The sequence below is a fragment of the Emys orbicularis genome, chromosome 3 (genome assembly GCF_028017835.1).
Source record: "Emys orbicularis isolate rEmyOrb1 chromosome 3, rEmyOrb1.hap1, whole genome shotgun sequence".
Classification (NCBI taxonomy): domain Eukaryota; kingdom Metazoa; phylum Chordata; order Testudines; family Emydidae; genus Emys; species Emys orbicularis.
The window spans coordinates 16,080,511-17,233,943 of NC_088685.1; the positions used below are offsets into that span (position 1 = coordinate 16,080,511).

At 42.3% G+C, this 1,153,433-nt stretch overlaps 4 protein-coding genes and 1 long non-coding RNA gene across 10 annotated transcripts; 3 read left to right on the top strand and 2 right to left on the bottom strand.

The window, feature by feature from the left end:
• The first annotated feature begins 1,334 nt into the window (after positions 1 to 1,334).
• LOC135875513 (zinc finger protein 160-like) lies at positions 1,335 to 11,325 on the top strand. Its single transcript, XM_065400376.1, has 3 exons — positions 1,335 to 1,377; positions 6,641 to 7,294; positions 8,588 to 11,325. Exons 1-3 carry the CDS (start codon positions 1,335 to 1,337, stop codon positions 11,323 to 11,325), a joined length of 3,435 nt encoding a protein of 1,144 aa, XP_065256448.1.
• A 9,369-nt stretch (positions 11,326 to 20,694) lies between these two features.
• CDC5L (cell division cycle 5 like) lies at positions 20,695 to 70,438 on the top strand. The gene is made up of 16 exons (XM_065400601.1): positions 20,695 to 20,895; positions 26,072 to 26,175; positions 27,124 to 27,285; positions 27,985 to 28,112; positions 29,574 to 29,673; positions 30,592 to 30,810; positions 32,226 to 32,370; positions 32,856 to 33,044; positions 34,658 to 34,806; positions 36,549 to 36,711; positions 38,257 to 38,421; positions 40,394 to 40,474; positions 40,898 to 41,143; positions 45,238 to 45,435; positions 66,333 to 66,545; positions 69,958 to 70,438. Exons 1-16 carry the CDS (start codon positions 20,851 to 20,853, stop codon positions 70,060 to 70,062), a joined length of 2,412 nt encoding a protein of 803 aa, XP_065256673.1. The 5' UTR covers positions 20,695 to 20,850; the 3' UTR covers positions 70,063 to 70,438.
• A 25,026-nt stretch (positions 70,439 to 95,464) lies between these two features.
• On the bottom strand, positions 95,465 to 127,825 carry LOC135876379 (uncharacterized). The gene is made up of 3 exons (XR_010561306.1): positions 127,686 to 127,825; positions 120,533 to 120,646; positions 95,465 to 96,044 (listed from the first exon to the last, which is right to left on the bottom strand). It is a non-coding gene; the product is annotated as an uncharacterized LOC135876379 (long non-coding RNA).
• A 194,723-nt stretch (positions 127,826 to 322,548) lies between these two features.
• SUPT3H (SPT3 homolog, SAGA and STAGA complex component) lies at positions 322,549 to 788,420 on the bottom strand. 4 transcript variants are annotated; one of them, XM_065400529.1, is made up of 14 exons: positions 788,175 to 788,420; positions 787,409 to 787,448; positions 767,768 to 767,882; positions 767,073 to 767,176; positions 536,040 to 536,124; positions 448,968 to 449,054; positions 444,383 to 444,473; positions 442,147 to 442,283; positions 405,621 to 405,696; positions 402,657 to 402,769; positions 395,715 to 395,822; positions 394,969 to 395,157; positions 392,790 to 392,900; positions 322,549 to 323,600 (listed from the first exon to the last, which is right to left on the bottom strand). In XM_065400529.1, the coding sequence occupies exons 3-14, from the start codon at positions 767,822 to 767,824 to the stop codon at positions 323,559 to 323,561; spliced, it is 1,200 nt and encodes a 399-aa protein (XP_065256601.1). In that variant the 5' UTR covers positions 767,825 to 767,882; positions 787,409 to 787,448; positions 788,175 to 788,420; the 3' UTR covers positions 322,549 to 323,558. The 4 variants fall into 4 exon arrangements, with proteins under 4 accessions (XP_065256601.1, XP_065256602.1, XP_065256603.1 ...); XM_065400530.1 differs by lacking the exon at positions 767,768 to 767,882; XM_065400531.1 differs by lacking the exons at positions 767,768 to 767,882; positions 788,175 to 788,420 and adding an exon at positions 788,099 to 788,146.
• On the top strand, positions 720,573 to 918,887 carry RUNX2 (RUNX family transcription factor 2). 3 transcript variants are annotated; one of them, XM_065400526.1, is made up of 9 exons: positions 720,573 to 720,645; positions 812,522 to 812,802; positions 820,645 to 820,801; positions 827,550 to 827,654; positions 874,706 to 874,879; positions 886,303 to 886,481; positions 898,544 to 898,572; positions 909,478 to 909,494; positions 918,409 to 918,887. In XM_065400526.1, exons 1-9 carry the CDS (start codon positions 720,588 to 720,590, stop codon positions 918,885 to 918,887), a joined length of 1,479 nt encoding a protein of 492 aa, XP_065256598.1. In that variant the 5' UTR covers positions 720,573 to 720,587. The 3 variants fall into 3 exon arrangements, with proteins under 3 accessions (XP_065256598.1, XP_065256599.1, XP_065256600.1); XM_065400527.1 differs by lacking the exons at positions 898,544 to 898,572; positions 909,478 to 909,494 and having other exon boundaries at positions 720,588 to 720,645; positions 886,303 to 886,464; XM_065400528.1 differs by lacking the exons at positions 720,573 to 720,645; positions 886,303 to 886,481; positions 898,544 to 898,572; positions 909,478 to 909,494 and having other exon boundaries at positions 812,506 to 812,598; positions 812,632 to 812,802.
• Positions 918,888 to 1,153,433: the final 234,546 nt, after the last annotated feature.

Sequence of the window (1,153,433 nt, forward strand, 5' to 3'; positions counted from 1 at the left end):
CACATTTGGGGCAACACTGTGCAAAACGATTAGTACTGTTTTACCAAAATAGTGAAGAAAAAGGCTGCCCCTTTCCCAGTCCTCCTATTCCCCACTGTGTCCAGTCCCCTTCTCCAGTGTCCTGCCCCATCTGCCCATTTTCCTAGCCTTCTATCTGCTCCCTGTGACCTAGCCCCTCCCACCAATTTGTCCCCAACTGTGTTCTGAGCCCCACCCCATCTGTCCTGGTCTCTCCCAGGGGTCCTGGCCTAGATGCCCACTCCATTGAGACTCCAGTCCCTCTGTATCAGTGGGGTAGCCGTGTTAGTCTGTATCCACAAAAACAAGGAGTCCAGTGGCACCTTAAAGACGAACAGATTTATTTGGGCATAAGCTTTTGTGGGTAAAAAACCCACTTTTTACCCACAAAAGCTTATGCCCAAATAAATCTGTTAGTCTTTAAGGTGCCACCAGTCCCTCTGTGTTATCCCTCCCCCCACAGGCTGGGGACTCACCTACCCTATTGCAGCTGCCCCTACATCTGGGTGCCCTTTAGATCATCACCCAGAGGGGTTTGCTCAGGATTGGGGGTAGAATCCAGCTGGGAGGGCATATATAGCCCGGGGCCCCGTGCCTTGAGTGTGTCAGCACCTTCTTGGAAAGATTCCTAATGCAGGGGTGGGCAAGGCTGCTAGCTCCTTGGGGTGGGGACCGCAATGGGGGTCCTTCCAGGAAAGTCTGTTTAAGGAGACCCTTGTTGCTATATTTGCTGCTCTGTGTCACCCCAAAAGGGGAAACTTGCTTGCAGGGGGATGGGAGGGAGGAGCCACAGGGGGTCACCTTTGAAATGTGGTGCAGTTTTAAAGGAGTCACTTAGGTTCCATAAATCTTTTTACCAGATCCTGCATGGGGGGGGGAGGTCTTACCCACCCAAGCAGTGCTGTAGTCAGGTTTAGCACCCCACTCCGAGCCAGTCTGCGTGGACTGGACTTTCCCTTGTGCCCTTATTTTTAACTTTGTCTCCTACTTGGGGGGTGCCTCGCCCTCCAGACCCCCAAGTATAGGGGGCTCTGCCCCTTGCAGCCCCGCGGTGGGCTTTGCCCCCGGGCCGGCCCCCACGTTGAGCCCCAGTTAGTGCGCGCACGGCGCACGCCGGGCAGTAGGGTCCCCTTGCAGCGCACAGGCTCCCTAGCCTGCGCCCTCCCCCGCGCCTGCGCCAGCAAAGCTCTCCCGGGCAAGGTGCGGGCTGAGGCGTCGCTCCTATAACGCGCATGCGCGCGGAAAGCTCGGCGCACGCGCAGTGGCACGTTTCCAAGGTGTTCGACGGTTGTTAGGTCTGCGGGCCGGCCCGAGCCATGTCGGCGGCGCTGCTGAGTCCGGAGCCGGCAGGGAGCGGCGGTAGGTGCCTGGCGGCGGGGAGCCGCCGGTTTCCGGGCCTGATTTGGAAGCGGGAGGAGTCCGGCCGCCTCCACCTGAGACGGGGGCTGGGCCGGGGGCGTTGGGTCAGGGCGGCCGCAGCCGGGGCGGTGGAGAGCCCTGGGAGGGCAAGGGGCCGGGGCTCCCCGGCCTGGCTGAGCTGCAGGGAGCCCCAACCCCCACGGGGACGAGGGGACAAAGGTGGGGGACCCTTGGCTCGCCTGGGTGGAGGCACGTTCAGAACGAGGGTCCCCTCTGCCCCCCGGATAGTTCGCGGGGAACTCGAGCCTGCGAGTCCCGCTTGCCCGGCCGGCCGGGTGGCAGCGTGACCACTAGTCTCCAGCAGAGATGATGCCTCTGGGCTCATTTGAGTCACAGGTGCCTGAGCTCCTTGGCGAAGCGAGCTCTGCTGATGTGACGCTATCCGCCTCGGTACCAAAAATCCTTACGATTGTAATCGGGAAATAAGGTTTGTAACCTGGAACAAAATCCAGAGTAGCAATTGTGTTAAATTACTTGGTGAATTCCTACCTAATAAACCTGGGATGTTCTGTCCCAAACAATAGGTGAGCTATGCCAAATGACTCACAAAGTCCTGCAGGGGTGACAGTGTGAATACTCAAGATGAAACTGTATGAGATGACTTTTTGGTCCTGAAAACTTTTCTCCTGCCATCCATCTCCACCCTCTAACAAACAGAGGCTTGGGACACCATTCTTTACCCGTCCTGGCTAATATCCATTAATGGATTTAACCTCCATGAATTTATCCAGTTCTCTTTTAAACCCTGTTACAGTCCTAGCCATCACAACCTCCTCAGGCAAGGAGTTCCACAAGTTGACTGTGCGCTGTGTGAAGAACTTCCTTTTATTTTTTTTTTAACCTGCTGCCCATTAATTTCATTTGGTGGCCCCTAGTTCTTATATTATGGGAACAAGTAAATAACTTTTCCTTATTCACTTTCTCCACATCACTCATGATTTTATATACCTCTATTATATCCCCCCTTAGTCTCCTCTTTTCCAAGCTGAAAAGTCCTAGCCTCTTTAATCTCTCCTCATATGGTACCCGTTCCAAACCCCTAATCATTTTAGTTGCCCTTCTCTGAACCTTTTCTAATGCCAGTATATCTTTTTTGAGATAAGGGAACCACATCTGTACGCAGTATTCAAGATGTGAGCATACCATGGATTTATATAAGGGCAATAAGATATTCTCTGTCTTATTCTCTATCCCCTTTTTAATGATTCCTAACATCTTGTTTGCCTTTTTGATTGCCGCTGCACACTGCGTGGATGTCTTCAGAGAACTATCCACGATGACTCCAAGATCTCTTTCTTGATTAGTTGTAGCTAAATTAGCCCCCATCATATTGTGTATATATATAGTTGGGGTTATTTTTCCCAATGTGTATTACTTTACATTTATCCACATTAAATTTCATTTGCCATTTTGTTACCCAATCACTTAGTTCTGTGAGCTCTTTTTGAAGTTCTTCACAGTCTGCTTTGGTCTTAACAATCTTGAGCAGTTTAGTATCATCTGCAAACTTTGCCACCTCACTTTTTACCCTTTTCTCCAGATCATTTATGAATAAGTTGAATAGGATTGGTCCTAGGATTTACCCTTGGGGAACACCACTAGTTACCCCCTCTCCATTCTGAAAATTTACCATTTATTCCTACCCTTTGTTCCCTGTCTTTTAACCTGTTCTCAGTCCATGAAAGGATCTTCCCTCTTATCTCATGACAACTTAATTTACGTAAGAGCCTTTGGTGAGGGACCTTGTCAAAGGCTTTCTGGAAATCTAATATACTATGTCCACTGGATCCCCCTTGTCCATATGTTTGTTGACCTCTTCAAAGAACTCTAATAGATTAGTAAGACATGATTTCTCTTTACAGAAACCATGTTGACTTTTGCCCAACAATTTATGTTCTATGTGTCTGACAATTTTATTCTTTACTATTGTTTCAACTAATTTGCCCAGTACTGATGTTAGACTTACCGGTCTGTAATTGCCGGGATCACCTCTAGAGCCCTTTTTAAATATTGGCGTTACATTAGCTATCTTCCAGTCATTGGGTATAGAAGCCAATTTAAAGGACAGATTACAAACCATAGTTAGTAGTTCTTTCAGGACTCTTGGGTGAATGCCATCTGGTCCCGGTGACTTGTTACTATTAAGTTTATCAATTAATTCCAAAACCTCCTCTAGTGACACCTCAATCTGTGACAATTCCTCAGATTTGTCACCTACAAAAGCCGGCTCAGGTTTGGGAAGTTCCCTAACATCCTCAGGCGTGAAGACTGAAGCAAAGAATTCACTTAGTTTCTCCGCAATGACTTTATTGTCTTTAAGTGCTCCTTTTGTATCTCGATCGTCCAGGGCCCCCACTGGTTGTTTAGCAGGCTTCCCGCTTCTGATGTACTTAAAACACATTTTGTTATTACCTTTTGAGTTTTTGGCTAGCTGTTCTTCAAACTCCTTTTTGGCTTTTCTTATTACATTTTTACACTTAATTTGGCAGTGTTTATGCTCCTGTCTATTTACCTCACTAGGATTTGACTTCCACTTTTTAAGATGCCGTTTCATCTCCCACTGCTTCTTTTACATGGTTGTTAAGCCACAGTTGCTCTTTTTTAGTTCTTTTATTGTGTTTTTTTTTAATTTGGGGTGTACATTTAAGTTGGGCCTCTATTATGGTGTCTCTGAAAAGTGTCCATGCAGCTTACAGTGACTAGAGTGAAATCCCTGCACCTTTTAATTTCTGTTCTCTGAAAACATCCACTCAACGTGCAGCAGCAGTCAAAAAAAGCTAACAGAATGTTTGAAACCATTAGGAAAGAGATAAATAATAAGACAGAAGATGATATAATACCGCTATATAAATCCATAGTATGCCCACACCTTGAATACTGCATGCAGTTCTGGTCACCCCATCTCAAAAAAGATGTATTAGAATTTGAAAAGGTACAGAGAAGGGTAACAAAAATGATTAGGGGTATGGAACATCTTCCATAGGAGGAGAGATTAAAAAGACTGGGACTGTTCAGCATGGACAAGACTAAGGGGGATATGACAGAGGTCTATAAAATCTTGAATGGTGTGGAGAAAGTGAATAGGGAAGTATTATTTACCCCTCCACATAACATAAGTACCAGGGATCTTCTGATGAAATTAATGGGCTGCAGATTTAGAACAAACACAAGGAAGTACTTCTTCACAATATGCCAGGGAAAGTTGTGAAGGCCAAAAGTATAACAGGATTCAAAAAAGAATTAGATAATTTCATGGAGGATAGGTCCATCAATGGCTATTAAGGACACTAGATGGGGAGGGCTCTGAGTTACTACAGAGAATTCTTTCCCAGGTGTCTGGGTGGTGGGTCTTGCCCATATGCTCAGAGTCTAACTGATTGCCATATTTGGGGTCGGGAAAGAATTTTCCCTCAAGCCAGATTAGCAGAGACCCCCGGTGGGTTTTTTTTTTTTTTTGCCTTCCTCTGCAGCATGGGGCATGGGTCACTTGTAGGTTTAAACTAGTGTAAATAGTGGATTCTCTGTAACTTGAAGTCTTTAAACCATGATTTGAGGACTTCAGTAACCACCCAGAGGTTAGGGGTCTATTACAGAAGTGGGTGAGGTTCTGTGGCCTCCAATGTGCAGAATGTCAGACTAGATGATCATGATGGTCCCTTCTGACCTTACATTCTTCATCATCTCATAGACTTTAACCCCATGCTCTGGGTGTCCCTTACCCTCCTGGGCGACAGGAGATGGCTCACTAAATTAATTGCCCGTGTCTGTTCATTCCCTCTGAAGCATCTGCATTGGTCACTGTCGGAAGACAGAATACTGGGCTAGATGGACCATTGGTTGGACCCAGTATGGCTGTTCTTACGTTGTGACAGTGCTGTAGCTGAGCATGGTGCTCTGCAGACAAATAGGAACACATAATTCCTGCTCCCCGAAGAGTTAAGAATTTAAGTTAAAAGCAACAGAGGGTCCTGTGGCACCTTTAAGACTAACAGATGTATTGGAGCATAAGCTTTCGTGGGTGAATGCCCACTTCGTCAGATGCATGTAATGGAAATTACCTTCCTCTGGAAATTTCCATTACATGCGTCTGACGAAGTGGGCATTCACCCACGAAAGCTTATGCACCAATACATCTGTTAGTCTTAAAGGTGCCACAGGACTCTCTGTTGCTTTTTACAGATTCAGACTAACACGGCTACCCCTCTGAATTTAAGTTAGATGATAAGATGACCCCTGATCCCTCTTCTCACATTCCTACCCCCACCACTCCTCCCTAAAAGTAAATTTAAAAAAAAACAAAACTGTGTGAGGAAATACAGAAGTGTGTAGGTGGGATTTTTTTAGATTATGTATTTTTATAAGAACGTAGGACACAGAGCTCTCACTTCATATAGATGTTTAGAAATTAGGAAACTTTTTAATTTACAAGAGAAGAAGAAAAATGTTTTTCTTTCGTTTTTATATTTATTAAAGCATATTTAGTAATAAACTTTATTTTTCATATTCTCTCCAGACATTTCTCTAGCAGAGCCAAGACCAGTGAGAACCTTGGTGTCTTGAGGCAGTGTGGTCTGGTGGATAGGGCACTGGACTGGAAGTCAGGAGACTTGGATTCAATTCCTGCCTATGTCACTGCCCTCTTGTGTGACCTTGATCAAATCGCTTTTCCTCTCTGTGCCTGTTTCCCTTCCTACCCTTTGCTTGTGTTGTATATTTAGATTGTAAACTAACTTTGGGTCTGACGTTCGTAGTGTGTGTGCGTGCAAGTATGAGAGTACAGTGCCTACCATAATGGGATCCTGATCTCAGTTGTGGCCTCTATGCTCTATTGTAATACAAATAAGAGTAATAGTTCTCATGCCTGCTGATGGAGATTGCATTGTGGCGTGAAGCTGGGAGACGTAGCTGTAACACTGCACAATATGTAGATTTCTGGTGTGGACTGCATTGACAAAGCTACAGGCTGGGCTGAGATGTGCTCAGAAATTGTGTTTTCCGCTGGTGGTTGCAATGCCTGTGAAGCATGGGTATGGAAACAAGGTGTCTTAGAAATGTTGTGCGCAGTAGATCTTGGAACTGCCAAGTAGCAATGCAATTTTTGATTATGTAGATGGGCTTCTATCTTACTCTACATTGAAGAGAGTTAGGTGCCTTGGTTTTTTTTTTTGGAAGGAGCGCTAATACTGTTTTTGTCTGTTTTCAGAGTCTGATGTCTTTGAAATTGACCTTCCCATCACTATCTTTGTGCTGAGTGATGATGATTTTCTAGAAAGTGAAGATGAAGAGCAGGCAATCTTGAGTAGTGATGATATTTTGAAGAGTGAAGAAGAAGAGGTGGCCACTTCCAATGATGGTGATCTAAAAAAAAGCAAAGAGGAAAAGCAGGTGCCTTCAAGTGGTGATGATCTAAGGAGTCAAGTGCAGCCCAGCTTGAATGAAGAAGTTGTTCTAAAATGTCCAGAGAAAGAGCAGGTTACTCTAAGTGTGTTTGAGAAATTAAATTCACCCCAAGTTTCTTTAAGTGATCAATATGCTCTGGGCAGTAGCAAACTCAGCCAAAATTATCTGTCATGTCTGTCAGCTCCCAGAATGGACCCTGGAGAGGTAAATGGTTGTGTCGAAAGCAAAGAATGCAAGGATGACATCGATTGCCAAAAGGTTCCTGTTCCTCTCTCATGTGGTGACAATAAGGATAGAGATGGTCTGACTATTGAGACAACTAGGCAGTTGATTCCAGGAGCAATATTTAAAGATGGAAAGGAACGTGAGACCTCTGCAATCAGTTCCTCTGACAGCACTCAAGAGTGCCAGCCAGCACTCCATTGTAAAGAAGCAGAGAGATGTGTTGAGACTGAAGGTAAGAGAGAGGGAGAGAGAAAAGGACAAAGACATAGTCATGAGCTAAGGTTAAAAAACAGAAGTATGGTATTGAGAGAGATTGGGGAAGAAGTGAGAAAAGAGAGGTACAAAACACAGGAGTGGGAAATGGGGAAGAGAAAGGAAGTGCACTGAAGACAGCTCAGGATAAAGTTACACCATATTGTATTATAGGAAAGAAAAAGATTAATAATGGTGGAATTTGATATACTCTGACTTCTGCTATTTGACCACCCCTAGTAGAGGCACATGCAATACATTTATGAAATAGAAAGATGATTGCCAGTGTTATAATGGTACACAGCTGTTCTGTTCCTTTAATTTGGAGTGGAGTGGCACCATGGTGGCACAGGCATTTTCCATCCTGGCTAGTAAACTGAGTCATCAGACTATTAGGCATTAGGTAAATTTTCAAGACCTGTCCACAGAAGTGTTCATTCTATGATTGTATGGAGAAACGTGGTACATGATTTACTGGTGTGAATGAAAATGAACTTGGTCTCATTCTCATGCCCAGGACAAAATTTCTGCACAGACTTTGTCCAATCAGCAGTTTGTGCTCACAAGTAGGCCAGGACCAAAATAACAGATGTATTGCAGGTTTAAATTTAAATTTTAAAATAAATAAATTTAAATAATTTTTTTTTTTTTTTAATTTTTAAAATTAATGGAGATATCCTATCTCCTAGAACGGACCCTGAAAAGTCATGGAGTCCAGCCCCCTGCCTTCACTAGGCAGGACCAAGTACTGATTTTGCCCCAGATCCCTAAGTGGCCCCCTCAAGGATTGAATTTGCAACCCTGGGTTTAGCAGGCCAATGCTCAAACCACTGAGCTATCCCTTCCCCCCCCATTGTTGGGGGAAGCTTGCCCTGCACCTCTCCTACATTATTTATACCTCTAGTCAGTGGTTTCAGTCACTAATTTAGCACTTTACCTCATCCTTATTGGTGAGCAAAGTTAAGGGCTATGAAGATATGGCTGTTGGTGAATACTCTTGGAGAACCAGTAGTTATGTTGTGTGGTCCACTTCTACTACAGCTGAGTGAAATTATATAAGGAAATCATTTTACCTTTTTTAGCATCAGTGAGTGGCATTCCCTACTCTGAATATAAACTCTGCTGGCAGTCAGTAATTCTCCACTTTTATCACTAGGGCTTTTTTGTTTTCTCCATTTAGCCTATCATAACTTAGGTGGGAGTTACTGAGATCATGCCAGGCTGTAGAAGATTACTGGATGACATGTCACATGTATTTTTCTTACATTTTTAGGTACTGTCCCTTTAGAGACAGCAAAGAATAAAACTGATGACAGAACAAGAATGAGAAATGGCTCTACAGATGAAACTCTGAATTGTGGAATGGATAGCAAATTTGAAGATCTGAATGCTGTAAAAGAAATAGAGCAAGTCCAAAGTATTTTTTTTACTTGTATTAATGGTGACTTTTCTACAGCAGGAGAGTTGCTAGAAGATGTAGGGGACTTGGCAATGACTACTTGTGATAATCCTGGATTAAATATTTCTGAAGAGTTTATTCATCAGTCTGTAATTCATTCTCCCAGGGAGATGGATAAGCAAGAAGATTGTGATGTTTCTCATGTGATTATAAAACACCCAAATGCAAAGCATCAAGAAGAGACATTCCTATTAGGTAATGAGCATAACAGCGAAGCTCTTTCTATGGGATCTTGTTCTACGTGCAAGCATGAGAAGACACTGAATGTGAAATGCAGGTTTTGTAGCTCTGTGTGTACAAATAAAAATATTCTAAAGAAACATGTTTATTCAGCACATCAGGATAAAAAAATTCACAAATGCTGCTTTTGCCAAAGAAGCTTTTTCTTTTCTGTCAACGTTAAACGCCATCTTAAATTTCATAAGAAAATGACCAGATTGAAAAATACAAGAAAAGGTAGAAGTATGAACACTGAAAAAGCCAGGAAGGAGAACCCAGCAAAAACACAATCTGCGAATAAAAAAAAGGAAAGTAAGTATGAGAAATTCTTCATCAAAATTGAAAGGGACTGTAAAACTGCAGATGCTCCAGTTATTTTTTCTTGTAAAATTTGTCTCTTTGCTTCACCAGATCCTAAGCTTTTTGTTTATCATATGAAGGGACATAAAGGCAGACAACCTTATCAGTGTCCCCAGTGTGACTATTCTTGTGTTAGCTTGTCCTATATGCTAAATCACATGTACTGGCATGCTGGCTATAGACTGTACAAATGCAGGTTCTGTACATTTTTTTCACTGTATTTTGCAAGCATGGTGAAACACAGTTACATTCATACAGGGGCTAAGCCGTATTCCTGTGAATTCTGCCAGTCATCATTCACAAGTACAAGTGGCTTAAAGAGACACACAAATATACATGCTGGCAAAGAATTGTGCCAAGGGAAGCAACACCTTGGCTTGCCTGTCGAGGGGAAGAGAACTAAAAGTCCTCCAAAGAGCTATACATGTGATCAGTGTAACTTAGTATTTTACTCTAAAGGACTGCTCTGCTTTCATGAGAAATTTCATACCCAAGTTAAAGGCTGTGATGAGAGGTTTGCAAATGAGAGTAATGAATACAGTAAAAGCAAAGCATGTAAAGATGACAATGATTACCAAAAGGATTGGGTTTCTTCTGGTTCTGACAATAAATGGGATGATCACCTGCTTAATGAGACACATGAAATGCTGGCTTCAGGAGCAGAACTTGAACAGGAGAATGAATTTGATAGGGATATGAATATATGCTGTAGCAAAAAAACGTGCCAAAGCGGCCAGGGAACCAACAATTTGCCTGTTGTGAGGACTGGATCAGAAACTCTTTTCAGTATTTACAAGAGCGATCAGTGTGATTTAGTGTTTTGCAAAGAGAAGCATCTGTTTTTTCAGAAGGTCACTCATTCACAAGTTCAGGAATGTAATGAGATAGTTACAAATGCTCCCAAGGCTGAGGAAAATGCTAAGTGTATTGATGTACAGCCTCCTATTGGGCCTTCTCACAAACTGTTCAAGTGTCAACAATGTGATTATTCCACTTATATTTTTAGCAACCTTAAGCTGCATTTTAGAATACACACTGGTGAAAAACCATTTGAGTGTAAAGAGTGCAACAAGATGTTTCGCACCTCCAGCCATTTGCGGAGACATAGTCTTATGCACATAAAGAAAGGTCAAGAATGTGACCATTGCCATTATTTGGGCAGCACTTCAGACGAACTTAAATTGCACTGTGAAATACATAAGGGCACCTGCCCTAAAAGGGAAGATCTTATTTCCTCAAAAGACGTAAAGTGTGTCCGTTCCATATTCAGCTCAGAAGACCTTCAGAAACAGATGGATGTTCATGAGGGCAAAGAAAATGAACATGTTCTGCCATCACGAAGTCTTTCACAACTTTACAAGTGTGAACAGTGTAATTACATCACTTATGTTTTAAGCAACCTCAAGCTACACACAAGGATTCATACAGGTGAAAAACCCCACAGCTGTGACACTTGTCAGAAGAAGTTTCGTACTTCAGGTCATCTAAATCGACACAAGCTTGTGCACTTAAAGATGGAACGCCTCAAATGTAGGAACTGTGACTATTCAACAGACAAATGGCAATCCCTTAAGTGGCATTTGGCTTCACACTCAGATGAAAAAAACCTGGCTAGTAGCAAAGTCCAAGAGCAATCGCTGCTACCTGTCAAAATATACAAGTGTGAAGAGTGTGGCTATGCTACTGCCCATAGTGGAAACTTCAAGCAGCATTTGAGAATTCATACAGGTGAAAAGCCATACAAATGTGATCAGTGTGCTCTTGCTTTCCGCACTTCTAGCCACCTGAAGCGCCACTTACTAACTCATTTAAAGTTACGCTGCAACGAGTGTGAGTTTTCCACTATAGATAGGTGTGCTCTGGAGAAACATGTAAAAACACACAAGGATAAAAAAATGTACAAATGCCAAAAGTGCAATGTAACACTTTCCACCATACATCTCTTAGAGAAACATAAGAAACAGCATTTATAAACTGGAAAATAAAACAGATTTATTAAAATTCCCGAGTTACAAGCTTAGATCTAGAAAGTTTGCAGTAGTTTGAACTTGCACCTTGGCAGAAGAGCACAATTTCTTCCTCTCTTTGCCCTGTATCCCACCTATATGAAATGTCTTCAGCTGGCACTAGGTAAAATTGGCATGGCAACGATTATGGACCAGACTCCTGGGTATTCCCACGGCATATAGAGTGGAAGTCAGGGGATGGTGTGGAATGCTGACATAAAACACTGCCCTATTGCTATGAGCATTACTTCCACTGCTGTGTTAAAGAAGCCTCAGAGCTGTTTCTATATTATGCTGGCCTATAAAAGTCACACGGGGCTGTTAAACTATCTCAGATTGGAGTGTTCAGACAAACTTCTGCTAATGCTCAACTATTCAGTAAGCGCACTTTATACCACTATGCTGTCAGCAAGGAAGAGGGTGTGATGTCAGCGCTCCTACACTGGCTGTACTCCACTGCTGGGTCACCCTTATACTAAGATCTTCCTGGCCCACTTACTTGGGTTTTACAACCAAAATATGCTGTCTTTCTGAAAAGAATTTAAATCAAATTCTTCTCTATCACAAATCAGTCATCTGCAGATCAAAAATCTAGTTACAAATTAGTCCTACCTATTTGCTACCACCTGCACTCACTGCTCTGAAGTCCTTCTGCAACTACTGATCTTGCCACACCTATCTAATACTGCAAGAGGACTGAATCAAGAGGGTGACTTACAAAACCACTAGTTACAATAATTGATTATAAAAACTCAGAGTGGGCATGTTTATATATGTGCGTATATAAACACACCCCAGAAAACAAGTTACTAATGTGGATTCAGCATTGGTGAGTGCTGCTGCATCAGTAGCTTTTGAGGCTTAACTCTTGATTTGGACTCTGAGTAGACATGTCCTTAAAGTTTTGTATTGCTGTCCTTCAAAGGCCTAATCCTGTAAAATACTGTGCCCCTCAAAGCACTTTGCAAGATAAGTTCCAAACTGTTTGCAAGTAGGAAGCACAAGATATAAACCTACCATTTGATGCCTGCTTTCCAAGTGTTCTGTTGCATATCAGAAAATCTCCTTCATTAAGAGGATTTGATGGAAAAGCTGCGGATCCATTAAGATTCCTACAGTTTTAAACTAATGTCTCCTTAAAGGTGACTTTACTAGAGCTGCTTGTTTGCTCATGTTCTTTGTTGTTGATACAGGTCACTATCAATGAAGTGTTTATTCCAAATGTCTGTCTCGGACTGTGGGTCAAACCTTTTTCTTTCTTTTAGATGAAGGAAATGACTCAGTTGATTTAAATACATTTGGCAAAATGCTGGTATAGTTTTTCAGCAACATTCAAGTTTATACTTTTCAGTGCTGCCTGTATCTTTTGAAGATTCCTCTGTTAGCCCTATACAAAGGACAAATAAGGGAAACATAGTATGTATATTAAACAGTTTAGTTAATGTTTGTAAAACGTTTTCATGGTTTTGATGCATTTTCCTAACATTAGTCTCAAGTGCTTAAATAATTTCCCTTTTGCCGAAGGTGGGTAAAATTCAGTTTTTGCCATTAAAATATTTAATTTTGCCCTTATAGGGAGATATAGTTGAAGGAACCATAGTAATGTTAAGGAACACTGTGGTAATGTTAAAGATGTTCATGGAAAAATTGGTAAATCTTTTTCTAAACATTTTGATATACTGCCTCAAAGCAATTTCATTAAATCATGTTCTACTGTCTCTTTAAAATTGCATGTGCAAGGTCCACTCAAGCAAAGAGCTAGCTCAACAAAGTATCTAGCTACACCTTAGTAAAAATATAGCAAGTGGGAGAGCCAAGAATGGAATTGGGCTTTTCTTTCATGCGGTAAGAGTAGGTGTTACTTGAGCATCTGCAATGTATGGTGCTAAGATTTCCCCAGCACTACTTGCACCAGGGGATTTGTAATGGCAGAACTTTGTGCCCAGCATCTGTTACAATTACTGAAAGGATTAAGAGACTGGTAAATTAAAAGAAAAACTCTAGGGGATTCTTGGTATTCCCTTCTTTAATCTCCTATTTGAAGCCACAAGACAGGAAAGTTGCACTGCAGACCAAGTAAAACTAGAAAACAAGAGAGCATGAAGTATGGGAACCTAAGGTGAGAACTGGGGACCAAATGTACCTTGTGGTCTTCCTTATTAATATGGAGGTGTAGCATAGAGACTACAGGTTTCCAGCACAAGCTGCTCTCTTGATCTGAGGAGAGGGTGATGGTCTCTCGGCTGCATCTCCATATTACCAAAGAGTGTGGCTGCAGCATGCTCCATTTTATGGAATTAGGAGCAGCCCTCAGGCTCCCATCAAACTACTTATATAGCCTCTGAATAGGGCATAGTTTGGCCTGAAAGATATTCACATCTTTCCTGATATTTCATATAGCAGAGGTGCCTGTTTATGCTGTAGAGTCTACATTTGAAACATAAAAAGCTTTCTTAATTTGATTTATAATTGAAACCACAAATTCTGAAGAAAGCAGCAAAAATCAATTTAAAAGGGCAAGTTATGCACTATGCCAGTGGGGCCCCCTAGTGCTCTCTAGGTATAACTGCACATGCACCATTGTTTTTGATCTTACCTATCTAAACATTGTTGAAACATCGGAAAAGAGTGAATAGCCTTGCCAATGGGAAAAATGTGGTAATGACAGATGATTTCTACACTTTAGTCCTGTTTTTGTATGCCATGCACCACAACTCTTATTACCTTGCATTGTGCCTTTTCCAGAGTATAGAGTATTATAAAATTTCATCTTTGTGAAAAGTAAATGGGTATAGGTGAATTACATCATTTCATGTAATCAGTTAGACCACTTCATTTATCTATTAATGGAGGCATTTGGGTTAAAAAAAAAATTAAAAATATTACAATAAGGTGAAGGCTGTTCCATGTTGTTTCTTGGTATCAGAGTTCAGTGTGCAAAAGGAATATTAATATACATTATATGGAAGTTTGGTGTGTGCTTTGTAGTAAGAGCAAGCAAAAGATTGTGAATTTATATAAAAATGATGGTCCTTTTTGAAATAAAAGTACATTTGGAGGTCTCTGGAACAAATGAAGTACACTCCTTTACATTTTCTTGCATATAAAAGGCTTTCAGGGTACATGAATGTCGATATATGTGAAGAGAATGTTCCTGATCCATGTCATATGTTTCTTATCAATAAAGATGTTCTTTTGTAAACAACCATTAATCACCCGAACTTAAATTTTATGGTCTGCTTAGTAACTGATTCTAGAACAGGTTGTATTCAACTAGAGAAATATTTAGAGGACCAAATTTTTGTCTCATTCAAGTAAATAGTCCCGTTGATTTCACTAGACTACTCATGATTCAGACACGCAAGGATTAGGTAAAAATACTGTGATCTGTATAAGTAGCAATGATTTCTACTTTTTTTTAAATAATAAAACACATTGTCAAATAATGAAAGGATATTGCCTACTTTGCTGTGAAAATGAAAGAGGGTCTTTACAACTACTTTCTTCACATCCACTTAATGACCATGGTGGAAAGCAAATGGTAAGATCTGCTATCTTCATTTAAAGTTTAACTACAGTGAATGGTTGTATTTTTGGATAGCTACTTAGCTTTCTTTAGTTAAAACTAGGTGTAGTGTGTACACTGTAAAGGAGTGTAAATAAAGAATAACAGGAAAACTAATTGTGCACAGCATTAAACACCACAGCTCTTAAGAGAAAAGAGAGCTTTACCTACAGTGTCTCACTGCAATTAAAGAGCCAGTGTTGCAATACAAAACCTTTTAGAAATTCCTACTGTCTCCATAACTATAAATGTATGTGTATGTCAGTGAGAGTTGCTAATTTCATATTTTCCCTTCCCAATCTGAAGTTTATTTCATAATTCATTACAAACAGGCATTTATTCTGCCTATCATATACAGTATGTAATTTGTATCTTTTTACTGATAGGGAAACCGAGGCAAAGTGATTGTGACCCACCAATGATAACATAGGAAAAGCAAGTATATCTGAAATCTGGGCTGCTTCCAACTGACTAGAACACTTTGGCTGGTTTGTAATCATGTGAGCTTGCAAGTTGCAGTGCAAAAATATCTTCTTATACTGAAGCAGAACAATTCCTTCAGTAGAAGAGGAATTTCAATTATATACAGAAGGATACTTCAGCCAGCAAATTTGTGCTAATTGTTTAACAGTAAGAGAAAGCTTATCGTATCCTGATGAAATTAGAGGCAATCTGGGGTAGGCCAAGTTTAATTACCAACATTTTTAATTTGTCCAGGATGTACCCCTATTCTTTCCAAAACTGTTCATGAGCCATTACTGTTCAGAACCTTGGTTTCATGTTTTAGTGGAAAGACAGCACCAGCGTGCCACCTATTACCATGCATGAATGTTGGTTGATCATGATTGAGAAAAGAGCACACCTTCTTCACCAAAACTTTCTTCTGCACGAGCTGGGTGCTCCTTTGCTTCTTTAGTAAACGTGATAATGTGTGAAAGTGCAGTCTGAGGAGAGGTGACATGCTTACAGCAGGGGCAGTTTACACAGTTTAAAATACACCATACTCATTAATTATTTATGGCAGCACTTAGGGACCATACTAAGGCCTGGTCTACACTAACCCGCCCAATTCGACCTAAGGTACGTAACTTCAGCTACGTGAATAACGTAGCTGAAGTCGACGTACCTTAGTTCGAACTTACCGCGGTCCAGACGCGGCAGGGAGGCTCCCCCGTCGACTCCGCGTACTCCTCGCGCCGAGCAGGATTACCGGAGTCGACGGCGAGCACTTCTGGGTTCGATTTATCGCGTCCAGACAAGACGCGATAAATCGAACCCAGAAGTTCGATTGCCTGCCGCCGAACCAGCGCGGTAAATATAGACAAGCCCTTAGATTAGGATACCACTGTGCTAGGCACTGTACACACAGGAGTCTGTCCATGCTCCAAAGAATTTACAATCTAAATAAGCAAGACAGATAAAGGAGAGCATCTAATCTGAGTAAACAACGTGATGGTCAGCAATGGGCATGTTAGCTACTTTTTTTTTAATAGTTGGATGGGGTTGTGGTGAGAGCAGATTAGCTTAAAAAAATAATAATCTAAGCATGGACATTAAAAGGAGGGGAAAGAAAAATGGGAGCCCAGAAGGAAGGCGGCGTAATGGAGCAGGAGCCAACAGCCACCGATCAGAGAGGAGAGAACTCCAGTGTAAATGCAGTAAAAACCAGTGAGAGGCTGCTGCTGTCATCAGATTCCAGGCCACTGCTGCAGCTGCTTTCCTCTGCTGTTGCTGGTTGAGTTTTTAGCTGGCTCCTGCCACAAGTTCCTTTTGTCCAGGAACAAACATGGCTCAGAAGTGTGGGACTGCATAGGCTCTGGAGCCCCCAGACAGGAGGTCTCCCCTGCACAATGCTGGGTCTGGAGATGCTAGAAGAGAGAAGAGCAACCTCAGCTGGATTTCAGATCCTGCTTCCCTTAGTGGTACTGCTGTACCTGGTTCCACTGGCTGTTTTTCTCTACTGCTGCTGGCTGAGTTGTGAAAAACAATTCTAGGTGTAGCCTTCCTACTGATTAACCACTGTAATACAGATATCTGTGTGTTGTGATGAAAGGGCCAAGTTAATGTTTTAAGGAGAGAGGAGAAGGTTTTAGGAAAAAGTCCAGATGTTTAAAATGTAAAAATCTAAATATACCTTAAATCTGTCTGCAGGTGAACCTGGATGTTGTTATATCACATTAACTCTACCATACACCTGTACTGTAAATTTAAAGAGGCACAATCAACTTAAATATAGGGCTATCAAGCAATTAAAAAAAATAATTGCAATTAATTACACTGTTAAACAATAATAGAATGAAAATTTTTTAAAAATGGTAGTGTTCTACATTTTCAAATATATTGATTTCAATTACAACACAGATAAAAAATAAATATAAACTGAGCACTGCACACTTTGTATTACAAATATTTGCACTGTAGAAAACCAAAGAAATAGTATTTTTCAATTCACCTAATACAAGTACGGTAGTGCAATCTCTTTAGCACTAAAGTTGAACTTATAAATGTAGAATTATGTACAAAAAAAACTGCATTCACAAACAAAATGTAAAACTTTAGGGCCTACATGTCCACTCAGTCCTACTTCTTGTTCAGCCAATTGCTCAGACAAACAAGTTTGTTTACATTTGCAGGAATTAATGCTGCCCGCTTCTTGTTTACGATGTCACCTGAAAGTGATAACAGGCGTTCGTATGGCACTGTTGTAGCTGATGTTGCAAGATATTTACATGCCAGATGCGCTGAAGATTCGTATGTCCCTTCATGCTTCAACCACCTTTCCAGAGGACATGCATCCATGCTGATGACAGGTTCTGCTCATAGTGGTTCGGGTTCTGTAGTTTCCGCATCGGAGTGTTGCTCTTTTAAGACTTCTGAAAGCATGCGCCACACCTCATCCCTCCCAGACTGTGGAAGGCACTTCAGATTCTTATACCTTGGGTTGAGTGCTGTAGCTATCTTTAGAAATCTCACATTGGTACTTTCTTTGCGTTTTGTCAAAAATAGAGTGAAAGTGTTCTTAAAATGAACAACGTGCTGGGTCATCATCTGAGATTGCTGTAACATAAAATATATGGCAGAATGCAGATAAAACGGAGCAGGAGACATACAATTCTCCTCCAAGGAGTTCAGTCACAAATGTAATTAATATTTTTTTTAACAAGTGTCATCAGCATGGACGCATGCCTCTGGAATGGTGGCAGAAGCATGAAGGGACATACAAATGTTTAGCATATCTGGCACCTAAATACCTTGCAATGCTGGCTACAAAAGCACCATGCAAATACCTGTTCTCACTTCCAAGTGACACTGTAAATCAGTGTTTTTCAACCACTGTTCCGCGGCACACTAGTGTGCCGCGAGATGTTGCCTGGTGTGCCGTGGGAAAAAAATATTAAACCATGCTTGAATGTCGGAACTGGTTACTAAAATTTTTGAATCCCACCACTGATGTTAAGGACTATAAATAGCTCAGAATATCAGCTTTGTGTTCAGCCAAACAGGCCCAGGTTGCGCACTGAATAAAGTATTTTATAATTTTTCATATTTCTGTTTACTTACTATTTCATAATAAAGTAATTATAAAATACTTTCTTTGTGTTTATTTGATTCCTATTCAAGAGAATTACTTTATATATAGTCAATATAGGCACAGAGTTAAATTTTTTAACATTTTCTAATGGTGGTGTGCCTCGTGATTTTTTTCATGAAACAAGTGTGCCTTTGCCCAAAAAAAGGTTGAAAAACACTGCTGTAAATAAGCGGGCAGCAGTATCTCCTGTAAATATAAACAAACTTGTTTGTCTGAGCGATTGGCTGAACAAGAAGTAGGACTGAGTGGACTTGTAGGCTCTAAAGTTTTACATTGTTTTGTTTTTTGAGTGCAGTTATGTAACAAAAAAAAATCTACATTTGTAAGATGTATTTTCACACTAAAGAGGTTGCACTACAGTACTTGTATGAGGTGAACTGAAAAATACTATTTCTTTGGTTTTCTACAGTGCAAATATTTGTAATAAAAATAATATAAAGTGAGCACTATACACTTTGTATTCTGTGTTGTAACTGAAATCAATATATTTGAAAACGTAGAAAAACATCCAAAATATTTAATAAGTTTCTATTTGTATTCTATTAACAGTGCAATTAAAACTGTGATTAATCACAATTTTTTAATCGTGATTTATTTTTTGAAGTTAATCATGTGAGTTAACTGTGATTAATCCACAGCCATACTTAATAACACTTTGTTAATCCTACTATTACAAATAACACAAGGTTAATTAATGTAAGTGAAAGAGAAAATATATTTTCCTCTTTTTTCCTGTTTAACTGGTGTATTTGACAGCACTTGGGTACAGCCAGTCTGTTTCCTCTGTTTGTGTAGGTCTTTCATTCAGCAAAAAGGGAGAAGAAAACATTTTTAAACCAGTGAAAATGTGCAGGAAGCATTCCTGTCCTGAGTTGACTTAGGCTTGGTCTACACTTGCCCCCCAAGTCGAAGTAAGGTACGCAAATTCAGCTACGTGAATAACGTAGCTGAATTCGACATACCTTACTTCGAACTTACCGCGGTTCAGACGCGGTCCACACGCGGCAGGCAGGCTCCCCGTCGACTCCGCGGTACTCCTCTCGTTGAGCTGGAGTACCGCAGTCGACGGCGAGCGCTTCCTGGTTCGATTTATCGTGTCCAGACCAGACGCGATAAATCGAACTCGGAACTTCGATCCCCAGCCGCCGAACTAGCGGCTGGGTGTAGACGTACCCTTAGATTGTGGTACGCCCCCTGGCTTTTTATACTGGCTGCTGAATGAGCCGCAGATACTGGAGAATGCAGCAGAGGCTGGGAGAAGAGGATCCATATTTTGAATTCATTGAGTATCAGCTTCTTCCAGATGCCCTATGAATCCCAACAGAACATGGGGGTTCAGATTTCTGATGTGGCTCTCCTCAACGGAAGTGGTTCTCAAAGGCTCCATTTGTAAGGAAAAAGGTGGCTTCCCTGAATACCAGCCCTGAAAACGCAATGTGGAACGGGAACACCAGCCCAGGGCCATCCCAGCAACGCACACCTGCATCCCACCTCAACCCAAGGGACCTCACTTTCTGCACACACAGACAGACACTTCCCCTCCATCCCCCCATCCCAAAGCACTGCCTTACCTTCACAGACAGCTCCCCACCACCCCATCCCAAGAGACACCCACTTTCAGAGGCAGATGGCCAGCTCCACACCACCCCTTCCCAAAAGACACCCAACTGCACAGACAACTCCCCACGGCCATCCCAAGAGATACTCCCCTGCACAGACAGACAGACGGCTCCCCACCCCCCGGCCCAAGAGAAACTCCCCTGCACAGCCAGCTCCCCCCAAGCAGGGCCCACTTTGGTTACCGACAGACACACACCCCGCCCTCCGGCGCTCCCCTCCCCCCCCATAACATACGAGGCTGTCTCACCTCCAGGGACAGACCCAGCCCCGCTCCCTCCTCCCGCAGCCTCGCTCGGACTGGATCGGGTCCCCTTCCCCGCCCCTGGGTCCCGCAGGTTGCATCCAGCCGGCGGGGTTCTGTGCCCGCAGCACCGCCGGGCGCCAGGTGGCGCTATGACAATGCCGGCTGCCCCTGAGCGGCCCTGCACACCAGCCCTGCTCGTCTCTTCCCCTCCCTCCGCCTTCACAGCTGCGCACGCGTAGTTTCTGTAATCTCACTAGCGGGAGACCCGTCCCCTCTCAGTGCGCATGCGTGCAGCTACGGCTCACGGACTAACTGCGCGTCGGCTCGGAGTTTTGACACATTCCCCGCGCTCTTGCCCGAACGGCGCCTGCGCAGAATCTCAACCGCCCGTAGCGCGGAGAGACTAGTGGTGTCTCTCCTACGCCGCCATCGTCTGTTTTCTTCCGCAGCCCGCTCGCCTTCGCTGCCAAGATGCCGCGGATTATGATCAAAGGGGGAGTGTGGCGAAACACCGAGGTAGGGGCCGCTTCCACTCCTGAGGCCCAGCCGCAGGGTCGCCCGCTGAGCCTCCGCTCGGCAGCGAGAAGGGGTAGCAGAGCGCATGCGCTGAAACGGGGCTGGAGGGGTCCCGCGCATGCGCAGAGGGTGTCTTCAGAATGGTCTCTGAGATACTTTTCTGTGCCTCGGGTTCTCTAGACCCTGCCCCACCCCCCGCCTGCTTAATACTTGAGAGTCCCCAGTGTGCAGCGGGGGGAGGGCCCAGATCCACATCGGTTCCGTGTGCTGGGAGCTGTCCCCTCTGCAGTCTGGGGTCCCTAGTGTGTAGCATGGCAGAGAGCCTGGGCCCTGTGTGCTGGGAGCTGTCCCCTCTGCAGTCTGGGGTCCCTAGTGTGTAGCATGGGCAGAGAGCCTGGGCCCTGTGTGCTGGGAGCTGTCCCCTCTGCAGTCTGGGGTACCTTATTCATAGATTCATAGATTCTAGGACTGGAAGGGACCTCGAGAGGTCATCGAGCCCAGTCCCCTCCCCGCATGGCAGGACCAAATACTGTCTAGACCATCCCTGATAGACATTTATCTAACCTACTCTTAAATATCTCCAGAGATGGAGATTCCACAACCTCCCTAGGCAATTTATTCCAGGGTTTAACCACCCTGACAGTTAGGAACTTTTTCCTAATGTCCAACCTAGACCTCCCTTGCTGCAGTTTAAGCCCACTGCTTCTTGTTCTATCCTCAGAGGCTAAGGTGAACAAGTTTTCTCCCTCCTCCTTATGACACCCTTTTAGATACCTGAAAACTGCTATCATGTCCCCTCTCAGTCTTCTCTTTTCCAAACTAAACAAACCCAATTCTTTCAGCCTTCCTTCATAGGTCATGTTCTCAAGACCTTTAATCATTCTTGTTGCTCTTCTCTGGACCCTTTCCAATTTCTCCACATCTTTCTTGAAATGCGGTGCCCAGAACTGGACACAATACTCCAGCTGAGGCCTAACCAGAGCAGAGTAGAGCGGAAGAATGACTTCTCGTGTCTTGCTCACAACACACCTGTTAATACATCCCAGAATCATGTTTGCTTTTTTTTGCAACAGCATCACACTGTTGACTCATATTTAGCTTGTGGTCCACTATAACCCCTAGATCCCTTTCTGCCGTACTCCTTCCTAGACAGTCTCTTCCCATTCTGTATGTGTGAAACTGATTTTTTCTTCCTAAGTGGAGCACTTTGCATTTGTCTTTGTTAAACTTCATCCTGTTTAACTCAGACCATTTCTCCAATTTGTCCAGATCATTTTGAATTATGACCCTGTCCTCCAAAGCAGTTGCAATCCCTCCCAGTTTGGTATCATCCGCAAACTTAATAAGCGTACTTTCTATGCCAATATCTAAGTCGTTAATGAAGATATTGAACAGAGCCGGTCCCAAAACAGACCCCTGCGGAACCCCACTCGTTATGCCTTTCCAGCAGGATTGGGAACCATTATAACAGCTCTCTGAGTACAGTTATCCAGCCAGTTATGCACCCACCTTATAGTAGCCCCATCTAAATTGTATTTGCCTAGTTTGTCGATAAGAATATCATGCGAGTCCGTATCAAATGCCTTACTAAAGTCTAGGTATACCACATCCACAGCTTCTCCCTTATCCACAAGATTCGTTATCCTATCAAAGAAAGCTATCAGATTGGTTTGACATGATTTGTTCTTTACAAATCCATGCTGGCTGTTCCCTATCACCTTACCACCTTCCAAGTGTTTGCAGATGATTTCCTTAATTACTTGCTCCATTATCTTCCCTGGCACAGAAGTTAAACTAACTGGTCTGTAGTTTCCTGGGTTGTTTTTATTTCCCTTTTTATAGATGGGCACTATATTTGCCCTTTTCCAGTCTTCTGGAATCTCTCCCGTCTCCCATGATTTTCCAAAGATAATAGCTAGAGGCTCAGATACCTCCTCTATTAGCTCCTTGAGTATTCTAGGATGCATTTCATCAGGCCCTGGTGACTTGCAGGCATCTAACTTTTCTAAGTGATTTTTAACTTGTTCTTTTTTTATTTTTTATTTTTTTGTGTGTGTAGCATGTGTAGCATGGGCAGAGAGCCTGGGCCCTGTGTGCTGGGAGCTGTCCCCTCTGCAGTCTGGGGTCCCTAGTGTGTAGCATGAGCAGAGAGCCTGGGCCCTGTGTGCTGGGAGCTGTCCCCTCTGCAGTCTGGGGTACCTAGTGTGTAGCATGGGCAGAGAGCACAGATCCGCACGGGCCCTGTGTGCTGGGAGCTGGCTCTGCTGCAGGCTGGGGTTCACAGTGTGCAGCATAGCCAGGGGTCTCAGATCCATGTGAGCACCCGTGTGCTGGCAGTGGTCCCCAGTGTGCAGAAATGGGCAGGGGCCCCTTGTGCACTGGGAGCCGGTTCCTCTGCAGGCTTGGGTCCCTAGTGTGCAGTATGAGTAGGGGACTCATATCCACATGTGCCCTGTGTTCTGGGCGCTGTTCTCTGTGCTGGGGTTCAGTGTGTGCTGTATGGGCAGGGGGTCAGAGCTGCATGGGTCCCTGTGTGCTGGAAAGTGTTTCTTTCTGCAGAATGCTTTATCTCTCCCTATGAGGAAGGGTGAGGGTAAGTATAGGCTGCTCTTCTATGGTAAGAAGCGTTTCTGACAAAGCAATTATGTGGTCCTTCAGTTAGCTAAAGTTTGGTCATATCCTGACATAACAAGCACAAGCATTTCCCTCCATCTGGCAAGGCCTGTATTCTCCTACCTTCTCAGACTTTCAGAGATATTCTCTCCCCTTCGTCCTTATCCTCTCAAAGGATGATGATCTCAAGAATGCATCTCCTCTGAGGGCTCTACTGAGGCTAGAGTCCTACCAGGATGACACCGAAGCAAGTGTTTGTATTTGGTGCCGTACTGTGGTGATTGGTTCATAATAAACATATGAGTAGCTACATGATGGTCATGCAAAAAATTACCAGTGATTATTTGTACATCTTATCAGGGTTATTACTATAGTGCTAACTTGTAGCAAATGGAATCTTGCAGCAAGAGATGGAAGTATGATATATATATAGAGCGAGAGAGAGAGAAGATTTTTTCATTTTAAAAAAAAAATATATATATATATATATATATATATATACACCCCTGTAGTATCCCAAACCAAAACTCAGCAGCCTACGGTTAAAGCCACAATTCACTCTGAAGACTTGTGTACATGAGGAAAAACAACTTTGTGCAGTTCAACTGGCACTGAACATAATTTAACTGCAAATTTCTATTGTTGGCAATGGATACTCATCTTGTATAGACTAGACTATAATGAGTGTTTGTGAAGCACTTGGTAGATCACTTATTTGATCACTTTGTGTGCTTTTCTCTATACAAAACAAGGCTTCTGTTTTCAGTTCAGTTAGGGTGGTCTACACTACTACTTAAGTCACTCAGGGGTTTGAAAACAACACCCCAATGAGCTACATAAGTTACATCGACTTAAAGCGATGTCTACGCCGCGCTATGTCGGAGGGAGACACTCTCCTGCTGATATAGCTTCCACCTCTCACGGAGGTGGAGTAATTATGCTGACGGGAGAGCACTCTCCTGTCACCATAACGCATCTGCACCAGATGCGCTACAGCGGCGCAGCTGTGCAAATGTAGTGCGGTAGTGTAGACTTTCCCTTAGAAAAAGATGCCATCTGATCCCAGGAAAACTTCAAAGGGTAACTGAGCTTTTCAGCTTTTGTTCACATCTCTGGCCACAGTTCCAGTGCATGCACTTTATGGTTTCCATGCTAGAATAGTCTGCAACAGGTCCATAACTTTCTTCCATAATCTCCTAAATTTTGGGGTTCTAACTTCTTATAATAAAAGTAAAATTTATGGCTTCTGTAGAAGAGGCGAAGTTTGGGCTTGGAGACATGAAGCTGTTTCTGTTTCATGGGATTGATGCTTCTATAACTTTGTCTTCTGAGACAAAACTTCTATCTCAACACAGGTTTGAATTCCAGTGTCTTGAAGTTATCTTCACTATGTCACTTGCCATCAGGAAGTCATGGTGCACACCTTGTCTTGTGATGTAGTGTCAGTCCTGATGTAGTGTAGTGATGTAGTGTCAGCCCTAATGGACTTTATTGTGAGATAACCCCGTGAAAATTGGAGCTGATGTTTACTGAATTCTTGTAGTGAAGATTTCATGATACTTGGAGATCATATCCTTTTTCCTTTGTTTGAAGTCTTCTCAGGGTCTGCAGCTGTTTCAGTTGAAACACCTGCAAATGGGATATTTCATAAATAGATTTCATATGCCATTGGTTGTTCAGGTTTGGATCAAGAACTTTTCGCACTCCTAAGTAATGTATTGCCATTAAACTGTAAAATTAAGTGTGTCTACAGTTACCTTGTCAGAAAACAAGTGTTCCTAACAATACTTTGTTCATACTACACATGTATATCATCATGTCCACTATCTCCAAACAAAGCTGAGAATAGGAAATGGCTGTTAATCTGCCATTTATTTTATTAAATGAACTATACAAGAACAGAAACTTCCTTAGGTTTAGAATGCAAATATAAAAAAATAAACAGTTCTAGCTATGACTGGATCTGCAAGCAAGTGCTTGTCTTGATATTGACTTCTTCTTTTTGGGACCTTCAAAGCTTGCTGGTTTTTAGGCAGTTGGCTCAATTTCCATCGCAAACTTGAAACTTCCAATTAAAGGGACATCTCCAACTTGAAATCTGCTCAATGTAAAAAAAGTTGAAAGTAGTTTTAGGTGCCACACATGCCCTAGTTTTCATGCTTTTACCATGTCCTATTGTTAAAAATATTTTCTCACCATCCTTGTTGTGTGAAGGATCCACACAACCCTGGAAACTTACTGTACGGGAGAAACAATGAAACTGGCCATTCACCAAATACCCAAAGTAAATGGCAATAATTTTCTTTTGCTAACCTCTTTCAGCTATAGTAATTTTAAATGTTAGCGGTAAGATTAATGGCATTGGTAAAACAGCCCTACATCTTCACTCATCTTCGATGAGAGCAAAATTTTGGGAAGAAGAGGGTTCCTTTGCCCTTCCCACCAGGCCACCATCCTTGTAAAACCCTCTCCTCCATCTCTCCTCACAGAGCTCAAAGCAAGCATTCATCTCTGATAAAGTTTTCTAATGACCCATCGTAATAAGAATTCTTTTTGTTTTAAGGATGAAATTCTTAAAGCAGCTGTGATGAAATATGGCAAAAACCAGTGGTCTCGTATTGCTTCCTTGTTGCACAGAAAATCAGCAAAACAATGCAAAGCCAGATGGTAAGTAGAGAACACAGTAATGGGAAAGCGAGATCCATAGTTAATGTGAATTTAAAAGTTACTATAGAGTTTGTCAATGGTTCAGGTCCAGGGAAGGGAGATAGAGCTTTGTGATTCTTACTTGATTTCATCTTCTGCAGCTATCACAAACTCATATTCCTTGAAAGTAACGTGAGCAAAAATAGAAAGCCATTCACTTTACAGATGACATCAGTGACATCACATAAACTGAAGATACAGGATCATTGTAAAAATTTAGTTCAAAATAACCACTTTGTAGTCTGATTTACATATTTTAACGAGATGTTTGTCAGAAAGAAAATTTACTTTAAATAAGCTCTTTGTATTAATATAAAGAGGCTTTCAGACCATTCAGTTTAGCCTCCCCTTTTTTTATTTTCCAGTACTAGATTTGAATGTGTACCAAAAAAACCCCAACCCTTAAAATTAACACACATGTACTAACAAATCCATATGAGAATTAGACCCCAATCCTGCAGACACTGAAGCGCGCATGCTAAATTTAATGGAAGCATAATCTAACGGAACTACTTGCACACTTTAAGTTAAGTGTGTGCTTAAGTATTTACAGTATCGGGGCCTTAATTGTTCTCCACCATTTCTTGTAACCATTTGAAAATGGTATGTAAAACCACATGACTAGTAAAGACTAGTTTTGTGAATCCTGTCTTTTGGCAAAAAAAAAAAGTGAGGATGAGGAGAGATGGGAAGATCTGTATGACAAATGAGAACAAAACATAAAGCTTTATATGTATAAAAGTGCTGCGTATAATACACATTTTTATATAGCCATAGATCAGATATATCCAGGATGAGATTCTGAAATCCCATCATAATGGTGTGTGGAAGCAATATGACTTGCTCACAATTGAATTGTCATAAACTGTCTCAGAAATGCCCTCTTTTAATTTTACCGCTGTGTAACAGGTACGAGTGGTTGGACCCAAGTATCAAAAAGACAGAATGGTCACGGGAAGAAGAGGAGAAACTATTACACTTGGCCAAGCTAATGCCAACCCAGTGGAGGACCATTGCTCCAATCATTGGAAGAACAGCTGCGCAGTGCTTGGAACACTATGAATTTCTTTTGTAAGTGACTCTGTTTTGCTAAAGTCAAATAGCATGAAAATGTTTGTAGTTTGTTACGTAAACATCAGGAGGTTGCTGGCTGTGTGGCAGTATTCTCTTCTCCCTCCCGGGTGCTGCAGCTGGAAGGGCTTCCAGTTGGCTTGGGCCTTCTATAGGCTGCTAGGTTGGGCTACCTAGCTTGATGGGAAAGTCTCCTGGTCCCTGGTGGCTTGGAGGGAGGCAGAGAGAGAAATGACTGGCCCATTTCCTATGCTGGCAGGGGTTGCTAGCAGGCCCAGTTCTCTCCTCTCCTTCAAGCTGATGCTAGGGCTGTTGGTGGTTAGAAGCAACAAGTGAGATGTAGGGTGGTTTGTCTTGCAGCAGTTCTCTATTATCAGTATCTTTCCATGGACTGCTGTTGCCCACAACAGATGCGTTCACTTCTGTCACCCTCACTTGTCCACTTTGCATGTTTCATTGCCTCTCTTTCAGTTGTTTTTATTAATTTGTGATGCTTTTGTTTTAGTGGCTTAAATATTAGTGTTCAATGATTCATAATTCTTCTCTGCAGTTAGTAAGTGTCTGTAATATTTACTGTGAGCTACTGGCTTTCATTTCTTGGGCAGTTTTGGGGGTTGGGATTTCAGGAGATAGTTACACATTTTCCCCAGTTTCATAAAGTGGGTCATATCACCTGAATGTGCTGGTACATCTTTACAGGGATAAAGCTGCTCAGAGAGACAATGAGGAAGAAACGGCAGATGATCCTCGAAAACTGAAACCAGGAGAAATTGATCCAAATCCAGAAACCAAACCGGCCCGTCCAGATCCTATTGATATGGATGAAGGTAAATTAAGAATATGTTACATGGATCAGTATTTTTTAACAATTCAGTCTCTTGCAGTTTCTTTGGCCTTTGTTTGCTTCATCCTGTCTCTTCTGTTTTCTCTGTTCCTCCTACAGTCTTTATCTTGTATTCTGCCTCAGGCCTTCTGTTTCACTCTCGTCTTTCAGGTTTCCTCTGTCTTTTCTTCAATTTCATATGGTCCCCTTCCTCCTTTGGATCTGCTCCCCTCCTTCTCTTCTGTCTCTTTATCACCTCTGTTTTCTTGGATGGCTGGTTTTTTATTTCACTGCCTGGCTTTCTGCTATTTACTGCCCTTCCACTGGCAATTCTCCTCTCTGTGTCTTCACACCAGCTAATATCTTCTAGGTGAATCATTACTGAAATGTACCAGTACAAATTCTTCTGTATGTTACACCAGTGATATTTGAGACTGTTAGGAGGGGTAGGAGTCCATGAAGGTGCCCAGGGTGAAGATTGAATAAGGACTGTTCTCAAGTATCATCATAATAATAGGTCACTCATCATTATTGTGTAGGCCTAAATGTAAATGAAATTGTTTTCTTATATTGTGCTAGATCTCCCTTTTACTAGGAATATTCTGATTTCAGTTTAAACAGCCTCGTACATCAGTGAAATATTGCCAACATTATGAATGTTCTTGTGATCTGTTTGGTTCATCTGGTTGGTGGCTTGATCTCTTGTGTTCATCTTGTTGACGTCATTAGGCCTATATGAACCAAAGTTTTTCCATGTTTAAACTCTGTCCTTCCATGTTTAACTCTAATCGGCCTCAAAAGCCAAGGATAGAAATTGGAATGTGTAAATAGCCAGTTACCAATTACGACCTTGCTCATACCAGGTACCAAGCAATAATGATGAGGTTTGCATGTTTCTAGCTGGAGAAGGGGTAATAAACTAAGGGTAAACAGAACCAAATAACTGTTTAGAAGAATGTTACTAACAAGCTAGATTTATAGCCCTAGAATGATTTAACGGCTTAAATGTATAAACATGCCTTCGGTAGAGAGGGGAGGGGGAGTAGAGGGAGAGATAGAGGGGGGGGGTGGTAGAGAGGGGGAGAGAGGGGGGGCTTAGTTGTGAAATGTATAAGAAGAGAGAAACTGTTTTTTGCTGGTGTGCTTGATTTGAGACTTGCCTGTCTCCTTGCACCACTTTGAGATCTCAAATAAACTTTGATTGTTTCTCCACCCCGGTATGTTTATTGACGCGAAGCACACCGGGCAACGAACCCCGCTGTTGCTGTCCTCGGGCCTCTGTGCCTGCAACAATCTGGTTGTTTGTGTTCATTGTAAAGAGAAAATGTAGAGGGCATGGGGAATCCATGCTGGCACACCGATCCTGGCATCTTTCTAAAGGTTTTCTTCTGATCTTAATATTAACCCCCAGCTCCCCAATATAATGTGAAAAATTGGTAACCTTCCTTCCCTATACTTTTTGCAGATGAACTTGAAATGCTATCTGAAGCTAGAGCGCGTCTGGCTAATACTCAGGGAAAGAAGGCCAAGAGAAAAGCAAGAGAGAAGCAGCTGGAAGAAGCGAGGTAGACACAACCCATCCCTTCCACTTGTCTGCTCTGTTGTCTCTTTGAGTTTTTAGTTTCTCCCTCTGTCCCTTTCACATGGAATCCCTTCCCTGAACTGATCTGTGAAGCCTCTGCTCTCTCCTCTTTCAACTTCTCTTCAAGACCCACCTCTACTGAGATGCCAAAAAGAAATGATCAAGTTGATGATCTTTGAAAGAAAGATGGGATTAGGTGCTACTTTGCTTTATCTAGTTAGAATGATTAAAAAGATACATTTGCGAATGTGTCTATAACAGCAGTATATGGTGTCCCCCTCCCCTATCCTTCATATGCCACTCGTCTTCTTGGGCCCCACTCCTGTAAAGACTTTTTTTTTTTTTTGTTAGAACTGGAAGGGACCTTGAAAGGTCATCGAGTCCAGCCCCCTGCCTTCACTAGCAGGACCAAGTACTGATTTTGCCCTAGATCCCTAAGTGGCCCCCTCAAGGATTGAACTCACAACCCTGGGTTTAGCAGGCCAATGCTCAAACCACTGAGCTATCCCTCCCCCCCTTGTTTGCACTTGTTTGTGCTTACACTGATGCAATAGAATTACTCACATTGACTTCACTGGGACTACATGCATTGTACAAAGTAAAGCATATACTTAAGTCTTTGCAGGATCAGGGCTTTAGATTGTAAACTTTTCAGGGCAACAGGGGCTGTGTCATCGTATCTTTGGATTTGTCTGCACAGCACCTAGCACAATGAGTCTGCAGCCTGACTGGGGCATCTGGGTGCTCCTGGAATATAAACATTTAATAATGTCAGTGCTATTATGGCCCATCACATTTTATAAATAATATCTCATCCCTAAGTAATATCTGATGTTAGCAGGTGACTATTGTACAGGAGGTATTAACTTTGAATTAAGTAGCATTTACTGTGTTTCCTCAGACGTCTTGCTGCTCTCCAGAAGAGGAGGGAACTTAGAGCTGCGGGGATAGAGATCCAGAAGAAAAGGAAAAAGAAGAGAGGAGTGGATTACAATGCAGAAATCCCATTTGAAAAGAAGCCTGCTCCTGGCTTTTATGATACATTGGAGGAAAACTACCAGGCACTGGATGCGGACTTCAGGAAGCTACGTCAGCAAGACCTGGATGGAGAATTAAGATCGTAAGTTTGTTTTAAGTTTTATGAGTGAACTTTTAGTGCTCATGTAACAGAGGCCTGGTCTGGGAAAGTGTGTTCCTCACTGGATATATGCCAGTGCACCTTGATTCTGACTTGCAGGCCCTTTCTCTTCAGTTCTAGGTCTCTTATGATTGCTTGTCTTGGTGAATTTTGTTAGTTTAATAATGTGGAAAAATGTCGACTGGACACAAGAACGAGGCTCCCAAACTCTTTTTTTTATTCCTTGGAACCTAAGAATTTAAAGGCTTTAAAGAATTTAAACCATTGCATCACCTCGCTCTGTCAGATTTTTACATCAGTAAGATAATTGCATTTTAGTTTTCATCAGAGAAATGACTGATTTTTCTTCCTATAAAACATGGCTTTATTAAATTGCTTGTAAGAACAGCTTTGACATGTCATAGCAATACTTTGTTAGTTTGTTTTATTGCCATTTTGTCTCATGTAATTATATTATTATTATTATTATAATCTGCTCAAGTACTTTTTCTTTATTTGACAAAATTGTCTCTGCAAATGTGCGCTTGAGAAGTGACATACATGTTGTCAAATGGAACAGCAGCTCTAGCCAGCATGCTGTTATTTGTACTTCCACAATTCACTTCCAGTTACTTCTGCCAACTGTTCTCTATTGAGTGGGCAGATCCAAACAATCCATCCAACTTGATTTACTAGCTCTAATCTAATTAATTTTTCTTTCAATAATTCCTAGTTGAGGCAATCCATTGTATACAGTAGAAATAGCAGACAGCTGTGAATTACGGAGTTGCAGTTCCAGCAAGAGGGTCATGTGATTGTGAACCATGAGAAGGATGCTCGAGTGGCTTCACCAGAAACTCTTGTTGGAATTATAGCCCCTAATTCAAGTGTTGTTTTAAAAAGTGTGTGTAATATACAGATTGAAGCCTGGCGCCATGCCCTACTAACTCTTCCCCCAACTTCCGATGCAAGATTTCATGGGCTGCTTCTCTTACTATTCCTCCAAGGGCAGAGCCTTGTTTCCTAAGCTCCCATGGCTCCCTAGCTTCCTCCTACCACTTGTGGGAGGAAGGGCAGCTCCTGCTTGCTTACACTTGGGGCTTCTTAGTATTTTTCAGTGCTCCTCCCTCTCCCTGCAGTCACTGACGTGCTGTCTAGCTCCAATGGATGTCCACTAACTGTTTCCTAAATCCTGTTATTTACAGATGTGACATTCCTTTGCATGGTTTTCAATCCATATACTATCAATTGACTTCTGATCCACAAGGCCACTACCTCTTCCTGAAATATGATTTGTTACAGCACATCCCACCTTCACCAGCTAGAGCAAAGGATTTTCTGTCTCTCTCGGAAATGCCAGTTTTGCTTTCCTGATCAGTTCTGAGTATTTGAAATGACTTTCTTGTCCATTGTGACAGGGAGAAGGAAGGAAGAGAGCGCAAAAAAGACAAACAGCATATGAAACGGAAGAAAGAATCTGACTTGCCTTCAGCTATTCTTCAGACCAGTGGAGTGTCAGAGTTTACTAAAAAAAGAAGCAAACTAGTGCTTCCAGCACCTCAGGTAAATTGTCGCTCAGATGCAAACTGTTCCCAGCTGTCGGATGTTTGGTGGCCTGTGTGAAATGAGTCTAATGGTCACAGTTCTGTACCCAGCGCACCACAGTTGTCGCAGAGACCAAGGTTCAAACAGGCATAGACGGAACTTTTGTCTCATCCGTAGAGGTGCTTTTCCTAGGTTCGAGCTGACATACGTTGGCAGGGCAGGGAAGCTTGTTCTGCCATTGCACGTACCGTACCTTTTGACCTCTCAATCTCGCACCTTGTATGATCATACATGTCAGACAGGTTGTTTATTTTTTTTAATGCATTGAATAAGCAACTAGCCAGTGCATTAAGTAGGAGTAGAGTATCTGCTTGAGCTGGGTGAGAGGAGAGTATTCTTAAAGTGCTACCTTTTTCCTTTGGTATGTAATTCTTGATACCTGCCAGTAAGAACTTTATTCTCCCAAATGTAACTCGCTGTTTGATACTGATTTCCTTTGAAAGATTTCAGATACAGAACTCGAGGAAGTAGTGAAAGTAGGCCAGGCGAGCGAGATTGCACGTCAGACAGCTGAAGAATCTGGAATTATGAACTCTGCTTCCAGCACCCTTTTGTCTGAATACAATGTCACCAACAACAGCATCGCCCTTAGAACGCCCAAAACTCCAGCAGCACAGGACAGGATCCTGCAGGTAAAGTATAAATGTATAGAGCAAGCTCTGTGTTATACTAGAGCGAGGGTACTCAGACTTTGTCCTAGCAAGCCTCCCTAAGCAAAGGAAAACAAGTTATGCCACTCCATAGTTTAGTAAGACAACACAAAGAGGTGAAAATCCTATAGTTTATAAGAATACAAGTAATAAAGTAGAAGGGCTTTGATCAGTATAGTTATAACAAGAGTCTGAGTATCAGAAGTAGTAATTTGATTTCCTAGAGCACCTTTTGTGTTATCTCACAGTTCTGCTCAAAAAGAGTATAAATCATAGCAGCTAAAATAAAACTTGCAAACATTTTAAGGAATTGTAACACCCATTGACACTGCAACACCCCCCACCACGACCTGAGGGGCCCTGGAATGAAGAGAGCAGGGCTCATAGGTGCTAGGGTCGCAGGCAGGGAGAATGGGTACCCCTTTTAGTGCGGGCGGGGCAGCGTGGGCCGTGGGTATGGGGGCAGAGCTTGGCACTCCCAGGTTCACCAGTACCATGAGCACTGTAGAGATATGCTGCTGCAGGAAGTCGAGGGTGCTGAGCCAGTAGCTGGGACTGAGGCCGGGGCCAAGGTGGTGCTGCTGTCAGCTGGTTACTCTCCAGCTGCACCAGTGCTATGTGGGAGGCAATATGTCACCCGAGGCAGGAACCCTGTGGGGTCCCCGCTTCTCCCAGGAACTGACCCGACCAGCCAGCCATTCCTGCTGCATCTCCCCCCCAAGTGATTAGGTACTTCAGCGTGGGGTGGAAGTGCCATCTGCCTCAAGCCTCACATATAAGCCACTTTTGGAGTCAAGATACTAGAATAGAAGGATCATCATTGTGTTGTATAGTTACAGTTTTGTGTGAATCTGTGTAGTCCACTGTGTTTACCTTTAGGGTTGTCTGATTTCTTTAAGACAAACGGATAAAATCTTTGTGAGAAGAAAATGTTCTTGACTCATTTCAGGCATATACCAAGATTTTCAAAAGTGGCTAAGGCCTGGTCTACCCTACGAAGTTAAGTCGACCTAACTACATCACAAATTTCACCCCCTATGCAACATAATTAGGCTGAACTAAGCCCTGATGTAGACACTTCTAGGTCGATGGGAGAATTCTTCCTTCAACATAGCTTCCACCTCTTGGAGAAGTGGATTTATTACATCTAGACATGGCCTTATGATCTTGATGACTTTTGGATGAACGTAGGACACCTTAAAGGGCCCTGATTTTCAGAGGGCAGGAGAACAGCACTTTCTGAAAATCAGGGCCTTTAAAGTGTCTTTAATTGCATGTCAGAAATCACTGATCACTTTTGAAAATCTTAGCTGTGGTATCTACCCAGATTGAAGAAAACTGAAATATTAAGCAACTCCCTCATGGTAGCAACTAAGGAAGATTAAAATACTCAGCTGTGTTGTAAGCCATGTAAGTAGCCAGTGTATTCTTCTTAAAATTAGGAAATTTTTAGCAATTTCAACAAAATACTTTGACATTTAAATGACTATTCAGCATTCATACCTATTTTTTCACACTAGGACTATTAAACTTGCACAACAGAGTTTGATTTTGGAAATCCTGGTAACGTGCTCTGTATATTGTCTGTCACACAGGAAGCCCAGAACTTGATGGCTCTGACGAACGTAGACACCCCCCTGAAAGGTGGTCTTAATACCCCCCTCCATGAGAGTGACTTCTCTGGAGTGACACCCCAGAGACAAGTTGTTCAGACTCCAAATACAGTGCTTTCCACACCCTTCAGGTAAAGCAAACTATTCAGAGATGGTGGGGTGGGTGGAAGTTCTTAAAATATTTTAAATTACAGGATTTGATTATTGTCCTACAAGAAATGCTAGCTTGATTTTTTTTTTTTAGCCCTCATTATACCACTTGCTTTTTCTTCTTATCATCTTTTGTCAAGTTGAGAGCCTCACATCTTTTAGTACAGTGTCTAGCACAGTGGGGTACCGGTCCATGACTAGAACTCCTGGCTGCTATGGCAATACAAATATGGTATATTTAAAATGGACAGTGGCATTCTCTGTAACATTTGATCCTAACATTTCCAACGTATCGCATCTGAGTTTCAGCTGTCGAGAGGCACTTGATTAAAACTTCTGTGAACCTTTGAAAAGCTGAGGTGAATATTTTATAGGCCGTGTTTATGTGTCTATATATATATTATATAATTCTTGTACAGCCAATCCAAACATTATGGAATTGTTACTTTGACTCTTACAGTAGGTCCTGAATAAACATATCCCACAAATGCCATATTCCATAGAACTGGAAAATTCCATAGACTCGGTATATTTTGTGGCTGAAGTTTTTCAACTCAAGTTTTAATTTTACTTCTGTTTATCGTACTTGAGGAAGCAGAGGCAAATGAAGTAAATAGGTATTCTTGTGGCAACTTTTCAAAAATAACCTCAGTCTGTTCCCTAAAAATTTTTATCCAGATGCCACAATTGTATCCACTCAAGCAGGTCTTTATTTTATGCAGAGTCCTTTTGAAGTCAGCGCAGCTTAACACAAGTGCAAAGGTCAGCCTGTGCTGATCCAATTGCTGTTGTGTGTGTGTGTAATCTAATTTTGCATTCAAGTTTTTCATTCACTAAAGGTCAGATTTGCACATGCAAATAGGATTGTTTTCGAGACACCTAACTTTCATGCATTGTGGGTGTTCACATCCAAAATCTTGGATGGGAAAATGTGTGCTTGTTATGTTAGAAACAGTATTTACAATGTCTCTTTTATTTAAAGGAAGCAGTATAACAAAGCAGAACCTTCATGTTAACAGTTTTAAGATGTGTTCGATGTTTTTATTATTTATTCTCTCAACAGAGCAAGTTTAAACATCTAAGAGCCTTTTTAACTGAAATGTTTCCTGTACTTAAGTATTACTCTGTGGCAATCTGTGAAATTTGTAACATTTTGCTGTGACTAACCCATGCAGAATACATGGGGACTTTAGTTGTAACAATACTTCAGAAAAATCTAAGTTAAAAAATATGTTACTTTAATAAATTCAAGCCTGTAATAATTTTTTTGGCACCCGTGGAAAACTGTGTTTTTCATCTGTGCAACCAGAACAAAGCTTTCTCTGGGCTAAATAAAATCAATAGGCTAAGTTAAATGGGCTTTGCCATTCTGACATGTGAAGTGTTTTGAAGTCCCCATCCTTTCAAGCTAAAGAGAACTGCAGTATTTTTCTAAATACATTTATGCAAGGCTATAGCATTTTTAACTTCGCATCTTAAATACGGTGCTTTGAATCAGTAATAGATTCTCTCTGTGTGCGCGCGCGTGCGTTCTCCATTATTGTTTCTTCTATGAAAGAAACCACTTCTATTAAGCTATCATCACAGATTGCGATGTCTTACAAAAAGTTTTGAAAATTGGATCAATTTAGCGGTATCTTACTATATAAAAAAGCATTCAAACTCTTTCAGAGCTGATGCCCTTTGATTAAAAGGTCAAATGTGCCTCTACCTAACTCTATAGGACTCCATCTCATGGAGCAGAAGGTTTGACCCCTCGTGGTGGAATAACTCCTAAACCAGTGGTTGGAGCAACTCCAGGTAGGACTCCCCTGCGAGATAAATTGAACATCAATCCAGAAGAGGGAATGGCAGATTACAATGATCCTTCTTATGCAAAACAACTGGTAAGTAGTACATGTGAGGAAGAGAAGAATGTTCTATTAACTTCCTGGGATTTGAAATTCATTTTGATCTCCTGTACAGAACTTGTATTACCAGTTGCATATAAATATTCATTCATGACCTAATAAAATTACATCTTTGCATTTTCATCACATCAAGAACACACTTTAAAAGCAAAAATCTCACCACACATGAAAAAGAAAAACAGCTTTGAGTATGCCCAGTCAAAGAGCTCCAACACTCTCCACCACATAAAGACATTTGGATATAACTAGGCCTCAGTCCCACTTGTATCTTTGAAGTGGAACAGGAAATACTTAGTCCCAAGAAAAGATTCATTTATCCTGTAATCCCATTCCACCCTCAAATCCCTCATATTTTGGCCGCCAATTCTAGATACAGGACTTTCTCATCAGTGTACCCCGTTGACAAAATTGAAGTAGAGCGGTATTAAGGTTTATCCATTAGGAGCTGTAGCCCTTGAGATGCCCAATAATGTAGCAGTCTGGTCCAGATTCTTTCATCACTTTTGTCAACAGACATTTCCATTCCTGGATATTCTGCCAGATGAATCTCGCCAAATAGATGTGGTGTAAGAGGGCACAGAACTATATAGGAATTGCCTTGGGAGCTCCTTTTATGTGGCAAATTCTGCAGCCTGTACTGTGGTTTTGGATATCTCCCACCAGAGGCACCAGTGTTTCTCTTTGGGCTAGCAAAAGATTTCCAGTCCAAAGTGCTTGGCATGTTCTTTTGAAGGAAATAGCTCTTTTAATCCAGAATCTGAAGTTTTCTCTTAGCTTAAAGAAGCTTTCTCTAAGTCTGTTTGGAGGTCCTTGCAAGTGTCTCAGTGCCATCTCATCCTTTTCAAGGGTAAGCTTGGCTCTTGACTTCGGAAGTTCAACAAGAGACTTCAGCTTCCTAACAGTTTCCAGAGGTGCTTGTGCTTTTGCCATTACCCTACTGGCATAATTGCCAGATCTGTGAGCCACTGCATTGAAATTCTAGAGTAGTGATATCTGAAGAGAAATGTTCCATTTAGACAACTCTCCACAAATAGCCCTATATCCAGGCTATGCAACAACTCTCTGTATGAGTAACTTCATAAAGTGCATGTCATCTTGAACTTCTAGTGTCATGTTGAAACTGACAGTGAGAAAAGAGGAGCCACTTCTGTGCTCTACTCCTACACTAAATAGCTGTTTCTGTGGATGCCTTTCCTTGCACCTTTTACAAACCGTTTTCAGGGAAACTGCACATCTTCCTCCCATAGGCCTCAAGAGACTGTATTCGTAGAGCATGAATTCTGGAGTCATTGTCTTTTGTATAATGTGGATTAATAACATTCATCTTTCATTCGTTAAACTTTCTTTTAAGTTTTTACTTACATTTTCTGTTAAGTTGACTGCATAGCTAGCTAAAATCACCAGGTGGAATCTGTGTACTTTTTTTCTGTATTTATTAGTACCTTAGGAAAACGGAAATCTACCAAATAATATAAACCTCTGTGCATTCAGAATGATTAAAACTTGATTAACTTTCAACAGGAAAGAGAGTCTCGTGAGCATCTGCGTCTAGGGCTTATGGGCCTTCCTGCCCCAAAGAATGACTTTGAGATTGTTTTACCGGAAAATGCGGAGAAGGAACTTGAGGAACATGAAACAGATGATACCTATATAGAAGATGCTGCTGATGTGGATGCTCGCAAACAGGTGGGAGTACATTGTGAAATTAGTAAAAGTTCTCTACTCTGTATGTTATTTCCTGTAGCTCAAGATACATACTTAATGAAAGCAATAGGTTGTATGAGGAAAATTAGTAAAACTTACATGTTACCTGCCTTAGGGTAATATTAGAATATTTAAAGGAACACACTCAAGTTAAAAATCACACTTCTCTTGAAATTATTTTTTTAATTTACTAGTATCGTAAATCACACCTAATCTTAACACGAGGAAATATATAATAAATATAAATTTTTCTGAAATATTATTTTTTTCCTAGTCACAGTTTTTGGTCCCGATTCTGTAAAGGCTTAAACGTGCTTAACTTTATGCACATGAATTAAATTAAAAACTGTTTATTCAGGTTTTCTTTCAGAATCCAATATGGCAACCACAGAATATTACATGTGAAATATAGTAAGGATGTGCGCCATTTATTGGGCACCTTGTTTTTATTTGTTGCTTTTTCTAAGCTCTTTGGGGTATTAATTTTGGGAACATAATTAGAAATTTTCTTTCAGTGCATACCTTTAAAACAATATTTTAATAATTCTCTTTGCCCTTGGCTATACGTTGGCAAGTGAACTAAAGATGGAAACGAAGCCTGAGTCTTTATTCATGTATGACAAACATTTTCCATGTTTGTTAATGCTAAGCTGTCCCATTGAAAGCAAGTGTATATGGAATAGAATATGAATTGTAAGGTCCTATAGCCTATTAATATTACATACTCCTCATTAATGTAGAAATGAGGATCGCTATTCAAAATATAGTTGGGTGCAAAATTCCCACTTGCCTACTGCTTTACAACAAATAACAGTCACAATGGTGGTGAATGTGGTGTAAATGCCGGGATAAATAGTACTATGGTCATTTTGTAAGTGAGGAAAACAAGTTGCAGGGTCAGGTGCACAGTCCAAGACCTGGTGCTTGGCGGCATTGTGCTTTTAAAGAAACAATACTTCTATTGGCACTGAAGAGAAGGGGCTCGGAGGAGGCGGCTCTTATACTTTTGGAAAGGTGTAGCTAACGCTCCTCGCCTGCATGCATACACACCCCTCCTCTGGCTAGTGTTTGGAGGAGAAGGCGACATTATTATTTAATGATAATGAATAAATGGCCATTGGTCCCTAAGGCAGCAGGCAAGACCTGCTATCCTCCTCAACCTTTCCAGTGTCCTGCAGCCTCCTGCGCAAGTACATTGGGCAAAGTCACTTTATTGTCTTTTTCTCCTCTTGCACACCCATGCGGGGCCAGCTGGTGTCCCGTTTTAAGAGGCAATGTAGTGACAGAGCTAGGATTAAAATTTAGGAGATCCTGGCTACCACTCCTGAGCTTTCAGACAGTGCTGCCTCTCCATTTTATTTGTACCCTGTGTGTTGGAAAGTGTGAGAATCCTCCTATTGTTTTCTTAAACGTCCATTATTGTAATTCAGGTGGAGGCTTAGTCCTCTGATTTCATAGAAGGGAGAATGAAAGGAAGTGGTAAGGAGCCTAGGCTGGATGAGCCAGGACCACATGGGATTGTGGAGCAGGTGTCTCATGAGGTTGAAACCAAAGGACAGGAGGAATTTCTAAAGAACAAAGAGTATGGAAAAGGATGACCCCCTGGGACAATATTACGGTTGGGTGAAGCGTCATTAGGGGTATCTTCTCTAAGGGCCTGATCCAAAGCCCAAGAAAGCCAATGAAAGTCTTTCCATTGAATTCTGTGAGCTTTGGCTGAGGCCCTAAGTTCTGTCTAGTACAGTGGATGGGAGGTAAGCTGTCAGTTGGTCATCATACGCTCTCCCCCATTCTCTTACAGTCTTTTGCTGTAGACATTAGTCTTACCAAAAAAACCCCAAATAATAATAATACCACCTCTACTGCAGTAGCCTGGTGGCATTCATCTTTCTTGTATTACTGGGAATCAGACTATATTGTGGTGGTTGGACTAACATTTGAAATATCTGTTTAGGCTATTCGAGATGCAGAGCGTGTAAAGGAGCTAAAGCGGATGCACAAAGCTGTTCAGAAGGATCTGCCAAGGCCCGCAGAAGTAAGTAAGAGAAGCTTCTTCATGATGGTGTAAGATCAAAATGCCGTTTAAAGGAAAAAGAGGAATAAAGGAGACATTGAGAATAGTTGTTTGGCTCTCTTTTAAACAATAGCCACTGTGAGGCATAATACAACTAAGCTGGATCATGAAAGAATAGAATCATTCCTTCAGTATGCTAATTTCATCATCTTGTGGCCAATTTCTGCCTTCATATGGTTATAATCCGTGGGTGTTGCATACGCATAACTGAAAACAAAATTTGGTTTTTAGATTATTGTGCTGGTACAAAGTTCTTTAATCATCTGTTACATACAGCTCAGTTTTAAATACCAATATTCTAGTGTGTGCATTGCACAAGTATATTTTGGCTAACATGACATTAATAATGCCTAATGTTTTGGAACACATTTTATTTCTGGCTAGGTAAATGAAACGATTCTGAGACCCTTGAATGTAGAGCCTCCTCTAACAGACTTGCAGAAAAGTGAAGAGCTGATAAAGAAAGAGATGATCACCATGCTTCATTTTGATCTTCTGCATCACCCATATGGAGAGCAGCCTGGGGGTAAAAAGGGGAAAGGCCCAGGATTTGGAACGAACAGTGCGGAGCATATTACATACCTCGAACAAAATTCTTATGAGAAGCACTCCAAAGAGGACCTCAAGAAGGTAAGAACGATGTGTCACAGGATTACTGACATATGGGCTCCAGGTACTATGATCCTGTCATCTTGCAAGGAAAACAAGCTCAAGCCTGGATGAAATTTAGTGGGAGACCTCTAAGCAACATGTAGGTGCTGCAGGAAGTGTTACTGAAGATGCAGCAGGTGGCACTCTCCCCTGGGGGTTATAACTGAGCCAGTGCTCCAACATGGTGTTGGGAGGCACTGTGTGGTTGGAGGTGCTGTCCTTTGGATGAAACGTAGAACTGTGATCCTGATCACCTGTCTGTTAGTAAGAGTAGGAGCTCTATAGCCTCTCCGGTTGCCAAATTACATCTTGATAACAGTCCGTTCCATGAAATTAAATGACCCCAAAGTTTGAATTGGATCTGATATTATTAACTTCCAATCTTCTACTGGCTGTGTAGTGTTCCTGTCACTGTTAGATGACAGTGTGTTTCTTTTTGTCACTGCTGAGGTGGAAGCAAATCCGTGTATTATAAAAATAATAATAATACATAACTCTCTATATAACACTTTACATATTCAAAGCACTGTACAGGCATGAACTAAAGCTCACAAAATTCCTGAAAGTATTACCCATTTTGCACATGGGAAAACCTGAGACTGAATGATGAAGTGGATTTCCCAAGCCGTGCAGTGAGTCAGTGGCAGCGCCAGGATTAGAATGTGGGGCCTTCTGACTCATGCAGACCTCACTGTCTTCCAGTATCCATTGCCTGTGTCACAGGGTGTTTAGTTTGTTTTGTAACATTTGGCAAGCGCTTTGAGATCCTTTTGAGATGCTATAGAAGGGTGAACTATAATATGGAAAATAATAATAAAGCATTTTCGATCCCCTTTCCCATCTAATCACTCAGCTTCTAAATAGACTCTAGCTATATCCAGCTATAAGCCTACAGCATTTGATTTAGGCCATTGCCAAGGCTGCTGCTCTACATCAATATGATCCTCAGTTACAACAGCTGAACTTAAACCATAGCTGGCTGGACATGGCTATGAAGCAGAATTGGCTGCAACTGGAACAAAGCAGCAGGCCTCAGAGCTCCGTTCTCACTTGCATTGTATGCCCAAAGTTATATATCAAGATCTCTGGTTGTGGGAGTTCATTTATTAAGTAGCTACAGATGTTTCACTTCACAGCCAAGTGACTGACTGGCAGGTCAGAAATAAAGCAATGGAGTTGGCTCCTTGAGGCGGTCTCCACTGTGAACGTGTCAGTCATCTTTAACTAAGGTTATGTCTACACTAGCACTTATGTCACTCAGGGCTGTGGAAAAAACACACCCCTGACCGACAGAAGTTACACCGACAGAAGCACTGGTGTGGCCAGCACTGTGTTAGTGGGAGACACTCTCCCATGGACATAGCTACTGCCACTCGTTGGGGGTGGTTTAATTATGCCAATGGGAGAGCTTTCTCCTGTCAGTATAGAGCAGCTACATGGGAGACCTTACAGCGGTGCCCCTTGTAGATTCTCTAGTGTAGATAGTGTAGACATAGCCTAAATGTTTATGGCAATCAAAATGGATGAAAAGTACAACCCCTGTAGTACTGTGTATAAGCCTTTTTCATTGGTAGATTCTGTACAAAATCTATCTAGATTCTTAGACTGTGCCCATCACTGTGGTATTTTAGCACCTACATCCCTGGTTACTTGGAAACATCTTAAAAGATGTATAAATGTGAAATATCTTTCCCTGCCCATATCTGACCCATCATTCAAGAGCTATACTTTGTCCAACTCCAACAATGCTGAACAGAATGTACTTCCAATTTGTTATTAAATTAAAAATTACACTTGAAGATTTCTTAGTAGTAGAAATTAAGTAGATGGAAAATATTGTTAGATCACGTAGTTTGCTTCTCTGCCACTATCAGTTTGTTTCCTAGACTACATTATCTTAGCACTTTGTCCGGACTCTTTTGAAGTGTAACAAGAGTTGGGGCTGCTATCACTTTCCTTAGAGAATATTCCACAGTTTAATAGAGCTCCTGGTCTGGACATTTTCCATATATTCACTAGACATTTTCTTAACTTTAGACAGAATTTGTTTCCCATTCTGTCTGGCTTAATCTCTCTGCACATGGGAGTAGTATCCTCTGTACGTCCAAACTGCACTTTCACATGGAGGTATGGTGGACAATAAGAATGGTCCCTTATGAGGTATTGATCCTCAAGATCCTGCAAGCTTTTCTGATTTTTTTTTTTTTTTCACTTCCTTCTCCAGAAGGTACTGCATTTCCTCAATGATTGCCCTTCTCTGGAAAGGGCTACTAATGATACGCAACATGATACCTGAGCTAATAAAGCTGTGTAGCTTTCACAACCACGTAGTCTAATTCTTAAAGGGGTGAAAATTGATACTAGCAAAAAAATTACCATTTGTGGGATTTAGCTATATTAATAACACTAGGGCTACTCCTTTTCTTTCTTTCTGAGCTACAGGCTTGTGTGGTTAATTAGCTATTCCTTAGATTCACCAGATAAGATGATTTCAGAGACACCCCCCCCCTCCCCCCCGGTGTCCCGATATTTTCTTCCTCTCATCTGGTCACCCTATACCCAAGTAGCCTTCTTGATGGTGTGTTGCTATAAACTATAGTTGAAGTTCAGTAATTTATCTAGTGAATCACTACATTTGAAAACTCAAATGTTTGCCTTTTACATCTGTGTGTAATATTGTAAGAAAGAAGGTGTAGTTATGACTCTGTCAATAGTATATGTCACATGGCGGTTTTTGTTTCTCTTATGTATGTGTTCTGTACAGTACATCAGACCTGATGCTATTGGCAGCAGTCCGTTTCACCGCTCCGTTACACTGACAGAAAGCTGGTGTAACTACATTTGAAGTCGAAGGAGTTACACTGGTATAACAGAACAACTAATTGAGCTCCAGATCTTTGATGCTCTTGGCGCCTTAGAGTTCTGTCTTTTATGCAGTGGGTTCCTGTCCCACAGTAAATGTCATCAGATTATGTTGAGTTATGTGTTGAGAGCTTTTCCTGAAGCTGGAGTGCTGGAGCTCTGGATTTCTTACTTTCTTGTAATGTTGTATTTTAATATTTAGTTTGAAATAGGCCAAGATTTTCAAAAATGACTAGTGAGTTTGGTGCCTCAGATATGGCACATCCAACTTGATATGCCTTTGTAAGATGTGTCAAGGTGCACACCCCGAAATTAAAGCACCGCAGTTTACTAGTCACTCTTGAAAACCTTGGCAGTAATCTTTATTTCTTAAACTTCGTTTTGTCACAAGAACAGTTGCACCACTCTGTGGGTGTGAGAGGAGCTCTTGAAATCTACTTGTCAGTTTGATCTTAATGTCTAAATATCTCTTGTTGGTGTTATTTCAACAGACTGGGACTTGTGCCGTACGTCTCTTTTGGAGGCATATGCGCTCCAGATGGATTGTGTCATGCTTTTTGGTTGTGGGGGAGCATCATGAGTCCTTTCCTCTTCTCTGTTCCTTCCTCATTGTTAAGATGCTTCATAAGCTGATTTGGAAATGGTAGAACATTCAAGTCCTTCTACAAGGTCAAGCTGTATTTTCTTCAGCTGTAATCAGAGTAGTCTTTCTTGCATTGTAGCCCATATTGCCTGGCGCACAGATCATCCATTCCTGCTAGAATAGATTTTCTAAACTGTGCTAAGGAGAGCAAGCAAAAGAAAATAGAAAGTGATGGTGTTTTCCATTCCTTAGGCATGTGCTGAAGCAGCTGTTCTTTCTCCCTCTCTTAAGATATGTACTTGTATCTCTTCCCCCCCCCCCCCCCCCGTTGCATCAGTGCTAGGCACCTCAACCTGTCTCTGCTTGTATTAGGTACAGCAGATTGTTGGGATTGGTCAAATTGTGTGAAATGAGGAATAGCTGCAGTGTAAGTAGCCCCATTGCCTAGGTTTCATTTATAATTTAACGCATTTGTGTTGAATTTCATATTTAGCTTAACCTAAAGTGGGCTTTTTGTATGGAGAGAGAAATTACCCCTGAAACTTGCACTCTAAAGGATTGAAAACAACAAGAGGAGTTTTCTCGTCGTCTGTACTTTGTGATTGTAATTTCTCATCATTTCCAACAGGCCCAGGATCTACTGGCACAAGAGATGGAAGTGGTAAAGCAAGGAATGGGGCATGGAGAGCTTTCAAGTGAGGCTTATAACCAGGTGTGGGAAGAATGTTATAGCCAGGTGTTATACCTACCAGGACAGAACCGCTACACACGAGCTAACTTGGCCAGCAAAAAAGACAGAATAGAATCACTTGAAAAAAGGCTTGAGGTGAGTATCATTTTTCATCACTTGCGTCTGACGAAGTGGGCATTCACCCACGAAAGCTTATGCTCCAATATTTCTGTTAGTCTTAAAGGTGCCACAGAACCCTCTGTTGATTTTTCTGCTTTTTCACTTTGTTTTTTTTTAATGCCAGTTTTCATTGTTTCGACTGATTTACAGATGACTAGATCATTGATTCAGCTATCACAGATCGGATTGCAGAGAAAAGAGAGTCAAGGAGCTCTCCTGGAGCATCTAAATAAAGACCCTCTGCTGTCCACTTTTCTTCCCTAATAGTAGGGGATGGATTTATAAAACATCATGCTTCAGGTTCCCTTCCACAAGTTTTTTAGCATTAACTGTTATAACCCTGGTTATTCTTGTTATCCATATAAACATCCAATCCCTCTTTGAGGCCAAGTGCTTCACAAGATTCAGTGAGTTCCTATGACCCAGGAAAGGAGGGAAGAGAGTGGATCCCAATGACTCCAGTCCATTTAAATAGGAAACTTCAGACTTTTTTATGCATGTTGGGTCCTCTGGACCTGGAATGTAGGTTAGGTTTTGTGTGTAAGTGTAAAATAAAAATGAAACACCTCTTCAGCAAGTTCAGAATAAAAGAAAGGAAAGAGAGAAAAACAGTTCAATGAAAATAATTTGATTGGATTTCAATATTTCACTGGGGTGTCTGCAGTTTGAATATCGCAGCATTGCACTAGGGCCTGGGAAGCAGAAAGTGAAACTACTCTTTCTGCAGTTGTCAGAGTTATGCAAAGTGGCTTCCCCCGTTGTCATCTCACTCACCTCAGGTACATACAAAATGCTGCAACCAAAGGCCCCAATCCAGCAAAACATGTCAGCACAGACCTAAAGGTAAGCACATAGGGCCAAAATTTTCTTCATTGTCTTCCTGTTAGATTAGATTACTCCCCTCCTTGAATCCCTCCATTGGCTTACTCTTACATTCAGCATCAAATGCAAGCTTCTTGTCTTCTGCTTCAAGGCTGTGCATAACTCCTCTCCCTCCCTCACCTACATCTCTTCTCTGTTCTCAACTATTCCTGTATCTGTCTCATTAGCCCCTTGATATTTTTTTTTCTTTTGTCTTCATGCTCTCTTTCCTGCTACCTTGTTCTCCTGCTACCTTGTTCCTTCTTCCCCTGTTATGCAAGGCTATAACCTTCCTTTCATTCTAGCCCTCTTAATTGCTTTTTTCTATTTAGAGCCGTTAGACAATGGCTGTTTCTTCCTTTTTGTTGCTGTACAAACTGATGCATACAAATAAGTGCAGAAAGTACACAGCATTGATAGTGTAAAAAAAGATTTGCTTAAAATTATTTCTTTTGAAAGACTTTTAGTATCAGTAACACTCAAGGAAACCTGATTTATTTCAAAATACAATACAATTACAGTTTTAAGCCTAAAGGTGTCCCTTTAAATAATGCAGGCACCATATTTTTCCATGATAAAAGGAAGATTTCTTTTTTATGTAAATTCTTTATCTGCACACCTATTGTTGCTCGTAGTGAATGCCCTCAAACTGCCGGTACTAAGAAAGTAGCATGCCAGGTAGGTCAGAAGGCTGGATTTGTACTTTGCAAGGTTGACTCAGTGAATTTAAGTAAGTTTGTCTTGTGTTTGTGTGTAAGTGCAAACCAAGAAGCTAATCCCAAGGACAGTTCTGCTGTTGGATGTTTGGGCCACAAATTGTTCAGCTCCAGGTAACTCTATAACTACTTAGGCCTGGTCTCCGCTAAAACATTAGCTTGACCCAGCTACATCGCTCGGGTGTGAAAAATCCACGCTTCTGAGCAATGTAGTTAAGCCAACCTAACCCCCAGTATAGACAGTAGTAGGTCAACTGAAGAATTCTTATTTCAATCTAGCTACCACCTCTCGGGGAGGTGGATTACCTATGCTGGGTGGGAGAATCCCTTCCATTGGCGTAGGTAGTGTCCACACTGAAACACTACAGCAGTACAGCTGAGTTGTGCTGCAGTAGTATTTCAAGTGTAGACAATCCCTTAGTTCCCTTCTAGGGAACTTTGTCCCATTAATACATGAATGTTGGTTATGTTCAGTGTCTTCCAGCAGAGTGCACTATTGCTCTGCATAATGCTTTATGCTGTGTTGCAATGACAGTAAACTCTGCTGTAAAGAATTTTTTTTTTAGAAAAGGTATATCTTAGTTCAGGAGCACCCAGCCTTTGTGGCAACAAGGGCTGGGTTGGCATCTTGCCTAGAGCCTGAGGACTGTATCTAATTTATGTATAAATACACATAATCTTTGGAATTAAAATTAAGTATTACACACAAAAAACTACAACTTTAAGGTAAAGTCAAGCACTGAAAAGTTAGGAAGTGCTAGAATTAAGGATGCCTGTTCTAATTTAGTTCGGACGCCGGTGCCTATGCATGCATTACAATACAGTCTTTAATTACATGATTACTTATTTCTTTTTCTGCATACTCATCAGTGAACAGGATGGATGGTGTTCACTTAATGAGCAGCCATTCAATATTTTTTTCTCCTTGATGTTCAATGTGAGGCCCCATGCTTTATTTACTACATGCTATTCAGACCCTGCTCTGAAGACAGACTTATTGTTTTCATCATGGGCTTTTCTGAGGTGCTATAGTATCTGAGTGCTACACAAATATTTATTAACTTATGTTCACAACGCCCCTATGAGATGAGCGGCTATTATTATCCCCATTTTACAAATGGGGGACTGAAGTATAGAGATTAAGGTCAAAAGTATCAGCTAATTTTGGGGCCCAGTTTGAAATGACTAGGACCTGATTTTGATTTTTGAGTACTTAGCATTATATAGCACATCACATATTCGGAGCACAGCTCTCTTTGCTTCAATTGCAGCTGTGAGTGTTCAGTACTTTGCAAATCAGACCTCAGGATCTCAAGTCATGCACCCAGAAAATGAGGAACACAGAACTAGTGACCACTTGCGAAAAGTATGATTTAAGTGACTTACCTACTGTCACACAGGAACTCTGTGGCAGAGGCAGAGATAAAATCCAGTTCTCCAGGGCAGCATTCAACTTCCTTAACTGTAAGACCGTCCTATCCATTCCTGCAATCCCCTGTCTCATTCCCAATGTTCCTTCTAAATTCTACAACAACAGATGAGGCAGGGGCCCTACTGACAACAGCCTCCTGCACTGTGCAACCCTGATTCATCCCCAGAGTGGGTTCATCCTGTGCACAGAGTGAGGCAGGGTCCCGTGGAAAAAAATAGTATGTGATCATGTAATTAAGGCCTGTATCATAATTCATACACACAAGGAGGTTGAATTAAGGCACAGGAAATCTTAGTTCTGGCATTTCCTAATTTTTGAGTGCTTGACTTTGCAACTTTTTAACATTGTTTTTTCTGTGTAATTTCCTAGTCTTTCAAAACAAAACAAAACAAAAAAAACCCTCAAATTCCATCATGTGGCATTATATTGACCTCTTGATGTGTCGTCCCAGGGTTGGAACCTTTAAATCCACCTCACTGATCTCTGTCACTTGTTCCTAGTAGCTCATAGCAGTAGGTGGTTATCGTTTATGTGAACCAGTATTAGAGGGGGATGGGACACTTTTCACAGATTATTGGTGAGACTCAGGAATCTTGGGTTCCATTCCAGGCTCTGGAGCAGGGACTTGAGATTTGGCAGGGAGTTGGCCTTTGTGTCAGGGATGTGCCTTTTGTCATACCTGTAAAAATCCATCCAAATTTGGCCAAGTTATAAATCTTTGAAAAAACCCAGTTCCCACATTCTCTATTGAGACTTCCATCTGCACGGAGCATGCTCCAGCCTGGCGCTGAGGAAGACTCTCTTTGCAATTGCTGATCGGTGTTGCAGGCCATGGTGAATTAGGGTGACCGGACAGCAAGTGTGAAAAATCGGGCCAGGGGGTGGGGGGGTAATAGGAGCCTATATAAGAAAAAGACCCAAAAATCGGGACATCTGGTCACCCTATGGTGAATATGCATCTGGATTCGGGCACCTGAAGTAAGAGCAGGGAACCTGTCTCTCCTGTGCTGTCAATACTCCCCACCTCTGGACTCAGGCAGACTAGAGGAGGAAGCTGTCTAATGTGAATACAGAGGGGACAAGAGCCAGACCTGTATAGGGGTGGGGAGGAATAGCTTGGGACAAGAAGCAGGGAAGTTGAAGACTGGGACTGACTGGGCAGGGATAATGGGACCAAGGGAGAAAAACAGGTCGAGAGGGGGAAGACAGGAGCCAGTAAGTTTTGGGGAAGTGGCGGGATGGGGGTAGAGGACTGAGATTGGACCAGGTGGGAGAAGATTGGCCGTAGTTAGACAAGGACCTGCAGCGGGCGGGGGGAAGGACTGCCACTCAGATTGGACAAGGAGCCCACGGAGTGACTTTGTGACTGGGAATCGGAGTGAGATTATGACTGGGAGCCGGCAGGGCCAGGGAACAAGCTGGAAGGTAGCAATGGAAGAGACAGATCCAGGTGAAGAAAACGTTGCCAGAATTTTTTAACGGGCAAAACAACATATTTTCCCCCTTGCCTCGTTTTCTGAAATGGCAGAAATTTTAGAACAAAAATTCAGCCTGAGGCAGAGACCCAGCATGGAAAATATCAAACCGAGCGGTTTACATTTTGTAAAAGATATAATCAACTGAACACAGAGTCTTATAATGGGACATGTCAGGAAACCTGTCATGAAAAAGTAAGAAAACTTTTTCTCTTACTTAATTGGCCTCTCAGAGTTGGTAAGACAACTCCCACCTGTTCATGCTCTCTGTATGTGTGTGTATATATATCTCCTCAATATATGGTTCACTCTTTATGCATCCGAAGAAGTGGGTTGTAGCCCACGAAAGCTTATGCTCTAATAAATTTGTTAGTCTCTAAGGTGCCACAAGTACTCCTGTTATTTTTGCGGATACAGACTAACACGGCTGCTACTCTGAAACCTGTATAGGTGGAGTTACCAGCCTCGCTTTTAATACAGGAAGATATTTGCTAGTACTTTCCTCTTCCTTGAGAGATGAGTAAAAATTGTATGTTGTTTGAGTTTGCCAGCAGCAAAAACTGTAGATGGTCAGCTTTTGGGGCTGCCTTTAAACCCTCAGATTGAACTAAAATCTCATGCAAAGAAAATGTAGGCGTTGCTGTGCTGGCTAGAGGCAGCTGTATATAAGGTGGTGATTGTGTAACATTTCCATATGGGCCTGTTACACCACAGTTCTAATATAACAAAGCCCAGTTATTCCTAGCTCTGTCTTCACTGCACAGAAATTACCAGTTAGATTTATGGTGTGGATAAATAGTCATCTTCTTATAATCCGCCTGGTTCCACTGCCTGCCGGATTGAGTGACGCGTATTTTGACGGGACATTTACCTCTGTGAAATTGATTGTGCAATTACCAACAGCAGATTGTGCAATTAGTGATTGAACTCTGCAGGAGGAGCAGGTTAATTATGGAAAGCCGCCTGCTTATGCCTGGATAAGCAATCTTGCTGTTCAGCAATAACGAGAAATAAGAAAAACTGCCTGATGATGATGGTAGTTTGAATGCTGGAATGTTTGGTTCAGTAATATTGCACTTCAGTGATGTGAAACTTTAGTCTGGGGATTTTAGAGCAGTTGACAAGCAGTAACGAATAAAGCCCCTCGACATCCCTTTGAGGTAAATAAGTACTATTCTCATGTTATAAATGGGGAAACTGAGGCACACAGACATTACTAGACCAAGGTGTCACTTGAAGTCAGCAGCAGCACTTGAGACTCCTGATCCGCAGTCCTGCTCTTTTTCACTACAAGGTTACCCACCCTCCCTCCCTCCCTTTCTAGAATATTGGTATGTTTTTTTGACATGCAGCTGTAAGGCTAGTGGCACCAGGAATTGGAATTTTCTGATGTGACATTGGTATTCGGCAAGCGGTACAGCCAAAATAATACCATACCTTGTCCCCCCTCCTTTTTCAAGCAGAATATTTTTGGACTTAATGCATTGATTGTAACTTTCTGGTGAAAAGTATACCACTTCAGGTGCAATGAGAGATGGCAGGAGCATCTTCTTAATAAGTTAGTTTCTTTCCTTATTAGTTCAGATTTCTGCCAGCATTACTTTGTGTTTGAAGAAAGAAAGTTCATAATACTGGCTTGCAGCACATAAATATTTTATTTCCATTGTGGTAGTTATGTCGTCATTTCAGTTAATTGCTAAATTATAAATGTAATTCAAAGTCAAGAGAGGAAACTCTTGTTACATTGTATCCACAAAGCACAGTAAGTTATACTTTCCACACAGTCAGATTTGCAAATGTGTCTTTTGCTGAGTAAGCACAATGCACTGAGGCTACATTAGCTAGTGCTCTTTGTTGGTTGCTACTTTGAACTTGGTAGGAATGAGCAAGATGGTAACTTTCCAGACCAGGCGGCCATTTTTGCTCCTCTACACAGCCAAGTTTGACTGAATTCAGTTTCACTGGAAAACCCTAGTTTTACTCTATGGGTTACATGCTATGCTCTGTGCTAGTGGATGCTTCAATTACTCTTATTTTATTGGACATACACAAAATACTATCTCTGGTGTGTCTTCTGAAAACCCACTTGAAGTTTTAAGCTTTAGAGATCTGGTTGGTTAGGGTAGAAAGGGAAAAAGGACACTTTTTAAATAGGAATGACCCTTCATTGTCCAAGTACAAATGGGGAAAAATTACAAGATTTTTCAGTCTCATCTGGTTTATCAGGTGGCTGAAATATGGTGATACCCAAGGGAGGAAAGGCTGAGAAATACTGGCAGTGTGGTAACAGCCTTAAACGCTTGTACTCAAATTTCTGTTTTAGGTATCACTGCAACAGGTATAGAGTTGCCTAGGTGGTGCAGAGTGTCTGCAGACTTGTAGAGAATAAAATCTACTGAGGTATAGTTGGGGGCAGAAAATCACACCTCTCTTCAGGCCACAGGTTCATTAAAGGCCTGAGCCTCCAGATATCTTGTCTACACACCTAGCTACCTATCAGGCAAAATAAGGAAGAACTGGCGCATTTTCCATGTTATCTGATGATGCTTATACATTGATGATAATACTTAACATGATAGCTGCTGAAGGCATATACCAATCATGGGTATCCCAAATGGTTAGACTAATCCCGGAGTTACCATCTCTACCTGTAATATAAACACATTTTCAGGGAAAGGGAACCATAGCTGAATGGGCACACATCTTGTACTAATAAATCTGAAATGTTTGCCATATAGGCTGGATAGGAACCTGGCCCCTCTTTCTCTTGCCCTTCCAGGAATGGAACAAAGCAACCACCAGCAATGTAGGTGGAAGGGAGGCAATAAAGGGGTCAGAAGAAGTGATAATGTTCCTTAGCAGCAGATACATCCACAATAAGAAGATACTTTCTCTTGGGAGGGAGGAGACTTATGGTTAGAGGCAGGAGTCCTGAGTTTTGGGCCCAGTGCTGCCAAAGATTCACTGCATGGCTTTGAGCAAGTCACTTAACTTCTCCATGCCTCAGTTTTTCAGTCTTTAAAATGGGCATAACACCTACCTTGCAGGAGTATTGTGCAATTCCATGTTTGCAAAGTAGTCGCAGTGCTCTGGCTGGAAGTTGCTACAGAACTGCCAAGTTGTATTACTCCTGTTTATAATACATTCAGTGTAACATCCTTTCCATTCAGAATGTGAACATCTGAAACCTGAAGCACTGAGTAGTTATGAAACTCTGCTTCCTTTCATGCTACAAGCAAGGACATTGGTAAATTGGAGAGGGTTGAGAGAAGAACCACAAGAATGATTAAAGGATTGGAAAATGTTCCTTCTCAAGGAGCACAAACTAGTTAGCTTAACAAAGAAAAGGTTAAGGAGTGTCTTGATCAGTCTGTAAGTACCTACATGGGAAACTCTTTAATGGGCTCTTTAATCTAGCAGACAGAGGTATAACACGAGCCAATGGCTAGACGTTGAAGACTGGAAATAAGGTGTACATTTTAACAGTGAGGATAGCTAACCATTGGAACAATGTTTCAAGGGTTGTGGTGGATTGTCCATCACTAGCAATTTTAAAATCAAGACTGGATGTTTTTCTAAAAGATCTGTTCTAGTTCACACAGGAATTATTTCAGGGAAGTTCTATGGTCTGTGTTATGCTGGAGGTCAGATTAGATGATCACAGTGGTCCCTTCTGGCCTTAGAATCTATCCAAGCTTTCCCAGGCGTTTAGAATAAAATCAGTTGCCCTCCACGTTCAGATGAAGTCACAGATTTGAGACTTGGTTTTATTTTTGCCATTCCCCGTAGTTTCTGCCTTACAGTCACAAGGTCCCCTCTCCACAAGCATGCCCTGGGTTAGGATGTCTGTTACAGAACTGATCAACACTGGACCATGGAGTCTGCTTATGAGGGAGAAAGTAAATTTGGTTTTATTCAGAAGTGAGCAGTTCTCTAGGACTTCAACCTTTGGGACACTGGTGCTAGACAAATGAGTTGGTTGGAAACTAGCTAAGAATATTGCTCCTTGAGGGAGAATGACTTACAATAGCACCTGCAAAGTGCTTTTACACATTCCGTGCACTACATGAACTTTAATTAATCCTCAGCACCTTTGTGAGGAAGATACTACCTTATATATTATGAGGGGCAAATGAGTTCACAGAGAGATGGTCTCACAGGGATCACACAGTGGATCACTGGCAGAGCAAGGAATGTAGTTGTCCTGAATTTCCGTCTCCTAAACAGTCCACTAGGCCATAGCCATACTGCCTCTCACTCATTTAAGGGTTAATATTCTAAGAGGCTATAATGTGTGAATGGTTTGAGAACTGCTCTTGAATGGTTAGAGAACTGCTCTATATTAAAATTTTATTAAAGCTAATGTTTAAAAATGTATATAATGCATAGGTTGGGAAAAGAGTGTCTGTACATTGGGTATAATGCTTAGATTATCCACAAATATAAAGTTAGTTTTTACAAGTCATATGATACATAGAGTACATAATCAGCAATATTTGGGTAATTTAGGTGAATAGATTTAACAATACAGTTTAGATATTAGAATCCGAATACTCGGGTAAATCACTCATGAAAAGTTATACAGGGATTTGATTGTGGAAAGCAAAATATATCAATGAGTGGAGATTGTCCCTCAGTAATTGAGTATTAGGTTGGTTGCCAATTTAGAAAATACAATCCATGAGGAAAGTATTTGTTACTTTCCTGACTGCGCTTCTCATCGGCACTCCAGCTCATCCCTCCTGGTATTGCCGATGTCCAGTGATGTGTTATATAGATGTCCCTTGAACACCTGATTGCATCCGACACCATGAGTTGCCGCATCAGCCGAATGTAGCATTGACCGATTCCGCATTCTCTCAGCACTCACTCATTACTGGGGTCCCATGAGCCTAAGGCTCCGACGATCAGTGCGTGTGTCTGGACCTGGTAACCCTTAGCTCTCAAGATTTCAGCCAGAGGGGCATATTTCTCTACCTTTCAAGCTCGGGCATTGTAGAAGGCCGGGGTCCTGTTCTCGAACAGCACTGTGATGTTCACCATGACGATCTTCTTCCGGTCCTCGTTGGTGATGACAATGTCTGGTCGCAGTTGGCTGTCAGTTCCGGGGATGGCGGAGTTTACGACAACCTTCGCCACGGGTGGCGGGATGGCTCTGGATTGCACCAGACTTTTACCCAGTTGGTGGATTCATTTGTGTCAGTGCTCAGCAATGGCATTGCTCATGAATCCTTTAAGACATGCCAAGAATCCAAATAGAACTGGAAGTTGGCAGTCAAAAAAAAAAAAAGTGAGGTAAAATGGCTGGCAGTTACGTGTTGCTTAATCAGCTACCATTAGTGAGGTGGGGACTCTTTACTAAAACCATTGCATTTTGGTAAACAAAGCTTAGACATTTGAAAAGGTGATTCATAATAGGGATCTGTGTGATTAGGAATTAAGGTAATCCTTTTTAGCACTGACATAGCTCTCTATCATCAAAGGATTTCACAAACACTAACCATTAAACATTAGTTTATTTTCTGGTCTCTCAAGAATCAGAATGATCAATGGTTTGAGGCCACCTATTTGCCTATGAAGCTATTGCAAAATAATGGCTGTAGTGTAAAACGCTATCAGAGCTTACCTGATAATGGCTCTAGGGTCATCCATTATGTATGTTGCGCAGTCAGGAGGCACGAACTGCTGCTGATGCAGTGATTTGCAGTTCTGCTGTGGTGCTCCAGCTAATCTGGTGATAGCCTTATGGACCTGGGTACTAGCATTTCCTAAAAGCTCCTAGGCTCTCAGTTACTTCATGTGATTAGTATTGTATTGTATTGTGTACTAAGTAGCTAGATGGAGTACTTTGTTCTTCTGATTGACCGGGTAGCATTTTTCTCTGCTTGAATTTCCATGTGATTTTAGCATCCTTTATGACAAAGACACAGAAACCAATATTTTACAATTGGAAAGAAAGGAAACCCAGCTTTCCTATAACATTTTATTTAAAAAGGTAACTCTGTAGCATCCATCACCAGTAGTATCTGATTGTGCATTCCATAAATAAATATGGATATACTATTAATCAAAGCTGTCATTTTGAGAGAATGACAGCTTTGCTGTTGCTGTTGCTATGATCGTATTGTGATTCTATGGGAATAAATTATCACAATGACAAGGAGAGTGATGTGATTTGTTTGTTTTTTACGGGCAATATCTCTTGAGCCACTAGGGGTAGAAACACACAGGCCACATAACAGGCGTGGCCAAACCACGGCTCGTCAGCTGCATGCAGCTCTTTTACAGTTAAAGTGCAGCTCATGGACCCCCTAATGCCCACCCCCTATTTCCCACCTACCAGATTGCGGGGTGGGGAAGCTTGGGGCTTCTGCGCTGCAGAGAAGGGAGGTCTCTGGACTTTAGCCCTGCGCCCTGACAGGTGCCGCCCCGCAGGGCAGGTTGTGCATATCTTGCAGCTCTCGAATTTCTGAAGATTATCGTATGCGGCTTGGAGGGTCTGTAAATTTGGCCACCCCGCCATATAAGCTCAAATGCTATTGGGACAAGTAACTTCCAAACACTAGTTATGCATCCATGTTCAGAAAGAATGTTTTGATTCCTGTTGTTCGTTTGGCAGACCAGTGTGCTGTAGCATGTGTGCTGTGTTCTGGCAGAGTGGTGGAATTTCTCTTTCCGGTCAGAGTAGTGCTGTTCTCTAGAAAACCATTGACTGTGAACTTGAATGCCAAAGCATGGAGCCCCCACACACCTTTTGTTTGGCGTGAAAGGTTCGTAAACAGGTGTTGCTTACAGCAGGGGTTCTCAACCTTTTTCTTTCTGAGGCCACCCTCAACATGGTAGAAAAACTCCAGGGCCCAGCCGGTGGGGGGTGAACTTGGGGCTCCGGACCAGGAGTGGGAACCCTTGGGCATAGGCGTAGTTTGACTTCTATTTTTTGGGGAGGGGGGACAAGGGCCAGCGGGGCTCTGGCCAGCTCTGCACAGCAGGGTCCAGGCAGGGAGCGCCATCTTGACCCCCGACTCACCTCAGCAGGCCACCCACCTGTCTGGGGCTGTGTGCAGGAGGTTACTCCCTGAGGGCTCTCCTGGGCCCGGAGCCACCCTGGCAGCTCTGACCGGCTGCGTGAGCAGTCAGAGGGGGCTGGGAGCTGAGGAGCAGCCACAACCCCGGGCACCAGCAACAGATGGGGTGGGGAGCTCGGGGTTTCAGCCCTGCACCGCTCCTGGCTTCAGTGGGGGAAGGAGGGAGGGGTAGAGAGGGGGAGCTCTGGGTTTCAGCCCTGTGCTGCTCCTGGCTGCAGTGTGGGAGGGGAAGGGGGAGAGCTCAGGACTTCAGCCCTGCGCCACTCCCAGCATCAGCCCAGTGAGGGGGCTCGGGGCACCAGGTTTCAGTGGCGGGGCTCCACAGACCCCCCAGGAGGCCACAGACCCCTGATTGAGAACCGCTGGTCTACAGTATGGTATTGAGCTGGGGGGAGAATGAGAGAATTTAAATACTGAAGAGGGAAAAGACTTCAGGAAAGTTTAAAAAAGAGAGAGGGAGAGAATCCAAGGCAACACCTCTTTATTAAAATCATACTTCTCTAGGTTTATCTTTATTGGGATCAATCATTATGATGGGCCGGGTTATTCAGTGTATTGCAATTATAGCAGGTAATTTCCACATAGGGATGTTAAAAGGAGATGTGATCTAAATGAATCTAGTGTTTATAAAGATTGCTAATGAACTTAGTCAGATCTGGCGCCTATGGATTTTTTGTGTTTATAAAATAAATCCAGTATTTAGCTAATTGGATCACCATTTTCAGAGAAAGTTATGAGCTTGTGTGTTGGTAACAGCCAGGGAACCGAATTGTTAAGGGTGTAACATGATATAAATCTTGTATTGGCTTTATTAAAAAAAATCCTACCAAAATGTATTATGAAACTTGAAGGAGGCTCATAACAATCCCCACCTCCAGCAACATATTTCATTCATAGACTGCTGTTGAGTTATTAGTTGTGATCTTGGCCAAACTGTTCAGGAGACAGTCTGCCACAAGTGTTAATAAACAGTAGTGGCATGTAATCTATATAATAAAGTGCAAAAGAGTGGTTCACCCTTAGGCCTCCTGATTGTTGGATTAAATAGGAACATAAAATGTTAGCTGGCCTTTTCTCATTTGAGTTATGTCTGTTTTCAGTTCTGGGATATAATTGTATACAGTAATACCTCACTTCAGGGAATTTTTATTGAGTACTTTTTCTATGAAAAATCAAGATGCCTGAGTAAATCAGGTTTAAATCTCACTTTGCATAATTTTTAAGAGATGTCCAACTCAGTGGCCTTATTGAATACAGTACACAGGTAGTACCTTTATCCTTGCATCCAAGCTACATTAAGAAATGCTCCTCTTTAGTATAATAGTGAAGTGCTAAGCTTATAGTGTGTTGAACCATATGGAGTGGTAGTGTTGATTAGCTGAGCTTGTGCTAAAGTTGACGTAATTAGTTAACTTTTGAAGATGGTAGCCTTTACTGTCTGACCAGAAAGACTATTTAAAACCATTATTGTTTTATTACAGTAGACCCTAGAGCAGTGGTGGGCAACCTGCGGCCCGTCAGGGTAATCTGCTGGTGGGCCGTGAGCCAGTTTGTTTACAATGACCGTCCGCAGGTACGTCCGCCTGCAGCTCCCAGTCTCCACGGTTCACCGTTCCCGGCCAAGGGGAGCTGCGAGAAGTGGTCGCCAGCCTGCGCTGCTTCCCGCAGCTCCTATTGGCCAGGAACTGCAAACTGCGGCCACTGGGAGCTGCAGGCGCCCATGCCTGCGGACAGTCAATGTAAACAAACTGGCTCACGCCCCACCAGCAGATTATCCTGACGGGCCGCAGGTTGCCCACCGCTGCCCTATAGTCTTCAGCTGAGATTAGGGCCCCATTATGCTAGCAAGGTAGAGATGGGCCCTACCCCAAGAGCTTACAATCTGAATAGGCAAAACAGACAAAAAGATGCTTGAAGGAAAGATGATGAGGAACTGAGGCCTGGAGCTATTGGTGAGTTGCTGAAGGTCACACATGGAGTGTTTGGAGGAGGTGAGAAATGAATCCAGAACTCCTGAGTCCCAGTCCTGTACCTTAACCACAAGACTGTCCTTCCCCTCATCCTTGCACAGTGTACATCCAGTGAAGAAATCCTTGGACTCTGTTTTGTTTTGTTAAAGTGGGAATTGGCACAGAAACCTAAGGTTGCATAACCCCCCCTCTTTCCCAATCACTTCTTGACGTTTTCATATATCGGACTGAAACTTTCCATACTTGGCCTTTGCTCAAAACTGGCAGAAAAAAATGGCACAGTCATTTGTGAATACAAGGAGGGTGGAAGAAAAAACACTTTATTTTAAAAAATAAATTCTTGTGACCTTTTGTTTGGTCTACAGCCGAAACAGGTGACTGCTGACACTGGCATGGAAAGAGCTCCCAGCGCCAGAGGTCCCTGGGATGCTGGGGGTCTTAGTCCCCGTGGGTCCATTTGAAATATTGGTGTAATTTAACTCGTGTTCCAGTGTCACGTGGTATGGGGGTATAAGTTGCTTCATACTGGTAGAGCTTTGCGGTGACACCCTGATTCTCCAGAGTTATCAAGCAAGTTGTCTCCGTCACTGACAATTTAAATCAAGATTGAATGTTTTTCTAAAAGATCTGCTCTAGGAGTTATTTTAGGGAAGTTCTATGGCCTGTGATATACAGGAGGTTAGACTAGATGATCACAATGGTTCCTTCTGGCCTTGGAATTTATTGATCTAGGAATCTATGATTGCAGCCCTGTCTGGAGCACATAGCAATTTTCCCTCCTCCTACTTTACAGGAAATCTCCATTCCCTTAACTTCCCTAACACATACTAATTCTAGATACCTTCCCATTCCCTACCTTCATCCCACAGAACAAACCATGGGCCAGGAGTTTGGGGTAGAGGGAAAGGTTGCATATTGATATTTAGTGATTGCAGCTGAAGGGCTCCCTGATAACTGCTTTTGTAGGTGGCTCCAGGTTTGCTCCCAAAGGATCCACTGCACATCTGTAGAGAGAAATATAGTACACAGGGGCTGGAAGGGGAAGGTTCCTGTGTCTTTTTAAGAAATACAAAGGTTTTGCCCTGATCCAGTGATATTGAATCACTTTGCCCATGTCTGTGCACATTGTTCTGTTCCAGGATAGTGGGTGCATCAGGCAGCATGACCAGAATTGGCCCAGAAGCAGTAGGAAATAAGTAACTAAGCAGAGAAATCCTTCAAGCGTTTTTAATTTTCCTGTTATTTTCACGAGGAAAACAGTTGTCAGACTTCATTGAAATCCATTTCTCAGTTTTAAGGAAAGTGCATTTAAACACACCTCTCCTTAACAGCTTTGAGTTTTAGCCAGGTATCTGAGCCTTAACGTTTTATGAAGCTTGAACTAAAATTATATGCAGTTCTTGGCATTAATGTAGCAGTCAGCAATTTTTAATACTTAGAATTTGTTACAAAATGTTGAGACAACACACACCCTCCCCCCCGACCCTTCCACGGGGTCCTTAAGTCTTCTAGTTTGGGTGGCAGAGGGAAAGGTGAGGAATGCTCCAGTTTCTTGGTTACAGGCTAGGAAGGAAGGAATAGATGTTTTTTCTGTTTTTAAATATTTAGCAGGCACCAGATATTACCGGCAAGTGGAATAATGTTTGATGCGCCCCCGCTGGAGCGCCGCAGCGTTAGTGTGAACGAGGTGTTGCATTACTGTGCTCTGATCAGCCTCCGGAAGCGTCCCATAATCCCCTTAAGTCAAGTGGCCACTCATTGTCATTGTTTTGGATATGCCCTTTGAAAGCTCCATTTGACAGCAGGCTGATTATCTGCTCCGAGACAAAGCAACCATTACTGTGGAATGCTGTGTGAGTGAGAGAGAGAGAGGTGGGGGGAGGGGGAAGTCTGCTGCTGCCTGAACTTACAAGACAGCATGCTGACATGCTCTCAGCCCCCCCAAAAACCCACTCTCTCTCCCCCCACATACACACAACACACTCCCTGTCACACTCCACCCCCCCCCATTTGAAAAGCACTTGCATGCTGGGATAGCTACCACAATGCACTGTTCTCTGTGGCCGTTGCAAGAGCTGCTAATGTGGCCACGCCAGTGCATTGTCAGCTGTCAGTGTGGACAGACTACAGCGCTTTCCCTACTGCGTTCTACAAAGGCTGGTTTAACTCAAAGCGTTCTACATCTGCAAGTAGCCGTGCCCTTAGAATTAGGAGTATTTGTTTGTGTGGGGCCAGCCTATGTCATTGCTGGGACTGTGGTCTCCAGCATTTTAATGGGAAGCTATATAAAGCACAGATTATACACTTGGTTCTGCTATACAATCCTTCTCTCTTATAGTGAAGTCATTTCCAGCCTCTTCCCGTGAGCAACTTCATTGTAAATGGAGGTTGGCTTTTGTGCACTGCAATACAATGAAACAATGTGGTACTCTCTTCTCCTTTGCTATAAGTAGAGTTTCATTATATCAGAGTTCTCTACCTACCTATGAATCTTTCCATGCTGTGGCATCCAAGCATAAATTATTCCAAAGACTTGTTTTTTAGTAGTAGTAATCAGAAAAATGGTCCATTTATTACAACGCTGTATTTGTTGATGAAGTAACAATACATTTAACCATCTGCACATTTAAAGTTTTCATAGTTTTTTAGTCATAAAGTAACCTCAGGAAGATTAGGGAGTGTAACAACGTTCCTCCTCTATCTTGGTGGGTCCTGCGCTTATTGGTGGATTTTCTTGCCTCAGAGAGTCACCGTGTGGGTTGGGGAACAGCCAGAGACCTTCCCCTCTGGAAGATCCCACAGTCCAGGTCAGTTGGGAGGTTTGGGGGGAACCCGGGCCCGCCTTCTACTCCGGGTTCCAGCCCAGGGCCCTGTGGACTGCAGCTGTCTATAGTGCCTCCTGTAACAGCTGCATGACATCTACAACTCCCTGGGCTACTTCCTCATGGCCTCCTCCAAACACCTTCCTTATTCTCACCACAGGACCTTCCTCCTGGTGTCTGATAACGCTTGTGCTCCTCAGTCCTCCAGCAGCACACCCTCTCACTCTCAGCTCCTTGCGCCTCTTGCTCCCAGCTCCTCACACTCGCACCACAAACTGAAGTGAGCTCCTTTTAAAACCCAGGTGCCCTGATTAGCCTGCCCTAATTGATTCCAGCAGCTTCTTCTTAATTGGCTCCAGGTGTCCTAATTAGCCTGCCTGCCTTAACTGGTTCTAGCAGGTTCCTGATTACTCTAGTGCAGCCCCTTCTCTGGTCACTCAGGGAACAGAAAACTACTCATCCAGGGACCAGTATATTTGCCCTCTACCAGACTCCTGTACCCCACTGGTCTGGGTCTGTCACAGGACTCATTTATTTATGTGATTTTTTTTCTTTAGATGTTTACAAATGTTGAGAAAGGGGCACTTCTTCATATACTCTTGATCAGAGGTTTTCAAACCGTGGGGCATGCCCCCTTGGGGGGGGGGGGGGCAAGTAGCGATGCCAGGCAGCTCGGGCCGCCGATGCCAAGTGGCTCGGGGAGGGAGCGCCCTCTACCCCCTGACTCACCTCAGAAGGTCACCCAGCCTGTGGGTCAGTGTCAGCATCTGCGGTGGCTGCGCTGATTTCTGCTCCCAGCAGCCTCTGTGCCCAGCGCTGGCTCCACCCCCAGAGACTGTCGCACGTACCTTCCCCCACCCTGAAAGTCCGAGAGAGGAGGGGCAGGTATTGTGTCTGTTTTTGTCTGGCTTGTGGGAGAGGGGGTTGCAACTAAAAATTGTAACTCAAAGTCGGGGCTCAGCTGAAAAAGTTTTAAAACCACTGCTCTAGATACCCTGAAAATACGTTGAAAAGAGCCACAGTCCAGTTCAGTCTAACCCCTACCAGCAAGCCAGGCAGCTCAGAAGCGCAAATCTCTCTCCCTTGTCCCATTAACAGTTTCCCACCCTTACAATCCCCTTGTTTTTCTGTATTTTGCCTATTAAAATACTGGTATGTAAAAGGCTCTAATTCGCACGTTTAGTTCTAGAGTAAAACTCGTTAAGAAGTTGAGTTCTACAGGAGTTGGCATTAATATCTGCTTTGTCCTAACATGGATCATGTGACTATAATGGTTGTGATTGATTGGTGTGGACGTAGGTGTCTTTTTGAGTATATTTGACACACTACAGAACACTTAGAAAAATGGTCCTTGCCCAATGTGCTTACAATCTTCATACACAATAAAACGCATAATGCACTGGGAGACCAGAGGGTAGACTTAGCACAAAACAATGCAGTATTCTGTATTTTTTTAATCAGTTAATAATGACTGAGTGTTTGATAGATGTGATATTTACCAACGCAGCACTTGATTTCTAAAAGAAAATAGACCCCACTGACTACTGCTACATGAGTTGGGAACTTGTAATTTAGCATTTACAGATTGTATTGCCAGCTTAAAAGAAGCATTTATTCCCATCTCCTGCACTGTTTAATAAACCGTTAGTATACCTCTACCCCAATATAACGCTGTCCTCGGGAGCCAAAAAATCTTACTGCATATAGGTGAAACCGCGTTATATCGAATTTGCTTTGATCCGCTAGAGTGCGCAGCCCCGCCCCCCCGGAGCACTGCTTGACCGCATTATATCCGAATTCGTGTTATATCGGGTCGCGTTATATCAGGGTAGAGGTGTACTGGGAAGCCACATTTTGAGAAGATGGACTTTTACCCTTTATTAAATTTAGAATCATTTGCACAACGCTTTCTGCAAAAAGAAGTATTGCATGAGTATATCCTAAAACAACAAGTAAATCCATATGTCCATAAATAGAGATGTGAAATGCTACACCTCTCCCAGACTCTATTCAGTGATATTTCATAGTGCTACTAGATTGCTGATTCAACACAGAGCATTTCTTTGATACTATGAGTTGGAGCTGGACTAGGAGTGTAAGCGTTAACAATCCTTCAAAACTTTGACAGTCCAATTAATATTGCCCAGATAAGCAAGGTGTCTCTCTCTCTCGGCACTATCTGTGGCTGGCAGACATATATCTCACAATATGTGACAGATTATGATGCCTTTCATTTCCAATGGTAAAAGTTGTCTTTACTGTGCTTGCTCCTCTGCATATATAATGTCCTACGTGGCAGGTGTTTGGATTTCATCTTTTTCATTAGCATTTGTCATTTGAAAACCCTAATTCTGGACTGTGGCTACCATCCGAATAGTTTAGAGGCCTGGGCAGGACTCTCCTGGGCCAAGGTGTTACCATGAGTCAATGTAAAGTGCTCACTGCAAGACCCCAGGAATAAGAATCAAATTCTGGTAACTAGCAGACCTCTACCATGGTGCAGATTCTTTTCTCTCATTTTAGTGTATCATGGAGCCACAACTGGAGCAGGGGGTGCTGTTGTGCATGCCGTTAGAATATAAAATTTCATTAGAACAGCTTTAAAGTCCAGTTTGGGCAGGGGATTAGGCAGGATATCTTTCCACCAAACCAGGGGTGGCCAACCTGAGCCCAAGAAGGAGCCAGAATTTACCAAGGTACATTGCCAAAGAGCCACAGTAATATGTCAGCAGCCCCATATCACTCCCCTCCCACCCCCCAGCACCTCCCGCCCACAGGCAGCCCCGCTGATCAGCGCCTCCCCCTCCCTCCCCACACCTCCCAATCAGCTGTTTTGTGGCATGCAGGAGGCTCGGAAGGGATGGGGGAGGAGCAAGGGCATGGCAGGCTCAGGGGAGGGCGCAGGAAGGGGTGGGGAGGGGGCAGGGCCTGTGGCAGAGCCAGGGGTTGAGCAGTGAGCACCCCCTGGCACATTGGAAAGTTGGCACCTGTAGTCCCAGCCCCAGAGTCAGTGCCTATACAAGGAGCCGCATATTAACTTCTGAAGAGCTGCATGTGGCTCCGGAGCCACAGGTTGGCCACCCCTGCACTACACAGAGGAAATGAAAGCGTAGGGAAAATGGGTATAAACAGTTTCTTCTCTGCTGCTTTGATATATTTAGGGTTACAATATTTTTAACTCTTTCTCCCCATTTACACTTCTCATGACCCAGAGCCCCGCTGTTGGCACTCACCAAAATTATGCTTCAGAGAGAGATCACCACTTCTTTCTAGTGTACCAGTTGCTCCAGTATGTTGGTACCACCCTTTTACTATTCCCCCGCCCTATTTGCTGCACTTGGTCCTGGATTGCAAATTAGGAGATTTGAGTCCCATTCCTGCTCTGCCACTGACCTGCTGTGAGATCTTGGCCAAATCATTTTACCTCAGAGAAGTGTTTGTAAATAGGGGATAATGTTACTTTCCCTCTTTTCTACAGTGCTTTGAGTTCCACAGGTGAAAAGCACTGCAGAAGAGTGGTGGTGGTGGTGTTATTGCAGAGGCAACTGTGTTTTTTTAACTCTGTTTTTATTACAGAAATATGAACTGGGAGTTGCTCTAAGGCTCCTCAGTCAGTTTTTTTTTTAATGCGAAAGAGCAAGTTAAATGGGGCATAGTGGGGGTAGGGAGGTAAGGGGAGCCAGATTGAAGGTTTTGGCCACCTTTGCAGGTATAGTATGTAATATTTAAAAAGAGGAAAATATTAATCTCCTTTATTTTATTTTCTGTAACGGGGGTAGGGATTTCTCTCCTAGTTATTCCCTTGGGAGTTGATATGTAGCCATGATATGCATGTACAGTGGCCTTGCTGCCCACTCAGCACAATGCTTTTAATAATCTTTGTCTAACGCTGTACTCTAATAGACTGTAATGATGCTTGTGTTTTCTAGGGGTCGTTACAGTAGGAAAATCTGCTCCTTGATTTGAAGTTTTAGTACAATAATGTCTCGTCTATAGGTGCCGACTCCATGGGTGCTCCGGGGCTGGAGCACCCCCAGGGAAAAATTAGCGGGTGCTCTGCACCCACCGGCAGCCAAGCTCCCCCCCCACCTCACCTCCGCCTTCTCCCCTGAGCGCGCCGCGTCTCTGCTCCTCCCTCCCTCCCTCCCAGCGCTTGCCGCTGCCAAACAGCTGTAGCAAGTGCTAGGACGGAGGAGGGAGGAGCGGGAACATGGCACACTCAGGGAAGAGGCGGGGATTTGGGGAAGGAGTTGAATAGGGATGGGAGGGGGCGGAGTCGGGGCAGGGACTTTGGGGATGGGGTTGGAATGGGGGCGGGAGGGGGGCAGGGGCGGGGCTGGGAGCAGAGGGGGGTCGAGCACCCACCGGTGCCAGAAGAAGTCGGCGCCTATGGTCTCGTCTGTCTTGGGTTGTTGCACTATAGAAGGTGCTTATCGTACAGTGCACTTCAGAAATAGAAAGATTTAACATTGTTCTGCATCAGTAATACACACACTGGTTTCTTCTCTACAGATAAACAGAGGTCACATGACAACAGAAGCTAAGAGGGCTGCCAAGATGGAAAAGAAGATGAAGATTTTGCTTGGTGGTTACCAGTCTCGGGCAATGGGACTCATGAAACAGTTAAATGATTTGTGGGACCAGATTGAACAGGCTTACCTGGAGTTACGTACTTTTGAGGAGTTAAAGAAACACGAAGACGCTGCTATTCCCAGGAGACTGGAGGTAGGATTCCTAAACACCACTTCAGTGGATCGTCTAGAAGCACAGAAACAGAGAAGTGTTTGTTTAACAGTGTTAAATTTGCATGGGCTGCTGCTGCTCCTTGGCTACATTAATTTTTTAATATTGCGTTTTTTAAAATTAATGTCAACTTCTTTTCTGCTGCGTAATTATCCAGGTTCTTACACTGTTTCCCATCACTGTAGTATCTGAGATCCTGGGCCATGTTAAAGCTGAGGCTGATCTTTTTATTGCTGCTTCTTCTCCCACCCTTGTTTATTTTATTGTGTTTTGGTTTTTTAATCTCATACAACACAGACTGTTTGATGTAGCAGAAGTTATATGTTACCTAGTTATTTTTAGTTGACTATTATAATATATTGGGATAGATCCACCGCTGAAGTCAATGGAGCTATGACTGTTTACACCAGCTGTAGATAGGCCTGTTATCTCGTCATATGTTAGTCTTAACAAAGAGTAATAAGGTTATGGTCATGTTTAAATAAAAATTAAAAAGAAAAAGTGTTAGAGGAACCATATCAGAATGGGCATATTACTGTGTAGTATAACATCATGGGAAATTAGGTGCCTGCGTTCTTCATCTATTCCTACACAATGAAAAAGGTCCAGTTTGGGTAAGATTGTTTTCACATGAAAAGGATTTCTTATGCTTATAACTGGAAAAATGGGAAATAGGGTTAAGAAAATATGGGATTCATATAGGATCTGAGCTGGTCAAGGTGACTACAAAACAGCCGCTGTATTCTCTTCTCCCTGTTGTATTTAAAGAAAGAAATTACAGCTAAGTTTAATTCCAAGTGCTTATGGTAGAGAAGCTGTATGAAGCGGGAAGAAGCTACTTTATTTTCAGATAACAAGCTGTGTGTGCAGTGTTGGCAATTAGAAAGACCTTGTTTTTATTTTACAACATAGCAAACTATCTGGAAGTCATTCAGGGGAAGGAAAGGTGGAACATCACCCAGACATCACTTGTCTGTGCAGTTACTTTTCTGTAGCATGCTTTAAAAAGCTGGTGCTGATTGCTCACTAATTGTCCCAGTTTTGTGAAGTATCATCAGCAGTCTTACTTAAGGCAATTTACGAGAACTGGATGTATTTACATACCTAAGTAGGGAATTTCATGTAAGAAACTGCAAACTCCCTGCACTTTTTCCCATATTGTTTTATCCAAAATCTTTGGCATACACTGCCTTGCAGTCCTAAATGCATCACCGTTTTATTGAATAGTGTATGTCCTGTGGTTCAAAAGTACCACTTACTTTTCTGCTGCACTTAAATGGCCAGATCCCAAAGCTGGTCATAGTCATTCAGTTGTGAACACTCTAGTCCAGGGGTTCTCACAACAAAATTTTTGGTGGCCTCAGAGTCCAGTCACCAACTCTTACTGGTGGCTCCTCTTGACAAACCCATCTCTCTGTCCCTGCCTCCCATGGCCCTTCATCAAGAGCCCTTCCCAGGGAAGGTGGGTCAGGAACTCAATGGCCATCTGCGGAGTCCCAGGCTCAACATCCCAGGCTCCACATGCTCTGGCGAGAGAACACTGCAGCCACCTTCAATGACAAGATCAGCCTCTGGTGCCAAGCACATTGGCCCATGTGTCTCCAGAGGTGCTGCCCAAAGCCTCCAAGGAGGCTGCACGATGCAGGGTGCTGATCCCTGCTGGCGGTGCCAGCGTAAACACCAAGGCAGCACATCTCATTGCCCTTGATAACAGCTGAGCGCTGCAGGGAGGGGCTGCTGCTCTGCCCCCCACTCCCAGTCTCTGCCCCTGCTTTAGAGGCTGTCGTGGCCTCAAAAAACTCCGCTAGTGGCCACATTTTAGAAACACTGCTCTAGTCAGTGGCATGTGCTAGAGTTTGGAGCAGCTCCACTCTCCTTGTAGACTGCAATGTACACAACCAAATGGGAGATGGCAGCCATGAGAAGTTACAGCCAGGATCTTAATCAGGTAAACTCATGTAGTATGCCAATAGGTTGGGAGCCACTGGTATTAAATTATCATTTGAGTTGGAAACTATAATTAATAGTGCACACAGGAAAATTGTGAAGAGTTTTGTTAATCAGAATAAGAATGGCTGGTCTTTAAAATTGTGTCATTAGGTTAATACAAGAGCTAGTCAGTCAGGAATCTGCTATTTTGTCAAAGCCAAAATGTTTTTGTGGAGACGTATCAGTTTTGATGACGTTTTAGGCCTGGTCTACACTAACCCCCCCACTTCGGACTAAGGTACGCAAATTCAGCTACGTTAATAACGTAGCTGAATTCGAAGTACCTTAGTCCGAAGTTACCGCGGTCCAGACGCGGCAAGAAGGCTCCCCCGTCGATGCTGCGTACTCCGCTCGCCGAGCTGGAGTACCAGCGTCGAAGGCGAGCACTTCCGGGATCGATCCGGGGCACTTCCGGGATCGATCCGGGATCGATTTATCGCGTCTTAACCAGACGCGATAAATCGAACTCAGAAAACCGATTGCTTACATCCGGACCCGGATGTAAGTGAAGACGTACCCTTAGTGAGAGACAGACAATCTCTATAGCTTAGGGTTCTGGCACAGATCCGGGATGTGGGAGACCCTGCTGTGCCTGATTCCGAGCTGTTTTTCACCCCAGGGCTGGTCTACACTGAAAATTTACATCAACATTGCTACGTCTCTCAGATGTGTGAAAAAATCCACGCCCTTGAAGGATGTAGCTATGCTGATCTAACCCCCGGTATAGACAGTGCTAGGTCAACGGAAGAATTCTTCTGTCCACCTATCTACTGCCTCTTGGGGAGGAGCGCTACAGCGGTGTAGCATTTTAAGTGTACACATAGCCTGATCACTCTGAACTTGCTCCAGTGCGAGTGAAAGCAAACTTTGTAACCTTGAAAGTTGCCGCAAAATAAAATTGTCATCATCCTCCTGTCGGCTCTAGTTATAAATGGCAAAGGCAATAAAAGGAAATCCTTTTTCACGCAATGTAATTGAAGTGCGGAACTCCTTTGGCACAGGATGTCATTGAGGCCAAAAACTTGGCAAGAGCTAAAAAGCTAAAAATGACTCTTCCAAAATCTGTTTGTATTAGTTATTAAATCTCAGACATGGGATTTTAAACTAATTGAACCGGGATTAGGAGACCTCATGTGGGGAGCACATCTTCCCATACCTGCGTAAGGCTTCTTGCACTTCCTCTGCAGCAGCTGGGGCTGGCCGCTCTGAGACAGGACACTGGACTGGATGGACCACAGCTCTGATCCAGGATAGCAATTCCTGTGTTTCTAAACCAATCAAATAGCATTTCTATCTCAGACAACACACTTTGGTCTCAAGGAAAATACAGCCCATGCTAACTCAGTGTGTGATAGTGTAAACGGTGTGAGAATTAACCAGTTGTTACTTTTTGTTTTCCTATTAGTGTCTAAAAGAAGACGTGCAGCGGCAGCAAGAGCGAGAGAAGGAGCTCCAGCAGAGATTTGCAGACTTTATGCTGGATAAGGAGACTTTTCAATCAAAATATTGAAGCACAAAATTACTTGGTTGTTCGATGTAACATTTTTCAAATGCACGGATACTTCTCCTGCATCTTGCCATCCATATCTCAGAAATCAAGCGTAGGTAAATTTGCAACTCTTTGCATCTTGTGTTTTTTGTAAATGGACTGTCATTGTACCAAATGTTCTAGGTGTGAACGGCTTGGTTCAGTATTCGAGATTTGGATTTAAACGTCCAGGGCTTTGATATTAAAAGAAGAAATCACACTGGGATTTTTTTTAGCCATGTTGTTGTTTGCTAGGGTTATTGCTGATTCATGCTCCTAGTGTCTTACCATTCTTAAAATCTACCAAACATATACCTGCAGTATATGTGCTTGTGAATAATGTCTCTTGAATAAACCTGGAATGTAAAGAAATATATCAAAAGAAATGTTTGTCTCTCACTTGGAATGGAATCTTGAAGAAAAGGAAATATTTGTTTCATGCTAATGGGAAAGCCTTTCTTTTACTTTACTGTCAAATAATTAAGAGCTATGTTATCAGTAAGGGCATATGTGTAGTATAACTAGAGGACATATACATAGGATTGGAAGGGACCTCCTGGGTTATCCAGTCCAGTCCCCTGCTATTGCAGGCAAGCCAGCTAAAACTAAAGACTCCCCATTATTTTATGCATATGTCACTCAATGCTCTTTTTTAACATCTGGATACCCAGTGATCATATTGATACATAAAAGGATTGAAGAAATAAGGTTAGCTTTACCTTTCCCACTGAGGAATAGGGTGGTTTTTTTCCAAAAGCACTCAGCATTGGCCTAGCTGCTCCCATCAACATCAATGGGAATTTTACCTCTGAATTCCGGGGGAATGGAATTAGGCCAGCTCTGAGCACTTCTGAAATTCCCACTGAAATAGTATCTCTCCTCTTGGTTTAGCTGACAATTAATTTATTGGATGAGATCCTAACCCACATTTTGGCCCCATAAACTTGGAGAAAAGGCCGGAGCAGCATAAAGGGGTTCTAAAGGCACTCGATCCAGCTAGGGAAGAACCTGAGGAAGGCAGCCACAAGCTGCCTTGTAAGGACCCCCTCACAAACTCTGCTATAGATTGCATGTTGAGGGCAGGAGGGTATAACTTGGCTGTGGTCACAGCACACAGTGCTATGGAGATCCTGGACAGTACTACTGACTGTAGGTAGCCAGGCTCAGGGCTAAGTAATTCTGAGAGTTTCTTCGCCCCCCAGAGCAGCCCAGAACTAGGAGGGTGCAATGGTGGCCTGAAACCACCTTAGCTCCTCCTCCTAGGCTGCGAGTTTTGTATTGCGCCTCTTAGAGGCTCAGCACAGAATCGCACCCTCTGTTTTTGGACTACAGTAACTCCTCACTTAACGTAGTTATGCTCCTGAAAAATGCGACTTTAAGCGAAACGATGTTAAGCTAATCCAATTTGCCCATAAGAATTAATGTAAATGGGGGGTTAGGTACCAGGGAAATTTTTTTCACCAGACAAAAAACTATATTATATAAGTATACACACAGTATACGTTTTAAACAAACAATTTAATACTGTTCACAGCTATGATGATTGTGAAGCTTGGTTGAGGTGGTGAAGTTAGAGCGTGGAAGAGGGAGGGATATTTCCCAGGGAATGCCTTGCTGCTAAATGATGAACTAGCACTCGGCTGAGCCCTCAGGGGTTAATACGATGTTAATGTAGCCTCTCACGCAAGGCAGCACGAACACAAGGGAGGGGAGACAGCATAGCAGACAGAGACAGATACATACCTTGTGTCTGGGAGAGAGAGAGAGAGAGATGCACACTGCCCCTTTAAGTAAGCTGACCCACTCTTAAGTGCATTGTCTTTTTAAGTGGATCAGGAAGTTGAGACAGCAGCTGCTGCTCCAAGCTCTCTCTGTCTCTCTTCGTCCGTGTCCCCTCCCTGCTCTATATGGAGAAGGGGTAAGCAGGGTGCAGGAGCAGGGGGGAGGGGGACACACTGACATTAGCCCTCCCCTTCCCCCCCCCCCCCCCCCCGCACTGCAAGCAGGAGTCTCTGGGAGCAGCTCCAAGTTAGAGGTCAGGAGCAGCACATGGCAGTGATGGGAGGGACAGCTGAACTGCCTTGATAGCCTGCTGGGCGGCTGCTGCACAGGGAACTTACGGGAGCGAGGAGCTGATAGGGGGGCTGCCGGTCCATCCTGGTTCCAAGCCCCCACCAGGTAGCTGCAACGGGCTGCTCTTCCTGCAAGCAGTGGACAAAGCAGGCAGCTGCCAAACGACGTTAGAAGGGAGCATTGCACAACTTTAAACGAGCATGTTCTCTAATTGATCAGCAACGTAACAACGAAACAATGTTAACCAGGACGACTTTAAGTGAGGAGTTACTGTAGTAACCTTCTGACCTTAACATTCTCCCTCTAAATCATAAGGGTGGGACTTCTGTTCCTAACACACCAAGGAATTTTTCAGAATCCCACCCCAAATCTTTTTCCCTTTGTTGTTCTGGCTAACCTAAGACAATAAAGATTTGGGTTTTACTATTATGTATAGGCCCGTGGGTTTTTAGCGTTACTTTCATGTTGTTTTTTTGACATTTTTTAACTACATCCCTTGTTCCTTTTCCCTTTTTTTTTCTGGTTCAGGTAATCTCATCAAAAAAAGCTATCCTGTTAACTGGACCTATTTTCCATAAACCCAGATTGATTGGCATTAATTATATTACCCTCCTTGAATTCTTTATTAATCGAATTCCTTATAAGCTGCTCCGTTATCTTACCTGAGATCGGTATCAGAGTGAGAGGCCTCTAATTACACAGGTCCTCCTGTTTACCCTTTTTAAATATTGGCACAACATTACCTTTCTTCCAACTTCTGGAACTTCCCTGGTATTCCATGACTTACTGAACATCAACATTAACAGTCCAGGGAGCTCCTCAGCCAGCTCTTATAAAAGTCTTGGATGCAAGTTATCTACACCCACTGATTTAAAAACAGTTGTTTGCTCTTCTATTCATGTACTCCACAAACAGTTGCCTCTTTTAATGTAATTGATAGCACTGAAAAACCCCATCAGGCTGCTGTGTGATCATGCAGGGTCTCTGTGCTAATGCGTATATAGTAGAATCTCAGAATTGCAAACACCTCGGAAATGGAGGTTATTCATAACTGAAACGTTCGTAACTCTGAACAAAACGTTATGGTTCTTTCAAAAGTTTACAACTGAACATTGACTTAATACAGCTTTGAAACTTTACTATGCAGAAGAAAAATGCTGCTTTTAACCATCCTAATTTAAATGAAACAAGCACAGAAACAGTTTCCTTACCTTGCAAAATCTTTCTTTAAACTTTCCCTTAATTTTTTTAGTAATTTACATTTAAGATAGTGCTGTACTGTATGTGCTTTTTTGTTTTGTTTTGTCTCTGCTGCTGCCTGATTGCCACCTTCCGTTTCCAAAGGAGGTGTGTGGTTGACTGGTCAGTTTGTAACTCTGAAGTTCTACTGTAACTTGGTTTACTTGATTACAGCATACCCAGGCCTTATGGGAAGAACGTTGGAGGGCAGCATGAAGATCTTAGGTTTGCAGATTTCTGTTTAAAGCATCCGCAATGGCCATTTGCATTGCTGGATTGAGCAATTTCGAAAGGTATCGATAGTCCGTGTCTGACTCCACTGACTATTGATGGGAGGATTAGCAGCCCTTCAAAATCTCTCTTTCTTCAGTACAGATTCATTAGAGGGGGGCATCTCATCATTAACACAGCTGAAATTATTTTCTTCACCTTTGTGTGTGTGTTTTTGTTTTTAACTACATCAGAGAAAGCGTCTTTAAAGGATAAAGAAAATAAGGATCAATCTTGCATTTTTGTTATTTTAACCTTGGTGTATATATAAAAGGAAAATCTTGTAATGTGTATCATGTGTGTTATACAGCAGTTCTTGTGGTTGTATAGTAGCTGGAGATTTTAACAAAACCCCTTTTAGGTTTACCACAACCACAATTGGGATTCTTCCCTTTCTTGTTGAGGAAAGCAACAGAGTCTTTGAGGTTTCCTGCATTTCTTCTTGACAGTTCTATGCCAAGTAGGTACTCAAACCTTCTGCCTCTGACCGTATGCTCTATGGTGGCAAGTTAAAGGACAGAGTCGTCATGAAAAGTCACATTTCTCTCTGAAATGTGTGTACCTGCTGTAGTTATTGATATCTGAGGTTACTACATTTGAAAGAAGTTTACAGAAATCTTATTCTGTGTTCTCAGTAGTTTGCTTCCTGCCTTTAACAGCACTTTGTATATAGTCAGTTTCACTGTTTTCCCTGTCTTTGGTCAGTTTCTGCCTTGTAGAAAAGATTCTTATTAAACATCAATAAGGAAGCAGAAAAACAGTTTCCTAACTCCAGCTCTGGTCTCTTTACACTGCTCCAGCCCTTCTATCCAGTGCAGAGGGACCCCGAAAGCCACATATCTAGCCAGGGGAGGATTCCCTTAGCACAGGCACTGCAAAAGATGCTTCCTGAGAACACCCTCGCAAGCCCTGTTTTAGGGCGTGTGCTGGAAGTGAGAGAGGAGTGTCCAGGGCAGGGCTCCTGCATGTAACTTGGGTGGAGATTCTAGGCAGTGCTGTGACCTACAGGGCAGCCAGTGGAGGCTGCTGATATTTAGACCTTGTCTACAGCGGGAGTTATTTTGGAATAGTTATTCCTCATTAACTATTCCTGATTAACTCCATTGTGTGAATGCTCTTATTCTGGAGCAGAATGCCTTGCTCTGAATTAGCATAAATCTGGAATAAGAACTTCTGCACATGGGAATTAATCAGAAATAGTGTATTTGCTTTAAATTCACACCCTGCCTTCTTCCTGATTAATTTCCGTGTGTAGACAAGCCCTCAGTGTAGACAGGCCCCCAGGAGCCTTCCCAGCCCCCAGAGCAGCCCAGAATCAGGAGGGTTCAAAGGCGTCTTAAAGCCACCATAAGTCTGTGTCCTCCTGGGCTGAGTTCTGGGCTGTTCATTCAAGAAAATCTCACCCTTAGTTTTGTGTTTTGTCCTTAAAAGGAACCTCAAACTGGAATTAAAAAAAAAAAATGAGTTTTTAAAAAATGGAAGTTGTTAGCAGTCCTTGAAGAAGGTAGATAATGCACATGAGTCACTGACAACCAGGGCCTTTACACTAAAGTACTTGAGTTCTGCAGTGTAAAGTGTGAGCAGAAAATTGGGCCCAGATCCACAGAGACTTGGGTGTCGCACCACTGCGTGTCATGGCACCTAATTTTTGAGGTGCCTAGAAAATCACAGGAACACGACTGTGATCCAGCAAGCCTGAGATGGGTGTCTAGGCACTGGATGGGGAGAGCTAGGTGCCTTAGGCTGTGATCCACAAAGCTACCATGCTAGGCAGTGGGCTGCTTAAGCTAGCCATTAGGAGGGATGTGTGCTAAACCCCTCTTCTCTCTTGGAATCCTAGAACCACAGGGTTAGATGGGACCGCAAGGGTCATGTAGTCTAACCTGCTGCCAAGATGCAGGATTTGTTGTGTCTAAACCATCAAAGAGTGATGGCCATCCAGCCTCTTTTTGAAATCCTCCAGTGAAGCAGATTCCATGACTTCTCTAGGCAGTTTGTTTCATTGTCCTACTGTTCTTACAGTTAGGAAGCGTTTCCTGAGATTTAATGTAAATGTGCTATGCTCTAGTTTGACTCCATTGCCTCTTGTCCTGCCCTCTGTGACAAGAGAGAACGACTTTCTCCACCTTTTTTTCTGGCAGCCCTTCAAGTATTTGAAGACTGCTATAAGGTCCCCCCCTTAATCTCTTTTCCAAACTAAACATACCCAGTTCCTTCAGTCTTTGCTCATATGGCTTGCATTCCATCCCTTTGATCATCTTTGTGTCTCACCGCTGGATTTATTCCAGTTTCTCTACATCCTTTCTATACATTGGTGACCAGAACTGGACACAGTGCTCCAGCTGAGACCTAACCAGTGCCGAGTGGAGCGGTACTATCACCTCCTGTGACTTGCATGCTATGCTTCTGTTAACGCAACCTAAAATTGCATTTGCTTTTTTTTTGCACAACAGCATCGCATTGTTGACTCATGTTGAGGTTCACAGATCTCTCCCACAATTCCCAGATCTCTTTCAGCAAATGCTGCTGCCAAGCCAGTTATCCCTCATTCTGTATTTGTGCATTTGGTTTTTCTTCCCTAAGTGTAGCACCTGACATTTGTCTTTATTGAATTTCATTTTGTTGTCTATAGCCCAGTTCTCCAATTTATCAAGATCCCTCTGAATTTTAGCTCTATCCTTCAAAGTGTTTGCAACCCCCTGTAGCTTTGTATCATCTGCAAATTTGATCAGTATGCTTTCTATTCCTACATCCAGGTAATTAATAAAGATGTTAAATAACACCGGACCCAGACCAGATCCCTGCAGAACCCTCTTGAGACCTCCCTCCGATCTGACATTCCGTTAATAGTTATTCTTTGCAGTTGTTTAGCCATTTATATATCTACTTAATTGTAGTTCTGCCAAGCCCGCATTTCTCCAGCTTACTTATCAGAATATCATGTGGGACTGTGTCAAAAGCCTTGCTGAAGTCCAGGTATATGATGTTCACCAAATTCCCCTATCCACCAAACCAGTTACCCTGTCAAAGAAGGAAATCAAGCTGGTTTGGCATGATTTGATCTTAGTAAATCCATGCTGGCTCCTAGTGATCATAGAATCATAAAACTGGAAGGGACCTCGAGAGGTCATCTAGTCCAGTCCCCTGCACGCATGGCAGGACTAAGTATTATCTAGACTATCCCTGACAGGTGTTTGTCCTACCTGCTCTTAAAAATCCCCAATGATGGAGATTCCACAACCTCCCTAGGCAATTTATTCCAGTGCTTAACCACTCTGACAGGAAGTTTTTCCTAATGTCCAACCTAAACCGCCCTTGCTGCAATTTAAGCCCATTGCTTCTTGTCCTATCCTCAGGGGTTAAGAAGAACAATTTTTCTTCCTCCTCCTTGTAACAACCTTTTATGTAGTTGAAAACTGTTATCATGTCCCCTCTGTCTTTTCTTCTCCAGACTAAACAAACCCAGTGTTTTCAATCTTTCCTTATAGGTCATGTTTTCTAAACCTGTAATCATTTTTGCTGCTCTTCTATGGACTTTCTCCAATTTGTCCACATCTTTCTTGAAATGTGGCACCCAGAACTGGACACAATACTCCAGTTGAGGCCTAATCAGCACGGAGTAGAGCGGAATTTTTTGTCGTGTCTTGCTTACAACACTCCTGCTAATACATCCCAGAATGATGTTTGCTTTTTTTCAACAGTGTTACACTGTTGACTCATATGTGGCTTGTGATCCACTATGAGCCCCAGATCCCTTTCCGCAGTACTCCTTCCTAGGCAATCATTTCCCATTTTTTATGCATGCAACTGATTGTTCCTTCCTAAGTGGAGTGCTTTGCATTTGTCCTTATTGAATTTCATCCTATTTACTTCATACCATTTCTCCAGTTTGTCCAGATCACCCCTTGAACTCCTGGTTCATATCCCCCCTCCTTCTGAGGGGCAGAAGGGATTTGACGAGGAATCTGCCCCCTCTCTGGTGAATGCTCTAACTACTAGGCTAATTAAACAATTTAATTGGGCCAGTGAAATTAAAGTGGAACAATTTCAATTGGAGAGGGTGAGGGAACTCCATATCAGAATATTCAAAGGTGTAGTGATTTTCTTTTCACCCGTAAGAATCAGACTTGGTATTTATGTACAGGATCAGTCCTCAGCTGAGGTCTCTCCAAAGCCCATTGAAGTTTATTGAGAGACTGCCATCCACTTCACTGGGCTTTGGATCAGGCACCTGGTGAAGTAATTGGGGAACTGTGCTGATTTACACCAGCTGAGGATCAGGATCCTGCAGATGACACCATTAAACGTACTCCAGAAACAGAATGATGCGGGAGATTTTCCAAGGCACGAAGGGCAGTTAGGCTGCCACTGAAAGTCGAAAGGAATCAAGCCCTAACTCCTATTGGTGCCTGGGAAAATCTGTCTTCTCCACAATGAACATTGCATGTAGCCCCACAGTTTCCATCATTTTGACATGTTACGAGTTACTAGCCAGTCTAGCAGCTGTAAGTGAAGCCTAGAACATGCAGGCCAAAATTTGGGTTCCTAATGCTTGGTACCATAATCAATATTTCGTCACCAATTTGGCTGGATGGTGGCTGTGGGGGGAGTTCAGCACCTTTGAAAATGTAGCCCCTTTTCAAAGTTGCCTTAAAATGTGGCCTAAACATGGATTTTTATGCTTTATATTTAGAAACCCAAATCTGAACATCTTTGGCTACAAAGCCTACAGCAATAACTTACTCTAGTGTGCAAACTTTGGCTTGATTTTACGCCCCAAGACAGCATGGTTGCTGGGGAGGGTGGCATTATTACGGCCTGGACTTATTCTCCCTCACACTCATCTCCAAAATCCAATGCTTGGAGTTATCCCCCATGCTGAGAGTTCAAAGCAGCACCTGTATGGCAAGTAGGATTTAAAAGTGCAGTATCAAATAGCATTTTCCCCATTGTCTTAGTTTTGTGAAATGCTGGCTGAAAAATAGCCAGGTATTAATTCTAAAAGCAAAAGCAGTTCATGGTCCCTGTAAATGATTCCAGATTCCCCCCTTCCATCATTCTAATGTTGTGACTTGCAAAGCTATTTATTAGCAACTTTGGGACTGATCCTGCTCTCAGTGAAGTCAGTGGCACAGCTCAAATGGACTGTAAGGAGAGCATAAGATCCTGGTTTAAGAAAGCACTGAAGAATGTGCTTAATTTTAAGCACGAGTAAATCAGTCCCTCTTCAGCAAAGTCCTGATTCAGTAACACACTGAAGCCCTGCTTAAGTCCCTTGAAGTTGATGGGACAACTCCATGTGTTTAAAGTTAAGCGTGTGCTTAAGTGCTTTGCTGAACGGCGTCCTTAGTGACTTGAAAATATCCAACAAAAGATGAGTAGCAGTGCATAGCCTCATGGCCTAATTTTGGGGCTGTGCACAGTCACGTCACACTAATGCCGAGGTAGCCTTTCCTCTAGGCCCATATTCTTATAATTTATTTTGTGGATGGCTCATAATACTTACCAGTGCCTCATCCATGATAGTGAAATGCATAACAGGTGTGAGAAATGAATTACTTGACTCTCGAGCTTCGTATTTGAACTCAAGGTTGCCTTTTGTCTTTCTTTCTTTCCTTTGTTTGGCTCAGGATTTGTTAGGGGCTGTCGTTGGGCCAGGGTTGGGCTTCTCAAGAAATCTCCCTTTCAAGTTAAAGTCAAAGGTTTCCACATCTCGGATTAGACCGGACTTGCCTCATTAGATCATTTTAACATTTACAGGTTGTAACAGTGGTTCTGATGTATTCAAATTACTTAAAGATTTCTCAGAGGAAACTCAAGTACCTCTTTTAAGATCATTTATGTACATTGATAGCATTTATGAATTGTGATGCCTGGAAATGGAGACTATATTTCTTATTTAGTCAGTTCATGTGTCAGATCCCTTGCCAAGTATATGCTACAGGTGAATGTGGCTTGGGATCTGACAAAAAAAATGCTCTTTAAAATAACCCAAACATGTGGGGTCCATTTTGTGTAATCATCATGCCTGTAACATTTTAAACCATTGTAAGCATCGAAGCTTTGCCATTGATTTCAATGGAACCAAGAGTTCACCCTCTTTATATGATTAGTCTTTCTGTAAAGAGAGGGGAAAGATAGCTAGTCACTTATATTTAATAGTTTCATAAGCCAGGCCAACAGCTCACCAAATTAAAAGGAATTCTTTTAACTTGATCTCCTGCAAGGTCTTGTGCCAGAACTAACTCCATTTAAGGGGAATAAATCTCCTGCTCGCACATCAGATGCAAAGGCACCGACTGAATTGTTTGTTTCACTAAATATTTAGCTAACTCTTCCTCTGATGCACGGGGTCTTAGTAAAACTCACCATTATCATTTTGAACCACCATGCTAGCACTATACATGTAACCTGATTAGCATAGTGTAATTGTCACAGGATGTTGGCAAGACTACCACCATAGCTATATCTTTAGAGAGACTAGATAAATATATGACCATCAATCACGTTTATAGCTATGTTAGTGAAAAGTGATTGCATACCAAAGGGCATACAAAGAGTGCAGGCAAAGCCAGGAAGGTATCCCTGTCCAGCTTCCCTAAATCAAACACCGCCAAACCAACATATAATACAAAGACCAGGTGTGTTCAGCCTTAGGGTACATCTACATAGCAAAATAAAAACCCACGGTAGCAAGTCTCAGAGCCCAGGTCAACTGAGTTGGGCTAAAAATAGCATTTTGTCTTGGGCTGGAGCCCAGGCTCCAAGATTCTTCCCCCATCAGCGCGTTTCAGAGCCCAGCCTTCAACCCAAGCCCAAATGTCTACACTGCTATTTTTAGTTACGCAGCATGAGCCCAAGTCAGTTGCCCTGGCCTCTAAGACTTGTTGCTGTGGGTTTGGTTTTTGTTTTTGTTTTTTGTTTTTGTTATGTAGATGTACCGTAAGACTGTACACACCTGGTCTTTGTATTATGTGTTAGTTTGGCTGTGTTTGATTTAGGGAAGCATCTAAAGTCTAAACGCCAAAGATTTTCATTACCCTTTGCCTGGCACTTTAATAGTATTCTTAGCTGAAAAGAGAAAATGCCAGAGGTTTATTTTTTAAGTTGAGGAGGAAACTGAGACAAGTTGGGAGCCGTTTGCATGGTGGCGAAGGAGGAGCGACATTAATATTTCATGTCCCACAGCTCTAAAAAATCGATCCTGCTGTGCTTCAGCCTTCTTAACAGAACAAACCACCGGCGTGCAGCAGCCACCTAAATGTTCCATGTGTTCTTTCATTGCTGCGATCACCAAGGGAGAGGAGAATTGTGGGGAGAGCCTGGCAGAGAGAATTGAGAGAGGAAAGAACAATGACGATTAATAAATAGACAGAGAATGATCCTGCAGCTTAAGAAAGGTCACCCTTCTGCCTGCTTTGCAATTAGGCCCAAATAAACACATGGGGCTGCATCTTCATCTGGCGTAAATCAGCATCGCTCCATTGACTCCAGTGGAGCTGGTCTGATTTACATCAGATTATGCTCTGACCCATAGGGAGTAAGATTAGGTGAAGAGGAGTGGCTAGCGAACAACTGAGAGTCACAGCACCTGTTTATTGTCTTGTGAAGCACTTAGCTTGCTGATGAGCACTTGGTATAATTGCTTACTTAGAGCATGTTTGCTCCAGGAACGGCACAACTATACATGTATACTGTCCAACTCATGGAGGAAACTAAAGCCAACACCAGCCTGTTTTGCTTGGGCCGCGCACACAAGCTTAGAAGAATGAGCTCACCTGAGCTGGAAAGCAGTTTTTTAAAAAACGGACTGCTAACATATGCATGGAGTTACCATATTGATGCAGTAACATATATTGTCAACACTTCTAGCCCAACACGTCTAGCCCATCTGCTACGTAAGCTGATATAGTTTAAGTGGGGGAAGCCCTGGAGGATGATCATTCTATCTCCGTGGGATGCCTTCAGGTGAGTTGCTGGGGGTAGTTTACTGCCTGTGGCTAGGTCTACACTACAGCGGGGGTCCGACCTAAGATACGCAACTTCAGCTACGTGAATACCGTAGCTGAAGTTGCGTATTTTAGGTCGGCTTACCTAGCGGTGAGGACGCGGGAAAGTCGACCGCTGCCGCGCTGCCGCCGACTCCGCTGCCGCCTCCTGCCGAGGTGGATTTCCGGAGTCGACGGCAGAGCGATCAGGGATCGATTTTACCGCGTCTTCACTAGACGCGGTAAGCCGATCCCCGATAAACCGATTGCTACCCGCCGGATCGGCGGGTAGTGAAGACAAAGCCATGTGTCTGTGTCATGTTGGCTCTTCCAACAGCAGCTTTCAGTCCCTCCTTTGCTGATATACGTGCATAAAGTGTAGCCAGTGCTTCCCGCACCTGAAAGCTTGCTCCTTCAAGACTGAACGCTCAGCTCTCTGTGCTTTCTCACAGTTCCAGTGCAGATGGGGCCTGCTTCACACTGCTGTTCTCTGTTGCAGGCAGGATGGTCCAGTGCTTCGGCTGGTAGCCTGGGGCTCACGTGGCCCAGATTCAAATCCCCCCTCAGCCCGAGGTGCCCTATGTGAACTTATGTGAGTTGCTTAGAGCCAAATTCACAAAACTACTTAGGAGCCTCAGTCCAGTGTGTAGCTGCCACTGATGTTCTCAAAACCACCACGCAGCTGCCACCTCACCCTTTCAATGCCTAAGTTTCTGCCAGTGGGCATGTGCAAACCTGCTTAAGTCCTGTTGCACCTCCTGGCTATTGAGCTGTTTGGAGCCGGAGCCCTAGCCCAAGCCATGGCCCTGAAGTGGGATTCTCAGTGTCCCCCTGTGGGCATGCTCAGAGCAGACCTACAGGCAGGGCCCTGCAGAAGAGGGGGTGAGTGGTACCCAGCAGCCCACTAGTTAGGGCACTGAGGTGGGAAACTCTGCTTTGAATCCCCCCTCTGCCTGATTCAGAGCAGGGAATTGGACCCACGTCTCCTACCTGTAACTACCAGGCTAGTGGGGGTTTGGAGGCAGGTCTCCCCGTTGGAACTGTTCCACTTTATATAAATAATGAATATGTATTGGTGTAAGGACCTGAGCCTGCCTTTCCCACATCCCAGCCTCTAGAGTCAAGCTCTCACTTTCACTGGACCAATGAGCATTTATTTATAGGAAGTGGAACAGCTTCAGGAGGAGAAATTGAGTGTGACCCATCACAGCACACTCAATACACAGACTGGTAGGGGGACAGCTGGAGGAGCTGGGTTCACGGCTCTGCTCCAAAGCAGGCGGAGCAAGGATTTGAGTTTGGGTCTCCTACGTAACAGGTGAGTGCCCTAACCAGTGGGCTATTGGCTATAATGAGGCGTGGGTCTCTCTGTCTCTGGTATATCAGGAGAAAGGGCTAAGCGGCTGTAGGCACCCAACGCCAGCAGAGCTCTTCCACTTTATTTACCAAATTAAAGTCATTAGAGCCAGCGGACTAGACCGGCGGGCTTCCAACTCCCAGGTGAGTGCCCTCAACACCAGGCTATAGTGTCATTTTCTGGCCCTATCACTCATTAATTATTTGTCCAATGGGCAACAGCTTCAATCGGTGAGGTGGAGGGAGTCCCACCTCTGACTATCTCCTAGCTCAGTGGTGAGAGCGCTCCCTTGAGAGGTGGAAGAGCCCTGTTCTAAATCCTTTCTTCCCATCAGGCAAAGTGGGAACTGAACTTGGGTCTCTCACATCCCAGGTGGGGGCTCTAACCCCTTGGCTGAAAGCTGTAAGGGAGGTTGCTGCTCCGCCTCTGCCTGCCCATGCCTTGTTTCGTGTGGAACGAGACAGGAGCGTCATTCTCCCAGGAAATGTAGGTGCCTAAGCCACCCAATGCCAGGAGCGGGGGTCCTGACTGTGCACCCCAGGCAGTAAAAGGCACCAAGAGAGGTGGGGCTTAGGACACCCTCCTCTCATCGGCAGCTATCATGGGCTAGCTTAGGCCGCTCCCCATCTAGCGTGCTGGCTTTTCGAGGATCCCAATAGTAGTACCTCTCTCTCCCCATTCATTGTATCGGGAGCCTATATGCGTTGCACGTCTCCGTGATGTTCCAGTTATTTTCTTGGTGCTTAAATGTTAGGTGTGGCAACTCTGATTGCCACCCCTAAGTCCCTTTGTGAATCTAGCCCCCAGCTCAAAATGGGTAATAACAGCACTTCCCTATTTCACAGGGGATTGGAAGAATCAATGCACTAAAGTGGTAAACCCTTAGATACCACCGTGATAGGGGATGAATAAGTACTATAGATAGAGATGTTGTGTCCAGGCGTACTACAGCTGCTGAGTGTAACATAATCATCTGTTAACGGTACCTAGCTTTAAGAAGCACTTGCCCACCATAGCTCTCAAAGCGCCTTACACAGAGCCTTTGTATCATTATTCCCATTTTACAGATGGGGAAACTGAGGCACGGGACAGTTAGGTGACTTGCCCAAGATTACCCCCCCCCCCACACACACACACACACACATACCCCAGCAGGCCAGTGGCAGAGCCAGGAATGGAATCAGGGTTCCTGAGTCATACTTCACAGTTCTATACAGCAGGTCCAGGAATGCTGAAAGGCCTTCATTAAGCAGATTTTACTATGTTACTCTGAGAACCAAGCAGAGGACAGCCATGAAATCTGCTGTGGGTACAAAGTGTGCTGCCTTATGTTAAACTGTGCTAAGCTTATTAGCAGTTTAAAGGTGGGGGTGTGGATAGGGCCAGCCAGTCTGGCTTCCTATCAGGTCACATCAGGTCTAATTAGAAACCAAACCAAACCAACTTTACTGAGCTGGGTTTCATCTCCTTCTCTTCAGTGCAAGGGCTTTTTGGTTAATAACAGGGATCTGTTTTGATTTTACAGTCACCCAGTCACCACAGGATACAGATTGTGCATCATCCAGAAAATGAACAACTGTCTGCCTGCCTTCCCTTGATCAAACAGTAGATTGCCCTACTGAGTGATCACAGGCCTGAAGCCAAGCCCACGGGGGCAAACAAGACGTGGTTGTGGCAGTAACTGAAGAAACTGTGGAATCAGCCAAAAGTGTGATGGTTCATTGTGAACACTTGGTCCAGACAAACACAGACATACACTGAAATATGAAATAAACAAGAACAGCAGATGGAGGGCAAGGCTTGTCAATAACAGAACAAGAGATGCAGGAAGATTGAGCCAGATGGCTGGAAGTATCAATCTACTCATACGGTCCCCTACATTGTAATATTCTAAGGGCCAGATTTTCCAACATATTTCAGTGCCAAAGGATGCAGGGAGGCAAAAAAAAAAAAAACACTAGGCGCCTCTCTGCATCTTTAGGTTCTAAATACATTTGGAAATCTGGGCCAACGTGCCTCACAATGGATTTTACCATTGCAGCACACTTTGAGGTAGGAAACCTTTACACCTATTTTATAGATGGGAAACTGAGGCACGGGGTCGATGAGGTGATTTGCCCAAAGAAGGGGGAGGGAGCTGGTATCTCAAGTCCCAAGCTAGTGCTTGGTCCACAAGACCATCCATCAGGCTTTTCCCCCACGGTTGGCCAGCCAGGGTGAAGTGACAGAAGGGGCAGTGCCAGACAAGGGGAGGGTAGAGGCACAACATTCATGAAGTCAGCTGGAGCAAATCCAAAGAAGAGCTTCAAAAAAAATGAGGGCAGTTTTGAACTGAATCCCATAGAGCCTAATACTATTTGACAGCCGGTCAAACCTAGTCAGTAACAGGTCGGAACACTAGCTGAGTGGGAAAGAGACGCGCAGGTCCTGTTCCATGAGTTGGTATAGAAAATGGAGGGCTGCTTCTGCTAGATCTGCTACAAGAGATGAAAATGGATTGCATAGGCTGTGTGGCCTTTCTCCTACCTAGGTCAGCCAGCCACGAGGCCAAGAGCTTTTACACCCTATGTAGTGATGGTGTGAAAGACAGAGCCCAATCAATTGCATTTGTCACTAACTCTTTTAACCTGTTGGCAGGGTGCTATGTACCCTGGCTGTTGCAGTTTCCCAAGGCAACCTGTAGTGATGCTCAAACAACTGCTTAGTACGGAAACCAGCATTATGGCTTGCCCCTTTCTCCTCCTCCCGTTTCCTCCCCTCCTTTGACTTTTCTATGGCTTTGGGAGCGAAAGCCCCAACAACTGCACAAGCAGCTTGGAGCCTGTCGCTGCTCACAGCTGGAAGCAGTTTGCTCATGTATTCTGAGTGCAGCTTGGCACCATGCGCCTGAGTGTCTTAGGAGGATGTTCAAGGAAAGTACAGCTAAGCCGGCGCTGTAATGAAACACACACACACGTAACTGCGAAAAAAGAACCTGACACTGAGATGCAATCCAGCAAAAGGAAGGAAACTGTAACTTAAGGCTGCCACTGATCTCCTACTTCAGCCCTGATGTCACACACAACCAGCTGCATAGAGGCATCTTCTGTCTGAAACTGTCTGTCTGTAACTGAAGTACTCAGTGCTTTTTTTGCCTCAGACTTCACCGACAAGGTCAGCTCCCAAACTGCTGCACTGGGCAGCACAGTATGGGGAGGAGGTGAGCAGCCCTCAGCGGTGAAAGAACAAGTTAAGGACTATTTAGAAAAGCTGGACATGCACAAGTCCATGGGTTCGGATCTAATGCATCCGAGGGTACTGAGAGAGTTGGCTGATGTGATTGCAAAGTCATTGGCCATTATCTTTGAAAACTTGTGGTGATCGGGGGAGGTCCCAGACAACTGGAAAAAGGCAAATATAGTGCCCATCTTTAAAAAAGGGAAGAAGGAGAATCTGGGGAACTACAGACCGGTCAGCCTCAGCTCAGTCCCTAGAAATATCATGGAGCATGTCCTCAAGGAATCCATTTTCAAGCACTTGGAGGAGAGGAAGGTGATCAGGAACAGTCAACATGGATTCATCAAGGGCAAGTCATGCCTGGCCAACCTGATTGCCTTCTATGATGAGATAACTGGCTCTGTGGATATGGGGAAAGCGGTGGACATGATATATCTTGACTTTAGCAAAGCTTTTGATAAGGTCTCCCACAGTATTCTTGCCAGCAAGTTAAAAAGTATGGATTGGACGAATGGACTATCAAGTGGATAGAAAGCTGGCTAGATCGTTGGGCTCAACGGGTAGTGATCAACAGCTTGATGTCTAGTTGGCAGCTGGTATCAAGCGAAGTGCCCCAGGTCCTGGGGCCAGTTTTGTTCTACATCTTCATTAATGATCTGGATGGTGGAACGGACAGCACCCTCAGCAAGTTCACGGCTGACACTAAGCTGGGGGGAGAGATAGATACACTGGAGAGTAGGGATAGGGTCCAGAGTGACCTAGACAAATTGGAGGATTGGGCCAAAAGAAATCTGATGAGGTTCAACAAGAACAAGTGCAGAGTCCTGCACTTAGGACAGAAGAATCCCATGCAGTGCTACAGGCTGGGGACAGACTGTCTAAGCAGCAGTTCTGCAAAAAAGGACCTGGGGATCAAAAGCTAGGGACACTCAGAGCATGCGGTTGCATCCCTGACCATCTTAACTAATAGCCATGGCTGAACCTAAACTCCCTGAACTTATCTACTTCTTTTTGACTACAGGATACACTCTTCTGTTAGAGGGGCCCTCACATATTGCATGTCTACTATGCTTAAGCTTAGCTGAAAGGATCCCAAGGTGCTTTACTTTCCACACGGCTATACAAGATACATGTGAGGATCAACTTTTCATCCAGCCACAGTTGTTGGAGAATGCAGAGCGATATGGGGCAACAGTTTAGGGCAAGAAGAAGACTATGGGACCAGATTGTGAGCTGGTGTAAATTGGCATAACTCCATTAGCTTCAGTGGAGCGATGCCATTTTACACCAGCTAATCTGGCCCTCTGGATCCAGATGGAACTAGATGGCAAGTTAGGTAGGCACACTGTAAGAAGCCTGGTTAGAATTTGGCCATGTTGTGGTGCAAATCACCCCTCACATACATGTCAGTAATGTGGCTGGGACCTACGTTGTATGTCTCAGCTGAAAAAAACTCCAGTAACACAGTGCATTGGTACAGAGGCGAGAGCGGCCCCTAGTGACAGACTGTGGTGCCTAACCAGGTTTTCCTTTGCGGTCTCCCATCAAAACATTGGCCAGGCTGGACCCTGTGAGATCTTAAAAGATCACAGTGGACAGTGGTATGGCCACAGTACAGTACGAGGATGTAGACTAGCATGATTAATTCATGATCCCTCCTCTCACAAAAGATGGCCTTTTACTGCAGCAAGGTGGGTAGAACTGTTGAACCAAAGCACTACAGTAATTTATTTTTATAACATGGTTTCAAGGTTTGAAACCGTTTCAAACCTGCCTACTTTGCATTTAAAATGTTAGTTTTGCTGCCAAGGTTATGAGCATATTTGCCTTACCTGAGCCTTTGATTGATTGGTCCCTAGAATCCTTGTTCATAAAATGTTCCAGGACTCGGAGTTGATTAAACAAAGTATTGCCAGCGTGTGTGTGTGTGTGGTGAAGGGGGGGCGGGGGTGTCACATATTCACTCAATATTTTTCTGAGAGCCCAGTATTTGCAGAGTACTCCTGGCAGGCTAAGCTGCAATAATGCTTGTCCTTCATCCTTCCATTCTGTATCGCTGTACAGCATCAGGGGGTCGCCGTGTTAGTCTGTATCCACAGAAACAACAAGGAGTCCGGTGGCACCTTAAAGACTAACCGATTTATTTGGGCATAAGCTTTCATGGGTATCGTAAGAAGCATAAAAATAATAGTGCTATACTATGGTACTTACATGGCTGCCATCTCTATGGTATATGAGCACACCACAATCTTTATTGTAGCTGTGCAAGACATCTGTAAGGTAGGTGTAAATTTTTAACAGTGAGTATAATTCACCATTACCAAGGATTGTGGTGGATGCGCCATCATTGGCAATTTTTAAATCAAGATTGGATGTTTTACTGAAGGACATGCTCCAGTCTAGAAATTCCTTGGGGGAAGTTCTATGGCCTGTGTTCTACAGGAGGTCAGACTAGATGATCACATGGTCCTTTCTGGCCCGGGAATCTATGAATCACCCCTATTGTACTATGAGATTAAGGCGTAGTTCCTTAAAGGTATTTAGGCACCTAACTCTAATCATACTAGGTGCCTAAATATCTTCTAGGTTCTGGACCTAACGGACTTGCCCAAGGTTACATAGGAAGTCTGTGGTAAAACAGGGACATGAACGTGGGTGTCCCAAGTTCCATATTAATGCCCTAACCACTGGACCAACCTTCCTCACCTCAGGGGAGTCAACGCTCCCTAGGAGAGACACTTGGGTGTACTGAAGGACTACCAGCCCCTTTGCATCTTCTAGCTGTGTTCCATCCACTAGTGTTGCAGCCTTCCTCTGTTTGACACTCAGAAAACTTAGCCAAGGAGTCACAGAAGTCCAGCATTCCCTGCTTCTGTGGGAAAATACCTTAAACTGCGCTTACAGAGAACGCGAAGGAATATAATGTGGTGCAACGCTGCAGTTGTGGGGTCTTTTTCTAGTGTCAGCGCCATGAAACATTTTGAAAAAGTAGAAGAGTGGAAGACCAGGATGTTGAGAGGAGAAATGCTTAGATTCATGCCATTTAGCACAGAAAATGGGTGAGATTTTCAACAGCACTCTAGTGATTGGGGAGCACAGCTGCCATTCAGACTAGGGAGCTAGGTGCCTAAATACCTTTGAAGATCTGAGCCTTAGGTGCTATTAAAAATCCCACCCACTATGTTTAGATATACTTTAGAGGTTCCAGGTGAAGATCTCTCTCTTCCAAACCAGTTCATGACACACAATACTTGGAAAGCCTCTATGCTATACGATGAACTATGCATGTGACTGGAGAGTGTCCGGAAAGGCATCTATTTTTCACTGCCCACTGAAATTATGGGTGAGCTACATTCTCTGGCCTACAAGACAAAAGGGCAAACCCAACCCACACAAAACAACAGGGGCGTGGCTGGCCCTTTGATGAACTGTGCTATCCAAGATATGTCTACTAAACAGGACTTGTATGGCTACTGGATGAGCCTGGTACATCCCACTGGCCTATTAGGAAGGAGATATGCAAGGCAGGGTATGTAGTTAGTGATATAAGATAACAGCACACTTTGGGCACGTAGTAAAGAAAGCCCCAGGGTTCCCTAAGGCTTAAGAACATAAGAACATAAGAAAGGCCGTACTGGGTCAGACCAAAGGTCCATCTAGCCCAGTATCTGTCTACCGACAGTGGCCAATGCCAGGTGCCCCAGAGGGAGTGAACCTAACAGGCAATGATCAAGTGATCTCTCTCCTGCCATCCATCTCCATCCTCTGACGAACAGAGGCTAGGGACACCATTCTTACCCATCCTGGCTAATAGCCATTTATGGACTTAGCCACCATGAATTTATCCAGTCCCCTTTTAAACATTGTTATAGTCCTAGCCTTCACAACCTCCTCAGATAAGGAGTTCCACAAGTTGACTGTGCGCTGCGTGAAGAAGAACTTCCTTTTATTTGTTTTAAACCTGCTGCCTATTAATTTCATTTGGTGACCCCTAGTTCTTGTATTATGGGAATAAGTAAATAACTTTTCCTTATCCACTTTCTCAACATCACTCATGATTTTATATACCTCTATCATGTCCCCCCTTAGTCTTCTCTTTTCCAAACTGAAGAGTCCTAGCCTCTTTAATCTTTCCTCATATGGGACCCTCTCTAAACCCTTAATCATTTTAGTTGCTCTTTTCTGAACCTTTTCTAGTGCTAGAATATCTTTTTTGAGGTGAGGAGACCACATCTGTACACAGTATTCGAGATGTGGGCGTACCATGGATTTATATAAGGGCAATAATATATTCTCAGTCTTATTCTCTATCCCCTTTTTAATGATTCCTAACATCCTGTTTGCTTTTTTGACCGCCTCTGCACACTGCGTGGACATCTTTAGAGAACTATCCACGATGACGCCAAGATCTTTTTCCTGACTCGTTGTAGCTAAATTAGCCCCCATCATGTTGTATGTATAGTTGGGGTTATTTTTTCCAATGTGCATTACTTTACATTTATCCACATTACATTTCATTTGCCATTTTGCTGCCCAATCACTTAGTTTTGTGAGATCTTTTTGAAGTTCTTCACAATCTGCTTTGGTCTTAACTATCTTGAGTAGTTTAGTATCATCTGCAAACTTTGCCACCTCACTGTTTACCCCTTTCTCCAGATCATTTATGAATAAATTGAATAGGATTGGTCCTAGGACTGACCCTTGGGGAACACCACTAGTTACCCCTCTCCATTCTGAGAATTTACCATTAATTCCTACCCTTTGTTCCCTGTCCTTTAACCAGTTCTCAATCCATGAAAGGACCTTCCCTTTTATCCCATGACAGCTTAATTTACGTAAGAGCCTTTGGTGAGGGACCTTGTCAAAGGCTTTCTGGAAATCTAAGTACACTATGTCCACCGGATCCCCCTTGTCCACATGTTTGTTGACCCCTTCAAAGAACTCTAATAGATTAGTAAGACACGATTTCCCTTTACAGAAACCATGTTGACTATTGCTCAAGAGTTTATGTTTTTCTGCAGCTACTGACCATGCTGAAGCCTGAAGGACTGCCAAGGAGGGATTCCTTGTGTTTAGAACGTGCCCACACTGGGAGCAAAGTGGTGCTCACGCTAATGATGTTTGACGTGGCTGTCACTAGCAGCATATTAGTTCACTTGCTTTGGAGTGGGAGGCGAGAGAGAGAGACTTTAACGTATAAAACCAGTTTCTATTGAGATGGAGGGATCTCCTGGTTCTCCACTGAGAAATTCCCTGTCAGGAAAGAATGCTGGCATCTCACAGGCAACAACCATGTTTAAACACTATTACAGCACACAAGGCTCCTGCCCTAGCATAGTCAAGGCCTCACTGAAATGCCTCTGGGCCACTGCTAGGGCTCTGTCTACACTGCACCACAGTGTGGAGTATGGGGATGTAAGCTGCAGAGAGCACCCAAGTGTTGTGGTGTAATGGCCCCCTTGTGGCCCCTGCTGGCACGAACTCAAACCTAGTTGGCGTTAACATAGTCCTGTTTGAAAGAGGACTGCATTAACATGAACTACGTACCTGTCCATTCGTACTGGCAGTGCTTCGCATTTCACTCCCCCTTGCAGTACAATGTAAACAAGCCCTGAGTTGGTAGCTGTCTGGGGTTGCCAGGTGTCTGGTTTTCGACTGGAACGCCCGGTCAAAAAGGGACACTGGCGGCTCTGGTCAGCACTGCTGACCGGGCCGTTTAAAGTCTGGTTGGTGGCACAGCAGATGCCAAGGCTAAGGTAGGCTCCCTACCTGTCCTGGCTCTGTGCGGCTCACAGAACTTTAAATCAGAATTCATTCCCACTACACTTGTTCTTCCTCTTGACTATATTTAAATATATAGATGGACTTAAAAATAGTACCACTAAGGAAAGGACTAGAACAATAAAAACCATGGACTCAACAGAGACACTGGTTTTATGGCTCAGGATTGCCTGAGATGTTAATTGCCCACTTCAGTTTAAGTGGTTTCCTCAGGGCCAGCCCTGTCATATAAGATGATAAATTTGCACACTAGCATCTCTAAATCTGTATTTATTCATGCCATATATAAGCAAATAAAAAAATTAGTTTTCTCTAACCTTATAAAAATTGTTAATTTTAAGAATAACTGAAATGTACAAACAGCAACTAATTGAACTGTGCACCAACCTTGGGTGAACCAGTATTAAATAGTGTTACAGTAGGTGACAGCCTTAGAATGTTAACGCTAGTCCTTTAGTTCAAAAGGTTGCTTTTCTTGCCTTTGCCCTTGTGAACTGAAGCACAGTGTCAGAGAGATCCAAAGACTGGCCAATGGCATTTTCAAGGGATAAAATAGTAAGCAATGTCAGTTTCTTGTCAGCCATTGTCGATCGAAGATATGTTTTAATGAGCCTGAACTTTGAAAAGCTGCGCTCACCACTCACGACTGTGAGCGACAGCATAAGCAGAAGCCTCAAAGCTATCCACAGATTAGGAAAAGTGTCCTTCAGCTCTGCATCATGAATGAATTGGAGAACTTGGTGTGGAGAGTGCTTCCCATGTTGCAAAATGTGACGGATGTTTTCCAATTTGATATAGATGTGTCTTTATCATTGACGTCCGAACATTCCCCATGTGTCAGTGTCCGGTGAAGGTCAGTACAATTGTTTAAGAGTGTTTTCCTGTCTGCTGGCATCTTACTAAGATCATACAGAAAACCCCAGATCTTTTGGTGGTGCTTCATTTGTCCAAATCTTTCTTCAATGGACACTCGAGCAATGTCAATGAGCGAGCAAAAAAAACTCCCTCTTGAATTTTTCTTCCAAGCTTCCCATCACTTTATATCTGCCCTCATAACTAAACTGGCTCTTTTCCTGATGACTATGAGTTTCCTTGAAGACAGACTCAACTCCTAAGTTTTCAGCCATTTCTTTGGCAGCAGTGATGGCATCTTCAAATCCATTATCTCTATAGGTCACAACGAAATCAAGGCAGCTTCTCATCAAAGTAGTAGCAGTCACGATGTCCACTGACTGAGTGTGTAATGCCTTGCGTACAACGTTTACTTGGAACAGGATATCATGCCAAACCACAATTGAGACCAGAAATTTGAAGTCAGTGATCTGGTTTGTCAGGCTTTGTGCCTCGTATCAGATTCCAGCCACGGCTTTACTGGACTGCACCCGTTCCATCAGGGCGTTTTAAACCTCAGTACTTGGTACCTCACTGGCCTTATGCTGTCAATGTGGCTCTCCCAGCAAGTGTCACTTAGTGGCTTCATGGTCAGATTTGTCACATTGTCCATGAGGATTTTCCACCTGATAGTTGATGCTGAAAACAGGACGTATATCCTTTGCAGTACTCCAAAGAGAGGTACTGAATCTAAAGAAGATGATGCTGCATCTGACACAACCAGGTTGAGGGAATGGCAGCCAAAAGGCACGAAGAAAGCTCTTGGATTCAGTGCAAGGATCCTTGCCTGGATACCACTGTTTCTTCCCTTCATGTTCGCACCATTGTCATAGCCTTGACCGCGGCAGTCCTGAAGCTTTATTTTATTCTCATTCAAAATGTTCATAAACAGTTCTGTTAGGCCTTTTCCAGTAGAGTCATTCACAGACTGGAAACAGATGAAGTGTTCCTTTACCATTATGTTCAGTGAACAACTTATCCGATGAGCCCCAGAAAGCCAAATTATTCTTTACAAGGAAGAGGGTAATTGTGATCAGACACTTGAGCACATTCTTCCAATGCTGGGTTTCTACATTAATAATACGCTGGATTTCTGCGCCGATGCATTTATTCAGCTTGAGCCTGGACTCGACTATTTGGAGTAGGCCGTAAAATAGCTATGTGACTTTTCATGTTGCTTCAGAGCATCAGCTAAATTATGCCAGTAATTGTAACTGAAAAGCACAGGCAATGATTTGGCATTCTTGTCAAATATTTTGGAACAAAACAGAATGCTGTCAGTTGATTTTGAGTAACTAGCCAATGCCGATTCAGTTTCTCACCATTCTCAAGCACTCTTTCACAGTGTGACTTTGAGAAGTGTTGCTTCTGCTCATTTACTGGAAACATCATTGTGACGGGTTTCCCCCCAGGATGCCACTTGGAACTGGGGTACCACCTGAGCCCACCTGACCCACCAGCCTGGGTTCTCTTTACTTGTTGAGGCAAGCCAGCCAAGCCCTCCCTCAGGCTTCAGACTGCACTTTACCAGCACACACAGGTAGGGACACACCCAGCGGCACCTTTTTACACACAGATGCTGAGATCAGTTCTGCATGGGAAGGCTCAGCTAAGGAACTGCCCAGCACTCAAGTGCACTCCCCCTCTGGAGTGTAAACCCAAAATTGTATCGTCTTGCGCTGCACAGAGAACGATCCAGCGTAAGCTGATGAAATTCGCCCCCTCCCTCAATGTGGCAGAAGATATGCACAGCTTTTGCCCCCCAGTTATGAATTCCACAAACTGGTTTTAGAGAAAACAAAAACAAGTTTATTAACCACAAAGGATAGCTTTTAAGTGATTATAAGGGATAGCAAACAGATCAAAGCAGATTACCTAGCAAATAAAACAAAATTCAATCGAAGCTTAAGATACTAAAGAAACTGGTTTCAAGTAGCAATTTCTCACCCTAAATGTTGTTTTAGGCAGATTGCAGTGACTTTTGAAGGCCAGCTGCACTTGCCTGCAGTTTAAAACTTCAGATATTTCATTCACAGTCCAGACGACCATCCAGCCTGGGCTCAGTCCTTCTCCCCTCGTTCTGTCTCTGTTTCTTAGATGTTTATAGCAGTCATCTTGGGCAGGGATTTAGTGAATAACGTGCCAAGATTATGTCACTCCCCTGCCTTAAATAGTTTTACATATAGCGGGAATCCTTTGTCTTCCAGTGTGATTCCCACCCCCACCCCAGTCAGTGGAAAAGTACTAGTATTATCATGGAGTCCAGCATCAGGTGACTTGATCGCATGACCCTGCAGCCATAACTCAAAGTCTGTTTGCAGCATCCCCAGGAAGGCTTTCTAGGAAAGCTCCCCAGTGCGAGATTAGCATCTTCTAAGACCTATTGTTTTTCCTAACGGCCATTTTCAGCCAGCAATCTAGACTGATTGCATTCTGTCTAGTGGGCATTCCCCACAAATAAACACATTTGTAATAGATCCATAGACAATATTCCTAACTTCAGATACAAAAATGATACATGCATACAAATAGGATAATCAAATTCAGTAAATTATAACCTTTCCAATGAGCAACAGAGGGTCCTGTGGCACCTTTAAGACTGTTAGTCTTAAAGGTGCCACAGGACCCTCTGTTGCTTTTTACAGATTCAGACTAACACGGCTACCCCTCTGATACTTGACAACCTTTCCAATGATATCTCATGTCTTATCTTGCACAAAATACATCGTAATTATGCCATACTCATATCATAATAATATGACTATGAAGAATATGTGGCATAATGCCACAATTATATCCTTAATTTTGCCCGGACCGTTCAAAAATTGTACAATCAATATTGGCAGAGTTTAGGATCGCCGGCCATATCATCACTCTTCTTTATGCTGCCAGGAACACTGGCCGATTCTCCATCGCTTTCCTCACACTTTCATTCCTTATCTTCAGGTAATCTGCTAATTCCTTTAGTAATAGGACTTCCAGCATTTACTCTTCGCTCGATTTCCCCTGTACTGGGACGATTGCTAAAGCCCAGTCTATGTTAATATTTTCCGATCAAATTTGTCCCTTGCTGCAAACTAGATTTCAATTGAGCCTTTTGCTTCCCATACTGAGCTCCTGAAGGTTTCTTTGGGGGCATCATTTATTTTCTATGGGGGAAAACAGACAGTATTAGGGAGAACAAAAGTCTATGTTCCACAGTCTTAGAAAGTCATCAAACATTACATGTTAAGCATGGTAAAAGAAGTAACAGATTTCTTTTATATTGCTGTGTAGATAGGGATTTGATAGATATCTCTGGCATCTCATTAAATATGTCCTTTATTAGTCACTACTTACACTTTTCAAGTCTTAAAACACAAGTACATTTTCACAATTAAACAATAAAACAAGGTTCACAAATCGCAGCTGGGCTCTCACTTAACTTCACTTTGTTCTTATATCTCACTGACAGCATTCTAGGTGGTTCAAGAAAATGTATGTAACACAGGCAGACCCCAGTTGTCAGCGGGTGGGATCGAACCTGGGAACCTCTGGAGTTAAATGCATAAGCCTCTACTGCATGAGCTAAAAGCCATCTGGCCCTTAACTAAGGCTGTAAAGCAGATTCATTAATCTCTCTCTAAGTGATCTCAGTGCCACTAGATGCGACAGAACAGCACACACAGGAAGTGTGTGGGTTACATGTAGTTCTCAGAAAGTCTGGAAGGTTCCACGAGATTCTACAAAGGTCCAGAACATTCTAGGAAGTTAGTGAAAAATGAATTCACATACGAAATACCTGAAACATTTTACTTCAAACATTCTATTTTCCCTTTTGTTGCTAACAACAAAAACAGCACCCCGAGCCCAGGGCCCCCCAAGTGGTTGCCTGGGTTGCCTGCCCCTAAATCCAGCCCTGGGTTTCCTGCAACATGTGTGAACCCCTTATGCCTAACAATCTGTTCCACCTTGTATTTAACGGTGACGCTTGGTTAACTTTTTCCAGATCTGAAGAAGAGCTCTGTTCAGCTCAAAAGCTCATCTCTTCGACCAATAGAAGTTGATCCAATAAAAGATATTACCTCACCCATCTTGTCTCACTCATATCCTGGGACCAAAATGGCTACAAAAAACATGGCAAGCAATATATTTTGGTCAGGCATTTGGCAAAACCAAATAAGATTATGGTAATTACCACAGCCAGATGTTCTGTTATAAGGAAAGTAAAAATAACTCATGAGTCATGACACCAGTGACCATTGTGGAGCCAGAGAGTATATCCTGTTTGCCATTTTCTAGCCACAACCGAGACTAAAAGATGTGATTTTACAAAATTGTCTGCTGCTATCTTTAGTACCTTTGCTCTGTTTATACAGCAAGGAAAATAATTATCTGGCGTTTCAGTACTTTTGAAAATCAAACCACTTATTTCGGAGACTACCCACTTTGGAAAATCGTGATATAAATTGTTTAGGGAAAGATTTGCAAAGTCATCCAAGGGATTTAGGCGCACGAGTACTGTCAAAGGCAATGGAACCGTGCTCTTCAGTCCCTTAGAGGCTTTCGGAAAATCTCCTTTGTGATTGGAAACGGCCTGACCTAAAATTTTAGGGCTGGATTCTGATCTCAGTGACGCCCGAGGAAATCCAGAGTAATGCATGGGACAGTCTGGGGGGTATGGCTGTGTCCACTTAGGAATTCCGTTTTGCTTTGCGTGTCATTTAGGATGATAATCTTTCTTGTGGATTAGAGCAGCCATTTTATAGCAAAGCCTTGACACCGAGGATGCGTCTACCCAGCAGCTGACGAAGTAATTTCCAGTTCAGGCAGAGGTACACACACATTAGCTTTGCTTGAGCTAGCATGTTAAACATAGCAGTGTGGCCACTTCAGGGAGAGCAGCAGGAGGGGCTAGTCGCCTGCGTACATAGTGAGGGTCTCAGATGGGATTGTACTCAGCATGCTGCCAACACTGCTTCAGTCCTGCAGGGCATACCTGTTGGGGCTGGGAGCTTTAGCAGGAGCAGAGCTGAAGCCAGCAGGTGCCTCCCACAGGGCTGAAGCCCCAAAACCCACCTGCCCACAGGACAGAAGCCCCTAGCCCCACCACTCCGCTGCAGGGCTGAAGCCCCGAGCCCCAGCAGGTGCGCCCAGCTCTCGAACTTCTGAAGATCATTGTATGCGACTCAGAGGGTCAGTAAGTTTGGCCACTCCTGGTATAGTACCACCTAGCTCTTATACACCACTGTTCACCAGTAGCTCTAAAAGCACTGTATAAAGGAGGTAAGTCTCATTAACCCCATTCTGCAGATGGGGAAGCTGAGGCAAAGAAAGACTAAGTGACTTTCTCAACATCATCCAGCAGGCCCGTGGCAGATCTAATAAATACATAAATAATAATAATAATTATTAATAATAAACTATTTGTATTAGTGCAGCACCTAGGAGCCCTAATCATGGTCCAGGACCCCAAGGAGCTTTCAATCGAAGTGTAAGACGCAGGGTGGCTATAGACAGCTGGAGTACAAGTGAACAATATTGGTCAGCATGACGGGCAGCGGGCCCAGGCCAGTGCTGTAGCTACTAGGCCACTGTGGAAGATTAGCTGATGAGTGACAGATTCGTGATGGCTAGTGATTATGCTAGCTGGAGTATGCAATTCATAGATTTTAAGACCAGAGGGGACATTACAATGATCTAGTCTGACTTTCTACATAACACAGGCCATAGAATTTCACCCAGTGATTCCTGCAGTGTCGGTTATTATTCTGCCGGACTAGCTAAGTGAATGGTATCAAGTCCAATAACTTGTGGTTTAACTAGACCATATTTCAGAAAGCCATCCGGTCGCAATGTACAGCCTCCAAGTGAGGATGACTTTACCGCCTCCTTTGATAAACTGTTCCGGTGAATAATTGTCCTCCTATTCCCTGTGTGAATAGATCTACTTTCCAACTTCTAGCCACTGGATTTCAAACTGCCTCAGGGCGTATTTGCATCACATTATGACACTCCCGCCCTGTAGCTTTGGCCAAAAGGTGTTTATTCCTTATCTCTGTTTCCTTCAAGAGCTATAACCCTTCCTACAGCTATGAGATCAGAAACAGAAACCAAAATCAAAGACGCATGTGAGACAGGTTGAAATTTCACCCCGCTACACACACTTGCTATCCTCTTCCTTAGGAACGGGGAGCCATTGGGTCTCTCTTGCCTCCCCTAATCAGCCCCTGGCAGGTCCCGGGGGAACAACACTGGTTATGGTGCTAAAGGTGAACAGAGCAGTTCTCCTATTACTAATGTTCTGAGCACTTCAAATTCAGTGAGAACGATTCTGGCACATCGTCCATCGCACGCGTGCAAATGAACTGAAAGGTTTTTCTTTTTAAAAACCGTTGATCTGAGGATTCACATATAATCGCATCATTTCAGTTTCTTACTATAGTTTACATGAACTGTAGAGTGGATAAAAGCCATGACTGAGTTTCAACCAAACCTGGAGCGTCTGGAGGAAACCATGTCAGAATTAAGTGATTTTTGCTTGGTTTCCAGCCCAAACTAAACCAAACTTGGAGATTTGGAATGAGTGCCACTGTGAATTTTTCCTTTGTTTCAACCCTGAGGAGTAAAGTGAAACCGAGGAGGGTCAACCCGTCACTGGATGTATCTGAAAAAGGATCCTCACAAGCCCCTGTGAAGTAGCTCTAGTTAACAGCCCCATCTGAGCTAACTTGTTGCAGTGATTTGTACCCATCTCTCTTCCAGTCTGTAAATGAACAGGCTAAAGTGACAGCAACGTTTGCATGTAGTGACCTGCATGACTCCTAAGGTCTTGGCTTTGCTTAAGAGGCCACATACATTTCCATCAATCATTTGGGTGCTGCCCCTCATACCAAGTACTCCAGTGCGGCCCCCATCTGCCTGGTATGTTCCCCATTTAGTGCCAGAGTTCCATGGGTGCCTCACCGTTAATGCTCCATGTGCCTGACAACAAAGACAATGGGAGGACAGACAACTGGACCCCATGCGATATCTTGCACTGTAAATGGAAGTCAAAGTATTAACACCCCCACCTATAGCTATCACAAGAGGGAAGTAACATGGCTATCAACTCCATGCCTGTTCATTTAGCTCTCTGCCTATCTATCCAACTGTCTGTCCATCGGTTTGCCTATCTGTCTACATCAATGGTCACCAAACTGTGGGGCATGCCCCCTAGTGGGGCGCGGAGGAACGTTCTGGGGGGGGCATACAGGTGGGCCAGGGACAGCCCCCACAGGGGGCAGAAAGGGCGTGTCACTCTTCCAGCCCTGCTCCACCCCCAGATCAGCTCCGCCCCATTCAGCACCCAGTCCTGCTCCGCCTCCAGGCCCAGCTCCGCCATCATTCCCTCTCCACTGCCAGATCAGCTCCGCCCCCAGCCCCATTCAGCACCCAGTCCTGCTCCACCCCCAGCCACAGCTCCAGTCTGCTTCCTGCTCTGCCCCCAGCCTAGCTCTGCCCTCATTCCCTTGCTGCCCCCCAGATCCACTCTGCCACCAGCCACAGCTCCACTCCGACCCCAGCTCCACCTTCAGCCCAAGCTCCACTGCTGAGGAAGCCTTGGCTGTGCAGTAATGGGGGAGGTGGGGGGGCCTGGCCAGATTCCGTTACTGATGGGGGGTGGGGAGAGAGTGGACTGAAAAAGTTTGAGCACCACTGATCTACTTACTTATATTGTGCCCATCCCTGTGGTACCTGGATGCATTTCTCCCACTAGCTTTGTATAGCTCATATTTTCTACCTCTTGTATTTTTATTTTCTCCTCCTTCCCCAAATACTTCCTGCCTTTCACGCCCCCCTGCTTTGTGCAGTCAGGCTCGCTGGGGCCTAACAATCTTGGAGTTCCCCTATACATATTTTATTTCACTTATTTTTAGAAGACAGTTTGACCACAAGGCAGCATTTTCCAAGCACCCATTGACAAAAGAGCAAAATGCAAGGAGACAAGATTATTCCCATACAACTGTTCAGGGCAACAGAGAGTGCATTTCACTGCAGCGGCAGCACAGGCCTTTCTAGCTGTCATCTGATTAAACATTAGTTATACTGCACATTATATTGCCTAATGAGAAAATTATTCTAAATTGCCCCTCGGGATGGTTGTGATTAAACTGTTTGCCTCCACTTCCTTTACTAAATTAAAATAAAAGAAAACAGAAAATCTGGAAAGCGGTCCTAATAATGGTTTCTGAATTCCTAGAGATTTTTCTTTTGCTTTTGCTACTAAGCCAGTTGATTGGACATATTTTCATGCTGCCATTTGAAGCCAAATCTGTGATGAGATGGGGATGCTTTTTTAGGGGATGTATCAAGCTGGAATTGCTGTGTTGTCAACCAGACCAAATTCCTGATCCACTTTAATTGTATGCATACCCATGGGTGTCATTAAAGCTTCCCCTTCCATTGATGAGCTTTGTCAAGGCATCAGATGTCTGTTTCTTAAAAAGAGCTGCATTTCATAGACACAAATATATGGAGTTTCATTCAGACTCTTTATTTAAACTCTAATTCTTTTGAATTTTGTACAAATAAACAAGGCCAAGTCATTGAAATGCAATCCATTTTTGCTGTTGACCATTTTCCAAAGCGAGAAAACATGTCATTTATGCTTCTTTTAGACTTTTTTAACTTATCAAGGGTAAAACAGGGTTCCATTGAATTTGTGTGTGTGTGTGTGTTCCTGATTGTGTATGAATATAATCTGGTCAGTGACAGTGAATAATATATGTGAATATGTTTTTATATGTGGGTGTCTACAGTTGTCTGAGTGCATGTATGCAAACTGTAGGGGGTCCAAATCCTCCACTGGTGTAGTGGCATAGCTCAGTTTAAGTTAATTTAAATGATAGCAGAATGTTAATGTCAAGCGAGAGTTTACTTTATGCACAGAAATGCCACAGTTAAAGTTGCATATGCAACCTTCATTCCGTTCCCTCTGGTGTGCATGCCTCATGAGAGAGTTATTAATGACATGATCACATACTAGACCTTAAATAGCACAATATATTACAAAAATATTTCTGCACCTTTAGATATGGTATGGCTGTGCAGTAGTGTTGTGTATTGCTGTATTAACTATTAAGTTTATGCCAGATAGACATGAAAGCCCATGAAAGGCATTAATGATAACATGCAGAGTAAATTCATTTATGTAAAACAAGATGTGCAGAGTCCATGAAAGTCGCTTATATTATGTACAAGATGCACAGTAAATGAGGCAAAGGATCATTGAGCACCATGCAATACCAATAATAAATGAAGCCAGGGCTTCTGTGGGTGCATGGTGTTCACCTTATGAGATCTCCAGCTAACTGCACTCTCATGCATAATACACCCTGACCTCCCTTCATCTCGTTTCTTTAAAAGTGCTGCTGTTGTTAAAATTCACTGAGCATGTATCAAGTGTGGTTTTCAAAGTCTCCTAAGCTAGCCTAATCATAACACGCTTTTCACTGGAGCTTTCAAAAGCACTTCTTCTCAGCAAGGGCTATTTCTCTGTAACAACAGCTTCCTACACCCAGCCGTCTCAGTTCTAAAGCTTTTCAAAATGTGGAGCAAGAAGTTTTTCTTCTGTTTTTGAACATCTTGGCTTAGGTGTGGTACACATCAGCCCAGTAAGGGAAATTTTTGGATAGTTCTAAGCAACTCAGAGCAGGGTTTTAGAATAGAATGCTTAGGCAACATTTAACTTTAGCTGTCACTAGCACTCAAGGCATAAAACAGTGGTTGCCATTGAAAAGTCAACATTCTAGTACAGGGGTCGGCAACGTTTGGCACGCGGCTCGCCACGGTAAGCACCCTAGTGGGACGGGCCAGTTTATTTACCTGCTGACGCGGCAGGTTCGGCCGATCGCGGCCCCCACTGGCCGCGGTTCACTGTCCCGGGCCAATGGAGGCGGCGGGAAGCAGCGCGGGTGAGGGATGTGCTGTCCGCGGCTTCCCGCCGCCCCCATTGGCCCGGGACGGCGAACCGCGGCCAGTGGGGGCCGCGATCGGCCGAACCTGCCGCGTCACCAGGTAAATAAACTGGCCCAGCCCGCCAGGGTGCTTACCCTGATGAGCCGCGTGCCAAACGTTGCCGACCCCTGTTCTAGTATCTGGCATTCTGTGATATTTCTCTGTATTTAGAATAAGAAATGACTTAATAGTCTAGTTAATACTTAGTCCTGCCTCAGTGAAAGGGACTTGGACCAGGAATGGCAGAAGCTTCCTAAAAGTGAGGGGAATCACCAGCACCTGAACCGTGGCTCTGCCCACATGCCGCCCTTCCCCCCTGAGACCCTGCTCCCACGCCGCCCTCTCCCAAGACTCCACCCCACCCCTTCCCCTGAGGCCCTGCCCCCGCACCACCCCTTCTCCCTGAGCCTCTGCCTTCACACCGCTCCTTCCCCCAAGACCCTGCTACAGTGCCATCTCTTCCCCCCAAGACCCTGCCTCCCCACTCGATCTTCTCTGCCTCCTTCCCCTCCCCCCACTCGCTTGCCCTTATGGCCGGTAAAAAGGTGCTCCTGGACTGAACTAGGTGCCCTATCCCTACATTTCTATAATTCTATGACTTGTATCTATTCAATTGAAATCTGTCTTTTCTTATTATAATTTATATTGTGGTAGCACCTAGAGGCCCCAGTGTTCTTACTCTATGCATTTTACAAACATAACTAGAGCTGGTCAATAAATAGAAAAAACATTGTGAATATTTTCAGAGATTTTGCCGTCATTTTCATTCCATGGGTTCTAGTCACTCAAAACATTTGCAAATATTTTTTATCTCAAATTTTTTATAAAAATATTTTCATTTAAATGTTTTGTTTGCACAGTTTGGGCTTTTTCAGTTTTCCTCGGTCAGATCAACACTACAAAATTTTGTTAGCATAGCTCTGTCAGTCAGGAGTGTGAAAAAAAAAAACCCACTCCTACGCCGGCAAAAATCCCAGTGTAGATGCAGCTATGCCGACAGAAGAGTGCTTCTGTCACCACAGTTGATGGCATTCAGCATTACTATGCTGACAGAAAAACTCCTTCTGTCAGTATATGCTGCATCTACACTAACGGGGCACTGCTGGTACAACAATTTTGGTAAAGCTGTGTAGACAAGCTCCGTTTCTCCCCTCTTTTTTCCCCATTCCCACCATCTCTTTTTTCCTCCTTCTACTGTGCACTTGGAAAAGGGGTAGGGGAACAAGAGAAAGAGGAGGGGGGAAGTGAAAAATGATAAACGTGAAAAGTGAAAAATAAAAACAAAAACAATTTTTTTTGCTTTCTAGCTTCATTCAAAAATAAACAAACAAAATCAGAAAATAAAAAAACACATTTTAAGAAACTGTCTTATTAAAAAAACGCAATTTTTCAACAACGAAGTTTTTATTCAAAAAGTTTCAACCAGATCAACATAAGAAACAGTTCTTGCCACAAAGTAATCTGTGAGTGGTATGAAAAAATCCTGTCTTGCTGAGCACCGTGTGTCCCTCTTCCCCATGACACACTTGGTTAAAGCTCATAGATTGCTTATACATGCCACTGGAGTAAATCGATATAGTTCCACTGACTCCCACCAGCTGAGAATCTGGCCTTGTGTGTTTATATGTATACCTTGGGGGAGGGATAGCTCAGTGGTTTGAGCATTGGCCTGCTAAACCCAGGGTTGTGAATTCAATCCTTGAGGGGGCCATTGAGGGAGGTGGGGCAAAAATTTGTCTGGGAATTGGTCCCCCTTTGAGCAGGGGGTTGGACTAGATGACCTCCTGAGGTCCCTTCCAACCCTGATATTTTATGATTGAGAGAGACTGTTCTGTGTATATTTTACAGCTACAAAACTATCCTTTAAATCTTCTGGTCCCTCAAGCAGAGCTGTTCTGACCTCAGTGGCAGGGCGCAAGACTGCATTTTAAAGTGACCCCCACATTTATGCCCTAAGGCAGAGTCTTTGTATTCTTTTTTTCCCTCCTCTAACTGGAGGGTTATGTGTTTCTTAGCTACTGGTCAGACTGGTAGCGCCTGCCAAAAAGCTTTCAGGGAATTTCCTCACCATGTAACATATTTATGAGTCATATGAAAAACTGGGAAATGATTCAACCAGCTGTCTTTCATTGACTCAAAGATTTTTACAACACCTTTGTGCCTCATCTTTGATTTGAGCCAGCAGAATGGTTTATTGTAACATCAAATAGTCTTATGTTCACTTGAAGGAAACTTCCTACTACAAAAAAGCTGTAAAACTTGTGAAAACAGTCCACCACTAAAGGAACAATGCACAGAGCTACTGTATTTTTTCCACGATGAATTAATGAATTTAACTTCCATCCATTAACGCTGCAGAGCAGGCTATTAATGCTACCAGTTGCTTGGTGGCTTGAGTATATTTACCAAGTATGGCTAGGGTGACCAGACAGCAAGTGTGAAAAATCAGGACGGGGGTTGGGGGTAATAGGAGCCTATATAAGAAAAAGACCCAAAAATCGGGACTGTCCCTATAAAATCGGGACATGTGGTCACCCTAAGTATGGCAGTGATCAAGCTAATGATTTTGTCAGGTTTCTGAGTGTGCCCAATGTGAACTAGATAGTTCCAGGAACCTGAGCAGACTCTGACCGAGCTGAGTGCTCATGAGGTCAATTGAATGTTGCCAATTCTCACGATTTTATCACGAGATCTCATGTGTTAAAGCTCCAGGCTCCTGGATTTGTGCTATTAGATGAGAATCTCAGCTTTCATTTTAAATAAAAGACGCTTCTAACCCTCATGCTTGTAGAAAAAAGTTTTAGAACATGACCCAAGTGTATCCTAAAGATTCAGAAACCAGAAGGCAAACAAAAGAACCTGAAATGTATTACTGTTAAAAAAAACCCTCATGTTTTTAAAGCCAATCTTTGTGGCCTGACTCATGATTTTTGAGTATTTGGGGTTGGCAATACTGCATGCAACCTGAATTCCCATGTGCTTACTAAACATTTACAATGGCTAATTGGAAATTTTTAAGAAAAACAGAGGTGGTTCAAATGCAGCCCACAGAATCTAAAATGTTGCCTGCAGTCCCCAGTCATTTGCATTACAGGTGCAACCTTTTAGTCTGCAGAGACTACAAGGCCCACCACCCAATGTTCCATCTTAAGCTGAGTGGCTTTCTGCTCAGGTGAAGTAGCATTGCATGATGGCACACGAAGTCTCCAGGGCCATCACCACTATTAAACCTGAGGGTGGCTACAGAAGTCTTCTCCATTTACTTGAAGCACATTAGTCCTTTGGTCCTGGGAAGTTGTCACACCTCAGCCCTCATCAAGCAGTTTGGGCACCATGCCCTAAAGAAAGTGAGAACATTGCAAGACAGGAAGGAGGAAAGTGTTTCTCTCTGCTTCTTGATTAACCTCAATATCTTTTAACAAAATGACTCACAGAAACAGACATCATTTTCTTTCATTATAGCTGGTCAGCTGGACTGGACAAATAATTGTGTTGCAGAACATTATACCTGCTGCTGCCTTTCCTTCATCATCTTCGCCCGGTAGAGCTCTGAAAGATGAGGAAGAGTTCCTCTAACACATAATTTGGTAAATTTGGCCACTGTCTAATCAATTCTGTCCTGAAATATTGAAACATCTTAGCTTTATACAGATCTTTTTCATACCAAATGATCCCAAACCACTTTACATACCAAGGGCCAAATACAGGTTCTTCCTCAGTTTTGACGCAATCCCTGTTCACTCAAATACTTATTGACTTCAGAGGGAGTTTTGAACACAGGAATTCTCACACTGGATCAGAACAGTGGGCCATCTAGCACAGTGTTCTTTTTTGATCCTGGTGAATACCAGCTGATTCAGAGGAAGAAACCCTGCAGCAGGTAGTTAGGGCATAACATGAGCCCATGGAAAATTTCCTCCGACCGCAATAGTCGGAGGTTGGCTTCTATCCATAATCTTGAGGGTCTATAGTCCTTCCAAAGCTCTTCTTTATTTTCTCATACTTAGTACTATAACTCTGGACATTCTAATTATACTCTTCAACTATCCCTCGATAGGGTTAGAGGTCTAAGGGTTAGAGGAATAATTTTGCCAGTTACAGAATGCATTTCTTTTCTGTTGAATTAATGTTAGGATTTCCTTGTTGTTTTCTTCACCCAGTCTTGGTGTCAATGAGTGGAATATCCTATGGTTTCAGCACATGCACTGTGAATGGTGTCTTTAAGTTGACCCCAGTGCTCTTGAATGTCAATGACGTTGCCAGGAAGTTAGAGATTTTCTCAGACAAGTGTTGCTGGAACGTCTCACAGCTGGGCTGGTTTTGAAGGGCTTTGAGGTTGTACTGCTTTCGCTTAATCTTTGGGTGTTTGTGGTATGGTGGAGCGAGCTGCAGGTACATGATTGATCTTACTAATTGATGGTCTGTCCAACAGTGATCTGTACCTCTCATGGCTCGTGTTATATGGACGTTGGTGTTATCTCGGGCTCTGACTATAATATAAGACAAGGAGGTGCCAGTGTTTGGACTGAGGATGTTTCCAGGTGATCTTAAATTTGTTGCTCTGCCTAAAGAGGATATTTGTGATGAGCAGGTCATGCTCCACGCATTTGCTGAGGAGGAGAATACCATTGGGGTTTACATTTCCACCCCTTCTTTGCCTATTGGGTCACTCCAGAGTTGGGAGTCCCGACCAACTCTAACATTGAAATCTCCCAGAAGGATGAGTTTGTTCTGCCTTAGGTGTGGCTGTGAGGACTGCATCAACAGTGCTATAAAACTGCTCCCTGTTGTCTTCCTCATCATCGAGAGTTGGGGTGTGTGCACTGATGACCGTGGAATATTGGTTGTTGCTGAGCTTGAGCCGAAGAGTCATGAGACGCTCTTTGATCCCCACGGGAAGCTCCAAAAGCTGACTGGCGATCTTATTTTTGATGGCAAAGCCAATCTCATGAATGTGTCTGTCTTCAGGTGGCTCCTTTCCAAAAGAAGGTGTAGCCACCTCCATTCTCTTTTAATTGGCCCTCGTCGGCCTGGCAGGTCTCACTAAGGGCTGCAATGTCAATATTGAGTCTTGCCAATTCTCTGGCAATTAGGGCAGTTCTTCTTTCTGAGCATTCACTGTGCTGAGAGTCCATAAGAGTGCGGACATTCCAGGTGGGGAAATTCATTGTCTTAGCTCTCTTCTTTCGGCCACAAAGTTGAGTGATCCCACTGGATACAGCCATCCAGTCAGAAGGGTGTGAGACAGCCTGTTTGGGGCACCTTTTATAGCCCCCACCCTACTTGGGATGAGCAGAGGGGATCCTGAAAAGACCTGCTCAGTCACAGTCACTAGAATATCCTTGGCAATCAAACAAAATGGGTGTGAACACAGTCAAAACAAATTTGTTCACAATTTGAAGTATTTGAAGTATTCACTCAATTATATTAGTACATGACATTACTACTGTCTATCTCTATGGGAACAATAAGGAATCACGTGTAGGAGTCTCAAACCCAGGATACACATAAAATCCCAACCAATGAGGCTGTCTTTTTGCCACAGTCTACACCAGAATTCTCCTGTCCTCCTCCACCCAGACTAGCAGAGCGCCCCAAGTGATTGCTCTCGGAGCTCAGCTGCCATTGTTTGTAACGAGGTGTAAAAGATATTTAACTTCATTGGAGTTGGCAAATGTTCTAGGTCTTAACCTAACAGTGGATACAAATCATTTCTAACACACAAAACAGACTCTCGCTTGCTTGCCCTTTGGGGTTTTATTGCTTATCAGGATATGTGGAATCAAGATGTGTTCCCTTGTTCGCCATAAAATATTCATGAATTATAAAAATAGCTTGATGATAAACTTCAGAATACTACTTAAATATGCCCACGCAGACTGGGGGAGAATATATGGTTAGTGTTGTGAAGGATAGATGCTGGCAACTGATCAGAGCATCCTGCTAATAAAGTTAATTAGATCCTGGAAGCATGCTCCATGCATTCTAAGGTTGGAGCAACACCGCCAGTGATGATACTTGCAAGATCAACATCAGAAAAAATCTTCTGTAATGAGGCTTCTGAAAATTCCATAAATCACACACAAGCAATTTGTTTCCTGCAGAATTACAAAAAGAAAATTGCAGCTGGAATGCCTTCCAGCTGAGGATTGCCAGTAGATAACAAATGTGCTTCCTAGAGCAATTAGGGATGAATAATTAAATGCTGAGAGGCAGTGTGGTCTAGTAGATAAGGGACTAGACTGGGATTCTATTTCTGGTTCTGCCGCATGACCCTAGGTAGGCCATTTCACTTCTTTCTCTTGTCTTTCTAGAGATAGGTTTTCTGGGGTAAAGACTGTCTCTTATATGTGTTTGTACATCTTCTAGTGCAATGGTGACCCAGTCTTCACTGGGGCCTCTAGGAGCTAAAAATAATAATAAAGTACAAACAAGCAGGGTAAAAGAAATAATGGACACAGCCATTTTTGAAATTGGTTGGGGCAAGGTCTTCTCATTCTGCGTTGGCATGTTCTGTGCCCTCCAGGTCACATTCAAGCTCACATCTCTTTTACTCGCAGTTGGCCTTGGATCAAAGCTCAGCAGGGAATAGCAAGTCTTTTTCTAATCAGCTTGACCCAATAAGATATAGACTGCATTTAGACCTTAAGAGAAGCCAGGAACCCATCAGAATATCCATGAGCAGTTCCTTTTAAGACTCTATTGAAAATGTTAACTTATTAGCTATTATTATTGTATTGTGGTAACACCAGGAGCCCCAATGATGGACCCAGACCCTCTTGTGCTAGGGGCTGTACAAACACAGAACAAAGCAATGGTCCTTGCCCCAAAAAGTTTACAATCTATGTGACATTCTCCTAGTTAACCACCTTGAAACCTGTTTTGTTTGACAGCCGTAAATCAGGAGCTCCCCAACTCAGTTTTCTAAACATTTCTTAATGGTGAAAACTATTTTGGCTAAAAGTGAGCTCAGCTGTATTCTTACACTGCATAATAATCTCCCTCAGGGAAGTGATGGAAGAGACATTTCTTGAGTCACTGGACTGGATGGAGCTCTGGAGAACACACAGTCAGGAACAATACTTCACTGGTAGGTGGCTGGGCAAGCCGGATTTGAAGCCCTGTGAATCTCAGATGTTTGAAGCTGAGTTTTGCTATGGAGCTGGATGGGGAAATATGTCAAGTGAGGAGGACACATGTGTTTCTGTTTATGCCCTTTACTGGATGCCATGAAGACCTTGCTCATAGTGTGTACATCACTCTCTGTTGGCTGGCTCACTGAAGATTTAATCGGCAGTACTACTACAGCAAAAGGGGATTCTTTAACTAAAGTTTAGGGGCATCTGCTTTCAGAGTGTAAGCTCCAGGGTTCTGTTCTCTGCTGAGGACCAGGAATCCCACACAGGGATCAATCCTCGAATGGCCCCAGCAGGAGGACCTAATAAGTCTTTCCTACCTCTAAAATCAATTATTGTTGTACGGGAGGCAGAACTTCCTCTGGAGACCAGGTTTGAGTCTGGGGAATGAACTCCCCCAGGAACTAAGGACCATCACAAACCTCACCACTTTCCACGCCAAGTGCAAGGCACATTTCTTTGACCTTGCCTTCTCTAACAAACACATCACAACAGGTATATTTATAAAAAACAAACCTTGCCAAAACAAGAGACACTCCACTGCACATGCTTCTCCCTCTGGGGAGAGGATGAGAAAACAAACAACACGTGGCAGATGTGTAGTCATGTTACTAAATGCACTGTCAGAAGCGCCTGGATACTACAGTGATGAGTGTGGTATAAGAAACTATGCAGAACAGAACATCAGGCCTCCTGTGGAAACCTCACACTGGATACACACGGCCAGCTCAAGATCCTCTGACTGATCAAACTATCCTCTCACGGTCATATAGGTGAAAGGACACGTTTGGAACTAGGAGTGCTGCATCCCCTGGCTTGAAGTGGTTTCCATTATATACAGGGTTGACAGTTTGGTTCAATCGTTCTCAGCATCCCACTATAAAAATTGTTCCAGTGTCCCTGGTGCCTTGGCATCTCATGACTGTGGTTTCCACTTCAGGGCAGACTGTTCGATAACAGGGAAGTTAATCCAACTGTGACTCTAACTCCTTAGGCACATGAGCTAATCACACTGCTTATTAACTTTTGCCAGCCTTAATATAGAATTTGAACAGCATCCTTGGAAACTCCATTCCCTCTTCACACCATGTAAGCAGACCCCTGTGATATTAGGCCCCTTTCACCTTTGTAACAACAGGAAAGTGCCAGCAGACACTTTCAGACACCAGCCTGGGGGGGAGGGATAGCTCAGTGTTTTGAGCATTGGCCTGCTAAATCCAGGGTTGTGAGTTCAATCCTTGAGGGGGCCACTTAGGGATCTGGGGCAAAAATCTGTCCGGGGATTGGTCCTGCATTGAGCAGGGGGTTGGACTAGATGACCTCCTGAGGTCCCTCCCAACCCTGATCTTCTATGATTCTATGACTGTTTCCTGGAGGCAACTGTTTGGAAGTGACACTGCCTGAGAAGCCAGTAGACTGGAGAAGCCATGTTGTAGACAGCCACAATGAAGCTGGAGTTTGTGAATTAACCCTGTGTCAGAGCAAGATTGTATGTAGCAGAAGATCCAGACACAACGAAAGCGTAAAACATGGTGGCAGTGGTTGAGTCTTAGACAGTAGGAGGCTGCACTGCAGAGAGCAGAAGACTTCTGTGCATACACAGTTTGCTTTACAAGACCAGGCTGATAACAGAAAATGGAGGGGTATTAAATCTGCAGTCTAAGAATTTAGCTCGGGCACAGAAGAGCTGGGAGGAGGAATTTAAAGAGATTACTATGACAGATAAAGAGGATGCTTAGACAATAAAACTGTTACCTGATTAGAAAAAGGAGAGAAAGAAGGGAGACTGCACAGAAATTCCCCAAGTTCAACACACCTTCGAAGCAATAACAGGCTGTTTTAATACTCCCTGTACTCCCAGGAAGAGTGAAATGGTGGGATAATATCATTTCTTAGGATCAAGCCGCTGGGGAGGGTATAGATGAGTAGGGCACCAATTTAAACATGCTAGCAGCCAGTTGCAATTTTGGAAATCTTAAAGATTCGTTGATAACAGACCAGATGGTGTTTGGGATCCAAGAGTCACAAGTATGAGAGGGGCGGCTGAGGGAAGATGAGCCACCTTTGAGGAAAAGCTTGGAGATATGAAGGGCTGCAGAGCTAGTCAAAGAGAGGACTGGAACCCTGGAAATGCAGTCAGGAGAAACTGTCCATGCAGTAGATAAGAAACAGAAATCAAAACTGGATACAACATTAGTAGATGACAATGGTACAGAAACATGCAAGTACTATGGGAGAAAACATGTAAGACAGAAAAAGAGGTGTCTGGCTTATAGGGGGAAATGCCATATCTGTGACAAATTTAATCACTTTGCAGTCAAATGTTTGTCCAGAAAGAAGAAAAACAAATCCCAGGTATACACAGTAACTGAAGAGAGCAACAGAGAGTATGAGGACATTATGTGGCTGACCGAACAGTGGGTAAACACAGTGCAAGAAGACCCTAGTAAGCATCAGAAACAGTTGCATGGAATCGTGTTACTTGTGAAGAAAGCGATACAATTTCAATTAGATGGTGGCACAAGTTGTAATATTATCCCAACCAGTCTGTTGAACCCAGACATACAGTTAGAAGAGACTAACCAGCTGTTAACAATGTACATTCATACCACTTTAAAGCCCCTGGGGAAATGTACAATTAAATTAAGAAATTCAAAGAACAAAAAGAAATACAGACTGGACTTTGTGGTCATAGATGATGAGATAGCAGTACCACTTCTGGGCAGCAAGGCCACCCAAGCCACAAACCTAATAAAAGTATAATTCCAAAACATAATGCAAGTGGATAGCGGAGTGACTGAAGATTCCTTGGATGATATTACCTGGGATCAGGCAATGATACAGAGGAAGCATAGGAATGTATTTCAGGGAGACGGCTGGCTGGACAGTATTTATAAAATAGAGATTGACACCAGTGTGAAGCCAGTTAATTTGCCAAAACGAAAAGTACCTGTTGCCTTACTACAGCCACTGAAATATGAACTGCAGAGCCTAGTGAATCACGGAATTATACAGCCTGTAGAGAAGGGCAGTCTTGGATAAGTAGTCTTGTGGTGGTAAGAAAGCCATCCAGAAAACTAAGAATATGCATAGACCCAAAGACATTAAACAAAGTTTTGAAATGGGTAGCCATTTCCTTCTGCCTACAAGTGAGGACACATTACCAGATCGGTCTAAAATGAGACTTTTTACAGAATGCAGTGCAAAAAGTGGATTCTGGCACATCAAACTGGATGAAGAATCCAACTATTTGAAGATTAAGGATGCCAATGGGAGTCAGTCCGGCACCAGAAAACTATTACAGAGCAGAGTGACCCAAGCATTGGAGGGCCTGACCAGAATCTGGACAATAGCAGATGATGTACTGATAGTGCGGGAGGATTACAATCCAGAACAAGCACAACGAGATCATGACTACAAATTACTACAATTTTTACAGAGATGCAGAGAAAAGAGTATTAAATTGAACATAGACAAGCTCAGGTTGAGAGTACCCTAGGTGCCGCACATTGGACATTTGTTGACTTCCAAATGCCTGAAAGTAGACTCAGAAAAAGTGAGGGCAATTAGATAAATGCCAAGACCCAGCAACGTCAGAGGAGTCCAAAGATTCCTGAGACTAGTCAATTATTTAGCAAAGTTTTGCAAACATCTGTCTGAGAGCTGCAAGACTGCTGCTGAGACAGCTGACACATTGAGACATCTTATAGCCGGGGTTCCCAAACTTGGTTCGTGGCTGTGTTCAGGGTAAGCCCCTGGCGGGCCGTGAGACACTTTGTTTACCTGAGCGTCCCAGTGGGAGCTGCGAGCGGCTGTACCTGCAGACGCTCAGGTAAACAAAGCGTCTCACGGCCTGCCAGGAGCTTACCCTGAACAAGCTGCGAACCAAGTTTGGGAACCCCTGCCTTATAGGAATGGATGGACAGACAGGAGCAAGCATTCCGGAATGTAAAAGAAATAATTGGGAAAGCTCCCATTTTGAAATATTACAACACAGAGTACTCCCTGATGCCGCATCTGAGTCAGATCTAGGGGCTATCAGGCGGCAAGGGGAACAACTTGTCTTGTTTGCAAGCAGAGTATTGTCTGTGACAGAGAAAGGCTATGCTCAAATTGAAAAAAAGTTGTTAGCAATACTGTTTGGAATGGAAAAGTTTGGCCAATACACTTACAGTTGCAAAGTGGACATACAATCTGACAATAAACCTCTCAAAAGAATGCACGATTACTCAGTGCACCAAAGCACTTACAGCAGATGATGATGCAACTGCAGAGGTATGATGTACAGATCAAATATTGCCCAGGCAGAGACTTGATGTTGGCAGACACTGTGAGCCGTGCATACCTGCCACAACCCAGCAAAGAGGGATCTATAGAGGCTGATGTGGAGACAATAAATATGGTACAGTACTTATCTTTCTCAGAAGAAAGGCTGAGAGAGATACAGAGCAAGACAGAATGCTGCAGTCATTGAAACTCATGATCCTACAAGGATGGCCAGCCACAAAAGACCAACTATCTAAAGAGGTACCATTCTTTCAGATAAGGGATGAGTTGTGTGTACAGAATGGCATTATATATCCATGAGAAAAAGCAATTATTTCAGCATCTTTTAGGAATGAGATTATGCAAAAAGTTCATTCATCACACCTGGGAATTGAGGGTTGCTTAAAGTGCGCCAAAGAGACTATATACTGGCCAGTAATGAAGGAATGATTATAGACTTTCATGGAAAAGTGAGATGTATGCATATCCTGGGAAAACTGTCAACAGAAAGAGACCCTGTGGCAACATGAAGTTCCAGAAAAACCATGGGTGAAGGTGTGAAGTGGATTTAATTACCATTCGAGGCAAAGGATACATGGTCATTGTAGACTATTTTTCCAATTTCTGGGAGATAGACAATTTACCAGACGCAGGATCCAGAACAGTCATCTGGAAGATAAAAGCACACTTTGCATGTATGGGATACCAGATATCATGTGTTCTGATAATGGACCACAGTTTTTTTTCAGGAGAGTTACGGAAGTTCAATAAGGACTGGGATTTTGATAACATCTTCACTGGGGTATCCTTAAAACAATGGAAAAGTGGAACCAGCAGTAAAAACTGCTAAGAAACTGTTGAAAAAAACTTAAACTGCGGAGGCTGATTCATACTCAGCACTACTAGATCACAGGAATACTCCTTCACAAGGCCTAAATTCTAGTCCAGCCCAACAATTGATGAGCCAGAGACTGAAGACACTCTTGCCAGGTTGTCAGAGCCTGTGTATTTGGGTGCTTCGCTTGGTGAACTACAGAAAAAACAACAAAAAAGACAAGTGTTTTACTACAACAGATAGATGAGAGATCTGCCAGATCTGGAGCTGGGTGACAAAGTGCATATACAACCATTAACAAAAATGGATAAGTTCTGGCAAAAAGCTACAGTGGCGCAACAAGGAAACATATCAAGTGCAAATATCATATATCAAGTGCAAATGGACATGGACAGATAGTGAGGCGAAACCATAGGCACCTCAGGAATATAAAGGAAACCTGTAAGGACAGTATGGACAACACACATCTTATGGTTCTACAGCAGGAGACTCCCAAGTCAGAGTTGTTAGAAGTAGAAAATGTCAGGGGCATACCAGAGGATAGACAGGAGGAAGAGGGTGTTTCAACGGATATGCCAGCAACACCAAGCCTAGAGACTCTGGTTGACCAGACTGGAGGAAGACAGCACCAGGGAGGCACCAGTGAACCATACTGTACTAAAAGATTGTGGATTGTTAAAAGACCTGCTCTCCTGAGGGATTTTGTGTGATGGACTTCCAAGTTGTATAGGTATATAGCTAGACAAACTGATAAGGTGATAAAAGCAGTAACCACAAAAATGGTCAGGATCTGAAAGGAATATGTTAGATTATGTTATCAGTTATTGGTTGGGTGTTTGACAGTTTTCTTTAAAAGAGAAGGGATGTAACAATATGAAAGTGGTAGCAGACACTTCCAGGCAACATACTGTTTGGAAGCGACACTGTCTGGGGAACTGTCTGAGAAGCCATGAGACTGAAGAAGCCATGTTGTAAGCAGCCACAATGAAGCTGGGGTTTGTTAATTAACCCTGTGTCAGAGTGAGATTGTATATGGCAGAAGATCCAGACACAATGGAGCATAAGACAACCATAATATCAAAGAAAATCCAAGTTCCTGTGCTCCCAAAGGACTAGATACATACCACAGGTCAGTTCCTCCTTAGATCTCCCTCCTTTATCCAATAAGGCAATGGTCAGTCCAACCGGGGAATAAATTTGTTTAGGTTTTATTAATAAATGAAAATGAAGCAAAAGATATTTGTACAATGCTAAGAATTCTAAAGACACAGACAGACAAAGGCAAACTTAGGTTATTAGCTAATAAAATTTCTGTTCAAAGTAACAAGACTTACAGATTCAGCTTCTGAGGCTTATCCCAGCTGTGGCAGCTAGTGGTCCTTTACCCAGGGCCGGCTCCAGGCACCAGCTTAACAAGCAGGTGCTTGGGGCAGCCAAGGGAGAGGGGCGGCACCTGCGGCAATTCAGGGGCAGCAGGTCCCTCACTCCCTCTGATCACGGCTTTTTGTTTTTGTTTGGGGCACCAGAAATGCTGGAGCCGGCCCTGCCTTTACCTGGCATACAAAGTCCTTGCCTCTTAGGATCTGGTAGAAAAAAAAACGTTTCCTTCCATTAGGCAGCTTTTATCCAAAAACCCTGCCATGTGAGTGTTCTGACTCCACGCCTCACAGATGCAAAAGGTGATGGGGGGGGAGGGAGTCCATGAGGTAATTCTTCAGTGAAGTCATCCTGTGTAACTCTTCCCTGGGTGGGAGTTTCCTCTTCTCCATTGTCCTGTAAACAGGGTTCTACGTACTGTATTGAGAATCAAGGGGTTTCCTCTGGACATGTTGCTTTTTAATGGGTATCAACTGACCACTCTCCCCACTAAGGGATGTAGCCATTTTTATGGGCAAAACTCAGCAATGATTGATGGCTCTTGTTATCATGGGGTCTGGCCCAACCATGTGAGAGTTATGTTACACACTTGTAAAGATATTATCCTAACATGAGAAATTCAGATATTAGCATATGAGTAATAGTCACCCACTCACCAGCATTTAAGAAAGTCCAAAAATTACATATGTTACTGCAATTTTAACCACTTAATTATAATAATGTTCCACCAGCATTAAGCCTGACATATTGTCAGTTGATACTCAGATCTAGAGCTGGCCTAAGCCTTCAGCCCTTCTTCACAGGGGATTAGAAGAGCCCATATAAAACCCTTCTTTTAAGGAATTTTAAATAAACAATATAAGAAACTACTATAAAATACAGATAATTTCAAAAAGATCAAATTCATAGTGTCCTTTTAAAAATAGTAGGGTGTACTACTGCCGCTACAGTACTTGGTCTATTATTTCCTAAATGCCTCTTGGAAATGTGTTTTTAAGTAGAGACTGGGACAAGGAATGGCAGGTTGTTTGACACCGATTATTATTGTTACTGGAAGATGAATAATAAGAGAAAAGGGTCTGTGGGAAATAGAAACTGCTGGCGTGAAAAGATGCCAGTAACAAAAATCAACCAGACTCTTGGATTAGGAGAAATTTTGGAACAGGTAGCAAGCCACAGGTCTGAGAGGAGTGATATGTCTCCCACCACAGCAGGTAACTATGGGTGCCATTCAAGTTGGATGTGGAATTAGAGGTACTGGAGTCTCCTAGGCTGTGGTTGACAAGAATTGCATCATTAAACCGTGAGGTTTAGAGGAGTGTAGGAGAATATGTATGTGAGGGAGGCACCAACAGGTTTCTGAAATGTAATGTGGCTTTAAGGTACCTAACATATTTTCAGCTCATTCAAGATATAATGGAGATTTTATAGGACTGGAAGCTTCACCCTAAACTCAACTCTAACTCAACCTAAACATTATCTATTATTTAGAAAAAGTTTGGATAACTTCCTCTCCCCACCCACCCCATTATAAATCAATGAGCCTAGAGCATATGCTTGAAGTTAAGCACATGTTTAAGTATTTTGCTGAATCAGGACCATAATGAACAAGAGTTTGACAAAGTTCCTCTGTTAATTAACTTCCAGGAAATGCACATTTGTTTTTAGTAGACGTCTAATGAAGATAGATTTGTTTAAGATGTCAGTTGATAGAGCCAGAAACCAAGACATATCAACAAAACAAAAGCCCGGGGTTCATTAACAACAACAAAAAACCCGATGCTGATTATACTTCCAACAGTACTGGTGTAATGCCTTCAAACTTTCATTAACTTTACTCTCACATTAGAGGTGATTATTTTCCTAAATGATATGTGCACCTGTGTGATAGCAGCTGGATAGCTATAATTTTACTGAGCTGGAAGAAACATGGAAAGTCACCTGTACTCTTAACTATTTTATTTCTTTTATGACTTCAGTATGAATCCCATTCCTTAAAAGCTACTGGTTAAGCTTACATTTGTCAGGGGAAATGTGGGTGTTTTATCACATACCAGCTGTTAAAAGTCTCCTACAACTCTGCAAACTGTTTTAGGAGTCATTGTTTTTATCACTGCTCAAACTTTCAAGCGGTCCCCAGAACAAAGGAAAGAACAGCTGGGAAGTTTTAAAAACAGCAACGTCTGCCGTTTCACCCAGGTTCAAGCACAATAATTAATAAAGCTCTTTTTTCCTCCTCCATTCAAAATTTAAATGCACGATCACTTTTGAATAGATGAACATGACTTCTTTGTATTGTTGACATTGGCACTTCCCTTTGTATTCCAGGAACTGCATACCCCTGATCCAAAAATGCAATTAATTATTGTTATTATTAATAGAGGCCAACCTAGATGCCAACCTGGTAGAGGCCCCATTGAGTTAGGTGCTGCACTAGATAAAGAATATGTGAATCTGCCAATATCTTGCTCAGCTAGGAAAGAAAGAGTCACAAACCTATAAAAGAGTTAACATACAAATAGCTACATATATGGAGAGACCTATGATCCATCCAGTCTGGTATCCTGACAGTGGCCAATGCCTGATGCTTGCAAGGAAGCCAAGCAGAAAAACAACACCAAGCTCAATAGTGCCCTTAGTTTTGCAATAATGCAGTGAGAGAAAATTGTTTCTTGTTCCCATCTGTTATCAGTTTATGCTTTGAAGTATAAGGACTGGACTGACGATCTTTGTAATTTTATCATGATTAGTGTAATTAAAGATGCTGGGGTAGGTTTTCACAGACACAAATGACATAGAAAGCCAATGGGAGTTAGGAGCCATTTTCACCTTTGAAAATCTATCCTGCTATCCTTCATCACATAAATGACTTTTCTACTTTTTGAAACTTACAAAGCTTTCTGCTTTAACAATATCCTGGGGCAGGGCATTCCATAGGTTATCTATACGTTGAGTTCAAAAGGAATAGTAAAATAGTGCTCTAGTGCGATACCAAAATGAGTACCTCATTCATGGCAAGTAAGTCTCTGAAATGATATGATAGATACAAAGTAAGACACACATGTATTCAACAGTACCTTAAAGTAACTACTCTGCTCCAAACAAAGCTTCAAAACCTGATGGTATCTATATAATAGAAATGTTGTAATCAACAATCTTTCACTGGCCATTGGGAGATACACTCAGAATGTGGCCACCAACTCTTGTTGGTGGCCGCTCTGACAAACCCATCTCTCTGTCCCTGCCTCCCACGGCCCTTCAGCGAGAGCCTGTCCCGGGGAAGATGGCTCGGGAACTCATCGGCCACATGGAGAGTCCCAGGCTCCCTGTGTCCCAGCCTGACGGGAGCGGGGGAGCTGCCCAGAGGAGCGCCCTGGCAACCGAACACCACAGCTGCCTCCACAGACAAGAGCTGCCTCTGGCACCATGCAAACCAGCCCCATATGTCTCCAGATGCGTTGCCCGAGCCCCCAGAGAGGCTGCTCAGTGCAGGGCGCTGATCCCTGCTGGCCGCGCTAGCACAAACACCAAGGCGGCACATCTCACTGCCCTTGGTAACAGCTATTCAGGAGCAACAGCTGGGAGGGGGCTGCTGCTTACCCTCCCCCTCCCCAATCTCCACCCAAGCTTTGGAGGCTGTTGTGGCTGCCAAAAAATCTGCTGCTGGCCACATGAAGCCACGGTGGCCGCATTTCAGAAATGCTGCACCAGATGATCTAATACAGGGGTAGGCAACCAAAGGCGGCATGTGAGCTGATTTTCAGTGGCACTCACACTGCCTGGGTCCTGGCCACCGGTCCGGGGGGCTCTGCATTTTAATTTAATTTTAAATGAAGCTTCTTAAACATTTTAAAAACCTTATGTACTTTACATACAACAATAGTTTAGTTATATATTGTAGACTTATAGAAAGAGACCTGCTAAAAATGTTAAAATGTATTACTGGCACGCGAAACCTTAAATTAGAGTGAATAAATGAAGACTCGGCACACCACTTCTGAAAGGGTGCCGACCCCTGATCTAATAGATCTTTACTAATACTTGCCTCTGTAGCTGTAGGAATGTGATATATCAAGATTCCAATGGAAGATGAAGTTGGATTCTCCAAATGGATTCACAAGCTTGAAATGTTGCTTGTATTCAAAATAAATGTCAGGCTCTAAAGGAAATGGCAGCGATTAAGTTACAATCTATTAGATACTTTAACAAATACTTACAGCAGGTAAAAAAATGGAAAGCACCTAAGTGACTTAGGGGATGTCTGCATTGGAGCTGCAGGTGTAATTTCCAGTCTGGGTAGACACAGCCACGCAAGCAGTGACTGAGCTAGTGTTCTGAAAACAGAAGCGTAGCCACGGCGGCATGGGTGGCGAGAAGAGAGAGCCACCCGAATACAATTCTGTACGAGACCCTACGTCCATACTCGAGGTGGCTCCTGCTGCCACTCACACTTCCATGGCTACACTTCTATTTTTAGCACACTCGCTCGATCAGAGCTAGCACAGGTATGTCTACTCGAGCTGGGAATTACACCTCCAGCTCCAGTGTGGACATACCCTTAGGGGCACAAATCCCACCCAAAACTTTATACACACACACACTTTCGCTCCTTCCTTCTCTCTCTGTCCCCCCATCACAAACATAGGAAATGCATTAGTGCCTTTTGCCATGGCTTGCCCTCACACTGCGTGCACTGGGTAGCTACCTACCTGCCACAGTCCATCTCGAAGTGTGGTTATTAAATTACTTTGGATTCCTTTGCATTCAAACACTATGGGCCAAGCGGGGTCCTTACTCACAGTCAGCAACACCATACATCCCAGCTACTCCAGTGGGGCTAGTCATGGTGTACGGTAAACAGGGGATCACAATCCTTTGATTAGAAAGCACCTTGAGACCTCCTGAGGAAAAGCACATACATAGGAGCCAGGTATTTTTATTATTCTGAGCGGTGCTGAGCACCTTAAAATGCTCAATACCTCGCAGCATTAAGCCTGTGGTGTCTCTCATGGTGGAGAAGAGACAGGCCTCAGCTGTCATCAATATAAAGGGGCTTCTTTACTGAAGTTTCTGAGCACAGACAAGGAGCCTGTCGTTCTCCCTGGCTCTCAGCTCAGACTGCTTAATATCAGTACTGAGCGTCTCCCTGGCTCAGACAGTCATGGACTAGACTGCCAACTGCTACACGCTCCGAGAAATAGAAGCTAATACGATCACTTCAAAACGACCTCATTTGTTTCCAAAGCATATTGACGGGGCCTGATTCTGCTCTCCCTTGCACTGAGTTAACTCCATTAGCTTCAATGGTCATATTCCCGATTTATGTTCATGCATTTTGGCTTTGAAACAGAGCCTCAGTCCCTCAAGGCATTAGTGGCTCGATAGACTAACAGTGTTACTGAAAGGAAAAAATAAGGAGCACGTGAGCAACTCGGGTCCCAGCTGGAGAATTTTCCAAGATGGTGACAGTAGCACTTCCAAGAGGCAGCATTTAAAAACCATCATTAACAAAAACAAGCCCTTTAAACAGTCACCCCCCCAGGCACTCGGGCCTACATTAAAATAGACTTAAAGAAACATTCATGGACTTAAAATAAAACTCATTTTTAGAATGCCAGCAAAATTGTCTCCAGCGTTCACTCTGGCTTCTCTAACAGTCTAATCCTTAAATTACTCACCGGGAAAGGAAACAGTTTTTTGGGTTTTTTTTAGCTAAAAGGAGCCTGTGTATGAAACAAGGCTAGAAGAACTCTGCCAAAATGCAGCCTGCCGGAGGTGGGTGGCCTGCAGTTGATACAGTGTATAGTCCATATTGTCATCACGATTACAGTAGCAGCTAGAGCAGGGATACTCAGACGTCAATGGTTCAAGAGCCAAATTAGCAATCAACATTACCCAAAAGAGCCACAGTAATGTGAATTCATTGTTTCATTTACTATAGTACTATATGTTCATAGTTAAACAGGATGACAAGGGAAATATGTTTAATTCTCACAGCTTGGTTAATAGCTTTGATTGATTAATAATGAAACCACACAGTGCTTTAATATCCTGTGCTGCAAAGAGCCGCAGGAGACACTTTGAAGAGCCACTTGTGGCTCCTGAGGCTGTCTGAGTATCATTGAGCTAGAAGCTCCAACCAAGATCAAGGCCCCACTGTGCACGGTGCTGTGCACGGACGGCCCCCTGCCCCTGAAGAGTTTACAAACTAACTGGGCAAGACAAAGGGTGGGAGTGAGGGACATTACAGATGGGGAACTGACACACAGCAAGATCAAATGATTCGCCCAAGGTCACACAGGAAGTCGGTGGCAGAGCTGGGCAATGACCTCAGATCTCCTGAGTCCCAATGTAGTGCCTCAAAGACAAGACCATTCTTCCTCTATCCAATGTAACTGTCCATCACATTTCTAATGTGCCCGCCTCCTTGGTATCCAGGCGCCTATCCCAGGAACCCTGTTTGAGTTTAAACGTCAAACGTTGCGCTTCTGGAGTCCACTCTTTTCTTCTTGCTGCTAGTGAAACACTGGAAACTGGTGTCTCCAATACTTCTCATATCAACAAGAGAAGAATGGCTGAAGGAATCCATTAGCTGGTAAATTCCGCTTTCAGGCTCATATTGTTAACACACTGATCACACATGCTTGGTGGCAGATACGAATACTCATTGGCCTGGATTTATGGGTGTATGAATCCTTTCTGGCAATCAGCTCTGTGACACACCAGTACGCACTGAATTCAGCACAAAGAGCCAAATCCTGGTTCAGTTGAAGTGAATGGGAGTTTTGCCACTGACTTCAGTGGAATCAGGATTTGGATTTGGCCCAGTCTGTTTGGTCCCCACATACAAAATAACCCACTAATGCACATTTGGAAAGCAAGAGTTTCATTAGCCAGGCTGAGATTGGAAGAACGGGAAAGAGAAAGAGTTGGAGCACTAATAAAAATTTAGGACTAAATTCTGCCCTGACTCTCCCTCTCTCTTTCTGTGGCTATGAGGACATTGGCTTTTAAAATAGCACAGCCGCCAGGCTCAGAGCCCAGGTCTACAGCCTTGGGCTGGCAGGGTTTGTGCTATGGTGCTAAAAGCAGCATTGTGGACACTGCAAGTCGGGCTCTGAAACCTACCCCCCCCCCCCCAGTTTCCTGGCTTCAGACCTACCCCCCCCCCCCAGTTTCCTGGCTTCAGACCTACCCCCCCCCCCCCAGTTTCCTGAGCTCCAGCCCCAACCCGAACATCGACACAGCTGCTCTGAGTGCTGTGTCTACAGACTCGGGCTCTGGGAATCACTGCCAAGGGTTTAAAAATACAATGTAGACCAGAGGTGGGCAAACTACGGCCCGTGGGCCACATCCAGCTCATGGGACCCTCCTGCCCAGCCCCTGAGCTCCTGGCCCGGGAGTCTCGCCCCCGGCCCCTCCCCTGCAGCCTCAGCTCACTGCATCGCCGGCGCAATGCTCTGGGCGGCGGGGCTGCGACCTCCTGGGGCAACGCAGCTGCAGAGCCCAGCCTGACCCGGTCTCTGTGCTGTGCGGTGGCGTGGCTGGCTCCAGCTGGGTGGTGCGGCTGTAGCGCCGCCAGCCACCGGTGCTCCAGGCAGCGCGGTAAGGGGGTAGGGAGCAGTGGGGGTTGGATAGAGGGCAGGGGAGTTCGGGGTGGTGGTCAGAGGATGGGGGTGTGGATGGGGTCAGGGCGGTCAGAGGGCGGGGAACAGGGGTTGAATGGGGGCTGGGGTCCTGGGGGGCAGTCAGGAAGGAGGGGAGTTGGATGGGGCAGCAGGGGCAGGGGTTCCAGGGGCGGTCAGGGGACAGAGAGAAGGGGTGGTTGGATGGGGCAGGGGTCCCGGGGGGGCAGTCAGGAATGAGAGGAGGGGTTGGATGGGGTGGCGGGGGATAGTCAGGGGCAGGGATTCCGGGGGCTGTCAGGCGGCAGGGAACAGGGGGGGTTGGATGGGGCAGGAATCCCAGGGGTGCCGTCAGGGGGTGAGAAGCAAGAGGGGCCGGATAGGGGCCAGGGCCGTGCCACGCCTGGCTGTTTGGGGAGGCACAGCCTCCGCTAACCGGCCCTTCGTACAATTTTGGAAATCCAATGCAGCCCTCAGGCCAAAAAGTTTGCCCGCCCCTGATGTAGACAGACCTCCTGTTATTTCTAAGGGGACTGCCACCTTGGTATGTTGCACAAGGTGTAAGCCAGCTCCGAACTTGGCCCCATAAGCCAGTAGAGAGACTGGATGATTCTGGGGATTGGTAATACCACAGCTCCTTTCACCCCAAGTCTACCAGTTCAAATCCAAGCCAAGTCAGTAATGACCAAAAGTTGTTCCTATCTAACACTGGTGTGAAATGAGGTGGTATTTTCTATCTGGCTCCCAATGCACACTTGTCCAAACAACATAAAAATAACACGAAATCTAGCATCAATTGGCAATATTGTTGTAATTTGCAGAAGGGGACCTGGGGACAGGGACACTGAACAACAGAAGGGACTTTGGTCTCCCAGCTTCTCAGTCCATCACACACCACAGGCTTTGACTGGGCCCTGAAGTAAACGTGCCGAAATAGTGTGCGAAATGTTCCGTTTTGCAGTATTTCTGGCCAATCAGGAAGAAGCAGAAACCTTTTCAAGCCAGCTATTCCAGGGAGATTTCCAGTACCATTCTGCAGGCCCAAGCTGTTTGGATAAACATCCAGATCTGACCTGCCTACCCACCGGCAACTGGCTCCTCACTAGTATAACGAGTCATCTTTAGCGGGCACATGGCACATTAGGGTACTAACATTTGGCAGGGAGGGAATAAGAGCCTGAATGAGGATCCCAACTAACAAGGGAGACTTCTGTTTGGATTAAAGCGCTAGCATGTGAACGGCTGGGCTTGGAAGTGCCTGACATATTACCCCAGGAGCTAGTGCATAACAGCGCCAGGACCGACACCATTCCCAGACACGCACGTGAAAGTGGAGCACTCCCCTTTTATGTTGCTGTGCGTCTTGTCACCCTTTGACAGGTGCTGGGAGTGGTGCTGCTTCTGTTCCATGAGGCCATAGTGTGTGGAGCTGGGTCTAACACTCTGAGCAGGACAGTGGGGGTCATGACTCCAAGGAGCTCCTCTTGACCCGGCTTAGGGTGAAATCCTGGCTCCTCTGAAGCCAATGGCAAAACTCCCATTAAGTTCAATGGGGCCACGATGTCATGCTTGGGCAAGTCACCTGGTCCCTCTGTGCCTCAGTTTCTCTTGTCAAGTAAACGGTGCGCGCTCTCTCTCTCTCGCAAAGGGGTTTCTGAGGCTGTCATTAAGTAACAACTATAAAAGGATGTTGAGATCCTCGGGCGTGGAGCACAGTGAGGTATGATTATTAGAAGTGACTTCACAACCCCGACAGACCCTTAATTCCCCTCTTCACCGCTGGGTGCTTCTTGCTCCAAGCACACGGCTCCTTCCCCTGGCAGCGAGCGAGAGAGAGAGCAATGTGGAAATCCCTGCCCTTGACTGATTACACAAGGCAGGTGCGATGCCAAGAACATCGTCACCAAAGTGCTTGCCAAGTACCTGGCTGCGGCGCGGCTGATTACATCCTGCCGATAGCTCTGTCAGTTGATGAACGCATTCCCCTCGGAGATAGGATGTCTGACCATGCAAGCTAATGTGCTCATGATTCTTTCCTGTGTGGAGCTGTAGCAGATGTTTAAAGATCATCCTCTGGCACCAGGAAAGTGTCTATGAAGCCCTGGCTGTGAGTTTTCTTGGCACGCTTGCGTTTCCGATGAACTGGGTTTTTTTCCCCCCCTGCAAATGATTATTTTCTGTCTGTCTGCAAGCACTTATGATGTGTGTCCATAGCTCACGTGTCATGGAGCTCTCCCTAGTGTACCAAGGGCCCTCATATGCTGCTGAGACAAAGAGCACTCCCCTCTCCTAGGGGCCTGGGAAGACCTACATGGTGCCCAGTTCAGTGAGGTGTTAGCCAGCAGCACCTTCCACTTCAGCTCGCAAAGCACTTTACAAACATTAATGGATTGTACAGGAGGCCCACAAGCATCTCAGCTGACAATAATACTGATTTGCATATATATTTATTCCCTGAAGCTGTATCCTACAATAGTAATGGTCCCAAACCCGGCAGTCATGCCACTGTAAGCTGTCGTGTTACAGACTATCACTGCAATAACTAGGCCTTTGTGAACTCAGCATACACAAAGTTTTGGCCTCACCCTGAGCCCATGGGGCTTCCTGAATGCTCAATTTATTTTGGGATGCAGCGAGAGTAACCACAGAAAGACCAGGCACCAGCAGAGGAAGGAGGATGGTCTGGTGGCACTAAACTGCGACACAGGCACTCTCTGTTCAATTCCTGGTTCTGCCCCATGCTTCACGGGTGACCTTAGTCAAGTCACGGGGCCAGAGTGGCAAAAGAACTCAGCACCCACCATTCACCCAATGTAGTCAGCTTGAAAATACGGTGGCTTATTTTGGTACCTAAACAGGAGCTGAGCACTTTTGAAAATGTGGCCCTTAATCTCTTGCTGGCTCAGTTCTCCCATCTGGAAAATGGGGATAGTCCTTCCCACCACCTTTTTCTGACTGGTCTATTTTGAATGTAAGCTCTTTGGGGCAAGGCTTGTCTCTTACTACGTGTATGATTAATGCCTAACACATTGGGGCCCCTAGGCTTCTGTGCATTACATAAAACATAATAAACAACTTCCCCTTAGAAGCCAAGTGTAGTAGTGACAGAAGCTCAGAGGAAGTAAAAGTTCTTGCCTGGAATTTTTTTTTTTAAATTGCTGATGAAGATGCATGAAAAATTCCTACGGAGATTAGCAGAAGGGTACATCCCAGCTATGGAACCTATACAAAGCCTTTCACTTGCTAGTCAGTTCTACAGGACCTTAGAATAGTTTCTATAGAATCCCATTACATTTCTATAGAACCCGATTGCTTTCAGCGATGGGATGTTTTTTTAATAAGGCAGCCAAATCCCGGTCCCACTGATGTCAGCAGGTGTTTTTCCATTGACCTCAATGAGATCAGCATTTGGGCTTTGATTCAGCAAGGTACTCATGTATGTTGACTTTAAGCATGTGAGTCATCCTATTGCAAATAGGGGCCTTTGTCCTTGGGGCCTGATCCAAAGTCAACAGAAGGGGCCAGGTGGATTTCAGTGCTAGCTGGAATAATCCCTATCAATCTCTTACTTACTGTCATGTGCTCCTTGTACATGGGAGGTTGCAGGGCGGCTGCTAGCAGGTCAGGCTTCTGCACCAGGTTTGGACTGGCTACAGAGCTTCCATCATGGAGAGAGACACAAGAGATGTGTTCTCTTTCAGATTCTTGAATGCACTGCCAGGTATGTGTGTTAGCAGCTCAGATAAGAGCTGTTACACACAGCACCACCTAGTGGCTGAACTTTATACTACAGTTTTAGCATCCCATCGCACCTGACGGGTGTTGTGGTGAGCTTTAGTCAATGTTTGTCAAACACGTTGAGACTTTCAGATGGAAAAGACTATGCAAGTTCAGATTATTAATGTAGGCTCCTAACTCCCTTTGATTTCACTGTTCTCTAAGGGCCTGATACAAAGCTCACTGAAATCAATGGAAAGTGCCTAACTATCATCGAAGGGACTTAGGAGCCTAAAAAACCTTTTAAAATCTGATTTTTCAATTGATTTTTATGAGCTTTGGCTCAGGCCCTTAGTGACTTAGCATGGAGACATTTAACCCTCACTTTCTACACAGTTCTTTGCAGCTGGTGCAGAGATAAAAAAGGAAACAGCCCCAGATCAATGGCACATTTTAGGGCAAGACAGAGCAGTGGTACCAGATAATGAAGAAATGAGGACATTCTACCAACACAGAATGAAACATACCAGGGAGAACCCAACCATTTACTGATTGTCCTCTCTCCATGCTGGCTTTTAATCAAAGCTCAAAGTGGGGGTCCTATCCAGCTGCCACTGAAGTCAATGCAAGTTTTGCCATGGGAATCGATAGGAGCAAGATTGAGCCCAAAGTGGTTGAGTCCCAAAGAAGAAATATCCATTGTGACCTGTAAGCAGTTGTTTTCAGTTTGTGTCAGTAGACTTCAGCACACGATTTTGTTTTTAACAGTGGGGATATAATACTTTATCTTTTTGTAGCCTGGGTATACTTGAGGTTTAATTCATTAATGTTTATAAAGTGCTTTAATATCTGCAGCTGGATAAGTGCTACGTATTATTATTACTAAAATACAGATAAGTTTGCTTATCTCTCATGTAAATCAGCTTAAAATGTGACTCTGAAATTAACAACTCTGAGGTTAACAATAGGCCCAACCACACACTAAACTGCAGCACTTATCATACAACAACATTGCCCTTATTAATTACACGCCCTGCTGTGGTTTTTGGACTGAAATCAGCTACACTTAAGATACGGGCACCCGGTCAGCTCCAAGAAATGTTTGTAACTGTACAACACATATGTTAATCATGAAATTAAACAGATGGCCCATTCACTCATCAGTGAAAGTACACCAGGGGCCGTAAGAAAGAAGGAGATTTCCTATGCAACATAACAATTTGGACATCAGAAGGTTTAGAGTTACAAGTTTTTCTTTATCCCCCACCTGAAACCTTTAAGGGGTAACTTCAGGGAATTTCATCCGATCTTCAGATACTAATCTAGTTTTATGCTGGTTTGATCTGTCTGTTAAGAATTGGCAGCCAGCACTGTGGAATATATGTAAGTGTACACCGCATGGCAGATGGATGATCCGCGTTCAGTGATTTGGAGATGTTTGGCGCCCACAAATCTTCCGTGTCTAGAGAAATCCTTGCATATGACGAGCTCATAAAAAAGCTAAACTCTGCACTCACTGTATCATTCCACTGCCGGCTCTGGTTGGAAGTCTGGACTCATGGGCCAGATCTTCCACTGGTGTAAATTGGTGTCGCTCCACTAAAGTCAAAGCTTTTGGGGTTAAATCTGAATTCAAGCTCATTGCAGGCCTCTGAATGTAAATCTCGTCTAGGACCTGATTCTGTCCCTTTTACTACCTTACTCCATAAGTAGTCATGAGTGCTACTTAAAGGCAGCAAGTCAGGGAGGCACAAATTTGGCCAATGATTAAGATTAAACCCAATTTGTTTCTGAAATCTGTATCCTGTCTCACAGGTACTCATGAAAGGAATTATTATCATTATTTATTATTTGTATTACAGTAGCACCTAGTGGTGTCAACTAAGACGATGGCCCCATTGTACGGACACACAGTAAAGATGGCGCCTGCACAGAATAACTTACTACATAAAAAGTCCAAAAGAAAAAGGGTGGGGGAAAGGAAGGGTTATTATTAGAGCCGGTGAGAAATTCTCTGATTGAATGTCTCTCCTTCAGAATGCCGATCCATTGAAATCACAGCATTTCACGCAATTGGATGAACTTGCAATAGATTCCAGGCTGGGGGCGCTCTTCCCTTTTGGGGGGTTTCCTAGTGTTTTTTTGGGCTTAGGAGCTTTATAGCTTCAGGGGGATATTTTTCAATAGCCACAGACAGGAGTTAGGTGCCCAATGCAGATTTAATGTCAATGGGATTTGGGCACCTACCTGCCCTTTGTGCCTTTGAAAATCTCCCACTTACGCTATAACAACACCTAGCTACTAAGGTGCGGGGGAGATGCACCAACTGTAATGGCATCACCCATTTAAGAAAATCAACCCTTTCCCCCCTGCACCCCTCCTTTCGCCATTTTTCGGCTTGTAATATCCATAATGACCTTGGCACAGGGCATTGGTCCTGCTTTGAGCAGGGGATTGGACTAGATGAACTCCTGAGGTCTCTTCCAACCCTATTCTTCTATGATTTCCTAGGGATTAATGACCAGATGGGGTGAATGATCTTCAGCTGCAGTCTGAGCCATCAGCTCCTCCCAGGTGGTCAGCCTCTATCCCTGCATCTCAATTATTGCTGCTGAGCTCTTTAATACAGTCAAAAGGTCGTAGCGCTAGGAACTCCTGAAAAAGCCATCAGACGCTTCCCTCAATGGACACGCTCACATGCCCTGCAGGAAGAGTAATTGACAAAAAGAGGTCCAGCAACAGTGTCAGGATGTATTCCGCTAGGTTCCGATAGGGGTGCTCATGGGAGTGTTCTAGGTATTCATTCCAATACATTAGTACTGTGCCGGTAAGATTTGACTGCCTGAGTGACCCATTCACCAAATGCTCAGATACTATGATGACGGGCACCCTAAACAGGGCCGGCTCCAGGCACCAGCTTAACAAGCAGGTGCTTGGGGCGGCCAAGGGAGAGGGGCGGCACGTGCGGCAATTCGGGGGCGGCAGGTCCCTCACTCCCTCTAGGAGCGAAGGACCTGCCGCTGAACTGCCGCCGCCGATCGCGGCTTTTTTTTTCCCCCCCAATTGCCGCCGCCTTTGTCAACATTATGAACTCTACCCGGTTTCTCAGAGCACGATAAAGGCACAACTTTCCCCTCTCCCACTTGTGCTAAAGCAGCAGTGCCACTGTCGTTAACTCGGAGTAACGACGTCTCTCTCACCAGCTGCTCTGTCTATGGCTGCGTGTGAATTCTTTTGGCTGCGTTCATAGCATTCATCTCAGCTAGGTGGCCGGATCGCTGCAGGCTATGTGTTTAATGTGACTCCATCTGAATTTCTGACCCATCTGACTCCATCTGAATTTTTTGTAAATGAAATGAGAAGTAGGACAGGCCCAAACAGCCATTTCTGCACACTACTTCCCTTCAACAAAGTCCTTCCATTGAAGCATTCCCACTAAGCGGCACCTTACCCTTCCATCTGGTATTGTGAGCTCAGCACCGGGGAGGAGGAGCTGAGGGGAAAGGGCTGCATTTTCAGAAGGGGGCTGAAAAATCTGCAGGGCTCCAGTCAAGAACAGGGCCCCAAAAAGCTGGAGGGAAAAAGAGTTATGAATTACTTGCCCCTTCAGTGCAGCTGCCACAGAGGGATGAGTTTCAGCAGAAGTTGCTTCCCCTGCAGTCCCATGGGGGAGGGAGACTCAGAGAATGTCCCCCAACAGGAGCAGGTCTGCAGGGCAGATGAAGCACAGGACAGGGCCAAGCAATAGGTTGACCAGATAGCAAGTGTGAAAAATCGGGACAGGGGGTGGGGGGTAAAAGGTGCCTATGTAAGAAAAAGCTCCAAAAATCAGGACTGTCCCTATAAAATCGGGACATCTGGTCACCCTACCAAGCAATCACAAGAGTTGCTTGTGCTTTAAAGTAGCCACAGCCACAATTTGACCACCATAAAAGCACGAGCCACTTCTCCTGGGCGTATGGATTCAAAGAAAATGCCGGTGACTATTGCAGTGGCATAGCAGAGGCCTCAGATGATAACGCCAAAACTGCTGGCCAACGGGAAGGGGAGATTTCATTCATTGTTAACAGTCTAGACTATAAACTTGTTAAGATTTATAATTCACACACAGATGGGCCTAAATCAAAGGTCAGGTCCGAGGAGAGTTTGGGCCTGGAGTTTCATTTTGGGCCCGTCTCTGTGCTTACAGCCATGAGGTTTCGACAGAGATGTGCCCCCACCAGAGAGCACTGCTGGAGCCAAGGCAGCACAGCTGCAAAGGGGAGGAATAAATGTGCAAGTCATAAAGCTGAAGGGGCTCTGCAAACCATTAGGTAATTAACTGGAGTGAAAAATCCGAGCACCCGGCTGCTGCTCCCAGTCGATGGCTGCGCTCCCTTTGGAGCCTGATTGGATAAAGTATTTTTATTAACTTCATATTTTGCCTCTAATTTTCCTCTCTTCCCTTTCATATCCCTGGGCCCGAGCTCCACCGCTCTTGTGGTGATGTTTATTGGCAGTGGCAGGTTGCAACACCCCTGCAGGCTTCCCACAGACAAACCCCAGAGTGCAGACCACGAACCCAAGCAACTTCAGACGCTGCCCTTGCAGTGAAATTGCTCAAGCACTTTCCTCCTGTTTTTCCTTTCAGCCCCCCCGCTCCCCACTCCGGGGGAAGAGGCAGCCGTCCCTGCACACCAACTGCTTTTGCCAGGCATTGTCAAACCCAGCTACTTAACGCTCGCAGAGGCTGTGGTTCAGGATAGGAAACAACCCCCCTTGCACAGCAGCAGCTTCTGCACATTACAGGACGGGCACAGAACTAGAAGAGGGAGAGAGCGTGGTTTAATGGTAAGAGCAAAGAGCTATGCGTCCTGTTCCAGGCTCTGCCACTGACTCACTGCATAGCCTTGGGAGGGTCACTTAGGCCAACGCTGTCAAACATAGCAGCCTCATGCGAGGCACCTAGATCTATAAGTAAGCATCCTGATTTCATACCGACTGTGATGAGATTCATAGGTGCTCATGACCTCTAAAAATCAGGCCACTAGTTCTAAATATTGATTTTGGTACTTAACTTCAGGCATCTACCTTTGCAAATGTTGGCTTTTGACTGCTCTGGGCCTCAGTTTTCCCATCTGTAAACTGGGGATACTTCCTGTCTCACAAGGGAAGCCGCTATGCTTATTTAACTACAGGCCAGACCCTGAGTTCCCCCTGCCCCTTGCCCCATCTGCCACTGATGTCAGTCAGAGCTGGGGTCTGTTTGGAGCTTTGCGCCTCATCTTACAGGATGTGACTCCTGGTAGTTGTGAAATTCTTTGAGATCCTCCAATGAAAGGTGCTAGAAGAGCACCAGCTGCCATTAGCATGTGATGGCCTTCAGATACCATGGTTCATAGGCTTTTACAGATCCAGACTAACACGGCTACCCCTCTGATACATGGTTCATAGGAATATTATTACAACGACCGCTTGAGAGAGGCAAGATGGACTAGTGGTAAAAGCAGGGGGCCAAAGAGTTAAAAAGATGCAGGCTCAGTCAGAGAGATGCTATGTAACCTTGAGCAAATCACTTAATTTTCCTACCCCTGCCTGTAAAATAGGGATGCTAATACTTCCTTTTCTATGGAGATTGTAAACGTCTCAGGGCAGAGACTATCTTACAATGTGCATCAGAACTGGACCCTGATCTTGGTTGGAGTAGACTGTAATATAAGTAATAATAAAACAAAAGAACCGCCCTGGGTATCTAGGATCAGCTACTGGTCTGGGTTGACTGTAGGGAGGGACTTTAGGTGGAGATATTCAAAAGCATTAAGTGACAGATGTTAGGCATCCAACTCTCATTACCTTTCAATGGGAATTAGGCACCAAATTTCATTTGTGCCTTTGAAATTGCTCCCCCTTAATCTCAAATGGAAAGTATTTAACCCTGCCTGGTTGCTTGTTCTGCCCCAAAGTACAATAAACTCAGTCTGGTTTCTAACCAGCTGAATTGACTAAATTGTCTTGTTATTCACTACGCTCACATGCGTGGCCGGTTAATGACAATTGGCTACAACCTCAGCCTCCTTTTATAAAGCATTTGGGGGGGCGGGGAGAGAGGGGCCGTTGCTTGGGTCTCTGGATGCTAGAAGGAAAATAAAGAAGCAATGAAACCCAGGGTGCCATTGGAGAATCAAATTTAAAAAAAGGAATGAGTCTGTTGTACTAGCATTAGTGACCATTTTTGGTGGCACTCCAGCTGTCTGTAATAAAAGAGGGGACTGGCTCGATCACTGGAAGATTTATTTCAGGCCCCTGTTCTTATTGGAAGGAAGCACAAAAGATGCTTTGTTTCCTGGACAGGGAAGCAGGGCTCCTCAGGCTAGAGTCACTTCCAGCCTGCTGCCTGCCCGCGGAGCTTGAGGCACTTCCCCATGTGGGATCCATTTCAGTCTGCAAACTTTACACTAAGTGTCATAGCAACACCATGATTCCGCTGTCTCTGCCCTACACTTCCTTGCTGGGTGGGCTAGCGCCATTGTCGACTTGCTGTCGGCCAGCACAGACCCAGCAATGCTCCGTGCCGCTCTGCTGACAACCACGAAGAGGCAGAGGCTGCTCGGGTTGTATTTCAGCTCTCAAAGCTGGGTGGCCTGGGTTTTGGACTTCGCCCACCGCAGCACCAAGCCAATGATGTGCCAGCAGCAACCGCTGCTTCAGCAGTGGTGGAGGAAGCGGGACAAGGATGAGGAAGGAGAGGATGACCCCGAGCCACTGTTACTACAGGAGCTGTTCCTGGAGCAGCTTCACGCGGTGCAGTGCCCTTTGTGGGCTTGGGAAACAAATGCTAATTGGTGGGAAAGGACTGCTCTGCAGACTTAGGATGACCAGCAGTGGTGAGAGAATTTCAGGATGGCGAAGGCAACTCTTGGTGGCATACGTGCTGGACTGGCCTCGGAGCTGCAGCAGTCGCAGCAGCAGGGTACCAATGTGGGTTGACCGTAGCCACTGAGAAGCAGATCGTCACTGGTAGCTGCCCACTCCCATAATTCAGCACAGGGAGATCAACCATTGGGGTCATTGTCATGCAGGTGTGTGATGCCATGCGTAAGGGGCTGGTATACCATGTTATAAAGCTTGGCAGTGCTCAAAAAATCTATGGCTTTGCATGCATGAGATCCCCAAACTGTATTGGGGCAACTGATGGGACCTGTATGCTTATTATTTGCCCCCTCACCAGTGCCCAGAATTTATAAACAGAAAGGGGTATTTTCCCATGGCACTCCAAGGCTGGTTGACCACCATGGCAGGTTTACAACAAACACAGAGTGAGCCAGAAAGGTCCCCGATGTTCGGTTCTTTTGGAACTCAGCTCTATTTACCTTAATGAATAAAGGACAGTTTACCCCCAGGATCACTATTAATGGTGTGAAGATTGCACCGATTATCCTGGGAGACCCAGTTTATGGTCTGCTTTTATGGTTAATTAAGTACTTTCATCCGAGGATTCCAATGCACCTCACCAAGACTGGTTAACATTGTTATGCCCATTTTATGGATTAGGAAACAGACACAGACACAAGCGTGCCCAAGGTCAGATGCTGATGCAGTTGCAGAGTTAGGGCTAAAGTGCACGTCTGCCGCTCTAAGCACTAGATCACATTACCTTCATTAAACAGAGAACTTCCCGCTTCATTTCCTGGCTGGAAATATAAAAAGAACAGCTTCTCCCCTCACACACGAGCATTGCCAGTTCCGGTCTCGGATGGAAACCAGGAACGAAATGTATCCAAAGGCTCAGAGATGGGGCTGGCAATATTTATTTCTGAACCATTCACCCATCCCTTACTTTACTGTTCAAGTGACAGTCATTGCAGTGAAAAGAACGAGGAGTACTTGTGGCACCTTAGAGACTAACTAATTTATTTGAGCATAAGCTTTCGTAGGCTAAAACCCACTTCATCGGATGCATGCAGTGGAAAATACAGTAGGAAGATATATATACACAGAGGACATGAAAAAATGGGTGTTGCCATACTAACTATAACGATAGTAATCAGTTAAGGTGGGCTATAATCAGCAGGAGAAAAAAAACTTTTGTAGTGATAATCAGGATGGCCCATTTCCAACAGTTGACAGGAAGGTCTGAGTAACGGTAGGGGGAAAAAATAGCATGGGGAAATTGATTTTACTTTGTGTAATGACCCATCCACTCCCAGTCTTTATTCAAGCCTATTTTAATGGTGTCCAGTTTGCAAATTAATTCACTGCAGTGAGCCTCACTGGTCTTCTGGCACTAACCTTTAGCAAAAGAGAAAAGGCAGCTCCATGGAAGAAGACAGCCAACGAAGCAAAGGCTGAGTGAGGAGTTTGGTGAACCAAAGAAACACTTCAGAAGCTGGTGGCTCAACACTGGCCATGCTAAACCCAAGGTATGCAGCTTTGAGTTTGGGTGGCTGAGCATTGCTGCGCGCTGCTTTTTGTGTCAAGACACCACTATCTCAGGAAAAACAACGAGGAGTCTTTGTGGCACCTCAGAGACTTGAAATTTATTTGGACATAAGCTTTCGTGGGCTAGAACCCCACTTCATCGGATGCATGGGGTGGAAAATACAGTAGCAGATATATATACATAGTACATGAAAAGATGGAAGTAGGGGGGTCAGTCTAATGAGACAATTCAATTAATAGTAGAATACCAAGGGAGGAAAAATCACTTTTGTAGTGGTAATGAGGGTGGCCCATTTCAAACAGTTGACAAGAATGTGTGAGTAACAGTAGGGAGAAATGAGTATGGTAAAATTATTTTTTGTAGTGACCCATCCACTCCCAGTCTTTATTCAGGCCTAATTTGATGGTGTCCAATTTGCAAATTAATTCCAGTTCTGCAGTTTCACGTTGGAGTACATGAAAAGATGGAAGTAGGGGGGTCAGTCTAATGAGACAATTCAATTAATAGTAGAATACCAAGGGAGGAAAAATCACTTTTGTAGTGGTAATGAGGGTGGCCCATTTCAAACAGTTGACAAGAATGTGTGAGTAACAGTAGGGAGAAATGAGTATGGTAAAATTATTTTTTGTAGTGACCCATCCACTCCCAGTCTTTATTCAGGCCTAATTTGATGGTGTCCAATTTGCAAATTAATTCCAGTTCTGCAGTTTCACGTTGGAGTCTGTTTTTGAAGTTATTTTTGTTGAAGAATTGCCACGTTTAAGTCTGTTATTGAGTGCCCAGGGAGGTTGAAGTGTTCTCCGACTGGTTTTTTAATGTTATAATTCCTGATGTCAGATTTGTGTCCATTTATTCTTTTGCATAGAGACTGTCCAGTTTGGCCAATGTACATGGCAGAGGGGCATTGCTGGCACATATCACATTGGTAGATGTGCAGGTGAACGACCGTCTGATGGTGTGGCTGAAGTGGTTAGGTCCTATGATGGTGACCCTTGAATAGATATGCGGACAGAGTTGGCAACGGGGTTTGTTGCAGGGTTGGGTTCCTGGGTTAGTGTTTTTGTTGTGTGGTTTATAGATTCATAGATTCTAGGACTGGAAGGGACCTCGAGAGGTCATCGAGTCCAGTCCCCTGCCCGCATTACTGGTGTGTAGTTGCTGGTGAGTATTTGCTTTAGGTTGGGGGCTGTCAGTAACCGAGGACTGGCCTGTCTCCCAGTCCCTGTTCTGGGCCCCATTATATCCTGCCATCATCCCCCTGGTCTTCCAAACACACACTTTGCCTCCCTTCAGTCCATATAAAATGTAGCCACTAAACTCACCTTCCTTGCCCATTGATTTGATCTTTGAATCCCTCCCTGGGCTCCCAGTCTGCTATCCCACCAGATTTAAGCTCCTCGTCAGCACCTCTCTGCTTATCGTCCCTTGCCAAGCTTCATGTTTCTCTATCCCCTCCATTCTGCCATCATTCCCAAACATATCCACCTATCCATCAGCATCTCACACAATCACATCTCTGTCTTCTTCCACATAGTCCCCTCCACATGATACAACCTTCCTTAGCTCATTCATATGCTCCAAACCATCCACATTTAAGTCTCTCAAAAACCCACTCCTGCCAAGTTGCATACAGTGACTCGAGTGGACCTTTATTAAAAAAAACCACCTTCTATACATTGGTCCTGTTCACCTAGCCTCTATGTGTCATTAGATTGTGAGCTCCTTAGGGCAGAGACCATCCCTCCTTGAATATCTGGAAAGTACATAGTGCAATGTAGGCACTACCATAAACCAATGAAGAAGAAGAATGTCATGATGAGCTTTGTGATCACCAAGCTTTGTATCTAGAATAGAAACCTCCTTGGGCTGCCCCTCACCCCCACTAAGCAAGACTCCCATCCTCAGTAGATTCACAGATTTAAAGGCCAGAAGGACCATGAGATCCATCTGATTTGACTTCAAAGGAGCAGCATGAAAACAAGGAGCAACAAATGTGCCCCATACATATTGTCAGAAAGCTGCCAAGGGCATGATTTGAACTTGGGATCAATGGCTACAGCATGTCACCTTGCGCCACACAGTTCCAATTATGGGCAGACACTCATAAGTTGGCCTCATAATTCTGGTCACCTGTTTTTCCAGTAGAATTACGCAAAGCTGCAAGATAGAAGTCAAGAGACTCCCTGTCTTTATGCTGCACAGGCTGTATATTTTTAATGATTCTCAAACAGCTCTATGTGAAAATGAGCCATACTGCAGAAGAGCTAAGGCAGGCAGGCAGGATACTGAGCCCAAAAGGAACTGGCAAAAATTAACTTCTGGTACAGATTTCCTATGGTCCCTTTTAGCTTACTCACTGCACCATTTACAATACTTCACGGCCATATGATATCTGTATATTTAACATGTTGCTAGGATAAAATGTTTTGATCACTAGCTCCTTTTATCAGCAAGGCCCAAACTGTTCTTCCTCCCTTTAAACCAAAGATGGATCCAAACCAAAAAACACAGATCTGGATACTCCCTGAACATTGGGCAAATTCAGATTGGGATCTTAACTTCATGTCTATCCCTAATTTGTTAATATGCTTACACCTATATGCCAGATCTAAATGCTTCCAAACTGTGGGAAAGTTCTCTTTTTAAAAAAAATGAACCAGAGCCCCAGGTCCAAACAGACAATGACAAAATTCCTAACAATACTTCAGACCAAGATCAGACTCCATGTAAATTCACTGCTGCTGATAGGTTCCAGACTGACAACTTTGAAGACTCTGTACCCGTTTGCTTTCTCCAGTGTAACTGGATTGCTTTCTCCAGTGTAACTCCCCTGGCTTTGCCAATCAAGGTCCTGATTCAGCAAATTACTTAATCTCATGAATAACTTTAGGCACCGGAGTAGCCCAACTGAAGTCAATGGGACTACTGTTGTTCTTAAAGTTACACATGTGCTTAAGGGCTTTGATGGATCAAGGCCTAAATGAGATCAGAAGCTGACCCTATAAATCCTCCACTTTTCCCCTGAACAGTTATCATACAGGCAGCTTGTAGGGTTGCCAACCCTCCCAGTTTTGCTGGGAGTCTCCTGGAATCAGGTCCTATCTCCCAGAAGCTATTGAAGCCAAACCGGGAGATTTTAGGCATTGAAAATCTGGCGGCGCAGCGGGGCTAAGGCAGGCTGCCTGCCTGCCCTGGCCCTGCGCTGCTCCCAAATGCAGCTGGCACATCCCTGGGACCCATGGGGGCAGGGGGGAGGTGGCTCCGCGCGCTGCCCCCACCCCCAACACCCACTCCGCAGCTCCCATTGGCAGAGAACTGTGGCAGTGATGTTGCAGGCATGGGCAGCACGTGGAGTCCCCTGTCCCCCCCTCCAGGGGCTGCAGGGATGTGCCACCTGGTTCTGGGAGTGGAACAGCACGGGGTCACGGCAGGCAGGGAGCCTGCCTTAGCCCTGCTGCGCCGCTGAACGGGAGCTGCCTGAGGTAAGCGCCTCCTGGCCGGAGCCTGCACCCTGCACCCCCTCCTGCACCCCAACCACCTGCCCCAGCCCTGAGCCCCCTCCTGTCCCCACACTCCCTCCCATAGCTTGCACCCCACACCCCTCCTGCACCCCAACCCCAGCCCCTTCCTGCATGCAATCTCCCTCCCAGAGCCCACATGCTGCACCCCTCTGCTGTACCCCAACCCCCTACCCCAGCCCAGAGCCCCCTCCTACACCCAAACTCCCTCCCAGAGGCTGCATCCCAATCCTCTGCCCCAGCCATGAGCCCCCTCCAGTACCCAAACTCCTTTCCAGAGCTTGCACCCCACATCCCTTCCTGCACCCCAACCACCTGCCCCAGGCTCATCCCGGAACCCCCTCCCACACTCCAAACCCCTCGGCCACAGCCCAGAACCTGCACCCCCTCCCGCACCCCAACCCCCTGCCCCAGCCCGGTGAAAGGGAATGAGGGTGGGGGAGAGTGAGCGACGGAGGGAGTGGGGCTGGAGTGAGCAGGGTGGGGCCTCGGGGAAGGGGCAGAGCAGGGCAGAGCAAGGGTGTCTGGATTTGTGTGATTAGACAGTTGGCAACCCTACTTGCCTACGTCACCGAGCCAGTGCCGCAACACTGACTATGGCGCACACTCAACAAGAAGAGTAAAGCTCACCTCTGCAGAAGAGAGAGCTTTCTCCGGGGGCAGTCCAAGACTACTAAGGACCATCCCAAAGCTCACTATCTTCTGTTCCGAGGGCAAGGCGCATTTCTTTGACCTTGCTTTCTCTAACACAAACGCATAGCAGCAGGACAATGCTTACACGAACTAGGTACCTTTTAGTTCACGTTTGCAGCATCCATGCAGGACGGTTACAGTGCAACACTTCAGTGCACGCTGCAATTCACACCCCTGTAGTCTGTAGTGCAAGGCCGTTAGACAAGCCCTTAGGGCCTTGGGAGCATGGAAGTGGAACCACGAGTACCTTTTATTGGGGGGAAAGGGGAAAAAAGGGAAAAAACAAACAATCCCCACTGATATATTTACATACAACCCAATGAGCAAAAACCCAACCAGGTATGTCAGGATTCCCATCAACGGCTCCAAAGGTGTAACTGACCAGCCGACTGAGGTTCAGGATTCCTACTCACATACCAGTCCCCAGCCACCTGAAACTCCACTCACAGGTTCAGTCAGACTCCAGGTCTGCTCCAGTCCAGAAAAGTGTCTGCACTATCCGCTCCCCCTCCAAGGTGCAGCGATATCAGCTCTGCCATTGCCAGTCCAGTCAGACCTCACTGCAGTCAGCTATGCATCACTGCCACTGGTCCAGGCATGCCCCACCTAGTGACTCCTATCACCAGGATTTAGGGGGACCCAGTGTGGTGACACTAAGCAGCACAGACTGTTTAATTAATTTATCCATGAATTGGAGAGCCAGAAGGAACTACATGGCCCTGTCTGTGTCTAGTGGCCTGAATGCAGACTTCCCCTTCATAATCATTACAAACTAGTACGGTTTTCTCCATAAGGGACAAAGTACTGGATTCGTACGACCACTAAAAAGTGTGACAGCAAAGAACAAAGGCCAGTTTTTTAGTATGCACTCTTGGTCAGTGCCAGCAAATGATACAAGTGAGGTCTTCTCCCACTCACTCATCATATTAATAAACTAGTGTTAATGACTGGTCTGTGTGTCCAAGCCTTGCCTATACTGTACTACAGCTCCCAAGAACCATTTTGTCCACAGGGTTTTGTTATATGTGCTGTAGTAATTAACAGAGCGTTTGTATTTCAACGAATATACCTGTTTTTAGGGATGTTTCTTCTCATTGTAGAAATTAAATAAACCTGTTTTTTAAAAAAAAGTGGAAAAACTAATTCTATCATGTGCAGCCCTAAAGACACCCCAATATGGGTCATCAGCAAGCCACAGACCTTTAAATCCCTACTACCTACCTGTACCACTTGCACTAAAGGAGTAATTATTAGCATCTCTGTGGACCTCCCACTAGAAGGGGACATGACACATACACGTTGACTGTGGGTTACGCAACTATTTGCTAGACAGCAGTAGACTGTTGGGACTCACTACGCCTAGTTTTGATGCTTGTTTCTGGGAGAATGATCTAGTGGTTAGAGAAGGGCTCATTAGAGATGGTATAACCAAGAACATAAATATGGCACATGCATTCCGAAAGGTAGGGTGACTAAAATGTGGGTTCTATTCACAGCTCTACTCAAAGTGACCTTGTAAAACCTCTCAATTACCTTTTATCTGTAAAATGGTAGGGATGGTACAGGAGTGTTTTCTGTGGTCAGATGAGGCCTTGCTCAGTAATAAGGTTTGTAAAGGACACAGCAATATTAATAGCAGTCTGTGGAAGAGGCGATACTTGTCTCAGACTCCTGGCTCCCAGTTCAGTGCATTGCCCCCTGAGGGATAGATTATTTGAACAGGGAATCTCTTTCTCAACAGCACCAGACTTGAGGGTGCAGTGAAGCAGGCAGCCTGATTCAGCTGAACGGCAGGACATCCCACAAAATCCCATACACTTGAGAGCTCTGCCTGTGAGTAAAGTAGTCACATGTAAACATTTGCCGAAAGAGCCCTAACGCTGTCAAGACATCTAAGCTGCAAGCCAGAGATTTTAAAAGGGAAAAAAGCTGCCTGTTTTCTCAAAGTGTAAACTACTGTGTTCTAAGTCTCCTGCAAGTGATCAGAAAACCATCTGTCTCTCTTTTCTGGATTATGAGTCATTGTCAGTTTCCAAGAAGTTGTTTTTGTCAGCTTCCAAGAAGCTGTTGTTTTTTTAAAACATCTATAAAGGGCAGATTTCCAAGCAGGCTGCCCAAACTGAGCCTGCCGAGCAGGGCCCTTTGCACCTGAGGGCTCACTGGTTTCAACCATACGGGAAGACTCAGGGCCCAATTCTGCTGAGCACTTGTCGTGGGGACTGCAGAGGCTCAGGCACTCACTCGGTGCACCAGTAGAGTTTGTAGCAAAACTTAAACACATCCATTTCGGAAATAGGACCTGAATATATTTTGTAAAATCCCCTACTCCCCTGGCTTCTCAACCTCACATCTATTACCATGTAGAAAGAGGACAGACAAAAGCAGGAAAAAGACCTTTCAAGTAAACCTGTCGAAAAACAGTGGCACTGTGCCAAACTTGTTCATGAAAAATCAAGACTAGGAGCCCCCATAACATCTCTGGGGCTCTGTGAAGGTGCAAGGCCCTGATGCATGGAGCTCATTGGAGGGACTGGGGCCAAGGAGTTCTCTCTTTTATTCTGTTTCCTTCTTGTTCTATTTGGCTTTCATCTCTCCTTCTCTTTCTCTCATGCATTGTCTAGCTTTGCATCTGGTTCCCCTTTGCCTCCTCTCGCCTTCCCCTTTGTTTACTTTTGTAAGCAGACTGTTGTTTTTAATTCAAGTCCCTTTGGGTTTTGTTTGGGTTTTCAGTTGTAGTCTTCTCTCCAACTGTCCCATTCTTTCCTTTTACCTTCCACCCATTAATGCTGTGACCTGCTTCCAATTAGAACTGTTTTGTCTTGTTTACTGGGCTTTTCCCCCCTCCTGTGTGCAGTACGGCAACCACTTTTTCAGCTGGTCAGAAGCCAGAAAGCTGCTTCTCTTCCATCATTGTGGGTTTTATTCATTTACTTATTTATCTTCCCCCCACACACCCCGAAATAACATTGATGGCTGTTTATGAGCGTTTAAAGAATGTTTATATTTGAATTGTAGCAATTGCTTTGGAAGTTACTTGAGTGTATTTTTAAAGGTAAAATTCAATAAACTTATTTGTTTTCATCTCAAACCACATCACAAAATATTGAACTTATCTTGCAAATACTTACTACTATGCTGTCTATTTACTGTTAGTCATCATGTTTATTATGACAGTGCTTAGATGCCAATCAAGAAGGGGATCCCTTAGTGTGAGGTCCTGTACTCAAACACAGAGTAATAGATGGTCCCTGCATCAAAGAACTTACAATCTAAACAGACAAGACAGACATGGGCTGCGGGAAAGGGACAGAACATACAAAGGAGAGAGCTTTCTACCTGAGCAAACCCATTGACACGAGTGGAACTACGTGAAATAGTAAGCACTAGACACGGTGGCAGGTCTGGGTTGAATAACGCAGCCGTATTTTTAAGATCAGATATTGACTTAGGGTGCTTCAGGTTTGGGGTGCAGTGTCTCCAGCTGGGCAGATAAAGAACGGGGGACCCTAACTCGGTGTTCACTTTTGAAGGTCTTGGCCACATGACTGCTGGATTGCAGCAGCCAATAGGCATAGAACAGCACATGACTCTCTGCAGCAAAGTTAGGTTGAACCTTTGATTCCAGGAAGCCTAGAACATTTAGACCACCAAATTATCCCCTGCCAGACCCCAGTTGCACCGACTCTTATGCATGGGCATACATCTGCTCATGTTAGTAGTCCCATTGAATTCAATGGGACTAATCATGTGAGTAAAGCAAAGCATCTGCATAAGGACCAATTTTAGTCACATGGAACAACTCTTGAACTCAATGGGAATCACATGTACCTGGATGTTACAGGATCAATCTGAAAGCTAGAGCTAGTTGGACAACAGACATTCTTCCTGTGCAAAATATCAAATGAAAACTCTTTGTTCAAAGTTTTCCGGTTGAAAAAATTGGATTTTCCCTGCTAGCAGTTTTGAACTAAGATTTTTGTTTCTAAGGGTACGTCTACACTACCCGCCGGATCGGCGGGTAGTGATCGATCTATCAGGGATCGATTTACCGCGTCTTGTCTAGACGAGATAAATTGATCCCCGAATGCGCTCCCCGTCGACTCCGGAACTCCACCGCTGCAAGAGGAGGAAGCGGAGTCGACGGGGGAGCGGTGGCCATCGATCCTGCGCCGCGAGGACGCAAAGTATCAATCTAAGTCGAGCTAAGATACGTCGACTTTAGCTACGCTATTCTCGTAGCTGAAGTTGCGTATCTTAGATCGATTCCCCCCCCCCCCCCCCAGTGTAGACCAGACCCAGGGCCGGCTCCAGACGGAGAGGGGCAGCATGTCCAGCTATTCGGCGGCAATTTGGCGGACGGTCCCTCACTCCCGCTCTGAGCGACGGACCTCCCGCCGAATTGTTGCCACAGATCGCGGTCGCGGCTTTTTTTTTTTTTGGCTGCTTGGGGCGGCCAAAACCCTGGAGCCGGCCCTGACCAGACCTCAGTTGACATTTGGATTAAAATGTCATTTCAATTTTTAAAAAATGGGGGGGAAAAAATCAACATTTGAAGGTAAAAAAAATGAGTTCCTTTTCAAAAAAATTGATTTGAGATGAAGATTTTTATTTTGAAATTTCCCACAGAAAGAAATCTGAACTAGCAGGGCTCACTTTTGTTTCTTGCATGCTTTGTTTGTCACTCGCCTCTGTTATTTTTCATACTAGATTCTTATAATATAAGCACTTAATTAATGGGCTTGTGAGTCAAGAGGCTTGGCTTCGACTCTGGGACTGCCTCTATGCGTGATCTTGGGCAAGTCACTTAGGGTCTGATTTTCAGCTTTCTGATTTGCATGCACAGCTGTGTCCTGCATGACATTCCCATGAATCCACATACAGCTAGGTTCTGCGTGCTTGAATGAGATGAAGCGGATTCAGTTAAGTGACAGACAGAGAATATGCATGTGTAATGAAACCGGTTTTTAAAGGTGCATTTTAGAAAAGTCAAAAAAGAACAGCAAGGTTTATCATAAATAAACCACAAACATTTTTATATCAAATCAGAAACATAAATCGATATGTTTACACTTTAATAGGATAAATATAAAACAAAAAGTATTACTTACTTGCCAACTTCTCAATTCAAAGGCCTGCATTTCTCCTGCTACGGATGATAACATCAGTCACCAGAAAGGGAACTTGGAGTAGAGCTCAGAAGCAGTCCTAAAGGCATAAGTCCTATGCACATTCATGCACAATGAGAATAGGGCCTTCCAAAAAGATTAATAAAAACATCATTTCAAAAATAATAAGCAGAGACATGTGAGCAGCCATCAAGACTGGAAGTCTCATTGTTCTCTCAGGTGATGCACACAAAACCTCTGCATAGAAGCAATCAATATATTTATTTAACCCAGGCCACCAAAATATGGCTATGATGTAAAATATCCAAGAAGCAGCTGTTTTTCAGAGATGAGTAAAGCGGTTAAATGGCCTAATCCAAAGCAATGGAAAGACATCCAATGACATCACTGGACTTTGGCTCAGGCCCTAAATGATTCTGTTTGTCACGTGTGCAGTGTTTACTCCCATATTGATGTCAATGAAACTGTTATCATGAGTAAGGGGTTACTTGCATGAATAAGAGTTTGCGAGAGCGAGCCCTTAATTACTACAAATATTGCTACAAATCAGAGAATAATCTTATTTTATGGGCCTGACCATCCTGTGACTTGACTGTGATGGTCAGAAGAAACTATTATGATCATTAAATCCAATCTCGTATATGACAAAAGCCAAACAATGTCATCCAGTAAAATTTGCATCAAAGTCTTAACTCCTGATTGAGCTAGAACAGGGATCGGCAACCTTTGGCACATGGCCCGCCAGGGTAAGCCCCCTGGCAGGCCAGGCAAGTTTGTTTACCTGCCGCATCCACAGGTTCGGCCGATCGCGGCTCCCACTGGCCGCGGTTCACCGTTCTAGGCCAATGGGGGCTGCAGGAAGCGGCGGCCAGCACATCCCTCGGCCCACGCTGCTTCCTGCAGCCCCCATTGACCTGGAGAGGCGAACTGTGGCCAGTGGGAGCCACGATCGGCCGAACCTGCGGACGCGGCAGGTAAACAAACTGGCCCGGCCCGCCAGGGTGCTTACCCTGGCGGCCGCGTGCCAAAGGTTGCCAATCCCTGAGCTAGAACATAAAGATAGACACTCCCAGTATGACTGACTCCGCTGACTGTGCTGGAGATACTCCTGGTTTACATGAATATAAGTGAGCTGAGAATCAGGTCCGAAATCTGCAATGGCCCTTTTCATCTTAAAGACACCAAAAAGCAGGATATTTTGTTTGACATGTCTTCAGCTCCTGGAAAATGCCACTAGCTGGGCTAGAGAGCGCATTATAGCTCTCAACTTCAGCTTTGGTTGAAGAGGATATTAGTGACAGTTGCTACTGAAAACATTCTGGAATGGATTTGTTGATCGAAGATGACCGCTGAAGCTTTCAGAGGGAAAATTAAAACTAAAAGACAAGTATATTTAAGCATAATTGCCTTAAAACCAGAATATACTGTAATATACTCTGCAGTTGATTGGGAAATGGAACAATCCAGAAGGCTGACTTCAACACTGTCTAGAAAAGAGCCTCGTTCTATTTAAGCACAATAGAGGGCTTATTTCTCTCTTGCTGTCTAGGTTTTAAATGTCTGCAGATCATAGGACTGTAATTCAGATACTGCTGCAAATGATTTGGATAAGAAATTTATTAACGTTACATTTATTAATTTAGACAGCGCTTTAGAAAAGGTCATTTTACAGATCGAGTAAATCCCATGGAAAAGTGGGTTGACAGCTCATTAAACAGGACACAGCTCCCTCTTGTGGCTGGGTAACATCAGTGCAAGTCCTTTAACAAATATGATGTTTCTGCATATTTATCTTCTCCTTTTTAACACTCTGTAAGTATTTTTATTTTAGACCTCTCCCAAACTTAATATCTCCCTGGTGGGCTCTGCGAAACACAAAACAATATTAGCATAACTAGCATTGTGCCAAACACCAATAGTAACTCTTCCCCATTGCTTTTATGATCTATAATGATTAGACATGGGCCAAAACTGGAACCCCTGACATCAACCATCTCAAATGTTGGAATCTAGATAGATATAATGTGGATCTAAACCACATCCTGATTTTGATTTTAGAAAACTGCAGCTGCCCTAGTTTGTATGTGAAAGAAACAGGATCAAGCCAATTTATCCAGCCTTCCTCCAACCCATCCTGAGCTTTGGATAAAATGGAAATGGATCTGAAATATCCCTGGGTTTGATCCAATGAGCCCAAAATCAGACCAATGATTTTTTGGGGGTTGAGGGGCCCTCAAACCCACTTCATAATTTTACCCATCTCTAATAATGATTCACATATTTTTGCCTTAGGTACCTCTTGTCAAAGGGGGCAGATTCCCGGGATTTATGACACCTCTTTGTGATCAATGGCATGGAAGGTCAGAATGAATGGTTATACTAGACTGCAAAGCTAAGACTCAAGCACCTTTAGCAGAAGCCAAGCAGCATGAAACCTGATCTGGAACGAGCTGCAAGTTATGTTACAGAGCTGAATGTTGGACAATGTTGACAGGTAAATGGGCTTTTATTATGAATTATGACGGGGGAGGCATAGCTCAGTGGTTTGAGCATTGGCCTGCTAAACCCAGGGTTGTGAGTTCAATCCTTGAGGGGGCCAGTTAGGGAACTGGGGTAAAAATCTGCCTGGGGATTAGTCCTGCTTTGAGCAGGGGGTTGGACTAGAACCTCCTGAGGTCCCTTCCAACCCTGATATTCTATGGGCTACTGAACATTCATCCTTAATACAATATTAGAAAGCATGGGCTATGAAATCATTAGTAACATCACCATTCTCTGAGCTGTCATGGAGGAAATACTCCAGCAATCAACAGGTTGTGACTTTGTCAGTACAATAACCTGGCTCAGGTGTGCTGGAACAATTTGTACAGTGGGGGGTGCTGAGAGCCATGGAACCAAACTGCAAACCCTGTGTATAATGGAAACCCCCTTCAAGCCAGCGGGTGCAACAGCACCACTCGTTCCTGTGCTCAGGCTTCATTAGTATTCTTTTCTGGTCTGCAAGATCTAAACAAGCTAAAAAGGGGACCAACAGGACGCAGGGGGTGGGATCACGGCACCTAGAAAATCACAGGAACAGTGTTACGATCCACAAGGCAAGTAAGATGCCTAAGCTCCCTATACAATGCATGGGCAGACAGAGGTGCCGAAGAATGGGGTCCACAAAAGCCAGCATACTAGGTGGGGAGCTGCCTAAACTAGCCAATGGGAGACTCCAATGAAAGGGGTATGGGCTAAGTCCCGCCCCTCTCAGAGATAGGCACCTAAATCCAAACTGCAGGGATGAGAACTGCTGCCTGTTAAGGCTATTTGGGATTAATTTGATAAGCAGTCGATCTCAAACAATATTAGGCCATTTGAGGGAGATTTCCACAGATGTGCCAAGTTTTTGCTACACAGCTCATTAAATTGCATTTGGCCTCACTTACTGCTTATGGCCAGCTCTCAGGGACCAAATCCAAGTGGGTCCACTCTTTAGCTAAGAAACAAGCATAAAGTTTAATAGCCTTAAATACAGAATATCGCTACCCCAATAAAGAAAGAAAAATCACCATTTCTAATAACATGGGCTGACCTCTTTCAGTTGTTTAGATGTCACCGTTTATTAATTCTCCACAGGAATAGTCAGCATTTGGTATTGTTTTATTTTAGTGTCAATTTACTGTTCCTACTGGATAAAATACATGGGCTTGATATAATGTCAATTAATACAATCCTTTGTTTAACTCTTCCAGAGCCATGCTGCTGAAATTAAAGCCACACTCTGCTCTCAATTACACAAATGGAACTCCCATTCATAGTTGGTTTTAGTTTCAAGGTTTTAGTTTCAGCTCATCTCTAAAATACCTCAGCTCCCTCTTTACTTCCACACTCCAGGCTGGGATTGGCCCATCTCTAGCTGGAAGGAGTTTAATGAGCATGTGAGAAAGAAATTAGCTACAGATAAATTTACAACAAATCAAGGGAAATATTTCTTCATGAACATGCAGTCAGCCTGGGGAACTCACTGCCACAGGAAATCATAGAATCAAAGGGCCAAACCCTGGAACCTTTAGTCAAACTAGACTCCCGCTGATGTGAATGGGAACCTGCCAAAGAAGGCGGGCTGAGCATTTTACCCAAATACTGTACCATAGCTGAATTTATAAATGGGGCTGGATAATTTCATGTCCAGTAATAACAGCAGTAGTTACGTATTCTAATCAAATCCCAGCGTGGAGGGAATAGGTCAATATTGGCAGGTATCAGGAAGGAATTTCTCCCCCTATAAGTTATTCCATAGAAAATTAGGTGGGGTTTCTACCTTCTTCGGAAGTATCAGCTACTATCCAATGCACTGGAGACAGGACATCAGACCAGATGAAGCAGTGGTGTTTTCATGTCCACTGATCTGATCTGGTTGATTCTATAGTTCATTAATGTTTTCTTAACTGCTGGGCCAGCCACTTATCAGGTTTAATCACTGAATTTTTTCTGTTGCTTCTCATCTTCTCAGGAGACCTCCCACCTTAAAGCCAGCAGCACAGACCCCAGAGAAGCTGGAGGGAATGTACCATGCTATGCTTCACGTTCTTTAATGTCCTTTGCAAACTCTTTGATGTTGGGAAGTTGTTTCAGTGTAAGATCACAAAGATGAGACATTTTGTGGCCTCTAGACTATGGTTTCAGATCAGCCCATGAGATATGCAGGGCTGCAGCCAACTTACCCTTAAAAAGGATAGAATACACTTGTTTGGGTTTTCTAAATGAATTCCTGAAATGGAAGGTACCAATAGGAGAGTGGAGGAAGAGAAAAAATGGAGTGGCTCCAGTCCACTGAAGACTGATTGCCTCCACTGTGTGGGCTTGTTGGTGCTAGACTTTCTTTTCTTAAAACGTCCACTTTCACTACCAGTCTATATATAGACAAATGACCAGCAGCCACCAGGTTGAGACCTGCTCAGAAGAGGGTTAGATAATATGGTGGTTAAAATGCTGGCAGCCAGTCTACACTAGCACTCTGACCACTGCTCCCACCAGTGGAGATCCAACAGGGGTGGGAAGAAAAAGAGAAAGTCTAGTGCAGGCACAGTCTTAGCAACTTCAGCCCCGTGAACTACATAATCTACCTATAATTGACTACCAGTTCTGAGCAGGCCGCACTAGCATAGAGTGTGTATTGTATGTAACAAGGAAAGCACTTTCTCTGGTAGACTTATCTTTCCAGTTATTGGTTTTAGTGATTGCAAATAGTATCGGACCGGCAAGTCCTCCATCTACCCAAACAAAAGGCATGCAATGCCAGTGTAGTCTTCCCCACACAGCCTGTTGTATCTAGGAAAGGGATCTAGGGGTTATAGTGGACCACAAGCTAAATATGAGTCAACAGTGTGATGCTGTTGCAAAAAAAGCAAACATGATTCTGGGATGTATTAACAGGTGTGTTGTGAGCAAGACACGAGAAGTCATTCTTCCGCTCTACTCTGCTCTGGTTAGGCCTCAGCTGGAGTATTGTGTCCAGTTCTGGGCACCGCATTTCAAGAAAGATGTGGAGAAATTGGAAAGGGTCCAGAGAAGAGCAACAAGAATGATTAAAAGTCTTGAGAACATGACCTATGAAGGAAGGCTGAAAGAATTGGGTTTGTTTAGTTTGGAAAAGAGAAGACTGAGAGGGGACATGATAGCAGTTTTCAGGTATCTAAAAGGGTGTCATAAGGAGGAGGGAGAAAACTTGTTCACCTTAGCCTCTGAGGATAGAACAAGAAGCAATGGGCTTAAACTGCAGCAAGGGAAGTCTAGGTTGGACATTAGGAAAAAGTTCCTAACTGTCAGGGTGATTAAACACTGGAATAAATTGCCTAGGGAGGTTGTGGAATCTCCATCTCTGGAGATATTTAAGAGTAGGTTAGATAAATGTCTGTCAGGGATGGTCTAGACAGTATTTGGTCCTGCCATGCGGGCAGGGGACTGGACTCGATGACCTCTCGAGGTCCCTTCCAGTCCTAGAATCTATGAATCTATGAATCTTATCCCTATTCTGGATAGGCCACCTCTCATAGTAAGAAGATCAATCATTACCCAGGCCCATTTGGGCCTTGGCCTTCCCACTTGGACTGAAAACATTGTAAGCTCTTTGGGAGCAGTGAGCGTGTTTTTGTTTTGTGATTGTACAGCGCCTAGCACAGGGCTCTTAGGCACTATGATAACAACAACAAAGGAAATTAGCAGAATCATAGGTGCCGACTCCATGGGTGCTCCGGGATTCAAACATCCACGGGAAAAAAAATAGGGGGTGCTCAGCACCCACAGACCGTGGCCCTGCCCACACTCCTCCCTGAGGCCCTACCCCTGCTCAGCCTCTTCCCCCATGCCCTTGCCTACGCTGCACCTCTTCCCCTGAGTGCCCCACTGCTCACTTCTCTCTGCCCTATCCCCATGTCACTTGCCTGCAAGGCAGGAGGGGGGAGAAAGGAGCAAGCGTCAGGCGGGAGGCGCTCAGGGGAGGGGGCAGAGAGGAGCAGGCGGGAGGCGCTCGGGGGAGGGGGCAGAGAGGAGTGAGTGGTGGCATAGGTGCTGGAACTAGGTGTGATGCCGCATCCCCTGGCTTGAAGTGGTTTCCATCATATATAGAGTCTACGGTTTGGTTCAACAGCTCTCAGCACCCCGCTATACAAATTGTCCTGGCACCTCTGAGCAGTGGGCAGGCAGGGAGGGGTCTGGGGGGGAGGGGGAAGAGGACAAGCAGGAGTGGGGCCTCGGGGCAGAGCAGGGGTAGAGCACCCATCGGCAAAACCAAAAGTCACTGCTTGTGAGCCGAATTGAAAAGTAATGAAATGTAAGGATTTGAGGAAAAGGTTCAGCGTAAAGTTCTTACCTCCAAACATGTCCCCTTCGCCTCCCTCCCGCCGCTGATAGTTCTGAATGACAGCAGGGCCAGCGCTTCCACTAGGCAACCCTAGGCGGTCGCCTAGGGTGGCAGAATTTGGGGGGCGGCATTTTGCCGCCCTCGGTGGAAATTCGGCGGCGGGGGGGGTCCTTCTGCTCCGGGTCTTCGGCGGAAATTCGGCGGCGGGTCCTCCACTCATTCTGGGATCCGCCACCGAAGTGCCCCAAAGACGCGGAGCGGAAGGACCCCCGCCTCCGCAGACCCCAGGCCCCCTGAATGCTCAGAGGAGGAGCGCTGCCGCCTAGGGCGGCAAAAACCCTGGCGCCGCTCCTGAATGACAGTAATCTCTTCCGAGAGAACACTGGGACCAGCTCTCTGTTGAAAGCCTGATTTTGTTCCCCACCCAACGTCCCTAAAATGGTGGTTTCTAAATGCCTACTGTGTGGCTAAATGAGACATTTTCTTCAGTTCTGGAGCTGACTCAGACAAGCTGTTCCTCAGCTATGAGACTTCAAGCAAGTGTAAGTCACACGCTTAGACAATGTTAATTTGAGTAAGGGGCCCAGGCCAAAGATTTTAAAGAGTGAATAGTGATCTTTAGGTCGTCAATTTGGGAGGGAGGGCCACTTGAACTAACTCTAAGGGGCCTGATTTCAGGAAGCAGGTGATCAGCACCACCCTCACTCACTTTCACTGGGCTGGGGCAGGGGTTGGGGGGCAGGAGGATGTTCGCAGCGCAGGCTCTGGGAAGGAGTTTGGGTGCAGGAGGGGGCTCAGAGCTGGGGCAGGGTTTGGGTGTGGGAGGGGGTGAGGGGTGCAGGCTCTGTCTAGGCAGCGCTTACCTTGGGCTCTGCGCACTGCCCCTGCCTGCAGGCACCACTCCCGCAGCTCCCATTGGCTGCGGTTCCTGGCCAATGGGAGCTGCGGAGTCGGCACTCGGGATGAGGGCAGTGCGCAGAGACGCCCTGGCCACCCCTGTGCCTAGGAGTCAGAGGGACATGCCGGTCACTTCCAGGAGCCACGCAGAGCCAGGGCAGGTAGGGAGCCTGCCTTAGCCCTGTTGCACTGCCGACCGGACTTTTAGCAGCCTATTATAATCTCCCGGATTGGTTTCAGTAGCCACTGGGAGATCAGTTCTGATTCTGGGAGACTACCAGCCAATCTGGGAGGTAGGGTTGACAACCCTACTTCTCAGCTGGGTCTGATAATCCTGTCTACTAGGTCCAAACACCTGTTCTTAAAGGGGCTTTGCCACAGTATAGGGCTGGCTGACCACAGGGCCCCTGTTCCTTAAAGGGGTAGACTACTTTGTTACACTGTAACTATCCATTCTTCAAATACTAGATACAGCTGCTCAGTGTACACCTAGAGTTGCCAAAACATGTAACAGACTGAGAACTAATGTATTACATAAAAGTTTATTTTTTTTAAAACAGAGTGATGGGATACAAGGGCAGAGTTAAGGTTATTTGAGAAACTTTAGCTATGTAACTACTTATGTTCAAGCAGTCCTTTTTCCTGAAGTATAATCCTAATTTCGAATTTCCTGGATTTTTAACTTGTAATTTTTTAAAACTATAATGTTCTAATAAGGATTCCTGCCTCCCTACCCCTTATATTAGCAACAAGCACTTAACCTTAGCTCCATTGTAAAGCTACTGGTCACAATGCCATAGTTAAGAATGAGATGAGTTTTGCATTAAAAGCAGGGATGCAACCCCTTTGCTATGTATGAAGAACAGAGTATGACACCATGGGGGGGGGGGGGGGGGGAAGGAAAACAGCTACCGTGTCTTTAAAAATCAGTTAAATCTAATTGGACACTGGAAATGCTATTTATGCATTAATTGTAATTATGCAGTCATTGCATGGTGTCACCATGGGGAAGAGTTAAGGTTGTTTGGTGTCTGAACTGTGCATTTTCATACTTCAACATGGTTGGATTTCTTTTATATTTAACATTCCATTTTTAATTTACTGGCTTTAGAATGCTTGTTTTGGGGATAATCCCTGTAAGGATTTTTACCCTAAATTACTGATTTATAGTCTCAACCATAACTCTATCTTAACATGGGACAGTAACAATTTTTTTAAATTTGGAATCCTTGTAACTTTTGACCCAGCTTCTTAGCCAGTGCGAAACTGCACATGATATTTAGTATTGTTCATATAAACATTGAAGCCTTTAAAAATATCTCCCTGAACTCCTTAAACTCTTTGCCTCAATGATTTCCTGTGGCAGGGAATTCCTCAGGTTGATTATACGCTTTAAACAGAAGTATTTCCTTGCGTCCATTTTAGATTTGCTGCCAGTCAAGTTGACTGAGCATCCCCCGTTAGTTCTTGCCTTCTGGGATTGGATGAAGTGGAGCGTCCGGATGGTTTTCTGCAAACCAGTCATTATTTTGGATTCCAGCATTATAACAAAACAAAACAAAACCCCACTTACGTAAACAGGAAAATCTAAAAGGTTTTCCAGAATCTTAGTCAACATCAAACAACCTTACAAAGTCAGCTGCGCCCAGTGGAAACAGCAAATGGAAAAACTAAGATGGCCATTTCCTCTTCTTCTTGCCCTCAGAGTTAAAATAGATTCTCCTAGGAATCCATATCCTATAATAAGAGAACTGGCAGAAGACTCCCCTTTGCCTACCATTAGTCTGATCCAAAATCCCATTGAAGGCGATTCTAAAATTCCCATAAAGTCCAGGTGACACTAAATCTATCTAAGGTATGCCACTTATTACATAGTGCCTGAGCACCTCACAGTTCATAAAGTATTTATCTTCCCAACACCCATGTGAGGTAAGGAAGTGCTGTTATCCCCATTTACAAATTGGGAACTAAGCTTCAGGGAGCCTAAGTGACTTGCCAAAGGTCACACAGGAAGTCTGTGGCAGAGGATGGAATTGCACCTTGATCTCCCAGGCCCCAAACTAGTATCCTAATTACTGGCCTGTCCCTCCTCCATGCATAGTCTAAAGTACCTAGTCCTTTCAAATAAGAAAGGGTTTATCATCTAACAAGAGAAGCAGCATGCTGTAGGAATAGGGTGACCAGACAGCAAGTGTGAAAAATCGGGACAGGCAGTGGGGGGTAATAGGCGCCTATATAAGACAAAGGCCCAAATATAGGGACTGTCCCTATAAAATCGGGACATCTGATCACCCTATGTAGGAAGGATAAGGGAGGGATGCAATCTAGCTATGTCACTTTATACGTATTGTGAGGTTGTTTTTTTAAAAATAATAATCAATATCAATTATCCCTGACTGTCCTGGTACTGAGCCATTAGTAGCTGACTAACATCTTGCAGGTGCATGGTACAAGTGGGTCTTGAAAAGGGATTTGGGTCTAACATTCAGCTTCTGATCTGGCCCGCTATGTTGCGTAGCTTGTGAGATCTGATGGGACCACAGTACAAACTGATACAGCTGCCAGCCCAAGTCCCTTTTCCATGAACTCCTTCCAAGCTGAGGAGAGAAGGATAGTCTGCCTAGAACCACATGTTATACATAGATATTCCTACAGCTCCTTGTGTGCCCTCCAGAATGTATTTTGGACTCTGCCTTGTGCTTCAGGTAGCCATCTCCAGCTCTGCAAAGTGAGTGTAAAATGCTACTGAAATAGAATTGCACCCCAGTTAGCACAGATGAGAATGATGACACAGGTTGCAAGGCTGTGGAGAATCAGGACCATAAAACTGAGGCCCTGACCCTTGTGGTCATTAAGGATCCCATAACTGCAAGTTATGCTGGGCATATCCCGGTTGAGATTTGTTCCTCTCAAGGACACCTCCACTTCTTCTTATTCTATTCTCCTTGCTACCCATTGTGAAAAAACAGGCTCACATCCTGCTACCCCTCTTTTTACAGATGGGTAAACTGAGGCCTGGAGAGGTTAAGCAATTTGCCTTAGGTTATCCAAAGGTTGGTAGCCCAGCCATGAGTATAATCTAAGACTCCCACTTCCTAATCTGCTTCCATAAACCCTGGTTTATTAATTGTATTATTATTTTTATAGGACCACCCGTGCACTCAGTCAAGGTGTTAAACAATAGGTGACGTGTGCAAAACAAATGTACCACTGTTAGCTTCCAGTCTAGACCACACTACCTCCTTAAAAAATATTTAAAATTATTGGGAAAGTGTGACATATAGGAGAGTGACATCTGACTCCCTAATCAAGAAACGGAGGGTCAAAGACCTTCCTGGTGTAACTCCACCAGGTCAGTCAATTTACACCTGGAACTAATCTGGCCCACAGCGCCAAAGGAGAAAGGAAACACGCTTGTATATTCTTAGCACTGGATTCAGATTGTCTGTTCCACAATAAAGGCTTAAATCTCCAAAAAGTCACCTTCCTTGAAGGAAACCATCTATCATCCCAAAGCAGAGCCCTCAAAAGGCTTATGTGACTGGGAAGTCTTTCTTTACACAATCTCTTCCAATCAAGCCCTTAAGATTTGGTGTTTAAAGTCCAGACCCCTTAGAAAAATCAATATTTTTAGCCCCATTCAGGCTCTGAACCAAACAAGAACCCCCAGTTCTCCAAAGACGTGGTTGAAGGATCAACGCTGTGTCACGTCCCCCCTCGGGACAGCCAAGCTCCTTGTGGGCCACTGTACCTTTTGATACTTGCCATCAGGATATGTGTGTTTAATCAGGCTCTTGACAGGTAAAGACTGTGAAAAAGAGGACAGTTTGTTCTCCCAAGCTGTTCAGTCTCTAAGCTCCCTGTTTATTTTGGAAGCGAATGAATAACATTGTGCTGGGAAAGGAAATTAAAAAAGCAGGGTTGTAATTTACAGTAGAGAAGAGAACAGATTTAGCCCCGCACACACACACACACTTTCCCCCCCTCCCTCCTCTTTTCACTGCTCTGGTTCCAAACGTGCCACAGCTGAAAGAGAGAACCTCAAGCCTTCCTTATTGCTGGCAACAACAAGTGAGTTACAATTGCCAGTCTCTGTACGCCTGCCAAGAGAACAAACTGCTTCAAGGCGAAGGGCGGGGTAGGGGGAAGGGGATTTATCAAAACCAAATGCCCCTGGAAATCCTAATGCTGCAAAGCCCGGTTCAAGATGTACGTTGTAACGTATCCCCAGCCATGTAAGGAAGGGGAGGAAAATGGATTCTTTAAAAGAATATTTAAAATAAAACAATTGCTCTGGAGTGAGGAATTCTCCTCTCTGGTTTTTATAAAAAGCTCTAATTTTTTTTTCATCTCCAAGTAAACTCCCAGCCGTTTTCTTTGAAAACAGATACTAGGCTGGCACCTCTTGGCCAAAGTGCTCCACATTGTTCTAATGAGATATGATAGGTGGTTTGGAGCAGGAGCTGGTCCAAGCAGTGGAGGTATCGCTTTATTGTGTTTGTTTTTCTTTCAGAATTCAGCAATCTGGCAACTCTTTTTGTCTTTTGTATGCTTTTATCATTCCATTTTAACCTGTCCGCTTGATCTAAATCAGATCCAGCCTTCTGCCCTTACCAAGTGTTCATCATGATTCCCCAGAAAAGCGAAAGAAGAGACGCTCATAGGTTTTTAAGGCCAGAAGGGACCATTATGGTCATCTAGTCTGACCTCCTGCATAACACAGGTCATAGAATTTCACCCAGAGTTTTCTGCCCCAAGCCCATATCTTGTGCTTGAGCTAGAACACACTTTTAGAAAGACATCCAGACTCGATTTAAAGACTGTCCAAGTGGATAAATAAGGCACCATTTTTAAGTCATGATATTTATCTCAGAAGTTGTCTAGCTTCAACGTCCAGTCATTGTATCTTGTTATGCCTTTGTCTTGTAAATTAAAGAGTTCTCGAATATCAGATATCTTCTCCGTAGGCAGATACTTATAGACTGTGATTAAATCACTTCTTAACCTTCTCTTGGGTAAACTAAATAACTTCTAAAGCCTCCCAATAAAAGGCATGTTTTCCAGGCTTTGAATGCTTCAGAGAGCTCTTTTCTGACCCCGTTTCAATATTTCAACATCCTTTTTGAAGTGTGGACACCAGAAAGGGCCACAATATTCCAGTAATGGTCTCACTATGCTATTTACAGAGGTAATAAAACTTCCCTGTTCTGACTCGACATTCCCCTGCTTATGGATCCAAGAATCACATTCACGCCCCAACCTACAGCACGACGCTGGGAGCCCATGTTCAGCTGGCTATCTACCATGAGTCCTAGTCCTTTCCACTGTCACTGCATTCCAGGATACTGTCTCCTGTCTTCGCTGAGGAAAAGGAGGGAAAGACTGAAAATAAAAGCGGGGGAAGGAATTAGAACGTAAAGGGGAAAAAAGAAAGGAAAGGAAAAGATGAGAATAGAGACTTGGAGCCAAATTCCCATGGGAAACTCATATGATTAAGGGAGCAGCATATAGCCCTTTATTGGAGACAGGTGTAGGGTGGAAAGTAAAAGAAGACCAGTGACAAGGGACAATGCTGGCACAGGCATGAGAGAGAAGGGTTAGGCCTCCTGTAAGCAGGTGATATTCCCTCCCTGCTCCAAAGTCTCCACTGTATATGGTCAGATTTTTGTCCTTCCTGGAAACTGTCTTCCTTAACAGGGGTAACTAAAAGGAGCACCGTATACATTCTGGCCCAACCCTTCCCCCCGTGCCCCAGGTTTGGCTATTCCCAGACTTCCTCTGATCAAACACCCATTCCCACTTGCTTGTACCCACAATGAATCAATACCTCCCTGCAGGGTTCCAATAACTGCTGATAGAGCTAAGCCAACAGCAAAACCCTGCCATAGACACCCCCCCCCCCCACAGTCCCATTACATAGGCTCCCCATCAGAGGGGCACCCACCATCACGCTTGACTTCATTTCCCCAGTGCAACCCGCTCTGGACCCAACTTCCAAACTCCTGTGCTGCTGGCAAGTGTCCTTTGCTACATGTAATACTCCCTGTGTTCTGACTATTGTCAAAGGTTACAAGTGGACAGGGCCTCGCTTTCACAGAAATGCTCGTCCCAAAGCACCTCTAGCATCACAATAATTCTCACCAGCACACTGGCTCAGGGGAAAAAGTGCCACCTACAGCAACATCAAACCCACATTCGGTAGCACCTGCATTTTCCTTTTGCAGGGCTCCTATTCAAAACAGTCCTTTCAGAACCAAATATCACAGCCCAAGTTGGCATAGCTTGATAATGAGCTGGCATTGTGCTGGTCCGCTATACCCATTGTATTTTGAAGGTTTGAACCTAAATGTTCTGATCTCCACATCCTTAGAGTCTCATGCTGCTTTAGTGGTCAAATCAGATATTTTGTGGTATCTCCATAACTGATGGCTCTTTGCCTGGTGTTGAAAGTTTATCTCCTTTACACCAACCGTTAGCATACAAGACTGGTAAGTGGTTCTTCGGTGGGATCTCTGCAGATGTTCACCTCTCCAAAGTACAGTGCTACAAAACCTTTATAGCTATTCCCCACCTTGCCACCCATCCGCAGAGATACAGGGAACTGAATGCCTTTAAAATATGGAAAGGAGAGGACCACAGAAACAGGAAGTTCTGGGTGCACTCTCAGGTCCTCGCAACTTAAACATGACTCCTGCATCTGGTTTTCTGAGTTAAGTGCTTTGTAATTGTAACCCTGATAGTTATATTTTCACTTAGTAAATCTGTTTCACTTAATAAAATGTGCTATAAATTAATGCATCTGTTCTCTGCTACGTATCAGCTTGATGATGTCACTGCATGGAACCCTTCCCAGTTCACCAGACCTCCAGTTCCATTATGTCAAATGAGAAAATGGTGAAATATTCCCTTGTTATCAACTGCTAATGGCATTTTCTTTTTACACACAATGCTCTGAACTCAAAATCAGAACTGCAGCACATGAGCAGCTGTTAACACTTCGCATTTTGCATGTACACTGGCCATGGAGTGCTTCTGCTCTACAGATGAGCAGTGGAGTTCTGTTTCAAAGGAAAGTTGCGCTGAGCCTCAAAGTTTGGAGCCACAGCCAAACTTCCCCGAAGTGTGAGCTATTAGGGAGGCTGCAGTCAAAGTTCACATCCAGATATGACTTCCCAAAGAGGATGGTCAGATATCCAGGGCTTCGGTCAAAGCTAGGAGTCACTTGGAAGGCTTACAGGGATTCAGATCTAGGGTTGTGGTTCAGGCCAATCTCTAGTTTAGATGCCATTTTTTCTGACACACCACATGCACATTTTCACTCCTGTGGACCATCTGTCTAAAGGCCAGACTTTGGGTTCTGCAGACACCTGGCTTGATCTATCATTGCAAATGCCCGTTAATAAGTCAGCCTTTGAACTCCTTTGCCTAAGCCATTCCAATATGTCGACTAGCGTGGCACCACTCACTCCCAGGGTGGAGGAGAGTAACTAAAACATGGCCATTATTTCCTTTGTCTCTTTGTTAGCCACACAGCGAAACCCGACTTCGGGGAGAGAATGTGGCAAACCACATGTTTTCAGTAACATGCAGAGGAAGTTAGTGAACTGCTGTTATTTCGGAGCTCCTGCATTCAGAGTAAAATCTATTCAGCACTTTAAAAGGATATTGGCCACGGAATTGCCACTAATAAAACTACAAGAACAAGCAAAAGAAGGTTCTCAGTCTTTCTTTCTGTCATCTGTAGGACCCCTGCCCCATTTGCTGCAGACGTTGGATGGTGAATAGTAAATGAGGCAGGAAAGGATAAGGAAGGATGAGCTCCTAGCTGAGGTGGTTGAATGCTGCTCTGGGGCACTTGACTCGATCCCTGCCTCTGCCACACAATTCCTGTGTAATGCTAGTCAAGTCACTTAAAATCAAACTTCTCAGAGATGTCACTAGTTGTATGTGCCTCATTTTCTGGGTGCCTGACTTGAGTCTGATTTGCAGAAGTGCTGAGCTCAGACAACTCCAACTGAAGTCAATAGGAGCTGTGCTTTGGACATATAAGTGCTATGTACTAACTACTCTGAAAAATCAGGACCTAGTCATCTCAGATTGGGCACCCAAAAATAATGGATACTTTTCTCTTTGAGCCTCAGCGCCCCATCAGTAAAATAGGGACAATAATTGCCTCCCATCACACAAGGTTTTGTGAAAAGCAATTAATTAATAGTTGTGAAGCACTCAGATACTAGAGTGAGGAGCATCATAGAAAAGCCCGGGAGGAAATGAATAATTCTGTCTTCAGAGCAGGGTTTGAATTGTGTGCAGCAGATAAGGCCTGGGGCCACACATTGAACAATGAGGAGAAAACAAGGCTGCTTGTGTAATTGTGAATCATCCACATGGAAGAAGCAAGGAAAAGTGGGTGGGGCTTAGCAAAGTAGCAGAGAAGGGCAGTTTTTTTGTTTTGGAGGTTGTCGGGTTATTGTGTTTGTTTGTTTGTTTTTTGCATCATTCTTTACTGGAGAAGATGATGGGGAAAATTCCTGTTCCAAGGAAATTTTCATGGCTGAATCAGAAGGTGGCCTTGAGAGAAATTGATGTTTCTAAAGAAAAATCTATGAAGTAAACTGAGAAGCTCAAGTGCAGTAAATCACTAGAACTGGATGGTCCTCATCCAACCACACTGAAGGAAATGAGGTATGAAATAACAGGGACACAAGTATATGCAATGAAGGGGCCAATCCAATAGCTTCTGAAGTCCGCAGAAAGACTCGCACAGAGTTTGCTGAGCATTGGATCAGACCCTCAGGGCTTCTTCTAGACAAATGAAGAGCACCCACACCTCTGATTGAATTGCTGATGCTCATCACCTCTCCAGGTCAGATCCTAGAGGCTAGATCATAACCAGCACCTGAACAGGTACAGAAAGCTGGGTGTGAGTATAAGGAAACACCTCCTTGTGCATCCTGGACCAGACACAGTCCCGGTGTCTGTGCTACCATCAGCCAAGATTCTGCAGGATTGGGGGCTCAGTGCAAAATTCCTATGAGTACAGGCTGCAAGGTTTGGTGCCATACATTTATAAACAGCTGGAACTGCATGTCACACTGATAACCTGGAGCCAAACACGGACATCCTCGCTCAGTTCTAACTATGGGCACATTCATCACATCAAAATCCTGCAGTCTTTACATAAGAATGGCCACACTGGGTGATCTAGCCCAGTATCTTGTCTTCTGACAATGGCCAATGCCAGATGCTTCAGAGGGAATGAACAGAATAGGGCAATTATTGCGTGATCAATCCCCTGCCATTCAGTCCCAGCTTCTGGCTTTACTTGGGCAAAGCTTCCCCTGAGATCAGTAGGTGTTGCAGGTGCTCTGCACTGCTCAGTATCTGGCCCATTTTATTATTGTTATATTTATATTACAGTAACACCTAGCGACTCAACATTGATCAGGGCCCTATTGTGCGTTAGATACAAACAGTAAGAGACAGTCCCTGCCCTGAAGAGCTTGCATTAAAAACAGACAAATGAGTATTATCCCCATTTTACAGATGGGACACTGAGGCACGGAGAGATTAAATGGCTTTCACAAGGTCATACAACAGGTCTGTAGAAGAGCTTGGAGATGAACTCAAATCTCCCAAGTCCCAGTCTAGTAGCTTAACCACAAGACCATCCTTCCTCCCACATATGCTACACTGGGCCTGATTCTGATTTGACTTATGCCAGCGTAAAACAGGTACTACTCAAACGAAGTCAGTGGAGTTGCACCAATGGAAGATCAGAATCAGCTCCATTGAGCTCACTGTAATCCAAGTTTCTGTACTTCATTATGAATATGGATCTTAGCAAACAAAAGAGGAGGCCCCTTTGTCTTCAGCCACACCGTAGCTGAGACTTTTTTGTCAGCGCTAGGGACCATATTCCCAGATTATGTGAAAAATGCCTTCCAAACAGATGGTGCCACAAGGAGCAGGAGTCCAGCACTCAGGCCTTGCTTTCTGTTTTCAGAAACCAATGGGCAAAAGGAGAAGATTCAGGGCTGCCAAGTATTTTATTTTATTGTCATTTAAGTTGGCTGCTGCTGCACAAGTAGCTGGCGGAGTCACCCTAGCAGGCCTTTCTTGCTGGAGTCTGGTAATAATAGCATTTCCATCATGCTCACCTCCAAGTCATGCTTTAGAGGAGAGGCTGCTAAGGAAACAGGACAAGGATGGTTTGTATTGGCTGTTCCCTCCCGTTTTCTCGCCGCATTGTGATTTACGGGGCATTGAACTAGCAGCTCCATCTATCCACACTCCCTTCAGATTTTCCAGGCTGGCATCGTAGGAAATCAGGCTGGAATGTTATTGTGAAGCCCTGGTAAGTGGGCGGAACTGAGAAGGTTCCTTCATCTTGGAAATTCTTATGTCACTGTTGACCAGAAAACATCCCCCTACATTGCAGAAGCCTTCCAGCAGCAGGGTTTGGATTTTTTCCAGAACAGCTTTCTCCAGGAAAGCTTCATAATTAGCCTTGCCAGATGTCACCCCACTGAACTGAGGACACTTTTGTGCCTGTCCTATAAATCATTTATCCCAGAGAAATGCAAAAAAAAGGTGGGGCTCTAGATCCATGTTAACGCAACACAGTTAAAAATCACAAAAAGCCAGGAATGCAAAAGTTGATATTAACGTCCAACAACAACATTTAATTCAGCCAGCTCCTTTATATTTTATAGTATGCATTGTTGTCTGAAGGAATGTGCACATGCTGGGGAATCAGCAAATCCTAAGTACTAATATTGGCCCTGCCACTTACTTCATGGGTGGTTATAAGGAATTTGTTCCACCTTCCTGTCTCAGTGTCCCCATCAGCAAACTGGGGATAACAATACATTCCCACTTACCTGCAAGGGGTATTGTGAGGATTAGTTAAATAATGTCGGTGCAGGGCTTTGAATCACAGTGCTGCTACAGAATTATCCAGAAAAACAGGAGTTGGAAGTGTTGTATACTTGCAACATTGGTGACTTTACAGTGCTGGTGGATCATCAGCTTTTACATTTCTTGACTTTTCTGTGATTTAAACTGTCATTATATGTTGCATTGATGCATTTCCTAAGTTTTTTAAAAAAGAAAAAGAGGGAGAAATTGCCTGTGTTTAATGCAATTTAAATTAACAGTTGGACACAGAGTACTCTGTAAATACCCACTTTGCTCAATTTCAGTGGTCACAATTAGCCTTTGAAGTTTACCCACTGCTGAAGAGAATGGGGTGGGGGAAGGGGAGAGTTCTCAAATTTGCTGTTAGTATTTTTTTTTGCTAGAGACATTTTTCTGTAAGTGAGGGTTGAAAGATGTGCTGCTACTCTGTTTACATGGTGATGGCTTTATCATCATAATAAAAAAGGGAGATAGAAATTTACATATTTTTAAAAGAAATCTTAAAATGTGCACGTTTTTGCAGAATGAAGCTGAAATTGATGAGATCTCTGTAGCAGAACTTTCCCTAAACCAACAAGAGTGAAGAACCAGAGTCTCCATGAAGTAGGATGATCAGATGTCCCGTTTTTAAAGGGACAGTCCTGTTTTTTGGGACTTTTTCTTATAAAGGCGCCTATTACCCCCCACCTCCTGTCCTGTTTTTTCACAGTTGCTATCTGGTCACCCTACCATGAAGTCCATTGGGGGCCTTGCTATTGTGTCAGTCTAGTTTACACAGAAGGAGCTAAGATTCTACTGTGATGGGTGGCAGTACAAAATCTGAAATATTTTAATTTGGAAATTCTGTTGTGTGCTTCATGGGAGTTGTAGTTTGGGTGCTTCATACTTCCATTCTCCTAGATAGGCTGGGATCCCTGGTCACACTACATCGTCCATGATGCTGCACCCCAGTCTTCCCTCTTGCTGAGGAGAGGCGATGCATCATGGGAGTCCCTTGGCCATGGTGCTTTGTGAGAGATGAAGTCCAACTGGGGACACCAGCCCATAGAGGAAAATGGGGACATGAAGTAACCAAACCACAACTCTGAGGCACTGAAGCAACATAGTCAAATCAAACTATTTCATTTTGCAAAGTATTTTGATTTTCAGTGGTTCCGTTTTCTGATGAAAAATCAAAATGTTCTGCGGCAAAACCTTCTCTTCATGAAGAATTAAGATTAGTCAAAACCCCAGTTTTCTATCATAAAACAGTTTTGATGGTAATTTTCGAGCAGACCCATATAATACCTTTCATCTGAAGATCTGAGAGTGATTTTGTAACATGAAGTAAGCCTGAGAGTTTGTCTAGCTTAGGAAAAGAGGTCAAGGTTAGATCAGGTTTCCCTACCACACGGTAACAAACACTCACCAAACCATGACCTTTTCCCTCATGTAGATACAGGTTAGCACCTTTGACTTCGATTTAACTGTGAGAAGGATGATTCCAGGAAAGTCTAGGTTACAACATGACCATGACCATGACCATGGTTTTAAAGGTGTGAAATTGTGTCTATGCTCAGTGCTACTTGGAGTTTCAAAACTCGTTAGTTAACTCAGTTTTACATAGCACCTTTTTTCCTAGGCTAGACAAACCTCAATTAACAGATGGGTAAACTGTTCCAATGACTCAGGCTTTGTCTACATTAGCACTTTTGTCGGTCAGGGGTGTGAAAAAAACACCGCCACTCATTGGGGGTGGTTTAATTATGCCGGCAGGAGAGCTCTCTTCCTCTGGCATAGAACAGCTCTACAGGAGACCTTCCAGCAGTGCAGCTGCAGGGATACAGTTGTGCCTCTATACGGTCTGTAGTGGAGCATAGACACAGCCTCACTGGGCGGATGTCTCTGTTGGTGTAAGTGAGTACTGCTCCATTGACTTCAATACAGCTGGTAGACTTTTTTAAAATAGATTCTTCAAGAACGGTTGCAAATTTATCAATTAAATTGTGCACAAACAAACATACTCACTGAATTATCAGCCAGGTTCCATAGTTGGAACAAAATCATATTTAAAAAATAATTTAAACAATCACAAAATTCAAATGTATATGCACAACGCTAACCACACAGCTCTAGTCAGCCGTAATAAAACTGGGCGATTAGCCAGGCAATGATTTTCTCTCTTGGAGCTTTGACTAGCTGCTGTGCGATGGTTGTGAAAGTCAGAGATGCGGCATGCTGCTTGTTTTCAGAAGTCACTGCCAATAGATGACACAGATGCTTTTTGGAATGGTACCCATTGAACTCTCACACACATACACAGTCAAGCGTTTATCCACAGATCTGTTATGAAGTGGCTATGTTGACACTGTCTCGGCTGGTTTTATTAAGACTGATGTATTATGCAGATGTAGCATCGTGTAGGCTGCTAAAGAGCTTCGAGATAGAGAGTTTTCTCCTGCCGAGTTTTGTGTAAATCTGGTAAATCTCCCATGCACTGGACAATGAGGTAGTAATAACAGTGGCTAGTGCCAGACATAGCGAAGGCAGGCTATTCAGGCTTCCCTTTCTTCTTTCCCCAGACATAGTTCTGCCAATGCACCCTTTATCTTATGCTGACAAAAGTCTTTTCTCCTCATTGACGGAGATCACATATCACAAACAAATACATCTTTAAATGGAAAATCATCTTCACCGAGAGAGAGGAAGGATAATCTTGGTAAGGCACCATACTAGGATGCAGGAGATCTGGGTTCAGATCTGGGTCTACTTCAAATTTTCTCTGTGATCTTAAGCAAGTTGCCCGTGTGGTGTACTGAAAACAGTATGAAAATTACTTTAAGCGGAAGGAGTTTCCTGGGCCTATTTGCAGACTAAAGACTTATTCTGTATACTAATTTCCCGAATGGGGTATCATCTCTGTCAGGGTCACTGACAGCATCTTTTAGATTCCTTGGTTTTACTGTCCTCATTACTATAATATGGTCAGGCACTACACATTTTTTGGGGCATATTTATATGCATATTTCCAGGGCCGCCCAGAGGATTCAGGGGGCCTGGGGCAAAGCAATATTGGGGGCCCCTTCCATAAAAAAAAGTTGCAATACTATAGACTACTATATTCTCGTGGGGGCCCCTGCGGGGCCTGGGGCAAATTGCCCCACTTGCCCCCCCCCTCTGGGCAGCCCTGCATATTTCATTGGGGAGATGGGAGTTAATTTATTTTTGGCAGACATATGCAAGGAGAGGAGGAATGGGGTTCAGTGGAGTAGGGATTTTCGTATACGAAGTCAACCTCACTCCAACTCCACTTCAGCAGTGGCTCTTGGGAAGTATTTAAGAAGCACAGCTTAAATTGAGCTGCAAGTTAAGTAGTACAGAGCAAGCTGCCCGGAATACCCAGAGGCAGATGCTCAAGGTCAAATGCACAGAGCTGGTCATTTGGGAGCTGAAAGTATAAAGCCAGCTGCTGGAGAGAGCCAACTGTTCTGAGCTGATCACTCTGGGATAGGCTGGTTGGTGCTTAAAACTGGCTGCTTAGGGTGAACATTGGAGTTGATGGAGCAGAGTTAACTACTGTGGGCCAGCTGCAGAGAGGTTCTAGAAGTTCAGGGAGCAGAGGCAGAGAGCAAAATGTATGAAACCAGCTGCTCAACAATCATGGTATAGTGCCACCTTTTCAGGGTTGTCCACAAAGACCTAGCTCTCATGAAAGGAGAACGTAGAGCTAGCTACCTGCTCAGGCACAAATGTAGTAATCCACCTATGTCTGCTGTCATCTTCTCATGATCAAAGCTATGGAGAGAGCTTCAAGAAACAGACCCAGTGCAGAGACCTAGCAGTTCAGAGTGGAGGATTCAAAGCCAATTACTTGGCATCAAATGCTCACCACTAGCTGATGAAACTGAATGCACAGAGCCATAAAGCAAAGCCAGCTTTTTAGAACAAATGATAGAAGCCAAATGCTTGGAATTCAGCACACGGAGGTGATGCCCAAAATGTTCAGAGCCAGAGGCTAAACAGAGAGAGAGAACTACTCATCGGACCATAAGTCTACAGGTATTCTCATGTTCAACTCCTTCTGAACCTCTATGGTGGGCCCTGTCCACTTCTCCTGAAAAATGCCCACTGTATCAGTAAAAGCAGATGGGTAAATGCCTCACCCCTTAACCTTACCTACACTCCTCAGGTAGTTGGACATTCCTAGCCTTTTTGCTCACTGTTTGTTTCAGTTCTCTGATCTTCTCCAGTCCTGTCAGATCTCTACCTTGGCTACTCCAGGCCTACACCTATTACATCACCTCTGCTGACCTTCAGCTACTATGGTTTATTTTGATCTCTTCCCCAGCACTTACATTCATTAAATCGAAGGGCATTCAGGTAAGCTGTACCTCTTGGTCTCTGGCCCCAACCAAACCATTTTATAACTTGGCTTGACTATAAGAAAGATTAAAAAAAACTTGTTATTAAACTCAGCTGTGTGGGTGGGCAGCAGTCTTGTCAATTTGTATTTTAAAGGGGAAAGAAACTGGAATTTATGACTCACAATTACCAGAAGGCCACGCCAGGTACAGATCAGCAACAAATTCTGTCTTTCTTAAGTTGTTTTTCCACAAAGGCACATCCTGAAGATGGCTGAATCTACCCTGCAATGTCTGAGGTGTAAAACTGTTAAAACTTGTCTAGTCCTCCAGTAATGCTGCCACTAATGCTGCCACTTTAGGTGCCTAAATCTAGCATTTTGGCACCAGTGAGACCCTCAAAACCCCTGCTTAGCTACTGTTGCTCAGAAGGCCCCTAAATCCTTTTGTGGATCTGGTCCAAGACATTTAAAAACTAGGGGCTGCAATACTGAGCATTGCAATATCTAAATCCCTTTGTGGATCTAGCTTATTGTGAGGAAGTTCATTATGGAAAAGTCATGTCATGTCACTGCAGCAACCAAGCACAATGGTATTTCTACCAATAGATCTTAAAATGCAGACAGCTTGGTGCTCAAAAACCATCTTTGCAGATGCAGCAACTAAAATAGGGCACTCTCCTTTTCCTCCTCACTCAGTACTGAGGCAAAGTAGCTAATTATCAATTTGGACACTGTTGTAATGGGCCAATTCTTATTCGTCATCAAACCACTGTGCAGAGTCAAAGCATTCGAACCACACAAATGGTGACTACTGTTGCAATCTGGTATCCACATGTTCCAGGGCAGCCTCAGGCATATTGATCTATTTTTTTGGAAGTTTTGCCTCAAAAGACTCTAAAGTAAGTTTACCCCTTCAAGTTTGCCATCCCTGCATTTTTGAACATATAGGCCACAGGATGAAGTTCCAGCATAGCACTTTCTAGTATTTGGAAAAGCTCAAACAACAAGAGACACTGTCTTTGAAACAGGGCTGCCCAGAGGATTCAGGGGGCCTGGGGCAAAGCGGGGGAGCTGCGGCGCTTGTACTCACCCGGCGGCGGACCGGGTCTTCGGCAGCATTTCGGTGGTGGGGGGCCCTTCAGTCGCTCTGCGTCTTAGGCAGCACTGAAGGGCCCCCTGTTGCCGAAATGCCGCCGAAGACCCGGAGTGACTGAAGGGCCCCCTGCTGCCGAAACGCCGCCGAAGACCCGGACCGCCGCCGGGCCAGGGCTCACGGGGCAAATTGCCCCACTTGTCCCCCCCCGCTCTGGGCGGCCCTGCTTTGAAAAGCAAGAGACATCAGTCACAATGATCGAGTTCATCATCAAATATAAACATTTGTGGGCCTCTCTCTTGAAAAAGACCCTAACTTGTGTTAAACCAGCACCTGACTCAGTTTCTGCAATATATTTCAAATAACGGACAGCAACTAAATCATAACATTAGCTTATCCGCTTCGATACTCTGGCCTGACTAGCAATACATACAAGGCAGTTGAAACATCACTGAAATGTTCAGTTACCTGAAAGGTACCAACAAGAGGTTGAAGGGATTATTTTTTTATCAAGATCCAGAACAGGAAGCCTAAGTTTGTGGAAAACAACATTACAATAAGAAGTTTGTGGGGAACACACAACAATACATTATCTAAGCTTGTCCTGCACACCTTTTGAACAGACCAGATTCTCTGCTGCACCATCAGAACTCAAGCCACGCAGTTTTGCTTTGCGCTCTACTGCCTTCATCCCCACAATTCCTAAAGATGCCTCCACTATGGTACAATACAGGCTGTGTTAGCAAAGAGAGTTTCTCATCCGGCATGGGATGATTTAGTTGGTCCTGCTTTGAGCAGGGGGTTGGACTAGAATGACCTCCTAAGGTCTCTTCCAACCCTAATCTTCTATGATTCTATAACTCTGAACCACACACCAACTCTTCCTCGGCTACACGCCCATTAGTGTCAATCTATCAGCAACCTAGATTTTTTGCAGGCATTTTTGAGCCACTTCCCAAAGAGACTGTGCTATTCTCTCCACAAATCTTTCACTCTGTGGGTGTTAATATAGCTTGATCCAAGATTGAACTATTTTTGGCTTGCACAGTGCAAAATATTCCAAAATCTCGGACACTGGTGTCACATTTAGTAATGGTGAAACTGATGTTAAACAAGGCAGCAAACTTTTGGGGCACGTTTACCGGTATGCTCTGGCTGTTTGGTTGGAGCAGCATCATGCAAAGCCTCTGTAAACTCAATCTACCAGCTGTTTAAACCAGGTGTATGGCTGGCTTTGCATCACTGGAACAGCGCAAGCCTGCTGGAGCATGCTAGTGAATCTGAACTACAGCATGTTCTCCAATGGGGCCAACTTTTCCAAAGACCTCAGGGCCAGATTTTCAAGTGCTCAGGACTCACAATTGGGGACACATTTTCAAAAGAGCTCAACTCCCATTTAGGCACTTAAATAAGCACCTGATTTTCAAAAGTACTCAGCACGCAGCAGCTCCCATTATGATGCTCTCAGCCAGATTTTCATAAAGGGCCTAAAGGACAGGGTATGTGCTCCTAACTCCCTTTTGAAAATTTTCCCCTACCAACTTATTTCAGGGCCTTAATGAGAGTCGTAAGCTCAGCAGGGCATGGACGTTGTCTTTTGGGGTGTGTTCTGTAAAGGGCCTGATACACTTTTGGATGCTGTAAAATAAAGAATAGCCAAAATACGGTGTTCAGATTAATAGGGTTTGGGATGAACAGGGGTATGGTCCAACAATTAAGAAAAAAAAAGGAAGGGGGTGGCTGGATGAAACGGGGAATTTCTGGCTTATGGGAAATGTTGACATTAAATTTCCAGCAAACTATTTCCGAAGCCAGGACTGCTGCAGATAGAAATTGACATGATTCTGGTCAGTTTTGCGACAGCTACTCAGACAGACTGCCCTGGAGTGGCAGACCGTGGAAGCCTGAGGTCTCCAGTACTGGGGCAGTCCTCCTGGCAGGGTTATCCCAGGGCAATGGACCTCAGAAGCCTGGGCTCCCCAGCAGCCTATCAGGGAAACTGCCAGGTAACCTGGCTGAGATTTGGCTGTGGACAAATTGAAGAGGGTGCAGAGAGGAGACCCGGGAATGATCAAATGATTAGAAAATGTCCCTTATAGTGACAGATTCCAAGAGCTCAGTCTGTTTAGCTTCACAAAGAGAAGGCTAGGAAGTGATTTGATGACAGTCTGTAAGTACCTACATGGTGAATAAAGATTTAATGACGGGCTCTGCAGTCTAGCAGAGTCAAGGTATAACACCATCCAATGGCTGGAAGTTGAAGCTAAACAAATTCAGACTGGAAATGAGGCATAGATTTTTGACAGGGATGGTAATTAACCACTGGAACAACTTACCAAGGGTCATGGTGGATTCTCTATCACTGACAATTTTTCAATCAAGATTGGATGTTTTTCTAAAAGATCTGCCCTAGGAATTATTTTGGGGGCAGTTCTGTGGCCTGTACTCTGCAGGAGGCCAGACTCGATGATCACAATGATCCCTTCTGGCCCTGGAATCTATGAATCTATGAGTTCATGAAAGCTGGTCAAACCAGAACCATTTCTGCAAAACATTTCGTGTTTGACAAATCAGCATTTTCTGTCAGAAAATCCCTGACCAGCTCTAGTCCTACAGCCATTGCATACACCCGGCACCCAGTGACTTCAATGAAAATAAGGTGAGTATAAAACTTGCACGCCTGGCCTGATATGGATTTCAAGCCCAACTCCTACTTTCTCCTAGTAAAATTCAACCAAGCTGTTGAAATTGAAGAGACCGTCTTCTCCTATTATATTCGTTTAGAGCTGTGTAATTCATTATTAATTGACTGGATATAATTTAGAATGAGAAACTTCTCTGTTTTCTTTTGGCATTTCCCGTAGGGGCTGTGACTTGGAAGAGAGTCGCAGAGTATAAAGGGTTAAAGCAGCACTCGCTAGTCCACATGCTTGGTATTGCTCTCGCAACACCAAGATCCATTCTGCATGGCAGTGTCCCCTCTGCCGTCCCCACCCCCAAATCTTATAAATAAGTACCGCGGGTCTCCGGTCAATCAGGGATGCCAGATACGAAACCACAATTAAGCTTCAATCCTTTTAGTACAACATGCACCGCATGCCAGGCCACGTGTTTGTTGAAAAACTGATTCTTGTGGAATGAGTTTCTGTTATAAGACCTCATTGTGTGTGTGTGTGTGTGTGTGTATATATATTAGCAGTTAGTATATAATTCATATACCGGAATCCAATATCTTTTTCTTTTTTGTTTTGTTTTTACAACGGCACATAAATACACTGGGGGGGGGGGAAAGGGGGATCGACCTAAGATACGCAACTTCAGCTATGAGAATAGTGTAGCTGAAGTCGACATATCTTAGGTCGACTTACCTCACGTCCTCATGGCGCGGGGTTAACTGCCGCCGCTCCCCCATCAACTCCGCTTCTGCCTCTCACCACGGTGAAGTACAGGAGTCGACGGCAGAGTGATCCCCGATAGATCGATCACTACGCGCCGAGCCGGTGGGTAGTGTAGACGTACCCTAAATATAGAGATATGCACAGTGTCTGCTCAGTTTGCCCTTTAGCAGCATCTCACTCTCTGCCCAAATATAATTTCACTTTCTAACCTAGATCGCCCCTTGAAGAAAAAAAATAAACCAAACAAATCTCACATTCATGAACCCCCAGGACAGCCACCTCGAGCCATATGAGAAGGGAGCTAATTTATTCAAGTAGTTAGAACAAGTACAAAGCAATGGGAGTAAACTACTACTTCCAAAAAAAATGAGAGGTTCTTTGGAGTGCTCCAGCATGGTGGGGCACTGTTGGACGTATAGCAATTACTTCCACCCCCCCGTCCCCTTTGCTTTTTGTGATTTAGCCAAATCAGTTTCTCTGCAGAGGCTGGAGACGAGGTAGCATGTGGATAGTTATGGTGATTCCTATGGGGCAAGGTCAAGCATTGGGGGGCAGAAATCAGCATCAGAGAAAATCTTCTCTGTTGCCTTTTGACTGCTCTCCAACCCATTTGAATATGTGGTGAAAGTATTATTTAAACTGATAATTTGGTGGATATGTCTCAGTGCTTCCTGGAAGTAATCCAGCAGGTTGTTTGGCCAAGTGATTTGTAGGATAGCTACGGTCTACGAAAAGCGAAGAGGAGAAAAGGTTAGGAGTGAATCAGTTTTTCTTGGTATAAGCAGGACCTATATATGCTATGGCAAGCTGAACCTGGGTTCAAACACTAGATCATGAAGGTATGGGAGACCTGAGTTCTATTCCTGGTTCTCCCAGAGCCTTCCTACATAACCCTGGGCAAATCACTTAATTTCTCTGTTCTTCATCTGTAGAATGGGACTAAAATACTTCCTTTTTTCCATCCAATGTTTGTCTTGTTCCTTTAGACAGTTACCTCTTTAAAGCAAGGATTCTTTCTTCCTATGTGTTCGAACAGTGCCTAGCACAATGGGGCTCCAAACTCAGTGCGGGCTGTTCTAGGCCCTACTTTAGTACAAATACACCTCTACCCCGATATAACATGATTTCGGATATAACGCGGTAAAGCAGAGCTCCGGGGGGGGGGGGGGGGGGGCTGCGCACTCCGGCGGATCAAAGCAAGTTCAATATAACGTGGTTTCACCTATAACGCGGTAAGATTTTTTGGCTCCCGAGGACAGCGTTCTATCGAGGTAGTGGTGTAATTAATTAAAGCCTCCTGATGTCGGCAGCAGACTGGAAATTTGGGGCAGCCTCCAGTAAATTTAAAATTGGAAGTTTTTTTTTTAATTAAATACAAAAATAAATGATGCCATCAGCACAGTACCCCTTGTGTTCTTAATTCTGAGGTGAAGGCAGTTGTATGTTGTTTCCGCATTTTCAGTTTGCGGTGTGCCACAGATTTCTGTATTGACAACGGACAAGTTATCATGAGAGAAGCTGGAGATTTTGGCAGATGGAGAGAGGACAGCGGGGCCTTTCAGTAAAGAGAAAGGTATGGGAAACAGTTTTGTATTGGGGGTCAAGCACATTGGTTTGATGTCTTGGACAAAATGATCTACAGTGAAATAGTTAACGGTGCATTTCAATTGCCATCATTTGGTTTCAGAGTTCAGATCACTGAGGTCAACAGGGGAATTGACACCTCCCACAGCTGTTATTTCATGTTAACATTCTGTCCAGGTTTGAAAGGTGTTCTTCGCAGCCATTAGGGCTAAAATTGTACATTTTCAAAAAAGGCTTCAGTTCTAGCGCATGGGCCCTTGATAAGGGGTGGATTCTGTGCTAAATTCTACAGACTATATGGACCCCTGGGTATAAGTGGCCTCAGATGTGTACTCTGAGATTTTCCAGCCTTTAATTGAAGGGAAAGGGATCTTTAAATATTTTCCCATAGATCTTCTCTATGCATCCCATGCAGCTAAGCTTAGCAAAAACAGCTTGCAGGATGGGGGCCCAAATGTATCGGAACAGAAGCTCTGGCCTAGATCCTCAAAGGTATTGAGAATCAATGGGAGTTAGGGGCCTAAATACCTTTGAGGATCTGTATCGGAGATTCTATTCTGATACATTTAGGTCCCCATCCTGCAAACTGTTCCATATGAGCACACGCCTGCACCCACACAATGCCCCACTGACTTCAGTCAGGCTTTGTACACACAGCATGTGAACTCAGGGCTTTAGGATTTCCATCACATTTTACAATAGGAGTCTGTTTATAAAGGGTTATTAAATGACTAATAGATGTTTTAATAAATGGTTAATCAATTGTTATAGAGTTCAACAGGGCAATGGGTTGTTTATAACCATCTATAACATCTTCTGCTGATGTGCTCATAATCATCCATGACACATAAACATGTTACAGATGCGAACAGTATAACATCTATTAACTATTTATAAATGCCACTTTAATAGAAAGTGTGACTTTCTGTGATTTAAACTGTTTTACCAGGGAGTCACAGCTTAACCTCTCCTGGCTATGCCTCACTTTCCCACTCTGTAAAATGGGCATCATCATTTCAAATATTTCAACCAGCTCTAGTTATCATTAGTAGCTCTCAATTAACTAAATTAAACAAATAAAATGGGTCTAATTTCCTGATATTATTACTAAGCACTTGCTTTATGGCAGAAATTATTTTTCCCAACGTCACCAGCTTTTCCTTTGTGTTTCAAATGCTGGTGAAATAAATCAGCTGGTCATAGTAAGGGCCAAATTGCTTGAAACTGCATCATTAGAAACACAGAAAATCATTAATTATTTATTTTAAATACTTAGTCTCTCATTCATTTATCTTGTACAAATTGAAAGAATTATCTCAGGCCTACGTGCATCTGCCAAATGTTTAAACAGATAGGGCCAGATCTACTTGTGTAAATCCACATAGTTGCACTGACTGCTGTGGATCTATGCTGATACCCATCAGCTGAGGATCTGGCCCCCTAATTTTAATACCCTGCACCTGAAGAAATAAAAGATTAGGACTCTGTTCTGCTGTTGAGCCTCATGTAACTCCCACTAACATCGTAGTGAGTTATATACAGGAGTGTCTTGATGGCAGAATAGACCCTTATAGTCAGTTATTGGAGATTGATGAGCCAAATTCTGCACTCTTACACTCATCCAAAGCCATTATATTCAATAACTGAGGGGATAATTTGGCCTGGTATGTCCACAGTATTATAAACAAAATTATTATATACAGAGTGTATGTAGTATATAATTTTGTGGACAAGATATGCTCACTAGTTCTCCCTCTGGCTTTTTTTGTATCATGAATTAGTCTTTAATTACAGTATCACGTGCTATTTTCCCACAGGACCCCTGCCTCAGTTAGTGCACAGGAAGGATGGTGCTCACTTAATAAGAAGCTATTCAATATTTTGTTTTATTCTCACTGTGCTATGTCTGGCCCTGTACCTTATTTACTGCATACGAGTCAAACCCTGCTTTGAAAACAGAATTATGAATTTCCTCAGGGGCTTTTCTATGGTGCTTATCAATGCAGTACCCGAGTACTTGGCAAATATTAATACATTTATTTTCACAATACCCGTGTGAGGTGAGAGTGTGGTGTTATCTCCATTTTACAGATGGGAAACTGAGGCAGAGAGAGACTAAGGTCAAAAATATCCATTAATTTTAGAGGCACAATTTTTTCTGTCAACTTAGCATTATATAGCTCTTTATTTGCTCAAAGCACAGCTCCTACTGACTTCAGTTGCTGCTGTGAATGCTTGTCACTTCTTCAAATCAGAGCCCCAGCCTCATTTACTACATACCCTCCAGCATCGGCAACAAATAAAACAGGCAGGGATCATACCCAGCCCAGATTCATCCCCAAAGCAGGACCATCCTGTGCATGTAAGGACCAGAGTGTGGGCGGTCAGGCCTAATGGTTAGAGCCTGGAACTGGAGCCCAGGTCAGAGTCAGGTGCCAAGCCAAAGTTCAGCGCTGGTGACAGAGTCGGGGTAGAGCACAGGAGCAGGGACCTGGAGTGAGGCAGGAAAGTGGAGCCAGGAACAGGCAGGGGGCTGGGATAAAGAGGAGAGGAACAGGCTGGGAGGCAGCAATTGGGAGGCAGGCAAGTAGACGGAGACCACAGTAACATCCAGCCACATATTCAACTAATTGCTCACAGAACTTCCTGTGCCTCCTTCTGGTTTAAGTAGTATATCCAGCCAATCAGTGGGACTGGACATCTACTCCAATCAGGAGCTTTGTGGGAGGGGCCCTTTGCAAGCTAGAGTTTCACTGGCCCTCTTCTCCAGTGGTTCAGGTGCACTGCTGGGTGGTGTCCCTGGTCTTAGTACTAATTTGGGACCTTCAAGCCTGGCTCTGAGGACTGCACTCTCTCACAGTGTACTGGATTACAATATGTGGTAGGGCACCTACAGTTAGGTGTTGCAATGGTGAGTTTAAGTCCCCTTTATGGATCTAGCCCACAGCAGCTTTGCATGTCAGACTTATAAAAGAAAGATGAAAACAATGTTGTAACTGGATGTAAAACTCCTGATGTCCGGTATTTTTAAAAAATACCTTTTAAACACTACAAGAGGAACTGCTTTAGTCAAAAAAGTAGTGCAGGAAATAAACACATCTTTAAACCACCAAGAGGTGTCTGGATGGTTTGTAAAAGTCACAAGCACCTTGAAAGCATTGAAATTCTGCCCACGTCAGGTTTTCCCTTTGACCAAGTTGTTGCCGAATTAATGGACAAGTTTACAGCCAGTCTGAATAGCACCAGAGGATATATGAGAAACTACTTAAACATCAAAATAGGCAGGTTTCAGAATTATATTAAGTAAGATTTCCACTGAAAATTCCAGGTTCCTTACTCCTAAGTCTTCGGTGCTGTCACTCCACTCACAAGTATTAAATTTTTCACTTGAATATAAAAAATGATTAACATTACCAACAGCCAAGTTTTTACTATAACCTTACGCTGGAGACCTTCAATGCTCAGAGCCTACTTGCTGTTACTAATGTTCATATACCTTGGAAGCCATTAAAATCTGCAAAACATATCAAGTCATCTCAGCTTCAGGGAAGAGTACTGCAAGCAGGAGCCGAGAGAAAGAGCCCTGGTTGTTTCTTGGTTAGTATTTATATTAAACCGTGGTTGATAAAGTCTTTTCTGCTGTAAATTGAATCTTCCTCCCCCCCACCCCCAAATAAAAAGGGAATCTTCCCCACATCCAGAGAAGCAGGTGAAATTGAACCATAAGAAATTGGAATCAGTTCAAGAATCACTGGCCAAGTTCTGGGTCTTATGCAGGGAGTCAGACTAGAAGGTCATAATGGTCCCTTCTGACCATAAAATTACATTTATGTTGTGTTATTCTCCAGGCTTGCAAAAAAAGATGAGGAGCCAAATAAGGATCAAATCAGAACACCCCTCCAACCCCCCAAAAGGAAACAACAAATACTGTATTTTTAGAACCAGATTCCCATCCAATATGTTGGTTTTATGGGCAAGGGAACAGGGCATGGGTCTGATAAGATATAGGCCACAGCTACAAGTCCAGAACTGGATTCTGATTCATATCCAAATATTCACCAACTGTGAGGGCTATTCAGATGCGGGTTTGACTTGGCCTGTTTACGGAGATAAGTTCAGTATCTCCTGAAGTTGGGATGTGGATCAGGATCTGAATTCTCTCAAAGGTCTTTGGATCCAGAGTTTTGGTTTGCTTCCATCTCATGCTCTGGTGTGTGCCAATAATTCCCCCCCCTGCCCCGCCCCCTCAGACTCTGAAACTGGAAATACCAGAAGAAAAGTTGTTCTTGAAGCATTTCTAGGAAGGGGCCCAATTCACCTTCTGCAGTATCTGAGTGGTGTCTCTGCAGCTAATAATATACCACAGAGGGCACACGAGGGCCTTGGGTGGGGTAAGCAGCAGAACTGACAGGTGTCGTGTAGGAAAGCTCATTATCACATAATTTTCTTCCCACTGTTGCAGAGCCCACATGTTCTGATACTTCAGGGTAGCATCCTCGATTAATCCAAACCTCAACTTTAGACTTTTTGAAATACACCTACTGCTCTGTTATGGAGAGATCCGCAATTATCACTATTTAGAGATGGACTAGAAACAGCATGATTCACTCTACTGCAGCGGTCCCCAAACTTTTGAGAGTCGCACCCCAGCCCCCCCCCCCCCCCCGGGGCTGGGAGCAGGGCCACGGCCTCGGAGGGGCGGGGGAGAGGACGTGGACAGAAGTAAGGGGGCCAAGGCTGGGGCTGGGCGGGATGGCAGGGTTGGGGGCAGAGCCGCAACAGGGCTGCGGTGAGGACCAGTAACTGGGCCCATGGCCAGGTGAGGCTCTGCTCCGGGCCTTGCCCCCAGCCTTGGCCCTGGCCCGGGAATGGAGCTGCTGCCAGCGGCTGAGGCTGGGGGCTGGTGCAGGACTGGGAGCAGAGCCGTGCCAAGGCTGGGGACGGGGTCAGGAGCAGGGCTGGGAGCCGGGGACGTGGCTGGGGGTGGGACCAGAGCAGAGCAAGAGGCAGGAAGGGGCTGGGTGGCACAGGCCCCGCCGTACCCTCTGGATGTTCCTCCGTGCCCCCCTAAAGGAGTGTGCCCCACACTTTGAGGACCTCTGCTCCCTTGTAAGAAGGTGTATGGGAGGGATTCATTGCTGGAAAATGTTGGGATTTGCTATGACAAGAATCTCTTATATACTCATAGCTGTCCACACAGATACCAGACACTCGGACGCCATAGCGATGAACATGGGGTAAATGTACTGCACCTATCTGGCTGCCACTGCACACACACAAACACACCCATTACAAGCAAGAGTGGAATCTTCCACCGCACTCAGTACTATCAGTGCTAAAACCCCTATTTGCCTTCCATAGGAGTATAGTTAGGCCAATGCTGTGCACTTCTGAAAATCCCAACACAAAGGACTACGGTGTAATACAAGCATTTTTGGTCTGAGTACATGACTAGGAGCCAGGAACTTCTGAAATCTAGCTGCAGATCTATTATCTCATTCTGTGAGCATGGGCAGGTCACTTCACTGCTCTGTGCCTTAGTTTTCCCATCTGTAAAATGGAGCTAATGCTACTTAGCTACCTGGCAAGTGTTATGATTAATTAATTCACTAATGTGTATTAAGAGCATTGAAGATAGAAAACACTATGTGAACGCTACCAATTATTATTTACATACGGAGTTTAGCTTCAGCTAAATATAATTAGGAAACAGAAATATAATTAGAAAAATATAGTTAGAAACATAATTCTCAGAAAAAGGGCAACTTGTCCAAATACCTTCAAGAGCAGCAGAATATTAAACGGCCTTGCAATGGTATTATTAAACGGCCTTGCAATGGTATAACTATGGAATAACTGTGATCTGATCTTCTGAAGTGTCATGCACCCTTAGCAGCCACTGAACTCAAAGGTTAGGAGTACTCAACACCTCTGAAAAGCCTGGCCACTAGAAGTGTTAGTATGCAGAGATTATTTTAGCTTGGTGGTATGAAAGTGAGATTTTATTTGTGGTTTCTCCTCCTCACCCAAGTTCCCCCCCCCCCTTTTAAAGATCTTTTTATTACTTGCCTTCACTCAAATCATATTTATGAGTAGGATTGGAAGGATTAGATTTCTAATTGGTAAATGTTGGTAAATGTCTATTTCACTGACATACGCAACCAACGAAAAAATATTTCCATTGATAATAATAAAAATTACAGATAAACAAAGTAAGAACGTTACTTTACAATTTAAGAAAGCTTGATTTAAGGCTATTAATTTGACATATGATGTTGACAATTTGTACTTTAACAGTTCTAAAGCTTTAACTTTTTCAATGTCAGCATCTACTGTCATTAAATAATTATTTCTGACACCCCCTGCATGATTTCCCACAACTGGGAAAATTGGACTAGATTAAAATTGAAAAAAATTCTTAAAACCCATAATTATGCACAACTATGAACATTTACATCAATACAAATTAAAAAATGCTTAAAAATCAATATTAATTTTTTTATAATTTTGATGGATAATATCAAAAATTGAGTTCTGCCAGGCCTATATATGAGTTGCAAATGAAGCTTATATATTGTAAATAGAACTATTAACACCTTTTTCCTGTTGATATGTGAGTTCAATTTTCTGGGTTCCTCCCACCACAGTTAAATGACAATCAATAATACTATTCCTTAATAAAACAATGAATAAAAAATAGCATAAGGATGTTCTGCATTTCTACAGCATCTTTCTTTCTGAAGGACCCCAAACAAACATAACTAATTTTGCAAACCCTTCATAGATTTTTTTTTAAGGCCTGAAGAGACCACCGTGATCATCAAGTCTGATCTCCTATTAACAATGGCCATAGAACTGGACCTCAAACTCTCTTTAGACAGGCCACTGATCAGCAATTAGCAGGGAATTATATATCCACTGCAGTCCTAGGAGAGGACACTACCCTAGAAGTTAAAGCGTCCTTGACCCATTTCCAGTTCCCTGAGCCAGGCAGTCCCCCAGATGTCAGCCATCACTGACAGGCACCCACCTCTGGGGGAAAACATAGCAGCAGTTTGAAAGTGCACAGAAACACTACACAATGGTTTAGGACAGGAAGTACACTCTCCGGCTCAAAATGCAGAGGGGAAATTTTAGTAAGCAGGAAGTAATCACTAGAGATGTAATATGGTCATAATCCGGATGAAGATCCAACTGTCGTCCAAGTTTGGAGATTGTTGTCCAATATTGGGGTAAATCCTGCCCTTTCAGTGCTTGAGGGCACTGCACAGGTCTGGAAATTGAGCTGCCATTGGGGAAAAAGAGGTCTGGCCCACTACTGGGAGCTGAGGTGCTGGCTCAGAGCCCCTTTGGAGACTCACAGGAGGGAGCTGATCTGTCAAACTGGGCTTCGAAGAGCCACCTTTAGGAGACACTGGGGCTTGTGCAGAGGAGAGAAAAGTGAGGAAGAATTGTGAGGGGGACAGAAAGGGAGAGAGAAGCCAAGGTGGTCTGGAAGGAGGGAGAGAAAGTTGTGTAGCTGGGCAGACTTCCAAGTTTTCTTTGCAGGGGACAACACAAAGAACAGTCATGCTCCTTTAGCTTGACAAGCCACCCATGCTGGCTCCAAGGGACTAACTGCTTAAGGACACTCCATATCTGAGCTAGAACAGGGACAGCCCTATTGGGTGAGGCCCCTTCTTCAGGCCCTGGAGAAACGCAGGAAAAGTGGGGAGGAGAGATGGAGGAATGAGGGAGGTCAGAGACTGGGGAAAACCAGGAAAGCTTGGAGGGACAGAGTGGTAGGGGGCAACCAGAAAGACAGGAAGACCTGGGGAAAAAGGAGAGAAATAAGGATGGGCAAGAAAGTAATACAAGAGAGAAAAGAGAATGGCATGAAGATGGAAGTAGAGAAAAGGAGAAAGGAAGTATACACATAAACACGGGTATGTACACACACACACACACACACACACACACACACACACACACACACACACAGAGGAACTTGAGTATTTCCTGACGGAAGTGCAGGGTGCTTAACAGACACAATGAGTCCACTTTAAGTACAGGGCAGGATTTGAACAAGAAGGTGTAAAAAGGAATGAAATGGAAGTTGTAGGTCAATTGTAACCCAAGTTGGGGGCAGCATACAGTAAGACAACTACATGTTCCTCACAATATCTCCCATATCCCCTCACTCCCACCACCACATTGAATTCAAGCACTGACTCCAAATGGGTAGGACCTCAGACTTCAGTCTTCTCTGAATGATAGTTCCTCCAGCAGCACCGTGCTCACCTAACTCCATGCTGCAGCACTACTAACTGAGTATTGATTCTATGGGGAAAAAGCCACCTACTGAGACCCCAACAACATCTTCTCAGCATCTGGGTGTTTCTTGAAGATCTCCAATCCAAGTACCTACTAATTTGCCTTTAATATTTACAGCTGTTGTTCTACAAGGGTGGAAAAGGACCACTAGCTGGCAGAAGGGGGAAAGAAGCCCTAGCTGAATGGAGACTTGCATTCAGTATGAAGTGCCACCAAGTGGAGACTGGAAAGAAGGGTGTGAGCGTTTGCAGTTATAAGTGGGCTCTTCTCCACCCATCTGCAAGACCTGGATAGGGGAAACCATGTGCTTTTTTTCACTGAGCAGATGCTGAGATGCAGTCCCCTTATTAGAGAGTGAAAGTCCCCTTTGAAACCTAAAATGGAGACTTTAATTCCAATAAAGGTTTTAATTCTGGTACATTGCAGAAAATCAAAACACCCGTGAAAAGGAGCAGAGAGACAAGACTCCTTGGCTTGTAAGTTGAAAGCTTCGGAAATTTAGAAGGCTCTGCAGCCATTTATGATATTTGCTGTTGTTTTCCAGGATTGGTGGGTTTGTTTTTCTTGCTTCCTGTAGAACTTGATACATGAAAGCCTATTTCAGTGACAATACCCTTCCCCCACCCTGGGAACATGCAGTATCCACTCCATAGACTCATTGCTGCCAAACTCATGTACCCACACTACCTGGCTGTATTTATCACAACAAACTTGAATCCAGTGTACAAGCCAAAGCACCTTCTATGGAGCCTTTGTTTTTCAATCATATACTTGCCCTCTAGACTGAAACCAGGAAGTGCAGACACAAGAAAATAATTCAAGACCCATAATTTTGTTTTGGATACGCATACATGGCTCCCATTAGCTTGAGTGGGATTTCTGCCTGTGTATATCTGAAGTCATAATACACTCCTTTAATTATTGTAAGTGATGGGCTTCAATTGCAGGACTTGGATCCAGAGCCAAATTCGGATCCAAAATGCTGGGGCATTTGGATCCATGGTTTTGTTTTGGCCCATTACAGAAACAGGAAGTTCCTGTAAAGTTCCCAAAGTTTGGGGTGTTCAGATCTAGGGGTTGCTTCATTCAGCTCCATGGAGAACACCATTTTTTGCATGCCTCTGCACTTCCTATTTTCAGCTAGGACTGGAAGCAGAAACACCATACCACAAAAAAGCTTTCCGAGTTCAATGGGACCCGTGTGCCTGTATCCAAAGGTGGAATACGGCCCAAAGCAAACAACGAGAAAAGGTAACCAAACATTTTTAAACCCCCCCAAAGAGTTTCAGGTTCTGTTCAAGGTTTGGACAAAGAGTTTGGGTAACTTCTTCTTTTATCCAAACCGATTTGCCCATCCCTAATTGCAACAGCACATCTGGAAATGCTACAGCCAAGGCCCTGCCAGCACTTTCTTTATAAACCCTCCTGTTTTCAGAGTTTTGTAACTTTTGCTGAAAAAATCCAATAGCATAAAGGCTGAAACTTGATATCAAGGTTCTCAGCTGGGGAGCAATTTTTTTCCTTCAGTGTTGCTATATTTGAAGGAAATCAAATCAAGCCAGTTTTAAAGACGAGAATAAAAACAAGGCCGGGGGGGGGGGGGGGGGGGGAAGAGGATACAGGGTTAGGAAGCGGGGGAGGGGAGTTGTGCATGTGGTTTCTGATCCTTTTTTATTTACACCCCTTGGGGGGAAATATTGCAGATAGTAACAATCTCCAACTCTGGCAAATGCTCAGCTCTAAACCTTGATTGTTGCCTTTGGCAGAGCAATCAAAGGAATACAAGAACCCAGGTTGCAGGTGGTGCTCCCTTAGGGTGACCAGATGTCCTGATTTTATAGGGACAGTCCCGATATTCAGGGCTTTGTCTTATATAGGCGCCTAGTACCCCTCGTTCCCTGTCCCGATTTTGCACACTTGCTATCTGGTCACCCTATTCTCCCTTGGCCATGGCACCTGCTCTGAGTCTGAAGCATGGGGCTAGGAGGAGTAGCAAGCATCAGGACACTTCTCTTTTTTAATGTCAAAAAGAAATAGAAGGGTTGAGAATGGCTGGTGACTCTGGGACAGAGAGCGAATTCTAGGAACCTCAAGTGGGAGGAAGAGGAAATTGGGAGATGATTCCTAGCAGGATGTTCAGACAAAGATGAGGTTCCCCCTTCCCCTGTCCTCTCTCCAAAAAAACTCTTCCCAGGTTTTACACTAAAGCCAGTGCATGGGAGGTTCTTCCCCTCACTCCCTTTACAGCAGTATCTAGAGGCCCCAACTAAGTTAAGGTCCCTGGTGTGCAAGGCTCTGTACACACACATAGTGAGAGAGAGTCCCTGCCCCAGAAAGCTTACAATTTAAATAGATTTCAGAGTAGTAGCCATGTTAGTCTGTATCCGCAAAAAGAACAGGAATACTTGTGGCACCTTAGAGACTAACAAATTTATTTGAGCATAAGCTTTCGTGGGCTACAGCTGATGAAGTGGGCTGTAGCCCACAAAAGCTTATGCTCAAATAAATTTGTTAATTTAAATAGACAAGACAGACGAATCACAAGCCTACAGAGTGGAAGCAATTTGCCCAAAGTCACAGCTATTCAGAGTCAGAACCCAACTCTCCTGAGCCGCAGTCCAGTGCCGCATCCACTAGACCATGGGGTCATCTGACTACTCACAGAGAGTGAAAATTACCCTTGTGCAGAGGGCCAGTGCAAGGCCTGAGTACCACTGAAGTGCCACTTACACCCTAAAATTAATTTCACCCACAGTGCAGCCAGGATCAATAAAGTTCTGCATTTATCCAGCACTTGGCTGATTCTCCGCTTTGATGTAAGGAGTACGCCCATGAGCTGGGGCAAAGTGCAAGAGATACTGGGGGACAGTGGGAGAATTAAAGAAAGTAATGCCTCCTACATTCCTCCCACATCTTCTAAAAATATGTTGGAAGACCTTTATCTATTTAAAAAAAATCTTTCAAACCCAACCAATATTAATTTATTTTATATATGACCCTTAACAAACATTCCAGCTCCAACTCAACCCCAACTCTTAGAAAGTTCAGATCCAGATCTGCATTTTGCCACTTGGGCCCATCTCTAGTACCTCAGCCAAAGATAATTTACACTACAGCAAGATCAAACTCAAAGAGCCTTAAACAGAACTTAATGCAGCTTGATGGAGGTGAGAGAAAAGAGAATCCTGGCAACAATTCACTTTCATTAGTTTAAAAACCTATATCTGATCTAGATGAAACTGGGTATGGTGGGAACAAATCAGGAGTTGTTTTCATAAAAGATGGACAAACCCATTTGGAAAAATAAATACACTCTTGAATCTTCCCTATTCAGCTCTCAGATTGAACCGAACTAGAATCTCTCTAAGGACAGAGAAAGTTTAGAATATAATTTTCAAATGCCCCTTGCACTTCCTGCTTTTACTCAACCCTGGAAATTGAAATGCTGTAACATTGCAACAAAGGCTGCTCTTGTGTTATTTCCAGCATGACCAAATGTAGGCAGCGGTGGGAAATTCATGAGAAAAGACGGGTCCTGAGCCATTACCAACCTTTAAAGGATGCAGATAAGTTAGGAAAAGCAAACTGCTTGGATGCCATGGACTGAATGAAACTCAGCCCCTAGTCAATAAGAATGTTCTCAAGAGTCTATGGTTAACTACTCAAATATCTAGGTTTTGATGTTCATTCAGTCCTCCTGATTATCTTCTTTAGTCTGTGAGTGCATAATTTATTTCCACATACTGAATGTAGGGAACTGGTATAGCAAATAATAAACTGCTCAGAGTCTTGCAGTCATTGTACTCCAAAATACAAAACTATGTTTATGCCTTAGTTTGATGAAGTGGCTATCCCAGGACAGAGTTACAAGGGAATCATGATTACATCTGCTAGAAATGTTAAAGAAGTGGCCTGGATACTCAAAGGATTAACAATGCAAGTTGCAGTATCAAAGCCTAGATAGCTATCTAGTGCTCCCTAGGTTTAGTCCATTAGCCCTAGTCCATTAAGGTAAGTCAAGAATATGGATAGCAGAAGCAACATTGTTTAATTCACACACACGCATGATTAACAGCATCATTCCCCACACCAGTCCTGGTGGCACTTCATGCATCAAATCCCTCCCTCCACCTGTTCCCATTTTGATCTGCTATTGATCACTGGGTAAGACCCTTATTCAGTGAAGGTGTCCACACTGTACAGGGTTTGCCAAACACATAAATATACATCCCCATCTACTATTTAGTGGAGTGTTAAAGGCCTTTGTGAAACCCAAGGAGATTCCACTCACCATGTCACCCTTTGTCTGCTCTTTGCTTTACATTTTCAAAAAATTCCACCAGATTTGTCAGACAAGATTTTCCTTTCCAGAAACCATGCCGGCTATTTTCTATCAGCTCATATTTTTCCAGATGTTTTGTGATCTCATCCCTTACTAATGTCTCCAAGATCTTGTCTACTGTCAAAATGAAACTTTACTGCAAATCTGTAATTCTCTGACTTCACCTTAGTCCTCTTCGTAAGGAATGGGGTTACACTTGCTTTGTTTCAGTCCCTTAGTACCTCTGGTATTTCCAAAAAGCTATTAAGACTTCTTTATTGGACCGGTATCCTTTTCCGTCATCTCTTTCGTGAGACTGGGCTGTAACCAGTCAAGTGCTAAAACTGTCTCTCTCTTCAGTGATTTTTTTTGTCTGACCCCAAAATTGTTCTGGCTTTCAATGTCCTTTGTTTTAATTTCTGGCATGTACTTAAGCTTTTTCTGAGTAGTTCCATGAGACCTACTTATCATTGGTGTTTGGATGAGAGTTAGACGGCTGAGACTCAGACCAGACAAGAGTGAGGTAATAGTGGTAGATTGGCGAACTTGACTCCTGAACATGGCAATGGTTTACAAAGCCCTTCGCTTGTAGACCAGCGGTTCACAACCAGACCGGGCTGCACTCGCTTCTTTGAAGTGAATTGGGGAGCTTGTTTCAGTGAACAGGTGTCCAAGTTATTAAAAAACCTCATCATGAAAGACAGCTTCAGTAGAGCGTCCAAGCGTTCAATGGTCATGTTCACTGAGAAGGAATGTGATGCTTGGAAACAAGCTCATTCTACCCATTATGGAAATAGCTGATAGATTTTAATAGCAATGAAGCCAATAGAGTTCTATATAATCACCCTAGAAACCCATAGTACTTAACAGAGAATGAGATCCATTCTATGGCGTTTGTAAACCATCCTATAGAACTCTATGGCCAGGAAACAATTCTGTATTAAGTTCTATAGGGTGGTCAACAAATATATGTGTTATCTTTTCATATCAAATTCTTCCCTACAAGACTTTTCCTTAAGGGGTTATCCCCAGCTTTGGAGTCAAAGGCTGGACATCAATTTGCATGGTGGCCTGAGACCTTCCTTAGTGTAATTTTGACTGGACTTTCTCTGCCCTGTGCTAATTGGCTTCTTCCTCCAATCCTCCCGCTCCCTCAATCTCTTCGCCTCAGCCTCACGCCACACCAGACCCTCGAAGGACATGCCTACACTAGCGAGCATACAGTGGCACAGCTGTACCGATGCAGCCGTGCTGCTGTAAGGTCTCCCAATGGGAGAGAGCTCTCCTGCTGGCATAATTAAACCACCCCTAACGAGCGGCAGTAGCTCTGTCAGTGGGATATGCTGTCCCGCCGACATAGCAGTGTCCACACTGCCGCTTCTGTTGGTATAATTTACGTCAGTCGGGGTGGGGGTGTTTTTTCACACCCCTGAGCGATATAGGTTATATCAACAAAAGTGCTAGTATAGACATAGCCTTATTCTCTTCTCCCTGGACTTGCCCCTCTCACCACCCTTCCTTTCCCTTTTCTTTCCAATTGACTTATCCCCTCCTAAGTAAACTCCCCCCCCCCAAAAATCATGGAACTAACATGATGTTTGTGCCAGCATATTGGTCACTCTGCTTGTGTGTTCTACCCCTTCCCCCACCTGTATTTGTCTTGTCTATTTAGATTGTAAGCTCCTCATGACAGCGACCATCTACTACTATGGAAGTGCCCAGTGCCCAGCACAATGGGACCCCATTTGTGGTTGGCCTTTAGGCACTATCTTAATAAACTCAATGTTAAAAATGACAGAAGATGTGAACATGACTGAAAGGGGAAGGGTGAAACAGGGTCTCCTCTCACCCCAGTGCAAGTCCAGAGAAACGCTACTGACTCCAGTGGAGTTACACCAGTGTAAAATTGGCGTATGTGAGAAGAGATTCAGGTCCCCTATATGTTAAATATTGGCAATGTATTTGCATTTTCTTCCTCCGTTCTTTGCAAGATACTGAGGCAGCAGCTGGATCTACAGATGGTGTAGAATGAGCAAATGCTGAACACACTCAAACTATATCTGTGGTACATTTATGTCTGTTGCCGGGTTCTTTGGCAGTCATCATTGCCAAGTCTCAGGCTATTGGTGCTTGTGGTTGGCAGTGCTGCAAACACCTCTGGCTGGTTTCTTTACTAGTGAAGGAAAGAGGTAATCTGAGACTGTTCTTAGGTAAGGCGGATTGGTTGGGCCACCTCATCTTCACAAGAGGAGGAAGGATGGTCCAGTGGTCAGAGCATGGCCTGGGAGAGCCAGATTAAATTTTCTGCTCTGCCACAGATTTCCCATGTGACCTGGGGCAAGTCATTTAGTCTTTCTATGCCTCAGTTCTCCAACTGTAAAAGGGGGATAATAGCACATCCCTATCTCTCAGGGGCATTGTGAATATAAATACATTAAAGATTGTGAGGTGCTCAAATACTACAATAACAGGGCCCGTATCAGTACCTTAGATGTTAATTAGTTATGATGAATTGCCAAGATCCATGCACCCATTATTTTATTATTTCTCTAGTTGAAGGCCTGATTCTTCTTCCATTGAAGCCAATGGCAAAACTTCCATTGATTACAATGGGAGAGGGATTGGATCATGGATTCTTGGGACAAGGTCTTCTCATGTCTGTATAGCACTATGCATTCTAGCCGATAGAAGTATATAAAGGGTTGATAACTGTGATAACTTTGGACCACGTTCAGTTCTGTACAAACCCTTCCTGAGGATTTTTGTTCTACCACAATAGAAGCTCTTTAAAAGGTTAAATAGGGATAACTTTAATTGTTAGCATCTATCACTTCTCTAACTTGACCACAAACATATCAGCAAGAGCTGCTTCTGATAATGCTTGACTACAATGGCATTCCTATGTATGCCGCATACATACCAGGCATATGTACTCAAAATGAGTTGAACCCTAGTGAATATTGCTGAATAGGCAATCACAGGACGGTACAGGGTTACTATGATCTTCACCCCAAATAGCCTTTACATTGCTCTCCTGAATTTTTGCCTGCACTTTTCAACAAACGACAACACCGTTTCCCAATGAAGCCACAGGCCTGCATCTTGGCTGGTGTAAATTGATGGAACTTTACTGAAGTTGATGGAGCTCCACCAATTGGCACCAGCAGACAACTTGGCCCTCTGGGTTTAAACTTACTTCAAATAGACCCCTATGGTCCCTCTACATGTACAATAATGGCTTTGAAAGATCTGCCATTTGGTTGCATCCTCCCTGTCAGCTCATGGGAGCCCAGCAAGTACAAAGGCATGGCCTATAAAAGAGCAGAGACCCACAATCAAAAGAGGCCAAACCTGCTTGGAAGGGCTCTCCCTACATGCTCTCCCCATCCTCCCACAGCTCCGATAACACGGACCAACTTGGTTGCTAATCTGCCAGAGGCCACCAGGCCACAGCTGCACTTCTAATAAGTAAACAAAGATTCTTTACTAGGGCTGGCAGAAAAGAAGGGATATGGGTACAAAATCCTAGAGACAAAAGCAAGGTGGAGAATTTCCCAGCTACCTTCCCAGAGGCAGTCCAAAAGGAGGGGGTACATGGGTAAACTCCCAGGGTTCCCTGGGTCTAGTACCCAAGTTGCCTCTTGAAGTTCATCCTTCTATAGGAGGGAGATACTGTCATAGGCCAAGAATTACAAAAATGGGTGCCTAAGCTTAGGTGCCTAAAGTGGATTTACAAGCTTAAGTGGCTTGATTTTTAAAAATGTTGAGCATCCCGCAGCTTCCATTCATGTTGGGTGTTAAACATTTTTGGAAATCATCAGGCCACTTATTCAGATGCCTAAATATGAATTTTGGGGTTGCCAGTTTTGGTTGGACACACTCCTGGAGGTTTCATTACATGACATCATCTTTAATGAAAGATTAATCTTTAATTCCTGGAGACTCCAGAACAATCCTGGAGAGTTGGCAGCCCTAATGGGTTTAGGCGTCAAACTTTAGGCACTCTTTTTTGAATACTTGGCCTTGGGCTCTTGATCTCACAGGCATAGTTTTTCTCTACCTCTGGGTTCCTGGGTGACAGCAGTGCTCGTGCTGCCCTTCACATAATCCCCTTGCTACCTTGCTGTGCCATTGGCCCACATCCTCTTCTAGGTGTTCAAAGCTGTTGTGAAAAGGCAGCCATTTGCAATGCACAGCAAGTTTTATTGGTCCCCCAGAACTGTGAAGCACCACCTACAGGCTCCATATCTATTAACTACTTACCTAAATAAAATATAGAGCACCCCTGTAAAACTAGGCGTCTACCTCTCTGTAGTTGACAGAGTACAAGACTTCCCCACACTCCCCATAGTATTATGTAAGGCTCCTCCCACACCTTGTCACCTCTTCCTTCTTTGCTGCTGGCGGCTCATCTCCTTGGGCCACTCTCAGGCTGCTCCTTCGCCAACACTAGCTATGCTTGTGTAACAATGCCCATGGTTGGGTCATCTGTGGGGAAAGAACCCCAAATCCCTGAATCTAAGCGCACAAGCCTCTACTGGTTGAGCAGAAGGAGAAGGCTCCCTTAGTGTGGAGGTGGTAGCTGACTTATAAAACTTTTTGTGTGGTCTATTCAGTAGAGAGCACCAGAGCCACACTGGGTCCATCTGTGCTGGGGGGAAAAAAAAAAAAAAAAAAAAAAGACTGGCAGCACAGCTGCAGCTGGCCCAGATCTTGACTCAGGTTTGTGGGATTCAAGCTGGAGAGTTAAAAATTGCAGTGCAGACATTCGGGCTCGGGCTGAAGCCCGGGCTCTGAAACCCTGCGAGAAGTTGGATCTGGGAGCCTGGGCTCCAGCCCAAACCCAAGTATCTACACTGCTATTTTTAGCCCCAAAGCCTGAGCACGAGCCAATTGACCCTGGCTCTGAGACTCAGTGTAGTGTAAATGTACCCACTGTATCAGCATGAATTATGCTTGGTTCCCTTTGCCTGTTCCAGCCCCACCATGTGGGTATGTAACCTGTGCTACAGCCTTAACTAACAGCCAGTTGGCTTTTTGCTTATGCTGTAGAGGCTCATGCACTAAGGGTACGTCTACACTTACCTCCGGGTCCGACGGCGGGCAATCGATGTTCTGGGATCGATTTATCGCGTCTTGTCTAGACGCGATAAATCGATCCCGGAAGTGCTCGCCGTCGACGCCGGTACTCCAGCTCGGCGAGAGGAGTACGCGGCATCGACGGGGGAGCCTGCCTGCAGCGTCTGGACCCGCGGTAAGTTCAGACTAAGGTACTTCGAATTCAGCTACGTTATTAACGTAGCTGAATTTGCGTACCTTACTCTGAAGTGGGGGGGTAGTGTGGACCAGGCCTTAGCTCCAGAGGTCCCAGGTTCAATCCCACCCGGTCGTCGGTGTTACAGCTGCACAGCCCTCTCCCTTTCTTAGCCCTGCCCCTGGCCAAACTCTTCCGTCAACTCTACAAGGGCTTCACCTCCTGGCCGGAACTTTCCTGCACGCTCATGCATTCCATCAGCCCTTTTAACTGGCCTTCTCTCTGCAGTCAGCTGCCTCTATAGCTTGCCATTCAAGCACATCCATCCTTAGACTCCCAGTTCATACACTTCATCCCTTCTTTTCTCTAGAAATCACTTCCTTTCCCAGGTCATGCTGCAACACAGGATACCCTTTACTGTCTAGATGCCAATCTAGGTCCTTTAAACCCCCTGGGGGATCTGTGTCTGAGTTTTCATTCTAAAAGCGAGGTGGAGGGTGAGACTCAGCAGTGTCATGATGAATAACACTGGCGGGCATTTGTGTGTGTGAATGTTTCTTCTCTAAAGTCAAACTGAGTCCCCTGTTGGTAAGTGCGATCCTTTCATCAGCTTTATAGAGCTGAGCTCTGAAGGGAGTAATTAGGTCACCTGTTGTGGTTACATGTGAAGGGCAATTAGGAGAGATTGTGGTAAATTAACTCAGCTCAGCAAGAGCAAGCCCTATTAAACAATTAACCATGGCCCTTGGGGATTATTAATTAACTATTTACAGCTAATTGAATGGAGTGGGGATTTTGATGAGCTGCTGCATATTCATCGAGATCAATGGAAGAGCCCTGCATGGCTGGAACTGTGTGAAACTTTTAGTCCAAAATGGCTTTTCAGAGGAAACGAAAATTTTCACAATTTTTATTTCATTTTCTTCTAAATTTTTTAGCGCAAGGAATATTTAAGGAGAGATTCTCTCTCCCCACACTCACACAGTTCATGCCTCACATGCAGTTTAGTTTAAAATAAAATTTAAAAAACCAAGTGAAAATAAGTGCTCTCTTTGCGATAGGGTTGAAATTAACCCAATGAGCAACACTGGCCGGAGATCATATGAATATTGTGCTGTGAATTCCTCCAAGTCAATGCCAGCCCTTGAATAACAATGAGGGAGGAACGGTTTGGCAGTGTATTTCCCAATTTTTTTAAAATGAGAAAAAGGTTCACAAAACTCAACATAAACCACATTGGGTGAGGGTGGGTCTCGGTCTCCCTCTAGTGGCTGGCTCATATAAGAAGATAAGAGTCTACTATAGTTGCCAGCTAGTAGAGGTACTCCTTTAATGTAAAGAAGTCCTTGCTGATGCCCATTCTAATATTAAAATGCTGTAAATAAATTTTCCCCCACTTACATTAACTCATGATTTGCCCCCCCCCCCTTTTAAAGTGAATTTGATACTAGTGCATTTTGCTATAGTGGAGGCACAAGGAGACTAAATCTGAAATTTAGGGCTTGTCTACATGGCGAAGTTAGTGTGGAATAATCTAAGGTGAGAATGTAAAACACACTAGCTACTTTGCATTGACACTCTATTTGGACACACTTACTCCTCACTAAGAATGGCTTTGGGTAGCTCAGTTTAATACACTTCCAAAGTATATTAAGCTAAAGTGCATAAAGGCATTCGTTGCAGAGTAAGAGTGTCCATACAGAGAGTTAATGCAGGAGAGCTAGTGCACATTATCCACTCCAGGCTTTTTCCCGATCAGGACAAGCCTTTAACCATGAAACAGCAAAGCAGGCCTTTTGACTGCCACCCCCTGCTAATTTGGAACACCTGGAAATGCAAAGGAGCATCTCAGCTTTCATTAAAACAAGCCCTTTCCCTTGCAAAGCCAGTGCTGATGCAGGGTTAATCCTTATGGATGCATGTGACTGATTTTCTATATTTCACATTTTCTTTTTAAAGTACTGGTTTATCTAATCCAGACACTTAGGCCTTGTCTACGCTAAAGGGAAAAATCGATCTAAGCTGCGCAATTTGAGTTACGTGAATAACGTTGACTCCCCTTACTCATCTCGTTCCAGTGGAGTACAGAAGTCGACGGGAGAGCGATCAGCCGTCAATTTAGAGGGTCGTCACTAGACCCGCTAAATCGACCGCTGATGCATCGATCGCCGCAGCATTGATCTTCCAGTAAGTGTAGACAAGCATCCTTAACTTTATAGTTAATAAAGCATTTTAGTCTGGCCGTTATGATGCGAAACAAAGTACTGGTGTTCCACATTTTGGCCATTTATCACACATTTTTTGACCAGCTCTATTCAAGGCCCAGTGGAGGTCTTTAGACAGTTGAGAAAGGCTCTCATGATTTGCAATGATAGCAGCAGAACATGTATTGTCAAAAGCCCTCAGTATGGCAGTCTGATAGTCAAATGTTTCCCAAAATAAAGCTAAAACTTTGAATTGTTGCAAAGTATACAGTAGATGTACAGATGAAATGCTGCTTTTGTTTGAAATGAAAAATTCTTTGCAAGAGCTCAAGTATCCGAGGGGTAGCCGTGTTAATCTGGATCTGTAAAAAGCAACAGAGGGTCCTGTGGCACCTTTAAGACTAACAGATGTATTGGAGCATAAGCTTTCGTGGGTGAATGCCCACTTCGTCAGACGCATGTAATGGAAATTTCCAGAGGCAGGTATAAATATGCAGGCAAGAATCAGTCTGGAGATAACGAGGTTAGTTCAATCAGAGAGGGTGAAGTCCTCTGCTGGCAGTTGAGGTGTGAACACCAAGGGAGGAGAAACTGCTTCTGTAGTTGGCTAGCCATTCACAGTCTTTGTTTAATCCTGATCTGATGGTGTCAAATTTGCAAATGAACTGAAGCTCAGCAGTTTCTCTTTGGAGTCTGGTCCTCAAGTTTTTTTGCTGTAAGATGGCTACCTTTACATCTACTATTGTGTGGCCAGGGAGGTTGAAGTGTTCTCCTACAGGTTTTTGTATACTGCCAGTCCTGATATCTGACTTGTGTCCATTTATCCTTTTACGTACTGACAGTCCAGTTTGGCCAATGTACATAGCAGAGGGGCATTGCTGGCACATGATGGCATATATAACATTGGTGGACGTGCAGGTGAATGAACCGGTGATGTTGTAGCTGATCTGGTTAGGTCCTGTGATGGTGTTGCTGGTGTAGATATGTGGGCAGAGTTGGTGTGACAGTGTACCTGCATTCTGTTAGCAATACTACATCCCAACCTGTTTGCAAGCATCTGGGGACCAGGAACCCCAAAACGGGCTAGAACCCCTAGGAGTGACATCATATGGTTTCAAGGTACTGAAAAGGAGTGTGACCAAAGACAAACAGAAATTTTACAGATACTGCCTCCGCCATGGACAGTGTCCAAGTCTCTGGCAGTAAGTTCAGGGGGAGGGTGTGACAGTGTACCCCACAAGGCTTTATGGGGAGGGGGTGCTTATAAATGTATGTATGACATAACTGGAATATGTTTTGTGCTGCCTGTGCCATGTAATATATCTCCGTAAAGGTTATGGTCTGCTATATCTGTTCATCCTATTTGTACATATATATCATTTTCTACTTGAGGTTAAGAATATGGGCTGTATGCTTGCTTGGTTTCTAAGTAAGCTTTGGGAGGCATTTGGTCAGCTTCTTTAGGAAGGAATTTGCCAGGTTAAGTACCTGATCAGGAAACACTTGGAGAACAATGCATCTTGGAATGCTCCAATCCACATAAGAAGTCTTCCTGGAGACATGCAAGATACCATGTGGACAATGGCTTCGGCCTGTAAAGACTGAGTCATGCAGGGACATGTGACTTGCCCAGGTGACTCCAGAACTCCATCTTGGAGCTGGACTTTGCATAGGAGGGAGGAGGGGGGTCTCCACCCACAAGAGAGAGTCTATTTAAACCCGTGGGAGACCCCTCCATTTTGTCTTCAGCTGGCTAAAGAAGGAGCCTCTCCACCCCCCCAGGATACTTGAAGGAAACTGAAACAAACGACAGTAACTACAGGGGGTGTGAGTGATTGCTGGACCCAGGCTAAAAGGAGATTAGCCTGTAAAAGGGAGCATTCGGGAACTGGTGAGGAACTTATCTGTATTTAGTTTGATTAGACATAGATTTGCGCATTTTATTTTATTTTACTTGGTGACTTACTTTGTTCTGTCTGTTACTACTTGGAACCACTTAAATCCTACTGTCTGTATTTAATAAAATCACTTTTTATTTAGTAATTTACTCAGAGTATGTATTAACACCTGGGGGAGCAAACAACTGTGCATATCTTTCTATCAGTGTTATAGAGGGCGAACAATTTATGAGTTTGCCCTGCATAAGCTTTATGCAGGGTAAAACAGATTTATCTGGGTTTAGACCCCATTGGGAGTTGGGCATCTGAGTGCTAAGGACAAGCACACTTCTGTGAGCTGTTTTCAGGTAAACTTGCAGCTTTGGGACAAGGGATTCAGACCCTGGGTCTGTGTTGGAGCAGACAGGAGTGTCTGGCTCAGCAAGACAGGGTGCTGGAGTCCTGAGCTGGCAGGGAAAACAGGAGCAGGGGTAGTCTTTGCACATCGGGTGGCAGCTCCCAAGGGGGTTTCTGTGATCCAACCCGTCACAGTTGGCATCGAGGTTTGTTGCATGTTTGTTTGCAAGAGCTGTTACTGTGTTGTTTATTCACAATGAAGCACAGCGATGGGTAGTCCATTGGACAAGAGTTAGGTTTGTTTGGGGATTTTTTTCTTGGGTGTGGAGGAGTCAATGGCAAGATGTTTTGCAGGCCTAGCAAAAAAATGCAAAAGACAGTCCTGAATGATGGTTACATCGAAGGAAGTAGAAGCACAAGCTTCCTCGTGTTGTCCTGACAAGATGCCTCACCTGGGAGACTGCCACTATTGGGCAAAAAGCTAATTCTCTCTGTATTCTTCTATGCAGACTACTTATACATCACTATGCAATGGATCTCTTACCTTTCTGGTGTCAGGAGGTAGCTATGCCTCAGTTTCTCCCCTGGTCCACAGCAAGTACGGTAGTGTAGTTTATGTCTCAGTTTCTCCTCTGGCTGGGTAGCCAGTTTGATGTGGTTTAGCCCTACAGTCAGATCTCAGAGTCTTCCTCTTCCCTGGTAACAAAAACATCCAAGCAAAAAAATAAAACCCAATCCTTCACCCTTTCTAAGCTGGACAGCCCTCTGCCCATGGTCCACCCAAGTCTTCTCCCTAGAGAAGAGTGGAGCAAAGGGTGGGTCTTCCTCCCACCATCTCTGGAGGTCCCAGCCTTCATTCCTAAAAAAAAGTTGGTCCACATACAGGCCTGAAGTCCACACCACTTCTCTCATCCCAGCCCATTTTGTTCCTCTTTTCCCCTCACGTACCTAAATCTTCACCCCTCAGCACAGGGGTCACGACCAGTCTTTTCCTCCAGAGAACAATTTTCGTATCCCCCCATCTCCTGCCTCTTCAGGTCTCAATCTCTTTACAGAGAGCCATCGTTCAGATCTTACCCAGGCCTTGGTAGCTCTCTAAGGGTGGGAAAAGAAGGCTGCCATTATGCCTTTCCCAGCATTCTTTGCTATCCTCACCCTCCGACTGAGCTGAAATCATGAACACATTGTGCTGGGCCTCTAGCCTCCATTGTTAGGCCAGCACACTGTTACAGAGTCCTTCGCGATTCATTTTAGAAGACTGGAGCATCCACTGAGTAACAAAGATAGGCTCAGACCCAAACCCTGAACATTTTTTTTGAGGGCGTATCAGTAATTAAAATCCGAATCTGGCACCTATGTACTAGAATGATGTAGAAGCATTGGCTAATTACACAGGCTTATTCCCCCAGCTCCAACCCTGCCCCCATGTTTTGGCACTGGGTCAGGTCCAAAACGGGAAAGAGCTTATTTTCCAGTACCATTCAGACGCAGGTGAAATTTCATGAGCTTTCTATCATATCCTGCCAACACTCCACAAGAGCAGCTTTTGAGATTCTAGGGCTGTCACATCCTAAACCCAGGTACTTTTCAGCCAAAAGCCCAAACCCTGAACCTGATTCAGTTCCAAACACCTCTGCAGTCCATCTCTACCATGGGCATAGTTTGGGGGGCAGGGGGAGGTATTACCCTCCCCAAACTGCAAGCCTCAGGCAGATGCAGAATTTGCCCCCCATGTGGCCTCACTGGCCTGGCTGCAGCCACACACACCCAATATAGAAGTCAAACTATGCCTATGATCTCTACTTATTAGCAATATATATACTCTCAGAAACTGAAAATGACACATCAGAGCACTACAGATGGAGGGAGTGTGTCTCCTGGTTGGAGCAAAGGGATGGGAGTCAGGACTCTGGAATTCTATTCCTTGCCCTCCCACAACCTCACAGTTTGATTTTTGGGCAAATCACTTAAACATCTCCGTGCCTCAGTTTCCCTGCCTGTAGACCCTTAGTTCTTTCACAGCCCTGTTGGGAGGCTTAATTAATTACTATTTGTAAAACACTGAGAGATCTGCAGATTAAAGGTGCAAAGAATTAGATTTTATTAGTATCTAATGCTGCTCTCACCCTCACACAATAATTGAACTTTGGCAAAGGCTCCACAAAACAGAAACCCTTCTTTGTGCTTGGTGTGGATGGATTATGATCATTTTAGGACTCTAGCTATGTTTGTTGGCATAAACTTAGAGAAGTTCCAAACAGCCAAATGAAAAATAAATCTTATTGTACATTTATACCAAGCTGGGTTCACAGTTTCCTCTTTATTTTTATTAGATTGCTATTTTGATTTTTTTTAAACAAACAGTGGAATATAGAGTTATTTTAACTTTGAAATTTATGGTCTTCCTTACAACAGGTAGTCACAGTTGCATTCTTGCAAAAGAAAACAAAATTAAAAATATAGACACAGGAAATAAAATTAATTTTAAAATATATGAAAACATTTATTCTGTGCATCAGCCCAAGCGAACAGACATGTCTCTGACTGATACCCACCACAGACTGCAGTTTCTTGAATTGATTGATTAATAAGACAGAAATGAGGAGGTGTGAATTTATTTTGGACTTGGCCAGGATTGGAAAAGGTTTGGCACAGTTCAACTGGGCTTAATCTGCATTTTAAAGTCTATGAACGATGACCACCTACTGGCACCTTCCCGTGTGTTAGGGCCCACCGAAAGGAAACATTTTTCACTAGACTTTATTTCGGCAAATGTTCCTGGATTTATAAAGGTACTAAAAAGGCAACAGCAATCCGATTTCAGACAAACAAAATACCTATTTCCCCTGGTGGAACTAAAACCTGACAGAAGAGTCAAGGACGGGGGGAGCGTGTGGAGAAAATGCCTCATTGTTTAGAGGTAGATTGTTCATGAAGATGATGTTCCACTTAAGATAAAATTAAATTCCTCTGGGGTGCTTTCGACATTAAGCATGGTATTGAAAGGTAGTAAAGAAGCAATAAATAACAGTTCAAATGGGAAAAAGCTGCTCGCGGGGGGGAGGAGCTGAAATGCAGAGAATTTTATCTGAGCTGGAAAAAAAAATCCTAAAAGCAGAAAGATCTCACTGTGAGCCATAGCAAGGATAATTAAAAACAAAGCCGTCTTTTAAGACACAGCAAAGCTCCCCACCATCTCCTTTTCCTGGCAAAGCCAGGAAACACCCTCAGAAATAAAATAACCGTAACAAGAAAAGACATCTTCTTGAAGAAATTTTGACTCATAGTTTACTGCTTTACAAGCATTTCAGTAGAAAGATGTCCCACACTCAGGCAACAAGTAAAGAATCCACATTTTTAATGCTAGTTTAGTCTTCTATGTGATTATTTTTACAACATCTGCAATTAAATACAGATTTTTCAACTCCCTGATTGTGACCGGATGGAAAGGGGTTTGGTGCAGAGAGAGAGAGAGAGAGAGAGAGAGAGAGAAAGGAAAAAAGCCATCTCTCACCGAAATGATCTTCATTAAAAACAGCTCTGCTCTGCTTCTGTTTTATTTCATTTTGATGATTGAAATTTTCCTCATCTAATAGTAGATGGTATTTTTTCTTACACTTCAGTAATCCAAAGAAAAATCCAATAGTGCAAACTTAAGCATTTTCAAGGGGGTAGCAATTTGGGTCACCAAGGGATTGTCATGTTTTTAAAGAAGGGCTGGAGTTGGGGGTGGAAGAGAAGAAAGACTGTAAAACTCAGAAATAGCAGATCCAAACCAAAGTACTTAACACTTAGGCAGTGCTGAGATTTTAAAATGCACCAAGCAGGCCCCTGTAAAACAGTATTTGGGGGTGCTAGAACTCACGTCTTGCTTTGCCTGATATTATAGTTCCCCTTACTACTCCCTATCATACCTGCTGGGGAATTACAAATAAATAACTTGCATCAAATCTCCACAGCATGAGTTTCATTTCAGGCCTCTTCAACTCACAAGAAGTATTTTTACAGTAACCTGGAAATGTTGCTCACATAGTTTTCTTCGGTCTCCAGCGTGATTTTAAAATGCAAGCATGTTACTGATGCATGAGGCTGACTGCAAAGGTTAATCATGCCCTTAGATAGAGATGGCAGCAGAGTCAACAGGAGCTACACCCACATAAGAGAATACAATTTGGCCCCATGTGTGAAGTGTAATAGAAAAAGTGTGTGGGAAGGGGGAGAGAAATCTATGATTATTAGTAGATTAGAACATTTTATAGCCACTGACATTTGTACTTGGTTTCAGTTAAAATGTGGCCTTGCAATAAATTGCCATTATTAAAATATACTCCAGGTCTATTGAGTTCAGTGGAGTTACACCAGAGAAGAATTTGGCCCAGTGTGTTCCAGAATAAGAGGACCTATAAAAATGATGTGGTACATGGAACATGCAAGGTAAAGCACATTTTCCTTTCTAGACTAGTCTTACTTCATTCACTGGATATATTTATCCTAATGCTAAATGGGAATGGACTGAAGCCCAGCTTAGCCACTGCAGGAAACATTAGCAACAGCGTAGAGGTGTACACCAAAGTAGCTGGTATACTGAGTGCTGGCCTTTTGAATAGGTACCTTCTGTACTCTTGCTCGGGGTGCAATATTGCAAGAGGCACAATGACGGTTCATGCAGGAAGAAGGCAACTTGGTCCAAAACTCTAATGGAAAACCCCTGGAAGTCTGTAAAATGAGCTTGATCACACTACCATTGAAGTCAATGGGAGTTTTATCATCTATCTCAGCTGGAACAGGATTCGACCCAATGTTTGGTGATGGAGAGAATATCCCAGAACTCTGCCAGTGGCTAAAACAACTCTCAAAACCTAGCCCTCTGTGCCTTGGGGCCCTGGTGAGAAAACTATTAGAGGTGTGTTCCTTAGACTTGGACAGCATTAGTACAACAAAGTCTGTTCTTCACCTTAGTCAGGCCTTGTTCCTCAGAGCGTGTCACTTTCTATAAGTATTTAAAGTGTATCCAAGGGAGAGAGTGTAGAAGGCACTCTGCCTCAGAACGTTTTCTGGTCAGAGAATGAGCATGTGTGTGAGAGAGCAGTCATATATGCACATTCGTAATTATTTAAGCCTATAAACAAACACCTCACAGTCAACTACCTTGAGGAAGAACATTCCTCTATAAGGGACAGAGTTAGTACCTAAAAAAAAAAGAGGTAGTATTCATAGCCCAAGCACACAGTGGAGTAAATACTTTTAAAAATGAAAGTATGGGTTATTCACGTTATATTATGGCAGTAACTGTTTACTCACTGAGGGCTAGCTCCTGCAGTTGCCACAGGCAGAAGTATCCAGTCCTGATCACTTATAAGTAACACCGGTAGAAAAATGAATGGTAGTTTCCACTAAACATTTCTAAAATCATTTTTGTTTTTGCAGGTTTTTTAAAAAGATTTTTAAAATTGTGGAGTTTTTTAAATAAAAATTTTCATTTTTCTCCCCTCTTTTTTCTACCTTTTTTCATTTTGCTACTGAAAGAGGAAAAGAAAAAAAAGTGGAGAAGGGAAAAAAGAAAAGACTGAAAACTAAAAACCAGAGAAAACCCTTACCATTTTTGGATTTTGTTGAAAACACAAGCAAAAAAATTATTTTTTTCATGAAAATTTCCATTTTGGATGGAAAAAAGCCTATTTTTGTATGAAAAAGAAAATTCGTACCAGATCCCTATATAAGTCAGTGCTCCTAGGTGCTCCCTAAGGATTTTTTTTTTAAACAATAGTGATAATAATTATGTTGCTCTGGTTTGTCATTCTAGGTTATAGGATCAGGATCTAATTATGTTCTCACCCCATCAAAACAACCAGAAACAACTTGAGTAAAGTCAAAAGAGTGAGACCAGTGTAAAGCCAGTGAGAGGGATCAGAATCAGAGTCCAAACATTTTGGGTGGCATGTGCACTCACTTTCCCCCCATGCTGTAAAACGTCTTCTGGGCATCTTTATTCTATACCCATTGTGCAAATTATATTTGGATGTTATTAGAAAACAAGAGGGCAAGTGTTATCTGGGACAGTGTGCATGATATAGCAGTTGTATTGTACATGCCATTTTGTTCCTTCTGTTGAACGCAATAAAAAAACCCTCCCACATCTAGAATTGAGCTGAAATGAAATACTGCAAATTTCAGGTCAAGCGCTCAGTCCTTTTAAAAGCTGAAGTGATCATTTCCCTATGCCCAGCTTCGATGTCCCGAGAGGATATGTAATGCACTAAACTTTGGCCCATACATACTGTACATTGCCCACAAGGTTCTGAGGGTTGGGTTTTTTTGTTTGGTTGGGGATTGGGTTTTTTTGTTGTTGTTTATTTTTGGACTCTCCCATACAAGCGTGGCTCAAGAAACGAAAATAATCTGCACTTAGTCAATGGGAGTTTTGCCTATGCAGGGGACTGTAGAATCCAAATACACTAAGTGTAGATTGGTCTGTCTTGAACTTTACATAAAGATAATCTGTACATGGGGGTGGGAGGACAGGAAAGAAGCAGGATTTACCAGGTATCTTCCCAATTACCAGCCCCTCAGGAAGAAAGATTAAATACAGGAGGGAAGAGAGATGGAAAATCAAATCACTAGTGAGTTTACTGTGTTCAAAGTGATGAAAGTATTAAGATACAGGCTTTAAAATATTAATCACAAACTCTTTCCATAATGCCCATAAGTTCCTGGGGCTTGCTTTGTGTTGTCTGACATAAACAAACAGTCATTTCTCATTATAGTTTGGTGCGAAGGATACAGGCTAAAACCGACTTTAAAATGTAGCTTCATCAGCTCCTAAACCACAAGGTGGCAACATAGCTTCAGATCTAACTGCATATTGCAAAAAGCCAGGCCAGTTAAGTTACATACGTTGTACCTTTTAAGCTGTTTAAACATGCTATTAAAAAAACACTATTGTTCTTATTTTCTCTCGTTATGTTTTCTAAAAATGATTTAAAAGAAAATGTGCTGCCTTTTGCATATTTTATCCATATTACATGTATAATCCCATTTGCTATAGCTTTTCCAAAGCATTTTAAAACACAGGATGATTGGTTTAATAGCCACTGTTTTCCAGCTAGAGTTCCTGATCACACCCATAAATGGAGTGACTTTAAGGAGAAATGGGACCAAACAAAAATCTTGAACTGTGAGGTTATCAAACTCCAGATCTGAATTCAGTTTTTGTCTAGGGCCCAACTTTATTTTTATGTAATTTTGTAGAAGCCAAACTATCTCCCTCACAGGAGATGCTTTAATACTATATCTTCTTTATATTCTTTACTACTGTTTCCTGCCTTAAACTGTTGTACAATATGACTGCTCTATTAAACAGCAGCTGTGTTCTATCACAGAGGTGGCTGCTTTTCAATGGGGAATAAAGTGATTTGTGTTTCCATTAATGTAACACTAAAATTACACATTTAAACACTGGAGAGACAAGATGGGTGAGGTAACATCTTTTACTGGACTAGTTTCTGTTGGTGAGAGAAACAAGCTTTTCTCTTTTACCAACAGAAGTTGGTCCAGTAAAAGATGTTACCTCACCCACCTTGTCTCTCTAATATCTTGGGCCCAACATGGCCCGCAATAACACTGCATACCTTTAAACACCGTGAAGTTAGGAAATGAAAAAGCAAAAGGGCTTCACAATGTTAATTCAACCACATTGCATAATATGTTCTCACTTTTGATCATTTATGCTCCTACCCTGCTAATGCTGCTGCATGTGACTAACTTTATACACATGAGTAGTCCCTTTGAATCAGAATGGCAGTGTTTTACAGTCACTTCGCACAGTCTTAAATGACTTCTCAAGAGACAAGGAAATAGAAAATCTGGCCGAGGGATCTTACAAGCTCTGGCAACTGCACTAGTTTATAAGCTCTCTGAACTTTGAACTTTAGCTTTATTGCACTAGTGGTGTTAGAGTAATATGCCTGCCGACTTCACCAGCAGATGGGCCTATGGCCTGGTCCACACTAACCCCCCACTTTGAACTAAGATACGCAACTTCAGCTACGTGAATAACGTAGTTGAAGTCGAAGTACCTTAGTTCGAACTTACGGCGGGTCCAGACGCGGCAGGCAGGCTCCCCCGTCGACTCCGCGTACTCCTCTCGCAGAGCAGGAGTACCGGCGTCGACAGCGAGCACTTCCGGGATCGATCCGGGATCGATTTATCGCGTCTAGACAAGACGCGATAAATCGATCCCAGAAGATCGATTGCTTACCGCCGGACCCGGAGGTAAGTATAGATGTACCCATAGAAGCTGCTTTGGCCTTGTCTTGTTTGTGTGGTGTCTCAGAATGAATGACTCTTAAGAAGGCCATTCCAAGTCACATGACCATTCCAGCATCAAAGGTCTTTTGGCACTATAAGGCCTGATTCTGATCACATTTAAACCCATTTTATATCAGTGTAACACCATTGACTTTGACAGAATCACTACTCATTTACTCCAATATAAGTGAGATCAGAATCCAGCCTGCTGTGTCATTCTTTAACCCTTCTATAATCACAAAGATCATGTCACTCAAACATTAATGGGAGTCTTTCCAGTGATTTCCAATAATGTCTAGTTTTTTTTTAAACTGGCTGAGAACCTTGAGTGCCTTGATAATGGGCACCTGATCCATTTTTATATCCAGAAATAAACGGAGAATGTGCTTCTGATTCTCCTGTCTGTAACCCTGTTACAGTCTCCTGACTGGCGCTACTGAGGGAGAAAGAGGAGAATGATGCTGGCTGTGAGTGGGGAAGACTAACCTACTCCCACATAGGTAGCTGACCAGCCTTTCACTTTGTTTTTTTTCCATTGTAACTCAGAGTATATTTTTTCAAAGATATTCCTAAAATTACTATTACTGCATCACAATATTAGATCCATGAGGTGGTAACACAATCCAGATTGCTTTGGCATTTGAGTCTTCATGCCTTCCATGCTGTCTTGTGGAGTCTGGCCTAATACCGTGATTAACATGCAATTTCCATTTTTATAAAGCACAGCACTTGCTGCCGTTACCTAACATCTGCCTTGTCACCCATGACTATATCTGAGAGTCTAATGAAAAGGTTCTCCTTTCATTACAGAAAGCCCGTGATTAAACCAGGGACCTTTAGATGTTCAGCCTGATTCTCCTCTGGCTTACAGTAGTGAACATCAGGAATAACTCTAGTGGAGTTATACCTGTAGAAAATGGGTGTAAGTGAGATCACAATCAGGCTCCTTAAATTTAACACTCTCCCAGCTGAATTTTCTTTAACTGCTTTACTGCATCTGCAGCTGAGTATAACAGCTCCTGCATTAACATAGTCCCTTACCACCTGAGAGAGTATTACCCTTCAGAAAGTTTCTGTGGAGTGAAAAATCAGCCTTTTCCTTCTCATTCGCAGCTAGCGTACGAGTGCAAGATCAGATGAGAAAGGGGAAAGAGATTCAAGAGAATGAAAAACAAAGGGTACAAGGTAGTAGGATAGTAGTTTACCCTGCTGCTCTGCTGGCTAAACAGCATTTACAGAGAAATCATCTGGGTTGCTACCAGATGTAATTATGGGACCAAAGGTGTGCTGGCCATTGGAAGTGACAAGAGAGGAGCAAGAAAGCACCTCCTGTTCTGAGCTACGGAGTCCTGTTTTCCTCTTCCAGTATGACTCAGTCATCCTCAAAGAACTCAGGAGTGAAGGAATTCTGGCTGAGGGATGCAATGGTAGGAAGGCATCCACACATGTCACCAGGCACATCAAGACATCTCTCCAGAAGGCTGCATGGGCTTTCAGCTGAAAGCTTTAATTCTAACACCCTACAGATCTGGCCAGAGGAACATGGGGTCAGCGATTTGAAGGGTTAACAAAATTTTTCTTTCAGGGTGACCCAGTGACAGAGCTCAGCATTATCATGTGAGGGTACATCTACACAGCAAAGAAAACCCCCTGGCTGGCCCGTGCCAGCTGACTTGGGCTTGCAGGGCTTGGGTTGCGAGGCTGTTTTGTTGCTCGGACTGGAGCCCAGGCCCTAGGATCTGTGGAGTGAGAAGGTCCCAGAGCTCAGACTCCAGCCCAAGCACAGAAGTCTACACAGAAATGAAACAGCCCCACAGCCCAAGCCCCACGAGCCTGAGTCAGCTGGCATGGGCCAACCATGGGTGTTTTCTTTGCTGTGTAGACATACAAGACCTGGATTCAGTTCCCATTTAGCAGCTCTGCCAACCAGAAATGACACAGGCAGGCTTTGTAGGAGAATCCTATCCTGTTGCCATAAAATAGATGGATAGTCTCTACCAAGTGGGTCTGGGGGGAGACGGGGAGTCAAATGAGGGAATCTTTGGCGGGCGGGGTTGTTTTGTTTTTAAGGATTTGGAAGATTCCCTGCAGGGGAAACAAAGAAAACAAACCCCATATTCCATTACAGAACATGATCTCAGATCACCACTACCAGGGGGGTCTGACTACCATTCCATGAAGTGGGACAGTATCAGTCCAAACAATTCCTGATCCACCTCCTTCCTTGTTCAATTCAATTCAAAGCTGGAAATTCCTGGGGCTTTTCAAATTTGCTCCAATTTGCCCTTCTAATCGCAGCTGGTCAACTCTTCTTTGTCAAGCCCCCGCGCGCTTTTTTCAACCAAGAGGGAAAATTTCATCATGGTTGACATATTTTGGTTATGCAGTGAAAGGATGGAAACCGAAACCCAAAAAGTTGATAGTTTTCAGTTTAAAAAAATGTATTTTGATTTTCAAAAACTGAAAAAAATTACTGAAAACCAAACCTGCAATGAGACTAACTCCTGGAGTTGGTACTACTCAGTGACTATGGGTATCCAGATCTGACCTTTGATAATTAACCATGCAAAACAAGTGAGCAGCTCTTGGCATCACTCACACAACACATGGAAGCATTTTGGCACACTAGAAGAAGAGAGGCAGAAAAAAGCCATATCCTGTATAGTTAGTACATTTTATCCTCATTTTACAGAGGAGAAAACTGAGGTCCAGAGAGATTAAGTGTTGTCTCCACAGTCATACTGGGAATATGTGGCAGATCTAGGAGTCTAACCCAGACCGCCACCCTCCCAATCCTGAGGCATAGCTATATAACCATTCTTCCTTGTGCAAAACAGTATTTCCATATTTAAAAAGAGACACCAAAAGCAAAATACAGCCGTTCAGATATGCCATTTCACCAGTAAAAGCAAGAGTAGAAAGACAGAGATTGTTATTCCCCCCCCCCTTCCCCATTGCATTAACGTGGTGGTGTGGGTTTCAATACCTTACCACGTATTTATAGGAGTTGGTCATCCTGTTTCTTTCTAGTACATGAGTCTTTTGCTCATGTATGGGCAATTCCAAGAACCTTTTACAGGCAGTCTGCCTTTCTATTCTATTCTATATAGGTTTGTATACTGCTGTCATCACCGTAGTCTCTGCATGCTTTCCAATAGTGCATTGAGTGACGTGACTAACATCTCTCATCTTCTCCCCAGCAGGATCAGCCACCTCTCACTTGAACAGCTGCCATAGAAATATGAAGAAGAGGTGTCAGAATAATCAGCTAGGTGGGGGACCGGACCTACTACATGGTTTTCCGGGCTTTATACAGAGAGTTTCGCTGTAAGTAAAAGTTAATTCAGAGCCCAATTGCAACTACACAGAGGCCTTTTCTCAAGGAGGTGGAGTGAGTGATGGCAGTGATGCTCCACGCTCCTGGCTAGCTCGCAGGATTGTGGTTTCCAGTGATAAATTCAGCCCCTGAGCAATTTACCAAGGAATTACACTGTGTGGTGTAGGCCCCCTTCCACCAGGCAGCAAGTATACAAGCCCCAGGACCTGACGAGGTTCAGCACAGAACATCCCATTTTGCTTTCTTTGTAATAACTCTTATTAAATGTGACCCACTTTAATAATCCCCAGTAGTTACTAAGAGCAGTTACTAAGTTTCATCTTCAAAGTGCTTTATGTGCACTAATTAATCCTCCCAACACTCCTATGACGGGATTATTATCCCCATGTTGCCGACAGGGAAATTGAAGCAGAGAGGTTAAGAAATTTGCCCACAGTCACAGAAGGAGATGGTGTCAAATCCGTAAGCAGAACTCGGAGTCCTCTGCAAGGCCAGACCTCCTCCTTTGGCAGTGCTATGATCTGGGTTACAAAGCCCTGCACATTCCAAACATGTATTTATTTTCTTTACATGAGCATGGTAGAGAGAGGTAAAAAGGATGACTTGGGTTGTCTTCCCATTCAGTCTTTGGCCTCCCCATTCTGGCCCATTGGCTCTCACCGCAGCATGCAGGCAGGGCCCTCCCCCCATAACACCTCACTCCCCACCCCACCCCTGGCCCTAGCATTGCCAGATCACCTGCTCCAAGCTGGGCACTGTGGCAGGCTAAAAAGTGGTCAGTCTGTGGTCAGTCTCCCTGGCTCCACATTGTATGCAGACACCTGTCCATTGTGTTAAGATGCCTAACTCATTTCACGGGCTACCCCCCAGTATCAGTCTTGGTTTCCAAGGATTCTCTTTTTTTATCCCCAATGATTAGGAGTCGATGAACTCTTCCTCCTTCTCTTCTCTAGCCATTCAAATAAACATTGAGCCGTATTTGTTTCTTTTAAAAATAAAAAGCAGGCTGGACCGACACAGAAGTAGGAATGTCTCTAGTTCTGTTTTTGGCTGATCTGCTGGTCGTAGAAAATTGTACTACATTTGTAAGGAGAAATAACTTATTACTGTTATAATAATAAACTCCTTCCTTTTATGCTTCAAATCAAAATGCAATCCGGTCTGCGGAGAACACATTTCTCACTCCTCCTCCTTATTCTCCTCTTCCTCTACAATGGGCTTCAAACACAAGATCCAGATGCAAGCTATTTTTCCCCAGCTAAGAGATCCAACTTCTTGGCAAGCTCCCTAAGCCATTGGGTGGGTGGCTTAAGACTTCCCTCTGGCTCTGTCATGTGATTAAGGCTGTCTGGTGGCTTCAAACTTCTGGACACCATTTTCTCGTGACTCACCTTTTATTCCAGTGGAAGTGAGTAATGACTGTGCTTCGCAAATAGGATTGCATGGAAATGCACTTTGTGGACAAGAGCTTTATACTTTTTAAATATTATCTCCTTTGGATATATTCACTAGATGTTGGTGTCACTCAGCAATCCCTGTAAACAGCTGTCTCTCTTTGCCTTAAGCCACTTTCTACTTAGTTTACAGGCAGCTATTTAACAAAAAATCATGCACTGTCATGTGTTACTAGTTAAGCCAGCAGCAGAACCTATTAAGAATCTCTCAGAAGTGCCTAATTCCAGCCTTCTTTTTTCAGACTTCCATGGGACTGTTTAAATGACATGAAATCAGTATCTGCCATTGCCTCTCAAGCTGTAATGATCTCACCAGCCTGGATTAAAGCACAGATATTATAGGCACAAACCTAGTGCCCTGGCTCCAGGATTTATGTCATAACATACGAATCTCCCTTTTCATTGAAAGGAACATGTTTCTAGCCCTCCTGGTTAAAAGAAGTTTGAAAACGAGCTCGGGTGTGACTGAGACAGTGAAGTCTACCTGAGTCTGCAGACAGCATGAAACAATAGTTCTGAGGGGAGTGAATTGTCCCATTCATCTCAGTTGGACTCCACTTAACTCTGGAAACCCACTGCTCTGGAAGCAGGGAAACCCACTGAAGCCCTTAGGCTTTGGCCCCCCCTGCTCAGGCTTGGGCTTTGGGTCCCCCCCCCACCCCATGCGGGGCAGCAGGGCTCGGACGGGCTCAGGCTTCAGTCCCCCCTCCGGGGTCACGTAGTAATTTTTGTTGTCAGAAGGGGTAATTAAGTTTGAGAACCCCTGGGGCTGTTCAGTCTCCCAGTCTCATTCTCTTGCACCTGTTTATATAACATTCATTATTGAAAACAACTTGACCTACTTTCCATCGTTAACTCCCAAGCAGGCAAAAATTATAGCCTAATTGTCACAAGAGTCCTCACCAATATCACCCCATCAATGGACTCTGTGCGTGGAGTCCTTCTGTCACCCTGCCACACACAGCTCTTCTGAAGAGAGAAAATAGTGTTCTTGGGATGGGGGAGACCTCAGCCTGTCCACAGAGGGGAGCAGATGATTTATGTTGTGTGAATAGCCCCTACCATTCCCACTCCCAGCAGGGGTAAGGCCAGGGCACGGGATAAGACTACAGTGCAGGGTCATGGCTAAGGGCACTCCCTTGGAGGGTGGGCATAGAACCCTCGATTATGTGCCAGGGTGGTGGGTGCAGCCCACATGTAAGCAAATGGAACATATCCTTTCCTATCTCTTTTCTGTTTACAAGTGCATCCACCCCTTTTGTGTATAGTACAATATTCAAGCGTGTTGCAGAGCAGCAAGGTCCTCACTTTATCTACAGGACAGAGACAGATGAAAGTGGGGGGTTGTATTATCTGAATATATGCAGCTGGGACAACTTTTCCCCACACTGTTCCACCAACATGCCTTCGTCCTAGCCTGGAGAGACCTCCTCTGGGGTGAAAGAGTGGATCCATCTACATACTCATCATTCAAGTCCTTGGTCTTTCCGGTGCAAGTGCCAACTATGGTTCCAGTTAGGGTCAGTCAGGGTGGTAGTTCTTGTGATGTGAACACTTGTTTTGAGATCTAGATACCTGGCACTGGACTAAAATCAATCCATGCTTTTTAAATGCAGTGAGGGCAGCTGCACCTGGTGAACGAGCCACCATAAATCCTGTGATCACATTAATAAAACCTTTACTGAACTGAGAGAAGATGTCTTGCATATGGATTGGTGACTTTGACAAAGGGGTTCACAAATGACAAAATGCCTAATGGAAATGTGGAATCACATCTATCAGGTCACACAAACACTGTAACAAAGAGAAATGCTGTAAACACCACCCGACTGGCCTTCGCACCTCAATTCCACAACACGCATCAACAAAAAATGAATCTAAAGGTTGTTAAGCTTTGAGATGTACTGTAAGTGGAGAAAGGTCAACCCAGGGAATGAAATGCAGAACTGAGAATCTTATCCTCAAATAAGGGTCATATGAAATAGGAACTAACCCAAACTTTTGGCCAGACCTACTCAGCCAGAACCATTTTTGTTTTTTGAGATTTGAAAATGTTTGATTAATTTCTCCTTGTCCCCAGATAATACACTGATTTGCACTGCAGTCACCTTTAAGCTTCCAGGCTCCTAGAAGAAAGTTCTTCTGATGGTATTTTTAGATGGATCAGAAGCAAGATGGATTTCCAGGGTAGTTTTACTGTCCTAAGAGGCTCAGATAAATGGAATAAAAGTGAAATAAGCACCCGAAATTTTGCGAGCTCTGGGTTCTCTACTCGGTATCTACCGCACACTGGTGGGGCCTTGGTCAAGTAACTTAAGCCACGATTTTTAAGTGGGCACAGTTAGGCTCCTAAATAAGTTACTTGATATTTAAGAAATGCTTAGGATCCAGCAGCTCACATTGAAATAATAGGAACTGCTCCATGCTCAGCACTTTTGAAAATCAGGCCACTTATTTAGATGGCTAAATTTCAATTTAGAAGCCTGACTTTAGAAATTCTGTTTTGTAAATCTTGGTCAGAGCCCTCTACCTCAATTTCAACATCTATATAATAGAGGATAATATTTTCTTACAGGGATGTTGAGATGCTTAATTCACACATGCTTGTAAAGCATTCTGAGATCCTCAAATGGAAGGCACCATACAAGAACAATATATTATTTCCTGAATAAAGTTTCCAAACTTTTCACCTTCACAAGACTTACACTACTTCCTGTTTCTACCCAGGCTGGGAAAGCCTCCCTTTGTGGCTCTTTTACTGCCTATCCTGGCTGCAAAACCAGGAGGGGCTGAAATGCACAACAATGAATAGAGTTGGGAATGAAAATTATCCAAACCTCAGGAAAGGTTTCAGAGGTACAGAGGGTAAGTTTACCTGTTCCTAGTCACAAATGTTGGGCCTGATTTTCCCCTTACCCATGTTCCTTTTCACTGCTCCAGAGCTGAAAAGGGGCAGTAAACCCTGCAGAAATAATCCCTGGGGACTATCACCACACGTCCTGGGGATGTAGAGTTGCAAGGATGCCTCTATTCCACTCTTCACGTAGTCCCAGGGTAGAGGGTGCATCAGTGAAGAAAGGGGTTTTGGCTGGAGCACTGTTACCTACGCTTTCCTGGCTGTTCTTTGGAGCTGCTCAGGATGAAATTTACTCATTTCATAAATCCCATATACCGTGGTGTTACTCACAACCCATACACTCCCCTGTAATGCCCACACAGAGAAAATTAAAGCCAAGGGTAGCATACAAAACAGCATTCTCAGCAAGCTGATTACATCAAAGTGGGGCGCAGACCCGTCCATTCTGCGATCAACAGCACTGGCACTTTACTACTCCTCTGCTGAATATGCTGTGCAGTGTGGGCATGATCCCCTGACGCAAAGAAGCTAGATCCTGTACTTAACACCACCTGCCACTATATTACACAATACGTTAAGCCTACCCATATCAACAGCCTCTCCAACTTGGCAGATATTGCTCCTCCTGATATACACCAGGAGATTGCGAGTAGAGTCGAGCACACAGGGCAATGAATAGATCCAAGACATCTGTTATACGATATACCACCAATATTGAGTTCACAGAAGTTACAACTAAGTTTTCTTGCCACCGTTAGACCTCTCACATTGTCACCTAAACAGACAAAGGTTCAGTTACGGCAAACAAAAGTAGAGAACAACCACACAGCCTGTGCGCTCCAGTTCCTGCCATTTGAGCACCTACCACCTGTTGCAGATCAGTCCTGGACTATATGGTATTGCCTTAATCAACTCTGCACTGGAGCTGGCTGGTCTCATGATGCAATGATCAAGTGGGGCTACATCATTGGCCCCAATACCTGTGACTTCTCCAGAGAGCCTCAAAATATGAAGCATCTCCTGTGATGCCAGTTGCTTGAGTATGAATGCTCTTCCGGGGACCCTGGTGGGGTGCAATGATCAGGCTGTTGCATGCACACAGATGTGGCAGGAAGCAGTATGAAGACACGACAACAAGATTGGAGCTGCTCTAGCTTGCTAGCAACCGGGGACGCCACTGAACAGACCTAGAATACAGGAGGCACAAAAATGGCTTAAGGTCATTTGGATTCCCTCATCCCCATCCACACATAAAATGCTGCACCAAGGCTTCTTGGGCAGAATGGAGCAATCAGCCTACAGATGTTTTACTTGAATCTGCTGATTCATGTTTTCTGTTCTTTATTGCTCACTTGAACAATGTAAGAATGAGTCAGGCGCAGAAGACAGTACACGAGAATAAGTACTTCCCGCTCCCTCCCCCAGCCCTCACATAATAACAAACAGCTCTCCAAAAAGCACTTACGTTCATGAACCGTTTATACATTCGCAGACACTGATTTATAGACGTTGGCTTGACCCAATATTAGACCCTTCGGTTTCTTTGCTGCTGTTATGGTTTAAATTCTAAATATAGTCGCACACCAAAAACCACCCCCGCAGCCTCCTCTTTGCCCATGGAGGAGTGGTGCTTCCCGCTGCACTGCAGGAACCCTTCCAGCTACTCAGGGAGTAGAATGATGGCTCTCAAGGGAGTCCAGGCTTCCTTGCCTGAAGGAAAGCAGGCTGGACCATGGAATGTAAGAAGGATTCTATGCCTGAGCATGGCATGCCCACACTTTCAAGGCTCCAATAGGGACTTGGAAGAAAAACCTGCCTGAAACCCACGTTAATTGATTTAAACACAAGCCAGTAAATCCAAAGTCAAGGAAATTCCACCCATCAAAACTCCACCCTTAAAATTCACTGTTTTGATGTGCCCAGGCACATGATATTTAAGACCACCCTGTACTAAAAGCTGAGAAGAGATAACCCCATATACTGTAAGCACAAGCCGGCAAAATAAGGATTTAGGAACCTTTTCTTCATTTGATTCACATGGGTAACTTCATCGTAGGCCTTACCCAGGGCTGAGCAAACTTCAGATTCATCTCTGACTTTCATAGCCCTTGTGTGTTTAGACGTTAACTTTACAGTAACATATTGTTCATTGGTTTTGTTGGGAGCCGTGATCAATCCTGTTGGGTTCAAAGTAGGATGAGAGACAATTGTGGAGATTTCCTCCCCCCCCCCCCCACACACACACGAAAGGTAAGTTTCTTTCTGCCAAGTTCTGCCATTGATTTACCACGCTCCACCTCCCCGAGAAACATAAGGTAAGTCGGTGGGAGAGCGTCTCCCATCAACACAGCGTGATGATGTCACAACGATAAGTGGCTCTAGCTACGTCGACTTCAGTTACGTTATTCTCGTAACTGAAGTAGCGTCGCTTAGCTCGATTTACCGTGGTAGTGTAGACCAGACCTAACAGACTGGGTGCTAATGAGTATAAACACAGTGTCTTGGTATAACCAAGCTAGAACAATGTTCCAGTGAGCAACTGAAGAAGCATCAGCACATCAAGCGCCCTTGTCCCCTCCAAAGTCCGTTCACTTTCTCTAGCAGGGGGTGCGGTAAAAGATTCCCAAGGGCGGAGCTTCCCAGTACCTTCCCTTCCTCTTTAATATGGCAGCAGCCACTTTTACAGGACATCCAGTGGGAGGGGTCCTAACGGCTCAGCTGCCATGTTTCATATACTGGCCTTTTGGCTGTGCGTATTACAGAACCCACTTGACTGCTGATCGACCTCTATGAAACAGGCAGGAGCAGACCCCATCTGCGCAAGCTTCACTATAAATAGTACTTTGCTATAACAAACAGAAGCCACATCCCTCTAACGGTGTTTGTCAAAAGGATGGTAACACCAGGTGTATTTAGCACCTTTACTTTTGTGTAATGTTGTGTAAATGCTACTAGAGCAGATTGAATTTTTTTGTGTGGAGAAAAAAGCTTTCACATACAAAAATGGATTTTCATTCAAAATATAGTGTCTGTAAAAAATATTTGACTCATTCTAAACAAAACATTTCAGGAAAAACAACAGGTTTTCAATATTTTCCAATTCAAAATTGTTGGAAAATGCCCATCTTGTCACCAGTTTGTTAACTTTTTCCTGACTTTTTCTATTAAAAAAAAAAGAGGAAAAAGTAAAAGTTTAAAAGTGAGAGAGAGAAACACTTTCACTTTTAGAAGTAACTCATTTTTAACTGTCTCTGTAAGTGGCAAAAGTTACAAAGTAACACTGACTTTTTTCCCCCATTGGGGAAATGAGAAAATTATCCCCCCCCCCATTGTTTTATTTGCCAGATTTCACCCCTTCCAAAACAATGATTTTTTTTTTAAATCATTTCAGAATTTTCATCAAAAAACAAAACAAAATTAAAACTTTTGAAGAAAAATTAAATTTATTTAAAAAATAATTTTAATGGAAAAAATAAAGACCAGTTTTTGACCAGCTCTATGTGGTATGTCTTTGGAACAGTTTTTCCTTTATTAAATTTCTGAGGGAGTTGAGTTCTATTGAAAGTGAGGGTCTAATAGCATTTGGTAAGCCAGGCACAGAGCAGGTATATGTCGTGAAAGCTTTCTCCACACAGCTCCGTCGATGCACTAGCCCAGCCCTGGAGCTCTCTTAAAGAGGCTGCCATTGTGCTGTGATTTTGTAAATGTGGACAAACTGGGGAGTAGGCAGAAGCCACTGAACACATTTTCAGTTGGATTTAAAGTCATGCCTACAAAGCTGAAAGAGTTCCTGGAAATTCTGAGTACCCTCAACTTCCCCTGTGCTTGACATCATTCATGGACTTGACCAATAGGAACCCAGCCTGTGCATCACCTAGCCCCATCAGGGAAGGGAAGACGAATCTGTGGTTAAGACATTGGACCAGGATCCAGAAGACCTGGGCTCATTTCTGGTTCTGCCACAGATTTCCTGTGTAATCTTGGGGAGTCAATTGATCCCTGTGTGCTTCAGTTCTCCATCTGTAAAATGAGGGTAATAATGCTTTCCTATTTCACAGGGATGTTCTGAGGATAACTACATAGTGAGTCACTCAACTACAGCAGAGACAGAGGCCAAACTGGAGATTTAAATCCCTGGTTTTGGATTTATTAATAAGCCAAGTTTCGGACCTGCTTGCTGCCCTTTGGAATCCACTGGGAATTTTGCCTTTGGGCTGGGAACCTGAAATGCCTACTAAACATTTATTCTGTATGGTGAAGCAGAGCAGCTAAAGAACCCACATTCGATAAGTCAGTGAACAACTAGCAGACCCATGCAGAGATCCAATCACTATCAAGCCTGGAGAGGGGGCTGGTGAGATCACCCCAAAGATTATTCAGGTGTTACAGACACTCACCAATTCCAGGGTCCTTTAAATTTTTTTTTAAAAAGTGTGAAAAACTCAATGTAAAATAAATTACAGCAACCCATGTTCCGAACTGAAATAACTCAGCTCTTCTTTTGCGTGTGTTTAAACAGAAAAGCTGAAAGGCACAAGTTCATGTTAGGGACTAATAGCCTGGAAAATTTTAGTTTAAAAAACAAAGCTGGCTTTGAGTTACACAGGAGAAGCCTGGAAAAAAGCATCTGAAACCACTAACTTCTATTTTTTTCCTGCATTTTTACAACATAATGTGGCTGAACCGATTTTATTATTATTATTATATTTTAAAAACTTGCTTTAAAAAATAACCAACTCAAAAAGCCCCTCTCCGGTATTCATGTGCCAAGTTTCAGCCCAGGGCCATTTTTTACAGCTGAATTATACACCTTGAAAAATAAGGAGCTTATAGTGACAGCACTGAGACCCCTAACTATAGTGGTATGAATGGGATGGAGGTATAATAATAAAGGCCCACCGTGCGCAGCAGCAGCAGTAAGTGAAGGAGCCCTGACTCAGCATGAGGAACTCTATATATCTTGGAAGGTTTTCATGAACCTAAACATTATTGCTAAGAAAGGAATAAACAGTTTAAACTGCTGTTGCCATTCATCCCGACTCTCGCACATGGAGGAATACACAAAATTATTTGCTCAAAGCCAAAACGAAATCTTCCAGACATAACTCTTTCTTACTTGGAACTGGAGAGGATTTTGAACAGTGATTTGCAGCCAACTTGGAGAAATCCCCCTGTTCTTGGGGAGATATTTACAACGAGGATGATAATTCATGGCATACCCACAACTCCCAGCGCTGAGTTAGGCCTCACCACCCTTTGCCGGTACATGAGCAGCTTTATCCCAGTGAAAGAGAGGAGTATTATTACCCAAGTGAAATGAAGCAGAGATGTTAGAAAAATTAACACTAGCTTTGGGTGCCTCAGTTTTAAAAGTGTCTCAAACTGGGCACTCAAAAAGTTTGAGGCACCCCAAACTAAAGTGCCACTTTTGAAATTTTTTAATCTTATCAACTGGCTTAAGAGCATCCAGCAACTCAGTGGCATAGCTGGGAACTAGAGCTGGATGGGAAATGGTTTGCCCGCCCAGTGAGAATTTTCAAGATTTTGAAAAATTTTCCCATCTTGAACTGGAACAAAGAGTCAAAAACCTTTTGTTTTGATAACTTTGAAATGTTTTGATTTCAACTTAATTTACAGTTTTAAAAAAAAAGTTAACTTAAATTTCAAAACAAACAGTTGTTTCAACCTCAAAACCCCCATAACTTTTTTCATTTCAAAAGTGTCAAAACTGGATGTTTCAAGAATTTCAAAACTTTTCAATTTTTGGGGGGGGGGGGGGGGGAAACTGGAAATTTGTTCCAACTGACCCTTTCTTGTGAACAGTTTTGACAAATTGGCATTTTATGAAAAAACAATTTAGTTGAGAAATTCCTGGCATGTTTAGTTGTTATAACAAGTGCCCTTGTTATAACAACTATACACAACGTTGCCTCTTGCCTTTTCTTATTAAAAATAAGATTATTGTTGGTGGGAACAACAGGGGCTGATTCCAATTTTACACCATTTTTACATTGATGAAACTGCATTGGAATTAGACCTGATAGACACAAGTGTAAGATCGATCAGTAGAAGGGCTGGTCCACACTAACCCCCCAGTTCGAACTAAGATACGCAACTTCAGCTACGTGAATAATGTAGCTGAAGTCGAAGTATCTTAGTTCGAACTACAAGGTACTTACCGCGGGTCCACACGCGGCAGGCAGGCTCCCCCATCGACTCCGCGTACTCCTCTCGCGGATCAGGAGTACCGGTGTCAACGGCGAGCACTTCCGGGATCGATTTATCATGTCTAGACAAGACATGATAAATCGATCCCAGAAGATCGATTGCTTACCGCCGAACCTGGAGGTAAGTATAGACGTACCCGAATGTCTCTAAACCAAGATATAAACATATTGATGTTTTCTAAATTCCACTTTCATGACCAACAAGATCCCCATTTAAATCATGTGCACAGACATAAATAAATTACATTTAAAAAGAAAGATAAAAAAATAGAAAGCAGCCTCCAGATCTTAAATTTAAACTGCTCGACTAAAATCAGTTTTTTCATCTCTGGAACACATCTCAGCCAACTGTGTTTCTGGAGTAGGTGTCAAGTTTCTGGCAGTAAATTTGAAACAACAAACAAAAACCCCAGGTGAGAGATTTTTTATGTCCCCAAGCTGCATGAGTTATAAAGCTAATGTTATTAAGGAGAACTCCAGAGTATGGTTTTTTTCTCTCCCCATATCTGTGAAAGGACTAAAGTCTAATCAGAGAGTTTGTGCAAGGTTTGGACATGGAAATTAGTAAAAAATACATGTGTATAATCCTAAAAGTGATTTCTTTGCAGTGAAAGTGTAGCCAAGCATTGCATTCTTACTTTTCTTATTTAATAGGACATCATCAATTTAAGAACTCACACATCCCTCTTACAGATTTTTTTCCACCTCCTATTGTTACTAGTGACACCCAAGATTACTATAATGGAAAAAGACTGGAGAAAAATTAGTTTTCTTTGTGCCTAGTCACTTTCCTTCTTTACCATATAATGTCAGTTTCTCCTGTTTGCATGGTTCTTTCACACAGCAACAGGGAAAGAAAACTAGGAAAATGTGATTAACAAAAGTTGTGTAATGATATTGGGCCAAATTCATCCCTGAGGTAACTCCACCAATGTCACGAGAAACTCAGGAATGGTATTTGCCCCCTTTGTCTCCTTTCATAGCAGGAAAATTCAGTGCTGTGGTTTCTGTGACATCATAATTCATCACAAAGGATTTAATTTTGACATCACTATTCACCATCATGGAAGTGATTGTGAAACCACTGTTATGGCACTAAGGGTCCGGTCTGGCAAGGTGCTGGATAGAGCTAGTTGAGATTTTTCCTTCAAAATATTTTTGTTTTTAATTAAAATGGCTTTTTCGTCAAAACAGAAATTACCACGGGGTTTCAACAATATTTTTCATGATTTTCATTGAGAAGCAACAAAAAAGAAAAACAAAATATTTGAAAAAATGTCAGTAAAACCAAATAATGTTGCCTGACTGATCAAAATGTTTTCATTTGGGGGATTTTTTTTTTTAATTAAACCTGAAAAATTTTGCTGATTTTTTTTAGTCTAAAATGTTCATAGGAAATAAATGATTATTCCCCAACCAGCTCGAGTGGTGAGCACCCTCATCTCGAATGGACTTCAACAAGAGTTAGGGGAGCGCAGGACTGGGCCATAGGAGGCACCAGAAAAAGGTGTAAGCGGATAAGAGGGAAATCAGCTTCTATTTGCAAAGGAATATCTTGGCAGTAAGCAACGATGGGAAAGAGAAGACAGAAGAACAAGTAACATGACAATTTAACGCAGTGTTCCCAAAATATGCTGGTCAAGATTTTCAAAAGTGACTAGTGACTTTTGGGTATCCAATTTCAAAGACCTTAAAGAGTCTCCAATTTTCAGAAAGTGCTGAGCATACACCTTTGAAAGTCAGGTCCCCCTCTTTAGGGTGTCTCAAATGGGACACCCAAAATTCACTGGTTGCTTTTGAAAAACTCTTAGTCTCCATTTTGTTATCCTCACTAGAGTCTGACAGAGGTAGCTCACAAGAGCTACCAGAGATTGCACACACGTTGGTATTTTTCACATGCTAGCCTTTGCTTACAGTCTTTGACTTATCTTTAGTCTTTGATTTGCTTTAGTCAAACACAAATTATTGTGCTCAATACAGGGATAACTGGGTGAAATTCAAGGGCCTGTGACATACAGGCATCAGACTAGAGGTTCCTTCTGTCCTTAACCTCTATGAATCTCCTTTCTTCTTCACCACAAGAAAAGTTATTTTCCTAGTGATGCTGGCTGGACAGATGACAAGTTGTCAGGACACACAGTACATGTTTTCTTTAAATGAGGTTTTTGTTTATTTGAAGATTATTACCAGAAACTTGACACTTACTCCAGAAACACAGGTAATCGAGACCAGTTGGGCTGTAGCCCACGAAAGCTTATGCTCTAATAAATTAGTTAGTCTCTAAGGTGCCACAAGTACTCCTGTTCTTTTTGCGGATACAGACTAACACGGCTGCTACTCTAAAACCAGTTTTAGAAATGTAAACTATTCTTAGACTAATCAATCAGAGACACATCTGCCACACTAATTTCATAATTTGACATCACAAATTTTAACCAGTCATATTGAATGTGCTCTATATTAAGTATCTATTTTTACTCATAGCATTGCAAACCTGTTTATTTTGGGGGTAAACTACTTGGGCTGCTTTTGCTGTGAGCTAACATTAATGGGACGAAGAGTTGTTTAACTAACCCATCGGAATAGAAAGACAGCAGCAACAATGAGAGAGCTGTTCTCATTTAAATACACACGGCCTAGCTCACATTTGGCATAAGTGGACTCAACTCCATTTTATTCTATTCTACATAGATTCTTATACCAGCCTCATCATCTCAGTATCTAAACAATTCCCACATTAAGTGACGTGGCTAACGTCAGTCACCTGTTGTTTGGTCCTTGATTTCAGTGGAGTTGTCAACCAATGGAGTTGACCCATAGTCTCTATAATAAAAGCTGGTAGTCTCCTTGCCCAGACAATGATCATGGAAGACCTGATCTTGCAATCAAATTCATCTAGCCCCACTGATGGCATATCTACACAGCGAGCGGCTGCCCACGGTAATGAGTCTCAGAGCTCAGGTCGGGCTACAGCGCTAAAAAGGGCTGTGCAGACATTTTAGCTCTGGCTGGAGCTCAGCTCTGAAACCCACCCCCATCTCTAAGCTCCAGAGCCTGAGTTCCAGCCCAACCCGCAACGTCTACACAGCTATTATTAACACTGTAGTCCAAGCCCCATGAGACTGAGTCTGTCGACCTGGGCTCTGAGACTGGCTGCCTTGAGCTGCTGCTGGCTGTGTAGATGTACCCTAAGAGATCAGGACCTTAAGATAAAAATGCCAATTTATACCGTCTGTCCTGTTCTTTCAGTAGTTAACTTTGAGGGCAATTATTATTTGCGTTACAGTAGCATTAGGGAGAGCCAGGTGAGGTTGCACTAGGTGCTATACAAACGCAATAAGAGACAATCACTGCCCCAAAGAGCTCACGATCTAAGAAGACAAGAGAGAACGATTATTATCCCTCTTTATATGAAAGGAAGGAATACCGTATGCTGCTTCTATTTGAAAGACAGACAGACACGTGCCAAATTGCCATGTCTGTTTACTCATCTTGGAAGAGTGAGGAGCTAAGATGACACAGGCAGGATTTGAACCTTTGGCTCTAAAAATTCCAGGAATATAGCTCACTAAGGCCTTAAATTTTAAGGTCCTGATCCCTCAGTGGGGTAATATAGATTGCCTTTAAATTTGGCAGCCATATAGAAGTGACCTGGCATCACCCTCCTGTTGAAGTCTTGAACTTCATGACTTCAGTGAGCATCTCTGAAAACCAGGTTATTTTGATTGATGTGCCTATATATGGTTTAATATGGAAAAAAATAGGTTTTTCCTTAAGGAAAAGTTCCATAGAATTTGACAAGGGGTTAATACAATAGGATTTGACGAAAATTACTCTGAAACACTATAACAATGAATAGTGAATGAGCTCCTTTCTAGGGGATTTTTCAACCAACCTATAGAATTCTGTAAGCAGGAGTATAAGTCTATACAGCTTATCTACAAAGGCACAATCTGAATACGTTGTCGCAGGGTGTTTAGACTTGAGATGATCTAGAAAGATAAATCGTCCCTCAGACCATTACAGTGCTAATAATAAAATGCTCTTCTTGCAAAATCCCAAAGCTTTGAACTCAAAGGCAGGAGCATTTGGGGCTTAGTCCTCATCCTGTTGAAATCAGTGAGAGTTGGCCCATTCACATGAACATACATATTATTTTCTGTGACAGAAAGAGGAACTGCCTCTTTGCTGAGCCTCTCCTGAGAACTCGTTGACTTTCACCACAGCCCTGCTCAACAAAGTTAATGGGAGTTGAGGATGCTCAGCAGCTTTCAGGGTACAAGACCTAGGTATATGGTGAAAAGCCCCAAGGCCCCGGACTGTGAAAAATCCATCAATGATTTACTTCGCTAGCTTTTCCAGCCACACAAGCAACTGAAGTGAGTGCCATAAACTGCAGATTGATTCGGCATATCCTTAAAAATGGAATTTGTGCTATCCCCTTCCAACATGGTGAATTTTGTACATGACAAAGGCAAAGTTGCCACAATGAGACAAGCTCTGCCCTCTTCAACAATGGTATAAATCTGGAGTAACTCCATTGAGGACAAGAGATTCATTCCCCAGATTCACTGCCTTGTCACTGACAGCAGTATTTGGCCCATACATTGTTGATTTTAATGGTGAGCAAACTCAAAAGTTGTGGAGTTTGATTGCAAGATTAGCAGCCAGCATTTGGGAGCAGTGGCAGCTCTGTGTCAGCATTTTAGTTGGGGTTAGTGCAGTCGTCCCCAAACTCTGGGGAACACCTCCCTAAGGGGGCATTGAGGATTGTTTAGGGGGGCATGGCAAGGCCTGGGCCAACCCCCATAGGGGACAGGGAGGAAGCACCACCCAGCCCCGCTCTGGCCCCAGCTCGGCTCCCAGCTTCGCCCCCAGATGTAGCCCCAGCTCCGACCCTGCCCCCGAGCTGTGGCTCTGGCTTTGGCCCCTGGCTCCCGACTCAGCTGTAGCTCCGTACCCAGCCACAGCCCTGGCTGGCGGCCCAGCCATGGCTTGCTCCTGGCCATGGCCCCAGGCCCGCCCTCAGCCTCGGGCCCCAACCGTGGCCCCACTCCCAATTCCGGCCCTGCTCCCAGCCTCAGACCCACCCCCAGCTGCAGCCCGGGCCCCAGCCATGGCTCCCAACCTCTGCTGGGCAGGAGGAGGGGGGGAGGGGGCATGAGATAAAAAGTTTGGGGACCACTGGGTTAGTGCAATTCACCGTGTCACCCTATTAACTAAGGACACTTCTGAATACTACCATAAGCAGTTGCTCTTACTGCCATAGCGCCCACCAGCATCAGGTCATAGTGTTACAGCAAATTTCCCCTTCAGCACCAGCCTGGTGGCTGCCTTCTTGGCCCCATGACGGTTTGTTTCTATCCAAGTCTTCCATGGCCTGGCCCTCCACTCAGGTCACGTAAAAGTCCAACGCCCTTCCAGGGTAACAAAAGGTCCAAGTGTAAGTCCAAATAAATATCTAAACTAATAATTCTTCTGCCCCTCTGGGGCTACCCTGAAGTCCTCTGCTTTTATCTCTGGGCCCTGCAGAGTTTCTCCTTTGTTGCTTCTGCCCCATCACGTTTTCCTCACTGCTTCCCCTCACCAGAGAGTCCAGCAGTTTAACTCCAGGATCTCACTACTCTTCACAGGCCCTACAGCAAGGCTTACCCCTGAGAAACCTAACCTCCTCCTCCCTGTGGGTCTCCTCTTGCTCCTCTCTCCTGGGTCACTGCCCTCTGACTGCACTCACAGCACTGTTTAAGGAGGCCTCTCTCTGATCCTCTGCAGCTGAGGTTGGTCTCCATCACACTCAGCTGGGAGACAGCTGTCTGCTCCCAGGCAAAGATTAAACCAGCTTGCCTTGAAAGGCCAGCCAGCCTATGACACTCAGGACTGTGCTGTGGCAGCTCAGCTGTTCTAGAATAATAATAAAAATAATACACCACCTAGTTTTTCCATAGCATTTTTCATCCAGCGATCTCCAAGTGCTTTACCAAGGGTATGTCTACACAGCAGCTGGGAGCACGCTTCCCAATGTGGAAAGACAGACATGAGCTAGCTCTGCTCAAGCTACAGTGCTAAAAACAACAGTGTGGCCACAGTGGCCTGGACGGCAGGTTGGGCTAGCCACTTGAGTACAAAGCCACCCGAGCCCCGTTACACCCCTGGGTAGCTAGCCCGAGCTGCTGCATTGCTATTTTTAGTAAGGTGGCTCAAGCACAGCCAGCACACGTCTGTCTCCCCATGCTGGAAAGAATGCTCCCAGCTGGTGTGTAGACCTAGAACGTTATCACCTGTTTACAGAGGGGGAAACTGAGGCACAGAGGGGTGACGTGACTTCCCAAGGTCACACTAGTGCTGCTGTAGAGCCCCTCTGCTGGAACTGCCACATGTGCATAACCGAGCAGCTGCCCCAGAGGGATGCTTTGATTTTAAGAGCAATTCTGTGAAACTAACAGGGATGGTCAAAAATATTCTTCTTAGGACATTTTAAAAATATACTTTCTTTGTTTCATTGAAATGTCCCCTGAATTTTTAGTGTCTTTTAATTTAAAAAAAAAAAAACATTTTCAGTTTTCTAAAACCAAGTTTGGTTAACATTTTTGGTTTTCAGAAACTTTTTTGCTAAAAACATTCAGGTTTTTGGTAAAACTATTCAGGTTTTGGCTTCTTCCAAACAGCAGAAAATTTCATCAAGACTGAAGTTTTTCTGTGAAAATGTTCAGCTTCGACAAAAAGCCACATTTTATTACGTTTCAACGGAAAACTGTCAACCAGCTCTGGAAACAAAAGCTGTGAACAGCAGGTAGGTTAGGATTAGGATGAAGCTAAATTCAACGGACTTATTTTTAGTTTCTCGTATTTCAAAGTGAGGCAGTGATCCAGGTGCCATGATGCCAGGTCTGGAAGCCTATCAATCTTATTCCTTTTGGACCTCTCATGAGAACAGGCTTTTCTCTGCGAGAGTGCCTCTCCTTTGGAGGGACCAGAAGTACCAGAAGAACAGCCTCTCTTGGGACATATCGGCATCAGCCCCAAATAAAACCACAAAGTACAGAGGGATTTGAAAATTCAAGCCTCCCCCTCCTGCCCCCCAAAAAGATTTTTTTTTCAAAGTTCCAAAAAAGATTCCGGTGCAATTTTAGATCATTTAAAAAAAAAAAAAACTTGTTTACTCATTACATTGAATCTAAAAGGGCAACCCCTCCCCCCATTCCTCAGCGCTATTCTTGGCCGCTTAGCACTTTGAGCAGGGAGGACAGTTTATCAGGGCAGATACAATTAATGTTCCCGCTTTCGCTGTATTTCTGGACTCAAGGGACAAATCAGGAAACTTTATGTCAGCAGGAATGTGAACAATAAAGGCAACGTTGGTCGCATGTTAGAAAACTGTTTCGCTCCCTTTTTATTTTTTTGCCCAGCAGTATGATGTGTTAACAATTTTGGTGGTTTAACAGTTCACACTTCCAGCACGTTTAGCCATTGGCACATGGGGTTTTTATGCCTTTAACAGTTTTCTTCATTAAAGTGGGTTCCACGGTGTCTTAAAAATTGTTTTCCTTAGACTGCGTGTTTGTTATTTTATATGGTGCAGTTGAAAAGCAGCCCAACATCTCGGCCTTGGAAAATGCACACTGCAGAGATGAACCCAGAAAAGGCAGCAGGATTAGCAAAAAACCAAACCCATATTCTGTTAAGAACTGCTGATTGCACTTTGAAGTTTTCTGTTCCAATTGCTAGGAGCTTCTTAACGTTCTGAGCTTGGGAAAACTAACTGCAAATATAAGTGCTGCAAGAGAAACCCCCTTTCTCCAAGATTTTTTGAAATGGCTTTCATCCCCCTCACAGTCCCCTAAAACTCCCTGAAAGGAACAGTGCTGGCATTTTATTTTTGAGGAGATTGCAGGGGGTGGACACGGAAGGGAGAAGGGGGTAGTTATTTCTGTAGAACGGGGTCTGGTTCTTGTCGGCACAAGAGACACCCACGTGTTTTCACAGCGACCCCAGCACAGGGACCTTTTGGAGCCGATCTCAATTCCTGTTTGCCAAACTACACTTTCAAGAGGTGTCAGGTATCGAGAACCTGTTCCAAATGCCAAGCCAAGCAATGAAGTAAAAAAAAAAAAAAAAGAAGAAGAAGAAGTGGGGGGAGGGAAGGAAGAGAGGGGTTGGGGAAAATATTCCTTCGAGAAGAAAAAGGTAGTTGTTCCAACTTGGCTGGTTCTTTTTAAAATAATTAGTTAAGCAGTGTATAAAAACAGGTAAGTCTGTTCTGTATTGCTCAGGGACTTGGCAGGCCCCTTTCCTTCCCCACGTTAGTGGAATTTTTGTGAACCACTAGTTCACAGGACAAGGGAAGGGAATTGTATCACTATGACCTAAGGCAACCCAACTTGTAAGGTTAACCATAATTTTTTAAACTAACATGACCTCTGTTAACCCTTCCACTCCAATCTTTTTTTTTTAAGAGAGAAACATGTTTACAAAACCTCTAGAAAGAAAAAAAAGCAACAAAACCTGGTAGTCTTCCCCCCCCCACACACACACGCTTCTTTTTCCTCTGTGTGTGCATCGATAACCAGTGTTTACGGGGTCTCGCTGCACTAGGTCTAAGGAGTTGGCTTTCCAATGAGTCATGGAATCATAAAATTAAGCCATGCTGGGAAGCCAAAAGAATTCTGTTTAAAGTGTGCATTTGGAGGTTTACAGGAATTTTCACGTCTGGCTGTCTGAGTCGCATGTTCTCATAGTCAACATGATACATCCTTTTTTTAATGATATTGTTGGACTGCTTTATTTTATTTCACTTACTCATCCCTCTCTCCTTGTTCTGCAAAAGAACTCAGGCCATTTCCTTCAGCTGGGAAGCAAGGTCGAGCAGCCTTTAAGCCCCCCCTCGCCCATGACCATATCTGAAATCCAGCCACTGAAGCCAATACCAGCACTACTGTGGCCAGCTGGAAGCAGTGAAGAGTTATGATATATGCAGTAGTCAGCTCCCCTGTCAAAGCTTGGATGACAAATGCACCCTAACCAGAATGTGTCAAGCTCCGAGACACCTGAGTCTGCCTCAGAACTTAAGTAGCCATTTGTGATCTAAACAAACCCATTGGATCAAAAACAGACAGTTGTCAGCCATTAAGCACAGATTTTCCCTGATAGCCTATAACTACCTATTTTCATTTGAGATTACTCTGGGACATAATCTGGGCACTTTGTGTGTATATGTAGGAATAGTTGGACTTGAACTCATCTTGGATTGTGCCATTTGTCATTTGAAGAATTGTTGTCTAGTCTCTGGAAGCTATGCTGATCTAAGCCAGCTGAGGATCAGGATGCCGGAATTTACCTAGGACTTTAATGTCATAATAATTTGGCCGTTCTTAATACATTCATTCCTTGAAGGGATACTTCCACTATATATATATAAAATAATATATGGAGAAATACCTATCTCATAGAACTGGAAGGGACCTTGAAAGGTCATTGAGTCCAGTCCCCTCCTTTCACTAGCAGGACCAAGTACTGTCCCTGACAGGGTTTTTGTTTTGGTGCCCCAGATCCCTAAATGGCCCCCTCAAGGATTGAACTCACAACTCTGGGTTTAGCAGGCCAATGCTCAAACCACTGAGCTATCCCTCCCCACAAATAAAATACAATTTTTAAATATATGGAGACATACCTATCTCATAGAACTGGAAGGAATCCTGACAGGTCATTGAGTCCAGCCTGCTGCCTTCACTAGCAGGACCAAGTACTGATTTTGCCCCAGATCTCTAAGTGGCCCTCTCAAGGATTGAACTCATAACCCTGGGTTTAGCAGGCCAATACTCAAACCACAGAGCTATCCCTCCCGCCAAGAAACTATTACATTAAAGAGGACTGAAGGTAAAAATATAAAAATATTAAAGGTAAAATCAGGGAGCCAGATCCTCTGCTGGTGCAAACTGGCATAGCTTCAAGACATTTTATTAGATATCTAGGCACTAATTACCTTTCAAATGATATCTGGCACAGCCTTCTAGTTTAGGATCAGTTCCAGTCCAACTATTTTTTTATATACTGTGACAAGGTGTACTGGGCCCTTCCAGGCCTCCTGCTGGATGTATCACAGTCCTACCACAGTCTACCCCAGAAAGTGGGTCCTCCAGGCCTGCCTAGAAAAGCTGCAGGGAAGCAACTAATTAGAGCGCAGCAGGCTCAGTTCAAAGGAACTGCAGGGCCTGAGCACATCAATTCCTGGCTAGGTCCAGAAGGGATAAGACAAAGGAACTCTCCAGGCAAGGAGGCCTGGGAGAGACCCTGTGCAAACAGGGAACAGACTGAGAATCCAAGGACTGTAACCCAAAGGTAATGGGTAAAGGTGATGGAACCACGGGGGAAGCAGCCCAGGGAATGTGGCAGCAGCAACTATTAAAGGAAGTAGCATGTGGCTGCTATTTGTAGGGTGTAACTCTCACGTTGGTACTCCTCTGATCCTGGCCCACTGTGGGCAAATCTGGCCCGCTAGGGTACATTAGAGTGGTCTGAATGCATTTCTCTGCTAGTCCAAGTGAACCTTTGCAGTGGATCCTGATCACTATGTTGAATGGTCTTGTAGAGCAGTTCAAGCTGTATTTGTTCCTAATGCTCCTTTCCATTTGCATGTCATCATTTTATTTTATGGGCCACATGCCTCTGACTTAATCATTTGTTCCCTGAAATAAAATAAAACAAAACAAAACAAAGAAGTTACAGACTTTGTTCAGTTATAGAAACATGAGGAACAGAAACTGCTGGTGGTGAAAACTAACATCATCCCATGCACCGGCTCCCAAGGATGGTTCCTCTAGAGGTACGTCACTAGAGGCTCGTGGGTGTGTGTGAGAGACAGAGTTTCATACTTGCTCATGTTTGTGTTTCTCATAGGAAAATACCCCTGTTGCAGCTTTCACCAAATATACAGCAGCTCTAAGTTCAAAGAAACCACTGTCTGGTTCTGCAATACTTGTTCAAAATTGGAGAGAAAAGACCAAATCTCCAACCAATTTTCCAATCCCTCCAAAACAAGTTTAGGAGACTCAGATAAAATAGGCCCCAGATCTCAACACCCCTGATTTTGGAAAACAAAACACCAACTGATGAGCTTTGCCCATCTCCACCCAAACTATTTTTATTATTTAACGTTAATATTGCAGTTGGGACTCCATTGTGCTAGGCACTGTACCATGGTCACATTAGAACCTCTGTTTAAGATGTCCATGTGACAGGGAGCAGGAGTACTACCTAGCCCTGGTGAACAAAGAGTTAACTGCAGCTCAGCTTCCTCCTCCCTTTGCACAGGTGCTCAGGGGAAATATTACAAGGCTTGTTGCTTGGGGGAAGCCATGATGGGGGAGAGTGTCTTTGGGCAGGTAGGACTCCATGCCCAGACTGAGGAGTATTATAAACACTTACCCAGAAGGAAGTGAACTTGCTGACTGCAATTATGCCTTTTCTTTTCTGCTGAGTCATTCCACCACCTATCAGGACGTTAATTCTAGGTGGCTGTGGCTGGGGCAGGGCCGGATCCAGGGTTTTTGCCGCCCCAAGCGGGAGGGGAAAAAAAAAAAAAGTCGCGATCGGCGGCAGCGCCACCTTCTTCTTCGGCGGCAATTCGGTGGCAGGTCCTTCCTTCCGAGAGGGACCCGCCGCCGAATTGCCGCCGAAGAGCCCGACGTGCTGCCCCTTCCCCTTGGCCACCCCAAGCACCTGCTTGCTGGGCTGGTTCCTGGAGCCGGCCCTGGGCTGGGTAGAACCCAGACCCTGGAGGAATGCAAAGAAATATGCAATATTAACAATGGTGCAGAAGCAGGGAGTAGTAGGGTTGCCACCTTCCTAATGGCTGGTAAGCTGACCCACGAGGCCCTACCCTCTTCTCAGCCTCTTCCCCCCCAAAGGTTCCTCCCCTGCACGCCGCTCTGAGCCACACGAGCAGCCTGACCCCTGGAGGTGGCAGCGGCGACTACTGCTGGGCTGCCTCCTTCCTTCCGCTTAGGGTTGCCACAAAAAACCAGGACATCAGGGCTTGTCAAATGGCACCCAGTCACAAGCCGAAACCCGGACTGTCTGGGTGAAAACTGGACGGGTGGCAACCCTAAAGAGCAGTACTATTACAATACTGTTGGGGCCTTCTGGCCCACTTGCACTCGGCGTTCTACGAGCATATAGGGGGAGACAGCCCCTACCCCAAGATGTTTACAATCTAAGCAGACAAGACAGACACATAGTGGGAGGAGAAACAGTGGCATGGCGAAGGGAATGGTCTTAAACAAAGCCACCCAGCATAGCAGTGACAGAGCCAAGAAGAGAATCCCGGTCTCCTGACTCCCAGTCCAGCTGCCTCCCACTTCCTAACAACACACTAAAATCTCTGCCTAATTCACATTCTTGTCCATTCAGATCAGCCCCGGACTAGGTTTTCTCAGCTGAACAGAGAACTGCGCATGTAAAATATTTACTTAGTCTTAAAACTATTGCTTTAATGAAAAAATATCTCCGCCTTGCCTGGAACACCTTGAAATGACATCAGAGTCATGAAGGATACGAGGAAGGTCTGGAACATCTGCCCTATTTCTCTTTTCTTCCACCTTTTTTCACTGAGTCAGATTTAGCTAACGCATCCAGCGTATGCTGGGATTCTCATCCTTACTCCTTCGACTCTAAAGCGAGAAGGGACGAGGGCTGGAATTTGTTCCAGGCCTCAGTTTATATTGGTACAGCATGTGCACATTTGAAAATCTCCCTCGTTCACTGAAAAGGAACAATTCTAAACTTTGAGGCTGAGATTTTCAAAGCTGCCTAAGGGATGTTGACACCCAGTTCCAATTTAAACTAGTCTCTCTATCTCTGAAATATCAGACCATAGAAATCCCAGATTGGGCCTGAAGATTAGTGGATACTTTTGACTCTAATGTCTCTGTGCCTCAGTTTCCCATCTATAAAATAGCGATAATATCATGCTCTCTTTCCCACAGAAGTGTTGTGAAGGCAAATCCATTAATGTTTGTGAAGCACTCAGATATGATAGTGAAGAGCACCACTGAATGGGCCAGGAGAAAATGAACTGTTCTGTATTCACAGCAGTGTTGGAACAGTGTACAGAAAGTGAGGGCTAGGGCCACACACTGCTCAATGAGGAGAAAAAGTGATGCACACTAAGTGAGCACCATCCATTCTGTGCACTGAGTGATGCAGGGCACCTGCAGAAAAAATAGTATGTGATCATATAATTAAAGACTGTAGCATAAAACATAAGCACAAGGGGGCCAAATTAAAGTTGCACAGGCTGCCTTCATTCTGGTACTTCCTAACTTCTGAGTGCTTGACTTAGGGTTACCATACCATATGTCCATATTTTCCAGGACATGTCCGGCTTTTTAGATCTTAAACTGCCGTCCGGGAGGAATTTTTAAATAGCTCAAAATGTCTGGGATTTTGCCGGGCGGGGAGGAAGATGCAGCACCTCCGAGCCCGGGCGGCAGCAGGGAGCAGAAGTCTGGAGCTTCTGGGCTGCCTCGGCTGTTGGGAGGAGGATGGGTGGGGGGTGGAATTCCTGAGCCCATGCTGCCCTGGCTGCAACCAGCAGGAGCGGAAGCCCCCAGGAGATGCTGGAGGAGGAAGCCCAGGGAGCCGCGGTAGGAGCTTGGGGCAGCAGGAGGACAGGGCTGCAGGGCAGGGCAGGGCAGGAGTCCCAATCCCGGGCTGCCTCAGCTGGGGTGGAAGACAGTCAGGCCCCAGAGACTTGCCCAGAGCTGCACCCGATTTCCTCTGCCCCAGCGGCTCACTTTCCCATGTAAGCCAGGCAGTGGGGGCTGACTTTGACCCTTAGCTGGGTGGGATGTGGATGGTGACCCGCGCCTGTTGCCCCTGGGCTGGTTGCAGGGGCAGCTCCGGGCACCAGCGCAGCAAGCGCGTGCCTGGGGCGGCAAGCCGTGGGGGGCAGCCTGCCGGTCGCTGTAAGGGCGGCAGTCAGGCTGCCTTCGGGAGATCTGCCGGTCCCGTGGTTTCGGCGGCAATTCGGCAGTGGGGATGCCAAAGGCGCGGCACGGGCAGACCTCCCTCAGGCATGCCACCAAATCTGCGTGACCAGTGGACCTCCCGCAGTTGTGCCGCCGAACGCTGCCTGACTGCCATACTTGGGGCAGCAAAAACCATAGAGCCGCCCCTGGCTGGTTGTGGTCCATGGGGCCTGGTTTGGGAGGTGTATGGGTGTAAGGAGAGTACGGGAGGATGCAGGGGAAAGACGTGAGCATTTGCAAAATCAAACCAGCAACCAGTCAAAGAAAATCAGACACAGAAGGGGCAGGATGAGCCAACAGCTTTTGTGTTGCAATGTTTTGTCAGGCTGCTTTTTTAGGTTGTGATCTACTTGATTTCCCCCCTCCACTCCCCCATGAATGAGCCCAAAGGGAAAGTGCCATAGAAATCTCAGAACTTCACCTGGTTCTGAGTTGGATACTGGTGCAAATACTGCCCCCCCGTGGAGTGTCCTCTTTTTTGAATGTTCAAATATGGTAACCCTAGCTTGCCTGTGCAACATGAATAATCTTTTAATGTAGTTTTTTGTATGTAATTTCCTAGGTTTTCAACAAACAAACAAACAAACAAACAAACAAACAAACAAACAGAGGAATGCAGGGCTCTATTCCAGACTCTGAGGGCAGTGTTCTCTAATGGTTACAGACCCTTGAGCCTGCCCTTCCAAGACTGGCTCCTTCAACTCTGGCCCCTCCAGGCTGTCCTTGTCCCAGTCTGTCTCCCCTCCTCAGCTCCATCTCCCAGTCCCTCACCTCCTCATCCCGATCCAAACCCTCCCAACCCCCTCGGGCTTCTTGTCCTATTCCCCTCTCCAGTTCAGTCCTCCACACCTACCACAGGCTTTCTGTAACCAACTCCCTCCCAGCCCCCCAACCTTTTGTCTCAGTCTCCTTCCTTACCACTATAGGCCAACTCCTCACCCATTTGCATTTGAGTCAAGCTGCCATTTCCTTCTCCTCCATGCTGTCTGGGCAACAGCCGGGGCAGTACTAACAGCCCACGAGAGACTCAGTTCCTGTGCTTAGCACCACAGTGGGAGGAACAATGTCAGGGAAAACCTTGCTCAGCCCCTGCAACCCTGAGCTAAAGCATGCTCAGTGCAGATGGACTCTTTGGAAAATTCAGCTGCCAAGCCCTAATGTGTCTCTACTGAGCATGTGCACACTAAGTTTTTTTTTTTCAGTGGCTGTTAACTTGGCAAGATTTGGATGGATTTTCACAGGGACGGTTAAGGGCACCAAGACAAATTGCCCCTCACTACCTCCACCAACTAGAACTTCTCAACAAAAATCATATGAATTTTTTAACATGGGCAAAATGATGTTGGTTCCCCCCACCTTACTTTGTTCCAGGAAACGAATGATCCATTTTGACTGAAATTTTCAAATAAAATCCAGGCTCAAGCCAACACCCAAAATGGAAAAGGTCATGCCAAATGCTTAAAAAAAGTTATTAGCAACTGAAAAAACCCAATGGGTGCCATGTTCCACTGCTGTGAGGTGATGACTTGCCTCCTGGCCAGAAAGGACAGAGCCAGAGTGATGAGCTGCTGGTCACTTGGGCCTTAAAAGTAGACTGAGGGAGCTCAGTAGGGAGGAGACAGCAGAGAAGACAGGACTCTCCTACAGGAACAAACCCTCCGGAGAAGGACAAGTGCCTGTGAGGGGGAGCCCTGAGCTAGGGCCTAGAAGGAGCAGGTAGATTTCTAGGGGAAGATGCTGAAGTGCCTGGAGAAGGGAGGCAATGGGGAAAAACCTGCTACACCAGAAGCAATAAAGAGGAACTCTTCAAGAGCAGGTTAGTTTCCTGGGCAGAGCCTGAGGTAATGCCAGTAAGAGCACTTCAATGGAGCCTGAGTGAGGTGGAAGACTTATTAGCTTATTTGGACTTTCAGTTAGACCTTTTTGTTACCCCAGAAGGGGTTTTGAACTTTGTGTCTTGGCTAGAGGGCTGAGCCATGGAACACCCCTGAGAGGCAGATGGCCTACAAGAGGTGCTGGAGCAGAGGATACCAGTGACATTACACCCTGATATAAGGGGTGATCTAGTGCTGAGTGCACCCCATAACAATGGTCTTAATGTTACCGGACACTTTCCATTTTATTAACAATAGACATCCCGACTTGTGCTTCCTATAATGCCACTTCTAATTGAGTTTAATGAAGTCTTTCATCACGGAGGTTGCCAGAGAATATTTATTATTAATTTCCAATCGGATAGCTATCCACTGAAACTACAAAGGTTGAGGTCAGCTAGGAAGGCCTTGTGGTTATGGCACTGGCCGAGGAGATCGGTGTTCAATTCCTAGTTCTGCTACAGAGTCCCTATGAGACCTTGTGTAAATCAATTAATCTCTGTGCCCTAGTTTTCCACCTGGAAATGGGGTTTAAAATGACTCCTTTTTTCACTTTTTGTCTGTCTTGTCTATTTAGTTTGTAAGTTCTTTGTAGCAGAATTGATCTGTTACCACATGTGTACAGGGACTAGCACAAAAGGCCTCTGATCTTGGCTGGGATCTCAAGATGCTGTTGTAATGCAAATAAAAATCCTGCCCTCACAGAAGTCAATGGCAGCAGCTGGCCCATCACAAGGGCTAATAAAAATCAATTCCTGCTTCCTCAGAATGTAATGTCAATAATTTAAATCCATCCAAGAGAGGATACTAAACACCACCAACAGTTAGCAAAATTGAACAGCCCCAGCTCGGAGTCGGGAGAAGCAGAGAAATAAATCTGCATACCAGCCAAAGTGATTTCTCTGAATGAACTTGAGCCCAACAGTAGCATATAGGCACAAGCATAAGACCAAAACCAGCATTGTGTTGGAATCCACAGCTCATCTGGACAGTATTAGAGAAACACTCACTGAACATTTTGTGAGTGACATGTTGGAAAAGAATTGAACAAATTTACAGCAGTATGGGAATGTCCCAAACACAGTAGCTCTGAAAACAATAGAATAAGAAGGAACACGTAGTCCATTGGGTCAAATCAAATACTACTGACAGCAATACAAATGGCGGTAGTGACTGGTCCACTATCTCTGGATATCTATATGGTATGTGAAAACCCGCGGCTGGCCCCGAGCAGAGCTGTGAGTACTATGCAACTCCAAACCCAAATGATATTTCTCATCGATCTCACTATTTCAGGGGAGATTTTTCAGCAGTGGCTCTACCACATCTTTGGTCACCTCCAACCAGAACACTGTATAACTCATTGAAAGGTGGGTGAGGTTTACCATGGGAAAAATAAAACTTCTTCTGAATAGGATGCGTGAGGGGGAAAGGTAAGAGTTAACAATAAAAATGTAGAAGGTAGCACATATCACCTATCAGTGAAACAGGCACTCAGATACCATGGTAATAGCCGCAGTATAAAAATCTAGATAGCCAGAAATAGCCAATGTCTATGACACATCAATGGCTCAGCTCTCATTTACACTCTCTCTCTCTCTCTCAATTAGTATCATCAAGACATATAGACCAGATCCTAGTAACTCCACTGAAATGGGTGAAGCAGTATTGATCTGCAGCAACTGAGGATCTGGCCCATAGGCATTGATATAGATACAGGAGATACATCTCCATTGTTCCTTCAACAGCAACAGTAGGTTTAGGGGTGAGGTTTAGATAGTTGACTTCAGCATACACAGCATATTAATTCTCATTGTGCTTTACATTTTTAAAATACTCTACCAACATTAACTAATTAATTTCCACCACATCCTTGTGAGGAAGGTAGGTAAGAATTATTGTCCTCATTTTGGAGATGACAGTATAGATGCCAAACTAATGGTCCGTGTTAGTGGGAATGACTCAACTGAAGTCAATAGGCACTCTGTTAATATGGTGATGAGCTTGGTATAAATACTCAAATTAGATAGATGAAGACACCTGTAGTAACTTCAGCTCATAGAGGTAAAAGGATCTTCCCAAGGTCAAACAAGGAATTAGTGGCAGAGATGGGGTTTCAGGCCTCCAACTCTAGGCTCAGTCCAATAGAGTGTGTTATTGCTCAGGTTAATTGGTAAGCACCCCCTTGATTTTTACAGAATCAAGCCAAATGAAGAGAGTCAAAGGCACCCTGATATTTGCAGGCAGTATTTTCTTAGCAAGTTGCCTATGAGAAGCTCACAATGATCCAATAAAGCCTCTTTCTCAGGATCTGATTTTCCTCTCGCTTACACCAGTCTGACTTCAACTGAATTACTCCTGGTTTTCGCCAGAGTGTGAGACAGAATTTGGCCCTAACGAGTACTATGTTGTTATTAAGCTTGTTTTGTTTAACCACCAGACAAAAGGATTTGGATATTAAGGCCAAGAGCTTAGCAGGATTTCTTTTTAAATGATTGGACAGTTAAATGGATAACAAGGAAATCCAGGGTTATTATACTAAGGATTAAAAGCAAAAGGGTTTTTTTTCCAAGGGATATAAATCCTCCTGCTTCAGCCCATAGCTCAATCTGTGACTAATGTAAATAACATCACAGGGGTCTGGAAGAAGTTTTCCTCCTGGGCAGGTTATACAGTAACTGCCTACTGCAGGTGTCTCAAACCTTCCTTGGAAGCTCCTGGGAACAGCTGCTGGCATAGACAAGATACATAATGGACCATGAAGCTCTGAGCTGGTACCTATGTTACTATGCCATGTTTTAGGACCAGGATCCCGAAGGGAGTCTTTTAGCCATTGGAAATTCTCAGCTCTGCAATGCAATGCACATTACTTGCTTCTAACCTAGAAAGTCACAAAATATCAGACATTAATGTTGCAACATTTTTTACATGTAGAAAACCTAATTTAGCTTTATTTTTTAATGTATTAACTATCCTTCCCCCCTCCCCCCTTCTCTGAGCTCTTTCCAATTGGACTAATGATACAGAAGGAACCAAGTTGTACAAGTGAAGGGTTTTAAACTATAGTTCCCATGAGACTCTCACAGAGTTCAAAATAAATTTTCTGTTCTATACCAAATCTGTAAGGCATCTTCAATGGATGCCTGGATGACTTTCTGGAAGATATGCTTTAGTTATTGGGCTCAGTACTGGAATTCTATGGCCTGTGTTATACAGGAGATCAGACAAGATGATCTAATGGGCCCTGCTGGCCCTAAAAATCTATGAATCTATATAAAACCTGATCTAAAGCCCACTGAAATTGATGGGAGAATTTTCATTGGCTTTCAGTCTTTGATCAGGCCCACTGAGAATACCTTATGTTCTGAGGTGGGGAAAAAGAAGATTTTCCTGGGCTTTGTTTGGGATAACCAGGAGCGCCACCAGGTTTTCTGCCGCCCTAGGTGGTGGAAGGTCCAGCCCCGAAATGCCGCCCCCCACAGAGGTGGCGGAAGATTCCGCTGCCAAAATACCGCCACTGTTGCCGCCCCCCAAATTGTAGTGCCCTAGGCGACCGCCTAGGTCACCTAATGGGTTGCGCCGGCCCTGGGGATAACCTGCCTAATTCTCTTGTGGCTTCACTGCAGCTCAATAATTCAGCCATTGCAAGCCCATGCCAATAAAACCATTACAAATGCTTCACAACATAATAGAGAGACAAGGAGGGTGAGGTAATAGCTTTTATTGGACCAACCTCTATTATCTCACCCACCTTGTCTTTCTAATAAACTGAGATCCACCTGGCTGCAACAACACTGCAAAAAAATCACAATGTAATGTAATCCCTCTCTCCCTCACCTGGACAATAAAGATACACCACAGAGAGGTACACTGAATCATTTCACCCACCAGGGAAATGCAGCTATCTCTGGGCTTAACACTGAACAACAACAGCACATTGCAGCTGGATGACATTTTTTCCAAATTTTGAAATTTCAATTCTTTTTTCACAAATACATTTTCAGCAAAAATATTATTTTTAAATCAACTCCATTTAGAACACAGAATGGTAGGAAATACACTGTTCCACTGAAACTGCATGTGAACACGCCCAAAGATCTTCCATGACCACAAGTGTACAAGACCTCAATTTTGCATTTTATTGGAAAGATGGCCCCATGCTCTCATAAAACTACTCTAGGATATTGGTTCAAGTACTGAGTTGCAGGGAGGAGATTTAGTCTTTGTCTACACACTAGCACTTATGTCAGTAAAACTTTTGTTGGTCAGTGTGTGAAAAAAACATCCCCCCTGACCAACAAGTTTCACCGACAAAAGTGCCAGTGTGGACAACACTATGTCGGCAGGAGCTGCCCTCCTGTCTTTTTCTTTTTTCTTTTAATGAAGATATCCTATCTCCTAGAACTGGAAGGGACCTTGAAAGGTCATCGAGTCCAGCCCCCTGCCTTCACTAGCAGGACCAAGTACTGATTTTGCCCCAGATCCCTAAGTGGCCCCCTCAAGGATTGAACTAACAACCCTGGGTTTAGCAGGCCAATGCTCAAACCACTGAGCTATCCCTCCCCCCAATAGCTATGTCGACATAGCTACTGCCACTCATTAGGGGTGGTTTAATTATGCCAGCAGGAGACCTCTCTCCTGCCAGCACAGAGTGGCTACACTGTTGCAGCTGTGCTACTGTGAAGTCCATAGTGTAGATATAGCCTTCCTTACCAAATTATCAGTACAACTTCTAACAGCACCTTGGATTTAACAGGGTTTCTTATTCAAGTAGTGACCAGGCCCTACCTGGCTTAGCTTGTAGGAAGCAATCCCAGTCTGGGGCAGGCAATCAGAAGAGGTAATCATCTAGGGACTTTTCATGGGTCTTCCTCTCTAAGATTCACGTGAGCAATTATTTATTTTAAGATGAATCATTTCAAGTTTTTACAGCGAACAACACTTAAAAATATTTTGTTTCCACTGAGCAGTGAAGTCAGCCACTTACCATTATTAAATGTCACGCTGTGTTATTCCCCTTTTGGGTGATGATCTCAGTAGAATCCGCAGTGAATTCAGCTTTACACCCAATGATCTTAAATAGCTGCTATTGGTGTCTCATGTCTGCGAGATCCCTGATTACCAGCTGCAGTTGTAAGTCTGTGCTAGTTTGACTTGTCCTCTCTGGCTGATTCCAGCCTTGTGGTTTACGGGTTGCCTTTGTGGTTTACTAAAGGTCAGGCTCTGGATGACTCTAAATTTTCTTAAGTGGAATTCAAACACCACAGAAGAGTACATGTTCAAAGCCGTTGTCTGGGTGGTATGGATTCAGATTTGGTTATGTATCCTCAGGATAGTTGTTTCCCTTGTTCTTATGGGGAAATAACTAGTCATAGGGGTGTCTCTCTCTCTCTCTCTCTCTGCAGTGGCCTCAAGAATGTTTTGTTTAGAGTCCAATAATGTGCCTTAAAATCTCAGGGCCATGTTAAACCTTGAACTGCCTTTTCAAGTAACCAGCGTCCCCTGAGGCTGATGCCAAGATGCTGATCCCTACCTTTGGCATTATTCAGCTCCTGTAATTCTCACCCTCTTTTTACTGGCTTGCCAGCAGAGACTTTGGCTCAGCCGTAATTCAAAATTGTGAACAGATGAGTAGATTACATACTTGAACGGCAGTCAATCATTACATCATCCTTGTACTGAAAATCGCAGCGTCGGCTCTCCATATGACTTCGCGTCCACTTTAGGGTTTGGCTCCAGAGCTACCGGACTTACTCACTTGCTCCATCTTACCTAAAGGGGCTGCTTGTGCCTCTTAGACATCACATCCTCAGACTCTGAGATCAGTCATGCCGATTTATTGATCATTCCAACGTTCTGACTGAAGACAGAGGGTGTTGAAGCTCTTGGCTCCTTCGATCCTATTTTGCGGAAACCCCTTCAGCCCTCATCCAAAGGGGGTGGGGGCGGAACATAAATTTGTTAACCTTTTCAAACACAGATAGAAACATTTTCTTTAAAGTAAAAGCAGCTTGGCCTCAACAAAGGGAGACTATCAGTTTTTCTCTTTCAATTGTGGAGCTCTGTAGGGTGTAATCATTGTATAAATAAATAATTTTCCTGTCAGGATAATCCATGTTGTACCTGGCCAATTGGTTTCTTCAGGGTGCGAAGATACTATGGTGACAGGCACCAGTATAACAACCTAGACAGACAAAGCTGACCTACTCAATTAACTGTGGCTCCCACTGGAGGGGCTACCGTTGCTCTTTGTTTATCCTGTACAGCCAGGAGTGGAATTTAGGTTCTTAGGTCCTCATTTATGCCAAATTCTGACAGCTTAGGGGTACCTTAAAGTGGAAGTAATTTACTGTGCTGTAAAGGGGCCTTAGTGTAACTAATCATTCAGACCCTGTAGTCTTTCCAAAGTTGGAGACTGCCACAACAGATGACATTCCCCACCCTTAACTAAGCCAATGTGGACTGCTACAAGGACTCTTTACATATCTTTTGGTTCAGCAATGGCCATAGTTTTGGCCTATTATTCTCTTGGGTCCTTTTTGCCCTCTGAATATTATTTGTTTGAGGCCTGATGTATGGTGAGCAACACATTAAGGGTATGTCTACACTACGAGAGTAGTTCGATTTTACTTAAATCGAATATGTGGAATCGATATTACAAAGTCGAATGTGTGTGTCCAAACTAAGAACAGTAATTCGACTTTGTGAGTCCACACTAACGGGGCAAGCGTCGACATTGGAAGCGGTGCACTGTGGGCAGCTATCCCACAGTTCCCGCTGCCCATTGGAATTCTGGGTCGAGCCGCCAATGCCTTCTGGGTAAAAAAATGTGTCGAGGGTGCTTTTGGGTAACTGTCGTCATCTGACCGTCACTCCCGCCCTGAAAGCGCCGGCGGGAAATCAGTTCGCACACTTTTCTGGTCAGTGACAGCGCGGACGCCACAGCACTGCGAGCATGGAGCCCGCTGCAACCATCGCTGCAGTTATGGCCGTTGTCAACATCTCGCAGCTTATCATCCACCTTTCCCAGAGGCAGATGCTGAGAAATCGGGCGAGGAGGCTACGGCAGTGCGGTGAGGACCTGAAGTCTGAGAGTGGCACAGACCTGTCACAAAGCACGGGACCCCGCGCCGAGGACATCATGGTGGCAATGGGTCATGTTGATGTTGTGGAACGGCGATTCTGGGCCCGGAAACAAGCACGGACTGGTGGGACTGCATAGTGCTGCAGGTCTGGGATGAATCACAGTGGCTGCGAAACTTTCGCATGCGGAAGGGGACTTTCATGGAACTTTGTGAGTTGCTGTCCCCTGCCCTGAAGCGCAATGACACCCGGATGCGAGCAGCCCTGAGTGTCCAGAAGCGAGTGGCCATAGCCCTCTGGAAGCTTGCAATGCCAGACAGCTACTGGTCAGTCGCGAACCACTTTGGCGTGGGCAAATCTACCGTGGGGGTTGTTGTCATGCCAACGCAATCGTTGAGCTACTGCTCTCAAAGGTAGTGACCCTGGGAAACGCGCAGGTCATCATAGATGGCTTCGCCGCGATGGGATTCCCAAACTGCGGTGGGGCTATAGATGGAACTCACATCCCTATCCTGGGACCGGACCACCAGGCCAGCCAGTACATCACCTGAAAGGGCTACTTATCAATGGTGCTGCAAGCACTGGTGGACCATAGGGGACGTTTTACAAACATCAACGTCGGATGGCCGGGCAAGGTTCATGACGCTCGTGTTTTCAGGAACTCTGGTCTGTTTAGACGGCTGCAGGAAGGTATTTACTTCCCGGACCACAAAATAACTCTTGGGGATGTGGAGATGCCTATAGTCATCCTCGGGGACCCAGCCTACCCGCTAATGCCCTGGCTCATGAAGCCCTATACTGGCGCCCTGGACACTGAAAAAGAACTCTTCAACTACCAGCTGAGCAAGTGCAGAATGGTGGTGGAGTGTGCTTTTGGCCGGCTCAAGGGGAGATGGAGAAGCTTACTGACTCGCTGTGATCTCAGCGAAACCAATATCCCCATTGTTATTGCAGCTTGCTGTGTGCTCCACAATCTCTGTGAGAGCAAGGGGGAGACCTTTATGGCGGGGTGGGAGGTTGAGGCAAATAGCCTGGCTGCTGATTACGCCCAGCCAGACAGCCGAGCGACTAGAAGATCCCAGTGGGACGCGCTGTGCATCCGGGAGGCTTTGAAAGCTAGGTTCCTCAGTGAGCAGGGTAACCTGTGACTTTTAAGTTTGTTTACAGAGAAGCTGAACCTGCCCCCGTTTCTTTACCCAGTAAATGTTCACTATCCTCTCCAGTTACATACCCCGTTCACTCCGTTCCCCCCCTTCCAACACACGTTTAAAAATAAAATCACTTGAATTTTGTTAATGAACACCGTTTTCTTTATTACTGTTTTCTCGGTAAAGTGTTGAACCTGGGACGCAGACTGTGGTGGGGAGCGGGTGTAGTGTAGTGATGCAAAGGACGCTTCTAAACTCCAGGAATGACAGGCTCCGCACTGGTGGACTGGTTGTTTCAACGGAGCCTGCCACCCCTCCTGTTCGGGACTCTGTGTGTGGGGGCTATGTGACTTTGTGGCAGGAGGAGGACGGTTACAGATCCCCTGCTGCGTGGCTCTGTGATCCAGGATAAGGACCGCTGCATAAGATCTCTAACTGCCCTCCCCCACCACAAAGTCACAGAGCCCCCCCCCCACACACACACACACAGAACATGAAAACCACCTCCCAGACTGACCAGGGTAACTAGTGACTGCAATGTGTGTGTGCCCTGCTGCTGAACCTGCCCCCGCCTCTGTACCCTGGTAAAGGTGACTGTCCTGTCCAATTACCAACCCCCTTCCCTCCCTTCAGACAGACTCTCCTCTAAAAGAACATGATGGAAACAGTAATTAACAGAAACGTATTTTTTATTAGCAACTACACATGAAACTGGGGGATGAAACTTGGACGGGGGCTTGGGTGAGGCGGGAAGGAAAGGACTTATCAAATTTTGGGGAATGAGAGCCTTCTGGTACTTGAGCAGTCTGCAGGGGTGGAGTGAGAGTTTTCACGGACTCTGCCGCCCCTCCTTCTTTGGACTTTGGGCGAGGGGGGTATGGGACTTGGTGGCGGGGGAGGGCGGTTACAGATAGACTGCAGCGGGGCTCTGTCCTCCTGCCTCCGGTCCTGCAGAACATCCACAAGGCGCCGGAGCGTGTCCGTTTGCTCCCTCATTAGTCCAAGCAGCGTTTGAGTCGCTTGCTGGTCTTCCTGCTGCCACCTCTCCTCCCGTTCCATGTGTGATCGGTGCATTTGGGACAAGTTCTCCCTCCACTGGGTCTGCTGGGCTGCCTGGGCTCGGGAGCAGCCCATAAGTTCCGAGAACATGTCCTCCCGTGTCCTCTTCTTCCTACGCCTAATCTGCGCTAGCCTCTGGGAGTGTGATGCCAGGCTAGGTCGGGAGACAGTCGCAGCTGTGGGATGGGAAAAAGGGAGTGAATTCCTCAGAAAAATAAATTTAGTTGTGAACAAAGAACATAGTCTTTCTCAGTGAACAAGACCATGCACAGCACCTATCACATGCGCACTCAGGACAAGGGCGAATTTTCGGCCTTCGCATTCAGTGCCTGGGGTCTTGCAGTGCAGATCAGAGAAGCGGGGCAGGACACCGGAATTTGTGTAGCAGGCCGACATGGAAAGCCGTAGACTTGTGGCTGCTTAAAACTTTTATAATAGCACTGGCCTCCTTTCACGTTGAAAGCAATGCCAGTCCCTGCTGCCAGCAATCCGGCAAGCATGAACTCTGCCCCTGTCCCACCCCCTCGCGGATGTCCCAGGGAAAGATCCCTGTATGCTGCCCCTCTCCCGCCTCCACCGCATGGCTGTAAACCGCCGGTTACAGTTCTGTAAAGGAACAGGCAAGCAGTCCCAATACTAACATTCCCCTACCTAATTCAAAGCAGGTCAACATGAGCGACATCACTCTGATGAGGATTTCAGAGACGGAGAAAGAAAGGATGCTTCGGGAAAGCCTGCAAAGACCAGGGCCGTATGCCGCCATGCTCTGCAGGGCAATGATCCCGGAGTACTTGCTTGTCTCCTGGCGCGGAAACGTTTCCTACTACGGAGGACCCAATAAGGCCGCTCTCCCCAGGAACCTGATGCAAAGGCTTTCCAATTACCTCCAGGAGAGCTTCGTGGAGATGTCCCTGGAGGATTTCAGCTTTATCCCCGGACATATAGACCGGATTTTACTGTAGCTGCACTGGCAGGGACTAAACAGTAGAGCGGCTTGGGCAGAACAATCATGCTAAACCGGACATTGTTAGATTTTTTTTCAGTAGTTGCACTGCCAAGGACTGAAACGTTAAGCGCCTAGGGCAAAGTAATCATGCAAAACCCATTGTTAATATTGTTAATATTCCTGTTCTGTTAAAAATAAATGTTTACATGTTTAAAACACTTACTGACTGATCCTTCCCCTGATTCTGTGTCCGGGTTAACGCCTGGGGACGGTTGGTAGGGGATCTCTGTAAGGGTGATGAAGAGATCCTGGCTGTCGGGGAAATCAGCATTGTAAGCGCTGTCGACTGCCTCGTCCTCCTCATCTCCTTCCTCATCTTCCCCGTCCGCTAACATCTCCGAGGAACCGGCCATCGACAATATCCCATCCTCAGAGTCCACGGTCAGTGGTGGGGTAGTGGTGGCGGCCGCACCTAGGATGGAATGCAGTGCCCCGTAGAAACGGGATGTCTGGGGCTGGGATCCGGAGCGTCCGTTTGCCTCTTTGGTCTTCTGGTAGCCTTGTCTCAGCTCCTTGATTTTCACACGGCACTGCGTTGCATCCCGGCTGTTTCCTCTCTCTGCCATGGCTTTAGAGATCTTCTCGTAGATCTTTGCATTCCGTCTTTTCGATCGCAGCTCGGAAAGCACGGACTCATCGCCCCACACAGCGATCAGATCCAAGACTTCCCGATCAGTCCATGCTGGGGCCCTCTTTCTATTCTGAGATTGCATGGCCATCTCTGCTGGAGAGCTCTGCATCGTTGCCAGTGCTGCTGAGCTCGCCACGATGTCCAAACAGTAAATGAGATTTAAACTGCCCAGACAGGAAAAGGAATTCAAATTTTCCCGGGGTTTTTCCTGTGTGGCTGGTCAGAGCATCCGAGCTCGGACTGCTGTCCAGAGCGTCAACAGAGTGGTGCACTGTGGGATAGCTCCCGGAGCTATTACCGATTTCCATCCACACCTAGCCTAATTCGACATGGCCATGTCGAATTTAGCGCTACTCCCCTCGTTGGGGAGTAGTACAGAAGTCGAATTTAAGAGACCTCTATGTCGAACTAAATAGCTTCGTGGTGTGGACGGGTGCATAGTTAATTCGATGTAACGGCGCTAAATTCGACATAAACTCCTAGTGTAGACCAGGCCTTAGTCTCTATGATCACAAAGCTACTCAGAGCTCTCTCAAGCAAGGTAAAAATGACTTATCGGACTGGCGATGGGATACAGAGCCTTTCGCCTCAGTCACTGGTTCAGATCCAGCCCAGATGAAGAATGATGGGAAATTGTTGCCATCTTATAGCTGTTTGACTTGTGTGATATACTATGAGTTGGTGGCCTCAGCCAAGTCCCAAAAGGAGAGGTGTCCACATCACAAAAGCCAGCATTCGTGACTAATCAGCACTCCCGTTGGCTGTCTCACCAGATAGGTCAAGGCCTGAATAAGCAGCCATGACAACAGAGCTACCTCCTCTATCCTAGAAGGTGAGTCACATTAGTTCAGGTCAGTCTCTCACTCCAGCTAGCCTCAGAAGTTAAAGAGAACAATTTTTTCCCCTACTCCTTGTAACAACCTTTTATGTACTTGAAAACTCTTATGTCCCCACTCTGTCTTCTCTTCTCCAGACTAAACAAACCCATTTTTCTCAATCTTCCTTCATAGATCATGTTTTCTAGACCTTTAAACATTTCTGTTGCTCTTCTCTGGACTTTCTCCAATTTGTCCACATCTTTCCTGAAATGTGGCACCCAGAACTGGACACAATACTCCAGTTGAGGCCTAATCAGCACAGAGTAGCGCAGAAAAATTACTTCTCGTGTCTTGCTTACAGCACTCTTGCTAATACGTCCTAGAATGATGTTTGCTTTTTTTGTAACAGCGTTACACTGTTGACTCACAATTAGCTTGTGATCCACTATGACCCCCCAGGTCCCTTTCTGCAGTTCTCTTTCCTAGGCAATCATTTCCCATTTTGTATGTGTGCAACTGATTGTTCCTTCCTAAGTGGAGTACTTTGCATTTGTCCTTATTGATTTCATCCTATTTACTTCAGACCATTTCTCCAGCTTGTCCAGATCATTTTGAATTTTAATCCTCTCCTCCAAAGTACTTGCAACTCCTCCTAGCTTTGTATCGTCCTCAGACTTTATAAGTGTACTCTCTATCTAAATCATTGATGAAGATATTGAACAGAACCAGTGCGGGACCCCACTTGATATGCCCTTTCATCTTGACTGTGAACCACTGATAACTACTCTTTGGGAATGGTTTTCCAACCAGTTTTGCACCCACCTTATAGTAGCTCCATCTAGGCTGAATTTCCCTAGTTTGTTTATGAGAAGGTCATGCAAGACAGTATCAAAAGCATAACTAAAGTCAAGATATACCACATCTACCACTCCCCTCCCACCCCACCCCCCCCCCCCCCCATCCACAAGGCTTATTTCCCTGTCAAAGAAAGCTATTTGGTTGGTTTGACACAATTTGTTCTTGACAAATCCATGCTGATTGTTACTTATCATCTTATTATCTTCTAGGTCAGCGTTTCTCAAACTGGGGTCCGCAGACCCCTGAGGGTATTCCAGGGGGTCCTTGGGCCCCACTGATCAACTCCTCCCCTCCCTCTATCTCCCAGAGGCTACTGAAGCCAAACCAGGAGATTTTAGGCGCTAAAAGTCCAGCAGCGCAGCGGGGCTAAGGCAGGCTCCCTACCTGGCCAGTCTCCATGCTACTCTTGGAAGATAATTGCTGCTCCTTCGAAGATAATGGCTAATGGCTCAGATACCTCCTCAATCAGCTCCTTGAGTATTCTAGGATGTACTTCATCAGGCCCTGGTGACTTGAAGACATCTAACTTGTCTAAGTAATTTTTAACATGTTCTTTCCCTATTTTAGCCTCTGATCCTATCTCATTTTCACTGGCATTCACTATGTTAGACATCCAATCACTACTAATCTTCTTGGGTGAAAACTGAAACAAAAAAGTTATTTAGCACTTCTACCATTTCCACATTTTCTGTTATTGTTTCTCCCTCCTGATTTAGTAACGGGCCTACCCTGTCCTTGGTCTTCCTCTTGCTTCTAATGTATTTGTAGAATATTTTCTTGTTACCCGTTATGTCTCTAGCTAGTTTAATCTCATTTTGTGCCTTGACCTTTCTGATTTTGTCCCTACATACTTGTGTTATTTGTTTATATTCATACTTTGTAATTTGACCTAGTTTCCACTTTTTGTAGGACTCTCTTTTTGATCATTGAATATCTCCTGGTTAAGCCAAGGGGGTCTCTTGCCATACTTCCTATCTTTCCTACGCAATGGGATAGTTTGCTCTTGTGCCATTAATAATGTCGCTCTGAAAAACTGCCACCTCTCTTGAACTGTTTTTCCCCTTTGACTTACTTCCCATGGGATTTTATCTACCAACTCCCTGAATTTACTGAAGTCTGCCTTTTTGAAACCCATTATCTTTATTGTGCTGTTTTCCCTCCTAGAATCACGAACTCTACCATTTCATGATCACTCTCACCTCAGCTGCCTTCCACTTTCAAATTCTCAACCAGTTCCTCTCTATTTGTCAAAAGCAAATCTATAACAGCCTCTTCCCTAGTAGCTTTCTCCACTTTCTAAAATATTTTTTTTCCCCCAATACATTCCAAGTACTTGTTGGATAATCTGTGCCCTGCTGTGTTATTTTCCCAACAGATGTCTCGGTAGTTGAAGTCCCGCATCACCACCACGTCCTGTGCTTTGGATGATTTTGTTAGTTGTATAAAAAAAGTCCCATTCACCTCTTCTTCCGGGTTAGGTGCTCTGTAGTAGACACCTACCATGACATCACCCTTGTTTTTTACCCCTTTTATCCTTATCCAGAGACTTTCAACAAGTCTGTCTCCTAGTTCCATCTCAATCTCAGTCCAAGTGTGTACATTTTTAATATAAAAGACATCTCCCTTTTCCCCGTGCCTGTCCTTCCTGAGCAAGCTGTATTCTTCTATACCAATATTCCAGTCATGCATATTATCCCACCAAGTCTCTGTGATGCCAACTATGTCATAGTTCTTGCAGTCAATTGCTCAGAAGTTGTTTTGGCAAAGCCAAATGCTAAAATTGATCTGTGAGCTGCAGTGTTTAAAGATTGTGTTAATGGCCTCATTCACTGTTATTTATGAACACCTCTTCCCATAGCTTTGACACCTGCAAAATCAGTAACAAAAGATGACATTATACAGCTCCTTTGTTCCAATCCTGTGAAGCTTACAGTTAGTCCAGTCTCCAGGCCTATTCATTCTCTGGTGAGACTACTAGCAAGAATGCCAAGTTTTGCCAACTGGAGTGGTAACTTCTGTTATGAGGACACTTACCCAATTGGAAGTATACTGAGACCTCTAATTTCTTTCATATAGATCACCAAAGAACCATGAGATGGTGATAACTTGTGGTCATGCCCAACTGAGATAGTACTCGAATGGACAACCAAGAGGTTAAAGGAATCTTAAACCAATATCACTGAACCCTAAGGGTATGTCTACACTGCAATAAAACACCCACCCAAGACATATCCTGTGGCACCCAGATGTCAGTACTTCTGAACTGCCTAAGTCTTCAGAATATTTTTGACGAACCTATAGATAATCAGCAGCAAAGCCAGCCCTGCGTTCATTCAGAAGTACAGCAGAGTTTTGCAAAATTCAGCATTCTTGTTTCACAGCGTTTTGCATAATAATTTTCAGTATTTCATATTGTGCTTCTCCCACTACTTATCTCCCTGCCCCAACTTTTGCTTGATTTGCAAATTTGACAAAATTATTGTTTCCACATTTGTATATGTTTTTTGGAGCAAAAAACCATCTTATTTCAGGAAATTGCCCACCATGTTACCTTAGAAAAGGGGCAGGGTTTTGCTTCAACTAACAAATGAGTCCTTTTTGCTTAAAATATTTGTGCATCTGTTGCAAAACTCTCCACCGAACATGGGCCCATTTTCAATATTTATAATAAAATGCACATTCTAAGTATCTTACATTTCTGGCCTCCATTTACAAGTTTTTAACAACATGTCTTCTGTGCAACCACTCGATACATAGCTAGGGGGAATTCCTCTTATCCTGCAGCTGAGGAAGAAGGACCCTAGAAATCAAGCAGCGTTGGAGTTTTCTGACTGTTATTTGATATGAAAATCACTCGGTTTTCCTGGCCACTTTCCCTTTCGAGGCACAGAATCCTAATTTCCAGATTTGCTTTTTCTATCTGCCAAATGAATATTTATCATGGAGAATGTTTTATGTCTACTGGGAGATAATTGTAAGTCCTATGAGAGGTTCACATTCGGCAGAGGAAATCCATAGATCTATCAAGGAGACACAATCTATTGCACAGACAGTAAAATCCCAGCTGCTCTTCTGTCCACTGTTGTTCAGTTTCTTCTATTGAAGATTTTCCCTTCTTGCTATGGCAGGGGAGCTGGGTAGCAATAAAGCAGAAATGCTCAATCCCGTCTCATTTTTGGTAACTAGTCTGCCTAGACTTCTTGGGCAGTCATCCATGGGCCACAGGTGTCAACTCCGTGGGTGCTCCAGGGCTGGAGCGGGGAGGCGTGCGCTCGGGGGAGGGGCGGGACTGGATGGGAAGAGGCGGGGCGGAGGATGGAGCAGGGCTGGGAAGAAGCGGGGCGGGGGTGGGCCTTGGGGGAAGGGGTGGAGTGGAGGTGAGGCCTGGGGCAGAGCCAGGGGTTGAGCACCCCCTGGCACTTTGGAAAGTCAGCGCCTGCGCCATGGGTAGCTGGTATTTTGACTCTGCCCTCTCTTAAGTACGAATTTGATATAGGCTGCAGTTCAACAAAGCACTTAAGTACATGCTTACATTAGGCTAACCATATTCAACAAAGCACATGAGCATGTGTTTAACTTCAATGGGAATTAAGCACATGCTTCAGTGTTTTGCTGAACTACTCCTTCCCATTGTGCTCTACAATATGTATATAAGAGAGAGAGTGATAGGCTGTGCAATGTGTCCAAGCTCATCTAAAATAGCAGACTCCATAAATCTCCAGATTCCTAGAGCTCTCTGTTTTAACCACTAGAGAGTACTGCCTTGTATTCAGCCGTGCTTTGTGGTTCTCTCACGCCGGCTGTAGAACGTTCACGAGATGACACCCCCTCCATATGATTTTAATCACACGGCTATGAAAAATGTGGAGCTGTCAATTTTTGTTTCAATTTAAAGTTGCTTTTGAGAGGGTTTTTTTTTTTAAATCCACACGAAGATGGCTTTGAAGACAACATGAAAGCTGAACAGCGAACTCCAACTTTGGTCCAAATAATACAATGAAGTAATAAGAATAGACACAGCGTCATACAGCAAGAGAGTGACACTGCTGGCTTCACACACGAGGGAGCGTGTGCACTAAGTGACGTTTCGGGCAGACGGGAATAACGAGTGAAAGATGAAAATAAAAAAGATTATCACTGGATTCTTATACTTGTTTTATGAACCCCCTGGTGAATGCAAACAGGGGCTAAAGAGACTTTCTTACATAAGTTGACAATTAAAGCTTTGGCAGGCCAAACAGTAGTTTCTAGTCTTTCACCAATAAAGTTTAAAGTTCAAAGCAGATTTTTTTGCACTGTTTTGTCATGTTTCCTCCAGCTGGTAAACATGAGTCAGGAACAGTGCTCATGCTCTGAGAGCTTAGAAGGGGGGGCATCTGACTGCAAAGCGACAAGTACTTTCTAAAATAAAGACCTCTCCAAAACCCATACATGTTAAGAGCTTGATTAACATTATTTGACGTTACCTGTAAATACGCTGGCTCTGTCGCTGCAGTTAGTCACAGGGTGAGCAACAAATAGGAACCACAAGTCCTTCTTCATCAGTAATCGAGTAAACCAGTTGATGATAATCTGTAGTGCCTTCCATCTAAGGATCTCAAAGCCCTTAGCAGACATAATGGCTTCGATGGCATGCAAGGGAGTAAGAACCCCACCCCTCTTCCCATACTTGGGCACCTTGACATTGGGGTGAGGAACATAGAGTGCATGGTGCTACTCACCCTCCCAACAGTAGGGGGGGTAGTGTGCAGATAATGGGGAGAGCACTGGCTCACTGGCTAGAGTAACTAAGCTAGTATGGCGGGGGAGGGTAATAATGTATTGCTGCTATAGGCCCATCATGAAATACAGAGGTGGGAATAACACAGGGATTCTTTGTTTAATCTTTTTTTCCACCTTCACCAATTATAATAAACATGTCTCATGAGCATCAAGAAAGAAGTGAGCACTTAGGAGGGCTATGAAAGAGCGCTAGGTGGTGACTTGGTGAACCGGGACTGAGAGGTCCTCCTCCTCTCCCCTCCAAGCAAGAATAAACAGAGACAGGAGTGGGGAAAGAACATGAATGGATGTCTAAGCTAAAATCAGTGGTGGAACAGAGGGAGTGGGGTGATGTCATAAGGAACAGGATAGAAGATGTAGCTTGGGTAGGAATTGTGCATCACCTTAAAGATAAGGAATAGAACAGGGCCAGGGCAAACGGTGGATGTGCCAACACTAATGGAGAATGGGGAAAACAGAGAAAGTTTAGGGAGAAATAAGTTCATTCGCTAGCCACACCAAGCTTGAATTGTGATGAACCATCTTGGGGAAATTTCAGAGACTAATTGAAGTGCTAATGTAACGCTGACAGACCCTGGTCGTGAGCGGGCAGGATCAAACCTGGGACCTCTGGAGCTTAGTGCATGAGCCTCTACCGCATGAGCTAAAAGCCAACTGGCTGTTAGCTAGGACTGTAAAGCAGACTCATTAACTCTCTCTCTAAGTGGTCTTGGTGCCACTAGATGGGGCAGAAGACCCAGGGCCGGCTCCAGGGTTTTGGCCGCCCCAAGCAGCCAAACAAAAACAACAACAACAAAAAAGCCGCGATCGCGATCTGCGGCGGCAATTCGGCGGGAGGTCCTTCGCTCTGAGCATAGAATCATAGAATATCAGGGTTGGAAGGGACCTCAGGAGGTCATCTAGTCCAACCCCCTGCTCAAAGCAGGACCAATTCCCAACTAAATCATCCCAGCCAGGGCTTTGTCAAGCCTGACCTTAAAAACCAGGAGTGAGGGACCATCCGCCGAATTGCCGCCGAACAGCTGGACATGCTGCCCCTCTCCGAAGTGGCCGCCCCAAGCACCTGCTTGGTAAGCTGGTGCCTGGCCCTGGCCCTGAGAAGACCCCCACCCAGAAGGTGTGGGGGTTATATACTTCCTCTAGCTGAGGAAGCGCGTCCTGAGCTTCAGAGACTTCCCAGTTGAAATCCTGGATGAGCCCGCACTTGTAACGCCAACAGACCCTGGTCATCAGTGGGCAGGATTGAACCGGGGACCTCTGCTGGAGCTTAGTGCAAGAGCTTCTATTCATGAGCTAAAAGCCAACTGCCTGTTAGCTAAAGCTGTAGAGCGGACTCATTAACTCTCTCTCTCTCTAAGTGGTCTCGGTGCCACTAGATGGGACAGAACACCACACCCCAAAGGTGTGTGGGTTACACTAGAAGACAACTGACTTCCCACAATTTGTAGGGTTTCCCCTGTGGGTGAGGGAGGAGAATGCAGTCTGGGCTCTGCGGCCTTCTTTTCACTCCGGAAAGCTCTGGTCTGCACGCCATTTTAACAAGAGCATAGCAACGAGAGCACCAGCTCTGAGCCCTCCACGGCTATCAGTGAACATAGAGGGGCTGTTGGGGATGGGGAGAAATGATGTGCATCAGGAACTACTGTTCCCTCAGCCTCTCCTCATAAGTCATGTGCTCCAGACCCCTAATCATTTTTGTTGCCCTCCGCTGGACTCTTTCCAATTTTTCCACATCCTTCTTGTAGTGTGGGGCCCAAAACTGGACACAGTACTCCAGATGAGGCCTCACCAATGTCGAATAAAGGGGAATGATCATGTTCCTCGATCTGCTGGCAATGCCCCTACTTATACAGCCCAAAATGCCGTTAGCCTTCTTGGCAACAAGAGCACACTGTTGACGCATATCCAGCTTCTCGTCCACTGTGACCCCTAGGTCCTTTTCTGCAGAACTGCTACCTAGCCATTCGGTCCCTAGTCTGTAGCTGTGCATGGGATTCTTCCGTCCTAAGTGCAGGACTCTGCACTTGTCCTTGTTGAACCTCATCAGGTTTTTTTTGGCCCAATCCTCTAATTTGTCTTGATGATGTGAGGGTAGAAGAATGAAGTGTGGTCAGTTTAGGATAGGGCTTAAATTCAGCCAGAGCCATCTGGAGCAAAGCTCTGATAAATATTTTCAAACCCGCGGGAGCCCTGGTGCACCCTGTGGGGCTGAAGCTCAGAGCCCTGGTTCCTCCCCACAGGGCTAAAGCCCCAGGGCACTTCATGCGGGGGGGGGATGAAGCCCATGAGACCTCCCACCCACCCCGCAGTTGAATCCCAGAGCCCAAAATGGGGAGGGCATGGGGGGGCGCTCTGGAAAATAGTCTCTGAGAATATAAGTCCTGGTTTGGGAGGAGAGGCCTCAACATGTGGATAAGCATCCTTATGTTTATAAAGATTTATCCTTTCAAACCAAACCAAACTTCCAGCACTAGGCAGAATCTTGAGGGCAAAGCTCACACAGACGTGCGCGCGCTCCCACAACAGAAAGCGCTATTTCCCACTCATCGTTAATCATGGGATTTGAAGAAACTGCTAATTTCTGTTTCAGTTAAAAGACCTAATGAATCACTTAATGCTGAGTTACCAAAGCAGACTGGAAAAACATTGCCAGGACTTCTTAGCCCCAAGCAAGTGTAGAGGGGTGGGTGGGAAGAAACATGCTACAAAATTCACAGAGAGCTTGTGTACCCACCATTTCATCATGTAATACTCAAATATTAACCAGGCACCAAAAAGCTGGTCACTTACTGCCTTTCCCCCCCCCCCACTATGATCTCTCCAAGAAACATTCAGTGAGGCTGAGCTAAACAGAACCCCTCATTCATTACAACCCGGTAGGATGCAAACAAGTTCACAACTTGATAATCCCTTTCAGCCCTTATTAAATCAGTAGCACACTGCAGGTGGGGAAGTCAAGCTGGAAAGGAGAGACAGCCCTTTGCACACTTTCAATAAAGTATGGTTTTAGTCACCAAAAAAAATTTCAAGGGCTTTCCCGGCCTGCCTCTTCTCCCGGGAGGCAGATTCCCAGTGTCCCGCAGCAGATTACAAGAGCATCATGTTTGCATTATGCGGTGGTGATGATGTGTTTGTTCTTGGCACAGAGGGGCTCTGACTCCGTGGAGCTCTAGCACTGACAGTGGAAATCTTTCAGCTGGATTTGCAGCTTCCCCCTTTGCAATTCAGAGTGAGCGCTCGGCACACAAGGCTCTTTTGTGGCAGTCGGTCTGGGATTTGTTTTCCATCAAATAATGGACTTGCAGCCCTCGGGAGACAAGCCACTTTTCAAACATGAGCCCCCAAATGTTCACTGCAGAAGTTAGAACTATTCCATGCACCTCAGCCCCAGTTTTTTATGTCCACATTTGTGAGTCAGACATCTCATTAATGAGCCCAACATATAGAGCTGTAGGAAACTATCAGCTTTTGGTTAGTTTTACTGATGGTGTGATTGTCAGAAAGCCATTATTTGTCAAAAAAAAAAGGTGTTTTGATGCAGAAATTTCAACCAACTTTACTCAGCTCCCATTTAGGCACCAAAATCAGTGGGCAAGAGCCAATCACATTTGAAAAAAATGGCCTTTATTTAGGTGCCTAAATGGGAAGTGAGCTCTTAAAAATCTGGTCCCCAAAAGCTTGAGATCCAGCTTGCATGAGGTTTGCACTTGCATAGGCAGCCAGCCACCTCATTGCCTGCTGCAGTGCCTTCAGCTTCCTCCCCACCTCTCTAGTCACCCATTTTCCCTGTGTGTAGGTGTGAGTACCAGGGCCGGTGTTACGGGAGTAGAGTCACTGCTGCTTTGTACCATAAGACTTAGGCACCGACTCCATGGGTGCTCCGGGGCTGGAGCACCCATGGGGGAAAATTGGTGGGTGCTCAGCACCCACTGGCAGCTCCCCACCCCCCCACCCAGCTCACCTCCACCTCCTCCCCTGAGCGTGCCGCATGCCCGCTTTTCCCCCCTAGCTCCCAGCGCTTGCGCCGCAAAACAGCTGTTTCGCGTGGCTGGGAGGGAGAGGGAGGGGAGAACGCAGCGCACTTAGGGAAGAGGCGGGGATTTGGGGAAGGGGTCCAATAGGGGCAGGGAGGGGGTGGAGTTGGGGCAGGGACTTTGGGGAAGGGGTTGGAATGGGGGTGGGGCAGGGGCGGGGAAAGGGTGGAGTCGGGGTGGGGCCAGGGGCACGCGAGCACCCACCAGCGCCGGAGAAAGTTGGCGCCTGTGCCATGAGACTAGATGCAACTCTCCTCTCTCTCTTCTCTGCTCATTCACTTTGGGTCTTCTCCCACAAGAAGATACGTAGAACTGAGGCACACACTGCAGGAAGCAGGGCCAGGGAAAGGAGAGAATCTTAGGGTACATCTACACTCCAATAGAAAACCTGCAGCACAGAGTTTCAGAGCCCGGGTCAATTGACTCGGGCTTATGGGGATCCGGTTGCAGGACTAAATCTTGCAGTGTAGATGTTCAGGCTCTGGGCAGAGCCCAGGCTCTGGGACCGTGTGAGGGTCTCAGAGCACACGCTCCAGTCTGAGCCCATACTACCTGCTAGCCCCACAACAACTCACACGGTCCTGTACGGCATACTGGTAAGAGCTGGTACACAGCCAACCATACCGGCAGGGCCACTGATGGCGGGGGCCAAAAGGGCCAGCTTCCTTGGGGCCCTTTAAATCGCTGCCAGAGCCCCAGGGCTCCCGGCCGCCGGCGCTGCTGCTGCTACCCTAGGGCTCCGGCAGCAATTTAAAGGGCCCGGGGCTCCCAGCTGCCGCTGCCGCTACCATGCCAGCAGCTGGAGCCCCGGGCCCTTTAAATCACTGCCGGAGCCCTGGGGTAGCGCTAGACGTGGTGGCGGCTGGGAGCCCTGGGCCTTCAAATCGCCGCCAGAATCCCAGGCGGTGCGGGCCAGGCAGCTCTGAAGGGCTGGCTGGGGCAGTCTGGCCCCCGCCCCGCCCCTTCCGCCCGAGGCCCCGCCCCTTTCCAGGGGCCCAGAGCCCCCTCCAACCTTTCTCAGGACCCCGGCCACCCTGTATACCGGTAAGTCCCTTAAGTTACTTTCAGCCCTGTACCAGACCCAGGAATGATCCCTGTGGTGTCCCATTAGGTACAACTTTCTAGTTTGAAAACCAACCATTAATAACTACTCTTTCAACCATTTGTGCACCTACCTTATAGTAATTTCATCCAGAACATTTTCCCCTAGTTTGCTTATGAAAATGTCATGTGGGACTGTGGCAAAAGCCTTTCAAAAATCAAGATATATCACATCTACTGCTTCTCCGCCATACACACACCATCCACCAGGCCAACAACCATGTCGAAGAAGAAAATTAGTTTGATTTGGCATGATTTGTTCTTGGCAAATCCATGCTGGCTATTTATTATAACCCTATTATCCTCTAGGTGCTTACAAACTGATTGTTTAATAATTTGTTCCAGTATTTTTCCAGGTATCCAAGTTAGGCTGGCTGGTCTATAATTTCCTGGGTCCTCTTTCTCTTTTTAAAGATAGGTACTCTGTTTGCCCTTCTCCGGTCCTCTTGTACCTCACCTGTCCTCCATGACTTCTTGAAGATAATTGCTAACGGTTCCCAGCTGGCTTCAGAGGAAAATCTCCTGCCCATTTCAACCAGTACCCAAAAGCTGAGGGAGGTGATAACTGTTTAAAAGTTGGAGATTGGCCATCAAAGCTGGAGACAACAGCAGGGAGCCCCAGAAGCCGAAGAAAGTGAGGACAAGTTGTGTGGCTTTGTGCCTTTCCCTCACATCATTCAACCACCTGCCTCCATATACATGAGCAGTTCACTCAGATAAATAATTGTAGATAGGCACTGAGCTAACTTCCTCTCTTCAGGAGGATTTAAAAGAAGAGAGGGTAGCAGAAATGCAGCCTAGAGCATTCCATATGAACAAACTCTTGCTGAGGCTATGTCCTCCTCTAGCTGTTTCTGATATGCTGCCCTTTCTAGAATAGACCTTCCCTGCCTATCTCCTACATCAGAGTAAAGCTCCTGGGGGATGTAGTAGAACTGACTCCCAGTTCCAATCCCCATGTGACTAATCAGGGTAGTAGGTACTACAGCCAAATCTTCCTCTGGTGCAACATCATTGGCTTTGGAAAGCATCTGTCTCTTGGCTTTTAGGATCAGGCTTCATTGTGTCTTTTGCTCTTTATACAACAACCACACAGTAGCTCTGACTAGTTTCTGGCTTCTAAAACACAGCACACAGTAAGTGCTATTAGAGGGCTAACAAACTATTTAAAGGGATACTACCATATTCTTACACATTTATATTACCTTGGTTAGATATGCCATTACATGCTGCAGAGTAAAAGGGCACTGGATGAAGGGGAGATAATTACACAAAAGAAATGGAAGAGTTTCTTTGCCTTCAGCTGATATGAATCATGGTATTAAGCCATTCAGATACCAGGGTGATGGACTCAGAATAGGAATAAATAGTGTTGATTCCTTATTCATATTGTTTACATTTTATTGAGTTATCATGGGAACTGGTTTTATAAGTAGCTAGCTTTGGTTGTTCTTTGCTCATTGTTCCCCTTCCATAAGATGTATGCATCTGATGCTTGAAAGTTTATGTACAATGTCTATCAAAAGCTACCATCTTTTGCCTGTGAGGATAGAATCTGCATTAATATTCACAGGATTTTGAGAAAACCAGGGGGAACTTTAGAAATGATTTCTGCTCATACTATGACTCTGAAACTTTCCTCAGGGGAGTCTAGAACATTTTGCCCTCTGAGGTTTGAACTTCTCTTGATGCTTCTGGGAGCCAACATAGATGTTACTGCCCCTAGGCGTTTTGCTTCCCGCACCACTGAGCCAATTTACTGGTGTAGGGAAAGCTGGCCCCTGGACTTTGGCTGAACTTTAGCTGAAGATGGGTTAATCTGAAACTGGATAATAAACACCTTCCATCCTGCCCCTCAGAACTAAGGATGGCTGACTTGCCATACCTGCATGGTGGGATATATAGTTATTAGTATGCTCTGCGCTAAACAGAAACAATAAAAGGAAAACAGAAATAAATATGGCCATTTTCCTAGTCGTTTTGCTAGTTTTACCCCATATGTAACTCACTCAGCAAATAATTTTTTAAAAATATAGTAGGATTGTGCTAAGTATGGCATGGAACCTAATCTAGCAAAACTCTGCTGCACAGATCCCTGGCTGGTGCAAATCACATAGCTCTGTTGAAGGCAGTGGAGCGATGCCAGTTTACATCACTCTAATGAAGTCAGTGAAGCAATGCCGATTTATATTAGGGGAGGATTTGGCCCTCCACATATGTGTCTGTCTTTTAATGCACATTTTGCTGATGCATGAATAAAATACAGTCATTTGAAAATGTGCTCAGAGTTGGAACGAGAAAGAAAAACTTGGCAGTGGGGCCAGTGTAAAAGCACCTACCTGTGAAATTGGCAAAATGGGAATAATGGCCATTTAAAAATATATATATTCTCAGTGTGGCTTTCCACAGCATGCTATCTGCTCACAGCAGAAAATGTGAATTTATTGAGGCCTTTCATCCCCCAGAAATGTGGCTACTGTAATATATTTCACAAGTGAGAGATAAACAGACAGGGGAGACAGCCTGCAAGAAGCCAGAGCACAGGGGGAGGAGGTTTATACAAATTTATTGCCACCAGTGAGGATGTGGCTTCATAATTCACAGTCATGGTTTCTCTTTTAAGCATGGGGAAAGTCCTGTCCTGTTAATGCCCTGTGCTGAACGTCCCAGTTCAAATTCTAAACTCAGTTACACCGGTGTAAAACCCAAGTAACTCGACTGAAGCTGATGCAATTACTCTGGATTTACACAGGTCTAATTGAGAGCAGAAGTTGGAACATTCCTGTTTTTAATGGCTACCGTCTATACAGGTCCTCTGCCAGTGAAATTTGGCGTAACTCCATTGAAGATTAGCATAGATACACTGATTTACACCATCTGAGGATCTGGCCTTCTGTCAATGGAATGACAATGATTTATGCCAGCTGAAGATCTGTCCCTGTAATAATGGAGTGACATTGATTTACACGAGTTGGAGATTTAGCCCTAAATTTTTATAATCTTTATTTTTATACTTCAGAAGCAAGGTTTTCTTAAAGGTAAATAGAGCTACATAGCTAATTCCTAAACTGCAGCCAGGGTGAAAGGCTTTAATGAGAAAACTACAGCCACAGACATTTAAAATGGCCCTTTTCTGTTCCAACAGGTCTTTGAATATCTGATTTTACCCAAATGAGCTTGAGACTCACGTGTACCATTGCCGCTCCTGCAAAGAGTCAGCCGTTCTCGAGGCTGGACGAGGGGAAGGATGGGATATTTTCAGTATGTACGGATCTCATAGCATCTAAGGGTCCTTTACGAACATTAGTTACTGCAGTTACAGAGCAGCAAAGAAACAATCTTTCATTTTCCTAAAGTTAGAAAAGCTTCAAAGCGTTAGACTGGACAAAGGGAACAAAAGTGGGAAAAACCCTCAGGCCCTACACCCCATTCAGTCTGTGGCGTTGAGCAGGAAAAGTCAGGGAGAAAACACACATCTGAAATTCTGAAACATTTTCAATTTTCAGAAAAACAAACTGAAAATGTTATTTTGAAATTTCTTATCCAAACATTTAAAAAAAAAGCGTCATCAAAAAGAACATTTTCCCATGAAACTTTTCATTTTCAACAAAACGCTATTTTTTGGCTGAAAATTTTCTGCAAACGCTACCTGTGATACACATTATACAGGAGGTCAGTCTGGATGAGCTAATGGTTCCTCCTGGCTTTAAAAGCGGTTCTCAAACTGTGGGTTCTGACCCCATTTTAATAGGGTCACCAGGGCCAGCATTACACTCAGCCCGGGGTGGCAGAGCTGGGGGCTCAGGCTTGGGCTCCTGCCCCACCCCACCTGGAGTGGCAGGGCTCCAGCTCCCCCCGCCCCCTCCGGGGTCATGTAATAATTTTTGTCAGAAAAGGTGCAATGAAGTTTGAGACGCGCTGCTAGGTATTACTCTTAGGCTCTGTTTATGCTTACAGCAGTGAGTACAGTACATACATGGCACATCCCTAGCATGGGTATACATAGCAGTGTAGAAAGTGTATGGTGTACGCGAGCCGAGTAAAGGCTCACCGGAGCTTTAGGGCGTGTACCCTACCCAGCTCTCTACACGCCTAACAGGGCCTCCCATGTCTACACGGGAGCAGTGTAGTGTCCTCTTGTCTCCCCACTCCGGGAGCCTTTCCCCACTGCCTCCCTCTGGCCACAGCCTTTCACTGCCATGGGTAGCTACACACCACAGTGTGGACGCAGCCTGCTTTTTACTGCTGTGTGTAGCCACATGTGCTATACACACCAGTGTGTAGACAAGGCCTTAGTCTGGATACCATATGTGCATGGCAGTGTCTATTTATATTGATTAATAAGCTCACGCTAATAAAATGGCAGGAGAGGTTTCTACCATCCCTCTCACTGTATTTCAAGCCGATGCCCATTGTCTATTCTCCCTTGTGTACACCTCCTGCTTTGCTGCCTGCCATGGTTTCATTAAGCAGTGAGTAATAAATTGCCAGACATCCTTATTTTAACAGGATGCTCCTGCTTTGGAAGAGGATTTCCCTTGGTCTTATGAGTGGGTGTAATTCTTCTGTGACTCCTCGTTTCTCTTTGAAGCACGTGGGAGAGCAGCATCCTCTTCTGCGGCATGGCTGTGTCAAAATATCAGCAAGTAAGAACGCAGAGCTGAAGAGCTAGATGTTAATTAGGGATGCAGGCAGCGCTGTCAGTGTGAAAGAAACCAGACAGGGAGAGCCTTAATGGAAAAGGTCTGCCCTAGGAACAAGGGAAATGAGGCAATCTTGGGGTTAAGCCACATGACTGGGAATCGGAAGAACTGGCTCTGCTACAGATGCCAAATTGTGCCTCCGATGCAGGAATTGTGTTTGTCGTTGGTCCTGGCATAGGGCATGCAAATGGAGGGAGGGTTCTTGGGCCCCTGCTGCATCTGCCGGTCACAAGTAGCCATAGGTAAGTCACTAAACCTCGGTGCCTTAGTTCCCTCAGGTGTATTTAGAATGCCAGCATGGTCCACGGGCATTGGATTGGGAAGCAGGAGGCCTGGATTCTATTCCAGCCTCTGCTGCATAACCTCAAGCAAGACTCTTGACAGTTCTGTGCCTCAGTTTCCCCTTCCTACCCTTTGTCTGTCTTTCCTATTTAGATTGTAAGCACTTCACGGCAGGGAATGTCTCTGACTGGGTCCGTACAGCGCCAAGCACAATGGGGACCCAATCCTCGCTGGTGGGCTCGAGGTGTTGCTGTGAGACAAATAAATCATTATATTTTTATTTATTGCAATGCTGTGAGGCTTAATTCATTCATAAAATAAGACTGGATCCTAGAAATTATAGGGCATTGAGCCCCATCTCTGTAGCAGGAAACAATGCTCAATTGTCACTTTTAAAACAAACAGCAAAAGGAACTTTGAGGGAAAAACTCTCCTTGGCAGAGTCGCAGGGAATCTGTGGAACATTTTCCTCAGGTCTGTGGGGATTTCTATGTCTCAATCTGTGGGATGGAAATGCTCTGAGGACCTTCTGTTGCCAGCTTCCTATGTATAATGTATAAATAGCCTCCTGTCCCACTATTTATTAGAGAGATCCCTCTGTGTAAAAATAAAATGGGAGCTGAGGAAACAACACAGACGGAAACCCAAGAATGATCATTTTCCTAATGCAAATAAGCAGACAGAAGAATTTGTCTAAGGAAACAAGTGAGTGGAAACAAAACCACAGAGAAGCAAATTAAGAAGCCACACTTGGGATTCAGGCACCCAGCCTATCTTCGGGACATTCCCATCCGAAAAACTGTCCTTTAGAAACACTGAACATTTGCCTTCTGTTGGGCCTCACCCGGTACCCATTCTCACACAGCCCCAATTACAACAAACAGGACAGGGCATAATAAGCACAGACACAATCCTGATCTTCCTCTTTGGCATATGGCACTGGAAAGACTCCTCTTGACTCCACCAGGCTTGGGAGCAGGCCCTTAAACAGCCCCGTGGCTTTCATCTGAGTGATGGAATGTACAGACATTAAGCAAGCCTGTGAAGTAGGTAAGTACAGGTAAGCTGATTGGGCAGTAAAAGACCCCTGGTTTGTGAATGTATTTGGGGACAAACATGCAGGGTTTGGCTGATGTTCACTCTTTTTCAGGGGAGAAAGGGCGTGTGGAGAGTGATCCCATTATTTGTTATTTAGGAGTATTTGAATGACCATTCTCTTACAAATTTCAGCACATATTCATCTGAATATTCACACGCATTACTCTCCTGTTTAAAATGTTTAAGTCATCCAGTCAGGGAAGTGAAAATAAAAGTATGTGACTCAAGTGGCTAATTGCACTACACAAAGAATGTACAAAGAAAGCAAACAGTTGCAACAAAGAAGTCAGTGGAACTATTCTAGTTTGTAAAGTTAAGCATGTACGTGACTGCAGAGTTGGAGGCTTAATGTTTTGCCTACTCCAACCATCTCCTTGCTTTTAGACCTACAAGGTCTTTTTCATGTCTAGTATATCTCCCTGAGGCAGAGATCAATACCTTCACTGTTTGAACAATGTTCAGATATCTCCAGCATGAATGAAGGTGCAAAGGTTTCTGAATAAATTAGACCGATCTAGTGACAGTCCCATCCCATCAGATTGCGACTTCAGACATTTGGGGCTCTCTTCCCGTCTCTGCCATTGACTTTCCAGGCCGTGCACAGCCTTGCTACCTCAGTTTGCTCCTGGAGATGATGCTACTAAAAGAGAGGTAGTTTGCACTATTTGTTTCAAAGAATATTTGTTATGAATTCAGCCCCTTTTTAACATAACGAGTTGTTCACAAATTTATGCTGATTTTCTTTGATTGGATTCATTATACATAGGCATTTGCTGAATAGTCTCAACAAATAACATTCAGTGGCTGGGCCGGGGTTACTGTGTAAATATTTGCAGAATTGGGGCTTAAATGCCTACAATGTCCCATCAAGTTACTGTAAGATTATGTCTACACTGGAGCTGGAGGTGTAATTTTCAGCTCAGCTAGACATACCCAAGGTTTGGACTTCAAAGTGCTGCTTCCCTAAATTTAAACAATGGAACTCAGCTGAATGACACAACTTTACTAATAAGGATCCTCTCAAGTAAAAGGAGAAGTTAAAATTATGAACATCAATACAAGCATTTCCCATAGTGATCATAACAGTAAGCAGCCGACAAACCCCTCCAGGACTGGCCAAAGCTGTTTGCACCAGCACACTTCATATGGTCACTTGCTTTCCTTTTGCTTATTGAACCATGCATATAGAGAGCGGTTGGATGTAAAGGTATGACGAAGAAGCTGGCCAACTTCCCACAATAATCACCTGTGAAAGCATTTAGGAATTGCATTTATTAAGCATTAAAAAAGAAAAGGAGCCTGCAGGAAAAAAGATTTACAGCTCCTCAATACGAGACAGGGAGAGAGAATGAGCCAGAGAAATGTCACCTTGACATGAATATATTCTGAGCACAGAACAGTCATCAAATTGCTCACTCACATCCTAGGTTTTCCTCTGCTCATATGGCGTGCACCTGCAGCTTGTTGGCAATGCATTTGGTTGCACATGGGAGAGCCCCAGATTCAAAGCAAGCCTTGCAACTTTCAGTTCCTGTGTGTGAGATGATTATTAATAAACCTCAGATTAAAATATCACCCCCCTGATATACTTCACATCTGAAAAAGAGACTGAATCACTACCCCAGATCCAACTCTCCCCTCACCCCAGAGCTTTTTGGGTTTTCACAGTACAAACCTACAGCCAGAAGTGAATGGTACAAATGGACCTTAGATTTGTAATGGGCAGAAGCAAAATTTCAGATCCCAAATATTAGGGACGTTTGGAGCCATGTTCCTATCTGAACTACAATACAATAGTTCGCTGATTTCTCTGCTAATGAGCCAAACTAAAGTCCCCAGAGCTGAACACTCCTGAAGTTTTGGAAACTTTGGATCCAGACCCAAACTTTGTTGCTCTGACCCAAGTCACCTTTTAAATATAGCTCTTAGGTCATTTCTCTAGGACGCAGCAAACTTTCTTCACTGGTTTCTTCAGTGCATGGTCCCTTCTGTCTGAGGCCTTTATCCTTTTCATCTCAGCTGTCCTTGGGTGTCGAACATCACAATAGCATTTACCCTCCAGATGAGCATAGTACCTCAGTTCAAGAGCACCAAAAGTGCCAGTCCAAGACTCAGAGAACAGCATGTTCATCATCTACACACTGTGCCTTAGAGCCCAAGAGCATCATGCAGTAGAGAGGAGAGCTACCAGGGCGCCTATGAACCTGGTTTATTTTACAGAGCACCACAATGTGCCACTGGGCTGCTGCAATTTTTTTCTGATAAGGAAAGTCAAGTGGCCACCTACAACTTCACTAAGATTCCCAAAAGATGGGTGGGAATGTACAAATTCTTATTAGAACTACAATTTTTTTTATTCTCTGGACTTTTGAAAGGGTAGAGTTAGTGACCATCATATCAGATGTTCGTATTTTTAAGAGTGATTTGTACATGAAGAAGGTGGAATATGGATGCTACTTGAGGAGTACATCTTCCATCATTTGACACTTCTGGGTACTACTAAGATCATCCTATCAGTGCTATCATAATAACGGCCATACTGGGTCAGACCAAAGGTCCATCTAGCCCAGTGTCCTGTCTCTGACAGTGGCCAATGCCAGGTGCTTCAGAAGGAGTCAACAGGGCATTTTCGAGTGATCCATTCCTTGTCGTCCAGTCCCAGCTTCTGGCATTCGGAGATTTAGGGACACCTGGAGCATGGGGTTGCATCCCTGACCAACTTGGCTAGTAGCCTTTGATGGACATATCCTTCATGAATTTATCTAATTCTTTTTTTAACCTAGTTATAAGTTTGGCCTGCACATCCCCTGGCAACAAGTTCCACACATTGTCTGTGTATTGTGTGAGAAGTACTTCCTCATGTTTGTTTTAAACCTACAGCCTATTAATTTCATGGGGTGACCCCTGGTTCATGTGTTATGTGAAGAGGTAATTAACACTTCCTTATTCACTTTCTCCACACCATTCATGATTTTATAGGTCTCTGTTACAACCCCCCTTAGTTATCTCTTTTCTAAAATGAACAGACCCAGTCTTTTTAATCTCTCCTCATATGGAAGCTGTTCCATCCCCCTAATCATTTTTGTTGCCCTTCTCTGCATCTTTTCCATTTCAAAGATATCTTTTGGAGATGAGGCAACCAGAATTGCACACAGTATTCAAAGTGAGGGCGTACATGGATCAATATAGTGGCATTTTGATATTTTCTGATTTATCCATCCCTTACCTAATTGTTCCTGAATTATTTTAGCATATTTAGTGAAGCTTGTCAGGAATTTTTTGTCAGAATGTTTTAAATCAGAAAATGTTGATTTGTCAAAATGAAACTTTTCATGGGAAAGTCAGTTTTGATTAATTTCTTGACTTAAAAAAGTGGTGAACTAAAAGTTTCAGAATTGCTGAAAAAACCCATTTTGACATTTTCCAAACAAAAAGTTCTATTGTTCCAGTTCAAAATGACCTTTCATTTAGAAATATAATCTAATTATAGTAAAAAAATAACATTAGAATGAAAAAGTGGTCAAACTGAAACAAAATATTTCAAAATTATTGAAATTAAATATTTCAATTGACCTGAACTGATTTCAGATTTCTGTTAGTTAAAATTTTGCAGATTTTGATGTTTCATCCTGATTTGGGCTGGGAATTTTTTTAATATCTCAAAGCTTTACCAGGACGGAAAAACCGTTTCCTACCCAGTTCTAATACTTACCCACTTACAGCGGGGATGTTACCATTACCCAGGGACGGCTCTGGCTTTTTGGTCGCCCCAGAACGGCAAAGCAAAAAACAAACAAACAAAAAAAAACCCTGCGGCACGTCCAGAGCCAGGGTGCAGGGGGACTCCCTGCGCTGCAGATGTGCCCCGGCTAGCGGGGGGAGGGGGAGGGAGCGGGGGGGAGAGAGAGAAGAGGGGTGGCCAGGGCTTCAGCAGGGCGCTGCCACACGGCCCCGCCGCCTGCCGGGACGGCTCTGCGCTGCTCCGGTCGGCTGGGAGGGAAGGACGCGGGCTGCCCTGCCGGGCTTGCTGCAGGGCGCTCCCGTCCTCCACACCACTGCCCCCTACAGGGCAGCCGGAGCGGAACACCACCAAAAAAAAAAAAAAAAAAAGCGGCCGTGCCCCCCTAGGATTGGGCGGAATGCCGCCTCCTACAAGCTGCCGCCCCAAGCACCCGAGCAAGCTGGTGCGTGGAGCCGGCCCTGCCATTTCCATCCAAAAGGACAGGCCGGGGGAATAAGCGGAGGTGGCTCAGTTGAAAAAAATAATCTAGGTGAAATATAAAGCACAACTGTGCCATTTGGGAGCATGGCCATTATAGTTAGTGATGCATCGTGATGGGGTGACAGCTGCATCATTTCATGACAATGCAAATGTCACGGCACAGGGATTCTCGGGGCCTCATACCCATTCCTTGCAAGAAGGTCTATGACATTCTGAGACCAGCCAGCTACAACTTTTACTGGTGTCCACGTAATGTAGGAAAATACATCACACAGGAAAAAGCATAGTCACAGACATGCACGGCCTACCGGTGCCTTTGATCTTCAACTTTTCTATCCATTTTGCTCTCTCTGTTTATTGGTCAGAATGTGTTATGTCTGCTGTACGTTATATCTTGTCCAAAGCTCTTTAGCTGTCCAGCACATCATGGAAAGTTCCCAGGAAAGCTCCCTAGATGAAAAGTAACAACTCTGCAACATAACTCTCGCTGCCATGTGCAGTAATTTATCAATAGCACTTCTTCTGTGGAAACCAATGGACAGATCACTTACAAGTGCAGGGCTGTAATGTGACCTGCCAGATAGATGGAGTTCCCCGTGGAGAATTCGCTGACTGCACAAGAGAGAATAAAAACTCCTATAATGTTACTGCAAAAAGGAAGAGCCCAACATTTAGATTCCAGTACAGACTAAGTTTAACAGACTTTCCTCCCACCAGTATGCTTCATAATTAGAGTTCCTAGAAACAAATGAGAAGAAAAACCAAACAATCAAGTGCTTTCCTTTAGGAATTTCAATGACATTTTCAAAAAATATAATCCAAGTATGCCTTCTCCATTCTTTGTCTGCCTGTCCAATTACTGGTGGTGACACCCTGATGAGAACGTTCTTTGTAACAAGAGAGTCTAGCCAGGATAAAACATTGTACGCAGAACATCTGTTCATAGATGTCTCTGAAATAATAGCCAGGCTCTGCCCACCATTGTACTGTGTGTGAAACTAACACCTGTGCGACTAGCTAGTGCCTGTTTATATTGAGTGGCTTCCCTTTTCAAATGGTGTTTTTACTCTAGGAAAATATTATTTCTTCATGATTGTCACAGCCCACACTTCACCATGTTTAGGTAACGGCACTACATGGCTTTGCTATTTGAGAGCTCCTTCTTAAGGTGAGATACTGCCACAGCTCACAGAAAAGTCACATGTATGAAAAATAGGGCAGGGGAGATGGGGGGGGAGGAGGGCTTCCCTTTTACATTTTTATTTAGCCCAAGATTTCTTCACATGTTTTTTCAAGATAGTTTTCATCATTTTTGAAAAACAATTTAAATGGAGAGATTTGGTATGAATTTAGTACTAGTGAAAGGCACTGGATTCATAGCCATGAAGACTAGAGTCCCATCTTTCTATTGCACTGGCATCGGCTGACCCTGCATTGGCCATTTTAAGATATCATAGAGTAGGTCAGTCTTTTTGTTCATTTAATCATTGGCTTTCTGATGAAACGCCAAAAGGTCACCTTCAATTATTACTGAGAGTAATGGCCAGGAGCTCCAAGTCAGGGATCAGAGCCCCATTGTGTTAGGTGCTCCACACACAAAGTAAAAAGAGAGTCTCTGCCCCAAACAGCTTCAAATCTTGGTTTATGACAAGATGCAACAGGTTGGTGAAGCAACCAAAAGGGAAGCAAAGGGGAAGGATAAAGTAGCAGAGGAATTAGCAGGTATTGCCTGGTAAGCAACAGTTACAGCTTGCCACCTGGACAACTTAAAAATAGGCCCTGGATTTAGATCAACAACTCATTTCTAGAGTGGGTCAAAAAATGAAAACAAACGTTTGCCCAAAATTTGGATTTTTCCAGACAATTTCCGGTTAAAAACAGAAACAAATTTTAAATGATTTTTTTTTTCAAAAACTATGTTTGCAAAATATAGTGTGGACATTTTGAAAAATTTTGACCAGCTCTACTCTTTTCACAAAGGCCACTAAATAGAAATCCAATGGGACCCTGTTACTTTAATTTTAGAAATAGGTATAGGTGTGAATTTAGTGCTGGTATAAAGTAGGACCTTGACAGTCTCATAGACTTTAAGGTCAGAAGGGGCCATCATGATAATCTAGTCTGACCTCCTGCACATTGTAGGCCACAGAACTTCACCCACCCACTCCTAGGCAACACATAAGGGGGGCATGCAGGGTCAAGTGCCCCCCCCCCCCACACAGATTTCTACTTGGCCTACCAGGATGGGAGGGAGAGGGGCTTTGTCCTTCTCCCACTGCGCCTGACCCCTGGCACACTCAGCCCATGTCCCAGGCAGCCGAGCCCGGGCAGGGAGCAAAAGGAGCAGGACCGCCACTTCTCATGCCAGCCGCTCAGGGTCGCTCCTTTGTGCAGTGCGGCGGCTGTCCAAGAGAGAGCCTGGCTGGGGTGGCAGTGACAGGCCGCCCCCCGCCTGGGCACAGCTGCCAGGGACAGCGGCCTAGTGAGCCAGAGTCCCCTTTCCCCCTTGGCACGTTTCTGGCTCACTCAGCCCCTATCCATGGCAGCTGGGCTGGGCGGGGAGCAGCCCCCCGCCACCACTCCACCTCCCCAGCCAGGCTCTCTCAGGCAGCTGCAGTGCTGCACAGAGTCAGCAACCCAGAGCGGACAGTATTGTGCTCCAGGGGATTGGTATGAGAATTAAGTGCTAGAAGGGCTTTTGTGATGAATGTAGGGTTGCCAAATGTCCGGTTTTCGTTAAAAGTCTGGTCAGCCTCACAGCGGGTGCCCGGGTTTAAGGCAGGCTCCCTGCCTCCCCTAGCTCCGCGCGGCTGCCAGGCCCCTGCGGCCCCTAGGCACATGGGCGAGCAGGGAGGCTCCACGCGCTGCCCCCGCGCCTGCAGGTGCTGCCCCCGCAGCTTCCATTGGTCACGGTTCCCAGCCAATGGGAGCTGTGGGGGCGGAACCTACAGGCGCAAAGGCAGTGCATGGAGCCTCCCTGGCCAACCATGCACCTAGTGGCTGCAGGGACCTAGTGGCCACTTCCTGGGAGCCACAGTAACCACCACTGGGACCCCACACCCCTCACCTCCTCCTGCACCCCAACCCCTTGCCCCCAACCAGAGTCCCCTCCCACACCCAAACTCCCTCCTGGAGCCCGCACACACCCCCAACACCCTGCCCCAGCCCTGAGCCTCCTCCTGCACCCCAAACTCCTCATCCCCAGCTCCACCCTAGAGCCCACACCCCCAGCCGGAGCCCTCATCCCCCTCCTGCACCCCAAACCCCTCATCCCCAGCCCCACTCCAGAGCCCACACCCCCAGCCAGAGCCCACACCCCTCCTGCACCCCAACCTCCTGCCCAGTGAAAGTGAGAGAGGGTGGGGGCGAGGGAGCGAGGATGGAGCGAGCGGGGGCAGGGCCTCGGAGAAGGGGTGGGGAAGGGGTGATCAGTTTTGTGCCATTAGAAAGTTGGCAACCCTAGATGAATGGCTCTTATAGGACATACAGAGTTAGCATGTCCTTTCTGTTCTTTGCCACATAAAATTGTTATGATGCCATGTTAGAGAGAAATAGCATTATTTTTCTGTTCAGAAAGATTCTCTGGGTGGCAGCTGGAGAAAGGGTAAGTTCTACCATCTATCTATGGCCTACATCACCATAATGTGTGAGTGCCTCACAACCTTTTATTGGATTTATCCTCACAACATTCCTGTGAGGTAGAGAAGCATTTAGCCTGAGGAACAGACAGGCTAAGTGACTTGCCCAGGGTCACACAGGCCTTTGTGGCAGAGCAGGGAATTCAATCTAGGTCTCCCACAATCTAGGCTAGCTTGTAACCATTGGTCCATCCTTCACCTCTTACCTAAATCTCCTACCAAGTATGGATTGGGATAATGATTAGAGAAGCAACACAGTTCAGTTGATAAGGCACTAGACTGGGACTCAGGAGATCAGGATTCTGTTCACAGCTATGCCACTGGATTGTCTCTTACTATGTGTTTGTACAGATCACAGCACAATGGGGGCCACAACATGCTGCAGCAATATAAGTACTTATATTATGGTTGATTTATACTATTGTTCATCGTGCTGCCAGTTTCAGCAAAACCTATGTAATTATATTAAGGTGTTCCCCTTCCGCAGTGAGCCTCCTATCGAGAGAGCAGAACGTTCTACACAGCGAGGTGCATGTTAAGGAGTATTTAGAAATATGATTTGTTAGCCAGAGTGCAGAGCTTTATAAAGGGGAAATGACTATTGGGGAGTGCTCCTAAGAAATACATGGCAAAGAGAACCGGTGGCAATTTGCTGAGTATGCAAACTTCTGACAAAAAATTTCAACAAAAAATATTCACCATTTTCTCAGTTACCCCATGGAAGCCAATTCACCCCCCACTTTCCCCCCCAAAATAAAAGGCCCTAGATTCATCATCACTGGCAACTGTTGATCCAAACTGCATCATGGTATACACACATCAGAGGTCTATTTAGGTGCCTGATGAATCCACTTACGGCTGACAAGCCCAATTCGAGAGCGACACAGCTTGTTACAAATTTCACAGATCCATGCGTTGGCTGAGTTAAGAGTGCAGATTACAGCACGCTGCTTTCTTCTTGTTTGCTTTGCTTCCATCCTCTGGATCAAAGCCGCTTCATGTTGAGCTGCACTCAGTGCCAGATATTCTCCTCCAAATTGGACAGGAATATGGATGCTCCTTCTAGCTTTCTACATTGATGTTGAACGCCTTCATAACATTTTTGCACACTGCCATAAAGGGCGACCCCACTTTCTAGAGCCTTCCCGCATCTCACTCTACAAAATATATATATATATTTTTAATGGAGATATCCTATCTCCTAGAACTGGAAGGGACCTTGAAAGGTCATCGAGTCCAGCCCCCTGCCTTCACTAGCAGGACCAACTACTGATTTTTGCCCCAGATCCCTAAGTGGTCCCCTCAAGGATTGAACTCACAACCCTGGGTTTAGCAGGCCAATGCTCAAACCACTGAGCTATCCCTCCCCCCTTAATTCTTGGGGATACGGTCTCCTCCCATTCTCCTGGCACGACCAAACCATCACAACCTCCTCTTGATAGTGGTTTCTACGTGTGTCCATTCTGCGCGCTCCAGCACCTCTGTGTTTGGCATTTTGTCTTCCCACTTTATAATAATAATCTTCAAATTAGCACAGTTCTGCCACTAAACTCGATGGCCTGAATTTCATTTACACCAAAACTCCTTACCATTAATGAGACTCAGGCCTGAAGCCTCTGGGCAAGAATTTCACGTACACTGTATAAAAGGAGCGTTTCTCTCAACTGTGTGGATCAGAAAGCCCCTCATGCCTAGACCAGGAAGACAATATACTGAGGAAGTTCTTATTGCCAATAACTTCCATGCAGGATTTGCCACATGTCCAAAGATTTATGATAAATACTATCAGGACAGTGTTGGGATCCAGAAGCAAAGAAGTCTGCCAAACCAGGCATGTTTCTAAAAATCTTTAACCTCTGGAGAGGGAGGAAAGAAGACAACAAAGCATGATAGTATTATATGCACTGAGGAAGGTAAGAGGAATGTAAGGGACAGGGCAAGAGCAAAAGCAGCAATGGCCAACAGCCTGGAGTATCGCCAGGACCAGTGATAATTGCTGTAAGAGCTTTTGTGATGAATGGCTGTGCCAGGACATAAGGAGTTGGCACTCCCTTTCTATTATTAGGCCAAAAAATTTGAAGAGGAAGGGTGGTCCAGTGGTTCTGACACTCGCTGGTGACTTGGGAAATTGGGGGGTCAGTCCCCTGCTCTAGCCCAGATTACTTATGTGACCATCGACACTTAGGGCATGTCTGCATGCACACTTATGGTGCAGCAAGCAGTACATCAATGCGCACTAGTGGAAATTTTAATCAACTGCAGCAGGGTCCACATGGACAGTTGGTGCACGGCATGCTGGATCGCGGAAGATTTGCACCCCAGCTCCCCGCACAGTATGTGTTCAGGTGGACATACCCTCAGTCTCTCTCTGTGCTTCAGGTCCCCATCTGTAAAATGGAACAATAGCCCTTCCCCTAACTCACAGGGAGGTTGTGAGAATAAAGACTGCAAGGTGCCCAGATACTATGGTCATGGGAGTCATGTAAGGCTAGGTCTACACTACCCGCCTGAATCGGCGGGTAGAAATCGACCTCTCGGGGATCGATTTATCGCGTCCCGTTGGGACGCGACAATCGATCCCCTAATCAACGCTCTTACTCCACCAGCAAAGGTGGGAGTAAGCGCCGTCGACGGGAAGCCGCAGAGGTCGATTTTGCCGCCGTCCCTACAGCAGGGTAAGTCGGCTGCGATACGTCGAATTCAGCTACGTTATTCGTGTAGCTGAATTTGCGTATCTTAAATCGACCCCCCCCTTGAGTGAAGACGTAACCTAAGTACCTGAGATAGGGGTTTTATAATTTCACTTTAGGGACAAGTAGCATTTTCCCCCTGGCCAGGAAGACTCCCTAGGTGGGAGGTGGAGAAAAGGGAAGTTCTAACATATCCTATCCGCGGTGGATTGGGTAGTGATCCGAGAGGCAACACAACTCAGTGGCCAGGCACGGGACTATTCTTCGTGACTCTGTCTCCCTTCCCACCCTTTCAAAGTCTCTTTCATTTAGACTGTTAGCTCCTTGAGGTAAAGACTGTCTCTTACCATCCGTCTGTACAGCGCCCAGCACACAGGGGTCGCGCTCTTGCTTGTGACTTCTAGGTGCTACTGTCACATAAATAATCAGCTGCTGATCTGTTCTGATGTGGCAGCGCATACAGTCTGTGCTCACATTTCCAGAACTAATGAGGGGGCACTAGTTTCCCTTCAACAGCCAGATTTTGTGGGATTTTTATCTCTTCTGGGTAATTTTTCTTTGCCCTTTCACTTCATCACTGATCTCTCCATCCCTTGAGTCAGGTTTCTGGTTGCATCACTGAGCTCTGCAAAACAAGTCAGGAAAATGCAGATTAAGAGCGAGTAATACAGTCGACATATGTCATCACTGACCCTCTCCCGTGGGAGGCACACGGCACACTTTGGAGAAGTAAGTAGCAGAGGGGTTGTTTTCGGTGAGGGTAATAGCAGCTTTTTGACTTCTTGTATAGGGTCACCAGACGTTTGGGTTTTCCCCGGACATGACCTCTTTTTTGGTCCGCCCACCTCCGTCTGGGTGGATTTTTCAAATAAGAGGAAATGTTTGGGATTTTTCCTTGTGGAGCAGATGGTGCAGCTCAGAAAGAGCCGTCTCCACGCCACAAATGGTCCTTCCCCTGCATCCACAGTTGCTACATCCCACCCGCCCCTTCCCACCAGGTAAGCGGAGTCACCAAGCGCCTCTCAGCTGGACCGCCTGCCCCCCTGCAGGGCCTCAGAACCTAGATGGGAAGGGTGATGGGGCCAGGCCCCGGCTCCCCACACTGGGGAGGGGGAAAGGCCAGCAGGGAGGTGCTGACTGATGGGCTGGCGCTGCGTCCTGGGCCTGCACCAGCCACCCTGCTGCCATGACAGGGAACACAAGACTGCCCCCCACCTCGAGACTGAGGATGACGGTACCCGCTCAAGTACCCCCAAGTACCCCCTTTACAATCCCCCCCAAAAGTCACTCCCATCCCAGTACACACACACACCCCTCCAGCACCCCCCAAACGCCCCCACCCAGTACACACACACACACACCCCTCCAGCACCCCCAAACACTCCCACCCCTCCAGCACCCCCCAAACACCCCCACCCAGTACACAAACACCCCTCCAGCACCCCCCAAACACCCCCACCCAGTACACACACACCCCTCCAGCACCCCCCCAAACACTCCCACCCAGTACACACACAGCCCTCCAGCACCCCCCCAAACACCCCCACCCAGGACACACAGTCCCAGCACCCTTCAAGTATCCCCACCCAGCACACACACCCCTCCAGCACCACTCAAATATCCCCACCCAGCACACTCCCCTCCAGCACCCCCCAAACACCCCTCCCATCCCAGGACACACACACCCCTCCAGCACCCTCCCAACTACCCCTTCCCGTACACACACCCCTCCAACATCCCCAAAATGCCCCCTCCCGTCCCAGTACACACACACCTCCATCACTCCCAAATATGCCCACCCAGCACACACACATACCCCTCCACCCCCCAAAATGCCTCCTCCCGTCCCAGTACATGCACACCCCTCCACCACCACCCCAAACACCCATTCCCGTCCCAGCACACACACCCCTCCAGCACCCTCCAAATATTCCCTCCCGTCCCAGTACACACACCCCTCCAGCATCCCCCCAAATAGCGCCTCCCTTCCCAGTGTACACACATACACACCTACCTCTCCAGCACCCCCTAACTGTACCCCTTCCAGCTCCCCCTCCCCCTGGCAGTGTCCTCTATCTGGGAATTTGAAATATGGTAACCCTAGTCTTGTATAAACCCAAAAAACGCCCCCCAATGAAACAAGTGAGCAATGCACAAGTCTCTGACTCACCCCACATGCAAACAACACGAGGCATTAGGCCTGATTCCCATTTAAACTAAGACTGCCCCCCCGCCCCTTATGTCACTCTGGCAGCGTAAACAGGCCTTGAAGTGGGTACAGATTACGCTGCCAGAGGAGAGTAAAGGGGCCTTAGTGTAAATGAGAACCAGGCCCACTGGTTTCTAGGTTATAATTAGAGAAAATATTCACATATGGTGAATTCTGCCTGGCTCTGACAGGGGTGCATGGCCGGGGGGAGACAACAATTTATCAATTAACTAATCATGATAAAAGACTACAAGCTGTCAGGAACAATATCCCTGATGAGGCCACAGCACACCTGGTTGTGACTTTGTCCTCACCCACAACCACTTCAGATTTGGGGACAACTTATACCTTCAAGTCAGTGGCACTGCTACGGGTACCTGCATGGCCCCACAGTATGCCAACATTTTTATGGCTGACTTAGAACAACGCTTCCTCAGCTCTCGTCCCCTAGTGCCCCTCCTCTACTTGCGCTACATTGATGACATCTTCATCATATGGACCCACAGAAAGGAGGCCCTTGAAGAATTCCACCAGGACTTCAACAATTTCCACCCCACCATCAACCTCAGCCTGGACCAGTCCACACAAGAGATCCACTTCCTGGATACTACAGTGCAAATAAGTGATGGTCACATAAACACCACCCTATACCGGAAACCTATTGACCGCTATACGTACCTACATGCCTCCAGCTTCCATCCAAGACACATCACACGATCCATTGTCTACAGCCAAGCCCTAAGATACAACCGAATTTGCTCCAACCCCTCAGACAGAGACAAACACCTACGAGATTTTTATCAAGCATTCTTAAAACTACAATACCCACCTGGGGAAGTGAGGAAACAGATTGACAGAGCAAGATGGGTACCCAGAAATCACCTACTACAGGACAGGCCCAACAAGGACAATAACAGAACACCACTGGCCATCACATACAGCCCCCAGCTAAAACCTCTCCAGCGCATTATCCACGATCTACAACCTATCTTGGAAAATGATCCCTCACTCTCACAGACCTTGGGAGGCAGGCCAGTCCTCGCTTACAGACAACCCCCAAACCTGAAGCAAATACTCACCAGCAACTACACACCACACCACAGAAACACCAACCCAGGAACCAATCCCTGTAGCAAACCTCGTTGCCTACTCTGTCCCCAAATCTACTCTGGCGACACCATCAGAGGACCCAACCACATCAGCCACACCATCAAGGGCTCATTCACCTGCACATCTACTAATGTTATATATGCCATCATGTGCCAGCAATGCCCCTCTGCCATGTACATTGGCCAAACCGGACAGTCCCGCCGCAAAAGAATAAATGGACACAAATCGGACATCAGGAATGGTAACATACAAAAGCCAGTAAGTGAACACTTCAATCTCCCTGGTCATTCTATTACAGATTTAAAAGTCACTATCGTTGAACAAAAAAACTTCAGAAACAGACTTCAAAGAGAAACAGCAGAACTAAAATTCATTTGCAAATTTGACACCATTAATCTGGGCTTGAATAGGGACTGGGAGTGGCTGGCTCATTACAGAAGCAGCTTTTCCTCTCCTGGAATTGACACCTTCTCATCCATTATTGGGAGTGGACTACATCCACCCTGATTGAATTGGCCCTGTCAACACTGGTTCTCCACTTGCGAAGTAACTCCCTTCTCTCCATGTGTCAGTATATAATGCCTGCATCTGTAACTTTCACTCTATGCATCTGAAGAAGTGAGGTTTTTACCCACGAAAGCTTATGCCCAAATAAATCTGTTAGTCTTTAAGGTGCCACCAGACTCCTTGTTGGTTTTGATAAAAAATAAAACATCCCAGTTAGAAGAATGCTTGATAACGTAGGGAGGCACAGTTACGGCCCTGCTAACAACCTTCACTCTGACCCCATGTGGCGGGGCTAGTACCTCGACGGCCCCTTAAGTCAAGGGGGCGGGAGGTAACACAGCCTCTCTACGCCCAAGTCCGTGTTCTAAACCCCTCTGTAGTTAGCACAGTGTGGCCCAAAGGCCAGAGTTCATCTACTTCCCCTTCTCTAGTGCAGTGGTTCCCAAACTTTAACAACCTGTGAACCCCTTTCACTAAAATGTCAAGGCTCATAACCTCCCTCCTAAAAATGAATATTTCCAGGGATTTTCTCCTTTACCTGGGTATAAATTACAAAAGCAGTGATCTTGGAAATATAAAATTTGTTTTTATGACAAGCTTATTACACACTATTATTATTATTTATCATTACAGTATTTTTATTACATTATGAAAATGGCAACACTCTTCCAAGATCTCACTTTTGTAGCTTGTATCATTTTGAATAAGCCTCTTATAAGACAAGGCTCCTATGTTTCATCAAGGAGTATCAAATGTGAAACAGCATGAAGGTATTTAAGAAGCCAACTCAAAGAGTTCCTCCTACACAAGCATTCAGGTCTTGAGCAGTCCAGTTACAACAAAGCTTAAACTTGTTCTTCATAGTACAACAAAGCTTAAACTTGTTCTTCATAGTAATTTTAAAAACAATACTAGCTGTCTATTTAATTTTAAAAACAGCAAAAAATATCCACCTCCCTTTCCATTTCTTATAAGGAGTCTTGAAGTTTAAATCTCCTCAGTGTGATAGATATGCTTGCTTTGATCTGCTTAGCTCTTGGAAGTCCAGGGGCCAGGGCCGGCTCTGGCTTTTTTGCCGCCCCAGGCGGCCGGGGGCAGGGCGCGGGGGGGGGGGGGGGGGCGGCCGGAGCCCTGGGAGGAGGGCGGCGAGCCCCGGCGGGGGCTCGGCTCTCCCCCCCCCCCCCCGTGGCCAGAGCGCCGGGGGCAGGGCGGCGAGCCCCGGCGGGGGCAGGGCGGCGAGCCCCGGCGGGGGCTCGGCTCTCCCCCCGGCGGCCAGAGCGCCGGGGGCAGGGCGGCGAGCCCCGGCTGGGGCTCGGCTCTCCCCCCGGCGGCCAGAGCGGCAGCCGGGGGGAGGGTGCGGGGGGGAGGGCGGCCAGAGCGCCGGAGGGAGGGCGGCGAGCCCGGCTGTGGCCCCGCTGTCCCCGGCGGCCCGAGCGCCGCGCCGCCCCCCTCCAGGTGCCGCCCCAAGCACCAGCTTGGTTGCCTGGTGCCTGGAGCCGGCCCTGCCAGGGGCTCTGGGCTGCTGGCCCCAAGTTGTCCCGGTCCCTAGGGACAGCTCTGTCCGCCATTAGGAAATTTTTTCACGAGAACCCCCTGTAACATTTCGTGAACCCCCAGGGGTTCACGAACCCCAGTTTGGGAACCACTGGTCTAGTGGGATAATGCGGCCTAGTGGCCGGAGCTCATACGAGGTGCCCCTAGAGCAGCGCAGCCCAATGGCCAGAATCCATCTAATTCCCCTCTTCTGGTGGGGTAATGCAGCCTAGTGGCCTGAGTCCATACCATTGCCCTAGGGGTCAGGGCTATGTGGCCTAGTGTCCAGAGTCAAAGAAGTAGGCCGCCACCTAGGAGTGGGCAGCAGAGGTGGTAGGGGGACCCAGCCCCTCCCTCTCCACTGGGTCCCAGCCCAGGGCCCTGTCAGCAGTGAGCGTGGTCACCACCCAGTCAGCGGGGATCCTCCCACAACACACTGACCTTCAGGTGCGAGGTACCACTCACTCCACGCCCCTGGGCCACTTCCTACCATGCGTCCTGAAGCTGGGGTCCGTTCGTCGTCGGGGTCCCCAAGCTCCTTGGCGCAGGTGACTTGTTGGGACTCTGACTCCTGGCGACTAGCTGTGGGCCGCTGGTCTCTGGTCTTGGCCTCAGACTCTCTGGTTTCTGCAGTCAGGGGCTGAAGCGGCTCCCAGGCTGGAGCCTCCACTGACTGTCTTTCTTCCCCAGCGGTCCACCCTGACTGAGCAGCTCTGCAGGCTTTTATACCTGACTTCCAGTTGGAGCATGCCCAGCAGAGCCTCCGGGGAGGGGCTTCTTCTGCTAGGAGGGAAGGATTAACCCCCGCCATACCAGTGCAGGGCCAATCCACCCCCTTCACACCCCATCTATCCACCACCAGCCCCTTTACAACAAACCAGTGGACTGCAAAAAATACCTGATATTAATTGGCAGTAGGAAGGAAGAGAGACAAGGTGGATGAGGTAATATTTTTATTGGACCAAGTAGTAGTGAAAGAGATAAGCTTCTGAGCTGCACAAAGCTCTTCTTCAGGAAGGAAAGCACTCAGACTGAGCCTATAGCAATGCAAAACCATCTCCCATCTTTTGCACATAGCTCCACTATCCGATCCAAGGGCCTGCACAAACCCTTTGCGGAACAACATGCCTCCTCTGGGTCTCTTTGTGCATTCCACCCCATAGTCTTCACGCCAGCCTCTCCATAGCCAACACAACATACAGCTGCCACCTTGCAAACTGCAGCAGGGCAATACCGCCCCACAGTAATTCTTGCATTCACCGCATGATAGGCTTTATACAAAACAATACAAGGGGTTTATGATTACACCCATACAGCTCAAAGAACTAACACCCTCCAGGGATAACTATAACTATATCTAGAGTAATGACCTGTGATGAAATATCAGATACTTGTGTCTATAATGACAGGTTTCAGAGTAGCAGCCGTGTTAGTCTGTATCCGCAAAAAGAACAGGAGTACTTGTGGCACCTTAGAGACTAACAAATTTATTAGAGCATAAGCTTTCGTGGGCTACAGCATCCGAAGAAGTGGGCTGTAGCCCACGAAAGCTTATGCTCTAATAAATTTGTTAGTCTCTAAGGTGCCACAAGTACTCCTGTTCTTTTTGTGTCTATAAGCAAATCATAGCTGTGCTTCAGAAGGGCATGGGGGTCATGGTAATGGAAGCTTAAACATTTCAATACTTTCAAATGTTTAGGTTTTAAAACATTAACCTTAACTTAAAATGTCTTGGGGTTCAAACATTTGTTAAGGTTAGCTTTTTGTGGGTTTTTTGTTTTTTGAAGGGGGGAATTAATTAAACATCACTACGCCTTAATCAGACAGGGAAATATTATTATAACCATTTTACAGCCCAGGAACAGGGAGGTTAAGCCATGAATAGAACCCAGAATTCTGACTCCTAGTCACCTGTTCTAACCACTCTGATCGCTTACTATAGAGGTAGAATGCTAATAAATGAGTGCCCTGTTCCAATTTTATTCTTCAGTCTGTGGTATGCAGCCGGTCATACTAAACTATCTTAACAGTCCCGTCTGGCCTTAGAATCCATGAAACCTATTTTTGAAACGTAAGGCAGTTTTCAACAACATGCACTGACTTGGATTAACAATTCTGCAAGATTAAAAACAACACAAGCCGAACCAATGGGCAGTATGTGCAAGAGACACGGAGACGCAGAGCTGACAATGGCAAGGTTTGCTGTACGCAAAGGCTGGATGGTGCCTTGGCTCTGTAGTTCAGATAGACTCCTCCCACCATCCCCCTGCTTGGAACAGTCCATTGTGTCCAGCATCATTTGAGCTGGGATTTCCATGGAAAGCCAGTGAGAGTTAGGCACCCATCTCCTTTTAAGCTCAGCTGCTACCTCTCATTTATATCTCAGCTATTATATAAGAACCATTATTAAGAAACCAGCTTTTGAAAACACAAAAACCAATGTAGGATAAGCGCCATAAAACAGCTCTGCTTTTTCTGGTATTGATTTTGCTTATTTTGAAGTTAAGCATATCCATAAATATGTTCTATGCTCCCTTGAGGTAAGTCTCATAAGAGATATTAAAAAAAAAAACACAAGAATTCTTTGGCAGCAATTACCATCTCAGATAACCTGCCTGGGGTTCGGAAAGCGTGCCAACAATCTGTGCAGAAATAGCTTTCATTCGGGCTGTTTATTTTCATACGCTTTGTCTGCCACTTTACTGCTGTGGCGGGGGTACTTAACTGTCAGCTTCCATTAAACACTTTGTCAGCTGTTCCCACTCCAGGCAGAAACCAAAATTATTGTTCATCTCCCAATATTCATTCAAGTCGACCCACTGGCAGGAAGCGAGAGGGACAGCAAAGGAAATCATCCTTGGGCCAAATAATGAGCTTTGATCGGGCTCCTTAGTTCCCGCACTCATCCAGTCCCCCTGCTTCCCCTCCTCCCCACGCACACCTGACGTTAATTTCAAATGCATAGCAGCTTCAAGGCAGTTGCTCTACTGTATAACACAGTTTGGCTAAGTGAGCTACTTTGAGACAGCTCGAAGACTGCAAATGGCCTGGAAGAAAACAGTGTACAGTATAGTGGTTTCACATTAGTTTCAAGCAATGAAGCAGCTTAATCATGAATGTGATCTGTCCCTTCCTGAACTAGGGCAATAAAAATCAAAATACATTAGAGCTGCTAAATCATGGGCTTGGAACTAGTGAAATTTTTCAGATGAATAGTTTATTCAACAAAAACAATACAGTTTTAGCTGACCTGAAACTATTCATAAATTTGACATGAATAATTTTAACCATTGACAAAATGGCCCAGGAAAGAGTGGGAGGGGACAAGGGTGTCACTGCTGCTACTGTCCCCCACACCCTTTCTAAACTTTAGGCCGGTGCTTAGGGCACTCATCTGGGGGTACGTCCAGCGATTGATTTATCAGGGATCGATATATCGCGTCTCATTAAGACACGATATATCGATCCCCAAATGCACTCCCCGTTGACTCCGGAACTCTACCGGAGCGAGCGGTGGTAGCGGAGTCGATGGGGGAGCCGCGGCCGTCGATCCCGCACCGTGAAGACCCAAGGTAAATCGATCTAAGATACTTCGACTTCAGCTACGCTATTCACGTTCAAACCCCAGGTTCAAATCCAAGCTCTAGAAGAGCTCCAGAAGGGACCTTTTCGATTCACCAAAACTTCCAAAAAATTTCAGATTTGGTGCAACTGAAACAGATATTTTTTTCTTACTACCGCCAAACCGAAACGTCAGTAATTCACTCAGCTGTACTTGGAACTTATATTTTAGGAGATCCCCCCCCCTCCTTTTAAAGAGTTATAGTAGGGTTTCTTTTTCTAAACAGATGTGGAACTGTAAAGTCGTAGCCCCTAGATTGTAACGCTCTCGCACCAAATGCAATGAAAGCCCTTAGGGACAAAACCAAACAATTCTATACAGCAGGATCTCTTATCCTCTATCATCACTCTTCTTCCTAAAGACAAATCTTTCAGTCTCACTATATTTGCTCCCACTCGTACTCGTGCTCCTAGAGCTTTGAATGAAAGTTTTGAAGCCTTCCGAGTGGCTTGTAAGCCAGACCCAGTTTTGATTCAAGTTTGTCCTCCCGTTCACGTTTTGGGAAGTGGAATGATTAATTGATTTCCATCGTCGTTCTCCCCATAAGTCACAGGCTGAGCTGCTATTTCGAGTTTCCATGGACAAAGGTTTCATTATACAAAGCCATCATTTTTAACCAGAGCTGTGCAATGATTTCAGTCTTCAACCTGAATTAGGCCCATATGTTTTAGTCAAAGGTGGTGAGTGCAAGTTGGGGGGAAAGTTGTGGTGGGGGAACAGGTCTATCTCAGTGGCTGAATAAACTTCCACCCACATCAGAGCACAAAGGGACTCTGACTTGGTCGTCTTAACCCTTATCGAAACAAAATAAATCAAAAATACAATTTCCCGCTTGACGCTGAAGGATTTGCTATCTCAGCTGAAAAGCAATTTTAAACACTCCCAAGGTGAGCGAGGCTGAACTCTTGCAAGAGGACTTGACTTCTGAGATGGTGTCGCTGGGTCCCCAACCTCTCATGCCAAGTTGTCATGATGATTGTTGCTACAGTAGCACCTGCTAAAGGACCCAACCGAGATCAGGGGCTCTTTGTGCTCGGTGCTGTACAAACACACAGGAATAGACAGGTGCTGCCCCAAAGAGTTCACCATCTAAACAGAAAAAGCAGACAAATGAAGTCCTACATTTTAGAGATGGGGAGCTCAGGCAGAGAGAGACTAAGTATTGACCAGGCGTCACACGCAGTCTGTGGTAGAACAGAGAATTGGAGCCAGGTCTCCTGAAACCCACTACAGATCCTTAAGCACAAGATCAACTTTACTCTGAAGACCCATCCTCATCATTCTTTGTTCACACAATGAACACAAATTCCCATTGCTGCAGCTCAGAGTGTAAAATCTCCTCATGGCTCCCTCTTCCTCCCGCAACATTTACACTTAAAGCATGGTGAAACTGTTAGTCTGTGCTCAAATTAGTATCTGGTAGGACCAGATCCACCGTTACCCCATGATGGGATTCCACTAGTTGGTACGAAAATGGGAGCGATTGTTTAAATAGAGATATGACGCCGTTGTGCATATGGGAGAGGAAGGGGAAGGTTATTAATACAGCTGAGCAACTAACTGATTTTTCAGTTAGGTGGCCAAACCAAAAAATCCAGGGAGAAAAAAACGGTTTATTTTGAACTACAACTGATTTTTCCCCTCCAAAACAAAAAAAGAAAAAAATATCATTCAGGTCAAATGAAACATTTCAAATATAATTTAAAAAATATAGGCCTTAACTGATGACCCAGACCGGGTGGGGGGGGGGGGGGGGGGGACTGGCTCCTGAAACGTGGCCCCGCCCCCACACTGCCCTTCCCTAAGGCTCTGACCCCGCACTACCCCTTCATCCTGATGCCCCACCCCATCTAACCCCTTCTCTCCGAGGCCCTGCCCTCGTGCCACCCCTTCTTCCCGAGCACCCATCCTCACGCCGCCCCTACCCCCGAGGCCCTGCTCCCGTGCTGAAGACCCCATCCCCCACTCACCCCTCTCCGCCCCCTCCCCCCAGTCACTCGCCCTTATGGCTAGTAAAAAGTGGAGGGGCCATGGCCCCCTCGGCCCCCCGTTCCGGCATCCCTGGCTCAGACTCTAGCTAACTTCACTTCAGTTATTGATACTGACATCAACTCCAGTGGCCCTGAGCCTTTCCTGGGCAAAGTCTGGTGAGACAGATGCCAGAGGGGACACGAGTTCTCAGTAGCTAGAGAATTTGGGGGAATCTCAGAGATTCAGAAATCTGGGCGATGGGGAGATGACACCCTTCATAGATAGTTTTTGAAAATAAATTTCTGGCCTGTGCCTTCCTGGCTACAGAACTCTTCATGGGTCTTAAAGTAAAGAAATTCAAGAAAGTCAAGGGTGAAAGGCTTCTTCCTGCCTTGGAAGTTAGAGCTAGGCCCAAGATGCTAAGTTCATCCCAGACTCACGCTTCAGGGATGTTCTGCTCTGGGGACTTGGTTCATTCCACTACAGAGATGGACCTGAGCTGCAAGGTTCAGATGTGGAGCTGCACTTCTTGAAAGTTCCTGGGCATCTGGGCCTGGGGATTCTGATCAGGTCAGACTCTAGTGGAGACATTATTTTCTCCTTATTTGTTTCAGGCCTTGCTTAATTCAGATGCGAACACTGAAGCACATCCCCACACCGCCCTAGAGTTCAGCAGCACCACCTGCTCAGATTTTGTAGCAAGGCCTGCTTCTACTTGTCTGTAACTCCAAAGAGATGGACTCAGCCAGCCCTTTCAGTTCAGGGGGCTGACCTTGCAGGACTAATCTCAGCAGAGCCATATTTGCAGCTCTGGCACTGGTGCATAGAGACATAATGTTGCCTGTGCCCTTCACTGAGGGACTCTCTTCCACAAGCTCATTCCTGGCTTAGCTGGAGAAGCTGGATTTGACATGACTAGGTATTCAGTTGCAACATGAAATTACCAAAATGCAAAACATGGGAAAACCTTCTGTAAATCACTTACTGGCAGGTCTCCTACCTCTTGACAAGTGCACGACTGGATATGTTCAAGCCATTTGGAATTTACAAATTAGAACCTAGAAGATCTTCCCGAAGAAAGATATTTTCTGCTGGCACTAAAATAACTTTGTCTGAGCTTAACATCGGTGTTAATGTTTCAGTCTTTATACTGCAAGTTTGCAGTCTGCAAATCCAAATTTCATTTCACCTTCTAGCTGTACAGTAGTTCTATTGTTGTTGTTGTTTTTTTACAAAAGTCATTTTTCTTGTAAATGTCCCACTTTGGCTTTTCAAAAAGAAAAATGCAAGGACTCAGGGGATTGGCAATGGGAATGCAGAGCCTTTACCCTCTAAGTAAAAGGGTTTATACATTTAATGGAAGCGCATAGACCTAAACTGAGTAAACACGTTTGTATTACTATAGTCCCCTGCCCTTCATTCCCTCGTCAGTCCCCATTATTCAGCTTGTTGGGAGAAAGGATGTTCTATTGAGAGGAAGGATGGTTTTGTGGTTAAGGCACTAAACTGGGATTCGGAGATCTGGGTTTAATTCCTGTGTGACCTTGGGCAAGTCACTCAATCTCTCTCTGTGCCTCAGTTCCCCATCTGTGAATTGAAGATAATCACACTTTCCTTCTCCAATCCTTTCTCTCACACGTCTAGTGACAATATAAACCCTTTGGGGGTAAGAACTACCTTTCTCTCTCGCGTCTAATGACAATATAAATGCTTTGGGGGTAAGAACATATTGTCTGTATTTACATATTCTGTAAAATGGGGAGCAGCTTCTTTTGTTTCTGTTGCTTTTCCTCACAATCACTGCGTGATAAATATTAGACAATTTAATTACTGAATAATCATTTTAAAAAGGTCCCATCTAGGAGCGAAGCGAGTGGATTTGAATATCCAGGCCACTACGAAGGAAGAGAAAGGCATGACAGTCTGTTGAAAGTGGATGGAAGAGGCACATTTACTATTTCAGAGTTAGCCCCTAACTGATTGGTGACAGCAGCGAAGGAAGAAGATTTAGATTTAGGCCCTGGCATTAAAGCAGAAATGAGTAATGGCAACCACCTATCTATGTAGCATCTTTCATCCTGAAGGATTCCAAATTGCTCTACAAATTTAGGCTTCAATCCTGCAATTAATTCTACATGTGAGGACTTCAACATATGGCTCCCCCTGGTTGCAGCAGTTCACCCACCCAGAACAAATTGCAGGATCAGGGCCTTAAACTAATCCATAACTACAGCAACAGATCAGTTCACCTACATGGGGTGGGGTTGGGCAGATCATGGCAGCTGTTGAAGAGCACACAGTGACAACGGTTTAAGGCAAAGAGTAAAGGGGACACCAGGAAAAGCTTTCTAATGGGCCTCAGCAGGGCCTCTCAATTGCATGCCTGCTAGCACTGGCAATGCACACTTGTTAAGCATGGACACCAAGCGGACACGCGAAAACTCCAGTACGATCACTGCATGTATCTGTCAATGTATGCATGTATGAATTCTGTCACAGGAACATGCATGCATTAGAATCTGTCTACTGATCTACAGGTGAGAGTGCTGGAAGTGTGTGCGCGCAGATAGTAGCTCTTCGTATCCAACTGAAAATGCAATCACCCACATTTCAGTCTGGCCAGGACACTGACCTGTCTGCTTTCATTTACTCTCCTTACTTTTGATCTGATAATTTGCAAGTTTAGTGGAAGGCAGCATAGCACAGACTTGGGGCAAAGTCCTATTTTCCTATTATCTTTGCTCCTTTTTTCCTAATTGGGTCTCAAAACTTAGCCATGAGCACAGTTTTCCCTAGGGCAGAATTAGTCCACATGGTAATTTGAGAGAAATGGGAGTGGATAGGACTGCAGAAATTACAATGCCTTCATAGCCATGGTATGATACATACTGTAACCCTCCGATCTAAATGCGCCTGGTAGCTACTAACTCTCAATATCTGAGTTTATTTATTTATTTTCTTAAAGCCTAGGAAGATGGTTTAAAATTAAGGACACACATTAGTCAAACATCTACATAGAGCTAGATGTTTTCTTGCTGTTGCTATAACCCAGTGGTCCCCAAACTGTGGAGTGCGCCCCCCTCAGGGGGCACAGAGGAACATTCCAGGGGGACACAGTGGGGCCTGGGCCAGCCCCCATAGGAGGCGGAGAGGGAATGTCATCCAGCTCCGCTCTGCCCCCAGCTCCTCTCCAGCCCTGCCCCTAGCCCCAGTCACAGCTCAGGCTCCAGCCACAGCCTCACTTCCAGGAAAGGCTCCACTCCCAGCCGCGACCCCAGCTGCAGCCCCAGGCCTTGTCTTCAGCTCCTGGCCCTGGCTGGGGCTCCACTCCTGGCCATGGCCCCAGCCGCAGCTCCGGTCCCGGCTTCAGCCGCAGCTCTGGTCCTGGCCTTGGCTCTTGGCTCCCGGCCCCAACCGCGACCCCCAGCTCCCAGCCCTGAGTGTAGACCCCTGACCGCGGCTCAGCTCCCAGCCCTGGCTCCTGACCGTGGCTCCAACCCTGCTCTCAGCCACAGCTTATGACCACGGTTCTTGGCGGGGGAAACACAGGGAGAGCACGTACAGGTTCCATTATGGGTAAGAGGGGGGCACAACAGAAAAAGTTAGGGGATAACTGCTATAACCAGTTCTTTACTCCTTAGCCTAGAGGGAATGCCCTCTCCTTAAAACTGTGATATCCTGGATCCTCTAAATTAGCAAGTCTCGTTAGAGATTATACAGTCAGTATCCCATAGAAGCTCCAAATTCATAGTGCTCATTATGTAAAACAGTGCATGTTAGTGCTGAACTTGGTTGATGATTCTGGAGATAAAATACAAATGTATCTATAAAGCCATCAAATGCTCCCAGGGATTTCAGAATAGTGTCCCTTGGCTGCCGCAGAAATTTATTAGCTTTACCAATATTTTCTTTCTTAGTTCTGCAAACTCAGCGAGCACTGGCTATGCAGAGCCTTGAAACCACATGTTTATTTTCCTAAGCTATAAAAAGTTTATAAGGGTAGCTGGTATCCTTATGGACCACTGTGCACGGACTTGCTACTGCATTCCATGCTGATACAGAAGAGCTCTGTGTTCTATACCAGAGGGAAATCCTTGTGATACAGCTGTCCGCAAGCCAACAAGAGTACAGACATCTTCGAAAATATATCACCGATTAAAAAGCGGATCGCTGAAACTTCACAAAGCTTCACATATGGGAAAAATAAGCCTGGATAGTGCAATGACCTCGTGCATCCCAATGAGAGCAGTGTTTTAACAAGTCCCACAACAATCGTAACAAAGAAAATACCAGCTCAACCCAACACCTCCCTGTTTTTAAATCGTCACAATTTCTACTTGGCAATTCCATACGCATTAGGGCGATAATTAAAAGGATAGTAGATAAATGCTACTCTCTCCTTCTACTTCGAGGCTCTCAGCAGACCCTGAGCTGGTGTAAACTGATGAGGCTTCAATGGAGCTATGCCAATTTACATGAATGGGTGAACCTGGCCCTTAGTTATTCATCTCATCTCTTAGAGGAGCAGATAGCTTCACAAGCTCACGAGGTTTGGCACACACAAACTACTGTTCTGGAACCAGTGATTCAAATCACATCAAGGCGGATGTTACAAGAGAGCTCGATAGCTGTATATATGTAAATAGCTAGTTAATACAGACAATGGCAGTAGGTGGCGCTAAAGAATATACAACATAGTTCCTGGGTTTGTAGGACCAATGAAACTTGCTTTTGTGCACAGTAAATGGCTTCTTCTGGCCACTCTTTCCATCACCTCTTAACAGTGGAATCACCCCTTTATCCTTCTAAGGTAAATACACTCATCATCATGGAATTGCTCACATCAAGGAAGGGGGATTCTTTCACGAGACCTTAAAAGCAATGGTATGTTGAATGTGTCCATCGAGCGTCCCATGGTGCTTCATGTAAGTATAGGGATTTGCTCCAGTTTCCTTGGCTAGCTTTCCTCCAATCCCCTGCTGCTGGGCAGTGTGCCATGTCCCCACAGGGTTGCCATCCTCCTCTTCATGGGTGGCAGTAACCCTGCGGTGCTGTTTGTATATGATTTGTAAAGCACTTTGGAAACTTTTGGGCTGAAGGGAGCTGTCATCAGTGTAAATAGGACTTACGCCTATTTCTCAGCCGGCTTCTGAAATTGCATTTCTAAGCATTCAGCAGAGGTGTGCAACTGTTTACATGTACAAAGCTCACTATTGTGCATGTAGAGTCCTGGCCACAGGCATAAAAATTGCCTGCACAGTTTTGGAAGTTGTTTTGGAATATTTTGTTTTTAGATCACACTGAGGAACTGAAGAAAATTATACTCTGTTCCTATCTCCATAGTGCCATTATACTCTGACCTCCCTGACCAACTGGGTAACACTTCCAACTATTAAAGCACCCCAATTCCCTGACTCCCCTGAGTTTTCCAACCTCTTCTGCCCTCCTCAGCACTGAAAACCCACCTCAAACTTTTCACCTTGATTGTTGTGCCTGCGTGAGTGTCTTCCCAGCTGCTAGTTCTTGACGCTATGGCTGAGTTGACAACTAGCGGCTGAGTCAGTCAGCTGGGAGGCTGGGAAACATTTTCATGGGAATTTCCAGGACATGATGCACCCGCACCGGGAACCATGGCGCCCAATGCCTGTTGTGTATTCACGGACGTTTGCAGAGATGTACTAAAATACAGAGCTGGGAGGGTATTTCAATGGTCTCCCAAATCATGGCTGATAAATTAGGCGCCTGATCCCACAATCCTAAGGAGTTAGTGCCATTGGTTGTCTCGCATGACCTCAGTGGGTCTACTCGGACCAAGACGGTTACTCAAGTGAGCAGGAGTTGCAAGTTGGAGCATACTTTTGTAGTGGAACAAAGAAAACCCCTATGCCTTTAATTGTGGCCTTCACTTCTCTAAAGAAATACAGAATTTCTGGCTGGAGGAAGTCATTGCTCCCCCCGGAGCTAATCCCTGCCACTCCCAGCTATTCCACTTCCCAGTTATATAGGCATAAACATCACATGTCTCAGTGAAAACACTGCTAGAGCTTGAGCAGGCCCACTCGGCAGGAAGCCTGAATGTTTGGCCAATGGACCATTCTGACCAATAGAGCCCCCACTGGGCTATATTCACTCCATGAGTAGTCCCAGTGAAAGCCAGATACTGCTCAGTGCAACAGTGTGAATAGGGGTGGTAGTATCTAGCTAATAACGTGTTACTCAGCTGTAAATTCTTTTCTAATTAAGGCTTTCAGCTAATGGACTCATCTTTCTCTTGCTCCATGGCATAAGGCGGGGTAGCCAACAGGCGGACCGTGGGCCAAATCCGTGCCACCAGACGCTTTTGAACAGACGGCAAAATCTTTTTATTTACTTATTATCATTATTGTTATTGCAGTATGAAAAATATTTCTCTGGAGTCTGGACCTTGACAAAAAATAATTGACTACCCCTGGCCTATGGCATTTATTGCAGCAATGTTAACCATGATGAACATGTTTGCTGCTAATACAGGTGTCATTAATAGACTCCTACTGGCATAGAAGTTTCTGCTGTAATTCAGTCACCTGATGGGACCTTGATTTGTAAAGGATGCAAATTTCCTACTGCAAAACAGAGAAAAGGGGTGCAAGCTGGTGGTATCCTGGTGCAAAGATAATTGTGTTGCACCCTTAGCAATAAAACTCCTTAATTCACTCAAGGAAGGATTCTTCCCTCTTCACTCGCAATGATACCTTACTCTGGGAGCAGCCCCAACAAAATCAACAAAAAACTACTCAACATGAGTAAGGATGGCAGAATTCGGCCTTCCATCACTCACTCACTCTCTGGGCACAATTGGGAAAGGAGCTCGATCTATTTAGCTTCTTGAAGAACAGGTTGGGATGTGAGTTGATCCCTGTCTAATAGTAGAGGATTCTTTAATTCACTAGACAAAGGCATAACAAGATTTGATGGCTGGAAATTGACACTACATAAATTCAGACCAGTATATAAAGCCAAATTTTAAACAGTGAGGGTAACTAACCACTGGAACAAGTTCTCAAAGTGTGTTGTGGATTTTTTTTCACTAGAAATCTTTACATCAAGACGGTATGCCTTTCTAAATGATGTGCCCTCGCTCAGCCAGAAGTTGTGAGCTTGATGCAGGAATCAACGGGTGAATTCTATACTGCCTGCGTTAGACAGGAAATCAGACTAGATGCTCATATTGGTCCCTTCTAGCTTTAAACTCTATGAATCTCTGAAAAGCTGAGCAGTTTCAGGAGTACTTTTGTCTTCTCCCCCTCTGCCCTGCTTCCATTCTCTCTCCTCTAGTTCCGTATCTATTGGTAGTGAACTTACTGTCATAGTTGTCTGAGTGTCTGACTCCGCACAGCTCTCAAAGGGCACAACATTTAAAGAGAAAGTAACCTTCCTCCAGAGACAGCAGCGTGACTAGGGTTACATTTCAACACATTGCCATCACTAATCCTTTTATCTTGTACTGGTATTTTCCCAGGATGTTATATGGTCAAAGAGAGAGATCAAAGGCAGAGAGAGGAAGGTTATTGGGTGAAGAGATATTCGCAGAAAAAGGAAAATATAAAGATAAAAACTAAGGAGGAAATGGCTCAGGCAGGGAGACAATAAAGGAAAGAAAGAGGGGACAAGGTTGGGAAGAGAGTAGAAGACCCTGTGCTGCAATCACCTTGAAGATGAGAGTTTTGTGGTTAAAGCCCAGAATGGAGAGTGAGGTTCTATTCTTGCTGGGCCAGACTTCCTGTGGGGCCTTGGGCAAGTCACTTCACCCCGGTGCCTCGGTTTCGGCATCTGCTAAATAAGAACGACAATCGTTACCTATCTCACAGAGTGTTGTGAGGCTTACTGTTTGCAAAATGCTTTGAGAGCATCAAAGAAAAGGTGCTAAAGGAGCACAGAGCATTATGGTATAGTAGCATTTACCCATCGGAGGGCTCAGGTCGCCTGTGCCAAGCAGTGGTCATGCTCCCAATACAGCGTTAGACCCAAACCCTGAGTTTATCCTAGTTGCAATGCAGTGTCTTCTCTTTTGGGCTGGTTTCAGAAGGCTTGTTCCATTTATTTCAGTTTGCGGTTCTTCTCTGTTGAGGTTAATATCAATGTCATTGTGTTACCAGTTATAAATAACTCTCCGGCAGTAATAATAGGGGTACAGGTATAGCGGGCTGTGAAAACCAACCTCCAAGTGGGCAGTCATGGGGTGAGATGGAGCATAACCTGGCTTAACCCAAGGTAAGGCCACAAGGGGTGGCCAGATGCACAAGTTAGCCCACAGATGGCGGTTACCACCCCCGGGCTCAATGGCGAGAAGAGTAGCAGACCTTGATTGAGATGTTTGCTGTATATTTTTCAAGGAGACAGATGTTTATTTCTGTTCTTCAGAAAGCGTGGGAAGAGTTTCATTTTCCCCCCCAATGGCCTCTGTTTATCTGAGAACCCACACTGGTAGATGAACATGGCAACAGTCAGAATGAAGTTGGCAAATACCTGATTTATGCCTTTTTTTTTTTTTTTAAACCAGCAATGGAGCTCAAAATAAAGTTTAGCCAATAACATGTTTACTATAAATCTAGGCTACTTTAAAATTAGAAGGCAGCATAGACTAGTGGATAAGACACTGGACTGCAAACTGAAGGCAATTATCCCACCTATTAAGACTTAAGAAAAGTCTTTCTACAAACGCAGGAAACCTATTTTTCTAATCACGTATAAACTTGAAATTTTATTTTGGTTTCAAACCCAATGTGACCACTGAGGTTTTAAAGTTCATCCCTTGTGAGAAATACACACATGTACGATTTTAAACACTCTGTAAAAGTGAGCTGGAAAATCTGAGCCCGGGTCTCCACTCGGGAGCCAGTCCTGCCCTTGGCTGGAGGGGGTCATTGCTGAGTGAGGTAAGATGCTCCCAGATCCCATCTGATTAAGCTGCAGGCACTGGGGGCTTGTTCTCCTTTTAACAATTCTAACCCTGCTGGTGTAAGCATTAAAGAAGAGAACTCTGATTCCCACCAGGCAACTTACTGCAGGATTACATGACTGCCTGCAGCCCAGCTCCCTTTGTAGGGAAAAGAAAAGCGTGGGCCCAGGGCAAGTGGTCCTGCTTCTCTCAGTAGCTGTGATGCACAATAACACAGCAGGGACAGCTAAACACAGAGTGGACACCATGCTGCTGAATTTTCTCTTTCATCAACAAACCCTCGCTCTTCTAATATATGCCTGAGGATCTTTCCCAACACTTGAGAGAGTGGACAGCACTTTGGTTTGTAAGGTCTCGTCTGAAACTTGTATGCAGTAAAGTATATTGTAAAGATAAAGGGATGGGTCATTCCTACAAGGATGTGAATCTAGGACACCAGATAACATAGCTATTCCAAAGCAGATGCTTAGAGCATTCAGCTACACATCTCGGGCCTGAAACCTTGGGCACTTAGGGCAGGTCTACACTACACTTAGGGCAGGGATCGACGCTCTGACATTGATCCACCGGCGGTCGATTTAGCGGGTCTAGTAAAGACCCGCCAAATCGACTGCAGATCGCTCTCCAGTCAATCCCTGTACTCTACCCCCGATGAGAAGAGGAAGGTGTAGACCTGCGGTAACTCGACCTAAGGTGCGTCGACTCCAGCTATGTTATTCACGTAGCTGGAGTTGCATAGCGTAGGTTGACTTACCATGATAGTGTAGACATAGCCTCAGTCCCTGTACACAGCTCCCATTGACTTTATGTGGCAAATGAAGGCACAATATGGCCCCGATTGAGGGGAGGCATGAACTAGTGGTTTAGTTTCTCTTTTTGTCCATGGCAGGAGAAAGGAATTGGAAGATAAATGAAAAAGGTGTTGAGTTTGCAAGCCACACAGGCTTGTGATTTTATTTTCTTTGTTATGTTCAAGAACAATAAAATATTTTCCAACAGCTTTCTCAGAGCTAGGTTATATTGATTCATTATTTGAATCTGCCGGGAGCTCACTGCACTTACCTGTGAACGCGCCTACAAGCCTAGTGGATTGTCCTTCAAAGTGGAGGATAAACATTCAGTGAGTTAACCTGGACAAGAAAACACGGAGGGATTTCTATTTCAATACTTATTAGCAGATCAAAGGATATGTAATAAAATCAGCACAGACATACGAGCTTCCACACACCCATTATTGTCTCCTGGGACTGACTACTATGATTTCTCTATAAGTGTGCCAGGCACTTTCCAGTACTGTCGCAAGGCAGCTGGGATTAAAATTGGTTCAGCGCCCGTGTGCCAGAACAGATGCTCCCCGTGGAGCCAATTCAGGGGCTATGGCTGCACCTGGGCTATCAAGGGTCGGAGGGAGTTCACTGAGGGCAGAGCTAGACGGCGAACTGCAGAGTGAAGCTGCAGGGAAGGAGGATCTCCTGCAGTGGTCCCTGAAGAAGATCCAGCTGAAAGCTTTGTTCTTCCTTTGGGAGAAGCCAAAGAAGGCAGGTCAGGCCTTGCCTCTTCTCTGGCTGCTCGGGCAGCAGGACGGGACAGGAACCTCAGGGAGGAGGGGCGGTGCCCAGCTTACAGCTGGGTGGAAGATTTAGTTTTGTGTTTGCTTTTTGGAACTTAGCATCAATAAAGAAACAAGATCCCAAGAAGGGCTGTGATTGGATGAGCAAGACTGTGTGGAGTTTTGTTTAAGGTGCCCTGAAGAAGAGGAAAATAAGTGCAGGGCACTGTGGAGGCCCCCTTGCCAAGAGGGGGTGCTTGGGTGGTGGCCACCACGTTACAAGTACAAGCAGAGAGACATGGGCTGTGCCCCGGAGTTAACAGTCTAACTGAAGGTGCTATGAGTGGTGATTACAAGGCAGTAGGGAGGGGATGGGGGTAGGTGTGGGAGGAGGTGGCACTGGTGACAGAGTTAAAGAGGTGATGAAGGTTAAAATGCAGGCAGTATTGCCTAATGATTACATTAGGAAACAGAGAATTTGACACAACAGTGATAAGCAAGGTATAAATGCTTAAGTAGGTAGAACGAGAGAAATCGGGATTCTTGGGATCTGGTCCCTGCTGTGTCACTGACGCTCACGATCAAGCCTCAATACAGCAGCAGAGCAGGCAGTGCAATGAAAAGGGCACTTTGGTTTTGGGTGCTCCTACCTAGGGATACAATTTTCAGCACCTGAAAATTCTAGACACATCCCCAATGACTTGTCATCTGTGACACTCTAGAAACCCCAAATAAGCACTTGTGTGCTGAATACATGATTGTTCTCTGCAATACAGATGCAGTGGATAATGGTTATACAAGCTACATTCTTTGACTGGAAGCATAAACATGTGCTTAAGGGAGACAAGTCTGACAGTCTAGAGACCTAATCTTCCTATTAGCAGCCTTCGATGTCTATTACCCTGTCTCACTACATTTCCTTTTGTGTCATAGCTCGGATAGCTTTTGCAACAGAACAAACAGACGTGCCCTGAGATTTGCATAAAGATCATTCTTGATATTAAAAAAATGTTTCAAGATGTCGCTGGCACAGGGATGATTTGCTCATACATTAGGAATTCCAGTTATAACCAGCCCCTTCTCACAACCAATTGTTAAAAGCTTCTAGTCGTCCATTGTTTACACATTGCCCAGCTCAGTGTGTTACATGAAGGAGCTGAATTACAGGTCAAGATTTATATTTAAGTGAATTGTGCTCTCTGGAAAATCGAGAGTATCTCAGAGATCACAGGCCTGGAGCAAGAGGGAGCAGGGAAGACATCAGTGGGGTCATGATGGCCCCCCACAAATGGAGTTGTAAGTAGACAAAGTGAATAATTTACCAGTCCCATGTCTGGTCCTTAATCTCCTCTCCTTTTATGTATACAGGGCTGTATGTGTCAATGACACTTTATGAACACATGAATGACATAGCAAAGCTGGCTTCATGAGTGGAACTCTATGGAAAGCAATGGAGTTGCATTGCCCGGACCGAATTTGGCCCATCAACTTTGCCTGAGAAGCCATTGTAACACATTCATAAAGTGTGTGTTGTGTCTCTTTCTAGTGGCGGGTCCACTAGAGGACAATGACCTACTACTGCTACCATCTAATGGAGATATACCTTTAAGACAAGAGATTTGTGCTTTGGTGCTGAAGGTCCCAAGTTGAAACCACTGGCAAGCCACACATTGGATCATTACAACTACAATATATAACTCAGGCAGACAAATATGAGAAGCCAGAAGAGAGCACAGACAGAAGATGTCAAGGAAATAATGTTAATACTGGATGCTTTTGCAAGAGATGCTTGTTTTAAAGGGGCAATTGCTAAGAAAAGGGGGATACTTGGTGGGCAGGTTGCTGAAAGCACAGTGGGGCTGCATAAAAGCAGGCACAAAGCCGGAGAGTGGGAGAAGGAAATTGTTGAGAAGATACAGAGTAGAGTAAGAAGGAGGAGGGAAGAGTAGGAGGAAATGAAAGTCATGGGAGTTTGGCACGCAGAAGTACTTCAGAACCAAGGTTCACAACAGTCTTCTCTTCCATTGGAGGAGATCAGACTCCTGCTAACCGAGGCCTTCCACTTACCACTTTGGTCCACATTGTTGTGACATAAGCAATGAACTTTAAAAAAAAAAATAACTGTGGATGCAAATGTTTAGCAATGAGTGTGATTAGCCATTGGACCCGATCACTGAGGGATGTGATATATTCTCCATCACTTACAGTTTTTGTATCAAGACTGAATGTGTTTCTAAAAGATACACTCTAGTTCAACAATTTGTTGTGGGGCTAGACGCAGGAATCACTGGGTGAAATTCTACAACCCTGGATTATGCAAGAGAGTAGACTAGATGATCAGAATAGACTTTTCTGGCCTTAAAAAAAACCTACCAATCTATTATCTTAATGGGAGCATACTTTGGAACAGCAATCTTCCATTTGAAATATAGACTTACCTCCTTCACCACCAGGGATCGGTTCTCGGCCCTACACTATTTAACCTTTCTATCAGTGACGCGGATGGAAGCATAAAATCATCACTGATGAAGTTTGCAGATGACACAAAGATTGGGGGAGTGGTAAATAATGAGGAGGACAGGCCACTGGTTCAGAGTGATCTGGATTTCTTTGTAAGCTGGGTGCAAGCAAACAATATATGGCCAAATGTAAACTCATATCTGGGAACAAAGAACACAGGCCATATTTACACAATGGAGGACTCTCTCCTGGGAAGCAGTGACTCTGAAAAAGATTTTGGGGTCGTGGTGACTAATCAGATGAATATGAGCTCACAGTGTGACGCTGTGGCCAAAAAGGCGAATGTGATCTTTGGATGAATAAATACAGGAATACAGAGTAGAAGTAAAGAAGTTATATTACACACGTATTTGACACCGGTGTGACTTACTGGAATACTGTGTCCAGCCTGGTGTCTACAATTCTAGGGGGACGTTGATAAATTGAAGAGGGTTCAGAGAAGAGCCAAGAGAATGATGGAAGGATTGAAAACTATGTCTTATAATGAAAATTTTAACAGTGAGGGTAATAAACCACTGGAACAATTTACCAAGGGTTGTGGTGGATTCTCCATCACTGGCAATGTTTAAATAAAGATGGGATGTTTTCCTAAAAGATCTGCTCTAGTTCAAACAGGAATTATTTTGGTGGAAGTTCTATGGACAGTGTCATAAATGATGTCAGATTAGATTATCATAATAGTCCCTTCTGGCCATGGAATCAATAAATCTATGAAATCAGGCAGCTTCCTTCTGAGTTCAACTGCCGAGACCCAGATCTGGCACAGCCTGGAGCAATCCAGATTGCCAATTGCAGAGAAAGTCCTGCTCAGTCTCAGATTGGAGCATGCTCAGTGAGATCGGAATTTTCAGGGAATGTAGCTGCTAAAATCTAAGTCTCTGAGTATGTGCAGACTGTGATCATGCTCAAAAATTTATAATTTGGCCTAATTTTGATGGATTTTCACCATCATGGCAAAAGACACATCCATGATACCAAGGCAACCCCTTACCAAATTTCAAGTCCCTGCTCTGAAGCATGGGGGCGCTAGACCTGTTCAACTAAAAGATTGCTAGAATTTTTTAATATGGAAAAACAATGTACTAATTCACTAGCCTCATGCTTGGAAATGGCTGAACTATTTTGGTGGAAAGCTTAACAACAAATTGGCCTAAGGCAAGCACTCACCATGGAAAATTCAGCCCAAATGGCTAAAGTTTGGCAAAGTTATAAGCAATTGAAAACAGGGTCTTATAATGGGAAGCATCAGGCAACTTCATTAAGCAGCTTTCAGTCCTGGCTCCAGTGATGATGTTACCAGACTAGAAATCTCATACACTTTTCTTAATCCTCCTTCATGAAGAAGTGTAGTAGCATAATCCATCTGGCATGTAAACGTAATGTAAGATTATGCTTTGTTTGAAGGCCTCTAACTATGCCAATGCACAATAGAGCTGAGTGAATAATTAAAAACAAAAAAACCAAAGTGAAATGATTTTTTCTGTTTCATTTTTAGGTGGTTTCCCTCCTGTTTTGTTTTGTTAAAATAAATATAGTTAAATTTCTAAACAAAATATTTTGAAACAAAAAGTTGAAACACTTGGTTTCAAAGTGGCCAAAAATATATTTTTCAGCAAATGCTCCAAAAATGCATTTTTTCAGCTAATTTATTTGCCCAAAATATGTCATTCAGCTCTACTACATAATGAGATGAGTTAAGAATAGGGTTTACTGCAAGTCTGATTACAGGAAGAAGTGTAATTTGCTTGTCAGTAATTGACCTGACATCACATATTTCTTTACACTGTATGGTTCAATGATAAGTATTAGATATGGTGGCTTCCACATTATTATTAATTATTATTATTATTATAAATTTATTATTGCTGAGAGGACAATGCAATTTTTCCCCATTAAATGAATATTTTTTCACATTTATTTTTCAATGAATTGGCTTCAGCTGCCATTTGTACATTCCAGTGACTGGGACTCTCAGACACAAGTGGACCAGGAAAGTGAATTTCAAGGGTGAATGGAAGAGTATTCACAGGAACAGAATTTAAAATTCACGCCTACCGGCATTTGTGCTGGAAGTGCTTGCTGTATTCTTTCAAGGAAGGTAACAGAAATAATGCCAAGTGCCTATCTGACCAACACATCTAAGTAACACTGCTCAACTGCTGTTATTCACAAACTATCAGTGGTCAAAAAAATTCATATAATCTGTCGAAGAAAATCCACTGTAGTAAACTGCAATTGGCTCAAAGATATTCCTTGAGCAAGAAAAGAGGTTATACTTGAATAAATTATTTGTGGTGAATTATTCACTTAGCTCTAGTTATTATAATTAAATTATGGTTTAATATGTAACATTCATGAGAAATTCCTCTATTCTGTATTTACTCATCATTTCATTTATCATGACTGAAAGCACTGATTACATATATACATTAGCTGAATGTTTTCCACTGAGTTGCTGCAAAAAAAAAAAAAAAAAAAAAAAAAAAAAAAAAAAAAAAAAAGGCAAAATGTTTGCTGAGAGATTGAATCAGGAAACAGATACTTCCGAATTAATGAAAAGGCAGAGTGGTTGGGATGGTGCATAAATCCAGAAGTCCTTTAAGTAGTGACGAATTTTCACTGCTTTTCCAAGTGAACCATATCGTTTAGAGTCTTTGGATTTGAGACTAAGAAGTAAACAGGGGGTGTTGTAAATAAATCCTTCCCTTGAGCAGCTGAATTTATGAGTTTTATGGTGTGGTCCTTGCTTGAGCATTCGTATGAAAACACACCTTGGTTAACTGGCTGCATCTCACAGTGTCAGAGTATGTGCGCTGGCACAATGGTGACATGATAAAAATACCATATCACATGGCTACTGAGGCTCACTGCATGCAGTCAACTGTGGGAGCAGCAGAGCAATCGGGACAATGGCCATGAAAGATCAGAGCAACAGCATATGGAGGGATAGAGATGTGAGATGCAGGAAACTGGAGGTCAAAATTTGATTACATCTCTGGAAAAAGGTTGTCAGGTCCTCCTGTCCCAGAGAAGGAAACCCTGGAGAAAGGTGAACTCCTCACACACACATCAGAGAAAATCCCTGCTTCAGCACCATCAACTCTATACCCAAACCTTAGCATCTGAGTGCTCAAGTCATTGCAAAGTGAGGAATGGCATACTTCATACAACTGTGCAGTTTCAGTTCACAAGAGCTCATGCAAATCTTTTCTTCTGCTTTGGTTTGTGTGGCCTTATCCCCCTCTGAGTTCTGGTTTCCTATGAACTCAATAACTCAAAGTGAAACCCAGCCAAAACCAATGTGTTTTGCCTGGTTTCAGGTTGAAATCACTGGGTTTCACAGGGTGTTCATCTGTAACCATAAACTGACCCAGGTGCACTCAAAGCTTTGCCCAAGAGTGTGAAAAACTAGCAAACTTTTCAGCATAACTGGCCCAAAACATTGGGATTGTCACAAAACCCCAAACCAGCCATCAGTGATTATACTGCAAAGATCTCTCGCAGCTCTCACCAAAGGAGGGCTATTCTAAAGGCCTCCTCTTACTTGTGCTCAGGGTGCCAGATGAGAACATCTGGGAGGATTGCCAGGCGTTCAGCCCCACAACACTCCAACAGTGGCCAGCACCAGCTGCTTCAGGGGAAGGTGCAAGAAACTTGGTAAATAGCCAGTTTGGGGATAACCTTCCACCCGTAGCATTTAGTTGGGTTATGCCCTGAAGCCGGATGGTTTATATCCCTTCCCAAACACTTGCTTATTTTTAAAGTGCTTATTTGGGCATTCTTGTTCTCCCTATAAATGTCAAACCCTGCTAAGCTCTTGGCCTTACTGATATTCTGTGCCAGTGAGTTCCAAAGGCTAACTGTGAACTGTGTGGAGAAAGAATGTCCTTCGACCAGGTTTGAGTTACAATGCTGACATTGCTTTTATAAATGATTATTATTGCTTGGTTTCTCTCTTTAACGTTCCGCCCAATTATTGCATTGCTGTTCCAGGTCACAGCCATGGGGGTGATGGCCCCTGCCCAGGTAGGATGTCTGGCAAGCCAAATGCAGGTGTGCCCTGGAAAATTGCTATCCCTGGTTTATGGACTATCCCTGATTTATGGACTTGAAGGAAAGAGCAAAGTGGTAATGATTACAGCTCCAGGACCGACTTCACCTCCCAAGGACTTTATTCACCAGCATTCTCTCTCTCTCTCTTTCTATTTTAAGTATGATTTTGGCCATGATGTCCCTGAATGGAAAGCACTGCACATTACAGGGTTTTTCACAGTCAAATGTGCTTCCTCTAGTGCTGAGTGCCTTCTGAGCAGCCAGCTTCAGTGGGAGTTGAGGGCACGTAGCAACTCTCATGAGATGCTCAGGATCTTGCAGATTTAGGACCACCACTCTTGTCTTCATCTTTTCAGTCGACACACTACAAAATACACCAGGTTGTGCGGTTGGCTTCGTGAAAGGTCATTCCAGCCAGAAGCAGAGGGCCATGTATTACCCAAGAAAATATGCTTTCATTCCATTTCCTGCCCAATTTGGAGGTTCCTGAAGTTCAGCTACGGTTAAGAGGTATATCTGAACTCTTGGATTTTTATCCAAATTACACATCCCTGACTTGGGAAGAACCATGCTGCAGGGGACTTGGAGCAGGGTTGCAGTGAGAGTTTATATTTACCCCCCTCTTAGCATAGTATCTGAATATTTCACAATCTTTCTATGTATTTTTCCCTCACAACACCCCCATGAGGTAGGCAAGTGCTTCTATCTTCATTTTGCCAATGGGGAAATGCAGCACAGACAACTGACTTGTCCAAGGTCACGTAGGAAGACTGTGGCAGAACAGGGAACTGAACACAGGTCTTCCAAGTCCGCGGCTATCACCCTACTCGCTGGACTATCCTTATTCTCACTCCTTGTCGTAGGCTGGTAGAGGATGTGGACCAGAATCTGTGGAACGTTTTCAAAAAATAATTGCTTGTATATGTAACCTGTACATGTGGGGATCTGTCCATTCATAGTGGCTGGTCCACATAAGAGTCTACTATAGCTGGCAGATATGGAGTTTCTCCTTTAGTTCAAACAGTTGAGATTAGTGTCTTTAGTGCTGTAGGTTGCAGGTTCAAACAGCACTGATAGCTCAAGTGGGGTGGATTACATATAAATTTGCGGTCATCTAGTTAATTTACTCTCTAGATTTATTGTCTCAGTGTGAGCATTTTATATCCCCAGCCATACATCAAAATGAATTTTCTACCGCAGACAATTACAGTAAAACTAGTAACTGAAAGCCCATGCTGTCGCAAAGGTCTGGCAGTTGGGCCAAGTAATCCGCCATCTGTGCAGTCTCCCTTATACAAGCAATGAAACTGTTGCATGCAAATTAGCTGTAGAGTAAGAGTGGTGATTGGTTGACTTACCTCTGATATCACAGTGGGCTAGGACTCTTGGCATGGCATAGATACATGGCTTTCTGTAGCTGTACACTGCACAGTGTAATTCATAAAGTCAAATGGCTGAGAGCCACTGGATGATAGACAATCCAGTGATGATTGAACCTAATGATATACTAAACGAAAAGGGTTCTCAGTGATACTTGTAGCTGTTTCCATCACTTCACACTGACTCAGCTGATATTTTAGGCTTCAGAATGACACAGAGACAGAGTGACAATCCTGAAATTTTATTCTAGCTATCCAAGCCTCTATGATGTTCTTCCCCTCCAAATTTGACATTTCCAACATATTCTAATAATTTTACAATTTGAATTTTTATCCCTAATCACGGGATAAAACTATTACCACAATTATGTACACGGATTTTGGAGAGACTTGAAAATTCATCTTTACTCCGAAATTCTGTTGAAATCTTAACTATGGAGCGACCAATGCTTACTGCATAATATCAGACTCCTACAGACAAGCAGCTCTGCTGGGCAGGAGCATCGCTACATGACACACTGTGAAGTGACTAGCATTAAAAGATGGCATGAAACCTATATTATAGGGAGGAAAAGGTGATGTTTAAACTGTGAATTTTAATTCTACGACAATTAGTAATAATGCACTCTCTTACACACACACCAGAAAAGGGAAAGCCAGAGATGCCTACCACAGAAAAGTCAACCACAAGTTTAGGATCCAAGATGAAGTACCGATCTTATTCTTTAGCTCTATGTGGTTGCAGATAACGCTCTTATTTCTGAAAGCTGACAGCTTGGGATAGATGACTGTTTAAACTGATTAGATATGCCTCCGCCACAGACTATGCTACAAAAGATGAAAGCCCTTTTCAGATGCATGCCAGTGGTACCCAACTAAAGGAATAAAAGCTGGCCTTTAAACAAACAACATATTCTTGGACATATATCTTAAGACTGCTTCAAAGTGAAAGGTCTTACAACTGCCAGTGCTTGTTTTGTTGCTTAAAGAGTTTAAAGCAACATGTAACTTTAGCCCAGACCTTTATAACATTCTTATGACTCAAAAGAAGATCTTTTATGGCAAGCTAAAGGAGGGAAAGCGCTCTCAGGGAGGCCAGAAGAAACGTTTCCAGAACTCCCTCAAGTTATCTTTGGGGCATTTCTGCATTGACCCAGAGTTTTAGGAAGATCTCGCTCATGATAATTCTACCTGGTGAAGCCTCATCCATACTGGAGCTATAGTCTACGAGCAGAGGAGAACTATATAGGCAGAGCAGAAGCGCCAGCAGCATAAATCTTGCAACAGCGGCACGTCCACTGTTAATCAAGTAATCCATAGAGGCATCTCTTGGTCAGCATGCCACAGAGTTCAAAGCTCAAATTGGCCGGATAAGCCACTCACGTGTTCACAGAAACCAAATCAACTAGTGATGTCATGGGCATTTTCAAACTCGAAGGATGAACAACATGACTTTAAATAAAAAAAAAAAAAAAAAAAAAGAGACCAACAAATGTTGCAGTTAAGAATGTGATTTCCTGAACCCACATAAATGCACTGCAAGAGACCCCTACACCAAGTCAAACATACTGATCTGTGAGAAAAGTAGGAAGGGTTTCAGCAAATGGTTGTACATGAAGCACACACAGGTATGAAGAGCCACATAATTTTCCTAAGTGCAAAATGAAGAATTCACAATGAAACAGGACACGGCCTTTCTTTGCATTCCACACCTAGGCCTCCCACTCTGCTATTTTACTTTGAGACAAAGGAAGTACCGCCTTCCATTTGAATGCATTCCAAAAAGGCTGGGGACTAATGAGCTGCAGATATCCCCACCAGATTTCTGACCAGGACTTTGGAATAACCAAAGAAAGGAAAGGCCCCTCCAACTCAGAGATCTCACCTTGGTTTGAACATTGGCCTGCTAAACCCTGGGTTGTGAGTTCAATCCTTGAGGGGGCCACTTAGGGATCTGGGGCAAAATCAGTACTTGGTCCTACTAGTCAAGGCAGGGGGCTAGACTCAATGACCTTTTGGGGTCCCTTCCAGTTCTATGAGATAGGTATATCTCCATATATTTATGTTTTATCTTCACCTGCTGTTTTGAAGGGAAGGGGGCTAAGAAAGCCAAAGGTTCAGTTCCATGATCCACAGCAATCGCACGGAGCCCGTTGCGATAGAAGAATCGGTGTTAAGGACCTGCTTCAGCAAAGCACTTAAGCACGTGCCTGATTTTATACAACATAAAACAGTACTTTTTAGTTTAGAAGGTAAAAGGGAGGAAAAGCTTTCTGAGCGATAAAGCACTGCAGAAAACAAATGTCAACACTGCAGGAATCAGCCTCCCAGAACTGATCAGGCGTATATTTATACACTGTACCAGTGCTTATATACCCTCCCTCTCCCCCCCGGAACAGACACATACTGACAACCCTGCAGCCCAAACCCAGCTCAAGATCAGTTCCTATTGCTATCTAACACATACTGTTAAAGAGAGACTCTTCTGTTTCCTGTTTCTCATATAGCAATGACATCACTGGTTAATAACTCAAAGAACAGTAACCATACTTCAAAGCATCATTGGTCTTTCTCATTAGGATTCTATAGGATTTGATTTTCCGCAACTCCAGCCCTGCCAAAGCCATGTTAAAAATAGGCTTGGTAATACTTTTCACATTTGTAGGCTGTCATGAACAGTTAACAGGAAACAAGTCATTCAAATGCACATAACTTTATAATTAAGGCAGCTCACTTTATAAACCCCATTTTTCACAGAAACTGTGACTTTTAATAAAGCAAAGTAGAGCTGTGGGGGGGACTCTGTGGTTTCTGTCTGCAGGCTTTGTGTGAACATTTTCATTCCTGATCCCTCAGCACATACAGACCATGGTCATCACTCAGAGTATTTATTTCCTCTTTAAGAGGCAGGCTGGTCCAGCAATTGGGACACTGGGCAATGAGTCAGGAAACCTGGTTCTAGTCCTTGCTTTTCTTCGCTGTGCCAGTTTCCCCATCCCAACTCAATTCAATTCCCAACTCTGCCCCAGACTCCCTGTGTGACCTTGGGTAAGTCACCTAGTTTCTGTGTCGCAGTTCCTCGTCTGTAATATAGGGACACTAGAACCTCCCTACCTCACAGGGGCCATTAAAGATTGTGAGGCACTCAGACTCTACAGTCATGAGGGTCATAGATAGATTTAGTTATGCACAGCACCTAGCACAATGGGGCCCCATGTTCAATTGTTGGCCTACTCGTAATGACATAGATAAACTAATACAATAGGTTATGAAACCCCCCCACATATGCACTGGGGTGCTGCACTAAGAGTTATATTAAAAATAGCCTGTGAGAAATCACAAAAGAGGCACGCAAAATATTGAAAAGCCAAACAGCAGGAAAGGATGCTATGGAAGTGACAGCGATTACAGCTGACTCGACTCTCTGGATCCCCCCTTTCAGCCTGCTGTGTTGATTCTTTTAAGTGCGGGAGATGAGCTAAAGTGGATTCCCTCAGGAGAGTGATGTCCACACCCTCCAGGCTTCACAGCAAAACTTGGTCACCAGCTTACTGAAGGCCATGTCCAAAGACCACTGAAGTCAGCAACATTGGACTGAGGAAAGGCATGATGGCAGAACACCTAAAAAGCACAGATACTTGTATGGGCTTTAAATGAAGCCAGGACTCTGGGCTTTGCAAGTCATTGGGGCCAGATTAAAGTTGATTCACCACCTTGTAGGCAAAAAGCATAAAGAACTCAGGGCAGGTGTAATACGTTTTTGGCTGCTCAGGCCACGGAGGAGGCAGGACTCCTGAATTCTGCACAAGCAGCAAGTGAAGGGGAACCTATTAAAAAGAAACCAAAAAAGTCAGGTGTTTTGCTTACAGGAGCATACATGGATTTGGGATAAACATAGGAGAAGGTTGAGCAAACTGTGCAGTGGACGGAAATGTTTTTGTATGTTTCACACAGCTAAATGCTGACTAGAGTGAAGATCTGGAATCTGACTGCCCAGTGTAAATTTAAATAAACTTAAAATAAATTTATGTCTGACTCCTGTCCCTGGTATTGGTCAGTCCCTCTCTGTGGACTGGTCATTCCTAGAGTATTAGAGGCTTTGTCTATTGAAGTGCATAGAACTCCCACCGACTTTGAGGGGGCGTGGATCAAACCTTTAACACCTAGTACACTGGGCAGTCAGATTCCAGATCTTCACTCTAAATTTATAAACGGTGGGGGCGAAAGACCTCTCTGGCTTTAAGATTAAGCTTGATAAGTTTATGGAGGGGATGGTTTGATGGGATAATGTGATTTTAGTTAATAAGTCAATAACGTGCCATCGCTGGTAATTAGTATCAATGGTCAATGTGGGTCTGGCTGGAGAATCTTGCCCGCATGCTCGGGATTCTGCTGATCGCCATATTTGGGGTCGGGAAGGAATTTTCCTCCAGGGTAGATTGGCAGAGGCCCTGGAGGTTTTTCGCCTTCCTCCGCAGCATGGGGCAGGGGTCGCTTGCTGGAGGATTCTCTGCGACTTAAAGTCTTTAAATCATGATTTGGGGACTTCAACAGCTGAGTCATGGGAGAGAATTATTCGAGGAGTGGGTGGGTCAGATTTTGTGGCCTGCATCATGCGGGAGGTCAGACTAGATGATCATAATGGTCCCTTCTGACCTTAAAGTCTATGAGTCTACATCACATTAAGGTCACAATTCACTCAAAAAATGTAATTTCATTAGTCTTTGCCTCTGACCACATTATAATGTAGTAACCATCACCTTTGGGATGAATGGCCAGCTGGGGTTAACAGCTCACAGCTGCACTACAATAATCCACTCCTCCCACAAGGTCATTAATTCAGAGGACATATCCTTCACCTTCATGGTTATTGCTTACCCAGAGGAAGACAGATTTAAATTGGCATGTGCCACACGGAGAGCAGTGGCAAACCTAAGAATTAGTAGAATTGTTTTTACTATGGATTTAGAGGACCCCTTTGAATGCCAATAGAAGAAATCGTGTTCTCAACATCTGGAGTTTACCCCATCCAGTCTGTAATAATGTATTAATGCCCAGCATGTGTACGTCTCGTTGCACAGCAATACTAAAATGTTGTGGAAAGAGTAATAGTTCTAGCCAGCTAGCTTCATCTAGGTTGGAAGACCGCCACTCATCTGAATACCTCCAAAATCACAACAGATCATTGGTTAATTATCCTCCTTACTTCCCCCAAGGCTATGCTTTTCCTTTCTTTTTAATATATTTCTCCTTTTCTCTAGTTGCTCACTCAGGCTCAGATTTAGAAAACATCCCTATTCAGGAGATTGAGAAGAATGGGACAATTCACCCCTCTCAGAGGTACTGTTTCAAGCTGTCTGCAGACTCAGCCAGACTCTGCCTCGGTTACACTTGGTTCACATTTTCAAGCTTTTTTTTTTTTGCAACCGTTTGCAAAAAACGTAGTTTGAAAAAGTTTGCAAAAAACTTACCTTTTTGTTAAATGAAATCTGAGATTTAGATGTAATCATCTGATTCCAGGAGCTGGTACCCAAAACCCTATAGTGCCTATGCTTTAATCCAGCCCTGTTTAAAATCAATGGGGCCTTAAGCACATGTTAAAAGTGTTTAAAGCAAGTGATTAAGTTCTCTCCTGAATCTGGCCCTTAAAATCCATCTGCTGGTTCCTTGGAGTGTGCACACAATACCACAGAATCATAGAATACACTGGTCTACAATTTTTGAGAAGTCGTCTGCTTCAGAGATAAAATGTGCTATTTATTATGTATTTTGATGTGCTGAATTCAAATATGACAATTAAAACAACTGATTGGCTACTGTTTCTAAGATATGTAAGTTTTTACATTTTATGTCTATGTATATTGTGTAGATAGTAGAGTTTTAATCATAAATTGTAAACCTAGGTCTTTTCATGTGTTTATGGTTGCTTTACATGATAATATTTCACCTGTCCTGTTTATGTAACACTTTAAAAATCAGCAAAAGGGTTATATAAATAAAATTTATTATGAAACAAAAGGCAAAAAACTATTATGTACATAGTTTAGTCCTATTCAGTGTCTATTCGGCGCTTCTTGGCTTGTCTCTTGTATTCATTAAATGGAGCATCTCTTGTCACTGTCCAGCAATAGTCTGCAAGCATTGATGGGCTCCATTTGCCCTGATAGCGTTTCTCCATTGTTGCAATGTCCTGGTGAAATCGCTCACCGTGCTCGTCGCTCACTGCTCCGCAGTTCGGTGGAAAAAAATCTAGATGAGAGTGCAAAAAATGTATCTTTAGTGACATGTTGCAACCAAGGCTTTTGTATGCCTTGAGGAGGTTTTCCACCAACAACCTGTAGTTGTCTGCCTTGTTGTTTCCGAGAAAATTGATTGCCACTAACTGGAAGGCTTTCCATGCCGTCTTTTCCTTGCCACGCAGTGCATGGTCAAATGCATCATCTCGAAGAAGTTTACGAATCTGAGGACCAACAAAGACACCTTCCTTTATCTTAGCTTCACTTAACCTTGGAAATTTTCCACGGAGGTACTTGAAAGCTGCTTGTGTTTTGTCAATGGCCTTGACAAAGTTCTTCATCAGACCCAGCTTGATGTGTAAGGGTAGTAACAAAATCTTCCTTGATTCAACAAGTGGAGGATGCTGAACACTTTTCCTCCCAGGCTCCAATGACTGTTGGAGTGGCCAATCTTTCTTGATGTAGTGGGAATCTCTTGCACGACTATCCCATTCGCAGAGAAAACAGCAGTACTTTGTGTATCCAGTCTGCAGACCAAGCAAGACAGCAACAACCTTCAAATCGCCACAAAGCTGCCACTGATGTTGGTCATAGTTTATGCACCTCAAAAGTTGTTTCATGTTGTCATAGGTTTCCTTCATACGGACTGCATGACCAACTGGAATTGATGGCAAAACATTGCCATTATGCAGTAAAACAGCTTTAAGACTCGTCTTCGATGAATCAATGAACAGTCTCCACTCATCTGGATCGTGAACGATGTTGAGGGCTGCCATCACACCATCGATGTTGTTGCAGGCTACAAGATCACCTTCCATGAAGAAGAATGGGACAAGAACCTTTTGACGGTCACGGAACATGGAAGCCCTAACATCACCTACCAGGAGATTCCACTGCTGTAGTCTGGAGCCCAACAGCTCTGCCTTACTCTTGGGTAGTTCCAAATCCCTGACAAGGTCATTCAGTTCACCTTGTGTTATGAGGTGTGGTTCAGAGGAGGAGGATGGGAGAAAATGTGGGTCCTGTGACATTGATGATTCAGGACCAGAAGTTTTATCCTCTTCCTCTTTCTCGTCTGACTCAAGTGAGAATGATTCTGGTGCATCAGGAACCGGCGGTCCTTCTCCGTGGGGTACTGGGTGTATAGCTGATGGAATGTTTGGATAATGCACAGTCCACTTTTTCTTCTTTGACACACCTTTCCCAACTGGAGGCACCATGCAGAAGTAACAATTGCTGGTATGATCTGTTGGCTCTCTCCAAATCATTGGCACTGCAAAAGGCATAGATTTCCTTTTCCTGTTCAACCACTGGCCAAGATTTGTTGCACAAGTGTTGCAGCATATGTGTGGGGCCCACCTCTTGTCCTGATCTCCAATTTTGCAGCCAAAATAAAGGTGATAGGCTTTCTTAACCATAGTGGTTATACTGCGCTTTTGTGATGCAAAAGTCACTTCACCACAAACATAGCAGAAGTTATCTGCACTGTTCACAGAAGTACGAGGCATCTCTGCTCACTTTGGCTAAACAGAAATGTGTCCCTTTGCAAAATCAAACACTGACAAATAAGAGAGCATGACACTGTATGATTTCTAGAGCTGATATAGGGCAATTTGTTCAGCAGAGTGATGTAAGCTTCGTTATGATTGCATCATCCATGACTTCTAGGAAGAACATGATGCAATTCATATCATGTATGACGCAATACCAGCTTCAGATTGCATCATTCATTGTTTTGCCTAAAAAGCAAGTACTGTCCAAACCCAGTCATAGATTTATTCATAGATCCAGTCAAAGATGTATTTTAGTCATTTCTGGTTTAAATTGAGATCCCTTCCCTTTATAACTCACTTATCCTCCGCCATTCCCAAGTCAAGGGTCGTCTATACTGACCCAATAGCATACCTTGAAAACTAGAGCCAATCAACAATTTTAAGCATCATTTTCGTTCTCAGTGACCCAGAATTAGTAAAGTTTGACTACATTTATTTCAGAAGCATTTTGGCTGTAGAGCAGTGATATCAGGGTTGGAAGGGACCTCAGGAGGTCATCTAGTCCAACCCCCTGCTCAAAGCAGGACCAATTCCCAACTAAATCATCCCAGCCAGGGCTTTGTCAAGCTGGGCCTTAAAAACCTCCAAGGAAGGAGATTCCACCACCTCCCTAGGTAAAGCATTCCAGTGCTTCACCACCCTCCTAGTGAAATAGTGTTTCCTAATATCCAACCTAGACCTCCCCCACTGCAACTTGAGACCATTGCTCCTTGTTCTGTCATCTGCCACCACTGAGAACAGCCGAGCTCCATCCTCTTTGGAACCCCCCCTCAGGTAGTTGAAAGCAGCTATCAAATCCCCCCTCATTCTTCTCTTCTGGAGACTAAACGATCCCAGTTCCCTCAGCCTCTCCTCATAGGTCATGTGCTCCAGACCCCTAATCATTTTTGTTGCCCTCCGCTGGACTCTTTCCAATATTTCCACATCCTTCTTGTAGTGTGGGGCCCAAAACTGGACACAGTACTCCAGATGAGGCCTCACCAATGTCGAATAAAGGGGAATGATCACGTTCCGCGATCTGCTGGCAATGCCCCTCCTTATACAGCCCAAAATGCCATTAGCCTTCTTGGCAACAAGAGCACACTGTTGACTCATATCCAGCTTCTCGTCCACTGTGACCCCTAGGTCCTTTTCTGCAGAACTGCTACCACCTCATGTTAAGACCTTATCTGAGATATGCTGAGAGCAGTCATTTTCTACTGATTTTAACAGGAATCAAGGGTATTCAGCACTTCATGTGATCAGACTCTGAGGATACAGTCAATGGGTCTGATTCTGATTCTGTGCATCACCGATGTAATTCCTTTGATTCGAATGGAGTTTCTCTTGATTTATGCCAGCATGATCGGAGAATCAGGCACACAGACTGACGTGGGCTGGAGTCTAGTAAAATCAGAGTTCAGTGTGCTCGTCAAACATGGGGATGGGGAAAACCAAAGCTATTGTGGTCTCACATAAACCAGTCACAGCTTTCACATTTCAGTTTTTGCTTTTATTGTACAGAAGAGAAATAATTATTACAAATGTGCAGAAGCTCTCAAGCTCTGTAGAGAGAATTGTGAACAAGTAGCTCCACTCATTAGAATATCGTTTCCTCCTGAGTGACTGAAATACCCATGTTCCTGTACATCAAAGGAAACACATGCAGCATGTGATGCAGCAGCTGCTCTGGTGCTGTTATTCCCTATCTTTGTAGCAAGAGCAACGGAAGCAGTTTTGCAAAACTTTGCTAGATTATTGCTCTGTCAGTTATTTTTAGCCTTCAAACTGCTGTGACTTACACATTATTGCCTTTCATTTGATTTTTCCCCCACAGGCTTTTTTTTTTATATTATTATTCTATAACTTATAAAAGCCTAGGGTCCACGATCTCCTTCTCTCTCCACCACCCTGCTCTTTGTGTGCCATTCAGCTTATCACTTAAATATTAAAAGGCAGCTGATTATTCAGCTTTGGGTTTGGATTTCAAACCTGCCAGAGTTCAGTGGAGAGCGCACCTGAGTAAGAGACCGTTCCTGCTCCAAAAAGCTTATAGTCTTACTAGACCAAGGGCGGGAGACAGGAAGTATGATATCCCCATTTTACAGATGGAGAATCGAGGCACAGAGAGATTAAGGACCAGATTTTAAAAGGAATTTAGGTGTTTAGTGGGATCTTTCATTGATTGCAATGGGTGATAGGTGCCTAGATGCTTTTGGAAATCCCATAAGGTGCCAAAATACCTTTAAAAAGCTGGCCCTAAGTGACTTCCCCAAGGTCAAACACATCTCCTGAGCCCCAACCAGTGCCTTAACCTTCAAAACTTTTTTTTTTTATATCACCATTTTGTTGCCAAAACTTAAAAAAAGTCAATAGCTCCTGTTAGTGCATTACCCTGGAACACATAAGTAATGCAGAGGCAGCCATTCAGCCAGAACAAACCTTATTTCTACAGCTGGAATGATACCATCGATGACACTTCTGACAAGGAAGTAAACAGGAAAAGCTGAGTTGGCTCAAGCTCCATAAGAAACAGGGAGGGAAAAAAATGTGTTTACTAAATGGAAAAGGACAAAGCAGGTACAGGACTGAATGTTATTTTCAACCCTTGCAAAAGGGAATAAGACAGAATGGAGAGGAAAAAGACAACATTTAAAAACCACTTTCAAGAAATACTTAGTTTCTCTTCTAAAATGGATGTAGAGTGTGATCCTGCTGTTCACACCAGTCAAGGAGAGGAAGCAGGGCTGGATCCATAAATGTTTCTTTGGTTTGAAATCTTTTAAAAGTTCTTGATAGTTTTTCTAGGCCTGAACCAACCCAAAGCTTCCCTCTGCTCAGAGGATGTTTGGATTCACCTCCCCAGCTGAAAACTGCAGCTCTGGCTCATGCTTCATTTTACTGACTGTCTCTGTTAGCTCAGATTTCTAGCTTGAATTTTTCCAAGACATAGTAGGAAGTATTTTCTTTTAATAATTATAAATATATTCCTTTGATGTAGATGATGTGTTAAAGCAGGAGCGGACACAGAGATGGAGGAGATTTATTGAGTAATCTAGGGCCTACAACCCTTATCAATGTGAGTAGTAATTACTGACATGAGCAAATCCATGGACTTCAGTAGGGCCTACTCATTGGAGCAATGGTGGCAGGATCCTTCCCCCTTTCAATTCAAGACTAGGGGTATGTCTACACAGCTAGTCTACCCAAGCTAGCTGGAATCCAGCTAGTGCAGATAACATACACACAGTCCATGCTGGACTTGTATTACCCACACTGAAACCTGCACTGCATTGTCTTTGCTTCTATTGTTACCTGTGCTAACTGGATCGAAGCTAGCTCAGGTGAGCAGCCTGTGCACAGCTTTTGCTATGTAGATGTACCCTAAATGAACTAGTGCTTTTGAACGGTGCCCAAGCCTCTTCTTCTAGAACCGTCATCATATCTGTTCACCGGCAGAAGCTTAATCTTTATTATTTTAACTACAGATTCCACATTACATGTTTTTTCTTCTGATTGTTACAGCAGAACTGGGGCAGAAAGATGTAGTGACTCTTCAGACTGGCTCATCTATTGTGAGCATCACAAAACTAGGGCTCAGCTCAGCAAAAAGCAAGCTGCCTCCAACCAAAAAGTGAGCTGATTACAAAATGCACCCTCAGATTCCATCCAGAGTTCACACATGGGATGAAAAGTCTTGCACCATGAGAATGCCAGATCATTATCACATTGTTTTGACTTAGTAGAAACACGATATTAATTAATGCTCTTTATAACCGGCCATCCCAAACTCATCTGAAATCACAGGCCCTGCACCTGCATGTCCCAGCAAATGCAGAACTGGGTTCTTAGAAAGGAACGATCAGCAGAAGAGCTCCCACTGACTTGAGTGGGACAGAATCAAAACCTACGATGCCCATTTTAAAAAAAAAGAAATCTTCCACTTCAATTTACCTTTGCACCGCTTTGAGAGTCGATATAGAAGAGATGATTTTAACCGTTTTTCCTAAACTGCATACAAATGGGGGAGGGGGGGGGGGAAGGAAGAGGACTATCTCTGACCTTTCAAGGGAAGTTTAATAGTAATGTTTTTAGTCTCCATAAATTTTTGGGTGTCACTTGCTAGGAAAAACCAGGGGAAATAGCCTATCCATATGAAAACAATAATCATGTAATATTTATTGTCTGGGATTGAAATGTTTCAAATATTCAAAGCAATAAAACGTCAGGAAAAGCTAGACTTCCTGATGTAAAAAAGGCCATAAATTTCTCCTTTCATAAGACACAAGAAGGGGGAAAAATCAATGTGATATTTTATGTGAAAGCAAGAAAGAAAAAAACTTAAATCTCAGTTAAAGCAGTATAAAGCCCCCAGAGGGCACAATCGACTTACCTTTGGGAGTCTGAAGGAAGCAAATGGCAGCCAAGTGCACAATTCTTGTATAATAAAATATAAGGAAATTTCAAATACAATATCAGTAAGCAATGAGGTATTTCTATAGTGTCCAAATCTGACAACTCCTTTCGAAATACGAGTATTGTAAAAATACCTACTTCAATGCACAAACCGGGAACTTATTCCCAGCCGTTTGGTATCTTTGCTATTCAAACATTTTATTAGATACTTTAAAAATAAATAAGTCAATATTTCACTGTCAAATTTAACTCTGCAAATACAGGTCAAATTAAATATATTCCATGTATTGCAGAGACGGGATAAATCAAAATGGTTGCCAAAACTGGGTAGTTTTGTTTTGTTTTTGCAAAATCAGGGCTAGTTTGTGTGTTTTGGTTTCAGTCTTCTAGGAATAGGGAGTATTTCTTTTTAATTTTCTAAGTCTCTGCTGCTTACTTGTGAATCAAATAGCAACCATATTCTTCTTTACTCTGCAAGCTATTCTTGCCTTGCCTCTAGGATTACCAGAAAAATACAGTAAGATCAAAAACCCTCAGACACCACAATGCAAATCCATACCAGAGCCCGCACAAAACAAACCTCAGCAATGTACCAATTCATATAATATCATGCACAAACCCGATCTCAACTGGGTAAAATGCACATAAAAATTCCAATGGCAAAAACTGAAAAGGTTTGGAATTTGGACAAGCATCCAAAAGTTTGGCAGTTTACCCAAATTCTATTCTACCGTAACATTTGGAGGATTACAACCTGCCCTCTCATCCTCGTTCCACCATGATGAACAGCCAATTCCTTCCTCCCTCTTACTTAGCATTTGCATTATGGTAGTACGCATTGGTCCCAATAAAGATCAGGGGCGTATTAAGGCAGGCACTGTACATACACATAGTAAAAGAGAGTCCCCCTGCTCCATAAAACTTACAATCTGAATACTCAAGGAAGTACTGTCATCCCCATTTTACCGATGGTGAATTGAAGCACAGAGGGAGTAAATGATTTGCCCAAGGTTACACAAGAAGTCTGTGGCAGAGTTGGGAACTGATTCGAGTCTCAGGCCAGAGCCTTAACCACAGACCTTACACATAGCTCCCTCTTTCTTATCAATAGTTCTTTTCAGGAGATGGTTGGCAAGCCCATTCTTCCTTGGATGTCTTTGGAGGAGGGGAGTGATAAGAATAAAACAGGCCTATTTCTCCTTTTAGGATCTCTGTGGAGCATTTATACCCATTCTTCTCCAGAGGAAGAAGATACCTCTCCATTTGCTCCTCCTGAGCATCCAGAGGGCCTCTGCCTTCTTCCTAGGTGGGTTTGACACAGGGAAGGTTCATGGTGGCTTTGTTCAGGACATGGCAGCTCAGCAGGTCTGACAAGCTTAGATCACTGCTCCTGCTCCACTATGCAATGAAATGTGGAATCTGCTGCAGAATCTAAGTGTTATTTTAAGATGAAATAAGTTCATAACCCCTATATCTGCAAACAATAGTTATTATCCACAATATGGGACAAAGTACCAGATGTTGCCAAGTGGGCTGTGGGGCAGCTGTCAAGAGTTGTACAGGTGGGAATCTAAGGGGAGTTAAGTTCAACAGAAGCATTAAGTCACATCCACCAGTGCCCTGAAGGGGACAGGTAAAGAAGAGAAGCACCCTCCTCCTTAGTGCCAAAAAGCTTCAGCATCCTCAACGGTGCCCAAAACCTAAACCAACTTCTGTCCCTTCCTGGATGCCCAAAGTATCTCGTGAAAACTGGTGCAATGCTTTTGTGTGTTGTCCAGACAAAAATACGTGGCATACGGAAAATTTAGGAGCAACATAACGTTAAAAACATTCCAAAACTGAGATTTGTATTGAGTTTAATATTCAAATACAAGGAGGGTGACCCAAAGAACACTAGACTGATCATGCCTAATTCAAAAAAACCTCTATTCATTTGAAGCTGCAGCAAGAAGTGTCCAACTGGCACTGAATTCAGCCTTTCTGACCTGCAGCAACGAGGGTGTCTTGTCCCATATTCACAGGCCCCTACTAATGGAATTCATGCTCTCCGTGGGCCTTGTTTCTGATGTATATGTGGTAGCCTCACAGTTGCTGTTTGTCCTGCAGAGCAGTTTTATATTTTTACTCACCCGTGTTCAACACACAGTTGCCGTCGTTTGATTCAGGGTTTTGAAGAAATCATATCAGCACATGAAATGGAACAGTCTCGATGGGTTTTTATTTTGCGGATTAAATAAATACTTATGGAAACGAGGATTAATAATGAACTTGGATAATTTTACACTCCCTCCCTAAATCCCCCCGCCACTCAGGTGTCTTTCATTTCCTGCCCTGATGTGTTGGGTGCTGCTGTGTGTGGTGAACAGCAACCGCATTTCACCTCAGAGGTGGCTGAATTTCATAAGCAGATGAAGTGAGTCCTGTATAAAGTTCATGTTAATTTAAGTTCGCAAAGTGATTTAGAATTCTTTGAGAATTTACTTCTGTTATTAACGTTTGGCTTGTGCTTCACTGCTTTTGCTGAATCGGGGCTTCAGTCCTGATTTGCAACACCTTTGTTGTTACAGTCCCAGGGTTCTCTCTAGCAAAGATTGTCAAATTCAGTTGAACTACACAAAGCTACATGGTAATTTTGCAATGTGAACATGGGAATAGGGTGAAACCACCAAACACATTTATATTTGTAAACTAATCTACCTGTGGACTCAGCCAGGTTTTCATTTCTTGTAGACCTATTAGCCCATTTTCTGCCCTATCTAGAACACAACAGGTTTTTAAAATTGTACTGTACCTGCAGTCCGACCCTTGCCAAATCTCATAAACTAGGCATAGGCAGGTTGTGTTCATATTTGGACGAGCAATCTTGGGGAGAACACTCAGGTACTGCTGGAAGTGGTGTTGATTAAACAGTTTGCAATCTTCCCTCAGAGATGGTACAGAGCCAACACCCCAGCATGATTTTAAGGGACAGAGTACTACAGGAGCTGCCATCTTTTGGATGATGTATAATGCCTCTGTCTTCACAAGATGTGATTATTACAGAGCCCGTGGCATTTATCAGGAGAGTAAGGCTTTTACCTACTGTGTCCTGGATAATTTCCAAACTGAGTAATTACATTCCTTCTACCCAATTCCCCTTGAAGTTCCAGCTGGATACTGTATTTGCCACCTCCTGTCCTAAACCATTGGGTTGAGTTGTGCACTGTTAGACAGTTGTAGTATTTCAACTATGTAGACAGGAAGGATGACCCTGAGGTCAGGGCTCTAACCTGGGACGTAGAAGATCCAGGTTCAATTCCCTGCTTCACTCCAGACTTCCTCTGTTATCTTGCACAAGTAACGTAGGGCCAGATTTTTACATTTATTTCATTGCCTAAAGATGCAGATAGACACCTAGTGGGATTTTCAAAAATGCCTGGGTGCTTAACTCCCATTGATTTCAGTGGAGAAAGGCTCCGGTAGTTGGGAGCTGCAGGGAAAGGCTCCGACAGAGGGCGATAGCAGGGAAAGGCTCCGGCAGCAAGGAGCTCCTATGTGCAGAGTCTTTTCCCGCTACCACCCCCCGCCAGAGCCTTTCACTGCCACATGTAGCTACACACCGCTTTTCACTGCTGCGTGTAGCTAAATGTACTCTACATTCCACTATCAGTGTGGACAAGGCCTACAATTGCCAGAACACATTTTCATACAGTCAGTGAGAAAGTCTGCATGAGCATCTGGATGAAAAGTGCGATAGATATGCAAGATTGTCATCAGTATAAAGGTTTTCTGCCAGTATTTCTGTCCAATAGGAATTAAGATGAATTATCAATAAATACAGACAAAAGCTATGAAATGAAAAATAAAACTGTATTATTATAAACTGAGCTCTTGATTTTCCCTATTTATCTTTCTGGTCCTGTTCACCTACTAATCCATTTTGTTTAGTAAAAATGGTGAATAAATGTCTGGGGCTTGATTACTGAGAAAGGCTATTACTGTATTGGCTCCAAGTGCTCTTTAGGGAGTTAAAATGGTTCCTAACAATAAAGTATGAAGGTTTCTTTCAAATTTGCAGTCCTCTGCCTTTATAAAGTTTGTTTCACTTGCCAACATTTCAATTATTTATGAAAAAGTTTAAGTATCTTATTCTTGCTCCTCCACAATGGATGGGATTTTCTTTAAAACAATGTCATTATCTTGAGCACAATAAATAAAGAGTTGCATTAGAAGATTCAGCTTTTAAAATAATAGTTTTTTTTTTTTAGGGGCATCTGGCCTCATTTAAACCATCAAATTTACATTCAATTCCTTCAGGGATGGTTTCATTGCTTAATGCTGGCTTGGTGCCCTTTGAATAAAGCCCAGGATTTAATGCATGCCACCACGTTTCACGAGCTGTATTGCTGTTCAGTACAGATGTACAGCAGGGGTATAAAAAAGCCTAAACCTTGGACTCCAAAACAAGAAGATTCACTTATGCAACTGTAATAGAATAGACTTCAACTAGGGGGTACACCCGTGACATATGTCATTCTCTATTTATTCTTTATTTGTAGAAGTGTTTATGAAATATTCTGAGAGCGCTAGACAGGAAGTTATAAAATATTTTATGAGATCTGCACATGACTGATGGCAGAATGTCAGTACAACAATAAGGTCCCATTTAAATTCAAAGAGTGCTGGAAAATAATTCTTTGCAGAGTGATCTTCGTTTGATCAATGGTACTGTATTTGAAAGGCATTACTTGTGTCCGATCCTGCAAAGTGCTAAACATCTCCTGAGAAGTTCGGAGCATCATTTGTCAGCTCACGCTGACTTCCGTGGGAGCTACAGAAAGACGAGTGACAAGTGACAATTCATACTGCATGTGGAGACCAGGCGATCACTAATTAGAAATGCACTTTGCATTTAAATAGCTTTTTCCATCTAAAGATTTCAAATTGATTTACGAATATGGCCATAACTTTTCCTGTTTCACTGGTAGGTAGATTGAGGTACGGAAAGATGAGGTGACTCGGCCACACTGCAAGTCAGAAATCGAGCGGTGAATAAAACCATTGTTTCCTTACTCCCAGCCCTGTTCTCTTCTCATTAGATACACTGGGTATAATCCTGGCCCCAGGAAGTCAATGGCAAAACTCCCATAGACAGGCTTTCACCCACGGTCTCCCCCTTGTTCGGGTAATTTATAGCATGACGACTGACCTACAAATACTGATTCTAATATAACAAAATCTGTTATGAGAATCAACATTATTTACCAATTAAAATGATGCAAAACAAAGCTGTTAATATATGGCATTTAAGTTGATCCTAGGCTAGCAATTTTCATAAGTGATACAAAATCATACCATATATTACCTTCTTAATTTTTGTTTAACGTTCATCTTTTTTCCATGAGGCATATTAGGGTGCTGTTACAGAAAACTGCATCAGTGACACTCACTAACACTGCCCTCATTTACGTTAGGGAAGGAATCAGAGAAAGGACTGTGTAGTGACAAGAAAAAAAAATAAAAAATGAATATTCCCCAATTATGTGACTATCTAGCCTAGTCCAAGATAGGGAGACATAACCTACCTTGTTTTATTCTAAATTCAGCTCGCTGGCTTCTGGAGAGAAGTGAAAGGTTATTATATGGGTTTACTGGGAAAACCCAGATTTTATAAATAATTGCCTGTCAAACTGTTCAAGATAGACAAACATACAGCAGACCAACAAAAACATGATCTGTCATATTTCTGAGAGAAATGTATGTTGAGTCTTCATTCTCTGGGACTTTAAGTAGACCAGTAAAAACTAAGCGCCAGTATTTTTCCTTCTTATGCATATTTTAAAATGTAAAATGTGGGAGAGATACAGCTAAGGAAGGAATTTGGATTCCAGTACCCAGAGCCTGAAATGGTTTCTTCTGTCTATATGCCTGAAGATCGAAACCAAATACAATAAATGCTGGTGTCCTTTTAAAAAGTCTGGATGTTTACAGCAAGCATATAATTTTCCATGATTAGGGACGCCAAGAAAAATAAGAATGATGATAAAAAGAAAAGTTTAATCATACATTTCAACAAGCACAGATGGAACATCAGAAAACTTTTTTCTTTTTTAATATACTGTATTGTACACATTATTTTTAGTCCTTTACATACAGATTAATTCCAGAAGGACTGGCATGCAGCAGGTAAAAAAGGAGGCAGTTTATGGGTGGCAGAAATATTGGATGCACTGTGATTACATTTACAATGCTTCACAATTTTTTGATCACAAGGAAGAGACACGTTTTTAGTTTAATTTTTTTTCGCAAGTGGGTCCAGGTACTGTCCAATGAAAATGTTTATAAAGTATAAGACTGTATCAGAGAAGTGGCAGGAGTTGAAACCTCACATACTAAGCACAAAGGAGGAGACTGCTTACACTATATAGAAGTAATGCAGACAGTTGATCTCCTAGGTCTCCTGAGTGTTCTGTCTTTCTTAAAGGTTTACTTTAGTCTTTAAGGCCCTGACTCTGCTCTGGGATACACTAGCACTGACTTCTGTCCCAACGGGATGCCATAGGGGCACAGTAGCAGATTCTGATGCAGAATCTGCGCCTAAGCCTTTTTGTCTCCTCAAGCGTGACCTTGGTTACTTCTATATATGTACACTTTCCATGGGAAGAAATGAATGTGCTTGTGAGGATATCAAAGACTGGAAGAGCAGAGAAGGGAAGAGGGCTAAAGGGAGAGTCAGAGTTTGAAGAAACAAAACAAAACCCCAAAACAAACAAAAAGAAAAAAAAAAACAAAGCGGAGCAACAGAAATTAAAAATAAATAAGGGCCTGGATTTTCTCCCATTAACATTAACAGGATCAGGTCCGTACAGCAGAGCACTTAAGCAGGGCTGTAACTTTAAGTACTTGAGTAGTCCCATTGAAGTCAACAGAGCAATATGCTTAAAGTTATATACGTTTAAGTACCTTGTGAACTGGGGCCAAAAGGACAGATCCAATGATCATTAAAGTCAAAAGAAAGACTCCCACTGACTTCAGGGGAGAGAAGAGAATAAGAAAAGAGATTTCAATATTAAGAATTTACAGATTTCAGTGTAGATGCTCCTTGGGACTCTAAAAATACTAATATTTAACTGAAACAAGAAGACCTGAAGTCATTTACTTGAAGTCTTCCTATCTGAAAAGCCTTCTTATCTGAACTTAGCTCATCTCCCCTCCTATGCATCATCCTCACTGAAAAATCCCTTGTTTGGCTAGAGAGGGTATTATTCTTTTAGCATTGTCTAAAAAATTGATTTGAGAGGAATTAAATACAAAACAATGCAGTTTTACTTTTGAAAAAACAAGGAAAGCATAAATAATCATCCAAATCCTTGGCCTCTTTTTGCGTCAACCCTGCTTTACAAAACAACACATCTATTAAAACATACAGACTTCAAAAATAAAAAATGACACTGCACTTTAGATATGGGGGCTGACAGCAGTAAGCCCATTGCAAATTTCAAAATTGTGTGATCTGCATTCTTGTCCACCTACACACTATCCCAAACATCCTGCCATTAATTAGCTTAACATTCCAGCTAGTAAACAAGAATAACGATTGAGGGGGCTGGATTGAGGGGGCTGGAAAAAGAGACGGAGTCAGCCAGTAGATAGTCACAACAAACCAGCCCACTCACTGGTACACAGACACATTAGAGCTTATATTTTTTTTCTTCCATGGAGGGGAAAAGAAAATCACCTTAATATAACACTGCCTTTCCTGTCACTGCAGCCACATCCATATTAGCAGGCTAGAAAAGTCATCCCATTTCTGCGGTAGGCACTCTGTCAAAGAAAGAGAAAATCTGTAATGAATTATCACATCAACACAAACAAGGGAAGAAGGCAGAGCAAGGCAAGGCTTTCTTCCTGTTTTGTAGATTATTCTGGCTGCAATCTAATAGTGTGCTTAATCTGAACATTTCTGGTCGGGAAGCAATGAGCAACCACTTTGTCTATTAAAAAATCAGTGTGGTTAACAAGTGGTTAGTGATTCTATTTCAAGAGAGCAACAGATATACAAAAAGATGACATATTATTTTGTTAATTGCCTACAAAATATGTGGGGACAAAAATATACTATTATGCTGAATCTGTTTGTCCTTTAAAACCATGTGTTCTCTATTCACATCGCTCAGAATCACTTCTAACCTAAAAATCTTAATAGTCTATAAATTACTGACTCATTACAGCTTTTCCAGATTTAATTTATAGTCTGGGCCAAAAGCTATATAAACAGCCACTAGTATATCCTCCCCAAACCAAATTAAACTTAAAGGAGTTCTGTGCAGTACAGAAAACTTTGATCTCCCATATAGTGTAGCCTAGGATCAAGTCGTTCCACTGATAAAGAAATGGGAGGGTTAAACAGTAGTTGAGAAAGAGAATTTTAATAAGATATAGTGCTGTATCTTACTAATATATCTTCCGTATACTTTAAACATCTCCTCCTGAATTAATGCAGGAAGTTATGCCTCCTTTACACAAAAACTGGACACCACAAGTTTGAAGGGGATATTGTCAAGTTAAAATGCATATTGTTGAAAAATATTTCTTTATTTGTCATACTAATAACATCTTCAAAAATTAGAGAATTTTAAATGACTTTCGCCATGCATACTGTTGGTTTACTTTCTGTTTGTCACTCAGCTTGGAAAATGAAAATAGATTAGTGTGTTTCACTCTGCTTATACTCTAGTTCTTAATCAGGTTCACTTTCTGCCTCTTATGTAGAGCCACATAGGAACTGTCATATATGATCAGACCGTCTAGTGCAACATCCTATCTCTGGCAGTAGTTATAATCAGCTGCCTCACAAGAAAGGCTAAAATGACCATAGCGGATAATTATGCATAATCAGCATAATGCTCCAATGTGTGTGAGGAGTATGAGCAGACACTGTTGAGGAATATATTTATCTCCATATAGAACTTTTTTCTCCACTGAAGTTTTTGAAAAATGGTAGAAACATTTTTATTTTTCTTAGTTTTGGAAAACTTGGGACAGATTCTAATCTCAGTTCACAAAACCTAAATATGGTGCCTGTCATTTTAAATAGATGTCTCTTTAGTTGTACCTATCCATTGCCACCTTTGTGTTTCTCTGGGTGTTTATATATAAACTCTGAATTTATTTTCTAACTAATATGAGCATAATCAATTTCCCCTCTTTGGAACTGGATACTGAATAATGGTGTTAAATGAGTACAAGGGTTAGTGTCGAGTAACTTTTTGAAGTAAATGATATGTATACTGAATTTTAAGTGAATAGACTTAACACCACCAATCAATTTCTACAGAGAGAGATTTTCAGACACACTGAATATGCAGAGAGAAAACATGCCAGCTATTTACTGTAGCACCCTCTATCATACAAGTCAAATTACAATATACAGATTGAACAGTATTAAAATAAAAAAGAACATTAGTCAAAAGGATACACAGCCAGGCATCAGACAAGACAATACCACCACAAAACAAAAGACAATAAAAAAACCCAATACCCAAACATGAAATATACAAAAATAGGCCAGACAATAACTTTAATAAAAGGATACAATATATTCCCACAACCACAAGCATAAACTCCCAGGGAGTTTGGATCTACAGCTTGCCCAAACCATTATGGCTGGCATTTTGAAGTCCATGCAAAAATAATGCTTTAGTTCCTTGACCTCAATATTTTACAGAATTTATAACCACAGCGACAACCTTTAACACATAAATATAACATTTAGGGCTACTGTGCAGTTTACATTGAGATAAATGAACCTGAGACTAATGTTGGATTCACATGAAAGATAAATGGTTATATTCTGTCCTGTTGGGGAAAGGATTTTTGGCTGAAAGGCAGACTCAGGCTTGGCTGTGCTCACCTGGGAAATAATCAAGCTTAAAATTTTCCAGCATAGGCAACATTATATGGTTCCCTATACCCTAAAGAGGTCATTTTAGAAGCAAGTTTCAGAGCAGGGAAGACAACATCTTCACAAAAGCAGGACACTCCACTAGCCTATATTTAGCAATATATCATAGTTAGTGTCTACTATAGTTAGGGCTGCAAATAAGTTTCCTACTTAACTCCCTGTTTTCACTCATCCATCCTTAGGCTGAAATTTTCCATTCTTTAATCGCTGCCTGAAGCTGAATTTTTCTGGAAAGTCTGAACAAAATCCCTTCAGCTGTTTTGGAGTTCAGAGAGAATGAAAACAAAACACTTCTCCCTTCCAGTGCCTGCCAAAGTGATTTTCATCTATGCACATTTTATTGAATAACTTATTTATAAATGACAGGTTTCAGAGTAGCAGCCGTGTTAGTCTGTATCCGCAAAAAGAACAGGAGTACTTGTGGCACCTTTTAGAGACTAACAAATTTATTAGAGCATAAGCTTTCGTGGGCTACAACCCATATGCATCCGAAGAAGTGGGTTGTAGCCCACGAAAGCTTATGCTCTAATAAATTTGTTAATCTCTAAGGTGCCACAAGTACTCCTGTTCTTTTATTTATAAATGAGTGCCTCTCGTCCACAGTGGTCTCAAAGTAATTTACCTAAACATGGGCTGTACCTCCAACCTCATCCCAAAGAGAATGTTTCCGGAATGGGTCCTTTATAGCAGCAGGGAGCTTGAATCATCCGGTTCCAGAGGAAGACAGCACTTCTACCTAGTTCTGATATATCAGGACTTCACACCTTAACATCTAAACACTGTTATGCATAGGAAAGCTATTTTACAGGTATCTAAAATGTATTAGTCAGAATATTTATCTCTAAGGTCTATGACAGTTGGATTCACAGTATTGAAAGCCATAGCTCTCCAGGCCAAGATAGGTGAAAAACATTTTTGTTTTTTAAACAGGAGACCAACTATGGTGTGGCATAAAACAAAGGGTTTGGCCAGATTCTTATGTATAACAAGGCTACCTAATATCACTCTGGCAGCATACAGCGGTCTTGGTGTAAACGAAGATCTGGCCCTTTTTCTTCACTTGTTTGAGATGACTTGTAGAGCCAACCCCTGGCTTCCCACTTCTAAAGGCTGGTCCACACTAACCCCCCAGTTTGAACTAAGATACGCAACTTCAGCTACGTGAATAACGTAGCTGAAGTCGAAGTATCTTAGTTCGAACGACAAGGTACTTACCGCGGGTCCACTCGCGGCAGGCAGGCTCCCCCGTCGACTACACCTACTCCTCTCGCGGAGCAGGAGTACCAGTGTCGACGGCGAGCACTTCTGGGATCGATTTATCGCGTCTAGACAAGACGCGATAAATCGATCCCAGAAGATCGATTGCTTACCGCCGAACCCGGAGGTAAGTATAGACGTACCCTTAGTAACATGGCAATCCCAAACTCATGCCAATAAAACCTTTACACCACACTATAGCCTCATGTATCCTCTGTCAGGGCCGCCCAGAGGGGGGGCAAGTGGGGCAATTTGCCCCGGGCCCCACAGGGGCCCTGCGAGCCCTGGCCCAGTGGCGGTCCGGGTCTTCGGCGGCAGGGGGCCCTTCAGTGCTGCCGAAGATGCGGAGCGACTGAAGGGCCCCCTGCCGCCGAAGACCTGGACCGCCGCCGGGTGAGTACAACCGCCGCAGCTCCCCCGCTTTGCCCCAGGCCCCCTGAATCCTCTGGGCGGCCCTGTCCTCTGTATGTGTATCTTTCTTTCTTTCTTTCTTTCTTTAAAAGAGTCACATCATCAATCTCTTAGGAACAGTTACAGCCCTAAATTTATTTAAGCAGATTTATACTTGATAGCAAAAATGTCCTTCTCTAGAACTCGTACTGTTACTCAATAAATGTAAGTCACCTAGCAACTTGAGTTTTTATAAACAGTATGAAGTCACTGGCATTATTTCTATGTTTTGTCAGGAGGAGAAAGGGAAGATCACTGTTGTGCTATCTCTTAGTCATGTGCAAGCAACTCCATTCCTTTACCTTTGTTTGGATGAGAGAGGGCAGAACTGTTTGTCTAGCTACAAAATGGAAGCTGCATACTATTATGATGCAGATTTAGAAACCAAGCCTGAGAAACAGGTATTCTGTCAGGGACGGTACTTGGTCCTGCTAGTGAAGGCAGGGGACTGGACTCGATGACCTTTCAAGGTCCCTTCCAGTTCTATGAGATAGGTATATCTCCATCTAATAGGTATTCACCAAATGTCTACTTGAATGCTACAAAAAGGGGCTTTAATCTTTTTGCCCTACACGTTTTTCTTATTCACATTAGCGAGAGATGTGCAAAGAAACAAAGGGAAGAACACCACTCCTATCCCATAATAAGTGCCCAGGGTCATTCAGAATGGAACACAACTTACCGTACATCCAACGGCCATCGCGATGTCACTTTATTGAATCGGCGTCACCGGGTTTTTCAACCCAGACATATTGAAGCAGTGAGTCACAGAGGAGAGCCTGAACCAAACCCAAGAATTTGAATATTCCTGAATTTGTAAGAACTCCAGATCAGAATCCTAACACTGCTGGACAGACCCAGCTCTAGTTAAGTTCTATTATTGCATGAATTATTTCACTGAGGTAACATGATGCGAGAGAGACTGATACTAGGCTGAGAAAGAAACAGATGTGCCATGATTTTTGAATTGGTTGGTTGGGTTAAATCTTTCACATTTCTGAGTAGCACAACCCCGGTGTACATTCCAAGTGCTAAAGTATATTGGGCCAAATTCTCGACTGGAGTAACTCTGCAGTTCCATTTACTTCTGTGGAGATGCGCCAATTTATACCCGCAGAGAACCTGGTGCATTGTGTCACTGAAAAATTGTCTTTCTCTGAATTAAGGGCCCTTTCTATCCAAGTTGGGCAATAGCTTTTTCAAAACTAGAAGGCTTGCTTTCTTGTTGTCCTTGTGTATGTGGGTGGGCAAGTGATTTGATTACAAAGCGAATGGCGGATTGAGACACCAAAATCAAAGCAAAAGCCTTGGCTGAACTTCATTAGCAAGCATAAATACAAATAGGCTCCACATCTTGTTTGTGATATACCATGGGGCTTTCCTCCTTTTAATAATTTTGCTCTAACCTCTGATATTTGCATATATGTAAATTGAACCATGTGAGTTGAATTTGTCTCTGATGTGGGACTTGTATGGAAAACGTTTTCATTAAATATTTCTCCTTCTGCATTTTTACAATTTTATTGTGAAAATCAGGGAGGATTATATCTCAGACAGGGGAAGCCTCTATTTGAGAACAGTGGAGGGAGCCCTGTCCTCTAAGTAAGAGACATTCTTGGATCAGATACTGGCTGGCAGGATGGAAAAAAGGATGTATCATTAACTTTCATTCCATTCCAAATAACCTGGAACCCATAAAACAGAAAGATACTCTAATTTTAAATATGCTCTTTCCCCCCATTTCTTCTTTCCATTTTATTTGTGGAATGTTAACTTTGAAACTTCATAAGCCCCCAAATATCAAACAAGTCATTTTGGACAGATTCATAACTCTTTGAACATAGAAATGTCTACATTAAAAAAAACAGTGATTAAAAGGTTACTCTTCTAATTTCTCCAGCCTGCTTCATCAAACCACATGCAAAGAAGTGTCCGGTTATTTAGATATTACAATAAAAATTAACGTAAGGGGCTAAATATAAACAGCATTGTAGAAAAAAGAAAATCCATATGTCATATAGAATTAGTTGCTTCTGTTTAGGTCCAACTTAACCTATGTGGATATTAACTATCCTTACGAAAAATACATATAGATACAAAAGAAGTATAATACTGTATTCCTCTTCTTTAATTTATGACAATAGCAATTAAAGCTCTACTTCAACTACCCCATGTTAAATCAGTAGTCATAGCACAGATGTTTGATATTATTCCAAGTGTGTGTGTGTGTGTGTATTATTTATATAAGTGCCCAGTATATACTGTTGGCATTATACAAAAAATGAATAATAAATACCACATATGTATCCATGCGTGGCAATGCTGAGCCATCCAAATTCTGCTCTCTGCTGCATTCATGCATCCTTACTGATTTAATGTATGTTAGCACTGGATCGACAGTGCTGGAAAGTGTAGTATCGATCCATAAAATAGTGAGCTCACCAAAGTGACCCACCGATGTGCTTCAACCTAGTCCTAGTCACATCTAGGGGTAGGCAAAAACTTCAGCATTTGTGCCTATTTTTTCCTTGACTGTTGAGACTGCTAATAAGGGTCAATTTACAACAGTGGCTTCTGTGATGTGGATATTTGCCCGCTAGGAATTGGACCGAAAACACCAGCACATTTTATGAAGGCAACCACAAGCAAACACTGATAAAAGTGCAGCCTCGAAAAACCACCCTTCAACAATCCGTAACAAAATGCTTTTCACTGAAGTCAGTTCTGGGATTCCGCTTCCTGTCTATCTGCCAATGGTGTCAACATTTTAATAATCACACAGCACAGGGCTGCTGTATCGAGATGCACATGTACCCTACCCAAGTCTGTTAAAGAAAATAGCTTACACCCCAAATTCAAAGTAACTTAAAAAAACCACCATGTTTTCTGTTGCTGAGAATAACAATTACAAAAGCATTTTATTTTATTTTATTTTTAAACAAGAGACAAACTATGGCGTGGCAGAAAATAAAGGGTTTGGCCACATTCTTATTTACACCAGGGCTACTTGCTTACACCAAGGCTGTTGCTGAGAATAACAAAAAATCCCCAGTAACAGTCTCTGTTCATATATAGGACCTTTGAAAAACAAAGACCAAATTCTGATCTCAGTTACCCATTGACATTGCACAGGGAAAACAGTTGACTTTGGCTTGTCTATCAAATGCTGTTTTCAGGACTGTGCTGATATCCTCACAATGAAGGCAATTAAAGCAAAGGTATGATGGGATCTGCCGTAGTAAAAACCGGGGTGTGAGAGTAGGGTATCAATGTTTGCAAAAAGAAGAACAAGATTGGTAGGGAGAGAAACATCATTTTAAGTTTCTCAGAGGGTACTTTAAACAATGGAGAGTGAAGGAAAAAATTGAACTATAAAGCAAAACTTGGCAGCATAGTAAATTGCAAAACAAACATACTTTTCCAAAGTCCTTTCCATCATTGCCACCAACTTTAATAGACTTATTTGTCTGAGAAAGAAAAATTATTTTGCATTGTTAAAGAAAATGAGACATTGCTTAGTATACTGAAAAAAAAATCCTGCTCTGACTCTTATTTCATGTAGCCCAAAAACTTTCCCCCAGCACACAGTTTTCTTCAGGGGTGAGGTAGAGGAACCCTGTCCCCCAGGATTCAGAGTGGCTCCACCACTGCTTCTCCACCCAAACCACTACAGCAGCAGATCCAATAGGCCCACCCACTGCCCCAAAGTCTCTGTCCACAATAGCACACAAGGATCCCTCCCATGGAGCTTCACCCCACTGTATAAGAACATAAGAAATGGCCATACTGGGTCAGACCAATGGTCCATCTAACCCAGTATCCTGTCTTCTGACAGTGGCCAATGCCAGGTGCTTCAGAGGGAATGAACAGAACAGGCAATCATTGAGTGATCCATCCCGTTGTCCACTCCCAGCCTCTGGTATAAAAGTAGTATGCACCCCTGAGTGGGCTATCAAAAGCTTGGCCTGTCCAACACGGTACAACTGCAACAGGGACACTCTGTATCCATAAGGGTGTGGGGCAGAATTTTGCACCTTAACAATTTTACCTATTTATATCAAACTGGATTGATAAAGAGTGCTGGAGTGATATGCTGAAGTGTCCTCTTTTGATATTTCTCAACTTGTTGGATTTAACTGTACTGCAACCATAACATATGTGTGGGAAGTTTATTAGATCTGAGAATGAGGTTAAAGTTTTGAGACACCTGGGGAGGAGAACTTTAATATATGGTTGGATTCTGAAAACTACCGTTTATAACTCAGAGCACTGTGTAGAGACTTAGTCACAGAACTCCCATGTGAAAATGTACTGCGAACTTTTGGACCTCCTTGGACTTGTGACACAGATTAATTCTACATGAAATGGCCTGACTGGACTCCTCTCCAAGGACAGATACTTTTGGTCTTTCAAAGTTTCATTTTAGTTGCTGAAGGGGCTCAGGCTGTTACTCTGGCCAGCACAGAAAAGAGTTTAATTTTTCTAGATGGCACTATGCCTCACAATCCCTGCTTGTGTACTGAAAACAATTTTCTTGGTAGCGAGACAGTGTGGTCCCATGACTTGAACACAGGGGTACAAGCCAGGAAGTGTTGGGCTCCAATCCCAGCTCTGACACTTACTTGTTGTGTGGCCTCAGACAAACCACTTAACTCTTTTTTGTTTCTATTCCCCCCATCTTTGAAATGGGAATACTACCACTCACCAAGCCCAGTTCTGAGGACTGATTGATTACAGAGCTAATGTTTGCATAGCACTGAAAATACAGCATGCTATATAATTATTATTTTTATTAGATTATTTCTTCCCATCAGTTCTTATGTCTGAAATACTACATTTACGGAGGCAGATGTTGAAATCAGCAGCTACTGAATTAGAGGAATGGAACTTTGTTTGAAATGAATTAACTGGTTTAGGGAAAACAATAGCTTATAAAAGGCCTTTACCTTTACTCAATCATTTCTTGGGATTTGATTAACTCCTTTTTAAATGTTAAACTGAAACACAGTATCCACAGATATCTTGCAACATATTCCCCCACTCCCCCAAAATGTATTCTATGAATGATGCATTCAATATATGTAATTTTGTATTCTTCCTTTAATCCGATGAATCATTTTAGCTGGGAAAATAAGACCCCGTCCAATAGCAGAGTGCAGAAAGTTGTTCTGCAAACAGAGAAATTTTCTCAGGCTCCAAGGCTGTTGCTGGTAGAAGCATTTGGGTGCGGCCAGTTCTATTACTGGTCAGCACTCGTTACTGACTGATGCACTCTGTTTCCAGTGGGGTTCTTGTTCACCATAGCAGTGGGAGGTAAGAGGAGTTAAGGTAATGCATCGGTGGTTGCCAGTGGAGGAGATGGGAAGAAAAAAAGCAAAAGAAATATACTATTTCAATCAAAGTCAGAAATTTGTAGAAGTGGTTTTGGTCTCAAATATAGCAAAAATATTTATCCAAGAAACTCCTACTCGGGTGCGAACATCCTACTTCGAGTGGGATTTTATTTGGCAAAGTGCTGTGAAAGAGTGGAAGCTAATACAGAGCATGTCTATAAACAAATATATTTATTTAGTACAGATTGACACATTCACTAGAGTATTTCAATGATTACACGTGTAAAACTATTTCCTATAGTGGTTTCCTTTTGTGATTCTGCTAATTTATTCAATTCCACCCAATTTTCATGCATTGAATGTTATGAGCTATTTCAGCCACCCAGACTGAAATGTGCATTTGGAGACTACGTGCCTGTTTTTACATTTAATCATCTACACATAATTATTTGGTAGTATTAGGATTTGAACTCAAATGGAAGCCAACCAACATTTTAGTAGCTTAAAAAAATCATACCAAATGAATTCTACCCTGAGGAGAAGAATTAAGAGCCAAATCCTAAGCACCTTTACTCATGTTTTATTCACCCCTCTCAGGCAAAACTTGCATAGACTGCAGTTAGACTGATTAAAAACAAAGGAACACACATTCTGCAATCCTTACTCAGGAAAAACTCCCTTTGATATTAATAGGAAGGAATTTTACCAGCATAAAGACTGTGGTATTTGGTCCTGAGTAAGATTTCAGGATTAGTTTCTAAAATGGAACCAAATCTATCTTTCATAAGTATTTCTATACCACCCATTGCTGTAGACTAAGCACTGATGTAATTTATCCTGTAATACTAATCTTTTACCAGAAGTATACATTACTTTGTGACATTTGTAACATTTTAATTTGAGATGGACTGAAACCTAAACATGACACCTGACTCTCCTTGAACTATGGGAGAGTTTGGATCCAGTTCTGAACTTTCTTTGTCGTTGCTATGCAATGGGCCAGAACAGGAACACCACATCCAAATATCTGCAGCCTTTACAGCTAAGGCCCATTTCTAAATTAAACTCTAATCAGACTATATTCTACTAGAATGATTTGACCTTCAATTATACTTGGCACTTCTAATTAAGTGTTGAGGGTTACGTTTTATGTGCTATATGCACAGTACTTTACCTACTGTGTGCACAATACAACATACCAATTAAAAATGTGAAGGACAACACTGGTGGGACATCAACTCATCTATTCTGCAAGTTTCCTTCTGATCGTTGACAACCATAACAAAATCTCTCTCCCTTAAACAACCACCCAAATTAATTTAGCCTTGCTCAAGTATCTTTTCTGTTGACACACCAGACTAGAGAGTATTACAAGTCAAAGTAATGAAAAGTACATAGTTGTGCAAACACAATATCTAAGCACTGGATCATGGGATAAAAACAGTCTAAAATATAGATAAATTGGCATACTGCAAAATGTATGTGAAGAGACGACCACCTCAATAATAAAAATGATCAGCTTCTCCACAGATACTGGCTGATCCACTGACTGGGCCTTTGTGATAATGTCCCATGCTTTTCACCATCTCCTACCAGCATATAACTAAGATCTCAATACCAAGATATGCTCAAGAAACACCTGCATCTATTTTGTTAAGGACCAGATTTTGGATTGCTCTTTTACAGATGTGCAAGTCAGGGAGGGCAAAAAGAGTATTTTCCCATTTCCACAACTCATGCTGTGGATCATAGTTACAGTCTCTATGCTTCCTGAAGTACAGTGACTGCCCCCTGCTAGTACCCCTTGGTCTGCAAGCCATCCCCAAAGGGGAAGTGTCATGGCTCCTCCCTCTACCCAACACTAGCAAGTGGAGCTGGCTAGCTGCAGAGAGGAGTGCCTGCTTCACTCCTTTAAGTGGTGGCACTGCAGGAGTGCTCCTCAATGTGTACTTGGGAGCTGAAAACATGGCAGGTTGCTGCACAAGGAAGCATCAACAGAACCACACAGAGATACAAAAGAATCTTTGTTGTACCCAATCCAAAGAGGAAGACCAAAAAAAAAAAAAAAGAGACTCCGAAAATTTCTTAGGTATAACTACACCTCTCAGAATCCAGGATAGTAAGTCACTCATGGATGAAAGGGAAGAAGGGTGATGGGCTCTCATGTGAGGAAGGCTAGGCTCCTATCTTCATGAGGGACCATCCCCATTCATAAACTGGTGAAGTTGCCTGAGAAGATGGGGGAAAGATGCCATCCCACTCCCTCTGATCTGGTTCAAGTTATCCATAAACTTTCCAAGTGTCTGCCTGTTTTTCTACCATTTCTAATTTGTCCATCATTTTCGTAACATATCTAAGTTGTTCTGCTGAGCCATTCACTTCAACATCCCCCTCCCATTTACTGTATTTGCTATGTTAGTCATTACTTAACTGCACCTTCTTTCGAAGTGTCTGGGACTGGCCAATGTCAGGGACAGGGTAGTGGACTAGATGGACCCATTAGTTTGATCCATCATGGCAAAATCTATGCTCTTATACAAAACTAGCCACTAAATATTTCTTTTGTATACAGTATTACAGCAGAAATGCATAAGTTTAAATCTACAACTAGTATTTGTCTAGCAACAAACTGGCTGGGCTGTGAGATTCCCCTGGCTGACTGCCATTGTTCAATCATTTAAATATAGGTTTATGAATGGGGAGAGATGGATTACCCACTCATAACTCCATCAAGGGCTTGCAGTGATATCAGAACCCATTTTTTAAAATCATATATTGCAAAATATTTAAATCCCATAGGAAAGATTTTTTTTAAATAAGTACTTCTTTGATGTAAGAACATTTTGATTTGTGTGCATGCTGACACCAGAACAGCTCGATTACTGTGTGTGTTCATTTATCATGAGTGCAAAGTTGATCTCATTAGGCTGTGGGATTATTGCAGCAAGTATCTTTCACATACACTAATTACACTGACAGCAATTACTTCATTTGAGATTTTGGGTAAGCAAAAACAGTAAGCAAGTACTGTAAGTATGATCACTTATTTTCTCAATAAAGAACACTTAATTAAGTTGAATCCCAAAAGGTAAGTTTTGTTTAATTTAAAAAAAAAAAGGGGGGGGGGGAGCCATTTCTTGAGCCACATTGAACTTTCTACTTTCACAGTAAAACATACAGGGACCCTGTGGATCCAGGCTTGGGGCAGAGAAAGGGTGTGGTGCTTAAACTGCATTATTCCCTGTGATGGTGCAGCTCCCTTTTCCCTTGCTTTTTTTTGCGGCACAATGGCTTGTGGTAAGGCTGGAGTGTCAAGTCCAGGCTTTCAGCCCTACAGTAGCTCTGGATTTCCTGGCTTTTGTGGGTTTAAATCAGACCCTTAACATTACTTATATGCATTTGTTTTGGGTAATTGACATTAATTTTCAGGTTGCATCACTGGCATCAATCAGCAAGCTTCTCCAAGGACTGGAGTTAAGGGGCCACAATAAAGGGTAAGAGATTGTTTCTTTTGTTTTATTTCTGGAAACATTTTAACTACCATATACTTTTCCAGTTGCTGTTATATTCATTTTGCATAATGCAGTATAAAATGTTAGCATCTGTCTTGCTGAAAAGATTATTTTGGCATTTCTGCAAATGACCTGGATCTGGAGAGTCTGGTGATAATCAACATCTCTGCAAAGTCAAGTTGATACACTGGACCTACATAACGCTAAAACAGCAGAAGATTGCTTTTCAGGAAGATACATTGCCAGCTACAGATGTTTTCCATATGCAACGTGGAAAGTCACAGACCCCCACTCATCAGTGGTCTCGCGTCGTAGAACACATCTACAGACAACACTGCTGTAAGTAACATTCAGCAGCAGCCTCCATTACCATGTAGTGCGGAGGAACAAGTAGATTTTCATTGCACAAGGTAGGAGAATGCACTAGTGCAGTCTGTGTATTGTGACAATTCTGACATTTTCAACCTCCTATTTTGCTTGTGTACTGCATACCTATTCAGGTGATGGGTCAACAGAGGCGAACGTGATCTTCTGAGGCTAAAATGACAAAATCATCTTACTCTGAAGATGGGTTAACTATTGCAGGAGATCACTTCAAGGTTTCAATGCTGCAAATCAGCAGTTGGCGTTCAACAAGAGCCCTACAAAAAATCCTCATGAAAATGGAGCAGAACCCTGTGCTGTATGAATTACTGAGTCTGCAGTGAGGAGGACCTAAGGGAATTCAATAAGGCTAGTTCTATTTTGCCAGCAAAATAGTGCAAAGTCAGATGTGAAAGCCTACCTGAGGTCCTCCATAACACACGTATTTTGGGGTAGGGAGCAGTCCATGGTTACACCCACACTTCATGTCATCAGGGCCAATGCATACTGCATATACAATTAAAATGTACTTCAATACAGAGCCAGATCTTCGAAAGAGCACAGAGTTATATTTTCAAGTGCTCAATATCGACAACTGGGGCAAGATTTTCAAAAGAGCTCAGCTCCCACTTAGGCACCAAAATAAGAACCAGATTTTCAAAACCACTCAGCACCCAAAGCTCCCATTTGTGATACACATGGCCAGATTTTCAGAAGAGCACAGTGTCCAAAGTGCACCCAATGTGCTGCATTCTTCTGCAAATCCGACCACTTGTTTTAGTGCCTAAATGGGAGCTGAGCTCTTCTGAAAATCTGGCCCTGAATGTGGATGCTGAATGCTTTTGAAAATTCTGCCTATAGCATATCCATTTTGGGTCTGTATGTCCACAACTACACAAAAATATACAATTGGCTTGGCTCAGAGGAAAGAAAAATTAAACAACACCAAAAATGCTTCAGGTAAAAACAGTTTATTGACGGAAGCCTTCTGCTTCCGTCAATACTGCAGAATCTGAGAAACTATTTTTAGCCTGAGGCAATATTGTACTATTAGCGTCCTCCAGGCTAGGCAATAATTGTAAAGCCAGACATATTTAGTAATGTACATATTTTACCGTATAATAATTGGCACCATAGCTATAAAATTTAAAACTATGCTGGAGATTCTCATAGCAGACTAGAGGTTTTAGTCATGCTACTCTCAAATGGAACTGCGTGGTTAAATCCCCTAAGTCGGCTTTGAAATTCTCAAACAATATCTCCTTTGAATTTTATTCTGCCTTCTTTCCCTTTTCTTTTCCCTTTTTTCTTCTATACCTTGTTGCACTTTTTCACCAGTCTGTCATTTCATCTCTGTTTGCCCCCCTCAGACTAATTGTCTAGAATATGTAAAGCATTCATCTTAACTGAAATCTTCTCTAACTCATCTTTCTTCAGGATATTTTCTTTTCTTAGGCAGCTCTTTTTCCTGTTTTCCCCTCTATGCCTCTATAGTTACTTTTAAAATCCTTTATCCCAGTGTGCCTCTCCCACACCTTAGTTAAACCTCTCCCTCTATTTGTCTCTCTATCCTTTCACATCACTTCAGTCAGCCCAACCCTGCTTACAAGCCTCCACGTCTCAATCTCTCCTTCCCTTTCCGTCTCCACCATTATTATTATTATTGTGTCTCAGTGACGCTTGTATCATCACTCACTCCTGCTTCTCCCATATTCTCTCCCCACTTCTTCCAGGTCTCCTCTCCTGTAGTTCCTGGATCTTACTGGCACCACCCAAGAGTGGGGCCGCACTGTGACTGGATCCTAGACAACACCTGCTTTATCCTCTCCTGCAGCCAGTTCTAGTTCTACTGTAGAGCCATATTGCTAGATCTGCAGAAAATTGGACTTATTGCTTGTCATGTGGAGCAGGAGGGCTGTGGCAGCAGAAAAAGGAGCACTGAGAATGGAGGAGAGTTTAACCATCTAGTAAAGGGTCAGGATGATTATAAAAGGAACATTTTTGGAGGGGGCGGCTAGATATTTTTCATGGGGGAACTGGAGACAGTTTGAAAGCAGAGGAGTTTGGGCACTTCGGATGTGGATTTCGTGAGTTTTGCAATCTGGAGCAGGTCACATTGCTTGTGGAGAGCCAGCAGCCGGGGAGGGTATTGGTAGCTGGGGTAGGTGGGGTGCAAGATTTTCTAGGGTTGCTGACACATAGAAGCAGCCAGTCCGCTCCTTCTCCCTGTGCTCTGAGGATGGGGGCTCTGGGACACTTGAGGTTGGCTCATTAGTTTTCTCCTTCTTGTGTTACAGGGATGGGGTTCCATAGCAGAGAGCCCCCAAAGCACAAGGAAGCTGCACACTCCCCACATATGTAGGTTCAGCCTTAGAACCCAAACATCAATGGAGAATGCAGTTTTCTTGTTATTGGGCCCTTTGCTTAAGGAGAAAAAACAGTGGGGGAAAAAAGACATACACCTGATGCCCAAGGAAAGCATGTTTGTGCCTAATCCACTGCAAAAACTGGTCAAGAACAGTTCATATTCCTGAAAATATCCCCCCATAAATGCTTCTGATGTCAGTGAAAAATTGGAGCTTCCACCACAGAGCTGCTGGCCTCATAGCTTGGCCCTGCTCTGGAACTAGACTAATTCACAAACTGCACTTTATAGCAAGTTTCTATTTGTTTTTCATGAATCAGTGTTACTTGGTTGTCTGCACCATTTCCCTTTTCCTTTATCTTCAGCCCTCATGGGTATGAGTCAATGAGAACTGTGTAATTAAATCTTATGGAACTCTTTGAAAATGCAAAGATGTCATATACCAGGGTATTCGCTCTGGGTGAAATTCACCCCTCCAAATAGAGTTTAGATGGTGCAAAGCCTTCTACTGGCTCTCTGCTCAGGGGTGAATTTCACCCACTGGGCAATCAATTCTAAGTCGCTCCTCAGCCACACCATTTTATTTAGTGCTCATAAGAAGTGCCAGACTGACAGAGAACAATCAGTACAAACTTCCCCATGTTGCCCCAATGAAGTGTCTCAGTCTCAATGGGGAAGGAGGAGAAAGTATTCCAGTCTCCATTACTGATTCAGTCCTTGGCCTGATACTACCTACCAGGGTGCCAAATGGGGTGTTGGTTTTGTGTTGTGGATATTTTTCAGCAAAGCATTAGACTGAGATAATTAACTCATTCCTCATAGGCCACTCTTCAATCTTAGGCTGGATTTGAACAGGCAACAGATGAGAAAGCCTCCATTGTCCATTACCCAATCCAGCTCTGAGACTTTGTTTCCCAGACACTTTGTAACTTGCTCAGAACAGGTTTGTCAAGCAACATTCACTATAAACAAATTATATCAATATTCCTTACAAGATGCCACATATTCATTTTTTTTCCAAAGTGCCACATAATGATTTCCTTAACAGGGCCCTCAGTTAAAGCACATCAGATTTTATAGGTCAGAGAGAGAGAGAGAGATCGGTTGCAAAGTCAACTAATAATTGAAATAAAATATCCAGTAAAAGACATATTATTTACTATAAACAAAAATAATTAGATATTCAGATACAATTTATTGCTATAAAAGCCTAAATTAGTAAACTACTTTAAGCAATCATCTTCTAGATGAAAGGAGTATGCGTAGTACCCAGCTTTGTGCAAAATAGGTGTTTAAGTACTGTACAATTAATTCATGGCTTTCTAAAAGGTTCGGACAGTTCAGTACAAATCCAAATGTTCCTCAGTAAAAGTTGCAATTTTTTTTGGTTTTGTTTTGTTTTGTTTTCCCACTGTCTACACAAAAAACGTCTAAGCCGGATGCTCCAACTAAATACATGGAAATAAAATTTTGTATAATCAGAAGGCTTCACTCACTTTTGTTTTACACCTGGGTAACCCCATGACTGATATGGAGCTACTTCTGATTTACTTGTGAAAATGGGGGGAGGACCATGGCTTCAAATTCAAACACTGACAGAATGCATTTACAACATGGAGATGTTCTAAAAATTGTAAGTTGAATAGTCTTTCATAGTAAACATTCCTTCCTGGGTGCATGAACATTAGGTATTTTAGGTTAAGATCCTACTATAATTTAAGTATGCTTTGAGCTGTGGTAAAAAAAAAATATATTTTTTTTCATGTGGCGACCATCTTTAGCAAGCAACCTTTATCTTTCCAGTTCTCGTGCATGTTCCACACATCTACTACCAAGATTAGAGCTGCATGAAGTTTTCCCAAATCCCACATGTAACAGAACTGCACTCCTGCCCCATCCTCCACTTCGTGGCAAAAAACCAGCAAGGGTTTGCGGTCGCACCACTTGCTTTCCCTCAGGGTGAATCCAGAAGAGGAAAGGGCCAGGCTATATCATACCTCCCTGCTCTGTGTGTTCATGATCACACTATCTGAAAACAGTGCTAAGTGAACTATTAATGAAGGCGTTACTACAGAAGATCTGCTACATCTATTAAAACCAGCCATGCTATGCGCTGGCTCATGATGCATGTATGCGCTTCCCTGTCATTTAATGCAAAAAGCTGTCAATGACCCATAAAGCCTGACCCTGAAATACTGAAACAAAGTCCAACTTAGGCTGTGATTTTGAACTTGGGTTGTGATACTAAAAACTAAACTGAAGTCTGCAACAAGTCATTGGTTCACTATTACACTAAATCACTTTGTGAGGTCATTTTCTCTGTTTATTCAGGGTTCTCCTTTTGCATTATAAACCAGGGTCTAGAAATGCTGTTTACTAACATTATACGATACCTTAAAAATATGTTAGGAAGCTGTCTTGATTGCTGAGCAGCACTGTTCCATATTCGTCTTGATCCTGAAGTTCTTACTGACTTGTGTAGTCTCTTTGTATCATTGGGAGTACTCACATTCATACACTCAGATTTTAAGGCCAGAAGAAACATTAGACCATCTAGTCTGACTTCCTGTATAAAACAGCCCATAAAATTTCACCCAGTTACTCCTGCATTGAGCCCAATAACCTCGGTTTGGCTAAAGCAGATCTTCCAGAAAGGCATCCAGTCTTGATTTGAAGACATCAAGAGAGGGAGACTCCATCACTTTTCTTGGGAGTTTATTCTAGTCTTAATCATTCTCACTGTTAAAAATGTGTGTCTTATTTGTAATTTGAATTTCTCTGGCTTTTATTTCCACACAAGTAACAGCTGTAGGAACAGGCCCTGTGAGTGTTTCTATGCTAGCTGTTTTGATTAAACTGTTGGCCCTTTGCTGACACTATAGGGCTGGTAGCAATAGTGCAGATAGAATGAGTGTAGATGTCATGGTGGTTAAAAACACCTTGGGCCAAATTTACAAGCCATTTATGTGCCTTAAGATGCAGACAGGCATTCAGTCAGATTTACAAAAGCACCTAAGCGAGTTAGGAACCTAACTCCCATTGATTTTCAAGAACCAGTTCTGCAGGCTGTGTACCAGCAGCAACTGAGTACACTGCTAAAGATGTGCTCGGCCTTCCTGTGATGTAATCCTGAGCACAGGATGTGCTCTCACTTCCTACAAGAACCTGGTTGGAAGACAACGAGATGGAAGAATGATCTCTGGGAGCAAGTGAATATGAGTGGGAGAAAACGTTGGGAAAACCAAGTTGACATGAGAGAAATTTTAAATAAAAGATAATCGAAGAGAATTCATTTGTAGTAGCATAAAAAAGGGGTATAGATTTACCAGCTGCATGACCTAAATGGCAACAGAAGACATCACAAGATGATACATTTATACAGAAGCTGATTCACAGTGTTAGTGATATGCTCATCTCCGGGAAGTGACACATACTGTACATCTAATATAAGTCTCCACTCCACCTCATCTGCTGAGTGCCAGAAATTTAAAGAGAATCACAGATCCCATTTCCTACTCAGAAGTGAAAGGTTGATGTGATTGTTGTTAGCAAAAGATAAGGGAAAGGACTGATAGGCGAGGAAGACAAATATCTGGTCTTACTCTAAACAATGTCATTCTGCACCAGAAAAACATACAGGAAGCAAGATCACTGCACTACAAATATATCTTAAAAACAAACAGGATAATGGGTCAAATTCATTATTAGTTTCCTGCCAATGCCTTTTCAATATGTTGTAGAAGCTGAAGAAGAATGAAGCCATATCTTCAGAACTGGTGTTCATTTATGCAGCATTCAGTGATATTCATACCCTTGAGGTTTCCTTAAAACAATGGTAAATGGAATGTTTCATTCACAGAAGTTAAAATGGGAGGTATAATACCAAATTGGACCACTGAATGGAGCTGTTCATTCTGGCTCCCATCTCTAGCAGATCAGCTGCACCACTCTAGGAAGCAGAAGAATGGCTGGGAGCACAAAAGCTGAAGGAGAAAGGAATTAACACTGAGGGAAGTGAGAAGAAAGGGACTGAAGATGTGGGCAGATTAATGGGCCCTTCAAACTGGGGTACTTTCCCTCTTTATAGGGCAAACTGTTGGACAGTCAGAGAAGCTCAGTCCATAGCGTTTTAAGGCCAAAAAAAGGTTCATAAGAGCTCTGTAACAAAAGGAGAGTCCTGCCATGGGAGCAGCTACCATTCGAAGCTACCATTCAACTGTTTCAATCTTATTGAGTAAAATTCTGTTCAGCCTCTCACGTGAGTGTTTTTGTGGTAGACTATTCCTCCCAACTCTCCCTTCCATTTAGAGTGCAACAAAAAAGCCCATCAAAAATCATTCACAAAGGGAGAGAAAAATTGCCCCTACAGGTATGTCCACCCAACCCCTCAGCCTCTTGCTTATCCTGTCAGATCAACACCTCCTTTAGCCTTTCCGTTTGTTACACTATTGGTTCCCCCTTCTTGAACTTACACTTGAAAAAAGAAGACCCCCAAATCTTATCAAATTCTGTCAATCTCCCACCTCTGACCCAAACTCTTTTGAACTTTGAAAAGGTGTGGTTACTTTTTTCCATTAATTAATTGTCTGTGTCTCTGCCTGGGAGCAAGAGTAAAAGTGCTAAAATATTACGAGAAAGGGTAAAAATCTCCTGAGAATAGCCTATCAGAAGCAAATCCCATCACAAATACCCAAATTTGTTCTCAAAGGATACACAGCTCAATTCTGCAGATCCAAAAGTTTCAGATAAGCTCCAGTGATAGGGAGCTTGTCCAGATCAAACTGATGAACCTTTTGGGGTTGCCCATCACTAGACTAGGAACAAGCTCGGAAATGAAACTTGAAACAAGACACACTTAATCCTATTTTGGGTTTTGGACCCATGGCAAAATCAACTGATATATGAATGAACCTTTTGCCAAATGCACTTGCTGTCATTGGGTTCCTGACACTAAGAGGGAGCTAAATTCCAAATGAAATGGGAAATCTGCAATTTTGAAGAGCTCCCATGACTATCTGAAGGCAGTTGGCCTTTGAAATATTAGTAAAGTGTTGCTAGAACTATTCTGCAGGTGCTAGCTTTCAGTTCCACGCGTTCACAGACCTGCAGTAGCATAGGTGGTTGCCTAGAGAACTCATTTTTACCATATTTCTCTGCTCTCCTTTTTTAATTTAATCATAGAATCATAGAATATCAGGGTTGGAAGGGACCTCAAGAGGTCATCTAGTCCAACCCCCTGCTCAAAGCAGGACCAATTCCCAACTAAATCATCCCAGCCAGGGCTTTGTCAATGTTAATGTTGTACCGCCACTCACTTGCAATACAGAATTAAAATAAATAGAATTATAACTTTACTAAAGAACCCATAATTCAGGAAGTCTCTTCTTTAGCAAGAAGAAACATTAGGCAAGGGGGAAGGGGAGAGAAAATAATCCTTCTGGATTCTGGACAAAAGATGTGACATGTAAAGGAAGGTAAACGTGCAGGGTGATAAAGTAACAGTAGAAGAATTAGTGCCCAGAAGAAAAATATAAGACTAAGGTGATATATTTTAACTGCACAAATCAGAGTAGTTACCAACTACTTTTCTTAAGGTCTATAGTCCATGACCACTGCCCACGGATTAAGGTCCTTACAATTGCAGTTAGCCTTTCACCAACACTTCTCCATATGCCCTCATGGGCTGGTGCACATATGCCAAAATTCAAAATGGAATTTAATTGTACTCTTTGCCCCAGTGAAGGCTTCACCTTCTTACTATCCCTGTTGGTGTAGCCATTTAGGCCTGGAAAGATATCAATTGTGATCATTGGTTCCATATTTAATTGTCAATGCTGGGAATCAAACCTCAATCATAATAATACCAAGAGTTAACACACCCCAGCACAGCTGTGCCAACTCAAACCAGTTATTTTTTTCTGGCTCTGTGGTGGTTTAAGTTTCCTTCCCCTCCCCCGATCAGGGACACGGCTGCCCAAAAGCAGCAAAGCATTTCTACCAAAATTACTCTCCTTTAGTAACAAGACCGCAAAAGACTGAAACACACATCACTGTCTGCCACCTCCCTATTCTACTTGATTGTCTTTTAATAGCTACAAGAAAGTTGTGCAAGGAAATAATATTCCACATCCCTGACTCTCCAGGGCAGAATATGGACAATCCCAAAGGAAAGTGGGTCTTAGCTGAATCTGCTACTTTATGACTAAAACAGGAAGTTCGGTCCCCTTTTATTGTACCTTTTTTTTTTTTTTTTTTGAAAGGCTGCCCAAACAGTTCCAAGTTGGGTTGAGGCAAAGTTATTGATGTCAAGGAGCCAAGCTCTTTCGCTATGGTTTGCTGCATGAGGAAGGAAGAAAACTGTTTGTGCTCAGCTGTCCTTTACTTCTCCAGCCTAGCTCTGAGCCAAAGAAGCAGGAAGAGAAGAAAGATGAATAAGTGAAAAGGGATAATGTTTATCTTTTAACAAAATCATAATGTTCTGCTCTGAACCCTCGCAGCCAAAACTCACTGTTGCATTTTTAAGACAGATAGTCTCTTCTCTGAGAGACGACAGGCTAATTATAGTGCTTCTGCCAGAGGGAACTCACACATGCAAACCATTATGTAAAATATAATTTTTTTCTTTAAGAATGCTCAAGATCATTAGACATGGTTTTTTCAATGCTAGAAAATCAAGCCAAAAATGAAAATAAACAGTTTCAAGTATTTGCAACATAATTCCCTCATGCATTTATGGAAATATAGTAAAAAGCGCCCTAAAAATGTGGTTTGACATTTCATGCTGTTCTGTTTTGCTATTTTTCCAGTTCTCAACATTTGCCCTCTTGTCCTGTATCATTTAAGTTTTACTGTAGTTTGGAGCTGAGGATGGTAGTAGCCATGCACATTCACTGCAGAACATTTCAGCCTTGATTCAGCTAATGAGGGACAGGAAACAGCACAAGAAATTGTAAATTAAACTACCTCTTTATAAATTAAATGTAGTATGGCATGGATGTAAATGTGAGGCATACAAACATGACAAACCCGTCACTAAGATAATTAGGTGTACAGCATTGCTTTCCCTAACAACGTACTATGCTAATTTAAGGCTAAAGCGATTATCTAGTTCATTTAACAGTTAAGCATGTAACCTCTTATAAAGTCTGCAATAACTTATGGGAGATCTATTACTTATACTGCTATTCATATGAACCTCTTGTTGCTACAAGGAAAAAGTCTTTTGGTTCACGACATCCTGAAGCCAAAGAAAAATATTTTAGTAGGGAATATAAAAATCTTAGTACCAAGAAATGGGACGATCCCTTTACTCTATCTTAACCAAAGCTCATCAGGATATAAGTATGCAAATTGCTGTTTTTCCTTGTTTTATACATTGTGCTTAATCTTTCTTCATACTACATCATTGTCCTTGCCTATTTAGTACTGGTGCTCAGGCCATATGGATAACACTGCTACTAGCAAGCAAGCCTCCAGCCATCATTGCCAAAATATTATTCATCAAACTATATGAACGGCATGCTGGCCATTTAGACACTTTTGGGGAGAGAAGCCATTCCAAAAGGAAATAACATTGTCCTTTCCAAATCTGCTTCAGTCCAGTAGAGCAGGTTTAATACACTGTTATGCCCTATAGCATTTGTTAGTTAGTTGAATGAGGAAAAAATTCACCAGCAAGTTTGATTTACAATGACCACTTTGTCTTAATGAGGACGAAAACAAAAATACCCACTCCCCACTATCTAACCTTTCCCTGTCCAAACTAATAGTTACTTCCAACTTTTATTTGGCTTGTAAAACAAAGGAGTATTCAAGCTTGTAGGTAAGAGGCAGCATGGTCTAGTGGATTAAGAAAACTGGGTGCCATGAATTCCTCAGGTCTAACCCTGACTCTTCCACAACCTATTTTCATCCTTTGCAACATGGAGATACCACCTATCATTACTTCACAAAGGTGGTATGAAAATGTACAGCTCTTAACAAACACAAAGTTCGAAGTATGTCCCTTCCTTTTATTTAAGTAAGTTGCTTCCTGGAATTTCCACTCTGTGACAATGGCTCCATTCCCCCAAACACCTATCTGTCGTCTTCTTTATCCTCCTCTCAGGTGCATAGGGCACCCACCAGTTTCTGCCATTTATTTTGGTCTGGTGTTGGTGTGTTCAGGTTTCTGAGTATCATGTTGATTGATTTGGCTTCTCTCGCTATTGATCTGTGTAATGTTTCTCTAGGTCGCCCTCTTTTCATTTTCCAGGTGGTGTCCATAGTATCACTTTGCCGTAAAAGTCATGTTGGTGGCATCCTTAAATCTTGTCCTAGATACTTCTTATCATATTTGATGCTTTAGATTGCTTTGCTCTACTTAGACTTTCTGATGGTGCAAGAAACTGTTTCCAATGGATTCTGAACATCTTCTGCAGGCATTCGGCATGTACTTAAGTGTTTTTCTGGTTTCGGTCTTAAGTGTAATTTTTGCTGTAAACATATCATACATGTAAGACTATTTCCACGCCAAACCATTAATATAGGATGGCTAGGTATTAGAGACTATTTGGTTGAGTAACTGATTATTATTATTCTCATGTCACAACTATAACAGAGTGAATATTTTGGTATGTAAGTTATTCGTTTAAATTTGTATTTAGAGCCTAAATGTACAAATAGCTCAACTTAAAAACCAAAAAGTGGCAAAGCTCACAAAACCAGTTTAACATGTTTCAGCAAACTATATTTTTTTATTACTGGTGCCTAGACATATGACATTTGGCATTCTATAATCCCTAACATAGATGTTTTTAAAAGTTGTATTTTATTAAATAGGCAAAATGTGCCTTTCCATATATCCTACATACTGTATAATTCCATAAGGAATGCCCACGTAGCTTGTCTTTAGAGAACAATCACACATAAAAGACAAAAGATACTTGACCAAGGCAGGAGGCAAAAAGAGGTTAAATCAGTTAGAAACAGGTTTTTCCTTGGTTTTAACTCATATGTGATGACATAAAAGCCAGAAAAAATAGCTCTGAGTTGAAAATTATTTAAATTTGCCAGCTCCAACCTTTTCTGGAAGCTTGCCAGGCTTAATTTGGATTTGGGCACAAAGTTTGCTCAGCTCTAATTTTAAGCTGCTGCAGCCTAAAAAGTGGACTAGGTAACAGACACAAAAATATTCCACATAATTCAACACAACTGACAGTCTGTTCTCAAGGTACCCAGCATGGACTCAGAATGTTTTAGTTGTTTCACTCCAGAAGAGGGTGGTACTGTGTCTCTATTAGTAAAGGTATCCATGATAGAAATGCCTTACCTACCGATGTAATGTTACACAAGGATAATGCTCACAAGAGGGAATAGGACTTGTTTTCTAGGAGGGAACATTTTCAGAGATGTGCTTTTTATTTTTATTTGCAAATCTCCAAATTCAACAGTTTTTCAGCCTCTATAAACTTTCAGATGGAAAGATCCAGTATTTGGAATAAATAATGTCTAAGCTTCACCTTCATTGCAGGGCATTTTCTGTCAGAAGAGTGCTATATCCGGACTACTAAAATACACAGAACGCCTTTGTAATAAAGCTATCTCACTATACCATTCAAAATGTGTAGGTAATGAGCTTAGCGCTTAATAGAACCATAGAAGGACTTAGGGGAAAGAAAGAAAGAAAGAAAGAAAGAAAGAAAGAAAGAAAGAAAGAAAGAAAGAAAGAAAGAAAGAATTCTGACAAATGTGTTGGTTGGAAATGCCAATAGCTCTCTTAGAGCCTTGTTTGAAATTCAAGGTTGTTTTTCTTTAATATGCAATCGTACTTGGTGAAAAATCATAATATTGAAACTTAAGTACATTTATCTTTTCACTATTTTTCCTGGCTTCTTCCAAAATTAAGCTGGTTATTAAAACATAAATGTAAATAAAAATGTTCTGCATTAAAACTTACCTCTTCTTTTTCCTCTAAATCATTGTTTGCTCACACACATTCTCATAGCAACAGACTTTGATGTCACAAACCAAGTGCTATGACTTCATTTGATGTATACAGTAGCAAAACACAAAATGAGTTATGCGAAAATGTTATTGAGCCTATAAAATACATCTCTAATAGTCAAATAGAAGTTTTGGATAATGTCTTAATTATGATGAGCATAAGGCAAGGAAACAGATCACACTAAAGCAAGGATCGGCAACCTTTGGCCCGCGGCCCGCCAGGGTAAACCCCCTGGTGGGCTGGGCCGGTTTGTTTACTTGCCACGTCCGCAGGTTCGGCCGATCACTGGCCGCAGTTCGCCGTCCCAGGCCAATGGGGGTGGCAGGAGGCAGCGGCCAGCACATCCCTCGGCCCGCGCCGCTTCCCGCAGATCCCATTGGCCTGGGGCGGTGAACTGCGGCCAGTGGGAGCCGCGATCAGCCAAACCTGCGGACGTGGCAAGTAAACAAACCGGCCTGGCCCGCCAGGGCGCTTACCCTGGTGGGCTGCGTGCTTTTCATTAGAGGATCTCAAAGCAAATTTTAAACATCAATCCTTCCAAGGTCCTTTGAAGAAGATAAATAATATTCCCATTGTACAACTGGATGAAAAGGGATGTAACTTGGACAAGGTCATATGACAAGCCAGTAGTAGTGGAGAAACCAGAAGTTCTGACTGATGGGCCCATCCTAAACACTACAAAAAATTGCAGCAAGCAATATGACATGGCAATGGGGAAACTGGGGGAAATTAATTCAGACCTACTGTGGTATTAAACGCACAGCTGAAGGCCTAACGTTCTCAAAGTCACTACTTATGAATTAGTGGGACACAACCCTTCACAATGGAAGTGCTTTATGGCAATTTGGATGGTTCTAGAGCAGGGGTGGGAAAACTTTTTGGCCTGAGGGCCACATCTAGGTATGGAGATTGTATAGTGGGCCGTGAATGCTCATGAAATTGGGGGGTTGGGGTGCAGGCTCTGGCTGGAGTGCAGGCTCTGGGGTGGGGCCAGAAAAGAGGAGTTCAGGGTGCGGGAGGGGGCTCCAGATTGGGGAAGGGGGTTGGGGTGCAGGGGAGGTGAGGACTCTGGCTGGGGGTATGGGCTTTGGGGTGGGGCTAGGGATGAGGGGGTTGGGGTGCAGGAGGGGGCTCCGGGCTGGGACTGAGGGGTTAGGAGGGCAGGAAGGGGGATCAGGGCTAGGGCAGGGGGTTGGGGTGCAGGAGGAGGTCAGGAGTTCAGGCTATTGAAATGCTAAGAGAGAGAGGTAATGATCTGATGAACTGACTGCTAATAGCTCCATCTCTAGCCAGGGGCAGTTGAGAAGGAACTGGGGGTGCGGGGGTGGGGGTTCACCCCTGTGTGCTGGTTAGCCTCATGGCAGAACATGAAGGGGGGACAGCACATGTGTGGGCTGAGCAGACATTGCTACCAAAGATCTCCGATCAGCTGTGCAGGGACGCATGCGCACTTACAACGGAGCATCCAAAGGGACACTACTCAAACAAGTTGTCAAAGGTTTTGCATTTAAAATTGTGCCAACTCCTGATGTTTTAGAGCTTTACTGATTTTAATGCCAAGTAAGGCTGTTTAAATAAGTAAAATATCAATCTGCTCTAGACACTAATGGAAGTGCACATCATACAGCCCCCCCAGACTCACTTTCAATATGGCAAAGAGGTGTTAGCTAGTAGTGTAAAAATAGGCCTATCTGTAAAACAGGATAATAATTCTTGCCATTACCTTCTGCATTTGGATTAACTGGTTAATGTTTGAAGAGACAAAGTGCTATACACATCAACATGGTAAGTATTATTACTACTTGAAGGGTTCTCACTGAAAGTCTGTGCAGTCGTGTATTTTAAAGATGAATTTCAGCGTGCAGATGGAATTCCAAGTACAGCGTTAACATGGAAGAAGGCATAAAGATGAGAGTGGGAGACAAGTGAGCTCTAAGATCATTTAAAGTAATAACGTATCCATACAGCTTCATTTGTTTTCAGAAAAAGGTGGCAGATGATGGTCCGGCCTCAGGTATTCACACCTACATCACTTCTCAGCTGGAGTACAGTAGTGTGATATAACTGGCATGAAGCTATCCAACTAGTGCAGAACGCTGCAGCATGTCTCCTTAGCAACATGGGCTACCATGAACACATCAAGTCTGTCCCTTACTTCCTACTCTGGCTTCCCAAAGGATTTTGAATCAAGTTCAGAGATTCAGTCCTTATCTTCAAGGTACTCCAAGGGCTGGGCCCAGGATAAGCAGAAGATCACAAAAGCTCTGAGACCAAGACTGGTTGAAAACTTCACTCCTCTGACACAATGGAACTCTCCACTATAAGAGTAAAACTCATCTGTGAAGGAGACAGAGTTTCCTTTGTGGCCGGTATGAGACTGTGGAATGGTATCTCCCAGGAACCTAAGGTCCATCACAAACTTCACCACCTTCCACTCCAAGGGCAAAGGAGCATTTCTTTGACTTGCCTTCTCTAACATAAATACATTACAAACTACATATTTATATATAAAAAAACCCTACCAAAACAAACCACTCCAATGCACACTCTTCTGTCCTAGGGAGAGGAAGGAGAGAACACGATATGACAAATGTGTAGTCACGTTGCTCAATGCACTAATGGAAGGCACTCAGATACCATGGGGATAAGCGCAGTATAAGAACCTACATAGAACAGAAAAGAATCCTTCTTGTCACAGAAAAGCATTTCCTTTCCAGGCAGGCTTCAATGTAGTATCATATTGTAACACAACTCAGTTAAACATTAAGGTACCTGACTGTCAGAAAGGCTGAGCACCTATAACTCCACATGAACAGAAGGGGAGCTGCAGGGGCTCAGCAGCTCTGAAAATCCCAGTCTTGGAGTCTGATTTTCAAAGGATTCAAAGACAATTAGGTGTCCAAACCCTATAGGCTCCTTTGAAAAATCTCAGCCCAAATAACTGGAAAAAAGAGTTTCCTACTTGAATGGCTTATTTAATTTGGAAAATAACTGCAGTCAAAATGTGTACACTTTATTTGCCAAGGCAGTCAATTATCATTCTGTCCACATGTGAACTTTTTCTTTATTGTGGGAGTGGGATAAGAGGCAAAACAGGGATCTATGTGATGCTGGTAAGGCTGTGTTTATGTGCTGATAAGGTCTTGCTCCACTAAAGAGGAGAAAAGGCCTTCAATTCCCGAAAACCTAGCTATTTTCTCCGACGCAAACCCTTAGAAAAGCAATGAAACATTAAACTTTGCCTCCTGTCCTTGTGTATCAGAATGGCCCGACTGCTATTTTGAGCCAAATTGCCTCCAGGGATGCAGACATAATATTGAATTTAATATCTGGAACTGTTCTAATTTGTTTTTTGTTTATGAATCAAACTGATGAAAACAAGCAGGTGGAAAGATTTAAAAACACATACACCCATGTGTCCGTCACTTGACTAAATAACCATTTCATGCCTGGAATACTCTGTTCAGTTAGATCACTATCAAAAATAAAATAGCAGAAATAGAAGGTGTTAAGAAATAGGCAATGAAAAGGAAGAGAGGCCTGGGGTGACTTCCACGTGGAGAGAGAAAAGGTCAGGACTGTTCGGTGTAGAGAAGAGATGAATAATAGGGGGACATGACAGAGAAAATAATGACTAGCACAGAAGGTAAAATAACAGAAGAGCAAAAGGACAGTCAATGAAATTGAAGGGCAACACATTTAAACTGGCAAAAGGAAACTTTTTAATTTAACCCATAATTAGCCTCGGGAACTCATTGCTATTGGAGATTATTGAGGCCAAAAGCTTAACAAGATTCTTCAGTTCCATTAGACAGGCTACTTTTTTTTCTTGAAGGATTTAATTGACAAATATTTGGCCATGGCAGCTAATGTGCTGGATTTTGTTTCATCATTTCTTCTCCCTCCTCACTTCCCTCTGGTCAAAGAGGGACCTTGTTCATGATGCTTCATTCACTATTATAATTATTTATTATCTCTGAATGCTCAAAAGTGCATGAGGCACTTCAAAAAAACAAGTAATCTGCTCCCTATCCCAAAGAACTCAATGTGTAAAGTCAGATGTGACTGAACCACCAAGGGACATAAACAGCCAAAAATGAGGGGGAAGGGAAAAGAAAGACCAGGTAATAATAATACCATGCAATTAGTAGATGACAACTTGCAACTGAATCAAATATGGGAACATCTTATTATTTTGTTGCCCCGTAGCCCTCCACCCTCACTTAGTTCGTTTCACCCACCCATCACGTCTTACAGATGCGACACTTCTCCTTCACACGTGATTCCCCCAAGCATTTGAGGCAGCTGCTATGGGGGTCACTAACAGGCATAGGTCTGTTACAGTCAGAGCAGGGCTTAAAACCCAGAGACCGGGGCATGCCTTGCGTGGGGTGAAGTCCCCGCTGGGGACTATACTAACTATACTACTTAACAACTACTTATTAACTAACTTCTGTAAACAAACTATTTACAAAACCTTAAGGCTCTAAAATTGAAGTAGAAGAACCGCTAGTCCTTGGGAGGCAAGGGAAAGGCATTCCGACTAACCACCATGGGCGGTAAGAAGGAACTGAGAGGGCATAGGGCCAGTGGTGCCTAGTATACTGATGCATGGGCGTGGCACTCAAGAGGGCGCTACAGCCGACCCTATGGATACCGCTAAGGCAAAAACCTCTGATGCCCGCGCATGTGGGTGCATGCACACCTAGAGTGGATCGACATGAGCAAGCACTTGAAGAACTTTTAAGGTTAAAACCATTTTTTAAACATGCTAAGTGCCTTTTCATAAATACAAATTCCATTAACAATTAAATGTATTACACTTCAGTATCTGAGAGATCCCAAAGAGCTCTCCCTAGAGCTAAGCTGGGCAGGCAGGTAAATTCTCCCTTAAGCTTCTGTGAGTATATAGTGAACAGTTTCATATTTATGGATTTTGTTTTTTTTTTAAACAGACATACCACTTCTTTCACAATAAACTTAATCTGACTAAAACAGCTCCCAAACTTTCCTCCCAAACCCACCCAGAGAGTAGTGTTACTATTGACAAGACTACCATCCAGACTGTTACCAGGCCTGCATCTTACATGGCATCTTTGACTCCTCCCTCTCTCCTGCCCTGTCCAAATATTGTCAGACCTTCCCCCAAAAAATTCTAAAATCCAGTCTTTTCTCTGTCTATACTGCTGAAACCCTAATCCAACATCTCCAGCATGAGCACCCCACCCTCCTCCTAATCCATTCCAAAAAATGAAGTTGTTGGGATTGTTTCCTTTGCCTGTCATTCTGGCCCTCTAACAATGTCTCCCCATCCTTTGAAATTCTCAGTGGTCTCCCTTTTCTGCAGTGCATCAAATCCAAGCTTTTTGCCCTCATCGGTTATGGCCCTCCATGACTCTGCCGCTCCCTACTTATCTACCCCTGTATCTGAGTGTGTTTCTCCCCTGACCCCTTTCATTTCATTTGATCACTTTGCACCTTCCTCCATCTTATCCCTCACACTCCCAGAATTAGTCTGTGAAGCCACTATCTGGCCCTCAAATCTTTCTTCAATACCCTCTTCTACTACTAGGAAACTGCCAACGGCTAGGTATCGGGGCAGAGAAAATACATATAATTCAACTATTTGGAATCAAAGTTACACACGCAGCTAGCCTGTGTCACTGCATGATCTTACAACCTATTCTCATTTTCCATTTGTCTTTTCTTTTCCTCTCCTTTTTTGTTCCACCGTATATTAAATTATACTGTAAACTCTTCAAGGTAGGGACTCTCTCATTATGGGCTTGATTCAAGGCCCATTGAAGAAAGGCTTTGGAAGAGGCCCTGTGTGTTGATACATTGCCTAGCTCAGTGTTTCCCAAACTTGGGACGCCACTTGTTTTGGGAAAGCCCCTGGCGGGCCGGGCCGGTTTGTTTACCTGCTGCGTCTGCAGGTCTGGCCGATCGCGGCTCCCACTGGCCACGGTTCGCTGCTCCAGGCCAATGGGAGCTGCTGGAAGCGGCGGCCAGTACGTCCCTTGGCCCACGCCGCTTCCATTGGCCTGGAGCAGCGAACCGCGGCCAGTGGGAGCCGCGATCGGCCGGACCTGCAGACGCAGCAGGTAAACAAACTGGTCCAGCCCGCCAGGGGCTTTCCCTACACAAGCGGCGTCCCAGGTTTGGGAAACACTGGCCTAGCTTAATGGGGTCCTAGTCCTGACTGGGACCTGCGGACACTTTTACAATAGAAATTATAAAAATAAAATGAGAAATCTTCAGTTGTGCCCAGAGTTCTGAAGCCATTTCCTGGTGCCCATTATTCACCTGGCAGACCACACTGCTATTCTTCTCTATATAAATCTATATTTGAGTGCGTGTTTCTCAAGGAAATACATATTGAGGCTTGTGTAAATTTGTATTTAGGCCCTTTGTTTTTATAACAAATCATTTTTAACCCTGTTAAATATGTATTTTAGTGCACTAATTATGGTATGCAGTTTTTAGCATGCGCACTATTTAAAGCGAAGACATAATGAAGTATTCTCGTGTGTGTATTTCTTGGCTAAATAGTTTAAAATCCATTTTAAAATGCATATTATTTGTTCAGAAAAATATAATATGCATTCCATCCATAATTTTCAGTATATTTATTATGTATATGACAAGGACAAAAATTCAATTTAAAAATCAGGCTTCTAGATTAAAAAATCTTTTACCACCTATTGTTATAAGTGGACACCTAAAATAACTGCAGTTACAGATAGAGGAAAAATATTTATCTTTATTTTCCCCCAGTTGTATACTTTGTCCATTTGACAGAATTTTTTATATAGTAAAGTTCACTTTTTCCCCTGTACAGTGAGTTTCCTCTTTGTGTTTTGTATAGGTCTTTCATACGGCAAAAGGGAAAAGAAACATTTTTGGAAAATCTGACTGCAAAATTGACAAAGGGACTCAGTGGCACTTTACTACATTTTTTAAACTAGCTAGTTTTCAAATTGATGGTGTCCCTTTAACAGGCACTCAGATGCCACAGTACAAGAACCTGAACACATTACGCTGATTATGGTAATTACACGCATTATTAGTATTGACATTAACTATGAAAACATATATACAATACCTCACATACTGGAGCCAGGGCTATGTCATCACAGTGATATAATATATATCATCCTATTCTTAGGTTAGAAAATAACAAAAAACCCTCAGATACTATTGTTTGGTCACTTCTTTATTTTAACGACTGTATCATAATACCGTCTAGTGTAAATGCATTAACTGATACTTTCTGAAAAACTGTGGTTAATTACCTAAATCCCCTCCAGACTGATTAGTGACCTCCCTTAATTATCAATCCAGTTGTCAAACAAGTTAGACTGTGAATAACTGCCCTAAAATATTTTTTTAAACCATTTCAAATGTAGAATATACCTTTGTAAATAGAATAACCTTGCCATACAACCCCTCCCCACAATACTGTACTTAAAAGACAAGAGTTCACATTATTGAATAAGGGGATGATAAATCTCTGAAAACAACAGAAGAAAGTAAGTTCCTGAACTATAACCAAAATTCTCTTATGCACCATACAAACTGGAAAACACATTGTTCAAAAAAACAAACAAACAAAAAAACGTTTAAGAACAGTTATGCACTTTGTAGAGTGACAAAAGACTTGGCAATATACTGAGAATGCTGCTGATTAAAGGTCTGGTCTACTGCTGCCCGGCAGCAATATATTCTGACCTGGGCACCAGGGACTGCCTCAATTTTCTCTTAAGCATTCTCCTCTGGCAGTCACAGGTGCTAGAAGGAGCCACAACTAGCTCTTTTTTGCTGCAGGGGTTGCCCATAGCAAAGGGTGCGGTGGTACCACTGACAGATTTTGAAATACTCCTATCTTCATCAGGGACGAAAAAGTCAATCTGCCAAATTTAGGCCTAGAAAAATATCCACAGCTAAAGTGTTAATGCCTGAAAGTCAATGCTTGGATGAAAGAGAAGCAAAATGTACATAACAAGCAATTTGGATTTGAATAATTTGTCATGAGAAGCTATCTGAAAAAATGACCTTGGAGCCATAAAAAAACTGTTTACCAAGTTTCATTCTGCCTATGTTTTGTTATGGACATTTTAACGTTAAGCTAAATTAAGAAATGAGCCTCAACAAGGGGTGGGCCATAAGATACCTTATCAGGCTGTAGTGAAGCAACAGGCACATCCACCCACTGAAAGCAACAGTTTGTTATGAAACTCCCTCAGAAAAACACTGGAAAAGCTTTCAACTGATCTGAGTTTTACACAATATTGATCTTTTCAGATACACAAATTCCTGATTTGAGCACTGTCTGACACTCACAACTGACTGCTGATCTTTGAAGCTGAAGCCACTTCACAGCATATTTTATGCTGTCTTCATAGAATCTGATTAATTTGAGTGAGGCCCTGGACTTATTAGTGACTCACAATTTATTAAGCATTTGTATAATGTGACAGCCAGAAAAAGCATGACCTTTAAATGGCAGATCCACCAAAGATTAAGGTTCATAGGCAAAATAGCTTATTTTTACAACATTTTTATCCTAACTGTATACAGAGATCAAATAATGATGGATTAATTGAGATTCCTGACAAAAGCCCTACCTACACTCAGGTGGTAGACAACACAGCAACTATGACCAACTAGGTTAATTAAACCATGCTAGACTAGCTTCATGTGCAGTCTCTAGCATGCTTGTCAGGGGAAAAGCAAAACAAAAAACTGTTCACACTGATCAAGAAAAATGCACTAGACCATGGTTTCAACCATAACCATATTGTGGACAGGGTCAGTCTTGCTAGGATTGTAAGGGAAGGGTAGGAAGAGTAGAAAGCCATCCAATCCTTCCGATGAGTATACCAAAAGCAAATGAAGATTGAAATGAAGGATCATTATGGAGATTTAGGCCCATGCTATTTAAGTCAAGACTAGCATCAAACAGTCCCAAAAGCTCAGAGATACCTGGACCAGGGTTCTGCTGCATTTCTGCAAACTTCTTAACTGGAACATAACACCCCAGCACCCCAAAATTCAAGCAAATTTGGTTATGGATGTGAAAACCCAACTCTAAAAAACACCAAAACATGGTGGAACACTGGATCCAAACTTGGCAACTCAGATCTATTTCTAAACATAAATAACTTAAAGGCTAAGTTGAAGGTGACTCTGTGGATCTGGAGAAAACTCTGGGGCTAGAAATGGATGTGTGTGGATACAGCTCCCTTTGATGTAAAGAAACCTTCCATGATATTTTATTGTCTCAAAAGAACATTCAGACCAGTTAACTTTTGGGTGTAAGTGTCTCAAACTGCTTGAATGCATTTAACATTTGAAATGATAAATCCCACAAAACCTATATTTATTTATCTGAAAACAACAGAAGTATCTCCTGAAATATGAAGTGAAATCACTGACATTACATTAATGTCATAAGAAGCCCACTACTAGGTAAATGGAAGATTTTAAGAATTACTGATTTCCCCCCTCATTTTTATCACTCTTTCTCTTCCATCTCAAACATGGATATCAAATCAGCTCCAATGTCATTACAAATGCCATTAGTTTGTTCATGATATTTTAACAATTCACACTCTATATAAACATAACTAACTACATTTCCCCTCCAAATAAGCCATTATGTGGATGCTTATTCATATATGCACTGAGACTGCATATATGGAGGAACTATTACAATTGTATTTATTTATTTATTGTTGAGTTCCTATCATGTTAACATCTAGGTGCTATTTACAAAAAGTAAAATCACATGAAATTATATACCGTCAACCTAAAAAAGTCACAAGCCAAGTTGACAGTAAACCCTTTGGGACAGAGCCCTCATCTTTTTGTGTGTTTCTGTAAAGCACCTCACACACTTTTGGGCAATAAATTGCCACAGGCAGGAAAGTTTCTGCAGCCAGATTAAGATCATATTGTCAGACTATGTGGAGAAAGAAACGTAATTAGCATACTAATCAATTAACTAAGTACCCCTGCAAATGTCCTGAAGACTGCCTTATATAGGCTCTGATTCTGGAAGCTCATATAGGCAGATGCGCCCATGAGCCCACATGGAGCATCAATACAAATCAATTAAAAAAAAAAAATCTATCAGCAGAGGTTTCTCTGCACCCACCAGGATCAGGGCTATATTCATTACATACTGATCCTGACAAGATGTGCTTGTGATGGACTGAAAATTTTGATACTGAATTTTCTTGCTTTTGTTGGTTTAAGATAGACTCTTCATACTACTTTATTTTTTAAAGAACATATCTACAACATTTTCCACAAAACAAAGAAACTCTGTGTGTTGTAATGGACAGGATTTCCTACCAGTGTGGGATTGTATCGTCTGTTTCCCCACTACGAATAAAAACCTTTAGTCCTTTACCTAAATATATAAATTGGGAAGATTGCCACTGATTTTTTAAAAGGACTATGCCATAATAATGGACTACATGTCTGACATTAGTCACAGTGAAAAGATGTTATTTACAGTAAGTTTTGTTGATGATGATGATGGCTCTATCCAAGTAAAGGAACACTATCTGTTTCCGGTCTGTGGACGACTCTACCAGAAAAGGCCTAACAGAACTGTTTATGAACATTTTGAATGAGAATAAAATAAGGCTTCAGGACTGCCATGGCCAAGCGACAATGGCACGAACATGAAGGGAAAAAACAGTGGCGTCCAGGATCCTTGCGCTGAATCCAAGAGATTTCTTCATGCCTTCTGGCTGCCATTCCCTCAACCTGGTTGTGTCAGATGCAGGGTCATCTTCTTTAGATTCAGTATCTCTCTCTGGAGTACTGCAAAGGATATACGTCCTGTTTTCAGCATCAACTATCAGGTGGAAAATCCTCATGGACAATGTGACAAATCTGACTGTGAAGCCACTAAGTGACACTCGCTGGGAGAGCCGCATTGACAGCATAAGGCCAGAGAGGTACCAAGTACTGAGGTTGAAAACGCCCTGATGGAACTGGAGCAGTTGAGTAAAGCCGAAGCTGGAGTCCGACATGAGGCACAAAGCCTGGCAAACCAGATCACTGACTTCAATTTGGCATGATATGCTGTTCCAAGTAAACGTTGTAAGCAACGCATTACAAACTCAGTGGATGGACGTTACGACCACTAGTACTTTGATGAGAAGCTGCCTTGATTTCGTTGTGACCTATAGAAACAACGGATTTGAAGATGCCCATCACTGTTGTCAAAGAAATGGCGGAAAACATAGGACTTGAGCCTGTCCTCAAGGAAACTTGTATTCATCGAAGAAGAAATTGTTTGGTTATGAGGGCAGAGATGAGGTGACGGGGAAACTCGGAAGAAAAATTCAAGAGGGAGTTTTTTTGGCTCGCTCGTTGGCACTGCTTGAGTGTCCACCATAGAAAAGTCTGGACAAATGCAGCATCACGAAAAGACCTGTTTTTTTCTGAATGACCTTAGTAAGCTACCGGCAAACAGGAAAACATTCTTGAACAATTGTACAGACCTTCACTGAATGCTGACACATGGGGACTGTTCGGATGTTAATTATAAAGACCTTTCTGTCAAATTGGACAACATCTGTCACATTTTGCAGCATGGGCATTCTCCATTCCAAGTTCTCCAATTCATTCATGATGGAGAGCTGAAGTACACTTTTTCTAAGGTGTGGATAGCTTTGAAGATTCCGCTCACGCTGCCAGTTACAGCCATGAATGGTGAGTGCAGCTTTTCAAAGCTCAGGCTCATTAAAACATATATTCGATCAATGATGGCCATAAGAGACTGACATTGCTTGCTATTTTATCACTAGAAAATGCCATTGGCCAGTCTTTGGATCTCTCGGACACTGTGCTTCAGTTTGCAAGGGCAAAGGCGAGAAAAGTGACTTTTGGACTACAGGATTAGGGTTAACATACTAAGGCTGTCACCTATTGTAACACTATTTAATACGGGTCCGCCCAATATTGGCACACAGTTCAATTTCTTGATGTTAGTACATTTCAGTTATTCTTAAAATTAAAAAGTTTCTATAAATGTAGACAAAATGAATTTTTTTTATTTGCTTATATATGGCATGAATAAATACAGATTTAGAGATGCTAGCATGCAAATTTATTGTCTTATATGACATGGATAAACCATGCATGCAAATTGTGCATCAAAGTAATGAAATGGGCTACAAATGCAATAAAAAATAAGGTATTTGAAAGTTTAACAAATGGTGGGGAGGGCATCGAAGACCCTCCTTGCCTGGGGTGCCGTATGGTCTAGGGCCAGCCTTGATTGTATGCATGCAGTTTATAAATCAGGCTACGATGTTTAGCTGTATATTCAATCTTTTGTAAATATTCATTTTTTTAAAAATTAAGCCTTGTTATTCCAAAGTAATATTGGACAAGTGTTCATTAGTCATTTACATGCAGAAATCTTGTGTGTGTGTGTATGTATAAAGAGTGTATATATACACAAAGACACTAACAGATTTTATAATGCAATATGTTTCTGTTATACTGAAGCCAGACTTTGTAACAGCTGCATATTTTAATATACATAATCCCATACTTGAAAAATAATAAAATGTATTAGTTTTCCAAATTAGGCATTTATGACCTAATTTAGGAGAGTATTACATCTTTATAACTTTTAAAAGAGCCATTTTGATAAAACATCCCCATAAATAGACTGAGAAAAATCAGGGTAACTAGCATCTGTTGCTGGTTGTTTTTTTAACAGGCTAATAACATAATGACACATTTTTATAACATTTCACAACAATATAAAGTATTAAAATCGAAACAGATATTGAAAAAATGTTCTCATGATCCCTTTTTATTTTATTTTTCCACTAGGTAAAGTTATGGTACTTACCAGATTAATATTAATATATCTTAATTATGTTGACAAAATGGAAATGTGCCAATGACATCCAAAGAATGGAAATAACTTGTTATTTCCACTACTGCAATTAAGGTGGTGTTTTAGCATGTTTTGTTCTCAATGTGTGAGACATGTGGACAGAGCAGATATATTGAACACTGCACTATATGGACCACATCTTCAGCTGGTATAAATTGGCATAGTTCCATCAACTTCAAGAAGTTACATTGATTTACACCAACTGTGCATTTGGCCCAAAATCTAATTTATTATTATTTAGTAACTATACAGGGACAATTGTGGATCTTCTGAGAGTAACGCAAGGTCAGAAGTAAGCAAGATCAGAATCTGCCACATAACTTAGCATGAATACACAGACAATGAACCTTATTATTCCAAAACTAACTCCCCAAAATGTATTATTGCATGTTTTGTAAATTATGTCACATGAAAGCCATACACCAGAACCTCTCAAATTCACATTTGGTAAGCCATAAACCTGCACTTTATGTGGACATGCAGACTGACCGTTTATGGAACACAGAGCAGTGAAAGTTCTACTGCATTACTTCATAAACTATAACTCAAAGATTCCTATGAATTTTAAGGCCAGAAGGGACAATCTAGACGATCATCTAGTCTGACCTCCTGCATAACACACACCATAGGATGCTCACGACCAATAGCTTTGGTTGAACTTGAGCATATCCTTTAAAAAGGATCCAATCTTGATTTAAAAATTGCCAGTGATTGAGAATCCACCACTATCCTAAGTAGGCTGTTCCAATGGTTAATTTACCCTTACTATTAGAAAGCTGCATCTCATTTCTAATCTACATTTGTCTAGCTTCAAATTCCAGCCATTAGATTTTGTTATCCCTTTGTCTGATAGTTTGAAGAGCACATTATGAAATTTTTGTTCCCTATGTAGGTACCTATAGACTAAGCAAGTCACCCCTTAACCTTCTCTTTGTTAAGCTAAATAGATTGAGCTCCTTGAGTCTATCACTATAAGGCCTGTGTTCCAATCCTTTAATTGTTGTCATGGCTCTTCTCGGAACGCTCTCCAAGTTATCAAAATCCTTCTTGAATTGTGGACACCAGAACTGGACACTACACTCCAGCAGTGGCTATACCAGTGCCAAACACAGAGGTGATATAATCTCCCTACTCCTGCTTGAGGTTCCCCTGTTTATGCATCCATGAATTGCATTAGCCCTTTTGGCCAGCGTGTTGTTCTGGGCATTCACATTCAGCTGATTATCAACCATGACTCCCCAAGTCTTTTTCAGAATCATTGCCTCCCAGGATACAATCCTGTATATATGGCCCACATTCTTTATTCCAAGATATAGGACCTTACATTTGGTTGTATTGAAATACATATTTGCTTGTGGCCAGCCTACCAAATGGTCCAGGTTGCTTTTTATTAGTGACCTGTCCTCTTCATTATTTTCCAATCCCTAATTAACTTTCTTTAACAAAAATATTTAAGAGGGCACATTAAGTTATCACTAAAGTAAGGTTGTGCAACTTGAAAGGTGAAGAGTTATAAAAATTGAAAGGCTCTGACCCTGCAATGTGTTCTGCATCAGAGCTCATTGCAAGATATGGGCCAAAGCGATCTTATATATTTGCAAAAAATAAAAAAATAATTCAGTCTCTTTTTAACTTGCTAAAACATGTGTCCAAGAAACTGCTTTGATCCCTATTACAATGACAGAGTCTCAGCTTTGATGATATAAGTCAGAATTCGCAAAAGCCAATTTTATTCTTGGTATACATTTCAAAACTGCTGAAGCTAAGAGTTTAGTACTGACCACAGAGGTTTGTGTGCTGCTCCACTACTCTGAAGCTAAAATATTTTTTTGAAAATACAGTTAAAATCTCAATTCTGATTTTTTAAAATAAAGTTTATAATGTTGGGAACAATTTTTTTAAATGAGAAATAATAAATATAAAGGTTCAGTTCAGCCAGCAAAAGGAAATTGTGCATTGAGGATTTGGATGAGTGGGTAGTAAACTGTGGGACTCAAATAATACTGCATACTGCAACCTTTGCTCCCATACATAGCAATAAATGCTGCCTGCAAGCTATAATATAACTGATAAAGTTTCTTGCCTGAACAAACATGAACAGCAGAGAATATTTACCTTTTATACTATGAGTACCCTACTATGAGTAACCTCTGTTTTTGGGTGCTCAACTTGAGATACTTGAAAGATGCCTTATTTTCAGAAAGTTCAGAGGACCCATCCTCTGAAAAGCAGGCCTCTTTCAGGTGTCTCAAGCTGGGCACCCAAAATTGGACACATTCAAAATCACTAGACATTTTTTGATAATTTAGCCCTATGTGGGAATTTAGTGCTGGTGAAAGGTGTAGAATAAGTGCACCACAACTGTATGCGGTGGGTCCAGGTCTGGCTGGCTAGAAGAAAAGGGTTTGTTGCCCCTTTAAGGGCTCCCCCACCCTTACAACTAGTAGCAGAGATAGAGGAAGATGGAGGAGAGGGGAAGAGCTGGAAACAGATGGCAAGGCCATTGGGGAGGCTGCGATCTGCCCAGTCGAAGCAGCACAGACTTGCTTCGCGTAGGTGCCACTTTTTCCTCATGGGGAAGGGAGTTACCTTGGAGAAGCAAATTTCAGTTCACGGCAATGCCAAAGCATACGTATTGTTGAGATTCCCCTGGTGACTCAGTTCAGGAATGCATTGTTACACCCACTGCGCAACGAACGAGAGCCCAATAAATCAAGATGATCAGTGGTGGCATTCAACACACACAATTTTGGAGCTCCCTGTTAAGGAGGATAATTCAGTGGCTTATGTGCTGAACTCTTTGCGTTTAATTCCTTCTTTCAGGATCACATGAACAAGCACAGAATTGGTGATTGGATGTGCGGGCACAGAATTGTGCATTTGTCCCTCAGGTTCACAGCTGGGCCTCAGCAGTGAGGCAGCTCTGAGTTGGCATGGCTGGAGGAGCGCTCTAAAGGGAACCAGGGACTGGGTAAAGGAAGGGGATGCTCTGAGACCAGTGGATGCCACTTGTACACTCTTTGGCAGCCCAGGAGCAGGCACTGGCTAGGATTCTTTTTCACATTGGCAAAAACGATGTACGAGTGTCGACTTGATGACTAAGGCTAAGAGGGATTTCATGCAGATCCAGGATTTTAATTATTTAGGCTAAACAGAGTTTACAATAGAGGGTACGGTGGGGAACAATGAAGTCTCTGCAGGTGGATAAGGCTGGCGGTATATGAAGAGGGAGGCGGCCAAATTCATAGAGGATTTGTAATTACTCCCCTGGACATATCTTACTGGGACCCAAGTTATTCAGGGAGGATGGGGTTCATCTATCTGCAGCAGATATATTTTTGTCTGATATTAAGGAAGGAATATCTGGGAACCTGACAAGTGGTGGGGAGGAGGCAGGCAATCTAAATAGCTGGCACCTCCTTGTGACGGATGTCCACTACAGATGCTCGTTATGGAAGGTATATGGTTATAGGATACAATGAACAGGAAAAGGTTTTAAAAGGAAACATTCCTTACAGGACCTGAGCTATGGGTGTTCAGGGTTCGTACGTCTCATACAGCGGGGAGCCGACCCCTCCTTTTCTAACACCCTTAACCCTCATACAGGATGGCTGTGACCAGCCTGGGGATTATGTGGAAAGGGTTTAAAGGAAAGCATCCTTTAAGGGAGCTGAGGAAGAGAGGTTAGAGGCTCCTATGCTTGGTATAGCAGGGAGCCAACCCCTCTCCTTTTCTAGCCATGTTAACCCTTTTATGAGGGGAGGATGGCAAGGGATCAGGTTGGAGATTATGTGGAAATGATTAAGGAAATGATGATGCACTGCACAATGTACTGCAGGGTACTACCAGATATTTTAAGTGAATAAAGTTGGGGCCTAATTAAATCACATCCATTGCCTCCTGTCTTTCTTCTGGTGTGGCCCGACAATTGAAAGTCCCAGTAAAATTAAGCCTTGTGTCGCTATAGAAAATTTAGCATTCACTTCCAAAGTGGGAGGATTTGAACAAGTGGCCTACAAGTTCAGGGATTCATAGTTCATTACCAATCTGTTAAGCCATCCAGTTTCTCTGTTCTGTTCCCACAGTGATCATTGCAGCAGATCTAGTACTTATAGTTGGACAGAGAAATTACCTCCTAGAAAGACCTTATTGTGTTAATACTTGTAAACATCTAAATACTATGGTGGTAAGACCTGTACAATTGCCTATGGACAGATGGATCTTTTCCTCAATAACCTAGTAAACTTCCAAGTGTGAAACTTCTTAAAGTGACAGCAAGCATTATCTTTCCATGGCATTTGTATTTTGCTATATGCCCAACAGCAAGAGTATTCAAACTTCCTTAACAACACAGCCACTTTGAGAATAGGGTATTGAATTTATGACTACATAATGTTTTCTCAAAAGCTCGTGCCCTACTTCCATACTAATCATGTCTGCTCCTTGTGCCAACTTATGAAACATTCCTAAGGACCAGTCAGTGTTAAATATTTTTCTTGCACCCAAAATATTTAGAATGGGGTTCTTTCTACTGGGGCAAAATAAAAAAAGCTAGCAAGTTCTACACAATTCATGTCCAGGCTACTCATACTGTAATAATTCCACATGGATATTGCTTGCTTCTGGCAGTTTTATCACATTCTCCTATATAACACACACATATAGATCCCCGGAGGCTTTTATTCTTCTGTTGTCCAAATCCGTTATTATCTATAATGGCAATCCTGTCAACACGTCACCACGTTCAGCACACTACCAGGCCTGTGTCAGCACTCTATTTTATATAGATTATATTTGCTATGATATGGCTTCTTCTAGCAAGTTACAGGTATCTTCCTCTTTTAGCTGTAGAGGTGTTAATAAGCTGGTAGAAACAGTTGTATATAGACTTCTAATGTGCAATGATTTCTTTTGTGCCTGAACTGTGCCAAAAATTAAATTCAACACACCAACCCCCTTACTGATCCATCCATTTCTGTGGCACCAAGACTTAAATTCTGAAGTTGGAGGCAGGAAGTTCTCAATGAGAGGCCCTTAACTATGGAACCCGTTTTCTATTGGTACAAGAGAACACAAGTTTGCTAACTACCAAGACCACTTTCAGGAGTCTTAAGCTGGGCAACCAAAACCAGACACAGTCAAAATCACTGGTCACTTTTGAAAATGTAGTCCTATTTGTGAATGTAGTGCTGTGGAGGTTGGGTGTTTATGGAACATTCCAAGTTGTGCAGAATGTATTAATTCAGGATTCTGCGTAAAGCAGTGTGTGTGTGTGTGTGTGTGTGTGTGTGTGTGTGTGTGTGTGTGTGTGTGTGTGTGTGTGTGTGTGAAATTTTTTCTATGCTTTGAAGAGTTTCTCAGAGTCCTCCTGAATGAACAGTAAGTTATGTTTTAATTTGTGGTTGTTAACTGATGTAAATATTTGCATCTCACAATCTGAAAAATAAATAAAATAAACATTCTCTCTTGTGTGATTAAGTGACAACTAAATAAGGGAGGGCCCCATTGAAGTCAATAAATATCTGAAGAGTGTAAACACCAAGGAAGGAGAGAAATTATTACATGGTGATTCTGAAATTATAACTAGGAGTAATGGGATGAAATTAATGAAGGGAAACTTTACATTTTGTATCTTCCTGGTGGTGGAATATATTTGGATGTGGAACAGTCTCAAAGGAATGTACTGGAAACGCCTTCATTTTAGACTTTTAACACTAGACTGGACGTAACATTAGTAAATATATAATATGGAATAATGCAGCACTGGCAATGAGATGGAGTAGGTAATCTGATAACTCTTTTAGTTTCTGCATTCTGTTATTCCTGGCAGGGGCTCTGCCTCCATTTCAGATAATGACCAACATTGTCTAAGCTCCCTGGCAATGCATTATTGTTCTCTAAACTAAAATACACGATTGAGTACTCTGTCCTATCTAGCTTTAAATGTCTAAACTTCTAAAGCAGCCAGTAGGATTTCCAAAATGTCTCTTTGGAAAACTATTTCAATGTCTTATAGACTTTAGAGTCAGGAAATGTGCCTTTCTTGATTTCATCCCATTTTAAACTCCTCATTTCAACTCTTTGTGCCACCTTAAATAGTTCCTTTTACTCTTATATTCTTACACCTTTAATGTACTTGCAGACAAATATGTCCCACAACCAAGTTATATGATGCATAATTTGGTTTTTTAATACTTTTACTATCAAAAATGGAGGAAAGTGAGATGGAAAAATTCTTGAACCCAATTGAGCTGTCTTACTTGCATCCCCACCCACTCGTTCTTTATACTTATGCTTGTTCCCCTTAAAGATATTTCTGAAAAGCTTTCCCTTTTCTCCTATAGTAGGAATGTTAGTATCCTTTCTGCTCCAACCCAACCTACTACTGTGCCTTTAATGCTTTCATTAATTACATAAGGAGAACAGAAATCCTTCTAAGCTGAAAGATCTACTGTAAACTAAATATAAGATGTGTTAGATCCATAACCGTTTTCTTAATGGCTCAGAAAATTCACTTTCTGTTTCCGTATATCACAAACAGAAATCAAGATGCCAGCAAGGGTCACTGCATACCTAAATATTAATTTTTAACTCTTTTGGCTTCTTGTGTGTTCATAATTTCAATGTTAAACATAAAAAAAAATGGGGCCATAAGGGAATTCGAAACCTACTTTATATAAACACGGCCCTTTTACTATACTTGATTCATGAATTAAACTTCTACTGACATCAAAAGGGGTTCCACCATGTAGCCAGGGCAGAGTCTGGCCCACAGCTATTTCCACTCATTCACAGAGATCTAGTTGTAAGTCTAGCTATTATTGACTCCGACACTATTGATGATCAAGGTTGAAGTAGTGGATGGAATTATAATGTTGATTTATTTTAAGTTTACTCTTTCCAGTTTTTGTTGTTTTTTAAATGTTAATTTCACTTTATTAGTCCATAAATAAAATTGTTACTTTAGTTTTCTGGATGACACACTAGTCAGACAGTTTTGTAAACTATTCATATTCAGCTATATAATAGTTGCCTAAAGCAAGTGTTTTTGCAACTGTATGTATGAGAGAAATATAAAACAGAGAAAAGTGCTGCAAACATCTTATATTGGCTTTAAAAAAAAAACAATCCAGGAGGCACAGTATCTGAATTGCAATGACACCTTTGTTGTGGAAAGCCAAGAAATCAACCTCCTGATGTTGTAATGTTAAATTCATGTCAAATACCAATGCCAAAGACCCTATAATCACATAAAGGCCAAATATATTTCATGTCGATATATATTGGGGATGTAGGCAGAAAATATTAACACATTAGAGCATGGACCTTGGAGTAAATAATTAAAGGGCATAATGTATAACTACCTCCTAGCGGGGCAGTGAAATTTAAAAAAATAATTTTCAAAAAAACTTTGAGATTCTTTCAAAATATTTCAGAGTAGCAGCCGTGTTAGTCTGTATCCGCAAAAATAACAGGAGTACTTGTGGCACCTTAGAGACTAACAAATTTATTAGAGCATAAGCTTTCGTGGGCTACAAGCATCCGAAGAAGTGGGCTGTAGCCCACGAAAGCTTATGCTCTAATAAATTTGTTAGTCTCTAAGGTGCCACAAGTACTCCTGTTATTTTTTCAAAATATTGATGCACCTGAAGAAGTGAGGTTTTTTAGCCACGAAAGCTTATGCCCAAATAAATCTGATAGTCTTTAAGGTGCCACTGGACTCCTTGTTGTTTTTTCAAAATATTCTAACTTTAATCATCTCTAAGGCTCCAGCACGTGCCTAAGTCCCATGAAAATTAGGCATAGCCACAGGCTTAAAGTTAAGTGTGTTCTTAAGAGATTCGCTGAATTGAGACCTAACTAAGTAAAAAGCCCATCAGCCCATCAGGGTCTTCAATTTAATTTCAGAGGTAGACCAAGTCACTGGTTTCCCATGGTCAGAGAAGAGGAAAAAACCCCACTTGCCCCATAGTTCACAAATATTGTTTAGCTGCCAGAAGTCTGACATTCTACATTGGTGCAGTGGGGGAAAACATTTACAACTACTGCCAAGTGTGTAATTTGGCCCCCTGAATTAGCCCTATTCTGGAGACGAGAAAACAATTTGCTATTGGGCTCGTTTGCAATGTGTAAAAAGAAATATGCAGCAGATAGAAGAATCAGGCTCTACAGTAAAATGAAAATGCAGGTCTAAGAAGTTGGTTGTTTTTTTTTTTTTTTTTATAGTTGATAATTTGCAAACTACAGAAATATGATAGACATTCACCCTTAGAATACATTGCAGTACAACATTTTCAGCATTTTACACTGAAGGACAAAATCTGTATTTATCTAACCTGGTGGGTTAGAATTCTATTATTATGTATGTTGACGGGCAGCATGAAAGACTCCACTCAGCACTTAGTGTTCAATATTATACAAAAAGATGGGCAGACATGGTCCCTGCCCTGGTGAGCTACAGGGCCACCCAGAGGATTCAGGGGGCATGGGGCAAAGCGGGGGAGCTGCGGCGCTTTTACTCACCCGGTGGAGGTCCGGGTCTTCGGCCGGCATTTCGGCGGCGGGGGGCCCTTCAGTCACTCCGCGTCTTCGGCAGCACTGAAGGGCCCCCTGTCGCCGAAATGCCGTCCGAAGACCCGGACCGCCGCCGGGGCCGGGGCAAATTGCCCCACTCCCCGACCCCTCGCCCCGGGCGGCCCTGATGAGCTAACAAGCACATCTATTTATGTTGCAACCTCTTTGTGGCAGGGGCCATATCTTCCTGTATATAGCATGTAGCGCAATGGGGTCCCAATCCTAACAAACCTTTGGATAGCGCCATAGGATTAAGTTGAAAGAAAGAGAATGCAAACAGGAAGGAAAAGCTATGAGGGTTTCGTAAGACATGTTCTGTAGGGCTCTATCATGTGGTGTATATACCCTATGCTGGCCTGGCAACCAAAGGGTCAATTCAGGAACTTCTGGCCAACACTGACTGGCAGCTTCACAGAGGCTTGGAGGATAAAAGAGCTGAGAAGCAGAGGGGCAAGGATGGCTACTAGAGGAGCAAACAGCCTGGAGAAGGAAACACATGCCAGCAAGCTGTTGAGAACCCATCCGGAGACCATACCCCAGAGAGGGGATGACTGGATCTACAGGCTGGAGAAGCCCACAGAAACCAAGGGAGGTAGGAAGGAGCTAAGGAGCTGGGGGGGGGGGAGGGATAGCTCAGTGGTTTGAGCATTGGCCTGCTAAACCCAGGGTTGTGAGTTCAATCCTTGTGGGGGCCACTTAGGGATCTGGGGCAAAATCAGTACTTGGTCCTGCTAGTGAAGGCAGGGGGCTGGACTCAATGACCTTTCAAGGTCCCTTCCAGTTCTAGGAGATGGGATATCTCCATTAATTTATTTATTTATTTATTTATTTAAGGGCACAGCAGGAGGAGTTGTTAACACCTGATTCCGCCTGCCCTGGTTTAAGGGCCCTGAGGTGAAATGCAGTGAAGTGGGCAGGTGTGGATTCCCCTATTGGCCACTCAGAGGCTTAAGGACTGAAGGGATTTCCAGATTCCCTCAGTAGCAGGACCAGCTGACCCTGGCCAAATATAAGGAGAAAACCCACTGTGACATACTGTAGCCGATGGTGCCCCCTGTACCCACATATTCACCCCCACTGTATGATTATGTTTTGTACAAAGTATGCCTTGTGAGGTATCATTTGAAAAGACTTGATTTGATGAACCTCATTATCCTGTCAAAATGTACGTATCATCACTGTATATAAAGTTATGAGATTCTGCTATAGGTTTGTTACTGAAACATGTTCTGAGTCTGGGAAACGCCCACAGACGAGCCTCTCAGAGAGGACAAAGAAACTGCAAACACAGAGGCCTTACATGCCAAACCTCACATCGACAAAAAGTGCAAGCAAAAATTTGCAATTCATAATGAGGGATGGTCAGCAGCTCACGTACATCAGGAGGGCTGCCTAGCCCCATGACACAGCATGGATTTTTCCAGCACTGAAGAAAAGTATAATGGGGGACAGTGACATCACCAAGGGGCCTCTCTCTCTTCCCGCATCTCAACACCTGGAAGCAAGATTCTTTGGAAGACAAAAAAGTCTCCTTGAACTGGGGGGTGAAGGTGGGGCGCGAGAGGGGAGAAGGGATGGTCCTAACTAGAAGGCTTTCTAATTAGTATGAATTGTGAACTGAAAACTGCCTGCAACGTCCAGAAGGGTGAGAAAAACGGTTTTTGATTCAAATCTTGCTTAGCCTGATAAAGTTTAGATTTAGAATGTGTGTACTATTTACTTATTATTTCTTATGTAACCAACTCTGACCTTTATGCCTACCACCTATAACCACTTAAAATCTATTTTCTCTAGTTAATAAGCTTATTTTGATGTTTAATCTAAACCAGAGAGTTTGTCTAAAGTGCTTGGGGGATCTGCTCAGATTACACCGGCTGGTGCATGTCCACTACCCTTTGATGGAGTGGCGAACTAATTAATGAGCTTGCATTGATCAAGAAGATCTTGAGCAGTGTAAGATGGATATTTCTGGGTGCAAGGCTGGGGATGGGGGAATTGGCTCGCAGCTCCCTGTATACAGTTCCCAAGTGGCTGTGTGAGCCTTCATGTAACTTTGCTTGGTGTGCCTCTGCATGCTGATGGCTGAGTGAACAGAACCTGAAGGAGTTTGCTGTTCACTAGCATAGTAGTGTAGGAGACAGCTGGGGCAGGAGAGTTAAGGGGGGCATAGCAGTTTCACAGTCCAGATTGCACCCCGGGGGATGTCACACTCTTCATAGCCCAGAATGGGACTACTAGAGAGACTTGGGCAAGAGAAGCTGACAGATCGCCCCGCCAGATCAAGTGAACTCTGTGCAACGCGCTGTCTGACCAAAGGGGGCAGTGTCACATCAGCACACCAGCTCACAGGCTCCAATCCTACTTTACCAGATCCTCCTGTCTGCTGCTTTCCAACTCACCCATATGCTTCTAGGAATTTTACTTGTTTGAGCACTGTGTATATAGTACTTGCACGGTGACACTTCTGTGGCCATAGTTGGAAGGTGCAGCTTCTAATGGTTTCATGTGCTTCTTGGGGCAGAATTTTGCCCACGGAATACAGTAGAAGGACCTAGTTCTGCAAAGTGATGAGCACCCTGAAATCCCACTTACTTCAGTCATAGTTGAAGACACTTTAGCACCTTTCAGGAATCTCTCAGTGGCACTTGGCTCCAAAGGAGAAATTTCATTACAGCTTACATGTGCCTTGTGAAATAAAGCAATGCTAAAGCCATGTCCAAATTCAGCACCTGATGATGGGTGTAAGAGTCTCTTAAGCAGAACCCATTGCATGATTAAATTTGTAACTGGCAAAATTTCAAAATGGAAACCCAGAAATGACATTATTCTGGGGATGTCATTCTCACAAAGGTTTTCACTGTAACAACAAGAGATAATATTATTTTCCACTTTTATAATGTCTTTTGTCTGGAGAACTCAGACTGTTTTGTAGACTTTAATGAATTAAGACTCACAACAATCCCTATTTTACAGCTGAGGAAACAGTCACAGAAAGAAAAGCGACTTGTGACAGAATTGAGAGTATAAAACACATCTTCTGTGCCTCCCAGATTTGTTATAAAACTATTAGACATTGTTGCCTTTCTGGTATTCCTCCTTTAGGGATTCTGAAGAGAGTTGGTGTACCTTAGATATTCAAGCTCAACACAAAAGTACAACATGTCTTTCTAGTCCTAGAAGATATAAAACCAAATTCCTAACTACTTGTAGAAACTAAAGGTTCCATGGGAATTTTATTAAAACAGGGACATTAATTCCAACACAGGCAATTATATTCTAAGTTTCTGTAATTCCCCTGCTGTTTCAACTAGATTGTTCACTTCCTGTCCTAAACAGCTCTGTGGCATTTCTGTGTACCATTGCACAGCTGCTACATTTCACCTTAGACCTGGCTCAGTCTCAGTGATGGATGAATTGACTGCTGTGGGTAGCTTACATTTGTAAAGTGCTTTGGGATCTTTCAGGAAAAAAGACAAATATATAAATGAATCATTATATCAAGGAGAAGCTGAGGGAAGTTTACAGACTTGCGACTATGTCAACCTACATTATATTGCATAACAGTCCATAAGAACATAAGAATGGCCATATTTTGTCAGACCAATGATCCATCTAGCCTACCATCCCGTCTTCCGATAGTAGCTGGTGCCAGATGCTTTAAAGGCAATGAACAGAAGAGGGCAATTATCTAGTGATCCATCCCCTGTCATCCAGTCCTATATTCTGGCAGTCAGAGGTTTAGGAACACCCAAAATATGGGGCTGTGTCCCTGGTTACTTTGGCTAAGAGCCATTGATGTCCAAATACATAATGTTTTTATCTTAAGACTAACAGGGATTAACAGAGCCACCAAAATACAAAAATAACAGGGAATCTAGACTATTTTCCTAACTAATGGCAAGAAAGGAATGATTTTCATTCTTCATAAGAATCTCTCTCAAATTGCTTAGCAGTTATTCACTAATATTTATTTATTGTTCTGACAGTGCATATCCAGAATGTACACACTGTGTGGCTGTAAGTTACAATCTACGCATAGCATATGCATGTTTCTGTACCTAACTTTGATATAACTTCCTGAAATTTCTAACGGATATAACTGAGTTACTCTATCATTTAGACATCTGACTGAATTTGCATTAGTACTATACTAGTCTACAATAGCCATAAAGTGTGCATCTGTGTTGCTGCAGTGTATTTTGGGCTAGTACCACAGAAACCGTGAGGCCAGATTCTCATTTATACTACTCCCTTTACATCACTCTGGCAGTGTAAAGGAACTTAAAGAGAGAGTAAGTGTAATATACTCCCACATTAAGGTCCTTCTACACTACCAGAAGGAGCCTTTGGTGATAATGAAAATCTGGCTATATGTATTTATACATATTTAAACAAAGCCATGCTGAACATTTAAAGGTTATAAATGGTTTACAACATTCAGAGCTGCATTGTTTCCTAGGAGAGTTACAGCTAACGTGCAATTTATAGCTATCTTGTCTGTGCTGCTTTTTTCCTAACGGATTTAGTAAAATTTCTCAAGTGGCCAAACCAGAAGTTCTTTTATTGTGAGATGTGACTCTAAAGAAGTAAACAATTAGATACATTCATGTGAAAGAGCAAGTTGCACGCATGTAACTAAACAAGCACTTGCACTGCCAGCACTAAGTGTGTGAAAAGATATTACAGTAGTTGTCTTTTGCACTCCTGTAGTGCAAACTTCATGTGCAGAGTCACTTTATGCCAACATCTCCTGGATGAACAGGACCACATCTATACTGCCTAGAAGTCTTGTATGCTGCTTGCAACAATTCATGTACTGTGTTGTGTGTTAAGACACTGATGTATGTGCAATCCAAGAATTTTAAATGTCCCCACAGGATATCAAATGCTATCCAGATCATTTGTAAATACTTTCCCAGTGCTCCAGAGAAAATGAGCCAGTTCTTTTCATATGTAGTTAAAAGACATTTTTGTGTTATCTAAAAATCTATGTTCCTGTTTAGTAAAATTATCTAGGCAACTTACTGTTTCATCAGCACTGCGTGCTAACTCTTTCATTACTAAATTCTCTTTGAGCATTAAGATTATCCCCAGTAGAGACAGCTGGGAAACTGTAATATAAAGTTAAACAACATGTTTAATGACCATTGAACTCCTGGAAACTTAGTCCAGAATGATACATCATTGTGTCAGATACTCTTAAGCAATATGCTGTTTGGTCTCTCTCTTTAGAAATATGAAACCCCTTGAAACCGCTACCACAAATAGTGAAACTTTTAAATTACTGCCAAGCCACCTGCTTTTTTCCAGGAAACTTCATAAAACCCTCCAAATTAGTAATGTCATTAAGTAAAGCTTACGAAACCTTTGTCATCCTGAAAATGCTTAGCTGTTGAACTTAAAGAGGGCAATGGAGCTTCTAAAAATCAAAAATATTGTCATGTATACTAAATAGACCTTGAAATCCTTTCCAAATTAAATGCTTTAAAATAGCTTTAAATTCAAATCCTGTGTATGCAATTCTTCTGAATATTAACGCTAGGGGCCAATCATACAGCTCTTATTCTCAGGAGTAGTCCCATTCAGAGAGGAGTACTGGACAAGGCATCTCCACTATTTATTTATCCCAATAAAATACTGCACAAATCTGCAGCATTTTGCACAGTATTTTAAAGAATTGTTTGTAATAAACAAGTAGTGACAGCTGGAGTTTCCCTTGTCCAATACGCCTTCCTAAATGGTTCTACAGAAAGTGGGTAAGGATGGATTATAAGACTGCATTCTGTCCATAAAGCACCCAAAAATGTACCATCTAATCTTGGAGTAATTTATCCAATAAGATGATTTAGAGGACAGTTCAGTGGCACCATTTTTGGAAGGCAAAAGCAGAGGGGAAGGAATATAAATCAAAGGTGACTGGCAGGTAAAGGATATATGCAGCAATCAGCCAAACCATGTGCACGCTGGCACAAATTCAACAAGATCATTTATAAAAATTTTAAGTCAGGAGTACACAAAAGGGGGTCTGGTGCTAACTAAATCCACAGATAGATTACACGCCACTGAAATAAACACTTCCAGATGCTGGCATACAAAAACCTTTTACAGAAAGAAATGTTTTCTTTCATAAATCTGAAAGGAGGAACTTTGGGGTGAGGGGAAGGGAACAAGATTTTCAAACTGAGATCTGACTTCCTAGTGTTTTTATAGAATAATAATTCATATTTTCCAAATACAAAGTGTTTATATTATAGAATAACAAGTAATAGACAATACTCTGAAATACATCGGAAGGAAAATAACTATAACTGTTTAACACACACGAGTAATATTCATATGTTAAAAGTGAAAAAGAAGAACCAAAACCAAAATTGTTTAATTAGATTTTTTTCTGTGTAATTAAAACGTATGTTAAATCATATGTAACTGATGATAAACACCTTGGATAACATTTTCAAAAGCACCTAAGAGACTTAGGAGCCTAAATTTAATTTTGAAAAGTAACTTCTGCACTAAGGGTGAAATCCTGGCCAAAATGAATTCAATGGCAAAAATCACATTTATTTCTCTGGCTCCAGGATTTCATTCACATTTTCAGTGAGACTTTGTCTCTCTAGTGTCTAATCTCTTTAAAAATGGCACTTAGGCTTCTAAGTCACTAAGTTGCTTTTGAAATATTTACCTATAATGTATGCAAATTATGTATCTGGAAACAAATTTTGTAGCATTTACTCCCAAACTGCTTACTAATGTAGACTCATTCACTGTTTTGGGCTGCAGCATGCAGAAAATGTTGACAATAATCAAGATTAAACTTCCAGGTACCTTCCCAGTTAAGAAAGATGGCTTGCAGAGCAAATGTAAAGAAAAATCTTTACACATTTGATATGGGGTGCCTGAAGCACCCTTGCTTTTCTATATTTCCTGTACAATTTATCTTACTGATCTCTTATAGAGTATGCACCACTTTATCTTTCCTTTATGGGGACACTGTTGAATCATATTAATTTATTCATGATCCCAACAATGTGTACTACCTTAGTATTTTAAAAAGTTTAATCTCTCTTTGCCACCAAAAAATAAATCTACTTGCCACTATTCTAGTGTTTTAGTCTCAACCAACAGCTAAGCATTGGCATGCCAGTAATGTTTCATACATTTTGTTTTCTTTTTTATCAGTGATCACTGGAAACCAGTAAGCTCCGGTACCAGCTTTATCAAAGTTTTAAAAAGATGTGGCTATGTGCTTCAGTGCTTTGCTGAATGGGATGGATTTAAGCATCTCCTTAAGTGGTTTGCTGAATTGGTGCCATTGATGTTAATGATCTTATATTTTTGTAGCATCTTTCATTCAAAATGAAATGGAAGTTCTTTAAAAACATTACTATTTGATTGTACTATATATTACACATGCATATAGATATGTATATATATATATATACACACACACACACACTCTCACTCACTCACGCTTGCATGCACAGCAGGTACCATTAAAAACTACTTGGAGTGATTAAATTTACTATTTGTTATCTACATACAACATGATCAGCACAGTACAAGGCACAAATAAAATCAGTCCCTACCCCAAATGTTCTGTGGCATTCTCTCTATGGAGGGATTAATTAGTATACAGTTCTGTTAGTTAAAAAAAGATATTTATAACTAGAAATATTGATAAACAAAAAAATCTTTAACTGCAAAGAGACTGTACTAAGCTCTTTGAATGCTCTTTTACTGGTTCTTACTTTGAGCCACAGCGTAAATCCTTTTACAGACATATTTACACTGGGGCCTATAAGCTGTGACTGTCTGAAACGAAGTCTTTCTGAAACTCCTAGTATGATATGTCACACTCACTTATTTCAGTACAAATCTGACTAACGCAGACAGTAATAAATAATATAGGCATGCAAGTACTACCTAGGAGTAAGGAGTGGCGTGCAGAACAACCAAAGCAAGAGGATTGTCAGCATCCTGATATTCCTCTAATCAGGAAATTCCAAAACTCAGCACCATGATTTTTAAAAAGTCTATTATAAACATATAAGGGCATAGGTTGAAGGAATATGAAAATGTTTCCAAAACAGATTTCCAGACCCCTCCAATACGTGCTAATTCTGGACTGAATTATTATAGATCAAAGCAAAAGCTAAGCTCTGTCTAGTGGAGGAGAAATTGAGTTCATAAGATAAGATGTATTACTGTTCAGACACTTGGAGAGAAGGTGTGCATTAGTAAACAGCATAGAAACAGTCTTGTATAAGGTAGATAAAAGTGGTGTGTGTGTGTTTGTGTTTTCAGGGCAATACTCCTGGCTCAAAATAATTTCAGTTACATACAGTATCCTTCACTTCGTGTCCTAAACTATCTTTTATTAGTGTCATTGTACACTATTAAACACTTGCTGTATTTCAGTTCCAGTCAGACTGCACTTCAGGACTGGACATAACTAAGGCTAAGATTTTGTCACTGAGGTCACGGAAACTGTGACTTCCAGAGACCTCCATTACATTTTCTGCTTCAGCCCCGAGGCAGCGTGGCTGGGGGTGTCAGCTGGTGGGGACCCAGCAGCTCTCAGCTGCTGGGCAGTTAGGGATCCCACAGCTCCCAGCTGCTGCGGGCAGTGACTCCTCCACAGCTCCCAGCCGCTGCATGTGGTAGGGAGACCTTGCAGCTCCCAGCCACCATGAGTGGCATGGGGGCTCCCCCACAGCTCTCAGCTGCCACAGGTGGCAGGGAGACCCCACAGCTCCAAGCCGCCGCAGGCGACGGGGGCTTTCTGCAGCGCCGAGCCGCCGTGGGCGCATGGGCGACCCTGGAACTCTGAGCCACCGCGGGCGCAGTGGGGACTCTGGAGCTCCCAGCTGGCAGCGGCGGCAGGGGAGACCCCAGAGCCCCTGCAGCCCTGGGTGCTGGTCCCTCCCTCCCTTCCCATTTTGAGTTGAAGTCAGGAACAGGTCACGGGCTTCTGCGAATTTTTGGTTATTACCCGTGACCTGTCCCTGACTTTCACTAAAAATAACCGTAACAAAATCTTAGCCTAAGACATAACTCTCCTATTCCATGGGTGTCATTAAACAATGAACATTTACCAACCCATTCTGCTTATTAAGGTAGCATCTAAAGGCTCCAATCAAGATTAGGGCCCCATCGCATTACATGAAGTACAAATAGAGCTCTCTGACATTCTAAACATCTAATTAAAATGAGACACATGCAAGTGCAATAAACAGATGGAAACACCTAGGGTTTTGTCATCCCAAACATTCCCAAAGTGCTTCATGAACAATATGCATGCAGCATCACTCAAGTGCTGCCAGTGCTGGAGTAGCAGCAAAGTGCTGCCGCGCATTCTGTATGACAGATTGCAGGGGGGGAGGGAGATAAAGGGAAACTTTGGCCAAAGACAAGGGGGAAATCCAGACTCTTATGAAAAATGCCATAGGACAGCAGACAGAAACTTAGTTTTTAAGGTCACATTGGAAACATTTAACACTGGATAAATTAATGGCCATATCAGATTATATTAGAATGGCTCACCATTGGGATCTGCACTCCAAATTGAAATGCTAAACTTGAGTAATGCACAAAATGCCCTAGACAGTTTCTGGTTTTAAATAGTTATAGTTTGAATGCACTATTTATGGTCATATTTAGATATTCTAGTCTATAAATTATCAACTCCAGTTTTGCAATATTCTTTGAATGCAACTCCTTTGAAAAACAAATTATACGACAAAGGCTCATTACAATGGACATCAAAGCTGAACGACTCTATATTAACCAATCGTTGACAGTTTTGTACCTTACAATAATGAAGATTTTATATGGATGTTATGAGGCTTAATTAATTAGTGTTTGCGAAGTGCCTGCAGATTCTTCAAATTAACACAAGCACCATATTTACTACAGTTTCTGGATTCATTTTCGTATCTATGAAGACATTGGACTAAATCTGATCTCACTTTCACTCAAATAAATTAGGAAAAATGACACTGAAATCAATGGCATTACCCTGGTGTAAAATATAAGCTAGTCTATAATCAGGCCTTAGGGTGAAGCATACACCGATCAGACTACTAACTAATGCAGTTTGCTTTCTTTCAAAAAGACCTTCCAGTGACTTCTGATTAAACCCAAAAGGTAAGACATTATTATTATTATTATTATTATTGTTTAGGGCACTCACACTCTTCACTGTAGCTATGATTTGAGTTTATCTGAAGCCAAGACCTCTCATCAAATGAATGATGAAGTGACCTAATTACGTGAGTGGTGGCCTATAACCACCAAACTCACTCTAATTCGAGCCCTGAGTTGGACTGAACAGGAGTTTAAGAAGTGGGGATTCAAGCTTTTTCTCCTCTTTCCAGCCCTTAAACATGTTAAGTAAAAAATGTGAAAAAAGTGTCATTTCATTTAATAGTTCATAAAAGCTGTACCTTAATTTTCTGCTCAAATATAAATTCACATCTCAGTGTGAGAAATTCTGTTAATCCTACTCTGGCAAAACTCCCATTGATTTTTGCCTGAATAAGGAAGCAAGATTTAGCCCAAAAATGAAATAATGAAGACATGTCTTATTGTTTTAGCGAATATGCATGTGGCACAGAAAAAATGGATTCGATTACAACATATGGAATTACATCATACCACACGAGGAAGAGTTACATATTTCCCATTCCTGTCTTGCAAAATTACATGGCACTGTATTTTAAATCAGTCATTTACATCGCTGCTGGTTGAAAGTTGGGATCATGCTTTAAACTAGGTAATAGAGGGCACCACCCATAAGCTGTCAATACAGAATACATGGTCTACACTATCTTAGACATGATAGAGTGCAGAAGAATCTAGCATACACTTGCCGGCTTTTCATTGTGGCTTATGATCTGAGGCAAAAACCTAAATGCTCTAATTATGTTAGTCATTTTGACATAACTATTAAGGTTAGAATAAATGCAAACGGATCATTTTCACTACTTTAATGTTAGCACTCTGTTACCATACGAGTATGAAACTTTTAAAGTCCTCTTTAGGTCCAAACCAACATCTATCAAATACTGCTAGAGAATAAATTACACAAGTCAACTCTTTCTCCAAAACTGCCTTATTAACAGCACACATCACAATCATCAGATGAAGGAGATGGGAAAAATGGTGAAATAAAAACAGGAGAAAGATCAGATGACAGAGAATATTTCCATATTTTAAATCTCATGTACAGTGCCAAGTACACTGTTAATGCTTAACAAATAATAATAGCCATGCTGGAAAGCATATTCCCATTGGAACTTACATTGCTTGACAAAATAAGTTCTGTTTCCTATGTTTGCTCTCAGTTTTCTTTTAAACAGAAGTAGAATCAAATATCACAGTCAGCTTTTGTGATTCAAAGTTACATACTGGCTAGTGCAAGGGACTAGTAGTAAGGACTAGAGCTGGTCGGAATGATTTTACAACAAAAGATGCCCTTTTCACAAAACCGGTATCTCCCTAGCTGTGCCCCAGTGCTGGAGAGCTCTAGTCAATTTCACTTTTGCCCAGTGACACTGACAAAAGCTTTCCCAGAGGGCTGCAGAGGCCAAGGTGCTCTGCCTTCCACTTCGCCATTAGCTCCAGAGGACAGAGAAGCACTGAGCCAGAGTACTAAGATTCCCCGCCCCCCGTAGCTCTGTGAACTAGAGAGCGTCCTGGTCACTGATTCAAAGCAATCTGGATTGTTTAGTAAAGCAGGTGCAAACAAACAATATGCTTTTTAATACGGCTAAATGTAAACATATACAGCCAGGAACAAAGAATGTGGGCCATGCTTACAGGATAGAATACTCTATACTGGGAAGCAGTGACTCTGCAAAAGATTTGGGAGTTGTGGCGAATATCAGCTGAACATGAACACCCAGTGTGATGCTGTGGCCAAAAGGGCCAATGCAATCTTGGGATGCATAAACAGGGAAAACTTGAGTAGAAATAGAGAGGTTAAGGAGTCACTGATTATGGTTTATAAACACCTACATGGAACAAATATATTTAATAATGGGCTCTTCAATCTAGCAGAGAAAGGTATAACATGATCCAATGGCTGGAAGCTGAAGCTAGACAAATTCAGACTGGAAATGAGGACACTTTTAATAGTGAGAGTTATTAATCATTGGAACAATTTACCAAGAGGCATGGTGGATTCTCCATCTTAAATTAAGATTGGATGTTTTTCTAAAAGATATGCTTTAGGAAGTATCGTTGGGAAGTTCTATGGGTTTGTGTTAGACAGGAAGCCAGTCTAGATAACCACAATGGTCCCTTACACATTAGAATTTATGAATCTATGTATCTGCTTGGCCATAGCTGACTGAGGTGGAGCTGTTGGCGTAGCACTGGAATTAGATGATCTCCTACACTGAGACTTATTTCTCTTCTTTGAAAACTGTCCGCCTTGATGGGTAAAACAGCTGCCTATAATACCGCCATTGCTGTTGTTGAAGCCTATATTAATGTCTCCTGGGAGCTGTGGTATACACGGGTAAGGAGCCAAGAGTAGCTTGAGAGTCCTTAAATGAACGTAAGGTTTTATCCATTTTATCAGAAAGCAGGGATCGACCATCAAAAGGAAGGTCTTCAATTGTTTGAAAACTGTCCGCAGCTATACCTGAGTTTTGCAACCAGGATGCTCTCCTCATTCTTGGCAGATGCCAACACTTTGGAAGAAGAGTCTCTTCCATCAAGAGCACTGGAGAGAGATCTTGGCCGCCACACAATCATAGCAATCATAGCAATATAGAGCTGAAAGAGATGTCAAGAGGTCATCTAGTCCAGCCCCCTGTGCTGAGCAGGACAAAATATATCTAGACCATCCCTGATAGTTGTTTGTCTAGCCTGTTCTCAAAAAAACTCCAATGATGGGGTTTCCACAATACCTCTTGAAAGCATATTCCAGGGATCAACTATTCTTATAGTTAGAAAGTTTTTCTTAATATCTAATCTAAATCTCCCTTGCTGCATAGTAAACTGATTTACTATGCACATTTGCAGAGAGAAGGTGAACTAAATTTTTCTCACAAATAAATCAGGTCTCTCGGGTTCAGTCTTGTCCTACCTTCAGAGGACATGGAGAAAATTAATCACTGTATATAACAGCCCTTAATATATTTTAAGACTTATCAGACACCCCCTACTCTTCTTGTCTCAAGATTAAATATGTCCAATTTTTTTAACCTTTCTTCATAGGTCAACCCTTCAAAACCTTGCATTGGGACCTGATAGTGCTTGTCCGTGAGCTTCACTGTAAGAGCCAAAGAGGTCAGTGTATTCCATAAAGTCTTTGCTAGATCTAGTAGCACCTCATAAACAGAACGGGAAACCTGGAGAAGGTCTAAGGGCTTGCATGTGTTTTCTTGTATAAGCTCTGCTTGAATATCCAAATATGCAGCCATTCTTCCTGGATGATCCTGATGAAATTTAAACTATTCAGGAACTGGAGAAGATGCATCCAGGGTTTTAGAATCATCTGGCGAGGAGGAGGAAAGGTTAACAGGAGCTGATGGATCCTCCTGAGGTATAATAGTCTCCCCAGGAAATCGTTCCTCCACCCAAGCAAAAAAGGCAGCATAGATTTGGAATAGACACCCCACACCACAGGCACAATTTATATCCCGGAGAACACTGCATACCAAGGGCGCCTAGCACCAAGACTAACTAAAAAATAAACCAAGCTATAATAAAATAAATAACTCAAAAGGCAATAAACTGCCAGTGAACTATTTACTGACAGAGGGAAAACTAAACTAGTTAGCTACACAGGAGAAAAAACCCATAAGGTAAACTGCACGGGAAGCTCAGACATAGGCCACTGGTAGTGAGAAGAACTGAGGGGGGTCTGGGTGGTGTCACTTTTATGCACCTTCAGTGGGGACTAAATTAATAGAGAACAAGGATGATAATGAAGAACATTGTAGGTGAGTTCAATGGGGTCAAAGGCAGGATGACTAGTGGGAATCAATGGTATTGCTAGAAGAGATGGGAAAGTATTAATGCCATTGTTCAAGGCACTGGTAAGACCTCTTTGGGAATGCTGTGTCCAATTCTGGTCACTCATGGTCAAGAAAGTTGAATTCCCAACTTTGTGTCATCAGAAAATTCCATCAGCACACTCCTACTTCTTGTGTCAAGGTCTTGAATTATTTTGGTCCTCAAGGTCACCTAATTTTTCCACCAAAGAGGCAGAAAAGTTATTTAAGCTGAAGGACAATGCTGGCCCAAGAAAAAAATGGATATGAACCGGCCATGAATAAACTGAGGCTGGAAATTAGAAGTGATTGTCCTACTCATCAGAGTGAGTGTCCCAATAGGAGTAATGGGGGCAAACAACTTAACTAGTTTTAAAATGGAGCTTGATAAATTAATAAAAGGATTATATGACAAAGTTGCCTTCAAGAGTAGGGGAGTGGATCTGATGACCCAGGAGAGGTCACTTCTAGTCAAACGTCCTATGTTCCTATTATTATTTCTTCTTTGTATTGCAATAGCTCCAAGGATTCCCAGTCATGGACCAGGACCCCCTTGTGATACCCGCTATAGAAACAATGAAAATATAATCCCTGCCCTAACGAACTTACCATCTAACTGAGGAATGTAAGTGACTTTCCTAAGATTACACAGGAAATCTGTGGCAAAGCCAGAAATTTAACCCAGTTCTCCTGTGTCGCAGTCCAGTGCCTTAAGAACAAGATCCAATCCTCTAGGGAGAAAATCTGTTACCGTGATATTTCATTTTATGGTATTTAGTCTTAAAGTAAACTGATTTTATTGAAAAGTTCAAAGACGACATTATATTTTTTCAAACTTTCATTTTTCTGTTTTTTATCTCAAGGGCAATGTGACAGCGTAGGTTCCTCTCCTGTCCTGAGATCCCTCACGAATAGCTGTGGACACCTTTTGGTTGGTTATCACCTTTGTGAGTTTTATTTATCACTTCCAGAAAACCATCATCACAATCCTGTGCAGCAAGTCTATCTACCACAGGTGCTGACTTTTGTTTTTGATGGTGGGAACTTTTGAGGGGTGTGTGTGTGTGTGGGGTGTGTGTGTGTGTGTGTGTGTGTGTGAGGGGGCACTCTGCCAGTTTTTTGGGGAGGCTATTTTCAGCATATTTATACACTTCTTTCATATTCTAGTTATTGAATGTGTCTAGTTATTGAATGAGGCTGAGGGAACTGGGATTGTTTAGTCTGCAGAAGAGAAGAATGAGGGGGGGTTTGACAGCTGCTTTCAACTACCTGAAAGGGGGTTCCAAAGAGGATGGATCTAGACTGTTCTCAGTGATACCTGATGACAGAACAAGGAGTAATGGTCTCAAGTTGCAGTGGGGGAGGTTTAGGTTAGATATTAGGAAAAACTTTTTCACTAGGGCCTTGGCTACACTTGCGAGTCACAGCGCTGTAAAGCCTCCCCCAGCGCTGTAACTCACTCCCCGTCCACACTGGCAGGGCACTTACAGCGCTGTATCTCCCTGGGTACACCGCTGCAGGTACTCCACCTCCCCGAGAGGAATAACAGCTGCAGCAGAGTGGCTACGACTCACGGGTGTGAGTGTAAACACTTGCAGCGCTGTACTAATCACCTTGTCAAGTGGCCAATCCCCTCCATTGTTGTGACCGGCTGCAGGAATGCGGAAGTGCCGGTTTCAAAGCTCGTACCACAGAGAAAAGCAAACAGTTTGCAGTGAGTGAATGAATGAGCAGGGGGCCGGGAGTTCGGAACTTGCAAAATAGAGAGCTGACATGCTCCAAAAAGCACTCTCTCTCCCCCCACTATCCCTGTCACAATCTACCTTCCCCCCCCCATTTTGAAAAGCATGTTGCAGCCACATGAATGCTGGGATAGCTGCCCATAATGCACCGCTCCCAACACAGCTGCAAATGTTGCAAGTGTGGCCACGCCACTGCGCTGGCAGCTGTCAGTGTGGACAGACTGCAGCGCTTTTCCCTACTCAGCTGTACGAAGACATGTTTACCTCACAGCGCTGTACAGCTGCAAGTGTAGCCAAGGCCTAGGAGGGTGGTGAAGCACTGGAATGGGTTACCCAGGGAGAACATAAGAACATAAGAAAGGCCGTACTGGGTCAGACCAAAGGTCCATCTAGCCCAGTATCTGTCTACCGACAGTGGCCAATGCCAGGTGCCCCAGAGGGAGTGAACCTAACAGGCAATGATCAAGTGATCTCTCTCCTGCCATCCATCTCCATCCTCTGACGAACAGAGGCTAGGGACACCATTCTTACCCATCCTGGCTAATAGCCATTTATGGACTTAGCCACCATGAATTTATCCAGTCCCCTTTTAAACATTGTTATAGTCCTAGCCTTCACAACCTCCTCAGGTAAGGAGTTCCACAAGTTGACTGTGCGCTGCGTGAAGAAGAACTTCCTTTTATTTGTTTTAAACCTGCTGCCTATTAATTTCATTTGGTGACCCCTAGTTCTTGTATTATGGGAATAAGTAAATAACTTTTCCTTATCCACTTTCTCAACATCACTCATGATTTTATATACCTCTATCATGTCCCCCCTTAGTCTTCTCTTTTCCAAACTGAAGAGTCCTAGCCTCTTTAATCTTTCCTCATATGGGACCCTCTCACCTGGGAGGTGGTGGAATCTCCTTCCTTAGAGGTTTTTAAGGTCAGGCTTGACAAAGCCCTGGCTGGGATGATTTAGTTGGGAATTGGTCCTGCTTTGAGCAGGGGGTTGGACTAGATGACCTCCTGAAGTCCTTTCCAACCCTGATATTCTATGATTCTATTGTTGGTATCGTTACTATTTTAATAATGATTAAATTGTTATGAACTACATAATTACATTATCATGAATTACAATATACTAAGATCATTGCCATCACCTACAAGCAGTCTTCACTAACGTCCCAGTTTAAAGACTTTATGTTTCACTGTAGTTTTCTGGATGAAACTGTCAGCAATCTTATTTACTTTAATTCCCTGGTATTGTTTTGATGCATGTTAAGGACAGCTACATTATTCAGTTGTGTCTGTCCCATTGATAACTGGAGATAATTTTTAAGTCATCTGAAGCTGGAGAATGAGTTCAGGATGATACAGGCACAAAGAGACAGATTCTTATAAATTTGCAGTACTCTGGAAATTTAGTGCTTCCAGAGTACTGCAAATGACTCCAAGATCTCTTTTTTGATGGGTAACAGCTAATTTAGGCACCTTCATTTTGTATGTATATTTGGGATTATATTTTGCCATGTGCATTACTTTGCATTTAACATTGAATTTCATCTGCCATTTTATTGCCAAGTCACCCAGTTTTGTGAGATCCCTTTGTAACTCTTTGCAGTCTGTTTTGGATTTAACTATCTTGAGTACTTTTGTAACTTTGCAACCTCACGGTTTATCCCTTTTTGCAGATCATTTATGAATATATTGAACAGCACTGGTCCCAGTACAAGCCCTTGGGGGACACCACTATTTACTTCACTCCATTCTGAAAATGGACCATTTATTCCTACCCTTTGTTTCCTATCTTTTAACTAGATAGGGGACTGCTTTCAGGATCATTAACAATTCTTAATTTAATGACAAGCCTTTTATTATCTTAATCACCCTGCCTCTGTTTACAAACAAAGTCCAACAGCATGTTGGCTTCAATGGTGTTACATCGTTTTTGGCTGGTGTATCAGAGTGGAGAATTATGTTTCTAAATATACTACATTCTAACCCTTCTACTTGATTGAACTGAGCTGGTATATAACTGGTAAGAAAGATCAGCAATTCTTCCACTGCCCAATGCTGGCTCTTTTCTTTAATTTACTGTGGGTCTGGTAGCACGAATGGCAAGTTGCCACAGGGGTGGCTCTAGCTTTTTTGCCTCTCCAAGCACGGCAGGCAGGCTGCCTTCGGCGGCTTGCCTGCGGGAGGTCCCCAGTCCCGCGGATTCGGCGGCATGCGCAGCTTCGGCGTACCCGCCGCCAAACTGCCGCCAAATCCGCGGGACCAGCGGACCTCTCGTAGGCAAGTCGCCGAAGGCTGCCTGACTGCCGCCCTTGCAGGGACGGGCAGGCCGCCCCCCGCGGCTTGCCGCCCCAGGCACGCGCTTGGAGCGTTGGTGCCTGGAGCTGCCGCTGGTTGCCACCAGGGAAACTGGTGGGAAATGACAGGATGTGCCGAAAATCCTTCCCCTTCCTGCTCACAGCAAACTATGTGAGAGGGCCTATTAATTACAAAACAAAATCCTCATGTGGGAGAGTGGAGAGCAGTTTAAAGAGGAGTTGAGCTGCAGGTAAACAAATGTATCGATAAACTTATTTATAATGTTATTGTGTCTGTCTAACCCAGCTCTTTGTATGTCACTTGTATTTTAGGCTAACTTTTGTGGGGAGAGACCATGGGTAAAATCCTGGCTTCATGGAGTCAATGGACTTCAGGAGGGGCCAGGATTTCACCCCAAGTCTTCGAATGCATTTGTACAACACTGAGCATCATGAGGTCCTGATAGTGCCTCTGCATGCTGCTCTAATACAAAACAACAACTATAATAATAATGGAGAATTCCAGGTTGCTGAAGAAATGGTTTTAATTTAATCTTGTTATTTAATTAATTTATTCTATATCTATATTCCATTTTTATTTTTTTTAAAGTTGTTAAAAGAATATTGTTAAGGTTGCAAAGCCCAGCACTCAAAAGTTAGGAATCACCAGAATTAAGATTGCCTATGCAACCTTAATTTGCCCCCTAGAGTATGTGCATTACAATACAATCTTTAATTACATGTACACTTTCTGTCTTTTCCACAAGCTTGCTGGTCATGCAGTGTACCAGACAGATGGTGCTCAGTGAGGGCTAGATTGTGATACCATTTCTCATGCTTAGTAGTAAACCGCTCCTCAAGCAGTCTCATTGAAATCAGTGGCACTGCTCAAGGAGTAAGATACCACAATCTGGCCTAGACTGATGCAGCTGTCCAACATTCTTTTTATCCGCATCATTCAATGTACAGCCCCAAGTCTTATTTACTGCACACCATGCAAATGCTGCACCAACTACAGAATTTGTTTCAATTTTCTCAAGGGATTTTCTGTTGGGTTCATCATCACAGTATCTGAGCCTCTCACAGAGGCTAATGGATTTATATTCTCAACACCTCTGTGAGGTAGAGGACTATATTTATCCCCATAAGCAGATGTGTCATAGGGCTTGTCTACATTACCCACAGGATCGACAGGCAGCGATTGATCCAGTGGGGGTCGATTTATCGCGTCTAGTCTAGACACGATAAATTGACCGCCGAGTGCTCTTCTGTCGACTCCGGTACTCCTCCGGAGCAAGAGGCGCAGGCAGAGGCGACGGGGGAGCGTCAGCTGTCGACTCACCGCAGTGAAGACACCGTGGTGAGTAGATCTAAGTATGTCGACTTCAGCTACATTATTCATGTAGCTGAAGTTGCGTAACTTAGATCGACACCCCCTCCCCATCCCCAGTGTAGACCAGGCCATAGAGTCAGAGTTTAAGGCCAGAAGGAACCACCAGATCATCTAGTCTCCTGTATATCACAGGCCACCAACATACCCAGCAACCCTACACTAGACCCAACAACCAAAATTAGACCAAAGCATTACAGCCCACAGGAGACATGATGAACTGAGACAAAAGATTAAGGGCCAAAATTTCCAATGTTGGGTGCTCAACTTGAGACAGCTAAGGCCTAATTTTCCAGAGGCACTGAGCACCTGCAGCATCTACTGACAACATCTGCCAATGTTAATGTAGCACTTTTGAAAATCAGGACTGGGATGCTCAAAACTTGGGTGCTTTCCTCATTTCTGGGCACAATTAGTGCCGTACTCAGATCATTTTGATCTAAGTGACTTGGTTAATGCCACACAGGAAATCTGTGACAGAGTCTGGGATAAAATCTCATTCTCTTGATTCCCCATGCATTGCCTTATCCATGAAGTCATGCTCCCTCTTATTGCAGCCTCCTGTCACATTTTCTACACACTTTCCAATTTCTGTGATGAATGAGGCAGGGAAAAAATGAGAGACTGACACCAAGGCATCACCAGAGCCAACCTCTCTCAACCCTGAGGAGCTGTTCAAGGAAGGCAGTCTTGGTGTGTATGTTGACTTGGATGATGACGGTGCTGAGAGCAGACACTGGGCTTCCTCTCCTTACTCTTTTACCTCCAGCTAGGGAGCAAGGAATCACCCCAGAGAGCTGTGTCCCAGACAGTGGCTCAGGCACAACATTTTTTAAATGACAACATGGCTAACTGACTACATACAAATACTTATATAGGGGAGAAAAAGAATGGGAATGACAAGGGAAACATCACATGCCTTTTGTGATCACTGTACTTTTGCAGCATAAAGGAAATTAAGGGCAGTTTGAGAAACTCCCCCTTTTATACCGTTGAAACTGTGTGTGACTGGAGAAGGGTGAGTGGTCCAAATAGGTACACTTATCCCAAGAGGGGAAAATTCTTGAAGCAGAATATAGATAGATAATTTTAAATACATGTACTCTAATACCTTTGACACAAGATCTTCCTCATCTTTATCATTATAAGGATAAACGTAGGATCTGCTCTATAGCAACCTAACCTATCTAGTAGACGGCCTAAGATTCCCTGTTTCTTGGCCTGTTAGGAGGGACCAGTGGCCTTTTATCTCATCAAGCGTCAGCCATAGAAGCTAATGCCAAGAATATATGATGGCCAGTGATGCACAGCTTTGGTTATTCATGAGATATTAGGCTATTTTAAAAAAATCACACTATTCAAATAGTACTCTGCATGCCCACTCTGCCCTGTAGGTATAGAATACCATCCTGTCTGGTGACACAGATAGTCTACTCCTGAACTTCAAACATCTACCTATAAATTAGTTGCTTTTTTGGAAAAACAAAGTTGCTTCACTATAATTGGGTGCAAGCAGCCTTTTTCTTCTTTACAATGTATTTCATTACATTCTCTGCTTTCAGAGCCTATCTGCAGGGTTTTAGCTGAATATCACCCAACCTATTATTAAAGACTGTGCACCACTCTGGAATGTAACTTCTGTGCTAAATTGTTACATAATATTAAACTAATAGTTGTGGGTGGCAAATGATACAGTTGAGATTATATACAGAGATTCATTACAACTATCATGAATAAAATATCTATGTAATACCATATAGGCATACATATAAAAGCACCAGGCACACCTATGGCATTATGAAAATAATAATTTAGCTTACTTTTCTTAATTTTATCCCATTACTCCAAGTTATAATTTCTTGGGATCCCCTAAACGAATCTCCTTCCTTGATGCAGGCAATTTTCAGATACTTGTAGATGGCTATCTTATGTAGAAGCATATTGCATGTGGTTATCCTTTCTATTTGTTTTAATTTTTCCTTATAAGCTATTTCCTCTAACCCCTTTTTCATTTTGAATATTCTTTTCTCAAATCCCTTGAAGTCGTCAACTTCTTTCTGGATATCAGGTATTCAGATCTGAACACAGCATTACTTCTGAGTTTTATTGACTTAGAAGTTTATGTGAGATGCACTCTCTTCTAAATTGTGAGACATTATGAAGTAGGCAGGGATATAGGCCACATACAGTAGTCAGTCATAAGGAGATGCTCCTAATTTATGACATCAGACATACCCGGCAGCTTTGAAGTTTACATCAGCTGCAAATTTAAATAAATAATTTGTTTGTGGCTGCTTTGAATAATGGATTTTCAATTTGTGTAGAAAATCTGATGGGAAAACCTCACAATCTATCAACATTTTACTGGAAGCTCAATTCTATTGCGTTTCAGTGGAGGTTCAAAATTGTTTAAAGAAACCAATCTGCTCTTTCTCCAACCCTAAATGTATCACTTGAGATTTGAACTTCCAATAGGAGCAGTATCTGACATGTAACTAATTTTAGAATACAAAATGCTCCCCAACATATTGCAATACCTATAATTTAAAATAACAGTAAACCTAAATTTTGAAAAAAACAGAAAATTCGAGTGCTAACAAAAAGCATAATTTATAATTGAAACAAAATAATATTTAAAATAAAAAAAACTTTTTTGTCCTTCCAAAAAGAGACAGAAATTACTAAGTTTTATTTCCCAAGAGAATTATGCCACTTTTGTAAAGAAAATTACAGTCACCACAAATTGCTCTCAACAATTCCAAGGCTTCTTCATTTGACCACTTGAAAATCAAAGTTCTTTAAGATTATAAATATAACTTTTTATAACTCTGTTATTACGTACTGTGAATGGGGAAAGGGGGCCAATCTTGTGGCCGTAGCGCCGAATGGCCTCTCTGATGTGGCAGGGCTGGATGGCATCGCTTTGAGCCTCTATACCACAAGCTGCAGTGCTCTGCAACAGAAAAACACATAAATTGTTGCTAAATCAAAAACACACAACAGACCTGCAGTGCATAAAATATGAAAATAAACCTTTATAAAATGGACTGATTTTTTTTCCTGAGGATACACATTATTGTTGCCACACACTACATCTTAAAAATCTATTAACAAATCAAAGAGGACTTTTACATGACCTCTGTTTAACAGACCCAGAGAACAATATATTTGTCCTCTTAAATCTTTTACCCGGTGCTGATGTATGTAGCAATGGAAAAGAGCAGCAAATGCTCAAATTCAAATGAAAGGATCATGTAAGTCATGCTGCAATAACCACAGAAAGCTATTTCTGAAACATTTCAAGCTTTCCTTATAATATTAAGGGGCGGGCAAAAAATTCTGTTAAGTATTTCAAAGCAGACACCAAGATCACAATCGTCTGATGTCAAATTTAAATTTGAAAATGAAACCTGTAACATAATTATAAAGTCACAAAGATAAAGAAATATCTGAATAGATTCAAACTGGAGAATTTTCAGATTTTAAATAGATTTTTGAACTAAGGACTCTGTGCAAGAAATAGCAGATTCATGCATGCTGGTCCACGGATGCTACAAAGGTCTTCCTGGCTATGCAGGAGCAGAAGCTGTATTGTATTTTTAGTAGGAAAACTGTAATATTGGTGTAGGCCTCTCTGGCTACCCAAGACAGCTGCTTGCAAAAATTCACAGATTCCATCCAGGTGACTGCCACGTGATAAGATCAGGGGAATGCGCCACTGGTGAATCCATTAAGCATGACCAACATACAATGGACACTGCATATACAAGATGTACACAAACATACTATGAGCATATACCATGGGCCAAAATTTTCAGACTTGGATGTCTAAAGCTAAGTATCTAAATAAAGTGCCTGATTTTCAGAAGTGCTGACCACCAACAGGTCCCAGTTGGCATCAAAGAATGGAAACCACATGCTACATAATGTGTTGGTGGGTCCTTTCTAAATGACATTCATAAAGGGAATGTGAAACCCACTGCTTTGTGTTGGTCTGGGCCCTGATGTAGTATGAATAGCATTCTTCACTAAACAGCTGGTCTATCACGACACCTTAGCTATGCCTAGTAGACTCCTGTGAAAACTGGATATGTCGTTTCAGTAAATTGTACAGTAATTTATAAATATCACATTTTTAAAAATGACATTGAAGTAAGGTTATGAGCTTATATTAAACAAAACTGTACCTAAAATTGCATCCTTAGTTAATATTTTGTGCCTGTGAACTGCAGTGCAAATCACTCATATGAACCCCACCAACCCAATGTAAAAAGGAAGGGGGAAAAGTAACATTCAGAACTCCTAAGACAAATATTTTTACACATCATCAATAAGTTCCTCACTGGTATGGTATGTAACAAAGCCAATGCTGACAGTTAATTTATTAGTGAGGGAAAGGTGAACTATATGGGGAGTGTCTATCCCTCTTATGATTCTATGAGAAGCATATACATTCTGTGGAAGCAGAGATTATTCTCCGACAATACCTTGTTTATTGTTTGATAATGTCAATGTAACAATTACTAGTGGAATGTGCATGTTTGTTGGCAAGAAAATAATGTGCATGACAGCAACACTAGTGCTTCAATTCATGCTGTTGACCTTGAGTTATAGTAACATATTTTTTCCCAAGATTTCCCAAAATATCTGAAAAATACAGCAAATGATACATAACCTCTTCGTTTATTCAATTTTCCCCACTTCAGTTTTGATATGTTCATCCCTCCCACTTAGAACACCTGGGATTACAGTGAAAACTAGGAATGGTATTACCGACAGTGGATATCTTGAATGTGAGATAAAAGATACCCATATTTCATTCAAAGCATGTAAGCTGAACTTACTGAGATAAAAATAAGGATACTGAAGGCCTTAAGCCTTTTCAGCAATTTTGATCTTTAAAGTGTGTGCCATATTTTACAATTCAGTTTTCAAAACCAAGTTTTCAAGCCCAAGAAAAAGATCAAGATCTTTAGCAGATATTTTGAGTGCCTGTCTACGACAGCCTCATCCACACCAACCTTTTTTCTTTTTCTTTGTTTGACTTTGGTGGAGTCTTGTCCAATGCCTCCATTCCCCAGGGCTCCGGACAGGGTTTTCCCAAGGTGTTGTGGTCCTGCTGATGCTGGGGGAGTGGGCGTAGGAGGTGGTGTGTTTTCGGGGGAGTCAAGACTACTCTTCATATTTGTGGTCTGGCCTAAGAGATGTGGCTATCAAAACAAAAAGTCAAGCAGTTATTGTAAAATGAGATTTTTAAGAACTGTTTCATTGGTTTCCTGGACTTACTGTTACAGGAAGTATAATACAACATTCAGTTTGCACATTCGGGAAGTTACTGTGATGGCTGATCCAGGTAATTACAGCAACTATTGTATCTGCTATTGCTGATATGTATGCATATTAATTTCTAATGCTGGAATAAAAGTCCACATACAAGTAGTAGTTCAGGGCTGATAGTGGGAATTTCTATACAAGCAGAATGAATTTTCATTTTTAAATGTAAAGCTGTCGTCAATAATTTTCAATAGTCTTTAATATGTACATTTAAAAGGTTTTTTTGAATAGTTATAAACATACAGTGATTTCCCCAATCCCAGCATCAGCACATCAACAGCTGTCAGATACGAAATATGTAATATAAGGAACTCAACAATTCCAAAAAAATGCATGTACTAATAAAATAAGTACCACCCTACCTATGATATTTATTTCTACTTTTATGAAATGATGGATATACTGACAATATTAAATAAAAACAAGTATTTACCTCAGCAGAATTGTGATACTGTATAAAGGTAGCAGATATTGCATGACTGAATGGATCACCTGCTTTGGGAGCCATATCCTGTTTGACCAAAAGAGCCAAGTCCACCAACTAGAAGAGCAACAAAAGCAACAATTAAAGACCAGGTTCACTGAGATAGAATTAACTTGTTATGAACTGGTGACAGGTTTCAGAGGGGTAGCCGTGCTAGTCTGTATCAGCAAAAACAACGAGGAGTACTGGTGGCACCTTAGAGACTAACAGATGTATTTGGTATAAGCTTTCATGGGCTAAAATCCACTTCATCAGTCCATGCATCTGATGAAGTGGGTTTTAGCCCACAAAAGCTTATACCCAAATAAATGTTAGTCTCTAAGGTGCCACAAGTACTCCTCGTTGCTTTTGTTATGAACTGCATCTCAAAAGTGAAGGAAGACACTATATGTGTATTGACACAAATGATGCTGATTCTAATCCTAACTAGACAAATTCAGCCTTGAAATAAGATGCAATTTCCTAGCAGTAACAGTAACTAAATGCTGGAACAGGAGGGATTCATCACTGATTGAAGTCTCTAAAGCGAGATTAGATATCTTTCTAAAATATAAGCTTTAATCAGCTTGTAGGAGATATTCTGAAGTCCGTGTGCGTGAGGTGTCAGACCCTTCTGGCCTTGGAGTCTGTGAATGTCTGAATCCCCCTATTTATTTCTTTCCTTCATGGACTATGGAAAAAACAGGAAATTCTGCATTTCTCCCCATATGCTCAAAACTCCCCGGATGCTTACCCAACTCTGCTTGCACCTCAGTCAGCAGCAGTCAGGAGGGATTTTTTCCCCTTGAAGTACAATTGGACAGATGTATTCTGTGTTTTTTTCCCCTCCACCTTCCTCTGAAGCATCAGGGTGTGACCAGAGCTAGAGATGAGACACCAGATGGGGTGGACCAGTGCTCTGAGGTAGCAGAGAGAATCCTCTCTCTCAGATGCCTGGCTGGTGTGTCTTGTTCACATGCTCAGGGTCATACTGATCTCCAGATCTGGAGTTGGGAAGGAATTTTACTTCAGGTCAGATTGACAGGGATTGTGGGTTTTTTTTCACCTCCCTCTGCAGTATGAAGCATGGATCACCAAACAAGGATCATTAGGTATATCACTCCAAATCAATTTCCTGCCATTGCAGGGGCCTCAACTCTCCTGTTCTCTGCATGTGGCACACAGTTTAGCCTTCTGAAAAGTGAAATGCTTTGGTCTATCCCAAGTTATTGGGCTCAATATAGGGGTAACTGGATAAAATGTAATGGTTTGTGTTATACAGGAGGCCAGACTAGATGATCTAATGGACCCTTCTGGCCTGAAACTCTATGAAACTATAAATGCCTCTGTAATAGAGTTGAACTACAATGAGTTATTTTAATTTAAAGAACTGGAAGTGACCTATCTGTAACAGGAAGCTCTTCGAGATGTGTGGTCCCTATCTGTATTCCACACATTGATACACATGCGTGCCATGCAACTGAGTCCACAGATTCTTATCAAGAGCTGTCCATTGGCCCGCACACACGCAGTTGCTCTCCTCATGCTCCAGCACAAAGGCATAAGTGGTAGTGCTGGCTGCCGCCTCTCTCACCATGAATCCAACAGAATCTGAAGCCGAGAGGACGGAGGGCGGGTAGTGGAATACAGATAGGGTACATTTAAAAGAACTTACAGTTACAAGTAAGTAAACTCCATTTCTTCACGTGCTGGTCCCTATGTGTATTCCATATGTGGATGACTGACAAGCAATATTCAGACCAGAGGTTGGTGCAAGGATGCCAACAGTAAACTTTGATTGCAGGAACTACAATTCCAGGATGCACAGGAGGAGGAGGAGGAGAGACAAGAAAGAGGAAAGAAAGAATGTGAGCTCTTTGAAAGAGTGAATGGAATAAATCTTACCTTTGCTGTTATCAAGCTTCCTGAGTCTTCCTCAAAGGGGTACAGGTGCAAAAGTCCTGACTAGGCCCTTCAGGAATATATATATTGTTGGGTGAGTAAAAATGGAATGCTCATCTACTGGAGGAAGGACTGCACTGATCACTGCAAGATGGACCCAACAATGAGCTAAGGAAAAGACCCAAGTTCTTCAATGACAGGAGATAATCTAAAATGACTGGCATATCCACAGAGTCTGAGGAAGACAGATTGTGCTGTGCCCAGGTCTAGAAACATCTCCATTTAGATAGGTAGTAGTTCCTGGCTGAATCTTTACTACTCTGAGTAAAAAGCAACAGAGGGTCCTGTGGCACCTTTAAGACTAACAGAAGTATTGGGAGCATAAGCTTTCGTGGGTAAGAACCTCACTTCTTCAGATGCAAGTAATGGAAATCTCCAGAGGCAGGTATAAATCAGTGTGGAGATAACGAGGTTAGTTCAATCAGGGAGGGTGAGGTGCTCTGCTAGCAGTAGAGGTGTGAACACCAAGGGAGGAGAAACTGCTTCTGTAGTTGGATAGCCATTCACAGTCTTTGTTTAATCCTGATCTGATCAGATCAGGATTAAACAAAGACTGTGAATGGCTATCCAACTACAGAAGCAGTTTCTCCTCCCTTGGTGTTCACACCTCTACTGCTAGCAGAGCACCTCACCCTCCCTGATTGAACTAACCTCGTTATCTCCACACTGATTTATACCTGCCTCTGGAGATTTCCATTACTTGCATCTGAAGAAGTGAGGTTCTTACCCACGAAAGCTTATGCTCCCAATACTTCTGTTAGTCTTAAAGGTGCCACAGGACCCTCTGTTGCTTTTTACAGATTCAGACTAACACGGCTACCCCTCTGATACTCTGAGTAAGAATGGCTTGGACAGCTTCTGAACAGGAGTGTTCCAGTTCTGAAGCCCATCCACAAACCAGTCTGTGAGGTGAAGTGGGTCTGGGTGGGGGTGTCTGATTTTGCAGTCTTCCTGAGTTAGAAGATCTGGCAAGGGATGGATCCTGATGGGAGGACAGGTTGACATTCTCAGAAGTTCAGGGAACCAAGTGTCTGGACTAGTTGGGTGTTATGAGAATGACTCTGGCCCTGTCATGACAGATCTTTCTCAAGACTTGGGGTAGCAGGTTAATGGGCAGAAAGGCATATCTGAGTTGGTCTGACCATCATAAAAGGAAAGCATTGTCCTGGGCATCATGGCCCATACCTGCAATACAAGGGAAGTTTCCTGTTCGTTTGGGACATGAAGAGATCCCATTGAGGTGTTCCGCCTGAGTGAATCTCTCAGAGCTGTATACTTCCCACTCATGGTCTGCAGAGAAATACCTGGTAGGTCCGTGGCTTGGATAGTGATGCAGTTTCTGAACATTCCAATGCCTGACTGCTTCCAGAAAGAGGGGCAGAGGTCTTCCTCAACCCTGCTTGTTTATATAAAAGGCCATAATGATATTATCCAACATTATTTGGATATGGAGCGAATACATGACGGACCCCTCTCAGTTCCAGCAGGCTGATGTGCAGTTCGGTGCAAGTGCCCTGTACAGTGTGGTCATTCAGATGAGTGTCCCATCACAGAAGGGATGTATCTGTTATGATGGTGGCACTGGGGCTGACAGTGTTGAAGGGGACTCCCACTTGCACTTGTTCCAGGTTCATGTGAGAGAGGCAATGACCTTGGTGGGAACAGTCACTCTGGTGTTCACATGGTCCTTTTCTGGTAAATAGAGAGACCAGAGCCAGGCCTATAGGTAGCACAGAAAAAATCTGGTGAATGGTATCACATAAGCACATGAGACCATGTGGCCTAGTAGGGAAAGGCATACTTTGAATGTAGTGTTTTTGTTTGCAAGTAATGTGCTATCAGATTGCTCATTGATTGAAATCTTTCTGCAGGGAGTAAAGATCCTTCTGAAATTGGAGTTGAGTGTCACTCCAATAATGTTTATTGTCCTTGTGAGGGTCAAAATGGGCTTTTCTTGGTTTATGCAGAAACACCAGTATTGCTACAAGATGAAGCCAGAACAAAGTTGCTAATCTGACCTCATGGTAGGAGTGATCTGTTAGGAGCCAGTCAACCAAGTACGGGACGGCTGTGCAGCCATTACATTTAATTTGGGGTGCCACCACGAAAAAAACCTTTGTGAATATTCTGGGTGCTGTTGCTAGTACAAGGGAAGGACACTATATGAAAGTAGGTGTCCTCTTTGTCGAAAGCCTCGAACCAGATTCCCTCCTGTACAAAGGGGATTACTGAAGCTAGTATAACCATCCTGAATTCTGACTTTTGAATAAAGATGTTCAGTTGTCAAAGATCCAGAATGGGTCTCCAACCCTCATCTTTTTTGGGGACTAACAAATATGGGGAATAGAACCCTCTCCCTTCGTACTGAGATTGCACTTGTTCTATTGGCCACTGTTGGAGAAGAGAATCTGCCTCCTGGCAAAGAATCTCCTCGTGAGAGTGGTCCTTGAAGAAGAAACATGAATGGGGTTTGTGGGAAGAAAGGGAGATAAGTTTGATGGAGTAATCATGGTGGATGATTTCTAGAACCCACTTGTCTGTCATGAGAGAGTCCAAATTGTGAGCAAAAAAGTGAGAGAAGGCTCCCAAAGATTGGGGGGGAGGGGAGCGGCAAGGGACAGAATAGAAGTGGTTGGCATCCATAAAGAGGTAATTCTCAACTGAGGCGTCAAAAGTAGCCCTGGGTAGGTGGGTGGCAATGGGTGGAGATCGTGGATGTAGAGGGAGCTGAAAATCAAGGTCTCTAAACTCTCTGTTGCTTGCATGGAGGCTCAGCTGAATGCTGATGGTAGAATGTTTGTGGAGGGGGTGGTCTTGGCCTATACACTTGTCTGGCGTGTTTTCTCTTCAGGGCCAAAATGCCAATTCCCAGGGAGCAGAGGGTCAATCTCGAATCTTTAAATGAGTGTAGAGACTCATCAGTTTTCTCGTTGAATGGTAAGTCCTCTATGATGTTCTGCACCTCTGCATGGAACCATGAAGAGTGAAGCCAAAACTCACACCTCATAAACAGAGTAGTGGCTAGCCCTCTAGATGCCATGTAGGAATGTTTTTGCCACTAGTCTGCCTTCCTCAAGGAAGGTTTGATTTTGGGCTTGGTCCTCATGGGGAAATTTGTCCTTAAAGTCTGCCAGTGTAGAGCAGTTGTTAAAATCATATTTCACTAACAAAGCCTGACAATTAAGGCTACGATTATGTTACGGAGGTTGTGGAAGTCACGGAATCCGTGAGTCGGGTGCATGAAAAAAAATTTAGCTCCTTTGGCCAGGACGAAATAGCACCTCTCAGCTCTTTTACCTGTGGGGGTGCAGAAGGGACCCTATGGCTGGCTCCATGATGATCTCATTTACCCGGAGTGCCACTTTGCTTGCCGTTGGTTGCAGACTGTCAAGGAGCCAGTGTTGGGAATCCTGGATCTCCTCCATAGGGATCTGAAGGTCATTTGCTATCGTCTACAGTAGTTCCTGGTACTGCTTATGGTTGTCTGGCAGAGATGGTGAAGACAGAGTAATTGCTTTGTGCAGAAATGAGGATGAGATTCCTGTCAGTACCTGCAGATGTGGCTCTATTTCAGCCTCCGGGAGATGCTGTATGGGAGAGGTGCATAGGACTCATGCACAGATCCTGGATGCCTGCCATAGGGGTCCCATGAACCCTAGGAAGGCCAAAAGGAGGGGTTAATCAGTTGAGAGGAACCTTATGGCATTGGGTAGCAGCGGTTCTTGGAAAAGTCAAAACTGGGAGGAGGGCATCCAGTTCTCCTCAACTCCCTGTCAGGACTTATCTCTCTGCAAGGAGATGAATGGCTGGCCAGAGCATCTGACTCATCCAAGTCAGAGACCTGCTCTGGCTCTACTCATGGGGTATGGAAGGTGAACACGCCTGAGTCAGGGTTGGAGCAGGGAGGATTCTTGAGTTACTGAAGTAGATTTGTCCTCCGGTGTGGCGATATCTCTCAGGGGACCGGGTCTGAGAGGAGAGGGGATGAGACATGAGTGTCCACATGTCCCAGGGTTCAGGGTGTACGGGTGGTCAGGACTGATGATTCTGATGCATCCCAAGAGGTTGCAGGTGGCTGATCCTTAGAAGAATGGGCTGGGACTGCCATCGAGTCAGGTCCTGCACGCTTAGATGAGCCAATGGATGCCAGTCTTTATGTTTAGGAGTCAGAGCCACCAAGAGAACCGATGGATCCTTTTTCTTCTGTGTTTTAACTGCCTGCCTGGGGCCTTCAGCAGTTCTGAGCCATTAGGATGTGTGTATGAAAATTTGCCCAACTTGGATGGGGTCAGGGAGGGATCTCTTCTCTCAGGAACAGACCTGAATGGGGATCTGTCCTTGCATCCATGAGAGTGCCTCTTACTCTTATAGAAGCCCTGAATGATGTGTCCTTGGATTTAGCAGCTTTAGGCTCTGCTCCCTAGTTCATGCTTGGAGAACAATTGCACATATGTGGGCCAACAGACACTGCTTTTCATGAACCTCTGGACTCGGGCACATGTGGAATACACATAGGAATCAGCACTCAAAGAACCACCTTTCTCATCACCTTTTATAAATTTACTGAGTAATTTGTCTACCTAAAGAGGCTTGGCCCCTACCTTTTATTTACAGTTGGGATGACTGAACCCAAGTGAATTGCCAGAACTCACATAGAAAAGTGAGTGGTTTCAGTGGCCTCCTAGCTGCCGATCTTTTGCTATAACCGTTAGCCAAAAGTGCCACTTACACACCAGAGCAATGAGCATGGTACAATACAAAAGCTCAGATACAGCAAATTACATGAAAGTTAGAAAGGAATCCAGAGATAGTCCCTTGAAAGGTCAAATACACTTTGAAGAAATGTTAACACACAGCCTGAAGTGTCTGTTGAGATTAGTTGAAAGATGTTTAAGATTACTAGTTACATTTGTTCTGCTGTATCACAGTAAGTATAGCACATTCCCTTACCTGTGCCACAGTCTCATATGCTAAATATGCCAAAATCTCCATGGCAACTGCATTTGGTTTTATTTCCATGCTGCTGCAGTCCAGCCAATCACGAAACTTGGAAGCTTTCTTGGCTGTCAGTTCAAAACAAAGTGAACAGAAGTTAATGTTAACAATAGATCTACCCTCTTATTTGCTTAATTCTACATCTGACAGGGTAAAAGTCAAACAGTAAAACTAAACTTGATGTGAAGGGCAAGAAAGAGGGATTCAAAGAGGGGGTTAGAATGAGACAGTGAGATTAATGGGTAAAGATGCTAATTTCACAGGCAGCATTTTGGGTAGCCTATAAGGGAAGGCTATGACCATCATGAAGGAAAGGAGGAGAAAAAGATGCAGTAATCAAGGCAGGAGATTACCGTATGGACAAACATTTAACTGTGGGGACAGACAGGAAGGGTTGGAGTTACAATGTATTATGGTAGAAGAAAAAGCAGGCTTGTGTCACCCCTTGGATGAATGGTGATAAAGATAGGAGGAATCCAAGATGGCTCTGAGGCTGCAAACCTGAGTGAGGAGGATAAGGATGTTATCAACAGCAATGATGAAAGGTGGAAGTGATTTAGAAGGAAAATTAAGGAGCTCAGTTTTAACTATGTTAGGGTCTTGGAGGATGACAAGCTATACAACATGATTCGCTGGGTATGTCTGAAATGCGGTATTAGGCAGAGGGAAATAAAAAGTGCAGCCATGTAGATCTGTAAATCATCAACACAGAAATAATGCTTTGATCTCACACACTCTCAGGATACCTCAGGAATAAGGCAGAGGAAAAAAAAGAAAAGATGGGCAGAGACAGAGAGCCATGGGGGCTTGCACAAAGAGGGGAGGAGGTGGGAAGGCCAAAGTGACACTGACGGAATGGCAGAAAAATTAAGAGGAGAACCAGGAAAGGCCAAAGGGAGGATAAAATGTTGTTAAGGAGAGAGTGAACAATGGTTTCAATGACTAGAGAAAGATGAAAGAAACTTGGCCAGGAGGAAGTCCTTAGAGCTTTTGGTGAAAGCTGTTTGTGAAGAGGGTAGAAATCAACTGGAGGGAATCTGGGGTGGGAGAGTAATTTGATATAGAGTTGTAAACAGCCTGTTCAGTCAGCCTGGAGGTAAAGGGGAGAAGAGAGATTAGGAGTTGGTTGGAAAGGCAGCTGTTATCAAGGGTCATATTTTAGGACAGGGAAACAAGGATATACTGGTTGGCTGAGGAAAAGAAGCCGAAGTAGGAGAATTTGAGGATGAGTAAAAGGTAGCAGGATCAGAAGCACTGGCTTGAATATTTACACATGCCGTCTTAGACTGTTTGGTATTTGGGGCAGGGAGCTTTTCTTCCACCAGTTTTTAAAATGCCATACAGATTTATGGTGTTATATAACTAAGTAATTATAATACTACTGTAACATTGGGTGACTCTTCAGGAGCTAATACACGGCTTTATCTTACAGTAATATGGGTTTATTATTTTAAACACACTGCAGTTTTAAAATTCAATTTCTACTACAACTAAGGGAAACATGGAAAATTGTCTTTTGTCTTAATTTTTAATAAAAAGCCATGTGCCATTTAGCACATTACTGTATTATCTGGTTTGCTTTATGCTAGGTAATGAAATTGAGATTATGATTCTCCTCACTAGTTTTACACCAGTAAAACCCCATTGATATCAACTAACAACTTGATTGATATTAAATGTGAGGGGAAAATGAGGCCATGGTTATTCAAAAATGTAACAAAATTATCCATCAGATCATTAAAAAAAATAATCATGATCTCCAGTTCATCAACATTCAATGTTATTTTGTAAACCGAAGATTTATATTTGTGCTGAGTTCTGATTATAATTTTTAGGTTTAAAAATGGCATTATCACAAACCTCTCATTAGCTGAAATCACCCCAATCTGAAGTACCATTTACCTAATGGTTCACAGATGTGTGATGCCAAATTACAACTGAGCTTTCAAAACATATTGAATTAGGAAAAGAATAAAGGCTTACAAAACATGTTTTCCTACATTTGCTGACATTTACACAGAGCACTATTTTGGATGTGTCATTTATTTGCACTTTATGATACATAAATGAATCACTCATGCACCCAATTCAAATGCCTTGTTATAAAGAACAAGATAAGCGTCTCTCATTTAAAGACACCATTGTGTTCAATTTTGTATTGTAGGGTCATGTGCTATTTTGTCATGCTTTTCACTAGCTCTTTCACCTCACTTTCTCTTTGACCTTTAACCCGAAGCCTTAGTCATCACTTAACCGCTTCTGTAGTGATGTTTTGCTACATGATCAAGCCCATTAATTTATAACCCATTATAGTTGTGGCCCACAAGCATTTCTAGTAAGCGGGTTAAGCCCTAATTCTGTCATCATGTTATTAGTGTTGGAATGGCGTGTACTGATGAATTTGGCTAATGTTGAATAAATTCCACAGCAGGAGGTTATGGCTTAAAATAGAAAAGCCTCTTTAGTAAGTTCTTTGTATGGTCTATGGATGTAGAAATAAAAAGGAAAACATACTACCATTAGTTAATTTTAGATACCTTCAGAAGTAATCACAACCTGGAGGGTGTACTTCATTAATCTGCTGTGTATAACAATACCAAGGTAAGCTGCATACAAACGTGGTTATTTTAATACATAAACCGGTTAAAAGTATTTATGGATTTTATACTAGCACTCAGCACCAGAGTATTTGTATTATATGAAATCTGGGAAATATAAAAATAAATAAAATAGTCTGCCTGATCTCAATACAGTGTAATAAATTAGCATCACTTAGAAGCTCTGAGGACAGAGAACCTAACATACTCTTTCATGCATTAAATAAATACATTTCCAAGAAATGTATCAATTAGGTTCTACAGTGTACATAAAGTAACTGCACATCTAAATACTATGCAGGAGTTATGTGATAGTACTTACAAAAGCTTAACTGACGACTTTCACAAAATTCTGCATACTGGGCTGAGTCCATCATTCGTGTTTGTCTTTCTGCTCTCTGAAAAACAACGGGTAGATTTAAATAATGCACCTTATTCAAACAAGAACCACATACTGCAAAATAAATGCCACCCACAAAATTCTGACGTTAACCCAAAAATTAAATGTTGTTTTGACAGGAATAAGATGCACAAAAATAACACACGGTTGGGTTATTTCTCATCGGCAATATTTGCCAACGGTAAGATTCAGAATTTTGATTCCAGAAGTTTGCTTAAATATGTTCCTTATGCAGCACAACAGTTAGGGCTCAAGCCTGCAAGGTGCTGAGTACTCTGGCCCTGAGCCAGGAAAACACTTAAATACACATTTAAATTTAAGTCAGTGAGTAGTCCCACTGTGTGCTTAATGTTAAGCACATACTTGTGTTTTCCTGAGTCAAGGCCAAAGGGCTCAGCGTCTTGTATAACTGAGGCTATGGCTACACTAGAGAGGTTACAGCAGCCAGTTGCACTGATGCAGCTGCCTCAGTATAGCTGCTCTAAGCCGACAGGAAAGAACTCGCCTGTCGACTTAATTAATCCATCCCCAGCGAGCGGCGGTAGCTCTGTTGGCAGGAGACGTTTTCCATTGACATAGCACTGTCCACACCAGCGCTTAGGTCAGTGTAGCTTATGTCACTCAGGAGGTGGCTTATTCGCATGCCTGAGTGACACAAGTTATACCAACATAAGTGATAGTGTAGACATAGCCTGAGCCCTAAATCCTTTTGAAATAGACACTAATGAAACTGCTGTGGGGATGCACCAGGTCAGCAGGAGAGCAATAGAGGTGAACTCTGCTCCACACCAACTTGGTACATGCAGCAGCACTGGGATGGTGATTGCTGGCATTTTAACCGATAACGTGTGCCTTCATTTTTATTCTTCAGAAAGAAGAAGGCAGCTAGGAGAGGAAGAAAGTGAAAATTAAACAGGGTAATTAATTAAATCCCATTTGAGGAAAAAAAACATTCTATACGATAGTTTTAATTGTATTTCATACAGCTATAGTTAAATGTAAAATAAATTCTTATGTAACACAGTGCCTCAAAACAGTCAAAGTATTCAAACCGAACACATTTATATATAGCAACCCCTCCAAATATCTGCAACACCATATTTAGGCCAAGATTCAACCACACATTTATGTTTATATTTAATTTTAAGCACGTTTGAGTCCCATTGACTTCAATGGAGCAATACTGATTTACACTAGCTGAGGATCTATCCCATATAGTAGACTTTACACCCTCTGTGACAGTCTATACTGTTATGTTCTCCACTTTTACAAGACTATGATAAATTTTGTACAAGTATGCCTTGTGAGGTATCATTTGAAAAGTCACAATCTGCTGAATATCATTATCCTGTTGGAATTTGTGTAGCAATACTATATGTGAAGTTTTGAGATTCTACTGTATGATAGTTACTAAAATATGCTGTAATTCCAGGTAACACCCAAAAACCAGTTTTTCAGAGACAAAGACACACTGGCCCCCTGCCAGGTATTAAAGAGCTATCACTAGTTTAAGCGGCCATTCTCCAACAGGGGGAAAGGTGTAAACAATAAATTTACATTTCATCACAGGGATGGGTCAGACTTCACATCCACAAGAGACTACTTGTCACCAGCACCTCAGCTGGGGGTAAGCCTCCAAAAGGGGAGAGTGGAACAAGAATGAGAAACAGTGGCCTCCAATTTACCTCTCTCCTCCTTCATCTCTGCTTATGACATCAAAGCATCTCAAATAACTGAACTAAGGGAGAGGGGTTCTAGGCTGAAAGGAGACTCAACCTGTGAAATTTACTGCAGCGTATGGTGAGACAAAACCTTTTGATTTTAAGTTCACCTAGCTTTTGAAGTTAGGTATTAGCTTGCATTTTATCCTTTATTTTATTTTGTAACCAATCCTGACTTTTATGCATCATCACTTGTAATCACTTAAAATCTATCTTTCTGTAGTTAATAAGCTTATCTTATTGTTTTATCTTAACCAGTGTATTTGGATTAGGGTGTGTAAGAAAGTCCATTTGGGATAACAAGACTGGTGCATTATCATTTTCCTTTGATGAAATGACAGACTTCATATGAGCTTATACTGTTAAAAAGTGTATTGAGCAGAACAAGACGCACATTTCTGTGGAGACAAGGCTGGGACTTAGAATTTGGGGGTGTTGCTCTGGATGTAGTTCATGAGTGACTGATCAGAGTGTTAGTGTAATTTAGCTGGGAGCGAATTTGCATGGTGAAGGCTGTGTGAGCAGGCCAGAAGCGGATGTTCTGACAGCAAAGCAGTGTAAACGGTACCCAAGGCTAGGGATTAAGGGGACACAGCTTTTTAATGGTCCAAATCGTCACACCCTTCATAAACTGGAGGCAGGCAGAGGTGGTTAGACGATACTAAATGGTTGTCCTTTTCGGTAGCAGAATCTCTCAGATAAGAAAAGTATGTTACCTTAATCTTAGAGAGGGGAGTGTCACCTCCTTCCAAACTCTAATTTAACGAATAAAGGAAAACCATTCAACCTAACAAAGGCAAAATTTTGGCACCAACAGTACAATCTTAGAATAGGAGTGGCCAATTGAACCACAATCCATAAATTTACACTTAGTGCATATAGCCAGAGTTAACATATCAAAATTACAAACCAAACAGCGATAAATGTGGTATATCTTGACTTCAGTACTTTTTTTTTTAATACGGTCTTGCATGACCTTCTCATAAACAAATTAGGGAAATATAGTCTACATGGAGCTACTATAAGGTGAGTGCATAACTGGTTGGAAAACTGTTCCCAGAGAATAGTTATCAAGGGTTCACAGTCAAGCTGGAAGGGCATATCAAGTGGGGTCTTGCAGGAAACAGTTTGGGGACGAGTTCAGTTCAATATCTTAATAAATTATTTAGATAATGGTATAGAGAGTACATGTATGAAGTTTACGCAGACAATATCAAGCTGGGAGGAGTTGAAAGTGCTTTGGAGGATAGGATTAAAATTCAAAATTATCTGGACAATCTGGAGAAAGGGTCTGAAGTAAATAGGATGAAATTCACTAAGGACAAATGCAAAGTACTCCACTTAGGAAGGAACAATTAATTGCACACATATAAAATGGAAAATGACTGCCTACGAAGGAGTACTGTGAAAAGGGATCCAGGGGGCTATAGTGAATCACAAACTAAATATGATTCAACATCAAGAAACAGTTGCAAAAAAAAAAAGCAAACACAATTCTGAGATGTATTAGCAGTAGTGTGTAAGCAAGACACGAGAAGTAATTCTTCCTCTCTACTCCACACTGATAAGGCCTCAACTGGAGCACTGTTTCCAGTTTGGGTGCCACATTTCAGGAAAAATGTGGACAAATTGGAAAAAGTCCAGAGGACAGCAACAAAAAAAGATTAAATTTCTAGAAAACATGACCTGTGAGGAAAATTTTTTAAAAATGGGTTTGTTTCGTTTGGAGAGAAAAAGACTGAGGGGGAGACATGATAACAGTTTTCAAGCACATAAAAGATTGTTACAAGGAGAAGGGCGAAAAATTGTTCTTGTTAACCTCTGAGGATAGGAGAAGAAGCAATGGGCTTAAATTGCAGCAAGGGAGGTTTAGGTTGGGCATTAGGAAAAACTTCCTGTTAGGGTAGTGAAGCACTGGAACAAATTGCCTAGGGAAGTTGTGGAATCTCAGTCTTTGGAGGTTTTTAAGAATAGTTTACATCAGCAGTTCTCAAACAGTGGGTCATGAGTTCATTTTAATGGGGTTGCCAGGGCTGGCATTAGACTCCGTGGGGCCCAGGGCAGAAAGCTGAAGACTGAGCTCAGCCCCGCCTACGTGGGCTGAACCCAAAGCTTGAGCAGCTTAGCTTTGCGGGGCCCCCTGTGGCGTGGGGACCTGGGCAATTGCCTTGCTTGCCACCCTGTAACGCCGGCTCTGTGCGCCACATCTTTTCGCAGACACATGCCTATCAGAACTGTCTGAAATGGTTACCTAGCAACTGACTGAGCACGTTGTGGTTGAAGCCAGTTTGAAAAGTTGCTGTAGAAATAATTTTAGCCATGGACCGTTTTCTCAAGAAAATTGGAGGAAAGTGGGGTAATGAAGGGGATTTCCACTCGCAGCCAAAGAAGGGTTGACAGCAACAATCCTAAGAGCAGGAAAAATCCAAGAAACCACAAATATGATCCGAAACATTTGGAATGTGGATTTACATGGACTGATTTTGAGGACGACTCACGGCCACAGTGTTTGGTGTGTCGCGAAGTTCCGGCAAAGTATAGCTTAAGACCTTCAAAAATGTTGCAGCACTTACCGACACGGCACAGTTCTCTTCAAACAAAACCACTTGATTTTTTTTCCAGCAAAAACAGAGTGCTACAGGGCCAGAAAACAGTACTGAGAACAGCAGCTACAGCAAATGAGAAAACCCTTGAGGAATCTTTTGATGTGTCATACTGGATAACTAAAACTAAGAAACCGCACACTATTGGAGAAAGTTTTTTCAGCCACATGCCAAGAAAATGGTTTTGATTATATTGGGGCAAGGTGCAGTGACTCAACTTGATATGATTCTCCTGTCTAACGACAATATTGCCAGGCGTATTCACAATATGTCAAATGACACGACTGAACAAGTGATTGCCAAAATCAAGTGAAGTCCTTTTGTTTCACATTCTATTTGATAAAACGGCTCTCGGGTGTTGCTCAGATGCTGACGTACATAAAATCTGAGAATGACAAAAAACTCCAAGAGGAATTTCTGTTCTGTCGGTCATTACCAGTGTGCTACAGAGGAACAGCTCTGCACTTTGGGATACTTTTGTCTTTGATTCTGGCTTGGAATGGCAGCGCTGTGTAGGAATTTGCAGTGATGGTGCTTGTGCAATGACTGGAAAAAACAGCGGGCTAGTCACCCAAGGCTGTTGCACCACAAGGATATTAGACTCACTGTATTATACACAGGCAAGCCCTAGTTGCACACACACACACACACACACACAAAAATTCCACCTTTTTCTAAAACAAGTTCTCAATGAAGCTGTTTGCACAGTCAACTTCTTCAAGAGTAGCTCAACAAATGTACGTCTGTGTGGAGTTTTGTGGACATGTTCAAGATTAGTCATTAAATTTAATATTGTAGTCACTTAAATGTTTAGAAAAATATCCAGGTGTTCTCCCCCTCTTCAGTCACTCTGACTTGTAGTGAAGCTTTAGTGTTAACGTCTAATGCCTCATATTTATTCTCTTTTGTGAGACCTAACTGCAAGGACAGATGTTGTATTTCATTATTTTATGTTCTCAGTTCCTTTTCTGTGTACCATACATTCCTCCACCTCCTCTGTTCTGCTTGCCTGGGTTTACATTTTGTAGCAATTGTCAAATTTTTCATTGAACTTTTTCCATTATGGTATATGATACACCTTTGCCAGAAAGCAGGACTGCAGGCAATGGAAGAATTCTTTTCTACAGTCTCCTCTGAAGACAACAGAGCTTTTGTTACAGATTCTAATTTAGCAGAAAACAGTTCTGATGACCATATTTACCTTTGGTCTTCAACATCTTGATAAACAGTAAAGCTTTACACATTATGTATTAATTTAGTCCAGGATGGAGAGCTGCAGACTTTGCTACAAAATTTCTTTCCAGTTCTGCTCCTCTTCCCTACCAATGCATAAGCATGATTGTAGCATTATTTCTTATCCTCTAAAAAAAAATTATCTTAACACGTGCCCCAGCTCCATACCTCTTCTAGTGACACTGTAACAGTGATATGTTCTGGAGGCCACCTTGCCACTTAGATGTTGAGTCATATGTTTCGAGGTCAGAAGGGACCATTATGATAATCTGGTCTGAGCTGCGTAACTCAGGCCACAGAATTTCACCAAGTGATTCTAGCATCGATCCCATAACTTCTGGTTGAGTGACATCATTTCTTTTAGAAAAACATCTAATCTTCCTTTAAAGATTTCTAGTAATGGAGAATCTCTCACATCCTAATTAATTAATTACCCTATTTAAAAAAACAAAACCCCTTTTATCTAGTCTGAATTAGTCTAGCTTCAGCTCCCTGCTACTGGATCCTGCTATGCCTTGTTTTGCCACAATAACAATCTGTCTCCTATCAGACATCTTCCTATGTAATCTCTTAACCATTTTAAATAGATTGAGCTTCTTTAGTTTCCTGCTGTAAGGCAGGTTTTCCCAGACCTCAGTTCATAGATATTATATGCTATAGAAGGGACTCAATCTTCTTGAAATATCAGTCTAAACAGCAGTTTGGGTATCAGAAGTACTCCCAAGGACTGCATGTACAATATTAAGGGGGTGGTGGTGGTTCAAAAGGGCCTAAGGTGTTTCAGTGGCACTCATGCTCCTAAATAGGCTCTGTGCTCCTAAATCCATTAGACAATTTTGAAAATCTCGTGTGAAAATAAACAGTAATTTCTTCTGAAAATTTTACATCCCTTAGTGTGAACTAACAGTAATTCTCCATTAGCTTCTGTATACCTAATAGTTCAAATGGTTTCAGACTTTATTTACTTTTGTTTGATCTATTTATGGGTGATGCAGGTCAAATCATGTACCAAGGCCATGCACTCATTTAATACAGGACAGTTATAGGGAATGGACAATCCTCGCAATGTTGTCCAGAGCAAGATGGTAACAAAGAACTGTTATTCAGGTACCAAGAGGTAAATTAGTATCTTCATATGACTAACTGTTGACAGCATCCTTGTGTACATAGGGAAATAACTAGATAAGGAAAAACAGATTTATATGAGAGGTTACAATTGTTGGGGGAAAAATTCCTGTATCCCCCCCCCCCACTAAACTCACAAAGAAAAAGGAAATCTAGCATAAACCCATCCCCCTGGGGGTATACAACAGTGACACTAAAACACAATCACAGGCCTTATGTCCAACAGCATCTAGCATCCCACAGTTCCTGTAACACACAGCATCGTAACCACAAGTACTGTACCAGCCTCACAAACTAAACCTCAGAGCAGTTACATTAAATTAAATGGGACAGCAATGGCCAACGGTAATCAAACAACAGACAAATTGTTGATACATCACAATCTATGCACTGACTCAGGAATTTTCTAACTAAGGAATACAGTGCACCAGAGGGGAAGTCTCTCTCACTTTCTTCCAAGGGACAGGTAGCAAGTAACTATAACAAAACTAAAGATGTCTTCTTGCTCCAGTATAAAAATTAGGGCTGTCAAGTGACTAAAAAAATTAATTGCAATTAAGCGCACCATTAAACAATAATAGAATACCATTTATTTAAATATTTTGGATGTTTTCCACATTTTCAAATATGCTGATTTGAATTACAACACAGAATACAAAGTGTACAGTGCTCACTTAATATTTATTTTTGATTACAAGTATTTGCACTGTAAAAAAACAAAAGAAATAGTATTTTTCAATTCACCTAATACAAGTACTGTAGTGCAATCTCTTTATCATGAAAGTTGAATTTACAAATGTAGAATTATGTACAAAAACCTTGCACTCGATAATAAAACAATGTAAAATTTTAGAGTCTGCAAGTCCACTCAGTCCTACTTCTTGTTCTGACAATCGCTCAGACAAACAAGTTTGTTCAAATTTGCAGGAGATAATGCTACCCGCTTCTTGTTTACAATGTCACCTAGAAGTGAGAACAGGTGTTCTCATGGCACTGTTGTAGCCAGCGTTGCAAGATATTTACATGCCAGATGCGCTAAAGATTCATATGTCCCTTCATGCTTCAACCACCATTCCAGAAGACACGTGTCCATGCTGATGACGGGTTCTGCTCGATAATAACCAAAGCAGTGCGGACCGACGCATGTTCGTTTTTATTATCTGAGTCAGATGCCACCAGCAGAAGGTTGATTTTCTTTTTTGGTGGTTCGGGTTCTGTAGTTTCTGCACTGGAGTGTTGCTCTTTTAAGATTTCTGAAATCATGCTCTATACCTCGACCCTCTCGGATTTTGGAAGGCACTTCAGATTCTTAAACCTTGGGTCAAGTGCTGTAGCTGTCTTTAGAAATCTCACATCGGTACCTTCTTTGCGTTTTGTGAAATCTGCAGTGAAAGTGTTCTTAAAATGAACATGTGCTGGGTCATCCTCCAAGACTGCTATAACAGGAAATATATGGCAGAAGGCGGATAAAACAGAGCAGGGGACATACAATTCTCCCCCAAGCCGTTCAGTCAGAAATTTAATTAATGCTTATTTTTTTAATGAGCATCATCAGCATGGAAGCATATCCTCCGGAATGGTGGCCAAAGCATGAAGGGACATACAAATGTTTAGCATATCTGGCATGTAAATACCTTGCAATGCCGGCTACAAAAGTGCCGTGCAAATGCCTGTTCTCACTTTCTGGTGACATTGTAAATAAGAAGAGGGCAGCATTATCTCCCTTAAATGTAAACAAACTTGTTTGTTTTAGCGATTGACTGAAAAAGAAGTAGTACTGTGTAGACTTGCAGGCTCTGAAATTTTACATTGTTTTGTCTTTGGGTGCAGTTATGTAACAAAAAAATATCTACATATGTAAGTTGCACTTTCACGACAAAGAGATTGCACTACAGTACCTGTATGAGGTGAATTGAAAAAACTATTTCTTTTGTTTATCATTTTTACAGTGCAAATATTTGTAAGCAAAAATAATATACACTTTGATTTCAATTACAACACAGAATACAATATATATGAAAATGTAGAAAAAATCCAAAATATTTAATAAATTTCAATTGATATTCTATTATTTAACAGTGCAATTAAACTGCGATTAATCATGATTAATTTTTTTTGAATTAATCGCGTGAGTTATAATTAAATAATAATTAAATAATAATTAATGGAGATATCCCATCTCCTAAAACTGGAAGGGACCTTGAAAGGTCATCGAGTCCAGCCCCCTGCCTTCACTAGCAGAACCAAGTACTGATTTTTGCCCCAAATCCCTAAGTGGCCCCCTCAAGGATTGAACTCACAACCCTGGGCTTAGTAGGCCAATGCTCAAACCACTGAGCTATCCAATCCATCTTAACTTAACTGCGTTTAATTGACAGCCCTAATAAAAACACATTTGCTTGTTGGGGGAACTTACCTGAAGAGTGAAAGCTATGAAACCCTAGGGATATGCTAGCTACAATTGCAGGTTGATGCATTTTGTTTCCTCCTGGAACCCAGATACAACGAATGACACGAGTGACACTTTCCTAATGATTTATCTGAAGGAAAAAAACCTTCTTAATACAGTGCCAGTCCCCGTGGCAGTGGGTTATTAGTCATTCTAAGCAGTTAAGAAGCTGAATTATGTGGCATACAGCACAGTTAAAACATTCTGCATGCTTCCCTTGGAACATGCTGAAGGATGCAGCAGATAGGAGCTGGCACTGTAAATGTATGCTTAGTCTTCCAAAAATGTGTTGCATTGTATCTTACTTTCAGCATGAAGGACTAAAAAGGAAGACCAGAAAAAAAGAAAGAAGAAGAAGAAGAAGAAAAAAAAAAAAGGGTAAAGCATTACCTGCTGTCTCCTACCACCTAGGATGAAAAATAATTTTATTTTGATTTCATTTTAAAGTTTTCACAGTTGACACATACAGCTTTTTGTGTGTGAAGGCAAAAGGCCAAATGTTAACTTACATACCGACTATTTAGTGTTTGGAGGAAACGTACCAAGTAGCTGCTACAGTGGAACATCTGAAAATGTACATACCGTGGCTGCCCCCACCCACCCACCCACAATGTTTGGTAACAATCATGATGAAATTGTTGGCTTCACAAACTACTTGCATATTCATATTGTGCCAGGAGTTCCTGTTTCTAAAGACCTCTTCATTGTGTAGCTATCATAGCTTCAAAGGAGCTAGGAGTGTACTCAAGAGAAACAAGCATTGCCCTGCATTGGCTGGAATTGCTATGAAGTAAAAGGAGAAAGTGGACATTTAGTTTAAAAGAACAAATGCGTCATGGCCTCAGACACTGGTGTCTGGAAACATGTACCATTTGCCAGTAATGTTCTATATGCCTAAGAGAGTGGTTTTCCTTTAGGGTACTAGAACAGTGCAGTGACATCTACTGTACTTGTCAGCTCTCGGATAACAGATCTGAATGGCTCAGCTTTGAATAAAAAAAATAAATGGTGTTCACTGGAAAAAAAGAGATACTGTAAGGTAGCTTAATAGCATAGAGTTAGCAGAAATATGTTGAAAATACATTTAAAATCCTATATGTCTTGAAACTGTTAGCTGAGGATTTTCATTATTTAAATTTCAAAGAAAAAAATGGACTTGCTCTTCTTAAAACCACTTTTAATGTAAGTGATAAGCAAAGAAAAAGGGGTATTAAGGAGTAAGCCTTCTTAAAGATTAAACACTCTCAGGCTTTTATATGGAAAATAACAATCTCACTTTGGGATAGATTGATGGATGTTGTGATAAAACTTACTGCAGGTTTGGCCATAAAGTACAAAATACACAGGCAATTCTTTGTTATCTTCCTTACTTTTGCCTTATAAAACATACTGTACAATCCATTAGTTTGAGTAAGTCCATACAACAAACTTGAGATCTTTGATGTCATGCAGTTTTGGTGCAGCTTAATTGTAGGGTTAGCTTACATATGCGTTTCGCCCTAATATCTTCACTTATTAGAGTAACATCTAGCTGGAGGCACTTTCCGGTGTACTGAGACAATCCCAATTTTAATGAATTTGTACAGTCACAATCTAATCAAACTTTGCTTTTCAGTTTACAAACATGAATTTTCAAGAAAATAAAACTGATTTACAGAATTTAAATTTGTAAGAACTGATTTTCAGAGGAGCTGAAAGGGAAAAAAAATCAGACCCTTAAAATGCATATATTATTGTGAAAGACCAGAAATCCTCACAATATAGAGTATGAGATTTTATATCAAGAAAGAGACTATTATGTAGAATACTGGGACAACTAAGCATGTGGACTCTGAGCAACATCAAGAACATAGATTGGAAAGGGCAGGTTTTTGTCTTGTTCCAAACTGTAGAATTGGTTGTGAAGCCTGGGTATTTGGAGTCTGTGAAGTTCCTTAAGAAAGAAGTTGCTGTCTGTGTGAATGCCATGATGTGTGTGTCCCTAAACTTTATCTGATATGAGTCATGGTTGAGTGTCGAATCTGTAACTCTTTGTGAGTTACCACAGGATAGTCTGAGTACAGTATCTGCATTTTCTTTAGAGAGAGAGAGTTCTGTATAAGACAAAGTAAAAAGATTAGGGCTGTTCAGCGTAAGGAAAAATGATTAAGGGGGGTATATGAGAGGGGTCTATAAAATCATGAATGGTGTGGCAAAAGTGAATTGTGAAGTGTTAGTTACCATTTCCCACAATACAAAACCCAGAGGTCACCCAATGAAATTAATAGGCAGCAGATTTAATACATAAATGAGGAAGTAATTTTTCACACAACACACAATTAGCATGTGGAACTCACTGACACGGGATGTTGTCCCCTTTTCTTCCCCACTCCAATGCACCAATCAGTGTAGCTAAGTTAATATGGAAATCACCTGCACCAGGTATAGAGCAGCTCACTTCCCTTTTGGGACAAAGTGGAAGCAGGGATCCAAGGGTGACTCTCTGAGAAGCAATTTAGTTCCTGCTCTGCTCCTGTAACAGCCAACTGTGCTGCCCTGTAGTCAGGGTTTGAAGTAACTCCATGATCTAGCTCAAGATGTTTAAAATGTATTCTAACTAGAGCTCTGCAAATGAAAGATTTTTGGTTCACCGGCAATTCTGAAAAAAAAAAAATTGTTTTGAGTTGAATAGAAAATGAAATGTTCAGGAAATTTAAAAGTAAAAAAATATAAACAGCAGTCAAACAAAAGGTTTTCTTCTGAGTATTTTTAAAAGTTAAAAAAATTATGGAAATTTCTAAATAAAAAGTAATTTTGAATTGAAAAATCAAAACATTTCATATTGCAAACACCAAAACAAAATATTTTGATTTTTTCAGATTTTTTTTTTTTACTTTATTTTAGTTTGTTTTTCCTACCAAAGCAATCTGGTGAAATCAACATGAATTTCTGAAATGTTTCTGTGTCACCAAATCTGCACTTTTACTGAATAATAGTTTCAGTTAAAAATTGTCAACCGGCTTTAATTTTAACATTTATGGGGGAAGGGATATTGCCAGGCAAAGTTCAGATAACGTGAAACGTTTTGAGGGGATTTTAAAGTAATAAAGAAAATCAGTGTCGAAACAATCCTGTAAATAACAAAAAGTACTTCCCCTGCAAGTATAATCTCAATGTTCAAAGAATATACAACGCTGCTCTTATGTTACATGCTCATTGTTCCTTCAGTACTGGGTTTTCCTTGTATACATATATAATCTCTAAATACTGAATTTATTTGAACATAGGTCCGTATCAGATTCAAATGTCCTTGTCTAAATTTATTACTGCTGGTGTGAAACACGGAGCTGGAACCTGTAAATGAAACATTTCCTCTTCATGGGATACCTTTGATTTCCCTAGGAAAATATTTTTCTCTGTTCCTAAATATATCTCAATGTGTGTTGTAAATCATGTGTTAAATTTATGACTAATTTCTACCAGTGTTTTCCAAAAGCTGTTAAATATTGGATAAACCTTGCTAGCAAACATAAAAAATTACATGGGGCTTATTAGCAGACTAATGCATTAAGAAGACCTACCTTCTTTTACTTTTCTGATTGAGGATGCTGTAACCTTTTTCTGTGGTTTCCAATTGGCTGTACATCAAAAACTCTACATACCAGGTTAATATGCAAGAGACCTTTATGTTTGCTGAGTAGAATTCTTCTTAAAACTTCTTCTAGTTTTACATCAATTTCCAGATCAGATGAACATAAACAACTTTAAAATCTCACCCCTAAAAGTATGGCTACAGTTAAATCTTTTGGTCATTTAGGGTAAACTTCAAAGAATTGCCTGGGAGAGGAACACAGCACACAAAAGCTCTTTTCTGCATAACGGGATTTTCTATATTATCTTCCACTCGGGCTAAAACTGTCCCTTGTACTCTTGCTGTTTAACATTAACACAACAACTGCAGAGACAGCCTCTAAGAAACTGAACTGAAAACCTGATTAAACTTGGAGACATTTAACATACATTTCTTTTTGACTGCACAATGAAAGATGTATTTAAAATAATATCATTTAAGGGCTGAAGTTTGTTAATAAGCCATGCCATATTTCATTTTGCTCATGAAAACCTGAGTCTATGCAAAAATGTAATGTAAATTACATTGGGTGATACCAAGGGGTTCTTTCTGGAATCCTCCAGCTTCCCTCGATATTATTTTTTTCCTTCTATCATTTGCAGAAGTTTTGTTTTAGATCCCAATTTTGGGTAGAATCCCTTGCTTCCAGGAGAAATAATTTAGCACTCTAGAGAGCAGGCGGACAGTTGAAGACCTGCCTTAAACAAAATAGTAATTCCAAAAAATAATGGCAAAATGTATGTGTTCAAAGTCAAGGAATTCAAATCGCACAAATCTATAAAAGTGACTATTATACCAATAACTGCAATTTTAGAAGGTAATTTTTAAAAGGTGAGGTTTGGGGAAAATTTTTTTCCATCTAAATGAAGTGGGGTTAAAGTCACAATAGTAACTAATACTGACAACTGCTATCACACTTATTTGCTCACAATGAGCCACAGTCAAACCAGTGTAATCGAGTGCAATTCCTGAATTGGGTCGTATGATTAGGGTGAAATCCTGGTTTCACTAAAGTCAGTAGCAAAACTTGCATTAACTTCTGTAAAGATAGTATTTCATTCTATGTGTCTTACACATTTTTAATTTGGTAAAAGAAATATGATTTTTAAAAAAAATATGTTTCAGCACTGCAGATCCAAGCTAGCTTCAGAACAACAATCTACATTCTATTCTGCCTCATGCATTATTACCATAAATGTCACCTATCTTCAGGATTTGTGTTTACTAGATGTAGTCATGTGTAGTGTAGGAAGAAAGCATCATGAGTTTTGGATACCCATCTGAATGTACAGTTCTCACAGACAGAGAAATCCCTTTTTAAAAACATGATAGGAGAGTCACCAGAATATTGAACTCAATGAGGCCAATTTTACAGAACAGAACCACACTAAGTTTCTAGCACCAACACCAATATCTTAAGAACAAATTCCATCCTTAGATGTATGCACTTGGCATGTGTAGTCACCAGGAGCTGTGCACATGCATCTCAGTACAAATTAACTAAAACGAGCTGCCTGCTGTTTTTACTTTAACATCTGAGATAAGTCAAGCTGTTTTTCCATATAAAGGCACAGAGAAGAATTTGAAGACGGTTATTATTCATGAACAAATCTGCATTCAAAATTAGCACAATGAAACAGTCAACAAATTCTGAAAGAATAATAATTTTCTTTTCAAAAACACTATGTAACACAAAATATATTCAAAGAGACAGGTTTGATGAAAATATGAATAATATTATAGGAGCACTGTAAGTATCAATGGCAATAACATGTCAGAGCATATGGAAGTCTTGAAAGATTATATTATAGGAAAAACCTCTTGCAATTGGGTGTCATCTGATTTAAGATTATAAAATACTCTTGACTTAAGGTTGTCATCTCAAGTGAATGTTCCTAATCATTTTAAAAGATGGAGGTTTTTTATTAAGATTGTGATGAATTGTTTTCATGTGTCACAAGCAAGCATGTTCATCAACAGAAATCTGCCACACAGGCAGATCTAGCTAAAGTCTTAGTTAACAAAGAAAAGCATAATAAAATGTCTCTAGCTATGCCAAGTTTCACTCACTAAGGAACAAAAACCAGAGAAACAAGGTGAAAGGTTACAAAGCAATTTCAGCCAGCCATTTTTCAGGAAGGATCCAAACTAAGTATCTCTTTAAGCGGCGGCCAGCACATCCCCTCAGCCCATGCCGCTTCCCGCAGCCCCCATTTGCCTGGAACGGCAAACCGCGGCCAGTGGGAGCTGCGATGGGCCAAACCTGCGGACGCTACAGGTAAACAAACCGTGCTGGCCCGCCAGCGAATTTCCCTGACGGGCCGTGTGCCAAAGGTTGCCGATCCCTGATCTAGCATATACGTTTGTATAAGCTGACATTTTATATAGAGGTGTTATAGATTTGTTTTCTCTCTTCTGTGGCACATGGCTGGACATTTTGGATATTAAGATGCACCAGCCCAAAAAAGTCTTGAAGTCACTGTTTCTGTAGGAACCAGTAGTGATTGAAAAAGAATATGCAGTGATATCCAAGAATGCATTCTTGTTATCTTGATACAGAAAGTGTGTGTATGAATATTCTTGTTAGGGTTCAATTTATGGAATTTAGGCTACTGAGTCAAATACCGTGGACAGACTTTTTAAACCACTAATAGCTAAGATTCGTAAGGCAAGATAAAGATAATCAAATCACATGCTTCAGGGAGCAAGTTAATCACCTGTAGCGTTAGAAAGAAAACTAAATATTTAGAACACTAAATGGTTGTGCTTTGCATGTATGTGTATATAGAGGTTTCTTGATTACAAAGCATCAGATATATATGTATATATAGAGAGAGACCTATGGTCTCATCAGGTGTCGCAATTTGTAGGTTTACTCACAATGTAAAATAAAAGTGGGTTTAAAAACAAGGTTAATTACTTACAAATAATAATAGTAATACAGTAAATGAATAAATAAGGTAAATAACATCATACTTTACATCTTTACATATAGCAATCAAAGGGTATATGTCTACACTGCAATCACAAGAGGTGACTGAAGCTCGGATAGCTTTAATCTAGCTATTCCGGTCCTGGAGCAGTGAAGTCACAGCAAGTGTGGGTTTCAGCATGGGCTAGCCTCCCAAATAATTATCCAGGGTCCCGGGTGGCTTGAACAACCCACACTGAAGCCAACTCTGCCACAGCTTCCACTGCTCCGGCACCCAAACTAGCTAGATTTAAGCTAGCTCGGGTATGTCTACGATGTGCGGCAATCACACCCCATGATGATCAAGGATAAGTATGTTGCTTCAAAGCAAGAACATTTGGTATAGAAAAAATATTACTTAAAATATTTACAAAGATTTTACTGCAAACCTAAATTATTTGTATTAGCGCATATGATGTTGAATTTGTTAATATAAGAATGGCCACACTGGGTCAGACCAATGGTCCATCTAGCTCAGTATCCTGTCTTCCAGCAGTTTTACAAGGAATGGACAGAACAGGGCAATTATTGAATGATCCATTCTCTGCTGTCCAGTCCCAGCTTCTGGCAGTCAGAGGTTTAGGGACACCAACTTCTCATGATAAAGAGATTGCACTACAGTACTTGTATGAAGTGAACTGAAAAATACTATTTCTTTTATCTTTTTTACAATGCAAATATTTGTAATAAAAAATAATAATATGAAGTGAGCTCTGTACACTTTGCAATTGAAAGTGTTGCAACAATTCTGTGTTGCAATTGAAATCAATACATTTGAAAATGTAAAAATAACCCAAAAACATAATAAATTGTAATTGGTATTCTATTATTGCTTAATAGTGTGATGATTAACTGTGATTAATTTTTTAAATCTAGTTAATTTGTTTTGCATTAAGCGCTTGCATTAATTGCAATTAATTGACAGCACTACTTTGTAATAAATTGGTGAGGCATGATTTTCCTTTGCAAAAGCTGTGTTGACTCTTCCCCAACTTACTGTGTTCATCTACATGTCTTATAGTTCTGTTCTTTACTATAGTTTCAACCAATTTGCTTGGTACTAAAGTTATAGATATTTACTGCACAGAGAACCTACATTAACAAGCATTCAGTAAAGCATGATTAAAAGGAATTGTTTAATATACACGGACTAGCACGTAAGCACTGTGGGCCAGATCTTGCTCCCATTGAAACCAATAGTAAAACTAGCACCGACTTCAGTGACGTCAACTGTCTGTGATCAGCATGCTACAAAATTATGTGCAAATACTCTTTGGGAAATTGCAGCATGAAGTCAGTGCACAAGTGATGCACGATTTCAAACATAGGCGCATGTGTCCGAGAGTGTTGTCTAGCTGTTAGAACAAGGAACTGGGCACCAGCAATGCTAGGTCCCATTTGTGGTGCTGCCACCAAATTGCTGTGCGACTTTAGAGAAGAGAGTGAGTGAGGCTGGTTTAAGCACAGAACCCTTGATGTAGGGATTATCCCCATTATAAAAATGGGGAACAGAGACACAGAGACACTGTAACTTTCCCAAAGTGCAGGGCTTTAATCATAAGACTATTCTCTCTCTTCTCCAATGGTTACAAAAAAGGATGCAGACAAGCCCCTGGAATGAATTGACCTTGCCTCAGTAAACACAACTGGAAAATTATGCAAATCTGGGCCATCATTCTCAGTTTAATTTGTCTTGTTTCTTGTGCCCAAGAATAAGCGCCCCACAAAATTACAAAGTGTTGATATAAAACCCAAAACCAGATGCTGGTTGACATTAATTAACATACTACAACGAACCAAAAATACTATGGGACTGTTTCTGTAAAGAAAAAAGAAAAAAAAATACCCAAAGGATTTCCCCCTGCAAAATCTCACACAAGACATTTTTGAGTTGTGCAAAATTTCATAACAAAACCCTAAACCAATGAGTTTTGGGGGTTTGTTCACACCTGAAAGTCAAAATGAAACACAATGAGATGTAAACCCATGCAAACCAAAAAAAACAAAGAAAAAGTTTGCAAAACCCCTATACATGGAAATTGGTATCTTTCGCACAGTTCCATTTAACGCCCAAAATGTGGATGTTCCACACTGCAGAAATCAGATTTCCCTAAAAATGCATCTCCAGTAAATCAGGTCTTAAATCATTTCTACAATTTCATGGTACGTAGAATATTTATATTTTTGGAGAGTGCTGTAGAGCATCCAGAACTTCCATTGACTTCAATGGAAGGAGCAGGGCCTAAACACTTCTCAGAACTGGGTCCTTGCTTTGTGACGCTATAAATAACCATACTAATACTTATGCTTTATGTATTTATAAAAATAAAATACTACTACAATAGTTTTGAAGGGAATATTTCCTGGGATGGGGGGAAGGGAGAGCAAAGAGCATCTACAGTATTTGGATTCATTAGCATAAGCTTTACTGATAGTTTATCCTGTTTCCTAATGAAAGCAAAAAAACCACCATGTCTCTATTAAAAAGCAATCAGATTTGCTATGCTGGTGACACTTTAAAGAGCACATTATGTGGGAAAACAAAATAAACATTTACCCTGGCAAATGCAAGTGGATTTGGGGTTTTGACATACTTGGCAGGCAGGTAGAATTACATTCATGTCAAGTATGCAGAAAAGTTAATATAATATTTAAATATTTGTTTAAGTAGTATAGTATTTAAAGCAACACATTAGAAAAAACATTTTTATTAAAATAGTTTAAAGGGTTTTTTTATTAAAGGACACTACATAAAAGTAACGTTTAGCTGAAATCAGTACTTTTGCTCCCTTTGTTATAATTCCATTTATTTTCCCCATGGTCAGTGTCTTCATCCTCTTTAACTGTCAAGTCTTTGTTTAGATTTCCAAAACAAAGGTAGTTTTATAGTGATGATTTAAACTGATAACAAATATGTGCAACTTTCCAAGGATCCAGCCCTTGAGAATCATAATGTTACAAATGTAGATATAATCAGTTAACGCTGGCTGGCCACGCACTCAGCTAAGTTTTACAGATGTCATGTGGCTTTAGATGTTTAACATACACACTTACTTTAAGGCTTTCTAATTCTGAATCAAAATGTATATGTATATATATATATATATATATATATATAGTGACAGGGTCAGGCCAGATGGCTACAGGAGAGTGATCCTATTGGGATCCAGGAAGTGGGCGGGCGTACAGGAGAGTGATAGAAGGCAGATATATTAGCCCCAGATTAAGTAGGTCCCTTTTCCCTGGGTAAGGTAAGAGGGAAGGTTCCAGAACAATCAGGAACTTTCTGGAAACAATTAAGGCAGACAGGCTGATTAGAACACCTGCAGCCAATCAAGAAGCTGCTAGAATCAATTAAGGCAGGCTAATCCGGGCACCTGGGTTTAAAAAGGAGCTCACTTCAGTTTGTGGTGCGAGTGTGAGGAGCTGGGAGCAAGAGGCACAAGGAGCTGAGAGTGAGAGGGTGTGCTGCTGGAGGACTGAGTACAAGTGTTATCAGACACCAGGAGGAAGGCCCTGTGGTGAGAATAAGGAAGGTGTTTGGAGGAGGCCATGGGGAAGTAGCCCAGGGAGTTGTAGCTGTCATGCAGCTGTTACAGGAGGCACTATAGACAGCTGCAATCCACAGGGCCCTGGGCTGGAATCCGGAGTAGAGGGCGGGCCCGGGTTCCCCCCAAACCTCCCAACTCCTGATCAGACACAGGAGGAGTTGACCCGGACTGTGGGTTCCACCAGAGGGGAAGATCTCTGAGGCGAGCAAATCTGCCAATAAGCGCAGGACCCACCAAGGTAGAGGAGGAACTTTGTCACAATATATATAGACTGAGATTTTCAAAGTCGCCTACAGATCTCAGCCATACTGCGTACCATGGACCTAATTTATAAATAGGGCTGTTTCAACAAAACACCCCAAATCTGCATATTTTACACACTTAAGTAGGCTCTTAGTCACCAAGGCATGGGTTTGAGTGTCCAAAATCAGGATCTGGATGTCCTGTTTCCATGTTTGAAAATTCAGCTTCCCAATGTGTATGGGAAGCTGACACCCTGAAAACACACACACACACACACACACACACACACACACACACACACACACACACACACACCCATTCATCCATGCTAGCAGAAGTTGTAAGGATGAAGTTCAATATCCGTTATAAGCCTCCATTAGTCTCAATTACTCATAATTTTCTGAAACAATTTCATTTGCATAAGAGATTTTTCCATGCTTTTTCTCAGCTCCTAGGAGAAGTTTGGGAAAATATGTAACAAAATTTGTTCACCCATTTCTGAACTGTGTGTGTAAAACTAAAATATTAAAAATAACACTTTTGCCATACATTTTGGACATACATAATTTTAAAACATACTTAGAAAGAATTTGTTCGAACATCTGCAAATCTTATTTGATGTAAATATTACGCAAATTCTAACAATAATGGGTCAGATCTTCAGCTGGAGTAAATCAGCAGAGCTCCACAGACTTCATCACTGAGGAAACTACAGCTCTATTGACACTAGCAATTTAAAACAATGTACAAAGAGATGATATTTCAAGGCATAAATATAAAGGGACAGTTTTGAAAGTTCAGTTTTACCAATCAATTCCTACCTTTCTATGGCTTGATATTTCAACCCTTATGTTGCACTAACAGTTGTTGGATTCCAGATACTTTAGGGTGATTAAACATATGCCACATCTCCAGACATGTACCATATGCATAAAACATTAATAAAGTGTGAGTGTGTGCATGTTATATGTATATTCTCTTAGAATCTATCAAAATGCTCAGGATATTTTCCTGTGCTTTCAATACAGGTGAATTTGAAATTCAGAATTCTGGGCATATCGTATTTAGCCCATACAGAACAACAACTTTAATGATAATATTTTGAGCCTTGGTTGCAAAGAACTAATAGTCTTATAGTAGTCACCATTCAAAGTCACGCTATTGCCACAGTTAGCACATTATGTTATCTGAACAATTGCAATATGTTATATGATCTACTATTGTAACTGTTAGTAAATGCCGACTCTGTAGTGATGACTGCTACTGCATGCTTAGGGTTTTTGAGTTTTTCATGACTCTTTGGAGCTCATATTTGGAGCTGTCAATCAAAAGTGTTCCCCATTAACTAAAAAAAACAAAAACAAAATTAAAGATATCAAGATTATCAAGTCTATTGCTATATCATCTCCCTGAGAACTTTACTCCAGTTCAGTAACTGGAAAACAGCTCTCCGGTCTTAGTATGCACAGGGAAAGATTTTGCAACTAACACTATCATTTTGTATGTGTGTGGTTACATGTAAGGCAAACTGCCTGACTTCAGTATATCCGACGATACTATTATAATTATCAGATATAAAACAATTAGCTTCTGATATGAGTTGACAGCTAAAACATCTCTGATATACATTTTTTTAATGATATACATTTTTTCCAAGCGGATGTAGTGTGTGTGTGTCCCTTTTTCTAAATCGTTTGATTTGGTCTTCCTGAGGAGATGGGACCGAACGCCAGATGCTGTGTGTAGTACAATTTTTTCCGGCAGATGTCTGCAGCCTGAGAGAATCAACAGGGCTTTGAATAACATCTCCAGCATAAGAGTCTTCTTGTCACAGTTGCTGTATGTTATAGGATATGAATCCCACACAAGTGGATGAACCAATTTTAAATAATACCATCTGACAATGGCAGAAAAAATTGTTAGAAGGTCTGACAAAGTCCTGGAGATGGCTGTTAGCCTTGGGAAATAAAATCCAGCCCACTGACAAAATCTACTCATCCTTCTTTTGTTTGATCAGATGAACATCCAAATTTAATGATTCCTTTCTAAGATCCAGAGGCAATGTTTCAACAGCATTTAACTGAACTGCCAAGGAGCTTTCATTTTTGCCCTTTAAATATGCCATTCAAAAGAATATTTTAGAAAGATGCTAACTTTAAGAACCGTTAGAATATACTACAGAATGCATCTTCATATGTTTTTGATATTAACATGATTTCACATTCACAATTCATGTCATAGCTTGTAATGAAATCATTTTTAGAATTAAAAAGAATAACTAGCTACGACTCAAATGTGGTAACGACCATATTGATTCCAGACTGCCAAGAAAATTATAAGAGCAAGAAAAATGTGTATAGAAGGGGTCAACATCATATTCCTCAAGTCAATAATTCCACAGGTTGGAGTTAGGGGCTCTTTTCTAGAAGTAAAAATAAACCCCGGGCCCCCATTTTTTAGACTGAAAACAATCTCCCAAGTTCATAGCAATTTATTTCTAATGGTGATAGCACAGGACTGGGACTATGTCTTCACTGTAAACACAAGTGTGTTTTCACTTGGAGATGGTTAACCCAAGATAGCTATTTTGATGTAAAATCCTTGTGGAGGTAAGGTACTGTAGTCATTACCTTGATATAGCTAGTTGAGGTAAATCCCAAATTGGGGGAGGCGGTTATAGTGTTGACCTGACTACCTGCAATGAGGTTAAAAGCTACCTGTATCTTGTTTCCACTAGGATTTTATACTGAGATAACTAGCTCAAGTAGACAATCTGAATGTAAAAACATACCGTATGTAGCAGCGAAGACATAGCTTGGGAGTCAGTACTCATGGATTCTACTCCAGCTCCTTGAGCATCTGATTTAACCTCTTTGTGGCTCAGTTTACTCAAATGTAAAACACTTTAAGCAATAATGATCTACATTAAAAGGCTAATTATTTAATATTTGTAAAGTATTGCGTGATTCTTGGTTTAAAAGAAACTCAAATAAGTACAGGTTTCAGAGTGGTAGCTGTGTTAGTCTGTATTAGCAAAAACAATGAGGAGTCCTTGTAGCACCTTAGAGACTAACAAATTTATGCCCAAATAAATTTGTTAGTCTCTAAGGTGCCACAAGGACTCCTCGTTGTTTTTTCAAATAAGTACAGTTTCATTATTGTTAATCGCCACTAAATCTAAAAATCTATTGTAATGAGAAATGTGCATGGTTATTGCCTAAATCCCCTAAAAAGAAACCATGCCGTTTGTCATATCATCTGATCTCACTATCTGAGCAGTGTCTGTATAAATCAGAACTTGAATGGGACCTCCAAGGAATCCCTATGTCCAGGAGATATGGTACTGATGATTAAATATATAGCACTCCTTCTTCTGAGTCAGCCCTGATTCAGTGCCCCAGCATAGCGTAAAAGGGCTTTGTGCTGCTGAAGACATACAAAACTTAGGTCCTGGTAACCCTGTGATAATTAAATATCCAATGAGACTTTTCAGAAGAATGAGAAAATTATCCCAAGTATCCTGGCCAAATTCCAGCATGGGTTAGTTACAATCTGCCTATCTCACTTCCTTTGTAGTATCAAAGGTACTTTACTTCCTATCCTAGAAGTCTTCTTTACTTCCTATCCTAGAAGTCTGAGCAGTGTTTTGTCAGATCACAAACTACCTGCAATCCACATAATTTTAAACATATAGTACAGGGCTGGAAATTTATACAAATCACCCTTACAGCCCATATTCAGTGTACACATGTCAGTGTTTGCCAGTACTTGCCAGATATGAAAATGAGAAATAGTGAGGATACCACTGACCAATTTAAAGACCATTTTTGTTGGTTGTAAGACATCCTGCTGAGTGCGTCTATATGTTCTCCTCTTGTGTTGACTGTACTTTTAGCAGGTGAATGTGATGGTGAGTATACCAGAGCCACCGTTTGCCTGCCTCTGTGGAGAGGGCCTGGGAGCGTGCTCCCCACTGTTTGCTAATATAGTATATGGCCATGGTATTGTCTATGAGCATCCGTACTACACAGTGTTGTATGGACTGGTGGAAGGCTTTTGGAACACATCTTAGACCTGAGTTCCAGAACACTGATGTGGAGTTGGACTCCCAGGTGTTCCAGAGGTCATGCACACAGAGGTCCTGACAGTTAGAACCCCGACCGAGGCATTTGTGATGGGTTTAACAGTAGGTGATGCAGGTATGAATGACACCCCTTGCAGTACGTTGTCTCTGGTCTCCCACCAGCAAAGCTGTTGAAGCAGTTTGGGGGATATGATTAGCTTCCTTTTCAGATTGTGTACATTGGGCATGTGATGAGACATTACTCAGTGTTGTAGAGGCCTCATCATTTGCAGATGAGCAAAAGGTATAACATAGGTAGAAGAGGCCACAAAACTTTGGAATCATAGGAAGAATTGTGTTGTCTGCATTGGTTGATCCCTGAGAGTTATCAGGAAGTCTCTTATCTTTAGAAAGCTCTCTTCTGGGAGAAAAGCCCTAGCTTGAGTGGAGTCTAAGGACAACTCTGATAAAGGTGATCCTTTGAGTGAGCTGTAAGGAGTTCTCCCAGTTGATCAGCAACCCAAGTGACTGCAGGAAGTCACATGTGTATTGAACTTTGGAGGAGAGATCCTGTTGAGAGCTGGCCCTTAGAAGTCAGTCACCTAGATAGGGATAAACGCACATATCCTTGTGTCTGAGATATGAGATATCAGGGTTGGAAGGGACCTCAGAAGATCATCTAGTCAAACCCCCTGCTCAAAGCAGGGCTAATCCCCAACTAAATCATCCAACAGATTTTTGCCCCATATCCCTAAATGGCCCCCTCAAGGATGTGCTGAGACTACCAAGAATCATTTTGTGAAGACCCTTGGTGCAGTGGGCAGACTGAAATTGAGGAAATTATTTGTTCCCCCATGAAACCAAAGATACTTGAGGTGGATGGGATTATCACCTCAAAGAAGTATGCACTCTTTAGATTGACACCTGCACTCCAGTTACCTTGGACAGGGACAGGATAATATCCCCTAGTGTTAGCATCATGAACTTGAAAGAATTTGTTCATTTGTTGAGGTGTCTAGGGTTCAGGATGGGTCTTAGACTTTTAGACTTCCTGAGTATTGGGAACTATCTGGAGTAAAATCCTATTACTTGGTATTGTAGAGGAACTTTTTGTAGGAGAGAACTTCTTCCTCTCATAGAAGTTTCTCATAAGAAGGATCCCTGAAGAGAGTGTGAAGACAGATGTGAAGGGTCCCAGTGTGAAATTAAATTGAGTAGCCGTTTCTCAGGTGTCCAAAGGTATCAAAGCTGGAGTGGCAGGGTGCATCTCGGATCGCTTTAGAGAAGACCTTGAAACTTTTGAAGGAGCACTAAGATGGTCTACTTGGAGGCTCAAGGAAGTCAAAGTGCCTCCAGGCTTAGCTGTCTGTCCTTTCTCATGCGAGGGGTGAAAGCATAGCAAATTGTTCTCTAGGACATATGTGAACCTCTTCCACGCACACTAGGCACCAAACATGCAGCAATCTACGGAAAGAGGGCTGAGCAGGACTCAAACCTTTTGAATTCTATACGGGGTTTGGGATCTGACCGAGCCTTTTGGATAATCTGAAGCAAGCAGCTCCAAATACTCTAACTAAATTAAGAGTACACCTAAGAAACTAATTATCAGAAGAGAGGCTTATTAGATTGCAGACAGAGGTAGTTCTGTTTAACGCTCACATTATCCATCTGTCTTCTCCTCTCCCTTGGAGTCCTTTGAACTTCAAGGCTGTGTGTGGGGGCTAGGGAGAAGGAACTGAGGATATTGGGTTAGTGCTCTCCCTTACATAAATGTAGTTAATGATGTCATCCTAATATGACAGCACTCTTGCCCCTCACCCGCAGCAACACCGAACAGTATTCTAGGATCTCATGGCCTCTATGACAGCTATATGATTTAGTTAGGGATTGGTCCTGCTTTAAGCAGGGGGTTGGACTAGATGACCTACTGAGGTCCCTTCCAAACCTGATATTCTATGATTCTATGATCCACCATATCCCATGCAGTTTATGACCAAAGTCATCATGATGGGCACACACTGGCTCTGAGTTTTGAGATGGAATTAGAAATAGGACTGTTAAAAAATATACCACTGTCAAAATGTTACCTCCTCTGGGCTTTGATCCTAGTCACTGTCAGGGTGATAGACTGGTGTGCCCTTGGAGACGGATTGTCAAAATGATTTAGTTATGTTTATTTATTTATTCAGATTTACCAAAAAAGGACTGAAAAGATGCACACAAAAATAACTCCTATGGCAGGTACCTCTAACATTCTTACACCTGGAGCTGCAATCACTCCTGTACCAGATCTGCTCAGTTTCTGACTCCCACTGCTCCAACCACTAGGCATGACTGCCCACACACTGATCCATGACAGGTAATACCCGTAAGATCGCTACACCAATGCTTCAAGCAAAACTAATTTTCCATCATAGCCTCAGGCAGAAGGGGTGGGCCGGGCTGGGGGCTGGCCTCCCCGAGCCTCAGTTCACACGCTGCCCATGCTCAGAGTAAACTCCCATGGTTTTGCCGCAAGGATAAGTTTTTATCTACACTTTCTTTTTGGATCAGTTTTCTTTCCTGGATCAAGAGAAGAACACAGTATGTGGGCACTGTCCCATATAATTAGGTTGCCCAGTACTTTCCATTCTAAAGGATTCTTTGGCCTTTAGTTCGAGAAGCATTAACATTCCCATTGTTTGCAGCAGGCCTTTGCTATTCAGGAGGAAGACACCTCTCAGGAAACAGAAGTGCCTTTACTCTCTTCTGTGAAATTCCATTCACATTTAGTTGAGTAATAAAGTGTTAAAAATCACCATTTCCATTCTCTCACTCGAGTTCCACAGGAAAATTCTGATAGCATGCCAAAATCACTGAGCATTCTAAAGAGCCCAGCTCATGCTGTCACCAAAGTAGTAGTAGTGGACATTGTACTGGAAATGTATAGGAGCAGCTATAAGGGGAAGAGAGAGTGAGAGCCAGGCTAGGCTTCCCCCTCCACAATAGCTCCAGCAACCCATACTCTCTGGCGGCACAATATGGGACAGGAGCACCCCAACTCCCTGGAGGGTGGGAGATGGAGAGAGACAAGGCAGGCTCCCCATAAACCTACTTCTACTGTTACATCTATCACATAGTCCCAGCATACCATTCTACACACACACACACCTCTAGGGCATAACAATTTAAACGAAATCCCCCAGCTCCTGGCAGCCCATCCTCCCCTTCTAGGGGCACTATATGGGGCAGGACCCCCCACCTCCCAGAGAGGAGACGCGAAAGAGCTGAGCTGAGTTGAGCCTGGCTGTGTCCCACCACTACCTGGACCCAGCAACCCAACCCTCAACTTTGGGATAAGAGCCTTTCCTGCTGCCAGCTAACACACTGAGTCCTGGAGTTCAGGTCAGATAGGTCTGGGTTGCAGTGCTCAGGCTCAAAGTTCAAACCCTGCTAATGATGCAAATGGGGGGACTTTGTGAGAGCTGTACAAAACAGAATTTGTTTTTACCTTTACCTTTAAAAAAACAACCACCTCAGAAATTATATACAAAAATGACTTCAAAGGAATGTTATTAAGGTTGCAATGCCAAGTTTTATGGTTGACTGTGCAACCTTTGCTTGATCCCGTTGCGCTTATAACTTTAATTACATGATCATACGTGATGTGATCATAAGCACACATTTTTCCATGAGACCCCAACCTCATTCAGTGCATAAGGATACTGAATTAAGGTTTCATGGGCAACTCTAAATCTGGTGTTTCCTAATTTCTGAGAGCATGACTCTGCAGCCTAATTAACGTTGTTTTTGTTTTTATTTAGTTTAATTTGTGTGAGTATATCTTTTACACACACAAATTACATTAAAATAATGTTATTAAGGTTGAAAAGTCAACCACTCAAAAGTGAGGAAATGCTAGAATTAAGGTTGTCTGTGAGTATGTATTATAATGCAGTCTATAATCACGATACTATTTTTTCCACCAGATCCCTTTCTCATTCAGTGCACAGAATCGATGGTGCTCACTTACTGAGCAGCTATTTAATATTTTGTTTTATCCTCGTTGTTCAATCTGTGGTCCGATGCCTTATTTACTACTGCACATTATTCAAACCTTGATTTGAAGATACAATTATTTATTTCCTCATAGACTTTTTCTATGGTGCTCATTGCTGTAGTATCTCAATGCTTCACAAATATTAATTTATTTTCACCAAACCCTGTGAGGTGAGAAGGTGCTATTATCCCTGTGATGCTGTATGATTAAAGATGACTGTTTATATCATACAATTACCATAAATCTTGTACAACATGTATCATGTAAGTTGTCAATGGAAACATTACAATCTATCAAGCATGACTATCTTGGTTAAATCCATGTATCATCTTTGTATCTGAAGTTATGAATATTGGCTATGTACTTGTATCTTAAACCTGTGTCGTATTCTTGGATGACATTCACCAGATAGATTTACATCAGGGCTAGACAGCTATTTATTGATGGCCTATCAATAACACTCAACTCCCACAATGGGCCATAGAAGAAACTCATCCCACCCAGTAGGTCTCCCTGTGGATGCCTCAGACAGTGACGTGCCAGTGGCCATCCCCGTGATTCAGCAAACCATGTGTAAGGACATGTGACCTGCTCATGTGACCCTAGACACCATTTTGGGCCAGTAACTTTTCACAAACAGGGGCTGTGGGTTTTGTTTGGGACAGTAATTTTCCATGCACATGGCAGAGAATATAAAAAGACATCTCCATGTTGCCTCTTTTCCTGCTCTAATTTTCTGGACTGTGGATTTACAACTAAAAGGAGCATCTTGAACTGTAGACTGAGGACCTTCCAATCTCTTGGAAGTTACCAGAGAGATGTTACAAGTCAGCAGTCATTTCCATCACTGCTACAAACCTGATATAAGGACTTTGCAGTCATTTGTATGTATATGATCTATTAACCATTTATAACTCTCCTTTTCTTTTATTAATAAATCTTTAGTTAGCTTACTGAGCATTGGCTGACAGTGTGATATTTGGGTAAGATCTGAAATATATACTGACCTGAGGGTGTGTCTGATCCTCTGGGATTAGTAAGAACCTCACATATGGTGAATTAGGTTTTCAATAATCGCTCACCATTTCAGAACTAATTATCTGGATGGGAGCCAAGGGCTGGAATGTATAAACAGGACTATGTTTGGCTTCTGGTTAACCAGTGTTGCACTGCAGAAGCTATTTTGTTACTGGATTTGTGAATCTATTTATAGAGTAAATCACCAGTTTTGGGGATTGCCTGCCCTATTTCTTGCAGTCTGCTCTGAGTGTGGTATTTTCAATGAGGCCCATCACAGGCACCCGGTCACAATCCCCATTTTATAGATAGGGAACTGAGGCACAGAGAGATTAAGGTCAAAAGTAGCTACAGTTTGAGACACCTTCAACCTGATTTTTGAGAGTACTTAGCATTACATAGCATCTGATATGCTCAAAGCACAGTTCCCACTGACTTTAGTTGCAGCTGAGAGTGCAAATGGGACCCAAAGGTCTCAAGTCAGACACCCAGAAAACGAGGAACACACAAAAAGTGACCACATGCAACAATTTTTGATTTAAGTGACTTGCCAAGCATCACACAGTAACTCTGTGGCAAAAGTGGGGATAGAATCCAATTCGCCAGCATGGCATTTGAACACCTTAACCTTGAGACCATCCCATCTCTTCTTGCAATCCCTGTGCCTCATTCACTATGCACTTTCCAACTTCCGCAACAAATGAAGCAGAGGCCTACAGGCAACAGTCTCCATCACTACACAGTCCTGATTCATTCCCAAAGCAGGTCCATCTTGTGCACTAAATGAGACAAGGGTCCTGTGGAAAAAATAGCATCATAATGCACATGCAAAAGAAGGCTACTTAAGGAACCTTAATTCTGATATTTCCTAACTCTTGAGTGCTTGACTTTGCAACCTTAATAATGTTCTTTTAATATACCTTTTTTGGGTGTAATTTTCTAGGTTTTAAGAAAATATAAACTGGAAAAAAATTCCATAAGGTGGCATCATATTGACACCCACAAGGGCAGTCAGTAGCATTGCAACCTTTATATTCACCACACAGACCTTAGCTAGCAAGTAACTGATAGTACAGGGTTTCTCAAACAGCGGTCGCCGCTTGTGTAGGGAAAGCCCCTGGCGGGCCGGGACGGTTTGTTTACCTGACCCGTCCGCAGGTCCGGCCGATCGCGGCTCCCACTGGCCGCAGATCGCTGCTCCGGGCCAATGGGAGCAGCTGGAACAGCAGCTGGAACAGCAGCTGGAACAGCAGCTGGAACAGCAGCTGGAACAGCAGCTGGAACAGCTCCCGTTGGCCCGGAGCAGCGATCTGCGGCCAGTGGGAGCCGCGATCGGCCGGACCTGCGGACGGGGCAGGTAAACAAACCGGCCCGGCCCGCCAAGGGCTTTCCCTACACAAGCGGCGACCCCTGTTTGAGACACCCTGTGATAGTAGGAGCAGGTTGAATTTTGTATGTGGACCAGCACTAGAAGGGGAAGAAAAACTTTGCCAAGGGGTTCACAGATATTTGTGGACAGCAGAGGAGCGGTGAGACTCAGGAATCCCGGGTTCCATTCCAGGCTCTGGATGGGAGTGTGCGCTGGTGGAAACAAACTCTTTTGCCATATCCCCATTCCATCCTGTCTCTTTGCATGCCTGGCTCCATGTCCCAGCACCATTCTCCTTTCCCAGCCAGTCCTAGTCTCTCCCTCTAGGCTCGCTGGAATCCCAACTCTCAGTCTCTCCTCCTCCCGACATCCAGTCCCTGTCTTCTTGCCGAGCCAGTTCCCCCACTCCTGGCTCCTTGTCCAATCCATCTCTCCCTTTCCACCCCACCAGCTTTCAGTTCCAGGCTCCCTACCCAAGATCCTCATCCAATTTCAGTCTCCCCCAACACCCTCTCTCTGGCTCCTTGTCCCAATCTCTTTTCCCTGCAAGTCCCAGTTCTCCCGCACACTCCAGCTCCTTGTCAGATCTGTCTCTCCTCTTGTTGCCCCTGTTCCCACCCAGTGGTTCCTAATCCCAGTCTTTGTTCATCCAGTCTCTGTCTTGCCCCCTTCTCCCCAGCCCCCCCCAAATCACCTTGCTCTCCATACCCCCACCCCCGTTTCCTTCACTGGCTCCCAATGCCACCCTCTGCACACCAGCTCCCAGTCTTCTTGTCCAGCCAATCCTTCTCTTTCCCAGAGTTCTCAAGCTGTCTCCTTGCCTAATCTGTTCTAGTCTTGCCCCTCCAGCTCCCAGTAGCAGTTTCCATCCCTTCCTCCAGTCCCAGTCTCACTAGACTACTTATCCCAATCTACTCCTCTCTCCCCCTCCTGGTCAGGTTGTTCCCTCTGCATTTTAATCAGATGGCTTCCTCCTCCAGGGGGGAGTCATTGAGAGCACAGAAGAGACAGGCTGTCTGCTCTCACTTCCAGTGCCCAGCCCCCAACCTGGTGCACCTCAGCTAGGGGCAGCAATTTGTGCTGGTTCTCTACATGAGTATCATGAACAAGGTATCTGGGCACCACCACACCTTTCTGAAATTCCACACCCACTGTTTCTACAGAACACACAAGAAATGAACAAGTCCTATACATTCCACACACAACCCTCTTCCTGCTGGGAGATTAAAGAGGAATTCCTTGCAGCTTACTCTATTTTGCAAAAGAGTGAGTGAAACCAGTTTCTTTTCCGTGAACTATGCATAGCTCACCATAGGCTTTTCCATGAATGCAAGTATTTCCATTAGCTCCATTGGGAGTGTATAGGGAGAATCAGGTCTAAACTGAAAATGAATCTAGGGATCTTAGAACAGGTGGTATATTGGCCTACTTCGTTTTTAAATATGTCTTGTGTGTAATTTTATAGGACAATATCTTCTAACAAGCCACACATTTTGCCTACCCCTTTCCAAATGTAACCAAGCTTTAACTTTTTCTTGGCTTCAAGCCTACTTTCTAAAGGTACTGTATTCTTCTATTGAAGTTATTTTCCCTCCACTGTTTATTCAAAAATGCAATGTACTATGAAAGCATTATGGTGGCTATTCCTGCTGAATTATTGCTATATAAAATCTGAGTGTTGGAAATATATCCCTAAACTAGCAGACAGAGTGACAGATGAATGGTGTTCCTTTGAATCCTAAGGGAACAACAACTGAAATACAGCATTCACAGTGTGATGCTGTTTGCATTCCTTTGCATGTCCGTTCAGCTTTCTGATGGGAAGGCTTTTTCCCTGTGGGGGAGATAGCACCATTATAAAACAAATGACGGCAAATGACTTTTTTAGAAAGGAAAAGAAACCTTCTACACTAAAGTACATTTAAAACGGGTCATTTTTGCAATTACTTTAGCTGAAAATAAACAAGAGTTCTGACTATTAAAATATTTGTTTCCGATTTTTATCAGCATATAGCAGTACTTTTGACAAATTTTTATGTGAAAAAACAACATTGGGAGAACTTTGCATGGGTATTCTCAAAAGCAGCTAGGGGACTTTAGAGCACAAGTCCCACTGACTTTCAATGGGTCTTGTGCTCCTAAACCCTTTAGACACTTTTGAAAATGTCCTGTATTTGCACAATTAAGCATTCAGAAGTAAGAAAAGACCATTGGCATCCTTACTTCACATTATGATTCAGTATACAGTTTTTGTAGCCAGATATTTATTTAGCATTTTGTAAGTGCTGTGGTTTACTCTGTGTGTGTCAGATAAACAAAGTACATAAAAGCCATTTCTATGAAGACTATGGAGAAAACTGTACTTATGCACCATGTACTAAGATTGGAAACCAGATTCTCTTCACTGATCCAGGCCATTTCCACCACTGAGAAGGTGCAGAGGGACCACATATTAACCATTATCTATCCAGCTGTGAATTCCCCGGCATGGGGGAAGTCTCAGCAGACATAAAGCCAGCATAGTTTGCTTCTATGCCACCACACCTTTTGGTCAAAGATAAAGGATGGGCCACAAGGGGCATGACTGGAGTTCAGCAGTACTCATTAGTGGATGGTCTCTTGGGGACTGTTACCAGCTGGCACAGGTTGGTTGTTCTAACTCATGCTGGGGCTGAGATTGTGCCAGGCAGCGAACCAGAACATTGTAGTTTACCTGAGCTTAGAAAGGAGTCTGCCCCAAATATAAGAGCAAATCTACTTTCACTCTGTATTTCGTGACAGTAGAGTGTTCCTCTTCTTAACCTTAACAGTGCATTTCCTGACCTCTGAGAGCTTGATTTTGTAATCTTAATGTGGCACTGCTGCTAGGTTGTTTTTTTAAAGGGTCCAACTCACAGGAATTAATATCTTATTATATATTAAGTGGCATATGGTGGCACCAACCAGAGAGAGAGAGAGAGAGATAGTGTTCTTGCCTCTAAAAGGCATGTAATCGAAGACTACTACCACAGCAGCCTGAAGCTCCTCCAGCACATCTCAAAATCTGAAAGGCTGTCATCCATAGGAGAGTGAAGTAAGTGGCCAAGCTAATATTTATGAAAATAGACCACCTGAAAAGTTCAAAGGACCAGCACATTCACATGCACACACTCCAATCAGTAAATTAGAAGACAAATGCAAAGAACTTAGACCAGCACATGCCAGCTTACCCTTTTGGCCAAGCCATGTCATACACTAATTCTAATTCTAACCAATTTTCTCTTTTCAAGTACAACTTTTAAGACACAGAGAAAAGCAAACTTGCAATCTATTTGTAATCTTTCATTGTGCTCATGGATTCTATAGTACACTACAGGCAGCAGAAGGAAAATTCAATCACAGAGTGATGCCAATGCTGATTATTCTATTGCACTTTAAAGGCAGGAGGCTGCAATCCATAAGTCAAACATGGTTTCCCAACAGACTAGCACAGTTGTGGTTTATTCTTGAGAAACTGTAACCTATCAAATCAGAAACAGGCAATTTCTATGCTCCTGACAGTTCCACTTTCTACTGTCTATAGTCAAGTTATGTCTATGAGGTGAAATATTTTATCCCATCTACAGTTTTGTTACTTTGAGTAGCATAACATGGATCGTTTACTGTTAGCTTGGGAGACTGAGGTTTAATGATTCAGTGATACAGAATCTCTAATCCAGCTTTTATTGACAAGCCAGTTGACTACTGCTGCAACTATTTATTGCTGGTTTTGATACTTTCTTATACTGATACACTGACTGTAATATATAACACAATTGCAATATAATCATGTACTTAACTGAACCAAGAATAATTCTTCTACTCTCAATTACTTTTAAGCCCTGAATTTTAAGATTATTCAGCTTTCACTTGCACCTTTTTGATTCCTATCATTGCTAGAGGTAGTATGCTTGTGTCAGATTAACGATAGAGTAAGATGTCTCTAGCTGCAAGATATTCTGATTGTAGAATGCCCCTTCTATGTAAATCAACAGAGTTAGCTGATATTTTTCAATCAAAGCTGAAAAGCTACTTGTTCTACTTCATTAGTGTTTGAAAGTGGGTTGGAGCTTTCCTTAATCTTCAGTGATGGAAATATGTGATAGACATCATAGAAGAGGAATACATTTCATGTAGTTTCAGCTATAATTTTATCAAATGTTTTTTAAAGAAATAAAGCATAGACAATATTTGCTTTCGGTATCATAAGTGAAACCATACCACTAAACAATCATATCCTGTTTAGCCCATAATGACATCAGAAATATATGTTTATCATCTGCTCTGGACAACTTAGCATGTTTTTGGCCCTGGGCAAAGTGGAACTGAAACCATTTGCAGTTGTCCAAACCAAGATAACCACACATTTCTGAGGTAATTGATACCTAAAAGGAACACTGCCTTTAGATCACAGTTCACGATTTAAGTACACTAATTCCTTAAAGAAGGTTGTTAAAGTTTTGAAAGTATGTCTGTCTATTGGACTGCCTCCAAAACTTAGCATGGGTTAATCATAATCTACTGCACACAGAAAATGTGATACACTAGACTACTTTACAACTCTTCTTTTTAGGAATGGAATACATTCCCTGCAATTGCTTATTTCTCCCTATCCACTCCAAAAAACAAAATTTTAAAAAAAGGGTGGAGGGGGGCAAAATTTTGAGCGCTTTGAAGTAACATGCATCACAAACTAGATTTCTGGTTTTATTACCAACTGTACAGGATATTTAAACACTGACTACACATTTCATGGTGTTTCAATCAGTGTGAATGTACTGTAAAAGTTATAGGGCATGGCTCTTTTCTCATACTGCTGCAAATCACGAGTAAATTCATTGAAACTAATAGAAGTAGACCACTGTAAAACCAGCATCAGAGGAGAATCAATCCTATTATGTATTTAATTGCATCCCCTACGATTCATGAACTGAACTTTTATGAGGGGGGAAAAAACGGGTAAATGAAGTCACGCGAAAGCTTAGCCCATGGCATGTGAGCAGATTCCCCAGCAGGCTGATAGAAAAGAATTATCTAGAAAGTCAGAATGGGCTCCTCCAGGATAAGTGTCTTCACACTTTTCAAGCAACTCCTACAGTTTAGCTGACTAAAAAGTTGGTTGTACTGGCACAAGTAAATGTAAAGCAGCAAACAGTTGTGGGCCAGGGCCCAGAACAATTGCTCTCTCATTAATATAGTATTACTTACCACTTGTATACTGAGCCAAAAGCATGCATGGTGCTGTACAGAACCAATCAAAGGAAATGTCCTTCCTCCAAGGAACTTAAAATGCAGGTTTGAGTGGTGGGGAGGGAAGATCTTAAATGACTTGTCAGAATTGCCATTCCTGCTACAGAGGCTGGAAACCATTGCTCTATGGCATGGTTTCTGAACCTGGGGGTCACAACCACCCAGCCCTCCCCATATTACTAAATGGGGGGAGATCCTGGCAAGATTCTGCCTAATTGGGATGGGAGGTCCCGGTACAAGGAAGACTGAAAACCACTATTCTAGCACAGGATGAAAGTCACGTTATTTCTTATCCAGGCTCCTTAGGAAATCCACCAACAGATAGAAGAACCAAGAAAGCATAGTTGTCAAATATGGCTAAATATGTCAGACAGCTCACCACAAAGAAGAGAACAACAACAACAAAAACCCTACCACCTCTCTACCACTGAAAATATGTAAATTATTTTTAAAAAGCAAACAAGACACTTTAGAGATCTTATAAATAATACAAAGTAAAGACATTCAGGGCAGATCTCTGACAGAATAATGAAGACAGACTTTAAATGTCTACGTAGAAAAGGAAGCAGATCTTAAAGAGAGAAGGGTAAGCTCAAGACTGTGTGGTGTGGGAGCAGAACTTTTCCACTTTATTTCTAAGCTATGCTAACATGGAAAAAGGAAGCTGATTATATATTCTTTAAAAACATTTTCCCATATAAAAGGAGTAATCAGAAAGACTTCCTCACAACTGGCACTATCCTAACCGCAATATTTTGAAATAGAATTTGCTGTCTATCCAAGGGAAACAGAGCTGAGATGGATTGAAAGATCTATGACTACATCTAGTCCATCCCCCTACCTTTCAGCATGCATAGGTAGGATAACAAGAAACATTTCCTTCTTGGAAGAAATATGGAAATAAGATTCTATTTACACTATCTACCTAGAAAGGCATCAATGATTTGAAAAGTGGTGAGAAAAAAAAAATCAGAACAACATGATGTATGAAATCTATTGCACATTTCCTTTCTATTCTGGAATTGGATGTGAGTGGGGAATAGGGTGACCAGACAGCAAATGTGAAAAATCGGGACGGGGGTTGGAGGTAATAGGAGCCTATATAAGAAAAAGACCCCAAAACCGGGACTGTCCCTATAAAATCGGGACATCTGGTCACCCTTGTAGGGAAAAGGACAAAAATTACCTCCATCCGCTCTTGTTTAACATCATCAATCTCATCATCTTCAAACATAGCCAAGAGCTCCCCAGTCTGATCAATAGAGTTGAGAAAGTCTTGAGCCAGCTTCTGACGTTTGTTGACACTGCTACTGTTGAATTTGTCTATAGAAAGGTGAACAAAATTAAAAAGAAGTCTGTTACTTCAGTTCATCTGTGACTCTTTACATCTGCAAGGCCTACTTTAATAACATTAAAAGTGAGGACCTGTTTGAACAATACAGTGCTTCCCATTCTGATGACAAATATATTCTAAATGTTCTAGTCACTAGGTTTAAACCCTCCTTTGGAAAAGAACATTTTTGCTCATGGGAGGCTCTGTACCTGTGCACAGTTGTGAGGGCCTGCTTTTACTTATATCCTCACACCATCTTTAGCTCCTTCTGACTCCAAACACGTCAGAGTTTGGAAAACGAGGCCTTGACAACCACTTATCAAACTGCAACATTAATTACTAACATCACAGGCTTTCATAACCAGAGTGCACTATGAAAGTAAACTATATCAAACAGGGCACTACCAGCTAATCACCTGAGCCAAAATTGCCCTAGGCCCAACCATAACTGATATGCCCCCTGTAAACCCTTTCTTGTTACCAACTGATCTGCACAGAATCTTCCTGGGGAGGTGACTCCTCTCTCATGTGCATGAATACACTCAGCCAATGTAACATAGGGGAGAAAATTCCTTCCCAAACCCATACATGGCAATCAGTCAATCTTAAGGACCTTATGTCCTAAAAGCAATCATCACACAAACCTCAAAATGCAACTTTGCTGCTAAGACAGGAGATAAGATAGGTCACCCCTCAGCCAAACTCCAGAAGACCATGGGTAAAGAGTTAACTAAACTGTTGGCATTAGAGCAGGCGTGGCTCCACAGACAGCTTGTTTTATCCCACTGTCAATTAGAGAGATAGTTGGAGACACAGCCTATTTACCAAGGGGACAATCCCCTCCCAGTAAAGAAACAAACAAGAAAAAGGGGAAGGAAGACAACAAGCCAGTTGCTAAGTAGCCCATGAAGAAATCCTGGCACAGGATGTCATATCTATATGAAGGCTGGGAACCTCATTTTGATATAAACTAAAAATCCAGCAAGTACAGTAGATGAGACCACAAAAAAGGAGGGTCAAATTTTCAAATGGGGCTTCTATAGTTCCAGCACTACATTTGCACATGCATTTTGTACAACGGACACCGCATGTGTAAAATACAGTGTGCTTAGAATTCATGGCTGCAACTGTAAAGCCGCATTTGAAAATTTGACTCTTAATTTTAAGAGGAATACTTACTTTTTAGTGGCATTTCCAAATGCTTCTGACTTACAGAAGATTTAGCTATGAAAACTGTAATTTACTACTTAATTCAAATCAATGTAGTTCAATTTAGTGAGACTTTATCGGCATGATAAGTTACACAAGTTTTGCCAAAGTGTAAAACAGAAAGAGACTCCTTCCTCAAGTATCTATTAAAAGTAAGAAAGATTGACCTCTGATGGGGTCTAACCTTACTATCTGCAAATGAGAGGTCAGCTCTTCAGCTAGTGTAAATCAGCATAGCTTCCCTGACTTCAGTGGAGTTAAATGGATATTTACTAACTGAAGATTCGGCCCAAGATAAAACCAAAATCTGCTTAGATTAAAAGTTATGCCCATTTGTTATAAATTATGTGACTTGCTTATGAAATGGAGAAGAAAAAGTGTTTCCAATTCTTTAAACTATACATTGGTTCCTTAAAACTTCAAACAACACAGGAAGAAAGTTCTGGTCATATATCAGCATTAAGTGACTTTAGATTATGGTTGCTTCATAAAATATGTCAAAAAACCTTGATAATAAATTAACAAATGTCCACTCAAATGAATTTCAAAGACATGTACCTCTCCCTTGCACACTGTAGCTGCCACATTTAAATTACACATACTGAAATCAATTAGCCTTTTAATCAGCACCAGTTTCTTAGTTCAACACAGTTCTGACATTAAACAGTCCCACTTATCATTTGGATGGTGAATGGAAATATTGAACTTTTATGAAGTAGTCTGAATGGAAAAGCAAAAGGTTAAATGGACTTGCCAACTAAGCCAATATTTTGAGTGTCAAAAACTATTTAGATGGGGGTATATAATTTTCTGTTGGGATACACAGTGCACAATTTGATTATTCCCTTAAAAAGGCAAAATTATCTCAAAGGTTTTTTACCTTCAAGGAGATCATCTTCTTCAATGCCTTTGACAATTTTAGATTTGTAGTCTCGGAAGAACATATATTTGAGCAGCCTTCTAAGCTTTTTCTAAGGGAGGGAAAAAAGTACATTGACAATGATTAAAATGTATACAAAATGTTGCTTTACAGAATAGGGATCATTATAGAGCACACACTGTGTGTACGCAGAGAGAAAGTACATATATTATTCAGTTAATATGCAATATTTGCTAAATATATCCAGAATCTCTGATTTTGCAGCAGCTCAATGCATGGAAAATCCCATTGACTTTAAGGAATCATCCACGTGAGCAGTTGCTAATTTGGGCCCTCTACAGATTTATTATAGTGCAGTGATAAAAATTCCATTGACTCTGGGCTAAATTTTCAAAAGTGACTGGTGATTTTTGGTGCCAAATCACTAAGGGGTCTGATTTTCAGAAGGTGGATGCTCAACACTTTTAGAAAATCAGGCCTGCTTAAGGTATCTCAAGTTGGGCATCCAAAATCATTCTTTACTTTTGAAAATTTAGGCCTATAAACACACAGTTCCAGGAGCTCTGATTGCACATTAACCAACCTCCTCAAACACCCTCTTGGAAGCCTAACAGCTACTGTGTGCATGTCATGTTCTATGATTAGAGATGAAAATTTTCAAATGATATGTCAAAAATAGGCCATTTTTCAAAATGAAAAATTATCAAGAATTTGTGTTTTGACAAAGTCAGAAAACACAAACTGTAGCTGTAGCTGTTTCTCAGCTTTTCAGGTTTCTTTGGTTTATTGTTTTTTCTTTCCCTCTCCTTTCTTAGCCTATTTAGTGACAAAAGAAAAAAAAGGGTAGTGATTAAGGAAAGAAAAAGTGGGATAGAGAAAAAAAGGAAAAGGAAAAGGAAAAAAAAAGAAAAATATTTTTAAAAAAATCAAAGAAATTTTTGAATTTTGAAAACTTGTTCTCTTCGTAAACCTGGGGAATGAAAATGATTGTAACATTTTTAGTCCACATTCTTTCATTTGTTGACCAGAGTACTTATTCATAGATTCCAAGGCCAGAAGGGATCATTGTGATCATCTAGTCTGACCTTCTGTATAGCACAGGCCATAGAACTTCCCCAAAATAATTCCTAGAGTGCATCTTTTAGCAAAACATCCAATCTCAATTTAAAAATGGTCAGTGATGGAGAATCCACCACAACCCCTGGAAAATTGTTCCAGTGGTTAATTACCCTCATTGTCAAAAATGTACACCTTATTTCTGTATTTGTCTACTTATTATAGAAGCAACCAAAATATGGGGTTGCCACAACCCTTTCCATTACAAAGTATTCTTATAGTCTTTTTCTGAGAAGCTCTAGCAGCTCCATTGTTTGCAGCAAGCCTATGAAACGCAGGAGGGACAAAGCTTTGAGGCTAGAATTATGCCATTCATTTGTCCCATAAAATTCCAGTCAGGTTTGGCTGCGATATTTAACTGTTTAAAATCACCATTTCCCTTCTCTTGCTTGCATTCCTCAGGAAATTTTTGGCAACATACCAGAACAATAACAGAATATGAACATTTTAAGGCCAGTCCCACACCACAGCAGCAGCATAGACCCCATTCTAGGGCTCCCTTTATCACAACATACACTACCCCACCCCAGACCTCGCACATGGCCTCAGCTGCCCATCCTCAGCTCAGCGCAGACACCAAACAGAATAGGAGCCCTTCATCTCACAGCAAGGGAGGGAGGAGAGAAGAGAGAGACAGACAGACAGGCAGGAAATTATATTTAAAAAATCCTACATTAAAATAACATTATTTAAGTTGAAATATCAAGCACTTGAAAGTTCAGAAATGCCAGATTTACAGTTGCCCATGCAATCTTAATTTTGACTCTGGGGAGTATGGATCTTTAATTACATGACCACATACCATTTCTTCCACAGGACACCTGCGTCATTCGGTGCACTGGATGGACAAAGCTTACTTGATCAGCAGCTACTCAATATTTTGTTTTGTACTCATTGTTCAGTTTCCTTACTTTTGAGTGCTTGACTTTGCAACCTTAATAAAGTTCTTTTAGCATAGTTTTTGCATGTAACTTTCTAATTTCTTAAAAAGCAAACTAAAAAATCCATTGTGTGGCATTATACTGACATCACATGGATCATCATCAGGGTTGGAATCTGCAGATCCACCACACAGACCTCTGCCATTTGAGCCAACGGAGTAACTGACAGCAGTAGTAATTAGCCATCCTCTACTAGAGGGGAATGAGACACTGTGCCAGTAGGTTTCATAGATATTTGCTGACAGTAGAGGAATGGTGAGACTCGGGAATCTTGGGTTCCATTTCAGGCTTGTGCTTTACCATTTCTTTGCCAAACTGTCCCTCCAACTTTTGCTCTCAGTCCTGGTCTTTTTGCCTAGGCATTCCAGTTCCTTCCCACCCCACAGCTCCTTGTCTTCAGTCTCTTTGATCAGTCAGTTCCAGTTCCTCCAGGCTGGCTGAAACGCCAATGTGTCTTTCTCCCTTCCCTCCATCTCCAGATGCCTCACCGCCTCACCTAAGTTATTCCCTTCCCTGTCTCATTCCCAGCCTTCTCATCCAAGCTCCTCCTTCCATCCAGTTCTTTCTCCCAGTCTCTTTGCCCAGCCAGTCCCAGCTGTCCCCCACATCCTAGCTCATCAGATCTGTCTCCCCACCCCACACCATCTCCTTCCCACTGTCACACTGCTTCCCATTTCCTGTCTTCTTGCCCAGCCAGTTTTAGTCTCTACCCCCTGCTCCCAATACAAGTCTCCTTGCCCAGTCAGTCCCAGTCCCCCCACACCCCATCTTCCAGTCCCAGTCATGGGTTCCCCCAAGCTCCTTGTACCAATTTGTCCCATTCCCCCCCCCCCCCGCTTTGGCTCTTGTCCCCTCTGTATTTATATCAGGCAGCTTCTTCCTCCATGCTGCGCGTCAGCAAGCAGGGCATTGTGAGCACAGGAGACAGGTTTCCTGGTCTCATTTCTTGTACCCAGCCCAACATGGCCTGCACCAGCCCAGAGCCGCCCGTGTACGGAAAGTCACACTCAGTCACGTCAGCTGGAGCATGCCCATTAGAGATGGAATCCTTAGAATTTTTATCTGTTAAGCTCTAGGAGGTCTCTACTGAGCTTGTGCAAACTATTTTTCAAAGGCTTATAACTTGACCTAATTTGGGTGCATTTTCATGGGGATGGCAAAAAGCACATTCTTGACACAGACCACACTCTTGCCAAATTTCAAGTTCATATTTCACAGAATGGAGGGACTAGAGCTTCTCAAAGCAGAGGTCACCAGATTTTTTTTTAACATGGCCAAAACAGTGTATTTGTCCCCAGCTTAGTTCTCAGAAAAGCCTACACCATTGTAGTTGAAATTTTTCACAAAATTTCAGCCTGAGGCAGACACTTGGCAAGAAAAAATTCAGTCCAAATGGTTAAAGTTTGACAAAGTTATAAGCAACTGAAAATGAGATCTTATAAAAGGCAACCTTAAAAACAGAGTTGCTGGTAGCCCCTGGAATAATAATGAAATGATGGTCCATGTTGCAAAGAGCTTACAATCTAAGTAGACAATGAGAAAGAAAAGGTCATATATACATCTTGTTAGTTCCTTCCCTTAAAATACTTTAGGATAAACGTTGAATTGGCTAAGAGTCTGTTAGATATTGCAGTTTATTTTTATAAGATAATATGTTCTTATTTTGAGGAAACCGAGGGTAAGAGAGGGGAAGTGGAGGTAAGCAGTGGAAGACTAATCAAGAGCAGGATTTGAAGGAGAAGTGGCAAGCAGGATCAGAGAAGGTATTTCATGTTTGGTGGCAGTGCAAACAACAGCTGGTTGTGGAAGATGGACGCCAAAATACAATAAGACATGTTGATTGATGAAAATGTAAAATTTGATGTAGAAGGAGATCAGAGGCCTGCAGAAGGATTCAAATAAGGAGGAAACATTCGTAATAATGAGAGTTGAAGATGATTTTATTTGCAGCATGCAGGATTAATTGGAGTTTTCAGTTTGAGGGTGGCAGTACTCAAAATGAGAGAGGAATGGGACATCAACCAAGGTTTTAGAAGCTTGTTTGGGAGGGAGGGAGAAGGAAGAGAGATGATTTGGGGAAATATTATAAAAAAAACAGACATGATTTATTGACATCCTAGATGTAGAGAGGGGAAAGGACAGAGCTGTGCCAAGTGTCACATCAGGATCCAGAGTTCAGGTAAGTGGAAGGATGTTATAATGATTGATAATGATATAAGTGGAAGGGAGAGAGAGAAGCTAAGGCTTATCATAGTCTAAATTATTATTTGAGATGAAACCAACCTACTAGGTCAACTTGCCATCACTCTGCCAGTGCAGGTGAAAACAATCAAGTGAAAAAAAATCTATCGATAAGTTGAAGTTATCCCAGAAACTAAAACTAAACTAATTATGACGACATTATTCTTTTTACAAATTGCTATTCATAAGGATGCCTCCCTTGGTTTAAACTAAGTAAACATATTAAGTTAACATACACACTGTCAAACTTACAATTCTAATACAAATTGACTAGCTTATTACTGTACCTTATCTTTGCGCATCAAAAACAGAAGATCTTCAGCAGAGATGACTCGAGCTCCTCTCAGCTGAGAAACTTCAGCTGCTTGCTGCAACTAATAAAAACAAAGAAATGTAAAACTACGGCTTCTGTAATATATGTTGTATTTACTAGGTTTCAAAATAAGTTCAGATAAATACACTGTGTGGTGACATGTTGGAAAATATATATCATCTTAAAAATATAGGCTGGGACTTTCAAAAGTGCCTAAGGGAGTCGGTCATCCAACTCCCATTAACCAAAATTCCAGCCATAAATTATATAAAGACTGAAAAACTTTTGGCGTATCTCAATAATCATAATGCTGCATTTAAAAGTAAAACCTCTTGTTTCTCGGCATATACAATTGTAATTTCTACTCTGTTTCTTTTCTTCAAGTCATTTTCTAGTGCAGTCTAGAGAACAGACGTGAGTCCTCTAATGCGGACAAGTAAAAAGCAAAGCTCTTCCTATAAAGGGGGCAGACTAGCTGGCTGATCCTGCTGAGAATTTCTGGGCAATAGCAAACATTAATTCTTTAAATATAGATGAAGAAATGTTTAGGGAAAAGTCCTTCACTTTCAACAGTACCAATCTTATCCATATGCTAGGAATGTTCTTTTTCACTCAGACTTGAAGGACACAAAGAAAGAATTGAGCAATTTCATAGTCTTAGATTATGGCTGCCACGAGAGTGCGAAGAGAAAGAACTGCCTTCATCTACATTGTAATCATTGTGGCCTAAAGGCTGTGCCTCTACAGGACATCAAGACCTCCAAGTCCACTGAGTCTTCTGTCCATGGATCAAAGGTCTCCTGAGAAGAGCCTTTAACACAACATATAATAAATAACCCCCTTTACACCAACGGCAAAGTGGGTGGCTTCAAGAAAATTGGGCTAAGAGTCCTCCTCCAAGTCCGAAAGGAGTCCATTTTAAAGACAGCATAACACGAGTCGACACCAAACCTATGGCAAACTGATAAATAACAAGTTGCTGGGCTAATGAGGCCTAATCCAAAACCCAATGAAGTCACTGGGATTCCTTCCACTGAATCCAATGGGCTTGGAATCAGGCTGGAAGTCACTTTGAATACCAGGTGGGGGGACATAGAGTTCTCATTGGACTAGTTGCTTCCCTACCCCAAGCTTGGGAAACATTTTTCCAGTAAGGAGAATTTCATCACAGGATGTTTGCTTTCATCCCTGTCTTTCTCAGCTGGTGGGAGGAATACAATTACATTAAAACTCATGTGTACACCTGCAACATGATACAAAAAAGATAAATTTCATTTCTTTTCATGCAAAAATGCCTCCATACTCCACTTTCAGAAATACATTAATGCACCTGAAAATAATTTGAAGAAATTCTATCCTTCATACTCATGCTAGCAATGGTTTCACTCAGCATCACTGGCTGAATAAGTATATTATTAATCTGAGCTCCCATGCTGCTATGTCTTGAAATAGACCTATTCAGAAGTTAAAAAGATCAACAAAAACAGTAGCTGTTTCTAATATCCAAAGGAGAAAAAAAAAGATTTTCGTTTTGGCAAGTGTTCAGTGGGCAAAGGATTCAGTCCATAAATCATAATACTGGACTGCATTAATTTTTTTCCACACTAATCACATGCACACAAAACGTTAACTGTATCTGGTATGCACAACACAAAACATACTGCATGAAAAGCTTCAGATTTTTCCTTGAAATGCTCACTTGGGCCTTTACAGCTACAGAGACCAGAGAGTTTTCAGGAATTCAGAAGTCACAGTAACATAATCTTACTTGAAACTGAACTGGAAAATGTAAGAATGTGAAAAATGATCGTTCTATTTTTTGGCAAAGGCAAAACTACTTCTTATTCTGATTAGTCTGAGGGCACACAAGGTACTTATATTTCCAGCATAAAATATAAAGAGGCTGGGTAAAAATATAAAAAGAATGGGTTGCATTTATCCCTGGTGTAACTCAAGTCAAGTCAATAGAGTTACCCTATGTGTGAATTTGGGCCAATACATTTATAAGTGTTTCAAAAACTGACCTTGGCATGGACAATAATGCAACACAGCTTTTTCAAATATCATAGGAAATTGGAGAACTACTGAAACTGAAAAGATATCTTAGTGCAACTCTTCTCTGTACAGAAAATACCATAGTTTAAGACACTTGCATTATCCTTAGAACACTCTTCTTCTAATCACAAAAAAATGACATCTTAATTTAGGTCAACTACAAACAAATCTTCTTTCAAATGATAATGAAGATATGAATGTGACAAAAATAATTTAAAATAAGGCTTCTACTTCCTTCCCAATGAAATAATGGTGTAAACGAAGCACATTTGGCCAGACTCAGGTCTCATTTACACCCAAGGAAATCCAGAATAACTCCACTGATTTCAACAGAATTATTCTGGGCTTACACTGGTGCAAGCAAGATTAAAATCTGGCTTAACGTCCTTAGTTCATACCAACTCAATAGGAGCCGTATCATTGAATTTTCTCGGTTTTGTTGGTTGGTGCACCTCCTTAATTTAGTGAAAGCACAACAAAGCTCTGCATTTTAATTTCCTCAGTTTGAAAAAAAAAGGCAAAACAGGAGAATAATTCTTTCATTTAAGGTTATAAAATATGATTTATTTATTCAGAGAGACCATAACTACTTCTGAACTGGTACATACATATTTACCTGAGTAACTGGAATTCAGGTAAATATGTATTTAGGCATTTTTTTAAAAGGATACACCACATAGTCCAGGTTGGGGCAAAATATGTATTTATAGTGTTAACCTTCATATAATTGATTCATACAACCATAATATCTGAGTGCAAAGCTAGAATTGTATTGTAATGAACTGTCCTATATGATTGTCAGAGATACTATTTATAAGCAACATGTTTCAATTCCTTCCCTTCCTAGGGACTGAGGGCCCTGGCTTCAGTAGAACTCCTGTGATCATGTTGCCTGGGGAAGGGGGATTTCAGGATTGCACAGAGGATATATACTTCAAGCTCTGTATAGCTCAGCTTCCTAGGAACATCAGGTTCAGCTATGCATCACTGCAGTCTATAGGAGTTTTGCCATTGGCTTCAATGGGAGCAAAGTCAGCCTCAAGTGCAGTGGCTTTTTAGGGTGGAACAGCCAGTGATGGGGCAAATGGATCTACTGCCACTGACCCCACATGTTGTTGGGGGGGGGGGCAGTATAGGGGCTATGAAGACTATTCCCATTCAGAGGCTGCATAACAAGTGTGGAGTGGCATCAGTGCTGCCCTAACCCTGGTGAAGATGTAGGATTGTTTCCCACCATCATCCTGTGGCGTTCCCTAGTCCCTACTCTCATTAGAGCACTCAGGTTGGGCACTAGGAATAGAACTTGCTGTAGTCTGAGTGCAAAGCTACTGTATGTTAATATTTTTTTAATCTTTAAATTATTAAAAATGCTCAGTCAATATCTGAAAACATTTTATTTTGAGCTATTTTAATGCACAGGAAGCACCCAAACATATTTAGCCTTTTAGGGGGGAAAAAGGCAAGCCCAATTTTCTCAAAATTAGAAAAAAATTGAGACCTCAGAGTCTGATTATATTTTTATTACAGTCAAATTACGACTCCCTGAAAATGAAAGTGTTGAAATAACCCTAATTATAGCAGTGAAAATGAGTTCATGAAAACTAAGTGTATTTTACAATTTTGCACATTACAAAGAAAGTAGTATATACTGTAACTATATTTTAAAATCTGAGAAGAAATACTGGGGAATAATATTTTAAAACTTAATCACTGGTTTAATGATTTAACTAGAATATGTTAATAGTCACCTTAGGGCTATTTATTTTTCTCTTTCTTTTTGTAACTTCTGCACATTATAAATTTGATTAAAGGAGTACTCTTTGCTGTGACAGTAACAGTTACCTCAATCAATACTGTCTGGTTTTTCACAATGAATTTTTTCACAACGAACAATTCCGGCAAACATTTTAAAGAAAATATTTTAACAAAATAGATAAAAGGCTGGAAACTTAACAGGCTGTATTTGTGAAACAATCATTATAATTCTTAAACTACATTAAAGAAGGGTGCTAAGAAAGGCTAAGTGCTAACGTCTGCATACCTTTAAAGTGGTCAGAGCCAAAAATAATGCTTTAGGAAACTATGTTTTTGCTTTCATTATATGCAGGTAAATTAGATCATAGTTCATCTTGTTACAACTTGGGGTTTTTTTATGCATGTATCAAAAATAATAATTCTTTTCATCTTCCACTGTGCCAAAAAGGTGCAGCAATAGCTTATTATGAACTCAGGGGTTCAGTACTATAAGTAGCTTTTAGTATATTCTGTACATAGTACTCCAGTATACTTTGAAGGCACGTAAGTGTTAGACGTAAACACAGTTTTTAATTTTAGGCTTTTTCATATGCCGTTTTTATGAGCAAATAAAGCTTTATCCAGAAATTCTAGTTTTAATGTACTAGAGAAAGATATTAAAAAGTTTTTTTACAAGTCAGCACTGTAGGCTTTAAAGAGACACAGTGACTGTGCGCACGATTACATTATGTGGTCTATTATCATAGCACACCAGTAGGGGAAGGTTTAGTAGGGGCACAGTGTTTTAAATGCATGACTAAATCCTTGCACTGTGTTCTGAAAAAGTAAACTTCATTTGCAGGTTGATGGATTTCAATTAATTTTTCAGTTATTAGGAAGCCATTCTCAAGGCTAATACATTTTCTTGAAGTGTATTTAATGGTGCAACAGGTGCCAGGGTGCCAAACTTGGGAGAATAAAGCCGTGTTCTATTCTGAGATCTTTAGTGGTGCATAGACTTTTGCTAGCCCTCCTCAGACGGTGAATTTCAGCACTTTAATTAGAGGTAGTGACATGATTCTCAATCCTAATCTAGACTAAGGGAGTTTAGTTCGGCCTCCATGACAAATCAGTCCTTGGACACACTGATGAGACACTGCTTTCAAGGGTATCATTTGTGATGTTTTTAAAAATGTGAATATCTGGTAGCTAGACAGAAATCACCAAGTTATTTCACTATTCCTTCATAGCAGCCATCAGATGATAACTTTCAGATGCCGTATTCAGAGCAGTGATGTCGAACATAAACGAGCAGCAGCAATTACCAATTCTTTGAGCCTTCAAGCTTCCTTTTTATCTTTCTACACGTTTCAGGATCTAGCTCTCTGTTCTGTACTAAAAATCAGCAGGCAGTTTAAGGTGTAAAGAGGACAATAAGAAAATAGAAAGCTGTTTGGTGGCATGATTAACATAAAGGACTAGGAATCTGAACAGATTTGGGGCTTTACATCTTAGTGAGCCACTCACTCAGGAACTTTGGCAAGTCACTTGACTTCCTTGTTATTAGCCTTGTTTCTATTACAGTAACTCCCAGAGGCCCCCATCATGAATTATCAAACTACCACCAATGGAACAAACCAAAGTGTCCTAGAAGTGGCCTTGAAAATACCTTAATACAGACAAGTATTTGTAAGAATACAAAAAAAAAAAAAAAAAAAACTAATTTTTCAGTTGTTCTAGTGAAAGAACTAGATCCTCTTGTTTCATCAGCCCTACTTGGTCCTACAGCCTATCTGGCTCCAGGGGAATCATCCCAAAGGGTGGCGTGGAGATGCCACAGAGCAGTCTTCAGATTATTCTACTGTACGGTGGGGAGAACCAGCCCTGCGCACAGTGGCCTTCAGATTGCAGTGTGCCTGGAGGAACCTTTGCACCCCCTCTCCTGAACTGCACGGTGAACACATTAGCTGGAATCCAGAAACTATCCTCACATTTTCATCTGAAAATTTTAAAATCTACTATTGTTATAAAAATAAATCCTAAAGATTACTGTAATGGAGAGAGAATAGTGGCAAATTGTGCCGGTCTGTTTGTATTGTGCACTTGACAAAATGTTGGACATAGTCAACTTCACTGTTTTGTTGATTGTACACATACTTTCTCAGATGTTGTAAGAGGGCGTTTACCAGTAACATCAGCAGACCTGAAACGGAAAAGTCAGCAAGCAGCAGGCATATGTTTACAGGAAGAAAAAGGGGCAGAGGAGATGTGGCCTTCAGCATGTTTGGTGTTGTTGAATCTCATTTCAGTCCCTGTGTTACCCTTGCTCCATGGGGAAATAAATGGTGCCAACCTTTTCTTGGTGCAGATTACTTCTCCCTCTACTTGGTATTAAAGGCTCTCCCCACTTCCCTGTCCACTTGAGTAGGAGGAGGGAGTGGTAGCTGCTCTCCACTGCCAGGCAGGGTCTAGGGACGCTGATAGCCTATTGCGGAGTGTGAGGGGGTTCCTTACAGCCACCTTTTTCTCCCCATTTCAGATGTATAAAACAAATTACGTTAAACTACAATCACTCACAGAAAATAGGGGGGGGAAGTGAATCTCCATTTCCTAAGCCTTTCCATACTATCAAACCTACTTGTTGATAGATGCAAATAATTAGTGATTTATTATTACATTAAACAAATTAAGTAATGGAAGCACATATACACTACTTTATTAAAATTACTTCCATCATTCCTGTACACATATTGCTGTTTCAATAGAAGTCAAGCCTTAAGTCAAAGGGTCTGCTGTGATATTTCTTAAGTCTGTTTTTATATTACTATTTTAACTGCATGTATGAACCCACACTTCTAAAATAAAATTCTGCTTTTACAATTTTCAAATATTAAAACATACAGAAGAACTTTAAGGATAGTATGAACAATTCTCAAATTTTAAATTAAGCTTCAGCAAGTTAAATTGTAATTTCCCTTCTTTATTTTTTCCATTTAAATTCTGGAATTAAAGCTGGAGGTCTAATATTTTCATGTCCATAATCTTTGCAATCTACATGGAAAGAAAGTATCGCATTGTTGGTATTGTCTAAAAGCCAATATGGATCAAAAATTGAAGCTTTCATTATATTAAAAACAAAAACAAACTCTGTAGTTCTTACAGTTGTGAAGTAAAGTTTGAAAAATGTGATCTGAATGTAAATGGTGCAGTGATGTCTGCATGGGTCTGCATGCTTGAAATACTGGTTCAGAAAGATGTTAACTCCAAGATCAACTCCCATCACCACCACCCCCAGCAGTGAAACTTGTGGCAGGAGGGGAAAACTGCTGGGTTCAGAGCACCTATCCCACCCACTAGATACATTCTAGATACTGGGATAAGTACTGGGGTCCCACTGAAAGACAATGGGAGTTGAGTGCCTAGCTCCTTTCAGCTCCTCTGAAAATCCCAGCCTAAATAAGTACTGAAAATATTAAAAGAAATAATACTGAAACCACCTACTCTTTGACTTCCCATTTTTGCATCAGTATGTATGCAGCTAGTTCCAAGTTGTGTATTTAAGGGACACATTGCATCTAGATAAATGTGTCTGACTGCCCTTCATGATTCCATAATGCTGCTTTTCCTTACGAATTAATTTATAAAGTTATTAGAAATAAATAACTGAACCATTCTTGTAGAATTTTTTTAAATAATCATTTAGCTCTCTTAAGCAATGAATAAATTATATGTTTTCTGATATTTGAGCTATTAGTTTAAATATATTTCTTCTGCACTAATTATTTCTATTCTTTCCACAGTGTCTATTATGCTATGCACACCAGCACGTGAGGTTTACATTATATCAGTTTCCTCTCCTATGGTTTCAAACACACCTGACAGCCAAAGCCGGGCACCATTTAGGATTATTTTGATGTGATTACTAATTTTGCAAAGTAGAAGAAATTGTTCTTTGTTGTCTTACATTCTATCCTAATGTTATGTGCATCATTGTGAGCATATGAATATGTTTCCTCCCTGTGTTGTTACACAAAGAAGCATTTATTCAAATCCTGTATCATTAAATTGATTATATAGGAAAATAATATTTATTCCATACTTGTTTCATCAAATTAGATGCAAGATACTAAATAAATACTATTCTCTCTTATGCTGGTGCTAGCCAGTGGTCTTCAGCAGGGTTACTCTGGGGAGGCTTTAGCCCATATAAAACTGTAGATTGAGCAAACCTTACAGATATATAAAGCAGAGCTATGTGAAAATGTTCGCAATGTAATACAAAACTAAGCAACACTTGTCTGGTTTCCTTTTTTGTCATAAGCCAGGGAATTAATACACATTCACCTATTAGAAAATGAAGATTAAACACATTATTGTTATGCCTGAGGCTGACAAAAGATTACCAGGGAGGGGGAAAAAATGTTTCAAATGAAAATCAAAACATCATTCAGCTACTTTCTTGTGGAATGTGATGAAAGGAGAACTGACAGGGACTGTACTCTTCTGGCTTAGCAGATATCAGAACCAAAAAAGACTTTCCCAGAGAGCTGCAAAAAGAAGACCAAATACTTAAGATAAAATTCAAGTAATGTGACTTGAATTACAAGTCACTCAAGAAAAAACGGTTACCTACCTCTCGTAACTGTCGTTCTTCGAGATGTGTTGCTCATGTCCATTCCAATTAGGTGTGTGCCCGCCGTGTGCACAGTCGCCGGAAGGTTTTCCCCTAGCAGTACATGTTGGATCAGCCCAGGCGCCCCGTGGAGTCACACCTTCATGGCGTCGCATATAGGGCCTTTCCGACCCACCGTCTCTCCAATTCCTTCTTGCTGGCGTACTCCAACAGAGAGGAAGGCATGGTGGGTTTGGAATAGACATGAGCAACACGTCTCGAAGAACAGTTATGAGAGGTAGGTAACTGGTTTTTCTTCTTCGAGTGCTTACTCATGTCAATTCCAATTAGGTGACTCCCAAGCCTTACCTAGGATGCAGAGTCAGAGTTCATGGGATCACTGATAGAAGCACCGCTCTGCCGAATGCTGCATCGTTCCTGGCATGCTGGGTAATAGCATAATGGGAAGTGAAGGTGTGGACCGAGGACCACATTGCCGCTCTACAGATCTCCTGGATTGGGACCTGGGCCAGGAAGGCCGCCGAGGAAGCCTGTGCTATAGTAGGATGCACCATCAGCGTGGGAGAAGGGACCTCCACCTGGTCATAGCATGCCCAGATACAGGACATGATCCACGATGATATCCTTTGGGAGGACCCCGGGAGACCTTTCATCCTGTCGGCCACCACGACAAGCAGCTGGTTCGACTTGTGGAACAGCTTTGTTTGTTCAATATAAAAAGCCAGTTCCCGCCGAATGTCCAGGGATTGGAGCCTTTACTCCTGGCTGTTAGCATGAGGCTTCAGAAAAAAGACTGGGAGAAAAATGTCTTGGTTAGTGCCAAAGTGAGAGACTACCTTTGGGAGGAACGCTGGGTGCGGTCGAAGCTGCACCTTGTCCTTGTAAAAGATGGTATAAGGAGAGTCAGATGTGAGGGCCTTGAGCTCAGACACCCTTCTAGCTGAAGTTATTGTGACCAGGAACGCCACTTTCCATGACAAATAGAGCAGTAAGCAGTTAGCAGGTAGTCCAAGATAAAGGGTATTGAAGATTGCATCAGAGAGATACGGCTCTGCGAGCCCCAAATCAAGAATCTATTCCACTTGGCTAAGTAGGTAACCCTGGTTTTCTACTGCCAAGAAGAACCTCCCTATCGAGGTCTGAGCATGTGAGCTCCAACGGATTCAACCATAGTTTCCAAGCTGTGAGGTGGAGAGATTCGAGATTGGGATGCTGAGTGATCAGGTCTGGAATCAATGGCAGGGTGGACTGGGGTGTCCATGGATAACTCCAGCAGCATGGTGTACCAATGTTGTCCTGGCCAGGCTAGTGCCACCAGAATTACCGAGGCTCCGTCCCTCCAGATCTTGAGGAGGACATTCTGAACAAGCGGAATAGGAGGAAATATGTAGAAGAGGTGATCCTTCCAAGGAAGGAGAAACACATCTGCCAACAAGCCCAGGCTTGACTCAGGAAAGAGCAGAATTGTAGGCACTTCCTGTTGCTCCTTGTGGCAAACAAGTCTATCTGGGGAACTCCCCACCGCTGGAAGATACTGTTTACGTCTGGGTGAATGGACCACTCCTGATTGTGAAAAGATCTGCTGAGATGGTCGTTAGCTCATTCTGAGATCCAGTGAGGTAGGAAGCCTCCAGGAGTATCGAGTGGGCTATGCAGAAATCCCAGAGCTTGAGGGCTTCCTGGCAAAGGGGAGAGGAGGTGCTCCACACTGTCTGTTTATATAAATTAAAACATCACTGTTGTATTGTCCATCAGGACTGATACACATCTGCCCTCCAAATGAGGCTGCAAGGTCTGACACGCCAGACGAACTGCTCTCAGCTTCCTGACGTTGATGTGAAGTAGCAGATTGAGTTCTGTGCTCTCTGAGATGTGCTCCCCCCACCCCATTGCCAACACGTCAGTGACCAGACACAACGAGGGGAACAGTCTGGAGAAGGCAACCTTTGTGCATGCCATTTGGGGATCAAGCCACCACTGAAGGGACTCGAGGACCCGCGGTGGGAGTGTGATCACTGTGTCCAGACGGTCTCTGCTCGGTTGATACACTAATGCTATCCAGGCCTGGAGAGGTCTGAGTCTCAGCCTCATGTGTTGCACTATGTGTGTGCAAGATGCCATATGCCCAAGGAGGTTTAAGCAATTCCTTATCGTAGTCGAGGGATACCATGTGAGGTCTTGTATAACGAGAAAGCCTGAAAGCGGGACTGAGGTAGGAAGGCTCTGGCTTGTCATGAGTCTAACATTGCCCCTATGAACTCTATTCTCTGAGTGGGGGCTAGGGTTGATTTTTGTGCTTTGTGCAGCAGGAGAACCAGTATGTTAAACGTGGACATTATCAGACTGACCTGTTATTCCACTTGTATTCTGGAGTGGCCTTTGACTAACCGGCCGTCGAGGTATGGGAATACCTGAACTTGCTTTTTCCTCAGGAATGCGGCTACAAATGACATGCATTTGGTGAATCATAGAATAGAATCATAGAATATCAGGGTTGGAAGGGACCTCAGGAGGTCATCTAGTCCAACCCTCTGCTCAAAGCAGGACCAATTCCCAACTAAATCATCCCAGCCAGGGCTTTGTCAAGCCGGGCCTTAAAAACCTCCAAGGAAGGAGACTCCACCACCTCCCTAGGTAACGCATTCCAGTGCTTCACCACCCTCCTAGTGAAATAGTGTTTCCTAATATCCAACCTAGACCTCCCCCACTGCAACTTGAGACCATTGCTCCTTGTTCTGTCATCTGCCACCATTGAGAACAGCCGAGTTCCATCCTCTTTGGAACCCCCCTTCAGGTAGTTGAAGGCTGCTATCAAATCCCCCCTCATTCTTCTCTTCTGGAGACTAAACAATCCCAGTTCCCTCAGCCTCTCCTCATAAGTCATGTGCTCCAGACCCCTAAATCATTTTTGTTGCCCTCCGCTGGACTCTTTCCAATTTTTCCACATCCTTCTTGTAGTGTGGGGCCCAAAACTGGACACAGTACTCCAGATGAGGCCTCATCAATGTCGAATAAAGGGGAACGATCACGTCCCTCGATCTGCTGGCAATGCCCCTACTTATACAGCCCAAAATGCCGTTAGCCTTCTTGGCAACAAGAGCACACTGTTGACTCATATCCAGCTTCTCGTCCACTGTGACCCCTAGGTCCTTTTCTGCAGAACTGCTACCTAGCCATTCGGTCCCTAGTCTGTAGCTGTGCATGGGATTCTTCCGTCCTAAGTGCAGGACTCTGCACTTGTCCTTGTTGAACCTCATCAGGTTTCTTTTGGCCCAATCCTCTAATTTGTCTAGGTCCCTCTGTATCCGATCCCTACCCTCTAGTGTATCCGATCCCTACCCTCTACCACGCCTCCTAGTTTAGTGTCATCGGCAAACTTGTTGAGAGTGCAGTCCACACCATCCTCCAGATCATTAATAAAGATATTAAACAAAACCGGCCCCAGGACCGACCCTTGGGGCACTCCGCTTGAAACTGGCTGCCAACTAGACATGGAGCCATTGATCACTACCCGTTGAGCCCGACGATCTAGCCAGCTTTCTATCCACCTTACAGTCCATTCATCCAGCCCATACTTCTTTAACTTGGCAGCAAGAATACTGTGGGAGACCGTATCAAAAGCTTTGCTAAAGTCAAGGAATAACACATCCACTGCTTTCCCCTCATCCACAGAGCCAGTTATCTCCTCATAGAAGGCAATTAGGTTAGTCAGGCACGACTTTCCCTTGGTGAATCCATGCTGACTGTTCCTGATCACTTTCCTCTCCTCTAAGTGTTTCATAATTGATTCCTTGAGGACCTGCTCCATGATTTTTCCAGGGACTGAGGTGAGGCTGACTGGCCTGTAGTTCCCCGGATCCTCCTTCTTCCCTTTTTTAAAGATGGGCACTACATTAGCCTTTTTCCAGTCATCCGGGACCTCCCCCGATCGCCATGAGTTTTCAAAAATAATGGCTAATGGCTCTGCAATCTCATCCGCCAACTCCTTTAGCACCCTCGGATGCAGCGCATCCAACCCCATGGACTTGTGCACGTCCAGTTTTTCTAAATAGTCCCGAACCACTTCTTTCTCCACAGAGGGCTGGTCACCTTCTCCCCATATTGTGCTGCCCAGTGCAGCAGTCTGGGAGCTGACCTTGTTTGTGAAGACAGAGGCAAAAAAATCATTGAGTACATTAGCTTTTTCCACATCCTCGGTCACTAGGTTGCCTCCCTCATTCAGTAAGGGGCCCACACTTTCCTTACTTTCTTCTTGTTGCTAACATACCTGAAGAAACCCTTCTTGTTACTCTTAACATCTCTAGCTAGCTGCAACTCCAAGTGTGATTTGGCCTTCCTGATTTCACTCCTGCATGCCTGAGCAATATTTTTATACTCCTCCCTGGTCATTTGTCCAATCTTCCACTTCTTGTAAGCTTCTTCTTTGCGTTTAAGATCAGCAAGGATTTCACTGTTTAGCCAAGCTGGTCGCCTGCCATATTTACTATTCTTTCTACACATCGGGATGGTTTGTTCCTGCAACCGCAATAAGGATTCTTTAAAATACAGCCAGCTCTCCTGGACCCCTTTCCCCCTCATGTTATTCTCCCAGGGGATCCTGCCCATCTGTTCCCTGAGGGAGTCAAAGTCTGCTTTTCTGAAGTCCAGGGTCCGTATTCTGCTGCTCTCCTTTCTTCCTTGTGTCAGGATCCTGAACTCGACCATCTCATGGTCACTGCCTCCCAGGTTCCCATCCACTTTTGCTTCCCCTACTAATTCTTCCCTGTTTGTGAGCAGCAGGTCAAGAAAAGCTCTGCCCCTAGTTGGTTCCTCCAGCACTTGCACCAGGAAATTGTCCCCTACACTTTCCAAAAACTTCCTGGATTGTCTGTGCACCGCTGTATTGCTCTCCCAGCAGATATCAGGGTGATTAAAGTCTCCCATGAGAACCAGGGCCTGCGATCTAGCAACTTCTGCTAGTTGCCAGAAGAAAGCCTCGTCCACCTCATCCCCCTGGTCTGGTGGTCTATAGCAGACTCCGACCACGACATCACCCTTGTTGCTCACACTTCTCAACTTTATCCAGAGACACTCAGGTTTTTCTGCAGTTTCATACCGGAGCTCTGAGCAGTCATACTCCTCTCTTACATACAACGCAACTCCCCCACCTTTTCTGCCCTGCCTGTCCTTCCTGAACAGTTTATATCCACCCATGATAGTACTCCAGTCATGTGAGTTATCCCACCAAGTCTCTGTTATTCCAATCGCATCATAGTTCCCTGACTGTGCCAGGACTTCCAGTTCTCCCTGCTTGTTTCCCAGGCTTCTTCTGATTTGCAATGCAAAGCTGGAACCATCTGGTGGAGTATATCTTCCTCCCAAAGAGATCCAGCTTCTTTGCATCCTTAGGCCAGGTAGTGAGCCCCTGCTGTCCTTGCCTCTCCTGCTCGTTGACCGCCGCCGCCACCACCACCGACTCTGGTGAGGAGTGTGTAAATAGATATCTGTAACCCTTGAAAGGCACAAAATATTTCCTCACAACCCCTTTCGCCGTGGGGGTCAGAGAGGCCGGTGTTTGCCACAGGATCTTAGTAGTCTCCTGAATGGTCTTAATCAGGGAAGTGCCACCCTGGTAGGGCCTGCCGGGGATAAGATGTCCATGGTAGGGTCCGACACCTTGGTGACCTCATCTATCTGGATACCCAGATTCTGTGCCACCCACCTCAGGAGTTTCAGGTGGGCTCTGCTATTTGGAGGGGGCCCCGAAAAGGTTCCCGCCAGTGCGTCATTGGGTGAAAATGATGAGGAGGTCTGGGCCATACCGGGTCCTTTCTGCCTATCCGGCTCATCGAAGCAGTCCCGGTTGTCTGTTGCTGCACCTGACTCTGTGCCAACTGCGGTGCCAACTGCAGTGCTGGCTGTGGTGGCAGTGCCATGCGAAAGGTCCCTGGTCCTGGACACAGCCCAACCATCGGATGTGACCGAGAAGGATCGCCTGGAGACGGACCTCTGGGATTGATAGTATGCCCACAGGGTCCAGAAGGGCCACTGCACTGGCATTTGCGCTGGCATCTGCCACTGTGCTGACCACGGCACAGGTGGAAAGGTCTACACCATTTCTAGTCTCTGAGTGTGTTGCTGCTACCGGTGCCAGCTCCTGTGGAACACATAGGAGTCAGTCTCAGAGTCAGACACCGAGGAGTCCGAGCATGGCGACCAAGGTGGTGCAGTGCCCAGCGGTGCCAGGGATTGGTGCTGGGGAGAGGGCAATCAGTGCAGTATTATCACCGGTTTATCCCTGGATGGCATTGGTGGTCTCTGCGGTGCTGGAGGCTTTGGGGCTGATGATCTCTCACGCTGGTCGGGAGAGTGTGGATCCATCAGGGCTTTGAGATCCCTGGCTGCCTCGAAGGTCTCCCACGTGGAAGGAAGGTCTAAGTCCTCCACTTGGCCATCCTCCACTGGCGTCGGAGTCAATGGACCCCTCTGTGGGCCCAGAGTCAACGGTGCCAGCTACTGAACAGACGGGGAGGAGTGGCCTGGCACAGGTCGCACTCCTTTAGTGGGCTCGCACTCGAGCGGGGAAGCATCCCCTGTCAGTCTTCCTGTGCTTTTTGTGTGGCACAGGTGACAGAGTGGTGCTGAGCCTCTGCCCATGAGGCAGCCTTTAGTGCCGGGGAAGGCCGGTGGCAAAGGTCTCTGACCCCAGAGTCCTTCCTCTGCGTCACATCCCTGATTGAAGCCGGTGTGCTGCGCACTGATGCCGAGGAGCCTGGTGCCGCATCCATGGGGCTCAACTCCAACTGCGCCATAGGGCTGCCTCCATTAGCACCAGCCTCAGTCTGTGGTCCCTTTCTTTCTTGGTGCAGGGGCAGAATCCTCTACAGATTTTGCACCTGTCCGTTTGATGGGACTCCCCCAGGCACTTGAAGCAAGACGTGCCTTTGGCATCGGCTTCTGGCAGACCCCACGTGGTTTAAACTCCTGGACCAAGGCATGCCCAGGCCCCGGGAGAGGGAAGGGGATGGGGGAGGAAAAAAACCCAGTATCACCATAAAAAATATATAGCAAACTTGGATTTTGAAGCAAAATGGACAGTCTAGATACTTGGCCAAAAAGTGCAACAGTTAAGAATTAGTTGTGGTCCTTGGTACACCATCATATAACTAACTAGTGAAGTAGATACGAATATTTCTGTAATACTCCACAATTAAAAGGTCCAAGAGAATGAAATTTAAACAAAATATAAATAAGATAATTAATTAAAATATCATTTTTGAGAAGAAATGCCATTAAGGCCTGCTCCAAACCTCACCCCCAAAAGCCTGAAGCTCTCTCTTTGGAGTCTCTACTCAGACACACAAAATTACTCTCCTCCCCCTCTAGTCACCTAATTTCATGGCTGAGAGTCAGAATTATTGGAAACCACTATTGCACAAAGGGGGTCTTCTTTCAGCCTATCACATGGAGGGTCTGAATTTTCAAAACCTCATTTGCAATATGAAGGTACATAAAGGAGAGGAAACAGGACATCAGGCAAGCTATCTGCTCCTGAGGCCCCAAGCCTGGAGTAGCAAGAACTGGGCCAATGACTTAGTAGCCTGACCCAACTTAAGGGGCACAAAGGCTCACCCAGACCCAGAATCAAAAGAAAATTATTTTTGATTCCTGGAAAGAAAGAGCTTTAATTTCTAATTTGGTATTAGAATCTAATTAGAACTGAATAGAGAAAGGTGGGCTGCAGGACTGAATGAAGGATCTTGTGGCATTTAAAAAGAATTGTGCCCTATGATCATGATAAATATGCCAAGATTTGAAGATTCTTTATGTTATCAATCACCGAGAACTGGAGTGTTGAGGGCTCCTTCTCTTCCATATGTTTTTTATTATTATTGTTCTCTTCTTTAATAGGGAAGATAAAAAATGAAGAGATGGAAAGGCTGGGTTTGAGTTTCAGTGGAACTTACTCCCTTAAGTGACTTAGGTGCTTTTGAAAATCTTATCCAACAGCCAAAAGAAAACTAAACATCAATATCACATATTCTGAGTGTGAAATTCACACCCTATTTTAAACACACACACAGACACACAGACATATATATATGAATAGGGGAAAAAACAACAATCCTGCTTTCTTGAGAATTATCCCCAAACTGAATTTATCTAAAACATTTTCTATATGAAACTAGCATAAAAAAAAATCTTTTTACCTCTGGGTGCACTAATTGGCTCCTTGACCAGCCTAATTATTCAAACAAAAAGAAATAGGCTTTTTTTTAGCAATATCATGTTTCAGTAGGATAAGTTTCAACTGCCTAATTTTGTATTTGCGCTCCCAAATTACACCATATCCGTTAAAGATTGTTCACACCAAGAAACAGGAGGAATCCAAGTTTTTGAGTGCACATCTGATTTGTGTAGCTGAGTACTATAGAGTTCTTTACATAACACCAGCAAACCATAAAACAGAAATGAAAGCAAACAACTGGTTAGTTTAAGTGATACAAGTATCTGTTACGTACCAAAATTTGATTCAAATTTATTGTGGCAGCACTAAGTGGAGCAAATGTAAATTCTACAGTGTTTGACAATCATACAAATACTGAAGTTCACCAACTGCTCAATACTTTTGGAGACTTTTTAAAAAAAATAGCATTACAGAGTATTGAGTAATAACTATAGTAACTAATACAAATTAACAATATGTTTTCATGGTAAATATAGTTACAAAAGACATAAAAAATGATCCATTCGAAAATCAATATAAACAGCATGCAAACAAAGTTAGAATAAGGAATGCACAAAACATTTAGTTCCAGCATTCTGTTTTTACCAATATAACATATAGTTAAAATAATATATGATTTGGTAGTCGTAGTCACCAAAAAAACCCTTCAATCTGCCATTCAATCTTTATTCATACTACTGTGGGAAACTATTTCAATTTGTAAAGAAGACATGATCAGAATATGTACAGGATATAAATATGATTTAGGGAAAATAGATTCCTCCCCACTGGAAATATTTAAAGACATCTTCTCCTAAGTCACAAAATCTCCTGTTAATTTCAGCATGAGTAATATTTAACAAATAAAAGCTGAATTGTGAGCAATAGCAATAGCAACACTGTTGATTGTGACTATTGATTCTCTGTGGCAGGAACAGTCTTATTACTCATGTATATAATACCTCTCACAACAGGGCCCTGTATCTCAGTGGGGCCTACATGTACTACTGTAAAAGATAATCATGAATATAATTTTAATATTTTGGATATTTAAGATAAAAATTTAATCAACAGCTTCAAAAACATAAGTCAACAAGATTCCTCAAGTACCTAAATATCTTACCAATTAACTCAGATGGAGACACAACTGTCAAGATACATGGGTGAGTGCCCATATAAGTGTAATATGGGGTAGGGAAAATGTTGGCCAGAAATTTTCCAACCAGGTAAAATTTTGATGAAAATCAGAAAAATAAACAGATGAAAATTTGTGGAAAATTTTTCTGTTTTCCCACCAGTCCCAGAATTTTTTTTAAATGCAAACTGGGAAATTGTGCAAGAACATTTGTTTTGTTTTCCAACCACCTGACCAACACAGATGCAGGCATCATATTGAAGTGATTTTTTTTTAAATGTTCAAAGAACTGTGTTGTGAGTAGTATAAGAGCATGAAAGGTCAGAATAGGATTTTTAATGGGTGGATGAAGAACAGTAAAGGAGAAGATAGAGAAATGCAGGTCAAATGAAGAGGGTAGAAAGAAATGCAAAGTAGCATAAACGTGAACTTTGAACAACACATATTTGTACATGAAAAATGGCACAGAATTCCAAGTCTTATTTAATGTGCATTCTTCAATTAGCATTCATTTCCCAAGGACATTGATTTGAATGGGCTGTTTCACATCACCTTAGCACAGAGAAAAAGGATCACTTTTAAGCTGTGAAAGGGCACAGAAAAAAAATAAACAAGCCTGCTGAACATAATTTCCTCTTTATTGCTACTGCAAAGTTATGAAATGAAATCTATTATTTAATTACATTGGATCAAGCAACAGGAAAAGAAGGGAGTGTTCAAGTCACAACATCCCTAAAAGAATAAATTACTACACTTCCTTTTGAGTAGAAGACAGTTTAAATGTATGGATTCAAATTATCCAAACAGTTCAAATCAAACTACTAGGGAGGTCAGGGGACCTCTTTATGGAGGCATGGAAGACTGCAAAATGCACTCTAAAAATGTAAACCAAAATATCTGTTGAAAGTGGAAAATAAAAACCAGCATTTCTGCCAGAAGACCCTTTCAATGTTTGGAAAAAACTACCTTCATTCAATATTCTCCTACAACTTGAAGAAAGGCTCACAACTGTACAACAGTTTCTATATTAGTTTGCCTTTTTAATTTTCTGTGTTGAAGACTGTTTTAGTTTGTTTACTATGAAACCTCCAAAATTTGTCTGGCTATTACAACCAAAATTTTATTAGCCATGCAGGATTTGCCTTAACTATGCGTGAGTAACATTTACTAGATCTTCCAAATTTAATACAACTGTTAGGAAATAAATTGCTTTAACTTTTTCTCTCTTTGGATTATATTCTTGGCAGAAGGAAAATATGGAATTTTAAAACAATAATGGAAAGATAAGTGGCATTCTATGATACTGCCATAGATCACTTTGCGTCTGGCATAGACCCCGCAACTGAGAGAGCACAAGCCAAATTCTATGGTCCCTTATATCATTGACTTGAGTGTAGTTTCTCCGGAATATGAGCACAGAATTTCCCACTAAAAACTTTTTTGCTCTTTAAATACACCATGTAGTATTTAGTTTTTAAAAGCATTTCATCTACTAAAGGATAAAACTTTGCTTCCAAGGGATTCCTACAATAAGAAATAAATAATACTCCATACCATGGCTGCACTTAAAAAGTTGCATATGTTTTGAAAGATTTTACCAGTTTGAGAGGCATTCCCTATATTGGAAAGGAGGAATACTGCTGGACCGCTAATATTTCTCAAAACTGAAAAATATATTAAAGTGTAATTGCACTTCATATATAATCTTCCTTTAAGTAAAACATAATAATGAATTACTTAAAAGCAACTGCATGTAAGTTTCAAGTCCCTGTGTGATAATATCCCGTACTATTTTAATAACCATACTTTGCACTCGTATCTTTCACCTGCAGATTTCAAAACATTAAAACTATAGTGCCCTCATGGCCAAGATGGAGACCACTCTATGAGGCAGCTCCAGCCAAGAAAAGGCACACAGGAACACAGCATGGAAACTCTCTTCCACCCCGGGGCACCTGTTCCAAACCGCCCAGGAGCGCACGCGCGCACACACACACACGAAAGGGAAATATTTATTTACAGAGGGGTGAATGGAGAAAAAAACAAGAGGAAAAGATGGGGGAGGAGTAAAACATGACAACATCCAACATGAGAACCTACAGGCTCAGTGGTACCACAATATAAAAGGATAGGTGCTGAGCAATGCCTCTAGACTCAGAGTTCAGGAATCCTGGGCAGAGTTCCAGTCTAGAAGTGAGTCTTTGGTGCTCCTGGTTGTCTTCAGCACCATGAAACTTTCCCCAACAAAAACTCTCCTGATGTCCTCTTCTGCCACTTTCCACAAACCCACAGGGTAACAACCTCCCCACTTAACTAGCTACAGCCTTCCTCCTTATTCCCAATGCAAAGTCAAAAGCCTCAGTACTCACAGCCCTATACAGTTCTGGGCTCCAGTGATACTGGGGCTGGTTCTGGTTTGTCTTACATGAGTCCTTCTTGGCACAGTGTTCCTCCTTGCTCCTGACCTGGGACATCCCTGTTTGGCTGCTCTGTCCCTGCAGGGCTTTGGGCTCGTTCCTGGCTGCTTTGCTACATGAGGCCCTCTTGTCTGGAGCTACAGACACAGACCTGTCCCTCTCTCTCTCGACCTCCCTACTCTGGAACAACCAGCACATTCTCTCCTTCAGGATGAGGTTTTAAAGGGGCCGTGCTCCCTAAACCACAAGGGATTACAACATTTTACACATTATAATGAATCCTGTAAAAAAGGAGTGAGCCATAATCTGTTTAAGTATTTATACCCTTTGCATCACCATAGGGTTTGCATGCTTCGCAAATTAAATTTATATCCCACCAATGCCCCTCATGCACAGCGTTGCAGGGTTTAAGGTAAGTTCGGGTTTTAGGTTTTTTTTTTAAGATTCATTTATTTATTGTGGCAAAACTAAGTCCAGTAGTTGAGATCTGCTGTACATCCATTTTACAGAAGGGCAAAATGAGGAAGAGATTTACAAATTATAAACAGCAGGCCATTGCCAAAATCAAGAATGGAATCAAAGAATCCAAACTCCCACTCCTGTGTTTAAACCACAAAACATCTCTCCCTCACTACTAGCAACTCTTCTCTAAGCTAATAAGAGAGATATACAGGACAATGCAGAACTAAGAAAAAAAGTACCACTTCTGAGCTTTGCCTCAGCCTTCAGTATCTAAAAATTATGTACTCTTGATTAAAGATCACAAATATTTTCCAGTGCCTAGAACTATGAAACATGATGGTGATTTACAAGATGGTAAACATGATGGTGATCCATAAAAACTGTGCCCAATGTATTTATCTTCTAATTTAGGAGGCTGGTCCGCTTATTGTATAATATAATACCACATATTTCTCGGTAACTCAAACTAAAAACCAACAGCAGCCTTCAAACCTCCACAAAGTGTTACAAATAATATCAGTCATTCTAATACAAGACTAAGAGGTTGTAGAGTAAACAATATCAACACAGTCACTAGTTGGCAGCTTCAGACCTGGCCCTGGAAAGAGATTTGCACACGCAGACCCTTACACCCACAAGGAAGCGCTTTTAATTCAGTGGGACGCTGAGCGGGCGTAGGGGGCCACCTGCCCGGACAGACACTTTGGGGCTTTAATTTGTGAGTTGCAGTCTCACATATTCATAACAAAAACCTGAAAATACTGTGAAGGTTAACTGAATATTTACATGTTATTCCTATCATTTTATTAAATCAATCACAACCATGCCCCTGCTCATGTATGTCTCTTATCACATCACTCTGCCGCTTCTCCAACACCACCACCACCAGCCATGACCACCCACTTATCTGTTCCTTCCACAAATGTCTTCGAGCTTTCTTCTGTGCCAACCCTTATGCCCAAACTGCCCTTTCTGAACTGATGTTTGTTAAGGCTACTAACCTGTCCTCCTTCAAATCCACTCTGGAGAGCCCCTTGCGCTCGTAAGAAATCAACCAAAGTATTGTGGTCACGGTCAGGGGCAAATGGGCAAAGTTGATATTTATTTATACAATTACAAAACAAAAAATTAGAATACGACAAATGTACATAAAAACTATTATTTATAAGGGCTCCGCTAGTGCAAACTTAATTCTGAGTGCTTGACTTTGTAAACTTAACATTCTTTACATAGGTTTAGTTATCTTATTTTTAGAAGGAATTCTTAGATTCTTAGATTTTAAGGCCAAGAAGGACCAAGAATTGTTCTTCTTAACCTCCGAGAATAGGACAAGAAGCAATGGGGTTTAATTACAGCAAGGGAGGTTTAGGTTGGTCATTAGGAAAAATTTCCTGATTGTCAGGGTGGTTAAGCACTGGAATAAACTGCGTAGGGCTGTTGTAGAATATCCATCATTGGAGATGTTTAAGAGCAGGTTAGACAAACACCTGTCAGGAATGGTCTAGATAATACTTAGTCCTGCCATGAGTGCAGGGGACTCAACTAGATGACCTATCGAGGTCCCTTCCAGTCATATGATTCTGTGATCAGATCATCTAGTCTGACCTCCTGTGTAACACAGGCTATAGAATGTCACCCACTACCCTTGCCCTGAGCCAAAAAAAACTTGAGTTTGACTAAAGTGTATCTTCCAGAAAGGTATCCGGTCTTGATTTGAAGACATCAAAAGATAGAGAATCCACCACTTCCCTTGGTACTTGGTTCCAATGTTAATTACCCTCCCTGTTAAAAATGTGTCCCTCACTTCTAATTTGAATATGTCTGGTTTTAAGTTCCAGACGTTGCTTCTTATTAAGACATAGGAGATAACTGCCCCATTCTACTCAGCACTGGTGAGGCCTCAGACGTATTGTGTCCAGTTCTGGACACCAGAGAAGAGCAACAAGGAAAGGTTAAAAAAAAACTGGTTGTGTTTAGTCTTGAAAAAACAAGAATAAGGGGGAAACTGGTAACAGTCTTCAAATATGTTAAGGGCTGTTCTAAAAAGGACAGTGATCAATTGTTCTCCATGTTCACCGAAGGTAAAACAAGAAGGGAGATTTAGATAAGATATTAGGAAAAACTTTCTAAATATAAGGATAGCTAAGCTCTGGAACAGGTTACCAAGGTTGGTTGTGGAACTGCTGTCACTGGAGGTTTTTAAGAACAGGTTTGACAAATATCTGTCACAGATAGTCTAGGTATACTTGGTCCTGTCTCAGTATAGGGAGATGGATTAGAGGACCTCTTGCGATTCCTTCCAGCCCTATGTTTCTATAATTCTATGATTATCATCAGCCGGTGGGGATCCAAAACATTCCCAACTCTAGTAACCTTAAAACCAACAGTGCGCACATTCTCTCAGTCAAAGGCAGATAAACCTCACCACATCTTGGGGTTATTGCCCCAAACTACCTTCATCACCTCAATTAGCCTGCTCTATTCCATGCCCTAGTCTCTATCAATCACTGTGTGCAGCATGCAACACCATAGCCTACGATGGATGAGATAAAACCACTGCTCTAAACCCTTTTTCGTTTGCAGACCCCTCAAAAATTTCAAATAGAGGTGTGGACCCCTCTGGAAATCTTAGACATAGTCTTTGGATCCCCAGGGGTCCACACACCACAGGTTGAAAAACACTGAGATAGAGAAACGGAGTCCATACCGCCTTATTAACCCTCCCAACGGTCCCATATGTACACTAAACAAGGAGGAGGACAAGATGGAATTTGCTTACTCCTTCAGTAAATAATAACTGGTTCATTTGCAGCAAGTAATCCAGGCTGATGAATGGTAGTTGTGTGTAAAATGAGTTGAGCAGGGTTATTGGGGTTGGGGTTTCTTTTGAAAGAACTTGAATGAAAATCAGCCTTCTATGAGGGTGTAAGTATTCCCAGAATAGAGTCCTTAATTATTTGCAGTCTTGGTTCATTCAGATAAATAGGCTGCACTAATATATGTTTGAGCTTCATTTAGGGAAAAAAACTTATTCATTACAGATGTGAGCATCTCTGCTTTGTATACTTAGCCACATGCTGCAGCAAAGTGGTTCAGTTTCTAGCTCGCTGCTAACTTTATATTTTCAGCAAGTTCACTTTTCTTCCTTAAAACTCTATGGGCTATATCCTAAAGACCGAACTGGAGTTTTATGCAGTGTGACCTAAAGAAGAGCTCTGTGTGGCTTGAAAGTATGTCTCTCTCACCAACAGAAATTGGTCCAATAAAATATATTACCTCACCCAACTTGTCTCTCTAGTATAACTGGAGTTTTGACAGAGTAAGGACATTCAGAATTTAGGCCTTTTAAATTGAACAGTGTAAACGATTTTTTTTTTTTTTTTTTTTTGCAGACCAGAGGTCATTTTATACATCTACTGATCTAAAATGGGTTCTAGAATTTTTAGAATCTAGTTTGAAATAAGTTGTTACATAATTCTTACTATACCAGTATATGAAAAAAGAATATTTTTATCTCATGAGAAAGTAGCAATGTAGGCAGTCTTTCTGCCCCTCCCCCCTTTTGCATGCTATTTATTAGAAAAACCCTGGGTATTAAAGATTTGAAGTTGGATTAATGGCAAAGGCTGATGAGACTGAGGCTTCAGGTCACTAACCCCCAAGAAATCTCACACTCTATGTATAATGATGAATAATAATAATACTCATATATATGTCTTTTTATCAGTTGATCTCAAAACACTTTACAAAGGAGGTCAGTATCATTATGCCCATTTTAGAGATGAGAAAACCAAGGCACAGAACAATGAAATAACTTGCCTAAGATCATGCAACCAATGGGCAGCAGAGCAAAGAATAGAAGACAGGTCCCAGTCCAGTGCACTAGCCACTCAGCCACACTGCTCAATAGAATGTCAGATTCAACAATACCTCCTGACGTTTAGTGAATCCATGCTTTTAATGCTGTAAGAATATAAGCACCAAGGGAAGTGGCAGAGTCTCCATCTTTTGATGTCTTTTAATAAAGACTGGATGATTTTCTGGAAGATATGCTTTAGATAACAGGGTGAAATCTTTGGACATGTGTTATACAAGAGGTCAGACTAAGTGTGCTAATGCAGTGTGTGACAGATATGGAAATTTCCTACAATACCCCTGAAAAACTGTATTGAATTAAGTTTAAATAACTTTGCAGTCCATTGTCTTAAATGCAAAGGCCACAAATTAGTGTAGGCCTGGCTGATCAAGGACTCTATTGAACAATGTGGCAAAATGATCTTTTGGGACAATATGCATGAAGTGGAATTACTGGGATACATACCTAGGGGGAGATACCCTCCTCTGGTTATTCAAAAACCCAAGCTTTTGAAGTTACGCCCTGAGGAAAAAACCATGGTCTGTTGATTACCATTCCTGAAGGTTGGAAATCAAAGCCCAAGCTGTATAAAGAAACAGGCTCATCTGTGCAGTCAGTGTGCTTGTTCTGAGCTGACGCTGTTATGAACTTGTAACCACAGAAGAAAACCCTAGGTGGGGTTTGAAGGACTGACTCCTACCAGAGCACTGCTGGAGCTTGATGATCTCTGGAAGCTTACTGGCATCCATGTAGATTCTTTTATTGTTTTACTGCAATGCTTTCACCATGAGAATAAATGTGCTTGCTTAGAAAGAGCTGTGTAGTAACTTATAATGGTGGGCAATTACATTGTTCATAGCCTTCAAAGCACAGATGCTGGCCTGGTTAGGCAGTCTGGCTTGCTGGGGATATCTCAATGTAAGCAGGGAACAGTGCAGCCTCAAAAAACCCCAGTCAGGAGGTAGAGAGACGCGGGTCTCCACACAAGAGAAGTGATAGCTGAGGAATTGGAAGTCTAGACTGGGTGTCCTTGCTGGACCATTGAGGGGGAATATAGGTGCCCTGAGCTGTGACACAGTGTTTCCAAACTAGGGAAGGAAGGTTGCAGAGTAAGGGAGCCTACCCCACACTCACCCCGCAGTGGCAGCTCCTAACCTACTGGACTGGGCCTGGCCCCCACTCAGATATTGCAACTTGGCATACAGGGTCATCTTGCCACTGGCCTGCTCACCCCTTTATCAGTCAGAACGCCATTCACTCAAATCTGGCCTGGCCACCCCTTTGTCATGTCGGAGAAGTGGTTGAGCCAAACCTGAGTGGTGTTGCGACACTGTGCACCAGGTCACAATGCCCAATGTGGGGAGCCAGACTTAGTCCTGCAGAACAGGAGCCTCCGCTATGGGGTGAGTGCAGGGCGGGTTTGCTTTTATGACCACCTGCTCACCTCCCTCCACACCAGACTGGGATTATAGTTGCAGTGCGGGGCGGAGGCGGCACTGGCAATGGAGGATGACAACAACACTGGCCTATGATTTTGCATCCTCAGCCCTCCTGAATTTGGACCATGGGTGGGTCACAAAAAAAGGCAAAACGTAGTTGGTGGGCTGCCTTACTAGAAACCACTGATCTAATGGTCCCTTCTGGCATTAAAATGTATGAATTTATTTTGCCTTCAATGGATTTGTGCCCTTCAAGGACCTATGTACCACCCTGAATATTCCTATTGCCATATTTTTCAATGGCTTTTTCCTATAAAGTGAAAATGATGGTGTATTGCAGGGACTACAGACTAGTGCTTAAATTAGTAATTACAGTCATAACTGTTTACATTATAATTAGAAATTTAGTACCAAATTCTGCCATCAAATATGCTTGTACAACTTCTACTGATATCCCTGAGTGTCAGTTCAGTGAAAATAGTGGCATTGCTGACTTCAGTATAGCTCTGCTTGTGTATATGAGGGCAAGAATTTAGCCTTGGCAGAGATACAGGCAGTCCTCGGACTTACGACACTATTGGTTCCTTACAATTGCGTTGTAAGTCGGAACATCGGAACTCGGAACCACAATCTATTCCATTGCGGGACTGAGCGTCAGAAACTCGAAAACCTATAGTCGTAAGTCGAATCAGGGTGTCAATGTAGAAGCATCGTAAGTGCCGTTCATCGTAACTCGAACGCCGTAAAGTCGAGGACTGCCTGTAGATATTTATTTATTTTCATTGTTCCCTTTTACCCTGGCACAGGATAGAGTAGCTACAGGATACTAAAAGACGACTATATGTTCAATCATTTTTAGGTACTGCTCTTTTTTTCAAGGTTTTTAGAGTCATGTCATAAAGGACTAAGGGCTCAATCTACCAAAGTACTTCACCACATGCTTAACACTTAGCACATGAGCAGTCCCTTTGGTTTCAACAGAACTACCCCTGTGCTTATAGCTAAGCAAGTGCTTTGTAGGAATGGGACTCAAGATTCCCATTTGATATAGGTAATCTTGGTATAATTACTGCATGTGGCTGTTATTTCTGGTGAAAATGTATTTTGTTTTACTCCAGGAACAATTTTTGTACTCCTGGTGTCACAAAGTGTTTGAAAAGCTGCTCTATATTTTAATTACATTCCCTCATTTTAATGAAACTATGCTAATACCAGGTGTATGTACTTAACCGATCTAAGCAAGGCTTGTGATGTTTTATACCGTTTAGACTGTTTCTCTGAAAAGAGAGAGAGAGGCAAACTTATGTTTACTTTAATGGGAAGGTATTCAAACAAAATACTCATATTTCAAACTATTTTTATGATCGTCTACTTCAGCATCTATTCTCAGCCATGTTTTAACCTCCTGCATCAGTAGCTGTTCAAACTATGAGAAAGATTAAGGCCACTCTTACTAGCACACTTCACGTTCACCTCTGGGCCCACAACTCTAATCTAATCTGAAGTACTAAACTAAATCAGTTTCTGATGTTTAGCTGCCATCCACATCACAAACCCCTTCCCCATACATAATTCACTGCAATTTGACATCATTGGCAGCCTGGCTCAGGAAAAGACTAGTACAGCTTTAATTATCTCTAAAATCCAAGCCAAGGTTGAGGTCACTGGTGAGGCAGTGGGGAAAATTTCATATTTTAGCCAACTGCACTTGTACCTCACCTTGGATAAATATAGTTCTTCAACTTTCTAGTATAGCTACTCTTTCTTTTCTTACAAGCGCAGATATTCGATCCCAAAAGTGTTTTACACGCCTTACAATTTTACAAAAATGTTTACGCAATATAATCTGTGACACTGGTATAAACATTGGTTAGTAAAACATGAAACACGTTCACAATCATCCCAAACCCATGGTTTAAAAAAACAAAACAACAACTCAACAACAACAAAACCAATATTTGACAGGGTTCATATGGCAATTTAGTTAGTAACTCCCTTGCCAGAGAGTTAGTAGAAACATTTGCTTTATGTGTATATAGCAACCAATTCTAAAATAGTTTGTTTACCTTTTGAAATAGATTACTGTGAATGCTGTAGAGAAGTTTTTAAGCAACTTTCATTATAAACCCTGTTTTCACTTGCTTATAACTTTCTGAAAAAATCATATTGTGTACTGAAACATTGTATGCCTGCTCTAACTCAAAAGATGGATTTGATTTTGAAAAGTTAAGGAAAATTCACTCAGCCATTTTCAAGTTATCCCAGATGGAAAGAAAAACATTTTTCACATTTTAAAAATACATTTAAGAATCATAGAATCATAGAATATCAGGGTTGGAAGGGACCTCAGGAGGTCATCTAGTCCAACCCCCTGCTCAAAGCAGGACCAATTCCCAACTAAATCATCCCAGCCAGGGCTTTGCCAAGCCGGGCCTTAAAAACCTCCAAGGAAGGAGATTCCACCACCTCCCTAGGTAAAGCATTCCAGTGCTTCACCACCCTCCTAGTGAAATAGTGTTTCCTAATATCCAACCTAGACCCCCCACTACAACTTAAGACCATTGCTCCTTGTTCTGTCATCTGCCACCACTGAGAACAGCCGAGCTCCATCCTCTTTGGAACCCCCCTTCAGGTAGTTGAAAGCAGCTATCAAATCCCCCCTCATTCTTCTCTTCTGGAGACTAAACAATCCCAGTTCCCTCAGCCTCTCCTCATAAGTCATGTGCTCCAGACTCCTAATCATTTTTGTTGCCCTCCGCTGGACTCTTTCCAATTTTTCCACATCCTTCTGGACACAGTACTCCAGATGAGGCCTCACCAATGTCGAATAAAGGGGAACGATCACGTTCCTTGATCTGCTGGCAATGCCCCTACTTATACAGCCCATCAGGTTTCTTTTGGCCCAATCCTCTAATTTATCTAGGTCCCTCTGTATCCGATCCCTACCCTCCAGTGTATCTACCACGCCTCCCAGTTTAGTGTCATCTGCAAAATTGCTGAGAGTGCAGTCCACACCATCCTCCAGATCATTAATAAAGATATTAAACAAAACCGGCCCCAGGACCGACCCTTGGGGCACTCCGCTTGAAACCAGCTGCCAACTAGACATGGAGCCACTGATCACTACCCGTTGAGCCCGACGATTTAGCCAGCTTTCTATCCGCCTTACAGTCCATTCATCTAGCCCATACTTCTTTAACTTGGCGGCAAGAATACTGTGGGAGACCGTATCAAAAGCTTTGCTAAAGTCAAGGAATAACACGTCCACTGCTTTCCCCTCATCCACAGAGCCAGTTATCTCCTCATAGAAGGCAATTAGGTTAGTCAGGCACGACTTCCCCTTGGTGAATCCATGCTGACTGTTCCTGATCACTTTCCTCTCCTCTAAGTGTTTCATAATTGATTCCTTGAGGACCTGCTCCATGTTTTTCCAGGGACTGAGGTGAGGCTGACTGGCCTGTAGTTCCCCGGATCCTCCTTCTTCCCTTTTTTAAAGATGGGCACTACATTAGCCTTTTTCCAGTCATCCGGGACCTCCCCCGATCGCCATGAGTTTTCAAAGATGATGGCCAATGACTCCGCAATCACATCTGCCAACTCCTTTAGCACCCTCGGATGCAGCGCATCCGGCCCCATCGATTTGTGCTCATCCAGTTTTTCTAAATAGTCCCGAACCTCTTCTTTCTCCACGGAGGGCTAGTCACCTCCTCCCCATACTGTGCTGCCCAGTCCAGCAGTCTGGGAGCTGACCTTGTTTGTGAAGACAGAGGCAAAAAAAGCATTGAATACATTAGCTTTTTCCACATCCTCTGTTACTAGGTTGCCTCCCTCATTCAGTAAGGGGCCCACACTTTCCTTGACTTTCTTCTTGTTGCTAACATACCTGAAGAAACCCTTCTTGTTACTCTTAACATCTCTTGCTAGCTGCAACTCTAAGTGCGATTTGGCCTTCCTGATTTCACTCTTGCATGCCTGAGTGATATTTTTATACTCCTCCCTGGTCATTTGTTCACTCTTCCACTTCTTGTAAACTTCTTTTTTGTGTTTAAGGTCAGCAAAGATTTCACTGTTAAGCCAAGCTGGTCGCCTGCCATATTTACTATTCTTTCTACACAATGTTTGATGTACTGACTCAAATGTTTGATACTGAAATTCTAACCTTGTTTATCTCTAGTCCTCAGTAAGGAGTCATCAGATAAGTTTGAAAAAATGTTAAATTTAGTATGTTACTAGCGACTAAACTAAAGGCTTCATTCATGCACTTTAAAATGTTTCTTCCAAATTTTCATTTTTATCTATTTCATCATTTTCTTTAGAACTAGAAAGTTAAATGCAAAAAGTTAACTTGACACAATATTAAGTCTGCAAATATAAAGCCACAAAAGTCAGGAAATGAAAAATTTAAAGATGATATTGCAATTTTCACTGTCTTAGTGAAATTATCACTGAAGGCAATTATTTAACAGCTAATGTGTTAAATTCTGATACACCTACTCATATTGAGTAGTACCTTACTCCATAAATGGTCCCATAGAAGAGCGCAAAACCCACCTTAGACGGGCAAGGATGAAAAGGTTCCATTAGTCAAGATAGGGGCCTGGATGAGAATTTTGGCAGCAGGACAAACTGTCTCTGAAGTGTTATGTAGGAAACATTGGCAATATTTGGGCATGGCCTAGAAAAAAAGTCTAGAGAAGGGGCCACCCAGATTAAGGGCCTGAGTAGCTGGGAGGACGGTGGTATCATCCAATGCTGACAGAGAAGGGAAGAAAGATGAGGATCTTGGTTTTGGCCTTGTTGAGCTTAAGTTGATGCGAAGACATCCATAAGGAGATGTCAGAGTGGCACAAATGCAGGAATGGCCAGAGAGTAACAGGTCAGGAGTGGAGACATGTATAGAAGTCACTGGAATAGAGATGGTAGTTGAGGTTGTGTGAGCTGATGAAGACACCCAGGGAATGGACCACCAAGGGAGAAGAGGAATGGGTAAGAACAGAGCTTTATGGGATGCCCACAGAAAGTGAAAGGTGGAGCGAAGGATTCACTGAAAGAGATATTGAAGGCGTGACCAGAGAGGCCAGAGAAGAAACAGGATAGAGCATTTCCTCTGAGAAAAAAAAGCATTGAAGGAAAAACAAAAACAAACAAAAAACTGACCATACTTCATAATAGGTTTTAGAAGTGACAGGGCTTCTGGATATGAGAAGAGTTTGAAGCGCTTTATAAAAGAACTAAAAGTTATTCCAAGGGTGAGTAGCTCTTCCCTTCAAATGAACCTCACAAAAGTAAGAAGGGAAAGAGTCAGAAGTTCTGTTTGTAAAGCATATTAGCTGGAGTAGATGCAGTGAAACCTGTGCGTCACGGTCTTCTCTGCCTGCCAATTTATGTACAAACTATAACTGTGTTAGTTCAGATTTGTACCTCTGATGAGTACAATGCACTCAGTCTCCCTCTTACAGCACTGCAAAAGACTCAATGGCAGGGTGCTGCTCAAAAAATTGTTCTGTTACATTGAGGGTGGAATTGCCTTTTTCTCCTATGTGAGCTGGTACAGAGGCATGCTATTTTGCACCTGTAGCTTTTATAAGGTCTGATCAGGGTTTTAAAGAAACTGCTAGTTACTGTATGCTTTATGTTTCTGTAATAGCCAGCATGTGGTCCTACATACGTATACTTGCTTAACAACTCATTATCAGCCAAATTAAACTGCTGTGTGAAACATGGCACTTTGAAAAATTACCTGTTTTGGATTATATATCCCACTTTTGGCCCATTTATGGCAGGGACAAAGGAAAGAGCATAGAGTTGTACTGTTTTGATTTTTCAAAAACATTCACTATAGTCTGAGTTTTTCAATAAATGAATATGCAGAGTGCCACATACAAATGGGTGCCATCAGAGAAATCTCACTACCTCTTAATTAGGTAGATTGAAGAAAGCAACAATCCAGCAAACGGTTTTACACATGCAGTGAGCAAACTGTACCCACAGGTCCGCGTTTCTATACATCTTCACCTCAGACTTTTTCAGACCCCTATGGAATACTGGTCTGGAGAGTCTTCTACAGTTCTGGGACCTTGTGGATTCTCCTCTCTATTGACTACTTTCAATCTGCAATTTTTTCCTATTTTTCTATAAAGAAAAGCCTTCACTGCATGTGAACGAGAAGGGATATAAAGCTAAATGCAAGCCTGTTGGGAAGCCGTGTATGCAAACAATGAGATGGCTACTGATATGTTGTTATCCTTATGAAGAGATCTGTAGAAGTTTGCATCATAATATTTGTTTTTAGTTGTACACATGTAAAGTGTTAGGTGCTGTACAAACACAAAAGACAGCACACTTCTTCTCCCAAAGAGTTCACATTCTACAAATAGAGGGAGCAGACTGTCGGAGAGATGAACCGTCGTGGGGAAAGAAAACAAGCAAGTAAGTTTAGAGACAAGTATACAACCATTGTATTACAATTATTTAGATATAGATATGAGCATTATTGCCTATGATCTATTTAGCCCATAACACAAGCACCCATCACACTGATACTCTCTAGGGACTTGTTATAAGAACATTTAGTTCGCTACAATCTGGGGTTTAAGTCTACGCTGCACTAGCGTGCCATGCACTAGGGCTTGTCTACACTTACAGTGAGGAAGCAGCACAGATCCACCAATATAGCGCTTAGTGAAGACACTACCTACACAGACAGGATAGCTTCACCCGTTGGCATAGGTACTCCACCTCCCACAGAGGCAGTAGCTATGTCGACAGAAGCCCTTCCGTGAACATAGCGCTGTCTACACAGGGGGTTAGAGCGATATAACTATGTCGCTCAATGGTCTAGATTTTCCACACCCTTAAGCAGCGTAGTTAAACCGACATAAACTCCTAGTGTAGGCCAAGCCTAAGGCCTGGTCTACACTAGGAGTTTATGTCGAATTTAGCGCCGTTACATCGAATTAACCCTGCACCCGTCCACACCACGAAGCTATTTAGTTCGACATAGAGCTCTCTTAAATTCGACTTCTGTACTCCTCCCCAACGAGAGGAGTAGCGCTAAATTCGAAATGGCAATATCGAATTAGGCTAGGTGTGGATGGAAATCGACGGTAATAGCTCCGGGAGCTATCCCACAGTGCACCACTCTGTTGACGCTCTGGACAGCAGTTCGAGCTCGGATGCTCTGACCAGCCACACAGGAAAAGCCCCGGGAAAATTTGAATTCCTTTTCCTGTCTGGGCAGTTTGAATCTCATTTCCTGTTTGGACAGCGTGGCGAGCTCAGCAGCACTGGCAACGATGCAGAGCTCTCCAGCAGAGATGGCCGTGCAATCTAATAGAAAGAGGGCCCCAGCATGGACTGATTGGGAAGTCTTGGATCTCATCGCTGTGTGGGGCGATGAGTCCGTGCTTTCAGAGCTGCGCTCCAAAAGAAGGAATGCAAAGATCTACGAGAAGATCTCTAAAGCCATGGCAGAGAGAGGATACAGCCGGGATGCAACGCAGTGCCGCGTGAAAATCAAGGAGCTGAGACAAGGCTACCAAAAAACCAAAGAGGCAAACGGACGCTCCGGATCCCAGCCCCACACATCCCGTTTCTACGAGGCACTGCATTCCATCCTAGGTGCGGCCGCCACCACTACCCCACCACTGACCGTGGACTCTGAGGATGGGATATTGTCCACGGCCGGTTCCTCGTCGGAAATGTTAGCGGACGGGGAAGATAAGGAAGGAGATGAGGAGGACGAGGCAGTCGACAGCGCTTGCACCGCTGATTTCCCCGACAGCCAGGAGCTCTTCATCACCCTTACCGAGATCCCCTACCAACCATCCCCATCCGTTACCCCGGACACCGAATCAGGGGAAGGATCAAGCAGTGAGTGCTTTAAACATCTAAACATTTATTTTTAACATAACTGGAATATTTATATTGTTAACAATGGGGTTTTCATTCACTCATTTAAACATATAAACTTTTATTTATAACACAACAGGAATATTAATAATATCAGCAATTGGGTGTTCATGATTTCTTTGCCTTAGGCAACTATTTAGTCCCAACTATGTAAAAAAAATCAAATAATGTCCAGATTTTCATGATTAGGCAACCACAGGACGCTCCACTCTGTAGTCCCTTGCAGTACAGCTACACCAAAATACGGTCTATATGTCCTGGAATTGACACAAAGTCCTCATGGGAGAGCTCAGCATAGCTCTCCTGGAGGTACTGCTCAAGCCTGTGCATCAGGTTCCTTGGCAGGGCGATCTTGTTAGGTCCACCGTGGTACGACACGTTCCCACGCCATGACTCTATCAAGTAGTCCGGGATCATAGCACGGCAGAGCATGGCGGCATACGGCCCTGGTTTCTGCATGCTCTCCCGAAGCATCCGTCCCCTGTCGCTCTCCGAGATCCTCATCAGCGTGATGTCGCACATGACGCCCTGCTTTGAATTAGGGAGGGGAATGTTAGTATTGGGACTGCTTTACAGCCACGCGGTGGAGGCGGCAGAGGGGCAGCATACAGGGATCTTTCCCTGGGACAGCCGCGAGGTGGTGGGACAGGGGCAGAGCTCATGCTTCCCTGATTGCTGCCAGCAGAGAGTGGCATTGCTTTCAATGCGAAAGGAGCCCAGTGCTACTATTAAAGTTTTAAGCTGCCACAAGTCTACGGCTTACCATGTTTTCCTGCTACAAAAGTTGAGGTGTCCTGCCACGCTTCTCAGATCGCAACTGCAAGACCCCAGGCACTGAAGGCGAGGGCCGAAAATTCGACCTTGTCCTGAGTGCGCATGTGAAAGGTGCAGTGCATGGTGTTGTTCACAGAGAAAGACTATGTTCTTTGTTAGCAACTTCATTTATCTGTCTCAGGAATTCACTCCCTTTTTCCCATTCCCACAGACACATCTGCGACTGTCTCCCAACCCAGCCTGGCATCACACTCCCAGAGGCTAGCGCAGATTAGGAGGAGGAAGAAGAAGACGCGTGAGGACATGTTCTATGAACTAATGGACTGCTCACGAGCGCAGGCAGCCCAGCAGACACAGTGGAGGGAGAACTTGTCACAAATGCACCGAGCAGTCATGGAACGGGAGGAGAGGTGGCGTCAGGAAGACCAGCAGGCTACTCAAACCCTGCTTGGACTAATGAGGGAGCAAACGGAGACGCTCCGGCGCCTTGTGGATGTTCTGCAAGACCGGAGGCAGGAGGACAGAGCCCCGCTGCAGTCTATCTCTAACCGCCCTCCCCCGCCACAAAGTCCCACACCCCCCTCACCCAAAGTCCAAAGAAGGAGGGGCGGCAAGGGCCGTTAAAACTTTCAGTCAACCCCTGCAGACTGCTATAGCACTAGAAGGCTCTCATTCCACAAAGTTTGAAAAGTCCTTTCCTACCCATCTCACAGAAGGCCCCGTCCAAGTTCCCCCCCTCCCTTTTCATGTGCGGTTCATAATAAAATATTTGTTTCTGTTAAGTACTGTTTCCAAGATTTTCTTTTAGACGAGATTCTGTCTGAAGGGGGGGAAGGGGTTTGGTAATTGGACAGGACAGTCACCTTTAGCAGGCTACAGAGGCGGGGGCAGGTCCAGCATCAGGACACATACACAGTGCAGTCACCAGTTACCCTGGTCAGTCTGGGAGGTGGTTTTCATGTTCTGGGGGGCGGGGGGGTTGTTCTGTGACTTTGTGTCAGGGGAGGGCAGTTAGAGATCTTATGCCGCGGTCCTTATCCTGGATCACAGAGCCACGCAGCAGGGGGTCTGTAACCCTCCGCCCCCTGCCAGAAAGTCACTTGGCCAACACATACACGCAGTCCCGCCCAGGACTGCTGGCAGGCTCCGTTGAAACAACCAATCCACCACTGCGGAGCCTGTCATTCCCGGAGTTTAGAAGCATCATTTGCATCAGAACACTAAACCCGCCCCCCGCCACAGTCTGCGTCCCCGGTTTAAAACATTCCCGCGAAAACAGTAAGAAAGACAACGTTGTTCATTAACAAAACGGAACAGATTTTATTTGTTGGGAAGGTGGTGAAGGGGGTATGTCACTTGGAAGGATAGTCAACAATAACTGGGTAAAGAAACGGGGGCAGGTTCAGCATCTGTGTCCACAAACTAAACAGTCACTGGAGACCCTGCTCAGTCAGGAACCTAGCTTTCAAAGCCTCCCTGATGCACAGCGCGTCCCGCTGGGATCTTCTAATCGCCCGGCTGTCTGGCTGGGCGTAATCAGCAGCCAGGCTATTTGCCTCAACCTCCCACCCCGCCATAAAGGTCTCCCCCTTGCTCTCACACAGATTGTGGAGCACACAGCAAGCAGCTATCACAATGGGGATATTGGTTTCGCTGAGATCACAGCGAGTGAGTAAGCTTCTCCATCTCCCCTTGAGACGGCCAAAGGCACACTCCACCACCATTCTGCACTTGCTCAAACGGTAGTTGAACAGTTCTTTCTGTGAGTCCAGGGCGCCAGTATAGGGCTTCATGAGCCAGGGCATTAGCGGGTATGCAGGGTCCCCGAGGATCACTGTAGGCATCTCCACATCCCCAAGACTTATTTTGTGCTCCGGGAAGTAAAGACCTTCCTGCAGCCGTCTAAACAGACCAGAGTTCCTGAACACGCGAGCGTCATGAACCTTGCCCGGCCAGCCGACGTTGATGTTTGTAAAACGTCCCCTGTGGTCCACCAGTGCTTGCAGCACCATTGAAAAGTAGCCCTTTCGGTTGATGTACTGGCTGGCCTGGTGGTCCGGTCCCAAGATAGGGATGTGAGTTCCATCTATAGCCCCACCGCAGTTTGGGAATCCCATCTCGGCAAAGCCATCTATGATGAGCTCCACGTTTCCCAGGGTCACTACCTTTGATAGCAGTACCTTGACGATTGCCTTGGCTACTTGCATGACAACAACCCCCACGGTAGACTTGCCCACACCAAAGTGGTTCGCGACTGACCGGTAGCTGTCTGGCGTTGCAAGCTTCCAGAGGGCTATGGCCACTCGCTTCTGGACAGTCAGGGCTGCTCGCATCCGGGTGTCCTTGCGCTTCAGGGCAGGGGACAGCAAATCACAAAGTTCGATGAAAGTCCCCTTCCGCATGCGAAAGTTTCGCAGCCACTGGGATTCATCCCAGACCTGAAGCACTATGCGGTCCCACCAGTCCGTGCTTGTTTCCAGGGCCCAGAATCGCCATTCCACAATATCCACAAGACCCATTGCCACCGTGATGTCCTGGGCGCAGGGTCTCGTGGTTTCTGAGAGCTCTGAGCTACTCTCCGACTTCAGGCCCTCACGGTGGTGCCGTAGCCTCCTCTCCTGATTTCTCTGCAGCTGCCTCTGGTAAAGGTGGATGAGAAGCTGTGAGGCGTTGAGAACGGCCACAACTGCAGCGATGGTCGCAGCGGGATCCATGCTCGCACTGCTGTGGCGTCCGCGCTGTCACTGATCAGAAAAGTGCGCGAACTGATTTCCCGCCGGCGCTTTCAGGGAGGGAGGGAGGGCGGGAGTGACGGATGGATGACGACAGGTACCCAAAAGCACCCTCGACACATTTTTTTACCCAGAAGGCATTTGGGGCTCGACCCAGAATTCCAATGGGCAGCGGGGACTGCGGGAACTGTGGGATAGCTGCCCACAGTGCACCGCTTCCAATATCGACGCTTGCCCCGTTAGTGTGGACTCACAAAGTCTCACAAAGTCGAATTACTGTCCTTAGTGTGGACACACACGTTCGACTTTGTAATATCGATTCCACATATTCGATTTAAGTGAAATCGAACTACTCTTGTAGTGTAGACATACCCTAAGTGTTTGTGTGGACCCTGTTGCCAGGTGCTAAAAGTTTCTTAGTGCACTTTGATCTACCCTGTCTACCCTGCTTTGAAACAAGAGTAGATTAAAGCACAGTAGGGAATTTTTGCTGCTCAGCCACAGGGTCCACATGAACATTTAGTATGCAACTAGCTAGTGCAGGGTAAATTTACTCCCAGCTTGCCATAAACTGCCCTAGGTGAAGTGCTTAAAGAGCCAAGGGTAGAAGGAAATGAACAATGGAATTTATGCTGCTAACTCAGTGAGGCACACATCTAATCACATTTGATGTCCTCCCACATTAACTGCTGCAGCACTCTCAGTGATCAATCATACGCTCTGCAATTTTGCTCCCAACGCTAGTAGTGCACAAGGGCTCCCCAATCCCTGTCTCCACTAACATGAACTGGAGAAGTTTTCTCAAAGCCTTTTTTGTGCCCTTTACCACCTTTGGCTTTTGAAACCTTGTTTTCCTCTGAGTCTCTATCACCTCTAGCAATAGATCATATTAAAATCATCATTTCACTAGAGGCTCCTTTTGTATTAACAGCCCAGATGGGATCGTCTACCATGACCTAAAATTGTAGGTAGCATAGTTAGGGATGGCAACAATTAAGGTTTTGGGGAGCTTATATTTTGACAAAGCGTATATGTTTGGGATGACATTTTCCAAATTTCAGCAAAAATTGTCAAGCCTGGACATTGTCTCAGGACAAGTTCAGGGGGGAGAAATTGTTATTTACCCTTAGTAAAAAGATTCTTACAATTGTTTTGTTGAGAAACTCTAGAAACTCCATGCTTTCCAGGAGGTATTTGATTTAGGCCGCCCCTGATTTAGAGGGTTTTGCCATCCAAGTGGAAATCTGCCAAAATTTGGCTAAATTACAAGCTTCTGGAATATTACAGTTTGTGTGTGCTCATTAGAGACTTGTTATGAGTTTGGCAGCCAAATTCTCCACAGATTCCATTTGTGACTGAGCATGTGTCAGCCCCTGGCTGCAGGAGATGAGCAGCACTTCCCCTGCAATTGCTTCTCTTGGAAGCCAGGGGCTGTTGGAATGTTGGGCACGAAACCGGAGAGCAGGGAGACCGACTTTCCTATGTTCTCAGCGTTCGTCTTGCGGGCACCCAAGCAGCATGGAGGAGAATAAGGAAGCCACCTAATTGGAATGCAGAAGGATGAGGAGTCATGCCTCAGGGGGCCTGCCAGAGGGGAAGACTGAGACAAGATGTGACAGATATGGCAATTTCCTGCAATATCCTGGACTAACCTTATTGAATTAAGTTTAAGTATCTTAGGAGTTCATTGTATTAAAAATGTAAATGTTTATATATTATTGTGGAATTGTATGTAATGTTTCTAAGAAGGACACCTGACTAATGTAAACCTTGGAAAGCATTACAAGCATCAAAGGACTCTTTGAAACAATGTGCAAGACAAACAAAGTTAAGTGGGATTCCTAGGAAATACTTGGAAGGAGGGGTAGGCAATGTCTCGCCTGTGGACCCATCCTTTTGAAACTGGATCCTGAGGAGAAAGCCATTGTCTGATGATCTCCTGTTACATGAGGAACAGACCAGGGGCCCAAACTTGATAAAAGAGTGACTTTCAGATTCAGGGCAGTGCTTTTGTGCTTCTGTGTGAAGGACTGTTCACCAGCCAAAGCCCTGCTGGAGTCAGGGGTGATTTCTGGAAAGCTTATTAGCATGTGTATAAGTTCTTTTATTGTTTTTAATATGTTTTCTCTGTAATGCTTTCACCTTGAGAATACATGCACTTGCTTAGAAAGAGCTGTGTGGGAACTTGACAGCACCAATTACACTGTTTACAGTTTCTAAAGAGAAGGCAAAGCAGTCCTGCTTAGGCAGTCTATCTTTACTGGGGAATTCACAGTGTAGTCAGGGAACTGTGCAGCCTAGAAATACTCTGGTCAGGAGGAAGACACATGCGGTTAACCACCCAAGAGAGGTGATGGCTGGGAAGTCAGAAGCCTATGAGAGGATGCCCCTGCAGCACCATAGAAGGGGAATACAAGGGCAGTTGCCCTGAACTGTGACACAAGGGTTCGGGAGGAGGAGGAGAGGGAGATTGGAATGATCAGCTGGGAGAGGGGCGGGATGGAGGACTGGGACTAGGATGTGGAGCACAGGTCCACAAACTCTGGGGCGTGGCCCCATAGGGGTCACAGGACCGTTTTGGGGGGGGGGGCATCTGGGGCCTGGGCCAGCTCTGCTCCAGCCCTGCCCCCAGCTCCCATCCCCACACCTGGCCCCGTCCCCAGCCTCGGCCCCAGCCCCACTCTCAGACCCAGACCCGGACCCATCCCTGGCTGTGGCCCCAGCCTCTGTCCCTTTACCCTTGTCCACATCCCCACTCCCCCGAGCCACATCCCCACTCCTAGACCTGGATCCGGGGGGTAGGGGGCATGGACAGGGGCAAGGGGAGTGCAACCCTCAAAAGTTTAGGGACCACTGATGTGAGGGAGGTTGGCAGTGTGGGATAAGGACTGTGATTTGTTGCTGAGAGAGGGGCTAGGATGAGGAACAGAGGGGGAAACAGATAAAGGTGACTGGCACAAGAACAGGTTGGAAGGTCCAGAAGGCTTTGGGATGGGCAGGGGTAAAGAGTCTGTGCATTAGAGCACACACTTCAGCAGAGTCTGAAATGGAAGCCAAGAGTCCACATGATAGAATTTGTCTTTTCAGTTTGCTTCTTTAACAACCTAGGAAATTACATGCAAAAAGTTACCTTTAAAGGAATGTTAAGGCTTAACGTTCATGCCTCTTTGAAAGTCACAGACCTTTGTCCTATTTGATTTACTTGAAAAAGAATAAAAGTTAATAGTTAACATTTACATAGTACTTTTTATTCATACCTCTCAAAGCTGTAAGTATCCTTATTCCCATTTTACAGACAGGGAATGTGAGGCACACAGGGGCTAGGTGATTTGCATGATCTCATACCATTAGTCAATAGCAAAGCCCAGCACAGAATCCAGGTCTTGTCATTGGCTCTAAGCAGGGGCTCAATCTATATGAGACTTGTATAGCATAGCCTTGTCTGTACTGTTATTGAAAAATGAGTACTGAGTTTTCTAGTGTAGAAACACCTGTGTCTTGTCATGTCATGCTGAATGACTGGCAGTCTGGCAGAATACACAGTATTTTATCTGCTACCAAAATGTGCTTCATGAAACATCATGCACATGCTGATGGTTTATCAGAGCACTGTAGAAGGCAGAGTACAGGTTCTTCTTCAGGATCACTACTGATTAATAAATAATTGATCAGCAGCTAGGGGAAAGAAGTCTGTTGTCATTTCATTATGAAAGAGACACTGTAATCAGCGGGCAAGTTTCTCTCACCTAAATGGTCTCACTGTCAGACAATTTTTCTGGTATTTCTGTTATTAGAATTAGATTATGAGAGGCAGACATGCTGTAAAGACAACTAAAATGACAGGTCCTTGCCCTGAAGAATTTAGAATCTCAGTGTTCGATCTTGTAAGATTCCAAGTACATTAAGATAAGGAACTGAGAACCCTAAATTCCCATTGACCTTCATCAAGTGGGATTCACTCAGCACCTTGAAGGATCAGGCCCTAAATTAGATAATTAGACTCAAAACAGGGTATGGCGAAAATTGACAAGGGAAGCATGTATGGGCTGGGAGTGCAATGGGCAGAGATGAGAGGAGATACAGGAGGATAAGGATTTCATCAGTGAAAAATCATGAGATGTCCTTAATATTATCTACACAGCTTGTTAGTTCCTGTATGGATTTTATTTAATTTTTTAGATAAAAGTATTTATTCACTGAATTTAATATATTATTGTTTGCATATGAGTTCTGGATTGACGGTCACGTTGGGCATCATTGCTAGATTTCTTGGACCAATTTATCTGGAACGTAGCCAACATACATTTCAGAAAAACAATCCAATTGAAATACCTCTCAAAGAATTCAGCAAAGAAGGGAAACCTGATCAATGTATGAAGAAATGTATTAAATCCATAAATCAGAAATCAACGTTTATGTTATACATACATATATAATGAAAACAATTTTAATCCAAGATAACTATCTTAGTTATTTTAGAATGCATCAAGTATTTATCAAATCCAACTTTACTAATTCTGGGCTAATCTGTTTAGCTGAATTCACCTTTAATGAGGTTATAACCATAGCATCTTTGAAAAAACATCCATTGACCTGATTTGTTAAATTCCGAGTTATCAATTGTCCCTCAACCAGCTTTCTATCAGCTAAGTATTTTGTTTGGCAAGGATTCAACTTCAAATGAAGGGGATTTATTTGGGTGATAATTTGCTGTATGTGCACCTATAGGGTTGTTAAAATAGAGGTGCTGTGCCATATGCAGGTGTTTCAACTTTCTTAAACAAACAGCTCTACCACTATCCCCAAAACACTTGCAATTACAAAGTAAGCAAGCTAAGTAACAGCAATTTCTCATCTAGCATTTAGCTTGGAGCCTAGTCTGGCAAACAGCAGAGATTCCTGTTCTAAAGCACATCACTTCTGTTCACATGATCATAATGTACTGTAAGAAGCAGTATTAAGCTCTGGGTCAAGCAAGTTACTCTTATTACAAATTGTCAAGTAAGCTTTGCAACTTCGCACTTCATATGGTACACTCTGCAATACAGCAAAGTTCACATACAGCAGCCACAACTTGCAGTTTTTGACCATAAAAAGATCTCCATTCTTGTGATCATTTAATTTAGTATTTGATGAGTGACCACCATTAGTGGAGTGGTATTATTGGCGGATCCACACAGTTGCAAATGCATTGATAAGTCTCTTCCCCTAGTCAGCTTGCTCACCACTTCCCCCAGGCTCCCTATTTCTAAGCCTTTCTGGTCAGGTTCAACCTTCGGGCAAATTTTTACTCTCAAACCTGCAGAACAGATCTTGGTTTTGAAACACAGTTTTATAGAACTCCCACTAACACTGATGGGAAATCAGCACACATACTGCAAGAGTAATTAAAAAGACAATATTTGTCAATTGTTACCACAGTTAGTTTTTCTCTGTGATTAGAGCAAAAGTTATGGGAATCTTCGATACCACAGAATGGTTTATAGATTCATAGATACCAAGGTCAGAAAGGACCATTGTGATCATCTAGTCTGATCTTCTGTATAGCACAGGACAGAGAACTTCCCCAAAATAATTTCTGCTTGAACTAGAGTACATTTTTGAAAACATCCAATCTTGATTTAACAATTACCAGTGATAGAGAACCATCACAACCTTGGGTAAATTCTTTCAGTGATTAATTACCTTTACTGTAAAAATTTACACCTTATTTCCAGTCCAAATTTGTCTAGTTTCAACTTCCAACCACTGGATCCTCTTATATCTTTGTCCACTAGATTGACAAGAGCATTATCAAATACTTATTCCCCATGTAGGTATTTATAGACTATAATTCAAGTCACTCTTTAACCTTCTCTTTGTTAAAATAGACTGAGCTCCCTGAGTCTATCACTATAAGGTACATTTTCCAATCCCTTAATCATTCTCATGGCTCTTCTGCTATTTATTAGCTTCCTTCTTGAATTATGGACACCAGAATGAGACAGTATTTCAGCAGCTGTTGCACCAGTGCCAAATACAGAGATATGAAACCGCTCTACTCTTACTCAAGATTCCCCAGTTTATGCATCTAAGGATTACATTAGCCCTGTCAGTCAACCAGTTTTTAATCCATTTAATGGGTAACATATCAATTTTGTATTATTCTAGTTTCTTAATCAAAATGTTATGCGGTACTTAACTGCATGCCGTACAGAAGTCTGTCACATTAATACTATTACCTTTATCAACCAAATAAAGGTTACTGTTGGCAAATGCAGATTTTAGTGGCAGTTGTTATAGGGCAGAATTTCAGACTCAAGATCTACAATGTGTATCTGATGAGAATGTTGCCATTTATGTATTTATAAGTAATATCATTTGCTCAGTTTTATTAATCTTTCATTTTGGAGCTTCTAAGCATTCAAATTTTTCATCTGTTCAGAAACTCAATTTAATACAGTAACATACCATCATAGAGGCACCGGTGTTGAAGTACTCCTCATCAGTGACCAAAAGAAAATATACACTAAAGTTTGTTTTGAGCTAGAATGTTAGAAAGAAGCATTATTGTGTACTTCATGTAACTCAACCGCTTAATGAGCTTGATTATCAGTGCTGAAACATACAGTCCCAAGGAGTATAGCAAGATAAACTTTGTAAATCTCACTCGTATGGTACGAAATGTCTTCTTAATTTTCAAATGATAAAACAGCTCATTGCCTTTTCAGCATGTCAATAAGATACCAGATATCTCTCTGAGTGGAACAGGCTACTAATTGGATGAAATGAAAACTCCTCGTGTTCTACTGTTTTGAAAATTATTTTTACTCTGATCCACACTCTTCTAATGAAAATAATAACTGTGTACACATACCAAACTATTTGTTTCACTTGCTATTTTTACAAAATGTTGAGGGAAAAAATAATAAAGCCAAGCACTTATAGTGGATACAACTGCTTTGGATAGACGTGCTGAATACCAAAGATGAGAAGTGCCCTTGGTCATTTGGCCTGTGTGGTATTTATGAGCAACACTTCGTTTTCACCAGCTGAGAACATTTAAAATAAACAACAATGCTAATCGTTCTCAAAACACTTGTTGAATTGCAAATATTTTCTCAGAGAATAATGTTTGCTACTTTCTGTTCTGATATGTATGTTTGAGTCATGTTATTTGTAGCTTTAGAAAGTTATGAAGTTCCTGCTTACGATACTAAGTGGTAAATCTTGAGTGTTAGTGTCTTAGGTCTTTAAATAATATTTACTATTGTAAATACATATGTCTTTATAGGTTATTTTAGAAAATAATTTAAAATCACCATGGTAATAACTATGCTGCAAGGTCCCCAATGGAGGAAACTATATCACTCTAGTCAACTCACAGCAGTAGAATTACAATTGCATTCTCACTGTGAATACATAAATAACACCTTTCTCTGTCAGAACTGGGAGACACAAATCCTTCTTTTCTATGAAATTTATCAGGCCATTTTCCCCTCATACCAATAAATACTGACCTAGAATCAGCAATTTTGGTATTTACTAGGGACTCAAACTTTATTCTTAACTCAACCTAATACCTCAGTGGGCAGTACTACAATCATTTTATATAACTATTTCACATCATATATTTAATTGTCAGTAACATTACACATTTAGCTGGCAAGTCTCTCTTTTTGCATTTAATAAATGCCACACTTTTAAACAAGAAATTGTATTTCAATCCAATGTTTACATTTTGACTGTGCCTAAAATGTCCTTATTGTAGCACACTGCATCAATAAATGAACAATTATTTCTCAGTGGCATGTAAAAAAACCCAAAAACATAGTGATGTCAGCAGCATTAAATTCTAGTGCCAAGCAGGGAAACAGTTAAACTTAGTTTTACTATAAAATCAATATTATACTAATTTTAATAAAGGGAAAAGATTTACCTTGTTTCTTGTTCAGACATGAAGTCATGTGCAAGGTAATTCAATACCCACTGTATAAAATATGAACTATGAAAATGTTTTACAGCTGGTTTTGATCAGCTTCCTTTGTTTAACATTAGGAGCTAACCTCCAGAAGATGCATACAAGCTGCACATCCTACAGGTAATGGTATCCAGATGGGATACTCTCCCTGAACATCATGCTTGGTAACATGAAGAATATGCTGTGAAAAAAGCACCTTGGCATAAATTTTGATGTCATCTTGTTTTCAGTGGCATCATAGCTCTTTCCCAATTCGCATATACAATTCTGGACAACTTCCAAAAATCCACAGCACACAAATGCCCTGAACTCAGACAAAGCTTTAAGCTGATTGCTTGGCTGTGGCAGCAACTAAATAGAGAAGTGATACCTTTAATTATTAATGCCCTACTCGGGTGAAATTTCAGAGTGGTAGCTGTGTTAGTCTGTATCCGCAAAAAGAACAGGAGTACTTGTGGCACCTTAGGGCTTGTCTATACTTACCGCGCTGGTTCGGCGGCAGGCAATCGAACTTCTGGGTTCGATTTATCGCGTCTTGTCTGGACGCGATAAATCGAACCCAGAAGTGCTCGCCGTCGACTCCGGTAATCCTGCTTGGCGCGAGGAGTACGCGGAGTCGACGGGGGAGCCTGCCTGCCGCGTCTGGACCGCGGTAAGTTCGAACTAAGGTACGTCGACTTCAGCTACGTTATTCACGTAGCTGAAGTTGCGTACCTTAGTTCGAATTGGGGGGTTAGTGTAGACCAAGCCTTAGAGACTAACAGATTTATTGGAGCATAAGCTTTCGTGGGCTAAAACCCACTTCATCCAATTCAGCAGTCTGAATTAATTAATTAATTTGCAAATTGGACACCATTAAAATAGGCTTGAATAAAGACTGGGAGTGGATGGGTCATTACACAAAGTAAAACTATTTCCCCATGTTTATTTCCCCCCCTACGGTTCCTCACACCTTCTTGTTAACTGCTGGAAAATGGGCCATTTTGATTACCACTACAAAAAGTTTTTTTCCCCCTCTCCTGCTGGTAATAGCTCACCTTAACTGATCACTCTCGTTATAGTGTGTATGGTAACACCCATTGTTTCATGTTCTCTGTGTGTATATATCTTCCTCCTGTATTTTTCACTGCATGCATCCAATGAAGTGGGTTTTAGCCCACGGAAGTTTATGTTCAAATAAATTTGTTAGTCTCTAAGGTGCCACAAGTACTCCTGTTCTTTTTTTCTGGTGAAATTGTTCACTTTATTTCAGCTTTAAGGTCAAATATTCTGTTACGATTGTGGGCCTGTCCCATTATGAGTCATTATCAAAGTCTTCAAGTGGATACAGTACTGAGTGGGAAGCAAGTGCATCTTTGGGACACCCATGTCATATGTCCTCATCATCTTGGAACTCACTGTCATATGACATAAAAGATGCAGCTTCTTCATGAATTTCATATTCTGTCCCAAATACAGAGTTACAGTAGTCCAGAGTGCAGGTGAAAAATATATAAATCACTGTAGCTAGGTCACCAGAGAGGAATGGGAGAAGCCTTCATTAACTGTAGATCCAAGAAGGCTGTTTTGGTGACTATCCTTGTCTGGATGCCCAGGTCATTCAGCCATTGCCCCAGCAGGAGCTCAGGAAAGGAGAGACATACAGCCTGCTCCTCAAACCATGCCCAGCCAACTCCACATGCAAAACTACACAACCTATGCAAAAGGGCACCCTTCCTTCCCTCTCTTTGTCATCGGCTCTTGTGCAGAGTGCAAGGACAATGGGACAAAAAAAGTGCCCCTTGAGCCCATCTACCCTCATGCAGGATCAGTGAAAATCTGGCCCCTAGACTATAATCTGTTCAGGACAGAGACTGTCCACATGTTTGCCTATAAAGGAGTTAGCACACATCCAGGGCCCGCTCCAGCTTCTTCGCCGCCCCAAGCGGCGAAGAGAAAGGAACAAAAATAAAATAAAATAAAAGCCGCGATCGGCAGCACTTCGGCGGCTGCTCTACCGTGCCACTTCATGCTTCGGCGGCAATTCAGCGGCCAGTCCTTCCCTCCAAGAGGGACTGAGGGACCCGCCGCCGAATTGCCGCCGAAGACCCAGACGTGCCGCCCCTTTCCACTGGCCGCCCCAAGCACCTGCTTCATGCGCTGGTGCCTGGAGCCGGCCCTGCACACATCACTATAAGGTTTACGAACAGTTCGGGAATGGAGGTTGTTCGCAACTCTGAATAAAACGTTATGGTTATTCTTTCAAAAGTTTACAACTAAACATTGACTTAATACAGCTTTGAAACTTTACTATGCAGATGAAAAATGCTGCTTTTAACCAACTTAATTTAAATGAGAAGCACAGAGTTTCCTTACCTTGTCAATTTTTTAAAAACTTTCCCTTTTTTAAAGTAGTTTACATTAACACAATACTGTACTGTATTTGCCTTTTTTTGTCTCTGCTGCTTCTGCCTGATTGCATACTTCCGGTTCCAAATTAGGTGTGTGGTTGACCAGTCTGTTCATAACTCTGAGGTTCTACTGCATATATAATTAAATAAGGAAGGAGTGCATGACTCAAGGGAAGATAGTCACAAGTTCAGTAGTACGTTGCCATTTCAAAGTCAAATTGCCCTATGTAAAGATGGCTGCCATTTCCCATTTATACCTCCTATACTGATTGTAATAAAAACTACGGAAATTGTATAAACAAAAACTATTTTTAAAAAAGGATTAAGGCAGATTAGTGACATCTTTACCACACAATACCAGTTGCACCATAGGTTGTCATCAGGGAAGATGGCCACTATTTCACCAACACCAGCACACCTGATTTCTCAAGCTCAAAACTTGCCAATGTGTGACACAAGCAATAAAGGTGTATGACAAATGGTGAAAACATGGAACACTTGTGTTTTGCTGCATGTCTTGCAATACCTTAGATTTCATAATGATTTCTAATTATAAAACCAGCTTAACTATAAAAAAAAAAACCTGTGTATTAAACCATATTTTTTTTAAAAAAACAGGAGAAACAAATTCCATCATGTCCACCCATAAGGGCCCACCCACTGGGATTGCCAGGAGGTCTTGTAAATGAATCCTAGATCTTCAGCACTGCTGCATAGACCAGGAGCAACAGTTTTTTGGACCAGCCATTAGAGGGGGTCATGCCATACTTTGTAAGGAGTTACTAAACTATTTACTAGACAACAGTAGAATGTGGGGGGAATAGGATTACTGATCTCTGCTCATGGTTCTAAGAGGGTAGTGTTGACTAGTAGTGAGAACAGTGGTTACAGAGATCATAGATAAGCTCATAGATTTGACCTATTCAGTCTGAGAGGCAGTGTGGTGGGGAGGACAAGACTTGGATGTGATATATTCGAGATCCTGGTTGTATTCTAACCACTGCCAGAAGTAACATTGCGCAATCTCTAACGTAACTTACTTGTAAAATGAAGGAATGACATTTGACTGCCTCGTAAGGTTGAATTATAAGGCCTTATTCAATACTGACAGCAGTGACATGCTCAGGAATATTACGAACAGTGAACGTAAGAGATGAGATTTGACTTTCCAACTCAATGCACTCTCCCATAGGCCAAAGGATATTTGATAGGGAGCTCTCTCGGTCATGAACTCCAGCACAGTCAAAAGGAGCACGTCCTGCTCTGCCAAATAATCATGTGGAAGTGGCTTGTGATACTCAGAATCCACACTGTTCCCCACCCAAACTAGGCAGGTTGTGATCCTGAGACACAGGCTTTGGGCAGAAAAACAAGCTAAAAAGTCACAGGGCAGATATCTGGCACAAGGATGCCCTGGTAAATTAAATGTGGGTGCAAAGAAGCATCCTTTCCAGAGGGAGGGGAGGTTTTAATGAAAGAGCAGAAACTGGAGCAGGCCATACCTCTTGCCAGAGGGCTAAATAAAGCGGTATGAAGCGATTGAGTCAGGCAGTGTCATAGGGACTGGGGAGGGGGGAATGGATCAGTGTTCATATCACGTTCCTCGTCAGTACCTGGCCCAGCCCAGGGAAGCTAATGACCAAACAGTGGACCAAATGTACCCTGGTCAGGTGCCACCCGAGGCACGTTGCGCATATGCTAAGAAGATAAGCACCTGGAAAGAATATAGTGCGAGGAACTAAAACAACTGCAGCAGAGTTAATTTCATAGCTGGACCCCTAATCAACCAGAGGTGGAGCAACCTGCTAGTGGGAGCCATGCAGGAACTTCAGTATGTGTGCAGAAATGCAGTGGACAAGGGCACTAGACAAGACTCATAATGGAATTGAACCATAAACAAGTTATCCACTTTGTTTGAACAGTGCCACTAAATGTTATTGGGACCCACCAGGTGCTACAGTCAATAGAACCTAGCTGATAATGCACTTTCAATGTTTGCCTTTTAGTTATGGTACACCTGGCACATTTCTGAGCATCAGAAGAGATTTTTGTATACCACATTTCAGCAACTCTTTTGGTTAATAACATTTATACTTCCTACACTGATTGTAATAAAAACTACTGAAATTTTATAAACAAAAACTATTTTTAAAAAAGGATTAAGGTAGATTGAGTGACATCTTTACCACACAATACCTTAAAAACAAGAAAATGGCACATTATGGGTCATCTCTCAAACTGATGCCCACATAGCAAGTTTCCACTGAAAATGACAGAAATGCATCTTCACGCAGAAACTCCTACTGACTCCAACAGATAACGAAACACACTGCATACAACACGTTAATCTCCCACACAGTATGAAACAAAACCTTAATTTCAACCTCATACCTCCTTCAGAAACACAACAGACACTACCTGTGCACATACATTAATACTGAGTACTTGCTAATTTCATTGCTGAAGGCTGTAACTGCTCACAAGACAGGTAGATGGACCTGCAATGAAGGCCTATGGCATGAAACTGCAAATGGACCTACAATACCTCTTAGAGTAATGGCCCATTCCCGGTCTCACATATACATACACAAGTGTCTTTGTCTGTGTGTGTGGGGGGGGGGGAGAGCATACACATACACACACACACACAGCAGTTAATATGTAATGTATATACAGCATATGGGAGTGCATGATGACTTGGCGTGAAAGTTTTATCACTGTGAATTTGGACAGGTGCATTACTCATGCACAGAGCTGGGTGAAACATTTTTGGCAAATGGTAAATTTGCCAAAAAATGCATTTTCAGGGCACCAAAACTATTTACAAATTCATGTCAAATTCAGTGAATAATTTAGGACAAATTTTTTTTTGGAAATGTCAACACATTGACTTTTCAATTCAAAATTATGTTTAATTTTGAAATTTAGCTAACTAATAAAAAGGGTAGAAAACCCAAAAATGACCCAATCAAAACAAAAAACAAAACAAAAATAAATTTCTGTTCAAATTGAACACTTTTTCCCCAGTTCATTCCCAAATCAAAAAATCCTCCATTCACTCATCTCTGCTCATGCATAACATGTATAGCAAGGCAACAAAATGATTTATGCAGGTCACCTTTACACCACACCATAAAATATTTGGCATATGCCAGGTCATCATGACAAGGGCCGAGTTAAGGTAATTTTGCTACATTAACTGTGAGTTCTCATACTTTTAAAGGTGTGGGTTCCTTGTGTGTTTAACCTTAAATCTCAGATTTGCTTGATTTTTTAAAAAATTTTTGTTCTTCTATTTCTTTTATTATTATTTGTATTGCGGTAGAGCCTATCCCAGTCCTAAAGTGTTAGGCTCTGCACAATCAAATAACAGAAATGGTCCCGACCTTGAAGAGCTTACAGACTAAATTTGTACACATTCTTGTAAGGGTTTTTACCTTTAAATTACTATTATCTACTCTCAGCCTTAAATTCACCTAAATGAAGTTTTTTGTCTGGGAAAGTCTTTAGTTTTTAAAATATCCCTACATGGGACTATAGACAGCAATATGGGAAAAGAATACATTCTCATTCTAATGCACTGAAATGTTCTCTTAAAAATCTCCCATTATTACTGTAGTATCAATGCACCTATACTGATATTATCTATAATAGGAGTACTAGAGCAGATTGGCCACACAAATTTTTATTAATGTGTTGTCTAACCATATTGAAAGACAATGCTGTGCCGAACTTGCATCTAACTAAAGTAAATGTCTATCTAAAACATTCCTAACTACGGTACATATTTATCAAATAGTCTGCAATAGGTCTGGACCAACTTATGGTCTACCAGGTAAATAAGTACTTTAAAAAAATTAGAATTCATTACACTCCCACTATAAATGGGAACAGCTCCAATCGTGTTCAAAATGTTGAGTTTTTCAGCTACAGGTCTGTCGCATCTTACGCGCATTTAACATGCGCGATTTCAACTTTACGCGGTCGGCAAAAACAAAAACAAAACAAAAAAAGAGAAAAACAACAATTTTAATACTATACCTGTAATGCAGGCGATTTCGCCCGCCATTGAACTCAATGGGGTTTTGGCTATTCGCGGTTTTCTCTTTACGCGCTAACCGCGGAACGGAACCCCCGCGTAAGATGAGACAGACCTGTATTTTCTTTATATTCAAAGAAAAAAGTTTTGAAAAATTAGTTTGAGTTCCTGAACTTTATGCAATTATATTAGCTACCATTTTGTGTTAAATATATGTATCAAAAATTTTAACTACAGGCTAATTACAGGGAACTGTAAGTCAGATATACAATGTTTGAATTGGAGTCTAAATTTTGAAATCACAGTGTTTGAGTTGTTTCAAAATTATGCATCAGTTGAATCAATCCTAATGTTAATATAATATAAATGCCATCACCATATATGCAGCACCTCTCAGACATAAAGATCCCAAAGGGCTTTACAAATGACATATATAAATATTGGAGAAGTATCAAAAAGAACACACAAAGAATTCAAGTTCTGAACATTATGCTGAAACAATGTTAAGGGTGCGCGTTAAACCCATGAAAGGAAGGAAGGAAATTCACAGTTTATGCTGAAACTCCAGCCTTTGCAAAAAGAGAAAAGCACACAGACTTGGGCAAACTATGCAAATCAAGACCACAGTGGATTTCCAGGTTTGACTCTGAATTGTGACAGATTAGAGGTGCACCAGAGCCGGGGTCAGTACCAACTCCATCAGAATAGCCCGGAACCTAATGTCCCTTTCTCTCTTGGTCCGAGACTTAAACGACTTGCAAATCTTGCAGCGAGCACTGAGATGGGTTTCCCCCAAACAGCACAGACAGTCCACGTGCGGATCAATCAGTGGCATAGATCGCCTACAAGTGTCACACGACTTAAAACCCGGGGCACGGGGCATGCCCCAGCCCGGGCGCTCTAGCTAAACTAAACTGCTAACTAACTACAGGTACCATACACTGAATGAACTGGCAGTTTTGGGGACAAGCTACAGCAAAGGTGGAGCAGAGCAGTTCCGAAGAACCTTCACTGACGGCAAGAAGGAACTGAGGGTGGAGGGAGCGCGCAGCGCTCCTTATACCGCGCCATGGAGGCGCCACTCCAGGGGTCGCTGGGGTGCTCCCCTACGGGGAAAAACTTCTGGCACTGGTGCACATGGCGAGCACGCACACCTATTGTGGAATACACATGAGCAATCACTCAAAGAAGAATATGTTTAATAAAATGAAAACATACTGAAAATGTGATATATGGAAAACCCAAAAAGCCTAGAGGGAAATCACTAGAGTGCTACATTTCTGCAGTTTATGTCGTCATCAAACCACCAACCTCCCACTTTGGTAAAATTACATTGCAGAGAACAATTTTTCATTCAAAATGTAAGGCTCTCTGTATTATTTAGGGATGGAAAAATTGTACTAGATTGAGTGCATCCCCCTGACATGGCACATTATAGGGCCCTTTTCTTCCCAATAAATACACACATACTCCATCATTTATAAATGGGGACATATATAATCACATATATTCCCTCAAGATTTCAAGAACTTTTAAAACTATGCAGAGAATACAAGCATACTAAACAAAGAAATGAGATAATTTTAAAATATTTTACATTTACATATATTGCTCTCCACAAATCCTGCGAAACCTCTGATCTATTGTTATTGTACATCTAATGTTTGTACTGTGCCATTTTAATTAGTTAAATCATTCAGAGTTCTACCTTTAAAAGTAGCTTTGTGAAACTGCAGTAGTTGCAGAATATTTTACTCCTGGGCTTGATAAAACACTAAACCAGAAACTGCTTTAAAATAACTGCCTGCCACAGGAGTTTTAGCCAACTTTTGCACCTGGTGCTGAGAGAAAAAGCCAAGTGAACTTTCACTCACTTGTTGCATGTCAGCTTCAATGTGATGTCTTTCTTCTGTTGTGTTTGGGTTTCTAACTGGAAGAGACAACTAAGCTAAACTAGCAGCCAATCAATTCATAAATTCTAAGAATGCAATAAAATTTGATACCAATAAATCTTTTCTTTTAACAGCCAGAAGAGATTAACAAAGTTATTTGAAATTTTATCCTCCTCTGTTCTTTCAATAGGACGATCACCTGACAATCCAGTTGAACCAACTGGCAAAATTAAAAGGGACACAATTAAGCTTATATATACATAGGAACAGGATACACATTTATGCATATCCCTAATAAGTCCTCCACCATTTATTACTCCTGGTGTATTTTATCTTCCTCTCACTATAAAAGTTATTACACCTTTGGATTGTCAAATAAAAACCCAAATGGCTGAGACACAGGCCATCAATATTAAAAAGCTTTGCACTGTTTCCCTGTCAACTACAGCTGGTCAACTGTTTTCAGCTCTGCTACAAACTCCTTGTGTGACCTTGGGAAAATTTACTACTTCTTCTCTGTGCCTCAGCTTCCCTATCTGTAAAATGACCCGGCTTTTTTAAAAATTGGGATAGTGATGGCATAATGTTTACACTGATAAGCATTTGTAACTCTGACAGAAGTAGGTTTTCAGAAACTATATGGATGAAATGAGGGACACAGTATTATATAAGGACATATTCCATAATTAAAATTAAGAAAAAATATACTTATTGGACATATATCCAAGATGGTTGCTAGCAGCTGCATGGCTAACTTGACACTGGATGAAAAAATGTGTATTTTAGCATCAGTCCCTATATCATATTATCAAGCTGTTGTCTTCTAATAATTTCATCTCAAAATATTGTACATTTATTTATATGTGAATGTGTATATACACATACATATATGTGGTGGTAATATCCACCGTGTGACATTTATCACATGATTCTCCCTTTTTTTTTAACCACACATCTTTGATTTTAAATACTCAATCTCCCTTTTCCTGTCAACCTCTTATTCTAATTCCTGGCGACTTCAATTTCCATATAAATGTCTCATTTGACTCAGTAGCTTCCTGCCTCCTGGCTCTCACCTCTGACCATCATCTAACCTCTTTCAACACAACAACTTACCCACAGCTAGTCACTTCTCCACCCAGGTCTTCTGCAACCTCCAGTCCACCGGCATCCACGACTTCTCTGCCAAATCTCAGCATCCTCCTTCCAGCTCTCTCATTATTCATTTTAGCAGATACACTTGTTTATTCCCTCCACTCTACTCACTCATTCTCCCTTAATTCCCATGCCCCTCTCTTTCACCAAAATAGGCACCCCACTAACAACTTTGGAGCAGACTCAGCCTCCACTTCCACCACTGCTGTTCTCATGCTGCTGAACGTTTCTGGAAAAAGTCTCATGACTTCCCTACCTCCCTCCACTTCAAGTTTGTTCTCTCCTCCTTCAATTCTGCCATCTCCCTGGCCAAACAAAACTTTATTGAATTTGATTCCCAATGTTCCTGTTGCTTATCTGCAATCTTTGACTTCTTCATTATCCTGTCTCCCTTTCATTCTCTCTGCACAGGATCTTATGTCTTCGAAAGATAAAAAGTACAAAATTCACAAAAGCTTTCCCCCAGTTTTCCTCTCTCAACACTATCTCCTGTCATTAACCCTGAGGTCTCTAGCCTTCTCTCCACCTCTAACCCTACCTGACTCAGTGTTTCCATTCTTTCTTACCTACTTAACTTTTAATGTCTCATTGGCCTCTGGCTCCTTCCCCTCACAATATAAGGATGCCCCAAATCTCCCCTCTCCTCAAAAAGCATCTTTCAACCCTACCTGCCTTTCCAAATATCTCCCCAAATATCTCCCTTCAGCTCTAAAAGCACTGAACATTAAGTCTTCCAACTAATGCACTGACATCATTTCCTCTAACTCCATCTTGGATGTAGTCCAAACTGGCTTTTGACAACTCCATTCCACTAAAACTGTTCACCCCAGGGTCCATAATGATTTCTTTGTGGTCAGATCTCTGGGCTTCTATTCCAACCTCATCCTCTTCAACCTCTGCTGCTTTTGCCAGTCAGTCATCCTTTTCTTCTTGACATCGTATCCTCACTTCTGAGATACTGTTCACTCCTGGTTCTCTGACCATTCCTTCAGTGTCTCTTTTGGTCAGTCCTCCTCCTCCTCTGCCTTACCGTCTGTGGTGCTATACTTCACCCTTTGCTTTTCATACTTTACACCGTCTCTCCGTGGGAGATCTCTTCAGCTCACATGTTAGTTATGGTTTCTATGAGGAAAACATGCAAATATATTTCTTCAACATTTACTTGTCTTCTTCCATTCTGTCCTATATCTTAGCCTGCCTCTATTAAGACTACTCTTGGATGTCCTGTAATCATTTAAAACTTAACATGGCCAAAACAGAACTCTATTGCTCCTCCGAAACCTTCTCCACTTCCCTCCTTTTCTATTACGGTTAACACAATCATCCTCTATATTGCCCAGGTCCAGGCTAAAGTTATTTTTTGTATCCTTCTCTCCCCCTTGTCCCACACATCCAGGCTGTGTCCAAACCCTGCTGCTTCTTCCTCCTCAATATCTCCATCATCGGTTCTTTTCTCTTCATCCACATAGACAAATCTCTTGTTCAGACCTTCATTACATGTCCTGGCTCAATAATTGCAACATCCTCTTCTTTGGACTGCCAAACACACACATTTCTCAACTTCAATCCATACAAAATGTAGCCACCAGGGCCGGCTCTAGGTTTTTTGCCGCCCCAAGCAAAACAAATTTTGGCTGCCCCCCAGCCCTGGGCTCCCCCCGCACTCCCCTGCCGCCCCAGCCCTGGGCTCTCCCCGCCCCCCCCCACCCGGCCCAGAGGCAGGGCCGGCTCTAGGTTTTTTGCCACCCCAAGCAAAAAAATTTCTGGGCCCCAGACCTGGGCTCCCCCCACCCGCAGCCCCCTGCCACCCCAGCCCTGGGCTCTCTCCCCCACCCACACCCCTGCTGTCCCAGTGCCGGGCTCTCCCCCCCCACCCCACCCACACCCCCTGCCGCCCCAACTCTGGACTCTCCCCCGCACCCCACCCGCACTCCCTGCTGCCCCAGCCCTGGGCTTCTCCCCACCAGTGCTGACTCCGCCCGCTCCCCCCTTGCCTCCAGCCGGTCCGGCGCTGGCAGGGTCGGGGTAAGCGTCGGGGCTCCCGGGCCGCGCCTCAGCTCAGGGTCCCTCCAGCTGGGGCTCCCGCCTTCAGGACCGGCTGGGACCCAGGAAGGCAGAGCCGGGGGACCGCCCCGGCAGGGGGCTGAGGAGCCTGGGCAGGCCAGCCTCAGAGGGAGCGGAACCCCGGAGAACGGAACGCAAGCCCCGCACGGCAGTGCCCTGGGCACCGGTCCCGGCTCCAGGCAACAGCAAATCAAGCACATGCTTGGGGCGGCACATTTTCAGGGGTGGCATTCCATTTTTTATTTTTTTTTTTGCTCCTGGCCGCCCTGCCGCAGTCCCTGGGTGGCTCGGGCTGCTTCGCCCAGCCCCGGCTGCAGCGCTGTGGGGCGGCCGCCCTACGGCGCCTGAAGGCGGCTCCGTGCGCCCCACGGGGCGGCCCCCAGCCCAAGTGTCCCGCGCTCGGAGCCCGCCCGGCCATAAGGTGTGGGCGCTGCTCCCCGAACCGCAGCAGCCCCAGGGTACCCCCTGGGCTGCTGCTGCCAGGGCCGGATCTAGGCTTTTGCCACCCCAAGCAAAAAAAAAAAAAAAAAGGTTGGCTGGAATGCCGCCCCGGAAAATGTGCCACGCCAAGCACTTGCTTGGTTTGGTGATGCCTGGAGCCGGCCCTGGTAGCCACTAAACTCAACTTCCTTGATTGATCTGACTGTGCCAGTCCCTTCTTTGAATCCCTCTACTGATTCCCAGTCTGCTATTGCATCAGAGTTAAGCTCCTTATCACCACCTTCAAAGCACTACATAACTCTACCCCGCCGTACTTTCCTCCCTTGTCAAGTTTCATGTTGCACTCCCATCCCCTTCATTCTGCCAATGTTTTTAGCCTTGTCTACCCATCTGTCAACTTCTCATACAATTACTGCTTTGCCTTCTTATACACAACCTCCTTTGCATGGTACAACCTCCCTTGCCTCATCCACCAGTTCCTAGGCATCCCATCGATAGCTATGTAACTCCCCCAAATCCACTTCTGCCACACTGCTCTCAGTGATTTGAATTAATTTATATACAGTTTGCATACAAGTTGCCTGTTCTTGTTCCCCTTCTCTGAATTACCATCAACTTGTCTGTCTTTACACTGTAAGCTCCTCAAGCAGTGACCATCCTTCTTACGTGCTTTGAAAAAATGTCCAGTACCATAAATAAACAAACTTTGAGCAGCTCACCGGCACTTTACCCACTAATCCATTTTCAACGTGACTCCTTTCAACATTCTTAACTTCTAAGCAATTTCCAATAGCTGCCATTTTATTTTTCAAAACAACTTGTCTAAGAAATGTTTCTTTCTGTCCCCCACAAATGCAGAATCTTATATAACTAACTGAAATGCATATGTCCAATTCCCCACTATCACACTCAATCACACAACTTGAAGTTGGACCTCAGCTAGGTCAAGATAAACTGCCTGTAGAGAAACATGTAGTAAAATGTGATTTGCAGATAAAGAAATCAGAGTCCAGGGTGAGAGAAAAAGGAAGATGTACCATGGCTGATTATGTTTTGGAACTGAAAAGGAGTTTGTTGTAGAGAACAGTCATCTGTGAGTATATATGGGTGATAAGGTATATCAGCTGAGACTGGCACATGGTTGTGAATGTGGGTGTAATTGGTGTATTGTTGGAAATTTAGTTATTGTGTTGATAGGAAAATAAATTAGGCAAGATTAAGTGTAAATTATGTACTCTTTAATCTGGGGGATTTTCTCGTTAACAAATAAGTATCAATGTAGATAGATAGTCACATTTGTAAGTGTTATTCCTATAGCTTCCTGCATAGCCTCCTTCCTGCAGCCCTGCTCACCCTGACAGCATGGACTGTCCCCACCTCCTCTGAATAGTCTGATACCGCACCCATATCTTCCAGTCCCTATTCAACTCCCCTTTTAAACAATGATAAATACCAACATTTTAAAAATTAAGTAGGAAAGAGTCTAGAGTGAGAAGGGACTGAGCAGGGGGAAGTCCCATGGGGTAGGGGTGGAATATGGGGTCATTGGAGAAGTATATCTTCAGTTGGAGGGCTGGAGGTTGGCGAAGTGAATCCAGAAAGTAGCACCTCTCTGATGAGCTTCCAAACTTTGACCAAACAGAGGGTATGTCCGGCCCCATTTTTCCCCTCTGAGGTCTGTGGGTTCTGGGGTGTGAGGGAGGATGGGCTATAAAGTGGGGAGCCTGGATGGGGTGAGAAGAGGGGTCCTGGGAAAGAGACTTATCTGTGTAGCAAAACACTGAAGCTTCAAGGGTTTCCCACAGAACTGCTGCCTGGTTTGCTGTGAAGCCAAGGCAGTAGTGCTGTGGGAAGGGCTGAAACACCAATGCCTTTGTGCAGAAACGCCACTCCTTTGGTGCACAAGAGCCAAGGGGGAGGTAGATCAAATCAAGGACTTAAGACTTCAGTAACAAAAACAAAATGCACCTTTACCTACAGCCAGAAAATGCTATATGAACAAAACAGATTACCATGCCCTGCAAAAACCAAATGCTTTTCTGATATAAGCTTACAGTCTGTTCAAAGATCACGTACAAAAATAGATAACATTTTCTATGTACCTGCACATTTTTTGCTTATTTTTCATCCTTCTGTAAAACCTAGCAGTCCCCAAAATCAGTAATATTTTAAGATAAACCCATATGCAATTCCTAAAGTAACATTACCTTATAATTAATAGTTTAGTAGTACTAAGTGAACCTCAGTGAATGTATGGGAAGGGGATAGTGTAAACTGCAGACTTTTCTATATCAAATTACCATCCTTGTCAGAAACTATAAGCAATTCACAGTCTGAGTGTTGTCTTATTTCGGCCCCTCTTTTAAGCAAAGGTTGTTTTGTGTGGATTTTGTAACTTAGTTATCTTCTGTCTTCTCAAGGACTGTGCTAACATCAACAGTCCCATCGGGTGGGACTTGTGACTTGAAGATAAAGGAATCACAAATAAAAAGCATGAGATTTTCCACACAATGAAACAAACACTGTCATATCTAAGACTTGGTTGGGTTTTTTGTCGTGGGCACAAATTAGTTATATTTGCCAAAACCAAGCAATTTCAATATTTAGAAAACATACATTATGATAGCTTTGAGAGGTACAGTACTTTAGCAATATTTTCCAATAGTGCTCTTATAGTAAGATTTTGCAAACTATGGTATTGTGTGTGTCTGAAAATACCGGGGGTTTTTTGAGAAGGGGGGAAATGACAAAGGTGTATAATCTTAGCCTTTCCAGCTATTTATTAGCAGCAAAGTGTAGTATTAGAAAACTCAAGAACAGTGAACACTAGGTGTCAGTGTAAGAAATGGAAAAATATAAAAAAAACTGTTGTTTTCAATCAGGTGGATTAGCTAAGAAACCAGAACCAGCTGTGACCACATTTACTTGTAACTGCATAATACTGTTAACAAGCCAATCTTCCTAAAAAAATTATTCCAAAACCATCAGGTTTGTTTGAAATCAGATAAAATGGCTGAGAGAAACGACAATGAGTTCACTCTATAAAATATACAAAGATGACCTTAAAAGTTTGTAAGTACATTTAAATAGCTTGCAATATTACGTATTAATCTGATTAGTCATGGATATCCATAAATAGTTCAAGTCATCCAATAACAACACAGTAGAAGATAAAGTAGTTCCAAAACCTGAAGGTGTGTGGACAAAAGCAGAGGGAAGACTGTGTATGTTACCATCTATCCATCACTGACAATCAATGTGTTTGTGTTATTCTTGGAAATACAGCAGACAAGAAGGGTACCAATCTCAAAGTGCCTAGTCACTTACATGCTTTCAAATATTTTACCTGAAGTTGTCAACTCAGATACCCTAATCAGATGGTATTTTGACATCAGTCTCAAAAAAGTTGAGGCATATAGTACTTATGAGAATGATAATCAAATGGAATTGTATGTTATATTTGAACACATTAGATGGATTGAGACTGCTCCCAGCTAAAGTTGGGTTTTTGATTCCAAGCCATTTTAAAATAATAAAGCAGTCAGGAACATGGGATTTGCTCTATCGCATCATTCCACTGATCCATCTCGTCTGGTATCCTGACTCTGGTAGTGGCTAGTCAACATAATTTCAAAAGAAGATAAAAATTCCCCCAAGAGCATATGTATATAGACAGAGAAAGAAATTGATCCTGAACCCCCCAGATTATTGCTTAAGCATCTCCTTTTCAAATCCAGCCAAAGTTAAATAAAAAAGTAAAGTAAAACGTTTTTGATGTCAGTATTTTTAAATTACAGCAAAAATGAGCTGGACAAGAGTTTATGAATTAATAACACTAGTTTTAAATAAAGGACACTATAAAGTAGAACCACATACAAAAGGTTGATTTAGTTTAGTCATATGTGTAACATATATATTACATGTAATATAATGTAATATATGCAGTGTTGTTGCTGCTGTGTCAGACCCAGGATTTTAGAGAGACAAGGTGGGTGAGGTAATAGTCTTGCCCCCCATGGATGTCACTTCCCTATATACCAACATCCCTCAACAGAAGTTGGTCCAATGAAAGATATTACCTCACCCATAATATAATAATATATGTAACATCATAACATATAGATTGCTCCCTATCTCATATGCATCATATTTTCAAAAGCAGTCTCCTAGTATTCTAGAACACTCCAGGAAAATTCACAGCTTCCAAGGCCAAAAGAGACCATTGTGATCACCTAGTCTTACCTCCTTTATAAAACAGGCCACAGAACTTCCACCAAATTATTCGTAAAGCAGGGGTGGGCAAACTACGGCCTGCCAGCCATGTTAATCCTCGAGCTCTCGCTGGGGAGCGGGGTCTGGGGCTTGCCCCGCTCCGGCGCTCCAGCCAGAAAGCAGGGTCAGGGGCTGTTCCGCAAGGCTCCCAGAAGCAGTGGCATGTTCCCCGTCCGGCTCCTATGCTTAGGGGCAGCCAGGGGGCTCCGCTCCGCACGCTGTCCCGGGCCCAAGTGCCCCCTCCCAGCAGCTCCCATTGGCCGGGAACTGCAGCAAATGGGAGCTGAAGGGGCGGCGCCTGTGAATGGGGCAGCCCGCCGCAGAGCCACCTGGCCGTGCCTCCATGTAGGAGGCAGAGGAGGGACATACTGCTGGTTCCGGGAGCTGCTTGAGGTGAGCGTTGCCCCAAGCCTGCACCCCTGAGCCACCCACCCACGCCCCAACCCCCTGCCTCAACCCTGATTCCCCTCCCACCCTCTGAACCCCTCAGTCCCAGCCCGGAGCACCCTCTTGCACCCCAAATCCTCCATCCCCATTCCCACCCCAAAGCCTGCACCCCAGCCAGAGCCCGCACCCCCACCCCGTGCCCCAACCTTCTGCTCCAGCCCTGATCCCCCTCCCATCCACCGAACCCCTTGGTCCCAGCCCAGAGCACGTTCCTACACCCCAGAGTCTGCACCCCCAGCTCACCCCCCACGTCACACTCCATCCCCCAGCCCGGAGCCCCCTCCCGCACCCTGAACTCATTTCTGGCCTCAGCCTGGAGCCCACCCCCCAGCCAGAGCCCCCACTCCAACCCCAATTTCATGAGCATTCATGGCCCGCCATACAATTTCTATACCCAGATGTGGCCCTCAGGAGAAAAAGTTTGCCCACCCCTGTCCTAGAGCATATCTTTTAAAAAGAACATCCAATCTTGATAGTGTAGCCTCCCTGTCAGGAAATCAAACCCTGGTCTCCCACATGACAAAGAGATTCTCATCACTATACTAACGAGGAAGGAGCTAATAATGAGGAACGATTGGATTATTAACGTGAAATAATTGCTTTGATGAATTATATTGATACAACTAATCTGAACACTAAGCAACTGAATCTCACAGCTGATCATAATTTATCCAAGATTTAATAACTATTAGTCTACTTTACAACTACCAAAGTATATATTAAAAATCAAATAAAAGGTGTTTCAAAAATATTTATATTTATAAAATCCAATCAGGGCTCCATTAAATCCTCAAGGTACTTAAACATATGTGTAGCTTTACGCACGTTCCCACTGACTTCATTGTTTGAAGTTACGTACGTACTACTTTATTCCTTTGTTAAACTGCAGCCTAAGCACATTAAAAGAACATTATTAAGGTTGCAAAGTCAAGCAGTTAAGAAATTCCAGAACGAAGGCTGCCTGTGCACTCTAATTCAGCCTCTTTGGGGGTATGCATGATGACAGTCTTTAATGATACATTTTTCTACAGGACTTCCCCTATCTCATATAGTGCACAGGATGGATGGGTGCTCACTTAATGAACATCTATTAAATTTTTTGAATCAGAGGGGTAGCCGTGTTAGTCTGAATCTGTAAAAAGCAACAGAGGGTCCTGTGGCACCTTTAAGACTAACAGAAGTATTGGGAGCATAAGCTTTCGTGGGTAAGAACCTCACTTCTTCAGATGCAAGCCTTCAGACTTGCATCTGAAGAAGTGAGGTTCTTACCCACGAAAGCTTATGCTCCCAATACTTCTGTTAGTCTTAAAGGTGCCACAGGACCCTCTGTTAAATTTTTTGATTTCTCCTCATTGTTCAATGTCTGGCCCCACACCTCCTTTACTGCACACTATTCAATCCCTGCACTGAAGATACAATTATTATTTCCTTATCGGCTTTTGCATGACACTCATCACTACAGAGTCTGAGAGCTTCTCAAACATTAGTTAATTTACTTCAAAACACCCCTGTGAAATAAGGGGCTGCTATTATCCCCATTGCACAGACAGGGAGCAAGATACAGAGAGATCAAGGTAAAAAAACTTCCACAAATTTTGAGTCCAAATAAATTGGAGACACCTAGGACTTGATTAGTTCAGAGTACTTAGCATTATATAGCACTTCATATGTTCAAAGCACAGGTCCTACTGATTCAGCTGGAGCTGTAAGTGCTTGGTATTTCTGCAAATCAGACTTCAACACTTCTCTTCTTGCAGTCCTCTGCCTCATTCACTACACCTTGTATCTTCTGCAACAAATGAAGCAAGGGTCCTACAGATAACAACCTCTCACATTACACAGTCCTGACTTGTCCCCAGAGCAGGTCCATCCTGTGCAGTAAATGAGACAAATCAATAAAGCACACAATAAATGGATTAGGAACTGGCTTGCTGGCAGATCTAAAAATGTAGCTGTCAATGGGGAATCATCGAATGAGTGTTTCTAGCAGGGTTACACAGGGACTGGTACTAGGTCCGACACTATTTTCATCAATGACCTGGAAGCAAATATAAAATCACTAGTAATAACATTTGTGGATAGCACAAAGACTGGCAGAATGGTAAAAAATGAGGACAGGGCACTCAGATAGAGCATCTGGATTGCTTGGTAATCTGGGCCCATTCAAACAAAATGTGTTTTAATACAGGCAAATGCTAAGTTATCCTTCTAGGAACAAGGAATGCAGGACACAGCTACAGAATGGGGAACTGAATCCTGGAAACAAGTGACTTTGAAAAGGACTTAGCAGTCGTAGTGGACAAGCACCTCAACATGATCTCCCGGTGCAATGCTGTGACAAGAAAGGGCTAATGCCATCCTATGAGGTATAAACAGAGGAGTAGAGAGTAGGAGCAAAGAGATGAATTTACCTCTGTATATTGTATTGTTGAGACCCATATTGAAATACTGTGTACAGCGCTGGTGTCCACATTTTTAAAAGAACGTTGAAAAATTGGAGAGGATGCAGAAAAGAGCCACAAAAATGATTAGAGTCCTGTAAAAAATGCTTAACAGTGAGCAAAAAAGACCTCAATCTGTTTAGTTTATCAAAAGGAAGACTGAAAGGTGACTTGGGTTGCAGCATATATAAAGAAAACACTGGGTACTCAAGGGTTCTTTAATCTAGCAGAGAAAGGCACAACAAGAACAAGTGGCTGGAAGCTGGAGCCAGACAAATTCAAATGAGAAATATGCAGAAATTTGTAACAGTTAGGGCAATTAACCATTGGAATAAATTTCCAAGAGAAGTGGTAGATTCTCCACCTCTTCATGTCTTCAAATCAGGATTAGATGCTCTTCTGGCAGATATGCTTCAGCCAATCCCAAATTATTGTGCTCAATATGGGGGTAACTGGGTGAAATTTAATGGCTTGTTATATACAGGAGGTCAGACTAGATGATCTAATAATCCCTTCTCGCCTTAATCTTTATGAATCTAGGATACAATTCTAAAAAAGTGGAAAAAAACAAATTCTTAATTACAGGTAGCCTAGCTGCAGAAATCCATATACTAATTAAACAGTGGAAGGCTTAAGTGTTAGGATGCCTGCTGCTGGGGCAAAGGACTGGTCTACACTGGGGGGGGGAGGGGAAATCGATCTAAGATACGTAACTTCAGCTACGAGAATAGCGTAGCTGAAGTCGACGTATCTTAGATCGACTTAGATTGACTTACTTCGCATCCTCGCGGCATGGGATCGACGGCTGCCGCTCCCCCGTCGACTCCGCTTCCGCCTCTCGCCCTGGTGGAGTTCCGGAGTCGACGGGGAGCGTGTTCAGGGATCGATGTATCGCGTCTAGATGAGAAGCGATACATCGATCCCCCGGCGGGTAATGTAGATGTACCCTTAGTTGTCATGGGAGTAATAATATCTGGCCTCCAGGAGGACAAGGAGAGAGTTGAAGCTATTCTGGTTAATCTTCTGTAAACTGGGTACCTTCCTTCAGTCTAGGAAAAACATCCTGCTTTTATACATTTCTGCTTACCTATAACCATTGACTGAAACTGATTTTCAAATGTTTGAAACAAAAGAAATACCAGGAAATACTCCAAAACCTTGTTGGAACACCAAGGTAGAGAGACCACAGCAAGTTATTTCAACCAAGTTGTAATTTCCTTAAGTAAAGAAAAAATTGAACAGCTTTATAACTAGTAGTGCAAGTAACACAAAACAAATGATGACCACATCTTATTAAATAAGATAGCAAATAAAGCTATATGTGATCGATCAGACAATCAGGACTGCTTTTTAGAGGCAGCTTCCCCTCTCTCTCTCCTCACACAAGTGAAATACCAATAGAATGCATATTATTGGTACTCAAGGAAATATTTGTACCAGAGGATTATTTTCTACTTTGTTTTACTCCAAGGCAGGTGTGTCATGAGTCTGCTGTAATTGCATATATGTTGTTTAATTTATCCTACAGTATGAACAGACTGAATACTTGAGGATTTTTCCCAGATGTTTTTTGTGAACTCCTTTCTCCTATTCATGTAAACATACAGTGTGTTCCGGTTTGCTGAGTTGTATATACACTCTATGACTTAGTACAAAGTCTGAATGTTTAGTTAGCCAGAAGATTGTTTCCATCCTGTGATTCATTAGGTCCCTCTGGTACCTCCACTTCCTTTATTTTATACAATCACAAATTATATTAGTTTGTCTTATTTTGATAACCCCTCTAATTAATGTTCTGCACAGGAAACTTTATTACTGTTTTAAAACAGTCTCATAAAACAAGGACTTTTCCCGTTACTGGGGTGGCATAAGTGACATTTTCAAATAACTTAGTGACGAAGACTGAACAGTGCTTTCCACTGATTGTTTATGAGACTGGGTAATTTATGTAAATGAATGCACTGTTTTCAAATTTAAATCCCCTCTTTTTTTACAAATGTCAGACATTCTCAAATTAAGTGTAACATTACAGCTAACATTAAAAATGCAATAAGATGAGCTTTAGAACATAATTTTGATTTATTTAACAGAGGACTACACAGATTATAATAGGACTAATACAGTTTGTGAATGAGGACTTAGTGTAATTTGGTTTCAGAAAAATCATAATACATGATATAACAGCACAACTCTTGCCTATGTATCAGTTCTCATTTTCTCCTACTTCCCTAACAATTCTACTACTGTCTATGCTACAGTTATGCTTCTCTTTTGTGGGTACACATAGGTTTCTTCCTCTCCTGATCTTGTGCCTTCTTTCACTCTGCTCTGAAATGTTTAGAAAGTGCAGAAGTCAAGTCTGGAAGAGGAGAAGGCACTGCATTGTTATTAACTTCACTCAGACCAGTCAGAAACTGTTCAAACTTCTGAAAACAACAATTCACACTGGGCATATTTTGGGACTTAACATATCAGACCAGTGTCCTTATGCAACTCTATATTTAAAATCCCCTCATCTCTCCTGTTTCCAGGTGTGTTAAGCAACTATCCAATTCTTCATTAAAATTTTCCCTTTCAATCAAACCTTATTCCACAAGGCCTTTCACCGTTAATCCTCTACAGAAAAAATATGAAACTGAATCATACAATTTTGGAGAGTGAACCATTTTCTGATAATTCATCGATTTTAAGGATATAAGACATCATTTATGATCATCTATTTTGACTTTCAGCACAACACAAACCACAGAATTCCAACCAGCAAATTCCTCCATCAAGCTCCTAACTTTGGGGAGACAGCCAAAATGGCTTGGTCCTATTAAAGCAGTGGTTCTCAAACTTTTGTACTGGTGACCCCTTTTACATAGCAAGCCCCTGAATGCGACCCCCCTTATAAATTAAAAACACTTTTTTGTATATTTAACACCATTATAAATGCTGGAGGCAAAGCAGGGTTTAGGGTGGAGGCTGACAGCTCACAACCCCCCCATGTAATAACCTCACAACCTCCTGAGGGGTCCCGACCCCCAGTTTGAGAACCCCTGTAGAATACGGTAACACACTGGATACATCCAGGGTGAATAGTTTCTTCTCTTCCAGCATCAAGTGCAGATTCAGAAAGATGACTGGAAAGGTAACCAATTGGTTCAGGTGAAAATTTGAGACCACCTTAGGGACAAACTTGAGGTGTGGTCGTAGCATTACTTCGTTCTTATGGAAGGATGTGTTGGGTGGTCCAACCGTGAAAGCTTAAGTTCATTGACTCTCTGAGCTGAGGTGATGGTCACCAAAAAGACAGTCTTGATGGTAAAGTGGCGTACAGAGCATTCTGACAATGATTCAAAGAAAGGCTCCACGAGCTTCAGGAGAATGACACTGAAATCCCACCACAAGGGAGCTGATCTCTAACTGGAGGCGGAATATGAAGGAGGCTCATAAGGAATTTCAATACTGCCAGGTGTGAGAAGATCAAATACGACTGTACCAGAGCATGACACGCCAATATGGCTTCCAAGTGGCCCCTGAGATAACTGAATGCCAGTCCCACATGTTTCAAGAACAGAATATATAGTCTTCAATATAGTTGATACAAGTATTTCAACTGGATCTATATTATTGTGAGTTGCCCATATTGAATTTTTTTTTTTTTTTTTTTTGAGGAGTAAGTCTTCCTGGTAGAGGACTTTCTACATTGTATGTGAATTTGTTGAACCTGAAGGGAGTGATCTCTGTGAAAGGTGCTCAACCTGCAACCATCCAAGCCATCTGATTCAATGACTACGGGTTTGGGTGCATGATCTGACCATGGTTCTGAGATAGTATGCCCTGACAAGTTGGAAGGCGCATGAGAGGTCACATGGACATTTGCAGCAAGTCCAACAGCCAAAATTGTCTTGGCTGTCAGGATTACCATAGCCTTGTCCCTCTTGATCTTACACTATCCTGGGGATGGGGGGAATTGGTGGAAAAGCATAGAGGATCCAGCAACATAGAGGATCCAGCAACAATTCCAGGTTTACACACCTCTGGAGCAGAAATTCGAGCACTTGGGGAAAGTTGTTATAGCTCTCTATTTCTCATTTCAGAATGAAGCGAGGGATGGTGCAAAAGAAAACACCACCACCAGAGTGTATTGATCCAATCCTTCAATCTTTTCCCACAAATTTAAGCTCCCTAAAACTTTTTATAAGTAATTCCACTTCACTCAGTCAAAACCCTTTTCTGCATATAAGGATAAACAAATAGAAAAGCAGCTCAATAGCAAGAAATGATTTCTCTCAAAGGTTTGAAGGGAGCAACTGTGCAAGCAGTTTGCACCAAATTAAGGTGCCACAGAACCAATACGACTTGAGGGACAGAAGCTCAGAGTCTTCAGTTTATCAGCTGGTTCTAAAAAAAATGCTTAAGGAGACATCCCCATGCCAGCTCTGTAGCTTCAGCATCACAAGCAGCTGGAGGAGTTAGCTGCCCCAAGTGCATGCCCATCAGAGACATTAGGAACATTCTTGGGGTGGCTAGCCCCTCCTTCCTCTCACACCATTGTGGGTACAGTCTATTTTTAGTATGCTAGCTCAATCACAGCTAGCACAGACACGTGTCCTCAACATCCCCAGCTCTAAGTATGTACACACTAGCTCAAGTTAAGTGGTGCTTTAAGCTTGAGCTACCTAGTACATCAGTGGGGGTGGGCTGAAGCTTGAGTGCTGCTGAAACTCATGCTAATATTCTATCAGACAATAGTGTCATGGCATCTTGTGTGTTCTCTTGTGGCTGCATGGTCTGACCTGTAATGAGCAAGGTCAAAACCAGATGTCACATAGAAATTTGTAGGATCCCACTGAAAACTTGGCATGATGCTGGTCCCTTTTTCAATCAGTTTTTCGGATCTTTCTTTTCCAAAGTGTTCACAAACTTTATTGACAGTTGCTTTCCATTCAGGTCTGTCTTTGGCTGTGTCTTCAAAGTTACCAATATTTATGCCACATGAGTTGAGATTCTGCGAAGGGTACCTGTGAAGCATTTACATTGACTGCCCTTCCTGCACTTTGGCTTTCAGCTCACCATAAAGGACTTTTTTGGGAGTCTATCACCCCCCATTCTGATTACATGACCTTTCCATCTAAGCTTAGCTTTGATCATCATTTCCTTGATGCTAGTTGTTTTTGCTCTTTCGAGGATGTTAATGTTTGACACTTTGCTTTGCCAGTGGACCTTTAGAATAGAGTGAAGACAGCACATGGGAAATTTTTCAAGGTGCTTGATGTCTCTGCGGTAAACTGGCCATTTTTACATCCATATAAAAGGGATGCTATTACTGCTACACTGTATATCATCTTTTTTTTTTTGGCAGTTTGATGGCATAGTGGTTGAGTATCCTATAGTGAAGTCTTCCGAAAGCCTAGCTTGTCTTTCATATTTTGTTTGATACTTCTTGATCCACGGAAATGTCACTTGAGATAGTGCTGCCAAGGTATTTAAAGTGATTGACGTTATGCAGTTTTGTACCATCAATGGTGATGTTTGTCTCAGTTGTAGTGGTTGACAGGGGGCTGATTGGAAGTGAACTTCAGTTTTTTCCAGGCTGATGGTGAATCCCAACTGTTAGTTGCCTCTGAGAACCTGCCAAGGATAAGCTGTAGGTCACTTTCACCATGACTAAGTAGAGCACAAACATCTTCAAAAGAGCTTCGTATATAAGTTTCTTAAGGACTTTTGTCTTTGCTGTAAGCCTTCAGAGATTCAAGAGTTTTCCATCAGTTCTGTACCTTATGTAGTTACCCTTTTGAAGGTTGTCAGTATGCAATTCAGAATGGCTGCAAAGAAGAGACCAAAGAAGACTGGTGCCAGCATGCATCACTGTTTTACCCCATTAGATATAGGGACTGGTTTAGAGAGGCCACTGTCTGAGAGTATTTGACCAGTCATGTCTTCATGGAATTGATGTATGATAACAAATTTGGTGGGGCAGCAAAACATTCTTCCAGAATTTACCAGAGGCTATTTCTGTTCACAGTGTCAAACACATTTTTAGATCAATGAAGATAGCATATAGTTCCGTGTTTTGTTCAATGCATTTTTTCTGAATATGCCTCACAACAAAAATAATAACTCACACAGGAAAATGACATGACAAAAACACCATATCACCTATGCCTGAACACTTTCCACAAAATGACTACTCTATATCTGACCTATCAGTCCTCACCCGCAAAAGAAACCTGTACAACACTTTCAAAAGACTAGCCTGGGAACTTAAAGGCCAAGGCACAAAACGAGATTAAATTAGCTAGAGACATAAAGGATAACAAGAAAACATTATACAAATACATTAGAAGCAAGAGGAAGACCAAGGACCGGGTAGGTCCATTGCTCAATGAGGGGAAAAAACAATAACAGAAAATGTGGATATGGCAGAGGTGCTTAATGACTTCTTTGTTTCGGTTTTCACCAAGAAGGTTGATGGTGATTCGACATCTCCCATAGTGAATGCCAGTGAAAATGAGGTAGGCTCAGAAGAGGCTAAAATAGGGAAAGAACAAGTCAAAAATTACATAGACAAATTAGATGTCTTCAAGTCACCAGGGCCTGATGAAATGCATCCTAGAATACTCAAGGAGCTGGCTGAGAAGATATCTGAGCCATTAACAGCTATTTTTCAAAAGTCATGGAAGACGGGAGAGATTCCAGAAGACTGGAAAAGGGCAAACATGGTGCCAATCTAAAAAAATGGAAAAAAGGACAACCCAGGGAATTACAGATCAGTCATTTTAACTTCTGTACCCAGAAAGATAAGGGAGAAAATAATTAAGCAATCAATTTGCAAACATCTAGAAGATAATAAGGTGATAAGTAACAGTCAGCTTGGATTTGTCAAGAACAAATTGTGTCAAACCAACCTGATAGCTTTCTTTGACAGGATAACAAGTCTTGTGGATGGGGGGGGAAGCAGTAGATATGGTATATCTCGACTTTAGTAAAGCTTTTGATACTGTCTCGCATGACCTTCTCATAAACAAACTAGGGAAATGCAATCTAGATGGAGCTACTATAAGGTGGGCACATTACTGGTTGGAAAACTGTTCCCAGAGAGTAGTATCAGTAGTTCACAGTCATGCTGGAAGAGCATAACAAGTGGGATCCCGCAGAGATCAGTTCTGGGTCCAGTTCTATTCAATATCTTCATCAATGATTTAGATAATGGCATAGAGAGTACACTTAAAGTTTGCGGATGATACGAAGCTGGGAGGGGTTGCAAGTCCTTTGGAGGATAGGATTAGAATTTAAAATGATCTGGACAAACTGGAGAAATGGTCTGAAATAAATAGAATGAAATTAAATAAGGACAAATGCAAAGTACGCCACTTAGGAAGGAACAATCAGTTGCACACATACAAAATGGAAAATGACTGCCTAGGAAGGAGTACTGCGGAAAGGGACCTGGGGGTCATAGTGGACAACAAGCTAAATATGAGTCAATAGTGTAACACCGTTCCAAAAACAGTGAACGTCACTCTGGGATGTATTAGCAGGAGTGCTGTAAGCAAGACACAAGTAATACTTCCACTCTACTCTGCACTGATTAGGCCTCAACTGGAGTATTCTGTCCACATTTCAGGAAAGATATGGACAAATTGGAGAAAGTCCAGAGAAGAGCGACAAAAATGATTAAAGGTCCAAAAAATATGACCTATGAGAGAAGATTGAAAAAATTGGGTTTGTTTAGACTGGAAAAGAGAAGACTGAGAGGGGACATGATAACAGTTTTCAAGTACATAAAAGGTTGTTACAAGGAGGAGGAAGAAGAAGTGTTCTTCTTAACCTCTGAGGATAGGACAAGAAGCAATGAGCTTAAATTGCAGCAAGGGAGGTTTAGGCTGGACATTAGCAAAAACAAATTGTCAGGGTGGTTAAGCACTGGAATACATTGCCTAGGGAGGTTGTGGAATCTCCATCACTGGAGATTTTTAAGAGCAGGTTAGACAAACACCCGTCAGGGATGGTCTAGATAAATACTTAGTCCTGGCATGAGTTCAGGGGATTGGACTAGATGACCTCTTGAGATCCCTTCCAGTTCTATGGGGGAACATCGAGTAGCTTTCTTCCTCAAAGTGATTTTGGCCCAAACAGACTCTCTCTTATCCTTTCCATCACTTCTAATTTCTTTACAGTCTACCTCATCATTAATATACAATGTTACTCCACCACTTTTGCCTTTGTCTTCCCTAAATAGCACATACCCTTCAACACCTGTACTCCAGTCATGACTACTATTCCACTATGTTTCTGTTATCCCTATAATATCTGGTTTCACTTACTGCACCACTAGTTCTAGTTCCTCCATTTTGTTACCCAGGCTACTTGTTGTACAAACATCTTAATTGTTGCTGCTTGGCTTTGCCCACATTCCTTACCCGATTGGGTATGGTCAGTCTACTGCCAGTATCGCCTATCTGAATGGTATCAGAACTATCCTTCCTCTTAATGTGCATTGTCTTACCTAGTGCTGTTCCTTTCTCCATTGCAGTATCTTTTCTTACTTGATTTTCCTCCCTCTCAATGTTAAAAACAGGCATGGAGATTACATGAGCATCTCCCAATCATCTCCCTCAAGTTCCTAGATTCAAGTGCTTTTAATGAGTTGTGGCAACCTCCATACCAGAAGTCTATTTCCCTCCCTACTCAGGTCGAGTTCACCACATAAGAACTATCCTCTGTCCATGAATGCACCCCAGTGCAAACATCCTGAAGCCCTCTTTATACCACCACTGCCTGAGCCATCTGTTGATCATCAAAATTTTGTCTCACCTTCATTCTATGAATGAGTGAGACACCTATTTTTTTTCGGGGGAGGGATAGCTCAGTGGTTTGAGCATTGGCCTGCTAAACCCAGGGTTGTGAGTTCAATCCTTGAGGGGGCCATTTAGGGATTTGGGGCAAAAATCTGTCTTCCAACCCTGATATTCTATGATTCTCCTCTCCTAGGGACAGGCAGAATCCCACTGAAGATCACCTGAGCCTCCTTTTCCTTAAGCATCTTCCCCAACCTAGCATAGTCTCCCTTTATATGTTCTAGTGAGAATCTAGCTGTGTCGTTTGTTCCCACATGAAGGAAAATCAGTGGATTCTTTCCTGCTACCCTTATGATCCTCTTCAACCTCAGGTCCCCATGTCATATCTTAGATCCCAGCAGACAGCACATCCTTGTTCTCTGGACCAACTCTGGTAACAGGTCTGTCTGTTCTTCTTAGTAGGCAGTCCCCAATCACATAGATGTGCCTTTTCCACATGATGGTGTGATTCTTTGGCCTTCCTCCTGTTCTTTCTGGCTGCAAGTCCTCTTGTCTTTTATTCTCCCTTGCAATCTTCTGCAAATCATCCTGTATCGTCTGGGTGCTCTGAACTCTGGGTATCTCCATTGGCTCTTCCCCTCTTCTTACAGTACTAGCTGCTCCTCTCTTCTTCCATGCCCTCCCTCCTTCTGTTACAGCCTGCTGTGCCACTTCTTCATTTTCCAGCTGAGCAAACCGGTTCTTGAGCTCTATTTCTCCTTCACTAGTCGGTCTTTTCCTCTGCCTGGTTCTCATAGTCATATGCTTCTGCTGACCACCTTCCTCACCCAGCACTCTCCCCTCTGAGTTCTTCAGTCCAGCTTGCATCTGCAAATCTTGACTTTTCCCTTCAGCCTTCTCTTGCCTTTGCTCCATCATCTGCTCGTACCCCTTTCAAAACTCAACTATAGTTTCCACCTGCATCTCCAAGTCTCGGATCTTTTCTTCCATCAGCTCTATCAGGTGGCACTTCATACAAATAAAGCTGTTTTCAGGTACCTGCACTAGAATCAGGTGCATCCTGCAGCTTCCACATCCGGTCATCTTCATGGTCTCTTCCATTGCGTGGGTCACTACCACTGCTGCCTCTGCATCTGCCATAGCCTTCCTGCCTAAACTCCTGCCAAGGAAAAAGGGGGGGGAAACAAAAACAAATCCAGACCACCATAAACCTCCTCCAGCCCCACCCACCCCCTGCAAAAAACCCAAAAAACAAAAACCCCTCTAACTCCAACTCCTGTTTACAGCTCTGTTCGCTGGCTCCTGTGCTGCTGCTTCTGTGCGGTTGGCTGACTGGCTGCATTTATAAGCCCCTTAACCAGAGAAGCCCCACCCCTTAATCAGGAATCTGCTTCTCTCACAGCCCACTGCCATGTACCAGCCTCTACAAACTGAACAAAGGGGGGGGAAAAACCATAGAAAACAGAAAAAACATACAACACCCACAAAAAAACTGATTCGTTGCCCCTAAGATCAGGGGCTTGTCTCCTCCCTTCCCCTCCAACAGAACTCCCGCTCCAACTCCTCTGTTGGCTACCCGTTCCTTATCTCCCACAGCACACTGCCAGAAAGAACATACAACACCCATATAAATTCACTCACTGCCCCAAATGACAATGGCTTTCCTCCTACCTTCCTCTCCAACAGAAGTTCCCCTCTGTAATACTCACTTCAATATCCTGGAACTGCCACGGCTACAACACCGCATACAACAAAAATAATGACTGTGGTGTTCTGACCTGATCTAAATCCACACTAGGCCTCTGGTAGAAGCTTCTCACATACTGTTTCAACAAGATGATTGAACAAAATACAAGCAGGTTTCAGAGTAGCAGCCGTGTTAATCTGTATCCGCAAAAAGAACAGGAGTACTTGTGGTCTTGTTAGTCTCTAAGGTGCCACAAGTACTCCTGTTCTTTTTGAAAAGACAAACATGAATTTTACCACCTACAGAGTTAGTAACACAGTGTGGATGCAACAGCTTGAGTTACAATCACGCATTAGCAGCTAATGCTATCACTCTCTGCTGCTAATCAAATCTATCTGTGTAACTCGAGTGTTGTTTTGAAGTCTGGTCACTCTTACTTGAGGTAGGCTAACTTGAGATAGTTCTGCTGTGAAGGCATACCCTCAGAAAGCTGATGCCCAGGCCTTCACACAGCCAAGAATATTAAGAATCTCACATCCAAATACGATTTAACTTCCTATCCTTGCACCAGGCTCTGAAGGTGCACCAAACTGTGTAACAGTGAAATATTTAGACCTTTATTCATCTGTAGCTCTGTGGAAATCACCTGTTCTGGAATGATCCTGTGAGTCATGTTGACAAGAGTTCCCTTTGAGAGAGTTTCTGTTACTCCAACAGCTTCTGCTCCTGTAATAGGAGTGACATACTGACAATCTCTTGGGCTCAGAATGTGTACACGAGAAGCGCAGGATTGATGAAACAATAGCCAGAGACTTGGTGTTGCACTGCTGAGTAAGTGGAGACATTGTTCACCCCTTGAGCTGTAGTTTCAACCTCCTGTCGACTTAGGAGAAAGCAGTATTTACTACAACCAGATGGCTGCATTCTCACAGGGTGATTTCTCCAGACAGAGGAAGCAGGATACATTGCAGGCCATGGAGTGCTCCAGAGAGTATCAGAAGAACTAAAAGTAATACCTTTCACTATAAAACATTATGTCTTAATCTGAAAAAGGAAAGGGGATCAGGAAAAATAAAAAGCATCAAAGACGAAAGTTAAGTCTAGCCAGTCAAACTTACCCAGCCCTACCTGCTTCAGACAACAAGCCCCATGAGCAGGTTTAGCCAGCCCCTTTTAAAGGGAAGAATGACATCGTGAAAGAGGAGGTTACTCACCCTGTGCAGTAACTGACGTTCTTCGAGATGAGTGTCCCTGTGGGTGCTCCACTCCAGGTGTTGGTGAGTGCCTGCGCCTTCGCTCGGAGATTTTTACAGCAGTACTCGTACCAGTCGTACACACGCAGAACCTGCCCCCGCCCGCTCTGAGTGTACCTTAATAGTACGCGTGCGCGACCGGTCTCCTCAGTTCCTTCTCTACAACGGAGGCTACCCCAACTAAGAAGTAGAGGGGAGGAGGGTGGGTAGTGGAGCACCCACAGGGACACTCATCTCGAAGAACGTCAGTTACTGCACAGGGTGAGTAACCTCCTCTTCTTCTTCGAGAGAGATGTCCCTGTGGGTGCTCCACTCCAAGTGACTTAAAAGCAGTGTATCTCAAGGAAGTAGGGACTTCGGATTTGGTAGGAATGCAGTAGATAATACAGCTCTGCCTAATCGTGTATCAGAAAGAGGGCCTTGAGTAAGGGCATAGTGCTTAACAAATGTGTGTTCAGAAGACCAAGTGGCCGCTTTACAGATCCGCCGGGGAACTTGGTGTAGAAAAGCCACGGAGGTAGCCACAGATCTAGTGGAGTGAGTTCTGATGCTGGCAGAAGGTGTAACTTTCTTTATCTGATAGCATAGTTGGATACACTCAGAAATCCAGTTTGAAAGTCTCTGGGTAGAAATAGTTGTCCCTTTGGAACGCTCTGCGATGGAGACAAAGAGTCTAGAAGAGTTCCTAAAGGGCTTAGTTCTATCCAAGTAGAAGGACAAAGCCCTGCATACGTCTAACATATGCATTGTCGATTCAAGAGAGTTTGCATGTGGTTTAGGAAAGAAGGTTGGTAGGTGTATCGGCTCATTGATGTCCAATGACGAATGCACCTTTGGAAGAAATTTGGGGTGTAATCAAAGGGTAACCTTGTCCTTAAAAAATAGTGTATACAGTGGGTCTGCCACGAGAGCTGCTATTTCTCCTGCCTGTCCGGCGGAGGTGATTGCCACTAAGAATGCTGTTATCATAGAGAGGTGTAAAAGGGAACAAGTGGCTAGGGACTCGAATGGTTGTTGAGTTAAGCAGGATAATACTAAGTGAAGGTGCCACGTAGGGGTAGGTGGTTTAATGTCTGGGTATAGGGATTGGAGTCCTTTGAGAAAACACTTTGTGATTGGATGAGCAAAAACAGAGGTATCATCGATCTTGTCACGAAAAATTGTAATAGCAGCTAAGTGGACTTTGATGGAGCTGAAAGAAAGGCCAGATTGCTTAAGGTCTAATAGGCAGTCAAATATGAGCGGAAGAGATGTAGAAGTAGGAGGAAGTTGTTTAGTTGAGCACCATTGTATGAATCACCCCACTTTCGGAGATAGATGATGCAAGTAGATTGTATTGTGCTATATAGGAGCACTCTTTTAACCTGCTCAGAGCATGCTAGTTTGTTTTGGAAGAACCATGTAGAAACCAAGCTTTGAGGTGAAGCATGGACAGATTGGGGTGAAGAAATCAGCCGTGTTGCTGCGATAGGAGATTTGGAGTAAGGGGCAATGAAATTGGTGGGCGAACTGACATTCTGGTAAGGAACGGAAACCACGGTTGTCTGGGCCACGAGGGGGCAATCAAAATCACCGTGGCACGATCTGTTCGTATCTTTGTCAAAACTCCGTGGAGAACCAGTATTGGGGGAAAAGCATAGAGTAAGTCCTTGTGCCATGGGATCATAAACGCATCTCCCAGGGAATGTTTGCCCAGGGTTTGTCCCGCTCTGGAGCAAAATTCGGGACATTTCGTGTTTTTCGCAGTTGCAAAAAGGTCTATGGTTGGGTAGCCCCAAATGCGGAATATGTTGTGGATGATCATCTCGTTTATCTGCCATTTGTGAACCCAGGGAAAGCATCTGCTTAATTTGCCCGCTGTGGTATTCATAGCTCCAGGAAGATAGGCGGCTGATATCCGGATGTTGTTCGCAAGGCACCAATTCCAGAGCTTCATAGCTTCTGTGCAAAGTGAGTGAGAGCAAACTCCTCCCTGCCTGTTTACATAGAACATGCAGGCGATGTTGTCTGTCATTATCCATACCCGTTGGTTCTGGATTAATGGGAGGAAGTGACGGCAGGCGTTACGTATAGCTCGGAAGTTCTAGGACGTTTATGTGCAGGGAGGTTTCGGTTGAAGACTATAGTCGCTGGGCTGTGTGGTGGGACATGCGTGCACCCCACCCTGTGAGGGATGCATCGGTAGTCATTATGAGGGATGAAGCATCCTGGAGAAAGGGGACTCCTGAGCAGAGGTTGGAAGGAACTGTCCACTATAGGCGAGAGTCTTTGACTCTGAAAGGTATGGATAGTGGCTTGTTTAGAGTGTGCACATTTGGTCTGTAAACCGTGGCCAACCAAGCTTAGAAGCACCTCATGTATACTCGTGCACTCTGGACCACGAAAGTGCACGAGGCCATGTGACCTAATAGTTGTAGACAGTCTCAAGCAGTGACCTGAGGACTGTTGTGAAGTTTCGTTGCCAATAGTTTTATGGTGTTGAAGCGATCGGGCGGGAGAGATGCTATTCCCGTCCGGGAATCGAGGTGTGTTCCTATGAACTCCAGGTGCTGGGTAGAAGATAATGTGGATTTGTTTTTGTTTATTTGTAGGCCGAGAGATAGGAAACAAGCAACGGTGAGCTGTATGAATTGAAGCGCTTCGTCAAACGTTGAGGCTTCGAGGAGACAATCGTCGAGGTAAGGAAATATTATGACCCCTTGTTTTCTGACGTAGGCAGTGACTACAGCTAGGAGCTTGGAAAAAACACAGGGGACAGTGGATAGGCCGAAGGGTAGCACCCTGTATTGAAAATGTGTCAGCCAAGGGTAAAACGAAGGAAACGTCTGTGGGCTGAATGCTTAGTCACATGAAAATAGGCATCCTGTAGGTTGAGGGCTGAAAACCAATCGCCCTGCTCCAGCGCTGGGATTATGGTGGTGAGGGTAACCCATTTTGAACTTTTGCTTTTTGATAAATTTGTTGAGCCACCTGAGGTTGAGGATTGGTCGCCATCCCCCGGCTTTCTTTTCTGTTAAGAAATAATGGGAATAAAACCCCTTCCCTCTGTGTCGTTTGGGCACAAGTTCCACTGCTCCCAATAGAAGGAGATGATGTACTTCTTGGAGGAGCAGCTGCTCATGAGAGGGGTCCCTGAAGAGAGACAGGGAGGGTGGGTGGGTAGGAAGCAAGAATAGGAAAGGGATGGAATAGCCAATTGTGACGACCTCTATAACCCACTTGTCAGTGGTAATGTTCTGCCATTGATGGGAGAATGGTCGTAGGCGGTGTCCAAAAATAGGGACATGTGGTGTAAGCACTGAAGTGGGAATGTTGTTGTCTAAACCCTTGACCAAGGCTTCAAATCTGCTTATTAGTCGGAGGGGGTTGAGACACTGCCGAGGAATTGGGATGACGACACTGGTATCTGGGTCTCCCCCAAACATTTTATGCATTTTGAATGGCTATCTGAAAGAGGGATAGCATCATTGCAGGTAGAGCAGTGCTTAAAGCCTGGGGAGCCAGGCATGTCGGAAGAGAAAAGATAGAAAAATGGTAACTAAGTACTACTGGTAACAAACTAACTAACTAGGAAGGAATTCAAACAAAGTGAGAGAAAAAGTCTCTAATGAGTCTGCTGAGCTCCATCTCAGGCCGGGGATGGTAGAGAAGGAACTGAGGAGACCGGTCGCGCAGGTAAACACAGAGCGGGGGGGGGGGGGCGGCAGGCTCTGTGCATGCGTGACTGGAATGAGTACTGCTGTAAAAATCTCCGAGCGAAGGCACAGGGACTCACCAACACCTAGAGTAGAGCACCCACAGGGACATCTCTCGAAGAAGCAGCTTTTATTTCTCTATCAGCTGGCAAGAGGACTTACACCCCCTGAATCACAGAATCATAGAATATCAGGGTTGGAAGGGACCTCAGGAGGTCATCTAGTCCAACCCCCTGCTCAAAGCAGGACCAATCCCCAACTAAATCATCCCAGCCAGGGCTTTGTCAAACCTGACCTTAAAAACCTCTAAGGAAGGAGATTCCACCACCTCCCTAGGTAACCCATTCCAGTGCTTCACCACCCTCCTAGTGAAAAAGTTTTTCCTAATATCCAACCTAAACCTCCCCCACTGCAAGTTGATGAAATCATGCTCCCACTAAAGTCAACAGCTTAACTCCAACTCACTTTTATGGGGTCAGGATTTCACCCACTGTCTGAACTAGGAAAAATGGAATTACAGAATGGGGATCTTCATGCCTCAAAAATGGAAGCCAAGACCTTCACACTGTTTGCTGGTTGGAAAGGGAGACTGACAACCACTTCTGTACATATGCTCTCTTTCATTGCTATGTCTTAAGTGTCTCTGATGTACAAGAACACTAAACAATAATAATATTTAGCTCACAAACAGCACTTATCTTCAAAATATGAACTCCACACAATGGATACTTAGTGAGTTAGACATTAACCTTTGTATTACAGATTGGGAAATGTGGGCAGGTAAATTGTAAATTACTTGCTCAAATCCAGAGGAAGTCAGCCTCAGAGCTGAGATTTCGGCCTTCCAGTCCTGTGCGCAGACCATGCTTCTCATGAAATAAAATTTAACATCTCTTTACTAGGATTTCAAAAGTCTTGTCAATATATAGAAACTAATACAAATAAAATAGAATTTAGGGCTAAATTATGTCTTCAGTTGTCATGGGAGGCACTTGTGCATAGTTGAGGACAGAATATAGCCCTTAAGCATAGGGAAATACCATACATTGCACAGCAATTAGTGAATTAACTGGCAGAAGTATGTCATTCAGACTGAACAAGATGGTGGACAATATTTAACAGCACAATGCTTTCAGTTCTTCTGTTCTTATTACTTCTGCATTTTAACTGCTTCTAGTTCTTTATATGAACTTTACCCAGCATTTCCTGTTTTGTTTCCCAACATCTGCTGCTGTAACTGATGCACTGATAAGTATTACATTTAGTACTATAATTATTTGCAACAAGCTGCAAACAGATGGAAGCTCATATATAATGCCCCTTCTACTATGCATCTAGAGCAGGGGTTCTCAAACTTCATTGCAAGGCAACTCTCTTCTGACAACAAAAATTACTATATGACCCCAGAACGGGGAACTGAAGCTTGAGCCCGCCCAAGCCCCACTGCCCCTGGCACGGGGGCCAAAGCTGAAGCCCATGGGCTTCAGCCCCAGGCAAGGGGCCTGTAACCTGAACCCCTCTGCCCATGGCTGAAGCCCTTGGGCTTCAGATTCAGCCCCAGGCGGTGGGGCTTGGGTTTCAAGCTCAGGCCCCAGCAAATCTAAGCCAGCCCTGGTGACCCCATTAAAATGGGGTCCCGACCCACTTTGGGGTCCCGACCCACAGTTTGAGAACTACTAAAGTATACACGACAGGCAACCAGGATATGCAGTGTTCTCCTTCGTCCCCCACCCCCTAAGCCCTTTCCTATTTACTGCTCTCTAATCCAGTAAAGCACAGACTCTACAATATTGTGTTATGTTAATTAAATACAGGTATTAAATTCAATTGGTTTCTCTCTGCTTCCAAATTTTCCATTTATTGCAGATTTTTGTATTGTAATATATCTAACCACACTACAGATGTCAGAGGGAAAAATGAGTATTGGCAGTGTCAGAGACAACTGGGGCATTCTGCACCCAGGAAGGAGCCCAGTGAGATAATTTCTGTTATTGGCATCCATGAAATTGTTGAGCTTTTTTGCTACTTGGCAAGGAATACATCTCCTTTTTCCTTTTCCCTTTTGGGCTTTAAATTTGAAGGGATGAGATTTGAATTCCTCTTTTCCCACTGCTGCAACCAATATCAATAACCATTTGCCTCACTGCACCTGTCCCAGAATCTAGCACTACACCCAACAACAGTGAATATGCACATTATCTTCATGTTTCTGCTAAAATTATCAGAGGTGAAATAGCATCAGTGCTAATGGCTGAATTCCTGATCCTGCAAGTTGCTCCATGCTGACTCTGGGGTTCACCCACATGGAGTAACTTTCAAGAATGGGGCCAATGTATCATTACGTTTTGGATTCAACATCCCAGTGAAATGAATAAGTCAGTTCACACTTTCTTCAGAGCTATTGTTTCAGGCTATCTGCAGAGTCAAGCAGACAGAATTGTGTCAGTTTAAACATGGTTCAAATTATTAAAGTTATTTTTGCAACTATAAGGGCCAGAGACTTTTTTATACAAAGGCTTATATCCTGGAGCACCTCTGTGCATCTACTGAAAAGCAAAAAGAGGGAATTATGTTGCCATTTATACAGTCACATAACTGCATTGTAGCCAGTAGCCATGGCATGGATAACACCACATCAAGACAGAAAAGGTGTGATGTAGTGTTCTGAAAATGGGAGAGAGAGTCAGGAACCCTCCAGTTCTAGTGTTTGCTCTGATGGAAGCCTTCCATGGCTGTGGGAAAGTTAAAACCTTTTCCCTTTCTATAAAGCAGGAATAAGAACATTACAGCGGTCTTGTGAAAATTAATTCATCACTTAATGTTTGTGAAGAGCTTAGCAAAGTATCATCATTAATAGTCTTTCTTCATTATTAACTTTTCTATTGTCTTTTGTAAGATATTTGATCTACTTTTTAGGAGTACAGTAGCTACTACTGAAAATATCTGTTTTATCTCTGTGCAATAACCTTTCCAGGAGCAACCAATTTCCTTTAGCTTAGATTTTAAGTTCTTTGGCGCAATGGCTTCTATTCGTGTGCGTACAACACCCAGTACAAAAGAGCCTTGAATGGAGCATCTAAGTGCTACTGCAATACACATAAATAAATAAAATCTAAGAATTATTATTAAATCATTTATAAATAAACACAAATCAGTTTTTAAATATTTGAACAAAAACTTTCATTCACCAAGGTTCGTCTCTGGAAATGTACTCCAGACCCCCGATGAACTTGACTTTGGAATAAAAACTTTGCTACTGTGCTCTGTGGGAGGGGAAATGTAATTAATTATTTTGAACTTTAAAATATTTGTTTCATATAATTATTTTGATATATTGAGAATATGCCTAGGCAAAGTTCCATGTGCCTATTTTCATTCTATCCTTGCTTATTGTTTTTGCTTTCTATTGAGTGTTCTGCAAATATCCAAAAATGTATCATAATTAAAATATAGAATATTTAGCATGGTTAATTTCCTAGCATTATTATAGTAATGTATGCAGTTTGCATGTACTGTACTATTATACTGATCTGATATTTTTCTGCCTAGTACAGCTTAGCACCTGCTTGAATTATATAATAGTGGTGAAAAACTTGCCATTTCTATTTGTAGTGCATTATTCAGTACACCAAAGAGATTCTTTCTGGTAGCAATCACGATGTATTAATCTCAAAGCAGCGTGCTTTCCAAGGATTTGTCTTGTTTTGTGTTGTCATTCCCCAGGGCAGCCAGACTTCATGAAGTATATAATGGTTCAAAGTAGCTACCATATAAATCTGTCCAAACTAGCCCCTTCTTTAATAGGGTTCGGATAAATTTTAAAAATAGGAAGTCAGAACTATAAACTTCAGAGATATCAAAAGTCAACCCATCAGTGCTAATCAAGATGGCAACTTATTTTGGAAGTACATATCTGGATTTAATCAAGTATTCGCTCTTCCTACAAATGCCTACTAAGAAAGATGTATACAACAACATGTTGACCTTGCATCACATACACAAACAACTTCTTAAATGAAATAGTAGACAAATATGTCAAAAATATATCTCAGTTTTCAGGAGGAAAATAATCAATTGCATAATGAGATTTATGTAGCACGGTATTTTGAGCAACATGATTGGAATATAGGCACTGTGCAATCAACTCAAGTTTACAACAAGAATTTATTACAAAGTTAGTGTGTGTTTTTAATACTCTCATATAGGTATAGTTATCTAAAAAATGAAAAGACAGTATGAATATTTAATAACAGCTCAGTAAGAATGTGAAATATTATAGGATAACGAATGTGCAAAAATCATTTCCAGAAGCCCACCCTGGCATATATAAAAGGCCATGATTTAAGAGTTCCGTCCTGTAGGTGTCAAAGGTCAAAACAATGAGCTATTAAAGCTACTTTCACTTCCCTTGAAATAAAGTGCTGTCTTGGGCCAAAAGGTGAGAGGTTAGAAAAACAGTTTGTCTGCTGGTCTATTCCCATTCTTCCTCCTGACAGGAAATCATACATGCTCCTAGACACCATTTAGGGTTAACCTAGGGTCATGGCCATCGACTAAGTACCCAGCTAAAGGAATTCATTATTTATTTATTCAAAAGAAAAGACTGCAAGGCCACAGGTTAAATTTTTGTCAAACACAAATTTTACTCTAAAGTTCAGCTAAGCATTAATGGTCCAATAAAATAAATAATCCTCATTCCATTGCCACTAAAGGAAGAGTAAAGCTGTGGCCATAATTACGTATGATTAAGGAGACAACTGTAAAAAAAAATCTTATGATTATGTACATGGTTGTTAGGTCAAGAAGACAAACTGATTTTTCTTAATAGGTATAAGACTGAAATTGGAAATTTCATCTTATCCTTTATGATGTGGTTCAGACCAAATCCTGTAATTCCAATATTGAAGTTTTTTAAAATGAACTATAAAAAAGCATAAATTATTAATTTATAGTGAGGTTCACTATTGTTCAGGTGCATGTTCACACGTCTAAAAAATGTCCTGCTATGCTTACACAATTTTGGGGGACACACAGTAGAATAATATACCTAAATGTTTTGTAAAAATGTAAACTAGATAACATTTTAAAATTGTCATTTGGATGGTCTTATGGAGTTGCAATAATACCAAGTGTCAAAATACAGGGAACAAGAGCTTCTCTTCCTGGTTTGAGACAATAATTTCTCAATATAAAGTCCTCAGTAGACATGGTTGATTTTATTTTTAATTAACAAAAAAAAAAAAAATCAAAATTTCAAAGTTGCTTGAATTTCACAAGGTTCAAAACAGGCCCATTTTGGTTTTACACAACTTTTTGGTCACCATTTTTAATAAAGTCAGGATTGTTTTTTTTAACTGAAAATATTATAAATTTTTCATTAAGTATTCACTAATAAAAAATGTCAAACATTTTGAGAATGTTTTTGATAATTGTTTTAAAACATCACACAAAAATGAAAATGTCAATAGTTTGAGAAATCTCTTAGTTTTGAAAAGGAAAAGGCTATTTTTCAATAGAAAATTTGTTCTTTGAAAAATTTCAACCAGTTTTACCCCCAGTTTAGCTGGGTCTGGAATTACACACATATAGTTACATAGAACCAGAAACAAACCATATGCCCTGTGTGATGAACTAGGGCTATGTCTGCAATTTATGAGACTGATATTATAAAGTTGTATTATGAGAAAGTGTTGTATCATAAATGCCTATATGTACATGGATCCATCACTGCTAACAAGCCACTTAGCACATACACCCCACACAAATACAATGGGAACTAAAGGTTAATGATGGTACTTAAACCTGACAAAAGATTATGCTAAAAAGTAGCTCAAGCCTTGAAAATCCACTTTAGCTGAAGGGAAGGGAAAAGGCAGGAACAATGGAAAGTTACCCAGAAGACAGAACAAAGCCACACAGGAACAGGAGAACCAGACAGGAAGTGGGGCAGGAGAAAGCAAGTTCACAGACATGGGTAAGGGCCTCCAGAAGGAGAGGTCAACAAGCAAGTAGCAGTCTTATGAGGTAGGGGGGCCCTACACACTTTCCTGAGCCCAGATGGTCTCAAGGACTCTGGACCACCCAACAGACTCAGACCCAGCCCAAAGAATGCCCTGGAGTGGTGAGGAAACTGAGACAAGGACATACATATAGTGTTTATTGTTTTGTATGAACTGTACTCTCCTGTGCTTTACATGATTAAGGATAAAAGAGCATTAATGTGTTAAACAACGCACAAAATGTATGTGTGTATATGCATCACAACTATTACATGCACCTGAAAAAATTAAACTGTAAACCAAAAGTTTCATACCTTTGGGGTGGAGTTCTGGGAAAGGGGTGTGCACTGTGCCTAGAGGGACTAGGAGGCTGGACAGCAGGTTCCAACACTGGGAGGGGGTGCCAGATAGTAGGTCTGCACCCCGAGACTGTGCTGCGGGACCCAAGATTGGGGCAGTGGTTAGACGCTGTTCAGGCTCCAGAAGCTTAAAACTCCCCAGGGGATCCAGAGCACAGAGGCTTGGATTGCCTTCACAGCAGTCCTACTGGGTGGGTGGAAAGGGGTTCTCACTTGGATCTGACACCCTTCATATCTGGAAGTTTAACACTGAACATGTGGGCAAAGGTAGTGCCTTTGTGATTCTCAGCAGTGATTTCGCTAGATCGGGGGTCGGCAGCCTTTCAGAAATGGTGTGCCGAGTCTTCATTTATTCACTCTAATATAAGGTTTTGCGTGCCAGCAATACATTTTAACGTTTTTAGAAGGTCTCTTTCTAGAAGTCTATAATAGATAACTAAACTATTATTGTATGTAAAGTAAATAAGGTTTATAAAATGTTTCAGAAGCTTCATTTAAAATTAAATTAAAACGCAGAGCCCCCTGGACCGGTGGCCAGAACCCGGGCAGTGTGAGTGCCACTGAAAATCAGCTCGCGTGTCGCCTTCAGCACACGGGCCATAGGTTACCTACCCCTGCTCTAGACTATCATGGATGGAATGTTGTTTAGGTATTCTAAAGGGAGTCCTCCTTTTCTCTAAGTATAGTCACTACATGATAACATATAGCCTGAAGAATGAGAGGTAAAACATTCTCAATATTCTTACAGAAAAGATTGGGTTGTACCCACAAGGAACACATTGTAATCAAAAGACTAAAGATATTCTTACCAAATTAATCAGCTGCATGTGGATGATATCTTCCACTAATACTGCTGTTTCATGAAGGGGCCTGCGAACATCCCCTAAGGAAAACCTGGAAAAAAAATGTTTCACATAAGGCTACCAAATTGGAAGAAACACAAAAACAAAAACCTTACATGAAACCAAGCAAAAAGAAAAAATCACCCGTATTTAAACTTCTAGTGAATTGAAGATGAATTGATTAAATTAAGGAAGAGAGCACCGAGGATGAATATCAGAGGAACAAATCTTAACACAGTGAGATATATTAGAGCAGTGCCGTAACACGGGTGAGGCGAGTGAGGCACTTGCCTCGGGTGCACAAAGGGGAGGGGCGCAATCACCTCCTCTCCACCTCCGCCTCCTCCCCTGAACGCGCCGCCCCTGCTTCCCGCGAATCAGCTGTTCGCGCAGGAAGCCTGGAAGCACGGAGAAACAACCAGCGGTGCGCTCAGGCCCAGGGAGACGGAGGCGGAGGTGGAGGCGGAGCAGAGGTGAGCTGGGGCAGGGAGCGCAGGGCTGGGTCTAACTTTTTTGCCTCCGCTCCAAGCAAAAAAAAAAAAAAGCAAGGGGGGGAGGTGCTGTCGCGGTGCGGCTGGAGGAGCAGGGGGCGGGCACGGCACGGCCGGAGGAGCGAGGCGCGAGGGGGGGACGCGGCCGGAGGAGGGGGGGCACGGCGCGGCTGGAGGAGCCAAGGGGGGAGCGGCGCGGCCGGAGCAGCGAGGGGGGGGGCGCAGCATGGCCGCAGCGTGGCCAGAGGAGCCAAGGGGGGGCGGCGCGGCCGGAGGAGCCAAGGGGGGGGGGGGATGCGGCTGAAGGAGCCATGGGGGGGCGGCACTGCCAGAGGAGCGGGGGGGGGGCACAATTGTATATTCTTGCCTCAGGTGCAAAAATAGCTAGTTACAGCTCTGTATTAGAGAGTGGAATGGCCACTGAAGAGCAGACGTGAAAGCTCAACTACTAGGGACAAAACTAGAGTAGCCCAAGTTGTAGTAAATGTACTGTAGAGATCAATCCTATGTTAGAAAGGGGATTAATTTAATAGGTCTTAACCACCTTTAATTTCTATGAAGCAGCTACAGCCACATCATAGTATGGTATCTAACAGTAAGGATATCATTTCCTCTTCTGTTTACAAATTGACATACAGCCTTTTAAGTTTTTACTCATCAAAATATTTACATTAAATGTTTATGTTAGTGTCTTCTTTTTCCAAAGCTAAATGCTAAGTAACACATGCTTTCAGAAGGAAGTGTTATGGATTAAAAGAAAGGATTTTTTAGGAATTATTACAGATGCCTTGTCAAGTGAATTTTCTTCTATGATCTTTATAATTCAGCCCTACAATGCCCTGTACATAACCCTACCTCAAAATGCACAGTATTGACAGGAACAGGAATAGTTACAGAAGCAGTTGTGGTGGTAGGTTTGAAAAGAAAAAGACAAATAGGAAATCAAAGATTCAGGTGAAATACTGGTAAAACCAAAGAGGGAGCTTTACAGCACAAAGATATTTGTTGTCAGCCTAACTTTGATTCAACAGAACTTCTTGGTAAAGAAAGTAAATTGTTCACAGCACTCGTGATTAAACTGCTTCAACAGAAGAACCTCAATGTATTGGAAGAACTGAAGTAAGGTGCAGCATCCCCTATCCTATCTCTAATGTGATCTGGCATAAAATAAGAGTATCCACTTACTAGGACGAGGCCAAATCTCTCTCTGAATCAGGTATCTGTAATAAATGCCAGGTCAGGGCCAAACATTATGGATCTCCTCAGTCTAATACCAAACTAACCTTACTCTTAACAGCATCATCTGCAAATCACAGGCTAGACCACCAGCAGCGTTCTTAATCCCGAGAACCCTACTGATTCAAAGAAAAACCAGGGGAAATCAGAGAACACGTGGAATAAAAGAGGGGAAATGGATCATTAGGCTAGCCAATTTCTACCCTATTATGTAAGGCAAGTAGGATCCTATTTATTTTTAAAAAGTGACTAACGTCTCTTCTGTTCTCCCAACACCCTGAGGTTGGAAGTCCAAGCCACACTCAGGCAGAACTGAAGCATCCAGGATTCTGACTGGGGACTCTGCTTAACATCTCATGCTTACGCTAACACTGCAACAAAACTTTCCACACAAAACAGCAGCTTCACTGCATGACTGCATGATACACACATAACTTGGAAGCAAATTTTTAACACATCAGCCACATTACATGTTGAAATGTGCAGCTATAAAATAAGTAGTAATACTGAGCCCTTGTCTATTTACATACAGATCCCGTATGTTTAAGAGCTGAAGAGTGAGAAGGAACTTATTAAAGAACTTTTCTCTCGCCTCAATTCTTCCTTCCACATAAAAATAAGACATGGAAATTTCTTCCCTGGCATGAAGTGCAGTACCATAGTCTACTACTACCTGGCAACAGATACTCTGCATCTACAACAAAACTTTATTAGTACTTCTTGGTTCAAACTAAACAGAGTAGCTGTAACATCTGACAAGCACACTCCAAGCATCCAATATAATCATGAGAACTTGTAAAGAACAATGATTTTAGCACCAGGATTCTCAGGAAAACACAGAAGTCATGGGCACTCATTATTCTGCAAGTCTTGTTGGTTATCTCAGCCTCTGCTTTTGGCTCCCTCTCTATCCAACCTTTGATTAGATTATTTTAGAAAGTTAAATCTTTTCATCCCAATGTGCTTCCAACAGGATGGTTGTTGCCTGGATCAGTCAAAACTTCATAATACCAAACGTATGTCAAAACAAAGAAGCCATTTCAATAATATATCATTGTAGATATGAAAAACGACTTAGCACATTTTCTAATCTCCCTTTACTTTGTTTCTTATGGACCAAATTCTGCCTCCCTTGCTCACACTGAGTTTCTACAACAGGGCTATTTGAGGAATAAGATACTATTCACTGTGAGGAGAGTCAAAGTGGTAGAAGAGGAAGTTACTCATCTTGTGCAGTAACGATAATTCTTCGAGATGTGTCCCCCTATGTGTGCTTCACTGTAGGTGTATGTGGATCCCTGCGCTTCGGATAGGAGATCTTGATAGCAGTGTCCATTCAACCCTCTCGCGCCCTCTCCCCACCTCATGCTCTGCCTCGAGGCTAATTAGCATTGCGTGGGCGAACCACCCTCAGTTCCTTGTCTACCGCAGAGTCCCTATCAAAAACTCCAAAGTAGAGGGAAGTAGGGCAGGTTGTGGAGCACCCACAGAGGGACACATCTCGAAGAACCATAATTACTGCACAAGGTGAGTAACTTCCTCTTCTTCTTTGAATAGTGTCCCTATGGGTGCTCCACTGTAGGAAACTCCCGAGCAGTATCCCTAATGAGAGGTTGGGGCTTCGGAGTTGAGACTGTTATGGATGATAATACTGCATCTATTACAATGGAATTAGGCAGAGGGTGTGAAAAAAGAAATTCCGCATTCTTGGGGAGATACATACTATTTTTTTATCAGCCTGTTTGCATGTTGGTGTGGCCAATGCTGGCGTTTGCCATATAAACTTAGCTGGATCCAAAAGCGCCTTGTTGATGGGGAGGGCTATCCTGGAGGAGGAGGAGGATGTATGTAGGATATCCAGAAGCTTATGGTGAGTGTCTTTTAACCTTCTCAAGAGATACTTGTAAGGTATCTGCCATCCTTAGTCAGGTCTTGGAAGACTTTAAAATCATCTGCCATAGACAGTGGAGGGGACATTACTGCCTTATCTGGAGAGGAAGAAGAGATGTTAGTAAGTGGTGTAACCCTCTCCTCTAGTCTACCCTCCTGGCTCCTCCAAGATCTCCTCAGGAGATTCTTAGGCACTAGAGATGGTGGCTGAGGGGGAATGCCTCGGAGTCTCCCAGTGGGTCACACTAGATGCCCAGGAGGCATGGTACCTACAGGCTGCCCACGGATCCCAATAGGACCAGTGGGCAGTGGAAAAAGCATGGGTGGTTGATCCCCTGATTGGTCATACCACTGGGGTTGTCCAGAACGAGAGTATGTCTGGGCAGTCCCGGGTTGATAGCAAGAGGAAGCATGATGAGAGTGATGGAAGAGGACCCCCTCCTGGTCACTGGAAAATGGTGGAGCCAATACAGAGAGCGGAGGTTCAAGGCTCGGTGCTGGTGGTGATTCTTGGGCTTAAGATGTGTCTGGTACCAGGGCCCCAGTACCGATTAGAAGAGGCTCTGGTACCTCAGACACCATGAGAAGCTAAATTCCTGTGGTGCCACAGTAGTCGGTACCGTCAGTGATTGCTAATATTGAATCAGCGGTACCGAGGGAGTTGGAGACTTTGGCTTCACAGAGCAGTCCAGTGATGGTTGCTCACAGTCGTTAGTGATGTGAACGTCCGTACTGACGCCGTCTGCCTTGAGGTGACATGGTTTCCACTTCTGTCCCTGACCGGTGGTACTGCTGCTTCAGTGCCTGTGCCCATAGGGTCACTAGGCATACCAGCAGTATCTGTCGCACCAGACCCACGCAGTCTGTGGCTACCATGCTTAGGCACCTTCAGTGCCATAGGGAGACTAAATGTGCCAGAAATTTCCTCTGGCTGGTTTGGGGCTGACAGCTCTCTTTTTGGTCTTATGTGGAGAATCCGAGGATTTCTTTCTCAGTTCACCAGCCTTGGAGTAGAAGGCTGCAGAGAAGACTGATGTCACCTGGGAGACTCTGGGCATGGGTCAGTCACAGGCTGAAGAGCTCCCTCCATGAGGAGCAGCTACACTTTCAATTCCCATTTTTTTCAGGATCTGGTTTTCAGCTGCTGACAGAAGGTACACTTCTGTGGAACGTGGTCCTCCCCGAGGGAATGACAGTGGGAAAGACCATCTGTTACCAGAATGGACTCCTTACAGGAGAGGCACCTCAAACCCAGGAGAACCCGGCATGCCCCTTGCTGGGGACAATCCCCAGTCATGGGGGGGGGGGTGTGAAGGGGTAAAGCAAACATTTTTAAGGCTTTTCTTTTAGTTTTTCAAAAAAGGGGAAGAGAAAAAATGAATGGAAACTATGAGATTAAAAAGAAAAACACTAAAACAAGCTAAGAACAAATTTTTAAAGAAGTAAAGTATCCGTAAATGGACTGCTAATTGCTCCATCTCTAGCCAGGGGAGACTGAGCACCCATAGGGACTCTACTCACAGAATATGGCCCCAAATAAATAAGATGTTATATTGTAGTTTCATAATGGCAGACATGTCTGCACTTTAATGCACCAAAATACTCTTTACCTATAACCTCAATTCAAGTATCCGATTGACAACTGAATATACGGGACTGATGCTTCCTAACGCATGCACTCTTTCTCTATTCTAATAAAACGATTTTCAAGACTACTTCGGGGCAACCTAATTTCCTTTGCTATGGAATTACAACAGCGAAGTAGGTAGATAGTAGGATCTTGTTCTTTTCTTCTAGTAAAATGGCCCTAACCATTTCTGCACACCTATTGAAATTCTAATGGTTTAATATATACATTCGTAGCTTGAACAACCAAGAAGAAAACATTCAAACAGTGTCCGACAGATGTCTCTTTCCCGTCCTATTTTTTTAATTTACCCCATACCTTTTGCCTTTCTTGTTTATTTAGACTGCAAGCTCTTTGGGGCAGGGACTCTCTCTTACTTCAGCTACAGTACAAGCTAGGAGTGCGATTCCCCTGCTCATGTAAAGTAACATGTATAGTCCTGTGCTCATATCTAGTGGTTTCAGGAGGGAATGTACTCAGCATGGCTAATCCATACCTGTGTTTCCTCTACCCATGCTACCGCAGCTACATTGCTATTTATACTCATGCTAGCTCAATGTGAACTAGTGAGAGTATGTGGACAAAGCAGGGGAAATCTCATAGTGGTGATGTAGCCTATGTGTTTGTACAGTTCCTATCAGAACTCCAGCTGACTGAGTAAATGGCTATAAAATGGTAACTTATAATTTCAGATACCTTATTATGATATTTTGGAGTACAGCACAGAGTCAAATTATGGTCCTATCAATTTTTTTTTAAATGTAAATATTTGGATAGTTGTAGACACTGTATATAAAAATAGATCACTCATGTTCATATTGCTCTCTGACATGACATAAAGTAAGTAATCCACAAACCTAAATCTATTTACTTATACATATTAGGATTAATAAATGTATCAGTAATTCTATTAATGTTTTTATTAAAATGATTAAATACAATATGTAGTGAAAGTACAAATTCTTCGCAAATATCCAAATCATTTACATATGCCCTAACTAGCCTATGCTGTATCTAAACTAAAAGGATTCAGCACCGTCATGACCAGAACACACTGATCATTATTTTATACTGGTATCTTAAAATTTAAAATTATTTGCCTTTGTTCCTAAAACCAAATTTGGAACAGCTCAAGTAAATGGCTGGCTACTAACATACTAAAAATGTGGATGCAACAAACCATGGTCTATATTAATATTAAACAATTAATACATAATATAAATATATTAATAAATGGACAATTTTTCTGTAAACAAAAAACTGAGGGCAAAATTCTGCTCTCTGGTTAGGGCATTGGCTCTCCACTGAGATACTGTGCTATCCTGCATGCATAGATCTCCCCCTGATGTAACTGATAGCTCCACACATATGCAGAGTGAAGAAATAGCAGAGACAAGTTCCAATACACAGATCTAAGAGGTGAATTTTGCCCCAAATCTTTTTTGCTCCGTTCAGATTTCCAAAAGGATACATCAAATTTGATCGCTAGAATTCCATATTTGACCATTAACTAGAGATATGTAAAAGCAGATTCACCACTATACACACACACACACACTCTTGCTCTCTTTTTCTTTTAATCTTTGAAAGTTATTTGTATCTCAGTTTCTATTCAGTTTTTCCCACGCTACTGTTGCCAACTTCTTTCCCTACACACAGAAAGCTAGATATTGGCATGATGGTTTCTGCAAAAAGAAGTAAAAACCACCATATTTACCCACAGCCGCTTCCTCTTTCTCTGAAATGTACAGTGGATTTTCAAGTTACTAAAAAAAACAACATGAAACCTGAATAATTGCTCATGATATTTTATAGTTTGTCCTTTACCCTATTATCCTCTTGATTCTGTTTAATTAACAACAATCTTTTCTATGTCAAACAGGAATGTCTCTGCCCCTTCCTAGTTCCTGGGATAATGTTATGCTTCTGACATTAAACTGACAAACACATGAACATTGAGAAGTTAAGGCTTTGATTCCTTTCCTCATTTATGCTGTTGTATTTGAACAAGCAGTAAACTAAAACCTGGATGGGGGGAGGGTTCGCCAAACTACGGGCTAGCTGGTGGGTAGAAAATAACTCAGTGTCATTGCTTCTGGGGTTGAAATCAGACTTTGTTTAATATCACTTTGTGTGTTTCATTTCCTATGGGCTATTTTTTTTTAATGGTGCAGTAGACAGCACTTACAAAAACACTCTACCTGGTTAAAGAATAAACCATTTTCCCTGTGCATAAAACCAAAACTTGTACAAAAATACAGTGAGGACTTGTAAGTGAATTCCAAAGAAAGAATAAACTTAAATATCTTTAAATATCTACTATATAGATATATAGTCAATGTACCAAATGGTAAAATGCCATAGAACAGTGGTTTTCAAACCGTGGAAGGGACTGGGTCACGGCAGCTCTGGTCAGCACTGCCGACCAGTCCGTTCAAATTCCCATTGGTGGTGCTGCCCGGCTAAGGCAGGCTAGTCCCTACCTGTTCCGACACCACGCTGCACCCTGGAAGCAGCCAGCAGCAAGTCCAGCTCCTAAGCGGGAGGGCCATGGGGCTCCACACGCTGCCCCCGCTCCGAGCACTGGCTCCGCACTCTCATTCGCCGGGAGCTGGGGCAGCGGTACCTGCGGGCAAGAGCCGCGCAGAGCCGCTTGCGCGCCTCCGCATAGGAGCCGGACCTGCTGCTGGCCACTTCCGGGGCATAGCACAGTTCGCAGTGCCAGGACAGGCAGGAAGCCTGCCTCTGCACCCCCGCTACGCCACTGACCGAGGTAAGCCTGTGCCTCAACCCTGCACCCCAATCCCCTGCCCCAGCCCTGAGCCCCCCCCAAACCCCAAGCCCCCTCCAGCACCACAAACCCCTCATCCCTGGCCCCAGCCCAGAGCCGACCCCCCTCCCACACCCCAACCCCCTGCCCCAGCCCAGAGCCCCCTCACACACACTAAACCCCTCATTCCCAGCCCCACCCTGCAGCCCTCTGCCCCAGCCCTGAGCCCCTCCCACACCCCAAACCCCTCATCCCCAGCTCCGTTGGGACGTGGGCATCAACAATTTTCTTCAACTGTGTCGCCAGAATAAAAGTTTGAAAACCACTGCCATAGAACACTTACCTGATAAAAGAAAAGATTTGTTAAATAAACACATTTACTGTCCACTTAACCATTATACATTCCAAACAACAACAAAGCCTTCTTAGATAACCTCATTTCAAGGAGCTTTTTTAAAAACTAAGTTTGGGTGCAACAAGGTTATCAGTTCAAAAGGTTTTCACTGGAGGGTAAAAAAAATTGTGGTGTGGGGAAGACTGCAGCAGTTGTTTATTTACTTTCAGCTTTGCTTCCATTTCCATTCTATCTCTACCCATGTCATGATGCCTCCAGGTATATCAAAAGGTGTTAATGTCCTGCCGACCCACTGCATCCATGAAATATGGCACATTAATGCTGGCAATAAATTCTAAGTAAGAGGTTACATCAGTCCATGCCATGGGGACATAAAAGTCAGAACTTCAGGAGGGAAGACCTGGACATCTATAAAAATGTATAAAGAATATTTTCTGGTATGCTCCATTGGTCTATGGACCAATGTCCCCCTGGAGTCCCCAAACCTCGCTTTCTCTTTATGTATTTATTCCATTATATTTATTTTCTATCTGCTTGCAGAGTGGCCTGTGGGCATCTGCCCTTCACAGAGAACAGCCACCAGGGTACAAAAATAGGCAAAAATCCATGGGAAACCACAGAAGTGCTTTTAGTAATAGAGCTACCCAACATGTAGATTTTGAAGTCATCTAAAACATAAGGAACCAAAAAAAAAACAACCAGTGGAATGGGAGGGATGAGGTGTATGTAGCCATGCAAAGCCATCTGCAAGCAGCTTCAACACAGGGGAAAAATGGTTACTTACCTGTATAGTAACTATTGTTCTTTGAGATATGTATTCCACTCAGGCATGCATGTGCTCAGTGCATCAAAATCAGATAATTTTGCTTAGCAGTAACCATCGGGGAGTTGCTCAGGCCATTTTGCCCTGTAGCCCTCTGATGGCTATAAAACAGCAGTGCTATCCTGATCCCCCTCAGTTCCTTCACACTGGAATCCAAGGCTGTTCCAACACAGAGGAGACAAAGGGTGGGTCATGGAATAATGCCTGCTCCCACATCTCAAAGAACAATACTTAAAGTACAGGTAAGTAATTGGTGGGTTGTTTTTTTTTCGAGCAGTGGGAGATGCGTATTCAACTCAGGTCACTCAGAAGCAGTAACTGAAGGAAGTGGGGCTTGGAGTCTACCTAAAGAATGACTGCAAAACTGCCTTCCCAAAGTTTGTATCTTATCTAGAAGCAGTCATAATAGCATAATGCTTGGTAAAAAAATATGCACTGAAGACCAGGTAGCTGCTCAGGAAATGTCTAATATAGCAACATCACTGAGGAATGTGACCGAAGCTGCCTGGGCCCTCATTGAACGAACCATCAGTCTTTGTAGAGATGTGGACTGAGCTAATCCATATGCTGCTGTAATACAGGAAGTAATACACCTGGAGATCATCTGTGTGGAAACCACCTGACTCTTCACTTGATATGCATAAAAGACAAAAAGAGTTGAGCCGAATGACAAAAAAGTTCAGTCCTCTCCAAGTAGAACGCCAAACGTCATCTCACCTCCAATGTATGAAGGCACTGTTCCTCAGTATTCAATTGTGGTATAGGAAAGAATACACAAAAATATATAGTTTGGTTAAGGTGAAATTATAAATCTACTTTAGACAAAAAATTTGGATCCAGCCTTAGAGCCACCTTAGGCATGAAAAATTGCATATATGGAGATCCTGCCATGAGAGCCTGCAACACACACACCCTCCTTGCATAAGTTATGGCTACAAGAAAAGCTGTCTTTTGGCAAAGAAATACAGAGAGCAGGTTGCCAAGGGCTCAAGAGAGGACCCAGGAAGGCAGCTAGTACTGTATTAAGGTCCCACAATGCTGCTGTTTCATTAAAAGGAGGGAAGAGATAGACATTCCCTTTTAAAAATCTATTCACCAGGGAGTTAGAAAAAATGTAGTTCCCTTGAAACTGTGGCTGGAATGCTGATATCACCACTAAGCAGACCCTCAAGGAGCTGAGAGACAGAACCTGAGGACTTAAGATGCAACAGATAATCCAAAATGTCCTGAATGCTTCAGCTGGATTCCCTGAGCTAGAGACCAAACAGAAAAATACTTCCACTTGACATAATATGTAGTTCTAACGGATTCTGAACACCAGGTAAATGTACCGCTGTAGGGACTAATGTCCTCCTTGAAACAAAGATGCCAAAATTGTATTGCTTCCTGGCAAAGTTGGATGGAATGAGGTCACCCTGCTTGTTCACATAAAACATTGTGTTGGTACTGTCGGTAAGTATGTGAACTGCTGTACCCCGATCTGAGATCAAAAGACCGTGCATGCATGGTAAATGGCTTGAAGCTCTAGACCGTTGATTCAGAGGGAAGCTTCCTGTATTGTCTACAGACTCTGAAACTTCAGTGACTCTAGAGGCATAACCCAGCCTTTGTGGATGTATCATTACCTATAGCCCTGGCTGGAGAAGGTCAGAAAAAGGGCACACACCCTGACAAACATTGATCTGATTTGTCCACCACTGTATGAAATCTAGGATCTTCGGTGGTACCCATACTAAGCTGTCCATCAACTGACAATTCAGGAGGTAGACTAGTTTCAACCAACCTTGAAGAGGACACAAACACAATCTTGTGTGCAGGTCTACATAAACGCATGCCACCATATGCCTTAGTAACCTCAGGCATGGATGAAGCTAACGGGTGAGACTAGACAGGCAGACCTAGATGATGAACTGCCTGAAACTCTAGATACCAAAGCAGGCACCAGTACTGAGGACGAAATTGGTACCAGACCCACCAATGTAGATTCTACCGCACGATAGTATCTGCACTGGCAAATCCCTCAATACTGAGCAGGAAGTCGATTGCCTCGTACCCAGGGGGCAGGCTTGCAATGTGGATGATGGTACCAGCAACAATGATTAGTCTGGAACCAGTCCAGGAAGTGACAAGGACATCAAAGAAGAATCTACCACAGTCGAATGTTCTAGGGTAGGTGGACAGTCAGGAACAGAAACACACAGTAAGTTTGCTGCTACCTGATACACCGCCGGTATGGAAACCATCAGTGCCAACACCACTGTCATCAGCACTGGACTCAACGGACACTCCACTGGAGTACCAGAGTCGATTTTACTATCTGGTCTCACTTTGGTACCAGACAGCACATAGATGGTCCAGCTCTATCTCATGTCTCAGAAGACTCCCGGTGGCAGTTTGCTCTCCTCTTAGAAGGTGAGGAGGAATCTCTCCAAGCTCCGGAAAGGCCCTGATCCATTTTGTGGTTTCTTTTTCTCAGAGGACCAGAGAAAGGAGAACAATCTCTCTGCCTGCTGGGCTAGGAACCCTAATCTGGTTGTGTAACTCCAGCCCATAGTGGCTCAGGTGCACTCTGGGGGGCCTAACAATCTGTGGTGGTTCCCGGTGCCTAAGTGGGTCTCATGGCCTGTTCCATATGGTGCTGCTTCAAGCTCAAGTCTCTGGCCACCTGCTTTCTCTTCTTGAATGACTTGCAGATGGAGCAACTTTCCTTTATGTGTTCTTCCCCAAGGCACAATAAACATTACATGTGGAGGTAACTAGCAGGGATAGTTACCCCACACAACAGACAATGCTTAAAATCTGATGAAGGCATCACATTAAGCAAAAAAACTCTACTAACTACACTAATTGAACTAAACCCTAAGGTACTACTGAACTAACTATTTACATAAGAAAACCAGAGAAACCCTATGATAGAGAAAAGTGACATGAACCACTACACTGAACGCTCTGACTCAAGTGGTGGATGGTGAGACGGAACTTCATAGATTCTAAGACCAGAAGGTATCATTGTGAGCATCTAGTCTAGCATAGGTCACAGAACTTTCCCAAAATAATTCCTAGAGAATATCTTTTCAAAAAACTTCCAAACTTGATGTAAACATGGTCAGTGACGGAGAATCCAAATTGTGGGCACCAGAACTGGAGAGAGTATTCCAGCAGAAGTCAAAACAGAGCCAAATACAGAGGCAACATAACCTCTCTACTCCTTCTTAAGATCCCCCTAATCCCAGGATTGTATTAGCTCTTTGGCCACAGTGTCATACTAGGAGCTCATATTCAGCTGATTATCCACCACATCCCCCAAATCTTTTTCAGAGTCACTGCTTCCCAAGATAGAGTCCCCAATCCTGTGAGTTTGGCCTACATTCTTTGTTCCTAGATGTATACATTTACATATAGCAGTATTAAAACACATATTGTTTGTTTGCTCCCAATTTATAAAGTAATCTAGATCACTCGGAATCAACGACCTGTCCTCTGCATTATTTATCCTCCCCCAATTTTTGTGTCATTTGCAAACTATCAGTGATGATTTTATGTCTTCTTCCAGATAATTGATAAAGATGTTAAATAGCGTCAGGCCAAGAAAGGAAGGGGGTCATGTAGTAGTAAATTTTTTTTGTTTGTATTTCATATAATTTAAAGTAAAAAATAAAAAATAATAATGTAACATGTATTAAATGTATTGGTGTATAATTTGACCATATCCTGCCAGCCACCCTTTCTAAAAGCAAAAAGGAATGGCCTAATGGGCCACTGGTAAAAATGCATCAGCCAAAATCTGTGTCTAAGCTAATTTCAAGGCAGTAACAGACTTTTTATGGTCACCACTGTGTTGTAGGTTTAGCATTTTAAAATAAGTAAAAAAATGCAATAATTATTTTTCTGTTGCATTGCAATTTAATGCTCCTGTTCAAATGTTCTGTGTAAATCAATTCTATTTTGTGTATCAATAAAAAATATGTATGTTAAAAAATAAATATAAAAGCCATCACCCAACCAAATGTTCTAAAAAAAACCCAACAACCAAGGACAGACGCAAATGCGCCAAAAAATTACAACACGCCCCTATTAAAATGTCAAAAAAGGGCAAATTTACAACTCTAAAAATAAAACAGGCACCTATCAATAAAAACAAAATAGCTGTAATCAAAACCAGCATAAAGTAATTCCCTAAAAAACTATTAAAAAAAACCAAACACTCATCAAACCTCAACTAATTACAGCAAGGTACCTCCCCAAAGGTTCTTAAGCAAAGTAAGCAGTCATGGGATAAGAGGGAAGGTTCTCTCATGGATTGGTTAAAAGAGAGGAAACAAAGGTAGGAATAAATGGTCAGTTTTCAGAATGGAGAGAGGTAAATAGTGGTGTCCCCCAGGGGTCTGTACTGGGCCCAGTCCAATTCAACGTATTCATAAATGATCTGGAAAAAGGGGTAAACAGTGAGGTGGCAAAATCTGCAGATGATACAAAGCTACTCAAGATAGTTAAGTCCCAGGCAGACTGCAAAGAGCTACAGAAGGATCTCTCAGAACCGGGTGACTGGGCAACAAAATGGCAGATGAAACTGAATGTTGCTAAGTGCAGAGTAATGCACATTGGAAAACATAATCCCAACTATACATATAAAATGATGGGGTCTAAATTAGCTGTTACCACTCAAGAAGGAGATCTTGGAATCATCCTGGATAGTTCTCTGAAAACATCCACTCAGTGTGCAGCGGCAGTCAAAAAAAGCAAACAGAATGTTGGGAATCATTAAGAAAGGGATAGAGAATAAGACAGAAAATATCATATTGCCTCTCTATAAATCCATGGTACGCCCACTTCTTGAATACTGCGTGCAGATGTGGTTGCCCCATCTCAAAAAAAGATATATTGGATTTGGAAAAGATTCAGAAAAGGGCAACAAAAATGATTAGGGGTATGGAACGGCTGCCGTATGAGGAGAGATTAATAAGATTCTGACTTTTCAGCTTGGAAAAGAGACGACTAAGGGGGGATATGATAGAGGTCTATAAAATCATGACTGCTGTGGAGAAAGTAAATAAGGAAGTGTTATTTACTACTTCTCATAACACAAGAACTTGGGGTCACCAAATGAAATTAATAGGCAGCAAGTTTAAAACAAACAAAAGGAAGTATTTTTTTCACACAATGCACAGACAACATGTGGAACTCCTTGCCAGAGGATGTTGTGAAGGCCAAGACTATAACAGGGTTCAAAAAAGAACTAGATAAATTCATGGAGGACGGGTCCATCAATGGCTATTAGCCAGGATGGGCAAGGATGGTGTCCCTAGCCTCTGTCTGCCAGAAGCTGGGAATGGGCAACAGGGAATGGATCACTTGATGATTACCTGTTCTGTTCATTCCCTCTGGGCATCTGGCATTGGCCACTGTCGGAAGACAGGATACTGGGCTAGATGGACCTTTGGTCTGACCCAGTATGGGTCCATTCTTATGTTTATATGGTCCTTTGTTATTGACAAAAAACAGACAAGGAGAGGGAGCAGATGCAAAAAGTACGTCTGGCACAGAAAAAAGAGTCTGCATGTGCTGATATTCTGTTCAGCATGTAGCAAGTCCGAAAGGGAATACCATCAACTAGTTTGGATACAAGGAAAGCAACTGGCGTGCAGGCAAGCAAAATCACAAAGTGGCCTTACACAGAGCGAAAAGGGAAAAAAACCACATTTGGGTACTACTTTTTTATAGATGCCAGAGAAGATTTACCCAAGGGGAGTAGGCTGAAATATTGTCTCTGCTACACAGATGAATAGTAAATGAGCTACAGAAATGCCTCTGAATCTCAAAAAGGGATGTTGGGCATTATAAGATGGCACATACCCTAGACAACTTGTCAACAACCTTCTGAACCAACCTGAATAGAGTATAATCAAGTTCAAATAAACTGAAGATGAGGCGCTCACTACGTAGAGGTTAATTTACAATTATAAGGAAGACTTCAGGCTGAGAATAGCCAAAGATGCTATGTAATCAGACAGAAAAAACTAATACTAAATTATAGTTAGAATGGACTGTGCCATTTCACCCTATATTACAGCAATAAATAGTAAATGACCTGTCTGTTCTCTGGCAGCGGTTTGGTATGAGTGCAGGTGGAAAACTCAGCATACTAATTTTCAAAACTGGAATGTTTTCACACCATGTGTAAATTTCACCCAAAATGAACCAAGCATTAGAGCAGGGATTGGCAACCTTTGGCACGCTTACCCTGGCGGGCTGGGCCGGTTTGTTTACCTGCCACTTCCACAGGTTCGGCCGATCATGGCTCCCACTGGCCGCGGTTCACCGTCCCAGGCCAATGGGGGCAGCGGGAAGTGGCGGCCAGCACATCCCTCGGCCCACGCCACTTCCCGCCGCCCCCATTGGCCTGGACGGCGAACCGCGGCCAGTGGGAGCCGCAATCGGTCGAACCTGCGGACGCGGCAAGTAAACAAACCGGCCCGGCCCGCCAGGGTACTTACCCTGGCGGGCTGCGTGCCAAAGGTTGCCGATCCCTGCATTAGAGCCTTAAGGTACCCTCCTGCAACAAGGAGATTTGGTTTTAAGCACTGTGCCCAGGAAAATCCATAATATTTTCTGGAACTTAGCACTGCAAGTCCCAAAACTCCAGCAGTACAGAATCAGCAACCAGCTAAAGAAAAAGATAAAACCTTCTACACATCTACCTAAACAATATTTTGAAGTAATTTAGTTTCATGGTTTATGGGAGGTGGGGAGAGATCTAAAGAGCTGTGAAAATTTATTCCCCTCTGCCCCTCAATTTTATTTACCACATGGGGCACGAGGAGTTGGAAAACCTCAGGTTTGTAATGGAAGTGTCTGCTGCTGTCCTGGCTACAGCAGTGATCAGAGGGGTGAAGTGCGTTGCTGTCCCAAAGTCTCAGACACTAAAACCAAAAATATTCTCTTAATTTTCTCTGTTTTGCCTTTGCAAGTAAAGAAAAAGAGACCAGCTGGCAAGCTTGAAAAAGCCCTCCCCACCACCTTCCTGCTCCAAGAAAGAGACGATGTGGCAAGGATGCATGCACTACATATGTTGTTGTTTACTGTGGTGTGTGTGCGTGTGTAGGTGAGGTGATGGAGAGAAATGATTCCTTAGAGGTGCATGGAAGGGAAGGAAAGAAGAGTTGGGACTCAGCTCTGAATTCACTGGGGAAACTGGACCCCTCAGTCTACCCCCTCTAGTGCTGCAGTAATGCAGAACGAGAGATGGGACCCAAACTTGTGGGGAAAATTGATAGGGCAAAGAAAAAGAGTGAGAGATGGTGACAGGTGGAGATTAAGGGAGACACACATAGGAAAAGAGATGGTGTATCGGGAAATCTATGCACCATCAACAGAAGAGGAGAGAGACAGAACAAAAAATAAATAAAAGAAAGTGACAACAAGATGACGCACATGAATTTAGAGGAAGAGAATGGTTGAGAGAGATGGAAGGAGAATAATTGATCTGACCAACAAACTGGGAAAGGGGAAAGGAAAAGGCACACAACTTTTAGGTTAGGGAATTTTATTTATTTATGCACCCACATATAACTGTATTTTCCAGACAGACATCACACTGTCTCATAAAGAGGAAATGGATATGTCAAGAGTGTTGTTGCTGTAGGCATTCATAGTATGATTGTTGGATGTTTTACTCAGTAAAGGGGGAATGCATTTCAAAATAAATGCTGGCTTTCTGAATTTTCAATTCTTTAGTTTGATACAAAGGGACAGTTTCAATATACTCTCTCTCTCTGTTAACTTTAAGTTATGGTAACAAACCTGCACATTCCACCAATGCCAACTAGAAAAAACAAGGAATATCCCGTCAGGTTAATCAATAGATATCAACACTTTCCTTATCAGGTCATTTCCACCACTCACAGGCTATGTATCTTCCCCTTCATCCTGAACACTCAACCTGCTCCGTGAATCTTGGTTAGATATTCATGTGTTCTGTTGATCAATATAGGGTTGACATTGCTTTCAAAAGTTACACTGCATATGGTTCTTTACATGGAGATGTTGAAAGTAAGTGAGGCACAGTGGCAGATTACAAGGGGTGGCTGTGAGGTACATTTTTCTGTAGTGTTTAAGAAATGTGCATGATCCATGTTAAAAGTAACTGTTCAAAATCTTAAGTGATTTTAATGTAGGAGTTACAGAGTTGAAAACTGCATTGATATAATGGTGCACTATATATATAGTTGGAGATAAAACCGCATGCTGATTGTTCAGACTATGCAGTCTAGCAGCATTAATTCAAAGTTAAAGTTTTGTGTGGGAATCTCCCAAGTTTTATTAAGTATATATCAATGGTTATATTTATTCATATGGATAGGCATCAATGTTAATGTACTTTTTCCTTGATATGCCACTCTTCAGAGCCCCATCTCCCTTAGAGACTAACAAATTTATTAGAGCATAAGCTTTCGTGGGCTACAGCCCACTTCTTCGGATGCATATAGAGTGAAACATATATTGAGGAGATATATATACACACATACAGAGAGCATGAACAGGTGGGAGTTGTCTTACCAACTCTGAGAGGCCAATTAAGTAAGAGAAAAAAACTTTTGAAGTGATAATCAAGATAGCTCAGTACAGACAGTTTGATAAGAAGTGTGACACTAAGTTAGTCTCTAAGGTGCCACAAGTACTCCTGTTCTTTTTGCGGATACAGACTAACACGGCTGCTACTCTGAAACCCATCTCCCTTGACACCCCAAAAACCCCAACGTCCACAGCTTGATCCCAGTACAGAGCTGCACTTAATATTCTCCCCAACCTCTATAGACCTATCCCTGCCCATGTTTTCTTTATATATCTCTGCTTCCCACTACAACATTTTCCACCCCTCAAGTTCTCCCTGAATACCACCCTCCCCTATTTCCCTACTATATTCATTTTTAATTGTCAGTATGTATCAAATGCAGAGTATCAACATTTATATATCAACATTACCAAAGTTAGGCAATACTTACTGAAATATTAAACAGAAAACTGTCCTGTAAAACATTAGTGAGACAAATTTGGGCCTCAATCCTATGCTTTTCATAGATTCATATGAAATCTATGAAAGATTCTAGGACTGGAAGGGACCTCGAGAGGTCATCGAGTCCAGTCCCCTGCCCTCATGGCAGGACCAAATACTGTCTAGACCATCCCTGATAGACATTTATCTAACCTACTCTTAAATATCTCCAGAGATGGAGATTCCACAACCTCCCTAGGCAATTTATTCCAGTGTTTAACCACCCTGACAGTTAGGAACTTTTTCCTAATGTCCAACCTAAACCTCCCTTGCTGCAGTTTAAGCCCATTGCTTCTTGTTCTATCCTTAGAGGCTAAGGTGAACAAGATTTCTCCCTCCTCCTTATGACACCCTTTTAGATACCTGAAAACTGCTATCATGTCCCCTCTCAGTCTTCTCTTTTCCAAACTAAACAAACCCAATTTTTTCAGCCTTCCTTCATAGGTCATGTTCTCAAGACTTTAATCATTCTTGTTGCTCTTCTCTGGACCGTCTCCAATTTCTCCACATCTTTCTTGAAATGCGGTGTCCAGAACTGGACACAATACTCCAGCTGAGGCCTAACCAGCGCAGAGTAGAGCAGAAGAATGACTTCTCGTGTCTTGCTCACAACATACCTGTTAATACATCCCAGAATCACGTTTGCTTTTTTTGCAACAGCATCACACTGTTGACTCATATTTAGCTTGTGGTCCACTATAACCCCTAGATCCCTTTCTGCCGTACTCCTTCCTAGACAGTCTCTTCCCATTCTGTATGTGTGAAACTGATTGTTCCTTCCTAAGTGGAGCACTTTGCATTTGTCTTTGTTAAACTTCATCCTGTTTACCTCAGACCATTTCTCCAATTTGTCCAGATCATTTTGAATTATGACCCTGTCCTCCAAAGCAGTTGCAATCCCTCCCAGTTTGGTATCATCTGTAAACTTAATAAGCATACTTTCTATGCCAATATCTAAGTCGTTAATGAAGATATTGAACACAGCCGGTCCCAAAACAGATCCCTGCGGAACCCCACTAGTTATGCCTTTCCAGCAGGATTGGGAACCATTAATAACAACTCTCTGAGTACGGTTATCCAGCAAGTTATGCACCCATAACTGTAGCCCCATCTAAATTGTATTTGCCTAGTTTATCGATAAGAATATAATGCGAGACCGTATCAAATGCCTTACTAAAGTCTAGGTATACCACATCCACAGCTTCTCCCTTATCCACAAGACTCGTTATCCTATCAAAGAAAGCTATCAGATTGGTTTGACACGATTTGTTCTTTACAAATCCATACTGGCTATTCCCTATCACCTTACCACCTTCCAAGTGTTTGCAGATGATTTCCTTAATTACTTGCTCCATTATCTTCCCTGGCACAGAAGTTAAACTAACTGGTCTGTAGTTTCCTGGGTTGTTTTTATTTCCCTTTTTATAGATGGGCACTATATTTGCCCTTTTCCAGTCTTCTGGAATCTCTCCCGTCTCCCATGATTTTCCAAAGATAATAGCTAGAGGCTCAGATACCTCCTCTATTAGCTCCTTGAGTATTCTAGGATGCATTTCATCAGGCCCTGGTGACTTACACGCATCTAACTTTTCTAAGTGATTTTTAACTTGTTCTTTTTTTATTTTATCTGCTAAACCTACCCCCTTCCCATTAGCATTCACTATGTTAGACATTCCTTCAGACTTCTCGGTGAAGACCGAAATAAAGAAGTCATTAAGCATCTCTGCCATTTCCAAATTTCCTGTTACTGTTTCTCCCGCTTCACTGAGCAGTGTGCCTACCCTGTCTTTGGTCTTCCTCTTGCTTCTAATGTATTGATAAAAAGTCTTCTTGTTTCCCTTTATTCCTGTAGCTAGTTTGAGCTAATTTTGTGCCTTTGCCTTTCTAATCTTGCCCCTGCATTCCTGTGTTGTTTGCCTATATTCATCCTTTATAATCTGTCCTAGTTTCCATTTTTTATATGACTCCTTTTTATTTTTTAGATCATGCAAGATCTCATGGTTAAGCCAAGGTGGTCTTTTGCCACATTTTCTATCTTTCCTAACCAGCGGAATAGCTTGCTTTTGGGCCCTTAATAGTGTCCCTTTGAAAAACTGCCAACTCTCCTCAGTTGTTTTTCCCCTCAGTCTTGATTTCCATGGGACCTTACCTATCAGCTCTCTGCGCTTACCAAAATCCGCCTTCCTGAAATCCATTGTCTCTATTTTGCGGTACTCCCTTCTACCCTTCCTTAGAATTGCAAACTCTATGATTTCATGATCACTTTCACCCAAGCTGCCTTCTACTTTCAAATTCTCAACGAGTTCCTCCCTATTTGTTAAAATCAAGTCTAGAACCAGCTTCCCCCCAGTAGCTTTTTCAACCTTCTGAAATAAAGTTGTCTGCAATGCAGTCCAAGAATTTGTTGGATAGTCTGTGCCCCGCTGTGTTATTTTCCCAACATATATTTGGATAGTTGAAGTCCCCCATCACCACCAAATCTTGGGCTTTGGATGATTTTGTTAGTTGTTTAAAAAAAGCCTCATCCACCTCTTCCACCTGGTTAGGTGGCCTGTAGTAGACTCCTCGCATGACATCACCCTTGTTTTTTACCCCTTTTAGCCTAACCCAGAGACTCTCAACACCCAATGAAGACCAGGACGTGGAAATAAAATTCAAACAAGCGTGAAACAAAGCAATTTTAATCTTGCTTTAAGTGCAAATCTTAGTTCAGCTATATCTATAAAGTTGCTACCAGAATGTCCGTAACATATACTATGTATATATAAATATTTTATACACACACACACAAAAACACATGCAACAATTATAGCAGAGCTGGTGTTCCATTTTAAGCCCATTTTCAATTGCTTATAGCTTGCTAAACTTTAACTGTTCAGGTTAACATTTTCCATGCCTCTGACTGAATATTTTTGGAACTTTTCAGGAAAAACAGTTTGGCTATTTCCAAGAATGATTTTTGGGAAAAATAAGTAGTTTTGCCAATATTAAAAAAAAATGTTCCAATAATTTCTTTCCAGAGCTCTGGTGTCTGCAAAGCTTGGAGACGCAAACTGAAATTTGGCAAGAGGCTATTCCTTGGGGTCAGTGAGGTGTCCTTTTGCTGTCCTCATGAAAATCTGCCCAGATTTGGCTGTGTTATAAGACTGAAAATCGCCAGGGGCACATGCTCAGTAGCGCTTTTGAAAGCTTGTTGCTACAATCTCCAAACATTCCACCTACACTGAACATACTTGAGCCCCCAGACCTTCCTGCATACCACACTGAATATGCTACAGCCCAAAAGAGCTCCACAACAGATCAACCACACTAGGATCCTAGGCACAGAGCTAGAGCTCCAAACGGGAATGATGCAGCATAGTTACAGTAGCTGCCACCACCTCTTGGTTAGAGGAAGGCCGGGTTGTTATAAAAGAAAGTGACAGGTGTGAGCTCAGTTCCCCTTCTTCTCCTTGGCTTTTGACAGATGTGGTGAAAGTGTTTCTACATCCTGTTTCAATCTACTTTAAGCATTGAGGGAAGGTGTGCTTTATGCCAGGAAGAGACCATGAGTTCTGGTGTCTGAGCTCTTCCAATGACAATCATTTTGTGTAATTCACAGCCCTTACTACTGAGTAAGGTCTCATGCCCCTACAGTGGGAGGCAAGATAGTATAATTCCTCCCCCATTTACAGATGGGATAACTCGAGACTTTGCACTAGGTGAGTTATGGAAGAACTGGGTATAGAACTCAGGAGCCAAATTCTGTGGAGCAACAGAAAGTGCAGAGCAGAAGCCTCCCAGATTCTGGAAGCTGAGCTAATATTCAATGCAAGTTAGAGCAGCCCAGAGGCAGCTTATAGGTTTCTCCATATTCCACCCCCTCCTTACTCTACACTGGGGACTTTGAGGAGAAACAGAGTAGAGTCTTGCATACTGGCCCTATCTTGCCTCTGCACAAACAGAATTCTTCTGGGCCTGCTCTGCCCTTGTTAGGACCCATGTACACTGCTGGAGCAGCAAAAAGAAGTCATTGTTGGGAGGCACGGTAGGGCCCTGAATCTCTACTACAGCAGACCTAAGTTTCATCCACTTAGTCATACTGCCTTTCAGAATTAATGTGCCAAATCTATGTGCTTAGTTGTGCTGTTTGCAACTACTAGATGATACTCTCCTCCAGAGCCAGGAATAGAACCAAAGAGTCTCGATTCCTAACATTCTTCCAGGAGACATTAGCAGGATTGGAACCCTGGAGCTTTAGGTACCAAGCACAGACCTATACCACTTGAACTAAAGGAGAAAAGTGGTAGCAGTGACAAGCTGTTATCCTGTATGTGGACTAGCCATTGGAGGGAGGTGCACCACACTCTTCACTTTATTGAGCTCAGTTTACTATGACACTCTTTAATGACATGATCACATATGGCAGGGGCTGGTAGTACCGGAAGAGATAGTAAATCTCTCGCAGCCTCAAAAGCTTCTGGTGTACATGGTATTGCCAGGGCAGTGGAGCTCCGATGACTCTCGTGTGGTGGAGATTCCATTGGTACCAGACTCAACAGTGCCTGTTCTGCGGCCAGAGTCAACAGCTCTGGATGAGTCGCAGGGGTCTCAAGAGTGGCCCAGTGTGGGTCACACTCTGCTAGTGTCTCTTTGCCCCATCTGTCGTCTTCTGCTTCTTTCTCAGCACCTGTGATGAAGAGCGGTGCCGAGAGGCACTTGCTGGAGTGATCTTCTTCAGCACCGGGATGACAGACAGAGAAGCAGAAGCAGCATCCTTTTTGGCATCGAGGATGTGGAACGGCACTGCGTCTCCCTAATAGAAGCCAGGGTGCTTCTTATTGAGGCTGAAATACTTGATGCCAAGTTGGAGTGACTCAGCTCCGAGGGAGGGCAAAGTGCTGCCTCCATGAGGAGGAAGCTAAGCCTAGTGTCCCTGTCTTTTTTGGTGGGGGCCTGAAGTCTCTGCAGATTTTACAGCCGTCCAACATGTGAGCCTTCCCCAGGCATTTAAGGCAAACAAATCAATTTCTTTTGTCTCTTTTCATTTGGGACTGCTGTCCCTGCTATTCCCTTTCATTGGCAGCTGACACAATCAGAGCTCCTGTGGACAGGGGAGGAATGGAGTAGAGAAACTCAAATCCCTGTGTGTGAACAGAGTATTTATGTTCAGCCCTTCCTACAGAGGAAGAAGGGATGAAGTAGTCTGCCATAAGAACTTAGTAGGCTCTAAAACTGCCTCATTGATAGGTAAGGCCACCAGCAATGGCCTGGTGGTAGCCAAAATGACTACCCAAGGACACAGGCAAGAACATTTCGTGTCGGACCCGGAAACTGGGAGGAAACCCCAGAGGTTCCAAAGGGACCACCGCACAGGTGGAGGACCCCAATGATCTCCTAGCCACATGCCTGATCCCATTCCACAAGGATCTCAAAAGAACCCAGGGTACAACTGCCTAGGCAGGGAGTATCATGACTGCCTCCAAGGCCAGGAAACATAGAAGCCAACCTCTGATTCAGAATCATCCTCTGCAGGCCTACGGGGGGCCTCTCCCAATGGAGAGATGTCTAGATGCTGCCTGAGCAGAGGAGTGGTTGGACTTTGCACTCTACTCTTATCCACGTGCTTAACAGATATCGGTACCGATGAGCTTCCTCTCTCGATGGTTTGACTAGAGGTCCTATGTCTCTTCGTAGGCATCAGAGAGGGAGGGGGTACCAGATCTCAGGTAAAATAGGAGGCACACTCCTAACAAGCCGAAGCACTCGGTGCCGAGCCAGAGCAGCTAAGTAGTCTCAATCAGCAGAAACTGCAGCCTGGCTTCTCTAACCTTTTTAGTCCTCTGAAGTCTTTGCAAATCTGGCAGCTATCCCAAATATGTGATTCCCCCAAACACTTCAAGCAGCTTGACCAAGGGTCACTCACAGGCATCAGCATTGAACAACTAAAGCAGGGCTTAAAGCCCAGTGATGGAGACATTCCTCTGTACTGAGAAATGGAACCCCAAACCAGGGAACTGAAAAAAACCCCGATTCTGTTTACCAACACTTACCTAATAACTTAACTAACTATAAAAACTAGGCAACTGTTTATAAGAATTTACCAGTAAAACACGGAAAGCACTTGCTAAGGCAAACCTAGCAATTCCAACAATCACAGTTGGTTAAGAGGGAACGAAGGAGGATCGGGGGCGGCTCTGCCCTTTATATTGACACACAGTGCTGCACAGAAACAGAGGGCACTGACGCCTCCCTGACAGGTACCACTGAGGGGAAAGTTTCCAATGACTGTGCATGGGGCGTGCTCTCACCAAGAGTGGAATGCACATATACAATCACTCAAAGACGAAAAATGAGATTCTGGGACAGGAGGGAGAAGAGAACAAGATATTGCTGGCATGAACAGTCATAAGCCAAAGACATTCCTATAGCTAAACTTCTGCTGCCACTGTTTCCAGAACTTCTAAAACTAAAATACTTCATTCTTGAGGACAAAAAACCCTCAGGAAATATTATTTTATCTTCCTGTAGTGAGAGCTACTGGAGTGCATATTACAGTAAAATCTTCAGCTTCCTTAGACAACTAGAAGTCAGTATTGAAGTTGGTTTTCATGAAGAATTCAGTTCAATTGCACATAAATATAAACACATCAAAATGAACCACAAAGAAAAATGCAATTTCAATTTTTTTTTAATTTTTATAAACTTCCTGTGTAAACTAATGCTATCTCTTTACTACAATTTTACATAAATCCCCCTGCTCAGTATGGTCTATGTATTATTGTGTAGAAAAAGGCCATTAATTTCCACACAAAATACTAAGACATAATTAGGCCCCTTTCTGGCAAATCTGTGTGTGTGTGTGTGTGTGTGTGTGTGTGTGTGTGTGTGTATAAATAAATAAATAAATAAATACTGACGGGAACTTGGCACACAAGTCCCACTGGAAGTAAATTCTTTAAGCCTCTAAATTCTTTAGGTGCTTTTAAAATCTCCCCAAAATAATCCTTGTGGCAAGCAGTCCCACTGAACTCTGATGGGTTACTCATGTAAGGATTTGAATGTTTACAACCTTTACTTGCTCATAATGGGTGTGATTGCATAAAGTACCCGAGTCTTGAGAATTGTGTTCCTAAGTGAGTTAGGTACCTTAGAAAACCTCACCCTCCAAAGATACAGTGGATTTGATCCTGGCTTTACTTATATCAATGTAAATAAAGCGTTACTACTGAAAACACTGGTCTACAATTTTTGAGAAGTCGTCTGCTTCAGAGATAAAATGTGCTATTTATTATGTATTTTGATGTGCTGAATTCAAATATGACAATTAAAACAACTGATTGGCTACTGTTTCTAAGATATTTAAGTTTTTACATTTTATGTCTATGTATATTGTGTAGATAGTAGAGTTTTAATCATAAATTGTAAACCTAGGTCTTTTCATGTGTTTATGGTTGCTTTACATGATAATATTTCACCTGTCCTGTTTATGTAACACTTTAAAAATCAGCAAAAGGGTTATATAAATAACATTTATTATGAAACAAAAGGCAAAAAACTATTATGTACATAGTTTAGTCCTATTCAGTGTCTACTCGGCGCTTCTTGGCTTGTCTCTTGTATTCATTAAATGGAGCATCTCTTGTCACTGTCCAGCAATGGTCTGCAAGCATTGATGGGCTCCATTTGCCCTGATAGCGTTTCTCCATTGTTGCAATGTCCTGGTGAAATCGCTCGCCGTGCTCGTCGCTCACTGCTCCGCAGTTGGGTGGAAAAAAAATCTAGATGAGAGTGCAAAAAATGTATCTTTAGTGACATGTTGCAACCAACGCTTTTGTATGCCTTGAGGAGGTTTTCCACCAACAACCTGTAGTTGTCTGCCTTGTTGTTTCCAAGAAAATTTATTGCCACTAACTGGAAGGCTTTCCATGCCGTCTTTTCCTTGCCACGCAGTGCATGGTCAAATGCATCATCTCGAAGAAGTTCACGAATCTGAGGACCAACAAAGAAACCTTCCTTTATCTTAGCTTCACTTAACCTTGGAAATTTTCCACGGAGGTACTTGAAAGCTGCTTGTGTTTTGTCAATGGCCTTGACAAAGTTCTTCATCAGACCCAGCTTGATGTGTAAGGGTGGTAACAAAATCTTCCTTGATTCAACAAGTGGTGGATGCTGAACACTTTTCCTCCCAGGCTCCAATGACTGTCGGAGTGGCCAATCTTTCTTGATGTAGTGGGAATCTCTTGCACGACTCTCCCATTCGCAGAGAAAACAGCAGTACTTTGTGTATCCAGTCTGCAGACCAAGCAAGAGAGCAACAACCTTCAAATCGCCACAAAGCTGCCACTGATGTTGGTCATAGTTTATGCACCTCAAAAGTTGTTTCATGTTGTCATAGGTTTCCTTCATATGGACTGCATGACCAACTGGAATTGATGGCAAAACATTGCCATTATGCAGTAAAACAGCTTTAAGACTCGTCTTCGATGAATCAATGAACAGTCTCCACTCATCTGGATCGTGAACGAAGTTGAGGGCTGCCATCACACCATTGATGTTGTTGCAGGCTACAAGATCACCTTCCATGAAGAAGAATGGGACAAGATCCTTTTGACGGTCACGGAACATGGAAACCCTAACATCACCTGCCAGGAGATTCCACTGCTGTAGTCTGGAGCCCAACAGCTCTGCCTTACTCTTGGGTAGTTCCAAATCCCTGACAAGGTCATTCAGTTCACCTTGTGTTATGAGGTGTGGTTCAGAGGAGGAGGATGGGAGAAAATGTGGGTCCTGTGACATTGATGGTTCTGGACCAGAAGTTTCATCCTCTTCCTCTTCCTCGTCTGACTCAAGTGAGAATGATTCTGGTGCATCAGGAACCGGCGGTCCTTCTCCGTGGGGTACTGGGCGTATAGCTGATGGAATGTTTGGATAATGCACAGTCCACTTTTTCTTCTTTGACACACCTTTCCCAACTGGAGGCACCATGCAGAAGTAACAATTGCTGGTATGATCTGTTGGCTCTCTCCAAATCATTGGCACTGCAAAAGGCATAGATTTCCTTTTCCTGTTCAACCACTGGCCAAGATTTGTTGCACAAGTATTGCAGCATATGTGTGGGGCCCACCTCTTGTCCTGATCTCCAATTTTGCAGCCAAAAGAAAGGTGATAGGCTTTCTTAACCATCGTGGTTATACTGCGCTTTTGTGATGCAAAAGTCACTTCACCACAAACACAGCAGAAGTTATCTGCACTGTTCACACAAGTACGAGGCATCTCTGCTCACTTTGGCTAAACAGAAATGTGTCCCTTTGCAAAATCAAACACTGACAAATAAGAGAGCACGACACTGTATGATTTCTAGAGCTGATATAGGGCAATTTGTTCAGCACAGTGATGTAAGCTTCGTTATGATTGCATCATCCATGACTTCTAGGAATAACATGATGCAATTCATATAATGTATGACGCAATACCAGCTTCAGATTGCATCATTCATTGTTTTGCCTAAAAAGCAAGTACTGTCCAAACCCAGTCATAGATTTATTCATAGATCCAGTCAAAGATGTATTTTGGTCATTTCTGGTTTAAATTGAGATCCCTTCCCTTTATAACTCACTTATCCTCTGCCATTCCCAAGTCAAGGGTCGTATATACTGACCCAATAGCATATCTTGAAAACTAGAGCCAATCAACAATTTTAAGCATCATTTTCGTTCTCAGTGACCCAGAATTAGTAAAGTTTGACTACATTTATTTCAGAAGCATTTTGGCTGTAGAGCAGTGAAATCAATAGATTTATACCAATCATAGAAATGAAGGACTGGAAAGAACCCTCAGTAGGTCATCTAGTCTATTCCCCTGCACTCATGGCAGGACTAAGTATTATCTAGACCATCCCTGACAGGTGCTGGTCTAATCTGTTCTTAAAAACTGCCAAAGATTCCACAGCATCCCTAGGCAATTTGTTCTAGTGTTTAACTACTCTTACAGTTGGGAAGTTTTTCCTAATGTCTCACCTAAATCTCCTTTGCTGTCATATAAGCCCAGTACTTCTTGTCCTGTCCTCAGTCGATAAGGAAAACAATTTATCACTCTCCTCTACAGAACCAACTTTTACGTACTTGTAGACTGGTACCATGTCCCCTTCAATCTTCTTCAGACTAAACAATCACATTTTTTTCAATTTTTCCTCATAGGTCCTGTTTTCTAGACCTTGAATCATTTTTGTTGCTCTCCTCTGGACTTTCTCCAAATTGTCCACATCTTTCTCGAAGTGTGGTGCTCAGAACTGGACACACTACTCCAGTCGAGTGCTGAGTAGAATGGAAGAATTACTACTTGTGACTTGCTGACAACAATCCTGCTAATACATACAAGGGTGATGTTTGTTTGTTTTTTGGCCTAAGAACAGCCATACTAGGTCAAACCAATAGTACATCTACCCCAGTATCCTGTCTTCCAACAGAGGCCAATGCCAGATGCTGCAGAGGGAATGAACAGAACAGGCAATCATCAAGTGATCCATCCCCTGTCATCCACTCCCAGCTTCTGGCAAATATAGGATAGGGACACTCAGAGCACAGGATTACATCCCTGAAAATCTTGACTAATAGCCACTGATGGACCAATCCTCAATGACAACATTATACTGTTGACTCATATGTAGTTTGTGATCCACTAGAGCCACCAGATCCCTTTCTGCATTTCTTCCTAGGCAGTCATTTTTCATTTTATATTTGTTCAACTGGTTATTCCTTCTTAAATGTAGTACTTTGCATTTGTTCTTATTGAATTTCATCCTATTTATTTCTAGTCTGTCAAGATCATTTTGAATTCTAAACCTGTCTTCCAAAGTGCTTGCAACCCTTCCCAGTTGGTATCACCTACAAACTTTGTAAGTTGTATCCTCTATGCCAGCAGTTCTCAAACTTTAGCAACCCAAGGACCCACATTTTGGTTTAAAAAATTTTCATGGATTCCCAAGCCCCCTCGCTCAGCCCTAGGCCCCGCTCCATCTCCGCCCCACCTCTTCCCACCCCCACTCCACCCCTGCCCTTCCTCTTACCCGCCTCCTCCTCCTCCCTCCCAGAGCCTCCTGCACGCCACTGAACAGCTGTTCCACGGCATGCAGGAGGCACTGGGTGGGAGGGGCTGGAGTTGAGGGAGGAGTCGATCAGCAGGGCCTGCAGACCCCCTGGAGTACCCTCACAGACCCCCAGGGGTCCGCGGATCCCAGTTTGAGAAACGCTGCTCTATCCAAATCATTATCCAAATCATTTATGAAGATATTAAATAGAATCTGATCCAGAACAGACGCCTATTGGACCCCACTCAATATGCTCTTCCAGCTTGACTGCGAACCACTGATAAATACTCTCTGAGTACTCTTTTCCCACCAGTTATGCACCCACATTATAGTAGGTTCGTCCAGGCTGTATTTCCCTAGTTTGCTTATGAGAAGGTCATGTGAGACGGTATCAAAACCCTTACTAAAGTTGAGATATGTAACATCTACTGCTACACCAATGTGAAGCTGGGGTAAGTGAGATTAGAATCAGAACCTTGGTATACAAAATTGTTACTTTTCCAGTTAAGCGTTTGAAACATAGATTAATTGTATAAATCCTTATGACTGCCAAAAGGAAAAATATATAATTTACTCCAGTTGTAGAGAATAATATGTTCCATTTGCTCATTCACAAAGGGCTTCAGTTTGGATCAGGAAATAAATGAGACAATTGTCTTTCTAGAGTACGCAGACTGGATTGTGATCAGTTATTTCTGTTCTCTGTAAAGTAAGGAAAAAGTTCATCTCCAGTCTCAACAATATCTACAAATACAAAGGGAATTTAACAAGGCCAAAAGAGATGAATTTTCAGTTTGCCCTCAAGAGTATAGGATAAAAAAGTGATGAGGAAAGGAGGAAGTCAAAACATAATTCCACTATATATATACACATTGTAAGTGTTAACGGAGTGTGGAAATCCCTAGCTATTTTCAATCTAAATTAAAACCACAAGACAATTACAAAATACAAGCTAGTCTAAATGTTTTATGTAAATCTTGAATTTATTACTTTTAAATTATTTGAAATATTCTATTCATAGTTCTGTAAGAGAATTCTTGTATGTTCATTTCTTAAAGTCAGTTTCAGAATTATATGACAGATTAAGCAGACTTTATGCTAGGCTAAACTCTTTACAGAAAAAAACTGAGCTTCTGATTTTAAAAATTCCTAATAATAAATACCACCTAGTGGCAAAACATTTTTAAAAAAAACACATGACTACAGGTAGGCTTCTAAGCCCATCTTCAAGCATCTAACTAAAAGGCATGATTTTTTAAACATGCTGAACACTAGCAGTTCCCAAAGATGTCAATGGGAACTTCAAGGTGCTAAGCACTTTTAAAATGCATGCCAGGCATGTAGATAGCAGTTATTTTCATTTATTAATCCTTGCAATAGCTCTCACAGATACCTTATTCATTTTAGTTATGAGGAAATAACTAACAGACACAGAGAGGTTAAGTAATGTGCTAAAGGTTAACACAGCAAGTTACTGGCAGAGCTGTGAATCAGATTCTCCTCAGGTAATTAGACCACACAGCCTCCTAAATAAAATAATGAAGTAGCCTTCAAGATTAATCACCAATTACTCCATGCCACCATTACTTTTCTGTGTGTGTAAAAGAACTTTATTCACAAGCAGAGGCATATAGAATAAATCAGTCCAAATAGCAGGAATATAGTCCAAATATAGCATATTTGCTTAGGATAGGTTTCATAGTGGTAGACGTGTTAGTCTGTATCAGCAAAAACAATGAGGAGTCCTTGTGGCACTTCAGAGACTAACAAATTTATTTGGGCATAAGCTTTCGTGGGCTAAAACCCACTCAATCAGATGCATGGAGTGAAAAATACAATAAGCAGTATATATATATTACAGCACCTGAAAAGATGGGAGTTGCCTTACCAAGTGTGGGGGGGTCAGTGCTAACAAGGCCAATTCAATTAAGGTGGAAGTGGCAGGTGGAAGTGGCAACCACTTCCACCTTAATTGAATTGGCCTCATTAGCACTGACACCCCCCCACCCCAACACACACACACTTGGTAAGGCAACTCACATCCTTTCAGGTGTTGTAATATATATATATATATATATATATATATATATATACACACACACTGCTTACTGTATTTTTCACTCCATGCATCTGAGTTTTAGCCCACGAAAGCTTATGCCCAAATAAATGTGTTAGTCTCTAAGATGCCACAAGGATGCCTTGTTGTTTTTGCTTAGGATAATTACCTTTAACTTCAGATTGCACTTATACAATAGCTACTAATTTCTGAGGGCCAAATTCTGCAGTATGAAATACCATTTCCCAATATCATAAGTATGTTATAAATACAAAAATAAAGCTTTTAAAATATATTATTTTATTAATACAATCTATGCAACATGCTCCCCTAGAGTAAAAAACTAGAAATCTTGTGATCATATCTTTTCAGGAAAGCCAGCATACTGTCATATCAATGCTGTGCTCTTTTCCCTGCTTTCAAACAGAATGCTTAAATGTTTAAAAATGTTATAACCCACAATAATCTGTTCCAGGCACCAATGAAAAGGAAGAAAAAAATTACAGAAGTCAAGATGTCGCCTGGAAGCACTTTATGGCAAACATTATAAAGATAACACAGAGCAGAAAAGCCCTAGTTCAATCCATTATAAATACCCCATTCTTCTTAAAATCACAAAAATGTATTTATACTTAAGAACTCTTACATGCTTTTTCCTTAAAAGACTTCATTTAAGTACAATTTGGCAGGATTTTTGGAACAAGAAAAGAAGAATTTTATAAAATATTGATGTTTTAAAGTCACCCTAGTTTTGATCTATTTGCTATGAAAACAAAAGCAGGGAGTTTGGAAGATGACCACATCCGTGTTCATTAATTATAATTTGGTTTCTGACTTTGTCCCAGAAAGTGCTCCAGCAGCTATATTCAGCTTTAACACTGTATCATCATGAAGACAATTAAATCCTCTTGAAAAAAAGTAGGATTATTTTCTACAATTTACTAATCCATGTATATTGTAATGTTTAAGAGAGGGAAACAAACAGTAATTTTATTAAGCATAAAAATCTAGGTCTAAGACAACATTAAGGTTGCAAAATTAAACACCTGAAAACTAGACAATTCCCAAAGTTAACGTTCATCCAGTAACATTAATTGAAGCACATTGCAGAGTTGGTTGAAATTGGAATTTACCTTCCATGGGAAATTCTTGACATTAAAAAATTTCCTTTTGCCACAAATCAGAACAAAAAGCCAAAATTCCAGAAAGTCTCCAACACAGCTAAATTTATTTTCTTTCAGAATATCAAAGTGACCTTATCAAAGCTTGATTCTGACTTAATTGCTTCATGTTTTCTTAATATAATAAACAAAATGATAAAATTGAAATAAACTGCTTTAACCTTACTGAAATAAAATATTCTGATCATTATCAGCTTTGTATATTTCATGGTATACAATAATATCAAAATAATATGCAAGTTTCCATTTAAAAATGGAAGGAAGAGTAGAAAATGCTACATATGCACAACGTATCGAAGAATCTTTAATTTTTGTAATTTCCTAATATCTCCATGCTTTACACTGTAGCCATACCAATATAACAGCAGTAGTTCTTTGTATTTAATTTCCTGTTTTGTTCTACAGGATAAAACCAAAAAGTGACAAAGAAGATAGGTGTCACTGCCCACACAGAGCCCAGCTGGAGTCAATAGGGAGCTGTGCAAGTGCAACAATTTGCTCATGTGCTGTCAATTGCAGAACTGAGGCCCACAATACCTCCCACCACCAATCTCATGCGGAGTATTCTGATCCCCCTGTAACCAACTGTCACCGTACTTTCTACAACAACAAAATGCTCATGAGAACTTTGCAGAGAATTCAGGCCAAAAATTCATAACAATTTCAACTCAAAGAAATAAAAACAGACTCTCTTGAACCAACCTGCCATGCATTTGGGTAAGTGGATTTAGTATAACATCAGCATTTAAATTGCATTTAATGAATATTTGAATTTGGACTTGTGATTTCAGTTTACAAATTTTCACTTGTACAAGCTTGGCTGAAATCAATGCATCAAATGTTTGCTTTTAGGGTGTTTATTTTTTCACAGAGAGTTCATTTTGCATTGCTGTCTGAATCTTATTGAGCAGCGCAACAAAATCATGTGTATGTTACATTTCAGGGAACACACGAGCTCTGTTTTCATAGCTATGGTATGTCTACAATATGCGATGTGAAGCAATATCTCTGGAAAGTCTTAATTCCTCTAGCTATTCTAGCACCGAGTCTAAACAAAATAATGTTCTGAGGGCTCAAAAATTAAATGTATATAAAAATATACACCTAAGCAAACACATATACAAGAAGTTTTAGTCCCAGCTGTGAAGTGCATTATGAAGCACATGGCTGAGGGTCAAGTATCTGCTGCAGTTAAGTATTTTCTCTCAACAATTTCATGCACTGTAGAGTTTCTTTTATATGTAGGAGTAAATAAACCATCCCCAGACATTTTAATTTAATCTTTATTACTATTATTATTAAAATCAATATTTCTGTGGTCACAGCAGAAAGATGATGTATGCACAATTGGTCAAGAATTTGCCTACCTGTGCTGCAGCCAGACCAACATCGACACATGCCCAGTAGGAAGTAGTCTTGCAAGTTATTGCACTGTTAAGCTAAGACCCACATAAACTCTGCTAATCCTTGGTTCTGTCCCAACACACAGGCCAGCCCACCAATGACCACTCGCTCCAAAGGCCTAAATATAGCTATGCACACTATCCCCACAACACTCCCCACTGCCAATCTCATATTGAGTATGCTGGTCCTCCTGTATACAACTATCAGCCTCTAATGGTCAGCTTTTTTATAAATCAGCGGAGCAATAACTCACATCCTCCGAAGCGCACACGGTTTGAGAGGATGCTGAGTGGTGTTTAACTGCCTCCTTGGCAAGGACTAACTTGCCAGACCATGCAGAGGTTGTGAGGATGTAATCTCAGAAAGAATAAAAGACTAGAATTCATGAGCAGAATACAAATACAAAAACAACAAACATGACTGAGCATACACAGAACCCAGAGCACCATACATGGAAAAGCTGACAACCAACCAGCATGGGCAAGAGGCAGGACCATAGCCCCAAACCTGACCTTATGGAAATCAGGAAGCCTTCTATCTGCTCACTATAGAAGACTTCCAATCAAGGGGCATTAACCAGTGACATCACCACCACGGCCAAGCTCATCAGACAGATTTCCCCATCAAAACCTGAAAAGAAAGCCATTGGTCTGCATGTTAGTCCTCCTGATGTGGACTCATCAAGACAATACGGCCAATGAATGCAGTACCAAATCACCCATTGTCTCAAGTCAGGGAGGTAGGAGAGAGGAGCCATAAAGGAGTTTTTTCTCCCTCTCTTCGTCCTCCCATTGGCCTAGACAAGCAATGCCTGGCTTCATCGGCTGAGCTGAATTACCCCAGGAAAAGTGATGTTTTCCATTCAGTGAAGCAATCCTATGGTAAATATGCAAAAATAAAAATGATTGCTGAATCAGAGTTATTTGTTATATAAAGTAATTATTGTTTCCATTCTGCTACAGCCATTGGAATGTCATGTACTTTTTCTTTCCACCTCTGCATCAGAAGCCACAGGTGCTTTGTTGTGGAGGCCATACAGAGGCATTCTTAATTTCTCCTGTTGCCACTGAGCTTGTCAGATAACAGCTTCGGGAAGTAGTGTAGTAGTGAATTTAGTTTAAAAAAAAAAAAAAAAGGCTGTCTCCATTTCTCTGTACGGTCACAGCCATTATTTCTTAGAACTCCAACCTGGCATCAGTAATACACAGGCAACGGTTTCATGACTGAGTGATTTGTGCCGTCTACTTAAGCTCTGCTTCCTTGAAAATGAGTGGCATCATACCAGAGTTTATTTAGACCTAATTCTCTTGGGTATAACATGTAAGTTTATTGTTTATGATCTGCTTGGATAGCCTTCTGGGGTAAAGGTAAAAGCAAGAGGGTGACAATTTACAACATATTCCAAGGCAGGTAATAAGACACATGTGGTTGGATGGTTGCAAATACAAAATCCCCTAGTGCACTAGTTCACGGACACCAATGGTTTCTGGAGCATGTTGCTGGTAGTCCATTGAGAGATGGATGGTAACATGGTGCTAGCTCTCCTTGTTTCCAGCTGATAAATCATATGCAATGTATTTTAGATTTACTTAATATTTTCCTATTACTTTTCCACGTAGGCAATTACTGTGCTTGCTACAAGGAGATTATTCAGTTACCAAGGACAGGGGAAGTGGTCCTTATAACTGTGAATGGGAAAAGAGACTCCACAAGACAACCTCCTTATTATGATGTAATTCATACCTAAAAAAGTTTGAGAACCCTTGTTTTAGCACTTTTATTTATTCCCCCGTCAATGTAATTATGTTCTTTGGTTTTTCATTGAAAGATCTGCTGACATGTTGACCATCATTACAGAACACAAAGGAAAATGTAATAAAATAAATGAGAATAAGAATTACATTTCTTGACCTACTGCCATAACATACAAGGGGGGAAAAGTTCCAAGTCATGTTCTTTCCTAGCTAGGACTATGTCAGTAGCTGGACACAAAGGAGAGATGCATATTAATTGAGATCAAATATGTGTAGGTGATATTGGCTCAGTTCTTTTCTAGGTTTATAAAATATTAGTACAGTGGTTCTCAAACTTTTGTACTGGTGACCCCTTTCACATAGCAAGCCTCTGAGTGCAACCCCCGCCCCCTATAAATTAAAAACATTTTGTATATTTAACACCATTATAAATGCTGGAGGCAAAGCGGAGCTTAGGGTGGAGGCTGACAGATCGTGACAACCCCCTCTCCCCCCATGTAATAACCTCACAACCCCCTGAGGGGTCCCCAACCCCCAGGCTGAGAATCCCTGTATTAGTAGTTCACAGATTTACAAGTGAAACTCAAGATCACTAATGATAAAACAAACAGAAGGACACAGCTGATGCCTGCACAGCTGGAACATCAATCTAAGAAAAGGAACTAGAATCATAGTCATTCAACAACAGAGGAAAGCTGCATTTCTTAAAGGATTGAATGTTATATGGCAATTTTATAACAGCAGCATCTAGAAAATTGTCACAACTCACAATATGCTTGCTACTCGAGCATTTCTTTTAGGCTCCAATTCAATAGTTTCTAAGATCCAAATTCTCGTAACATGCACATAGAGTTTGTCCAGAACTTGGATAATGGAATGGAGAGTATGCTTATAAAATCTGTGGATGACACCACACTGGGAGGGTTGCAAGCACTTTGGAGGACAGGATTAGACTTCAAAATGACCTTGGTCTGAAATCAGGAAGGTGAAATGCACTCAAGCCAAGTGCAAAGTGCTACACTTATGAAGGAAAAATCAAATTCCCAACTACAATATGGGGAATAACCAGCTAAGTAATAGTACTGCTGAAAAGGATCTGAGGACTATAGTGGATCACAAACTGAATATGAGTCAACAATGTAATGTATTTGCAAAAAAAGCTAATATTGTTCTGGGGTGTATTAACAGGATTGTCATATATAAGAGTCAGGAGGTAACTGTCCCGCTGTACTCAGCAGTGGTGAGGCCTCACCTGTAGTACTATGACCACTTCTGGGCACCACACTTGAGAAAAGATGTGGACAAATTGAACAGAGTCCAAAGGAGAGCAACAAAAATGACTGTTTAGAAAACCTGACCTATGAGGAAAGATTTAAAAAACTGAGCATGTTTAGTCTTGAGAAAAGACAACTACAGGGGGAAACTAATAACAGTTTTCAGCTATGTTAATGCCTGCTTTAAAGAGGAGTGATATAAATTGTTCTCCATGTCCACTGAAGATAGGAGGAGGAGGCATGGGCTTACTCTGCAGCAAAGGAGATTTAAGTTAGATAATAGGAAAATTTTCCCAACTATAATGGTAGTTAAGCTCTGGAATAAACTTCCAAGGGAGGTTGTGGAACCCCCTTCATTGGAGGTTTTTAAGAACAGATTGGACAAACGTCTGTCAGGTTTATTTGGTCCTGCCTCAGTGATTCTATATCCACTTACTGCATATTGTCCTGCCTTCATGTTGCCTAAAAGGAATCTGAGGAGGTACATCAAGTTAACTGAAGGCAAGTAGCAGAAATGGAGTGGGAGCCTATAGAAACATTTGCAATACAAAAACAGGCTCACTGTTCCTTTGCCAAACTATCTGAGCTCATACTACCAAATTCTGCACTTACTTACACCCATGAAACTACACTGAATTAAACATGGTTGCAAAGGCGTAACCAAGGGAAGAATTCTGCCCATGAGGCTCACACATGTACGCTCTATATATTACACATTAAAAACAGAGTAAAAGAATACTGAGGCTGCAGTCAAGCACTCAAAAGATAGGAAATGGCAGAATTAAGGCTGCCTATGCAAACTTAGTTCAGCTTCCTGCATTTTGATGCATTCTTTATTTCCATGATCACATACTATTTTTTTCCATGGGATCCCTGCCTCATTCAGGGCACAGAATGGACTGTGCTCACTTAATGAGCAGTTACTCAAAATTATCTTTTCTTCTGTTGTTCAATGTGTGGACCCAAGACTTATTTGGTGGAAACTACTCAAATCCTGTTCTGAAAAAAGAATTATTAATTTCTTCATAGGTGTTTCTATTGCACTCATTACCCATTTCCCTCATTTTACAGATTGGGAACTAAGGCCAGAGATTAAATTCAAAATCTCCAATAATTCTGGATGCCCAATTTGAGACACCTGGGACCTGATTTTTTCAGAGTAATTGGCATTATATAGCATTTTACATATTCAAAGCACAGCTTCCACTGACTTCAGCTGCAGCCGTAACTGCTTAGCATTTCTGCAAATCAGACCCCATAGTCTCAAGTCAGGCACCCCAGGAAAAAAAAGGAACATACAACTAGTGACACCTCTGAAAAATTTAGTTTAAATGACTTGCCCAGTATCACACAAGACCTGTGGTGCAGAGGCATGGACAGAATCCAATTCTGTAGGGCAGCATTCAACTGCCTTAACCATGAGATCATGCTTTCTCTTCCTACAATTCCCTGTCTCATTCACTACTCACCTTCCAGCCAAAACACATACGTTTGACAAAGTTATAAGCAACTGAAAACTGAATTTGATAATGGGAAGTGTTAGGAAACCTTAGTAGGCAGTGGTGCAACCAGCCCTGCTTATAAATCCCTTTATAGTCCAGGCCCTATGCAGTCGTTAAAGAGAGCTGGAATGTATCTGTTCTCAGACTTTAGGGTCAGTTTAGACAGTGCAGGAAGCAAGAATCTTTCAAGTAAGAAAAGTTAATTGTTGGCTACTTTTAGGGCATATCCTAAGTCTCATTTATTTCCCAGCCTATCCTTTAACTTATTTGGAGGATCTCTTTTCCCTTCATATGTGCCTCTTCCTATCCATTCATCCATGGTCCAGAGTTAAGTAAGGAATTAATCTTTTTGGTAATGGGGTGATTTGTACCTTATGGAAAATCTAGCAGGAGAACTGTTTCTAGTGGTAGAGCTAGAGCAAGTGCCAGGACAGTATGTTGCATGCCTTCCTAAGGCACTAAAGGCTGGGTTGGGGTGTGTTCTCCTTCATCCTCTCTCTAACTAGAAGGGAGGAACAGACTCAGTGAACTGATCTTTTCTAGGAGCCTCTCAGAGATAGAGCAAGGCTAGGTCTACACCTGTTTTTCTCTCTTTCCCACCTCTCCAAGACTAGGAGCTCCAGAGAACTAGTCCTTGAGGGGATCCACAGATGTGAGGACTGCCGTGCCTGTGCATTGGAGGAGTGGGGCTCAAAGAGAGGGCATGTCCTCTGGATCATTTTTGGGATGGTCCCATAAAGACAATCCTGTTTGCCTTATACCTTGATCCACTGAGGACAGTCCCTGTTTCATGGTCTCTTCTGGCAGCTGTAGGAACTTCTCCCTAGTTCATTCAGAAGAGTCCTGAGGAGTTCAGCCACTTGGAGTTTGGTAGCACAAATACCCTTTTCTCTTGACCTTGGAACCACTGTTGGGATCAGCCAGGCTACAGCAAAGATCCATATGCTCTCAGTGCATCACGTGCAGCTGTAGAGGCAGCTGCATAAAACTAGGTGAAAGACTCTCTTCTAGGACTCAGGGACCTGCTGCTCTTTCTGCAAGGCTCAGTCAACCTGCAAGAGTTACTGTTCCTCCACCTGCTGGCAAATGACCGAAGGGACAGCTAGACAGTAGTATACAATAGGAGACATTAAAGTAAAATAATAATAATAGTAATAAAAGAATGATCCATCTCTATCTGCTGATTGGGAGAAACTGTAACTCAGGTGTCATGACGGGTATGGAAGATCATAGACAGATTAAGACCATGTCTACACTACAAGTGCTATAGCTACATAGCTAGGATGCTGTAGCTATGTCAGCATAACCCCATAGTGTAGCTGCAGCGTAGCGATGGAAGGGGTTTTCCCATCACTGTAGGAACTCCATCTCCCCGAGAGACTGTAGCTAGGTCCAAGCATTCTTCCATCAACCTACCAGCATCTACAATGGGGGTTAGGTCGGCCTAGCTATAGTACTCAGGAGTGTGGACTTTTCTTACCACTGAGTGCTGTAACTTTGTTGACCTATGTTTTAAGTGCAGACCAGGCCTAAGTGTATTCTCGGAACTGCTATTAAACTGATGTTTTCTCCTTTCCCCCCCCCCTTTCCCCCTACACTCATTATTTGGTCCAAAAAGGGAGGCACAGTACTAGAATTCTAGTGGAATCCCTAGTACCTCAGACAGACGGAAATATAAACCATGGGGTGATTATACTGTGCAATCATGAGCCTGCTTTGTGTGCTCAGGAAATTCTCATGAGTTTTCTTAATGAAAAAGTTGCTAAAAAAAGATTTGCTGTAAATATCTTCTGAGCCATGACAAAGTACCTTATAAAATATAACCATTCATAAACAGTCAAGCCCCTGGAATTAAAACACTGACACTTTCTATTAAAAGGTGCTTAGTCACAGTTCACTAAATATTTACAACGAATCATTTATTCTGTAATTTCATTGACTTTACTGTAGCTAGCAAAACTCAAGAAAATTTCCTGCATGTGCGTGAATGACTTGTGTATGCAAACCACAGCTTGCAAAGTCAATTTTTATAGGACACAAAGATTTTCACAGAACACCAGTAGGTGCTCCTTTTCATCAGGCATCTATGGGCAATTTTGCTTGAGTTTCCATTGAATACAAAGACTCTCAGACTAATTTTATTTTGTCATAAGTTTTAGAATAAAGGAAAAAAAGGTAAAATCATGAAATTCACCATACCTCAAAGTTTCACAAAAATATTCAGACACAAATCCTGGGGTCCTTATTTATTTTTTACTCAGCCAAACTCTCACTCAATTCAATAAGAGTTTGCATGAGTAGGGACTGAATACCTCTTTGCTTTTATCAAACCAAGTACTTCTATAGCCCTTCACCTCTGTGTAATCTGAGAAAAACACACAGGATTTGACCCATAGACATTTACAGCTATTTCACCACATTAATACATAATTTTTTTATTAAAGTATTCTGATGGAGCAGGAGTCTAAGTACTGTATGCACTGAAGCTCTCCAACACAATATATATTCTTTTCACTTTTAAGGTAATTAGGTACTTATGAAAATAAACAGGTCTCTGTCAAAGATGCTGGCTTAATATTATCAGAAAACAGGGGAGCTCCCACACTCAGCTCTGCCAACAACATACTTTTGTATGTGCTTCTCCTAAACAGAGGTTACTAGTTGGGTGAAATGTGGTGGTTTTGTGATGTAGGAATGCCTATCCACTAAGGATTAGACTGAGACCACCAAATTTATTTATATTACAACTTAAATCCGATTTGAACCCAACTCTCCAGATGTGAAAGTCCTCTGCATTTACTCCTTCCAGCACAGTTTATACTTTTTTGGAATATATTTGTAAAGAGAGTGGAATTTGTTATAGATTTAATGAGGAAGAAAGTCACAGATCCTAATATTTAGGATTTGTCAACCCTGCAACCTATAATCCTAAAGCAAAACTCAAATGCAATTGAGAGTTGGACAAAAAAATATAGAAGGTATTACTTGCAAAAGATTCCATCAGTGGGCAATTCCATCACAGCGAGAGGTCAACACTGTTTAGACACAGGTTACCAGTCTTGGAGACAACCCGAGTAAACAATATTAGAAGATTAAGATTATTTGTGTAATTAGGGTTTCCAGGTGTCCTGTTTTCGACCAGAATGTCCAGTCGAAAAGGGACCCTGGCGGCTCTGGTCAGCACTGCGGACCTGGCCATTAAAGGTCCAGTCGGCAGCACAGGCAGGCTCCCATTGGCCAAGAATCGCGGCCAATGGGAGCTGAGTGGGTGGTGCCTGCAGGTGCAGGCAGCATGCAGAGCCACGTGGTCGCGCCTCCGCTTAGGAGCCGGAGAAAGATGCCGGCAGCTTCCCGGGAGCCGCCTGAGGTAAGCGCCACCCAGAGCCCGCACCCCCTCCTGGCACCCCAACCCTCTGCCCCAACACAGAGCCCCCTCCTGCACCCCAAACCCCTCATCCCTGGCCCCACCCCAAAGCCTGCACCCCCAGCTGGAGCCCTCACCCCCCCACACACACCCCTGCCCCAGCCCGGAGCCCCCTCCTGCACCCCAAACCCTGGCCGCACCCCCGAGCCTGCACCCCCAGCTGGAGCCCTCACCCCCCCCACACCCCAATCCTCTACCCCAGCCCTGATACCACTCCTGCACCCTGAAACCCTTATTTCTGGCCCCACCCCGGAGCCTGCACCCCCCAGCCCAGAGCCCATTCTCCTCTCACACCCCAACTGCCTGCCTCAGCCTGGAGCCCTCTCCTGCACCCCAAACCCCTCATATCTGGCCCCACCCCAGAGCCCGTACCCACAGCCCTCACCTCCCCCCCACTTACCCCAGCCTCCTGCCGCATCTCAGATTGCCCTCCTGCACCCTGAACCCCTCATTTCTGTCCCCACCTCGGCCCGGAGCCACTTCCCACACCCCAACCCCCTTCCCCAGCCTGGAGCCCTCTCCTGCACCCCAAACCCCTCATCTCCTGCCCCACCCCAGAGCCCGTACCCACAACCGGAGCCCTCACTGCCACTTCTCCCCCCGCCCCTTGCACCAGCCCAGTGAAAATGAGCAAGTGAGCGAGGATGGGGGAGAGCGAACGACAAAGGGAGGTTGATGGTGTGAGTGGGCGGCGTAGCCTCAGAAAAGGGGCGGGGCAGAGGGCAAGGCAAAGGTATTCAGTTTTCTGCAAATAGAAAGTTGGCAACCCTATGTATAATGAATATCAGAGTTGGACCTGTTAAACAAACGGAGGATTCTAGTGACAGTTTTGTTGAAGGCACTAAACAGATCTATACGGTAGCATCCTGAAAGATATTTATTTCTCAGAGTACTATTATTATTATTATTATTATTATTATTAATTTGAATAGTGCCAAAACTGCCAGCAATGTCATGGAAGTGTTAGAGGTCAGGGCTATTTTGGCAATTGTGTCAGTTCTGACTTCTGGTTACCACAACTGCTGCTTTCAACTCCTTTGGTGTGTCTGATGCATTTTAAAGGCCCAAAAATATGAATTATCCATGCACATCAAGAACAACCCATGTCAGCTACATAAAAAGAGTTGAGGATAATCAACAACTGAGGCTGGCCAGGGGCTCTGAAAAGGATTCTACTGTATTTTCATCTGTATCAATGGTTCCCATCATAGTCCTGTAGAAGACTTGCTGATGGGCCATGTATGGAAATCTTGTAAGAAAGAAAAAGGTGGACCACTGATGTATATGTCTCAAATTTCTAGAGTGTTTGTTTTCTACTTGATTCTTTAATTTGTTTCCCGTTAGAATTTAAAATTTTACAGTTTTTTTTATAGGAAGTTTCACACTTAAAATGCTAATCTATGATGAAAGAGACAAGCCTTATTAACAGCCTTACAGTGAGAATAACAAACCCAAACACTAAGTAAATAAGCCTTTGCTATAGTTTCAACCAAAACCACCTTCCACTACCGAACTTCCATAAGCAAAGAAAGCTGAAATTTGTCTACCAGGATATACTCCTCCATCAGTGTGCAGTTCTAAGTCAAAGGGACCTAGTCACAGATTTTAAGGCCATATAGGTACATTATGATTATCTAGTCTGACTTCTTACACAATATAAGCCAAACAATTTCACCCCGTAATTTCTACATCAAGACCACAACTTCTGCTTGAACTGTATCTTGAAAATATTCAGTCTTGATTTAAAGACTTCAAGTGATGGAGAATCTACCACATCCCTACCTACATAAATTATCCCCAAGGCTAATTACCCTCTAAAAATGTGTGCACTAATTCTAATCTGAATTTGTCTCACTTCATCTTCCAACCACTGGATCTCATTATGCCTTTTTTTACTAGATCAAATAACTTCTCTTCCACATACAGATAGGTAGTAGTAGACTGTGATCAAGCCATCTCTTAGCTTTCTCTTACATTAACAGATTGAACTCCTTAGTATATCACTAGAAGGCATGTTTTTCACATATGGATTCTTTCTTGCAACTTTTTTCTGAACCCTTTCCAATATTTCAACATCTTTTCTGCAGAGTAGAAACCAAAACTGGGCACAGTATTCCAGCAATGGTCTGACTAATGCCATATACAGAGGCAAATCCACCTTCCTGCTCCTACTTGATAGTCCCCTGCCTATACATCCAAGGATCATGTTCACCATCTTAGGAGGAACATCACGTTGGAAGGTCATTTCAATTGGCTAGCTGCTGCAGCATTTCTCAGCCTTTTCAGATTTGTGACTATTGTTTGAAGACAAATATTCTCACAAGTCCTTTACAGTTACCATAAACATTAAAAAAATCAATAACAAGAAGCCTATATTATTTGTTTTGAGAGAATGACATGACCTTGAAAGGGTAAAAGGGTGTGCAGGGAGTGGGAGAGTTAAATGTTCTTGGTTTTAGATTATAATAAAATTTGGGACCCCCACAGAGGTTGTGACCTAAGGGTTGAAAAACACTGATTTACCATGACACCCGATGTCCTATTCAGTGTTGCTACATTCCAAGATACAGATCTCCTTCTTGTAAGTGTGACCCACACTCTTTGTTCCTGGACATCTGACCTTGTATTTGACTGTATTTAAATATATGTTGTTAAATGGATAGCTGACCTGTCACCATCTCTACTCAACACTCCACCAACTTGTGTCATCTGCAAATTTTACCAGTGACAGTTTTTCACTTTCTTATAGATCATTGATAAAGATACTGAATAGCATTGATACAACAACAGTTGCCTCCAGGATCCCCTCCTAGAAACACTATTATGGGATGATGATTTCCCATATGCAATTACTTTTTGCAATACATCAGTTAACCATATTTTAAACTATTTAATATGAGCTACATTGATTTTGTAACTTTCTTTTTTTAATCAGAATGTCATGCAGAACTAAGTCAAATGCCTTACAGAAGTCTAAATGTTATGTCAAGACAGTAACCTTTATCAACAAAATCTGTGTTCTCATAAAAAAATAATAGTTTATTCAACAAAACCTATTTTCCATACAACTATGTTGGCTGGCATTAATATGCTACTATTCACCGAGTAAATCTCATTTCAAACTTGCTGTGGTTTTACCAAGGTTCAGTGTCAAGCTAACCGCCCTAAGACTACCTTGGTCATCCTGTTTACCCTTTAAAAATATTGACATGACATTAGCTTTTTTCCCCAGTTAAAAAGCAACATTGTTGTCATGTTCTTCTGTACCAGATATGGGCTGGTCAAAGAGATTACACACAGCAGATAAGTTCATTGTAAAATCCTTTACTGCTCTGCCAGATATGGCTCAGGTTAGCTTAAATATGGTATTTGCACACAGTGCCAACTAGTGGCAGAACTCCTTTAAAAACTCTATGTTCCTACCATTTACAGTATTTACACTATCATACTGACTTTGATGGTCAGTATGTAACTGTCTGTTGAATGTCTCTGAATCCTACTAGTTTTTAATTACATGACTCAAACACATAGCAACTTGGTCATCAATTGCAATGACTGGCTATGGTTGGTGTGGAATCCTTGTCTTCTTGTTCTGCATCTGCCGTCTGTAGAGTTTACTCTTTTTATTGTTCCTTCTGAGCAACAAACTAAATGTTGACGGTTTCTGTTGAACTCTCAGGGAATTTGGGAGCTGAATTCTCTCTCTTTACAACAGCTGGAGTTGTTCATTCTTTTCCTCCATCCAATTTGGCATGAACATGGGTCACCAGATTCCAGACGAGGAAGTTACTCACCTTGTGCAGTAGCAATGGTTCTTTGAGATGTGGGTCCCTAGGGTGCTCCACTGTAGGTGTATCTGCGCCCCTGCACCTTTAATTGAAGATTTTTGGTAGCAGTGTCCTTGAGCCTGCACATGCACTCTCCCTCCCTCATGGTCTGCCTTGAGGCTATCTAGCACTGTGCAGGCGAACCAGCCCCCACCCCAGTTCCTTCTCTACCACAGAGCCCTTATGGAGAACTCCGAAGTAGAGGGGAGGATGGCGAGCACCCATAGGGGGACACATCTAGAAGAACCATCATTACTGTACAAGATGAGTCGCTTCCTCTTCTTCCACAAGTAGTGTTGCTACAGGTGCTCCACTGTAGGTGGCTGCTGAGCAGTACCCACCACTGGAGGATGGGACTTCGGAGTGGAATCTGCTACTACAGAGAGTACTGTGGAGTTGAAAATGGCATCAGAGGCTGAATTTCCAGAGATTGCATAATGTTCTGCAAAAGTGTGGGTAGAGGCCCAAGATGCTGCTCTGCAGATTTCCAAGATAGGGGCATCTTTAAGGAATGTGACTGAGGTAGAAATTGATCTCGTGGAGTCCGTAGGGACTCTGGACGGAGGCAGCAGGTTGTGCCCTTGATAACAGTGATTAATGCTACCAGAGACCCATTTGGATAGTCTTTGAGCCGATATTGCGGAGTATTTGGATCTTTCCATGAGTGAAAGGATGAGTTTAGGGGACTTCCGGAAGTCCTTAGTCCTGTCCAAGTTGAATGCTAGTGCTCTTCTAACATCTAGCATATGCAGAATCGTCTCCCTGATGTGTCAATATGGTTTTGGGGAAAAAACAGGAAGATGGATCTGTTGATTCATATGGAAAGCGGGAGGCAACTTTAGGGAGAAACTTGGGATGAAGCCTCAGAACTACTTTGTCTTTAAAAAAAGACCATGCACGGTGGGTGTGCAATCAGGGTTGCTATTTCTCCTATGTGGCTAGCTGAGGTGATGGGAATTAGAAATGCTATCTTCATGGACAGGTGTAAGAGAGAGCAAGTGGCCATAGACTCAAAGGTAGGTCCAGTCAAAGCTCTGAGAACTAGGTTAAGATCCCAGGCTGGAGCGGGTGGTCTCACATGGGGGAAGAGATTCCCACTGCCCTTGAGGAATCTACGCGTCAGTGGATGAGTGAACACTGAGAATCCATCTACCTGGTGGTGGAAAGCCATTTTCGTCACAAGATATACCTTAAGGGAGCTGGGTAAGAGTTTTGATCTCGAGGTCTAAAATGTAGTTTAAAATCAGGGAGGGAAGATGAGGTTGGGTCTATGTGCTTAGAATGACAACAAACTTGGAGTCGTTTCCATATTGTAGGTAAGTATGTCTAGTGGTCAACTTTCGGCTGTGTAGCAACATGTCTTTCTCCTCACCAGAGTATTCTGCCTCTAAGCCTTTGAACCAAGAAGAAGCCAAGGCTGGAGGCGGAGGATTTGCAGGTTGGGGTGAAGGATCAGCCCATTGTTTTGAGAGAGCAAGTGAGGAACGGGGCCGAAGAGGAACTGGAGGACATATTTCCATCTGTGTCAGGTAAGGGAGCCAGACTTGCCTTGGCCAGGATGGGCAAGCAGAATAACTGTTACTTTGTCTCATTGAATTTTCAACAGGACCTTGGATAGAAGAGGAAACTGGGGAAAGGCATACAAGAGGTTCCCGTCCTATGGGAGGATGTGGGCGACTCCCAGTGAATGTTTGCCCAGGCTGGCCCTGGAGCAGTAACAAGGACATTTCTTGTTCTGGTAAGTAGCAAAGAGATCCATAGTCAGGGTTCCCCAAAGGGCGATTATATCTCTAAGCACCTCTGGGTTCAGTTCCCATTCGTGGTCATGAGAAAAATTCCGACAGACTGTCAGATGTCACGTTCTGTATCCCTGGTAGATAGACAGTTGAGATGAGCACATCATGATGGATGCACCAATTCCAAAGTTTGAGTGCTTCCGTGCAGAGGGAGGGAGATCTGGCACCCCACTGGAGATTTATGTAAAACATACAGGTCATATTGTCCACCATGACCTTCATGTGGGTGTTCTTGATGAAAGGCAGAAAATGTGCACAGCCATTCCTGACAGCCCTTAGCTCCAAAAGATTGATATGGAGGGTCACTTTTGTAGAAGGCCACTTGCCCTGAACCTTGTGGTTGTGTAGGTGAGTTCCCCAGCCTACTAGGAAGGCATCCGTCCCAGGTTGGTGAGTCTGTGTAGTGGGAGGAACACTCTCGCTTGTACTGCATCAAGGTTGGTCTTGATAAACTCCAGTCATTGTACCGGGGTTAGTGCACTGCTATGATGGAGAGAACCTTGGAGAATACCCTGGGTGGAGCAGTCTGTACTGATAATGGTCCTGCCCAAAGGTAAACGGTATGAATCTCCTGAACAATGGTTGTATCGAGATACGGAACTAGACATCTTGTAGGTTGAAGGCCAGAAATCAATATCCTTGCTCTAGAGGTGGAATAATGGTTGCTAGTGTGACCATCTTGAATGTCTGTGTCTTCCTGTATTTGTTTAATGCTCTTAGATCTAGAATGGGCCTCCAACCTCCCTTCGCCTTGGGATCAGGAAATAATGGGAGTAAAACACCTTGCTCCTGAGTTGCATCGGGACTGGTTCTATGGCTCTTAGGCATAACAAAGGATATATTTCCTGATAAAATAGGTTCTCGTGAGAAGTGACCCTGAAGAGGGACAGGGAAGGAGGGTTGGGATGGGGGAGGGATGTGAATTGAATGGTGTAACCCTTCAAAATAATCTTCAGGACCCATCTGTCAGAGGCGATATTCTCCCAACAGCTGTGAAAAAGGGCCAGGCGACTTCCGAAGAGGCGTGACAGGAGTGTAGATGGCAGCTGATGTTACAAGGTATAATTATTCAGGCCCTCGTCCAACCCGTCAAAAGTGCTTAATAGAGGCAGTCTGAGAAGTCACGGATTGGGGTGATGACTACTTCCACTTTCTTCTCCGCAAAGAGCTCGGGCCCTTCAAACTGGAGATCTTCTGCAGCTCTTTTGGCAACCCAGAAAGGCATAGCCAAGAAGCCCGCTTTGTTACCACTGTCATGGAGATCGGGCGGGCCACTGTATCGGCTTTGTCCAGTGCTGTCTCTAGCACCGTTCTGCCCATTAACTGACCCTCTCTGAGAATGGACTGAAACTGCTCCTTTTGTGTCTCCAATAAATGTTCCAGAAACCCTTTGACTTTCCCATAATTAATAAAATTATATTTGGACATGACAGCTTGGTAGTTCATGACTCTAAACTGTAATGTCACCGACAAATATGCCATCCTCCCAAGCCTCTGATCATATGGGGTCGACTTGGCATGATGTTGCTTGCCTCATGCATTAACAAAATCGCTATGATGGAGTTGGGTTGCAGATGTTGAAACAGGAAGTCTGCTCCTTGGGAGGGATATAGTGTTTTTTATTGTCAGCCCTCTTGCTGGTTGGTGCGATAGAAGGTAGTGTCTGTCAGATGACTTTGGCAGGATCTAGAATTGCCTCATTAATTTGGACAGCAATTCAGGATGAGGAGGAGGTGTGCAGAATATTCACTAACTTGTGATGTGTATTTGCCACGTCCTATAGGGGAATCTGCAGCTCATCTGCCACCCTCTTGGTAAGATCAAGAAAGTTCTTAAAATCATCACCTAGTGATGGGGGAAGAGGCATTACAGCCTCATCTGGTGGAGATGAGGAGAAGTTTGCTGGGGGGTAGCTTCCCCTTCAAGCCCTTCCTTCTGTTCTGAAAAAGCTTTCTCCTCCTCAGGAGCTCTGGACAGCCAGACTATAGGAGACCATGTGGTGGACTCTCTCTGAGACGCACTGGACAGCCGCAACATATGGGATGTGTACGCCGCCCAAGGATCGCAATACGCTCATTGGGGTGGAGGGGGGCATGGACGGCAGGGTTACCCCAGGGAGCCGTAAAACAATCGTGGGTCAGCTCGATGGAATTGATGAGGACCCTTATATTGTGACAGTGGGCCACGATGAGGGGCCAGGGAATGACCTCCTCCTGGCTACTGTCACACAGGTCACTGGGTAAGGGTGGCACTGACTGGGGTATTGGTGGGACATGGCCCAGTGCTGAGAGCGATTCTAGATGCTGGAATGTGCTCGGTACCGGAACCCCGGTACTGAGTAATGGGGATTGCAGTTCTTCTCCAACCCTCAGGTCTCCAGGATACTGGAGCTCATGCAGTACCATGGGCTCACTCAGTACTGCAGAGGAGTGTCCATGGTATGTTGTCAGTACTGATGTTTGAGAAGGTCCAGAGCACCCTAAATGGAAGTTTTGTCGCACCTGATACTGAAAGTTTTCTCTGTGCCGCTCTTTTAGAGATAGTACGGTAATTGCCTTTCTCCTTATATATTACTGGTTGGGACTATATTATTTTGCATTTGTACTCTACCATCACTTAGACACTAAAAGTATGGGCTTATTTCTTAAAATTTTGGCTCTGTGCATATAAGAAACTTTACACCAATTGTGGTAATGTGTTGGAAGTCTAAATAACATTGTAAATGCTAAAGCAATGTTGTTCTTAAATGAAAATATTTTATGCCATTAAAAAGGGTTTTAAAATAAAAATAGTTTTAGCTCCTAATGTTGCAAATATTTAGACACATGCTTAACTTAAGAATATGAGGTGTCCCAATGAAGTCAATGCAAATATTCATGTAAGTAAAGTTACATGTGTACTTAAGGATTTGCAGATTCAGGGCCTTAATTTTTAATAATTTGTTTGGTTTTTATCTATAGCAGTTTTGTAAAATTCAAATAAGATACTCTACCAGAAGTGGCATTATATATATTATCAGAGCTGTCCCTTGGGTAGGGTGAATCGCAACTGCTCCGGGCCCTGCGCTTTGGGGAGCCCCGCGGACCGGTGTGATTGGCCAGCACAGTTGGTCCCGGAAGACATAGGCACGGGAACTAGGCCGCCCTGCGCACCACTGAGGGGGGCTGATTTGTCCCGGGCCCCACATCCCCTTAGGGATGGCCCTGTATATTATATATAATATAATTTAGTTGATTATAAATTTTAACCTCAAGTTGCACTAACAAAAAATTTCAACTTAGTTTTACAAAGCCTCCACTTGATTTAAATCATTTATTTAAAATCAATCACTCTACCATGCATCATAGGAGAAATATTACTTTTTACTTGTCAGAAGGGTAGAAAAATTATCAGTGAACAGAGGGCCAGGACAAACCCTATGCTCAACTTTAAGTCCCACTAGAACTTTCTTTTGAGGATACAAGTGATGCATAGTCCTTAAGTTGGTCTTGTTGACATCGGTGCATTTCACCCCAACTGCACTCACACAATACATACACATACATTTGCACTCACACAATCAATACACACATACACACACTATATATATATATATATGCATGCCCCTAAAATCCTGAGTTTTGAACCAGTGTCAACTGGCTCAAAATATTGAAATATAATCAAACAACAAGAAAGACGCTTAGAAACTAAGAGATAAAGATCACACATTTGTCATTTTCATTTCAACACAAATTAGTCTCTATATATAAATATGCATGCACACACACACACACACACTAATTTTAAACAAATATTTTAAAATATTCTTAGGGAGGGTTTGTTAAGATTGATTAAACCAAGTTTCTATAAGCCCCCTTGAAAACTTTGTATATACTATATAAGATATAAAAGGTATTCTGAACTAATAGTAGTATAGTAAGCAACTCTTCCAAAATATCAAATAATTAGTAAATTTTTTGTCTATTAGTAATACTTTGTCTGACCAACATCACATGTGCTAACCATACAAAAATGCCAAAAAGGAATAGCATCTGACAACATTAAACTCTTGAAATCTCAAATAACGTGACTTGACAAAGCTACAGATTAATATCTGGCCATCACTATGTACTTTAATTCAGAACAAATTACATAAACATTACATAGTGTGTGACAAACACATAAGAAATAAACCAGATGATGTCGTTTATATTAATATCATGCATGTTAATAGAATTACAGTATACCAAGTAACTCTCTACGGTGCTATTCCGACATTACCTTTATGTCACTTCTGGTTGTTTGAGATTACAAACTGGCTTAGGCTATCATTCTCACTTAATAAAAGAGTAAAATATCACCAACTGCATATACAACTAAGACAAATTGTTTCTGAAATAACAGACAACACTGCCTCTAAAATCCTGAGTTTTGAACCAGTGTCAACTGGCTCAAAATACTGAAATATAATGAAACAACAAGAAAGACGCTTAGAAACTGTAAGATATAAAGAACATCAGACATTTGTCATTTTCATTTCAACACAAATTAGTCAAGTTCAAAAGAAGAGAAAGAACACCGGCCATTGTAAACAGAGCTACACTGCAGGAAAAATAGATACAGCCATTGGAACTCCTATATTTGGGTGAACAGTCATGAGTACCACCAGGGAAACTATCCTAAGGGAAATGCTGGGCTGACAGCAAACTTGGGACTCCAGTTTCTCAGCTGAGGACATTACAGATGTGACAGACATTTCAAATAGTGGCATATCTATTTCTATATATTTAGAATAGTGGGATGACACACCTGGAAAGAGGTCTGAAGGCCAACACAGAAGATTTGTATTAATTACTTTGGTGGTCTGGGGGAGGACCCATGAGATCAGAGTACAGTATCAGATGCAGCAGGATTTTTTAAATGACCAGAAAAATTTATTACCAATAATTAAAGGAAGCTGGTTGGTCTGGCATTTAGATATCACTGAGATAGATAGATAGATAGATAGATAGATAGATAGATAGATAGATAGATAGATAGATAGATAGATAGATAGATATTAGAGAGACGAGGTGGGTGAGGTAATAACTTTTATTTGACCAACTTCTGTTGGTGAGAGAGAGAAGCTTTTGAGTTCACACAAACTCATGCCTGTCTTTCTCACCAACATAAGTTGGCCCAATAAAAGATACTACTTGATTCCCCCTTGCTCTTTAATATTCTGGGACCAACATAGCTGCAATAACAGTGCATAAAATTAGATATAGCGATGGTCTTCAATTTTTTCCATATTGTGAGTATAAGCTACAGCGGAAAATTTTTCAGAACCTTCTTTCCTAACTAGACAAAAAGAAAGGGAGTTAGTTATGCCCCACCCCGCATCTTGGACTTCTTTCCAGCCCCTAAGTTGAGTACCCATGAGAGAAATCAATCACCTCTTCACTCTCCAATAGCAAGTGTAGTGTGTGCGGTAGATGTGTAAGGAGAGGTTTTTTTATTCCTCTAAACAATCAGGTGTTGGCTACTGCCAGGTGTAAAGATATCAGACTTGATGGAGTAATGTTATGAACCACTATGGCAAATCCTATTTTTCTGTATTTTAGAGTTTTTTATAATGTATTGGCCAGATGAAAAACTGCCTTTGTGTTCTGTATTCAGATTTGACTCATACTTAGGTATGAATATAAATTGGGGTAGGCAGAAAAATGTATGGCTTACCTACATGTCTGCTAATTATTACAGGTGAATTATATCTCAACAGGCAGCAACGAAGACCATTTACAGAGGTACTAACCATGGGCACTAATACTAAACTCTCTCTGATTCTCTCCCCAGACAAGTCTGTCCAAAAGTGGTGAAGTTGAATACTCTTAAAACATTTAAACATTTCAAGAACTAAAGGATCCTCAAACTACAAACCTCCTGACAGAAGGGTGAGATTGATAATTAGATGCGCAGTACAGACAGGCAAGAACTCATGTTATAACATGGTTGGTCCCACCTATATTACACAACTGTTTTTAAACATTAGTGCAGTATTTTTATCTTACAGATGGGTGTTTCTACACTTAGAAAATAAGTCACATTAGAAAGCACATTAACTCACATGTTTTAGCTAATATGATTTCAAGATTAGCATAGATGGGGCAAGATATATTTAAAACCAGGTTAACTGATTGTGGAGAACTGGTGGGATTCACAGAATATCAGGGTTGGAAGGGACCTCAGGAGGTCATCTAGTCAAACCCCCTGCTCAAAGCAGGACTAAACCCCAGACAGATTTTTGCCCCAGATCCCTAAGCAGCCCCCTCAAGGATTGAACTCACAATCTTGGGTTTAGTAGGCCAATGCTCAAACCACAGAGCTAGAGAAACTACTCAGGAGACTGAACTAAGAGTCCAGAATTGCCCAAGTGTTTTAGAACTGGAGGCAAGCAAAAAGAAGTGGAGAAGTCATAGGTAGAAGAGGAATTGTTTTGTTAGAAGACCAGCCCTAATTAAATACAAGCTACCAAACAGGGCAGAGGAAGGGTGAAAGAATTAACCTTGGCTGGTAGAACAGGGGAAGTTTTATAATTATTTTAAGTACAGATGGCTTCTTGGGCTTAACAGGAGTGGAGTAGGCATCATCCAAATGATCTCTAGGCACCACAAAGGCCTATGCTAGTGGGAAAAAGAAATTGGGCTGAAAGAGGTGAGAGAGAAGGGTCACTCTGCCTAAATGTTAACCCTGACTTTGCCTTCATGTAGTCTCCCTATTCCAAAGATCCTTAGTCCACTGAAGGCTGCACATCTCAGTCTAGTAAACAAGTCTGCAGAGCTCCTGGGTGTTTAGGATACCTGAGAGGCCATCATGCATAACAGTTGAGAAGCTTAGCATGAGAGATTTTGAAGCCCTATTCAGGGAAGGTTGTGCAATTTTGCCACAAGAGGAAAATGTGTTTGTTTTCCTCTGATATTCATTATAATTTATGAGTGCCTCAATACAGTGTGTCTGACGGTGTACAGTATTTTAAAGAAGACTTAACTTGATCAAATTTAGCACTGAAAGACATACACACTATAAACAATATTTTGTCCACATTATAAACTCCCTTTCCCCTTAAGCAAAGCCCTGACGGTCAACAGATCTGAACTCAGGTGGATTACTGGGGAGAAGCAAGCACCAGAGCGAAGTCTTTGTTGAGAACACACACCCTCCAGATACTAAATCTATAGAGTGCCAGCCAAAATGCCCCATTTGATGTCCCCTTACGTGGTAATCTCTTCACCTTCTCCAGTTTAATCAGCCATTCTTAATATCTATTAATCAGGCTGCCTCTAACTGAAGATGGAATTGTTCTAGGGAGGTACGTGTTTAGGGCTAATGGAATCTACATTGTGTAACGCACAGAAAAAAAAATTAGGAAACGAAGAAGAGCCGCTCTAGATGGGAACCGCTAAGTATTGAGGATGGGGTGGAGATTAAAGATAATCTAGGCATGGCCCATAAACAAATACTATGCCTCAGTTTTTAATGAAGCTAATGAAGAGCTTGGGGTAGTGGCAGGGTGGCTAATGGCAACGAGGATATGGAGGTAGAAATTACCACATCCAAGATGGAAATCAAACTCAAACAGCTTCATGGGACTAAATCCGGGGACCTGGATAATTTCCATCCAAGAATATTAAAGAACTGGCACATGAAATTGCAAGTTCAATAGCAAGGATTTTTAATGAATCTGCAAACTTGCAGGTCGTACCCTATGACTGGAGAATTGCTAATATAGCTCCTATTTTTAAGACTGGAAAAAAATGTTCTGGGAAACTACAGGCCTGTTAGTTTGACCTCATAGAATAAATTTTGAAAGAGAAAGTAGTTAAGGGCATAGAGGTTGACGGTAACTGTGATAAAATACAACATGGTTTTACAAAAGGTAGATCTTGCCAGACCAACCTGACTTCCTTCTTTGAGAAGGTAACTATTTTTTAGATAAAGGAAATGTAGTAGAAATCTAATCTACCTGGATTTCAGTAAGGCATTTGATACAGTCCCACATGGGAAATTATTAGTTAAATTGGAGAAGATGGGGATTAATAGGAGAACTGAAAGGTGAATAAGGAACTGGTTAAAGGGGAAACTACAATGAGTCATACTGACAGGTGAACTGTCAGGCTGGAGGAAGGTTACTAGTGGAAGTCCTCAAGGATGCATCTTGGGACCAATCTTATTTAACATTTTTATTACTAACCTTGGCAAAAAAAGTGGGAGTGTTCTAATAAAATCTGTGGATGACACAAATTGGGAGGTATTGTCAATGTGGAGGAGGACTGGAATATCATACAAGAATATCTTGATGACCTTGTAAACTGGAGTAATAGAAATGGGATGAAATTTAATAGTGCAAAGTGCAAGGTCATGAACTGAGGGATTAACAACAAGAATTTTTGCTATAAACTGTGGACGTATTAGTTGGAAGCGACAGAAGAGGAGAAAGAGCTGGCTGTATTGGTTGATCACAGGATGACTATGAGCTGTTAATGTGATGCAGCCATGAAAAAGCCTAATGCAGATCTAGGATGCGAGGTATTTCCAGTGGAGACAGGGAAGTGTTAGTACCATTATAAAAGACACTGGTGAGATCTCATCTGAAATACTGTGTGCAATTCTGGTCTGGGGGGTTTTGCCTTCCTCTGCAGCATGGGGCATGGGTCACTTGCAGCTTGAAACTAGTGTAAAAGGTGGCGTCTCTGTAACTTGAAGTCTTTAAATCATGATTTGAGGATTTCGGTAACTCAGCCAGAGGTTAGGGTCTATTACAGTAGTGGATGGGTGAGGTCCTGTGGCCAGCAATGTGCAGGAGGTCGACTAGATGATCATGACAGTCCCTTCTGACCTTAAAACTTATGATTCTATGAGTTTAGATCAATCACTTGGTTTGTTGCCCAATACAGTCTTCAATTTCACTTGTTGATCATACCTCCTGAAGTGCAATGGAAGCAAAATACTCATCAGTTTATAGACCGAGTTTCTGTATTTGCTGTAATGTTTTGTTAAAACACAAGTTTGTGCAGAAGAAAGCAAGACAGTATTATCTGGAAAAATGCTTTTCAAACAAATGGGGAAGTGAAAATGCAAAAAAGGAGCTAGGACGGTCAGACACTATAATTTAAACGAAGTCTATTCTGTACTGATAATAACTAACCAATTACTGTACATAGAGAACAAAAGACTGATGTCCTTCCTCTATTCATTCTTTCCCACAGTGTGCAACTACCCAGACGTCTGTCATGAGTCACATACCTCAAAACCTCAGCCAAATGTTAGTGGCTGCTCTCTCTTCATTTTCCTATGAAGACACACACATATATACACACACACATACACACACACACACACACACACACATACTGTTTCATTCCAGTGTTCAATTATCAGGGCTTAAAAATCAAATGCAAAGACCATGGGTAAGTAGAAATCTTTTCCACGCAAGCACCATCCACTTGTGCAAAATTTAAACTTTAAAGAACAAAAAAGGTAAAAATGCCTAACTCTTAAGATGACAAAAATAATCCATCGTGTTCTGAGTATCTAATATAATACTTTCTTAACTCTGCAGACATCACCAGATTCACTGCTACTATTTCTCATATGTCACTAACAAATATTTGACCACCCCTAGTAGTAAGTTAGCTTTTAAAAACTTTATAAAGTACAAAAGTCTCAACGTGCTATAATTAAATACAGTATTCAAATATGAAATAGGAGTTTTATGCTCTTAAATTCCAGGGCACGCAGTCCCCCACTCCACCATGACTAGTAAGGATCATTGACGTTTTTATAAAAGTGTGTGTGTGTGTGTGTGTGTATGTATTATACATTTTATATCAATAAGTGGATAGGTAGAAACACACAAATCTATCTAAGTATACGACATATGTTATATCTTGTATGTAATTATCTAGAAGTGCTGAAAATTATGAGCTGTTATCAGTTTAAGGATTTTTTTTTAAATAAGTCATTTTTAGTTAATGTTGTTGCAATGTAAATGATGACACAGAAGTTGTTACAGGTGATGGTATAACATATCTCAAAACTCACAAAATAATGCTGATTACTACTGTATGAAGTATGAATGGTATAGATTAATATAAATAAAACAATAATAGAGCAAGGGTTCGCAAACATTTTTGGCCAAGTGAAGCCACTCAATTTGATGGAAATTTTCCATGTGTCTGTTTGGATGTAATGTAATAACTTTTGAACACCAAAACCAATCACTTCCAAAATTTCAGGGAATGTTCTAGGCATCACTGGGCAGAACACTACTGATCTTTGGGAAAATCGGAAAACGGGAAGGAGTGAAATGGGGGACACATGGAGACTCCAGCATCTGGTTTGCAGATCCAACAACTTCAACAACCTCTGTAACTGTCTACAGATCAAAGAACTAGTTGATGACAGTCATTAACACTACAGAGCATAACACCACCCACCACCAATCACATTTCTGCCTATCCTCCTAATAGATCTTAACATGTTGACACCCGGAATGATTCATCTCTCAGCCAACAGAAAAATAATGAGGGGGGATGGGAAAATGGGGCACATGGGGGAAAGAAGGACAGAGTCCCTGTAATGGAGGGCATGAAAGGAAGGGGGTTGCACACAGAGCCCGTCAAGAGAGAATGAGGAATAGGAGTACAGAACTCTGGTAGGGGGAGATTGTGAAATCCTGGTATGGGGGACACACAGAGAACCCCAGATATGGAGGGAACACATAGCCCCGGCAGAGGGAAAGGGGGGCATGGTGTGGAAAGGGGAGAACAAGGGTCACAAAGAGCCCCTGGCATGGGTGGGGGGAAAGAATGGCAACTCACAGCACTCCTGGCACAAAGGAGGGAGTAGGAGGATTGCAGAGAGTCCCTGAAATAAAGGGCGATGGGAAAGTGGCAGGGGGGCGGGGCATGGAGAAACGCAGAGAGCCCCTACTGGTGTGTGTAATAGCCATCCGCACACACCCAGATTATATTAAAGACACATTAGATTCCTTTCATATTTTGTTTTCTCCTCATAGCATCATAATAGTCTAAAGGCAAGATTATTTTGTGAAAGGAATGTAACACTGGCAATGCAATAAATACCCTATGAATTCACTTCAGTTTGCATATAGACCTTTTTGAGGATTCTTGCCATTGTCAGCTGAATATACTTTAATATGATCCTTAACTAACAATCCAGAGGAAAAAGGCATTGGAGAGCCAGGGATGAGATTCGGTGCTGTACCTCCAAGAAGTATAGCACAGAATTCACAGCTCATGGGGGAGGAATGAAGGTAGCAAAGGTAAATTTAAGCCACCTTTGTGCCCAGCACAAAACGCCACACTGCTATTTGTTTCACCTTATATTTTAACAGATAATCTATTTCTTTGATTTTTTAAGCAAAGTACATTTTAATAAATACACTGCAGTTTTAATCAATGCAAGAGCTAACACTGAATTAATGTCTAATGTAACTATATTGAGTAGAGAGACATGAGTGGTTAACTGTCTTGTGCTTCAGACAGTATATAAGGCACTCAACCACTAATCAGACACTCTCACTCATATGATAAAAATAAAAAATGAAGCATTACCCCTTTTCTCACCAGCTAGAGGGTTCACTCTTGGTCATTAATGTCATCAACCTAGACACCGGAAAGCAGTTTGGGTTGTGCTGTCACGAAAAGGCAAGCCATTGAAGTCACATGTCTAGAACTTATGAGAGATCAGAGCGTAACTATGGAGAGATGAGAAATGTTGCTTGTTTTGCATACTCTACTTGCTTCCTCTGTGTCTGGAACTAGCAGGACCAAAGAAACCCACATCCTAAGCCACAGACTGTAGGCACCTGGGCTTGCTCTTCACACAGGATGACAAAGTGCTTTCAATTCACTGTCATGTAGACATCCTCAACATTTGTATAGTGTTTTTAACTAACAAAATTGTTACATCCTTCCTGTGCTCTATTGTCAGGAGCTAAATGCAAAAATTGAATGGTTCTTTTGATAACTTCTACTTCAATTAAAGGGGAACTGTCAAGGTTGGCAGGCCCCAAAATGTACCTACATTTTTTCTTTATACTTTTTGATCTGAGTTTTCAAAATAAATGCATAAAATGATTTTTCTTCTTTAAAAGAATCAATGACACCCATCCATTATTCCCTAATAATCACCCAATAACAAACTGTCTATGCGTACACATTTAAAATAGTGTGTGTTGAAGGTCGGGGGGAAAAGAAGAGGGAACACTAATGAACCTTACTTCAATTTGCAGGTCCCAAGAATAATTATATATTCCTTACATTTGTTTACAGTTTGAAAAATACTATGAAATTGTCCTTTGTACACAGCAATTATGAAATGTGATCAAAAGTGTTTTGTTGTTCATCATATTAATTAATTTTTGAAGTGTATTGTTCAACTTCTACAGACAGTGTTATTTCTGGGCAAAAGATATAAATACCTAGCAATCCCATGATTTACAACAATTGAGATGAATAAGCATGTAACATTATGATTTCATTTTAATTCTGGTCTCAAATGTTTAAGAAAGATTAATTCAACTGGAATAGGTGCAGAGAAGGGCTATTAGGATGATCTGTACGGTTGCCAATTTTGGTTGGACATATTCCTGGAGGTTTCAAAATCTTTAATTAAACATGAATCTTTCAATCCTGGAGGGTTGGCAACCCTAATGATCCGAGGAATGGAAAACCTACCTTATGAGAGGAGACTCAAAGAGACTGGCTTGTTAAACCTAACCAAAAGAAGGCTGAGGGGAGATATGATTGCTCTCTATAAATGCAACAGAGGGGTAAATACCAGGGAGGGAGGGAGAGTTATTTCAGTTAAGCTCCAATGTGGGCACAAGAACAAATGGCTATAAACTGGCCACCAACAAGTTTCGGCTCGAAATCAGATGAAAGTTTCTAACTATCAGAGGAGTGAAATTCTGGAACAGCCTTTCAAGAGGAACAGTGGAGGCCAAAAACCAAACTTGCTTCAACACTGAGCTTGAGAAATTTATGGAGGGGATGGTATAAGAGGACTGCCTATGATTGCATGTGGCCCATCGGCGACTGCCAGTCGCAAAAATCCCCAACAGCTGGAGACGAGCCACTAGATGGGGAGGGCTCTGAGTTACTACAGAGAATTCTTTCCCAGATATCTGCCTGGTGGGTCTTGTCCCCCAGGTCAGATTGGCTGAGAACCTGGGGTATTTTTGCCTTCCTCTGCAGCATGGGACAAAGGTCATTTGCAGGTTTAAACTAGTGTAAATGGTGAATTCTCTAACTTGAAGTCTTTAAACCAAGATCTGAGGACTTCAGTAACTCAGCCAGAGGTTAGGGCTCTATTTCAGGAGTGCGTGAGGTTCTGTGGCCAGCAATGTCACAATAATCACAATAGACTAAGGTCAGAAACGACTATGAGTCTATGAACCAAAAATGCATGCATACAAAATTTAAGACTATTTGATTTTTAACTCATTTGATCGCAGAACTTTACTAAATAAAAAGAATGAAGTTTTTGTTAACTTCTATGAAAACAAACACAGACATAGACTTCTAAGTGAGGTACGTTCAGTCAACCCTCTTATATCCTACTACACCTCTACCCCGATATAATGCGGTCCGATATAACGTGAATTCGGATATAACGCGGTAAAGCAGCGCTCCGGGGGACGGGACTGCTTTACCTCACTATATCCGAATTCGTGTTACCGCAAGCGGTTTCTCTGCGCCCGCCCGTTACTTGCTGCGGCTCTCCCCGGGGCCCCCCCCCCGCCCCAGCTCACCTCCACTCCGCCTCCTCCCACCAGCGCGCCGCAGCTCCGCTTCCCCGTGGGAGGAGGCAGAGCGGAGGTGAGCTGGGACAGGGGGGCCACAGCAAGTAAGGGGGGGGGCGCAGAGGAACCGCTCCCTGCCCCAGCTCACCTCCGCTCTGCCTCCTCCTCCTCTTCCCACAAGCACGCCGCTCAGCTCCGCTTCTCCCTCCCTCCCAGGCTTGCCACGCCAATCAGCTCTGGAACTCCATGTCCGCTTCAGCTATTCACAGGGCCTGCTCTAGCTCCCCTGGAGCTCCCTCACTTGCTCCACAGACTCCTCCAATACCATTTCCTTCAAGGTATGAGTCCTCTGTGGTTGCTCCTCTGTCCATCTGGGCCTTCTCTGTCCCAATCATTTTATCCTTCTTTTCTTTCCCACCACTCATCGGGTGCATGGGTTGTACACCCATAATTCCTCCCATCTCTACCACCATTTCTGGACTTTCACCAGGGTCTGCAGTTCCTCCTTCTTCAGAATCCTTCTCTGGGCTGCTCTTCCTCCTCCTGTGGGCGCAGTGCCTCTTTATATATCTCTGAGTATCCCTAGCCTCTGTTTGCCAGAAGCTGGGAGCAGATGACAGGGGAGGGATCACTTGATGATTGCCTATTCTATTAATTCCTTCTGAAGTTCCTGGTATTGGCCACGGTCGAAATACTGGGCTAGATGGACCATTGGTCTGTCCTAGTATGTCTTATATCCCAGCTCCCCACATGAAAAACAAGCCCTTCCTCTAGCTACCCTCCCATAAGGGCATTCCCTTTTCAGGTATCCCCTCTGTCCACAGACATAACATTGTCTTGGCCAGGCCTCTGGCCCTGGAATGTCTGTCCTGTTCCCAGCCAATACAACCTCTCTTATTCTCCTTTCTCAGGCATCTAAATAAGTACTGCTGCTGCTCCACCATCTTCAGCAAGTACTCCTGCAGGTATAAGTGGGCCTCCCACTATCTTTGCTGGTTTTAAAGGACCTACTTTTACAAGTCATGGATCCGCCCTTGCTGTTTGCCAGTCCCCTTCGATGGGAGTGGCAACTCAGGGGTCTAGTGTGGAAGGGTATAGCCGCCCTTTGCAAAGAAGGTTTCTGCACAAGGCAACTCCATAGTGTCTTCCTTCATTTTAAAGTATTCCTGTTAGCACAGACCTTCACTCTCCCCTTGTATCAGGGGCTACCACATTACAGTCTTTCCTTATCCTCCCGCCCTGGGATTCATCTCCACCACAGTCTCTCAAACTCCTCTTGTATCGGGGCCACCCTGTGCCCACATTCTTCGCCTATGTCATGGGGTCCACTCACCTCTGGTAGCGCCTCCTCCTGGCCATCCAGGGGATTTGCTCTGCCAAGTACTGCCCTCCTCTGGTGGTGTCCCTAACCGTCATGCTTTCTCACCCCGCGCACCCCTCTCACTCCAAGAACCACAGCCTCCTCTTCATGACTTGCTGCATAATCGGTTGATTGGGCCCGCTCAGCCTAATTCAACCCTCTTAGGGCCAGTATGGGGATCACACCCCATAACAGGGGAGAAGGATAGGAGGGAGCATTACGTGGCACACACCATGCTTTGCCAAAACAGTTTCTTGTTGATAATCAAATGGCCAAATCTACTTTTAAATCCAAGATGAGAAAAGTTAATTTTTTATGCTGCTTTTATTGTTTCTTGAATTGTAACGTGCCCTGAAACCATTTTTGTGAAGGGCAATATATTAAGGTTTGATGTTATTATAAATCAACCTGTTTTGCTAAAGATTGGTACCTTCAGCATTCAGTCATTGTGCTATCAGTGCATAGTATCTGATCTTGACTGAGTAGCTGGCTCAGTCAAGTTGGAGACATAGCATTATCACCAGCATACCCAAGACACCACAAACATTATCGCCTAACCAGCCCCCTAACAAGGGAACAAGATGGAACGCGGATACCCCACATAAGAGCACACTCAGGATCAATTAGCAATTTCAGTTAGGAAAGAATGGGGCAAACTCAAGGGAAATCATATCTATATCTTCACACATACAGACAAATCAGCATTTCATCATCAACAGAATCAAAAGGAGATCTTCATCTAATCATGTCAACACGTCGCGGAAACCTGATTATCTAAATGTAGGAAGAGATCATTGACTAACACAATTAGTGAGGTTTCTCTATAATCTATTATATAAAAATAAACCAGAAGAAAGGTGAAACATCTAGATAAGGGGAGATGCTTACAAGTTCCCAGCACAACAAAATCTATTGCTACACAGTGCAACTGTAACATCTACGTCTTTTGGGGGATGATAGTACAGTAAAAGTCTCTGTACTTGAAACTCCCTAGCTTACTACAGACATCTTCCCTTTTGCAAACATGTGGAAAATATCCAGGTATTATGGTCTCTCCATTTAAGGGATTGGATTTTTCCCCCCAATGATACCTGGCACACATTTCCTACAGAGTACCTTATCCAACATCTTTGGTTGTTCATCACCCATTTTCACAAGGAACATGAAAGCATATGTCCCCAATAGGTAAAACTTCAAATAAATATTCAGCCAGCCTCATGAAGGCCTGCTTATTCTGAGAGCATTTTTTTCTAACTCAATGATTTACAAACAATTATATAATTTTATTCCGAGAAATGAGGAATAGTACTGCAAATAGCAGATGTATTCAGGTTCACACTACTGACTTGAGATTAAAGGTATACATTTTCTATGTTGGTTTTATTTTGAATACTCTTTTAGATCAGTGTGTAGCACCTTAGATTCCTATTTATTACACTGGTTACAATGTGTTAGTGTCTGCTCAGGTTATTCTGCTTTTAACAACGCCTATTTTTCAATAGTTTTACCTCAGTTATTTCGATCATAAAGGTTTTATTTACATTTGTTTACCAATACACTGTACTTGATGTTCCAGTGCTACTATTCTGCTACCACATGTACAGAATTAACTTCACAGTTATTAAATATGAAATCTCAATATTTCAAAGAGTTTTTATACTAATATGGGTAAGTGGTGCCAAGAGTGTTGGTTCCTCCTTGAAATGGGTCCATTATACTTGCACATAACATTAAATCATTTGGGATTTAAAAAAAATCTAATAGTTCTGTCTTTTGAACAGTATGAAACATCTGTGTTTAAATCACCCTTCTAACATCTAAGAAACATCTCCAGATTCTTGTCCCCATTATCGAAGACGATCCATGCTTTAGAAATGTACTCTAGACTACATATTTTAGTGCTTTATTGTACAGCATAACATTAAATTTGCGCTGAGTGCTGAGGCTACGATTCTTACCTGTGATTAGTATTGTCTACGTATTTTAAAAACAAAAACAACACACAAAAAACCCTACATGCATAAAACATTAGGGTTACAATTATGCATAAAGAAGAGTCATGAAATTCAAGGTTATGGTCCCCAACACAACCATAATTTGCATGTAACATAGCTCTATTATTAAATGTAATAATTTGTACTTATATGGAGATTTTCATCTAAGGATCTCAGAGCACTGTACAAAAGTGTTTTGGGGGGTTTTTTGGACATGGGACTACATCAACGCAAACTAGCAACCTTTTCATTCAGGGTCCACATGGGGCAGTTAGAGTGTAACATCTTAGAGCACTCTACAATTCACAGCCTTGTAGAGAGCACTGCAGCGCAGTGTAGTGTAGACCAGTGTTTTTCAACCTTTTTTTGGGCAAAGGCACACTTGTTTCCTGAAAAAAATCACGAGGCACACCACCATTAGAAAATGTTAAAAAATTTAACTCTGTGCCTATATTGACTATATATAAAGTAATTCTCTTGAATAGGAATCAAATAAACACAAAGAAAGTATTTTATAATTACTTTATTATGAAATAGTAAGTAAACAGAAATATGAAAAATTATAAAATACTTTATTCAGTGCGCAACCTGGGCCTGTTTGGCTGAACACAAAGCTGATATTCTGAGCTATTTATAGTCCTTAACATCAGTGGTGGGATTCAAAAATTTTAGTAACCAGTTCCGACATTCAAGCATGGTTTAATATTTTTTTCCCACGGCACACCAGGCAACATCTCGCGGCACACTAGTGTGCCGCGGAACAGTGGTTGAAAAACACTGGTGTAGACAAGTCCAAAGACTACATCAGATCCAGGTTATACAAAACTGAAAATAGGTTATACAATGGAAAAGCCATATCAACCTTAACTGAAGTATTCCTAAATAGATACTCTGCTAATCAGGAATTTGGGCAAGCATCTGAACTACATTTTGTATTATGTTGTAAAGTAACATGTAGTATATTTGTAGCCATTTCTATGGAGTTTAGCACTATGAACATCTATGTGACACTATACCAACATGGCATAGCCTGATCCAAAATCTTCTTACACCCCTATTTTCAAAGATGTATAATAAAGTCAAAGTTGTTTCCAAAGTGTTTTGTGATGTTAGCATAATTTCTGCTGGCATCAAAACCAGTGTGCTATCTGTATACTGGCGATCAGTGTGGACAAAAGAACTTGCACTATACCTACAACTTGTACAGAACTAATATTTGTTGTATCTGGAATCTGGACCACTGTGATGAGTGACTCAAAATATAGAAACGCATTCTCTGAAATTAAGAAAATCTTTGTTACACAATTATCTCTGCAACCAATTGTGTTGTCAAACTTTTGGAACAAAAGACCAAGATTTCCACTAGAGATGGACCTAAACAGGAACACTAAATTCAATCACCTGTCATCTCTGAATTTTTTGGGAAGTTTGAATACAGACCTGAATCCAGTTCCAAAGTTCATAACTTGAACCCATCTCTCACATCCAATTTTTTTTTTATTCTCTAAACCCTATTCTATTACCCTGTTAATATAAACCAATATTGTTTTCAAATAGATTACATTATCATTTATGAGGTTACTTATCAAACTACTTTTCGCACTTCACGTTAATCAAGTCATCATTACCTGCATATTTACTCATAGACTTTAAGGTCAGAAGGGACCATCATGATCATCTAGTCTGATCTGCTGCACATTGCAGGTCACATAACCTTGCCCACCCACTGCTGTAGCAGACCCATAAACTCTGACTGAGTTACAGAAGTCCTCAAATCATGATTTAAAGACTTCAAGTTACACCGTATGACCACTTACACTAGTTTAAATATGGAAACGACCCATGCAACAGAGGAAGGCAAAATGCCCCCATCTGACCCGGGGGGAAATTCCTTCCCGACCCCAAATATGGCAATAAGTTAGATCCTGAGCATGTGGGCAAGACCCAGTAGTCAGACACCTGGAAAAGAATTTTCTGTAGTAACTCAGAGCCCTCCCCATCTAGTGTCCCATCACTGGCCATTGAAGATATTTGCTACTAGCAGTTGCAGATTGGATGCATACCATTGTAGGCAGTCTCATCATACCATATCTCCATAAACTTATCAAGCTCAGTCTTGGTATTAAGTTAACGTGAACATTAAATCAAAAACAGAAAATCACTGTGTCAATCAGATGTAAATGCTAGAAGCATTCTCTCTCACCAAAAGAGCAACCCTTTTAGCACGAACTGACTTCTGGATATACCTACCCTATACTGGATCCATGGGATGTTCTGGTGTAAGGCATAAAGAAGGTTTAGCAAATATCTATTTTTAATTTTTATCTAAAATCAAATTATTTAAAAAACGAAAGTCTAGATGCAAAGAATGTACATAAAAAGCAATGAGAACATTGGTAGGTTTTGCTAGCATAGCAGAACTGGAAACCAAAAATATTGTTTTAGCTAGTGAAAACAAATCTTTTTGCATATGTAAGTGAATTATGGTGGGTTTTCCTGTTGCCTATAATATTTTTTTAAGGGAGTGAAGTTTTTTCTTTTTAAAGGCAACAGAAGTAGAAGTACTACGAAAGATAAAATGTGTATAGCTAGGAAATAAGAACAAAATCAGGAAATCAAACAACGGCTGTGAAAATGCTGGTGGGTGTCGAAAACACAATCTTTGAGAAAAATAAGTATTGGGAGAAACGATCTGTTTTTGAATTCATAGTTTTTAATTAATAGTTTTAAATTTCTAATTTATTACAGGCTGCAATGGTGGCACCACCAATAATTAAGGTTGCCCGACACTTTCCATTACAAAACCCGGTTTTGAGTTGCTTATAACTTTACCAAATTTCAACCATTCCGGCTCAAATTTTACATACTGGGTATCTGCCACCGACTGATTTTTTTTTTCCTTCCAAGTTTCAGCAAAAACAGTTCAGTGGTTTTCTAAACAGTGGTTAGGAAATAATACGTTTTGCCCATGTTAAAAAAATGGTTGTCAATGATGTGACTTGGCATCACATGAAAATCTGCCCAAATTTGGCCAAGTTAGAAGACTCCGCAAATATTACAGTTCACATATGTTCAGTAGAAGCTTGTTAGAGTAGCATTAGCTTTTCAACATTCCATATGCACTGAGTGTGCTCCTACATGAAGACAAAGCTACACATGAGACATTCCCGAGTGATCACATATGCTCCACCCATAATGTAGGGTCTGAGGGGGACAGAACCCAAAGGTGAACAGGAATAAAAGGGTCTGTAACCACTAAAGGATACTCCTCCCTCCAGAATGTAAAACTGAACCGTGAGTCTCACCATTTCATTGCTTTGGGAAATGTTTTTATTTTTTGCTACCAGTGAAGTTTTAAAGATGGTAAAATTATAATCCCCAATTTTAATCTAGGCTGTACTCTTGGAAGATCAGTTTCATAAATGCCTTTGAGTAGTATGTAGGCATGGAAAAAGAAGAAAGTTAATTAAATTGTATACGTTGTGTGCAGTGTGGTACAATTGCACAGTGCACCAAAAAAATCAGTACAAAAACAAAAAGTGAAATTTGTAGGTTTTGGTCTCTGGGAAAAAAAAATTAAATGATCAAAATTTAATTTTTGGGATACAAACACATAATCCAGTTTGAAATTAAAGGTAAAGGTAAATTTTCTAGATATTGCTATAGATAGAATTTTGGGATAAAATTAAATCTAAAACAACCGTGTGTAATCATAAGGTAGCAGATCAAGTCAAGATATTTTATTGTATTAAAAGGAGTATTTGGCATATAGGTTTTAATCTAAGAATATTTGTTATTTAAATATCTTGCATTAGAGGAAGAGAAGAAGAGACACAACCACCATTTCACAGCAAGCAGCTGTGAATCCCACTGGTAAAAATGTGTTTCTCTTCTCGTGGCTGCTCAACTGCGAATGATACCACTGTCTCAGTCAGCTCAAATGGTGGAAGTCTGTGCTACGGATCTACAGGTTCCAGTCTTTTTGGTGACCCATTTGGGGGTCTATATGGTTCCATCTGAGAGCATATGTTTTGTTTTTAATTTTGCTTTTTAAAAAAAACATGGGAAATTACATTTCAAAGTTACATTAAAAGAACATTATTAAGGTTGGAAATTCAAATGCTCAAAAGTTAGGAAACGCCAGACTTAAGACTGCCTGTACAAACTTAATTTGGCCCTCTTGTATGCATGCATTATGATTAAGGCTATGATTATGTCACAGAGGTCACGGAATCTGTGACTTCGACTGACCTCCGTGACATTTTCTGCCCTGGGGCGGGAGCTCAAAGCAAGCCCTACCCTCACAGCTCCCAGCCCCCAACCTGGTGGGGGGACCCTGCAGCTGCCCAGCCATTGCAGGGGGGCAGCAGAACTGCAGCTGCCCAGCCGCAGTGGGGGGGTTGGCGGGACCCCGCGCAGCTGTCCAGCCATGGCAGGGGACCAGCAGGACCCTGTGCGGCTGCCCAGGGGTGGCGGGCGGCCAGCAGGACCCCGTGCAGTTCCCCAGCCGCAGCAGGGACTCCCCACAGCTGCGGCCAGCAGCTCGGGGATCCTGCAGCTACCAGCTGCCCAGGGCGAGGGGACCCCGCAGCAGCGCAGCCCCAGCAGTAGGGGGACCCTGGAGCTCCCATGCACTGCATCAGTGGTCGACCCGGGAGCCCCACCAGCAGTGGGTGCTGAACCCACCTACCCCTTTTGTCAGGGATATTTTTAGTGAAAGTCAGGGACAGATCAGAATTTTTGTTTATTTCCTGTGACCTATCCATGACTTTTACTAAAAGTATCTGTGACAAAAACTTAGCCTTAATTATGATATCTCTAAATACAAGCTCACATGATAGTTTTTCCAAAGGACCAGTGCCTTGTTCAGTTCACAAGACAGAAGGTGCTCAGGGAATGGATGAAGGGTATGCAGTAAATGAGGCTGTTGTCTGTAGGACATGCCCACTGAATTTCATCTCTCTGCTGTGGTGGCTCAGGTAAGATGACCATCAGCGTCAAATGTCATGGCCATTTTTGCGATTTAGGTCCACCAGGAATAGGAATAAGAACAACTCATTTCAGCCAAATTACATAAAAGCCTTGAGATAAAAATATTTGAATTTGAAGAGATCTGAATGATTAATTACTATTTGCATATTTTAGGACAATAGCAGAAGTACTTTTTCATTTTCTTTATTAAAAAGCAAACATTTTAACTGAGTAATGTGTGCTCATGTGCGGCTATACTAATAGTAAACACCGTTTAGTTGACTAGAATACAAATCATGTCAGGAAGCAAGTTTAAAAAAATCAGGTTGCTTATATTCTTCCTACAGTTTTTAAACCACAAGTTGCAGTGCAGATTCTATGATCAATTAATTAAAAAAGCCCCAAACTATGTTTAGCGAAATAAAGTACAGACTTTACTCTCTCACCGTCTTCATCGCACAATGTGTAAGTGAACAGAACTCTCAGACACTGAAAAATATCACCTTCTAAAATTGCATAAAATATTTTGCTTCATCCTTTCTTATCATAGGAAGTAATAATGATAGTATCTAACATTTATATATCTTTTTATATGTAGACTTAAAATTGCACTAAGATGCTTATCATTATCCCTATTTTAAAATGGTTACGAAAAAGGCAAAGAAGTTCAATGAATTGCCTAAGGTCACTCAACAAGTTAAATAAGGAAAACAGAAAAGAAAGTTGAGTTAAAAACACTAGCAGTTTTCTAAAATAAAGTATTCCTTTGCAAGACTGTAAATTATGCTGAAATAAGTATGACTTATTGTAAACTGTTTCTTTAAGGGCTCTCTTTTGGCACTTCCTACTCAAGCAAAACTCCCCGTGAAAATAATGGGAGTTCTGCTTAAGCAGAAAGTCTTAAATAGAACCATAAAAAAGGCATTCTGGGAGGATAGGAAGCACAATATAGTTTTAATGTACTGCCCTTTCACTTCTGGAGACTTGGGTGGGTCTACAGTAACTGACCTCAGTGATCAAATCCGGTTACTTGTAGCCACCTATCCATATCATACACTGCCACACAGTACTATCCAAATGTCGGTCTTTGCTCAACAGATGCCCAGTATTGGAACAGCACAGGTTTGACTAGTCACTCATGAGTAAGGCTAAGATTTTGTCAGGGATATTTTTAGTGAACGTCAGGGACAGGTCACAGGCAATAAACAAAAATTCACGGAAACCCATGACCTGTCCCTGACGTTCACTAAAAATATCCCTGACAAAATAGGGAGGGAGGCGGATTCAACACCCACCCCTGCTGGGGTGCTAGGATCCCCCACCGCTGCAGTGAGAGAGAGCTCCGGGGTCACCCCCACATAACGGCTGAGCAGCTCTGGGGGGTTCCCGCCACCTGTGGCAAGTGGGAGCTCCAGGGTCCCCCGCTGACTGCCACGGCTGAGCAGCTGCACAGGGTTCCCCACCAGGGCAGGAGCTGGGAGCTGCGGAGGTGGCTGGGAGCTCCAGCCCTGGGGCAGAAAATGTCATGGAGGTCTCTGGAAGTCAAAGATTCCGTGACTTCCATGACATAATCGTAGCCTTACTCATGAGGTGTATTAGCAGACCCTGTGCACAACACTACCCTTTGCAATACATGCTTCTAATGCTAACTGAACCTCACATTCATGAGCTCTAAATTCTCACACAATGAAAACACAAGTACCTCAAAAGTGGAACGTTATGCAAGGCCTGCAAGAATAGGGAATGGTGAAAACTCCCTAAAATATCACGTTACTGTTACTCAGAGTAAATTTTTAGACCATTTTTTCAGCTGTCTCTTCCTCTTAATTATAGAAAATGTATATGAGCGAGAGAGCTGTAAATAACAGGTTTAGCTGACTGTGACCCCTCTTTTGGAATTCCGCATCCCTGGAAAGAAAAGCGGAGACTTGTGAGCAGCAGGAAAAAGGCTTAATGAATCTCAGAATTTAATTTCCCTTGCAGATGAAAATGTTCCTTTACTACACACATAAAGCTATTCAATTTCTATAAAGCAATCTATAGCCAGGATACATTTTGGTAAACAGATGAAAGAAAAACAAACATTAACTGTTAGCAACAATGTTCAGAATGCGTATCAGGGGTTTTGATTTACTACAGCCTCTGTCTCAAGTATACTATGTATCCTTTTATTTAGACTCAGTCTAGTTATTTTTAATAAAAAAATCATACACTCCTAATGACTGTCTGATCCGTAGATGGATCTATCATGATTGTACATTTTGTATCTCATAAACTGAAGACACAACAGGTTCCGATTTGTCCAAGTTTTTTGTTTTGTTGTCTGAGCAAACTGCCCTAAAGAGTAACTAAGTCAGTTCCCTAAGTAAAGCTATGCTTAGAGAAGAAGTGCTGTTTGTACTCTTGATGGTAGAGTGGTTGTCTGAAAATGAATCTGTTTTTCCAGAATAGGATGACAGTTCCAAATTTTCAAGTGGCCGTGTTTAGAGGACTAAAGTTTATCTGGGCAACAAAATCCTTATAAATCCCAGACTGCTAATTATCCACATAGTTTTGAGCTAATTGCTAAGTTTTCCTGCCACACTTTGAGGTGACAGCTTCTAAGGTCACTAATTCAGTGGCTCTCAACCTTTTCAGATTACTGTACCTCTTTTGGGAGTCTGATTTGTCTTGTGTACCCCCAAGTTTCATCTCTCTTAAAAACTTACTTGCTTACAAAATCAGACAAAAAAAATACAAAAAAAGTATCACAGTACACTGTTACTGAAAAGTTGCTTACTTTCTCATTTTTACCATATAATTATAAAATAAATCAATTGGAATATAAATATTGAACTTACATTTCAGTGTATAGTAGTATATAGAGCAGTATAAACAAGTCTTTGTCTGTATGAAATTTTAGTTTGCACTGACTTCGTTAGTGCTTTTTATGTAGCCTATTGCAAAACTAGGCAAATATCTAGATGAGTTGACGTACCCCCCTGTGTACCCCTGGGGAAGAATCACTGTTCTAGTTACCCTAGTACTGTAAACCTTAGTTCAGTGGCCCTCACAATGCTTCCAACTATTTATTTTTAAAATGTGTTGAGGGTATCCTCCTGGAGATCCAAAACCTCACCACCTACTCAGCAGCACTGGATACAGGACAGAAAATTTTGAAAGTAGAGGTATACCAGAACAGTTTTTTCCCTTGACTAGAAAATATGTTTAAAATGTGTTTATCCTGCTTGGATAGCCCATATTTTTCTAAATACAAATTTCTAAAACTTGGTCATCCCCATTTTCACCCTTATTGATTTAGACTGCTTCGAGCCACAGGGTGGATGACTTGATCACTTTGGTGTAGGCCTGATATACTGGCTTTTGTTTTTTAAATTTAGCACAGCTGATTCAGTGAGTTCCTAGGTCTGCAGGAAATAACTTGCATAAAAGTAAAACTAATATAGAGCAGTGAACATACCAGGGATTGAAACAGTGGCATACTGGGAACCAAAGCAGCAGTCCTGTGGAAGAGTCATAATGAAAGTGCTAATGAACTGTTACAGGCCTGGAATCACAGAGTCAGTATAGGTTTCAGAGTGGTAGCCGTGTTAGTCTGTATCAGCAAAAACAATGAGGAGTCCTTGTGGCACCTTAGAGACTAACAAATTTATTTGGGCATAAGCTTTTGTGTGCTAAAACCCACTTAATCATATGCATGGGGTGAAAAATAGAGTAAGCAGAATATATATATTATAGCACATGAAAAGATGGGAGTTGCCTTACAAAGTGGGGAGGTCAGTGCTAACAAAGCCAATTCAATTAAGCTTGAAGTGGCCTACTCTCAACAGCTGACAAGAAGGGGTGAATACCAAGGGAGGGAAAATTACTTTTGTGGTGCTAACGAGGCCAATGCAATCAAGGTGGCCCATTTCAAACAGTTGACAAGAAGGTGCGAGTATCAGCAGAGGGAAAATTACTTTTTGTAGTGACCCATCCACTCCCAGTCTTTATTCAGGCCTAATTTGATGGTGTCCAGTTTGCAAATTAATTCCAGTTCTGCAGTTTCTCATTGGAGTCTGTTTTTAAAGTTTTTTTGTCAAAGAATTGCAGCTACCATGGGACACAGCCTTCAAAACTGCTGAGTAACTTCACCTCCTGTTGACTTCAGCAGAAGTTGGAAGATGAGACCCACAGTTTTGAGGAATCTGTTCATGACCATTTGTGAACACACAATGTCCTGATTAAAGACTGAAGGTCAAATTATGTAATAAGCTTCATCAACATTTAGGCAACTAGAAGGGATAAGGCACATCATGGCCTCAAAATCTGCATGCCACTGGGAAGCAGAGTCACCCCCGGGTGACTAAAACAAGCTGACTACTAGAAAAGAATGGCAGTTTGATTGCAGAAGGGCCCATACTCTCAGCATGAAATCTGCATCACCCATACAAATGCATCAGTGAATAATCTCTTCACCTTTTGGATGCCTCAGTTACAGGAGCTAGGGCAGGACATGAGGTCTCTTGATAACAGGTTCGGATGAAGAGAAAGTACAAATTCATCCCCATACATTTTCAACTATGTCTTAGGCCCAACTAGCTATTTTAACCCAACGTTGGAAATTAGGTTATAACTAAACTAGATTATTAATTATTGTGTCTAACTATTATGATTGTAGACTAATAAAACAGGACACAGTCCAGGTCAACAGCTCAGGTCACTATTAAGTGGGACAATGTTACCTCAGAGTTAGCTCAGCCATTCATCACCTTCCTCTCCAATTAATTTGTATGATGAAAATGTATTGGTTAAATTAAATTACTGGCATGAGGACACTGTAAACGTGCTCACATTGACAGATTACTTGGCCCTCAAATGTCACTGAAGTGGCACTATCACTGTTAGTAAATGTTCGGCAGCTTCAAGCAGTGAAATTAAGGACAGGATTCACTAGTATTCTCTGGCTGGTTTGTGCTGCTCTGGAGTAGTGCAAATCAGCCAGTGTGTACTGGTAAATCTGGCCTTACAGGTTTTGGTTTGTGATTGGGTTTTTTTGTAATGATTAACTGCATATCTTCAATTCATTAGCGTTATCATATGGTCACAGTTTCTTCAATGTTTATGTATAATATTTTAAATAACTAAAAAAGGAAATTCCTAGACTGAAAAAATCCTACATTAAACTGAGTTAAGATTGAGTGTACATTTTACTAATTTAAGGGTAAAATTTCTCCCAAGAATCTTGCAATTATCCCAGAAGCAAGCACTGCAAACCCAAGAAATGGACACCATGCAATTACAGTATATAAATATATTTATGATTAAGGTATTTTAGTGTTTGTGGTCCCAGATTTAAAAAAAAAATACACTGATTTTGAAACTTAATTTTAGCTTTCTTTTTTCCTCTGCATGATACCACTACAGGGCACTGCTAATGTTGTTTGGCTGCTTTAGCTGTGTATTTTCATATCTTAAAATATTTGAATTTCTTTTAAATTTAACCTTAACTCTGAATTTCCTAGGCTTGTAATACATGCAGTTGGGATAATTACGAAATTATTTTAATGTTTTTTAATCCTTAAATTACTGTCTTGAAGCACATGGCCTACACCATCCAAAGGCCTCGCCAAGGTTTGCTGCCTCATGCAGGCTGTTGGGTAAGGAAATTCCAAACTTCACAAGCTGAGCCTGGGTATCTGCAAATCCAACTGCCTTAAGCACAAAAGATGTGTTGATACTTATTCAAAAGCAATTTCTGTCGATTTTGGAGTACCAACAGTCACACTTGAATCACTTTTATCCCTTCAAGGGGAGTCTAACCCTGCTCCCAGGATACTACACTAAGTGGGCTTGTGGAAAAAAACAAACAAGATATACATTAATTTAACTACCACACTCAATTGGGTATGTTGAGTAGTTGGTAATCATGAAATCATTTCCAAATCCAGTTTGTCCCTGGTATAACCTGACGAGGCTCAAAAACCTTGCAGTTACCTGATATGTCCTGAACACGCTAACATTACACTAACCATTAGTTATGGTGTAACATAACCATTAGTTATGTAATGTATAGCCATTAGCCTATAAGGGAGGTAGGATGAGATACTTGTGAGGGCATGGCAAAGAGATGCTTTTTTTGCAGTCTTCTTTTTAATGAGCAGTGCCATGTCACTCAGTGCCTAATCCCAGCACCTCTTTCAGATGTTAAGAATTGGTAAATAGCAGCCCTCCTAACAAACGATGGCGGTCATTAAGGGCATGTGCAACTGAATCATCCCAGATGTTTTATTCACCCTTGTGTCTCTTCTTCTCTTCCTCTAATGCAAGATATTTAAATAACAAATGTTCTTAGATTAAAACCTATATGCCAAATACTCCTTTTAATACAATAAAATATCTTGACTTGATCTGCTACTTTATGATTACACACGGTTGTTTTAGATTTAATTTTATCCCAAAATTCTATCTATAGCAATATCTAGAAAATTTACCTTTACCTTTAATTTCAAACTGGATTATGTGTTTGTATCCCAAAAATTAAATTTTGATCATTTAATTTTTTTTTTCCAGAGACCAAAACCTACAAATTTCACTTTTTGTTTTTGTACTGATTTTTTTGGTGCACTGTGCAATTGTACCACACTGCACACAACGTATACAATTTAATTAACTCTTCTTTTTCCATGCCTACATACTACTCAAAGGCATTTATGAAACTGATCTTCCAAGAGTACAGCCTAGATTAAAATTGGGGATTATAATTTTACCATCTTTAAAACTTCACTGGTAGCAAAAAATAAAAACATTTTCCAAAGCAGACAAAAATTAGCACGTCACATAGGGACCATGCAATTCAATGAGACTACTGATGTACTGCTATATTATTGTCTCTATACTGAAAACACTGATATTATTTTAAAACATCTCTTCATTGCATCATTAAAAAATAAAATACAAAACTATATAGTAATTATGAATGTTTAAAAAATACAAGTCAGAACCTAGTCAGTAATGAAGATTAAAATAATAAAACTTTATAATTATACTTTGCACTTTAATAATAATGATAATAAACAACCCTATCCCTTTCTATAGTATCATAGAAACGTACAGTTGGAAGAGACCCCAAGAGGTCATCTAATCCAGCTCCCTGCACTGAGGCAAAACCAAGTATACCTAGACCATCCCTGACAGGTATTTGTTTAATTTGTTCTTAAAAATCTCCAGTGATGAGGATTCCACAACCTCTCTTGGAAACATATTTCAATACTTAACTATCCTTATGGTTAGAAAGAATTTTCCTAATACTTAAGTATCTCTACTTCTGTAGATTAAGACCATTACTTCATGTCCCACCTTGAGTGAACATGGAGAACAATTGATCACAGTCCTCTTTACAACAGCTCTTACCATATCTGAAGCCTGTTATCAGGCCCCACCTCAGTCTTCTTTTCTCAAGAATGAACAGGCCAATTTTTTAACCTTTTCTCATAGATCATGTTTTCTAAACCTTTTATCATTAATCATAATCATATATATTTTGTGCATCGATCACAAAGCTATTTTATAGACAGGGTAAACTGTGGCAAAAAGAGTGAAGTGATTTACCCAAGATCACAAAGCATGTCAATGGCAGAAATGGGAATAAAAATCAGGCCTCCTGGATCCAAGGCCAGTACCCTATCCATTCTTCATAGAATTATAGAATCATAGAAGATTAGAGCTGGACTAGATGACCTCCTGAGGTCTCTTCCAACCCCCTGCTCAAAGCAGGACCAACCCCCAACTAAATCATCCCAGCCAGGTCTTTGTCATGCCGGGCCTTAAAAACCTTTAAGGATGGAGATTCCACCACCTCCCTAGGTAGCCCAGTCCAGTGCTTCACCACCCTCCTAGTGAAATAGTTTTTACTAATATCTTACCTAGACCTCCCCCACTGCAACTTGAGACCATTGCTCCTTGTCCTGTCATCTGCTACCAGTGAAAACAGCCTAGCTCCCTCCTCTTTGGAACCTCCCTTCAGGTAGTTGAAGGCTGCTATCAAATCCCTCCTCACTCTTCTTTTCTGCAGACTAAATAATCCCAGTTCCCTTAGCCTCTCCTTATAAGTCATGTGCCCCAGCCCCCTAATCATTTTCATTGCCCTCCGCTGGACTCTCTCCAATTTGTCCACATCCTTCTTGTGGTGGGAGGCCCAAAACTGGACACAATACTCCAAATGTGGCCTCACCAGTGCCGAACAGAAAGGAATAATCACTTCCCTCAATCTGCTGGCAATGCTCCTAGTAATGCAGCCTAATATGCCATTAGCCTTCTTGGCAACATATCTAGCTTGACTCATATCCAGCTTCTCGTCCAATGTAATCCCCAGGTCCTTTTCTGCAGAACTGCTGCTTAGCCAGTCGGTCCCCAGCCAGTAGCAGAGTATGGGATTCTTCCATCCTAAGTGCAGGACTCTGCACTTGTCCTCACTGAACCTTATCAGATTTCTTTTGGCCCAATCCTCCAATTTATCTAGGTCACTCTGGACCCTATCCCTACCCTCCAGCATATCTACCTCTCCCCCCCAGCTTAGTGTCATCCGCGAACTTGCTGAGGGTGCAATCCAATCCCATCATCCAGATCATTAATGAAGATGTTGAACAAAACAGGACCAATCCCTGAGGCACTCCGCTTGATACAGGCTACCAACTAGACATCGAGCCATTGATCACTACCTGTTGAGCCTGACGATCTAGCCAGCTTTCTATCCACCTTATATTCCATTCATTCAATCCATACTTCTTTAACTTGCTGGCAAGAATACTGTGGGAGACTGTATCAAAACCTTTGCTAAAGTCAAGGTACATCACGTCCACTACTTTCCCCATATCCACAGAGCCAGTTATCTCATCACAGAAGGCAGTTTGGTCAGGCATGACATGCGCTTCGTGAATCCATGTTGACTGTTCCTGATCACCTTCCTCTCCTCCAAGTGTTTCAAAATGGATTCCTTGAGGACCTGCTCCATGATTTTTCCAGGGACTGAGGTGAGGCTGACCGGTCTGTAATTCCCCAGATTCGCCTTCTTCCCTTTTTTAAAGATGGGAACTATATTTGCCTTTTTCCAATTGTCCGGGACCTCCTCCGATTGCCACGAGTGTTCAAAGATAATGGCCAACGGTTCTGCAATCACATCACCATCCTCGGATGCATTGCATCCGGCTCCATGGACTTGTGCATGTCCAGCTTTTCTAAATAGTCCTTAACCTGTTCTTTCACCACTGAGGGCTACTCACCTCCTCCCCATACTGTGCTGCCCAGTGCAGCAGTCTGGGAACTGACCTTGTCTGTGAAGACCAAGGCAAAAAAAGGATTGAGTACTTCAGCTTTTTCCACATCATCTGTCACTAGGTTGCCTCCCCCATTCAGTAAGGGTTCCACACTTTCCCTGACCTCCTTCTTGTTGCTAACATACCTGTAGAAACCCTTCTTGTTACCTTCACATCCTTTGCTAGCTGCAACTCCAGTTGTGCTTTGGCCTTCCTGACTACACCCCTGCATGCTCAAGCAATATTTTTGTATTCCTCCCTAGTCATCTGTCCAAGTTTCCACTTCTTGTAAGCTTCCTTTTTGTGTTTAAGCTCACCGAAGATTTCTCTGTTAAGCCAAGCTGGTCGCCTGCCCTATTTGCTATTCTTTCTGCACATTGGGATGGTTTGTTCCTGCGCCCTCAATAAGTCTTCTTTAAAATACAGCCAGCTCTCCTGGACTCCTTTCTCCCTCATATTAGCCTCCCAGGGGATCCTGCCCATCAGTTCCCTGAGGGAGTCAAAGTCTGCTTTCCTGAAGTCTAGGGTCCATATTCTGCTGCTCTCCTTTCTTCCTTGTGTCAGGAACCTGAATTCGACCATCTCATGATCACTGCTGCCCAGGTTGCCACCCATTTCTACTTCCTCTACCAGTTCTTCCCAATTTGTGTGAGCAGCAGGTCAAGAGGAGCACGGCCCGCAGTTGGTTCCTCCAGCACATGCACCAGGAAGTGTCCCCAACACTCTCCAAAAACTTCCCGGATTGTCTGTTTACTGCTGTATTCCTCTCCCAGCAGATGTCAGAGTGATTGAAGTCCCCCATGAGACCCAGGGCCTGTGATCTCAAAACTTCTGTTAGTTGGTTCAGTTCTGTTAACCTGTTCCAGCTTACCTCTCATATAACACCTTCCATTTGATGACTTCAAAGCACTTTAAAAATATATGGCGTTTCACAAACCAATATATAATTATCTCCAATTGTTGTATGGCTAGGCTGTACATATTTACGGTAAAAATAAATGTGGAACTCACAAGATGTGTTAAACAATTATTCAACCTTTTTTTCTCAACCCATTCTTCCTGCTCTGGCTGTATGTTATCTCACCATATTGCATATCTAGCCTCTTTGAGGTTGGGACTTGGTCTTCATATCTATAAAGCTCCTACAGTTGACACTATATTAGGAATTTTTTTTTTACATAGGGAAACTGAGTAAATGAAGGCAAAGATTTGCCCAAAATAAAAGAGGAAGTCTGTGGCAGAGGCAGAAAGTGAACCCAAGTCATTTGACCCCTAATCCCATATTTTAACGGCAAATCATGTGCAAAAACAGAAGAGCTTAAAAAGCAAGGTATGATAGTCTTTCATCCGGCTCATAGACATTAGTCCCAGAAGAGACCTTCATGATCATCTTGTCTGTTCTCTTGCACATTGCAGGCCACGGAACCTCAGCCACTCACTCCAGTAGTAGGCCCGTAACCTCTGGCTGAGTTACTGAAGTTCTCAAATCTTGATTTAAAGACTTCAAGTTACAGAGAACCCACCATTTACTCTAGTTCAAACCAACAAGTGACTCACACCCCCATCCTGCAGAGGAAGGTCAAATGTCCCTGGAGTCTCTGCCAATCTGATCTGAGAGGATATTTCTTCCCAATCCCAAATATGGCAATCAGTAAGACCCTGAGCATGTGGGCAAGACTCACCAGACACACACCTGGGAAAGAATTCTCTGTAGTAACTTGGGGTCCTTCCCATCTAGTGTGTCACCTCTGGCCACTGGATATATTTGCTAATAGCAGTCATGGATGGGCCATATGCTATTGTAGGCAATCTCATTGTACCATCCCCTCCATAAACGTATCAAGCTCAGCACAGATGACTCATGCCTCCTGATACTGGGAGGACACATGACTGCCCCACATGTTGCCTCTGGGAGGAACTTCCAGCCCCACCTCCCTGGGCCAGGGCAGCCAATCCCGCTAGCTCCTCGGGGCTGGGGCTACAAGAGCAGGGAACAAGTGCCCCTGGGCTCAGCTGGAGCCAGCCCTGGCCTGGGGAGAGTCACAGCACCAGTGTCTCTCCGGAGCTCGCAGACACCTCAGCAGGGGAGGTGCAGGCAATGCCCCCCTTGAGCTGAGCAGAGGCCAGGGAATCTGCTCCTGGCGCCTTCCCCAGCAACCCCCCGTCCTGCAACCAGCCTGGGGACCGCTGTGCTCTCCACATCCCACCAGAGTTATCTGCGCTCCGTCCTTCTCTCACTGCTCCTCACCCAGACATTTCTGGCTCTCTCAGGCAGCTAGGCCTGGGCAGAGAGCAGGACAAAGACCCTTCTCACGCCATCTTAGGGTGGCTGCTCCAGATTGCTGCCTCTGTGCAGCACAGTGACTGCCTGAGAGACAGCCCAGCTGGGGAGGCAATGGCAGCCCACGCCTTCCACTCCCTGCCCTGGCCTGGCTGCTGGGGACAGGGAATGAGCGAACTGGAAACGTGCCAGGAGGCTCCGCCTTGCTCAGCCCCATCCCCAGCAGCTGGGCCTCCCCAGACAGGTTCTCACTGGCAGCCACCACGCTGCACAGAGCAGTGACCCGGATTGATCAACCTCATCCGGTATGAGAAGTGGTTCCATCCCGTCCCTTCTGCTCACTGCCCGGGTCCGGCTGCTAGGGACAGGGTCCGAACATGCCAGGGCAGGTGCAGCGGGAGAAGGACAGAGACCCTTTCCCTCCACCGAGGCAGGCTGAGCAGAAATCTGGGGGGGGGGGGTGTCTTGACCCCACATGCACCCCCCATTTCGCATCGCCTATGAAGCTCGGTCTTAAAACAATTTAATTTTTTGCCACCACTATTCCACTTGGAAGGCTGTTCCAGAACTTCGCTGCTCTGATGGTTAGAAACCTTCATCTTATTGATGGCTAGTTTATATCCATTTGTTCTTGTGCCAACATTAGCCCCTAATAACTTCTCCCCTCTGTGGTTCTTATCCCTCTGATGTATTTATAGAAAGCAATCATATCTCTCCTCAGCCTTCATTTTGTTAGGCTCAACAAGCCAAGCTTCTGAAGTGTCTTCTCATGAGGTAGGTTATCCATTACTTGGAGTATCCTAGTAGCCCTTTTCTGCACCTGTTTCAGTTTGAATTAATCTTTCTTAAACTTGGGAGACCAGAACTGCACCCAGTATTCCAGATGAGATTTCACCAGTGTCTTGTATAATGGTAAATAATGCTTCCCTATCTCTACTGGAAATACCTCGCCTGATGCATCCTGAGATCGCATTAGCCTTTTTATGGCCACATTACCTTGGCAGCTCACAGTCATCCTATGATCCACCAATACACCTAGGTCTTTCTCCTCCTCTGTTGCTTCCAACTAATACATCCCCAGCAAATAGCAAAAATTATTCTTGTTAGAGCTTAAGTGCATGTCCTTGTATTTTGCACTATTAAACTTCATCCAATTTCTATTACTCCAGTTTTCAAGGTCATCCAAATTTTCTTCTATGATATTCTAGTCCTCCTCCATATTGGCAATATCTCCCAATTTATGTCATCTGCAAATTTTATTACCACACTCCCATTTTTTGCACCAAGCTCAGTTATGAAAATGTTGAATAAGATTGGTCCCCAGACGCATCCTTGAAGAACTCCACTAGTAACCTCCCTCCAGCCTGACAGTTCACCTTTCAGCATAACCCACTTTAAGTCTCCCCTTTGACTAATTCCTTACCCACCTTTCAATTCTCATATTAATCCCCATCTTCTCTAATTCAAGTAATAATTTACAGTGTGGAATTGTATCAAATGCTTTACTGAGATCCAGGTAGATTAGCTCTATTGCATTTCCTTTGCCTAGAACAGAGGTTCGCAAACTGTGGTCCGCAGACCACCAATGGTCCACGAGCTCCATTCAGGTGATCTGCGGATAGTTCCCTCTAAGGTGTGCACCTGGGCGGCCACACATGAGAGAATGAAGGGCCACCCACCTAACTAGTGGAGCCGTGCAGGTGTGGCTCCACGAATTAGGTGTCTGGACCCTGGAGAAGACGCACATCTAAGGTGAGGTGGTGGCCTTGGGGGGAATAGGGGGTAGATGGGAGGGGATAGTGGGGTGAGAAGAGGGGGTGGGGGAATTTGGGATGTGCAGGGCTGTTGAGGCCAAAAAAAGAAGCAACTTTCCCCAGCTCCAGGGCTGTGGCTGCCGGGGGAGAGACGGCACTCCTTCCCAGCAACAGGGGAGAGAAGGAGAGATCCCCCTCCTTCTCAGCCCCAGCTCGGGGGCTGCCGTGGTGGAGGAGATCCCCCTCCTTCCCAGCCCCAGCTTGCAGGCTGCCGCAGCGGGGGAGACCCCCCCCCTCCTTCCTAGCCCCAGCTCGGGGGCTGCCGTGGCAGGGAAGAGAGGGCACATCCATCGCATTAGAAAGGTAAAACTACTGATATTAAAATACGAGTTGTGTGTTTTTATTTGTAGGACAAAAAAACAATTAAGTTTTTTTTATATAGTGCTTTTATCCAAAGCGCTTTACAACAGTTAGCTAACGTTACAAACAACATTTAGAAAGATCATTAAGTGGTCCGCCGAGACCCTCAGCAATTTTCAAGTGGTCCGTGGGGGGGGAAAAAATAAAGTTTGAGAATCATTGGCCTAGAAAATTGATTATCTTCTCAAAGAAGGAGATCACGTTGGTCTGGCACAATTTAGCTTTCGTAAAACCATGTTGTATTTTATCCCAATTATCATTACATCTATGTCCTTAACTACTCTCTTTCAAAAACTGTTCTAAGAACCAGCATACAATTGCAAACGAACAGGCCTGTAGTTTGTCATCCCCCCCCATCCCCTTCTTAAATATAGGTAGTATATTAGCAATTCTCCCATCATAGGTAGGGCCCTACCAAATTCATGGTCCATTTTGGTCAATTTCATGGTCATAGGATTTTTAAAATTGTAAATTTCATGAGTTCAGCTATTTAAATCTTAAATTTCACGGTGTTGTAATTGTAGGGGTCCTGACCCAAAAGGCAGTTGTGCGGGGGATTGCCAGGTTAGTGTAGGGGGGGGTCACGGTACTGCTACCCTTACTTCTGCGCTGCTGCTGGTAGCGGCGCTGCCTTCAGAGCTGGGCAGCTGGAGAGCAGAGGCTGCTGGCCGGGAGCCCAGCTCTAAAGGCAGAGCTGCTGCCAGCAGCAGTGCAGAAGTAAGGATGGCATGGTATAGTGTTGCCAACCTTACTTCTTCGCTGCTGCCTGCAGAACTGGACCCTCAGGCAGCAGCCGCCACTCTCTGGCCTCCCAGCTCTAAAGGCAGTGTATAAGAAAGGGTGGCAATACCGCGACACCCCCTGCAACTCCCTTTTGGGTCAGGACCCCCAATTTGATAAACTCTGGTTTGAGCATTGGCCTGCTAAACCCAGGGTTGTGAGTTCAACCTTAGGGATCTGGGGCAAAAATCTGTCAGGGATGGTACTTGGTCCTGCTGTGAAGGCAGAAGACTGGACTCGATGATCTTTCAAGGTCCCTTCCAGTTCTAGGAGATAGGTATATCTCCATATATATTATCCTTATTAAAAACTTAGGTGTTGGGCCATACCTAGATTATCTTTCTAAGCATCCTCAGTGCTTAGCAGTCCCACTTCTTCTTTCCTTGTTTTATTTTTATTTGTATGGCTAAAGAACCTTTTACTATTGGTTTTATTTTCCTGTGCAAGGTCCAACAGTGCTTGGCTTTTGGCAGTTCTCTCTTTTTCCCTACACTTTCTGAGTTCCAAGAGGTAGCTTTCCTTGCTGATCCATCCCTTCTTCCATTCCTTGTAGGTTTTCTGCCTTCTCTTAATAACCTGTTTGAGACACTTGTTCATCCAGTTTCATAAATCCAATTCTATGAGCTATTGAAAATCATAATTTGATTTCAAGGCAATAACTCTTGCGTTTGCAGAAAAATCTGTTATAAGGCAGATCTTACAATACACTTATAATAAAATTATCAAAGGACCTCTGTCTTTTGAACAATGTGTCATTTTGAGGATATCATCAAGCTAAGTGTTAATTTAAGAAGATTTAGTATGAACAGCCCTTTTTAAAAGTGATCTTCAAACCCAGAACCACAACCCAATCCAAGCATCTGGCTAAGTCTTAGAAGAAAACCAAAAAGATGGTATTTGAAAAAGGAAGTCTGCAGTTGCTATTTCTCAGGAAAAAGTAGGGGCAAGGTCCCTTTTTCAAACCCTCATGCCACAGACCACACAACATTTTAAATGGTCAAAGCTCAGAAATTCAAAGAGGAAGTCCTCTGGACCAAAGAAAACAGCACCTTGTCCAGAAAAAACTATTTGTGGGGCAAATTTAGCTAAGGTCCTTAGAACTGAGACTGTTCTAAAAGAGAACAGTCTAAATTAATTAACTTAGTGAGTAATTCCTTCAGAGAAATGGCTTCATTACCTTTTTGAATTCAGAGGTAAAAAATCATTAGCATCCTAGAACACCTAAAAGGTGGTAAATAGGGATCAAGATACTATAATCCCTTTTAAGAAACTGGAAATTATGGTTAACTGACCTAGAAATTACCATGCATTTGACAGTGGCCAAGTTAAACAGATGTAAGAACCTTACCTGTTTGATATATGAAGAAAGAAAATCTATAAATCATGGGAACATAAGCACAAACAAGATTCACTTTGAAACCAAAATTATTTATAGTGTTTTCTGGTGTGAGATTTATAAGACTCGGTAAAAACAAAACAAAAACAAACAAACAAACAAAACATAATGGAGATATCCTATCTCCTAGAACTGGAAGGGACCTTGAAAGGTCATCGAGTCCAGCCCCCTGCCTTCACTAGCAGGACCAAGTACTGATTTTTTGCCCCAGATCCCTAAGTGGCCCCCTCAAAGATTGAACTCAGAACCCTGGGTTTAGCAGACCAAACCACTGAGCTATCCCCCAAATGAGAAGCAACTAACTAGAAGTCCTAGGACAGAGCAGGGACCTGAAAAATCTTCCATTCCAACATTTAAAGAGAGCTAATCACCACTAGGAAGGGTAGAGTTAGTCGACCACTGCAACAGCAACCTTCATCTGCACTAAGAGAAGAAAGCATAATCCTTCAATCACTAATTAAAGCAGTAGTATAGTGGCTGAGCTCAGGGTTTGGAATTTTTTCTTATCATGACTAGAAATTCAGATAGACTCTATTAGAAACCTACCAAGATAACTGAAAGGATTAAGGTGACCCCAGCAGCCCTAGGACTTTTAGTTAGTTGCTTCTCTTCTAAGAGAGTCTTATAAACCTCACACCACCACGCCCTAAAAATAATTTTGGTCTCAGAGCGCATCTGGGTGAAAATGGAGAGTAAATGTTTTATCAACAGTAGTTTACTTCTGGACACCTCTAGAGCTAGTGTACCAATTATGTCCCATGGCAAGTTTTCAATTATTTAATTGATCTCTGTTAGATAAAAAGGAAATATTAAACAGTCAGAACTTAAGTAATTTTAATGAAATATTTATACTACCCTTTAACAGTTAACAAAATTCTCCCCTTTATGTTTTATTTCAAATACTATATCGAGTTGCATTACCACATTTTAACTGTTCACATTAAGTTTACAATTTGTCTTCATAAATACATCACATTATTTCTATATTTTGCCTGGTCCCTTTTCAATTATTTTAATTTTCCGCTAATGATAATAAACTCACATCTTATGTTTGAAGAAGTTGACTTTTTGAGGTATTTGAATGCGGGGAGGATAGTGCTTAGTGAAATGAGACTGGGTGGTTACACCACCTAGGGAGCAGCATACAAAATACATTATTAACTTCCACAATTCTTGTTGGTCATGCTTTTTTAATTTTCTGTTGTGTCTTTTTTATAGTTACAAGATTCAGAGAATTCTAAGTGCTCCCTTATCATGGCTGTACATAAGGGGTATTACTGCTCAGGCCCAACTGAAATTGGCCTTCTTTACAACACTGTGAGGTCTTAGCTAACTTCTTCCATAGCTGCGTATTCCAATTACCGGTACTCTTTTATAGTCAAATACTGTTTTCGTACTGATGCTTACAATTATTTCTTCCCAAATGCACTTCCTGACATTTTTCTAAACACAATTTATATCAGAATTTCTCTAGGCTTACTAGACCCTGCTACACTTCCCTCCCACTGTGTGTTTGAAATACCTCTTAGTTCAGTACTAACTGCAAATATGATCAACATACAATATATTTCTTCCTAAAGATCATCTACCATTTACTGACAAGGTATACTTTAAGTAATAAATATTTTTCCTTAACTCTGAAATTAACAAGGGCATATAACAAGTAACAAAATAAGTAAAATAGTTTACAATATTTAGCACCAGCAGGCTAATTCACTGATCTCAAAATATAATTATTCACAGTGAATCATCAAAAGAGTATAGATCTTTCTATTGGTGCCCTGCAGAAATCAGTTCTCAGAGCAGAGGTATTCAATATTTTTATACATGATCTTAAAGAAAATACGAGAATACTGTTGATAAAGTTCGCAGATGACAACTTGGTGGAACAGTACATAAAGACAGGTCAGCAGTACAGAGAACTGGATCATCTGTAAGTTGAATGCAATCAAACAAATGCTGCCAAATGGAAGGATACACATCTAGGAACAAAGAACGTAGGCTACAGATGGAATGGAGGACTGTATTCTGGTAAGAAGTAACTCTATAAAGAACTTGGGGTAATGGTAGACATATAAAAAGGAGATCCCTGAAGTGACATTTCTATGGGTGCTTCTCAGCTCAGGTGGAAAGACATGCTAACTTTGCTCAAGTCAGTGTGCCAAAAATAGCAATGAAGCCAAAGGGTAGCAGCAGGTTTGTTCTCGGGTGGCAAGCCCAAGCTGTCCCCAGCTACACTATTTTTAGTGCACTAGCTCAAGCACAGCCAGCAGGTGTCTAACTGAGCTGGAAAGCACACTCTCCCAGTTGCAGTGTAGATGTACCCTAACGCATTGTTGAGACAGGTGTCCACATGTTAAAAAAATATGTTGAAAAATTGGGAAGGATTCAGAGAATAGCTGCATTAATGTTTTGAGGTTTGGAAAACGTCTTACTATAGGGACTTAAACAGTTCAATCTATTTAGATTAATACAAAAAGGGTTAAGAGATAAATGGATTGCAAAATATATGTATCTACACAGGGAGACAATATCTGATACTACAGGACTGCAAACTAGAAATCTGGAAAGAAGGGGTGCGCTTGCATACACACAAACACACACAGTCTCTCTCTCATAACAATTAACTATTGGACAAGTTTACCAAGGGTTGGTAAACTGACGTTTTTAATTCAAGACTGATTGTCTTCCTAAGAGACATGATCTAGTTCAACCAGTTATTGGGATCAACATAAGAATTACCGGGTAAAATACAATTGCCTGTGTTATGCAGGAGATCAAATTAAAAGTCCATAATGATCCCGTTCTGCCCTTAAATGTATGATCATATGAATAGTTATAACATTCAACCAACAATCTGGGCCCAATTAAAATAGATTTAAACAGGTGGTGGGGGGGGGGGTTAGGTTCATATTTTCATGACCTAACGAACCATTTTCAAAGGACTTATACTTTCTACAGTATACTGCAAACGTCTGGAAATAAGCATGTTTAAATATGCTAACAGAAGACAAGCACAAATCCAAGATCACTGTATGTTGTCATCTGTGGCTGTATTATCAGGTATCCGTTAAGAGACATAGGAAGTATTGATAAAATAATGAGATACAATATCAATTGCTAAGTCCCAAATATTAGTGTATCCAGAGAAATAGTGAGATAAATAGGAATGAGCATTAGATGTCAAGCCATATGGTTCAGAATTCTAATCCTGGATTTACCACTAACTCACTGCATGGCCTTGGGCAAATTTCTTCATCTCTTTGCCTCAGTTATCGCATCTGTAAGTAGTACATATGTACTTACCTATCCCAGAAGAGCATTGGAAGCAGTAGTTAGCTAAAATGCTATGAATATGTAAAGCTCTATAAAAAAATAAATAGCAGCCTTGTTTTAACTAGTTCAAATATCTAAATGGACAGCCTGAAAAGATTTGGTACAATGGTATTCACATGACTGGTTTTATTTGCCAACAAAAAAATAAAAAGAAATTGTCTAATGTTAGTTAAATTATTCCAGAATAAAACAAATAAAGGTGTAATCACAATAGAGTTCTGACTTTTTTTTTATTTGTAGTATTCCTTCTACAGAAAGACACAGTTACAACTCTGTCTTTAGAAGGACTTCTACCATTCTAAAAATACTGTCCCACAGCTGTTTAAAATTTATTTTTTTAGACCATAGCACCACTGTTTGGTTGTTTCCAATTTCTAAAACCACAAATAGTAAAAGTGTACTCAGTCTACTGCAAACATAAATAGCAAATGCACGCTTCAGCACTTTTAAAAGGATATGGAAATTGGCAACAAAAATGCAGTTCATGTTGAAAATTTACGAGGGCCCTGCCATATTTCTTCAGAAATACAATCAGGTAAAAATTAGGAAGATCTCTACCAGCTGGGTGGCATTTTTGTGTGTTTTTTTTCTCTACTTCTTTTCCCCCCCAAAATGAAAGACTTTCATTATGCAACTTCTGGCACTTGATAAAATAGAGCAATGGTACCTTTGCTAAAACCACAGTTTCTTTGGTTATGTTTAGCATTACACAAACATCTTTCACCTTAGATATCCTCTTGCATTACTGTGTTTAATTTGAAATATTCTGAGGCACATTATTTTTTGCAAAATTATTCTTATTACATATTGGTTAATGAAAGTACAAATTATTTTATAGTTCCCTAATTTCACAGACACTTATCCAAAAAGATAATATATGCATTTTAAAATATTTCAAGTTTTACAGTAATATTTTCATTAAAAATTATACTAGTACAATAATTCAGTGTATTTTTGAATGGGATCTCTTTACTGAAAAAGAGGAGAGTTGAACATATACTGTATATATAGTGATGTAGTTTAAATACGGATAACAAGGAGGGAACATTCCCAAACATGATTACACCACTTTTCTACATTTCAAAAATACAAGTCAATGGGAGCTCATCTTCAATGGGGCCATCTTCAAACATAGGAAAAATCGCTATGCAATGCGAGAATATATTATACCCTCCATGGTCACCACTCAAATAGTGATAGCTAATAGTCCCTTTCATTAAAACATATTTTTGCATTTCTATAATTAAATTTCTGACAGAGCAATACTATTATAAATTCCAATTTTCTAAACAATTATTTCTAAAAAAAAAATTACTGTAGGCCAAAATGTGTCATATCTGATTTACAACCAAAATTTTTTCTTTTAAAATTTGAATGTTTTCATTGGAGGGGGAGGATACAATTGACAGTTTTAGATGTTTTGCTGCTGTCATATAAAACTCAAAAATGGCTTTGATTAAAAAAAATAAAACTTGACAAGCAATTAGTCCATAATATAGTCTAATATCTTTAGAGGGGAAAATGATAACTGCCAGAATAGTATTTTTTTTGTAAAAGCAACAACTGTACAGTTACTCATTTTTACAAGTTTTACTATGCATACCAAACATCTTTGGTTAACATGCTGATTTTAAAAAATTGTTTCTTTTTGCATATGTGGAAACTGGACAGAGTGATTCTGAGAAGGTACAACACATTACTCTTGCACTGTATTTTTCTGTCTCTTGACTCAAAGATCAAGTCATGATCTGGGCATTGGTCACCTTACTTAATATCTGTATATGCATGCTGAGGTTTACTTGTGGAATGCACCATGTGACACTTTTAAACTGTTCATCTACAGTATATAAAAAAGTCAATTAAAACAAAAATCACAAATAGGCATTTATCTGCTGTTCCCCCCAACACACGCCCTTGCTTAAGTGTCTTTAAAAGCTAATGGAGACGTATTTAGAGAATTTCATATTAGGTAAAACTGCTATGAAAATTTAAGCATAAAATTAACGTTATAGTTGTTGTGTAAGTAGACATGTTAGGAAAAGTGAAAACTCTCGCATTCTTAATTAACGAAGGCTATAGTTTTATGGCTTTCCTTTAAATAATTTTGAAATGCATTAATACAGGATTATTAGTAATGCTGAATTTCTTTGCTGCTTGGTTTGCCTCACAACCTTAACACTATATGTAGATCGTTTTCATTTGACATTATGCTTTGTGATGGAAAATCTTTCCCAACTGCTCATTAGAAGCAAAATATTAGTTTAAAATTTAAACTGTTTGCTAAGTATAATTTTAAGTAGAAAAAATCTGGTTATAAATATAGAACTGAAGCTCTGTGATGTGGTTAACTGCACCTGCCACCCAACAGGATTTGCAGTACTATGGACAGACCTTTAAAAAAAAAAAAAAAAAAAAATTACTTGACATAAGCAAAAATACTAGAAATTTATTTAATGGCACCATTTTTCTTCCCTTTTTAAAAAAAGAAAATCCAATTCACTGATATTTACATGTATAAAATTTAAGTACACACTTTTGTATTAGTATAATAGTTAATATTAAATACACAATTTTTAGGTCAGTCATCCTCAGGACTAAAAACATCCAAAAAATGAAAGGAATTTCATATCAACCCTTTTTTTCCCTAAAGCTGAATTAGTGAACACCTGATTCAGACAATCAAAGTGTCTCTCTCGTTCCTCAAAAACAAATACTAGAAACGGGGACCAAACCGAGGGTCAGAAACAAGAAACTGCTACAATAGGATTTTCTTTGGTGCTCATCATCCTGGTATATTTGTACATACGTTGACACATTTATTCTCAGTCACTCCCATGAGGTATTATCCCCATTCTATAAATGGGGCGTGGAGGCTCAGAGTGATTAAGTGATTTCCCCAAGATCATAGAGCAGAGCTGGAAACAGAAATCAGATCTCCCAAGTCCCTGTTCCCTGCCTTAATCACAAATTGCTCAACAATAACACAAGATGGTACGGGCCTTGAAAGTTCAGGCAGACACAGAACCATACAGCAGCTACATTACATAATATTAGGTGCAAAAATATCCATTGGATTACCGTTAGTAACATCATCAGAAAAAAGTAGTCGTTTCAAGGCTGCTTTATCCCTCCTGGGGAAGTACAGATAAAGGTAGAGCCATTAGCAGCACAGCTCCTGAATGAATCATAATGCTAGGGAAAATGGCAGAGACACAGAGAGATACAGTGACCAGATGTCCCATTTTATAGGGACAGTCCCGATTTTTGGGTCTTTTTCTTATATAGACTCCTATTACCCCCCACCCCAGTCCCGATTTGCTGTATGGTCACCCTACAAAGAGGACAGACAGCATAATGCCCTGGGAACAATGGGGATGGAGGCGGTGTTCTCCAGAGGACCTTGGCCTGCACCGAGTCTCATGAACATGCTCTTAGCCCTTCTGCGCAGCTACACACTCTCCAATGACAGCAAAAGGGGGCAGCAACTTCACAAGTGTGAACTTGTTGAGTTTTTGAGGCATTATTTTTGCTGTGGGTTTTCCACAGGAGGAGGAGATTTAACCCAATGACTCTCCTCAATACATCCTGAATGTAAGAAACACTCTGGAAATTCTTTACTCATAACTGAATCATCAGATATGTATTTAATAGATAATAAGTTATCTAAATTAAATGTGCATATTAGAAATTAATACTTATGTGATAATGAATAATCAACTCTCAGCAACTTTTTAAAAATAATAAATTACATATTATCCCATTTATCCGTCCATGGTATGTCAGAATCTAGAGATGCTGCAGCAAACCTAATAACATGAATTAGATTTATAGATAGGGTTGATGTGAAATTTTAAAGGACTGAATTATTTGCATAACTTTTAAAGGTCAAATTCTGCTCCCAGTTATACCCATATATATCTACCATCTCCACTGGAGTTGCTCTGAATTTACACCTGTGTAATAGAGTGGAATTTCGTTCTAAATTTATAGAAATTCAAAATGACAGGACAATTAAATGATTGGGAGGACTTTATTTGAGATCAGGAAAACTATGATGACTCCTGACATTCAAATTATTTATTTTAATTATATATGCATTTGGTATTTTTTAAGAAAGGTACTATACTGAAGCTGCTTTTAATATATGGTAAATAAAGGTCTTATTTTCTAGAAAAAGCCTGGAGTAGAAGGATGCACATTCTGGCTCCAGCCCTGCAAAGGTATTTGCTTAACTTTACATACAATGAGAGGTCCTACTGACTTATCTGAGATTAGTCCAAGTGAGAGATCCTACTGACTTCACTTGGACTAATCCAAGTATATAAATTTAAGCACGAACTTGGGGTCAGGTCTACACTATAGACATATATTGGTATAACTATGTCGCTCAGTGGTGTGGATCAACCAAGTTATACCGACTTAACCCCCTCTTCCCCCATGTACACAGTGGTATATCAAAGGGAGAGCTTCTCCAGTCGATATAGCTACCACTTCTCTGGAAGGTGGATTAACTACACCAATGGGAGAAGCTTTCCCTTCAGCATAGCAGTGTCTTCACTAAAATGCTACAGCTGCACTATACATGAAGACAAGCCCTAAATCTTTACAGGATCAGTGCCCAAATACTGCTAACTGTGTGTTCAGTTTTTTTCTGGGTGCACAACTTGAGACCCAAGGGTTTGATTTCAAGAAGTGCTGAGCACTCACAGCTGCACCCGAAATCAACAGAAGCTTTTTTTTTTTTTTAAACATATATAAAGTGTAATACCTTGTGACATCCTCCCAAAAATCAGATCCTGGGTGTTTCAAATTGGGCACACAAAATTAGTAGATACTTTTGACCAGACACTTTGATGAGGATACCACCACCAGACCCCTAATTTCACAGGGGTGTTGTGAAAATTACATCATTAATACTTATCATTGAATCATAGAATATCAGGGATGGAAGGGACCTCAGGAAGTCATCTAATCCAACCCCCTGCTCAAAGCAGGACCAATCCCCAGACAGATTTTTGCCCCAAATCCCCAACTGGCCCCCTCAAGGATTGAATTTACAACCCTGGGTTTAGCAGGCCAATGCTCAAACCACTGAGCTATCCCTCCCCCCAGAAATAACTATAGTGGACAGCACCACAGAAAGGCCCAGGAGGAAATTAATAATCCTGTCTTCAGAGCAGAATTTGAATGTGGAAAAAAATAGTATTTGCTTAAGGAAATAAAGACTATCATAATGCACATGTGTAACCCCGTTACATATGTACAAGGGGGCTGAATTCAGTTCACACAGGCAACCTTATTTCTGGAATTTCCTAACTTTTCCGTGCTTGACTTTGTGGTCTTTATAGTGTTCTTTTAAGGTGTGGTGTGTTTTTGTTGTTTTTTTTTTTTTGCATGTAGTTTCCTAGTTTAAAAAAAAAAATGAAAAAAACAAATTCCATTATGTGACATCATACTGAAACCCACATGATTCATCAAGAGGGTTGGAACCTTGAGATCCACCATAAAGACCTTTGCCAATAACATAGTAACTGACTGCAATAGTAAGTTGTCATCCTGTGTGTGGACCAGCATGAGGGAGAGGATGGGACACTCTGCCAGTGGGTTTCACAGATATTGCTGACAGCAAAGGAATAGTGAGACTTAGGAATGTTGGGTTCCATTCTATGTTCTAGAGGGAAGTGTATTCTAGTGGGCACAGACTCTTCTACCCACTTTCCCCAACCATGACTCCTTCTGCCCCACTTCCTCTAACTTGTCCTTATCCCCATATCCTGTCTCTTCCCCACCTCCATTTCTCACCTAGCTTGTCCCCATCTCCACTCCTTATGCTTCTCATCTGTATCCCAGTCTCCTTGCTCAGCTAGTCCTCACTTCTCCCCTCCTGACTCCTAGTCCCAAGTCTTTACCTCTACTGCCAGTGGGTTTCACAAATAGTTGCTGACAGCAGAGGGATGATGATACTCAGGAATCCTGGGTTCTATTCCAGGTTACAGAGGGGAGCATGTCTTAGGGGTAACAACCCTTTATGCCCACCTCTAGCATGTACTCCTTTGGAGCCAGCTCTTATTTCCCCTCTCTGCCCCTGTTCCCCATTCCAGCAGCCTGTCTGTCCCCTTTCCTCCCACTTTCCCCACACCAGGTCTCTGCCACTTCTCTATGCTTCTCGGTCCTCTGCATTTCAGCCAAGCAGATTCCTCCTTCTCCTCCTTGTTGCCTGGGCACCAGGAACATGGAGAGCACAGAAGAGGCATATGTTAACAGCCATGTTCAAAGACATAAATCTGGTTGGATTTTCATGGGGAGAGCAAAAAGGCAGAAGCTACATACTAGTGAGACTCTTGCTGTCAAATGTCAAGTATTTTTTCCTAGCCCTGTTCTTAGAAATGGATGAACCATTTGGCGGAACTTTTCCAAAAAATTCAGCCTGAGACAGATACTCAGCATGGAAAATTTCTGTTCAAATGTTAAAGTTGGGCAAAGTTACAAATAACTGAAATAGCCATATAATGGGAAATGTTTGGCAACCTTATAATAGGCAGTTATACCAACCTCTTGTATAATAATGATATTGCTATGCCATTTAAATGAAGAAAAAGATTTTAAGAAATTTTTATTTTGCTGAGGGTTATAATAGCTTGAGAGCAGTTCCCTTATTCATGAATACCAAATATTGATTACAATTAAAAATTAAATATAAATATTTAAGATTACTTATTCTGATATTTCAATTAATTAGAAAAACTGCCTAACAGGGTAAGGCAAAAAACAGTATTTTGCTCATTTTGTCAAAATGTAATCTAACGCATAGTTTCTTACCATACAGGGCAACCATGAAAACATGATATGTAATATCAAAATATAATAAAACTATCAAAAATTCTCTAATTTTAGCAGGCTAAATATGTTTGTTTTGGCTTTCCTGAGACTGCCTAGAAGTTATAAAGTATATTGTGCAATATACTGAGACATATAGATCAATTGCAATTAAGTGAAAGTCTCCATAAGACATATTTTGCTATAACATCCCTTAATTGAACTGTTTTGTTTATAAACTACATGAAGTTCATTTAATTGAATTTGTATTTATTTCCAAGAAGGAAAGGTGTAGATAAAGCATGCACAGCGTTTAATATGGTTTCACAAAATATAATTCTCTCTCTTTTTTTCGACTTTGTGGTTACATAAGACGAGCAGTCATAAATATTAGAGATCCATATCTTTAAATACCACTATATAGTCACATCTGTGGTTTACTCTGTTTAGATTGTATATATTTTTTTAAATCTAACTGTGAAACTTGTACCCCCTCTTCCACTTGCCTTTGCCTATTTCTCCTATTTTAATCCCATAGCAAAATAATTTTTCTGTCTGTTATATACAAACATAATTAAGAAAAAACATTTGCAACGTGAAACTTTTGAACTCAAATTTTCAAAGATCAGCTGAAAAATATGTTGCTTTAAGATGAGAGCCTTATTTATATGAGTTTGTGGCTTAACTAAGGAGTATTCTTCTGCAACAAGCAAGGGCCGAGTTTGTATCTTAAATACCGTAATCCAGTTTTCAACCCATGTAGACATCTGGAAGGCAACCAGTCAGTAAACTACATTATATTATATCCTTCTGACAGTCCAAAACCAATCTATAAGATTAATTACTTGTATCAAATACAAAAGAAAAATATGGAAGAAGGGTGGAGGGTCAGAAATATTTGCAATTTGCAAGACAGATTAAGAAAAGTAAATAGACTTCTATTTTTAAAAATATAACTAGCAGCTATTTCTTGGTTAAATACGAAGGTGGCATATGAGGAACAGACTGCTACATTTTTATGTGAGGCCATGAGCTAACTGCTTCTGGTTTACAAGCTGCTAGGAGTACGACCTCTAATTTGCTGGGAGACATGAAAACGGCACCTAGAAAAATTTATTTTTCAGTTTATTTGAAGACTTGCTCTCTGCACTTCTCTGACATTAGTTTGTGTGGTAGCTATTCATAAGAGCTTTTCTGATTCTGATATAGTGGCCCCTCTCATATAATAAACTTCACTGCTCTAGAAGCCAAGATGTGTAGATAATCATGGTTAAAGCTGTGATTTAGCCTTTTTAAACAAAAGTAACATCTTAGTAGGAAATACCTGTGCTTGAAATAGAATTTAGATTAATGTTAAATGGCCCTGTTTTCAATCTCCTTATGTTTTAGCTCACCTTTCTCCCCTCACCCCCACCCTCCCCAATGAAACAACTGGACGTACCATACGGAAACTAGACTGAATATTTATCTAAACAGCTTGATTTGAATGCAGTTTAATTAAGAATCTTCTTGGTGAAAGAATTATCAGTGACTATACGACACTATAATTTTAGCACCAGTTTATGCTGAGAGACTCATCCTTTTAATATTACTGGACTAGTCAGTTTTCTGTAGGTAGAAAATTATTCTTTATCCCATATCATATGCAGTAACTTCTCTCTCACATTCTGTGATGGAGAAAGAAGGGATAAAGCAGTATATTGGGTTTCCATCTAAAATAGTTTTGCACTTCCACATGAAAGCTTTAACATATTCTACGAAATAAGAAATATCAAATGAAAAACTAATTTTTATTCAGCTTTAAACTGAATACATTTTAATTTAATTATTTAGTTCTAAACTAAATTTCTATATTAGAAAAAAGTTAATCATGTGACATTTTAACAAATGCTCATTATTAAAAACTTTTAGAAATAAGGCATCTCTAGTTTAGGGTTATAGTTTCCCTTCAAAATTCACACATAGCTGCCATTCATTTTAATCATGTGTATGCACTGATGGTAGTAATGCCCCTTTTTGTTTTGATTAAAACTGGATAGTGAAAGTATTGGTGTAACTTCATAGCTAAAAATTCTTTTAAATATATTGCATGTGCTGTAGCAACTTCAGCAGTTAAGTTCAAAATGATTTCTAAAATATACACGTTTGGTTTTTCTAATAAAACAGAAGAAACATCTTTATAAACTTAACTACAACTGTAAAAATATTTTAAGTTGATGCATAAGAGAACATGTTTTTATTCCTTAGTCTTGTATTATGGGAAGGTTAAATACAGATTATCTCATTCAGTAACTCCCCACTTTACAGTAGTAGCAATTCATTCTAATTGCTTGGGTGGCAAACTCAGGAAAAAGTATTTTTCCTTTTCAGTGAATAATGTTTCATGTTAGGTTAAATGCAGGAAGTTACATGACCATTGGAATGTGATTGTCTGTAACTACAGTTAGTGCTTATTTATATGCATGTGTTTTGCAAAATATTATAATGTTAGCAACTCAGCATTACATTTTGAAAATCATTTTACATATAGCTAGCTAAAACTGGAAATATTTGCAATATAATCAGTGTAATTTTAAACCATGAATAATAATTTTTCACAGAATTTTTATTACCCAGTATGGAGTGGATTATAGTAAATGTAATTCACACATGCTGTTTCTTATTCAGAGGGAAATACAGAATAGGATGTGGAGAATTTCTAGCCAAATCTTCATTCAGATCCAAGATCCATGGACGCCACTGTAATTGAGAGACATTCACAACCAGATAGCTGTAGACTTCATTTTTGTTTAAAATAATACCTCTTCTACATCCGTTCCAACTAAAACATTCAAGTTCTTAAACTTTTAGCAAACTGCCCTGAGCTGAATTTCCAGCAGATTACAGGTTCTTGTTTTAACTTAGCAGCATTTTGTTCATAAAAGGACATTGCTCAAAGCTATTTTTCACATCTACAAAATATAAAGTGCTTGCTCCTTTCAAAGTTGTATAAAATTATGTATAACTAATTACACTGTACTTTCAGAACTTCACTCGTTTGTTCAACTCTCTAGCATTTGATAATGGAAAACGAATTGTACATCACATACATTAATATGCAGAGTTTACTATATAAGCCGTCTGAGTGTATTATGGCACAGCCCTATGATTCCAATGATGCTTGTTCATAAATTCCAGGATCTCAGATGTGTGAAATGGTGAATTAATAGTTTGAAAAACAGTTTTACTGATTTCAGATATAAAACAAGGTATGATTTCGTTCTAATAGGATACATGTCCTGCATGTTTGGTTTATAAAGAATCATCATAAATACTCATTTAAAAAAAAATATAACAGGTTTATGGATCTGATTCTGTAATTATTTCACACAGAATCAGGGTCTGTATTATGACCTCATCATGAGAGGACATAAGCATCCATAACTCCAACTGAAATCACTTTAGTCTCTTGATTTGTGATCTTAAAAACCCTGCAGAAAGGCTCAGTCAGGACAATTGTTTTCCATGGCCTTTTGTCAGCTTTGAATGCGAAACTGCAATTTGAAGATGCTTAAAGCAGATTCATATTTTTGAAATCACAATCAATTTTCTCTAGCTTGCTGATCTCAAGGGAATTTGGGATTACGTCTGTAAGCATTAAGGTTTATACTGTTTCCATGTTTTGTTTATAAAATAGTGTACTATATCACTTTTGACACGACAGTTTCTTTTCATAAAATAAGTTTGAAGCAATATTTTGTCAGATACTAAAAGAAAGTTGTCCAGCACTGAATATCCAATTCTACCAGCTACAGAGTGCCTTCACAGTCACTGACTTCAAAAATGGGAGTTGAAAGTGATCAGCACCTCACAAGATCAGGCCAACATGTATCATTCTATAGTAATATAGCCTAGTAATCAGACATAGAATAGTTGTGAATGATTGACACTACATATTTTTGAAGAAACAAAACTTATTAATTTTACTCATTCAGAAACGTACAAAAGTAAATAACTTTGGTCACATATAGCATATAAATGTTAAGAATTAACATTTAAAAGTTTAGCAGAATTAATTTAGTAATAAATAGGGAAAGCGATATCTATCTTCATGAATAGGAGGCCTGATAACTCATGACTGGTGCAGAGTTTACAAGGTGTCTCCTTATGATAAAAGCCCTACAGAAGACTTAACATAGATTGTTTCTTATGTATTATTTTCTCCCAAATATTTTGCTTTACTTTGTAAAAAAAAAAAAAAAAAAAAGTATAGAATTTATGCTTTTAGAATATTTCTCTAACATTAAATATATTCAGCAGTAGCCATTACTGTGCTCTGATCTTTGCAGCTATGATCCAAGCACATTAGAATTCAATTTACTAGTTCAACTACATAGGATACACACTGAGATGAGTGAAATGTAGGCGACACACCATAAACCTTAGTAGGGAATTCCAAAGCAGTGAAGATGGAGTAAATTATGAACAAGTTAAACAAAAAACTACTACAACAAAAATGCAAAAAATATAGCCCAGAAGCTGTAGGCAACTGTGATGTAATTTCTTCATGATATTTAAGAGACCCAGCCAAAATGAGCATGCTTCCATTTCTGGAGCACAAATGGCGCTCTAAAATGCAGCATTACTGAAAAATGTGAGTTTAGAACATTTTCAATGAAGACAAAATATTTTCACAAAGTTTTAAGTTTCAGCTATCTCTCCTGAATTTTCTAAAGTATTACATATATTTACAAAAATGCTAAAACAACCAACGGTCATATTCACAGTTGAATACATTAAAAAAAAAAAAAAAAAGAGTAGGCCTTCAATTATACTTGTATTAGAGTAAAAAACTGTTGCTAACAGTAAAATTAAATCATTTTTCACTTTTCCCTTCCTGAACTAATACCAAGACAGATTTGCAGTTGATATATGGCCAAAATTTACTACTGGTATACGGATCTAATTCCGAAAATATCTTTGATATCTGTAGTTATTATGCTCCAATCCTGAAATATTTTTAGGACAAAGTCTATATTAAACTCATTTTGAATAAAATATGCAAAACTAAATAGCATTTCTGAACAAAATATATGTATTCACACTTTGCTAAATGAATAGAAGCAAAGCATAAAACATTCTTTTAAAAATAGAAATGTCTTCTTTCACACCTTTACAAGAGACAAGCTATAAATATTTACAGATATATTAAAATAGCTAAAATAAATATATTTAAAGTTATTTTCATCTTTGATCAGCAATTTTACAAGTCAGACTAAATGACAGTATCACATGACAAGCAACTTCAATATTGATTTGAAATAGCCATTTTCAAGGAACAGTTGAAATAACAAGTATGTACTATTAGAAATGGCAAAAAAAGTGTCAATGGAAATTCAGTCACCACACAGACTCCTCATTTTCCAAAATCAATATACTAAAGAGAAGGTCTCACCTTAAATACTCACATTCAAAATTTATATTAACAGCAAAGAAATCTATCCATATTAAATTTCTGTATTTGTTAAATATGTTTTGCTTTCTTGGCACTATGTTGCCCAGGCAGGAAAATTATACTGGTGATCCCTCAGTATTTTAATTTATGATGCCACAGTTCAATTCATAGCAAATAAGATTCCACATATGCAGCACTAAATCAAAACCCGTACATGCTATGTTTAAAAAAAAAATCCCAAGATCAGTACAAAAACAATTAAAAGAAAAAGAAACATTTGCACAAGAAACTAAAAAAATCATATGCAAAAAATGCACAGTATAAAAATTTATGCTGACAAATTATTAATTAAGGCATCCTGAACTATGACACAGGATGCCCGTGCAGGGCTGAGTTAAAGAATAACATAACCTTTGAGAGGGGCCATTACATTACAGTTCATAAAATATTGTACTTAAACATTTGTTTATTCTGCATGTATTCTTCATAGACTCCTGTGCCATTTTTGCTCACTCAATGTTATCAGTCCTTGTCTATATTATCTGTTCTGCACTGATAATTTGATACTGTATTAAAGCCATACTGTAGGGCTTAATCCTAAAATACACTGCGTGCCTCCAACCCTTATTGACTTCAGCTTTATAAAAACTTGACAAAATACTTCTACTGAATTCAACAGGATTTGATAGTACACAACATCTCTTAGGCCACTAGTGCAGATTCTGGGAAATCACAAGCAATACCTGTGTCAACAGACTGCAGACTTGGGAGACTGGACGTTCTTGTTTTGCTGTCATAGCAGTTAAGTACTGAGAATCACTATTAAGATAAAATGTTTTTGGACAGATTTTCTAGCTGTAAACTCTAATGCCTCCTATTGTCCCTAGTTTGAAAGTCCTCCTTTGGGAGATGGACTGGATGACCTTTTTTTTTTTTTTTAATTATTATTATTGTATTGTAGTAACACTTGGGCCTCATTGCGCTAGGCACTGTACGGACATATAAGAACAAAGAGACAATCACTGCCACCCCCCAAAAAAAGTTTACAATTTAAATATATGAGAGGCAACAGTGGACAAAAAATGGGGAACACTAGGTAGCGGTGAGACTTTTACAGTTAATATAATAAGTAATGATTATCATACACCCGCTGCCTAGCCACTGTCAAGTGTTTTGTAGGTATCATAACAAATGTTCATTTTAGGTCTTTGCTATCTCAAGCTTCTGTGGTTCTTTATATTAGAAGTTTCTCTTTTTAATATGTGAGTATCAATTGTCTGCCCTCCAAATCTCTGGAAATTAAATAATATTTAAAAATACTACACAATTGGTGATCAGTTTCAACAGTGGAAAACGCTCATCTTCACCTTAACTGTATTTTGATAATATAGTGGAGAAGAATGCTATAAAGAATAAACAATCTGGTACAATTAATTTATCCTAACTGCTCTCCATAAACTCGAATACAAGAAACAAGAAAATTAAGGATAAGAACAAACGTACTGTGCCACATGCAGCTTTTTCCGTAATTTGCTATTTAATATATCCCGTTTTCTAGTTTTTACAAACTCTGGCCAGGATAGAATCCTGATCAAACTGTACCTCACACAGGGAAGAAGGCTAACTACAAATGTAAAGGCCTCTCAAACCAGGATTTCAGCCAACTGTTTCATTTCTACATTTTAAGGCTTATCCTGGCTACTCTTCAATGCACAGTTTAAAGGGAATTTAAAAAAAAATCTCTCTGGTGCACACAATACCAAATTCTACATTTTTCATAGGATTTTATAGCACAGAAGAACCATGCTTTCACATGTTCCAAAACATATAGATGGCCATGATCCATCACATAGACCCATGTTTAATGGCATGGCAGTCTCATGTCCCTCCAATGCCGGCACACCATGTAAACTGCCAGATTGAAAATATTTCTCTCTCATTATCATACAGTTACTCAGTATTCTTGTCTTAGGTAAGAAAGTGAAAACATCAGTTCAACCTTAAACACATTTAGATTAACAGATTTTATGGACAGAAGGAACCATTACAATAATCTAGTCCTGGGGTAGGCAACCTATGGCACGCATGCCGAAGGCGGCACGCGAGCTGATTTTCAGTGGCACACACTGCCCGGGTCCTGGCCACCAGTCTGGGGGGCTCTCCATTTTAATTTAATTTTAAATGAAGCTTCTTAAACATTTTAAAAACCTTATTTACTTTACATACAATAGTTTAGTTATATATTACAGACTTATAGAAAGAGACCTTCTAAAAACGTTAAAATGTATTACTGGCACGTGAAACCTTAAATTAGAGTGAATAAATGAAGACTCGGCACAACACTTCTGAAAGGTTGCCGACCCCTGATCTAGTCTGACGACCTGCCCAACACAGGCCATAACATTTCCCTCAGTAATTCCTACACTGAGCCTAAGAATTCCTGGCTGAATCTGTGTTCTAAAACCAAACTCCTAATTTTTCCCTCTAAGCCCTGATTTTGGCATCAGTTCTCCACCTGTCTTGTAAACGCCACTCTCATTCCCATTACTCAGATCTGTCTGTATGTCTCTCTCAGGAACTCCTAATGTGTTTATCACCATGAAATCTAAGGTCTATAGCCTTTGGCCCATTTTTGATTCCTCTTTCCCCATTACCTTTCAACAGGAAATGGCAAGAAGCTGGACATCAGTTGCTTTTCCAAAATCCATCTGTTTTTCTCTATCCCTCCTGCCAAAACCCTGGACCATTTATCTCTCACTTTAACAACCATAAACTCCTTTTCCTCTGTGAGCCTGCTTCTCACCTCAAACTCTTCCAGTCCTATGAAACATTCTGCTCTTATACCCATCTTCATATCCCATCACTCCATGTGTCAACCCATCTATGGACCTCTTCACTGGCTTCCCCTCACCTTCCAAGTCAAATTTGAATAGCTTGTATTTATCTTCAAGGTTCTGCATAACTCTGCTTCTGCTTAAATTTCTATTCTCATTTCCTCCTATTCTCCACTTCCTGCTTTCCCTCTGCACAAGCCGCTCCCATAAGCACTCCCTTTTGTATCTTTCTCCCATTCTTATTTTGCCACTTTCTTTTATGAAACCTCTTACATTTAGAAAAAAATCGTTGTTGGCTCCAGTTAACCACTTCTCCTTTAATAATTCTTTTGTGAGATCTTTCACAGATGATCCAGCAATATTACTATTTAAATATATCAATTAAAATCTATCACAATATACACAAGCTGCTCTTCATGGAAAAATTGTACTCTCCATGAGCAGTATCATTATCTCTCTTCCTCTACTAGTTGGTTATTTTGTTGTCTAATTGATTTAATTTAGATGGTAAGCACCTCAAAACAGGGGCCAGGCCTTACACTCTTCTGTAAATGCCATGCACACCAATGGTACAATACAAAAAGTACACTGAAATCATTGGTTCTCTGTGGCTCATCACAATAGGGAATGTAAGTGAGAACTGAGAACCCAGTTTTGACTGCAGTCACTGAACTGGCAAGCAGGGTTCTGCTTTTAATAAACAGAACAATAACAATGTCTTAAATTTTCACAACACTTGCGGATTAAATTTTTGCCTGCAAGAAACCCAGGGTCCACCCTCACTCATCTATATGGCATTCTTTCAAGATGGAAATTCATACACCAATTTTCAGTTCAATGTAAATTAAAATAGACCATTTATAAAAATCACAACAAAATAAATTAAATTAAAAATAGAAATGCTATGAGTAGGGACCTACCAAATTCATGGCCATGAAAAATGCGTCACAGACCATGAAATCAGATCTCCCCCGTGAAATCTAACTGTTGCGGGCGGGGGGGGGGGGGGGGCTGGCAGGGCTGGGGGTGTCCCAGCCAGGGGCTCTTACCATGCATCAGGCTCCAGCTGCTAGTCCCGGCGGGGCTGGAAAGGGATAGGACTTCCTCTTTCCCTGCACAGCTGCTCTTGGGGTGGGGAGATCAGACCCACCTCCAGGTATCTCCCCCGGCTGCAGCAAGCTCCTTGGCTGCTGCCTTCAGAGGCCAGATCTGAAGGTAGTGCAGAAGCAAGGATAGTAATCCCCCATGACCCCCTACAACAGTTTTGTAACCCTCCATGCCCCCCCCAACAGTTCTGCAACACCCCACCCCACCCCGTAACCCTCTTTTGGGTCAGGATCCCCACGGTTACAACACCATGAAATTTCAGGTGTAAACACCTGAAACCATGAAATTGACTAATTTTAAAATCCTACGACTGTGAAATTGGCCATAATGGACCGTGAATTTGGTAGGGCCCTAGGTATAAGACAAGATGGCTCAGTGGAGTGGTGATGAGATAGTGGGCCTTTCACCTTCTGGTTTCCATTTCAAATCAACCCTTGGTTGATAATGACTTAGGAGGTGCATATAATATCAGAACAATCCCCCAAACTGGCACCGACAAAGATAGTCCTCTGAGAAGCCAAATAATTACACTTTGTTCCTACATAGGACTTTCATCCACAGATCTTATGGGCTTTTCAAATAAAGTATTATCACCAGTTTACAGATGGGGAAACAGAGTCACAGTGCAAAAATGTGACTTGCACAAAGTCACACCCCAAGTCAGAGGCAGTGCCAGGAACAGAAAAAGAGATCTCCTTACTTCTATCCAATGGATTACCCTGCTGCAAGTGCTGCTCCGCTTCACACACACAAGCAGATCAGGGATGAGGCACATTAGCAAGGTAGCATTTGAAAAGCTTTCTCCACCACTGTTTCACTCTCCAGGGCTTTCAACCCAGTATCTTTTACCATTAGTAAATTTAAGACCTAAAATATACAAAGGATAAAGACACTACCCTGAACTTATGACACTAGTGAGTGCCTGTACAATTTTTCATGGGACCTACATTTTGAAAACAGAAGGGAAAAAAAATAGCTAAGCTAGAGATTCTGCAGAAGAGAAAGAGAAATGGGCAAGATTCTGAAATACGGTGTTAGAAACAATAGTTATTCCAAAATATCTAACATTTATTTAAATTAACATAATTTGTTAAATCTTGCTGCCTACATAATAAAATCTAGCAAGGACTGTCAACAGCACACAGTCAGAGAACTTTATAAACCTGAAAAATGTCAATATAATGAGAGCAATTAACGGCAGGAAGAGATTTTAAACAATAAAGCTATGTATAAATGAGCAAGCATGGCTCACTGCTACAGTATCAAGCTATTCAATGACCACCCAAGTACAGAGAAATTTAAAAGCAAGTAATGTGCTTCCTACAACAATCTCAAAAAACTCTCTGACCACACACAGGCTGTGTGGCAAAGAGAGAAAATATTAAGGAAAATAGCCTAACAATTTAAAGAGCAGTATATAAATGTGAGTGTTTTGAAAAAGAACCATTTCCTGACCAATAGCATTCAGGAAGGTTTTATTTTAAAAGTTTCAGGCATAAAGACTGGTAGAATGACAGTTACATGGAGAAAATCCACCTCTCTCTGTGTTTTAAGAACAATTCACAAAAATAAATTAATTTTGATCATTAAAATCATTTACATTCTCAATCCCAATAATCCACCTATACATGTATAAAATACTCCACATGTAAGCATTTGAGCCAAATGTCATACAAATTAGAACAAACGTTTCCTGCAATTATTGTGTCATACTTGGAAAAATGCATTATTTTACAGTATTTTACAAAATGTATTTATTGAAACCAAAGGGAAGTTGGCTTTCCTCAAAGTAGCATCTAAAATATTATTTATTATTCACATTACTATAACACCTAGAGCCCTAATGAAAATAAAGGCCCCGTTTTGCTAGGTACTATAGAATCAAGAGAAAAAAAATCTATATAGTCCTTACCCTTGACAGTTCATAATCTAGGTTTAAGACAAGACATAATAGACACATACAAAGAAACAGCGAAGGGATGGGAGATAAGGTAACAAAGCATGTATTTTTTGAATAATGAGCAGTAGTGACAGCTCACAACCTGCCTAGCCATTGCCAGCTAGCAGTGTTCTGTAGACATCACAGCAAAGATGAGTATTAAGAAGGGATATCAAAGAGTATAAGAATTCTACTTATAAATATCCTCTTCGTTGCTTTTCTGCTGCTTTCTTCCACTCTCAACCCTGTTTTTTCTATTATACTGCATCCTTTTTCCTTGGAACATCAGTCTACTTCAACACATACTCTTGCTCTCCTCCTACTAGATTTCCTATATTGGTGTCCTCAATCTTTCTACCTTCTGTTTTAGTTTTCTCCTCTCTGTGTTGGACAACCATCTCTTAATGGAAAGGACTGGGTATTATCCTTTGTTTCTAAATCATTTTTTACAGTTAGAGTGCTATGTATGTTTTTTTGATAATATCCATATAGAAAGAACTACGGTAATTGTTAATATGAAGAAGAATGTTGCATATATTTGACACAGATACACAAAATATAAAACTATCTGTACATACATTCACAATTTTTTTAGTATATATTATGTATAATACATATATATATATATATGTATGCTTTTATTACATTAAATCCACTATGGTGGCTCTTTCTTATTTAGACATTAAACACTTCCATAATGTCATAAATGTTCATGGGACTTTTCTATTACACATACACAGGCACGCACACACATGCAGAACAGTATTTATTTCCATAAGTACTATCTGGCTACATACATTTACTGTAATAACCTTGTATTAACTATACTAAACTATGGTTTGTGGAAACATTTTTTTAAACTTTGAAAAAGCATGTGCAAAGTAAAATGATTTTAAAAAATGGATATTTCTAGTTTATAATATTTCCTCTATTATCCTGAAATGCATCATACTATTTGACAGCATACAGAAAAGAATGCCATTAACAACAGTAGTAAAATTCTACCACTGTCCCTTATACTCCATTTCCTGGGTTATGCTATAGTTCACAGAGGCCATGCAAAGATGCTCCCTTTCTTTCAAAGAGTACTGTATGCTCACAGGCACTGAAAGAGTTAGTCAAGTTGCAGTGAAATGGCCCTTAATTTATTGTAGGGAAAAATGCCATTAACACATAAATCAAACTTTGGAAATTTGACAATCAAGAAAAAAGTTCCCAAATTTTGCAGAAGTAGTTAAAATACTTAAGAGGTAAGTACAGAACACTGTGTGTACCCCAACCCCAATTTCCCTCATAACAATGTCTGACAAAAAGGAATGCTCCAGAATTCATCCCTCTGCTTATAATAATCTCTAACCCGTCTGAAGTAAAGTTTGTTTCATTGGCTACAGACAGCTGTCTCTCAAGACAAGTCAGCATTAGTTTTCACACAAACCTATTGCCATACACATTACCATACATACACATTTCCAGATGAAAATTTAAAAAAAACAAAAAACAAAAAAACCCCAGCCCCTTTTCTGAGCAGATAAACAAGAATCATATGGGTTTTTTTTAAATTCTGAAGTAACAATATGGAAATATATTTTGTAAAGTAGTATAGAATTATGTTACGTAGCTCATTACTATTCCTACATTAGATCACTGAAATGTGATACTTGCTTAATTACGTATCTAATAAGAAAATTTCTCTTTCTGAATTGGCCAATGAAATTTTTCCTCTTATAAAATCTTCTCAATGTCACATACTTTTTCTATTACATAAAATTGCATGTTCAAGAAACCAACATTAACACAAAAATAATTTAAAAGAATGTTCCATGCCTTAAGGAGACATCTTTATGTTTAAGCAAAATCTCACATTTATTTCAAATTTATTGAAATTCATCACATACAGTATTTGATCAGAGACACTAATTTCCATTAATGATTGACCAGTGTTGTCAACTCTTAACATCTAAGGGGGAAAAAAAACCTATGATTTACTATTATCCACTTAAAATAAATTCCAGCTTTGAAACATGAAACAGCATCATGAAAATAAACATAGCAATCTTTATAATCTCAATTTAGAGAAAAGAGCACAACACTCAAAAGATCTTACAGGGTGGTTTCCATATATCCTGATGGAGATTATTTTCAAGTTAGTTAAAACTTTATTTAATGCCAAACTTACAAGAACAGGGAAAATGTAAATAATTAAAACTTAGCAACGGCTTTCAGAATAATGATCCGAGAGTGGAAATTCCAGATAAACCTGTAAATACCAGCATGCTGATATGTATAAAAAATAATGGTCTCTAACAGCCAATACCAAAAGAATGGAAAAATTTAATCAAGCAATGCTAAATACAGCATCCTGAGTTAACAAAACTGTTGTTAACGGGTGCTTCATTCTAGGTACGCTTGTGCTCCCTGCACCTTCAATTGGAGATTTCTCAAAGCATTTGACCTGTGCATGTATGTTACTCAGTCTCGTGCCCTGTGCTGTTGTTGTATAGTACTGCATGGATGAACTGCCCTCAGTTCCTTCTTGATCATGAAGCCCCATAGCAGACAACTCCAAAGCAGAAGGGAAGGAAGGTTGTTAGTGGAGGAACCATAAGGACCACAGTTCAAGGAGCTACAGTTACTGCACAGGGTGAGTAACCATTTCTTCTTCAAGTAGTGTCCCTATAGGTGCTTCACTCTAGGTTACTATTGAGCAATTCCCTCTGAGGAGGAGGGGGCTTTGGACTCTAGTCCAAAAAGGAAGAAAGTACAGCAGAGCCAAACATGGTATCTGAAACAGAGTCATGAGTTATTGCATACTGCTCCGCAAATGTAAGCATAGAAGCCCAAGTTGCGGTTTTACATACTTCAAAAATGGAAACATTTATGAGAAAGGCTGTAGAGGTGTAAATGGACCTCAGAGTGAGTATGTATGTCTGAAGGTGCTTGAATATTACAAGATTCACAACAAGAACTAATGCAGTTGCATATCTGCTTGAAAGTCTTTGCATACAGATTGCAGATCCTTTTGTTCTATCTGTGATCAATACATATAATTTAGGAAACTTTCTGAAGAGCTTAGTCCTACCAAGATAGAAGGTCAAGGATCTCCTGACACCAAGGGTTTGCCTAGGTGAGGTTTAGGGTAGAAGATAGACAAGTGAATGGGTTGGTTAATATGGAACTTCCCAAACTTTTACCAAAATATTCATCCATGTGGTCATAACGTGACCATATCCTTGAAAATACTGTGAAAAGGGGGTATGGCATAAGGGCCTCTATTTTCCCAACACACTGCACCAATGTGATGGCTATCAGCAATACTGTTTTCATTGATAAATGGAGGAATGAGCAAGTAGCCATCAATTCCAACAGTGATCTTATAAGGCACTTAAGACCCAGACTGAGGTCTCAAACCGGAGTAGACTGCTTGATGGGTGGGAAGAGATTTCTGAGCCCCATGAGAAACCTCATGGTTGCTGGATGTGCGAAAATGGAATAACCTTCTATCGGAGAATGGAAAGCCGCAATGGCTGGTAGGTGGAGTCTAATGGAGATCAGCAACAGCCCTGAGTGTTTTAGTGTTAGAATATTGTCCAGTATATTTGGCAGCAATGAGGTTGTCAGTGACAGGTGTTTGAGGTTACACCAGCAGACAAATCCTGTCCATTTTTAAGAGTACATGTAATGTGTAAACTGTTTTCTGTTGTGTAACAGTACTCTTTTTACTTCCTCTGACCAGATTGTTTCTAATCCTGTCAACTATGGACAAGCCGTGCTTTGAGACAAAGAATTTGGAGATTGGGTGAAAGGTCTTCCCGCCTACCTGGGAGAAGAGCTGAGGAGTGGCTTGGAGAGTAATTGGTGAATAAACAGCTAGCTGTATCAGGTAAGGAAACCATGTTTGTCTGGGCCAAGTAAGAACTATTAGAATGACTCTGGCTTCGTCCTTCCTTATTTTGAGTAGAACTTTGGATATCAGAGGAGTCGGGGAGAATGCGTATAGATTGGTGGCCCAGCCCGCCTCTAGAACAGAAATGTTTATCATGTTTCTTGTTTATCATCATGGCAAACAAGTCTATCTCCCACTCATGGTCTTGAGCGAAGCGTGTCTGCGGTCACATTCTGAACTCCTAGAAGGTAAACTGCTAGGATGACAATCTGATTGTGTATGCCCCAATTATTATAGAGCTTGACAGCCGTAGTGCAGAGGGGGACCCCTGGTCAGCTGGTATACAACATGCATGACATGTTGACCATCATGTGTTTGGCCCTGATTAGTGGTGGAAATTGAAGATAAGAGTATCTGACTACCTGAGTTCCAGAAGGTTGATGTGCAGTGTGGTCTCTTGAGATATCCACTTGCCCTGGACCATGTAAGTGTCCTGATGTGCTTCTCACCCAAAGGGATGCATCTGCCATTATGACAATTGTTGTGGAAGGACATGCAAAGGAGGCTCCTGCACCAACATTGGGGCCAGCTGCCTTGTGCCCCAACAGCTGAACAAAGTACTTGACCGTGGTTTGAGGGAAGAACTAGATTGCGTTGACTATGTTGAAAAGGGCCACGAACCTGTGCAGTGGGAGGTAGGCTGCTACTGAATGGAGATGAGCTCCTATGAATTCTAACTTTTGTACAGGGGTCAAAGTAGATTTTTGCATGTTCAATTGTAGGCCCAATTTGAGGGCGGGGGAAAAGCCAATAGGGAGCATCCTGTACTGAAAGTGGTCCTGGCCAACAGTAAAACATAAGCATCGTTTGGGATTGCACTGTGAAAATATTCTTCCTGAAGGTCAAGGGCTCAGAACCAATCCTCTTGATGCAGTGACATAATTATCGCTGCAAGTGTCACCATTTTGAATTTTTGTGCCTTCACATAAAAGTTGAATAGCCCTAAATCTGGGATGGGTCTCCAACTGCCATTCTTTTTTTGGTACCAGAAAACAACTGGAATAAAATTCCTTCCCTCTGTGCTACATATTTCCTGGTGCAAGTGCAGGGGCAGACCTCTTCTTGACCTGCTGCTCATAAACAGGGAAGAATTAGTAGGGGAAGCAAAAGTGGATGGGAACCTGGGAGGCAGTGACCATGAGATGGCCGAGTTCAGGATCCTGACACAAGGAAGAAAGGAGAGCAGCAGAATACGGACCCTGGACTTCAGAGAAGCAGACTTTGACTCCCTCAGGGAACTGATGGGCAGGATCCCCTGGGAGAATAACATGAGGGGGAAAGGAGTCCAGGAGAGCCGGCTGTATTTTAAAGAATCCTTATGAAGGTTGCAGGAACAAACCATCCCGATATGTAGAAAGAATAGTAAATATGGCAGGTGACCAGCTTGGCTTAACAGTGAAACCCTTGCTGATCTTAAACACAAAAAAGAAGCTTACAAGAAGTGCAAGCTTGGACAAATGACCAGGGAGGAGTATAAAAATATTGCTCAGGCATGCAGCAGTGAAATCAGGAAGACCAAATCACACTTGGAGTTGCAGCTAACAAGAGATGTTAAGAGTAAAAAGAAGGGTTTCTTCAGGTATGTTAGCAACAAGAAGAAAGTCAAGGAAAGTGTGGGCCCTTTCTGAATGAGGGAGGCAACCTAGTGACAGAGGATGTGGAAAAAGCTAATGTACTCAATGCTTTTTTTGCCTCTGTCTTCACGAACAAGGTCAGCTCCCAGACTACTGCACTGGGCAGCACAGCATGGGGAGGAGGTGAGCAGCCCTCTGTGGAGAAAGAAGTGGTTCAGGACTATTTAGAAAACCTGGACGAGCACAAGTCCATGGGGCCGGATGCACTGCATCTGAGGGTGCTAAAGGAGTTGGCAGTTGCGATTGCAGAGCCACTGGCCATTATCTTGGAAAACTCATGGCGATCGGAGGAGGTCCCGGATGACTGGAAAAAGGCTAATGTAGTGCCAATCTTTTAAAAAGGGAAAGGAGGAGGATCTGGGGAACTACAGGCCAGTCAGCCTTATCTCAGTCCCTGGAAATATCATGGAGCAGGTCCTCAAGGAATCAATTCTGAAGCACTTAGAGGAGAGTAAAGCGATCAGGAACAGTCAGCATGGATTCACCAAGGGCAAGTCATGCCTGACTAAGCTAACTGCCTTCTATGATGAGATAACTGGCTCTATGGAAGAGGGGAAAGCAGTGGACGTGTTATTCCTTGACTTTAGCAAAGCTTTTGATATGGTCTGCCACATTATTCTTGCCAGCAAGTTAAAGAAGTATGGGCTGGGTGAATGGATTATAAGGTGGATAGAAAGCTGGCTAGATCATTGGGCTCAACAGGTAGTGATCAATGGCTCCATGTCTAGTTGGTATCCGGTATCAAGCGGAGTGCCCCAAGGGTCGGTACCGGGGACGGTTTTGTTCAATATCTTCATTAATGATCTGGAGGATGGCATGGACTGCACCCTCAGCAAGTTTGCAGATGACACTAAACTGGGAGGAGTGGTAGATACGCTGGAGGGTAGGGATAGGATACAGAAGGACCTAGACAAATTAGAGGACTGGGCCAAAAGAAACCTGATGAGGTTCAACAAGGACAAGTGCAGAGTCCTGCACTTAGGACGGAAGAATCCCATGCACTGCTACAGACTAGGGACTGAGTGGCTAGGCAGCAGTTCTGCAGGAAAGGACCTAGGGGTTACAGTGGATGAGAAGCTGGATATGAGTCAGTGTGCCCTTGTTGCCAAGAAGGCTAATGGCATTTTGGTCTGTATAAGTAGGGGCATTGCCAGCAGATCGAGGGACGTGATCATTCCCCTCTATTCGACATTGGTGAGGCCTCATCTGGAGTACTGTGTCCAGTTTTGGGCTCCACACTACAAGAAGGATGTGGAAAAATTGGAAAGAGTCCAGCAGAGGGCAACAAAAATGATTAGGAGGCTGGAGTACATGACTTATGAGGAGAGGCTGAGGGAACTGGGATTGTTTAGTCTGCAGAAGAGAAGAATGAGGGGGGATTTGATAGCTGCTTTCAACTACCTGAAAGGGGGTTCCAAAGAGGATGGATCTAAACTGTTCTCAGTGGTAGCAGATGACAGAACAAGGAGTAATGGTCTCAAGTTGCAGTGGGGAAGGTTTAGGTTGGATATTAGGAAACACTTTTTCACTAGGAGGGTGGTGAAGCACTGGAATGGGTTACCTAGGGAGGTGGTGGAATCTCCTTCCTTAGAGGTTTTTAAGGTCAGGCTTGACAAAGCCCTGGCTGGGATGATTTAGTTGGGGATTGGTCCTGCTTTGAGCAGGGGGTTGGACTAGATGACCTCTTGAGATCCCTTCCAACCCTGATACTCTATGATTCTATGATACATAGGAACTAGATCTATAACACCCAAAAGCAGGGGAGAGTCTATTTCTTGATAAAGCAAGTTCTCATGAGAAAGTCCCCTGAAAAGGAACTGGGAAGGGGATTGGTTGGTGGAAGAGAAGTAAAGTGGATGGAATATCCGGTGGAGATGATCTCTAAAACCCACTTGTCTGTAGTGATAGACTCCCAAGCCTGCCTGAAGTGGTAAAGGTGGTTGCTGAAGGGAGGAAAGCATCTGTATTGGTGCAGCTGGTAAGGGTGGGGATGATAACTCAGGGCCTCAACCACTCCGTCAAAATTAGTGCTTGGAGGTCGAAGGCTGTGAGGTCGAAGGCTGCAAGGTGGGTGGTTTCTGTCCTGGAACCTTGGTCTTTTATGTTGAAGTTCATACAATCACTGGGAAGTTGGGAATTGGGCAGGATGGGATCTCTGAGCCAAGTGGGATTTGCTAAAATTTCTCTTGTGGGGAAGGTGTATAAAAAGAATGCAAAGTAGCCCAGGAGTCCTTTAAAGTGCACAGAGATTCGTCCGTAGTGTCAACAAAAAGCTTGGAACCATCAAAAGGGAGGTTTCTAGGGTGCAAGACTCTTCTACCCACCTTGTAGTTCATTAAGCTCTGGTCACAGGAAAGGTTGAATGGCTCCAGCACCACTCTGACATTCCAGCAGAATCCTATTCACTAACCCTAAAGAGAGTGGGCAAGATTTCTGATCTTGACCAGAAGCCAACACTGCTAAACAGCAGTTGCTGCTGGCAGGAGTGCCCAGGGAACATGACTATTCATTTGTTAATTACCTTGTAATAAGCCTAATTCAAAAGTCTAAATCAGTGGATTTTGACTCTAATAAGTTCCCAACCAGAATTTTTCTTACTTTGCTTATCTGTAAATTTCTACAAATATTGTGTGACAGGGTTCCTGGGGTGCAACCTGAACTGTGGGACTGCTGAGTGCTCCGTTCCACCAATCTAAGGTATCCCTCACACTGTGATGCTGTTGGCAAGCTACAAACCTCTGATAGGTAGTATACTTACACAAACATCCATAGGCAGGGACACACCCAACTGAGTTACATGAATGCTTCTCCCAGCCACTCATGAACTAATAATAGGGCGGCTCCAGCCAATTCTCCCCAGCCTTGCACCCCAGAACTGTACTATCTTCCTCTGGCCAGAAGCCTGACCAGTGTAAAGTCATTATTCAGTCCACCCCTCCCTCTATGTGGAGAGGAGACACAGTAGCCTTTGTAAACTGAGCTGAGATTTCCCAAGCACTTCAACCAAAACACAGTTTTAGGTAAAATATAAAACAGATTTATTAACTAGAGATAGATTTTAAGTGATTATAAGTAGCAAGCATAGAGATCAAAGTTGGTTACCTAAGAAATAAAATAAATTCATAGTCTAAGTTCTATAAATTAAACAGGATTTGAATCAGTGTCTCACCTGGCAGATGGCATAGTTCCTCAATATACAGACAGCAACTCTCCTCCAGCCAGGGACCATCCTCCCCGGTTCCAAGTCTTTGTTCTTCAAATGCGCTTCCAGGTGTTGAGTTGGAGGAGTGAGGCCAAGTGATGATGTCACTTCCCCTTCTTTACTGGTTTCTTCCAGCTTGCTGGAAAGATCTTTTGCTATGAACTGGTCAAGCAATTTCAATTGTCTAGGTGAAGTTTCCATTGTATATAGTTCCTGGGATAGTGAATTCTCTTTAATGGGCCATCAGCATGTCTGGCTACTCCATTGTTGTACCTGAAAGGCTGGTTGTGGGTGTTCCTAACCTCACAACAAACTTCAGTAATGCACACATAGCAAAACTTCATAAGTCCACGTACAATAATAGCATACACAATCCAACAGGATATTAATGTTCAACATACTAAGACTTTGAAAATGATACCTCAAGGCATATTTTGTACAAAAAATCATAATTATATGGCAGTGGTGAATATGGGGGTTCCAGGGTGCTGCTTTGAGATACCAAATGTCACATATTGATCAATTTTTTTTCTCGGTTTGTGTGTGTATTGTGGAAATTGATCTTTGCCAACACTTACCAATAAAAAGATTACCTCCCACACCATATTCCAAAGCACTGAACCACTAAAGCGTCTCAACAAAACTGTGGTAAGAATTTATTTTTTTTAACATGAGCAAAATGTATTTTCATCGAACCTAGTTCTCTAAAGCAACTGAACTGTTTTACTGAAACTTTCCCAGGCAGATATGGGAGATGTTCAGAAAGTTTCTGGCCTGACAAAGAAAAAAACATAATTCACATTCAACTGTGTACTTATTTTTCAATATAATCCTTGACATCAATGCACTTGGTCCAGCGCAGCTGCAGCTTGGCTATGCCCATCTTGTAGAAGTCTTTGTCCTGCATGTCCAGAAACTACTCAACTGCTGCAATCACCTCATTATCATCATTGAAACTCTTCCCACAAAGGTCTTCCTTCAACTTGGGGAACAGGTAGAACCCTGAAGAAGCCAAATTTGTTGAACAGGCAGATGAGGAATCAGTTGAAAGCTATAATTGACCACTGTGTCATTACAACCTGGGATGAGTGGGATGATGCACTGTCTTGGAGAAACCAAAAGTTTCAAAATTTCCCTGGAATGCCAAGTCATGCTTTCTTCTGATCAGCGGTCAACATTCTGGGCGCTCATCCTGCTGACACCTTTCTCATGCCCAAATCCTCATTGCCGATGGTATGACCTGACCCTGTAATGCTGACCACTATCTCAGCTATATGCCTGACTGTTGATCTAATTGTGATGGGATCCCTGGGGTTCAACCAGGGACTGTGGGACCGCTGTGCCCCCTTAACTCTCTCCAGCCTGGGCTGTCCCTCACAATGCCTTGCTAGTGACAAGCCCGTCCAGGCACTGTTATCACTCAGCACAACTGCTTGTGGAGCCCCACACCCAGCTAGATTGCATGAATGCTCCCAGAGCCACTCATGAATCACACAGAGTAAGGCACCAGCCATATCCCCCCCAGCTCCCAGCACAGTACCTCAGGAATATAGCATCTTGCACGGCTCGAGATGAGCCGTGCAGATTTATTAATCGGTTCACCACTTCATCAATGGAAAGCGGATATACACCAGCCTTTGTAAACCTGAGCAAGCATCCTTACCAAACACTTCAGGAAAACTCACTGGTAAAGATAAACAGTTAAACAAGTGTATTGGCTACAACAGATAGATTTTAAGTAATATTAAGTGATAGGCAAAAAGTCACAGTTAGTTACCAAAAAAAAAGAAAATATAAGCATGCAGTCTAAACTCTCAACCCTATTAGACTGGGCAACATCTAGATTAAACAGTTTTTCTCACCCCACTGGATACTGCAGTTCATAATACACAATTTCACCCTTGAAACCTGGGCCAGTCTCCCCTGTTGGAGTCTTAAGTCTTCTCAGTGTCCTTGTTGCTTGCAGCATAGGTGGGGGCAGGAGAAAGGCCAAACATGGGCTGCCTGTGTTCTGTTTTATACCCTCAGTCCCATGTGCTTGGAGAACACAAGTCCAGGCATGTCTGGTGGGCATCACTGAGTCTCCAAGCAAGGTTGAGAAATTCCCCTGTGTGGCCTCATGCAGGTGAGTCATTGAATTGTAGCTCCCTTGCTGGGCAATGGCTGTTGATGGTTGTTTGACACCCTACCTGGGCATTGGTTACTTTCCTTGCTGTTGTCTCTGGGGAGCTAATATCTGGCTGATTCCCCAACTTACAGCATATGTTTTACTGACAACCATACAACACAATCTCATAATTTCATATGCACTAATGATATACGTAGTTCGATAGAACAGTGACTTTCATCAGATCATAACCTTTCCCCGATACCTTACATGTAGGACTGTCGATTAATCGCAGTTAACTCACGTGATTAACTCAAAAAAATTGTGATGAAAAAAATTAATTGCAATTAATCAGTTTTAATCGCACTGTTTAATAGAATACCAACTGAAATATTTGCACTGTAAAAAACAAAAAATATTTTTCAATTCACCTAATACAAGTACTGTAGTGCAATCTCTTTACCATGAAAGTTGAATTTACAAACATAGAATTATGTACAAAAAACGTATTCAAAAATAAAACAATGTATAATTTTAGAGCCTACAAGTCCAATTAGTCCTACTTCTTGTTTAGCAAGATTCATGTGTCTCTTCATGCTTCAGCCATCGTTCCATGCTTCCATTCCAATGATGCTTGTTAAAAATAATGTGTTAATTAAATTTGTAACTGAACTCCTTGGGGGAGAACTGTATGTCCCCATCTCTGTTTTACCCAGATTCTGCCATATTTTCCATGTTATAGCAGGCTTGGATGATGACCCAGCATATGTTGTTCGTTTTAAGAACACTTTCACTGCAAATTTGACAAAATGCAAAGAAGGTACCAATGTGAGATTTCTAAAGATAGCTACAGCACTCGATCCAAGGTTTAAGAATCTGAAGTGCCTTCCAAAATCTGAGAGGGATGAGGGGTGGAGCATGCTTTCAGAAGTCTTAAAAGAGCAACACTCTGAAGCGGAAACTACAGCACCCGAACCACCAAAAAAGAAAATCAACTTTCTGCTGGTGGCATCTGACTCAGATGATGAAAATGAACATTGTTGCCTCGTTTAGGAGACTAATAATATTAATTTGGATAGTATGGGCTTTAGGCTTGCCAATTTGTTTGATTACAAGAGAAAAGTTTTTGTCCCGAATTAGGCTTTACAGAATTTACAAAGTACCCTCGTGGGTATGACAGGAAGCTTACACTGAGACAGATATAGCCTTAAAGACTTATTAAGATAAATGTAGTAATTAAATGGTAAAATAATTAGAATTACAATGTTACAATTGTATTACTGCTATTTAAAAGATACATACAGTATTATGGTATTATATGCTACAAAGCTTTGGTCAATATACTTACACCCTTCCTTGATAACCTGGTGGTGAGACACAAAGGACCAGCCCTGCCTCTGGCAGTTTAGGTTTCTCAATTTTTGAGTGAGAGGTGCAGAGCTTAGAAGAAGCTAGAGCTAAGAGCTCTCAAAGCTAACTTAGAGTTTACTTAACTAACAAACTTAAAACCTAATAAACAAACCTAAAAATAAAAGCTTAGGGAAACCAAGCTTAGCCTAGTCCCCTTGGAACTTAGAAAGTTTAAGAAAAACAAGTAGAGCCTACTAGTCATCTAGTCTACTAGTCGAGTCTAACAAGGTGGATTACCTTTTTTATAGGGCACAGGCACAGGAAATCCTTCCTCCTATGCCCAAACTTCATTCCTCACCCACAAAAATGTTAGGGTGCACTTACTCCATAGGCTAGTGTGTTTGTATGTATTGATGACATGTACATACATATTAATGACATTAGATCACACACATATGTTATTTTTGTTCTCCCGGTTCTTTCGATTCTTTCCTTGTGGTGTACCTGTTAAGTCTGTGGAAATCCCCTATGTCATTTATCTATCTAGGTGAAAGGTCTTAGACATATGTGTGGGTGTTGACTTGCTATCTGGGTGAAAGGTCCCAGACACAGATATGCTAACTTTGCCTTAGCTCAACATATAGGATATGGCCTGTAGGTCCCTTGCATTACAGCTGAACTTACTTTAATATAAATCTATAAATCTATTACAATAAACCAAATACTTTATAATATATGCAAGCAAGAAAGTTAATCCTATAGGCTACAATATGCATCAGTCCACACTGCTTTGGATGGTTATTGAGCAGAACCTGTCATCAGCATGGACGCATGTCCTCTGGAATGGTGGTTGAAGCATGAAGGGACATCTGGCATGTAAATATCTTGTGATGTCGACTACAACAGTGCCATGCAAACTCCTGTTCTCACTTTCAAGTGACATTGTAAACAAGAGGCAGGCAGCATTATCTTCTGCAAATGTAAACAAACTTGTTTGAGCAATTGGCTGAACAAGAAGTAGGACTGAGTGGACTTGAAGACTCTAAAGTTTTACATTGTTTTGTTTTTGAGTGCAGTTATGTAACAAAAATTTACATATGTAAAAAAAACTTACATATGTAAGTTGCACTTCCATGATAAAGAGATCGCACTACAGTACTTGTATGAAGAGAATTGAAAAATACTATTTATTTTATTATTTTTTACAGTGCAAACACTTGGGGAAAAAAATATAATGTGAACACTGTACACTTTGTATTCTGTCTTGTAACTGACATCGATATATTTGAAAATGTAGAAAAACATCCAAAAATATTTAATAAATTTCAATTGGTATTCTGTTGTTTAACAGTGCAATTAAAACTGATTAATTGCAATTTTTTTTAATTAATCACGTGAGTTAACTGCGATTAAATCAATAGCCCTAAAAGAAACACATCAAAATATCAGTACTTTGATCTGTGAAATCTGTTGGTCCCCAGCATATTATTAAATAGATCAAGCTAGACACTTTCTGAACAAACCTCATACCTAGCAATAATAATTTCAGGCATAACAGTTTACTTCTGGCAAAGGTTTAGGCAACTGAAAACAAGGTCTTATAATGGAAAATGTCAGGTAAACTTAACTACAGACGTCACTACCTGTGCCACCAATAATGACAATCTATATTTCATTATTCTAGGTGAAGCAGCTTGTGAGTATTTATTCTACATCTTTATGGTTTTTGGAGTTTGCTGGTGCAATTGATTTTCAAATAAGTAGACATGAGTTCAAATTCTGACACAGTTCACAAGTGAAAATGAGTTCAGTGGTCCAATTCTATTTCCCTTTTCCAGATTTTAATCCACCTTAGGTATGAGGAATGAAATGAGCATGTGTTCTGCTCACAGAAGACCACAGCTGGAAGAATAGGTTGACTGGAAACAGTACTAGAGTGTATTGTCAGGACTATGTCAAGAGGCTGGCCATACCAATGGTAGCCAGCCAGTGCTCTCAGCCTCTTACCTTCTGATGCACTAGAGTTGATTACATTTAAAAAAACAATACAAGTTCATTGAATGATGAAGCAAACACAGGTATATAAGAAACAAAATTACTAGGTAGTGAAATTCCTAAGAGCTTTTACAATGAATAGCTGCTTTTTTCTAATCATAATCAACTAGAAAAGCGCATCATAAATATCTATTTCCCTTATTTGTGAGTAGAGTTGAAAGAAAATTCTATAGCATGCAATGCTCCAAGGAGATCTAGGAACGACGTCCGAAGGGACTGGATGGCTCAGGGGAATAGTAATGGTAATGAATAGGCTTGGCAGAATTCAGTTGTTATTGTTTTATAATTTTGACTGATATCTATATTAAAGCATTTTTTTCTATTTTTATCAATTTATATTTTCACAGTTGTGGGAAATTATGAGTGGGGCCAGACAACTATTTAATGACAGTAGACACAGATTCAAAAAGTTGAAGCTTTATAAACTGTTAAAAAGCAAACTGCCAACATCCCATGTCAAAATATACGAACTAAATATCCTTAAAACAAATACCTGTTTTTACTATTCATTTGATAATCCATTTGTAACAAGAGTAATTCAAAAGTCTAAATCAGTGGATTTTGACTATAAGAAGTTCTCAAGCAGCATTTTTCTTACTTCGCCTATCTATAAATTTAGACTATTACTGACGGAATTTTTTTGGTCCGTTTGTGTGTGTATATGATAGAAATTGACCTTTACCAACACTTGCCAATAAAAATCAAAACCTTCCAAACCTAGTAACGAGATATAACCTTTAACCTCTAAGACACTGGTTCAAATTAAACAAGTCAGTAATGATTTTTAAAATGTTACCATCTGACTGCTAAATGCTGTCCTATGACAAGTAAATTGATAGTCTTTGCCCAACAGGTGTTTATATCTCAAAATCAAGCATCACTAATTGGCACTAAATAGCAATATTGGTGCCAGACACAGGTAATTTAACAGGAATGGAGGATCAGGAATCGTGGTAGAGGTACACTGCTGAGGAAGCTTATGCTTCTATTTATGGTGTGATCCTGCAAAGATATTTCGCACATGGAATCCCAGCTGAAGTCAATGGAACTCTGCATTATGACTACCCCTTTCTGAGCACTACAGCTATTTCAAACTCAAAATGCTATGGTTATACAAATAATAAATAATAATAATAATAATAATAATAATACAAGTAGACAAATGATTAAAAACCAAAAGTCAAAACGAGGAGCATCATCTAAAAGAAAATACTATTGCACACCCAGACACCTATGAAGAAAAAGCACATCAACTTCCACCTGCTACTGACCAGAAGACTGCACCCCATCCTATCAGACAAGGGACTTCGCTATGGTGATCCATGTGTCTATCGCCTCTAAGCCTGATTCTGCAACCCATATCGAAGAATGAAACCACACCCTGAGAAAGCACCAACTGGTACAGCACTCAGCAACCCATGTGATTAGCAACACATCGTCCTTGTGGTCCACTTTTTGTATGGACTCCCTACGGAATGAAGAGTCCACTTCAAAATCTCTGTTCTGATATTCAAAGATTTCTCTGGGATTGGTCCTACGTACCTGCAACATCAACTCTTTCTCTATGACCATGACCTCTCAAACAGCTACACTTCAATGAAACAAGAAAACTGCTGATCAACAGGTGGTAGTCATAAGTGCAGGAGACACGACTTTCGCAGGAGATTTCAAAGAAGCTTCAGGGGTTATTTTTAACCTGATTATACGTGAAAAAACATTAACATTAATAAATCAGATACATCTAATTCAGCAGGAAGTTCTATTGTCATAGTATGCACTACATTGATTGACAGAAAAATTATTTGCTTTCACTTTCTCAAAAAGTAAAAATGGCATCCGATGTCCCACAACTGACCAACCTAAATCATTGACTTAATTCGTTCAGAGATCAAAAAAGCCAATCTGTGATAAGACAACAACTTGGGTTACATTTGTTCAAACAAAAAAAACCCCAAAATCTTACAAGGCCTTTGGGCAAAGGTTTTATTTTGTGGTTATCACTGCACTATTTTGTACTTGCCTGTGATTTAAAAAAAAAAAAAGTAACTTATGAAAACTCTTATTTTATGTAACTGAATTTTGAAAGAGAATATTGGTTTTTAAGAGTCGTAGAGAAATGTATAGGGAATGTACAGAATAAAAATGTTAAGCAGATGTGCTATGTTTTTGTCCCTACTTTACTTACAGTATTTCCTTTTTATCCTTCTAAAATCTCTGAGTTTTAATTACTGGTTTAATACATAATTAAGAGTAGCTAAAGCACAGCTCATGGACATAACATAGCAGCCATGCTATGTTCTGGTTCATGCTATGCTGGTATGGTCTGCCAGGACTTAATATTTAACTGTCATAGAGGACTTTTCATCCATAGATGTCAAAGCATATTACAAAAGAAAGTATCATTGTCCCCATTTTACAGATGGGGAAACTGAGGCAGAGTGGTGACATGCCTTGTCCAAGGTTGCAAAGTAAGTCAATTACAGAACCAAGAATAGAACCCAGATCACATGATTCCCAGTCTAGCATCCAAGCTTCTCATATTCAATGTGCATAAAATGGAGCAATTTTTCTCCCTAACTGCTGCCTGAATAATACACAATTAATAATAGGTACGCCTCATGCACTTTCCATCCAAGGATAAAGGCATTTTACACATTTATTAAGCCTCACACCACATTTGTGAGATGTTAATCTAATTTTATAAATAGAATAACTGAGGCTCAGGAAGGTAGACTGACTTTTTCACCAAGGAAGTTCCTGTAAGTGCCAGGAATAGAAAAAACAGTTACTCACCTTTGTAACTGTTGTTCTTCGAGATGTGTTGCTCATATCCATTCCAATTAGGTGTGCGCACGCCGCGTGCACGATCGTCGGAGAATTTTCTACCCTAGCAACACCCGGTGAGTCGGCTGGGGAGCCCCCTGGAGTGGCGCCTTCATGGTGCTGGATATATACCCCAGCCGACCCAGCCCCCCCCCAGCTCCTTCTTGCCGGCTACTCCGACAGTGGGGAAGGGGGGCGTGTTTGGAATGGATATGAGCAATACATCACGAAGAACAACAGTTACAAAGGTGAGTAACCGTTTTTTCTTCTTCGAGTGCTTGCTCATATCGATTCCAATTAGGTGACTACCAAGCCTTACCTAGGCGGTGGGGTCGGAGTGAGACATCGCTGAGTGCAGAACCGCTGATCCAAATGCAGCATCGTCTCTAGACTGCTGTACAAGCGCATAGTGAGCGGCAAAGGTATGAACCGATGACCACACCGCCGCTCTACAAATGTCATGGATCAGGACGTGAGCCAGGAAGGCAATCGAGGAGGCTTGGGCCTTCGTGGAGTGGGCGGTGAGGCGCGGCGTCGGGGCACCGGCCAAGTCGTAGCAAGCACGAATACGGGACGTGATCCAAGAGGAGATACGTTGCGAGGAAACCGGTAGGCCTTTCATCCGGTCAGCCACTGCAACGAAGAGTTGAGTCGTCTTCCTAAACGGCTTCGTACGCTCGATATAGAAAGCAAGGGCCCTGCGTACGTCCAAGGAGTGCATACGCTGGTCTTGTCCCATAGCGTGTGGCTTAGGATGGAAGACCGGGAGAAATATACCCTGGTTCACATGAAAAACTGATACTACCTTGGGAAGAAAGGCAGGGTGGGGGCGAAGCTGCATCTTGTCTTTATGGAAGACTGTATACGGAGGTTCGGACGTGAGCGCTCTGATTTCAGAAACACGCCTTGCTGAAGTGATGGCTACAAGGAAGGCTGTCTTCCAAGATAGGTAAAGGAGTGAGCAGGTAGCCAATGGCTCGAACGGGGGCCCCGTGAGCGTGGAGAGAACCAGGTTAAGATCCCACGCCAGAACCGGTTGACGCAGCTGTGGGTATAGGCGGTCTAAGCCCTTGAGGAATCTGATGACCATCGGGTTAGAGAAGACCGAAGAAGCGTGTTCTCCTGGGTGTAACGCCGATATAGCAGCCAGGTGCACCCTGACCGAAGATATCGCCAGGCCCTGCTGTTTTAGGGATAGGAGATATTCAAGTATAAGTGGGATCAACGCCTGCAAGGGGGGCGTGGCCCGCTGCTCGCACCAACACGAGAAGCGCTTCCATTTGGCCAAGTAAGTGACCTGTGTAGAGGGTTTCCTGCTGCCCAACAGAACCTGTTGCACGGGATGTGAGCATCGTAGCTCCGTCCGAGTTAGCCATGCAGCATCCACACTGTAAGGTGGAGCGATTGCAGGTCGGGGTGACAAAGTCGGCCGTGGTCCTGAGAGATCAAGCCCGGGTGCAGTGGAAGCGTGATCGGAGTCTGTACCGACAGTTCTAGGAGCGTGGTGTACCAGTGCTGTCTTGGCCAAGCTGGAGCGACTAGAATCATACGTGTCTTGTCTCTGCGTAGCTTGAGCAGGACCTTGTGGACCAGCAGAAATGGAGGGAAAGCATAGAACAGCTGGTCCTTCCACGGTAGCAGGAAAGCGTCCGACAGGGAGCCCGGAGATCGCCCCTGGAGGAAGCAGAACATGTGGCACTTCCTGTTGGCACGTGAGGCGAATAGGTCGATCTGGGGAAATCTCCACCTCTGGAAGATGGAGTGGATGATATCTGGGCGAATCGACCACTCGTGCGTTTGGAAGGACCTGCTGAGACGGTCCGCCAGAGTGTTCTGGACTCCAGGGAGGAACGATGCCATGAGATGTATCGAGTGGGCAATGCAAAATTCCCACAGGCGAATGGCCTCCTGGCATAGGAGAGACGATCGGGCTCCCCCTTGCTTGTTGATGTAGAACATGGCTGTGGTGTTGTCTGTGAGGACTGCCACGCAACAGCCATGTAGGGGACCGTGAAACGCCTGACAGGCTAGGCGCACTGCCATCAGCTCTCGAACATAGATGTGCAGAGCTAGTTCGGATGCGGTCCACAGGCCCTGCGTTTGGTGCTCCCCGAGGTGAGCGCCCCAGCCGAGAGATGATGCGTCCATGACCAGGTACAGGGAGGGTGGTGGGGTGTGAAACGGCACTCCTTCGCACACCGACTTGTGGTTCAGCCACCAGTTGAGAGAGATCAAGATCGAATTCGGAACCATGACCACCATGTTCAGGCTGTCCCGACAAGGACGGTACACAGATGACACCCAGGCCTGAAGCGGGCGGAGCCGAAGTCTGGCATGCCTGGTTATGTAAGTGCAAGAAGCCATGTGTCCCAACAGGCCGAGGCACTTCCTTATCGTGGAAGTCAGAAAGCCCTGGAGGCTGCGGATGATGTTTGCGATGGTCTGAAACCAAGTGTCTGGCAGAAGAGAGCGGGTGAGTCTGGAGTCTAAGACTGCCCCGATAAACTCTATTCTCTGGGTTGGCTCCAGAGTAGACTTTTCTTTGTTGAGTAAGATGCCCAACTTGTGGAATGTTTGTAGTGTGATTTGGACGTGGGAATGAACCTGCTCCCTGGTGTGGCCGCACACCAGCCAGTCGTCTAGATACACCTGTATCCTTTGTCAACGAAGGTAGGCTGCCACAATGGCCATACATTTGGTGAACACTCTCGGAGCCCTGGACAAGCCGAAGGGAAGGACGGCAAATTGGTAGTGTACGTTGTTTACTACAAATCGAAGGAAGCCCCTGTGTGGAGGGTAGATTGCTATACAACTAACAACTATCTACAACAATAACTAACAAGGAAAGCTAGGGAGAGTGGAGGACAGCTATGCCGCGCTCCACAGTTCCAACGACCGTCACGGGCAGTAAGAAGGAACTGAGGGGGCGCTGGGTCGGCTGGGGTATATATCCAGCACCATGAAGACGGCACTCCAGGGGGCTCCCCACCCCCGTAGGGTAGAAAATTCTCCGACGATCGTGCACGCAGCGCGCGCACACCTAATTGGAATCGATATGAGCAAGCACTCGAAGAAGAACTTCAAATTCCTGATTTTAATCCCATGTTCTAAATATTAGAGCATCTTTCCTCCAACACACAGTACATTATCGTTCAATTATATTTGGTTTGAATCCAGCGCAGATTAGCAGTGACTGATCATTATCATTTTTTGGCATTTTAGTGGTCTAACTGAAAAGTGGTCTTAGGTCTTCATTTTTAATTAAACTTAGTACATCTGTACTCAAATGTGGGTTTGGTTTTTTTATTATTTCTGTGTTTACTTTAGTGTACGGGTAAAAAAAAAAACGTGGAGTGTGAATTTGGGCTGAGCTTCAAATCTGGATTTTGGACCATTCCCCAAAGTTTGAGGAACTTGAGTTCATGATTTTAGAGAAAGGGAGAAACTGTGAAGTTGAAATCTAGGTCCAGGTTTGGATTCTGACCTCCTTCCCAACAATTTTTGTTGCTGTTTTGATCTAACATCTTGCACTGGCCCATTACACAGGTAAACCACAGCAATAATTTCTCATGCAAGTTGTTCCCCTCTGAATTTCATCAAATTTTGGGAGAGTTCCTGTCAGCAATACTTATTCAGACCAAACTATCAGAAACCTTAACCTTCTGAATTTCTTAACTGTGTGATTGATTTTCCCACATTCCTGGCTAATTAACATTTGTTGCACTTCTCTCTCTCTAGATTTTTGTTGTTTTAAAAAAATAAAATGTTAACAGAATAGGGGAGCTAATAGTGGCATTTAACATTAAAAGTTCAACTTCCTTTAATTTTTTAAGCAATTTTTGACAATGTATGCAATTCAGATATGGCTTTACTTTAATTCAGCTCAAAAGATTCCAAAAAAATTCACTCACAGTGAAGTTAAGCACTGAAAATTTCATCCCAAAACAAAAAATATTTGAGGAAGTTATAAACAAGTGGTAAAAAAGGGTTAGAACGAAAATTGAACTCATACTTTCCTTCCCATATGTAGGACCTAGTCAGCAGTATGGCCTCCTTCCCTCAATAAGTGTTATGTTACAGAGTGACGTGATTACATACCACAAAACATTTATGTCGTTTCCCCCCTTGCCACTGAAACGTGTTACCTGGCAATTAAAAAAAAAAATCTCAGTAACTATTTTTCATATTGAACACAGTTCCCTCAAGATTTTAGGAAACAGTGGTAATATAAACGGGAGATAAACCATCAAACTGTTTCAGCATGTGTTTTAAAAGGGGTGGAGTTTGGAAATTAAAAAGGAAGCTTACTTTAGCATTAAAATAGTTTAAATTATTTCCCTGGTCTCCCTTTTTCTGGAGGGGGACATGAAAATCCTTTTATAATAGCAGGAATGAGCTGATGAAATCCACCTGGCCTACTGCATGCACTGACATGAGTCAGCAGAATAGCCCTGTCTTTCCCAGCATGATCCCAGCATCTGATCCCCTTGCATACCATCTTCAAGTTATTTTTCAAGAGAACAAAAAAATGTATTTCAGAGAGCTCAAAAATATCAGATCATTAAAAATAAGGAGCCCTAAACAGAAACCATTGTAATGATACCTATGCCAGCGACAAGAAAACAACACCTATGCGAAAGAGAAATAGTCTAAACTTAAGCTCAAAATTTAAGTGGCATCATTATGAACTGCTGGAGTATATTGAAGTATTGTACACATATATATTTAAATGATTTGGCACTCTGTTGCAGAGAAATAAAAAAACAAAGCCAGTCTTCTGTAAGACAAATGTCAAAATAAGGCATCAGCTCAGATGTCAGTTCTATAGCAGCAATATATTACACATACACACATATTTTATAGATAGATAGATAGATAGATAGATACACACACACACACACACACACATATATATACATACATATATTAGTGCCAAAGATGTTCACACTCCTGCTATAATGAATAATACTGAATCAAAAAACAAAAATCCATGTTATTTATTATTGCATTTTTATTTTCACAGGAACATAGTTATCACGTTTTGGGCTGAAATTTTTATTTTTGGTAGCTGCCTGATGAACTTTTTTGGCAAGTTATACCCCCCTCCACCTCAGTTTCCCCAAGAAATTAGGCTAATTATACTTACCTACTTGGCAGGTGTGTTGTGAAGATTAGAAACTTATATTATAGTGGCATCTTTGTTCTATGTACTCGACAAGCATATCAAAAGGCAGTCTCTTCCCCAAAGAGCAACAGTGTGAAAAGACAATGAAAAAGGGGTGAGGAAAGTTGGTACATTTTCCTTCCTGCCTTTGCCTTTTTGTCTGTATAATTGTAAACTCTTTGGGTTAGGAACTCTCTCTCACAATTGGGCACCAATTTCAGTCAGAGTCTTACACACTATTGTAACAGCAGCAGCAACATCAAATACATATGAAATGGTAGAAGTGATGACAGACAACCTGATTTTTTTTTAAGTTATGCTTTACACTTAACCTAGGAATTCAGCATCTGTTATGTATGAAAAATACTGCATATACTCCCCAACATTGCAACACTGAATACAGAATGACTTTTCTGAGAATTTACAAGTCTTCCAGGTAATTATTTTCTGAGTTCAAATAATTTTAAAATTCTTTAAATGATTCATCACTCTGGGTCAAACTATTTATTCTTTTTGAATAATCTCAATGGTGGAATAATGCAAATTCTGAAAGCTTCCCAATATACTGAAATCTAATATATTGGCAACATTTGTAAGGCTTTGTTATTCTTCGTAATTTATTCATCAGCAAAGGCTGACCAAAAATGTTCTCCTCTACAGAATTCCACAAAGAACTTCCCCCTCCTATTGTTTTCAATGGGAATGAGACCACAGGTACTCCTAGAAGAAACAACCTCTTTCAAAATGGCCTCCACCTCCAACCAGAGTGAGGAGCTGCACTCCGGGAAGATAATACTGTTAGGGGTCACTAAGGGCCTTAACTGTGCATTTCCATACCTTAACATCTTGGCTTTCTTTTCAATTTAATCTTAACTCTGGATTTCCTGGATTTGTAATGCTTGTTTTGGGATTAACAACAGTACTCCTGTATGTTTTTATCCTTAAGTTACTGACATATACTGAATGTTAACTTCAATTTAACCTGTGGTTTATCTGGAAATATATATTTGTCCCTAACTGACCTCCTACCTAGTTAGTTGTGTAATTTCTTGTATATATCACAACAGAAGTGCCTCTTGATGGGTCTTGAAATGGGTCTACTTTATATTTAATAATGAAAATCGCTGTATTTAAGCACAGACATCTCACCAATGAGGTACAGATACCACTGCTGATTACTTTAAATTTCAAATATTCTCTGGGGCTTCCTAGTACTAACATCCCAGAAAACACATTGCTCCTGGGAAGCCTCAGAATGTATCAGGTTTAAGATCCTCAGACATCCTGCACACCCTGGTATCTCAGTACCAGAGAAGTACCATACAGTAGTAGCAGCAGCGAATCAATATCCTGCCACCAAATATTAAAAGGTGTGTGAAGAAAAGAGCAGCAAAGACTTAAGCATATTGATAAAAAGCTTGAAAATTTGGTCCAGTTTGGGGGAAGAGCAAAGGGTTGGGTCACTTCTTATTTTGTCTTAGGGTACCCATCCACCTGAGCAACACTGCAACACATTCAATATTACACTGTATAACATAAAGAGATTAACACTTACATCAAGTTTATTCAATAGCCATTTCTACTAAACAATGGCTCTTTGATTAAAACCATTTTCCAAGACATATAATGTGTACATTATTTGCTCTCTCTATAAACGAATTAACATTTCTAGACAGGGTGGGAAAGAATCACTTAAATTAACAATAAAATTGTGTATTACCTTCTGCAGATTATCTTTTTCTAGTAACTGGGGAAAACTTCAAGAGTTTTAACCTTAAGAGGATTTCCTATCCATTAAGTCTCATCATACATGCACATCCATAGAAAAACCTGTCTCTCAGAAGCAACAACTTAGTGTTTCAGCAACTTCTCTCTCATGTTTTGTTTTGTTTTTTGTTTGTTTTTGTATTTGTTTTTCATTTTAACTGCTTCACATCTAGGTACTAGACACTGCCCAACCACAAACCAGCCAAGTGGTGCAATTATTCAGACTATTGTTAATAATCATGTCTGCACAGTTGCTGCGTAAACCTGGAATTACATAAGCAGGATATCCCCAAGGCTTGGGAAACAGCATTAGCTTTACAATATGAATTTAACAAGCTGAAACTTATATATGATTGAAAAATCTTTTCAAGGAAAGCTTAAACTGTGCCAATTATAACTGGAAAATTAAAATTCTGTTTGAAAATTATTATATAAATTGCCAGCAGTGTACAAAAATAACTTTTTTCAGGGATGAAGCGCCCAAGGCATCTCAATCTTACTTAACAACAGGGTGAAAACAGTCTGTGTGCGTTAAAATTCCAACAATTCAAGTGGACAAACTAAAAAAAATATTTGAATTTTTACTTTTACTTCAATATATTTGACATACACAATATAATCTTAAAACTACTATAATTGTTGATTTATTGATCAAAGTTGTCACAAATTATAACATGTAAAAAGCAATGTAATTTTTAATATTTTAACTAAAATCAATTGACATGGTCAACAAAATAGAATGTAATTTAGTTAAGTTCAAAGCAGCATGTGAAGAGTTATAAAGGGATCTCACAAAACTGGGTGACTGACCAACAAAATAGCAGATGAAATTCAATATTGATAAGTGCAAAGTAATGCACATTGGAAAAAATAATCCTAATAAACTATATGTACAAAATGATGGGGTCTAAATTAACTGTTACCCCACTCATGAAAGATGGAGTCATCATAGACAGTTCCATGAGAACATCTGCTCCGCGTGCAGCAGCAGTAAACAAATAGCTAACGATCTTAGGAACCCTTAAAAAAAGGATGGATAGATAAGACAGAAAATATCATAATGATATTATGTTATAATAAATCCATAGTATGCTCACACTTTGAATACGGCATGCAGTTCTGATCACCTCATGTCAAAAAAGATATGTTAGAACTGGAAAAGGTGCAGAAGAAGAGCAACAAACATTATTGGGGGATGGAACCCCCTTACGAGCTTCCATACAAGGACAGGTTAAAAAACTGGGACTATTCAGCTTAGAAAAGAGAACTCAGAGGGGGTACGATAGATGTCTATAAAGTCATGAATGGTATGGAGAAAGTGAATAGGGAAGTGTTATTTATCCCTTCACATAACACACAAACCAGGGGTCTTCTGATGAAATTAATAGGCAGCAAGTTTAAAACAAACATAAGGAAGTACTTCATGCAATGTAGTCAACCTGTGAAATTCATTGCCATGGGATATTGTGAAGGCCAAAAGTATAACTGTATTAAAAAAAGAATTAGGTAAGTTCATGAAGGATAGGTCCATCAATGGTCATTAGCCAAGATGGTCAAGGACACAATCCCATGCTCTGGGTGTCCCTAAACCTCCAAATGCCAGAAGCTGGAACTGGACAACAGGGGATGGATAACTACATTGTCCTGTTCTGTTCATTCCCTCTAACGCCTCTGGCATTGGCCATCGTCAGATACAGGATACTGGGCTAGATGGATCGTTGGTCTGATCAAGTACGGCCATTCTTATGTTCTTATATGTTGAGCACAATTAGCAAGCATCGCCCTGCAAAAAGAAATAAAGGAAAATGCTATCCCATCCTTCAAATTCTGTTTGACCCTGAAAACACAGTTTAAACATATACAATACACCAAATGAATACTCACTCTCATATCAGCATAGATATATTGCTAGAAAAAAGTACAGTTTGAAATGTTTTATGGAAGAAGCATGCTTTAAAAAGAGAGCTAAAAGAAGAAATCAAGGTCATTTGACTCAAAAGGAGATGGAGGAAGTCTCAAGTATAAAGGGAGAATCAGAAAATGGCACGAAGATGAGAACACAAGAACAGCGCAAAAGGGTTGACAAGGAACAAGACAAGGAGCAGGCAGCAGCAGTGGCTACTCAGGGGCTAATAGGCCTAAGACCCACCAATTAAATCTTGTTTCTTTTAAAGTAAAAAAATACTTCTGCTAAATACCGTCACTACCAGTACAGTTGTGGGGGAGAGGGGGCGTGCGGGGGTGGGGTGAGGAGATGTGGGAAGGAAGGGAACCGTGGACTGGTGTGGCAGACAGTGCAGGCTGGAATGAGATGGCAACATCTAGCCAAGTGAATGTAGATGCAGCACAATGGACTGCAGTCCAGGAAGGGAAGAACTGGTAATTTCCAACCCCTAAAAACGAGGCAGGGCTGAGATCAGAGTTTGATCCCGGATAGGGTTCTAACTCTTCTTGGTGAGAAGTAAGATTCGCCTCCAAGAGCCTGAGCAGCTTCAGTACACAGCTCTACCTCTAGAACTGCACAAGAAATCTGAATGGGAGACAATGAGGCAGAAGAACTTGCTATCACCATCCTTCAAATTTGAAGAACAGAGGCAGCAAGTAGGCCTGTTGGGAAGAAAGGGCTCTACTGCCTGGCATGGGAGGGGAAGCTCCTGGATGCTCTGCAGCCAGACGGGGGGCTATGCAGTGATTTACTGTACTGGCTGGTGGGGGGCGGGGGGCTGAGGGGCTCTGTTGTCCAGCAGCAAGGGACTCTGCTGTCTGGTGGAGGAGCCTCTTGGCTGGTAGGAGGGAGAGCTCTGCCAACAGATACGGGTATTCTGGGTAGTTCTGCTGACCAACAGAGAGACCTTATACCCAGCAAGTGGACAGCAGCCCAGTGACGGAGCCTTTTTTCCACCACAGAGGATTAACCTCACTCCCCACTTAGAGTGGGCATCAGCTGTCACTGTAAATAGGAAAAAATGTGAGCAGAGACTTAGGCCTATGAATATGCTTTCAGTCAAAGTGTTTTCCTCTAATTTTGACAGTATTTTCTTTAGAAAAAAGTTCATTTTTACATACATAACTTATTCCAGCACTTGAATGATCAATGATCTAACCCAATATAACAAATCTTAAGTTTCTAGAGTATTTTAATTAGTTAGGTTTATTGGTGGCATTTATGGTCAACAAACTAGTGTCTGGCCTTATGGGAGAGAGACAGAGTCAGAGCAACCAAAGTTTAAATAAAGTGGGGATAAACAGACAATGAAATGAGAGGACGACTCACCTAAGCATATCTATTTAAATCCGAGTTTCCTCTTTTTGATTATAGTATAATCAAAAACTTTAGTTTCTAAGCAGGGCTTAAAAATGTACTCGTCACCTCATAGCCCAAAGACTAAACCTACCAGCCAAATCCTCTGTTGCCACACCCCAAAGCAACACCCAACCAAATACTCATTTCCACACCTTAACATGCTTGGATTGATCCCTGATCAATCAGCCGTGTTATAATTCCATAAATTGGCAGTTAGATATTGTGAACAAAACTAACAAATAAAACAAACAGATCAACAAATGTTCTGAGTCAATCTGCTGTTATGAAAAAGAATGAGATGTGACATATTTAAAATACAGAGTTCACTTCAAGATGAAGGGGACAGAAAGATGGGCTGAGAAGCAAATCCTTGTTTAAACGGAATCTTCAATAATTAAATATAATAAGAAAAAATTATTAAGAACAAACTAAATGCTTTAAGTGTTGTTTAAGAATATTTCCATACATGAAAGCTGGCCTTTAAGCTCCATTTCATTCTCCTTCAAATAATTCTCACCAAAACCTGCAACATCTAAGTTTGTCACAAATTCACAAAAGCTAATAAATGCACGATTATGACTGAAGCTTATCATAATGTATACCACTTTCTAAGATCAACGGACTACCATAACAAAGCTAAGGTTACACTTCCATATGTAGTATGAACATGGATTTTAGACTTATAACATGAGATGTTTTAAAGAACAAAAAACAAAAACAAAAAATCCCATGTTCCTAATCCTTTTCCAGCCTGGTATACTAATAGTAACAGCAGTTTTAGTATGTCTGGGTGAAAGGAAAAACAGTACAATCCTTGACCAAAAGTGCACTAGTTTTTCAAGCCTAAATGACACCCCAGAAATGTTTACATGCCAATATTCAGAATTCTATTCCATCTTGAAGCTATTTTATAGCACAGCAACCTTTCAGATCTTGGAACAAACCATATGGTTGGGCATTGGTGTCACAGACCCAATCCCTATTCAGGGCTTCCCCTAACAGAGCCTGAAACCTTTGATAGATACTTAGATTTACACAAAAAGATTGCTAACTTCCTTGGCTAGTCTTGAATTTACAAGGGGACTTCCTCAGTGCAGGGAGTCCAGATTAAAAAACTCTCCTGCTGATTTTAACAGAGGATTAACCAATAACATACAAAAAGGTGCACCAAGAGTCAAATCTCTTGAAACACAGTGGAGTGTTCTACATACAGTATTATACAGCAGATTTAGCACTTATTTTGCACAATATATAAAACACTACTAAGGCTAAGATTAGTAATAGGAGCAGAAAATGTATATTAAAAAGGAAAGTAAGTTAGGGCTAACAAAACCTGTTTATTTACTTTTCAAAAATCAATGTGTAAACCCATGGATGGCTTCTGTCCAGTGTGGGTTTCTACCCACTGGAACATGAGTATGAAAGCTTGGGAGAAGGAGCTTTTGTCTCAGCTACATTTTCTCCTTTTAAAACTAGCCTCCCCTGCCCTTTTTTCTGGCAAATTCCTGCCAATTCAGGTGACACCAGTGTTTAAATAAGATATGTTTTCATGTAATGGAACTGGAGGTATTTTTCAGTACTGTTGGAAATTAAGCACACACAACCCCCCCTTCTCTTTAAACTATACCATGAGACAATTCACACAAGAAAATTAATAACCCACCTTACCATCACTTGAATTAAAAATGGCAGGTATGCAATATTCCTTTGGACCATTGCAGTATAATTTTTTTTCTACATTAGATGAAAAAAATACAATTAACATTACAGAAGATAAAAAACAGAACAGTCATATGATCACTAATTAATTGTGCAGTGAGTTTTTTAAAACTAGAATTATCTCAGGCTTTGGTGTCTTTACTCCTGTTCTAGGTATGGGAGTAGACAGAAATCTCTAACATGGCCCATCCTAATTTTATTATAATTTCAATATCATCGTAGCACCTCCTCCAGGCAGCATGAAAATACAGTCCACTTCTCAAGAACACCCAGGAGCTAAATGCACTGTTTAAATTTTTTGTCTGCAGACCACTTGAGTAGCAGCAACTGATCTCATAAGACACAGCAAAATGCTACTAACATGGTGTAAACTGGATACACAAATGCACTAATAGACATTTAAGTGTTAAATGTTGCGTGTAATATTTGTTATATCAAAATCTCAAAAGGTTTTTATGAACGCATTATATGATGAACTGCCTAAGCCAATCTGTAAAGAAGGTTCAAAAAAGTTTCCATTTTGAATTAATGGTACTTAATGTAACAATTTATGTCAAACTTTTTAAAACTGGGTGCCTATACACCTAAATCTACACTTAGGTAACTAAATAGTAAACAGATCTGATTTTCAGATATGCTGAACATCCACAGCTTCCAGTGAAGTCAATTTTTATTTAGGAGGTTCAGTAAGAATATGGGCACCAAAGGTGTCACACCCAAAAGTTTGGAAAATTCTGTCTTAGTCACTTCAGTGTCTAACACTGGTCACATCTTTCAATTTTTTCTTAGTATACTAAAAGTACTTAACAGTACTATTAGGTACCCCTGATTCAAAGGAACTACAGGCCACATAAATAACCCCTTCTCACAACTGAGCAAAAATAAATAAATAATCTCACTTGGGTTTTGGGCTTGTGGCTTGTGGAGAGGGCTTCTCAACACCAATTTAGGAAGTTCTAAGAGCTCTATTAAATATTCCCAAATGATTCATAGATTTCGAGACCAGAAACAACCACTGAGATCATCTAGTCTGACCTCCTGTATAAGGGCTTGTCCAACTTCCCCAAAATAATTCCTAGAGCATGTATTTTAGAAAAACATCCAATGATATTGGGATAGAGATGAGGACTAGATACAAGATGCTCAACCCACAGAGGAATAAGGCAAAATTAGTAGGTTATGGGAAGGAAACTTAGTAAAATTAAGGGCTTGTCTTCACATACAATGCTACAGCTGCTCTGCTGTAGCGCTTTAGTGAAGATGCTCCTAGGCCAACAGGAGAGCTTCTACCATCAGTGTAGTTAATCTATCTCCCCGAGAAGCGGTAGCTATGTCGGTGTCTGAAGCTCTCCCACTGACATAACACTCTTTACCTGGGTGGTTTAGGTCAGTATAAAGTCATCACTCTGGATTGTGGATTTTTCACACCCCCGGAGCAACACGGTTATGCCAATTTAGGTCTGTAGTGTAGAAGAGTGGGAATTTGTGGTTCTAGGTGGTTGCAAAGAGGTGCCCGTGCAGGGTACTCCACTGATGGAAGATGGAGTGAAGCACAGGATCATGGAGCCCCCACTTGTAATTTGCATAGAATAAAATTGACATGTGGGGAACGAGGAACTCTTATCGAGTACACCAATGAATGATGTCCAGCACCCAGCCATCAGTGCTGATCTTGCCCCAACTGTGGGTGAACAGGGCAAGATGGACCCCAAAGACAACCTGGGGCACCCTGGGTGGGGGTGGGAAGAGGTTCGCGAGTCTCGATGAAAGAGTCAAAACAGCTGTTTGAATTGACATTGCAGGAGAGTCAAGGGAGCGGAGGTGGTAGCGGCGGAATAATGGGGTTGTTGGATGCGTGGACGTTGGTGAGACAGCTCCTGCGGTCATTGAAAATAGGTACATGGCGCGGAGGCAGGGGTGAAAGGACGACCTTTGCTGCCTGCAGGTCAGGACTGGGTGTAGATACCTGCAGAGTGGTGCAGGAATCCTTGAGGGAGTTTAGGGATTCATCTATCTTGTCGCTGAAGATTTTTTGATTGTCAAATTTGATTGATCTGGAAAGAAGGGTAAACAGTGAGGTGGTAAAATTTGCAGATAATACAAAACTACTCAAGATAGCTAAGTCCAAAGCAGACTGCAAAGAGTTACAAAGGGATCTCACCTGTTCTGTTCATTCCCTTTGAAGCACCTGGCTTTGGCCACTGTCGGAAGACAGGATACTGGGCTAGATAGACCTTTGGTGTGACCCAGTATGGCCATTCTTATGTAATGGAAGCTCTTCGAGAGTGGTCTGGACCTCTTTAGGAAATCAGAAGGATTGGAGCATGGAGCCTTGGTGGAGTACTACATCGGAGGCCAGAGAGTAGGATGCAGTGTCAGCGGCATCGATCACTGTCTGGAGGGTCACCTTGGTTACCAGTGTGCCCTTATCCAGCAGCACCTGGAAATCCTGCTGGATTTGTCTGCAGGAGAAAGGTCTGAAAGTCTGTGAGCTTCAAATATGTCAGGAAATCGTACTTTGCCAAAAGGGCCTGGTAATTAGCGATTCGGAACAGAAGTCCAACAGATGAATAAACCTTTCACCCTAAAAGGGTCTAGCTTCTTTGCTGCCTTGACTGGGGAGTTGGGGGTGGCCTAAAGGTGTTGCTGTCGAGCATGTTCAGCTGCCATGTGAAACAAGAGGGAGTCGGGGGGAGTAAACAGGAAGTCCGTACCTTGAGATGGGACGAAGTATCGTCACTCTGCACACTAGTAAGTAGGGGCACAGGAGGCCAGCATGTGCCAGATCGACTGAGCCAGTTGTAGGAAGGCCATGTGGATAGGGGAGGCAGTCCATAAAGACCTGGGTGGTTGAAGAATATCCAAGAGCTGGTTTTGCGGGTCCTGGACTTCTTCCACCATGAGTTCAAGAACCTCCGCCAAGCGCCAAAACAGGTCATAGTACTGTCTATGGTCATCCTTAGGGAAGAGGGAACGCAGAATTAATGCCTCATCTAGGGATGCCGAGGCTCCCATGGGACCAGTGGTACCGGCAGTGTTCGCCACATAATGACATCATCTTCCGTTTCATTATACCCAGAGGGGGGCACAGTGCAGGCAGAGGACGGCCAGTAAGATGGCAGCAGCGGCATCCCACGGTCCCAGTAGGGATCCCAGGGAGTCCAGTAGGGCAAGCATATGGGTCACCAGGCATCTGCGGGCCTCTGTGGTAACGGAACCACGGCTCGGTGGAAGGGTCGTAACCGGGTGGATAGGATGGTTGTTGCCTGGGATCCAGGCTGCAAGAGCATGCAGATGAGGAGGTGGTGTCCAGTTCGGAAAACCAGTCAGACTCCAAGGACAGGCCCGGGAGCAGTGGAGCCATTGGTGCGAGGCAGGTGGAAGAAGTACACTGCTCCAGGAGGAACAGGACAGGTTCATCCACCAGAGAGGGAAGCAACGAGGTGTCTGGGGGGCCAGAACGCAGCAGGGAACCGGCATACAGGAGCATGAGCTCAGCCATGAGTGTCAGCAGTATCACGCGACCTGGCATGCAGGGAACCAGAGGTGTCAACGGTGCTGTTGGCGAATATGGTGATGGACCAGTAACTGTGGCAGGAGATGGCATCTGCAGCTCGTGTGGTGTTTTACCATAAGATCCACCCGGGGCTTCTAGGGAGCTGGAGCAGAAGGGCTGATGTGCGACTTCTCACCCGATCTGGCTTGGGGAGGCAATGCTGCGTTTAGGGGTAGTCCTGATCGGGGAGCTGCCCTTTATGCCCATGTCCGTGCTTCTTATGCTCATGGTGAGGCTTTGGCGGATGCAGCAGTACTGAGGGTCCTGGTACTCAGGAGAAAGATGGAGGGGCACTCACCAGCAGTAATGGGCACCATTCAGGAGGATCCGCTGGTCCCAGATCTGACTGTGCATGTGGGTACAAAGCCTCCTCCATAAGAAACTTGGAGGCAGCTAAGTTCTCTACCTTCCTAAGTTTGAGGCAGAAATGAGTGGAAGATCATAGAATCATAGAATATCAGGGTTGGAAGGGACCTCAGCAGGTCATCTAGTCCAACCCCCTGCTCAAAGCAGGACCAATTCCCAACTAAATCATCCCAGCCAGGGCTTTGTCAAGCCGGGCCTTAAAAACCTCCAAGGAAGGAGACTCCACCACCTCCCTAGGTAACGCATTCCAGTGCTTCACCACCCTCCTAGTGAAATAGTGTTTCCTAATATCCAACCTAGACCTCCCCCACTGCAACTTGAGACCATTGTTCCTTGTTCTGTCATCTGCAACCATTGAGAACAGCCGAGTTCCTCTTTGGAACCCCCCTTCAGGTAGTTGAAGGCTGCTATCAAATCCCCCCTCATTCTTCTCTTCTGGAGACTAAACAATCCCAGTTCCCTCAGCCTCTCCTCATAAGTCATGCGCTCCAGACCCCTAATCATTTTCGTTGCCCTCCGCTGGACTCTTTCCAATTTTTCCACATCCTTCTTGTAGTGTGGGGCCCAAAACTGGACACAGTACTCCAGATGAGGCCTCACCAATGTCGAATAAAGGGGAACGATCACGTCCCTCGATCTGCTGGCAATGCCCCTACTTATACAGCCCAAAATGCCGTTAGCCTTCTTGGCAACAAGAGCACACTGTTGACTCATATCCAGCTTCTCGTCCACTGTGACCCCTAGGTCCTTTTCTGCAGAACTGCTACCTAGCCACTCGGTCCCTAGTCTGTAGCAGTGCATAGGATTCCTCCGTCCTAGGTGCAGGACTCTGCACTTGTCCTTGTTGAACCTCATCAGGTTTCTCTTGGCCCAATCCTCTAATTTGTCTAGGTCCCTCTGTATCCGATCCCTACCCTCTAGTGTATCTACCACGCCTCCTAGTTTAGTGTCATCGGCAAACTTGCTGAGAGTGCAGTCCACACCATCCTCCAGATCATTAATAAAGATATTAAACAATATGGAGCAGTGAGTGCTGATGTGGGCTTCACCGAAGCAGTAGAGACACCGTTGGTGCTCGTCGCTCACAGAAAAGGAGAGCAGGCATGAAGCACAGCTTTTGAAGCCAGCTTGCCAAGGAAAGGATCCCTGGAAAGGATGTGGTGGGGATCCCCCCACCGGGGGAAGAAGTCCAACGGGGGAGCCTAACTAAGAACTTTACAAAGATTACTATAAACAACTGTAAATACTCAAACAACTATATACACTAATTAGAAACAGACAGAGTTCTCTCAGAAGAACTACAAGCACCCAGGAATAGGGGTTCTGACTGGCCATGCAGCGTAAGAGAGAACTGGAGTAGCATTGATCCGCATGGCTTCATATCGCCTCGGACACAGACACACAGATGACGCACATGTGGGCCAACAAACACTACTACAAAACAGTTCCGGCTCCGGCGCATGGCACGCATGTGCACCCACTTCTGGAATCCATGTAGGGACCATCATTCGAAGAACCACCAATTTTATTACACTTACACACACACACACACACACACACACACACACTTTATGAGTGGCTGCAGAGTGCTCCAAATAGCAGCTTTGCAGACTGGCTGTTGCTACAGCTATGGTACAATGGCTTTTTATGGAACTGGGCACTGCCCAATTCCATAAAAACCTAGAAATAGTGGTTTAGTAGACATAAAGCCCTTCTTATTAAGATGGAAATAGCCAAACAGAGAAGGTGTCTTGCAAAACTCTGTCCTAAACTCCAGAAAGTGAAAATTCCTCTCCTGGGAATTTTTAAGATTTGGGCAAAAGGATATAGAAATACCTTATGATTTAAAAAAAAATTAATCTAAAGAAGAAAACTCAGGGCAGATTTGAGAACACCAACGACTTTAAATAAAACTTAAAATAAGGTGCTGATCCACACCTTTTAAATAGCTAGTAAAACGTTAACTTTAACCATTAAAAAGTAGAAGGAAAAGAAACCCAAGATTTCAAAGTAGATTTTCAGAAGGCCTTAAGGTCAATATTGAGTTTTTATGGGACCACCAGGCTCTGCCTGTGTGTGGGGTGGGGGGGAGAAGAGAAGAGAATCTGTGAAACTAAATGGCCTTAAGACACCTTGTAAATTCTTATTTACAATTTCCAGCTTCTAAAAAGTTGAGATTGTTGATACAGACAGGGAAAAATGCTGGCTTCTGCAATGGAGCGGTATGGAGCTATGATCAAAAGATCTTGAGGATAAATATAAATATTATATACCACCTTCCTTAAATTAGCAACCACTACCACCATAAACTCTCTGAAAGTCTTGGAGCCATAGTTAACCAAAAAGGTTCCAGCTTCGAACTGTAAATTGAGAGAACCAATAATAAAATATGTCAATTAAGAGTATCTGATTGGGGCAGGCAGCATGTAAAGATATCCTTGCTTTAAAGGGAAAACTCCACACATTTCACTCAGCCTAGCAGGTTGAAAATGACAGAGGTAAAAACTATTTCTCACCATGTACAAAATGGTTTGATAATTTTAAAAGGATATTTTAAGTTATAACTGGTATTTTTAGATTAATACCAATGGTGGTCATTTTACTCAAAGGAAAAAAAAAGATAACAGGAAAAAAGTGGAATGCAAGGTTTTCATTGAAAGAAAAGGTAACGTAGTGCCAATATTTAAGAAGGGTAAATGGGATAATCCAGATAACTATAGGCCTATCACTCTTCTGGAACAGCTGATACAGGACTCTGTTAATAAAGAATTAAAGGAGGGAATTATAATTAATGCCAATCAACATGGATTAATAGAAAATAGATCCTACCAAACTAACTAGGTTTGTTTTTTTTTAAATGAGAGTACAAGTTTGTTTATAAAGATAATAGTGTTGATACTTAAAACTTCTTAGTATTTGATTTGGTATTGAATAACATTTTGATTAAAATACCAGAAAGATTAATATGGCACACATTAAATGGATTAAAAGCTGGCTAATTGATAGGTCTTAAAATAAAATTGTAAACAGGGAATCATCATCAAATGGGTGTTTCTAGTGGGGTCCTGAGGATCGGTTCTTGGCCCTATACTATTTCATTAATGGCCTGGAAGAAAACAAAAATAATCATTGATAAAGTTTGCAGATGAAAGGAAAACTGGGGGAGTATAAACAACGAAGAGCGTGAGTCACTGATTCAGAGCGATCTGTATTATTTGGTAAACTGGGCGCAAACAAACTATGCATTTTAATATGGCTAAATATAAATGTATATACAAATACATCTACAAAGGCTCCTACTCAAGATTCCCATTTATGCATCCCAGCATCCCATCAGCTCTTTTGGCCACAGCATCACATTAGGAGGCCATGTTCATCTGATTATCCACCCCAATCTTTTTCAGAGTTACTGCTTCCCAGGATAGACTGCTCATCCTGGAAGTATGGCCTACATTCTTTGTCCCTAGAAGTATGTATTTATATTTAGCCATATTAAAACACACATTGCTTGTTTGCACTCAGTTTACCAAGCGATCCAAATTGCTCTGAATTAGTGACCTGTCATCTCCATTATTTACCACTCCCCCAGTTTTTCTGTTGTCTTCAAACTTTATTAGCGATGATTTTATGTTTTCTTCCAGGTCACTGATAAAAAAATGTTAAATAGAGTAGGGCCAATAGCCAATCCCTGCGAGATTCCACTGGGAAAACACCCTCTAGATCAGGGGTTCTCAGACTTTTGTACTGGTGACCCCTTTCACACAGCAAGCCCTTGAGTGCGACCCCCCCCCCTTATACATTAAAAACACTTTTTTATATATTTAACACCATTATAAATGCTGAAGGAAAAGCAGAGTTGGGGGTGGAGGGCAACTTGCGACCCCCCCTATAATAGCCTCGCGACCCCCTGAGGGGTCTGGACCCCCAGTTTGAGAACACCTGCTCTAGATGATAATTCCCCATTTACAATTACATTTTGAGACCTATCAGTTAGCCCACCCATAAGCCATTTAATGTATACTGTTAACTTTATATCTTTCTAAGTTTTTTTAATCAAAATGTCCTACAGTACAAGTCAAATACCTTACAGAAGTGTAAGTATATTATGTCAACACTATTACCTTTATCAACCAAATGTTTAGTCTCATCAAAAAAAAGCTATCAAGTTATTTTGACTGGATCTATTTTCCATAAACCATGTTGATTTGCATTAATTACATTACCCTCCTTTAATTCTTTATTAATCAAGTCCCATATCAGCTGCTCCATTATCTTGCCCAGGATCAAAGTCAGGCTGATAGGCCTATAATTACCCAGGTCATCCCATTTACTCTTTTTAAAAATGGAAAGATTAGCTTTCTTCTAGTCTTCCAGAATTTCCATAGAGACTTACTGAAAATCAACATTAACAGTCCAGCAAGTTCTTCAGTCAGTTCTTTTAAAACTCTTGGGCTTGGTCTACACTTGCCCCCCAAATCGAAGTAAGGTACGCAAATTCAGCTACGTGAATAACGTAGCTGAATTCGACATACCTTACTTCGAAGTTACCGCGGTTCAGACGCGGTCCACACGCGGCAGGCAGGCTCCCCGTCGACTCCGCGGTACTCCTCTCGCCGAGCTGGAGTACCGCAGTCGACGGCGAGCGCTTCCGGGATCAATTTATCGCGTCCAGACCAGACGCGATAAATCGAACCCGGAACTTCGATCGCCAGCCGTCGAACTACCGCAGTAGTGTAGACTAGCACTTGGATGCAAACTATCTGGACATAATTATTTTAAAATGTCTAACTTTAGTAGCTTCTACTTAACATCCTCCTGAGATACTAGTGGAATAGAAAGAGTGTTATCATCACCATATGATGAAACTATATCATCTGTTTTCCCCCAAATACAGAACAGAAATATTTATTGAACACTTCTGCCTTTTCAGCAATTATTGATAATTTCACCATTTCCACCTAGTAATGGACCAATAATATTGTCAGGATTAATTTTGTTCCTAATATATTAAAAATCTCCTTATTACCCTTAAGTACAGAGCACTTGCCAAGTCTCTCAGAAACATAGGGTCTGGCATCTGGCTGCCATAGCAGGTAGAAAGCGAGCAGGGGAGACGTTTGAGAAGGCATATCTTAGAGCAACACCTGTGGTGGTTCTCGGCTGCTGCATCCTACTCAGCATCCTGTTTACATTGGCCCCAATTTTAGTCCACTTTTCTGTAATGACAAAGGAGAACTTCTTCTGCAGCAGGAACTCCAAACAGTCTGTTTCTCAGCAGACAAATTTTCCACACCCTCCCTTATACCTCACTATTCCCACCCAGTCACTGATCTGCCCAACAGTCACCAGATGATGACAACTCCATAGTATAGATCAGGGGTGGGCAAACTTTTTGGCCTGAGGGCCACATCGGGTTTCCAAAATTGTATGGAGGGCCAGTTAGGGGAGGCTGTGCCTCCCCAAACAGCCAGGCGTGGCCCAGCCCCCGCCCCCTATCCGACGCCCCCTTCCCCCCGCTTCTTGCCCCCTGACGACCCCCCTCGGACCCCTGCCCCATCCACCCCTCCCTGCCCCCTTACCGCACTGCCTGCAGCACTGGTGGCTGGCGGCGCGATAGCCGCGCCACCCAGAGCACCAGTACAGACAGCCGCGGTACCTGGCCGGAGCCAGCCACGCCATCGCGCAGCACAGCGCACTGGGTCAAGCCAGGCTCCGCAGCTGCGCTGCCCAGCAAGAGCGCACAGCCCCACCGCCCAGAGCATTGCGCCGGCGATGCAGTGAGCTGAGGCTGCGGGGGAGGGACCGGGGGCTAGTCTCCTGGGCCAGGAGCTCAGGGGCCAGGCAGAAGGGTCCCGCGGGCAAGATGTGGCCTGCGGGCTGTAGTTTGCCCACCTCTGGTATAGATGGATGGTTTTCTCCCAGGCGACCTAGAACAACCTGCTCTCTCCTCCACTCATGGACCTCAAGCAAGTCCACACTTCCAGTGCCACCAGCTTGAAATAATGTTAACTCAGTCACTAGTAGTGTTCTGCTGTCATAGGACTGTCATGCCACACATCCAAACTTCACAGACCCCCTTTTTTAAAATATAAAAGGCTTGCCATTGTCCTGATGGGGGGAACCCTGGAACAAAGTAGCTTGAGAGCAGAGAAATGCAGAGATTGAGAAGAATGAATGCCAAGGAGATAAATGTTGCAACTTTTCAATTGCTGACACACAGAAAGTTAAAAGGGAGAAACTTTTCATTTTTCTTCCTTGGACAGAAAAATGATGTACTGTACTGTTACACTGCCTCACAGTGCCATCTGCTCCAGTGCAGACAAGGCACCCGCCTAGGTCATCAGTGGCGATCAGCACCAGGGTCCAGAACCTCCGAACTACAAGGAAGAGAACAAGGGATGACCAGCTGATGGAGATACTTTGATGGAGCTAATGGAGCAGACTTTGGCAGGAGGTCGGATTGCCTCTTTGCTCTGTAGAAGCAGATGCAGTAGCAGGGCCAGGAGAACTACGCTGCATCTGAGAGTGAGGAAAGGATGGTTCTGGATTATGTCACTCATGACCATCTCATGAAGAGGCAGGACCACCAGAAGCAGCAGGAAAAGTACTAGCAGCAGAGGGACCTGTTTGTGTGCATGCTGGGACTGAGAGCCACCAGGTCCCAAAACAGCTTGACTGGCCCTGCCCAGAGCACAGTAGCAGTACAGGTCTAGCCTCCCTCTATGGCTGCCCCTCCACAATACCACGTCCTGCAGGTTGAGGACATCTAGGTGAAGGGTTAGCTAGTCCATGGATAGAACACATGTTCAGCAGTACCCTATGCACTCCACCCCACATACAGGCCTAGAAGAGGGACAACAAGTACTCTGATCATGTGCACTTCCATTATAAGTGACATAACACTGCACCTCTTGTGCATTTAACTATCTTGAAGCAGCTAAACTTCCAGTTTCATTCATTGTCATTAAAATATTTTGCGGTTCAATCTCCTAGTGTGAGAGTTCCTCTCATTTTCCCCTTTAAGCCAAGGATGTAGGAACACTGGCATCCCTTACTTCCCTAGTTCTCCTGGTCCCAGACAGTATATATTCTGGCTGTCTACACTGGGTCTGTAAAGCAGCACAATCACAATCACCACCCCAATCCTGCCCGAAGTATTCCCCATTATCATCACACATTTACAGTGCACACCATGCCTCAGTAAAATGAATGGCATTATACATGCTGCAGACCAAACAATTTTGTAGGCAGCAGCATCTGGCCTTCAGTCAGCCACACACACATTCCACCACCATCCTGTACTTTTTCAGTGTGTAATTAAACCTTCTGCCAGCAACTCTCACATCAGAGTAGGGCTTCATGAGATAGGAGAGGAGAGGATATTCTGGGTCTGCCAAAATAACAGTGGGAACAGATATCCTATTGATATCCATATTGCTGGGTGGGAATAAAGTCTCAGTTTATCGAAATTCAAAAAGACCGGATCTCCAGAATAACCTGGAATCATGCACTCTGCCCATGCAACCCACAAAAGCACCCGTGAACCTCCCTTTGTAGTCAGCCAAGGCCTGCAGAACGAGAGGGTAGCATTGTGAACCCGTGGATTCTCAACCACAATCATTGGCAGACAATCATTAATGTACTAATACTTATAAAACAAGTGCACCACCTACACCCAAAGGCACTTAGTCCCATTTTCCCATAGTACTCTTATCTTTATGGCTAGTCCAGAGTTTCCTGAGAAGGCAGGCCCCAGCCTGTGCTTAACTCTCCCCATATTCAGTGTTTTATTTCCCAGCAGGTATTTGTCTCTTCTCCTGTCCCTTTCTGGAGTTGTTTTTTGCTGCTATTATTATTTTCTTTTCCGTATGCACTCCTAGGTACTGCTTTAGCCCCCCAGTCTTCCAGACTGCTGCCTCATCCTTCTCTCTCTTGGAATGACCTGGGTCTGGCTTACGTAGTCCCAGACCCCTCCCACTCCCAGCAGCCCCTGAGAGAACTACTTAATAGGAATCAGCGGCTTGTTTTTGGGGTTTGGGGTTTTTTCCTCTCCCCGCCCCCATGTGACAGTAAACTGTGTCACAAATATCCTTTCCAGTTTACAAAATCTGTGCAGATGATGGTCCTAGCATGGTTCAGGAACCATTTGCTCGAAAACCACTATTTCAGTGACAATTCCAATCTTAACACATGCACATACACACCCAAGTGAATCAAAGCTATAATTGCTTTGCAAACCTCTATCACCACAACACCAAAATTTGACTTCCCAAACTGATTAGTCATTGATCTTTAATTGTCTAGGATTGCCAGCTTCCAGAGAGCAACAACAACCCACTTCTGGACTGGTATGGACTGTCTCATTTGCATATCAGGGCACTAAAAGACCAGGGCAAGCTCCTCACACAGCTCCAAGAAGGTAGTCTTCCTCATGTAAAAGTCCTGGGCCCACTGCTGGTCATCCCAGGTCATTATGCCAATGTAGTCCTATCACTCAATGGTTGTGGTCCTGCTCCAGAACCGCCAATTAGCAAAGGGCAATTCCTCAGCTGTGGAAACATACATGAGTGATCTTCACTCCTCCATCATATCTGCATGCAGCCTACATAATCTCATTAACAAAGCACATCATTGCTGTCTGAGGGTGAAAAACTACTTCCAAAAGACCCTCCATAACCCCTCATGTCCTGCATCTTCCTTCTGCTCCCAAAATAAGAATTCTATTAATGCTAACATTTGGTACAGGACATTGTTCTGAGTCAGAGAAATGCCTTCACACTGAGTGCAGGTTGTGAACTCAAAACCAGAAGTAGTGTACTGTAATGAATTGCTGGGCAAACACCACTTCTGACCATGAACCCAGAGAAGATGGAAAACATTTCCCGCAATACCCCATAAAAGATTTCAAAGAGTAGCTCACACTATTGCAACTCTAAGAACCAAAGGTTATGCCCCCAGAAGGCCCAGAGCCTCACTTGGTTCAATACAGTGCCAGTATAGATACATTAACTTGAGAATGGCTCAAGTTACCCTTTGCAGTGTAAATTCTCTCACTTGGGCTAGCCTAGCTTGAACACAGAAACTAATGTATAATAACTAGTTAACTCTGCAGTAAAGACATACCTTTAATGTTAGTTACCTCCACATTGAGAAAAATATTTACTCATATGAACAAAAAGCAAAGATTTATTGGATACCAAACAGCAAGCAGAAATCAGTAAGTTTTTTTCTGGAGGAAATTTTGATGCCATTTCTGCCTATCAAGGAAGATGGCCAGACTAACCCAAGATATTAGTGAATGCAATTGTGATCAAAACTGTAAGTTTTGTGGAAAGGTAGGAGACTTTAGCATGGACTTAACAGTGAAGTTTTCTAAATACTTTACTTTTTTTTTTTTTTGCATTCCATAGTAGGGCCCTGGCTTAGAACACGTGATGATCACCATGTAAGTAATATCACTTAGATTAAACTAAATAAAATGGATCCAGAGAATGTAAACATAGCTCCTTTTACTGTAACCAAAATTTGATTCCAATGATTCAGGGGCTATATCTTTGGGCACCCATCAGAATAATTTATTTTGCCTTTGGAGTCCAGGTAGCACCCTTATACTGTAGGCCTCTAATACAGTTTTGCTGCTGAGACAGTTTAAAACAATGGAACACAGAAAATCACTGCTCGTTAGAATCCAGAGAAAAAGCTAGTATTGAGACCTGCCAAACTATCATCTTCTGGCTTTTTCCTAACATAGCTTACCACTAAATGGTACAGGCAAGTTTACATGTAAAGGCTCACTACCAGTTAGGCACAGTTTCTATAAAATAGCACAAATATGTGCATGCATGCAGCCAGTTTTCACGATAATCAATATGCTCAGAGTCCAGAAGGTTAGGTTACCTCTTGACTAGCTTGAGAAAGTAGCCATTTCATTAAAGTAACCACGGTGGGACTTCTCCGCTCACAGATGCCATAATGTGCAGGAAACCTCTCCTTGAGAGAAATCAAATCTTGTGAGGAGAATGGCACTTGGTGTGCAATGAAATCTGGGGCACCTCCTTAGCTGGGTACATTGTGAATGTAAATCCCAGTGTAGCAATAGTACAGAATCAGAGAAGCTTTTAAACTTGATGGTCCCTGGAACCGGACACATCATCCTGCAAACTATGAATACACCATGGGATGGAGGAGAAGAAAGGCATCTGTTGTGGAATGGATAACTGCTAAAGGACACTTAAAGATGCACCATAAGAGGGCAGCTGAAAAGGCCATATCAGATGAAGTAATCCAGGTCCCATTGAGAGCCATGAGATGAAATGGTCATAGATATGAATGATTTTTTCCCCCTTAAGATGGACTGGAAAGGGAGCAGAAAAGAAGGAAATATGTGGGGGAGGGGAGAACAAGTGTGAGGACAGAGAGGTAGAGATGATTGAGGGGGTGCAATTGCCATTCCTGGCTCTCCCCACAGTTCTCTTCACTATCTTTATTTTCCCCTCCTTCCTTCCTCTTCTCCCTCTATTGATATCTTCACCCTTTCCTTCTCCTCTACTACTCTTGCCAGTTCGGTCTTTCACTTCTACAGTCCTATAGCCTCTTCCACCCCGCAGACCCATGTACACAAGTCCACATACTGCCTCTGTCCCCCTCTCGTCACCTCCTCTTCTTTAGCGCTACCTGCTTCTAACTCTGGCCTTCCCTCCATTGCCACCCTCCTCTCAGCACAGTAGAAGGCATGTGTCAGAGGCAATGATGGGGCATGGCTGGAGCATGTTGAATTCTCCAACTGACAGATATTCCCTTGGGAACCATTGTACACTGGTATTAATTACAGTATATTGGAGAGTGCTCTAACCTACATTGACACTGGGCTGGGCCACAGCCAGGCAAAAGTATCAGAGAGCAATAACTGAGTCTCTCCTGGACCTCCCCCCTCTGCTGCCTACGTGGATCTTTGCCACATACAAGAATCTGGCCCATTTCTTTTCTTTCAGATTTTAAAAACACTTATATAAGTTACAAACCTATCATGCAATTACCAAAACATTTTAGAATCTATTTATTTTTCATTATCTACTTTTTTTGCATTACATGTAGCCCGGACAGCAAAAACAACCTAGTTAGTTTCACTTTTGTTTCTACTCAATTTCATTTTTGTGTTCTCATGGCCTAGCAAAATGCTGTGATAAATATTTGCTTTGCAAACACTGCAGAGGAATGCATTTTAAAAAAATCCTATTAGAATTAAAAATTGCTTCATGGAAACATTTCTACTGACTACAGGCTTCGAAAGAACTTGTTTTGATTAAACCATAGTTTTGGGGAAAATGTGACTCAAGGTGGTATGTAAGTGAAAACATCAAGAAAACAATATACTATGTCAGAATGCTTAACTCGGGTCAGGAATACATTTATGGGGGGCTTTGTTTGAGGGCATTCCTATGTTCATTTTTACATGGGCTGTCGATTAATCGCTGTTAACCCACGCATAACTCAAAAAAATTAATCGTGATTAATCACAGTTTTAATTGCACTGTTAAGCGAGAAAATACCAATTGAAATTTATTAAATATTTTGGATGTATTTTCTACATTTTCAAACATATTGATTTTAATTACAATACAGAATGCGAAGTGTGCACATCCTTACGGCCTGCTGCTTCCCACAGCTCCCATTGTGCTGGGAACGGCAAACCACGGCCACTGGGAACTGCGGGGGGCTGTGCCTGCGGACAGTCAATGTCAGCAAAATATCTCGCGGCCCGCAATCAAATTACCCTGATGGGCTGCATGCAACCTGCAGGCCACAGGTTGCCCATCACTGCTTTAGAGCCTGCAAGTCCACTCAGTTCTACTTCTTATTCAGCCAATCGTGAAGACAAACAAGTTGTTCACATTTACAGGACATAATGCTACCAGCTTCTTAGTTACAACGTCATCTGAAAGTGAGAACAGGTGTTTGCATGGCATTTTTGTAACTGGCACTGCAAGGTATTTACATGCCAGATATACTAAACATTTGTAATGCCCCTTCATGGTTCGGCTACCATTCCAGAGGACATGCTTCCTGCTGATGACGCTAGTTAAAAAAATATATATATTAAATTTATGATTGAACTCCTTGGGGGAAAATGTCTCTTACTCTGTTTTACCTGCATTATGCCATATATTTCATGTTATAGAAGTCTCAGATGACGACCAAGCACATGGTTTTAAAAACACTTTCACTGCAGATTTGACAAAACGCAAAGAAGGTACCAAAGTGAGATTTCTAAAGATAGCTACAGCACTCGACCCAAGGTTTAAGAATTGTCTTCCAAAATCTGAGAGGGATGAGGTGTGAAGTATGCTTTCAGAAGTCTTAAAAGAGCAACACTCTGATGTGGAAACCACAGAACCCAAACCACCAAAAAAGAAAATCAACCTTCTGCTGGTGGCATCTGACTAAGATGATGAAAATGAACATGCATCGGTCTGCATGGCTTTGGATAGTTATTGAGCAGAACCAGTCATCAGCATGGACACGTCCTCTGGAATGGTGGTTGAAGCATGAAGGGATATATGAATCTTTAGGGCATTTGGCACATAAATATCTTGCGACGCCGGCTACAACAGTGCCATGTGAATGCCTGTTCTTACTTTCAGGTGACATTTGTAAGCAAGAAGTGGGCAGCATTATCTCCTGCAAAAAGCAAACAAACTTACTTGTCTGAGCGATTGGCTTAACAAGAAATAGGACTGAGTGGACTTGTAGGCTCTAAAGTTTTACAGGGTTTTATTTTCGAATGCAGGTATTTGTTTTTAAATAATTCTACATGTGTAAATTCAACTTTCCTGATAAAGAGATTGCACTACAGTACTTGCAATGGTGGAACAGAAAAATACTATTTCTTTTTTCAGAGTAGCAGCCATGTTAGTCTGTATCCGCAAAAAGAACAGGAGTACTTGTGGCACCTTAGAGACTAAAATTTATTTGAGCATAAGCTTTCGTGGGCTACAGCCCACTAATGAAGAATACATTACCATATACTTCACAGCTGGTAGCAGACCAGCCCACTATTTCCCTGAACCTACCACTCCCATAAGGATGATTTTTTGCTGGCACTGAAGTCTCCAAAGAGTTTAACTGACAGGTCTCAAAAAGTAGTTGTCAATGGGAAATCATCAAATGTTTCTTTTTTCTAATGGACTTCAGCAGGATTGGTTCTAGACTTGACTACTTTCAACATTTTTATCAATTACATGGAATTAAAATTTGTGAACACACAGACTGGTGGAATGGTAAATAATGAGAAGAACTGGGCAGTCATACAGAGCAATCTGGATCGATTGGTAACCTGGGCCCATTCAATCAAAATAAATTTAACACAGACAAATGAGAGGTCATACATCTAGGGACAAAGAATGCAGGCCATACCTACAGAATTGGGGGATAGTATCCTAGAAAGCAGTAATTCTGAAAAAGATTTAGGGGGAATAATGGACAAACAACTCAACATGAGCTTCCCAGTGCAATGCTGTGGCTAAAAGGGTAATGGGATCCTTACATTCATAACAGGGAAGCAGTGAGTGGGAGCAGGGAGGTGATTTTACCACTGTACATGGCTTTGGTGAGTGACAAGAATACTGTGACCAGTTCTGGTAATCTCATCTTAAAAAGTGTTGAAAAATTGGAGAGGATGGACAGAAGGGACCCAGAAATTATTCAAGGGCTGGGAAAAGTAACTACAGTGTGAGACTTAGAGACCTCAATTTGTTTATCATATCAAAAAGAAAACAGAGATTGATGACCTGATTACAGTGTACAAGGGAGAAAAGATCACTAAAGGGATTTTTAATCTAGCGGAGAAAGGCGTAACAAGTATCAGTGGTTGCAACTTTGTGACATAAGTGCTGGAACTAGAGGTGCTGGGGTGCCTGAAGTGGTTTCCATCATATACAGGATTTACAGTTTGGTTCAATGGCTATACATTGAACTATACACACTATACAAATTGTTCCAGCATCCCTGCTTCCTGACAGGCTCCAGGAGTTCAATCTGTTTAGCTTCACCAAGAAAAGGTTAAAGGTTAAGGGGTGACTTAATGACAATCTATAAAATATCTACATAAGAAACAAAATTTTCCATAGTGGGCTCTTCAATCTAGCATAGGGGTCGCAACGTTCGGCACGCGGCTCGCCAGGGTAAGCACCCCAGCGGGCCGGGCCAGTTTATTTACCTGCTGATGCGGCAGGTTCGTCCGATCGCGGCCCCCACTGGCCGCGGTTCGCCGTCCCGGGCCAATGGGGGCGGCGGGAAGCGGCGCAGGCCGAGGGATGTGCTGGCCGCGGCTTCCTGCCGCCCCCATTGGCCCGGGACGGCGAACCGCAGCCAGTGGGGGCCGCGATCGGACGAACCTGCCGCATCAGCAGGTAAATAAACTGGCCCGGCCCGCTGGGGTGCTTACCCTGGCGAGCCGCGTGCCGAACGTTGCCGACCCCTGATCTAGCAGGTCTAACAAAAGATTCAATAGCCAGAAGTGCAAGCTAGACAATTTCAAACTAGAGATAAGGCACAAACTTTTAAAAGCAAGGGTTAACCACTGGAACAACTTATGAAGGATTGTGGTGGAGTCTCCCTCACTGACAATTTCTAAACAAAATTGGAATAGTGAGGGTGATTAACTACTGGAAAAAACCACCAAGGGAAGTTGTGGATTCTCCATCTCTTGGGATTCTTCAAATCCAGACAAGACTAATAAACGCAAGGAAGACATAGATCTGAGGATTTATTAGAACATGTTTGGATGGAAAACAAACTAAAATTTAAGAGATATGATATTTCTTGGGGAAACTGGGTTGTAGAAAGGGAATAAGAAGGATGAAATATGTAGGGGGTTCCCTAGGAGAAAGTGTGAAGTGCACTGAGAGTTGCTGGGAGTGGCCTCGTAAATAAAGTTACTGACAGGAAAGGAGTAGGTAAAATCTGTCTTGTATGGAGGAGAAAAATCTGAATGAAGAGTGACTGACAATGTAAAGAAGTAGGAGGAGAGCAGATAAGCTAAAGAGGAGCTCGGAAGTCCTGCTGAAGAGCCAGGATACTACTCATGGTGTCATGGTACCAGTAGGTCAATATGGTTGATGATAGGTAAGAGATATGAAAACAGACACAAAAAAATCAGTAATAAAACAGGAGGAAACATTCAGACTTAATCCCTTCATTAATATTCACAATATATTTCATAACACTAAATATAATTATTACAATAATCTCAAGAAATAGCAATTAAACTGTATCAATGTTCCTTTAATGAGTACAGGTAAGAGCACAAAGTGGTTTCATTGTGCAAGTACATACGAACCACTGGGTAAACAATCTATTTTCAGTGTCTAGCAAAATAAATAGCAAGTTGTGTAAGGAGAGAAAGACAAATTCAGTTTGAAAACATGGCATTAGTAATAAGAGTATGATCCAATGCCCAGTTAATTCAGTGTAAAGTTTCCCCTCTATATTCAGTAAGCACTGGATGAGATCCAAAGCTAAATAAAATACGGTTAAAAGATAAATATGAATTTTAAGATTGAGTCTCCCTTTAAATTAAAATCAACAAGTTTCATTATAAAAACACTTACTTTCCTTATTTAAAGTCTAGCATGTTCATGCATATATTTTAAAAAGTATTTTACAAGTTTACATAATTTTCAAATGTAGGTGCCTAAAACTGGAAATCAAATCTATTTTTAGGCACCTTAATAAAAGTGAACCAATTTTCAAGGAGCTGAGCACTCAATTCCCACTCAATGGAAGCTGCAAGTGCTCAGTTGCTGAAACTCAGTCCACTTTTACTTAGGTGCCTAAATACAGATTTGTGTATCCAACCTTGAGCATTCACAATTGAAAAAATGTGGTCTTAGGTTATATTCTATCCATTATTTCTTTTTTTTTTTTTTTTCTTTTCTTTTTTTTTTTAAAACACTGCTCTGATAGTACAACTGTAGTTATTCAAGGATCTGTTAGATGCTGTGCTATCCTAGGATAATCACTAGATTAAATAATGGACCAAATTGTTTGTATTCTTTTCCAAAATTTCTTTCACATTTTAATAGTTTTTATAATAAATTGTTCCCCTTTAACTGATATCAGATTTATCAATTGCTTCTTTATTAGAGATGAGAGGAAGATCAATACCACAGACTATTCAGATATGTATGGGAACATTTTCCAACTATACTTCTTTGAACCCCAAAAGTTAAATAATTATAAACCAAATCTGTCTTTACACAGAAGTTTTATCGTATAATTATGATGCTGATCATTTAGAACTATCCAAACTGTCTCCAGCATTTTTAAAGAGCTAAGCAAAGTTATTTTTAAAAATCAAACATATGTGCTTTTTTCTGTTTATGTCTTCGGAAAGAACATTCTGTATAATGAAAAACACGACCAAATTTTTCACAGTACATCACTATAAAACCCTGTAATTGACTTTTTGGGTTGGTTTACTCTATATCTATTTTTGTCCATGTAGAAAACAGCAATGATGTGGTAAAAATACCAAAATGTAGGTCCCATTGCAGGATAAGGCTCCATCCTGATTAGTGAAGTAGTATCATGTTTTCTCTGGGAAATATGCCCGTTTTGTAAGAGGGAATTCAGTCCACATGAACCTCCTCTTTTTAAAAAATCAATGCTTGTACGCTGCAGAGACTCTAGTGACTGCTCCCAGCTTTAGTTGGAACAAGAATGATTGAACCAAGCTCTTTCACTAAATAGAATGTAACTCAGTTCATGCGTTTTATTGTAAATTTAATTGATATATGAATTTCCAGCTATTCACCAATTTTCTTTAAAGATGCAAGCCAGAATGAGCTGATGTTCTTTATTATTTTAGTGTAACCTGAAATGACCCAAAGTTTAACAACTAATATTTCCTTTGTTACTGCCGATGAAATAAAACTTTCTGTAGTCCAATGAAACTTTTGGATGGAGCAGCTACAAGAAATGTATGATTTCTTGTTTCTAATTCAGACTACCAACGTTTATTCTCTTGATGTATATGAACCTCTACTTCATTAAGAAAAAAAAAAAATCACAAAACAATAAGCAACCTGGACTAAATAATACTAGCTCACTCCAAGCACCACAACGAAAGCTAGCTTTGTGGTTTTCTTTTCACTTACTATCAGCCTATCAAGTTTTCAAAGTAACTAGTTATCTACTATGTATCAGATTATTCAAAAGGTGTCTAAGTGCCACTTAGATACAATGATTAGTATACAAAAATAAGATGTATAAATAATAACCTAATGTCACAGTAATAACTAGATGCTCCAATCAAGATTGAAGCCCAATTGTGCTGCCCCAATGATTTTACATTCTATTGTAAAATATGTAACAAGTTCAGAGTCAGTTTGAAATTTTGGTAGCACTAGTAGATTAGTTTCAAATGACTGGATACAATATTGTTACCAGTAAAATCTACAAAAAAAAGTCATTTTGAAAGGAGAGGGTAACTTAAGAGGACACCTATGTTGCAAGGTTGAGGAACAGGGAATATGGTGGTTGTATCAACAGTCAGAAAGAGAAGGGAAGGGATTTAGGAAGAAAAAATGGTTACTTGTCTTTCATAACAGCTACCTTTACACTATAGGTGTGTGCATTACATTTCAGTGTATTAGTATATAGAGCAGCATAAACAAGTCATTGTCTCTTTGAAATTTTAGTTTGTACTGACTTTGCTAGTGTTTTTTATGTAGCCTGTTGTAAAACTAGGCAACTATCTAGATGAGTTGATGTACCCCCTTGAAGACCTCTGTGTAACCCCAGGGGTACGCGTATCCCTGGTTGAGAACCACTGACTAATGAACTCATCCCAAAAAACAATTATGATAAGTAAGTAACCATGTTTCCCCCCTGAGTGCTTGCATATGTCCATTATGCTGTAGGTGATTCCCAAGCTGTTACCCCAGGCAGTAGGGCTCAGAGTTTTATTCAAAAAGGGACTGCATGACTGCTTTGTGTAGATTTGCTTCCTCTCTCATTTGTGCGATAGCGTGAAAGGTTTGGTAAAAGTATGGATCAAGGATGAGGCCGCTGCCATGCAGATACCTATAACTGCACTATGAACACTGCCAAGGCCAAGTGAGCTCTGGTTGAGTGCACTCTAAGCTTGTGAGTAGGCAATACACCTTTTGCCACATAGTGATGCAGCTCATCATCCATTTTGAGAGCCTGAGTAGTGACTGGAAGACCTCTCGTACATTCTGCATATGAGACAAAACACTGGGATGAAATTCAAAAGAGCTTCCTCCTATCCAAGTAAAAGGCTAACACTTGAACATATAGGGTGTGGAGTCTCTGCTCATCCCTATGTGAACGCAGTTGCAGGAAGAACATTGGCAGGTAGATAGATCGATTCAAAGTGAAAAATCAGAATCCACTTTCTAAAGGAACCTGGGGTGTTGTCTCAGCTACACCTTGTCCTTGCAGAAAACTGTGTATGGTAAGTGACCAATGCTTTCACTTCACCTACCCTCATGGCAGAGGTAATGGCCACCACGAAGGTCATACCTTCCCTAACAGGTGCAAAAATGAGCATGTCGTCCATGGCTCAAAGGCAGGGTCCATAAATGCAGACACCACCAAATTCAGGCCCCAGGAATGTGTTTGGTTTCTGATGGGCAAAACCTGTCTACCTAGAAGACCCTTTAGGAATCTTTTCATGATAGTATGACAAAGAATAGTCCTGACCATCTATGTGAGGATGAAAAGCTGAGATGGCCACCAGGAGCACGCTGATGGAGCTTAAGTACTAAACCTCACTCTTCGAGGTTCAAGAGCTAGTCTAGTACCATTTGAATTTTAGTCTGCATCTGGAAGACATTATGGGAGTCTGATGAGATAGAGAAACACTTCCTTACTCATGTAAGTAGCTCTCAAGAAAGGTTCCCTGCTGTTAAGAAGCACATTACAGGCTGTCATTGAGCAGTGCACTTCCTCCACATTCAACCACGAAGGTAACCGTAACCATGAGATAGAGCACTTGTGGAGTCAGGTGCAACATCTGGATGTGGTTCTGTGTCAGCAAGCTTCTGACTACCGGCAATGGTAGGAATTCTTGAGTGGACTGTCAGTGGAGGTCTGAATACCATGTCTGTTTTGGGTAGGCTGTAGCTATGAGGATCATCCTCCCATGATCTTGCTTGAGCTTGAGGATGACCTTGGGAATAAGGGGTTTTGTAAGATAGTCATACAGGAGTTCCTTGTCCCATGGAAACAGGAAGGCATCTGATATTGATCCCAGCCTGTGACCTGAAACAAAAAAAAACAGGGACGCATCCTGTTGTGATGGGTTGCAAACAGATCCATGGACAGAAAAAGCCCCCATCATGAAACACCCTATAACACCCAGGCCACAATCTTCACACTGAGGGGCGATTTGTGGTCCAGAGGGAATGATCTGCTCAGACAATGTGCTGGGCTGTTTTGGAACCCCAGCAGGTGAGAAGCTTTGAATGTGACCAAGTTCTGAATAAAGTAGTTCCACAGCCTTGTGGCAGAGGCTGTCCAATATGGTTCCTCCCTTTTTCATGCCAATGACTGCTGTGGTGTTGTCAGTAAACACCTAGACAATCTCCTTTTGAATGTGCTGGCATGCCTAGAAAAATGCATATAATTTGAGAACATATATGTGCAATCTGGCCTCACTAGCCGTCCAGAAGGTGTGAGCTCGAATGTCGCCCAGATGCACTCCCCATCCCACAGTTGATGCATCTATTACCACAGTCATAGTAGAGAGGGGAGGGGAGACAGGGACCCCCATGCACACATTGTCCTGAATCATCCACCAGGTCTGGGATGATAGCAACCTCAGGACGTGCAGTCAGTCAATCATCTTCATATTCATCATCTAGACCAGAGGTTCTCAAACTGTGGTCCGTGGACCACCAGTGGTCCATGAGCTCCATTCATGTGGTCCGCGGATAGTTCCCTCCAAGGTGCGCACCTGGACAGCCGCACACAAGAGAACGAAGGGCCACACACCTGATTAGTCGAGCTGCACAGGTGTGGCTCCACTAATTAGGTGCCTGGACCCTGGAGAAGATGCACATGTAAGGTGAGGTGGTGGCCTTGGGGGGAATTGGGTGTAGGTGGGAGGGGGCAGTGCGGGGACATGCTGGGCTACGGCAGCTAGAGAAAGAGTCGACTTTCCCCAGCTCCAGGGCTGCAGCTGCAGGGGAGAGATAGCACTCCTTCCCAGCCTCAGCTCTGTGGCTGCTGTGGTGGGGGAGAGACCCTCTTCCATCCCAACCCCAGCTCGGGGGCTGCCGCGGCGGGGGAGAGAGGGAGAGACTCCCCTCCTTCCCAGCCCAGCTCAGTGGCTGCCATGGCAGGGGAAAGAGGGCACATCCATCGCATTAGAAAGATAAGACTACTGATATTAAATATAAGTTATGTACTTTTATTTTTATAACTAAAAAATGTTAATTATTAAGTTGTTGTTTTTTATATCGCGCTTTTATCTAAAGCGCTTTACAATAGTTAGCCAACGGTACAAACAACATTTGGAAAGGTCAGTAAGTGGTCCGCCGAGACGCTTAGCAATTTTCAAGTGGACTTTGCAGGGAAAGTCATGCTCAGCTCCCACAGCCCTGGGATGGAGCAGGCCCAATACAGATAAAATCTTTAGATAATTTAACTGCCAAACTAGCAAGCCTCTACTGAGTATGTATGAACGACAATTTTCACAGACTTATAACTTGGGCAAATTTGGATAGATTTTCATGGCAAAAGACATATATCCCTCACACTAGAATGACCCCCTGCCAGATTTCAAGTCCCTGCACCAATGGAGGCACTAAAGTTCCTCAATGAAATGGCTGAGAACATGGGCAAAACAACATATTTTCCCCTAACTTTGTTCTAGGAAACAGCAGATTCATTTTTGCTGACACTTCAAACACCCAACAAACAAAAAATCAGCCTGAGGCAGAAACACAACATGGGAAATTTTAACCCAAATGGTTGACAAAGTCATAAACTGAAACCAGGATATCATCATGAAGTGTTGGCAACCTTACTACAGACAGCACTGCCAGTTCTACCTATAGTAAAGAATTGTATAGAGAAGGTAGGATCAAGAGCTTCCATTCTTCCTATCTCATAAGACAAAAACAATTGGACATTCAATTAAAATTAAAGGTTGAAAATCCAAAACAAATAAAAAGAAATATTTTTTCACACAACACGCGCTTGGACCGTGGAACTCATTCCACCGGATGTCATTGAGGCCAAGGAGTTAGCAACACTGAGGACTGGAGATTTATATGGATAACAAGAATATCCAGAATTATAATAGTTAATTCTAACAAAAATTTTGAAAGCAGTATAAACCATCATGGTTTGAGGTTTAAAACAATCTCTATTAGGAATTAAGAAGAGACCTTCACAGAGAGCGGGTTATCCCACATTTGCCCACCGCAAAATCTCTTTTACCCTCCTCTAAAGTTTCTGGTGCTTACCATAGTGAGAGACACAATATCACAAGTGAGATCCAGTATTGTAACTCCTATGTTCCTATTAAACATTGTTAAGAAATAGACTCATGTTTTACAGCATGAAACCACCATAACGGATGGTGATTAGTAGTCTACTCATTGGGGAAATCTCATCTTAAATAACTGTCCTCTATAGAATTTTTTTGCAACTTCCTTCGAAGCATCTGGTATTGGTCACTATCGGAGACAGAATACTGGAATACATGGACAACAGATCTGACCCACTATAACAATTACATTCTCATGTTAACCAGTAACTATGTTTAGATTCATACTAATTATTTACTCTCTCTCCACTCGAACTTTAGCAACACTACAATATTTCCTCATCATATTTGTGTAAAGTTGATTAGTTTTATTTGTCGAGAACCGGTTTTTAGTTGCACATTGCCAATAATGTTATCCATATCCCTATTTTATGTGTCATCTTTCCTGTTTCAATCTACATTTGAGGCCAGTGGCACGGTTAGTGCGCATACAAGGGCTTCCGTGTATTCATTTTTCTGACAAATTATTTCTATTCTTGCAGCACATCTGAACCAGCTGGAGCAATTAAACAATCAAACTTATAAATGAACTTGGTACATAGAAAATAGTTTTATTTAGATTTATTGCTTCTACCAAAAGCTCTAGGCACTTATAAAAATGCCGGAAAATAAAACAAAATGTTGTTACATTAAAACATGTATGTCAAAAAGACAATTTAAAAGGCTCTTACCCTAACACTGAACAGTCATCCTTCCATTCAGCTTGGAAAAGAGACAACTAAGGGGGGGGAATATGATAGAGGTTTATAAAATCATGACTGGTGTGGAGAAAGTAAATAAGGATGTGTTATTTACTACTTCTCATAACACAAGAACTAGGGGTCACCAAATGAAATTAATAGGCAGCAGGGTTAAAACAAACAAAAGGAAGTATTTTTTCACACAACACAGTATCAACCTGTGGAATTCCTTGCCAGAGGATGTTGTGAAGGCCAATACTATAACAAGGTTAAAAAAAGAACTAGATAAATTCAAGGAGGATATGTCTATCAATGGCTATGAGCCAGGACAGGCAGGGATGGTGATCCTAGCTTCTGTTTGCCAGAAGCTGGGAATGGGCAACAGGGGATGGATCCATCACTTGATGATTCCCTCTGGGGCAGTGGCATTGGCCACTGTCAGAAGACAAGATATTGGGCTAGATGGACCTTTGGTCTTACCCCATATGGCCATTCTTATGCTGTAACCCTATGCAGCCCTCACGGTATATAACACATCTAGACTATCCCTCAAAATCTCTCTCCAGCCATACAACTTAAATTCCTTCCCACCCACCCCAACTAACACCATTCCTAGAAAAAAAAAATTTGAACAGCTGACCCTGGCTGCATATTCTGAAAGTCACCAAATCTGAGCTCTGGCAAACACAGAAGGGAAACGAGTTCCATAGTCGAAGAACCCAAATCGTAAATGCCTGGTGCTACCACTCTCCATTTTAAACCAGGGAAAGGTGGGTGGGAGATGCAGCTCTAGATCTTCACATACTCTCAACTGCCATGATATCACATGGATAAAGGTGCAGTGGTCTCAGACAATCATGTGACAATGTGCAAATCTACAACTAGACCACAAGAGAGGCACCCCAGAAAACTCTTACTGAGGAATGGGAAGTTAGGCATTTTTATCTCATGCCTCTGGAAATAATCAGTATTCAGAAAAATAGTATTGAGTTTTACGCAGCCATGAAAGAACCACATACAATTTGTGTGGTCCTTCAGTAATCCAAAAAACGATATCAATGCTTTGAATAGGGTTCTCAACGTACTATGGATGTGATTAGATACATTTGCAGCAATCAATCTTTCTAAAGGAAGTTCTGATTTACTATTCTACTGTGTTGAAATGTTTGAAAAAGAAAACACTAAATGTTTGAATATAATCATCATAAATCTGTGACGATACACGGATAAATCAGTCCAGATGGAAATGTGATAACATTTTGTGTTTCTAATCTATAAAGAGATATATTAACTTCGTCCTCAGGAGTGTGTTGAAGTGTGGTTGAAATATAAGATGATACAAGTTTAAAGCCCAAAATGTAATAAGAAATCAAAAACTATGTGCTGCAACTTTAATAGTGGAATATACACGTGAAGGTTTCAAACTGTATTGTTTGCCCATCCTATTAACACATTTTAATTAATAGTTATTCCCTATCATAATATTAAAGGCTGTCCCTTCTGCTGCATCATTCATTCCTAAATACATACTTTAATGGCCAGCTCTTGGTCCCACTGAAGTTAATGGAACTAGGATTTGGTCCCAACAGATTTTATTACAGCACATGTTTAGGAATTAAAGTTATACAGTAGGAAATGTCTGGAAATATTTTTTTAAAAAATAGATAATCCTGGCCCAAATGCTGCTCATTTTACTCATGGGAGTAGTCCCACAAATGGGATCCTGGTTGCCTTATTCTCATGGGTAGTCATGTTGCTTTCAATGGGGCAAGATTAGAAGCGACTTTCTTATTTAAAAAATTGTACTAAAATATATTAGAAATAACATTTGGAACAAATGAAAATAAACCTGTGGTAAGCAAAAATCTGTTTACACATTTTTAAAAAAGTTAGAAGGTACTATTCCATTCTAAAGGGAAGTTTTAATAGTCCACATAAAACAAAACTGATTCATATGAGAGAGAGAGAGAGAGCGAAAGAGAGAAAGAAAGAAAGCCTTCTAATTTCATTAGCTAACAAATTTATAATAAATATTTATACTTTATTACAAAAAACCTGTCATAACATGACTATTTGTTTTTTATCTTTAATACACCTTACAATATTTTAGCGTTTAAAGTAATTCACCTTAAAAATGTGGAGTAATCAAACAATGAATTACAACAGAAACACTGTACTTGAGACATGTACCCTATAGATCAACCAATATGTTTTTAAAGAACAGTCTGATGACACTCATCTTCTTTTACTTAATGGTCATTTAAACAAATAAGGAAGAACTTTGGTAGCTACCTCTCCAGAATTCAATTCAACCACAATTAATTTCTATTAGTGCACTATGTAAAGCCCACAAACTCAGTTTTTATTGTAAAATTATTTGTAATGAATTGTTAAAGATTTACAAAGAAACATTCAGTTTCATGGTTAAAATACTAAGAAGGCAGGTTTACACAGCCTTAACATTTCAATTAAAATTGAAAATGTCTGACTATTATAACCTGTGATTTTTGGTACACATTAGACTAGTTACAGGAAGAAAGCAAAAACAGTAACATGAACAATATTTTTTTTGTAAAAAAAAATCAACTGAAAACTAAAGTGTAATAGCAATAAATACTGTGAATGTATGCATGTTTTAAAACACTAAAGTAGAATTCTGGTTTGGTCATTCTTCTTAACTACTCCACACACACTACACATAACTAAAGCACTTTAACTTGTCCATCTTCATCTTCCTCAGTTTTTCCTTGTATTTACTGCAGTATCATCTTTTAATGTGCAGTGATATTTTACCCAGCAATAATACAATTTTTAAACAGTATGTGGTTCTATAACAGGTAGCACTATAGCTATCTATGGTACTTATTACTCCTGGGGGAACTCTGTCATTGTGTGCGCGCAGAATTCATGCCCCCCGCAAATTTATTTCTTTCCCTGCAGAAAAATTAACTCTGATAGGGAAGCAAAGGAAAGCTGCAAGAGTGGTCATGTGCCCTTCCTCCATCAGCACAAGGAGGTCGGTTTGGGCTCCTGGAGCAGCCGGTAGATACGGGGGGGCTTGGCAGTCCCTCTCGCTTGCTAATGCAGCATACTCGGCATGGAGGGGCAGGGTGTCGGGGTATTTCTGAGGAGGTAGGCCTGGGGCAGGCTTTATTCTCTCAGGCAGAGCAGAATGTAGCAGCCTGCCTGTTTAGTGAATTGTTTCCCATTGTCTTTGTGAATTTCCCCAGGACTATAAAACAGGTGTAAAAGTTTTAAGGCTCCTTTACATTGCCAGAGTGCTTTAAAGGACAGTATGGACTTATAAATGCTTATGATGTTTTAGAGATTAGAATTGAACTCAATTTTTGGACTGAAAAAATTTCCTATCAAAATGTGCTCCATGAACTGTTTGCTACTGACCTATGTGGAAATAAATTGTGAGTTTGATTCCCCACCCCTCACTTGCTCTTCAGTTGCCTCTGATGTAGCACTGAGCATATGGCTGCATATATTTGTTGACTAATAACTAGAAATAAAGGGTCAAGCCTAGCTACATTACTATTAGGCAAGGGGGTTTGGATATTTTCTCCAATGCTCCCCCACTCCCATTCTCCATCCATTATATTGTAGTTTAAATAAATTACCAAAATAATTGAAACCAACGTGATTATATTGTGTTATTTTGACAAATAAAACATGCAGAATTTTAAAATATTGTGCACAGAATTTTTAATTTTTTGGCGCAGAATTCCCCCAGAAGTATACTTATGAAGCTCTCATTACTGTAGTATCTGAACACCTCACAATCTTTTATATATTTCTCCTCAAAACACCTCTCTGAGGAAGGGAAGTGTAGATAGGGAATTAAGAGACAGACACACTACAGGCATGTCTACACTGCAACTGGAAGCAAGACTCCAAGCCCAGGCAGACAGACTCACCCTAGTGGCTCAAGCTACTGCACAACAAATAGCACTATGGGTGTTGCTGCATGGGCAAAAAGGCTCAGTCTAGCCACCCATGCTTAGACCAGGCCAAACCCCCTGGGTCCATGCTCAGGTGGCTAGCCCAAGCTTCCGCTGGTAGAGAATGTACATCCAGACTACTATTTTTAATGATAGCTCAAGACTGCCTACCTGCAGTGTAGATATATCCTTTGTGACTTGACAGAGATCACAGAAGTCTGTAGTAAGGACTTGAGTAAGGACTCCTAAGTCCTTTACTAGGCTCAAACCACTGGAGCATGTTTTACACTTATACACACTTATGTACATATTTATACACACGTACGTATGTACACACACACACACACACACACACACAGAGAGTAACTACAGTTCTATAGATTCTTTTGAGATGGGTTAGTCTGCAAAACTGTTTAAAAATTTCCATTAAGAAGAGTGCGCAGTACTATAAGTCAGTTTCTAACACTTATATTTCTTTATCTTTTTCACTTTCTATGAAAAAAAAAAAGTTTTATTTTTAAAGTGATGGCTAAAGCACAATGGAATAATAAATGGATCTATATGGCACTTGGAAAGTGCAGACATATAATGATTACCAAGCCTAAACTGTGGACTTGTATGCAGTAAGAATGATTTAAGTAGCAATAATTTAAAATAATTGTTAAAAGTTTCTGTTCTCCAGAAGTCTTTCTATCCAGTACATACAAAACAGATATACACATCATGAACTGAAGATACAAAAAAAGATTAATCACCTTTCAACAGACCAATACAGTTTTGTCTTCACCCATGAATGGTCTAAAATTAGACTACATAAACAGAAAACTAATGTCATTGGCATATAGCCTTTCTTGCAATGTTTAATTTGACAATCACTGGTAAAAGAAAAGACTCTTCTCTTTGACAAAGAGCTACATGGGAGATGACATCAACTTCTTTTGGCAAATGAGCTCAGCGTGCCAGCTAGCTGACAAATTAGCTTCTAAAAACCACTAACAGTAGCTTACAAAGTCACAGCTGTTATCCTATTTCTAACAACAAAATGTTGATCTCAGTTGAAATGTCTTGTTTTTCAAAAGATTTGTAAGTGCTCTTCAAAGCACTGCCTTTTACAGAGCAAAAAGCTAAACTGACTGTATCACAAATAAATAGTCTGACTATACTATGATGGCTCTGTGGGTCCTATGTAACAAACAGTATTAAGTAAAATGCTTTTATTTTATATTAATCTTTTAGTTTAAAAAAGTCTGTGGGACTAGAGGCTCAGTAGCAACATAGCGCTAAGAACATGAAAGTAGCATAGTCACTAACAATATTCCATCGGCTGACTCAAGTAATGACCAGGAGATTAGCTCAGATGCAGGGCTTTCATAGTGGAAGGAAAAAACAGAAAAATGGGGATTTCTTCTGGGTTTCCAGAGGGGGACCAGAACATATTCCCTCTGGGAAAAAAGGGATTAAATTCTGAAATGTAGGGACTTAGCTTTTGTACACTATAACTAAATACTTTGTGGATTTAGTTACAAATATTAACAACTGGTACTTCAACTGTTTGAGCATTATACATCTTCTAAGAGTTTTATAATACAAATATTAGCCAGCGCTCACTATAGTACTTTCAATTAGATAAGAACTAATGGCTCCATTAAACACACATGGGGGCTGATTCAATCTGTGTGTAGGCAATTATATGGCTTTCACCACAGTTGTATCATAGCACCTCAGAATCATCAATAGGGACAATTGAGTGACTTGCCATATGTCATCTGTAGCTGAGTCTGTAACTGAACCCAAATCGCAAATCCCAGTCCAGTGCCCTATCCACTAAACCATCCTTCCTGCTCTTCTCACAGCTGTTTCTTCACAATGAAACTGCATTTACTTCAACTGAGTTACTCCTGAATTACATCAGGGTAGAGCGAAAGGAGAATAAGGCCTAGAGGAATGCACACAAAGGCTAAGTGACTATATGAAAGCCAACAAATCACTGGTCAAACGCTATGTTCCCAATTCCAGGTACTGTACAGATATAGAATTTCTTACATTTTAATACTGAATTAGGGCTATTTTTAAATAATCTCAGTTCTAATGAACATATTTAATATTCCTCGTGAATTTCAATCAAGTTTTCTGAAACCAAAGACTTTGTGATATAGTGCATTAGATACGGTCCTAGGTATCATGAGAGCTGGATTCTAATCCTGTTTTTAATTCTAATTTACTATGTGACCTTTGACAAGTAACTAATGGTCTGTTTTTCAGAAGTGCTAGGGACCCACAGCTCACACTTTTAAGTGCAATTTAAGTACAGGTGCTTAGCAACTCTGAAAACCAGACCCTATAGCCTCTCAGTTATGTCATCTGTAAAAACAGAGATAACTGTTTAGAAAATAAGCAGGTAATATTTGAATGTATTAAGCACTCTGAGTACCATTATTGGATGTCCTGTTTAGCTGAATGAAGCAAAGAGCAGCAATGCAGAAAGAAGAAACATTTGCTTCCTTTATCCTACCTCTACTACCTTCCACACTGATCTGAGAAGAGTACATAAGAAGAGAAAGACTGAGATGGCTTGAGACAGGGAAAATGTTTGGCAGAAGCATTTTCTGTAGATAAAGGAACAAAGATAGAGAAGGTACACATTGTTGCAATTAAATTTTACATTTCTGCTGGAAGGAATAGCTTGGTGCTTTACCTATCTAATTATCTTAGGTACTCATATCCCCCCCTTACTATAGTTTCTGAGCACCTCACAATCTTTAATGCATTTATCCTCACAACACATCTATTAGGTAGGGAAGTACTGTTATCCCCATTTTACAGATTGGGAACTCAGGCCCCAAAAGAACAAGTGACTTGTTTATGGTCACGCTATTTTGGCAGAACAAGGAATTGAACCCAGGTTAGCAAGCTAACCAGCCACCCATACCTTCCTTTATACAGCATGTTCAAAATATTTAGTCTTCTTGAAGCCACAGATTCAAATCTAGGCATGGTTACCTCAGTTCTTGATCCTAAAAACAAAATACACTGATTTCCCAGTTGTTAATCATGTCCATTTTTCAAACCAAACTAAGTTTTGCTCTGTGTAAGAACACAGAATTGCCATACCAGTAGTCCATTTAGTCCACTATCCAGTCTCAAAGTGGCTAGCACCAGATGCTTCAGAAGACATGAAAAAACACCTGGTAGACCACTATGAAATAACCTGCCAATAAAGAAGTTTCTTCCTACCCATATCAGATAGAGACTGGTCTATACCTTTTTTTAGGCATGAAAGTTAAGAATGTCCTTCTAAAAAAAATATTCATAGATTCCAAGGCCAAACATAACCACTGTGATCATCTATTTTGACCTGTATAACACAGGCCAGAGAATTTCCCAAAAATAATTACTAGAGCATGTCTTTTAGAAAAACATCCAAACTTGATATAAAAGTTGTCAGTGATGGAGACTTTGCAAATTGTTTAAATGGTTAATTATACTAACTGTTAAAAATTTACACCTTATTTCCAGTCTGAATTTGTCTTGCTTCAACTTCCACCCAATGGATCATGATATACCCTTGTATACTGAAGAGTTAATTATTAAATATTTGTTCCTCATATAGGTACTTACTGGCTGTAATCAAAACACCCTTAACCTTCTCTTTGTTAAACTCATAGATTGAGCTCCTTGAATCTATCACTATAAGGCAAGTTTTCTAACCCTCTCCAATTTATCAACATCTTTCTTAAACTGTGGACAACAGAACTGGACACGGTATTCCAGCCGTGGTCACACCAATGCCAAATACAGAGGTAAAATAACCTCTCTATGCCTACTTGAGATTTCCCTATGATGCACTTAAGGCCTGCATTAGCCCTTTCGGCCACAGCATCACACTGGCAGCTCATGATTAAGGCTGCAAGTCTTTCACGGAGGTCACGGATTCTATGACTTTCTGGGACCTCAATGACTTTTGAAACGGCTGTTGCAGCTAACCCCAGGACCACCCAAGCAGCTGGGGTGGCCCCGGGGCCAGACACATCAGCCACTGCTCAGCAGCCCCAGGCAGCTGGTCCCAGGCACTGCCCCGGAGTAGTGGTCTGGGAGCAGTAGTGGGGCCCCGGGCCCCCATCCCCTGTCCAGAGCAGCAGCTGCGGCAGCGCCTGGGCCACCCCCCACCCCCAGCAGGAGCAGCAGAGCCCTGACCACCCCACTCCAGCCCAGCAGGGTCTGGAGTGTCCCCCCCCAGGATCAGCAGCATGCGCCCCCCCCCCCCCCCGCCCCAAGCAGCAGCGGCCCTAAAAGCATCCTCCCCCCCCCCAGCAGCTAAGATTTAGTTACAGATATTTGTAGTAAAAGTCATGGACACCAGCACGTGACTTTTGGGTTATTGCCCGTGACCTGTCCATGACTTACTAAAAATACCTGTGACTAAATCATAGCCTTACTCATGATCAGCTGACTGTCCACCACCCCCACCCCCAAATTTTTTTTTGAATCACTGCTTCTCAAGATAGAGTCCCCTATCCTGTAAGTATAGCCTACATTATTTTTTCCAAGATGTATACATTTACATTTAGCCGTATTAAAACACACATTGTTTGCTTGCGCCCAGTTTACCAAGCAAGCCAGATCACACTCTATCTGTGACCTGTACTCTTCATTATTGACACACAAACTTGGGCAGTGGTTATCTGAAAACTTTATCAGTGATGACTTTATGTTTTCTTCCAGGTAACTAACATTTTTATTCAATGGCGTAGGACCAAGAATTAATCACTTGTGGGACCCCACTACAAACATCCGTTTGATGATGACTCCCCGTTTACTATTACATTTTGAGATCCAGCAATTAGCCACCTTTTAATCCATTTAATGTGTACCATGGCAACTGTATCTTTCTAGTATTTTAATCAAAATGTTACTCAGTACCAAATCAAATACCATACAGAATTCTATTACATCAACACTATTATCTTTGTGAAGCAAACTTGTAATCTCATCAAAAAAAGATATCAAGTTAGTTTGACAGAATCTGTTTTCCATAAGTGCATGCTGATTAGCATTAATTATAATACCCTCCTTTAATTCTTTGAGTTCCGTATCAGCCACTCCATTATCTTGCCAGGATCGATGTCAGACTATCAGCCCTATAATTACCCAGGTTATCCCATTTACCCTTTATCATCAAATATAACTATGGAATTTCTCATTATTTCTATAAATGTCTACTCCTTTTTCTAAATCCTAGTAAAATCTTAGCCTTATAGCTATCCTGTGGCACTGGGTTCTACAGAACCCAGTCTCATTCAGAGCACAAGATAGACCTGATATGGGAATGAATCAGACTTGTGTAGTAAAGGAGGCTGTTGTTTTTAGGTTCCCTGCCTCATTTATTTCAGAAGTTGGAAGGTGTATAGTGAATGAGGCAGGGGATCCTGGGATCTGATTTGCCCAAGTGCAGAACACTCACAACTGCAACTGAACTGAATGGGAGGATGAGCTTTGAACATATAAAGTGATACATAATGCTAAGTACTCTGAAAAATAAGGTCCTAAGCATCTCAAATTGGGCACCCAAAATTAGTAAATACTTTTGACCTCAGTCTCTCTGTACCTCAGTACCCAATCTTTAAAACAGAGATAATACCATCCCCTTACCCCACAGGTAAGTTCTGATGTTCTAATGTTTCTTAATCACTCTTATATTGCAATGAATGTTACAGAAAAGCCCAAGAGAAAATTTAAAATTCTGTCTTCATAGCCAAGTTTGACTAGTGTGGTGTAAATAAGGCATGTGGCCACAAACTGAACAAACGAAGATAAAACAAAATATTAAATAGCAGTTCATACACTGAGCATCATCCACTCTGTGCACTGAATGAGGCAGAGGTCCTGTGGAAAAAATAATACATGATCATGTAACTAAAAAGCCTATTACAACGCATACACACAAGGGGGCTGATTTAAAGATGCATAGGCAACCTTAATTATTGCATTTCTTAACTGCTGAATGCTTGACTTCACAACCTTAATATTCTTTTACTGTAGGTTTTTTGTCCGTAATACAGATTGAAAGATGCTTGTGGTAACAGTTCATCTTCTATCTACCAACTGTTCAGACTGTTAGTTAATTAACTGACATGTATTTAGCAGAAAGTAAGTCAGGCCTCTCAATTAACTCTGCTACTTTGGGTTGCGTAGCTCCCTCTCATCTAGAGAAACCTACTAGTGCACCTTTGCGAAAAGAAAAGCATTTCATGAAGTACAAAAGCAGAAATTTTTCTAGAAAAAAAGATGCATCATTCTAAGCATAGTTAAGAGAATAACAATGTCATGTATATGGGTGTCCAATTTGATCCAATTACCTGGAAGGAAAAATAGTTTAAATTACTGTAGCTCCCACATACAGAAGTCAACAGATAACAACCTTCTTCTGTCCACACCAAAAAGCATAGGGATTCAATTTTATGCAGTAACCAATTGGATTTGTTCTCCAGTTAAAAAAGAAAAATAAATTACACCAACTCTTAATGGTAAAACAGCAACTATTTCACTGTAACGTTTGTCTGAAAGACAACCAAATGTTATTTTTTAGCTCTTTGATTATTATGTTTAACTTGTAAAGATGCCACTTCTTATTGCAAATATTCCATTTCTCAGAAGACTGGTATCATTTTTCCTGAAACTGAAATATAAACAAACTGCTGCAGAGCTGTTTCAAACCCACACAAGGCAAACCTGGACCTCACAAAGCAAGAAAATCACATCAAGTTTTTTCTTAAAAAGTAAAAGTTTGCATACGCCAATAAGAAAAATGATAAATTTCGTAATGCACAGAATAGGTAAAACAGCAGCATGGAAGGTCTGTCACCTTCCTGCAAAAAATGGCCATGACCTATGACCTAAAGGAACCCTAGAAGTGGTCAAGAATGTGGTTTATTCTCCATGCCAATTCAATCTTTGACCATTCTGCTGAGACTGGCAACCAAGGTGCCTTTTAATACACTCCTACAGGTGAACACTACATCTATGGCTTGAGTTTGGAAACTTTGGTATTGTTGGGATCTTTTTTCACATAGTCTGATCAATCAGGCTTTTCCTTATTCCTTTCAAGTTGGTGGATCTGTTTTCATGGTCAGATTGGGTTTCATAATTCTCAGAAGGTAATTCTTCCTAGTCATTGAACTAGATTGTTTACAACCACTGATGCTCCATTTTTACTTCTCATCTCTGTATGTTATATCCATCTATATCGACATCCCAGTTATGATAAGTATCCCAACTCAGTTTTCCACTATTCCCATAAGATAATTTCCTTCATTTCATATAATTCGTGTTGTTCTTGCTTGTCTCTCATATTCCTTGCATTTATATGAAAGTTAATGTTCTTCTTATTCTTCATCTTATGTTTCAGAACAGCTCCATCTTTTACACAGATGTCTAATGTACAAAGTAGGGCAGACCACATGAGTTAAATAAAAGCTTTGCCTTTGATAAGAACGACCCTACTGCGTGAGACCAAAGGACCATCTAGTCCAGTATCCTGTCTTCCGACAGTGGCCAATGCCAGGTGCCCCAGAGGGAATTAACATCCCGTTGCTCATTCCGAGCTTCTGGGAAACAGAGGCTAGGGACACCATTCCTGCCCATACTGGCTAATACCTAGTTTAAAGCTCTGCAGCTGGTTTTGAACCAAGAGGTATTTACCCCATACAACCTACTTTCTGCTTTAGGATTGGTGCCTACTTAACCCATCTCGGATCTTATCACAAAAAGCATCCAAGTGCCCTGCACCCTTCCAGCAAGGCTTATGCATTTCTGGTATACAGGACCCTTACTATTTCTTCATTTACACTTGGCTTCAGAGGGATTTTCTTGCAAGATGACTTGAGTCATAAGTTCTCTTCCAAGCTTCCTGTTGTCATTTGTGATAACAAATCTTAATTCATTGGTAGTTTGATCTCACATGAATTGTAATCAGTAGGAAATATCCAAAATTCTTTAGGATACCTAGTTCCCTTGTCATACCATCATCTTTGGTGCCCAGAAGGCACCAAAACTATTCTGTTTTATCAGGCCAATCAGCCCATGGTCCTCACTACAGTCTCATTGATTACAATTATGTGCTTTCCCTTCTTTACTGCTGGTTCCATTTAACTCCCTTCTTCTGGATCATTGACTGGGATATTGTGTCTGTTTGTGTCCTTTACCAGCCCTCTGCACAAATAAAGAATACCTGCTGTTCCTACCTAGAGTGGAAGGTTCCTGTCATGGTTCCAGGGTAAACTGTACCTTTGATCCCTCACTCAGTCTTTCGATGAGACCTCTTCCAAGTGATAGGCCCAGCACTTTCACTTCTCTCAGAGTGGAATCCTGTGATTCACCCCTACCAACTGGGTCTCTAGATTACAGCCCTTCTGTTTACCAACGTTTCCTCAGCCAATTGAGTTCGGTCCCTATTATAGACTTCCCTTCTTGAGCTGTGAACAGTAAGCAGACACACTGACACCAGTTTCTTCAAAACTAAATATTATTTATCCATGGAAATATAGTAATCTATCAGAGATATAAGGTTAAAATAACAAAAGGTCTACATGTATATTGTCTTAATATAATATATGGAGATATACCTATCTCATAGAACTGGAAGGGACCCTGAAAGGTCATCGAGTCCAGCCCCCTGCCTTCACTAGCAGGACCAAGTACTGATTTTGCCCAGATCCCTAAGTGGCCCCCTCAAGGATTGAACTCAACCCTGGGTTTAGCAGGCCAATGCTCAAACCACTGAACTATCCCTCCCCCCTCTTACCTAAGCTTAGAATTTCCATCGAGATTTAGATAGGCCCAACTTTGCCCTGGGACCCCAGCTCTTCTGAGGACCAAATCATAGTCTCTTTCTTTGTAGATCCTGCCTCTCCCGCTCAGCTTCAGAGCTGTGGTTCTTAACAGTTTCCAAGTTCTTTCTTCATTGATTCCCTGTTTCGATTCCTCCTCCTTACTCCTATTTATCAACCAGCCTATTGCTCAAACTGTGGACTTAAATATTCAAAGGAATTGATATCTGTAGTGTTTATTAATTATCAGTGATTGGGCTATCTGCAACCATTGTCTGCCTTGCTGCAGATGCATAAAACCGTCCAGGACTGAGTTAGCACTTTACAGCCATGTAACTGACCCCATAATAGTAATCTGAGGGCTAATCTACATGGTTCCACAGTTTAGACTATGGGATTTGAACTGCAGTGCACACTAGCATATTGCACCATAATTCCCCCATGTGGATGCTCCAGCAAAATCTAAAGAGTACCCAGTTTGCATTAGTCCTCTTTAAAGAGGACTAAATTAACATGAAGTAGGTACCTTTTAGTTCACATCTGTAGCATGCACACAGAGAAGTTACAGCACAGCACGCTAATGCTTTCTGCAATTCACATCCTCATAGTCCAACCTGAGGGGCTGTGTAGACAGCCTAACAGAAAGAGGCACAGCGCACACACTAGTAATCTGACAGAGGCATACATCACACTCATTAAAAACAAGCAAGCATCTCTCATGTTCTTCACAGCTCCACTGATGTTTGTCCTCGGTTCTACCTTTCATAGTTGCCACAATCTTCCATCTACTTTCTTGGTCTTCTATGAGAACCCTAACCATTGTATCAACTTGTAAGGGGTCTGTGGCAGTTCATTTCTTTGTTCAATTTTGGTTCCTTGGTTTCTCCTACTGTCTTAGCCACCCCAACCCCCCCAAAAAACCTGCCATACTGCTGAAAGATAAACTCATTGAAGAATTTTAAAAATCCTTTCTTGCCCCCTCCCCTTCCTTCTCTCTTCAATTTTACTCCTTCTATTCCCAGTATCATCTCCTTTCCAGGGCACATTTCCCTCCTTACAAGCCTACAAAGCTATTTTCCACATACCTGCAATAAATTTTTTGAACTGGGAGGGAGTGGCTAGGATTTTCACCAGATATGGAATTGTGCAATAGAAGTAAATTCTGGGAACAAGAGCCTTGCTGATCTATTGGGAGGAATCCAGAGAGAGAAATGGGAGGAAAGATTGAAAGAAATGCAATAATTACATCATTTAAAAAAATATTTTTCCCTTTTAGTTTGACAGTTTCATTTTCATTGCTTTTTCATAGTTTTTCCTTCTCTGATAAAAATTTTAGTTTTCTGCGTCCACTGAAGGGTCTGAGAATCTGATGTAACATCTTTGGCACTACCAAACAGCTTGAAAAATCTGAATAGAGCCAAGGTATTACAAGGAACCAGAATGCAGAGTTATGTATATTCACAGAAATATTGAGAAACCAGTAGCTGAAAGCATTGACTGTTGGGCCAAGTAATCAACCATCTGTGCAGTCTCCCCCAATACAACCAATGAAATTGTTGTATGCCAATTTGTGTGGTGATTGGCTGAGTTACCTCTACTAACACAATGGTCTAGGACCAGTGGCTCTCAAACTTTTGTACTGGTGACCCCTTTCACATAGCAAGCTTCTGAGTGTGACCCCCCCTTATAAATTAAAAACACTTTTTAATATATTTACCACCATTATAAATGCTGGATGCAAAGCAGGGTTTGGGGTGGCGCTGACAGCTCGCGACACCCCCACCCCCATGTAATAACCTCACGACCCCTTGAGGGGTCCTGACCCCCAGTTTGAGAATCCCTGGTCTAGGACTCTTGGTTAGACATAGATACATGCTTTCCTGTCACATGGGTATAATCTGTAAAGGTAAAATGGCTGAGAACTTAAAAATTAGATAGTTACAGACCACGAGTCCCAGTGACAACTGAACCTAGTGATATTCTGAACAAAAAGAGCTCTCAGCTACGCTTGTAGCTGTTTCCATTGCTTCACAGTGACTCATATATTCTAGGCTTTAAAGTGATAATCCTAGAACTTTAGAGTGTCACACACACACACACACAGATTATTGACTGCCTTGCACTCTGATTGGATGACCAACACCCAATCAGAATACAAGGATTCATATACAATGAAGGCCTACAAACCATGGTTTTTCCCCATGCCCTAAAGAAAACTAACACGCGTGCGCGCACACACATGCTATATTATATATATATATCCAGAAAGTGGAACCATAAAGTACGTGGTGACTATCCCTAATTGCTCAAATCACTTGCTTTTTATTGCATACTATCCTGCCCTCATTTCCATTTTTGTTTTAGTCTTTTGTTTCATGGTGGTAGGTTTTTATTGCAAGCTCCTCAGGGCACTGACTTTGCTGTCTTAGTTTGTAAAATCCCCTGGCACAATAGTGAGATGCAAAATTAACTAATAAAAAAATAATAATAATAAATAATAACGTGTGGCTGAGAACTAACTACACACGGATTATGCCCGTTACTCTGGGAACTGCAGAACAAGAATAAACTGTACAAGTACGTATACACAACTATAAAGCATCCCTGCACTCTGAATAGTTTATGTTATTCCATCTCAGTTATATATTAAAATTTCTCTGGGGTATTTTAAAAACATCTGTTCTGAAAGATACCATATAAGTACTGTTTACTCAAAAATCCTACAGGGTGCAACCCTTGTAGACTGTAATTAAATATATATTTTAAATATGTATTATCCAGCCAATTGTCTAGGTAGATATTTAGAATATTTAATACTTTATATATAAAAATACTGTAGAGTAGTTACTGTATAAATCAAGTGGCGATTTTAACTTCAATGTTTAATATCTTAGCAATTTAAAAAAGCATTTAACTTTTATTAGGCTCATTGAACAAATTTAATGTCTCAAATATTCATCCTTTCAGACTTATGAAAGCACAGAAGCATCTGAAACTGGTATAATTTTAAATCCAGAAGCAACATTTTATCATTGAACTATGCCCTGGAAAACAGTGGCTTAACATGAAAACAGGGACACCAACGCTAAGCAGTATGAATGCTCCGCTATAATGTTTTTAAAAAACTTGTCTCCTAATCTTGATTGAGGTTTGAAAGGAGAAAGCCTGTCGTTTTCCAGTGTAAATGTTGTGCAAAAGCTTTACAAATACAGATTTAAATCTGCTATTGCCATTACTAAAATAAATGAAAAATCTATAAGCAGCAATGAAACTGGCATGCAAATAAAGGAACTGTCAAGACATATATTGCCTAAAAATAAGCTTACAATAACTATTTTAAAGGCTGTGTGTGGTCTTACCCATATATTTTGGCAAGATGCACTTTCTGCAACCACAGCTAGATTCATCCAAAAGCAGTGGCACTGGAGAGTCTCTGTCTCACCTGTCAAAGTTGAAGAACGTTGTTCAGCAGACCACCATGAGTCCATGGATAGGATCCATAGCACTACAGCAGCTGTTCTTGATAAGTGTTTAACTATAGGGGAAAATACTTTAAAAAAAAATCTTTCATAAGAGGATCACCCTTAGTACACATGTATTTAAAAACAATGAGAAACAAGGACTCTGTCATTTCTAAAATAAAACTCTCTGGACATTCATGCCATTTCAGCATAAATGTTCTAGCAGGTATTGCTATCCATTAAAAAAAACTGTTTTAATAAATAATGATTAAAAATATTACATTTACACAGCAAGTGTACAATATTGTATTTACCTCATAAATTAGCCAAAGCATACTAAATGTCTATTAGATCTTATCAAAATTGTCTGCAGTCAAATAAAACCTCATTAAGTTAGTCTGTCTTCAGACATGAAAAGTAAATAAATAAATAAATGTTTTCTTGTTCTTAAACAACCTCTTCCTGTCAAACTACAAATAGGTTAAGTATTTAGCCTCATCTCTTCTTTTGGGAGGGAGGTGGTGTAGGTTGCTTGGGTATGGTAAAAGGTAGGTAAATTCAAGGTTCAAGTAAGACCAACAAGAAAAAAATATATAAAGAAAGTTGCCAATCTCATACCATATGAGAATATAGAATGAATAGCCCCAAAAGCTAGCAAAAAGAACCTATCAAAACTATGCATATAAAAATAGCAACTTCAACACCAATTAGCAGCATACAAGCATTAATTTCCAGAGAGGTGACTATTTTCTAAAAATAGTCACTGCTTTAACTAACTGAGATCTCCAGTAGTTTGATTAGTGGTAGTACTGTATCCTATAAGCAAAAAAGGCTTTAGACAGATTACTTTCACTTTTCCCTAGATATATTTAGTGTACTAACTAGCATAGTTAGGATATTATTTTTCTTTGGTTTTGTCAGTAGCATGTTTGAAATAAATTTTATTAAGTGGTAGTGTATGTAACATTGCATTGTGGGTAGCAGTTTCCTGCCTTAACCTAGCCACATCCTCAGCTGTTATATGAGACAAGTTTCCCATATTTTCTGCAAGTTGACTTTTTTTTTTTTTTTTTTTTTTTTTTTTAAAGAAAACAGACTGGAGAAAATACAAAAAGCTTATAATGTTTTTAAACAGCAACTATTGGTTGCTTACTGGACTATATTTAACTAGAATGGAATTCTTGCTTGCTGTACAGACTAAGAAATAAATGTATGGAAAACAGAAGAACACCAATGATAATCAGAAAAATAATTGCGCAATAATGTACAAAAGCAGCAGTCAATAAGATATATTTGGCTTCTAAAATGCAGAAGCTTGTTCAAGGCCTGGATAGCGGACAGAGTTTTTCCATTATTGTTGTTGAAATGGGCATTATGTAATTTTTTTTCTGCATAATGACAAATGAGGGTTAATAATCCAAGGCAATATGAAACAATTATGTTAATTCCTAGTAAATTAATCATTGATTAACAGAGAATTACTCTCATCTCAATCTATAGCAAGGATTTCTGTTTTAGGTTTAAACAGACCTTTAACAGTAAGAGTCCAAAGAGAAGAAATCAGACAACCAGTATTTGCTTACAACAGAAGAAAAGGTATAATTTTTCACACAGAACCACAGACAATCAGCTTCATACCATTTATAGTTAAAATAATACTCAGGAGAAAATGGGGGGTTGACAATGTATATACAGAAAGGTAATCATAAAAAATTAGGCATTTATTTGTTCAATACCCCGACATTATTTTAGCAACAATGTCTATGAAAAGAAATATAAGTTGGCATAAAGAAGTATTTTTATTTAATACTATTCTTCTGCTAAATAGAAGGCGAGGTCTGTTATAATAGGTTAACATACGTGATACTGAATCTACTTCAGGCAACTGGAACAATGTTGGAAGTTTAAAATCCAAATATACACTAGTCTATACAATGAAGTTTTTACAAAATGTGTAAATACTGTAATTACACATTTACACAGGAATAAAACACTAAATAAAGTAAAATGCAGCACCACTGAGAAAGCTATAATCAAAATGAGAATGATTTCTCTATGGATTTGTGAAATGTAGATGCCAAGCAGAGTGGCTTCATGCCGTCAGAAACAGGAAAATGCAGCACTGTTTGAGATAGACCTAAAGCAGCAATATCTGTGCGTTTCACGCATCTGAAGAAGTAGCATAAGGATATGCCACATTATAGAAGTCTGTCTTATACTTCTGGGAGACATAAAAGATAAGGAATAATCTATTCCTTTTAAAAAAAATAGGTGGGAGATTCTTCTCTCATAACAAGTTGAACATAACATTAAAACAAACTTTTAAAGTACCAATATACTCTCTACAGTGTATCCTATAGTTTATATGCTGTATAAAGTATGAGTGACAAAAAGGAAAATGTTTGGAAATATAAAGCAAGGCTTACAGGTTTTCAAAACAAATTTCCTAAAAGATAAAGGATATGGTGGCATAAGTTTTGTGTTGAAATTGATTTTAATTTCAAAATGAGACTTAATTTGTCATCAAAGAACAAGTCCATAATTTACAGAGCAAATTCTTTAGCCTGATACTTATAAGTGTAATTATATCAGTGGCTTAAAGTAACCTCTATAGAATTTTTAAGTTAACTTTGCTTTCTATAGTCCTGTCTTTTAAACAAAAGTCTTAAGTATAAGTCTGCAATCAAGAGACTTGTTTACACAGTGACTTTTCAGAATTAATATATTTTCTTCATCACAGTAAAAGTCTAAGCTATTTTTGAAGAAACAAGTTGGTAGGTATTATATCTGTACACGTTTTTGCTTCAGAAAATCTCTCATAATTAAAAAGATTACTAAAATAACAAGGAAACATTTCTAACAGTGAGAAAATAAATTTAAATTCTAAATGAATATAGAAAATGTCTAAAACTACACTTCAATCCCACTTTGGTATCAATGTGTTTCTACAGTTCGATGATCTTCACCCTGCCAAAGGGAGAATTTATTGTAGTGATCTTAACCTTGGTATCAGAGATGAATAAAGTAGCCTGTCGCTGCTCAAAAGACCATCTCATTTACGTACGTCCTGAAAGGGAAAGTTGGTGGAATATATTGAAGCAATGCAAGTCCAGGCAATCAAGAAAATTCATCTTGGATCAGTTTTATTTCAATGTACCGAGTTCAGAGATCCAGTTTTCTGTGGCGAGTACAATTTTAGGTTATTAAAGAAATGAATAGTAATGAATGTTGGGGCTTCTGTCTTTTAGAATTATAAAGATTGGGCTTAAATATGGGACAATATAAGAGTTTGCCTCCAACAGTAAAGTTATCTATGAGAACTGAATATACTTACCATAATACAATATCTGATACTTTTTCAATGTGTAAACGTATTTGCTGAGATGTCTGTACTTACAATTTGAAATTCCACAAATTATAGGGACAAAAACCTCAAAATGCTTTTATTACACTAAAAGTTGATTAGACTTCTAATTCACACATGTGCTTTCTTTATATAACAGAATTAGTGCTCTATTTCATCATTTTTATGCCTTTAACTGCTCTCTCAGTGATGGCACTATCATACAATGAAAATATATATTTAGGGATACAAGAAACCCACCTTTAAAGGAACAGGTGGGTTTTTTGTTTGGTTGGGTTGGTTTTGGTTGTGTTTTTTTTTTTTTTTAAGTTCTACATATATCAGTTTATTCACTGCCTAGTAGGCTCTCATTTTAAGGAACAGTCCTAGAAATTTGGTAACCTCTATAGAACAGGGAAAGTGTTGAATTGAAGACAATATAGTTTACATTCCAATACACATTATGCTGAGATGTTCAGAAACAGGATTGGTTTTATGTTTCTCTGATAAGTATCTGCCAAAGAAAAGTTTTACTGAAATACTCCTTTCCCATCTCCTCTCTCCCCACTCCATCGAACCACACAAAATAGGGAGAACCTGATCTCCACCCACCCTTCAACCGATTAGTTTCACACCACTTCTAGTCAATTGCTTATTGCAGAAGCAGGGGAAGAGATAAAGGGGAAAAGGAGTGAGGGAAGCCAACTGCCAGAGACATGCTTATGAGGAGTTTTACAAATAAATGATGAAAAATGCTTAGAAAATTTTAGGTCTGTATTTCTTTTCTGCCATTCTTCTGCCTCCCCCAACCAAAAAAAAATGGAATTATAAAATACAGTGCTTATACTATACAATCATACTAACAAGAAAATGAGCTCTACAAAAATACATGTCCAGAGGGGGCAAAAATAAGATAGTTTCTTAAAGATGTTTCCAATTTTCTTCTGAATCTGAGTGAGCAAATCAAGACTACTGAACACATTATTCCCTACTACACACAGCATTTTGCAATTTATTTCAAAGCTTCTATTATAAACAAAAAATACTGTTTTTGTTAACACAGTGTCTTGATACAGTAAAAGCTTTTATTACACAAAGTTAAAGTTATAATCTGTTAAGTATATAAAAATAGATAATATATATGCATATGTTAAGTGTTTAAGCCTTACATATGCATCAAAATTATGTTTCATTTTCAAAGTAAGCACTAACATTAACTGCTGAATAAAACTATTAACAGTATCCCTCAAAAAGTATAAGACAATACTGTTTCTCTGAAACACTAGAATTACAATAAGCAATTGACGTTAGCAATCAAAATTCCACAACCAGTACAATCCATACTGTTCGGTAACTTCTATATTAAATCATTGAAGTATTTTTATTCAAAAAGCATAATTTATAATACAGTACTCAAAGTAGTTACAATATACAAATGACAGATTCGGCAAAAAAGCCAAGACTGATATATAATTGCACTTAATTTTCATTATATAAAGCTGCCAGCTAATCTTGAAGGTACATAAGCAAGACAGACATGATTTAAGATTTGTAAAGGAATCCCCAGACTAACGCTTCTATGACAGCCAATTACAGTACAAAACACAGCCCCAACAAGCAGTCTGCTACCAGACCTTAGGAAAGGTAAAGTTTCTTACAATGAGTTACAGATTCACAAGTATAGGAAGACAAGAAGAAAAAGAAAAACAGAAGGAATCCAGCCACCCAGCAAATATGAAGCAGACCCAAGATTGTGATACAATCCAAAGACGTAAATTATTGTAAATCAGCACTGTTGTTCAGAATTTCACACAGCCACTTGCGCCAATTTTGCTTACTTTTCCACAGACACAATAATGAACAAGACAAAGAACGAAAGGGGGTGAAAAAAAAAAGGAGGGGGGGGGAGAGCCTGCACTGAGAGTACAAATAAAGTTCTGCTGTCCATATGCTTTAACTGTACAGGAGTTTGGGTACTTTCAGCATTTTGTACTCTCTCCAAATCCTCATGAGTCACAAAAATTAAAAAGCTATATCCTTCTGGATGCCAGGAAGGGCCTTGCCACAGGCCTTTTGTCAAAATAAAATTTAAAAAAAAAAAAAAAAGAAAGAAAGAGAAAGAAAAGCCACAGTGGTAGGCAGTCCCACTTTACTTTGAGGACTGTGATGTCACAAACCACATGATTCTGTCTCTCCAGTAACAGTGCTTGCAAAAAAAAAGGAGTTTTAAAGCTTTTGCTTTTTTGGATTATGTGAATGCTTCATTCGCCTCACAAACAACCACAGAACCACAAGTGCGGTGCAAACTTTCTCGAGGAGGATAGCAAGAAGCCTCTGGTTTTTAAATGGTTAATCTCCGCAGGTCACTACCAGCCACTGAGACCAACAAAGTCAGTAAGTGCTCTCTAACCACAGTATATGCAGTAATAGTAGGTCCTTCAAATATTTGCTCATTCTCTTTTTGTTTTGTTTCCTTGCTTTTCACATTATCGGTGCTACACAATTTTTTGACAGAAAAAAACAAATCCAGAGTTTATGCACTCCAGGCACACTGTAATACTAAAACTAGGTTTGGGTATGGTTTGTATTTTCAGTTTAAGGCTTCAATCAGTATTTGCACCAGAAGATACAAGTTGTGTGTGAAAACAGAGAAGGACTATGGCATCAAACAGTCTGTTCAGCTCAGTGACACCATGTCAGCAAAACTTCTTTTGGGGTAAGTATTACAATGTTTGTTTAATTCTATGAATGATCGTTGATTGTCATCAAAACAAAAACCTGTTAAATAGTATTTTTTGTGTTTAAAGTTCAATACTTGGGTATAGTCATGAAAAAAGAGGTTCCCATAAATAACATATGCAGATTTAAGAACTACTTTGTTAACTGACAAACTAGGCAAAGTGAAGTCGCTATACTATACTCCAGTGTTTGACAGCAGGTGTGCTGTCACCTAGGTGAGTCAATGTTTCCAGTTACATACATTTAGCAAAGTAAGATACTGCTCTGAAAAAGGTAAAAAGCTTATTAAAATTAAAGTATTAAATGAATACAATCAACAATATCACAGAAGACCGCCAGGTGAAGAACCTGGGAAGAAAATGTGACATTTTATAGAGCTCCAGCATCTTTGCAATAGACAAATGAACTACTGACTTAACACTGCTAGTTCTCTGTATCTGAAGAAAATTAATAAAATGTAGGACTTAGCAACCTCTCCTACATAATTGCCCTACCATTGTCTTAGATGTTTTATAAACTAAGAAAATTCATTTAGTATATATACACTAAAGTATTCAGTGCTAATCCACAGCCAACCCCAAAATCTGTTCATTTGTTTCCACACTTTCACAGCAAAGCATGCATTACAATGCATCTGCTCTTTAAAAACAGTTTTTCTAACTACATTTGAGTTATGAATTAACTGAGATCGTTTTTCCATAAAAACTATTCATCTGTGAAAATAAAGCAAAATGTGGATGAAATTCAATTTGATATGTAGTAGCATTTTTATAGCAGCTCTGTATAATAGAATGTTGCCAAATATCAGCTTGGATATTCAGAACTGTAAATAGGTTTTAAAATGTCTTCATGAAATCATATAATTAATTATACATGTGTATATTTACATACATGTCCATATAGAGAGTACACATACACTGTAAAGCGATACTGCCAACATCTCTTTAATTTTAAACCTTCCTGCCTGACCTGCTTTTAAAATCAATATAAATACATTTTAAATCTCTATTAAATTAATGACCATTAAATAAAACTGAATGAGACTGAATAACTTTTTCTGATTTCTATAAAATTCAGAATGCAGCTGAGCTTTAGTTGAAAGAATGACAGTAAAATGCCGAACTGTGTTAATATTTGATCAGTCATCAGATATTTTTTCACTGAAACATTTATTGAGACAGGTCAATAAAACTATCTGAATTATCTGAAAGACCACCACAAGAAAAGCATATGAAAACTTACAAGATTTTCTTAATGCTGTCCATCATGCTGAAACTATGTTGGGGCTGTAGCTAACCCTTTACCTCCCCTCCCCCCCACACTTTAAAGAACAAAAAAGATGCTAGAAATGCTTTCAGCACATACAATATAAGCTTAATCTAGGTGTAACTAGCTGATGGTTGGAGTTCCCTTTACCCCTCCTACTTCACACGTTTCAACTGGCTAGTAGTTAAGCACATGAATGTACTGTAAGTCTGTGAGCACAATCAGACATGAAGAAAGTTCATACTTAAGGAATAGAGAGACTTTTTTTCATTTATGATATACAAAGGCATTGATACTACTACATAGTGCTACTTCTCAGTACTAGCTGTCTGAACACGGTCATGCTGAGGTATACTTCACATAGTACTGAGGTAAAACATGGACACAAAAAATAGGCAGCATTTCTACTAAAACTGCTGTCTTAATGAAGCACAGCCAAAGTGTAGCCAGACCACATTATCCCAGTGTTTACAACAGGAAATACAGTTTACATGTATAGGGACTTTCTTTTGCTTTTACTTCCAAAAGAGATTAGGAGAAATTTTGTTGGCTAAAATTATCATAACATGCAGTGGTGACTGCTTAATTCATCTACTCTTGGTCATTCTTTAAGCTACTGAATAGTGTTGCAACATGCTTCCAAATTCTGCATGTGTATGTAAGGTTGGACAAGTACATGTGTCCTTTGAGGCAAACTACAATGAATTTCTAAAGTAAAAGTAGAATGTCTCTAACTTTATATTTAACCTTAGAAAATAAGAATAGAAGCTACAAGATCCAAGTTACTCATCCATTGTTTCCAAACTAACAAAATGGTATGGCTGTGTATCAGAATGCATAATTCAACTATCATCTTCATTATAGTCAGGTCCTGCATTTAATCTCCTCCCATTCTGTTCTACAATTTATTCCTATTGGGCCTGTTAAATGTGATGATTTTTTTTTCTTAAGAACTGACTTGTGAAACTAATGATCACTGATGGTAGGGCCAGGAAAGTGGAGTGCAACACACTTCTGATCTGTTTATCAATAAAGTTTAGCAGTATCTCTGCAAATTTTTATTTCACCTGATGCAGGGGATCTTCTGCAACTTCAAAAGGCATACGTTCCTACTTCATCTAATAAATTCTGAATTATCCAGAAACTGTGTTCTGGGCTCATACTACTTTTGTACAGCACAGGTACACTGAGAGCTAAATCCAAGTTTGGACTGTGTTCTGCCTGTGTATACTTACACTCTGAATCTTTTACATTTAAACCTATTAATTTTGAGTTTGCCAAGACAGTTATATTTTTGTACTTATGTTTAAACTACAGCAACAATAAATTGCTCAGAATAAATTATAAACAACCAATAAACATCAAATTGTTGAAAAACATCCGGTAGACATGATTTACACAGGATCTTCCAGATCATGTAGTACTTCTCAAATACATACCATATCAGTTATAAATAACAGGAACCACATTCTGCACTGATATATGTTCTGTGCATCCTTTTTGGCTTCAGTGAATTTGCCCAGAGTTTAAATCAGACAAAAATTTGGCCAATACTTTAATCTAACTTTTTGTAATTGACCATGGTAGATGGATGTAGTAAGTGAATATGAAACTTATCAAGCTTATAACAAAAAGTTGTACCACTTATATCAAGATACTACTCAATGACATGTATACTATTTTAAAAAAAAAAAAAACTTTCAAGAACTGATTATGAGCTGCTCTAATACTTTGTAACAAATTTAATTTGGCATTTATATCAAAGTAGACAATTTAGAAGAGGATCCAAAATATAGAAATTCAGAAATCAGAAAGCTATATATTTCTGTGGACTAAAAGAAGAAAGCATCTATAAATTCCACCTCTAGATTTCATAATCATAAAAATATGAACTCAACCAATTTTAATCATTACTTTTCTTTGTATTAAAATATAAAGCAAAGTGCTCATAATATAAAGTATAATATGAAACACCATTAAGAGATGACTATTCTCATTCACATCAAGAATGAATCTCTGCCACTACAGTTTGTAAGCGTATGAAACACATGAAATATACATGACTACACTATATTTTTTAATGGTTTGTACGGAACAAAATATATTTATTCCTTTAATTACCTCCTTTGAACTAACCACTGATCGTTTGGATTGTTCAATCAGCATTGCTGATGTAAAATTCACTAAGATAGAAATGTTCCAGTTTGTTAACAGAACACTGAATTATCTGATGGTTAAATAAACTAGGGAGGAAAAAAAACACCCTAACTCATTAGAGGCACTAAGATTTTATCAAGCATACAGGATTAATCTTTATTGAATAGAACCATTCACAAATCAAACCTTACTCTACTTCAATACTTTCATAGAGCGCTAATCAATTACAAACCTTTTCTAGTGATTCAAAATCCATGTGCTTTTAATTTTATACACTGGTGGTCTAAAATATAGTACTGAGGCCGAGCTAAGTCATTCTGTATTGCAACTTAGCTTTTTTCAATAAATATTCATCTAGAGGTTTTCTTAGAGAGAACTGCTCATATGAAGACTGTGGTAATATTTTTATACTGTACCTCCTTGTTGAAGCAGAAGGTTAGGGGTTACCTAAATACCTCAACTGTATATACAAAAAAAGGAAAAGGTAAGTATTCACATGAAAAATCCAAAGGGACTATATTATTTATTTTTGCATTTCCTATGATTAATGATGCACCAGTGCATACTTGAAAACTCAAGTCAAAATAGGGTAACACCTCAAATTCTTTTACAAACTGTACAAATATCAAACTTCCATGCTGTATTAACTACTCTACCAGAAATATTTAAAGACTTTACCACCCCCACATTAATAGTATAACAATAATACTGCAAGTCCTCCCAAACTGTGTGACTTCTTGGTGGTGGTCTGACTAATATTAACCTTAAAATGTATTTAAGAGAATAAAAATACCATTCCTTATTTTTTATTTATTTTTCTATCTGATTAGCTTTTAGAACAACTTCCAGTTTAGTACTTCTTATGGCTAGTATATGTTCAAAACCATCTAAACCAGTAATGAAGACAAACATCATTTATGCTTTCAGGTATACATGGAAAAGAAATCAATATGCAAAATATTCTTGCAAAGAGGGCTGAAACTATACACTGCAGCTGGTTCCTACCTTCACGTAAAAGCTACATTATAAATGTGTTTAATGACCTGTCATACATTATGTAATACCCCCATGTCCAACAGACTTCAGTGGAAGTTAAAGAATACAAGGCAGGGCAGAAGTAGGCCATGCTGGTTGGATTACAGCAGTGCAGAGCACCCACAGTTCTCAGCTTCAGCTACCATGAAAGTCAACAGGCGCTGTGGGTGCTCAGCACCTCTGAAAATCAGGCCATATGTATGTTTTACTCTATGTACCTAATAAAATCCAACACTATGTATTGTAGGTGATGGAGTTGTCAGTTAATAAGTGTTACAATAAACTGCCACATTTAGTATTCCCTGGAGTACAAAATATTTTAATTAAGGGGGGCCTCAAGATAAACAGCAAAAACCTGAAGCATTTTAGGTTTAAACTTGAAATACTGAAAGAATCAAATTTGCCCATAGTTTAACTGCAGTATTCAATTGTAATTTAAAAAAAAAAAAAGATTAATTTAGATTACTCAAGAGGAATAAACATCAAGCAGATTCATATTATGTTGATAAATGTATTTCAATCTCAAAAAAATAAATTAAGAAACCTTACACTATCTTCAAAGGGGTTTTCCTTGTAAATTTTGCCAGGCTTAAGAGTTGACCACAAGTTTTTGTGTATGTACAGCAGACATCCACAAAGTGCACCAGACATCAACCCTCTCCACCATAGGACTCCAACAAGAAACTACTGTTATCTTGCATTGCATTTTGCTTATATTATTTACATTAACATCAGTGTTTATAGTCTCTCTCTCTCTCTCTTTCAAACTCCTCTCTGCAGGCTTACGGGGAACGGAATGGGGTGGGGGTGCATCTTTTGCTCTCAGGTGTTTGTTTTTAAGTTAATAAAGTTTAAATCTAAGAGCATGTTTCCTTTCATAAACAGGCTCTCCTCTACAAATAAATAGAAGACTTATCGCTTAATATGTTGAAAAACACACCCTAAAGAGAATATTTTAAAGATGAGCACAGGGACAAAATATCACTTTAAACTTGAGTTACTGTATCATAAAACAGTTCAACACTTCCAATAAAAAAGTCCATTATTCATGCATCTGTTTCCTGTATTTTTTTATTCTGCTTGTTAGCATGCAGTGTACTGATCTAGCCTTCCTCATGTAGCTATAAGTTTCCTATTTAATGTATAAACTTGTTTCCAGGCAGGGAAAAAAGATTTAATATTGATTCACTGACTGCTAAAATCATTTTAAATTGGTCCAATTAAATCACTGAGTGACTTATTCAATATTTCTTTAAAATATTCTAATTTACTACAAATATTTTTTTTAATTTTATTACTGTAAAACAGCAAGTCTAAGTACGTTGTTCGCTTTTCTTTATATAAGCAAGTACTTTAAAAATTCAGACATTTTCACATAACATTTACTGTATTCTCAACAGTTTATTTCAGGAGTATTTTCTCATCTCTTTTAATAAAACAACCTTTATTATAACAGTGAAGGTTAAAACCATTATTTCCTCTGCTGTCTGGTTTTCAAGAAATGTTACATTCATTAAAGTCAGGCAATCCCGGAATTAACAATAAGTTTTAACTTTTAACATGTTATAGCTAAAAACCCTGTGGCAAAGAATTGACTACCTGCCAAAAGTTCAACAGGGTTTGTTACAGTATTTCTCTGATAGACAGTGATTTTTTTATTCACATACTATATTTCATTGGAATTGTTAGTTTCTGAGAATTATAATTTAATATTCATTTTCTTACCAAAAAAAGTTAAAACTCAGGTACCTTATATATATTTATTCCCCCTCCCCATTTATGTGAACCATAAGTGTGCCAAACCATTGTTTAACTTATCCCTTTTGGTCAGATATTTTACATCTAAATCCACTTTGTGGTTTAGTAAAAGAGAAAGACAGAGGCTGCCAGTTTCATAATATTTTATTGTTCAGAACAAAAAAACCTAACCCAGATCACAACGAAAATCAATGGCAACATTAACAATGTGTATGAGCATATATACTCATGTGCACACCCACAAGCGCTGTTCTTTCTGAAACTGGAGTTATTGTATAAAATGTTATGTTTTACATTTATTTGTTTTACATTTACATATAACCTCCAGTTATTATAGCAGGTGAATTAATTTTTTGCCCAATGAACTCAATTAACATGATCACCACACAACAATTTAACAAAAGATAAAGAGGCTTTTTATGAGAAACAATATACAGATATATCTGTATTTATATCCATGTACATACACGTATCCATTTACTTCTGAATGCTATATTTTTTTCAAAGTATCTGTATATCATTTAAATAAGGATCAGAAAACACAGAGTTAAAAGAAACAGTATTTTAATTTGTCTGTGTGGTACTAGAAAGGGTAATATTTCTTCTGAAAAACGTTAATGTATCACCAGTGTATATGCAAACATGCATGCACACATGTGCACGCATATATACAGTTGATACATTTACATTTTTAAACTGAAAGATTACCATCCAGTACCACACAAGCAAATTTAAATACTCTGATTGCTTATTTTAATTCTATACTTTCCCAGCTCTACTTCTAAATATCTGTATTTCTCTAAGCAAAATATCTAATAATTTAAGTTAGCATCCAGTAACCTACCACTATAACTATACAGGGGTGGGATGTACTATCACATTCTAGTTTGTTAATAGTCTGAATTTCATAACGTTTACAAATCTTTGCAATGCACAGCTTATTCTTCTAACATATTAGGACATATTTCAAGTTTTTTTGGGCAGGGATCTTGTCTTTGTATTTGTAAAGTGCAATGTCTACTGATAGCACAATATAAATAACAGTGATAGTACCATAGTAAGTGATGGTTCAAATACCACATTTAAATTTTTTTTTTGGCAATACCTCTGGGAAAATGTGTATGTAAGGAAATAGGTGTATTATGATACCTTCACCTTTTCTAATACATACTCAACAGAAATTGCATTTCTGGATATCACGGTTGAGTTCACCTTGGCCAACCAAGAGTTAAAAATAGAGACCACATTTTTTTAACCAAGATTGTCTTCTTTCCCATATAGCTGCTGTTTATGACAGTGAAATATACTATTTCTACAAGTGATGAAACAAATTCATCACACTGTTTTTAGTTTTTAAGAATTCTATTCTGATACATAATGCTCTCTTCAGCCATTCAAACATGACTTCCCTATATCAGTATTTTTATTAATGTCAGTATCGGCCTTATTGCAGAAAAAGCAAGAGTCAGCTTTGGCAGAGAAGAAAATAGCTGTAGCTGAACAGAAGTTTAGATGTAAACCTGCTCAAAGTTAAGAGCCTTTTCTGAGACATGACCCACTAAAATTGTTTATTCTGAGAATAGTGAAACATGCTACATTGTGTTAATTCCATATCTATATTTTAATAGTAATTACCCTCTGTAAATACCACATTTTACTTAATTAATTCTTAAATAGAAAACATTAGAAAACAAACAAGTCCCGGTCACTTTAGGCTATCAAAGGATTTGTACAATATAGCATGGGAAGGCTTTATTAATGAGAATTTATGAGGGCTAAAGTTATTAATTGAAGTACAATATCCACGTACAGAAGCAGCTTTGTAATGGGAACACTTTAATAAGTTTGCACTGTATGTGTGTTCTAATATAATCTGTGCATCTTGCTTCCCATAGGTAGTGGCTACCAATATAAATTTACAACTGAATTTATCTTTAGTTTTCTGATCAAAAGTATCAAAGTTTAACTCAACTGTTCTTTTAAAACGTGAAGTAACTAAGCTATAACAATGAATGGCTTATTTAAAACTGACAGGACCAGAAAACAGAGACTATTTACATAAGCAGTGTACCTTAGTATACACTAGTAAAAATGTTCTCTTTTCCCAAAAGGATTTTATGCATAAAGGGCATTCACTTCACTTCCTTTCCACCACCATCTCATCCAACTTTCTGCATTCAAGACTATGTACTGTATTTTTTGTTGTTATTCAGTACACCTCTCCATCTGCTTAAGAAGCATACATTGAAAATCTACCGAAACATTAAAAAATTCAAAAACACAAGCTGATATTTTTACTGAAGTTTTATTACAGGAAACCAACAGCATTCAAAGAAAATCCAGTCACATATAGACAATAAAATAATTCACACAGTCTAGTTAGTATGAAAGATTTTAATTTAGCACCAAACACAAGCCTGTGTATTTTTCTCACTTAACAGACAATTTCAGACTGTAGCAAGAATAAATAGAATTTCAATGCAACAATGTGGCTACAAATACATATGCAAGATCCGGAATGGTTTTTTAATTTTACAATACATTAGAAAGAAGATTTTAAGTCCACAGTCTGATGTTATTCTATATGCTGATTAACTCAATCAGGCCTTCCCTGTTATGAACTAAAATTTTCATCTATCTATATCTACACACACACTTTTTAAAATAAAAAAATCTTGTACAAATCTTAAAAAATTCAGTATTAAAAACTTGTCAAGATACAGAGAGAAATCTTTTCTGTATGTTTAGTACTACATAATACATTATATCTCTATAAAAATATCATGTAGGTACAATATGCAGGACTGAAAGTAAAATAGCCTTATTTTGCTATGCACTCCGAGGGATAATATTCATTTACTAAGTAATTTTAAGGCACATGTGCAATGCACATGTATAGAATGTACTTGATGTGACTAACTTACATATACATACACATGAAATGGAATGTTCCAATTCTGATAAAAAATATGCATAGCCAGATATGGGATAATTCACTGACCAAATTTTCACTATTAAAAAACATCTTAAAGATAAAAATCCAGTTACTAGTAGTGTGTGCTTTTTACCCTACACTAAGAATGATTTTCCCCATAGTTATTTTTAAGATGCTTCTAAAAATTTAACAGAAACTCATCTCACACTCTTAAAAAAGAAATGAGTTTGCATCTAAAGTATTCTTAAAGTATGAGGAGAGCAAATTTGAAATATGCATAAAATCTGAGCACTAATCCCATTGACATGATCTTGAAATCATTTGATATTCATCACATCTATATTAGAAGTGTCAATAGGGTAGCAGCATAACAGATACACAGAATAAGACATAGCTCTACTTTGCAATAGTAAAATAGAGTAGCTCTTCAATGTGAAGGCTTTTAAAATGTGATAAATCTATCAAAATACACTGCTGTCAAAATGCAAGATTGCCTACTAAACTGCTCAGATATACTGAAAAAACAGCATTTAATGGCTGCAGCATTTTATCAGATATGACTAAAAATAGAAGAATTCAAATTAATTTATAATTGTTGGACACCTTAAGACTCTCATTTGTCTCAAAACTGATTTAAAAGATTTCTCTAGCATTTTGTGCTGCATTTTGTCCTTACATACCTGGTTCTTATCAATTACTGAAGTATCTTCACCCTTCTTGTTGAAAAAGAGTCCTTTAAAACTTAGAGCACACACTACAATATTTGAGACATATATACATAAAGACTTTGAAAATACTCTTATTATTCAGTAGCTCAGAAAACTTTTTTTTAGGCTGATGATATCTTCTAGAAGAAACACAGAAGTCTGCAAACAGTAAGAAGCCTTTAGAGTAAGCCCTTTTTGCTGTACCGTAATGATCTGATCCAGAAATTCAAGGGTACCTTAAACAACGGGCTACCTGTTCTAGCCATGCTTAGGAATGTGGCCAAATCATTTTTATTGATTTAACCTTTATAGGAATGCTACATATCCTCAGAGCAAAACATTTCTAATGCATTTATAATATGATACACCTCTGAGAAGTTATGAAAAAAATTAAGACAGATAGACTAATTCCCTCCCTATTATTATTATTTTTCTTCCAATCTATTGATCAACAAGCATTCACAAGTTAAATTATTTTGTCAGTTTGCATTTTCCTGGATTGGTGGTGTAAAGTAGGAGTTAAAATGCTTTACAAAATTAAGAACATCTAGCCTATCTTTGTTTAAGAAATAAAAACTTGTGAACTGATATCAGTTAGCCAAGATTCTAAATACTCCTTTCATACTAAAATTACACATCAATCATGTTACCTGCAAACATATCAAGTTAAATCTTTCAGAATTTACAGTCCTTGTTGAACAAACTAAGCTGCATGCTAGTTATATACAGAGGCCTTACAGAGAGAGGTTTGTATCTCTCTCAAGAATTCCAAAAGTAGCAATTCTGAAATTCCTTCAGCACCAAAGATTAATTTTACTTACATTTCAAAACAATAACTTCGTGATATAATGGTTCATCATTAATTGATTTGGAACTCAGCTTTGAAGAGGTTATACTTTTGTATTTATTCTCCTCTTCAATATTACGAACCACACTTCATCATTCCCACGTATGACTTGTTTTTCAGAAAATAAACTACTCTCACTTGCTGTTTATTGTTTAAACACAATAAAACAAGTGTGAAAATAGTGCCTAGTACAATTATTATTTAAGAAAGGTAAACAAAATAATAACACTGTTCAAATGAATATAGAGAAATGTGGCCACTAAAGTGATGCTTGTTTCAAGTAATTACTAACAGAGAGAACTGCAGAACTGCATAGTATATTCTTCCATACTGCAGAGAAGGGTATACTGAAAACATTTTAGAGGGGCACTATAATATACAATAGAGCAGCCTGTTTATCTTTTATTTCCACTAAACATTTGTTTTCTCTTTTTCCTGAAGATAACTGACTACAAAGCACTGATATTAAGCAGCTTTTCTTCTAGATACAAATACATATGCAAAATTAAATATTTCAACAAATTTGGATAAATGTCTACAAATGTAGTACAGCATAGTTAAACCTATTTTTGAGACAATGAACTCTAATGTTAATTTGAGTGACACCTGCATATCAAAAGAAGAATTTTATAATCCTATATGCAATTGTCTACATTTTTTTTTACTTTTCGGAATTAAGCATATAATTTATTTTTTTGAATATATACTATTACACATGTGCCTAAACCAAAATCCATTACCTCAATACCGTCATACTTTCAAAAGACTCAGATCAGGACCTAAAATTTGTGATTTATTGCTATTTCTGTAATTAGTCAAACTAAACCCCCAAATCTGATGTGCACCAATTAACTTTTGAAGAGAGTTCAATTCTGCCATATTTGGTCATGTTGTGCAGTAAGATTTCAGTGGGACTTACTGCAGGTACTACTCACTGCAAGTAATTATGGCACAATCAGGTCCAAAATCTGCATCCCAAGCCCATATAAAGGATAGCTAATCTATCTGGTTCAGTCTTCTAATCATCAATATAGCATTCCCCCCTCCTCACTTTCAGTGCTAAATTAAGTTGATTTCTGAGTTACCTCACAATATACAAGATATTAGGATACATCATACAGTAACCTCCATTGTACTCCCTGAACAGTGTCACGTGTCAAGAGTGATGGTATCACTGAAATCTAGCTGTTGTTTTCATGGCCATTTGTGGGAAGGTGCAGGGCGGTGGGGAGGGACCCCAAGGCAGAACCAAATCCAAGTACATAGGTATCTAAGTAGTAAGTAGAATTTGTGAACTTTGTGAAAAGAATAAATTGTGAACTAGTCCCCTTGCAGGAGAAAACCCTTCGGCTGACATCTTTTCAAGAATTTCCAGGATAATATATTTACTGATGGTTAGGGCTCACTGACTTTGCCAGGCTAATAGACAAAGCATCCCAATGTGCCATCTATGGTTTAGAAGAGGAAGTACCATATTCCTTGTGGGACAGTACCTCGCTTGCATCTCAGTGTCTTGATCTAAGTTTAGTTTTGTTTTCAGCCCCTTCTCCTCCAAGGCTACCATTATGCATCTGACAAAGTGGGTATTCACCCACGAAAGCTTATGCTCCAATACGTCTGTTAGTCTATAAGGTGCCACAGGACTCTATCGCTTTTTACAGATCCAGACTAACATGGCTACCCCTCTGATACTTGACATTATAGTATAGAATACCTGTTGTCACTTTCCATATGTGGTACATTGTAAACTTGGGCGTGCTCTATGCTTAAAAGTTTTACCAACACTCATAAGTCAGTTGGGGGTGCAATTTTTTTTACAAACACAGTTACAAAAGTATAATTGTGCTTACACTGATAAAAACTCTTTTATATATGACTAACTGTATCCATGCTAGATTATTTTGACAGAATAACTATGCCAGCAAAACCCTCTTAGTGTAGACAGGGCCTAATTCCACAGCATTTTGAAGTGACCTTATAGTGAACCACTTAGATTTCCAACCCCAAAAGAAATAAACCTACATTAGAACTCGGTCAGAGGGTGTCTACTAGGGATTTGCCACTGAAACAGTTGCCTCCATGTTGTCATACCAGGGAGGATTTCTGTAAATTACCCCAGAAATGAAAGTGTCAATATCCTTGACTATTGTCAAGTATCAGAGGGGTAGCCGTGTTAGTCTGAATCTGTAAAAAGCAACAGAGGGTCCTGTGGCACCTTTAAGACTAAGAGAAGTATTGGGAGCATAAGCTTTCGTGGGTAAGAACCTCACGAAACCTGTCTTGCATCTGAAGAAGTGAGGTTCTTACCCACGAAAGCTTATGCTCCCAATACTTCTCTTAGTCTTAAAGGTGCCACAGGACCCTCTGATCCTTGACTATGAAGATTTCACCCTATCAGAAAACATTTATGGGAGATCTTTTGGAAACCCTTGAAATTTCTAACTGAAATTTCACTGACCGAGAAAAGAAAGATGAGGATATACAAACCTCTAGAAATGTGTGTTTTACTAGGCCATTTGGAAACTAATTGCCTACAGTACAAGTAGACAAAAAAGAAAGAGGACACACTTATTTTTCCTTCCTTCGGAGAATCTTGAACCGGCAAATTCACCTTGTATGCTTGAGATTTGTATTTGTAATTATCCATATCTTGGGCAAGTGCAATCATGGTTCCGGATGAACTAGAAAAATTAAGGAATTCTCAGTAGACCTGCTCCAGCCATATGGGCATGACTATCTGTGAGCCCTCTACTGGACGTTCAATTATTGAAAAGAAAAAAGGAGAACTTTTGTCATTAAGAGGGATTCACAACCACCCCAGGAATTAGGACTTCTGTTCAGAGCATTGAATCCAAAGTAGGAGAAAAGAAAGAGGGTCAAAGGGTTAAAGCATGTGACAAAGTCAGGAGAGCTGTGTTCTGTTCACTGCTCTGCGAATGACTTTGCCCAAGCCATAAACTCTCTATCTCAGTTTCCCCAGCAATAAACTAGGGATAATACTTGTCTATCTCAGAGGATTCTGAGACAATTTGCAAAGCAATGTGAAGTATTTGCTAGAAGTTCCTAATGAAATATTTACTATGATGATACAGTATACCTGTCTCAGCTTTTCAGTTGTGGGTCAATCAGCTCAATTAACTATTATCAACATCTATCATCAACTGCTCGAGAGGGCTAGTGCACTTTGACTCACTGTCATATCCTGGTTGTTTGTGTCCAGAAACTACCACAGTTTAACCACAGCCTGTTAGAAATGAAGGTAGTCAGGTGCAGATTAAGAGTATACAGCTATAGGGGTACATAGGATATGATCGTTATACAGCTGCATAAAAGACCTTTGATGTAACACCAAAAGTTCTCTCACTTGTTCTTGATAATGGATATTGGGAGGAAATATCTGGGGTGGGGGGAGAGGGGGTGTTTTTAGTGTACATTCTGAATAATCCAGATGGCCTTCCCTGGTTAATAGTTCGTCATCACTCTGACATGTTTCCAGCATTTCCTTAGGAGCTAAGACTGATCAGTTTAATGATGCTGCCACTAATCTTTTCACTGTGGGAGCCATAGGCTCAATGGCTGCTTCCTCCTTACTGGGTTAGATATGGCTACCAGCAAAACAGTCTCCCCGTGTTGCCCCTTTTCCATCTTCGTTCCTCTAAATAAGTGGTGTGACTCTGGTTTCATTTTTAATGCCTCACTGCATGGAGCAGTAGACGCCAACCAATCTTCAGTTTGGCTCTCCTCCAGAAAACATTTCTAGATCCTGTAATAATAGAGTTACCATCCAGTTTCTTCTCTCTTTTGGTGAAGTTTTCAAGAAAATGGCAATCAATCAATTTCAAGTGAACTTGGAACCCACTGTCATCCCATGTTGGCTCCAGCTTTCCTTTGAAGTTGAGGTCACGAATCATTCCTGTTGGTTTTAAACTAGAGTCAGTTAGCCATTTTGGTCTTGCCTCACATAGATGAACACAATTTGTTGGGGAAGAGTCAACACTGCTTTTTTAAAGGGACATCAAGCCTCCTCAGTAATCTATTAGAATTCTTTGAGGGGGTCAACAAGGGTGGACAAGGGTGATCCAGTGGATATAGCGTACTTGGACTTTTCTGAAAGCCTTTGACAAGGTCTCTCACCAAAGGCTCTTAAGCAAAGTTAGCAGTCATGGAATAAGAGGGAAGGTCTTCTCATGGACAAGTAATTGGTTAAAAGACAGGAGACAAGTGGCAGGAATAAATGGTCTGTTTTCATAGTAGAGGAAGATAAACAGCGGGGTCTCCCCAGAGATCTGTACTGGGATCAGTGCTGTTCAACATATTCATAAATGATCTAAAAAAAGGGGTCAACAGTGAGATGGAAAAGTTTGCAGATGATACAAAATTACTCAAGATGTTTAAGTCCAAAGCAGACTGCCAAGAGTTACAAAGGGATCTCACAAAACTTGGTGACTGGCAACAAAACTGCAGATGAAATTCAATATTAATAAATGCAAAGTAATGCACATTGGAAAGCATAATACCAACTATGCATACAAAATGATGGGGTCTAAATTAGCTGTTACCACTCAAGAAAGATCTTGGTGTCATCGTGGATATTTCTCTGAAAACATCTCCTCAATGTGCAGCAGCAGTCAAAAAAGCTAACAGAATGTTAGGAATCATTAGGATAAAAAGACAGAAACTATCATGCCACTATATAAAGCCATGGTAAACCCACACCTTGAATACTGCATGCAGTTCTGGTAGCCCCATCTCCAAAAAGGTATACTAGAATTGAAAAAGGTACAGAGAAGGGCAACAAAATGATTAGGGGCATGGAAGAGATCCTATATGAAGAGAGATTAAAAAGATGGACTGTTCAGCTTGAAAAAGAGACAACTAAGAGGGGGATATGATAGAGGTCTATAAAATGATGAATGGTGCAGAGAAAGTGAAAGTGTTATTTATCCCTTCCCATAACACAAGAATCAAAGGTCACCCAATGAAACTAACAAGCAGCAGGTTTATAGAAACAAAATTAAGTACTTCTTCATACGACACAGTGTCAACCTGTGGAACTTATTGCCAGAGAATGTGGTGAAGATTAAAAGTATAACAGGACTCAAAAAAAAGAATTAGATAATTTCTTGGAGGAAATGTCCATCAATGGCTATTAGCCAAAGTGGTGAAGGATGCAACCCACACTCTGGTTGTCCCTAAACCTCTGACTGCCCGATGCGGGGACTGGATGAGAGGGGATGGATCACTCAATTTCGGTTCATTCCCTTTGAAGCATCTGGTATTGGCCACTGTCGGAAGACAGGACACTGGGCTAGATAGACCATTATTCTGACCCACTATGGCTATTCTTATGTTGTTGCTGTGACAGGAAATCATTGCTGCTTGATGTACCCCTTCAGTGGTTTCAGTCCTACCTAGAAGATAGAGTCAACTGGTGGTCCTGGGCAAGCGTAATAATAATACTTTTCATTTCTATAGCACCTTAAATTAGAGGTACTTACAGCACTTTGTAACCATTGATAAACTAAGCCCCACAATACCACTAGGTGTGTTTTTATCTAGGGGTTTAATATGCAGCATCTCTCAAGGCTCTTATTTCCCATTCTGTTTTACATACATTTTAAAAGATTATTTCTAAACACAGGGTACATATCAGTATGCTGAGATACACAACTCAAGGACCTTGCAATTTGTCTCTGCTCTGGAAGAATGCCTAGAGGATATATGCTCAACCCAAAAACAAAACAAAACAAAAAAAAGTGTTCCTAATGGGACAAGAGCAATGTTCTAACCTCCTTCAGGTCTCTACTTCTTGAGGGGATATATTTGAAAATAGCAAGGTTAAGAATCTTGAAATCATTTTCTACCCCCCCCCCCTTTTCCTTATTTTGATGCAGTATTAAATGTTTTTTTCCAGTCTACAGTTTACATAGACTGCAGGTAAAAATTTCCTAAAGCACCTAAGTCACTTAGATGCTTTTGAAAATTTTACCAGTTGGACTTATCCTGTCCCAGCAGCAATCTTTGACATTGTGACCACAAGGCTTGATTAGAATCTTCTCTTCTCATCAGGGTTTCAACCAGCTGCTTCTCAAAGGTTAGCTGCTTATTTAGAATATAACAGCATGTTTGATCACTATTTTGCATAACCAGAATCGCATTCAGATGCCTAAAGTAAGAAATTGATTTTAAGTTGCCATTGCTGTTTCTAAACCCCAAATACTATATATGTCCAGCTAGCTGCAATATCTCATGGAATCTCATCTTGATGCTACATCAGTGCCTTTCAATAATTCCACCACTGCATCAGAGACCAGTAAGAAAATAAGCATTGGCTGTTATTTACACAAATGCCCCTTTCTGTAGTGCTCTGGCAGTATCAAGAGGCTTTAAGATGGGTGTAAAGGTAATCCATTCACTGTGAGAAGTGGAAAGGGACCTTAGAGAACATGAAAATCAGGCCCTTGTAAGGTGCTGGCTTGACCCAGCCCAAGGAGGACACAATGCCACACTCAGTCTCTCTTTCCAGGTAGTTTATTTTTCAAACATAGGTAGAAACCAACAAACAGTTCCTCAGCCCAATCTGGGCTATAGTTTCAACAGGATGTTCCCCTTTGCCTCTCTCAGTTACTCTTGTTCCAGGAATTATGGCAGGATTCTCCCATGCTCAGTTAATTGAGCACTGCCTCCCAGAGCTGTTTCCCCGGATATCCTTTTCCCCCCCAGCAGGTTCCCACCGACTACCCTTTTCAGGGACTCTGGCAGTCTACCCCAGGGAACTTCCTGCTGCTCCTGCTCCCACTACCCAGGCCTCCTGGCTTCTGGCCTGTCTCCCTATTCCCAAGAAGCAGGATTTGAAAAAATCTGGGTCCAAATTCACTATGTTCCAGTTGTTTTGCACTGTTCAAGTGATACAAAGCAGCTGAAAATTCAGCTTCACTGGATGTTCACAGGTGCAGCTAGAATATACCAGTGAACCTGATGCCGGGCTTTACATTAGAATTGTTTAGAAATTCTACAACCAGGGCATTGTTAGCTTTTCAAAGGCCCAATACGTGTTAAAATTAATGTGGGGGGAGGGATGGGACTTGCAAGAATTTGTGGGGTTTGATAGCTCAAGGGATAAATTATAGCACAGAGTTTTTCAGCTCTAAGTCACCAGTTCAAATACACCCCAAGTCATGACATAATTCTTACTGCTTCAAGGTGGCTAGCCTATCCATAACAGTTTGGTGATACGAATCTAGTTCCTAGTTCACAACTGATAATATTAAGCACTACTATTAGCACTATCAGCCCAAAGGCCAAGGACTGAACAGGTGTGAAGACTCAACTATCTATCCCCCTTTCCAGATACTCCCAGCAGGTGACAGTTGCGGTATATTAAAAAGGCAGTATAGGAAACTGGTATTACTGCTATCCATTCCATGGTTCATACAAAAACTTAAGTTATGCTGCTGATGTGCCAAGACTACTGCCTACCATGCTAAACCTATCTTGTCTCGTTTCTTCCTTGTACTCTCCCATCTGTCTGTAGATGTCTCTTGTCTTATACTTTAATTGTAAGTTCTTTGGGACAGGGACCATCTTCTATTCTGTGTTTGTTCAGCTCCTATTACAATGGGGTCATGATCCCTGATTGGGGCTCCTAAGTGCTACAGCACTATCTGTTCCTTATCTGTTCTTTGGAAAATATACAATACTTGGACTGTGAATATGGTACCAAAATAAGCATACACAACATGTAACGTGTGTTCCAGACTGCAAAAATACTTTTATTACACACAGTGAGGCACCAACTTTAGGTAAATATACAAAAACAGTTTCAGCAGTCAAAGCAAAAAGTATTTACTGTAAAATATATGAAGACAACTTTAGGGTTTTAAAATGTATATAAAGAATGACTCATGGCCCATCTTCAGTACTAGAACCATTTTCCATTGGTCTTGTTTCATATTTTTTAAGTTAAAATCCACCAATAAATATTTTTCGCAGCTTTGGCTGTAATAAATGGAGTGCTTTGTGAACATTTTAACCCCAAGAGGACTACCTGCACTTCTGATTCACAACAAAGTAGTCCCAGTATCTCAAACTTTTCCTTTACAACAACCAAAGGAACTATAAGTCGTTCGCCCACCCCACACACTAAGAAAAGCCATGGATATTTTCCCTTGCATAGTTTTATAAGAGTAGCAAGTGTTCTTGATACCCGTCAGTTCACATTTATATAAAAAGACTACCAAAGGAGAAACAAGAGATATATGGCAATGCATTTGGTGTTAGTAGGCATGAGATTTTATGTAAAATAAAATCAAAAGAAAAGAACAAATTTGATAGCACTCTGATATCTTAATTTAACTGCGAGTCAGAGACTTATAGAAATCTACAGCCAGCAGAGTTAAGGAAAATAAGGAGGATTTTTAAGAACAAAACAGAATCCTAATAATGGTATTAATCCATTACTGGAATGGAAAGGGTAGAATTATCAATAATATGCAGAAAAGGCAGAAATGTTTGATGAATATTTGATGTTCTGTATTTGGGGAAACAAATACAGATGCTATAGCCATATCTTTCCATTTCACTAGTATCTCAGGAGAACGTTAAACAGTAGCTACTCAAATTGGACATTTTAAAATCAGCAAGTCCGGATAACTTGCATTCAGGAGTTTTAAAAGAGCTGGCTGAGGAGTTTGCTGGATCAGTAATAGTAATGTTTCATTTTTGAATGCAGTTATTTTTTGTATATAATTCTACATTTGTAAGTTCAACTTTCATGATAAAGAGATTGCATTACCGTATTTGTATTAGGTGAATTGAAAAAATACTATTTCTTTTGTTTTTTTACAGTGCAAATATTTGTAATCAAAAATAAATATAAAGTGAGCACTGTACACTTTGTATTCTGTGCTGTAATTGAAATCAACACATTTGAAAATGTAGAAAACATCCAAAAATATTTAAATAAATGGTATTCTATTACTGTTTAACAGCATGATTAATCGCACGATTAATCGCGATACATTTTTTAATCACTTGACAGCCCTAGTTTCTAGTAACCTAAGCATGTATGTGTATACAATAAGATATTGGTGTTTTATTAAAGATTTATTGGCATAAGGCTGCTAAAATTGTTTAAGTACAGTATAGAACAAGTAATGCGGTATATATTAACTGTTGGAATCAAATTCTTCTCTCACTTACATCCACTAACATAACTGTGTTTTTAGTTGGGCTATCTGATGAACTAAAGAAATATTTTGTCCTACAGTGAGATATAAACACATCCATGGGTTGCCAATCACAACCCAGGTGGTTGAGACAAATCATATGATCTAGAGTTGATCAAACTGTGTGTAACATGCTGAAAAGTTGTAGTAGACTACCAAGGAAATTGGGCTAAATTCTGTATTCACTCAGTCAAAATTTCCATTGAAATCAGAGTTCTGCCTGAGCAAAGGCTCAATTCTCCATCAGTAAAATGTTGTTACTACTTCCCTAACTCACAGGGAAGTCATGAGGATAAATACATCACCACTTGTCAGGTGTTCAGAAACCATGGTGATATAGAGAGCCAAGATTTTCAAAACCGGGTGCCTAACGTTAGCCTCAAGTCCATATTTAGGAACTCAATTTTGAAAATTTTGGCATATATTTTTGGAGTCTTCTGACAATATAGAAGTTTTATTTTGCGTTGTTGTTTTTTTGGGGGGGGGGAAGGAGGAGTTTGAAAGGGTGGAGGTGGGATGTTACGTTAAGAACCCACAGATAAGATACAGCCTTTCTGTAAGATACAGCCAGGAAGATAGCGCAGGAATCCAGATGTTCAACATTCAAAGGCTGTCTCAAAAACAGTTGCATAAACCACTGGCAAAAGGTGCATCGTGTCTCTCTCTATAGGCTGATTCACAAAAGATCAGAGCCTCTTTCTTTTCCACCACTAGTTACTCCTGTAGCTCATGTGGAAGAGTTCTGTGTGGGGGACCTGAGGGTTGTGAGTTAGAACATGTGATGAGAAAAATATATAATCCCCTCTCTTAAATTAGTGTGATAACGCTGGAATAATTAACTGTTGAAATTATTTTATATTGAAAAACATCGTTCTTAGACGTGAATATGCATGTTGTGTTAATATTTTTAATGTCTGTTTTTAGTGTTTGGATCTGTCACTGAATGGCAGCTGTCACTTTGAGAGGGTGTGGCCTCTTAATTGCAGACTGTACTTAAAACACACAGTAATGTGTTAGAGATGTTGCCTGTGTAAACTCCAAAAACGTCAGAGGTTGAGTGAATAAATTTATCTTTCCAGAAAGCAAGCCTCATTCTCAAAAATGTAACATTAGCATTTACTGAGGAACTAGATGCCTCAGGACACTGGTAACACTGCTCTACAGTCAAAATGCTTCTGAAATAAATGTGGTCAAACTTTACTAATTCTGGGTCACTGAGAACGAAAATGATGCTTAAAATTGTTGATTGGCTCTAGTTTTCAAGATATGCTATTGGGTCAGTATAGACGACCCTTGACTTGGGAATGGCGGAGGATAAGTGAGTTATAAAGGGAAGGGATCTCAATTTAAACCAGAAATGACTAAAATACATCTTTGACTGGATCTATGAATAAATCTATGACTGGGTTTGGACAGTACTTGCTTTTTAGGCAAAACAATGAATGATGAAATCTGAAGCTGGTATTGCGTCATACATGATATGAATTGCATCATGTTATTCCTAGAAGTCATGGATGATGCAATCATAACGAAGCTTACATCACTCTGTTGAACAAATTGCCCTATATCAGCTCTAGAAATCATACAGTGTCGTGCTCTCTTATTTGTCAGTGTTTGATTTTGCGAAGGGACACATTTCTGTTTAGCCAAAGTGAGCAGAGATGCCTCGTACTTGTGTGAACAGTGCAGATAACTTCTGCTATGTTTGTGGTGAAGTGACTTTTGCATCACAAAAGCGCAGTATAACCACTATGGTTAAGAAAGCCTATCACCTTTCTTTTGGCTGCAAAATTGGAGATCAGGACAAGAGGTGGGCCCCACACATATGCTGCAACACTTGTGCAACAAATCTTCGCCAGTGGTTGAACAGGAAAAGGAAATCTATGCCTTTTGCAGTGCCAATGATTTGGAGAGAGCCAACAGATCATACCAGCAATTGTTACTTCTGCATGGTGCCTCCAGTTGGGAAAGGTGTGTCAAAGAAGAAAAAGTGGACTGTGCATTATCCAAACATTCCATCAGCTATACGCCCAGTACCCCACGGAGAAGGACTGCCGGTTCCTGATGCACCAGAATCATTCTCACTTGAGTCAGACGAGGAAGAGGAAGAGGATAAAACTTCTGGTCCTGAACCATCAATGTCACAGGACCCACATTTTCTCCCATCCTCCTCCTCTGAACCACACCTCATAACACAAGGTGAACTGAATGACTTGTCAGGGATTTGGAACTACCCAAGAGTAAGGCAGAGATGTTGGGCTCCAGACTACAGCAGTGGAATCTCCTGGCAGGTGATGTTAGGGTTTCCATGTTCCGTGACCATCAAAAGGATCTTGTCCCATCCTTCTTCATGGAAGGTGATCTTGTAGCCTGCAACAACATCGATGGTGTGATGGCAGCCCTCAACATTGTTCACGATCCAGATGAGTGGAGACAGTTCATTGATTCATCGAAGACGAGTCTTAAAGCTGTTTTACTGCATAATGGCAATGTTTTGCCATCAATTCCAGTTGGTCATGCAGTCCATATGAAGGAAACCTAGGACAACATGAAACAACTTTTGAGGTGCATAAACTATGACCAACATCAGTGGCAGCTTTGTGGCGATTTGAAGGTTGTTGCTCTCTTGCTTGGTCTGCAGACTGGATACACAAAGTACTGCTATTTTCTCTGCGAATGGGATAGTCGTGCAAGAGATTCCCACTACATCAAGAAAGATTGGCCACTCCGACAGTCATTGGAGCCTGAGAGGAAAAGTGTTCAGCATCCACCACTTGAATCAAGGAAGATTTTGTTACCACCCTTACACATCAAGCTGGGTCTGATGAAGAACTTTGTCAAGGCCATTGACAAAACACAAGCAGCTTTCAAGTACCTCCGTGGAAAATTTCCAAGGTTAAGTGAAGCTAAGATAAAGGAAGGTGTCTTTGTTGGTCCTCAGATTCGTGAACTTCTTCGAGATGATGCATTTGACCATACACTGCGTGGCAAGGAAAAGACGGCATGGAAAGCCTTCCAGTTAGTGGCAATCAATTTTCTCGGAAACAACAAGGCAGACAACTACAGGTTGTTGGTGGAAAACCTCCTCAAGGCATACAAAAGCCTTGGTTGCAACATGTCACTAAAGATACATTTTTTGCACTCTCATCTAGATTTTTTTCCACCCAACTGCGGAGCAGTGAGCGACGAGCACGGCGAGCGATTTCACCAGGACATTGCAACAATGGAGAAACGCTATCAGGGCAAATGGAGCCCATCAATGCTTGCAGACTATTGCTGGACAGTGACAAGAGATGCTCCATTTAATGAATACAAGAGACAAGCCAAGAAGCGCCGAGTAGACACTGAATAGGACTAAACTATGTACAGAATAGTTTTTTGCCTTTTGTTTCATAATAAATTGTATTTATATAACCCTTTTGCTGATTTTTAAAGTGTTACATAAACAGGACAGGTGAAATATTATCATGTAAAGCAACCATAAACACATGAAAAGACCTAGGTTTACAATTTATGATTAAAACTCTACTATCTACACAATATACATAGACATAAAATGTAAAAACTTAAATATCTTAGAAACAGTAGCCAATCAGTTGTTTTAATTGTCATATTTGAATTCAGCACATCAAAATACATAATAAATAGCACATTTTATCTCTGAAGCAGAAGACTTCTCAAAAATTGTAGACCAGTGTAATAAGCTACAGAGCCTTTCACCTGTAGGTCACCAGTTTGACTCCATCCCAGTTAAGCAGGGATTGAAAGCCTGCCCTATTCAGTAGAGGTTTGGTGGGCCCATATGTTTCAATTCCAGGCTTGCCTACATCACAAACTCACTAATTGGCAGATTCAGCAGAGAGGCCTACAAATGCTTGGGCCATGGACTCTGAACTGCCTCTGTAACCCCTGGATGAAATCACCCTCTAGTCCCCTTGACCAGAGGAAGAACAAGCTGGCAGGGCAGTCTGTGGGGGAAGCCTGCCCTGCAGATAAAGAGAGGAGTTAATTTACTGGGGCTCTCAAGATGACACTTTCCACTAAATCAACGGGTTTTTTTTAAGTAAATGAAGTGTATGGGTGTATGCAAATTAGCTTATTAAACAATTTATATTAAATATTTTATGGAGTTACACAAAACTTGGCAGCTATGATTGAGGTTTCAAACATGAACAGTAGAGCCAGAGTTGTTTGGGATATCATCAGAAACCTGGAAAATGTTACAGCTTTAGTTATTTTTATAAATTCTATTTTTGGGCATAACAAATACACCACACAAAATTTTGACTCTCACCAAGGAAAAAACTTAGAATTCATAATCATGACATCACTAGATAGTGTGTCAGAGATAACTGAGCTATGAAATGGCACACAGATTTCTAATGACACCAATGGTCTCTCTTGCAATGTTAACTGAAGCTTGAGATATGTATATAACTATACACAGCTTCTCCAGTGTTCTCACATACAGCATCACACATTTATTTGCAAGGAAAATGTTTTAAGATAATATATAACATGCTCTTCTAATATCCATTACTGATTTTTTGGGATGCTTATTTTTCACCTTTAAAGTTTTTAACTCAGTATGTGGTGGGAATGGGGGGGTGAAAGTTTCATTTCAAGACAGTTATGGAATGCTTCACTTTTCATTATTGTGATTGTAGGCCTAAGATGCTTTTAGCTGCACTGCTACTGATCCAAAATTGGAATTAGTAAAATTCCTCCTTTTAATATTTGAAGAGGGATCTTTCTATCATGGAGTCTGGTATAGGTATAAGGCAGTGGTCCCCAACCTTTCTGTTGCAATAGCATATTCATGTTCCCAGAAGAGTGTGGCGGGCGCTGGATGACCAGCCGCCGAAATGCTGCTGAGAAGCGGCGTCATCGAGAAGCGGCGCCGCCGAGAACCGGTGTCATCAAGAAACGTTGTCATTGCCAAAATGCCGCCAAGAAGCAGCGGCATTTCGGCAACGACGCTTCTTGGCGTTGCCAATTCTCGGCGGCATTTCGGCACCTGGTTGTCCGGCGGCCACGCTCCTCAGTGGCGGGCTGTCCAGTGGAAGCGCTCCCTTGTCACTAGGCGGGTGCACATAAATGCCCCGGCGGGCGCCATGGCGCTCACGGGCACCGCGTTGGGGACCACTGGTACAAGGCTTCACACTCAGCTAATCGTTAAAAAAAACAGTAACAACATTTAGAGAACACAAAATATCTACACTTTTCAGCTGCACAAACCCATGGGAAATAAAGGAGCGTTAGCTATTCATCTAGGATTCCCTCACCTTGTGCCAACACATTACACACGGTGTATTTTAGAAATTGCATGGTCACAGGGTGACGTCGTCCTGGATGATATTGCAATATTAAATTTTTGTCCCCAACTTCCCTCCCACATAGCTGATCCAGTAGAGGCACAAACACAAGTATAGTGTTAGTGGCTGAAAAGTCACCCACGTGTTTGTTGTGAGGTAAATTGTCTTTCCCACACACTTCCCCATGTCAATATCTGAGTAAATGTCAATAAATGAAGTTTTGCATTAAGCAAGAGGGGGTACCTTTGTGAGATAGGTGAGTATTATCACCACTTTACAGATGAGGAAACAGACACAAAGGATAAAGTGATTTGTCAGGGGGACTGTCATAGGTTTCACCCCCACTCTGAACTTTAGGGTACAGATATGGGGACCTGCATGTGAACCCCTAAACTGAATTACCAGCTTAGATCTGGTTTTGCTGCCACCACTCCCAAGTACTAACTCCCTTCCCTGGGTAGCCTTGAGAGACTTCTTCACCAATTTCCTGGTGAACACCGATCCAAAACCTTGGATCTTAACACAAGGAAAAATCAATCAGGTTCTTAAAAATAAGACTTTAAATTGAAGAAAAGAAAGGTAAAAGAAAACCCTCTGGGAGATAGCATACAAGCTGATCTCACAGACAACAGATTCAAAACACAGAGGATGTTCCCCTGGGCAAAACTTAGTTACGCAAAAATTACCCAATTTGATTATTCCCTAATACCCAAGACAAGTTTCAAAGAAAATAAACATAAACCTATTTATTCCCTTCACTAGGGCTACATCTACACTACGGGGGGGGGTCGATTTAAGATACGCAAATTCAGCTACGCGAATAGCGTAGCTGAATTTGACGTATCGCAGCCGACTTACCCCGCTGTGAGGACGGCGGCAAAATCGACCTCCGCGGCTTCCCGTCGACGGCTCTTACTCCCACCTTCGCTGGTGGAGTAAGAGCGTCGATTCGGGGATCGATTGTCGCGTCCTGATGGGACGCGATAAATCGATCCCCGAGAGGTCGATTTCTACCCGCCGATTCAGGCGGGTAGTGTAGACCAGGCCTAGGACTCACTACTTGATAAGAGGCTGATTTCTGGAGCTTTCCCACTCCGGTCAAAACTGAAAACTGACTCTAAACAAAGGAAACTACCCTCCTTCCTTTTGAAACATCTTATCCTCCCATTGGTTCCTCTGGTCAGGTGTCAGCTAGGCTAGGTGAACGTCTTAACCCTTTACAGGTAAAAGAGGCATTAACCCTTAACTATCTATTTATGATAGGGACAATGTGATCTAATGAATTAAGCATGATCCTGACACACAGGAGATTCTGACATCAACTTTCCCTGTTACTTTAGGCGAGTCACTCAGTTGCTCCAAAAACCTAGTTTCCACATGTGTACAATGGGTATAAACTATAGTATTTACTAATTAAGGGAGTTGTGAAGCCTAATTAATGTTTAAGTGCTTTATAATTTTGGAGTATTATCTAGACCAGTGAGTTAATGGCAGACATGAGTAGAACCTGTGCTCATTCCTCAATGCCACCTAAACTCAACCATTCAAGAGGCATACAACAGGAGGAGGAGAAATGCGGGCAAGGAATGGTACTTTTAAGAATCCTTGAATGTTCAGATCAGATGACTAGCCATTTTAACAGGCAATTAAGCATGCATTGGCATCGCATTTAAAAGGAACACTTAAAAACCAACGATGTTTTCAACGGCATATGTGCAAGCAAATATATTCAAACTCCCCAAAGTAAGTATGTATAGGTGTAAAATATCAAGTTGAAAAGCTCCTTGCACTTTTGAATTTTTCCCCTTAAAAACGTAGTCTATATAAATATAATTTTTAAAAGGGGACAATATTTTTCATCCTTTCATAACTCAATTGGCTAAAGAGATTTGGCACAGATTTTCCACCACAAAAATTTGCTCAGATACCAGCCATGGCAAATTTCAGTTCTAAATGGTCAATATTTCTGAGAGTTAGGAATTCATGAAAATAAAGAGTTAACAGGAAATTGGTCAGCAGCCTTAACAGTGGCGTCGCAGTGTATAAGAATGAGGCCAAATATTACCTGTGATAGTTTTAATGTGTAAACTCTACATACATTTGAGTCAGATAATGAAAAGTGCATTTTTTACTATGCAATGTTCTTTTATGGTAATATACAGAACTGCTCTGACGTCTACAGTTTAAAATATAGATTTGCAATAGCTTTGTGGTCTAGCAGAAAAAGAAGTCATAGGTTACGGGGCCACATAGTCAACCACACTGATACATACCTTCCATAGGGACTACATGTTTCCTCCTCTCTTAGCTTGGCTAGTGACAAGGAATTTCCATGGAAGAAAATTAAATATTCTTTAGTAATTTTAGATGGAAACTAGTTACTAAGGCCAGTCTAAACTTGAGTTTTGCCAGTGCAGCTATACCAGTATAACTACACTAGCAAAATCCTCCTAATGTAGATGCAGCTTCTATCAGCAAAAATGTGCATTTGCCGACATAACTTGTCCTGGTACAGTGAGCAAAAAAACAAAAAAACCTATCAAAAGCACTTTTATGCTGGTGTAACAGTGTCTACACTAGGGATTCTGCTGGTACAGAAATATTATATATTATATATAAGCAGCACACCCCTGACCTTGCTATACTGGCAAAAGTTTTTAGTGTACACTTGTCCTCAGATTATTGGCCCCTTAGAAAATACCTTAAACAGATCACTTAGCTAATTAGATGAATGGGGGGAGGGATAGCTCAGTGGTTTGAGCATTGGCCTGCTAAACCCAGAGTTGTGAGTTCAATCCTTGAGGAGGCCACTTAGGGATCTGGGGCAAAATCAGTACTTGGTCCTGCTAGTGAAGGCAGGGGGCTGGACTCTATGACCTTTCAAGGTCCCTTCCAGTTCTATGAGATAGGTATATCTCCACATATATATATATATATATATATATATATATGTATGTATAGATTAGAGAGTTAGTTTGACAGTTACTATTATTGTTTAGTTTTTTGGACAGTTACAAATAAGGACCGCATTTTATACAGAAGGATTTTATTTGTAATAGTAATACTGAATAAAATATTTGCCATTAAACCTATTACTGTGTTTCTTGTGTACCCACATATTTACTATAATGGCCAACAGGAATGTAAAGTTTTATTTAGAATTTTGTAGAATAATAATTCAGTGCTATATTACACTTTTTTAAAATTGTCATTGCATGAGACCCTGACGTTTAAATCATCTTGCTGTCTTTACAAATATTCAGGATCCTAGTAGACATGTTGCAGGCTTGATATGCAAAACAAGAAGACAAATACAGACTGATTCATAGCTAAGTATTACCATAGTTTCATATTTAGCACTCAAGCTTTGTTTCAGTACTAAAAAGTAGAGCACTTCAAAATATTTTATCCAAATGACTCTGAATCATAGTCAGAGGAAACAACGGGACATCTGTTAACAATACAAGAATGGCTCATCAGAATGAATGATTATTTAACATACTGTCCCCTCCACAGACACCACATAATCTGTTAAGGGTCTTCAATGTTTTCTCTTATTGGGACTGTCTTTTTTCTTTTTTTTTTTTTTTTTAAATAAGTGAGCCAGTGATTCTTCAGAAATACTCATTCAGACTAAAAAACTGAGTAGTTGTGGTTTTGAATCATCTTCCATTTCTAAAGATTGTACAAATCATGTAACGGGTTGGGGTGTGGGTGGGGTGGGAGAGAAAAAACAATCAACTAAAAATAAATTACAAAGAAACATTATCACTCAGAGAAGGGTACATTAGGTCAGGAGCTACTGCTGCTTAACACCATAAACTTCTGCTTGAAAATCAAACCAAGAAAAAAAGTCACAACCACCACCACTAAATCAGGAGAGCAAACAAGTTGTTTGTTCAGCATGTTTTGAAAGAAAAAATATACCTTTAAACATAGAGTATATATTTCGGGTTGTTGGTTTTTAGCTACGAAAGCACATCACTGCTAACGCGTTAAATATAAAATAAGAAATGCTGCCAGTATTACTTTGTAGAATAAACAGACAATGTGTCATTAGACGTGCTAATTCCTGTTCCTTTTTGGGGGCAAACCAAGTGGAGGGGGAAAAGATTAAATAAATGAAAGGCTTGGTGACATCACGGCAAATGAGATGTTGATTCAAGCAGCAGACCCGGGGTCAAATTCTGAAGTCGGTCTCCAAGAGCCAGCAAAGGTGTGGGAAAACTAAAATTGATGTTTCCTGCTCTTGGGCAGAGTAGGCTTTAGTGAGCTTTCTGACATTCAGCAACAGCCCAACTGCTAGCTGATTATTAACCACTTTAGTGGCAAGCTAACGGAAGTAGCATTCAGTCCTCCCAGCTCTATGGTAGTTGTTTGTATTGTGGTAGTGCCCAGACCAGAGCCTCGTTGTTTTAGGTGCAGTATAAATATATAGAAGACCGGGTTCCTAAAGAATTATAATCAAACCTGATACAAGACTCAAGTATGTATAAGGGTACCGGTATGTCTACATTGCAGCTGAGGATGATATTCCCAGGGTAGGCAGATATACACATTAGTTTGGCTCGAGATAGTGTATTAAAAATAGCAATGTAGCTGCAATGGTATAGTACTCCTGGAGGCTTCTGCACCAAAATATTAAAAATTGTGCACTAAAAAATGAAAAATTCTATGCACAATATTTTAAAATTCTGCAAAACTCTGTAAATATTTGTCAAAATAACACTACATACACACCAGTTTCAATTATTTTGGTAATTTATTTCAAAATACCTGTCAGCAAGTATGTCTATAACAATACAGACACACACACAAATTCCCCCAGCAGTAGAGTTAAAGAAACCCCTATGACAACCCAGTTTCTGTTTCTATGCCCTCTTCCTCCCCCCAGAGCCCAGCCAGGGGGGTCAGATACCCAAACCCCCTCCCCCGCAAAGCCCAGCCACAGTGCCCCCCCAGCCAATACTCCCAAACCCCCACCCCCACAGAGCCCGGCATGGCCCCCTCACTCCCCACCCTCCCCTAGAGCCCAGCTGTGCCCCCCCAGCCCAGACACCTGCCCCCTGACACTCCCCCTCCTCCCCCCGAGATCCAGAGGGAGAAAAAGCCTGATGCTTGGTCCCAGGCTTGCATGGAGTTTCCTGCGCATCGCCTCCTTCCCTCAGAGCATGCTGGGAACTGCAGCTGCCAGGAACCCTCTAGCTCCCTCCCCCTCCCCCCAGCAGAGTCTTCTATGTGAAAGATGGGCTCTGCCAGGTACAGCGACCCCTAGTGTCGGCCAGCAGTACTGCAGCCCATTTCTGTGGGGGAAAGTAAATTCTGCGCACACATTAATTTCTGCAAAATTCTGCATTGCACAGTGGCGCAGAATTTCCCCAGGAATAGTATAGGCAATGGGTCAGATTAGCCACTCAAGTACATACCTAGCATCTCAGACAGAGTTGGGCTCTGGCAGCTAGCCTGAGTCACCGCCTGTACCACCGCAGCCACATAGCTATTTTTAGCACGTGAGCTCAAGTAGAGCTAATGCATATATGAGTATCTGAGCTAGGAATCAGACCTCCCAGCTGTAGCCTAAAATACTGTATGAGAGAAGCGTTGGGGGGGGAGGGGGGAGTACTAAGGAAATGACTTCACACATTAATATAGTTAGCCATGTGAAAAACTCGATAGTTCCTAGTAATTTTAGAGTACGGGGAGGAGGAGTAAATAAATAATACCAGCTACCTAAGATGTTTAACCTAGCCATCTAATGATGGCTGAGTTCTTGTAGGTGTCTCAGCAGCAGGGGGCACTGAGGAGAAAACAGCAACCTTATGAACGGACTCAGGGAGGATGCTACAGTCTAACTTACTATATTGCGAGTAAAACAATAGTCATAAAAATGTTTTGCTCTATAAGTGCTCTCGTGTGTCACCTGAGTAAAACCTCTGGGAAACATCATGGAGTACTGCCTCTTCTTCCCTGTGGCTGTTCAGAACAGTTGACTAGAGTGGGTGCAAACACCTCCCTGAACCATTTAGAGTACCTACATGGACTGATCCAATCCTTGCACTCAGGGCAGATGTGGAGTATTTGTATTTCCCTATCTAGGGTTGCCAACTTTCTAATTGCACAAAACCAAACACCCTTGCCCTGCCCCCGTCGCCGCCCCGCCCTTTCTCCGAGGCCCCACCCCCACTCACTCCATCCCCCCCTCCCTCCATTGCTCGCTCTCCCCCACCCTCACTCACTTTCACTGGGCTGGGGCAGGGGGGTGGGGTGCGGGAAGGGGTGAGGGCTCCGGCAGAGGGTGCAGGCTCCAGGGTGGGGCCAGAAATGAGGGGTTCAGGGTGCAGGAGGGGGCTCCGGGCTGGGTCAGGGGGTTGGGGTATGGGAGGGAGTGTGGGGTGCAGGCTCCAGGAGGGTGTTTGAGTGCAGGAGTGGGTTCAGGGCTGGGGAAGGGAGCTGGTGTGGGAGAGGGGGCTGTGGGGTGTAGGCTCTGGGAGGGATTTTGGGTGCAGAAAGGGATTCCGACCTGGGGCAGGGGGTTGGGATGCAGGAGGAGGTTCGGGGTGCAGGCTCTGGCCAGGCAGCTCTAACCTCAAGCGGCTCCCGGAAGCGGCCGCTTCTGACAGGTCTGGCTCCTAGACAGAGGGGCTCTGCGCACTGCCCATAGGCGCCATCCCCACAGCTCCCACTGACCGCGGTTCCCAGCCAATGGAAGTTGTGGAGCCGGAGCTTGGGACGGGGCAGCACACGGAGCCCCCGTGGCCACCTCTGCACCTAGGAGTCTGACGTGCCGGCTGCTTCTGGGAGCTGCGCCGAGCCAGGGCAGGCACGGAGCCTGCCTTAGCCCCATGCGCCGCTGACTGGACTTTTAACCGGGCATTCCGGTTGATAACCGGATGCCAGGCAACTCTAGCCCTATCACTACCTACAGGCACAAATGTGATCAAAGAAGGATATTCCTTCTGCTTCTCCCAGCCTGCTCACCTACACATGGGTAGGTCACAATCTAGCCCTAATTTTCCAAAGTTGTGATCAAATTTAATTGGAAATAATTCCACCGTGTAATGCATCGGGGTACATAAAAGCAAGCACTGGCTAATTACAATATTGTCTCTACTGTCAAATCAGATATTACTAAAATGACCAGAATGAGATAACAGTGATGCAAGCAGATACAGTTTAAAGATTTAAGCAATACAAAAGTAGGCAAATCCACCACTCATAGTCCCAGCTCTAATTAAGTTGGATTTCCAGATTCAGTCTACTGGTACTAACTTATTGCAACATATTGCAGTGGGGAAAAGTTGCATATTTTACAGACATATAATTAACTTAATAGTCTGTGGTTTAATCTGTAGAAAGACCCATTTCAATTAACAATTTGTGCACATTTTCACTTAAACAGAAAATATATTTGCAATATCCAGAATCTTTTGCCTGACAAACTTTTGCACAATACATTAAACAGTTTTTCTAAAAGAGCCTAAATTAAATGCTATTATCCAGACAGAAGTTTGTACTATATATGAGGTGGAACAGTGAACATCAGAAAAGCACAGACATTAGGGGACACATCCCAACCATTAGTTCTTCTTTTCCTCTGTTAATGCCAGATGAAAGAATTAACTGTAATTCTGAATTTATTTTACAAAAGCAGGATTCATAGCCAGTGTTTGACAAATCCACTCACCTATGGGAAGAGAGGGGCTTAATTAGCTATCAGTTTCCTGGGAATCCATGTTTGTTTGAAGATCTTTTAAACATACACTTGCTAGTCCTATGCAAGGGGAGGGGGGAGAAGGGGGAAGGTAACCTTCCAAAAGCAAAGGTAATGTTTACTGATGCGATTTTGACCCAGACAGCCTGAAACACACTGTTATACTGTTACAAGGCCCACAGCACGCAACCTCAGCAGCCAGGATAGGTACTAAGGAGTTCCCTCAAATTTCAGAGGTATCAACCCTTCATAGTTGTGGCTGTTAATTCCATAGTCTGTGTTGGTTTTAGTTTTACCCCACAAAACAGTTACATGTCTGGAACTTAGGGTCTGGGAAATTTCAACCATCCTCCTCGCCACCTAATTTGAACACTGGAAGCAAACAGGATAGGGAACAGTTCTTATGTCCATTACAATATCCAGCATACTACGTTGTGAGTACATCAATCATCATACTAGAATATCTACATATTTTTTAATTAAATGTTAATGATTCACAGACAAATTGACAATTTTAGCAAGTATCCAAAAGAGTAAAGCATCATATGAACAGTAAAAAGACTTGAGAAGAGGATATGGCACAGCAGCATCACAAACACTAAATATGTGGAACCTACCTTTTAGTTTTCCCTCTCCCCTCAATACTTTTTCCCCGGGAGACATTCCTGTATGTATACAAATCATGTGTCTTTACAACTCTAAAGAATGTTTTCCCCATATTAACCCTCACAGCTCCCAACACAAAATCATCTTTCAGCATATATTCTGAAAGATCTCAAAAGATATACACAAGTATAATTTCAAAGTGAACTATATAGGAAAATTCCCACATCAGTTTGGTCAGACTCAGCAATTTATTTTTTGTTGTATCTATAAGAGTGTTCAGGTATAGCCTCTGTATCTAATTACAATCTTCCACCTCCTTTCCCCATCTCTCCTGGCATGACCAAACCATTGAGTCAGACACAGGAGATTTAAACATAGATCTTCAAAGAGGCAGAAGAAAATTTCCCTGTGTCCAAAGGTACACAAAAAGGAAGGTACATTTTCTATCCAATAAAGGCCCATGTTCTCACATTTTCTTACTGGGAAAGATCACTGAAGAGTCAAAATGAGATCTCTCAACAATATTAAAAATGGCAGATCTGAAAGAACCACAATGAAGTAATTAAATAGTTACAAAATTACCTTGGACTAAAATGTATTAATTTGTGGACAGTTTCCCCACAATATTGTGCTAGATCCAGCAATAAACATCATGGAATGCAATAAGAATTTCTCTCTCTCTCTGCGCTCCCTATCCCTCCTCAACAATATCCTGTCTATTGGATGCCACCCACTGAAGGGGAATTCATATTGCCCTTTGTATGCAGTGTTGTTTCTTAATTCTATCCTACACCTATAATTTTAATGATTTACAGGGCAAATTAGCCACTAAAAAACAAAGTGTAAATTAGCATCAAATCTGTTTGTCAGTTGCCTCAACTATCCCTTTTTGCCTTTAAAAACATTGTGCATGAAACCAAGATTTCAGCTCAATTAGCTAAACTGGTTATTTTTGTACAATGCAGTCTCAGCAAAATTCTGGATTTGAGTATGATAAACAAGTCTAGAATGGAATAGAGAAATTCTTTACAACCCCAAATTACAGTTTGGTTAACCAGCACACTTTAGGCCAGATCATAACTGCTGTTTCCTTCCAATATCATCCCAAATGACCTCTCCAAAGTCAGAGATGATTTTACTGATGGGCTTCAAAACAAAAAATAAGCAAATCTCAAGAAAATGACTGAAATTTTAGGAACATAACTATAAGAGCAAACACAGAATTATTAATATTCAGCAAATTGAAGTGCCGCCATTTCTTATTTGTTATATATAAGAATTATCTAAATCCTGCACCACTCTTAAATCCATCCTTGTCTGTCTGCCTATCCAGCAGAATTTCTCTGTTCCTGCAGTTGTTCACTTGTTTCAGTGGAAGGGAGGCCTCAAAAAGCCCTGGCCTCTGCATTCCCCAAAGCCAATACTCTCAAAACAGTCCTTTTGTTAGCTGAAGAACTTAGCCTGTGCATGGAAGTGTGAGGAAAAAACAAGGCCCTAAATCCATGCATAAAACTTGCCTAGCTTGATTCACACCCGACCCTCTTAATGGATCTTGGTATAACAGGGAAATACACTAACACCCACTGGAACGGACTCTCAAGGCCGCCAAGTCACAACAAAGAACTAAACTCAATATCAACAACATGGACCATATCATGGAAAAGACAAATCCCATAGCAGTGCTGATAACAGAGCTACCAAAACCAGTTTGTGTGTTCTAAACAGCAAGGATTACAAATGTTTCACAGAAACCAAGTACCTAGAAAAGAGACTGAATGTAGCAGTGGCCCAGAGTGACATTAATAATATGCAATTACATATCAGCAAAAGAAAATATACAAACACTTTTTTAAACAGTGTTGTCTGTGTCCTAAAAATGTAAATTTTCTATCATTAAATAATTTTTGCAGGAAGAACAGAATGTATACTGGATGTTTTTGTAATTAAAATGAGATATAAACAATTCAGAGATTGAATAATTATATTAGCCAGCTTTAAGTGGGCATCTAAACAGCCCATTATATTGTTAAATTAACACACAAAAACAACTCAGCCTGGTATTGTTCAATTGTCAATGTCGCAGAAACTGAACATTCAGTGTATATGGCTTACATTTCTTAAATACTGTGAGCTCCAGATTGCTTGAACTTCCTAACTTTGATTCCAATTAAGCTGAAAAACAAGAGAAAACAAAATTTTTATATAAAAAACACTCAAGGCCTGATTTTCAAAAGGTGCTGAGGACCCACAGTGTCTACTGATTTTAATGGGAGTAGCAAGTGCTCAGCAGTGATGAAAATCAGATTCCAAAGATGGTAAGAGTGGGATTTTCACAAGCATTCAGCGTTGACTTAACTCTGCTCCCATTGAAGTCAATGGGAGTTGAAAACTCCTAAATTAGTAATTTAGGGTTCAGTCCTTCAAGATGCTGAGTATCCCCTGAAAAGAGATGAGTGCCCACAACTCCTAGTTAAACCATTGAGAGTTGTGGGCACTCAGGACCTCACTGTTTTAAAACAGATTCCGTTCCACTGGCAGTTATGTCATAATAAAACTAAATATTAACAAGAGAAATAGATTTTACCTAATTAAATTATGTGAAGGAAAAAAACTAAACTTGACATCTTCATTTAAATAGCAAACAACAACAAAATCTCACTCCAAAAAAAGAGATCAGAACGCTTTAAACTTTTCACCACACTCTTAAAATAGCAGAATACACTAAATAGGAATTTTAAAAGACAGCAAGAGTTAAACCACTAAAAAGCCACTGCAGGCAGCAGGTAGTCGCAAAAAAAAGTATTTAACAGAAAACAGAGGAATTTCCTAATACCATTCAAGAGTAAAAAAAAAAAAGCTATTAGTTGACAATGAGCCTTCATTGTTATTTATCTTGAGACCCAACTTACATTTCTTCTTCAGTTTATTTGGAGTCATGGATTTGATAATACAATACTTACTCCCATGTTTTTGCATACTTTGGCATTCAAAACTGTTCTAACAGTTGATAGTATTTCCTCTTTTAGGATTCTATTACCTCTTTCAGGATTCTATTACCTCTTTTGAATTACACTCAACCAGTAAAAGCTACTGAAACTAAAGAAACTCATTTTGGAAGTCCCATCTGTGTACTTTTTGACAGAACAAAACTTCTTTGGCTAGCAATCTCTACATATGTAAATATATTACACGAGGACTTTTTTAAAATCTGAAAACAGGCTACGGATCCAAATAATTTAGAAATATTAATTCTATACAGGTTCTAAAATTTAAGTCTCTGCCATGTCCAGCTCTTTAATTACATTACAGTACCTACTTCATAGTTTTATAATGACAATAAAATGCAATACCTTACATTTGGAACTCCAGTCTTTTTACAAGAATACAAACCACAAATAATGATTTTATTTATAGTATACAATCTCTATTATTCTCAAGTAAAACGGTTCATAACATAACAGTTCTATATGTCTAGTCATTCAGTAAATAGTTATTTATTGGCCAAAGTTTTTATCCTGCAAACACTACTGGGCACACTAAAGTGGGACTGATCATGATAGGTGCTTGCATGATGAAGCCACAAAAAGGCATGAGATTATTTGCAGTTTATTCAATATAAAGCCCTGGAGATTTGCAATATGGGAATTATTCTTTGAGATGTTTCTAGTTCACATTTCCTGCAGTATTTTGATGCAGAAGTTTAAAAAGTCAGAAATCATATATATTTTTATAAAGAACTTTTTTCAATCAATTAATTTGCTTCAGCAAATGAACAATTACTAAACATTCAGCTCGACCAGGCCTCCTGGTTGAACTTCTCTACTATCAAAGTTCGCAGGCTCCAATTAGTCATTTCTTTGGGGGTACTTCTTTAAATTCAAGCCATGCTTTAACCTACCCAAATTCTATCCATTTTTGTCATTATATGCAATCTACTCAAGGGAGTTGCCCACTTTTTTAAAAATGAACAATTGTACTTAGTTCAATTAAAACATTGTCTTATGCTGTGCTTGGACACTACTGATTTTTTCCCCATCTCCTTATGCTGCACAGCTCATGAAAGCATCAGGTTCACCCACTCATAAACAATAATTAACCTTGATAGAACGAAACTAGGCAGACTTGGGTAGGCTCATTTTTTTCCTCTTCTAACAAAAATTTTATAATGGACTAAAAATAGATGACAGCCAGTTAATGCTGTTTAGAACTTTTTCCACCATACTACAAACTTGAGAAATGCACTTTAACATAGGAATATTATTTATCAACATAAACTGAGAGTAAACTGGCAGAATTTCATTTAGGACAATGGAATACAAATTGTTTGCACTCTTCTTTTCACAATGCAATACATTACAAACAGACTTTTAAAAATCCTGTTTGTATTGCATTACCTAACAAATAACATGATATTGGCATTATTAAAGTTGAAAGCTCAACCTTAGAACTTTTTTGTGCCTTTTAGCTACTGCCCTGAGACAGGGGTAACGTAGAGGCAAATTCGTCCAGTGAGAGCTCCCAGACATATTATGCCTCAGGTAGACACGGACTCCTGGAGATCCAAGGGAGTATAGCCTCTGTGCCACCTTTTCAGTGTGTGATGTGCATTGCCCCATCACTAGCCAGCAGGGCTAGTATGTAAAAGACAAGCCCCATGACTTCACTATCTCTGTATTTCCCTTTTGGTGCAAGGAGACATTCTCTGCATCCCCAAGAGAAGGGGTATGACATATTCTAGACATTAATTTTGGAAATTTCCTGACTTAAGTTGTTGATTTCTCAGCTTTATTACTGTTTTTTGCATGGAATTTACTAATTTCTATTAAAGAGGTTGGGGGGGAAGATGAAAAAAAGAGGGGGGAAAATTCTATGCTGTACAGCTTTTGTGCCTGAGAATACCTATCTGCAGGGCCTTGTAGAACTTGTAAAACTCAATTTGCACAGTTCTGTTCTATCATGAATTAACATGAGCGCTATAATGTAAAGTAGCAGGCCTCCATGTTGGAGGCTTTAAGGACTGCTTTCAGATGGCATCAAGTGGAATAGCTTCCATATCATATAAACACACACCTTTACTCTGAGCCTTCTTAATTGAGGCTTGCTACCTTAAATGGAATTACTCATGTTAATTTATGGTAGAATATATTTGCATACATTGAGTTTTTCTAAAGATAATTCCTATCTAATTAACAGTAATGATCAATTATTTATTACCTAGGAGTGCTGTTAATCTCAAGTGCTACTTAGTACAGTCAGCCAGCTTTATAACTGTGCCTCCCAACTTCAAATCATCTTACCTTTAAAATTTACAGCACCAATTTTCTCAAATTTAACTCAAATCTAAGGAATAATATAGGAAATAGATTAGGGAAGCTGCACTGATACAACTAAAGATCAACCTACTTATTCCAGTTTAAATCATTCAGAAACATGCCCTTAAATGGGTTTTAAGTAATGCTACATTAAAAGTTTGTCCCAGTGTAAGTAAATCAATTTTAAACCTCTTTAGTTACACCAGGGCAACTTTTCACAGAGTTTTAGAGTTTAAGGCAACAAGAGACCATAGATCATCTAGTCTGACCTCCACCAACACCAACCTGCCCCCACACACTAAACCAAAAACTGAAATTAGACCAAAGTATTACAGGACCCTAGTCTATTGTGTGCTACAGGGATAGAATAAGAAGGATCAAGGTGCACCAATGTCCAAGGCTCCTGCAATGGCTGTGAAATGATTTAGTGAGATATATCCAGATAATCCTAGCAAGTGACCTGCACTCTCACACTGGAGAGGAAGATGAAAAAACCCCAAGGTCAAGCACCTGAGAGAGAGCTCAGTGCCACCTCAGAGCACTAGTCCAGCCAGTCCAGTATCCCACCTCCACCTCTGATGCTTCAGAGGACGACAACAAACAAAATATAAGGCTTTTGGGTGGGTGGGGGGTGTGTGTGTGTATGTGTGTGTGTGTGTCAGTCATAAGAAGATCTACAAAACAAGTTTGAGGTTTCTACCTTTATCTACTTCTAAATTATTTCAGCACACTTTTCTAAGCAGAACATGCAAGAAAAAAGGTTTTTTCATGCTCAGATAACTCAAAAATAGCAGAAACAATTTTGCTCAAATGAAAGTTGGGGGGGGGGGGGAAAAGTTTGAGCTAGTACCATTAAGAAATCATTTCTGCCCCAAAGATGTTTGCCAGAGAAAGTTATAAGCAACTGAAAGAGTTGATTAGACAGGAAATTTAAAGTAAATCTTAACTATTGCATGTGTTGCCTATCCATGCTATTTTATATAGCAGTCAACCTAAGACATTTCTGTAGTCCCATTGCCATAGTAGTTTATCATGCACACACAAATATAGACTAAAAATACCACAGATTCTCTTAATCTGTTTTAGATTCATATAATTAGAGATACACAAACACTTTTTCTCTGTCTTGTGTGTATTTTTAAAACATGGTATAGGACTTTGCTCCAAGGTTAGGAATTCCAGGCTTAAGTTTTTCATTCCTTATTTGTCAAATCTCTATTCTACCATACCCTAAATGTGAACATCCTGATTACTGGTTGTTCATTCCAATCAGTCAACATTCTCCATCACTCCTAGCAGGCAGTGGTTTCATTATAACTTTTGCCTTATTCACAATTAATCCAAGAATTCTAAGATTGAAACAGTGACTGTGTTCAGCAAAACTCATTTCCTTTTTTTTTTTTTTTTAACCTTTTCCTAAATAAATTCTCATACACGACAAAGTGTGTTGGGAGGTGAGAATGGGGAGGGGAGAGATAGACGGACATGACACCCTATAAACTAATCTATTTCTCCTACAGGCTTTGAAGGAAAGAGAAAAGTGTTATTTCTACTTTTAAATACTGGAGAAGTGCTCAGATACTTCAGAAATAAGAGCCTGTATAAATACCTTTAGAACACAGCTTCTGTTCTATGAGTCTCACTTGTAATGAAATATGGGTTCACAATTAATCCCATTTCAGACTAAGAGTTCCCCCAGAAAATTTTCTGGAAGTGAGGGACAAGTAGAAGCCAAACCATCAAATGATTTCAATGTTTTCTCCAAAAGTAGAAGAAATGTGAACATTTAAATAGTAAATCCCACTGGTGCAATCTTAAACTAAGGGCTTATCTACACTACACAGTTTTGTCAGCAAAAGGCAGCTTTTGTCAACAAAACAGTGGAGGTGTACACACTACAATGCTCCTCCTGCCAACAAAACTCTCCTGTCTTGCCCACAAAGTAAAACCACCTCAACAAGGGGCATAGAGCTTTTTGCAGCAAAGTTACATTGACAAAGCGTCAGTGTAGACACAGCATTTGTTACGTCGCTGTAAATGGCCTCCAGGAGGTATCCGACAATGCCCACCGTGACCGCTCTGCTCACCATTTTGAACTCTGCTGCCCTGCATCCAGCTATGCAGGCATTTGCCCCTCCCCTTTCAAAGCCCCAGGAAGTTTTGAAATTGCTCAGTGTGGGGAGCTCATGTAGCTACTGCCCAGCTGAGCATGCCAGCTCCCAGCAGCAAATGCACTCTTGCCTGGCCTACGGGGAGAGGGTGGATCTCCTTGGTCTGTGGGGAGAGAAAGCTGTGGGAAAACTCTGAGGAAATCACAGAATCGAAACATTAACGTGTAATCCTGCTCTCCCTGGCACTAGGACCACAGCAGCAGGCAGGCAGGCAGACTGCTGCTGGGGGAAATGAGGGTAGAAACTCTCGATGTGCTCTACAGAGCCAGGGAGGGAGGTGGGGGCTAATGCCGAGGTGTCCCTCTCCCCCTGCCGGTGTACCAGTGTCCGCTGAGCTGGGATGGGGGGGACAGGGAGACACCAACTACCTGTACACCAGCTTCTGCCTCAGGATTGGTTGCTTATGGCTGCTGTCTGAACTTAACGAGACAGCGTGCGGACATACTCACTCTCCCCTCCCGACCCCCCCCCCCCCCCACTCACACACTCCTTGTCACACACCTCCCCGCCACACGCACACACTTCTGTGGGCTTCTTGTGTTAGTATTCAGCAATATCAGTTTGGTCATATTACTGAGTGCTACTTTAAAAAGTGATTTAAAATGTGTTACCTTTCGGGCACAGACAGTAATCATTACAATGTTCATTGCACGGTGTAAACAAACTATGCCAACACACATTATTGTAGCTCAGTGTTAAAATGCTCCTTCAAAGCATCCCCCAGCCAAATAGCCCCTCACTGGGCTACCCTTATAGCCTTGTGTTCACAATGCACAGCACAATATTGAACAGCAGTGAAGGATCCATGCTTTCTAACATAGATGGGTGGGTTACAGGTTACGAGGGCAGTTGAAAAGCGGCTGGCAATCTAGTAGGATGCCCATGGAACGATGGGATTGAGAAACCTTCATCATGTGACACTGTAACTGCCCCGATGAGGCATTGCAAACCCTTCCCAAAGCATGCTGGGGCCAGTTGCACGGTGAGATTGATACCCACAGTGCACTGCTCTGTGCGTCAATGCAAGAGATGCTATTGTGGATGCACTCCACTGACACAAAAAGCATAGTGTGGACATGCAACAGTGGTTTAATTACAGTGGCGGCTTTACGTTGATGTAACTTGCGTCGACAAAACTCTGTAGTGTAGACAAGGCCTAAGTTAGAGATGAATATAGGCTTTTATGGAAAGAAACATGGGAGTAGTTGAAAATAAGAATTATTTCTTATACTACACTTTCACACTTTGAGGAAGAATAGTTTCTATGGGGTAATGGTTCTAAATTCAGTATCGAGTCAATGAATATTATTTTGTCAGCAACTATGGAAAGTAAAATAAATAAGAAAATCATTGATAAAATATCAAAATGTTATGTTCTCTAATATGATTATATTAATCCAATTCCATTTTGAAACAAGGTTTACCATTAATAGGAGTATGAAGCCATTCTTAGATATTAGTTGCAGATTGTTATATTTCTTGAATTTAAAACAATAAGTTGAAAATAAGGAAACCTGTAATGAACTGATTTAGAGACAATACATCATACAAACTATGAAATAGCGAACGTAAGGACTAATATACATCCAACTGCATATATTTAAGCAATAGTTTCATAAAGAGTTTCTGATATCATAGACCACAGGAGTATAACCCAAGCTATATGTTCATGTCACCAGAAACCTAAAATGGAGTTACCACCATAATTTATGTATATTTTAAAATTGTACTTAATGGACAAAGAAAAAATTCTAAGTGCTCACTCTCTGTGCAAAAATCAAAATCTAGTCACATTTTTAATCGTTTTCACTGTGATTAACGGAATCATAAAAAAATAAATGGAAAAGCCATATCAGATCATCCAAGCCATCGCCTTATCTACAAGGGATTGTTATCTACAGCTGAGTTCCTAGTCTTTAGTTAGAAACGCTATAAACTTCCTAGGGGTCCCAGTAGCTTTTTGAAGTTGCTAGAATGCTGCTGTGCCACTGAAACCTTCTAGATGTACGTAAAACTGTTGCTTGCAAGTTGTCTTCTCCTTTCCTCAATAATTTCTATTATATACTTTTAGGAAAGTTTTAATCTCATTGTGCACTTTGCAAAGAGAAACAGCTGTAATTTTTCTGTCTATGGTCCATCCCTGGCAAAACTTTAGCAAAAAAAATTTATTTTAATATGAAAACAATAAAATTTAATTTTAATAAACTGATTATATTGGAAGGATTCCTTTGATTCCTACTATGTCAGTGAAACGGTTTATGAAAAATATTATCTCAGAACACAGACGAGTTGTTTGTATAATTTCTAAAGTAGCAACTGAACAAGCTCTGAAACAGAAGAAAAACGTCTGTTTCTTCCACTTATATGGCCAACAATAACGTCTACATTCTGACAGAAATCGCGTGTATGCTAGCGAGCAGGGGAATTTCAAAAGCACTTAATCAGGAAGTGACCAATAAATAAAATATAGGCTCCTCAGACACTGACCTAAAGAAGCTGCACAGACTTCTTTGGCTCCCTAGACTCATGGCCTGCCCTTGATTCTGGAGCCCAAAAGATGATCAGTTATGTTTGTTCTTTGTGTGCAGATAATAGTTATTTTAGGTTTAAGAAAAACAAAAAATATATATATATAAAGTCTCCATGAAAGAAAGAACATGCCGAGTCACCAACATCCTACATCACTAAAGATGCACAAAACAGCAGATGCCTCATAATTGAGCTAGCTGGCAGTCAGGATTCCTCTAGCTCAAAAGGTGCAGCACAAGGAAAACAGAACATCTCATTTCAATTATATACTGAAATACATCACATCTACCTACCTACCTACCAGATTCTAATACTTCCATCCTCATTGCCTCTAACTGAAAACCGAATTAGACCTTCCACTTTTTGGCAGTTACTTCTAAATATACTCTGAAGCAGTGGCTCTTAACCTTTCCAGACTACTATAACCTTTCCAGGAATCTGATTTGTCTTGCATCTGCCCAAGTTTCACCTCACTTAAAAACTACTTGCTTACAAAATCAGACATAAAAATCTGCACACTATTACTGAAAAATTGCTTACTTCCTCATTATTACCATACAATTATAAAATAAATATTGTACTTACACTTCAGTGTATAATATATAGAGCAGTATAAACAAGTCATTGTCTGTATGAAATTTTAGTTTGTACTGACTTCGCTAGTGCTTTTTATGTAGCCTGTTGTAAAACTAGGCAACTATCTAGATGAGTTGATGTACCCCCTGGAAAACCTGTGTACCCCAGGGGTATATGTACATCTGATTGAAAACCACTGTTCTGAAGAGCTGAGTAACTCCTCCCATCAAAATTGCCAAATATGGAATATAGACTTAAGGGAATGGCTTATTACTAAGTATTGTTGGGGAGTCCTGTCACGCCCTTATCTGGGAACATGCTCTTCTCCAGTAAAATGCAAACACAGCTAAATGGTCAGTCAAGCTATCATTTAAAGTTAGACTTGTCCCAAAATAAGTTTTTAAACCCTAAAGCCCATCAATTAATAGATGAAACAAGAGGAAGGTGAAAACTAAAAGCAGGAGATTGATGGTTTTCTTCTAATGTGGTACATTACTACTAAGATCTGATTAATTTCTGTAACATTAAGAAGCCAAGTGTAATGTTTACCCAGAGGAGCAACATTCAGCTTTGGAGGCTTTGAGATACACAACATATTCTACAGAGGACATTACAGAAATAATGCAAGTTAGAGTTTCAACAGTTTTTTATTAAGCTGCTCCTCAGTACCTACTGTATAGTAGAGAAGGACAAGATACAGAAGGCCTAAGTTACCAAGATCTAAACCTTTATAAGCGTATATATGGAGAGAGAGACATTGTGAACTGATAGAAGGTGGACTTTTCAGCTATCATTCTTTTTGACTGAAATCAGACATACAAAATCTGTAGATGTATATGAAACCACATAGTAAAAAGAAGTTTTCAAATCCCCTCTACTTCAGAGTTTAAGGATCCTGCCAACATAAAAATCAACAGTCCAAAATGTATTCCCTGTTAAATCCAACCTATTTTGCCTCATCTTATTTTCTATTGAAGTGTTAAACTATTTTCCAGAGCTGAGACTTTAATTTCAGCAATTTTAACTAGTGAAGACAGGCAAAAATGGCTAATGTTATCTTTTAATGGAACAGGTTTACTTATTGACACTCCGGCGCTAACTTTCTAAGAACTGAAAATCTAGCAGAGAAATAAATGGGAGAAAAAAATCCTTCTAAATACTCCAACAAGATTTCATACAGCATGGCTCCCCTTTAAGTACAGCTGAACTCAACAATGCATACATGTACACCCTAATTTCCACCCCCTACCCTACACACATACACATGCTGGATAAGATATATTCATAATAGTATATAAAAGAATTGCACATAATTTGGAGTTGGGCTACCAGCCCAGTTCTCTATCTGCAGATTTAAAGGAGATATACTCCAGACTTGGGCTGAAATTTTCTTTAAACTGCCTGGTAAATCAGGAATAATGATCCATAGGGAAAGAAGAGCTCATTAGCCTGAGTTCTCCCCCTCTGTATAGATCAATGTGTCCTGGACCCATATAAAAGGGAAAAAATGGCAGTGCTGGCAGGTCAAGCTCTCTGATGGATAGGTTGCCTTCTACCAAATCAAGATTTGCAACCTGGCCCAGTGTAATAGGCCACTAATCAAGTAGAACAGAGCCTTAGGTAAGGAAATCTTCTTGATTATGCAGTGTCTTAAAGATTGAGTGAATGGCTATTTAAATGTCTTGTGAGATTTTAGAAGTTCTGAGCTACAAACCCTTCTAATATCACAGCTTACAACTCTGATTAAGCAGGTTTCTAAGATTCCAGTAGCATTTTAGAATAATAAATCATTTCTCTTTATAACAATTTTACTCACCACCAAGACTAAAATGTAATCAATTCCAACTGGTCCACACATGTTAATTCCATAATAAATAGCATCATCTCACCAGTTAACAGATCTTTCCCTATTAACACCAAAAGCTATGGTTAAACTATAATGAAAAGTTACTTTTAAAATAATTTTATGTCAATAGTATCTTATCTTGTTTGGTGATGAATTAAGAAATGTAGGTCTCAACTTATTTTCATATATAATACATAAAATATATCCATTATTTAGCAGGATTTTTCAATCTGTTTTTAGCGTAACAAAAGTGGGTAATATTTTATTTACCTAGAGTGTCTTAAAAATATAAACAATGGGATAGCCATCATACGTATCTGTTCTTCTTCTCCCCTATTTTCTTAGAGAATGACAAAACACACAATGAAAATGCAAACAGTCCAATATATTTGGATAGCTTACTTACATCATACTTTGCAGTTCAGGAGTAAAGCTTGTTGATTTCCCTGTCCCTCTTCCGCTGCTTGAAGAGGCAACATTTGACATCGGGCTAGCTGCAATATTGCTCATCTGAGTAAACAAAAAGAAACAATAGAGCTTGCAAACGTATTTAATTTAATAAACAGAGGATCTTGGAAATGGCAGCAACTATAAACCACTTCACAAAGTATATGCGGTCTAAAATATCCAGCCTACCATACTATGTTTCATGTTGAAGTTAATAATGTCTTTCATTCAGCGCTGCAAGAAAATTATTTTCTCCTCTATTACATGACAAACAGAGAAAACCACACTGTTCATTTTAGTAAATAGATATAGAAGAGGAATCAATAATTGTAATAGTTTCACCTTAATGACTGCTACGTATGCTTGCTTTGCATTACGGATTAGGAAGGAAAAAAGCAATTCAGGCAAGACCTGAATGAAAATACCATGCATATAAAAGCCTTTCAATGTAGAACAGAAGCCTATTTGAGTTGTCACCTGTATTATCCATAAAATATAAACTGTGGTCAGCAACCAGCCGTCATTGAAAGTGTGTGTTGGGTACGTATTTGTGTTCACACTTCTCCACTGGCCTTTATTTAAAAAAAAAAATCTCAGGGAGCCATTCAAAAAGCATCAATGCAAGCTTATCTCAATATCTATTCAAGAGCTCACATTATTATGGGCCGTATATGTGGCTTTCACAGGCCCAGTCTTCCAACAGAAGCGCATAACCTTCGGCTCATGCAGCAACCAAATCCCATAGGGACCTTATTCATATAGGGTTTGTCTACATAGGGAGAGAAGATGAATTAAATATAGCTGTGAAGTTAACGTGCATAACAAGTTAAAGTGCATTAAACCTAGTTTTCATTCAGAAAGAAAGTGGCCTTAGTTCACTGTAGCTCAGTGGTCCCCAAACTTGTTCCGCCGCTTGTGCAGGGAAAGCCCCTGGCGGGCCAGGCCAGTTTGTTTACCTGCCGTGTCCGCAGGTTCAGCTCCCAGTGGCCGCGGTTTGCTGCTCCAGGCCAATGGGAGGTGCTGGAAGCGGCAGCCAGTACGTCCCTCGGCCCGCACCGCTTCCAGCAGCTCCCATTGGCCTGGAGCAGTGAACCGCGGCCACTGGGAGCCGCGATCAACCGAACCTGCGGACGCGGCAGGTAAACAAACCGGCCCGGCCCGCCAGGGGCTTTCCCTGCACAAGCGGCGGAACAAGTTTGGGAACCACTGCTGTAGCTTAATCCTCATTGGAGTGACTAAGGTCCTTACAGTACTGAAACCAGATACTGAATCCTAAAAAATAAGCCAGTAAGAAATGTGAATGAACTCAGTGAGATATTCAACTTTAAATCTGATTTACCCACTTTGCACTATTTTCAGCTTTATGTATGGTCCAGTATCTGTAAAAAGCAGGAATACAAAATGAACAAAAAAATTATTTTAAAATGTTTGATGGTTTTCCTGACAGAATTCCTGTGAAATTAAAACAGTTTATTCCAAGTTGAAACCTGGATACAGTTCTACTGTAACCAGATCACATATACTAATTTAGCTCATGTGTTTTTCCTCTCTAATAAAATACAAGTCAAAATATCTTTAAATCATATCATCTATAGTCTTAATTTATTGAAAACTAACCAAAGAACTATCAGACAATGTGTAACATGGATATTTCATGAAGACCACCAAATAATAAAATTAACTTAAACTGAGTCAATATAATTAAAAACACACAAGTTCATGTTTTAAAGGTCACTCATTAGAAGCAATATAAAGAGTCAAACCTTATCCAAGTATATTTCTCTATGCAAAAATAGTCAGATACTCTTGCGTGTCTTGCTTTTACCGCCAAACAACATTTAGCAACACTAAAACATTCCAGGCACCATAAATGTCTTCTGATAAACAGAAGACACTCACGGTATATTTTTTTCTCCTGTCTGGTTTGCTAAGAGCTGGTAAACCTTCACTTATCCAAGATCTGCTCATTTCTTATGTTGTTGTTAGTAGTAGTTGTGATAATAAAATGCAGATGTTAATATCATTTATTTTCAGTTAGTCATTTCTCAGTTACAATTTTACCTTTAACCTATGCTTTTAAAAAAAAAAAAGAAGCTTAACAATACAAAGTGTATACCAAGCCTTCTCTCCAACACTAACGCTACATGTGGTTCATTACAATATAGTTTCATTTTCGGTTTGTTTTTTTTAAAAGAAAGATATTAAGTCTTTTGAATATGTAAGATATTTTCCATGGTAATGTTATAATTATGGTTAATTTAAAAAGATTAAGGATACATAGCACAGAGATGCATCAAAGAGAAACTTGTAATATACATCTTTATCTAAAACACTAGAGTAAACTGTTTTATATGAATGCTTTCACGTATAGTTTAAGAGACTTCCACTTATTTTCCAGAACGTTGTAATTTAGCTTCTCACACTACAAACACAAGCACATGTGTAACTCTACTCACATATTTAGTTGCACTGAAGTCTGACTTTAGTCATATGAGTAGGCGCACACACGATTTTAACTGTTCTCAGGACCAGGGCCTTGGTCAGCAGTTACCATTAGTCTCAAACCTAAACAGTGAAATTAGTGAGTTTAAAAAGATACAATAAACTTGTCCGTAAGTGTAAAGAAAGATTATGTGTTACTTCTAGCACAGTGCTTCTGAACACTGGAGGTGCAATTAGATTATGTACCAAAGACCCACAGACTTGGAAGTTTAAATCAAGAGTATATTTAGTCTTACTTTTGTTTTACACATTTTGCTTATTACCCTTTATTTTATGATTTATATAACAGTTAACGTCTAATTTTTAATAACTCAAAATATGTATATACACTCTTATGGTAATGTCAAAATCCTTAAATCAAAAGGTCATAGAGAAGTAGAACTGCAATTCAGTAAAGCTAGAATTTTCTTGCCCTTAAAAATTTTAAAGAAAATACTCTTAAAGTTAATGATTAATAAGATAAGGCCCCAATCCTGAAAACACACTGCTTATTTTAAGCACAGTCTCATTAACTTCATTGGAATCACTTGCGTGAGTAAAGTTATACATGCATGTAAGTGTCTGCAGGACTGGGACTGTAAAATTATTTGGGCTTGTCAAAAAAAATTAAGTGCATGGCATGTAGTCTTATTTCATCCCACGCACTGAGTAAGGGCCAATCAGGCATCCCTTGTTCACATTAATAATTGTTACAGACATGGGTATCCCTTACCAGCATTGCCAACTCTCATGATATTTGGTGCTTTACTTAAAGCTCCCCACCCTGGAGACAAGTGATTACACTGCTCTACAGCCAAAATGCTTCTGAAATAAATGTAGTCAAACTTTACTAATTCTGGGTCACTGAGAATGAAAATGATGCTTAAAATTGTTGATTGGCTCTAGTTTTCAAGATATGCTATTGGGTCAGTATATACGACCCTTGACTTGGGAATGGCGGAGGATAAGTGAGTTATAAAGGGAAGGGATCTCAATTTAAACCAGAAATGACTAAAATACATCTTTGACTGGATCTATGAATAAATCTATGACTCGGTTTGGACAGTACTTGCTTTTTAGGCAAAACAATGAATGATGAAATCTGAAGCTGGTATTGCGTCATACATGATATGAATTGCATCATGTTATTCCTAGAAGTCATGGATGATGCAATCATAACGAAGCTTACATCACTCTGTTGAACAAATTGCCCTATATCAGCTCTAGAAATCATACAGTGTCGTGCTCTCTTATTTGTCAGTGTTTGATTTTGCAAAGGGACACATTTCTGTTTAGCCAAAGTGAACAGAGATGCCTCGTACTTGTGTGAACAGTGCAGATAACTTCTGCTATGTTTGTGGTGAAGTGACTTTTGCATCACAAAAGCGCAGTATAACCACTATGGTTAAGAAAGCCTACCACCTTTCTTTTGGCTGCAAAATTGGAGATCAGGACAAGAGGTGGGCCCCACACATATGCTGCAAGACTTGTGCAACAAATCTTCGCCAGTGGTTGAACAGGAAAAGGAAATCTATGCCTTTTGCAGTGCCAATGATTTGGAGAGAGCCAACAGATCATACCAGCAATTGTTACTTCTGCATGGTGCCTCCAGTTGGGAAAGGTGTGTCAAAGAAGAAAAAGTGGACTGTGCATTATCCAAACATTCCATCAGCTATACGCCCAGTACCCCACGGAGAAGGACTGCCGGTTTCTGATGCACCAGAATCATTCTCACTTGAGTCAGACGAGGAAGAGGGTGAAACTTCTGGTCCTGAACCATCAATGTCACAGGACCCACATTTTCTCCCATCCTCCTCCTCAGAACCACACCTCATAAGGTGAACTGAATGATCTTGTCAGTGATTTGGAACTACCCAAGAGTAAGGCAGAGCTGTTGGGCTCCAGACTACAGCAGTGGAATCTCCTGGCAGGTGATGTTAGGGTTTCCATGTTGCGTGACCGTCAAAAGGATCTTGTCCCATTCTTCTTCAGGGAAGGTGATCTTGTAGCCTGCAACAACATCGATGGTGTGATGGCAGCCCTCAACATTGTTCACGATCCAGATGAGTGGAGACTGTTCACTGATTCATCGAAAACGAGTCTTAAAGCTGTTTTACTGCATAATGGCAATGTTTTGCCATCAATTCCAGTTGGTCATGCAGTCCGTATGAAGGAAACCTATGACAACATGAAACAACTTTTGAGGTGCATAAACTATGACCAACATCAGTGGCAGCTTTGTGGCGATTTGAAGGTTGTTGCTCTCTTGCTTGGTCTGCAGACTGGATACACAAAGTACTGCTGTTTTCTCTGCGAATGGGATAGTCGTGCAAGAGATTCCCACTACATCAAGAAAGATTGGCCACTCCGACAGTCATTGGAGCCTGGGAGGAAAAGTGTTCAGCATCCACCACTTGTTGAATCAAGGAAGATTTTGTTACCACCCTTACACATCAAGCTGGGTCTGATGAAGAACTTTGTCAAGGCCATTGACAAAACACAAGCAGCTTTCAAGTACCTCTGTGGAAAATTTCCAAGGTTAAGTGAAGCTAAGATAAAGGAAGGTTTCTTTGTTGGTCCTCAGATTCGTGAACTTCTTCGAGATGATGCATTTGACCATGCACTGTGTGGCAAGGAAAAGACGGCATGGAAAGCCTTCCAGTTAGTGGCAATCAATTTTCTCGGAAACAACAAGGCAGACAACTACAGGTTGTTGGTGGAAAACCTCCTCAAGGCATACAAAAGCCTTGGTTGCAACATGTCTCTAAAGATACATTTTTTGCACTCTCATCTAGATTTTTTTTCCACCCAACTGCGGAGCAGTGAGCGACGAGCACGGCGAGCGATTTCACCAGGACATTGCAACAATGGAGAAACGCTATCAGGGCAAATGGAGCCCATCAATGCTTGCAGACCATTGCTGGACAGTGACAAGAGATGCTCCATTTAATGAATACAAGAGACAAGCCAAGAAGCGCCGAGTAGACACTGAATAGGACTAAACTATGTACATAATAGTTTTTTGCCTTTTGTTTCATAATAAATGTTATTTATATAACCCTTTTGCTGATTTTTAAAGTGTTACATAAACAGGACAGGTGAAATATTATCATGTAAAGCAACCATAAACACATGAAAAGACCTAGGTTTACAATTTATGATTAAAACTCTACTATCTACACAATATACATAGACATAAAATGTAAAAACTTAAATATCTTAGAAACAGTAGCCAGTTGTTTTAATTGTCATATTTGAATTCAGCACATCAAAATACATAATAAATAGCACATTTTATCTCTGAAGCAGACGACTTCTCAAAAATTGTAGACCAGTGTTATGTGATGATCTCACCTTTTATTTAAGAAAAAAATTCTAGCCCTTCTGGCTGAAGAGAAAAGCTTGAAAGTGAGACTCACTAAAACTGAGAAACTAAAAAGCAAACAGACTCAAATAACAGTTACATCTCATGAGTTTTGAGCTAATGATTTTTGAACATTTGAGTCTGGCAATACTGCCTTGCATACAAGTAATCCTACTGACTTTAGTGGGACTCTTCCAAAAATAATTGTGCACATAGGCCACAATCCTGCAAAGAGTTCCACCCAGAAGTGTAACTTTCAGAGTGTCATTTATGCCCATGTGTTTTATGTCAACACAATTACTTGCTAAGGCTCCAGTCCTGCAAACACTTACACATGAGCAGTTCCATTAAATCCAATGGGATTACCTACCTACATAAAACTTTGCAGGATCAGGGACTAGGAGCATACCAGCTCTACCCGTTCATTAAACCACTGTCTTCCTACTAAAACCAAAATATTTAACTTTCAAATCAAGCAGGTGTACAGCATTTTCTTGACATGATGAACCAACAGCTCATCATGCCCTGTCATAGCCTTTAAAATAATTACTTCCCCAGCCCACATTTTGTTTGATGGTTTAGATAATTAACTTCTTTACACATCAAAGTCCCATCATCCGCATGTTCTATTTCCTTTCTTCCGGACATTAAAAACAAAGTCAAAAGCAGAAGCACTCGCAAATCAATTTTCTCCAATAAGTAGAGCTAACATGGAATTGAAAACCTACTGTAATCTTCAACGGGTCAATGTACTACAGTTGTTTTAGCTTTGAATTGAAATACAGCTGTTTGCCATATTGCACAAAGTGAATTCAGATGTTCAGATCGGGTCACAGATTATTTCAGTATGTCATAGTTTAATCATGAACTCTAGCAAGAAGAATATAACATTTGATGAACTATTTAAAACTAGTAATTATAAGGCACTAATCTAAATCTACATCATACTTGCAAATTATGTTCTTAAATTATTTTCCTTCACAAAAATATCTGGCAATTTTATAATTAAAAAGGAAAGACAATTTACATAAATAATTTTATCAATGAAAACACAAAAAAATACCTATCCTGATCACTCAACACCTCTGGCATAAATTGAATATACAGTCACATAAGAAACAAGTAACTCCCTCACACCCCCAAACAATCTTGGATGGAAAAATGCTAAGCCTCCTCTGGCTGAGTTCAGGCCAGCGATTCTCACTAAGGTATGTTGGGAACCTACTGTTCCATAACCTGTCCATTGAGTCTATGTCCTTCCTGTGTAATTCCCACATGATATGACACACCTGTGTTTGACTAATCTTTAAGGTAGAGCGCACAGTCCATCTATTTACTCAAACTTTTGGTAAGGGCACATAAGGGATGGTATTTTGCACTTCGCATAAGCTTGTATAAATAAATGAACTATGCATTGTGCCCTAAATATCAACAAATTTGGGCTATTTCAGATAAAGGGTGGAAAGGGACTATGTTTCAAAGTCAGGGGGTCCTCTCAGAGAACATGATCAGCATCTTCCTGTCTTTTACAGAGAGGTACTCAAATGCATCCATCAACCACTGTTCTTGCAGCATCACATGGGGGTTTCTTAAGAGACAAAGGATAGGTTACAGAACAAAGGGCCCCCACACCTCCATTAACTCAATTAAAAGTTACTGACTTAAACACCACCAGAGAGGACTTAACATTCATCTACTCCAGAACTCACTCTGCAACCACAGAAATGGAGAGCGAGGTCTGAATTCGTTCAGCTTTATCTAAAAAGTCTCTTCACAATGGGAGGAACCTGAATTAGAAAAAGCTTTTATATATATATATATATATATATATAAATAACACAACACACAATGAAGGGTTAAAAAAAAAATCTTCCACTGAACTAAGCAGAAGATTCAGCTGTATTTTCTAACATAGAGATGTCTTCAACTGGGTTTTTTTGTCCTAGGGGCCTGACTCTTCTCCCATTTACACTAGACTTACACCTACAAACCTCCTCTGAACTCCAGTGTCATTAACTATGATTTACTATAAATCATAGAAGCGATAGGAGAACCAGGTTACGTACTTCTAATAAAAGTAAAGAGGCAAATCATATAAAACTTTACAAGGTTCCAAGAAAGTTAGAAGTTAATTACATGTTTCCATTCAGCAGGAAATAAAGAATGTATATATGGTACCTTTCTTACTTTAGGTGCAAAAATAAATTACTGCTACAATAAATTCTTTCTGCAGACTTGCATCTAATTTTTGTACAGCATCGGGCCCTCATTTCACTTCTTCCATAACTACATTTTGCATATGATATGAAATAATGCAAAATGGGATACATTTTTACTTCCATAAAACTCATACAAAACAGGAAGGAAGGAAACCACTGAATGCTAAGATGCTTTGAGCAAATACTGTATTAAAATTAGTGTTTTTGTTTTAAATAGTCTAGTCTTTACTGCAACATATACTTAAGACAAAATTAGAAATGTCAGTATCAAGTATTGTATTTGTGCAAATGCTCAGCACTGTGCAAGATGTAGTACAAGAAACAGTCCCTGCTCCTTTGGCCTTTAGGAAGTAAGGGTTTTAATTAACCATGTGTATTCAGGTATTTGGTTTTATCTTATCATGCAACAGAAATGTTAAGATATCTTCACAATGGCATGCTGGTGTGTGACTAGGGCTTTAGGGTGCTATGAAAATACAAATAATAAAACAAGCAAAATAAAAATAAACACACGAGAAATATATATATATATATATATATACACACACACACACACACACACACAGTATTGCCCTGAGGATGTCACAAGGGCTGCAGCTGTGTGCTGACTGGGCCGCATGCAGCCCGCGAGCCACAGGTTGAAAACCATTGCTCTATCTCTTCCAGGAAATGAGTCTGAGACCTGGAAGTCTGGATACTGACAATTAAGCCTTTACAGTTATTCTCCTGGAATTCCTCTAACAGATTTGAACTAATAGGCTACCTAAAGTGAACTGGTCTAGCTATTCACAATGAAAGTATTACCCAAATTATAAAATTACAAGTTTTGATACATTTATAGTGTAGGTCAAACTATGCAACACTCAATCACCAGTATTTAGGTGTAAACTGCCCCAGTCACACACATGAAGATAAATCAACTATTTCTGTACGACATGTAAAATGTTATAGCAACATTCCTAACTTCTCTAGAATGGTATGAGCCAGGGAGATGATGCAAGAAGATCAGTGTTCAAGATGGACTAGACCTTGACAGAGAGGATTTGGGATTAGAAGCAGGCTGCATCAGATCTTCATACAATCATGTTGTTCAAATCAGGGGATGGTATCAAAGTAATCTGAGCCTTCTGCTTTTTGAAAAATCTATGAAACAACATCAAGTTAAATGCATATGCAGGTGGTAAAATTCTTGCTAGCAAACTATTATGTCTGCTGTTATTGCTGCTTCTTCTGATGCACTAAATTCTTACTTTACCATTTTCTTTAAAGTGGAAAAAATAAATTTCATCTATTGCATCTGACAAAGTGGGTATTCACCCACGAAAGCTCATGCTCCAATACTTCTGTTAGTCTAGAAGGTGCTACAGGACTCTTTGCTGCTAATCATTTTTGTTGCTCTTCTCTGTACTTTTTCCAATTTTAGTATCTTTTTTGAGATGGGGTGACCAGAACTGCATACAGTATTCAAGATGTGGACATATCAAGGATTTATGTAGTGACATTTGATATTTTCTGTATTATCTATCCCTTTCCTAATGGTTTCTAACATTCTGTTAGCTTTTTTGACTGTTGCTGCACACTTAGCAGAAGTGTTCAGAGAACTATCCACAACAACTCCAAGTTCTCTTTCATGAGTCGTAACAGCTAATGTAGACCCCATCATTTTTATGTAGTTGAAATTATGTTTTCCAATGTGCATTACTTTGCATTTATCAATACTGAATTTATTGTGTCCCATCATCGTTCCACCAAGTTTCTGTGTTGTCTATTACATCAATATCCTCATTATATACCAGTCACTCAAGTTCACCCATCTTAATATTTAGACTTCTTGCATTTGTATATAAGCACTTAAAAAATTTGTCAATATTTAGTTGTCAGCCTTCATGTTATGTAACTGAATGGGACGCTTTCGTTTGACAGTTTCTTTTCAGTTCCGACCTGTACTTCATTAACTTCTGTCCTCTCCTCTTTACTACAATTATCCCTTTAATAAATCATCCCTTAAGAGATGTCTGTCTAAATCACATACTCCTCTGTACCTGTCAGCTTTTCCCCAGACCTTAGTCTAAGAACTCCTCTTCTACGATCTTTATAATTTTACAAGCCAGCAATCTGGTTCCTGTTTGGTTTAGGTGGAGCCCATCCTTCCTGTACAGGCTTCTCATTTCCCAAAAGGTTCCCCAATTCCTAATAAACCTAAATCCCTGCTATGAATACCATAGTCTCATCCACTTATTGAGACTCTGCAGTTCTACCTGTCTAACTGGCCCTGCAAGGAGAACAGGGAACATTTCAGAGAATGCTACCATGGAGATCCTGGACTTCAATTTTTTACCTACCAGCCTAAATTTGGCCTCCAACACCTCTCTCCTACCTTTCCCTATATCACTGGCACCTACATGTACCATGATCACCAGCTCCTCCCCAGCACTGCACATAAGTCTGTCTAAATGTCTTGAGAGATCTACAAACTTCACACCCAGCAGGCAATTCACCATGCAGTTCTCCTGGCCATCACAAACTCAACTATATATTTTTCTAATAAACATATCCTCCATTACTATTACCTGTCTTCCTAATAATAGGGGTCCCCCACCCCAGAGAGGTATCCTCAGCGCAAGAGGATAACCTGACATCTTGGAAGGCGGATCCCAACCATAGGATTGTTTTCCTCTACTCCCACTTGATGCTCTCCTTCCCCGAGATATTCATCTTCCTCAACACAGAGGCTGTCAGACGGGGAGAAGGGCTCAACACAGAGCAAGGGTGGGAATACTCCATTATATCACAAAAAGCCTCATCTATGTACCAGTCTCCCTTAGCTTTTCCAGTTCAGCCACTCTGGTCTCAACAGCCCCTACTCGGTCTCTGAGGGCCAAGAACTGCTTTCACTGAATGCACACAAACGCCACCTGCCCACAAGGCAGGTAATCATACATGCTGCATTCACTGCAATAAAATGGATAGCCCTCACTCTGCTGCTGGACTTCTGCCTGCATTATTTTTTACTCTTGCTGGGGGCTTTTTGGTTGTTTGTTCTTTATCGGGAAGGAACTTGGGGGGGGGGGGAAGAGAATCGGCAGGTGGGCAGGATTATTGGCCTAATTTTAGAGAATGTTTATTAGGTGTATCTGGCTGTCATGCTCCCTCTCTAAACTTCCTCGCAAAACTCCTGTTTGCTAGCTCCTTTGGTCTCCAAACTGGCTTTTTAAACCCCTGTTCTCCATGAGTTAGCCCTAACCCCCCCCCCCCCCCCCTTGTCAAGGGTTCCTAAAGGAATTAGGGATCAAAGGATGGCAGGCTAGAGAGCTTCGTTAGGAAGCTCTCAGCTTTGTCTAGCAAACCGCTGGGCTCAGTATATGGCCCCCCCAAACAGACCACACTATAAACTTCAATTAATCAGGCACACTGCAAGCAAGCGCACAAGACACACAGACAACAAACTCACCCCAAGGGTTACTGTCACTCCTCCTTCACCTGGAGAACTCCCTCGCAAAACTCCCGTTTGCTGCTCCTGTTCACTACCTAGACATGAGGAACATGGATTCTATAACAGTTATCTTCCTTCTTTCCACTTGATGAGATAAACCATGACAACCCCCCATCATCTGTTCTCAATAATGCACATTGAATCTAGAATTCCTGTATGAAAACCAGGAGAGCATAAACTCTTTTCAACTCTACAACATCAACTATGTATAGACACTGGACAAAATTCTGTCCTCAGATGTGGTTCTCATAAACTTCAATGGGAGCAATGCACGTGCATGCAAGAATAAAATGAAGCCCACTAGCTTTTTGTTCACAACTCTTCTCCTTCATCTCAGAAGAGATAAGCAGTCTCAAAGGTTCCTCTTTGCACATATTAATTTGTTTTTCTTAAAAAAGCATATCTAAAAATCTACAAATAAGCAAAGATTTCCTTCTTAAGTTTCGACCAGTTGTACTAGACAAAAATAATTCTGCTTGACTTGACCAAGCTTATACAGTAAACCACTGATCCTGTTAGAAACCATATAATACTAGGGACTTGTCAACACTTGAAACGCTACATCTGCGCCCCTATAGCGCTTCAACGTAGGCACTACCTACACTGACGGGAGGGGTTGCTATCGGTAATCCACCTCCCCGAGAGGTGGTAGTTAGAGCAACAAAAGAATTCTTGTGTCAAGCTAGCGCTGCCTACAACAGGAGTTAAGTTGGCTTAACTACGCCACTCAGGGGAGTGGATTTTTCACACCCCTGAGTGACAGTCGACCTACCTTTTTAGTGTAGACCAAGTCTAGGTGTCCAACTTTTTACTCAAAATGCAACATCTATAGCCTTCCTCTCAAATTCCTTTTTGATAGCTACGGTTTGTCCAAACATAAATGTAATGAGAGTTTTTTAAACCACCTTTGGCAGAAATTTTGGAAATATTTTGGGCCCAGCCACTGAAAGACAGATTGATGATTAATTGGTTTGATTTACCGGATACAGAAACCGCCAGCTGAAAAATCATGCTACGGATGCAGGATTCTGTAGTGTGAGGCACTGATAAAGTCGCATTTCTTACTTTAGAGTTTCCAATTGAATTCATAGTGGGAGGCCTCTCTTTTCCTGGAGGTACTCGTGCTCAGAGGAGGCAGAAACTAATCTCAGACTCTTGCTCATCTCTCTTCACAGAATGCACTGTGCTTTTTGCAGACAAACCTGCCATACCAAGCTGCCATGCTTCCCATTGATGATTTTAACAAACTCAAGTAACGGCTAAACATTTGGTAAAGAACCCAAGTCACAAAATTGAAGGCTGCAAAATTCCTGTAAAGTAATTTGCTGCTTCTAACAGAGGTCTAAAGCCTCAGTTTTGGATTGGTGAATATAAAAATAAAATTGATGAAAAAAATCCTTGTAATGGTTGTGCAGGAGGGTTGTGGCACAGAAAAAGTAAATCAACTAACCAACTTATCTGAATTACAAATACTCAGTATTTGCATAACACAGATTCTGTCGAAGTTTTTCAAAGCTTTGATTATCCCAGTGTCCTTATAAGTCTATTTTAACAATTACTTTATGGATGTACATACACAACCTCAGAGCTATTTTTTCCACTCAGATAACCACAGGTAGTCTCCAGTTAAGTAAGTGATGGCTGTGAATGCCAGTCTCAGGGTAGAAATTGGCCCCAAATCTTCTGGCACTCATACCTATGACTCTGGCAGGTAAAAACTGATCAAATCTAGACTTGTGTAACTGGTGTGGTATTTTACCTTTCTGACTAGTAAAAGTGCACTCTTTCTGCTTAGACCTACATAGGAGGGCTTTAGCTCAAAGCACAGTCTAGTACTCAAACCAAATACCACCACTGGATTGTAGGGCATCACCAAACTATACCTTTGTATGGTATGAGAATAAACGTCATTTCATAGCACCCTAGCATGAAATATATTATGGGGAGATTTAGGCAAGGTTCACTTTTATTTAATATTTTACATAACAGACATTTTGGTAGACTTTTTAAAATTATGTTTTACTCTTTGTTATTTGCAGTATGGTCTTGCAAACCTGAACATACAACTTCTTCTACCACCAATTTACAGATACTCCATTTAGGAAGCACTGACATATTTTGTTTTGATTTAAGCCCAAGCTAACAACTAAGTTTTGTTTGCTTCTCTGGACATTTTATTTCGGCTTTTTTTTTTTGTTCAGATTAGGTGACTATAATTAACACAATATTCAGGTGGGAGAATACCACAGAATTATATGATGGCATAATATTTTAGTGTTAATTTCTATGCCATTCTTCATGCATCCTAATATTTGTTTTGACTGTCATTGTGCACTGCACAGGTGTTTTTACTTAAGTGTCCAAAACTACACCTTGATCTTTTTGCAGGCGCTTTAAATTAATTTAGAGTCCAGCAATGAGAATACATACGTCTAGTTATTCTTACTAATTTGTTACCTTCATTTGTCAACAATAAATTTAGTCAGCCATCAGGCTCCTCATTCATTTAACTCTGTTAAATCCCTCTAGAATTCCTCAGTCTTCTCTACTTTTGACTAACCTAATTGTGTTATCTGCAAATTCTGCGACCTCACTGTTCATCCTTACACCTTTAGCTTTCCATGGTTCTAAGCTTTTTTTTTATTATTTTATTAAAGTCAGTCAGTTTCTTTCTTTTGGACCTCTACTGCTGCATCTTTGCCCTTCTCAACTCCTTTCCAAACACAGCTGCTAAGATCAACTTCCTGGCTCACACTCTGACCACACCACTCTCTTCTTTGTGTACCTCCCGTGGTTCCTATTTATCCATTACATGAATCACAAGCTTGTCTTTGTCTCTAAGGCCCCTCATAATTTAGTCCCACCGTGACTATCAACTCCCACCTTTGCTCTGCAAATAATGTCAACCTCATTTGCCCACCTCTTACACAAGGCTCCACAACCCTTACTTTAATACAAATAGGTAAGATATCATGGGAACAAAATCTAATGGAAAAAGAAATTCAGGAGAGCTGACTGTTTCTCAAAGAGACAATATTAAAAGCACAACAGCAAACTATCCCAATGCAAAAGAAAAATAGGAAGAATAGGAAGAGGCCCATATTGCTCAATCAGGAGCTCTTTAGTGACCTAAAAATCAAAAGAGAATCCTACAAAAAGTGGAAACATGGACAAATTGCCAAGGATGAGTACAAATTAAAAGCACAAACATGCAGGGAAAAAATGAGAAAGGCAAAGGCACAAAATTAGTCATACCTAGCAAGGGACATAAGAGGCAACAAGAGATTCTATAAAAACCATTAAGAGAAAGATGAAGGAAAGTGTGGGTCCTCTGCTTAGTGGAGAAGGAGAGCTAAGAACATATCACATCAAGAAAGCTAAGGTGTTTAATGCCCATTTTGCTTCAGTCTCTGGTTAATTAATATTAACAACAAGGAGGAAGCAATGCAAGCCAAATTAAGGTAAGAATGGGTTAAAGAATATTTATAAGTTAGATGAATTCAGGAAGGTATGACCAGATGCACTTCCCCTAGGGTACTTAAGGAACTAATTGAAGCAATTTTTGAACCATTAGTGATTATCTTCGAGAACTCCTGGAGGACTGGAGAAGGGCAAAATACTATCCATCTTTAAAAGGGAACAAAGAGGATCCAGGAGATTATAGGATCCAGTCAGCCTAACTTCAATACCTGGAAAGATACGAGAACAAATTATTAAACAATTAATGTGTAAGCGCCTAGATTATAATAAAGTTAAAAGTAATAGCCAACATGATTTGTCAAGAACAAATCATGCTAAACCACGCTAATTTCCTTCTTTAACAAGATTATTGGCCTGGTGGATGGGAGGAAGCTGTAGACAAGATATATCTTGATTTTAATAAAGCTGTTGATGCAGTCCCAATTGACATTCTCATAAGCAAACTAAGGAAACGTATTCTAGATGAAATTACTGTAAGGTGGATGCACAACTGTTTGAAAGCTAATACTCAAAGAGTAGTTATTAATGGTTTGCTGTCAAATTGGGAGGACATATCAAGTGGGGGTCCTGCAGGGTCTGATACTGTCTGATACTATTTATAAGGCCCTACCTGAATTGCAGGATGATTGTCAAAGAAATGATGCCAAGTTGCGAATAAGACATGGAAAATCATGGAAAAGTAATAAATGACCTTTATTAATTGCCATAATTTGGAAAAGCCAAAGAAGACCTATTTGTTTATGAAAAATTTGCTGGAACAATATAAACACTGAAGTATTATGTTATGACTGCCCTTTTTTTTAAAAGAAAAAATAACCAGACATTTTGCTGCAATGATATTACAGTCATTAATGCACAGGGCTGACAGCTGCTATCAGCTTGGATAAATGGGGTTCTACTGTACTAATGGGGAAAAAAGTGTGTTGCAAACCACAAAATGTATGCAAAATTGGGGACTGTGCAAAGTAAGCTAATTAAAATCAAAACTGCAGTGGAAGCCTAATATTGTGGGAATCACAATTTCCACAATATCGCAAATTAAGTAGGACCTTACCTATTTAATATTTTCATTAAAGACATGGAAATGGTATGGAGAGTAAGCTTATAAAATTTGTGAATGATGCCAAACTGGGAGGATTTGCAAGCGCTTTGGTCAACAGGATTAGAATTCAAAACAACCTTGACAAAATTGTAGAACTGGTCTAAAATCAACAAAATGAAATTCAGTAAAGACAAGTACAAAGTTCTACACTTCGGAAGGAAACAAAATCAAATACACATCTATACAAAGTGGAGAATAACTGGCTAGGCAGTAATACTTCTGAAAAGGATCTGGGGTTTACAGTGGATCACAATCTGAAGGAGTCACTCTGGGGTATATTAACAGAGGTGTTGTAGGTGCCCTCGACTCGGCATTGCAAGGCCTCAGTTGGAGTACTGTGTCCAGTTTTGCGCACTGCACTTTAAGAAAGCAGTGGACAATTTGGAGATAGTTCAGAGGAGAGCAACAAAAAAGTTATAAATAGTTTAGAAAACTTGATCTATGAGGAAAGGTTTAAAAAACCTGGACACGTTTAATTTTGAGAAAATACTGAGGGGGGAACCTATAAAAGTCTTCAAATACACTTAGGGCTCATAAAAGAGCATGGTGATCAATTGCTCTCCATGTCCACTGAAGGGGACAAGAAGTCCCTTGATCGTCAGCAAGGGAGATTTCCATTAGAGATCAGGAAAAACTTTCTAACTATCAGAACAGCTAATTTCTAGAACAGGTTTCCAAGAGAGGTTGTGGAATCCCCATAATTGGAGGTTATTAATAACAGCTTAGACCAGTGGTCCCCAACCTTTTTCGTCTGGCGGGTGCCAGACGACGAGCCACCGCGGACCGTGGCTGGCGGACGAGCATCCGCTGAAATGCCACCGAGAAGCGGCAACATCAATAGGCGTCACCGCTGAAATGCCGCCGACAAGCAGCGTCATCCAGAGGTGTCGCCGTTGAAATGCCGCCGAAAATGCCGAAATGCCGCTGAAAGTCGGCGGAATTTCAGCGGTGACACCTCTGGATGACGCTGCTTGTCGGCGGCATTTTGGCGGATGCTCGTCCGCCGGCCAGTACACGGGCGCACATAGATGCCATGGCACCCGCGGGCACCACGTTGGGGACCACTGGCTTAGACAAACACCTCTTAGGGATGGTCTAGGAGGTATACTTGGTGCTGCCTCAGTGCAGGGGGCTGGACTAGATGACCTCTCAAGGTCCCCTCTGGGCCTACATTTCTATGATTCCATAATAATAAAGAGTAATTAAAAAGTTAAATTTAGTCATACTTTATTGGTAGTCAATACATCCCCTTTTAGGGATCCCACCATAACACATGAAGCCTGTGAGCCACGAGGTCTTTGCAGCAGCATATCCTAACACATAATATTTGTTCTGTTTTGACATCTGTTTCAGTGTCTGACAATGGGAGCAAACATCCTTTTGTTCACTTTTAAACATTTAGAGTGAGACTTTCAAGAGCTCTCTGAGTTGGGCTAACAGCTCCCACTCAAGTCATTGAGAGTTTTACTATCAACTTCATAGCAGCAGCATTAAGCAAACATTGGGTGCTTTTGAAAATATCCACCTTTTTCCCTTCCCCCACCCCCCACCACTGATTAACCTCTTGTTTACTACCTCCCATTATTCCTTTTTCATTTTCCTGTTGAAAGTTTTAAGGTGTTGTTTTGATTACAAATATTTTGCTAGCTTTGAGAACATTTTAATTGTATTTTTGAGTACCCCAAGCATGTGAAAGTGCTTGGCAAGGGAGGGGGCTAGAAGATTACTTATGAATAAAATTATTCTGTATGTTTAATAGTGCCATGGAAACTAATCATGATTTTTAGCATTACTGATGATCTTTTTATGAAATACAAAATGTAAATTGGTCTAGCAAAATATAGTTTCCCACAAAGGCATCAACTTAAGTTTCAGTACTTTGGAGACACAGATTTCTGACTAGTTACCAAGGATCTCATAACTCAGGGGTTCTCAACCTTTTTCTTTCTGAGGCACCCCCCAACATGCTATAAAAATTCTGTGGCCCACCTGTGCCACAACAACTGTTTTTCTGCATATCCAGTAGATTAGAAGACAAAGCTGGTGTTAGGGGGTAACAAGCAGGGCAACTGCCCGGGACCCCAAGCCACAGGGGGCCCCATGAAACTAAGTTGCTTGGGCTTCAGCTTCAGCCCCACACGGCGGGCTCGGGCTTCAGCTTTCTGCCCTGGTCCCCAGCAAGTCTAACGCCAGCCTTGCTTTCTGGTTTATTTTGGAGGACCCCCTAAAACCTGCTTGTGGCCCCCCAGGAGCCTCTGGCCCACTGGTTGAGAAACTCTTGTCATAACCAACTAAATAATGCCCAGAACAGAGAAAGCACATGGCTAACTGCCTTCCCCATTTTCTTTGTAGACTTCATGATAGCAACAAAACAGACCACACAATTTCTGTGGGATAATCACACTTCTTGGGTTTGGCCTGCTGTCTTACCACACCCCTTGAGGCACGCTATCATCACCCAGAAATGCAGAATCTAGCATGCCTTATTTCTTAAGGGTATCATGTAGGGATGGTATTAACAACCAAGAAAGGTGCTCAACATTGCCTAAAATGATTATGCAAATGTAATTCCTACCACATGTAGTTTATTAAATTATAGTTTGCTTATACTGACAAGTTACTAATTGACTAATCACGTTTCAGACAGTCACATTTTGCGTTATTCAAAATTAAGTCCATAAGAGCAATGTAGTTGGTTGTGACACTGTTTGGCTTAGCAAATAAGCCTGTATATTGAAGAGCTGGGTGAATTCTATTAAACCTTGAGCTTTATTGTCAACCCTATTGTTCCAAAAACATGAGTCAGACCCCCAAAATAAAAAAAATGTGAAGGGTTCTTTTTATTCGCCTTCTAGTTTTCAAGCTTTTAGAGCATACTCTGGTCATCTGTTCAAACTTCCGAAATTACGTGTTTTTTTTTTTTTTTTTTACATGAAAGCTAAGATTCTCATGTATTCACATGACTCCAGGAGCTGGGGCTTTAAGAAAACTACCAAATATCTCAGGAGTTGGCAAAACTACTTATGACACCACTCTCACTACTAATGCAGCAACAAACAAGATGAAAAGTCATCATAAGAGACAGGTTACCAGTCTACAAACATGAGGTCTGAGCAAAGCCCATTGAAGTCAATGGGAATATTTCCATTAGCTTCAATGGGAGTTGGGATCTGGCCCATGGTAAAAAATAATAAACTTAAAACAGTAAAGGAAGGGGAAGGGAGAGAGGAGAAGACTCATAGCAGGTAGAAGAACACAGGAGTTTAGCTGAATATTTCAAAAGGAAGGCATTCTCTAAATACCTCATCAACAGAATTTGTTTCTAATTTCCATTTGGTTCAAATTATAACCCTTCAAGTAAACTCAGTTCTACAAAAATCTTCTGAAGTACCTCACAACACACCCTTAATGTTGCTACAGGACGTTCTGGTCTACACTGGGAATTTATATTGGTATAGCTACATCGCTCAAGGATGTGAAAAATCCACAGCCCCGAGAGAGGTAACTATACCGACTTAACCCCGTTGTAGACAGTGCTATGTCAACAGAAGAATTCTTCTGTGGACCTAACTACCGTCTCTCGGGGAGCTGGACTGCCTATGCCGATGGGAGACCCACTCCTGTTGGCATAGGTAGCATCTACGCTTAAGCACTGCAGCTGCCTGCTGTAGCATTTTAAGTGTAGACATACCCTGAAGCTAAATATATTGCCCAAAACCTCATTTTCTCCTGGAATGCATATCTAATAAATCTTTGCATGTATATAGTTCTTTTCATTCATAGGTCACAAAGCGTTTCAGTCATTTGTGTAATTTCTAGAGCTGAAGTTGCTGACCAATATATAAAGCATATCTTAATATATTTAGTAAATGATAATGAAAACCACTGCACATTTATAAGAGTTCAACAGAAAAAAATGCATTCTCTTGGACTTGAGAATGTATTAAATGCTCAGAACCTGGGAACAGGTAGTTTTTTATTCATTGCAAAGTCTGGGCCCTTCACCTATAAAACACCACACACACTTGTACTGCTATCTAAATAAAATCCATCAATCCCCCTGCCCCCACCAAAAAAAAATGTGGGCGAGAGGAAACCACCAAACTCTCAGAACAGCAAAGATACAACACCATCACAAAACAACACTCAACAGTACCTGGCACACTTTTGGTGTAACTGGACATCAGCAACTTGTTCTATATAAATTATAAAAACATTTTCAAAGTTGTTTGCAAACATGAATATAAATAGGGCAGAGTAAAACATTTAGTAAGCGATAAGTGTAAACCCCAGGGAAATTGATAAGAGGAGAGAAACAGGATGCAGACCACCAGGCTGAGGAGTTATGTGTACCCATACTCCCCAAAGTGGTCACCTGTTCTGGGTGCCTGAGTTATTAGGGTGCTTTGAACCTGAATTTCAGACTTGTTGAGAATCTACAGCTGCCACCGAGGTCAAGTGGAGTTGTGGGTGCTCAGCACCTCTGAAATTCAGGCCCGAAGCACCCCAGATTGGACATCCCAAACACTCAGGCACCTGCAACAGGTGGCCAATTCGGGGGGGGAGCTTGGTTTTAGCATCTGGTCCCACTGAACAGATAACGTTACAAGGAAAGGAGCTGCAGAGGCTTTCCCCAGACCTGGGGTGCAAGTGGCACAGCGCTGAGTGCAATCTAGCCCAGGCGCTGGAAGACGTATTACCATGCTAACAGAGGCCAAGGCACATTAGCAGACATTCCTGCAACAGGGTGCAAGACTCAGGAACACACATAACCCTCCCCTTCTCTCCCCCCCCCCAAAAAAAAAGATTACTAGGCAGCCAGGCAATACATCCCTGGGGTCAATACCTCCACGGCCCCATGAACTCCCTGCTAAGTTAGGCAATAGCAACACGCTGTTCGCTCGCCCTTGCTGGTGACTCACTCAAAGGCTCAGACACACGGGACGGGGCTGGACGCAGAGGTGTGCAAGGAAGGAAGGCGCAGCCTGGCCTGGTGGTAGCCAATTAACCCCAGTGGGCTGATGTCCAGAGACAGAGGGACGGTTGGACAGGGGGAGAGGGGAGCTGCGCCGTCCTCTTTCCCCTACCACCAGACACGGAGAGAGGAACCGAGGCCTCTCAGCAGCCGCTCGGCTCTAAGTGACTAACCGACCAGGGGGAAAATGGCGCCGCCCGCCGGGGGAGGGGCCGGTTCCGCCACACATCGGCTGCGGAGCATCCGCGCCTCCATCTTCTGTGTGGCGGCTCGCGCCGCTTCTCCCTGGGCGGCCGGTGGGGGTTGGAGCCCCGCGTGAGGGGGGGGGGGGGGTGGAGCAGGGGCGGGCCGCGCTGTGCCCAGCCCTGGCTCGGCCGCTGCTCCCGCTTCCCTCAGAAAGGGGTTTCCCCCTGCGCGGCGGCGTGGGTGGCGTGGTAGAGCAGCCCGTAGGGGAGAGGAGAGCTGGGGAATCCCCCAGAGGAGGCCCCTGCTTGTAGGAGACCCCCGTGTAGGGGCTCGGATATCCCCCGCCGGTTTCAGAAGAGACCCTGGAGCCATCAGGAGGTGCTTCTACAGGCATCTCTACGGTCCCCTCTCGGCACCTGGCTAGGAAGTTCCATATGTTGCATTTACATTAGAAATGAAAAGGGCACCGATCTAACACGCTATGCCCCTTGCCATAAAGTCAGATGCTTATAAGATTTCTCTTCCACCCCCAGCAGACAGGAGAGGCCCTCTAGCAGCCAGGCACTGCTGCAGATCATGTGTCTGAGGCTTAGACCCGATAGCAGTGGTTTTCAACCTGTGGGGGGGTCTAACTGGGAGCTATAAAAGGTTACCATAGAACAGTGGTTTTCAATTTGTGATTTGCGGACCCCTGCGGCCCGCAGACTATGTCTAAGATTTCCAGAGGGGTCTGCACCTTCATTTGAAATGTTTTAGGGGTCCGCAAATGAAAAAAGGTTAAAACCCACTACCCTATAGCAACCAGGCACTACTGCAGGTCATGTATCTAAGGCCTAGACCCTTTAGTAGCTAGGCACTACTACAGGTGGTGTGTCTGAGGCTTAGACACTACAGGAACCAGGCTGTACTGAAGGTAGTATATGTCAGGCTTTAAGGAAGGGTCCCAGTGACTATGAGACAAAAATTAATCTAAAAATAATAAGCACCCAGGGGTGTGCAAAGGGTTGCCAAAGACACATAGCTCCATCTCAAAGTGATGCTTCACCTATGAGGGTTTGATGCAAGATCCTCGCTTCTGGGCAAGTTTAAATGTCCCAAAAAGTGGGTTTTCTGATGAGTCTCGCAGGAAAACTGTTCCACAGCTTAATAGCTATCCCCGTCAGGAAGGTTTTGGGGGATATTAAGCTAAGGTCTGGTTTGTACATGGATTTTGTACCAGTATAACTATTTTGGTTGGAGGTGTGATACACCAGTAAAACATAAAACCCCTAGTTTGGACACTGTTATTCTGGCATAAAGATGACATACCGACATACCTTATTCCCCTTCCTGTATGGGAATAAACTATAGTGGTAAAAGCCCACTTATACTGGTATAAACACAGCCATACTATGGAATTGTACTATTTTATACTAATACAGTTGAAGTGATACAACTTCTGTGTGCAGCCAAGTCCTAAATTTTCCCTCTAATTTCATCCCATGACTCCTAATTATACCCTCTTATCAAACCCTAAACTCTGTCCTTGACATCTGCTTGTTTCAAATACTTGCATACTGCATCATGACCATTGCCTCTCCCAGGTGTCAATTAGCAAGATACACATATTTAGCTCTTTTAACCTTTCCTCATAATTCCATTCTTCTGTCCTCTGCACCTCCAAATAATTTGTGTTGCTTTTCTGTGAATTTCCTCCAGTGTCTCAACAACTTTCTAGCACAGGGAACAGGTTCCTAAAAGGGAAGTTTATTTTGTTACAGACTACTAGAATCAGAATTACTTGGAAGCTGCCTACCTACTATCCCAAATAATATGTGATTTGTGACACTGCTACTGACATGGCTAAGTGGCTACGTGCACGGGGTTATTCCTGTCACTCCACAATCCTATGCAGAGTCTGTAAAATAGAATTAACAAAGATAACCAGAAAATATAAAATAAGAAAGTACATTATGTTTGTGATTTTTTTTTTTTTAGGATGTGTAAAAAAGGCATGAAATGTTTTTTAAAGGCTTGTTTGGGATTGTGATTTCCCAAGATTGTTAATCAAACAGTCTCTCTCTATAGATATAGATATAATTTTTCTTTTGTCATCACCCATTTAACTAAAACTCTTGTACAGTTGGCAATCATGTAAAAATTTTACCAGGAACAATTGTCCTCAGAAACCAGTCTGGTGGCTGCACAACTGTATGTGCATTATAGTAGATTTTAGGTTATTATTTTCTTTGAAGGGGGTGGGGCTAGCATTCAGCAAATTAATCCTTAAAGGGCCGCCTGAATCCTGACTTATTAGAAATTAATCTTGAAGAAACTTTTCATCTTTTTTCCATAGCTCCCTCATACTCCCCCCATCCTGTTCCCTTCTGCCACCAATGGCATGCCCCAAAGGCACCCTCTCTTCCTGCTCCCTCCTATCAATACCCTATCAGCCCCTTCTGTTTGCCTCCTTCCTATGTCTTTCCCTCCTTCTGTCCCATTTCTACCTCCTTCTCACACATCTTGGGGAGACTGGAAGATATTACCACTCACAGCTAGCTAGCCAGCTGAGTGATCTCAACATCTCTTCCTTTCTGCTGGTGCCTACAATTGTATAGGAAGAGTTGAGAGCAGCCCAAGCACTGACAGTACCAGAGTAGCAAAAGGCCAGCATTGCTGGTGGTGGTGGTTTTTAGAGCAACAGAGTTACAGCAGAGAAGCTGAGACACTGACTGGGACTGTTCCCTCCCATGATAGATTTACAAATACCTAAACAGCCCCTGACAAATCATTTTTGTCAAGTATTCTCCTGAAAAAGAAAAAAAAAATCTGTCAAGTTGAAAAAGATTTAGCAGTCTTCCCCAATCCTTGCCTTCCATCGGAAGCTTTTACTTCAGTTCTGTAGTCCTCAGTTGAGTACTGTGGGAAATATACGGGGAAGGCAAGGATTAATATTCCTGATAATTCTAATATATAAATCAAGCAAAATATATTGGAATGAATGAGCATGCCCATTGACAACTACATGTTTCCAGAAGCCTGAGCAGTCTCAGTGTCACTTGAGTGCTTGTGCAGTTAAAAGTACTATGCTTGCTGTTGGACAAGTCTCTTGAGTTCTTACTAAACTTCATAGGGACTTAAAATAATTTCAGGCTTTCTTTATGCATCACGAAGAACCAAAAAAGGGCACAAACATCGTTTCCCTTGGCAAGTCATCTTTAAGATACATAAGTCATTATGAAATGTCTCATTGCTTTCACAAACTGGAGTCTGCTGAAACCATAACACATACAACGTTTTACTTTTGAATAAGCCTGATTTTCTCTGTCATTTGTTTTCACTTTTATTGGTCTGCAGAACATAAGTAAGAAAAAGATTTTATTTTCCCCTACATAGCATATAATTTACATCAGTCATCCCAGAAGGTCAGTACCACTGGGGTGTCATTTAAGCACAATGAATATGAAGTAATGAAGTTCTTGCCAGAGTGGATGGACATAACTTCTTAGAGAAAGAGAGAGTTTCCAAAGCATGTGGGGAAAACACAACGGGAGACCGAGTGAATTCATCACACCACAAAAATGTCTCCATCCTGTCGACAAAGTCATTAAAGGAAAATGAACAATTGTTGCTCTAGACGTTTGCATTCCTTTGGCACAGTAATTTCAGTACAGAAGCACTGGTGCAAGGAGATTTTGCACACATTGGAGAAAAAAATCTTTTAAAAAAGATAGTGTCCAGAATATGTAATAAAAGAAATCCTCCATGTTCCAAAGAGGAGCCAGAATCTCTACAGAAGCCACAACTAATAAAGAACCATCTGCAGTAGGACAGAGTGGTCTCTTTTCCTCCTGCCAACAAGCCTAACCGAATGGCAACATGGACAATTATTTTCGAATGACCTACAAATGATGTCCTCCTTTAATTATACCAATGTTTCTACCTTTTGCTGAACCATGATGGCCCTCGTTTTAAAGATGCCTTATTGAGGGGTTCTTCTCCCCCCCCCTCCTTTTTTGTAACTTACTTTGTTTGCTTTCACTAATGCTTTACAGTCTCCGTAGAAACAATCTGGGAGGAATGTGGGGATTAGAGAGGTTTGCTGTATTCAATTTTATTTAATTTTCTGGCAAAGGGTGTCCAAATTATAGAAAAATGTCACATGTGTTTGTAGTCAATTGTAACATATATCAGTTTCAGGTGCTAGGTTTTACTTTTAAATACAGATTTTTCTCATCATAGGAACACTACTTTAAAGTAAGAATGGCCAACATGCAGTGTATAATATCAAAGGTAGTTCTAGAAAGCTGCAGCAGAATTGTTCATGTATGTGTCCCTTTATACATCAGCAGTTCCACAGTAAGGTAGAGTCCTCTGAATTGACAGACTGGTGGAAAGACAAACATGCAAACTAAGAATATCTTATTGCCCTTATATAAATCCATGGTACGCCCTCATCTTGAATACTGCCTACAGATGTGGTCTCCTCATCTCAAAAAAGATATACTGGCATTAGAAAAGGTTCAGAGAAGGGCAACTAAAATTATTAGGGGGTTGGAATGGGTCCCATAAGAGGAAAGATTAAAAGGCTAGGACTTTTCAGCTTGGAAAAAAGGAGACTAAGGGGGGATATGATAGAGGTATATAAAAACATGAGTGGTGAGGAGAAAGGGAATAAGGAAAAGTTATTTACTTGTTCCCATAATATAAGAACTAGGGGCCACCAAATGAAATTAATGGGCAGCAGGTTTAAAACAAATAAAAGGAAGTTCTTCTTCACACAGCGCACAGTCAACCTGTGGAACTCCTTGCCTCAGGAGGTTGTGAAGGCTAGGACTATAACAGAGTTTAAAAGAGAACTAGATAAATTCATGGAGGTTAAGTCCATTAATGGCTATTAGCCAGGATGGGTAAGGAATAGTGTTCCTAGCCTCTGTTTGTCAGAGGGTGGAGATGGATGGCAGGAGAGAGATCACTTGATCATTACCTGTTAGGTTCACTCCCTCTGGGACACCTGGCATTGGTCACTGTCAGTAGACAGGATACTGGGCTGGATGGACCTTTGGTCTGACCCAGTATGGCCATTCTTGTGTTCTTAAGCCATCATCTTGATTATCAAAGCCTCATAGGAATGTAAAAAGAATGAGGCGTACTTGTGGCATCTGAGAGACTAAGGCTTGGTCTACACTAACCCCCCAAGTCGAACTAAGGTACGCAAATTCAGCTACGTGAATAACGTAGCTGAATTCGACATACCTTAGTTCGAACTCACCGCGGTTCAGACGCGGTCCACACGCGACAGGCAGGCTCCCCGTCGACTCCGCGGTACTCCTCTCGCTGAGCTGGAGTACCGCAGTCGACGGCGAGCACTTCCTGGTTCGACTTATCGCGTCCACACCAGACGCGATAAGTCGAACCCAGAACTTCGATCCCCAGCCGCCGAACTAGCGGCTGGGTGTAGACCAGCCCTAACAAATTTATTTGGGCATAAGCTTTCATGGGCTAAAACCACTGCATGCATCCGATGAAGTGGGTTTTAGCCCACGAAAGCTTATGCCCAAATAAATTTGTTAGTCTCTAAGGTGCCACAAGTACTCCTCGTTCTTTTTGCTGATACAGACTAACACAGCTACCACTTTGAAACCTGTCATAGGACTGTGTTACAGTGGAAGTCACTTCTGTTTCACCAGTTGCTTTGAAAAGAATAAGAGACAAATCATTAAACCATTTTTAAACAGCTGCCGTAAGAGAAAGTTACCTTTAAAAGATACACCTCTACCCCGATATAACGCGACCCGATATAACATGAATTCGGATATAACGCAGTGAAGCAGTGCTCCGGGGGGGCGGGGGGGCGCACACTCCGGTGGATCAAAGCAAGTTCGATATAACGTGGTTTCACCTCTAACATGGTGAGATTGTTTGGCTCCCAAGGACAGCGTTATATCGAGGTAGAGGTGTACATCAGAGCAGAGAATTTACATAAACTGAACAGAGTGCGGGGAGGGGGGTGGGAACTGTATGCCAGCAAACACCAATTCTCACCTGCTAACTACTACAAATAAGTTTGCAGACAACAGCAACAAGCATGCTGCTTATCCATCATTTACAGTCACTGAAGTGCAGTGAGCTAAATCCGCTCACTCCCTGGCAATTGTCCCAGTTAACTGGGTGTGCTGTTTATTAGGGTGCTGATTAAAGTGTACTCTATAATATAATAGGTATGTAGTTGCCAACTTTTATTCGCTTCTGGTTCATATGGATAAAATCACGAGCTCAGACCAGAACGATGTGAAAATAATGGTGTATTTTGTGCCAAAAGGGAATAAAGGATGGAAACTAAAGATCTGGAGCAATTTGGAGGAAACTAACGATTTGGAGACACAGCATTAGATAGCACAACATGTTGTTATGACAGATCGGTTGTGTTGTGTACTCCAGATATGGCCTAGAGAAGTGGTTCTCAAACTAGGGCCGCCGCTTGTTCAGGGAAAGCCCCTGGCGGGCCGGGCCGGTTTGTTTACCTGCCGCGTCCGCAGGTTCGGCCGATCGCAGCTCCCAGTGGCCACGGTTCGCTGCTCCAGGCCAATGGGGGCGGCGGGAAGCGGCGCGGGCGGAGGGACGTACTTGCCACCGCTTCCCACCGCCCCCATTGGCCTGGAACGGTGAACCGTGGCCACTGGGAGCTGCGATCTGCCGAACCTGCGGACGCAGCAGGTAAACAAACCGGCCTGGCCCGCCAGGGGCTTTCCCTGAACAAGCGGCGGCCCTAGTTTGAGAACCACTGGCCTAGAGCCTCAATGTGTAATTATGATGTTACATACATACACCCTCACTTCTATCAGCCCACGTGCCAAACACATACACATAAACAACATACCACTGCAGTTGAAACAAATAGCAAAAGCTAAAGTTGCAGTTGTGGTCCAGACTGACTTTGTTGATCTCAGGGAATCCACTGGAGGCAAGGGCATGCAGAGACCTAATGCTTATGCACTGCCACCTGCTCCTTTCTCCTACCTAGCTCCCTGCCACTCCTCAGCTTGCACAAGATGTAGCCTGCACAAGATGTACTGCCATGGTCTCCACAGAAAGTTCAATGTGGGGAACTTAGAGGGTGCTGGAACAATTTTTATAGTGGGGATGCTGATGAAGGAAACCATGTATTTGTTGTTTGTTATTACTACTTTAAGACAGGGGGTGTGGTAGCACCCCTAATTTCAGTACCACTGGGAACTTGTGTACACTACTATATACTTAATCTGAAGTAAGGACTCGTCTACAACTTGGAGTTAGCCACATGCCACAATTCAGTTAACAGTGGCCAACAACCAATATCGCTGCACCAGTGAAAATAAATATCATAATTTGCCCCAATTGAGTATACAGTGTTCCAAGTAGCTTTCCTTGTTTGCACTGGTGCAGTTGTACCAGCAGCTGACTCCCAAGTACAGACAAACCCTAACTTACTCTGATTTGCCCCAAAGATTTACAAATCTGCTCAACCTCCTGATTCTAGCTGCTTCTTGAACTGGTCTCACCAAGGTGTAGCAATTTCCTGATTTGGAATGCAAAGAAGACACTCTAGATTGTATCTCTAGGGATAGAACTACTCTAGAAAGATCTCTATGATTAAAGAGCCCCAACCAGGAGGGCTCAAACGTTGAAGAATAAAGCCTGGTGCATAGTCCCCCTACTTGCCCATACATCTGGAGCTATGACTAAAGCAAAAGTGGAATGCTGTAGCTAAACTGTGAGCAGTAATCAGGCAGCACCACCCAGGGCTCCCTAGCTAGGGAGGAGCAAACATAGCCAGCCAGAGTTCCTTCCAACCACAGAGCATGGAGCAGCCCAAGCTAGGAGCCCAGCTAGGAGATGTGCCAAAGTCAGCCAGAAGCATAGCAATTACTATAATAACAATTTAAGTTCTGGTAATCAGGACATTTACTGTCTTTTATGTAAGTGAAGTAAAAGATATTAATCAAATATACAAATTAGAATATAATGTAGATTGAACAAAACTTTCAGATTTCTGAATCTTCAGCCTTAAAAAATAGGGATTTGGGGACAGACTTTGCCCCAGAGAGCAGCTGGACTCTGAGCCCTTGTCTTTCCCAACTCATGCATCTGGCTTACTATAGACCCTGGCCGTGGGCCTGTGATGGGTAGGGAGAATAAGCCAAAGGACTCAGCTCCCCCCTGCTCACAGAAGCAGAGTTGCATAAAGCCCTATTACTTCTTTCTGGCCTGTGTTTAGTAGAATGAAAATTTCCAGAATTAAGGACATTCAAAACAGTAATTTTTGGAAGCACAGGAACAGTGCCGAGAAGTTGCATCAAATTACTCCTGGGCTTCAGAGTAAATAACATCAGCCACAAGTTGCTAAGGATTTAATTTCCTCAGCGTCCTGAAACAAATGAATGTTACTTGACCATGCAGAGCAGACAGAACGTTGAGTCTACAGTCTCATCTTCCCAAAACATTTATTTCTTTAATTCTGATGTCAGATGGTGTTCTGTGTCCATTACATTTCAGATGAAACTGCGTTGATTATCTTTGATGGCGAGAAGCAATTTTTTTCCTCGATAAATGTTGAAATATTTAGGGCCAAATTGCACCATTAAATATAAGACTACAGCTCTCCTTGACTTCACGAAGAGTTGTGCATATGTATCTAAGGGAATAACGTGTCCCTTATGTTTTAGATTTCAGCACTAAGATTCCAGTGTAAAGTACCCTGTGGACTATAATGCACAGAGTACTATTACACATTTCTGCCTTTCTTTTGGATATAAATCACTGCCTTTAACATAGCTCCTGAGAATATTCTTCCCTCTTTTCTAAACAGTTCTTCTTTTGTTTACAAGGTGCTCCTCACGTATAGCACTTTGAGCATTTATGTGACTGGGAAACAGAATAGGATACATTTTATTTTTGTGCTACTCTGCCCCATTTCCATTCTGCCAGTTTCAATTCAGCACCACCGTACAATGATAACAGGCACTTTAGAAATGCTGTTGAACAGATTAGATGAACAGATTAAATTAGATAAAGTATCATTTTAAAATTGTGAACAGGTCAAAGTGTTGCTTTAAATCTATCAAAACCTGTTTTGTTTGGTACTGACTACATGAGATGCCCCATCTCCTTTCTCATGAACCAGTGTAATAGCTGAGATCAGTTGAGGCATTTTTACTGACAGTCTCCAGGACTTGAGGCAGGGCACAGCCAGTCGAGAATGCTGGATTCTGGAATATTTTCTCCTCTGTTCTTCCATCTGCTCTATATTATCAAGGAATTTACGCCATATTTGTCACAGATTAGCTGAGGGCCTATGGTTCCTCAGAGACCAATTCTTTTGGTCTTCAGGGCATGATGTAAGACTCACCTATTCACTCAGGCATTTGGGGCTAAGGAAGTGAAGAATGAGTACAAGAAGTTTATGGGGCTATGTTGTGTAAGTACTGTGGTCCATATAGTGGGTTGTCCTGTCTCTGACAGAGGCAGCTATCAGATGCTACAGAGGAAGGTGGAAAAAATCCCATAGAGGATAATTCTGCAATAAACTGCTGCACTGGATATTTCTTCCTAATCTTCATAAATTGGTGGTTGATTTATGCTGTGAAGCGTAAGGGTTTATATACCCTTTGAAAATATTTTAGTCTTATTTGACGTAATTGTGGATATTCTCATTATTTTAAATATTGACTTTCAGGGCATGCTGCAGCTTAGTAGAGATTTGGAAGTATGAGGGTCTTGATGGTGACTAAAGTTAGTGGAAAGATTTGGAGGGATTGTTCATGAGGCTAGCTGCTTGTTCTAGATATTTCCTGATTTATTTCTGGTGGTAATTTGTGTCAAAACTATCTAGACTGCTAAATAGATGCCTTGTGTATGTTTAGACTTCTACAGATGGAATTTTCAGTGGGAGTTGGGGCTCCTAACTCCCTCAGCCTTCTTTAAAAATCCCAGACTAAATAAATATGTAAGTAAAATATAAATGTCTAATCTGTTTTTAAATCTTACTCAGCTCCTGGCCTCAAGGATATTTGATGTCAATGAGTTCCACGTGTTGATTATGTGTTATGTATAAAAGAAAAAATTATCTTGTATCAGTTTTTAAAGTGTTGCCTTTCAATTTCATTGACTGTCCCCTTGTTACCCGGGGTTCTTTCAACCCAAAGCTCTTGGTAACTTTACTCTGTGCGAGGTGGTGTCAGGAAATAGATCAGGGGAGACACGGCCGTCCGACCGACAGATGGCTGGCACAAACAGGACAACACAAGAGTGCTTTCACTTAAAGCTAAACTTTACTTAGTCTCAAGCACTTACACACATCCGCAACAGATTAGTAAAACACCCCCAACCCTTGATAATTACCAAAGCTGAGTGTGGCTCTCGAGTGACACAGCAGCAGGCTTCCGGTGGCCAAATCTTCCGTCTGGCGGTGGGGACCGCAAGATGTATCCAGAGGGAGAGTCCAAACAAGTCTCAAAAGAGTTCCAAACGAGTTCAACTACCTCAAACTTTCCCCCCTTATTTATACATTAGTAATAGAATGACATGTCCCTTAAAGAAAACTTGTTAAGTAAGCAGTTTCAATGGTCAAGCAAGAGGTTCCTTCTGATTATTGATTAACCAGGTGTGGGTTTTTCCAGAGTTTGCAGCCTTGAGGCCCCAATAGACATTTCTGGGGCACATCCTGCGCTCCTAAAATGCATGTATCAGCAACTTCAACACAATTCTTATCAGGAAGGACGCGGGGTCAAGCTGCCTTTTCTGTGACACCCAAAAAAACCCTCCCTTCCTGCCTTGGTTAAGCTGAGACTGCTGACTAGGCTGCTTTTAGCAATAAGCCATAGTGGTTTCAGGCACTTTACTGATTTGCCAAAATCTCCCCGTACACCCTTGTTCTTGTGTTAGCTTAGCTTTGCCACAATAGCAACACCAAATGCAAAAAGGAAAACTCTCATCATGACCCACTTCTTCCATGATGCTTTCAAGAAACTGGCCAACTAATAATGAACAGGCTGAGGGGCAGTAGGGTCTGGTTGATGTGAATTTAATAAAAACAAAAACCAATCCCAATATATATACAAAAATGTATATAATATGTATCAAAACTGTACATACTGAGATTGTATCCTGCTATCCCACACAGTGTACATTGCATGCCTTAAATCATAAGCTCCTTGGGGCTGGGACTGTCTTCCATGTGTGTATGTGTGTGAGTGTACATCGCCTAGTACATTGTGGCATGTGTGTGTCTGTGTGTGTGTGTGTGTGTGAGAGAGAGAGAGAGAAAGAGAGAGAGAGAACTTCGCCTAGCACATTGTGGCCACTACTAGAATCCAAACAATAAATAATATCCAAGAGCCAGGTGTGAGGGAAGAGGCAGGACATAGAAAAAGCAGGAGCGAGAAACAGAAAGAAAAGGAAGAAACACTAGTGGGAAGATGAAGGGGAAAAAATCTGACGGGCTGTTGGAACAGTGGAATAAAACCATGCTAGGCTTTGAAATAGCCACTTAATGTTCTTTGGTTCTCAGTGGAGGGAGCTCAAGAGACTACAGTTATTAGTGCAAGTACAAAAACCTAGATGAATAGTGTGGTGATCAAGGAATCATGGAGAAGATAAATGGGTCAATGGAAGTGATCAGTGGTCTAATCTGATATGGCAAATCATCTGCTCCTTCAGCATTTTTACACAGAGAATTCCCAGGACTTTCAGTGGGAGTTAACACATGAAATACAAAAGGTTGAAATTGGCTGAAATACACTAGGATGAGGTAAGGATAGAGGATCATCACCCAACATTCTCTTGTTTTACATTCAAAACCCCTGACTCTCAAGTAGATTTTTCTGATTAACTGTATTGGTAATTTCATGTATTATAATGACAATATGAAGAAAACGAACATCAGAACATCCATACTGAATCAGACCAATGGCCCATCTAACCCAGTATCCTGTCTTCTGACAGTGGCTGGAGCCAGATGCTTCAGTGGGAGTGACCAGAACAGGGCAATTTATCAAGTGATCCATCCCGTTGTTCATTCCCAGCTTCTAGCAGTCAGAGGTTTAGATAAATCACACTTGGCAGCCGACAAACCCTCCACGTTGAGTTGTAACACACATAAAGCTGGACCAATGACATAGAAGTCACCGGGCTGCATGTTGGGATTGTCAGTGACAACAGTGCTGGGATTCGTTGAGCTGGTGCTTGTGGAATTCGGTTCGCTGGTTGGATCATTAGCTTCCCTGACTGTTGTCAGGTACTGGCAGGTGGCGCAACAAGGACACTGATCCATTGCCCCCAAACCACTGTCTGCACATTTGCCATCACGTTGCCCATTATGGTGTCATCCAATTGCTGGGGCCTTCGTGACAGCCCTTTGTGCAGCTGTGGTGCAACAGAGATGATGACGCACATTGTCGATGAATGCCTGCTGACTAGGTTCAGCAGTGGCCTAGAAGAACTGCATCACGCCACTGAAGATGTCATTGCTTGGCTAGACGACTATGCACACGCTAAATAAGAGGTTTAGGGACACCAAGATTATGGGTTTGCATCTCTGACCATCTTGGCTAAAAGCCATTGATTGACCTATCCTCCATGAACTTCTCTTATTCTTTTTTTAACCCAGTTATATTTTTGGCATTTACAGCATCCCCTGGCAATGAGTTCCACAGGTTGACTGTGCATCATGTGAAGAAGTACTTCCTTATGTTAGTTTTAAACTGCCTACATGTATTATATGAGAAAGACTTCATAGATGGGAAGGGACTGATTCACCTCTCACACTAGGGTAAATTAGGAGTAACATCACTGAAATCAACAGAATTATCCTGGTGTAAAATAGGTGTAAGTCAGAAGAACTGCTATCCTTAATAGTTCTGAAAAGTCTGTCATGGAAATACCTATTAAAATAACTAATATGAGAAATATTTAATCACTTGATTTCAATGACTGTTTTGAGCAATTACATCTAATTGCATCCGTATAATAAAATTCAGGCGGGAGAATGACGAATGAGCAGAACACGAGTCTAGGAACTAGGAGAACAGAAAATCGTCCCCAGATCTAACTAACTCACTGTGACCATGAGCGAGCAACTTAACTTCTGTATCTATCAGTTTCCCCATATTTAATTGGTGTTGATAATATTTACCTACCTGACAAGCGTGTTTTGAGGCTTAATTAATTTTCGTTATGAGACCTATCTATTTATCTATCTCAAAAGGCCTTAATCACTGTAGCATCTGAAGAAATGAGGTTTTTTACCCACGAAAGCTTATGCCCAAATAAATGTGTTAGTCTTTAAGGTGCCACCGGACTCCTTGTTGTTAATGTTAATCCCAACATTAAGCTGTGACTAGCACTCAGGTTTTTATATGAGACAACATATTACTAAAAAGAATTATTATTGCATCTGTCTGGTTAGCCATTGACCATCTTTTTCCCTCTCTGAATCAGTATGGTTGTGTCATATCCCATCAACAAGCTCATGATAAATAGATATAAAAAATGGCTTTGTTTTTTCAGATCTATTAACTGTCTATCTAGCAGGCTTTTATACTACCATCCATTGCTGCAGTATCTAAATGCCTTCCACATAAAATCAATAGCAATAGTAAAACTCCTAGTGGACTTCAGGTAGTGACCAAACAAGCATGACTCAAAGAGCATATGGATTTCTTACCAGGAAGGGAGTTTGTTTACTTCCTGCAGCTCACACAAATTTATTTAGCAAAAATATCGGTGGCGATATGCATGTGGTGTTTAGCAAGTAGAGTTTTTTATTGTCATTTCCTTCAATTGTCAAAAAGTGTTGGAACACAATTTTCTCACAATTAAAATGACCCAAGAATTACAGCTTTTTAAATCAGAGCAAATATGTACAGCAGCAAAACCACACAAACACTCCGCAACAATCTAGATACAGAAATGCGGAAATATGAGTGTATATGCAGAATAACCACAAGTGGTAAATGCTTAAAGGCTTGACTGTCACTCTTACACTGAGTGGTACGCTATTCTGTCAAAATTCCTAGCTAAACCAATGGGACTACTCACAGAGTAAGGTACTACACCATATGAATAAGGGTGGTAGAATCTGACCATTACTGATTAAACCCTTTAGTGTAATGGACCTTATCTATACTGGTATATATTCTGATACTTTTTTAAAATGTGAACTTTTTATTCAGTGCATTATATTAGCTCTTTGGGAAAGGATACCTTGGCCTGAATTTTCTAAACAAACCTTTCAAATTGCACCTGCGGTTTTTTGTGTGACAAATTTTTGCACATGCAGAAATTCAGATTTGTTTGGGAAATGGAAGTTGCAAAACAACTGCTGGTTGTAGGGCACAAAAACATAGATACAAAACACTGTGCGCCAAACATGTAGACATGAATAATTTGGGTACAATTTTAGAGTGCACTGATGCTGCTTTGAAATATAGATACTTAGAGGCCAACTGTTCAACACTTAGATTGGTGAGCACTTATTCACACAAATAGACTCACTGAAATTAACCAACCTGCTCTCATAAATAAGTGCTCATCAGCATGAATAAGGGTTGCCATTAGTATTTTTTAGGATGTATCCTGTATTATTTACTCAACCAAAGTTCCCAGTAGGGCAAATCATGCCAACCCCAAACTGCTGAAGGAAGGGAATAGGGGACAGTTTGAGAGTACTCCAGGGACAGAGCAGGGGCAAGGTTGCTATATATCCTCCATCAAAAGGGGAAGCATAATAGCAATGGGCACTACCATACTCCTACAAGAGCAGCTGAAAGTGGCCCTTCTTCTGCTTCACAACCTAGGAGTCATCTTTCACTGCTCCCTTGTTCCTCATAGATATCCCCACTGTGTAGCTCTTTTATTCATGCTGCTCTATAGAACCGAGACTTCATAGCATGCTCTGCAGTTGGTTGGTGCTTTCGGCAATTAGTACGATGTCATCCGCGAATCTGAGATGAGATAATCGTTCTCCATTTATATTAACACCACTCCTCCAATTGATCTTGTTCATAACCATTTCAAGGCAGGCGGTAAATAGTTTTGGTGAAATCGTATCTCCTTGCTTTACGCCTTTCTCGATTGGGATGTGGAGGAGATTAATGTCTGTTGTATATCCAGTATTTGCTTCCTTCAACAAACTGATGTACTGCGTATTAATGCCCTGCTCTGCGAGCGCCTTTAATATTGCGTTGAACTCGACGCTATAGAAGGCCTTTTCATAGTCGACAAAAGCAATGCACAGCGGGAGTTTGTATTCCCTCGCTCTTTCTAGAAGCTGGCTAAGGGTAAATATATGGTCGGTCGTGCTGAAATTTCTTCGAAATACTACCTGCTCTCTCGGCTGTTGTTCATCCAGACTCTGCGAGAGTCGGTTCGTTATCACCTTTGTAAAGAGTTTATAGATATGAGAGAGCAGGCATATAGGGCGATAGTTCTTAAGATTTTCTCGATCCCCCTCCTTGTACTGCAAGATGGTATTCTAGTCCCTCCAACTTGATGGTATTTTTCCTTCTTCACGATATCGACTGAATCTTAAAGCGAGGGCCTTCCAAAGTTTTTCGCCTCCTGCGGAAATCATTTCTGATGTTATTCCATCTTTGCCTGGAGCTTTTCCCTTCTTCATCTGGTGTAGTGCGCTTCGGACTTCACTGACGATTATTGGGGGGACACGTTCTTCTGACTCTCGGAGCGTTGGGAGAGGGACGTTGATTCTTGATTTGAACAGAACCAATATTTGGCCTATTGACTACAATGTGGGTGATGCAAAAGTAAGGACTGAAGGATTTGGCCCATGGTCTTTTTAAAAACATATATTTAGATAATGTATTAATTCCAAATGCATTTCCTAGACCCTAATGCCTGTTTTTATTCATATTATTTCATGCACACCCCCTACTATTATTAACTGTTATTTCACATCAGTCCCATAGAAATAGAATCTCCTTTGCATCTGTCTTTCAAGTGTTAATGACTTTGGGGGTTTAAGTGCTTGAGTTTCATTGAAGGGCCTGATCTACACCTGAAGCAGACAGCTTGCAAATTATCTTTTTGAAAAATACATCTATTACTGAGTTATGAAGTGCTAAATGAGTAAAGTGTCCCAAATTAGTAAAACTATTTTTTCTTCTAGTTCTGTAACTTAAAAACAGCTCACTTAAAAAAAATCTGTATAAAATTTGACTTCTGGACTGAGACATCGTATTCTGGATTTCAGTCTGAAAGGAATTTTTATGGCTGAGTTATAAACTTCTGAAAGCAAGGTTGAAAACTGAACTGCTGACAGACATTCTGATAATATTTTTCAAACTATTAGGGATTAGGATGAGACCTTCCTGGAGGGATAAATTATCCCACATCAGCCTGCTGAGGGGTTTCTTGTACCTTATTCTGAAGCATCTGGTGCTGACCACTGTTGGAGACAGGATATTGGACTAGACCGCCCACAGGTCTGATATAGCCTAACAATTCCTATGAAATCTTTGTATAATTTAGTTGTCAGTCACTAAGTCTCTACTGGTATGTGCAAAAAATGATTTTCAGAAGCTTGTAATTAAGCCAAGCTTGAGTAGATTCTCACAGGGATATCAAAAGGCACTTCACTGACTGCAGGGTGAACCCCAGCAAAATTTCAAATTCCATCTCCAAAATATGGGTGTGTTAGAGCTCCTCACCATGATGGTTGGGAGAATTTTTTGACAATTGCAAAACAATGTGTTGTCTCCTAACATCGTTCTTGGAAATGGCTGAACTGTTCTCGCGGAAACTTTCCAAAAAATTCTGCCCGAGGCACACCCCCAGCATGGAAGATTTCAGCCCAAATGAACTTTAAAATTTGGCAAAGTTATAGGCAACTGAAAACAGGTCTTATAACGGAGAAAGTTAGGCGATCTTAATTATAGGTGTTGCTACTAGCTTCATTTATAATATTTTCTTTATTTTTTGCTCTTTATTACAAGGCATATTCACATGGGAACAGAATCTCTTATGCTGTTGTCACTGGTCTTTTGGCTTCTTTCTGTGTTGACGTTGATATCCTCTTGATATCATCTCCACAATGATCCACAAAGGGCTTGAACCTGAAAGATGCTGAGCATTCTGGCCTCCATCCAGCAAAGCACTTAAGCACATGGTGCTTTGAGCACACAGGTGCTTTGAGCACACAGGTGCTTTCCTATATTCAGACCAGTGTTCAGCATTTTGGAGGATCAAGACACGCTGTAAGTGTGATGTCATAAACAAAATTACAGTCTGGTTTCTGAGGTTTGGCCTGGCTGTGCTCTCTGCATCATTGGGGAGACGTTTGAGTGGGGAGATCAGAGGTAGTATAACCTTCGCAGTTCCCTAGCAATGAGCTGGTTTAGTATATACCATGTGTGCACTTTACCCCACACTTTCATTACTACAAGCTTTATTTTCATATTTCATCCCTGCAATGTACCACCCAATAGGAATCAGTGTTGCCAAGTCTTGCAATTTTTATCACAAGTCTCACATTATTTGGTGTTTTTCCTAAAGCCCCAGCTGCTGGAATCATGTTATTAACTAAGAATCTCAGTTTTATTTTTTCTCCCCTAAAAGTACATTTCCAGCCCTCCTGGTGCTGGAGAAAAGTTTTAAAACAGTAATCCGAAAGTTTTAAAACAGTAAAATGCTCCAACATAACAGGACAAATAAAAAGACTCCAAAGTTTATTATTTTGAAATCTCATGGTTTTTAGGAAATCTCATAATTTTGGGGGGGTCTGACTCATGGTTTTTGAATGCTTGTGGTTGCGATACTGAAAACAATCCTCCCCCCCCCATCTAATTAACTTTAGTCTCACAGTATCTCCTGTGTGAGCTTTATGGAGCTTGTATCTGATTGGAGTGGACTTCATTAGACTCTTAAAAACCAGCATGCAAAATTTAGGAACTCTGCAAGATTCCCAATGTATACACATTAAACCCCTTTTAATTACTAACAATTACACCTCCACTCCCGCAATTAGTCTGAGGCACTAGTCCTCACTATGGTCAAATTGTGAAGTTTCTATTTCAATCTGTTGGGTTCTTTTTAAACACATGAACGAAAAAAAGTTAGGAAAATGTGAACCCTAATTTTGTTTAACCCTCATAGCTCTAAAATAATTTGTCCAATTTGTCTGAAGCTTTCCAGAAAAGTTCTACCTTGGCAATAAAATCAGGATGTAGAGTTTCAGATGGATTTATTTATTCACAGAGAACTTGTGAGAAGGATCAGTGCGGGGGAGGGAGAGCAAAATTGTCCTTGTTATGGAAAACCAGTTTTAACCTTAACTCTCCATAATTGTATTGGGGGGGGGGGGGGGGAGCATTGTTTGTTTTGGACCAAGCAAAGCAACAGTATGATTTACCTGACACAGAGCGACCAAAATAAAAATTTCTGTAATCAAAATCCAGAGCTCAGACTTTGTCCTCCAGACAGAAAACATAGTCCACACTTGTTCTTTGATATGTCATTATAGAGTAATAGTTAGGGCCACAATCCTCCACTAGAATCTACTAATGTGACTGTTTAACATTTTATCCTCATTGAAAAAAAAAGGGAACTCCGGGAGGGGGATTGAGACCTAAATTTGCAACAACCCTTTTCTGGACAAGCAGAAACAAACTGGAGGGGGGGAAAGGGGGGGTGTAGAATCCAGTCTTTGACAATTATCTACATTTTTTTCAGTTTATGTGCATTTTAGAGCATGCTGTTGAGAAACCAACATCTATTCTGTTCAAACTTTCAGAGAGCAACTGAGCCTAATAAAGCCAGTAGGAATAAGATCACAATATTTTTCATAATTGATACAGCTGGTTTATTATTATCAACAAAGAAAACTTATTAATAATACTTTGCACTAACATAGCCCCTTTCATCTTTGGATTTCAAATGACTTTATCACAATCATGACAATAATGACAATAATTATTTAAATCTCACAACATCCAAGTGAGGTAACTATTGTTATCCCCATTCTACGCATGGGTAAACTGAAGCACAGAGGTGTTAAGTGACTTGCCAGTTACTAAGGTCACACAGTGAGTAAATGGCAATCCATGCATAGAACCCAAGAATCCCAACTAACAGTTGTCTCTTCCTATCAATAGAAAATAATGTGTGAAACAATAATGTTATAGATGTCAATCAATTATTGTTTTATGTAGTCATTTTCTATTCTGTCTTTCAGACTTGACTGTCTATGGTACTGCCAGAAATTGTAAACGCTATATAAACAGTGTACGGTGCTGAGATATAAAATGCTTACAGCACATTTCAGGATAGCATAGAATTTTCTTGTATTTCAGTCATAAATCAATGGGTCAGGGACATGATAGCTAAAATAAAGAGACTGAAGGAGTCTATGTACTCTTGTAATACTGTGTTTGTACTTCTGAAATCTGTGCTCCTTAGCACAGTAAACAATGAATCAACCAAATCTATCAAACAGAAGTCTGTAAGTTCTGAGCCACTCTACCTGACATACTTTTAAGTGCAAAGAATAGCTGGACAAGTAGTCAATTTGTAACCACAATGAAAGCAAAGTGTTGCCATGAGACATTGGGCCTCATCATGCTCCCACTGAAGTCTGTAGAAGTTTGGGCATTGACATCAGTGGGATCAGGACTACCCTAATGTCACACCACATTTCAGCCTGATTTGTATTTTCATGAGTGAGTTAGAAACTCCTGGAAGGTGGAATTTGGAAAGAAAATACTGGCAAGTACTTAACTATAGCAGTAATTGCTGACATTGCTATAATGACTCACAAAATATCTGATACAATAATAAACCTGTTAAACACATTAATTTATTCTAGTTTCCATCAAGGCTATGCACTCATATAGAGAAGGTTATAAGAGGTTCAATATGTATCATGATTACAGCACATTCCAGTCAAGCAAACTAGCATCAAAACAAATATTTTTATGAAACATCATTCAGTACAGAAACATTCAACATTTATCAATTATTTTCTACCTTAATCAGATAATGTTTATACCAGGAGATTATTGATAGGTCCAGAGATTACTGGGTCCAAATTTTACCAATTTAAAATTAAATAGATACTAAGCCAGTTAAAATATATGTTTTTCTAGCAAAATGCTTCCATATAGTACAGCTGTATTTGTAACACAGTTAAAAGTAAAAGAGCTAAAAGACCATCAAAGTTGCTTTTGCAGCAATCACAGATGCACTCATTAAAATCTTATTTTATAAAGTGGGTCTGGAGGTTTTTTTAATACATAATCTTTTAAAAAAACATTTTTTCTCTAAACTCCTATGGCTCTCTAACCTCTTAAAATGTGATCCACTTTTCAACCTATGCTAAAATTATGAGCCCTTCTGAAGTGGAAGCGGAAGAAAGCTGGAGGGTAGGGTTGCCCCAAGTGCAGGGGTTCTCAAACTGGGGGTCGTGACCCCTCAGGGGGTCATGAGGTTATTACATGGGGGGTCGCGAGCTGTCAGCCTCCACCCCCAAGCCCCGTTTCATGTCCAGCATTTATAATAGAGTTAAATATTAAAAAATGTGTTTTTAATTTCTAAGGGGGGGTCGCACTCAGAGACTTGCTGTGTGAAAGGGGTCACCAGTACAAAAGTTTGAGAACCACTGCCCAAGTGTCTTTCAGCCAAATCCAAGCCAAAGTTTCATATAATTCAGAACATAGCATAAAGGACATATAAAAAGAATCCCAGACAACCTTTATGCAGGTCCATAAACATTATGGGTAGTTTTATTAAGGTGTCCATAACAATTTCAATAAAATTCTAGTGCTCTGAGTTGTGATCTGTTCCAGGCTTTAGCAAGTTCCAGTTAAATGTGTAAAAGTTAAGCAGAAAGACATTTTTGCAAGGAGACTAAAAATCAGCTGTGCCAGGTACCTGAAACTTTGTTAGGGTGGTCAGTGGAAAAATTATAAATAACTATAGACTATTTTAAGTGACCTTACACTGGTTACTTCCTATAACTTCTTTTGAGTTATCCTAACTAACTTTTTAAATTTTAGTATGGAGGGAGGCAACTGCAAAAATACTGATGTGACTAATTAAAAGAGGAAATGTATCTTCTTATTTTAAAGAAATACTGAAATAACTACTGTCCAATTAATTCTGTACTTGGAAACATACGGTTCCTGTTAACTTTTTCTTTTCTGCCCAACACCTGTACCCTCTACCTAATGGAAAATGTTATCCCTCATCTAAAAGGAAGGTGTTAAAAAGCACAATAATAAACATAGTACCAAAAATAACTATTTTAAAATATTTGACTGTACTGCAACTCTATTTGAGCTCTGAAAACCTTTAAATTACTCAGCTCCTTGCAGATTTGTTAAATTCCCCATTTCGGGGCACTGTGCACACTTCTCCTTTTGGACAGGATCTTGCCCGTTTTGTTGGTAAGTATGGGAGCACTTATTCATCATACTTATATGTCCACGTAGGAATAGTAAACTCCCCATCACCACCACTTCGTATTTGACAAGTATACAGAGAAAAAAACCTAAGATCGTCCCAGGTGATCAGGGGTTACTATCAAACATATTAACCATGGAAAAAAGAGATAGAATGAAAATAATAAACAAATACATGTCATCCGCTGCATTTCCTTCAAGGACGTGTGCTATTGCAGACATGAGCACAGAGTTGCCAACCACATTTAGCGGTATACAGAGCGAGAGCTCTCCCATGTGACCGAAAAAAAGATCCTTTTGAACATTTTAATTGCAAGTAAGTAAATAAATAAAGACCAAAGCTCCGGAAGTTTCACCTTCCTTTTTAATGTTTGTCAGATAACAGGCGACGGTGGTTGTAGTGGGGAATAACTCAATCCTGTGTTAATCGTCAGAGAGGATCATTTTATGTATGCGCTATGTGTAGCACTGCGGGTTGGTTTCGAAAGTTGACACAGACCCTATTGTGAAAACAAGCCGGCAGCAGAACCTACAGCTGGAATAAAGCGCAGAGAGGAGAGTGTTGTGGTCTGGGTCCCTAAGACGTGTGCTTTCGGATCATTTACCTGGGTACACGCAGGTTTTTTCATGGGGAAGGGGGGAAAGCGTCGGGGGAAGGCCAAAGACTTGTTTTATGGTGCTGAAAATGCTCCCAGAATTGTGTGCGAAAAAGCTGCATAAAGGCACCATAAGCGGAGCCCCCCTCCCATCACCCCAAACCACACCGGCACTTCGCGCAGCTAACCCCCCCACCCACAGCGCTTACTTTGTACAAGAAGGTGGAAGTGGCACCTCGAAGTAAGTTCGAGGGAGAGTTTTGATAGGTTGTTATCTGCTCTGGGAGGCGTTGACACTTTTTTACTATTGGGTATGTAAATTGTTTTTAATAAGATCTGCCTTTTTTTTAAGGGCGAAAACAAACCAGACTCTCTTTACCTTAATAGTCTGAAGGGCGGGTTTTCTAGCTTTCATTTATTCAAGGAAATGTTTTAGGCTTTAGACTGACAGGGTCTTAGCAACAACAACAAAAAAAACCCTTTGGCACCAAATTATTAAGTATTATTAGTTGGCAAACCAGATAGTCCAGGCTTTTTTCAAAACAAACAAAAAATGTGTTAACGGAAAAACCCGGAGAGAAGTACAGATCGGAGACAGTCCTGTCATTCCCTCTAGTCCTGTCCCCGGGTGGGGGAGATCGCCTGAAAGCAAAGCTCCTTCTTCTGTGGGGGATGCACATTGTTTTATTTATTTTGAAGGCTGCAGAAGTATGAGGACGGGGTTGAGACACCACGTGCTGCTGACTCTCATCAGCATAACGATCGCCGTAGCCAGAGAGTCCTGTATATATAAACCACAAAAACCTAATCATTAGAAATCCCAGCCTCCAAAAAACCACATTTAGGACAAAAAAAAAAAAAAAAAAACCAACAACGGAGGCTTTTTTTTTTCCGGCTCCTTCATCCTCCCCGACCTCAACTTTTGGGACCCAAAAGAAGTTTTTTAAAACCAGTTTTTCAGAAAAAAAATAATTATCTTTTTGTTGTTGTTATTAATCAAGGGAAGAAAAATAAAGATTTTTGTTGGTCTATTCGACTGAACGGACTAGGACATAGCCGCGACTTAATTACAAGGAACCGGAGTGCACCAAAGCTCCCTTTTCCAACAAGTTACTTGAGCGTATTTTAGAAAACAGCCTGACAACTGCTTCTGTCTATTCTTCCCTCTTATTTTTCCGGGAGTCGGAAGTCTGAACTTTTTAAAAAAGCCCTGCTCGTCCTTACGCAGCCTCCGAATGTTTCTCTTTTAATTATTAGTATTTTGACTACGTTTTTTTTTTTCTGGCTAAAAACCCGAGAACTTTCTTGTTTGTGCTGAAGTAGCTTTGGGGGAAGGGAAACAGCTTTGCAGAGACACTTTTCAAAACTTTTTACCCCCCACCCCAGCCCCCTCTCCCTCCTGAAGCAAAAACTAATGATCGGAAAAGCCGAGAAGTCACTTGGCATCTAAACTTTCTCCGATCAAGATTTTTTTGTGGAGGGGGAAGACTTCCTTGGAGGAAAACGGGACATTCCCCTTAGCACCCCCTCTCAGTAGCTGAAACGTACCCTCCTCTTCTCGCTGCTGCTTCTCCTGCAAACAGCAGCAACCCGGGAAGCTGAAATCAGCAGCGGCTTTACCTCTCCCGGGCAACCTTTAAAAATCCAAAAGGAGAAGAGGAAAGACAAAAGGAAAGACAGAAAAGAAGGAAATCCCGAGCACTTGAGGGAAGACGCGGTGGCTGGAAGGAGGGAAGGGAAAAGAGCAAGAGAGACTGAACAAGGAAGGAAGACCCGGGACCATGCAGTTTCCAGCTGGGCTTTGCTAAGAGGGGGGCAGCCCTAGGATCCCACAGCCAGACACTGTGTCCCCCATTCCTCCAGGCTGCAGACTCGCCCCCAAATCAGCCACATCACCCCCCTTTTTAGCTGTGATTTCCCCCCTCCTGCATTTAACCCGCTCCTGCGCTTTCCTCCCCGTCCTCTCCCCTCCACTTCTCCATTCACCCCTTTTTTCACCCCCCCACTACACGCCTCCTCCAGTGACCCCCCCACCGCCCCCTCAGCTCGCTAACTTGTGGCTGTTGTGATGCGTATTCCCGTAGATCCCAGCACCAGCCGGAGGTTCAGCCCCCCCTCCAGCAGCCTGCAGCCCGGCAAGATGAGCGAAGTGAGCCCGGTAGTAGCAGCCCAGCAGCAGCAGCAGCAGCAGCAGCAAGAGGCGGCGGCGGCCGTGCCCAGGCTGCGCCCCCACGATAACCGCACCATGGTGGAGATCATCGCCGATCACCCCGCCGAGCTGGTCCGGACCGACAGCCCGAACTTCCTGTGCTCCGTGCTGCCCTCGCACTGGCGCTGCAACAAGACCCTCCCGGTGGCATTCAAGGTAAGACCCCCCCCCCCCCCACACACACACACACGCTCGGTGTGCCCTGCAGCCTCCTCCGCTAGCGACCAGGGCCAGGCGAGCCTGCCGCTCCCCCCCTCCCGTGAACAGTTATACACCCCCTGCAGCAAGGGCTGTGTGTCCTCTCTCGGCCCCCTTTAACACCCATGTGCCCCCACAACGACTGTGCACCCCTTAGGAGCCCCTCACAAACAACCGTGCCCGTTAGGCACCAGGGCAATGGGCACTGCATCCTCTCATTCCACAGGGCACTGCATAGACCCCTGACCCGCAGGGCCACCTCCCTTCGAGCAGCCCCCCCTTGCTAGCAGTACACCCCTAGCCACAAGGAAAAAGGAATCCTTAATTCTCATTTAACAACCACATACGCCCTCGCCACAAGGCAGTGCATCAACTAACTACCCACCCCCTATAACGACCGGGCACCCCCAACCACCAGGCAATGCACAGGCTGACGCCTCCCATTAGCAAGCGTACACTCTCAACCACCGTAGGCATCATCTAACTACCCTCCATTCACACCACCATCTCCTAACCACCAACAGTGCCTCTCCATTAATGCCCCCCACAACAGTCATACACTCCTTAGCACCCACTGAACCCGCTTCTCCATTGACATCCCAGACACCCCAAAACTACCAGGTCAAGGCAGCTAACGCCTCACTCCACCGTATACTGCCTACCAGAACAATGCACCTTCTAACTCCGTGCACCCCCTAACCACATGAGCAGTGCAACCTCTAAGTAACAGGGGGACTGGATGCAGAATATTTTTCAAGTAGGTGCGGGGATTTACCCATCCCCAAAGCAATGTATAGGGTTATAAGAAAGGGGAGAGGAAAAGGGGTGGCTTTGAGCTTCCTCCAAATGTTCCCTCTCCTCCGTTTCAGCACCAAAGGTCTGCCCCCTTCCTTTCACAATTTCTAAAGGCATGTTAATTGATGTATTCACGGGTATGAAGCAGGGTTTGATGGTGTTGTGTGTGCGTGCCCTGCTGTTGATTTAGGAAGGACACCAGGAGAAGGACCCACGTCCCTGATGGAACTTTTTTTCTCTTTTTCACTTGGGTGTGTCTCTCTAGGTGTCAGGTTGAACTTACTTTTTGCGAAGCGTCAAGCTATTTGTATTTCGTTGTGTGAGGAGGTAGGGGGAGGTGTTGCTGACTCCCGGAGTTACACTGTTTTACAGCTGCTTCTGGAGAACAGATCCTCCTAAGCTAGGGGTAGAAAAATTATCCAGATTTTAAAACTGGGATCTACAAAGGGGCTAAGAGTGGGGAGAGAGGACAGAGCTCTTGCCCTCCCAATGGGAGATGGTGCCCCTTCACTTCTCCTGCTGGACAAGTTAGGAAGTGTCTGTCCAGAAGACGTTCATTTTGGCAGGGGACAGTGCATAAGTTATCAGTAACATCATACGCTATTTAGATAATAAATACCACCCAGATCTAAATCGGGAATGTTGCTTTTCATTTTCAGTCGACATCCGCACACTCCGCTAATGTTAAGAAAGGATTATTGTGTGGTTGTTTGTGTGCTTGCTTTTAAGCAAGCCTTTACCCTCCCACCAAACTTTCCGCTGCAGATTTCTTTCAATTCCTTCAGTGGTGAAATGAGTAGTAACTCGGCTGTCCCAAGGCACCTGTGCCTGTCCATCAGCACCTGAGTCAGTCCAAAACCCAGCACCGGAATTAGCAGATCTAAACTTCGCAATTTTGGATTTTACTGCCTGTGTAAAATCGAAACCCCTCCAACCTCCTGCTATTGCAGCATCCCTGGCAAAATATAGTTACCCTGCCTGAAAATCATTGAAAAGCAGAAGAGTTTGGAATCAGTATCTTCTAGAATAAAGTATAACTATCTAAGAGTGCTGTAGTTCCTGACCGATAGAGATGTAATCATTACTAAGGGGGATATATTTGTAAGTGAAAAATCAATAGCATCAGTAAAGGAAACTGACGTTAAAATAAGTGTATGTAAAGCTGACATGGAGATTGAATGGCTTGCTTTAATATCAGACAGAAACAGACTACATTTGTCTGAAGCTCACATATATGACAGGGAAAGATCGTTAAATGATTAGTAGTCTTTGTGGGCCCCACTTGTTAGAGATTGCAGAGAACAGGCTAAACAGAGCCATTAGAAAATCTTCTATTTCTGTAACTTTGCCAAGCATTAAAGGGCCATGGCAAATATCAGGTGTAGATCACTTTTCCTGAGCAAGTCTTATTCAGAGGGCACTGATGGTTGGGGGTAAGGAGGAGGAGATTTCAGGTAACCTTGATTGTAATTTTGATCATTGTTAGATTAGATTAGATTAGATTAGATTAGATTAGTATTAAAGTTATAGTTCACAGAAGTAAACATTACACATTGCAGTTATATCTGTCTCTGGCTTCTTTTGAAATGTCAGGCATCATCTTCTTCTACTTTTTCTTATTTACTTACCTTTAAAGGATACTATCACATCTGCTGGATTAAAAAGTTTAGGAGAAAAATATGAACCTAATATGACACAAGATATGGTTACAAAAAAGCACATTTAAACCTGATAAAAGGACAGATGTGTTTAGAGCATTTCCCAGTCCCTCTCTGTCTATATATATTTAAGCACACACTAGCTAAATTGGATGAAGTATTCAGTATGCACAATAGTCAAATACTACAGTAATAAAGGCCATACAGGTACCTATTGACAGACCTGCATAGATTTATCCGGTTTATTGAGGTGTCAGGGATATTAAATTGACTACGAGCAGTTCTTTGACCACTTACACCACCACTCAGCTATAAAGCATGTGCACATTTACATACATCTGTATTTTTACACAGAGAATATATGTGCATGCATTATGTATACATTCTGTATGTATTACCTTTATTTACTACTGAAAAACTGTACTGTAAATCCTAATTACATTTACTTAACAATTATCTTGAACACATATTTCATCAGTTTTCTTTTCACTGTATAAATTGAAATGATATGTAACTCTGCACAATTTCAAGATGAAATAATCCAAATGCATATATAACAAAAAAAATCACTATAACTTAATGTAATACAGTAGCAGTTATCTTTAACCAAAATATATATATACAGATCTGGGATGTACCGTAACTAGCTCACATACAGCATGCTTTTTAAAAATTGGCAACTGAAGTTTTATTGGCAATAAATAATATGTTGATGATAATATTTTGAATGGTGTGTTAAGTATATCATAATTATATTATAGGATTCTCTAGTTAAAAAGTGCTTTGGACATACCACTGTTTTAATTTAAAAAAAACAGATATAAATCAATTGTAGGAAAGGAAGTATGTTATAAACAGTGATAGTTTTGATTATAATTTTTTAAAATCATGTTGGCTAGTAAAACACTTGAATTGGAGTATTAATATTTACATGAGCTGTGAAGGGAGTTCTTGTTTAAAATACTGAGTAGTAAGACTAAGTTAGTGCAAACTATTTTTATAGTGAAGAATGTTAACAATGCACTTATTAACATAGCTTTGTAACTGCTTAATAATGTTCAGGTGGCTAAGATATAAAGGAAATTGGGACAATGGGACTGGGGCCAAATCATGTTCACGTTATTCACAAGTAGTTCCATAGTAGTCAATGGGCCTACTTACTTGAGTTGGGATAACAGGATTTGTCCCTCAGTTGACAATTCTTTCAGTATCATCTTACTGAGACACGCAAAGACAGAATTATTACACCAGGCTTGTATGTTCTTTGTTGTCCTGCAAGAAGCTGATAGTAGCAAAAAGCATTAGTTGACATAAGATAACAACAATCAAGAAAAAATCAATGTACAGTATTCAAGCTATATCCAGTAGCACCAGTAGTTAAGGGTCTGTCAGCGTTTCACTCTAACCCCCAGTTTCCAGAGTTTATAACTCAGCTGTTTTAAATAGCTTCAAGCTGAACTTGGTGTATAAATTGTCAGTCCAGATGTATTTTTTTAAACAAAAAGTAGTGCAAATCAGTTATTCTGTTTTAAGTTATAGACCATTAAAATATTTTTAATAGCTTCAGATGCTCTTTTGGCAAACTCTAGGCAAGAAAAGACATTATTTGTAATATAGGAGGTTTTACATTCTGGGAGCCCTTTATGCGAATAATGTCTTTTAGTATTTTTACAAGCAAAGGTATTGAAATGATAGAGATAGTAGTGTTTGAAAACAGCTAATATCATGTACACGAGCTCTTTCTGGAAACAATCTTTTTACTATGTAAAGAGTCTTACTACATAATATTATTGTGTAGTATTTTTGCTTCACATTTATAACGTCAGTCTTCAGTGTACATACCTTGGCCATTTCAAATCCCATGGGACTGAAACTGGCAAACAGGTTGCCAGACCAGACATGAATTGTTATTCGAAAAAGTACATGCATTGATAAAGTCATTTTCAAATTCTAAGATTTGTGTTTTGTGGTTCCATGTGCCTTTTTGCTGAGACCTAGCTAAAAAAACCCCCAAATGCTTAATTTTTAGTCATCAGAATTTATAGGTATTTTAGTATGGATTGGTGCCTTTTTGAAAATAAATATTTTTAAATGGCTGAGATATTAATCTTTGAAAAATAGCTAAATAGCCCACAGAGTAGCTACTCTTAGATATTTATGTTTAATGATTAGTACTACTGCCTTTTTTTTTGCAATGCATTATAATCCTTGATTTTCTGTCTAAGATATTTTAAATCATTTAGGTTGATACGTGGCATAAAAACTGCCAACTCAAGTTCACTTCTTTACACAAAAAGTCTTTCAATACATAAAGTTATTCTTAATTTAAAAAGTGGATAAATAATATGTATTTTTCTAACTTTCTGACTTTTTTGTAAAGCTATGGGCCAGAACAGTGACATTACATATGTGCCATAGCCTATTAATATTTCATTACAAAAAATGTAAAATGGCAGTGGTAAATGTATTATTCTTACTCGGTAGTAGAGAAATATTTTGTGCAGTATGATGGAACTTTGTTTTATTAGACAAAGTTTCATGTTTGCACCCAGAGCTCCCTGTGTCTGTTCTCAGTAAGAATAATATTCAGTGACATTACATAACAGTGTGTCAAAGGATGCTGTACATTAAGAATAATGTCGGTGCATATTAGGTATGAGCAGCATGCTAGCACTATGACTCAAGAAGTGTCGTACACAAATTGTACTGCTGTTTAAAATGACAAATTGAACTTAAATAGACAACATTTTTTTTTTAAAAACCCCCACTTACGGATCAGAGTGAAACCCACTGAAAATGAAGACGTTGAGGGGTCAAGATAGAAGGGCCTTCGAAGAGTATTTTTTCTTACTCATGCTCATTCCATTGTGTCCAGATAGCAATCTATATTATTCATTATTACGAGGGTTCAAGACAGATTGTGATCAGTCTTACCCAATATTTGATCTGCTGCATAATACATAGACACAAGGAGGTGAGTTGAGGACAGAGTAATTTCACTCCCTCTTCTTGAGGCCCCTTGACAGACTTGCACTTCCTTCTCTGCTCTGAGTTTCTTTTGCTTTTCTGGATGTAATGTGTTGAAGTTTTTTGTAACTCACATTGGACATGTATATGGATAACAAGAATATCCAGAGTTGTAATAGTCAAAACTCAAAACTTAATTTTTTTTTAGAAGTGATATGAAACCTCATGCTTCACGGTTTAAACCAAACTCTGACTAGTAGAGGGTAGGCGGGCAGATTATCCCACATCTGGCTATTGTGGGGTTTCTAGCACCTTGGTCTGACGTATCTGGTTCTGGCAGCTGTGAGAGACAGGATATTGGGCTAGATCAGGGGTTCTCAAACTGGGGGTTGGGATCCCTCAGGGGGTTGTGAGATTATTACATGGGGGGTCGCGAGCTGTCAGCCTCCATCCCAAACCCCGCTTTGCCTCCAACATTTATAATGGTGTTAAATACATTAAAAAGGGTTTTTAATTGATGAGGGTGTGTGTGTCACACTCAGAGGCTTGTTATGTGACGGGGGCACCAGTACAAAAGTTTGAGAACCTCCGGGCTAGATGGACCATGGGCCTTATTCAATATGTCAGTTCCTATGTTCTTGTGGTCAGTGACATTAAAATCACTTTACAGTAATTTTTGGGGTGAAATCCTGCTTCACCGAAGTTAGTGGCAACACTCCCTTTGTGTGTTAGGTGGTCTTTGGAAAATTATACAAGCATCAGTTTAATCCATCATATGCAGTGCATCAGCTTTGCTACATGCTTGCTCCGATTCAGATCATCAGAGCAATAATTTTTAGTAATGGAATCTATCAATTAATGTATATTTCAAATTTGGTATACATTTGACACTATTTTTGTTGCTGTTCAGCACACAGGGTTATATCATGCCGTCCATATTTATTCAGAGCTGTTAATTATTTCTACTTAATTGATGGTATGATTTGACCTGAACTTATTAGTTTCAGACATGATCATATTTGGGAAAGACAGTTAAAGTTGAATTGATTACAAAATATCATAGAGTGTATTTCAGAAAAAAAGAGTTGATCATCACCTGGTTTTGTAGTCTGAATAATAAAAAAATAATATCTGACCATCAAACGGTAGTAATTGTAAAGGGACAGGGTTCAGTAGAATCATAAGCTAGAATGTCTCAGGCCAAGTATTTTTATAAAAAGTTTTAAAACTCTCATGTACAAAATTTGTGACTCTATTTGTTACACATTTATATTTGGTGTTAGTAATGTTACAGTAAAGGGCATAGGAAAATTATTTGCTTAGTACTGTTGTGGAGAATCATTGCATCCTATTTGAAGTAACGTTGAAATGAACTTTCATAGTGAATCAGTGCTCATGTTCTAATTTAAATATAAAAATACTATTTTATATCCCAAAGCATTTTCAGAACAGAATATAATAATCTGTTCTCACTTCTGGCTGCACTGAAATTCAGTATCTGTTTAATAGCCTACTCCAGCAGTACACAATCTGTAGGACAAGAAGTGAGAATATCATATATATTTGAAATACAAGGTCATATTATGTTGGTATAGTGTTGTCACCCAAGTTAGAATTAGAACAATACACCAGAGTTAACCACACCCTACTCTTGAGACAAGTGCTACAAGATCTTTAACAGCTACAAGTGGATAGGCTCTTGGTTTTATGTTGTATCTGAAAGATGTCAGTTCCAGCAGCACAACGCTCCATAACAGAATGTTGGAGAACTCTTCCAAAGGAGGTGTGCCATTTATTGAAGCCCCAGCACTACTCCCCGCTGCAGCTAGATGTTATTTGGAGGTCTCCCCTCCAACTCTTTAGGCCTAACCCAGTTTCTCTGGTGAAATCTGACATGATCAAGTGCTCAGATACTACCGTGATGGGAGCCAGTCTAAGAGTTTAAATAGAACAGAATTGCAGAGCAAAATGGCTGCTGATAATAATATCCAACTTTCCATTTCAAATGCATTCTCATGTATGATTTATGGATAGGAGCCATATTTCATGTTTTCCCACTGCACACGAGCTGCAAAGAACAAAGTTGGCTTTGAGGATTTATTAAACCATATACTCCCCATAAAGATACTGAACATTTCTGAATAGGTACAACAAAGAAGGACCCTCTATTAGACTATGAGAAAGCGAGACATTATGAGATGTTTTTCTGTTTGATGTAACGATTTATTGCTTACTCAGCTGGCTCATGACTATTGACCACAGTTGACAGCAACAACCACCGCAGAGCTTAATACCGAAGGTGCAGATGTGTAAACTGCAACAAAGACAAACATTTTCAAACCTAATTTCAAGAATTATTGCTGTCTCCCCATTGTCACAGGTGGTGGCTTTAGGAGAAGTACCTGATGGGACCGTGGTCACCGTCATGGCTGGAAATGATGAAAACTATTCTGCAGAGCTGAGGAACGCCTCTGCTGTGATGAAGAACCAAGTGGCCAGGTTTAATGACCTAAGATTTGTGGGCAGGAGTGGAAGAGGTACGCTGTTACATTTTATATTTTTAGAATGAATAACAAATGCAGTCGAGAAGTCAAACTGATTCCACAATGAAATACGGATTAGTCTGTAAATAAATCCCCATCAGCCTTTCATTTACAAGGATAAATGCAGGTTTTATTCACAGACTTCAGCATTTGTCCAGACTGAGTTTGTTGTCTTTGCACCTTGCCAGGTTTTTCTGACTCCTGACATTTTTTGCTTGTTTTTATGACATCTGAATTTTGAAAAAAAATATTTACTGCCCTGGTTCTATATTTTACTCATATTGGGAGGGGAGAATGAAGTGAAGAGTTTCATGTTCTGAGTTACATGAAGTCACACAACAGATTTCAGGCCATGGTAATGAGAGAAGAAAAATGCATGTGCTCCTGTAGCAGTAAAGCAGCCTCTTAACTGGTAGCAGGAAGAGCTATCGTTATGTTCTTTGCATCTTACATGTGCTATCGGTAGGGCCCTACCAAATTCACAGTCCATTTTGGTCAATTTCATTGTCATAGGATTTAAAAAATCATAAAATTCATGATTCCAGCTATTTAAATCTGAAATGTCAGGTGTTGTAATTGTAGGGGTCTTGACCCAAAAAGGAGTTGTGTGTATGGGGGGCTCACAAGGTTATTGTGTGTGGGGGTTGCGGTATGGCTGCCCTTACTTCTGCGCTGCTGCTGGTGGTGGCACTGCCTTCAGAGTTGGGCAGCTGGAGAGTGGCAGCTGCTGGCCAGGAATCCAGTTCTGAAGGCAGAGCCGCAGTCAGCGGCAGCGCAGAAGTAGGGATGGCATGGTATGATATTGCCACCCTTACTTCTGCACTGCTGTCTGCAGAGCCAGGCCCTCAGTCAGCAGCCATTGCTCTCTGGCCATCCAGCGCTGAAGGCAGCACACAAGTAAGGATAGCAATTCCATGCCCCCCCCCAAATAGCCTTGCGACCCCCCTGCAACTCCCTTTTGGGTCAGGACCCCCAATTTGAGAAACACTAATCTCCGCCATGAAATCTGTATAGTGTAGAGTAAAAGCACACAAAAGAGCTGATTTCACAGAGGGAGACCAGATTTCACGGTCCGTGACACGTTTTTCATGGTCGTGAATTTGGTAGGGCCTTAGCTATAGGCCATACATTTTATGGGCCTAATCCCATAGGGCCTTCCATTGACTTCAGCATGCTTTGAATCAGGCTCCACATGTGCAGCAACATGCAATCTTATGTTCCCTGTCCGTAGCTTGCTTAACTTTATTAACCTTGGTTGTAGGCTTTTGGTTTGAATGAAATTTAACCTCTAATATACATTGCTTACATCAGAATGGCAGAGATTATAACTTTCTAGTTTCCTAAAGATTTAGAGCCCTGAAGTTGTCTCTTTGCTGCTTAAGAGCTTCCTCTAATCTGAAATCTATACTCCAGTCATAAGAAGCTTTTATAACCAAGGCAAAGATTGAAAAGAATTTCCTTTTAAAATTCTTGCAGCTGCTTTAAAATTTGAGTTAATGACTGAAAGGATGCCTTGAAGGCAGGGCCGGCTCCAGGGTTTTGGCCGCCCCAAGCAGCCAAACAAACAAACAAAAAAGCCGCGATCGCGATCTGCGGCGGCAATTCAGCGGGAGGTCCTTCGCTCCGAGCAGGAGCGAGGGACCGTCCGCCGAATTGCCGCCGAACAGCTGGACGTGCCGCCCCTCTCCGAAGTGGCCGCCCCAAGCACCTGCTTGGTAAGCTGGTGCCTAGAGCCAGCCCTGCTTGAAGGAAACTAACTTGTCAGTTTTTACTGAAGGAATCCTCAGAGGGGTTTGCTATATCAGGCCACTGATTCAGCCTAAATATTTTTTGTATAGTTAATGTAATATTTAGTTTTTAAAAAGTCATCCAGGGAAAAAAAAGGTCACACACTCTGTTGCAAAATTAACAAAAATGCTAATTTTATAATAATACCCTATGTAGAGGAGTTGCAATCCAGCTTTGACAGAGCGATCGTTTATCAGAGAAAGTCAAACCTCTGACAACTGCCTCTATAGTTCACATCAGATGGCACATTGTTACAATTATAAGTGTTTGATAAAAATGATTCAATATGGACTGTTTCCAGTGAGTAGATTTTATTTTAGGAATGTGGCCAATAATGTGTACTTTTTAGCTTTTAAGTTTTTTGAAATTATGTATAATAAAGGACCACTCTACTGCAAAGGTAATATGATATAAAAATGGAGTTCACTACCCTCTAGGATAAGGTGTTCTTCTTCTCTTCCATTTATCTTACTTCCTTTAAAAAAAAAAAAGTTACTGTCTGCTTTTGTCTTTCCATTGATGGATTAAATTTGAAGGTTCTCTGGCTCCACCACCAGTGCAGCCTTACAATAAAAGTACAGTAGTTATATCCCATAACAAGTGTTGAAAAAGAACTGACATATGATGTACTACCTGTGTGCTCTGAATCTCATTTGAAACCTATGAAATATACTTTTTTATTAAAACATAGGAAATGAAGTAGAGTATCTAAAGGATCTGGCACTATATACATATGCACACATATTTTAATTTTAATTATATATATATAAACACTTTTCATATTTGGCCAAAGTAGTTTCATTTATCTTTTGTGTTCTTCAGTCTTTGGTTAAGAAGTTTTCTCTGATCAATCTGGGTAAAATCTATGGAAAAGTGATAGTGTACTTTACAAACTCTCAACATATTTATTTAAGAAACTTCAAAGAAAAACAAAGGGTGTGCACTCTTTTACTATATTGGCTTTCTGAGTTTTGGCTAGTTTCCCAAATAGCAATTTTTATATTTAAAAAAAAAGAAAGAAAAAAGACAGACTTAACTGCTTGCAGACTTTTCACGCATGGAAGATGAAGAAAGCTTCTTTTGATGAAGTGTAATTATGTCCAAACAGAGCTGACCCCCTCCCCCTATATTTCTTATGATCTTAACGGAAGAAAGTAGGGATTTTCCTTTGAAGCAGCCGGGACTTGGTGGAAGATCTGAAATGCCACATTCTCCTGCCAGAGGCAGGATGGAGAAATTGGTCCAGACTTGTCTTCCAGACTTAGACAGAACAGAGAGAGAGAGTTATCATTAATGATAGATTTTTATAACACCACTTAAAATAGCAGGAAAGCAAACAGTAGTAGCAAACAGACGTGAGAAAGCTACACATAGAGCAGAGAAGAATGTTGGTGGCTGCATGAAGTTGGATAGGAAAAATAAAAAAGTAAAGAAGTCATTTTTCAGAGGCAAGAAACTAATCCACACCTGTTTCTGACTTTAAGTTTACATCTTTCAAAATAGCTCCCCCTTTGATCTTTGTATCTCTAAATGTAATCGTCAAGTCTGAATCATCAACCTACCTCTTTACCTTCTCTCCGTTTCCCTTCTTTCCCATGACCCATGGGGATGCTCTGACGTCTGCACATTTGAATATTATCCAATAGAAGAGATTACCTGCAACTTCACCGTTTTGTTTATTTATTTTCTATCCCATGGCAACACAAACACTTTTTTGGATGGGGAAATACAAGTATCCTAACACTGGGTCCTAAATGTGTATGCAGAAGTCCCATTAGTCTCAATGGGAGTTGCTTATGCGAGGGTGTAGGGCAGTAACTTATCCTTAGGGGCCTGATCCAAAGTCCATTGGAGTCAATGGAATGACTCCCATCTTCAATGGGTTTTGGATCAGGCCCTTCATTTTTTTGTGTCTTGATATTTTGAATTAATCACATTAGCATCTGGATGAAAAAAATATGCAACACCTCCACAGGTCGCCAAGTCTGCTTCCAAGCTAATTTCTCTTGTTAGCTTTAGGCTCCAACATATGTCAGGCTTGCCCATTACTATGTCAGTTGCACTCACATGTGTTAATGACAAAGAATGCACAGTTTGGGGACACATTCAAGCAAGAGTGCCAAATAATTTCTTACCCTGTGAGGCTCATTAAAGAGTACTATAATTATTCATTAGCTACCAGAAGTAAATAGTTTACATTTTTAAGGGCACAGAGAAAGCTATTAAAAAAAGGTACATAGAAAGATTTTGCAGCTGATGAAAGATAGACAGAAAATCAATTAAATCTAACTGTGGAAAGCGTAAGTGTTCACACAAATACATAATCCTATGAAATGTACTTTGGGCCCAATCCTATAATGTGTAGAGCACCTCTTGAAAAGGTGCCGAATGCCTTCAATCCCCTTAGGCTTCACTGGAAGTAGAGGGTGCTCAGCACCTTGAGGATTGGGCCCTTGTCCTACAAAAAGCAGTGAATTGGTTAGCTGAGACTTCCTGAATGCTGATACATTATTGCATCTGTGTAGCTAAGAATATCAAGTAGGGAAAAGAAAACTCTCCCCCTTTCAAATTAGACGTGCTCAACTGCTCGTAGTTAGGCTTTGGCAGGATGATAATTTAGACATGCGCACAGGCCTTGGCAGAAGGCAAAATATAGCCCTTTATATGAAGTGTGTATTTTTTGGCCATTGTATTATGCAGAGATATTTTTGGGATAGAAAATCTTGCAGCACTTGTCTAGCTGTAGAATGAATTTTCAAACTGTCACAAGCAGTGTGCTTTATCGTGTTGTTTTTTTAATCTAGACAGGCTTTTATGGCTATTTGACATATTAATAAAACCATAATATGGTAGGACCAAATTCTGTCTGTAGATGCACTTGGAAGCTCCCATAGATGTCTGCTGTAGCCACCCCTGTACAAATGGGTGAAATGTCACCGGTGAATTTTTGTGTAAGCAATAGGTTAAATTCCTACTATTCCTCTATAGTTACTCTTCTCTGCAATGTCAGTTTTGAGAGACCTGCAGAAGGGTCTCTCTCTACCTTTTTCTAGAGTAGCGAGGATGAGGGCAGCCAACTACTTCCACATGCTCTCGTTGCTGCCTGCTACCAGAATTTAACCTTTTTGGTTTTCCATCCCCCCTGCCAGAGCCTGGAACTCACAGACTTCACTCTCACTTGTGTCTGTTGGAGAAATGGGCACAACTGGAGCACAGTTCCACCTGGAAAGTTATTTTACTCTACATGACAGTTCTATTCTCTTGAAACATTCTCTGTCGCTTGCTCTTAGAAAAATATGGCCAAGATCGTCTGAAGTCGTACGCTTGATAGTAAATGATGTGTGTCTCAGGCAGGTTTTGAAAGTGTATGACTTGGCTTGAAAAGAAAGATCAGTTACTAGATTTGACAGCCAAAGACCTGTTCTGTGTTAGGGTTTGAACTGATTGCATTAAGTTTTGCGCTCTTACATATTGTTTAAGATTTGTGTTTTGATTGACTGCCTTCAGAGTTCAACGAGAGGGGGAAAAAAGTCACTGGCTAAAAAAAAAAAAAGAAGGGGTTTTAAGATTCTGGTAAAGTAGCAGCTTAAATGAGCAATAAGGCCTGAGATTGCTGACTGTTTTATTGAGTCACTGTTGTACGCCCACCTTTTCCTGTCTTGAAAGAGTTTGCAGTTTTGACTATCTGACGTGACTAACCGTTGCATATCTGACTGATTACAACTGTCAGTGAGTCTGCAGAACAGAGGCCAGTGTCTTGGGAGAATGTATGCTGAGATCCAGTCTTTTGGTTTATTTATTTAGTTCTTCATTGTGCCAAAGGCTGCAGGTCATCGTGTACAATGTCTATATGAAATGTAACACTGAAAAGTTAAAATGCAGATTTGTGATAGAAAATATTTTATACATACAAAAACAATTTCTCACAGTCAGTGGATAGATATTTAAAGATTTAATAGGTGGAGTATATGTAAGGAAAAACGTCTGCTCCAATAACGAAGATAGCATCATATCACGACAGGCAGATTAAGGATGAACACACTAAATGTTAAATGGCATCCATGAGGAATATATATTTTTCCTCATATTATTGTAGTGAAGTCAAACAAATAAAATGACAAAACAATGTGAAGTAAATAACATTAGGAACAAATTCTGCTCTCTGTCACCCCACAGTAAAATGTAAATAACTCTATTTAGCTGAGTTGCTTTGGATTTACAGTGATGTAAATGAGAGCAGAATTTGGTTTATCCTCAGTACTTCAATCTCCCTGGTCATTCTATTACAGATTTAAAAGTCACTATCATTGAACAAAAAACTTCAGAAACAGACTTCAAAGAGAAACAGCAGAACTAAAATTCATTTGCAAATTTAACACCATTAATCTGGGCTTGAATAGGGACTGGGAGTGGCTGGCTCATTACAGAAGCAGCTTTTCCTCTCCTGGACTTGACACCTCCTCATCCATTATTGGGAGTGGACTACATCCACCCTGATTGAATTGGCCCTGTCAACACTGGTTCTCCACTTGCGAAGTAACTCCCTGCTCTCCATGTGTCAGTATATAATGCCTGCATCTGTAACTTTCACTCTATGCATCCGAAGAAGTGAGGTTTTTACCCACGAAAGCTTATGCCCAAATAAATCTGTTAGTCTTTAAGGTGCCACCAGACTCCTTGTTGCCTCAGTAGTGAATTACTCTTGTTCTATCATTGTGTCACGATCTAATATTAAATAAGAAATCTTAAATTGTCAACACTTGGATGGTATTACTGATATTAGAGTATAACTGAAGGGGAAGAAAACTCGTATGATTAGTTTGTGTTTTTAATTTTCATGATTGTGGAAATGACTGGGAAGAATTGTAAATGCCTTTTATTCTTTACTGCCCATGCATATGGCTGTTTTCATGTTATAGTCATTCCTCATTTGTTATTTTTGTTCTCTCTGTAGGGAAGAGTTTTACCTTAACAATAACTGTCCTTACGAACCCCCCGCAAGTCGCTACATACCACAGAGCTATAAAGGTTACAGTGGATGGACCAAGAGAGCCAAGGAGTAAGTACTGTGTTCTCTCTTTATGCTCTAATATCTGCTGATGGGAGTCTGTAAAAGTAAAATGTTAATTTTGTTTAATAGAGTCTTATAGATGGAATACATTTCTTTGTGAAACATAGATCCCCATTCAGCAAAATACTTAAGCACCTGCTTAACTCTAAAGTATGTGAGCAGTTCCATTGAACTCAGTGGGACTACTCATATGGTTGAAATTAAGCATGTGCTTAAATTCTTCTGAATTAGGGCAATAGTGAGCCTTATTTCATGTACACTAAGGCCCCTTTACACCACTCTGGCATTATAAGGGAACTTTGGAAACAGTGGGCCTGATTCTTATTTACCCTAAGGGCCCTTTATACTGCCAGAATGGTGTAAAGGGGCCTTGGTGCAAATGAGAATCAGGCCCACTGTTTCCATGTATCATTTGATTTTGGGACAGTAGACCCAATCCAGCAAGGTGCTGAGTGCCCTCAAATTCCATTAACTTCAAACTGAGGAGACTCAGAAGTTAGCAGACGCTCAGTGCCATGCAGGATCAGTCCCAATTGATGGGGGGGAAATGCTTCTTTGCTCAGGATTTCTTTTGCCATCATACACTTAATGCGTCTGGCCCAATGACCGCTGGTTAATCATGTCACACCTGAGATTGGATTTTCCTAGCACAACGTCCATTTTCAACTGTGTACTTACCACAGATCCTGGGAGCTAAGGAGCGAAATAAGTAACCATAAAAGCCCTAGCATGTTGACAGCGCTGTCTTTGTGTATTTCCCAAGCACAGAGAATGTGTTTAATTAAAAAAACAGACTTTCACTCACCTCTTATAACATGCACACGCCTTAATTATCAAAAATCTATTTGAAATAATTGCTGGCTTTCTTGTTATGACAGTTGTGTTTGGTCATGTTCCAGTAATTGTTATAGATAGCTCCTACTAATAGATACAGTCAGACCTGGTTAATCCATCTTGGTTTATCTGGCTGGCTGGCAGATGTAACTGGTAATCAATCTTGCATCGTGCAGGTATCACTGAGGAGCCAGTCCTAGATTTTTTCTTAATCTAGCTAGAAACAGTGTTTCCAAATTGATTGGGATTAACCAGGTCTAGTTGTATTTAAAGTATGTGTAGAGATTAAGGATTATTTGATGAATAGCCACATTAAAAATATCTCCTAATGGAAGCATCTCAATTCATTGTTTTGTCTTTGATCAGCAAATTCAGACTAGACCTTTCAGGGTTTATAGGGAGTTTTACTTAAAATACCGCAAAGGTACAGGTAGGTAGAGTTGTACCCAAGTGAAGTGGGTCCCAGGCCAATACAGCTGAATTTGCAGCTCCTTCCCCTAAGATTGGGAGAAGCGGTTTAAAATGTCTTCTGCCTTACATAAGACTTGCCCTGTCTGCATAATTTCCCCCTGATCAGTAAGTGAGAACAGTCAAGCAACTCTGCTCTTATGGATGCATTTCATTCCATAGATGCCTCTGGTGCTGCCTGCTCTTGTTGGAGGTTTTCTGCTTTCAGGTTACTATCGCAGAGAGTGTTTTGTCTTGTCTTACTCTCTTTTGGTAATTCTTCTGTTCTTGCTAAAGATGCTGTGTTCACCTGTGACTGCTGGCCCTGTCTAACCTGCTTGGAGACTTCTGGCTAAATGTGTCCCTGGTGTAATGCCAAAGGAGTTAGTTACATCAGGAATTAATTTGGCTAATCCATTTAGGGGCTGCTTCCATGTGTTGATGCATCCATGAAATTGGATATCTCCAAGCAGAGGAGACAGTGTGGGCTTGGGGGTGGAGAGCGAAGAGTGTATAGAGAGTAGCATCTGAATAGACAGGGATGGTACAGACTGTGGGAGGAATAATCTAATTAGACTGGGACTGCACCATCACAATAAGCAATTAAAAAAACCTCAGGCTATGTTCATATATCTTAGAAATCCTATTAAGACCAACTTGAATTTTTTACTCTAGTCTCTTTGGGACAGATCTTCAGATGTGATGTGCATCTACTATTCTTAAGTGTGGATGCTCGATAACTCTGAAAATCAGTTCCTGTAGTTTTGATGGAGTCCACTTGTATGTAGTTTCCAGTCAGTCAGACGTGGCCAAGAAGGGCCAATTCAAGTTTAGAATGTTGTTTGGCTGGTTTATGATGCTCATCTTCAGAGTTGGTTGGTTTGTGCAAGCTCTGTTGGTTTGGACTGATGTACAAGATATGGGATCATAATAGCTAGAGACTGACTAGTTGTTTTGAATGGGAGTCATTGATGTGAATTTTAGGGAGAGAGCGGCTCTGGAAAATGGACTCTTCTCTAGAAGCTTCACTGAAGTGCTTTTCTTCTGAGAATCCCTGCATTAATTTCTGCTCTTTAGTAATTGCATTAATCAGTGTAATAAATTTTGGCACCTGCCTTGCATGAGGAAAGCTAGGTGGTTGGGGGCAATAATGACTTCTATTCAACAAGTGGCTCCAAGAGCAGATGTATTTTTCTTAATGAGTTATGTATCAGCAAACAGTGCCCCTCTTTGCCAGGACCTGCATTTCACTCAAATGTCTGAAGCATGTTATTCTATTTTTCCTCTCTCTGGCGGCTAAACCAAGGCTGTCACATCACAAACAACTTCTTTTCTTAATATACACATCTGGCGTTGGCAGTTGGACCAACTTCATAAGAGCACATGATCATCATTCATTACAAGATTAAAAAGTACCCCATGGCATCATTGATGTTTTTTAACTTTGATCTTTTGCAGTTGTGATTCATCTCAGTTATAAAACTTCCCTTTAAAGGAACACAACTGATGACTTATTAGAACCTTCATCCTAAGTAGCGTAAACATAAAATTATGCACATCTTTACAGAATGTCATTTACTTGGGTTGCCAGCTTATCATCTTAAGACATGACTTCATGCTTTAGATCCTGAATTTGTAAGGCGTGTTTATAGGCAAGGCACTTTGACCTTCTGTTGGCAAGTTGATTCGAGAGAACAAACACTGTATGTTTTCCAGTAGTAGTAGCAGCAGCAGCAATACCATGACAGATATTGCAATCATTTAGAGCCCGACCTGAGGAGGTGCTGAACACTCATGGCACCCGGTGACTTCAGTTTGGAAGCTCAGCAGTTTGGAAAGTCAAGCTCTTAATATTAGCTCTGTTTAGTTGTATTAAACATCTGCTTGTAGAAGCTTGCTGCTCTCACCTCGCTCTGTTTTGTTATTATTTTAAAATATTTCAAGACGATGGCGTGACGATTTCAAGACGAGGTTGCCTTATTAGATTGAGTCTAGAAAGTGAACTGGTAAAAGCTGCCCATTTTTACATGGCGGAAAGGTGAACCTCTTCCTGTGTCTCTTTGTAGGAAAGAGGTGTTTTTTGACTAGTTAACTCAGTCAGTGTTAGCCAGAATGCAGTTCAGGGAGTTCTACACTGCTGCTCAGTCTTTGTGTTGGATTAGGACAGATCATGGCATGCAAGGTAATAGAATCTGGAGAGTGGATGGGATAGGGATCTTGGGGACAAATTTGTGCCTTCTCAAATACCTGACATATCCTGTTATGTAACCACCCCTGTCTTTAATGTACCGGCCTTATAAAATGTAGTCTCCAAACTGATAGACTACATTTTGTAATCCACTCAAATGGAAGTGAAATTTTGAGCTTTCAGCCAGGGACGGGGTTAGACTTGCTGGGGCCCAGGGCAGAAACTAAGGAGCAGGCCCTGACTCCGTCTCTCTTACCTGCTCACACATTGGATTTCTGCAACCTTTCTGAAGCTGAAGCCCGAACCCTGCCATGGGAGGCTGAAGCCAAAGCCTGAGCCTGCCACGTGGGGTCCCCTGTGGCGTGGAGCCCTGGGCAATTACCCTGCTTGCTACCCCCTAACGTCACCCCTGCTTTCAGCATATATTAATTGATGGGGGGAAAAAAGCTCTGCTTTCATTAGACTTACTTGCAGAATATTATCTGCAGCCGAAGCCTGTGAGGTACACACGTGATGAAAGGTATGAGCAAACATTGTCTTTTTGTCTGTGTGCTCTACAAAAGACAAGCAAAAGGAGCTGGTCAGTCTGGGTATTAACTGTTTGGCCGACTGGCTTATAAAATGCAGAGCAGTGATTGAGATTTTTGAGATTCTTAGACTTAGAACCATAACAGCTTTTAGGAAGTTCTCTCTCCTTTCTTCCAAGGGGTGGGGGTGGAGGGGTAAGTCTGGGGTTGGTGGAATGTGCTTTAGAGTAGAACAGCTTTAAATCTCTTTCGGTTTTTTTATTTTTTTTTATTTTTGACTGACTGTCAGGAGCTGGGCTGGTGGCCAAGCAGGAAATGACACATCGAGAGGCATTTGTGTTGTGCAACATTTTGTGGAACTGATGCAAGGCTACATTGCCTGTTTACGCATTCCTTCACTAACAGACTGCATGGCAGTAATTTTATTCAGCGATACATGGCATGCTACGGCAAGGAGCTGGATCCTTCACATCTCTTTATGCAGAATTATCACAGCAGTTAAAACATGCAGTGTGTCCCCTATTTAGAATATTCCCTGGCTTGCTTTCAAAGACTGCTACAGCAACCCCTTCTTAACCCAATATGTACTGATTTGAATATGTTTTTCCACTGTGGTAAGTTTGCGTCATGCCAGGAGATGTGTAGTTTTCAGAACAAGAGCACATTTTACATACGCACAGATTCCACTTAATACTTGTATTTTATATTAAACATTGTTTAAAAAATGTTTTAAGCTATATGTATTCCAGAAGCTGAACACAGGTTAAATATGGATGTGGTAATATGTTGGCGTAGTCAGGAAATTTTCATTCTAAATGAACACTGAGGTCCTTGAGGTATTATAAAAAGGGTGCTGGATTCTCATCCAAGTGGAGGTTAGAAAAACGGGGCCTGATTCTGATCTCTTTCACTCTGTTGAAATCAGTTAGGTTACTCTGGATTTCTACCACTCTAAATGAGAACAAAATAAGGACCAGCAGGGGCATGGTTTGAAAGTTGCTGTTACTGCCATTGATAGGTCTTCACCTCTGTGTTACAAGCAGTTCCATTCTATAAGATGTGAGCTGGAATGTGATCATATGGCCTTAGGAATGTTCAGCGCTGCTGTGCTATGCTGTTCAAGTTCGTACAGCACGACTATCTGCCATGTAACATAATCCACTTAGGGTCTGATCCTGAAAGGCAAAGCACCCACACCACTCATTAATTGCTCTGGGATTTGCAGGTGCTCAGAACCTCTCCTGGTCAAGCCCAGAGTTTCTTAAGCCAGGAGTTCTCAACCTTTTTCTTTCTGAGCCCCTCCCCCCCACACACATACTATAAAAACTCCATGGCCCACCTGTTCCACAACAACTGCTTTCTACGTATAAAAGCCAAGGCTGGCGTTAAGGGGTAGCAAGCAGGGCAATTGCCCAGGGCCCCACGCCACAGGGCGCCCCACGAAGCTAAGTTGCTCAGGCTTCTGCTTCAGCCCCAGGTGGTGGGCTCAAGGCCCCGGGCTTCAGCCCTGCAGAGCAGGGCATAGGCTTTCTGCTCTGGGCCCCAGCAAGTCTAACACTGGTTCTGCTTGGCGGACCCCCTGAAACCTACCCACGGCCCCCCAGGGGGCCCCGGACTCCTGGTTGAGAGCCACTGTCTTAAGCAACATGGCCTCAATCTTCTACTCTCTGAAGGGGATGGCAAAACTCCCACTGACTTCAGTGGACTGCAAGGCCAGGCCTTGTTTCTCTAAGATACATTTATGATGTAAATTGGAGGACGTTTCCCTCAGCACACACTGCATCTGGTTTACCTTCTGCAAGCATGCACTTTCCATGAAACCTAATATAACTGATGGACTGAAGAACATTTCTCCATTCCCCAATTAATATGTATTTTTCCCATTTAGTTTCAGAGGCCTTGGGAAGACTCTTAGTTAAGTTTAAATACCTTGTTCTAAAGTACATATCGAGGTATGGCATTATAATAGACATTGAAGGGTTAGCTTTGTTTCTGATATGGGTGTGTAACTCATAACAAGCGAAGCTGCTTGCAGCCATCATGAAACATTCACCACAACTCCTGTAAGTCACCATTTGAGTTCATTGTGTGTATTTTCATTGTATTGTCATGTTTCTAGTGCTGGTGAAAGATTCTGGACTGACAGGCCTGAAGACTTAAGCCCCCTAATTTATCCATAGAACAGGTATAGCAGAAGCAGCAGCTGCACAAACTTGACCAGCGTTGCCCACGTGCTTGCCTCTATCCCTGAAGATATTTTTACGGATTAAAGGGTAGCTCAGTGTTCATGACCATTCAGTTCCTATCCTTACTATTGGGGCTGCTAGTGAAGATGTTCATTATTGACAGCTGTCATTAATGAGATGGACACTAGTTTACCAGGAACTGGACTGAGACCACCAACTTCATTTCATGGAGGTCACCAACCAGTTTTCAGCTGATCATACTTTTGATCCTGGGCCGGATAAGCTGAGAAAAAAAGACTGAGCCATGCAGTTCACCCATAAACTCAATTTTGTACAGTGCAGTTGTTTTGAAATCTGCATGATCCATATGGTTTTCATCAACCTGCTCTTCAGGAGCACACCGCTGCCCAGAGATGTCTGGGAGGGGTGTTGGCTGACCATGTACTTAACTACAGAGGGAAAATCCTGCAGAAGACTATATAAAAATAGCAAATGGATAAGTCTGAACAGAAAACTGCTCCCTAAAACATAAGCAATAGAGCGAGAGAGAGACCTGGCTGGAATGTTTCAATTGAAAACAAACTATTTTCATGGTTCTGTATAGATAATGCTGCTTAAAACACCATCTCATTTCGTGTATAAGATGATACCACAGTATCCTCCAATGTTGCAATTATTTTATTTGTATTACAAAAGCCCTTTCAGGCCCCAGCTGAAATCAGGGCCCCATTGTGCTCGATGCTGTACACATTCACAGTAGGAGGTGGTCCAGCCCCAAACAGATTACAACATACATTGAATAGATAGGAGGGAGAAAGGGATACACCTAATAATTCTAGGCAATAGCAGAAGTGAGGGCATTCTATATCTTCACATGGCGCAACGTGAGGTGGGAGGACAGCAAGAAAGCAACTGTGATCTGCAAAAGACAGTCCTGACAGTTAAAAACCATTACTAGTAGTTTTGTTATACCAGTCTTGCAGCAGGATCCTACAAAAAGGCATTAAAATAATATATATCTTACCTTTATATAGTTTATTTCCTTTTCAGCCATTCTAAATTTCTTTACAAGCTTTAGATATGGAAATCACTTTGTTCCCCACTGAAATGCAGTCATCCCAGAAGTGGAACATGGGAGCTGTTTAACAGTATGCAACCATAAGATAAAGAAACTTAGTCGAGGAAGTGAAGAATATATCTAATTGAAAATTCGTATGTGTCTGGCGGTCTTAGTAATGATCCCATATTGGAATTTGCCCAGAACACCAGAACAAAACCCCCTAAGCCTATGAAAAATGCTGGAATCTCTAATGAGTACAAATATTCAGCTCCTCTGTTCTATGTCTCATCTAACATAGGCCATCTCAAGCAGTACAGTGCCTCCACTACTATCATAGACTTAGATAAATCACAAATACCACTTCTTGCAGGTCTGTCATCCAAGTCGAGATCAAAACCTGAGGTGGCCTAGCTGCAGGCCTGGTGTTTCCCAATGTTCTCCACCTCACTAAAACATTGTACAAATACATAAGCAGCCGAAAGTACGGAAAGATGATAATACACTGTGTGATTGTTATAGACAATATGGCTTGAAGAGCAAGTGGAGAGGGGAGGGTTCAGTACTGTGCCAATGTCCCCACTTTCTTTTCCAACCATAATATAAAAATGAGAGCATTTCTGTTTTCCATCCCAGCTCAGCTGCTTATGTGCATGTGAGACCCCAAATACGTATGGTGAGTGGGATTTTCCCTTTTGTTAGTAGTGTGGATATTCGTCCAAGGAAGGAAGAATGAAATCTAGCAATAAAAAAGGCTCACATGCCTTTTGCTTAAAAAAAAAAAGCTGGTTGTGCCTACAGCCGCTGCAAGATCAGAAAAGAGTATCATTCTTCATTGTATTGATGCCAGCTGCATATTGTAGGCTTGCTTTAGGGTCTACCGCTAGCACCGAGCTTTTGGAAATGCTTGCCAGGTTTGTGCTGCTGTCCTGCATCAGCATATTTTACCTCTTTCTTCCTTAGTCAAACTTTTATACTACCCACTCGCCTTGCCTCTGGCATGTAACTTGTTTCACAGCACCATGTACACCCTTCTCACTGAATATCACCAACTCAAGTGGTTTTGCTGCCTCCAGGCCCCCTGTCACGCAGTGCCAGATTCTGCCAACTTTACTCTCATTGAGTCGCCTTACCTTTCGCATCGCCCCGTTCATTTCATTGGGACTCTTCAGTATGAATAAAGCTGTCAGAATCACAACCACAATAAACCGGTACTAATTAGTTTGCTACATTTTTTAAAATCTTGGTGCCCTATCCAACTCCTTGTATCCCCAGTGTAGTGGAAATGATCCTGAATACCACCACCAGTGAGAGTTCAGAGGCTAGTAACATTGTCTTTCTGAGCTAGACAGGTCAATAACCATCTAAATAAAATAGTATAGTAGGATTTAAGAAAGGGCTGGATAAATCTCATAGTGACATTTGTAACTTAAGGTGCTAAAATACAGGGATAACCCAGACCCATGTGGCCGGGTCAGGAAGAAATTATTTCTCTATGAACAACATTGTACAGCCAGCGGAGGTTTCCTGGGAAGCACCATGCATAGGATAGGCCATTGCCAGAGGCAGTGTGAAGTGTACAATACGAAACTTGATGGGCAAACTGTCTGCTTCAATATGGTATAATTTATGGCCTAAATTTTCAAAGGCAGGCTGATTTTTCTGAAAGTGCAGACTCTCTAAAATCAAGCCCCTTTAGTAAATTTTAAATTGGACAAAAAGAAAAAAAACGTACTCAAAATAGTCTCTTTTGAAAATTCAGTCCTATATTTTTAAGTGACACAAAAGTAACGAAAAAACAGAGCGCTAGAGATAAAATACACCCCCCCTCTTGCTAGGATGTACAATTAATGAGGTGCGTAGAGGGAAAGGGAAGTGCTTCTCATGGCAAAGACTGTATCTACTTTTGTGTTTGTGCAGCACCCAGCAATAGTGAGGACCAGATTTTGATAGGGGCTTGGAGGCAATAGCGTCTTACAAATAAATAAGAAGTTTAGATAAATGAAAAAGTATATTTTAGGCATTTGAAATCCAAAAGTTTATCATTGCTTCAGTGTTGAAATTCCTAGGATATCAAGCAAACCCTCCCTTATCAATTAAAATAATTTTCATTCCTTGGTGTAAAAGTTGACTATATGGAATGTACTTTCTGCTTTCACACTCATTGCTTTAGACAGACTCTCGTATGTCTGCTCTGTGGGTTATGTTCAGGAGACTGCTTGCTTTTGTACTTTTGTGTGTGTGTGTGTGTGTTATCAAACACTTGTTCGTAAAACCAGCATCATAATGAAATTGGCACCTTTGCATGTGAATGTGTTGGGGACACAGGAGGGCTGAAAGACAGACCCATGAACGTAAAGTTACGCTGTGTTTCAACTCCTGAGCTTGGCGATCAAAACGAGAGTCATTTTAAAAGACAAGGATAACATTTTCAAAAGCACCACAATGAAAATGAGATTTAGGCTCCTAAGTCACTTATTGAAAATGTTACCCGTAATATGACTATGCACTGAGGTTTTTCGTCGCACCAGATTAAGAATATAATTTCTTCCAAATAGCTCACACTCATTAAATCATGTGTTCCACCATTCCATGAGTACTTGGTTGAAACAGTTAGTCTCTCCTTTTGGAAGGTTGGGACATCTAAGAGACAGATATTGCTGAGTAAGTGGACAGATTTCTTACCTTTAATGTACACTTTAAATATATATTACACACAAAAAGCTATGTTAAAAGAACATTATTCAGGTTGCAAAGTCAAGCACTCAAAAGTGAGGAAATGGCAGAATTAAGGTTGCCTGTGCAGCTTCAGTATTGCCCGCTTGTGCATATGCTTTATGATACAGTCTTTAATTACATGATCACATACTATTTTTTCCATAGGACCCCTCCCTCATTAAGTACACAGAATGACTGATGCTCACTTAATGAGCAGCTATTCAATATTTTGTTTTATCTTCATAGAACAAAGTGTGGCCCCTGCCTTATTTACTGCGTACTATTTAAACCCTACTCTGGAGACAGAATTATTTCTTCCCCTCTGGGCTTTCTCTGGCACTCATCACTATAACAATCTGAGTGCTTCACAAATATTAATAAATTAATTTTCACAAAACCCTTCTGAGATGAGGGGATATTATTATTCTCATTTTACAGTTGGGGAACTGAGGCACTGAGACTACGGTCAAAAACATCCATAATTTTGGGTGCCCAATTTGAGATGTCTAGGACCTGATTTTTGAGAGTACTTAACATTATATAGCACTTTATTTGTTCAAAGCACAGCTGCCATTGACTTCAGCTGCAGCTGTGATTGCTCAGCACTTCTGCAAATCAGAGTCCAGGGTCTCAAGTTACGTACACAGAAAATGAGGAACAGTTAGTGGCCACCTGTGAAAAGTTTGGTTTAAGCAGCTTGACTAACATCCCACAGAAACTTTGTGCCAGAAGTAGAAGTGGAATCCAATTATCCAGTCAATGTTCAACTGCCTTAACAATGAAACCTCGTCCTGCAATCCCCTGCCACATTCACTGTACACCTTCCGGCTTCTGCAGCAAATGAAGCAGAGGTCTTACAGACAATAGTCTCCTTTACTGTACCACTCTGATTCGACACAATCTCCAAAGCAGATCCATCCTGTGCATTGAATGAGGCAAAGGTCCGTTAGAAAAATAGTGTGTGGTTCATGTCACTAAAGTTTGTATCATAATGCATAGCACATACAGGGCAAATTTAAGTTGCAAAGGCAATCTTAATTATGGTATTTCCTAACTTTTGAGTTCTTGACTTTGCTACTTTAATATTATTTTAACATAGTTTGTGTTTGTCTGCAATTGCCTAGGTTTTTTAAAAAGGCAAACTGAAAAAAAATAGAAATTCCATCATGTGGCATCATATTTACATCCATATAGACCAGGGATCGGCAACCTTTGGCACGCGGCCCATCAGGGAAATCCGCTGGTGGGCCGAGATGGTTTGTTTACCTGCAGCGGATTTCCCTGACGGGCTGCGTGCCAAAGGTTGCCGATCCCTGATATAGGTCATCAGCAGGGTTGGCGCCTTTAGCTCCATCACATCAGATCAAGTGATCTGGGCCCAGCAGCGGGGTGGGCGGGGTGTTAGAGGAGTGTCATTGAGAGCACAGGAGAGACAGTCATCTTGCTCTCAGTTCAGGTCTCTGGAGCTCGAACCAGCCCAGCCTGCAGCAGCCCAGAGCAGGAATTGCAGGGAGAGTCCTGCTCAGCCCAGATGATGCTCAGTGAGGATGGAATCTTCAGATATTTTAGCTGCTAAAATCTAAGGAGTCTCCATTGAGCATGTGCAAATGGCAATTTTTCAGAGGCTTGTAACTTGGCCAAATTTGTGTGGATTTACATGGGGACAGCAAAAGCAACATATCTGATACTAAGGTCACCACCTGCCAAATTTCAAATCCCTGCTCCAGAGCATGGGGACGCTAGAGCTGTTCAACAAAATCACCAGGATTTTTAACATGGGCAAAACAACATTTTTCTCCTTGCCTTGTTCTCAGAAATGGCTGAACCATTTGGGCTGAAATTAAAGTAAACTAATACATAAATAATGCAGCCTGAGGCAGACACCCAGCATGGAAAATTTGAGCCCAAATGGTTGTGGTTTGGCAAAGTAAAAAGCAACTGAAAACAAGGTTTTCTAATGCAAAGTGCCTGGCACCCTTAATGATAGGCAGTGCTACCACTGCTGCTGGTAATATATTTTACTTACCTTGTCATCGATTTGCACTTAGAATACTCCATTGACCTCAGTGGGAATTCTGCATAGGAAATGGTTTCAGGAGCAGGTTTGCTCCCTGGATAGTCTGTGGGATTTCCGCCATTGACTTCATTGGGGACAGAATCAGGCTTCTGCTTTGTACGTGAATGGTATGCTGAGAAACCCCTTCTCCCCGTGCACCCACACAGGAGGGTAGCTGTACAATAGGGTGGGCAAAGGACATGGCTGCAACCTTCCTGAGAGATGAAACAAGGGCCACTGCACCCCACAGGGCCTCTGCAGGCATTACAGTTTAGACAGGTATAATGCCTCCAGGCACCACCATTTAGCAGGGCTCCACCCTCCCTCCCTCAGCCTCTTCAGAGGTGTAATTTGGAGTGCGTGTGCTTCAGTTGCATTGGCACAATCCACACAGACATTGCAGGCCATAATATATGCAGGGCACGAGCCAAGAAAGATTTGTGCAACAGACCATAACAGTTCCAAAGCTCCCATTATGCGGAGTGTGGGGTCAGTCATTCACACTCCTAGCAGACCTGGATACATGGTTCACTGCTGTGGCTCTGAAAGGGCCAGTGTGCACAGTGGTGTCAGTTTTTGTGCGCTTCTGAACAGGGATTTAAAAAAAAATGCTTAGGTTTAGAAACAACAAACACAGACACTGAAGAAGAAATCTGTGCCGAGTAACATTCAGCATTGGGTATGAACTGACAGATGTGGGGCAGCTCAGTCTCAGATGACACGGAGCCAGCATCCTGGATCCAAAGAGCCCACCCCAAACTCTGGGGTGAACAAACTCTGGATTCAAGTTTGGTGACCTTGGGACCCACAATTCTCTCCCTGCTTCAGTGGGGCAGTAATTCACTGCTGGCCTAAGCCAAGCAGCAAATTATTACCCCGTCTACAGCTCAGCACTGATGGCTGGTGGCCTGGCTCCATCTATTCCCTGCCCACCTGCTTGGGGGTGGAGGGGTGTAAACTTGCACACAGCACCCATTACCTAGCCATGCATGCTCAGACCCCTGGTCCAGGTAGACCATATACACATGCGTGTTTGTGTGTGTGATGGGTCCCCTTACATTAGTTAGAGGGGGGAGATGAGGAATCCTCCACAGGAGCTGCCTTAAACCAGTTCATGGTGAAACACTGCAGAGTGCAAGCTTATAATTCACAAAAATACTGGTCATTTTCTACTTTTAACAAACCATTTGAAAGGGAGAACCAGGTTAGAGCTGGTCCAAAGGCACCTATGGAGACGGTTTTATTCTCCTCACTCCTACAATTTTACAAGAAGCCCTTCCCCATTCCTCTTCTTTCCCCTCATTGTGTTACTATTCTGGGGAGCCAGGGAGTTTGAGAGGTTAAAAAAGTGTTGTCAAGAGAGTGATTATAATAGGGATTAATGTAGCTGGGAGCCAAGGTTCAGTAACCTCTCTGTGCCTCTGAGCTAGTGTTATGTCAGACACAGTAGCTTTACCAAGAGAGTTTAGAGTATGTATTTTTATTGTCTTTCATTGCCAAAAACGGCTGACCCAGAGAAGCCTCACTGTATAAGCAGTGGAAGGCAATGTATTCTGAAATCATTTCTATTCTCTCTAATTTGTCACTCACTGGTACTTTTTATTTTACGTTTACATTTTAAAATTAGTTCATTGTGTCCTGAACCATTATCCCAAAATCCAAATTGAAAAACTTCCAAACTATAGGATTTATTAAAAAAAAAATGCAAAACACTTGCAAAATTTAAGCTCATTGTACAGAATAATTTAAAATTATTAGAGGGCTTCATATTTTTATAAGTACTTGAATGTAGGGAGTGATTAGATTTTAGCGTACATATGCAGTATGGAATAATTTTACAGCTACTGTTTTTCTCTTTAAATGGGATACTGTCAAGTGAAATTTGGTCCAAAATTTAGGTTTTGATAAAAGACAAGCTTTGACATAAAAACCCATCAGGTCAAAATAAGATAATTTTTCCTCTATACATTTAATTAAAAGAAAAGCCAGACCCTTCAAGTGTAGCCCAGCAAATGTTTGAGATTTCCCATATGGACTGAAAAAGAGTTTTATATTGGAACTCAGCACAGTTTTTTGGAGTGTGTTTCTGAGACTGCTCCTGTTTTGGAATTCTACTCATGCCTTGTTTGAATGACATTTTTTCCCTTTATGTAGCAAAAAGCAAAGTTAGCGCCGTTGGAACATTATAGCAGAGCTGTCTGGCTAAGTGTTTCTTCTTAAAGGGAACAAAACACTTCAAGTTTTGTTGCTGTTGTTTAGTTGTTGTTGTTTTTTAACTTATTTACATTTCAGGAATTTAAGTTGAAGGGAGTCTTGCCCCAAAGTCCATGGCACTACTCTGGGACTTGAATGTGGGTCTCTCAAGTCTGTACTCTGCCACAGGCTTCCTGTATGACCTTGGACAAGTCACTTATAGTGAGATTTTCAAAAGCACCTAAGCAGGTTAGCTGCCTAAGTGCAGAGTTGTGCCTTGGGTAGGGCGAATCGGGGCGACTGCCCAGGCCCCATGCTTTCGGGGGCCCCGCGGGCCAGTGCGATTGGCCGGTGCAGTCGGTCCCGGAAGAGATGAATCCGTCACTTCCACCCCGGGCCCCGCACCCTGCTAGGGAGGGCCCTGCCTAAGTGCTTCTGTAAATCCCACTGTTAGTATCTCTGTACCTCAGTTCCCCACCTGTAAAATGGGGATAATAGCACTTCCCCACCTCTCAGGGTGTTGTGAGGGAAACTACACTGAAGATTGTGAGGTACTCAGATACTACAGTAATTATCTACTATAGCCTTATAATTAGTGAAGACTGACAATGGTGGAAGTTAAAATGCCTGGAGAAGTTAAAATGGGTGGAGCACTAAGACAGCCTTGGTGTTTAAAGAATAGGAGAGACCAGCACCCTCCTTCATCCTTCAAGAGGGAAGAAATGAGCTCCTTTTTTCTTGCCCCTCAGTTCTGAGTTCCCACAGAAGAGAGAGGCCACAGCTGGGTCCTACTGCCAGTTTTCACAATCATGTTATTTGCTTAGGGCCCAAATCGCAAGGCGGGGGGGGGGGGGGGGAGAGGAGGGGCTGAGCACCCTCAACTCTCACTGAAGTCTGGAGAGGAGATACAGGCAACTTGCAGGAGGTGAACATCTTGTCAGATTGGGCCTTGCTTAGCAAACAGGCAACAAGGACTCTACTAATTTCAGTCCAACTTTCAAGAAAACTGAAAGCTGCCAAGTCTGTTAAGCCACATTTTAAAATATAGATTGCGCTATCTATTGTGGGCAGCAGTGGGAAAGGTTGCTTTAAAAATGGCAAAATAGACAAAAGGATTGGGGGAAGCAGAATTAACATACACGGCTTGATTTTCTTCCCACACCAATTTTATACTAGTGAGTTCAGAGGAGTTACTCCTGATATACTGTGAGAGCGGGAGCAGAATCAGGCACATATATTTATGCATCTGAAATTGATTCTGAATTGTCTAACATTTGGGGTGGGGGGTGGGGAGGGAGGAGAAATGGCCTCATCAGCCACCTTTGGTTCAGAAAGCTTTTAGTGTGAGGAGAGAAAGCTGTATAATCAGCTCATTTGTAGGTCAGCACATCGTTTGAATCTGCAACAAAGCAAGAAAGCAAGACGTGTGTCTTGCCTGTGTGTGAGAGAAAAAGCAAGGGCATCCTTAAACAAACATTCACAACCCTCCATTTTAGCTGGAATAGGAAAACCAGCTTGACAAGAATAAGGCTATGTAGCCAAGTGACTTTCAGTGGAGGTTGGTGGGATTTTAAACAAATCTCCTTATGCAAGCATGAAAACAAGCTATTTAGCGCTCATTAATGTCTCGGGTTAAACTGTTGAATAATTTGTCATGGTTAGGCTCTTTTGGTTTCAATGGTGTTTTTCTAGTGACTAATGAAATGACAACTACACATAGTCCTTGGTATGCCACTGTTCACAATAGGGTTTAAAACTGTGTATTTGTTATTGATGTCATTAAAGTGATGGATTTGAGCTTGGTTTCTGAGGCAGACGACGGGGTGGTTAAGACTAATTTCTAGCAATGGTTTTGGAGGTTGAAACCAAAGTGTGTATAAAAGGAAATGTTTCTCCTTTTAAGCAAATAGTTTGAACCCAGATGAATGAAATTTAAGCAAGTGGGCATCAACTGCAAGTTAATTTTGTCTGGAAATCATCACCAATTAAAATATTTTTATGCACTCGAGTATAGTATTGTCTTTCGGTGCTTATGTATGAAAGGAACAAAACTGCTTGTTTAACCCGAGACTTGAGACGACTGGCTAGAATGTATGACTGAAGTCATAACCATCTGGAACTTCATTAAGGATATGGTCCTTGGCAAGTATAGCTTTTCAGAGGCGAGACAGCTTCTGTATCTGCACTGAAGGAGAGGAAAGCCAGAGCAAGTCCCTTTTACCAATCAGGATTTACAATTAATTTGAAAAAACAACAACTCTCTAACCAAAAATTAAAAATCAATGTTTTCCAACAGATATAGCAATGAAATGGAAAGATATGGGCCCCGTGAGGAAGCATTTGTATTGCAGGCCCAATCCTATACTCTTTACAAATGCAAAACTTCCACTGAAGTCAGTGCAAGATTTAGAGGTGCAAGGAATTCCGGATCAAGCCTAAAGTCCATAAACTTTAGTACATAATAAAAATGTGGCCCTAGGAGTTCCTTTAACTGGCCTCCTTTTTGTGCTCTTGCAGAGTAGGTTCCTTGACAGACAGTTACCTAGTTTGTGCACACACCTTTTGCACCTGAAAATAAAGGAAGGCCTTCAAAAAATGCTCTCCCCAAGGGTTGGAAGAATCAACAAAAGCAAAGAAATGCAGAATTAAGGGGATACTCTCCATGTCAAAGTGATTTTATAGCTTTTTTGGATTCTCCAGACTTTTTAGTATTAAAATAAAATTAAGAATTAATATGTGAATGAGGTAGGGGGTTCTTTCCCTTGTGAGTTTGTTGTTTTCCATTAGGAGAGGATTTATTTGTTGTTTTTATGTTGCAAAGAAAGTTGAGATGTTGACAGTGTCAACAGTAATGTCCTTACCTGCTACCAACCACACCTTCATTTCTTCAATGGAAAGAACTTTAAAAATCTAGCTTTTATCTGCCTTTGTTTAGTTTTTGCATTTTGCTCCCATTAGATAACAGAACTCAGCCCATCACATGGTTGGTTTTTTAGTCATTCTCATGTTCTGATTCTTGTATGGTAGCACGATTCTGTTATTTGGGCTCAAAACATTGCAGGCAAATGTTTAAATCTTCAAACACAAACAAAGCGGTTTGCATTTTAACTTACAGAAATCATTAAAACATTGGTATGTATGTGTGGCTTTCACCCCTGTGCCGAGAACCAGCACAAGACCTATGCACTGTTTAAATTCCACATGGGCTACATGCCTGCACTGGGAAGTAAGAACTCTCTTTACACAGGCTACTTGGAATTTGAGTCCAGGTACACAGGAGTGAGTGGGCAGGAAACGGGTGGAGCTACTCACTAGGTCTCTGCCAAGGGGGAAGGGGAAAAGTGTGATCAGTACTACTCCTCAGGAGGAGGAGGGAATTTTGGCTCCTTGGTTCCTTCACTGCAATACTTTTATAGTGGCATCAATGGTCTGTGTCCTTGTGAGAGTCTAGCTCAAAGTGGTTTTCTGTGGATCTTCCATAATATTGTTGGATTCCTTTGTGTACATGGGGAGTCCTCATTCTGCAAACTGACACAGTGAATTCTAGTAGTGCCATATCAGTATGTCCATAAGGAAGCCCGTCCATCATTTCCTTTGGGATTCATGCAAGGAGGGGACTTTCCAGGTGTAAAATCACCCCCTGCCTACAGGGAAGGGGATGGGAAAGAGAGGAAGGTGGACAGCCCCTTCCTTAACACTATCCCCCTGGTCCACAGAGCCAGTGGAGAGCAAGGGTCCACAATGGGAGGTAGGCGGCTGGGTTTGGGGAAAAGCAGGCTGTGAGGAAGGTGCCATGTATGCATTGACCCTACACAAACCCAACGGGAGCTAAGGAAATGTCACTGTGGTAAGTTGTGTGCACCACCCAGCACTGTGAAATTGGCTTTAAAGGGGATAGTGTCAGGCGGAGGAGCTGTCTAAGGCTTTGTCTTCACTACCCGCCGATCCGGCGGGTAGCAATCGGTTTATCGGGGATCGGCTTACCGCGTCTAGTGAAGACGCGGTAAAATCGATCCCTGATCGCTCTGCCGTCGACTCCGGAAATCCACCTCGGCAGGAGGCGGCAGCGGAGTCGGCGGCAGCGCGGCAGCGGTCGACTTTCCCGCGTCCTCACCGCTAGGTAAGCCGACCTAAAATACGCAACTTCAGCTACGGTATTCACGTAGCTGAAGTTGCGTATCTTAGGTCGGACCCCCGCTGTAGTGTAGACCTAGCCTAACAGGAGCCACTGCAATTCCCACTGGAGAGGCAGAAGGTCTCAGGAGGGAGAGGGTTTCTGGCACAAGTGCTTTTGACCTGCAGATCTCTGTGGAACTAGGGAGGTCTATGGGTTCTCAGCACCAATCCCACCCCCAATCCATTCCAGGGGGTATAAACCCTCCCAATCAAGTTAACATTCAGGAGGGTACAATATGGCCTGGAGAGCCTTATTGTGGCATTTTACTTGGTTACCTTGCACACTGACCATCCTTCCAAAGCTCTTGATGAAGCATAGTTAGTGTAAAAGGAGCAGTAACCAGGCTTCAAAGTTAAATGTCAGGGTGAGAGGTTTTTTTTTTTTTTTATTGGAACAGTAAGAAAGCACAAAAAAAGCCAGTTCCCATTAATGACTGAACGCCTGGGAAAGATTTTTTTTTTAAAGAAGCTTTTAAAAATTTATAGCACTGTAAAGAGTCTGTTAAACAAAGAAGGTTTCAGCCTGAGTGAGCTTTTTACAGCTGAATTATAAAGCTCCGAAAATGAGACTGATAATGGAAATGATGACAGAATGTTAGCCAGATCAGCGCAAGCAGCTCTCTTGCAATAAGACCTGGTTGGTTAGTCCCCCGCCGCTCACCAAAATGAAAAACAAAAACAAAACAAAAACCTGAAGAGTTTGATATTCAGAACAGGGGGAAAACCAAATAAATGACCCTTTTTCCACGTGGAATTCTGCAGCCTGACGTTAGTGACAAACAGAGATGTTTTTGCCAGTATATCTACTTGGATTCCATTAATTTGTACGCTGTAAGTCAGTAGGAATTACTAGTGGGTCGTGAAATGTTTGTGCTTTGACATGTTCACGAGTATAGGATGCCAAACTAAAGGTTAAAGCAGCATCTTGAAACAAGAGGTTTCATGATTATCTAGCTAAGGTGTTGATATGGCTCCCATCACTGCAGTATCTGAGCACCTCACAATCTCCCAACACCCCTGTGAGCTGGGGAACGGTGGTACAGAGGGTTTGTCTATATAGCCCGCAGCGTCTGAGCTCCAGCCCAAGCCTCAGATTCCAAGTGCTGCCTACACAGCTATTTTCACAGTGCTAGCACAAGGCCCAGTCTGTTGACACAGGCTGGGAAGCTTGCTGCAGCAGGGCATATAGATCTACCCAGAGAGGCTATGTGACTTGCCTACAGTAACACAGAAAAGCTATAGCCAAGCAGGAATTTGAAGCCAGGACTCCTAAGTCCCAGGCTAGCATCTATCCACTGGACTATCCTTCCTCACTACTTACTTCTGCTCACTATAATTACTTCAAAATTATCAGTTTTTAGTAATCTATAATTAATCATTTACTTCTCTGTTTCTTCACATTGTCCCTCAAATATCTTTGAAAAGCCTGTGCCATATGCTCACATATCATAATTTCTGGGTCTTGTCAACCTGTTCTTACTTCCCAAACTGTTTCTTACAGTTCAGGGCATTCTGCACCAAGTGGGCTGCTTGATGAACTCTTTTGCATACGAATACCCAGAATGCCTTTCCAGTTCACACTAGTGCAGGTGTCAGAGCTTGGGTAACAAAGTGCAAGGTTGAATGTGGTTTTGAAATCATTGTATCCTTTTCTGTTGGTTTTAAGTTAATTGCAACCAGGCCATCTCAGCCTGGAGATACGACAGAGTCACACCTCCATTGCTAAATGGAAGCAGTACATGGATGGCTAACTTTCTAATGCTGAGCAGCCACAGAGAGGGCCGGGGGGCAACATGAATAGGCTAAGCAAGTGACTGGAAACAAGGGGCTTTTCCTAGTGTTTTAATCTTGTTATAGTCTCAACTACACCCCAGAAGATGTCATGTAAAACCTTGCTCCCTTAATATACCCATCTGTAAAATGGGGACAGTACTTACTTATGCACTTTACAGGAGTGTGGGGCAGATTATACGTATTAATCTATTCATAAAGTGTTATTTAAGTTTTAATTATTATAGGTGGAATCATAGAAAGTGAGTGAACAGAGGGAGGAACAGAGGGATGACAAAAATGAGTGTTCAGGGAATGATGGGAATCAGGAAGGGGGGATAATAGAAAATGGTGTGAATAGGAAAATGGAAAGGAAATTCTTTTCAGAGACAGGGGAGAGATAAGAAGGGGAAAACCAGAAGAATTGATAAGGATAGGAGAAGTCAAACATGGAAGAAGGGGGAGAAAAACAAACATTCACACACCTAACTTGCTTGTTTGTGCTGTTTGATTTTATTTCTTTCCCTGGTGGCTGTCTTACTGAAAGCCGTAAGGGTCAATATTTTTGAGCAATTATATTAATATTACCGTCTACTTCAGATTCAATAGTTAAATATATGGAGGAACAGAGAATACATAGCCTACAGTTGGTTAGAATGCACACAGTGACCAGTGACCAATGCAGAAGGGATGAGAGGCATGTCTAGCAACCCAATAGCTTTCAGCTTATTTGGTGAAGTGACCCTTGGAAAGCTTTTTTCAGTGTTAGCAGCTATGTGTGGATCCCAGCAGAAAGCAACTGGGCTCCATCTCTGGAGAAGTGGAGGTTAATGGCACCCCAAAAACATTGTCACATGAATTTGTAAAGTTTGATGATTCCCATTAATCATTTAGTTAACGGTCTTCTTCCCAAGCACGACATTGAAGAGTAAGGTCAATCATGCGCATAGTAGTATGATCGTGGTGAACATAAGTCAGAGTTGACCAGGTCTGGAAAAATTGTTTTATAGGCTCGCTTCAAAGTGCTAAGGCCCACCCTGACGCGGTTTCCCCATAGTCAGTATGCTGAACCAATGCCGCAGGGGAGAGCTACGGAGCTGCTGCTTTGCCAGAAGTGTTTCCTTTCAGGGGTGATGTAAAACTGAGGCCCATACTATTTATGGCCAAAGGTCGCCTATCATTTTTCACAAGGATAGTATGTTGGTCCCAGAGTGCTGGCCAATGGCACACCCAACCTGTCCACCTCCATTTCCCCTGCAGTTTCAGATAGCTACTGCATTCTTCATAACATCTTGTCCTAAATTCCTGGGTGCATCGGCCTCAAAGCCCCTGTCATTCACTTAGTGGGTAAAACAAGTGCTATTCATCATTTGTGAAGCACTTCTGGATGAGAGGCAGTAGGGAGACATAAATTCTCTCCATGTGCTGCCCATCCTCCATGATTCATTTCAACCAACAGAAATTACAGAATGCAAATAAAATGAGGATCATATTGTAACCAATGGCATGCATTATGCAAATGAATGGAGGAGGAGGGAAAGGTTGAAGGCACCTACTTCAGAGGTCAAAATGCCACCAACCCAATAACAGCTTGCTCATAGGGCAACAGCACAGGAAGGAGAAAGGAATGATACAATTCATGAGTTCCTCTTGGGTAACAACAAGTTTTTAATTTGCACCACGTTTCATTTCCTTCAAAATAAACTTGTGTTAGCAATGCTTATAAATAGCATGCATTTAAAAAGTGCCACACATCTAGCATGACTTTAGTTTCACTGCTATACGTCTCGCAAATAAGAGCCAGTTAGACTAGGAAATGTTTACAGAGATGCATAGGAAATCAGGCACATAAACCTTGTTTGTAGTAACAAGAGTTACATATTCAGTCTGTCACCTAAAGCACAGTCTGTTCTGGGGGAGTGTCTCGGAAAATGGTGTTGGGAGGTTCCATGCGTATTGTGTCACAGTGATTTTCTCCTTTTACAGGTAAAAAAATATGTATATTTTTTAATAATTACCAACCAGGAAAACTCAGCCTGGAATCTGAAAGCTGGGTTCTTTGCTCATCATGCAGTCACTTGTAATAAAGACTGTTCAGACAAACTTCTGCCCACAGTTATACCCATGAAACCCAGTTATCTCCAGTGAGTTTGCACACAACTGGGGACAAAGTTTGGACCTGTGTAGCAGCTGCACTGCTTCTGCCATCTGAACGGGACTAAGAATTAGTGGAAGTTTATTTTTTTCACTGCAGTTAGCAGACAGGACTGTGTATACATGCAGGAAGGGAGCAGATCTATTGAGCAAGAAGGTGCCATTTTGACAATGTGTTGTCAGCTTATAACTGCTCTGATTTTTTGTCTTGCATTTCAATCACTTAATAAAAAGACGCTACGGTTGCCACTTTGGCCTTTCAGTTCAACAGTCAAGAAGTTAAATCAATTTATAGAGTGAATCAGTGTTCATATGCAATTTCCTTGTCTCCCCCACCCTCCCTTCTTATTCAAAACCTCAAAACCACTATGGGTAATTTCCCCAAGATCCACTTTAGACATTTGTGGCATTCAACGTCAAAAGTAAGTGCAAGCTGGCCAAACCCAGATATTCTTACCCTTTGGAGCATTTTCTTCCTGTTTCAGGGAATAGAGTAAGACAAGCCACTGCCCTCTTCTCCACAAAGCGAAATATTAACTGGAAATAGAAAGATTGGCACTGGTCCTGATTCCATTGAAATAAATGGGAGCTTTGCCAGTGACTTCAGAAGGTAACAAAGTAGTCATGCATGTTTGTATTTGTAACATCCCCTTAACCTACACCATCATCTCACTACACCTCACTTCTTAGGAAACTTACTCACAGGCACCAGAATGAGAGATCTTTATCAGACAGGCAAAATACATACATGCTCCTTACCACAGCTATCACCACTAGAAGTGTTGGTTCAACATATAGGTTTTGTTAAAAACGGGGAGGGGGACAGAAGGTTGTTAAACCCCTATGAAGAAATATATTTTCAGAGCTATTTAAGAATGTCATAGAAATAGGGAGTATTTGGAGGTTTAAACATTCCTGTGCAGCAGTGAAAGCCCAAAACAACAATGTTTTGCTAGTGCGTGAGAACCAGAAAGTGCAACTGGCAGTAAATGGTATTGACAGCCTCGTTGTACTGGCAGGGCAATGTAAACAAACACATCGGTGATAAAAAGTAAATTAGCTTTCTACAGTTTATTTCAGTTTTATAATTACACCTCTACCCCGATATAACGCGACCCGATATAACACAAATTCGGATATAACGCGGTAAAGCAGTGCTCCGGGGGGCGTGGGGGTTCGCGCTACAGCGGATCAAAGCAAGTTCAATATAACGTGGTCTCACCTATAACACGGTAAGATTTTTTGGCTCCCGAGGACAGCGTTATATCGGGGTAGAGGTGTATTTGTATTACAGTAGCTCCTAGAAGCCAGAGTTGAGATTGGGGTCCCATTGTGTTAAGCACTGTACAAACACTAATTAGAGACAGTCCTAAAGAGGTTTCAGTCTAAATAGACAAGCATGGGATAAGAAACAGAGAGAGAGGGGAAGTCACTTGCCCAAGGTCAGGCAGAACCAAAAGTAGAACCCAAGTCTTCTAACTCCCAGTCCAGTGTCCTAGCCAGGACCGGCTCTAGGCACCGCAAAGCAAGCACGTGCTTGGGGTGGCACATTTCCAGGGGCGGCATTCCGGCCATCCTTTTTGGGGGGGGCAGTTGTGCTCTCGGAGCTGCGCCACTTAGACGGGGCGAGGGCGCCGCGCTCCTGGCCACAGCGGGAAGGGGAAGCCCCAGCCCCGGGATGCTGAGCTGCCAGGGCCCAGACGCTACCTGGGGAGGAGAGGGCAAGTCCTGCCAGGGAGCAGGGGCTGCGCTGCCTCATCTGCACACTGGCTGCTGCGCTGCCTTGTGCCACCCCTTATATCGGGGCTTGTCTGCGCGGCCGGGCAGGGGAGGGGGTAAAGCCCCTGCACTCCCTCCACTTCCAGCGCCGCCTGTGAGCCCCAGCCCCACCTGAGCTTGGGGCGGCAAATTTTTTGCTTGGGGCGGCAAAAAACCTAGAACCGGCCCTGGTCCTAGCCACTAGACTAGCTTGCCTCAAAAACCTAGGCTATTATTAGTAGCAGAGCTATGGAATTTAAGGGATGGATTTTATTATTTGCATTGCTGTTATCTGTCTGTAGCATAGTTTTAAAATTGCCACTAGAAAATATTAGAAGCACTATTCCTCTAGATTTCTTTGCTACTCGGGCCACACACAGGGGCACAGTTTACCATCATGGTACACAGATGCCCAGCTGTGGAACATATTCATTCAGTAGCATCAGTTGGTGCCTTGGCAAGATTCTCAAGCTGTCATGAAGACAGCCCTGGAGCACCCTTCTGGTCTGTCATGTGGTTATGCTGTTGCTGCAAGTACATATCTGGTTTCTGATCTGACCTCAGGCTCCAGGACAGTGTTTTTATTTAATTTACCATTTTGATCTGGAGAAATTTGTGTTTTAATTTGAATTCAACAGAGCCCTTTGAAAATCCTCTGAACCTTTGACAGCTTTCCCCCCCGTGCTTGCAGGGGGGAACCTTTACAATAACATAGGTAAATTGGCACAATAAATAAATATTTGTATGCTTTCTTCTTATTTAATTAGATTTGCCAGTCTGAAATGTAGCGTGTTTGCTAATTTCATAAACTAGATACCTTAACTAAATCAGACACAGTGGTGCAAAAAACAAAAAAAAAAGTGCCAGATTGCATATTATTCCAAAAGGGATATTTTCATGCTTAAAGGGTGGTCTTTCTTTAAAGTATTCTTTAATCATTGTGTTTCTTGGTTTAAATTCCTGTTTTTACGGTAGTCCTGTTGTTTAGATTCAGAGATGGAGAGATGATTTTTTTCTTTTGATTGTTTCAAGGTCAGAAGTTGAATGTTGCCTGGATTTTTCCCCTTTGTGGGTGGAATGATCCAAAGTTTCACAGTCAGAATGTGAATCTAGTTTAGAGAGAGCAGCAGCAACTCAAGGGCAAAATTCCTACCAGCGCAGTTCTGCACAAGGTGGTAGGTACTGCATAAGTCTCAGTGTTGTGCCCATTACATGATGTATAGGGCCCTCATTCAGCAATGGACTTAAGCACACACTTAAAGTTAGGATTGTACTTAAGTCCCATTGATTTCAGCACAAAGGTGCTTAAGTGCTTTGCTTAATTGGGGCCTAAGTGGGGTAAAGTGACTTTGCATGAATCATCGGCAGTCGGATAAATGTCACCCTCTATAAATAGAAATCCTGTTAACCCTAGCTGAAGCTTAGCCATTTCCAGTTCTGAAGGCCTCAATCTTAGATTTTGCTGTCTACTAGTTTAGAGAGTTAACGCAGCAATTTAAGGCATGCCTTATGCAATGCGACAGGTGCTAATCTTCCAGGAAATTCATCCTACATCTCACCCATTAAGGGCATTTAATATAAAAATGGCTTAATGTCTCCTTAAAGGTGTCAGCGAGCATGCGAGGACTACACAGATTTGGTTCCTCTGAAAGTAATAGAGTGAAATTGTCTGCATAATTATTTTAGTTGGACTGAGAATCTGCAGTTCTCCATGGTTTCAGGAAATAAACCTCTGTTAAAACCATATGGCACTATTCTCCAAAGAGATGCGATTACAGAGGCACTTCCCTTTCAGATATCAAGGCAAAATTAGAGAAAGTAGTCATGTGCATAATAAATACAACTGTGTCTCTTTGTGAGCAAATATGAAAGTGTCATTTTGGCTTTGGTGTGTGAGTGTGTGTGTGTATATATGCTTGCTTAATTTATGCATTGCAATAAATGATACAGCAATTGTAAAATGTCAGAAACCCAGAAGGCATGTATTGTTATGTGTACATAGCAAAAATGTATAGTAAAAAAGTCTGTCAGATAGAGTTAGGCCTCAAGTTTAGATTCTGTAAAATCATTTTAAAAACCCATGATCAAGAGAAAGGACCCCCCCCCCCCTTTAAAGTTCCTATTAAAAAGGAAGGGTGTTTAAATGTTCAGGGAGACGTAAACATAGTAGGTACAAACTTTACACATCATACAAGTGACCCCAAGATTACTGTAACTTTAAGAGAATAAAGATTTGACAGCAGTTTGTATATAGTCAATTTCCCTGTTTCTTGTAAATAGCTAAGCCCCAGTTTTGCACCTGGATCCAGGCAGGCAGACCTCTGATCCCACTCAGACACACTGAGTCCTGCACAAAGCTTCTTCCAGAATCAGAGCCTGAGGGAGCAATCCCACAAACCCTTCCCCATATAACTGTACACATGCAAGTAGCCCCATTGATACCAATTGGACTACTCACATAAGTAAAGTTACCCCTGTGCATAAGTATTTGCAGGATCAGGCCCTTAGCTAGTCAGTTTCCCATGTTGTTAATATGAGAAATGTCCAAAATGAGATAGGAAAGGGTGAAAACCACAAAACTTGGTAGAGCAGATGTAGCTGCTCTAACCATTATTTGAATATGACTTGACTGCCTCTTCAAGTTCAGTGGGCCCAATTCTCCACTCACATCAGTTTTACACAAGTAGATTTCCATTGAATTCAATGGAGATTTACACCAGAATAAGTAAGACGATAATCAGACTTCTTTTGCACCAGAAAGTAAAACTGCCTCAAACAAAAGCAAAAGTAATTAAAACTGTTTTCATTGTCAAAGCTGAGTGAAGTGCGGAAAGTAAACAATCTGCATAAAGGGAAAAGCAAATGTCCTATTAATATTTATTCAGTTCTAATAACCTAAGGTGTTAGCAATGACAGACATGGAAATATTATTTTTATTATAATTCAGTTTTTAAACCAGTCTCCCTTTAGTCTTATCTACCTGGGCTTTTAAACCAGTGAGATTTGTACACGTAGCTACAACTATTTTAAAAAAACCACATAGTGATTTATCTATATCTACTGTAGGAACATAAAATAATTACACCCACACTCTGTACACAAGAGTAGATTCACTGGTGTCTTATTTGCTTAGTGTTTTCCCTGATAGAGACCTCACTAATGAGCACATTATAAAAATCTGCATAGACTCACATGACCATCTTGCAGTTCACACCTGTTTTAAATATATAGCACCCAATTTTACCCTCCAATACACAAGTGCAACTCCTGTTGCATAGAATTCAGAGTGCAGAGTTGGCCCCACGGTTTCATTGTTCATGAACTCTTCTTAGAAACTATATCCAGGTTGTGGTGATTATACCACACTGAAATTCATACCTTAAAATTTCACACATGTCCATTGCTGCATCTCAGATATATTTCATGGTACTGATCTCCCCCCCAAACCCTTTAGGTCTTGACTTGCTGCATAGCTGCAGGTAAATGCATTGGTATATGTACGTTATCACAGACGATAGTGCATGGTCTTTATGGAGCAGGTAGACCCAGCCTAGAAGAAGAGCACTGGTCACATAGAGTCTGAGTTTAGGCCTGAGCTCAGTCCCAAGCTCTAATCCAGGCCCTTAGGTGAGCAGGGGCTGGGAGCCTACACAGGCCCTTAATGAAGGAGGAAGTATCTTGTCTGGCTTTCTGGCAACCCTTCTGGTCATTGCAAGGAGCAGTAATGATGGGCCCAGCCTTCCTCCTTCAGAAGATCACCAGATGATGGAGTGAAAAGAAAAGGGAAGGATGCAAAAGGAGCTCAGATGACCCTCTGATTGTGAAGAAGCTAGAGAGAGCAAGCAGTTTCCTTTCTTTTCATTGGGCAGTGCTGAGAGTACTCCAGCTCCTAGCAGAAGCAGGCTATCATTGGAGAAGGTCACCCTGTCATTTTACAATTTTACTCCTCTCTTCTTTTCAGAAGTTCTCTGAAGCTGGAAAATATGTTCTGTGGCCTCATTTTCCATTTGGATTTATTTTATTAAACCAGTTAACACAGCAATTTTCAAGGTTATGCATCACCAAAACATCTCCACTCTTCAACATCATCAATGGTGTTACCAGAGCTCTCTGATTAATGTTTTTCAACTTAGTTTATGATGCAAAAATGGGACAAAACTTCAGGATCCATTTTCCATGAACTCTAGGATGGAAATTAATTGTATTCATGCCTGAGGAGAAGAAAGTGCTCTCTATTGTGTTTATGTAGGTCCTATAAAATTGTGTTCATTGTTTAAAATGCAGAGGATTTCCCCCATCACTACATTTTTTTAAAGGAGATAAAATTTTGGCCTTACAGACCTTTAAGTGTAATTGTAGAATGTAAGCAGGCATCATATTCCTGGAATAAGTCACATAGTAGTCAGAGAAGCAAGTCATTAATAAGATGCAGGGGATTGGATTAGATGACCTCCTGAGGTCTCTTCCAACCCCAATATTCTATCATTCTATGCAGATTTTCAAAAAGACGGAGACTTTGGGCCCAGTGTTGCCTCAGTGAAGTCAGTGGCCAAACCCCTATTCATTTCAATGGTAGTTGGATCAGCCCCAATATAAATTCTCTTTTTCTTGTTCTGGGATCACACCTTTTGTTTTGTAAATAAAAATAGGACCTGCTACCAAAAAAACCCCAAACCCCAGGAAAGAAACTTGCTTTAAGCAGAATGAGCTAGTTAGAATGATATTAATAGTGCAGAGATGACTAGCATTTCCAGCATTTAAGTACATTAATGCCTCCAGGGCCCCGGTACGTTGGCATTATTAGTTGGCTGATTAGCTTGTAGGTGTCGTGGCAAAAGGTACTCTAATATTTATTATATTATCATCATCACTGTCTAAGCTGGAAAATGCCAAGCAGACCTGTCATGTTGCTGTACTACAAGGACCTTCTTTGCGGAAGAGGGAGAAAGGGAAATTCTATGAAGAATCTCCCCCTGCAGTAGCCCAGACGCTGTTCAAAAGCCTTCACCGTGTGTTTAGCATTTCAGTTAGCAATGCTTTAAATGACATCACACACTGCTTGCGTTGGACTCACTCCAGCTCCGCCTCCCCCCAGACTGATCCTCTTCCTACTCCCCTTCCCCCTGCACACATTCTTTGGGATTTGCTGCCTACTGGTAGCCAAGCATACAGAGAACTGAGAGGGGGGGCAGGGAGATTTATTCAGTACGAATCTGTTTTCCTATTGTTTTTAAATTCATGGGTGGCTCCCTGTTACTAAACAAACTTTACAACTGAAGGCAAAGGGGGTCAGCCTCCTGCTAGAGCCTCTCTTAAGAAGATATTCCATTGTGGCCAAATATAGCTCATTAATTACCTAGCTATCCCTCTGACCTCCCTCCTAAACTCCTGCTTGATATTGACATTAGACCTAATCTTTCAATCTAATGAGCAGGTTAAATATTTTAACATTGGCTTTGGCCCTGATTTCGCAAGGACCCACTCCATTATTACCTGTTCAACAAAGCCCTTAAGCATAACTTAACTTTAGCTATATACTTATTTCTCATTAAGTCATATGCTTTAAACGCTTTGCTGAACTGGGGCCGTAATGTAATCCCATTATTAATACAGCTGACCTGTGGCAGGTGAGGTCAGCCCTACAGGCTTGGGGCCAGATTCTGACCCCAGATGCACATCTATAAACCTGGAATCACTCTACTGAAGTCAATGGATTTACAGTCATGTAGCTCAGAGCAGAATCTGTCCTTCTCTGTTTTCCTTCTAAGACTGACAAAGAGTGAATTATCCCTTCTGAGATCCTTCTGGGTGATGTGTTCTCAGGAGCAGCAGCCCTTCTTTATTACATACAAATAACGATGCTGTCCTGTTGTACTCTCCGAGAATTTTAAAGCCTTTCACTGCACTGGCAAGATTTCCCTCCACTTTCTCTGCAGACTGTGATTAGCCAAAAAAAGAAGAAGGAAAAAAAAAAAGAAATCTGTATTCATGGTCTTGTATTTTTAAAAATATTTCCCTTCTGGGGCATTAGAGTTGGATAATTTGCTACATTGTTTTCAAATACAATCTTGTGCCTTAACTCAGTGAATCTCAACCTTTCCAGACTACTGTACCCCTTTCAGGAGTCTGATTTGTCTTGCGTACCCCAAGTTTCACCTCACTTTAAAACGACTTGCTTGCAAAATCAGACATAAAAATACAAAAGTGTCATAGCCCACTGTTACTGAAAAAATTGCTTATTTTCTCAGTTTTACCATATAATTATAAAATAAATCAATTGGAATATAAATATTGTACTTACATTTCAATGTATAGTATATAGAGCAGCATAAACAAGTCATTATCTGGATGAAATTTTAGTTTGTACTGACTTTGCTAGTGCTTTTTATGTAGCCTGTTGTAAAACGAGGCAAATATCTAGATGAGTTGATGTACCTTCTGGAAGACCTCTGTGTACCCCCAGGGGTACACGTACCCCTGGTTGAGAACCACTGCCTTAACTAAGCTGGTGGTTTGTGGCAGCAGAAATGATCCATTATCTCTCGTTCTCCAGGTTGGCATGGATAGTAATAGCTGCTGAACACATAGACTCACCTCCTGTCAGGGTAGCTGCACCTGTATTTCCCTCCGTCATCCAGCAAGGGCCCCAACTCTCAGGCTTCCAGTTCCCCAGCTGTTGCCAGAGACCCACGCCTCTCCCCCCCGCCTTCTGCGCAGTTCCCTGTCTTCACTGTGTTATTCCTGGCAGAATCAAGCTGCCCAAGCATACCTGCTTGCCTTCTCTTCAGAGACAGATAACAATGATTGTCAACAGTTATAAGTTACCACACAGTTCTTTCTGTGCAAGCCTATTTTACTCTACAGAGAAAAGCTATTAAAAACTATAAAAGATAGATACTAATAAACCTACTAGAGATCACTTCAACCCTAACATGGGCTGTGGCTGGAACAGTCTTTCCAAACGCAACCCAAGGGGTTTCTTGTGTGATCACAAATTCATCACGGCCTCACCTCAGAGCAAGCACATAGACTTATGGGGCCTCTGTAGACCCAGTTTTAAACTAGGCTGTTTATCCAAAAATCCTTTCTTTGTCTATTGGTCCCTGAAGAATCCAGTTTGAACTAGTATATGCACACCTCTCCATGGGGTGGCATCAACAGCTGATAATGGAGGAAATACGGAAGCATCCCCATCCTCCTAGAGAAAGTACATACAATGCCCACAACAGCACATATACAACTGCATTTTTAATACAATGGGACCCCAAGGTATTAAACCTAATTCAATACGGTTTAACTTAATTCAGTAAAGTTAATCATAATTCCATAAGGTTTGTCCAAGATATTGTGAGTCTGTCACAAGAATAGTAAACACAACAAAACAACAACAATTATTTAATAATATTAATAATCCTTTGCACTTTCAGAGTATGCTTCATCCAGAGATCTTGGAGCTTGTAAAGGTTGAGTCTGACTTAGTATTGTGTTACTCTAGTTTTAGCCCAATGTAACTTCATTGAAACCTACTGGAGTTTACTCACACTCAGACCTGCTAAAACCAAAATAGTAACACTGGTGAATCAGGCTCACTAATTGTTTTAGCCTAGTAATGCCCCCTGGGAGTCAGGGAGGCAGATAAATATTTTTATAGGTGGAGAAAACTGTGGCTTCCTCAAGTTTTAGTTACTTAAGTCCCTATTTAGGCACCCAAGAAGCAGCCTAATTTTAGCTATTGACTTCAGTGGAAGCTGCAGCTGAGAACATCAGACCCGAAGCTAGTTTAAGAGCCTACCTCGAGGCACTTGCATTTAAAAATATTGCCCGAGTGACTTGCTCAAGATTATACAGTGAGTCAGTGGGAAACCCCAGAACTCTCAACCCCTCTCCACCCCTTTCAGCTCTATGCTCTAAACACCAGACAGGGCTTTCTCCCTTAAGGTTTTGACACAAGAAGTCAGTCCACCCCATCTGCCACCTGGAACAAGACTGTCACTAGTGAGATCACCAGAAAGGGGACAGAGCATAACAAAGAGAAGGGATCAAAATGGTGGCTGACCACAATGAGGATTGGGAGGAATCTTCAGGACACCATCTCAACTAGCATCAGTTATGGCATCAGTTATGCATCACTTAAGGCTAGGCATCTGTAAGACTTAAGTGTTGCATAGGCTTGTGCTGGCTCTCTGCCCAGAGGTGAATTTCACCCGGAGAACTGAATGGATTCTGTCACATCTCCGCTGCCCCATTAAACCCATATATTACCAGCAGCACAAGACTTTCATCATATTCCGGCCTTTTAACCAGGCTTTAGATTGTAAAAGCAAGAGCAGAGAAGAAGGGTGTTAAGCATAATTTTTACTGGGGAAACCACTAATTCTTTATACCTTTCGAAAGGAAGAAAGAGAGACATCCATCAAACTGTCATTGCAGATTAGATGCCACAAACCTAAGCCCATGGAGTAGCCAGGAATCTGTAAACCTTTTAAAGGCTACGCCTGTTTTTGATAATTAAAAAAAAAAAAAAAAAACCTTTATAGATTTTTGTGGAAAACATTAATGGGCCAAGGGATGTTTCATGTTTCTCTAAGGTCTGACAGATTCTACACAAACTGGATAGAAGTCCAGTTTTATGGTTCAGGTTAATTACCGGTAGTTTCTGTGTTATGGCCAAGAATAAATAATACTGTCTGTCTGATTAAGGCAAGTGTGAAAAGCTGTGTTTGATTAAAAAAAAAAAAAAAAAAAGACTGCTGCATCCTGGCTTCTGTCTACATTTAGCCTGATTTGAGGTGCCCTTTATATAACAATAATTTGATACTACTCACAATACTTGGCACCCCAAGCACTAGAGTGGAATGTACCAAGAACACTTTAGCAGGTCTGAGTGTGAGTAAACTCCAGTAGTGCTGGAATGAAAGGGTAGGGCATTCAGAGTATGTCTCTCCCTCGCTTGGCATTCACAGACAATAAGAACTCGAGGATTAACATGCTAGACTCCGCTTATTACACATGGGTGGATAAAGCAATTACCTGTCTATCAAGGCTGTAGTAAATTGTGCAATGGCATTAACATGGGTGGATATGTGGATAAATGCTATTCTGCCACAGAGGGTGCTGATACACAAGATAATCCTTCAAGTCTAACTAGTAAAGACTGTTTTCCTTTGGAGTTTATATCATGTTTCCCTTGCAAGCATAGACTGAAACGGCGTCCTTTTATTTTCAATCGCATTTTCAGCTCCCTTTAGCCATCTGAATTTTATTAGAGAGGTTATTTTAGAAACATCCCTTCTTTAATTACGTTTAAACAATCTGCTTAAAACCTGTTGCACAGATAGAAACACAATAGTCTTTTAATGCAGCAAAACAGTCTTTTGAAAGACAGAGAATACACACACAAGTATCCCTCCCTTATTGCTGGACTGTTGTATCGTCCACGCCTGAACTCCCATTCTAACCACAGCATTCAGCCTGTAATATGCCCTTGGTTTTGGAGAGGAAAAAAAAAAGGAAAGTGCACCCTATTGATGTCTAGAGAGCAGAGGATTGCAAAACAGCACACAATTGGAGAGGTTTTAGACTAGATTAAAACTAAGTACCTTAAATCTGTTTTAATGATTGTGTTTACATCTCCCCCTCTTCAGTCCTTTAAAGTAATCATGTTTCGCAAGCGTTAAGAAAACCAACCCCTTCTGCCTGTTGGAGAGAGGCCAGTTCAAAGCAAGAGATTTTTTCACTCTCCCCTCACCCTCCTTCTTTTTCTATGATCTTTACTGCTCTTCACTATAGAAAGACCAGGCTAAGGACCTATTTTATAGAGTAGTTTTCCCTTTTTAAAAAAAAAAATGTTTCTTCCCATTCTTTATAGAGATTGTTTGATAACAATGAGGATGATAAAGTCAGGATGAAGAGCTCTTGCTCTTTTGAAATGAGGCTTCCTTTAAAACATTTTTTTCCTTTGCTCAAAAAAAAAGGCAGCAATAAATAGACCAAAACCAAACAAAAACAAAACAAAACATAAAATAAATAAAAGGAAAAAGAGTGCAGCAGATACTAGCATGCAGAGGAATGTCATAACTATAAAAGGAAGGGTAACAGCCCTCCTGTGTACAATGCTATAAAATCCCTCCTGGCCAGAGACTCCAAAATCCTTTTACCTGTAAAGGGTTAAGAAGCTCAGGTAACCTGGCTGACACCTGACCCAAAGGACCAATAAGGGGACAAGATACTTTCAAATCTTGGTGGGGGGAAGGCTTTTGTTTGTGCTCTTTGTTTTTGGGGAGAGTTCGCTTTTGGGACTAAGAGGGACCAGACATTAATCCAGGCTCTCCAAATCTTTCTGAACAAGTCTCTCATATTTCAAACTTGTAAGTACAGCCAGGCAAGGCGTGGTAGTTTTATCTTTGTTTTCTCAACTTGTAAATGTACCTTTTACTAGGGTGTTTACCTCTGTTTGCTGTAACTTTGAACCTAAGGCTAGAGGGGGGTCCTCTGGGCTCTTTAAGTTTGATTACCCTGTAAAGTTATTTTCCATCCTGATTTTACAGAGATGATTTTTACCTTTTTCTTTAATTAAAAGCCTTCTTTTTAAGAACCTGATTGATTTCCCCTGTTTTTTAGATCCAAGGGGGTTGGATCTTGATCCACCAGGAGTTGGTGGGAGAGAGGAGGGGGGATGGTTAATTTCTCCTTGTTTTAAGATCCAAGGGGTTTGGATCTGTATTCACCAGGGAATTGGTGAAGAGTCTCTCAAGGCTACCCAGGGAAGGGAATTAGCACATTGGGAGTGGTGGCAGTGGACCAGATCTAAGCTGGTAGTTAAGCTTAGAAGTTTTCATGCAGGCCCCCACATCTGTACCCTAAAGTTCAGAGTGGGGAAGGAGCCTTGACAGGGAATGAAGCCAGGGATTGGGAATTGCCCACGAAAGCTTATGCTCAAATAAATTTGTTAGTCTCTAAGGTACCACAAGTACTCCTGTTCTTTTTGTGGATACAGACTAACACGGCTGCTACTCTGAATCCTCTCTTTGTACGATTTGTCTTTACAAAACAAATTGAAACAAATTTGCCAACCATGGCTAGCTTTGTTGCTGGCACATACACTCGTGCATTATGTTCTTTAGTGAGGTTTAAAGGTGAACGAGAGTTGTGCCGAGTTGCAGGGGGCTCTAACACGCTCTCTGTCTTTCCCGTGTGTTTGTACTGGTAGGTTTTGTTTTTTAAAAATAGCCATTGCATTGCATGAATTTAAAAGCCTGGAGGAAATGGTGAATCACATGGCTGAGCTGGGGAAGATCTCCCAACAGGAGATGGGAACTCCTTTAATGCACAGTTCTGAGCTGCAGAACAGAGGAGAATGGGTTTGGGGTGGGGGTGGAAGGGTAGATCCCAAAGCACTGAGCACCTGTAGTGCTGCATTAAGTCTGAAGTGAAGTGTGGATCTCTCTGGGTGGGGGCAGGAGGGAAGGAGGAGACACTTGTTATGCCACAGTGCAGTGTGATTTTGAGCAGAGCACAGGGGAGATGGGAAAGTGGGGGATTCGTGAACTGTGGCAGCCTCAAGCTGGGCTGAGGAGCACGGCAGAAGGTCAGAGTAAAGGTGATCACGGGGGAAGCAGTTCCAGTCAGGGCCGTGAGGGAAACCCTTCCTTCACTTCTGCGCTTGCTCTTTTCTTGGGGCTCCTTTTCTCTTTCATAGCTCCAGGTTTGTTCTAGAAGTGAAACACTCGCAAGACAAATGTAGCGGCAGCACTGAGGTCCTGCACACAGGACCCATAAGGCCCAGTGGAGGGAATAACCGCTCCCCCCGTGACCACCACCACTGCCCCACTGATCTCAATGGGCACAGGGTTGGGGCTGTTGAAACACTGCCCCCGCTGGAGCTGGTGAGGTACAGCAGCCAATTTTCACATCCACAGATAATATTTGGGGGGCGGGGTGGGGAGAGTTATATCTCAGCTGTTTCAGAGTAGCAGCCGTGTTAGTCTGTATCTGCAAAAAGAACAGGAGTACTTGTGGCACCTTAGAGACTAACAAATTTATTTGAGCATAAGCTTTCGTGGGCTACAGCCCACTTCATCGGATGCATCAGCTGTTGTGATTTGGTGAAAAACCTGACCCCTAAAGCATCCTCCCAGCTGTGTGTGTGTGTGTGTGTGTTTGCTTTTCGTAGGCCATGACTTTGTTAAAAAGAAATCAAAATCTTAGCACTTTATATTTTCAAAGATTTTACAAGCCCTGGTCTTGATTCACTCCCATAGGCACAGAGGGATGCAGTTTGCCCCACGGTGGAATTACCCCTCAATCTGCAGGAAACATTAAACTTCAGATGGGGCTTCACGGGAGTGACGAGCTGCACTGAAGCTTGCTCTTGCTCCCCAGTGGGAAAATTCCCACTGAACTGGGAGATGCACTGAGGGCCAGATCTTGCACCATTTAAGTGCCAAGGCTCAACTCCCATCCCTGGCTGACCCAACCCACTTTGGGCTGATCTAAAGCCCATTGAAATCAGTGAAAAGACTGATCTGGATCAGCCCTTTGTTGGCAGTGCTGGCCTGCTTTGAACCTATCCAAGATCTTTGTATCACTGGGGTGAGGGAATTGGAAAGAGGTGGTCAGCTGGGATTCCACCAGTGGACTGAATCGGGCCCTAAGAATAAGAAATCAAGTCAGCTGAGCCTGTTTGTTGTGTTTGTTTTCATGCAATTTATTTATTTATTGGTCAGTTTCAGGTGTATTTTTGACCTGCTCTGTGTAAAAATGTGTCCGCTTTAAAAACAAAAACCTTTGGGGGGGTCTTGATTTCTCTCCAAGTGCGTGTGTAACCCTCATTAATGCTAATGGGAGTCCTGTGTGCATGGTTGGGAGAGAAAGCCCTTTAGTCTTTAATGTAAACTGGTGCCTTTAGCTATTTAAAAAACAAACATCTTTTTCCCTCCACTGACTGAATTAAAACCAGTTATTGCGCCTATGTAGCGCCTTGTTTTATGAATTATAAGAACTTTTCCTATGTAGAACCTATGGCCTAATTATGTAATTATGTCTCTTGGGTAGATATTTTTCTTCTCATAATTATGTCTTTACCCAAGAGACTGGAAGGGCTCCAAGCTTTCTGCTTTCATGGGTAGAAATTGTTTGGCTCTCTTTTTCATTCTTGTTGATGAATTTTGAGTTGTATGACTTAGCGAGGGGGACTGCGTAGGGAAAGCAACAAGGAGCACAATGGTTTGTCTCAAACAAATATTTACAGGAATATGGATTTAGTAAACAGGAGCTTTTTTTGGCTCAGTTGAGGGACCTTGCTTGTGAAGAGCTAACGTGATCCTTCTGGATAGAGGTTGATTTATGGCACTCTTGTGTTACCTCTAGAGCCCAGATAGACAGTTGCTTTGGAGCTGTACCTTGCTAACATGATGTATTGTCTGAACATTATAAGAAAGATGAATATCCCTGCCTGAATCAACGACGTCATTCACAACAAGCTATCTAGAAGTCCTTGGGCCCAATTTTGAGCTGTTTCACCAGGGTAAATGCAGAGTAGTTCCTTTGACTCCAGATTTAGGCCAGTATAACTGAGATCAGAATCGGGCCCATAGAGACATGTAAGTTCACATGTGCAATTCCTATTGATATTAATGGGATCAAGTGCAGTAAGATGTCCAGAGACAATGGGGCTTGAAAGAAACTGCTGAGACATGTAATTCATCCCCTTCACTAGTGTAGTGATGTTGTCTACAATGCACCCCAAAGTATTTTACTAGTGTCATAATCTTGAAGTGTACTAGTATAGTCATCGCCTGGCAGATCATTACATCGGCCAATCAGTTCCAGTATAGGGATTTTCTTTCCCTATTATCTAACTTAACTTTTCCTTTTTCAAGTTTACTACCATTAGTGGAGAGAGGGAATAATCAGAGATTCCACCCTTAGGCCCTAAACCTGCCCTCATTGAATTAAATGGAAAAAAACTTCAGTGGGCTACAATCTAATTCTTCTCCCACTATTCTTTATGCTGCCTCCTTCCTGGAGCTCCCATATATGTTACCGCCTCCTTTTGGTTCACATCTCTCCTTTAAACACACATCTTCTGTCAAGCACAGTCTGATGTCACACAACTTGGAAACGTATAGAAAGCCTGAACACCCCTTTGGCCACAAAGAGCAATCTGGATGTGTTGCTTTGTCTACCTTTCAGACTGTAAGTGGCATGGGACAGTGGGCATCACTTCCTCTGTGTTTATACACTGCTGAGCCCTCTGTTGGCATATAACAACAAATAACAGCTGTGCCTAGATATTGAGGCAAATACTGCATGTCAGAGCCTCCATACTAATTGGGATCACCCACAAAATCTATGCACAACAGGTGGGTGTGTAGTATCTTAATTTCAGCTTCATTTATGCTAGGCTTTCATACAAAGATATTTGACTCTCCCATCATTTGCTGTTTTTGTTGTGACAAAAGCATATCCAAGTGAAAGAGGTGCAACTGAGTGAAGACTGAAAAATACCCAGCCCACTCAGGGATAATAAAAACATCTGTGAACAATCTGGTAACCAGAGCTCCCTGGTACCATAAAAAATTAGTGGGTGGTTTGCTCGGTGCTAAAAAGAGAGTTCTACATTGTCCCTGCATATGGCTAGACCAAGTATAATCTGATTAATTTTCAGCCCCACACCCAAAAGCTGCAGAAAAAAAAAAAAGGTAAAAATCTTGGGGCATCAGATTTACATGAGGGTTCTCCAGGTTGACCTCTCAAATGTTCATTTAAAGTGGCCAGAGGGTGTCAACTAAACTGACAGTAAGCGCCCAGTGCCAGCAGACATGGACAGTATTTCTGTGATTCAGGAAACTAGGGGTATGTCTACACCCAGCTGCTAGTTCGGCGGCTGGGAATCGAAGTTCTGGGTTCGACTTATCGCGTCTTGTCTGGACGCGATAAGTCGAACCAGGAAGTGATCGCCGTCGACTGCGGTACTCCAGCTGGACGAGAGGAGTACCGCGGCGTCGACAGGGGAACCGCGGCGTCGACGGGGGAGCCTGCCTGCCGCGTGTGGACCGAGGTAAGTTCGAACTAAGGTACTTCGAACTTCAGCTACGTTATTCACGTAGCTGAAGTTGCGTACCTTAGTTCGAATTGGGGGGTAAGTGTAGACCAAGCCTAGGAAGCAGTCAGATCCATCTAGAGTCAAAGCTATAGCCTGTTTTCTGCCCTGGAAGGAATCGGTAATGTATGATAGCCCTTATGTGCCATCTTTAACATTTTCCTGACTGAAGCGTTCCTGCTTTGTTTGGCAAGTTTGAGTAGCGTGCGAAGTTATGGCATGCGTGCCTAGCCAGGGCTTTGGTTGGTTTTATTACATTGATTGTGTCAGATCTATTTTCACACTCTGAATTGGTGCTGCAACTCCTGCAGCAGGTTAACCGCAGTGCAGTCTGCTTCCAGAACCTTTGATATACAGGTTTGGTTAAAAGAGCTGGGTAGGATTGATAGATTAGGATATTGCTCATTGCAATGATGTGGTAGATTCACAAAAGTAGGCACCTAAGTCTGGGTTTAGGCTCCTATGTCCCAGTTTAAGCTCTACTGCGATTCACAAAACTCCCTCTGAATCCTGTAAGTACCTGAACACACTTGGTTTCTTAGTTTTTGCAATAAGAAGGTCGCTAGGAGCCTGTGTTTCCACCTCTGGGCATGCGCACTGCTGCCTCACTATAAACATCTATCTCCCACCTCAATCCCAGAGCAACACACAACCCGGGGGAAGACAGGTGTTTGGCCACCTCATTCATTTGTGGGCCCCATCCGGTAGGTGCGTTCAGAGGCTGCCCACCAGATCAGGCCCTGCATGTGACTTCACACAAAGCAGCCGAGAGAGAGAAAAGAGGAGGAGCTCCCTCATAACTTTTATCTCAGTGGTTAGGGTACTCACCTGGCATGTGGGATTACCCCCCCCCCCGCCCAGTTCAAGTCCCCCCTCTGTGTGATGAAAAGAGATTTGAATAGAAATCTGCCACATGGTAGGTGAGTGCCCAAACCACTAGTCTATGGGATATTTTGATGTGGGGCTCCCTCAGTCTCTCCTGTTGAAGTTGTTCCACTGTGGATAAATACTTAGAGTCATTGGAGCAGGGGGAGTGGATCCTGGGTCTCCCACATCCTGGGTGAGTGCTCTGCACACAAGGCTACTGAGTTATTCTCATAGTTGTGCTCTCTCTCTTTCTCTCGCACATGCACTCTCTCTGGCCCAGATGACTGAGTATTTGGTCGCAGTGGAACAGCTTCAGCAGGAGAGACTGAGGGACTCCATCCCCATCAGAATATCCCGTAGGCCCCTGGCACTCTCCTGAGCTGTGGCAGACCCCTGTTCAAATCCTTTCTCCTGGTGGGGGGTGGGCAGAATTGAACTTGGAGTCTCCTACGTGAGTACTCTAACCACTAGGCTAAAAATTATGAGGGAGTTCCTCCTTCCCCCTGCTGCCCCTCTCCCCCAGTTTCTTGCAAAAATTGCCTTTGGCTGCTAACTCCAAAGAGGGTTCGCAACTGAGAATGGCTAGCAGAGACAGGTGCTTCCCTGCAGTTTGGATTTAGGCACCTATCTCCGAGAGAGAGGAGGGGCGTAGGACACACCCCTCTCGTTGGTATCTCCCATCGGCTAGCTTAAGCGGCTCCCAGCCTAGCTTGCTGGTTTTTGTGAATCAGGCTTAGGTGCCTGTTTCTCCCCATTCATTGAATAGGTGCCTAACTCAGGATTTGTGAATCACAGTGTGTTCCTGTGATTGTTACAGTGCCTAAGTACCTTTATAAATCTAGCCTTATGTGGGTAGAAAAAACTGTCGGGACTTGAGGATAAGAATTCCTGGTTGCTACTCTAGGCTCTGACTCTGTGTTCTTGGACTCTGAGAACAGATACACTGGAGTACTTTGTTTAACTTCTTCCTATGTAACCCTTCTGACAGTTGGAGGTGGCAGCAACCAGGGCCAGGTTCAATATCTAGGGGTTTCTTTTGAACAATACAACACGAAACCGGTTCAAACCCCCACCCGGTAACCTGGCACAATTATATACCACGCCCTGGGTGCCTCTAAGAGGCAATATTTCCCCTCTCGCAAGTACAGAGTCTGAGTGTAGAAAAGAAACTTTTAATAGAAGGAGGGAAGTAACCTGGTATTAATTTGGGAAAACACCACAAGCAGGATTCCTAAAACCATGAGCAAAAGCTCCACCTCAGAATATGCTGGGCGGTGTCTTTTCCCCTCAGGTTTTTAAGTCCAGCAACCAGAAGTTCCTTTAATGAGCTCCTCCCTTCTCCTTCCACCACACCCCACTCCCAGTTGTTGTCCTTGGTCAGTGCAGACCCAGAGTTCAGAGGTGCATCTGCAGAGTTCACCTCCCACCCGGGCCGGGGAAGGGGGGTGGCAGAGGGCACAAGAAGGCACCTTGCTCTCTCCACTGTCCGGGCACTCGTTCACTGCTCCTCTCCCCTGGCCACTCACTATGATGTCTTCAGGTCCCACCACTTAACCCAGCTCTCCGTGATTTCAGCTATTAGTGCAGGAGTCTCACTGCTAATACACACTGGGCAGTCTCTTGCATCAGAGACACTGTCCCAAAGCAGGTCTAATGCTTAGACTTGGTTATCAGTGATCACAGCTCTGTAGTGCGTAACAAGACTCTCAATTGAGTTTTAATCAGCTCTGTTATCACGCACTGGAAAAAGGAAGGGTCAACTGGTATCTAGGGCCCACAGGGAAGACCCACATCACCAGCTACATGATCCCTGTCCTCACCCTTTCTCAATTCACTGGGCTTTGGCACCCATGTCCCCTGCCTAGTGAGTGCAGTTTAGTTGAGGGTGAGTCCATCAATCAGGGTATGCCAAGCACAGTTCTGCTGCCTTTGATTCACACAACAAGGATAATAACCCTTTAATACCCCTGCCCCAATAACAGAGAGACTTGTGATCCAACACCAGCCGAAAGTGATCGTTTGGGCAAAGCAGTCCCATCATGCTGAGCACCTCGGCAGGGTGGATGTGCCCATGCAAACAAGGTCAGCTCCTGAAGTCCTCTTTCCCAGCTCATCACTAGATGTCAGAGGAGAGCTCATTCAGACCCTGCTTACACCTCTATTGTGTCCTCTCTTTTTGGTGTCAGTCTTTCCATTGATTTCAATGGGCTTTGGCTCACACCCTGATTCAGTACCTGACTAAACAGACCCAGTTTTTTCAATATCATTTCAAATCAGAGACTTACTATGTCTCTAACCACCTTTGTAACCTACTTCTGAACCTGCTCTGTTTCTGCTATAGCTTCTTTGAGAGAGGGTGACCAGAATTGAACATAGTATATTCTGGGTGAGGCCATCTCATTGAGCTGTATAATGCTATGAGCATATTTCCAATATTATTTATTCCCATTCTTTATACAGCCTACCATTGCTTTTTTATGTTTAAATCACTGTTGCACGTGGATCAGAGGTTTTCATTGAGCTGTCTACAGTGACACCCAGGTCTTTTTTCTGAAATAAATTATGCCTCACACTTGAGACAGAGAAATACATCTTTTCTTAGTGTGCTCCCTGGGGATCAGGAATTTCTCTGTCAACGGATGCATATATCACTACAGAGATGAAAAGCAGCCTTTGTGCAGTGAACTTCACGTGTATAGCATGTATTTCATTATTCCTGCTCACATGCTGTTTGGAAAGTATTTTTCTAGGGCGTTTCACTGTAGGGCGTAGCTCTTCCACAGTCACTAGGGGTTCGCAGGTCCATAGGTATGTAAGGCACTTAGGGTGGACTTCACACAGGCGCCTAACTCCCATTGAAAGTTACATAATTTTGTGGATTGCACCCTAACTCCTGTGGGTTGTAAGCACCTTCTGAATTTATCGTTTTCAGGTCTTGTTGTCCAAGGACAGCCTGGTGGCCTTTGATTTAAAAACACTGCAAGAGTCACAGCTCAGCAGCACACAGGTGTCATTACAATGGAGGTTTGGGTTGAATGGTTTTATTTGTCATTAAAGATAGGTAAGGGACTTACTCAGCCAGGGCTTTTATTATAATACAACAATCACACAAACTTGAGAAGACAAAACTTAATAAAACCTCTCTAGGGGACCTCACTATGTAAGCCGGGTGCTATCTGGCATCCAGAGACCCTTTTGTCCCAATATTCCTTTGTGTCTTCTTTGTGGCCCTAAAATAAAAATATTGACAAGGGGAGGAGCAAGCCAAGAATGTCTATGGCTCCTATTTGGCTTCTAGAGCCTCATAGGGTCTGTCTAACTGCAATTAGATACCTGCGGTGGGCCTGTGCTAGCTGAGTTAGGCTCGCAGTGCTTTGGCTAATGGGCTGTTTAATTGCAGTGTAGACATTTGGGCTTGGGCTGCAGCCCAAACTCCTGGACCTGCCCACCTTGCAGAGTCCTAGAGCCCAGGCGGCAGCCTGAGCTGGAACTTCTACAATGCAATTAAACAGCCCCTGAGCCCGAGTCAGCTGGCAGGGGCCAGCCACGGGTTTTTAATTGCAGTGTAGACGTACCTTTAGTTTCCTTGATGCTTTGGGTCTTCCAGACCTGAGGAACCCGACCTCCCGGGCCTTTTAAAAAAAAATGGACTGTAGACTCCTCCAGTTTGAACCAGCTACAGAGTTCGTTCTTCTTCACTTCCTATCCTAAACTGCTGTGTGCAGTTATTTTCCACTAATAGACAGTTGCTGGGTTCTGCCTCAGAAGTGGCTGCATTTCAGTGTTGGATTAGTTTGGAGTAAATAATGTATGTAGTTAAATATAACCTTTGTTTTTACAGAGCTATGCACTGAAGAATAAAGCATGGTCAAAAGCAGGTTGAAGGGCATCACATGCATACTTTTACAGACCTGGGCAGCAGTGATGACTTACAAATAACCACAGATATAGTTAACACATTATATAGTTCAAGTTTGTGTATCAGTCTGTTAGGAAAGTGCTTTGGGATCTCTGAGGAGGAAGGGCACTACTTAAATGTACAATAGAATTTTTGTCTGAAAAATCAAAGCAAAAGCCCATTTTGGAGTTGATTCATTTTCAGATAAACTCAGCCCTGGTGAGAGAGATTAGGGATAGGCTAACTTGGTTGGTGTAATTTTGAACTCACCGAAAAGAGATTATATTCTGATTAGGAACAAATGCAAACAAAGGAGAAAGGGGGAAAAATCCACTGGAAAAAAACAAGATGGAAAATGGCACAGGCAGAAGGAAAAACAAACACGGAGCTTGTAAAAAAGGAGAGAGGTTGAGAAGAACTTCTATGGAAAAATACTTTGTGTGAAAGTTACTTCTTTAGATTTAACAACACCTAACTTGTACCACAGTGCTTTTCATAGATTCAAGAGACAATGCTAAACACAGCCAGTTATGGTATTATCATATTAATTAAACTGTGATTATAACATTACCACGAACCAGCCAAAAAACCATTCTATATCTATGCTCATCAACATCACTCCTATATATACAGGGCACCCACTTGTGCCAGCCTAATTTTGGGTGGGTTGTTCTAATATGTAGCACCTGTTTCCCTTTAACTAGGAGGAAGAAACATGTTTGTAGGTTGGGGGGGGGGGGCACATGCTTTAAAATGACAGGAAAATGAGTCAACAAATTAGTTTCAAGAACCTTAAAAATTGTTTGAGACTCCTCTAATCTCAAATGAGGTCCATTTCTCTTCACACGCCCATTCCAGCCTCTCAATTTTCTGTATAGAAATAGGATTTCTCTGAGTCTTGTACTAGTACCTGTACCGAAATTGCTTGCCTGCTTCCACCACCTGTTGTCAGGGTTCCAATTAGATAATGTGTGTTCTATGCCAGGCCCTCGGGTACTAGGATGATGGATGCTATACAAAAATGCCTGTTTCTAGAGATGAAGGATGATTACAGCACAGGACTGGGAGTCATAGGATCTGGGTTCTAGCTTCTGAGTTCACTATCTATTACCTTCGCTAAGTCATTTCACCGCTCTGTGATTCAGCTTCCCCATCTGTAAAATGGGGAAAATAAACCCTATCTATTTCCTATTCTAAAGATTAATTCATTAAACTTAGTGGTCTGATACTCTGGTGATGAGCATCATGGAAATGCCTTAAAATGAAAAAAGTATTTGAATATAAGTATGATGATGGATGATGCATAATTTCTATGATAGAACTGGCAGATCTTAAGTAAAAGTACTTATAGTATCAGCATATTGGAGTGGGCATTCTTATTTTTGATTAATGTCATTTCCCCCCTTTAACTTCTAACAACTGCACAACATTAAAGAGCATTCCTGGTTAATCCATGCAGCATTCGTGCAGCTGAGCTGGTAGTGGGAGCTGGAGAGGGAGCAGTGATGAGGGGTAGCCCATTATGTGAAGGGAAGTATGGGACCCAGCAGGATTGGTTTCATCAGATGCAGCTTTGCCATTTTTTCCTTATTACACCACTCTTTTGGCTTCTTAAAGGAGACTAACAAATTTATTTGGGCATAAGCTTTCGTGGGTAAAAACCTCACTTCTTCAGATGCACCTGAAGAAGTGAGGTTTTTACCCACAAAAGCTTATGCCCAAATAAATCTGTTAGTCTTTAAGGTGCCACCAGACTCCTTGTTGTTTTTGTAGATACAGACGAACACGGCTACCCCCTGATACTTAAAGGAGACTGGCTATTTAGTTCTGTTTTATGAATACGCTCCAAAGTTACAGAATAATAAGTGAACCATACAGACTAATTGTAACAGAGTAATACAAAACAAAAAAAGTCAGATTTTCTTAGCTATCTGAAAATCTCCATAATAAATGGAACCAATCCTGGAACAATCTCTCACTCACGCACATATATGGATAGGAGGTTTATCTACATTAGAAACTTTTGCCACTTTCATTATCCCACTATAATTAAAGCAGTAAAAAATCACTAGTCTGAACACAGGTTACCAGTATAAAAGTGCTTATACTAGTATAGCCCAGTCTATACTATTTTTGGGAAGTGGATGTAGTATACATAAGGCTTCTGATTTTAGGTTTTTAACCAACAAACACCAGTACAATACCCCCAAAGCAAAAAATAAAAAAAATTAAAAAATGAAATCAGTGTTTATCCAATAAACAGTGGAAAAATACCAGAAACGGTTACTCAATTCATATTGACTTCCATTTCCCATTGCAGATTTTTTATATAGGTGATGTCCCTGCTCCCTGGCTTGTATCTAAGGGCTTGTCTACTTCGAGCAATAATGTGGACTACAAGGATGTGATTTTAAAAGCACATTAATGTGTTGCGCATTAATTGGTCTGTGTAAACCTTTTCAGGTACACACTAAAAGTTCCCTAGTGCTCTTTAACATAGTGCTATGTGAAACAGCACTGTGTGTATATGTAAAGAGAGAGCCCCATAAAACACTATTTTTGGGCATCTATATACAAATCAAAAAGTGTAAAATATAAACACCAGAAAATGAAATAAATAAACCCAGAAAAACAGAAGCCCTAGGTATATGCTTAGAGTGGTATAACTGCATCCACACTAGGACTTTGACTGGTCTAACAGTCACAAATAAATTACACCTCTAACCAATAGAGTAGACCATGCAATGAACATGCTGCTCTTTCATTCTGTTGAACTCACAGTAGGGCAGATCCTCAGCTAGTCTGAGTTGTCATAGGTCCGTTGCAGTCAATGGCGCTATAACAGTTTAGACCAGATGAGGATCTCCCCCACAGTTTTTAATACTCAGGTGCACCGCTGTCTGGTAGGTACAGAAGACTCTATGGCATATGCCCTCACTCCCTGCCACCATTCTTTCACCAGCTTTGGTTTCTGTCTCTAGCCAAAATGCCTAGAGAACCCACAAACAGTTAATAGGTCTTTACAGATAAGTTGGGGATTTTTTTTTGTATGGTAAATTGTTCAGTCGTGTTAATAACCCTTTTATTTTATGATTTGCTGTTTCCAGGGCACAGACAGAAGCTTGATGACTCTAAACCTAGTTTGTTCTCTGAACGTCTCAGTGATTTAGGGCGCATTCCTCATCCCAGTATGAGAGTAGGGGTCCCGACTCAGAGCCCACGGCCCTCTCTGAACTCTGCACCAAGTCCTTTTAATCCACAAGGACAGAGTCAGATTACAGGTAAGAGACAGAACCATAGGTTTGACTTGCACAGGCAATGGTAGTAATTGGTTGTGGATATTTTTGTGTCAACTGTAGAGAAGTGAGGCTGTTACAGAGTGAGAGATATGCACCAATCAAAGCCAGCTGGGGAGCAGATTTTATTCTGTAGCATTTAAAGCTGAACATGTCTTTCTTTTCTTAAATTAATTTTTGTTAAAGACCAAAATGTCAAAATCCAGCAAATAGGTGAGGAATCTGGTGAAATCTAAGCACCATGATGCTCTGCAATAACCCACATATGTGCAGTGGTGGAATACATAGAGATATTTTACCTGAACATATTTACTCAGCCGTGCTGTTTACTTTGCTGGCAAGAAAAGTGGCCAACATTGTACTGGTGTTATCAGGATACCAATGCAACCTTCTCACACTGTGGCTTCTCTCTAGTGCCAGTTTATATCACTTTCACAATCAACAAATTGGAGTGTATGAAATTCTCCCAAGGCTCCTAATGAGGATTGTATGCAGAAGTTCTGACTTTTGATTTCACTGTGCTGAGAGAAATAATAAATTACTGTGTGTAACAAATTATAAAAGTGAAATGAGATTTTAACTATAATTGTGCCAAAGATTTGCAACAAAATCCAAAAAATCCGCATACAAAATTCACTGGGGTATTTTGTTAAAAACATGAAGACTTAGTAGGTTTTGCAAACTTTTTCCAGACAACCTGTGCCTGATTGTGAGTCAACCTGGGAAGATTTATGGTTTCATGTTTCAAGTGGTTTTGACATGATACCAGCTGAAACTCAGTGGTTTAGATGAAATGTTGTGGCTTTGTTTAAAAAAAAGTTCAAACCAGTTAATTAATTTGCAGTAAAGAATAAGTGGGTTTTTGTTTGAACCCAAAACTCAATGTGAAACCCCATGAGAATCGAAACTGAAAAATAATTGTTCTCATGAACCTTGGTGAATGGAAACTGCCAAGTTTCCCACAGCTCTAGAGCTCTCACTTTAACGCTTGTGAAATATGAATATAATATATATAAATATCATGGGACCTGCCATCCACTGATATCTCATAACAGGTTCATTTGCCAGGCTTCCCTTTTATTAGTTAGGCATCTGAAATCTGGATTTTGCTGCATATAGTGCTGTAGTTAAGAAGTGCCAAACCAAAAGACCAATGGTCTCTTTAGTCTAGTATCCTGTCTCTGACAGCAAATGAGGACCCTACTCAACTTCTAGAAAAGACAGTGGAAATGGACAGACTTCCCACTTCAGAGCGGCTGGATCAGGCCCTTAAAGGCATAACCAAAACCCTCCTCTTCCTTCTGCCTCTCTATAGTTTACCTCTTGTGCAACACTGTTAATGAAGGGGAGTGGGGTGGAATTCTTCCTGACCTGCATCTGGTGATCAGCTTATGGCCTGAAGCAGAAGGACTGAGAGCCCCTTGTAACTTTAATCCTAGCTAAGTGTAACTTCATATGCTGTTCTCATTCACATAAAAGCCTCCTGTAGCATTGTGCTTCTGGGTCTGATTAATAATATACTTCTTTGCCTCGTTATGAATCAGCAGCAGCACTTACAAATCCTGGAGGTGAAAACTTCAGCTGTTTAGATGGCTGCGGACAAAGCCTTGGTCTTTACTACTCCCGGCACAGAGTCAACAGTTAAACGCGATGAAGACTGTGCTGACTGAGGCTATGTCTACACTACAGACCTTACAGCGGCACAGCTGTACGGCTGCAACTGCATGTCTGTAAGGTCTCCCGTGTAGCCGCTCTGGGGCCTGCTGATGGGAGAGAGCTCTCCCGGCAGCATAATTACACCACCCCACAATGAGCAGCGGTAGCTATGTTGCCGGCAGAGCGTCTCCTGCTGACATAGCACTGTCTACACCGGCGCTTTTCTTGGGGCAACATATGTTTTTTCACGCCCCTGACTGACAAAAGTTTTACTGTCCAAAGTGCTAGTGTAGACATAGCCCAAGACTCAGGATGGTGCTGCTGGGGCAGAGGGAAGCGACTTGAATTGGGAAGGGGTGACTTCTCTATCGAGCCGTGGCGTACGTCCTCTCCTTGCCAAAGAGGTTCACAGTTGTTGGGTACTGTTGAATCCCTGACGGCTGTCATTTTCCCAAGTAGCAGCAATGATTCCTGCTACTTAAAAATTTGCAGCTAGTTAAGGGGCTGCAGACTTTCCCTACTGACACAGCCCTTGCCACAGTCCTCCGCGCTTTGTCTGCCCCTGGTTGTATGAATGCAATGCATGCAGCCATTGAAGACCACTTGCTAGCATTATGGTAGCCCACCTGTTTAACAGAGCAGTCAGTGAGAGCCTGGTACACCTGTGCTCCATGAATTGCACTGTCATCCCTATCTGTTTTTGGGTGCTATTCAACGTGTTGATTCTAATCTATGTAACTCTATATACTTTGGAGCGTGGCTGCCTTAGGGAACACTTCTCTCCCCATGTTCTACCATGGTGGTGGTGGTGCTTTTGCTGACAGTCCCTCGGTGCACTTTTGGGGATTGCAAGTACTACAGTTAGTGGAGTCCCTTGCTGAGGAACAAAGGTTTACAGCTCAGAGAGCTGAGTGAGGCACACCTCTTTGATCAGTCAATAGCTTGACAATGGGAGATTGCTGAATTTGTGCTTATTTGGGGGTAGTACAGCCTGGGTAAGGAGCTGTTTGTGATTTCCTATGGTGCTGTATTTTCTCCAGGTAATATGGATGCTATGCAATAGGTGCACACCCACAAAAATGAATCAATAACAACTTAACCTTTTCTATCCAGTGCTCTCTTGGTACGGTCATTTGAGTGAGTAGGATTTGGCTGTGTAATAAAAAGAGATGTGACCTTTGTACAGAAAGCAAGGCTTTTTATTACACTTGATAAAATTAACCAGGTGCTGCTTTGTAAATGCCTTAGTTTGGTAATTTTTTACCATGTAATTAAGATAAACGAAAACCATTAGTTCCTACTAACTGCAGCAGTACACAATTGTTTCCTTATTATGAAAGCCAGTATGTAACACAGTTAAGCGCAGTTAAACTTCTTTTGCTTAATTCCAGTTTAGGTTTTGCATAATTATTGCATGATCAAACATAAATAGTAGTTAGAACCTGGCCATCTCCCATCTGAGTAGTTAAGAATTAAGAGTGTGCCCTAATACATCTGCTGGTTTACTGTTACATTTCTTTTTCTGGGTTGTGTTTGTTTTCCTATAGTAGCTGAATACTGTTTTTTTTTTTTTAAATACACCATGCTCTTGAACCTGCTGAAGGACCAGTTTATTGCAGTACAAGCATAGCTTAGTTTAGCACAGACTTGTCCTTATTCAACATGGCATTTTAACTATTATTCTGCAAAAGCAACATCGAAGGGTCATTAAAAAACAAATCATCCAATAAGCAGATACCTTTGCTGAGGTAGTGCAGATCCAATTTGAACCCTGCATATTGCTCATAAATCAAGACTCTGTCTACTCACATTCGGATCCTGGTATATTTGCTACTTGTTTTTTTTTTTTAAAGTGGAACTCGAACGACTTGCTCGCGTATCAAATTACGCTCCCATTCAGACAGCAAACTGTTGCATCCATTCTTAAACATGAAACAAGAAAAACTGTTGTTTTTCTAAAATACAACCAGTGAGGATTAGCTTCTATCAGACGGGAAAAGCCACAGGCGTAATGGCAAGAATGTGGTCAGTGTGAGTAGTGGAATCTCAGCTGCAAAAAAGAAACTGTAAAGTGGGAGTTAAGTGAGGTTTCATGCTCCATCACCACTATGGCACCATCTGATCTATAGGCAATCTGTGACTTTAGTAACTGAAATAACAGCACTCAAAGGCAGGTTGTGTGAAACATGCTTCTCCCCCCTCCCTTCCCCCTGCCCAGCAGCATTTAACTTCGTTTTTCAGACTGGGGAAAGATGGCGCAATCTCTATCATTAACTCATGACATTTATTACATGTAGGGCGGCAGAAGGCAGAGTTAATGCAATTAGGGCTGGATCCTACCAGCCTTACTTAGACTGCCGTCAGTGGGAGAACTCATTTGCTCTGTCAGGCCAAGAAGGCTCTTTGTTCAAATGTTCTTAGAAGGCAAACAGACTACGGGCAGAGAGCCAAATCCATCCCTGTGCATAGGGTCAGCACAAAGCTTCTGCACCAGTGAAGTCCCCCTTACCGCCAATGTTGAGGTGTTAAATATTGATAGGCCTTGTACTGACCATCTGCACAGCGACGAATTCCACCTGGAGAAAGAAAGAAAGGGCCTGGTTTTCTGGGCAGGATGCGTTTCTAGAAGCAGCATCATTGTTTTATAGGAATTTGTTGTAGGTTGTCAGGAATTTAATGGAACGAAGTGAGTTGTATTTACTACAAAATCTATGTAAAGGGTTGTGGACTAGCTTGTTGAGAACACTGCTTCCATTAGCCCCTTAGCAGCAGTTCTGGTTTTTCATCAAATGGGGGAGATTAGCCGTAGCACAAGGCCTTCTGTGCCATTTAAATCCCGCGTTGGACCCTCCGTACTGGATTGAATTTTACCCATAAAGAAAGTTTGTCCAAAATTTAGTCCAGAGAAAGAAGTTTGGGCTGCATTTTACTTTAATACAGAGATGTGGCCCATAGAAACGACAGGCCCCAGCATGCTTGGATGTATGTATCAACATAGAGTAGTGGGAGCTGTAGGCTGCAGCTCTGCATTGTGGAGACGGGTGACTGCAGTCTGTTGCATGTTATGCTATTTCATTGCATCCTTCAAGCTACTGGCAATTTGTCATGGTGACCCTCCATCAGGTAAAGTTTGGGCACACTGTCTAGTTGCACTGTCTAGTTAGCAAGAACAGTTTTGGTTTTTTTTTTTCTTTAGGAAATGTGACTCTTGAGGGATTGGTGGTGGTGGTGGGGTGATTTTAGAGACTGAAAGCCAAAATCTGGTCTCACTTATACCAGTGTCAGTCAAGGAGTAACGCCTTTAGACTTGACTTCAATGGAATTACTACTGATTGACCATGGAGATTCGGATCTGGCCCAGAGTTTTTAAGAGTCCATGAGAAACTCAGAGAAGAGAGTTTTGTACAATAGCCCATTTACTCATGCAGAGATTAGTCTTTGCTTTGTTAGGACCATAATTGAGGATATCTTACTTTAAATATTTACAAAAGATAACTCCAGACTGCTTGTTTTTCAGCATGAGCAGTAGCATTAATATAGTCAGCAATAAACAGACGTGGCACCAGAGCTGAATGGATGACAGGGACCCAACTGAGAATGATTGTGTAAAGCATGCACGCATGTGGTCTTTTAGATTTTAGACTCGGCAGCAGTGGACCCAAGGCCGGTGCTACCATTTAGGCAAACTAGGTGGTTGCCTAGGGCGCCAAGATTTGGGGGTGCCAAAAAGCGGTGCCCCCAATTTTTTTTTACAGCGTTCATACACCCCCTCCCCGAGCGCGCGGTCGCCGCTTCACTTCTCCCGCCTCCCAGGCTTGCAGCACCAATCAGCTGTTTGGCGCCGCAAGCCTGGGAGGAGAGGAGAATTAGAGCGGGGGCGGCATGCTCAGGGAGGAGGCGGAGCAGAGGTGAGCTGGGGTGGGGAGCTGCCACACGGATCCCCGGGCCAGGGGGGTGGGGAGCTGCCGCAGGGGTGCCTCAGGGCGGGGGGGGGGGAGCTGCCGCAGGGCTCCCCACCCCAGCTCACCTCTGCTACGCCCCCTCCCCGAGCACACCATCGCTGCTCCACTTCTCCCGCCTCCCATGCTTGTGGCGCCAATCAGCTGTTCGGCACCGCAAGCCTGGGAGGGGAGGAGAATTAGAGCGGGGGCGGCGTGCTTGGGGAGGAGGCGGAGCAGAGGTGAGCTGGGGTGGGGAGCTGCCGCACGGCTCCCCGAGGGGGGGAGCTGCCGCGGGGGGGCACCTCAGGGTGGGGGTTGGGGGGGTGGGGAGCTGCCGCAGGGCTGGAGGGGACGCAAGGTGGAAGTTTCGCCTAGGGCGCAAAACTTCCTTGCACTGGTCCTGAGTGGACCCCAAACCTTTTATGTCACGTCTCCCCCTTACCTATAATGTAATCTGTCCGCGCCCAGCTGGGGCCGGGAGTGAGGCTGGGGCCAGGAGCTGAGATTGGGGCTGGAGCCAGAGCCACGGCCAGGAGTGGAGCCGTGGCCGCAGTCAGGGCCGGAGTTGCAGCTGGGAGCGGGGCCAGGGTTGGAAGCTGAGAGCCAAGCTGCGGTCAGGGGCCGCGGCTGGAGTCGGACCCGGGAGCTGAAGCTGAGGCCTCGCCTGGGGCTGGAGCCAGAGCAGAGCTGGGGGCAGAGCGGGGCTGGGTGGTGCTCCCTCCCCACCCCTCATGGGGGCTGGCCCGGGCCCTGCCGCACCCCCCAAATGTTCCTTTGCATCCCTGTACGGGGGGGACACCCCACATTGCTCTACAGTGAGAAATGGTCACCCTGTGTATCTGGTGGTCATGTTCTTCAGCACTCTTTCAGTTTGGGGAATGGAAAATCGATTTCTCTCCACTCTAGATCTCTCATAACCTATTGCCAAAGCATTGCAAAAGGTTACTTAACTGGAAAAGCCTGTGTAATTGACAGGAGAATTGGGACATTGATTTTTAATTTTGTACAGTCCATCCAACATTTGAATAATTTCTAAACACCCTTGTTTTTCCAAGAATCCACTAAAATGTATACAGTAGACCAACCGTAACTATGAATGTGGCAATGAAGCCCAGGAACAAAACAATATGCAATATTTGATATTTCCTGCTTCACAGAAACTTACCTGGCAGTGCAAACAGGAAGTAGCTGTGTGCGTATTAGTTTAGACCTCACCCCGGCTGACTTGTTTCAGCCGATCTGTGCATGAAGTTTAGGAGTATTTGCATGCTATGCCCTGTTGTGAATGACTTACGAAAACAGCACTTTTCTTCACACCCACACAGGCATAACAAAAATGTTTACAAAAGGAGGATTGCTATTAGTAATCACTCCAAATTTTGAAATGCAGAAATAGGATAGCCCTGAACACCTGACTTTGGTCACCTCACTGTGTTCTGCCTTTCTTCAGTGTTTGCATATTGCCATCAAGACAGAACAGGTGGGTGGGTTATTTCTCCCCCCCCCCCACCTGTTCAGTATGCTTTTTTTACTTTCTTGTATTCTGGGGATTCCTTTAGGCAGAGTCATACTCCCTCTGGTTAACAGCTCTGGGACTTCTCATATGTTCTAGGCTTTTAACAATTGGAAAGATGCTGCAGTTGTAAGCACCCATGATCTTTCATGTGACAATGCAAAGCTTCTGGCCCCCGGACACCCAGAAGCTGCCTGATCACCTGGCAAATCTCACAAGCCCCCTGGTGAGAGCTAACAAGAGAATTTGCTTCTTGTACAGAAGGCAGAAAAAGTTTCCCACTAATATGCTCACAGGCCATTGTATATATTTCACCACTGCATACTAAATACCCCGTGTATCCAGTCTAAGTGATCACTCAGCACACAAGCAACAAAAAAGGAACTCTCAAAAACTTCCTTGCGATTCCCTCTTAAGTCCTCGTGCCCAGCTTTGCCACGTGTCCCAGAAAACATCGATCTGGGAGCAAACTCTGGGGTATGAATACGCTCCGTGAGGCTTGGAGGGGCAGGGTTTCCCCTCCATATATGGCTCTGTTTTCAGTACAGACTGTGGCGTATGTGGAAAAACCCCCAAACAAACAGGATTGCTTGATCTCTTGTGGCCTAAGTTCCTGCTCCAGTGGCATTTGGGGGTAGCTGTGTTAGGGCTTGTCTACACTACAGGTTACGTTGGTATAACTTATGTTGCTTGGGGTGTGAATAAGCCACCCTCAGAGCGACGTAAGTTACACCAATCTAACCGCCGGTTTGGAAAGCACCATGTCAGCAGGAGAGCATCTCCCTCTCGTTTCACAGAGGTGGTTTCATTAGGCCAACGGAAGAGCTCTCTCCCGGCGGCATAGTCTCTTCACCCGACGTGCTGCATTGGCGAAGCTGTAGCGCTTCTAGTGTAGACTAGCCCCTAGTGCCACAGAACGTTGCATTGTGGGTCCCCAGCTGGCCGGCGGTCTACAGGACTAACAGCTGTTTTTGAAATTTGTACACTGAATTTCCCATTTAGCCTGGGTAATGAGCACGTTCAGCCCAGCTTGGGGAGATGTGTGCATTTTACCATTCGCCTTTGCAAGTAATCTTTGACAGGCAGCAAGAGTGCAGCTCCCCCCACCCAGCCCTCCGCACATGCACACACAAACACCTGCTGTTCTTAATGAGGTGGCATTGCTTTGAACGCTTCTGCTCACAGAAGTTAGAAACTTCAGTTTCCTGTTTGTTAACAGGCCGAGCCCAGTGAACAAAGCCAGCCAGCCACAGGGCAAGATTCTCCACCCTGCCCCAATGGTGACCTCAACCCTGACTTACGGCGAGGAAGTCTCATGACTATCCATTCTGGTGCAGCCCTGATTTCCTCCCAAGCAGTGACTGTCAGCTGTAGTAGTAACTTTTCTATCAACAGTTGCCTGGGTTTGGTTTGGTTTCAGTTTTTTCTTTTCAATTGCTTCCTTTTCTAATCAGTGATGAACTGGGCCCTCATTTCTCTGCAGAGCTCAAACTGAACTTACTTTCACTCTCGTTTGAGAAGTGGTCACGTTGGAATATGTGTCCACTGAGTCAGAGGTGACATGGGGGGGGGGCGACACACGGGGTCATGTACCCCCCCAATTTGCTGCTTGGCTTGTACTGAGCATGCTCACATGCTCTGCTGAAACTGCTCCCCTCACTGTATCCCCCCCATGATCAGCAGGCACGGGTCGTCTCTGCATGAGCTATCTGGACCAAGAGGTCCCAACCAAGATCAGGGCCCCATTGTGCTAGCTCCATAGTAAGAAACAGTCTGTGCTCCAAAGAGCTTACTAACTAAGCAGACAAGATAAAGAGTAGGAGAAAGAGACTATCCTGGGGAACTCAGGCAGAGAAAGGTTAAGTGACTTGCGCTCAAGGTCACAATGGGAGTTTGTGGCCAGGGGTGCTGAAAAAATTTGTATAGTGGGGGTGCTGAGAGCCATTGAACCAAACTGTAAACCCTGTATATGATGGAAACCACTTCAAGCCAGGAGGTGCGGCAGCACCCCTCATTCCAGCACCTATGTCTGTAGCAAAGCCAGGATTGAACCCAGATCTCCTGAGTCCCAGTCCAGTGCTTTAACCAAAAGAGAGTCCCTCCTCTCTTATTCTAAAATAATGTTTGCTTTTAAAACTCATACTGTTACAATGGTGAATTGCTGAAATCAAGGATCAAAAATAAGAATTTGTTTACATGACCCTAAAGCCTTTATTCTTATTTTAAGATGGGATGGGCCAAAGAGGCTGTATTTAGATCTAGGGTTAGGCTAGATTTCAGGGTCCCAGGCCAAATGAGGACTAGGATATGAGTTCAAGGTATGATGGTGCACAAACGTGACAAGGACTTCTGCTCCCGTGAGACTTCTACCATTCTGAGTGGCAGAAATCCCATGAGAGCAACTGTATGCATGAGAGTCTCATTGTCTTGGCCCAAATCCTGTGAGAACATCCATTCTTAGGATATTTCTTCCACATTCGAAATGGAAATTAAGCCCTTTCCAGTATGAGATATGACTTAGAATCAAAACCATAAGGGACGGTCGTTTGGATCCAAAGACTGGGATTGAAAGCCTCCTGGAATTTGAAGGAGTTTGGATTTGAGGTTCTGGTCCTGACCCATCATTAATTTTAATATTGTTTTGCCACTGTGCATAAGCTTCCCTCCCACCCCAGTTTAAGATTGCTTACTATGAATTGAATAGTAGATTACAGTACTGGTATGAGGCAGGGAGAAGTGTCAATATCAGCTATAACAACAGCCAGTCATATTTGAAGTTGTGCCAAGCTATAGGGCCCTAGCCTTGAAATTGTTAAAACAAAGAAGTTCATTACATTTAACAATCAAGTGTCCTTCAGATTTCTGAGGAACATTTATGTTAACCATTTATATTATTCAACTCTAATATAAACTGCAAACCAAAGGAAAATCCTTTTAAAATTAAATTGGAAAGGGTTTTTTTGGTTGTATCTGTATAGTTATTTTGCTTCAAGGAAGTATCTGCTTTCCAGACATCTCTTCAAACAAATCATGTCTGAACAGAAAAAATAAACAAGAAATAGCTGACACGACAAGGTTTTGCCATGTGGAAGAGCAGAAAGAGGGTTTTGTTTTGCTTTTTTAAAGATGAATTTCCTGAAGAAAAAAAAAATGGGGAGGGGATTGCTTATGCCATTCAGATTTCGTGTTTCTGTCAACAAAGTGGAGCCTGAGACACTGCTCAAATGTAGCAACTTCTTGAGGTAACCTGGGATTGATTTGCTACTTTGGAAATAGTAGAGAGAATTTGGATGCGTTGCAGTAGGTATAAAGCAATCTGAGGCAGCAGTGCATACAGTTCTCTTGTGTACCACCTAGTTTACTAAACAAACTCTCTTAGCTAGGAAATGCTGTAGGGTTTTCACCAATGTAAAAGAAAAAATAAATGTTGATGAGTAATTCCTCCTGTCAGCAGTGAATCACTGGTTATTGACTAAAAGCAAAATTGTTTACAAAACCTAGTAGTAGGAAAATAAAACTGCCCACCCTCTTCTCTCACCCAATGCAGCCCACCAGAACGTCAGTGGAAAAGAGAATCTGCATGCCCTTGAATCATTCCCTCCAAGGCAAGCTGTAAAAATTAGAAAAGTCATAATTAACTTTCAGTGGTTACCCCAAACCATTCAGTTTCAGATTATATTGATGGTGATTATAGGTAATCGGGCTAGAATCCAAACGTGATTTTTTTTGGACAGATGTTAATAGGATTATTGATGTTTTCCTTCTTGGATCACTTTCTCAGTGCTGAAAATGCTTCTGTTTAATATTGAAACTGGATAACAACTTGACAGATGTGGCCATCAACTTTTAGTTCTCCTTCCCTCCCCAAAAAGCCAGTTTTAAGTTCAGATGCAGCATTAAAAAAAGAAAAGAAAAAGAAAAGCAACCCCAAAACAAAAAGCCACACACACTGAGGATGTTAACACAACTCTGAGCTGCTGGTGGAATGCTTTCTTAGGACTGGACAAGAGAGTATGGGAATTTATGGAACACTGGCCACATCATTTTAAATTCTGCTTGCTACTGCTTTAGAAATTCAGAGGAAATGCTTTGTTCTGCACTATGCATTTCCCGCCATATTATTTTCCAAGGTGAAAAACTCAGAGCCAGGGAGAAGGGAAGGGTGCTGGGAGTTCTTGTTTGTCAGGCACTCTCATTCTTCATGACATCCATGTGCTTAGATTCTATAATGCCATTCTCATTGATTAAGAAATCTTTTCATTTCTTTTTTAATTTTCTCTTTTTGTTTTGTTTTTTAGACCCCAGACAGGCACAATCATCCCCTCCGTGGTCATATGACCAGTCTTACCCATCCTACTTGAGCCAGATGACTTCACCATCCATTCATTCCACAACTCCCCTGTCCTCTTCACGAGGCACAGGCCTTCCTGCCATCACCGATGTGCCCAGACGCCTCTCAGGTAAAGACCATGCTTCTGCTAAAATACTTATGCAGACAGGAACAGGAAAGGTTGAGGCTGCTTATGCAGAAGCTATCTGCCCTCAAATGCAGCTTAGCAGCAAAAGTGAAGATCTGTCTGGGGTACCAGAGTTTCTGAACTGTGAAGGGGTCAAAATTTCTTTCTTTTTAAGGTTTTGATTCACAAATTAAAGTGCTACCGTGTTATTCTGAGCATGTAGTTTGAGTGTCTGAAGGTCCATTTTAGGTCAGGTTATCTTTAACTGTCTGATTCAACTACTGAATCACACTGTTTTCAACAGGGGGCCATTTGTCTATCTGTTGTGAAGCAACTATGATAATTTCTCCATATTTTTGATATTTTAATTTTGTTTACTTCTGTCTCCTAAATTAGATTTGACTTACTGGCAAGGGCCTCTGTTTCTTTAATATTTAGGTTTAAGGCTCACTCTTGCTTATTTCAATGCAGTAGCTCAAGATAGCCAATTCCCTTATTTAATGTGTGATTGAGATCTCTATCAGAAACTGGTTGAGTCACTTCAGGGTACAGAGCAGTCCTGGGAAGACTGGACAAATTGTGCCTTGGAATGATGAAGGAGAGAGGAAATCTTTTTAGGCACACACACTAGACAGCACTGACACTTATTATCAAACAAATACGCATGCAGCCATGTAGTTCAAGTGGTCACAAAGTTAAATTCAGCTGTGTAAAGTAAGCCAGTTGCCCCACTATAACATACAACATGGAACGGCAGAAAATTGCCTTGTGTATTTTGTTAGTCTGGGGAACCGTAGGGGAAGGTGTCTTAGCTGGAGCATTAAAATTCTAAACAGACAGGTGTGGAAATATTGGTGAGGTATCTGCCCAAAGCATGTGTAATATAAAGAAAACCTTTACAATTCATTAGTAAAGCATGAAGAATTGGTCTCATTCTTTATTTCCATGTTTGTAAGACACTGTTACAGTCTCAGATTCTAGCCCCATACACCTGTTTGACTTGCAGCCAGGTGAATTTTTTTCTGTCTTGTTTTCTCCCTTCTCCAAAGCTCAGAGCACGGTAAACGCTGTTCACTTCACTGAGCTGCATCATGGACAAACTGAACGTCAGCCAACAGGCATGTAGGATTTGATTAGTTTAGACTCCTTCATTTCTTTCATCCTGGAGGGGGGAAGCTTTGTTTCTCAAACAAATAGCAGCAAAGATCTCTCTGGCCCTAGTGCTCTCTGGGTTTTCAGAGAATGCAGCATTTCCATATGGGTCAACAGTTCTGGCAAAGCCCGACAGGCCCTTCTGGTCTTTCCTTGTGATGCTCATTTGGTTTAAAAACAAAATTAACTTTATTTTGAGGAAATGATGTGTTTGGCTTTAGATTGATTTTTCTTTAGTTTGAGTCTCCTAATGGTCTGCACAGCCCTGTGTGGTCAAAGCAGTTATTTTTGCAATTTTGCCCCCAGCAATACCTGCAGGGAAAGGCCCAGACTGGGACTGCCGCATCTGTATAAGTTACTTGCCCTGAAGCCCTTGCTTGTTAGTGTGTATTCAAACGTGAGTGCCTAGCATGTGGGGCGCATGCATAATGGCTAAAAGACCTAACTATGTACATCATAGGGCCATATGCAGTACTTTTCTATTTTATTCCACAGCAAGCTATCCCCACTTCTCCTGTCCTTCACCTTTTGGTGAACAACCTCTCTCTCTGTTTTTGTCTTTTCCAAACATAGGAAGCTGGCTTTATCACTTACTTCTGAATCTACCAAAGAGCAGTTTGATCTGCCACGAATATCTGAGACTGTCCGCAATACTGCGTGTTAACTCACTACTATTTAGAATGACTGCCAGTGGCTTTCTTAGGCTGAGGACTAGGTTTGACTCTCAAACAGCAAGGAGACATATTGTAGCACCATTTGAAAACTCTGGCACCCTGCTTGCATGCCCCTACAACGCAGCGAATTCCACTGCACTGTGGCAAACGAGCGAGGGCTGGATCTGGCCCGTATTGTTTATAATGTGTGGAGTGGAATGTTAAAGTGCGGTTTTGTGACTGCAAAAATTGCCACCTTCTGACCCAAGAGATGTGATTTCCTTGGGTGTATTCCAGCTCCTATTTGCTGGCTTTTGCGAACAAAATAAGTTGTACTGTTTTTTCCCAGCGGAACCAACATAGCTCTGGGAGGGGAGTTTGATTCTAGTCCTTCTCACACATTGTCAACCCCATTGTTAACTAAGTCCCAACCTTGGGGCCTCAGTCACACTTGTCCAACCACACAGAAGGGTGAGATAAGAAAGGATGGTTTTGTGGATAGAGCACTGGACTGGGATTCAAGAGAATTGGCCTCAATTCCTGCCCCAGCCACAAATTCCCTGTATTACCTTGGGCAGGTCAGTTAATCTATTCTGTGCCTCATTTTGCCATCTGTAAAATGGGGCTAACGTGTCCCTATGAAACGGGGTGTAAAATCACTAATGATTGCACAGTGCTCAGATATAATGGTTTGTCCCTCAGCACAAATACAGATAGCCAGAAACACTTATGCAACACCACTGAATGCAGTGGGAATGCACAGGTGTAACTGAGCGCAAAAACTGGGCGGCACTTCATTACTGGCGAAGGGATATCAGAAGGAAAGAACCTAGCTCGAGTCTGCTGGGCTGGCAGTTACAACAACCACCGTATCACTTGTAAACTGAGAACTGGATCCTCATCCATTTGATCCATTTTTACAGAGTCATTTTGCAGAGTAGAACCAGGCTTTTGAGAAGAAAAATTACATTCCTGGGAGCACGAAAAAACTTCAGGCACCCTCCTGCATGAGGGAGAAATTACTTTATTTAGAATCAAAGCATTACAAGGCCTTGAAGAGAAAAATAATTGTTTCTCAGTACAGTGGCAGAGAACTGATTATCACCTTTGCTAGAAACATACAAGGACATTTTAATGAATGCCTATTGCTTACCAACAAATGGGAAGACAAATGGTAATACTTCAGATTCAGGCCTCACATGCCACACCCACAGTCCCAGAATTCCCTGCTGGCCACATTCACAGTTATGTCATGCTTATATCAACATTATATCACCCTAGTCCCTGCTGCCTGCCTACATGGCTTTGTCTAGACCAATATTTAAGCTTGAGAAGGTGTTGGGTACCACATGCCAGCTAACACATTTTAAGGGTATGTCTACCCAACAGCTGGTGTAATTCGCAGCACAAGTAGACATACACACGCTCACTCTGCTCTAGCTATTGCCTAAAAATAGCAGTGTGGCCACAGTGGTGCAGACAGCGACTCAGGCTAACTGCCCAAGTACAATCCTGCAGACCACACGAGGACTTTTAGAATCAAGGCCTTCAGCAATTGCAGGCTTTGGCCAATACATGTTAAAAGAGTAGTAACATTAATACACAAGAACTTAGTCATGAAACATTTACGGTACCTGACACAAAAGCAAGGAAGTAAGTAAGCCAACTAACAGTACAAACCACAGGCACACCCATCCGCCGCTTCACCCTGCCACTACCACAGCTACCATACCTCACAGATCATAAACTTAACTCTGTCTGCTGGGGAATGCTAGCCTTCCAGCACCCCTTTTTACCAATGTATCCCCTACAACACACCAGACTACTGCTCAGTCTTCCCTTCTTCACCACACTACCCCTCTTAGCATTGTGAACTGTAGCAGTTTGATGTGTGGCCTCAGTCTCCAGACCTAGAGAATGATGGGAGATGGCATCCATTTTGAATTTCTCTGAATGAGAAGATTTTATGTCACCCTCTGCTGACAGATAAACTTTCATTTTTTTTAAAAACAGTTGCAAAAAGTCTCTTAAAACCTATATATTTCTTTTAAAAACTACCTATTGTACAAAATCCACTCAAGATTCTCCTATTTTTGGAAAGGTTCATACTGTTTCTCTTAAAAGATACCTGGCAAAAAGCAGGGACAAATTTTATCTAGAGCCCAGTTTCACACAGTACTGAGAACGGGCATAAAAATTTTGCATTGAAGGATCACCTGCCTGTAAAGAAAAAGAATGTATGCCCCATTTTAAGCCCATTTCAGAACTTAGACCTTAGTTCCTGCTGTACCATTGGGCAGTCTAGTTCCTCCACTAATGACAATTACTTGCTAGTTGTGGTATGTCTTCCCAGGTGACACCAGCACATTCAACCTCCTCTGTCACTGCCTTCTGCCAGTTCTTCCTTGGTCACCTCACTTTCTTTCCCCTCTCTTAGGTACATCGGGGGTTAGGTTGGGTTAACTATGTCACTACTAACTATATGGCTTTTTCACACACCCGAGCAACATAGCTGGGTCCACTTAGCTCTTTAGTGTATGCCTGGCCTTACTCTTTTTTTAAATGAAAACTGAGGCTCAAGAGCAAGTGAGAGGTTTGTCTGTTTCCCCGCTTCTCCTGGCTATTCCTTTGCACACCTCACTTTGGGAAACACTGAGCTAAACAGACAAAGGGAACTTCTGAAAGCTCAAGGGATTCTATAAGTAGAACCATAGAAGGGTAGAAATGTAGGGCTGGGATCTCAAGAAGTCATCAGGTCCAACCCCTGCTCTGTGGCAGGACCCAGTGAACTGAGATCATCCCTGAAAGGTGTTTGTCGAACCTGTTCTTAACAACATCCAGTGGCAGGGATTCCACAACCTACCTTGGAAGCTTATTCCAGAGCTTAACTACCCTTGTAGTTAGAAAGTTTTTTCTAATGTCTAACCTAAACCTTCCTTGCTGCAGATTAAGCCCATTGCTTTTTCTCGTACCTTCCGTGGACATGGAGAACAATTGATCACTGTCCTCTTTAAAGCAACCCTTAATATATTTGAATACTGTTATTAGTTCCCCCCCCCAGAGTCTTCTTTTCTCAAGGTACAGATGCCCAGTTTTTAAAATTATTCCTCATAGGTCAGGTTTTCTAAACCGTTTGTCATTTTTGTTGCTCTCCTCTGGACTCTCTCCAGTTTGTCAACATCTTTCCTAAAGTGTGGTGCCCAGAATTGGATGCAGTACTCCTGCTAAGGCCTCACCAGTGATGAGTAGAGGAGGACAGTTACCTCCCATGTCTTAAAAATGACACTCCTGTTAATACACCCCAGAATGATGATAGCGTTTTTTGCAGCTGCGTCACATTGTTGACTCATATTCAGTTTGTGATCCACTATAACCCTGAGATTGTTTTCAGCAGTACAACCACCTAGCCAGTCATTCCCCATTTTGTAGTTGTGTATTTGATTTTTTCCTTCCTAAGTGAAGTATTTGCATTTGTCTTTATTGAATTTCATCTTATTGAATTCAAACCAATTCTCCAATTTGTCAGTCATTTTGAATTCTAATCCTATCCTTCAAAGAGCTTTCAAGCCCTCCCAGCTTGGTGTCATCTGCAAATTTTATAAGCATACTCTCCACTCCATTATATAAGACATAAATGAAAATATTGACTAGTACCGGACTCAGGACTAACCCCAGCAGGATCCCACTAAATATGTCTCCCAGTTTGAAAGCAAACCATTGAAAGATCATACTCAGAGTAATTATCAACCAGTTGTGGACCTACCTTATAGTAATTTTTTCTAGACCACATTTCCTAGTTTGCTTATAAGAATGTCACGTGGGACTCAAAAGCTTTACTAAAAATCAAGATAAATTTGTGCTGTTCAGAAACAACTCTGTCATTTGCAGTTTGTACCTAAACCTGTGACTCATCGTATTTTTTTTTTAAAATGGCACTATTTATTTTGCAAACCACAGTTTGTCCATTTTTAGCCTCCTGCCCATTTAATCCCACCTAGGCATTATAGCCCCTTGGCACTGGCATGTAGAACATCAATGGGAGCTTCTCTCTACCGCGGAATCTCTCATTGGAGCTATTGTCCAGAAGCTGGGTTGCATGATCCCTGCCTTTAGGATATAGGCCAAATTTTTCAAATGTGGGTGGCCTAAAATTAGGCAGCTACATCCATATTTAGACATTGAAATAAATGGCCTGATTTTCAGAACCCAATTGAATTGAAGGACCCAATCCTTGTCCTTACTAAAACTCCATTTAATTTATTTTAAATTACCGTTGAGAAAGGAAATAAACAGGATAAATTGGGGCAGAGGGAAAGAGTTTTTATTTCAGAAGTATGGGATTTGTAAACAACAGAAAAGAAAGAAACAAGTGGAACTTGAAGTGGAATGAATTTGTTGCTGATACAGACAGGAAATAGCACACTCAAATATATGGGTATGTAGAGATATATTTTTATCTGAGTTTTCTTTGCAATGTGTTTTCTATTTAGGAAGTGTATCTAGATTTGCATCTGTTTCCAGAACTTGCTGCTAACAGTTAATAATGATGCCAAAACATACTTTAGTTCCAGCTTGAGACCAAATGATATTCATTTTTTGATTACTAATTTAGCATCTGATATTAATTAAGGATATTTTCCATAAGTACCAGGCCTTTTCTGAAGAGCTAATTAAAATTATATGAACTTAAACCGGAATAAGGTCTCATAGTCTGAACATTTCTGTAATGATTATTCTTACCCGCCTCTACTGGTTTTTGTAAATAGAATGGTAACTACTTGTAGGGCCAATGGAGCCGCCAGAGTCCAGAAACTTAAAGGACCTTATCCTGCAACCCTTAGTTATGAGAGTAGTATCACTAAAGTCAATGAACTACTCATGGGATGGCTCTAGGATTGGGCCCTCTTATCTTTTGTATATAGGCACATGTCCATGTCTTTGTCCTCCTAGTGATTGACACTGTAGGCCTGATCCTGTGCAGAACTGAGCTACACTAAGCGACACTTCCTTCCATTAAATTCAGCGGAACAGGGAGGGTGCTCAGCACCACAGGAGAGGCAGACAGCACTTTGTAAGATGGGAGCTGTTATTATTTGTGCACCCACAGTTACTGGGCTTGAGGGCACTCACATCTGAGATAAGGAAGAATAATTCCCTCCAGTGCAGGAATCACAAGATGAAATCCCCTGGCCTGTGTTACACAGAAGTTCAGACTAGATTATCATCATAGTCTCTTCTTGGCCTTAGAATCTATGGGCCCTGTACCTTGTTTAATCATTTACATCAGCTTGCACCAGTAGAAATGATTCCACAAGGTGCAAGACAGTGGAGAATCAGTCCTCTGAATGTATGAGTATGCTTGGTGCTGTGCAGAATACGCCGAAGACAACGCTCTTGTCTCCAAAAGCTTTACACTCTAAAGGGCACAACTCTGCAGCCCTGACTCACATGCAGCAATGCCAACTCAATAGACCAAATCCTCTCTTGGTGTAAACAGGTGCAACTCCATTGACTTTCAGTGCAATTTTACCCATTGACACCAGTGCAAAATTTGGCCTTTTATGAAGGTTGCAGAATTGGAGCCTAACAAACCATCCCAACACCCTTCTGAGGTGGGTGGGCTAGTATTTTTTATCTCCATTTTACAGATGGGGCAAGTGAAGGACCATAGAGACTAGACACTCTCCCACCCCCTGATTCAGAGTAGAACTTTTCAGATGAAAAGCAAAACTAGAAAGGTATTGGCTGAGAGATTAAAAAGAATGACTGATATTTGTGATAGAAATGGAAGATAAGAGCTGAGACAATGATTCACACTTCCTCTGGCAGAAAAAAGGACAGAACCTAGTCAGAGAGGAAGATAGGAGGGTACAGATGGAGGAGAATACCCCAAACTCCATTTTAAAGAGCAAGAGTAATAGGAGAGAAGCATTTTACACAAAAAAGGGAGACCCTCCGTGCCTAATAATATAGGTTTTAGGGCTGACACAAAAGGAAGAGTCAGAAGGAAGATAAAAGCAGGTGATGGCCTTTTGTTGGTCACTTGTGACTAGATCCACTCTACAGTGGGTGCAGAGTTTTTAAATTCTGCAGACATTCTGGTAAGTACTAAATGCAAAATTATTAGCATATTTGAAAAGCGAGGGGTTTTAGCGGCAATGGATTCTAGGGAGCAAATTGCAGTTGAGACCAGTTTAATATTTGGAACGTTTAAGTTTATTACTGCAGAGACTGAGACACAGGAGAGAGGTATGTGAAAGAGCCAGTTTCTATAGTGGGTCTTACGGATATAACAGAAGCTATAGAAAAAATTAAGATTAGGGTTAAAATCAGATTAGAGAGCTGAATTCAACAATTTAAATTTGCCAAAAGGCCAGAGCAGCGGTGTGCAAAACCATTCTACTCAGACCTCCGTACCTGGATTCAGCCCCACTTCATCTCACACCGTCCCAGTGTTTCATTAGAACTGTTTTGGGGGTGTATGCAAACTATCCACTGGAGCTTTTGGGGAAATTATTTTTCTCTACTTGGCTGCTCGCAGATTTTTTTCAAGCTGCTGTTCAAAGTGTAATTCAAATTTGAGCTGTATTCCATTGGGATGCATCACATGGTGGAAGTCATATGCCATTTCTCTGTCCCTAACTGGCTATGCCTATCTGATGAGATCAGGAAGGTCAGCTCAACAGGAATTATTTTCATCTGATTTATCAGTTAAGAGGCTATATTTCTTGTCCATTTGAAAAACTCCATTGAAAAACATTTTCACCCAGTCCTAGCCCATGTCTTGCAGGTGTTAGGCTAATACAGTAATTACCTTCTGAAATTCCTATGGGAATGGTTATGTTTTTATACTTGTCCTGACCTAAGTATCACTCACTTTTACAAAGGGAAACTTATTTGTTTCACTGATATTAGACCTGTCTTGTTGTATCAGACTGAGGTGGAGGAATATTATTCCTGGACAGAGGCACAGACATTCTCCTGCACTTTTTGCAATATGTTTGGCCATTCCCTTTGAAAAACAATCACAGTCAGCAAGGTCTTCAAAATTCAGGGCAAGGGGACATCATGAGTAAGCAAAAAGAAAAGAATTCTCTAGCTTGGGATTGCTTGGGCAAAAACAAAAATTCACAGTGTCAGCACAAACGTTGTGATACAAGACATCTGCACTGCCAAACAAACTGTGGAAATAGAGGATGATTTCATCTATTGAGGCAGTAAATTGTCATCAGATGGGTGCAGCCAACCAGGCATCCTAAGAAGAATCGGTTTAGCAGCCTCAGCCGTGAAAGACCTGCTTAGGGTCTGGCGCAAAAAGAAGGTGAAATTATATACAAAAATACAGATTTATCAAACCTGTGTACTTCCAACACTCTTACACGGCTCTGAAACATGGACATTGCTTAAACAAGACATAAAGAGGCTGGAAGCATTTCATATGCATTGCCAGCGGTGACTACTGGGCATAAGGTGGTTTGATTTTTATCAGTAATAGGGATGTATTTTTGAGAACTGGCCTTGAGAGGACTGAAGTCATCATTGGTCACTGCTGGTTGGTCCTTTTTGGTCATATAACCTGCCTCAGAGATGAAGTCCCTGCACATCAAGCCCTGAAGATTGGATGTGATTATACCTGATTAACTTGGGTGTATCAGGTCAGTAATAATCCTGTGGAGCTTTTAAACACCTGGCATAAAGCCAGACAATGTGGCCATGGACATTCAGCACTACAGACCCTCGCTATCGAAGCATACTGCTGTTGGGGTTCAAACCACTCCTACAGCCTTTGAGTTTAGAGCCCAGCCTCTCCAAAGCATCCTCCCTCTGTCTCTCAAACACCACGTGTATAGCCATTGGTGCCAGGGGGAGAGGCAGCGGAGCTGAACTTAACCCCTTGCTCACTGGGGAGTAGGTAATGCCCCTGCCACACAAAGAAGTTCTCCTTCAGAAGCAGAGACGTCATTTGCACCAAACCATTTTTGCAGTGTTTTCAACGGGATATAGCTGCACACAGAGGAGACGGCTGCAGGGTGTGCTTTACTTCGTCAACATTGTCCACCTTCCAGGCAGGCACTTCCACCTGCAAGCCTCATGGTATGATTGCTCAAAACTTTCTTTAATTGATCAAGCTCAACTGGGACCAAGCAGAAATCAGAGAGCCCCATGTCAGGGCTGAAGGCTGGAGTCCAGATCCCTGCAGGAAATGCAGACGCTGTTGCCAACTGCAGAGTGTAAGATGCTTTGTCAGGTACTGAGATTGACGATGCTGAAATGGCAGCCATTACTGAGGATGATGGAGAGGGGGAATGCCATGCTTAGATATCCCAGTGATGAGATGGATGGGTGAGGGGGATGAACTGAGGGATAGCCAAACTGAGGCAGAGAGTCAACGACATCTTTGAGACTAGGAAGAGGAAGCACAGTCTGATTCTTTGCACTGTGGTGGCTATAGACGTGGAGCTCCCACTTTCATGTGCTAATTGGACTGTGGCATACATGAAATACTCCTGCTTTCTGTACAGCATATTGGCACTGGCAGTAGAGGGGCCACTGGAAGCTGATTCTCCTCTCAGGAGTACTTATGTTGAAGTCAGTGGACTAACACCTGTGTTTAAACAGCGTACAGTAATTAAGAGGAAGTTGTGTGGAAGGTCCTTCTCTTGCTTGTCTTTGCCAATTGGCATCACATGCTTGTTACTGGAGGAGGTGCAACATGGAATGTCAGTATCCGCATCTGCACCAACAATGTGTCTCTCTCAGTTGGCAAGGGACTAAAGAAAGCGGTCACCGTCTGGGAAGTTTGTTAATGACGCCACATGAACAATTTGCACTGTATGTCATTGATGGGTTAGCTGGGATATCACTCTCAAACGCCTGGGCACCTCTGCTTTATGGCGTCACCTTCCAAACAAGCATTGTGTTTAATACAAAAAACACCTCTTAACATCTGGACCTGTGGCGGCAGAACGTTGTGAAGGGTGTGGGTGAAGGGAAACCACCTCATGTGAATTCATGCTGTGAGGCCAAGTGCCTGTGTTGTTCTGAAAACAGAGCAACATCGGCCCCAGCAATGTCCCCAGGAAAAAGTAGCGTATGGGACCTAGGAGACTCTTGGGAGATGATAGCATGATGCACTGAGAAACACATGGCCCAGCCCAGGGCTATTTTAATTCCATGCCTGATGAAATTCTGGCATATGCTGCTCTTTTCAGTTGTGGAAGCAGAGGGGTTCCAAGAGCTGATGTTGGTTACAGCTTTGTATTTGCAAGTTCCAAGTTGCATTTTGTTTTTCTTGACAAAGGCTTTCCCAGAGCAGTGCACACTGCCTGGACCAGCTGTGGAGGTACACACACTGGTTTGCCTTACTAGAGACATGGGGCTAACGATCAAAGCAATGATTACGTTTGAGAGGGGCTGCTAAGCCATCTTTGGAATTATCATCCAGCCACCTACCATTGCCATATTGTAGCCACTTATGATTTGTATTGTGGTAGCACCTAGGAGCCACATCATAGACCAGGACCCATCGTGCTTGGTGCTGTACAAACATGAGCAGGGCAGGAAGGGGTCACAGGCGAAGGCTCTGCCCCAGAGAGCTTACAATCTAAATGCAAGACAAGATGGATACACAGTGGGTGAGGTAATATCTTTTGTTGGACCAATTTCTGTTTGAGAGACAAGCTTTAGAGCTGACACAGAGCTCTTCTTCAGCTCTGGGAAACTTACTCAGAGTGTCACAGCTCAATACAAGGTGGAATAGATTGTTTAGCTATGACACTCTGAGTAAGTTTCCCAGAGCTGAAGAAGAGCTCTGTGTAAGCGCGAAAGCTTGTCTCTCTCACCAACCAAAGTTGGTCCAATAAAAGTTATTGCTTCACCCCCCTTTTCTCTCTAATGTTCTGGGACCAACACGGCTACAATAACACTGCATACAAAGATGGATACAGACAGACAGATGGAACACAAGGAAACTGTGAGGCAGTATCAGTCAGCATGATAAGCAGCACGCCAGCAGCCTACCCATTGTCAAGTTTTTTCAGGTGTCATGACAAAGGAGAGTTTGAAGGAGGACAGTGGCATAGCTCTGTGGATGTGTACATCTTCCCAAGAGTGAGGGGAAGCATGGGAGAAAGCACAGAGTGCTTGTTTGAAAAATGTAACAAGTAGACAATGGAAACTGGTGACACTGGAAGCTGGGGATTGGTCCTGCTTTGAGCAGGGGGTTGGACTAGATGACCTCCTGAGGTCTCTTCTAACCCTGATATTCTATGACATAGGCCGATTGTAGCTGGGAGTCAACATTTCAGTAGTGAAAAAGAGACAATGAGGAGGGTTGGAAAGAAGACAAGTAGCTTATGTTTGAAGCGATGGAGAAAGGGGGCACTCAGTGCTGGTAGCCTTCTGAGCAAAATTCAGGGGGGCAGCAGCCTAGCAGGCTGATTGACCAACACTTCTCTTTCCTCTTGATTCATGATGTTATATGGGGTGGTTCAGGTGTACAATGGCAGCTTTCTCCATGTATGCTGCTTCATTATTGTTAAAATATATTCATATTACAGTAGCACCTAGAGATTTCAACTGAGCTCAGGCCACATTTTGCTAGGCTTTACAATCTAAATAAACACAGGAAGTAGCAGAATTATCAGCCTCCCAGTTCTACAGATGGGGTACTGAAGTGCCGAGAGACCAGATGACTAGCCCAAAGTCACACAAGGAGTCTGTGACAGAACAGGGTATTGAATCCAGACTTTCTGAGTCAAGGGCCGGAGCCTTTACTCCCAGAACATCCTTTCTCTCATAATTCAGATGTGGTATCTCCCTGTGCACTGCTACCCTCAGCTGTTTTTATGTGGCAGAACAACTGGTGTATTCAGATGTTGCTTTGTGCACAAAGATCATTTTCACCTGGGCAAATGGGAGTGGCCCCCATGACTCCCATAGTACACATGTTCCTACATAGAAAACTCACTTTATTCTCTGAAACATCTGTGGTACCCTGCTGTGGAAAAGGCTATATTTTGCAGCTCACGTGTGAGTTTCTTAACATGGCGAGACCTTAGTGTCTCCAGAACTGAGGCCAAGTCACTGCACATGATGCAATTGGGGAACCCCACTGGAACTGCTGCATCTGCTAGACCTTACAGGGCGATAACAGCACAGTCTAGTGGCGTGAGCAGAGGTCTGGGAGCCAGGCTCTCCCAGGTTATATTCCAGATCCACTGCCACAATGCATGTGCTTAATGATAGTTTTTATACTGCGGTGGTAACTTTCAGCTGAGTACTGTACAAACATAAATTCTGCCTCAAACCCTCTTTCCTTCCTGTCAGGTAGGCTTATCCCATCTGCCATTGGCAGCACTTCGGCTTGGAGAGATTAAGGCCAACATTTAAAAGTGTGGGAGCTTACAGTCAAGTATGTATAATCCACGTATAGGCACCTAAACAGGTGGTCTGATTTTCATTTTCCCATTCGTGGCACCCAGGTTTGAAAACAGTGACCCAAGTGATTTGCCCAAGGCCACCCAGTGAGTCAGTGGCAAATAGTATCAGAACTCAGGCTTCTGACTCCCAGTTGTAGACTGTACTTAACCCACTAACATTAAACCATTTCCTCCCACTCCCCCAAACTCACCTTCTTCGGGCCACTTCCCTGCTTTCTTGATGTGTGAAATTGGAATAACAACCCTCACCTATGTCACAAGGAGGCTCCGTGGATTAATTTGTTTATATCTGTACATCTCTTTGAAAATGTAAAGAACTATGGGCTAGTTTAATGAAGTTGTGTATCTGAATTCCTTCGTCAGCTTTGAAAATCCCCACCTAGCTCAGTAGCATTAATATTTGGTGCAGCTTGACGGAGCAGAAAGTAGCACTGCATTAAGACAGCAAACAGCTCTGCTGCCTTCGGTGCATCTAGGAGGACCCTCGACCCAACAGGCAAAACCCAGACAGAGTGAAAGATGCTTAGGTGGAAAGGTTGAGTAGAACTAGTGAGAGAGTTCCCCTTGGCTTTTGTCTAGCTGAAAGGTGGTAACCCTGGCCAGCCAGCATAGAGCTGCCAAGCCAATAGGTACATACACTAGATCAAGAAGCCAATGAAGTATACGTATTTAAAACAAAGCCTTGCCTCAAAACAAAGACAATTCCCAGACAAAAGCTTTGTTAAGATGGAGGTCAGGTTTAAATGTATCACTAATTTATGTGGGGTTAGGAGGAGGAAACCATACTGGAATGCTGCAGATTAAAAAAAAATCTGGAAACCATGGATGTCTAATGTAAGATTCAGTTTTTTTAAAAAAAGGAGACTGCACTAAAAGTGCTTGAGAAGCAATGAGTGTTTTAGGAATACAGCTGAACGGTAGGAACTGGAGTTGCTGACCATGAATTGGGAGCCGAAACAATTTTCACAGTGTACAAGGGTTTCAGAATGCTGAATAGCCCCACAATAGACATAAGAGGCAGGCGAGGGGTTGTGGACCTCCATGAGAAGGAACATAGAAAATTAATCAGCCTCTAGGACACAGCTTGCACAAAATGACAAATGGACCATGAGCTAGGACTCAGAATTTAGAACTGGTGGTTAGGGGAATAGTCTATTGACTAGGATAAGGTGTCAGATGCCCGAGGAGCACAAGGAGATCTTCTGACATAAAATCTGCAGTGAGATGATCTAAGAAAGTGAGATTTAAGGGCAGCAGAAACACGAGATAGGAATTGTTGAAAGAATCATCTAGAGCACTAGAGACCTGTGATGTGGATCCTGGCAGGTCGGGAGGAGCCACAGAGGAATCCTGGGTGGGGGGAGAGGGGGCAGGAGAAGGCAACTCCCCCCCCCCCCTTTTAAACATATATTTTTTAAGGGTTTTTTGTCTTCCTTTTGATTCATGCTAAAAGGCAGCCTACAATTTTTATGGGTGAAAGGGAGGGCAGAAAAAACTCTCGGTACCACAAAACTCTCTGAGTCAGCAGTGTGCCCTTGTTGCCAAGAAGGCTAATGGCATATTGGGCTGCATTAGTAGGAACATTGCCAGCAGAATGAGGGAAGTGATTATTCCCCTCTATTCGGCACTGGTGAGGCCACATCTGGAATACTGCGTCTAGTTCTGGGCCCCCCATGACAGAAAGGATGTGGACAAATTGGAGAGTCCAGCTGAGGGCAACGAAAATGATTAGGAGGCTGGGGCACATGACTTACGAGGAGAGGCTGAGGGAACTGGGCTTATTTAGTCTGGAGAAGAGTGAGAGGGGATTTGATAGCAGCTGAAGGGGGGGTTCTAAAGAGGATGAAGCTAGGTTGTTCTCAGTGGTGGCAGATGACAGAATAAGGAGCAATGGTCTCAAATTGCAGTGGGGGAGGTCTAGGTTGGACATTAGGAAACACTATTTCACTAGGAGGGTTGTGAAGCACTGGAATGGGTTACCTACGGAGGTGGTGGAATCTCCATCCTTAGAGGTTTTTAAGGCCCGGCTTGACAAAGCCTTGGCTGGGATGATTTAGTTGGGGATTGGTCCTGCTTTGAGCAGGGGGTTGGACTAGATGACCTCCTGTGGTCTCTTCCAACCCAATGATTCTATGATTCTAATTAGGATCCATCTGTACTGGGCTCCAAAATGAGCTAAGAAACTGGGTTTAAATATGATCCCAGCCCAACTTGTTCCTAGTTTGGCCCAGCCAGTGCAGATGTGCCAAACTGGGTTGGAACAGTGTTTAATAAAAGGCCTCTAGCCACAGTCCCACATTAGGCCATGGCTACTTGGTGAGTTACTACGTGGCAAGCTAGGGTGTGAATCTACAGCACACCAGCTCACCACGCAGTAACATCCCATGTGCTACAGCGCATTGAAAGTCCCGGAGTGCAGCTTAGCCTGCTACTCCGTGAAAGCACAGTAGGCTAAGCTGCACTCCGGGACTGTCAGTGTGCTATAAGCAGCGTTCAGCCCGGACATGGCTGCACCGCAAGCTGGTGCACTGTAGAGTCACAGCATATCTTCCTGCACAGTAACTCACTGTGTAGACAAGGTCTTCGAAACGGAGTTTAAACTCAGTGCCTTAGGGCTGCTCGTGGCCAACTTCTGAATTTCTTAGCCCCTTTCTGTTGTGCCTGTGAACTGGAGAAGTTTGGTTTAAGACCGCTTTAGCTCTATCTCTGAGAGCAGTTGAAGGCCACGGAAGATAATACGGATTGATCACTCTTACCCTTCACATCTAAAATGTTCTTTATATATTGTGACTGAACGTGAAAGTTTATCTTAAGCAGAGTTCTCCCCAGGCTCTCTGTTTCCCACATTTTGTTCAACTTAATCTGCTGAAGAGCTTTTCTAAGATATTATTGGCTTGGTTTTGCCTCTGGTCTTTCTACCTCTAGCACTTTCCGTGAGAAAATCTCAAAGCAGTTCACAAACTTTAATTAATTAAACCTTGTCAGGCAGGTAACATACTAGAATGCCATGTGACAGGTGGCAAAACATAGGCAGAGAAATTAAGTGATTTGCTGAATGTCACACAGCAGGTCAATGCCAGAGCCAGAAAATAACTCCGCTGTAAGGACTGTGTTGCATTCCCTCTCTGTAAGCAGCTGCAGCGATTGGATGAGAAGAGGATGCTTTCAAAACCTCCCTTTCTCCTCCCTTGCAGTCATCCTGAACAATATTTCCATGTATCAGAGGGGTAGCCGTGTTAGTCTGAATCTGTAAAAAGTAACAGAGGGTCCTGTGGCACCTTTAAGACTAACAGAAGTATTGGGAGCATAAGCTTTCGTGGGTAAGAACCTCACTTCTTCAGATGCAATATTTCCATGACACTCCCATCTCCAACTGGCCTGGGAAGGAGACATCCCAAGGCCTCTTGACATCGGGCCAACTCAGCTAATGTTTTCTTAGAGAATAATGATTCATCCCAGTAGTGCTGTAGTAACTAAGTACTATGCAGGCTAAAAACCCAGTCCCCTTCTTCCTCATCACTGACCTCTGGGAGGATAAAAGCCAAATGCAAAAGCTCCCCTGCGGAGCAGGAAAAACTATTTTGAGGCTTTCTCTATATTCAAAGTTGAAACTGGTTAAATTTTAAATCAGTTTAAAAACTGATCTCATTAGACTGGTGCAAAACCGTGCATGGATGCTCTGCATCCAATTTAAATTTGGCTTATAGTGGTTTAGCTGAATTCAGCAAGGAATAGAGTTCAGGTTTGTGTCAAATGAAGAATGTCCGTTCATGGATTTGCATCAGTTTAACTAAATTGGTTGAACAATCACACCTTTCATTGCACCGGGACCGCTTTGAATACAGACACAGGGTAACATTTTCAGAAGTGACTTAGGCACTTTGGAGCCTACAGCTTTGGTCCACACACACTTTTGTATGTTGGTTAAGGGTGTGACTTTTTACCAATATAGTTATATGGGTACAATCCCTAGTATAGACACGCTTATACTGACATAAAGGTGCTTTATACTGCTATAGGTTCTTTCCCTTCCCATACTGGAATAATCTATATCATAATAAACCCATTCATACTGCTATAACTGCGTCCACACATGGGGAGGTTGTATTGCTTTAATTATATTGATATAGATAAAATTAACTGTACTGATATAGTTAAAGTGGTACAACTTTTGCGTGTAGACAAGACATAAGTTTCATTGAATGGCGGTGGGACATAGGCTCCTAAGGCCCAGATCCTCAAAGATAATTTAAGCTCCCATTAGGAGTTTGGTGCTTAACTACCTCTGAGGATCTGGGCCTAAGTGTCTAAGACCATTTTGAAAATGGAGGTTCCTAAGTCACTTAGGCACTTTTGAAAATTTTACCCAAAGCCTGCTGCCAATAACAAGATGGTTTGGGCATCACTTAGGAAAATCACTTTATGCTCACCATCATCAAGGTAAAGGGGAAAAATTAACTTGGCTCGCTCTGCTTTGCCAGTAGAGTTTTCTTTCCATTGTTTGAGCTGCAGCTGTGTATTTTGCCCTGCACGAGATGGCCTGACCTAAGATAGTCATATCGTTTTCCATGAAATTCACAAGCAGTCTACATGTTAAACTCCCCACTCAGCACAGTAGCTGCAGCTCCTGCTTCTACAGCTTCAGTCTTGTTGTCTTCCGCATAGTTCTTTCTCTGAAACCAAGGAGTTGCTTTCAGACACCTTAGTACAGAATTAGGTGTGTCTGTTTACATTCAGGAGACAGAGAACTTCATACCAGGGGGGAAGAAAAAAAACAAGGGCATTGGAAATGGAAAGAGATGGAGGTTGAAAATTTATGTTTAAGAGACAAAGATTATTTCAATACTAGAACAGTATGTTTTTATTTGTTTACATTAGACATGAAGTCCTTTTATATATGCATGGAACAAAGAGGTACCTTTTCTACCCTTTTGTACTATACTGTTTAGCTAGAATAAGGAGAAACTTGTACTGAGTTGGGAGTTTAAGTTTTTGCCAAAAGCATAACAATTTGTAGGGTTTGATTTTTCCCTGAAAAAAAAAACCCAAAATGCTTTAAGAACAAGGCCCTCAGTAACCAAAATATGTTTGTTTTTGTTTAAATCACTCAGCAGAGAAATCATCTCTTGTCCATTGTTAAAAGGGAGGTTTAAATCAAAGGAAAATTCTACATATTCTAAAATATACAGACAGCTCTTTGAAAGCAAAGCCAAACAAAACTTTAAGAGAGACCTTTTCCTTGATGCAGAAGTTTTGAGTTAGTTTACTGTGCCGAGCTCTAGTGGAAAGAACAGTCTGAAAAACAAATCTCAGATCTAGTTTTGGAGGCGGAAGTTGAGAAGCGCATTGTATTAATGGTGTATGAGACTCTTTCAGAGTTTCCAAGCTAAGTCTTAGCAGCAGCAGCAGTAGAAACAAGCTTTAAAATTCATTGGGATTTTATTTTCCAATTTCACTTTTGGAGATCGAAGCAAGCTCCAACCTGGCTACCCGAGAACTTGATTCTCTCACTCTTATGTTGGGTGATCCTTTTGTTTCACAAGTAGTCTTACTGAAAACACAGGGACTGTCTGTGGAATAAGTTACTACTCAGGAGAGTAAAGGTGGCATGATCTGATCCACATTAAGGGCTACTGCCAAATTCCCATCATATTTGCTAGTGAAAAAAATGTAAAATCGCTTTAATAAAAGATGCCCTCAACATCTCTTCTGTTCCTGGTTTAAATGTCCCTATACACTCAGTGCATGATTCCCCCATGTTCCCTACATCCTCGGCCAGCCAATTATTTGACTTAAGACTCAGATTGGGATGTGGGTTGCTGCTCTGTTCTTCCACCGGTAATTCTGCCTCTAAGTCCTTACTATGCTGTTGGTTGAACTGCAGTGCAGCCTCCATCTCAGTGTTTGGGGTCCATAATAAGTGGCTCCTTCCTAAGCTAGATCCAGAACTACTCCTCCATCCCTCGTCACATGTAACTTTCAGCAAGGCAGGCTCAGGTCTGCTCCTGAACTTTAAGTCTCCTGCCACTGGAGCACATCAGCCCTGCCAGCTCATAAACCCTGCTTTCCGTATGACCCTGTTACAACCAATATGGGCCAAAGGAAACCATAAGGCTGTCCCATCTGAATGCACCTTTTCTGGAGAGATTTACTTTAACCAACCATTTATCATTTAACTACAATTTTGAAAACTATCTTAATTGACCACACATGTTATCAAACCAGAGGCTGCCTCCTGACCCCATACACACACTTCGCCCACCCCTCACCTCCACAGTGTTTTTAGCAACACTTCAGAAAGAGCTAATTAAGCGCCTGCAAACCAATGCCATGACAAAATAGTTCCTTCTGATTGATAAGAACATCAGTAAAAAAGCTATATTGAGGAGGGGAAGGTTTTCCCTTTTTTTTTTTTTTTTTTTTTTTTTGTGGCTTCATGTTTTGGTAGCCATAAGTCATTAGTGGTTTTTAATTTTTTTTTCTGAAACTGAAATAAGGGCTGAAAGGGTGGATTTATCTTTTTTTTTTTTTGGCTAATCTGAGGCATGCCGCCACATCTGAAGCCACTTGGCTCATTATGGATTTCATGGAAACTGATTCCCTGAAAGTGTTTCCATGTGTGTGTTCCCAATATATCCCATCCTCTTCTAAATGGGAGTACAAACTCGCGCACGAGCTGGAAATGGCTTCAGGATGTGACAGAAAAGTCATATGACTGCAGTGGCACTGTGTGTGGCCTTTTCTAAAAGACACCATGTCTTGTGTGTTGGCTTCCGTCCTACAGTAGATCCAGTTTCAAAGAGTCTCTTCCTTCCCGGTTTCTTAAAAGTTCTTAATCAAGAACCAGCAAGGAATCCTCTGTCTTTCTTTCCACAAAAGGGAAGTATATTATTTGAACAGGATACTAATAGAAAATTTGGCAAGGGAGAAAAAAAGAGGGGGTTTAAAGGTTGAAGTTACAGTGAAATGCCAAGATTTATTTTCCTCTTTGCACAGCATAGTTTCGTTGCCTGTGCTTGAGGATCAGATGGAATTTGAGAGTTGCTAGCATGCAGTGGAAAAGTACAATTCATGACAACATGGGAAACAAATATTTATATTGGATTGTTAAGGCACATTTGTCTGCAATAATAATAATAATAAACTAGACTCCTAACCCCCATTGTATATTATCTTCCCATTCATGGGAGTTGCACAAAATTATTATACAGAGACTCTCTATTACTGTACATTAAAGATCTCATCCCTGTGGCTTCATTCTCCTGGTGTATATAGCTCTGTTTAGATTACTTGTGGCACCTTAGAGACTAACAAATTTATTAGAGCATAAGCTTTCGTGGGCTACAGCCCACTTCTTCGGATGCTGTAGCCCACGAAAGCTTATGCTCTAATAAATTTGTTAGTCTCTAAGGTACCACAAGTACTCCTATTCTTTTTGCGGATACAGACTAACACGGCTGCTACTCTGAAATCTGTTTAGATTGCGATCCAATAAATCCTCAAACATTCCCTGTAGTCCATTGTAGCTGGGGCTGGTGAAAAACTGCAGCAACTAAAATTCAAGTGGTGAAACTTTTGGGAAACTGAACAGGGTGTGCATGTTTCATGTGTGAGTGACATCACAAAGTATTGGCCCTTTTTTTTTTTTTTTTTGCACAGCATTGTAGATTTGCCACACTGCTTGTGATATTTCCAAGAAGTATTATATATGTACTGCTTCCATCATACTGCACCGATTGCCTCCATTAATAGATAGGTACAAGTAGTGATGAGCCCTTGTGTAAGAACTTAGTTTCAAGAGGGTTTGATGATCTTCTGCACTTCCTGCCTTCAACTGCTATGAGTGTTGCTGTGCACAGTTAACTGTTAAAGAGTTGGTGCATTTCACAGCAGAAGCTGATATACTATGTTATTACAGTATCAGAGGGGTAGTCGTGTTAGTCTGGATCTGTAAAAAGCAACAAAGAGTCCTGTGGCACCTTATAGACTAACAAATGTATTGGAGCATAAGCTTTCGTGGGTGAATACCCACTTCGTCAGATGCCCTATGTTATTACAGTGGTGGGAGAAGTGCTTTATATGACAGACTCCATCTTATATATCTATAAGATCACATCATCCAGTGCAAAAATAGTGGGGAATAGTTATTTGTGGGGGTATATTATATAAAAAAGACTAACAAATAACTTTTTGATGCATAAAGGTGTCAAAGCTTTTAAATTCTATTGTCTCAGCAGCCAGCTCTGTCCCAACATTAGAGAACGTTGAAATTTCTAACCAGTCGAGCTGGCTGAGAATGAATCCCTCTCATCCCCAAAATATAACCAGTTCCTTCTCTCCACCATGATCACACAGGGCCAACATGTGGATTGTGGGGAAGATTACCAAGATGGGATAGTGAAAACTAGAGAAGACAGCAAGGAGCCTAATCAAGCGAGTTGAATGGGCAGCATTTGATGGCAGATGAAATTCATTCTTGACAAATGCAAGTGTAAACTACATTTACACAGTGTGCACTCTGTCCCCCTCTAGGGGCTGGGCCTGTATAGAAAGGTTTAGGAGTCTGCTATAGCCTTTGCACCAAGGTACTTTGAGTGTCTACCACCTGAGCTACAGCCCCATACTTTTAGAACCAGCGATCCCTGTTTCGATCCCTGCTGTCAGCAGCCTGGCCAGGGGTGCTGTGCTGTACAAGGCATTGAATGTTAGAAGGAATTTCTACTCATTCAAGTTGCTGGGTCCTAAATTAACTAACCACCCAGGAAAAAGTCCTTGGTGTCATTGTGGACAGCTCAGTGAAAACCAGTGCACAGATATGCAAAAGGGGCCAAAATAATTAAAATACATAAAGAGCCAGGAGTTCCTCTCTTCTTCCTGTGCAGCCACTGTAGCAGAAACATCCTGTTAAGGGAGTAGGGTGGGTAATGATAGAGCCTATGCTGGATAAAATGGGAAAATGAAAAGAGACACCACTTTACCTGCTAAGCAACCTGACAGATATCCCTGGGAATCACTCTCCTTTGTTGTATACTTGATACTTTGACGGTTGATATTAGATGAACCAAAGTGCTTGGGGGCTACACAAAAAATTCAAAGAAAACGTCTATCTAATCTATCTATATAACTAAAGAATAGATTGCATTTTAATGTGCCACTCAGCATGCCTAAGCACCAAAACACACAAGTCAGTGTTAAAAAAAAGTGAAATATCATTAAAATTCACATGCGAATAGAGGAAGTGCAAGGCCAGGAAGACGCTATGCAATGGAACAGCTATGAAGGAGTTAAAATGTTCAGTTGAGTTTTGTTAGACTGCTGTGCTCAATAATATTACAGTTTAAATGGTCCCACCTAGGCTTTGAAGTTTACACCTCGTTGAAGTGAATGGGGAAGCAGTTCATACCTCTACTGCTGCTATTGTTTGCCTGGAGACAGAGTTTTGGTGTACAAAACTGATTTAAAAATGCAATTTGAAAATATTTAACACGTGTTAAGTAAAAATATATATATACTTTTTGAATGCCTCAAACAACAAGGAGGTATTTGGCGCAGTTTGTTTAAACTAAGCTTTTCATGCACACAGGATAACTACAGTGTAACCCTAAGGAGTTTTCCCCTAAAACCCCAATCTTGTAATCCCACTTGTGCGGATGGAACATTTTGCATTTCAGTGGAACTCCATGCCAGTTCACTTGTGGGGATCTGATTTCAGAATTGGGGCCTGTTTTAAACAAGATACAAAAAGTGAGTAACAAACAGAGGGCTTGCAGAAAGGAGGACAAAGCTGGTTTTGTTTTGTTAGGGTATCAATAAAACGAGATATTTAATTAAATTAGTATTCCATGCCGGACACCTTCCTAACCATTATCAGTGAGCAGTTTATCGTGGGCATCTCTGCAGAAGTATGTTTTAAGAAGGGCAGGGAGGTAACCTTAGATTTTAGTGTGGAGAATACATTCCATACATAGGGAGCAGCATGGAAGACATAATGATGGTAACCCCAAAGCCAGGGCTTGATCCCACTCCCATTGACTTTAATGGGATTTGGCTCAAACCCCAAGTGAGTTCCATATGAGTTGGGGTTTTTTAATGAAAGTTGTGTACAGCTCCAATAAAAATAAATGCACCTCATTAGTATTGTTATTAAAATATTTTCAGCTCACCTATAACAAGGCAGCTATGCATCGGTGTACACTGTCTCCATATTGGAGAAGGCTAAAAATGTCATTTTAAAAAGTCTCTCGTTCTATAGAAGATGGGTTCTCAATTTGGAAGTTTCAAACAGGTTTCAGGGGGTCACAACAACCTTCCCTTCCTTTATGACTAGATGGAAAGGGGAATCCCAGAACTTTACTTTGTTGTCAATTGGGCATCACAGTATAGAAAAGGATGGAACACAGCAAAAAAAATTGTGGGGAGCATCTTTCCCCAATTCACTTTTTTAAAAAACGATGTTCCTGATCTTCTGGCCTTGCTCAGAATATATAGTTTTGTGACAGCATAGCTTGCTGAGAAATCCTTAATTACAGATGTACTTGGTTGGTGATAGAAAGTAATAGCTATACAGGCTTTAAAGTATTTTAAAAAACAAAATCCCAGACCTCACAGAATGTTACTTTCATGAAGTAAAAATGATGAGGATCATTTGTGTGAGTAATGACATTAATAATAATTACTGACAATTTGCGTTTCTCTACCACGAGGCAGCTATGAAGTGCTTTACAAACGTAGACCCAGGATTTCGTAAGAATTAGCACAAGCAGTAGGAAATTATTATTCTCCCTTCAAAATGGAGAATCTGAGGCACTGAGAAAAAACAAAATGATGATGATAATTATTTCCATAGCACCAAAAATCCCCAATCTAGCAAACATTCACACACATGCTCAACTGTATGCATGCAAGTCGTCACGTTGAGCTCATGCAGAAAGTTAAGCTTATGTGTAAGCGTGTCTAGGATCAGAGCCTAAGGGTGCATGCCAATTAACAGACATAAAAGGAGGCAGCATGTGCCACATGGAAATTACAGTCTGAGGAAGAGACGACCTGGGCCTGCCGATAGTGTGTGTGTATGGGGGGAGAGGGGGACAGAGTGAGGGCAGCTGGCTTCAGCAGTGTTACTGAGCATGCTCAGTCCATTTGAGCATGCTCAGTACAAGCCAGGCCGCAAATCTGGGGTAGGGGGGCATATGACCCCGCAACCCCCCCACCCCCACGCATCACCTCAGGCCCCAGTCCTGCAGTTGGATCCACACAGTCACCCCTTGTGCCTGTATGCAGCCTCCTTGAAGTCAAGGGTCTACCTGTAGGAATCCAATTGCAGCGTCAGGGTCTGGTTCTATAAATACTATCAGATGCAGTAGAAGAAAAATTAAAATAAAGAGTGATGAAAGTAAAATAAAATGACAGTAATGCAAAAGTGTGTTTGTGGAAAAAGTCAAATATAAACTGCACACAAAAAACCCCTGTATTAAAAAAAATTAAGGTGGCAAAGTCAAGCATTTGAAAGTTAGGAAATGCCAAAATTAAGGCTGCCTGTGCAACCTTAATTCAGCCTGCTTGTGTGTATGCATCATGATACATTCTTTAATTACATGTTCATGTAACTATTTTCCCCACAGGACCGCTGCCTCATTCAGTGCCCAAGATGGACATTGCTCACTGAATGAGCAGTTTATTCCTCTCACTGTTCAGTGTGTGGTCCCAGACCTTATTTACTGCACACTATACAAACTCTGCTCTGAAGACACAATTACTGATTTCCTCATGGGCCTGTCTTTGGTGCTCCTCACCACAGCATCTGAGTGCTTCACAAACATTAACAAGTTGCAGGGAGTGGTGTTATCCCCATTTTACAATTGGGGAACTGAGGCACAAAAAAATTAGGGTCAGAAGTATCCATTAATTTTGAGTGCCAAATCCGACATACCTAGGGAGCTGATTTTTCAGAGTACTTAACATTATATAGCATTTTATATGTTCAAAGCATAGCTCCCATTGACTTCAGTTGGACCTGACAGTGCTCAGCACTTTTGAAAATCAGACCCCAGAGTATCAAGTCAGGCACCCAAAAAAGAGGAATACATAACTAGTGACCTCCCCTGAGAAGTCTGGTTGAAATGACATGCCCAGCATCACATTGGAACTCTGTGGCAGAAGAAAGGATAGAATTCAGTTCTCCAGCACAGCATTCAGCTGCCTTAACCACAAGACCATCTTTTCTCTTCATGCAGTCTTCTGCTTCATTCACCACACACCTTCCAGTGTCTGCAAGAAATGAGACAAGGGTCCTACAGACAACCTCCTTCACTATGCAGCCCTGATTCATCTGCAGAGAAGTCAATTTTGTGCACTGAATGAGCCAAGATCCTGTGGGGAAAAATAGTATGCGATCATGTAATCAAGAATTGTATCATAATGCACATGGGGTCCAAGTTAAGATTGAACAGGCAACCTTAATTCTCACGTATCCTGACTTTTGAGTGCTTGATTTAATAATGTTCTTTTAGCATAGTTTTTTGTGTTCAAGTTCCTAGGTTTAAAAAATAAATAAACTGAAAATCAAATAGAAATTCCATCATGTGACATCATATTGACAGCCACATGGGTCCTCAGCAAGGTTGGAACTTTTAGATACACCACACAGACCTGCCACTTGTCCTAGTGGAGTAACTGACGGCAATACTAGGTTGTTGTCCTCTGTGTGGACCAGCACTAAAGGGTTATGGAACATTTTGCCAATGGGTTGCACAGATATTTGCGGACAGAGGAGGAATCGTGATATTCAGGAATCTTGGGTTCCATTCTGGGCTCTTGAGGGAGAGTGCTCTAGTGGACACCAACTCTTGTGCCAATTATGCCCCAAGCATGACATCTTCTCTGTTCCTTCCAATCTGTCCTGGACCCAGCCCTACTCCCCACAGGGCTAAACAATTATTTTCCACGTGCCTCGTTCTCAGAAACAACAGAACTGTTTTGGCTGAAATAATAATTAATAATAATCATAAATAAATAAAAGCCTGAGGCAGACACTCAACATGGAAAATTTCAGCTGAAATGGTTAAAAATTTGGCAAAGTTATAAAAATCTGAAAACTGGATCTTATAATGGGAAGAGTCAGGCAACTGCAATAAATAGATGTGCTACCACCCCTATTTATAAGCTAAACTGCACAAGTAAATCGTAGACATTAGGGAAGAAAAAAGCCATAACAAATCAATTAGTCCACATCCAGGCCTATTCAGGATAGAATAATTACTGCAATCTTTAAACAGTGCAAGGCATAATACCAAGCCTAAAAGCGGTGAGTGCACCATTTAGGTGAAATATAATTAATTAAAATAGACCCTAGTGATAGTTATAAGTATGCCAAGCTGAGGTTCCTTGGGTCCGTCTGTTCAATTGTTTTCTAATATAGCACAGAATAGACAAACACCATTGTATTTTCTCATACATTTTTTTAATGATTATACGCTGCACTGGATGGTTAAAAATCCCTTCCACAGCAGACATATGCAATACGTTTAGGGAATGTTTCTTCAGTAATGTCCCAATAACAAAAAATGACTAAGCACATTCCAGCAAATTGCAATGTTTGTAAGTTATAAATTTATCCCATAATCCTTTTAAAGTCCACATCAGCTTGCTGTACCCAGAAGGAGTTAATATACCCACAGTACATTGCAGTCTATAATAATTGGAAGTGATTGGCCAAAGTGCTGAAACCAGGCGGAAATTTGTTGCATTATTCTCTATAAACTACAAGCAGAGCTCATTAATTGAAAAATGAATGTCAACTGGCATTAGCTGGCATCCGTAAACTGAAATGGAGAAATGACGGTGGCACACGCTGTGCTGTAAACAATATATCAGTGAAGCTGCAACAGGTAAAAAAAAAAGCTCATGCAAAACCAATCCTAGACTGTTATTGGCAAGCTCCCAAGTCTAGGGTTTTTAATGAGGCTTCTGCATCAAAATAAGTGAAACCACATGGAATTTTAATTGTTCTTATTTTAAATACAAAACACAAGAGCAGTATGGTCTGCAGGAAAGAAAGTACGTACTAACCTACTGCTGTAGTGTAGAGATTGACGTTTTAACATTACTTCATTTCTGTTCTAAATTTATATCTCACGGACGATTTGTATGCCAAACTACATTTGTGCAGAACTTACCTAGTAAATTTAAGTACAGTTCACCTAAACTGTCTGAGATGTAAATCCTTTGGGTAAAGAGGTAAACTCTGATTTGATTTTTCTTTTATGTTGTTAATTAAGCTCCATAAAATGATCATATCATAGAAGACAGAAATTGCATTAGAGATGCCTATTTCCATTTCTGTCTTTGCAACAGCAGTGGAGGAAACACTGTTTTCACTAAACAAGTGTAGCTTGGGCAAAGCTTTCAGCCCTGAAATAGGCTGCAGGTTGCATGTGTCACTTTTGTGAAAAGTGACACTTTGTGAGACTGGGAGGCCTCAAATTCAAACTACTTTCAACCACTGGTATATCAGAAAAATCAATGTATATCTTTAATTGTGGATTGGGATGTGGGGGAGGGGTGGAGGGGCGGTATTTCAAGACACATGCTTTGCTGCACTTTCAAATTATTATACTATCAACCAGGGGTGGCCAACCTCAGCCTGAGAAGGAGCCAGAATTTACCAATGTACATTGCCAAAGAGACACAGTAATATGTCAGCAGCTCCTCATAAGCTCCACCCTCCACCCCCACGCTCCCAGCACCTCCCACCCACCGGCAGCCCCGCTGATCAGCGCCTCCCCCTCCCTCCCCACACCTCCCGATAAGCTGTTTCATGGCGTGCAGGAGGCTCTGGGAGGGAGAGGTGAGGAGCGAGGGCACTGCAGGCTCAGGGGAGGGGGCAGGAAGGGGTGGAGTGGGGGCAGGGCCTGTGGCAGAGCCAGGGGTTAAGCAGTGAGTACCCCCAACACATTGGAAAGTTGGCACCTGTAGCTCCAGCCCCAGAGTCGTTGCCTATACAAGGAGCCGCATATTAACTTCTGAAGAGCCGCATGTGGCTCCGGAGCCACAGGTTGGCCACCCCTGCTATCAACCATCATCATTACTTATGTGCATGGCACTTCATAGCACAAATACAAATAAAGATAGATTCCATGCCCAGAAGGGCTTACCATCTAAGATCCCAATCCTGCAAACAGTTATGCACATGTTTCAATTTACATGCATAAAGTGGTTGCAGGATCAGGGCCCAAGTTAAAACAAAAGCAGTAGAAGTAGCTAAGACAAGGAGGGAAGGGGGAGGGCCTACGGCAAAGTGAGGTCAATCAAATGACATGGGCACAGGAGAGGCTAGAGCAGGAGTCTCCAGGGTTACCGTTTTTAAAAGCTGTGATATCAATGGTTTGATGCAGTGAGACTTAGAGTGTCCAAGTAAGCCTGAAAAACAAGGCATGGCAGACATTTGTTTTCCCTTTAAGAACTCCCTGCAACCCAGCACTTTTCTGATCAACCCTGAAAATAATATGCTTTCACAAGGGCAGTACAGAAACGTTGGTAAGGAAACACATTGCAACTTAATCCAAAAAGTTAAAGATGTGGCTAAAAGGGAATTTGGCGAATTGGGCAGTGACCGAATTGCAAGTAGGAGCAGTGCAGACATAACCCTATAAGAAGAAATTGCATTTATTCAGTGTTTGGGTAAACAGGACTCTGTGCTTTATAAGCAACAGTGAAAAAACATCAAAAGCATCTTGGGCTTTTTAAAAAGAATTGTACTTATTGCAAAGAAACAAAATATAAATACTTAACAACGTACAAATTCCACATCTACCTTTGAATTCAACTTGCACCCGTGTAAATTAGGAGCAACTTAGTTCAAGTCAGTAGAGTTACATTAATTGAGAGCATCATAAGGACTAACAGATTCAGACTCAGTATCTCAAGCAGCTGGAGAAACTGTTCAATAACCTTACATTCCCCGATAGGTATCAGACCTTCTCACAGTATAAAAGGAGCAACATGATAGCGTTCCAAAATAACAGCTTTGTTTCTGGGTGGTATGGCCTCTGGCTGCTGTTTGTAGTTAGGAACTTTGCATGCAGTGACACAGTGTTTGCTATAAAAGTACAGTAGAACCTCAGAGTTACAAACACCTCGGGAATGGAGGTTGTTTGTAACTCTGAGCAAAATGTTATGGTTGTTTTCAAAAGTTCACAACTGAACTTTAACTTAATACAGTTTTGAAACTTTACTATGCAGAAGAAAAATGCTGCTTTTAACCATCTTAATTGAAATGAAATAAGCACAGGAACAGTTTCCTTACCGTGTCAATTTTTAAAAAAAACTTTCCCTTTTTTTGGTAGTTTATGTTTAACACAGTACATGTATTTTTTTTTTTTTTAATCTCTGTTGCTGCCTGATTGCGTACTTCTGGTTTCAGATGAGGTGCGTGGTTGACTGGTCAGTTCCTAACAATGAGGTTCTACTGTACAAGCTACATTACATTCAATAGTGCTGGGGTTTAGTGGGCTGGTAAATGGATATGGAGTCATTCACTTCTAGGTCACTGATTCAACTCCAGATCAGGTAGTAGTAATCATATAATGATCACTCCTAGAAACGGCTCCACACTGGAACTTTAAATCTAGCTCTCTTTAAATTTCTGAAGAGGTTGAATTAGAATCCTTCACTTTCAATCAAACCTTGTGATTTTACCCTACGCCAGGAGTCGGCAACCTCTGGCACACGGCTTGCCAGGGTAAGCACCCTGGCGGGCCGGACCAGTTTGTTTACCTGCCGCGTCGGCAGGTTCGGCCAATCGCGGCTCCCACTGGCCGCGGTTCGCCGCTCCAGGCCAATGGGGGCCAGCACATCCCTCGGCCCGCGCCGCTTCCCTGGCGAGCCACATGCCAGAGGTTGCCAACCCTGCCCTACGCCTACTCTCGTTCTGAACATTGCCTTTCGGCATATTTCTAATCACCACCTGGCAGCATTTCAACTGGCTTATGTCAAATGAGTTAGTGGTCTTGATGCAGTTTTTAATGGTCAGGCATCGAAATCATAAAAGCCACCATGCCAGCTGATGGCACTCAACAGAATCTTTCTGCCTTAGGGTTTTCATTCATGCCCATCATTGTCTCTAGCCATCAAGGCCAAGGACAGGAATGGACCAACCTAACCCCTCACTAGATGGGAATGTTTTCAGGTCAGGTTTGAGGTGAATTGCTGCCATGGTGTGGGAAAGCACTGCTGCTATCTGTTGTGCAGCTTATGCTGTGGATAAGCAGAGAAATTCAGTGTTCAGTGCAGTCATCTAGCACCTGACAGGAGCCCTAAATTCCCTTTTAAATAGAACAGATTTGGTGTTTTTGGGAGAAGAGATAGGTGAACTCATGAAGTTTTGCGAAGCTGCTAAGTTCTCAAACAAAGCAGCACAGGGCCAAAGCAGTTTTAGCTCATGAACACTTTCCCTGCAATTTAAACCAGTGCTCCCTCCATATGCGTGTACACACACACACACACACACACACTTCATATGAGGAGAAAGTGAGCACACACTCTAAAGGGTTGTGCACTAGGGAAATATATCCTTCCTACCTTTAAAGGTAGGGCGGCACAAGTGAGTGCCCCTACACTGCATTCTATTTTTTCATTAGACTTCTTCTTTGCCCCTCTCTCTGTTCCCCCTCCCCAATTTTCATTCTGCCAGCTCTCTAATCCAACTTCCACCATCCCTGTTTCTGCTCCACCCCCCCAGTTTCCTAAGCAGAACACCCAACCTATTATTTTCAAACCTAGAATGTTTGAAGGGAATTGGAAATTGGGCTAAATGAGTTCACCCATCCCTGCTTCATGTCAGAGACGAACTTATTGTAGAGTGTTACCACCAAGAACATTAGAGTAAGCACGTGCTGTGGGGTCTATAGACAACCAGATGGAAGAGACACTATAAGCAGACAGCTTCTGTGAATAATGAGTGTTGGGCTTGCAACTTGCCGTGCACTGTGCTGAAAATTAAAACATGCAGGCTTCCTTGCAGCTTGGTGGCTCACCCGGTTTTAAAACTCTTGACATGGAGCCAATAACCTTTTTCATAGATGAAAACCTTGTCCAGTGGATCATGACCTGAGATATATTGAGTGATAAGAACGGTGGGGGCATATTCATCCCTGGTTTAACTCTGTTGATGTCACTAGCATGACTAACTCAGTGTGGCCAGCTCTTGTGATTTTATTGTAAGTCTCGGGATAATTACTGTTGTTCTTAAAGCCCCAGCTTTTGAAGACAAGTGCTCACATGAGACTCAGCTTTCTTTTAAAACAAAAGGTTTCTAGCACTCATGGCTGCAGAGGAAAGCCTGTAAAGGTGACCCAAGTGCACCCTCTATGCTCGGAAACCAGAAGGCAAACAAAATATAATTCAGCATTTATTATTTTTTCAAGTCTCATGGCGGGTGGGGCTGACCAGTGTTTTTTTCAACGCTTAGAGTTGGCAATACTACTAACTCCATTGCCATCAGTGGAGTTACACCAGGGATGCTTTTGGCCCAGCATTTGTATAAGACAGGTCTATGATTCTTTTCCTTGCAATGTATTATTTGATATGATTTGCTGTTCTTTGGGGGACCAAAAGAAGTGGGGTTTCTTTTAAAAAATATCACTTTATTATAAAAAAATGGATATTTACAGATTTTTCCCCCCATCTTTTGTTATAATTTTTAGGTGCTTCAGAGCTGGGCCCATTTTCAGATCCCAGGCAGTTCACAAGCATTTCATCCCTCACTGAGAGCCGCTTCTCCAACCCACGAATGCACTATCCAGCTACCTTTACCTATACACCGCCAGTCACCTCAGGCATGTCACTGGGTATGTCAGCAACCACTCACTACCACACCTACTTACCACCGCCCTATCCAGGCTCTTCCCAAAACCAAAGTGGACCATTCCAGACCAGCAGCACTCCATATCTCTACTATGGCACTTCATCAGGATCATACCAGTTCCCCATGGTGCCGGGAGGAGACCGCTCCCCTTCCAGAATGCTTCCTCCCTGCACCACCACATCAAACGGCAGCACACTATTAAATCCTAACTTGCCTAACCAGAATGACGGTGTGGAGGCTGATGGAAGCCACAGCAGCTCCCCAACTGTTTTGAATTCTAGTGGCAGAATGGATGAGTCTGTTTGGAGGCCATATTGAAATTTTCTCTGCGCAGCCCAATCTCCGTGAGCCAAAAACAAATGGTCGACAAACTACAAAGTGCCTGTTTTTTAAATAGATTTTACTGATATGTGCAACTATTTAGATGAGATGGTAATGGCCATAAATAACGCAAGAGTGACCAACCAAGCACAATCCATGTTTCAGATTATGTGGATCAAAGCACATATTTTTCTTGGAAACATTTTACACCTTGTTTTATATTTAAAATGTACTTTTTACACACAAAAATAACCCAGTATTTTTTTTTGTCTAGACTGTTGTCATAAATAGTGAGTTCGTTTGCCAATAAGGAGAAAACGGACTCCCCAGTTATCAGGAAAAACATGGTGAAGCAAGGCAAAGGTTGCGCTCCATTTTATTTTTTAAAAACCTTGAGCTCCAGATACAGTTGCAATCATACAATGTATGGGACCCTGTTCACTCACATAGTGCAATTCAACTGGCTTGTATTGGTGCACATGAAAGGGAAAGCACAGATCAAGTTGCTTCCATTTTGCTATAATACATTCAGATCATGGTAGATGTTCAAAATTTCTATCCAAGCCTTGTTGCACATAAAAGTTGGAACTTTTCGGTTCATTGCTTTTTTTTCTTTTTGGTACTTAAAGAGAAAGTCTTCAAGGTACCAATCTGAATAGACAATCTTGGGGTTTCCTCTTTGTTTTTCCTATAATTATTTTTGCCTTTGTCCAATTAACCAAAAATAAACCCCAACCCTCCAAAATTAAAGCAAAATCTTATTACTTATGCAAAAAATAAAAATGGCAATATATGATACTCAAGCCAAAATGGTATAGGTAGTACTTGTGTTTGGCTGTGGTTTTTTTTCTTTTTAAATTATAAATGTGTGAAATTTGAAATTATTTGCTAACATAAATCATCATATAACTTTAAAGAAATATTTATAATTATTTAATGACATTTGGACCCTTTAAACGTCTCTTAATGTAATGCTATGTTGACTTCGGTCTCTAAAAGTGGGTTGTTTTTAAAAAAAATAATTAAATTTCTTCAGGGGTGTGAACCTCAGACCGGTACCTGAACTCTGAAAAACAGTTCCAGTGTGAACTGGTTACAATGTGATTAACCCTCTCCCCAGACCAAAATGCATCCATATCAAATTATTTTGGATGTATCTTTTTAAAAAAATAACCTATGAAGGAAATATTGTGTTTAAAATGTTATTAGCTATCTGGTTGCCTTCAACACAGTCTTGCCTTTTAATCAGTAATAACTGAGCTGGTTGAAAAACAGGAAGGAAAAATGAGTGCTTCTACCCCCAATTTTTCTTTCTCCCTGTTTTTTCATCAGCATTTGAAAAATGTTAAATTCAAAACAGTGTCAATTTTGACAACGTGTTTCTCATTTTGAAACGTTGGCAAAAATTTTGTCAGCGTCTCAAAATTTATAAAAATTTCAACTAGCCGTTGTCAGAAATGGGAGACAGGGAGAAATTGTGATTAATGTTTCTTTCATTGAAATTTCAACCAGCTGTACATAATAATTAGGTTTATGAAACAAAACCAATAGTATTTAGCCTCTTGATGTGATTTAGTCACTATTCACTAGCATCAAATGCTAGAGCAATGAGGATTCTTTTTTGTTTACTTTTTAATAGATATGGCAGTTGTCATATTGCAGAGACAAGCACAAGGGAAGAACTGCTCTGCAGACCAATGCTCTGCCAGTCCGGTGTTCAGCAATAGTCAGATCTTCAAACTTAATACTGAAGATGAAAGTCACCTTAAAGCCCACTCCTGGCTATTAAGCATGGTACACTAATACAGGGATATGAAATTGCACCCGATACCCTTAATCAACATGTCTGCTACCAAACTGGAAACAGAGGCACCCAAATTTTGCAAACCAAGGGCTGCATTGGCAAGTTCTCAGGAGTCTGATCCTGATACAAACCCCACTGAAGTTAGTGGGAATCTTTCCATTGATTTCAATGGGTTTTTGGATCAGGCTCCTACTGTACATATTAACCTCTGATTCAGCAGTCCATCCATATTCAGCAAAACACTTATGCACGTGCTTAACTTTAGGCACATGCTTCATTCCCATGGTCTTCAGTGGGACTTGAGAACACGCTTAAGTGTTTTGCTGAATTAGATTGCAGCCACCCTGGCTTTTAACAAGTGCAGCCTGCCTAGGCTTCATGCTCCCAGCATGCAGTGCTCTCTGTTGACCCAGCTAGCCTTAATTGCGTCCAGTAACCAGTATTCTCCTTGGGCTGCAACTCTGTTGAAAATGAGGATGTAACCCTCACACGAAATAAATGGTGAACAGTCATCCAGTATAATAATTTATTTGGACAATATAGACATTGTCATCATCAGTCAATGGTTTAGCCAGTCAGCTACAGAGATTACCATGGTACGTTTCTCATAATTTGGTGTGATTACTTGCTCTTAAAAACAAAAACAAAAAGTCTTTGCCTTCTAAAGGTTGTATACTAAGTATGCTTAAATAAGTAAGACACTTTTCTAATACTTAGTTTTCCTTCAAAGATGGAAGCTGTAATTGATTCTATTTATTGTTTGTGGTAGCTTGAAGCATACCACTGTCCATTTATTTGTAACTGTAAAATACGTTTGCTAATTTCAGCAGCACTTAAAAAGCCAGTGTCTGGTTACACATTTCAGTTTTGTGTTTTGTTTAGTAAGCAAAAGAAAAAAATGTACTGCCAGTGCAAGCTGTTTCCTATTTAATAAAAGGTACTATATTTGTACATTATTTGTTATTGCTGAGAAGGGCTTTTTAAAGATTTACTGTATGCATATTAAGTCATTTTTTAGGGATGCTTTTGTGTTGAAATGTTGTTAGAGTGGCTGCAGGCAGCAACCCAGACATTTTTTTCTCCTTAAAGATTTTGTTGTACAATTCAAGCACTTCATTTTATTTCTGGATAAATCCATCATAGACCTGATTTCTGTTTTGCTCAGTACCTACATGACTCTGTTTGTGTCACCCTATTGTTCAACTGGACCATTAGGGACAGACTTGCAAATCGCTTAAGCATGCAATTATGCAATGCACAATGCATGCCTAATTTGTTGCACTTGCGCTGTGGCAGACCAGGTCGTTCGGGGGTGGGGGTGGGGGTGGCTCATGCTACTGGGCTAAAAATAGATGCATAGACATTGCAGTTGGGCCCTAAAGCCCATCCTCCTCTCTAGGCTTCAGAGCCTGAACGGCAGCCTAAGCTGCAACTTCAAAGCACTGGCTACACAGCTATCATGAGCCCCCCGGTCCAGAGTCTGTTGACCAGGGTTGGGTGGTTTGCTGCCATGGTTTATGTGGATATGCCCTCAGCTTCCAGGATCACACAGGCAAATGGCTAATTCTGCTCAGGTGAGCAGGCAAATACTAAGAAGGAGACATCAAAAGCACCCAAAGATTTAGGAGCACAAGCCCCATGGACTTTTAATAGAATGTGTGCTCCTATATCCCTTTGGCACTTTTGAAAAATCTCTTCCTATATTTGCACGGGTGATTGAGGGTAACTGCACCAACACATCAGTGCACAATTGCATGTCTGAGCGTTTGGAAAATGCTTCCAAGTGCATTTGGAAATGTCCTTGATTCAGGATTTCAGGAAAATATTATGTTATGGAGCTAATCTTAGAGTATCTTTTACATGATGATTATTATGAGGATTATTTCCTCAGAGGTACAAGAGCCCTTTTCCTTCGGGGAGTGGAAGTGTTGGTGCAGTTTATGGATTTAGAAATAAAGAAATGCCTTTGTTAATCTCCAGCTCTCTCAGATTCTACCAAAGATGTACTTACATCAGAACAGGTATGATGTCCTTTATACAAAATAGAGCGGTAAATCCAGCTCTCCGTACTCATATAAGTAGGCCTACTGAAGTTAATGGGACCACATGTATGAACCGAGTTGGATTTGACCTAAAATGTCATTAGAGTGGCATTTATGGATTCTTTTACCAGACCAGCTGCTGTGTACTTCCTAGTCTTGAACTTCCTGCCAGCAGTCCCCCAGCAAAGATTTATCAGTCTCAACAGGTGCCATTTTGAGCGGGGAAACTTTTGCACTGTCATACTTATCGGAATACGGCTCTGCCTTGATTACTGGAGCCTGCCATGGAATCCAGGTTATACGATGTGCCAGGATTCAGACAGACAACAAGCCATGAACTAAAGCAATAATTATAACCTGTACCAGCCATGAGTACAAGATCAAAGAAGCCCAATTCTCTGAACCCCTGAATTTCTTACTGTTTTTTAATATAATGCATTTCATTTTAACATTTTCTGAGAACTTTTTTAGATGTTTGTTTACTTCCACGTTTACAGATAACTCTTTGCTTTTTTTTTTTTAATGCAGTACTTTTAAGTATATCAGCCAAAACCATACTTTTACAGTAACTTTGTTTTAGGTAATACAAGTGACATTCCTTTTTGTTGTTGTTGTTAAATATGTTTTACCAGTCTTGAATTTCTGCTGGAACAAAACATTTGTAGCATTTCTTGTAAATACAAGCTTTAATTTTTTTATTTTTTCAAATACCGTTGCCCAAGATTTGCTTTTCATGCACATATTGTACAAACACATTCTGCTTTGTGCCACAGACAGCGATTGTGGATGAGTTTACTTTAAGTTCAAAGGGACTATTTGTATTGTATGTTGCAACTGTAAATTGAATTGTTTGGCATTTTCTCATGATTGTAATATTAATTTGAAGTTTGAATTTCATTTTCAATAAAATGGCTTTTTTTTGTTAATGTTCTTCATTGCTTCTTCTCCTCTGCTGTCTCTTTAATTATCCAAGTCACACACCTGAACAGTCAAGGACTGGATAGAGCTAATATACCATGGGCTACTATACCAAAATTTCATCGGTTGTTTCTTCATTTTCTGCAGTGTTTAAGCTTTCATCTAAACATCAAGATAAGTTTCAAGTCTGGATGGCTGCAAAGAAAACCTTCCAGACCTGACCCTCCCCCTGCCCCAAATACTGCTTTCTTCCTGAGTTTGCAGCCAAACTACTTTAAACAGAATTTTTCAGAGGGATGTGAACAGCCCTGTTCATTTTAATGGAGTGATAACTCTGAAACCTAATGGTGAATTTTAACAGAAACAGCCAGTTCATGAGGCATTGTGAGCAGAGCTTAGGATTTTGGGGAGACCTTGAGTAGATTTCAGCACTCTCACTTCTACCTGACTGACCCCTGCACCTGGTCAGACTAATTGTGGAGAGGAGACCTGGGAGAAGTTAATTTTTTCTCCTCTCCCCATGGCACCGGCAGCAGGAGATCAGCCTGGTGTGTGAGCTGCTGAGTTGCCACAGGACCATGTGGAGGAATAGAGTGAATAGCTGTTTGCATTGCTTGTGTCTAAGAGTATCCCTGGTAGAGCATTCCCACAAAATGCCTTAGCCTCATGGTATCAGTTTGCATTATTTTTTTTACCTTGTGAATATAGAAAACTACTTCGCATTTATAGCAGCTCTTAGGTGTGGGTCTGAGACAGGAGTAATGTATCTGCTGCCTGCAGCTGAAGGCATATGGATAGGAGTTAATAGCTCTTTTTCTTTCCATCAGTCAGACTGCATCTCTAGTAACAAAGGGCAAAAAAGTAGAGGTGCGGTTTTGATGTATTGTACTTTACTCAGGATTGAGGATCCAGTGATAACACCAAACGATCACTTCTCTAGAAGCCCCATCAGTTTCTGCAAAATATAGTTAAAGCAATTAAGTTTCTGCCCTTTGTAGTGATGAAGATAACCTTCCTGACATGAACCAAAGCAGTGCTTCCAAAGAGAAACAAAAGCTCAGGGACGTGAGATAGGCACCATCCGTCTCAAGAAATCTTTAATGCTGAAGTCTAATGATGAAAATGTAAACGGCAATTTAATAGCTGCTTGTTTTAATACAAACATACAGTCCTCAGATTGTGGGTGAAGATGGTACCAGTTTGGCCCCTGACTTTAGGAAAACTTTGCCTGGGAAGCAAGAACCACCAGTGTGCTAGGCAACATACTTCATTCTCTAATGTTTCAATATATTCCAAGTCTTATTGTTAATGAGTTTGGTAAGCGCTTATAACATAAACTATAAAAATCATTAGTGCATAGACCTCTTGGTCAAACAGAGCACAGGGATGGCTGCAGTCACTGATTCAAAACTGCAGTCATTTTCAGGAATCATAGAGCATACAACTCTGCACTCTGATTTGCTGCTGCCCTGAGAACTCATCATTCACATGCCCTCAGCAAACATGGCTGCCTCAACTTTTTGTTTTGTTTAGTATCCAAAAGAAGAAAAATGTAAAACAGTGCATTCCCATAAATTAGTGGAGGGATTTTCAAAAGCACACAAACACTATGGCCTTTAGTCTCAGACTCCAGACCAGATTTTGGTTATAACCTCAGAGAGGAAGCACCCTTGTATCTTATCTGCTCCATTCTGATCTCAGAGCAGTTCCACTTCATGCCTTCAGTGAAATTTCTCCTGATTTACACAGGTGTGAGAACACAGGCAAGCCCACCAAACAAAAGGGACACTTGTACTTTCAGGGTGTGAAAATGTAAGGGAAGGGGAAAATATCAGCGTATTTCAAGCTGATCTACAGCACATCAGCAGTTTGTTTTGCATAAGAAATAGTTTCTTTCTAATTGGATAATGAGCATGAAGGTGGGCTTCATAGATAGCTGAAGGAACAAAGGGATCTGAACTGAAAGCTCACGTGCTTTCCTAGAAGAAAACATAGGAATTACCAGACTGGATCAGACCAGTGGCCCATTTAGACCAGTATTCTGTCTCCGACAGTGGCCAAAGGTGCAAGAACCCCACAATAGGCAGATGTGAGATAATCTTCCCCACAAAAGTCTCATTCTAATCCCTAGTAGTTAGAGACCATCTTAAACCCTGAAGCATGATCATTGGTGCTGGAACTAGGAGTGCTGGGGGTGCTGCTGCACCCCTTGGCTTGAAGTGGTTTCCATTATATATAGGGTTTATAGTTTGTTTCAATAGCTCTCAGCACCCCCATTATAAAAATTGTTCCAGCATCCCTGAGCATGAGCTTTTTATCTCTTCTAAAACTTTGTTTGCATTAATTGTTAAATCTCTGGATATTTTTATTATCCATATTAACAACTTAGCCTCAACAACATCATGTGGCATCCTAAAACAAGCTCTTTGGGACAGCATCTGTCTTTATGTTCAACACTGAGCTCGCTGTTAACATCAAACAAACAATAAATTATAAAATGTTTTTACAAGAGGAGAGAAGATAGAGTCCTATATTCAAGCATCTGATATGCAGATTTTGGTCAAATCCTGCAAGCTTCCAAGCACTAGATCTAGGCAATTAATGGGGAAATTATTCAAATGTTTTTGGGTGGAGTTCACCCCTGGGCAGAGTGTTGGCACTACTTAAACCATAGGACTGAACTGGTATACAATCAGGGAATAGAAACAATGCCATGTGACTCAAGTAACCAGTTGTACTGCTCATATAGCCAAACTTGAATTAATTCTTATAGGGAACAGTTTGAGAAGAATGCAGAGGCTGAAATTTGTTCGTAAAAAGTATGTTGGACAATTTCAAATAACAAACAAATGTATTAAAAACTTGTGGGCTGTTCACAGACGATTTGTGAATAGAGGCTGAGTCCGGGAGAGAAAGGGGTTTGCATGAATAGTTTGAGCAGCTCAACTCGGCACCTATAAGGAAACAGCCCTTAGCACATCATGAACTAAGAGCGAAAAACTACATGAAAGAAATATAGAATACAAGATTCACTCTTATTGGTACACAATCATTATAAATCGTTCTCCATTGCTGTAGTATCTGAACAGGGCTTATCTCCAAAACACCGCTATCTCTCTGTAGTATGGCCCCCATTTACTGTGGTATCTGAGCTCCTCACAATCTTTCATTTATTGATCCTCACCGCACCCTCTGTGAACAGTGAGTTGTTATCCCTATTTCACAGATAGGTGCAGAGAGCTTAATGCCTAAATTCTCGTTGACTGCATCAACTTTTGGGTGCCTAAATTGAGTCACCTTAAAAGGGTCTGATTTTCAGAGGGCATGTGGCTCAGCTCTTTTCCAAAAACAGTTCCCTCCATTTCAGCACCCTCCAAACCAGCACCAAAAATCACTAGCCATTTGCAAATTTAAGGTTAAATGACTTGCCTCCAAAACATCTTTCTCTGGGTCGCTAATGATCCCCTACATAACCTCAGTTTCCCCAAATGTAAAATAGAGAGATTAATACTTCTTTACTTTGCGGGTTATTTGAGGATTAGTTAATATTTACTGAGTGCTTCGAACATGCTATTTGTTATTTTAATTTCCATTTTTATTACAAGTTTGGTGTTTGGGTCTAAGCCACTGGCCAGTAACTCTTTAAACAGTGTGTTTCTAAACCACACATTTACAGAAAGTTAACCCAGTTTGCAAGTTGCTGAGCAGGCCAATAACAATGCAGACGTAAGGCCAAATACTGCTCTGTCAACAGATTCACCCTGGATTTACAAAGATATAGCTAAGAGCAGGATACAATTTGATCTGCACTTACTGAACATAATTCTCAGCCTCTCCTTTTCAAATAGAAAGAATCATTAAGATATAGCGTAAACGTTGAAAGAATAACCCAACATTTGAAAAAAAAATTGCAAAGTTTAAATGTGACATTATGTAGCAAGTTGTCAGTGTTTCTATGGTTAACCGGGCTGGATTCTGATTGTCATTACATCAGTGTACATCAGCAGGAACTCAGCTGACATCACTCAATAGCTTAATGCTTTATCACTCCATCAGTTTTTTTACGCAGAATTTTTCTTTGACTTCAACGGTGACGTCTTAAAAATTGATGGCACCATATGGCCATTTGGGGGCCAGATTCTCACAGGCACAGAGAAGTAAGGGGCCCAAATTCCATAGAAAGTCAATGGGAAGTGGGTGCTAAACTCACTTTGAAATTGCCCCCCTTCATTTTTATTCCTACAGACTCTGGCATTTGTGCACTTAAACATACACACATTGGAGCATAAATACTGATGTTTACTTTTTCCTTTCGCAGTTGTTTAAAAAAAAAAAAACCCCACACCAAAAATAAAAAACAAGTCCTTGGTAGCTTGAGCTCATCCTACTGCATCAAACTGCTCCGAGATCAACTACTCTGTGCAGCTGCTCCCCAAAAAGAGAACGACCCTGATCCCGAATTCTAGGAAATCAGGAGCACAACGCAAGTGAAGGAAATGTCAGGGAATAAGAAAGGCAAGCAGGGGGCTCTGTTCATTGAGGGAGAAGTGGAAAGAAAGAATAATTCAAGCAGGTCTCTGGAATCTTGAATGATCTTTGCCGTTTTATTGCTAGTGGTGGTGTTCTCCTAACAGAGCAGGATGTTCTCATTTTTTAACACTAGCCAGACCAGATGCTAAATTCTATCCTGCAACATACTGGCTAAGTGAGAAGGGGAACAGCTGATTTCTGTTAAGATGAACACCAGGAGAATAAGCCAAGAAGTATGAGAAATCTTCCAGAGGCCTTTGCTTTGCAAACCCCTGTTTGGCAGCAAGATCACAGAATCAGGACTGAAAATCCAGTTCATACTTCTGCTTCCATCCCTGTTCAAACCGGTTGCTGTGTGCGTTACATTACTCTCCATGCCTTTTAGATTTTTTGCACAGCATAGAGTCACTGGCTTGAATTTTCCCCTATAGTTTAAAGGTCTTAAAAACCCATGGCCCCTTGGCTTTTATGGGACTGTACAAGATACCAGTTAACATGGCATTTACGTGACTTATTCCTTGCCATAGAAAAGAGTAAAATCCTGAACTGAAGCCAGTGATTTAAAACAGCATCTTTGAGCCATTCTTATTTATTTCCCCTCTCCTGCCCCCTTTGTTTTCCTTAGTCTATTATATTTATCTGCTTATTATATTGTAGTAGAGTAATTCTAATAGATGGAAGAAGGATGGTCTTCTGGTTAAGGAGGAGGTCTGGATGTCAGGAGACATGTTCAATTCCCAGCTCTTCGACAGATTCTCTGGAAGACCTTGTGTCTCATTTAACTTTGCTGTACTTCAGGTCCCTCATCTGCATCACTGATACCACAATACCTCCCTGGCAGGGATGTGGGGGGATGGCAGTAAAACCATTGATGTTTGCAATGAGCTGTCACATGCTTGGATGGAAGGTGCTAGAGAAGTGCGGAGTATTGTTCCTGAGCAGGGTTACATCATATCTTGTACTACTATGGTTTGACACCCTGACCAGGAGAAAAAGCTGACGTAGGCTATTGTGCCTCACAATTACACGTTTCATCTCTGAGTGATGTTCACCGATGACAGCTCTGGTGGATTAATGATCTTTGTGACATGATGGAAAGATTGCATCTGATTTTTAGAACTGCAGACTCTTAACTGCAGCTATACAAATGTGCATGCAGAATTTATGCACCCATTTACCATGACTGCATGAGCATACAGTTTTGCATGTGCAGTTCTAAAGCAGCCCTTAGATTACCTTACTTAGTGCTGGGGACCACACTGGCCTCCCAATTACCTCAGGATCAGGGGAACATGCAGGTGATGTAAAGCCACCTTTGCCTCCCCTTAAGCCATGTGCCCATTTGGCTGTACCCAAGGATCAGGGCCCATATATTAAAAATATGTATGTAGATACTCACACAGCAGCTGTTGCTGAATTCTCCAAGTGCCATTTAGCCAGAAGCTAAATATGAGTCAACGGTGTAACACGGTTGCAAAAAAGCGAACATCATTTTGGGATGTATTAACAGGAGAGTTGTAAGCAAGGCACGAGAAGTAATTCTGCTCTGCTCCGCGCTGATTAGGCCTCAACTGAAGTATTGTGTCCAGTTCTGGGTGCCACAATTCAGGAAAGATGTGGACAAATTGGAGAAAGTCCAGAGAAGAGCAACAAAAATGATTAAAGGTCTAGAAAACATGACCTATGAGGAAAGATTGAAAAAAATGGTTTTGTTTAGTCTGGAAAAGAGAAGACAGAGGGGACATGCTAACAGTTTTCAACTACATAAAAGGTTGTTACAAGGAGGAGGGAAAAGAATTGTTCTTCTTAACCTCTGAGAATAGGACAAGAAGCAATGGGCTTAAATTGCAGCAAGGGCGGTTTAGGTTGGACATTAGGAAAAACTTCCTAACTGTCAGAGTGGTTAAGCACTGGAATAAATTGCCTGGGGGGTTGTGGAATCTCCATTATTGGAGATTTTTAAGAGCAGGTTAGACAAACACCCATCAGGGATGGTCTAGATAATACTTTGTCCTGCCATGAGTGCAGGGGACTGGACTAGATGATGTCTCGATGTCCCTTCCAGTCCTATGATTCAAGAATAAAAATAATAACCTCTCACAACACAACGCCTCAGGAACAACTCTGACATCACAATCAAAAAGGCTGACAACTGAGGTCCTGTCGTCATCAGGAATAAGTTGGAATATGAACAAGAGGCTGCTAGGCAGCTCTCTAACTCCACCTTCTATAGGCCATTATCCTCTGATCCCACTGAGGATTACCAAAAGAAACTACACCATCTGCTCAAGAAACTCCCTGAAAAAGCACAGGAACAGATCTGTACAGACACATGCCTAGAACCCCGACCAGGGGTATTCTATTTGCTACCCAAGATCCATAAACCTGGAAATCCTGGATGCCCCATCATCTCAGGCATTGGCACCCTAACAGCAGGATTGTCTGGCTATGTGGATTCTCTCCTCAGGCCCTACACTACCAGCACTCCCAGCTATCTTCAAGACACTACTGACTTCCTGAGGAAACTACAATCCATCGGTGATCTTCCAGAAAACACCATCCTGGCCACCATGGATGTAGAAGCCCTCTACACCAATATTCCACACAAAGATGGACTACAAGCTATCAGGAACAGTATCCCCGATAATTTCACAGCAAACCTGGTGGCTGAACTTTGTAACTTTGTCCTCACCCACCATGATTTCAACAATTTCCATCCCACCATCAACCTCAGCCTAGACCAATCCACACAAGCGGTCCATTTTCTGGACACTACTGTGCTAATAAGCGATGGTCACATAAACACCACCCTATACCGGAAACCTACTGACCACTATACTTTCCTACATGCCTCCAGATTCCATCCAGAACACACCATACGATCCATTGTCTACAGCTAAGCTCTAAGATACAACCGCATTTGCTCCAATCCCTCAGACAGATACAAACATCTACAAGATCTCTATCAAGCATTCTTAAAACTACAATACCCACCTGCTGAAGTGAAAAAACAGATTCACAGAGCCAGAAGGGTACCCAGAAGTCACCTACTACAGAACAGGTCCAACAAAGAAAATAACAGAACGCCACTAGCTGTCACCTACAGCCCCCAACTAAAACCTCTCCAGCGCATCATCAAAGATCTACAACCTATCCTGAAAGATAATCCCTCACTCTCACAGATCTTGGGAGACAGACTAGTCCTCACTTACAGACAGCCCCCCAACCTGAAGCAAATACTCACCAGCAACCACACACCACATAACAAAAACACTAACCCAGGAACCTATCCTTGCAACAAAGCCCGATGCCAACTCTGTCTACATATCTATTCAAGTAACACCATCATAGGACATAATCACATCAGCCATACCATCAGGGGCTCATTCACCTGCACATCTACCAATGTGATATATGCCATCATGTGCCAGCAATGCCCCTCTGCCATGTGCATTGGCCAAACCGGACAGTCTCTATGCAAAAGAATAAACAGATACAAATCTGACATCAGGAATCATAACATTCAAAAACCAGTAGGAGAACACTTCAACCTCTCTGGTCACTCAGTAACAGACTTGAAGGTGGCAATTTTGCAACAGAAAAGCTTCAAAAACAGACTCCAGTGAGAAACTGCTGAACTTGAATTAATATGCAAACTAGATACCATTAATTTAGGCTTAAATAGAGACTGGGAATGGCTGAGTCATTACACAGATTGAATTTATTTCCCCATGTTAAGTATCCTCATACCTCTTGTCAACTGTCTGAAATGGGCCAGCTTGATTATACTACAAAAGTTTTTTTTTTCTCCTGCTGAAAATAGCTCATCTTAATTAATTAGCCTCTTAGAGTTGATATAGCTACTTCCACCTTTTCACGTTCTGTATGTATGTATATATATCTCCTTACTATATGTTCCATTCTATGCATCTGAAGAAGTGGGCTGTAGCCCACCAAAGCTTATGCTCAAATAAATTTGTTAGTCTCTAAGGTGCCACAAGTACCACGACTGCTACTCTGAAACCTCTCACACTCTTGTTTCCTTCCTATCCAGGGGAAGAAATAGTTTGATTAGTTTACACAGTATTTGGGGTTTTTTCTGGGGCGGTCTTTATGTTTCTGTGTGAAAGTGAACCTGTGTGTTGTAGAACTGTGTGAGAGTGTGAAAAATGTATTGTGGGAGAGCTATGTTGAAGAAATGAGTTTTGCATTTAGGTCTGAATGCAGATGCCATTCTTTTCTGTTGCAGGAGTAAGTTCCTTACTCCAGGAACAGATCTCCTAACAATTTTTCACTCAGATTCATAGATTTTAAGGCCAGAACGGTCCATTAGATCATTAAGTCTGAACTCCTGTATAATATGGGCCATAGAATGTCACCCCGTTACCCCTATATTGAGACCAATAATGTGTGTTTGGCTAAAAACACGTCTTCCAGGAAGGCATCCAGTCCTGGTTTGGAGACTTCAAGACATGGTGACTCATAAGACTTCCCCTTCTTGCTCAGCAGTTCCATTAAGCCAGTGCAATGTTGTTGTGGGAGGTCATAGTTGCAGGGAGAGAGACGATTTCACTGATAGCTGGGGCTGATGCTATGGAGGGCTTTGACTATCAGGAGAGAGACCTTGAACTAGACTTCAGATTCAATGGGCAGCCTGTGCACGGAGTGGAGCACCAGGGTGATGTGATCACAGCAGCTGGTGTTGCCTCCTGCATTGGCTGCTGCTCTTTGTACAAGAGGAAGCTTTTTCAGAGGTGCGGCTTCAACCCTAGATAAAATGACTTGCAATAATCAAACCTAGAGATCACAAATGCACGGATCACTGTGGCGAGGTGTTCGCATGCGTATGGGGGCATAATCTTCTGCCACATGCAGAGGGATACAGACTTTTGGGGGGGGGGGCACCAGAGCTATTTGAACATCCGGCAACAATGAGGAGTTCAAACGGCTTTCAAGGTGGTGAACCAGATTAAGAGTCAGAGGGCAGATGCCATCAGTACTGGGATGTTATAGAGGTGACACATTTTCTCAGTCTTGTCGGGGTTTTGTTTTTGCCACTTGCCTGCACCCAACTGCCGATTTTGTCTAAGGAGATCGTGCTGTTGACATCTGATGTAAAGGAGATGTACTGTCTGAGCGCCATCGATGTATTGCTGGCACTGTAGCCTCAGCTGTTTCACCAGCTGCCAAACAGCTTCGCATAGATGTTGAATAGCAAGGGGGTAGAGGACTGAGCCACGCGAGTCTGGCCTCATTATTTGCTTTTATGTTCTCAGTTTGCAATTCCCCATCTTGGGCAACTCCTTTGTTTCACATTGGTATAGAATGGGTTCCTATAAGCATTGTCATTGGTATTCATTTATACAGTGCCACGGGTAAGACTAGTGCTTCACAAACACAAAATGTAGGTAAAGTGGCTTGGTTTACAGGGAAAAACAATGCGGTTTGGTGTGAGTTCAGAGCAAGGGAACGGTTACAGTTTTTGTTTTTAATTCATTGAAACATTTCTACTCATTTCATATTTTACAGAACCTAAATTCTGGGCCTAAACTAAGGTGACAAGGACCCTGTGAGGTTCACCCCTATCATTTCTGTCCCACTGATTCAACTGAAAGTTTCTTATTGCTTCAACTTGCACTAATGCCACTCAACACTCCTCACTGAGTTATGGGACTGAGGAAAGGGGGGCAGTTTAGGCTTAGCTATATCTAGATAGTAACCTCACCCGAGGATCCAAAGCGCACACTGTCTTTCTCAATATAAAGCCATCCAGAAGTTTAATTATTTTCAAATGGCTAGTGATAATAAAAGCTTTCCTCTATTTAGCTTCCAAATGTTGACTTATCTACAAAGCCTTGGAGGGTGTGTGTTATTTCCATTAGAAATGGGTTTAGAAGCATGTGGTAATTCTACCCTGAGCTTCTCAGGGAAGCTTAGTCTGTGGAGAGCTAACTTTCCAAACGCTTTGGAACTCCGAGTACTTGGACCCATCGGATGAACCATGTATCATTTCCTTCCAAGGACATTGTCATGTTGATCATGACCTCTGCCAAGTTATTAGTTTAGTTCTTGAAATCAAACAACTGGAGATAAGCTTGAACCAAAATCTGTGACTCACCCAAGGTCCTACAACAAGTCTCTTGTAGATGTTGGAAGATAACTTAGGAGTCTCCTGATTCCCAGTCCCATGTTCTTACCACTACAATAAATCCCCTCACACAGAAATATATACTATTAGAGAGATGTGGATTCTGTGGCACAAAGTCTAAAGCATTTATCAGATTTGCTGTAGACTTAGTCTCAGTTTTAAGATGGCAGTCTTGTTTTGTTACCAATAAACTCAGGAGGTGATGGATAAACCCTGAAAAGATGGAGTTTTGCAAAAAAAAAGAAAAGAAAAAAAAGTTAGCCCCATCAAATGCTCCAGAAACCAGAAATGAGGAGGATTACGAATTTGGTGTGACAGTCCAGACAGTGACAAAGCAAGGCAGTTAGAGACTCCATTTTTAAAGTGGTGAGTAACAAAGAGATTTCAGCAAAAAAAAAAAAAACCAAGGAGTCCTTGTGGTACCTTAGAGACTAACAAATTTATTTGGGCATAAGCTTTTGTGGGCTAGAGTCTGTTTTTGACGTTTTTTTGTTGAAGAATTGCCACTTTGAGGTCTGTTATTGAGTGACCAGAGAGATTGAAGTGTTCTCCTCAAAGTGGCAATTCTTCAACAAAAAAACTTCAAAAACAGACTCCAGCGTGAAGCTGCAGAACTGGAATTAATTTGCAAACTAGATACCATCAGATTAGGCCTGAATAAAAACTGGGAGTGGTTGGGTCATTACAAAACCTAAACTTAATTTCCCCAATACTAATTTCTCCCTACTCTTACTCACACCTTCTTGTCAACTGTCTGTAATGGGCCACTCTCTTACCACTTCAAAAGTTATTTTTCCTCCCTTGGTTTCCTGCTGTTAATTGATTTATCTCGTTAGACTGACCTAACACTTGGTAAAACACCCCCATCCTTTCATGTATTTATACCTGCTCCTGTATTTTTTACTTCTTACATTTGATGAAGTGGGTTCTAGCCCACAAAAGCTTATGCCCAAATAAATTTGTTAGTCTCTAAGGTGCCACAAGGACTCCTCGGTTTTTTGCTGATACAGACTAACGCGGCTACCATTGAAAAGAGACTTCATTTGATTCCAGGAGCTCAGGGTGATACCTTTCCACAGAAAATGCCATACCCATGTCCAGGCCACAGTAAACAGCTAACTGATAAACAAGGCACTGTACAGAAACCAGAGTAGGCTATTCCCCAAAGGGTTTTGCAGCATCCTAACGTTAGAGATAGAAGAGGCAATACCCAGCTAGGACTATGAGGCAAGCCCGTCACATGTATGTACAATATCTAGCCCTAAACAGGGCCTTTAGATACTACCAGAATACAAATAAATAATACTACTATACCATATGATCCTGGGTGACTATTTTGAGGTGAAAAAAGTATACATTTCCTGTGGAGCTCATGATGGCAAAAAGTCTTAGACTCATGAAAGGAACAAATATTGTCTCGGCGGGTTTTGATTTGTATAAAAGTGAAGTTAGTGCTGGCAAGAAGTGCCAACTGGAACTGAAAACCTCTCCTTATCCACATATTAGGTACAGCTCAGACACCAGCACAGTGGAAACTTTCTTATATCAACCCTTCTCCAACCAACATATCTAAACACTGATCTGGGGAGGCAACCTCTTGGTGTTACGGTGTTGTTAGGTCTCCATAGCCCATTCCATTTTTGTCTTGTCGAGAGTAACAACAAAGAGTGTTTGTTATGCTACTATCTTTTGGTAATGTGGACATCTGTCCACTAGGAAAGGGACCAAGAACATCTCTCTCATTTAATTGAAGGCACCATACAGCCATCATATGGTAACGACTTTGCTACAATTCTCTGGATGGAGATTTAACAAATACTCATGCCTTGAAGCATTAGCACTCCTGCACTGGGTGTCAAGGTTTTCCTTTCACTGGTAGATAAAAGGCTGCTTCGAGGAGTCAAATGAGAAGGAAGGGGAGGGGCAGTTTCTTCTGCACCGGGGCAGGTGGCAATCCCCTCTACCTTATGGTATGCAAATAAACAATGTGATCATGTTCATTAAAAATTAAGTAATAATTTAAATTGTGACTATGTAGTAGAGACAGTTGAACCTCAAAGAGCTCTAAGGTTCAGGTTAAACAAGCCCCCACTCCCTTGGAGAGTTGCTCAAAATGTAGGTGAACATCAGTGGTAATTCCCGTGAAGGCCGTAGAGTGAGATCACAATCAGGCCCCATGAGAACAGTCTCTTCAGTTCTATTTTGGCACTTCCACTCTCTCTCCTGACCAGAATCAAGAATTGAAAAGCTGAGCAAAAATAGCGGGGGGAAAAATACTTTTGTTTTAACTTCAGACATTTGTAGATTCCAAGGCCATAAGGGACCATTGTGATCATCTCATCTGACCTCAAAATAGAACTTTCCCAAAATACTTTAAAAGAAGGGGCTTGATCAGAGTTCAGTTAGGGTGTTGGAGAAAGGTTAAATAGAGCTAGTTTGCGCAAAGACAGTGGAGAGAATGTGAATTGAAAAAGAACGAAAAACACAACAACAACCCCAAACAAGTGGCCTACTTGAGGAATGAAAAAAACCCAACCCGAAACATTACGATCAGAATAAAGCAAAACTGAACAAGGAGAGAAAGCCCAGGAAGGGATAAGATGTCACAAAAGAGAGGAGACAAGAAGGCTAAAGGAAGTAATAGGAGACACATGAACACGAGCTGCAATGTGACAACTCACAAGCTAAGATAAACATAAGAGAATCAAAAGCTCAGGAAAACATAGAAAGGGAAGCAAACTGTATCTCAAACAGGAGAAATGGATGCTGAAATGACAAAAGAGCTGAAATCTAAAAAGAGTGTTAAATTATGAACCAATTAATAATGTAAGAAACTAGACCATAAGTACTGGTAGGGATGATGTATAATGGAAACAGGTGGCACCTAAAACAAAGGCCAATTTCTATACTGCACATTTCCGTAAGAGCAGAAGGCGAAGAAATCAACCAACCAAGAAATCATATCAGATTTGGAGTAAATGACAAACTACAGGCTCAGTTCTTAAACGGAGTCCGTACCTTGTAGCAGGCCACTTGTCGCCAGGTGGGCATTTTGCATTAGTAGGCCAGGTTGCGTACTTTGATCCCCACAAAGACAGAGCATGCACATTCCATAGAGAGATTTCCACAGGCAGTACTCAATGATATGAGGCGCTGCTGGCTGAGATTCTTGAGGTGAGGTGACAGCGCTGAAACAAAGACAGGAAAAGAGAAGCCAGCCTGATAGATTTTTGAGAATTAGCCATCCCTAGCTGCTGGAGAAGGTGCTGGTCCACAAATCGCCTTCCCTTCTGGTCTGCTAACAAAATGGAGTGGAAGCTGGGCCGTGGGTTGTTTGGTGCAGATTGTCATTGTTTTACTTGTCTGTACAGTGCTTAGCACAATCTTGCCCTAATTCCTGACTGAGGCCACTAAGCACAACTGCTCCACAAATAGAAGTTCTGTAGCCAGAAGCTAAGATTTGATGGGGAGCTTAACTCCCACACACGGCTCTCAATGGCAGAAAAGGCAAATCAGACGGCCCCAGTCAGAGCGCAATTGCAGAAGCCAAGTAGATAGTTGTGTCTAAGGCCAGACCTGTGGAAACAGGTGGGACACTGAACTGAGGATGGAAATAACGTTCTGCATTGAACCATGAGCTCAGCTGTTCCAAAACTAAATCACACACACACCAAATCACTGCTGAAGTTACAGTCCTACGCGCACCTATATTGTAATAATTGATCATCAAAACTGCAGGTAAAAAAAGCCTGTTAGGTCAGCTTGTCCACTCCCAGTCCAACACAGGATTGCTCTCCACAACATATACACAGATACACTCTGCACCATCTAGTGTAGCACAGAGATTTTTGTGCAGCGCACACTATAAAGTTTATTTTTTCAGACATCATCCTGATATGAAAATGCATTACAACAGTTGCCATCAATACAATACAATTCTTTCCATGGGAAAACCACAGAATGGTTATTGCATATGATACTTGAATGCCTGAAATACAGGAACAGGAAAGTGAACAAAGGGAAACTTCATAAATGATGCCAAGTTTAAAAACAAAAAGGCCGGATAGCAATACTGAGGGGTTTATAGAATTTAGTTCTTTTGTATATTAAAAAAAAATCAGGGGGGAAATCAGGATGAACTGAATAGGGGAGATAAAAATAAGGGGGGAAAACAGCTTCACAGATGAATGAGTAACTGAGAAGGCTGAAAAGCAGTGAATGAATGTGCATCAGGAATGGATTCCGTGCCTCTACGTCACTGGATCAAATCTAGCCCAAGTCAGTAGTGACCAAGCTGTTTGGTGCTCTCATCTGGTCCCTGCACAACACAGAAACCCACACTATAATTAGAATCCCTGGTTGAACATTCCAAAAAAGAGCCCAGCGGCTGATTGGGCCATTAAGTTCTTCTCGCATTTCCTCCAGGTCAGAGTTGAGGACATTAGTGGCACATTGTGTGGGAAGCCTGCACTGCCTTACCTGTTCTATGGCTGTATCATAGGGCCTGAGTGAAAGTAAAATGGAATGACTCCCATTAACGTCAGTGGGACTCTGGATCAGGCTCTCAGCCTGAAAGGCTGCCAAGTCTGCATCCGTCCACCAGCACTGACTATACTATTTAAGAAAATATTCCCCCATTAGCACCAAAATAAATGTTAGTTGTGTTTTGATTTCAGCAGAAGGTTAAGCCTCAACTAAAAACAGGCTAATTACATCATTAACCAAACCCATCAAGCATGCATCTTCAAATTCATAAGAAAGTAGTGTGAATCACCACCCTTGGGTTCCCAAGAAGCAAGTCAAGTTACTTGACTCTGGAATGCATAAACATTTAGTGGAAGAAATTGTGACTTCAGAGAAAGAACAAACAAAGCAGCTTGTTTGTTTGTGTAATGGCCTCCTCGCAGGAGAACAACTAAGGAACATGGAAAGACTTGAGAGATTCTTCCACGGTTCATGTTTGTAGCTATGATCCAAAGGGTACAGAACAAAGACTCTCCTATTTATAGCTGAGAGGCTACAGGCAAAAAGGAACTCAGTGATGAGAAGACCCAATCTACCACTGTCTTTATTTATATATTTAGTATCCTGCATGGAAAATTAGTGGTGCCTTCCAATTCAGCCCACCACCTCCACTAAACACCTCCCTTTCCCTCCCCCCCCTCCCCGTAATGATTGCACTTCAGCATGACAGGGACTATTATTTTAGTGTGTGTGCTCATGTACGTACATACACTGCCTAGCACAATGAGGCCTTGATCCCTGATTGGGGCTTCTACATTCCATTCGAACATACGCTGTATTTGGGAAGATTACTATTCTGTAGGATCCATTATGAACAGCCTCAACATCAATGGACCTGTGCCCATTGACACCAGCCCTGGATCTGGCCCTTAGATCATAGGGTGGCATTCCCCAAAGTGCTCAGTTTTGGTTGAACTCAGTGGGAGAAGAATTAGGCCCATGCTAAACACTTCTGAACAGGCCATCCCCAGCTCTTACATGCATCAAACTTTTGAGGACACATTTGGAGGTGGACAATTTGGGGTTGGATGACATGTGAGGACATTTTAAGTATGTGCACTCTTTAAAAATAATGTTTTCTTTTCCTAGACAGAGGAACTGTGTTACAGAGGGCCTTCACCTTAACTAAAACTAACTGAAGAGTGACAGACACATTGAGTTTCCTGCAAAACATGCCTGGACATACCAACAGTACATGTATATTACACACAACGCAGTGCACACTTCATTCCCAGATCTCCCAAGGGGTTTGTGCAGGAGCACATTTCCAAAGGGATGCAATTGTGTGAATGGCTCAGAATGAAGCCAAGGTGAGATAAAAGGATGCTGCAGTCTTAAGGGACCTCACTACCCAGATAAGCAAACAGCCTAACCAGATGATAAACCCAGAGGCAACTTCTAAAAAGCCAAGCTAACTGCTAGAGAAGCCTGCCAAAGAGACAGATCACACCAAGGACAGATTTTACTAAAGTGAAGAAAACCCTAGCACGGTGTTCTTCAAAGAGTATCAGTGCACTGAAACTAAAATGTTTCTAATAAATAAGCCAATTTATTATTAAAATCAAGAGAAGATATACAAAGAGTTCAATACGCCACCCTGATTTACATTCCATAGAACTCCACTGAAGTCAATGTAAGTCAGGTCTGGATTTGGTCCAAAAAGACACTATACATCCAGCCTGTGTTACACTGATGGATATAATTTGGAGGCGAGAGACTCACTATTGCTCTGCACCTTGTGCAGTCCTTTACCCCCGTGCAAAGCGGGGGGAAAATGCTATCAAATCAGAATGGCCAGGTTAAAAACTCTGCTGGAGTAAGGGGGCATAGCTGCATTGACTTCAATGGAGTTGTGTCATTTACATCAGAAGAGAATTCAGCCAGACTGTTGTGCTCCAACCTTGCACTGGAATCAGTGACTACACGGAGCAATGATGAATCTGGCCCAAAGGGTGTAACATATATGCTTACAGATTCTTCTATGGCAATCATTGTTTTTGTTAAATTGAAGAGGGAGGGTAAGTATGTGCACATATGTTTTAATGAGAGAAGGAGCAAAGTTGTTCATCACACACTCATAGACTCATAGACTTTAAGGTCAGAAGGGACCATTATGATCATCTAGTCTGACCTCCCGCATGATGCAGGCCACAAAAGCTGACCCACCCACTCCTGGAATAATTCTCTCCCTTGACTCAGCTGTTGAAGTCCCCAAATCATGCTTTAAAGACTTCAAGTCGCAGAGAATCCTCCAGCAAGCGACCCCTGCCCCATGCTGCGGAGGAAGGCGAAAAACCTCCAGGGCCTCTGCCAATCTACCCTGGAGGAAAATTCCTTCCCGACCCCAAATATGGCGATCAGCTGAACCCCGAGCATGCGAGCAAGATTCTCCAGCCAGACCCTCTGGAAAAAAGTTCTCTGTAGTAACTTTTAATATCCCATCATTGACCATTGTTACTAATTACCAGCGATGGCACGTTATTGACCTATTGACTAAAATCACGTTATCCCATCAAACCATCCCCTCCATAAACTTATCAAGCTTAATCTTAAAGCCAGAGAGGTCTTTCGCCCCCACTGTTTCCCTCGGAAGGCTGTTCCAGAACTTCACCCCTCTGATGGTTAGAAACCTTCGTCTAATTTCAAGCCTAAACTTCCCGACGGCCAGTTTATATCCATTTGTTCTCGTGTCCACATTAGTACTGAGCTGAAATAATTCTTCTCCCTCCCTGTTATTTATCCCTCTGATATATTTAAAGAGAGCAATCATATCCCCCCTCAGCCTTCTTTTGGTTAAGGTAAACAAACCGAGCTCCTCGAGTCTCCTTTCATACGACAGGTTTTCCATTCCTCGGATCATCCTAGTGGCCCTTCTCTGTACCCGTTCCAGTTTGTATTCATCCTTTTTAAACATGGGAGACCAGAACTGCACACAGTACTCCAAATGAGGTCTCACCAGTGCCTTGTATAACGGAACCAGCACCTCCTTATCCCTACTAGAAATACCTCGCCTAATGCATCCCAGGACCGCATTAGCTTTTTTCACGGCCACGTCACATTGCAGACTCATAGTCATCCTGCGATCAACCAGGACTCCGAGGTCCTTCTCCTCTTCCGTTACTTCCAACCGATGCGTCCCCAGCTTATAACTAAAATTCTTGTTTGTCATCCCTAAATGCATCACCTTACACTTCTCACTATTAAATTTCATCCTATTACTATTACTCCAGTTTACAAGGTCATCCAAATCTCCCTGCAGGATATCCCGATCCTTCTCCGAATTGGCAATACCTCCCAACTTTGTATCATCCGCAAACTTTATCAGCCCACTCCTACATTCGGTTCCGAGGTCAGTAATAAATAGATTAAATAAAATCGGACCCAAAACTGAACCTTGAGGAACTCCACTGGTAACCTCCCTCCAACCTGACAGTTCACTTTTCAGTACGACCCGCTGAAGTCTCCCCTTTAACCAGTTCTTTATCCACCTCTGGATTTTCATATCGATCCCCATCTTTTCCAATTTAACCAATAATTCCTCATGCGGTACCGTATCAAACGCTTTACTGAAATCGAGGTATATTAGATCCACCACATTTCCTTTATCTAAAAAATCTGTTACTTTCTCAAAGAAGGAGATCAGGTTGGTTTGGCACGATCTACCTTTTGTAAAACCGTGTTGTAATTTGTCCCAATTGCCATTGACCTCAAGGTCCTTAACTACTTTCTCCTTCAAAAATTTTTCCAAGACCTTGCATATTACAGATGTTAAACTAACAGGCCTGTAGTTACCCGGGTCACTTTTTTCCCCCTTCTTGAAAATAGGAACCACATTAGCTATTCTCCAGTCCAATGGTACCACCCCTGAGTTTACAGATTCATTAAAAATTATCGCTAACAGGCTTGCAATTTCTCGCGCCAGTTCCTTTAATATTCTCGGATGAAGATCATCCGGTCCGCCCGATTTAGTCCCGTTAAGCTGTTCGAGTTTGGCTTCTACCTCGGATACGGTAATGTCAACCCCCGCTCCTTTATTCCCATCCGTCACGCTGCCACTATTCCTGAGTCCTTCATTAGCCTCATTAAAGACCGATGCAAAATATTCGTTTAGATATTGTGCCATGCCTAGATTATCCTTAATCTCCACTCCATCTACAGTCTTAAGCGGTCCCACTTTTTCTTTCTTTGTTTTCTTCCTATTTATATGGCTATAAAACCTCTTACTATTGGTTTTAATTCCCCTCGCAAGGTCCAACTCTAGACGGCTTTTGGCCTTTCTCACTCCATCTCTACATGCTCTGACCTCAATAAGGTAGGTTTCTTTGCTGATCCCTCCCATCTTCCACTCCTTGTACGCTTTCTGTTTTTTCTTAATCACCCGTCTGAGACGCTCGCTCATCCAGCTCGGTCTAAATCTCCTGCCTACGAACCGTTTTCCCTTTCTCGGGATACAGGCCTCCGACAGCTCCTGCAACTTCAACTTGAAATAATCCCAGGCGCCTTCCGCCTTTAGATCCATAAATATGTTAGTCCAATCTACTTCCCTAACTAGTCGCCTTAATTTATTAAAGTTAGCCCTTTTGAAATCGTAAACCTTAGTCTCCGATTTAATTTTGTTAATCCTTCCATTTAGTTTAAACCGAATTAGCTCATGATCACTCGAGCCAAGGTTGTCCCCTACAACCATTTCCTCAACGAGGTCCTCACTACTCACCAAAACCAAATCTAAAATGGCATCCCCCTCGTCGGTTCAGCAACTACTTGATGAAGGAATTCATCAGCTATCACGTCTAGGAAAATCTGAGCCCTATTATTGTTACTAGCATTTGTTCCCCAATCTATATCCGGGAAGTTAAAGTCTCCCATGATTACACAGTTCCTATTAGTATTTACTTCCCTAAAAACATTAAAGAGTTCTCTGTCCATATCCAGGCTAAATCCCGGCGGTCTATAGCACACCCCAAGCACTATCCCAGGGGAGGTTCTAGTAGTTCTTTTACCCAGTGTGAGTATTGCCCAGACAGACTCCGTCTTATCCATTCCATCACTTATTATTTCTTTACAGTTTATCTCATTGTTGACATACAATGCTACTCCCCCACCTTTACCTTTGTTCCGGTCTTTCCTAAACAGCACATACCCCTCCATACCTGTACTCCAGTCATGACTACCGTTCCACCACGTTTCGGTTATTCCTACAATATCCGGTTTCATTTCTCGGACCAGGAGCTCCAATTCCTCCATTTTGTTACCTAGGCTTCTCGCATTGGTGTATAAACATCTTAATTTATGCCGTTTGGCCTCTCTCACATTTGTTATCCAATTTGGTACGGACACCGTACCGCCAGTATGACCTATTAGTCTAGTATCCATCCCCCCCCCCCCTTCTCCTTATGTCCAATCTCTTCCCCCTGGCTGTAACTGTTCTTATCTCATCGACCTCCCTCTCAATGTTATAATCTGGTGTGGAGATTAACTGGACATCTCTCAACCGTCTCCCCCAAATTCCTAGTTTAAAGCTCTTTTGATGAGATGAGCCAGCCTCCCTCCCAGAAGTCTATTTCCTTCCCTACTTAGGTGAAGTCCGTCCCGTGAGAACAGTTTTCTGTCCCTGAAAGCCTTCCAGTGGCCATATATCCCAAAGCCCTCTTTATAGCACCACTCCCTTAGCCAACTATTTATCATCACAATCCTGTCACCCCTTTGCTGCCCTTCTCTAGGAACAGGCAGAATCCCACTGAAGATGATCTGAGCCTCGATTTCCTTAAGCGTCTTCCCCAGCCTGGCACAATCTCCCTTGATTCTCTCCAGCGAGAACCTAGCTGTGTCATTCGTTCCTACGTGAAGGATAATCAAGGGGTTCTTATCTGCTCCTTTTAGGATCCTTTTCAACTGCAGGTCCACATCCCGTATCTTAGCGTCTGGTAGCCAGCACACTCTTCTGTTCTCTGGGTCCGCCCTGGTCACAGGCCTGTCTAACCTCCTCAGTAAGGAGTCCCCAATCACGTAAACCTGCCTTTGCCTGGTGACAGTGCGATCTACTAATCTAACCCCTGTTCCCTCTAGTCGCAACCCCTGTCCATTCCTCTTTTCCCTTATAATCCCCCCCCACACACACACACACTGCTTCTAAATCTCCATGTTACATAGCAGCGATAGACAAATAAGATGACTGATTAAAATCATTTTAAAAAACCAATGTAATCTACATAGTGACAACTACAGAGAAAGAGTGTTTACTTTGTTATTATTTATCAAAAGTTCTTATATGCCCTGCCATTACTATAGTATCCGAGCACCTTATAATCTTTAATGTATTTATTCTTTCAACACCCCGATTGTAAGGCACTGTTGTTATATTCCCATTTTACTGATGAGGACCTTCGGCTCAGCAAGACTAAGGAGCAATTTTTAAAGGTATTTAGGTACCTAACTCCCTTTTAAATCAATGGGAGTTAGGTGCCTAGGTACTTCTAAAGATTTGGCTCTATGTGATTTGCCTGGGTCACACAGGAAGTTTATGGTGGAGCAGGGTAGTGTGCAGAGATCTCCCATATCCAAGGCTAACACCCTGAACACCAAACCTTCCTTCTCAAGTTAGTTAGTATGATTATTAACTAATATATTTGTTAAGCACCGTCAGTGTGCTCAGTGCTATTAAAAATATAGCAAGAGGTCTGCCTTAATTCTGCCCTACACCAGTGTCAGTCAGGAGCAACTCCCCTGAAGTCAAGAACTGCCTGTTTTCCCCCCAACTGCAAAACCCTGCAACAGTTCCAAAGGTAGAGGAATTTTTTTTTTGCTCAGGGCCCGATTCTCCTAGTGAGAGGAAAGTCAGTCCCTTTACTGATTGCAGATCTGGTGCATGCACCCTAAATGTATTGGGAAAGTTGTCATGCTTAGCAGCACCCATCCATTCCTGCCTGCCCTCACCATACTCCAAGCTTAAAAAAAAAAAAAAAATCCAGCAATTAAACTCCTTTTCCTCCAGCAAAACTAGCCTCCCCGCTTTGCTGCTCGTGAACGGCTTGCTGAGTTAGCTATAATTTGGAAAATTAATTGACTCAGAGCCTGCTGCTGAAGCAGCCTCAAATACAGAACACCCAAGACGCAGCAGCAGCAAGGTCAGAGGAGGTGGGAAATTTTGCAACAAATGTAGCGAGCAAGAAGCAGAGCGGAATACGGGCAGCAGTGAGGAAACAAAAAAAGGAAAGCATTCAGATCAGACACAGCAAGGAGAGGCAAGTCAGAGACCTCAGGAGAATTGGGAGAAGGGGATGCAGGCTGGATATGTCTTTAACTGGGAATGCCTCTGGCTCACCATGGGACACATGTGCCAGGAGATGCCCCTTTTCTCTCTCCGGGCATGCAAAGAGCACATCAAAGATTATCTTTGTGAATCCAGTGAGCAAATCCACAGCATCCTTGTCCCGTAAAGAAATCTTAAATTATGTAGCTCGTTCACAGACATGCCATCTGTTTGGGAATAAGCCCCTTGGCAATCATTCTGGTCATAAAAAGGAACAACAGTTAGGTATCTGTCATCACCATTTTTCTCCTGTGGCTTCTGTAATTTTATTTACCACCAGTCAGTCTCTCCAAATAAAATCAGCTCCCTTATTTTCGGTTATTATTTGTTATGGACAGAACCCCTGAGTGTATAAGATCCTTTACACGCATAAGGAAGACAGCCCCTGCCCCTACTTTCTTCGGGCCTGAGTGTGTGTGGCAGCCGGCAAGTCACTCAGCTTCTCCATGCCTGTCAATTGGGGCTAAAGAAGCTAACCAGACCTACCTGCTCAAGGTCTGTGTGTGTGATAATTAGTTAATGTTTGCGAAGCCGTCTAAAAGTGCTAGTCATTATTATCCCAAGTGCTGCGGGTGTCAGAAAAAGCAGCATCAGGCAAAGTGAGAGTAAACAACAATAGTCTATCATGTTGGTTTAATCTGAATTGCAGTAGTTTTTGCTTTCAGCCCTTGTTGAAGCAGATACCCTGCCTGCTACAAAACTGACATGCTATGTACAGGTGCAGTTGTCCAGCATGCAGACTGGGAAAGGGCTATTTGCCCCAATAAAAAAAAAAATTGATTCCAATATATTCGCAAAATTGTATGTATTTGGCGGCTTTTCTATGGCCATGATGTCTGAGCGCCTTGAAATGTCCATCAGTTTAGCCTCACACCACCTGTACGTAGTAAATTTCATTATCCCCATTTCACAGATGGGAAACTGAGGCACAGAGCAGTGACGTGATTTGCCCAAAGTCTCACACTGGGATTTTGTGGCAGGGCTAGGGTCTGAGCCCAGACCAGTGTTTTAACCACAAGGCCACCCTGGATGATACTATTAAGAAGAATTAGCAATTATGTAGCACTTTCATGTCTAGCTCTCAAAGCACATCACAAAGGAGGGGAGGTATCATCCTCCCCATTTTAGAGATGGGGAAACTGATGCCTGGGAAGATTAAGTGACTTGCCCTGAGAATAAAGGTCCATGTGTGAAGCAGCTGTTGTTGGGCAGGGATGCTGGGAGGCAGCTGACTAAAGGCAGCCAGAGCCTGTTCCTCTACCTCAGCCAGTGAGCAAGGGGGCAGCCAAAGCTAGTCAGCAACTAGGGGCTGCCAGCCCAGCCAGATCCCCCTTCCATCCCAGGGCACGCAGCAGCCCATACCGTGGGCCACCAACTCAACCACAGGCCCCCCACTCACTGCCTGGGACAAGGAGCAACCAAGGGCAGAACCCACAGAACCACCAGAGTTACCTGGACACCAACCCAGGGAGCCTGTCAGAGGCACAGCAATTCCAGTGTTCATAAAGTTCGTTCCATGCTGGAGAGAGCCTTGCCAGGCTTCATTTCAAGTAATCGGGACACTTGTTATCATTTCAATTGGGAAAATAAGTTAAATTAATCAAATATGCAAATTAGGGCATTCAGGCACCAGATTTCTAAAATTTAACGGACCAAGGCCACGCAGCAAGCCAGTGGCAGAGAAATACAACCCAGATTTCCAGACTACCGGTCTAGCGTCTATTCACTAAGCCGTGCTGCTGTTTGCTTGCAGTAATGAATAGCAGAGCTGGGGGGTTCTGCTTGTTTGCTGCAAGAGGCTTTTATTAAAAAAAAAAAAAAAAAACACGCCAGCCTCCTGTCTACTCCTGGTCTCTCTACAGCATCCGCACTGAGAAGAAGATTCCTGATTCATTGCACCTTGCAAGCTTGCTTCAGTGTATTTCCACAATCGCTTTGCACTAGGTGTCCTAGCGTACATCTAAATTTTAAAGCAATTACTGTCAAGAAAATAAATCTGTCTACTCAGTTTTTCCTCGCTGTCACATCGACAATAGTGGCAGGTAATGGGCTAATGAATGGGCCCATTTGCCTGAACAAATAGCCTCTTATACTTCCAGAAAGATCTTCCTCTTGTGTTTCTCCTCTTGCTTTCCTCATAAGCAGTCTATGCCCAAAGCCTTTATGAAATTCAAGCCCAGTTTCACATTTCATTGAAAAACCTTTAAGAAAAGCCATTTTTCATACTTAAGACTTTTTCAAATCTCCTCTAACCAGTTACATTCTGCATTGTATCTTTTGGATCTGGCCACTGTCCAACGACAATCCTTAAAATCCCTTTACAGTTTTAAAGGAAAATACAAGCCCTCATTTACCACTGGATTCAGCCTGAAAATAAAAGCTTAATGCCTTGACAGGCCTGGATATTTTTTTGCATTCTAAGTCTGATTTATGGTAGTAGCCAGCAAACCAGGCTGGTGAAATATTTGCTGCTGCTCGCAGGGATCTGGAAAAATGAAGTGTGAAGTTCTGAAGAGAGCAGGCAACAGTTCTCCAGTCACTAAACACTTCCAACAAGTTGGCAGTGGAACAGAGCTGTGGTCTGAAAGATGAACCTCAAAGGAATAGGGGGTGGAGAGAGAGCAGTACTGTGCACAGTGTCAAAATACTGCTGCAGCTTAAAGCTTTCCATACATTCATTACATTGGGAGGGGAAAGAGAAACATTTTCTTCATTATTTATTTATTCTCTCTCTCTCTTTTTCCCCCTGTGCAGTTCCCCCTTCAGGGGTTTCACCCAAAGTAGGAAAAAATTAAAAGCAACAACAGGAACATAGGAAGTCGCTTAAGCCTACCATAAAAATGTTCAGATTGAAAAATACGATCCGGATGGGGAAAGCGTTGCGTTTGCTGCAAGGCTGATTAGTCTCTGTAGCCTTTCGAAGGGCCAAGGCCCTGAAATCTGTGGGCGTGGGAGCTGTGATTTTCATTCCCATGAAAAGGGAATTTCCTAGAGGTAAAAGGGAGGTGGGGATTTTTCAGAGTGTTCTTGGAATGAGTCACCCTGAATACATTTGCCAGGTAAAACATGTGGCTGCTTCAACTGTCTTTGAAGAAAATTAATATTCATCTATATTATATATAGCATAAAGTGGCTCGACTTTGTGGAAATGCCATAATCTCACTGAGGTCTGGCCTTCCTCCAATTACCCACTAAATTCAAAAGCAGCATTGCACGCTCTTCAGCCGTGTCACCAGGATGGACAAAAACACACATCATGCTCTCAAACTCTGTCGACATGCAAAGGGGTGCACGCCTCGACCCTACCTGCATCGCCCATGGGGCCGTCCCAGATATTTGTGGTGCACGCCTCGACCCTACCTGCATCGTCCATGGGGCCGTCCCAGATATTTGTGGTGCACGCCTCGACCCTACCTGCATCGCCCATGGGGCCGTCCCAGATACTTGTGGATTCGTCGGATTGAGCCAGATCTGGGAACTTCACTCTACGATGCCTGGTATGATGCTATGATTCTCAGTCGACTATGTGTGTTTGTCTATTAGAGAGGGAGAGAATTCAGAATTAAGGGACCATATGCTGCTTCTGTGCACAAAGCCATGCCCTATCACTCGACCTCCATAATGTGGCTGGACACTGGTGAGGTCAATGGGGAGGGAGGGATGGGAAGTAGGAAAGAATCTTTCCTATGAGGCAGGGAGAACAATATGGAGCTGCTCCAAGGAAGCTACTCCTACCTTACAGCATTAGTGGCCTCTGAGATCTACCACAATCCCTGTGCAGGTGAAAGCACAGAGAGATTGAACAACTAGCCTAAAGTCAGGGGCAGAACTGGGAATTGAACCCAGGTGTCCGGTATCCCAGCCCTGTGCTTTAACTAGACTATCAAACATAACATAAGAACACAAGAATGGCCATACTGGGTCAGACCAAGGGTCCATCTAGCCAAGTATCCTGTCTTCCGACAGTGGCCAATGCCAGGTGCTCCAGAGGGAATGAACAGAACAGGTAATCATCTAGTGATCCATCCCCTGTCGCTCATTCCCAGCTTCTGGTAAACAGAGGCTAGGGACATCATCCCTGCCCATCCTGGCTAATAGCCATTGATGGACCTATCCTCCATGAACTTATCTAGTTCTTTTTTTAACCCTGTTATGGTTTTGGCCTTCACAACATCCTCTGGCAAGGAGTTCCACAGGTTGACTGTTCATTGTGTGAAAAACTACCTACTTGTGTTTGTTTTAAACTTGCCGCCTATTAATTTCATTTGGTGACCCCTAGTTCTTGTGTTATAAGAAGGAGTACATAACATTTCCTCATTTACTTTCTTCACGCCAGTCATGATTTTATAAACCTCAATCATATCCCCCCCATTGTCTCTTTTCCAAGCTGAAAATTCCCAGTCTTATTAATGTCTCCTCATACGGCAGCCGTTCCATACCCCTAATCATTTTTGTTGCCCTTTTCTGAATCTTTTCCAAATCCAATATATCTTTTTTTGAGATGGGGCAACCACATCTGCACGCAGTATTCAAGAAGTGGGCGTACCATGGATTTATAGAGAGGCAATATGATATTTTCTGTCTTATTCTCTATCCCTTTCTTAATGATTCCCAACATTCTGTTTGCTTTTTTTGACTGCCGCTGCACACTGAGTGGATGTTTTCAGAGAACTATCCAGGATGATTCCAAGATCTCTTTCTTGAGTGGTAACAGCTAATTTAGACCCCATCATTTTATATGTATAGTTGGGATTATGTTTTCCAATGTGCATTACTCTGCACTTAGCAACATTCAGTTTCATCTGCCATTTTGTTGCCCAGTCACCCGGTTCTGAGAGATCCTTCTGTAGCTCTTTGCAGTCTGCCTGGGACTTAACTATCTTGAGTAGCTTTGTATCATCTGCAGATTTTGCCACCTCACTGTTTACCCCTTTTCCAGATCATTGATGAATACGTTGAATAGGACTGGGCCCAGTACAGACCCCTGGGGACACCACTATTGACCTCTCTCCATTCTGAAAACTGATAAGAACAAGAATCCTAGATGAGAACAAGCAATTTCGTAGCACTTTTCATCCACAGCTCTTCTCTATCCCAACCTTGTCTCAAACTGCTGCTTCAGATGACGCTCCCAAGGAACTGGCCTCTGCCCTTTCCAGATGCACACCCTAGGGCAGCCTAAATCCTGCCCCCCATGCATAGCAGAACAGCAGTGGTTCTGCTGGCACAGGGCCTAGGGAAGATAGAATGGAATTCACCCATTAGTTGCAACATTATAAATCCAAGCAACACCATTGACTTCAGTGGAGTTACTTAAGGTTTACAACCGTAAGTGAAACAAGAATTTGTCCCAGCATATATAGAAATAATGAGGTTTTCTTTAAGCAAAAAATACACTAAAATTTTGCTTTTGATTCAGTGTTTAAAACCGTCAAAGGTCAGAAGCTGAAATGATGCAACCAAGTTTTTGTTTTGTTTTAAACACAAGCTTTTGGTTTTGGAGGAGCAACTGCATGTTCCAATTCTATTGAAAGTTTTGAAGTGTTCAGTTTCTTCAGGACAACAGAAGAAACCGAGCTGGGGTGCTGTCTGAACAAGAGCATGGAGCCTTGTAACGGGAACACATGAATCTTTTTTGTTACACAACAGCTTAAGAATCCTCTTTAACAGTGGAAGCGTTTACGGGACATGCTCTCGCACAAACTCACACATCTCACAATCACACAGCCTCAAACCACATTGTCTGTCACACATGCACACGCTATGCCACCCACTCTCATAAACAAGATACATGCAAATACTTCTCACCATGCTCACACAAACTGAAACCCATATTCTGTACTATACACCCACACAAACAGACAAACATACGCACACTCAGTTACACACACACACAACTTTAGTTACTGTTCTGCCAGCATCCCTGCATCACAAGTCTGAAAAATAAGTTGAACCATTTTCAGATCTGAAGGGCTATTCTCACCCAGGGACAATGGACCAAATAAGAGGGAGCAGCACCCACTTATACCATGGCAATGTTGGGTCCATTGTCTGTATTTTGGAGAGAGACCAGCAAACATTAGATGGACCCTCACCCAGCAAAAGATAATATTTTCTAGTCACTGGTATTGTACATACTGCTTGTCTCAGACTTGGCAGTGGGATACGGAGCCTTTTTACCCCCACGTCACCAGCTCAAATGTGACTCAGGTTGGTGGTTAGCAGAAGTCGTTACTGTCTGATTATTACTGTTCTGTGGTTTCTGTGAAATGAGATGGCTTTTCAGTTGCTAGCGAACAGGTGTCTGCATCACAGTGGGCATCCTTGTGAATCGTCTCCACGAAGAAGCAAGGAGTGAGGCAAGTGGGTGGGTGAAGCCACGCTATCAAACGCAGAAATCACCTTGCAGGACAGGGTGGAGGCATTTGCCTAGGGCAGTGGAGGTGAAGCTGCTAGAGAGTCATAGAATCATAGCACTGGAAGGGATGTCGAGGGGCCATCTAGTCAGTCCCCTGCACTCATGGCAGGACTAAGTATTATCTAGACCATCCCTGACAGGTGTTTGTCCAACCTCCTCTTAAAAATCTCCAGTGATGGAGATTCCACAACCACCCTGGGCAATTTATTCCAGTGCTTAACCACCCTGACAGTTAGGAAGTTTTTCCTAATGTCCAACCTAAACATCCATTGCTGCAATTTAAGCCCATTGCTTCTTGTCCTATCCTCAGGGGCTAGGACAAGAAGCCTAGGAGCTGAGGAAGGGGGGGATGTCGCCACTTCCGGGTGGGTGCGGAGCCAGGTAGGGAGCCTGATGCCCCGCCAACCCCCGCCAGCACCAGCAGGGGTCCCCGGTCATGTGCCAGCGCCACCCCCCCCCCAACACCAGTGGGGGTCCCAGGCCACGCACTGCTGCCCGCCCCCACCCAGCACCAATGGGGGTCCTGGGCTGCTGCCCCGAGCACACGTGGCGCCTCCCGGGCTGCCCCCCCAAGCACATGCAGCACTCCTTAGGCTGCCCCCCCAGTACACACAGCTCCCCCCCGCCCCCCCAAGATTTAGTCAGGGGTATATAGTACAAGTCATGGACAGGTCACAGGCCATGAATTTTTGTTTACTGCCCGTGATCTGTCCATGACTTTTATTAAAAATACCCATGACTAAAACGTAGCCTTAACTATGACCCCCAGATCCCTTTCTCCAGTAGTCCTTCCTAGGCAGCCATTTCACATTTTGTATGTGTGCAACTGATCGTTCCTTCCTAAGTGGAGTACTTTGCATTGTCCTTATTGAATTTCATCCTATTTACTTCAGACCATTTCTCCAGTTGGTCCAGATCATTTTGAATTTTAATCCTATCCTCCAAAGCACTTGCAACCCCTCTCAGCTTGGTATGGTCCTCAAACTTCATAAGTGTACTCTCTATGCCATTATCATATCACTGATGAAGATATCGAACAGAACCAGATCCAGGACCCCGATCCCTGCATGACCTCACTTGATATGCCCTTCCAGCTTGACTGTGAACCACTGATAACTACTCTCTGGGAACGGTTTTCCAACCAGTTATGCATCCGTCTTACCATAGCTCCATCTAGGTTGTATTTCCCTAGTTTGTTTATGAGAAGGTCATGCGAGACAGTATCAAAAGCCTTACTAAAGTCAAGATATGCCACATCTACCACTTCCCCCCATCCACAAGGCTTGTTACCCTGTCAAAGAAAGCTGTTGGTTTGACATGATTTGTTCTTGACAAGTCGATGCTGACTTACTTATCACCTTATTATCTTCTAGTTGTCTGCAAAATGATTACTTGATTATTTGCTGCATTATCTTTCTGGTTACTGAAGTTAAGCTGACTGGTCCGTAATTCCCCGGGTTGTCCTTATTCCCCTTTTTATAGATTGGCACTATATTTGCCCTTTTCCCAGTCTTCTGGAATCTCTCCCATTTTCCTTGACTTTTTGAAGATAATCGCTAATGGCTCAGATATCTCCTCAGTCAGGTCCTTGCACATTCTAGGATGTATTTCATCAGGCCCTGGTGACTTGAAGATCTCTAACTTGTCTAAGTAATTTTTAACTTGTTGTTTTCCTATTTTAGCCTCTGATCCTACCTCATTTTCACTTAGATATTGCCCGTGCTGAGCCTGTTCTGCATGAAAGGGATTTCGTCTTTCTATGCTGTCAACATAATTTTTCACAAGCCCTAAACTTAAAAGAGAACCACCTTTTGTTTGTTACACACCACAGGCCAGATGCTCTCCAGGCAGAGACTGACTGTAATTGCCCAGCTGCCATTAGCCCTAGTGTAGGCGAGTCCCTGTGGGCATAGAGAGCCAGCACAGCCAGCTCCTACACCTTCTGCCTCTCAGCCCAAATACGAGGCATGTCAGGGCCAGGAGAATCGGTGAAGAGGAATGGCTGGAAAACAATGCACTCCGGCTCTCCCCAGTTGGCAGACAATCCACGGGAATCTGCTGCCAGCTGCTCCAAGGCTGCTCTTTGCCCATCCGATTCAAAATTGCCATCTTAGTTTTAAAAGCTCTCCATGGACTTGCTCCACCATTTGTCTCTGACCTTCTATCCACCTACCTGTATTTCACCCCACTCATCCACTTTGCTGCTTCAGCCTGGGCTTCCTCTCTTTGATCCAGTTCCCAGTGATGCCCCACAAAGGGAGAGTTTCAGTAACTCTTACAGTTGGGCTGCCCCATCTACCCTCTCTCCAACTCACTTATTTTCTTCAAAACTTGCCTTACAATCTTCTTGTTTGATTTAACCTCTGACTCAATACACACCTTTTATTCTTCCATTACTATCACACCCTCTTGTCTCACCTCTCTGTACTTAGTTTGTGAGAATTCTTGTCTCTGTTTCACTGCCTTTGAGTTGCAGGGTCATTTCTTTCAGGTGTGATAGCTACAGATGAAGGAATGTCCCAGTGATTAGAAAGCTAGCTTGGGGAGTGGAAGAAAGGGGCTCAGTTCCTGTTTTGTCACAGACACCCTGTGTGGTCTTAGGCAAGTCACTTGGGGACTAATTTTTTAAGGTATTTAAACACCTAAAGATGCAGATGATTTCAAAGGGAGTTAGGCACCTAGGCACTTTTGAAAATCCCACTGCTTCTTTAGGCATCTAAATATCTTTTAAAATCTACCCCTTAGTTTCTGTGTTTCTGAGTTCCCCATCTGTGAAATGGAAATAATAGCACTACCTAACCTCATAGAGGAGTTGGGGGAATATAAATAGATGAAAGACTATGAAGTGTTCAGACAGTACAGCGTTAGGGGCCAAATAAATACCATCAAGAGAAAATCCAACTCTGAAGGATTCACTTTCTACATTATCCCTTTCTATAAAGTATTTTTGTGATGCTGTATGTTATATTAAAAAGCATTGTAATTATAATCTCTTTATATTGATCTAGAATTTTGAAAGTTCATATCCAAAGCATGCAAACTTCTGAATTGCCCCTTTCCTCTAGTAGGATCCAACGTGCCTTTTAAACGTTGCCAGTTCAGAAGGAATACGTTCACCAAACACTGAAATGTAGCCATTTCAGCAGAAGTTTAAGAGTACACAAGGACACCACACAGCAGCTCCAGAGAGGAAGTGGAGAATACCATGTACAATTGAAACTGAATTCAGATAGGGAGATTACTGAGTGATTTGGTCAGCCTTGTATCGGTGTGCTCGCTTTTTCTTGTTTTTTTGTTTAGTTTATTGAGTTAGTTTGTGGGGTTTTCTATTTTGCTGTGGTTATTTTTAAATTAGATTTTGTTGCAGAGGTATTATGTTAACTAATAATATGCACAAATACTTTTGTTCAATACTGCTGTACCTTTGCTTTGCAGATTTCTTTTAACCAAAATGAATTATATAAATAGCATCAGCGCAGGTACAATCCTTCTGTTTTGTGCTTGTACACCCACCTAGGATCAGGTGATCATGACTGGGAGCTGGACGGTCTACCACAATACTAATAAAACAATGTCAATGTAGACAAACAACATTTAATTTCTTAAAATGCATCAAAGCCAGACCCTGCAGCTGACACCCTGATCATGGGAAAAAGAGACACCAGGTATTTTAGGATTATAACTGATCAGGACTAGAGCTGGTAGGAAAATATAGCTCATTACCTGTGAAAATGTTGAAGGGAAAAAAAAAGATTTTTCATGTTTGTTGAATTTTTCAGGATTTCATCAAAAAGCAAAATCAGAAATATTTTTGGTTTTCAAATGTTTAAGTTTTAAAACAAAAACCTGAAAATTTCATTTAAAATGGAATTTTTCAAACCGAAACATCCATTTAAAAGTTGAAAGGGCATTTTTCTCTGCCAATAATTTTTGACAATTCCTCCCCCCCCATCTCTTATCAGGACTTCAGTTTTACATTGTATCCCAAAGACAGTATTTCCGTTGTGCAGCACCATGCACCCTAACAAGGGGAGTGGGTCAGTTCTGACCCAAAGGGACAAGCGCTCCCTACTGAATCGCTTGTGTTTTCTGTGGGCTTTCCCATCCCAGTAGTGACCAAGTGCTAGCCTGTTTTGTTGGTGATATTTTATACAATTATCTCCTAAAGACTGCATGGTTCTGAGCACTCTTTTGGTTACTAAACTCATAAGAACCAGCTGTGTGTCTGACTCTTATATTAGATTCTAAGCTCTTTAGGTGGTTTACATGTGTGTGTAAAGTCAGTGCCTACCTTAGTTGGGTCTAGATCCCTGAGTAGGGTTTTTAGATGCTACTACTATACAAATAAATAATAATCCTGTCCACTCTGAATTTTTAATAAGGGCCAGTCCCTAACCCAGAATAAAGTCTACAAGAGTATTCAATTGTAACCCACACACCTCCTGGGTGTAGTGTTCTGTCCCATTTAGTGGCAGAGACCACTTAGAGAGAGAGAGATTAATGAGTTTGCTCTATAGGCTTAGCTAACAGGAAGTTGGTTTTTAGCTCATGTGGTAGAGGCTCATGCACTAAGCTCCAGAAGTCCCCGGTTTGATCCCACCTGCCGACAACTGGTCTGTCGGTATTCACAATCACATTAATAAGAGCAGTATTGGGCCCATAATGAACACATGGAATTATCTGATCAGCACTGAAAAATACATCCAAATTGCACAATCCAGCAGTTCCAAGTAATCCACTTATTTAAATGGGATTAAAAATAGTAATAAAGATTTCCACCCCAATGAGTGTATATTTACATAGCCTTATCTAACATATTCACTTAAAATTGCTGTGTATCACCACTAGGCAACTCTATCCTTCGAGTCTCTCTGATGCACAGCAGATTGAAGACTATTTATTAGTCCTTTTAAGAGATGATTATTGCCAAATGCACATTCTCAGTGGCTCAGATCTATGCAGGACTTTGTGCTTATGAATTTGGGGCTATCATTGTATAGAACAAAATGCTAAATATTTACTGGTGAGCCAAGCCACAAGTATAAATATTTATACCAAGGCACAGTAAAGAAAGTACCATAAAACTGACATATTTTAAAGAATATATATGTTGAAATGACCATAACTGTTACAGAAGATGTGCTATTTCATGATTATATTAGATGCAGAGACTTCTGTATTTAGGTGTTTAATATACTGCTATCCGGCCTTTGCTGCTCCACTCATTAATCTGTCAGATGAATGGGTCCTAATTATACTTCTTGTAACATGGCAAACTACAGAGAATCACGCTCATAAGGGGAATAGATCTTGAAGATTTACTGTGCTGTTGCTAATGATCCCATAGGGCTAGAAAATGGAAAAAGTATTCACAAGAGCAGAAAATGTTTATAAGGGGACTCTGTCTTCCTAATTATTCTACTGAATGTATTTTATTGTACCAAGATAAGAGATGAGTAAGCAGTGGTTTATGTAAAACTATGTTCAAGACACCTTTGAGCTGGTAATTGAATACACCATGTACATATCACTAAACGCATCCAGAACCATGCTAAAATAAAATGCTATTCTTTGTTTTTATAGTACAGCACTATAGAAACAATAATGTTCTGCACTTACGTATAATACCAACCACTACCGCTTTGTATTTAAATTGCACTTAATGTTGATGGGTAAGTATTAGTACACCCTTTATTCGCATGAGTTAATGAAGGCACAGAGCTGAAGTGACTTGGCCACCGTTACATAGTGAGTTAACATGAATGATTCAGGAATACAATCCAAGGCTCCTGATTCCTAGCCCATGATCAATCCACTAGTCCACCACCATGCTTAGACTGAAATCCTCAGATGGAAAGTACTACAAAAGGCATTACAAATATTGGCTCTGATTCAACAAGGTATTTGCGCATGTTCTCAGTCCCATTGAAATCAATGGGACTACTCATGTGTTTAATGCTAGGCATGTGCTTAAGTATGTTACTGAATTGGGGCCATTAATTGGTTAATCCTCACAAAACCTACGTGAGAGGGAATTATTCCTGTTTTGTGCATTCATAAACTGAGGCAGAGAGAGGATAAGTGACCTGGCCAAGTCACTATCACTTGGCCATGGTTGCTATCACTCCTGTTCATTAGCCACCAGACCATCCTTCCCGGGTTCTTGTTTAATATATTGATTAGAGCTGGGTGAGTGATGGATTTTGGTTCACTGGCAATCCCAGCAAAAAAAAATCAAAATCAAAATAGTGTTTTGTGTCAAACCAAAAATTATAATTTTCAAAACTTTTGTCAAATAAAAAGTTGAAAAAAAATTGTTTCAGATCAGACAACACATCTGGTTGAACCTGAAATGAATCATTTTGTTTCATTATTTTTATCATTTTTAATTTTTTTAAAATAAAATTAAATGACATTTCAAAACAAAAAGCCATTTCACATAAAAAAAGAAACATTTTGTTGCAAAAAATGTCAAAACAAAAGATTTTGACATTTTCAGATTTTGTTGTGGTTGTGTTTTTTGTTTTATTGACAAACAATTCGGTGAAATGTTTTGGCGTAGTAGCTGAATCTGCATTTTTTCACTGAAAAGAAGTTTCAGTTGTAATATTTCACTCAGCTCTAATATTGATTGATATTCTGGACACATCGAAACTGTCTTTAGGATTACAATTTCACAGACCACAAAGTACAGTAGATAGATAGCTACTCTGGTGATAGGCTGATAACAGAAAGATAAATAGTGGAATATATTTATCACACATCAATGAAATGGAGACACCTTTGAAGTGGAATATGTTAGCTTTTTAGCAAGGCATAGCATGACCATGCAACATTGCTGTATCTAAACGAAAGGGCAGGCTGACTATAGACAGACAGAATGTAGCCATTACCCAAATGGAACTTTAGCCAGGACATCAGGATTAATACCCCAGATCTTGAGAAAATTGTCATCAGATCTTTAACAACTACAAAGGGTTTGAACCTTGGTTTTACATTTCGTTGTAAAAACAGCACTAATAGCAGCAGAGTGCCCTCTCCAACTAAGAGTTGGGATATAGGTTCAATAAACTGTACACTCAGCAACAGGGATCATTATTCCGGAGACTGGCAAACCTATTATTTATTCTGTATCCTAAGGTTATTTATTTAGCAAATATGCCCACTGCAGACAAGTGCAAAAGTCTCTGCCCCAAAGACCTTACTATCTAAATACTTTACCATAATGTAAATTGGGGCGTTGAACTTTTCATTGCCCAGGACAAGTATCCAGCCAAATTGCTGTCTCTATAAAGCCAGATACTCAGCCAGATACTCGGCTGATGTAAATCAAAGGTAACTCTACTGGGCTTCTCCAGTTTACATCAGCAGAGGATCTGATGGCATAATTCTATCTTTTCAGATAATTTAATCTATGTTTTACTTGGACTCATCATTTGATTAATATGCTGGGCTAGCCTATAAAATAGACTTCAGGATTATGAAATGTGAGTTGTTGAATCTATATGTCAGTTTTATTGTGAATGAATAAACTGCATATCTATCGATTTAATATGGTTTGCCTCCTATTCCCAGAAAGGCAAACGAATAAATAACATGTCCGATCCATATAGTGTAGGAAGAGTGTTATCACCTTCTCCGGAATCAATTCACCCGGGAGGATTTTAAAGTGTAGTATCGGTTGTTAAGTTCCTCTGAACATTTTAAATGAAATCTACAGTAAAACATCATTAATATGAAAACGAATGTAGAAACATATGCTTACATTTACCTAAGATGAATCTCTGGGAATCCATCATATCATGTTGGCTTTCACAGATGTTTAAAGATAGGAGCATTTATCCAAGGTCAAATTCTGATAACCTATGCTAGTGTCAATCTGAAATAACTCCATAGACTTCAGAAGAGTTACTCCAAATTTACACCTCTGTAAACAAGAGTAGGCTTTGACTCCAGGCTTCACGTCTGCCTCATTGCTTTTGTACCCGGGATAAGTGAACTTGCTAGATATAGGAGGAATTCTCTGTTAACCTGTAACTGGCATGACCATTCTCTTCTGAGTGAACCTGTGTTAAAACTAATAGATTGCAAGGGGCTGACTCAATGTCTATTTTAAGGACAAATAAATAGATAAATTCATGGAGGACAGGTCCATCAATGGCTATTAGCCAGGATGGGCCGGGATGGTGTCCCTAGCCTCTGTTTGCCAGAAACTGGGAATGGGCGACAGGGGATGGATCACATGATGATTACCTGTTTTGTTCATTCCCTCTGAAGCACCTGGCATTGGCCACTGTCAGAAGACAGGATACTGGGCTAGATGGACATTTGGTCTGACCCAGTACGGCTGTTTATATGTTCTTAGGACAGGGCTGGGCATGAGTCTGGGAACCTGGTGCTCCTAAATAGAGAGGTGTGAAAAAAATCACATTGAAAGAGAAATTGAATGAAACTGGAGAGGCAGTGTTGCCTCATGGATAGGGCACAGAAATGAGGCCTTGTCTACACAACAAGGTTGCACCAGCCTCTGGAGGAGTGGACCGACCAGTTGGTGTGCCCCTCATGGCTGAGCATGGCATAGCAGGGCCTCTTTGTCTGGTACCGCCGGTTGACAGCTACTCTGGCTCTACAATGGACTGCTTCTTTTCGTGTCTTAGCCCTCTGGCCAGGTCACTTCTAGTTCCTCCCTTCCACAGTAACAGAGTCCAACAAACAGCCTCATGCCAAGTCTTTGATCAGAGTCTAGACTCACCAGTCCTTCTCCCCTGGTCTCCAGGGTGTTCGCACCACCTTTCTCAATGGGCCTGCAGGGGAACGCAGGCCCTCCCTCTCCTCTGAGTTCCAGCCCTGTGACACTGTAGTAAACAGGCAAGGTCTGTCTATTCAGACTCCCCATCCCGCTTCCTCCCTGAACTTCTTCCTACCTCAGGCCTTTCCCACATCCCCTTCTTGGGCACACAGTGTACCCATACTCTTCCCAGCCTTCACCACCTTTCTCAGTTCGCCCGTCTTTCCAGGCAGGGGCTCATGTGGCTCCGCTCTGATGTTCCCCCAACAAATCCCAAATGAAAATATAAATTAAACCACTTTTGCTCTCTTACATTTCCCTTGTGCTTTATTCCTCAGTTGAACACCTCCCTGGGTTTCCTCCCCCGAAGGTCTGATGCAGTCCTTTTATTAAGGCTCACAGCCAGAGCTTGCAGAGGCTTCTCCATGTCTGTCCTGGCCTCTTGCCAGAATTCTCTGCTCAGGAAAGCTCCCAAGGCCAACACTGCCCCTTCAGCCCCCTTCTACTCTGGGCTTCCTCGCTACACTAACCACAACTCCTCCCTCATCTTCAGTTGGGCCTGGCCCACCCTTGAGATGCAACCCACATGCCCTAATGGAGCTCTCCAGCTCCACTTCTCTCTCTCAGTGCCAGTGTCAGGTATACATCCCACCCCACAGCCTTAACAGAAGGTATTGATTACCCGATCAGAAGGTAAATTGATTTAGTTAAACCAATGTAAAGCATGTGCAGACATTTTGTTTTAAACTAGACTTATTTCAGTTTAAGTTGATTAAGAATCAATTTAAGCGAAACCGAAACAAGCTATTCTCAAACCAAAATAAAGGTGTCTGCTCGGGTTAGTCCTGGTTTACCATTTAGTTAAATTAAACCATATATTTTGTAGATTCCAAGGCCAGAAGGGACCATTGTGATCATCTAGTTCGACCTCCCGTATAACAGAGGCCACAGAACTTCCCCCAAATAATTCCTGAAGTGCTGCTTTCTCCGAAGACAGGGCCTGAGTCTTGTGAGATCTGAGCTTTGTTCCTGGTTCTACCACTGACCTGCTCTGGGACTGTGGGAAGACACTTCGCCTCTCTCTGTTTCTCTCTCCTACCCTTTGCCTGTTTTATCTATTTATTCTGTGAGATCTTTGGGACAGGGACTATCTCTTGCTATGCATCTGCAAAGTACCAAGCACAATGGGACTCTGGTCATAGGCACCACAATAAGATAAATAATAGCAATGACATGAAAGAGGAGGAGTTGGTCTAGTGGTTATGCTGCTTGCCTGGGACTTAGGAAACCTGGGTTCAAATTCCTACTCACCCACAGGTTTGTGATTTAGTTAAATCAGCAGTCCCTAGTGTGGGTGCAGGTATATTGGCATAAAAGTATTTACAGCTCGTACCAGAACAATCTATCCTGACATGAACACCTTTATACCCACGTAGCTGTGTCTATACTTGGGGGTTACTGAAATAATTTAGGCTATGTTGGCATGACTTATATTGCTCAGGAGTATGAATAACCCTCTCCCTCCCTCCCCCTGCAACATAAGTTACACTGACATAAGCATTCGTGTGCACAGTGCTATGTTGGTGGGAGAGCTTCCTCCACCAACATAGCTTCTGCCACTTGCAGAGGTGGGGTTTTTTTTATGCTAACGGGTGAGCTCTTTCCCATCAGCATAGAGCGTCTTCCCCACACACGCTGCAGCGGCGCAGCTGTATCGGTAAAAATGCACCGCTGCAGTGCTGTACGTGTAAATGTGGCCTAAATCAGTTAAAACAGTGTAAAAACTGTGAAGACAAGCTCTAAATCTCTGTGCCTCGGTTTCCCACCTGTAAAATGGGGATAATCACATTTCCCTACTTCTCAGGGGTGTTGTGAGGATAAATAGATTAAAGAATGAGAGCTGCTACCACACTACAGTGATAAAGGGGCCCATATAAGTACAGTAGGTAGATAGAAAATAACTTGAGCTCTCAATTTTATTTGCTTTTAGTTGTGCATCAGAAAAATGGCATATTTTGCCTCAGATTTTCCCCATTTTGTTTTTGTATGAAGATGGGCTGCTTTTCCATTGACCATGAACCCATTTCTATGTGAAGACCACCCCCTACCAAACCAAACATGTCTTTGGAGCTCAGAATTCGGTGATTGATCCGATTTCACACACTTGCATGTTATTCACGCAGAGATGGACATTTTGTTGAGTTTCATAGGGAAAAAAAAGTTAAATTTGAGAGATGTCAAATATCCCAAATGGCAAAAATTTATGTGTAAAGTTTTTCCACTAGTTTCACTCTACTCCATGAGTTCTCATCTCAGTTTTCTCTGTGGCCACAGGCAAATAATCTCTCAGCCGCTATTTCTCCATCTGTAAAGCAGAGATATTTTTTACCTCCTTTACAGGTATGCTACCAGCATTAATTAAAACCCTAAAATCTATGAATCTATGTATCAGCCAATGTCCATAGATTGCTTTGGAGATGAAAAGTGCTTTTTATAACTAAGTATTATTATCATCCTGCAGGGCCTTTCCATTCAAAGCTCCTATTCCCTCCAATGGTAGTTCCTCAAGCTAAACTATTCCAAAGCAAACTCAGAAATAAACCAGGCACTTGGAAGCACAATTACTATATTTTTATTGCCTTTAACTCCTGCCTGTTCTACTCATACAATTTCTTTCCCCTTTGCACTGCACCTTAATTTATGGCTGAAATTATTGAACAATCACTGATTCATGAAACTGGAATAAATCTTCCTCTGTAACTGCTCAACTTTGCTAAGTTTCGTTTACTTAATGTGTTCACTTATTTTCAAAGATCAGCAAATATTCCAGGGAGGAATACTGGTGTCTAGTCAAGAAATACCTAGAAATGGATAGTGCTAGTGTCAACAGAGTGCTACGCTACAACTCTGGGAAAGAGTTTTGGCCAATGTAACTGTAACTGTATTGTTTTAGTAAAGAAGATAAATTGCTGGCTGATGATAAAATATTATATGCGGACTCATTTGCTTTGTGTGCATTGTAAGTTGATACTCTATTAAAAAACGCAGTGTGTCTAGAATACGTGATCATGTGGTTGTTACGAAGATCTTCTGGCCACTTATTTGGGACAACTGCATCAACAACATGGTCATCCCAGAGTAATGGCAACAGAAGCGTCACAGAGCCCCACCCCATTGCATATTTGGCTTATGCCGCTGATTTTGTTTGTTTCATTAATCACTCTTTGAAGTACCAAAGGCTAACAGGTCCTGCAGCCCTTACTCACAAGAGTAGTCCTCCTCACTTACATGCTTCTACTGAAGTCAGAGGGACTACTTCAGAATAAGGATTGCTGAAGGACTGCAGGATCAGATGCTTCATTATTGTGGAATGAATGTTGTTGTGAACTAAATGACTTCCAAAAGTGCAATTTAAAGTCAATATATAATTTGAAGTTTATAACGTAGGTTCGGAAACACAGGAATTTGTGCGATGACTTCTTGGCCACCATGTGCTACAAGTGCATAGCCTGATCCTGCAGTCTTTACACATTGGATGGGTTCTTACTCACATGAGCAGCCACAATGAAACAATGGGACTCAGTGTAAGTAAGGGTTTGCAGCTTCATGTCCACAATGGAGGCAGTCAATTGCTGTTGAATATTGCCCTCACTGGTGTAGGGTTTGGGGACATTTCACTGTGTGGTGCTCTTGTCTCTGGGGAGAAGGTATTGTGCTCAAAGGAAGAATGGGAAATTCAGAGTGTTAGGATGCTGATGCAGAACAAGCAGGGCACAATTATGGGAATCATCAATTTGACAAAGCAGGCGATAATCTTTCAGGAGATCAGACTAGATCATCCCTTCTGGCCTTAAAAATCCATTCATCTGGAGCCTATGTTACCAAAAGAAGGAAAGGGAACTGAAAGTTAAAGGGATGGACACCACATCTCTAATCCATAAGATGACATTCCAAAATTTTAGAGTCCTCTGGGTATGTTGACTCATCTCTTGAGTCGTCAGGTACTTCTCTGTAAATGATCCCACCATTTCTATTTCTAGCAAATACCTTCTTTCACTGAGCCCTTCATCTACCTTTCACATAGCCCTTTATTTAATAGGAAGATTTTCCAAATGCAGCAGGCTAACATACACTGCCTACATCTCTCTCTCTCACAAGGACTCTTGCTTCCTTAGTACTGAATGGAAGTCATGTCCTAGAGGCCTAGGTCTCCAAAGCCATACCATGCTCTTCCTTCTACACCAGGAGGCTCCAATGAGGGGGATCACTCCAGCATCTTCAGCTTTGTTAGTCAAGGTTTAATAAGTCAGGCCCTCAGGACAGATTCACCTTGGTTTCAGTGCCACGGGAAGTCCTGGCATATGACACTGGCAGCAGAAAGTCCAGCAGAGGAGTTGGCTATGGCAGTGGGAAGCAGCCACAACCTCTTCTCTGGCAAAGAGGCAACACGGAACAAATAGCAGGTGGTGCTGTCTGTGAAGGATTTCTGGATGATTCAGGACATCCCCTCAGCAGCTTATATTGACCAATGGAGTTATGGCCCTGTCAGGGAGCCGGAGTGCGAGATGGTGGCAGCAAGATGGTTAAGTGACTGCTCACCCCCAGGACACTCGGGGCTCAGTTGCTTGAGTTGGGAGGGAATGTGTACTCTCCTGTGCCAACTTCAGTGAATCAGGCTCCTGATGTTTGCTGATTCACAGCCTTCCTTATATTTCCTGGCAGTGAAAGAATATGCAGACAGCTTTCTGCAAAAACGATCCAATTTCCCATTGTTGTAAGGCAGGTAGAGCAGGATATAATTGGCTTGGCTTAGAATCCTTTTCATTTTTGATGGAGGAGGGTGTGCCTGGTTTCTCCACTATCAACAAAGACGCAATTGTCAATCTAGTGTAGCGTGTTTGTCCTATCAGGATGTTTATGAGTGGGTCTATAGGGGATGGAGAATATTTACAAATGTTGTTCCAAGATCGTAAGGTGTACGCTGTATTACTCACTACTGGAAATTGTTCCAGCTGTTCTGAAATACCTGGTATTATTGTGTATTCTATCCTGTTCATGCAGCTTCCCCTTTCTCTTCATTAAATCTGCTACCTATTTCACATGATTGAATTAAAAAAAGGGCTTATTTCACAAATTTCCTGGAAATCATAATACAATTATGATTAAAGTGGAAACTGGGTCAAATTACAATGGATGAATATAAACAACACAAATAATTAGGGACAAAATTAGAAAGGCCAAGGTACAAAACAAGATTAAACTAGCTAGAGACATAAAGGGTACCAAGAAAACATTCTACAAATACATTAGAAACAAGAGGAAGACCAAGGACAGGATAGGCCCATTACTCAATGAGGGGGAAAAAACAATAACAGAAAATGTGGAAGTGTCAGAAGTGCTAAAAGCATTTTTTTCTTTCAGTTTTCAGCAAAATAGCTTTCTTCGAGAGGGTAAAAGTCTTGTGGATAGGAGGAAAGAGATACACGTTGTATATCTTGACTTTAGTAAGGTTTTAGATACTGTCTCGCATGATCTTCTCATAAACAAACTAGGGAAATACAACCTAGATGGAGCTACTATAAGGTGGGTGCATAACTTGTTGGAAACCCGTTCCCAGAGAGTAGTTATGAGTGGTTAACAGTCATGCTGGACGGGCATAACGAGTGGGGTCCCATAGGGATCAGTTCTGTGTCCAGTTCTGTTCAGTACCTTCATCAATGATTTAGATAATGGCATACAGAATACACTTATGATATTTCTGGACAATACCAAGCTGGAAGGGGTTGCAAGTGCTTTGGAGGATAGGATTAAAATACAAAATGATCTGGACAAACTGGAGAAATGGTCTGAAGTAAATAGGATGAAATTCAATAAGGACAAATGCAAAATACTCCACTTAGGAAGGAACAATCAGTTGCACACATACAAAATGAGAAATGACTGCCTAGGAAGGAGTACTGCGGAAAGGGATCTGGGGGGTAATGGTGGCCCACAAGCTAAATATGAGTCAACAGTGTAACACTGTTGAAAGAAAAAAAAAAAAGCAGCAAACATTATTCTGGGATGTATTCGCAGGAGTGTTGTAAGCACGACATAAGAAGTAATTCTTCCGTCTACTCCAGCAGTATTGTGTCCAGTTCTGGGTGCCACATTTCAGGAAAGATGTGGATAAATTGGGGGAAGCCTAGATAAGAGCAACAAAAATGATTAAAGGTCTAGAAAACATGACCTCTGAGGGGAGATTGAAAAAAATGGTTTTGTTTAGTCTGGAAAAGAGAAGACTGAGAGGGGACATAATAACAGTTTTCAACTACATAAAAGGTTGTTACAAGGAGGAGGGAGAAGAATTGTTCTTCTTAACCTCTGAGAATAGGACAAGAAGCAATGGGCTTAAATTGCAGCAAGGGCGGTTTAGGTTGCTATTAGGGAAAATGTCCTGTCAGGGTGGTTAAGCGCTGAAATAAAGTGCCTAGGGAAGTTGTGCAATCTCTATCATTGGAGATTTTTAAGAGCAGGTTAGACAAACACCTGTTAGGGATGGTCTAGATAACACTTCGTCCTGCCATGAGTGCAGGGGACTGGACTAAATGACCTCTTGAGATCCCTTCCAGTCCTAGGATTCTGTGATTATCATCATTTGGACCAAACTTGCTCCTTTCAACAGAGCATCCCAAAGCACTTTATAAATATTCATTAATGAAACCTCACAAGACCCCTGGGAGATTGGTATCAGAAAACACTTCCTTTTTGTTGGTGGCAAAACTGATGTTTGTTACACCTCAACTCAGGCCTGTTCAAAATGAGAAAAACAACTTGAGACACAGGAAATGCTTAGTCATTTCATCTTAGCCACCCCACCACAGTAAATTATCCTTCTGATGCAAGTTAATACTAATCGTATGAACACCATCAGTTTAAGGTCTTGCACTATTTTTTTTTATCTGGTTTTGGGTCTCTATCACATGTTGTTTAGACCTCAACTGATTGAGAGGTGAGAGAACCACAGGGCAGTTCCCTCCCAACGTAGTCCTTGCAGTTTACAAGAATATAATAAAAATATCCTCATGAAAATAGAGCATTTTCAGTTACTCTGCAAGCCTGCTGCTCTAGAAATGCCATCGGTTTCAATAATTGTGTTAAAATTGGGTGGCCAAAATGTGGCTAGCAGGCAAAGGACTTGATTCTGCTAAGTGCTGAGCAACTCCTGACTTCATTCGGCGTTAAGGGCTATCAGCACATCCAGGAGTTACTTAGCACCTTGCAGGATTGACCCCTGACTTGCAAACTGGTATCTGATGTCTCCACAGGATGCACCTCTATCTATCTAGGTTCTTATGTGGCCCTCATAACTGTAATATCACAGTGATTCTGTATTGATGATGATGATGGCGGCTGCAAAGTTGTGGCTCTCCTGTGCTAAGACTTTCATAGAACTCTCATACTTTGCTACTCTGTGCAAACGTTTTGCTTGCATAAGTGAAGTGCAGAACTGAGGAATATTTATTTATCTACCTGAAGTACTTGCAGGCACAATGGTACCACTCTTTCAAATCAACACCATCTCTTGCAAAGATGTGTTAGAGTTGATTCCTCTCCTGAAATTTGGAGAATTATTTATTGAATAACTTTGGGTCACAACATTTCACATTGAAAAGATTATCTATACAGCACCATATATTTCGTCAATAGCCACAGAAACCTTAACAGCTAGTTGGGATCAGAGGCGTGCATAAGGGGGGCGGGCAAGTAGGGGCGCGCCCTCTCCCAATAATCCGCAAGGGCACAGAACTCCTCTGGCCCAGGGGCTGCAGCAGGGAGAGTGAGTGAGTTCCTCCAACCCTGGGGCTGTGGTGGGTGCACAAATGATGCCCTCCAAAAGCGGTCAAATTTAAATTCCTGGTTGGGATTTTCAGAGCTTACTAAAGGATTTCATCTCCCAACTCTTGTTAATTTCAGTGGAAGCCATGCGGTTAAATCTCTTAGGGCTGGTCCACACTACCCGCCTAATTCGGCGGGTAGAGATCGATCTTCTGGGATCGATTTATCGCGTCTCATCTGGACGCGATAGATCAATCCCAGAAGCGCTCCCCCGTCGACTGTGGAACTCCTGCTCGCCGAGAGGAGGAAGCGCTGTCGACGGGGGAGCCTGCCTGCGCCGCGTGGACCCGAAGTAAGTACTTTTAGTTCGATATAGGAAACGTCGACTTCAGCTACGCTATTCTCGTTGCTGAAGTTGCGTTTCCTATATCGATCCCCCGCCCCAGTGTGGACCAGCCCTTAGTCAGCTCTGAATACTGTAACCAATTGTGAATATAGGGGATCAGATTCTGATATCAGTGAAGTCAGTGGAACTCATCTATCATCAACAAGATCATATTGTGGCATTACTCACCACAACCTTAGATAATGAACTGATTCAAGACTCCCATTCTTAAATTCCAGACATTTATGGAAAGGCGACATTCCAGTCACAATTGTATAAGAAATAGTCAAGAAATTCTCCTCTTACACTGTTTTTACTCCACTGGCTTGAATTAATTTACTTTTAATTTATGCTAGCTTTAGTGAGGAAAATCAAGCCCAGACATTATATGCAGCTCAGCTCCATGTTTATGAGAAAAAAACAGTATTAATTGAATTAAAAGAATGTTAATAAAACACAGCACAGACTGCATTCATACCAATGTGCAATTTAGAAGTGAATCACTCAATGGCATCAAAGCAAATGTGGCTACTACCTTTATGACCTTCTCATAAACAAACTAGGCAACCTAGATGGAGCTACTATAAGGTGGGTGCAAAACTGGTTGGAAATCCATTCCTGGAGACAGGGCTGGTGCAAGGATATTTCGCACCCTAGGCAAAACTTCCACCTTGCACCCCCCCCCCCCTCCGGCCTGGGGAGCCAGGGCCATCCCTAGCTATTTTGGTGCCCTACTCGGCCCCAGGCCTCCACGGGGGGGTTGGCCCCAGGCCTCCGTGGGGGGCTGTGTGGGGCCCCACCCCAGGCTTCCACGGGAGGGGGGGCTGGTCCCAGGCCTCCATGGGGGACGGAGGGGAGGGGGGCTGGCCACTTCCTGCGGGAAGTGGAGTGACCTGGCCCCAGCCTGCTCCACTCCCCTGGCTCCCAGCCGCACCGCTGGCGAGTGCGGGGGGACGGTTCCCCCCTACCTCAAAGCCTGGGAGCCAGGGGAGTGGAGCAGGCTGGGGCCAGGTCACTCCACTTCCCGCAGAAAGTAGCCAGCCCCCCGCCCCCACCCCGCCCGGGGAGTCCCCCCTGCGGCAGCTCCCCACCCTGCAGTGCCCCCCTGCGGCAGCTCCCCGCCCTAGCTCACCTCCGCTCCGCCTTCTCCCCTGAGCACGCTGGCGCCGCTCCACTTCTCCTGCCTCCCAGGCTTGCTGCGCCAATCAGCTGTTTGGTGCGGCAAGCCTGGGAGGGGAGGAGAATTAGAGCGGGGGCGGAGTGCTCAGGGGAAAAGGCAGAGCGGAGGTGAGCTGGGGTGGGGAGCGGTTTCCATGCACACGCCCCCCTGCAGCAGCTCCCCGCCCCAGCTCACCTCCACTCCACTGCCTCCCCTGAGTGTGCTTTTTGGCGCCCCCAACCACTTGGCGCCCTAGGCAGCCGCGTAGTTCACCTAGTGGTTGCACCGGCCCTGCCTGGAGAGTAGTTATCAGTGGTTCAGTGTCATCCTGGAAGAGCATGACAAGTGGGGTCCCTCAGGGATCAGTTCTGGGTCCCGTTCTGTTCAATATTTTCATCAATGATTTAGATAATGGCATAGAGAGTGCACTTATAAAGTTTGAGGACGATACCAAGCTAGGAGGAGTTGCAAGTGCTTTGGAGGATAGGATTATAATTCAAGATGATCTGGAAAAACTGGAGAAATGGTCTGAAGTAAATAGGATGAAATTCAATAAGGACAAATGCAAATTACTCCACATAGGAAGGAACAATCAGCTGCACACATACAAAATGGGAAATGATTGCCTAGGCAGGACTACTGCGGAAAGAGATATGGGGGTCATAGTGGACCACAAGCTAAATATGAGTCAATAATATAACACTGTTGCAAAAAAAACAAACATCATTCTGGGATGAATTAGCAGGAGTGTTGTAAGCAAGACACGAGAAGTAATTCTTCCACTCTACTCCGCGCTGATTAGGCTTTAACTGGAGTATTGTGACCAGTTCTGGGTGCAACATTTAAAGAAAGATGTGGACAAACTGGAGAAAGTCCAGAGAAGAGCAACAAAAATGACTAAGATCTAGAAAACATGACCTATGAGTGAAGATTGAAAAAATTGGGTTTGTTTAGTCTGGAAAAGAGAAGACTGAGAGGGGACATGATAACAGTTTTCAAGTACATAAAAGGTTGTTACAAGGAGGAGGGAGAAGAATTGTTCTACTTAACCTCTGAGGATAGGACAAGAAGCAATGGGCTTAAATTGCAGCAAGGGAGGTTTAGGTTGGACAGTAGGAAAAACTTCCTAACTGTCAGGGTGGTTAAGCACTGGAATAAATTGCCAAGGGAGGTTGTGGAATCTCCATCATTGGAGATTTTTAAGAGCAGGTTAGACAAACACTTGTCAGAGATGGTCTAGATAATACTTAGTCCTGCCATGACTGCAGGGGACTGGACTATATGACCTCTCAAGGTCCCTTCCAGTTCTATGATTTTATAAAGCAATAATATTAACTGACATTTATAAAGCATATTTCATCCAGAAGTGCTGTACAATGATGGGCTCAGTTCACTCCTGCTGAGCCAGACAGACGCAACTCCTGCCCCACTGCCCCAGCAGGTACAGCTACATCCAACAGGGGTATTCACCTCCAGAGAAGGGCAGGTAGGGAGGCTGCTCCAGAGATGAACTGAATCAGCAAATCCTCCAGATATGTCAGACATACTTTTTCCCAGTCAGCAGCACCCACGTTTCAAGCTGGATGCAGGGAGTCTCATGGATACTTTACTTTGAGGTGGACATTCCATGACGAAGGGTCCCGTGTACTGGGACATGACAGCAGGAACTAGTGTGCCCCAGCGCAGAATCATGTCCTATATCTGTACAGCTTCAGAGCTTCCAACCTAGTGATCCAAGGAGAATTGGCTACTCACTTGGTATTGACTTCCTCTCCTCTTTCCTAGCTGTAACACTGCATTACAAGACAACTAAAAAACACATTAAATGCGTTCCTAATGTGATTTTTTCACAGAAGTAATTGCTGTCATTGCCACATGCACGGGAGGTGGATCAATGTGATAAGTACTGTTGGAAAACATGGTCTGCATGATGGACAAGCTGGCGAACCCCTGGAATCACGTCACCAGCTTCTGTTTGGTGGAAGTTAGAAGCTGATTAATAGACGGCAGCAGCACTACAAAAGCTCAGGATGGAAAGTGAACATTATTGCCATATCTGTTTGAAATTACCCAGGGATAGGGATTAATCACAGAACGTAATCACAGAATTGGAATTTGGCAGGACACCAGGGTTAACAGTAACACCCTTTTTCTTGCAAAGAGCATCAGTATCTTAAATACCTCTCAATTGAAAATAAGCCATTCCAGAAGCACAGTGCCCCAAATTGCATCATGCAAGGACAAATACATTAAAGACTGTGAGGTGCTCAGATTCCCTGGCCATAGAGGCCACATCAGTACCTAAGATAAATACAGAGCCATCATGAATCTGGCTCAGTGGGACTTACACAGCTCTTTAATATGGCAGCCTCCCCTTCCCTTTACATATACAGGGCAAATTTCCACAGTTCTGCAATTCTCTACATAGCTTTTGCAAGGGAAAATTCCAAACCCTGTCCCTCCACCCCCAAAGAAAACAAGAATATGCATATACCCAAGGCACCCGAGGTGAAGACTGTGCCTTTGCAGAAGAGGAATTCCCTTCTTTCTAAACAAATCATATGCGCCAATGAATTTCAGTGAGGGATTGGGCACTTATTGCCATTTGTGTCTGGAACTCTCCCCATAAATCTATTAACTTTGTCAATCTGTGATTTACGATTATTTCAGATACACCTCTACCCCGATATAACATGACCCAATATAACACGAATTCGGATATAACATGGTAAAGCAGTGCTCCGGGGGGGCGGGGCTGTGCACTCCGGCGGATCAAAGCAAGTTCAATATAACGCGGTTTCACCTAGAACACGGTAAGATTTTTTGGCTCCCGAGAACAGCGTTATATCGGGGTAGAGGTGTACTTAATAAAAATACTTTGGTCCCATGCTTCATTGTTTGAGATACAAAACGGGACCAATCTTGAGCTGTCGACTGTTATGCAGGAGGTTGTTAATGGCTGCCTCCAACAGACTCCTTTGATCCAAATACAGTCACAAACCTGGTTAAAGTTGATGGCTGTGCTAAATACTCTCGTTTCTGGCTAAATGGGAGGAGCAATTAAGCCCCTTCAAGTAGTGAGACAGCTGAAAACAATGGAAGCTACCACCCATGGCAATTGGCCCAATGGTGAGGCCTAAGCAAAAAATTAAACCCGAGATTAACAGAGGTTTAACAAAGGCAGGGAATGAGATTTTAGTTGGGGTGCCTCTGTGTGTGTTAGAAGGGGAATGCCAGCAGAAAGCAAGAGAAGCAAGGGTGAGCACCTGCCTGAGCAAAAGCAGAGACAGATCTTCTTGGGCACAGAACTTGCTGGAGAGGCAGGCCTAGGGGTTTCTGAGCATGGAAGCTGTCTGCTGCTATTTGTTTCTACCGTGTTAAGGGAAACAAGACTTTGTGTATGGTAGAATACACAGGTAGAAATGCAACAAAGAACATATTGACTCGTATAATCAATTTCCCCTCCCAGTGGAAATGACCCTGCGAGGCCCTGAATATTGGCTCACTGATTGGGCCAAAGGAGAAATGTTATTTTTTCACATACAGTCGTTGGGCCTGATTTTTGAACTGCTGAGCAGCCACACCTCCCATTTAATTCAACCAGCCTTTTGGGAGCTTTTGGGTTTGAACATTTATATGGATAAAGAGTATCCAGAGTTATAATGAATTACAACAAACATTTTGGAAGGGATATTAAATCTAATGCTTAAGGGATTGAGGCAATCTTTAATTGTTAGAGACCAGGATGAGAGCTAATGTGGGGTGCAGATTATCCCAGTAGGCCTACTGTGGGGTTCTTATACCTTCCTCTGAAGCATCTATTGCCAACCTCTGTCAGAGACAGGACACTCGACTAGATGGACCTCGGGTCTGATCCAGTCTGGTGATTCTTATGTTCCTAAAATGAGGCTGCATGTGCCACATATGTAGACAAACAAATGGGGAGTATATTGTTTTCCTCGAGAGGAATTTTCAATGGAAAGAACGCCTCCTGTCATACTGCTAACCTTCCTTTCAGCAGATATGCTCAGAAATACTATGACTCCCCAGATAATCAGCCATTCCAGTCTGGAATCCTTTTGTACTTATAGCCTCAATTATAGATCCCAGTAGTAAACAGAGTAGAAAAGTTCACACCTAAGAGTGCTAATATTCCATAGTGAAAATAACTCTGTGGGAACAGTCTCTCTCTTCAGCCAGTGCCTGCGATTCCCATTGTATCCTGCCTCACTCAGGAGCTCTTAGGATAATCTATGGTACCTCACTCAAGCATGCTGTCTCTGGGAGTGCCAGATCAGCATACACCAGAAGTGTCCCAGTTATATCATTTGTTCAGGATGCATCATGTGACAGCCCTTCATCATAGCAACTCATTCCTATTGGTTGATAAGGAGCAGATGTGGGGTGGCATCATTGTCCTTTCCTTGCCCCGCCTATTTCTGCTGCTATCTTCTTACATCCCCCACCTTCTGCATCTGCCCTGAATTTTTAACTTTACTTGAGTCTGTAAAATGTATGCCTTGCTGCTAACCAGCAATGTATATGGACTTTGGGAGGGGAGCAGTGGGGTGCTGCAGGGATTAGTGTTAGGGGTAGTGTTATTTCATACTTTAATTAATGACCTGGAAGGAGGTGTAAAAAGTATGTGAACTAAATCTATAGATGACACTAGACTGGAAAGTATTGTGAAGACAGAGAAATTACCCAAATGGAACCAGAGGTTAGAAATATGAGTAGGAAACAGAATGACTTTCTGTCTGGAAAAGTGCAAACTAATAAATCTGGGACCAATAATCCAAAACACAGACATTTAATGGGACAGATTTGGAAAGCAGGAATGTTGAAAAGACCTAGGAATGGTGGTTGAGAGCAAATAGGAGATGACTATACACCATGGCATGGCTGAAGAAAACAGCAAAGGCAGTTTTGGTTCTATAGTGTAGGCAAAGGCATCTTGTCATGGCACAGAGAGATCTTATTCTCTCTATGGGTCTGATCCTGCAAGGTGTTCAGACCCCTCATTTCCCATTGAAGCCCTAGCTGTTGGCTGGTGAAACCACAGCTAGAATACAGCATCCAGTTCTGACACTTCAAAGTCGAGAGCAGAAATATGTTGACAAACAGAAGATAACTCAGATAAGATCAACAAAGACGAATAAAATGAATTGAGGCTGTGATTTACACAGCAAGATTCAAAGAAGATAATGGACCCAATCTTAGCCCCAATAAAAATCAATAGGAGTTTTGCCACTGATTTAATAGGGACCAAGATTAGGCTAAATAGGCTGGATTCTCATCTCATATATACCAGTGCAAATCCACTACATTGCTTGAACTGAAATCAGAATCTGTCTCTATCTATCTATCTATCTATCTATCTAGAGAATTCATGCAAGCGAGTGAGCTTGGTCAAAAACAATGACTAGGAGGAGAAATGATAACAGTATATTTGTATTTAAAGAATGTAAATACCAAAAAGGAGAAAATTTGCCTAAGGTGGTCCATGAAAACATTGCTAGGAATGTTGGGGTAAAGTTAAGCAAAGGAAACCATGTGCTGAACATTAGAAAAAGTTTCTTAATGGTGATCTCTGCTAGACTACGAATGGTCTCCCAAGAGATGATAGGAGCCCTAATGCTTTAGGTCCCAATCTGAGCCATGTGGTTAACTTCAAATATTTGATGAAATCCCACTGAAGACTTATATTCCTGCTGCAGCAACTAATTTCTCCTTGGAAGTCTCTCATCCATTTACTCACATAAGACCTACCTTGCTTGGCTTGTGAGAGCTGATGAAATTGCAGCCCAGTGTGGTATCACTGCAGAGAAAAGCATTAACCACAAAGGGAAGCATATTCTTCATGCTGGAGTAACTGACTGTCACACGCACTAATGCTTCACAGCTTGAGAGACTGCCCTGGAAATGGGGATTCAATCCTTCAAAAAGGCAACAATGTTCTTAATATCAATTTTCATATGGACATCTGTTGTGAAGTTATTTATTGTACACAGGAAGAGAGGTTGGGTTCTCTGCTTTGATCTTCTCTGATGTTTATCTGGAACAAGTTAACCTCTTCAGTAAATATTGCCTTCAATTATCTTATTGTTGAGGTGCCCAGAGGCCACAAGGCATCATCGCCAATAAAATAAAACTGAATTATTATTATTCCAGAGTGGGGAAGGCGATCTGCTTAAAACACAGGAGTGAGCATCAGGACTCCTGGGTCCTAGCCTTACCTCTGACAGGGACTGCTTGTGCAACACTGGGCAGTTTATCCATCTATAAAATGGGGATAATACCAGACAGCAAGGGAATTTTATATCAGTTTAAACTTTCAGAGATTGACAACGTATTAGAAGTTACGAAGTCCTACTTTATGGAGAACACATGGCCAGATTCTGTGTTCTGCTCTGGGGCCTCTTACAGAATCATAGAAATGTGAGGCTGGAAGGGAACTTGAGAAATCATCAAGTCCAGCCACCTGTCTAGAGCTTCTCTGACAGGTGTTTGTCCAATCTGTCCTTAATAGCCTCCAGTGATGGGGATTCCACAACCTCCCTTGGAAGGCTATCCCAGAGCTTAACTACCCTTAGAGTTAGAAAGTTTTTCCTCATCTCTAACCTAAATTGCTCTTGCTGCGGATTAAGCCCATTTCTTCTTTTCCCCTTCAGTGCACATGGAGAACAATTGCACAGTCCTCTTTAGAACAGCCCTTAACCTATTTGAAAACAGTTATCAGGATCCACCCTCAATCTTCTTTCTCAAAACTAAACACGCCCAGTTGTTTTAACCATTCCTCACAGGTTAGGCTTTCTAAATCTTTTATCATTTTTGTTGCTCTCCTCTGAACTCTCTCCAATTTCCTGATGTGTGTCGCCCAGAATTGGATGCAGTACTCCAGCTGAGATCTCACCAGTGCCCAGCAGAATGGGACAATTACTTCTCATGCCTGACATCCAACACTCCTGTTAATACACCTGTGAGAGAGTGCAGGGAGCGATTAGGTGAGCCTGCACTTGGATCACTCAGACCCCAATTAGTTCCCCTGGAGAAAGCTGACTGAGCTAATTAGATAATCAGGTTGGCAGGCAGGGTGAGATAAAGAGCAAATGTGTCCATCATCCCAGAAGGACAAAGAGACACAGGAAGGAAGTGTAGGGGGGGAGGAACAGGGCTAGCTGAGCCCAGTTTCACAGGGTATGTCTACACTGCAATTAAAAACCCACGGCTAACCCATGCCAGCCAACTCAGGCTCGCAGCTCAAGGGCTGTTTAATTGCAGTGTAAACATTCAGGCTCAGGCTCAGGCTGGAGCCCGGGCTCTAGGACCCCACGAGGTGGGAGGGTCCCTGAGCTTGGCCTACAGCCTGAGCCGGAATATCTACACTGCAGTAAAACAGCCCCTGAGCTGCGAGTCTGAGCTGGCTGGCATGGGCTAGCCGTGGGTTTTTAATTGCCATGTAGACATATCCACAGAGGCCTCAGGGAAGGGAGACCTCTCACATCCTGAGAGGAGGGCCAAAAGAACAGAGATTATTGTAAATAGACTGTTGTACCAGGGGTGGAGGGAATTCAAATAAATGGCCCTGGGAATTCACACCCAATGGAGTCTGTGATGTTTCCATGGGGCAAGAAGACAGGAGCGAAGGTGCTCCTTCTTGATAGTATGATAGTAGCCTTTTTTGCAACTGTATCACATTGTTGACTCATATTCAATTTGTGATCCATTGTCATCCCCAGATTCTTTTCAGTAGTACTACCACCTGCCTGGTTATCCCCAGTTTTGTAGCTGTGGATTTGATTTTTCCTTCTAAGTGAAGTACTTTGCACCTGTCTTTATTGAATTCAGAACAATTTTCCAATTTATCAGTCATTTTTGAATTCTAACCCTGTCCTTCAAAGAGCTTTCAAGCCCTCCCAGTTTGATGTCACCTGCAAACATTATAAGCATACTCTCCACTCCATTATCCAAGTCACTAACGAAAATATTGAGTAGTGCAGGAGAAGGACTGACCCTGCTGGACCCCATTAGATACACCCTCCCGGTTTGACAGCAAACCATTGAGAATTCCTCTTTCAGTGCGGTCTTTCAACCAGTTGTACACCTGCCTTACAGTAATTTATTTAGACCACATTTACCTAGTTTGCTTATGTGGGACTATGGCAAAAGCCTTACTAAAATAAAGATATATCATGTATTCTTCTTCCCCACTATCTACTAAGCCAGTGACTCTATCAGGTAACACAAAGGGGGTCTTAGTCCTGGACCACAGGAAATATTCTCCATGTAAGTTGGTTCCTCTGGTGGCCTAAAACTGCCAGAACAGCTCTATGCTGCCCCTCAGTCTCTCTTGTAGTCCCTGGTGTAGGGCCATACCAAGCGAGGGAGGGTCGTGGCTAGAGCACGCTGCACTCCAGCTATTTTCAGCTTCCACAAATGCCCCTAAAAGACTGTTAGAATCAAGAGGAGGTTAGAACAGTTCTGAGGCTGCTGTAGTTTACACCGATGGCCAAGATGACCATAGAAGAAAAGGCACAATTCTGGCTTAAAAACCAACTTTGTCCTAACCTCTCACAGTTGTTAAATAGAATACAAATGTATTTTGGCCAATAAAAATGGATAGAAAAGCCATGCTGTAATAACAAATAATATTTCTATACTGTGTTCCTCCATTCAACCTGAAAGTCCTTTACAGTCTGTGGGCCAGTTATATTAACCAAACCCAGAGTAACTCATTTGAAGTAAGTGGAATTACTCCAGAAGGCGATCAGAATCTGGCCCAAATATATATAAATCACTCACACTGTGGAAATGCAGCTACCTCTAGGGTGGAACACTGGAGCCATCCTGTGACAGAAACCTTATGTAATATGCTCTCAAGGTCAGAACTTTTATAGCATCAATTCACTAACCTACTAGTAAAAAAACTCACTTAAGGTGTATGGTGCTGTAGGAGTAATATAATGCAATTGCCTGTACAGGAAAGCCTTTGTTAGAACATTTTCCTTCAGTCAAACCTCTTTATTCCTAAATGTAACCCTTCCAATGCCATTTGCAATTAGGTTATCATTTCTGATTAAAAAGCCCTCACTTTTCTCTACCTGCATAAGCAACAGTATTAAGCAACGGAATTTATAATATTAACATTTATCACTTTTTGTTGAACCATTTCAGTCTGCTGAAAACCTGAAAACAAGATTGGTCAGAAGCAAACAAGTTTAGTGGTCCAGTATTTTAACTCAATAATCACCTACACTGGTTTCACTGTATGTTCTTTTAAAAAGGGTGTGTGTGAAAGATCTGAACAAGAAAGTGAAACGCATAAGGAAAATGAACAGGATCTCATAATATTCTGCTGGCATCGGAACAGGGGATGAAGTGATTGGCAGGGGTATGTTTATATCTGTAACATGGGAACCACTAATCACTGTTAAATCTCCTGAGACGCAGCCAATCATCACAACATCACACAAGTCAATGGCGTCGGACTGGAAATACAGTAACCAGGAAGCTGCAGCATAAGAAAATCTTGAACCATATCCTATTAACTAATAAAATCCTATTTTCAAGATTCCTTTTCCCCAGAAGTCCATTTTCACTACTGAAAAGGAATCCATCTCAAATACAGCTACCTGGACAGAGTGAGAGCCCATTCCTGCCAACACTTATGCAGATGAGTAACTTGATGCACATTCAGGTGCTGAGCACCCTCTCGTCCCATGAAGCTAATGGGAGGGTAATCAGCAGCTCTCATGAGTCCTTAGCACCTTGCAGGAGGAAGCCCATGAGTGGTCCTATTGGGACTGTTCACATGAATAAAGTGAGCGGGTGTTTGCACAATCAGGGCCTAATTTTGTAGCTACTGGGCATAGAATCATAGACTATCAGGGTTGGAAGAGACCTCAGGAGGTCATCTAGTCTAACCCCCTGCTCAAAGCAAGACCAACACCAACTAAATCATCCCAGCCAGGGCATTGTCAAGTCGGGCCTTAAAAACCTCTGAGGATGGAGATTCCACCACCTCCCTAGATAACCCATTCCAGTGCTTCACCACCTCCTAGTGAAATAGTGTTTCGTAATATCCAACCTAGACCTCCCCCACTGCAATTTGAGATCATTGTGTCTTGTTCTGTCATCTGCCACCATTGAGAACAGCCTAGCTCCCTCCTCTTTGGAATCCCCCTTCAGGTAGTTGAAATCCCCCCTCATTCTTCTCTTCTGCAGACTAAATAACCTCAGTTCCCTCAGCCTCTCCTCATAAATCATGTGTCCCAGCTCCCTAATCATTTGTGTTGCCCTCCGCTGGACTTTCTCCAATTTGTCCACATCCCTTCTGTAGTGGGGGGACCAAAACTGGACTCAATACTCCAGGTGTGGCCTCACCAGTGCCAAATAGAGGGGAATAATCACTTCCCTTGATCTGCTGGCAATGCTCCTACTAATGCAGCCCAGAATGCCATTAGCCTTCTTGGCAACAAGGGCACACTGCTGACTCATATCCAGCTTCTCATCCACTGTAATCCCCAGGTCTTTTCTGCAGAACTGCTGCTTAGCCAGTCAGTCCCCAGCCTGTAGCAGTGCATGGGATTCTTCCTTCCTAAGCACAGGACTCTGCACTTGTCCTTGTTGAACCTCATCAGATTTCTTTTGGCCCAATCCTCCAATTTGTCTAGGTCACTCTGGACCCTATCCCTACCCTCCAGCAGATCTACCTCTCCCCCACAACTTAGTGTCATTTGCGAACTTGCTGAGGTGCAATCCATCCCATCATCCAGATAATTAATAAAGATGTTGAACAAAACCGGCCCCAGGACCGACCCCTGGGGCACTCCGCTTGATACGGGCTGCCAACTAGACATCAAGCCATTGATCACTACCCATTGAGCCCAACGATCTAGCCAGCTTTCTATCCACCTTATAGTTCATTCATTCAATCCATACTTCTTTAACTTGATGTCAAGAATACTGTAGGATATTAGGCATATTTCCTAATGATTAATAATAGTTTGTATTAAAGTAGCCTCCAGAGGCCCCGTTATGCTAGGCATTGTACAAACACATAATAAGAGACTGTCCCCTGCCCTGAATAGCTTGCTATCTAAATAGAGAAGACAGACAAAGAGTGGGAGGGAGAGAGGCACAGAGGGAGAAGTAATTTGTCCAAAGTCAGTACAGAGTCAGAAACAGTACTTGGGTCCAAGTCCTAGTGCAGTGCTCTATCCACTGGACCACATTCCCTCTTGACAAATCAAATCATGCCTGTCAATTAAATGTTCTGCTTTGCTTGCGTGTGCATGTGCATGGAATCACTTTGCAGTAAAAGACGAGCAGATGCTGTGGCATGGACCAGGTTATTGGGACCTGTTACTATGACTTTACAAAAAGTATCTTTCTTGATTTTGTGTGTTCCTGGAGAGTGGGTGGCTTCATGGACCTCTAGTCTAAAGCCCCAAAGAACAGATGCAGCCTGGGCAGTGATAATGGAAGCATTCCTACAAACAGCATGCCTGATGGGACTAGTTTCAGGTGTTCAGCAAGGCTGCATTTTTTATTATGTGGACATCTGTCTGCTAAGAACTGGACTGAGAATGTTAACTCAGTTCCCCTAGGTTCTCGGGAACGGGCATCATTCCGGACTGTAACTCTCACTTTCACCCACTACCGACTTGGGCTGGATTCAAACAGGAGACACTGAGGTCAAAACCTTTACCCTCCCCTTCAGCCACCCAATGTCCCATAATCACAATAATAATTATAATGGGCCAAATACTGAGGTCCTTGATCAGTCCTTTTTGAGGGGAAAGTCCTACTGAAGCCAACGAGAGTTCAGTCCGAGCAGGGATTGACAATAAGGACTTCAAGATGTGGAGCTCCATAACAGCAATCGCCACTTATGGGGGGACAAATTTTCAGAAGAGCTCAGGGTCAGCATGCAAAAGTTCAGCATCCACAACTGGGTCTATATTTTAAAAAGAGCTCAGCTCCCATTTTAAGCCCCTACCCAATGGATACAGGTTTCAGAGGGGTAGCCATGTTAGTCTGTATCAGCAGAAATAACGAGGAGTCCTTGTGGCACCTTAGAGACCAACACGTTTATTTATTTATTTAGCCCACGAAAGCTTATGCCCAAATAAATGTGTTAGTCTCTAAGGTGCCACAAGTACGCCTTGCTCTTTTTACCCAATGGATAGATTTTTCAGAAGTGCGCCGCACCCAGCTGCTCCCATTGGATACTTATGACCAGATTTTCAAAGGCTGTAGCATCCAGTATGCTCAGGTCTTTTTAATATGTGCCCGCTGATTTTGATCCCTAGATGGGTACTAAGAGCTTTTGAAAAACTGGCCCTGAGGCTGGGGGCTGCGCTCTTTTGAAAATTCTGGTCATAACTCTTTACATCTTCACGATGTTGTACAAGCACGGACCAATCTGTCCTCTCGATATTCCAGTAAGGAGTATGTAAGTTAGCCTTATTATCACCAGATTGCAGATGCAGAAAGAGACACAGAAAGCTGGATTCCAATTCAGAATCTACACTGTTGTAAATTCAGAGTAAAACCACTTAAATCAAGGAGATCAGTATCTCAGGCAATTAAATGACTTGGCACATTAAATATATATAGGTGCAACACAGGCTGTCCTGAAGGGTAGAGTAGCCTTTTCTGTAGAACTTCTAGAGTCTCCAAGGCTCCCTCTTCCTGGTCTTTTGATGCCTGAAACCCCCTGAATGCCTTAAGTCCAATGCAAGCCCATGAGGAATCCCGGTGGGCCAGCCTATATTCCACCTTTGTCCCACGGCCTGCAGGGGATATTGGTTGGCAGCTCCTTCACGGAGCTGTGAGCACGAGTGTGTAATTGGCACGGTTCACCTCTGTCCCTGCTGCCTGTCCCTTTTACAGCATGAGGGAGATCCTGGCGCATGTTTACCTAGAGTGTGCCAGGTTGCAGCCTCTTTTCCAGCTCCTCCTTGACCTACTGCTGCATTTTTGGATGCACTTCTCCCCGCCAACTTCTCATATACGCACACCCTATCCAAAGTCGCGGGACCTCCTCCTCAACCTCCTCCTGGCGATGGCCAAGGTGGCCATCTACAACACCAGGGAGAGGATGTTGGCTGAGGGGGTTCTCCGCAACCGTGGGGCCTATTTCTGATCCTCCCTCTATTCACACATCCGGGCAAAGTTCCACTGGCTCCCTTGACACCTTCGAGGAGTAGTGGGCGCTGTCCGGGGTTCTCTGCTCAGTGTCCCCTTCAGGTTCCCTTTTTTTGACCTCCACACCTGCCCTTGTTATATTTTCTGTTGTCCTCCATAATTACCGGCTGGGGGAGGACACATGCCCCCCATGTGTCCTACAACACAAATCCAATGGCCATGGCCCTGTTGAAAGTAAGGGGCCTACCCTAAAAAGCCTGTCTGTGGTTGGCTTCCAAGCAGGGGGAAAATTCCAGGCCAAATTCTGTGGACCTTAGTTCAACAAAACTTCCATTTAGGACAGCAGAATTTGGTGTATAACCACCATCCTGACTATCTGTAAACTGGGAAAGAATGAAGTGGATACTGCTTGCTACCGGGATTAGCATTTTCATTAGAGCTCAGTCAGACTCCATACTAGAGTCTTTGCAAGACTGGCTGGCCCAAGAAGCATCAAGATATATGTCTAGCCCAAATATGATTCACACCCAGGTCAGGTAGGTAGGGGAAACCCAGGTTTGATTGTCCACTGTCCCCAACAGTGCAGCCAAGAATATCACCTGCACCAGTACTTGCCTCAAAATATGTACCACTGGGAAAACGTGGCTGTTCTTCACATAGACTTTCACTGTAGTCATTCACTGCATTGCTCATTTTAATAGGAATTAAATAATAAAAAGCATATGGTGTTGAACAAATGGAAAATAAAGCTCAATACAGCATTATTGGGCTTCATAAACTTTCAGGTTCCCTTTATTATTATTATTATTCCACTGCTAAATCTGATACAAGAACATAGGGGAGTCACCTCATACTTCCTGCAGAGATGACTATGTAGGGAAAGAACTTTGTAGCTTGCCATCAAAGACATGGGCAGACAGCTGGAGAACATCCACAGACTCATATGTGTGTACTATTGTTTATTGCATGTTGCATTCCATATAAATTCCATATGGAGCCTGAATCATTGCAGAACTGCTATCTCCTCTTAAGTCAGCCGTTTTATTGAGACGTTTTTTGCTTTGGTTTGTTGTTTTCCTGAAGGAGAGCTGCAATCCAAGCACACTATTATAGGTTTAAATTTCTGTGCTGTTTGTGCTTTGTGAATCTCAGGGCTTTTGTTTCACTTTGGCCTTTTTTGGAGGGGAGGGGAGAGATTTGCTCTGTAAAGACAATAGTTGCAAAATGTCTCTCCAATAGAGAAAAAAAAGCGGATAATAAACTGGAGCCTGTTGTGAATTCAACACTAGAGAAAGTTAAAAAAAAAATCTGTGTAGTAAACCCAAAAGAGCCTACAAATCAGATAGTGGTAGAGTCCCACATAAAGTAGCTAGATATCTTCAAGTTGTTCCACACCCACGCACACTTTTACATTCATAGTCTAGTGGCCAGATCCTGCATTCCTCTAACAATGTGTCACATGCTCAAAAATAAGAAAGGGAGAACTCCACAGGAGTTAAGAACACTTACCAGGACGACATGTTGCAAGGGGCAGCTAGTTACAAACTGGCCACATTAGGGGGACAGCTGTTGATTTCTGCCAGATTTAAAAGGCCAGCCCCTTTTCCCCAGCTGAGAAAAATTTCCTATTATAGGGCAAATCTATAGTGTGAAGTGTCAGTAAGGTGTTTGGGGGCTGCTGCTGTATGCTGCAGATCACCACAGGATTACAATTCCTTAGTGGGGCCTAACTGCCACTGAAGCTAATAGAAGTTCTGCTTGAATAAGGCTTCTGTAAAATTTCTGCATCTGAAGTTTAGTTCCTCCAGTCTAAACTACCAGTTGTTTTACTAAAGCTAATGCTCTCTGGTGTAGCTTGGAGTCTAAGCCTTTGTCCTGCAGAGCTTGTGTCAATAGCAAAACTCACTCCCACATATGAGCCTGACACTGCAAGCTCTTGCTCACATGAGCAGCTGTTAAAGCGAACAAACCTTGGCTGACTCTGCAAAGACTGATGATGTAACAGCTACCTTTTCCTCTTACTTGGATTTTATTTATTTATTGCTTTCACAGCTTGTCCCTGCCACCTCATCCCATTTTCTTCCTGCAGCAGAGAGCCCAGCAAGAACTTTTTGCTCACTCTTCCTTTCTAAAAACCAAGCCCAGACAGTAGCTATTTAGCCTAAGAAACAGAATAATACAGTTAGCTATAAAGAAAAGAAATTAAGAAGGAAAAGTTGGAGATGGGGCCAAAGGATCCCCAGATCCAAAATTCACTGCAAACCCAGATCAGAATTCAAATTTTGCATGTGGCCTCTGCCCTTCCAGTGGGTTGAATGAAACCTATCTTCAGCTCAAGAAAGTTGGGGGTTTTTAGAATCCACACCTGAATTTGATTATTATTTATACTACATTACAATAGCACTCAGAGGACTGAACTGAATATGGAGCTTAGTTGTGGTGGGGGATGTACATACATACACCAAGAGACAGTCCTTACCCAGAGAGCTTACACTTTGAATAGACAAGACACATAAAGGATGGGGAAAAGGGAGTATATTTACCCTGACATTAGAGATGAGGAACTGAGGAACAGATAGACTAAGTCACTTGCCCAAGGTCACACAGGAAGTCCATGGCAGCGATGGGAATTAAACCCAAATGCCCTGAGTTCCAGCCCATGCATTAAACACACGATTATCCTTCCTCTCTGGAAAATTCAGGTGACTATCATGCACAGCCTTCTGACAGTGAGTTCTATTAGCCTATGGACTAATCTTCTAAAGGAAGTGATAGGCATGGCATTTAAATAGAGCTGGTTGGAAAATAATGAGGGGATGGAGGAAAAAATCCATAGAAAATGTTGGTTCGAGGCCATTTTCAACTGATATTTTTGTTTGTTTGTTTTCAGGCTACACTTTTCCATCAAAAGTTTTGTTTAGTCAAAAGCTCAATTTTCCATTGACAAAAGGATTCAACAGAAAATGTTCAGCCAGGACTAATTTTAAGATGAGACAAAACTCTGGGGAAAATAGGAAGGGAGAGTTGGAAGGGTGATAAACTAGCTGAATTAGCGCATATGAAAATGTCTTTTTCGACTCTAGATTCTCTACAAGGTGTGTATTTATATGGGCCCCATTATCGGAGTGTCTCACAATCTTTGATGTACTTATCTTCACAACACCCTGTGAGGCAGGGAAGTGCTATTGTCCCATTTTACAGATGGGTAACTGAGGCACAGAGAGACTAAGGACCAGATATTTAGGTGTTGCTGTGCCTAACTGATTTAGGAACACAGGTCTCATTTTCAAAAGGGGTTTAGGCACTTATGAGCCAAAATCTCATTGGCAGTTAGGGGGATTTAGGCCCACATCACTTTTCAAAATGAGACTAAGGCATTACAATGCTGAGTGTAGCAAAGCCTAAATACCTTTCAAAAATCTTCGCCTGCATCACTTATATGTAGGGTCACACGGCCAGCCTGTGTCGGGACAGAGAACTGAACTTCAGTTTCCTGAGCCCCAGGCTAATACCTTTAACCACTTGGCCATCTGTGCTGTCATGCAGCTGTGCTGATATGGGTGCAGCACCTTCCTGTACATATTTGGTTGATACAAAAGCTAAATTGTCATGGTTTTCCATGCACAAAGACCATATACTGCCAGTCTAAATTACCTTTATGATAGCTTAAAGGAACCACAGCAGGAAACAGGAAAAAACAAAAGGAAAAAGCATGAGGGGTTTGACTCCATTGCAGCATACTGTATCATGTCTGCATCCTTAATGGCAGCTGCTCCTGAAATTTAAGGCTGCAGAAGAGAGCAAATAAAATGATCATAATTGCATAGCACCATATACACAGAAACTAATACAAGGCTGGATTATTGCACAGGGGACTAATGGAGGTACAAGGGCACAAGGATACCCTCCCCCACCCCATTGCAACCCTGTGCAGGGGCCGGACATAATTGCAGCCTTTGAACTCCCTGAATTCAAGACCTGTGGTTGCCCTGTGTTTTGAATCTGCCAGTTGAGTTAGTGCAGGCTGGGAGTGCATACTAGATGGTTTGAAAGCGTACAGCAGGGGTCTGCCTGCTGATGCTCAGGCTTCGGCCTGGTTTTTGTGGGGTTTCCTCCGGACTCTCAGGAGTTTCTGCTGTGGAGGCATCAGCGCTGCAAGCCCCACAAAGGGGAAAGTGATGTGGGGCGAAAAGATGGGGCCACCAAAAGGAGAGCCCCAAACATGGCCTCTTCATGACAGGTATGCCGCCCCAGCAGAAGTACAAAGAACCACTCCCAAGAATGATGTACAAAATTTCCATTCTGAACATTTACGAGGGCTGTGTAGTCCGGGAAGACTCTTGTTTGCTTATGAACCAAATCCTCATGCCAGCGCCCAATTTGAGTAGCTGGACTGAGCTCTGGGTAGATGCACAGATGGTGGGAAGATGGAGAGTCACTTGTAATCCCTCCCCCCATATAATTTTTTTAAGCAGGACCACCCTGAAACCAAGTTCCTCCTTAGTTTGAGGCTTATAACTCCCCGCAGTAAAGCTTGGGTATAATGAATGTAACTGGGAAGAATCATTATTTAGAAACAACAATAATGACAAAAATCACAACTTGCAGATGGAGGGAGGGAAAATCCCCCTCTATAATTTATTTTGCTCCTTTGGGTGCAGCTTGGTGATCTTGTTCATATATATTGTATATATGTGATCACATAGCTAGCTGTGCCCTGGTCATATGCTATAGAAATGAGATCCTGGAAAACTTTTCAACATAGGCATATATCTGCCTTTACCAGGAAAGTGGCAATGAAATGCTGGTTGGTCTATAATTTAAATACGCCACACACTTTAGGCACCACACATTTACTTGTAACCATCTTTAAGGCCACAGAAAATCTGACGAGTAGTATTCTGTGGGGAGATAAAAATGCAATAGGGAAATTACTAAGCTCCATTTTCTTTAAGGGCCATTCATTAATTCAATTAACCTTATATCTAATAATGCAGTATCTTGTTGAGAGATGACATAAAACAAGTTTGTTAGTTACAGAGACATGTTGATTGGCTCCATATTGGGTGTGATTAGAGGAAGATATCTAGACTCTCTTTAATCCACAGTGACTTTCTAAATCAATCAAGAAACTTAATAATAAGGTTAATCTGGGTTTTACTCATTCAAGAGAGAAAGGCAGAGATGTGGATCTAATTAGAGCAACGTTGTAAAGTCAGTCTGCATTTAGCTCCTTGCACATCTCCCTGGTACAGCCCTGGTTTCGAATATATAAGGCAGTCCTTTCTTGCTCTGAATGATTTCAATCGGGGTCTAAAACCATTCAAGATTTGTTTGAACAAGAAAATCCTGTTTTCTTTGGAGCATTTTGAAGTAGGCATAATTACAGAGTTGCAAATGCGATGCTCTGCTTAAGGAGCTGTCAGCATTTCCATAATAAACCTCTATTTTCAGGGGTTAACCGTGTTGCCAGAAAAAGGGGAACAAAAACACCCTTATGGGTTGTAACTTGGCATTTAGATTTTTAATCCAGGAGGGAGTTTTCCTAATGAAATTGTGCAAAATTAATTAACAAATGTACCTTTGCAAAACTGATTTTTGAACAAGAACGAAAAGCAACAGTTGATTTTGACCGCTTCTGCCACACACTCCTCTTTAAAAGGGATCTGAGTTTTATACAATGACCCCAATATACTATGCCTTAGAGGAGGCAGCATAGATTGCATAAGTGAGGAGGAGCCAGGGTCTCCTGAGTTATGAGATTCCAGTCACTGACTCACTGCGTGGCCTTGGGCAAACCATTTAACTCTCCTGTCCACATTTATGGTATGGACTTAGTTTACCATTGTGTTTCACAGTGGGTAAGCCGCTATGCCTGTGTACAATGGGTGTGTAACCCATGGTGAGTGTGTATTACAGGCCCCCCCCAATGTGGCAATCAACAGAGGATATGAGTGTTACAACCCCAGCTAGCTCTGGAGAACCTCAGTGTGATGGTCAAGCTGGTGGCTGTCACCGGGGGCACCCACTCTGAGGTAATCCTTCCCCTCACACACACACAATGGGTGTGGCTTAGCCAAGAAGGAACATGGAGTGCAAAATTCTAGTGTACTCATTCTCAGGCGGGGTGTCTGGAAAAAAGTTGGCATGTGGGACTAATGAAAGGAGGTCAGACTAGATGATCACAGTGGTCCCTTCTGGTCTTAGAGTCGATGAATGTAAAAGCAGAAGAGTGGTGGGGCTGCTCTAAACTAATATGCACAGCTGCTGTACAGAAAGCCCACTCAGTAGCAACATCTAACAATGCCAACCTCAGTGTCTCTCCCTCGGCCGATATCCCCTCATGAGCCCTGTGTCCTTTTATGTGCTTCCTTCTCTGCGCTGCCTTTTTTTGTACAAGAGTTTTGGCCTGCTAGGTAGCCTGTTTGCCTTTGTGTAACATGGTGGATCACCGAAACGGAACATGTTTGCCTGGGCACACTGCGTGAAAGCCAGCTGGCATAGGCAGCAGTTGTGAGAGAGAGGGAAAAGAGTGGCAAAGCATCTGGGAAGAATAGCAGCTGGTAAGGTGGGCCCCTCAACCTCCAGCTGGTGCTTGTCAGACATGGAGAAGGGCCCTTTTGAAGACTTTGTAAACACTGCACTGGAGCAGACCTTGGGGGGAACTTTACAGTATTTGTGCAGTGACAGTGAGAGCTTATCTAGAGGGGCATTTTTCTCTACAGATGTATTCAGGATTTGCCTTAGAAACAGCTTATGCCTATTTTCACATGCAGCCAACAAAGATCTTTTCTCCCTTGTGCTACTCTCCAAATTCCCCAAGCTACAGTGACAGAGGCATCAGCTCAGGGATGCTAATATCCTTGTGAACTGCAGCTGCTGCAGAGACAATGGGCTGAGCAGAGGGGAAGAGGTGTGTGGCTGCAGGCTCACACCCAAAAGAGCTCCGGTTTGCGGTTATACTTTGCTGGTGTAAAAAACTACTGGGTGATTTGGATGGCTAGCTTAGTCACTTACACCCTCATTACCCATGCAAGGGCAGCCACAGCTTTCAGTTACACATGCAGTCCAGAATCAAGGCCTATGTTTTCTCCCCTTGTTAGGAAATTACTTTTAAAAAAACTGTTTCCACAAATACAAGTTAAAGATAGTTATGCAGGCTGGTGTGGATGGCAGAAAACTGTATTAAAACTGTTTTTTTCAAAATCACTTTAATCTTTCTTTGCAAAAACCAAAAAGCTATTATATTTCTATGTTTTAAGATAGTCTCCTAATGGGGAGAAACTCATGTAGGTGAGGTCTGAGTCAGTTTCCTCATCTATGAAATGAGGCTGATAATATTTAATATCTAGTCTCTGCATGGTCCAATACTCCCTATCAGCCAACAGAGTTAGTTTTAGGCATAAGAATAGACTTGTCACTAGAGCTGATTGAAAATTGGAATTTCTGTCCTGCAGGACATTCTGACATTTTGACATTTGTTTTCATCCTAAATTGGGCCCCCAAGTCAAAATATCAAAACATGACACAGAATAAAAAGTTCTAAAAAAAATCTGATTTTGAAACGTTGAAATATTTCAACATTTCTGAATCAAAATGTTTATTTTCCAGTTGATTCAACACTTAACTGCAGATTCATGAACTGCCGCAGCTTGTCGGAGTTGTACTTTCAGTGCATTTAGGCCCCCATTTCTCTGCAGTGGTCAAGCTCCCTGGCCAGACATCTCCCATGATGCACAGCAGTCATGGGACTTCTCTGATGCATTGTGATAGCCTAGGTGGATGCAGGTTAATGTTGAGCCTAGGGTGACCAGATGGCAAATGTGAAAAATCAGGATGGGGGTGGGGGATAATCAGTGCCTATATAAGAAAAAGCCGCAAATATTGCGACTGTCCTTTTAAAATCGGGACATCTGGTCACCCTAGTCGAACCTCACAGGAAATGAAATATTTTCAGTTTGGGAAGACTCAACCTGAACTGTTTTCAGTTTGGATTGATCCAAAACTAAATGCTTTGCTTCCATTTTCCAGATGGAATATTGAAAAGTCTCAGCACAATGAACATTTTCCGATGGAAAGTACCAGTTTTGCAGAAGCTGCATTTTATATTACAGACATTTTTTGTTGGAAAGTTCCTGACCAGCTCTGGTTGCTACCTTTCCTGATATTATGACGTGTGTCACAAAGTTGTGTTGCTGCATCAAAACGTCATAGATTGCGACCCCTGTGGTATGATTAGGGCCCTACCAAATCCATGGTCCAGTTTGGTCAATTTCACGGTCATAGGATTTAAAAAATCATAAATTTCATGGTTTCAGCTATTTAAATCTGAAATTTGATGGTATTATAAACGTGGAGGTCCCAACCCAAAAATGGGCTGGGGATGTGGGGGTCACAAGGCTATTGTAGAGGGCTCACATTATTACCATTATTATGTGCTGGCAGTGGCACTCTCTTCAGAGCTAGGCTTCCAGCCAGCAACCACGGAGCTTCCTGCAGCTGGGGGAAGTTCCCAGAGATGGGTCTGACCCGGCCCTGGGAGCAGCCCCTGCACGGGAAGAGGAACTCCCGTTCCTCCCCAGCTGGCTGGAACTAGCATCTGGAGCCTGGCACATGGTAAGAGCCCCCAGCCCTTCCCTCCCCAACACTACTAGATTTCATGGGTGAGACCAGATTTCATGGGTGAGACCAGACTTCACGGTCCATGTCATGTTTTTCATGGCTGTGAATTTGGTAGGGCCCTCGATATGATATTTTAACTCAGTGTTACCAAGTCACCAAACAAAGGATTTTCTTGTGCCAACTAGTCTAATGGGGTCTGAGACAAGCCTTGTAAAATCAGGAGCGCCTTACAACAGTCGGGGTGGATGTCAACCCTAATAAGCAATACACACAGGTGCATGGCCCACCACACAGCTGGGTGGCCAATGGAAACAAAAGTCAGGCTTCTTGCTGCTGGAAAACGTGTAAAATTGACACTATTTACCAGATGTTCCAGTAGTTTTATGGGCTCTACAAGGCCTACTGTAAGTAACACTATAAATGCACAACATGAATGTTTTGCAATGGAAAAGGCTTTCCTGAACTCTGGACCACCTGTCCTGGATGAGGCCTAGTACTTTCCAAGGGCAGCAATCTTGGATGCTTTGACTGGGGTTCTGCAGAAAGTAAAGTCGGTTCTGATTTGCCAAAGGCAATGGCATGGAGAACACAGGCTTTAATAGGTTTATAAATAAATACACCTGGTGTGGGGAGAGAGGCTTTAAGGTTCAAATTCTCATGGATATAATCCTGGGAAGAGCTGAAAGACTGTGAAGCTAAAGTACGGGGACTCTAAACCATCAATGACCTGATCCAAAGCCCACTGAAGTCAGTGCAGACTCCCATTGTGGTCAATGGGCTTTGGAGCAGTCCCAAATGAATACCTCTGCTGGTTGACTCATAGAGTTTATTTATATAAGAGCAGATTTCTTTTCTGTGTTAATTTCCACCCATACTGGGGGCCTCCCTCAATCTCACCTAACTCTGACCAAAGGCATTTCCAGACAGGACCCCTGAAGCTTTCCTTCAAGCAGAGAGATTGCCATGATTAATCTCAAATTAAACTCTACACTTCCTCTCCCTTGGATGCACATAAACACCATGCAAATCCTCCAGCGTCTATGTTCCGTTGCTAGCATTTCTTTGGGTACCAGCTGGCTGGAGGTGCTGATGCCGGAAGCATTGCTCTTCTACCACCGCGGCATCGAGTGCTCTGCCTTTGTGACATGTCTGAACTCCGCCAGTCTGGCAGTGACGAGAACCAAAGGTGCTGCCGGACCGGAGCCTCTCTCGTGGCCGCATGGCTGCCGCCAAGCCACCTGGCTGGCTATGAAAAAGAAGACTTTCTCTTTAATAACAGATGGTGGTAGTGAGACATGAAAATTAGGACATATTTTCATTTGATATTGGAATATGATGAGCATCAGTTATTTTGGGAAAGAGTCCAAAGAATACTTGGAGAGAGTCTAAAACTGCAGATGAATCCACAGGTTTATTTTATTGGGTGATTTCAGTTCTGCCAAATATTTGTAGTGTAAAGAAATCATAAAAAATTGCTGGTGGTCCTAGCCTGGCGGGTACTTTGCACATATTTGAGACAGTTGTACGAACTGTTACAAGAATGTTTGATCTATTAGCTTAAAAACAAATTAGAGTCTTCAAGAGAAATAAATGAAGTATAGACGGTAGAAATACATTTCTCTTATCTTAGGGAGACCAGGAATTTTCACCCCAGGGTTTATTTGCATTTAATTATCGCAGTTTGGATTTCCTCTACTGTATGCATGGAGCTTTAGACTGTCTTGCTCCATTCTCTGTGCTGAAATAACATTAGTACCTGTTAATGATTATCATTGTCAGTTATGCATTCTGGTTACATGCACATTATAAGACAGATCAGTTTGTTTTAATAAATCTTCAAAAGGCAGCCTAAGCCTGTGCCTTATCTCCATTTTGCCTTGCAATTTTTTTATGGTTATGATATATGAAAAATATCACATGTTTCCTGTGATCAAGAATGGGCATCTCTGAAGCACTTGAATATTCTTACAGTAGATAACAGACAGAAGGGTTTTGACACAACTTTCTTAATGAACCAAGAGGGCTACATAACTAGACTGCTCAAAAGAACATGAACAGATAGGAAGAAATTTTATATAGGTCCAGTCTATAAGAACAGATCCATAACATTCTGTTCTGAGTGTGGTCATGTATCATGAATGTAAAAGAGGGTAACCTCTGTATAGTGACCCTGATTATCTGGTTTATTGTGAAATATATTGAAAGTCCCAGATTTTTTCACTGCATTGTAATGTATAAATTACATTTCTGGCAGGTTTTTTTGTTTGTTTGGAAACTTCATTAAGGCAGAGTTATAATAAACCATTAACATATAAAATCTTATATTACTTATTCAGGATTAAGTTAAATAAAAAAAAAACCTGGCTAAAGATTTTGGCTTGCTTGCTGGGGAGCCCTCCTCTTCTGAGAATGCTAAAAAGAGTGACCAAATTTCTAAACACCTACCCTCTTTTTGGCGCTTCTCTTGTGTAAGTACTTGGCGTGAAAGTTTTTCCCATTACAAGAACGCATAGACATATTTTACTATACCACAATTCCATGGGAGGAGGAGTCACATTTTTCCAACCATATGCAATACAAAGTCTAGCTGCTAACAATAAAAGAGACATTAATTTGTCTCTCTATTTAAAATGTAGATCCTTTTACATTTCTGTTTTTAAGGAACTTTTACCTCTAGGAAAATGATTTCAACATGGACCTGACCTCGTAAAGGTCTGAGTGCCCTCAACTCCTGTAGAACAGGCACAGACCCATATAAAAGGGTTCCATTGTACTTTTAAAGGAACTTTTGTTCTAAAGAGCTGTGCAAAATTTACGTTTGTACCTTTTGCTCATGCAAAATCTCAGAATTATTTCCATTCACTGGGCCTGCACTGAAATGCCGACTCAGAAAGGAACATTTTAACCAAGCATTCTTTATGTGGTCTTCAATTAATAAACAGGAATACGCCTTTCTAAACCTGTGGGAAATGATTTTTCTGTTTGCTGTACAGTATGTAACCTAATGAATGGGGGCATTTATATAGTACCCTTTCATCCTGGGATATCAAAGCCCTTTACAAACACTGATCAGTTGGGCTGATGTGCAACCACTGATCAGCGGCCACCTCTGAGGTGGCATGCGGTTGGCTGGCAGAGTGCATGAGAGTGTCAAAATTAGATTTTTCACACGGGATGTATGGTGAGACGAGCAGAATTCATTTCACATACACACATACCCCAGCTGTAATATGCAATTATATCACCTACTTAATATTCTTCCATCCATGCAATGCATAGCTTAGCATGATAAGCTCAAAACATCATCCACCACTACATCACCAGTTTGAATCCAGCCCCAGGTTGCTCACGGCTGCAAGTCATTACCTTCTGAAGGCTTTTGAGTGGCCTTCGGGAAATGGGTCTGGTGATCTCGGCCCAGTTTCATGTGGACAGGTGTCTACACCACAAAACCACCATCATAACTGGCACTAGTGAGGTTTCAGAAGAGAGGTCAAGGACTGAATGGGCAATAGGGAGTGAAGTAGTCCTCTCATTTCTAGAACTGGTCTCTCTAGGTTAGAGTTAAGGGTGGTGTGGGGCAGGTCACTCTGGAGCTGTTCCACCTATTCAGTGAAATAACAGAGGACTTCAGTTTCCAGAGTTGTCAGTTCAGAGCCTTCTTGTATTTCCAAAGCCCCTCAGGCTATCATTTATGTAACTCCTAGAGTGCTTCCTTCCTTTACTTATGGAGACAACTCCTTTTGACCTTATGAGGTAATTCTAGTCCTCTCCTGCTTCCGTCCATATCCCATTAAATGGATGTCACAAATAATTTCAATGGGAAGTTTGTTTTGAGGGTATTAAATCTGGACCCTGCACAAGCAACCTTTAACTTCTCTGATATAATGTGGAATAGTCTAAGGATAGTGGTAAAATTCAAAAAGCTTTCTATATAATAAGGGTGGCAATAGTGTTTTGCAGTTCTAGAATACTGTCCATCCAAATATTTCAATGAGTCTTACAGACAATGAATTAAGCACCACACGCCTCAGTGACGTACCATTTGTGACTCCTCTTAAGTATTCTGTTATATAGTCAGAGAAATGCATGGCATTGGTGTTTCAGTACCTCAGCATGTCTAGCTGAAGTAAGTATGTTTATGGGAAATGGATTTTCTCACCCTGTAGAAAAACAGAGCAAATAAATTGGAGTGACTTTTCCTGAACCAGAACACCAGAGCTGAATGCCCTTTATGTTGGGGAAGAGTAGAGCTGGAGTTAGATTAACTCTGCAAGCCCTAAAACATATTTGAATCAGAGTAATATCTGTAAAATGTATAAGAACCAGAATTTCATACTATCTGAACCATAAGAGAACTTTGAACTTCGCACATGCGTCTCCACTTTTACCAAGGGTGCGTATATTTCTACATTGTAAGAAAGTACTGTAAGCATTTGTCCTCAAATCAAGGAAAACACTAGATTCATTCCAGAGAAAGAAGGATTCCCAGGGGGCACATTGGTCTATCTGTATTAGTGAAACTTTTTGCTTTAAAGCTATGGAGCCAAATTCTGTTCTCAATTGCACACATGAAGTCCTCCTAACTTTTAACTGGATCTGACCTATCACGTTTGTTGACTCATTTATGGTCTTGCATGTGTGTAACTGACAGCAACAGTTGGCCTAGGGTCTATATTTCTGTCAGCAGCTCTTGGTAGTGTTCCAAGGTCTATTAACATTAATAACAAAAGAAGAACCTAGTCCTATGGCATTAAAACCCAATACAAAAATTGCTTAGACACTGCTTCAGAGAATTATGGTAGGATTCTCTGGACTATAGAAAAAGGAGGGCTGCCGGAGGAGATGTGCTGTACAATGTGCAATACGATAAAACCCTGATTCTGGTTGGGACCCCAGGACAATACCGCAACAAAAATAATAAATATTTATAAGCAAGTTGCTAAAAGGGCAACTTCTTAGAACATAAATCCAAGTGTGATCGAAGTATCACATGCACATTTCTTAAAATTTGGAAATGCAGGGTCCGATCCAACTCCCATTGAAGTCTTTTCACTGACTTTAAAAGGAGTTGGGTTAGGATCCAAGTCTGCTAAGAGGCTCACGGAGTGGCCAGTATTTAAAGAAAGAATACATACAGTCCTCATTTCTTGTTCAGAAGAAGCTATATCAGTAAAGCTTTGTAAAACTATGCCAGCAAATTATATTGCAAAGTATTTGGACACAAGGTCAGTGCAGGGCGAGGGGGAGGGAGGGAAGGAGAATCCAGTGCAGAATAAAAAGTCCTACAGGCCAAATTTACCCCTGATGTACACCAGGGAAGAATTTGACCCCAGATGTCTTGGAGCACGTGAGAAATCTGAAGGAAATATCCCCCTTTTCCCCTGAATGGGTCCCTGTTCAGAAAGGAAGGAAGAGAGGGAATGAGACACTGGCTGTGGTGTCCATTTGGAACATGTTTATTCAGGCCACAGCTTCCTAGAACGACTCCTTTCATATATTATCTCTGCTGCGTGCACATAGGGGAAGACATAAAGCTGCGGATTCAGACCGAATTCAAGTCTGCCTCATCTATTCAAGATAAACTGGCCTTTAATGGAACAACTCGTTGACAAATCCTGAGTAATGGTTTCCCATTTTGCTGAGGGGATTTCAGCAGTGACTCTCCCCAGCACACTCGGTACAGTTCACCAGAATCCTTGGAATGAAAAGAAATGACTTGTCGAGAGAGTGCTGTCCCTTAACAGTGTAATTGTTTGGCTCTAGATTGGTGCTTGGCACCCCACTGGGCTTTTGGTTTCCCAAGGCAGCCCTGGCTTTGCGCTAACGCTTGAAACAGTGCTTCTCATTATAGTTTCCTCTGCAAGTCAGAGGGGATCTAGTATCACTCTATTTCATACCCTCAGCATCTGGCATTTTAACCTGGTTTCACGCTATTGCTATCCTGTTAGACCAGGTGAATATACTTTTTGGCTCTTCCCCGCACTCCTCTGTTCCTAAAACACCTTTCCTGCTCAGAATGCTAAATTACAGTACATGGCACAACCAATCAACACAAGCCAGGAAATTCCAAGTTAATGTTTCAGTTCCTCACTGAATTCACCCTCCTGTACATCAGTACTGCAGGAGTATGAGAAATATGGGGACTATTCTGTACAGTGTGTGCTGTACATAATAGGATTTGATGGAAAATTAGTATTTGCCTAATCCCCAAAAGTGCTGGGACTGTTCAGCTTAGAAAAGAGATGACTAAGGGGGGGATATGATGGAGGTCTCTAAAATCATGACTGGTGTGGAGAAAGTGAATAGGGAAGTGTTATTTACCCCTTCACATAACAAAAGAATCAAAGATCGCTCAATGAAATTAATAGGCAACAAGTTTAAAACAAATAAAAGGAAGTATTTCTTCACACAAAACACAGTCAATCTATGGGACTCATTGCCAGGAGATGTTGTGAAGGTCAAACTATAACTGGGTTCAATCAAGAATTAGATAAATTCATGGAGGATAGGTCCATCAATGGCTGTTAGCCAAGATGGTGAGGGACGCAACCAAATGCACTGCATGTCCCTAAACCTCTGAGTGCTAGAAGCTGGGCCTGGACAACAGGGGATGGATCACTTGATAATTGCCCTGGTCTGTTCATTCCAGTTGAAGCTTCTGCCACAGATCACTGCTGGAAGACAACATACTGGATTAGATGGACTGATCCACTATGGCCCTTCTTATGGATTTCCTGGTTCAAGTCACAGCTGGATCTTTCGAACATTTTCTTTTGTTTTGTTCAAGATTTTTGCTTTAATTGCAACAGATTCACTTTTCCTCTCCTCATCAAAACCATCATAATTAGAGATGGATCCAAGACATAAAGTTCAGACCAGGATTCAAACTTTCCCAACTTCAGGTCAAGGCTGTTTGGCTCTGGGATTTTTGTTCAACCCCTTTTAAGCCCTGATTCTGCAGTCCATCCCTATTCAGAAAACCACTTGAGCCCAGGCTTCCCTTGACTTTGATGGGACTTAAGTATGTGTTTAAATACTTTATTGAATTGAGGGCCCTAGAGAATTGGGGTCAATACCAAAGTTGGAATTGGCTCTCAATCCAGAGCTCAAGTGTCCCAAAGAATGAGGTGTTTCAGTTTCATTACAAAATATGAGGACTAAAGACAAAGTTCCAGTCTGGATCTGAACTGAGTCAGAGGGCTCGTCCACTTTTGGACTTTTCATTCAGGACCATCGCTAATTATAATATCAAAGGACAGACCCACTGCAGTTCTTGCATTTGATCTTAAACAGTGTGTTGTACTAAGCATTTTATTGCAAACCTCTTCTGTCAGCCTGTATTGGCAACATTAGGTGTAGGGAATGCTATACAGGGACTCTCTGGAGTCTTTTAGTCATTTGCTAACATGTATCTTCTTCCATAATGCCCGTTGACAACATAAATGGTAATGTTCTCTTGAAATATGTTCCCTGTGTCTCTGTCTTGTCTCTGTCTCTGCGTTGACGTAATGTATGTATGCAATACAGATGTATAGACAGACATGGGGGGGGAGGTTCTTTTTTGTCTTGGAAGAGTTAATTCTCTCTCTTCTCCCATTGGATCTGGACTTAGTTTGCCTGTTGACTCATTAATGGACCTCAGCAGCTGCACCTCAGTTCTTCCACACAGCCACATCGTCAGACTGTCTCTCCTCACATTCCTGGTGGCGTCCTGGCTTTTTCTGACCTTGGTGTTCTAATATTCTTGGGTTAGCACAGACTACCCGGCTGGCTGAGTTCCTGACTCTCAGGCCTTGTTAAAGACAAAATGCCGTCTTTTTACAGTTCAGTTTCTTTCCATAAAGTTAATCGTGCAGCCTTCTTTTTACAAGGGAGCTGACCCTTTGGTCTTTCTTCCTCTTGGCATGCTGAAGATTCCTCCTGCTGCCAGAATCATCCCCCTCTTCTTAAGGCAGTCTAGTAAGTAAAATGAGTGGTTCCCAAAGGCAAGAGAGAAGCTGCTTGGCTTGTGTAGGGATCAACCCCAATGGGATGCATGCATTGTACCCTTATACCCTCGTTTCATTAAAAAACATTATTGGACATTTGTATATATTTCTGGTATTAGAGACGGGTGCAAAACAAGACACTGGATTGAAATACATACAAACATTGGGACTGTTCAGAGTCCAGATTGGGATCTGGATACACCCTTTTTGGCCAGAGCTCATTGCTTATTTGCATAGTTCAACACACAAATAGCATCGTGCGCCACTCAGAAAAGCTGCTGACATGACTAAGAATCCAAATGGTTACGTTTTCTAATATAAATCCCACAAACCTAAAGGCAAACTGGAACCTGGACCTATGAGTAATCATGGTCTCAGCCCATGTTACACAGAACACACTTTCTCTGTAGAATAATCATTATATTTTATTAAAGAAAACATCAATTTCAAATGAGACTGAAAACAAACTTTTCTAAAATCCTGTTTATTTTAAAAAATATTCCCTACCTTCTGACTTCATCTCAATGCCTCTCTCCAGTGTCTCACGCTATAGACTGTGGCCTTTTGTTTCATTAATCAACAAAAATCATCCCTTAAACATTTCCATGCAGTCATTTTCTTTTCTCAGGTTTAGTCATGGTTCTCTCTGAGGTTTACATTTTCCCATGCTAGTTAGATCGAGATCTTCAGGCACTCACTGAGCCTAAACCTGTCTGTCTCACCCCATGTGCTATGGCAGATTTTGATAGCTTAATTCATAAACAGCTTCATTTTGCAAGGGCTTTGCTCTCTGCAGTCTCTCTTCACTACCCTAGTTTTTGCTATGTCACCCCTTCTTTCTGAGCAAACTGTCAATTTCCCAAATGCCACAGAACTTTCTGAGTTCCAACATTCCATTTGTCTCCTTTAAAGGGACTGATCCATCCTAAAGGGATTTTTTTTCCCTTTGAAAATGATTTTACTGTGGTTTTATAGTCTGCTTCCCCAAATGACTGCGGGCCACTTTCTCCTCTCCTCATACCATTATTACACTGACGGTAATGTCATTGACCTCAGTGGAGTTAGTCCTGGTTTACCCCAGTGTAAGTGAGAATTTGGTCCTGTCACTGAGCCACAGGATGGGATACGTTGTAGCCCTTTACAAAACCATGGCAACAATAGAGTTGTACCTTCCATCTTTAATATCAAAGGCTCCAAATGTACTGTACAATCTTAAATATATATAAAACTATATACAGGATTCACTTCATCTGCCAGTGAAATGCAGCCAGCTCAGAGGTGAAACATGGCAAATAGTTAAGGCACAGCCACGCTATGCAGGTAAAGAATACAGTGTCCAATTGAAATTATTATTAGTAGTAGTAGTGTTATGGCAGCGCCTAGGAACCTCATTCAAGGATCAGGAGGTGCCCACTGTGCTGGGCTACTAACAAAGAGGACACTCTCTGTGCCAGAGAACTTACTGTCCAAGCGTGAGGTAGGTGTCAAACAGGTGGAGAGTGAGAATTTTAGTTAGGTAGAATTAAATGATCTGAGCTAGAATGGAGCCATGTGAGATCCGTGTTGTGTTTCACCATAAACAACGAGGAAAAGGTGTTTTCAGCCTTGATGACTTTTATTTCTGATTAAGAAAAACTAGTAACAAACAAAAAGATCAACTCTCCAGCCCCAGTGAGAGAGAGAACACCGTGATTCACTCTGTGACATTCTGCAGCTCAAAATGGCTGCTGCTTCTGCTGCAGAGAAGGGGACTCCTTATATTTAAAGGTGCAGTACCCAGAAAACTGAATGCCATAATTTTAGCTGCAATGCTATATACACCACCGTCAGGAAGATGATTTTTTTTTAACGTCTCACTTGAACAGCAGCTCCGTCCAGCTGCCCTCCACCACACCATGACGAGACCTTGGTTCAATATTGACACGGAGAGGAAAGTGCTGCCTGTTGAATCATCACTTCCTACAGCATTGGAGGTTTCCCTTACCCACATGGTGACCAAGCCCATTCCATAAACTCAGAGGGGAATTAGGGTCACAGCACATGATGATGTAGTGACAACATTACTCAGAATCGAATGGACAGGCGGCAGTACTTCTGTCAGTCCTGTTTATCTAAAAAAGAAGGGTAACTCTTTCTCTCACCAAGTTAGTTGGCAGAGCAGGGGTGTGTGTAGGGGGGAAAAGGGGGTAGAACTAGGCAGACTACAGTCCTTTCATCCCAAACATCTTGCTCCCTCAATATGATTGACTTTTGGCAGAACTCCCTCTCCATACCTCCCCACTATACACACCTCAATGCTGTTGCCAGTGGCATGTATTGCTAAATGCCTTGTGAAAGACCTAGTTTATACCAAAGCAGACCCTTGGATCAGTGGTATCTGGGCCCAAAGTTGCTCAATAGGACAGTGAGTTAGTGAGCACCAGGGGTCACAACACATACGTGGTAGCTGTCAGCTGTCCATCTGTTGCCAGTTTGGGACTCTGGCATGAGATCATGTACCCACTCAGGTCATACAGTAATGTAATCTGAGGGCGGGGGAACAGCTGGGAGCCAAATGATTATGGTTGATGGCTGTATCTATGGGTGGACGGTATAAAGTCTTGGTGGATATAGTCTTAACCACAAAAAGAGGAATGATGATTTTAAGGTTCAGGCACAAGTCTGGGTGTTAGTGAGACCTGGCTTCTATCTGCCTGTCTACTGAAGAATTCCTTGGGTGAGTCTCTCTGCCTTTATTCTCCCAAACTGTAGCCTGGGGATGACACTGGCCTATTTCACTAGGGTGCTGTAAAGCTAAGTTCATGAAGGCCCAAAAATTGCATTGTGGTCCTCAAAGGGAAAGTGCTATAAAAGAGTGAGACAGTATTATTATTATGCTTTTATGTATGAGTCCTATATTGGAAAGTATACTGGCTACTATATTTATCTATTACAAAACTGGTCATTTTTTGGTTGCCTCTTCATGTCACAGTACAAATGCAAATGCATCCCAAGCACAGCAATGAAAATAACCAGGATTTTTCAAATATCTCCAGGGTTCAATCTGCCTCATTATGATTGTTCATAAGCTCTTAAAGCAAAGCTCAGTGGTAGGCTTAGTGTGTTTCTCTGGGGAATGACATAAAACAGTAGCTCACCCAGTTTGCAGGATAAGAACATGTTGTTTCAATGGAACTGTATCATCATTTAAGAAAAGGAACTCACCTCCGGGTAGGCCATGATGCAAAATGAAAATGTCAGTGGACACACATGCCTTTGTGCAGCGAGCAGTCCCATGGCTCTTGTGTTGCTGCATGGGCATATTTCGGGGATTAAGATGCAGACTCTAACTGGTTCTTCATCGTTACTGTAAACTGTGTGAATATGGGAAGAAGTTCCCCAGGTGTGCAATTCTGGGGAAGCCTCCTTACAGTGGCAGTGCTGTTCCTCTGGAAATGAAGCATGATGGGAAAGTTACACAAATTTCTTGGGTTCCATGAGCCAGATAGTGCTTTGCTTGCATTCTTAAGGCTACATCAGCCCCTGAGTGTCAGCAGGTGCCCCCAAGGGGCCACTCTACTGCATCCAGGTGCAATCGTAGCTGACAAGCAGACTTTGTCCTGTTGGCTCTCAGATAGAACATAAGCGTAGCAGCTACACTAACCTTGCAGAGGCTGTAGCATGCTCTCTACTGCATTTAGCCATGGCCCTGCCCTCCATTTACTCCTTTTCAGGCTGCTAGTGCCCCCAGGGGCATTGGAAGAGAGCAGGGCCTGCACTCCCCAGCCAAGTTGTGGCCTGCACCTGCACAAAGGGGAGGGAGAGAGTTTGCTTGTCCTTGCACACCCCGTAGGGGCTGAGCACAGTCTGGCATTTGACATTATTTAATTACTTTCCTCATCTGTAAAACTGAGGGTAATTAAAAGTGTTTTGTGAGGATTAATTCATGTTGTGCAGTACTTTGAAGATGTAATGTCTGCATAAGCAGCTTGATTATTAATAATATAATTTTTATGTTTAGCAAAAGTCAATTTGGCACGCCTGTTTACTGCTTCCCTTATGATAAGAACCAGCAGACATTTAATGAATGAAATGAACAAGAATTTAAAATGGGGAAAAGGAAATATATTTGTGCTCAGTGTCCTTAGCCTTTGGAACCCACAACAAAGGGATATTATTGAGTGAAACAGCATCTACAATTGTACTGTCTAGGATAACATAGATAAAACCATCAATTTTCATACTTCAGGGTAGAAACTGATCACAAGTTAGAGTTAAGAAGACTTTCTCTCTGCCATATATTACATGTTTAGGTGCATTAGGAGCTTAATCTTTTTAATTTAATAAAGAGAAGGTTAAGGAGTGACTTGATTATGGGGTATCTACATGGGGAGCAAACATTTGATAAGGGGCTCTTCAGTCTAGTAGACAAAGACCAAACAAGATCCAATGGTTGGAAGTTGAAGCTAGACAAATTTAGATTGGAAATTAGCCATAAATTTAACAGTGAGGGTAATTAACCACTGGAACAATTGACCAAAGGTTGTGGTGGCATTTTTTAAATCACTGGCCATAAAATCGAGACTGAATTCATTTTAAAATATATGTTCTCATTCAAACAGGAATAATTTTTGGGCAGTTATATAGGAGGGCTGGCTAGATGATCACTATGGTGATCTGGCCTTGGTATCCCTGAATCTTTCTTTGATGCTTTGGTATCCACACTTTGAGACATGTTACTGGACAAGATGGACCACTATGCCATTGATCTGCTGTAGTAGCAAAATTGTGATGTACACTCTGTATGCATTAAAGATCACCTTACACTCATTCACTTGTCAGGTTCAAACCAGTGGAAACCAGGTTCAATTCCATTTAATTCCAGCTGCGATCATAGGACCATTCATCCCAAAGCCCAGTGAGAGATCATAGCCCACTGAGAGGGGTAGCATCATTTAAACCATAACACAACTTGGATTCAAGGTGACAAAGCCCAGATAGCAGTTTTCTTCAATAATCAATGCAAGAGCAGACAGAAGGAACTAGGTAGGGGAAGTAAACATGCATGTTACTGAGCAATGTGCCTGTCTGGCACTTTGCAAGGACCTGGAATCTCATTGACTCATAGGTACTGTATTTCCAGACTTGACTCACTGGTTATTAAAACCATAAGATTGCACCATGTGTCTCATGCTTTCCTGGGGGAAAACAGCATATGAATATCATTAGGTTTAGTTAATCAAAATCTTAATCTTTGTTTGTTGAAAGTTCCAAAGACAAGAAAGAAAGAAAGAAAGAAAGAAAGAAAGAAAGAAAGAAAGAAAGAAAGAAAGAAAGAATCCCATCTAAACTTTCAGGAGATGTTGCTGGTATAATCTGCTGCCTCAGTCTAAGGTGCTGTAGAAAAGGAATGAGCAGTCCCACCTTCTCTTTTTTGTGTCTGTTGGATTTGTGTTGATCACTGAATTACTGGGGCAGTAGGTAGGTGACGGGGCATGCCTCCTTGGTGGCAGGATTCTATCACTGATGCTGTTGTAACAGATACAAAGAATGGACCCCAGAGGAGGTAAATTTGTCGCAGTGGCCCATGTAAGAGAAGATTCCCTGTTGTCTCAGCTGGTAGAGGTACAGGATGAGCCCCAATTGACACTGAGCTGAGGTAGCTTTTAGTACACCCTGACACATTTGGCCAAATTATTCCCTCTGCCCAGCAGCCCAATGAGAGCAGAATGTTGCCCACTGTGCACCTGGTCAGAATGTAGCCAAGGACTTCCGGCTGTTTATGTCACCTGTAGAGTAGTCAGGGCCATGAATGGTGCGGGAGCAGTCAAACTTGGGGCGACACCCTACAGAAAGAACAACAGAGGGTCAGACATGGTGAGTTACCCTAATGCAGTTAACAATTCCATTTAACAAAGGATTAACAAAAGGAGATAGGAGTTTAAGTGATACCAAGTAGAAGGAATAAAGTTACAAATGGTTACAAACAAAAGTAAAAATATGCTTTCTAGTGACTAAGGCTTAACAAATCTACTGACTTGATTCAAGGTAAGATTCTTACCACACTTCCTTCCAGCAAGATGGCTGACCACCCCCTTGGTCAGGATCTCCCACAAAGTCCAAAGTGCTCAGTTCCTTTGTCTTTTTAGGTGAAAGATCACTGAGGTTCTTTGCTCCTCTCTTTCATAGTCCAATTAACCTTTGAAACTGATTCTTTTGAAGGTTACCCCCAAAATAAAGTTCATTCAAGCTCTGGGGAAGGAAACATGTAGTCTGGTGGTGGAGGAAGTTCCACATTGGTTTCTTCCCTCACTGGTGTTTACTATAATGCAAACTGATCTGTTCCTGCCCTGTTCCCCCATCCCCACTCCAATGCAAATGAATGGTCACTTGACATGTGATTGCCGATCAACTTTCATGACACCTGGCTGGAGGCATCAGCTTGTCTGGGAGAAACCTGTTTACCCACTCCCCAAACTCTATCAAATTGCAGGGAGCTCTTTGACCTCTAGCATTCGGATGTTCTTAGGTTACAGGGGGGCCCATTTAAATTTAGTGTCATAGAATCTGAGGTTCTTTGCTCCTCTCTTTCATAGTCCAATTAACCTTTGAAACTGATTCTTTTGAAGGTTACCCCCCAAAATAAAGTTCATTCAAGCTCTGGGGAAGGAAACATGTAGTCTGGTGGTGGAGGAAGTTCCACACTGGTTTCTTCCCTCACTGGTGTTTACTATAATGCAAACTGATCTGTTCCTGCCCTGTTCCCCCATCCCCACTCCAATGCAAATGAATGGTCACTTGACATGTGATTGCCAATCAACTTTCATGACACCTGGCTGGAGGCATCAGCTTGTCTGGGAGAAACCTGTTTACCCATTCCCCAAACTCTATCAAATATCAGGGAGCTCTTTGACCTCTAGCATTCGGATATTCTTAGGTTACAGGGGGGCCCATTTAAATTTAGTGTCATAGAATCATAGAATATCTGGGTTGGAAGGGACCTCAGGAGGTCATCTAGTCCAACCCCCTGCTCAAAGCAGGACCAATCCCCAACTAAAGCATCCCAGCCAGGGCTTTGTCAAGCCTGACCTTAAAAACCTCTAAGGAAGGAGATTCCACCACCTCCCTAGGTAACCCATTCCAGTGCTTCACCACCCTCCTAGTGAAAAAGTTTTTCCTAATATCCAACCTAAACCTCCCCCACTGCAACTTGAGATCATTACTCCTTGTTCTGTCATCAGGTACCACTGAGAACAGTCTAGATCCATCCTCTTTGGAACCCCCTTTCAGGTAGTTGAAAGCAGCTATCAAATCCCCCCTCATTCTTCTCGTCTGCAGACTAAACAATCACAGTTCCCTCAGCCTCGCCTCATAAGTCAGTTGGATTTAACTTGGATCTTTAAATTATTTAAAGATTATGTGTTAAATACATACATATTCAATCAGTTGTCTAACAAGTAAAGTACCCATTACATTGAATTTGGGTATTGCAACTGGATGCTTGTTTATTTTATTTTATTATCATGCAAAAGCTTGAAACAATGTACTTTAAAGAGTACGTCTGGTTGAAATATCAGCCATAGTTTTCTCCTCAAGTGCAGTGTAGGTAGCTATGTATGATTATTTTCTGTGTGAGTTCAGGTCCCATAGCCTGTTTGCAATTTAATCCCTATGAGTGACTCCCTCATACAAACTGTGATTTCTCATAGGGACTTTATATTTGTTCTTTCTTTCTTGTTTGCCTTTTTGCTTGCTTGCTTGCTTTCTTTGCTGTTTTTACTAATCTAAAACAAAAAACATCCAGGCTAAAATCACATGCTTTCACATTGTCCATGGCAAAACATAACAATAATCATGACTGACATAGGGGTTGTCTGTTTTAGGGATTACTTATTGATAGGCACACTTTAAATGTTAACATTTTCTGAATGCTGGTGTGCAGAATTTTGTCATTTGGTAATATAGTCCATCCTTTTTCAACTTTGCACATGAATCCTGGTTTAGTAGATGTCATAATTATGGCATAGTTAGCAACCTCACCTAAGTAGACCATCTGACAAAATGGAACATGTACAATGAGATATAGGTCAGCCTGTCCTGTGAAGAATGGATATTCCACCTTCATTCTGTTTCCAGTGGGCTCGTAAATGTCTACAGTGAAAGAGCTGTTTTTGATATTTTCCCCCTCAACAAATTCTCACAACGATCACAATATTTTGCCTTGAGTCAAAGCAAAGGGGGAAAAAATCTGGTTTTGTTTCCCACCTAATGAGGTGGCTCGGTGGCTCCGTTTTTCTCAACTCACCTTTCTGTAGCTACAGAGGAGAATTCTGTAAGTGAAAGTTATACTCTATGGTTGTGTTCATGTTTGTCTTGAAGCCATTTTACCCCTGCAGATTAGGACCATTTTATAGGGGTTTTACTTTGGTTGTGTGGAAACTGCTGCTACCTGGTTAATTGGGGTTAAAAGTCTGTTGTCAAAAAGGAAATACTTTTTCACACCAGGCAATGTTACCTTAGGAAGTCATTGCCACAAGATCTAATTCAGGCCCAAGAGCTTAGAGGGATTAAAAAAAAAAAACGGAGTGGACATTTATAGGCATAATGAGAACTTTCAAAGTTACTCTGAAACAAACAAACAAAATCTCCCCTACCCAAGAGTTTTTGAAGGGATATAAACTCCATACTTTGGGGCCTAAACCAATCTATTGGGCTTAATACTGGAGTAATTAGATAAAATTCTACATTGTACAGGTCAGAAGAGATATTGTAATGGCCTCTTCTGCCCTTAAAATCTGTGAACCTCTAATTAATGGGGGTTAAGGAGAATTTCCCCTGGGGGCAGGTTATTCCATAACTGTCTAGTGCAGGCCTTCTTGTGCCTTCCTCTGTAGCATCTGGTACTGGCTGTCAAGCTGTCTGGAGTGGCTCACAAATGTGGGTGCCAACCTCAGGGCACAAACCCCAAATTGATTGTGTGTTCTATAATTAGATTTCACCAACCAAGTATCAAGTGTGAACTCCTCAAGCATTATAACAGCCTTGCCATGGAGTTACAAACACACCTCTTAGGTACCCTGATCTATCTTGTCAACCAGGCAAGTCTGCCTTTCTGATAAATGGTTCCTTACACCAAAAATCACAACAATATTCAGGTTACTCCCAGTCCCAAAGGACCAGTCACTGACCCCGGGTCAATGGCACCTCAGATCACCCTTGTAGCCAGTTTTCTAATAAACTAACTAAAGGTTTATTAACTAGGAAAAGGCAACAAGAGAGTATTTTACAAGGTTAAAGCAGGTAAATACACACACATAAATGAGTTACAGCGTTAGGTTCCAAAAAATAGAAGCTGCTGTAATGTGCAAGTTCTGTATGTCCTTTAAGAATAACCCAACTAAACAGCGTGGGGATCTCTTGCTTATGCCTAGAAATATTGCCCTCTCCAAATTCCAAGCCGCATAGTGATGACAATTTGTTCTAGACAGGGATTTTTATTCCCTTTCCCCGGAGTTCAAGCTATGATGGGACGAGCATTTGTGCATGTCCCTTCTTCATGGGTGTGGGGGAAAAAATCAACAAAGTCTTTTGTTCACTGATGTTCCGCTGTGGTTTGTCTGGTGTCTATGGGCCTTCTTTTGTTGGGCAGGAGATGACACCTCTTGTAGTAAACTAGTATGTCCAACTTTGTAATGCTTCTCTCCTGACTGGGGCGGGGGTGGGGTGTTCCAGTTTTAAAGTTACAGAGCAAACAATTAAATATTACCTTATTACATGGGATACAGATATTATAAGTGAGCTTAACGCACTCAGCAACTCACAAGCATTTAATAAAGTCCAAACACTGAACATATCTCTATAAATCTAATAGCTATTTTAACAATGCTAATACACATCTGAGCCAGATTGGTTTCCAGCTCTGCATTTGTTAGTGTTCAGTGAAGCCTAGGGGCCTTGAGATGAGCTGGAACCTGGTCTGTCAGTGTCAGACTGGCCACTGTCAGAAACGAGATACTGGACTAGATGGACCATTGTTTTGATCTGGTCTGACATTTCCTATATGTGTTGATTTACTCTTTATAGCTTCTGATAGCTGTCCGGAAGTAACGAGCAAAGTTATTCGGATGTTAACTAGGCCTGAAGAATTTCTTCAGCCATTGACATACCTGTGTTGGCAATATGTTGGGAAAAAGTGCCAGACACAGGTTGACAGCATGTGCAGGGCCTATGCTGCTTTGCGCATACAGCTAGGCCTATGGCTTCCCTAAGCATAGGGAGGGTGTGTGCTCTGCCCTTATATTTGGACTGCCTTGAGGGGCTCTGGGGAAGGTTTCACCTTCCCTCCCTCTGAGATCTGCCTGCAATAGAGGTGGGATGGTATAGAGATGGAAGGATGCCATAGGCAATTGGAAGGCTGTGACGGTAACCTCAGTGCATGCTGAAGCAGATGGAATAAGCATGGAAAGCAGTGTAGTGCAGCAGACCTAGGTTCTACTCCTGTCTCTGTCGCGGACCTGCTGTTTGACTCTGAGCAAATCATTTCATCTCTCTATGCTTTAATTTCCCCTTCTGTGACATGGGGCTAGTCAGACTCACCTTGCTTTGTAAAGTGTTTTGGGCTGTATGGATGGAAAACTTGAGATAACAGTTCAGTTTGATTGTATAACAGGGAGTAGGGATTGCCTATCCAATACATCCATCTGTCTAATACCTAGGCGACAATTCTCTTCTAAAGAAGAACAGGAGTTGCTGAGCACTTTAGAAAATCTAGCCATTTCCAGTAGGTGCTAAACTGGGCGCTGAAGTAATTTTGAAAATGTGCCCCAAACTGGATAAAGACTCACACATGTCAATGAATGAATAAAAACTAACTGAAATTAAGCCAGGGACAAAAATGAAACAGTGGATTGCCCATGACAAACTGTGAGAACAAATTTGTTCGCATGAAATGGGAATAAGTATTTACTCATAACTGACTATTACTCAAGAGATTTTGAAAGAGCACAACTCTGCAGGAGTCATAATGTGATTAGTCACCTAAAATACATCCCAGCTAGGCCTTGTATACTGTACCTGAAGAGAGAAAACCAGACAGTGGACCACAATTTGTAAGTGAGGAATTCAAACAGACTACTTACTCTGTCATGCAGAAATGCACAAGTAATGGTTTGTCTTTGAAGATAGACCAGATCATTAAAAGGCTACTTGAAAAAGTGAGAGCAGAGAAGAGTGAGCCTGTCTGAGGTACCGCAGCTAATAGACTCCTAGTTTAAACAGTAGAAACATGGCAAGTTTGGTGTGGGGTCTTGGACTCCGGAGCATACTTCACCATTTGGTCCACCACAGCATGGATTTGGTGACCCTCATGTAACCCTACAAAGGTCATCTGTTTTCTCAGATTTTTTTCTTGTGGGTGTGATGAGAGAGTTTAGTTCAGAAGTAGGGTGGTGGGGGGTGTGTGTCATTTTTTAACATTTGTCCATCTGGTCCGGATTTTCTAATTAATATTTTGCACATGCCCCTATAGTTTTGAATGGGTGGATTTGAAATATATAAAATTATTTGATTAAATATCTCAGTATCTTGGAATATAGAAACATTTATTCAAAGGAAGATGGGTCCCCAGGTGAATAAATGGGGGGGGGGGGGAAGGCTGCCTTGATCAAAAACAAATGTTAATGCAAGCATACTTAATGCTAATGATATTGCACAGTTTATACACATTTCCAGTCCCCACGCCCAAACGTTTAAGAATATTCAGATCCCTGGTTTTGGTTTGATCCAACGTAGAGGTAGGAGCAAGATACAAAGTTTGGAATTAGATCCAAGTTGTGAAACCACACACACAAGTCCATGGATATTCACATCTGTGTGTTGATTCAGACATATTTTAATGTACAGGAATCACTTTGCACACTGTTGAGCTGCAGCCACTGCTAAGGTGAAGCACAGCGACTGGCTAACAGTGTGACACAACACCTCACAACTTTCGAATGCCGTATTTCAACTGAAACTGCAAGGGGATTGGAATGGATGGGTTTAGAGAGGCAGAATGTAGATTCCATGTTGGGGTTCGGCCATGAAAACAGAACTGGAACTCTTGTGTCATGGGATTTTCAATTACCACAGTTAGGACTTTGGTTTCACTTCTCAACAGAAAGATGAGGCTGTAGTATAGTCAGGTTTTCTTGAGGAGCAGCTGCAGAGAGAGGCATACACACACAGTCTTAATCTAACTTTATAAACACAACCAGAAAACACAGTATACAATAACATCCTGCAACTTGCTATATCATTAGTGGGAGCTGTATTACTCATTCCAATACCTTGCAGAGACACATCCAGCAGCAAAGCACCCCTTACCATTGTAATGAGGCATTGGTTCTGTACTGAGTCACCGGGGAGAACACCACCTACTGAACTTCCAACACACTTCTTACAGCACTCTAGGGGGCTGATTCTCTACTCTCTGTACATTGAGTCTGATTTTCCACTGCTTTATGCCCTCTGCCATCATTAATACCTATGCAAAGAGAATGAGAAAGGGGTATTAAAAGGCTACTCTTCTGATGTGGAAGCAGTTTACCCATGATGCACATTTATACATGACTACACAAGTGCATGGCAGTGGAAAAATCAGGCCCAAGCTCTTTCCCCTAGAGGTTTCCACTCCACCAGATCTAGCCCTGTTTAGTTTATGAGAGGCAAAGAGATCACAGCTTGACTCAGTTTGGCTGCAGGGTAGATAAAAGCAATGATCAAGCAAAGCAAACAAACAAATCAAAAAACCCAAATGAGTGAAGACTTCTTGAAAGGTTAAATACAGGTGGTATTCCCTCAGACAACCTCCCTTAGATTAAAGATAGGTGAGTTAGTTCAGACAAAAGAACTCATCCATATTTTCACCATTCCTCACACCCTATCTTATTAACTTTTAGTTAACAGCTGCCATTTGTTCTGCTGCACCAAGGGAATCCTCTTCCTAGGGTCATACCTCCCAACAGTCCTGGGTTTCATGGGCTGGTCCCACTGTGATCCCCAAAGCCCCCTGTCCTGTGTCAGTGGGGCCCATGTAATGCCGACAGCCCCCCAGTCCTTGTTGTCCAGGATCAAACCTGAGACCTCTGGAGCTTAACACAGGAGCTGCAAGACACATGTCTCTTAGCCAAGGCTCATCAAGCTCTAGTTGATCTAGCTGCCATTAGAGAGGCAGCTAGATCAGACCTGGGTTACGCCCACAGCCGTACGCACATTACGCACCATTGGGAGAGCTAGGGAAGGCAGCAGCTTCAGCTGCTTCTGAGCAGCTCAGAGATGGGGAATGACACTGCACCTGGGTGGGCTGGGCAGGGCGACAAGAACTGAGTGTGGCACAGACTCCATGGGTAAGGGGCAAAGGCTGCAGCAAGGCTGACTCCAAAAGAATGAGCAGCAATGCCTGGGATCTGCTCAGCTCCCATGCACTGGGATTGGATGCCCCTTGGAGAGGAAAGTGATCAGGAACAGTCAGCATGGATTCACCAAGGGCAAGTCATGCCTGACTAACCTAATTGCCTTCTATGATGAGATAACTGGCTCTGTGGATGAGGGGAAAGCAGTGGACGTGTTATTCCTTGACTTTAGCAAAGCTTTTGATACAGTCTCCCACAGTATGCTTGCCACCAAGTTAAAGCAGTATGGGCTGGATGAATGGACTATAAGGTGGATAGAAAGCTGGCTAGATCGTTGGGCTCAACAGGTAGTGATCAATGGCTCCATGTCTAGTTGGCAGCTGGAATCAAGCGGAGTGCCCCAAGGGTTGGTCCTGGGGCCGTTTTTTTTCCATATCTTCATTAATGATCTGGAGGATGGCGTGGACTGCACCCTCAGCAAGTTTGCAGATGACACTAAACTGGGAGGAGTGGTAGATACGCTGGAGGGTAGGGACAGGATACAGAGGGACCTAGACAAATTAGAGGATTGGGCCAAAAGAAACCTGATGAGGTTCAACAAGGACAAGTGCAGAGTCCTGCACTTAGGACGGAAGAATCCCATGCACTGCTACAGACTAGGGACCAAATGGCTAGGTAGCAGTTCTGCAGAAAAGGACCTGGGGGTTACAGTGAAAGAGAAGCTGGATATGAGTCAACAGTGTGCCCTTGTTGCCAAGAAGGCTAACAGCATATAAGTAGGAGCATTGCCAGCAGATCGAGGGACGTGATCGTTCCCCTCTATTCAGCACTGGTGAGGCCTCATCTGGAGTACTGTGTCCAGTTTTGGGCCCCACACTACAAGAAGGATGTGGAAATTTTTTTGAAAGAGTGGCAGCGGAGGGCAACAAAAATGATTAGGGGGCTGAAGCACATGATTTATGAGGAGAGGCTGAGGGAACTGGGATTATTTAGTCTGCAGAAGAGAAGAATGAGGGGGGATTTGATAGCTGTTTTCAACTACCTGAAAGGGGGTTCCAAAGCGGATGGATCTAGACTGTTCTCAGTGGTACCAGATGACAGAACAAGGAGTAATGGTCTCAAGTTGCAGTGGGGGAGGTTTAGATTGGATATTAGGAAAAACTTGTTCACTAGGAGGATGGTGAAGCACTGGAATGAGTTACCTAGGGAGGTGGTGGAATCTCCTTCCTTAGAGGTTTTTAAGGTCAGGCTTGACAAAGCCCTGGCTGGGATGTTTTAGTTGGGGATTGGTCCTGCTTTGAGCAGGGGATTGGACTAGATGACCTCCTGAGGTCCCTTCCAACCCTGATATTCTATGCACTCGGGAACCACGCTGTTCTTGGTGGGTGACTCCCTTGCATCCCACTTTAGCCACTTGAAATGTTGGCAGGTGTGCCTAAGATACTTACATGCCCCCACCTTCCCATTGCATATGCACATCTCACATTATTTTGTACCTTTGTCCTCACACCATCCCTTATTTTATGGGTGGGGTAGTGAGGCTCAGAGAAGGTAAGTGACTTGCCCATGGAGTCAAAGGAAGTCTGTAGCAGAGCAGGGAATTGAACTCAGGCTTTTTGAGTCCTGGGCTAGCTCCCTAACCACTGTACTATCCTGCCTCCAGAGGTAAAACCTACAGCTGAAGAGACAATCTCTGTAGCTGTGAGCTGTAACCAATTCATATCCTCTGTAGATTAGGCACAGAAGAGGAGGACACGTAACACTCACTGACCAGTGTATTGCATTGTTATTGAAGGCCAGTGTACTCATTCTGAGCATCTCTTCACTGATGTCTTCCTTCTCTCTAAAAGGAAACCCCACCCAACTCCTGTCCATCATAACTCTCTGCTCCCTGCTAAAGAGTCCCCTAGCAGCATGTCTCTCGGTTATTACTATTATTTTTATCACACTAGCACCTAAAGGCTCCCGTTAAGAATCAGGCACCAGCTGTGATAGGTGCTGTACAAACAGGTAGAAAAAACAGCCCCTCTCTCTGCCCCCCCCCCCATAGGAACTCACAATCTAAAGTCATGACAAGATGCAACAAATGGAAAACACAGACAAAAGATCGGTGAGGGAAGGATGAGGTCACTAAAATGACCCTTCTGTTCATAAAAAAACACATTAGTCTCAGCTTGCCACCTGCTTAGTCATGGTCAGGCAGCAGGGTTTTTCAGGCATCATGGCAGAAATAAGTCTTAAGGAAGGTTTTGAAGGAAGACAAGATTTTGGCTTTCAATGAGGGAAGAGGGGTTACTTTTAAAAGTATTAATGGTGATGAGAAGCACAGTTGGTGATCAGATTTTTGTCTGTGCTACTTTTTATAAAAGGTTCGCTGTTAGCTTTTAAGGATCATTTGCAAATGCTTACTTGTCATAGGTCTAAACCAGATTTCCTCAAGGTTTGTTGAATCACTGCTCCCCAGTGTATGGAAAAACATAACACTTTGCATGGTTTCCTTGGCCAGTGTAGACAGGGATTAGCCAGGCTATCTATGGGTCTTCAACACTGTTCTGGCTGACGCTAGAGTTGAGTCAAAATCTGCTTTTTATCCAAACCGCCACAAACTTTGGTGGTTTGGAGAGAAATGGAACCTGGATCTGAAATGCCTCTCATTTTTGTTTTGATTTTGTAAAACCAAAACCCAGCTACCTCATCCCATCTCTAGTTAACATGGTTTGAACTCTAGTATAGACAGAGCCTTTCTGTAATGAAAGAAGCCAATATGCAAAGGAAGGAAAAGTTTTCAAGAAAACTGTAGTAACTTTCCATGCAAATCTCAGGGACTTAAATGCATGTTGAAGTGCCACATCTAGCTTCAGTCCACACGTCATTTCTTTAGGAAAAGGATGGCAATCTGATATGGGATGAAGATGGACTTGTGAAGAGCTGAGTGCCTGGGTGTTGATGTGCCACAGAAATGATAGTGAAAGCCTTGAGTTTCATTTGACATGCAGTGTCAATTTGCTATCTGGGACACAAAACCTGCCCACAATGCAAACAGTTTTTCAACAACATCAGATTTTTCAGATGCCAGAAATAATGAAAGAGACAAGGTAGGTGAGGCAATATCTTTTATTGGACCAGCTTCTGTTGGTCGAAGGTACAAATTAGTGCAGGTACAGCTCCTCAGACCTGAAGAAGAACTCTGTGTAGCTTGAAAGCTTGTACCTTTCATCAACAAAAGTTGGCCCAATTAAATATATTACCTCACCTACCTTGTCACGCTAATATCCTGGAACCAACATGACTACAACAACACTGCAAACAACTATGGAAGAAATAACAATAGTATGGTGTTAACCCCTAGTTACTTGGATTTTCCCAGAATTGTTATTAAATTGGGTCTTTGTATCCATGTCAGTGCCTTAAAATTTGCACTTAGTTGCAGCTAAAGTAGTTATAAAATCTACCTTAGGGTTTTATATACAGCTGCCCGTCTCTATAGTTTCTCAGCACCGTCCATGTAATGTGTTCCCAAGGCTAAAATAAAGAGGTAGATGGGACAGATTAATGTCAGTTCTCCAAATCTTTGAGGCAGATGAAAGGGTAATGGTTTCTATAAGTTTCTTTCAGAATGTGTATAAAAAAATAGGGCCATCTTACAGTGAACATCCATAGTCAGTGATGGGGGCAGTACTGGATACAGAGCCAGGAACCACAACCTGGCTCTCTAGGTTCTTGCATTTTCCCCAGAGGTTGCTGCATCATAGTATACTGTATATGTAGGGCTTATTCCAAACAGGAGTCTTCCTAATGATTTCAGTGGGCACTGGATCAGGCCCACGGCTTGTATATTGCTTTCAGACTGGGGGTAGGTGTCAAGCCAGGATGCACAGCAGCATACTTGCCTGTTCAGTCTCTTCTTTGTTGATTTTATGTCTGAAGCCACTTAACTATCTGCAGGCAGTAAACTCTTCAATCTGTCATGCCTCAAGGCAAAAAGTAAAGTCATTGAACAGCTAATTCAGGAACTGCTTTTTGCTGCTCCTGCTGCTGACTTGTTGTCCATTTAAGCCAGGGCTCCAAAAAACTGGAAATTTGTTTTAAATGTAGCAACTCCAAAAACACAGCCATCTGCCACTCAAATTTCCATGGGAGCTTAGCATGAGTAAGGACATTATGAGTTGGTTTCAAGACCGGCCAGAGATTCATGATGTCCAGGACAGGCAATTGTGTTCATTATTTCAAGCCACGTAATATATACCTTGGTGATGTTTACCAGGAAATGTTAGGACCAGAATGTGGGCTTCAGAAAGTCTGCTAAAGCAAGGTCACGCTCTCTATATTAGTCTGTGTTGTAAATGCTTGAACTATATACAGCAGATGTTCAAACTGGGTAAGTGTTGCATTGACTAGTGCCCTTTAATGGCTGGCCTAAAGAGAATAAAAGCCCCCCTCCTGACAGCTAATGAACATTCTCTTTTAGCTCCGTTGGTACAGAGCTGTGGTTCTGAAGCTAAGGATTCTGGTCCCACTGAAATCAATGGCAGTTTTGCCCCAGCAAGGGTTTGCCCATGTTGAACTCACTCTGGCAATTCATGTACACCACGTATGCAGTCACACATGTTTGTAAATGTAATGTGTAGCGTCGCATGCTGTAGGATTGGTGACACATGACTTATCTCCCTTGCAGACTCGGAGCCTTGCACCCCTGACACCCCATCTGCCACTGCCTCACCATCATCCTCTGAAGAACATGGGCCTTCCACAGCTCCATCGTCACCATCCCCCTCTTGTGAGCCTGGCGCCTCGTCGTTTTCACCACCATTATCTGCCCGCATCTCAACCTTCCATCCTGAACTGCCTCCTATTCCACCACCAGCATCTGCCTCCCCTGCCACCCTGCACCCTGGACTTTCCCCTGTCCCACCACTGCCTGCTTCTAGCTCATCCCTACACCCTGGAATTTACTCACCAGCAGCCGTCTCACATGCCAATGCCACTCACCTCATCGATTGGTTGCCCTACCTTGCCTCAGGAACATCCGCCATCGTCCGGGGGACAGAGGAAGAACTGCCGCACACAGGGACAGGCCCCACCGAGGACGTGAAAAGGTGTGGAAGTGTGCCTCTGCGTGTTTATGGGGAGGGAGATGATCAGGCAGGTTGTATGGAGGAGCTGCCTCCTGAGGCTGTTTGCTCATCTCCGGCTGCCCACAGCAAGCCCTCCAGTTCTGAGCAGGCATCAGTGAGTGTAGGAGACATACTGTCAGAGTTGCGGATAATGAACAGTCACCTTTCTATCATAGCTCGAGCCCTCAGCCAGTTAGCATCATCCTTTGCACCCCAGCAGGATTCCACAGATGCCCCAGCTCCTTAGGGCACTCTTCACTGCACAGTTAACCCGAGCTCTTACCTGGGTTTGGGGGTGCTTCCAGCCTGGGCTAGCTTACCTGGCTGGGGGTGGGTTTGGGTCAGAGCCCAAGCTCTGCTTTAACTCAGGCTGAACACACCCACCTTGCAATGAGGCAAAATCACTTGGATGCTGCTAGTCCTCCAATGGTCTTCTGATAATTCCTCCCTGAAGGGCAGACAAGTTCTCCCACAACTGACACAAGTGACTGGGAAAGAATCCTACAGCAGTGGCTCTCAACCTTTCCAGACTACTGTATCCCTTTCAGGAGTCTGAGTTGTCTTGCGTACCCCAAGTTTCACCTCACTTAAAAATGACTTGCTTACAAAATCAGACATAAAACTACAAAAGTGTCACAGCCCACTGTTACTGAAAAATTGCTGACTTTCTCATTTTTACCATATAATTATAAAATAAATCATTTGGAATATAGCTATTGTACTTACATTTCAGTGTATAGTATATAGAGCAGCATAAACAAGTCATTGTCTGTATGAAATTTTAGTTGGTACTGACTTCGCTAGTGCTTTTTCCGTAGCCTGTTGCAAAACTAGGCAAACATCTAGATGAGTTGATGTACCCCTGGAAGACCTCTGCATACACCCAGAGGTAGAGCCCTGCGCAAATACAAATTTATACCCCCGGATGCAGATATCCGTGGGTATAAATCGGTATCCGTGGAACTGCAGGGCTCTCCCGGGAACCACAGTGGTGAAAGGAGCAGAACATGGGGTCGGCAGCTCCTCCGGTGTGGCTGTACTGCCCCACATCCCCGCCCCTGTCTCTTCCACACAGATCTCTGCATCTCCTGTCTGGGGGTGTGCGCGCTGCTTGAATACAAGAGCATGACCTAGGGACAGCTGCTGGTGAGCTTGGTGCCTGCTCCAGGAGGTGGGGCTGAGGACAGTACAGCTGCACCGGAGGAGCTGCCGGCACGGGGTGCTGGCTCCTGGGAGCGGCGACCCCGCGTTTTGCTCCTTTCGCCACTGCAGTTCCCAGGACAGCCCTGCAGTTCCACGGATACTGATTTATATCTGCAGATATCTGCATCTGCGGGGATAAATTTGTATCCGTGCAGGGCTCTACCCATGGGTACACGTATCGTTGGTTGAGAACCACTGTCCTAGAGTGTCTCAGCTCAAAGAGCCATGGGACATGCGTCTAGATGCACATAGGTGAGTGCAGAAAGACTGAAGTCACACTGTAATTTGCATATGGCTTTGCTGTGGGAATGCTTGCACTTGGGCTAGGCTAACCCTGGTGCCAATCCCCTGAGTTAATTGTGCAATGAAACCATACCCTTAGTGACAAACTTTAGGTCAGTTCATTGTACTTACAATGGTTTCTCATGTATATGTTGGCTAGGGAGTGTCATTGATGTAGACGGTGAATGGTAAACAGATCTTATTCATGCCCAAGTGTTCAGTAACTGTTTGCTATGCCCCGATACCTACCATGTCTCCGTGGTTGTCGGTTTTTCCCCCTCCTTGTAAATTGCTGCATATAGAAAATTGTTTTGTATTGTTAATAAAATTGTTTATATTTGTTATAATCCTGTCATGTGTCGTCACTCCCAAGTCTATCACCAGAGTCCCACCACAGTGCACAGGAATTAATAATACCTAGCCCCTATACTTTGCTTTTCATCTAAAGATCTCCACATGCATTACAAAGGAGGCAAGTATAATTAGTCCCTTTTCACAGATGGGGAAACCGAGGCAAGGGGAAGTTAAGTGACTTGCCCAAGATCACCCAACAGGCCAGTGGCATAGCCAGGAATAGCACCCACATTTCCTGAATCTAAGGGCAGTACCCTGTATAATCCCATGGGGATTCTCTGTGTGCTAGTAACTCAGGGAGAGACACACTGTCCTTGGAAAGCAGGAGGGCCATGGGCAGACTCAGAATCTGCTGGGCAACCAAGAGGGAGAGATACTATTTTGAGCAATAGCGGCCCCTGTCGGCTCAGGGGAGGATAGCAGGATGCCTGGAGAGCCACCAGTGCCCCTGCCCAGAGGAAGACCAATGTCTGAGAGAAAGGAGGGGATTAGAGTCAAATGATTGACAAGTAAAAGCCTGGGTAGAAGAGCTAGCCTGACCAATAAAGGAGGTCCTTGGTGAGGTGACCGCACCCGAGAGCACTGTGAACGGGGAGAAGCCATTTTGGAGGAGTCTGGAGCCAGCCACTGAAAGGGAAGGACTGGCTGTGGGGTGAGCTTGCGAGTCCCCGGCCTGCATGCAGGGTTTCTGGCCTCTGGTAGCAATATCCCGCAGCTTCATGCTTCCCCTGTGCAAGGTGAGTCCCAGTTTATAGAGTTTTGTTGGGAAAACTCCCTACCCACTCAGGTTGAGTTTGTCCTTCAGCTCCCTAGATAAAATCAGTCACCAAGTGGCAAGCTTGGAGCTCTGCTCTAGCTGCTAGTTCAGGGCTGTAAGTGTATCTGAGTGCTAGGGTAGGAGATCAGGATTTTAGTATAGCTATTGTAATCTGCACCTGCTCCCTGCATCCCTGTATGGAGAGGGGAAATCTTAGGAACAGAAGCACTGTGATTCCTGTATGAAGAGGATGCCTGCAAGCAGAGACTGTCAGTCCCTCTGCAGAAGCTGTGGAGTGCAGATTCATCTCTGAACCTGATGATCATTTGCGGAATTGTGAGTATACCATCTTTTAGTTATATAGTCAGGGAAACTAGTCAGATGTTTCAGGAGACTCTCTATTCCCTAAGCTGCGTTCTGAATCATAGAATCATAGAATATCAGGGTTGGAAGGGACCTCAGGAGGTCATCTAGTCCAACCCCCTGCTCAAAGCAGGACCAATCCCCAACTAAATCATCCCAGCCAGGGCTTTGTCAAGCCTGACCTTGTGACCTTTGTGTAGCCAGGAGGTATGGGTTTGGGGATTGTATTACCTGCTGCCTATTAAACCTGTGGAGGACTTGCCATCTTATCCCATGTGTGACTTTTTTAGGCTGTAGTGAACCAAGTCAGCCAAGTTGCTTATTGCTGCTACATAAGATATCATAATCACAGGTCACCAAAGGCTGCTACGAAATACATGTAGCAACAGGACACTCACTTTTACTTTTCCTGTATCAGCTCATGTGACTGGGGAAATGCATGGATATTTATCAGCATGGGCACCGGGGACCCTGAGAATAGAGTTTTACCCTGTTATGTTATGTTTACTTCCTGTTTAATATAATTACGTTGTTGAATACACTGTGTGTGATTGTGTTAATTCTTGGGCATCTCCAACTATGTGGCAAATAAGTGGGGGTTACCCTGTAGTAAGAATTTTCCTTCCAAGCTGCCCTGGTGATCCTGCCAGGAAGGAGCAAGGGGAAAAAAACCCTGAAAATTAGAAACAAAAAATTTCAATTTTCAGAAATTAAAACGAAATCAAAATTTTTGTTTTTGTTTTGTTTTGTTTAATTGAAAAACTGGAGAAATCCATAAAAGTTAGAGTGAAATGAAATGTTTTAGTTTATTTCAAAATGTTTCATGGGAAATACATGTATCTACCATCACTAATTCTTTTCTTATCTGAGAAGTTACACATACACATAAGCTTGTTCCTAGTGGCAATGGGTCATTTTACCATGTGAATCTCTGCTTCAGAGAGAAGATAATTTGGGTCTGATGACAGTGCTGTGCTAGAACAGTATGCCAGGGTGTTGCAAGAACACTCAGTAATGTGCTACTGGTTTTCTCAGAGTTTCAAGCACATTTTTAAGAGTCCAAATTTTTCTTGCAATGAAAGATCTAATGAATCTCCGGGCCAGTGCTGAAACAGAGAGCAACTCTGCAGGCAGCGGAGCAGAGGAAGGAGTTCAACCCTTCAGACAGCTGGCTCTATGGTGGGAAATATAGGGGCCAGGGTGTGGGAGGTAAGGCCATCAGGAGCCTGGAACCAAAGCCAGGGTCAGAGTTGGTGTCAGAGTCAGCTGCCAAGCAAACAGACAGAGCCAGAAACAGAGTCAGGAGCCAAGCCAGGCATCAAAGCCAGAGTCAGTATCATGGGTAAGAGCTGGAACCAGGAGCAAGGCACAAGGAACCAGGGACAGACACGGGAGTGGGATGAAAAGGACAGGAACAGTCAGGAAGAGAGGGCTCAAGAGTCAAGCAAGTAGGCAGGGCCTATAGTAGCAGCCAGCCAAGGATTCCTCTAATTGCTCATACAACTTCCTGTGCCTCTTTGTGATTTAAGTAGAACTTCCAACCAGTTGGGGGACTGGACATCTCCCCCAATCAGAAGCTTCGTGGGCAGGGAGCTTTGTGAGCTAGAGCTTCATTGGCTCCCTGCTCCACTAATTCAGGCAAGCTGCTGGGTGGTGGCTGTGGTCTGAGCATTGCCTAGGGCCCTGCAGGCCTGCCCGGCCTCCCTCCTGGAAAGCCCAGTGAATGTTGCTCGCTGTGAGAAAACAAGACACTGACCTTCTGGCAGCTACTGAATGACAGGTACCCCACCTGGCATACTAGAAGGATTCCAGCAACATGACATCTTCAGTGCTGATGAGAATGGTCTCTTCTGCTGGGGCTTTCCTGACAGAGACCTTAGTTTGCTGAAAGAAGGGTTTGCAGGAGAGAAAAAAGCTATGGACCACATTGTGTTGCTGCAGTACGCAAACTGGGATGGAGAAATAGCCTCTTATGTTGATTGGAAAGAACAAATGCCCTCATTCTTTTCCTAAGGAAAGTTGTCCACGATCTACAGAAGCTCAGCAAATGCCTAGATGACAAATTTGTTCTGTGACGAGTGGCTTAAGATCCAGAACAGAGAGCTGTGCCTACAAGACTGCCATGTGTGCCCGTTGATTGACAATTGCCTAGCTCATTATGCTAATGTAGTGCCTCCAAACAAACCTCAGTCATGCAGCTGATGGACATGGGTGTCATTAAAAGTCACTGCCATGCTCATCTTAATGCGCCTCTTTTGATGCTGACTCACCCCTACAACTCGGATTGATGCACTTCCTTTTGCTAATGAGTCCTGGACTGTTCTTCTCTCCATGACTAACTGCTTCAGAAAGGGAAGGTTTGCAGAAGCAAGAGAAAATGCTGGCCTGGTAGACTTTGATATGCTAGTCGATGTTTCAGTTCCTGAAAATCTAACAGCACAGGAATTTGAGGCCATTCTTGTATCTGACTGTTGTTTGCACACGGAAAGTGAGCTCACGGATGCAGAACTTCTGGAAACAGTAGTGTCTGTAAAGTGTCTACATGCTAATGAGCCACAAGGAACACAGGAAGATAATGCATCAGATGATAAACTTGAAGAGCCTTCAGTACAGAACAGTCACACATGGCAGACATTTTCCACAGGATATGCCATAATTGTGCCTTTGAGAAAGGTTATGAGATTGTGTGCAAAATTGAGAAGGATTACAGGTGAAGGTAGCAAGCCACAGAAAGCAGAAAACATGGGAGAAATGTTCTTAAAAACTTTTTATTTTTTTTTTACATTTTAAACAAGTAAAAAATGCTTTATTCCGTGTGACACATGAGGAGCGCTAACTGCCAGTACAGTACTGTTCACCATGCCGAGACATTATGCTGTAAGTGTTTTATATGTTTTCTTTGGTGCTTTTAAAATGCTTTTTCTTTATAGAATTGTGTGGTGCTGTAGTCTTTGTGATACATAGCAAGCTGAGATTTCCCATGTTTGCTCTAAGCATTGTGTCCATTTCTGTGTGTCACAATTAGTTTTCTTCTTTAGCTCATTGTATCGAACTGAAAGTTAATTAAAAAATTCACGTTACAATGTATCATTGTTCCATGCTCATATTTCAATGTATCCCCCTGAAAACAGTGCCTTCTGCTTATTGTCAACTTCCAGATCACAGCAACTTTTTGTTGGGAACCAAGAGCTTGCTTGTAAGTGGAATCCACTTTACTCTCACTAGCTCAGCTGAACATGAAAGTGGTCTAGCAGCTCATCTCAGAGCTGCTGAGTCAGAAGAAACCCCAGTGGCTGCAGATCGTATACTGGCCCAGCACCTGTGAAGATTATGTGTCTATGGCAGTGTATGGAATATAAACTGCTATTCCACTGGTAAAAAGCATCATAATCCCTAGTTTAAGGGATTGGCAATAAAACACAGGGCCCTTCATCTCTAGGTCCCCCAGTGAAATCCAGCTCCAGTTGCTAGTGACTAAAGGTTTTGACTCTTCGATGGGTGTTCAGCACCTATGTAAAATGAACTAATGTCTCAGTCCAGTTCCTGCTAAGCTACCTACAAATTCCCTCCCATGGACTTTTCCCTATGAAGCTCCTACGCAGCCCACAGCCTAATTTCATTCCTAGTTGTGAAGCACAAAATCAACAGTCCGTATAGCGGCAGAGATCTCTAATGAAATTAATGAAGCTGCTTGGGACTTCTACTAAAAACGTCAGAGGGCTTCTGTGAGCTTCCTGAAGATTAATAGATTCCAAGGTCAGAAAGGGCCATTGTGATAATCTAATAATCTGGTGTCCTGTATAACCCAAGCCACTGAATGTCCCCAACGTAATTCCTAGAACATATTGTTTAGAAAACATCCAGTCTTGATTTGAAATGGTCAGTGATGGAGAATCCACTGCAAACTCCAGTACATTGTTCCAATGGTTAATTATACTAATGCTTAATAATGTACACCTTGTTTCCAGTCTGAATTTGTCTAGCTTCAGCTTCCAGCCACTGGGCCATGTTGTACTTTTGTGGGCTAGACTGAAGAGGCCATTAACAAATATTTGTTCCCGTGTAGGTACTTATAAACTGTGATTAAGTCACCCCTTAACCTTCTCTTTGTTAAATTAAATAGACTCAAGGAGCTCAATCTATCACTATAAAGAAGGTTTCCTAATCCTTTAAGCATTCCTATGGCTCTTCTCTGATCTTTCTCCAATTTACTAACATCCTTTGCACTATGGACAAGACTGAGTGTCTTATTCTAAAATATAAGCTCTAGCTCAACCAGAAATTGTGGGCTTGGTGCAGGAATTGGTAAAATTCTATGGCCTGTGTTATGCAGGAGGTTAGACCAGGTGATCATAATGGTCTTAAAAATCTACGAATATACTGTGTGAACTTTTCCGTTGAGAATGGCTCTGCTCATTAGATGTTCCACACATACACTGCACAGAGCTATTTGGTGTTGCTGGCTGACTCTAGATTGGTGCAACATCTAAATATCAGATTCACTTGTGCCCTCTGCTTGATTTATCAGTAGCTGGGATAGTGGAATTGAAAACTCATGAGCATGGAATCAGTTGCAGAACCAAAACCTCATGCTAAAGCAAATATCCAGTCCCATCTCTTCTCATGGGTGAGGAGAATGATTCTGCTACTCTGGAGCTTGCCTTTCCTTTTTCTTGTTTCTGAGGTTAAGCTCCTCAGAAAGTGGAACTGGAAGCTTAGCAACTTTATGCTGTGCCTGATTCATTCACTCAGCTCCTAGTATTCCAGTGGGAGCTATTGCAAGCAGGTAGTGGGCTGTACATAGTGTATTAGGCTGGTCTACACTAGGGGGCGGGGGATCGATCTAAGTTACGCAACTTCAGCTACGTGAATAACGTAGCTGAAGTCGATGTACATAGATCTACTTACCGTGGTGTCTTTCCTGCGGTAAGTCAACGGCTGACGCTCTCCCGTCGACTCCGCCTGTGCCTCTCGCCCTGGTGGAGTACCAGAGTCGACAGGGGAGTGCTCGGCAGTTGATTTATTGCGTCTAGACTAGATGTGATCAATCGACCCCCGCTGGATCGATCGCTGCCCGTTGATCCAGTGGGTAATGTAGACAAGCCCTTAGACTGCAACTTGAGAAGGTAGGAGAAATCACAGGTTGACTCAATAGGAACTGGAGGAGGCATGTTTTTTCACTTTGTTTTAGGCAGTGTATATTGTTTTACTAATACTTGTATACACTTTCACTGTAGCTACATTCAGATCCTCCAGTAAAAATAATTAAAACAAGAACCAGTGCTGGGTATGAATTCCTGAAGCATTAGCCCATCTGAAAGCTGGCAGCACACTGTGCCTGGAAGTGGGCTCAGTCCTAGGGATAAGATGGTTATTCAGTGTGTTTTTGTCTGTGAAGTATAATGCAGGTACAGACGGCAGGAGCCCTGTCTCAGCCCACAGAGTAACATGGCCTGCATGCCTTCAGCCTCCCATTAGAGCTTTTACCACAGCGTCTTTCAGATTTATTTGAGCTTCTGTTTAATTTAATTCAGATTGTGAGCAGTTGGCCAGGCCACCCATGTCAGAATATTGGCGGTCTGCACATCTACAGGGACAAATCCCGACTCCTGGGCAAAGCCCAAGCCAACAGACTTTGCAAAGGACTTCTCTGTGGGCGTCTGGGGATAGAAGATCCTACCCCTCAGGCTACAGAACACCAGTAGGGTCACTCTGCCGCAGCTGCAGGCAGGCGTTGTTGATCCAGTGCGTAAACCTTCCCTCAGCCTCTGCCCCAGGGAACAGAGAGTCACTGTGGAGCTGCTAAGTATCAGGGGGTAGCCGTGTTAGTCTGTATCTACAAAAACAACAAGGAGTCTGGTGGCACCTTAAAGACTAACAGATTTATTTGGGCATAAGCTTTCGTGAGTAAAAACCTCACTTCTTCAGATGCAAGCATACCAGGGCGATGGACTTCCCCCTACTCAGCTTGCCAGTGAGTGCGTCGCCTCATTTCATGCCAGTTCTCTCTCTTTATGATGTATCCCGTTCACCTGATAATGAAACTCTTCTCCTCACTTGGCCAGGAAAGATTAGGCAGTATTGTACTTAAACCAATGATGTCACCACCACCCCTTCAAGAGAAAAGGGACTAAGACAATGCAATTGGTGCTTGGGCTAAGGAGAAAAAGGTGAGCAAGACATTCTGGGCCAGAGCTGGTATAAATTGGTGAGGTCCATTGGGTTCTTTCTTTCTTTCTTTCTTTCTTTCTTTCTTTCTTTCTTTCTTGTTACCTGTAGGCCTCTATTAAAGAGCGTCTGTTTAATTTAAATCCTTTTTGTTGATTTACGCTGAAAATACATTCTTCATCTCAACTGAGTGGAATTCAATGGTATAAAAGTTCAGCTCAGAGGAAGATTATACGACAACCTCTTGCTGGATTTTGTTTCAAAGAGTATGTCAAAAATAGTCTGGCCAGAAATAGTAACTTTTCTCTGCAGCTTTTGTTTGAGGAAGTGCTTCACAGTTAGCTGGGATTGCTTGCTGTATTTTGTATATCATACACTCTGATAAACAGGAAACAGGATGATCTGAGTAATTATAGGCCTGACGTCGATCCCAAGCAAGATGATGGAGCAGCTGATACGGGACTCAATTAATAAAGAATTAAAGGAGAGTAATGTAGTGGGCTTCAGTGGCACAATGGGTTAGTGCACAGTACTTATAGAGCAGTGATGCTGAGGTTGTGAGCTCAAACCTCATCTGGAGTGCTAGTTTTCTTTAAAGGGGGGAGAGATAGCTCAGAGGTTTGAGCATTGGCCTGCCAGGGTTGTGAGTTCAATTCTTGAGGGGTATCTGGGGCAAAATCAGTACTTTGTCCTGCTAGTGAAGGCACAGGGGGCTCGACTTGATGACCTTTCAGGGTCCCTTCCAGCTCTATGAGATAGGTATATCGCCATATATTTTTATTTTTAGTTAATACAAATCAACATGGGTTTATAGGAAATAGATCCTGTCAAACTAACTTGGTATCTTTTTTTTGGATGAGATGACCAGTTTGGTTGACAAAGGTAATTGTGTTGAGGTAATATACTTAGACGTCTGTAAGGCATTTGACTTGGTACCACACCACATTTTGATTAAAAAACTGGAACAATATAAAACGAACATGGCACACATTAAATGGATTAAACATGACTAACTGATAAGTCTCGAAATGTAATTGTTAATGGGGAAACATCATCATGCATGTGTGTTTCCAGTGGGGTCCTACAGGGATCGGTTCTTGGCCTCTACACGATATAAAATTTTGATCAATTACCTGGAAGAAAATGTCAAATCATCACTGATGAAGTTTGCAGATGACATAAAAATTGAGGGAATAATGAAGAGGACAGGTTACTGATTCAGGGCAATCTGGATCATTTGGGAAATTGGAGTAAGCAAACAATATGTGTTTTTATATGGTTAAATGTAAATTCATACATCTTGGGACAAAGAACGTAGGCCATACTTACATGATGGGGGACTCTATCCTGGGAAGCAGTGACTCTGAAAAAGATTTGGGGGGTCATCATGAATATCAGCTGAACATGAGCTCCCAGTGTGCTGCCATAGCCAAAAGAATTAATATGACCCTAGGATATATACACAGGGGAATCTCAAGTAGGAGCAGAGAGATTATTTTATTTCTGTATTTGGCACTGGTGCAACCACTGCTAGAATACTGTGTCGAGTTCTGGTGCCCCAATTCAAGAAGGATGTTGATAAATTGGAGATGATTCAGAGACAAGCCCCAAGAAGAAAACATGTCTTATAGAGAGAGACTCAAAAAGTTTGCTATATTTAACTTAACGAAGAGAAGGATATGGGGTGATTTGATTACAGTCTTTAGGTATATGGCACTACTATTTAATTGGCTCTACTTTTCAATCTATCAGAGAAAGGTATAACACAATCCAACAGCTGGACATTGAAACTAGCCAAATTCAGACTGGAAATAAGGTGTTAATTTTTAACAGCGAAAGTAATTGACCAGTGGAACAATTTACCAAGGATTGTGGTGGATTCTCCATCTCCGACAATTTTTAAATCAAGATGGGATGTTTTTCTAAAGGATCTGCTCTAGGAATTATTCTGGGGAAGTTCTATGGCCTATGTTATACAGGAGATCAGACCAGAGATCATAATGGTCCCTTCTGGTCTTGGAATCTATGAATCTATGATCTATACATTCCATATAGCTGCTCAGTCTATTCAGTTTCCTCAGTCTCTCACTACTCTAGAACTAATCTGTACTTGCTGCAGTTCTGAGAGATGTGTTCTTGAAGTTTTTCTTGGATTTTGGTTCTTTTTTATGATGGAACGGTGCCTAAAGCTTCACATTATTCTAATATAGGTCTCATTGAAATGGTCCTGGAAAGGTCTTTATTGCAAATAACTTAAGCTAGTATCTCTTGGACTAAGTTATTGCCATCAGAGATATCACTGTGGGCTGGGTACTGGGGTCCCATTCTCATAACTTCTCCCAGCTTCTGTTGGCTCAGTAAGCAAGCTTCCTGAAATTGTTGGTAAAGACAGGTCTCCTGTCCCATAGGAAATTATGTACATTACCAGCCTGCTGCAGGAACATCTCTCAAAGCAAGCTCCCTTCAATTTGTACAGCAGTCAAATTACATTCAACTTAACATGCTCCCTAGGCTTTACATAGAGTAAAATAAAACAGTCTTTCACTGACTCCATCAAAACAGTGTAGTCAGAGTTAGGTCCCTCACCAGCCTGGACTTTTGGGCTAAGTCAGAGAGACCCTTCCCAGTCTGTCCCAGTTTCACCCAGAAATGCCCCATGGGAGGTTGCAGCCAAACCTTTTTATCTTGCCTGCTGAGTCCTTCTAGCCACTGGAGGACCAATTCTGGTTGATCACACCAACAAGTGATCCTGAGCAGCCTTTCTAGGCAGCTTCTGGAGATCTAAACTTGCTGCTCTTTTTTATTTACCTCAAAAGGACACCTGCATTGGATGGGGTGAGCCAAGACAGTGTGGCCACCAGCAGGGGGCGCTAAATGCCTGGTACACCCTGTCACACAGCCAGATCATATATGGTCCCACTACCTAAACCTGCTGTGAATTGGAACCCAGGGACCAGTGCTCAGCTGATGTAAAGCAGCATAACTCCATTGGCTTCAATTGACCACAGTGCAGCTCTGCTGATTTGCACCAGATGAGGACCTGACCCCCTAAGTTTTACTTGTAAAATGTTGGTGGCCTGGCCCGTCATAGAAACAAACAAAGTTTTTACTTTATAAGCTCCATATAAAGTAGCAGAATGTTTATGTTTTACTATAAATGTTAGACTCACTATCACTATACAGATATAGGAGCTTGATATCATTATTATTTACTAAGCCCAAGGGGCTTGATTCAGCGGGAATTACTGGCATCCTGTGACTGGAGAACAGGGGCTATGGAGTGGAATAAGTTGTTTAGGGCTGTCCAGGAGGCTTTAAAAAAAGTAGTGGTATGAAAATGAGCCAAGGAAACTTTTGGCTGAACATCAGAAAAATGTTCCTAACAATGAGGTCTATTAGTCTGTGGAATGGTCTCCCTAGGGAAATGGGGGAAGCTGACTAGACAAAGCAATGAGGAACATATTGTAGGGAGCAAGCCTGCAATGGCAAGATGACCTAATGGTATTTTCCAGCTCTATTTTCTATGATTCAGCCAGTACGCGAGTGCACTATATGACTACTGCACTCTGCCACATCAACTACTGCTTTGGGCAGAGCTCCACAAAGCCAGCAGTCAGGATGGGAAAGGCACCAACGCTTTAACATCTAGACACCTTCAAAGGTTCTGCCATGTGTGGGTTGCTTTTGGTGGGGCTATGAGTATGCACCATTCTTGATTGTGCACCATATTGTCCTATAACTCTGTACATGTCAAATGTAACCTTTTTCATTCTTGAACTATTCTTTTCTTTGTGTTTTCTTCCTGGCTTTTCTGTGCATTTGTTTACAGAGTTTTTCACACTCAGAAACTATCGGTTCTGATTACAATTTTCCCTGGGGGAATTTGTTAGAGTTTGTCACGCAACAGATTAGAGACAGGCTCAAGCTGCAAGTTTCAGAGCCTGATGCAGATTCTCTAACATCTCAAAGTTTGGCAGTGTTCATGTGATAGCTGCCATCTTGGCAGACGTCAGGAGTCAACCAGTGCTCTCCAGAAATAAAAGCATGATCTGCTACAGCTTGAGCTAAAGAGGCGAGCCATTCTGTTTCACTGCTGTAACAGACCCACATACTCTGGCGCTCAGGCACAGAAGAGGACATGTAACTTACTGATCAGCAAGTTAAATTCATATACGCGGTTTTAGTTCAGCCATAGTGTTAGTGGCTAACTAATCATGAGGAGATGTTATCATTCTGTTTCCTGAGTATTGCTCTTTTAAATATGAGAAGCCCATCAGCTAGAGCTGGTTGGGGATTTTTTGACCATACTTTAAAAACATTGCTGATTCATTGAAACCAAAACGTTGCATGAGAAAGGATCAGTTCTGATGAATTTCTTAACTTGAAATTTTTTTGAAAAAAGTTTAGATATTGTTGAAACGCCCTTTGGACATTTTCAAAATGAAAAGCTCTGGTTTTTCTGTTCAAAATGACTTTTTATTTCAAAATTTTAGCTAACTGGAGTTATCTTTAAAAAAAAAAATGGTCTAAATCAAAACAAAACATTTTGATTGACACAAACTAATTTTTTTTTCAAATGGCCAAATCCTTAGTGGAGGATGTAAATTGTTGTGGCTCCATTGAAATCAAGCGGATTTATAGTAGCTCAGGATCCGGCCCTGCAAGTGCATGTTTTGGAAAACATAACAGGCCTATTATATAGGCGGGGATCAAATTCAGAGCTGGTCTATACTAAGTGGGCATAACTCGATTGAAGTTAGTGGAGATGCATTACTTTACACCGAATCTGAATTTGGGCCACTTGTAAACTTGGGATTCATGTTCGGTTTTCAGCCAAGTTCAGCAGAGTGTGAATCTGAGGGTGTGATTCACACCCATCTCAGAGACATACATGTATGCTCACAAATAGCAATCAAAAGAGCGGTTTGGAGGAAGAGATAAGTAAATCTAGAGTTCACAGATGATCAGCTATGTATTCAATGAAAGCTGACTGCAGAGTATAAAAGTAAATACTCATACTGAATGAGTAAATTGCTGAAAAAAGCTTCTAGAAATTACCTGTGAATGTTTAGAAAGAAATTAACCATCAGTTAGTAAGTAATGACTGATTGGAGAACACATTAGGACAAAGCAGGACTGCAAAGACTTTCTAGTGTCTATGTAGTCGTCATCTATTTAATATCCAACCTTTGTTCATAATAATCCTTTAACAACAGGGACTTTTAAAAAACATTCCTAGATCTCTCTCTCATCCTCCTGCCCCGTGGAAATGCTAAGTTCCGGGGCAAAGCCTGAGAGATTGACTTACATTGGACATTGCACAATATAAACCTTTTTAGTGTTATAGGGATATAACAGGGGAGTACAAAATGCACAGTGAAATGCCACTTGCTGAAGTCTTTAAAAGCTCTATTCATTGGCGCAAGTGGCACCTTATTGAATTGGAGCGTAACAAACCAATAAATATAACACTACTCAGAAAAAAATCATTGTAAACTCTTATTATCCCGACAACAGATGGCCGATAAATTATCGCCCAATAAAACCTATCAAGATGTGATCTAAAATATTCCAGATCTCCATTCTCGGAAGGAAAAAAATAGCTTGTCACTCCTCCAATGTCATCATTCTTTTATTTTTTATTATGATCATGTAAAGTCTAGCCGTTTCGCCAGCACCATCACTGGGCATCTCTTATTCGCACTGTTCACTGGGAGGAAAGTTGTCTACTTTTACAAGAAGGTCCTTTCTGTCGTGTCTTAAAGCTGCCAAAGGGAATAATACAAAATTTAGGCTAGAGCCTCAGCTGGTGTAAATCAGCTTACCGCCATTTAAGTTAATGTACCTGGTTTATACTAGATAAGGATCTGGCCCTAAACTTATTTGCACAGATCCTCAGCTGTTGTAAATGACCATGGCTTCATTGACTGCTCTGGAGATATGACAATTTACACCAGCTGAGGATCCGCCTCCTTGATTCTGGAGAAGACGATATATTTTCTCTTATCTTTCTTAGGAGCCACAAGATAAATTTCCCCTTCCCTTCCCCCCTGCTTTGCTTTCCCTTTTCTATACAGCAGAATCTGAGCATTACAAACACCTTGGGAATGGAGGTTGTTCATAACTCTGAAATATTCGTAACTCTGAACAAAACGTTGTGGTTGTTCTTTCAAAAGTTTACAACTGAACATTGACTTAATACAGCTTTGAAATTTTACTGTGCAGAGGAAAAATGATGCTTTTAACCATCTTAATTTAAATGAAAAAAGCACAGAAACAGTTTCATTATCTTGTCAAATCTTTTTTTTTAAACTTTCCCTTTATTTTTTTAGTAGTTTTCATTTAACACAGTGCTGTATTGTATTTGTTTTATTATTTTTGTCTCTGCTGCTGCCTGATTGCATACTTCCAGTTCCAATGTGCGGTTGGCTGATCTGTTCATAACTCTGATGTTCTTAACTCTCAGGTTCTACTGTAGTTCCTTTCTCCACTCTCACAACCATAAATGGAGAAGCTCAATGTACAGAGGGGATAGCAGCAATTAAGAACATAAGACCAGCCATACTGGATCAGACCTCTGGTTTATTTAGCTCTGTACCTGTCTCCAGCAGTAGCCAGTACCAGAGCTTCAGGGGCAGTGTACAGAACAGAGCAATGATGGAGAGCTCCATCCCTGTCTTCCCCTCCTGGCTTCTGGCAGTCAAAAGTTTAGGATTGCCATGAGTGTGGGGTTGCATCCCTGTCTATTTTGGCTAAAAGCCATTGATGGACCTATCCTCCATGAACTTAGCTAGTTCTTTTCTGAACCCAGTTATACTTCTGGCCATCACAACATCCCATGGCAATGAGTTCCACGGTTAATTTTGTGTTGTGTGAAAAAATACTTCCTTTCTCCTAAGAGAATTGCCTGTGATAGATGGACAGATCACAAATGGTCAGGATCTCAGCTGTGCATCTCATCCGAAAGATGGCATGGGTGGGACCATCAACACCACTGTGCCCCCTAAGAGCACACTGGGGCATAGTATCAGAATCAGTACTAAGTCAGTTGGGGAAGAATGCCACCCACTGAATCACTGGTGCTGCGGCTACTCTATTCCTTCCCTTTGCACGTCTACAGAATCTCACTCCCTTCTGGTTACAAGTGAAAAACAGAAGAGCACCATTAATGTGGGTCTCCGCCTGAGGAAACCCACTAAATCGCTCCCCACTGGTCTTAAGACAAATGCCACCTCTTAATAACTGATGAGTGCCAGGAAGCATGACCTAGTATCAGTATTTTCTGCAAGATGACTGATTATTTCTTCTTCCAGGTACAGGTCTTCCATATTGTTCTAAGTGTCTTGCTAGACATAAAGAAGAAATGACCTCCCCTTTCTTCATATTGCAAATAACTTGTTGAAATGATGATTGAAACCATGCGACTGATGCAGCCAGGGTAATGGGGCAGGAGTCTGGCAAGAGGAGTGTGTAGCATGCATCTCCCCCATTATTACAGGTAACTTTTAAAATTCAGGAAGATTCAGGAAGCAGAGTATTAGATGCTGACCCCTTCCACGTTGCCACAGGGCATGTAGAGCAGATCTATTAAGCTGCTGTGTGCACAGAGCTCTGTGAGCTACAACTGTCTGGACTGGGATGGGGGATTGGACCATTTGTCCAATCCCCCATAATAATAACGTGAGAGCAGGCAAAAGAGAACGTTTCATCTTTCACATTCCTTAAGTGCAGGATGTTTTCCAAATCAGAGAGCATGTGCTATTCCCTGCCTTCTGTTGTATCTTATGATGTGAGTTACTACCATGAAATAACCAACTGAGAGACAATAGTTTTAACATATCAATACATAAACCTCCATAATAGTTGCAATGGCATTAAAGTCTATTGATTCATAGATTCTAGGACTGGAAGGGACCTCGAGAGGTCATCGAGTACAGTCCCCTGCCCTCATGGCAGGACCAAATACTGTCTAGACCATCCCTGATAGACATTTATCTAACCTACTCTTAAATATCTCCAGAGATGGAGATTCCACAACCTCCCTAGGCAATTTATTCCAGGGTTTAACCACCCTGACAGTTAGGAACTTTTTCCTAATGTCCAACCTAAACCTCCCTTGCTGCAGTTTAAGCCCATTGCTTCTTGTTCTATCCTTAGAGTCTAAGGTGAACAAGTTTTCTCCCTCCTCCTTATGACACCCTTTTAGATACCTGAAAACTGCTATCATGTCCCCTCTCAGTCTTCTCTTTTTCAAACTAAACAAACCCAATTCTTTCAGCCTTCCTTCATAGGTCATGTTCTCAAGACCTTTAATCATTCTTGTTTCTCTTCTCTGGACCGTCTCCAATTTCTCCACATCTTTCTTGAAATGCGGTGCCCAGAACTGGACACAATACTCCAGTTGAGGCCTAACCAGCGCAGAGTAGAGCGGAAGAATTACTTCTCGTGTCTTGCTCACAACACACCTGTTAATACATCCCAGAATCACGTTTGCTTTTTTTGCAACAGCATCACACTGTTGACTCATATTTAGCTTGTGGTCCACTATAACCCCTAGATCCCTTTCTGACGTACTCCTTCCTAGACAGTCTCTTCCCATTCTGTATGTGTGAAACTGATTTTTCCTTCCTAAGTGGAGCACTTTGCATTTGTCTTTATTAAACTTCATCCTGTTTACCTCAGACCATTTCTCCAATTTGTCCAGATCATTTTGAATTATGACCCTGTCCTCCAAAGCAGTTGCAATCCCTCCCAGTTTGGTATCATCTGTAAACTTAATAAGAGTACTTTCTATGCCAATATATAAGTCGTTAATGAAGATATTGAACAGAGCCGGTCCCAAAACAGACCCCTGCGGAACCCCACTTGTTATGCCTTTCCAGCAGGATTGGGAACCATTCATAACAACTCTCTGAGTACGGTTATCCAGCCAGTTATGCACCCACCTTATAGTAGCTTCATCTAAATTGTATTTGCCTAGTTTATCGATAAGATGGCTTAAATGGCAGGAGTAGATGCCTCTCTGAAAATTCCTCAGCAAAAACATTTGAATGTCAGAGAAATAACATTTATTCTGTGTGTATGAGCATGTGTGTGTCTATATATAAAGAAACTTTAAGAGGTGTGGTTATCACAAGATCATTACACCTCTATGGAATTAAAGGCAACTGACTGAATCTTGCAGCTCCATGCACATAGTATGAAAGTATAGCTAATGTGTATCCTATTAAAATATTAGGTTACAGTTTCACCACCAGATTTATTCTTATCTCACATCCATTTGATCTCAGTGTAACTCCACTGACTTCAGAATTAATTCAGGAATTACTTGTGATTTACACTGGTGGAAGCATTAGCAAAACCAGGACTGTTCTTTGTTGGCCAAATTCTGAGCTCTTTACGTGACTGTTACTCAGTTCTTACTCAGATAAAACTTGTATGAGAGTCAATGGGACTTTTATCTGAGTAAGGAATTTTTCCTACATGTCTGAAAGGAGCATTTCTTCACCAAAGAGAGCAGATTCTAACTGTTTGTGCTTCCCATATCTATCTATCTATCTATCTATCTATCTATCTATCTATCTATCTATCTATCTATCTATCTATCTATCTATCTATCTATCTATAGTAGGATGATAGGCTCCTGCTGTTTCAAAGCACAACAGCAAGGCCCCAGGGTGTCATCTTAAAATAACCACACTCCCAATTTTGTGTTTTGCTTCATTATTTTATGTTTAGATTCATAACAATATACCATTAAAAAGTGCCTGTTGTCAGGCCCGGCTGCCTCTGCCAATCCTGAACATGCAATTACACTAACAGAAAAGCCAGGAACTATTCCACCACCCACATGCCAAAATTAACCAACCACAGTAAAAATCAAGGCCAACAACACTCCCCTACCAAACATGGGCCCCTCCTTCCACTCTGCCAGTAAATAAATAGGCTTTATAGCATGGCCTGAAGGTCAATACATTTAGGATATTTCAGACTAAGGTTCCAAAATTGAGGGCCCTTCAAAGATAATGCCCGGCTGGCAACCATCTCTCCCTTATAGTGAGAGAGTGTCTATCTTGAGCATTTCTGTTAATTGCAGTCTGACTCAAACAGTAGATCAGGCTGGCTTGGGTAAAACAGAGGACAGGGTGGGTTATATCAGCATGCTGAAAGCACCGTAGACCCTACCTTTTCAGTAAATCCCCTACTGGCTCCATATACAGGTGAGACAAGAAGGAACCTTTTGAACTCTGCACAGCAGCACCTTTAGAAATAAAGAACAATTGCCCAGTGCCACGCTTTGGGAACACACAGTAAGGAGGGAGTGGAACTACATGAGATAGATCTAGCAATATCAGCATGGGTAGCTAATATTCACCCATCACCAGGAGAAGATCATATACCAATATCACCAGTGCATTGTCTGCTCCTCACCCAGGTCTGACAAAAGTCAGGGAGACGGCAGGAATCTAGGTACTCTGAGAACATACTCTAGAACCCTGAACACAAAGGGAAGATTAGACACTGGGAAATGATCAGATAGATTACTGGTGTCAAGAAGCCACAGGACAGAAGCAATCTGATAAGTATTCCAATTCCATCAGCCTTCAAGGGGGTACCATTCAAACATGTCCTTTGCCCCAACAGGGCTGGTTTGCCCCAACTTCAAAACACAGGAGGTAATGGTTGATCCTTGACATTGGCCTAATTTTCAGCTGTCTAACCTCCAATCCCAGCCCCACCAATAGATTGAGAATGTGACCAGCTATGTGAGTTAAGTGAGTTAAATTGGGAGCTGCCTGGAATATTCCCAGGGTCATCACGGTGGCTATGAGATCCTGAGCTGATTCTCAAGATTTGTTATGCATCACATTGCTTTTCATCTGAGTTCCTCTTCTCTGCAAAGAGCAGCTGCAACTCCACTTAGCTCCTGGAAAGAAATAGTTCAAAAGCAGCTGAAGGATGCATGAAGACTCTGAGGCTGGATTGATATGGAAGGGCTATGTGAAAAAGCCTGTGTTATAGTAGGTATTTGTTTGCACACAATAATTGTCCTGTGTAAAAAAACTGCCAATTCAGCATTCATTGAGCTACATTCATGCTAGATTCTAGACCCTGGCAGATACCCCTAGCCATATAATATCTGCTGGGGTGGCAACGAAGTTGCAGCGGCCATAACTTTTTCTGAGTTGGGCAAAGGATTAGGAGGATAATGTCACCTGAAAAGTTGCTATGGAGAGATTTGGCCAGGGAAAACAATTTGCTGATTCAGTACAGCCTCTCAGCACACTGTACAGTGGGACTGGAGGATTTGAAAGCTGCTCCCACCCAGTGGAAACCCAAAGGAAGAGCCATGTGCACTCCCTGGGTTGAATTTCCACTGGGATGCAGGAGTCAGGTTGGAACATGGAAGTGTAAACTGTACATCGCTATGCCAAATTCAGTAAATTTGGACCAATCCCATCAGCATCAAAGGCCTTTGTCTCAGAGGGCCTGCAGCCATACCACCTTCCACTGGAATTTTGCCATATCTCACGAACTAAGGAGGAGTACGGTACTTGGATGGGAGAAACACAAGGACAATCTGGGTTGCTGGGTGAAGCGGCATGAGTGATTCAGTGTGGTACTCTTCTCCTTGAATTAGTACTGATCCAGTGCTCCAGCACAATACAATGGGGCCCTGTGCTGCTGGCGGAGTTGTTCTTTGGATGAGATATTAAACTCATAAAACTCAGAGGAGGTCCTGAACACTTGTGGTCATTAAAGATCCCATGACTTTTTGCAATGGCTTTGGTGTCCTGGCCACATTCCAACTTGGAACACTTTGTCTAGCTAAACTCCCCACACAGTTTCTATTTATGAATGTATCCTTCACTTCTAATCCTAAAATGGTGTGTAATTTTGATGATCCTTGTTAAACTGCCGTTGCATTTCATTCCAGACATGGCCAAAGTGGATAAATAATAGTAATGATAATAATTAGCGAGGAAGTGAAGCGTCTGTGCAGCTTGTATACGAGGCTCAGAAAAATGTTTTGGGTTGAAAAATGCTATATAGATGGAAGATACTATTAAGTCTCTTCTTGGGTTTCTAAGAACTGTAGGTAGGGTTATTTCCATTGAATCACACCTAAGTAATTGGTATCATGATAAGCAGCATGCTTAGAATTTTAAACTCAGACCATGCATCGGGTAAACTACAAATAATGATTGCTTACAGTTCTCATGAGATACATCCCCACAAGAAAGTCAGCCTAGCAAACCAGGACTCAGGATTTGTATTGGACCCCTTTTGAAAAACGGAGCTTTAAATCACATTCATCGCTATATCAAGCAATGCCCAACACACTTCCCTTCACTATCTGATGAAAAGGTCAGATGTGTGAGAATCCAGGCCACTAAGTCTGCTATAGGCTATTAAAATACACCACATCCAGATAACATTTGCTTTTAAGATTTTCATTTTCACGGCCTTACACAGTGAGAGCAGCTTAAGAAGCCTCCTGTTTAAAGCCTGATTTGTGATTTAGAGTGATTTATAACAGCACTAAAATCTCCCACAAAAGACAAATTAATACTCAGATGCTTTTTCAGCACCTCCTTTGAGAAAGAGGGTTTTGGTTCAGTGCCAAGAAGTGGGAGGCAAGTATTTCTACTGAAACACAAATGGGTGGCAAGCTCTGTAATAACATTTTGGCATGAGATACGCTCTAAATTTTTGGAGTCTCTTCTCTTTAGAAAGCCTGAAACTTTCAATTTCTTAAATTAAAGGTTCCCTAATAAAATCAGTTGGTGGGGAAAAGAAAATTAATTTAAGTTATGGATAAAGGTCTCCTCAAATGCTTTTTGCACATTTGAGTTTTAAGCCCCCCTGATCTGTTGCTCAGTTCATGGTGTTTTAAAATAACAAGTACTTTTTTTGGCTCTAGGCATCATATTATATTACCATTAAAATTCCAGCTAAATCCTTCAGGTTTGTAATTAGAACTATGGAGAGACCCAAAAGTAGAAAACTAAAGCTGCAGAGCTTCAGCAGAGGAAATTGTGGAAGAATTCAGTGCCGGAAGAGCTGGGTGAAACTAAATGGAATAAAACAATCGAACAGATGGGGGAAAGAGAACATGTCCAAAGAACAATTAATGTATGCCTGAGTGCCATGCGCACTGCTTAGCAATGCATGGGCTAAGGTTAGACAGGGGTTGAGGCAGCGGCATAATGAAGTGCAAAAAATTATTGAGGATGAGAGAGACATGGATTCACACTGTAGGAGGTCAGTGAATCAAATACTCTGGCCTGGCTGGAGTTAAAAATGGCAGGTTTATTTAATGATCAGCAACATAATAAAGGATAAAGGTAATCAAATCTCATGATTCAGGCCATAAACTGATAACCAGGAAGTATTTTTTTTCCTCTCAAGAACGTTGCACTAGATGATGGTTGTTTTGTGTTGCCAGACCTAGAGACAAGTCTTGGTAGGCCAAGTGGTCTAACTGAGTGCGACCAATCCGATCTTCTTATGAAAGGTACAAAATATAAAGTAAGCGAGGAGATGAATCTGGATAAAATTAGAGCTTTATTCTGCCTTCATTGCTCTGGCAAAACTCCCAATGACATCAGTGGGAAAGATGACAGAAGAGACTTCAGAGCATGGAAAGGACAATTAAAGCAATCAACCAGAACTGAATACTGGAGGAAAGAGGTTAAGATGAAATAGTTAGGTATCTTCTGATTACCAAGAAACAGGGCAGGACATTGGGACTGATTCAAAGCCCATTAAAGTCATGACAAGGCTCTCATCAACTGCAAATGGTTTTGAATCTGTCCCAGTATAAGGATTTCAGAGTTAAATTTTGCTTTTAACAAAAGGAAAATAAATGAAAAAAACCAACACCCTGACAAAATTCTTTCCCTTGGTATCCACAGAGGTGGGTGAAAGGCCAGACAGCCAGCAATAAAGATTCATAAGGAAGGAAGGGATTTGGAAAGAAATTAGGATTGTGTCAGAACAGGCACAGAATTAAAAACTCTTTAGCTGAGAAAGCTGCAGGGCCGCGCAATATCTATTCTCGACCTCAGAAAGAAATGGCTAAAGAGAAAGGAGAAACTTTTAGCGTTAACATTTAAAATCCATAAGGAAACAGGGATGCGCTGTGGGACTCCGAATAGGTAGGGCCAGCTTCTGCACTAACGTACCGCAGGTAATCACACTGAAGTTAACACAAACCATTGCAGAATTTGGCCTGTAAACTCTTCAGGGCCAAACTCTTCAGTACTGCTAGGCCATTGTAAATTCCTAGTAGGCAACAATATCGAATGGGTGTAACTGAGAGCAGCATTTGGCTTCATATTTAAGAAGAGACCTGGCAAAGAGTAAAAAAATTGTAAGCCAGTAAACTGGACATCAGGAGTTGGTCGATAATTGCAAGATAGCCATGCATATAGCAGGGGAACAGCCACAATGTCAGCAGTGAGGAAAGAATGGGTTGATAAGAGGAAGTTGCAGAGAGTCACAGTTAACTAAAATGAGAGGGAAACTGGTTTTGTGATTAAGGCTTTGGAGTGGGACTCAGCAGACCAATGTGCTATTCCCGGCTACATGAGTTTTGACAAGTCACTTAATTTCTCTGTGTTTCAGCTCCCATCTGGACATTTGTACAGTGTCTATCTTGTCTAGTCAGATTGTAAGCACCCACACAAAGCATGTTTACAGTGTCTGGCACAGTGGAGGTCTGATCTTGGTTGGGGCTTCTAGGTATTAAAGTTATACAATCAGTAATAATAATAATAAATCCTGCTACTGCTAATAAAATTGTTTCCTTCATTACCTTGAAACATTATTAAAAATATTCTATTCTCCCTAACAAAAGCCATGCACACCTGCAGGTCAAGAAGGCTTTTCCCCTTCCAAAGCTGACAGTGCAGGGCATTGAAAATAGGGCTTATAAGGGGACTATGATTGCACTGGTTGTTCATGGGAGCAGCAGCCTCCTCCAGGACTACATGTTGCAGGATCAGGGCCTTAACTATACAAACTTTCTCTGCTGCCAAAGCTATGACATATGGAAAAAACTGGTAAGACAGAAATAAGAACGGGCATAATAAATAAACGCTTCTTTAAAAAAATGACCACTAAGTAGACGCGAAAACAATATTGTAGGGATACATCTGCTAAATCAACATGAGAGAACATAGGTATAATAGATGGATTTCCTGGAAAACTTTTGTTCCTCATATTTTCTGAAAAGTCTAAATCTAAGGTTGTTTTTTCCCCCCCTGAGTGCTCTCACTTTGGACAATTTACTCTCCCTTACAAATGCTTTTAGCAATGAAAGATTCATTTTTGCTGTTGTAGGAAGATAGTTTCCCCTTCCTTTAAAAACTTTCTTCCCCCCGACCTGGCCATTGGACTAGACAGAGACATGATTGTTTATGATCTTACCTCATAGTATTGACTCTAAATATCTGAAGATAGTTCCTCAGCTCCAAAGCCATGTCTGTGTAATGCCTCCCTCTACTGGATTTGTGTGCACAGATAAGACAGTTAAAGAAGGCTGTGGGTCCCCGGCAGCCCTGGAAATAGATGGGCTTCTAGCACATTCTAAAAAGGCTAGCAGGTTTGCATTGAGTTTACAAGGATTAAAAGTCTGATGTATATGTAGCTTGGATAAGTAATGGCCAAAGGGGCTGTGATAGCTATCTACAGAAAACTGTCAACATACAGGAACTGAAGTTTGCATGTAAGGTGTTACACCCGTGTTTAAGTGATGGGACTAGGAAGGGGTGAGCCTTCTAGAATTTGGGGCTAGTGAAACTCTTGAACTGTTTTTTGGGGGTTTGCTAGGTTTACAGAACTGGTCTGAGTTCGTAGATTCCTTTTTGTCCTGGTAATTTAAACCTATGCCCCATTTTTAATTCAATTTTGTCAACATGTGTTTCTGGCTCCTGAGAAATCTGTGATATACACCTAGGAGAGACTATATAATTGCCATAAATAGGTGCCCTCTTGGCAATATATATGTGCATAAAATCAACCATTTTCTGTATGGAAATGGGTAAAGATCCTGTTAAAGGGAAAACCACTTGCAGCCTTAATTATGGAGATGCTATTGTTCCTGCGTTCACTCTATGCGTATAAAGTGCCTAGCATCACAAGGCCCTGATCCCTGATGGGGACCCTAGGCACTACTACAGAACTACTGGTTTTATTTTTTAATTACAATTTTTTTTACTTTCTCCCCTCTCCAACTTTTCTTAGACCTTACGGGATTTGAAGTCCATATCCCATTTTTTCCGGAAACTCCCATTGACTTGCAGAATCAAGTCCTTAGAACTGGACTTAGTTTGGCTGTCAGACACAGCTGTGCTAAACAATTGCTGATGCACAAGAGGGAGCAGACTCTAGCTCACTCTCTCTTAGCTGTATCAGCTCTGCAAGGCTAGCAGGAGTGACAAACTTATTGTTGTCACTAAAGTCAGCAGCAGCAGATTTGTTGATTAAAATGGAGCTATTTTTACAGTTGCCTTTCAGACTAGAACTGTTCTTTACAAATATAGAGATGTAAGTTGATTTTGTTATAACGTCAAATAGACTTGAACCAGATAAACGAATTAGTTACGAGCACAAATCACAAGGGAATGCACTTTGTGGGGCGGGAGGGCAGACTATCCAGAACGGACTTTGCAATATTAGTAAACTTCAGTGAGATCAGACTGCAAAAAGGGAGGGGGTGAGGGTGGAGGAGGAAGATAATGGATACCATTCTGCGAGAGATATTAATTAGAATAATGGTTACAATTTGTAACTGAAAAAATATTTGATCTCATGCATTAACTGTGTTTTGGCTGATGATGCTCATTAAATGTAAAATGTCCTCCACCCAAAAGCCATTTGTCAACATAATCTAAAAATACTTTGCAAAACTCAGATGGTTAGATTTCATCCTCCCCAACCTCCTCCCAGCCTCGTAAGTGCTATCAGTTGCTGTGTTGGAATATGTAACAGGGATCATGTTTCCTGTGGACAAAATTCCTCAGTATCTTGCAGCGTGAATTGTAAAGGGTTGCAGAAGCTCAGATCGCCGAGAAGGATCCTGATCTTCGTGTCCCTGTCAGTTCTTATTTCTTGAAGTTGGCTTGAGTTATAAGCATAAAAGAATGACCACACTGGGTCAGACCAATGGTCCATCTAGCCCAGTGTCATGTCGTTCGACAGTGGCCAATGTCAGGTGCTTCAGAGGGAATGAATAGAACAGGCAATCCTCAAGTGATCCATCCCCTGTTGCCCATTCCCAGCTTCTGGCAAACAGAGGCTAGGGACACTCAAAGCATGGCGTTGTGTCCCCACCCATCCTGGCTAATAGCCACTGATGGATCTATGCTCCATGAACTTATCTAGTTCTTTTTTGAACACAGTTATAGTTTTGACCTCCACATCGTCTTCTTTTTGTTTGTTTTAAACCTGCCGCCTATTAATTTTATTGGGTGAGCCCTAGTTCTTGTGTTATATGAAGGAATAAATAACATTTCCTTATTCACTTTCTTCACACCAGTCATGATTTTATAGACCTCTATCATATCCCTCCTTAGTTATCTCTTATCCATGCTGAAAAGTCACAGTCTTTTTAATCTCTCCTCATATGGAAGCTGTTCCCTACCCCTAACCATTTTTGTTGCCCTTTTCTGAACCTTTTACAATTCCAGTATATCTGTTTTGGGATGGGGTGACCAGATCTGAATGCAGTATTCAAGATGTGGGTGTACCACAGATTTATGTAGAAGCATTATGATATTTTCTATCTTATTATCTATCTATATGTAATGGTTCCTAACATTCTGTTACATTTTTTGACTGCTGCTACACATTGAGCGGATGTTTTCGGAGACCTATCCACAATGACTCCAAGATCTCTTTCTTGAGTGGTAACAGCTAATTTAGACTTCATAATTGTGTGTGTATAGTTGGGGTTATGTTTTTCAATGTGCATTACTATGCATTTATCAATGCTGAATTTCATCTGCTATTTTGTTGCCCAGTCACCCAGTTTTGTGAGATCCCTTTGTACCTTGTTGCAGTCTGCTTTGGACTTAACTATCTTTAATAATTTTGTATCATCTGTAAGTTTTGCCACCTCACTGTTTACCCCTGTTCCAAATCATTTATGAATATGCTGAACAGCACTGGTCCCAGTACAGACCTCTGGGGGATACTTCTATTTACCTCCCTCTATTCTGAAAATTGACCATTTATTCTTATCCTTTGTTTCCTATCTTTTAACCAGTTACCGATCCATGAGAGGGCCTTCCCTCTTATCCCATGACTGCTTACTTTGCTTAGGAGCCTTTGGTGAGTGATATTGTCAAATGCTTTCTCAAAGTCTAAGTACACTATATCCATTGGATCATCCTTGTCCACATGTTTGTTGACCCCCTTAAAGAATTCTAATAGATTGGTGAGGCATGGTTTCCATTTACAAAACCCTTGTTGACTCTTCTCCAACAAATCATGTTCATCTATGTGTCTGATAATTCTATTCTTAACTATAGTTTAAACCAATTTGCCTAGTACTGACGTTAGGCGTATTGTTCTGTAATTGCTGGGATCGCCTTTTTTAAAAATTGGTGTTACATTAACTATCCTCCAGTCATCTGGGACAGAAGCTGATTTAAATGATAGGTTACATACCACAGTTAGTAGTTCTGCAATTTCACATTTGAGTTCCTTCAGAACCCTTGGGTGAACACCAAGTCACATGTAGTCAGCACAATAACGAATAGCCTGATTTTGAGATCTGCCTAGTTCACACTCGTGTTCTTGCAGGTCATTTAGACACACCTATGTAGCTGGTGTGCTGGTACAGTCAGGCACTCTGATGTGTAAATGACCTGAATTGTCGGTGCAAAAATGGAAAGCCGGATTTTGTAAATGTTGACCAAACCATTAGTGGGCATGTCCTCCTTTGGCCATAGTCTATGGATATTTTGAAGAGTAACTGGAGATTCTTGAGATATCTGTTTTCTTTCCCTATGTACTGTCCTTGCTTCAGTTCCTTAGAAACATATTCACACCCTCACTGAGCCTCTCGCTTTCTGTCTGTATAAGCAAATATCAATAAAGTATGGGTATATTCCAAATACCTTTTTAGACTATGAGAACATAGGAAACAAAAGAAGCCTTTAACAGAAAGAGCATTGTTTTCATGTGTTCTTTTTGCCAGCAGAGGATGCCAGTATCTGTGAGCACATAGGGTCAATACTTCAGTGAGAATCTCTTTTAAATAATTTGAATATCTCACATACTAGAACTGCGGGGCAAGAGTAAAACCAGTCACTAGGGTGCTGGAGGAGAGGGTAATAAAACGCTGTTTTTTATTTTTTACATTTGAGAGACGTGGCTTTGCTGGTTCAGTTCTATAAAACTCTTACTTCATCTAGATTTATGGATGTATGGTATCCAAATAAAATCACAGTTGAAGAACTCATCTGTGAGCTTCAAAGGGCAGATCTGCAAATTACACTCAGAAAATATCCCCTGTTCTGCTCATCTGAACAAAACAACAGAGGGCAGCAACTTCCAGTCCTGCTTCTACACCCTTTTCCATGCTGCCCCCATGTTTGGAATGCTCTTCTGAAGACACTGTGCCTCATTCTGATCTTTCCTGGAAACAGAGCCAGATTCTGACCCTGACAAAGGCTGCTGACAGTCATTCCAGCCATGCAAAACAGCCTTAAATACAGCTTGACTGGCTTCCTGGAAGTTCCCAGATGGCTCTATACCACTCTCTCACAGATCCTGGAATAGAGGGTATGTTGGGGGTATGGCCAGGGAAAGGGGGACATGATCAGGAAGCCATAATCTCCATCCATCCCTGGTTGCCAGACCTCACAGGTGGACCCAAGTTTAGCCCCTTTCGGGACTGGGGATTCAGACAGTGAACTCTTTGGCGCAGGGACTGCATTTTTACCTGTTTCCATGAAGCACCTAGCACACTTTGGGGCAATTATTATTAATCATAATAATAGCAAATATTTGGATGGGGGATTGACATTGATTGACAGATGTCCACACAGGAATACACACCCTCTGAACCTAGAGGTGTGTTGTTTACTGTACAATAAGATAATGAGACTGTAAAGTAACTTAACATGTAGCTATAGTTCCATCAAGCAGAGGCGTGGTCCTCAGTACTATTGTTCTAATCATGTTAAAAGGGTTTCTATCAAGACTGCAGCTGGAGAGACCCAGAATAAGGTTTCTGGGTGCAGGGACAAGGCAATTGTTAGCAGTGGGAGCTGCTGGACCTCTTCCCGAAGGAAGTCAGAGTGAATCCAGATCCTTTGCTCGGCTCAAAATAGAAAACACACTTTTTTGCTAAAGTCTTTCTTGATCTAATGACACCTATAAAAAACATCCAAAGATGGGGAGGAACATGCCTTTTTAGACTTTGTACACTTTCTTCAGAACTGTTGTATAGTGCCTAGATACTAAGCTGACAGATGATGTAGAAATGCCATGGAGGGATGTATGAATAGACATTGAAGAGCATTCTTCCCCACCCCCATTTCCTTGATAAGTGAAATTTAACAAGTGAAGTGGCAGGGATGGTGCAGTCGATTACAATGCTTTTCCCTGTGTGAGTAACAATTATTTGACAGCTAATGACCATCTTGTAATTCCTCATGTGGGCAGAAACTACTATAAAATTGAAACACCTTACGGGAGTGGCTAGATAGTATAACACTGTTAAACTCACTCATGGCTCTAGCCTGATCTCCCAGTGTGTCTATATCACCAAAGGGACTGTGAAGATGATATTATGGGTCCCATATTTGTTCTGTCTCTCAGTGGTTCCATATCAGAAGTGCTCAGGTTACAAAATAAGAGATGAATTTTCTAACTCTCAGGGCTGCACATTCAACATTCTACTCCCATTAAAAGCTGCAGCAAAATTCCTCATCAGGAGCAGGATTGGGTCTCAAACTATGGCCCAGAGCATCTTGTATATGGGAAAAATCCATGTAGGGCACCAGGAACCCAACATGGTGGAGGGCTTGAGCTTCTGTATCATATCTAGGGCCTCTGGACTTCTCTTGGCTCCATGCCAACATGGTTACATTGAAGCTATACTCCCATTGGTTCTCTTACCAGTACCTTGCTCCAGAACTTCCCCCTGGTGGTAGGGATTAGTATCAACTGCCCACAGATGGGGCACAACAGATGATTCTGTACTATCCCACAGTATGCCATGGCAGTCCTATCCCTGTGAGTGGCTTCTCAGTTCTCAAAATATCTTCTCTGGTGTCCAAGGGAGGGGGAGAAATGATGCCACAGAGGCTCTCACAGGGATGGCAGGATAATTTTCATCCCTTCTTCCAACGGTGGCTAAAGGGATGATTTGGGCCTTTGTACTTTCTCTCCCTTTAAAAAAAATCCAGTGATTTTCTGCATGTAAAGCCCTACAAAAATCCCATTTAATACACATGGCATTACAGAATATTGTCAATAAGTCAGCAGTTAGAAATTCATTCAGTGCCAGCTGACGACTGATTTGGCATCTCACATCCTGAAGGATGGTCTTGATGCTCCTCTAATTCTGTTAGTTATCTTTTCCAAGGGGTACATAGGTTAAGTCCTTTCGGTGACTCATTTTCTGAAAGGACTGTGCTGTCAGGGCCAGATTCAAAGCTCATTGCCGTCAGTGGAAGTCTCCCATTTATTCCAGTGCCTTTGGATCAGGCCCTTATTCAAAAGAACCAGGATACAATACCAGTGCTTAATATACTGCCAGTCCCCAACAGGGCATGACTGCCACCTTTTTTCTTGAAATCTGCCCAGGTCTATGGCTACCAGGATATTGATTAAGCAAGTACAAGTTCAGGGCTTCCTAAAACTGAGGAACTCCTTCCAATCCTGTATCACCTGTTACACACCACTCATTTCTATCCTACTGTGATTTCCATTAATTGGATCTAGTGGCTTAGGTGTGATATACATTGTTCTGAATAAAAATGTATAAACACTATGGGAGAGATTTTCAAATGTGCCTAAATGACAGAGTATAAATCTCATTAACTTTCAATGGGACTTATGCTCCTAGGTAATTAAGTGCTTTTGAAAATCCCACCCCAGGTGTTTGGAGATTATTCTGCCTTGCTCATAGACACCCATTCAGTCCTCTCATCTATTCTTCTGCCAAACCTCTCTCCTAATTAGCCTTCAATTGTTTTCCCAGGCCTGTATGCTTCTCCCAGTGACACAGATATATTCTAGGTTGCATGATTTTTCTTGTTCAATGAATGTGTTTGCAATTGCCCCTTCAGATGGTTGACGTCAGTGCCTAAGCTTCAGAAATGTTATACAGTCAGGAACCAGCTATCCTCTTCTCTTCTCTCTTCTTCTCCTCTCCTCCCTGAATAAATATTCTGAAATTGTTGTGAAGAACTGAAAATATGGGAGGAATAATTTTTCACCTAATTTCTTAAAATGTCTTTAAAATCCTATCCTGGAAAACGCACCACAAAGTTTTCATGATGTGATTCTTTTACATTTTCCTGCTGCATCATTCAGAGTAATGATAACTCTGATTCAGGGACTCATTGCACTGAGGATGGACAAGCCAGATTGGAGTCTGGCTCACTCTCCCATAGCTGTGTTGATTCTGTAATGCTTGCAGGAATAAAACTCATTTAGTCTGTAAACTAAATGGATATGATTTGCAGGGACATAGGGTCAAGTTCTCTTCTGTTACATTAGTGCAACAGCAATGATGTAGATATGTTGACTATGAAAATGCCTGCTATGCACTAACGTCAGCATCAGTGCTCCCATTGACCTCAGTAGTGCAAGATCAGCACCAGTAGTGCAATCACTTTTCTGATTACAAACATACTTTAGTTTGTACTTGTTCTGTGTGGTGGTGATTTGCAACATGATTATGATTTACATATGTATGCATACACATGTGCATCATAATCACATAGATATGTATATGCATCATAATCATGTTGCAGATCACCACCACGGAGAACAAATACAGGCTAAAGTAAGTCTGTAATCGGAAAAGTGATTATAGTGCTGATCTTGTACTGCTGAAGTCAACAAAAATGTTGATACTGACTTTAGTGCATACCAGACATCTTCACCGTCAACATATCTACAACTTCGTTGTTGCACTGATATAACAGAGGCGAACTTTATCCTGTATTTATATCCATATCCATTTAGTTTGCTGACTAAACAAGTTTTATTTTTATATATATACATATATAAAATGTATATACATATAATATATATATATATACACACACACACACACACATCCTAATAGCTTGCACAACTAAGAAGCACTTTAAAAATAGTCATATATCACTGCTGAAACTTAAAATAATAAAGGCAGAGGCCCTGACTGAAGGTTAATACTGTACAGTGAGTTCAAGATTTTTTTATTAAAGGAATAAAGGGAATTTTTTTCAGTATCATTGATTTCAAAGAAGAAACACAGTATTGTTTCTATGGGGATTTATGTCACAGGTTTTTTTTTTTTACTTTGGTGTAAATCCCAGCTAGAAACAATACGTTTTTTGTGAAGCACTCCCTGCAGAAAATTTGAGAAATAAATCTTTCACTATCGCCGCTCAAGCTGAAGTTGAGCAAGGACTTGAGTACAGAGGATTGGTGCTCAAAGGAAATAAATCATGAAAAATGAAAAGCAAGGAGGGGGAAAAGAAAAAAATCTAATTAAATTAAGTTCCTCAGTACTGTGGCGAGTGTGGTGTGTATTCCTGGAGAAGTGTGTCTGGGGCTTAGAACTCAGCTTCCATTGCTTTGCTGTCCTGGGGCACATCTATGCTCAGTGGGGCACATCTATTCTCAGTGCATTTCTAATATTATTGCTTCAAGGATGAATGACTGCCCGGCACCTCAGGAGAACCACTGGGAGGCATTGTGCCTTAGAGAGCCCCCTGAGATATGATTCTCTCCTTGCCCCGCACGTCTCCCCTAGGCAAAGGGGGAAGAGTAATTTATACCAACTCAGCTATGCTGTCTGGCACATTGGGGAGGCAGAGCCAAATCTCCTCATCCAGCTACTTGACGGGATAGGAGGGAATAAACAGGCACACAGCTCTCTTACTCCTCCGTGTCCAGACTCAAGGTGTGGGTAGCTCGTGCAGACATGTAAGGAGGCATTTTTATTCCTCCTTCCTCCCTTGCACAGGGAATATAATCTAAGTTAGCATCTTGCTCTAAAATAGGCAGCAGAAGACAAAAAAACAAAACAAAACCAGGAAAGCTTTGTGCCAGAAAGAATCAACATCAAAGAACCTGGGGTCCAATTCTCCCACCCATATTACAGTCAGTACTAGTCCCAAGGTCTATTGACAGAGTAAGTTCCCACTCAGCATAAGCAAGGTGCAGGACTGGGCCCTGAATGGCCGCCAGCCTTTATGTTTTGTACCATTGCAACATATAGAAGGCTGGCTCTTTGATTAGGATGATAGATGAGGACATAGAAGGTTTGGGTTTAAGCCCTGGCTATACCGACCCCCACCACAAGCTCTTTTAAGGCTTAATCCTCCAAAGTGCTCAGTGCCCTCAACCTGTATAGACATCAGTAGGAGTTCAGGGCCCTGTGCACTCACACCTTACAGGATCCAGCCAATCAATTTAAAGACTTTCAGAAAACAACAATTGTGGATTTGATACTCCCCCACTCTTCTACCAGTGTAAATCAAGAGTAACATAGCTGCTAGTTACATATACCAGAGTTGAACAGGCTGCCTGGCCCGTGAAAGCATTTAAGAATGCATAGTGGAACCTGCAGATCTAAACAAAGGAGCTGGCTAATTTCCTGGAGAAAGCTACAGGAAATCTTCTCCTCAGGTACAAGTTTTCTATTGCAGGTGAGAAAAAGGGGAAGTTTTCAAGCAACCATATACTTGGGTTTTTATATCCAGTGTTTTTTTCATTGGAGTGAAAAATAAAACTGTCTGAATCAGGTCATATCATTGTTGTTATTATTGTTATTTTAGATACTTATTAATGTTATGGTTAACTTTATCCCCTCCTGTGTTATTGTTGTTATACCACATATTAATGTAGTGCTTCTGTAGCCGAGAGAAGTATGGTTGAATTACAGTAACAAGCTACAAGCAGGAGGAAAGTGCTGTGGTTTGGCTGGTCCACTATTAGATATACACCAGCACATCTGGACAGGAGATCATGTGACAAGTAGGAAAGCCAGAAACATATCCTGGATACTATAAAAAATGGGTTCTGTTAAATTAAAAAGGCTTTAAATATTGGCTCAGCTGGTTTCTGTAGAGCATTTTTTAGTAGTCTTGGAATGTGTTGCAAGATTTGTGATCACTGAGAATTTGATTAAATATTGCAAATCTATTGTGTTGTTAGTTTATTCACATAGGCTCCTCATGTCTTGCCAGTTCTCCTGTGCTCTTGTAACTCGAGACATGACTCCTGATTCTGGATTAGAACTTTGTGTCCTCAGAACAACTTTTGTGAAGAAAAACAAAAACCAAAAACAAAAAAACCACAACACTCCCTTTACATCACATTTTAGAGACATCCCATGCTCTAGCAGATTTTCAAGTGCTGTAGGATACTAGACATATCATGTATCAGAGGGGTAGCCGTGTTAATCTGAATCTGTAAAAAGCAACAGAGGGTCCTGTGGCACCTTTAAGACTAACAGAAGTATTGGAGCATAAGCTTTCATGGGTGAATGCCCACTTCATCAGACGCATATCATGATTCCATGAGCTAGTCAGTAGATTCAGAGGTAGAAGTTGTAATCTCAGGCCAGACCAATTGCTAAATTTCATCCATGTCTATCCTGATTTACTACAATATATTGTTCTTGAAACAGAACATTCTGCTGTCATTGGCCATTCTAATTTCTCCCTAAGTAACCCTAGTGGGCTGGATAATCAACGGTTCAGATTTTGGTACAGGCAAGTGATCTATTTCCCTTTTTTGTACACAAGAACAGCAGATCCAGTGGAACAGATGGCTCTCCTGGGAACAATATTACAGGAAGACTATAATAAAGTGTTGCTGAAGCATCCCATAGAAAGTCATGATGATATTTATTCTCATTTGCTGACTATTGTACTAAAGTATCAACCAAACACTGGAAAAGTATATTAAGCCTGTGATGGGGTGTCTAAACCCCACACCAGAAAGGAAGAGGTTAAAGAGCAGACATGGGCTAACTTAGCCCCGCCCTGCTACACCTATGCTGGGTGCTAGGCCTGAGATGGGCTTGAAAGGAGGGAAGCCCAGTAATTGGTGGCTGATGTGGAAGGCTGCTCCTGTGTGGGGCAAGAAGCCTGGCTGAGGGGTGGATGGTGTCTGCAGCCTGCCAGAGCCCCTTTGTAGGAGAGTGGGCCTGGCCCCAATTGTTGGTTTGACTGGAGTCCAGGAACCTGTTGTTAGGCACTAGACCAAGCTGTTGCAGCTGAGGGCCTGCCTGCCAGGAAGGGGGCTGAAAGCCGAGCCTGGCTGGGCAGGAGATTCTTTTGTTTGGTGTCTCTGTTGGATTTTGACTCAAGGACTCCATTCCTCTGTCAGGGGTTGAACTCTCTGAAATGACTTGGCCGGAGGACTAAGCCACATCTACAGCGGATGTGGGCTGAAGCCCATGTGCGGAACTGGAGGCAGAGCTGCTGCATCGCCCCAGCACTTCTGCTACACAGGCATTTCATAGCAATTGTTGAGTGTGTAGTTCAGGGAATTACGCTGTAAAAACGTTTCCATTTTTTGACACATACATATGGTGTACTCTACAAGAGAGCATCTTCTGTGTTTGGAAGCGAGAATAACTCCAGCCTCCTCCTCTCTTGGAATGCATGCCATATTATTTATTGCTCACTGAGTGCCAAGTGTGGTTGGCGCGCTGCAGAGCGATAGGAACAAACATGAACCCTGATCCAAGGTACTTATAATTGAAATCAGACACAGTCAAGAGAGGAAGGATGCAGCAATAGACTGGGACCTGGGAGATCTGGATTGAATTCCCAGTTCTGTTACAGACTTCCTGTGTGACCTTGGGCAAGGCACTTACTTTTGTGTGCCTCCGCTCCCCATCTGTAAATTGGGAAAAATAATACTTGATTCTCACTCCCTGTTTCTGTCTTATCTTTTGAGACTGTAATCTGTTCAGGGCAGGGACTCTCTCTCTCACTCTGTGTATGTACAGTGTCTAGCACAGATGATGCAATAATTGATAAGACATGTTATCGAAGCACGTGCCATACAAAAGACTTTAAAAAGAATATTAAGGGCTAGAGTGAGACCTTACTTCTTGTCCTGTGTTAGGAGTGGCATGCAGCTGTATCCTCCTGGGGACAGACCCTCTCCACTCACTCCCTGCACACGTGGTTGCAGTGGGACTAGCAGCTCCAAGGAGCCTGCTTTCCTTCTATTCCCAGAGTGGTGATCTGGACAGGCTGCACAAGTGAGTATAGAAATGGGCTTATGCCCCCTTACCTCTCTGGCAAGGGCTGGCTGGCTAAGGTAAGTGCCAATATTGATCAACTGTTGCAAAGTGAAGCACTCAAAAGTCTCACAACCTTAACTCTGACCCTTTGTGTGCATACATCGCAATACAGCCTTTAATCCTTTGAGGACACACTATATGCCTGCAGGACTCCTGCATCCATCAGGGCTCAATCCTGCCTCCCACTTAAATCAATAGAAAGCTCCCACTGACTTCAGTAGTGCTGGATTAGATCCTGAGGGAGTAGGATAGGTGGTGAATGAGGCAAGACTGTGTAGTGAATGAAGCTGCAGTCTGGGATATTCTTGCCTAATTCATCGATGGGGTTGGTTGTCATGCAGAGAATGGGGTAGGAACTGTACATTAAAAAATGAGTATCTATCTGAGTATGTAGAGAATCCTTTTTACACACACACACACACACACACACACACACACACACACACACACACACACACACACACTGCTCAATTCATTATTTTTTCACACTGCTTTGAGGAAACATCACACACACAGTGTGTACATTATGGTTCATTTTAGGGAAGCTTATGGGAATCATTGGGCTCCATGTATTAGTCACAAAGATGATTAATAAGGACTTAAAGGTTCACATGCACATACTTCCATGTTAATGAAGCCCTCATGCTGTATGCATGAAGCAGAACACAAAGCTCCGGAAATAGTTCTCTTCAATGTTCTTTCCAATGCTCCTATTTTTTAGACTGCAACAGACACTGATTTATTTGAAATCAGCATAAAATATGTACCAGCTCAGTAAATCCCTGAGAGGTTCTCAGCCCTGGTTGAGTGTCCTCATCAGGCAATAAATCAAGGAGGCAATAAAGTATGTTAAATAGCTTAACCAATCATGATGTGGAGAGCCACCAAATGGCTCATTTAAATGCTTACAGGACATTAACTAATTAATAGAGTTACCAGAGAGTCTATGCATGTCTCTTTCTCTCTCTCTCTCTCTAGCTATAGAGAGTGAGAGTGTAGGACAGTGGAAGTCTGACGCACAAATAAATAAAAAGTAATCACACTAAGTTATTTTTCTTACCGTTGAATACAGCGAGGCAAATGAAAAAGACTACACTGCTTAGGTAACTTCCTGTCTTATAAACCACCCCAGAGCATCCCCAGATGTGCCGAGTTCAATCTGCTCCACCTTCGACAGAAGACCACCTCCACTAAGTCCCTTTGTTGGCCTCCTGAGTAACTGCAAAACATGTTTCACTGTGTCCCAAAATATATTTGATGGGGCCCCAGGACATTCAAGCATGTGCTATTACTGAGCCACCTCACATTCACATGAAACCAACTTTCTCGGTTTCCTTGATTCTCTTCTTTCCAGCTGGACACTAGGATTACTTTTTTTTAAAAGGGTTATTTCAGACCCCTCTCCCCCAGAAGTCAATGCAAAGATTCTCATTGAGCTTTGCATCAGGCAGTGAAGGGAAAACACAACACATGTGTGACGCTCTGTACCTCAGGGGAACACCCTGCATCCCCCATGTTCATCTTTATAAAATGATTGTGTGGGATCCAATGCAAAGTTTGTCATGTTGGGTGTCTCCGGAAGGCTCATAATGCACTGAGCATGGTTGTTATAGTGACGTTATAGTAATGTTATAGTGAGGTTATAGGTTATAATTTCATGTGTATAGCTATGAGGCTGAAAATGTATCCTCATGGCATAAAGCAAGCCCAGGCAAAAACTCTCCAAGAACAGAGGGGCAGTTCACAACTTGTCAGGGCATGGATGGGACAAACCCAGCCCAGCCTCACAGGAACAATGGAAACTGGCTTAGGCAGCAACAAAAGAATCTGTTAGGCCCTCGAGGGAGTCACCCCCTTCCTTTGGGCAGTTGGGACTGCGATGAGGTAATGCTCACCTGACTCTGAAAGGGGGAGGGGCAAAGCCAGGGGGAAAGAAAGGACATGATAAAAGGGAGAGACATTTTGCTATGCTCTTCCTCTCTCTCCCACCTAGATCTACAGACACCATCTCCACCAAGCAACTGAACCACTGATCAAAGGGGAGAGCCTGGCTGAAGAGCCAGCCTGTGGTGAGCATCTAAGTTTTTAAGGACATTGAAAGTGTTAAGATCAGCTTAGAATGCGTTTTGCTTTTATTTTATTTGACCCAATCTGACTTGTTATGCTTTGACTTATAATCACTTAAATCTACCTTCATAGTTAATAAATCTGTTTGTTTATTCTACCTGAAGCAGTGTGTTTGGTTTGCAGTGTGTCAGAGACTCCCCTTGGGAGAACAAGCCTGGTACATATCAATTTCTTTGTTAAATTGAGGAACTTATATACGCTTGCAGCGTCTAGCGGGCATAACTGGACACTGCAAGACGGAGGTTCCTAGGGTTGTGTCTGGTACCAGAGATATTGGCTAGTGTCATTTAGTTGCACAATCCAAGGAGTAGCTTACATGCCAGAGGCTGTGCGTGAACAGCCCGGGAGTGGGGTTTCTCACAGCAGAGCAGGGTAAGGCTGGCTCCCAGAGTCAAGGATTGGAGTGGCCTAATAGATCACTGGTCCAGACAACACCAGAGGGGAATGTCACAACATGATGCTAGGTGGGGTCAAGAATGACTCTTGTTGTCACGGCATATTGACAGGGAACTTGAAGGGCTTGGATACTGAGCATCTGTTAGGAGTACGTGCATGTATCCCATACAAGTAATGTCCAAGGACTACAGGGTTGATCTTTGTCCTCCCCATCTTTTGGTTTTATGTTTCTTTGCTTCTAAAAAAATTTAAGGGAACCGCTGCACAGCATCTCCATGACCTCTTGGCCAGCAGTTGTTGTTAGTCCACAGCAAACTGGAATCAGTTTTCATCATATGAGCAGTGGTAATGCGGACAGGTGGAAGGGTTATTCAAAATGAACCAAATAGGTCCTTCAGTTCACTCACCATTGTCCTTTGCAAACAATCTGGACTCTAAATTAAGCACGCAAAGCCATGCTTGTGCATCCTCCAACAAAATGCTGGGAATGGCCACCTCTCCGCACAGTGGAATAACCTTTTCAGATGTCTATTCTCACCTCAGTAGTTGCAGTTATGTCCAATATGCATTACAAGGAATAGCAAGCATGAAAAGGGGAAGAATATTATTGTCACGGCAAAAAATCAATCGATGACATGAATGGAGGATTATTTACATTTATAGCAGGACCCCTTATCTCTTTAGACCACACACACAAATAGGGAATTTATACATAAAAATATTTTTTGATTAGTAGTAGGAGTTGTTGGCATAGGGTCTAATACACAACCCACTGTAGTTAATGGGAGCCTTTCCATTAGGCCCATAGACATTACAAAAATTGGTTGTTTTCTCTATTCCTAACCCCACAGAGATGGAGTCATGTAGTCCTTCCTCCTGTCAGTGCAAGATTTTGTTTTAGTGCTTTGTCCAGTGAATCTTTGCATGAATTGTGCACTGGAGATTCTACCTCTTCACTTGGGAGACATTTCCACACAGCATCAGATTATTTATTATTAATATAATAAAATAATAATAATAATAATAATATTAAAATAATAATAATTTCTAAGCATTTGTATTGTGGTAGCAGCTAAAGAACAACCATGTCAAGGTTCTATTGTGTGAGCCACTGTACAAACATATAGTATGTGACATTCCCTGCCCAAAGTCTAACAGACAAGACCTAGCAAGTGAATGAGATGAACAACTGAGTTGGGGTGGGAGATGGAGGAGACAGGGTAATAAAAATAAATAGAACGTGTGCAATTGTTAGCCAATCAGAAACAGCAATTACAGCTTGCCCGATCTCACAGTTATGAATCTTGATCTGGTAAGCAGGGTACACTTTTTCTTTCATTTCACCCTATCAGTGCTCGCTTGCTATAACATACTAATAGCTTCAATGAGCAAATAATTTTAGCAGTTCCCTTGAAGAATATGTGATCATGACAGAGAACAGCTACGTGGAAAATTCCACCTTTCTTCTGGTTGGTTAGTCACTTTTTGAGGGCTTTGACGTTTTAACAGTGGGCAATCTCCATTGACAAAGCGAAAGTGAGTAGGTGATTGTCCTGTTTGACAGATGAAGAAAACGAAATTAAGTGATTTACCCAAGTCACCCAACAAGTCAGAACCAGAGCCATTAGGCAGGCTGGTGCTGAACATTTTCAGCTGGCTCCCACTGGTTCCATTTGGCAACTCTCTAACTAAGCTTCACATATAGCCCCCGTGACCATAACATGTGAGAGCCTCACAATGTATTTATTCTCACACCACCTCTGCAACATAGGAAAGTGCTATGATTCCCATTTTACAGATGGGGAAATGAGGCACAGAGAGGCAAAGTGATTTGCCCAAGGTCACATAGAAAGTCTCCAGGGAAATGAACCTCGGTCTCCCTGACCCAAGGCAAGTGCCCTAGCTAGGCACTTCTCTACTGGTCTGTACAAAGCAACTGGCATCTGAGGTGACTGCTCCTGCAGAAGAAACCAACACAGACCAGCTGGAAGAGTCTAATGGACCCTCCTGGCATTCTCACTGGATGGAGGAGCAGGAGCAGAGGGATTATGGGAGTTAGGGGACCCAGAGAGGCTGTAGGTTGGTCAGTGGTAGCACACAATTGTGGCTGTGTTCCAGCAGCGAGGGAGCAGAAAGACAGACCTGGAAGAGGCAGGTTGGGTGGAAGGGCTGTGGGAGAGCTTTCAACTACAGAAAGGGTTGAATCATGCTGGTTCCACTATTGCACTTTGATCAAAGGAGCTGTTCCCAGCACTCTGTGTTGGCAGTGAACTGGAATCAAAGGACTGACTGGGAATCTGAAAAAAAAATCAGTTTAGGACCAAATGTCAATGGGAAGGGGCAAGGCAGGGAAGAAAGTGTGTTCTCCACGGCAGTTGACGATATCCCTGACACAAGGCCACTCGCCTGCCCCTTTCAGATGAACATTCCTCACTACAATAAAATCTGTTCTCTGTGGTTGCCTTTCCATCTCCTACTCTCCATAATTGCTCTGAGACCTTCTGGACCAAAGCTTGAGTAAGTTGCATCAGGGTCCTTATTTCTATGCATTAGGGTCCACAATTCAGCAGATGGGATGCACTAAAAAATGTCAGTTCTAAGAGCCGGATCCAATGCCCATTAAAGCCAATGGAAAGACTGCAGCGGATGCTAGCTCTGTCCTTCAATGTTGATCTTGCTTTCTGCTGCACTGTTGGCTACTGAGTGACACACAGTAGCATTAGTCTAACAGAGCATGCCCTTGTAGTCGCTCGTTATAATTACCCTGACACGTCTTTGTAATTCATATACATAGTAAAGATTTACCAACAGTCTGAAGTAATTGTTTTATTTTCCACCCCAGGATGCTTCCCAGGGCATTTCTCTCACTTACTCTTTGAGAGATATGCGATAGGCTGCTTACAGCATGAGATAGGCCGCTTATAGAGATGCTGACTGTGATGGTGCTCAGGTAATTAGTTGCAAATGTCTATTGAAGAGTGATGCTGTTGTCACTTTCCGTGTCTCCCTTCCCCCAGAGAATACGCTGTCAGTACCAATGCTGACCTGAGCAGCTTTCGGATGCTGGACCTTGGTTAGCCTTCGCACTTGGCAGCTCAAGTATAGCCTAGCCCCAAAGAATTGAACAGCAAGGGGCAAATATTCAGCCTTAAAAGAGGCTTAGGGACTTGTACACATGCCTGAGAGATCAAAAGCTACAGCTGTATGTGTAAGCAGGCCTAAGCAAATGATAAATGGGTAGTTGGACAAGCAGTTACCAGATTTCTGAGCCTAAAACCCTGTCTGGGTGAATAAATAGATGCATGCACAGTTTCGTCACATGCAGCTGAAAATGTAGCCTTTGCAAACTGACTATCACTGTAGGGTGACTTGTTTAAAGGGGAAAGAAAGCAGCGAAAGCAGAAAGCCTGGTCTGACACATTTTTAAACAATTTTTCAATATTATAAAATATGCCTGAGAATTCAGTGGTTCCAAACCTCAGGTAAGGAGAAGAAAGATGGGCTTGAGGAGCTGGACTGGAAGTCAGGAGATCTGGGTTCCATGTCCACCTTTGCTACAGATTTCCTTTGGGACCTGGGGCCGGTCACTCAACCTCTTTGAACTTCAGTTCCCCAACCATATGATTAGGCCCTGATCCTGCAAATATTTATTCACACTGGCTTCAGTGGACCTGCTCCCATACTAAAAGTTACACACATGCATGGATTTGTAGGCTCTGTAGAGCAGAGAATCTCACTCTGTGTTTGAACAGTAGCTAGTACAATGCAGCCCTGATCTCAGTTGGTGCCTCTATGTGCTACTGTAATACGAATGATGAATGAAAGGTTTGCAATACCTAGCCTTTGCCGCCTTCATTGTTGGCAAGAGACAGGGCCGGCTCTAACTTTTTTGCCACCCCAGGCAAAAAAGAAGAGTGCCGCCCCCCGCGAGCGCCGCGCAGCCAACCCCCCCCCCAGCGCTGCCAAAATTCCTGCCCCTCCGAGCGCCACGCAGCCCGAAGCCCCGCCCCTCCGAGCGCCGCCCAAAGCCTCTGCCCCCCCCGAGCACCGTGCCGCGCCAGCCCCCGCCCCCCCCAGCGCCGCGCCAAGCCCCTGCCCCCCTCCGAGCGCCAAGCCCCCACCCTCTCCGAGCGCCGTGCCGCGTCAGCCCCCGCCCCCTCTCCGAGCGCCGAGCCCCGCCCCCCTCCGAGCACCATGCCGCGCCGCCCGAAGTCCTGCCCCCCCGAGCGCCGCGCTGCCCGAAGTCCCGCCCCCCCCCGAGCGCCGCATGCGGAAACAAAAAAAACCCCTCCAGCGCTGCCCCCACGAACCAAAAAATAAATAAATAAATAAAAACCCGAGCGCCGCCCTGTCCCAAGGTGCCGCCCCAAGCACGTGCTTGGTTGGCTGGTGCCTGGAGCCGGCCCTGGCAAGAGAAATTGTGTTTGAAAAGCATTTTTAAACACAAGTCAAACTGGGCTCCTGCTTAAACAGTAGGTAACCATTTTAAAGAGAACTCGGGAAGGGTTAAAATCAGGAATATCCCATTTAAAAAGAAAGCTCCTCCCCTCAGATAGGACCCTTTGCTACAGGACAGTTTTTAGTGTGGGCAATGGTGTTCTATAAATAAATAGATTATTGTAATGACATAACTTGATACATTATCTTTCACTCTTGAAGGAACCTAAGCCACTTGAGGTATACATATTAATTATTATCATAGCTTTTAGGGGCCCTAGTCATAGACCAGGATCCCATTGTCCCAGGTGCTGTATGAACACAAAACAAAAAGACAATCCTTGTTCCAAGGGGTTTGTAATCTAAGCATACCACAAGAGACAACGCGGATATAGACAAATGGGGGAGCACAAGTAAACAATGAGATAATATTGGTCAGCATGATAGGCTGTGGTCTTAGCACACCAGCAGCTTAACTATTGTCAAGTCTTTTGTAGACATAAGAACGTAAGAATGGCCCTACTGGGTCAGACCAAAGGTCCGTCTAGCCCAGTATCCTATCTTCCGACAGTGGCCAATGCCAGGTGCTTCAGAGGGAATGAACAGAACAGGTAATCATCAAGTGATCCATCCCCTGTCGCTCATTCCCAGCTTCTGGAAAACAGAAGCTTGGGACACCATCGCTGTCCATCTTGGCTAAATAGCCATTGATGGACCTATCCTCCATGAATTTATCTATTTATTTTTGAACGCTGTTATAGTATGACTGTGTGTTGTGTGAAGAAATACTTCCTTTTGTTTGTTTTAACCCTCTGCTTGTGTTGACCCCTAGTTCTTGTGTTATGAGAAGGAGTAAATGGCAAAGCAGAGTTTTGAGGAGAGATGAAAAAGGTGGGCAAGGAGATAGCTTTGTGGATTGTAATAGAGCCCTCAGAGGGCCAGATAGTCTAGTAGGTAACACACCCAGAATCACTTTTCACCAGGAAGGTCTTGCAGTCCAGTTCCTCACCCGAGAAGGGATTTAGCTTCTTAGGTTGCAATGGCCTTCCCCACTTCTTTACTAAAAGGGGAGTGAGACTGGAATGTGGTATATGCCCCTCCTAAAGCAGGGGCAGTTTTTAGGGCATCCCAGGCCCTCCCACTCCACCGGGCTCCAACCCAGGACCCTAGTAGAGTGAACAGTGTCCAGCCCCTTGGCGTGCTCTCGGAGTTATTCTCCCTGGGTCACTTCCTACTGTCCATCTCCTCAGTGGCTCCAAGTCAAATAGAAGGTAACAAAAGAAAAATAAAAGACAACTAAATCTTCAGCCCCCACTAGGCACAGCAGGCAGTCCTACTCCTCGCAGGATGGCTTCTTTGGCACCCTTGTCCAGGAGCCCTCAGGGTAGGTCTGTCTTCCTCCCCAGTCTCCCCCTTCTGAACTAAGTTACTCCCTTTTAAACTTGAGTTGGAGTTAGAGCATGCTCAGTTGGTCTGGAGGGGTGAGTCTACCTGGGCCCACTATTGTCCATTAGCCGCTTTGGGCCCAGTGTGGGCTTTGCACACTCTGTCACATGGATGTTTACTGGGAGTGCCTGCCAAGCACGTGGGGCAGCGTGGGAGAAAGCACAAAGGTGTTTGTTTGAAAATTTAACACATGGGTGGTGGAAGTTGGCATCATAGGCTGATCAGAGGTGAGCATCGACAGCTTGAGAGCGAACAAGTAGGTTGGGTTTGGGGGATTGACTGTGCACTGCCTTGAAAGTGAATGCAAGTGGCTTATGCTTGATGTGATAGAGAGCAGGGAGCCAGTGGAGAGATTCAAAGAGAGGGGTGAACATGGTCAAAGTCATGGGCTAGGAACATGATCTTTGCAGTAGCATTCTGAATGGAACTGACAGGTGGAAACGGCATTTGTGAAGGCTAGAGAGAAGGACATTGCTATAGTCAAGATGTGAGATGGGGAGAACTTGGATGAGAGTTTTAGCTGAGTGGATGGATAGGAAGGGCCATATCGTAGAGGTGTTATGCAGAAAGAATGGGCAAGGTTTAGATATAGCCTGGATGTGAGGACCTAGAGAGAGCTCCAAGCTGAAGATGAAGCCAAGGTTATGGGCCTGAGGGACAGGCCGGGTGGTGGTGTCATCCACAGTGATTGAGGTAGGAGGTAGCAGGGAGGGCTTGGAGGGGGAGAGAGATTAGGGGCTCTATTTTCACCATGGTTAGGTTGAGCTGGTGGCTGGACATCCACAAGGCGATGTATCAATATTACATTACAATGCTGGGACAGTATGATTAGCAGGATGGTAATGGCTATCTCAGGAGACTATGAAGCAGGAGACTGGGAAACCAATTCTCCCTCTGCAGAAGATGTGTAACTTCAGTGGGAGTTACCCACATCCTACAGTGAAAGAACTGGGGATATGGGTTCTACTTTTGATTCTGCCACCCAACTTGTGGTGGGACTTTGGCCAAATCCCAATGTCTCTATGCCTCAGTTTGGCTGTCTGTAGCTTAGGGCTAGACATTTATTTATGTACCCAATAAAGTGTTCTGAGAGCCTCCAACGAAAGGCACTCTGGGCTTGATCCCTCTTCTATTTGAAATCAATTAGAGTCTTTCCATTGACTTCAATGGAGCTGGAACAGGTTCTATAAAAGGGACAAGTATTGTTAGTAATAGTAATTCTTAGATGAGGGAAATTTTCTTGGCAACCACCGTTCCCCTGTTCTCAGGAATGTCTCTGAGGTTGCTGGAGGAAAAATTGTTTTCTACAAGGTATTCTGCCCTCTGTGTGTGTGTGTGTGTGTAAGAGAGTGAGAGAGTGTGAGCTAAGTCCACTTGCACAATAATTTTACAGGCTTTGAAAGGGTTATATAATTCACCAGGCAGTCCCTATCAGCGGCACTGCTGGGAATGCTGGGCCCAGTTGCCCACGCTATTACATAAGTTTAACTCCATTGACTTCAATGGAGTTACACAGACATAAAATAGGTGTAAATGGAGCAAAGAATCAGACCCAGATGATACAATTCCCATACAGCCAAACAATTGTCAGTTCAGCTATTAGCAAGTGGCTTGATATGTATATTTATTATTATCATTACTACTATGTGATGAATGGAAATCAACTCCTGTCGCATTCTAGCCAACACCAGTATGACTCAGCTTCCATTCAGATTCACTTTTACCTACAGTTTCCAGTTTTGAACTGCACAAATCTAGAGAAAAAATCAGTTAATGGAGGAATTAAACAAACAAAAATCCCATTCGAACCATCGTGTCTTGGAAATGCGCAAGTTTTCCCACCCACTTAAATCTCTGGGCATAAATTAAAGCACACGAGAACTGGTTCCAAAACCCAGAGACAATGGCAACATTAGTCTATTGGCAAGACAATTAACTTGTATGTAATAGCATCAAGAGTTTTCAACTGAACAAACCACCAGCGCTTGCATGGTTTTCAGTTACCGCCCGCCAGGGCAATTTTCAGAAGGGCTTCAAAACAACAGGATGAGCCTCAGTCAATTTAACTGATGTCGGAGGGATTTCTTTCCCTGGGGGAACTGCAAACAAAGTCACCGTGACAATGAGCTAAGGTTTCTAAGGTTTTCCTTTAAGGATGTAACAAATGTAGGAAACTGTGCAGGAGAACTCTCCATAAATCAGAACCTGAAGGGATGCATTGTGTGCTGCAGCAGCTCTGAACCTTCGACAAGATGTTTCTCGGGCAAGTTTTTTGGAATTTTGGTGGGCTCTGACCTGCAGTTTTCACTTCCAAAATAACTTGACTTTTCTAAAGTGGTAATTTCATTTTCATGATAATGCTAAACTCAAGCCACATGTGCTTTAATTTAAAGCAGGGCTCGGGCTGTGGAGCCTGCCAAGAAACAGTAGAGAAACATGCTTATTCTACTAGTTTGCTTGAGGCTCTCTGCATTTTTGAATGCCTCGGCAAAAATATAGTTTTTAAATAAGCCAATCCCAGAGAGAGAGCGGTGGGCTGTGGAGGAGTTATACATTTTTGCATTAAAGTCTTGTTGGCGTTCCATGCATTGACTGGTTAATTAAGAACCGATGAATTGGCACCAGAGGGACACATTAGTTGATGACCTTGTTGGCTATCTAATTTGACAGCTAAGGTGCTGTCCAGACCCTTTCTCAGCCCTGAACTGGCACATTCGACTTCACCGCAGCACAGACAATCATACTGGTTTAGCTATGCTAGACCAGCCCGTGTTATGTGCTGTTTTGGAACTTTGGTTGTGCAGTTCTTTCTGCTAATTAACCCCCCCATGATGGATATGTTTACAATGTCTTTGTCGACACTTTTAGGATTATTTAAAACTCTCTTGGGAGGCTGTAAAAAGCAATCCTGTTTTTTTATTTAGAGAGAGGGAATGAGAAATACAGAAAAGACAGACAGAAATGAAGAGACAGAAAAGAAGAACTTTTCTCCCCTCCTTTGGAAAATGTAGGGCTTGGATTCTCAGTCAGTGAACGCTGCTGCTTTGTACCAGCTGAGGATCTGGCCCATTCTATCAGTTAAAATGTCTTTCCGAACCACTCACAATAACACTTTGTAATTGTGGAGCACTTTTCCAGCCAGAGTTCTCAAAGCAGATTACCGAGCTGGGTAAAGTTTATTAGTCTCACTTTGCAAATGATGCAGCTGAGGCACAGATGTGTTAGGATCAGTATTTGCAGACTTGCTTTCCACTGGCTTCAACTGGACGTGTGGGAGCTCTGCACCCTTCACAATCAGGCCACTTTTATTTACAGGGCCCAAGTGGGATTTAGATGCCTAATGTTAGGCATCAATGTTTGAAATGTTGGGCCTATTTTCACTAGCAGGGAATTTGGACCATTTCCACCGACTTGCGTCCATTACATCAGCAGAGAATCTGGTTCATTTCCTAAATGATTTGCCCAAGGTTACACAGAATGTTAGCAATTAGAGTTAGGAACAGAACCCAGCTTTCCTCGCTTCCAGCACCATGTGCCATCCACTAGACCACAACTGCCCGTCTCTCTGTACCACTGTTGTGGCTAAGCACTGTCCAGAGAGGAAGTCAGTTTCTGACACATAGGTACAAGCCAAAGCCCATGGAAGTCAATGGATTTTCAAAGTTCTTCCCTTTCTCTTTGTACCTATTGGACAATCTGTTCACTTTAAGTGACCTGATTTCTGACTATGTATTCTGCTAGACATGCTTTTCCCTCCTGTGTGTGAGAAGCATTAACACTTTAATAGATATTGCCTCCCCCACTTGCTGCAGCGTTGTTTCCAAATGGCCCCCATGCCTAATTACTCAGCCTTCTGCTCAGCATCACAGTTCCAAGCCCCCTACAAGGTTCCTCTTATTGGTATCCTGCCATTTCCAGCTAGGAGCTGCTCATTGTGTGCCAGCTTAACAGTGCAGCAATGAATTTTCTGTTTCCATTGCGTCTGCCTATATCTGAGACTGTAAGTGGGATCAGTGGGCTTTGCTCACAAGCCTTGAATTCCATTTAATTCAGCAGAAAGGCCCTGACAGACTCCATGTGCCCAAGGTCACCCACGCCCCCTGGGGAAAAAAAAAAAAGCCTGTTGCACTCAGGGTATGTTCTTGAAAATCCCTGAAATTATATCTCAATTTCCCCAAAGCAGCGTTAGACTTGAAGACAATAGGGGGAAGATTTTTTTAAAAGGATCTTTAATTTTTAGGCCACTAGTTGCCTGCAAATCATTCTTCCCAGGCTGTGGACAGGGCAGCCTAGAGACCGGTTGTTTTACAGTGACATATCTTCAGGAAGAAGTATTTAGAAACTGAACCACAAATGTCTCAAGACAGACATGATTCAATGATTTCCCAAAACAGGGATTTTAAATAAACATTGCATTACATCTTTCTATATTTTTTAATAAACCAGAAGTAAAACACATGCAGCAGCTTCTCGGAAGGATGTGCAGGTAGTGAATTATCTACAAGAAATGACATGGGGCTGATTGCTCAAAGCTCCCTTCTTTCCCCGAACTATCTGGCTGGCTAGTTCTTATATATATTGCACACATGCACACACAGGCACGCACACATGCAAAGTATGTTAAAAGAACATTATTATGGTTGAAAAGTCAAGCACTCAAAAGTTAGGCAACGCCAGAATTAAGGTTGCCGGTGCAGGCTTCCCCTTTGTACCTATGCATTATGATACAGTCTATTATTTCATGATCACGTGATATTTTTCCCCCACAGGATCCCTGCCTCATTCATTCTGCTCTGGGGATGAATCAGGATTGTGTAGCCAAGGAGGCTATAAGACCCCCCCTGCCTCATTGGTTGCAGAAGTTGGAATGTGTGTAGTGGATGACGCAGGGCATTGCAAGAAGCAGGGCCGGCTCCAGGCACCAGGCAACCAAGCACATGCTTGGGGCGGCACCTGGTAAGGGGCGGCGGGCGGAGCGCGGCATTCTGCGGGGGGGGCGCTCCGGCGGCGCGGCGCTCGGCGGGGGGGGGGCGGGCTCCGGCAGCGCGGCGCTCGGCGGGGGGGGCGGCGCGGGCGCGGCGCTGGGGGGGGGGGTTCCGGCGGCGGGGGGCAGGGGTGGGCTCCGGCGGCGCGGGGCTCGGCGGGGGGGCGGCGCGGGGCTCGGCGCTGGGGGGGGGGGGGTTCCGGCAGCGCTCGGTGGTGGGGGCGGCGCTCGGGGGGGGGGGTGTTCCGGCGGTGCTCGACGGGGGGGGGCGGCGCGGGGCGCGGCGCTCGGGGGGGGGGTTTTCCGGCGGCGCTCGGCGGGGGGGGGGCGGGCTCCGGCGGCGCGGCACTCGGCGGGGGGGGCGGCGCGGGGCGCGGCACGGCGCTCAGCGCGGGGGGCTCGGGGGCGGCGCTTTTTTTTGCTGCTTGGGGCAGCAAAAAAGTTAGAGCCGGCCCTGGCAAGAAGAGAAAGGATGGTCTCATGGTTAAGGCAGTTCAATGTTGCCCTGGAGTACTGGATTCCATCTCTGCTTTCGCCGCAGAGTTCCTGTGTGATGCTGGGCAGGTAACCAAGATGTTGTCTGTAGGACCCCTGGCTCATTTGTGGCAGAAATTGGACAATGCTCATTTAATGGGCAGCTATTCAATATTTTGTTTTCTCCTTGTTGTTCAACAAATGCCTTATTAACGGCACAAACCCTGCTCTGAGGACAGAATTATTAATTTCCTCATGGTTCTCATTGATATAGTATCGGAGTGCTTCACAAATATTACTTACTTTCTCTTTACAAAACCCCTGTGAGATGAGGGGGTATTATTATCCCCATTTTATAGATGGGGAACTGAAACAGAGACATGATGGTTGAAAGTATCCACTAATTTTGGGTGTCCAATTTGAGATGACCAGGACCTAATTTTTTCAGATTACTTAGCATCATATAGCACTTTATAAGCTCAGAGCACAGCTCCCATTGCCTTCAGTTGCGCTTGTTTGCACTCAGCACTTCTGCAAATCAGATCCCAGTGTCTCAAATCAGGCACGAAGAAAACAAGGAACACCCCTGAAACATTTGATTTAACTGACTTGAGTAACATCACACAGAAACTCTGTTGCAGAGGCAGGGACAGAACCCACTTCTCTGGGGTAGCATTCAACCGCCTTAACCATCAGACCATCTGTTCTCTTTCTGCAATCCTCAGTCTCATTCGCTACACAGCCCTCAGCACCTGCAATAAATGAAACGGACAGATCCTGCAGACAACAACCCCTTTCAGTACACACCCCTGATTTATCCCCAACACAGGACCATCCTTTGCACTGAATGAGGCAGACAAAAATAGTATGTGATCATGTAATTAAAGACTGTATCATAATGTATATGCACAAAGGGGTCAAATTAAGGTTGCACAGACAGCCTGGGCTCCAATGAATGACACCAGAAATAGTCTATCATCCTCGACCAACATGAGGGAGGGATGAGACACATTGCCAGGGCGTTTCAGATATTTGCTGATAGCAGAGGAATGGTGAGACTCAGGAATCTTGGGTTCTGTTCTGGGCCTCTGCAGCAGAGAAAGTGCTAGTGGGCACAGAAGCTTCTCCCTTATCTCCTCCAACCTGTTCTTGTCCCATCCCCATTCTCCTTACCTACAAAATCCAAGTCTCCACTCTTCAGAATTCCCATCCCAGTCCCAATCTCTTTGCCCAGTAAGTCTCTGTATCACCCTTCCAAACTACCCACTGCATTCTCCCCAACTCCTCATCTAATCTGTCTAAATCCCTAAACCTGACCTTCAAGCACTTTCGCCTGCCTATACTCCCTCTGCCCACTGCCTCCTAATCTCCCTTCCTGGGCTCCTCATCCAATCTAAGTGTCCCCCACTGCCTCTTTGTTGCAGTTTCCTTGCCCAGCCACTCCCAGGATTCCCCCAGCTTCTCATCTGATCTCAGCTTCCTCACTCACCTACTGGGTCCCAGTCCCTACCCCCACCCACTCTCCCTGGCTTCTGGACTCAGTCTGTTTGCCCAGCCAGTCCCAGTCTCCTGCCCACCATTCCCAGGCCCAGATTCTTTACCCAGCTAGTCTAAGTCTCCCTTTCACTCTCCACCCCCTGCCAGCTGCTAGACCCAGCATGTGTGAATTGCAAATTTGCAAAGCCTTATAAATTGGCCAAATCTGGGCAGATTTTCCCATGGATGGAAAAAGGCACATCCTTGACACAAAGGCCAGCCCCCTCCAAATTGCAAGTCTCTGCTCCATAGCTTGGGAGCACTAGAGCAGTTCAACAAAAAGGTCACCTGATTGTTTAACATGGGAAAAACAATGTATTTTTTCCTAGCCTAGTTCTTGGAAAAGGCTAAACCATTTTGACTGAAATTAAAAACAAACAAACAAACAACAGCAACAACAAAAACAGCCCGAGGCAGACACCCAGCATGGAAAACTTCAACCCAAATGGTTAAAGTTTGGCAAAGTTACAAGCTACTGAAAACAGGGCCTTATAATGGGATATGGCAGGGAACCTCAATAATAGTGGTGCTACCAGGCCAGCCTATAACAGAAGAGAAATTCTCATCTGTTTTCTCCTTCCATCTGATACCAATAGATGATCTTGGAAATAACATGACATGAAAAGTCTCATTAGGGCCATGCTTTGATAATGTTCCCTTTCTTTACTACACATTAGTTTACCAGCTGTCCCAATGACCGACTGGATACTCTTTATCTCTCTGCAGATCATCCTTTTAGTTATAGGCCAATCTCCCTCTTGAACACCACCTACAAAGTGACGGAGCACATGATTCTGAACAAGAATTGGCTCCTCTGTGGACACCAGCCTACCCAAGGAGCAAGCTGGTTTTTGACTGAACAGAAGTTGCTCCAACCAGATCCTGGCCCTCAACTACAAACAGCAGGGCTGGATTCCAACGAAAACTCAAGACTGGTACTGCTTTCATTGATCTGTCAGCAGCATATGACACAGTCTGGTAGGATCCCTATCTGTGGATTCTCAGGCTGTTGAACACCACGCTTAGCGGCTGAAGGACGCATGTGTACCTCGGAGGTCAAACTAGCAAGCCGCGCACTTTGAATAATGGGCTACCACAAGCCTCTGTGCTTGCTCCGACACTCTTCAATGTACACATGCATGATACGCCTCAATCGACAGCGCAGAAGTTTGCATATGCTGATGATTTGGCACTTTCAACTCAGGCCCGTAGCTTTAAAGAACTTGAAGTAACCCTTACCTCTGACCTTAAGATCATGGAGAAGTACTTTCAAAAGTGGCAGCTGAGACCAAATTGGTAGCCTCTACTTTCCACCTTGACAACTGAATTGCACAAAACACTAACTGTCGAGTTTTGTGGTGAAACTGTGCATTATAACTAAGGTTAAGATTTTGTCATGGTTATTTTTAATAAAAGTCACGGACCGGTCATGGGCAATAAACAAAAATTCATGGAAGCCGTGACCTGTCTGATTTTGCTGCTGCAGCTCCATGGCTTCCCCTGCCACCGTGGTGGCCGGGAGCTGTGGGGTTCCCCCTCTGCCCACGGCAGCTGGAAGCTGGAGGGGTCCCCCCTCCTTGCATGGTGGCTGGGAGCTGCAGGGTGACCATATTTCCCAAAGAGAAAATGGGACACTCCCAGCCGCTCACCCGAGGCATCACCCCTCCCTCCCCGCATGAGACTGTTGCCCATCACTGCAACCCTGAGGAGGGCCCCCTCAGGAGTCTGTCACCTGTCCCTGGAACCTTTCAGGGGGCCCCCTTTCACCTGTTGCTGGTGTTGCCTGTCGCTGGAATCCTGCCAGAGTCCCGCAGCCCCTGGGGTTGAAGCAGAGAATGTCACAGAGGTCTCTGGAAGTCATGGATTCCATGACTTCCATGACCTCCATGACATAAACGTAGCCTTAATTATAACCCAAAGCCAACATAACTCAGTGTCATTCTTGACTGCGCACTGACCTTTCATGACCACCTCAAAAAAGTGGCCTCTAAAGTGAGGACTCGCATCAACATTATTCAAAAGTTAGCGAGAACAAGCTGGGGATCAACTGACGTACTCAGTTGCAGAGTACTGTGCACTGGTGTGGACAAGAAGTTGCCATACTCAACTTGTGAATAGGCAGCTGAAACAGATTATGAGAATCATCACGGGAACTTTAAAATCAACACTTCTATTGTGGCTTTCTGTATGAGCAAACATCAAACCTCCAGCTATCCATTGAGATATAGCCACAGCAAGAGAACTTAAGTGTGCCAAAGACTATCCAGAACTTTCCATCTGGCAGGTTATGGATAACGTATCCCAACAATGTTTGGAATCAAGAAAACCACTATGGACCACATATGACCACCTCATGTCTCTGGATCCAGCCATGGAATGGCAGTGTCTGGACTTCATCTACCATTCCAAACAAGCACATTATTAGTCACCCAATAAGCCGCTCTCAACCTGCCAGGCAGACTTTGGACCACACTGAACTGCAGCCGAACAAACCATGGAAGATATGGCTACTTGATGCACAGTGGAAAATCAAAGACTCCCTTACGTGCGACTGGGTGGGAAAACATTCACACAATCAAACACATCATCACGCAGTGCCCCAACTATGGGTACAAAGGTGATTTGGATGATATCAACAACGTCACAGAGTAGGCCTTGAAATGGCTTATGGGCTTACAACTGCATCTATAGAATGTTGCTTTTCAAATGCCGCACACACGAGCTGTCTCTGACTGCTAAGACTGAACTGTAACGTGGAGGAAAGGTCAAGTGCTTACTACAGGGGATGGGGAATCAGAACTACTGGGTTCTATTCCCAGCACTGCCACTGACTTGTTGGGTGACCGTGGGAAAGTCATTTAGCCACCAATTTCAAATCGGAGTGCCTAAAAGTTAGGGATTTTTTTACCACCATATTAAGGCATCTAGATAAGCGGCTTGATTCTCAGAGGGGCTGAGAATCCACAGCTCTCACTTATTTGGGGGCTGAACTGGAGACCTCTAAGGTCAAAAATGTTGACCTTAATCTAGAAATGGACACGAAAGTATGTTTTTCTTAAGCTTAAATTGTGCAGAAACTGATGAGGTCATCAGAAGGCTGCTGGTATACTGCTGCATACCAGCTGACTGTGAGCCCTTAGGTTGGCCAGTGAACTACACAGATATTTTGATGGCAATTCAGGCTTTGGTCACCTCCCAGTTTGAAGTGTATAAGGCCCAGCTGCATGAAAGATTCCCTCTCTCCATACACCTCATCAGTGTAGTAGAGACCATCTGGGTTGCTTTTACAGACAGTTCCTGGAGTTTCATTGTCCAGGGCTTTCCAGACCTGTGCAACTCACTCTCTCTGGCAGCCTGACCTAAATTCTCAAAAGGGATTAGGGATTTTGCTTGCCTTGATTTTTGGGTACCCAGCAGAGGAATATTAAAGACACCTGAATGTCAGAAAGTGCTGAGCACCCACTCTCAAAATCAGCTCCCCCAGAAGGGGATCAAAAATGGAAGCACCCCAAATAGCAAATCACTTTTGAAACCCTTGTCACGGTGTTTAACCAGCTTTAGGTCCTGTTCATGCAAGATTCTGAGCTGTGTACCCTCCTCTCCCATTGAGTGATCTGCACCTGGCAGGAACAGACTCCTATAGCACAATGCAGGGCATATTTATTACTGAGGCTTTTAATTAAAGATCACACCACACCTTCCAGTTCATTCATTTTAAAGCTCATTATCTGTGATTAAGAGACTGTTCTGGAGCCTGCTCCCATATTTCTCAGTGGGAGGAGAAGGGGGCCTTAGGTGACTGTTCTGCTGTTTGTTACGTTGCCCAGATTAGACGGCAATGAGCAAAATTAATTCATTAAGCAAAATATGGATTAAAAGACTTCTGATCATTTAGTCTGACATCCTACATAACACAGGCCCATAGAATTCTGCCCAAATGATGAAATACATACCTTTCCTCTAGCTCTATCTAAAATATCTTCTCACACCCTATGGAAGAAGATAGGTAGACCAACTATTGTATTAGTCAAATACACTTGATTTCTGCCCATAGGAACTGAAAAAAAACTTGGTGCCTATGCTCAAATTAGAGAAAGCATGAGTTTCTCCAATGAATTATGAGAGCCAAGAAATATGTGTTTTGCATGGAGAACTATGGAAAGCTGACAATGAAAGGGCTGAGAAAAGCCATTCCACTGTATTCAGATAATTACTTTCTACTTCCACCTCCTTGTTTCAAACACAAGATCCGTGATGACCCGGAAGGATTGGAACCCCAGAGAAGGAAGCACTGATTTTAGTGAATGTAACACTTCCAGGTCACAGAAGATGATCTAGTGGTTCCTTCTGGCCTTAAAGCCCATGAATCACCGTCCCCTCTCCTCTGTGATCAGCCTTACCAGGCATCTCAGGCCACTTGAGGGATAGGCTCATTTAAAGTGAACTAAACACAATTAAAAGTAAACTTGTGCTAACTATGCACAATTTAGGCCATTTAGACGTCCAAGAATCAGCTTCTTGGGCATCTAAATTGCATCTGCCACTATGTAAAAATATAGCCCTATATGTCTAACAAATCTCTCCCTCTGAAACACTTGCTGGTTTAGCTCTGTGAACATTAAATAATCCCTCTATGGCTCTGCTCTACCTTGTGGGAAAACTCCTGTAGCTTTACTGTAAACATAATTATGTTGTGTGGAGCTTTCATTAATCTAACACAAAACCACAGGCTCACATGCATCAGGGTGTTTCCCCCCCCTTTCTGGAATCTGCCCTTACTTGCAGTTGCGGCATGGCACTTATTTGTATAGCATGAGCTTTTTGCAAATGTACCATCAAAAACTAAATCTCCCCTGTTCTTTACATTACGATAACTAAACAGAAGGTGTGTAATAATAGGGCGTTCCAGGCAGGCCCTTTCCTTGAGCCATTACTTTTCAGACTGGTGTACTTAAGCTGCTTGGCTCAGTGAGTATCCTGTGCAATTATTACTGGGCTTTTGTGTTAGCAGAAGTAGCAAACTATAGCACCAGGGTTAAAAATGCAGAGACTGTGAAGTAAGTTCAGAGATGCCTGGACAATCAAGGTAGTTTCTTTTGTCCCACGGTCATGGGTTATTCCTCCATGACTGGGTAAAAAATATCTGAGGTCTTTTATTTCATTTTAGGGTGTGCTCCGTAGGCAGAAAGAGGCATGGCCTAATGACTTGAGTACAGGCCTAGCAATCACAGATTTAATTCTTGTAACCTCAGGTACATGTACATGCTCAGCCTCAATTTCCGTATCTGTGAAAGGGGGAGAATGACACTTACCTACTCACTTCACAGGGCTATGGGGGAAATTAATTAGAAGTAATGTTTGCATAGTGCTTTGAATATGAACAATGCTAATTATTATCATTCAGACTTGGAAATTTGCAGCAGGGCCTCCTGTTTGCCTGAACAGTTGCAATTAAATATGGACAAAACGGAGGGTGGTTTTTGGTTTTCAAGAATTTTGGCAATTCAGGGTGGGGTTTTTTTTGTGAAACCAAAATCAGGTGGTTCAGATCTATGTTCTCTTTGACCAGAACCCTAACATCAGGTAAATTTCTGATAAATGATTTCAATTATATTGCATGGCATTGTTTAGTGGTTAGAGCACAGAGAGAGGCATGGAAAGGAGAGTTAAGGGTACACATTCAGCTCTGCCACTGACTTGTGTGACTTTGACCAAGTCACTTCACCTCTAAGTTCCTTCATTTCCCGGTATGCCTCAATTTCTAGTGCAGGTCTATTTTAGGTTCTTGAATTGTTTTTACTAGTACCCTTCGCTCATGGGTTTCCTCCTTGCATATGTTCCCAACATTTCCTTCACCCCAGCTGTGACTATTGTCCAGTCCTCCCAACCTGTAGATTATGAACTGCACCCCCATATCATACCACCTCTTAAAAAAATAGAAATCCTCTCACCTCATTCAGATTTTTTCCATCATTCTCTTACTTCCTGAGCCGATTTCAGCCCAGCTGCAACACTGGTGTCAGTTATTATTATTTGTCTTACCTACAGGCCCCAACTGAGATCAAGGCCCCATTGTGCTAGGTACTGTACAAACACATAGGAAGAGACTGTGTCTGCCCAGAAAAACTTACTGTGTAACTAGGCAAGGCAAACATAAGGTGGGAAGGGGAAACAGGCACGCAGAGGTATAGTATCTTGCCCAAGTTTACAAAACAGGAAAGTGGCAGAGAGGAATAAAACTAAGTCTCCTGAGACCTAGTTGACTGCCTTACCCCCGGATCATGCTGCCTGCCACTAGATCACACGGCCAGAGCGGCTTTGGTGCTCAATGTTTTGACTGATCTGAGCTAGTCCATCCCTTTTATTGTAACCCTGAGAGGAGATATACAACAGTGTGGGATTCTCTGTGGAGAATTGAGTAATTCTATTCCATGCTCTGTAAGTTCTCTTACCGCGCTCATCCTGGTAGTATCTGAGCACCTTCCAGGAGCTCACTAAGCAATGTGACTACACATGTATTCACAGATTCTAAGGGCAGAAGGGACCATTGTGATCATCTAGTCTGACTACCTGCCTATAACACAGGCCATAGAACTGCCCCAAAATAATTCCTAGAGCATATCTGTGAGGCAAACCCACAGCCAGTCCAGGGTTGCTCACTCAGGTACTATGATTCACCCTTACAACAGAGCCTGCAGTGACTCAGCCCTCAGGCATGCTGCAGCAGCCTATCCCTGAGCGGAGCCCAGGTCAGATGACCCCCAGGCTCAGGTACTTCACCAGCCCTGCCAGAACTGCAAGTTAATCTGTGCAACAGCACTACCCAGCCAGGAACCCTCCTGCTTCCTCGCAGTGCAGCAGATTCTCTAGGCTCCCAGCCTGCTCTTGATCTGGTTCCTGTTTCGGTCCAAGTACTGTCTCAGCCTTGTCTAGGCCCTACTCCAACCTTGCTCTAGCCTTGTTACTGACCCACTCCAGCCCTGCATCCACCACCTGACTCCCAGGCCCTCAGACTGGCACCCAACGAGCTTTGACCTTTGGCCTGCATCTGGACTCTAGCTATGATACTGACTTGGTTAGCCTATGGACTCTGACCTTGGTTCTGACCCATGGCCTGTCCCCAGACCACAGTTTCAGCACTGCCCTCGGAGAAAGTTCTATCTCCTGCATAGACAAGCTTTACTCTTAACTCTGTGGGTAGGTTCTGTACTGTAGATCATAGAATCACAGAATATCAGGGTTGGAAGGGACCTCAGGAGGTCATCTAGTCCACCCCCCTGCTCAAAGCAGGGCCAACCCCCAACTAAATCATCCCAGCCAGGGCTTTGTCAAGCCGGGCCTTAAAAACCTCTAAGGAAGGAGATTCCACCACCTCCCAACATTACAGTGTTAGGTAAAGCAGGCCTATACTTAGGCCATTTCTCATTATTAATAAAACCACCATTTTTCTTGATGCCATCTTTAGCAGTATTGCCTCCCGGAAGTGACATAGAACTTTCATACACCACAAAAAAACATGGTTGGCAAGTAATTATTTAGGCACATGGATAGCAAATAATTATCTGCATATCGCTAATCCTCTATCACAACTAAAACATCTAGTAAACTTAAAGGAATACTGTCAAGACATTTAGGGTCTACTTGTTCAAGAAAAATTACAGGACTTAATGGGGCAAATTCTGAATAACTTTCTTAGGGACAGAGTCTGCAACCCATAGTCAAATTGTGTAGTTTCTTACTTGGTGAGTAATGGGACTGCACATGGAATATGAGACTATGCAACACAAGGAAGGGCCACAAAATCCGGTCCTTATTTTTTATTTTTTGCTTGCACTGTTTTCAATAAGTGTTTTGCCTGAGTAGTAAGCACTCTTGGATTTGGCTCAGTCTGAATGGACGTTTTCCCATGAATTAAAAACCCCAGTTAAATGATCAGGAGAAGAATGGTCCAGTGGTGAGGACGCCAGCTTGGGAGACTGAGGTTCAGTTCCCTGCTCCACCATACACTTCCTGTGTGAATTTGAGCAGGTTGTTTAGTTTCTAGAGCTATGCCTCAATTTCCCATCTGCAAAGATGCAGCTAGTTACACAACACCCCTGCGAAGTACTAAAAAATATGTCCAAAGATTCTTAGGGCATGTCTACGCTGCATCTGGGAGTGAACTTCCCCACACAGGTCCACAGACACACTAGTGCTCTACAAATTGCCGTGCCGATATTGCAGCTCAAGTTCTCAGGGCCAGCTCCCCAGACTTCAAAGCCTGAGCTCCAGCCCAAGTTGCAATGTCTACACAGCTACTTATAGAGCACAAGCGAGAGTCTTTGAATCCGGACGGGCAGGTTCGGTCCCAGATGCAGTGTAGATATGTCATTAGGTGCTCAGATATTATAACAGGCTCCATGTAAGTACCATAGATAAGAGTTGTGGTCTGTGTGCATCTTTAACTGTAGACATGGTCCTTACACATACTATCCTGAGCATTTCAGTGAGCTGTTTCGTATCAATAAAATGTGCAAATGGCTGTGTGTAGTGGTGGTATGAAGCAGGACATGACGTCAATGCTGGTTTTGCTGAGTGTATATGCCCCAACTTGGTCATGGTATCAAGCCACATTCCTTGCATGAACCAGAATTTGATCTGGAGTTAGCAACATAACTGAAATTCTTATTTTCATGAGGACTAATTGAATTTTTGAGTAACTGGTTCCTGTGCAAACAAAAAGGGATGTCATAGAAAATCCTACCCTGAACATTTATAAAGACTGACTCCAGGAAACAGAATGAATGCCAAGCACATTTTTTCTGCAGACCTTTTTGACTGGTTTCTTTTTAGTTTGGATGAAGGGCTGGTGGGTTGTACATGGAATATGTTTTGAAACTAATTAGCTTTGACTGTTCATTATGCATCATAAAAAGAAAATGTCTAATTTTTTCTTTATTATTCAGATTGCGTATTTTCTTTATCAGATGGTTGAGAACAGTTTAACTAGAAAGATTATGACAACTCGTCTCAGGAATAACAAAGAAAATCAATTTTTTCCATATTTGTAAAATTGCTTTCGACCCCACATCATTGGGTCAAGGGCACTCATCTTTGAAATGAGCACAGAACCATGATTCCCTGGCTCCCAGTCCTGTGTTCTAGCCACAGAAACAACCTTCCTCTCACATATCTAATATATTCCATCTTAATTTCAATGGAACGCCTTGAGCTACAGGACATTCATTTAAATGCACATAGCTCAATCTTAATTTATATTGATCTTTAGTTTCAATTCTTCTTCCATGCCTCTTCTTAATCATATTCTCTAAAGTCTAAATAATCCCAATTTTGGTCAACCCCTTTTACATGTGAGCCATTCTGTTGCATTTATCATTTTTATTATCCTAGGCTGTGCTCTCTCCAGTTTAAATAGATCTTTCTTCTAAGTAGCTATTTATGAGTCAATTTCAGCTTTATATATTAGTCAATAAATATCCTCAAATGACCCCTCACATTCTTATCCCAGATACCTTAACTGCAAATCCTATTCCAAGTCATACACGTCATGTTTCTAATCTCAGTACAATATTTGCCATAATACTACATTGCATATTCCTGTTATCCAATGTAATGGCCTGATCTGACATCCACTGAAACTGGTGAGAGTGATTCCATTGACTTCTATGGGCTTGTGTGGAGCTCTGTCCATACCAGGAGAGGTGGCTAACTGCTGCCAAGAAGCCAGAAGCTGCTGCTGAGAGCCTGCTGGGGCTTTCATTGAGCAGGGAGCCTCAGAGATGGTTGGTGGCTTCACTGGAGTCAGGGCAGAGATTGTTGCCATGCCTAGAGCTGACTGAGGTGGGCCTGAGGTGAAGGCAGTGTGAGTAACCACCACCCTTGTTTGGGAAAGTACTTGCAAGGGAAGGGGGACAGCAAAGAGACTCTAAGGGTATGTCTTCACTACCGGCTGGATCAGCGGGCAGCGATCGATCCAGCAGGGGTCGATTTATTGTGTCTAGTCTAGACGCAATAAATCAATCCCCAAGCGCTCTCCCATCGACTCCTGTACTCCAGCTCGGCGAGAGGCGCAGGCAGTGTTGACGGGGGAGCGGCAGCAGTCGACTCACCACGGTGAAGACACCACGGTAAGTCGATCTAAGTACATCGACTTCAGCTACATTATTCATGTAGCTGAAGTTGCATAACTTAGATCGATGTGCCCCCCCCCCCCCCCCCGCAGTGTAGACCAGGCCTAAGGGGTTGTTTGAGTCTCAGAAGTGGTGAGTGGTCTTCTGAACAAACCTGAACTCAGGCTTGCTGACATTTGGTTAAAACAACTCCAATCTTGAGAAGGGGTGTGTAGCTTGTTGCCTTGGCTGGACTGATACACTGGACCAACAGAGTGCTGTCTCCATTTTCAAGATCTCCAAGCGTGTCCACGCAAGCGTTTAGAACTCGGAAATCCAGAGAAGTGTACACTCGGGGGTGGGGTAAATGGTGACAGTGTACATGCAAGTTAGATAAGTTTCATTTACTGTTGTAAACTGTATTTGTTAATTGATTTCTTGAACTGCCCCCCTGCTCATTCAAATTAGTGATGACAATTAATTTCAGTCTGTTATATCATGTTTCCTTAAGTTATTAAGTAAAGGGGTGTTAATTCTAATCAAGGTGTATATTGGGTGTGTATTTATATTTTTGAGTTAGACCCATAGCATAGATTAGCTCAGGTTTATTCCTGGAGGCTCCCAAGTGAGTGTGGACAGGGCCCAGCCAGGTGGAGGCACTACCAATTTTAATTTCCTCTACAAATAAAAGGACTGCAGCAGAGGGGTGGACAGAGGATTCCCATCTATCCAACATCACCCCTGCGATACTCAGGATCTCCTTTAATGTCAACATCAGGCACCTGGGCACACAGGTAAGTGGTGCCTGCTCCCAAGTAACCCAGAGAGGAAAGGGTGAGGTTACATAAGGTTCTACTCATCCTGAGTAGAAGTGGCAACATCTGGCCCTCGCTATACACAGCATCTAGTCTTGCGCAAGAAACCACAGGCAAGATTATCTGGCTTGTTATGAACATTTCTAGTCCTCTAAATCCTCTTAAATGACCACTGTCCTATTGGTACTGGATAGTCTAGTCTGCACACGCACAGCTTCTTGGCACTATGCAAAATCAGTCCAGCTGAGAGTCTCTTCTTTCTCTTCCCACTGGATATTGTGGGCCAAATTGTAATCTTAGTTTGAGTGGCATAAACCAGGAGTGCCCCCTTTTTAATTAATGGATTACAACTAGTGCAACTGAGATCAGAATATGGCTCCCAATGACTTGGTTCAGAAGCTTTCAATTCCTATTTAAATAGTGAATGTGTCAGTTAATAACAGTAATTAATAACAAAAAAAATCTATTTTACGCCATTGTTTCAAATATCTAGTGTTTTGTGCAGATCAGATGCACTGATGAACTGCATTATGTTACCAACTCTCTTTTCTCTCTAGTTTTCCATCTTAACTTGGCATCTGTATCTGAAGCAGATTTCTAAGTTAGACTACAGCTAGGTTAATTAGGTCAGTGTTAAATGTTTCCTGAGCAAGTTCCTGCAAAAGACACTCAGATGCATGGTGCATTCAACGCCACATGCTATGTAGTACAATTATTATTATTATTTGTATTACAGGAATACTAAGAGTGTCAGCTGAGATCAGGGCTCCATTGTTCTAGCCATTGTACAAACAGACAGTGAAAGAGAGTCCCTGGTCCTAATTGCTTGTATTTCAAATACACAAGATAGACAAAGGCTGGGAGAAAGGATTACTATTGGAGCTTGCCAACAGTTTTAAAATGAAAGCATTTTAAATCTAGAAATGACCTTTTTTTCCACAAATGAAAAATGTCACAACATTTTTTGAACATTTTTGCTTTTTTGGAATTTTTTGACAGAAAAGTTAAATGAAAAAAATTAGCCTGTTGGGCTTTCAGTGTTTTGTTTTAGGTCTTGTTCAGGTCCAGTCTGTGTCAGACTCATCTTAACTCTCTTCTCTGTGTCAGGGTGTGTTTCTAGGCCATCCCATTTCTTTCTCCATTTCATTTTGTATGTGTGTGTCCTTTCCTTCTGCATGCCGAAGTTTTACAGAGCAGGCTCACTAGGCCATTGCCCAACCCTCCCTCTTGATCTAGGCTTGGGATCAGCACCAGGAACATGGAACTCATTCGCAAGGTCTAGCGGGCTTCTCATGGGTGCCAGCAAGCCTAGTGGGCAGACCACAACTCAGTCTCCCAGAGCTTTGGGATGGTCTTACCGGGCAGTCTGAGGGCCTGACGGCTGAGTTACAGTCTTCTTTTCTCTTCAGTCTGGGGTACTCTGCTGCCCCCTCAGGAGAGGGTTGCTCACACAGTCTAAGCAATTCAGCTAATCAGCTGGGGCTGCTCAGCTAACTTTCAGTGTCCAATTGCTCCCCCTTGTCAGGGAGAAGGGGTGGGAAAGGGAGCTAGGCCCCCGGCCTCCCAGTCAGATCTTACCCACAGATCTTCCCCTTCCCCTGTAGATTGTTCTGTCCCAAAAGCCATCTGAGTCTATGAATTTGTCTCTGGCGCAAAGAGTGTATAATCTGATTTTTTAAAAGATGCAACCAGTGATCATAATAAATCATAGGAGAAAAGGAGGGCCAGGCTATAATAGCAATAATATCATTCATTCCGACTTTTTACTGAAAAATGCTCGTTTTTGGGCTACAAAAGAATTTCTCAAATCAAAATATTTTGGTTTTGAAAACTGAAATTTTTCATTTTTGATTTGGAAAAAAATTCCCATCATGTACCTAAGATTCTGAAACAGAATTGGCAATACACACCCCAGTCCCTCACCTCACACACAATCCCTCATCCTCCCCCACCAGGAACACACACACAAAAGAAGGAAGGTAGAATGACTGGTAACTGAATGTGCACAAAAGCAGGGAGGTTCAACAACCTCACACAAACACAGCAGCAGCACGAGCAGATTCACCTGGCTATAATGTAGCCATGGTATCGTGCAGAACAGACTTCCATCTTGAGTGGTCTCTTGCAAGTTGTATTCCTTCATCGAGTCAATATGAGAGAATTTGGGCTTCTTAAATCCCTCAAAACTGCATCTTCCAACCTCATCCTGGTGCCAAATTCTGTTTGTGTTCATATGATTCTTTGTGTCCAGGTTACATGTTGCTGACAGTTAATACCTACTATTATTAGTGCTATCACCTAGTTCTTATGTAGTGCTTTCATCTGTAAGTCTCAAAGCGCTTTACAGAGGAGGTCACTGCTGGGTACTATATCTTCCCAAATACTCTGGATATAGTAGTAAGATTTCCATCAGATCAGATCTTTGTACAATTTCCTTTTTTTAAACAAAGGAGAGGAGAATTCACTTAGAAGTGAGAATTTTATGAAAAGCCGTAACAAAGGGATAACTAGTAGAGGTGGATAAGAGTCATTTGACCTCAAAAAGGTAACATATTATGGAGTTTCAGGATAAAAGTTAAGAACATGAGTAATTTTTAATACTGTTTACGCCTAAATCGGATCCCAAATTCACGCAAGTTTCAGGCACCTGGTGCAGGCAAATGATTCCACAACCTCATTCAGGAGTGGCTGCATCGGACACTCAGGTTGTTCAACACAACCTGCTCTTCTTCCCCACTAGCACTAAGTCAACATCCTTAGCTGAGCATGATCCCAATGAGTCCTCCCTACAAAATGCTTCCTTTGATATTATTACTTGCAGGCAATGAAGAACAGTGCAAATAGAACTTCCAACTCCCTTTCAAACCTGGTTACGTGGGGCCTGGCTGGAACAGCTGCCAATGAGGGGGAGCCCATCTGAACCTTTGGCTGGACTGAGAACAGAACCATTCATTAGGGGACAGAGTGAAGCAAAATGCGTGAGACAGATGCAAATAATTCAGTTTAGCACCAAATTCTAGACAAACGGTCAATGTAGCTCAGGAGAACACTAGGACTCCAAGTCACTTCATCCTATATTTAATGTTTTTGTGCACCCATGTGGTTGGAGTTAACTCAGCCTTTGCCTGTATTTTGAATTTAACCTGCTTGCATGTACTTTACTGCTATTATTGCTCCCTGTTCTGCTGGTCACAAATGACACAGAATGCAAAGCCAAATGGAACAGCCTTAGTGATGTCACACTGCTGTGAAACTCCCTGCTTTGACATTGTGATGAACCCCATTGTGGGCCAGAAACTGGGTTTGACCAGGACCTTCAGCACCGCAACACAGACCTCTGCCACATGAGTGGAGGGACTAGTGGCCCAAACTAGAATTTCCATTGACTTCAATGTGTGCTGGACAAATTTCTAACTCTGTTAATGCAATCGATACCAGGGTGGTATCCCAAGGGGATCAGCCACAGCTACATATCCTCTCCCTGCCAAAGGAAGCTCATTGCAAGTAGAGCTGCTTGAAATTTTTATGGAACAACACTGTTTCACCAAAATGTAAATTTTTGCACAAACGCATCAGTTTTGACAAAACTTCTCAGGTCCAGAATGGAATTTCAAGAGCAAGCCCTGCCAGAGAATAACAAATAGCCCAGTGGTTAAGACCAGCTCCGAGGGGGTGTAAGAGCCAGGGTCACGTGTTTGCTCTGTCTGATTCAGAGCAGGAATTTAAATGTGGGTCTCCCGCATCCCAGGGAAGTGCCCTAACTACCGGACTATAGAGGGTGGACCATTCTCTCTCATGTTTTCTGTGAAAGACCTTGTTTTCTTTCCTCACTGGAACAAAACTTCAAAACCTTAAATATTTTCATGAAATGAAATTGTTGTTTTCCAGACAGTCCTAGTTACTAGGGCCTGAGAATCTAAGTTCCTGTTCAGGAGCAAATTTTCATAATAACCAAACACCGTGACTATGAAAGTCAAAAAGAATCTCTTATCAAGGAGCAAAAGACTGAGGAATGCCATCGGAGTGATCCACCATAGTTGTACAAGACCCTAGGCAGGTTCTGTAGTTATTTCTGTAAGGATTAAAGGGCAACTGGAATGTGTAGATGGAATAGCAGCATGATGGCTCGGTTCACCCCACAGGCAGAACACTTAGTAACAGTGTATGGATCTCATCAAAGACAGACTGAAAATGGGAGCCTTATTGGTTTGTATTCCTCCATGCCCTGCCAGTTCTACTCCCTTTGATCACAGCATTCCTTCTCATTGCAATTTCAAGGAAACGGGGAGAAAATGCACAAAGTACATTGGAAAAATTCACTGGGGCTTTTAGAACAATTTTCTGTTAAGGATTCAATATTTTGTCTCCAAGTGGATTTACAACATTTCACCCAATACTAAATAGGAAACTAAACCAACCTGTCACTAAAAGTAAAATGTTGACTCATGTTGACATTTGAGCTAAAACTTATAACAGGCCTTGGAAAGAACATTTAAGATGCCTTGCATCTGCTTCCTATCTGGCAGTGGAGAATTTTATCATTCCTTTTGGCTAACAACAGCATGAGGGGTTAACAAGAAAAAGGTGAATTGCAATTAAAAAATAATTATAATCTTTATTGTAAATAGCATCTCCCATGGACAAATATCGCAAACCTAATTACAGAATTATACTGTTACAGAAATAAATAAACTGCTCACTGTTAAAATCTTTGTCATCCCCATTTGCAAGAAATGATTGTATCCATGGTACTAATGGAAATAAGCAGAGGAAATACTATGGATTAAGTACCATTATCATTAATTCATTACAACAGCAAAATTATGAAGGTTTGAATAGTGAGCACAGTATATATATAAGGATACTGTGCCATAACCTCAGCTGGTTTAATTTGGGGTCGCTCCATTGTCAATTGAGCTAAGGATCTGATCAAGTCATATCTCAGATCAAAAACATAACAAATAAACTATTCATCCTGCCATAAAACCTAACCCCTCTCCAGATGAAAACTTTCCACCTACCCAAATGTCTGGGAGTTAAGATGGGCATTGCAACATGTTAAATTTGGAGGACATATCAAGTGGGTTCATAGGGTCCAGTACTCTTCAGTATTTTATTTAATGACTTTAATGATGGAGTGGAGAGTGTGCTTGTAACATTTATGGATGACAAAGTTGGGAGGTGTTGCAAGCACTTTGGAGGACAAGGCTGGAATTCAAATGATCATATAAATTGGAGGACTGGGCTGAAATAAAAAAAGACCAAATTCAATAAAGACAAATGCAAAGTACTACACTTAAAGGAAAAAAACAAATGCACAAGCACAAAATGAAGAGCAGAAAAGGATCTGGGGGATATAGGAGGTCACAAATTAAACATGAGTCAACAGTGTGATGCTGTGATGAAAGAGGCAAATATTATTCTGAAATGTATTAGTAGGAGTGTTTTAAGTAAGACTGGGAGGTAAGTATTTCACCAAGCTTCATCTGGAATACCGTATCCAGTTTTGGGCATTACTGTTTAAGAAAGATGTGGACAAACAAGAGAGAGTCCAGAGGAGAGCAACAAAAATGATGAGAGCTTTAGAAAACATGAACTATGAAGAAAAGCTGAAAGAACTGGGCAGGTCCACCGACAGCAACTCCGGGCCCCAGGGCAGAACAGTCAATGGACCCCCACGCACGCACAAGCTGCGCTGGCGCGGACATGGTCACCTGACATTTGGGCGGTGCTGCGCCTGTGCTGGTTGGTGCTCAGCGAGCTGCCGGCTGCGCTGCTGGGTGCGCTCTTCTGGCACTGCCAGGGCTTCCACGTGCCCGCCCGGTAGGGTTGCCAACTGTCTAATCGCGCAAACCCAAAGACACTTGCCCTGCCCCTTGCCCCACCCCTTCCCTGAGACCATGCCCCTGTCCCACCCCTTCTCTGAGGCCCTGCCCCCTGCTCACTCCATCCCCCCTCCCTCTGTCACTCGCTTTCCCCCACCCTCACTCACTTTCACCAGGCTGGGGCAGGGTGTTGGGGTGCAGGCTCTGGGAGAGAGTTTGGGTGCAGGAGAAGGTGTGGGGGTGCAGGCTCTGGGAGGGAGTTTGGGTGTGGGGTGCGGGCTCCAGGCTGGGGCAGAGGGTCGGGGCGCAGGAGGGGCTCAGGGGGTCGGCGCTTACCTCGGGTGGCTCCTGAATTCCGAAAGCGACCGGTACACCCCACTGGCAGAGGCTCCTAGGAGGGGGGCCCAGCAGGTCTCCACACGCTGCTGCCTGCAGGCACCAGCCCCGCAGATCCCATTGGCCACAGTTCCCGGCCAATGGGAGCTGCAGAGTCGGCGATCGGGGTGGGGCGAAGCACACGGAGACCCCCTCCCTCCCCTGGGGCCACAGGGACATGCCGGACAGTTCCAGGAGCAGCGCAGAGTGACGAGTAAGGGCGGGCAGGAAGCCTGTCTTAGCCCTGCTGTGCTGCCACCGGCAGCTGTGGCCGGGGGCCCCTGGTCCCTTTTAAATCACCCAGGACCTTGGGCAATTTCCCCTTTTGCCACCACCCGCTGGTTGGTGGGCCTGGAACTGGGCATGTTTAGTCTAGAGAAAAGAAGACTGAGGGTGGGGAATGATAACAGTCTTGAAATATGTAAGAGATTGTTATAAAAAGGACGGTAATCAATTGTTCTCCATGTCCACAAAGGATAGGACAAGAAGAAATTGGATTAAGTTTGCAGCATGGGAAATTCAGGTTACGTATTAGGAAAAACTTTCTAACTATAAGGATAGTTAAATACTGGAATAGGTTACCTAGGGAGGTTGTGGAATCCCTGTCACTAGAGGGTTTTAAGAACAGGTAATGCAAACACCTGTCAGGGATGGTCTAGTTATATTTAATCCTGCCTCAGCATGAGGGAATGAACTAGACCTCTTGATGTCCCTTCCAGGCCTGCATTTCTATGACCCTCTGTCTAGAAGGTTAGAAGAAATAGGCTCTAATGGACAAAGGTGGGGGAACAATATTCTAGAAATGACACAAAGAACACCCTGATCTTAGCTCCCTACCAGGAGTGAATTATCAGGATTTCTGCCCTAATCCGGCCTTCCTCTGTTCATATACAACTAGATGCAACTCAAAATTTCTTCCACGTCTACAAAAATAGATGGATACCTTACTTGAAAGTCTATCATTGAAGATAGGTTAGTGCAGATATTAGAGTCTAATCTTGATATTTTTGAGACCAAAGCTGAGAATTGGACTAGTTCTGTGATTCTTCTTCTTAACTAATCATGTGATATCAGAGGTGCCCAACCACCCACAGTTCCTACTGATTTCAGTAGGAGTGGTAGATGTTCAGAACCTCTGAAAATCAGGCTTAGTCTCTTAAAGATAGTGTTTATGCCTTTGTCTCTTGGTTTTCTGCGTTTATTATCAGAATTCTAAACTCTTTACAATAACGGGATACAGCTTCCCATGCTCCACTCTGCTGGGGACCCATGAGAAAAAATTACTATATTTAGACCTGGAGGTGTTGGGTTTTTGTTTTTTTTTTTGTCTCATTGTGAAAGTTTCTCTGGCACAGGGGGCAGAAGCCACGTCTGTTCTAGATTTCTGCATTCTTTACTATTTCACCTGGAATTTAAACACTTTTAAGGGTGTTGTTTAAAATACAGGCAGTCCTCAGACTTACGACACAATTGGTTCCTGAAAATTGCATTTTAAGTCGAAACTTTGTAACTCGGAACTGCAGTCCACTCCATTGTGGGACCGAGTTTCGTAAAGTTGAAACTGATTGTTGTAAGTCAAATCAGGGGGTCAATTCAGAAACGTTGTGAGTGCCATTCGTAGTAAGTCGAACGTCGTAAAGTCGAGGACTACCTGTACATGTGGCTCTTGCTCTTCATCTAGTCTTGCATGATCCATTTCCTACCCCATAAGCCCTCCTGCAAATGAACTACGCTAGGTCTGCTACATTTTTGTCTTTCTATGCATATGTGAAAGTGAGCAATGGGCCATGATCCCACAAACACCAACGGCGTTAATGGGACAAAACACATGCACACGTGTTTGCAGGGTCAAGCCTTAAAAGGGCAGTCCATTGAGGTCTCCTAGTTAAAGCCAAATCCTATCAACCCTTATTCATGTACATGATTCCATCAAAGCCAACAGGACCATTCCCATGAGTAAAGACAATTTGCATGAATAACTATTTGTAGCATCAATTCCTAAGAAGAGTCTAATATAAACAGTATTAAAGATCACTGATATAGGTATGATATTAAAGACTATAGGTATAGACAATCTGTAACAGTTACACAGGAGCAGTGAGAAGACACTAAAGATGTGACTTTATCAAGCCTGTGTAAGGGTTTTGTCCATGATAATATTTTTTAAATGTCCCTTAAAATAGCATTAGCTCTCCCATTCCACAGAATGCTAAGAAAGTCCTTCATTTTCTTCTGTTTTCACCATCATACTAATGAAGTGAAATAATTTACTATCTTAATTTTCTCTGCACTAAATGAGGCTAGAAGGAACAACTTTCACTCATTAATATATGTGAATTTAACACCCAACATCCTGTTAATCTATATTCCCTTGACCAGTGGCTCAGAACAACATCTGGGAATATTTCTACTGGGGGGTGGGAAGAGTGGGGAATGTAAGAGCCAAGTCTGAATTGATGGAATCTGGGACTGAGAACTAGATATGGAATTGGGAACCTCCTAATGGCTGGCTTTCAAACAATCTGGGTGGGAATTGACTTTCTTCCCTTCAGGCTGCAGGGTTAATTTGGCTAAAATAACTGTTCCATCTGCACGACAAACAGGGATTACGATAATCAGGAGAGATGGGTGGCCTAGAATAAATGAATATTTGTGACAATAATTAATTAGGGATGTTACAAAGCACTTTGTTCAGAGGGTACCAAAGATCAGGTTTAAATGTAATCTGAAATCAAACCCAGGTCATAAAACAGAGAATGGAACTGGTTGAAATAAATGTTTTATTCAAGATAGCAGAGATCATGCATGGTTTTAGTTAATAAACAACACTTTAGACGTGGGAGAGCTTTCCCATCACAATTCTTTAGAAACCATGGTAAAAGGGACATCCCAGATCACCAAGGAATGAAGCAGTATGGGGTCTGGCTTGAGGAAGCCCCTTGAAGTTGGTTTGGGATTGCAGAGGAGAAGGTTCAGTGAATACTCTAAATTCAACTAAGAGCAGAACCAGGCCCATGTATGGGTAACGTACCCTATTGTGACTTTTTTTTTTCTTGACCAGAACAGAGGAATGGGAAGATCTTCCTCAAGCACCAGATAGAGGAATAGTAAGTGCAAACTTTCATTTACTTGGAGCTATTGATACATAATCTTAAATATTTTACTAATTTTGATTCTTCCTCTCTTTTGGGCAAATCCCAAGATCCTCCAACTCAGGCTAATTTCTAATGATTTCAGTGAGTAGGGACCACTGGGGTGTCCCAGGTGGTTTCTCACTCACTGCACAAAACTGGAGACACTCTGGAACTGAGGTTTGGTCTGGGATCGGGGGCCATTGGGATGGACAGGATTGGGACTTGCCAACTGTAGATCATTACCGTCTGTGGCTTGAGATCAGGGCTTCTCTTTGCCTCTGTAGCTGTGGAAGACCCAAGATTGATTCACTGGAGCCCTGTTCCATTAATAGCTTAGCTGAACGTTATGGGACAGACCCTGCACAAGATTATTGGCACCTTTGTCCTGCGCTTTGGCCCAAAGTTGCCCTAAAGCTGGCATAGTTGACCATTGGAGGACTCTCCAGTGAGGGAATTCTTGGTGGTATGGATCTGTCATAGCAGCTCCTTTGCCATTCCCATCTACCTATGGCCACCCCAGGAATGTGGCTTTCCCCCAGGGATGCCTAACTGCAGCAATGGCCTGTTGGGGCCATTGGCAGTCAGCACCAGGGGAGACTGGCTCATCATAGACATACCCCAGAATTGGTAAGTTGTCTTTTACTCACACCCCTGATCAGCTGCACCGAGTTCACCTCAGATACAGCAGAGGATCTAGCCCTAAGATTTGGTCACGGGGTTCTCTACTGATGTTGGGTGGCTCCCCTTTCAAGTGACTATAAGGATTAGTTCTGCCCAATTTAGCACCCCCGTCTTCTCGTCTATCATTGCACTCTCTTCCCACTCACAGTATTGCAGTCTGGCCAGTTTGTGACTTGGCCTTCCGGACAGGTCATGCTGCGATTTCCCCTTCTGGGGGAGCAGTCCTCAGACCCTCTGTCCTGGCTATGTCACTCCCACAATGACTCAGTTCACTGCCCTACGCAATACCACTCTGCAGGGGGGTAGGAGAAGCCAAGCAAACTCTCTACTCTGGGTTCCAGTAGAGCCAGCATCTACACCACCCTTACTGTGCTCACCCCTGGACTCCTTCTTACTCTGCTTCTTCCCCGCTTTCTTCTCCCTTAATCTCAGGGAGACAGACTGCAGGCTTCTTCCCTGCTGCCAACCTCCTGGTTTTATACAAGCCCCTCCTGTTCCCTCACAGGTGAGCTTCCTCCTAACTAATGCCCTTCACTCTGCCTAATTATCCCCTTTCACTCTTCCCCCCACCCCCGCCACTTTGCAGCTTAATTGGACGATTGGGCCCACCTGGACTAATTCAGCTCTTTCAGGGGCAGGGTGGTGAGTACACCCCATCGCATATTTGCTGTTGTCCTCAGCTATTGATCAAGTGGCTGTTGAATAGCCCCGTGTTGTCCTTGCAGATTGCAGTGGTTTATGGTTGGCTCCAAAGGGAGCTGCAAGAGCTCCGTGCCTGTCAAGATCAGGCCATAGGATCGTGAGCTCTTTTGGAGGTTTACCTCTGTGAGGTACTGAGTGCTCTCAACCCCCACTGAATTCCAGGGAGCTCACAGGATTGGGCAGGGGTTCCGTTCTTTGTTTGGCAATACTTATTTATTGCAAAGCACTGAACCAAACCCCAGGAAAGTCAATGTCAGTTTTCCATTGATTTCAGTGGGCATTGGCTCAGGCCTTCATAGCACTAGATAAATAATAAAAAAAATAATGGTTATTATTGCTATTGTTTCTACAGGTCGAAACCAAGATCAGGGCCCCACAACACTAGGGGCTGTACAGAGACATAGTGAGTGACAGTCTCTATCCTAAAGAGCCTACGTTCTAAATAGGCAACACAGACAAAGTGTGGGAGGGGAAAAACAAAAGCACAGAGAGGTGAAGTGACTTGCCCAAGATCAAACAACAGGTCAGTGGCAGAAGCAGGACTAGAACTCAGGTCTTTGAGTCCTTATCAAATGTTGTATGCAGCAGAGCACACTGTCTTTTCATGCTTAGGGGGAACATGTTTGTTATTTCTGCTGACCCTGTTCTCCACTTTCTACTCTGACTTGCCAAAGAATATTTAGTCAAGTTCAAGGTCTCACTCCCTGTCTTCAAGGCATTCAGTGCCCCCCCCTCCCCGCCTCGGAGTATTACAATATTTTCTTAAGCTTTGGGTTGAAGACCGGGGCTGACAACTTTGCTCTTTGGCTCAATGGAATTCTCTGCAATACAGGGTAAAACTCATTTGTGCAGGAGACAAAGTTCCCCCCTCCGAGGCTGGTCTGAGACTGTGGAATGAACTACAAGAACTACGGACCCTCACAAACCTCCCCATCGTCCTCCCCCCAGTGCAAGGCATGTTTCTTTGACCTTGCCTTCTCAACCATAAATACACAGCAACATGCATATTGGGGGGGGAAATCCCTTACAAAACAAAACCCTCCACTGTACATACTTCTCCCCCTGGGGGGTGGATGAGAGAACAAATAACAGTTGTTGGTCATGTCACTTAATGCACTACTGAAAAGCTCTCAGATACTATGTGGTAAGAGGGGGGAGGGATAGCTCAGTGGTTTGAGCGTTGGCCTGCTAAACCCAGGGTTGTGAGTTCAATCCTTGAGGGGGCCATTTGGGGATTTAGTTGGGGATTGGTCCTGATTTGAGCAGGGGGTTGGACTAGATGATCTCCTGAGGTCCCTTCCAACCCTAATAATCTATGATTCTAAGAGCAGTGCAAGAACCTGAATAGAACAGACTTTACCTAAGTATATAGAAAACCCAACACACTATCAATTACAAAACCAGAACTGGTTCTATCAGTCCTTATTCATAGAATATCAGGGATCTCAGAAGGTCATCTAGTCCAACCCCCTGCTCAAAGCAGGACCAATCCCCAGACAGATTTTTGCCCCAGATCCCTAAATGATCCCCTCAAGGATTGAACTCACAACCTGGGGTTTAGCAGGCCAATGCTCAAACCACTGAGCTATCCCTCCCCCCAAGAAAGTAGCTTTTCACCCCAGATGGAAGAGACAAACTTTTGGAGTCAATGGGAAATTCTCCCTCAGTTAGGACTGCAGCCCAGGCCCCACAATCCCAGCTTTTACATTTGCTGCGTCAATATTGTTTTTGTTTGTCTTTTTAAGTTATTTTTTCCCAATAAAAAGTTTTAAACCAACCCCTCCCCCACCCCTCAAAATAACCACCTCAATCTTTTTTTTTTCTCTCTCCTTTTTTGGTTTTCCACATTTGCGGTTGAGGAGGGGTGTGTTCTAGGAAGACAATAGCAGTCTCTTAGGAAATCTGTCATTTAAAAACAAACAACCAGAAACTAAATGCCAGTGTCAGTCAAAATGAAAAAGGATCATCAAATTCTTAAGCAAAAGCTACAGATAAAGTGAGCCAGACACCAAACTGATTTTTCATGCCTCCACGTTAGCATAAATAGGCAACTGTCAAAATACAGCATCTTGTCCTTTGACAAAGTGAAATTCCACTAAATTGAATCAAGTTGAACAGAGAGTTGACTGTAGTTTAGACAGGCTCTCCCTCCTCTTCTGAGATCAGGGGCCTGTTTGGCAGAGCTCTCAGGTTCCAAATGAAAGAAACGTGTTGGAATAGAATGAGTGATGAAAAAAATGTCCCTAACAGGAATTCCATTAATTAAAACCCAAGAGGTTGACAAGCCTTGAGCGAATAGTTTGCAATGTTAAGAGAGGGGAGCCATACTTCCCAGTATCTTGAACCAGTTTGATCCCCATCTCTGTTAACAGATTAATTTATAAAGTATAATTTATAGAGTATTTACTTCGTGCTATCAATAAATAAAGATAAACACTGTATCGATAAAACTCAGAAGAGAGTTTACCATCCATACAAGTCACTTCTGCTATTATGTAGTGCCTTGGTCTCTACATTTATCTATGTTTAAACTATCTATTTTAGGGATTATATTGCTGTCTATCGCCACAGTATCTGATACCTCCTACAGAAAACAGATTAGCAATTGTGAAGTTGCTAGTGGCCTCCATGGACGCACAGAGTCTTTTCCTGTTGGGGGGTACAGAAGCTCTACTTGGCAGAGGTTGACTGTTTGGTTGGTTGGTTGATTTGTTTGTTCAATACTTTGGGGTCTTTTGGGGTTTCCTTGAATTTGTATTTCTTATGGGTTTGATATTTTGGGAGGGCAATGGGTGATGGCTGGAATGGGGTGTCAGTGTTCTGAGTGTCATTCTTGTTATGCGGAAAGGCACTGTTAAAGACAAAGGTTTTGCAGCATTTGTAGCAGTAGGTTAGGTTGCCTACTCACCTCTTATTTCCACTGAAGCAAATTTTGAATAAAGATGATAAAGATTGTTAAAGTAGCTCTGCCTATAGTTAAGTTTGCCGGACACTTCCCATTATAAGATTCTCTTTTCAATTGCTTATATCTCTGTTAAACTTTAACATGTTCAGACTGAATTTTTCCATTCTGCGCATCTGTCTCCAGCTAAATTTCTTTTGAAAGTTTCAGCAAAAAGGGTTTAGCCATTTCTAAAAACGAGGTTAGGGGAAAATATATTGTTTTGTCCATATTAAAAATGGGGTTGAGGGTCAGATGAGGAGCCTGGGGTGTTGTGGGGGAGGAGAATGGGACTGGCTGGACAAGGAACCTGGGTAAAAGACAAGTGGGATCAGCTGAGTAGCCCCGGGATGACAGACTTTAGAACAGCATTCAACTGCCTTAACCATGAGACCATCCTTTCCCTTCCTGCAATCCCTTGTCTCATTCACTGCACACCTTCCAACTTCTGCAACAAATGAGGGAGGGGTTCTACAGACAATAGCTTCCTTTACTCAGTGTGATCATACATCGCGTTTTGGCCAGGACAGTCTCTTTTTTAAGCCCTGTTCTGGCCGTCCCTACTTTTTTGGCAAAAGTGGGCATTTGTCCCGTTTTTTTTTTTTTTTTGCCAACTTGACCAGTTGGCAAGAGCAAACAGGACAAATGCCCACTTTTGCCAAAATAGTGGGTGTGGAGGAATGTGTGGGGGGTGGGGGCAAGTGGCGATACCAGCCCTGCACATGGGGAGAGGCAGGGCTAGGGCAGGGGACAGGCAGGGCTCGAGCGAGCAACGATGCCAGCCCCGGACTCGTGCTGGGGGCAGGCAGGGCTCAGGCAAGCGGTGACGCCAGCCCCAGCCTTGCACAGGGATGGGGACTCAGGCCAGTAGCTCAGGCAAGACCCATGAGGAGGTGAGGGGACTCGGACAAGCAGCCGGGGTCAGCCCTGCGCGGGGAGGGGCCCTCCGGCTAGCCGCACACGGTGTTCCATTTCCCCTCTGGAAAATATAGTCACCCTACCTTTACTACACAATCCTGATTCATCTTTAGAGCAATTCCATCCTGTGTACTGAATGAGACAGGGTCCTGTGGAAAAAATAGTGTATGATCAAAGAATCCAAGAAATATAGGGCTGGAAGGGATCTCAAGAGGTCATCTAGTCTAGCAGCCTGTGTTGAGGCAAGACCAAGTACATTGAGATCATCCCTGACAGGTATTTGTGTTCTTAAAAACCTCCAGTGGTGGGGATTCTTTTTATTCTGTGTTTGTACAGCACCTAGCACAACAGGGTCATGGTCCATGTCTGGGTCTCCTAAGCATTACAGATGGGATTCACAAAAGTATTTAGGCACCTAACTGCCATTAGGAGGTGCCTAAATTCTTTTGTGAATCCCACCCTATGTTAATACAGATAAATAAATAATAATAAATGGGCCAAATTCTCCGCTAGTATCAGTGGATGAAATGCTGTTGATGTCAGTGGAGCGGACAATAAGGTGCCCAGCACTTTGCAAGCTCAGGTAGGCTCTGCTGATAACAAAACAGAAGCTCGGAGGGCTGGTTGCATGTTCCATAACATAGATATGGGCTCAACACCATCTTAATATGTGGTGTCATAAATGTGTTGAAAGGGTGCTGGGAGTTTCAACCAATAAAGGTAGAGGCCAGTAACTTCTTCAGCTTTCCCAGACCTTCTTCATTAACTGAAACATGTAGAGCTAACCACTGTTTACCAGCGTAAAAGTACTGCCAAAGGTGAAAAGATCTCCCCTGTCTCCCATGTGAAACTTTTGAATCTAGGCTTCCTTCATAGCAGCTCTATTAGGCCAGCAGAGAAGACTGCTCTATATTGTGCCCAGATTTCTTTATGGAGTAGCTGGCAGAAAGGAAAGAAGGGAAACAGCAGGGAAAGGTGTGAGATAAAAGGAAAGGTCTGAAGTGAAATGTTCTGCTTATTTGGCTGACTGAAGTTCAACATCTATGCAGAGCACTTTTGGGAGCCAAGAATTTGCATGTTACAGTGAAACTTTTATGAAATACACACAAATATGTATATAGAGATATATTTATTTATACTAAAATATGTTGCAGTTGGGGCTTTTTTCCTTGGGCCGTTCAGCGCAATACTCCTGATGTCTAGTTACACCGATGTTCGTAAGTTTATGTGACTCAGCTGACCATAAGGAAACAATAAATTTCTAAACATTCTTCAGATTTCATGGACAGGTTTCAGGATTAAATGTAATTTACTCTTCAGCATTTACTTGAAGCTTTTGTTTCATTTCCAAAATGGAAGTACTTTTCCGAATACTTTCATCATTATTTTTAGCAGCTTGATTTTTTTTGTTTAGGCTCATGCAACATTAATATTGGTGTAGAATACAGATGAAAACCTTCCTCTCCGTTTTACTTTTCTAAGCAACCCCATTAATCCATCCAAACCCTTTTAAAACATCGGGAACAAAATCCTCTGGAACTCCAGGGCACATTGACACTTCTCCAGGCTTTAGTTTAGGAGCCATTTTTGTAATTTCTATCGTTTACACATAAGACTCTGGATTTACAGCTCTGGAGACAAAGGGCTAGTTCCCAACTGGTGTAAATCACTGTAACTCATGTAGGTTTTACCAGCTGAAGATCTGGCCCAGGGCCGGCTCCAGGCACCAGCTTAACAAGCAGGTGCTTGGGGCGGCCAAGGAAGAGGGGCGGCACGTGCGGCAATTCGGGGGCGGCAGGTCTCTCACTCCCTCTGGGAGCGAAGGACCTGCCGCTGAACTGCCGCCGCCGATTGCGGCTTTTTTTTTTTTTTTCCCAATTGCCGCTGCCGATCGCGATCGCGGCTTTTTTTTTTTTTTTTTGCTTGGGGCGGCAGAAATGCTGGAGCCGGCCCTGATCTGGCCCTATATAGTCCCATTACGGTCACAGGAAAGCACAGGCCGTTCAAAACAATCTGCTGTCTTATGCAAACTTCAGTTTGCCATCCCCCTCCTTGCCCTCTTAGATGTTGATGGCTGATGCCCAGCGCCTCCCCTGCTGCTGCCATTCTGTGATGGGGTGCCTACTCCACACAAAGCCTGAGTGGGGACATTAGTTGGCAGCTCCTTCATGGAGCTGTGAGCATGGCTGTGTACCTGGCGCAGTTCACCCCGTCCCTGATGTCTGTCCCTTTTGTGGCGTAAGGGCAGGGCCGGTGCTACCATTAAGGCAAACTAGGCAGTTGCCTAAGGCACCAAGATTTGGGCACACCAAAAAGCGGTGCCCCCCAATTTTTTTTTACAGCGTTCCTGGGCTGGGGTGCCGGCGGCGCGCTGACATGTGCGGCTCAGACTCCCTTTCCCAGCGCAGTGGCCGCTCCACTTCTCCTGCCTCCCAGGCTTGCGGCGCCAATCAGCTGTTTGGCGCCGCAAGCTTGGGAGGGGAGGAGAATTAGAGCGGGGGCGGCGTGCTCGGGGAGGAGGCAGAGCAGAGGTGAGCTGGGGTAGGGAGCTGCCGCACGGCTCCCCGGGGGGGGGCAGCTGCCATGGGGGGATACCTCAGGGCGGGGGGGGGAGCTGCCGGGGAGGGGGTGCCTCAGGGCGGAGGGGGGGGCGGGGAGCTGCTGCAGGGGTGTGTGTGCAAGGTGGAAGTTTCGCCTATGGCGAGAAACTCCTTGCACCGGCCCTGCAAGGTACCGTGGCCAATGGGAGCTGCGTGAGCAGTGCCTGCGGCACCTGTGGGCAGCCTGGCTCCTCTACCTGGGGGCCGGATATGCTGGCCACCTTGGGGAGCAGAGCAGTGGGGAGCCAGGGGCAGGCAGGGATCCCGCCTTAGACCTGCTGTGCTGCCGCCTGAAGTAAGCGACCTGCACTTTCGTGGGTAAAAACCTCACTTCTTCAGTTTTTACCCACGAAAGCGTTTGCCCAAATAAATCTGTTAGTCTTTAAGGTGCCACCAGACTCCTTGTTGTTCTTCTTCGGTGACTCTTGTATTCTTGAATGGGTGGGAAAATAGCTTCAGGGTGAAGTTCCTCTGACAATTTCTGTGCACTCTTCAGAACGTTTTGAAATCCCTCATCTGACCGGTAAGACTGTAGGTATGACTTTGCTTTGTCCAGTTGTTCCATTGCTCCAGATATATCAAGGTCAACACCTTGGAGTCTCTTGCTTACAACATTTATTTCAACCAGTATGTCATGCCACAACACTAAGCCACACAGAAATTTGAAGTTATGTATGTTTCTGGTGATTCCATTTCCCTCTGCCACTGTTCTCCCATGAACAGTTCCTGTCATAGCATTATCCTCCATAATGGCAACTATGGCATCTATCTTCCCAATTTGGTGTTTGATAGGCTTTATCACCTCCACTCGACTTTCCCATCATGTGGTACTCAATGGTTTCAGTGTCAGAGAGGATGTTCCCAGATGTTGCTTCAGAATTTGCCATCGATGAGTTGATGCAGAGAAAAATACATAGATGCTTTGAATTACATTAAAAAATTCAGCAGCCTCACTAGAAGCTGATGCCGCATCACTGACCACCAAGTTCAATGAATAAGAACTGCATGGGACAATAAAAAGCTCGAAGGTTTAACTCTCGGATCCGTGTCTGCACTCCTCTGTTCTTTCCTCTCATGTTGGCACCATTATCGTAGCCCTGACCTCTCATGTCAGCTATTGCAATTCCCGCTAAAAGTCTTCCAGCTTTTTAAGAAGCACATTTGTCATACCAGCTCCTGTAGTATCATCAATGTCAATACATTCTAGAAAATGCTCTCTGACAGTCACCATTGCAGGGACATTTTCACTAGGTTCTGTTGTTACAAAATGCACCATTAAAGTCATTTGTTCCATATGGCTGATGTCAAGTGTGCAGTCCAGAATAACAGAGTAATATCTTGCTGACTTCAGATCTGCTGCAATCTTCTGTTTGACTTTTGTTGCCAGTAACTGTATGATCTCATTTTAAATTGTTTTTCCAAGGTAGTGGTGTGTGTACATTTCTTGGGTGGTGACTCTTCTTAGATGCTCCTGGAGTACAGCATCAAACTCAGCCATCAGCTCCACAATTTTAAGGAAGTTTCCATTGTTTGGCACATACAGCTGATCGGAAGTGCCAAGCAGTGCTAGGTTTTGGGTAGCAAGCATTCTCACAATGGCAATGAGCCTTTTCAGAACATTTTGCCAGTAAAGAGACTCTGATGCAATCTTCTCTTGATGCTGATCATCTATGGTGACCTTTAACCTGAGTCTCATCTCAAGCTCTTTCCACCTATGAAATGCTCTCTGGTGATTTGCTGCCTTCTCATGGCATGCCAGATTTCGAGCCAGATTCTTCCAGTCCTTTGTTCCTGTAGAACCCAATGTGGCTGGAACATTAGACTGGAAGAGTTTGCAACAAAACCAGTATGCAGCATTCTGGATTTTTTAGAACATAAGCTATGACCTCTCCACTTTGTCATCTTTGGGGATTTCACGCCAGTAATGTGTTGGATGGAAACTTCTACTTTCATTGTCTTTGGGGAACATGACGTTTTTCACTTGCTGTGGCCCATGCAGTACAAGGAAGTCCCTCAGGCTACTGCTCAAGTGGGTCCACAGTCCTGGATCATCTAGACTTAAGGAACTAAACTCAGCAGCAGCTGTTTCTTGTGCCTCCACCACACTCTTCTCTGATCTACACTTTTCTTCAGGAATGTGCATGGTTACATCCATTTGAGATGGAGATATGGATGCTGCAGTAGCTGCCAGGTCATCTGCACTCTGACTAACTGGAAGATCAGGCATCTCCACACCACTCACATCCTCACTAGGGTCGGAAGGCTCACCGCGAACATTTGTGTCTGTGTATCTCAGGAGAGCTCCTTCCTGCTGAGATTGAAAAGCTTCCTTTGCTTGCTTGCTTTTTCTGAATGCTGCCCCAGAGGGACGTTTTCTTCTTTCACTCATGATTGCTGTTCTGTGCCAGCTATAGTGGCTCTCAACACTCAGTTGAAGGGGACAAATAAGCAGGCTGGTAGCAGGGCCTGAGTGAGGGAAGATATCAGCATCTTAAGGGCCTAACTGGCTCCTACTACTTCAGTTGACTGCCTGTTCTCCTCAAGTGGGTTCAGGGAAGCAGCAGGAAACAGGAAGCTCCCTGAGAAGCTGATGTTAATCAGTCCGGGCTCCTGGGCGTGCTAGAGAGGTCAGTAAGAGGCTCCTCCTCCTCTCTCTCCCTGCAGCTCCTGCTGCTTTCTGTTATTTCCTCTCACCTTTTCTCCTGCCTGCCTGTTATGTCTCTTCTGCCCTCCTTCCTCCGGCACAGCACTCCACCATCTCTGCATCTAGAGCAGAGAGAATACATATGCACCATCAGCAGACACAATTTTCTTCACTCAGGGTCCTAGTGGCGCCCCCCACAGTCTGGCACCTGAGGCGGCCGCCTCAGTTTGCCTCATGGTAAGGCCAGCCCTGCTCTGCGCTAAAGCAGGGTGAATGGGAAAAACAATATACTATGAATATTCATTAGAATGGTTACATTTTCTTTGACAGTGTGAACAGTATTTTTGTTTTGTTCATGTCCCAAAAATGTTTTAGCAAAACAAATCGCTGCCAGGGATTTTCATAACTGCAGTGAATTTTAAGCAAATATTCAAAGAAAATAAATTACATATTGAGAATTGAGAATTTTCAGAGTGGACATCTGATTGTAAGAGTAATACTCTTTCAGCCAGAGGACACAAACATGCCATTGACCAGTTTGTCCAATTAAAACCAGATGAATATTGAATACTCCCTGTAACAGGGTGGAGTGCTCCTTTAAGGGCCATGGGGGGCCACCAGCCCCATTCTGGAGGAAGACCCAGCAGGCAGGGGCTGGGAATCAGTTTACCGAGCTGGACTGCCCCTAATGATTGGGTCTGATTCCCAGCTGGACAATATAAATGAGGGAGCCTGGGACCAGGAAAGAGTTGAGTGCACACTCTCCTGTGGCTGCAGCAGAAATCTGCAAGAGGGCAAGCAGGACCTTTTGGCCTCCCTGGGCTGGGGAGGTCCAGACCCTTCAGGGGATGTCTACGTTGTATCATCAACAGTGGACTCGGTGTTTCCAACCCTGTGCTAGAGTGTCCACACTGCATAGTAGACCTGGGTTTCCAGTTGCTGGATCCATGTCTCACTGCTGTGCTAACGCATCTATACTGCATTGCACAGACCTTCTGACTCAGGTCTGCAGCTTGAGCTGTGTCCACACTGCAAAATTAATAGGGCTTGGACCTGAATCCCAGTGGGACTTGGGCTCTGCCCTACACCACTAGCGAGGTCCTAGGACCTGGGTCCCAAATGGTTGCTGATCTGAATCAGACTGATGTGTGGGATGAAAGGGGGGCTTGGCTCAAACCTGAGTCACTGGGCTTAAGTATGCAGTGTGTAGAGATACTGTCAGAGGTCCCCACAGTCCCGGTCAAGAACTGGGCTTTCCCTTTTGTTTATTGGTCTACATTGTCTTTTGTTTTGGTGTTTGGAGAATAAACGGAGTCCTGGGAAAAGGCTACAAATAGAAACGGGCTTGGCTAATTGTTTGTCCTAGTCTGATGATCAGGTCCACCAGCCTCCGCTCCCCCAGAAAGCTGCCCTTGAATTAGCCAGGGATCCATAACTATTTGTAGAGAATTATTTGAACAGTTTATTTTAAACTGAATAAATTCAAGAGTGCTGTGTTCTATCCATTGGCAAATATGGAAAATAAGGAGAGGGAAGGGGGGAAATCACTGAATAAATTGTTTGTTACGCACCCACCCAAAAAACCTTACAGTAGCCTAGTTTTTCTAGGAATGATGTTTCAGGAATGTAGCCTAGAAAGGAAAAAGTTTAAAATTCTCTAAAATGTCCTAAACTTACTTATCAATTATCTTTCCCCTGAGAGATTCAAAGCCCCCAGACGGCTTCTTCAAATCCTACTCCAGATAATAAGAATTTCACTTTTCCAGGCAGGGAACATAAACAATACCATGTGACTTATGGAACTAATTACAACAGAAAAAAATAGCTGGAATTGGAGATACATACTGCATTTTCCATAGTTGGTATCAATTTATTGATCATACTTATTGAAAACAAGTCATTATAGTATCTAAGTGCTGCAAGTAGTAAATATACTCAAGGGCCCAATCCAAAACCCACAGAAGCCAATCAGAGGCATTCCTTTCCATTCACTGGACACCAGTCTGTTCTGGTCATGATCAATCAATATAGGTTTAAAAACCAAAAACAACTCCCCAAAAATATGAGTAAATCAGTGTCAATTTCACAAGCAGAAAAATAGTCAAATTCGAAGAGGAAATGATTTGTTGTGGATTATTCTCTCAATGCTAATATATGAATGAATGCATGTTATGGGTATATGTCATATATATATAATTGTTATGGCTGGTGTCACCAAATAATGTTGTGACACATAGTTTTCAAAGTTTTTTGTTAGTGTGTGAGCAAATTTTCAGTCTTGTGAAGACATTATGTGTGTGTGTATGTGTGTGTGCTGTTAGTTTTGTCATGCTGGCTTTGTGTAGAGCAGAGATCGGCAACCTTTGGCACGTGACTTGCCAGGGTAAGCACCCTGGCGGGCCGGGCTGATTTGTTTACCTGTCGCGTCCGCAAGTTCGGCCGATCGCAGCTCCCACTGGCCGCGGTTCACTGCACCAGGCCAATGAGGGTGGCAGGAAGCAGCGGCCAGCACATCCCTCAGCCTGCGCCACTTCCCGCAGCTCCCATTGGTCTGGAGCAGCGAACCGCGGCCAGTGGGAACCTCAATCAGCCAAACCTGCGGACACGGCAGGTAAACAAACTGGCCTGGCCCGCCAGGGTGCTTACCCTGGCAGGCCGCGGGCTAAAGGTTGCCGATCCCTGGTGTAGAGGCTGCTGAACAAAGAGCAGGAGAGTTTGCTCTCTGCCTTGGCCTCTGACTGGAGCCAATTCTTAAGGTGGATTGCTCCCTGGTAACTGGGCATTAGTGTTGAGCTGGGATTCCTGAAAAAGGGATTACCCTGTATGCTCTTTGTAACCTGGTATATGCCAGGAGTGGTGTGGATATGTAAATAAAACAAGTTACACTTAGAACATACCCAGACTCTGCATCACTCATTTCATTCAGCAGAAGGTTATCTTATCAGACACGTAGTAGATATTACTGTCTAGTAGCTGTTTTCCAACTAGTTTCTAATAAAGCAATGAACTTCAAACTTACTAAATAAATGCAGAGCAGACAACTCCTACACTGCCTTGGAGAAGTGAAAGCAGCCCTAGCCTACACCCTTGCTCTTGTGTGCTGGGCATGGGCGAAGCCATACTGGGAAATCTACGGCTCTATACAGTAAGATGAAAAATAAAACAGCCCAAAATAAAAAAGAGGTGATTAGAGCTGTGGGTTTGTTGGTGCAATTCAAACCCACAGTCTGCAGATGGAAACGGTTAAGCTTTTGGTATAAAACCTAAATACAGTTTGCCACGTTGGTTCCACGTTACTCACTACCCCACTGTTTGTTTTTTCAGATGTTCTTTGCCAGCAAGTGGGCTTTCAGATCCCTGATCATGGGCAAAGACTTCTGCCACCAAATGCATCCGGAGCCTCTGCATTTGTTCTTAGTTTTGTATTCCTTTGTCCCTGACACATACCCACATCCCACCACCATGGCCTCTTTCGCCCACGTGCTGTCCTTATGGAGCCATGGCCAGTGGATTTGCTGGAGACTTGCATAGTCATCACCTTCCTAATGTAATCTGCTCTGCAAAGCACCTGAGACCATCTATGCCCTGCATGATTCATGTTCTCTTTGGGACTGGTACAGTGAAGCAGCAACGCTGATGTCACATGGAATTTAAACTAAACTAATTTTCAAACAGTGTTCAGATTTTCTGCAAATACCATTACACAATGCCTAATTGACTTGTAGGACTTGCAGCCAACAAGTATCACTAAGACCAAGAGCTTAGTAGTTAAAACAGCAGTAGATGTTTACATCTATAATGACAACACCCAGAGTTAATTTAGATAGTAGTAGTAGTAAGCTTTTCTTTTAATCCTCTTATATAGCACTAGTATCAGTAGATCTCAAAGTGCTTTCCAAAGGAGGTCAGTATCATTATCCCCATTTTATAAATGGGGAAACTGAGGTACTTGCCCAAGGTTCCTGAGCAGCAAATGTAGGTGTAGAATTGAGGTTTCCTGAGTCCCGGTCCAGTGCTGTGTCTACTAAGCCATGCTGTCTCCCCATAAGGAGTCTAATACTGGATTTTCATTCTAATAAGGAAAATTCAGACCTGGCGGAGGCCTAAACCAATTAACAAGATCCCTTAAAAGGCAGGGAAACAGTTAATCCGAGTTGCATAAAAACATTGTTTTATTTCTCCATATCAGCTGGCATCCTGCTGAACTGCTATAAACTATTCTGCAGTACAGCGTCTGAGTAGTACAGTTAAGCTTGTCCCAGATAAGAAAGCTTTGTTGATTGGAGAGATGTTGTGGTTATCCCACAATAATATATCCTCAGACGTAGGAATCCTTGCCTGCTTGTGCAAATCCTTGTGCCTGCTAGCCACGCTGGGAAAAATTATTAGTGCAGGGGTGGATCAGATGACATAGAATTAGTAATAGGCGTTCCCATCCCCTGTTGTAACCGTTAGACATGCTGGACCAAACTAGACTTCAGAGGTAAGTCTAAATTGTGAAACTAGACTTCAGAGGTAAGTCTAAATTGTGAAACCTATAGCTTTTCCCATCCCTCATGATGTAAATTATACCCAGTTAGACTCAGTGTAAACCTGTGTAGCTGCATTGGTTTCAGTCATTTACAGCAGCTGAGGCTTTGGCCCAGACTCTTCCTCTTAGAGTCAGTTAGACTCGCACAGACTGAGTGATGTGTAATATACACCCTTTTGCACATCTGAATTTGATTAACTGAATGTAAGTTGGGATAGCTCACATGCCAACGTGTTGTAAGAGAGAAGTGTTGCAATAAAAGCAACTTCACATCTTTCTTAAATTCACTGGGCCAGAGGTGTTGTGTAAGCTAGTGCGTTGGTAAGTGGGTGTGAACATGTGGGAGTCTAATTGAGTCTGGCCTCATTTAAACCAGTTTGACACCATTGTGACTTCACCTGCAGAGCTAGCCAAACGATATTTTTATGAAAAATTTCTAAATTTCAAGTTTTCATTTTGCGGGGTTTAAACTATAGCCATGTGTTTGATCTTCGGCAATTCATTGAGGATGGGTGAGGAGAAAGGCTAAAATGACACCTATATTTAAAAAGGGGAACAAAGAGGTCTTGGGGAATTAGACCCAATTGGCCTAACTTTGATATCTGACAGATACTGGAACAAATGATTAAACAAAAAATTCGTAAGCAGCTAGAGGATAATATGGTGATAAAGTAATAGCCAACATGGATTTGTCAAGAACAAATCATGCCAAACCAACCCAAGTCCCTTCTTTGACAGGATTACTGGCCTAGTGGATGGAGGGGTAGTAGTAGACATGATATATCTTGATTCTAATAAGGCTTTTAACACAGTCCCACAAGACCTTTTCATAAGCAACCTAGAGATGTGGTCTAGAGGAAATTACTAGAAGGTAGGTGCAAAACTGGTTGAAACACCACATTCAAAGAGTAAGAAACAGCTATACTATGTCAGACCCATGGTCCGTCTAGCCCAGTAGCCTGTCTTTTGACAGTGACTGGTACCAGATGCTTCAGAAGGAGTGAACAGAACAGCGCAATGTATTGAGTGATCCAGCCCCCTAGTGTCCAGCTCAAGCTACTGGCATTCAGAGGTTTAGGGACACCCAGAGCATGGAGTTACATCCCTGACTATCGCGGCTAATAGCCATTGATAGATAATTTCATGGAGGATAGGTCTAATTCCTTTCCGAACCCTGTTATAGTTTTGGCCTTCACAAAATCCCCTGGCAACAAGTTCCACGGGCTGACTGAATTGTCTAAAGAAGTACTTCCTTATGATTGTTTTAAACCTGACTGCCTATTGATTTCCTTGGGTGACCCCTAGTTCGTGTGTTATGTGAAGGGGTAAATAACACTTCCCTATTCACTTTCTCCACACCATTCATCATTTTATAGACCTCCATCATATCTCTTCACAGTCATCTCTTTTCCAAGCTGAACAGTCCCAGTATTTTTAATCAGTCTTCATATGGAAGCTGTTCCATACCCTTAATCATTGCTGCCCTCCTCTGTACTTTTTCCAATTGTAGTATGTTTTTTGAGATGGGGTTACCAGAACTGCATGCAATATCCATGGATTTATATAGTGGCATTATGATAGATAATAAGACAGAAACTATCCCTTTCCTAATGGTTCCTAACATTCTGTTTGCTTTTTTGACTGCTGCTGCACATTGAGCAGATGTTTTCAGAGAACTATACATGATGACTCTACGATCTTTCTTGAGTGGCAACAACTAGTTTTGACACCATCAATTTGTATGTATATTTTGGGATTGTGTTTTCCAATGTGCATTACTTCGCATTTATCAATACTGAATTTCATCTGCCATTTTGATGTTCAGTCACCCAGTTTTGTGAGATCCCCTTGTAACTCTTTGCAGTCAGCTTTGGACTTAACCACCTGGATTATTTTTGTTTCACCTACAAATTTTGCCACCTCATGGTTCTCCCCTTTTTTTCACATCATTTATGAATATGTTGAACAGCACTAGTCTAAGGACAGATTCTTGGGAAGACCCCTCTATCTACTTCTCTCCCCTGTGCAAACTGGCCGTTTATTCCTACCCATTGTTTCCTGTCTTTTAAACCAATTACTTTTAATCCCACGTCTACTTACTTTAAGAGCCTTTGGTGAGGGACCTTGTCAAAGGCTTTCTGAAAGTACAAATACACTATGTCCACTGGATCACCTTTGTCCACATGTTAGCTGACACCATGTGGCTCACTGTCAAACTGGAAGGGCATATCAATTGGGGTCGTGGGTCTGGTACTGGTCAATATTTTCTGTTAATGACTTGGATAATGTAGTGGAGAGTATGCTTATAACATTTGTGGGTGACACGAAGCTAGGAGGTGTTGCAAACTTTTTGGAAAACAGGACTAGAATTCAAAGTGACCTTGATAAATTGAAGAATTGTTCTAAGGTCAACAAGATAAAATTCAATAAAGGCAAGTGCAAAGTATTACACTTAGGTAGGAAATATCAAATGCACAAATATCAAATGTGTAATAACTGGGTAGGCAGTAGTACTGCAGAAAAAGGATTGGGGGGTTATGGTGGATCACAGATTGAATGAGAGCCAACAATGTGATGCTGTTGCAAAAAGGCAAATCCACCCCATACTTATATTAACAGGAATGTCATATGTAAGACATGGGAGGTACTCGTTCCATTCTACCCAGCTCTAGTGTGGCCTCAGCCGGAGTACCCTGTCCAGTTTTCGGTGCCACACTTTAAGAAAAATGTTGACAGATTGGAGAGGATCTGGAGAAGAGCAGCAAAAATGATAAAAGGTTTAGAAAACTTGACTGATTAGGAAAGGTTACAACAACTGGGCACATTTAGTCCTGAGAAAAAAAAGACTGAGGGGGAGACTGATGGCAGGCTTCAGATATGTTAAGGACAGGTATAAAGAGGACATGATCAGTGTTCCCTCTAATTTTTCCCACCCATGTGCGGAATGACTTTTGTTATGTGCACCAATATGGAGGTGATGTGTGACATATCACCTTCATATTGGTGCACATAACAAAATTCATGTGGTGGGGGTGGGGCCGAGGGGTTCGGAGTGTGGGAGGGGGCTCAGGACTGGGGCAGAGGGTTGGGGTGCAGGGTTGTGAAGGCTCCAGCTGGGGGTGTGGGCTCTGGGGTGGGGCCAGGGATGAGGGGCTCAGGGCTGGGGCAGAGGGTTGGGGTGCAGGGGTGTGAAGGCTCTGGGATAGGTCAGGGGATGAGGAGTTTGGGGTGAAGGACGGTGGTCCGGGTCTACGGCAGGGAGAGAGGACTCTCCCCAGCGCTCTCTCTCTGCAGAAGCATCTGGGCTGGTGTGGGGAGAGGTGCTTCTTCCCGCCGTGGGAACTCTGGGGCTGGGGCTGCAGGATAGGCGCCCTCCCCTGGCTCCAGCAGGTCCAGGTCAGGGGAGGGCCGCCCTGGCTGTGGCTGGGGCTGGGCCACTCCGGGGTTGGCCGCGCCACACTGCCCTGGCCATGCCTGGGACAGGGCCGGGCCAATCCAGCCACAGCTGGGCCCAATCCTGCCACTCCGGCCGTGCCGCCCTGGCTACGGCAGGTCCGGGCCGCAGGCTGAGTTGGGGCCGGGGTAGGGGTGCCATTGGGGGCTGAGCTAGATGGGGGCTGGGGGACAGGCGCCCCTCCCCCCCAACCACAGCAGGTCCCTGGGCGGGTTCCCTGAGTGCCTGTGCGGCGCTAAATAGGCTGCTGCCCGGCCGCACAGCCGCCTAGCTTACAAGGAACTTAGGACATGATCAATTGTCTCTGAAGGTAGGAAAAGAAGTAATCATTTTAAGCGGCCAGAAGGGTTAGATATTAGGAAAAACTTGAACTATAAAGATAGTTCATTACTGGAATAGATTACCAAGGGAGATTGTGCGGTCCCAGTCATAGAAGGCTTTTAAAAACAGGTTAGATAAACACGGTCAGAGATGGCCTAAGGTACACTTGGTCCTGCCTCAACGTGGTGGGGAGGGGCAGAGAATGGGTTTGATGCTCTCTTCAGGTCCCTTCCAGCCCTATATTTCTATCATGGTATGACTTTTTTGTTTTTTGTTGGCTATTTTTAATCTGAATTCTCATCAAAATGGTTACTGAAGCTTAAAAAGTAGGTTTCTAGTAAATGAAAAATGTAGCTAAATATTTCAATAAGGATTGCAATAACAATTTCCATAATAACTTTGATTAGAATATATTGTGAAAAAGAAATAAAAATATTGGCAATCTTTCATGAAATATTTTGGATTTGAAAACCTGCTATTTTTCATTAAATCAACTCTTCATTCTAAAAATTTCTACCAGCTCATTTGACTGATCTCACTTACTCCTTATTTACATTGATGTGAGATCATTTCTGAACCCTAAGAGTCTAAGCAAGTCACTTACATGCTGAAGGGCCGGGAAGAAGGTGGGTGTCATGGGGTTCACTCACTGCTGGCCATCCTGGAGATTAGCTTTGACCAGGTGTTGGCCGTGCTCTCCCTGGGGGGAGTGTAACAAAGTCTTTCCTGGACCAAATTGTCCCAGGCAGTCCACAGTCCACTGATTGGTATTTGCAACGTCCCAGTGGCTGATAGGGGAACCCAGGCCTGCCCTTTACTCTGGGTTCCACCTCAGAGGCCACGGTCTGCACAGCTATTCAAAAGCTGGGAGGGGTTGCAAGTGCTTTGGAGAATAGGATTAAAATTCAAAATTATCTGGACAATCTGGAGAAATGGTCTGAAGTAAATAGGATGAAATTCAATTAGGATAAATGCAAAGTACTCCACTTAGGAAGGAACAATCAGTTGCACACATACAAAATGGGAAGTGACTGCCTAGGAAGTACTGCGGAAAGGAGCCTAGTGGATCACAAGTTAAATATGAGATAACAGTGTAACGCTGTCGCAAATAAAAAAACCCCAAACATCATTCTGGGATATATTAGCAGGAGTGTTGTAAGCAAGACACGAGAAGTAATTCTTCCAGTCTACTCCACACTGATTAGGCCTTAACTGGTGTATTGTGTCCAGTTCTGGGCGCCACATGTCAAGCAAGATGTGGACAAATTGGAGAAAGTCCAGAGAAGAGCAACAAAAATTATTAAAAGTCTAGAAAACATGACCTCTGAGGGAAGATTGAAAAAATTGGGTTTGTTTAGTCTGGAAAAGAGAAGACTGAGAGGGGACATGATAACAGTTTTCAAGTACATAAAAGGTTGTTACAAGGAGGAGGGAGAAAAATTATTTCTCTTAACCTCTGAGGGTAGGACAAGAAGCAATGGGTTTAAACTGCAGCAAGGGCGGTTTAGGTTGGACATTAGGAAAAACTTCCTAGCTGTCATGGTGGTTAAGCACTGGAATAAATTGCTCAGGGAAGTTGTGGAATCTCCATCATTGGAGATGTTTAAGAGCAGGTTGGACAAACACCTGTTAGGGATGGTATAGATAATACTTAGTCCTGCCATGAGTGACGGGGACTGGACTAGATGACCTCTCGAGGTCCCTTCCAGCCCTTTGATTCTATGATTCCTTGCTGCTATTCCCTGAGCCTTCTCCTACCTTCCTGGCTTCCCCCCTTTGGCCTCCCAACTCCCTCATCCAAGAGAGCAACTAGGGTTGCCAGGCATCCGGTTTTCAACCAGAATGACCCATTGAAAAGGGACCCTTGCAGCTCCAGTCAGCACTGCCAACTGGGCCGTTAAAAGTCCAGTCGGCAGTGCTGTGGGTCTAAGGCAGGCTAGCCCCTACCTGTTCTGGCACTGCACTGCACACCCAAACATCAGCTCAGCACTCCCATTGGCCAAGAACTGCAGCCAATGGGTGTTGGGGGACAGGGATTGCAGGCGAGAGCAGTGCACAGAGCCTTCTGGCCCCCTCGCCTAGGAGCCAGACCTGCTGACTGCTTCCCTGGTGCAGTGCAGAGCCAGGATAGGTAGGGAGCCTGCCTTAGCCCCGCTGCACCGCCGAGGTAAGCCCATGCCCCAACCCTGAGTCCCAACCCCCTTCCCCAGCCCAGTGAAAGTGAGTGAAGGTAGGGGAGAGCGAGCCACTGAGGGAGAGGGAATGTAGTGAGCAGGGGTGGGGCCTTGGGGAAGGGGTGGGGCCTCTGGGAATGGGCAGGGCTAGGGTTGTTGGTTTTGTGTAGTTAGAAAGTTGGCAAACCTAAGAGCAACTATGGACTACCTTCTATAGACCCAACACACTTCCTTCTTCCCATGGAGTGACTGCAGGCTGCCTTCCTGCCGCATCCTTTTGTTGCCAGCTTCCTGGCATATGTAGGCTCCACCTCTTCCTCCTCAGCTGGGTGCCATCAGCAGTTAATTCCCAGCCCTCCCTGCTTCTCCTTCAGGTGCAGCCTGGGCAGTTAGTAGGCCTACCTGGCCACCTTAACCCCTTCCTGTCCTATGTGGAGTGGACATCCCATCACAGTGGAAGTTAGAGTCCATTACATTTACTTATTCACACCTGTGAATTTAGCTCACAGGCCATAACCCCTTCTCATTTACTCTGATGTAAATCCATTAAAGAACTCCCTCTAAACCTCAGACCTGAGACTCCTCTCACTTTTAGTGGTTTTCACAATGGTCTAACTATACTGCTGTCAATAGTGCTACTCCTGACTTACTGTGACATAAAGTGAGAGGAAAGTCTGGTCCCATGAATCCAGGCCCGCCGAATGGGGGCAGGGCAGGGGGAGGCAAAGGGGGCAATTGCCCAGTGGCCCGGGCGATTTAAAAGGGCCCAGGGGTGGGTGGGCCGCAGGGCTCCTAGGTGCGCGTGGGGTGGTACCAGCGGCAGCGAAGGCAGCCGGGCGAGCATGTGGAATCCCTGGATGTGCTGGAAGACTGCACCCTGCAGTGCAGCCGGCAGCTCCCTGGGCACCAGGAGCACAGCTGGCAGGAGTTTGTTGGGCACCACCTAGGGCAGGCGCAGCACCACCCAAATGTCAGGCGGACCACGTCCGTGTGGGCACGGCTTGTGCGTGCGTGCACCAGCCACTGCACGTGGACCAGCTCCGCACCCATGTGGCAACGCCGGGCCAGCAGCAGCACGGAGCCCGGCTCCAGCCCACCCTGCACGATCTGCAGCGGCAGTGGCTCCCCACCCCAGCCACCCTTACTAGGGGGCCTATTGACTGTTCTGCCCTGGGGTCTGGAATTGCTGTCAGCGGGCCCGCATGAATCTCAGTCCACCAAAGGGAGTGCTTTATGTTATAAAAGAAATGAGAGTGTTTCTAAATGGGGTTTCAATATCTGCTTACAATTGGGTTAAAAAGAAATTATAATATTATTGAAAAGCCATTGGCCAGCTATGGTTGCCAATATTTGATCAGAAAAGAAGTGTGCCCTAAGGGTAGGTAGGATCAGGTTTTTATCGGTAAATGTCAGCGTGTACATACAAACCAATGAAAAAATATTTCCACCATCGATGGTATTAGAAATGTACAGATAGGCAAAGTAAGAAAAATTCTGCTTGAGAACTTATCAGAGTTTGGTGTAAGGATATTTACTTCGTATATTTTGACATGTGATATTGACAATTGGTGCTGTAATGGTTATACAGCTTTAACCCTTTCAATCTCAATGTCTACTGTCAATAAATAATTATTGTATGATCCCCGCTTAATTTCCTGCAACTGTGAAAATTTAAATCAAGGGGAAAAAATGCATAAGCCCCACAATTTTGCTCAACTGTGAAAATTTAAATAAATTAAAATAGAAAAAAATGCTGACAAGTAAATATTGATATTATCCACTAAAATTATTTTTAAAAAATTCTGCCCAGCCTAAGGGTATGTCTACACAGCAACTGGGAGAGTGCTTCCCACTCTGGGTTCCAGCATGGAACTTCCCAGCATGAGTCGACAGTCTGCTTGAGGGAGTGGCTTGGGGTACAATCCTGTATAAGGTCCTAGAGATGTACTCAGGCGGCTAATCTGGGCTTTGGCCTGTGGCACCGTGGCCACGCTGCTACTTTTAAGCACGCTAGCTTGAGCAGAGGTAGCACATATCTGTCTGTCTGCTGTGGGAATGACACCTCCCAGCTGCTGCGCAGACCCACTCAAAGGGTGAAATTTACCCGCTTAAGCCCTAAGACCTTCACAGGAGTGAGTTTCACCCCAAGAGCGCTTGGGTATTATGAAAGTATACTGCTGCAAAAAGTATTCTAAGTCTGTAACGTTGTCTTTGAGCACAATATAAATGCTACTGTGGACCGCAGAGGTTAATCCATTACAACAAGGCAATTAGATTTAGTGACTGTTTGGAAGATAAAAGCAGTGAGTTGTAATCAATCCTGAGAACCCAGACATGATAAATTTCTATAATTTCCTCTTACTTCATAGATCTTAGTATGCCAAAACAAGTTAAGGTGGAGTGATTACAGTCCCGTGTCAGAAATGCAAGAGGAATTTTATTTTTATTAAACAAGTTACTTGTGAAAAGGGTGTCTCGCTCTTTTTCTTTATTGAGATTATGTTCCAGATGGCTCTAAAATTAACCCTCAAATTTTTGGTAGATGCTTCTTGCTAAGCTTTCAATATCAGCTTCTCTGGAGAGGTGATGCAAAGAGATTTTCTTCTAGGTTACATTATTCCACTCTATTTTTAAGAGGGGCTGTTATACCCAGCATGCTGTCTAAATTCCAATTTGGGTAATTATGTTCTGCTTATCTAAAAGTCCCTATGCAGTTTCTGTAACAAACAACCATCTCACAGCATGGCCCTAGTGTGGTGTAGCATTATGCACTGCCAGAGGCAGTTGCATTTCAGCAGTGGACCAAATGATTCCTACAGCTGCAAATGGCCAGTCTCCCAACCCTTCAACTGCTAAACGCTAACATAACTAAGTGATCAAGAACCCAAGGGCAAGGTGGAAAGAAACAGTTTAGGGCAGGGGTTCTCAAACGTTTTTTGCTGGGCCCAACCTTTGAAAATATTTTAGCTTTGATGACCTTCCCCCTACCCCGCACACTCTTGGCACTGGACATAGCTTTTGCGGCATCAGTGCAAATCCCTACAGAGCTAAGTAACCATTCCCTGCCACCCTTACTTCGGCCCTGCCTACAGAGCTGGGCGGCCAGGAGTGCTGGCTAGAGCATTGTTCATTGCATTGTAAGTGACATGAAATCCACCATGGCGATATGGTGATATGAACAGCTTACTTCAGATCAATTGTTTCTTTTCTGTGCGTGATTTATTACGGCTTTAGACTTTTAAAAAAAATATAAGAACGTGTGAAGAGGAAGAATATGGTAGCACTTAAGTGCAGCCATGAATTTTATGAGCAGTTTGCTGGAAACCACATTAATGACTTCATCAGGGCTAAGCACGCTGATCGGCCCAGCACTATTTATTTTTTTAAAAGTGAATATAGTGTTCAGGAAAGATGTCCAACTGGCAGCTCTTGAGAATGAAGTCCTCTGTTTATGTGCAGAACAGATACAGCACAAGGACTAACAGGACAAGCTTTACCACTTTGCCTTGCAGATGAAGGCTCTGACCCTGTTTTGGAAAGGACACCTCTCAACTGAAGGCCTAGTTTGTTATTTATGCCCTCTGACGCTTATCCATATTTGAAAAGAGGTCCAGCTGATGCCAGGTGTGATGGTGTCTTTTGTGACACTGAAGCCCTAGGCCCGATTCTCCTCAAAATAACAGCAGAGCAAATCAAGAGATAACGCCACTAACTTCTGTGGAGTTTCAAGAGAGGCTCCCTGTTTACTTGGGACTAGATATCAAGATGTGGACTCCTACCTCCAATCAGCCAATAACACCAGTCTTCATAACCTACCTATTACATTTTCAAACAAGCACCTTCATGCTTTCTCCCATGCTGTCCTCATGCTTGGGAGGAGACCCCTGTAAACATCTGCAGAGTTCTCTGACTGTCCTCCTTTAAAGCTGTTCTTAAAATTCCCCTTTGCCGTGATGCCTACAAAAACTTGGCAACAATTACACCACTGGTGGGCTGAGACACTGCATATCAGGCTGGCCACTATTGTCTCATTGTTTCCATGTGTTCCCCCAGTGGTCTGTCTGTATCCATCTGTGGTCTCATCGTATATTTAGACTGTAAACTCCCGATGGCAGGTGCTGTCTTTTTTGTTGTGTTTGTACAGCACCTAGCACCACAGGATCCTGGTCCAGTGCTGAGGCTCCTGGGCACTACCATAATATTAAAAATCATAACAAATGATGTACCAAGCCACAAAATCCAGCTCCATTTCAGGGTTATGAACCTGTATAAACTATTATCCTAGCTATGAAATTCACATCTAGATTCTGATTCAGGACCATCTCCAAAGTTCAGGGTTGTTTGGATCAAAGCCATTCTCTACTAAAAACTGGACTGTGACCACAACTTATTTCACACAGGCCATTGAAAATGGCAAACAAGCAAGCAACCCTCCCCTCCCCCCCAAAAACAAATCCAACCTGCCACCCTCCCCTCCAAAAAAGAACCCCCCCAAACCATCAGTGGGCAATTATTTCCATATACTGCCAACCAGGGTCTGATTTGAATGGGTGTCCAGAAGGCAAAAGGCTACATCCTGGGTATCCCATTCCCAATCCACTGAGCCACTTAATCTAACTTTTCAGGTTTTTACTCTGAAGCCAGGAAAATTGAGAATTCAGAATATGCTTGCTTTCCATAGTGACCATTTCACACAATGCTATTTGAGTTAGAAAGGAAACCAGGTTCTCCTGTTTACTTGCCTGCACAATGCAAGAATAAGGGGAAGCTCAGAGAAACTGAAAGGGAAGAAATTTAAAACTGATGGAAGGAAATAATTTTGTACACATTTCACAGTTAGCCTGTGAAACTCATTGCCCCTAGAAATCATTGAAACTAAGACCTTAGTAGTACTATAAAAAGGGTTAGACATCTATATGGGTAACAAGAACACCCAGAGTTACATTAGCTAAAACAAATACTTTATAAGGGATATATGCTTGAGGACTTAAATCAACTAATAAGTGATCAGGGTTAGGAAGAAACTTCCACTATGGGCAGATGATTCCATTAAGAGGTTTGGCAGGATCGGGGCCTTAAGCTGTAAGCTTTTGGGCAGGGACTATGTCTTTCATTTGTCTGTGAAGTGTCATACACACTTATGGCTCTCTGCAAATAAATAAACCAACAAGTAAATGGTAATAATAAAGATTTTCTCTTTACTCATACTATTCTAAACTGATTTGGACCATATCTATTTCCAAACACCACTTGATCCTGCAAAAATGTATGTATGTAACTCTAAGCATGTGTGCAGTCCCAGTGGACTTAGAGTTACTCTAGCATGTAAGTATGTGCAGGGTCAGAACCTTAAATAGAAAAAATATTTTAAAATATCCCCTTTAGATACAAAAAAGAAATATGCATTTACCATCAGAATGCACAACTACTGGGCTTCTCACAAACACAGCTAATAATTGTGTATATATGAGGAAACCTATGGGGTGAAATATTAAAAATGGAAACTGAATATTTAGCATCTGTCTGTTTTTATTTTAAATGTAAATTTCATTAGAGCCAATTTCTTCATTCCATGTTTTTAAGCATTTCCATACTTTCCAAAGTATTTAAGATATGTTAATAGCCCCTTTGATGCAATGCAAGCAAAACCACCTTGTGCTTTTAAGTTATCAACGTTTCTACTTTTCAAAAACGTTCAAAACTTCCATCCATTTGGCTCTTATTTTTGTTGGGTTGTACTTTTTTGTATCTTTTATTAACCGAAAAAGGCGGGCAAAGGTAGGTGATGAAATGTGCTGTGAAACAGTTATGTACAAGGAACCGTGCATGTAAAGTGTATTTTCATAACGTTCCCAGCAACAGCAGAACTTCCACTTCAAAGGGATTAGGCTTTCGCATTTCTTTTTTCTACCTAAGGGAAGATTTCCAACACTTCAGTGTTTACTTTCCATATCATGCTTTTGCTGGAAATGTCCTCTTTCCATACATTACCTCTGAGTCATGGCTCAATGGGAGTGATGACTATAATCTCCTCTTGACATTAAGATGTTGCTGAGCGTCTAGAGGATATTTCGAGGACTGGAATTCATGTTCGGCCACATGTTTGGGCTGACAACCAGTTAAACCTTGCTAAATCAATATTTTTCTATGCAGTTAGTTTTTATACCAAACAAGGTTTGTAGTAATTGGATGCCCCACTTGAGCAAAACTGTTTACAAGAAATAAATCACTCCTGGCGTTATGAAAACATAAGACCCATGACTCGCAAGCACAGCATCATTCAGGTCTTCATTTCTCATAAACCTAGCCCCAAACATGTGTATTCTCATGTGCTATGACTTATGCCTTGACTTGTGGTAACTGTATTTCTATAACCCATTATTATCATGCTTACCTAAAGATGTAGCTGTATTTAGCTGCAATGCATAGGCGGCCATGTCATTGCCTGAAAACTGAAACCCAGTGTAGGAACTGATATAAAAGAGACATTTTATTTGGTTACGGTAAAATCCTAATCCAAAAGCAAAGCTCCCACTGATGCACTGGGACCAGTAGTCTGCCTTTAACTTGTCATTTTGCCCTATGCTTCTGTTGCTTTTGGAACCCACTGGTAAGTGTGTATTTTAGGTCCCACTCTGAAGATCTGAGTTATTACAACCTCCAGACAGGGGATTTTAGCTCTGGTCACAGCAGTTCCTGCTTTTAGCTCTGGAGGTCAACAGTTCAATACCCAGAGTGTCAACCAAAAGGGCAATTGTCACACTTTTTCTTTATTAAGCATCAGCCTTTGGTTTGCAAGCCCCACTGAGGCAGTTGCTGAAAGGAAAGAGCAGAGAGCGCACCATTATGAAAAAAAGAGGAAACGGAGGGCTACATCGTGTTTGCTTCTCTTTCTAACACAGAAGGATGCTGAGTTGCAGTTACAGAACAAGCAATGTGCTGGGGCTGAACTCCTAATCAACCTCAAAGCCACTAGAGGGCATCTGTCCTAGCATCTAATAGTGCATTGATTTTTAGACATTAGACATGGGATAGATCCATTAGATTATCTAACCCATGTGCTCCGGTGACTCTATAAGGGTACGTCTACACTTACCGGAGGGTCCGGCGGCAGGCAATCGATGTTCTGGGATCGATCCCGGAAGTGCTCGCCGTCGACGCCGGTACTCCAGCTCGGCGAGAGGAGTACGCGGCATCGACGGGGGAGCCTGCCTGCCGCGTCTGGACCCGCGGTAAGTTCGGACTAAGGTACTTCGAATTCAGCTACGTTATTAACGTAGCTGAATTCGAAGTACCTTAGTCCGAAGTGGGGGCTTAGTGGGGACCAGGCCTAATACAGTCTGGAGTTAAATTTCCCAAGCGATGTGGTTTCCATCACTCCTACTCTAATTTTGACATTTGCTCCTGTGTACAAGGGACCCAGACATTAATTCCCCAACTCTTCTTCTTCGGCTATCCCTCGATGCGAGGATGATGTCTATCAAGGGAGTTCACTGGTGGGTTTTTAGGTGGCTGAGGAGCCCAATTCTTGCCCTGCTGATTTTCCCACAGAAGTGACAGGTTGTTAGCTGGAGTGTTGTGCCCTTTCTTTCCTCCCTTGTCACTTCTCTGTCTGATGAGCACATCTGTTCTCCTCAAAGTGAGCTGTGGCTTGGTGTATGGTGTGGCACCACTGTGTTCTGTTCCATGCCAAGTCCTTCCAGTTTGTTGGGAAGATGTATTTTTTAAGATGTACTTTCAGTATGTCTTTGAAATGCTTCCGCTGCCCTCCGCAAGCCCTTCTTCCCTGACTTAACTGAGAGAAGAGTACTTGGTACGGGAGGCGAGTGTCAGGCATACGTACATAGTGGCCAGCCCAGTGGAGTTGGTATTTCATGACCTGCGCTTCTATAGTTCCCCATCTATAACATAGGGATAACAATATTTCCTTTATCTAACCATTTGTCTGTCTTCTCTATTTAGATTGTAAGCTATTTGGGGTAGTGACTCTCCTGTTAGGTGTCTGTACATTGCTAGCACAGTGGGGCTTGGATTTTTGACTCCTGTCTCCAGGGGCGGCTCTAGCTTTTTTGCGCCCCAAGCACAGCAGGCAGGCTGCCTTCGGCGGCACGCCTGCGGGAGGTCCGCCAGTCCCACGGCTTTGGTGTACCCACCGCCGAATTGCCGCCGAATCCGTGGGACCGGCAGACCTCCTGCAGGCATGCCACTGAAGGCTGCCTAACTGCCGCCCTCGCAGGGACCAGCAGGGCGCCCCCCGCGGCTTGCCGCCCCAGGCACGTGCTTGGAGCGCTGGTGCCTGGCGCCACCGCTGCCTGTCTCTCATTTCTTTGCTTTAACCACTATACCAGGTTATTTTGAGGTTTTATAAAGTTTCATACTAACCTCAAAAGCTTCTTTTTCAAATGGGCCTTGTTAGGTAGTTTTGTCCCCAGAGGTAGGTTTTATTTAAGCAAGTCATAGGTTTTTAAAATTTATTATTTGCATTGGTTCTTTTATTTGTAAGTTATCTTTTGTCTTATAACAATCATTTTGATAAGCAATTTCAAATGTATTAACGGTCTTCAGCCCATGTTACCAGTCCAATGGGCATTCACTACAGTCATTAAAAAGGTTTTTTCAAACTTTTAAGCATGTTAATTACAATAAACTAAAGAACAAGCATTGTCCAGTCAAAGTTACACATCAGCCATTATCTGAAACTTGCAATGTCATTATCAATTATGCTCTTAATTTCAAGCACCAGAGATATATTTCTTTAGCCCTTTCCCCTTGTGGAAGTCTCTTTTAAAAGACACCAATGTTTTGGAAAAAACTTCAGTCTCATCAGACATTGGGATATCATCAAACAGAAGACCTCTCTCCTCCCGCATGATTCTCTCTTGGGCCCTTTATCAGGAAAGAACTCAGGCAAATACTTAAATCCTTCCCAATTCAGAAAATCAGTGGGATGTACTAATGTAATATTACTACTGTAATAATAACAATCTCTTATATTACGCTCTTCATCTGTAGAGCTCAAAGTGCTTTTCAAAGGAGGTCGGTATCATTAACCCTATTTTACAGGGGGGAAACTGAGGCATAGGAAGTCAAAGGAAGTGACTTGTGTAAGGTCACCCAGTAGGCAAGTGGCAAGGCCAGGAACACAATCCGTATCTCCTGAGTCCCAATCTATCAAGTAGGCCACACTGCCTCTCTAAGTAAGTGTGTGCTGAATCGAGAGATTTTCCTGAATCAGGGCCTGGGTGCTGACATTAATTCAGGATGATTCTTCTGAAATCACTAACCCCCTGGCATCTTCAATTAAAAATAAAATATTCAAATAACATTTTCCCCTCAAGGTCAATGCCTTCTCCACTATGTCCTCTGGAGGCAAACTGCCTCGGGATTGTACTACCCACAAACTAGAGTGGGTCAGCCTGACATCCACCATATTCAGAAATTCTAACAGTCCTCCCGCTAACTTATCCTTCACTGCCTCACAAAACGGTCTTGAAAACTAAGCATAAATTGTACTCATCCATCCTTACCATGATAATGATACACTACTTGCCTTCATAAAAAAAATACAGGCCCAAGATAGAATTTTGCAAATATTCCCTCAAATGAAGTGTCCACTGCAATGCTGCCAACCCTCAAGATTGTACCATGAGTTTCACAATATTTGGTGCGTTTTTTAGGTCCCAGCTTGTGGACAGGGTGATTCTATAAGGATCTCAACTTCCATTAACAGGAAGTAAAGGCAGTTTCTAACCTTCTTGGTGTAAGGGCAAATATGTGTGATTTTTTAAAACTCTCGTGATTTTTGAAAGCTTGAGATTGGCAAAGTCTAATCCCCTCCTCCCCCACTTTCCTGTTCACAGTTACTTCTATTCATATTTGTGACCCTAAGCCAAACAGTTTGGTTTGCTGATTGCTTAACACCCAAACAGCAGGGCCCTAGTGCCATACTTCCCTTATCTTTAATACAGCTGCTTCCAGCCTGAGGCTCCAAAACCCAGTCACAAAAGCTTGCATTACAGATGAAGTGGCAGCCTTATCCCTGAATTTTCTTGTTTTCTGTGGCTTGCAGTCAGCCCCAGGCCAATATTTTACACTGTGCTCTGTTTTTTTAATATTTTTATGGACAATGCTCCAAGTGGGCAGTGCTCCACCTGAACCACCAAGCGGGGGGCTTTTTTCACAAAATGCGCTGATAATAACCTTACTCATTCAATGTATTATTTATAGCTAAGAAACACTAGAGCAGTTGATATTGGCTTGTGGAATTTAAACCTACTGGTTGGAAGCAAACGATTAGTGTAGGTTATTCATTTCCTAGCCATTTTGCTGGTTTCGATCATGGAATAAAATATGCCCACAAAGGAAGAGTCAGACTGAGACGGTGATAACTTTCGAGTCATTTAGCCCAGGGTCCTGCTTCAAGTGGACTCTCCATAAGTGACTGTAACCTTCCCTTAAACGGAACACGCGCTAAATGAATTTAGAACTGCAATAGCAATATTGCTGTTTCAGAGCCCAATCACATACAAACATGGAGACTGAACTCACTGTGCACCTCAGATCTATGATCAAGAACTGTGGGATTCAAGATCTAATAGATAGCACACTGAAGCTGGCAGACCAGGTGCCACCTCATGCCAAGGCGCCAAGGCCTCACTGAACACTGACTGGAAACCAGTCTGGCTCACCTATGCATTAGTATTGTTAAAATAGGCATTCGATTTATAAAAAAATGTGTTTAGACTTTATAAAATGCTGGTAGGATGCTGCATGTATTAATCTTACTTATAAAATCTGTACCCCATGTTATAAGGTTATATTAAGTGCTTGCATTGTAATGCTCAGTAGCTGTGTAAGTCATCAAGCCGGAAAGGAGCATTAATTAATGTAGAAATGCTGGCTTACTACAGAAGGTAATAGGTCCTTCCCACCAAGGCAGCCCATTGAAACCAAATGAGCCATTGTGAAATATCAAAGAACAAAGACTTTGTTGATTGCTCCCCCACACCCATGAAGAGGAGAGGTGTAGGGGGACTCATCCCATCAGATTGAACTCTGGGGGGAAGGGAATCAAAATCCCTGACAATAAGGAACTGTATCTCTATGTTGCTTGAACTCTGAGGGGCGAAGTTTCTTAAGCATAAGCAAGAGATCCCCAGCTGTTTGGACTGGGTTAACCCTAGAGGACTTACAGAGCTTGAGTATTACAGCAGCTTCTATTACCCTTGTGGAACCTAAACCTATACCTCACTTATGTGTGTATGTTTATCTGCTTGAAGCTTGTAAATAAGTCTCATTTCTTTTTCTTATTTAATAAATCTTTAGTTAGTTTATTATAGGATTGGCTACAAGCATTGTTTTGTGAGCGATCTAGGGTGCAATTGACCTGGGATAAGTGACTGGTCCTTTGGGACTAGAAGTAACCTGAATACTGTTGTGGTTTTGGATGCAAGGGACCCTCTATCACAAAAGGAAGCCTGCCTGGGTGGCAGGATAGATAGGAGTGCCCAAAGGGACTGTGTGTGACCCCATGTGAGGGCTGTTGTGGCCGGCTTCTTCACAGTCTGCCCTGAGCTCATGAGCCACTCAGGGCAGCTTGGCATACACTATCCTTGATCTCAGGGGACCTGGGATCTAGCCTGCCTCTACCGCTATCCTGTTGTATGACCATGGGCAAGTCACTTTGTTTCTTCTGTTTGTCTGCCTTGTTTGCTTAGGTTGTAACGTCTTCAGAACAGGGACCCCTCTGTACTCCATGTTTGTACAAATGGGGCCCAGACCTTGGTTGGGGTCTCTAGCCCCTACCTTTATATTGAAAATAATGATAAAAAGATCCTGCTGCAAGATATAGAAGTGGGTATATGCGGATCTTTCAAAATCTATATATTTGTTCTAATGTGAATTGACTTGCTAAACTAGAGAGACTGGTAGGCTGTGCTTTGATCTGTACAACAGAGAGAAAGATATGTTCCCAGGAAATGTCTGTATTTTCTTTCATGTTTTCCCTCAATGTTGACCTGAAGAGATCATCTCTCAGGTGAATGTAATTCATATTTCCAGGGTCCATTTAGTTCCGGGCCTTCCTGCTAAGACTGCCAACAAAGGTGCCAATTACTGCGAGCAGCTGCTGGTGTCAACCTGTGGAACTCCTTGCCAGAGGATGTTGTGAAGTCCAGGACCATAACAGGGTTCAAAAAAGAACTAGATACATTCATGGAGGATAGGTCCATCAATGGCTATTAGCCAGGATGGGCAGGAATAGAGTCCCTAGCCTCTGTTTGCCAGAAGCTGGGAATGAGCAACAGGGGATGGATCACTTGATGATTCCCTGTTCTGTTTATTCCCTCTGGGCACCTGGCACTGGCCACTGTCGGAAGACAAGATACTGGGCTAGATGGACCTTTGGTCTGACCCAGTAGGGCCATTCTTATGTTTTTGACAATATGAATACCTGTCCACTGGGAATTGCACAGCGACTCTCCAACTCATTTTCTATAGGCCACTCTAAACAACCTTTGAGAGGGTTACAACTTTCATTGCTACTGCCTTGGACTGCATATGAACTGAGAACCAGAGGAGCAGGGTTCTAGGCCTCATCGTAACCAATCTGCAGACCTCAATACTGGCACTTATACTGCACTTGAGAAAGAGCATGCTAAATAATTCTAGTAGTGTTATTAAAATACAGTGTCTATGACTTTAAACAAAATCTTCATGGTTACCAATGTAGTCATGTTGCAGGATAATTATCACATTGTCTTTATCTTTACGATGGTGTTTGTGACCAATTGAATAACAATCATCAGATGAGTTAAATATGGCCCCAGTCTTGTAAACCTTTACTACAGGATGTAGTGCTTACTGCTAGAAGTGGCCACATGCAATGGAGGTTAACGGGATTCATAGATTTTAAGGCCAGAAGGGACCATTATGACCATCAATCTGACCTCCTGTATAACACAGGCCATAGAATTTTACCCAGCAATTCCTGAATCAAGCTCAATAACTTATGGTGGATCAAGAACATCTCTTTTAGAAAGACATATAATCTCAATTTCAAGTGGCAGAGAATCCATCATAGAAATGTAGGACTGGAACAGACCTCAAGAAATCATCGAGTCCAGACCACTGTGATGAGGCAGAACCAAGTAAACCCAGACAATCCCTGACAGGTGTTTGTCCAATCTGTTCCTAAATCATATCCTTTGGTAAGTCGTTACTATGGTTAACTACCCTCGCTGTTAAAAACGTGCACCTTATTTGAATTTTTCTAGCCTCAGCTTCCAGCCATTTGATCTTCAGTGTGATCACTCATGGTGATAAACACGATGCCCAAAAGTAAGTGCTGCAGGACCAGGCACCAAGTCGAAGTTTCACTTTGACTAACTAAAAAATGTCCAGGAAACAGGTGTAAATCCTATAGACATTATAAACTGTTCAACCTTAATTACAGACTTCTGATCTTTGACTTTGAAGCCGTGATAATAAGTGGCTGGTGTGTATATATAAAACACCGCCCTCCACTGGATGGAATCAGAACTGCTCAACTTTGTGTCATTTGTCCTAAATACAGTAATAATGCTTTGTTTTTATATAGTGCTTTTATCAGCAATTCTCAAATCACTTTAAAAAGAGGCAATATCATTATCCTCCTATTACAGAAAGGGAAACAAACAGAAAGAGGTGAAGTGACTTATAGCTAAAACCAGAACTCAGCTCTCCTGAGTCCTGTCAACTAGGTCAGACTGCCTCCCACATTGCTAACTGCTCATAGAAGTTCTCCTTAAAGTTCACATGACTGGAACCTGTACTCAGAGAGGTGGGATCTGAGCTCTCTTCCTCTTGTTGCAGCAATGAAGTTTTGACATGGTATCTGCCTTTCTGGGTTCTTATATTGGTGTCTTCTGCTGTAGATTGTGCAGTATAGAGACAGTTGTGAAATCCCAGCTATCATAAGCTTGTTACAATAGACTTTTCACTGTCCTTGCAAGCCATCATGAGGAGATGTTTTGGGGAAACTAGGGTGTGGAGAAGGGAGCATCCCAAAAGTGTTTTTTGAATGTCTAAGTATTTTTTTGTGGATTTTTTTGTCCTTTTTTTTTTTTAAATCCTAGATTTTCTGTTCTTCAGAGGCAGTCAAATTATGGAAAAAATGCATTGACAATAATTGTTTGATGAAAAAATGCCAAATTCATGACTTATCAGCCACAAATCATTCAATCAGCTCTCCTGTTCTTTCAAGCTTAGATGTTTCCTTCTTCCTCTCATATTATTGTAAGCAGGGACATAGCCAAAAGCATTGGGTTTAAAGGTTCAAATTCTCCCTCCTCTTTCCCCCTCTCCCTGCCCCACCAAAGAGGGAAGACATCCAAAATATTTTTAAAGCAAATTATAACAGAGCCAACCACAAGAATGTTCTACCATTTAACAGTGTCTTGTAGCAAGATGGTCCCAACTCCTTTCCCAAAGGACTCAAGCAAAAAACTCACAGTACATGCTGCAGCTAGACCTCTGCCCTGTCTGCCCTTTCCTGGCCCAGGAATCTTAGCTTTATTTATGACCATCCATACTCTGCCACTGTCGCCTCCTACATAATAAATAGTATGTTTGAGGGGACTTACTCCCCTTGACTGCAATGCATTTTGGATCAGGCCCAAGGCCGGCTGTGCTTGACTGAGAGTATTCCTTTGAGAATCAGACATTAGAACTGTGTGACTGGTTATCTAAGTCACATAATATTGTCGCTGTCCCTGAAAGCCGTCCCAGGATAGCCATGAGAACACTGTGGCATTTGTTATTTGCTTTGAATAGCTTGCCTTTCTGTAAATTGAGATTTTCAGGACCTCTCTGGCTTAATAAAGGGGTAGCAGCAAAATCATGAATCAATATAATTTTTCATCCAGATCAAAATGTCCCATGCTCCTTGCCAAAACCCTTCATTTAACATAGGTTCATTACTCTCCTACTGGAGGATCATATATAGCTATCTATGTGGCTATAGATATATAAAATGGATGTGAAGCTGCCTCTAGTTAAGATTGCCCTGCACTTCCCATTAGAAGACTGTATTTTCAGTTGCTTATATCTTAATGTTTGGGCTGAAATTTTCCATGCTGTGTTTCTGCCTTAGGGTGAATTCTAGCAAAAACGGTTCAGCCGTTTCTGAGGAAGCAGCTAGGGAAAAATGTTACTTTGCCATGTTAAAAAAAAAAAAAAAGTACAACCATTGCATTGAGAAGCTCTACCAGCTCCATGCTTTGGAGCAGAGACTTGAGATTTGTCAAGAAGGTGTCCTGGTGTCAGGGATGTGCCTTTTCCTCTTCCTGTGAAAGCCTGCCCAAATATGGCCAAGTTATAAGCCTTTGAGAAATTTAAATTTGCACATGCTCAGTAAAGACTTGCTAGAATTTGACAACTAAATTCTCTGAACAGTGCCAAGGCTCAGCACCGGGACCTCTAGGCTTGACAGTTCATATTTCCAGCAGCTCTGGGCTTGCTGCATCAGTTATGAATGTAAAAAATATTGCTTGAGCCCCGGCAACTAATTGTTTGAGCCCCAGCACCTCTTTCATTACAAATTGAGCACTGTCTCTGAAGATTCCATCTCCACTGAGCATGCTCCAGTTCAGGGCTGAGCAAACTGTTCCCTGCAATTGCAACTCCTGGTTGTTTGGGGCTCCTGTAGTGCTGGGCACAGGAACAACAAAATGGGAGACTGTCTTTCCTGTGCACTTGCTGCTCCCTCTGCTGGTGCCCACACAGCATCAAGAAGGAATAGCGGGGAAGGGCTAGACCAGCAGGAGTGAGCAGTGGATTGGATTGGAGACTTGGGTTGGCTGGACAAGGAGACTACAATATTACCAATCCTGAGAGTCTGGTTTCAGAGCCTATGCACTAGGGCTGTGTTTTCAAACTTTTCCCCACAACCACTGAAGGCCAAAAAATTTACTTTCGGTTAAATGGGTGCATGTGAATCTGGAGCCTAAGTGGGAAATTGAGACCATCCTTTCTCTTCCTGCAATACCTGCTTCTTCACTACACACCTCCCAAGTTCTGCAACAAACAAGGCAGGGATCCTTCAGGCAGCTTCCTTCATGACACAATCATTCCGACAGCATGGTCCATCCCATGCACTGGGATGAGGTGCCGGGGGGTGGAGGAGGGTCCTGTGGAATCAAATAGTATGTGATCATAATCATATAATTACAAACTGTATCATAATGCATATGCACAAGGGGACCAAATTTAGGTTGCACAGACAAGCCTAATTCTGGCATTTCCTAACTTGACTTTGCAATGCAACCTTAATAATGTTCTTTTAACTTAGTTTTTTGTGTGTTTAAATATTTCAAGTTCATTTTTTGTTTACACACACACACACACACACACACACACACACACACACACACACACACTATTCAGTGCAAAAGCATACTAGATAAAAATGCAATCAACTGCTTATTCCTCTATGGCTAGGAAAGCTGAGGAACACCACAAAGAGGAAAACAAATATAACCTCATCAATTCAGTTGCTCAACAACCTAATATAGCTTTTTCAAAGCCTCAGTCATGGATTCTTGTCACCAGGCTCTGTTGTGGTCAAGGAAGGGTGAAGAGCCACAAGCAGACTACACATATCTGGGCTACTGCATACAGGCTTTGTGGCGGTTACAGAGGACTCCCATACTTCAGGACTTTTCAGCTTCACTCAGTGTGGAGATACAGACGAATATAAAGACTGAATTTTCAGATTTTTTTTAAGCCCCATCTTTTATATAGACATGAACTGGAACATATCCGTGAGTCTGAGTATGAGAGAAAGAATTACATGGCGTATGTATTTGACATGGCTTTTCCATAATCAAACCAATAGACTGAAAAGGAAAACAAGAAAAACCAAAACCTTCTATTCCTGAAAATTAAGAGACGTGAAAGAGCAGGGAGCATCTATGAGCCATCATCCTGTTTTGATTTGGATAAGTTTGAAATTGTTCAGATAACCTGTTGATGAACATGGAATAAACACCTAGATGGAAGGGCTGGATGGTGTTCATTTTAAATTTTACTAAGATGGATTCCTCATTTCTTATTTGTTGCCATGGGAACAAGTTAACTTTCAGGTAATTTTAAAGTATAAAGATGAAAGGTATTTTTGGAACCATTTTGAGAATGTCCAATTCTTAAGATCTTCTGGGAAGCAAGGTGTTCTAAAAGTACTAAAAGTGCTAGGTGGGAAAAGAGTACCCCACTGTTCTACAGGACAATGAATAACTCCTCTCTGAGCTGATTGGTGCTCACTCTCTGAAATAATGGTCTCATACAAAAGCTAAGCTTCACTGGAACATGGGAATTGTGGAAGACCAGAGCTCTCTCAGTGGATGGCTCAAAGAATGAAACTAATTGCTGAAGGAGATGAGAATATCCATAAAGCCATCAGGTCAAAATGCAAAATCTACTCCTTTAGACCTAGCATTCCCAAGACAACTATATCATTGACAGTAAATATTCAAAACTTCATTTGACAGGTAGCAAGAGATAAGAGATTCAAAGACCCTGGTGTGCCTAATTTAGAATTGTTAATGGACTAAGATATTACACACACAACAAACATTAAAACAACATTATTAAGGTTGCAAAATCAAGTACTCATATGTTAAGAAATGTCTTTGCAAACTTTATTTGTCCCCTTTGTGTGTACGCATTATGATAGTCTTTAATTACATGATCACACACTTTTTTCTATAGGAACCCTGCCTCCTCCAGTGCATACTCAATGGAAAGCTATTCCATATTTTGTTTTTCCTCACTGTTTAATGTGTAGAGTAAATAAGGCCTGGGGTCTGTCATGGATCCATAGGTCTGGTCTATGCGCCAGCCTGTAACCAGTCCCTTGGGAGTAACCCCTTTAGTGTGCCAGGCCCCAAGGACCCACACACTTCCACAGGGGCAGGCCCACAGCCTCCAAGACTCTCAAATTGGGCCATCAGGTCCCAGTGATTCCTGTCTCCCTCTGGGCTTCCTGCAGTGAATCCAGCTGACCCAGACTCCTGTGGGAGACTTGTACTGTACCCCTTCAGGGTGCCATGCTCTTAGCGAGTCTTTGCAGTGACACTACGGAGCCTTTCCAAAGCAAGACTACCATTTATTAGTCACCTGGCATACAGAATCTGAAAATCCTCAGGTTAGCATAGAGAAGCAAAGGTTAAGACAGAGTTCAGACTGGCCAACACCAAGCCAGGACTCCCTGGAGAAGCCATCTTGGCACTCTCTCTGTCTGTGGGCCTTTGCCTTTAGTTACAGGTGTGTGCCTGCGTCTCAGAGTTCAGCTCTTAATATAGCGGATACCTCTTGTCCTTGTTCTCTGGACCCAGCCATGCTGTGTTCCTGTGTTCAGCTGCCTCTGCAGCGAGGCGTTAATTTTTGGTCATTAGGATTCCCATTGTCTCTGTAGGGTCTTCCATTCATTCAACCATCCAATGGTTGATTTCAGCCAGACAGTCCTACTGGCTCTATGGCTCAAATACCTAGCCTGATCTCCCATGCCTTAGAGAGAAAATCCGTTCTTTCCTCCCAATGTGGTACTGGTTCCAAAGTGATAAGCACAGAGTCATACAGCTAGCTCATCAAATTACAGGAAATCCCCACATTCACCACAGTGTCACCCAATTCTAACCCTGCTCTGAAGACAGGATTATTTATTTCCTCATTGTTTTTTTTTTAGATGCCCATAATTATAGTATCTGAACCCAAATGGTTAAAGTTTCAGTCCTAACAGTTCAAGTTTGGCAAAGTTGTAAGCAACTGAAAACAAGGTCTTATAATGGGAAATGTCAAACAACCTTAATACTAGGTGGTGCTACTAGCCCTGCCTATAATTAATGCTGATGAGCACTTTCTGATGACCTAGATAGACAGACACCTCATTTCCATAGTTCTACTCTTAAGTCCCCCAGGCTTCATGCAGGCCCAAGTCCTTGTAGACTTGTCTGTTCATTTTACCGAGTGTATATGTCTGAGGGAAGAGTTCAATTTCTAAAGAGGTTGAAAAATAACAGAAAAACATTTTATACTAACTTTAGAAAATTCAGAGTCAGCGTTCCCTCACTCACGTCAAAGCCTGTGTAAACAGGGGCATATTTTATCCTATGGTACCCTTCCTAATGTTTTTTTTCCAGTAGAGGAATTATCTTTTTCGTCACTTGTGGTAGAAAAGATTATTTCCAAAAAAACATAGTAAGTAAAGTTCAGTACGACACAAGGAAGTGGGTATTGTCATCTGCTAACTGGCACACTAGCCTTTGAAATTAGAAGAACCCCTGGTGCTCGCCACACCACCATGGTCTATTTTCTAAGCAGTAATGTCTTCCTCCAAATGCCACATGTGAACCACTATAATAATGTGCTATCTTCCTAGCTTTAAAGGCTTTCCCCCCCATTGTCTAGGATTTTATCGGAAGAGGACCATGGAGGAGTGCCTGCCAAAAGCCAGTTGTGAAAGTTTTAAGTATCAGATTACTGTGGTGCAGCATGGATGACAGTCCAACACAACTTCAGGCTGAGCAAGACAAATCCGTTTAACCCAGTCGATTTGATACAGGTTATCTCATTGCACTGGGGCACATTTTGCTGTTGATACCCACATCTCTCTCATCAACAATAATGGGAGTTACATGCATCTATACTCAGAATAGAGTAGATCCTATAGCAAAGTGAATTTCTCTCTCCCTGTAATCTTCTTCTGTCACTATTATGGTACAGTATATGATTAAAAAATAATTCCTAGTTTTGCATTATCTATTACACAGTACAAAAAGAGGTGACAGACACCACAGCTGTAATCTGTGTGTCTTCTCATATCACACTTTGTCCTTGTTGGTACCTTCCCTTGTAGAGAAACAATGGTTTATGTTCAGCTTATTATAATGGTGGAATGCAAATTAAGTAATTATACAAATTATGATGGCCAAGTCAGCAACTTTGCAGTATCATTAGACACTTTGCTTTTGAGGACTTTATGAGTCAGCCCTAAAAATTCACTCTAAAATGATCATCTTCAACCTGAAAAAAAGCAGCTGGTAGTTTTTAAAAATTAAATTCATTAGAAGTGGCTCTAGGTCACAAATGTTTATCTGAAACCCCATGAGCTCAGATAAAACATGAAGCTGCTCTATCTAGATCCTTATATTGCATCCATACCAATATTATCCTTACACCACCCCCAATCAGTAGAGAAGTATAATTAACCCTATTTTACAGATAAGAAACTGAGACCCAGAGAAATTAAAATCAATTTCCCATAGTCAGACATGAAGACTGTGGCAGAGTCAGAAAATCCTCCCATATATCCTGAGTGCTAATCCAGTGCCTTGCCCACAAGACCATCTATCCCAGGGGTGGCCAACCTCTGGCTCCGGAGCCACATGCGGCTCTTCAGAAGTTAATATGCAGCTCCTTGTATAGGCACCGACTCCGGGGCTGGAGCTACAGGCGCCAACTTTCCAATGTGCCAGGGGGTGCTCACTGCTCAACCCCTGGCTCTGCCACAGGCCCTGCCCCCACTCCATCCCTTCCCACCCCCTTCCCTGATCCTGCAGTGCCCTCACTCCTCGCCTCTCCATGCCAGAGCCTCCTGCACGGCACAAAACAGCTGATTGGGAGGTGAGGAGAGGGAGGGGGAGGCGCTGATTGGGAGGGCTGCTGGTCGGTGGGAGGCACTGGGAGCGGGGTAGGAGAACTGATGGGGGGCTGCTGACATATTACTGTGGCTCTTTGGCAATGTACATTGGTAAATTCTGGCTCCTTCTCAGGCTCAGGTTGGCCACCCCTGATCTATCCTGTTAGATCAGAGTCACTTGTTTTTGGTATCCCAAACCTGATTTTATGTAAAACCATCCCCTGACTTCAGTGGGGTTGCACTGCTATTAATGAGAGCAGAATTTGCCCACTGTAATTTGCCTACGAAGATGTATACAAGACTAATATTTTAAAGAAATTGGAAATGACCAAGATGTGGCAATTCGCAGATCACCTCTTGTTGCTTTCTATTCATTTTCTTTCAGGTGGGCTACTTAATAAACCAGGAGGGCTCATGATCAGCCATTTGTCAACTGTATTGATATTGGGACTATAACTTGGAAGCAGGGTGGATAAAAATCAATGATTTAAAAAAAAATCAAAAATTGGATCTTTTAAAATTTAAATCGGATTTTTTATTTAAATTGGATTTTTTTGATAAAATGCTTTTTGAGGAAAAACCTATATAAAGATAGTTTTAATTAAGATACATTATAGCTCAAAGATATCTCATCATGGAATAGGGATTATAAATTCTAATTCTATAGTATAAGACAATATATTCATGTAATGTTTAAGAAAAGTTTTGTAAATGAGTTCCAATAGTTCATGGATTAGGGACCCAATCTTATGGGATTCCAGGGGCTTCTGTATAGATTATTTAGGCTAATCTTTCTATCTACCCAATGGGACTCAGTGCTCAGTCTCAAACTGTGGATTTGTGTCTCCAGAGATAACATGCTTGTCAACAGCAAAAATGTTTTAAAATAAATAAATAAATAATATACAGAGGTGAGAAATAACAGACCTCAATCCTATTGTCCCTCTGCAAATTTGTGTACACAGAGTCAATCCCTTACCTCTCTCTAAAAGTGCAAAGTTTCAAAAAGTTCATTGAATAGAAGATTGTTGGGGGCAGAATAGATCTGGACAAGAAGTCTGGAGATAAATGTGAGAAGGGAGGGACAGGTAGTAGAAACCAAAGTGAAACTGTTTGAGCAGCATATTCCAGAAGTCTTGAGGTCTTTCTGAGTGAAGCCTTCATTGATTTGAGATCTACCATACCATTCTCTCACTAGAAGGGAAAACCTATAATGGCAGCAGGCCATAAAAGAGACCCAGTTTGGGAATATTTTAATCAAGTTCCTCTACCTGTGGGTAAGACAGGCATGTGTGCCAATTGCAAAGAGTGAAACTGCAAGGCCTGGTTGCCCAAATGAAACAATATCATGAGAAGTGTCCCTTCTCAGGAGGAAGCTGCGTTGAAGCTGATGAAAGGAACATGTCTGAACATGCAGGATCTCCAGGTTGGTAAACTTTTTTATTTCATACTTTCTTAAGGACTGCCTGTCTTCCTTCTGGACTATTCTTGAATTCTCATGTTGGAGCAAACAATATAGTTGTTACTCTATTTTAGATGCAGTTGTGATAAAATATAAATGTCTAGTACACAGCTTGGTCACAGACAATGCTGCAAATGTATCCAAGATGAGAGGAAATTATTTAGAAGAGAGTGAAGAGAGTCGCAAGCTAATAACATATGGTTGCAGTGCTCATTTGATGCACCTCCTAGCCAAAGACTTCAGTGTTCCAGAAATAAAGGCTAATGTTGTTGAAATGGCAAAATACTTCCATAACAACCACTTTGCAGCAGCTGCTCTGAAAAAAGTGGGAGGAACCAAGCTAACTCTCCCACAAGATGTGCGATGGAACTCAGTAGTGGACTGTTTTGAGCACTATATCAAGAACTGGCCTAATCTGATGACAGCTTGTGAACAAAATCATGAAAAAAATAGATGGCACTGTCACTGCCAAAGTTCTCAACATTGGGCTTAAGAGAAATGTTGAGCACATGCTGAATACCCTGAAGCCTATTTCTGTAGCCTTGAACAAAATGCAGGAAAATAGCTGTTTTATTGCCGACACGGTTGAAATTTGGAAGGAACTGAGTGAGATCTTAAAAAGAGAAATATGCAATGACAGCGTATTTACAATTATAAATTACAAGCATTAAAATAACGAATGGGACAAACACCATCTCCAGCTCATTTTCTTGCAAATATTCTCAATACTCGGTACCAGAGTCAAACCTTAACTGCTGAAGAAGAGGAATTGGCTATGACTTGGACATCCAGCAATCATCCCTCCATAATGCCAACTGTAATAAACTTCAGAGCTAAGGGTGAACCGTTCAAGAACTATATGTTTGCTGATGATGTTTTAAAGAAAGTCACACCAGTGAACTGGTGGAAGTCCCTTAAGCATTTGGATTTAGAGACTGTTGAAGTGATAATCTCACTTTTAACAGCAGTAGCTTCTTCTGCCGGTGTAGAAAGAATATTTTCTTCCTTTGGACTAATTCATTGCAAACTGAGAAATTGTTTGGGACTTGAAAAAGCAGGAAAGCTTGTTTTTCTTTTCCAGATTATGAACAAACAGGAAAATGAAGGTGAAGACGACTAAGTTAGCTGCAGAAGCCAATATTTAAGTTTCTCATGTTGACCTGGCTGACATAGTCAATTTAATTTTTGTTTTAAACTATTTCATTTAACTATTTTAGTTAATAACAATTTTAACAAAAACAAACCTGATTTTAAAAAACTTGAATGTTTAACTAAATTAAAAAATTCATATGCTTGTTTTGTTAAAATATTATGTTTGCTGTTAAAGAAAAAAATCCAGAATACATAACACTGTTGTTTTAGTTAAATAAAACAATTTAAATTTCTGTGTGGTGATGTTCTTCTTCTAATACAGCATGGCAAGAAAATCCTTCAAATATTAATGATTAACCTGTTGAATTGGAGGTAGTTCACCTCCCAATGTCTTCAGAAATACTTTCAATTACTTTTGGAAAATGAAATAACCAAACAATCATTCATTTTCTGATATAGCTGTAAAACTAATCTGAAAAGTTTTCAAAATAAATCACTTTAAAAATGTATAGTGTGTACCTTCTACAAATGAAACCTACATCTATTTCTGAGTTGTGAAGACTATGTATTAAGGTTATAACAACCAACAAGAATGCACTTTTCTTTAGAAATCCATGATTAAATCGAGTCTTCCTGATTAGTGATTTAAATCATGATTTAAATCAATTTGATTTAAATCATGATTTAAATCAAATCCCCCCTGCTTGGAAGTAAGAAATTAGATGCCTGATTTATATTACTAACAGTCAATCATAGATGCTCAGTATAGACGAGTGCATTCAATGCAGGCAGGCTTCCTTGTGGCTGGGTGTGTTGTAGCAGCTCATTTGTCACTTGGCACCCCCTGCTGACCACCATTTTGGCCATGCGCTGAAAGACTCAGCACTAGGGTCAGATCACCTCCCGGGGCATCAGTGTCCCACACATCACTTGTCATCAGTCTGCCGTCTTTTGCCCCAACGGGGCTCCTCTTTCATTCCACTCTTCTGTCAGAACAATGGGCCCAGGGCTACTCCTGGAGTTTCTCAGCCAAACTCAAAAGCAAAATGAAAATGCACCACAAGCAACTTTTGCTCCTTCCCAGGGCTTGAACTTTTTAATCCCTCCCGGGTCCTCCCCAGCTCTCTGCAGAATGCCGACTCTAAGGGGTCGAGTCTCCAAGTCTTTCTCCTTGCCTGGATCCTCAAATTCAGACTATCCTCAAGGCCTTCTCCTGGTGGGCTGCCTTCTTTCTGGCCCACTTCAGGAGTCTCTTTCATCCCTGCTACTGTCTCCCATCAAGGTCAGTGTGTCAACTCCCCCCTAAGCACCTCTGCTATCCTGAGAAGGACTACAGAGTTCTTCTATCTCCCTGCAGCCCCCTTCTAATCTGGGCTTCTTTTCTTTATAGTCACCGTTCTGCTCCTTCCACAGCTGGGCTGAATCATTAATTAAACCTGGCCCATCCTCCAGCAGCAGTCAGGTAACCTAACTGGCTTCGCAGGCACACATTAACCCTTTCACTGCCTGTGTGGGGGCATAAACCTCACTACATGCAGATATCATGTTTAGGAGCTTTATGAGAATCACATATAAATGTTCTATTTAAGCTCAAGCGATGGTGCTCTGTGTGTTTAGAGTAGGAGGAGCTGAGTTCTATCTTGGCTGTTGTGAAATTTGGAGTGGCCACAGCATGCAGCATACTGAGCAAATAGGAACAATCTAGGACTGTCAGGGCTAAGGACGATAAGGATTTTTTAAATGTAAATTAGGAATGAAAGAAATCCTAGCTGTGGCACTGGAACACTTTTTAGAGTGGGGGTGCTGCCCCTCCTTACGCCTGTCTGCCCCTCTTCCCCGCTGTCCCCTAGAGCTGGGGCCAGGAGCAGGGTCGTGGCTCTGGGATGGGGGCGATGTGGACAGGGGTAAGGGGACGGAGGCTGGGGCCACAGCTGAGGACAGGTGCAGAGCCCCGGGCGCGGGGCTGGCAGCCGGGACCCTGGGTACGGGGACCCCGGGCATGGGGCCAGGAGCCCGTGCCTATGAATCCCAGCAATGATATAGGCCCATTACTCGATGGAGATGGTAAAGTTGTTAATACTGATGCAGAAAAGGCAGATGTGTTCAATAAATATTCCTGTTCTGTATTTGGACAGACACAGGAAGATATACTCCTCTCATATGAGGATGGTTAAGTACTTTCCAATCCATTAATAACTAAGGAGCATGTCATCAAATGGGGGTGTTTTAGTGGGGTTCCATGGGGATTGGTAGTAGGCTTGCACAATTCCACATTTTCATCAGTGATCTGTAGGTAGATATAAAATTGCTCCAATAAAATTTGCAGATGACCCTCAGATCAGTGGAGTGGTAAATAGTTATGAGGACAGGATAGTCATACTGTGAGATCTGGCTCTCTTAGTAACACGGGCTCATTCAAACAAAATGCATTTAATCCATTCCCTGATTTAAAAGTGAACAGTAAAGTCAACATATTTTAATTTGTGGAGACTTTATGGTGTCTTTATAATGAAATCAACACTATTTCCTCCTCCCCTTCTGAACAACTATATTGGCATTTTCAATTCCAGTGAAAGAAGAATGGCAGGCCTGTGTTTATCCCTACGTGTCTGGCCTGCATCACTGACGTGACATCATTGTTCATGCAGTATTCCAATATAATTGAGCAGGTCAGTGGTTATTCCAAGCTTCACCCATTCCTGAATTCCATCCTTAACCCTCCAAAATGAGTTTTTTATAGTTAAATGATTCACTTATTAGGTAAAATAAACATGAAAATAATGTCAAATTAAAATAAAACAAAGTAGTGTGGAGTTAAATTCAGACTGACACTGAGCAAACAGTCTGGTTGGTATCATTATACCCTTTTGGAAACAAGCACAGATATTGGAGTATGGCTCCAATTAGTTTCAACTGGGAGGAACCTTAATGTTACAGACTCACTGAAGCTTAAACCTCATGGAGTTGAAAGCCTTAATTTGGGGCTGAAGGGGGAACCTCCTGCATAGCACCACTTATAGGGACATAAGACACCTACAACATGGGTGCTGAGGCAAAAGATGATACAGGAACAGGATGTGCTTGTAAAGTGCTTTGAGATCCCTTCGTGAAAGTTTCCCTCTAAAAGCTAAGATGAATAGATCTGGACTAACATGAAAGCTTGAAGATGAAGCCAAACCCAAGCCAAGGTTTGCCAAGTCCAAGTTCTGAGCTTTGGACTTGGAGCCAGAGAATAGGCTGAGCAATTGAAGCTGTCTCTACAAAGAAGAAAAAGAAAATATAGAAAGCAATGTATGAGGCCTCTGTGAATGCTGGAGGGCAACACCAGAATTTTCTCTGTGGCCTGCCCTCATTCATGGCCACAGCTAGCGCTCGAGCCAGATGCTCAGCTTGAGGCTGGTTTAACCTTTCATTGGCTTTCCTGCTTCTACCGTTTATCCCATTTCTTATGCAGTTATGAGGTGCGGCATAAAGTGGTAGGAAACGGAGAGCGAGATGCGGCCTGTAAGCTCTGCAAAGAGCGACTTCCCACTGAGCACCAGCTCCTGCTGGCTAGCCCAGAAGGAAGCTACCTCCCCTTTTGACTCACTTAGTAGCCTTTTGCCTTTCAGATACAAGAGTCCTCACCCAAGTGTCAGCTGCGGTATCATGCAAGGGAAACTCAATGGCACACACAGGAAATCCAGCCACTGGAATGAGAACTGGGCAATTCCACTCCAGTGTCTGCCATCAAGCACAGCTACTGGTCACTTCTCCCATGCACAGCTCCTGGAAGATGTGGAAGGCATTTTTTCCTCCTAGGGCAAGCTTAGGAGCGCTCGGCCAGCAGGAGGCACCTCTTTGCCTCACTTGACAGAGCTGCTGTCTTTACAGCACAGAGTTGGCACTGAAACAAAACACATGATATATGTACAGTACTGGATACCTCTCTTCCAGTAGCTGGCCACCTGTTGGCAGGCACAACCAGCCATTCAGAGCACTGGCGATGCTCACCAGCCCTGTAACAAATGGTGGCATTATAATATTCTGACCGAGCAGAACCCACCACCAGCCATCTCAGCAATTAAATATGATCAGTGAACCGCAAACAACAGATCATAGATCAGACTCTCTCAGCCCTTGATTTTGCATGCAGTGAGAGTCAACAAGACTGCATGGATTTTATTTCAAAGACGTGGCTCTTTGTTGACTTTGTTGGGAAAATATAGACATGAAATACTTTTCCCCATCAAAACCCTGAACAAAACAAAATGGGCCATATTGTACCCTCTATGACACCCATGTTATTCCCCTGAATTAAGTAGATTTACAATGGTGTGTAGCAGATGGCAGATTTCAGCCCTTTATCTGTTACACCTTAATCAACCAACCACATAAGGGGATTAGACATACAACTTAAAATGCCTTTCAGCCAGTGACAATCAAACACATATTTTTAATTATCAAAATGTTGACTTAGAAAATTGGGCAGCAGCTATTTCTTTAAAATCAAAGCTGATATTTCCATCTCTGCCAAGTGAGAGTCATCCAATCAAAACTTGGCATAATCAAGTGGTACAAATATTTCCAGGCATTCATTACATTCATTAAACAATCCTTCATCCAAAAGGCCTATATAACATCAGCCCTCTCCCCGAGGTAATGTTAACAAAATAGGTGAGAAAAAAGAAAAACCAAGACATTCTGAATAAAAATTGTGGAACATTGTTGGCTTGTTGCAGGGCTCCCTCCACAGTCTCCACTGTTATGAGGGAAAAGGCTTCTTATATCCAGCCCCATCTTCCCAGCATGCCTTGCTGTGAAGACCTAGGACTACATATTACAAGAGTTCTGCTGGCTGAAAAACAGGGGAGCCTTGATCCACCCCATACTTCAAAGAGTCATTTTTTTTCACCGTGAACAGTGCCGGCAGCCCAGGTCTTCTCCAAAATCACAAATTGCCACCATAGGACCATGCCGTCTTTCTCAACAGTCATCACCTCTGTCCTACAGGTCTGTCATGAAGGTGCAACCCTGGAATGGAGCACTATTACGGGTATGTCTACACTCACTGCAGCTGGGAGCAAGCTTCCCAGTATGGCTCGACAGACTAGTGTTAGTGGGGCTCACGCTAACACACTAAAACAGCTGTGTAGATGTTGTGACTCGGGCTGGAGCTTGGGCTCTCAAGCCTGGGGTTAGGCGGGCTCGAGAGGTCATGCTCCAGCCAGAGTTGCAACATCAAAGCAACGTCGACACAGCTATTTTTAGCACCCTAGTGACCTGCGCTGGGAGACGGGTTCCCAGGTGCAGCACAGACATACCTTATGGCCCTGATGTTTTCCCTCCTCAGTCTTAAAGTACCAGTATACCCCATTATATGGTGCTATACTAAGAATAGATCATAAAAAACACCATAACCATTACTGCTCCATTGAAATATTTCTGCTTTTAATAAGGCATTGGAAAATGTATCAATAAAAGTAATGGGCATTTATTTGATAAAATAGGGCAATGAGAAGCAGGAAGACAAATATCAGCAATCTATTCCTCCCTGGCATGTCACAGTTCAACCTTGGAGCAGTCAAACAACCATGACAAACCTTTTTTACCTAGGGAATAGCTGTCTCACTCATTGATACAAACCCATGGGCACTTATAATATTAAAAACATGTTTTAGTGGATGTTTGTGCATTGATATTTTATTTACTTTATAGCAAGCTGCTGTTACGCCAAGAGAGGGAGATAGTTGGAGTGAACTACTAAGTCCCAGAACTCTTGATGCTGCTGTCCAGATCTAGAACATTAAATCCCGATCTGTCCTTTGGGTTCAGTTGGATCCAAGCAGCTCTTCAAACCTAGAAGAATCCAGTCTCTGCTTTAGGGTTGAGAAGCAGAAATTAGCCCCACTCTAGCTCGGCCAAGCCTCTCTCAGGTGCTCTCCTTCCTCCTTCACCATTGCTATCTTCTAGAACAGGAACCTACAGGCTGCCCCCATTCTTCAACATTTCTTGGGGATGTCAACTAGTTTCTAGCTGCCTGAGTAGCTGCCAGCTCAGCCGACCACTTGCTTCCCAACCCTTCCCCATCCCTTCAAACACACAGTATAGAGGGAGTGTCTAGTCTCCATTATCAGTGCTGCCCTATGGAACAAAAAACCCCAGAAGCCCTTTCTGTGGTTTCCTTAAACACTTCTACGACAACTATTACGGCAGAGGAACTGCTGAGGGCACCCACCACTGCTGGCACACAGGAATGTGTAATATTGTTCATAAATAGTAGCTTCAGTGAAGTTGTAGTCCTGCATGGCAGATAGCTTCCAGAGTCCAACTCTCAGCACCTCTCAGGATGCCCTTTGAACTCGGCAGGATTGAACCCAAACATAATAAATGTTCAGTAAATGGTTAAAAACCAGGTGAAAGAATATGTTGGCTGTCCCTCCAGTGCCGTCATTTCACTATGGAACACGACATGCAGCAGAGGTGTCAGCTGCCCATGACAAAATGAAACAGGAAAATCCTTAACAGAAAGAGCTTGGCAAACTGGAGGAAATTTAGAGAGGAGCAGCAAAAATGATTAAGGACCTGAAGGGACTGACTTACTAGGAATGATTAGAAGCACTAAATATGGTGTCTAGTCTAAGGACACTTCCATTAAACTAGTAGCTGATTGGGAAGACTGTGGACTGGATTCCAACAAACTGTTATGTATGTAAATAAATAAACTAATCAACACATGGGAAATGGATGGTGACTTTTTCTCCATTCTCAGCTGCCGGCTTATGCTGTCCTGTGGTAATATCAGTGAAATTTCTCAGTCTAAACATTTTTTTCAGCTTCATCTTTTATGCACAGGATTTCCCTTCTAATTATTTGTTAAATGCTAACTGTGTCTTAAGCACTGTACAACATGTAACCCTTCTGCCAGGTGGAGCCAGCAGCAACCAGGGCCAGGTTCAATATCTAGGGGTTCCTTTTCATCGATACAACACAGAACTGGCTTGAACCCCCACTCAGTAACCTGGGAAAATTACCCACCACCCCTGGGCGCCTCTGAGAGGCAATACTTCCCCACTCACAAGCACAGAGTCTGAGTGTAGAAAAGAATCTTTTAATAAAAGGAGGGAAGTAACTCAGCATTAATTTGGGAAAACACTGCAAACAGGGTTCAAAAATATAAACCATGAGCAAAAGACCCACCCCCAAGTAAGTGGGGCAGTGGCCTTTTCCCCTCAGGTTCTTAAGTCCAGCAACCCAAAAGTCCCTTTCACATGCCCGTCCCTTATCTTCTTCTCTGCACCCCACTCACAGTTACTGTCCTTGGTCAATGCAGACCCAGAGTTCAGAGGTGCATCTGCAGAGTTCACCTCCCACCCTACGTGGAGGTGGGGGGTAAAGAGGCATCTTACTCGCTCCGCTGCTCAGGCACTCACTCGCCACGCCTCTCTGCCAGCAGCCGTACCAACTGATTGCCACACCTATCTGCCAGCTGACCTGCTCACCGCTCCTGCTGGCCAGCCGCTCACTGCCCCTCTCCGATGGCCGTTCACCGCCCCTTGGTGCCCGCCCTGCCTCTCGGCCGCCCCTCGCCGCGCCTCTCCACCAGCCGCCCTTCTCTGCACGGCCCTGCTCTGGCCCTCTCTGCTAGATGCCCTGCTGACCGCTCACTGCACCTCTACACTTCACCAGCTGCTCATTTGCCAGTCGACGTCAGTCACCTTCTGCTGCCACCTGCCTCTCTGCTGTGACCTCTGCACATCAGTCTCTTAGTAATTTTTCAGCTCTTTGCAGGCTGGGCAGAAACACTGCGCCATCTCCAGTGATTTCAGCTCTCCGTGATTTTTAGCTCTAAAATTTCTCAGTCTAAACATTTTTTTCAGCTTCCTCTTTTATGCACAGAATTTCTCTTCTTCTTAATTAGGCAGAAACATAGTCCTACCACAACTGATTTCAGCTCTGATCGAGCATTTAAAATAACAAAGATGCTCCTAATGAAACTTATTTAGCTCTTTCTTTGAACAGAGTGAGTGTGTGAGTGTGTGTGTGAGAGAGAAATATTAAACCAGTCCAGGAAGGACCCTTGGGATAGGGTCCACACCATCTGGCTCGGATACCTGTCCCCACCCCTTTTGCTTTCACAGGGCTCTGGCATTCAAGCCCCTGGCTTAATGAGGTCCTTTCAGCTGCAGGTGACCCCCTGACTTGGGACAGGTTAAGCACAGTCCTGCTTCCCTGTATTCCTACAATAATGCCAACATTGATAACAGCATTTCACTACCCCTGCATTCAGTACTAAAGTGATTTGTAATCCAATACCAGCCAAAGTTGATAATTTTGAGCAACATCACTCTATCTGCTGGTTATCTAAGCAAAGTAGGTGTGTTCATGTAAATACAGTTTGCTCCAGAAGTCTCTCTCCCTCCCAGCTAGCTGTCAGGGGAGAATTCATTCAGTTCATTTAGACCCTTACAAACACATAAAGGGAGACATTCCCGGCACCAAGGAGTTCAAGCTCACTAGGCAGGCAACACTATAAGTGCCGCTGGATGCTGCTACATTAGGTCCCAACCCTAGAAGCCCTGAGTGGACAGGCACTTGCAGCTTCTTGCAGGATTGGGGCTGTACAGCTGTTTATTTCTTTGGGTGAGGACAGCTTTTACTGTCAGAATGTGTGGGCATAAGAAGTGAGTGCAGGAGATATTTTAATGAGGAGGGGATGGAATGAAGAGCCTGCTGAATGAATGAAGATAACCTAGTGCATAGGAATAAAAAAAAAAGGCATTCCTGATATAAGGAACAGAATGGAAGAGGACATGAAGCCAAAAACGGGAACAGGAAACATTGTTCCTGCAGTTGCTTGGGTCCCTGAAAAACTGACCCACATAAAGGTGAAAGGTTGTGTTTTCCACTCTGAACAGTATCTCTAGTTTTCAAATTAACTGAAATGCTGATTAAAAAAGCAACATCGTTTTTTCATGCAAAATTCAGAAATCTTACAAATTTGACATGAAAAATGTTTTGTATCCCTTGGGCTGCAGCACTAGGCGCATTTAGAAAAGTCACCCTGAACTAGGACTCAGCTAGCATTTCATAGCTGTCACAAGCATGTGTTTGGGATCCTTCTTACACCGTATCCCCCAGAATGAAACTAAGAGACAGTGTTGAAAAGCTAGAGAATGTCTTCAGAAGCTTGGTGTACCGCAGACTGATGAGTATAAGCCACTCTCTTTCTTTTAGCCACTTAGACATCTCCCCACTCTCCTTATACACACATGCACACACAATAGATTCTCTCTCTCTCTCTCTCTTTCCCTAAATCAACATCAGCAAGGGGACAATGGCCTGCGAGTCGGTTAAAGAACGAGACATACAATTAGCAATGAAATGAAAAACAGCTGGTGAAATATAATAGCTGTTATTCCGAGCACATGAACCTGAAAAGATACTGTTTATTTTATAAGACAAACAAAATTTTCCTGCTGTTTGATCTAAAAGAGCATCTACCATTGGGAGCTGTCCGTTCTCATTTAGTCACTCCAGCGCCTGGGCAGGCTGTACAGGAGCTATAAACAAAGCACAGAAAGTATCACTTTCCATGTTAATTCGACAGTAAACAGTACTAATTTGACTTTGCAGCTGTTTATTGATCCCAAAAAAACACAATTCAATATAGAGAACAGTAGCCCGTGTATTGGGACGGCAGTTTCAATTCAAGGAGCCAGGCTAGCCACAATCTCTCATTGTAAAGAAGATGGCAGGAGATACTAGGATCCATGGCATTCACCCTGAAGTAGGGTAAGGGGTGCAAATATCTTGCTTAAAGTCTAAAATGAGAAATTATCTCAGAGGCCTCTTAGGGTGGGATTTCCAAAAGCATTCAGCGTTAGCCTGAGTCTCCTCCCTCTAAAGTCAATGAGAGCTTTACCATTGTCATCAGTGGGAGGAGACTTAGGCCAATGGGGAGAGCTTTGGAAAATCCTGCCATTAGTGTCCTACCAGCACCACCTTGGTAGAAGTAAGGGGTAAAACTAGAGCAAGTGTAAGTGAGCTAAACACTCAGAATTACAATGATGAGTGTGATGTAAGTACATAGATGGATGGACCAGACAGGTAAGAAGGGCAAAAGCCTTTCCTTTTCTATTTCCAGAAAAAAGTACCATATCTTGATATCATAGCGATAGGCACTTTGGAAATATACCAGAATTCTTGGAGGGGGTCAACAAGCATGTGGACAAGGGTGATCCAGTGGATATAGTGTACTTAGATTTTCAGAAAGCCTTTGACAACGTCCCTCACCAAAGGTTCTTAAGCAAAGTAAGCTGTCATGAGCTAAGAGGGAAGGTCCTCTCATGGATTGATAACTGGTTAGAAGACAGGAAACAAAGGGTAGGAATAAATGGTCAATTTTTAGAATGGAGAGAGGTAAATAGTGATGTCCCCCAGGAGTCTGCACTGGAACCAGTCCTATTCGACATATTCATAAGTGATCTGGGAAAAGGGGTAAACAGTGAGATGGCAAAATTTGCAGATGATACAAAACTACTCAAGATAGTTAAGTCCCAGGAAGACTGCGAAGAGCTCCAAAAGGATCCCTCAAAACTGGGTGACTGGGCAACAAAATGGCAGGTGAAATTCAGCATTGATAAATGCAAAGTAATGCACATTGGAAAACAATCCCAAATATACACATAAAATGATGAGGTCTAAATTAGCTGTTATCACACAAGAGAGAGATCTTGGAGTCATTGTGGATAGTTCTCTGAAAACATCCACTCAAGTGCAGCAGCAGTCAAAAAAGCAAACAGGATGTTGGGAATCATTAAGAAAGGGGTAGATAATAAGACAGAAAGTATCATATTGCCTCTATATAAATTCATGGTGCACCCACATCTTGAATACTGCATGCAGATGTGGTCACCCCATCTCAAAAAAGACACATTGGAATTGAAAAAGGTTCATTTTTGTTGCCCTTTTCTGATTAGGGGTATGGAACAGCTTCCATAGGAGGAGAGATTAAAAAGAGTGGGACTTTTCAGCTTGGAAAAGAGACGGCTAAGGGGAGATATGATAGAGGTCTATAAAATCATGACTGGTGAAGAGAAAGTAGATAAAGAAGTGTTATCTACTCGTTCTCATAGCACAAGAACTGGGGTCACCAAATGAAATTAATAGGTAGCAGGTTTAAAACAAATAAAAGGAAGTATTTCTTCACACAATGCACAGTCAACCTGTGGAACTCTTTGCCAGAGGATGTTGTGAAGGCCAAGACTATAATAAGGTTCAAAAAATAACTAGATACATTCATGGAGGATAGGTCCATCAATGGCTATTAGCCAGGATGGGCAGGGATGGTGCCCTTAGCCGCTGATTACCAGAAGCTGGGAATGGGTGACAGGGGATGGATCACTTGATGATTACTATTCTGTTCATTCCCTCTGGGGCACCTGGCACTGGCTACTGTCGGAAGACAGGATACTGGGCTAGATGGACCTTTGGTCTGACCCAGTAGGGCCATTCTTATGTTCTTTTGAAAACCTTCAGTGAAGGAGCTTCCATAGCCTCCCTAGTCAGCCTGTTCCATTGTCCTGCTGTTCTTACAATTAGGACATTTTTCCTGAGATTTAATCTGTTCTGCTGTAGTTTGAACCCACTGCCTCTTGTCCTGCTCTCTCTGGCAAGAGAGAACAACTTTTCTCCATTTTTTATAAGGCACCCTTTCAAGTACTGGGCTAGATGGACCTTTGGTTTGACCCAGTATGGCCATTCTTATGTTCTTATGATAGACAGGCAGACAAGATCTGTAAGGGAAGGATTTTCAACTCATGCTAAACTCATCTTTTTCTAGAAAGCTACAGAAAAGTCTGAGCAGCCAAATGTAAAATTATGGCCAAAATGGCAACGTTTGCAGATGACAAAGTTTGGTGGACTGGTATAACGAGAATGGGTCATTTACACAGATTGATTTGGATCTCTTGGTAAGCTGGTTTCAAACCAACATCATGTGTTTTAATACAGTCAAGTGCAAGGCCATACATTTAGGAACAAAAAAATGTAGGACATATATGCAGGACAGAGGATTGTATCCTGGAAAGCAGTTTTCCTGAAAAGGATTTAGGAATCATGGTGGATAAGCAATTGAATATGAGCTCTCAATGTGATGCTGTGGCTAAGAGGACTAATGTGATCCCTTAGTGTATAAAGAAGGGAATATGGAATAGGAATAGGGAGGTCATATTACCTCTTCATACAGCTTTGGTGAGACCATTTCTAGAACACTGTGTCTAGTTCTTTTAAAAGGATGCTGAAGAATTGGAGAAGGTTCAGAAAAGAGGCTGAAGAATGATTGGAGGTCTGATAAACAAACTTGACAGTGAAAGGCTTAAGAAGTTCAGTCTATTTCTGATACTAAGAAGCTCTTTAAAATAGCAGACAAAGGCATAACAAGATCCAATGGCTGCAAGATGAAGCTAGACACATTCAAATGAAAATAAGGTGCACGTTTTTACCAATACGGCTAATTAACCATTGGCCCAGCTTACTAAGGGATGTGGTAGATTCTCCATTACTCTAAGTCCTTAAATCAAGACTGAATGTCTTTCTAAAAGATGTGCTCTAGCTCAGCCAGAAGTTATGCAGGAGGTCAAACTAGATGATCATAATGGTCCCATCTTGACTTAAAAATCCACAAATCTATACAGCTATGTGAATAATACTTAATTTGGCCCTCTATGGTGATAGGAACCAGCTGTGTAGTTTGGATGAGAATCTGGAGTTTGGAGTGAGAGACTGAATTTTTTGGGGCCAAAAGAATCCTTGTGATCCCAGATGTAAAGCACAGACATTTGCCAGTTTCACTTTAAATTTCACCTTCAATACACTGGATTAGAATGAATGTGAAACTTAAATTTAAACAAAAACTCATATAAATTAAAACCCAAGCAAACCAAAACTATCAAGTTGTGCATAGCTCTAAAAATTCATTGGCAATCAGAATATATTGGACCTGTCTGTCTGCAAGTAAAGCAAAACAAAATAATTACTGGTAAATAATACTGGGCAGTTATAAATGATATAGTCTTCTATAGGGGAGCTTCAGAAAAGTTAATGTTTAACTTCCTCTGTTCTAGGTTGGGATAACTTCATTCTGCTCAGTTAAATTCCCCCTACAGCTGGGCTGAGCAATTGGATACTCCATTCTTCACTTCCTGTCTTAAACTGCTCTATATTGTTACTGATCATACTTAACCAGGTACTGCATTCCACTCCACGGTGGCTGGATTTCAGAGGTGGATGAAGTGACTCCTATATACATGTACAGTTTGTTGAGAGACATGATTAGAAAGCCTTCTGGTGGGGAGAGACTACGTAAATATAAAGCAATAGCATGAGCTGGACAAGTAAAGCACAACACAACGAGGGGAATTTCTCCAGGACTCTGAATTCTGTGGCTTTTTTGTTGAGTTTTCTGCAGAACTCTAACATTTTTTCCACTTGTGTGAATCCACACAGGACAGCACAATCTAAGGCCCAAAAGGGTGAAAGAAGCGTGTGGAAACCACTTGCAACAGATCTATGCCTGAGCCCCATAGAAGACAACTAGGAATGTAACAAAAGAGATCAAAGGCAAAAGAGACTGCCAGGCTGTATTTATTCTCTACTCCCTGTATACTGGTGACTGACATTTTTTATATTTTCATTCCTTTTTAAAAACAATAGTTTAGACAAATGTGTCTAGACCGATGGTAGAGCAAATGTGACATCAATTATGGATTCCTTCACAGTAGCTCTGTTGATATGGGCAATTACCAATTCATAAAACTATAAGAATTGCTGTATTCAGTGAGAACAGTTACTCATCTAGTCCGGTATCCTGTCTGTGACAGTGGTCAGCACTAGATGCTTCAAATGAAGGTGCAAATACCCTGAAGTGGACAACTGTGGAATATAGTACCCATAGGGGAAGTTTCTTCCTAATCCACTCAGTGCTGCTAAATGTTCTCCACGGAGTATTGGATAGAGGAAGAGGCCTCAACCTTTGTTATACATGAAGTCAGATGAAATGATCTAATGGTCCTTCTGCCCTTAAAATTTATTAATCTCATTACCAACTAGCACTAGAGGGTAGGTTGGTGGGCTACTGGGTAACTTCAGATTTCAAGGTAAGAAATAAGCAGAGAGGAGAGCTGAAGGAAAGCACCTGTAGGATAGGGAGAATGCCACTTGCTGTAGAATATACAGGTAATTATAATCAAAGCCCTGTATATTTTATTTATACATACACCAAGTCCACATCATAGACTCATAGAAATGTGGGCTGAAAGGGACCTGAAGAGGTCAGTATATTTTATTCGTATAACCTTGTGGTATATGTGCCTGGACAGTTTTGTCTGCTTATGCACTAGATTATAGGTGCCTTTAGTAAGAAAAATATCTTTATCTTTGAGCCCATTGCTGGTTCTCAAAAACATCACAATATAATGATGCATGGTTTGTTTCAGGTTCACAAGTGGTAGATTTTTTTTTTTTTTAAATTCACAAGTGACTCAGCCCTTCATTGGCTAGTATATATAAAATCAGCTCTTCTTTATTTTATTTATTTATTTATTTATTTAAAATAGTTCTGACTGGCAGAAGCTCTGTCTAGCCACAAAACCCTTACAAGAGAGTCAACCTATCCTTACCCTGACTTACCCATGTGCCTCAATTCTATCCTTTGGGCTAAGAAGGTATATTCTCCCAATTCAATCTATAGCCTCTCTTCTAAGTCTGACAACTAATTTGTGGTGGTGATTTTATGCTGTAGAGCCATCTTGAAGGAAACAGTCTTGCATTAGGTACAAAGAGAGAGTCAATGTGCAACTACAGAATAACAGAACTTAAAACACAGAAAGCAATGACCCAAAATGGCAGCAGAAGTCAGTTCCTAATTATCCAGGTAATTTTTCCCTATAGCAATTGGGCTAGGAATGAAAGAGGTGGGTAACTCCTTCCCTTTTATAAATTAGTACTATCCCAGAATTTTCTCTTACAAATTGCCTGGGCCTGATTCACTATTGCCTTGCACCTGGTGTAGTCATTTACTCCTGAGCTGAGTGGGTGGCACCATTCGGATTGGGTAGCATTCTTACCCTCACAGGTGTAAGTGATCAAGCCTGGTGCAAGAGAGTGGAGAATCATTCTCCTTCATGCCTATTTCCAGTGATTTAGCTTTCAAGTCAGAACAACATTATTAGTCCCATCAACCCCCTCCCAGAACCCGGAAAAACAAACTTTCCCTTTAACTCAAGCCTCCCCAAGCACATTTCCCTTAGAGAGGCCCTTGAAGGAACTGCTGTCAGCAACTGGTGCTATGTTCAATTGAACGAGCGCTTCCAATGCGACACTGTGGCCAAAAGAGCTAGTGAGATCCTAGGATGCATAAACAGGGGAATCTTGAGTAAGAAGAGAAAGATTATTTTACCTCTGTATTTGGCACTGGAGCAACCACTCTGGAATACTGAGTCCAGTTCTGGTGCCCACAATTCAAGAAGGATGGTGATAAATTGGAGAGGGTTCAGCATAGAGCCACAAGAATGATTAGAAAACATGCCTTGTAGTGGCAGACTCCAGGAGCTCAATCTATTTAGCTTATAGACTCATAGACTTTAAGGTCAGAAGGGACCATTATGATCATCTAGTCTGACCTCCTGCACAACGCAAAGAGAAGGTTAAGGGGTGACTTGATGACAGTCTGTACGTAACCACATGGGGAACAAATATTTAATAATGAGGTCTTCAATCTAGGTATACAAAGGTATAACACAATCCAGTGGCTGGAAGCTGAAGCTAGACAAATTCAGACTGAAATAAAGCATAAATTTGACAGTGAGGGTAATTAATCATTGGAAGAATTTACGAAGGGTCATGGTAGATTTTCCATCACTGACAATTTTCAAATCAAGATGGGATGTTTTTCTAAAAGATCTGCTCTAGGAATTATTTTGGGGAAGTTCTCTGGCCTGTGATATACAGGATGTCGCACTAGATGATCATAATGATCCCTTCTGGCTTTGGAATCTACGATGACCATGCCAGACAGAGACTCCTTTACTTGTATAATAAACATGTTAAAGATTGGAAAGCACTTGAAATCATATATGGATGGAAGATTTTAAAGACAAGTGAAATAGAGGAGTTTTAACACAGAACATTTTTCTACCTCCTCCCAAGCTAACAAGCTCCTAGCTTCCAAACAAGCTGGAAGAGTGGCTAACCCACCCCAACAGACAGATAAGAAACAAGCTATTTCATTCACACAAAGGGTGATGGGCAAGGCTGCATCATCTCGACCTAGCACAGGCTGGATTTGAAAGGAAAGTCCTCTCTTAGTCATGTTATGAGTAGTACATTCTACAGAGGAGTGGAGACCCTGAAAACACTCAGACTTCCTTTGGAGGCTCTATTGTGTATTAGCTATTAACAGCAGTTTATTTCACATAGACTGAATGAATAACCATCAGTCTATAGTGAATGCCAGTCATTACAGAGCTGGGTTAGAATTAGAACTGTGATCCAGGAGAGAAAGGCTTTGAATGCTATTATGCATCCCCAAGACATCCACTTCCATGTACCTCCCCTTCCTGTTACAGTGTTAGTACTCAGTTTGCACTAATATCCAAGGGAAAAGGCTTAATTTCCCTCCTTCAAGAAAGTGAATCTAGAATAATGTCAACATCAGAGCTGGTTAAAATGTTCTACATTTAGGGAGGCAGGAAGAGATCAATTTTTCACTAACATTTTTGCAAAAATTGTTCCTCCTTTTTTGACCACATCTAGTCAACATCCATAACTGGAACTGAAATGCAAATTCTAAGGTGACATGATACATTCCATTGGGCCAGGGCTACGCACAGTTATTCCAGTTTAAAGAAAGTTGTGATGTTTAACCAATTTAATGAAACTGGTGCAACTTTAAGTGTGGATACTCTGACATTGGTTTAGCTTGGCCTCAAGCTAAACCAATGTGAACTGGGTTTAAACTAATGTAAGACTGCCCATGCACAAAGTTGCATCAATTAAACTAAACAGGTACAAATTATGTATTTAGACAAGCTCTTAGCCAAGCTTGTCTAAAACATAACACATGAAGTCAAGTATCAGAGGGGTAGCCGTGTTAGTCTGGATCTGTAAAAGCAGCAAAGAGTCCTGTGGCACCTTATAGACTAACCGACGTATTGGAGCATGAGCTTTCATGGGTGAATACATCCAAATGCATCTGGATGCATCCGAAGAAGTGGGTATTCACCCACGAAAGCTCATGCTCCAATACGTCGGTTAGTCTATAAGGTGCCACATCATGGGTTCGATTCCTTGCCCTACTGGCCTGCTGTGTCACTTAACCTTTTTCTGTTCCTCAGACTCCTTAGCTTTCAAACGGATACAGATACTTCCCTTTGAAAATGTTTAAGATGGATTAATGAAAAGTGTTACACAAGAACTAGATATTATTTATATAGTGTGCCTAGAGATTTAAAAAAAAAACAATATAAATAATATAGGTAAATATCTGTTTAGTTTTAGTGTAACTAAGAGAAAAGTAAGAGAAAAGTTAAGTCCATGGCCCATTCACTGGTTGGACTCTGCTGGAACAGCTACCAAAGGAAACTACCTCCTCCCTTTCCCTTTGGATTTTGAATAATTTCTTCCCCTAGTTTTCATATTTTTCTGTTCCGTTTCCTGTGTTTCATTGTTGTTGTTTTTCCACTGAATAAAGTCCATGTGAGGTTTTTTTCTGTCCTGTTAACACCTTTCGGTTGAATTGGTAGCTCGTCATGGAATCCTGGAACCAGAAATATCAGGAGCTGACAGTTCTCTATCCTTACTCTGATAAGAGACAGCTACAAAACTATTGCAAACAGGAATCTTATCTCCCCCCCCCTCTTTTCTTAGAATGTTGGAACAGAAAACAATCCCTTAAAACAACAAGGAGGTGCCCTCAGAACAGAT

Bases quoted from the DNA above. Each gene is read 5' to 3' on its own strand.
- LOC135875513 (XM_065400376.1), top strand. From the start codon at position 1,335: ATGTCGGCGGCGCTGCTGAGTCCGGAGCCGGCAGGGAGCGGCG. The intron at 1,378-6,640 runs GTAGGTGCCTGG...GTCTGTTTTCAG, and splicing joins GGAGCCGGCAGGGAGCGGCG to AGTCTGATGTCTTTGAAATT. The intron at 7,295-8,587 runs GTAAGAGAGAGG...TTACATTTTTAG, and splicing joins GAGATGTGTTGAGACTGAAG to GTACTGTCCCTTTAGAGACA.
- CDC5L (XM_065400601.1), top strand. From the start codon at position 20,851: ATGCCGCGGATTATGATCAAAGGGGGAGTGTGGCGAAACACCGAG. The intron at 30,811-32,225 runs GTAAGTTTGTTT...CCATTGTGACAG, and splicing joins CTGGATGGAGAATTAAGATC to GGAGAAGGAAGGAAGAGAGC. The intron at 36,712-38,256 runs GTAAGTAGTACA...AACTTTCAACAG, and splicing joins CTTCTTATGCAAAACAACTG to GAAAGAGAGTCTCGTGAGCA.
- RUNX2 (XM_065400526.1), top strand. From the start codon at position 720,588: ATGGCATCAAACAGTCTGTTCAGCTCAGTGACACCATGTCAGCAAAAC. The intron at 820,802-827,549 runs GTACGCTGTTAC...TTCTCTCTGTAG, and splicing joins TGTGGGCAGGAGTGGAAGAG to GGAAGAGTTTTACCTTAACA. The intron at 886,482-898,543 runs GCTAAAATACTT...TCTATGACATAG, and splicing joins CAGGTAAAGACCATGCTTCT to GCCGATTGTAGCTGGGAGTC.
- SUPT3H (XM_065400529.1), bottom strand. From the start codon at position 767,824: ATGCGCTTCTGTTGGAAGACTGGGCCTGTGAAAGCCACATATACGGCC. The intron at 444,474-448,967 runs GTACAGTAATAA...TCCCTCCCTTAG, and splicing joins TTTTGATGCGCAAAGATAAG to AAAAAGCTTAGAAGGCTGCT. The intron at 405,697-442,146 runs GTAATTTTTGTC...GTTGTTTTTCAG, and splicing joins TTAAACAAGAGCGGATGGAG to AGAGCAGAAAGACAAACACG.